At 38.9% G+C, this 1,153,433-nt stretch overlaps 3 protein-coding genes across 7 annotated transcripts in view; 2 read left to right on the top strand and 1 right to left on the bottom strand.

Annotated features, from left to right (window-relative positions):
• The first annotated feature begins 267,826 nt into the window (after window positions 1-267,826).
• Window positions 267,827-778,328, top strand: LOC120516780 (muscarinic acetylcholine receptor M3-like). 3 transcript variants are annotated; one of them, XM_039738717.1, is made up of 4 exons: window positions 267,827-268,202; window positions 350,342-350,495; window positions 477,855-477,960; window positions 775,859-778,328. In XM_039738717.1, the coding sequence occupies exon 4, from the start codon at window positions 775,878-775,880 to the stop codon at window positions 777,663-777,665; it is 1,788 nt and encodes a 595-aa protein (XP_039594651.1). In that variant the 5' UTR covers window positions 267,827-268,202; window positions 350,342-350,495; window positions 477,855-477,960; window positions 775,859-775,877; the 3' UTR covers window positions 777,666-778,328. The 3 variants fall into 3 exon arrangements, with proteins under 3 accessions (XP_039594651.1, XP_039594653.1, XP_039594652.1); XM_039738718.1 differs by lacking the exon at window positions 267,827-268,202 and adding an exon at window positions 317,383-317,495; XM_039738719.1 differs by lacking the exon at window positions 350,342-350,495.
• Window positions 778,329-817,683: 39,355 nt separating this feature from the next.
• Window positions 817,684-1,105,576, top strand: fmn2b (formin 2b). Of its 3 annotated transcripts, none has more exons than XM_039737958.1 (20): window positions 817,684-817,809; window positions 819,789-821,833; window positions 860,211-860,377; window positions 871,735-871,882; window positions 872,773-872,787; window positions 878,907-878,968; window positions 900,496-901,604; window positions 903,068-903,212; window positions 921,236-921,323; window positions 960,594-960,655; window positions 988,612-988,703; window positions 991,109-991,238; window positions 992,907-993,053; window positions 993,237-993,296; window positions 995,518-995,638; window positions 1,034,744-1,034,836; window positions 1,055,642-1,055,693; window positions 1,064,828-1,064,977; window positions 1,101,157-1,101,238; window positions 1,103,401-1,105,576. In XM_039737958.1, exons 2-20 carry the CDS (start codon window positions 819,826-819,828, stop codon window positions 1,103,425-1,103,427), a joined length of 4,758 nt encoding a protein of 1,585 aa, XP_039593892.1. In that variant the 5' UTR covers window positions 817,684-817,809; window positions 819,789-819,825; the 3' UTR covers window positions 1,103,428-1,105,576. The 3 variants fall into 3 exon arrangements, with proteins under 3 accessions (XP_039593892.1, XP_039593893.1, XP_039593894.1); XM_039737959.1 differs by having other exon boundaries at window positions 872,776-872,787; XM_039737960.1 differs by lacking the exon at window positions 872,773-872,787 and having other exon boundaries at window positions 817,685-817,809.
• Window positions 1,105,577-1,127,344: 21,768 nt separating this feature from the next.
• The window catches only part of grem2b (gremlin 2, DAN family BMP antagonist b), a 73,638-nt gene continuing 47,549 nt past the window's right edge, over window positions 1,127,345-1,153,433 (bottom strand). The window contains exon 2 of the mRNA XM_039738758.1: window positions 1,127,345-1,129,302. Coding sequence (XP_039594692.1) covers window positions 1,128,801-1,129,301 — 501 coding nt within the window. The 5' untranslated portion in view covers window position 1,129,302 and the 3' untranslated portion in view covers window positions 1,127,345-1,128,800. The remainder of the gene's footprint in view (window positions 1,129,303-1,153,433) is intronic.

Consider the following 1,153,433-nt stretch of genomic DNA (forward strand, 5'->3'; position numbering starts at 1 on the left):
CAAAATTTAGCCATTGTCTGGGGTTCTAAAGAACAGCAGTCAGGCTTTAGGGTTGGCACTCTGTTGGCACAGGTGACTCCTCTCCTGAATGCGATGCCACCTTCTGGGAGTGCCTTTGCTTTTATAGCTCCTGGACCAGAATGGGCGGGGTCAGTTGTCCTCATTTGGCCTTCTCTCTGAGCCTTGGATGACAAAAGAGATAGGAGAGTCAGTGATCATGTCATCTGGTGCCCTGGGGTGGTAGTGCTTACAAACAAGGAGCCCAGAAGGAGACCCTCTGAGGTGCATACGTGACACATTAGTTCCTATCTCAATAATAAGAAAAGAACCTAAGAGGTTAGTTGGTACTTTTCATGCTAGGTGATCTCATAGCATGATAAAACATTAAGGTTCTATAGCTGAAGAGGACATTGACCCATTGTCAGTACCTTTACAAGACTTTGTGAAGAGACACTGTTTGCTATGTATGATAGCAGTGACCCCCTCCCCAGAAAACAATCGACAAGTATTGTTCTTCTTTACTTTTTTTTAAGATGCTTATCTTGTTAGTAATTTGGCTAGGTTACAACTCACAAGTTGAAAAAATACCTCTTTTCATTTCAAACCGCCTTCTTGTCTTCCTACACATTTCTTCTTTGAAGATTATTTTTGAGAGCCAATTCAGTCAGCTACTGTTATACTATCTTACTTAAGCCATCATGTTTATTTTTAACAATTTTTATACATTGGAATTTTATTACTTGAGAATTACTTTTGATTCAGTAAAATTATTTGTTTTTTCATCATCTGCCTTACAAAGCTCAACCTGTTTCAAGGCACCAGATGTATTTAGCAAGGCACCTGTTACATTGAGACTTCTGTCATCATCATCATTATTATTATTATCTGGCTTACTTGTCTGAACTTATCATAACTTACAAACCCGAGCGCACATTAAGATCTCAAGATGCCGGTCTGCTTATGATTCCAAGGATTAATAAAATAACAGTGGGAGGTCGAGCTTTTAGCTACAGGGCCCCTAAACTGTGGAATGGTCTCCCTGCTACTATAACAGATCCCCCTTCGGTCTCAGCTTTTAAATCCCGGCTAAGAACTCACTACTTCAGTTTAGCACACCCTGACTAGAGCTGCTGATTAACTGTACAGACTGCATCTCTGTTGTTAGTCATTAGCACTAATACATAAGTAACATGATAGTTATAATTTGTTACTAACCCTCACCTATTCTGTTTCTGCCCACCTGCCAAGTTGTTTTTGCCTGCCTAAGGTAACGTCATCCCTGATGGAGGATGGCAGAAATCGTCAGGTAGAGGGGTCCTTTCATTGGATTGGCTGGCCCAGTGCTGTTTCAGCTGTGGAATGGCCAAATGGGGGAGGTAGCTTGATGGCCTTGGTCTCCAGGACTCTAAGCAAATCCAAATCATATTATGTGATATCATCTACTGTTAAATTCTGCTCCGTACTTGTAAAAGTTGTATTTTTTTATACTGTTTTGAGGATTTGTTCTGTTCTGTGTATTGTATTGTATTGTATTGACCCTCTTCTTTTTGACACCCACTGCACGCCCAACATACCTGGAAAGGGGTCTCTTTTTGAACTGCTTTTTCCAAGGTGTTTTCCATTTTTTCCCTACTGGGTTTTTTTTGGGAGTTTTTCCTTGTCTTCTTAGAGAGTCAAGGCTGGGGGGCTGGCAAGAGGCAGGGGCTGTTAAAGCCCATTCCGGCACTTCTTGTGTGATTTTGGGCTATACAAAAATAAATTGTATTGTATTGTATTATTATTATTTTCTATGCATTTATAAAAAAAAAAGTAGGCTCATGAGCAGATGTGTACTAGTAACATCCCTAGCAACTTGATTTTATAACATAGCTAAGATTACTAGGCTTGTAAGGGATATCCCATTGGGTACAGCCTTTAAATTCAGGAGAATGATCTGTAGAGAAAAGCCAAGCAAAATGACACCTTGATCTTGCCTGAAGAAGGGGCCTGAGTTGCCTCGAAAGCTTGCATACTGTAATCTTTTTAGTTAGCCAATAAAAGGTGTCATTTTGCTTGGCTTTTCGCTACATTCATAATGGCTAACACGGTACAACAACCTAGTACTGGAGAATGATCTGGAAATTTAGTTTAGCCCAACCTTATTAGAACTTCCACAATAACCACAGCATTTTATCATGATGTATATCAATAGATCACAATGCTTACATAAACTCTGTTTACTACTGTTAGGTCACTTAGTGATGCAATAGTTAAAACAACAGAAAGATATCATGGCTGACAGAGACACTAATCGAATGTGTGGAGCTCAGTAGCTTCAGTGATCTATTTGTGTGTATGTCTGTCTCCACTGTCACAGCATTAATTACAATGTGAAAATGAATTATTATGCTTCAGTTATCTTGTGCTACTGAGCTCCTCAATGGCTGACAGCAATTTTAATTTTTATTTTGCTCCCTCCCTGAAACTCTGGTAGTGGTTCAAAACTAAGAGACTGGAGAAATTGGAGGTGGGTGTTTTAGGAAGAAGTCCTGTCGGTGGAGCCTTTGTACTGCAGTATTTTGCTGTTGTTTGCTACACTCTCTTTTAACGGATTGTCCCCAGATGTGTATACTCATTTGAGAATCACGTCTGGCCCAGCGAGACTAGATCCTGACAAAAGTCTCATTGATCAGCATGAAACCCAAAGCTAAAGAAGATAATGTTTATAGAAATGATTAAAGTCTCTCTTGATTGTTGGAATGACCTCCTCCATTAATAGTTTCTAATCTTTTTTGTTTTGAATATTTTAAGGGCTAATGAAGGAAGAATCGATAAAATGCTTCTTTTTCATTGCTATCATGAGTGTTATGAGAGATATGTTATGTCTATTAAAATATGTGAGCTGTCAACTGTTAGCTTGTAAATATTGTAGACAGTTAACTTTTCTCACTGTTTTTTCTTTGTCCACATTGTTCACTTTCAAAATTAAACCTTTACAGTGCACCAATATTTCCAAGTTTAAGCTTGTTAGGATGAGTTTATAAGTCTTGTCATTTTTCTTAAGCATTTAAAAATATTACATCTTGGTTGGAAAATCATTAAGTGAGAATTTATTGTATGGAACAGTTAACAACAGGTAAACAACTTATGGCGTGCCCTTCAATTTAATGCTTCATGGTTATGATTCTAATGACTCTTTGCAGTTTGTTCATGCTATTTTTTTCATGGAGACAAATTTGCAGTTTACCTTTTTATTGTACATTATAGAAGGTGGCTCTGCTTGATAAGTATTATACTGCCCTGCTATTTCAAAATGCCACATTAAGCTGCTAAGTTTTCAATTCATCACTATTGTTCTTAATGGAACTGTCATAAAATATATCCCATGGATAAAAATAATATTCTTGCTATACCATCCATTTATAGATTTTCTGAAAAACCATCTGTTATTTAACTTGCTTGAGCTACAGTCTGCATTGGCAGCATTGGACACAGTCCACAGGAGGGCATATTTCTACACTCACATTTATCGAGTCAAATGTTAACCTAATGGAACACATATTTTGGATATAGGAGAAAAAACAGTACACAGAAAAAAAATCTATGCCAACACAAATATAGGTATGTCAATGCTGGGACCTGAAGTCATTTTCCAGAAAGTGTAAAGCCGCAGTAGCAGCCACTGACCCGCTACACTGCCCACTCAAATTAAGATTTTACTTTGTAGATGAAACTGAATGTCAAAGTGTAAAACAAGTAAATTGTGTCTTTTTAATAAGTACTCTTAATTTTTTATTGTATGAAATAATTACTGCTTTGGGTTTAAGTGCGACTGTGGCAAAAAGTGTGTCACACTGGAACCATCACTCACATTCAACAACTGGTACCTGCCGATCGTCAAGAACTCTTCACCTGAGTTTGACATACCCTGTGAATTCTAGTCGCATAATCTAACATCCTTCAGCAATGAGATCTTCAGTGCACTCACAAGGTCCCCCCATCTGGAAGTAGCGTAATTTGACATCAAGTTTGGATGTCAAAATTTAGATGGAGTGGGTAAAATGGCTCACATGAGTGTGATATATTTAGGATGGTTTGGGTGTGGATGAATTAAGAAAAACTAGCTGTGCTACCCATCTAAGACAGGTTGAAATCCAAGTAATCAATGTTGACCTTAGCATTACCGTTGGCAGTGCACCATAAAATGCAAATCTCTTTGTTATAAGCAGTTTGTTGTGGGATTTGTAAAAGCAGTATTAATATTTGTGATGTGTCATCTGTTGGAATGACAAATGTAATGCACTGTATTAATAAAAATGTTTGTGGTATGCCGTCTTTTGGAAAGACAGAGACATAGCAACTGGATGGACAAATTCAACTATCCACCTTAATAAGAGGATAAGAGTCACAACTGCATTGCTGTATATTTAATGCATATCAAAAGCTAAATAACATAGTCTCTTTGTAATAAAAAGTTATGGTATAACCTAAATTTCACTTACAATAACACATTCAAAAATCTTAAAAATTACTGTACTTGATTCAAAATAAACAATTTCTTATATTTTAAACAATTTAGAAAATATATGGATTGCACTGCATTCAGATGTCCTGGGATCGGGTCAACCGTTTTGAAAGTCATGCAGTTTAGGCAGATTGGCATTGCTAAATTGCCCCAAATGTGTTCCATGTGTGTGCTCACCCTGCAACAGGCTGGCACTCTTTCAAGGAGTCGTTCCTGCTTTGCACCTGATGCTTGCTGGGTTAGACTCCGGCCTTGCCATGCTCCTGCTCTGGATAAGTGCGTTTAGAAAGTGGATGGATTGATGGAAACTTGGAGAATTTTTCATTTTTTATTTACTTTTGCAAAGGGACATTTTTGATTATTAAGTATTTTGTCACAGTGTTGTGTGTGTGACATGTAATAGAGGTTTGCTCAGACTGCTACATTGTACAGGAGGTGTAGCTGCGTCTTTTCCCAAAATTGAGCAGCTACTGAGTTGGCAAGGTAGGATTCAGCATGAATCAAATGCGTAACAAAAAAGATTTCTTAGTCCAATAAGGTTTGTTCTATAAAGGTTTAGTGAAAATTCAAAGCAAAAGAGTTTAAACAAAAATAGAGAAAAGCTATTACATGTGCAGGATAAAACGTAAAAAAGGAAAAAATGTTTCTTGTTGCCCTGCGGTGGGCTGGCGCACTGCCCGGGGTTTGTTGCCTGCCTTGCGCCCTGTGTTGGCTGGGATTGGCTCCAGCAGACCCCCGTGACCCTGTAGTTAGGATATAGCGGGTTGGATAATGGATGGATGGATGTTTCTTGTACAAACTTAGATTTTTCTTTTTAAAAATTCAGTTACTTTCTATAGTTAAAGGTTGTGTTATTTCTCTATGGCAAACTTACACATTTCAGTTTAGCTTGTGAGAGATATAATCGAGTCTCTCATAGACTATGCATTATTATGTAGGCAAGAATTTTAATGTAACTAAGAAAATACTTCAATCAATTTAACATAATCTAACTACCTAACAAATGGCTCTTACAATCGGCACATTCAGGTAGAAGCTGTGCAGCTGTTTCAATCGCTTATGCGATATCTGACATGTAAAAGAGGAAAATGCACAAGTCGAAATGACCTCTCTCATGCTAAATATGAATCTAATCCACAATTTAAGTCATACACAGTGCTTCTCAGTTTGCGTTAAGTTCACACAACCTGCTTAGGCAAGTTTAATTATCATATTAGTTGATTATTAAAATATTTACATTAGATGTGACCCTAAAAAAGAAAATGAAGAAAAACTATTCTATTCTGCAGATTTAACTTAGTAACATAGTGCATCATTTGGGGGGTGTGGTGCCAAGTGCCCCCAGCCCGAGCTTAACTCTGCTTCTGGTCCAATGCAAAAAAATGTGTGATTGTGCAAGTCTGTGAGTGATGTCCCCCAATAGCATCTAAAAGTTTTAATAGCTCTCCATTTGCACAGTTAGCCAAGTTCTCACCCCTCTGTAAGGAAGGCATAGCAATAGCTAGAATGTGAATTTACTTTACTTTACAGAAGGAAAGTAAGCAAGCAGTTTTGAATTATGGTGATATGTATTTGAGGTTACTAATGCTGCAATGCCCAAAGTAACACTGCAGTTCTTTAAGGTAAAAAAAAAAAATCAAAGCATTTATTTTTATTAAAATATTCAAGTGTTAACAAACTCTATGAGATTAACTGTTGGGCCAATCAAGGTTGTGGCCACCATTGTCACAGCTTCCATTTTTTGACACTTAATAAGTTACTGGCGCTTCATGCCACATTCCAGTAGCAGCCAGTAAACACAATAGTTTTTACTTTGCATTTACTACACCTAGACTCCTTTGCATTTCCCAAGCCTCTTTCCTTTATCCTTCTACTTTTAATTTAGTGCTGAGATAGCTGTTCATGAGATAGCTGTACAATATAAATCATTCTAAAGTAGGCTCCTCCACATTTTGTCCTTGCCTCCCTTTGCCATGCCAGTTTGGCTGTACTTCTACTGTCCTAAAGTAATTTATTTTAAGAATGTCCTCTAGCCTCATAAATGTGATTTTAAAAGAGCTTCTCATAAAAACCTACAGCATTTTGGAATGCATCATCACATTTTTGAAAGAAATTTGGGCTATTAGCAGCAAAAACATAATGAAGATAAAGCTTTTGCTGTCTAAGTATTCTGTCAAAATGCAAGAGCCGCACAAATTACTTCAAAAGCTAAGTGCAAGCAGTTGGACTAGTGATTATATTACAGCAGATGGTACAATATAAACTTCTATAGTAAACTTAAACCTGACCCATTTCTATCTACTGCAGGTTGGTATGTTGCTGGGGTCTATCCTGGCAGCACAGGGAACATGAAAAAGAGCCAGGACCAGCCTCTCAAAGGTATTCATGATTTGATACATAAGGGTCATTGGTCTGTAGTCACTCAGTGAAGAGGCACCTGGCTTCTCTGAAACAGGAACAATGCAGGATGTCTACTACAACAGTGACACTTTCTGGAGCCTTAGAGATAGACTGAACAAATAATTGCTTTTCCCACTGCCATTCGGCATTTTTCTTACTAATTAGTACACAACTGAATATGACATTGAAGTAACAGCTCTTCGTTAGTATTCAGTGTCATTTGCATCTGCATCCGTGCTGCTTGTCACTAATTGTCGTAATGTGGATACAATTAAGAGTGCAACCACACAAAAAATGATGAAGTAAAAATAATAAAAGAAAGTTAATTGTTTAAAGCTATGGTAAAAATACTCATTTCTACATTTCTTCTAAATGATAATACCAAGGAGGTTAAAAGTCAATTGTTAGTCAAAACTGACCTGAATGCATGGCAAGATCATTGTTTAGAAGCTACATAAAAAAGTGAACGCATAATAAAAAACACAATTGATGTACCTTGACCTGAATGGGGTACATTTATATTTATTTGCTTAGCATATACTTTAATTTAAAGCGATTTACAAAACAGGTAAACATAATCAAGTAAATATTATTCTGGAGAACTGTTTTGGTACAAGTGTTACAAGACAAGGTTACAAAATTGATCACCACAAGTGAACATCTCAGAACAAAATACAAGCGAGTTACATTTGGTTACAAAACATAACAAAGCCAATACCAGCTAGACAGAAATTTACATTTCTAGAGAGTTTTCAAACACTTGGAGGTAGGCAGCTTGTTCATCAGCTCGGAGCTGCACATGAAAATAGTCTGGACTGAGATTTAATGTCAGACAGAGGTGGCATCACCAGATACCATCAGCACACCTAAGTGTTCAGGAAGGACCATAGGACCTCATAAGTGACTCCATATATATCGTTGCTGACCCACTGACAACTCTGTATGAACTCATCAATGATTTGAATTTTATACGTACCGCTACACGGAGCTAATAGTAGTGATATGTACCCACGTTGGCTGGTTCAATATCGGATGTGCCACAACATTTTTAATCGTCTGCAGTGGCTTGGTGGCACTTGCTAATAGTTCTGCCAGTAGAAAGTTGCAGTAGCTCAGACGTGACATGACCAAAGTCTGGACCAGGAGTTCTGCTGCATACTCTGTCAGATGCAGTGTGATCTTGTGAATATTGTACAGAGTAAACCTGCAAGACTGAGCGACCGTAGCAAAGTAGTCAGTAAAGTACAGCTGATCACTGATCACCTCATAAATGTTGCATACAGACTTCGCATGTGTGATAATGAGCCAAGGAGAACAGAGATGGGGCACTGAAAACATGTATGAACTGGAATAACAAGATGGTCTGTGATTGCTAGTTTGAGCAGGAGATGACATTCCTTCATTTAGGTTGCAATGTCAGTGAGATGTGCAGAAATTCTGGTTGGCACTATGTGGTTCTCTGGAGGGAAGAACAAGTACTGCTACATGTCATTGGTATAGCATTAATAGGAGAAGCCATGAGGCCGGATGACAGAGCCTAGTAAGTAGGTGTGACACGTTGTGTGCCTGCAATGGTTTAAAGGTCACAAGTCACTACTCCAAATGTTTTTAGTCTCACAGACTGTTGACTTTTGTGGTACTCTGTCCCTTGATCTAAGCAGAGCAATTTTTATAAACTAGAGAACATCTCAGAATTATAATGTGAAGTATTTACAAACAGATTAAGCAACTTGCTCTTTTCCATACAGTGAGTTGGCACTGAACTTTGAATGGATAATCTCTTACTCACAAAGCTACACAGCCTGAGCACTTCAGCTTTTTGCAACATAAAAAAGTAAGAGGAAACCAAATCACTCCTCACGTTATCACAAATCCATATATGTAATAGTCATTTTTTAACTTAACAATATAATCAATTGGGAAGATTTTTAGAATGTACAATACTAAGACAGATTTTGTGAGCAAAATCTTTTTTTATTCAGTTATGGCTGCTTTTTCTCATAATGAATGACGTCAAACAGGAGATTAGACAGTTGAGGCAAAAAAAGCCCAGTAAGTTCTATCAGGTGTCAGAAATCACTGAATGTATGGTGTCAAGCTATATCCAAACAAGTCTGCTCTCCGAAATTACTTTTCAAATCTGAATAAATAAAGCATTGTCCCTTCAAATGATTTCAGATGCAGCTTTAGAATGAGTTTAGTAATTACTAGCTGATAAGTAGGAAGATACAAATGTTTGAGGAGGAAATCCTAATAAAAAGTGGATGATTGTGAAAGTGTGCAAAACTTTTACTACAATATCCCTTAAATATGAATGTTGGTTTAATTGTTCATTGTAATTTCTTAAGTGTGGATATATGCACTTCATCCAGAATGGTTCCTCATTTACATCCAAAGCTGCAGGAATAATTTCCAGCTCCCTAGGGGCCTCTTTTATTGTGTTTTTTTTTTAAAAATTTTTTTTAATATACACTATTCTCCATCTCATTAGAAGTAAAATACGCAAGTAATACAGAACACTGAAGAGCATTTAATTATATTTGGTTTCCTATCTTCATTGGATTAACGAGGTATAGTAGTGCTGTGTCACTGTGTTTAACACCGTTGCCCCACAGTTCATTTCTACAGGGTTCATATCCTGGCGTAATAACTACCAGTGTAGAGCTTTTATATTCTTCCCATGCAGCTGCCATGAGACACTTGGATTCATACTATCATAAAACAGTGATTTGTTGGTTTTATTTAGTGAAACCAGGAATGCATTCAGCCTCGGCTCACACACACTCACACAATGAGACATGTAACACAGTGGTTAAATAAATAAATGAGAACAAAAAAAAACATGAACACGCAAACTCACTTGAAAAATCTGTCAGTAATAATTAATAAACTATACACAGATACAAACGAAAACCAAAAAAACACTAAGCACAAAGTGATAAACAGTAAGAACTCACAACACAGCCCAGATTCACAGATGCAAGGATGGATGAAACTTTCCCGGTGAACAGCTTTATGACAAATATGCAAAGGTTGCCCTACTGTGCTTCTGAATGTCCGAAGATGTTTTACAGAAGAATACAGCGTGCTACAAAGACGAAGATGAATCCAATTTGGATGAAACCAAATGAGCATGCAGGTACAGGGCAAGAACACAAATCCAATGAAAACTGTAATCCAAGGGCTATGAGTAGTTGTGATCCGAAATGTTTTGCTGCATCAGTGAAACAATGTGAAAGACACAAGACAATCACAATGACCCTGTCGACTTTTTATGGCTCACTTTTAAATTCAGGACATCATCTTTCATTCTCATAGCTGCCAAAGAGGCAACAAGCAAAGATGCATAATGATGGTGCAATGATCCTAGTGCTATTTGGAATTGCAGTTTATTTTAGGCAGTGCTGCTATACCCATGTCCACGTGTTTCTTCGTGCACTTCATACATCAAAAAAATACATTCATGTCTAGTCAGTTGGAGCTCATTGTGCATGCTTGTATGTGTACGGGTGTGATTCACCATATAATAGGTTGCCATCCGGAGATGGGTCCTGTATTGATCCCCAGACTGCCCAGATAGGTTCCTCACTTAGTGGACTTGAAAGGGGATTAAGTGAATGTATGGGAGATGCTTTAACTTTGTAGCTGACAGATTTCATGTAACGGACCTTAAGCCTGAAAGACTTGTCATGTGGAACAGAAGTGCAGTGCATTCTGGGAAAGCTGAAAGGCAATACAGCTTTTGATTCCTTTGGAAATCTCAGTCTTCATTAGTGGTAATATCTTAGATAGATGGATAGATAGATACTTTATTAATCCCAAGGGGAAATTCACATAATCCAGCAGCAGTATACTGATACAAAGAAACAATATTAAATTAAATAGTAATAAAAATGAAAAAAATTAAAATAAAATTAATGTTAGCATTTACTCCCCCGGGTGGAATTGAAGAGTCGCATAGTGTGGGGGAGGAACGATCTCCTCAGTCTGTCAGTTAGTAGCGTTCCTGTGTTTTGAGAATCTGGCTGCCCTTCTAGCTGAACGAAAGCCAGGTGTCTGTGAATAGCTTGGACAAGAAGAAGTGAGAAAGAGTAGGAGACTTTTTATGAGACTTTTTCAATAACTGTTCTCTAAATTTTAATTTTTAGTTCAGTTCAGTTGCTGCCTTATTGCAAATATGGAGCGTTTCTCTTAGCTAAGACGGACACTTAAATTGAGTTCAGTTACTGCTTTTTACACTTTCATGAAACTTGCTATCTATCACTTTCCAAGGAGCCATGTCTTGCGGCAAAAAAAAAATATTTTTTTATTTTTCTCTTTAGGATGTATATTATGTAACTAAGGAAGTAGACCATCTGGGACACAATGAATTGTGTATGAACCCATCCAAACTATAAAATTCATTGTATTGTTTATTGGTGTTAATGCAAATAAATATAATTTACAAGTAAAAGCTTAGACGTCAATGCCTTTATCTAATGATTACCAGTATAGCTGAGTCCTTGATGGTCCATTACTTGTCTAGCTGCAGTCCTTTAAGGGCACCTGAGGATGTTCAGGGTAATTTTTCCATTGGTGTCGCAGTCAGCAGTGTGCTATTAGCGGTGCCTAAGGTTGAATTCTCATGGTACTTTACAGACAATGAGACCCATAAGAGACTAAAGGTAACATTAAGAAAAGAACCTAACAGGTTAGTTGGTACCTTTTGTGTAACACAATGAAACAGTGACTTTAGAAAATGGATGGTTTGATCCAAATAACAAATATCAGCACTCCTAGAAAACATTTTCATAAATAACTCTGCTGTACACCAAAATCCTCCCATGTAAACAAGTCAGTGTATTTTATAGTTTTCAGTGGGCTGAATCCATTGCTAAAATTGCAGTTACCATAAAGTTTATTTCCATGTGATATCGGATTCAATGAGAACACCATTTTGAATTTTTTTTTTTGTTTTTTCAAGTAATTACTTGTATTTCATGGCATAAGTATTTTTGATACTCCGAATATTATTTGGAGTATTTTTTGAACTGAAAAATGTCATTCTCCTTTGGGAATAACTTTAGTTGAGGTGGAAACCACCCAAAATTTTTTGCTCTCAATCAGTATTTTTCTCTCTCTTCTTATTCCTTCAAAAATGCCTGGAATTAATATTTAGTATGTTAGAAGGATGCATAGACAATAAAGTTCAGAAGACATAAAGCTGCTGTATAAATGTTTTTTACACAAATATGCATGGTTGGGTTGAGTCATCCATTGTCTTGAGAAGTTAATAGTTAAGCAAACGGTAAAAGAATACACACTCCTCCTTTATGAGGAAAAATAAAAGTGTGTGCCACATTTTTCTTGGGAATACAAAGATGAAGAACTTCTTCTTCTTCTTTCGACTGCTCCCATTAGGGGTTGCCACAGTGGATTGTCTTTTTCCATATCTTCCTGTCCTCTGCATCTTTCTCCATTATGCCTGCCACCTTCTTGTCCTCTCTAACCACATCTATAAACCCTCTCTAGGCCTCCCTTTGTTCCTCTTACCTGGCAGATCCATCCTTAACATCCTTCTCCATAAAATATGCATTATCTCTCTTCTGCACATGTCCAAACCAACACAATCTCATCTGTCTGGCTTTGTCTCCCAAGTGTCCAATCTGAGTTGACCTTCTAAAGTACTCGTTCCTAATCCTGTCCATCCTCATCACATCCAAAGCAAATCTTAACATCTTTCATTCTGACACCTGCAGCTCTGCCTCCTGTTTTTTGGTCAGTGCCACTGTCTCCAGATGATATAATATACACGGTCTCACTACCATCCCTTTCACTCTTACTGATAATCGTCTGTCCCAAGTCACTCCTGACACTCTTCTCCACCCTCTCCACCTTTCTGTACTCTCTTCTTCACCTGTCTTCCACACCCCCCGTTACTCTGTAGTGTTGATCCCAAGTATTTAAATCTGCTCTCCTTTGCCAACTCAATTCCCTGCATCCTCACCATTCCTCTGACCTCCCTCTCATTCACACACATGTATTCTAACTTGTTCTTACTGACCTTCATCCCTCATATCTCCACCTCTCCAGGGTCTCCTCAACCTGCTCCCTACTCTCACTACAGATCACAATGTCATCAGCAAACATCATAGTCCATGGGGACTCCTGTCTAATCTCATCTGTCAACCTGTCCATCACCATTGCAAATCAGAAAGGGCTCAGAGCCGATCCCTGACGTAATCCCACCCCTACCTTGAATGCATCTGTCACTCCTACTGCAAACCTCACCGCTGTCACACTTTCCTCTTACATATCCTGTACCACTTTTACATACTTCTCTGCCACACCCGAAATCCTCATACAATACCATAACTCCTCTCTAGGCACCCTGTCATATGTTTTCTTTAAGTTCACAAAGATGAAATGCAACTCCCTCAGAGCAAACATTGCATCAGTGGTGCTCTTTTCAGGCATGAAACCATAGTGTTGCTTACTAATAATCACCTCCATGCTTAACATAGCTTCCACTGCTCATCTATTTTATCCCTCTGTAGTTATTATAGCTCTGCACATCCCCCTTATCCTTAAAAATATGAAAGAAATACAAAGATAAAGAACTATGAGGGATCAAATGAAGTGCTTCTCTCTTCCTACCTAGCACTTGGATGAAAAATGTCTTTAAAGTTCCATTTCCTACACTCTCATTGGATTTTTTTTCCCTAAGAACATAGGAGTGGTCTCAGATGAACATATGGGGGAGAATATCACTCAAATAAAGAGTCATTATAGTGGAAAGTTGAAATGAGTCTATTTTGGACATTCCATCAAGAAACACTTTCAGAGGTGACTACTTTTTGTATATAAAAATTATATTTAAAGCATTTATATGTGGGTGGCAGGGTGGCGCTGCTGCCTCACAGTAAGGCAACCAAACTTTATGTCCCAATCTCCCTGCTTGGAGAGTGCATCTTTTCCTCATGTCTGTGTTGGTTTTCTTCCACAGTCCAAAGACATGTAAGTTGGTTGGATTGGTGATGCTAAATTGACCACTAGGGGATATGGGGTGTGTGTGTGTGTGTGTGTGTGTGTGTGTGTGTGTGTGTGTGTGTGTGTGTGTGAATGTATTCCCCTGTGATGAACTGGTGCCCTGTCTAGGGATTGTTTCTGCTTTGTGATCTACAGTATAGTTGCTGGAATAGTCTTTAGCTCTATGTGACCCTGCTCAGATTTAAGAAGGCTTTAGAAATAATGGTATTGGACATTATATGTTTGTTAATTTTTTCAAGTCCAAATCATTAATTTTCAAAATATATTGTTTTCCCTATAATAGAATTTTCATTTTAAACATTCATCTCTCAAAAAATTGAACGTGATAGAGAAATTCTGTTGCCAGATTTACATTCAACCCCATCAATTCTATAAAGAATATGTACATTTTTGATAGGGGCATTTTTTTTTCTCACAGAAAAATATAATTTCACAAAATGAAGAAGTCATCCTTATTCAGAAAAAGTTTGACCATATCGGCAAAAGAGAGGATATGACTGACTAGCCATTTATGTTTTTTTTTTTATCTCTTCTAACATGTACAGTTTTTAAACTTTTGAACAAAGTTAAAGTAAATTAGCATAATATGCCAGAATAGTCTTTTATTATAGACTTTATAAATGTGTTTTGTGAATTACATACAAAGTGATGTAAGACAAATAGATAAGGACAATGTGCCTGATGTTATAGAATGAATTTTATTTTCTGAGAGAAGATTACTGTTGTTTTCATTAGTAATTTAAACTTGTGTTGGTGTCATTTGATTCATCTGATTAAAAAGCCCAGCTGTTCTGGATGCAAGCTAGAAACAAAGCTTTCATGTTTTTGAAAAAATGAAAACAAATGTTCTACTGCATTGTCAGAAGCCATGTGGTCTTCAGCTTTTGAATGAATGGGCTGAATGTTAAAATTACACATTCTTTGTCTCTCCTGTGCTTCAAACCGTAGGCTAAAGAAGAAAACATCAAAAAGCTTTTTTGTGCAGTGAACCAAGAAAACAAGACTTTGCGCTAACTTTTGGTAATTGCAAAGAACTTGTTACATAAGCGTGTTATATCACACACTGTGTGAGTGGATGCCCCAAACTGTCTTTATATCTGTTGATTGCACAAAGAGACACAGTGTGCTTTAACTAGCCTAAGCTGCCTCTCAGTGCAGAAACCCACTAAACATCAAAATACATCATCTACACCATTGTGTTTGCATAATAATAATAATTAATCACATTACATTTGTATAGTGCTTTCTAACCTACTCAAATTGCTTTACATTTCAACTTTCACCAATTTGTAACAGCCAATTAGATGCAGACGATGATTAGGGGCACAGAATGATCAGGCCATGGTGGGCAGTTTAGCCAGGACATCAACAGAAAACACCCTATTGTTTTCGAAAGATGCCCAGGGATATTTTATGGCCACAGAGAAATAGGACCTGAGTTTTACGTCTCATTTGAAGGACTAGCTACAAATTGAGGATTACCGCACTGGGAGTGCTCTAGTTGTCACATCTGAAAGAAGTGCTTCATAGGTTAATTGGAAATTCTAGATTTGGAGGCAGTGTGGAGTAGTGGTTAATGCTTTGGGCCTCAATACCTGAGAATGCACATTCATTATCGCTACTGATACTGTGTGACTATGAGCAAGTCACTTGACCAGCCTGTTCTCCACTTGGCAAAACCAAAAAGAAATGTAACCAATTATATCTCAGATGTTGTAGATCGCCTTGGATTAAGGCTTCAGTCAAAAAATTAGACATTTAGAGCAAGTATTGTGTGCGTAGGTTTGTGTGCCTTTCACCCCTGCCATGCACCCATTGCTGTCTCCAGCCCCAGCCAGCCTGAAGTGGACAGAAGAGAGATAAATGGCTAGATATGAAAATACATACTGAAATATAGAAAGCAATATTGATGTCTATATTAATGGATGACTATCATTGGGAGCATTTTAGCTGGATGTGACATTAGCAAAAGGCGCTGGTTTACCCTGATTAGTGCAAGTATGAAAGAAAATGGATAGGAAGGTTTGCACTAATAATAACATTTTGTTAAATTAGGATTTAGGAGGAAATCAGCATTCATTATAAAAATGTGTCTGTCCACCAGTAGCATGTGGACCACTTCAGCTTGGAAAAATAAATCTACTATGGATGTAGAATAACTGAATACAGTTTCCACTAATAATAACAAATGCGGTGGTTAAATGTGACCAGTAATATAATATCACATCATAGATGTGTCAATAGACTATTTATAAAATGAAAGAAATGGTTAAAGGGTAAACTTCTCAAACATATTTAAAAGAATTTCTTCAGGCAGAAAACTGTAGACGTTGCATGGAAGAAGTTATCAGGTAGAGTAGCCCAAAGCAGGACCTTGGGGACCTTCTGAGCTTGACTTGAAGTTATCTTGGAAATGTTACATAAATAGAAATTGACAAGCTATGTCTGGGCTAATGGCATGTTCTTGTCAAAAGCTGTCTTATGCCGTAAGCCCAATGGGATCTGCTGATTTGCAGAGTTGTAGATGTTTACAGGATCCTTCCTGTCTTCTGATTTGGAAGCTCTGGCTGTTACTTTATCAGCTTGTCTGGAATAACATATGACTCTCAACCAGAGCTTAAGGGTGTGCTGTCTTATTAAACCAAACATGAAAAAGAAAACAAAATGGTAGGTCACATTTCACTTTATTCTGAAAAAATGTGTGTCCCAATTGAACAAAACCGCTTACCTTTTTTAATGAAGCAGAATTCCTCATTCAGGTTTATTATAATCCATTCAACATTTAATGGGTCACATTAATGAAAAACAGTACCTGTAAACAGTATTCACCTTCTTGGATTTTTTAATCTTTTATTGTTATTGGTTTACTCTTATTAAATCACAGTGAATTCAATGTGACTTTTTTGATATCGATAGCAGATCTCTGCAAAGTCATCTAATTTATTTATGCATTTAAAACACCAAATAATTGAGTTAATAAATGCTCACCCTCTTCAAATCAGTATTTAGTAGATGCACCTTTGGCAGCCATGGCAGCCTTCAGACTGTGTGCCCAGGTCTCTCTTTATCAGCTTTACACATCTTGCCACTATAGTTTTACCTCCATTATTCTTTATAAAACTGCTTAGATTCATAAGGTTGCATGGAGTCTCATGAATGAAGAGCCGTTTTCAAGTCCAGCCACAAATTATGCATTGAATTGAGATCAGGATTCTGACTTGACCACTGCAGGACTATCACATTGTTATTTTTAAATAATTCCCGTGCAAGTCCTAAGTTAATTAATCTTGTTCAGTTCCTATAAAAGATTTAAATAATCATTTAGGTGCCTTTTCCTAATTAATCAATCTGTTCTATATAGTGCTATCTCTCGATATACAGCCATCAGTCCAGCGTCCATGCCCTTGCTTTGGCATAATATCATTTGCCGTCCCCAAGAGGGCAGGAATGTCCAACAAACCTTGGCAAGTGGCTGTTGTAAAAGAGTAAACCATGCAGTGTACGTCCATACATCTGTGCATCACATCATCTGGCGTCCACAAAAGGGATGGAATGTCCCATGAAAAAAGGCAACAAGAAGCACAAAGAAAGAGATATAAGATATCGAATGTCCAATGGAGAAAGGTAACAAAATGCTCAAAGAAAGACAGATGCAAGAACTAGCATATCCAACAAACTGAGATTTGTAATTGCATGATGCAATCAAAACAGACTCGCCATTGTACTGCTAAGCGAATGTTTTATTTTTTTTAATAAACGGGTGCTTCTCTATGCTAGTCATCAGTATTCGTGGTCATGAAGCACCTTACAAAAATGAACAAGAATTCAGTATATCAACTATACAGATAGGACAAGCAAGTAAAGGCACTGACAAATACAAGGAAGTGTTTGGATATATGCTTGATAGATTTTCAAAAGCAAGTGCCAAAAGGATCTATAAATAATAACCATAACTACTATTATAAAATTAGAATGACCCAACAGCTATAAAGTAAGAAAACAAAATAAACTGATGAATTGGATAAAGCAAAATATTATACTGTGCAATGTAGTAATGACAGGACAATCTATTTTTTGTCATCTGATTTTCCTGTCATCAGGATTAAACAGTACTTACGTGCAGAAAATGATATATTAAAAATAAAAAAACAACTCCCATGACGAGCGGCCCCATAACTTTCTAAGTTCCCTGCAGTACAGACACAGACATTGGCTCTGTCAGCCTGTCACTACAAAAGACAGAAATAGAAAGGCAAGGTTAAAGAATACCTAGAAGCGACAAATAAAACACATGAAGGGGAGGGTCTTCAGCATGAGTTTCCGCACTACTGTATAGTAGAAGATATTGGAAGGGAAGGATTGCATCAGAGGATATAAAGACAAGCAGATTTTCTGTAAACGGGTAGAGATCAAAAGCCAGGAAAGTACATACATATTGAATCACCAATGTCAAAACATCAAGCAAAAATTGTCGTCAAAGTGACTCTCAAAGTTCTGTCTGTCAGGAAGGAAAGAAGCCTCCTAGCACTGTGACTATTTCTGTAGTAATTCAAAATCTGGGATGCTCAGAGTAGTGCGCCACAATTATAAATACCCGATGGGTGATGGCATAACGATGCACTACTTAACGTCACATGGTGGCATGTTGCAAATAACACCGTGGGATCTGATCTCCAAAATGGTGGGAACCCCAAAAAAAAAACAAAACGGTGATGCAAAAATAAATAACATGACAACTATACATTATTACAAGTAGAAAATGACATAAAAAGTATCAACTGAGAGAAATAAATTTACAGTAAGCAATCCGTTGTTTTCAACAGCAATGTTTGGTTTGCATCTTTGGATTTAGTATTATTGCACTCATTATTTTCGTTTTGATCCCAGCCAGCATTTTCATTACATTTCTTTCTCGCTCTCTGATCACTTGGTCTTTGCTGTTAGTTTTCCAATTGTTACCTCACATAGAACAACTAGAATTTTGAGATAGAGCTGCTCAAGCAGACAGCCATTATCAGTATTAATTAGTAAGACATTACCTTTTCAGTTTGACTGACCGTGTCTTGATTCTCTTTCATATATTTTCTATTTGTTGTTCATATATTTTATTGTGCAGGGCCGTTGATGAATTGCGTTGTGAAGAAGCTAAACAGACAAAATCTGATGCTTTCTTTTATGGAAAACCCAACTCATTTCATTGTCCACTTACACATTCATCTTCTTTTTCTTCTTTTGGATGTTCCTGTTAGAGGTTGCCACAGCGGATCATCTTCTTCCATATCTTTCTGTCGTCTACATTTTGCTCTTTCAGTCCACTTACACAGTAAAACAGAAAAAGATTTTGCAGATTCTTTATTGAAACCATTTTGTCTTTCTGTTTTACCTTCTGGTTCTAATTATTCATTGTTGTGAAAAGGAACCATCTTCAAGTCAAGGAGCCATGGTAAAGGGCTGCTCTAGGATCACAAATGGAAAGGAAGAAAGAGATTTTCTAATCTAGGAGACAACATCCATGACTTCTGAATTTTTCAGACTTGGATGTCTCATGGACGTCTGCAATATATCTATAATTATAACAATGATAATAGATACAGGTCCAAGTTTCTGCCTGATCCAGATAGACAGATAGTGTCACAGGAGGCTGGGGGACAGACCCAGCCAGGACACCTGGAAGGCCGGGAGTTGGGTTATATGTCCCCCAGGCCATGAGGGGGCAACTGCCCTGGATCTTGAGGAGACCACGGGAAAGGAGCAAGGAGGCTCAAGCCCATTGGAGCCCATGGCCAACGCTAGAGGGCACCCCAAGCCTCATGGAGCCCGGGAAACATTCACTTCCGCCACACCTGGGGAGGTGGAGGAAGATCCTTCCAGGGATGCCCGGAGTGCTTCCGGGTGCAAAGGCAGCACTTCCACCACACCAGAAGTGCTGCCAGAAGAGTGTCATCAGGCACGTGGATCACATCTGGGGAGGAATAAAAGGGGCCGCCTCCCTACAATCGGGAGCTAGAGTCGGGAGTGGGAGCAGGATGAAGCTCCCGTGAAGAGAGGAAAGGCGGTCCATGGACAGGGAGAGAAAGACCCGTGTTGGGTGATTGGTGCTGGGAGCACTGTGTGCTGTGCAGGACTGTGTTTTTTTTTATAAAGAAGCATTGTCTGTCTGATGGTGTTCGGACCCGGGTCTCACAATAGATATATCAAATAATAGATAGGTCCATTAGAAAATCAAAGGACTAAAAATGATAATGCAATATTAAACCATGGGTTCATAAATGTTACAGTTAGATTAGTTGTAATAAGTGGTTATTTCTGTAAATTTATGAATATTTATGGATTAAGAAAAAGAATTATTGTTAATTTGCCCTTTCTTTCTGCTGCTGCCTAGGTGTTCTGCAGGTACTCCTTTAACGACATGCTTTAACTCAGTGGTTCTAATTTGGTAACCTGCCATACATAGTGAACACAGTTGTGGGTTCACTGTTTACTGTTGCTGGAGTTCTGTTCAGGATTGATTCCTATTTCTCCTGGCTTCCATGACCCAGTAACGTATGGACCCAGGCTACATTTACCCATGTATTAATAATGAGCCAGCGATTCAAGTGATATTGAATTTGGTTTGTTTTTTGATAAAAAATTCAGAAACTATATCATTTTATGACCAGTGAAATTTGCGCCATTGATCCAAGAAGGAGAACCCTGTAAAGAAATATAGAGGTGGATTGATTTTTGAAACTTAAAAGTGGTGAGACAAAATAACAAATGATGCTGGATAATCCCAAAAGGACTCGGTGTAAAACTGTGTCCATATTTAAAAGTAAATCTCACTGAAGAAAAAGCTTAAACACTTGTTGTGTGAACAAAGTCATCTCCTTTCACGCTGGCTTATCTTTCACACCACAATTAGCAACCCCCTTTCCAAACATAGTTAAAAATACAGGCATGTTTAAAAAATTTAATAATGCATTATTCACAACTGGAGGCACATCCATTCTGCATTAGCAACATAATCATCTGCAAGCTAAAGGGTATTGTAAATGTGGTATAACTAAATTAAAGTAGCTTGGTAAAAAAAGTGTAGCTGGTGACTTATAGCATAGTGGTTGCGAGAAAAGAAAAAGGTAGAAGAGGAAGGAGGCAAATGTGGGACTTAAAGACTATCTTAAAAGGTTAATAAGGAAATCAGGTGAGAAAGAAAAAAATTAAAACATTATGAGCTTGCATTCCTTTATGAGAAAAGGCTGACCTCTGATACTATCAGAAGACCATGTGAAGAATGTAATATCTTTATAACTAATGTTTTAATTTTATTCTAAGTGTGTATAATTAGAAGGGTGTATTCCTTAGGAATGCAAATGGCTGTTTGTTTTAGGACATTCCAGTGTGTCATATATTAAGATTTAACCTTAAGCTATGTATAACCTCGAAATGAACTGTTTTTTTCTTTTCTAGGATATAAAAGAGAGAACGTTTTTACTTTAGGTATTCTGCCAAAATCCAAATCAGTTGACTGAGTTGGGAAGAGGTAGTCTCGCAATCTCTCTAGCTCACCAAGAATTAAGAATAAAGAAATTAATTTTACTTAAATTGGGTTTAAGTCCTTCCGTTGTTTTCTGACTTCAGCGCTCACACAGGAATGAAGACAAAAACCACAGGAGTTGATCTCAGTGATAGGGATGCTTATAAAGGGTCACCTAAGGGTACCGAGAGCATTAGAAACAACTGCACAGATCAGTTAGTTGGGTAAATATTTGTGGTAAAATGAGCTCCATGGCTGATTGGAAAGTTTTATGTAAGTACTGTAAATATCGGCAACACTTGCATCTTTGGTTGGGGCGTGATAGTGTGGTCTGAGTGTCCCTTGTAGTGTCCTTCATTAGCACTGGAGCTGTGATTACCACAGCTGCGTCTCACCCCACTTTAAAAAGGGAAGCACAAGTGTTAGGAGAAAAAAGGAAAACAAGGGAGAGAGCAGAGATTAAAGAGTGGCTCCCTACACAGAAGTGGGAGCATGGAGCCAACCCTCACAGTCACACTATTTTATATTTCATCACCTCATCGCTACTCCAGTCTGTCAACAATCCACATAAGAATCCTGCAATACTTATCCTATGGTAACACCCCCCACACACACACCTTGAGATGCCACTGAGTGCTTATGAATCGGACCCCCTTTGCAGTAGTTAACAGGTCAGAATGACCGATGATGCTTATGCATATTTTTATTCAATGCATTATGTTTTCTTTTTCATCAAAGATGCACAGAATACAGAAAACCTTAAGACAAAACATTAACAGCACTTTACAAAATAACATTAAAATGATAAAATGCATTTTCAGCACACTGAAGTAGTCAACATAGATTAAAGAAAGTACTTAAATGTCACATGGGTTTTCCCAGGGGATATAGCAAAGAGTGTGAGTTAGTGCATCACAGCTCGAGAGTCACAAAGATTCACCCAGACAGCCTGCAGGAGAAGTGCTGGTCTCTTTAGATTTATCATTCAGATCATACATGCATTCACAGCTTCTTCTAAATAAGGCCTTGAATGCAATATTTGCCTCAAAATCACTCGAAAACCTTTAATTAATTGTACCTCAATAGTTAATTTATATGATTAACATTATACAGAAGTGATTTGTACATTTCTTTTTAATTGAACTGAACTCATTGAATAGAGGTAATCCTTTCGAGAGTTTCCTCGATTGACTGAATACATTTGTGAGGTGGGTTTGAAAGCACTGTGGCCTAACCTACATCTCTACATGTGCTGCACTTCATCAAATGGAAATTAGTTTGTGTCGAGGATGGAGTGCGAGGAGGTGAGGCCCTGTTTAAAAATGGGATTACGGGAGATCACGAGAAGGGTGAGGCAGACCCAATAAGTGAATTAACATTGCAGTAAACAGACTAGACGATATGAAAAAGGAAATGCTAATGACTTGTCCAAAAGTTGCTAATGGAATATTGATTTAAGGGCTACTTGCCTTTCTGTGTGTATTTGATATATGTTTTAATTAATTTTAAGCACTTTTTATGAAAAAAAGAAAAGTGTCATTGATGTGTCTGTCCTTGCTGGTAATATCTTTAAAAACAATTCATAAATTTGGATTATTGTACAGCCTATGCTACAACTTAAATTTTCTGGAACAAAAAAAATTTTGATCTGGAATTAGGACTTAGGAGGTTTGATTTCTCTTTCAAGCTTTGCTGTCAGGTTACCATAATTTTTTTTTCTGTCTATAGGTTGTAGGTTATAGAGTTAGGGATTTCCTTTATTTCTGCCACTCAAAATAACAAAAAATAAATGAACATTTGGCCATCTCTTCATTGACATTTCTGTTGCAGCAAAACATACAGTGTGTATATACTACTTAGAAAAATGGCCACTCTTTGTCAATTATTTTGCACATTGCATCTGTATGTGGGGATATTTGGAACAATGGAGTAATGTTAGAAAATGATTTTATGCAGCATATGTTATGTGGAATGGCTTATAGGCTTACAGTACTCAGTACACATACACTGAAGTAAAAAAAATCAGAACCCAGGAAATCTATACAGCAGTACTATACATTCATAAATAAATAATATTTAGTAACAGTATGTGCAAAATTCAGATACTGACACATTTAACACGCCACTCTTTATAGAGGCGCTCTGATGACAGAAATTAAGTAAAATTCAGGTAACTATTGTTGCTTTTTGATATTAGCGGCATAAAATATCAGCGCAAAACAATGCAATAAAAAAGCAGACTTCAAAATTAAGAAGTAGCTGAGGACAACTGCATAAAAAATTTTAAACTACCGAAATTGCGACACAGGAGTAATTTTTCCAAATTGAAAATAAATAACAGTTAAAGTGGCTTGGATTTCAGTGAAAACAAAATATAGCAAATTATTAAAAAATCAAATACAGAACAACAAAAATTATATCACAGAAATAAAAAATACATGTTAAAGGTACAATATATTATACATAGAATTAATATTTAAATAATCACATGCAAAGGAAGATACAACAATATGTAATGCTACCTCATGAAGACTTTCAATGCAAGGCCAAAATCTCAGCATGAGAATTCACAGCATCAACTACATAAAAGTTGTTAGTTGTATTCTTTCGGCAGGATGCAAGTAGATTATCAGGGTCAAATATTATATGATAATATGATTGATTTTTGTTGTAGCCTTTAAAATTAAACCTTTAAGTCAATGTTATTGCTTTATTGAAGTATTCTGGGTTGTCAGAACGGATTCTCCAGATAGGAGAGAATTTTGATACAGGTAGATTATTAATAAAGGACCTCACGGGGAAATGGTTAGTATATAAAAATAAGTGCATTTTGGTTTGGGTTTTCAGTAATCCACCAAACAAATTCAGGAATCATCCTGAAAATAAACAGTAATATCCAAGAAGCCAACAACACAATTACTGAAATACAAAGAAAATATTTTAGTCACAGGAAGCGTATGAAACAACATGAACTCCTCCAGTGTGCCTTACCAAACCATGAAGACAATGTCTAGATTTTGCTCCCAGAACAGGATATTTACTAAAGGATCGTAATCGGTAAAATTAAGATGTTGTTCAAGTAGAACAATATAAATATTATGTATGCTCGGATTAAAAGTTGCTTCTTTTAACTGTTTAAAAAATAATAGAATAAAAGAATAGTAATTCCATTTTAAAGAAATATTAGTTATAGATAAGATAGGCTCAATACAAGAAAGGGCATGTAACAAGGTGCTGTACCTTATGGCTGTAGCTTGAGGGATACTTGGATATAATGAGTCCAAATCAAGAGTGACTAATAAACACCCAGCAGGTGAAGGACTAGACTGTGTTTTAGTGACAAAATCAGCCAACTACAACAACCCTCTTTTTAACTACATTGTTTGACTTTCTGAGTGTAGCTGTCTATTTAGTAATTGGTCAGTAACATTCTGCCATTATCATTGCAGCATCACAACTTTTGGGTATCTTCAAGGCATGCTACAGAAGTGGATTTCTTTGCTACAGAAGTCACCGTCACAAATAAAGTCATAATGTCAAGATTTGGTAAATAAAATATTGTTTCGTGTTTTTAGTTTAATTTATTTTGCCATCTTGACCATCACAGCCATCACCATTTTGGTTGGTCAGTCCCTATGATGCCATGTGTTACTAACAACAACAACAACATTTATTTATATAGCACATTTTCATACAAACAGTAGCTCAAAGTGCTTTACATAATAAAGAATAGAAAAATAAAAGACACAATAAGAAAATAAAATAAATCAACATTAATTAACATCGAATAAGAGTAAGGTTCAATGGCCAGGGGGGACAGAAAAAACAAAAAAACTCCAGACGGCTGGAGAAAAATAAAATCTGTAGGGATTCCAGACCATAACACCGCCCAGTCCCCTCTGGGCATTCTACCTAACATAAATGAAACAGTCCTCTTTGGATTTAGGGTTCTCACGGAAGGGCTTGATGAAGATGGTCACGTAGAGTTCTGCCTTTTAATCCTTCCATCATTGTTGGAGCATCATGAAGCTTTGAGTAGGTGGAGGTGGCGCAGGCCACCACCACAAAGAAACCGGAAAAAGAAACAGAAAAGAGAGTAGGGGTCAGTACGGATTTTAGAGTCACCATGAATAGTTATTATGATGAACTGAACATATAGAGTATCAGGATTAAGTTAAATTAAGTTAAATTGAAGTTATAGAAAGGCCATGTTAAAGTAATATGTTTTCAGCATTTTTACTGAAAAAACATTTTTTTTTATAGTTTTACTAGGCATTGTTGTGTTACAGCTGGGGTGTAGTGCCTGGTTTGTGTTTGTTGTGTTTATTAGAATTACTTATGTACAGATTAAAAACACTTCAGTTTTTGTCCAGCGCCTCTTGAGTCATTGACGAGAAAAATAACACATATAAAATATTGTTTTACTCATCTTGTTGTCTAGTTATGTAAGATGATGAGCTTTTAGGAGTTCTTCCGATCATGAATATAATACTATTTTGATATTTGATTTTTTACCAGTTGTCCTAGCCCTCTAGGAGCCACTCCAAGAAGGTTCAAAATGACACATTTCAAGCAAAAACATGAAGGGTATCAAGTTTAGACTAATTCAAGGTCAGTGATTATAAATAAGATATTGTTTTTGATCGTCTACTAGAGCTCTAGCCCTTTATGGACCTCTACCAGAGGGTGAAAATGACAAATTTGTATTAAAATGAACAATATTTTGACTTTAAACAATTAAATTGAAGCACACATTTTAATAATTCAAATTTTATTTGAATTGTTTATTATGTACTTCTACTTTATGAAGTAAATCATTAGGTTTTTTACGACTATCCCAAATTAGATCACCATCCGCTAATATAGACCTTTTCATGTTTTTTGTATTTTTTGTTAATATTGTTTTGTTTTATTTTTAAGTGCAGGGTGTGCCAAAATGAAGACCCACATTTCTCAAACGTCATGGCATGAGGTAGAGGCAGCCGAGTGGGTTGTGGTGGGGGTCCTTTGATAGGCGATCCCTTGCAGTTTTCAGTTTTGTTGAAGCGTTGTTCAAAAACAATGAATCCACCATCACTATGCAATGCGCCTTCCGAATGCACTTCAGCATTCCTTTTAATGGTGTTGTCCCAAATCGGAAAACAATTCTTCAGTAGTTGGCTAAATTTAGACAGACAGCTACAACATTTAATGGGAAATCTCCAGGCCGTACTGTACTGTATGAAGTAGAGTAGAGAGTGATGCGAGAACATTCTGCAAACCATTCATCGAGCTGGCATCGCTATGTGCTTCAACGAGGCACATTTCCATTTGAATGGTTGTGTAAATTAGCAAAACTTTTGCTATTGGGCTAAAAACCAACCCTCGTGAACTTCATCAGAGACCCCTGCACAGTGAGCGTGTTACATTTTGGTGCGCCAAAGCAGAATTTGGCATTTTAGGCCCTTACTTTTTTGAGGAGAGGGGAGCAAAGGTCACCGTCATTTCAGAAAATTACATTGAAATGTTATAGAAATTTTTGAGGCCCCAACTGGAAGACATGGATTTGGTGGATGCCTGGTTTCAACAGGATGGAGCAACAACTCATATGGCGCGGAGATCCATGCAAGTTTTGCAAGAGATGTTTCCAGGGAAGCTGATCTCCCTGTACAGTAATATTGGGTGGCCTTCACGTTCACCTGATCTCGCTCCATGCGATTTCTTCTTGTGGGGCTATTTCAAGTCAAAGGTATGCACAGACCAGCCTCAAAACCTTGAAGCCCTCAAAGACGCTATTCACCACAAAATATACCCCTTGAAATGGCCGAACGAATTATACGAGCATTTAGAAATCGTCTCGAAGAGTGTATCGCTAATAATGACCACTACATTGATTATATTTTTAAAACAGAGTGAAAAAATCAATTTTGTATATCCTTTCTTGTGTCACAATGAAATTTCTTTTATCTTGTAGCATTTTTGTAGAATAAATATTTGAAATGTGGTACTTATTTTTGGCTCACCCTGTAGTTACTGTATGTCCTTTTTATTTAAATGGCTCTCCCTTTCCATGTGTTTCGTAGATGGAACCCTAGGAGGCGGGGCCCTCCCTTTGCATTTTTGTTTAGGTCAGACAGATGGGTAGCAGCAGTGGGACATTGAGCATTTTTAGGAGATAAGTATTTATTTTCTGGATTTTTGCATAGATTGCGTATTGTGACAAATTTACTCTGGGTTGCCTTTTTAGGCAAATCATTTTCACGTAAAAGAGAAATCACCTAGATGATCTTGAAGGGACTGACTGTAAGCAAGGCAAAATGGAGCGCTTCTTGGTGATGTCTGTCTCCATACTTGGTTACTGCATCTGTGGAATTTATGCATGCTAATGTGGGCTTTAACCAGGTGCCTTCTAAACACCTAAGATGTGCCTTTTCGTTAAAATCGCTGCTAAACCTGTGTCTATGTCTACCATGCAACAGATTTAGGACCTACTCAGGGGTGCCTATTGCCTTGAACTCAGAGTAAGGATAAAGGATTTCACATCACTCTCTACCGAAGAAAGCAGGAAAGAAAATGAATGGATTGAGAGTCAAAGCATAAAAACAGTGAACATATGGAAGAGTTTAATGACTGTTAACATGACATGCCTGTACAAGGAAATTTTTATGTGACTCCTTTTGAAATGTCTCATGTTAGTATTTGATATACACTCACCTAAAGGATTATTAGGAACACCATACTAATACGGTATTTGACCCCCTTTCGCCTTCAGAACTGCCTTAATTCTACGTGGCATTGATTCAACAAGGTGCTGAAAGCATTCTTTAGAAATGTTGGCCCATATTGATAGGATAGCATCTTGCAGTTGATGGAGATTTGTGGGATGCACATCCCGGGAACGAAGCTCCCGTTCCACCACATCCCAAAGATGCTCTATTGGGTTGAGATCTGGTGACTGTGGGGGCCATTTTAGTACAGTGAACTCATTGTCATGTTCAAGAAACCAATTTGAAATGATTCGAGCTTTGTGACATGGTGCATTATCCTGCTGGAAGTAGCCATCAGAGGATGGGTACATGGTGGTCATGAAGGGATGGACATGGTCAGAAACAATGCTCAGGTAGCCCGTGGCATTTAAACGATGCCCAGTTGGCACTAAGGGGCCTAAAGTGTGCCAAGAAAACATCCCCCACACCATTACACCACCACCACCAGCCTGCACAGTGGTAACAAGGCATGATGGATCCATGTTCTCATTCTGTTTACGCCAAATTCTGACTCTACCATTTGAATATCTCAACAGAAATCAAGACTCATCAGACCAGGCAACATTTTTCCAGTCTTCAACTGTCCAATTTTGGTGAGCTCGTGCAAATTGTAGCCTCTTTTTCCTATTGGTAGTGGAGATGAGTGGTACCCGGTGGGGTCTTCTGCTGTTGTAGCCCATCCGCCTCAAGGTTGTGCGTGTTGTGGCTTCACAAATGCTTTGCTGCATACCTCGGTTGTAACGAGTGGTTATTTCAGTCAAAGTTGCTCTTCTATCAGCTTGAATCAGTCGGCCCATTCTCCACTGACCTCAAGCATCAACAAGGCATTTTCGCCCACAGGACTGCCGCATACTGGATGTTTTTCCTTTTTCACACCATTCTTTGTAAACCCTAGAAATGGTTGTGCGTGAAAATCCCAGTAACTGAGCAGATTGTGAAATACTCAGAGCAGCCCGTCTGGCACTAACAACCATGCCATGCTCAAAATTGCTTAAATGACCTTTCTTTCCCATTCTGACATTCAGTTTGGAGTTCAGGAGATTGTCTTGACCAGGACCACACCTCTAAATGCATTGAAGCAACTGCCATGTGATTGGTTGATTAGATAATTGCATTAATGAGAAATTGAACAGGTGTTCCTAATAATCCTATAGGTGAGCGTATTTGTAAAGGAAGCAAAATAATTCCCTGTCCTAGTAATCAGTTATATGTTTTCTTATAGTTGATTAGCTCACGAACAAATGTAAAACATTCTACATGTACACTTTAATGGCAAGAGTTTTTAAACAAAAAAAAAAATAAGGCAGATATTTAACCATAAATAGACTGGCGTCTGAAAATAAACCCAACTCACCAGTTAGTTCATTGACAAGAAAAAGAAATGACTGGCCTGGCCTCAAGCACAATATAGCAGGTGATAATAACATAAGATTGCAATTGTGTCAAATATAAGGATAATGAAAATCCATTTAACAGTTCTAAGCAAAGGTCATTTTTATTTTCACTCTGTATACTGCTGAGGAATTAAACAATCTGAACATTACAACATCAAAACTGGTAATAAGCAAGGGCCAACATTGCAACATAATGATTTGATACATACTGTACATTTAATCTGCACAATCTCTGAAAACCTGCCAAAGTCGCACACTTGGATCAAAATAATAATACATAATAAAATTACTTTCACTGATAAGAATACAAAATATCTTGACAGCAATACTTGTAACAATGTTGCTTTCTCTAATCACAAATTGCCTAACACAGCTTCCTTCAAGTTTTGTCTTCAGAGTGCAGGTTGTAAATATTCAACATATATTCAACAAATATTCCACCTCTCTCCCTTAGTCATTGGTCAAGAGTCCTGTCTTTAATTCAACAAGGCAGCCCCATGAGTCTTTAGTTTCCTGTTTATCATGTGCACTGATTATTCCGAAAGCACATTATTTTAGCAAGAAAGCATGTATTATGCCCATCTTTAACATACAACTGCATTCTTGACATGTGAATTATGCAACAAGAGTAACGTTAGTTTTTTTCTTTTTTCTATGAGCGTTTTTCAAATATTTTGTTATTTTATAGCATTAGTCAGTATTGGCTTCTATTACATCCTAAACTGTTTCTGTCATTGTGCATGATTTTTTTTAAGCTACCAAAGTACATGGTGTAATCGACATATTAAAAAAATCATTTTTGGGTGGAGTATTCCTTTAAAACTAAGAATATTGAAACCACTAATAATACCAGGTAACATTTTAAATCTAGTTTTAAATATAGGTTTAGCAATCTACCAAAATACTTCTAACAGTTTAAGTGGAATTTTAGTGATCTACTGATTTGCCTCAGATAGAGCAGTATGTGCTAATGTTTGAAGTTCTGTGAGCAGCAAAGCCCTGCCTTAAAAGAGCATTAACAGAGTGATTGTGTTAATCGGTTTATATTTATGGTACAGTCTAACATTGTATTGACTTTATTAACCTCTTTTGCACATCCCATGCAAGATGTGACTGTTGTGTCAATATGAATCCAAAATGGTTTAAATTACACAAAATATATTGTTAAGTAATGGCAAAGGAAAATGCAACAGATCAGATTAATGGAGAAGAGGAGTCAACATTAAGCATGAAGATGCAGAGAAGAGAAAGCTTCCTGAAACTACAGTGAGGGTCGAGTCCTAAAATGTACAATTACTACAACTATCCAGCTTCTCCGCATTCAAGACAGGCACGGGCACTGCCCTCCACCCCCCAACAGAAAGCAAACATTAAATAAGTAGTAAATGTGCCTCATTAATTTAATAAAGAAACAAGGTTGAAGGTTATTTCTGTGCTGAAAAGAAAAGTTTAAAGACCCCATGTTTCAGGTGTATAACCTTCATCATTTGAGCAACTGAAAAGGAAAGAGCAGGTGAAATAAATTGGAGGGAATGGAGAGAACAAAGACAGCGGCGATAAAATAAGCAAAGATGAGAGCAGGTGAGAAAAAGCTGCCATTAGAGAAGATGAATATGTGATCCCAGGCTGAGAATGAGTTTAGCTTCTTATGGGTTTCTTTAAAAAACTGTCTTTGAAACCCTGTGGAAGAACACAGAGATGTGACTATGATCAAGGGATGTGAAATGTTCTACAATACGTTTTGTGAGGTCTTTGATTTTTAACTTAAATATGCTCCTTGAAACAGTCTGCTAGCTGCCTCCCTGTTGTAGATGGCTGCACACTTCTACAAGAAATGCAATAAATAAAATGTTTAGACTGGCAAAAGGTTTGGTGTTTAATGTTAAATTTAACAGCAAGACCACACACAAGGATATTGTTGCTGACATATCATGGCTCCTGTTACACCTCAAAGTGCCTGGTAGAAAATGTGGATCTCTGTGAAATGAGCGGACAATAAGTTTGCATAAGTTAGTTGATCAACAGAAGGAGGTAAAGGGAGGATTAGGGGAAAAGACGGATCAGTCTAGAAAATTGGGGAATTTTGTTTGATAACATGTGGGAGAGAGTGATAGGGTGGAATGAAAGGACTAGCAGGATGAGACCGCGTTTGTGGATGTTGTGAGGTCTATTCCTGGCTTGACTGAAAGCCCTGTTCACAATTTCTTCACATTGAAGAAACTCCTCATTCTGAGTGCTTCATTACAGAAGTCAATCTTATCACTGTAGAGGTGGTGGAGTATAATGAACTGTAAAAGAGGTAGGGAGATTTTAGTATGCCAGGGATTATGGTTCTTGGGTATAGTTTAGTTATGATGACTTCTGGTTACAATCTCTTCTCAGTATTAATGACTCCGCTCCCTGCTTTTGCATTCTCAGCTGCTCTTTGATGCCATTTCTGTCCCTTGTATCTTCTGTGACTCCTTCCATGTCATTCCTCCTCTACTTGCTCATCCATATTGCCAGCTCTGCCTCACACTGTTCACCTGGGGACAGAGGTTACACCATCTGCAACCACTTTCCCCAAGGCAGGATCCTTCCCCAGACTCACTGGTAACCACATAGCCAGGGCAGTGGATTTAAGCATGGTCTCATAATTACTGCTTTCTAAGTGCTTGACCATCTCTTTCTCTGTCCACACACACACACGCACGCACACATCCTGCATGCACTGCTTCTGTTGGTGGCTTCTCAGAATGGCTCCAGCTCTTCGGACTATGGCTCTATCCCAGGTCCTTGTGGACCACTAGAATTTTCATGACAAAAACGTCACTGACTAGTGTAGTGCTTTCATTGGAACCAACTTCATCAGAATCCTATCATGGGAATCATGAAAACAAAGAGGACTGAGTTTTTTTTTTTTCCTGTTTTCCAGGTTATTTGACCTTACCTTGTCAATTATTATTACTGATTCTTTAATATTATCGTCTTATCTTAATTGTTTTTCTTTTCTTGTAACTTTTTCTTTGTCATCCTGTAAAAACTTTGACCTACATTGTTATATGAAACTGTGCTATATAAATAAATGCTGTTGTAGCTCAAATGCAGCTATCACATAGACATTCCGGCACTACTATGACTCATACAAAAAATATTCCACAGTCCAAGTGATTTAATCTTTAAAGAATTTAGTGACATTCAATGCAAGCAGTTCACACAAAAAAGAGAGAAAAAAGTTGATAGTGAACACAAAAAATATAAGATAAAAAAGATGAACTTATGATATTCTGCTTAAATATCTAGGTTACATTTCTTAAATTTCTATGCATTGTTCCATGCAGAAAGACAGTCAGAAAACATTATACTTTAATATCTATCTGACCGTTCATGTTTCTTTCTAGCTGTTGTCACACACGTGCGAATAGGGGGACGTTGTGTGGACCAAGTAAAGGTAATTCCACACCAGGGGAGGGCGGGGTGCACTAAGCCTTCTCCTGCTGTCTCTACAGACCAGCTGCGGGAAATCTGAATCAAGAACATCACTTCCGGTTCTGGCGCCCAGAAGAATGACACTTCTAGTTCCGGCACCCAGAAGAACGTCACTTACAGTTCCGGCACCCAGGCTGATGCCAGAGAAACATCACTTCCTGTCTGACCACTTAAAACCGCCATCTTTTCCAGCCTTCATCAGTTCTATCTTGGACTCTGTACGGTCAACAACTCTGTTGAATGAAAAAGAAAACCTTTGCAGCTAGGAATATTATACGGGTGGCTGCCCCAAACCTTTTTACGTGTGTCGAGTATGTTCTGTTTTACACTGTCTAACTTCCATCTATGGGCTATTCTACTGTCACACAGATTGAAGATTATGAACGTTCCATTTTTTCCAACTTAAAGGGGGTTAAACTGAATTTTCTATCATCTATGTTAAGCTATATTATATTCAAGTTCAAGATAAACAGACGAAAGAAAATATACCATTAACATTAACGTAAAGGATTTAGCTCTTATAGTTGTTGTTGTTGTATTGGAAACTAGCATAATACCCGTGCTTCGCAGCTTAGAAATAGTGTGTTAAAGAAGTTATGAAAAAGAAAAGGAAACATTTTAAAAATAACATAACATGATTGTCAATGTAATTGTTTTGTGACTGTTATGAGTGTTGCTGTCATCAAGGATTTGATTATCATTATTTCTTTCAATCAGGTTCATATTTGGAGGATGTCTTGTGTTCAAGTTATATTCCGTGTTTGTCAACCGTTGTAAAGATAACAGGTTTCATTCATCGAAGTGTTCACTAACCAAATCGGTACTCGTGAATCTAAGATGTTTAACAGGCATTCCCGGTATTAAGTTGTGGATTTGCCTGCGAATATTTACCGGCAGCGTGTCTATGAACATAATTTAAACTTAAGCTTTACACCTTGCTTTCCTATTGATATGTCTACAAAGGCTTGTTCAGATTTAGAGGGTTGTTCCTTTCTTGCTGCATCAATAAACAATAATTAATAATCAGTAAACACTATTCTATCACTGACCATCTCATCTTCGTTTGCATAAGCACAGTCCTTCACCAGCAATTTTAACTCCGTTACAAAGTGATCAAAATTCTCGTTTATACCCTGTGTCTTCTCATTAAACTTATATCTCACGAATATCGTATTTGTCGTAGGCATGACAAACGCCAGCCTGTCTATGAACTTAATTTAAACTTAAGGTTTACACCGTGCTTTGTTTCCGCAGTAGCTGCACTTATGAATATGCTTGTATGCGTCACTCGCTTCATATTCTTTTGCTGCCTTCTCAATTGTGTAATGCGTTTTTTGAACAGGTTTCATTCATCGAAGTGATCACTACCCAAATCGGTACTCGTGAATGTAAGATGTTTAACAGGCATTCCCGGTATTAAGTTGTGGATTTGCCTGCGAATATTTAGCGGCAGCATGTCTATGAACATAATTTAAACTTAAGTTTTACACCTTGCTTTCCTATTGATATGTGTACAAAGGCTTGTTCAGCGTCAGATGGTTGCTCGTTTCCTACTGCATCAATAAGCAGCTCGTCTTCCTCTTTATCTGAGACATCACACACTGCATGCACGGGTTTACCTTTCCCAGTCCTGCAAAGTCAGTTCACGTGAGCCGCTCGGAGTACATGCATCGAAGGTTCTCAGCTGTGCTTGTGCTATCTCATGCGATCTTGCGATGTCCACGGATTTATTTAATGTTAGCTAAGACCCGGCACTTAAAAGTTTCTCTCGCACTTTCACTGAGTTTGTGCCAAACACTAGTCTATCCCTGACTATCTCATCTTTGTTTGCATAAGTGCAGTCTTTCACCCGTGAATATTTAGCGGCAGCGTGTCTATTGGATTGCTGCTGACGGACGGCCTTATATGGGCAGGCACTCAATTACGTGGGAGGCGTGACGATGAGAGACGCAACTCCGCCTCACACGGCGACCGAGCTACAGGCTATGGCCGTATATATATACGTAAGTAGTGTCCAGTTATGACTTTTACGCGTAGAATTTCGAAATGAAACCTGCCTAACTTTTGTAAGTAAGCTGTAAGGAATGAGCCTGCCAAATTTCAGCCTTCTACCTACACGGGAAGTTGGAGAATTAGTGATGAGTGAGTCAGTCAGTGAGAGCTTTGCCTTTTATTAGTATAGATCAGCACTGGAAACCAAGAGGAACATGAAAATATAGCTTTGAGATTACAAGCTAGAAACCTCGATAAAATGCAGGTGATTAAATAACCACCTAATCAAAGTAAGCAAAAGATCTATTTTTAGATGTATAACAGCAGGAATTCTGATTTTCAAATGATCTTCTTTGCTATCTACATCTAGTTAACAAGTTCCTGTTTGCTTTTTTAATAGGAAGACTACATTTTAAGTACTTTGTGATGCTGTGTGATTGAAGGGGACCACATACAGTACACTGCATGTCATTTTAAAATAACATTTCAATATTATTTGCATATTTTTACAATAGGGGTTTATTTAGTGCAATTTTACTTAATGAAAACCTTCAGCTATTAAATCCTTAAAATGAATCCCTGGTTTACATTTTGTGGATGCCCAGTTAAAAAGCTTTACTATTTTTTCAGTTAGCGTTGATGATGTGAGGCCTGGACCCATCACAATGCAATGAAGGGTACGGTATGTAAAATACTTAACTATTCTTCAAGGTACTCTATCAAACTGATATGTTAACTCTAGTTACACAGCTGATTAAATGCATTCAGGTTTTCATTCCACTGCCTCAATCTCTGTCTGCAGTTATTGGACAGCAGCAGTCTGAACCACTGTGGGAAAGCATGCGCGGCATAATCCCAATGCTAAATCCCTGACACGAATCCAATATGCTGCACTGAACATTCTCAGAAGGTGATTCTTTAGCCTGCCCGCTCTTGAACTTGAAACTGCAGTCATCAAAGAGCAGCTCAACATCGCAAAACAATGCTAAGCTACTGTAAGCCACTTGCTGCTGCCAAAAGTAAATATTTATACAAAGCAGACAGGTGAGGTACAGTGAAAAACCAAAATTTAGTTTTACTATTTTTAAAAGCTTTAAACATCATGAAAAATTGTGGAGCAAGGGCAGAATATACACAATTTATACTCACACAATATGTAACATATTGCATATACAGTAACACACTGAATAAGTAAGCAGAGAGCTTGGCTAGTAACGAGGACATTGCTGGTTAAGCTACCTATACAAGCGGCCGGTTCATTTGCTGCCTTCAGCCAACTCTACAAGCTTGAGCTATGTACTGTAGGTAGCATGTGAAACATAAACTATTTTCCTTTTGAGTGTTTCAGTTTTCCTGAAATGTTTCAAAGATATGCAGGTTTAATTAACTGGCAAGTTGAAATTCACCTAGCTTAATTATACATGGGTGTGAGTGTCTTGGTGTGCCCTGAGATGGATACACATTTGTCAAATTTTGGTTCTCACCATGCACTCGATGCAGAAGGTATGAGCACACATCCCTCACAATTGTGGGATTTGAAAATAGATGGATAGAGATATTTATAGTAAATGACTACAACACATGCAAATAATAATAATAATTCATTACATTTATATAGCGCTTTTCTCAGTTTGCAAATATATAATTATATATTTGCTTGTTAGAAAATTGATGGTGTCACACACATGCGATTAGGAGGAAGCTGAATGAACCAAGTGAAGGTAATTACCCGCCAGGCCAAGGGGTGGCGGGGTACGCTAAACCTGCTTCTGTTGTCTCTGCACGTCAAATACGGGAAAACCTACCTGATTCAATATTGATACCGTCAGTTACAGTTTTTTCGGTGCCAAGGATGATGTCACTTCTTGTTCCGTGGGCAAGAACAATGTCACCTTTGGCATCAAGAGATGATGCCACTTCCGGTTCCAGCTATAGATGACATCACTTCCGATTTTGGCCTTTAAAGCCTCCATATTTCTCAAACCAAATCAGTTCATTTTGAAACTCGAACCGTGCACATCAGTGCTTTATCAATATACCCTATTGCAGCCAGGTACAACATATGGGTGGCTGCCTCAAAACTTTTTATGTGTGTTGAGACTGATTCTTTTCACAATGGATACTGTAATAGCACTTCAACTGGTAAGTCACTTTATGATAAAATGTCTCCCAAACATAACATAATACAAGCCTGAACAATACTTTTTGGTTGTTATTTAAGCCTCGTAAAGCCACCTTCCATCACTTAACATGGATTCTACTAAAGCCGCTGTTGCATTATACGTCTTCTAGTTGGCAAGGATGTCGAACTTGACAGTTTAGTGATATTGTCACCTGAATATGTCAATTTACATGACTACATATCAAAGGGTTATGTTAAATTAGACCATTTCATGATTATTTTCCACTACAATTTCACATTATCAAAGTATTGCAAGTTTACCTCTTTTTTCTGATAGTCAATGATGTGTTGCTTGATGGAGCCGATGTCTGTGCTAAGCCTTTACAGGTATGACAAGTTCAGCCACAATCTTTGCCATTTATTTCTTTTTTTCCATACTGTCATGGAATGTAGATCATACAACATCAGACAGATGAATTTCTCTTCTGTTTTTAGGTCCAAAACACCAGTGTTTCTTGGGACTCACGGCTACATTACATGCATTGTACCTCTGGATGAGCACACAATCCCACCTCTATGACTTAAGAGAAGAGCAGACCTGTTGGATTTTTTCAGGGTCTCTATAATCAATCATTTTTGTTTTTGCTCTGCCCCCTACTCACTTTGCTCGCCAAACCCCATGCAGGTACTAAGCGCTAGTCATTCGCAGCTCTGCCTTTTGTGTATGGGGAAGCGGATGTACAATTTAAACAGATTGTTATTTTCATGGGAATTGTTACATAACTATATCACATTACAGCGAGTAATTAACCATACTAAAAAATAGTAAAACGTAATAAATTGAACGAAAATTATGTTTCATGTTGCGTTAGAGGTATTCATTGAGTTATACATTTTCATTCTGTTTGGCTTTGAAATTAACGCACACATACTTTTTAAACTTACACTTTTACAGTAAAACTTCAGTAATAACAATATTTGGCATTAACTTTTTGCCAATATCGCATTGAATTTTGATTCCGTGTTTGGAGTTACATCGTGACAACGCATCGCATAACTGCCCGTGAGTGAATATCATTTCTTTCTCTCTAATAAATAAATTGACTTTTTCGAATGTTTGTCCCTGTGATTTGTTAATTGTCATAGCAAAAGCTATTTTAATGGGAAACTGTAAATGTTTTAATATAAATGGCATATCAAGATCTCCTTTGGTGTCTAATGATGTACTACATTACCTTTATTGTTGCCTGTTAAAATGTTATATGCAATAACATCCTTTTTTCAACAGTAATTTGAGCGGTGGAAGACCGGACAGTGTTAATGGTTGTAGATATTCAACAGGATATCGTAAGTTGATGTTTTCATCTTATGCACCATCACCACCAATTGTTTCAGCATAGTCTGTTGATACATATTTAAACAATTTGCCGTGTAACAAGTTTCGCATTAATTCGTTTGACTTCATCATTTCTCAGTGCTAGGATTGCCCATGTACTCATTTCTTCTGTTGATAACCCTTTAGGATGAAATTCTTAAGTAAGATTTGGACATAATAAGTCTTCTGTTATTGGGAACTTAAAGTGAGGAAAACGTAAAAATTTATAAGAGCTGAGAGCACAGAAACTGTCTGACAAAAGCATTCACACGAATGAGAGGTGAGAGGGCCATGGGCATGGGCCGTTAACCGTAAATTGTTGAGAGTAGGGCGGGACTTGAAAAAATCTCTTGGCAATAGTCTCGTTTTAAGATTTTCTTTTATAATAGAGAGATGTAAATTATATTTCCAACATATCCTGAAAGTTAATTTCTTTTCTTTCCAACATATCCCAAAAGGTAATTTGTTTTCTTTGTATAAAATTTGCTATACTTCCAAATATATGTGTAACAGTAGAAGACTCATAATGCAAAAGTAAAACATACACTGCTCTAAACAAAACATAAAAAGTCTTTCCAACCACAAACAAAAGCAATCCAGTAAATCATAGAAAAGATTAATCTTAAATAGCACTAAAACCTACCCTTTGCGAACGCAAAGAGCTAAGTAGTAATGAAAAGCCCGCCATAGTATTGAAATATCTGTGGGCTGGACCAGGGAGAGAGATGCTGCTGAAGGTTTCTGCAGACTGTCAGACGGTGCAGAGCCATGTGAACGAGTCAGCTGTAAATCTGGCCTAAACAATATGACAAAGGGACTGGGAAATCATTCACTGAAAGAAGAGCAATAGAGAGACCCTCTCCTCTGCTTAAGTATATTGGCCTGGCTGCACAAATACCAGTGAATCTCCGGAAGGACGCTGGCTTGGATGACCTTGTGGAATTGGGAAGGTGATGTTGCTTCGGACTGCAAGAGAGTGGGTTGTGAGGTGGAGTTGGCACTATGAACACGTAGACAGTGGACATGGCAGATGGCAGCACAACCAGAAAGAGAAAGTTGGGCCTGGAGAAGATCAGGGCAATGGCAGTGCTGTTAGAGAATGGTGGAAGAAGGTGATAGAAGTTTGGTCACTGAATACCGATGTTCCTTTTAAGGGCCACCACTGTGTAAAGTGCTAGTCCATTCCTCTATCCCCTTGTACCATTTGTTACATGATTTTATTTTCTAAAGTCATGGTACTAAAACAGTTATGCAGTATGTCAATAGCTTTATGAGTTAGGTTTGGATACTTGGCATTTCCTTCATTCCCAGTAAACCAATGCAGTCTCCCAAGAGTCAGACGCTACCGCCATTTATATACTAATGTAGATAACTGAAACTCAGAGGTGCAAATCCCTGCATGTTCATCATCTATTCTGTGAATGAGGTTTCTTTCATTTTATAGTATCAGGGGTTCTGCCAAATAGGAGTCCCCAATCAACCTAATTAACATGTCTTTGGGATATGGAAAACCCTGAGAAAAATGTAGGAAGACATGATGAGAGCCCACTCTCCTGGAGCTATGAGACAGAAGCCTTATCATGTAGCCCTTGAATTTATTTTCAGTGTGCATATGCACACACAATGCATTGGTATTATTTTTAGTCACTTTATTTAAATGATTTATAGCAGCTAATTACATAAATTACAACTGAAAGACGAAGAGTTTTCTCCCACCTGTAAATAATTAGTTTCTGACAAGAACTGATTGCACCGAGAGCTGAACATGACAGCTGATGTATAAATAATCTATTTTGTGTCAAACGCACCTGACTTATCACAACAAAGTTTTTTGTTCATAATCCCATTCTCTTGTAAGCATGTCTTTTCAAGGAAGAGCATTTTGCATTTGACTTCTGTTTTTACAGTGCATTAACAGAAAATGTCTACTACATTGTTGTCAGGAATCCGCAAAAATGATCCTGGTTTTAAATATCATAGAAAGAAGACAGGCATGCTTTGCTTGAAGCCTCAGAACAGATTTTTGATGAATTAGCCAAGAGTCAGGTGATTTTTGACAGAAAACTAATGAAAAAAAAAAGATTTATGTTTGTTTCATTTGATGTTTTACTTAACCTTAGTTATGATTCCCAATTTTTTATGTATTTTTCCATTTATTAGAAAATTGCTTTGTTTATTTGATTCTCCCTCAGTCTTCAGGGTAAGCACCTTGAACATGGGAAAAGTACTATATAAATAAAATATATCATTATTATTAATATTAAATTGCAATTTCAAACAAGCAGTAGATGCAGCTTTTATGGGCATGTAAAATACTGTTGAGTGCCATGACGTTTCACTTTTCTGAATGGCTTATGTCCTAATCTCTCATATATGTTTATTTCTCTTACTCCAGACAATTGCCTGTCTGTTTGATCAGTGGTTGATGTTTTTACCTATTATAGTAAATGTACTATAAAGAGATATATTGAGTTTGTCTGTTCCATACTGACAGATGTATGTTGCACTTATTGAAAGAAAACTCAACAGGACATCCATCCTTTAATTAAGAAATCATATTGAATGTGTTTATTTGTTGGAAAGGTCTCTTGGCAAGGGAAACAGGACAGTTTGACTAGTGTTTGTTATGGATTACCTTAAAATAAATATTCTGAGATGATTCTGGAAAGGGTTCGGTATATATTTGTGGAATAGATTTATTGGGGAGCGACAAAATGAACTCTCAATTCTACTTTCACCACTCTAACTCTAGATTCCTAGGCTTATATAGATATAGATATAGTAAGAAAGAAAGAGCAATTAATCATCTTACAGGCTGTGGAAAGTTACTAGAAAGTTAGAAACTTAAATTACATAAGTTATGGCATCTCTTGGTTTATAAAGCCTTAAATAATCTCGCCCCATCTTATATATCGGAATGTCTGACACCTTATATTCCAAATCGTAACCTCAGATCCTCAAATGAGTGTCTCCTTAGAATTCCAAGAACAAAACTTAAAAGAAGTGGTGAGGCGGCCTTCTGCTGTTATGCACAGAAAATCTGGAATAGCCTGCCAATAGGAATTCACCAGGCTAATAAAGTGGAGCACTTTAAAACACTGCTGAAAACACATTACTTTAACATGGCCTTTCTATAACTTCATTTTAATCGTAATTTAACTTAATCCTGATACTCTGTATGTTCAATCTCCTCAAAATAACTATTCATGGTGGCTCTAAAATCGGTACTGACCCCTACTCTCTTTTCTGTTTCTTTTTCCGGTTTCTTTGTGGTGGTGGCCTGCGCCACCACCACCTACTCAAAGCTTCATGATGCTCCAACAATGATGGATGGATTAAAAGCCAGAAGTCTACGTGACCATCATCATCATCAAGCCCTTCCGTGAGAATCCTAAATCCAAAGAGGACTGTTTCATTTATATTAGGTAGAATGCCCAGAGGGGACTGGGCAGTCTCATGGTCTGGAATCCCTACAGATTTTATTTTTTCTCCAGCCGTCTGGAGTTTTTTGTTTTTTCTGTCCCCCCTGGCCATTGAACCTTACTCTTATTCGATGTTAATGTTGATTTATTTTGTTTTATAATTGTGTCTTTCATTTTTCTATTCTTTAATATGTAAAGCACTTTGAGCTACTGTTTGTATGAAAGTGTGCTATATAAATAAATGTTGTTGTTGTTTCAAACTATATTATGTTTTAGGTGAGACTAAAGGAAATCCTTTGTTCTATGAAAGAAATCTGTGCATATACAGTATATATATTGTCAAGCTTTGGTCACAAGGTTGCACAGGAGAGTACCACAGGTTTTCCAAGGAGCAGAAACTTTTTTGCTCTTCAGGCAGATACAAACACAAGTCTCTTTCAGAAGCAATCTGGCCTCACAAGTAAATGCTGTTAAACTTGACGCATCGGCCCCGACTCCTGGTCTTCTTTATCAAGGGGGTACAGCAGCTCGGTAGCAGCGGCCAGAGCAGAGGGAGTCTGGGGGAAGAGAGACAGGAGAGTGAGACCTCAGGATGACCATGGCTTAGTCTTTTAAATGTTCAAAGCCCCACACGGGGAGCATGTCGTGCAGCAAGCCAACAGCTGATCCTGTAAAGAGGAGCTGTAAGGGTGTCTTTGTTTCCCATTGAAAACTGTTTAATAGGGGGTTTCTGAAGGGCTGCCGCATCCCCCTGCATCAGTGGTCACAATATATATGATTATATGCATGCGTGTCGGAGGATCACCTTCCAGACCCATCAGAGGTTATGTAATATGAGTCATGAATAAGAGGGGGTGCTGTCGCTAATGATATCATCTCTTTTCTAATCCACAGCACAAAGAAGGTGCCCATTGAGAGCAATTGACTCCACCCCTCTCGGTTTGAGTCCTATAAAACACAGATGTCCCCAGATGGAGGCCTATTTTGTACCTGAGCTAACTACAGCCCCCCAAGACTGACCCACTCTACTGAACAAAAGTATTTTCAGAAGCAGACCTAAGGCAAGGAGTGCCCATTTGTTTATGTTCTTAAAGTGCCATTGTGTTCCTGTTCAGTTTAATATTTACAGCATCAGATTAAATGAGGTGACTTGGTTGGCACCCCAACAATTCTAGGGACTCTTCCAGTGTCTTCCCTCATCAACAATATATAACACACCCATCCACATGCAATGATACCTCAGTGTTAACAATGAACCTAACACACACATCTTTAGGGATATGGAAGGAAAACAGGAGTTCAGGAAAATAACCTATACAGATTTTGGAGAAAAATAGAAGATTAGTCTGATAATTTTAAATAAATCTAAACTTAGTTTTTTTCGTTTTATGCTTATTAACTCGATTTTTGTTGCTCAAATTAAAATCACTAATATTGAGCAATCTTTAGCCACTATAGCACAGTAAAAAGATGGGTAAGTAAGAGATTTCGAACAGGTTTCTCGTAGTTTTAGGTTCAGATGGAAAGTTTTGAATAATGGACTCCCAAACATGGTGAGAGGTGTGTGAGACTTCCAACATGAGTTACAAAGGACCTTGATCCAAGGGTGAGTCGGCAGCTGGCAGGCAACCTCCCTGCAGAGACAAATGGTCTGAAAAGCATTAAATGAAAGGTGAGAGGGTATGTCATGTACTCACATTTAGAGTCTTTGGGTCTGTTGGTAAAAGGGGCAATTGTAGGCATTCAAGCAAGCATTAGCTCAAGACACCTACTGCAGCAAAGCATTAGGCCCAGGAAGGTCAACAGAGAAACAATCGCCAGAGATATGCTAGTCACCTAAAACAGAAACAGTGGGCCCAGGCATTAATGTAGGCCTGAATGGAATGGACAGTGTAGGAAATGAACAAACTGTTGAAAAACCCCACAGTAACAGCAAGCTTAGTATGTATTGATGAGGCAAAAATACAGCAACAACAACTGGTGTTAGTTGGTAGATGACATTAGTGACAACAAGCAAAGACGGTGAAACTGTAGAAGAAACAGCAATGGACACTGGAACTGAAGGTTCTTTAATCATTGTAGCACTAGCTGGAAAGGGTGATTTAACAGAAGAGACAACATGTCTGGGTGTGAATAACTCAAATGTAGCAGTAACAAACGCTGCAAGGGACAACTGGGTTGAGGTGGTGGTGAAAACAGTACACTTGGGATTATTAGCAGTCTAGACAGATTTCACCAAAGGCTTGTATTGGTCCAGAATTAATTAAATATTAACTTGATGTCTTAGAACACCAATCATCAGTATCACAAAAATACTCAAACAACTACAAATATAAACTCAGTGGTCCACTGCTGGGTCTGTCATTGAGTCTGCAAAATTAAGCCAGTTTGGAGTGTGTTCTAGCAACAGGGACATCAGAGTGGGCGCCACCCACAAAAGCACAAGAAATGGCAGCACATTCAAATATAATGAATTAGTTATCAGTGTCAACCAAAGTGCTGTACAATAAAAAGCATAAATAATTATTAAATAATTAATTAAATAATACATAAAAACAACATAAATAACATTAGACATGAAAAATAATTATACAAAATTAGCAAAACACAACCATAAAACAGAAAATAAATACAAGCCAGGGGCTGTAACATAACAGACAGGAGCTGAAATATCTGATCTGAATTTATTGCCCTTCAGCCAAACCAAATTGTGCTTCAGAGAGAAGCAAGTTGTGCTCCTTGCTAGTATTTTGTAGGTATTAAAGGCTTTGTGCAGTTTGCTGCATTCTTTGTTGATATGACTGCAAAATACAGAAGATTTGTTTTCATTAAAATAAAAATTAACTGTTAACAGATTTTAAATTACTTTTATTATTTGTTTATTTGGAGGTAATAGACCGAGTTCACTAGAAAACAGTGTAGCAGAGGCAACAGTCAGACTATCTGCAGTAAAAGGATTAAAAAACAAGAGTCCTTTTAATGTGTGTATAATATACATACATGATATAGGTGAAGCGGCACTCAGTATACAGGTCCATAACTATATTTGCATTTCTTCCTTGTGCTACCTAGCTCAACTTACATGTCATCCTTTATGCAACCCGTGTAGCTTGGTTCAGGTATCATTCATTCTTGGACAGACATTAAGTTTAAGTCAAATTACATTTAAAGTTGGTGTACAGTAGATTCAGAAAGTATTACGACTCACATAAGAGAAAATAACTTAGCTTTCTTTAATGACGATTTATGCAGCATTACAGACGAAGAAAGCCACAGCAAGACTATTACCGAAGTGGGAGCTAGATGTATACAGTCTGCTATTTTTGTCGCTGCATTGGAAGGATTTTCAGGATCAGATGATGTTACCTCCCATCCATCTGTTGGCTTCAAAAGTGTGCCGGGCAATGTTCCAAGGCTTTATTCTCTTTCTCCATGTGCAGGCCCTCACTTAGGTAAATCATGCCATTCCAAACAAGGCAAAGAGAGGATACAATTTCATGCTGACTCATAACACACAGAAATAGTGCACATTGCCCATTTGCACTTGTTCTTAACTTGTCTTGTCTTAAGATGCTTGCCTAGCAATTCTAAATGATGAGCCCCTGTGTGCTAAATCTGGCTGTGTGTTAGCTGTACATGTGAGAAGAAAAGAAAAGCAGATTTAACATATTTGCACAGAGCACAGTGATATATTAAGCTTATATTCTGATTACAGATACATTTGCCATTTTTGCCTATCAATCTACACTCAATAACCCATAACGACAAACTGAAAACATTTTTTCAGAAAAGTGTGCAAAGTTATTAACAATTAAACTCTGAAATCTGTCATTCATATAAGAATTCATACCCTTACTTCAGTACTTTGTAGAACCTCCTTTGGCGGCAAATACAGTTTTAACTTTTCTTGGTAGTTCTCTACAAGCTGTGCATACCTGGATTTGAGCAGTTTATTCCACTCTTCCTGGTAGACCATCTGAAGCTCTCTTAGGCTGGAGGGGAAACCTCTGTACACTGCCATCTTCAGGTCTCTCCAAAGATGTTCTAGGGAGTTTAAGCTTGGATTTTAGCTGGGCCACTTCAGAACAGTCATATATTTCTTCTCAAGACACTTCAGCATTGTCTTAGCTGTATGCTTTGTGTTACTGTCATGCTTCAAGATGAACCGCTCCCCCAGTCTGAGGTCACATGCACTCTGGAGTAGGTTTCCTTCAAAGACCTCTCCATATTTGGCAGCATTCATTCCTCCCTCAGTTCTGACCAGTCTTCCTGTCCCTGCCACTCAGAAGCACCCCATAGTATGATGCTGCCATACCAGGCTTCACCATAGGGATGGTATTAGAAGGTGGCGAGGACTGCCTTGTTTTTGCCAGATATAGTGCTTGGATTTCCACCAAACAGTAAAATTCTTGTCTCATTAGACGAGAGAATATTTCTTTGTTATGCTCTTGGAGTCCTTTAAATGTCATTTGGCAAACTCCAAGCGGGCTGTCATACACTTTTTAGTCTAGAGTGGCGTCCATGTGAATAATGAACTTCTGATGAGATGATTGTCCTTCCAAAAGGTGGTATACCTGCACAATGAACATTTCAAGATTTCAATACCAATCTAAATTTTGCATTCTGAACATTTTGTGGCAGTGTATCATTTTCATGCATAAAAAGTACCAAGGAAATGAGGAAAAAGGGGAAAATATGCATTTTAGCTAAGCCACGATGAAACATGGTGAAGTGCGATTTTTGCCATGTTGCCTTTGTTCAGAAAATGATAAAAAGAGAATGACTAAGGATACCATATTTGTAACTTTTATAGTTTCTTGTTAATAAATATTTATTCAAATCCATCTTATGATAAGGCAGATCTAATTTTGGTGTTTGGTGCTAATATAACATTGTGATTTGAATTTTAAATGAATTTGGAATCAATCCCCTCTGAAACATTTTAATAACTGCTTTGTGTGCTCACCTGCAGCAATCTCTGTAAGACACCCATCCCAGGCCCCCTGTAATGTACGTACTTTCTGCAGTCCATGAAATGAACTTTATTGGAGAAAATTAAGCTTATTTGTTGCTGGATTCCTTTCACTTGTATATTTTTTATTGTTGTTGACCAAACCATTAAAAAGAAACATTGTCTAGATTCAGGCTTGGAGGAATGCCCAGGTGATCCACCTCTTTTTCTTAGGTAGGGAGTGAGAGGTATGGAGGCAATGGTGACACCTTTTTCCCCTTAAAGTTCACCCTGCAGTTTCAGATCTCCAGTCCCAGCCCCTGGTTAAAGTTGGTGCTTTAACAGGTTTGGTTTACCTGCCGTTGGCCATTGTCCCTCAGGTCTGTATTTTGTATCCCTAACCCTGGGTAACCCTTTAATGAAACCTGTAGGTGAACAGGTCCTACATCTTCACCTTTGAGTCCAGAAAATATATGGATCTACACCAAATTAATATTAACATTTTTATTAAAACGCAAAAGAAAACAACACACAGATAAAAGATTAAATGTAAAAAAATATATATTTTAGCTAGAAGCTTCAATAATACAGTTTTCAATATAAGTAATGAAGAAAATAATAATTCAGTAATGATGGGATGGATTCAGACCTTCCTTTCTGCCTTTAATATGATCTACTGCCATTTTTATTTAGTATTTTCTAACAGAAATATGCAGAATCTCCCATTTCCTTAGTAACCTTGTTCCCTACAAAAGACTGGGCTAATGTAATATTTCTCTTTTTCTTTTTAAGTCTAATAACCCATAACTCATATAATTAAGATATCCATTTCTTTGCATAATTAATATTTCCTTATTTCTTATTCTATTTTCACTCACACCATCTGAAATTTTAGCCTTACTATTATCTTAACAAGCATATCTATCTTTAAATGATCAGCTAATTATTTCAAAGCATAATACTTGAGAAATAAAAAAAATCTTGGTTCAGAAGTTCATTTTTTTAATGCAGCACTTGGAAAAGAAGCTGTTTTATGTGGTTTTAACTGAACTCCTTGTCCTCATGTTCAACTCAATGCTTAACTTTCGCACCAGTCATCTTCACAGACATCCCTTCACATGCCAATCTTATATTTCTTGATATTTGAGTATCTCCACATTATTTCTGGCCTGATTTGCTATATAGTCTGAGCTTTTGATGGTGGGCCAGATTGGTCTGTTTTCTTGACAATATAAGAGTGGTTTTAGGGAAGAATCTAATTTCCTTGTTTTAACTGTCAAATTTGAGATTAGGGCAGTTCAGATAGGTGGAAGCCAATATAAATTAATCCAAGACACTAAAATATAGAAGCTGATCCTCACAGCTTTCAACACTTCAGAACCTCTTTTTCTTGTATTGTATATCGGAAGAAATGAAAACACAATTGTCAATGCAGATGCCAACCAATGCGGCTGTCAGGTATTTACTCTTTCTTATTAAGTCATGCTCAGAATTAATGACTGTGATCTTTCTTATTTGCGAAAATCTAATCCAAGTCGATAACATCTTCAAAACAAGTAGACAAGTAAATGTGAAAAGGCACAACAGAGTGCAGCATGAAAGATCAATTCTCATCTATCCTTGAGAATAAATTGTCTTTTAAATATGTGAAGGATCCAGCTGTGCTGGCAGCTTTTGACTATACTTAGGTTTGGTTACCATGTTCCACCAATAATATGTTCACATAAGGCAAAAACAGCCTAAAGGAGAAAAAAAAAGACAATGTACCATTAAAATTGTATTTAGTCTTAAAAAGCAGCATGCAGATGAAAATCCTTGATGTGCTAAATCCACAGCTAGATGATATCTCCGAATCTATAAATGGGGTCTTTTAGTTCCTTTCATGTTAAGATTTTGGTGGGGTCTTTTAGTATGTCTGTTTTGTTATTTACGCCTCTCCCTTTCCTTGTCCCACTTTACGATTTTTGGGCGGTCTTTTATTGCAACCTACTACCTTTCCTGTAATCACGTCCTGTTTAACACACCTGAAACGCTTGAGACTCCACTCTGGCATTACATTTGGGCTTTGCTCTTCAGTTCCCTTTTGTGCCTCCCTTTTGTTACTTTTGTCAGTACTTTGACTGCTTAAGTTTTTATTTTTGGCTTTTTTTTTAAAAACTTTAAAACTTCTCTTTCTAAATTACATTTTTGAATAGCATATTTGGTTTGAAATTCTTGGATTTTCTTTTTTTATTTATTTTGTTTTTGTTATTTTGTTTCTCTTTTTTTGTATTTTTTGATTATTTTTTAATAGCTTTGGGTTTTTTAATGGTGATGTCTGTTTTACTTTCATTGCTTTGAATTTTTGTAAACTTTTGAAATTTATTACATTTTATTTAACTTGATAAATTAAATGTGAATAGTTATTGGAGCCCATGAAAAGGAAACTCAAACCTTAAGACTGCATATTTAATTATGCTGAATACAGAAAGAAAGATTCACTAAACTGTAGTGACTCTCCTCTATAAACTCCTGCAGCCTAAAAAAGTGCAAAACTGTTTGACAATAACATTTATTTAAATCTTCTTTTTCATTGCTGATTTGATCAATAACTCTTTGATCAAGGATAGTTGCTCTGTGGTGCTCCATAAATTAACAGTTTACAGAAAAACCAAAGAAAATTGAAACAGTTTGGAGCTATTTAGTGTACCTATTGTGCATAGTCAGTTAATGGATAAGTTCATAGATTACCTCACTACATCTTCCAGTAAGTGCATGAGGATGTTGCTGTCATCTTTTCTCTTTCTATAGATTTCTTTTTTATTGATTTGCATGTTTATAAAATTTACCCTCAATCTTCCAAGTGTAGTATCTCGTATGTGTTCTATATTACATTTTACCTAAAGAAGGGACCTGAGTTGCCTCGAAAGCTGGCATATTGTAATCTTTTTAGTTAGCCAATAAAAGGTGTCATTTTGCATGACTTCTCACTACATCCCTAATGGCTAACATAGTACAACACCCTACTTTTCTAAAATTTGAACATAATGAAGTTTTCCTTAGTTCTTAATCTTACATTTTTACTATTTTGATATAGAACCTCACATTTTTCTAAGCCTTTTTATCTTTCTCTGCAGAATGTCTAACATAAGAACACATTAAGCCAACACACTTCACATTCGTATATCCTTTTTAGAACTTGCTTCATATTGCTGAGTATTTATTTCCCATTGTGTGAAAAATGAATGGTCTTGCTACTTGTGTGAAGCAGTTTATCTACAATAAATAATGTTTTCCCTGAATTGTGGTGTCTTTTTCCTACTTTTTCTTTTATTCAGACCAGGATATTTACTAAAATTATGTTTAATTAGAAAAATATAATATATTGGTAAGGAATGGAATTTATTTAATTCATGAAAACCTAATTTTTAACTAATCTAAGGGCAATGTGCTAAAGGTTTTGTTTCACAACATTGTAACAATAAATGAAAGCTGCTGTTTACAAAAAAGAGAATATTTAATTTTTTTATTAAATATTTTCCTTTTAATCTCATTCTACCTACAATTTGTGCTAGGGGGATAAAAAATATTTCACATTTACCCAAGTGCATAATATTTAAGTAGAAAAAGAACATCTGGAGAGCATTTAATAAGATTTTATTCAGATTTTCGTGGAGAGGTTAATAAGAAATGTGAACTCTCGAAGTGGTGCCATATCAGGGAAGGTCAGACAAAAGAAGCTGTCGTTCCCCAAGAGGTCCAGCGGTTGCAATGCAGATGAGAGTGTAATTGATAAGAGGCAGAAATATTTATGACACTGGGTCAAATCACTGTACTCTAATCAATCATTTCTTTTTGGTGACTACTATCATAAAGTATTTAGGACTAATAAATGATAGTTGGTAATCGCATAAAATGTCAACCAGGAACAGCACAGAATTTTAACAAAAGAAACCCACCTGCCTAGTATCAATGAAAGTTTGGTTACTGCAGTTATCCTGATACAGGAGTCATATAAAGGTGAAGGAGGACATCCAGTTTTGTGAGCTTTTCATCACTAATGTATCTTAAGTCTATATCTAATTCAGACGAGTAACATACAGCAGGCATCAGTGACATTTGTTTCTTGTGAACAGCTGTTCATGTACTTTCCAGATATAATTTGGTGAATTTTTAAAATAAAAAAACATATATATATCATCAACCAAAATGGGTTAGTTACATCATCCAAATGCCTGGCACCTGACTCTTGAAACTCATCTTATACTCTGAGTTGCCGAGAGAGAAAAGCACCTGGGGAAAAAAATGAAAAAACTGCAAGTTCTTGCCAATGATTGTCTACCCTAGAAGTAAACTTCAAAAATCACCTTCCATGTCCTTAAATGCTGACAGATGGAGGCAGACGAACATCAAAGGTGGAGAATAAAAACTCAACTGGTAGATATAGCTTAGGGCACCACAGCTCCACCAGTCTTCTAGTGTATAAAATGCCCTAGAAAACCTCAGTCACGACTGGCAATCTCAAGCCATCTTAGCCATCTCAAGGCCCATGAGAGAGGAGAGAAATAAAAAGAATTTGTGGGTCTGCTTCATGAGTCAAGAAAGGCCTACTGTATGACGATCAACTGAAATGTGGGACCTAAGATTTGCATTCATAACAACTGTTGTTTGCATATTGTTTTAAGATTTTGTGACTCCTCTTTCATTGTTTTTTGGAGGGAAGGGTTTAGTTTCATTCTGAGGGCATGGTGAACTTCCTAAAAAAGTGTCAGCAAAAAAGGTCACCAGTGAATACAGCATTTTCATTGCAAAAAATACTTTGGTGAATTTTTCTGATCAACACTAATGGTAATGATGATATGATACCATGAGAAACTTAAAACTATACCTTATAAGAACAAAAAACAGATATCTTATGAAGGTCTGGCGCACCGTGATATAAGTGCAAGGTCTCAAATCAAAATACAAAACAGAAAACAAACACACTTAGTCTTCTACAGATGTGAGTCAAGAATTGACTGATTTGAGATGGCAGAGTTTTAAGGGCTGTGAAGCGGAAGAGGCAGGTTCAAGTGGCCGATAACAAGAAGTGATGTCATCGGTGGAAGGTCTGTCAATCATCCTTTCTGTAGAGGAAGAAGGACAAGAGATATTAAATGACAGTGCCAACCCCTGGTTTGGAGAAAAATTACAATCAGTCAGGCCCTGAAATTGTCCTCATGTATGATAACTACATTTTTTAATAAAGCATATATTTGAGTGGTATGTTGCTCTGAAAATTTAAGAGCTACACAATTGTTTCGACTTGGTTTCATGGCAGCAGTCATCTTAAGAACAATTATTTTGTAAATAGAACCTTTAAACAGAGAGCGCATAAAAATCTATATAGAGTATTAAATACCTAATAATTGAAAGGAGTATACGTTACTAAATGGATAAATTCACGTGTATTTATATTAACCTGTTTCTTTGCCATTTTACCTTCTGTTACACACGTGCAATTGGGAGGCAGCTAAAGGGCCTGAATAATGGTAGTTACACGCCAGATCAGGGGGTGGCGAGGTGCACTGACTTTCTCTCTCAATCCTCTGCAGACCATCGACGGGAAATCCTGCATGGTTCTGGCCCCATTGATGACGTCACTTCTGTTCCCAGCACCACAGATGGTGTCACTTCTGGTCCAGATGACATCACTTCTGGGTCTGATCCCGATGAGGCCACTTCCTGTCACAGCCTTTAAAGCAGTCATCTTTACAACCTTAAGTCAGTTCTGTTTTGGACTCAGACCTGAGAGGTTCTTACAATCTAATTACCCATTTGCAGCCAGGGCATAATATACGGGTGGCTTTTTTTGATGTCTTTTGACCATTATTGTGACAATACATACATAGGAAGATGCTCAAACCCTCTTATTTCAATTCAGGGGTCCCACTAGGGTGGGCGCAATAGAGAAACCAACCATTTCTGTAGGTCATTTTAGATAATTCATACTTAAAATTAACATTAGCATTTCTGAGATGAAAAATAAACATGTAACTGTTTTTACTTTTTGCTATATTTTATTTCTTTATTTCATTCCATGTGTCTTTCAATAATGAATGTGGCCTTTACCATTCAATACATTCATCTGTTTTTAAAAATTAAACATGTATGAAGTTATCTTATGTTATGATAAACCAACAGTAGCTGCTAACCCAGTAGGGTTGATTATTTGGTTTGAAGTGTTTACCTAGCTGGGAATCAAATTTCATGGAGTAAATGGATTGTTAAAAGCAAATATTACATATTGGTTTGTCTTCATGTTTTATCACCCATGTCATACACTCTACACAAAACCACCATATTGGGCATTTCAATACACTGTAGAAATAGGCTGACCTTAACTTGGAAACATTTCAGAAATATCTGTGACTTATTAGAATTGTAGAATTGACTGATTGTGTGTGGGAAAGGGATATTTAATTCTGGTGAGCACTTGAGGGTGTGAAATATATTATATAATCTAACAATAATTCATTGTTCATAGGCTGACTACTGTAAATGTAATCTAATAGAACAAAGAACACCCCATAGAAGCAAGTATATGTGCTGAGAAGAAGGTCTCTTCCCTGTTGATACTTCTGTTGCTGGATTAGAATAGATCCTGTATCTCTTACATGGCTTCTCAATGCATTTACAATTACATTTACATTTACTTGCACAGCAGACACATTAATACAGACTGACTTACAAAAGAGGTTAACATAATTGAGTGAACATCAATCTGGAAGATGGTTTGGGAACAAGTGCTAAAGGACAAGGTTACAAAATTGATCATCACAAGTGAAGAACTCAAAACAATTATACTGTGTGTGGGGAACAGCCCAGACACAGACAGGTAGACATTGTTAAATGCACCACAACACGTTTATTAAACAAATATATACAATGGTGAACACGCACAAACCCAGTGTTGCAGCACCAAACACCCCAATGTCCAGGCCTCTTCTCACAATGCCTTTCCTCTACTGACTGCCTCCACTCCTCTCCTTCAACTTCCGTCCTCTTCCACCCGACTCCAGCCATCGAATGGAGGGAGGCGGCCCCTTTTATGATCACCCGGATGTGCAACAGGTGTCTTCCGGTAAGCTTCCACCGGCACTCCCCAGTGTGGCGGAAGTACCGGCTCTGCACCCGGAAGCACTCTGGGTGTCCCTGATCCTCTTCCCCCCAGCACTTCCGGGTGTGGCAGAAGTGCTGAGGTCCAGGGCTCCGTAGGCATCAGGCGCCTCCTGGTGGTGACCACAGGCTCCTACAGGGCTGAGCTTCAAAGCTCTGTACCCGTGGTCCCCAAATCCACCAGGGCGGTCACTCCCTCGTGGTCTGGAGGAGGCGTAAACCTAATATAATTTTATGTTGTAACCTCCACCATGGCTGTTCTTATGTTGTATGTTTTTATTGACACTTAATTTGTTTAACTTCATCAAATCAAGTTTCACACAACTGATATTGATACTACAGTAAATTAAAATATGTAAGTATATAAAACTACAAGACAGAGTCATGTGAGATGTAAGAGGGGTCTTATTTCTAGGAAGTCTGAAGATCCCCATAAAATCAAAATGTCAAACTAGGGCTGTCAAATTAAAAAAACATTTAGATTTCAATCCTTGTATTATAATCTTATATATAAAGTCTATGCATAGAAGTGTTTGTTTCTGTCTGTCCAGCCTGGAAGTGTGAGGTTACAGCATGAAGCTCAAAGAAAACGACTCTATCACCAAAGTGAAACCACTGAGAAAAGCAAGAAACTTGCTTAGCCACTAATACACAAGTCAGGTGACCACATTGGCAAAACGAAACATCAGAGGAGAGAGAAACTTGCTTAGCCACTAATAAACAATGGAGCAAGCACGTTGGCAAACTGAAACCACTGAACAGAGAACCTTGCTTAGCCGTTAATGAACAACCGATGCGACTGATTGATTGAAGTGCCAGAATCCATGGTTTCTAGGAGACTGGTAAATATATTGTAGCGACCCGTGGTTGAGTCTTAAAGTTTTCAGAGCCGTACTCAGCCGTGCACTTCCCCCAAGCTGGTCGGCCAGCGGAATGCCAGCGCCATACACGCAGCTGTACCTAGCTCATAAAGCCAGTGAGCACTCGTGTCCCATACACCGCACGACTCCGAGTTTCTCGGCAATCATTGCTTAGATGAAATCTTAGCAATAAACAGCTCTGTCCTGTTGTATCTCTTTATTAAGCAGATTGTCAGAAAACAAAGCTCAATCTCATTGCAAAGCCATTGCCAAGGTCATTAACGAAGCCACCTTTCTCATTGATGGTAACTATGTACAATTTAGTAACCCCGGACGGCAATAAACCAAACCCATCCCACCAGTTGAACACAAACACTTACAACAATTACAACAGGAACAATAATTCGATTACCTTGCTAATTTAACACAACAGTAAACTTTACATAAATTACCCACAATGCATCATGCCGCCAGCACTGGCTGCCGGGTCACTACAATATATTTAAACATATAAATACATATACATTTGCACAGTATGTTTGTGTTGTATTTTTATTGCTATCAATATTTTTATTATTTTGTTTGGGGTGTTTATAACACATGCAGAGTCGCTTAAAGCAGATGGAGAAAACTGCAGGCTTTAAACAAATGTAATATGTCAAAACACAACTATGCACAAATACATACACGTGTGCATGAACAAAATGAGATAATCAAAGAGAAAATGGGATGGAGTGCAGTTAGCACTGCCACTACGTGTGTAGGTTTTTGTCACTTTATACCAGTGGTTTTGCCTGGTTTAGGGTTTTGGTACGTCAGGATTTTATTTCTAACTTTAGTTTTTATTTAAGTGTTTGTTTAATGGGTGTTGTTTTTCTTATTTGCTTAAAGCTATTTTGTCTGTCCTCCCTGTCCATCGGACCTTACTCTTATTCTATGTTAATTAGTGTTGTCTTATTCTAATTCTTATTTTGTCTTTTATTTCTCTTTTCTTCATCATGTAAAGCACTTTGAGCTACATTATTTGTATGAAAATGTGCTATATAAATAAATGTTGTTGTTGTCTGTGTGCTGTCATGTTTCTGTTCTCATCACTATTGAAACCTGAAATATAAATATGGAGGAGTGTGACAAATTAAGTATCCCTAGGTGAAGACTGAAAGCAAATTCAAATCTTAATGTTAGTTTTATTGCCAAGTGGGCCATCACATTAGGATATGTAGCCTCTAACTTCATTTCCATTTCTTATCTTAATGTTCATTTGTGCTCTTTGGTTTTGTTTGCTTCATTTTGACTTGCTTCCTGTCCTTAACTAATGGCTCATGTCTGACAGCTTCCTTTCCAACTCCTATTTTTGCCAGCCTGCTCACAATAAGGCACGCCATTAGTGTCCTAAACACTATGTACTTGAAATGCACAAAAAAGGCCGAGACAAAATCGCGTGTGGTTACTCAGGCAAACCGACTGATTAATAACTTTGTATTCTTTTTCTAGCATGTCAATGTTAGATTGTATGGGACCTGACTTCATTTTTTGCAGGTTAGGATGGCAGTGACTGTATGGGCAAGAGCAGATGGTCAAGGAATAACATACAGGACTAAACTAAATTCAGCTTCTCTTTTTCCTCAGTACATCTCTGGTAAAAATGTAATATAGGCATTTTTTAGGCTTCGTGAGTCAAGCCAGCAGCCACACAAGATGCAGAATGCAAGCGAAATAGCATGTTGTCTGAAATAGCTAAAATGAACCCAGCTGAATTGCATTGGACTAACACCATGAAGCATCTCAGTTTGAAGATTTGCCTGTGCTGGGCCACGTAACTGATTTCTTTGGTTTAGCATGAGCTAAATGGTGACCTCCATCCATCAGCCATGCAAAGCCTGCCTCGGTCCACTGTGAGCGATGCGCTTCCCTGGTGGCGTCAGCTGACCTCTCTCTCTCTCTCTCTGTGTACGACCCTATTCTTCTCTGCCCAGTGTTGTCACTAAAACAGCTGGGATTTATAATAATGAAAGAAAACTCATAAATATGTCTACTATTTTCCATTGTCTTTAATAAGAAAGAAAGAATAGTTGTTGTGACAGATTCTTAGAACTTGTAACAGAAAGCAACAGTAATGAGGCATATCTGTTTAAGAGTGAATTGGAACGGGATCAAGATCTCAAAGATACGTTTAGTATCACATTCTGTTTTTTTGAACAACTGTAGATGCAAAAGCAGAAAATATGATAGAAAAATTCTGCCCCAAAATACGTTGTGAATGGCGAGTATTTAAGAAGCAAAGTCTGTCCATTTCACTAATGACATTACAAATTAACCATTCAAAGAAACAAACAGGCATAGGCAGCTGAAATCCTGGAAGGGATGTAAAATACTGCAGCACACCTTAGCATGTGTGGAGTAACATGGTGGAAAAATCAGTATGAGAGGAAACAAACAACTGTTCTTTTACAATCAAGCATCATTTTTGCCTATGTTTATTTTAAATACATTAAAATAATATTTGGATAGTGACATTTGGTCTGACAGCCCTATATTTTTTTTACAACATATATTTCCTTCCCAATCCTCAAAGTGTATGTTACCTTAATTAATGTCTCATGGTGTAAGTGTGATCGAGCAAAGATGTGTACAAGAGTGCCCCGCAATGGGTTGGTACACTGACTGAAGCTGGTTAATGCCTTGTGCCCAGTGCGGCTGGGATAGTCTCTGGGCCCTGATGACTTTTAATCGGGTAAACTGAGCTTAGCCCTGCGCTGTAAAGTGTTCCCAGAGGACTGTCTTCCATGACACACCCTATAATTATAGACTCTGTTTCACTTAGCTGGCCGATCTACAGAGGTGCTCTCTGACTGCCCATGTGAAAATCTCCGTCTTGGAGAGGTCTTTGTTGAGTCTGTCCCTTCTTCCCTTCGTTTTGTGAAACACCCAATCCATCACACAATATAGACTGTAAGAAAGATGCTATATTGCGCCTGAACCGGCACACACTTGACACAGGAGGAACGTATAAAACAAAAAGACTTTTATTTTTCTTCAACTGGAGAGCACGTCTTCCCTGTAATCCCTCCAGCCACAACACAGTCTCAAGCACTTATCACTGAGTCACCACACTCTTCTCTTTCACCACCACTGCTCCACAGCTTTGTCCTCCTTCCACCTGACTCTGGCCAACGAGTGGTGGTTTCTGGTTCCCTTTTATCAGGCACCTGGAAGTGCTCCAGGTGGTTGATTACTGGCCTCCAGCTGCACTTCCAGGTGCAGCGAAACCAGTGCCCAGTTGTTCCTGGTGCAGCATCCACTGGCGGCGCCTGCAGAACCCCACAGAGCTGCACAGAACTCCAATCCCCATGAAGCCCTGGGGGAGTCCGAGGCACCACTGCAACCCAGAGATGCTGCCATCTAGCGTCTAGGAGAAGATACTGGGCTTCCAACCCTTGTCCACCTGGCAGATGTGGTGAAGGGGCGTCCCGGCCAGGCATGGAATTAAAATAGAGCTGGCATATAAAGTCACAGTAAAGTTTGTAATAATCTGCAGACTAATGTCCTGTTAGCCTTAACAAGCAGAAGGTTGCAGAATGGCAGTTGTTTAGAAGAACATACTCAAGAGTAAAGTTAACTGGAAAGCAGTGATTTGATTGTTATTCTGATAAACTAAATCAATTAAACATACAGGTAACCTAGTAAATCAACCTGGAGAAGATTAAAGATGATTAAAAATGTGTCCTTTATTTCTTTTGCTTTGCCCCCCCCCTTTATTCTGCACATTATGCATAATTTACAACAAACAAAGTTCATTCAATAATATATTCTTATAGATAATGATCTGATAATCAAAGTGAAGCCTCAAAACCTTATAAATATAAATGCCTTTCCAGTCTTACATCAAAGTACAGGTTTTTAGTATAAATCACTATCATTAGCTACCTAGAGACCAATTGTTAACAATCAATAATCTTCTGTTCAGCCTGAATCATCAAACAGAGCAAGTATAAGAGAGCAAGGATCAACTTCTTGGTTTATGCATCTAAATCAGAAACTTCCATGAATTCATAACTGGTTCATACATAAATCATAGACAGGTTCATTTGCATGTGCATACGGTCATAAATATTTCATTAACAGAGCACTGCAAGCTCTTTCAAGGTAGTATTGGGCAGTACATTGTTCAGTGTCTCCTAATTTAAGGGTCTTGCAAACTTCCATGTCATTTCTACACTGAGTTTTGCATTGGAGTCGTGTTGAACTAAACCTTGAATAAGTGAGATTTAGAGGATCTGCTTTAAAACTACACTAATTGGGTTTGCAGTTCAAAGCCCACCACAGTTCCACTCATCCACTCTGAGCAAATTATTTTAACATGCTAACGCTGCAAGTCTAGTGAACAGAAATTAAGTAAATAATACCGGATTAAAATTATAATACTATTATAACATCACATCATTAAATAAACATTCCCTGTTCACAAAGTTAATAGCCATGCCAAGGGATTTATGCAGCACAGGCTTGTCACCTACGTATATTAGTTTGCACAAATGTGGGGTCCCTCACTTGCATCCAGGCAGCGTCGCTTGAATTATGTGAAGGGAAAAATTAAGACTCAGTGGCAAGCATGTGCATTAAAAAACTAAAAACAACAGGAAACATTTTTCTATTTTGTGCAAGGGCTGATTGAAAAGTAACGAGACTGTCCCTGTTTCTCTTTCAGAGAGGTAGACATGGGAATGCTGTGCAGGTGTTTGTCAACGGCATACATCGATATGTGCAAACCTGCAGTTGGACTGCCGTATTCTTCAGAGTTCTGTCACAGCGAGTGAAAGCACCTCGTACCTGTTGTCATGGCGGATGAAAAAGACTTTGCTGTGAGAGTATGTTAGGGGCGTGTGATTGAATTTTGTGTTAAGCTTGGAAAGAGCAGTAATGAAATTCTTTTCAATCAGCCCTCGTAGATTGGACATGACGAAGGCTATTTTTCAACAAATATTCCAAATGTGCTCACTGTAATAAACAAAATGAGACAATTTTCTTTATAATGCAAGCATTATAGAAGATGAAGATATTCTTCTATATGCAGATATAGCACCATAAATAAACAATACAAGCATAAATCTATGCTATCTTCATTTTATTTCTCTGTCTCCCTCTTAGAAAGAGGACGCAAATTTATGAATCATATTTCCCCTTTCCGATTCTTGTTCAAATCATTGCCCAAGGAAACAATATTTTTTTCAAGACCAAATTTTGAATTCTTTTGGAAGATTTTGGGTTTGTTATCTGGCTAAATGGCTAAATTTAATTTTTGTCTGGTTTAGAAGTTTTTCAGTGTCTGCATTTTTGAAATGCATCTGACTCTCAATCTCTCACAAGTTGTTTCTGAAGGTGTTTAAGTGTATGTGCTGTGTGAAGCTGCCACATTGAGCAAATACTTTTACAACTTTAGCTTTTCAATTAAATTTGTTTTGAGAATTTTTAAGGCTTAAGAGTTCCCTAAAAAATAAGGATTTACTTTCAGTTTCAGGAATGCTAACAATCAGAAATACAGTATATTGTCATGAATGGGACAGCACCCTGGCTGGGATAACGGGTCTTCACCTACCCGAGAATGATGATTGTAATCGATGTCGTGAAACAGGGGTTCAGTGTTCTTCCTCACAGCCAGGAGGCTTGTATGAAAATAAAAAATAATGGAAGGTGTGGAAGTGTGGAGGAAGGAATAATGAAAATGAGGAGAATTGAATTTGTACTTGTCAAGAACTGAGATCTGTAATAAGGATTAATATGTGCCTTGAGCATGGGAAAGGTGCTATATAAATAAAATGTATTATTATTATTCTTATTATTTTATTAACTATAAACACGCCTTTTGAATGCATGACCGTCTTTGGACCAGTTGTGTCTGGTGTTTGGGACTCAAATACGCAACACTGTATACTTGTTAAACATGTGAGCTTTATGAGTGGCTTAGAGGGACTGATTTAATGATGCACCAGGGGGACGGAAAAAAACAGGGTTAAATTGTATATAACTTTTCTTTCCACCCTCATTCCTAGAACAGAGAACATCCCACCTAGAAGTAGCTGATGTCACTTTTGCTGACTTCAAACTCAGTGCTGTTTATAGGATGTTGCTGCTGGACAAACATGGTCAGTTTGACCAGAAAAAAAACTGGAGGACACAGCACCGACAGTATAGTGCTATTTCTTTGTATCTGCAACAATTCCTTTAATTAACTGGGTTTTTTCCAGCTGGAACACCAAATCGTTCTTTATTTTGTCTCCGTGTTACATACTGCATCCACTAACTTTATCCAAACAACAAGGTCACAAGCTGTGTTAGCCAAGTACAAAGCAGTAATGGTCCTAATTTTTTTACTTGTTTCCTGTCCTCTTAGATGTTATAAGTAGTCCTTTCTTTTAAAGTCTTCAGGGTGCACACAAAGAACTTCATGGGCAACATTTTCATTATCTAAGCAATGTGCAGAAGATTGAAAAAACAAAATTTTACGTAATATTGTAGGAAAAACTGTTGAATATAAATCAAGGGAGATTACTCTAAAACTATGTGCTAATGTACTAGGGAAGACCACACCTGAAGTATTGTTTGCAGTTCTGGTCACCACACTTCAAAAATGATGTAGCAACACTTGAAGCTGTGCAATGGACGGCAATCAAATGTATCCCAGGACTTAAGGACATGTCCTACTTTGACAGACTTGGAGAATTAAACCTGTTTAGTCTTGAGCAGAGAAGACTGCGTGGAGATCTAATTTAGGTCTTGAAAATCCTCAAAGGCATAGATCCAGAAGAATTCTTTCAACTAAATTGTGAATCAGGAACTTTAGGACACCAGAGGAAATTAAGACTGAAGTCAAGGGAGCACTTCTTTATGCAAAGAGTTCTGAAACAAACTACCAAGACATGGAGTTGAAGCAGAAGCCTTGACAACCTTTAAGAAGTATCTGGATGAGATATTGGGACAGCGTAGCTATTAGCTAAAACAAATGAGTATTATGGATTGAATGGTCTCCTCTTGTTTGTCATAATTTCTTAAATTCTCATTCAGATTTCAATTACATTTGACCTCCAAACTACCAAGTGTAATGGAATACATATTGCAATACCTGTGCTGATACATACCTGCACATACAAAGAATGATCAATTTATTGGCCTGTTTATTGTAATCATTTCCATTAGATACAAAGAATATTATAATTGCATGTCAGGATGGTCTTGAGCTCAAATCAATCCCAACTACGGTGAACTTTGAGATTAGTTTTGTAAGTATAAAATGGGACAAGCATGTGTGTAACATTAAACAACTAAATGGAGAGATTAAAAATGACATTATTTATTGAGTAACTTGCTGATCATCTATCTACTTTAGCTCTTTCTGTTTTAAATATTAATTGCTGTAAGTAACTGAAGAAGCCTCAATGACTCCGATGTCTTCTGTCATTTTCAGTATCAAATACACTTTAGGACTGTAATTTGCATTACGAAAAATTATCAATGAAAACATTGATTCTAATGCATTTAATGCTAATGTATTGGGTTGGTTATGTATGAATGACAAGCTCCAAAGCCACACAGCAGAATGGCAGCTGCATTTCTCTTAACCAGCAGCAAGTTGTCCGTCCCTCAAGGTCTGCTGACTGTGCCTTGGATTCAATGCTGAAGTTTATCACTCTGAGTGCGGAAACTGAAACTTTAAACCATTCAGCACTTGTTATGTTGGACAGGCTTGCTCAGTTTGAGGTTTGTGTCATTTGCTTGGTATGGTGCTTTATTGCCTTAGAATATTATTCATTCATGCATTTAAAGTAAAATTATGCTTTTGACACAGTGCCTTACTTTGTATTATATTTATTATGACAATTCTGATGTTAGCCATGTAACAGACCATTCACCTACTGTGTTTACAATTTTTGGTGCAGATTGTTATGCCAGCAGAAGAGCATTGATTGCTGGTCATTTAGCTACTAAATCTGAATCTCTGTGTCTTTGACTTTATAGGTGGATCACACGGTAGCTCAGTATTTAGCACTGCTACCTCATAGCTGCAGAAACAGGGGATGACTCCTGGTCACCTTCTGGTGGAGTTTATTTGTTCTCCACATGGGTTTTTGTTTTTTGAAGAGGGAAAAACTGCTTAAGCATCTCTTTCCTCGCACCATGCTCCCAGTCCTTATCCTGCATTATTTGTACTGAGAAAGATCACATTTATCACGGTATCTCTTTGCTTTTTTGGTAAAATCCACCTGAACCACTTCCAAATTATTAAAAGATAAAAAAATAAATGACAGAAATGAACAGGGAAGAAAGTGTAAACTTCATTGTGTTTCAATTGCATCTTTTACACTGAATTTCATAGTGTGTATTGCATTTTAAATACTTCGATTAGAGGACTTTGGCTATGTTTAAATAACCAGCAACACTATACTTGTAAATAGTAAGTATAAGATTTACAGCTTTGAGACTTTAAAAAAAAATTGTGTTTTGAATTTATCCTGTCCAAACTTTATAATGAAAAAATAGGAATCTAAAGGTTTGATACATTTAATTATTTTAAATACATCTTCTCACAGACACTATGATGTACTTCTTCTCCTGATTTTAATGAGAAAACCATGTTTTGTATGTGTTCCCTCATTAATTGTCGCCTTAGACATATAGTAAAGTAAGACACATTTGTCTAGATCAAACTAGATCACAGTTTCTTAAATTAATTTGTCACATGTTGTCTGAATTTGTAACATGCAGACTCTTGATTTACAATAGTACTCAATGGGAAACAATGGCCTGCTGCGGGCGCTTTAAGCAATTACGACTCTAAGAATTGATGACTACCCGCAGCAATTTGCCAAGGGGGCAGCCAGACCTTGCCGGTGATACTGGGACACAAAGTCACAAGAAAGGCAAACTTGGCTACATATACTGCGTATTGTAAAAATATTTTAGAACTTACCGTTTTTCATATTTACACACTTCGCTAGCCAACCCCCCTGCCTGTGATACACGCTAGCCTCTTTGCGGTTCTGTCGCTCACATATGGGGATGCGGTTGTACAATTTAAACAGATTTTTATTTTCATTGGATTTGTTACAAATGCATAATATAACTATTTACTTTACAGCAAGTAATTAACCATATTAAAAAAGAGTAAAACGTAATAATTTGAATGTAAATTATGTTTCATGTTGCGTTATTCGTTGAGTAATACAATTTTGTTCTGATTGGCTCTGTAATTCACATGCAAATACTTTTTAAAGTCACACTTTTACTGTAAAACTTCAATAAAAACAATTTTTTTAATTAAATTTTTGTCAATATTGCATTGAATTTTGATTTTGTGTTTGGACTTTCATCGTGACAATGCAACGTATAACTGCCCGTGATTGAATTTCGTTTCTTTCTCTCTATTAAATAAAATGACTTTTTCGAATGTTTGGCTCTGAGATTTGTTAATTGTCTTTTCTATTCTAATGATAAACTGTTAACGTTTTAATATGAATGTCATATCAAGATCTCCTTTGTTGTGTAATGTTATCTGCAAAAGATGTACTACATTACTTTTCTTGGATACATCCTTCTTTCTACAGTAATTCAGCCGGTGGAACACCAGAGGGTGTTAACGGTTGTAGGTATTCTTTGGGATATTGTAAGTTGATGGTTTCATCTTCCGCATGATCACCACCAACTGTTTCAGCATAGTCTATTGAAACGCATTTAACCAATTTGCCGTGTAACCGATCATAATTTTTGGTGTTAATTCATTTGACTTTATTGCTTCTCTGTGCTAGGATTGCCTGTGTGCTCATTTTTTCTGTTGATAACCCTTCACAATGAAATTCTTCAATACAATTTGGACAAAACACGCCTTCTTTAACTGGGAACTTAAAGTGAGGAAAATGTTAAAATTTATAAGAGCAGAAAGCAGTGTCTGACAAAAGCATTCACATGAATGAGAGGTGAGATTACCGTGTGCATGGTTGAAAATGGATGAGAGGAGGGTGTGACTTGAAAAAAATCTCATGGTCAAGGTCTCAACTCGCGGGACTTGAAAAAATCTCTTCCAAAAAAGTCTTGTCTCATCTTACAAAAAAGTATTGCCTTGTCACAAAATTATTTTATATAATAGAGAGATATAACATGTTTTAAATCTGACAGCTTACAACTTTAAATTGAATACTTTCATACCCTTCTCCAGAAAGAATGAAACTGACATAACATTCTTAAATCTGCTTTATAAAATGTTGGTGGCCTGACCCTATTCTGGGAGTATCATGCACCCATAATTGTACTCAATAATAGTAAAGAGGGTATTTATATAAAAAGTACGTGACAGCATTGCCAAGAAGCATCAGTCTTGGCATCATGATGAGTCACCAGCAGAATGAGATGACATTCCATCATACAAATGAGCAGCTTTACTGCCAGCTGCAGGGGATCCTATAAAAACTGTAAGCCTGCCAAATCATAAAAGTATTCCAACTGGTGTGGCAACAGAGAACCATCCTTCTAAGGACAGCAAGCTACCAAAATGAGTGGTGTAAAGAACAAAAATCCATTGGGACTGATGGCACTGATGAGCACTATGGCACGAAAATAATAAAACAATGAAGTGCCATCTGTTTTTAAATATTCATCCCTAACCCTTAAATAAAGCTATAGTAGATAAACCTGTAATCTTTTAGGATTTTATTTAAAAGCTGCATGCTCTGTTGGACACAATATTTTTCCACTCCTCCAAGTATAATTTTTCTAGTTATATAGTGTGTCATGAGCCATTGTTATAAATTAACTCCAAAAATGTGTGTCCTTTATTTAAACCAACTGGTGGAGTCTTCTGTGCTTTGTTTAATGCAGCATATCAGACTGAAGAAATTTAATAGAAAGAAATCCTTTAATGAGCTAGATATATTTACAGTACATGTAAAAACTATGAAGCACTAATCAACATGCAGATAAATGGTATATTCTAGAAACACACCCTGACATTAAGAATTGCACTATTTTCATTCAACGAAAAGCAATTAAGGGTGATAAAATATCTGGAATTGTAAGAATTTAGGAGCAAATTCACTTGTAAGCTAGATAAGGAGACTATATAATTAGATCTGACATAATTTGAGCAATTGTTGGCTGCGTTTGCAATCGCTCTGAGAAACATTCCTTTTTGTTTAAAAGTACTACTTTATGATAGGAACTCTGATAATGTAAGGTGAACACTAGGCAATGAAATCTGTTAATGCCCAATGTTACTTTATTTGCCAGGGTTTCCTTTAATTCTCTTCTGACATTAATTTAGATATGGAGAAAGATAGTTTCTGCACCTAATGTAATGTGGAGAATGAAATAAAGCGATTGTGCGTAAGCTTCCTGTGCACTGATTATAAGTTAACTTCCAGAGCCTAACCTGACTGGTAGTGAGCTCCACATCAATTTAGTACATTGAATTTGAGTGTTTGATGGTGAAGTTTTCAATATTCCTTTGTAATGGTACCTAATAGATTAGCCAGTGCTGAGCGAAATACCTGTGGCTAAACTAGCACATTCCCAGAATGGATTAGAATTGCTTTAGGAAAATTAATGTAACATAAAATATTTAGGTGCAATACTTAGAAATCTGTTGGTTATTAGATGCAAAAACATTATTAAAAATGCATGAAGAATAAACAAAAATTGAATTCCCAAATTATGAAAACAAAGGAACGTCCACTAACAGTCTAACATTGCCTTTAAGGCATTTTGAGTTTTAATTGATGAATATGTGTTCTAGATGTGTTGTATTTTTTTCCATTTCAGAGAAAAGATGTTTAGAAAGCTAAGATACTCCTAAAACTTAATAACAAAACCAAGACTGTAGACACCCACGCACCTTACAATGCTGAAATGATGAGACACCTGCAGAGACGGTGACTCAAGCTGAAGTAAAAGTCATAGTAACCAGTAGCAAATAAGAGTGGGGGGTAATGTGCCCCCTGCTTTGCCAAATGGTGCAGTAACTCCCACACACTTCTATCTTATGCACTATTTCTCACATCTTCACTTTAGTTTCAATTATACTTAAAATGTTGTGACAGTTGTAATGGTTATATTGTATGGAATATTGTAGGATTGAAAATAATGTTGGCATACAGAAATGGGCTTTTCTCATTCATTTCCTATATTAAGGAAGGATTTGTTACTTTGGCAGAGTCACTAACTGGTGCAGTGTATCCACTAATGAGTACAAGTGCAGCATGACAACAGTCTTTGACCTGGTGACTGTAAAAGAAAGATCTGTGCTGCTCATCACTGTCACTCTATATGAGTCGTACACATTTAGTATATCTTGCAAGAAGGTGAAGAAATAGTTAGCATCCAGGCCTCAAAGCTAGTTCTTGAAGGTTAAAACTTAAAGAAATAATAAAAACAACAGATTAAAGAGACTTGCCTTTTGCAGGCTAAAGATTTCATTTAGAAATATACACAGTTCGTAATACTTTTACTGGTCCCTCTACAAGATTTATCTTAAATGTGTGATTAAATAGTATATGACATAGCAAATTTGACAAATGAGAGGAGACCATTCAGTCCATCAAGACTGTTTGAATTTTATTCTAAAATTCCCTCCTGATTTTTAATTTTACTCTGATTAAGAACAGTATAATTTGCTCCTCTTCAGACAACTAAGGATAAAAACTTCATGAATAACGCCGTGTGCAGTATTCACACTAAAACATGGCCTACAGACAAAAGTGGAAATATGCGTATGCACAAAATATTCTGATTCACAAAACTGTGTGTAAGTCAACTTCCACACACCTCTGCCCATTCAGAGTGAAATGTAATACATTTTCATGCTTCTGCTGCCCCACCCCAACTCCTCCCAGAATTATTCCCTTTGAATATGCAAATCAGTTTAAATAGCACTTTCTTTCTTTCTTACACCGACAGGAGTGTGCAGGCACTGAACTCCACACAGAATACATTAAATTTATGATATTACAGCTCTCTGAACATTTTAGAATACTAAGATGTATACTTGATATCATTTTTATGATGAAATGCATTGAAGCATGTATTAAACATGGGGTGTATGGTGGCGCAGTGGTAATGATGAGCTGGCGGCCCATCCAGGGATTGTTTCTGCCTCCCGCAAGATGCTTGCTGGAATGTGCGCAACCCTCGATGAAATAATTTATTGCAGCATTACTGTCTCTGTCAAACCAACCCCCAATTCCTGTCCTTCTGTTTGCTTTCTCCACATAACTAATCGCCACACAATGTGCTCTGTAATAAATGTCAAACCAGCTGTAAGCTTAGAACTCCGATTCTCCAAAACGTTTAGAGCATTGAAAACTCTTTGTAATACGTGTTTAGTTATTCCATCCATCTCTCCATCCTGGGTCACGCAAGTCCTAGCATGCATACAGTGCAAAGCAGGAACAGTCACTGGATGGGGCGCCAGTTCATTGCTACCACTGTGCCGCTGCATCCCCACATGTTTAATTATTAACAATCTACATTATTTAAATGAAGTTAACAAATTTTCTGTATAATGTAATATCAATCCTTTATCCAACCCGCTATATCCTAACTACAGGGTCACGGGGGTCTGCTGGAGCCAATCCCAGCCAACACAGGGCACAAGGCAGGAAACAAACCCCGGACAGGGCACCAGCCCACTGCAGATAATGCAATATACATACTTTAATACATTTCATCTAAAAAATGATATCAAGTTTATATCCTAGTATTCTAACAGCACACAACTCCAAGAGAATAGCTCTTGGAAATCTAAATTGAATTAGAATCTAGTCATCATCATCTGTAAATATGTGTTCTCTTCTGTTGAATGGAATTGAATTCCTTTATTGTGATCGTATGGTACAATGAGATTTATTATATGCAACTCCTCCATAAACTTATTTTCCTATAAAATGATAAAATAGCAATAATAATAATGATAATATGATAAAAACAATGAAAAATGTACAGTATGAAAGCATAAGTACAAAACACATGTACATATAGTGCAGATTGTGCAAATGGTTCATAAAATGGCACATGTTGTGCAGTATTGCAGTTGTAGTGCAAGTTTGCAGTGAGATAATTGTAATTATAATTACAAACAGTTCTACCAGGAGCACTTGATAGACTGATTGAGTGCGTTTATAGCTCTTGGGATGAAGCTTTTCTGAGGTCCATGCAGGAAAGGCTCTGAAGTGTTCCCCGGATGGGAGAAGTTCAAATACACTCTGCACATGGCTGAGTGGAATCCATGCAGATGCTGGTGGCTTTCCTGGGGAAATGTGTGCTATCAATGTCCTTCAGGGCTAGAAACTGTATGATAATCCTCTGTGCTCTCGACACAACCTGCCATATAGCTTACTGATCAGCTGCTGTACAGTTGTGATTCCACACTCAGATACAAGGAGTTAAAATACTCCGAGTGGTGTTCTGAGAGTAGCAATGCTAAAGCAGCTGTGGTATTTGCAATAGCTTGGTCATTCTGTGCACTGTTATATTGTAACCTACACAATGATGGCAGATGTGTTTAATGCAGGAAAATTGAAAGAATCATGACAAATTCATGGTAAGAAGATTAGAAATTTTTGCAATAAGAGAGTACACAAGATGTTAAGAAAAAGAGCAACCAAACTTACTATATCTGTATTACATTAATCAAAAATCCCTTAGTGCTTATAAGAAGTGTTAAAAACTGAGCGGCATGGAGAAAGCAGCATGATGATTCAGTGGTCATTGTCTTTGCAGAATTTGTACAGTTCCCCCATTTTTTTTGCGGGTTTTTTTTTTTCTTTTTAATGTTCTAGTTTTCTCCCACATCCTGAAAATGTGAATGCTGATTTGATAAGCTGCACCAAATTTTACTGGGTTGTGTGCCCTGTACTGGTGTCCCAGCCAGTGCTTATACCCAGTGCTACCATGATAGCCCCCACCCTGTAATAGAAGAATTGGATTCAGAAAGTGGAAGGATGGGGGTATACCAAAGTGAGCTATAGACGATAAATAAAAATAAAGATGCTGTGGCTGTGCAGCACTTCAATAAATCTCCATTCAGTCGTTAATGTTGTGGGAAAGCTTTTATGGCCTTCAAACTTTATGAGTGCAAAATATGTTTCTCGGTGTGTCCCCTGCAGATATCACTGAAAAAAAATTGAATAATTAATGTAATGTGATGATCTGTTCACAGTATGTGAGTCTGTATATTTGCAGAAAAGAGAATTTATTTAAAAATGTTGAATATTAAAAATGTGTTCAAATGTCTGTTCTTATAAGACGAGGAGTTAATGGCTGTATTACAAAATAGCACAAACTAGAATTTTGAGACTGTGTTTGGATTAAACATTATTCACAAAAGAATACTATAAACTTTATAGTGATAAAATAAAAACTCGGATGGGGGAAGTCTTAAAACCAGTATTAAAAAAAATGTTGAGTGTTTTTGGTATTGAGAATGATAAGAGTTAGCGTGTAACTGATGGGGTGTGACCTTGCCATGAGACTTTTTCCGTTTTTTAATATTAAAATGGTTTCTGTCTGCATTAACTGTTAAAATGCATTTGAGGTTTATTGAAAGTGGCAGAGAGCACTCTCTCTTCATTTTGCACTAGTTTTTAAGACAGTGACTGGCTGCTGATCTAACAAGTGCAGTGTAATTTGACCGGCTGGAGTCAGTCGCATTCGAGTCTAGTCAAGAAATGTCCTTTCCTGTTACAGTTCACAAAGCCCCCCTGGCTGTTTTTGTTAACATCTTAAGCAGAATTTCCTTACTTTTAAATATTTATTTTTTTCCAACTTGGCCTATTGAAGTTTCAGATCTTACAGCCTAATCAACCAAAATATTTCCAATTTTAGCATCATTTGGACACCATATTTTACATAACAAAGCAAATTGTGACCCCTGGCCATCACGCCTACCACTATATTGCCAAAAGTATTGGGACATTTGTCTTTACACACAAATGAACTTTAATGACATCCTGACATTCTATTCTTAATACGTATTCTTTATTATGGAGATGGCCTCCCTTTGCAGCTATAACAGTTTCAACTCTTCTGGGAAGGCTTTCCATGAGGTGCAGGAGTGTATTTATGGGAAGTTTTGACCATTCTTCCAGAAGAGCATTTGTGAGGTCAGGCAATGATGATGGATGAGAAGGCGTGGCTCACTGTCTCTGCTCTAATTCATCACAAAGGTGTTCTATCAAATTGAGGTCAGGGCTTTGTGCAAGCCAGTCAAATTCCTCCACACCAAACTCACTCATCCATTTCTTTATAGACCTTCCTTTGTGCACTGGTGAGTAGTTCATATTGGAACAGGAAGGGGCCATCCCCACAAAGTTGGGAGCATGAAATTGTCCAAAATGGCTTTGTATGCTGGTGCATTAAGAGTTCCTTTAACTGGAACTAAGGGACCAAGCCCAACCCCTGATAAACAACCCCACACCATAATCCCCCCTCCACCAAATTTTACACTTGGCACAATGCAGCCAGGCAAGTACCGTTCTCCTGGCAACTGCCAAATTCAAACTAGCCCATCAGATTGCGTGATTTGTGACTCCAGAGGACGCATCTCCACTGCATCTGACACTTTGCATTGGACTTGGTGATGTAAGGCTTGGATGCAGCTGCTTGGCCATGGAAATCCATCCCATGAAGCTCTCTACGCACTGTTCTTGAGCTAATCTGGAGGTCTGTAGCTATTAACTCTGCAGAAAGTTGCCAACTTCTGCATACTGTCCGCCTCAGCATGCACTGTCTCTGCTCTGTGATTTTGCATGGCCTACCACTTCATGACTGAGTTGCTGTTGTTCACATTTGCTTCTACTTTGTTATAATACCACTAACAGTTGACCGTGGAATATTTATTAGCGAGGAAATTTCACGAATGGACTTATAGCACAGATGGCATCCCATCATGGTAACATTGAATAAGCTTGAATTCACTGAGCTCCTGAGAGCGACCCATTCTTTCACAAATGTTTGCAGATGCATTCTGCATGCCTAGGTGCTTGATTTTATACACCTGTGGAAGATGGAAGTGATTGGAACACCTGAATTCAATGTCTCAATACTTTTTCCAATACAGTATATATGAGCTCGTTGAACATCCCATTCTAAATTCATGGTCATTAATATAGAGCTGCTTCCACTGATATGGTGACTATAATGGCCTGTACTCTTCTGAGCAGGCTTTCCATGAGAACTTGTATGATGCCTGTCAGAATTTGTGTCTGTTTATCCAAAAGAGCATTTGTGGGGTCAGGTAGTGATGTTGGCCAAGAAAACATGGCTCACAATTGCCATTCCAACTCATCCCAAAGATGTTCAGTAGGGTTGAAGTCAGGGCTCTGTGCAGGCCTCTTAAGTTCCTACATGTCTTTATGCACAGTCATGCTGGAATAGACAAGGGCCTTTTCCAAAGGGTTGCCACAAAGTTGGAAGAGCACAATTGTCTAAAATGTGTTTGTATCCGGGAGCAGTGACAGTATACTTTATTTGACTTTACTGTCAGGTGAGGGGATGCTGGCGCACGCAAGTTGCTGCCGCTCCTCCCTGTTAACAACACTTTTCGCAAAATTCGCCTTAATTCTACACTTTCTCACGCTTGTTTTATTTCTTTTATTGTACGTATAGTTCGTGGATGCAGCCGACTTGAATTGCACGGATTTGGCTTAATATTTACAGATTTTATGGACTCTACTTTGACTGGGAACAGCTGAATCTGTGGATCGCGGGACGAGACCTATGAACATTTCTTTGTACCTGGCGATCTATGACCTCGGGATGATCTGTCTCCGGGATTATATTCGCTATGACCTGATTCATTTTACAGTACTGTACGACTGGGATCTGATCTGATGCTCATACTAACCTGGCTTATGGCTCTGGGGTGATCACGCATGAAATTACCAAGTGTTACTGTTTGTGCCTGTGTATTGGAACCTGCAAATCCTGCTACCTCCTCCTGCTATGCTTTCTGGTGCTTTGCTATCGCCGTTCATCTCATCTACTCTAAATGGTTTCGCTATGCTGTGCTGCTTCTCCACTGCTTTTCAGATAAGTATTGCCAAGTATCATGCTAAAATACTCTCATGACAAACTCCTTCTTATTAAACAGTTTGTCCAGAGCAAATGGTCTGATTGGAACATCCTAAAAGATGCCGGTATTTTGCAGCGCCCGAAATACATACATCATGGGTCAGGTCGCCGCCACCGCCGGGCTGCGAATGAAAAGACAACCGGCAGCATTTGCACAGGAATAAGCCTTCTTTCTCATGGCCCTGGAAATACAAGTGTCAGTGTGCCAAATTTACATTGTGTGGAAATAAACCCTGATCACGGCTCTGTGCAAAAAGATGCCTCATTAACTAATATTGCACTGTTTAACTCGAGATCTCTTAATGGCAAAGCATTGGTGCTGTCAGAACTCATCACTGACACCAAACTTGATATACTGTGTTTAATGGAGACTTGGCAAAAACCAAACGAATTGACGTCTCTCATGGAGGCGACTCCACCTGTTTTCACTTTCCATACTGAACCTCGCAGCTCTAGACAAGGAGGTGGGCTAGCGGTAATTATCAGAACAGACTTAAATATCAAACGAATCCCAATTGACTGTCCACTGTCTTTTGAGTGCCTGGCTCTTAAACTAATAACGGAAACCGGTCCTGTCTCACTCATTGTTCTTTATCATCCCCCAAAATACAATGCACCCTTCTTATCTGATCTGATTGAACTTTTAACCCACCTAAGCTCTTACTCTCAGAGAATTATCCTCCTTGGTGATTTCAACATCCATATTGACACTACTACATCTAAACTGAGAAATGAATTCCTATCCTTATTGGACTGTTTTGACTTGACACAACATGTTGATTTTCCCACCCACTCTGGTGGTCATATATTGGATCTGATCTGCACTTCTGGACTATCTGTTGCCGATATTTATAGCACTGATTTGGGACTCTCTGACCATAAAGCAGTATTTTTCATTGTCTCACTGCCTTTCCCTCCTCTTACCTGTAAATAACTGCTGCCTCGCAGTTAGGAGATCCGGGTTCACTTCCCGGGTCCTCCCTGCGTGGAGTTTGCATGTGTCTGTGTGGGTTTCCTCCGGGCACTCTGGTTTCCTCCCACAGTCCAAAGACATGCCGGTTAGGTGGATTGGCGATTCTAAATTGGCCGTAGTGTGTGCTTGGTGTGTTTCTGTGTGTCCTGTGGTGGGTTGGCACCCTGCCCAGAATTTGTTCCTGCCTTGTGCCCTGTGTTGGCTGGGATCGGCTCCAGCAGACCCCCTTGACCCTGTGTTCGGATTCAGCGGGTTGGAAAATGGATGGATGGAACCTTAAAAATATCTGTCCCTCTATCCTTTCTGGATCCATTTCTGATCTTTTACTGTCTGCACCTATTCCGTCAACACTAGATAGTCTTGTTGACCACTATAACTCAGCCCTTCATTCAGCATTAGATAAAACAGCTCCTTTAAAACATAAGGAGGTTTCCTTTAAACGTTCAGCTCCTTAGTATAACTCAGAATTGAGATCTATGAAAGCAGCTGGCCGACGCCTTGAGAGAATGTCACGTAGGACTGGCCTCACCGTGCACATCCAGGCTTTCTCTGACCACCAAAGAGCTTACAGAGAAGCACTAACTGCTGCTAAGAACATCCACTATGGCAGAATAATAGAAAGTGGCCACGATAACCCAAGGGTTTTGTTTTCTGTAGTTAATAAACTACTTGAACCTGCATCTGGCCCAACTACCTGTTCTACTGGAGTCTGTGAGGATTTCCTCCACTTTTTCCGTAACAAAATTATAGATCTAAATAATTCAACTAACAGAAATACATCATCTGTTTATATCTCTCCCTGTTTTCCCACTCCATCCAGCTCCTTCTCTAGGTTCTCACCAGTCACATCTGCGTTTGTTAATAACCTGCTTTGTAAGATGAGGCTGCCTACTTGTGTACTGGACCCCATCCCCAGCACACTACTTAAATCCTGCCTTCATGCCATAATCCCGACTGTTACAACAATAATAAACTCATCCCTTGACACTGGCTCTGTGCCGCTCACTTTTAAAACCACTTCTGTAACCCCAATGTTAAAAAAGTCTGGCCTTGATGCTGACAATCTTAACAATTTCCGTTCTATTTCCCACTTACCTTTCCTGTCAAAAGCTCTTGAGCGTGTTGTAGCTTCCCAGCTCACCAATTACTTAACATCTAATAATTTGATGGAACCCTTTCAGTCTGGTTTCAGGGCGCGACACAGCTGTGAAACTGCTCTGCTACGGGTAACCAACGATCTGCTTATGGCAGCAGACTCTGGACAAACCAGCATATTAATTCTATTAGACCTCAGTGCAGCATTTGACACTCAGGTCAGACATGACATTCTACTGTCTAGAATGGAGAACATGCTGGGTATCTCTGGCACTGCCCTCCAGTGGTTCAAGTCCATATCTGACTGATAGGCAAGAGTTTGTTAGTCTTGGCAACAGCAGATCCAGCTCAGCGCCAGTCACACAAGGAGTTCCTCAGGGCTCTGTCCTCGGCCCTCTTCTCTTCTGTATTTATATGCTTCCCCTTGGCCATATTATCTGTAGCTATGGACTGGGCTATCATTTTTATGCAGATGATACTCAACTCTACTTCAATGTTAAAAGTGGAACTTCATCAGAGCTTTCTCAGCTCACAACCTGCCTTAGTGAAATTAAAACCTGGATGGAGCAGAACTCTTTAAAATTAAACTGCAACAAAACTGAACTCCTGCAAATTGGGACTAAAATGCAACTTAATAAAATGAGCTCCTTCCCAGTCCATCTTGGTGGTGATCTCATCAGACCTGCCTCTACTGTAAAGAATCTTGGTGTCATTTTTGATTCCTCCCTTTCTTATTCCGCCCACATAAATCACATTAAGAAACTTTCTTACTTTCACCTCCATAACATATCCGTGTTCGCTCCTTCCTCTCCTTTTCTAATGCTGAGAAACTTGTCCACGCTTTTATCACATCCCGCATAGACTATTGTAACTCGCTGCTGGCAGGTGCCCCTTCTAATCTTATATCACAGCTCCAGTTTATTCAAAGCTCAGCTGCAAGAGTCCTAACACGGACCAGCAGCAGCGAGCACATCACACCCATCCTGCTCCGTCTTCACTCGCTCCCTGTGTTTTATAGAATCGAATATAAAATCCTACTAACAACCTACAAAGTCTTAAATAATCTTGCGCCAAACTACATCAGTGACCTTCTCCATCACTATGTGCCTGCCCGTCCACTAAGGTCCTCTGATTCTGGCAATCTTGTTGTGCCCCACACTAATCTACACTCCATGAGTGACAGGGCCTTCAGCTGTATAGCGCCCAGACTCTGGAATGACCTACCAAAATTAATTAGGTCAGCTGACTCCATTAATTCTTTTAAAAAACAACTCAAAACTCATCTGTTCAGGAAGGCGTTTAGCTCTTCTTGACTTCATTCCCCTTCTCTCAGTTTTACCTCTCTGTCAAGATGCTCATGTAACCTGTGTGTGTGTGTTAGACCATCAATTCTGTTGTCTGTTAGGCTTTCTCTGAATTTACTGTCTTAATCTTCTTTATTTACAGTATTTATTTGCTTTGTACTATGCTATATACTGTATACCCTGCCGTTCTTTCTTATATTCTGTAAGTGCCTTGAGCATTGGAAAGGTGCTATATAAATAAAATGTATTATTATTATTATTAGAACCAAGGGGCCTAGTCCAAACCCCCCGGGACCATTATTCCTCCTCCATCAAACTTTACAGTAGACACTATGCAGTTCAGAAGGTAGTATTCTCCTGGCACCTGTTAAGCCACAATCTATCCATCATTCTGCCAGATAGTGAAACATGATTCTTCTCTCCTGAGAACACATTTCCACCTCTTCAGAGTCCAATGGTGGTGTGCTTTACACCAACTTGGCATTGACCATAGTGATCTTAGGCTTATGTGCAGCTGCTCGTCATGGAAACCCATTTCATGGAGTTCCAGGCACACAGTTCTTGTGCTAGTGCTGCTTAAACAGGCAGTATGAAACTCTTTTGTGAGTGATACAAAAGAACATTGGTGGTTTTTACATACTTTGTGGCCGAGCTGTTGTTACTCCATGACACTAACACTTTACAGTAATAGCACTTACAATTAACCAGGGCAGATCAAGCAGGGCAGAAATTTCACATACTGACTTGTAGTGAAGGTGTCATCCTAAGGCAGGGCCATGTTTAGCGTCAATAAGCTCTTGAGTACACCCCATTCTAATGCCAATGTTTGTCAATGGAGAGTGCATGGCTGTTTGCTTGAGTTTGTGCACCTCTTAACAATGGAGTCAGCTGAAATACCTAAACTCAATAATTTGGAAGGGCATTGACATGCTTTAGGCAATATAGCGTATACAAAATTTATTTCTTAGTGTCATTTATTCGCCATTAGTTCTTTCTGAGATTGGTGACAGTTTGATCTGTGGAGAAAGTACAAAAAAATTTTCCAAAAAATCCTGACCACTATTTTTTTACACTCTTTAATGCATCAGCATGAAAAAATCTCTGTTTACCTTTGACACCTGCATTATAGTACAGCTCCACTGTAACTTTATTATAACTCCTACTCCTGACTCTGAACACATATGTAGAGCATTCTGCACATATTATATTACCATTGAGGGTGGCTATCACTGCAAAGATTTGTTTTGACATTCTTTAATTTGAGTGCTAATTGCCATATGGCACCAAGCTATCAAGGAATAATTAGGGCTGTAATGGAAAAAAAAAACTTGTTAGAGGTGCAGGGTGTGCAGATCGAAAAACTTCTAATCCAGGAAATGATAGAAAAAAGTGGGTGAAGATAGCCAAGCTTTGTCAGTGGCATTGTTCCGTAGTATGCGGATATTAGTATACACTTGGTGGGATAAAGCACCAGCAAAGGACAATGAAAACTCTGCTTCAGTAATTCACCCAGGGAAGGAAGACTACCACTGAGTGTGCTTTGTTATACTTTTTGTCTAATGCCATGCAGGAGTTCGCCTCTGTTGTAGGATAGATAGATAGATAGATAGATAGATAGATAGATAGATAGATAGATAGATAGATAGATAGATAGATAGATAGTGTGGTTAAGTAAGGCAATTCAAAGTCCCACAGATAAATTTTACTGGGTCAAGCTGGTCGTGCCCATTTAATTCAGCCTAAGAAAGCTGAATGAAAATGGCCACTATGCATGGCAGTACAAATAACAAAAGAAAAAGGCAAAACAAAAAAGCTGTTAGGCTAGAATAACAAGACTTTCTCTTTTTCAGGATGTAAGGAGCTCTATTTTATGGTGCATTCTGTTCACAACTGACTGTGTCCTTCTGGCAACTGTAGACAGTATAGGTGGGAAACCGGGAGGGCCGAAGTCAATTGCTCCCATTGGATGTCTTCTCAGTACTGCAGAGGGAAGAAAAAAGGAGGAATTTAGCATGGGCACCACCTCTCTACCAAGTGTGGTATTACCTGCTTCAGATGTGCCTGAAGTGTGATCCACAGACATGCATGTGTAATGATAGATAGATAGATAGATAGATAGATAGATACTGTAGATTAGGCAATATCTATATGTATAAAATAGAATGTCTGTTTCTCTGTCTGCATGTTTCCTATATAATCCTACACCGTTTGACTAATCTGGAATAGATTTTGCATAGATGCTCCCTACAATAACAGCAACAATATTTATTTATATGGCATATTTTCATACAAATGATGTAGCTGAAAGTCCTTTACAGGATGAAGAATGAGAAAAAAATAAAATTAGGCAATGCTAATTAACATAGAATAAAAGTAAGGTCCATAGGACTAGGATCATACGAAAGAAATACTGTATACCCCAAAATTTTGACCCTGGGGTTTCCAGTGTTTTTTTTCCTATGTGCTACACCTTACACACCATGACCACAGCTTAACATTACTTAACCAGGCAATGATGCTTCTATCTACTGTGATATAAAAAGGAGTATCATGTGACTGTATCATCCCAACTGACTGAAAAACGGGACTTGTCATCCATATCTGGAACGTGAAGGGTGATCACCTGGGTTGCGGAAACTACAGGGGGATAACACTGTTCTCGGTGCTGGGTAAAGTCCTTGCTAGGCTCATCCTCAATAGTATCCATGATCTACCATTGACCACATCCTGGCACTGAGGGTTCTCATGGAGCGCAAACATTATTATCACCAGAGTTTCTTTGCACCCTTTGTCAATTTTCGTAAAGCATTCGCGGAATGCCCTCAGAGTTGCTGGATATCATTGCTGGTCTGTACAGTGGTACTGTGCAGAGTGGAGGCAGAGCCTCTGCATTTTTCCCAGTTGATTCAGGGGTTTGTTGGGGGTGTGTTCTTGCTCCTACTCTTTTCAATGCTTCCATGGACTGGGTGTTGGGCAAGGTCATGGGGTCCAGCGGCTCTGGGGCATCTGTTGGTGAAGAAAGATTCACAGATCTTGATCTTTGCAGAGTTAATGGAGGCTCTGATCGGGGCGCTCAAGAGACTGATCGAGGAGTCTGAGTGTCTGGGCTTGTGAGTGTCCTGGATAAAAACCAAGATCCATGCCTTTAATGACCTCTTGGGCACAGCTATCAGCAGTGTGTCTGTCTGCAGAGAGAGTGTTGACCTTATCTAGAGGTTTGCTTACCTTGGCAGTGACATTCGTGTTTCTGGTGACTCTTCCTATGAAGTCAGTAGACTTCGTGATATGGGGAGTCATGAGGTTTCTGGAAAGGGGTGTGTGTCGCTCCCAAAATCTATGCAAAAGGATAAACGTCTAGGTCTTTAGAGTCCTGGTACTTCCTGTTTTGCTATATGGTTGTGAGACATGGACGCTATCCAGTGACCTGATATGAAGAACGGAATCCTTCGGTACTGTGTCTCTTTGGAGAATCCTTGGATACCGTTGGTTTGACTTTGTGTTGAATGAGCAGTTACACACAAAGTCCCGAATGAGGCACATTAACTGCATTGTGAGGTAGTGTCAGTTAGGGCACTACGGCCATGTGGTGCGATTTCCAGAAGCTGATCCAGCATGCAGGATCCTCATTGTCCTGAGCCGCTGGACGAGGCCAAGGGGACACCCATGTAACACCTGGTTGTGGCAGATAGATGGTCATTTCTGGAGGGTAGGACTGGACCGCATGTCTGCCTTGGGGTTGCCAACCAGAATCCCGAGCTGTCTTGTTATGTGGTGGGTGCAGCAAAGCACTGTACCAGTGCATACTCCCCAACCTGACCTGTCCTGATCATGTAACTTTGCAAGGAGGTGCTAGGTGAGGCTTGATCGAGATTGAAAGTGCAGTATAACACGAACGAAAATTAAATGGTTGTTGTTTAACTTCCACATTGTCAGCCTTTCTTCATTATTTAAGCACCATGAACTGTCCACCTTGAACTAAGAGGACAAATCGGCCATGAAAGCATTCATGATAACAACCCAGAAAGAAGATACAGGAATTGTGGAATCCAATTGGATCCAAAAAGAACAAATTCTCGACTCACAAAAACAGGGAGGTAGTGTGGATGATGGATAAGACAACTAGAAATAATTCTTTTCTTTCCCTAACCCATTTTACAAATATACTTGTCATGCCAGGTTTCTTTGGCTGTATAACATAAATGTCAAGGACAGAGATAGATAGATAGATAGATAGATAGATAGATAGAGAGATAGATAGATAGATAGATAGATAGATAGATTAATAAACCCAACAGACAGACACGCAGGACACAGGGTAAAAGTACTATGAATGTTTTTCATTCTTTTCTTCTTATAACCCTGCCCTCCAAGCACCACAGCCACAACAAACAAGCAAATATACAACACCAACACAAATCTTCTCTCTTTCTTTTTTTCTCCTCCGCACCTCCCAGCCAGCTTCGTCCACCTCCACCCGACTATGGCCCCTTGCTGTTGTCCCCATCAGTCCTTTATATATGGTCCAACCTGGAAGTGTTTCTGCTCTTCCGTCCACGTGACTTGTCAGCACTTTCGGTGTCAGCTGGAGAATGCCAGGATGCCCTGTGGGAATCCGGGGCACTGCTGTACTCCAGGGAAGCTGCCATCTAACATCTTGGGGGAAGACAGTGTCCCAAAAAAGCAGCCTCCCCCCATCCTTCCATATCAGGGGCATCCCAGCCAGGCTGTCTCTTACAATAGATAGATAGGATGCAGCATATCAAACCAGCATTGGCAACATAGCAGAAGCCAGCTGAAGACAAGGTACACACATAAGCACAAACACTTAATCAGATAGGGCCTAATTTATAGTGCCTTGAAAACGTATACATCCACTTGGAAGTTTTCAAATTTCATTATTACTGTATATAACACTGTCTCATAATGGATTTAATTTGGATTTTTTAACACTGATCAACAGAAAAAAAGACTCAATGTCAACATGAAAGCAGACTTCTGCAAAGTCAACTAAACTAATTCAAACATAAAACATGAAATAATCATGAGAGTATTCACCCCCTTTTATTATGACACACCTAAATCACCACTGGTGCAGCCAATTGGTTTAAAAAGCCCCAGAATTAGTTCAGTGGAGATCATTGGTGTGAGGTTTCAGTTGATTGCTATATAAATGCACCTGAATGTTGAAGGCCAACTTAAGGCCAAAAAAAAAAGGCCTGCCAATCTAACAAAATAGACCCTTTTCACTGATCATTTAGTTTTGTAATAACCAATTTTGCATTTAATTGCACACATTAACATTTCATTAATGAAATACGGTGCCTATAAAAAGTGTTCACACCCTTGGGCGTTTTCACATTTTGTTGTTATATAACATTGAATTACAGTAATTTCATTTCTCTTTTTTGAAACTTTTTTGACACTGATAAGACGTCTCATTAATGTTGAAGTGTTGTAAATTAAATATAAATAAGTGTTCACCCCTTTATTATGATACACCTAATCATCACTGCAGCACCTAAATAGCTTTTAAAGACAGAGGAGTAGGTCAATGTAGTCAACAGGTCTTAACTGATTGTAGTATCAATGTGCTGTGTCTTGAAAAGGCCAACTTGTGGTCAGTCAGTCAGTATGGTGGCCCAAACTACAAAATGAAGACAAAAAGAAAACTCCAGGCAACTTCATGAAAAAGGGATTTCAAGCCACTGTTAAAATAAATGCACAAAAGGCACATGGGAGACTCTGAAGATGAGGGGAACTCTGAAATTGAGTTTTTGGTCATCAAATTAAACCTCATGTTTGAATAGAGCAAATTATCAAAAATAAACCATCCCCCATGGTGGTGGGAGCATTATGCAAAGGAGATATTTCTCTACAGCAGACCTTAGTGGTATTAGAGGGTAAAATGGACACATAAAAAGCAAGAAAAATCCTGGAGGAAAACCTGATGCAGTCTGCATGAAACGTGCACCTTAGCAGAAGATTTGTTTTCCAGTAAAACAACAACCCCAAGCATAAAGCCAAATCTACACATGAATTGCTTAGAAAAGACCGATCTGCCGAATGAGGCAAATTAACTGCATTGTGAGGGAGCGTCAGTTACGGCAGTATGGCCATGTGGCATGATTCCCTGAGGGTGATCCGGCTTGCAGGATCCTCATTGTTAAAGACCCAAGCCGCTGGACTGAGCCAAGGGGACACTCACGTAACCCCTGGCTCCCGAGCTGTTTTGTGGTGTGGTGAGTGTGGCAATGCACTGTGCCATTGTATGCTCCCCAACCTGACCTGACCAGATCATGTGACTTTGCAAGGAGGTGTTAGATGAGGCTTGATCAAGTGACCAAGAGTCCATATCTCAGTCCAGTTGAAAATTTGTGGCTGGACTTGAAAAAGGCTGTTCCCTCACAATCTCCATGCAACCTGAACAAACTTGAACAGTTTGGTAAAGAAGAATGGAGCGAAAAATGTCAGTGACCAGATGTGCAAAGCTGATAAGAAACCCAAGTACAGAGACTCAAGGCTATCACTGCTGCTAAAGATGCACCTACTAAATACTGACTTGAAGGGGATGGATATTCACCTGTAGGTATTCCATTACTTTGTGTTTTATGTAATTAATTTAGACTGCATTAAAGATAACTGTTTTCACTTTGACACTAATGAGTATTCTTTCTGTGCATTAGGGTCAAGGCAAATTAAATCCAATGTGAACAATATTTATAGACACTGTAGACTCACATGTATCCTTTGGGATGTGCAAGTGAAACCAGAGTACTGCAAGAAAGAACAATTCAGCTGAAACATGCAGGCTCAGGCAGTGCACTTATTTTCACTTTGTTATTATGAGCTATTGAGTGTAGATTGATGGGCAAAACTGACAAATTTAGCCATTCAAAATTAAATAATAACCTGGGCAAAAAGTGAAGGGGTCTGAATACTTTCTGAATCCAGTATACCGTATGAGGCAGTAGTGCTAACCACTAAGTTACCCTCTAAGAAAGATTTTTCCTATTCGCAATCCATTCAATATATCTCAAACTTGTTTTGGAAAAGAGAATGGTGGTAAAATTGGATGCCATCATTAAAAAGCCCGTCCAGGAGGTGCTCTCTTTCGAATACTTTTAGCCACAGGTTTATTCCAAAACGGTGTGCAAAGAAGCACCTCTGGGGGGTCTGTTCTGCCCTCTGTTATCAGGCAATTCAATTCTTCCTCCTGATGTACTGGTTAAGTTCTTTTTGAAATATCTGTACACTATTCATTTACTTGTTTTTAATAATTTATTGATTGATTAGCTATATGTTTTGTCCAGTGAGTATGTATCCTTGCTTTTTATGTTTTTGCTGCTGTATGCATCTGACTTTCCCCATGGGATTAATAAAGTTTATCTAATCTCATCTAAATCCACTTGAGAAGGGTACTGAAGGCTGTCAAAGCAATATTGAACCCAAGGCTGTAACCAGTCCATCCCAGGGAGTACTTCTGCACACACTCGCTGACACATTGAGAGTCACTAATTAACCTAACCTGGGATTAGGGATGTGCAAGGGAAACAAACTATCCAGAGAAAAACTCACTCATGCACGAAGAGAACCAACAAAGTCTACACAGACAGCAACCAGAGTGGAAATCATGGCAGGGCTTTAGTGCCATGAGGCAGCAGCCCTAATTATTGCACATTATAATAATAATAATAATAATAATAATTATTATTATTGAGAAGATGATTTTATTATCTGTGCTCCACATGGCCTTTAATGACCTCTAGGGCACAGCCATCAGCAGTGTGTCTGTTTGCGGAAAGAGTGTTGACCTTGTCAAGAGGTTTACTTACCTTGGCAGTGACATTCATGTCTCTGGTGACTCTTCCTGTGAATTCAGTAGACGGATTGGGAGAGCATGGGGGGTCATGAGGTCGCTGGAAAGGGGTGTGTGGCGCTCCCGATATCTATGCAAAAGGACAAAGGTTCAAGTCTTTAGAGTCCTGGTGCTTCCTGTCTTGCTATATGGATGCTATGCAGTGACCTGTGACGAAGACTGGACTCCTTTGGTACTGTGTCCCTCCGGAAAATCCTTGGGTGCCATTGGTTTGACTTTGTGTTGAATGGAGCCCCGAATGAGGCACATTACCTGCATTGAGAGGGAGCGTCAGTTACAGCACTACGGCCATGTGGCTTGTTTCCCCGAGGGTGATCCAGCTTGTAAGATCCTCATTGTTGGGGACCTGAGTGGCTGGACCAGGCCAAGGTGGCGCCCTGGCTGTGGCAGATAGAGGGTCATTTCCGGAGGGTGGGACTGGACCGTGTGTCTGCCTGGGGGGTTGCAAACCGGGATCCAGAGTTGTTTCGCCGTGTAGTGGGTGCAGCAACACACTGTACCAGTGCATGCTCCCCAACTTGACTTGACTTGACTTGCTCCACATGTAAGTGCTTCTTACTAAGTGGAATTACAAAACTGACTGGCAACAAGGAATATCATGTTAAAGTAAAGCACAAGAAGTTTATTACTATCTTTATAACTAAGATGATAAGTGTCAAAGAGCCCAAAATATATCTCATCAAAAATAAAAGTAAACAAAAGCACCAAAAAATAAATCAAAGGAATCAAAAAAACAAAACAGTTCATGAAGCCCACAAGGGCTATCTGTTTTCGGAGGTCCTTGCACACTCTCCTACCTCCTGATATCAGCACACGCTCTCCCTCTCAATTCCTCTCTGGCTGTCTTTCTCTTATCCATCTCATGCTGGGCTACTGACAGGAATCTGCCATTAAACCAACCAGGGGATCAATGTGGACAACTCCAGAGAGTTCTAGATACCCCCTGGGTCACCGTGCAGTAACACCTTCTGGTGGCCCCCAACATTTCAAAATGCACTTCAAATTAAAATGAATGCAAGCTCCCCTGCAGCTGAACTCTTCATAAACTGTATGCTAAGGCTTTGTGGATAATGTAACAAAGGTGGTTGTGGCATCTTTGAAATTAAAATCGGTTTAAATGACACTTTGTTCGCGAATGTCACTCATCTCCGCATTCAGTGTCGTCTTTTGCTTTGCATATCTTGATGAGAGAATGGAAAATGATATTTGAATGAAAAATGCCTGTCAGCTGCATGGAATTTAATTTTTTTTTTATAAAGTGTGACTTTGAATCCTCAAAAGTTCCTATTAAACTGTCAGCATTCCATCAACAAGTTCTTTTATGTTGTAAATTATTTTTTGTCACAACTCAGTGCTACATTTTCCTATGAAAAGAATATAAGTATATTCTATAAAAAATCAGTAGATAAGGGATTATGGCCATTGCTGCCTTTGTTAAAAGACAGCTGACAGCCTTATAAATATGAATCATTTAGATGATTTAAAGGTTTCATTTGTACTTCAAATGCATACATTTTTTTATGAAAACAAATTCTGCAGCTTTTTAATAAATATATCAACTGGAGGGGGCGCTGCAATGGTCTCCATACACAGAAAAGAACCTTGGAGACCCAGAGAAATAAAGAAGGGTGGTATTGTCAGTTACAAAATACGCAGGGGTTAGTAATAAATGCAGGAGTTAAAATAAAAACAACAAAAGATGCAAAAAATAACACCCCAGATCAGTGGTTCCAAAATTTAGTTTACGGGAGACCTCTTTGGCTACGTGTTGTTATTACGACAACTTTCATAATCACTGCGCCATTCCTTTAATTATTCTCACTGTTTAGTGAACTGCCCCTTTTTTAGTTCTCTTAACTTTATTTTGCCAATTTCCTTTTATTTCACCCTTTTCCATAGCAATTGTTCTCTGAATTGTTTCCATATGCTGACAACACTGAATGTTGAAAGAGAGCGATTGCCATATTCATTTGTTGATCATTTGTAAGAAGCGTTTGTTAATGAGCAGACAAGTGAAAATGACGGTGAAGTAATTGATCTCCGTTATGCCAGTGTCACATTACATGACTTCTAGATGTCACACTTGACAACTGCTCTTGCTGATCTCATCACCTATGCACATCATATTATACAATGAGAAACTGCAGGTTTGTTATAATACATTTTTCTTTAATATTTAAGGTTAATGTCACTGTCTCTGGAAAACACTGTTAAAGGATCCATTCACATGCGCATGCTAAGTTTGGCACACAGGGACTCAGCATTTAGAATTGCTAGCCAAGCATAGACTAGATAGCCAAAGACAACTGGAGGATTGTATAGTCAGCCTAATGACAGAATAGTATACTTCTGTCCTCTGTCAGCACAAAATCTTCTTCTCTTGTTGGGAGAATGAGAACTGCATGTAGGCATTGTGCTATTCCTGTATTTGTTGGAGGTGGGGTTTAAGTTTACTGTCCTTGTTTGGAGACCAGAGAGGGCCCTGCACGTGGAGCAACCAGTATATAAGGATGGACCTACTGCCAAAAGCTGTCGGGCGGAAGATTATGTCATCCGTCCGGAAAACCCTGTTAGCGTGGTGACGAAAAATGGCAGACTGCGTAGATCAAGATTCCCACCTTGACAAAGTCTGTCATAAGCCTCCCGTCTGTAACCGCGTAAAATTGTCAGTAAAGTAAGCTAAAGTATATTTTTCTCATGTGATTGTTATACTGCCGTAATCACGATAGGAGGGATATCGCCTTTTCTGTCATATTTCTATCTTTTTCGGTTACTTAACATGCCACAATTTCAAAAGAACACATTTCCGGAGAGCTAATGCCTCCTAAGGAAACAAGGGTATGTCAAGTTAGACAACTACATAATGACTTTCCAGTGCTTACCCCTTTTTCTGACAGACAATAACACGCTGTCTGATGGATCCTGTCTCCATGCAAAGGGTTTACAGGTACAGAGAATTCAGACCAAATCTGCCCTTTCTTTCCATTCTATTATGGTATGTAATACATCAGACACCAGACAAACAAGCTTCTGTTCTGTATGAAAGGTCCAAAACATCCACATTCCTAATTCCTTCTTTGTACTTCTGGGTGGGCACTCATTAATTGTCAGCTGAAATGCACACAGGCTGCCCCTTAAGATAAGACAGGTTTGATTTTGTCAAAGAGGGCCACTGACTAATTGGACTGAGTTGTTGGGTTTGTCACATTATAAGACCGACGACCACAGCAGCAAGCCGCACTGGCCCAATTGTGCTAAGATTATTTAAATGAAATTAATGGCTGAAAATTTCTGGATAGGTTGCATAATATGAAAGGGTCTTAAGTATGCAGCATTCATTGCTAATCATCAGCATTTGGAGCAAACCCAGCAGAAAATGTTACATGTAAAAGAAAACTGCAAGGAAATGTAAGCAACACAATACATGAGCTTGTCTTATCATGTCTCAGCAAGATTGTTCCCCTGGGTGGCTTTCAGATTCATGTTTTATGTCTGCTTTTGATTCTGTTATTTATGTTAAGCTGTGTCTGTTGATCATGAGCATTATTTTTTGTAATTACAGTATCTTTATTCTGCATTATGTTCCATATTTTTTGTGTGTTGTCCCCAAGGGAAGGGCCACCTGTCAATCACCACCAGGAACTTCCCTCTGCCCTATAAATCTGGAGGGTCTCCCACATTTCCTGGTAAAACATTCTGTATTCTGCTTGGGTGTTTGGTGATTGTTTTCTTTTTTTTAATCCTATGCTTTTCTGAGATTCATTGGATTTCTGACTATGTTGCTCTGTATTTTCACTATTCTTTGGATTTCCTATTAGGACTTCTTCACCTTGGATTGTCCTTGCTGGCAGCCTCTTTTGCCTAGAGTGCTCTATGGAGTTGCATGTATTTACAGAGCTTTTATGAAATAAACCTTATGAATTTAATAAAAATTCAGTGTTTCCCTTATTATTAGTTTGGGTTTGGCAATGATGAACCCCTCTAGTGGCCATTTTTGGAAGTGTTTGAGACTACTGTATGTGCCAGTAATGACTCTATTTTGCTGGGCCCTTGAGCAAGGCCCTTAACCTGCAATTGCTCTGTCCTGGGTATGACGTTAATCTGCATCCAGTAGACCCTCCAACCTGCAGGGGAAAAACCTGGAGGTTGGTGGCAGAATTGACATTCCAGCCACCATAAAAAAAAACTTCACACTGGTTCCATTCCATCTGAACTAGTGTGGTGCTGAGGTGTCACTTGTCGCGACCTCTTGATTGGGAGTCAGCAGTTCTTACCATTGCACCGCACAAGCTGTCATATCAACAGTCTACCCTAACCTGCTTTCTTTAACTTCGCTTATATTCTTGAATAAAAGTGCACTTGTTTTGTTATACTTGTACCTTTTGTGAAAGTGTTTATTTGATATTTGGACTTCAGGTTTCACACATTATACACTTTATGTCTACATTTTGTCAATTATTATTAAAACATGAAAAGCCTGGGGATATCATCTTAATGCACTAAAATTGATGAAGATTATATGTATGTATGTATGTATATATATATATATGTATATGTGTATATGTATATATATATATATATTAAGTGCAAAATTCTTTTCTTTCTTTTCCTCTTTTAAAGACTATATTGGTAACAGATATCTCTATCTTTTAACCTTAAAGCGCCACTGCATGGGGGCTTGATGTGCTTTGGACGTGCTCTGTCTCTGGGTATGTCAGAGGACTGGGACTGCATGAAGTGGGTTTTAGCCTCACCTGGGGAGGCAAAAAGGGAGGGTGGGGGGTTAAGGGGAAGAGAAAGAGAGCAGGCTTGATCTATATCTAATCTATCATCTCAATCTTTATAATTATAACTATCAACGTAATAATAAGCTGCATGGCAACAACTCTTGGGGGAATAGGAAATTAAGACCTAAACTATTTCACTTCCAGTTAAGACTATAATATGACACCAAAAACTCAGAATCAGTGTCTCCATGATGGGACAGTTAACTTCGTAAGCTGGAATGTTAAAGGCCTGAATCACGAATTAAAGAGAAAGAAAGTACTTTCTCACCTAACAGGTCTAAATGCTAAAATAGTATTTTTACAGGAAACCCACTTACTAAGTAAGGATCAGTTCCGGCTGCAAAAAGACTGGACTGGCCAAATGTTCCATTCTAGTTTTACAAAGAAAACTAGAGGGGTGGGAATTCTCATACATAGAACAGTACCATTTGTAGCATCAGATGTAGTATTGGATCCTGAAGGGAGATATGTGATGGTCATGGGAGACTTATCTAACTGTAAAATGATTTTGATAAATGTTTATGCACCTAATGTTGATGATAAGGAATTTATACAAAATTTATTTGCATCCATTCCCAATCTGAACACTCATAAACTTATAATGGCTGGGGACTTTAATTGTGTTCTAAATCCACTTTTAGATAAGACTTCCTCCACAGGGGGAACGGCAACTAACACCGCAAAGATAATTACAAAGTTTATAACTGATCACAACTTATCAGATCCCTGGAGGTTTTTAAACCCAAATTCAAGAACATATTCTTTCTACTCACCAGTACATCATTGCTACTCAAGGATTGATTACTTCTTTATAGATAATAACTTCTTGCCTAAGATTAAATCTTGTAAATACGATGCTATTGTTATTTCAGACCATGCTCCGATGATCTTGGAGCTGAAATTACTAAGCCCCATACACTCACCCGCAGATGGCGTCTCAATCCGCTTCTATTAGCTGCGAGAATTGTACTGAATTTATATCCAAACAAATTGAATTCTTTCTAGAGACAAATACATCCCTGAGATCTCTGCAGGAATACTCTGGGAAACTCTTAAGGCCTTCTTAAGAGGACAGATTATCTCATATCTTTCCCACAGAAATAAATCCGAGCGAAGAAAGTAGCAGAGATAAAAGCGAAATTACTAAAATAGATGAAGAACATGCCAGACTACCAAGCGAGACTCTACATAAGAGGAGGCAGGCTCTACATTCAGAATTAAACCTCTTGACAACTAAAGAAACCGAACAACTAATTTACAAATCCAGACATCATTATTATGAACATGGAGAAAGCTAATAAGCTTTTAGCGCAACAAATTCACAAGCAAGAAGTGCATACGCAATCTCGGTAATTACTAACACGAATGGAGATAAAATCATCGAACACAAAAATATAATGTACACTTTTAGAGACTACTATAAATCCCTATATACTACTGAGTTTAAAGAAGACAATATACAATCTAATGCATTTCTGGATAAATTACAGATACCACAAATTGACGCTATTAGTGTGGAGGAGCTCGATAAACCTCTGTCATTATCAGAATTACTGGATGCTATAAAGTCACTCCAAGGTGGAAAAGCAGCAGGCCCTGATGGCTACCCTGCAGAGTTTTACAAGAAATTCTCCGCTCAGCTAGCTCCCCTCCTATTAGCAACATTTACAGAAGCCAGAGATAACCAATCTCTTCCACAAACCTTTCGCCAAGCACTAATCACTGTCTTTCCAAAACAAAATAAGGACTTATTACAATGTGCATCATACAGACCAATTTCACTTCTGAATAACGACGTTAAAATACTCTCTAAAATCATAGCTAGAAGGATGGAGAAAGTGCTCCCTCAATAATATCACAAGACCAAACTGGATTTATTAGGGGCCGACACTTATCTTCAAATCTTCGACGCCTGTTTAATGTAATATACTCACCAACTAAATCAAACACCCCAGAAATATTATTATCATTGGATGCAGAAAAAGCATTCGACATGATTGAATGGAAATACCTTTTTACTATTTTGGAGAAGTTTGGGTTTGGCCGAACATTTGTGCATGGATTAAATTACTGTATACTAACCCAGAAGCTTCAGTTTGCATCAATAACATTTGCTCAGACTACTTTAAACTAGAGCGTGGCACAAGACAAGGATGCCCTTTGTCACCACTGCTGTTTGCAATTGCCATTGAACCACTGGCAATACATTGTCGAAATACTGATCAGATAAAGGGGATTAGCAGAGAAGGACTGGAACAGAAAATCTCATTATATGCAGATGACATGGTACTGTATATATCGGACCCAGAAAATTCTGTGCCTGCAGTCTTAGCAGCACTCACAGAATTTCAAAAGCTCTCTGGTCTCAGAATTAATCTGAATAAAAGTGTACTCTTTCCGGTGAATTCGCAAGCATATAATATTAGATTAGACACCCTTCCTTTTATCATTGCAGAACAGTTTAAATACCTCGGGGTAAACATCACAAGTAAACATAAAGCTCTTTATCAACAAAATTTCGTCGTCTGTATGGAAAAAATTAAACAAGACTTGCATAGATGGTCAACCCTTCATCTCACACTAGCTGGAAGAATTAACACTGTTAAGATGAATATTCTTCCTAAGCTCCTTTTTTTATTTCAAAACATACCAATATACATTAATAAATCGTTCTTTAAGCAATTAGATTCAACAATAACCTCATTTATTTGGAATTCTAAACATCCACGCATCAAAGAGCGACCCTACAAAGACAAAAGGCAGAAGGCGGCATGGCTCTACCTAACTTCCAGTTTTATTACTGGGGCAAATATACAGTCGATAAGAACCTGGACACAAATAGAAGAACATACACAGGCATGGACCGCAATAGAAGTAAAATCCTGCAGTACTTCTTTGTATTCCTTGCTTTGTGCTCCAATAAACACACGTTATCGGCAATACACTAATAACCCAATTGTGCTCCACTCACTTAGAATCTGGAACCAATGTAGAAAGCATTTTAAGACGGAGAAGCTTCTTTCTGTGGCACCTGCAAAAGAACCACCTCTTTCAACCCTCACAAACATATGCAGTTTTAATATCTGGAAAAAATTTGGAATTAACTTGCTTAGAGATCTTTATATAGACAACGTCTTTGCATCCTATGAACAATTACATTCCAAATTTAACATTCCAGCTACAAATTTCTTTCACTATCTTCAAATCAGGAACTTTGTTAAACAGAACCTTCCAGATTTTCCTCATCTTGCACCCTCATCCACGCTGGAAAAATTATTGCTCAATTTCAAGGAGTTAGACTCCATCTCTACAATATATAAAATCCTTTTACAATCCCTTCCTTTCAAAGATCCAAGAGGACACTGGGAAAATGACCTCTCAATTAATATATCAGAAAAGGAGTGGAAAGTAGCAATGCAGAGAATTCACTCAAGCTCCATATGCAAAGCATACAATTATACAACTCAAAATTATATATCGAGCACATCTGTCTCGACTAAAACTCTCCAAAATGTTTCCAGGGCATGATCCAACCTGCGAACGTTGCAACCAAGCCCCAGCCTCACTAGGTCACATGTTCTGGGCCTGCTCCAAATTAACATTATTCTGGACAAAAATTTTTAATTACCTCTCAGACAGTCTTGGACTCACAATCCCTCCTAACCCATTAACAGCTGTGTTTGGGGTTCTTCCAGAGGGTCTTAAAGTGGAGAAAGACAAACAAATTGTGATTGCATTCACTACACTGTTGGCACGCAGACTTATTCTGATAAACTGGAAGAACCCAAACTCTCCTCTTTTAAGTCAGTGGGAAACTGATGTGTTATATTATTTAAAATTGGAAAAAATCAAATACTCAGTTAGAGGATCTGTGCAGACATTTTTCAAAACATGGCAGGATCTAATCAGTAATATTTTGAAATGATTTTATAAAGCACAGAGAATTTGTTGATTTAGGTATTTTTAAAAGCCTTAAATTTTACACCGTTTGGCTTGCTCTCTCTCTCAAGGGTGGGGATCGATCTGTTCTTAGCATAATTCTTTTTTTTTGTTGTAAAAACTTGATTGCTATGTATTGATTGTAATAAAATTAATAAAAAAAAAAAAAAACCATGAAAAGCATTTCTGTTTTAAAAATATGTTTACATGGATTGTTGTAGTCACAGAACATACATGAAATGCATGTATTTCAAATAACGATATATTAATTACCCTCTACAAATCCAGGCAACTCACACGCAGATAAACAGACTTGATTTGAGAGAACTTTCTGCACATTCTGCGTTGGTGGGGGGGATGAGGTAGCAGGCTGCTTACTGCTTTTGTTGATCGACACATTTACAACACAAAAGACGCTGAGGGAGAGGTGCAAACAGATTTAAGGTGTGCTGGGATTACAGGTTTTTTCATAGGCTTTGGCAATTCTAGTGTTAATAGGTTTCTAGCCATGTCCCTGTGTTCTTGTTGCAGAAATTTTGTAAAATATCAACTGGGACCCACTGTGCTATTTCCTTTCATTTTAAACACTTCGATCCTGTCAAATCTTAATTTCTGTTTGAGTAAACTGAAAAGGTTCAACTCTTTCAATCTGCCCTTATAGCTCAGTCAGATATAATCAGTCAAGTTGCTCTCCCCTGAACTTTCTCTATAACTGCTGTGTCTTTTAAATATGGAGATCAAAATTGTACACAGTACTCCAGGTTAAGACTCTCCCTTATAAAGCTTAAGCATAACCACCCTTGACTTGTGCTCTAAACATTGTGCTATATAACCTAACATCCTATTAATATCCTAACATCCTTCTTGATTGCTTTTGTCCAATGTTTGGATCCAGATAGTAACAACTCTATTATGACTCCCACATCCTTCTCATAAGGTGTTCAAATCTTCCACTGTGTATTCAAATCTAACACGTTTACTTCCTGTGTGTCATACTTTATATTTACTTACAATAAATTTAATCTGCTACAATTCTGCTCAAACCTGCATTCTGTCCACGGCCCCCTATAGTAATTCAACAGATTCTGGGAGTATCTGTCATCCCCCCTAGCTTGGAATCGTCTACAAACTTAACCAGTTTGCTACTTGTATTCATATCCAGATCATTAAAAACTGCAGCGGCCCCAGCACTGACCCCCTTTGGCCACCACTTTTAACATTGTCCCATTCTAATAAGGTTCCTCACACTTTAACCCCTTGTTTTCTGTGTTTAAGCCAATTTTTTTGACTAAAGTCAGAAGAAGAGTAAATAGAAGATGGGTGGGGTGTGACAACTCAGGTAAAATCCTAATGGCTTTTGCGTTTCTGTAATGAAAAGTATAGTGGATACACAATGGTAAAGTGGCAACCAAGTGATTTTAGAAGTGCCCACCACTCTCTCTAGCTGAAACTTATATTTGGCTGATATATTGCCATACCAAACTGAGATGGAGAAGGTCAAAACATTTATAGTGATAGACCTGTAGAAGGTGGTCATTTCCATGAAGAGGAATAGTCGAGGACTAAAAGGTTAATACAGACTTAACCCCAAAAGACTTTTGCCTTTTACAACCACCAGAGGTGTTTAAAGGAAGTACTGACAGAAAGGAATGAATACTTAAAAATAATAATTATTGTTTGCTTACTATTTTTGTTCATTTTTGAGGCTTGGTGCAAAACAATTCTAATCAGGGTGGACTGCAATATTAATTAACCACATTACTGAGTTTTACCATTACAACTCAACTCCAATGAAATTCATAAAAAAATGTACTAAATGTTTTAGACTTAAAAATAAACATTAAACATAGCTTTCCTTGTTTTCCTTTTCACTCGCAAGCAGATGTAATATTTCAATTTGACTGGTAACCTTTTTTTTATTTATTTATTAGTCATTTACATTGCTCTTGGTGTTTTGCTTTATTTAAACTATGTTAAACCAGGTCAAGAATGACTATAATTAGACATTTCCAATGTTCTAACCAGTCAGCAAGCATTTGTTGTGAGGTGTTGATTTGCAGCCTAGATTGTGCAGCCCACTGCTGGTTGTAAGCTAGTACATCGTGCCAGGCATTTTTGATACAATGAAGACGTGCATTCAAGTGTATCGAACTGCTGTGCTTTGCAAGCAAGATGTGAGGAGTGTGATTCAGCCTGCGGCATAGCTTAGCCCTTGTGTAGTTCATTGTAGCTTTTTCTATTTCTTTTATTTTTAAACATTATTAAGCCTCCTATTTTAAAGCCATATAACGCTTTTACTTCTTTTTTTTTTTATTTTTTGATTTTTAACCTGCCTATCCTTCTCTTAAACTGCTGTTCTTTTTACTCGGGTGGGATCAACAGAAGCCTTTGGACTTGACTAATAAGAGTCTCACTCACTACCCACCTGAATGAGAGACATTTCTGACCCCTTGTAGAAAAGGTCTAATTGGCATGGCATGGCCCCACACTCACCAGGGTCATTCTATCATACTATTTTTAACAAGCTGTACCTATTAAAAATGTTCACTCCCCTGGAGGTTATGACATTTTATTCTTATACAACATTGACTCACGGTGGATTAAATTTACTTTCTTGGTACTGATCAACAAAAAAAGTTCCTTTAATGTCAAAGGAAAAACAGTTCTCTGCAATGTGATTTAAACCAAGAAAACCTGAGGAAGTCTGCAAGAAACCTGATTTGTTTTCCAGTAAGACGGTGGCCCTAAGCATAGAGCCAAAGCTCCACAGAAATGGCATAAAAACAACACTGTGAATGCCCTGCAGAGACTGAGTCAGAGTCTAAATCTCAATTTAACTGAGAATTTCTGGCTGGACTTTTAAAAGGCTCTTCACTCATAATCTCCATGAAACCTGAGAGAGCTTAAACAGTTTTCTAAAGAAGAAAGAGGAATAATTGCAGTGTCCAGCTTAGCAAAGCTCATATTTAGCAAAGTTATAATTTTTTATTTCAGCAAGACCAAATCTTTACAAACAATGAAGAAGGGAGCCAATTCTTTTCCCAATAGAAATGCTTACCCTAAAAATTGTATTGGATCTTGCTATATTTGAAAGAAAGTTTTTAACAGATCATCTAAGCGAGAATTTGACTTTTTCCAATTTCAAATAGTACAGAACATTAGTTACCCCTTGAGTAGTGTGGTGTAGGTAATTACAATCATTTTGTCCTTCACCACTTTAAGCCCAGTCCACCAAACACAGTTGTTAATTGGTTAGGAAAGATTGTGACACCGAGGCTGTCTGACAGGCATTCAAAGATTTTTGTCCAGAATGATGTCAATTTGGTGCACTTCCAGTGCCAGCGATAGTGGAGCTCGATTACAACATTCACATGTTGAATCTTGGCCTGAATACATTTTGGATAATTTTAAACAAGATCTTAAGTTAAATGAATAAATACTTTGTGCTCATGGAACTATATATTCTATGCATGGCTGCCTTCCACTCATTTTCTGAGGTGTTAAATGAAAGATCCTTTCCCCACAGCACCCTGGGATCTTTGAAAGGAAGGGACATTAAAATGTTTTTATATATCATTGAGATGTTGTCTGACTCTTCAAGATTAACCAGTATTTGTTCTAGAATAGAAATAGGTGGTAGGTGAAGAACATTGGGGGCACTCTGGTTTCCTCCCACAATCCAAAGACATGCAGGTTAGGTGGATTGGCGATTCCAAATTGGCCCTAGTGTGTGCTTGGTGTGTTTGTGTGTGTCCTGCAGTGGGTTGGCACCCTGCCCAGGATTGGTTCCTGCCTTGTGCCCTGTGTTGGCTGGGATTGACTCCAGTAGACCCCCGTGACCCTGTATTCGGATTCAGCGGGTTGGAAAATGGATGGGATGGATGAAGAACATTGGGCAGGTTCCTATTAGCAAAATTTCTCATTTTCAAGTAGTCGAAAAGTTGTGTTAATGGGAAGTTAAACTTGATGTGTAGTTGTTCATAAGATGCAAAGACATTATCTATACACAATTCTATGCATATTTTAATCCTAGATGTTTTCCAGACATTAAATAGTAGGTTTGAGTGGGTAGAAAAAAGTGATTATCATGTAGAGGCACAACTTCTCTGTTTTTAAATTGCTTCCTGCATTGGTTCCATATTCCGAATGACTGATAGAGTGATATACATTTGGATTATTAGTATATTGACAATAACTTGTATTTACTAGGGCAAAAAGCAGGGCATATAAAGAAATACAGCAAGATTATATTTCTATTTCAGACAAGGCTTATGTATATTCATCAATTTGTGTCAATTTCCAGGTCTTTATAGCTTGTATATTTGCCACCCAGTAATAAAATTGAAAGTTAGGTAGTACCATGCCACCTTCTGTTTTAGGTTGTTATAGAGTTGCCCCTTGTGTGGATGTTTCAAATTGCAAATAAATGAGGTTATAATTGAGTGTAATTTCTTAAAGAATGATTTGTTAATGTATATGGGGATGCTCCATAGAAATAGAAAAATAAGCTTGGGAAGAATGTTCATCTTGACAGTTTTGATTCTCCCTACTAATGTGAGATGGAGGATATAACATCTGTTCACATCTTTTTTAATTTTTTAAGAGGACAGATTATTTCATATCTTTCCAAAAAAATAAATTGGAAACCAAGAAGGTGTAAAAGTTAATCAGTGAAATTACCAGATCAAAAATACGCCAGGCCTCCAAACAAGGCACTTTATAGGAAAAGACAGGCTTTTTAACCAGAAGTTAACCTCTTGACAACACAAGAAATGGAACAACTCATCTTTGCATTGCGCCATAATTATTATAAACATGGAGAGATGGCTAATAAGATCTTTGCTCAACAAATCCAGAAGCGGAAAGATCACATTGCAGTAACAGAAATTAACAACACAGATAGAGATAAAATCATTGACCATAAAAATATAACCCACACATTTAGAGAGTATTATAAGTCCTTATATTCTACTAAGTTTAAAGAACAACTTTTATTAAAAATGACAAATGAAACAGGCCAATCAACTAAAGCACATCAAAAAACTTCCACTTTGAAATCCTCTATATTCATACTGTATTGCAATATTGCTAAAAAGTGAACAGGCTTGTTACGAATGTAATTGTTGTCTTTTCTATCCTTTAGCATTATTCAAAATAATGGTCAGTGTAACAGTTAAATTTATCACAGTATCTTCTAGGCCTGGATAAATCAGGGCTCAGCCAACAGCATTACTTTTAAAAGTGAGCTTTTTATTGTAAAAGTGACACTTAGCCTATAATTTATTTTTTATAACTGTCACTTCAGGTCAAAAAATGTATTCTGTTTGCTCTTGGATTTTCAGCAGTGCTGTGTACTCGCTACAGAACTTTAGTCAGCATCAGAATCAGAAAAATGTATTTCTATATTTATAATACAGTAGATATTATTAAAGTGGCATAGGGGTTATGTTAATTATATTAATTCTAAATTAGGGTGGGATAAATAAAACCCACTAAGAAATACAAATGTTGATGACTGGTTTGTTTAGAATTGTTTTTGCTACTTCCTTAGCATCTGTTATCCTTCCATCTTAGCGTCATCTACAAATTTTACAAATTTACTAACTTTAAAATAATTTACTGGATGTCTTTGTTATAAGAAAAATGTATTGGTCAAAAAAAAAACCCTGAGGGACTCCACTGATGAAATTACCTCACATGGAGCATTTGTCTTTTATATGTAATCTTTGTCTCCTGCTAATTAACCAAAATATGAAATAGAATCTTATAATTAACCTCTGATTTCACTTGTGTTCAATTTATGAAATAATCTTTAGTGTGGAACTTTACCAAAGGCTTTTTGAAAGTCTATCTAAATGATGTCAAATACTTTGGCATAGTCTACTGTCCAGTTGTGTTTAAAAGAGTCTCACAGATTAGTTGGACAGGAACTTCCTCTCATAATCCCATGCTGACTGTTGTTATTTAAATACAGCTGCTCTTCTAAATTATGCCTTATAGATTCCATAGCTTTGTTTAGTATAGAAGATAGGCCTATTACTTTGTACTTTGTAATTACTAGGTTCCTTTTTGTTAAGCTGCTTGTGTATGCGATCTTTCGAGTTCACCAATCTGAAGTGAGTGTTGTAATATGGTCAATAAATGGATATTAATAATGTATTGCATTTCTTTGAATACAATGAATAATATCTCCTCCAGTCCAGGTGGGTTTCCTAGTCTTCAATGCATTCCGAGCCAGAAACAAATCTGACACTTCTATTTTAAATTCTAAAAAATTAGACTGGTTTTTTTTTTGTCCCTAAGGATTTCCATTCATTTGTCATTTAATAATATTTTGATAATATAAATATTTTGTTCATTCACTATTTTAAATCATTTTTAATGATTTCTCTTTGTGAATTGCCTAGGTTTCTTAAATTCTCTTTTAATTCAATTTAACTAACACCTTTATTGTCCTTGTATATACAATAACATTTGAGCAGTGCTATTCCTGATCAATGCAAATTCAAATACACACTGCAGCAACAGCAGTAAATATATACAAATTTAAATATAAAGTGTAATGTCATTCACATTCCTGTACAGAATTTAGAATATTGAATGATACTGAATACAAGAATTTACCTCACATATAGAGCTTGGAAAAAACTATTTTTAAATCTATTATTTCGAGTTTTCATTGATCTGTAACACCTATTCAAACAAATAAGGACCAGAATGTGAAAAATCTTTCAAGATATTAGTGGCCCTCTTAAGACAATGACACCTGAAAATGTTCTCTAATGAGGACAACGGACTACTGACAGTATTCCATGTTGCATTTATAATGTCAGCACACTCTCAATGGAAGAACAGTGATGTTCTTCCATTTAAGAATAATAAATTCAGCTGTGCTCTTGGAAACCTTCAATGATGCATAAATATTTTTATAGTATTCCCCCTGTGGTGGTCTGGCGCCCTGCCCAGGGTTTGTTTCCTGCCCTGCGCCCTGTGTTGGCTGGGATTAGCTCCAGCAGACCCCCGTGTCCCTGTAGTTGGGATATAGCGGGTTGGATAATGAATGGATGGATAGTATTCCCCAACTCTATACCTCAATACAATCCTATCTCTAAGGTCTGCTGGCAATTTCTTTGACCTCATGGCTTGGTTGTTGCTCAGATAAACGTTGCCAACTGTGGAACCTTCTACAGACAGGTGTGTGCCTTTCCTAATCATGTCCAATATATTGAAATTACCACAGGTGGCGCCCTGTGTTGGCTGAGATTGACTCCAGCAGACCCCCGTGACCCTGTAGTTAGGATATAGCGGGTTGGATAATGGATGGATGGACTCCAAACAAGGCCTAGAAGCATCTTAATCATGATCAATAGAATGGGATGCACCTGAGCCAGATTTCCAGTTTCATAGAAAAGGGTCTGAACATTTGTGTCATTGTGATATTTCAGGTTTTTTTTCACCTACTACATAATAAAACTAGGGCTGGGCAAGTTAACGTGTTATTATTATTTTGAAAGCCTCAGTCTCACTAGCAATCGATAGAGATCAGTGATCTTCTTGTTACAGCGCTTTTTGATACGCTTTTGATAGATGGAAAGTTAGCTTTGTTGATTTGATCTTGATTCCCTGCGTATGCATGAGTAGCGAAGAGCAAACAGCTTCTAAAATGGCACGTGGAGAGATACCAAAGTGAATGCTCAAAACAATTAATCCATGAATGACTTTTCATATTAACGCTGAATCGGACTCTGATTTGCCGGACTCCGATTTTGATGCAAGTGATCTGGAGATGAAGATCGAAAACGAAAGTGAGGTACCGGCATCAGCTGATCGATCCCCAGGTAATCGTGGTGCTGAACAAGTTCTGTAGCTGATGCACCTATGGCAACGTTCACCTAAGAGGACAGACATTTACAATGATAGGAGGTACAAACCATATTGCATCTCACTGCAACCGTCACCCCCGTGCACCTGTCTCACAAAGACAGCCAGGCAGCCAGCCCACCATGCATTTCTGTTGGCTGTTGAGCCGCCCCCTGCCCAGCTGTTGCTGCCGCAAACTGACAGACGTTTTATGTTGATTTATGTGTTAAACAATGGCTTTGTCTGAGTTTTTTTGGAAAAAGTATTAGCCCTCAAAAAGTTGCTACTGAACATAGAGTGTTTATGCTGCTGCCTGATAAAAGAAAGTATTTCTGCTGGTATCTGTTCAGATAAAAAAGAAAACAGATTTAGAAATGTTAACTTGCTGTTGCTCAGAAGCTGCCTGTTATAATGTTGTGATCGTGGCTTTGGACTCTGAGGGTCTATAACAAACTAGATCAGGGGTCCTCAAACTCGGTCCTGGGGGACCCCTGTGGCTGCAGGTTTTTGTTCCAACCAGCCCCTGTTTTTAATTGGACTCCTGGGCTAATTAAGTGAACTGTTGTTTCACAGATTCCCTGTTTTGGGAAGAATATACAAATTAGAAAACTAAGTTTGGTTAAAAAAAAAAAAAACATATTAAAATGTACTAAGCAGTTATATGTATTTTTTTTCTTTTTAACAGTATTTTCATCTTGATTGCCATTCTACTTTTCTAGGTGTTCTAATTGTTTAAATAATCTGTTATTTACTACTTTGTGGGGCTGACGCTAAAGTAGTTGCAGCCTTTCACGATTGAGTGTTGTTTGCTTGGGTTTCTGCTCTGCTTGTTTATAATTGCCATTATTGAGATTCAATGAAGGGAGCAAACTGCACAGGAAAGGGTGAAATATAATAAAAAGAGAGTTAAGCATTTAAATCCATAGCAAAAACAGAAAAAGTTTCTTATAAATGTAAAAATCATGCTGCTGTGCTTTTCTGAATGTAAAATAAAAAATAAATAATACCATCTAATTAAATGAGATCAGTGCTATCAGGTGTTGTCACTGATTAGGAATCTGGTTGGAACAAAAACTTGCAGCCACAGTGGGCCCCCGGGACTGAGTTTGAGAACCCCTGAACTAGATAAAACGTTAATTCCCTGGCAGTGGCAAATAGCTTTGGCTTTATATTTGATTTGGTTACATTAATGTTTAAGTTGATATTTACAAGAAATATTTTAACTGCTACTATGTCAAGGGAATATTGCTGTTAAAAAGCACCTTATTTGTTTAAAGTGTTTGCAAACCAAATACACGCAATACACTACTTTTGAGTTTATTATTGAATTTTGCACATAACAATGTGATTGTTTTAATTGTCTGCGATTAATTACGATTAATCACAGACAATCATGCGATTAATTGCAGTTAAAAAATTTAATTGCTGCTGAGCACTAAATAAAACACAAAGCTCTGTGTGTGTGTGTCCAGTTCATCTAAGCAATCTGATTGGTCGGTTTGGCTTTGGCATGATTGGTCAGTTTCGTGAAAGAGAAAGTGCAAATGTGAGACAAATAAGGAGGAGTGAAGGCATAGGAGACACGCTGAGAGTCACCTTCAAAGACGGGTATTAAAGGGGTCAGAAGGCGGAGTCTGAGAAGCAGGCTATATGGGAATGTGTTCAAGAGAGGGCGCACCAGCCAAGGGAAGCTCAGACACATGAGGATACTGAGGAAAGGCACTGAAACTACACGTGTGGCAAGAGATACTAAAATATCTTTACATTTACTCTACTTCCTGTCATTGACACGGCTAGTTTTTAAAAAATCTGTAAACATTTGCAAAGTCCTGTTTTCACTTTGTCATTGTTAGGGTATTGAGTGCTTCTTCATGAGGGAAAAATACATTGAAATGAAGGCAAGATAACTAAATGTGAAATAATTAAGGGGTTTGAATACTTTCTGAAGGCAGTGTATTTATTTTATGACAGAATCACGGTGTCTCTTATTTCACACCATCAGTCCTTTATAGTTTTTTTCTGTATTTTCTGGACATTTATTCATCTATAAAGTCTTTCTGAAAATTAAAATGTGTAAGTCTTTGTTGTAATATACTTTTATCTGTTTTCGAAGACAGTTGTACTAGAGTGTTGTACAGTGTTAGCCATTATGGATGCAGTGAGAAGTTAAGCAAAATGACACCTTTTATTGGCTAACTAGAAAGACTACAATATGCAAGCTTTCGAAGCAACTCTTCTCACTACAAGACAATGGCAAATATAAGCATGTTGTGATCACTGTTGCATAAGGTATCTGTAACTTCTGTTCTTAATATTCTGTCTATTGCTTGAAAAGGTGACAATAAGACACACAATACTTTGTATAGGGCTTTATATGAACTGTGTGATAAAAAAAGTGCTTTGGACTGAACACCGTTTCAGTTTCTCCTTCAGTATTTCCAAGAAGTGCTTTGCAATCATTGTTTAGAAAGTCAGAATCTTCTGTGATCATCACATGTGCCTTATTTGTTGTTCACAATATCTGCATTTGGTGGCTTCCAAACTCCTATCATCAAATTGAATCTGGTCGTCTTCCTCCCTATTTTACCCACAGTGCTTCTGACACATCCTCATGTTCTCTTTCACTTTTTGACCCTGGACGTTACTTTTCATTTATAGTACCAGCACAGAAAGGAGACTATAGAAAATCTACATTTTCTATGCAAGCCAAAAATCTAAATCCAGAAAATGGTAAATTTTTAAAAAAGTTTTTTTTTTATTAAATCACCTAAAGTGTTGTTTTTTGTTTTAAGTATGCAGTTAGTAAAATTCTAATAAGTAATTGCTGCATATTTCTGACTTTCATAAAGTCACATAGCCATAATCATTGGCGTATACCAGAGCACATTGTGAAATGTTCAGAATTATTTGAAGTAGGTTTTGTAACAGGTTCCGTCTTATATAATAAAAGCTACTTTACATAAATGGTACTGACACAGAGAACTGTCCCCAAATTCAGTGCGCGTTTAAAAAGTGAAAAAAAAATAAAAAAGATTTTGCCATATTCAGTTTTCATATCCTGGGGCTACTAAGTGAGCATTTTAGTACCCAGTAGTCTTATACAATCACGTCTATTTCTCTTACCTTAACTACTTTAAAACAACTTTCACAATTTTCGCATATGTGATTGCTGTAGGTTGCTGATCTATGAAGAGAATGACATTTTGCAATCTTTTTTAGGGGACCTTTTACACATTCTCTTTGTTTTGTTTTAAAAAAAACACAATAAGACAACCAGCAGGACTTTTCTGTTTAAAATGTTTAACATCCATCATATGTCGTTAGTGAAGATCTTTCAAGTGTATGTGTCAGACTTTTAATAGATGTAATTTGGAGGCCTCTGCTTAGTTCTATCAACCTCAATTTCACCTTTAGAAATTGCATTTTGAAATTCCAGATACCTAAACTGGACAATTTATATGCAGATTATTTGTTGACTCTCGGCACTTGACTAATGTAAGTCATTTACCTACAGCTCACCGGTTTTTGTACCACTTTTGAATGGGAAACAGTAAAATCATTTTCTTTGGTATTATGTACACTATGTTTTTCTTAAAAAAAAAAGTTACTTTTTAAATGTGTCATTTCACAAACAATTTGTGTCTAGTAAAATTATAATCCCAATGTAATTCTAATCAAGATGGTCTTGCTAATGCTTGCTGCAGAGAAATTACATATGCATTGTGATGAAGACGGATATGTAAATTAAAAAGGTTTATCCAGCTGTGAATTCTGCTTGGAATTTCTGTTAAGGTTATTTGCTGTGCTTCAAATAGTTTATTATTATTTTTTTAACAGCAAAATGGATTATATGATCAAAGTTTAAATACTCATTTGATTAAAGTATACAGCACCTTTGTATTAAGTATTTTAGACAGTTGTCTTTTGAGCAACAGGAGATTGTTAATCTGTGAAGTGCAATATTCACTGATAATTATAACTATTATTCCACCTAGTTTAAGTATCTGCTCTCAGGTGGGCTGCGCTCAGGTGATTCTGGGGGACTCTCTGAACTGAAGGCCATTCTGCTGCATGGCACACCCAAGTATGTCCACATTATGATAAATTAGATATACTGGTTTTGCTAAGCATGTGGATTCGGTGTCAGGCATGCATGATTAGGTGAAAGTATCATGCGTGCCCCCAATAGAGAGGGGGTTACCTGTTGACTTCTTTTTCCTTTTTGCCCGTAGACATGACGAATAACCAGCAGATGAGCAATGACGCCACTTACTCTGCAATCCCTGAAAGTCCATTGCCTTCCACCTCTGCCGCCACGTAACTGTGGTCCAACCCATTCAGTTCAAAACCCGCGTCTGTATGACATTTTCTAAATGACAGCCCTCTCAGTCCATTTATTTCACTTTGGATCTAACATACAATTACTTTTTTCATCTCATAATTAAACAGGATAGTTGTGATGACTCCTCAACTGTTAATCTTGTTTTTTCTTTGGATGTTAGTGTCACAATGATTAGATTATTCAAGCCCATCATTATCCTCTGCAATGATAAAGGTAGGTGCTGCAAATGGATGGCTGTTCTGTATCATTGTAAAGCATCATTGCTTTACTTAGCCTAAGGAGTGGGTTTCAGAAAAAAAAATTCTGAACCTGGTTTGCTGAATTAGAGGGTGACAATGACTGGGAGCCTGTGTCAGAAGTCGTACTCAAATGTACCAATTTATACTCGCTAATCAATTTATTGTAACAACAACAACATTTATTTATATAGCACATTTTCTTACAAAAAGTAGCTCAAAGTGCTTTACATAATGAAGAATAGAAAAATAAAAGACAAAATAAGAACTTAAAATAAGAACATTAGTTAACATATAAAAGGAGTAGGGGCCTGATGGCCAGGGTGGACAGAAAAAACAAAAAAACTCCAGACGGCTGGAGAAAAAAAATAAAATCTGCAGGGGTTCCAGGCCACGGGACCGCCCAGTCCTCTCTGGGCATTCTACCTAACATCAATGAAATAGTCCTCTTTGTAGTTAGGGTTCTCACGGAGTCACTTGATGTTGATAGTCATACAGACTTCTGGTTTTTAATCCATCCATCATTGTTATAACATCACGGTGCTTTGAGTAGATGGTGGTGGCGCAAGTCACCACCGGTAAAGGAAACAGAAGAGAGAGAAAGGGTTAGTACAGATTTTAGAGCCACCATGAATAGTTATTATAATGAGTTGGATATACAGAGTATTAGGATTTTAATTACAGTGAAGTTATGAGAAAGCCTTGTTAAAGTAATGTTTTTAGCAGTTTTTTAAAGTGCTCCACTGTATTAGTCTGGCGAATTCCTATTGGCAGGCTATTCCAGATTTTAGGTGTATAACAGCAGAAGGCCGCCTCACCACTTCTTTTAAGTTTTGTTCTTGGAATTCTAAGGAGACACTCATTTGAGGATCTGAGGTTACGATTTGGAATATAAGATGTCAGACATTCCGATATATAAGATGGGGCGAGATTATTTAAGGCTTTATAAATCATAAGAAGAATTTTAAAGTCAATCCTGAATGACACAGGCAACCAGTGTAGTGACATCAAAACTGGAGAAATGTGTTCAGATTTTCTTTTCCTAGTTAGGATTCTAGCAGCTGCATTCTGCACTCGTTGCAAACGATTTATGTCTTTTTTGAGTAGTCCTGAGAGGAGTGCGTTACAGTAATCTAAGCAACTGAAAACAAAAGCGTGAACTAATTTCTCAGCATCTTTCAGTGATATAAGAGGTCTAACTTTTGCTATGTTTCTTAAGTGAAAAAATGCTGTCCTAGTGATCTGATTAATATGCGATTTAAAATTCAGATTACAATCAACAATTACCCCTAAGCTTTTTACCTCCGTCTTGACTTTTAATCCTAAAAGTACACATCTTTGGAATGAGGGGGAAACCAGTGAACCTAGAGAAAACCAACAAGACCCAACTCCATTTGAGTCTGCTCACTTGAAGCTAAGAATTATTATTAATATTATTTTTATTCATTTCTCTAATTGGGATTTTCAAAACACAATAGGTCTGACTATTGTGTTGTTGTTCAATGCCATCCTTCTGTGGAAGGGTTGGCAGCAATTGGGGTCTGTCTTCTGTCATCTGGACCACTTCAGTGATTCCCATCCTGATCCAGTCAGAAATATCATCGGCCCATCTTCTCCTCTGTCACCCCCTACTGTGCGACCTCGGCTGTCGCAACTGGTTTGGACATCGACTACATATTAAATGATTGTATAATCAATTGTGTGCTGTCCAAATTTGTATATTTTTACCCATCATAGTGTGTTCTACATTAGATAGATAGATAGATAGATAGATAGATAGATAGATAGATAGATAGATAGATAGATAGATAGATAGATACTTTATTAATCCCAAGGGGAAATTCACAAAAATAGTAAAAAGTGTCCAGGGAGCGATTCCACATAAAAGAAAGTGGTAGAAGTGATCAGTGAAATAGAGAAAAAAATAGATAAAAAGGTAAAAAGATAAAGTCATACACGGAGCTGCTGGAAAGGCTGCCACTCGGATGCGGCGCCGGAAATGAGAAAGATTAACTTTCGTAACTTAACTGAACATTAACTGGTTCCGGCGCATACTGTAATTGTCCATACTGTTTAAGGGCCTTGTTGGTTCTTTTTTGGTTTTATTAAATTGCTATCCCTGCTTGATAATTCCATGGTGATGTCACTGCACCTCTATTGACTTTTATGTTGTGGTGCTGTCAATCAATCAATCAATCAACATTTATTTATATAGCACATATTCATACAAAAAAATGTAGCTCAAAGTGCTTTACAAAATGAATAGAGAAATAGAAGACACAATAAAAGATAAACATAAGTCAACATTAATTAACATAGAATAAGTAAGGTCCGATGGCCAGGGTGGACAGAAAAACAAAAAAACTCCAAAGGCTGGAAAAAAAATAAAATCTGTAGGGGTTCCAGACCAAGAGACCGCCCAGTCCCCTCTGGGCAATCTACCTAACATAAATGAAACAGTCATCTTTGTATTTAGGGTTTTCATGGAAGGACCTGATGATGATGGTCACGTAGACTTCTGGCTTTCAGTCCATCATTGTTGGTGCATCATGATGCTTTGAGTAGGTGGTGGTGGCGCAGGCCGCCACCACAAAGAAACCGGAAAAAGAAACAGAAGAGAGAGTTGGGGTCGGTACGGATTTTAGAGCCACTGTGAATAGTTATTATGAAGAATTGAACATACAGAGTATCAGTATTAAGTTAAAGTGAAGTTATAAAAAGGCCATGTTAAAGTAATGTGTTGTCAGCAGTGTTTTAAAGTGCTCTACTGTATTTGCCTGGCGAATTCCTATTGGCAGGCTATTCCAGATTTTGGGTGCATAACAGCAGAAGGCCGCCTCACCACTTCTTTTAAGTTTAGCTTTTGGAATTATAAGGAGACACTCATTTGAGGATCTGAGGTTACGATTTGGAATATAACGTGTCAGGCATTCCGATATATAAGATGGAGCGAGATTATTTAAGGCTTTATAAACCATAAGCAGTATTTTAAAGTCAATCCTGAATGACACAGGCAACCAGTGTAGTGACATCAAAACTGGAGAAATGTGTTCGGATTTTCTTTTCCCAGTTAGGATTCTAGCAGCTGCATTCTGCACTCGTTGCAAGTGATTTATGTCTTTAAGGGGTAGTCCTGAGAGGAGTGCGTTACAGTAATCTAGTCGACTGAAAACAAAAGCGTGAATTAATTTCTCAGCATCTTTCAATGATATAAGAGGTCTAACTTTAGCTATGTTTCTTAAGTGAAAAAATGCTGTCCTAGTGGTCTGATGAATATGCAATTTAAAATTCAGATTACAGTCAACGGTTACCCCTAAATTTTTTACTTCCGTCTTAACTTTTAATCCTAGTGCATTAATTTTATTTCTGATAACCTCGCTGAATCCATTATTGCCAATTACTAAAATTTCAGTTTTCTCTTTATTTAGTGTGAGAAAATTACTATTCATCCATTCAGAAATACCAGTAAGACATTGTGTTAGTGTATCGAAAGAGTCGGAGTCATCAGGTGCTACTGATAAGTACAGCTGTGTGTCATCAGCATAGCTGTGGTAACTCACGTTGTAACCTGAGATAATCTGACCTAACGGAAGCATGTAGATTGAGAATAACAGCGGACCCAGGATAGAGCCTTGTGGAACACCATATCGGATATCATGTGTCTTTGAGATTTGATTACCACAACTCACAAAGAATTTTCTCCCTGCCAGGTAGGATTCAAACCAATTTAAGACACTGCCAGAGAGGCCCATCCATTGACTAAGGCGATTTCTAAGAATATTATGATCAATGGTGTCAAATGTGGCACTCAGATCTAAGAGGATGAGAACAGATAAATGGCCTCTGTCTGCATTCACTCGCAAATCATTTACTACTTTAACGAGTGCAGTTTCTATGCTGTGATTTGTTCTGAAGCCTGACTGAAAAGTATCAAGAATAGCATGTTTATTGAGGTGGTCATTTAACTGCATAATGACTGCCTTCTCTAGAATTTTACTTAAGAAGGGTAGGTTAGAAATGGGTCTAAAATTTTCAAAGGCAGATGGGTCAAGATTATGTTTCTTAAGAAGGGGTTTAACTACAGCAGTCTTAAGACAGTCTGGAAAGACCCCCGTATCTAATGACGAATTAACTATGTCCAGAATATTGTCAATTAGAACAGCAGTTCACAGTACCTCAAACTTGATCCAAACGCAATGTATGCATACTGACACTATTTTGTTTAAATAAAAATGTATAGAACAGACTAGAAATACATTAAAAGACAGAACAACAAGAAAACCAGGATCAGAGTAGGAGTGAGCATGAAGGGATATAAATCTTAGGAAAATCCAACAAGCAGACCGGGCCAGGTAGTGAAGGGCTTTTGTATGTAAGTAACAGAATCTTATAATTGACCCAACATTTAACTGGCAGCCAAAGAAGTTTGTAATGAATAGGAAATGCAATCAGTGGTTTCTGTAAACTCAGTAAACGTTTATCACCTGGACATAAGCAGGTCCAGAAGGCGATAAAAAATCCAGACGACTAGCTTTTGCTGTTTTCAAAACTATTGCTGGCACTCCTGCGCCAAGAGATGCGTGGGTATGAGAAAGGAGCCAGCAATGGTGGGACCATGATAGCTGTAGCTCTCCTCCATTGTTGGTTTGCCATGCTGCCGGTGCTGACTAATGACAGCAGTGCTCGGCCCATGCATATAGGCAAAAAAACCACGTGATCTCCGAATTGACTGTTCTCATTCATGTCACATGGCTGTGAGTCAGATATGTATCTGTTCTAGGACCACATACCCTTTGCAAGTGACTCAAATCTGATTTGAAAAGATCAGATTACTTTGTCCACGCAAACCTGTATGCATCAGACTTCTATCACATTACAGCAAAAATTCAGATTTGAGTCTCTTCAGTCTCGTAATGTGAACATAGTCAAAGTATTTTTCCAGATCTCGACAGCAGTGGGGAATCTGGTTTCACTCACCATTTGATTTTACAGTATGCCTGGTAAAAGTAAACAGCTCATCTGGTTTATAAGTAAAAAAAAACAAAAAAGGATGAACAAAGATTCTGTGATGCTTGCTGGACAACACAACAAAGCTATGGTCACCACCAGAATTCAGGGTTCAAATCCCAGGCCTGGTTGGTTTGCATGGGTGATGGTTAAGTGTGGGCATAACTGTGCCCTGGAATCAAGTGGCAAACTGTCCAGGGTTGCTTCCCCTTCCTCAGCATTATACCAGGATAGGTATCAGCTCCCTACAATCAAGAACTGAATAAATCATTTAGAATAGGAATGGCTGCGGTGGGCTGGCGCCCTGCCCGGGGTTTGTTTCCTGCCTTGCGCCCTGTGTTGGCTGGGATTGGCTCCAGCAGACCCCCGTGACCCTGTAGTTAGAATATAGCGGGTTGGATAATGGATGGATGGATGGAATAGGAATGGATTATGTTTGCTTATATTATAACCTGCAGTTCAGTTCATAGGCATTGTACAAAACTTTAGGATTCCAGCCAAAACTACAGAAAATATTTATATTCACTTAAGTATTTTTGATTTAATAATTTATCTTGCAGAGGTATATATTAAAATTAAAAAAATTCCCTGGAAGTGAAAGCTGTTCAGTACGCATCTCATTTGGATCAAAGACTTTTTTGAGAGAAAATGTTATTATAAATTCAAAACTGTTTGAATATCAATTTAATGAATGAAGAGAATGAGTAGCAGCTTGATTTCTCTTATCTCTATGCCACGTCCTCGGTTACATCTCACCATCCAGCAGGCCTAACATAAGAAACAGATTTCAGACGTATTCAGGTTATTAGGCAAAAAGGGTTACTATGAATAAAAGTGTAAAATGTCATGACGGGCTTATCTTGTTCCCAGACTTTGAGCTTTCATCTGCTCCATGTATAGTTTCAATCCTTTATTCTGCAAATGCTGTCCCATTTAGTGTCAAAAACTCAGTAAATCATATAGCTGATGACTTTGGTAATTTTGCTTCTTGTTTGTGGCATATATGTGATATACATATGCACCTTTCTTTCTTTCTTTCTTTCTTTCTTTCTTTCTTTCTAGAACATTTGACAGAAGCCTAGCTTGGATGAGAAGCACATCTCCAAAATACTAAACACCTCTCACTCCACTGTTAATTCTGTTCTCTACTCTCATAGCACTCCTCCTTTCACCCTCATTACTTTATTCCTTATCCTGACTTAATATACTTTTTTTCTTGCTAACTCTCACTTTTTCTCAGCTATCCCTCCCCTCTGAAGCATCATATTTAAAATTAGTAAAACAGCTGAAAAACAACAACCGAAATTTCAAGCATCTCACGCACAGGCATGGCAAACTCGCTGTCGCACATGAAGGAATTTTGCTGTCATGTACATTAATTAGAAAATAATTTAGATAAATAGGGAAAACTCTTCAAAACAGACATTCTGGTCTCTGCTTTTTCAAATTATTCCTTTTAAATTACAATCTTTTTAATGTCAAAAATGAAGCCCATATTATTTATGACAGATTTTAATTCAAATTAATGTTTGCTTTGTTGATGAGTGAAGTGTACATTAAATCAAAGTTAGCAAAATGTGTTAAATCGCAAATACAATCAGAAAGCAGAAAGACCTCTTCACTTTTTTAACATTTTATTATGTTGCAGCCTCGTGCTAAAGTCATTTAAATTCATTTTTCCACCATCATGCAACACTGAATACCCCTGAATAGCAAAACAAAAACAGGATTTAAAGTTAAAAATTGAAATATCACACTGACACAAGTGTTCAGACCCCCTACTCAGCACTTTGTTGAAGCAGCTAAGGCAGTGCTCACAGCCTGGAATCTTCTTGAGTATGATGTGACAAGCTTTGCACATCTGGATTGCTGTCTTTTCTGTCACTCTTCTCTGCAGGTCCTCTCAATCTCTGTCAGGTTGGATGCAGGCCATCAGTGGACAGCTATTTTCGGGTCTTTCCAGAGATGTTTGATTGGCTTGACTATTCAAGAACATTCCCCGATTTACTCCTAGGCCACTCCTTTGCTTTGTGCTCAGTGCCATTGTCCTGTTGTAAGGTGATCCTTGTGTCCAGTCTGAGTTCCAGAGACCTCTGGAGCAGGTTATCATTAAGGATATCCCTGTGCTTTGGTCTGTTCAGCTTTCCCTTAACCCTGTCTAGCCTCGCAGTCCCTGACATTGAAAACAACCACACGGCACGTGGCTTCAACCACCATAATTCACCATTGGAATGGTATTGCACAGGTAATGAGCCGTGCCTGTCTTCCTCCAGATATGATGTTATTCTTGATTTCATCAGACCATAGAATTTTGTTTTTCACAGTGTAAAAGTCCTTTAGGTGCCTTTTTGCAAACTCCAAGTGGACTTTCATGAGTCCTTTGCTGAGGGGAGGCTTCTGTCTAGTCAGTCTGTCATACAGCACCAGATCAGAGTGTTGCAGTGGTGGTGGTCCTTCTGGAAGTTCCTCCCAAATCCACACAAGTGCTGTGGGGCTCAGCTAGACTGACCATCAGGTTCTTGGTCACATCCCTCAGGCAGTTTGGCCAGGTCTAGGAGGAGTCATGTTTGTATCAAACATCTTCCATTAAAGAAATAAAAAGGCTACTATGCTCTTGGGACCCTTCAGTGTTGCAGAATTGTTTTGTCACCTTCTCCAGATCTATGCCTTGGCAACAAACATGTCTCTAAGTTCTCTAGACAATTTCTTCGACCTTATGATTGTTGCTCTGGTACACTCTGGTCAGCTGTTGGACCTTCTATAAACACTCGTCTGCCTTTCCTAATCATGTCCAATCAAATGAATTGCCCAATTTAGAGTGAACAGTTCAACTAACTGACACATGTTTGGGTAAAACCAGTGTATTCAGACAAAAAACAATTTACATGGTGTGACTGCACATAGACAACTATCAGGAGTGGGGTTTGAACCCTGAGCACCAGATTAGTGAGGCAGCATTATTAGCCACTGTGCCACCATGCTGCCTATCTAGAAAAGCACCCCTCTTAATACATTTTAAATAAATTGGTTTCATATTTCTCAGAATTTCCATGCAATAATGAAAGATTTAAGAGGGAAGTAAACTTAACCCAGCTATCTATTTTACACATGAATGTGCTGTAAGTTGAATATTCCTTGGATGTCAGGTATGACATTAACATCTTACAGACTTTTCCTTATGCAGAATTGGCTAGATGAGGCATCACCTGAATGCACATTCAATCATACATGTCATCGCTCTTGCCGCCTGAGTGACTTACTTTTCCTTTAAAGCAGCCTTACCATCCAAGAAAATATGCATCATCTAATAATGTGAGTGTACTACTAGCAAAATTAAGTAGTTTTGCATTACACTATTCTTGTCTTATTTATATTGGCGTTAACACTCTGATGTAACAAGTATCTGTAAACATGCACGTGGTGCCAGAGGATCTTTGCCTCTCGTTCCTCAAAACTCTTTTCAGAAATAATTTTTCAGTTTCCCATTGTTACCGTTTGCTCTGTTTCTATGCACTAGTGCTCTCTAAAAAATGAGTATTGAGAATACCAGTTTCCTCAGGCTACAGGAAACCACAGGAAGTGCATACATCATGATGGGTGAGTGGTTGAAACACCAGGGGGCCTTGACTTGTCCAGAAAGGGCAGATTGGAAGGCCATCTTTTCTGGTCATCCCTCTTTCAGTAACAATAGAAGACAGTAGTTAATTTTTACAACCAAGGCAAAAACACTGCCTGAGAGATTGCTCCAGGCTTGCCTGAGGGGAATAAAAAGGAATTCCGGTGAGGCAGAGCTTGAAAAGAAGTTGCCAACCCAGTTATTCTATAGCTAAATAAAAGAGCCATGGTTCTTGGTTTTAACAATTCGTTTTGTTAAAGAAGTAGTAGTCCCCTAGTAGTCACAAAATAGACTGTAAAACTGATTTCCATCTTTGTCTCATCATATTTCACGAAAGTTGGATTTATTTAATGTTCTTTGTTATAAAACACAACACATTAGGTTATTTTCCAGATCATATAAGATAGTATGGTGGCACAGTGCTATTACCTTACAATCCCAGCAGAACTGAGTTCAAATCACTGGCTTCCCATTGGGTGAAGGTTGATCCACAGACATGCATTTGTAATGATAGATAGTGTGGAAGTTGACCCGGACACAGACAGGCGGACATGTTGTTTAAAACACCACACGTTTATTTACAATGATTATTTACAATAATGGTCACTAAGACCCCAGCCAATGGTCACTTAGACCTCAGTCACGTGCACAAACCCCAAAACACTCAGTCCTGGCTACAATGCCTTGTCTTCGGGCCGCCTCCACAGCTCCTCTTGCCTCGTTCTCCTTCCACCCGACTCTAGCCCCGAATGAATGGAGACTGCCCCTTTTATATGGTACCCGGATGAGCACCAGGTGTTCCCGGCATTCCTCCTCTGGCTACGCCCTGCTCTACGGGCGCCGTCATAAATCTTCCCCCCAGCAATTCCTGGTGTGGCGGAAGTGCTGGGGTAACAGGTCCCCAAGGCATTGGGGCGCCTCCTGGCGGTGACCACGGGCCACTACAGGGTAGGGCTTCCATGCCCTGTACCCGTGGCCCCCAAAGCAACCCGGAAGGCAACCCCCACGTGATCCAGGGTGGGTGCAGACCCACATCCGGTCCTTCATGTCGTCCCGGCCGGGTCATGGCCCCTGGCATCCCTGACAATAGATAGATAGATAGATAGATAGATAGATAGATAGATAGATAGATAGATAGATAGATAGACCTAATGTGTTACAGATAGATAGAAAACTTGCTTTATATTTTATGAATTATGCATTATCAGCAAAATGGTGCAATAGCCAGTGGTATGGTCTCACAACTCCAGAAAATTTCCTAAAGAATCATTGGAGATAGAAGTGACACTTTCTATATTCTTTTATGGATTTTTCAGCATGTACATCCTCAGCCTTATCTGCTGAAATCAAGAAAAATGTCATTTCTAGATGTTGGATTCTCATATAGTGCATTTTCCTGCACAATTATGTGTTTTGTTGCAATATTGCTTGGAAAATGTGCAGCTTCTTAAAAAAAAAAACTATGCTCCTACGTGATAATGTCAACAAGAACCATACGAGGTGAGACATAAAAATAACCGGATTGGTGAAAAAATATATATTTATTGATGAATTACAGCATTCTAAACATTGTCACCTTCTATATACTCCCCCTCCTGATCTCTACACCGCTCCATACGTATCTTCCGTTGATTGAAACAGTGATGGAAGTCTTTCTGCGTGATGCTCTTCAATAGGCTTGCAGTTTTGTCTACAATTTATCCACTGAAGAAAAATGTGCTCCCTTCAGGTAATTTTTGATTTTTCGGGAACAAGTAAAAATCACAGGGAGCTAAATCGGGCGAATATTGAAGATGATCGAGGACAGGAATGGTTTTGTCATTAAAAAATTGCTTTACAAGAAAAGCATTTTGTGTGGGAGCGTTGTCTTGTCTCGATGTTCGCTTTTTTTACCTGACATTGTCACGGCAACTCGTGTACCAATTGTTGTGCAAATACTAACCTTGTTATTCATAGGATATACCTAGCCAGTTGGTGGTTTGAGAGGGTGTGTAGGAAGGGATATACTGTAATTCTATGATTCACGACCAGCAACGGTTTTCCAGGAAAGCCCCAAGTCCACTCTGGTTATTTATGTGTCTCTCTTAGTAGAATATAATTGATTTTACTGGTGTGTTACATGTGTTATGCAGCTGTGAAAAAAATGCAGGTACATGCAAAAGTGTGATTAATGCCTTAGCCAGCATTATTCCTTGCTTTCCTGCTCCTCAAAAATAACAAAAAACACGCAATACCACATGCAAAATGGATTTTAGTGTCAATTTCACTCTTTCATTCATCACCACTTGAGACCAATATTAGAATAAGCTGGCTAAAAAAATAGAGAGAATGAGGGTCCTTTGTCTCAGCAATAATGATGACAAGTTGGAGTTGTTTTAACGTTTCCTGTTGAATAGTACAAAGCATTACATTGTAATTTTCAATTATATACCTTTAGCAGTGAGGTTCAGTTGTCGGTTTACTGTATCAAAAGAGACAATACGTAAAGAATGAAAATTACTGGGAGATACACATAGTCAGGACAAGCTAAGGTCCAAAACTGAAAGTCAAATCAACTTTTTGTTAAAACTGGAAAGTCTAACCAGAACCAGAACTCAAAGACCAAAAACCAGAGCTGGAATTCTTAAACCAGGAAGTCAATAACAAAAAAATTTTAATTTGCTTGGATACTCTGGAAATGCCTACACTGACCATTATACAGTCGCTGCAATGAATTCACCTGTATCATACATGCTGGGGACTCCTGGGTAGAGTTTGCTCTAGTAATGACAGATGTCTTTGCTTTGAAAGGGAAGCACTTATAGAAAAAGAAAGATGTCATTGTGGCATAGCACCATCCATCCATTATCCAGCCCGCTATATCCTAACTACAGGGTCATGGGGATCTGCTGGAGCCAATCCCAGCTAACACAGGGCACAAGGCAGGAAACAAACCCCGGGCACGGCGCCAGCCCACCGCAGTGTGGCATAACACTAAAAATCTTTTTCAGTTCGCCATTAAACCATATGTTAATGTTAAATTCAGAATCTTTGGGTCCCAAAGCCCAGGAATAGGTGCATACTTTGCAAATTTTCATTCAGGAATACTCACAAAAAATTAACAACAACTGCTGATCATAACAGGGAGTGCTGCTGTCACCTCAAAGCTCCATGAAACTCTGTCTGTTTGTGGTTAGCAGGTCTATATTAAGGTCCATATCAATTTCTCTGGATTCTCATGTCAAATTCTAAACACATACATGTTAGGGTAATTGACAGCAGTAAATTGGTTTGTGTGGTTTCACTTCAATTCAATTTAGTTCATTTTGTATAGTGCACTTCACTGAGTACAGGATGAAGACTGGTGTGATAAGTTCTCAGGTAAAATACAAATTCACGATTTATAAATTATTAACTTTAAATGAGTACGCATAAAAAAACAGAGATTTGTTTACACACATAAGAAACAAAGTAGTTTGAAACTGATTGACATAAATGGAGTGCAGCAATATCTGCATACCATTAACTGATTGTTGAACTCTCACCGGCTAACAACAGAGGAGAGGAAACTCCATTCAACGTTATCCTTGAAAAAAGAAATAAAGCTATGAGGGTTACTTGGTCAGTTATAGCAGAGAAGTTAAAGACAAAGTCAAACACAGTCAGAGTCCTGGAGACCTCAGCCATCTGGTCATTGTGCAGTAGGGTCAATGCCATTGTAAACGGCACTATATAGCGCCTGACCCGACACAGATTGGACACGGGAGGCACGTGTAAAATAAAAGGCTTTTTATTCTTCTTCAGCTGGAGGGCACGTCTTCCCCGTACTCCCCCCAGCCACAACACAGTCCCAAACACCAGTACAGCACAAGCACAAACACTCTTCTCTTCTCTGGCACCACCACTCCTCCCTCACAACCTTGTCTTCCTCCACCCGACTCTGGCCGATGAGTGGTGGTCACTGGCTCCTTTTATAGGTCATCTGGAAGTGCTCGAGGTGTTTGATCACCAAGATCTGGCGGCACTTCCAGGTGTGATGAAGCTGCTGCCCATACGGGCTCAGGAGTCCCAAACACAGCACCCCCTGGCGGTACCTGCGGGACCCAACAGGGCTGCCCCCAACTCCAATTCCCAGGGAGCCCTGTAGGAAACTGAGGCACCTCACCAGGCCAGGGGGGCGGCCATCTAGCGTCCAGGGGGAGGTATTGCACTGTCCAGGCCTGCTTCCCCTGAATACAGTGTGCAGGGGCGTCCCGACTGGGCATTGACGTCAGGCGCCTGTCACACCATCTAATTTAATCTTGCAATCCATTGATTCCAAGGCTCCCAGTATCTCAGGTGGCTTTTCCATGGTCAGGAAAACAGCCTGGCAGTAGAGCAGTAGCACCAAGTACCACAGTAGGATGCCAAAAAAAGAAACAGAATAAAAGAGTGTTAGTAATGGTAACTATTTACTGTATTACTTATATTTTTGTACAAATGACTAACCATCAGAGATGCAATATGCAGAGCCAATCAGCAGCATTAATCAGGGTCTACTTTTCTAAAGTACCGAGTCCTCAGCATGAATTTTAAAGCTCACCCTCCCCTGGGCATTCTACAGTAGAGTGTGGATGTGCCCTGCAATGGACTGGTGTCCTGTGCTTGGTTCCTCCCTTACCTCCAGGGTACTTCCAGCCTCCTCTGACCCCATAATTATACAAACAAAGGACAGAAGATAGACATTTTTTTAAGTTACCTATAGCTTCACTAACACTTTGATACTTTAAATTTAAATTCTTTTGGAGATTCTTCTAGATAGGAATGCCTTCTTCAGATCTTTCATATCTATCAATAGTGGGTTTCTTTTATAACAAATTCCAGGGTGATAAAGATCCATTCCTTCTATGGATTTTAAAGCCCACCCTCCCCTGGGCATTCTACAGTAGAGTATGGATGTGCCCTGCAATGGACTGGTGTCCTGTGCTTTGTTCTTCCCTTAACTCCAGGGTACTTTCAGCCTCCTCTGACCCCATAATTATACAAGCAAAGGGCAGAAGATAGACATTTTTAAGTCACCTATAGCTTCACTAACACTTTGATGCTTTAAATTTAAATGCTTTTGGATATTCTTCTGGTTAGGAATGCCGTCTTCAGATCTTTCATATCTATCAATAGTGGGTTTCTTTTATAACAAATTCCAGATAAAGAGCCATTCCTTACACATTCTGTCATTTAGCGGGAGTTTCTTTCTGCACATATTAATGTTTCCTCCTTTAATACAGTCCTATAGTGTGATGCATTCTAACAGCATGAAATATCTGTATTTGGAAACTGATGTCACCCAGCATACCCTGACGGAATGTTAAATCATTAATTATAAACCTTCTGCTGATTGAGCACGCTGAACCTATTATTAGCAGCAATTCATGTTTGAAAAAAATAATGAACTGGCTCGGTGGCATAATGGTTAGGACTGACACCTCAAAGGCTCCATAGATTTGGGATTAAATTCCTGCGCAGTCACTGTCTGTGTGGAGATTTTACATTTCCCTTGTGCCAGTGTGTGTTCCTCTCTGGGTACTCCAGTTTCCTCCCACATCCCAATATGTGTGCTTTAGGTTAGTTGGTGATTCTAATCTGGCCTGGTGTGACTGTGAGTGGGTGTATTACAGAGTGCCCCTTATAATTGAATGGGCTGCCCTTTTGGATTGGATCCCTGTAACCCTATTATGGAAAAATTAAGTTCAGGAAATGGATGAACTGCCTAGAGTCTGTTGTGTCAATCCTAGTTGCTTGCACTAGAATGCCTCCGTATTTCATAATCAAGCACTCTAACATTTATTTTTACTGCATGAGTTAAAGAATGCAGGCAGTGACCCCAGAGGAAAAGACCATTGCGCATCATGCGATGACACTGTATAGATTTCCAGCAGCACTTTTACCCTTTCCTAGCTGCATACAATCCAATCCCCTTCTCATTTGATTTGGATTTAATTTGATTATTTTGACAATGATCAACAAAAAAGAGACAAAAAAAAAAATCTCTGCAAAATTTCAGGGTGTCACACCAAAATGGGGCAACACGCCGAAACACGATTGATGCATCCGTTGAGGGTTGCTTGTCCATCACTGAAACAACCATATGTTCACAATGCCTCACAGGTTCTCAACATCACAGAGGAAACTGCAAGCTCACTGCCTCCTCACGTGACGCGTCTGTCACCCGATGGGAGATACAATACAATACAATACAGTTTACAATACAGTTTATTTTTGTATAGCCCAAAATCACACAGGAAGTGCCACAATGGGCTTTAACAGGCCCTGCCTTTTGACAGCCCCCCAGCCTTGACTCTCTGAGAAGACAAGGAAAAACTCCCAAAAAAAACCTTGTAGGGAAAAATGGAAGAAACCTCGGGCAAGGCAGTTCAAAGAGAGACCCCTTTCCAGGTAGGTTGGGCGTGCAGTGGGTGTCAAAAGTAGGGGGTCAATACAATACAATATACAGAACAGAACAATTCCTTAAAACAGCATAATAATAAAAATTTTAGAAGTACGGTTTAACAGTAGATGATATGACATAATTAGGTTTGGATATTTTTAGAGTCCTGGAGACCTCATCCATCTAGCTGCCTCCCCATTTGGCCATGCCACGGCTGAAACGTTGCTCTGATGAAAGGACCCCTCTTTCCCATGATTCCTGTGATCCTCCATCAGGGATGACTTTACCATAGGCAGGCAAACAACTTGTCAGGGGGGCCGTGGCACCAATGGCCACATTTGGGTACCGAGAAAAGAAACAGAATAGGTGAGGGTTAGTATTCAAATATAATTATCATGTTACTTATGTTATAGTGCTAATGACTAACAACAGAGATGCAGTCTGTACAGTTAAAGTACAGATACATGGTACATTTTAATTTGGCCACTGACCTAGCCCCGACCCTGCCCGTTAAATGTGTCTGTGTGTAGTAGAGTGATAGATCCCGCTGCAATAAATAAACTTGCTGTTCCTGTTTCAAGATGAATAAAGCTGGTTTTCCTGAAGTCCTTAGACTCCGCCTCGTCTTTTTGGGTGCAAGGCAGCAATTCACGCGTAACAACATTAATTACAAATACATTTAAAAAAAATCGTAAAATAAATATTTCTCCCTTTAATATAATGTACCTAAATCATCACTGCTGCTGCCATTTTCTTTTAGATGTCTCATAATTAGTTCAAGACCCCTGTGTGGGGTTTCAGTTGACTGTAATAGGGACCCCCATGACCCTGTGTTAGGATATAGCAGGTTGGACAATGACTGACTGACTGCTATCTCTGACGAACATATTTCTAGGGAGCGTGCGCTCCCGGCTGGCTGGAGCAATCAATTACTTTGTGTTTAATATTTGTAATTAATTTAGACAACTATGCAGAGATCTGTTATCATTTTGACATTAAAGAGTCTTTTTCGGTTTATCAATGTAAAAAAAGGCAAATTAAATCCACAATGATTCAATGTTGTGTAGCAATAAAATGTGAAAACTTCCAAGGGGGTAAATACTCTGTATAGGAAATGTGTAATAATAATAATACTACAAAATACACTTATGCCTGTCATCCATTTGTAATATACAACACATTGCTCATCAGAGCACTATTATTCTCTAGCTTTTGGTCTTAGGCTTCCACCCCTTCACTATGGACCCCTGAATGAATATCAACTGCATCTTGTTCCACTCAGGCATCCCATTGATTCTCCTCATTTACTTTTACCTTTATACATTAATTTTTCATAATAGGGAAGCTCACCTATTTGAACAGACAGTCCTTCTCATCAGCCCAATGTGACCCCCTACTCATAGCAAGTAAGCCACTTATGGTCATCTTCAGTTCTACATAGTCATCGACTTGAATAAACCCTGACATCTTAGATGTTCATCTGCTTTAAATGCCAAATGGTGTCATTCTTTATCTCTTTGTGTTTGCTGATTTCAAAGAAAGTGCCTTAATATTGCCTGACAGAGAAGATCTTAGACTGGTAGGACAAGCGCTTTTATGAGAACTCCCCAAAGAGCAGCACCTTTACAATACCAAGGGTGTGAGTTTTGGCTGTGATTTAATCCTTAATATATTTAATCAAAGTTGCTCGAGTTGATTCTGGCAGCAGCAGGATAGCAAAACAACCAAAACTTAACTTGAAGGTGAATTCCTAACTCCTGCTGAATACTTTTCTTTATACCAGTTCTCGGATTCTTATGTTTGCACTCTCAAATGTAAGTTAAAAATGCCCTAAAATACCCTAAATATTTAAATAACAAATAATAATATTCTCAGTCCAATCCACGGTTTCAAAGCCTGCCCTGGCAGTAGTCGACATAATGCCAGTGCATCATTGATCCCGCTCACACACTCCTAATAAGACACTTTGCTCACATAAATGTTATTCTGTCTACTTCATGTACTTCTTTAACTTTCTTTAGCTTTCTCATGGTCAGAATCTTAACAGCAGCAGTTACTGTAAAACACAAATCAATCCTGGATAGGATATCATCATCCAAAGGACTGGTGTGAGGCCTATTTAGAGTTGGTAATCAACTTAGCAGCATGTGTTTTGAATGAGCGGCAACACCACAGTCTGCAGAGAACACTGCAAGAATATGCAAACTGCACATGGCATCAAACCCGGATCCAAGTGATCAGGCAACGATGCTTACTGAGGCAGTGTTCTCAACAATTTTAAAGAGAATTTGTCCAAAATAACAGGTTAACATTGATTTAGAAGTTTAAAGGCCACACGCTTAATGAAAATTCTGAATGCCTTTAGTTTTGAATGACAGACTGAGTGCAGGTGCAGGGAAAGAAGATGGAGGAGTTCAAGTGAAAGCAGGAATCTACAGCTGATTAAGAAGTTAATTGTCCTTCATGGGCCAGTTCACACATTAGTGCTTAAAGTAAAATTAACTTTCAACAATTTTTTTGTTACGAACCCCATTGCAAAATGTTTATAAAGAAACTGGGAAAAATTTCTCTCCATTGTGTGACTGCTTTCTTTTAATCAATACTGCAATGTTGCAAGCAGTCTTTTTAAAAAACAAGCCAGAAAGGGATCCTACTGGAGGAGGTGTTGGAGAAACCATCACAAGGCGCTTACACTGTGGTCTGTGTGTGGATCTCAAAACTGATGCCATCCTTTGAATGAAACATAAAAGCAAGATCCTGGATCTCTGCGGTCATACAAGATCCCTGGGCATCTTTCCTAAAGATTAGGGTGTGCCCTGATGTCCTGGCTGAATTGGTCAAATCATTCTGGCCACCTATAATCATCCTTTGTCTTTAATTGACTGCCCCTCTCACCTCTTTACACCTAATGGCTAACGTGTGGTGAGTGTACTGGCGCAAGAATGGCTGCCATTGCATCATCCAGGTGGACGCTGCACATTGATGGTGTTTCATGTGGTTCCCCACTATCTATGTAAAGCATTTTCACTACTCTATATATTCGCGTTTAAGTTCTCCCGCGGATAAGTTGGGGCTTGATTTCACCGTATAATTTCAAGTATTTCATAATGTTGGTCATAATAAGTCGAATGCAGAAAACTCACGCTATTGGTCCAAAAGATTATTATATGCTAACGCCCACCTGAGAGAGTAACCACGGAGGACACTGCCCTTTTTTTTTCTATGTATTGTGCCTACGTGACCACACACTAATACTCAAACTATTCCGAAGTGACGTTTGTAAGTGACGTGTAAGTGACGTAATCTGTATGAACGGTTCCAGTCTGGCTTTCGCCCCTTTCACAGCACTGAAACAGCACTTAAAAAAATAACCAATGATCTCCTTATGGCAGCTGACTCCGGTTTATTTTCCATTCTTATTCTTTTGGATCTGAGTGCAGCTTTTGACACTATTTCTCACCCCATTCTACTTAGTAGGTTAGTCTCAATCGGTCTCTCTCATACTCCTCTAGCCTGGTTCAAGTCATACTTGTCTGATCGTACTCAGTTTATTCGATTGAAATCATTCACTTCTCAGTCCTTTCCTCTGGTCACTGGCGTCCCCCAGGGATCTGTCCTGGGGCCCCTTCTTTTCATTATCTACCTTCTCCCGCTTGGATATATTTTTCGTAAATATAATATTCAGTTTCACTGTTATGCTGAAGACACCCAGCTTTATCTGTCCACCAAACCTGATTCTGCTCTCCCCCCATCCTCCCTCACTCTCTGTTTAGTTGAACTAAATACATGGTTCTCTTCTAACTTTCTGAAACTCAACAGCAATAAATCAGAGCTTCTCCTGGTAGGCTCTAAATCAACATTATCCAGAACTAATAGTTTTTCTATTGCTATCAATAACTTGCCGGTCTCTGTTTCCCCATGTGTGAAAAGTTTGGGTGTCATCCTTGACAGTACTCTGTCTTTTAATTCACACATCAATAATGTCACTCGGTCTGCTTATTTTCAGTTGCGTAACATCAATCGTCTCCGTTCCTTTCTTACTCCACAGGCCACTGCCATTCTTGTTCACAGCCTTGTTACTTCTCGGCTTGACTATTGTAATTCACTTCTTTTTGGTCTTTCTCAAAAATCAATTCATAAGCTTCAACGTGTTCAGAACTCTGCTGCCCGTATTATCACCAGGACCCCTTCTATTCACCACATCACCCCTGTTCTCCAGCAGCTCCATTGGCTTCCGGTCAAATATCGCATTAATTTTAAAATACTTCTGTATACATTTAAGGCTATTCATCATCTCTCTCCTCCATATCTCTCTGATTTGGTACAAATCATCATCCCATCTCGGTGTCTCAGATCCTCTTCTTCTCTTTCTCTCTCTGTCCCTGTTCCCCGTCTTGCCACTATGGGGAGCAGGGCTTTCAGTTGCTCTGCTCGTCGACTTTGGAATTCCCTACCTCCTGAAATAAGAAACATCACCTCTTTCTCTCTTTTTAAGTCTAGACTAAAAACTCACCTATTCAAAATAGCTTATCCCACATAACTTTCTCCATTTTCCTATTTGGAACTGTTTTATGTTTTTTGATCTTGTAAATTACCTGCTCTTTTGCCTGCTTTTTATTTTCTTACTTTTATTATTATTTTTTTACTGTGTACAGTGTCCTTGAGTGTTTTGAAAGGCGCTTTCAAATAAATGTATTATTGTTTGTACTGTTTTGTGTTTTTTGTATCTCACACCCTCATATACCTTTATTGTAAGAGCATCCCTTATCTATGATGGAGTGCTCGATCAGAAGAAAATACGAAGCTGGTTTTAAATGAAAAGTCGTTGAAGTGGCGAAAGAAATTGGCAACTGCAATGCTGCAACAAAATTCAAAGTGTTTGAGAAACTGGTGTGAGATTATGGGAAGCAAGAAAATGTAAAAAAGAAAAAAAATGTAAATGTCGCATTTTTGAATGGGCGTATAAGACGGGTTCTGATTTTATGACCGATTTATCGGGTTTCAAGACCTGACCTATACACGACTATATACGGTAAGTTAGGAAAGCGTTATATACAGTATATGTAATTAATTAATCAGTGTATCAAGAATGATATAAAAACAGTCAGTCTTATTTTTCTTAAAGTACTTATCCTATTCAGAGCTGTGGAGTGACATAACCTAATCAGGCAGCCTGAATGACAACACTAGAAACAGCACCAGGCCAGTTCATTTTTTGGAATTCTAACTTGTAATGTTTCACTTTCTAGCATGGGTAAGGCGCTATATAAATATAAAGCCTCATTATTATAGCTTCAGTGCGTTCCCACGAGTCGGAGCAACATGAGGTCGCTGTTGATATACCTGATCTACAAAAAAATAAATAAATAAATAAAAATAATCTGCATTTTTTGTGGAAATAAAGAGCAAACTAAGCATATTAATTGTGTGTCACTTCACTTCAAAGGCAGTTTTACCACAAAAATGACATTTCTGACTGACTAAAGTTATATTTTTTATTTTATACAAATAACTGAGGTGGAAGGTCAGAATTACGTCACAACTCAGAGAATTCTGGTAGCTTTGGTTGTTTATGAATTGTTGGACTTGGAGCTCTGAGTTCATAGGGCATTCACATGCAACTTCTGACTCGGAAAGTCAGATTTACCGTCTGTCTGATAGCATGTGAATACAGCAAAGGAAATTTAAAGTGGATGATTAGCCTAACTTGCACATTTTTAGTATCTGAAAGAATCCCACCAAGAAAGGGGAGAATGTGAAACTTCGTCTTGAAATAAGATTTAAACCCTGACACCATGTGAAAAGCAACACTAACTGCCATATAACTATTTTACCCAATGTACTGACAAACATGTACTTCCTGAAGGACATAAGCAGTATAATAAAGCTCTAATATGGAAAAGCAGTTAGGCTTTCTGGGTTTTACACAATCAAATCCAAATTAATTTTCTGGAATTTGAAGTAGGTGCATCGTCTTAATGAAAGCCTTTCTTCTGTCCATTACCTTTGTTCATCCAATGTCTCTTCCTCAACTTGCAATAGGCATTAAGATATATGGCCTAGGGCACCAGATTTTATATCCCAAGGTTTTTAAATTCAATTTCTGCCTATGATGGCATGCTGGGCCTTGAGTGGACCACTTAACTTGCCCGTGACTCAACTAGAAAAAACACCTGCAAACATCTGAAGTGAATCTTCTTGTAACATAAATTTAAATGAACTTGCAAAAGGCATCAGCTAAATAGACATTCAGTATAATAAAGCCAAGCAAAAACTATTAAAGCTATTTAGTAAAAAGCATTGCAGAGTTAGGAAATTAAATGTCACATTTTTATAGGCAGAAACATTGTATACATTTTACAAGTATTGACTCACTGAACTATTTATTTCCTTTTCTAGTTGTAAAGAATTATAAGTAACGTGAAACTACATAAAACGACTGATTAACACCAAGGGAGACTGTACAAAGGAAAAAGGAGCTCCTGGGGAAAAACACACACACAGGCAAACACTTGTTTAAAGATGGCCAGCCACTTACTATTGAGAACTACATTAGAAATTGGCAAAGAGCACAGGTTTTATATAAACATCCTTTCAGCTCTTTAGAATTTATTGCGTTTCGATAGGCAGTGCGTAAGAGAAAATCTCAACATGTAGTGCATTCATTTCAGTGTAAAGTGTAGTGTATGAGTTTTAGTATGCAATGTATGGGACAGAATTTCAATATTTAGACATGGTAGGCAATATGGAGGGATTGTCCCTCAGAGCACATTTTTAAAAAAACATATTTTTATAAATGTATACACACTTTTAGGTGTCTGTAGCTGTAATGTGAAAAGTACTTACAGCAATGCCATACTTGTTTGTTTGCTATTAAAAAACAACTCAGCTGCCTGAAGACCAATTCTGTTGAAATTTGACCCGCTTATTTTTCAAGGAAATTTGCCAGGTAAGTTAAATTTTAGTGCTGCACTGTATAAATTTTTCAAATTAAAAAAATCTCCCATTGAAATGCATTACTCATTAAATTTTCTAACAAGCTTAATACAGACCAGGGTCTCAGCTAAGGACTGGAGCCTGTCCCAATGAGCACAGGGCCCAAGGCAAGAACAAACCATGAACATGGTGCCAGTCTATCACAGGGCAAACACACACACACAAGCTAATTTATCATTAGTAATTCAGCTAACCAGCATGTCTTTGGACAGTGGACGGAAACTGGAGCAGCAGATGGAAACCCATGCAGAATTGGGGAGAACATGCAAAGTCCACGCAGGGAGGACCCAAGATATAAATCCTAGTCTCCTTACAGAGAGGCAGCAGTGCTACCAATGCACCACCGAATCACCATACACATTGGTGAATTTTCAAATGTGTCTTTTGTAAAATAGAAAAACATTCTTTGTAACTTTGTGTCAAATTTACCTTGAGATATAGGTGACTTTATTTTGTATATTTTGTGAAATTTCTTCTTTTACTTGGCTGATAGCGAAAACAGATCATAAATAAACTGTGGAAACGTGTTAAGCCGAGCCTCTGTTACCCCAGCTCACTTCTTCTGCTGCCTGGAATAAATTAACAATAAAAGTAAAAAAAAAAAATGAGTCTGAATGAGTGAATTAGAATAATCCTCCCAAATTCGAGGTGTTCAAAAGGAATGTAATGGTTTACTTCATGAGGTAGAAGTACATAATAAACAAGAATAGTTCCATCCATCCATTATCTAACCCGCTGAATCCAAATAGGGTCACGGGGGTCTGCTGGAGCCAATCCCAGCCAACACAGGGCACAAGGCAGGAACCAATCCTGGGCAGGGTGCCAACCCACCGCAAGACACACACAAACACACCCACACACCAAGCACACACTAGGGCCAATTTAGAATCGCCAATCCACCTAACCTGCATGTCTTTGGATTGTGGGAGGAAACCCACGCAGACACGGGGAGAACATGCAAACTCCACGCAGGGAGGACCCCGGAAGCGAACCCGGGTCTCCTAACTGCGAGGCAGCAGCACTACCACTGCGCCACCGTGCCGCCCTACAAGAATAGTTACATCAGATATTTAAAATATTAAAATGCGTGCTTCAGTTTAAATGTTTGAAGTCAAAATATTCTCGATTGTAATAAAAATTTGTCATTTTTCACTCTCTGATAGAGGTCCATAGAGACCTAGATCCCTAGTAAAGAATTAAAAATAAAAAATAACATCATATTTATGATCTCTGACCTTGAAATAGTCTAAAATGATACTCCAAATGCTTATTTTTGAAAGCTGTAATTCTTAACCTTCTCAGAGTGGATCTTAGAGAGCTAGAACCACTGGTAAAGATTTAAATATCAAAATATTTTCAACTTTGTGATGAACAACCTCAAAATACCATAAAACTACATTCCAGATGTGTATATTACCAGCCCTAATTTTTTAAAAGTTTTTGGAAAAGGGGTAAATTTGACTACTTACTGTATATCCCATTAAAGGGTGAACCCCTGGGGTTGTCTGATGTGACATGTACAACCAATTTTTGCTAATTTGTTTACTCTTTATCATAAGAGTATAATTTCCTGTGCAAAATATGGTCAACAATGACCTAAAAATGAAGACTTTTCAGGTCTAGGGGGCCCCAAAATCCTAAAAGCTTAATGTCTTGCATAATTAGAAATCAAATTGCGTATATCATGTGTGGGTGTGTTGAAGTAACAATGAAGGTAAGAGAAAACAAATTACAGCATGTGAGCACAAACATAGAGTGAACACATAGTGCTCAATCTTTACAGTACATGTACTCTAAAAATCTCAAGGATGCACTGTCTTCACATTAGAATGATTCAGTATTTATGTGACACCATAATTTATCTGTTAAACTCCAGGGGCCTCATGTATAACGCCGTGCATAGAACTCGCACTATAACATGGCGTAAATACAAAAGCCGAAATGTACTTACGCACAGAAAAATCCAGATGCAGAAATCTGTGCGTACTCCAACTTCCATGTTCTTCCGCTACATAAATTCCGATCAGCGTGAAAAGTAGTGCTCGTGCACACACTTTATGTAATGCCCCAACTCCTCCCAGAATTACGCCTCTTTGAATATGCAAATGAATATAAATCGCCCTTAAGGTCAGCCTTCTGTGAAAAGACAATGGGAAAAGCACGGGGGAAAATATAAGAATTTCAGCGAATACCAAGTGGAGGCAAAGGAAAAACATACTATTTGTTCAAATAAACTGTGGTATAATCAACAAAAGGAAGTTGATCGAGTGACATAGTGTGTTGGAGAAACTTGAAAGCTCACGTTCACAAAATTGCACAGTGCCGGAAATAAAAAAGAAGTCACATATCAAAGTCGCCGTGAAAAGGCGAGTTGTAGCCCACTGTCTGAGTGTCATATGAAAGCTTATTAGGGTACAGAGAAAAAAAGGCACACAGTGGGGAAAAAGCACGAAATGTCAACTTCAATCTCGACATTTCCACTTTAATCACGTAGTTTATTTTGTCATTCAAGTAGAACATCATAAACTTCATCTTAAAATCGTTTAATTAACCAGTTTCTCAAATCACATCGTAATTAAAGTAGCACGTTAAATGCTTTGTTTTGTATTTGATCTTCTTTGTGCTCTATGTGTGTGAATCACTACTCCATTTGTGATATTACAGCTCTCTGAATAACTAAAATACTGAGATGTATACGTGATATCATTTTTATGATAGGAGTTAAAGCACGTTATTAAACATGGGTTTCACAATAGCGCAGTGAATGTGTGCGACCTTCGATGAAATAATTTATTGCAGCAGTACTCAGGGGCAGCTCTATGTCCAATAGAGAAAGTCCAATGTCAATATGGTATCTTATTCACGGTGGATGGCCATGTTCGTTGCGGACTATATTCAATATATATTCAATATATATTGGTGTAGCCACCACTGTAGTCCTTGCTTTTCTTTCCCCAAATACCCACTCACAACACAATCAGCTCTGTAATAGAAGTTAAGCCATCTGTAAGCTTAGAGCGTTGATTCTTCAAAAAGTTTAAGGAACATTGAAATATCTTCGTAGTACATGTTTAATTATTCTATCCTTCATGACACTCCCAGTGAAGAATATAGATTATTTAAATGAAGTTAAAGTTTTATCTGTATAATATAATAAACATATTTTGCTGCTTTTCAACTTAAAAATGATATCGTCACATATGTAAATACGCGCTTTATAAAGTGGCTCAGGTTGTATGATATTATAACTGTAGTGCAAGTTTACAGTGGGGTGATTGTACTTATAAGTACAAACAGTTCTACAAGGAGCAATTGATTGAGTGCATTTAAAGTTCTTGGGATGAAACTTTTTCTGAACCGCGAGGTCCGTACAGGAAAGGCTTTGAAACGTTTTGCCGTGGCTGAGACAGCGTGTCCTTGAAGCTGTATACCGATAATTCTCTTTCCAATGAGCTGCTGCTGTGATTCCCCACTCAGATACAGCTAGAGTAATATGGAAAAAGATGATCCGCTGTGGCAACTCTTAATGGGAGGAGCTGAAAGAAGAAGAAGGTGCAGTGAGAGTAACAACGCTAAAGCAGTTATGGTATTTGGAATACTATGGCTATTCCCTGGACCATTATATTGTTACAAGTTAATTACAATCAGATGCGTTACACTAATAAACAATATGCGGTTAGTTTCAGTGTATTTATAAAGCCGCGTCAGGAAAATAAGGTGGAACTACACAGGAACAGTAGCAGTGCTATGACGCTGGGTGCCGCCAGTCTGCAAAACCGAGCGGAGAACTTGCGTACGACAAGGTATGAGGTACCGTGGAAAAGTGCATAGCTTTACGCCAAGTGTAGGTTTTATACATCGCGATTTGAACGTGGAAAAGTTCTTACGCAAAATTTCTGTGCGTACGCACCGTTTATACATGAGGCCCCAGGTCTGCTCAACATTATGATCATGAAAGCAGCACGATTTTATCTTGAGACTTAAAACCGATTTTATCTCTTCAAGTACGTCTTTCAAAACTGTTATGTTTAAGAAATTTGAACTACAGTTAAATTTTGACATTCCACATCCTACAACTTACAATTGCACATCAATCGGTGTTATTTTTACATCACTTGAATTTGAATTTGCTCTTTATTAAAGCCATAAAGCCGCTATAGGACTAGCTGGTCTACCTTTTTAACTTCATGACATTGTAAAGTGCTCTTAAAAGGCATGTATTTAATGTAGCCTACTAACATATGTAATTGCATTCTACTATCACTGTTTAATAATATGACTCACTGTTAAAAAATATTTAATAAGCAAAAATGTGATAACTGACTCTTTGAAGTATCTAAAAAAGTTAAAATGCTTCAGATTTCAAATCAGTTAACTAAGTCCCCAAATGCCCTTGAATTTTATGCCTGGTATACATTTCCTAACTTGTTAATGAATGTGTCTTACATAATAAAATTACTGTTTAGAAAGAAATATGAAAGTATTCCTTGACATTGATATGCTGTCATTTTGGATGACATAACTAAAGTGTGCAGGACAAAATCACATCATCAAATGTGCATGGTGACAACTGTAGTCACATTCATTAATATCAGCGTGCCCTTTTGCCTGCTATTGATAATTCTTGTCTGCCAGAGTCCTTGTAAAAGTGTCTTCCCATTAGTTAAGCCAGTGGGTTGATTTACTATCTCTGAAAGTCTCTGTGAAGAACAGTGCAGGAATTTCATTTACTGGGAAAAAAATGATAAAAAGGTTCGCCTTCTTGTGTGTTGCTTATGGAAATTTCCCTCCAGAGCTAAAGGTGTTCACATCAAGATATGTCCAGCTTGATTGCAAGCTATAACAGGTAATATCCACATATGAATGGGGCTGCATCTAGACCTTTTGTGAGGGACTGCACATAATGTGGCACTAAATTGTACAGTACGCAATTAACCTTTTTTTTTTGTTTTCTCTCCATTTGTACTGTACAGTTTATAGTACATCTTCTGACATTATGTTTTGTTTTACCATATTTTAAATATTTATTGTTTTATAGCAGTAACGGCGTACTGCACGATAGCGTTTCCTAAAAGGTTCCCAGTTTCCTTTTTCTCTGTACGTTTAGTATTCCTTTGCTCAGAGGTTGATGCGCTTGCTGCTTCCTGAGCAGCACTTCTTTTCTCCACCCTAGCGGCCCGCTTCTTCTCTTCTTTCCTCGGCATCTTTTTGTGTTAAAACTGATTAAGTCAGTGTTTGTGTTGCAATTATTTAGTACGTTTTCTTTCATTTTTCACTTCAGCTGGCACTTAAGTGTTCAATCTGCCCCAAGAATGATTTAAGATATGAAGAGACAGGGGAAGTGACGGCGAAGGTGGTAGGGAATGAGAATGGCGACTGTATGCAGTGCCCTGCTGGCCGCTGACAAGAGTTGATTCTGCAATAAAATAAAATAAAATAAAAATAAAAAGAGGAATTACCTTGGAGGTTAATCATCACCCCGAAAGCGGATAGTAGATGTCACATAGTATATGTGTACCAAATTTTAGATCAATAGTTTGTGAGCTACAGGTGATTTAAAATCCTGGACAGACAAACGGACAGCCACGGTAGCATATTACATAAGATGATAAAAAAATAATCTTTCCAGTAAATATTTCAGTTCAAAAATCAGAAATCATAAGAGTGTTATAGATCATAATTAAGATTATATCTGCATGTGTACTGTATATGTAACGGAGCAACTATTACTGAAGGTGGTTTAGTTTACCTTAAATATTTAAACATCATTGGGTGCATTTATGGCTGAACATAATTTCCCTACACCATTTGTCACAGCTTCATTTTGGTTTTATGCTTTTGTCAATACACCCTGATTGTGAGTACATAACATTCTCAGAAATTCCGTTTTCTGACTCATCAAGTTCAACTCTTTCAATGGTAATTTCAGTAGTTTTACCATACCAAAAATTAGCCTTGATGCTGTTTTACTTTATCTAAGGTGAAAGCTTTTGATAAGTTAATATTAAGGAATCAGTGACAGTGTATTAATAGCATTATTTTAGTAGCCTTCCTAACGGCATGCAGTGGTAGTATAAGCGACAGAAGAAACACTGTTACATGTTTATGCCTACTTTTATTTTTAACTAACACAGCCTAGTGTGGTGGCACTATTTCAGAATGAAATATTTTTACCTGTACAAATAGGCAGGAGCAACAGTGTGGATTTGCATATGGGGCAAACACAAGTAGGGGTGCCTGACATTGCCTGGTGTGGGGACACTACCTACATTTCAGAATAAAACAAAGCTTATGATGTTCCCTTGAACAAATAAGCAATCCGTGCAAATTTTGGTGGAGATAAGTTCAACAGTGTGGATGTACACACTGGGCAAACACGAGCAGGTGTACCTGGTGCTGCTTGGGGTGAGGGCAACGACAACATTTTGGAATGAAATATTCTACAGTCAGATGGCATGGTGGTGCAGTGGGTAGCACTGCTGCCTTGCAGTTTGGAGACCTGGGTTTGCTTACCGGGTCCTCCCTGTGTGGAGTTTGTATGTTCTCCCCGTGTCTGCGTGGGTTTCCTCCCACTGTCCAAAGACATGCAGATTAGGTACATTGGCGATTCTAAATTGTCCCTAGTGTGTGTGTGCCCTGCGGTGGGCTGGCACCCTGTTGTGGGTTTGTTTCCTGTCTTGTTTCCTGTGTTGGCTGGGATTGGCTCCAGCAGACCCCCATTACCCTGTAGTTACGGTCTAACGGGCTGGATGACGGATGGATGGATGGACATTCTACAGTCTCTCCCCTGTACAAATAAGGAAACCATTTACAATTTGATGGAGAACAGTTTAAAGGTATGGACTTGCATATCGGACACATGCAAACACACATTTAACTTTATATATTTCATTTTGATGATCTACCTTTACTTTCACTACATATTTAGTGCTGTGTGTTAAATTTTCTGTATGCTTACTTATGCCACCTCACTCTGAAAGTCTGAAAGATACAACCTCTGCTTGGCTTTGGGCTTTTACAGCAATAATCTTAACGTGTGTTGTGGTGTTGCCCAGGAATAAAATCTGCTTTAGACTATGCAAGAACTCTTGGGCATATTTGTCACTTGAATATGGTTTTATTTGTATTTTATTCACACATATGCCCCTCTGTCACAACCTGGTACCCCCCTTCTACTTACTGCCTGAATTATTTTAAGTTTGTTGGAACTTTTTTGACTATATCATTTACTTTTACTTGAGTCACTTTCTAGAAATGTCTCTTGACTTTCACTCAAGTATGGCTGTTGAGTGCTTTATACAACACTGCCTGCTGTGCCCTGGCACTGCTTTCTTCTGACTGTGAATGAACACCTTAGTGTCAAAGTGAAATAAATGACTGAAGAAGTGTGGGGATTATGTGCAAAAGCAACATGTGACTAATTTTTTTTTTAATTTATAAGTAAATCTCTAAACCCCAGACAGCAAGATAGAGGAGCAAGGCAAGCAGGGTGAAGGTTTACATTTTTATTCACTCATTATAGAATTAACATTCTTAATATGTCAAGAAGGGAGGCATGGTGGCGCAGTGGTAGCGCTGCTGCCTCACAGTAAGGAGACCTGGGTTTGCTTCCCGGGTCCTCCCTGTGTGGAGTGTGCATGTTCTCCCTGTGTCCAGGTGCTCCGGTTTCCTCCCACAGTCCAAAGACATGCAGGTTAGGTGCATTGGTGATCCTAAATTGTCCCTAGTGTGTGTGTGTGAGTGTGTGTGCCCTGTGGTGGGCTGGCACCCTGCCCGGGGATTTGTTCCTGCCCTGTGCCCTGTTTTGGCTGGGATTGGCTCCGGCGGACCCCCTTGATCCTGTGTTAGGATATTGTAGGTTGGATAATGACTGACTGACTGACTAATATGTCAAGAATGAAAGAAAATAAAATGGTAAATGGACGTGACAAATCACCAATTCAACCTGGGCATTTAAGGAGTTATTATAGATGATGCTGACCTACACATCCAATGTGCGGGTGTTTAGTTAAATTGCTGTGTCTTACAGCATGGATCTTCTTGATGACTGTGTTCTTTCTGGTTCTCTTTAAAAGCTTGTCGGGTCCAAAATGAACACCACTAACCCCTTTCTGTCAAGTATCATTTTGACAGGCCATATCAGCATCTGGTGTGTGTGTGCATGAAGGTAACCAACGGTTTAAAGGCTTTGCTTTCACACATGTGGAAAGTCCAGGCTGTCCTTTTGAAGTGAAATTTTTCTAATGTAACGTTTCTTCCTTCTGTCTCTATTAAAACATCCTCTTGAAGTCAAAAGTTTAAGTAAAAGAAACAAACTTATCATTTTCATTAAATGTTGGTTTACAATGCTTTTAACACTTTAAAGAACCCGAAAAATGACAATAAAATTACATTCCTCAACAAAGTGCATAAAGTGGTGTTAATTTACATTAGAAATGCCCTTGCAAAATAATCAGTTTTTTATATTATTTCTTATTTGATTAGCAATACATGGCTATTTTTACAAATGCATTTTGATTAATAACTTAGAAAACAATATAGAGTAAGAAAAGTCAAATGTTTTGAAATTGTTCATTTGAAGCTTCAGATTATTTAAATATCAGCCTATTTTCACATACAAGCATGTTGCCAACAGCAATTTGACAGAACCAGGTTAGATGAATTAAAATAAGTAATCATGTGAGATGCTGATGAAAGAAGGGCAATTAAAGAACAAAGAATTCAGAAATGAGAGCAATGGAAATAAACAGCAATTACAGTACAGGAGTCTGTGGTAAATTTAGGAAATAAAACCGGATTAGGCATATTATTTTGCCTTAAACCTTTTAAACTTAAATCAGGCTAATGTAAAAGCATTTTCTATGTAGGTTTTGGTTCCACAGTGATTATGTAACTAAAAACAAAGATGCTTGCTCAGTTTCTTATGAATTGTTTCACTAATGTACATTCTTGTGCCTCTTTAAATAACAAATTTGTGTTGTGAAGTTCTGTGTTAAAATGATATTAATGATTCGCTTTCATTTAATTTTATTGTCACACAGTGCTGCTCAATGAATGACTCAGCTTGTGTTAAGTCGACACAGATCTGTAGATGCATGGTACCTTATGTGGGGTTTTCATTATGTAATTTAAAAAATAATTCTTCTGGACATTTGCATTACAAGTAGCACTGCAGACATGCTCTATACCTGTCTTTGGTTTTGTTAAATGCAGGTGTACATCTTCATTATTATGCTAATTTTCAGGTTTATCTTTCTTTTGCGAGATATTATGTATCCCTTCCTGACAGTCTATCTTCCCTATATGCTGATGTGCATAGTAATCGCCGTCCCTTGAGCATGTCTAATTATGTATGCTGTTTGTCTATCCTTACACTCAATTGAATTTGCACAGCTTGAACCCCTGATGGGAATCACTTTCCAGCTTGCTACCAACATTTCAGTTTGATAACATTGTTTATTTTTAAAACTTATATTGCTGCCATGGATGGATATTATATGTCACATATTCCCATTGTTTCTTATTGTCTCCTAATTTATATTATCATGAGCTTTGCTACTCCTTGCTTTTCTCTATCTATGCTGTTGCAGGTATATTTGAGGAGAACAGAATATACTCAGAAAAAACGGAGAGTGTATTAAGTAGTCCCTGAAGACGGCACTGTAAAATAACACAACATTCTCAAAGCTACTTAATCCAATCCAGGATCCAGAGGGTTTAGAGTCTATCATGGCAGCACTGAGCTCAAGTATTCACAGATGAGACCAGACCACCACAGGGCCCACACAAATGCACTGTGCCCATATAAAAGTGCTCCTTAACCTAACACGTGGATGCGGGGCAAAAACCTCAGTACTTGAAGGCAAAACCTAACATACATGGACATCAAACATCAAGCTCCACAAAGACAGCAAACATTATTTGATCCCCACATACTGGATGGATGAAACAGCAGCACTCATAGTTGTGCCAACGTACAGAAAGAACAAAACTGAAGAATAAAAAGTTAAAAAAAGGGTTGCCATGAGATAGCGGGTGCATGTAGGCTACTTTATAGCAACTAAACCCACTTTTTCAATTAACAGCTTGGGAGTTTAAAGCACAGAGGCCAATTGCTAAAACTGCATCTAGCTGGAAAAAATGTGTCATTCAGACCTAGGTTTAAAAATATCTAGACTTAAATAAAACAATTAATAATTTAAAGGTCCACGGCTTAGAATAAAATTCACAGCCCAGTGTGTAATATTTTACCATAATATTTGAAATTTTAGTTTGTAACTTTTGCATTTAGAAGTAGCAGAGAGGTTAGCACTGCTTCATATTACGTTGTGGGAAAAGCTTTCCTCTGTGTTCAAATAAGTCACTCACGGCAACCAGATGAAAAGGCAGAACAATTCCTTATTTGCACATAGATATGCACAAATATCTCAGTCCATGGAGTGAGCAATCACTAATACAATTCATCTGCTGTTATGCTTTTCTGTTATATTATCTCATCTAATACATCACATCATCTGACTCTTAATATGCATAATATGCAGACTTTCATTCAATCAACAGGTGCCACCAGTATTTTCTGACTCCTTTTGACTCTCCCATTAATCTGAATATTGCCTTGAAAACTGGGGTGTTTTGGCTTTCCAATTAGTTTATTCCCACTCTCTAGAAGGGTGTTTGTTACTCACCTACTTCATTTTACCTTTAGCAGTTATCTTAGTGGCTCCACTAAGGGTGTACTCACACTGACAATTTGTTTGTCCGTATGTAACACCGCAAAGTCTAGTTCATTTGACTAGTGTAGTCGGTCCGTGCCCTGGCCTGCTTGGTAAGAGGTGGGCCCGAGCACAGATCAGTAGCATTCAGGAATAGTGTGATTACTAAACGTGCCTGAGCACAGAAAACAGACATGACGTCAATGATGAGAGTACAATCCAAATTTCATTCTTTTGAGTTAAAAACAAGTTTTTATTCTCACCTTACACATGAATGTGAATTGTAGTTGGCATGAAAAGCTGCAAATTTCTCCATTCTCGGACATGCAGCATGATTAACAGCAAAATACTGCGCTGCACACTCAATAAATCTGTAAGAGGGTTGAGCATTATCTGCCCTACAAAACTCCAAAACCACCATAAAATAAGTAAAATCATTTTCTCGTGCATGCTGTCACACCATGTTCGGATCTTGTTTTGGCTTTACAGAAAGTCGCATGGTCATAATGAAAGTGTGCCTGGGTCAAGAACGTTAAGCGCAGTGTGAGTACAAGCCAGTGAGGCAGTGTCGGGGTTGGGGACAATCGCACGGGCATGGAATGGAACAAACGAGCCTAGTGTGAGTACACCAAACGATGAGGTAAAAGCCTCACATGCCTAAGCTTAAAACAACATTTAGTTAACCCTTTAGTTACATTCAGCTCTGATCCTTATGTTTAATAATCCAATGTTATAACTTCATGTAAGTATATATTTGTATTAAAACTGTAAAATGATATCAAATATTGATTAAAATTCTATATTGGAAAGACTGAGACACACACACTGAATGAGAGTAAAGCCAGAAATTGGGAATGTTTACTTAACAATGAATGTACTGGGGATTGCTCCTGCCTTGCTCCCTATGCTTGCTGGGATATGCTTCAGTTTCTCCATGACCCTGCTCAGGATAAAGCGGGTTTAGAAAATAGATGGATGGACTGAAGTATGATTGACAGCTGCACTTTTAGATGATTCACCTTCTTGCTGTTATAAGCACGGAAAATGCCTAAAAAACTACTGAAACTAGCCACAGATATTTCTGCACTGTTTCTGAAGTCACACTCACTTTCCAAGTCTTCCAATAGTCTTCCACTGTCCCATGCCAAGTCTGTCTCTGTGTTCCCCCTTATCTTCTGAAAGGCTTTATTTATACCTAACTGCTTGAATCTTCAAAGACTTGAAAGGTGTAAAGTGAATAATCCAGGGGTTCTTGGAATTTAGAGCTCAGCATACCCGTGTGATATTTTGCTGTCAATCACCCCCCTAGTCCCACTTATCTTCAGTGTAATACTGTATGCTGGCTACTACAGTACAGCCTGCCTCCATGACCACCTGTGTGCTCATACTGTGATATTTCTTGTGATTCACATATGCATGCTCATCCACACTTTTGGCAATGATCGTTATGTGTTGCATGAATGCAGCTTGCCTTAACATTAACTCATGAGGAGCAGTAGGGAAATGTATGAATCTTCGTATTAGTGCACACATTGTCATGGTGTTTAAAGTATGTGACATACTATAATCATGAGTATTGCTAAATATTATTTTACACATAGCGTTACACTTTCATTTCTGCTTCTCTGTGTAGATGGAGCAGTCATGTAAAATATGAAATTTGTTATAAATATTATTCCATTTCTGTCAAATCAATATCGCTTTATGAGTTCATTAGCCACGGTACCTGTCAAGACAGGTAATGGAATAATTAAAAAATATTCGCTATCTCTTGCTCTATTTGTACCATTAGTGCCTTTCCTCTGTATTAACGTGTGTCTGAATGTCGGCCCAACATTTCTTGAGTGTGTTCACGTAAAGTCTGCTTACTCAGACACTGTCATTATTTTCAAGGTGCCTTTCTTGCCTCTGGTCTGGTTTTATACTTACTGTCTTTAAAGGATATGCATTTACTCCTAATGTGCCTCACACTCTTTCGTCATCTTTCATTGCTTTAACAAAGTCAAATTAACCAATCACACCAAAGTCAAGCTAACCAATCAGATTGCTCTGACGTTCTGGACACACAGACCATGGTGTTTTATTATATAGTAGATTGCTGTCCACCATTACCAAAACATTCAGCCATTTCTGGGATGTGCATGTCCATCTTGGCTTGAATGCTATCTTCTGCCAGCTCCTAGCAAGTCAGAACAGTTTACAAGCTCTCCTAAATCCTGGTTACATTAGGAGTAGTTTCCAAAATTAGGAAAACTGATCAAATGCTTCTACTCCTACTCTTAAGGTTAAGATCAAATTTACGTCACCCTGAGATTTTTGAGCCAGTTAGGACCATTTTCCTACTCTGAGACACTTAATAAATACGAGCGCTGGATTAGGGCTCCATGCGGCCTCCACTGCTCGAGACTAAACAGGTTTAATTCTCCGAGTCTGCCACAGTAGAACATGTCCTTAAATCCTGGGATGGACTTAGTTGCTCTCCCCTTCCCAGCTTTAAGTGCTGCTGTGTCTTCCTTATAGTGTGTTGACTCCAGATGTGGAGTCTCACACTAGATGTGATCTCACTAGTGCATTATATAGTTTGACAATAATGTCCCTTGATTGATATTCAACAGTTTTTATGATATAACTTAAAGTTTTACTTGTCTTTTTAATCACTTCAGTGCATTACTTAGATGATGAAAATATTGTGTCAACATAAACCTCTAAATTTTAAGCAGAGGTTGCTTCCCATAGAACAGCTTCTCCCATCTTGTACTCCCATAACCGATGTTCCTTTTTGCCTACATGCAGAACTTTCCTCTTTTCTACATTAAACCTAATTAAACCCACTCTTAGGCATCCCATCAGAGAATGTTTCATAATGTCAGCATTTGCTGTTTTTTCTGAATGACTGTGTAAGGGAAGAAGTAAGACCTCAAAATAATCCTTTGTTTTATAAAGGGACTTTTACTTTTTTCTCTGATTTACTAGGTGATTTCAAAAGAGCTCAAACAGAATTTCAAAATGTCTTAAAAACACATCGATTGTCATATCCTGCAAAGCCAGGTATTATTCTCCAAGTATCTGATATAATTGAACATTTTTGAATTTTCTATTTGGAATTCCCTTCATTCATTCCAAATATTGATTTGCTTTTACAGACACCTTGAAAACTTTTAAAGCATTTTGACAGCGTAAATAGAGCAATATGTGAGAAGATTAAAAGCTTTCAGGATAAATGTAATAGCCTGATGGTCACCAAATTTTTTGCTCGAATATTTCATGTGCTTCACGTACATGCCAATCTGTTTGAGGTCCATCAGAATGCTAGAACAGATTTGCTTAATCACCTGTTGCAACCCTACACTTAATAAATATTGTCTGAAAAATAAACAGTAAAATGAGACTCTGCGGGACTGCTGGGAAATTGCAGAGACAATTTAGAGTCCAAAATTGTGCTTGACAATTAAATTAAATTGATTTGAAAAACTGTGGAAATGGTGATGTTTCTTGGAAACACGAACCCCTCTAATAATCTCGTCTTCATTCTATTTGCAAGCTGTGGTGGTTGGGACAGCATTAATAAAACTGTTATTTCATTTTAAATTCACCCACAATGGCTGCCTGGTTTTATTGTGTGGCTGGCAGGATGTAGAGGTGCAAGCTGTGCTACAACAGTAATCACTTAGAGTATACTGAGCTTATTTTAATGCTGCCCTATCTCATTAGAATGCAATTCCTTCGAAAGATGAGAGCTAGCACCGTTGACGTATGATTTATTTTCATACTGGGAAAAAATTGTATTGCATTTTTACAGTTGCAATTACATATTCCTATAATTTGACCATCAGGCAAGTATATATCCTGGTGTCACTCACAGTGTAATAGATTGCTAATAGATTGGAGTTTAAATAATGTAAAATTTATAAGGAAGGCATTCTACCTCTATTAACAAAAACAGAAACACAAATGCATTATAACTCAAACATTGGGCATTTATTTTTAAATGTGACAGGATTTAAAGTATCAAAACAAAAAAAAAAAACTGGATTGCCCAAGTGGGTCGAGTTGTCACAGGCTTCTTGAATTGCATCTTTTAGGTGGGATGGCTTTTCCACTTTCCTACTTTATAGCCATTAAAAGACTCTCCCCCTCACCGCTCATCTGTATGCCACCAGTATGGTGTAGAGGTTAAGCCATAGGTTTTAAAAAAGCAGGTTGTCAATACTAACCCTATCTTTAATTCAGTGTCACCCTGAGGAAATCCAAGAGCAAAAGAATGTTTCAAAACAATTTTACTGAATCCCCACCTCAAATAAAAGAATTTGCCAAATGTGAAATAATAACAATGTCACCTCCATTTATTATCTCTCTGTCTCACCTCCGCTTTCTCTCCCTCTAGAATATTGGACAGTTTCTCCTCCTGTCAGTGAACATCTCCTCGAGATCTCCTTCCACCTCCATCGTCTCATCTTGGCACTTGTATGGTGCAGCCACCTCCATACACCTTTTAATCTTCTACTCCTTTCACACACCCTTCTCTCTCAATGGAAATCTGCATGACTTTAAAAGAAAATTCTTGCAAATGAACAATACAGACTCCTCTGCTCTATTCAGGAACTCTGTGCTCCCTAACAACAGCCTGGAAGAACAGCCATCATCACTACCCTTCATTAGAGCAATTTATTTTAAAGTAACAGCTGGGATTTATTGTACTAATGCATTTCAGAATTTCAAACACTTAATCTCTTAATCTACATTACTTTAGGATGAAAAAGTTCAACTTCTTCAATCTCCCCTCATAGCTTAAACCTCTCAGTCCTAGAATTTGCTCTTGTCTGGACTTTTTCTAGCGCTGCTATGTCTTTTTTTGTAATATGGAAACCAAAACTGTACACAGTACTCCAGGAGAGGTCTCACTGCTGCGTCATACAATTTAAGCATAACCTCCCTTGCCTTGTACTCCACAAAATGTGATATAAAACCTAATATCCTATCTATCTATTGTGAATAAGGCACTATATAAAGCGCCCGACCGGCACAGATTCACACTGAGGCACGTGTAAATTGAACAGAAATCTTTTTATTTTCTCTTCACCCGTGGGCGTACGTCTTCCCCGTGTCTCACAGGCCCAACATAGTCCCAAACACTTAAACACAGTTCAAAGACTCTTGCCCTGTGGGGCACGTCTTCCCCGTGAACCCCACAGGTATAACACAGTCCCAAAGCACCTTACTTTAAACACAGCAATCCTTCTGCTGGCCCCACCACTCCTCTCAGGCAACCTCATCCTCTTCCTCCCGATTCTGGCCCAGAGTGGTGGTTGCTGGCTCCTTTTATGGCCCTCCCGGGAGTGCTCCTGGTGCTTGCTCACCTGTTCCCAATTGCACTCCCGTGTGGGGCTGATGATTAAACCAGCTGGGCTTAACACAGGGTTGGGGAGAACTCCATTTCCCATGAAACCCTGCGGGAAACTGAGGCATCATCAACCAGGGAGGCTGCCACCAAGCGTCCTGGGGGAGGTACTGAGAAGTCCATGGCTACTCCCCCAGACCATATACAGCAGGGTCGTCCTGACCGGGCATGGGACCAGGCTATCCATTACACTATCTATCTATCTATCTATCTATCTATCTATCTATCTATCTATCTATCTATCTATCTAAGCTTGTTCTCATAGAATTTGGCTGATAAGTAACATTCAGGAATGCTGAATAATGCACATTTTTGTTTCAAGCTATTTATTGGTTTTTTTTTTGTGAAATGTGTGTTGTATGATGTATTATGTTTTACATAAAGTGTTTACATTCTTTACAGAGGGCAAGTGTGAAAAATAATTAATTGTCTTAATGACATATTGTAATAAAGCATTACATGCATTACGGTGGTATGGAGTCTCAGACAAGAACCAGTTGGAATTACAAATTAAATACAAATCCACCCATACATACATATTATTTATTCCTGGCATTACAATAGGAAATATGATTAAAGCAATGAATTATTTGTTTTCACTTTAAGGCCCAGAATTGGATTAAGCAGGTTTGAGAATGTTTTTCATATTATTTTAACAAATTTCATTTTTTTCCGTCTATTGATGATTCATGTTATATTAAACTGTTCCCATTCATTTCAGCCCCTAGTCAATCCTGCCTGCATGTTTCAGATTCAGTTGTTATTTTTGCATGGCTCCAGGGTACTGAATTTTGAGGTTAATGTGAATATTCAATATTTTAGTTACAGCTCTTACACTGTGTCAGTTGTAGATATTGCTTGCACTTCATGGGTGAAAAAACACACAGTCATCTTTATAAATTTAAAGTGGGATACAATATCTTACTAACAGTTCAATACTTTAAACTTTCTCTCCCCGTCCTTCAATTTTCTGCTTCCACCTGCTTTTGCCCAGTTGAGGGTCATAGCTCAGAGTCTGACGAAATGAGGACCAAGGCATGAACCAGTCTAGGACAGGGCACATTCACACATGCACACACACACACACACACACACACACACATATACATAGTGTGTCTGTTTAGAGTAGTCACATGACAAATTGTGGGATGAGGGATGTGAGAAGACAAGCAGAGCACACAAAGGTAGGCCAAAGCCAACAAGTATAGGACCCATCTTCAACTTTATGCTCCTTTTAAATTTTTCCTTTTAGTTTAAGTTAAAACTATGATCCACCCATTAAATAACAAGTATGACACTACTGTACACAGAAACACCATTTTTGCAAAGTAAACACTTTCTTTTCAGTTTTTTTATAGCATCTTACATAGTGAGTGCTGTCACAAAAAGGAAGTCAGGTATACTGAAAGGCAAATATCTGAAATGAAACCTCATTATATTAGTTATATAAAAGTTTTTTTCTCCTCACAGTACAGTCCATTCATAATAATTAGGCAGCATATCACCCAGATGTTTAATATACTATCAGATGTATAAACTTCAAATTCTATTTTATCATAATGATCAAGTTAATCTGAGAACAGTTGAAACTGTTTTCCTCCAGTGAGCTTTTCTTGCCTAAGGAAACATTTTTATGCTTCATCTTCAATATTAGACATAATATTTTAAAATTTATGACTGAGCTGAGAACTAACAGTGTTAGAATGTCAGCTGTAATTATTTGTCATTTTTTCTTTGCTTTTCTTTTAACTAGAAAACAAATTTGCAATTTGTAAAAAAAATAAAAATAAAAAAAAGAGTGTCTGCACATCATAGGTATTATTTTGTACTGCACAGCCTGTTGTCTGTCTGCTGTAAAGCAGAAAAACTGAAAGGCTCTTGATTTTATTTGAAAGATCTGGAAATGAGAGTAAAGGCTGGACAGGCTTCAGCACTCTGGGACCCTGAATTTGATTAAATGGTTTGCACTAATGCAAACTTCAAAAAGACAGAAATGATTTTGTGTGACTTTATGAGCCATTGGTCATTTGTCAAAATTACTGCATATGTTATTACAATGGTTTTAATCCTGGCTTGCTTACTCATAGTCCATCAACTTCTGGCAAAGGTCACATGTTGATGCAGGGGTTCCCAACCTGGCATTTCTGGGGGTGCAAAACAGGAGGTGTGTTGTCCAACTTTATAGTGGTGCAGTCGGTTTGCAGTATGCTGTCATTTGTAGGTCATTTATTATTTGTGTGTGCAATTGAAAGAGTCACAGAAATCCATGTTCTTGCGGGTTTCTTGGTGCGGGCAGAACATTCGTAAATGCAAAGGTAAAGTTTAAGAGAATGGAATTGGAAGAGAAGGGCGAGGTCTTCTGTTGATTCTTGTGCAAGCCATAATTGTAAAACATCACATCAACAAGGGGGACTAAATTGGATGCAACCCCTGTTGCTTACACTCGGCCCCTCTCTCCTGCTTCCGGTCCGGGCAGTAGCGCAGCATTTGTAACTGTGTGGTACATCTGTTTTTTGAACAGTTTGCTGAGCTACCAAATTGACAGGGTCTTTGTGTGATCTACTTGTGCCCTTCTGTAACCAAGAGACATTTCACAGATTAGCGTTAATTTTGGGTTCTGCTTACTTAAATGGTTTCTTGACTGTGTTGCTCTATTACTAGCTCTGGGTTGATAAAATGAGATGTGAGCAACACTCACAGATTTTATGATGAAAAATTTTTTATTTTAATTATGAATCTGGTGCTGGGTGGCTTTGAAGTTAATGATTTAAGAATTGTTTCCATTCTTAAACTAGGTAGAAAGTAATTTACACAAAGTATTTGTGTTTGCTTTTCATTATTAACACCAGAACTGCTCAAATATGTGTCGGATTTAACATATTTCCTAGTATTTTTTAACGTATCTGCAGACACAGATGAATTCCTACAAAACAGTTAGTAAAATCTACATGTAATAAAAATATCAGTCAATATGTTACTTACACAGAACTTGAATGGGATGATGTTTCTAATATATGCCAACTTAATATTTTGTGCAGCCCCTTAAAGGAAACAAAATTGTGGGAAACTTAGAGTCCTAAAATATACCATATTTGTTTAGTTTCTATTAGTTGAGTCAAGATTTTAATCTTATCCAAACATGTCTTCAGTAGAGTTATGGTCAGCAATTGGAAAAATCCTTTAAATCAAAATTGTTCTTTTGAGTTGGCTAATGTCCAACAAAATTCAAACACTAATAGTGGAAGTTATAAAACAGTTCTTAAAATGTGCGAGTTTTTAATAAATTGGCTGAAGTAACAAAAATCCTTAAACAAAACTTCACACAGTAGAGCTTCCATGCACATCTGTTTCTTTCTCCTCAGTATCTAAACTTTAGATATGCTTCTGTTTTCAGCAGATTGACCAATGACTTTTCATTTCAAATATGAAATGTGCACCTCCTTCCTTATATCTATTCATTTATCTACTGTCAAACCTGCTTGATCAAGTTAGGGACCATGGACACTAGCAGCATTGGATGTTGGGCAGAAATCAGCCCTGAACAGGGAGTCCCTCTATCATAATTCATATGGGATACAAAGACCAATTTAGACTCAGCAATTAGCCTAATCACTGCATTTCAGGGATGTGGAAGGAAAATTGGAAGACCCAGGAAATCCCACACAGACATGGGCCCAAAGAGCAAACTCCACGGACACAGTGACGGCCTGGGATTCAACCAAATCTCGAGGCAGCAAGACTATGTGCTGTGATATGGCATCACACAGAAACTACGCCTATGTACTGAAGTGTAATTTACATAATCCATTGTTTATACCTGCTTCCTCCTGGTCAGGCTTGCATGAATATGGAGCAATAGGCACATGATCGAAAGGGATGCCATTTGCTATTTAAAAACAGATTATCAATATCATATTCAGTAGATAGTTATAAGCATTGATTGCACGTTCCACCAGATGGTGCATTGCAAACTTAACACTGAACACACCCAACAGAGTCAGTGAGAAAGCTTTAAGAGGTGTAACACATACAGCATGTCATCAGTGTCAAGGTGCAGTTTAGTTTAGCTTATTTATTTATTTTTTGCATAGTATTATTCACAGTTTACAAGAAAATGCAAATAAAAACTATATTAATTACATAATGAGTACATATAAAGACACTTTTGTTTAAATAGACAGGAACAAAGTGGTTTGAAACTCATTAACACAAATGGAGTTCAACAGTATCCATTCATTGTGGAGATTCAGCCCCCTAACACAGACAGACAGACACCAGGGGCCTCATGTATAAATGGAGCGTACGCACAAAAATGTTGTGTAAGCCCTTTTCCACGCTCAAATCGCGATGTATAAAACTTAAACTTTGCATAAAGCCACGCACATTTTCACGCTAGCTAAAACCCTGGCATACGCAAGTTCTCTGCTCAGTTTTGCAAACTGGTGGCACCCGGCGTCAAAGCAGTGCTACTGTTCCAGCGTGGTTTCCCTTTCTTTTTTAGATCCACATCCCTCAAAACAGCTTTATAAATACACTGAAATTAACAGCATATTGTTTATTAGTTTAATGTATCTGATTGTAATTAACCTGTAACAATATAATGGTCCACAGAATGGTCAAACTATTCTAAATACCATAGTTGCTTTATCTGCTAGTTGAGTCATGGCAACTGGACTTCTTTATTGTTAGGTAGATACATTTCACTGTTCATCCAAGTAGCTTCTTCAGTCTGAGGAATGTTGTTAGAGACCACAGTTTTATCCTCCAGGTTTTTTTTCATTTCACACCTGCCCTGATTAGGCTTGTTGAGTAAAACAAAGGAAGGAGGAGGTGTGGGTAGATGTAACTGTCACACCTTTTTAACAGCCCCGCCTCCTTCCCCTATAGAGTGGGTTGTTAAGAGTGGTCCACCTGGTGGAGGTGTGAATTGGGCCTGATTTCCCTGGGGATGGATGAAACGGCAGCATGATAAATTGAAGACAGGTTATGCCTAAGGCCTCCACCTCTGTTGAGTGAGGGGTTGTTGATTTGCACATGCAAAGCTTCCCTCACCCCTCTCTCAAACCACTTGGTGGTGGCCACAGGCCGAATGGGTTTGAGCCTCTTTGCTCCATCCCTGTGGTCCCCTCATCATCCGGGGCGTTTGCCCCCTCGTGGCCCGGGAAACGTATAGACCGCCTCCCGGTCCTTCCAGGCGTCCCGGCTGGGTCTGGCCCCCAGCCTCCTGCAACAGCATCTGGATTTTTTTGTGTATACGCACATTTCTGCTTTTGTCCTTACTCCATGTTTTAGTGTGAATTCAACACACAGCGTTATGCATGAGGCCCAAGATGTCCATAAACACACACGTTTATTTTCTTCAGAGTACACAGGACCTCACAATGCCCTTCTAGCAACCACTCCGTCCCTTTCTTTCTCCTTCTTCTACTCTTCTGTCACCCTCACTCCTCCTCTCACAAGCTTTGTCTTCTTCTCCCGACTCAGGCTTGTCTAATGGGGTGAGGTGGCTCCTTTTATAATACCCAGATGTACTCCAGGTGCTCCGTGACAATCTTCTGGCGGCACTTCCTGGTGTGGTGGAAGTGCTCCATGAGATGCTGCATGAGAACCTGGAAGCACTCCGGATGTGCCTGGAATTTCTGCCGAATCCAGGGTTCCACAATCCTCCAGGCACCCCCTGCTGGTGGCCACGGACCCCAACAGGGTTGAGCTTTTAAGCTCTGATCCCTTGGCCCCCATGCAGACCAGGGTGGCTGCCCTCTCATGGTCCAGGGGAGGTATTGTCCCTCTTCCAGTCCTTCCAGATGTCCCGGCTGTGCAGGCTCCCCAGCTGTCCATCACACCATTAATTACTAGTTGACAATAGAGGAGAGGAAACAAAAATTTAGGTCAGCAATATCACAAGATACTTCTGGAAGGTCCATGATCAGTTGTAAAAGACAAAGTCAATGACAGTGTCACAGTCCTGGAGACCTCAGCCACCTAGTCACCCACCCCCTCCTGGGCATTCTACCATAGAGGCTGTGATGGGCCCTCCAATATGACAACCTATCTTTCTGTCCATTAATTCCTGTGCATCCAGTTTCTCAGATGTCCTTCTCTGGGCATGGAATAGGTTAGAAGGACAGCAGTGGCACCAAGGTCACAACCCCAAGAAGAGAAACAGAATAAAGGAGGCTTAGTTTGAGTTGATAATGTATTACTTATATGTTTAAACAAACGACTAACAAACAGAGATGCAATATGCACAGCTAATCAGCAGCTCTAGTCAGGGTATGCTATAATAAAGCAGTGAGTCCTCAGCCTGTATTTAAAAGCTGAGACCAACGGAGAATATCGTATATAAACAGGCAGATGATTCCACAACTTTGGGGCTCTGTAATTAAAGGCTTGACTCCCCGTTATTATTTGTTAATACTTTATCTTTAGTACAATGACATCTTAAAATGTTAACGTGTGCTCTAGCTTGTAAGTAATTGTACGTTCCAATAATTAAATATGGCCTTGACCATTTAAGTTTTATATGTAAGAAGGATTTTGAAATCCGCTCCAAACCTAACTGGAAGTCAGCGTAAGGACTTAAGAACCAGATATGTGGTCATACTCTCTGTAATTAGATTTCAACAGCCTATGAGTAACAAATTGCAATAGCCAATCATACCAGAAATGGTATATTTTGCTCCATATTTAGCAAATAATTTCAGGTGATTTGCTCCTGTCCTTTTTACAACATCAGATCAACTGTGACAAGAACAGACCATTAAACCCAACAAGCTTGTCCATCCTTTTCACCTCGATAGTCAAAAATACCATCAAGTCAATATTTAAAGTCCTACTATCCACCACACATCTTGGTAATTTATTCCATGTGACTGTGGTTCTTTGTGTGAAGAAAAGCTTTGTAACATTTCTGTGAAATATTGTATACCCTTAACAATTTTCAAACTGTGTTATACAGCTTGAAAGCCAAGTTAGAAGATGTCTTCTTTTTTCAATAACTTTAAGATGAAAAAAAAAACAACCTTTTTTTAATAGTGTTATATTGTATGTTTTAAAAGACATTCTGGTGTAAAAAAACGCTGATTCAGTAAACATAAGGGTTACTCCAGATAAATTTAAATGAGACAGAATATTGTTGTGGTCTGCATTATTCCCTCCAATAACCTGTTTTTTCTGTAGTTAGTGATCATCCATCCAATCTTTTAATTCATTGACAAAATTAATTTGGACACTATTGGAGAAGCATCATTTGGTCTGAAAGAAAGATACAACTGGGTATCTTCTGCATACGAGTAAAAATGAAGGGTATATTTCCCAATGATAGTCCCCAGGGAAAATGGTAAAGGTCTGAGGTCCCAGTGGTAAAGTGAAAACAGTAAATGTCCGAGTGCTGAGCCCTGCGGGACACCATATTTAACTTCTGTTACTGTCTGCTCTGTCCTCTACCCCTTTTTAGCTTCATGTCTTTGCCTCAGAGCCCACTTATCTCAGTGAGAGGCTTAGCAACATTAATTAATCAGCAGTCACAAGTTAGGCAAGATGTGTGAGTTTTAATGTGAAGATAGTCATTTAGCATTTGCTCTATTGTTGTGTCTTGTGTAAAACCTCTTTGAGTTCATATCTGGCATTATTTTTAACATAGCATAGAATTACTGAAACTGCTTAATCCACTTCATGACGTGTTCAGAGGGGCAAAACAGGACACTAATCTGGACAGAATAGCAGAACATTGCAGGGCCCACGGCACACATGGGGCCAATTTATAATTGTGAATTAACCTAAACCTACACATCTTTAGATTGACTGGATGAAAAACACATAAAAACCACAGAGGTAGAACCTGCAAACTCCATATAGATAAAGGTGCAGGATTGGAAACCAGAATGCTTGAGCTATGAGGAAGTAGGGCTTACTTTAAGTGCTTTAAGCACTTTGAGCTACTTTTTGTATGAAAATGTGCTATATAAATAAATATTGTTGTTGTTGTTGTCTTACCACTGCACCACAATTTATTCCTGTTCCTTTTAATTTTGCCTCTTTAACTCTTCTGCTATATGGGGTTGGTTTGATCTTTACCTGCCTGTTATTAAATTTCTTGTGTGTTCCTAATGTTGCTTTAGGCTTTACAGACTGAAAAGTGAAAATTTTATTTTTGTGTTTCCTTTCTTTCTTATTTCTGTGATGACTCCTGCTTCTCCTGCTACTGAATCCATACTCCTAAATGTGCCTTTGGCTTTTGTGATACACCTCTTATGTTCCATTAATACAGCACAAGCACTCTGGCTTTAGGACACAGCTCTCTTTTTGTCATCAAGCTATTCCTCTGTGCTGCAAGGAGCTTAGAACATGCCCTGAAACAGATATGATTCATCCAAGACTCTTGAAAGCCACACCTTATTGCTGTACTTACCAAATTATTACCATGTCAAAAATCACGTGTACAGCTCATTATATATAGATCACTTTACTTATCCACATAAGACACAATTTGTTAAAATAAAGATTTACAGTACATGCATTTTTTTGCATCAAACATAAATGAAAAGAATTTGTAGAGACTGACATTTCAGACCGACAGAACCAAATAGAGATTTTAAATTTAATATAAATAGTAGTGATTAAAACAATCAGCAAAATGTATATTTTATACATTGGCAAAAAAAGTTTATGGTATATTTACTGAAGGCCCTACTTTTATAAAACTGGAAACAATGGCTTTGGAGATTTCAAAAGTTATTGCCACGATTTTCAGACTTAGCAATTGTTTAATTCATAATCAACTTTTTGATCACATAATAATGCTCTTCAATAAAATAATCATTTGCTTGATTTAATGTTTTATTAAAATGATTAAATCCATCCATCCATTATCCAACCCGCTAGATCCTAACTACAGGGTCACGGGGGTATTCTGAAGCCAATCCCAGCCAACACAGGTCACAAGGCAGGAAACAAACCCCAGGCAGGATGCCAGGCCACCGCAGGGCACACACACACACACACACACACACCAGGGACAATTTAGAATCGCCAATACACCTAACCTGCATGTCTTTGGACTGTGGGAGGAAACCAGAGTACCCGGAGGAAACCCACACAGACACGGAGAGAACATGCAAACTCCACACAGGTTGGACCCAGGAAGCGAACCTGTGTGTCAGCAGTGCTACCACTGCGCCACCGTGCCACCTCGTGACAATGACTTTACTGAAAAACTGCTCTTGATCATGGCATCGGCACATTCTGTATTATCTAAGACCTTCATTGACCATCTTCCTTTGGCAGATCGGTTTGTCCATTTCTCTTTTACTAATCATCATTTGAGTCACCTTCATGTAAGTATTCAGACCCCGGGAAGCGAACCCGGGTCTCCTAACTGCGAGGCAAAATTATTAAATTGTAAATAATTTTGCTTATTGTAAAATTTTAGGTGATGTGATACACAACTTCAAACTGAATACCAATCCAATTTCAGATTGACTTTATCACAAAGGCATTTGGGGAAACATCAAAGTAACTTTTGCTGAATGTAGAGGGTTTAACCACTTAATGATGCCAGCACATTACATTAGTTCAACTGAGCTACAATTGTGTTGCTGTTGATTTTATTTTGTATTTGGCATCTGATGGTTCTCATTTCAGTGTCCAACAAAAGTCTGGCTGTGTTGATGGACTCCACTTTCCCTGATCCCTCTTTTCCATGGTTGCAATGTCCTGGTCAAACCATTCACCATGTTCGACCCCGACTGCATCAAGAGTAGGAAGGAAGAAGTGTAAATTCAGAAAATGAATCTTTAGCACTGTGTTGCACTTTATTGGTTTGTATGCTTGAAGCATGTTGTGAACAAGCTGGATGTAGTCTGATGCTTTGTAGTTGCCAAGAAAATTCTCAACAACATCCTTCCTGAAGAAAGAGCCTGAGTGTCTTCGAAAGCTTACATATTGAAATCTTTTTAGTTAGCTAATAAAAGGTGTCATTTTGCTTGACTTTTCTCTACATTCATAATGGCTAACACGGCACAACACCCTAGCACTAACAACATCAAATAATGCCTTCCATGTGATTTCTTCCAGTCCCAGTAACAGATCTTTAAACCACCTGTCATTGATGACTTGACTTATTTGTGTGCCAACAAAAATGCCTGCCTTAATCTTGGCATCAGTTATTTGTGGAAGCATCTGTCTAAAATATTGAGATCCTTCACCTTCATTGTTCATCATTTTCACAAAATCTTTGCTCACTTTAAGTTTTATAATAAGAGAAGGCAAAATATCTTTGTGGGTCAAGCTGTTTTTAAATTCCTCACTCTTCTGCCTTAGAATCAACTGTTTCTGGAGCGGCCAGTTCTTTTAAATGTAATGTGTTTCTTTAACATGGCTGACCCATTCACTAATATAACAAGAGTACTTGGTATATATGAGTTGCATGTAAAATAGCAATGCCACTACTTTTAGATCACCACATACTGTATGCTGCAGTTGTAGTTGTTGTACTTGTTGTACATAAACTTATGAAAAGGAAACACAAAAACAGACAACTGTATTTTAATGATCGCATGATAGGAAAATTTCAATGTACGTTTTGTGATCAGAAGGCCAAAATCCGTATGAAACACCCGTCATGTTTAAGATATAAACTACTATTGTAGAAGAGAATTGACATTGTCACTTACTTTGTCTACTGAATAGGACACAAATATTCTGTACAGATTAAACACAAGAAATTGTACTATCAGTTCTGTAAAGACAGATTTTAACATTCTTCAAAGTATTCTTTCAGTAGCCTTAAAATAACTCTAACATGATGAATTTGTAAAAAGTCAACATCTACTAATAAGTGCGTTTAGTTCCAATAAGCAGAAATATTTTTTCTCTCAGAAATATGATAAATGCAGAAAAGCAGTCAAGCTTTCATCGTACATACTGTATCAAAATATGTGTACTAAAACATCTATTTTGGGTCATTTAAGGACATATAAAGTCTGATACTTGAGATATTCTTAATTATTATTCTTACACCCATGAAGATCACTCTCATGAAATGAATGCCAAATTAATATCAGGCACAATAATGTCAATAGGTTGAAATATGCTCCCTGTTGAAATACTTTTGATATGTCAAATCATGTTGCTGTATCATAATGTATTTAATTGACAATATTTAAGACTAGAAATGGTTTGTTAATAATCCACAGTATACTGTATATATGAAATGCTAAGTGTTGTCCGCCTGTATCACAAAAACCCATGAACTACTGGGCTTGAATGCTGATCTTGGTCTTAATCAAGAGCTTATGACATGATATATGTAACATGGCCCATGAACAGGACGTGCAGGCTTCCTCAGACATGTACTTGACTTTGGATCCTTCTCGCAGCATCATGATGGGAAGAAGTAGAAGAATGACATCTGCACCTTACGCTATGTGCAACCTCCTGGTACTCACAAGATAACTGGGGCTATATCTGCTCATCAGGAGACAAACTGCAGAAGTTGATTATGTTATAAAAAGGAAAAGAATGACAGCCTCTGTAAAGCTATTGGGGTTTGTGTCTCTCTTAAAGCAAACTGCATAGGCAAAATGATCAATAAAGTGACATGGTGACTGAGTGTCAAGCAAATTACAGAAGCTGATTATGTGATAGGAAGAAGAAGAATGGCAGATTTGTGGCCTGGTAGGCACATGTGATGGGGCAACCTGCCGGTACTCATGCACTAATGGGACTGGAACCTCGATCTTGGGAGGTCTACGTGTTTATTCGTATGTAAGGGCAGATCTACTACAGGGCACCTAATCCCAGAGGGGCCCCAGAATTGACTTTAGTCCACATTATTTAAATTTTTTGTGTCTACTGCATTAGAAAGGACTTTTAAAAAATAATAATATGAATAATATAGTGTAATTCAATACAGCAGTTTTAAAATCTGAGTATGTAGTGGTTAATAAAAAAAACAAAAAAAGAAGGTGGCGATCTACTAAGGAACAGCCACACTGATAAAGATAACAGGGGTTACCCAGACCTTGTTACTGGTTGTGAAGGGGCCTCTATAACAATTCAAGCTTTAGGCCCCTCTTCTCATATGTAATAACATGATAACTCTTATGTTGACTTGTTTAGGTCATGCTGATGATGGTAAAGCTCTAGGGCAGGGGTCCCCAACTCCAGTCCTGGAGGGCCGAAATGGCTACAGGTTTACATTCTAACCCTTTTCTTAATTAGTGACTTGTTTTTGCTGCTAACTATAAATTCTTTTGAATCAATTTTAACCGACTTGTTTTTTAAGATGTGTTCCCCTGAATTTCTTTATCATTCCTCTGAATTGCTTCATTTCTTTCCTTAAACAGAAATGAAATGTGAAGTGAGTGAGCCAAAAGAAGACCAACTAAGTCAGGGCCTCAAACTCCAACCAATTTCACTCCAACCAGTTGCTTAATTAGGCGCAGAGTCTCGTTGTTAATTAAACTCGTTCTTTAATTCCATGGCTTGTTGCTACTCTCATTGCGCAATAGCAGACATTTCTGAAATTGTTGATTTTCTTTTTTCTAAGAGTACTGGTCAAATGTTTTGGGGACCTGAGCAGATCAACATTCCTGACACCTTTACATTTCTTTATTTTCAGATATTGTATGATGGACACAGTTTGCTGGTGATATTTTGGCTCATTTTGTATGTCACTATTGTTTGGTTGCTAATTAACAACAACAACAACATTTATTTATATAGCACATCTTCATACAAATAATGTAGCTCAAAGTGCTTTACACGATGAAGAAAGACAAAAAAGACAAAATAAATAAGAATTTAAATAAGGGAACACTAATTAAAATAGAATAAAAGTAAGATCCGATGGCCAGGGAGGACAGGAAAAACAAACAGAAAAAAAACTTCAGACGGCTGTAGAAAAAAATAAAATCTGCAGGGGTTTCAAGCCCCCCCCCCCGGCATTCTACCAAACATAAATGAGCTTAATCAGTCCTCATTGTATTTAGGGTTCTTATGGAAGAACTTGATGATGATGGTCATGTGGACTTCTGGCCTTCCTCAATGGATTCAATTAAGACAATCAATTAAGGAAAAAGAAACAATTAAGGGGTTTGTGTCTTCAAGAGCATGTCAAATAAAATTAATTAAAAAGAAGTTAATTAGCAGCAAAAACTGGTCACTAATTAAGAAAAGAGTTATAATGAAAACCTGCAGCCAATGGAGCCATCTAGGTCTGGAGTTGGGTACCCCTGCTCTAGTGGGTAGGGTTACCCAACTGCAGTTGTGAGAGTCCTCAGTGGGGGCACCCAGTTTCATAATTAAAAGCCAGACCTAGTAGATAATGAAACTTAGTATTTATTTAAATGGTTTGTTAGTGCTTTGCCCTTCCAAGCCAATTCTTTATCACATTAAAGATTTTTCATTTTCTGAGATATGTTTGTACCTCTTGGTCTCTGTCTAGTCTATCATTTATTTCAAACTGCTGTATTAACACAGATATCTCATGAAGCAAATACACAGGTTTAAATGGAAGCCGCTGGCACCCTGCCCAGGGTTTGTTTCCTGCCTTGTGCCCTGTGTTGGCTGAGATTGGCTCCAGCAGACCCCGTGACCCTGTAGTTATGATATAGCTGGTTGGATAATGGATGGATGGATGGTTAAATGGAAGCCTATTAGTTGGAGAGCTGGTGGCTCCTTTGTCATTTGCACTTCATTATTAACTGATGGCTGGTTAAGAAAACAGGAAATAATTAAAACCTAAATGCAGCTGAAATAGGCAATTGAGGGCTCTGAATTGAAACAAATGAATTAATTAAAACTAAGGCCAAAAACATTTAAATAAATGGGTTTTAAATAAAAAATTAGTTAAAGCAAAAACGTGCACCCACTGCAGACCACCCAGGACCAGAGTTGAGTACTCCTGCTATGAGCTTTGCATGCTCAGCACGTTTGATAAACATGGTGGGCTTGAAGTTCTCCTTCTTCATCCCATGTTAAATACTACTGTTGGTGTACTGAGTTAATGACTTGAACTTTTTGTGTCTCCCTGCATGGAGTTTGCATGTTCTCCCCGGGTTTCCTCCCACAGTCCAAAGACTTGCTGGTTAGGTGCATTGGCGATCCTAAATTGTCCCTAGTGTGCGCTTGGTGTGTGTGTGTGCCCTGCCCGGGGTTTGTTCCTGCCTTGTGCCCTGTGTTGGCTGGGATTGGCTCCAGCAGAGCCCCGTGACCCTGTGTTAGGATATAGCAGGTTGGAGAATGACTGACTGACTGACATTTTGTGTCAGATGTGGATAGCCAAGCATGGTGTCACTTATACAGTCTGTATCAGGGGTGTCAAACTCAAATCCTGGAAGGCCACTGTGGCTTCAGATTTTTTTTCTCTGCCACTTACTTAATTAGCAGCCAATTAGTGCTGCTAATGGAACAGATGCCTTTTGCCTTCATTTTAATTAATTTGCTTTTCAAGATTCAGAACTCCTAATTGTTTCTTCTTTTAATTAACCAGTAGCCAAACAATAATGAGATGCAAAGCAAGCCAACAGATGACCATCTTACTGGAACTCATTTGCACCTGTGTGTCCATCATATAGTATCTGTTTCAGTAATATATTTGGAAAGGAAAGGTGAAGTTATGAGACATATTGGTTAACATTTCACTGGTGCATTCAGAAAAAAAAGAAAATGAACAGTTTAGGAAATACTGTATATGGTGTGGGAGACTCAGAGCAGTAAGTCATGACAGAATTGAATATCTTGAATTACTGCAAATTAAGAAACTGGTTGGCACTTCGAAGAACTGAATTTGAGACACTGAGTAAACAGGCTGGCTATCACTTGGCTTACTTTCCATACTGTTTGATGTCAAAAAAGTTAATTATAACTAATATAAGAGAAGTATGTTTTATTCTTTAGTATCTGTGGTAATGCAGAAATGCAGAAAATAGCTGGAACAAAAACCTTCAGCCACCACAGCCCTCCAGGTTTGAATATGACACCTGTGGTCTATATTATGGAGCACTGTGCCAAGCAAACATTGGCACACTAGATAAAGAAATTAATCTGCACTTGGTGTGAAAAGAGCTACAAAAAAAGAGACACAGCATGAGCAACAATCTGCTTTAGAGGGCAAGATGGATATCATTGGGATATGGATGTGAATTCTAGCAACCCCCACAAGACACGACAAACATTCAAATGGCTGTAAAATGAATGGTCTCTTGTTTGTTACAGATAAGAAGGATATTAAGATACACAGTTAACCTCTTCTGCAAATACAGTACAATAAAAGCTGGGAAGTGGCAAAGAAAAGGCACCGAAGACCTGCTATGACTTCTCTGAGGCATGCATAGTTTCTAAAGGAAAGTAAAATGCACTTATTGACAGTTGTAATAGAAAGTATAGAAAGCTATAGAACCATTTTAACACTTTATACCTGAACATTTACTAATTTGAAATGATTATGAAACGATTAAGGAGATGGTTAAAGTCCATGTTATTTTTAGAATATAATCTATGAAAATATGAGGAGCAACTCCTTAGCAATACAAACTGCAGTACTAGGGTGTTGTACTGTGTTAGCCATTATGAAATCTGGTGAGAAGTTAAGCAAAATGAGTTTCTGTATTATATCTTTTCTGAAGAAGGGGCCTGAGTTGCCTCGAAAGCTTGCATATTGTAATCTTTCTAGTTAGCCAATAAAATGTGTCATTTTGCTTAACTTCTCACCACAATAAAAACTTTAAAGACTTATGAAATAGTGCAATCACATACAAACAGAGCATACAGGCAGTTGGACAAGGCTCATTGTGAACAGGAACATGGCCTAGGGAAATATATATATATATAAAAAAAAATGCTTAAAATGCAAAAAAATGGAACAATTTTGCAATGATGTGTCACTCCAGCTATGACAGAACAGCATAAAGTAAGAGTGAATTCTAGACCGATAATAACAAGATGCTCATGGATGTTGTGTCAAAAAGAAGCAATACTTTTGATGCAAAGTGTTTACTGATATCAAAGTATTCATACAAAAAATGATTACGTTCAAATTGATGCTGGATAGGGATGTTCAAATTAAAAGCCATTTCTTTGGAAGTATCTAACAGTGTGAAAAATAAGGTCGCAATACAGCCTGCATATCTGAAAATGGCAGATGAAAGAAAAAGCCATATGTTTTAGGCATATACACAGTAAAATAATTATATCAATCTAAAGAAATAGTTATGGATTTCTACATTGTAAATAATCAGGTACCTCATCTGCTCAGTTCTGTGCGACTTTAACTACACTCAACAGCTGCCAGTGCTGATAAAACAGTGAAACACCTCCAGTCATGTTTGTTGAAGAAAATACACCTCACTGCTGGGCATGGGATGGGGTGGGGTTAGATGTAGGCGGGGTTGGATGGCCAAGTATTACCATTTAATCAAGGTACGGCTTTAGATGTGAATTTATTTATTTAATCTACTAATAATGGTATTAGTTATATATTGAATGTAGAGGTAATTATATTTATTTAATTATATTTCTTACTAGCTGTCCCCTGCGGCTCTGCCCACTTAGTAGTGAAACAGGACAAACTTTAAAAATCAATTAAAAAAATGTAATTCTGGCCAAGCAGAAGGTAGGTACGCTCCAATGTCAAAAATTGCCATTGTATCTGATCGTGTTCAGCTCTGATGGGAGAGCTTGAGGAGAAAAGAACGTGGCCGTGATATCTCTGGCCATCAACAGCTAAGCTCTAAAACACACGTAGCTCTGATCTCTCTCTCAAAAACGTCAAATGTTACACTTTAACAATCTGTAGATGATAATGTCTGTTGAACAAACAGGTATTGCTAGCTAAGCGGAGATAGCTTACGTTCCAGTACGTGGAGAGAGGTACAACCCCCTCCCCTTAGCCCAGAGCCTCTCTCTCGAATTTTTGCAAATAAATCAATACCGCCAGCGAACTATGATACTTAGCACAATGAGAGAAAATCAACCAGAATGTTGAAGGGAATTATAGAAAAAGACCTGATCTAAATCCGTTAAGTAGTTCTCTCTTGAGAAGCTGACAGGCATACAGACAGACCGAGAGATAGACGATGGAATTTATATATATATATATATATATATATATATATTGCCCCAGACAGCTGGGGACTCTACCCAGCCGGGAAGCCTGGACAGTCCACGAGAGGGACAATACCTTCCCTGGGTCATGAGAGGGCAGCCGCCCTGGTCTGTTTGGGGGCCACTGGATCAGAGCTGGGAAGCTTATCCCTATGGGAGGATGTGGCCACTGCCAGGGGGCGCACGGACAGTTATGGAACTCTGGATGGCAGCACTTCTGCCTCACCAGGAAGGTTCGTCGGATGGAGCACCTGGAGCCAACCAGGGTTATTGTAAAAGGGGCCGCCTCCCTCCAGTAGACGAGTCAGAGCTGGGAGGAAGGAAAACGGAGCTTGTGAGGAGGGGAGTAGAGATCAGAGAGAAAGAGAAAGAGAGAGAGAGAGAATAAGGCATTGTGGTGGTGGTGATAAATAAAGGAGTGTGTTTTGGACATTCTGATGTCTGTCTGTCTGTGTCTGGGGGCTGTCTTTCCATATATATATATAGTAAAAGACTCAATAGGAGACAACAAAAAGGTTTGGGGTTTATATTGTCGACACTCCAGACTTTTCCAACAAAATAATGCAGGGTCAAATCACAAGAAAGTAACATTCATGCACGACGCCATACTAGGCGTCAGCGGCCATTTTTATACGGGAGGAGCCGGAAGTGCAGGAATGCTGGGAAGGAGGCGTGATGGATGATGGGACTGCTGACGTCAGAGAAGATGGCGGAGGAAGAGCGAAAGTGAACGTACTGCGGGCAAGGTCTTATGGCGGACCGTCTTTAGTCCTGGAAAACAAAGAAGCAAGGTTAGTACCCCGCCATTCCCCGCAGGCGAACGTCCTTCGATGTGTTTTAAGATCCATCCGCGGTTTCCTAGTCGCACATGCGTGACATGACCCCTTAGCCCGAAACCGTCAGGACGGGCGGACCGAACCGAGAGGTCATGGATACGAGAGGGCATCGGCGTTGGCCTGAAGGCCGCCGCGGCGATAAGTGACCGTGAACTTATAGGGTTGCAAGTCCAGGAACCACCTGGTGACCCACGGGTTCGACTCTTTAAGGAGGGACATCCACTGCAATGCAGCGTGATCAGTCACCAGAATGAATTCGCGACCCAACAGGTAGTACCGGAGATAAGTCACGGCCCACTTTATGGCCAGGGCTTCCCTCTCCACCGCCGCATACCGGGTCTCCCGGTCCAGCAGTTTCCGGCTCAAGTACATTACTGGGTGTTCAACACCATCGACACTTTGGCTCAACACGGCACCTAGGCCTGTGTCCGAAGCATCGGTCTGGAGGATAAATGGAGCTCCAAAATCTCGAGTCCGTAACACAGGTGCGGACGTTAGGGCCTTTTTTAAGTCACTGAATGCATGTTCTGCCGTATCGTTCCATACCACCTGAAGGGGAGCGCCTTTCTTTGTTAAGTTAGTCAAGGGTGCTGCCCTTTCGGAGAAACGGGGTACGAACCGGCGGTAGTACCCGGCCAGCCCCAAGAAACCCTTCACCTGTCTCTTGGTACTCGGACAGGGCCATTCTAGGATGTCTTTGACTTTGGAGCATTGTGGTCTCACCTGTCCTCGCTCCACAAGGTAGCCTAAATTCTTGGCCTACTTCTAGCCAAAGAAACATTGACAGGGGTTAATACGGAGGCCGGCTTTAGCCAGTGTCGTGAGGACAGCTGAGAGCTGCAATAGATGTTCCTCCCAGGTGCCGGAATAGATGACGACGTCATCCAGGTAGGCGGCACTATGGGACTGGTGGGGTTTCAACACTCTGTCCACCAGACGCTGAAAGGTCGCTGGGGCCCTGTGCAGCCCAAATGGGAGGACCTTGTATTGCCAATGACCACTAGGGGTGCCAGTAAAAATGGAGTTTGACTCTCTCTAATGTCTTGTCGGCCCCAAGGTGGGCGCCTAGGAGGTGAGCGTGCGCTAGTTCACACACCTCCCGCCGGAAGGTACGCGGTACTAGCAGCAACTTCCGCACCTCACCCTCGTGAGTTGCCACCCGATACAGCAGATCATTTTCTAGAACAAAGAAGGGCTCGCGTGGCATGGAACCGTCAGCGTGTGCGCTACCAGGAAGAACAACTGCATTCCGGGCAAACCGCAGGGAATCGTCATTCCTCTGTTCTCGTTTGAATGACGCAGGAGTGGACCGGAATTGATGGTCCAGGTTGCTCAGTGGATCTTGAGAGGGGTTCCCCGGCTTGTCCCTTCCCCGGCGGAAGTTTCCAGGTCAGAGGACTGCTCGGGAAACAACTCCCGACGTGCCTGCGCCATCTTGGCTTGCCCCTACGCATGGCGTGGAGACCGAGGGAAGGGTGCCTCGTCCCCTCATTGCTAGACCTAGGGAGGCTCCGGGAGCGGTGTTCGTCTTACCGCCGATAGTTTGTGACCAGTCTTGTCCCAAGATTACCGGATAGGGGGGTTCAGGCAACACCGCGACCATCAAACTGGAAACCTGCCCCTTCCAGGTAACGTAACACCGGGCGGAACGGTAAGACCTGGTCTCCCCGTGTACACAGGTGACTCGCAAATGTTGCGTAAGCCACTGTCGCGGTAATATGTAACGGCGAGCAACAATGGTAATGTTACTGCCGGAGTCGAACAAAGCCACCACTGAGTGCCCATTTATCAGCACCACTCCCGTGTTCGGACTTGCCAGCGGGTGTAACGGAGTACAGTACCTTTCTCTGGAAGCCCAGGTGCAGTCCATTGGCTCCGTTGTGCTGTTGAGTGGACAGGTCGGCAGTAGGTGACCGGTCTCCACGCACTTGTAACAGCGCGGAGAGGCCGACTTCTCTTTGGGTTTTTGCGGCGCTTCCGCAGCGTCGAGAGGGCTCGGGGTGGGCCACCCGTCCCTGTCGGTTCCCACGCGCTTGCCTTTCGGACCCCCCGGCTTGGTAGGCCGCCAGCTGACGCTCCAAGACCTCCAGGAGACCTGACATATCTTTATATGGATGGGCGAGAGAACTAGGTAGGGCATTAACCAGGCCTTCGCAGGCCACCTGCTCGACTACCTTTCTGGCTTGGGGGCCTTTGGGCCGTAGCCATCGCCCCATCTTTCCCCAAAATTCGAAGGCCTGTGCTCGGGCCGGCTTCTCCGGGTCGAACTGCCAGGTTCTCCATTCGGCCGCCTGCTGGCCCGGCGTTATGCCCTAGCGTGCCAGGATCTCCTGTTTCAGGACGTCGTAGTTTGCGGCCATCTCCTCGGGGAGGTCGTAATAAGCGCGCTGCGCGGGTCCCTTCACATAGGGCGCCAGGATGGATGCCCACTAGGACCGCTGCCACTCGTTCCGGGAGGCCGTCCTTTCGAAGATGCCAAGGTACGACTCAACATCGTCGGCCTCGGTCATATGTACCAGGGGTGGAGGCGTGAGACGAGATGGATCAGGTCTTGCTCTCCGGGCCTCGGCCAGTTGGGCCTTCGTCTGCTCCAACTCCCTGTTGGTCGCGGCCTGTGCTTGCTGCAGGGCGACGATTTGGGTACTCAACCCCTGGAGTACTGCGTTCAAGTCCTGTCCTTCTGACATTTCCTTCGGACAATAATCCTGCCGGCTACCCCACTGTAAAAGACTCAATAGGAGACAACAAAAACGTTTGGGGTTTTCCGGCCCCTTATATTGTCGACACCCCAGACTTTTCCAACAAAAATAATGCAGGGTCAAAACACAAGAAAATAACATTCATGCGCGACGCCATACTAGGCGTCGGTGGCCATTTTTATATGGGAGGAGCCGGAAGTGCAGGAATGCTGGGAAGGAGGCGTGATGGATGATGGGACTGCTGATGTCAGAGAAGATGGCGGAGGAAGGGCGGAAGTGAACGTACTGCGGGCAAGGTCTTATGGCGGAGCGTCTTTAGTCCTGGAAAACAAAGAAACAAGGTTAGTACCCCGCCATTCCCCGCCGGCGAACGTCCTTCAATGTGTTTTAAGATCCATCCGCGGTCTCTTAGTCGCGCATGCGTGACAATATACAGTAATCCCTCGCTATATCGCGCTTCGACTTTCGCGGCTTCACTCTATCGCGGATTTTAAATGTAAGCACATCTAAATATATATCACGGATTTGTCTCTGGTTCGCGGATTTCTGCGGACAACGGGTCTTTTAATTTATGCTACACGCTTCCTCAGTTTGTTTGCCCTGTTGATTTCATACAAGGGACGCTATTGGCGGATGGCTTAGAAGCTACCCAATCAGAGCATGTATTACATATTAACTAAAACTCCTCAATGCTATAAGATATGCTTTCTGTGCTGTGCTTGATTGTTTGCTTGTCTCTGCCTCTCTCTCACCCTCTCTGACATTCTCTGCACCTGACGGAGGGGGTGTGAGCAGAGGTGCTGTTTGCACAGAAGCTGTTTGCCTAGTGGATACGGACGCTCCTCTAAGAAATGCCTCTTTATCGCGGTGCTTCCAAAAGAACACTTATTGATTTTTTGATGGTTTGCTTTAATCTCTTCTCTCTCTCTCTCTCTGACGTTCTCTGTGCCTGACGGAGGAGATGTGAGCAGAGGGGCTGTTTGCACAGAGGCTGTTTGCTTAGAAGATACTGACGCTCCTCTAAAAAATGCCGTGGCAAACTTAAAAGCACACGTATTGATTTTTTGATTGTTTGCTTTTCTTTGCGAGCACTCTCTCTCTCTCTCTCTGAAATTCTCTGCTCCTGAAGAGAAGATCTATTTGCATTCTTTTAATTGTGAGAAAGAACTGTCATCTCTGTCTTGTCATGGAGCACAGTTTAAACTTTTGACTAAAGGATGTTATTTCATGTCTAGAGGGCTCTAATAATGTTAACAGAGTGGGAGAGTTTATAAGGGCTTAAAATATATAAAAATAACTACACAAACATATGGTTTCTACTTCGCGGATTTTCATCTATCGCGGGGGGTTCTGTAACGCAACCCCCGCGATCGAGGAGGGATTACTGTATATATATATATATATATATATATATATATACCAGCGACTGGGAGCCCGATCGAATCGGGCTACAATTCAATGTTTGTGAGATCCATACTTTCTCTGCAAAGAATTATTTGTTTTGTTAAGTCCTTGAAATGATTTTGTTGTCATGGCACTGATTTGGTGGTTAAAATAGACCTTTTTGGCAACCGCAAAGCATGGGCTGCTCAATTTCTTTCAAACCGTGCTGCATTTGCGGCTGTTTGAGCTTCTTCAGTCGCTTGTGCACGGCTGGCACAATGTCTGTCAGCATAATTAGGATTCTGTAGTGCATGTTCTTCATCTGTCCTTTGTGTCTGATTTGCACGATTTCTTTCAGCGTTAGTAGCATTTGTAGTCGTGCGCTGCTCATCTGTTTGTTGTGCTCGTTGTGTACGTGTGGTCGCATCAGCAAGTCTATGTTCCGCGTCAGTCATGTGACTTCGTTTCCTACGCATCCTTCCCATGGCCGCTGCTCTTTTGGCTGCTCGAGGAATTGCTGCGAACACCATACATACGGATAGTATCAAATTATATAAGGATATATATACAGTGAAACCTCGAGATACGAGTTTAATTCGTTCCAGCACTGAGCTTGTATAGCGTATTTCTCGTATCTAGAACAAACTTCCCCATTGAAAATAATGGAAATCCAGTTAATCCATTCCGCACCCCCAAAAATATCAACATAAAAATCAATTTTCCTAACAAATAACACTGATAAATAATATATACAAGTGGAACCTTGTTTTGCAAGTAACTTGGTTTACGAGTGTTTTGCAAGATGAGCTAAATTTTTTAATTAATTTTGCCTTGATAAAACGAGTGATGTCTTGCAATACAAGTAGTATGGATACACTTTGTCTGCTGAGCGTCATGTGAGCATAACTGAGCTGATGGTTCTTCTCTCTCGTGCGCATCTCTCTCTCCTTATCTCTCTCGCTCGCACACACGTATCTCTCTCTCTCCTTATCTCTCTCGCTCGCGCACATGTCTCTCTCTCTCTCCTTATCTCTCTCGCACATGCGCGCCTCTGTCTCTTCCTTATCTCTCTCACTCGCGTCTATCTCTCTCTCTCTCTCTCCTTATCTCTCTCGCTCGCTCGCTTGCGCCTCTCCCTTTCCTTATCTCGCTCTCTCGCGCCCCTCTCTCTCTCTCCTCTTGAGGGCAATCGTCTCCTATTCTCCGTCTACATGTCCGCGATATTTTTAGATACGCTTATACAGTGAACTGCTACAGCGAAACAATGAAATCACAAGCGCACAAACGCGTAGATCCTCACGCTACGGGAGAACAAGGAACACTGAGTGAGCTGACGGGCTGGCAGCGTCAGCTTGGGTGAATCCCCGAGTTAAGGTGGATCGGGAAACACGTCACACATAACCACAGCCTGGCTCGTGGCTCGTTACGGAGCCAATGCTCGTATTTAGATCCAAATATTTTGCTCATACTTTCCTCTTATCTTGAATTTCTCATATACAGAGGTGATCGTATCTAGAGGTTCCACTGTATATATATACAGATTATCCCTTTCTGTATCAGAATGCCAGGGTATGTCTCTTTATATGATAACAGTGTGGCTAGTGCCTCTGCCCTACACCATGCTCATCTGTGTGTCTACGTGGTGGCATTATTGAAGCAAAGTCACGACATGTCCCGTCTGCTGGTCCCTGAAACTGAAGTGGGAAAGTGGCACGTCGTTCATGTCCATATAAATAAAAAAGTAAAAGGGAATTAATTTCTGATGAACTGTATTAAAAATGTCTTGTGACACTGTATGTTACAGTGATTAAGCATGTACTCATTATTTCTTGCTACATTATGTAATTATTATTATTTTATTATTAAATTTATTTGAAGAAAATATCTTTCTGTATGATCAAGTCTAACTTAATCAAAAAAGAAAATAACATTTAATACAATCAGATCAAACTTAGAGCTACTAATAATTCATTGAATTACATTCTGTTGTAACTATTATTTTTGAATGTGACTCACTGTTACCAAAATATGCAACAAATTGTGATAACTCTTTGATGAAGTCACTAGAAAATATACAAATTCTCCAACTTTTAAACCAGCTAACAAAGTCTCCAAACATACCTGAATGTTCGTCATTCTTCCATCTTCTTTTTACTTTTTGCTTTGTATTATTAAGTCTTATTTATGTTATTTCTCAGTACCATTTGGTTTTTCATGAGGGTGCCATATTGTGAACGTCTGTTTTCAGTTTTTAATCTGTGTTATGTTACGAAAAGCTGACACCTCAATGTCACAAAAGTCTTAAGGTCAGCATTGTGCACTTCCAAGTTGTCCAAGGTTGCGGATACTCAATCAAAAAACTTGTGCTTTTCTATGTAGTCTTTCAGTTATTAAAATTTATGCTACATCTCTCAGCTTAAGTCATGGGGTGGGATTTTGTGATATCTCTGTTTTGATCTTTTGCCTAATTTGTTAATTTACAGTTTTATCTCCAAACCCTTTTTTCAGCTGCTTTTGTAGCCTTCCATTTTTCATCTCAATGACATTATACCTATTACAGCTGAAATAGGCTATGTGTTGCACTTTCAACTAAGCTAACTACATTCAATGCTGTCTTTAGACACTTACAGTAGATTAATTTTGCCATTATCTCAACAGATACGCTCCAGACAAAAATGCCTAAAAGCCTTTTATAAAGTTACTGTGATAGAGAATGACAGTTTGTTGTACAGGTGGACCACACAGTAATATAATAGTCAGCATGAGTTCAGACAGGGGATGTTGTGTTTCACTAATATGCTGGAATTCTATGAGGAAGCAACAAAAGCACATTCAGAGAGGTCCATATAATGTTATTTATCTGAATTTTCAAAAAGCATTTTAAAGGACCCACATGACATGTTGACCATTAAAGGGTGTAGTGTGTAGATGGGTGCAGAATTAGCTAAAACACAGAAAGCAGAGAATTGCTTTTAAGAATCTCAGCCACTTTACACACTCTGAGAGAGCAAAGGGAAAAAAAGAAAGCAATTGTAACATAAAACGTGGCTTTTGCACAATTTTCTGGGGTGCTTCTATTCAACATTTTTCTCTACCAACCTAAATACGTAAATGCACCCCAACCAAGAGCCTGCAACACATGTTCTCCCATTGGTTGGTTCCTACCTAACCTTATGCACATCTACATATATAAAAGTTAATGTATGTTTGTGTTTATGTATGTATGTTCCAGCATCACTTCCGAATGGTCGGAGTGATTTTCATGAAACTTGGTACACATGTTTCTCAATGGTTGACTAAAAATACTGTAGAGTCAAATCAACCCTAACCCACCCCCTTCTGGGTAGGGTGGGGGGTGATCTTGCGGTCTTGTATACATGTTATTATCCAGTTGAAACTCAGAACGACCACTAGAGGGTGAACTGAAGGTGACTGCCAGCATTTTTTTTGTTTAAGCACCACCGCACCCCTGTTGCTTTTGAAATTAAACAGACTTGGCCAGTTCCGAGTGTCAACTGGATGATAACATACATACAAGACCATCTTCATTGTTTGTTAATTTATTTTTATTTTTAAAGTTGTGTTTTTTTATTTTTTTTCCTCCTGGGCAACGCTGGGTACTTCAGCTATGTTAGCTAGTCTTATATATGAACGTCTATGTGTGGAAGTGTGTCTGTCTGTCTGTCTGTCTGTCTGGCCCAGAAGTGCAAGGCTACAGCATGAAGCTAAAAGAAAGCACCTCTGTTGCCAAAGTGAAACCGCCGGCGCTAATACACAAGCTAGGTGAGCACATCAGCAATACAAAACCATCAAGGAGAGAAAAGCTCACTTAGCCGCTGATAGACAACAAAGGCAAGCACGTCGGTAAAACGAAACTGATGAGGAGCAGCTAATACACAACCAATGCAATTCATTGATTGAAGTGCCAGAATCCGTGGTTTCTAGGAGCCCAGGCTTTTTACAGTGCAGGCTTACACAGGTAGTATTACATAAAAGTAGTATAACAATTTTGGAAAAATACAAAAAAAAACAAAACCCAAAGTACAAATATATCACATGTGATATAAACACAGACCAGACATCATAAAAAGGTTTGGGGCAGCCACCCGTATAATATCCTTAGCTGCAAAAGGTTTGTAGAATTGAACAGAGATATTCACAACACTGAGTCCAAAACAGAACTGATTCCACGGCTTTAAAGGCCCATACAGGAAGTGACACCATCAAAGGGGCGTGACCCGGAAATGACATCATCTAGACCGGAAGTGACATTATCGAGGAGGCTGGGCCAGGAAGTGACGTCTTCTAAGGTACCGGAACCTGGTAGGATTTCTTGGGAAAGGTCTGCAGGGAACTGAGAAAGACAGTCAGTGCACCCCGCCCTCCCCTAGTCAGATGTGGTATTAACATCACTTAAGCCCTTCAGCTATCTCCTACTCGCACGTGTGTGACAAGGCCCCCATCGGGTCGGGCAACCTGCACCGAGAGGTCGTGAGCACAAGAGAGGGCATTAGTGTTGGTATGGAGAGAGCCCTTACGATGAAAGAGCGAAAACTTGTAAGGTTGTAGGTCAAGAAACCACCTAGTGATTAGTGGATTCGACTCTTTGTGAAGGGCCATCCAATGTAAAGGAGCATGATCTGACACTAGAGTGAACTGCCGGCCCAAGAGGTAGTACCTCAACTGCGTAATCGGCAATTTAATTGCCAATGCTTCCCTTTCCGCCGCCACGTATCTGGTCTCTCGATCTAGCAGTTTCCGGCTGAGGTACATGAAGGGGTATTCAACACCATTGACACTTTGGCTCAACACGCCACCGAGGCCTGTGTCCGAAGCGTCCATCTGGAGAATGAATGGGAGAGAAAAATTAGGAGCGATTAACACTGGTGCTGAAGTAAGAGGCTGTTTTAAGTCACAGAACGCAGCTTCCATCAGTCCATACCACGTTGTTAGAAGCTCTTTTGTTCGTCAAATCAGTCAAGGGCACTGCTCTCTCAGAAAACCAAGGTACAAACCGGCGGTAGTACCCGGCTAATCCGAGAAATGCTTGGACTTTTTTTAAAATGGCATCAACTTCACGGTGCCCCGACCCACCAGGTAGCCCAAATATTTAGCTTCTTTCAGTCCAAAGAAACATTTCTTTGGATTGATTTGGAGCCCAGCTTCTCCAAGTGTGGCGGAAGTGCTGGGGTAACAGGACCCCAAGGCATTGGGGCGCCTCCTGGCGGTGACCACGGGCCCCTACAGGGTGGAGCTTCCATGCCCTGTACCTGTGGCCACCAAAGCAACCAGGAAGGCGGCCCCCACGTGATCCAGGGTGGGCTTTGACCCTCTTCCGGTCCCTCACGGCGTCCCGGCCGGGTCGTTGCCCCTGGCATCCCTGACAACATATACATATATATACATATATACACACATATATATACACACACACATATATACATATACATATGTACATATACTGTATACTGTATATACACATATATATATATACAAATCTACATATATATATCTACATATACGTATATATTAGAGGTGGGACTCGATTAAAAAAATTAATCCAATTAATTAGAGGCTGTGTAATAATTAATCTTGATTAATCGTATGTAATCACACATGAAAATTTGCCCCAAATTGCAAATGTTTTTTTTTAATTTAAAAGGGTTTTAGTGGGCTTACAGAATCAAATAATAGACATGGACATGAATATTGTAAACTCAAGCTCTTTTAATTTCTGAAAAAAAATGCTTTTAAACTGCATTTCAATACAAAACAGAAACAAAAATATCATCCCTGGTTAAAATTGGGCAGACTTAAAAATAAAGTGGTAGTTTAAGTACCTTAAGTACATTTTCAGAATGGTATTGTCTTGAAATAATAATAACCAAAATTTCAACATAAAGTGCAGTTTTTCTTCTTAAAAAAATAAGTCAGAAACATAAAAGTTAATTTGACCAACTTAATCTTTAAACTCTGAGTAACCTTAGCCAAAATTATTTTGTACATTAGGCTAAAACAGTGTGATCATTGAACATTTTGTAATTAGATGTAATTAGAATTACTAACAGTCACAGAAGTCCAATGATCCCCAGTAAGAGCCACAAAGTCCGCTTTCTGTAATGCATCTAATTTTGCTTGCTTTTCAGTGTGCACAAAACCATGCTTTTATCAAGGCTTCGCTCTGGTAGTCTTTTGAAATGAAATTTTCCTCCGATCAGTCGTAGGAACGCGCTTTATTCCAACTCTAACATTTTTGTAGCTGTGATGTGTGCATCAGTGTAATGAATGTACCAGGATATCATGCATTGACAAAAGTTCCCCTTTGCTTGGAATTGAAAGTGTGATTAAATGCGTTATTTTTTTAACGCGTTATGGAGTACATGCATTGAAGCTTCTCAGCTGTGCTTGTGCTAAGAAAAGGAAACATTTTAAAAATAACGTAACATGATTCTGCATTAACCGCATATTTTTTCATACGTCCCAAACCAAGGAGATGCGAGGGTAACATGAATCGGGAAACGCGCGTACTCAGTGCATCCATTCTTGGGAATCGAACCTCAGATGTTGGCGAATTGCGCCACGGCGTGTGGCTTGTCTATTTGAGAGTATGTAGATCGGGGTATATATATATATATATATATATATATATATATATATATATATATATATATATATACATATATATACACCCGCATTTCGCAGCGGAGAAGTAGTGTGTTAAAGTTATGAAAAAGAAAAGGGAACATTTTAAAAATAACGTAACATGATTGTCAATATACAGTAATTGTTTTGTGAGTGTTATAGAGTGTTGCTGTCATCAAGGATTTGATTATCATTATTTCTTTCAATCAGGGTCGTATTTGTACAATGTGTTGTGTTCAAGTTATATTCCGTGTTTGTCAATCATTGTAAAGATAAGAGGTTTCATTCATCGATTCGTTTCTTACTGCATCAATAAACAGCTCGTCTTCCTCTTTATCTGAGATGTGACACACTGCATGCACGGGTTTTTTTTTACACTGTCTTTCTTCAGCGGGACATTGATTTTTTCCACTGTGTGCTTTGTTTCCGCAGTAGCTGCACTTATGAATATGCTTGTATGTGTCAGACGCTTCATATTTTTTTGCTGCCTTCTCAATTGTATAATTCGGTTTTTGTTCAGCACTCTTTGGAACTGTTGCTTTTTGTCTGTGCACTGCGTCAGTTCACGTGAGCCGCTTGGTGTTCATGCATCGAAGGTTCCCAGCTGTGCTGGTGCCATCTCATGTGATGTCCACGGCTGTATGTAATGTTAGCTAAGACCCGGCTCTTAAAAGTTTCTCTCGCAGTTCCGCTGAGTTTGTGCCAAACACCACCCTGACCATCTCATCTTCCTCTGCATAAGCACAGTCCTTCACCCATGAATATTTAGCGGCAGTGTTTCTATTGGATTGCCTCTGACGGACGGCCTTATATGGGCAGGCACTAAATTACAAACGCCAGCAGCAGCCTGTCTATGAACTTAATTTAAAGTGTAGGTTTACATCGTGCTCTGTTTCCGAAGTAGCAGAACTCATGAATATGGTTGTATATGTCAGTCGCTCGCTTCTTATTGTTTCGCTGCCTTCTCAATTATATAATGCATGTTTTCTTCAGCGCTTTTTTGAGCTCTTCCTGGTTTTCTACGTACTGCGTTGATAGTCAGTTCACGTGATAAGTGATGATGTCACACGAAACTCCGCCCCTCACGGCCATCCAGCTCAACTCCATTACAGTATATGGAAAAAAATAGCTTTCAGTTATGACCGTTACGCGTAGAATTTCTAAATGAAACCTGCCCAACTTTTGTAAGTAAGCTGTAAGGAATGAGCCTGCCAAATTTCACCCTTCTACCTACACGGGAAGTTGGAGAATTAGTGATGAGTCAGTGAGTGAGTGAGTCAGTGAGTGAGTGAGTGAGTGAGGGCTTTGCCTTTTATTAGTATAGATTAATTCTGACCAATTTGTCATTGACATTGAACATTTTCTTTCTGTTGATCAGTGCCAAAAAAGCCAAATTAAATTCACTTTGATTCAATGTTGTGTAACAATATATGGTTGTGTGGTTCACAGACTTGCACAAGAAAGAATAAGGTGAGTCCGGTTTTCCAAAAAAAAATCAGCTTTATTGTTATGAAGACAGGAAGATTCTCAAAGCATTTATTCAAATAGGAGCTGTCACTTAAGAGTTGTCACGTAAACACACGCAGCATACAAGCAGTGACAATGACATTGCCCTGTATTCGCTCACTTCTCAAATCAAAAGAACAGACAGCCTTCCTGCACAAGATAGAAAGTGAGCATGAGGCCAGGTCAGTGGCCAATTTGAAATGTTTCCCTGTGTTGCATCAACCATAGGCCGACAGACACATTACGTGGTGAGACATCAAGCTGCACTGGCAGCGGACAACCGATCTCTGCCTGCGTTAACAGAGTTTCAGTGCACAATGCCGTTGGAGGGTTGTTGGGGTCTCAAAAATCTCACAATATAAATTAAATGTATTATTATTATTACAAGCTGTGTAAGCCTGTGCTGTAAAAAGCCTAAGGTCCTAGAAACTATTGAAATCATCAAAAAAAAATTGAAACGTAGAGATGTCAGGTTATTGAAAGGAGCTACTCTGGGCATCTCTCTCCTAGGAGGATTCATTTTGCTGACGTGCTTGCATTGCAAAAGTAAAAGGGATGCTGTTTTGCTGATATTAGCGGCTATGCGACTTTGTCTTTCTTCTGAGGTTTCGTTTTGCTGACGTGCTGGCCTCACTTGTGTTATTAGCGGCTAAGTGAGTTTTCTGTTTCTTCGGAGGCAGAGCCCTTACTCTGACTCCATCTCTCACTTTACTTCTGGGCCGGACAGACATACACACTTCCATGCATAGTCCTTTATATATATATATAAGATAGAGATATAGATATACATACAGTCAACCAAAGGGACCAGGAAACGCCAATTCCATGCCAGGCCAGAGGGGCAAGGGGTGCAATAAACCTCTCTCTTTTCTCTCCGCAGACCAAACACGAGAAATCCTTCCTGTCCCAGCTCTGAGGACGTCACTTCCTGTTAACCACCTATAAAAACCCCTCATCCTCCATACTTAACCAATTCTGTTTTGTGCTGTAACCTGTACACATTGTATGCTACTTTAAAGCCTTTTGCAGCCAGGGAAACTATATGGGTGGCTGCCCCAAACCTTTGTTGTGTGTCCAGCTGTTTCTTTCACGATAGATAGATAGCTAGATAGATAGATTATTATTGTTAATGTGTGAACATTTCCAAGTAGATGAATACTTTAATAGATACTGTATATATACTTTTCAGGTTTAAAGTGTGTCAAAATAAATTGCCAGCATGGTAAAATAGTGCTGCTGCTTCTCGTATCCAGTAATGTGAATTCTAATGGCAGGCATTTGCAGAATTCTATTACCATGTCTTTAAGGTTTTTCTAGTAACTGTGGTTTTGCTCCCATATCCCAAAGATATGTTTTTAATTTTTATTTTAAATGGCCATTCTACATTGAGCCCATGTGGGTTATTGCTCCCTCTTTTGAGCTATCCCAGACTTGGTTATGGAGGCCCACAGTGCACAGATTTTCACTATAAACATCTTCACACTTTAAGACTACACTCGACACGATGCCGCAGTGTATATTTATGAATTGTATACATGAGTGTCTCTGGTTTACTTCTGGTGTAACTCTGTGTGCCATGTTAAAGCCCTGTTAGCTGGCATTTGATTCTGTTGAGCCTGATATACATGGGAGATGAGTACATTTTCAACATTCTCATTCATAACAATTCTTTGAAAATGATCTGTTATTTTAAATACTATTTAAAAAGAATTGTGAAAGAGAAGTAGTAAAAGACAGGGAGACAGCATGACAAAATGCTGAAGGCCACAGGAACAAAGTAAATCTTTTCCTGATTATGTCAACGTAAGATTATTTTGATTTCATAGGCTAAAAGTTAAAACAAAGTCAATCAAAAACTGTTAGGTTTTTAATTATAATTTGATTGTAACAATCAGTTTGCACGCTACTGTGAATTGCAGGGGGCACTTCTGAGGAATTCCCAACTCAGAATGATGCCCAGATACATCAAAGTTCAAACAAAACAGGAGTTTATTAACATTGGCTGAGTGTTCCAGGGAGGATATAATGGACAAGAAACATATAACGTAAATATATAAAGTATGGAGAGTGGAGAGGAGAGGAGAGAGGTTGGGAGCAACAACCAAAACAATGCCGCTTTTGGGCCTAATTAAGCACAAAAGCACCTTCCTACCATGTGGCCTCGCTCCAGGCCTTTGGTGATCTGATCACTCCTTCCTCATCCTAGCCAGATGAGTCAGTGTCGTCACTTCTTTCCTATCTTCAAGCTCACCTGGGCGAGAAATTTGATCACTTTTTAAAAAGGGATTTGGCTCAACTTCCAACCAGTCAGGAAGTACCACCTAGTTAAAACAAAGTCCTTCACAGGTGTGCAGCTCTCCTCTTAAAGGGCAAAGCACCCATAACTGTAGCAGAAGTACAGTGATGGCCTCCTGGTGCGTCCATCTGACAGGCCCAGAGGACTAAACCCTGACCTGATGACCTCCTTCACCAGTCTTTAATGTCCCAACAGGATATGGCCTCTTCCAGCCCCAGACATTCTTTTGGCATTCCATCTTGGCAGAAGTCTGAACCAACTACTGGATGGCTCCATGGTATTTCGCCCAGATAGTGGTCCATGCCAACACCAGAAAGTTCTTTGACATACCCTCCAGGCAATGGTCCATGCCAAGTCCCAGATGGGAGGTATAAAAGTCAATGCAATATGCTTCACGCCTGGACAAACTTGTTAAGAAGGCAGGCTCCATTGTAGGATTAAAGTTGGACAGTTTAACATCTGTGGCAGAGCGACGGGCACTAAGCAAACTCCTGTCAATCATGAATAATCCACTGCATCCACTTAACAGTGTCATCTCCAGGCAGAGGAGTAGCTTCAGTGACAGACTTTTGTCACTGTCCTGCTCCACTGACAGACTGAGGAGATCGTTCAGACCCCACACTATGCGACTCTTCAATTCCACCCGGGGGAGTAAATGCTAACATTAATTTTATTTAAATTTTTTTCATTTTTATTACTATTTAATTTAATATTGTTTCTTTGTATCAGTATACTGCTGCTGGATTATGTGAATTTCCCTTGAGATTAATAAAGTATCTATCTATCTATCTATCTATCTATCTATCTATCTATCTATCTATCTATCTATCTATCAAATACATGCCGTTTTGGTTAAATCACATTCCAGATTGGCTCCAACACACAGTTATGGATATGTGTGAGCAGGCATTGCAATTGTCTTTTTTCTGTTTGACCTCCAATGCTACTCTAGCCACAAATGACCCTAAAGTTATTAAAGTGAGTTTGAGAATGCTATGTTATTATAATAATGTGTGACGCGTGAGTCTTGCACCCCAAAACACGAGGCTGAGTCTCTGTACTTTATCAAAACCAGCTTTATTCAACTTGAAACAGGAACTGCAGAGTTATTTATTGCAGTGGGATCTACCACTCTCCTATACACAAACACCGCAAATAGGCAGAGTTGGTCAGTGGTCAAGTTATATTGTTCCCTGTATTTAAAATGCTCCTTGTACCACCCATCAGCGACAGACGCATATATCACAATCTCAGTCAGCTCATAGTTGTTTCTGTGGCACTAGGCTGCTTCACTGCCAACCTATGAGTGCCTCGGCAACAGTTAAGTAGTCCTCCACAGATGCGTCAGTCCTGCTTTGGCATGTCGTTGTGTTGGTTGGGTTCCTAGACAGAGTTCAGAAACTTCACGAATGAAAAAGTTGAGTAAGAGACAGCAATTAGTGTTTTGTTTCAGCTAGAGTTCCCCACACTGGCTGGGGTTCAGATTTCTTATTTTAATCTCTTTTGATAATTTTTTTATACTAACAGTAACACTGCTGATCAAGTAATCTCTATATGTCTATGCATCTTCTCTATGTATTCATTCAAGAAGCAGAGCCAACTGCCCATTACAGTCCCTGACGGTTCATTGAATGCACTGCCATTGGTGAGTTCTGTGGTGTATATTTCTTCTTTTGTGATTATTGATTTTATGGAGTTCTGACCTTTATGTTCTGTCTTTTGACCATTCTTGGGATTTGTGTTTTTTGACTTCATTACCTGTGGATTGCCGTGTTGTTTCAGGCAACTTCCTTCCAATCTTATTTTTGTGCCACCGAGCATCATTTATTGATAATGTGAAAGTTTTGAACCCTTTGAGATCTTCCTCAACTGGGGCGACATAGTGAAACATGATTGACGTGTCTGTCGGGGGCTGCTTGTCCATTGCTGAGGCAATTGCAGGTTCACACTGCCTTGCAGGTTCATGGCATCAGAGAGGCAATTGCAAGCTCACCACCTCCATGTGCAACGCGTCTGTCACCCAATGGGTGATGCAGGGAACATTATAACTTGGCCACTGACCTGGCCCCGACCCTGGCTCTGCTTGTTTGCTGTGTCTGTGTGTAGCAGAGTGGTAGCTTCTGCTTCAATAAATAACCTTGCTGTTCCTGTTTCCAGTTGAATAAAGCTGTTTTTTTTGGGCGCAAAGCAGCGACTCACGTGTCACAATAAAGATTCTGTGTTTGCTTTTTTCTTTACTAGTTAGGTTTGACAGTTTCCCCTTCTAAGTGCTAAGGAATCACAACTTTATGACAATTAGCTTCAAAATAATCTTAAAAAGATACATTGCAATAAACACCTGAAATATGTCAGGCCCTCCTGGCCTTAACACTAGAATTACCAAAGCTCATGAAAAAAACTTTTAAACCCAGCCCACCTTAAATCCCTTCGCACCTCTCCATCAGCGTCTTTTGTCTTGTAAATGTGTTGATCAAGAAAAGCAGTAAGCAGCCTACTATTCCATTCCCCACTGCCGCAGAACGGGCACAAAGTTATCCCAACTTGAGCCTTAATTATCATGGAGTGAAGTGCTGGAGTTTTAGAGGGTAAGTAATAGATCGTTATTTGGAACACATGCATTTCATGTGTGTTCTGTTTCTACAACAATCTATGTAAACACATCGTTAAAACAGAAACATGTTTCATGTTTTTGTAATAAATGACAAAATGTAGACATAAACTGTATAATGTGTGAAACCTGAAGTCCAAAGATCAAATAAACACTTTCACAAACGGTACACAGATAATACAACAGCTTCCATGGTGTAGCTGTAAGAACTGCTGACTTGTAATCAGGAGTGCCCCAGTTCGATTCTGGGTGCTGTGCAAATTTACCATTTTGAGTAGTGAGCTGCTCTTATTGTTAATATTATATAGTAAAAACATACATTTGATTTGCGTCTGTAACAGCCAGTGCTAACTTTTACAAGTATCATAAATTTACACCTGATCTGACGCTGTTCACTTTTCTCAGTCTGTGTCAGGTACCGCTTCAATGTAATAATAACCACAGCACAGAGAGAAACGTGTACATTGCAACAGGTACACATGTTGTAAATGTTAGAAGGATGGTCCTTGGTTGTGTGGGAACTGTTAACATTTGAATTTGATGATTGTATATAGCGCAGAACTGACCTCTCTGTGCTATTCTTTCCCCTGCATGTCCTGGAGTACAAAAGAAACAACACCATAATCATGATTGAGAGGATAAAAGTGAAAAAACAAAACGCTTACTTTTGCAAATACTATAAATTTACACCGGCTGTTTTAGAAGGAAGCCAAATGTATGTTTTTATTGTACAGTATAATATTATCAATAAAAGAAGCTCACTACTCAAAACGGTAAATTTATGAGGCAGCTGGTGTCAAACCGATGGCCTCTTGATTACAAGTCAGCAGCTCTTACCACTATACCACGGAAGCTGTTGTATTAACCCTGCACCTTTTGTGAAAGTGTTTAGTTGATATTTGGGCTTCAGGCTTCAAACATTTTACAGTTTATGTCTACATTTTGTCATTTATTACTAAAACATGAAAACGTTTCTGTTTTAACGATGTGTTTACATAGATTGTTGTAGAAACGGAACACACATGAAATGCATGTATTCCAAATAACGATCTATTACTTACACTCTAAAACTTCAGCACTTCACTCCAAGATAATCAAGGCTCAATTTGGGAGACCTTCTTGCCCTTTCTGCGGTGGTGGGGGGGATGGTACAGCAGGCTGCTTGCTGCTTATGTTGATCAACACATTTACAAGACAAAAGACACTGATGGAGAGGTGCGAAGGGATTTAAGGTGGGCCGGGTTTATGAGTTTTTTTCGTAGGCCTTTGTAATTCTAGTGTTAAATGGGGAGTTCTTCACTTTTACAATTTTGCACTTTCTGTAAGAAGGTAACTTCACTGAGTTCATGTAACATCAGTCATACTGTATATATATGAACTACAACTTGGCCAACAGTCAGCCAAAATGAAAACAAAATGTACTTATTCTTATTTAGAACAACAAAATTTGAATTTAGAGCAAAAAAAATCATATTACTGATTTTCTACAGGAAAAATGGCAAGGCAACAGATCGCTTCACTCATATGGTGCAGCTCTCCTTGACAGGCTGTAAATATTTAATTCCCATAAATTATTCCTATAAAGTGCAGCTTATCCACTGAACAATTATTAGGTTATGTGTATGCCTGTGTGTGTTTTAGTATTTTAATCTGGTGTGAAAAAGACTTCATGGCCTTTGACAATGTTAAAAACACTGCCATTTGTTACTGTCAAAAGAGCTCAGAGCCTGAGAAGTCTGACCATAATAAGTTACTGTAATAAACACTAGATGGCATATTGAAAACTGGGTAATGAAAGATAAAATGACAAAGGCCAAGAGCAACTTGGAGTTCAGACTGAGAATGGGAAGAAATATGCTATGTAGCTCATGGGCCATTTCATTTGAGCTTAGAAATGTAATAGGAATTTCTTTGAAACTAACTGAGAAGAATGTTGACGGGCACTGCTAGAGTGTGACACATCAGCAGTTCGGCCTGTTCTTCTCCAGTTCTGACACTGCAATGATCATTTGGCCTATAAAACAGGTGAATGCTTCACTTTGTGTTTAACAATAGATTTTTGACTTGCACAGTGAATTCATAAAGTATTTAAACCCCTTCACTCTCTTCAAACTTTATTGCATTGTACATTTATTTTTAAATCCATAAATCTGCCATTTTTGCCCTTCAAACTACAGCTGATAACCTATAATGACAAAACTGAAATTGTGTTTTCAGAAAAGTTTGCAAAAAACTGAAATGCCTCAATCATAATAGTATTTAGACCTTTAACTCAATACTTTATAAAAGCTTCTTTGACAGCAATTACAGCTTCGAGTCTTCATGGGTAAGTCTCTGCAAGCTTGGCAGAACTGGATTTAGGCAATTTATCCCATTCTTCCTGGTATGCTAAGGTGACAAAATCAGCAACTGTAGTCATCAAACCTGACACCACCTATGACAAGGTGTTGTGCAGTATGACATCCGCTTAATGTTGCCAAGATAGGTTTCATCCTCTCTTTACCCCAAATTGGATGAAGTGGGTTCAACAATATTATAGCATTCTCTCACTTGCTTATTCTAATTAAAGTGACCATTGCTAGTATTCACAGCTGCTATTTTCTTCCTGCTGTTTTGGTTGTTGAGGGGTGGAACCGGAAGTGACATCATGAGGAGTTCTTTAGCCGAAAGGGATTATTGGGCTGGTTCTTCAGTTGTTCTGAGGGTAAAAGAGAAGAAAGAGTTAGAGTACAGTGCCAACCCCCGATCTGGTGGGAATATACAATTATTTGAGCCTGTAAACTGTCTCCCAATCGCATGTGTGTGACACCCCTCAGGCAAAAACTGGGAGCATCATGTAAACCCAAGATGCAACTGTGCACCAATGCGCTGTTTCTAAACTTATATAATTTAATATATTGTCACACATGAGCACCAGAGGACCACCTTCCAGGCTCAGCTATAAGGTATGTGATATCACCCTGGGGTGAGAAGGGGCACTGTCGCTAACTGTCTTGTCTCCTTTTTCCCTCATAACCTCGAGCAACCTCCCCTTGAGGGCAACAGAGCCAATGAAACCCCACCCCTTCTGGTCTGCCCACTATAAAAGGGAGATGGTCCTGGAAGGTGGCATTTCATTTCAGACCTGCCTGCCTTAGAGAAAGAGAGAGAAAGACTGTTTCCTATAAAAGAGCACTATCTCAGGGGAACTGTCCAAGCGAGAGAGTGCCATCGAGTGCATGTTTTATTGAATGTTTTTCTTTTCTGTCTTGAATTAAACAAGATTTTGCCAGTGTCAAGGATAGACAAATAAAGGAGCCAAAAAATGGTTTTGGGGAGCCACTTGTATAATATTCCTGGCTGCAAAAGGCTAACTTGGTTGTACAGATGTGTACAGGTTCGAGTCCAACACAGAACTGATTTGCTTGTAAAAAGATGGCGGCTTTAAAGGAGAGTGGAGGAAGTGACGTCATCAATAGGGCCAGAACTGGAAGTAGTGTCAATGGGGCCAGGACAGGAAGTGATGTCATCGATAGGCCCGGAAACTGGAAGTGATGTCATCAGGGCCAGGTGGAATTTCCCGTAACAGGTCTGCAGAGAAGTGAGAGAAAGAGTTAATGCAGTCTGCCACCCCCTGGTCTGGCATGGAATTGCTATCATTCAGGCTCTTTAGCTTTCTCCTATGCACACGTGTGTGACACCAGGTTGGCACCCCACAAATTTGGATTTTATACATAATATTTAAATGCATATCACCGGCTAATAAATTCATATCATATTTTTATCACAGATTTTGAAACAAGCAAGTTCCTCCTGCCCTTATTAAGTGCACCTCTAAGTCATAGAAGTACAGAATAATCTGAAAGAAATGCAAGATATTTGCATGCAAACTCTCAGACTTTTAATGCTCAGAATGCCACCAGACATCAATATCAAATTTTTCTTATTCATGAAATATTTTCAGTGTACATTAGTGGTGCAGTCACATCATTTCTAACTGTTCAAAAAAATCTTTGCAGAGAATTTGAACAGATCAAGCGTAGTTTCAAAAGACAGAATGAAATGCACTGAAATGGAAAAATATATGTTATTAAGATGTTATTGCAGCAAGTCAGCGGGATGTCCCCCTTTAATGTCTGAAGCCTGTCTAATGGTGACAGGCTTTTCAGGACTGAGCTAATTTATCAAACTATTTGAGCACAGATGAGAACATAAAAGCAGGTGGCCACAGATTTCTATCAATGGGGTTTGCCCCAAATTATTTGATGTCTTACTGGGGAGGACAGAGTGACCGATGAGACTTGACTAGGCGGTGAGGGGTTTCTTCTGTTGAAATGATAGTTGAAAAGGGAAGTTTTATACGGTAAGAGATATTTATGATGAGGTGATGCTATAGTCGAGTGTAAAATCTGCTATTATTACAGAGTCATTATAGTCAAGTGCAAGTGAAAAATTCACCTAGAATTAATTGATCCTTTGCTAAGACAGTTTTATTAGCTTTTGGTAGATGGTCATATAATTACAGTTCAGAAAAAATAAATGTGCTTTGTCTAGAAATGAATTCCCAAGAAGGAGATTACAGTTTTTGTTCATTTTTCAAGTTAAATGACCAGTTCTTTCCTTCATTTTGTTTTCACTTTCAATCACACAACTTTAATATTTTCTATTGAACATAAATAAATAAGATGTGGATTGCTGCCATAATTTTTACTACACAAGGATATATTCTTTTCCTGCAAACTTTATCCTTATTAATTTCTACTTAATTGTCTCTTATTAAATTGGTGAAAAGTATAATTGCCATCTTTATCCATCTTGGGATAAAGACTAATAAAAGTTTACAGTGAGGTAATTGTACTTATAAGTACTGTGAACTTTGACCCGGACACACACAGACGGACATCTTAAATTCACCACACACTGTTTATTTACAATATTTACACAAACAAGTCACGTGCACAAACCCCAGTGTCTCTTGCACCGATTCCCCCAATGTCCAGGCCACACAGTCCTGTGCCTCTTTTCCTCCTGGCCGCCTCCAGTCCTCACTCCAGCTCCGTCCTCTTCCACCCAACTTCCACTAATGACTGGAGGGAGGCAGCCCCTTTTATATGAACCCGGATGGGCTCCAGCTGCTTCCCGGCAATCTCCTGCGGACACACCCCCGTGTGGCGGAAGTGCCGGCTGCGCACCCGGAAGCTGTCCGGGTGTCCCCTGTCGTCTTCCCCCGGCACTTCCTGGTGTGGCGGAAGTGCCGGGCTCCCGGGATAATAAGGCACTGGGGCGCCGCCTGGCAGTGGCCACGGGCCCCTACAGGGCTGGGCTTCGAAGCCCTCTACCCGAGGCCTCCAGCATAACCAGAACGGATGCCCCCTCTCGGTCTGGAGGAGGCACAAGCCCTCCTCTGGTCCTCCTGGGCATCCCGGCCGGGGACCACACGAGATATACTGGCATCGGGGCGCCGCCTGGCGGTGGCCACGGGTCCCTACAGGGCTGGGCTTCCAAGCCCTTTACCCGAGGCCCCCAACATAACCAGGAGGGACGCCCCCTCGTGGTCTGGAGGAGGCACAAGCCCTGGAGCCCGGCCGGGGACCACAGTACAAACAGTTCTACAAGGAGAGCTTGATTGACTGCGTTTATAGTTCTTGGGATGAAAATATTTCTGAACTGTGAGATCTGTACAGGTAAGGCTTTGAAACATTTTGCCGTGGCCGAGACAGCGTGTGCTTAATGCTGTATACCGATAATTCTGTTTCCGATCAGCTGCTGCTGTGATTCACACTCAGATACAGTGATATAAATACTCAGAGTGGTGCAGTGAGAGTAATATGGAAAAAAAAGATCCGCTGTGGCAACTCCTAACGGGAGCAGCGGAAAGAAGAAGAAGGTGCAGTTAGAGTAACAACGCTAAAGCAGTTATGGTATTTGGAATACTATGGCTATTCCCTGGACCATTATATTGTTACGAGTTAATTACAATCAGATGCATTATACTAATAAACAATATGTGGTTAGTTTCAGTGTATTTATAAAGCCGTGTCAGGAAAATAAGGAGTAACCACACAGGAACAGTAGCATTGCTTTGACGTTGGGTGCCGCCAGTTTGCAAAACCGAGCGGAGAACTTGCATACGACAAGGTATGAGGTACCGTGGAAAAGTGCGTAGCTTTATGCCAAGCATAGGTTTTATACATCGCGATTTGAACATGGAAAAGTTACACAACATTTCTGTGCGTACGCACCGTTTATACATGAGGCCCCTGGACTGGATTGGATTTTACCAATTATACTAGAATGAAAGATGTAATTTATAAATTTATTAGGCTTATTTGAGCAGTCACTTCAGAGTGAAGAAGTACTGAATAACTGGAAAATAGCAAATGTCACTCCAGTCTACAAGAAGAGAGACAAAATATATCAGGAAATTACAGACTAATAAGTCTTCGGTAATATGTGAAACTATGGAAACCATTATCCATCTTAATAAAAGGATAAGTGCATGTGTGTCTGTGTGTCTATCCAGTTGTCATGTCTCTGTCATCACAAACATTTATCATTCCAATAGATGGTACATCATAAACATTAACGCTGCTTTTACAAATTCCATAGCAAATGATGTATAGCAGATACATATGCATTGCACTTGTTCTTGCAACAGATGGCACATCACAAATATTTGTAGTAATGCAGTTTATCATTATAAGGTTTGTGGTGCACCATCTGTTGGAAAGAGAAGTTCAATGCATTTTATTACTACATACATTACTACATACATTCTAATAGAGGGTGCACTGCAAATGTTAATACTGAGTTCTGTGGTGATTATTTACATTTCAACTCGTCTTAGACAGGTTGCACAGATAGGTAGAAATACACTAGAAAACTACCTGCTGGGAGACAGCATACTAAGTAAAAGCCAGCATGAATTTATGAGATCATGCCACACCAATCTTTTAGATTATTTTGAGCAGGCAGCTGGAATAGTTGACAAAAACATAATTCACGTACAAATTTTAAAAAGCCTTTGATACAGCCATACACCAAAGATAAATTCTGAATGTCAAGTTGGCTAACTCACAGGAGAGACAGAGTACAGGTAAGAGGAGACTGATCTCTATAGCAGATAGCAGATAATGAGAAGATGGGAAAAACAAACCAAAAAGACTTGAGCAATCTTCAGAACTGGGCAAACACTTGCAAAATGCATTAGGTAAGTCAGCTATGCTGACTAATCACTGAGAGCAAGACCGAGGGCCGTGTGGAGGTTCAGTATCATGGCTATAATCAAGCACTGGAACGGATACTATGCAGAGAGTCCACAGGAGCTTGCCCAGAAGATGAAGACACAGTGGCATCCGATTGAAGGGCAAGTCATCCTGGGAAGCTGTGGGCTTCCAGCTGAAGTGGCAGTTCAGGTCTGTGTTGTAGACTGGGATGCAACACGGTATGTACTGGTAATTCCAGATATCCTGGAGTGGAAGTACAGAGAAAGAGAGTGGATAGTTTTTACCTTTCAATCTTTGTGATTTTAAGTATATTTATCAAATTTATCCAACAATTTGTACCTAAAGATGCCATTTTTATTTGACATGATTTAATGGATGTATTTATTTAATGAAATGCACTGTTTTGAACATTTCTGCTATCCCTTTGCATTCTAATTATTTCTTGTCTGCTCACTCACCCTGATCCATCTCGATCATGACTATTGATATCCAGGATCTTAAGGTTATGCCCATGACTTCAAACATCACACCTCACAAGAGTGCAACATTAGAACAATACAAAAACTTCTGACGAGAACAGGCTGTTCAGCCCAACAAAGGTCACTAATCCTATCCAACTAATTCCTCCAAAACAACACCGAGCTGAGTTTTATAAGTCCTTAAAGTCTCACTGTCCACACTACTTGGCAACTTATTCAATGTATCTATAAGTTCACTGTGTGAAGTAAAACTTACAACGTATGTATGAAATTTACCCTTAATGAGCTTCCAAGTGTGCCCCCGTGTTCTTGTTGAATTCATTTTAAAGTAAGTGCCTAGATCCACTGTACTAATTCCTTTTATAATTTATACATTTCAATCATGTCTCCTTTAATCTCTGTTTGCTTAAACTGAAAAGGTTCAACTTCTTTAATCTTTCCTCATAACTCATCCCCTGCAGCTCAGGAATCAACCCAAGTTGCTCTTCTCTGGACTTTTTCTGGTGCTGCTTTATCTGTTTTGCAGCCTGGAGACCCAAACTGAAGACGGTTATCCAGGTGAGGCCTCCCCAGTTCTACAACTCTGAGACAGCCAGTGCGATTTTCTACACTGTGGTATGCTGGGATGGTCATATCACTTCAAGAGAAGCTCACCGAATCAACAAACTAATTAAAAGGGCAGGATTAGTTATAGGACACACTCTGGACCCCTTGGAGGTGGTAGCAAAGGAGAGAATTAAAACAAACCTGAGTGCCTTTATGAACAACGCTGCACATCCCTTCTCTGACACACTAACACTGAGGACTTTCCGCAGAAGTGCATCAAGAAACGACAGCAATATGCCAGCATAACGCCTCATTGTGACTGGGACTGCCAAGTCAGTTTTCTTCTTTTTTAGTCATTCTGGTGTGTGTTCAGACCATTGTGTGTGTGTGTGTATATATATATATATATATATATATATATATATATATATATATATATATATATATATATATATATATATATATATATATTTATTTATTTAAAGAGCTTCTGTAAAATGCCATATTTCCCCCAAGGACAAATAAAACCCCATCTACTCTAATCTAATTTAATCTAATCTAACCAGTAAATTATAAAGTTAAGTATAACTCACTTTGGCTTGTCCTCTAGATGTTTAAAATGAAACAATGACTTTAAGACAACAGCTTGTATCTTGTCTTGAAGGTTATTCTAAGGCCTGGGGTTGGGTTAATGGCTTGTATTTGATTTTTCTATAAAGAAGCCAATTATGAACAAGCAATCCTGATTTCATATAACAATGTATCACACAGAGGAACATTTAAGAAAAGCATTGTTTTCAATTTATTTGAAAAATGGAATAATTTTTAGCAATGTTATGGAATTACTGTCAGATATGTAAATTACCTCATGTTGTATTTTAAACCATTATGAAACAAACTGGCACGAGAAAAGCCTCCCACTTCATTCACTTCCCCAAAAAAATAAAAATAAATACCAGAAAACTAGCAAACTTGCCAATGAACACAATGCTGAGCGAGTGTGAGAGAAACAGCTCAACTGCCAATTATAACCTTTTATTTCTTGCAAAGACTATAAAACCCTGATAAGAGAAGATTGCAAAATAAAAAAGTAGAAACTTATGGCTGAGCTGTGTCCAGTGGATAATTATTGTCCTGCTTATTGTCTATAAATTCCTCTATGTTGATCTGTAAAAGACTAATTAAAAGTAATTAAAAAAAATATGTTGGTGCATTTTGGAAATGAAAATCCTTCTCTTAAGATCAATTGTTCTATAAATAAAGGACACCCGGAGTCACCTGTAAACAGATATTGTACACTCAATAGAGAAATCAGGTGAATATATTACAATCATTATATCCCAACGGTATAACTGTGTCAAGAGTGTGCACGTCTCTTTTAAATTTTAAATTAGCAAGACTAATTTGGCTAGATGAAAGGAACAGTGCAGTTTGAAAAACTGTGAATTTCAAATCAGTTCTTCCATATGTCTGCTGTTTATGCCAATCTGCAGTTTTCTAAGAGGCTGTTGATTTTCAAATGTCACCAGCTCAGCCAATCAAATTAAACAGACAGCATTCTGCAAGATTAATGGAATATTAGCATTGTGACAGTGTAGGCATTAGCAATGCTGCCTCATAACCCAGGAGTAGTGAAAGTACCTCCTTTGATCAAAAGAGTTATAATCACCAAAAAAAAAGGGGAGAAAGGCAGGAATCCAGAAAAATGACTCATTCTCATCAACGGTGATCTTATTTCAAGAACCACAGGTCTGTTCTTCAGAACCTTTTATTGTAATTTTGCATAAAGTTTGATTTCTTTGACCTGAATTCAGTGTGGATTGAAAATGGATGAACAGACTATCAGTTAACTCAATGCTCGGTAATCTCGTGTCTTCAGGGTTTGTTTTTACTTTTACAAAGATTTGCTAGTAAGACCACTTTCTTCTTAGTTGGTTGCTCTCCTTTTCTTTTGCTAGCTGTCGCCATACTCTACTTTCCCCCAATGAAGCAATTCAAAGCCAGCACAGATGCCTCATTTCCAATAATGTGGGTTATAAGATTACTGAAATGAATCCATAAAGTGTTTTTGGAGTGCTTGACTGTGTGTTTACAGTAAAATTGATTACGTCGGCGTGTTTACCGTAAAATGGAATTCGAGTGTTAGATGTAGGAGGTGGATGTCAATGTATCGAACAAAATGTTTTTGAAGCACAGAGTAGTAACTTTTCCTTGATATACAATAGACAATCATATTAAAAGACAATTTTTTATTCTAACTTTCCGAAAAGGCTATATTTAGGAATTGATATCAGTTTTTTACACCATTATAGAAACTGGAAAAAAACCAACATGAGAATACTGATTAACAACAACCTTTATTTATATAGCACATTTTCATACAAATAATGTAGCTCAAAGTGCTTTACATGATGAAGAAAGAGAAAAAAAGACAAAGTAAGAATTAAAATAAGAGAACACTAATTAACACAAAATAAAAGTAATGTCCGATGGCCAGGGAGGACAGAAAAAACAAAAAAATCTCTAGATGGCTGGAGAAAAAATAAAATCTGCAGGGGTTCCAGGCTATGAGACCACCCAGCCCCCTCTAGGCATTCTACCTAACATAAATGATCAGTCCTCATTGTATTCAGGGTTCTCATGGAAGGACTCGATGATGACTGTCACGTGGACTTCTAGCCTTTAATCCATCAATATAGGGACATCTTTGCTACACAGGATTTGATCGGGTGGTGGTGGCGCAGATCACCACCACAGAAAACCGGATAAAGAACAGAAGAGAGAGTAGATGTTAGTACGGATTTTGGAGTCACCATGAATGGGTAATGATAATGAATTGAATATACAGAGCATCAGGATTAAACTAATGGGAAAGCCATGTTAAAGTAATGTGTCTTCAGCAGTTTTTTAAAGTGCTCCACTGTATTAGCCTGGCAAATTCCTATTGGCAGGATATTCCAGATTTTAGGTGCATAACAGAAGAAGGCCACCTCACCACTTCTTTTAAGTTTAGCTCTTGGAATTCTAAGCAGACACTCATTTGAAGATCTAAGTTTACAATTTGGAATGTAAGGTGTCAGACATTCCAATATATAAGATGGAGTGAGGTTATTTAAGGCTTTATAAACCATAAGCAGGATTTTAAAGTGAATTTTGAATGACACAGGTAACCAGTGTAGTGACATCAAGACTGGAGAAATGTGCTTTCTTTTCCTAGTTAGGATTCTAGGAGCTGCATCCTGCACTAGGTGCAGTCGATTGATATCTTTTTTGGGTAGTCCTGAGAGGAGTGCGTTACAGTAATCCAGTCTACTGAAAACAAAAGTGTGAATTAATTTCTCAGCATCTTTCAATGATATAAAAGGTCTAACTTTTGCTATATTTCTTAAGTGAAAAAATGCTGTCCTAGTGATCTGATTAATATGCGATTTAAAATTCAGGTTACAGTCAATAGTTACCCCTAAGTTCTTTACCTCCGTCTTGACTTTTAATCCTAATGATTCAAGTTTATATTTGATTAAGTTAAAAGGAAAATCTACATCAATGTTTCATTGATGCCTTGGGCATAAATAAAGTCCCTTTTGTTTTTTTAAAATTAAGCAAGAGCAGATGAGAAATGACAGGTGGAAGATAAAAAGATGTTTTCAACATGAATGGATGGCAGCGCATTTTAAAGCCAACACTATAATGCGGTGGTCATTAAACTTTTTTTTCACCTCTTGCGTGTTTTTGTGACTTGTGATTGCTGCCGACTGATATCCTGGGGAGAGATTTCCCCTTGGAGAATCACAGCTAAAAAATCATCCGGGGGAAGAAGCCTTGAAGAATCTCAGACAAATGGCATCCAGAGGGTTGTATCAGCCATACAAGCAGCGACCCATCGCAAGGCTTTCCACAAACTGTTTGTGACCCTTTCTCATTCACTTCAATTACAATTCATCGCTTCCCAATTATTGAGAGTCATGACCAAGTGTTTAAAAAACACTGCTCTGATGAACTCTTGAGATAAATTGACAAAAAAAATTTCAAGACCAGGGAGATAACAATTTGTAGAAAGGATCGAAAGTCATCCATGATGCTTTATGAGCTTTGAATCGTTGATGCCAAATACTATTCTCCTTTTTAATAACTGAGTGTATAAGTCTTCACAAGTCAGTATTTAATGGATGCACCTTTGGCAGCCATGACAGCCCTGAGTCTGTGTGCTCAGGCCTCTATCAGCTTTGCTCATCTGGACACTGCCATTTTTCCCCGATTTGTCTTTGTAAAACTGCCCAGACTCCGTCATGTTGCATGAGGATTGTGCGTGATCAGCCTTTTTCAAGTCCAGCCACAAATTCTCAGTTGGATTGGGATATGGACTCTAATTTGGTAACTCCGGGACATTAACACTCCTGTTTTTTAGCCATTCCTGTGTAGCTTTGGTTTTTAGGCCTTGGGTTGTTGTCTTCTCCCAAGGTGCAGGTTTCTTGTAGGCAGCATTAAGTTTTCCTCCAGGATTTAATTTTACTGTAATGGTTTCATTGTAACCTTACACTCCTTCCAGGCCATTCTTCAGAGAAGCAACCCCACTGCATTCCTCATGGTTGGGATTATGTGTTTTTGACATTCTCCAGTGTTTGGCTTATGCCAAACAAACATTTAGTCTGATGGCCAAAAAGCTCAATTGTGCTCTCACCAGATCATAGAACCTCCAGGAAAACTCTAGTCAAGGCGTCATGTGAGTTTTTTAACAGTGGCGTTTTCTTTGCTACTCTCTAATTAAACTTATGAAGCACCCGTGCAACAGTTGTTGTCAGAACAACTCTCTATCACTGTAGCGTGTAACTCCATCAGAGTTATTACAGATCTCCCTGTGACCTTGCTCACTTTTAGTCTTCTTGGATAATCACCCATTTTTTGTGGACGGCCTTATCTAGCAGATTTTCCGTTGCGCCATAATCTTTCCATTTCTTAATGATTGATTTAACTGGAGTCCAAGGGACATTCAGTGGCTTGGATATTTTCTTGTTTCCATCCCCTGACTTGTGCTTTTAAATCCCATTTTCATGGAGTTGCTTGGAGTGTTCTTTTGTCTTTATTGTGCAGGTTAGGCCATCATACAGACACACCACAATTTTGGGGTGTATTAAGGTTACAAGCCCAGACAGATGATCTGAATCGAACTAATCAATTAGTTTGTGTTTTATATTTGTAATTCATTTACGCCACTGCAGAGATCTGTTTTCCCTTTGACATTAAAGAGTCTTTTTCTTTTGGCCAGAGTCAGAAAGTCCAAACTAAATCCACTGGGATCCAATGTTGCATAGCAGAATTTGAGAAAACATTCAGGGGGGTCAATACTTTTCATAGGCAATGTACATTTAATGGAAAAGCTGTCACCTTTTTTGCATAAAAAATAAAAGACAAATGTACACTAATTATAAGAAGAGCTAACGAAAGAGCTAACATAGCATTCTGAACTCATTCTGCATTGTATTGTTGGTATAGGTGTTTTCCAAGGCAGTTATAAACATTCAGTTTGTAATTTTCTCCAAAATGAAATTGATAAACAAAAACGAAAAGTCAGAATTAATCGAAGTTAGTTATCAGTAGAATGAAAACACTACATTACATAGACTAATGAGCAGCTGATTAAGAAATGGAAAAGATCGAATTGACTGGCAAGCATTCGCCACTAATTTTAGAAGAAAACAGAAAAATGTTGAGTACTTCATGTCCCGTTCCAAGGTGAGATCTATAGATTCATGTTGGGTTTGGGGGATAGAGGCTTACCCAACAAGGCTTGAAGCTGCCAAAAGGGCTTCTACAAAGTACTGAATTAAGGGTCTGAATACTTACATGAAGGTGGATCAGTGGGTAGAGCTGCTGCCTCACAGTTAGGAGACCCAGGTTCGCTTCCTGGGACTCCCTGCATGGAGTTTGCATGTTCTCCCCGTGTCTGTGTGAGTTTCCTCCGGGTATTCCGGTTTCCTCCCACAGTCCAAATACATGCAGATTAGGTGCATTGGCGATTCTAAATTGTCCCTAGTGTGTGCTTGTTGTGTGTGTGTGTGTGTACCCTGTGGTGGGCTGGCAGCCTGCCCAGGGTTTGTTCCCTGCCTTGCATCCTGTGTTGGCTGGGATTGGCTCCAGCAGACCCCCGTGACCTTGTAAGGATATAGCGGGTTGGATAATGGATGGATGGATGGATACTTACATGAGTGACAGATTTCTGGTTTTGATTTTGAATAAATTTACAAACTTTTCCAGAAAACATGTTCCACTTTCACTTTGTCATTATGGGTTATTTTGAGTTTAGATTGATGGGCAAAAATTAGCATATTTAACAGTTTAAAGTTAAACGTACCACACAAAAGTGTACAAAAAGTGAAGAGACCAACTACCAGTTGTCCATCCTTCCATTCATTCACCCATCCCAACATCCATTTATGACCCCATGTTAAGAGCTACAAAAAGCCAGAGCCTGACAATAATCAGCTGCTAACAGTAATAAAAACTATAAGGGGCGTCACAAGTTATTAGAAATCACAATTTAAAGGCAAAGTTGCACAAAGTTTTGAGCACAGACAACTTAAATGATTTGTACTGGGTGACTCCGTAAGCCAGCAGTGAGGAGTACTTTAATAACCTAAAGATTATAACAGATCAGGATCCTTTGCTAAGAGTAAGTTTCATTTTAAAGAGTAATTTTGAACACTCTGTACAAAAGGCTAGACTTGGCACTTATACTGTATATATTTCTTTTATGGACTGTATTTCAAGAACAGAACATTCAAATACATTTATTTTGACTATGTTTCACAGTACAGTGAGAACTGTCTATTGTTAACCATAATGCAGTGATGATCTCGTACACCATATAATATCACAGCACACACAAATTACTTAAAAACAATGGCAATAAAAAAGCAATAAATATCAATAAATATAAAACAAAATCAATTGAGCAATAAATAAATATCTGATATTATCTGACATCTTCAAGCAGACAGCAAAAGTAAAAATCAGATCATTCAAGTAATTAAGCCATGGACATGAGTTACATTAACCCGATATAAATTAAATTGTAATCACTGGTTAACTGTTGTCAGGAACAAACACAGTAAGTTAAGAGAGCTTCCAGGTGTGTATTATCATAGCAAAGAATTATAGTGAACAAAACTGGAACTAAATTGTTACACTGCATGTGAAGTTTCTGATAAAAACAGCACAAACTGATAGATTTTTTCGCTTAATGATGCATTAAATTGCTATTGTTCTATTATATAGAATGGAATGTCTGGGGAACGACCTGCACTTGTACTTCAAATAATCTTATTAATACATGTTTTGCCCCTATCTGCTTGCAGTGCAGTGAATTAAAAATATATAAATAAGTTCGATTGAAAGTCATACTGTATTGATATAGAAAGGTGAGGCATTCATTACAAATTTAGTTTAGCTTCTGGATGCTTATGATAAGATTTTAAATTTTGTAGCAGGTAATTGTTATTTTCCATTAAAAGAGAAGAGGCTGTGAATATTGTAACAAACTCTAGTAGGCCTCGCTTTGGGCTCCTTCTTTTCATTCCTCATTTTAAGGCTGTCCCTTTCCCTTGCCCATACCCTTGCAAATTGTGTTCCTTGTCAGATTTTCGATTTCCCAATGTTTACCTCAGACTTCAATTGCAGGAATCTTGCCCAGTATGTAAAAATGAAGTGACTGGCCTTGCTGTAATATATTCTGCGGCTTATGGGGTTTGACCACCCTAAGTTGTATGACCATGCCTGTTATCAACAGTGCAAAACACCAGTGTACAACTTTATCAAGCATCTCAGAATTACTCCAAGGAATTGCACTAAATGTCTAACTAGGACAAGAATTTGTCCTACCTCAGAGCAGGACATGAGAAGTAGTTATAAAGAATCCTACACCCACTCCGAGTGAAGATTAGAAGTTCACATTTGAGAATGAATGGCATTACAACACACTTGGTGCATTCTTTGGAAATCATAGTGATGCTCTGTAGTTTTATGATACTAATGCTATGGCTTCACCACAATAATATAATAATAATAATAATATCAGGTGAAGGATACATTCTACTCTGTGGCCAAGAGTTTGAGGAGTTACTACCCAATCAGACCATAAATATTTGGGGATAAAAGAATCTGGCAAAATTAATCATAAAGAAATGAAACATAAAGTGGAATTTTCCAAAAGGCTGCAGAAGGCCTTGGCAACTAAAACTAAACTCCAGAAATATTATTGAGGCAATAAATACATAATGGAATCTCCATATTGACTTACAGTTTCGCAATAGTCAATTGAAAGTTAATTGAAATTCAATCACTTGACACAGGAAGCTGCAGATTCTAAACTCTCAATCATTTCCACCAATAGCAAAGAAGAGAGGATGAGCTTCTCCATACTATTATAATTCATGACATGACAAAGTCTAAATATTCCATCCAAAAAGACTGTCAAACAATCTCCTCCACACTTAATCTGAATAGCGCACAATTAACTGAGGAGATAGCTAGTATATATATATATATATATATATATATACTGTATATATATATATTGTCAGGGATGCCAGGGGCTATGACCCGGCCGGGAGCCAGGAGGGACGGAAGAGGGTCAGAGCCCGGCCTGGATCACGTGGGGTGCGCCTTCCGGGTTGTTTTGGGAGCCACGGGTCAAGGGCTTGGAAGCTCTTCCCTGTAGGGGCCCGTGGCCACCGCCAGGAGCGCCCCAATGCCTTGGGATTTGTTTCCCCAGCACTCCTGCCACACCAGGAAGTGCTGGGGAAGACTGAGGCGGTGCCCGGGGCAGCCGGGAGGACAGCCGACACTTCCGCCACGCTGGGGCGTGGCCAGAAGATGCCGGGAGCACCTGGGGCTCATCCGGGTCCTTCATAAAGGGGCCGTCTCCGTCATTCAGGGCTGGAGTCGGGTGGAGGTAGGACGAAGCAGTGGAGAGTGGAGCGGCCGAAGAAAGGCATTGTGGCCAGGACATTGGGAGTTTGGGGTTTGTGCACGTGATTAGGTCTTTGTGACCAATGAACTGGGGTCTTGGTGACCATATATTGTAAATAGATTGTAAATAAACGTGTGGTGGTGTCAAAACAACATGTCCGCCTGTCTGTGCCCGGGTACCGTTCACATCTGGCGTAGCCGGCAGGATGCTCCGCCTGTTACAAGGCGGAGACCTGTACAAAAAAATATTGTTGTGGACGGCCCGGTGCAGCAGGGGACCCCACCCACGTACCGCGGGTGCTGCGTGCACACAGCCCCGCGGGGTAAAGGAACCCCACGGACCGCCAGGGATCCGCAGGAGGGCCGTTATTCCCTGAAGCGGGCGGGCGGCGTGCATTGGAAGAGTGCAGCGGTCTCCGACGAGCGCGCCGTTGCTGGGCGCCGGGGCGGCATGGCGTCCAGAGAGGCCACGCCGAGGGCGTTTCCTCGGTATGGCGGGACCTGGGAGGTGAGTTCCCTGCCTATCGGCAGCCGGCCCTTGGGGGCGGGCGTGTTTATTTTCCAGGCAGGGACCTCCAGGATCCAGCGTCAGTGGCGGGCGCATGCTGGTTTGCGGGGCTCCGGCAGCACAGCGGCAGCCGCGAGGGCTGCGAAGGAGGAGACGCTGCAGCTCGAGGCGCTGGCAACAGCAAGGCTGCCGGCAAGCACGTCGCCGCCGCAGAAAGGGAGCCAAGATGGCCGCGGACCGGAAGTCCCTCCCCCTGACAGGCACGCGATTGGGCGGTGTGTCTTGCGTGCCCGCCGATGACTGTAGAGCGGGACCAGGGAATGTCCATCACGGGCAGGGGAGACCCGATTGGGCGGAGGAGAAGGCCCACAGGAAGTGGCGGCGTCGGAGGCCGACAGTCAGGTAGGCTCAGCGTCGGTTAACTTCCTGTCTTTGCCGGCTGCTTTGGCGGAGCTGGGCGTCCCTTCAGCCCGCCGGGCAGCGTGTGTTACAGGTGCTATGTGCCCTCCGGGCTGAGGTGCTGGTACTGGAGAAGAAGCGCTGGGCGCTGAGAACGTTACTATCGACAACGGACGGCGCGACGCTGGAATCTCCAGCGGAGAGGTACAGCGGAGGCGGTGAGTACAGCCGACTCCGTAAAGCATATGGGAGGGCTGCTGAAAAGGCTGTGAAGACAATGATCAGTTCGAGTAAGCAGCCCTCCGACAGGAGGTGCGGCGCCGCGGACTGCATCTTGTGGCGAGGGGAGTCCGTGAGGACGCTGAAGGGACACGGGCTGCTAAGTGCCCCGGGTCCTAGCGCCCTCCGCCCCGAGTTGGCTGCGGTCTTGCGCCGCACTATAGGGACGCAGAGCGGGACAGAGCGCCTTTTATTCCATAAGGAGTCTCAAACCGTCAGGCGTCCCAGAGTGAAGGGAGGAATAAAGGGCTGGGTGCGATTCCTCCGATAAGGTGAGCAGCGTTGCTGGGTGCAGCGTGTGGCTGGCTGCCCTCTGGGAGAGCAGAGGGAATCCCTGAGGCCGGCGGAGAGAGAGCGGGCGGTGCCGGCGACTCCATCGTCGAGAGGGACACGGAAGCGCGGAGAGGGTGCCGATCAGGCAAGTGCGGGGTGCGGTTGGAGGGAGCGCTGCCCGTGCGTGGCACGAGCTGGGTGCTTTGGCAGCGGTTCTGCCCTGTGTTCTCTTTATAGGGGCGGACCCGGCGAGTTGAAGGAACCCTTGTGGCGGAACAGCCCTCTGATGTCGGGCCGTCTGCAGAAGGATCTCTCTGTCGGTGCGCAGGTGCGCTCGCAGCTAGAGGAGCCAACGGGGGACGAGTGGCTCAGAACAAAGGCGTGGAGGTCCCGGAGGGGGTGCCTACCGAGGAGGCCCCGGGGTGCCGGTAAAAGGGGGGAGCACAACCTGTGCGAGGCACAGGGATGCACCATGGGTTGGTGTCGGGATTGTGTCTCCGCCCCTGTCCCTGCTAGGAGTGCGGGGCCGGACCCCGGCTATCCTCGAGTGGGACCCGTTTCGGAGCTCTGCTGCCCTCGCGGGACGGGTCGCTCTTACCCACGAGTGGTCTTCGCTGGCTGTGGGGCACTGTCAGGGATGCCAGGGGCTATGACCCGGCCGGGGCGCCAGGAGGGACGGAAGAGGGTCAGAGCCCGGCCTGGATCACGTGGGGTGCGCCTTCCGGGTTGTTTTGGGAGCCACGGGTCAAGGGCTTGGAAGCTCTTCCCTGTAGGGGCCCGTGGCCACCGCCAGGGGGCGCCCCAATGCCTTGGGATTTGTTTCCCCAGCACTCCTGCCACACCAGGAAGTGCTGGGGGGAAGACTTGAGACGGTGCCCGGGGAGCAGCCGGGAGGACAGCCGACACTTCCGCCACGCTGGGGCGTGGCCAGAAGATTGCCGGGAGCACCTGGGGCTCATCCGGGTCCTTCATAAAAGGGGGCCGTCTCCCGTCATTCAGGGCTGGAGTCGGGTGGAGGTAGGACGAAGCAGTGGAGAGTGGAGGCGGCCCGAAGAAAGGCATTGTGGCCAGGACATTGGGAGTTTGGGGTTTGTGCACGTGATTAGGTCTTTGTGACCAATGAACTGGGGTCTTGGTGACCGATATATTGTAAATAGATTGTAAATAAACGTGTGGTGGTGTCAAAACAACATGTCCGCCTGTCTGTGCCCGGGTACCGTTCACAATATATATTGTGATATATGGCCGGCCGTTCATCACGGCCAATACCCCCAGACCGCCAGATGGAGCCCTCCCTGTAGCATGGAGGGGCCCCAAATTCCAACAGGGCATCATGGACATTGGAGTGTTTATTCACAGCCCTGCTGGATACCATGGGGGCCGCCAGAGGACGCTGCAGGGAGGATCAAGGATTATTTGCCTTACACCCCGTAAGTACGTCTGAGTCACATGGACAAGAGGAATGATGTGCTTCCGGGTTGAAGAAAAGGACTTTTTATCTGACCCGGAAGTGTTCCAAGTCACATGGACAGAGAGAGTAAAACACTTCCGGGTCGAGGACTATAAAAGACTGTGGGAAATCCCCAGACAGGGAGCTGAGCTGGGTGGAAGGATGGCAACGTGTCTGGGAGTGGTGGATTGTTATTGTATTGGAGAATTGTTTCATTATATGAGTATTGTGGAGAGGAGGGTGCTTTGTGCACTATTTATTAATAATAAAGTCAACTATTGGACTTTTACTTGGTGTCTGACATATTGTCAGAGGGTTCAAGAGGACGATAGTGCCCTTTATCTGTCACAATATATATATATGAAGAAATCACAAAACCAACAATGTGACCATAGCTGTGTTAAAGAAGGCACACATTGATATTCAGGGGTCGCTCGACTGGATGAAATGTCAAGCCATCATGCAATCACTTGAAGCCAGTATTTTTTGCCATCCAAGATCAGGCAGTGAAAACTAAATACAGGTTCTCAATGGGATTAAGATCTGGGGAGTTTCCTGGCCATGGGTCCAAATTCTCAATGTTATGATCTCTGAGCCACTTCATTATCACTTTTGCCTTGTGACATGGTGCTCCATCATGCTGGAAAATACACAGATCATCACCAAATTACACCTGGATTGTTGGGAGAAATTGCTCTTGGAGGATGGTTTGATACCATTCTTTTTTTATGGCAGAATTGTGAGTGGGCCCACTCCCTTGGATGAGAAGAAACCTCACACATGGATTGTCTCAGTATGCTTTACTGTTGACACAGGGCTCATGGTAGCGTTCACCTTTTCCTTCCCTGGACAATCGATTTTCTAGATGTCCCAAACAGTTGGATGGAGGATTCATCTGAAAAAATTACTTTTCACCAGTCTTCTGCTGTCCAATCCCTGTACTTCAGGCAGAATTTCAGTCTCTCCTTGATGTTTTTCTTGGAAAGAAAAGGCTTCCTTTCTGCCCTTTTTGACACAAGGCTGTTGTACAAAAGTCTTTGCCCCAATTTGCGCGCAAATGCACTCACACTCACCTGTTGCCAATACTGAGCAGGCTCTGCACTGGTGGCAACACAATTCTGTAGCTGATTCCCCAGGAGGAGATGGTCCTTGCGCTTGCTGGACACTTTTAGCTGATCATTTTCTGCCATATTTTATGCTAATAAAGCTCTTTGCAATGAATTAATATGCATCTGATCACTCTGCACAATAATATAAAAACAATGTGAACTGCCACCACAAAACATGAGGCCGCAAATTTTGCAAAACACAACATTTATGTCACTGCCAAAACTACTGTAAATTTCAGTATAATGAAAAAATGGTCACCAAAGATAATAATATGATGCAAAAAATACTTAATGCTGTGCCTATACTTTTACCAAATCTTGGGAACCTGTCAACAGGCTGTCTCTTCTTTGTTAGATCAAAAGAAAGTGATAGTCTGTTGCTAAATTTCCAGTCTCAGGCAGTCTCGGCAAAGCTCGGTGACAGTGTAGGTGTGACATCATACAGGTATAGCTGAATTCTGAGTAGGTGCTCCACCGAGCATCACCGTGGGTATTTGTGTCATGGGCCGATAATGTAGTGATTGACTTTCATAGCGCTTCTCAACGTTTTGTTTGCAAAAAAAAGTGAGAAATGGCATCAGTTTGCATTGAAAAAAATTTTCTCATTTTCATTCTGTATTCTTACCTATATTGCTATATAAAAAAAAAAATTACGTCTAACATCTCATTTTCAAATTAAACATTTTTTGCAGTTTAAGAAGCACTGTTTTATACAGGTATTGTCAAGCTTGGGTCAAAGAGTTGCATGAGTGACAGGAAGGAGAGTTCAGGTTTCCAGAGAAATACAGGTGCTGTAAAGAGAAGGCAGGTACAGTCTCAAGACTTCATTTAAAATAGGATCTGTTACATCAGCATTTAAGCACACGAGATAGGAGCCGCGACTCAATAATTGTCCTGCTTTAGCTCTCATCTTCAGACTTGAAGAATACCAGCTGATCTCAATCACTGCTGTGGCAGCCGGAGAGTGTGAGGAAGAGCAGGTCAAAGCCTGGTGTTAAATATTCTAAACATCATGCAACAAACACGTTACGCGATAAGTCAAATCCTGCAGAGGACAACCAATTGCTTTGTCCTTGGTTTACTGTTTACCAGATGCAGCAGAGTAGCTATGGAGCTCTCCTTGCACCACTACCGTTAGAGATGGCGAATCACTGGTGACCTCGGTCACAAAAGTAAACATATTTTCCCATATTCATTATAATGAAATTACCGTTACAACAAAATATTTTTACGCTCCCATGAATTTCATTACAATATGATTACACCTGTATTTTGTGACATCTTTAATTATTTATCCTTACATATTATTTTGTGGTTAATTATTTATTGTCGCATCTCATTATACAATTTTTTATTTAATCTATAACATTCCTACATACCCATGATATGTTGGTGGATGCAAAAAATGAATAAACAGATGCCATCTTTCTTCTTAGCATAGTATACCAGAATTGTGCCACAAGAATTTCCAGTACCGAGTCACTGTGAGGAGAAGCCTATCCTGACAGCATAAAATGTTAAATGGGAATCAGCGCAGAATGAGATACCAGTCCATCCTGCATACCCACAAAAGTACCCATTGTTCTAATACATGTGGTTTATGTGTATTTTATGTTTTTTTCTATTAACATGCATGTGCTGCAATTCTTACATCAGTGATGTCACCAGATTCTCCAGTATGAATATGGCTGTGGTGTAAGTAGAAAGTATATTTAAAACTTGAGAAGTTTCTCTTTTCAAGTAAGCGTAATGCTAGCTCTATTTTGGTTTCACTCATCTATTTTTGCCCCAGTGCCTTCTCATTATATTTTTGATGTCTGGGCTTTGACCCTTCACCTGGCACTAACTTTAATTCTGGTTTACATTGTTATCTTCTGGCCATTCTCTTTTCTTTCTCTTAAATAATGTTGGCAATCTTGTATAGGAGCAATATGGAGTCCTCAGATGCACAAGCAAACAGTACTACTCATGGAAAACCGATAAGGGCATAGATAGATGAAGACACAGTTGAGATTCTGAAGGTCTAGAGCTGTGGGACAGCAGCACTAAACGCTGAGCTACTCTGCCTCTCTCTCTCTCCACATTCAGCCACTCTGATTGGACCTTTTTGTTTTGATGTTTGTGTGTGTTTTCTTTTTTTCTTTTTTTTACAAGTCATGCTTAACTGCTCATGGAAAGGATTTTGCTTTCAATTTTAAATCCTGGCGTTGATAGATTTTTCTGGCATAGAACATTTTATTGTTACATTATCTGCACCTGTGCCCTCGACTTTCTATTATCTATCCCCCCAAGATAGAGCTCTTCATTCTTGACAGTCTGCTGAAGTTTCTTTTTTTAAATTTTGTTCTTTAAGACACATACATTCCTTATTGTTGGTGGCTTTAATATTCATGTTTAGTCTTTGGTTGAAGGTTTTCTTTTGCTCAATGCATGAGACTGAGCTGCATAACTTAACATCATATATAAGGTGCTCACAGTAAAGAGTAACATATCCTACCATGTCAGTAAACAGTACTTTAATTTGTAATTGCTGAGGACATAATGTGAACATTTGTTTCACAGTTAACTTTATGGAGAAAAAGGCAAGTACTTATGCAACTTGTAATATGCTATGCAAACATAAAATTATCAAACACATTAAAATGAATGAAAACCTATTTTTGTAATAATTTAAACATCATCAAACAGTGCCACAGTGTGCACCACATCATCTTACTTGATCAACTGTGAGCAGCAGGGAGGCCACTGAGGTCTCTAGAGGCCACAAATCCTGTCTCAGAAAGGAACTGGGGGCTCTAAAGTCAAGGCACAAGTTACAGGAACCACCAGAAGGGCAGCAAACTCAACCAGGACCCAGAAAGGCCTGTACTGCACAAGATGGATATACCATTCTGCTTGTGCTCTACAATTGAAAAGAACCTAGAGGCCTTTAAAAGTCTATTGGAAGTGCTGCTTCAAGTACTCCAAGATGATGAATCAGTCTACATGGAGATTCTAATGGGAAGGGCCCTGAGTTATGATGTGTTACTCACATAATAATGAAGCGATAGATACAAAATAAATATAGTGCATACCTTGATAGATGTGTAAACAGTCCAGTCACATTCGGTGTTGGAAATGGTCCCCTTCTTCTTGCAAACACAGATCGACATAGCACTCTATATTGGCAAAGGTATCTGCAAACATTGCAGGGGTGATGGCAGCAATTTCCTGTTCAATGTTTCACTGTAATTGTTCCAGTGTACAAGGCTTGTTCTTGTACACTTTTCCTTTCAGCGCTCCCCAAAGGAAGAAATCCGAAGGTGACAGATCCAGGGAACAAGGTGGCCATAGTCCCTTTGAAATGATCCAGTTACCAAAAAATGATTCAATTGGTGCCATGCTGTAAGTTGACGTGTGACAGGTTGCTCCATCTCGCAGGAAATAACCTTCACTGATCTCACAGTCATCCAATTCATTCACAAAAAGGTCAAAAAGCGCACCATGTCTCACTCGTTCATACATTTATCCACTGTGGTGTTTATTTTGTTTAGATTACTTCATTATTAAGACATTAATACATTATAACTTAGGGACCCACCAAATTAAAATCACTCTGTATATTCATAGTTTCTATAAATAGCATCTTTCACAGAACATACCACCTCAAGGCTCTTTAGTTTTGTTATATTCTTTAGTTCTTCTTCAAGTTAAAGTTTCTTCAAGATTTTTTCCACCTTAATTCAGGCATATTTGTTGGGAGATTATCTAGTTCAGCTAGTTTAGATAACCTCCAACCTGCAGGGAAAAACCCTGGGGGTTAATGGCAGAATTGGCACTCCAGCCACCTGAACTAGTGTGGTGCTGAGGTGTCACCCGTTACATGGCTACACTCCAGTCTTGATCTGGGATCCTGAGTTGATTTGTCATGTGGTGGGTGCGGCAATGCGCTGTATCAGTGCCTGCTCCTAACCTCCTCCTCCTTACTATCCCTGATACACTTCACCTCCTCCTTGACTGTTCTTTTATTGTCTAGCACCTCTGTATCAATCAGATACTCCTTACGCTAGCGGTTTTCTCTAGAATGTGCTATTGCGGCAATCTCAAATGATTCTTGCAAGGCAAAATTAAGTAAAAAGAAGAATCTATTCCAGTATGCAAGAGTTTTACTTGGTTGGTAAGTATGTACTCCCAGAACCTTCATACAGTGGGATGCAAAAGTTTGGGCAACCTTGTTAATAGTCATTATTTTCCTGTATAAATCGTTGGTTGTTACGATACAAAATGTCAGTTAAATATATCATATAGGAGACACACACAGTGATATTTGAGAAGTGAAATGAAGTTTATTGGATTTACAGAAAGTGTGCAATAATTGTTCAAACAAAATCAGGCTGGTGCATAAATTTGGGCCCTGTTGTCATTTTATTAATTCCAAAACTTTTAGAACTAATTATTGGAACTCAAATTGGCTTGGTAAGCTCAGTGACCCCTGACCTACATACACAGGTGAATCCTATAATGAGAAAGAGTATTTAAGGGGGTCAATTGTAAGTTTCCCTCCTCCTTTAATTTTCTCTGAAGAGTAGCAACATGGGGGTCACATGACAACTCTCAAATGACCTGAAGACAAAGATTGTTCACCATCATGGTTTAGGAGGATACAGAAAGCTGTCCCAGCGATTTAAGCTGTCTGTTTTCACAGTTAGGAACATATTGAGGAAATGGAAGACCACAGGCTCAGTTCAAGTTAAGGCTCAAAGTGGCAGACCAAGAAAGATTTCAGATAGACAGAAGCGACGAATGGTGAGAACAGTCAGAGTCAACCCACAGACCAGCACCAAAGACCTACAACATCATCTTGCAGCAGATGGAGTCACTGTGCATCGTTCAACCATTCGCACTTTACACAAGGAGATGCTGTATGCGAGAGTGATGCAGAGGAAGCCTTTTCTCCGCCCACAGCACAAACAGAGCCGCTTGAGGTCTGCTCAAGCACATTTGGACAAGCCAGCTTCATTTTGGAATAAGGTGCTGTGGACTGATGAAACTAAAATTGAGTTATTTGGGCATAACAAGGGCGTTATGCATGGAGGAAAAAGAACACAGCATTCCAAGAAAAACACCTGCTACCTACAGTAAAATATGGTGGTGGTTCCATCATGCTGTGGGGCTGTGTGGCCAGTGCAGGGACTGGGAATCTTGTCAGAGTTGAGGGACGCATGGATTCCACTCAGTATCAGCAGATTCTGGAGACCAATGTCCAGGAATCAGTGACAAAGCTGATCCAGGACAACGACCCGAAACACTGCTCAAAATCCACTAAGGCATTCATGCAGAGGAACAAGTACAACGTTCTGGAATGGCCATCTCAGTCCCCAGACCTGAATATAATTGAAAATCTGTGGTGTGAGTTAAAGAGAGCTGTCCATGCTCGGAAGCCATCAAACCTGAATGAACTAGAGATGTTTTGTAAAGAGGAATGGTCCAAAATACCTTCAACCACAATCCAGACTCTCATTGGAACCTACAGGAAGCGTTTAGAGGCTGTAATTTCTGCAAAAGGCGGATCTACCAAATATTGATTTCATTTCTTTTTTGTGGTGCCCAAATTTATGCACCTGCCTGATTTTGTTTGAACAATTATTGCACACTTTCTGTAAATCCAATAAACTTCATTTCACTTCTCAAATATCACTGTGTGTGTCTCCTATATGATATATTTAACTGACATTTTTTATCATAACAACCAACGATTTATACAGGAAAATAATGACTATTAACAAGGTTGCCTAAACTTTTGCATCCCACTGTATCAATCGGATGCTACATGCATACTGCATGCTGGCATACTACTACTTGCTGCGCATTGCTTATGTTGAACCTTGCATCATGCCGCCATGTATGTATTTATACAGATTGAACTCTATATGAGTGACTGCATTACATGCGCATGTTTACACTGAAGTGAACGTCAGCACAGAAAAAATCAGTTTCATTAAGTCAAGCTGACAACTGCCGGCAATGAGTACAGTTCACAACAGTCAGTCAGTAGTCAGTAGTCATCACACCAACCACTGCAGTAAATTCTGGAAGAAGTCAGAGTTTTTCCAAAGTAGTACTTCCACTACTTCAGGTCCACGTCCCCTGCCCTGCGTAATTCTTCTTCACAATTAGCTGATGCCTCCATAATATAAGGCCCGAGAATCAGCATGCCTTATGTGTGCTAGGAGCTTGAGAAGTGTTTTAATGTTCTAATGTTCTATATCTAATGGCTGGTAAGGCTTCTTTACACAAACTAAAGGCTGATTAAAGTTTCCAAAATGCTAAATTAAGGTACCAATACAATGGCATTAATAAATTGCAAAAAACAATTCCCTTACTATTTGATAATAAAATATAATAAACATGAGCTGGTGATTTTTAAAAGTAAAATAACACCACAATTCAGAGTGAAGCGAACATAAAAGCTGCTCATCCTACCTTATAGATAACACAACAGTTATGTAACATCTTTAATTCATTCAGTCTCTTGACTGGAAGATAAATGAGGAGCTTAATTAAAAACAAAACTGATTAAAACAATTTAGTAGACAATAAGAAATGATGCAAATAAAAATGTAAGCAGGACTTGCCTCTGCTGATGGGATTGGAGCTCTTGGTGGATCAGTTCAGCGTGAGAAAAACAAAGGCATGAAGCAAAGGTTAATTTAGTTACCCTGCAACATCAGAAGGGAAGCCCTTGAGGTTTTGTACTGAAAGCAAAAACAAAATAATTTAGGCATCAATAGCCTTTAGTACAGTCGGTGTAGTGTTCTACTTCTGAAAAGTGTCCAGAGCTGGTTTTATTAAAATTATTTCTAAACCAAAAGCAAAGTATGAGTTGCCGTGAAGAGCATATCAATAAAAAGGGTAGCAAATGTGTATCAGTTGTTCTCATCTAACTTTATTTTCTGCTGTTTCGGCTTCAGAGCCTGCACAAGCGGTGAACCTTTAGATAAATTGCTGGTGCAGTGATAGTTACACATCCTGAGATCAACCAACTTGTCCTAATGGCACTGAACTGTGCAAGCAAGCAAAAGTCCTCAGAGGGCAAAAACGTGGACAAGAAAAGAATGTGAATACTTAAGTAAAATACTAATGGTGCTGTACAATAAGGTTTAAAAAATATGTGGCTCTTTTACTCAAATTACCCATGAGAACCCATGATGCTACAGTACATACACAGCAAGCAAGTTATAGAACCTACTATGGACCTACAGGGGACTGTTTATTAAAGTCAATTTTTTTTGTTTCAAGATAGCTGACTTACAGACTACATTTATTAATGTCCCAGAAGATACTACCAGCTCTTAATTATACTGCTTCATCATCTGAAAGCAGCTGATGAATTTATAGAAGAACTTGACAAGATTATCGTTAATGAAGTATATACTGTAAGCCAGAACACATCTTTATTAAACATGAAATTTTGCACTTTTGGAAATTAATGCCTGAGGGGTCAACACCAAGGAAACTACTATACATCATCAGTTATGGTGCTTACCCTGTGCATGTTCAGTATCATACACTACATTTTTATTGATTTTTAATATTGTGCTATGGCTATTTAAATAAAGTAGTGTACATGCATAACACTGTCCAATACTGTATTTTTTACTGTATTTCCCGGCTGGGATGCCTCCACACTGAGAGGACCAAGGGAGCAAGTGTGGCCAGAGCATTACCTCGCCCCCTGGGTTGCAGCAGCGCCTCAGACTCCTGCTGGGCTTCATGGGAGTTGGAGTTTGGTGCAGCCCTGTAGGGATCTGTGAGCGCCGCCAGGAGGTGCTACAGCAGGGGTTGCTGAGCCTTTTTGGGCAGTTCTTCCACCACACCCGGAAGTGCTGCCGGAAACTAGGTCATCAAACACCTGGAGTACTTCCAGGTGCAGTATATAAGGAGTCAGCACCAACTACTCGAGGAGCCAGAGTTGGGAGGATGAAGACGAAGCTTGACCAGAGGAGTGGAGGAGAAAGAAAGAGAGAAAGAGAAGAAAGACTTGTGTGTAGTGCTTGTGCTGGGGAGTGTGCTGTACTTGTGGGAAACGTGGGAAGATGTTTCCCACGAGGTAAAAAAGAAAATAATAAACTCCTTGAACTTGTGTCCCATGCTTCTCTGTGTTGGATTGAGGTGACGGTGCCAGCCTGGTGGTCCACACCTGACAGTGATCAGGCAGGTAAAACATTTAAGAAAACTGGAAGATGTGTGCAAAGATAGCAAAAAAAGGGTCAAAGCCGGGAGATCAAAAATAGCAACCAAAACCATAGTGTGAGACAAAAATCAAAGTCAGAAGGTATAAGCAACAAACTCAAGAAAAGAAAATTAGCAAAGGTCTTTGAAAGTCTTAAGGTACCTTTTATCCCATCGCACTGATTACCAACAGGTCATGACCTCTGAGGGCACGTCACTAAAAACGTGGGACATGGACCTAGTGACGATTCCCAAAATAGTGGTTATCATGGGACTTCAAATTTCAAGATGTCATGAAAAACTTATACAAATTACACAACTTCTAAACTATTGGGAAAATTGAACAAATAATGACATGAAACGAATTCTTGACCTAATCCCCCCCCCATTCAATTACAAGAACTACTTAATTATTAAAATGACCAAAAAGAGCCAACAGCAAAACCAAATCATGACAGGCATGTTTTGTGTAGTAATGTGTACTATTTATGATGTAATACTTACAAACAAATGACTTATTAGCCAGTCCTCCAGTCCATAACCTCAAAGTCAAGGTATACCTGAATGTGTAAATATTATATACTAGCTACGTGTGGAATTCAGGACAATAAATGACCCAAAGACTCCCTAGCAGTTTTAATGTATTCATTAACTTGGAGAGGCGCCAGTTAACTCTTAAGAATTACAAAGGGTAGAGGAGGTGAACCCACCTGTGCTTGCTGCCCCACTGGCTTTCGTAAGAAGACGCTGGTGATACCATATCTTAGCCGTATCATAGGCATATGAGTCCTATTAATCTTTAAGAAAATACCTCCAGATAGACAACTTCAAGCCTTGACGTCCGTTGCCGAGGTGTTTCACTTGCACATTGTTGAGCCACTGCATTTGCTTCCTTTCAATATTGTGTCCCTTCATCTGTGTCATTAGCACAATGTCTTTGTTGAGTGGTGGCATTTGCTGCACACAGGTCTTTTGCAGTGAGGTGTATGCAAGTGCAGAATAAACTTACAAGTTTATTCTTGTGCCATCTAGTGGCTGTGGTTGAGCATGAGCAGTGTGGACTACTCCATACACGAACACGCAGGTCTTTCATTTATATATGTCTAATATATATATATATATATATATATATATATATATATATATATATATATATATATATATATATATATATATATATATAATATGCACTAATATGCCTAAGGTAAAAGTAAACACAAGTAACACCTTGGTGGATAGCAGCACGGCACCCAATGTACCTTGGTAACAGGTGGATCTTTTAACCTGGCGCTACTGAGTTGACAGGTCTTCAATATGATGTGGCCTCTGGATGGATGTTGATAGAAGGGCAGAAATCAACATCTGCTGACATACACTCATATCTAAGAAGACCTTATTCTTCCTTACTATACCCCTCATACCAATGGGATGTAGTAGTTTCCCATATGGAGCCGTTACCTACCCGTTGGAAGAAACTGGTGTACCAGGTAAAAATTATCCCAAATACTGGAAGAACATGCAAACTCCAGGCAGACAGACTGTGGGGACTGAGGTAGCATCATAAACCCATTCCTACCATGCTGAAATATTTATTTACTTATCTTTTTGTTTATTTATTTATAAGTGACTGTGAAAACTTTAATGAATAAAAAATGTTATTATTATACACCTGCTGAGAAAGGTTAAAACTCCTGTTTCTTTTCTTTTGGATATCATTTTGTTAGGAAGGTCCTGACCTCTGCTGCTTAAACTATTTATAATCCTGCAGGTGTCAGAAAGTTCAGTAAAAGTGCTACAGTCTTTGAAGTTACCTTTGCGATCGTTCCTCTGTATTACTCTTATGTTCTTCTGCATGCACTCTGATATACTTTTGTATGCATTGCATGATGTTTCTGCCTTTATGTTTCAACATTAGGTTTTCTTTTGGTTGCATGTCATATTTAACATTGTATTTGTAATTATTTTAGCTCTATTGAAGGTAGTGGTGGATAGAAGCCATAATCATAAACTGAAGATTGAGACATTTGCCAATTTTAATCAACAATGTAATTCCCCGTGTATCTAACCCCATTAATCAGTTTGGGGTACTGAGAAGTTGGCGCAATGTGTTAATTGTGATCCACTGAAATGTCTAAAAATTAATTATTTTAGGAGGTTGATGAAAAAAAAATTAAATATGTTATAGTTTTATACATTATATCATGCCCATTACTGAATTTGTGAGAAAATATTTAGCTGTGCCCCACAACCCTGCCCTAGATAAGTGGGTTAAAAAGGTGGATGGATTGTTGGATATTTAAAAGATTGCAGAAAGCTTCACAAACTACTGTTATGGTTGAGATTAATTTTAAATGATTTTCTCTTTTTCTCCAGTTCAATTATTCAACATCAATTCAAGTGGGATGAATTTGTGGCTTTGCTACCAAAAAGGACTTCAATTCCCACCAGTCAGCAAGAGTGCACAGTGCCCAATGGAAGCAGACCTCAATTGCTATGCTCGCTAAAGTGAGCTGAGATTCAGAAGGAAATGGTCAGACTGGACAGAGAGAGACACATTGCAGACTTCATATCCATGTATAATGCTATTTGTCTAATTAAGATATGTATATAGTTGACAACATTCTCTACTTTCAATTTATTGTATCTTCTTATATAATACGCTACCGTGGCTGTCCATTTGTCTGTCCAGGATTTTAAATCACATGTAGCTCGTAAACAGTTGGACCTATTGACCTGAAATTTGGTACACATATACTACATTACTCTTTTTATTTTTATTTTGTTTTGTTGTAGAATCAACTCTTGGCAGTGGCACATGCATAATGGCAATGTTCTCATCTCTACCATCTTCGCCGTCACTTCCCCTACCTCTTTATATCTTAAATCATTCTTGAGGCAGGTTAAAAACTTAAGTACCAGCTTAAGTGAAAAATTAAGGAAAATGTACTATGTAATTGCAACATAAAAACTGACTTAATCAGTTTTTACGCAAAAAGACTGAAGAAGAGAAGAAGCGAGCAGCTAGAGTGGACAAAAGAAGATCTGCTCACGAAGCAGCAAGCATATCAACCTCTGAGCAAACAAATGCTACACGTACAGAGAAAGAGTATGAAAACTATGAATGCTCAAGTTAAGTGTATTCACTGCACGTTATTGTGCAGTCCGCTGTTACTGGTATAACATATTACTAAAGGAAGACTTCAGATTTCAGCTAGTGGGACCCCCTAATTGCCTTGATGTATTTTATTGTGCTGGAGCCGATAGTAGAAGCAATACGTGGAAAGTTTTAACAGTTCAACTGCAAGACTCAATGAAGTACAAACTCACACACACTCATATTGGGTTCGAATGGAGTTGCAGCTTAAACTAACTGGTGTATTCATAGAAAATCAGAGTACAAAAAGCTACACAGAAAATGGGATAGGGGACTTTTGCAAATAGGGTGACTAGAGGCAGGACTCAGGATCTGTGAGGCAGTAAGACAAACTACTATCCTAATATGAAACCTCTAAAATTTTCTTGAACCTTCCTTAAAAAATAAACCCCTACAAGACTACCATTATCAGTGATTTCAGAAATGTACTCTGCTTGATACAGAGCCAAAATTGTTGGCTTTGTCCTTGATAACACCATGTGCCCACTCTCAGCTGTTTCTATTGCATCTGAGCATCTTCTGACCTTGTCAAGACCAGTCTGTTATAATTATACAAGATAGCAGAAAACATTGTCAGTGAAAAACATTTAAATTCACATTGAGCTCAATTATTATGCAAATGAAACACTTCACTTGTCCACTCAGATGTATTCTTTTGATAAGAATATCTTAACAAAATGGTCTACAGTTGAATTTGAATATCAGATTTTTCTTTTTTCTCAAGATCTACATCACTTGTCCATATGTTTATTACAACTTAGGTGTGAAAAATTTTCTAAGGCTATTCACCCCTTGACAAAATTGTCTTGAATTAACACCTCTTGTATAAGACAACTGTTTGTGACATTTGGACATCAATTTTATACTTATCATGCAAAGGTAAAAAGGAGCAATTTGCAAATAAATAGAGAGCTATCCGCTGTTACAATGACCTGTGGTGGTGCTTTGTAAGATAAGAATGAAGTCCATCTGGGCCAACAAAAAGCAAGTCACGGACCAGATATGGTAAATATGTAATCAGACCAGTAGGACTATACAGCCAAGGGTTTTTTTTTTATTTTTGTTAAATCCATCAAGATGCAGGATGCTATTATCATATGCGGACTCTTCTCTCATTCTTTCAAGGTAGCGCACACATCTGCATAATTTAAATCTGCTGTTCCAGAACAAGAAATACAATCATCTTAACATTCTGTGCAGCAGGCAGTGACATATTAACTTCAGAATCTTTTTCTCGCATTTAGTTACCTGCAGAGCACATTTAATTGGCTTAAGTTGATAAACAAACCATAGTTTTTTTGAATTAAAAAAATTTTAAAAAGTCAATTATGTGTTATACTGAGACAAAGTAATATTAACATCACCGAACAATAAAATACCATGGATTCAGAAATTATTCAGACGCATTCACTTTCTGAACACTTTATTGTGTTGTAGATTTAATTTTAAATGGATATATTTGCCATTTTTGCACATCAATCAACACTTAGTAACCCGTAATGATAAAGTGAAAAACTGTTTTCAGAAAGGTTTCCAAATTTATTAAAAATCAAAAACTGAACTCTCTCATTCAGATCCTTTGCTGTGGTCAGGTGTGTCCTGTTTGCTTTAATCATCCTTGAGATGTGTCGAGAACATGATTGGAATCAATTTGTGGAAAATTGAGCATCACTGGACATCATTTAGAAAGGCACACACCTGTTTATACAAGGTCACTAAATTCACACTGCATGTCAGGACAAAAACCAGACCATGAAGTCCAAAGAATACTCTGCAGATCTCCATGATTAAATGGTGGTGAGACATAGATCAGCACAAGAGGATAAAACTTGTTCCCTGGAGCACAGTGGGATTCAATAATTGTGAAGTGGAAGATTCCTGGCCAAACTGATTAATCAGGCAAGAAGAGCCTTGACCATGGAGGTGATGAAGACACCAATGATCACTCTAGCAGAACTTCATAAATTTTCTGCTAAGATAGGAGAACCTGTCTAGAGGATGACCATCTCAGAAGCACTTCCTCAATTATGCATTTATGAGAGAGTGGCAAAAGGAAATGAACTCCTAAGTAAAAGGCATGTGACAGTTTTCAAGGACTTTGACAGCACAAGGAAAATAATTTACTGGTCTGATAGGACAAAAGCCAAACTCTTTGGGCAGAACTCCAGTCACTATATCTGGCAAAGACCAGCCACTACTAAGCATCTGCCTAGTGCCATCTCTATGGTGAAGCTTGGTGATGGCATCATCATGCTATGGTGGTGCTTCTCAGTGGACCAGTCAGATTTAAGAGAAGAATAAGCATAACCTGAAGCATACAGTCAAGACAATGTTCATTGTTCAAAACTCATATTTAAACCCTATAAGACATTTGTGGGGAGATCTGAAGATGGCAGTGTACAAATGCTTCCTATCCACTCTAATAGAGTTCGAGAGGATCTGCCAGGAGGAATGAGATAAACTGCCCAAATCCAGGTGTGCAAAGCTCATCCAGTACTGAATCAAGAGTCTGACTACTTATATAAAAGAGAGATTTTTGTTTTAAATAAATGCACAACCCTTTCTAAAAACATGTTTTCACTTTGATATTATGGGTTATTAGGTGTAGATTGATGGCCTAAAATGTTTTGATTTTCTTTTAATTGTAGCTGCAAATAACAAGCAAAAAAGTGGGCTGTATGAGCAGATCAGGGTGTCGAAGCTCCATCCTCAGTGTGTAGTCCAGGTCCAAATGAGATGGTGACATTCAGGAGCTTTGGATGCTTATAGCTCTCGAGCTAGAAGGGGCAGATTTAGTTGCCCTCAAGCAGCATCTTCTCAAAACTGTAGAGGCGAATAAAGATGAAACTTTTAGCAGCAGCACCCCCTCTTGCCCCGGTGGGGTATTACATAGCTGGGATGAGCCCTGAAGGTTTCCTTCTGACACGCATGCCTGACAATTGTAAATTGACATAAGTGTTTGTTTAGTTTGAATGGAATGTAAGTTTCACATAGATACATAGCTAATGGAAGATTACTCCCTGGTTTCTCTTGTATCTCATGTGAGACAACAGAATAATCTCAGATTGTTAGATAGACAGAGAAACATTTAATTTTGGATAAATTTGATTGTTTGCCTATAAATCTAAAAGTATAGAGGCATGCAGTTTTCTGACTGTATGTTGTAGCGTATGTGATAAAATATTCAGTGGCAAAAAAGTGTGTGAATCCTTTGAAAATCAACATACTTATGTATACATCTGTCTTAAAATATGGTCTGATCTTCACTTAATTTCCAATAATGAACAAACACAATCTGTATTAAATAATAACGTATAAATTGTTATGTTGTTCTTTTACATATTGAATATATTTTTCAAACTTTCACAGTGTAGGTTGGAAAAAGTATGTGAACCCCTAGGCTGCAAAAAAAGCTAACTGGAGTTGGGAATTAGCAAACATGAAGTCCAATCAATGAAATGTGATTGGTGGTATGGCTTAGAGCTACTTTGACCAATAAAGAAAAACTCAAGCATTTTGATTTTGTTGTACATAAGAAGTTTGTGCTAATATGAAGCAGGCCTTTGAAAAAAAGAGATCTCAGAAGATCTACGATCAAGAACTGTTGATTTGCATAAAGTTAGATGGGGTTGCCAAGTAATTTCAAAGAGTTTAGATATTCGTCATTCCACACTTAGACAAACTGTGTATAAATAGAGAAGATTTACTTCTGAGGCCTAGGAGCAGGCTCCCAGCCAAGATAACATGAAAGGCACAACACAGAATGCTCAATGAGGTAAAAAGGACCATAGAGTAACAGATAAAGGCTTGAAGGATTTATGGGAACAGGTCAACATCTCTGTTCAGGAATCTGGCATGGCAAGACACCAAGGAGGAAGCTGCTGCCCTCCAAAAAAACATCACTCCATGACTGAAGTTTGCCAAAGACCACCTTGACACTCCAAAATGCTATTGAGAAATGGTTTGTGAACTGATGAAACTAAGGTTCAATTGTTTAGGAAGAATATGTGGCGGTTCATAGGGTCTAAAAAAGGCACAGCATACTAGTATGAAAACATCAACCCAATGATAAACTACAGTGGAGGGAACATCATAATCTGGGGCTGTGTTGCTGCCTTCAGGACCTGAACAGCTTGCCATCATCAAGGGGCAAATGTTATGAAGGTGCCCTTCAGTATAATATGAAGGTGGCTGTCCACCAACTGAAGCTCAGTAGAAGCTGAGTGATGCAGCAGCACAATAACCCTAAACATCTAAGTTAATCTACTTCAGAATGGCTTCAGAAACAAAAATGTCCCTTTTTGGAGTGGCCCAGTCAGAGCCCAGACCTTAACCCAACAGAGAAGCTGTGGAATGAGCTCAAGAGAGCCGTTCACACCAGACATCCTGAGAATAGGGTTGATTTGAAGACGTTCAGGAAGAATGAATGGCTCAAAATTCTTTCTGAACATTGTGCAGGTTTGATTTGCAGCTACTGGAAGTGCTTATTTGAGGTTGGTTGTTGCTGCCAAAGAAAGTTCAACCAACTATTAAATCCAAGGGTTTGCTTACTTTTTCCCCAGCACACTGTGAATGTTGTTTAGGTATATTCAATAAAGATATGAAAAATTATAAATGAAGATCAGATCACATTTTATGATGAGTTCATCCAGAAAAGCAGATCATTCCAAAGGGTTCACATACTTTTTCTTGCTACTGTAGAAACTTAAAGAAATATAACTAAGATTTAAAAGCCTTAAACCGAAATGTCATAGACAAGGATTTTCTTTTTTGAGTGTATTTTTTGTGAACTGTTTTGTTTTGAATTTCACCAGAACCTTTAAAAGGTAAATTCTTTGAATGTTTATACATGTCTCATACTTAATGCGTGAACCTTTCAAGCAGCTGTAATTGGAATTATTTTGGACACCCTTTGGCAAACACAGTTACAACACTTTTATATGAGAGAACAAGATGACATTTTGTTGAAATGGATGGAGGTAACTATTGGTTAAATTTACATCCTCTCTTACCCATAGAATATTTCCATTTTATAACAATTTTTAAAATTTTATTACTTAGTCAAACTGTATCATTTTTTCATCATAATGACTATTGGAACAAAAAGGCTTCTAGTATCATGGATGAAGTGGGCTCTTTAGACAGTCAGGGTCTTAATGTCTTCCTTCAGGCACTGCTTTAAGGGCAAAACATGGACAAGGAATTCCCTATTTAAAAAAACAGAATACAGAAATGCAGTTTGTTTCTAAGATTGACCAAAAAAGGCACCTCATATTGTATAGAATTTAAATTGTAGACCCTGAGATGCTTTAAGGCTTTAAATTGCTTAATTTTTGGATTTTCCAGTTGCAAAAGAGACTAAGGGATCTTTAATACAAGACACATGCACACAATCAGTCAGTAATTAAACCCCTTTTAAGCTGTGGCATTTCTTCCTAAAATGACTTTTTTACATTAAATTGAAAAGGCTGTGGGAGGTCCTTGATGCATAATCTGAACTTGTGAATGATTTCATAGACAATTTCTTATTCTCTCCACTAGAATCCACTCGCTAAGCTTTCTAGGGTAATGAAAGATTTGGATGCAGAATGGCACTGGTTAGTGTGTTCAGAATTAGAGTAGGAAGTGGGTTAAGATACTAATAAAATAGCTACAGTATTTGCAGACATGTTCAACCAGTCTCTGGATCTGTGCACTGTGTCTGCCTACTTCAAGACCTCCAACCTCATTCAAGTAGCAAAAAAGTTAAAGGTTACATGCCTGAGTAACCACAGACCAGTAGCGTTAACCTCTGTGGTAATGAACACCTTTGAATGCTTTATTTTAAATATCAAGGATGCTACAATGCAACCCATTTCAGTTTACATACAGAGCCACCCGTTCTATGGATGATGCAGTGAATTAGGGTCTAAGCTTTATTTACCAGCACCTTGATAATCCAGAGGCCTATGTGAGGATCTTGCTTGTGGACTTTAGCTCTGCTTTAAATACAATCGTCCCAGACATCCTAGATAGGAAACTCACCGAGTTCAACCTGCCGAGTACAATCAGCCATTGGATCACAGACTTTCTCACAGATAAGAAGCAGGACGTGGGGTTGGGTTCACACATGTCTGGTCCATTAACCCTTAGTACTGGTGCACTGCAGTGAGGTGTCCTTTCCTCACTACTCTTCTCACTATATACAGGGTGACACAGAAAAACGGGAACTTTTGAAATGTGTAGTGGCAGCCATGTACAGTTGGCAGCACTGCGGAACAGGGACCTTGAGCTGTAAACAATCTCACCATTTAGTAATTTAGTAATCAATTGCAAGGCAATCCATGGCAGCTGTGTGAGAATTGTTTGGTAACCGTGTCATCTGAAGATTCGGTAACATTCCCTGGCCCTCAAGATCACCGGATATGTCCGTTTGTGATTTTTTCTTGTGGGGCGACCTTAAGAGTCGGGTCTACATGACTCGGCCAAGGACACTGAATGAATTGAAGCAGATAATTCAAGACGAAATTCGTAGTATCCCAGCAGCGATCAATGGGGAACCTCAATAGCAGATTGGAAGAATGCATATGTACAGGAGGATGCCATCTACAGGACGTAATTTTCAGACATTGATAATTTGGATTACTGTCTCTTAAAAGGCAAGTTGTAGTGGTTCAATTGCTGTCAATAAAATTTTTTTGTTGGATTTCTTCTATTTTTATTGGGTTTTTCAAAAGTTCCCGTTTTTCTGTGTCACCCTGTATAAACGACTCTACCTTGCAATTTGTCTGTCAAACATCTTAAATTTGCAAATGATACTAATAGGCCTCATTTCAAACAATTATGAGTCCATATAAAGACAAGAGGTGGAGAATCTGATAGTGTGGTGCAACCATAATCATTTGGACTTTAGCATTTGTAAAAACTCTGAAGATGATCACAGATTTCAGGAAACCTGCTCACCTATCACTTGCTACAAATGGCTCAGCCGTTGGGATGACAGCATCATTGAAGCTTCTGGGCACTGTGCTGTCATAAAACCTTAAGTGGGACAATAACATCACTTGCATTATTAAGAAAGCCCATTGGAGAATGTTCTTTTCACATCAGCTAAGGAAATTCAACCTCCCTCAAGCAATATCAATCCAATTCTACTCAGCCATCATCGAGTCCATTCTGACCTTAACTCAAACTGTTTGGTTTGGTGCTCCCTGTTCAGGCTAATGTCAACCTGCAACACATCATCAAAGCCTGTGGAAAGATCATAGGCCGTAACTTACTGCACATTGAAGTTCTATACGAGTCCAGGGCATCACCTGCTCCAAAGACTCCCTCTGGCAAACATCTTTGTACATTGAAAGCTAAAACAACATCTCCCCTAAACAGTTTTTTTCCCACATGCAGTTATTCTTACTAATCAGGTCTGAGGTTCTGCTCAGTATCTATGTATTCCTGCACACTGGACTACCTGGACATTTTTAATCCCACCATCTCTTTATTTTTTTGTATTGCTGTTGTATGTTGCATCATATTTGATCATTTTATATTTTATATTTTATCACTTGATATTTCTCTTTTGTATTATTCTGTGTTGTCCTTGTATGTTGCACCAATACTTTCAAGTCTTAGAACACATTAGTGTACCCGGCCAATAAACTGTATTCTGATTTTGATTCTGATTCTAGTGAAAACATTGAAGAAGTGCTAATATACCCCTGTGTGGTGAAACTGCATACTACTTACTCAATACAAATGAAAGAAGACTTTTTCTCGAAAATGATGTGCAATGTGACTACAAATTCCCAAACTGCGTATAGCAATTATCCCTAAAGACAATTCTCCAAAATGAGGGAACACAGTTCTCTCAAAAACAGTTTAAAAGAAAATAACAAATGATCTGTCTAGGCATTTGTGATCACAGTGACAATAGCAGCATCACAACATAAAGCTTATCAATTACCTTTTCTCTTGTTTTGGCCGGTATTAGGAGCCCCTTCACTAAAGATAATAGAAAAAAAATAATTTCATCTAATATTACTACTACTGGAGAGTTGCAAATGTAATAATATTTTGGAGAAAATGTTTGAATTTGGTTGGGGATTCATGATGATGAATTACCATAATAGTAATTCAAAATAAAGCAAAGTAGATATTTAATTTGGCTGTATGACAAAACTTTGGGAAACATATTCGTAGCTGCAAAGTATCTCCAATTGATGTGAATAGAAAGAAGGAAAGAAAAAGACACAAAGTCTTTGAGTTTTAAATATACCTTTTATTAAACATGAACAATCATTAAAAGAAGTATCAAAACATTGAAGAAGAGAAATCCTTTGCCATGCCCAGGGATTTGTTCCTGTCTTGCGCCCTGTGCTGGCTGGGATTGGCTGCAGCAGACCCCCGTGACCCTGTGTTAGGATATAGCAGGTTGGATAATGGATGGATGGTTGGAAATCCTAATATAGCCTATGACCTTGTACTATGCCATAGTTTCATATAGTAATTAAGTCACAATAGGAAAACAACATAGTCATTGTTAATTTTGCAAATTGTGGGTCATCTTATAAAACGTATAATCTAAATAATTCACATTTTTAATTGTGCTCTAAAGAAACCCACCAAGTCAGACTCTCTATCTCTCTTAATCTTTTCTTTCCTAATGGCTGGAGTACTAGGGTGTTGTACCGTGTTAGCCATTATGGATGTAGAGAGAAGTCAAGCAAAATGACACCTTTTATTGGCTAACTATAAAGATTACAAAATACAAGCTTTCGAGGCAATTCTCTTCTTCAGGCAAGATGATCATTGAAACAAACACCGAGACTATTAAAACAACAACAACATTTATTTATATAGCACATTTTCATACAAAAAATGTAGCTCAAAGTGCTTTACATAATGAAGAACAGAAAAGTAAAAAACACAGTAAGAAAATAAAATAAGTCAACCTTAATTAACATCGAATAAGAGTAAGGTTCAATGGCCAGGGGGGACAGAAAAAAACAAAAAAACTCCAGACGGCTGGAGAAAAAAAAATCTGTAGGGATTCCAGACCATGAGACCGCCCAGTCCCCTCTGGGCATTCTACCTAACATAAATGAAACAGTCCTCTTTGGATTTAGGGTTCTCACGGAAGGACTTGGTTATGATGGTCATGTAGACTTCTGGATTTTAGTCCATCAATGTTGGAACATCATGATGCTTTGAGTAGGCGATGGTGGCACAGGCCGCCACCACAAAGAAACCGGAAAAAGAAACAGAACTAAGTCCAGATAAAAGGGGTTGAATCCTTAAACAATAAAGAAAACAGTGAAAAACAGTTGTATGAATCTCCATTGCAGATCACCAGCTCTCTTATTAACTGGTGGCCTGTACAGACTGTCCCAAATGGAGCTGGCACACTCTTCCCATCCCAGTTTATCCCTCCAGGGTGTATTGGGGTATCTGCACAGATAGGACTGGTATCAAACTCAAACACACTTTTTGTACAGGTCCTTCCCTTGTGCAGAGTCAAGTGGAAGATGTTCAGTGTTCTTCAGTGTCCTACAGTTTTCAACCATTATTTTCTCTCTGGCATTGAGTAATAAACTTGGAAAAGCAGACAAGGGCTCTGGATAATCTTCAGTTTTGAAATAGTCTTGCTATTGCTAAGAAAGAAAGAAAGAAAGAAAGAAAGAAAGAAAGAAAGAAAGAAAGAAAGAAAGAAAGAAAAAGAAAGAAAGAAAGTTAATACATTGCTATAAAGTTGGGGAGAGAGACTGGTTTCAAAAAATAATTCATCTATAGTTATAACCTCATTTTGCATTATTCCTTCCTTTAATTCTGTGATTAACGAGATATTACATGTGTGCTTTATGAAGGAATTACTCATTAAAGGGAAGGCTAGACAGATAACAGAATAGAAGTCAAAGTGTGAGGTCTTTTCGTTTATTCTTGCTTCTGCATTCCTCCGCTTACTTGGAGTTGGCAGGGGTTCACAACTCCTTTGGAAGAATGCTGTAGGACACGTGGTCAATTTAACTAAGAATTCTATTATAGTAATATATACAGTACGAGAAAATGAGAAGGAATACTATGTGTGCTAAAATCCATTATGGCACATTCAGTGAATATTGCTGGGTCGTGGACACTCCTGCTTCCTTTGAAATAAACTGCTCACAAAAATGAAAGGAACACTTTGAAAACACATCAGATCTCAATGGGAAACAAAATTCTGCTCGATATCTATACTGATATGGACTGGGTAATGTGTTAGGAACGAAAGGATGCCACATTGTTTGATGGAAATGAAAATTTTCAACCTACTGAGGGCTGAATTTAGAAACACCTAGAAAATCAAAGTGAAAAAAATGATGCGACAGGCTAGTCCATTTTGCCAAAATTTCATTGCAGCAACTCCAAATCATACTCAGTAGTTTGTATGATCCCCACGTGCTTGTATGAATGCTTGACAATGGTGGTGGGGGGAAAGGGAGCATGCTCCTAATGAGACGATGGATGGTGTCCTGGAGATCTCCTCCCAGGTCTGGACCAGGGCATCACTGAGCTCCTGGACAGTCTGAGGTGCAACCTGGTGGTGTCAGATGGACAGAAACATAATGTCCCAGAGATGGTCTATTGGATTTAGGTCAGGTGAGTGAGCGTGGGGGCCAGTCAATGGTATCAATTCCTTCATCCTCCTGGAACTGCCTGCATACTCTTGCCACATGAAGCTTGGCATTGTCATGTACCAGGAGAAACCCAGGACCCACTGCACCAGCACAAGGTCTGGCAATGGGTCCAAGGATTTCATCCGGATACCTAATGGCAGTCAAGGTGCTGTTGTCTAGCCTGTAGAGGTCTGTGTGTCCTTCCATGGATATGCCTCCCCAGAACATCACTGACCCATCACCAAACCGGTCATGCTGAACGATGTTACAGGCAGCATAACTTTCTCCACGGCTTCTCCAGTCCCTTTCACGTCTGTCACATGTGCTCAGGGTGAACCCGCTCTCATCTGTAAAAAGCACAGGGCACCAGTACTAGACCTGCCAAATCTGGTATTTTATGGCAAATGTCAATCGAGCTCCATAGTGCCAGGCAGTGAGTACAGGGCCCACTAGAGGATGTTGAGCCCTCAGTCCACCCTCATGAAATCTGTTTGTGATTGTTTGGTCAGAGACATTCACACCAGTGGCCTACTGGAGATCATTTTGTTGGCTCTGGCAGTGCTCATCCTGTTCCTCCTTGCCCAAAGGAGCAGATACCGGTCCTGCTGATGGGTTAAGGACCTTCTACAGCCCTGTCCAGCTCTCTAAGAGTAACTATCTGTCTTCTGGAATCTCCTCCATTCCCTTGAGACTATGCTGGGAGACACAGTAAACCTTCCGGCAGTGACACATATTCATGTGTCATCCTGGAGAGGTTGGACTACCTGTGCAACCAACCTCTGTAGGGTCCAGGTATCGCCTCATGTTACCAGTAGTGGCTCTGACTGTAGCCAAATGCAAAACTAGTGAAAAAACCGATAAGGATGGAAAAATGTCAGTGGCCTCCACCTGTCAAACCATTCCTGTTTTGGGGGTCGTCTCATTGTTGCCCCTCTAGTGCACCTCTTGTTAATTTCATTAACACCAAAGCAGCTGAAACTGATTAACAACCCCCTCTGCTACTTAACTGACCAGATCAATAGCCCAGACGTTTCATTGACTTGATACTATACTCTGATTAAATAGTGTTCCTTTAATTTTTTAAGCAGTGTATATACAGTTGTTTATTGAACATTAACCCTACATAACAAGGCATAAATACGACTACGACAGCTCACCTCCCTTGTGATGTCCTCTGCCTCTCGTTTCCTAACTCCTGCATCCTATCTTGACTCAAAGAATCAGACTTTACATGGCTAGGGGTTAACGATAAGGAGACACCACCACAGCACCACTAATGAAAAATGAAAAAGCCTGTGGGGACAAAACACAATAAAGGGAGCAGAAAGAGCAGCATCATGGGGCAGCAGGCACTCGAGATTCGCAGTGCCGGACAGATGTAGTCTGGCCTCAGTGGAATTAATGGATGCTCAACTTCCCTGAGGCGTGCAGCTAGCTCTTGAAGGTAGGTTATCAACCATGACTGGCTCATGAGATTTCCAGCATGAAGCAAGAAGGAGTGGGGCAAGGAAGACTGCCTAGACAGAACAGCTTCTGCTAGTGTGGGGTAAAATTTATGGATAACAGATCTAAAAGGATGATATTGCAAGGTGATAACAGAATATTAACAGAGACAAAAGAGAAGAAATAGCAATACATACTGTATAAATCCAGAAAAAGAAAACAGAGGGAAAGAGTCAGAACATAATCACCAGGGGCACACAGTGAACAAAGTGACTTAGTGCATTGAATTCCAGACCCATCAAATGGCACTTTCAGGAAATACGGGAGACCTATGAGGAAAGTTCAGTTAGGTATACTGACACTTATGGTTTCTCAAGCAATGCCTGACATTACTTTATCCATGTTATGAAACAAAGTCCTAAACAAGGGCAATAGGGGCTTAACCCCAGTAGCTAGTCTCAAGCGTTGTAGGTCCGAAAGGTATTTCAGCTTCAAAAAATAAAAATAAATGTCTCAAAGAGGACAGGTGACCCACAGCTTATATAGAAAAGGGCAAACAGGGATCTATATAAATGAAGTGTTTATTAATAAAAGTTTCAAAATACAGAAAAATGGATAAGCAAAGCAAAAAGTGGCACAAGTAGTTGCCTAAAGAGGCAATCCAAAATAAATAAGTCCTAATGCATAATCCAAGAGAATAAGCCAAGAAAAAGAACAGAAAAAGTACCAGCAAAACTAGTAACTCTATAATGAAAACAAAGTGCTCATCTCATTCCACCATAAAGGATTCATTCCAGACTCTTGAGCCTTGTCAGCTCACTTATATAGCCAGATTGAATGCTCAGGAGTGATGACATCGGGGTGGTCCCACCTCTTGGGGCTCCACCCACAATGGATATAGGACATAAGTAAATTGAGTAAAAAGAGATGGTGCACAATAATAAACATACTAAACCCAAAATGGATGACAAAGAATCACTCAAAAACAGCAATAAAAATACATAAACACACGTACATTTATAACAATTCTTCATAAGAGGGGTGGGTGATGGAAAGAGGTCTCAAGAGCCAAAGTGAAACATTAAACCAACCTTTCTCAAACCTTCTCAAAGTTCCCAAACATTCCCACACAACATTTTATAAAGTATTGGATATGATATTAAGACCACTAAACTATTGGCTAACAAAACAAGATACTGTAGAGCGACTAAATGGTCACCTCCCGTTTATCAAATGTGCTATGTTCTAATGAGCAGGTTTCACATTTTATTGTGATAAAACAATGAGTCGACATGGATTAAATTTGGCTTTTTTGGGTGGCCAGAAATCCTATAGGATTTGTGTCTCAGTGGAAAAAAATAAATACCGAAGAGGAAATAAGTGGAAACGAAAGTGGATTGAACATGTAACCAAGATGGATGTGGTGGAGGCTGAAGCTAACCAAGGTCAATCCGGATGAAATGTGAACACTCAATGACAGAATTCCAGATCCTCCATCTACCTTTCTACAAATGAACGTGAATTATAAAACTTTTCCTAAAAGTCTAATTTAATGTAAAATTTTAGTTAGATTAATACATTTTTCAAAAACGGCAAGAAAGTCTTTAACATATGGTATTTAGGTTCTAACCATTTTTGAGTGGGAATGTTCTGATTGCTGTGGTTGGTTTCTTTTGACTCCATTTAGCAAAGACAGAGTGTGTGACATGCTGTGGTGGGCTAAAATCTTCTTTTTAGTGTTGCCTGCATTATGAGCAAAGAGTTGTCTGGATGCCTGTAATCTAGAGTAGTTGGCAAATTCCTAGATATTAATCTAATTATAATTAGAAAGGCTGGCAGCCACCTTGTCTACCAAACTGCCAAGTATTTGGACTCTGATAAGACAGAGTATAAGAGTAGATTTGAATTTGAATTTTTTGACTTCTAGCAAGAAAAATAAGACATTTTAATGTCAAAGTGAATATAGATCTGTGCTAAATTTATTTACAGATATAAAACACAAAATAATTGATCACACCAAAGTATTTACCACTGTTAACAAGACAAAACTAAATCCTCACTGGTCCAGCCAATTGGTTTTAGAAGTTACAGAATCAGTTCAATGGAGGTGACCTGTCTGGGGTTTCAGTTGATTGTAGTATAAGTGCGCCTTATCTAGATGGTCCAACTTCTGGTGAGTCAGTATTGTGACTTAACCCACACAAGGAAGACAAAAGAACACTCCAGGCAACTCCATTAAAGGTGATTGAAAAGCACAGGTCAGGGGATGGAGACAAGAAAACGTCCACAAACAAAGAAAAAGCCACTGTTAAAAATACAAAGTATATCATGGCTAGAAATTGGCAGAAGGCACATACGAGACTCAGAAGATAACTGGAAGAAGATTCTTTGGTCTGATGAAACTAAAATTGAGCTCTTCGGTCATCAGACTAAATATAATGTTACACTGTACATTGTTAGAAAACACACCATTCTCACCATGAGCCATGGTGGTCACAGCACCATGGGATTCAACAGAGAGGTGGAAACTCTTGTTCCAAGCTAGACTAAATAAAGTTAAAAAAAAAAAATAAAAAGCTGCAGGGCCATGCTAATATGAATTTCATATATAGTACATATATGCATACATATGAATATTGTGAGGGATGGCCAATGTCCTTACCCAGCCAGGACGCCCTCGGGATGGAAGGACATGTGGAGACATCTTACACAGGGCCTTTTCTCCCCCAAGATTGTAGATGGCAGTGAGCCTAGGCTTGGATCCCTGCGTGGGTTTCTACAAGGCATGCCGGGTATTATAGTCCCGGGGGACAGCCGGTTGGGTCCCATTGGAGTCACTGGGGGAGCTGCAGAATTTGGGAGTCCCTTGTCTATAGGGCTCCAAACTCACCTGGAAGTGCTTCAGAGCTGCAAGCTTCATATCACCAGAAGCACTTCCAGGGATTAGAGAAAAGGGCCGTCAGCCTCACATCAAGGAGCCAGAGTCGGGAGGAGGAGGGGGACAATGCTTGTATGAAGGAGTGGAGGAGGCAGTGACAGAGAGAGAGAGAGAGAGAAAGTCAAGAGAAGACAAGGCCATACTGAGTGCTGTGTATTGAGTGCTCTGTTACTATACTTGTGTTGGTGGTAGAGGGAAATGCTTAAGGAGAAGGGTTTCCCATAAATAAAAACTCTTACATAATAAAAGCTTTTACAGTTCTAACTGAGCCAGCTTGTGTTGGGTGTTTGGGGAGCTGGAGTGCCCCCTGTCATCCACAATATATACAGTACATTGGATTCTTGAGTATTGAGGATCAGATTGTAAAATTGTGAGCTGATGCAACAAGGAGATAAAAAATAGTAAGCAGACTATCAAATTCTTAGTCAAGAATAGTTTAAAGTCAGTCAGTATAAAAACCACCACTGAAAATAATGCAAATTGTAACCAAAGGAAAGAGAACAAGAAGTCCAATAGCTAAAGTATCCATTGGAATTGACCTTTAATATCCACAAATGCCAACAAAAGGAATTTTAAAATCAAGAGAATTTTAGACTTTGGACAAAGATCTCTGCAGGTTGCCATATTTTAAGTTTAGGCCTCACGACACCATACATTATGGGGTGATAAACAGGTGCCATTAGTGCAAACAACAAGGGTGCACTTTATTGAAAACATTCAAAAAAGCAGTGACAGCAATAAAAACAATATCACAGGGTCATAAAATGGTCACTGTTTAAATGATTTAAACTAAATTAAAAAAACAAAGAACTGATTGGCTAATTAATTTCATCAGTAATTATACCTTAGTGCTACAGTATTTGAGAGTTGATGTAGCTTTCCTGACATTCCTTTGCCTTCTTCCCCTTCCACCAAGTTAAAAGTTCCCTGTGCAGGATACAAATATGGAATACAGTATACGTATTTTGAAAAACCTCTCATGTAGGGGTTATAGTCGTGTATTTCTAAAACCACACACATAGTTTAGAAGTTTGCTTTACAGTTAAATATGTCAGAGCCTGTATATTTTCCTAAGATCTTATACAGTATATGAGAAAGAATGCATGTTTTCACATCAATAAATCCAGGAAAAAAATACAAAAGTGACATCTACAGAAAGTTTGTGAGAATTAGACTGGGATATTTTATGCTTGAACCCAATCCCCATGGAAAACAAGCGACTTAAGTTGTTTTCCAGCTAAATAATATGTCAGCTAGAACATATGACCTAATGCTGGAAGTGATCATAACAGTACAGCTTCAGTTATGACTTTTGTTGTGCAGTGCCAATTAAAAAGGAATTACATGTTTCACTCTTAAAAATAACGGCTCTTTAATGGCACTTTGCTGGGCTGTGTGATTCCTCTTAGAAACATTGCTTGACAACAGACTATTTCATTCTTTGGAGAGTTCTAGATAGACAGATAGATTGGGAGAATTTTATTCAGTTTTTATGAAATTGGTTCTTTGGGATTGGTTCCTAATATTGAGATGAAATAGAAATCTTTAGTGTATAGTAGGATACCTAGTAGGATACAGAGAGATCAAGAAAATCTCAGCTTTTCCTCTTATTGTATGCATAAAGAGACCTTTAAAATCATGACCATTTAGGATTTCACAGACCAGTTGTCAGCCATTCATGGCCATTTATGATGCCTGTTATGGAACCTTAATGTGGATGGGTCTTTTGGGAATCAATAATAGTTGCCTTATGGCATTGCTCTGAAGAACCATTCTAGCACTTTATTTTTAAGAGTATAGCTCCACTTGTAGTTAGATCTTTGGTTGAGTGGGTTTGAGTCGTTGTCAGGAAATTGTCTGTATGCAGCTTGGAAGTTCTCCTCTGTGTTATTCTTGGGGTTTATCTCTCAATACCAGAGTCTTCACCACAAAGACAGGCAGTTTCATGCACACGTACCGGTCCCGGTACATAACGACGATTGGACGACGTCACAATCATGTCACAGCCATGTGTGCATGCCCCTCTGTCATGCACCTCGACATACTACACATCAAATGAAAATTCAGAGTCTCGTCTTTCCGATGATATAAACCATTTTGACACACAACAACCACAGCACTAACACTAAATCCTTTTTTACAGAGAAGTAAATACTTTTAAGAGCTGACTTTTCCTACCTTTGACTACCTTTGAAGGCTCTCTGCAAGTCAAACATCAATATTTCCGAGCAATATTGATCTCATTCTGTCCGTAAGGCTCCAGGGAATATAATCCAGTAAAACGATTAGGTCCAAAACACATGATAGATCCTCAAAGGAACAAAAACTCCAGAAAACGTTTCTTAACTTGAGACTAGCTCCGATATTTTTTTTCATTTCTATTGTTCATATCAGACGTAATTTGTTCCTGTCGATAATAACCATGCTAAAGCATGTTACACGGAAGTGTTAGCTTCTGATTGACACCTAAGTTGGCCAATTACGAGGGGTCTGGGGGGTGACTGGCACCTCGTATAGCCAACGAGTGTCACAGACAGCTGAACGATGACGCACAACTCCAAACCCTGGTAGAATCTACCAGTTTGATTGGACGCATGAGTGACACTCCAAACTTACAGCCAATGAGCAGCTGAGCACGCCGATATGTAACTTGCCATGCTAACTTGTAAACAAAACCGATTGGAGCTGCGCGAAGCTGGCATTTGTGCCAGTCTGCAGACTTGGTGCGTAGTTGTTTATTGTGATTTCACCAAGTTTTTTCACATTTTAAATATGGATAAAAGTACAGATAAACGTAAATACACTCTCGATTAAGTAATAGAGGCATGTACGCGTGATGTACAGTGATCAATCGGACCAGGAGACGTCTAATGGCAGAGAGCGACATGTGACACGCCCTTGTGCTTTCTGCCTGCTAGGAATTGCTACAATTAGTGGCAAATGGAAAAACGCTGAGCTGAGTTGTAACAGTTTGTAAAAAAATGTATATAGTTTGTGTGCATTTTATTAAAAAAAAAGTAAAAAATAAAATATATATATATATTTTTGGCCCATAAGACTTGTTTTGACTATTTTTATATTGAAATGTGTATTTTTTATTGTTTTTATTATGGAATATGAATTTCCATAACTAATAGAGTGACACTGTATGTAGATATAGATTCCTTTAGGTGTAAGCTTTCAGTAGAGCCCTCATTGATATATCTGGGCATTTATGGTGCCCAAATTTATGCACCTGCCTGATTTTGTTTGAACAATTATTGCACACTTTCTGTAAATCCAATAAACTTCATTTCACTTCTCAAATATCACTGTGTGTGTCTCCTATATGATATATTTAACTGACATTTTTTATCGTAACAACCAACGATTTATACAGGAAAATAATGACTATTAACAAGGTTGCCCAAACTTTTGCATCCCACTGTATATATCTGCCATTTTACCAACACATATCAGTTCTGTTTTGAACTCCCTGTCTGTTAAGACAAGTGTATGGGGTACAAAATCCCCAAACCTTTAAGTTTGTCCCTGACTCTTATTAAAGTTAAATTAAATATTTGTCTGGTTTACTGAGAGAACTGGGTAAGATTTCTAATGTACTTGTATTCTTGTATCTATGCAAATAGCAAATAAAGTGTATTCTGCTATTACTAATACTCTGCTACAGCCTGCTACAACTTATGTTAGTAAATTAATTTCAAGGTGTTTTATGCTATGAGTGGTCTTTGAAAGATTCAGGACTATTGCTGGTTTTTAATTTCTACCTTTTATAACTGTGTTTACTCAGCCATCTACAGTATGTGCTGATCATACTAAACTGATGTTAATTTTCAGCTAGTCCACTTGTTTTATAGGTTTATACATAGAGTTACGGAGTCACTTATTGTCACATGTGCTGTGTACCATAAATTTCTTACTTGCATGTGTTTAACTATGGAGGAATATTTCATGCAAAATTAAACAAAATAAATAAATGCACAAATAAATAAATGTATTGTAAAAGATGACAATAAATAAATATAAAACAATGCAATGTGAGCATAATTAAACGTGTAATGAAATATGTTATTATTAATTTCTTTATGTATTTATTTAATTATTTCTTTATTAATTTATTGGAGTGACACTACATGAAACATGAAATATGGCCATCAAGGAGGAGGAGGAGGAGGAGGTTGGGAGTATGTGTTGATTAAAGCTCGTTGCTGCACCCACCACATGATGAACCACCTGGATTGGGATTTGAGTTCAGCCGTGAAAGGGCCGCATTTAAAGCAGATACTTCAGATGCCAACACCTAATGAGGAATTCAGTTTCTTGAATTAAAATACCAACTTCACTCAATAATCTGGGCGAACGTTTCTTTTCATCCATCCATCCATCTGTTTTCCAACCTTTTTATCCATTTTTTAAATTCTGCTTTATCCACCATGGATGCATCCTATCAAGAATTGTGAGGAAGAGCAACCCACCAATCAAAAAACAGTACTCGGCCGAGCCCACCCTCTCAACTTTGATGGGTGAAAAGGACGACTTTCATTTCAAACTATATTTCATGTTGGGTGCAGTGTCAGTGAAATAAATAAATTAATAAATATTTTAATAAATGTATACATAAATAAGTAACAAAAACATGTCATCACTCATTTAATTATGTTTGCTCAAATATAACTGTATTGTAATGCCTCACCTCCAACAATCCATGTTGATGCAAGTATAGAAGATTATAACTGATTTTAATAGAAAAGATATGCAGTACACAGCCCCTTTAACAAATACGGTATATTACAACAAAGAAGGGCATACTCACTGCAGAAATCCCAACTCAGAATAGTAAAACTACCAAAAAAAATGTTAATTATTAAAGACACAAAGGAGGGAAGAACTAAGCATAGAAATGTGCAGCGAAAACAGAAAAAAAGGACTTTTGCACAAGTTCTCCAGCCCTGCTCACCTGTTGGTTCGTCTGACAGTATTCACAAAAACCTCCCTTCACCTCCTCACATTTCTTTCATACACTTTGTTATTTTGGGGTCCCACCAGTGAGGCTCTCCTGATATGCTAGATGGGAGCATCTCTGGATGAGGATTCCCACAGGAACACCTGCAGGGCATTCTGGGACTTGTAGTCCTATGGGGCAGCCCTGTTAGGTTCTGTGGGGGCCACCAGGGGAAGCTGCCAGGGTTATTGATCCCTACTTTGTGGAGCTTCCGTTTGACCCAGAAGTTCTCTGCCTTAGCACTGGAAGTACTTCCTGGGCCCAAGGTAAAAGAAGCCCCTCAACCTCATTCAGGCGAATTGGAGTCAAATGGAAGAGGAACAAAGCTCACTAGGAGGAGTGGAGTGTATAATGTTTATCCCACTGTCAAAGCCTTTTGCAAAGTATTTGTGGAAATAAAACCTTTCTTTATTGTACTAAGGCTTGTCTCATTGTAGTTGTGTCTGGGGTTTGGGGTGCTACAATTCCAGCAAGTGGTCACACTGTGTTGTTTCAGAAAGGAAGAAACAAGCAGAACATTTTTGTGAGTTTCAGCCATTTTTAAAGAAGACTGGCTGTGCACTTCCCCTCAGTACTCGTTTTCCTCTGCTGCAATCTTTCAGTTTCCGGGGTACTATTTATCTTTGACATATCGTCTTCAAGCACTCTTGCAAATGACAATACTGAATGTAGATGTCCAGATATGAGTTGTAGTCTCTGTTCTGTGGACAACTAAAATTCACAATTACGACCATTTAGAAAGTACTATAAACTTCCATAATTTGTTTGTGACACTTCAGTTTGCTTGGCTCTACGGCATAATTTGCCTTTTTCATTTTCTTAGTATTTTTTATCACGCCTGCACATGTCACACCACAGAAAATGTGTAATGCTGAGTGTGGATTGGCTCTGGGAACTTAGTATTGACATGCAGGTAGCCTTGGCTCTTTCAAAAGTCTAAGGCATAAATGAAAATGCAATTCATTGTAATCAGTTCAGTTCAGATTTATTGTTAAGTGTACAAAGTTTACAAAGTACACCTTTTACCAGCACGAACAATGCTGCCACTCAGCATGACTCTTTTTCCTTAAGCTATCAACAACAAAGAATGTAATAGTTGAAAAGCAGATGCTGTTCAGGAAAAACAATCATTGCATGATTTGAGTGAGTAGCTGCTGCTAAACCACTGTATTTGTATGTGATTCAGTATACGCCAGCACCACCTATAAAAAAATATGACTTAATTTGAGTACACATGGCATATATGATTTAAGTATGCATATGCCGCCACACTTGCAGACGTTATGAGTAACAGCAGATGTATACTCAAAACAGATGACTTCAGATTAACGTATACAAAGATTGTGAAGAAATACTCTAACTTTGACTTGAAAAATAGCAAATGTATCCTTTGAAAGGTCATACTGCCCCACATCTTTCAGTCCAGAACTGCCTGCTGCAACTTGTTTGTCTGGAGGAAAGTATCCGCTTTGGACTGTCCTCCCAGATCTCACATTTAAAAACTGCTGCCAAATTGGGATCATATATTGCCCTTCTGCCATAGTACCAGGGGTAGTGTGCCATTTTGCCCAAAAGTCAGGCATCTCTCTCTTTTGATGGGAAAAATACTGTAAGAGCCAATCTTAAAAAGTAATGTTAATGTTAAATTCACTTAAGTGTTTGCTTAATTTCAATAGAATATCAGTTTCTTATAGTTATTAGAATATTGTATAGTCTCTTAACCCCCGCAGGTTAACATGAAATAGAACTTTCTTTGCATTATCTATAAAATGGAGTGTTCATTAAGCCAGTTATGAAATAGTTCCATTGCTAGCACGGCCTGTTAAATAAGTGTGCAAATGGGAGACTGACATACGGTTTTCTTACTGTTTTTAATATGAACGTTCTACACATAATATGGCAGTATGACCACACTTAGAGAGGAATGAGACAAGATAAATAAGCCTTAAGTAGAACTTTTCTTAATCAAAAACCTTCCTCTTTTCTTTTGTTTTTTCCGTTTTTGTGGAAACTTTTTTTTTTTTTAATTTTACTAAAACTTTTAAAACAAAGATATTTGGTCTGTGGAATTATTTGAAAACACGTCACACTATTACCAGAATTATCCAATGAAGCAAACTAAAAGATGTAGAAGTCTGGTGAATTTGGATGAACACAGCTACAGATACCCTCTTGTGTCCTGAGGGAAAGTATGTTTCGACACATATTGGATCTTCTGGTGGCCCTGCCATGAACACCCAGCACCTTACAGTGCTTACTGACCAATGCCTTTCCACCAGCTCTGGCATATACCTCAATGTTCCTGTTGCATGGTTCTAAGGATCTTCCTTCGACCTATTATTGATATATGCCACCCTTTCTTATCTGACAACTGTTTATGCCTTGGTCAGTCCATCCACAGATATATATCCATACATCCATTCTCTTACCCACTTGTTCAATAACTAAACATTTTTGAAACCTGCTAAAATTGATTTGGATCCTCAGTTGAGGGTCATTCCTGGCAGTAATGGGGCGTCATGGAGAGATAGAGCCATTGCCAGGATCACTCACAAACATCCACACACTTACACAGGAGGCAGTTTGAAATCTTCACTTGAACTGCCCTGCACACCTTTCGGGTGTAAGAGGAAAACTGGAGTAGCCAGAGGAACATTCATGCAGATCCCAACAGAATGTACAAACTACACACTGTTAACATCTAATCATAGGATATGAACCTAGGGCACTGGATATGAGGAGTGTCAGACCTGTCCAAAAGCCTACATCCTTTGAAGCATGGACTCAACAAGTGTTTAGAATCATTCCTCAGGAAATGGGTAACAGGAATCAGTGGAGAAATCCCATTAATATATCAGGGATCCCCCAATTTGCAAGTGGGTGCTACTAAGTTTTGATTCTATGGAGCTGTTGAGGTTAACAGCCTGTTTGGACTCCCCGCACCACTGCCTATGGTAGGTAGAGCTTCTGCAAAACATACAACTCCTGAGGGATATCCAGAAGTACAGTAGCTGTATGGCCAGGCTTAGGGTTTGTGGACTCAACTGGTGGCAGGAAAGAGAAGTAAAGAGTGTGGAAAGGGAAGCTTGAGCTGCGACATGGATGAAAGTGAATAGATAGGGTTTAGGGACTAATTGTGGCTAACTAGTTAACTATGTGGTAGGCAACAACTATATGTATAGGTAGGCCCTGGGGACATTTAATCTTTTGTTGTTTTCCCTGCTCTATTGTACTTTGTGTTTTGTAAATTATGTTATATTTCACTTTCCAATTTGTATTTTTTGGCAATTGTTTGGGTTCAGTGTGACTCAATGGTGACTTTTCAGGTCACAACATATAATTGAAAATATCTCATTGCCTGTCTAGGAAAAATGATAAATTAATCTTGGGTCCCATTCCTAAACTACTTGTATGACCTTTGCTTCCTTCTAGAAAGGTGTAACTTTTTATTAATGAAATGTTACTATGTATCACAATATATGTCTTACACATTGACTTGCATGGCTTTGTAGAAACAGCTCACGTATCAGAGTTCTAACAAGGTTAGAGTGTTCATTTACAAAGTGTTCAAAGTGCTGAAGAGATGACGTGGCGGTAGATCTTCCATTTAAATGTAGAAATCTTGAGCTGGCGCTGAAAAACAGAATTCATTCAATGTATGCCACAAAAACAGATTTAGCGTGGTCTTTTAATTCCGGTAAATGTTTAATGACAAAGGGAAAACATTTATTCAGATTTATTGAAAATCAAAAACTGAAAACCCTTATTTGTTTAAGAATTCAGACCTTTTGCTGTGGCACTCGAAATTATACTCTGGTGCGTCCTGCTTGCTTTTATTCTCTTTGGAGGCTCAGAGGTGAAGGATCTGCGCTGGCTTCCGGAAGGTTGCCGGTTCAAATCCCTGTCATTGCTGAAAGAGATCCTACTCTGCTGGGACCTTGAGCAAGGTCCCTAACCTGAAATTGCTCCAGGGGTGCTGTACAATTGCTGACCCTGTGCTCTGATCCCAAGGGGTATGTGAAAACTACCAAATTTCTAATACAAGAAATTGTATAAGGCGAAATAAAGAACAAAAAAAAACTTGATTGGAGTACATCCATTGGACATCATTTAGAAAGGCTCACACCTGTGTATACTGTATAAGGTCCCATAATTTAAACACAATAACTAAGCCATGATGTCCAAGGATCTCTGTAGACCTCTGTGATATAACTGTATTCAGACATAGATCATGACAAGGATATAAGACCATTTCTAAAGGTTTGGAAGAAGTCTGAACCCACCTGGACTCTTTTTAGAGCTGGCCATCCAGCCAAATTAAGCAACTGGTCAGAAAGGGACTTAGTCAAGGAGGTGACCAAGAACCCAATGGTCATTCCAAGTCATCTGCTATGGGTAAACCTGTTGGATGGATGACTATCTCATGGTGTTTATGGTAGAGTGTGTAGGTGGAAGCCACTCTTGAGTAAATGGCATATGAGAACCAGCTTGGAGTTTTCCAAACTGCATTTAAAAGACTCTAATTGCAAAAAGAAGAAGAAGAAGAAGAAGAAGAAGATTCTCTGACCCAATGACACAAATATTGAACTATTTGGGCAGAAGTCCTACTGCTATATCTGGTGAAGACCAGGCGCCACTCTTTACTGTCCCACCTCCCCAGACTTAAACCGCATAGAACTTCTGTGGAACAACCTGAAGATGGCAGGTTACAGACACTTCCCATCCAATCCAAAGGAGCATTTAAGAATCTGCCAAGAAGAATGGGATAAACTGCTCAAATCCAGGTGTGCAAATCTTGTAGAGACTTATAGAAGACTGAAAGCTGTAGTTGCTGCCAAAAGGGCTTCAGCTTGTGGGATTTTATTTTTTGCTGTTGCCTTTCTGGAAACATGTTATCACTTTGTCATTATGGGTAACTTAGTGTTGATTAATGGACAAAAATGGCAAATGTATCCATTTAAAATTAAACCTACAACACAATAAAGAGTGTAGAAAGTTAAAGGCTCTGACTACCTTCTGAATCCACTGTAGATAGACAGAGAGGTAGATAATACACTGTATTTATCCTCAAAGGAAAATCCATACTTTAATACAGTGTATAAAGAGAGAGAGAGATGGAGAAATTTTATATGTAGAAATATATTTATAGATGGAGAATAAGAAGATCAGAGAAGCAAATTTAAGTATTAGAGTTAGTTGAAGTTGGGAATCAAACCAGAAAACTAGTGGTTTATATCCAGAACCATAATCACTAGGTCACACGGCCTGCTCTGTAATTAATTTGGCAGTTAATTTAGTGAATTATTGCTTTAATCTTACTTATGTAAACCCAACCTTTTAGACTATTACATTTTCTCACTGAATTAATTAATCTTTCTTTAAAACAGCAAGATGTAGCTTTTCTGTTGAGTATACTTCATTATTACATCAATGCACTTGCTGTCATATGAGAGTAAATTCGAATTCTCCAAAGAGTTCTAAAGGCTCAGAGAAAATAATTTTTAACAAAGCTGATCCTCACGAAAAGAGACGTGTTTCAATTGCATTGCTAACAAATTCCCTACATATTGCTATGGCATCATTCTATGCAATCTCAGGATCTTTGACAGTGCCGGAGGCTGACTACTATCATCCATTTCACTTTCCCTGTTCAGCGTGCCTCACCACAGCTACATTCTGTCTGTCACAGACGTTGTTCCTAAACCAAGTGTCTATCCAGCTTAACATTCAGTGTTTTGTTGCTCCCTTTTTCTTGATATTTCATTTTCATCCTTCTAGCCTGTAAAAATAGTTTAGTTATTTTTATGGCTTTACAATGCAGGTAAATTCAATAGTTTTAGATAGTTATGGGCTTGCTGAAGCATCTGGCTTACAAACAGTGGCAGAGCCAGAATGGAGGTGGGGGCTTGAGGGTCCAAAAAAATCTCTGCCCAATCTCCCAAAGCAAATCTTCATCTTACAGGAGAACCAAACAGCCCAACCCGGTATGTCAAAAGTAAACTCTTTGTCGCTGTCTTCTAAGGGGTCCCAGAGGTAAACTCTCCATCTTCAAGGGGACCCTCCCCTTGATATTCAAATAATATCAATCATATGCTAATTAAATATATGCTGGGTGAGCATTATTATGATGAGGTCCTGAAGAACAATACAAGCTTCTTGCTTAACACTCTTGCACTGTAACTGTTTATAACTTATTAAATGTTGTGGACGCTAGAGGCGCTGTTGCCCCGTTGAACCTACCAGACAGACGTACCTGACACACGTGTAAAAGCACAAAGAATATTTCTTTAATATTATTCTTCAATAATAGTGCACAAAGCACTGCTCTCTCCACAATTCTCCAATAATACAATAAATACAATAATCAATCACAAATAACAATCCTCCACTCCCAGCAGCTCTGTCACACTCCCACCCAACTCCGGCTCAATCTGCTGGGGTTTCCCACAATCCTTTATAGTCCATGACCCGGAAGTATTCCGTCTCTGGGTCAAACATCTTCTTCAGGTGCCCTGGAAGTACTGTGGGTTTCCGTCCTCGTGACTCCTACGTACTTATGGGTTAACGTCGTGATAATGTCCCCCTGGTCCTTGGTGAGCTCCCCCTGGCGGCACCCACGGCACCCAACAGGGCTGAAGAACCAGACTCCATGTCCCATGCTGCCCTGCGGGAATCCGGGGAACCATTTCCATCTAGGGGAGCTGCCATCTAGCGTAGTGACCTAAAAAGGCTCTTTTTTCCAGTTGAGGGACGACTCGGCCAGACTGAAACGCCGTCTGTCCATCACAATGTGTAGCATCAGTGAAATTAATGTTTGCTCTTATACTTTCACTACTACCACAACATTTATTTATATAACACATTTTCATACAAAAGAATGTAGCTCAAAGTGCTTTACATAATGAAGAATAGAAAAATAAGAGACACAGTAAGAAAATAAAACAAGGCAACATTAATTAACATAGAATAAGAGTAAGGTCCAATGGCCAGGGGGGACAGAAAAAACAAAAAAAACTCAGGACGGCCAGAGAAAAAAATAAAATCTGCAGGGATTCCAGACCATTAGACCACCAAGTCCCCTCTGGGCATTCTACCTAACATAAATGAAACAGTCCTCTTTGTATTTATGGTTTTCACGGAAAGACTTGATGATGATGATCACGTGGACTTCTGGCTTTTAGTCCATCAATGCTGGGGCATCATGGTAGCTTTGAGTAGGTTGGTGGTGGCGCAGGCCGCCACCACAGAGAAACCGGAAAAATAAACAAGAGTGAGTAGGGGTCAGTACGGATTTTAGAGCCACCATGAATAGTTATTATGATGAATTGAACATACAGAGTATCAGGATTAAGATAAAGTGAAGTTATGAGAAGGCCATATTAAAGTAATGTGTTTTCAACAGTGTTTTAAAGTGCTCCACTGTATGCCTGCCAGGCTATTCCAGATTTTAGGTGCATAACAGCAGAAGGCCGCCTCACCACTTCTTTTAAGTTTAGCTTTTGGAATTGTAAGGAGACACTCATTTGATGATCTAAGATTACGATTTGGAATATAATGTGTCAGACATTCCGATATATAAGATGGAGCGAGATTATTTAAGGCTTTGTAAACTATAAGAAGAATTTTAAAGTCAATTCTGAAAGACACAAGTAACCAGTGTAGCGACATCAAAACAGGAGAAATGTGTTCGGATTTTCTTTTCCTAGTTAGGATTCTAGCAGCTGCATTCTGCACTCGTTGAAAATGATTTATGTCTTTTTTGGGTAGTCCTGAGAGGAGTGCGTTACAGTAATCTGATCGACTAAAAACAAAAGCGTGAATTAATTTCTCAGCATCTTTCAATGATATAAGAGGTCTAACTTTTGCTATATTTCTTAAGTGAAAAAATGCTGTCCTAGTGGTCTGATGAATATGTGATTTAAAATTCAGGTTACAGTCAACGGTTACCCCTAAGTTTTTTACTTCCGTCTTAACTTCTAATCCTAATGCGTCAAGTTTTTTTCTGATAACCTCACTGAATCCGTTTTTGCCAATCAATAAAATTTCAGTTTTCTCTTTATTTAACTTGAGAAAATTACTATTCATCCATTCAGAAATACCAGTAAGACGTTGTGTTAGTGAATCGAGAGATTCGGTGTCATCAGGTGCTATTGATAAGTACAGCTGTGTGTCATCAGCATAGCTGTGGTAGCTCACGTTGTAGCTTGAGATAATCTGACCTAACGGAAGCATATAGATTGAGAAAAGCAGCGGACCCAGGATAGAGCCTTGTGGAAAGCCATATAGAATATCATGCGTCTTTGAGTTGTGATTACCACAACTAACAAAGAATTTTCTCCCTGCCAGGTAGGATTCAAACCAATTTAAGACACTACCAGAGAGGCCCACCCATTGACTAAGGCGATTTCTAAGAATATTGTGATCAATGGTGTCAAATGCAGCACTCAGATTGAGGAGGATGAGAACAGATAAATGGCCTCTGTCTGCATTTACCCGCAAGTCATTTACTACTTTAACGAGTGCAGTTTCTGTACTGTGATTTGTTCTAAAACCTGACTGAAATTTATCTAGAATAACAGGTTTACTTAAGTGGTCGTTTAACTGCATAATTACTGCCTTCTCTAGAATTTTACTTAAGAAGGGCAGGTTACTTGTGTAGTATCAGTTAAAAATAATTCTTATGAACTAAAATAATAAAAATATCCATGAATACCTAGTTTATTTTTTCATTTGAATGACCACTCATGGGTAGTATTTTAGGTGCACCTATGTGGCAAAGAGTTTGTCTCCATTCTCCTTCAGAACAGCATCAAGTTGTTGGTGCCAGCACTCAATAAGGGGTCCTGAATTGACAGCCCATGCTGAAAGCACTATGTCCTCTAATTGTGAATTTTGAAGTACCATATATACTCACATATAAGTCGGGTCTTGAAACCCAAAAAATCGATCATAAAATCAGACCCTGACTTATACGCCCGTTTGAAAATGTGATACTTAATTTTTTTTTTACATCTTCTTGCCTCCTCCAATCTTGCACCAGGTTCTCAGACACATCAAATTTTGTTGCAGCAGCACAGTTACCAATTTCTTTCGCTACTTCAACGACGTTTAATTTGAAACTAGCTTAATATTTTCTTGTGATTGAACGCTTCATCGTAGATAAGGGATGCCCTTAAGATAAAGGCGTATGAGGGTGTGAGATACAAAAAACACAAATCAGTGCAAACGTTACTTTGGAATAGTTTGGGTATTACCGTGTGTGGTCATGTAGGCTCAATAGAGAGAGAGAGAGAGAGGTTAGCACCAATGTGACGATACAGTGCATTGCCGCGCCCATATAGGAAAAAAAAACGCAGTGTGCTCCATGGTTACTCTCTCAGGTGGGCGTTAGCATATCATAATCCCTTGGACTCATAGCTTGAGTTTTCCACATTTGACTTATACGACCAACATTATAAAATACCAGAAATTATACTGTAAAATTAAGTTCCAACTTATCCACGGGAGAACTTATTTGCGAGTATATGCGGTAGTAATAAAGGCTGTGACCAGTAAAGGGTGTTGCAGCACCCCAAACCCCTGTCACAACTGCCACGACACAAGTCCCGATATAATAAAAAGGTTTATATGCACCGACCTTACTAAGGCTTTGCAAATCACAAACAATATTTGTTTTCTTTTCCTTCCACTCCTTCAGGCAAGCTTCGTCCTCTTCCACATGGCTCTGACTCTACTGGCCTCACCTATCTTTGACCCAGGGGTATTTTTGGTGCCAGGGCATAGCCCTTTGGAAACACTTCTGGGATGAACAGAAGTCCTTGAAAGTAGGGGTTATGAATCCTGGTGGCATCCATAGAACCTAACATGGCTGCCCCACAGCACTACAGGTCCCAGCATGCCCTATGAATATCTGTGTCCCTAACCCAAGGATGTTGCCATCTAGCATATCGAGGAAGAAAATATTTAGCAGTGCTCATTTCCCCCTGGACCTTGTATTGCACTGGACTCCTAGGTGGAGAAGGATCCTTGTTTAATCCTGGCTGGGATGGCAGCTCATGTGTGCCGTCCACTACAAGGTCTAATTCAAGCGCCTTGTTCCATCTCATCCAGGAGTAAGATTTTGGTGTCTCAGGTGATTGCTGCATTATGATGACAGTGACAGTGAATTGCTTTTGTAGGTTTATTGCATGGAGCATTACTGTAGACGGCTGAAAAGACATGATTACATATTGGTACACTGCTGCCATGAGGAGAAGCACTTGCTGACACCCAGCTGAATGATTTAACACGATTCAGTAGAAATTAGAACTTATCTGACCAGGAAATTATCTTCTAGTCTTCCACATTTTGTTCTCTTGAGCCTATCCATAACCATACCTTTTTATTTCTGCACACAGAATTGGAATTAATTGGGTGGTATGCTGACACACCCGATTTGGGAGAAGGTGCAATGAGTTATGCATTGTGATATGCCACTTCCATCACCACTGTAATACTAGGCTGTCAGATGGCTGACTGTTGCCCGTGTGTTATTTTAGCCTGTGTTAATTGCTTTGCCTCGAGTCACAGAGAAGCTATTGACTGGACTGTTTTTAGTGGATGATGTCTGTTTTAAATACACCACTGACATGATTGCTCATAAGAAGACCAGTAGGGTGGTTGATTCTGACACACTCATTAGTAGCCACTGCTATAAACTGCTACACCACATTTAAAAACCAAATTAATCATCCCCATTCTCCCATTAAACACAAATAGATACCATTTTGAGAACCTGCTTACAATCTTTTAATACCATTGTGTTCATGTATAATTCTGTAAATTACATGGTGGACCCAATATAATGGGCACTTGCTATATACCGTAGTATGTAGAGACTGGTAGCTGGTTAAGGTATTTCCCACAGAATGTGTATTCTTATATAACGCCAGAGGAGGATTTTCTTCTGTAGGGCGTAACAAGTCAATAATAAATTACACACATCTTGTGGGCATCATTGTCTCTCTGCACAACCATCAAACCAGAGCAAAGATTTTGCTTCCTTAATACTTTTGTATCTTATGGATTTTGGTTTGCTGATCACAGTTTTTCTATCATGTACCATTTTATCGCAATCACCTATTTTTGTGATTTCCTCTCATATTTTATAACTTAGCTAACATGTTGCCCACAAAATGAGCTGTGTATTTTAGTCCAACCACCCCCTGGCATGCACTCGTAGTGCAAGCTGCATGATGTGCCATAGATATGCTAAGGTTTGAGCACACCAGGCCATGCTCAGTCAGGATGGAGACTGACAGGACAGCTATAAAAGCGGCTCACATGCACAGATGCTTGGCATCACATTGATATTATTTTGTATGTATGCAGATGCACATGTTTTATAGGCATTGCATAGTGTGTGTACTTAGCGTTTACTGTGTAGAGTACAATTTGTTACAGCAGAAAAGTCTTGCCAGTGTCGAAGCAGCCATGTTACATACTGTTACTGTTACATTTATGTTGAGGATTCATTAAAGCCTCAAAGATACATCTTGACTGCACTTGTTGCAAGAGCTTATGAGCTCTATCTAATTCATTTGTAAAATTGGTGATGAAGGCAAACCTGGAGCTTCTCACATTTGTTGTGCGACATGCGCTGTATTCGAAAGTCAGTGCTGTTCGCAGTCCCAATGATATGGCAAGAGCAGGAGGATGACATGATGGACTGTTCTGATCAATGTGTCTGGCGTCTCTACTAAAAATAAGAGAACTATTAAAAAGCCCAATCTGCTTACAGCAATGAGATTGTTGCTGCATGACAACAATTTTCCTGTACCAAAGTCCCCAGAGATATGGAGTCTACAGTAGATGAGGCAGACAAAGGTGCCACAATGCACATGGAAAACGACAGTGATCCAGCTTTTTGAACCAATCTGGTGAGCTTCATCTGATAAAACACTCAGAATTAGATGACTGGGTCAGGCATTTAGGTTTGTCAAAAAATAAAAGCGGAACTGCTAGGGTCAAGACTTCAATGATGGGGATCTGTTACCTTGGACTTGTTTCCCTTACCCGGCCAGATAGCCCAGTTGGGAAATGGACAGGAAGATTGGCAGCTTGTTCCCTGCCTTGGCCAGGAGGGTGGCAGAAGATGCCAGTGCAGAACTGGCCATGCTGGCGTCCTGGCATGATTAGACTGATTGGGAGGGCAATGGGTTGGAAACACAGGAGGAGACAATCTATAAGTGATACAGGCTCCCCCAACATGTTAGGTGACAGCATCCCTGGGTGACGCCACCTGTACAGACACCTACAAAGCATGCTGGGAGCTATAGTCCTATGAGGCAGCCTTGATGGGTGCTATGAGTGCCGCCAGAGGGTGCTGCATTGTCTACCTTGTGGAGCTTCCACTTGACAAAGAAATGCTTCCAACGGGGTATGCCCTATGCACTTGAGGTACCCCTGGGTCTAAGATAAAAGAAGCTGCTCAACTTATTTAGGTGGAAGATGGACAAAGCTCGCCTGGAAGAGTAGAAGGAGATGAGAGGAAAGAGGTGTGCCTGAGTTTGTGAACACAAAGAAGCCTTTTGTAAGCTATTTGTGCAAATAAACCTTTTATTTGAGACTTGTGTCATTGTTGTTGAGTCTGGAGTTTGGGGTGCAGCAACGCTTCCTAGTGGTCACACAGGTATAAAAAGAGCTGCCGAATGGATTTGACATGTTTTTTTGCACTGGCTGACAAACTCTGTTTCTCTACTGACATTGATGAGCTGCTCACGGCTTTAGGTTGTGAGCATTACCCACAACATTGGTGTCTTTTTATTGTCCTAAAATTTGTCTTCTTACACAATTGTGATATCCACCCTTCAGTGCCTATTATGGAATACTCATGAAGGAAACCTACGTAAACATGGAACTGTTGTTGAAACATGTACAACTACAACTGGATCATCAGAAGTGATTGTATGTCATCCCCACTGTGACAGGAGACCTATCTAAGAGTGGATTTAAAACACAATTAAAGTCCCCAGCCATTATAATTTTATGAGTGTTCACATTGGGAATAGATGCAAATACATTTTGCATGAATTCCTAATCATCGGCATTGGGTGCATAAACATTTATCAAAATCACTTTACAGTTAAATACGTTGCCCATGACAATCACATATCTCCCTTCAGGATCAGATACTACGTCTGATGCTACAAATGAGACTGTTCTATGTATAAGAATTCCCACACCTCTAGTTTTCTTTTTAAAACTGGAATGGAACATTTGGCCAGTCCAGTCTTTTTGCAGCTGGAACTGATCCTTGCTTAATAAGTGGGTCTCCTGTAAAAATACTATTTTAGCGTTTAGACCTGTTAAGTGAGAATACTTTCTTTCTCTTTAATTCGTGATTCAGGCCTTTAACATTCCAGCTCACAAAGTTAACTGCCCCATCATGGAGACATTGATTCTGAATTTTTGATGTCATTTTGTAGTCTTAACTGGAAGAGAGACAGCTTTAGCCTTAATTTCCAATTTTCCCACGAGTTATTGCCATGCAGCCTATTGTTACGTTGGAAGTTATAATTATAAGGATTAAAAGGATAGATTAGATATAGCTTGCTCTCTTTCTCTCCCCCCCTTAAATTTTGCCTCCCCACGTGAGGCTGGACTCAACATCACAAAGTCCCGGTCCTCTGACATATCTAGAGATAGAGCACGTCCAAAACAAAACAAGCCCCCCAGCAGCGGCATTTGGGGATTAAAAAGTAGAGATATCTATTGCCAATAAAGTCTAAATACTATAAGCATAAAAAATAATCAAAATATTAAGACAGTAAACCCAGGGAATGGTGTTAAAAAGTGGCCCTGAATAAGCATAGTAAACCCTAATGCAATAATAACAATAACAATAAACCAAGGGTATGATGTTAAACAGTCTCCTTTAAAGAGAGTTAAAATCAAAAATAAAAAAAAGGAAAAAACGACTTTAATTTCTTCCACACATACATGCATAATTATAATTAAAACATAAACAAAAAGTGGCCGAGAAGAAATAAGGATGTATAATATGATACTCGTATCATTGCAAGCAGATCAGACAACAGGTAATATCTTCTTGTCATACCAGGACAGGATGCGACTCACTTTCGTATTTCAAAAAAGCATCAGGATCAGCTTTCTTAACTCCTTTTCTGCTTCCTCCTTGGAGGAGAAGATGTGATATTTGTCTTGAATATCCACTTTCAGTTTGGCAGGATACAAGAGGCTGTATCTGATATCGGCTTTCCGTAAGCGCTGTTTAATATTGTAAAAAGCTGCACGTTTAGCAGGCGTTGAGGGTGAGAAATCAGGGAAAATACGAATGTGGTTATTTTCAAATATAATTTCTTGTTTAGATGCCAATTGTTCTGCTGTTTCAATTCGAGCCGTGAACGTCTGCTTAACATCTTCCAGCTGATTGGCAAGTTCTCTCAGTTTAGATGCATTTTCCTGAATGTATTCCTCCATTTTTCTCAGCATATCTTTAAAAACTGCATCAGAATGATTATATATACATTTTTTCAAGTCTTTATATTCCTGCCGCATCTCTTGCAGCTCCAGCTGCAGCTTCTCATTTGTCTTCTTGATTGTCTTGCAAACATAGCAAAAGTTAGACCTCTTATATCATTGAAAGATGCTGAGAAATTAATTCACACTTTTGTTTTCAGTAGACTAGATTACTGTAACGCACTCCTCTCAGGACTACCCAAAAAAGACATCCGAACACATTTCTCCAGTTTTGATGTCACTACACTGGTTGCCTGTGTCATTCAGGATTGACTTTAAAATACTGCTTATGGTTTATAAAGCCTTAAATAATCTCGCTCCATCTTATATATCGGAATGCCTGACGCGTTATATTCCAAATCGTAACCTTAGATCTTCAAATGAGTGTCTCCTTATAATTCCAAAAGCTAAACTTAAAAGAAGTGGTGAGGCGGCTTTCTGCTGTTATGCACCTAAAATCTGGAATAGCCTGCCAATAGGAATTCGCCAGGCAAATACAGTAGAGCACTTTAAAACACTGCTGAAAACACATTACTTTAACATGGCTTTCTCCTAACTTCACTTTAACTTAATACTGATACTCTGTATGTTCAATTCATCACAATAACTATTCATAGTGGCTCTAAAATCCGTACTGACCCCAACTCTCTCTTCTGTTTCTTTTTCCAGTTTCTCAAAGCATCATGATGCACCAACATTGATGGACTGAAAGCCAGAAGTCTACGTGACCATCATCATCAGGTCCTTCCATGAAAACCCTAAATACAAAGAGGACTGTTTGACTTATGTTAGGTAGATTGCCCAGAGGGGACTGGGTGGTCTCGTGGTCTGGAACCCCTACAGATTTTATTTTTTAAGGTCAGAAAATCGAAAGTATCCCTTAGGAGAAGGATTTAGGAGTCACAGTCGACCCGACACTATCATCAGCCAGACAGTGTTCAGAAGCCATTAAGAAGGCTAACAGAATGTGAGGTTATGTAGGCTGAGAAGCTACCCAGTCAGAGCACGTATTACGTATTAAATAAGACTCCTATACGATATGCTTCCCGCTCTGTGCTTCGCACACTTAAAAGCAGCCCGTATTGATTTTTCATTGTTTGCTTTTCTCTTTCTCTCTCACTCTCTCTGATATTCGCTGCTCCTGACGGAGGGGAATTAACCACGATAAACGAGGGTTTACTGTATAACTGTGCGGAGAATATTTATAAACAGTGTGGGAGAGCGCGAGTATTTTGCTATATATATATATATATATATATATATATATAGATATATATATATATATATATTTATATATATATAGATATATATATATATATATATATAGATATGAGAACAACACTCATATCAATGACAAAACAATTACATTAACAATCATGTTATGTTTTTTTCATAACTTCTTTAACACACTACTTCTCCACTGCGAAGCACAGGTATTCTGCTAGTCATTTATATATCTCTCTATTATAAAAGAGAATCTTGAGATGAGATGAGACTATTGCCAAGAGATTTTTTTAAGTTGGTTGAGGGGGTTCTGCCCTCCTCTCAACATAGGAGGTTAACGGCCCACGGCCACGGTCCTTTTACGTCTCATTTGTGTGAATGCTTTTGTCAGACACAGTTCTTGCGCTCTCAGCTCTTATAAATTTTTCTTTTCCTAACTTTAAATTCCCAATTAAAGAAGACTGATTATGAACAAATCTTATCGAAGAACAATGAAGACAAACAAATTAACGTTAAAATTGTTGATTGGTTACACGGCAAATTGGTTAAATATGCATCAATAGACTATAGTGAAAAAGTCATAATGGCGATGGGTAGCAAAGCTAGTTCAAAATATTTAATTTACAAGTTAGCTTACAAGTGTAATAACAGGCAGGGACACTGAGAAAAGTTTGAGAAATATTGTACACCCTATACTTGAAAATATGCAAAAAATGAATGGCATCTTTACAGACAACAAGTTCAAAAAAGGAACTGACATAGGTAGGCAAAATGGTGCATATATATGTTGGAGACAGGAAATGGTGGGAGCTGGTACGTCTGGAACTGGAAATTATGTCATCAGGTGGGGAGGATCTTGGTAAGAGGAAGTGTCATCATTAGGAGGCGGGTTGTGCTGTGCGTCTGCAGAGGGAAAAGAGGAGAGAGTATCACTGGACAGCGCCACCTCTTGGCTTGGCGAGAAACTGCCTCCTAATCGCATGTACGTAACACAGCGGATAAACCAGCATCTTCCATTATCTATGCAACTGTGTTAAAATTTCATTCAAATTAAATTAAGCAGGCACTTATATGAATTTAACATTCACTTTCTAAGACTGGCTCTTATAAGTAGTAATAATAAGTGAGAGTTTACTCCAAAAAAAAAGAGAGTGAAATTTTATCAATCATCTGCCTATGATGTAAATGATGCAGAAATAATTTTAATGTAAATTCCTTCCAAAATTGCATGAATGTTTCTTTAATAAAATGAGAATTGATCTCTTCCTGAATCCATACCTCAAAAAAAACAAAAATGTTTTCATTGCAAATTCAACGTTATGCAATACCTGCCAGAGAACTTAAAGGAGACAATGCAATATTTAGGACCAACAATCATATATCATAACAAGGGCACCAGATAGCCAGAATTCAAAGGAAGCAACGGACCCATGTGCCAAACTTTCTTATTAATTCCAAGGACTCTAGCCTGAGTCATTCAAAGTTCTCCTTAGGACGCAGGCCAAAAACTACTGCGGTAATTCATAGTATGCTATAAATAGCAAGCACTGCAGGTCTTTCTGTATGCTTAGAATTTGTATTAATTTGTTATAGAAAATGCAGTTTCTGTTAAGGGCTTTGGAATTTGAAAGACTGGACTCAAAAATGTAAACATCAGAAATGCCATCCATCCATCCATTATCCAACCTACTATATCCTAACTACAGGATCACGGGGGTCTGTTGGAGCCAATCCCAGCCAACACAGGGCGCAAGGCAGGAAACAAACCCCGGGCAGGGTGCCAGGCCACTGCAGGGCCATTCAAAATACTTATATGATGAAAACTGGTAAAAATGCACATCCAAAACTATCCATTTTCTAAAAAGTGGTTTTAATATAAGGTCACTGGGATCTGGGGAATATCCTTGCAGCAGTGTGCACCTGGCAGCAATTAAAACCTGGACAGGAGGCACTTGCACACAAGCTTTGAACTGCCCTTTAACTTGTCAGGACGGAGATTGGAAGAAACCCTCAAAGAGACCCTAAAAGGGTGGACATGTAAATGCCACTCATAGAATGACCCAGCCAGGAATCAAATCTCTGTCTGTGAATCTATGAGGCAGCAATCTGAACTCTCACATGGCCATGCTACCTCCAGTGCCAGGCGAATGATTACTTAATGTAAGAGACAATCTTAGAAAGTTATAGCTTTGAGTTAAACTCATATTAGTGTTTGCTTAATTTGAATAGAATATCATTTTCATCCATAGTCATAGACAATGGTATAGGCTTGACCCCTTGTAAATTAATAAAACTTTCTTGCTGTAACTAAGATAGAGCGTGTTAATTGATTCAGGTGTTAATAGAACAGGTCCCAGTGCTAGCAGGGACTGAAAGGCCCATTTACAGAACAGAAATGGGATACGCATACAGTTTTCTGAAAGTTTAGAAAAGGTTCAACTGTTTAAGCAAACTTAAAGAAATGAAACAAGAATTTTAACTTTTCTTAACCAGAACATTTTTTTTCTTTGCTATATCAATTTTCTCTTTTTTGTGTGAACTGTTTTACTTTGAACTTTTACTAAAGTTTTTAAAACAAAGATATTTTGCCTGTGGAATCATTTCAACACGTCAAGCCTTTGCTGGATCCGATTTGCAAACTAGAGCTGCTGAACTTTGTTAATATTGGTTAAATGGAGCTACACCTAGACTGGCACTTTAGCATGTGTGACCAACTACCAACCACAAAGTGCAGCATGCCAAAATAACCAAACCTGTCTGACTGAGTATACATTATGAAAAGAAAAGAACAAAAACAGAAAGGTTCACATTTAAAATCCATTGTCTCACATTCATGTACGAAGGATCATAATCTGCCTTTGTCAATTCACTAAGTCACTGATTGCACTTGAAATTTGATTTGCTGAAAGCAGCATTGTGCATGGGGGCCCTACTCCCGAGTACTCCCATACCTCAATGTAGGGATGAAATTGTACAGCTGATCTGGTCTTCACCAGGCATAGTGCGTTGGAGTTTTGCTGAAAAAGTTCAACGTTTGTCTCATCAGACCAGAGAAACATTTTCCTTCATGAGTCCTTAAAACTGTCATTTACCTTTTACTCAAGAGTGGCTTCTGTCTGGCCACTCTACCATAAGCATGTGAATTTAAGAGATGAGTATCGTTTTGTCTTTCTCACCTGCCATTCAAATTGCTCATGCAATCTTGTTTTGGTGGTGGTCTTTAATGTAATGGTGGATTTAAATTATGTAATACAATGAATGACCTGCTTTCCTTGTTTCCATCCAAGGACAATCTTATCCTCCTAGTGGTATTTATATGTTACATTAATTTGTTTAAATACATATGTAGACAAGTGTCGGCCCCTAATAAATCCAGTTTGGTCTTGTGATATTACTGAGGGGAGCACTTTCTCCATCCTTTTAGCTATGATTTTAGAGAGTATTTTAACGTCGTTATTCAGAAGTGAAATTGGTCTGTATGATGCACATTGTAATAAGTCCTTATTTTGTTTTGGGAAGACAGTGATTAGTGCTTGGCGAAAGGTTTGTGGAAGAGATTGGTTATCTCTGGCTTCTGTAAATGTTGCTAATAGGAGGGGAGCTAGCTGAGCGGAGAATTTCTTGTAAAACTCTGCAGGGTAGCCGTCAGGGCCTGCTGCTTTTCCACCTTGGAGTGACTTTATAGCATCCAGTAATTCTGATAATGACAGAGGTTTATCGAGCTCCTCCACACTAATAGCGTCAATTTGTGGTATCTGTAATTTATCCAGAAATGCATTAGATTGTATATTGTCTTCTTTAAACTCAGTAGTATATAGGAAACTGGATTTATTAGGGGCCGACACTTGTCTTCAAATCTTCGACGCCTGTTTAATGTAATATACTCACCAACTAAATCAAACACCCCAGAAATATTATTATCATTGGATGCAGAAAAAGCATTCGACATGATTGAATGGAAATACCTTTTACTATTTTGGAGAAGTTTGGGTTTGGCCCGAACATTTGTGCATGGATTAAATTACTGTATACTAACCCAGAAGCTTCAGTTTGCATCAATAACATTTGCTCAGACTACTTTAAACTAGAACGTGGCACAAGACAAGGATGCCCTTTGTCACCACTGCTGTTTGCAATTGCCATTGAACCACTGGCAATACATTGTCGAAATACCGATCAGATAAAGGGGATTAGCAGAGAAGGACTGGAACAGAAAATCTCATTATATGCAGATGACATGGTACTGTATATATCGGACCCAGAAAATTCTGTGCCTGCAGTCTTAGCAGCACTCACAGAATTTCAAAAGCTCTCTGGTCTCAGAATTAATCTGAATAAAAGTGTACTCTTTCCGGTGAATTCGCAAGCATATAATATTAGATTAGACACCCTTCCTTTTATCATTGCAGAACAGTTTAAATACCTCGGGGTAAACATCACAAGTAAACATAAAGCTCTTTATCAACAAAATTTCGTGTCTGCATGGAAAAAATTAAACAAGACTTGCATAGATGGTCAACCCTTCATCTCACACTAGCTGGAAGAATTAACACTGTTAAGATGAATATTCTTCCTAAGCTCCTTTTTTTATTTCAAAACATACCAATATACATTAATAAATCGTTTTTAAGCAATTAGATTCAACAATAACCTCATTTATTTGGAATTCTAAACATCCACGCATCAAAAGAGCGACTCTACAAAGACAAAAGGTAGAAGGCGGTATGGCTCTACCTAACTTCCAGTTTTATTACTGGGCAGCAAATATACAGTCGATAAGAACCTGGACACAAATAGAAGAACATACACAGGCATGGACCGCAATAGAAGTAAAATCCTGCAGTACTTCTTTGTATTCCTTGCTTTGTGCACCAATAAACACACGTTATCGGCAATACACTAATAACCCAATTGTGCTCCACTCACTTAGAATCTGGAACCAATGTAGAAAGCATTTTAAGACGGAGAAGCTTCTTTCTGTGGCACCTCTGCAAAAGAACCACCTCTTTCAACCCTCACAAACATGTGCAGTTTTAATATCTGGAAAAATTTGGAATTAACTTGCTTAGGATCTTTATATAGACAACGTCTTTGCATCCTATGAACAATTACATTCCAAATTTAACATTCCAGCTACAAATTTCTTTTACTATCTTCAAATCAGGAACTTTGTTAAACAGAACCTTCCAGATTTTCCTCATCTTGCACCCTCATCCACGCTGGAAAATTTATTGCTCAATTTCAAGGAGTTAGACTCCATCTCTACAATATATAAAATCCTTTTACAATCCCTTCCTTTCAAAGATCCAAGAGGACACTGGGAAAATGATCTCTCAATTAATATATCAGAAAAGGAGTGGAAAGTAGCAATGCAGAGAATTCACTCGAGCTCCATATGTGCAAAGCATACAATTATACAACTCAAAATTATATATCGAGCACATCTGTCTCGACTAAAACTCTCCAAAATGTTTCCAGGACATGATCCAACCTGTGAACGCTGCAAATTAGCTCCAGCCTCACTAGGTCACATGTTCTGGGCCTGCACCAAATTAACATTATTCTGGACAAAAATTTTTAATTACCTCTCAGACAGTCTTGGACTCACAATCCCTCCTAACCCATTAACAGCTGTGTTTGGGGTTCTTCCAGAGGGTCTTAAAGTGGAGAAGGACAAACAAATTGTGATTGCATTCACTACACTTTGGCACGCAGACTTATTCTGATAAACTGGAAGAACCCAAACTCTCCTCTTTTAAGTCAGTGGGAAACTGATGTGTTATATTATTTAAAATTGGAAAAAATCAAATACTCAGTTAGAGGATCTGTGCAGACTTTTTCAAAACATGGCAGGATCTAATCAGTAATATTTTGAAATAAGTTTATAAAGTACAGAGAATTTGTTGATTTAGGTATTTTTAAAAGCCTTAAATTTTACACCGTTTGGCTTGCTCTCTCTCTCAAGGGTGGGGATTGATCTGTTCTTAGCATAATTCTTTTTTTTTTTTTTTGTAAAAATGTGATTGCTATGTATTGATTGTAATAAAATTAATAAAATAAAAAAAAAAAAAAAAAAAAATTAAATACATATGTACGGTGTTTAATGGCTACTGTAAGTGAGGGCTAGTTCCTTTTTTCTGATCTAAAGATCTTGATCTATTAATCAAGATTTGTGTTAATTTGTGCATCATAAAACATTCCCATAGGGACATGTTACTGCTTTAATGTTGATCTTTGATTGCTTAAGAGATTCTCATTTATGTTTAATTTAAAAGTCACCTTTGTTACAGATGTTTCTCCTAAAATTTGTTAGGACAAATAGCTTTAGATAAAAAAGAGACATGAGGTACAACTGAGGTAATAGGAGTCAAAATTGGAACTTTGGCTTGAAAAGCGTGTTATATTTTATGAGATCTCTTTCTAGTCCTGTCACTTTCAAGACTTCCTATATTTTACTTACTAGTGGACTGATGTCTTTATCCAAGAAAGCTTCCAACATTTGAGATACAAATCGATTACATTCCTTTTCTTTTTCCAATTGAAGCACAGGCTGGTGAAGTGACTTGCATGTGGCCACAGAGTGTCAGTAGCAGGATCTGAACCGACAAGCTCAGGGTTTGAAGTTCAGTCAAGTCTTAACTGCTATGCCGCACTGTCTGATCTCACTGGAGCACAGCAATATAAATTAGAGCAACTAATGGTATTAATCAGTAGCAAGGACTACAGTTTTGTAATTCTAGCAAAGTGTTTTATTAACTAACTCCTATATATTTCACCACATATTTCTGAGCATGCAATGCAAATACTTTTATACTGCAAAAAAAATGTCAAGACTCCACTTAGAGGATCTGAGCCCATCGTCTGACTTTGCTGAGATCTCCGCTGAAACTCAATAGGAGACACTGGTGAGATTATGGGGATACACTTTTCAGGAGAAAGATCTGAAAAGTCTGTGACAAAAAAAAGTCTCCATTTTATTTCTTTCCAATTATCATTATCATCCAGGAGAAAACCAAAAGGATATTAAGGAAGATCTCTTTTTGAGTTTTTCATTTCTGTGGGATTGGAAATTCATGGCTGCCATTAAACTTCAAGATGGTAAATATCCAGATTTGGTAGTCCAGGCTCTGAAGTGAACCATCATGCACAAATGCACCACAAACATACTGTACTCTGCACCCCTGACGGTACTCCTATTACTGCTAGTCATTTCATTTAATCTTTATTTTTCTTATCTATTTGTAATTCATTTTTTTCTTGCAACTTCTTCTTTGACATGTTATAAAGCACTTTAAGCCACATTGGCAGTGCAGTGGTAGCGCTGCTGCCTCACAGTAAGGAGAACAGGGTTTGCCTCCGGGGTCCTCCCTGTGTGGAATATGCCTGTTCTCGCCATGTCTGTGTGGCACCCTCTGGGTGCTCTGATTTACTCCCACAGTCTAAAGACATGCAGGTTAAATGGAATGGTGGTACTAAATTGTGTTTATCCTGCGATAGACTGGCACCATGGCCAGAGTTTGTTCCCAACTTGTGCCCTATGATGGCTGGGATAGGCTCCAGCAGTCCCCTATAATGCCGTTCACAACTAACTGGGTTAGAAAATGATTGATTTTTTTTGTGAAAATGTGCTATAGAAATAAATGTTGCTGTTGTTGTTACTGCTACTGCAAATTTCACAAAAATCAATTCAGCCATTTTTGCATGATGAGTACCAAACAGACATTCTGTATATAATGTTAATGTTAATCTATAAAGATCAAACCAATGCATGTATGAGTAAATAAAAGTGGATGAAAATAAATTTAGTTAAGAAACACATAATATATTTTTTTCAAATATAATGAAGACATTTACAATTAAATCCAGATGTTATCTATATTCATATTCATATACAAAACAAAGAACAGGTGATATTTCAGTGTGCTGTATTCAGATGTCCATAGTTATGTAAGAAATTTTCTCAAATGGTGCTTAAAAGTGGACCAGTAACTTGCCACGGCTATTATGTTGATGATTTCTTATCTGCTGTTGTTTCTGAAAAGAGCTTTAGAAACTCTCCCTCGTTGATATTCTCTAATTCACTGCTGCACCACGCACTGAAGAGTAATACAGCACCGTGTAATTCCTCAGGTACATGCTTTTCTCTGTAGGTGGACAAATAGAAATGAAAAGAGATGATAATCCCAGAGCTCAGCTGGTTCAAAATCTGAAACATAAAAATTAATCCATAATTATAGGATTCTTTCAATCCATTCTAAACAGCAATATTTATGTAACTTCCATGCATCTGTTGAACTCTGTTTGCAGTTTTGTTAAACAAATCTAATAAATGAAATATATATTTGCATTTTTGGAATATTCTTACTGAAAATGAAGCATAGGAACAACTGTTTCATGACAGTGGTAGGTAAATACAAGGTTAACAGACTCAATTGATGAAGTAAAACAGAAGCCAGTTAATAAAAGTAACATTCATAAGATACAATTTGAATATTTTGACTGGCTATGTGGGAAGACATATGCGGTGTAAAATAAATCTGCATTGTTTATTATTCTTTATTATTAGACAAAAAAGTCCTTTCTCTTTACTGCTAGGGACTCTGGAGGAAGTCTAACTACTAGACAGAATTAAAGTCCTCATAGTTTAATAGAATGAGATGTGAATGGCTTCCCTGTTGGCAAAGAGTTTTCAGGCTCACCCCCAACATCAGTTTAAAATAAGCCAAGTGGAGGTGTCAGAAAAAGCACTAAAAGAGTAATGAGGTCCTACATGTCAGTGTATGAGGAAGGGACCACGAAGATGTAGTATGCTCTGTCTATAGCTGTTGTAGCAGACATCACAGTAACCTACTAAGGCTATGTTCTCTCTACTTGGTTTTCATTAAAAAAATGTAGACACTATTCCTCTCATTTCAAAACCAGAAAACACACTGTCACCTCATACTATGGGGGAACTTTCCCAGTTGCTTCTATGAGAACTCACTTAATTAAGCGCAGTCTGTTAGTCTTATGGCCTCTCTGCATTCCAGTCTGCTTGCTAGAAAGTCTGCACACTTGAACTTAGACACTCCCTGGAACCTCCCAAGAGCCACCGGTCCAACTTCCTTTTAGCATCAAACAGACTGCCTGTCCTGTTTTTTGAACACTGAATAATCATCAAGCCAAATTTCTGATGGGCGATTGCTCTTTTCTTTTTCCGATTCCCATTGTTTCATTTACTAGGTCCCCTTGTTGCTCTTTCTAACACTAACTCACCTCTCTTTTATTCACCCTTAACTCTGGCTGGTGCCAGTTAATTAACAGGCTTCTCCTGTAATTAACTACAATCGGGCTAGTGCACATATTCACACGAACATCACTAACCAGTTCAAATTAAGCCATCAGGCCTTGTTTAAAAAACATTAAAATCAGTAACAAATTAATCCATTAAAACATCCCCAGGCTCGAATTATAACACACCCCAACCCTAACCCATAAACTTCCACTTTGCGTGGTGGGGATGATTCATTCGCCCGATATATGACGAATCTGGAAACCAAAGGTGTGGGGCTATTGAACGCAGCACTGTTATATAACAACACACTAAAATCCTCCTGCTCTTCCCCTCTTAAAAACTGTATAAACAAAACCACAGGACAAATGAACATACACAGAGTGAAAACAGCTAAACTTCTATTCAAGTCTGTCATCCCCTTGTTTTCCCACAGTCCTCCATTCATGGGGCGAGATTCTAACACAAATCCGAATCATGCTGTTCTGTTCTCTTCTCTCTCCCACTGCCGCTGATTCATCCCACTACTGCTGCTGATTCATCCCACTGCTGCCACCATATTGTGATGTCCCGTCCCTCACTGGGCTTCTTACCCACTATACAGATACCGTTAACATTATAGATCCTCCTATCGGTGTGTTGCTCTCTGGCCTTCACGTCTTTCTCACCTGCTAGCTAGAAAGTCAGCAGACTTGAATATAGCCACAGCCAGGAACCTCCACAACAGCCATTGGTTCTTTTTCCTTCACATCGCTCAACAGAGTCATCCATTTCAACAAATACTTGTCAAGCTAAACTTTTAATGAGTGATCGCTCCTTCTTCTTTTTTGTTCTTGTTCTCTCATTTTGTCTGTTGCCCTGTTGACCAATTATTTAAATAAATTGGCTGGATTGACTGAAGAGCCCTTTTCATGTTTGGAAAATTGCTTAGCTGTATTTTCCTTAGTTTTCAAACACTATTTAGAAAAACAAAGCTTGTATAATAGTATGAGGCCTTTATGGAGAAAACAAAATCTCACAGGCAATGGAAAAATCCAGTAACTGCCATTTTTGTTCAAAATTTAGTTTTTTTAGTTTTTGGAGTTACTGTCTCTTTCCTAAAGTTATAAGGTAGTGGTGATGGCCGAATATGTCTTCATTTCAGTCATAATATGGTGGAAAAAGCTAGTATGTACACAGTATTTTACATACTGCAAGACAAAAACCTAGCAACTCCACTGACCAATGAGGAAAGACCGGCCACCAATGAAAACATCGGATTACAATCATGTGATTTAAATGCTGTGACTGCATGATATAAATGACAGGTGTTGTTGATTCATGAAAAGAACAATTTTGTGTACGTGAAGCTCAGGAAAAATGAAATCTAGAGATCGTTAATTATAGGGGTGACATCATTTTCTCATTTTGCCGAAAACTTGAAAAATGTGACATACTAGTCACATAGTTGGTGAGAAATTTATTCATTCATCCTACAGTTTATCCATTTACTTAATCTAAATTCAGTGTACCAGTGACCAGAGACTATTCCAGTAGCATCAGACCTCAGACTCAGGGTAGCCTCCTATGAACAGTAACAACTGACAAACCCACTGAAATATCTGAAGGCAGACAGTTACACAAAAACCGACCTGAATTGTGTGTACTAAAAATACAAATGTGTGTAAAGTAAACTGGTGAGGAAGGCAGGCTCTATTGTAGACACGGAGCTGGACAGTTTGACATCCGTGGCAGAGCGATGGGCGCTGAGCAGTCTCCTGTCAATCATGGAGAATCCACTGCATCCACTGAACAGGATCATCTCCAGACAGAAGAGCAGCTTCAGCAACAGACTGCTGTCACCGTCCTGCTCCACTGACAGACTCAGAAGATCGTTCCTCTCCCACACTATGCGACTCTTCAATTCCACCCGGCGGGGTAAACATTAACATTATACAAAGTTATTGTCTGTTTTACTTGCATTTTTGTCACTCTATAATTTAATATTTTTTTTTATTAGTATGCTGCTGCTTAAGTATGTGAATTTCCCCTTGGGATTAATAAAGTATCTATCTATCTATCTATCTATCTATCTATCTATCTATCTATCTATCTATCTATCTATCTATCTATCTATCTATCTATCTATCAGTATGTGTAATCAGGGCTTTTCTTGTGATAGTAAATGCTGGTACAGTGTAATGGCACCTCGACTGCGACAACTGGTCGATGCATGGACTACATATTAAATGATTCTATAATCAGTTGTCTGCTGTTCAAATTTTTTAATATTTTTACCCGTTGCTGAGCTTTCTATGTTAACTGGTTCTGGTACATACTACATTAGTTCATATTGCTAAATGGATTTGTTGGTCCTTTTTCACAGTCGTTGCAGCCATCTCATAATATTGACTTTGATTCTCATGCCTTTCTTTGAAAAGTTGAAAGATGAAAGTTATTTTGTACAAATCAATGTTGCGATCTTGCAATTCCAAGCTTAATTCTGACAGTTTTTGAAGGGGCTCACACGTTAAGCTAAGATCTAGCACAAACTCTGTTGACGTGATTATTCTTTGCAAACTCTGTCACAATAAAAGCTCTGGGACTCTTAATTGAAAGCTTATGACCTTGTCTGTTCTGGAAATTAAAAAGAAAAAAAAATGTAGGTAGCAGCATCCTTGTCTAAGTGACTTGTGGTTTTGTGTTTGTCATTGCAAAGTGATTGAGAAAGTGACATGACAGAAAGAATAAAGAAGAAAGAAAAAGAAGAGCAGTGACATCTGCTGCAATTCTGTAGATCACTTGGTTCAAATGCAATGTATGTGTACTGTCACCTTTTTGTTTACAAAAAAAGCACTGTATGTAATCAATACAACAAAGAATTGCACTGAGGCACTGCTTCAGGTTATGTGTGTTTTTGAAAGCCACATATAATTATAACTGTTTCCTTTTTGTTAAGATTTGTGAATACATCTGTTTAAATTGTTAGTAAAGCCTTCATCTTTAAGAGTTTATAATTGGCTTAGGAATTCCTTTAGGGATTATGCTTTGACTTTTAATGATTAAGAAGAGAAGACAGATTCAGTGAATAATCTATTCTAACTCATTTTATTTTTATGATCAGCCTTCATTACCAATCTTAGAAGAAGCAAATAACTGATACATTTGCTACTAATGCTGAATCTGATATTCTGTTTTTCTCATAATTCTGAACACAAAGTTGAGTGGTTGTAGTAGTGCCATTAACTGTCAGCTCTTGAAAACCTTGTGAAGGTAATGTGGCCTAGTGGATAAGACAGTGGACTGTAACGCACAACTTCACAGTTAAAGTCCTTTCCTTTGACCCTCTGTATGACTCTGATCTATTCACTTAACTTGTGTGACCACTAGGGGGCACTTCAGAGCCCCAATCTTCAGACTGCTCTAACAGCTTGAAGCTGTTGTGCTGTGAGGCGCCTTTAAAGCAAGCTGGTGATGCTCAGAGTCTTCTGATTGGGTTGTGACTTTGGGTCTGCCAGGTTTCTTTCTATCAGAGTTTCTTCCAATTGCCTTTGGATTGTGTAGGACACCATCGTACTTAATGACACCTTGATAATTTTTTTTGCAATTTCTCTAAATGAAAGGCCTACACTTCTAAAGGTAACAATACTCTTTTTCTCATTTCATTGGTTAATTGCTATTTTCTTACAATTATCACTGGAATTTACAACTTTCTACAGTGTAATATTGTCCAAGTAGTACTTCAGAGGGTGTAGTAGCACAGTTTGTTCCAACTCTGCTTTAAGACAGACAGAGAGTTTTGAAGTAATCAACAGAAGTTGGGACACTTGTGCAAATTGTTTGCTTCAACTTGCAAGGCTTAATTTACTTTAGCTGCTGCAGAACATCTGTAGCTTGTAATCAGTTGTTCCCTGAAGAAGGACATTTGCAATATTCAGAAATTTCATTTTTGTTTTTTCAGTTTTTGCTGACCTACAATTTAAATTGAAATCTTTGGCAGTTTACTGCTTACCTTTGCACCATTTTAAGTCCTTAGTTGCATTTCAACTGATTAAAGTTGAAGAAAAACCGAGCTGTTCTACAACTTCTGACTGGTAGTGTAGCTAAACACTATCCCAAAAATAGTTTCTTGAAAACTTTAAAGTAGGTTAATTGGCCAAAGACAAAAAGTGATGATAAGAAGAGAAAGCTGAAGTCATCAGTGCAATCCCTGTGCTTGGACCACTGCTTGTTTCTAATTTAAATTACTGATATTGATTCTGTAGATGGGGAATTCACAGATGAGACTAAAACTGGAGAGACAGCAAATACTGAGGAAGTAGCAAAAAATATTCAAAGCTGGGCAAACATTTGGAAAATGAAGTATAATATAGAAAGGTGTAAAATGCTACACACACAGGTAAAAAGGAATATGAATTATGAACAGAAGATGGGGAACCTTTGACATGGATTTAGGTGTTTATATTCACACAACATTTTCATCATCCAAGCAGTTTCATGAAGAAATTCAAAAGGGAAATAAAATGTTCTTTTCACATTGTAAAGTGTATAGTGATGCTGTTACACTGATTTGTAATTCTTAAATTTGCCCTGAGTAATATGACAAAGTGTACTCTGTGATAATTTGCTGTCCCATTCACAAATGTTTTCTGCCTACTACACAGTGTTTCAGGGGTACGCTCCTGTCCCCTTTAAACTAGACTATGAAAATGAATGGGAAGATGGCAGTAGGATATCTGTAATCAGGGCAAGTCTGACATTGCCTTCCATGTCCAAGCAGATGGCGCTATTGTGCAAAACTAAATAATTGATAAATTCACATCAATAATTCAACATGCTGTATTCGTGCAAATAAACATGTTATAACGATACTTGTTTTGTGGGGGACATGGTGGTGCAATGGTAGTGTTGCTGCCTTGCAGTAAGGAGGCCAGGGTTCACAAGTTTTTGGACTTTAAATGCAGCTTCCCATTTTTGGCCTTGGTACACTGAAGCCTGCAGGTATTATTTGGGAGCTATTGGTATGGAGTAAAGCCATTGCTAGGCAGTTTATGAAGGTCTGGGCCTGCTTGTGGAGCTTTCTGGAGGCTTCTTTCATTATGTTTATGTCTCCTTTTCACACCAACCTCTCTCCCTCTACTGGAGGCCATCACTTTTATTCACTGCTGCCACCATTCTGATCTTCCACTGTCATGACTTGGAGTTAGGAGCATAGTGATAAAGGCTCCAGAAATGCCTTGCCAGGCCTTTTAAGCAGGCCTAAAATAGATGTCACCTCAAAAGGCTTAACCCCAACTATAATGGCTTGTTTCAAGCCATAAAAACCCAGGAGGGCTTAGCTCTTAAAATATATTAGAAATATGCATTGCATGCTAAAAGAAACTCTAAAACCTTTGTCTTACATAGACCAATCCACCTAATAATCTTTAAGAATCAAAATGTTTATTCACAAAACAAAACACAACATAAAAGCTGAAAGAACAAGTAAAGAGGCAAAGGGAGTTGATTAAATTGGCAAAGCACAGCAAAAAGTCCTAGTACAAAATCTGAATGAATAATACAAGACATAAAGCAAGAATAATCAAAAACCAGTAATTCCAAACAGAAAACAATACTCACTGTAACGCCAAACAAATTCAATGCATAACTGACCTGAGCGTCTTCCACACTGACCTAAATGGCCAATGGCAGAGCTCAGAAGTGGTGACTTCAGGGTGGCCCCGCCTTCTGGGTACCACCCACAATACACTAGGGATATAGGAGAGCTTACATTTATACATAGAAATATTATAGCAATAAATGAAATAATTGAAGAAAGAAAAAACATTTTATATAAATGAAAATAAAAAACAGAAATAATGAAATATGAAAACATAAATATGAGAAACATTAAATATATCGAAAATGAATTTAAGCCAAGGCAATAACACTGGCTGAACCATAATATCCATGGCTTCTTCCACATGGCTCTCATGACTTTTTTTGCCTTATCCTCTGCTAGCACCTTTATGGCGCTGGCTCCAACTCACACTGGTCATTTGGGCTCTGAAGCAACACCATTGGTACTCATTTTATCCAACTCTGTGGGCCGATCCTAGCCAGGATTCATCATAGATTGTTGGTGGCCACGGTCGTTGACCAATGGAACACACTGGTCACTGAAGCTCCATTGACAACTTGGTTTAGTAAGGTGCCAAGGCCGGTGTCAGAAGAGTCATACTGTAGGAGGAAATGTAAATAAAAGTCAGGAGAAATTAATACTGGAGCTGACATAAGTATTGTTTTTAGGTCACAAAATACAGCCTTGCTTTGGGTAGCCCATGTCACCACATTTGGAAACACTTGTCCTCATGAGCTCCATTAAAGGCATAACCCTTTCTTGCGCTTGCGCTATGAACCTCCTGTAGTAGCCAGCAAGACCCCAGAAGGCTTGGACTTGCCTTTTGCTTTGCAGCCAGGGTTAATCTCGATTGGCCTCAACTTTGGACCACTGTGGTTTAACTCATCTTCCCCCAACCACATAGCCTAGGTATTTTGCTTTGATCAACCTAAAATAGCATTTTTTAGGGTTGATCCATAAACTGTCATCATGGATGGTGTGGAGGACAGCCAAGACATGGTGCATGTGCTCCTCCCAAGTGCTGGAATATATGACATCATCTAAGTAGGCAGCGCTATAAGCATTGTGGGGGCAAAACAGTCTGTCCACCAGACATTGGAAGGTTGGTGTGGCTTCATGCAGCCTAAAGGGTAGGATGCGGTTCTGCCAGTGGCCACTAGGAGTGCTAAACACAGTCTTCTATTTTGCTGAGTCCTTCAGGGAGATTTGTAAAATAGTCATTGGTCAGGTTGAGGGTGGAGAGGTATCGGGAATTACCCGACTGTTCTAAAAGGTCGTCTATCCTCCGCAAGGGATAGGCATTAACGCTGTAGAGTTGATTCAACTGATGGAAGTTATAGCAAAAGTGCAAACTTCTGTTGGGTTTTGGAACTAGAACAACAGGGCTAGAAAAGGAGCTGTGACTGTCCATGATTACACTCAAATGCAGCATCTGTCATATCTTGAATTCTACCTCTGCCTTCTTTGCCTCTTGGAGTGGTTGTATGGACACTCTCTAACTATGACCCTTGGCCGGGTCATTATATCATGCTTTATTAGTATCATGTGTTCCAGTTTGAGATCCACCACTCCGTGAACAGAGGCCGGGAGCATCTTGACTTTATAGTTGATGGACCAGAAAGGGTAGAATCAGTTGCCCTCATTGGGTGGTTGCTTAAGACTGTAGGAGAAAGAAGATATAATACTATCAGTGACAGCTTCCCTCATGTCCTGGAGTGGTAGTGCCCAGAAAGCAAACCTCACACACGCATTCTTGACGCCACATACTCTGACCAAGGAATTTAAAAAGTGGAGATGGTAAGAGCTTAATCATCTCTCACTTGCTCACTCACTCACAATGAACAACACGCACCCTATGCATAACTTCTCAGGCTTCCGACTGTGTCTTTAACCCAGGTCTACGTGACCCCACCAGAATTTTCATGCAAAAAACAGTACTGTTAAATTGAATTTGCTTTAAAATGTGAGAATGTAAACTGGTGCTTTTGAACCAGTGGATGTCTTACATTTCAAGATTCAGGTGGTTTATAGCTGTAAATGGCATTAGTGAAGAAAGGAACTTTTAAACTCTACTACCTTAATCAGGGGGTGGAAATTCCGGTCACAGTACATAATAGTCCTACGCCAACTTTTAGAACTCTGCATTATCAACATGCACTTGGAAGATGCAACGTAAGGTGAATTTGTTTGCTGATTACAGGATGTGTCAAAACAGAAGTAATTATTAAGTAAGGCTGTCTTTACCTAAAAGTGGACAGTCACAATTACTGTGTATATTGAAACTGCAGCTCAAAAAGTTTAATATTCTTATCTCTTCCCTGACTTTTTTTTTAATTTTATAGACAGATTTTCCTTTTGTATTAAAACAAAGATCTGACCGTTGTATTGAATATTGAATGGCAGGCAGTTGCTCGTAATTGTCTTTTAAATTTGAAGGAACAGGACCAGGAGATCAAAGAACACAGGCAGAAACTCTAACAAGTAGGAGTTCAGGGACCATGATCAGCAAACCAAACCAAACTAAACATGAAATTTAGAGTGCAGTTAGAGTCAAAGAAAAAATCAAAGTTTCTAACACAAATTTGTTTTTCCTACACTTACCTACATTAATTATGTATTTTGTACAGAATTCTTTTTGGGGGAAAGAAGGAGTTGTTAGTTGCCACAACCTTTCACACACTTGGGGCGGAGGTGTCTTCCTAGCAGAACCCTGAAGATGCTCCCTATTCACAAGGCCGAAGGTGATGACACAGTGTTTCATAAGAATGTGACTGGCAACGGGCTTAAAAACAATGAAAAACATAATGTGGCTATACAGAGAAAATCACAAAATGGCTGCCATTATAAAACAGAAAGTCAAATTGCCAAAATGACTGTAGCGTAAATAAACTAGGGAGATTATATGAAAAAAAATACCCTGGTCACTCTTAACTCACCTTTTCTTAAAATGGGCAACATTAATATGGAGTTGCCCCACAACCTCCCATTTAGGGCTATAACAGCTTCCACTCTTCTGAGTGGGCATCCCATGAGATTTTGAAGAGTGTTTGTGGGAACTTGTGCCCAATTGGCCAAAGGGCATTTGCGAGGTCAGGTACTGATGTTGGACGAGAATGACCTGGCTCACAATAAGTGTTCCAATTCATCCCAAAGGTGTTCAGTATGTTGAGGGCTCCATGCAGGCTACTCAAGTTACTTCATGTCTTTATGAACCTGGCTTTGTGGCACAGGGGCATGGTCACGATGGAACAGGAAAGGGCCTTCCTCAAACTGTTGCCACAAGTATGAATGCACACAATTGTTTAAAATGTCTTTGTATGCTGCATCATTAACTGGACCTCTCACTGGGGCCCAGCTCAAACCTGGAAAAAAGCCCCAGACCATTATACTTCCTCTGCCAAACTTTACAGTTAAGCATGATGCAGTCTGGATGGTAGCGTTCTTCTGGCCTCCACCAGTTTCAGATTTATCCATCAGATTGCCAGAAAGTGAAATTTGACTGATCACATGTGCCCTCTGCACCAGAGTCCAATGGCGGCACGCTTTACACCATTAAAGCAAACTCTTGACATTGTGCATAGTGATCTCAGGATTGTGTGCAGTTGCTTGGCTGATGATGGCGATGGTTCCAGAGGAAGTCTGTAAATCTGTGGTGTGTGATGAACTAGAGGAGAGATGATTTTTGTGTGCTATGCACTTCGGCACTCGGTGGCCCCGCACTGTGAGTTTGTCTGTCTTATGACTTTGTGGCTGAGCTGTTTTTCTACCAGTTCACAATAACAGCACTTACATTTGAGTGGGGTAGATGTAAAAGGGCAGAAATTTCACATACTGACTTGTGGGAAAGGTGGCATCCTATGACAGTGCCAGGTTTAAAGTCCCTGGGCTCTTCAGTGCAACCCACTGCAGTGCCAATGCTTGTCGGAGATTGCATGGCTATGTGTTTGATTTCATGCACAAGTTAACAACGAAACACCTCAACTGAATAATCTGAAAGGGTGTCAATATATGTTTGATCATTTAGTGTATAATTTTGGTTATAGTAAGAGAAAACTGGGTTGATAGATCTGGTATTTTATTAGCTCATTGTTCTGGTGTTTATGACATTATTTACATTTGGAACTGTAGCAGAAATGGGGTCACAAGACTGGAAAAATTTGGGGGGCTGAGGGCCTTTTTGCCTTCTTTCTCACCTTGGGGTAAATTGGGCAGGGTGGATGCACAAGTTCTCGTGCTGAAGCTCTCCCAGTAAAGTGTCTGCCTACTCTTTACATTGGCTAGCAGCTACTTAGGTTTCCCAGAAGAAAGTTTTACTGCTCAATGGCTGATCTTTGATGGTTCATGAGACTTAAAAGAGATTCTCATTTATGTTTAATTTAAGAATCAACTTTGTCATATTGCTCCTAAAATTCCTTAGGAGAAATAGCTCAGACAAAAAGGAGATACAACTGAGGTTAAAAGAATCAAAACTGAGAATTTGGTTTGAAAAGCATTAGGTTTTGTGAGGTCTCCTTCTTATCCTGTTTAAATCTTTTACCAGACTTCATATTTTTTTGTTTAATATTGGATTGATGCCTAAGGTGAATTCCAACATTGAGCTATGATCAGTTACATTTCTTTTGTTTTTCCGCGTGGAGCACAGACAGCTGAATTGATTTTCTTGCGGTCACACAGTGGTGTCAGCAGTGGGATTTGAACCCAAAACCTCTGGGTTCGAAGACCTAACTAATATGCCACAATGTGTGCCCTTTTTTCCAAGAATGAGTATGACCTAAGTGGGCCACAGCAAAATATGTTAGAGAAACTAACAATATTACTCAGAACCAAAGACTGCAATTTTGTAATCATAGTAAAGGGTTTTATTACAACAAACCTCTGCCCATATGTGTCATAATATATTACTAAGCACATATTACAAATGCTTTCAAATTGCAAGAAAAATATGTCAATACACTACTTGGAAAATCTGAGTCCACTCTGTGACTTTTTCTGAGATTTTTGCTGAAACTCAGGAGGAGACACTTGTTAGAATACTGGGTATTCCTTCTCAGGAGAAAAATCTGAGAAGAATGAGACAAAAGAAAATATCTCCATTTAATTTCATTCTGAACTCATTGTTGTCTAGGATAAACCAAAAAGATATTAAGGAGATCTCTTTTTTGATTTTTCATTCCTCTTCGTTAGGCGGTTGCCCCTTTATGTAGTTTATATGCTTGACGACGATGATGGTCATCGTTTTTATGATTGGATTGTAACTTCACATAAAGGAAGATTATGATATGTTTGCACTACGGCTCAGAAGGTCTTACTGTAGTTATTTCACAGGAGCTGCACAATCCGTTATTTAATGCAAAATGTGAAATTTTTAATAATAATAATTTCTTAAGGTAAAGAATCCACAAGTTGTATATCGTGAAACATTTTCAGTGAATTCAGGCAAAAAGCAAATGTGAACGCGATCCTGACCAGGAGAAAGGCGGTTGCGCACTGTGCCCTCGTTTATTTAAACGGAACGCCTCGGGGGCTAGTACTGCAGATTCACAGACCCGAGCCGGTCGCTCTTTTTGTAGACTTTTTTTTTTAGCTCTCTCCGCTTCTGTGAGGGTATTTGCCCGGTCATTCTCCCACATCCCAAATCCAGACAGATCTAAATTGACTGTGAGCTGGCACCGCGTACTGGAATATCCTTCGCCAAGTGCCCACTTGGACCTGATTCAGGGCTACCCCACAAGTGGATTATGATGATTATTCCAAACGAATTCCCAACCAACATCCCCCCGCTCTGAGACTACTAAAACAATTCATTTAGCGCTCACAATGGATACTTATTGTATTATTCCAGGGCATAACCACTCACAATTCAGTCGGATCGCTCTCTCCAGCAGTCATTATGGTGAATCTCATTCACAAAGAACAATCACTGAGACACGGCATCTCCCTCGAGCCCTCTCTCGCTGCCGATTCTTACCTGAGAATCATTAAACAGTCGGTCATCAGCAAGAGAATCCTCTTCTTATTTTGAATTGGTGAGACTCCTACTTGCGACGTCAGCGGGAAGGTGGCCAATCAAGGGCGCTTCACCGGAGCAGCGTTTCCCTTGCGCTCTTGGACATTCCTGTGGTGGTGGGATGATCAGTAGCAGTGAGGAGGAATACGAACTGACACGGGGGGGAGAACACAGGAAAGGTGCGTCTGGAAGGTCCTTTCGGGGACACGAGCTAGAGTTGTGTCCGGCTTTCCTTAAAGAGTCAAGTGGATGTTACCGCTGGAAGGACTTGGTCGTGCGAGAAGCTGCTTGCTTTGGTTTTATTCACTTCTACATCTTCAGCGTCTACTTGGGCAAAACAAACTGTAAGGTAAGTGAGATTACGGTGTGCTTACTGCCGATCCGTTTATGTTGTTGAAAAAATATATATGTGCTCATAACAGAGTGAGTGTGCGTGACAGCTTTAGTATTCGAGCATTGCAAGATCGTTTTGTCATGAATAGCAAAGTAAGAATATTGTAGGGAAGTTATGATTTTGTCAAGGAATGGTGTTCTGGAAAAGAAACACAAATAATCTTGTGTTTATTTATAATATTCGATGCTTACAAAAATTTGAATCCGAATACTCTTAAGTGTTTGTCCTCCACCTTTTTAGAGATGGGAAACGGGAATCAGCTACATCATGTTTTGCATGTTATACCGTTGGTCTTCTTTGGTGCATGTGGTTTACTATAAAATGAGTAGTATATGTCACCCTTAAAACCGTTCCGAAATTGCCATTCACAGCGGTAAAATGAGGAATTGCTATAGTAAAAATTATGTGTTGCTGCATAGCCATTGTGCAGATCATTTAGATCATTAAAGAAGCAAAACACACGAAGGTTCAAATTATACCTAAAAGCAGATTTGCTAGCACTTCTGTTAAAAGTTTACGTTTAACTGAAGCGCTTGGGATCCCTTTACCGTTGGTATTTGCCAGATCCGTTGGTTTTACTGAACTGCTCAATTAAATATTTAATTATTGGATAAGCGGGTTAGGAGAAGGGGGGATGAATGATTTTAGTTTAATGCACTCGTTTACATGATATATAATGGCTCTGCAGAATATTCGTTTACATTAATAACGTTCAATCCAGACCTAGGCTGGCTCATATTTTACACAGCGTTATACCATTTATAGTGACTATGCTTTCTGTGTGGGTGGCTCAGTGATTAGCGAGTGCTTGACAGACCCAGAGACGTGGGTTCGATTAAAGTATGCAAGGTTTGCTCAGTGTCCGCCTGGCTCTTTTTTTAATTTGCCAGGTTTACCTCACAATCGTTGATCCTTTAATTGTTTTATTGCCTCAATAAGACTTTGAAAGGGAATATGCGAGGCTGTGTTCTGCTTTGGATGGCTTCCGTCCAGAGAAGGTTCCTTTATTGCTGCCCATGCTGACGGGTAAATTCCGAATCAACGCGACCTTCCAGCAAAAAACAGCGTGTTCACAACATACCGCCCTTCTGCCGTCTTCTTAAAATCTCCTGCAAAAACGATACACGGTTTTAATTAACGTTATTTACCCTGTTACGTCCAAAAATGATTACTAGCAGAAAACAATCATCAAACGTCTTTTGTTGTTCATTTTCATTGCGTTAAGAGTGGTCTGCGCTCAAGCTGAGGAATACCCTGCTCATTGTGTTAAATGAAAACAGATGACCACACAAGGTTAAATAAACAAAGTGGAAACTGGACGGTCACTGGCCGTTTACGTAGAATTTGGCCGAATGACACCCGCGTGGATCCTTCACTTCACTCTCGTATCAGACGGGCACGATACGCAAAAAGCGCAGCTCCGCGCCGGACACGCTTAGCCGGGCTGTGTGCTGACAGCGAGGAGCGCCTTAGTTAGGCTTTACTTTTAGTGAGGCGCGGATCTGCATTAGGAGATGTTTAACTCCAGCTCAGCATAACAGTAAGTGCCGTATTAGTTCTATTAATCATTAAGTGCGCAGTACGCAGCGTTTCATTTAAGACGATAAGAAAAACAAACATCATTAAAGCAAGTCCTTAAAAGCAAAATGCAGTGAGGGAGTTTCGGTTTAAACTTTCTCACTTTCTTCAGGATGGGTTGGCTAATATAATTTTTTAATTGTTGTTTACATAAATACATATTGAAACACTTTTCAAGATGACTTTTAACAGTATTTAGACCAAAACAATATTAACGTCAACTATATAATAATAATAATAATAATATGGGGCAATATGTTCAAGTATTTACATTATTCATGTGGTTTAAAAGAATAATAAACAAACGAAATGGAAGAAATAAACACGTATTAATCTCTCCATTAATGTTTTGAGCTGCTCTCATTATTGCTGTCATCCATCCATCCATCCATTTTGAGTCCTATTCAGTCCAATGACCCTGTGCAAGTCACTTGACATGTCTGTGCTCCAATTGGAAAACCAAAAGAAATGGAACCAATTGTATCATAAATGTTGTAAGTCGCCTTGGATAAAGACATCAGCCAAATAAATGTAATGTAATGTAATTTTAGGGCTATAGCAGCAGAAGCTGGTAGCATCGGTCGAAAGGCAGGAATCAAGCATTCAAATAAGACCAGTCCACTATTATTAATTTTATTATTGAGATTATTATTAAAAAAATATTTTAGCATAGTCCTGTTGCAACCAGCTATATCAGGTCTAGTAGGGGAGTTTTATGTTTAAGGGGATTGTGTTTGAGGTAAGCAATTTGTTCACTGTGTGACATGTATATAAAATGACTGCTTTCAGTAGTTTTATGTTTGTGTATTGGCTTTTATTTAATGTCAGCAGGCTTTTGTAGAGAGTGTGTGGGATGACACCAGAGGTGGAGATAACAATGAGCACAATGATCACCTTGTCCGTTCTCCACAAATGTTGTTTTTCTTCTGTGAGTTCCGTGTACTTCTGTATTTTATTTGGATTGTCTGCCAGAGTCACATCTGACCTGTAATGGTGGATAGTTTGGTCTGTCTTGGTGTACCTCTTTATGTGTGTCATTTTCTAGTACTGTGGTGGGCCTGGGTGTAGGTGTTGACTGGTTTAAGTTGTTGTGTCAGTTCTTGATGTCTAATGTTTGCCATCTGATTGTGTCTCTTGTCAGTAGTTTACGACCTGATGTGATCGGCTGGATCATTTCTTGTTCCTTATGCCAATATCTACATGCACTGTCTGTAATATTAGTGCCATTAAAAATGCATTTACTGTAGTTTGTCGTGTTTATCATGTATGGCTAACATAAACCCTGATGTATTGCCAAACACACCACCTTGGCTTAGCTATTTGACAAAATGGTTTCCATTGTTATTATTTATTTTATAATTATTTTCAAGAAGCAGAGCTGGAAGGTCTAGGGGGCAAACTACAAGGTCATCCAGCAAAACTGACACGTTATGTAACCCTAAGCAGCTCTCATAACCTGTGCTCTAAATGTAAATTTTATTCATTCAAACACCTACACTATTGGATTGCATATGGAAAGCACCTTTGTGTGGTGTTTACTGCAGAAAGGTGCTATACAGAATGTATTTTATTGTCATTGTTCTCCTTAATTTGGATTCCTCTCTTGTCCTGACATCAGTCTCAGATAAGATATAGCAGCCTCTGCTGGCAGTCATTTCTAATCAGTCCTAATATGAAGAGAACACGCCAGGCAGATTAGGCTGAGGGGCCTGAGAATGTTCCTTAAATTAGAGGGCAGCTGCACGCCAGGAGAGGAAAATTCCTATTTTGTTACCCAATTAAGAATGAATTATTTCACAGGATGTACTTATATCGTGAGCCCATTCTGAGTGTGCCTGTATGAAGAAAATCAATTTAATTTGGCTGGACATATTCAGTGCCTTCTAAAATCTCTGCTAACTATTGAACTAAGACTTTTTTGTTTTAAAGTATTGCTATATTTATAAATGTCTAATCCCTTTCTGATTTATAAACTACTGGATGGTGATAAACAGTTTATCATCACTGATGTGTGGAATTGCCTGCTGTTATTCTTGCTGCCTGTCTTACTATGTATGTTTGGTGATGTCCATTCAGCTTTTTGTTGAATACTATAATACTTTGTCTAAATAAGTAAAGCATTTATTTAAAGATAAGTAAAATTTACTTTGAAGGATCGCAGAAGGAACTCCGCATCACATCACTCAAATTTGTATTTTTTGAGAACTTTCTTTTTCTTACTGTGGTGGGCTGGCACCTTGCCCAGGGATTTGTTCCTGCCTTGCACTCTGTGTTGTCTGGGATTGGCTCCAGCAGACCCCCGTGACCCTGTGTTAGGATATAGCAGGTTGGCTAATGACTGACTGACTGACTGACTTACTTTCTTTTTCTAGTATGCATAAATTTTTTCATAAAAGCCTCAGCATTTGCGTTAAGCTGTCCGTTTTTGTCAAGTGAGTTTCTAATGAAGCTGATTTCTAATGCCATTCGTCCTTATCTCCTTCAAAAATTGGCAGCAATATAAACTCTTTGTTTTATGAAGTTTGATGGTTAGCTAGGGCCATTACCTGGCTGGGACGCCAGCTAGGTGGAAGGACCAAGGGAAAGCCCAGGTTGGAGTCAGTATCATCTCCAAGACACTAGGGGGCAGCCCTCCTGTGTTGCTACAGCACCATGGACCCCCACAGGGCATGCTGGGAGTTGTAGTTTGGAGCAGCCCTATTGGGCTCTGTGGGTGCTGCCAGGGGGTGCTACAGGTGCAGTCGAGTCATTGGAGGAACCACTTCTGCCAAACCTGGAAGTACAGCTGGAAGATGGGCAAGAAACACCTGAAACATTTCTGGGTGCACTATAAAAGGAGCCGCCTCAGCACCAGTCGATGAGCCAGAGTCGGGAGGGGGAGAGAGAGAGAAAGAAGAAAGGATTATGTGTTATTTGGTGCTTTGTACTGTGTTGTGTAGTGGGGAGCAAAAGAAAAATGCTTCCCCACCTGAATAAAACGGGTGTTATTGGGAAAGACTTATGTCTCAGTTTGTCTGTGTCGGGGTTTGGGGAGCGGTTCACCCCCTGGTGGTCCATAGAAGGCTGACTATCAGGGTGTTCAAAATCAGGGGTTAATGCACATTAGTGATCCCAAGGCTTGGTTCTGATCTTGTAATTTTTAGTTTTGCATCTACTTATGTTTGTATTCCTTCATTTTCTAAGGATAGACTGCTAAGAATTAGAACTTTTAATGTGAGGAATCAAGGTGATGTAGTGACACAACAGATACGGTAGTCCTGCTGCCTCCCATATCCTGGACTCCAGTTTCATAACTGACCCTTCTGCATGTGTTGGGGTCTTTTTCCATGTTAGTATTGATTTTTCTTTCCCTGTTTCTCAGTCTGGTCACTTTCTGTGTGGAGTTAGCATGTTCTTGTTTTTGTGTAAGGTTTTCTCCAGGTGTGCTCCGGTTTTCCTACCATATCCCAAAGATGAGTGTATCATATTAAACACTGACCATAAATGTTCATGTAGCTGCATTTTCCAATGTTTCCAAAACTCCGCACTCTACTGGAAAGGATCGAGCATTGGGTATGATGAATATACCAAAAATTTTCAAAGTTTTAGTGAAATTCAAATCAACAATAGTTCACACAAAAATGACGAGAAAAATTGATAATACGTACAAAAAATACCTTATTGGTTATAATACCCGTGTTTGGAGTTTAAATGTTTTATTTATGTTTCATGTAAGTTTCTGTTCATCTTCTTTTAGTCACATATTTTAGAACATTTTAAATGTGACATACATATACAGTATGTTGAGAAAATTGCATGCCTCAGTACCATTTCATTTGCAAGTTAACAACCTAACAGTCGATGCTTCTATCTATCCAAGATTATTCTGTTATTGCTTCAGAAATATAGCAGTTCCATTAACACGATAATTAGAGGATAAAAGAGAATTCTTCATTATCTACGTAGCTTTGTAAAAAGTACATTCTATTCTAATTAAGCACTTATTTGAATTTAATATTAACATTAACTGTTTGGGATTGGCTCTTACAGTCCTGATAAAAACAAGTGTGACTGTGTGCATTAATGTGCATTGTGATGGATAGCTGCTCAGTTATGGGTTTGTTTCCTGGGTTGCATCTGATGCTGCCAGAACTAGACAGATGGATTCTGTTTTCATGGCACGGTCTAGAGAAGATGCAGTCATGCTGATTGATGACACTAAATTAACACTCTTCTTGGTAGTATGCGACTTACATACATGTGCCCTACAGTGGACTTGTGACCGCTGGGTCCTATTCTTGGCAGACCTGTGTGAGGAAACATTGTCCTCAGAATACTGATGAAAGGCTCTTTGTATGCGCATCATTCCAAGGTCCGACATAAAAACTCTTCCAGAGCTCTGCTTTTATGAAGTGGTACCACCGGTCATTAGTAGCTCCCTGCTGTCCAATCCTTTTTCTAAAGGCTTTGTTGTGAATGAGAGTGCACACTGATTACTGTCACTCCCGCTAAGCCAGGTTCCTGCTTTCTTGCACACTCTCATCTACTGTAGATAAGCTGCTATTTCTGTCGTTTTTGACTCAAAAGTGGGTACAGGAAATAGAAGGATGAATAAATGTGGCTACTGAAACTGGGAAATGATGATTCTAGTTTTAAGCTAAACTACTGCATTGTATCCAGATATTTTAACTTAGCTTGAACTATGACTGGAAGGCACTCTTTTGAAGCTCTGCCACATTAAATTTCAAGTTTAGAAAATTAAAATGAAGAAGATACTCCATGTGGTAAATACAATTTATAGACTACTTAGGAGCTGATCTATCAAACAACATTTTATAAATCACATTTACTGTATTTCTACCTAATAGCAGAAAGTAGGTGTGCAAAAGAATGGACCTCCAATACTAATTTAAACATACACACACACATACATGATACAACACCTTAATTTAGTTCAGGGTCATGGAGATCCACCTATCATAGCGACACTGGGGATGTAAGGTTGCAATACTGCAATCCTGGAGAATTTGCAGGTCTGAGAATGATATACAGTGTACATGCACTGGGCCTATTATCAGGGCCACCATACCGATGCAGGGTAGGGCCTAGTTTTTCTCTCAGAATAGCTTGAATTCTTTGTGGCATGGATTCCACAAAATGTTTCAAACAATGCTTTGGGATTCTGCTGCATGTTCACATGGCTCCATCATGTAACTTCTGCAGATTTATCAGCTACACATTCATGCTGAGAATCTCTGGATTCGCTGGATTCAGATCTAGTGACTGGGAAGGCCACTGAAGAACACTGAAATCATTGTAATATTCATGAAACCAGTTTGAGACAACTTTTGCTTTGTGACAGGGTGCATTACCATGCTGGAAGTAACTAATAGAAGATGGTGAAATACAGTAAATCTGGAAAGTATTCACAGCGCATCACTTTTTCCACATTTTGTTATGTTACAGCCTTATTCCAAAATGGATTAAATTCATTTTTTCCTCGGAATTCTACACACAACACCCCATAGTGACAACGTGAAAAAAGTTTACTTGAGGTTTTTGCACATTTATTAAAAATAAAAAAACTGAGAAATACATACTGTAAGTATTCACAGCCTTTGCCATGAAGCTCAAAATTGAGCTCAGGTGCATCCTGTTTCTCCTGATCATCATTGAGATGTTTCTGCAGCTTAATTGGAGTCCATCTGTGGTAAATTCAGTTGATTGGACATGATTTGGAAAGGCACACACCTGTCTATATAAGGTCCCACAGTTGACAGTTCATGTCAGAGCACAAACCAAGCATGAAGTTAAAGGAATTGTCTGTAGACCTCCGAGACAGGATTGTCTCGAGGCACAAATTGGAGGAAGGTTACAGAAAAATTTCTGCTGCTTTGAAGGTCCCAATAAGCACAGTGGCCTCCATCATGGAAGAAGTTCGAAACCACCAGGTGTCTTCCTAGAGCTGGCCGGCCATCTAAACTGAGCGATCGGGAGAGAAGGGCCTTAGTCAGGGTGGTGACCAAGAACCCGATGATCACTCTGTCAGAGCTCCAGAGGTCCTCTGTGGAGAGAGGAGAACCTTCCAGAAGGACAACCATCTCTGCAGCAATCCACCAATCAGGCCTGTATAGTAGAGTGGCCAGACGGAAGCCACTCCTTAATAAAAGGCACATGCACCTGGAGTTTGCCAAAAGGCACCTGAAGGACTCTCAGACCATGAGAAACAAAATTGTCTGGTCTGATGAGACAAAGATTGAACTCTTTGGTGTGAATGCCAGGCGTCGCGTTTGGAGGAAACCAGGCACCGCTCATCACCAGGCCAATACCATCCCTAAAGTGAAGCATGGTGGTGGCAGCATCATGCTGTGGTGATGTTTTTCAGCGGCAGGAACTGGGAGACTAGTCAGGATAAAGGGAAAGATGACTGCAGCAATGTACAGAGACTTCCTAGAATAAACCTGCACCAGAACGCTCCTGACCTCAGACTGGGGTGACGGTTCATCTTTCAGCAGGACAATGACCCTAAGCACACAGCTAAGATATCAAAGTAGTAGCTTCAGGACAACTCTGTGAATGTCCTTGAGTGGCCCAGCTAGAGCCCAGACTTGAATCCGATTGAACATCTCTGGAGAGATCTTAAAATGGCTGTGCACCGACGCTTCCCATCCAACCTGATGGAGCTTGAGAGGTGCTGCAGAGAGGAATGGTTGAAACTGGCCAAGGATAGGTGTGCCAAGCTTGTGGCATCATATTCAAAAAGACTTGCGGCTGTAATTACTGCCAAAGGTGCATCGACAAAGTATTGAGCAAAGGCTGTGAATACTTATGTACATGTGATTTTTCAGTTTTTTTATTTTTAATAAATGTGCAAAAACCTCAAACTTTTTTCACGTTGTCACTATGGGGTGTTGTGTGTAGAATTCTGAGGAAAAAAAACGAATTTAATCCATTTTGGAATAAGGCTGTAACATAACAAAATGTGGAAAAAGTGATGCGCTGTGAATACTTTCCGGATGCACTGTAGATGCTACAAGGGGTTGTACATGCTCAGCAACAATATTCAAATAGGCCAATGATTGATTTATATTGAGACATCCAAAATGTACCAAGAAAATATTTCCCACACCATTTCAGCAACACCACTAGTCTGGACTGTTGACACAAGGCAGATTGGGTATGTGAATTCATGCTATTGCTGCTATATTGTGACACTGCCATCTGTGTGTCATAGCAGATGCTGAGATTTATCAGACCAGACTATGTCTTCCCAGTCTTCATCTGTCCTGTTTTAGTGAGCTTGTGCCCATTTTCTGTTCTTGGTTGACAGGAGTGGAACCTGAGAAGGTTTTCTTGCTGTTTTAGGTCATCTACTGTAAGTTTCGACATGTGCTTTCCGAGATGATTTACTGCTCAGTACAGTTGTACGGAGTGGTCATCCGAGTTATCACAGCCTTTCTGTCAACCTGAACCACTGTGGCCATTCTCCTCTGACCCATCTCATAAACAAAATATTTATGTCTACAGAACTGCAGCTCACTGGATACGTTTTGATTTTGACACCATTCTGAGTAAACTCTAGAGACTTTTGTGAATGAAAATCCCAGGAGATCAACAGTTATAGAAATACACAAACCACCCCATCTGGCCCCAATGAGCACAGTTGAAATCACTTAGATTACATTTACTCCAAATTCTGTTGTTTGATGTGAACACTAACTGAAGTTGCTGATATTTTCTTCAGTGAGTGTATATATAATACATGGTGTAATACATGGTGAGGAGCAAGTCTAGAAAGAGCATCAGTCCATCACAGGAATGGTTATTTACAGCAAAATTAAGACTTTGGCAGCTGGGGGAGGATGAGAACAATACATTTCTTATGAGGAAAAAAAAATAAAATTGGTGATAATGTACTTTTAGTGTCTTTCTTATTTAAAGTCAGATCAATCAGAAACAAGAATGCTTATTTTTTACCAACAGCGCTTCTGAATTCCTTGCTGATTTCCTTCCATTTATATTACATCTAAGTTTATTGAAGTCAAAAGCTAAAGCATTCTTAGTTGTAGGAACTACTTTAAAGCATTAAACACGATTAAGTCACATGAAAACAAGTAGGACTGCATACTATGTGTATATATGATATGTAGAGTATACTATATATACTGTATTCAGTGTCAAACTTGCTTAATCCAGTTCTGGGTAGCAGGATTCTGGAACCTAAAGCAAAAAACAATCCTGAACATGGCATTTAGTCCAGAGTCCATAATCAATATAATCTAACAATATATTTGACATTTAAGGATGTGCCTTTTAATTAAAGTATGTAATAACTGATATGGAGTCTTGAATTGACACCATGGCATGATGTGACTTGCATGCCTGAATGTAAGGTTATGGTGACGTGGGATCTGCTTATGGTTAATTATGGCAGATTGTCCCATTTCAATGGTTCTTAAGTTCAGTCCTGGGGCTCCAACCTATTTTGCTTTTAACTGGACCACTACTTTAATTACTTAAGCAAAGTGTCATTCCTCAGGTTTTGTTTTCTGAATCCATCCAGAAAGTGCAAACTGGCTATAGTAAAATTTAACTATCCATCCATCCATCTATCCATCCTCTTCCGCTTATCCGAGGTCGGGTCGCGGGGGCAGCAGCTTAAGCAGAGAGGCCCAGACTTCCCTCTCCCCGGCCACTTCTTCCAGCTCTTCCGGGAGAATCCCAAGGCGTTCCCAGGCCAGCCGGGAGACATAGTCCCTCCAGCGTGTCCTGGGTCTTCCCCGGGGCCTCCTCCCGGTTGTACGTGCCCGGAACACCTCACCAGGGAGGCGTCCAGGAGGCATCCTGATCAGATGCCCGAGCCACCTCATCTGACTCCTCTCGATGCGGAGGAGCAGCGGCTCTACTCTGAGCCCCTCCCGGATGACTGAGCTTCTCACCCTATCTTTAAGGGAAAGCCCAGACACCCTGCGGAGGAAACTCATTTCAGCCGCTTGTATTCGCGATCTCGTTCTTTCGGTCACTACCCATAGCTCATGACCATAGGTGAGGGTAGGAAGGTAGATCGACTGGTAAATTGAGAGCTTTGCCTTACGGCTCCGCTCCTTTTTCACCACGACAGACCGATGCAGAGCCCGCATCACTGCGGATGCCGCACCGATCCGCCTGTCAATCTCACGCTCCATTCTTCCCTCACTCGTGAACAAGACCCGAGATACTTGAACTCCTCCACTTGGGGCAGGATCTCTCCCCCAACCATGAGAGGGCACTCCACCCTTTTCCGGCTGAGGACCATGCTCGGATTTGGAGGTGCTGATTCTCATCCCAGCCGCTAAACACTCAGCTGCGAACCGATCCAGAGAGAGCTGAAGATCACGGCCTGATGAAGCAAACAGGACAACATCATCTGCAAAAAGCAGTGACCCAATCCTGAGTCCACCAAACCGGACCCCTTCAACACCCTGGCTGCGCCTTGAAATTCTGTCCATAAAAGTTATGAACAGAATCGGTGACAAAGGGCAGCCCTGGCGGAGTCCAACTCTCACTGGAAGCGGGCTCGACTTACTGCGGCAATGCGGACCAAGCTCTGACACCGGTTGTACAGAGACCGAACAGCTCTTATCAGGGGTCCGTACCCCATACTCCCGAGCACCCCCACAGGATTCCCCGAGGGACACGGTCGAATTCCTTTTCCAAGTCCACAAAACACATGTAGACCGGTCGGGCAAACTCCCATGCACCTCCAGGACTCTGCTAAGGGTGAAGAGCTGGTCCACTGTTCGCGACCAGGACGAAAACCACACTGTTCCTCCTGAATCCAGGTTGACTATCCGACGGACCCTCCTCTCCAGAACCCCAATAGACTTTTCCAGGGAGGCTGAGGTGTGATCCCTCTATAGTTGGAACACACCCTCCGGTCCCCCTTTTTAAAGAGGGGGACCACCACCCCGGTCTGCCAATCCAGAGGCACTGTCCCGATGTCCATGCGATGTTGCAGAGACGTGTCAACCAAGACAGTCCTACAACATCCAGAGCCTTAAGGAACTCCAGGCGTATCTCATCCACCCCGGGGGCCCTGCCACCAAGGAGTTTTTTGACCACCTCGGTGACTTCAGTCCCAGAGATGGGAGAGCCCACCTCAGAGTCCCCAGGCTCTGCTTCCTCATTGGAAGGCATGTTAGTGGGATTGAGGAGGTCTTGGTACTCTTCCCACCGACCCACAGCGTCCAGTGAGGTCAGCAGCGCACCATCCCACTATATACGGTGTTGACACTGCACTGCTTCCCCCTCCTGAGACGCTGGACGGTGGACCAGAATCTCCTCGAAGCCGTCCGAAAGTCGTTCTCCATGGCCTCTCCAAACTCCTCCCATGCCCGAGTTTTTGCCTATGGAATACGTCCATTTTTCAAGTCAAGATTGCTATCGACTATTGATTTACGACATGAGAGTGCACACATATTGAAAAACATCGTATCCATGTCCTTTGAAGAAGGAAAGAAAGCAAAAAGTAAACCATTATTGTGAGATTCATAAAAAGAGTATAGCTCTGCATGTCACATTGTCACCTACCCATCATCTTCCTCTGTGGCAACGTTTCAACCCCATGAGGGACTGTCCTCACTGCAGCTTTCAGAAAGGGGAGGAGAAACTTGGAAAGTCATCGCCAAGTGCCTGTTATCGATTATTATTGAAAGCTGATGTTCAGATGTTAATTGATGTCTCTGTCCTGTAGAAAACTGGACAATAACTGAAAAAGACACCTTCACAATTACTTTTATTCTTCCACTGTAAGAACCTTATTTGTTTATGTCATAAAGTTTGCTTAATGCCACTAGATCTATAATAGAAGCCTTTGCCTCAATATGAGGCAGCGTTGAGCAGACACGTAATCAGGTGTCAAGAACTGAACAGTTAGGCACCCATCATCTTCCTAACCCGCATATCCAGAGCAGGGTTGTGGAGTAGATGGAGCCTATCCCAGAAACCATCAGGAACAATCCTGGGATGGGGTGCCAGTCCATTGGAGGGTGAATACACACATGGGACACTTTAGCAACACCAATTCACCTAAACCTGCATGTGTTTGGACTGTTGTAGGAAACCAGAGAATCTGGTGAGAACATGCACACCATGCACACATAAACCCAAGTCTCCTTCACTGTGACAAAGCAAAGCTACAACTGTACCACCATGCCACCCAATATTATTATTATTATTGATTGCTGTCCTCAATATCTTCCATCTTCCAACTATTCAAATAGAATAGTTTGCCTCTGGTATGGCCACTTGATCAACAGTGATGACCAGTCGGTGGCAAAGACAGCCTTTTGCCTCAGCTGACAGGGAAAACAGCCATGTGGGCACTCAGTGAAACACTGGCTAGATCAGTTGAGGAATGTTACGTTGAATGCGTGCAAATTGATGGCCGTCCCACAAAGAGTCCCTGGATGAGAACAAGCAGAAAGCGTAAACACGGGACAAACACTAGGAAGACCATTAACCTGTTCATACATTTTTCTCTTCTATAGGCATAATAATAATGATAATAATAACCCATCCATCTAATCTACTCTGTGTGTGAACACACACACACATAGACACACATACACTTGGGCCACTTTAGCAGTACCAATTTGCTATTATATTTTTTGAGCATGCATTTGTCTGTTGTTACAAGTCATGGCAGAGCATAACCAGGGCTGAACCAGAAAAGCAGGATTATGAGCAGAACCTACGACGGTGTGAACATCAAACGTACTCCTGCCTCAAGAAGAGAGTTCACAGAATCCGTGCTAAAATAATAATCTCTAGTTTCCTTTTGTTATCACAAGGATGCCTCCTAAATGAGGAAGGCATGTTTTCTTACATCCACTTTGATGCAGCAAAGGTTTCAATTTATTTGCTAAGTTTTAAGGCTTTTTCTTTTACCTATAGACCCATATTCCCTTTATCCATATTGTAAACTGCAGGAATAGACTATATGTTTTTAAAAATTTATAAAAAAAAAACGCTACACTTTAGAAAAAGAAAATGATGTGTCAAATTAGTATATACCAAGATTGTGAAGAAAAAACCTTCAATTTGAAAAGCACCAAACTTATCCTTTAGAATCCCAGCCCAGTTTCTCCCTGAATGTTCACCCTATTTGTGCATTTTTTTTCCAGGTGTTCAGCTTTCACTTTCACATTCCGACAATGTCCGAATTACGGTGAATGGTCACTCAGAAATTTTTAGTTTAACTAACTTACGATTATGTAGCATTCCATCTAGAGCTTACTTCTGCCTTCCACTAGTTTATTTCCCTCGCCGCAGCATTGAAACTGGATTAAGCCAGTTCAGTAAACGGATGGAAAATCTATTAATCCATCCAGTTTGCAAATATTACTCTAGGTCTGCTTTCAGAAAAAATAAAATTACAACTCTCCTGATAATACTGTGCTTTGTGTATTTTTCTTGGCACCACACGGTACAGCATTGCTCTTTCTGCTGAAATGTTTGTCCTTTTCCTTCACTACCTCTGTGATCTGATGACATTTATCATGCCTGATGAACATGATATGTTTTCCCAAGGTAACGGTAAAACTGTGATAAATAAATTAATTTTGTATTTCTGGGAACTCATGCTTTAACCTTTTCATTTTAGATAGCTATTAGTTTGTTGACCCCAGATAGTGTGACATTTTGACACTTGTTTTTGATATCATTATTCAAAGTAAATACACAATGGATGGTATTTGAAGCAGTGGCACCAAGGTTCTCTCGTCATTGTTTGCAGACTGTAAATAATTGTTATTATTATTAGTGTATATGTACTTCAGTTTTATGATTTTTATTAATAGCATCATCTTTCTGTAAAATTCACATGGAGGGCCTGCTCTATGCACATTAAAACATGAGACATGGTGTCAGTTGGCTTCACTGCCTGCTCAGAACACTCTGAACAGTCTGAATGGGACACTAACCTTACAAGTAGACTGTTCTCGGTATTCCTTCTCAGGTAGATACAAATGTTTGGAACCGTAATAATCTACTCTCTAGTAATGGTCTGATGCTGAGAACATCCCAGTCTCTTTTTCTTTTATATTTTAAACAACCTTCATTGGAAGATATGGGGAAGCATGATTTATCTAACTGATGGCTACTGCAGACATGCCTAATGTGTCAAGTTACAATTTATAAAGATATCAGCGACTCTGTACAGCTGTATTATTCATTTCATAAAACGATATGGCATTTAAACAAGATATATCTACAAGTTTTTAAAATCAACTTTCTTTGAGCTCAAAGCATAACCAGCCTGAATATGGCAGAGGCGAATCAAAGTAGAATTTAGAAATGAACCTAAGCAAAGTTAATTACAAAAAGCTGTGATGTTACAGGCAGGATTTATCCCTTGGCATACAGTATGTGCATTTTTGTTGTTTTTTGTTTTTACATAATTTCTATTATAGTGGGTTGGATAATGGATGGGGTGGATTATGCCTGTTTATTATTTAGCGCTTATGTGTTACTAGCAAGGGATGCCCAGCTGTTACTTAGGTTGGAAAAAGCTGAAACAGTTTCCATTTATTATCTGGCAATTAATTTATTATTCGATTATTGTTCAAAGGTCAAACTGCCATTTTTACTGAATAACATATTATAGTTGCTATGAGTCATTTATTGTGGCTTATGATATGCGACGTTTTTTAGTTTCACCATTAGGAGCAAGAACGTATAAATTCTTTTCTGGTCCTACGTACACTGTAGCTGGCTGTGTGAAAAGGACGGTTCTTTGAGGTACCTTAAGGTAACGTTAAGTGATTATTCACCGAAACTGTAGCTTTTGGATATTTACTCTTCCTCTCACTTGGTGATTGCGTTGTGACAAATATCGGGACAGACAAACTTTCTTGCTTATTTTTTAGATGAATTAAACGTGCATATGTTCCTTGTGTTTTGTTGGTGGAACACCAAAAGTAGGGCCACCTTGACATCCCTACTGCTGGGACCACTCTCAGCCTTTATATTTGTTACGATTGGTGCATTTTATTAATGTTTTGTGCCAGTGCTGGGGATATTGACAGCTATTCAGGGTTTCAGTAGCCAAGGAATTAGAATTTGACATTTACTTTGTTCTATGTTTCCCGATGAAGCTGTAAATTTTTACTGTCTTTTCCGCAATGATGCACCGTGCCATTTTGAGATGTTTGTGTCGGCTGCTCCCAAGATAATTTCCCAGAATTCCCTGAGAACACTTGTCGTGTGAAAACAAGGTGACCATATAAATGGTCATGGTTATGTGCCATTAAGGCATCTGTGTTTGAAATCTCTCAACCTTTTGTGTGTAAATTTTTTGTCTTTGTCGTGTGGTCTCGAGCCTTGAGTGGCATTTTTGGCTTAGTGAAAGATTGGTTTGCCTTTTTCGTAATAACTCCTGCTTATATTTTTGACATTTCTTCATCTCCTGACAAAAAAATAAATTTTTCCCTGCTGTGCCTCTTATAGACAAAATAGTCAAAATTTTTCCAATGCCATGGTAAACAAGATTATATTAAAATATATACTGTAACTTCTTTGGTAAAAGAATGCTTTAGTTTCTCTCATTTGAATATACACTCAAGTGTCCTTAGGATAATTATTATAGATAGAGAAGTGTTTTGTACTTAGGTACCTGCTTAACTGAAGTACTTAATTAACTTTATAGAGCTTATATTTGTAAATCAATTAAATGAATAAGAGTTCCATAATATTTAATTGAAACTGTTTAGGAAATAAGTAGCAAGACTTCCTCATAATTACAGAGTCCTGAGTTCAAATTCTGGTCGGTGTCTATGTGCAGTTTACACATTCCCCCTGTGTCTATGTGCTGTTTTTACCTGGCACTCCATTGTTCCATCCCATCTTTAAGGCATTCATATTAGAGCAAGTGGCATCTCGGGTTTTACCCAGTGAGAGCATGGCTTGAGATGGGCTGGTGTCCTGTTCAAGACTGTTTTCTGTTTTTGTGCTTAATATTGCCAGGATAAGCATTAGCCTTTCAAAATTAGGCTTGGGAAACAGAAAAAAGTATCCTCTTTGGACTTCTTGGCATTTGCTTAAATATACTGTAAACCTCTTTGTAGGACTAGTGAAAATAAAACAATTACTCCATAAATTTTCTGAATCTGCATCTAACAATCTATCAAATCTCAGACTGAAAACAATTATGCAATCTGTCTGTTATAAAAAAAAATAAGGCAGGAGATACCTGCTGTGCCTACTGTAGAGACCAGGCAGTTTGTTATTAGTAAATGAATAACTGATAACTGTATTTGGGCACTTTAATGTTAAGCACTTTGATTGCTTCTATTCATTGACAGTACAAGTGCAATTGAGTCTTATTTTAGATCTGTTTTTAAAAATAAATAAAATCAAGATTTCTCAGAAAATGCCTTTATTTAAAAAAAAAAAAAAGCTGCATTTTCAAAAGTGATTAATGTCAGTGCTGAGTTATTCATGGTTGATAAAATTGTAATGTTTCATTACGCATTGCTCTATAAAAGGAATATTCAGAGCTAATGTATGGTGCTCCTCTCATAAAGTCAGGGTTCTCATTTATGTGTTCATAAAAGCTTCCTCTCTCTTAATGCACATGAGCATTGGTAACATCCTCAAATCTCTGATAATACTCCTGCCACTATGGCAGCCTCAGCAGGTACCTATTGGCCTATTTCAATGGGACTGATAAGAGTTGATAATGTTCATTCTAAACTGATCAGCTGAAAGATCTGACCAGAAGAACAAAGAAGCTCTAGTTACTTATTAACCAAAATTGCAGATTAATGACCAGAAACACCGGAAATATTGATTGATCTGTGAACAAGATAACCTAAAAGCACCTATATGTAAGAATTCAAGTGTCTGTCTGTCTTCCTCTCACATCTTTTTAATATGTTTGGAGTATACAGTGATGTACTGTGTTAGCCATTTATGGATGCAATGAGAAGTGAAACAAAATTAAATCTTATATTGGCTAACTCAGTAGATTACAATATGCATAATTTCGAGGCAGCTCAAGCCCCTTCTCCACCTGCTTCAAAAGAGAGCATATTGTAATCTACTGTGGTGGACGGCTGGTGCCCAGGGCCTGCGGAGTCCTACTTTGTCAGGCTTCCACCTCAACTGGAAGTGCTTCTGGACTATGCTAACAGGCCACTGGAAGTACTCTCGGGTGCAGGATAAAAGAAGCCACCACTCCAGGAGACGGAGTTGGGAGGTGGAAGACAAAGCTTGCTGAAGGAGGAGTGAAGGCGGAAGCAGACAGATGGACAGAGAGAAAAAGAAGGAAAGAAGAAGAAAAGACGAAAAAGGCAAAGTGTTGTGTGCTTCTAGTATTATGCTCATTGGTGATTTTGTAATGTGCGTAAGTGGGAAACACTTAGGGAAGAGTTTCCCACAGCCTAATAAAGTGTGTTGTTAGTCTCATTCACTGGATATGTGTGTGTTGTTGGGCTTATGTCTGCATCTGTCTGTGTTGGGTGTTGGGGAGGTGGTGTGCCCTGCTGCAGGCCACACTACTCAGTTAGCCAATACAAGGGGCCATTTTGCTTAATTTCTCAAAGAGTTTGGAGGTAACGTACTGATTGAACTTTCAGCACGGTAATAGGTTGTTTAGTAAAAGTAAGGTTAGTTTTTGTTTTGTTAATTGTCGCTGAAATTGGCTGCTAATGATTTTAAAGGGGCTGTAAAATATTCTGAGATCATGCAAAGCCTTTGAAAAGTATTCACCCCTTTGAAAGTTTTCCCATTTTCTGTTAAACCGAGTTGGTAGAAGTTGATGTGGCTCCCCACTGTCTACACAAAGCACTTTGAGTAGCTAGACTAGCACTATGTATGTGTAATTAATTACTATCATTATTAATTAGGGAACTACGGTGGGCTAGCGCCCTGCCTGGGGTTTGTTTCCTGCCTTGTGCCCTGTATTGGCGGGAATTGGCTCCAGCAGACCCCCGTGACCCTGTAGTTAGGATATAGCGGGTTGGGTAATGAATGGATGGATTAATTAGGGAATCACAATGGATTTAATTTGGCTTTCTGACACCGATCGACAGAAAGCAACTCTTTAATGTCAAAGTGAACACAGATCACAGAAAAGTGGTCTAAATTAATTGCAAATATAAAATACAAAATAACTGATTGCACAAGTATTCACTCCTTGTAACATGACACCAATAAATCATCACTGCTTCTGCCAATTGACTTTAAAAGTGACAGAACTGGATCAATGGAGATTACCTGTCTGGGATTTCAGTGAGTGTCATATAAATGGACGCATCTTATCTGGCATGGCAAACTTGTGCTGAGTCACTATGGGTGGCCTAAAGGTTTTGTCAGTGATTTTAAGTCGTAGCCTTCAGTTACATAATCTTTGCCAGTCGGAGTCATTCGTGAAGCCGATCGTCTAATGTGACACATCCAGTGACTGAGACCAAATAGTCTATGACTGGATGGAATTTAGATTTTCTTGTTGGTTGTGTACGCAGGAGAGCTGACAACCACATGAACCAATAAATGCTCACTGGAGGTACGGTGCATAGAATATGGAAATGAGGAATAAAGAACATGCATGTTTTAAACCTCACAATCAGAACAGAAGTTTATCTATCTGATGGCTTGTATTTTACATACCATAACAGAATGGAATAAAGAATCAAAGGGCAGAGATTAGCCGTTAACTCTTTGTAAAGTGACGCTTAGTTAAGCAACATGATACTGACTGTCAGCAAAAGGGGTGAGCACAACTGCACTGGAAGATTGCCGCTCAGTCCATGAATGTGACATGGGCTTTGACTTTCAGTCATGTAATGTGACGTGGTGCAGCGATGAGATCAGAAACTGCGATCGGCAAATCTGATGTGCCCCACAGCAAAAAAATTACATAATGTAACATTGACTTACTGTGGTGGGTTGGCGTCCTGCCCAGGGATTGTTTCCTGTCTTGCGCCCTGTGTTGGCTGGGATTGGCCCCAGCAGACCCCTGTAACCCTGTAGTTAGGATATAGTGGGTTGGATAATGGATGGATGCATGGAACATTGACTTAACCTATAAAATAAAGAGAAAAGAACACTCCAGCAACTGCATGAAAAGCACAAGTCAGGGGATGGAAACAAGAAAATATCCAAGTCACTGAATATTCCAGTTAAATCCATCATTAAGAAATGAAAAGTGTATGGCACAGCTATAAATCTCTATAGAGAAGGCTATCTTTAAAAACCGAGTGATCGTGCAATAAGAAGATGTGAGAGAGGCCACCAAGAGACCTATAAGAACTCTGAAGGAGTTACAACCTACAGACGCTAAGATTGGCGAGACTGTGTAGGCAGCAACTGTTGCCCTGGTGCTTCACCAGTCACATTTATGGGAGAGTGGCAAAGAGAAAAAATACACATTGAGAAGGCACATGGGACACTTGGAAGTCAGCTTTTTGGCCATCAGACTAAATTCCATGTTTGAACACTGCACATTATCAAAAGCACACAGTACCAACATGATGGTGGCACCATCAAGCTATGAAGTGACTTCTTTGCAGCAGACGTAGAAGGCTTGCAAAGGTAGAGGGTAAAGAAAATACAGCAAAATACAATGGAGGAAAAGCTGATGATGTCTACAACAAATCTGTGCCTTGGGAGATTTGGTTTCCAGCAAGACAACAACCCCAAGCATAAAGCCAAAGCTACACTAGAATGGTTTAAAAAACAACATTGTTAATGTCTTGGAGTGGCCGAGTCGGAATCCATATTTTGAACCAACTGAGAATTTTCCTCTGGACATCATAAAAGGTTGTTCACGTATGGTCCCTGTGAAACCTGACAGAGCCTGGGAGGTTTCATAATGAAGAATTTTGCGGGGTTAATGGCAGTGTGGAGATATGCATAGCTGATAAAGACCTGAGCAAACAGACTTAGGACTGTCATGATGGTCAGAGGTCAGTCAGTCAGTCATTATCCAACCCGCTATATCCTAACTACAGGGTCAATAAAAAATAGAAGTACAGTGGGAGTCGAGTGGAAATCAATACAAATAAAGCAGCACATGAGTGCAGTAGGTTAGGTAAGGAACATGTTCTCCTTCTTGTTTCACTAGATGTGCCAGGGCAGCCATGGAACACTTCACTGTTTCCTCTTTAAAGTTTACCTTTCAGTAAGAAGGTCTAATAAGAAAAATGAGTTTTCTTTATTTCAAATACAGAACGATTGCTTTAGTTTACAACTATCTTCCTGCACCATGTATTAACAGACGGTAGAATCTGAGAATACAGCCACCAGAATCACAAATCGAGACAAAACAAGTAGCACGTCATCTCATAGATAGCTTAGGGTGGCACCAGGCTCCATGATCCTTACTGCCTGCTTATCTTGCCTTTTAATAATACCATTAAAAATTAACTTGGCGTCAGCTGGAGAGCGCACTCTGCTTAATAACTGCAGTTGCTGAATCTTATTGCCTTCAGGATATCAGATTCCACAATCAGAAATGACAGGGGATGATGGATTGCACAACTTCTTCATGTCTACTCACCTCTGTTTCACATTAACTTTTGCACTGAAAATAGCATCTTTTTTTTCCTTCTCCATGTTGCTTTGTGTACTACCAAGACGAGATGCCAAATAGTCACTACGCTGGCTCCAAAGTTCCACAAGCCTCCCCTCCATTTGCACAGCCACTGCTCTTCGTTTCTGCTCTTCCTTTTCCTTGTAGGTTTGAATGGGCTGTTAGTGTTCATCATATGGTTTTTACTTCCAGGTGAGTGCAAACATGTTTTTGTCATGGCTTGTCACAGAGTGCTAAGAATAAATCACTGGGGATGTCATAGTAGATAACAGGAGGTCAAGTGTGTGCACCATAACTGTCCACGACTTGCTAAAATTGTGTAAATGAAGATTACAGATGGAAATCACTGGAAAATCTGCATAGTGTGATTAGAGGTTTAGTTACATTTGCTTCGCGTTTAATGTCAAATTTATACCAAGAACTTTATTACTGATTTGTAATGTCATCTTAATTGCAGGTTTCATGTCAACATGCCAGATATGTCAGTTTTTCTGATGCTGGTCTTCATCCTCAGCTTCTTGGATGTTGACGTCTGAGTTTGAGACTCCATTTCCCTTGAAATCCTGCTCTGGATTTTCCAATCGTAGATTTGGATTACTTGTGTTTACATCTTGCCTGAAGAAGTGGCCTGAGTTGCCTCAAAAGCTTGTATATTGTAATCTTTTTAGTTATCCAATAAAAGGTGTCATTTTGCTTGACTTTTCACTACTTGTGTTTATTTTGTTATCTAGCTGACTCTTCTTTGTTTGGCTGTATGGATTCAAGTCTAATGTTATATATACTCAACTAGCTGTGCCCCACGGTTCCGCCTGTGTAGTCGTGAAACAGGACAGTGAGGAGGACCTTGCCCAGCTCCCCACTCTTGATGTCAAGCTTCCTCCTCCCCTTGGTCCACAGCTTCTGTCTTGGATTAGTGTGAATATATCGCTCCTGAAAATGAACTATGACTCTAATCGTGATGAGAGAAGTCACAAAATTAATCAGAATGTTCAAGCAAATTATAGAAAAAAACCCGATCTAAATTCGTTAAGTAGTTCTCTCGTTGACTAGCTAAGTAAAGGTAAGGAATGCCCTGAGGCTGGCACATAAGTGAGGTGGGCCCCCCCTCACCCCCCCATCGGCCCGTAGTGTGACTCTCGGATTTGCGCAAATAAATCAGTACCGCAAGCGAACTATGATACTTAGCGCGATGCGATTAGTCCCAAAATCAACCGGAATGTTTAAGAAAATTATAGAATAAATCCCATTCTAAATCCGTTAACTAGTTCTCTTGTGAAAAGCGGACAGACAGACGGATGGACATTGGATTATATATATATATATATACAGTAATCCCTCCTCGATCACGGGGGTTGCGTTCCAGAACCCCCCGCGATAGATGAAAATCTGCGAAGTAGAAACCATATGTTTGTATGGTTATTTTTATATATTTTAAGCCCTTATAAACTCTCCCACACTGTTAACATTATTAGAGCCCCCTAGACATGAAATAACACCCATTAGTCAAAAGTTTAAACTGTGCTCCATGACAAGACAGAGATGACATTTCTTTCTCACAATTAAAAGAATGCAAACATATCTTCCTCTTCAAAAAAGTAAACGTCAGGGGCAGAGAATGTCAGAGAGAGAGAGAGCAAGAGAGATCAATCAATCAAAAAAATGAATACGTGCTTTTGTGCTTTTAAGTATACCGAAGCACCACGATAAAGCAGCATTTTTTAGAGGAGTGTCCGTATCCTCTAGGCAAAGAGCCTCTGTGCAAACAGCCCCTCTGCTCACACCCCCTCCGTCAGGCAGAGAGAGTGAGAGAGACAGAAAAAAAGCAAACAATCAAGCACCGCGCGGGAAGCACATCGTATATCATTGAGGAGTTTTAGTTAATATGTAATACATGCACTGATTGGGTAGCTTCTAAGCCATCCGCCAATAGCGTCCCTTGTATGAAATCAACTGGGCAAACAAATTGAGGAAGCATGTACCATAAATTAAAAGACCCATTGTCTGCAGAAATCCGCGAACCAGTGAAAAATCTAGATATGCTTACATTTAAAATCCGCGATGGAGTGAAGCCGCGAAAGTCGAAGCGCGATATAGAGAGGGATCACTGTGTATACAGTATACAGTATATTTAAAAGTAAAGATGTTATTTTGGAAGAATTCAGTGGATAGGACTTATGAGTTTTGATCGGCTGAATGGCCTGTTCTCTTCTGGATTGTTATAATGTTGTAGGTCCAGTATTATTTCATCATGTCGTTTTACTTCTCTATACGGTGCAGTCACTTCTGTTTTATTTTTGTAAGCTGTTCCCAGTTTTCCTTTATCTTTAATTAATTGTACATTTCATAAACAACATATTTCCCTTACATTGCTTTGATATACAGTACAGTATACATCCAGGTTCATATTAAACCATCCTACATTTATCTGCTCTGTAAAGATCCTATGACATTACATGAATTTTCCCACATTTTGCACTCACAGGCTTCCTTTACATAGTCTTAGTGAGTTGGGGGAAATCTGAATCTTGGTCACGTAGTCTAAAATACCCAGTGAATCGTCTCAAACAGTCTGCAACTCATCCTGACAAAATCAGCCATGTTCGGTTTTGTCTTTAGTTCTTGTAGTGGGTTCTGCTTATGTGTGAGAGAGGAAAACCAATAAGCACCCACCCAGAAGTACTAGGGATATAATACAATGAACAATATGGAGCATGAGTGATTGGACCTCACAAACAGAAAAAAGGCTGATCACTCTGATGTCTTCTGCTTTACATACCATGATAGAATGAGGTAAAAAAGTAAGGCCAGAGATTATGCCAAAACTTGCTGTAACCTGTAAAGCCTTTGCACCTTTGCATGGGCACTGGCTCCATTGGGCATTGTGTTATTGGCTGTCAGAAGAAGGGGCAAGCTGGTGATTCTTTAGTAATGTGAGGCTGTGCTGCAAAGTTATTAAGCAGTCGTCTAATTTGACATAGCGATATGTAGTCGTGTAATCTGGTATACTCAAAATGATGAGATGAGCAACTGGCTGACTAGAAGCTGTGGTATGACATTGGCCTAATGGGAACCACGTAAAATAATGTTTGAGTCCCTGATTATTAAGAAAATGAACAGGCCTTGAATGTTTTTGAAAGAATATCATGCTGGATATCACTAGGTTGTCATTCAGTGCTGAATTAGTTGCTTTTTCTGCACATTGCTTGTTTTATTTAAGCTTTAGTACACAAAATGAAAGTCACATTTGTATTATTTTCTGTCAATCAATTTATTATTTACTGTAACACACAGTGTTCTGTCGCAGAGTGCTAAACATCTTAGAACACACTGGGCTGTATCACACTTTCTTTAGAGTTTTATGCTGATGGATGGATTTAATATTTTAAGATTCAGTGTGTCCTCCATAAACTCTGTACATACTATAGCTTGCAGGAAAAATTGTAGCACCTAACATCTCTGAAGGAGGTATATCTTTTATGCATGGTTGAGGTTATTTATTTATTTATCTATATTCTGCTGGTACCAGCATAGGAGAGAGTTTCCCCCAACCCACAATTACAGCAGCCCAGGTAAGCAGAGTGTTGAGGAGACTTCGTGCCAGCAAAGCAGTAGGTCCAGATGGAGTATCACCACGACTGTTGAAGGCCTGTGCGTTGGAGAAGGTGGGGCCTCTACAGCGCATCTTCAGCCTGAGCCTGGAATAGGGGAGAGTCCCGAGGCTTTGGAAAACATCTTGCATCACCCCAGTCCCAAAGGTATCACGTCCTGGTAAGCTGAATGACTTCAGGCCTGCCACACTGACTTCACATGTGATGAAGACCATGGAGCGGCTGCTGCTTCACCAAATGAGGCCACAGGTCCACCACGCCCTCGACCTTCTGCAGTTCACATACCAGGAGAAGGTGGGAGCGGAGGACGCCATCATCTATATGCTACACTGATCCCTCTAAAACTTGGACAGAGGCAGGGGTGCTGTAAGAATTATGTTTCTGGACTTCTCTAGTGCCTTCCACACCATCCAACCTCTGCTCCTTAGGGACAAGCTGACTGAGATGGGAGTAGATTCATACCTGGTGGCATGGTCGTGGACTATCTTACAGACAGACCTCAGTATGTGCATCTCGGGAACTGCAGGTCTGATATTGTGGTCAACAGCACAGGAGCGCTGTAGGGAACTGTGCTTTCTCCGGTCCTGTTCAGCCTATATACATTGGACTTTCAATACAACTTGGAGTCCTGCCATGTGCAAACGTTCGCTGACGATATTGCTATCGTGGGCTGCATCAGGAGTGGGCAGGAGGAGGATTATTGGAACCTAATCAAGGACTTTGTTAAATGGTGCGACTCAAACCACTTACACCTGAACACCAGCAAAACCAAGGAGCTGGTGGTGGATTTTAGGAGGGCCAAGCCCCTCATGGACCCCATGATTATCAGAAGTGACGTGTGCAGAGGGTGCAGACCTATAAATACCTGGGAGTGCAGCTGGATGATAAACTGGACTGGACTGCCAATACTGATGCTTTGTGCAAGAAAGGACAGAGCTGACTATACTTTTTTAGAAGGCTGGCGTCCTTCAACATCTGTAATAAGATGCTGCAGATGTTCTTTTAGACGGTTGTGGTGAGCATCCTCTTCTACGTGGTGGTGTGCTGGGGAGGCAGCATAAAGAAGAGGGACAAACCTGGACAAACTGGTGAGGAAGGCAGGCTCTATTGTAGGCACAGAGCTGAACAGTTTGACATCTGTGGCAGATCGACGGGCGCTGAGCAGGCTCTTGTCAATCATGGAGAATCCACTGCATCCACTGAACAGGATCATCTCTGTCTCCAGACAGACAGAGGAGCAGCTTCAGCAACAGACTGCTATCACTGTCCTGCTCCACTGACAGACTGAGCAGATCGTTACTCCCTACACTATGCAACTCTTCAGTTCCACCCAGGGGGGTAAACATTAACAATATACAAAGTTATTGTCTGTTATACCTGCCTCGCACTCTCTCCTTGCATTTTTTAACTTGCACTGTATTTTTATCACTCTTTAATTAATATTGTTTTTTTCAGCATGCATTTGAGAATTAATAAAGTGGGGCAGCACGGTGGCGCAGTGGTAGCTCTGCTGCTTCGCAGTTAGGAGACCCGGGTTCGCTTCCCAGGTCCTCCCTGCGTGGAGTTTGCATGTTCTTCCCGTGTCTGCGTGGGTTTCCTCCCACAGTCCAAAGACATGCAGGTTAGGTGGATTGGCAATTCTAAATTGTCCCTGGTGTGTGCTTGGTGTGTGTGTGTGTGTCCTGCAGTGGGTTGGTGCCCTGCCCAGGATTGGTTCCTGCCCTGTGCCTAGCAGACCCCCGTGACCCTGTGTTCAGATTCAACGGGTTGGAAAGTGGATGGATGGATGGATTAATAAATATCTATCTATTTAGTTTCTATTGTGTCTGTAAATTAAAAACTACTGGCTGCACACACAGAAGGAGATTTCAAGAGGAAATAACAAACAAAATAAAGCCAAATATGTGTGACTCAATGATGGAAAAACAGCCAAACGGTGCTGCTTAAAAATGTGTAGTCAAAGTTTAAAAATATCTTTTTACTCAACAACATTTATTTATATAGCACATTTTCATGCAAAACATGTAGCACAAAGATGAGAGAAGAAAGTTTACAAAAGTAGAAATATATAAATAAGATTAGGCAATACAAAATAATAAAAAATAAAGTAATATAGATAGATAGATAGATACTTTATTAATCCCAAGGGGAAATTCACATAATCCAGCAGCAGTATACTGATACAAAGAAACAATATTAAATTAAATAGTAAAAAAAAATGAAAACTGAAAAAAATAAAAATAAAAATAATAGGTCAGATGGCCGGGAGAACAGAAAATGTGTTTTCTTTAGTGTGCCCAGTGATGGGCTGACATCCTGAACTGTTCCCATTGCTGCTTTATTTTCTGTAGACAGTGCCGAGATGGAGGCCTGAATAAAGTTAAAGTTCCATTCATCCCCTTAATTGTAGCTTAACCTCCTTAGCATTACATTTTTTTTCTGAAAAAAACATGTAAAAAATGTTGCATTTTTTGGCATGAAAAATGCCATATTAATTAAATCTCATCTATCTACTGTAAAACATTCAAAGCAATAAAAGTACAAAGTTAGAAGTATATAAAAAATAATAATGATACAAATAATAATAATGAGCGAGTCACATGTGCGAGTAACACAAACATCACTTTCAGATTCATCAGAATCCCAGTCCATTTCAATTTCACTGCCTGAAGACCGATGCAGTTTGTCATCACTACTGACGAGAGCCTCCCCAACATCACTGCTCATATCACTGTCAAGAGGGTGCAACACCAGGGCTGCTGAAAAACATTTCTTATGAGACACCATTATGAGGCTAGGGGAAGATGTGGCTACACTGTTGCCCAGGTAATGCTTGGGCCTGACATTTATAGGAGACATGGCTAAACCGCTGCCCGAGTAACACTCGGCACTAACGCTGTTGGCACTTGTACAGCTCGAGTATTCCTCAGGTCTTACGTGAGACGTCTCTGTACAGTTGCCCCGAGTGGCACTCGAGACTCACACTTTTAGCACTGTTTTTACAGCCCGAGTGATGACGTTAAATTGAGTCTCAAACATCTGTGTTATGTTTTCCACCTCTTTTGGAATTACCATAAAGAAGCTTTTTTATTGTTAAACTGCTGGTTTGAGTTCTTTCCTCTCAAAGGCTAAGCTGGAGTTGATGAGGTTCAGACATGGCACCATTTGTATCAGCACTCTAGTTCATCAATTCGTGAGAAGACCTTTTTGAATGAAGCTTCCTGTCCTTCAGTCTTGGTGGTCTTACTGTGTGGAAACTCTGTTTTCTTGGACTTCCTGTCCTCTCCCACAAGAAAGCAGAGCAGACTTTGAGGCATTTGGAGTTCCCTGGTGTCCCCCCATAGGTTACCCCTGTGCAGCTGCTTAGAATCTCAAAAAGCCAAATAGATATGACAAAACAAACAAGATGCCACCATGCTCTGTACCACAGAGTGGAAGTGAGCTATTCTCCAGCTTCTAGCAGTAGTTCTGTACATTTTGGCACGTGTTTGCTGCCATTTTGGCAGCAGATTTTTTTCAGTTGAGGAAATGTGTCTGGCAGTTCAGTTCTAAGCAACAACTGCACTTTCATTTTAGTCAGATGGCTCTCTTGAGGCACAGCAATAGAAGTCTTGTAAAAAGATGGAAGCGAAAAAGGACAAAACAAAAATCCAGTGGTGCAACATTCACTCAAAATACATTATTCAATTCAATTCATTTTATGTTTCTGTAGTGCACTTCAATAAGTGCAGGTGCAGGGCACTGTGACAAATTCTATATTAAAATGCAAGTGTCAGTTTTACAAATTACTAAATACATAATGAGTACACATAAAGACACAGATTTGTTTAAACACACAGGAAAACAAAAGTAGTTTGAAACTGTCTAACATAAATGGAAATTGTATTTGTAGTGTGGCGTACCGGGACATCTATGTAGTGGAAGGACCAGGGGAGAGAGCATATTCAGGGCATTACCTCCCTTGGAATGCTAGAGGGCAGCCCCCTGTGTTGCAGTAGTGCCTTGGACTCCCACTGGGCTCATGGGGAGTTGGAGTTTGTAGCAGCCCTGCTGGGTCCCGCTGGTGCTGCCACGGGGCGTTACAGGAATGGTGGAGCCCTGTGTAGCAGCATTTCCACAACACCAGGAGGAGCTGCCGGAAGAAGATCATCGAGCACCTGGAGCACTTCCGGGTGCCCTGTTTAAGGAGCCAGCGACCATTACTCCAGGAGCCAGAGTCGGGAGGAAGGGAGATAAACTTGCCAGGAAGAGGGGAGGTGGACAGAGAGGATGTGAAGGAGAAGAAAAGAGAAAGGAGAGATGAAGAAAAGAAAGTGCTGCGCTAAAGTGTTTATTGGTGCTTGGGACTGGGTTGTACAAGTGGGAACGTGTGTGATGATCTTGTGATCTGCATCTGCCTGTGTCGGGTTTGGGCAGCAGGAGTGTCCTCTGTAGGCACCAGTCCATTAATTAATTGTTGGATTATGAACATTTTGACAGCGGAGGAGAGAAAAACAATTGCAGTCAGCAGCAAACCTGGAGAAAATAAACCTCTGGGGAGCCCACAGTCAAACAGAGAAGTTAAAGCAAAGGCAGACACAGTCACAGTTCTAGTGTCCTCCACCCACACCTGGGCATTCTACAATGGACTCAATGCAGGGCTGTCCAAGCTGATGAAAGAATCTTTCTATCCAGTGATTCCAGTGCTCCCAGTATGTCAGAAGATTACTCCATGAAAAGGAGAGCAGCTTGGTAATGGATCAGTGCTGGAGCAGGATGCAGAGAAGTGAAACAGAATAGAGGAGGGTTAGTAATGGTTTATAATTATTCTCTTATGGATATTTTTTATACAAATCACTAACAAACAAAGATACATTATTCGCAGCTCTAGTCAGGGTATGCTAGACTAAAGCAGTGAGTCCTCAGCCTTCTTACTTAAGCAGACAGATCATTCCACAGCTTTGGGACCCTGTAGCTAAAAGCTCGACCACCCACCATAATTTTATGAATCCTTGGAATCTTAAGTAGGCTGGCATTTTGAGATCTTAATGTCCACTCTGGTTTGCAAGTAAGGATAAGTTCAGATAAGTAAACAGGGCCTTGGCTGTTTAAAGCGTCATATGGCAAAGTAAAATTGTTAATCTGATGTTTACATTATTTCATTAAGTTCAATGCATTGTTTGTCATTACATTCCAGTATGCTCCTCCGTCTTTGGGTAAGCATTTTCCTAATGGGAATGATTGCCACACTATTGCAAGTTTCTTACTTGGTCAAAAAATAAAATAATAGTAAATAATAATAAAATACTGTGTTTATTTGCTGATGTGAATTTTTGGAGTTCTCATTATTGATATCACAACCTCCCAATACATTCTGCTCACGTGTATTTCTTCTTGGAGTTTTAGGAGAAATGCAGTAATGCTGATGATGTGCTGCTTGATCAGCACAGAAAGCAATTAAAGGTTACCTCTAATTTAATTGCTGAAAGTAAAAAAATAAAGAAAATGCATGAGGTGGGTTTTGTATCATTCCAAACACAATATGGCTGTTAAAAGCCACTATTGGCCGGAGCTGATTATTGCACTGTATATTTCTTTGCATGTAATGAAATGAGGTGAAAGGCCAGCATGAACTCAGAACACACTAGGAATCGAAGTTATGTATGAATTGTCCCACTTAGAACTACCACTTGGATGGGTGTTAATGGCCCATTTTACATTGAGAACTTTGAATTCCCACGTTTCCTGTAACATTTGCATGTATTATACGTGAAAAATTCTAAATAGAATTTATTGAGAGGAGGTTATTTTTATGAGTCAAACATTTAAATGCATACATTAAAAAACAAAGATATAGTATGTAATGACAGCCTTTATTGGCTAACTGAACCGATTACGTTGTGTAAGCTTTCAGGGCAACTTAGACCCCTTCGTTAGGCAGGTTGAATTAAATACAGTTATTTTACATGAATTATATTCTTTTCAAATATGTTTATGTCTACAGCTGACTCTTATAGTAAGAATGCCTTATTATGATTTTTTTCTTACCTTCTATTTTGGGTCAAGCACACAAAATGGTCGAAGTGGTCAAAATTTTACCACAAAGCAGGCTATAATCTAAACTAGTCATTTACTTCTCTGTGGCCCCAGGGGCAACTCAGCTAGCTGGCTTTGGCCTACACCGGGCCAAAAGGACTTCAGAAATCTGTAAGGAAAGTTCCAAAATGTAATCAAAATGTAAAATACGAGAGAGGGGATAACTGTAAACACCTGGCTCTAATAGACAAATAATCTTTATGAAAGGAGGATTTATTTATAAAAACAGAAAAATATTACAAAATACTCAAAAAAAGAGGCAAAAAATGTTTGAAAACAATCAAGTGGTAATAAAATGAGTTAAATCGTAATCCTTAAACAGAGTTGGGGAGGGGGGAGAAACCCCAAAAATTCCAATTCAAGTCCTAACTCCACTAAAGTACATAGAAAGAACTGTGAGGGACTCCACTTTCCAGCCTCTCTTTTATAGGGGATGCAAAGGGTGGCCCCGCCTCTTAGGGTTCCAACTCAAAACGCAGGAAATGTAAAGATATTTAAAGAAGCAGTATAGAAACAATTTTAAATCCACCATGATGTGCGTGGCGAGTTTTTCTTCAAGTACAGTTAGATATGTAATTAATTATTTTTTTCTACAGGTACTTCAGTGTTCCTCTCACAACCCAAAAATATGCTTGCTGGGTTGATTAGCAACCCTGTTTAAAAATGTTTGGGGGGTTATACAAAAGTTTGTTTGCCCTGCGTTTCACTACCTCACCATCCACAGTTTGCGTTTCAGTCTTCCATGTTCTCTGCCTCACGCTGCTCTGGATTAGGCAGGTTTAAAACTTGGTAGATAAACTTACTTGAATCATTACATTTATTCTCATCCCTGTTTACACAGGCAATAAACAGTATAAACCATTATCAAGGACAAACACTTCATTCAACATTTTGTGTTTAAAAATGTGTATTTGTACCTTTACTTTTTTCAGTGTTACCTCTCAGGCTGACTTTGCCATTTTTCCATTTTTGCTGCATGCTCTGTTCATTTAGTATTAGCCAGGGGTTTCTGTTTTCTAGTTCCCTACTGTTTTGTGCTATTTGTTTATTTTTACGGTGTACTTTCATCATTAATGTCAGTTTCTATGTCTGCTTAGCATTATGTCCAGACCAAGATGTCTGGTTAGGATTAGCCACTAATAATTTATGTTTGAGTTAAACATTACTGAGAAGGGGGTAGAACTGGCTAGCATTAAAACCCTAAACAAAAAAAATAAATACAGGGCTGGCATTCACGACCATTAGAATAACTTGTCATTTAATGTTGTGTTCATGAAGCCAACACTTGTGACTGCTTACTTTTCCACCCTATTGTGTTGCAGTAGATTCCACATCGGCAATTTGGGAAACACACCAGCTCACTTGAATATGATATTCAGTCCTCCAAGCATTTATGGGTTTACTCTTATCAGTAGCCTTTTCGGCATGACGATTCTGGTGGGTCCATACCATAATTTTCCTATACCGTATGTAGACACGTATTTACCTAACAAATAATGTCTTTTCCTCTTTTGATAATGACTTTTAAAGCATGCAAGTTCACACACCTTTTCATATCAGAAAAAAATTGAACAATGGGATGCCGGTGCCTGGTCTGTCTTAATGGCATGACATTGGCTTTGTGATACCCTCTGACATCATCATCATCATCATCATCTGACAAAATATAGCAATATAGATTTAAACACTAAATAAAGTGAGAGCCTCGAAATCACTCGCTCCAGAAAACCTATTCATTATGAACTACTGTAATAAGTGTAAAAGTTTAATATGTCACTGTGCTCTGTGCAAATATATTTTATAAATCTTCCTTTTTCTACTCACATGCACAGTTGACACAGAGCCAGATTTAGCACAGGGGCTCATCATATAGAACTGCTAGGCAAAGCACAAGACACATAAAGACAACTGGGAAACGGGCAGTCAGACTGAGGACTATTTCTGTGTGTCAAATTGTATCCTCTTTGCATTGTTTGTAATGGCATGATTCACCATAGTGGGGGCCTGCACATAAAGAAAGAGTATAAAGCCTTGGAACATTGCCAGGCACACCTTTGAAGGTGACAGATGGATGGGAGATACCGTCATCCGATCTGGAAAACCCTTTCACTGCAGCGGAGAAAATGGCAGACTCAACTCCCGAACTGGGTTCCTGCCAATGGCTTCCTTCGTCTGTTATACAGCGTAAGCCGTCATAAAACAAAGCTAAGTTATTTCTCTTATGCGATTTCTTACCGCTGTAGCACTAAGGGAGGGGCATCGCCTTTTTATATTATATGTACAGTATATATATTCAGGTATGTAACACGCAGCATTTACAAAAGAACTCATTCCCAGAGAGCTAATGCTCTCTGCTGGATACAACTACCTAAATTAAAGTAGTAACATGTTAACTTCATCCATCCATCCATTTTCTAACCCACTGAATCCGAATACAGGGTCACGGGGGTCTCCTGGAGCCAATCCTAGCCAACACAGGGCACAGGGCACAAGGCATGTTAACTTTCTGAGGTAAAAAAGCACAAGCCACAGTAACATAAAGAATATGCACACTACACATACTTCTTAAATTCACATTAACTACTATGTAGCCAGAAGTTTGCTGGTCTGCGTGAGGCCAACAGATGAATGAAAGAACGATTTTCTACATACATGGCTGCTCTTTTCTTACAAGGATTCTGCTCTTCTTTGAAACGAGAGTGTCAAACTTCTGGCTTCTTCTCCTTGAGGTAGGAGCACTCATATGCTTCCTTGATGGCCTTTTCAAGTGTCAGCACAGACCACTTCAGCGGTGGGTGAAAGTCAAGATTCAGCCTAATGTCATGTGAACAATGAATTCCTGATATATGGTCTCCTTTCTTTTTTTCAAATTACTGTGGCAACCCATTAAGCAAGCAAATGGCCTAATCTTATAATTTCTCAAAGACTTTGATAAAGTAGATCTAGTCGAATCCTTTTTTTTAATTGAATCACATAGTTGAGGACATCAGTGGATATTAAGGGGAAGTGCATTTAAAACTGAAGCCAGGAGTCTAGAACGAACATGGTGGTAAGATGGGGGTCATTTTTAATTGATTTATTTAATTTATTTTGCACAACCCTTTTTTAGTTCTTGCCTGGGCGCATTGCTCATGTGAAAGCAAGTGTTAGCCTAATGAAATGGTTGCCACGCGCTAATCAGCAGGCACTGGCTTCAGGTTAGTTTGAGTAAAAGGGAGAAGATTGGCTCAGAGAAGGGAATAAAAGGTAAGTTTCTGTTGAAAAGTTTTTGTTACAGAGGATTGTTTTTGGAGGAAGCAATCACCTGTTGGAGAAGTGTCAGAGAGTGTTAGGAAGGGAAGGGCAGCTTTGGCCGTGGCTGGTGAACTAAAGAGACTGATGGCTGCATGGAGGTTCTGGGTCATGGCCTTGATCCTGTCTGCTGAGCAGTGTGGCAGAAGAGATTAATAGAGTGAGAGAGAGAGAGAAAGACCACAGGAACAAACAGAAGGATGGTGGGGAGATGTAATGGCATCTGTGGGAGGGCACAACGCATTGGGAGTAGCAGTGATCAGCAGAGGTAACAGCCTCATAAACTGCGGGTATTGACAGAGTCTGGAAGTTTAGATCAGTGGTGACCAACTGAGGTGGTGGATCATCAGGATGCGTCGGGCTGTGTCAGGGGGCACTCCTGGCATCCTGACAAGGGCACAGAGAGTGGAAAGAAAGAAAACAGTTTGATTTCTCCACCCATTGGGATTTTACTATTTATTGAACGCCTAAAAACAGTGATTAGTTTTAAGGCACAATTTTAAAGGACTTATTTATTTGAACTACATTGGCGGGCTTTGCTCCCTGCTCACTTCGCTTGCCAACCCCTGGGCCTGCGCTATGCACCAGCCAGTTCGCGTCTCTGCTGCTCGCGTATGTGGATTTCACTTTCACCAAACAACAAATCTTTTAATTCTCGCGGATACACCTCTTCATTGGGAAGAAACACTACTTTTCCATGATGGCAACACGAATTAGACGATCTACAAGTCTCCGACAAAAGTTTAAATCTGAACAATATATTTGATCTCTTTTCGCTGTTCCGTTATTCCGATATCTTCCGTAATCTTCTTTGCAGGTGTATCGCGCCAACGTTTTTGAATTCTTTATGATGTTCTACTTTGTCATCTACTGTTTGTCTTTTTTTTCTGGCCCCAGGCGTGGTTAAATCTCTTGGCACAAAATCTCGTCTTGTGGGATATGAAAGTATCTCTCTGACAAAGTCACGTCTTGTCTCAGGCTAAAAACTCTCATCTCGTTCCAGGATTTTTTTTATTATAATAGAGAGATTTATTGTTATTTTAATAATGATAATAATACACTGTGTGCACAATTATTAGGCAAGTGAGTATTTTGACCATATCATTTTTAATGCGTATATTCCAACTCCAAGCTGTATTAACTTGAATGCTTATTGGATTTAAGCACGTCAGGTGATGTGTATTTGTGTAATGAGGGAGGGTGGGGCCTAAGGAGATCAACACCCTATATCAAGGTGTGCAGAATTATTAGGCAGCTAGTTTTTCTCAGGCAAAATGGGCAAAAAAGAGATTTAACTGACTCTGAAAAGTCAAAAATTGTAAATAGTCTTTCAGAGGGATGCAGCACTTTTGGAATTGCTAAGATATTGGTGTGTGATCACAGAACCATCAAACATTTTGTTGCAAATAGTCAACAGGGTTGCAAGAAACGTGTTGAGAACAAAAGACGCAAATTAGCTGCCAAAGATTTGAGAAGAATCAAACGTGAAGCTACCAGGAACCCATTATCCTCCAGTACTTTCATATTCCAGAGCTGCAACCTACCTGGAGTGCCCAGAAGTACAAGGTGTTCAGTGCTCAAAGACATGGCCAAGGTAAGGAGGGCTGAAACCCAACCACCACTGAACAAGAAACATAAGTTGAAACGTCAAAACTGGGCCAAGAAATATCTGAAGACAGATTTTTTCAAAGGTTTTATGGACCGATGAGATGAGAGTGACTCTTGATGGACCAGATGGATGGACCTGTGGATCAGTAATGGGCACAGAGCTCCACTCCAACGTGGAGGTGGGGTACTGGTATGAGCTGGTATTTTTAAAGATGAGCTAGTTGGACCTTTTTGCATTGAAGATGAACTCAAAATCAACTCCCAAACCTACTGCCAGTTTTTCGAAGACACTTTCCTCAAACAGTGATACAGGAAAAAGACCATGATTTTTATGCAGGCCACTGCATGGCCAGCCAGTAAAGGCCTTAAAGATGAAGGAATAATGACATGGCCCCCCTTCCTCATCTGACCTAAACCCTATCGAGAACTTGTGGGCACTTCTTAAACGCTAGATTTACGGGGGAGAAAAACAATACACCTCTCTGAAGAGTGTCTGGGAGGCTGTAGTCACTGCTCCACAAAAAGCTGATCGTCAACAGATCAAGAAACTGACAGACTCCATGAATGGAAAGGCTTATGACTGTTATTGGAAAGAAGGGTGGCTATATTGGTCATTGATTGATTGATTTATTTTTTTTGAAATGTCAGAGATGTTTATTTGTAAATTTTGAGGTGTTTGTTTATTATTCTCACTATAACAGATGAAAATAAACAAGTGAGATGGGAAAATTTTCATTTTTCCTTTAGTTGCATAATAAATCTGCACACTAATAGTTGCCTAATAATTGTGCGCACATATGTATTCCCCTGATGATGTTCACACTCACATTTCCGTTGTGAAACATTCAGGTTTCAGGTTTATTAACATTTTGGATTGACTGATAGCACTGTGTTTGTTTCATATTAAAATTAATCCTCAAAAATACAACTTGCCTAATAATTCTGCACTCCCTGTAATAATAATAATAATAACACATTTTATTTATATAGCACCTCTCCCATGCTGAAGGTGCTTCACAGAGTCTCAGAAAGAAACATCAGGTATATGTAACATTAGATACAAATGTTTCCTGAATAGAACACTAAAACAGATAGATACTGGATGTACAAAGCATTGAATAGAAGACAATAAACCAGAGTAAAATACTAAACTCAATACTAAAAGAAAGGCCTAGCACAGAACATTGTTTGTGATATAACACACACACATTATCCTGAGCATCTGGACTGAGGGGAAGGTTAAATTAAAAGCCTTCCTGAACAGATGAGTTTTAAGTTGTTCCTTAAAAGAATAAATGGAGTCGGCTGATCTCATTAATTTCCGGGGAACATTCCAAAGTCTGGGCGCTATATAACTAAAGGCCATGTTACCCACATAGTGCAGATTACAGTTGGGCACAACAAGACTGTTAGAATCAGAAGACTTCAGTGAGCGAACCGGAGTATAGCGATGGAGAAGGTCACTGATATTGTCTGGTGTGAGACCATTTAAAGCTTTGTAGGTTAATAGTAGAATTTTATATTCAATTCTGTAAGACACAGGAAGCCAGTGGAGGCGAAGCAGGATGGGTGTTACGTGCTCACTGTTGCTGGTTTGTGTTAGGACTCTTGCAGCAGAGTTTTGAATTATTTGGAGATGTGATATAAGATTAAAAGTGACACCTGACAGAAGAGAGTTACAATAATAAAAAAGCATGGACAAGTTTCCCAGCATTAGAAAAGAAGAGGAATGAGCAAACACGGGATATGTTGCGGAGGTGAAAGTAAGAAAGTTTATTAATGTGGTTTATGTGGTCGGAATAAGAAAAGGAGGAATCAAAAATGACACCATGCATCCTTGCATCAGAAGAAGGTCTGATGAGATCACAGCCAAGATTGACTGAGACGGAGCTCATTTTCTTAAGTTGCACTTTAGTGCCAATTTGCCGGAGTTCAGTTTTATTGCAATTTAATTTTAAAGAATTCTCCTCCATCCAGGTTTTAATTTCATTGAGGCAAGTTGTGAGCTGAGAGAGCTCTTATGAAGTTTCACTTTTAACATTGAAACAGAGTTGAGCGTCATCTGCATAGAAATGATTACCCAGTCCATAGGTACGAATTATATGGCCAAGGGGAAGCATCTATATATATAGAATAGCAGAGGGCCGATGACAGAGCCCTGAGGGACCCCTTGTGTGACTGGCACTGAGCTGGATCTGCTGGTTCCAAGACTAACAAACTCTTGTCTGTCAGTCAGATAGGACTTAAATTACTTTTATCTAGTGTTGAATGAAGGGCTGAGTTATAGCGATCAACAAGACCTTCTAGTGTTGATGAAATAGGTGAAGAGTGACATTTTTAATGTTTCTAAAAGAAATTTGACATTTATTGGTTATAGGAGGGCGAGGTAATGAGACAATGAAAAGTACAGCTTTATGATCATACAGTTCCAAATCACTGCTGTAAGTGTTCCCAACAGATACGCCAAAAGTACAGATCAGGTCCAATATATGACCGCCAAAGTGAGAAGGAATATCAACATGTTGCACCCAGTCAAAATAGTCCAATAAAGATAGGAATTCATTTCTCAGCTTATACAGTATGTAGTAATGTCAAAATGGATGTTGAAATTGCCAAGAATAAGGTGTCTCTTTGAGGGACAATAGAGAACAATGAGTAAGACAGGATCTGATTTCATCATTAGCTTAAGAGCCACACACTTGAAAGACAATGGACAGTCAATTGGGATTGATTTGATGTTTATCTGTGCTCTAATATTTACTGTGATGCATACTAACGCATGATTGCATATAGCGCCGAAGTTACTGCTCTTTACCATTCTCTCCTCTGCATGTCCTGGAGTACAAAAGAAACAGCATACAGCAACATGCGGCGACTGGCAGGAACACTCAATAAAACTGAATAAAAAGAAAATCAAGTGACGGTGAGATACAAAGAAGGCAGCTTTGCCAGCGTTTGTGTGTCAGAACCCTTGGGTGCGGGCGTTAGTATGCATCGTGGTACACTGCAGAACTATAGCGCGTCTTTATGTGAAAACAGTCATGTCAGATGGGGTTGTATGAATTGATTCTGAACGCGACTGAGGGAATGAAAAGTGAATAAAAAAAAAACCAAAAAAACTAACCTTTACAAGGATCATAAATTACACCGGCTGTTACAGACTGATATCAAATGTATGCTTTTATTCTAAAATAGTAAGACTAAGAGCAGTTTACTTCTCAAAACGGAGTGGTGCAGGATCGAACTCGCGACCTTTTGATTCCCAATCAATAGCTGATTGTATTGCACCACAGAGGCGGTCGTAATAAGTGAGTGTCGATGTCACATGTTAAGGCGCCTTTTTTTTTCTGCAGTTATATTTTTGAATAAAAGCGCAATTGTTGTGTTATATTTGTACCTTTTGTGAAAATGTTTCTTTGATATTTGGACTTCAGGCTTCATACATTATATAGTTTATGCCTACATTTTGTCATCTACTACTAGAATATAAAAAACGTTTCTGTTTTAACAATGTGTTTACACAGATTACTGTAGAAACGGAACAGACATGAAATGCATGTGTTCCAAATAACGATCTATTATTTGCACTCTAAAACTTCACTTCACTCCCAGATACTCAATCAAGGCATGGGCTTGGAGAAGTTCATGCACGTTCTAAATTGGTGGGGGGATGGAATAGCTGGCTGCTCCTAGCTTCTCTTTATCAGCACATTTAGAAGACAAAGGATGCTGGCGGAGAGGTGTGAAGGGATTTAAGAAGCGATTTAAGGTGGGACGGATTTACGAGTTTTTTCGTAGTCTCTGGTAATTCTAGTGTTAAGAAGTATCTTGGTTAAATATTGGGACTTATTTATTAGCTAAACAAATGTTCTTGATGCAATAAAAACTCCCTTCACATTTGTCAAATTTCTATTGTTCTTAAAAATCTGTAAACCAGCACTGTATTTCCATGGTACACTATTGAGTGAAAGACACTAACACAATCAAAAAACCTTGACAGGGTCAATCAGAAGACAAAACAGCCATTAAAAGGCCAGTAAAACGTTTCAATTAAACATATGTGGATGAGCAGCCCATAGCAGCAATCAACCTTCTGCTTTAAAGCTCTGTTTCAAAATGCCACAGGTGGAAAATGGCCTAAATGAAAATTAAAGTATGATTCAATAATTTGCAGCATGGAAAGGCTCAGCTGTGTTATTGCTTTTGTTACTTTTTCTCTTTTGCAGTAATTAAAACCCTTTATACTGCTGCCTTCCCCAAGCTTTGTGAATTCTTCTTTTTCATATTGCTCTAAATGTGCAGTTGTGGGGAGTTTAGCGCTACTGCCTCACCGCTCTAGATTTCTGCCCAGGCACTCACTCCCTTTGTAGTGTTTATATGTTTTCCCTGTGCCTGTTTGGGATTTCCTCGGAATACCCCAGTCTTCCACCCACACCCCCAAGACACTTGTGTTAAAATAGAAATACTTGGGTCAGTGAACCAGTGTGTGCCAGAGCCGCTGGCATCCCCTACCCAAAGTCTAACCAGGTCTGGTCTGGGTGTGGGGGCAAAATTTCCTATCAAAGAATTGGCACTTTGTCAGGGTGGATTTCCAAAAAGCAGAATCTCTGTCTTAAATGATGCTTTGCTCCATATAAAATGTGCTTCACAAAACATTTTCTCACAAATTTTATAAAGCAGTGACTATTAGAAAAAGAGTCAAATATAGCATGTAATATTTCATAGATTAGAAACTTTGCAATGTGTTCAGTGTTGACGGAATGAACTCAGCAACTGGATTGAAGATACTTTTCACTTGGAGGGTTATGGTTATGTAGTTTTGTATCTTATCACAGCACCTTGTAAACGTTCAAATCTCAAAATGACATCTGGACAGAGTAAGTGAGCACACGCAGTTAAGCTGAAGGACCTTGTGATGCTCTCATGTCTTCTTGATTTCCTCTGCCATATGCTTGACAAGGATTTGATAATGAGTTGAGGTCATCAAAAAATATAAAAGTAAGTACTAAGAATCAATGAGTTAATACATGAAAATTAAAATTAAAATACTTACTTACAAGGGCTGCCAAATTAGAAATAAGGTTAGAATATTTAAATTGAAAATAAGTAAATATGCACCTTAATAACAGGATAAGCTTCTGTATGTCTGCTGTGTCTCTGTCATTCCAAAAAATGGAGCATCACAAAAATTTTTACTAATAAAGTGCATTGCATTTGTCATTCCGATAGATGGCACATCACAAATTTTTAACACTGTTTTTATGAATCCCACACCCAATGGCAAATAACAAAGACGCAGACATTGTGTGGTGCACTGCACGTATTAACGCTGAGGTCTACATTGATTACTTAGATTTCAACTCATCTTATAGAGATCACAGCTAGAATGAATATATTTGAACATAAATGAATGATTCTGAATATCAAATGCAAGTTTGTACATCCTTTTTTTATGCTATATTATTATGGTAACAACGGCGGTGGCAACAACAACAGCAAAACTTGAAAGGAAAAAAATCGTAGTGGTACTCGAGCAACTGTTATTTAAATATAAGAGGCATCAATATCCCATACAGGTGCACTCTATAAAAGAAAAGAATCTGCACGGCCTTCTTGTCTTCTGTCAAGAACAGTAAACTAGGTAAGAGAGTACCTGATAGGAAAGCAACCCATAAAATCAGCTATAAAAGAGGAGCTTAAATTCTTACAAATCATGTGCGTTAGCACTTTGCTTGGCTATATAGGGGGTTACACCCTGCTTGCTGTGCTCGCCAACCCCACTGGCCTGTGCTATGTATCAGCCACTTTGCATCTCTGCCGCTCGTGTTGTGAGGAGGGGAGCTGAATGCACCCCAAGCAGACACGGTCGCTCCTTTGAAACCCCCTCTTAAACGGTGATACATTGGGAAACAAATACAGTTTTTTTTTACCTCCTCTTTGCTTGATCAGCTGCTGGCTTGCTGTGCTGCATGATCTGCATCTTTCATGGCACTTCAAACATTTAAAAGCCTGTACAGCAGCTGTCCTACTCTTTGTCCTTTATTTCTGGCCCCAGGCATAGATAAATCTCTTGGCACAAAGTCTTGTCTGAAATTCTGAAAATCTAACAACATCGTATTAAAGTTTGATAAACTCTGAAAAGAATGATACCAAACATATATATGTAGGTTTTAAAATAAGCCAATTTAAAACATGACATAAAAAGTCACATAAAATTGTTGCACAAAATCGTTGCACTTTTAGGTTTAGGATTTTATATATAGAGAGAAGATCTATATATACTGCTCAAAAGAATTAAAGGAACACTTTTTAATCAGAGTATAGCATAAAGTCAATGAAACTTATGGGATATTAATCTGGTCAGTTAAGTAGCAGAGGGGGTTGTTAATCAGTTTCAGCTGCTGTGATGTTAATGAAATTAACAACAGATGCACTAGAGGGGCAACAATGAGATGACCCCCAAAACAGGAATGGTTTAACAGGTGGAGGCCACTGACATTTTTCCCTTCTCATCTTTTCTGACTGTTTCTTCACTAGTTTTGCATTTGGCTACAGTCAGTGTCACTACTGGTAGCATGAGGCGATACCTGGACCCTACAGAGGTTGCACAGGTAGTCCAACTTCTCCAGGATGGCACATCAATACGTGTCATTGCCAGAAGGTTTGCTGTGTCTCCCTGCACAGTCTCAAGGGCATGGAGGAGATTCTAGGAGACAAGCAGTTACTCTGGGAGAGCTGGAGAGGGCCATAGAAGGTCCATAACCCATCAGCAGGACCAGTATCTGCTCCTTTGGGCAAGGAGGAACAGGATGAGCACTGCCAGAGCCCTACAAAATGACCTCCAGCAGGCCACTGGTGTGAATGTCTCTGACCAAACAACCAGAAAGACTTCATGAGGGTGACCCAAGGGCCCCATGTCCTCTAATGGGCCCTGAGCTCACTGCCCAGCAGCATGCAGCTCGATTGGCATTCGCCATAGAATACCAGAATTGGCAGATGCACCACTGGTGCCCTGTGCTTTTACAGATGAGAGCAGGTTCACCCTGAGCACGTGACAGAAGTGAAAGGGTCTGGAGAAGCCATGGAGAACATTATGCTGCCTGTAACATCATTCAGCATGAGCAGTTTGGTGGTGGGTTAATGATTGTCTGGGGAGGCATATCCATGGAGGGTCACACAGACCGCTACAGGCTTGACAAAGGCACCTTGGCTGCCATTAGGTATCAGGATGAAATCCTTGGACCCATTGTCAGACCCTATGCTGGTACAGTGGCTCCTGGTGCACGACAATTCCTGGCCTCATGTGGTGAGAGTATGCAGGCAGTTCCTGGAGGATGAAGGAATTGATACCATTGACTGGCCACCACACTTTCCTGACCTAAATCCAATAGAACACCTCTGGGACATTATGTTTTGGTCCATCCAATGCCACCAGGTTGCACCTCAGACTGTCCAGGAGCTCAGTGATGCCCTGGTCCAGATCTGGTAGGAGATCCCCCACAACACCATCTGTCATCTCATTAGAAGCATGCACCGATGTTGTCAGGCATGTATACAAGAACACAGGGGCCATACAAAGTGCTGCGTACAATTTTGAGTTGCTGCAATTAAATTTTGGCAAAATGGACTAGCCTGCCACATAATTTTTTCACTCTGATTTTTGGGGCGTCTTTGAATTCAGGGCTCTGTAGGTTGATCATTTTCATTTCCATCAAACGATGTGGCATCCTTTCGTTCCTAACACATTACCCAGTCTATATCAGTATAGATATCCAGGAGGATTTCTTTTTCCCATTGAGATCTGATGTGTTTTCAAAGTGTTCCTTTAATTTTTTTGAGCAGTTTATATATAGTTTTTTTTTTTTTTTTTATATACATGCGGTGCATCTGAAAAGCATTAAGTGCTCATGAGACTATTGTGGGGATACAGCAGCCTTCAAATGAAAGGATGTTTGAAAGTAAAGCTTTTCACAAAAATGAGATTCTCTGTGCATACAAAGTGACATGATCACAAACCCTGCAATGCACGTATGAAGCTCAGACAAATTCACCCATGATTGCTTAAGAATGTTAAACAGTCATTATTTTATCTTTCCCCCTAGCTAAGCAGGTTTTTGGTCCTTAAGGCCAAGGAGGTGAGGGCACTGTCCTATGTTTTGTTTAAATTAAAGCACTCTGAGTCTATTTGTGTCTCTCTTACAATTGAAGTAACATAGTAAATGTTGCATCATAGTGATTTTTAACTGTTTAATCCTCTGTCATAGAGGACACGGGTTGAGTGGCACCCTGGCTGCAGTGGATGGTTCTTTACCTGGTTTGGAAGCCATGATAAAGGGAGATCATGGATGGACACGCATCCCAACTGGGTTGGTTAGTAATAGCTCTCCTAGTCGGGAGGCCATTATGAGAGAAGGACAGAGGGCAACAGTCTCCCACTGGTTTGTGTTCCCCCAGAACACTAGGTGGCAGTGTCTGTCTGATATGGCCCCCTTTTTGGATACCTGCAGGGCTGCATGGGAGTCATAGTTTTGATGGCCAGAGCTGAACAGTCAATGAATAAAAGATGGGGTTAAACTAAATGGGTTGGGTCTTGTTTCTGGTAGCCTGAATATTTTTGATCACCTCACTGTTTTATGTGTTATGTTTCACACCAGCTGCCATGTGAGACGGAGGCACAGCATGTTGATAGAGGTAGATAAATATGCATTGGTGAAATCGATTGGTTCATTACAGTGGAGATTTTTAATTGTTACAATATGAAAAGCAATAACTGTTTATTATATTACATATAATATATTTTAACGGAAATGTCTAGTACATAATGGTCAGGGAGTGAACTGGGACGGGATCAGAAGCAGAATGATACCTTTAGTGTACCGGAGATCTGTTAATCAAAAAGCAGAACGCAAAACTGTCTCAAGCTACGTTGTGAAGTGGTGTGGCTGTTAAGTTTTACAAATGAAGATAACAAGCCAACAAAACCTGATCTGTAAAATACCGCAGGTGTGAAATGCATGTGTGGAGTAACACGTCAACATTAGTGTGAGGTAAAGCAAACATCTGTTCTTTTACAATCGAACATCAGCTTTTGCCTTCAAATTGGACCTTTTTCAAATAAAGCAGAACTATATTCGAAAGTTAAATTTGATCTGACTGTCCTATTGCTTACTAATGTATTTATAAGAAATGCTAATTAACTGATTTTTAAAAGATATATGAAAATATTATGTGGTGCACATTAGAAAATAGGCGATTAAATGATACATCTCATACTGTTCATGACAAAGACAATATGTTGTGATAAATTTAAGCAAACCCGAATCTCCATTGTGAGTCTTTGTACCTGAGCTGCCTGGCTCTTTTTAATACTTTAGAGATTTTTTTTTTCTGGCCTGCACTGCTTTTTCTCTGAACCTGAATCATTGCTTGGTACTTAACACTGGTGACTGACAACTAAAATCAAATTTGCCGACAATCTATTCACTGTGGGTTGTAATTTTAGGATCTGATTTGCAGCTGCTGCTCTAATTTCGCTGAGCAGCAGCTCTGGAATTTGTCAGCATTGATTTCTTTTTTTCTTTTTCTTCTTTTTCTTTTTTTTTCAAAACGTAAAGGGTTTGGTAATTTTATATTGTTTGGATATCATGATAATCATCTGCCTGTCAGCTTCCAGAAGCTCACTGAGAGGTACTCGTGATCTAATTTTTGCAGAATTGCAATCATACCTTATAATTATGCTGGGCTAAATTGATATTAAACATAGCCGCTGTCCTAAACAGACTACAAAGTTGCTCGTTTCCAGCCTGTCAGTGTAGTTCTGGTATATAAATGTGCTTTATTTTAATACTGTGCTAGAAAGAGAGAGTTCAAGTGCTTATTAGTGATATATGCTTAGTGGATTTTTGGAAGGTGGAAGAGCAGAATATGCCTCACTTCTATCATATTGCAATTTAAATTTTGTTCAGAACTCGGCACAGATTCATATTTTTAATCATTCAGGATACTTTTTTTTCCACACAGAAGAATGCTTTGAAATCTTACATATAATGGAACTCTGAACCAAATTCTTTAGAATAGGTGTAGCAAAATATTAATTTCTTGATGAAAGAACCTTCCTGTGAGACATTAAATATGTTAAGTGAGTCATTTACTTGGTAATTTAAAATATGTCCATTCATTTCTTTATATGATGTAGCACTTTCTGTAGTGGGTGGCACAGTAATATGAGTTGTTAGCACTGCTGCCTCATTACAGCAGCATTCTGAGTTTGAATCCTGCATCCGATTGCTTCCTGTAAAGATTATTTGCATTGTTACTGTGCCTACAAGGATGTTCTGTCTGTAGATGAACAGAGGGCCTTTTTTATGATAAAGACTGGAAGAAGAAATATAGTCAAAAAACAATGCTTGGGTTATAATAGGAACATCAAAAAACAAAAGAAAAATAATTTTAGTCAAAAATTCGGGGTTTAAACATTAGGATCTACAAAGATTTGTCTTTTAAACGTAGCACAATCAAGTGAAGAGTTCACTGTAATCTCATACAGGGAATATACATCAATGATGACCTTTGAACCTGTCCTGCTAATGACTGCTGAGACCAAACCCCCAAAAGTGGGAGTAGTGTCCTGGTGCTAGTGAAAAGGCGGCACTCATATACAAAACAAACAATAATTTCAGCAATTGTAAATATAGGTTGAACACAAATAGCAAAATCAACAGTGAACTCTCCATACTTCTGAACCTCAAATAGATACAGAATGTCTGTGAAAAACATGCTTAAGGTTCATTTTCAAGCAGAGTCACTTAGAACTATAGGTTTATCCTGAAGGTGTGACTATCAGGTTAGTTGTGAAATTTTAAATGATCCCTATTTGGGGTTGTGTGCGTGAATGGACCCTGCAATGGCCTGGTGACCCATTCACCTTTGGCTCCCAGTCTGAGCCGAGCGATACCAGGAACAGCTTCAGCTCCCTACGACCCTGAACTGACTTAAGGAGGACTGAGGAATGTTTTGTTATGCAAGGCACGCAATTCACCTTTATTAGATTCGCGAACTGAATCAATACCTGAGAAAGAGGCACATCATTCTGATGCACTTGTGATTCTCTGAAATGCTGTCTTATTTTAATTATACATTTTAACTATGTTGTCATGCTTTGTGCTATAAAACAAGACTATATGATTTACTAGCATGTTTAATATATATAGCTATACAGCACATGATCTCCGTGGTCCCATAAAGTTATAATATAGTAGAGTTTAGAAATCCCAGTCGGAAAACGGAACGTAGCAGATGTAACCGGACATAGTGAATGTAACAACTTCCTGCATGCAATATGTGGTTCTCATGACTGTTGTATACAAAAAAACTGGGCTGCCAGTACTGTACTTTCTAAAGTTATTTTAATGTGAACTTTCCCTAGGTAGAAATGAAAAGTTTACCATATAACAGTGTATACTTCAACTCATAGGCAGCAGCACCCAATCTTATCTATCACGTACCTCCAGAGTGTTGAAGTGTTGTCAATCCATCCATTATCCAACCCGCTATATCCAAACTACAGGGTCACGGGGGTCTACTGGAGCCAATCCCAGCCAACACAGGGCGCAAGGCAGGAAACAATCCCTGGGCAGGGCAATAGCCCACCGTGGGGTTGTAGTGTTGTATTTAATCAAAACAGGCACAATACAATATTCTTTGTAGATTTGCAGAGTACTGTATATAATGGTGCTCACGCAACATTAAATCACATAATATCCTAGTTCACAGAACATATTGTGAATGTTTAACAGTGCATATCAGTAATTTACTAGATATGTTGTAATTATGTATGAATTATTTAATTTAATTATACATTTGCAGTGAGATTCATTCTCATTCTCGTTTTTTTCTTTACTCAAGCAGACCCCAGATTCTTGATTCTTGATGAATGACATGAATCGATTAACTTAAGCAGGCAGTTTGAAGGAATCAAATCAGTAAAAGTAAATGCCCATCACTACATTACCCTTTACTGGCTAATCCTCATCCTGACACTCACATTCTCCTCAAGGAAAGCAGTGCCAAAAGTATCTGGTGGGATTCATTCCGTCAATGTGGTTGTTTGTCTGTAGTTCCTCCATTCAGTGAGGTACACTCCAGTGGTAAGATGGTGGCAGTGAATGAGATGAGGCTAGAATTGCTAATTGTCTTAGGTTCAGTCTTATATGTGTGTGAGAGTTAACAACTAACGAGTGCTAAGTTGGAAGTACAATGCATATGTTTTGTCTTGATAGAGTAATATATTACTCTGCTTTCCCTGTTTTTGTATTATTAATATGTAGCGTTTGTCAGAATGCCTCAAATCCCATAGACTTACCACTGTTTTTAAGGTATTGTAATTTATAACTTCTCTTCACCTTTCCTTCTACATCTATAACCTCAAGCAATTACATAGAGTAAAAGACAAGCAGGAGATAAGTTACACTTTAAATAATGTATTATTGATAATATTCATGAATAATAAAAATAAGCAAAGTACAAGTGAACTCTGGAGACCATACAACCTGATAAATGCTGATGTGTAGTTTCTGGTGGCACACAGTTACTGTAGTTACTTTAAATGTCTCTAGTTAAGGCATCATTTTTGGTCAGCTTTCTTCAGAACAGGCCGCATGCTGTGCTCCTCATGGTAATGGTGTGACAGAGAGATGCTTCTTCATGGTGATGTTTGTAAGAGAGAGAGGGAAGGGTAAAGCAAGAAAATTTATAGATTCTCTGTCCATACCCTACAGCCAATAGGGTGTCGTGGTACCTAACGGCTTCAGGCAACTTTAGTCCAATAGAATTCTGGTGCCACACAATGGTTTCACACCTGCAACCAATACCATTTGTTAAGGTGAAGCTTGCCAACTATGTAGTTGGCCTCCATGTGGGGGCTGATTGAGAGAGTCCTGCAGAGAATCACTTGCCAGAATGGACTGAGGCACTTCCCCCAACCCTGTCGTAAAATTAGAAAAACTCAGTCCTGGGGGGGCGGGCATTGGGGGCTCGTGTCTTAACCATCAGACCATTGCTGTTCTTATTAATGACAGACATTAGTTGTTATGTTACAAAAAAGACATACATATTTATTGACTTATATGCAAAATTTCACACCACAACAGTATGAAATTCCAAAAATGATGATGTAAGAAAAGAAGAAAAACAGGTGTTTTGTTCTGCAAAAACAGAGGAGAGGCTTGTTATTCTGATGCCTCGTGTTTGTGTTTGTTGAATCAATGGTGGCCATGTCCACCATTACAAAAAATACTGGCCACTATAGTTTGTACCCTTTAAAAAGTCTGATAACCTGAGAGAGGCAAAACGTTTGAGGCACTACCAGTCACTTTTCCTTTGGCATCACGCTCTCCCCCACTACTTATTTCACAGAGTTGCAAGTGCTGCTGCTGCGGGAGACGTTGGACGATTCTTCTGTGAGGACAGTTGGGCTGAAGTGATTTTGTCTGAATGGTGGCTACTTACAATGCTAACTACAGCTACAGAAGAGATACAGTAAGTTCCGCAAGACTAATTTAATTAGCCAGCTTTTGCTAGTCAGTTAGTGCAAATGGCAAGCTAAGTTTACCTACATTACATAAATTACATTGTATCTAACGTTAATTAAATATTCAGCCTCTTTTTCAGACATAAGATAATAAAATAAAGCTGTATTGAGCCTTTTTCCCATCATAGTGTGTGTGGATGTTAGTGTGTGGCTGGCAAGGAGATGTACAGAGAATATAAATATGAGCATATCAAAGTATGATTGTAATTTCAGTAAACCCCTATTTTTGCTGGTAGAGGTTTGCTGACTCTGAGAAGTAAGCAGCAAGGCATCCAGCCAGACAGTGAAAGCACAGGTCTATCTATGGATTACTTTGACTTAAACAACAATATGATGATGACATTTTCTTTAAAAACAATCTGTACTTTGGTATAGTTACTTGCAAATGCAGTATATGTACTATCAGGTACAAGGAGACGTCCGTAACACAAAAGTATGTATATTTATTAAAGTACTGTTTTATATAAGGATGCTGCAGTTACTCCTCTGTAAATGTTTGATATGGTTTATCCGGAAATTGAAAATGAAATCTACTTTGTGGTGCCTTTCAGTTACACCAGACCATTAACATTTTGCAATTCATAATTCACTCCTAATTATACTGTATATTGGATACATACTCTATCAGTTTATAATTATGATGTACAATAGTTATCAGTAGTAGGCTACTGCAGATGATTAAAAAATTGGAATCGGAAAAATATGTATTTAATAGGCCAGTGAATTAACTCTTTAATAGAATATTGCTGTTATGTAATCCTACGATTATATTAATAACTATCATACCTTGTAACTTGCCCGTGCTGTAGACCTTAAGTATGCTACCCCATGATATTCACTGGCCCTATCTGACCATCCCACTTTAAACCTTCTGGAAATTCCCCTGATTATAATGAGATCAACAAGAAGGAGACTGGGATTTTTTTTTTTAATTCATCCATCTATACATCTATTCTTTAACTCACTGATTCAGCCTGAAGGTCGTAAGGGCCTGTTCTGGCAGTATTGAGTACAAGGTTGGAAATCAGTACAGATCCTCACAGTGCATGTTAATTCTCTTATTTAGGGCCAATTTATAGTCAAATGTAAACCTAAAATGCATAGATTTGGGATGAGTGAAGACTGACACGTTACACATCTTCTAGTTGGAGGGCTTGTCAAGCTTGGTGACAGAAGTTGCTGCTCTCGCCATCTGAGCATGTCATATTACATGACTAGAAATCGCAGGGTATGTCAAATTAGATGAGTGCAGAAAGAGATTCCAGTACAGTTTCACATTTCCTAAGTACTGTGAGTTCGCTTAGTTCAGGCCTTTTTTACTTTTCTTTTTCATTCTGTCGTGGTATGTAAAATGCATAACATCTCTTCTGTTTGTGGTCCAAAAACAGCTGCATCCCATGTTTCTTGTCACTGAAATATATGCATTGTACTTCCATGTGACATTTCATTGGTTATCACCACCTTTGGAATTGGAATGAATCTGGTTGGGCTAAGTTACTGTACGTCTGCCACTGAACATCTCAGAAAAAGTTATGTAATGTGACATGGCCTATGGGAGAACTAGAGTATTCAATGAAAAATCGATAGACTTCAAAGAGACTTTGACCAGGCCAAGATTTGAACCGAGTCTTAGGGACCTGAGAGGCATCAGCACTGACCTCAACTCCACCAGCAGAACCTCAAGCTCTGTCAGGTTGAATTGAGGCTGTCGGTGGACCTCTGTGTTCAGGTCTCGCCAGAAATGTTTAATTGGGTTTTAAGTCCTGGCTCTGACTGGGCCACTCAAGGACATTTCCAGAGTTGTCATAAGCCACTCCTGTGTTACTTCGTTTTGTCTTGCTGGAAGGTGAACCTTTGGCCCAGTCTGAGGTCCACAGCACTCTGGAGCAGGTTTTCATTAATGATATCTCCATATTTTGCTCCATTTATCTTTCCCTCAACCCTGACTAGTCTTTCAGTCACAACCACTGAAACACAACATTTCAGCCTGATGCTGCCACCACCAAGCTCCGCTGTTGAAATGGAGCTATGCTGGTGATGAGCGGTCCTAATTTCCTCCAAACATGATGGTAATCTTGATTTCATCAGACCTGAGAATCTTGTTTCTCACAGTCTGAAAGTCCTTTAGCTGCCATTTTACAAATTTCAAGTCGGATTCCATGTGTATTTTACTAAAGAGAAGTGTCTTTCTGGTCACTCTGTCATAAAACCTTGATCAGTGAAGTGTTGCAGTGATGGTTGTCATTCTGGAAGTTTCTCCTATCTTCACACAGGTTCTGTGGAGCTCAGTGAGAGTGACCATAAGGATTCTTGGTCACCGCTCTTACCAAGGCTGTTCTCCCATGATTGCTCATTTTGGTCAGGTGGCTAGCTCTAGTCATGGTTGTTCCAAACTACTTCCATTTAAGAATTGTGGAGGCCACTGAACTCTTGAGAACCTTAAATGCAGGGATTTTTGTAGCTTTCCCCATAGGTGCTATATAAATAAAATGTATTATTATTATTATTATTATTAGATGTGTGCCTCAAAAATATCCTGTCTCTAAGCTCTGTAGGTAATTCCTTCCATCTCACGGCTTGGGTTTTGCTCTGATACACATTCTCAAATGCGGGACCCCCATATTGACAGGTGTGTGTCTTTACTAGCCGTATAATCAATTGACTTTACTACAGGTGGACTCCAAACAAGGTGCAGAAGCATCAATAGAATGGGATGCACCTGAACCAGATTTGAATTGTCATAGCATAGGGTCTTGGGATATTTCAGTTTTATTATCCATCTTAATAAAGGGAAAGGAGTCTGTGTGTACATCCTCTTGCTATGTCTCTGTCATTCCAATAGGTGGCACATCACAAACATTTACACTGCTTTTGCAAATCACATACCAAATGGCATATAACAGAGACATACGCATTTCATAGTGCACCGGAAATGTTAACACTGAGGTCTACGTTGATTACTTAGATTTCAGTTTTAGACAGGTAGCACAACTAGTTTTTAAAATAAAATTCTTAAAATCCTGTTTTTGCTGTGTTTTTTTGGAATATTGAGAACTACTTGATGAGGAACAAATAAGCTTAGCACAAGGCTGCAATGTAACACAGCATGAATAAAGTGAAGTGGCCTGAAAACTTTAAGAATCCACTGTACATAGGACGTTGTAGGGTGCTGGAGCGTAGCCATGTAGCATTGGGTGCAAGGCTTGAGCCATTCCTTGGGATGATAGTCCATATTAGGACGTACTTACACCTCTCTGGTTAACTTCATATGCTGACTGTGGAAGAATGCTGGATTCCTCCAAGAAAGCCCACATAGAAGTGAAGAGAACAAGAAGACTTGGTTATAATGGTGATGGTCCCGGGATCTGAATACAGTGAAGCAGCAGGAATGACTCCTGTGCCACCATGTGCTTTTAATTAATTTAAATAAATATTGAAAACAATATCTTTAGTTTGCACTAAATATGGCAACATATTAATGTGACTGCTAAAAGTCCTTATGTCGAAATTGGCTTTTACATAGGTAAATACAATCCAATAATACAAAAGATGGAATGAAGCTTTATTTTTGGTGTGTCATGCTTTTTGTGCCCTAAAGTTTGATTTATCCATCCATTATCCAACCCGCTATATCCTAACTATAGGGTCACGGGGGTCTGCTGGTGTTAATCCCAGCCAACACAGGGAGCAAGCCAGGAAACAAACCCCGGGCAGGGTGCCAGCCCACCGCTGAAAGTTTGATTTAGCAATCTGTCAATACAATACAGAAGAGGACTGATAGAAGTAGTGCTGAAAAAGAAATACAGATCAATTCACATTCATTAACTAACTGGGTGATTGGAACACAATTATGCTTTCAGTAGAATTCCTTTTCACATTGAAAAATTGAGGATGTGTTAAGCCATGAGCGTTGCTTTAGAAAACTGGGCTCAAATCAATCTCAACCCTGGCACTTTTGTTGTGCAATTTCCTGCATTTGTATAGATTTTTCAACCTAATTTCAAAGACATGCAGGTTTACTGGTTGCTGTAAATTTGCTGGTGTGTGAGTGAACCTGCCCTGTGATGGACTGGAGTCCTGTCCAGTGTTGACTTCTGTCTTGTGCCCACTGCTGATGGGACAGACTGCAGTCCACCCCCCTCAACTGGTTCAAGATGGATTAAGAATTCATGAATAAATGAGTTTGGAAGAAAGCAGATTGATTAAAAATATGGATTAAAAAATTCCAATGTGTCTGATGCCAACTCTGTCTATTTAAATTGGTACAAGAGGCAGATTGAATATTTTGGTTTAGAAAAAGAATTTGATATTGACATGGTGGCGGGCGGTTAGCACTACATTCAGTGTCCTGAATTATAAATACTGGAGTTTGTACTTTCTTCTCCTGACTGTGTAGGATTTTCTTCTAGTAATAGAGATTTCATCTAGAATCCCAAAAACAAGTTCATAGATGATTTTTTTTTGGCACCATATGAGTGTGTGGGTGAGAGGTGAAAAAGAGAGTGTAGGCAGGGTGGAATGGGTGAAGAGTGTCAGGAGTGATTTGTGACAGACGGGTATCAGAAAGAGGGAAAGGGAAGGTCTACAGGACAGTAGTGAGACCAGCTTTGTTATATGGGTTGGAGACGGTGGCACTGACCAGAAAGCAGGAGACAGAGCCGGAGGTGTCAGAGTTAAAGATGCTAAGATTTGCATTGGGTGTGACAAGGATGGATAGGATTAGAAATGAGGACATTAGAAGGTCAGCTCAAGTTGGACGGTTGGGAGACAAAGTCAGAGAGGCAAGATTGCGTTGGTTTGGACATGTGCAGAGGAGAGATGCTGAGTATATTGGGAGAAGGATGCTAAGGATAGAGCTGCCAGGGAAAAGGAAAAGAGGAAGGCCTAAGCGAAGGTTTATGGATGTGGTGAGAGGGGACATCCAGGTGATGGGTGTAACAGAACAAGATCCATAGGACAGAAAAGTATTGAAGAAGATGATCCGCTGTGGCGACCCCTAACGGAAGCAGGCAAAAGAAGAAGAAGATGAGTGTGTGGGCGAGCCCTGTGATAGACTGGTGTCACTTATAAGAAATGGGTGAAACACTATGGTCTTAGTCTGATGTGATTGAATATAGAATAAATTAGCTATGGAGAGTGCTATCAGTTAGGGTATGCAAATCCTAAGCAGAGAAATCACATCACCTCCTAGTGAGACACACATTCTGCAGACAAAAGCCATGCTATTGTGCTGATATAGCTAAAGGACAGTAAGGTTTGAATACTAGGAGATCAAAAAGCGCAGCAACCAAACCAAAATGCCAGTCAAGAAACAGAGTCAAAAGAAACAGAGTATTCAAAAAAGTTCTTAGGAATCAAAAAAGGCAAACATTTATCCTGTTGCATCATAAGCATGGTGTGATTACATCCGAGGACATGCCCCTAGCAATCCGGAGTGGTCCTGTAAAACAAAAAAAAACAAACAAAATGAATGGCATTATATGGAATAAGAAATAAAATATAAAAAATAAAAGATACAAATTTCCAACACATGCCACCTTGTACTTCTGACCAACATCATGCAGAGAAAACACATCTCATGACACAAATGCTGTGTGCAAAGCTAAAACAGCTCTTTCATTTTGCAGATTAAGGTAAATGCTTTTATAATTTGCAGTTTTCTTTAATTATTTTGTATGATGAATTGTTGGACTTTTTTTTTTTTTTTGTTTATTCATACACCAGAATCCAATTTTACAGTTAGTTTATAGATTAGTGGCTACATTTCTTTTGGCAGTTTTCTCTGGTATTTTCTTTATTTCATGATCATCCGCTTTGGTGCGCTTATCATTAGGGAGCTTCTCGTGTTGTTAGGGTTGTGTCCTTGGCGGTCGTAACCTTTGTCAATAGTGCAATGAGTTTAAAGAGTCATTGAAATGTTCACTTTGTATCCTAGTTGGCAGATTCTAAAACTCATTTTGTGAAGTGCTCTTTTGTTGAAATCGAATCTTTTTCTTGAAATTTTCCCTGGTCTCAGCCTGTCATAGTGTTTTTGACTTGGTTTGAGATTTGGCTTTCATAATGCTGTTTTCTGACTTTTCAGGTTTTGACTCTTTTTGGCTTTTAACTGAGTCTGTTCTCCTGGCTACTTTTCCAAAAGCTCTGTCTTGTTTCCTAGCGGAACAACTGTATGCTGTGCACCAACACTCCACCCTGTCAAAGACTAACCCTGAGGTGACTATGGTTAGATAAGAGAACTGAAGCCAGGAGCAGCTCATATTAAGGGTAAAGCAATATTTCCCTATAATGCGAACACTGACAGCATCTCAGTATCCATAATCTCTTTCACTTCTCCTATCCAAGGTCACACTCTTCAATATTCCTGAGACTAAGGGAATCACTAATGGCTGTGTTGTGCTCCTATTTATACTTTTTCACTAAACGTCTCTGCTATCTTTCTCAGATCATCTGGAACAATATTTCCTAAACTATGGGTGGTGTTCTAACTATGATGTCTAAACTGAGCTGAGTCATGAATTACAATAGTAAAGAATGAGAGAGTGTTGTGAATGGTAGGCAGGATGCCTTGCCATGGCTTGCTGCTTGCAAGGGGAAAACAATTCCTCAGGCGATTGCCTCCCAGACTTGTTGATTGTGCGTTGTGAAAACACACAAAAGGCAAAACTGTGTCATGAGAAAAAAAGTTTAAGAACCACTGCTGAGGAGGATTGGCAAAGGACCAAATTTATGTCCTTGCTGGTTGTTGCCCATACTATAGACATCTGTATGTTGGCTGCTACAATTTGGATTTTAAGGCTTCCAGAGGCCCAAATGGTTAATTGGAGGGTATTAAAGCCCAGGAACCTCATATTTTGCACCTATTTTCCAGGGTAGGCTCCTGCTGCACATGATGCTGCCATGATACGCTTCTCTCTCCTATGACCCTGCACAGGATTCAGCACAAATGCTTAACTTTTGTTCTACATTTGAGTTATATATAATTTATAATTAGAATTTCAGTTTACCTAAAGCACAATTTATGAAGATGGAGACTTAATATAAACAAATAACAGTGCAGATATTTACAGCATTGTCATATTTACTAATATTATTGAACTAAATGTTGTTTACCCCATTATTAATGCCTTGTATTTGAGTCTTTAAGCTGTCATTAACTTTAAACCCTAAACTATTCCATTCACACATTCCATTCCATTTATAGTGGAATTTGTCTGTTACCATTCATGGAAAATCAAAGCCAAGATCAGTGACCTCAGGGTAGTTTAGAATGACACCTTCATGTAGCACTGAACCTTTCATATATTACAATTTCTAATCTCTCCCATTAATTTGCGTAGTTACTTGTGATTTTGTAATTGCATTGTCTTCCTTGCTGTATTTTTAGTTGATACATCTGCTCTGAAAATTTTCCTTAATAATTTTTAGTCAATTAAGAGCATGCAACACACGTATTTTATTTTTATTTATTTATTTTATTTTTTTATTTTATTTGAACTTAATATTGATACTCTGTATTTTCAATTCATCATAATAACTATTCATAGTGGCTCTAAAATCCGTACTGACCCCAACTCTCTCTTCTGTTTCTTTTTCCGGCTTCTTTGTGGTGGCGGCCTGCGCCACCACCACCTACTCAAAGCATCATGATGCTCCACTATGTTAATTAATGTTGACTTATTTTTATTTTTTATTGTGTCTTCTATTTTGCTATTCTTCATTTTGTAAAGCACTTTGAGCTACATTTTTTGTATGAAAATGTGCTATATAAATAAATGTTGTTGTTGTTGTATTTTATATTCATTTGTCCAATTCCTGACATTTTTTTTCATAATGCAGTGTCATTGTTCCTCATGTCAAAAACATTTAGGATTTTTGAACAGGAAGAAGAAACCTTACACAACTATTATAAAATAGAGAATGGATGTAATATTATAGCTGATATCACCCTAAAAGAAAAGTATGATGGGGCCAACAAGAATGGTTTAAATGCTCTAAAGTTACACTGTGTAATAAGGGAGGATCAACTAAAAGAAAGTGGACTTGAAGCTTAAGAAAATTGTAACTGGGAATAGCAAAATTTAAAAGGTGTGAATGTGTGGGTCGTGTAAAGAGTAGCTTACTAGCTATTCGGTATTGAAGCTGTCCTTAGTGCTGAAAAAGTGACTGTCATTGTCTCAGTGAAGTACTTGCATAAGTTTTATTGTTACTGGATGTAACGGCTTTATTATTCTTGACTGATACAAACCTATGTTATCATAACAAAATGCAAAATTTTAATACCCATTTAATCTACAGTGCCTTGGGAACTTTCATATTTTATTGTTATACAACATTAAATCACAGTGGATTTAGTTGGGCTTTTTTGAGGATGATTAACAGGAAATGACTCTTTAATGTCAAAGTCAAAAGAGATCTCTGCAGAGTGCTCTAAATTAATTACAAATTTAAAACACAAAATATTCGATTTTGTAAGTATTCACCTAAATCATCACTGTTGCAGGCAATTGGCTTTAGAAGTCACAGAGTTAGCTCAATGGAGAACATCTCTCTGGAGTTTCCATTGATTGTAATATAAGTGCATCTTATCTGGAAGGTCTAGTCAGTATAGTGGGCTAATCTATACAGTGAAGAGAAAAGAACACCCCAAGTAGCTCCAGGAAAAGGTGATTGAAAAGCACAAGTCAGGGGATGGAGACCAGAAACTTTCCAACTCGCTGAATATCCCTTGGAGTCCAGTTAAATCAGTCTTTAAGAAATAGAAAGGTTATGAGACAGCTGGAAATTTGCCTAGAGCAGGCCTTTGCATGATTACCTGGTGTTTGTGAAGAAGACAAATGTTGAAGGAGGCCAACAGGAGACCTCTGATCATTCTGAAGGAGTTACAGGCTACAGTGGATAAGACAGTGGTGAAGACAGTAACTGTTAGCCGGATGCCTCACAGCTTTATGGGAGAGTAGGAAAGAGAACAAACACATGTAACATTTTGGCTAAAGTTTGCCAGATGGCACATGGAGGACACTGAAGTCAGCTGGAAGAATGTTTATGGTCAGATGAGGCCAAAATTGAGCTGTTTGGCCACCAGAATAAATTACATGTTTGAATACATTCATGATAAACACACCATCCCCATCATGAAGCCTGGTGGTGGCAGCATCATGCTGTAGGAATGCTTCTCTGCAGATGGGCCCAAAAGGCTTGAATGCAGCAAAATACAAGGATATCCTGAAGGAAAACCTGATGACTTCTGCAAGAAAGCTGTACCTTGGTTGAAGATTTGGCTCCCAGCAAGATGATGGCACCCAGCGTAAAGCCAAAACTTATAACCAATGGCTTAAAACAGCAGTGTTAATGCCCTGGAGTGGCCAAGTCAGTGTCCAGGTCTTATACCAATTAAAGTTTGTAACTGGACTTGAAAAAGGCTGTTCACTCACAATCTCCATGACACCTGACAGAGCCTGAGCAGTTTGGCAATGAAGAATGGGGAAAAAGGGCTGTGTCCAGAGGTGCAAAGCTGAATGACAGAGGCTTGAGCACACAGACTCATGCGTCTATTAAATAATGAGTTGAAGGAAATGAATACTTGTTCCATAAGTTATTTTTGTGTTTTATATTTGTAATGAATTTAGACTAATTTTGTATCTGTTCATTGTATTTATCAGTGTCAAAGAGCCAAATTAAATCCACTGTAAATGAACGAATGCTGTGTAACAATAAAATGTGAAACTTCCAAGGAGGTGAATATTTTCACAGGCAATGCATGTGGCACCCAACTGTATCACAGAATCCACAATTGTTAATGCTCAAGGTTTTTGCAACAAGCCTTACGAAATTATACTGTAGGAGACTCACAACCATTTCATCTATTTTCCTAATGTATTCATGGGCTGATACTGTTAATTTAACACTTATGTCTTTTGGATGTGAGAAGATCTTAATTATCCAGGTAGACATATAGTTGCCAAATTTTCATCTATTGAAGACTGACCTGAAGCAAGTGAACACTTATGAAAACTTAATTTGGACCATTTTGAAGAGATCTATTTTAACTTTGACATTAAAGAGTTGGGCGGCATGGTGGCACAGTGGGTAGCACTGCTGCCTCGCAGTTAGGACACCCGGGTTTGCTTCCTTGGTCCTCCCTGTGTGGAGTTTGCATGTTCTCCCCGTGTCTGCATGGGTTTCCTCCGCGAGCTCCGGTTTCCTCCCACAGTCCAAAGATGTGCAGGTTAGGTGCATTAGTGATTCTAAATTGTCCGTTTGGTGTGTGTGTGCCCTGTGGTGGGCTGGCACCCTGCCCGGGGTTTGTTTTCTGTCTTGTACCCTGTTTTGGCTGGGATTGGCTCCAGCAGACCCCCTGTAGTTAGGATATAGCGGGTTGGATGATGGATGGATGGACATTAAAGAGTCTTCCTGCTGATCAGTGTCAAAAAAGCCAAATTAAAATCTATGTTTAATTGTTGTATAACAATAAAATGTGAAAAATTCCAATGGGTGAATACTTTTTATTTGCGCTGAAATTCATTGTCACAGGTGATCAGAGCCTATCGTGACAGCATTGGGTGCAAGACAGGAAGAAATCCTGTAGAGGCCAATGGGGCAATTTGTAGGAGATTACTCACAGACAATATGGAATTGCCAGTTAACCCAACCTACGTGTCTTTGGTGATGTGAGACTAATGCAAAGAGAAGGAGAAACAAACTTCACATGGACAACGACAAGGCACAAGATCAGAACCCAGCCTGCTGAAAGCTGCAGCAGCTACACTAAACCCTGTTTTATCCTAATTGAAGAGTGTAGGCTGTTTGACTTTGGTGTAGTTAATTTACCTTTGATGTTTGGTGCTCATCATCTTATGTTAATTCTTTTATCTTTGTTGTTGAATTTGTTTTAATATTTTTGGTCTCTTTGTTTTTCTTCTTTGGACACTTACTAACCTATGCACTTGTATATTTGTGATCGCATTCCCATGCTCTTGCTTGTGTTTCTGTATTTCCCTTTGACTGTGAATATGAAAACAATACATGCTTTATTTGTATTCTCTTGTATTTCCTGTATAAGCTCTTTTTCATTCAGAGCTGTGCCACTACCTTAGCAAGCATGACTTGGGCATTGTTCCATGCCATGGAAATAGTTAGGTCCGGATGGAAACAGGAAGGCAGGAAACAATCCTTCATGGAGTGCCTGTCATTGTGGGACACACCTAAAAACATCCATACCCTCTTATGCATACACAATTTGCAGCAGCCAGTCAGCTGGACTTTATTGCAATCCCTGCAAAAATATCACAAGTATGTTATGCTTTTCAGAAGTTATTGCTTGAAAGCATACTGTCCTACTGATCTACAATGACAAGAAAAAAATTGTGAATCTTTTGGAATTTCCTGGGTTTCTTCATTAACTGGTCATAAAATGTGATCTGATCTTCATCTAAGTCGCATGTATTGAGAAGCACAACATGCTTAAGATAATGACACACAAACAATTGTAATCTTTATGTTTTTATTGAATGCACCCATTAAACATTCTGTGCTAATCTGTGGGAGCCCTTAGATTTAATAACTGGTTGAACTTCATGTGGCATCTCAAATAAATGCTTCCACTAGCTGCGAATCAAACCTGCACAATGTTCAGAAGGAATTTTGGACTATTCTTCCTTACAGAACTGCTTCCACTCCGCATATTCTTAAGATGCCTGGTGTGAACGTCTCTCTTGAGGTCATTCCACAGCATCTCTCTTGGGTTAAGGGTTATTGCTATTCAATTGAAGAAGACCTTCTCCTAGATTTCCACATCATTGCGTTTGTGGGAGAGTTCATTGTCTTATGCTGATTGCAGAGCCTTAACCTTATTTCTGTGTTTTGTTTGGGTATCGGCAGGCATCCTCTGTGATTGCCTCATTTCTTCTGCACACACAATGTCTATCCTTTCTTCTCAGAAGTGTTTCTTTATTCAGCTACTTGTCATGCTCTGTTATTTTCTGACTTTTCCAGACTGCATTGATGCTAATTCAGTTTGGCTGCAAATATTGCTCTTCAGTTTGTCTCTGTGTGTCTGACACGGTTATTTTTTTCTTGTTCTTTATACACTCGTCTGACACCAAATCTAATCGGGATAAGAGTGAACCGTAACAGTGATAAGGTTCAAGCAGCAATCCTTCTTTTCATTTTTTCTGCTTTAACTGTTACAACTTAATGTAGTTCAGACTGATGTCAATCCATAAGAACGCCACGCTACACTCACAAGCCGTAACACTGATCTGAATAGTACATTTTATTTCTAAACAGAGATGCTGACTTATTTTTTTTTCCCTGTTTAAAATTTGTGGTTATTAGTTCCTCTATTATATAACACAGTGTATATACACATGGAAGGAGTCTGGTTAGAGTGTGGAGACGTTCACAACACCCCAGTATGGTGGACACTCTGTACTTACGCCACTCAATGCACCGCATGTGTGCTGCAGTGTCACTTATTCACCTTAAATTATATTATAAGCATGGCAGCCTACTGTAATTATGAGTAGAGCATCTCGGTTACAATATCTTTTGTACTAAAGAGCATGGATTCAGTCTAATAATTTATAGTACATTTTTTTGTTATGACTCTAAATTAATTTAATGTTACAAGTAATACGTATTACAAAGCTATTTGGTGAAAAACATTTTAATGTCAGAGACAAAGTCCTTTCAAGATGACCACTAATTAGCTTACTGTGTAAAGAGAAGTGTAGAAGATGCTCTGCTGGTCACTGTACATCCAAACTACTCTTTTGTTGATAAGCACTGTTTCTGTATATTTCATCTGTATTTAATACCATGCATGTACTGACTGAAAAATTGAACATTAAGAATATTAACGCCATTTATTACTTTATGGATTAAGGAGAGTTAAAGTCACTGACATTTTTTCAAAGGATGTTCTTTCAAATAAATGGGCTCCTCAAGGTTGTGTTCTGTCTCCATTATTATTTACACTCTATATTAGGCTACATCCACTCTACTACATTTGCATTTAAAAATGGCACTTTTTAAATGAAAAGAATCTCTGTCTACAATAACATTTTCAAATTGTTTATGAAAGTATCTCCATCCACACTAAAATGACCTGAAAACGCGTACGATGTGGATGTTTGCCTACACTGGACATGCATGTCGGCAGAAAAATTTTTGAAGGGGTGGTAATGTCAGTGGCCAAGGGATTTATCATAAAACTGTAGTGGCAGGTAAATTATATGCCTTTTGCATGTGTATTCAGCATTCAAACTGTACTAAACACAATTTAGATGCATACTGATAAGCAAAACACAACAAGAGCCATTGAAAGCAACTCTTCAGTTTCCACTATGTTGGAATATGGTTTTCGTCTTTGAAGGGTGACCAATCAAGGAACGAGACATCATATTGAGTAGGATCCAATCAGGGAAGGACTATGTTATAAGCATGAACAAATCAGAGCACCATTAAGAAGCTACATTTTCAAAAAGGCTATGTTTTCACCCATCCACATTTCAACATCAACCCAATGTTTTCAGAAGCATACAGCTCTGGTGAGCATTTTCAAAAGTCTCTGTTTTCAGGGTTTACAAATGCTAAGGGCAGAGTGGACAAAAGGCGAAAAATTTAATTGTAGTGATGTGGACATAGCGTTAGTGACCTGAGACAGAACAATGAACAGTTATCAAGTAAACTGATGACACCAGGTTGATAGGACGTGTATCTGGAGAGGATGAAAGCCATTACTTCAACCAAGTGGGCAGTTTAGTACATTAGTGCAATAAGAACTATCTTAGCTATGAATGCAATGAGAAGTGGAAAATGACACCTTTTATTACAAAGTCAGAGAGGCGAGGTGGCGTTGATTTGGACATGTTTAGAGGAGAGATGCTGGGTATATTGGGAAAAGTATGTTAATGATAGAGCTGCAAGGCAAGAGGAAAAGAGGAAGGCCTAAGGGAAGGTTTATGGATATGGTAAGAGAGGACATGCAAGTGATGGGTGTAACAGAACAAGATGCAGAGGACAGGACGATATGGAACAAGATGATCTGCTGTGGCAACCCGTGACGGGAGCAGCCGAAAGAAAAAGAAGATTGACGAACTGATAGATTGCAATATGTAAGTTTTCGAGGCAGCTCAGACCCTTCTTGTGGGGTGGGAGGTGGAAATAGGAAATAGTGACTGAATACAAATACTTAGGAACTCACCAAGAATATTAAATTGGAATATTAATAAAAAATATCTATTATAATAATAAATTATAAATGCAATCTGTCCCTATTTCTCCTCTGTAAACTCAGTTTATTTAAAGCAGAGAAGAACCTCATGTAATTTTATTGCAGTGTGATGCAATCTGACATCACTTTCAGTGTTATTGCATGGTTTAGTGATGTAAACTTTGAGAAGTCAGTGGACCATGTTGTAGAAACTGGAAATCATTTCAACTGATGTCAGACTTTTATTATACTCAGAACTTAACTTCAGTAAATCAGGGAGGAGAGTCACCTTGAAGGGGAAATTTTCAAGTCGAAGTTTCTTCACAAACATGGTATTTATGCATTTGCCATGCAAAACTGTGTTCTAAAGTTAAATGCTTTCTGTAAATTAAAAGATCTTTTTGCATGGCTGGTCTTCTTTTTATATGGCTGAATATTATAATATTAGTGTTTTTTTTGTTCAGAAAAGACATATGTAAATTATTTCACAATGTGTGTGTAATTGCAAGATGTGGATCAATTTAATCTTGTCTTGAAAAATGGACATATTAGGCAAGTTTTTAAGCTTTTCCTCTGTGCCCCATTGACTGCAGTGCAAGGTGCCAGTGTGGGCAATATATATATATATATATATATATATATATATATATATAGTGGAACCTCTAGATACGATCACCTCTGTATACGAGAAATTCAAGATAAGAGGAAAGTATGAGCGGAAAATTCGGATCTAAATACGAGCATTGGCTTGCGTAACGAGCCACGAGCCAGGCTGTGGTTATGCGTGACGCGTTTCCCAATCCGCCTCGACTCGGGGATTCACCCAAGCTGACGCTGCCAGCCCGTCAGCTCACTCAGTGTTCCTTGTTCTCCCGTAGTGTGAGGATCTATGCGTTTGTGCGCTTGTCATTTCATTGTTTCGCTGTAGCAGTTCACCGTATAAGCGTATCCAAAAATGTTGCGGACATGCAGACGGAGAATAGGAGATGATTGCACTCAAGAGGAGTACTAGGGTGTTGTACCGTGTTAGCCATTATGAATGTAGAGAAAATCCAAGCAAAATGACACCTTTTAAGTGGCTAACTAAAAAGATTACAACATGCAAGCTTTGATTACATTTTGCCTGAAGAAGGGGCCTGAGTTGCCTCGAAAGCTTGCATATTGTAATCTTTTTAGTTAGCCAATAAAAGGTGTCATTTTGCTTGGCTTTTCTCTACCCTCAAGAGGTGAGAGAGAGAGAGAGAGAGAGAGAGACGCGCGCACGAGAGAGAAGAACCATCAGCTCAGTTATGATCACATGGCGCTCAGCAGACAAAGTGTATCCACACTTATTTATCAGCATTATTTGTTAGGAAAATTGATTTTTATGTTGATGTTTTTGGGGGTGCGGAACAGATTAACTGGATTTCCATTATTTTCAATGGGGAAGTTTTGTTCTAGATACAAGAAATTTGCTATACAAGCTCAGTGCTGGAACGAATTAAACTCATATCTAGAGGTTCCACTGTATATATATATATATATATATATATATATATATATATATATATATATATTGTCAGGGATGCCAGGGGCAACAACCCGGCCGGGACGCCTTGAGGGACCGGAAGAGGATCTACATCCACCCTGGATCACGTGGGGGCCGCCATCCTGGTTGCTTTTGGAGCCACAGGTAGAGGGCTTGGAAGCCCAACCCTGTAGGGACCCGTGGTCATCGCCAGGGGGTGCCCCAATGCCTTGCGGACCCTGGACCTCAGCACTTCCGCCACACCAGGAAGTGCTGGGGAAGAGGAGCAGGGACACCCGGAGAGCTTCCAGGAGAACAGCCGGCACTTCCGCCACACTGGGGCGTGTCCAGGGAGGAGTGCCGGGAAACACCTGGAGCCCATCCGGGGTGAAATAAAAGGGGTCGTTTCCCTTCATTCGAGGCTGGAGCCGGGTGGAAGCAGGACAAGGCAAGAGAAGAGAGAGAGGAGATGGCCCGAAGAGAAGGAATTGTGTGTTGGCCAGGACTTTGTGGGGTTGTGTGAGGACTTATTAACTTGTATATATTTGTAAATAAACGTGTGGTGGTGGAAAACAACATGTCTGCCTGTCGGCGCCCGGGCCGCCTCCACAATATATATACTTTTTATAATTTATAGAAAGCTTTTAACTTTAGAACACAATTTTTTGTGCCAAATGCATATATACTCTACCACGTTTGTCAGGAAATAACTTTGACTTGAAAAGTACCAAACGTATCCTTTTAAGGACCTATGCAAACCACTCCATAAATTCCTTTCTTCCCAGTGCCATATGACATTTTAAAAAGGAATATTGGAGATAAAAATTCTAGGAAAGTACTTTTTCATATTTATCATCTAAGTGTTTTAGGTAAAAGCTTGAATCATCAGAAGCAGTTAGCAAAGTTATTTGTTGTAATATGATGTCAATATTTCAGATTTGTTTTTGTGCATGTTTTAAATTATTTGTGTTTATGTGTTTTTATTTCTGCTTGTTATTGGATACAGCTGAAGCAGCAAATTGTGTGCTTTCTTGTGTAAATGTGAAAAAGTAAGAACTTTGCATCTTAAATTGTTAGTGGGACAATGGTTCATTGGCCGATACTACTGTCTCACTGCACCAAAAGACCAGCCATTTAATTTCAGCCCATCCTTTGTGTATTTTGAGCTTACAAACTCCTCATTGGGTGCTTTGTCTACTTTCCACCTCCCAAAGGCTGTGTGCTAGGTTCACTTTTACCTGTGAATTGTAGCTAGCACATAGATTGTGCCTTGAATGTTTTATCATTTTCAGTCAAGTGTTACCCCTCTGGAAGAAAAGGACCAATATGTCTTTCTTCCTGAAAAGAGGAGGGTTCCAGTGCTGCATTGTGTAGTGAATCCAGTAGTACACTGCCTGGAATCGAGTCTAAGAGCCAGGGAACATTTCTGCTGGCATGGAGTCGACTGATTAGCTTACTTCCTGATGGGAATGCCATCTTGGATAAGTACATGTACCATATATGCATAAGTCTCCATTTCAGGGTAGCCGAGAAGCTAGTGCCAATTCCAGCAGTACTGGGAACACAACCAATACCCTGAGTAAAGCACAAGTCCTTCATAGGGCACATTCCCCCTCAGACTTGTACAGGGTGGGGCATAAAGATCTCCGACATTTCAAGGGAGAACTGTGCAGGCTGTAGTGAGGGTAGAGAGGTGGGGTAGGTCTCATTCGGTAGGTTAGGGTGTACTGTTTTCAGTACCCATCATTAGTTGGACTGGTGAACATCGAGGCTTTGTTGTTCTGTGATAGCGAAGCAGAGAGTGTTCCCTACACACTTCGTGCTTGGTCGAAAGGCATCTGTACCAGATTGGAAAACGATTTTGCTGTGTATTTCTAACTTTTGGGCAACTGGGTCCACACTGAAAAGAAAATCATCTTGCAGACCTAGGAAAGAACATGTGTGGTTTCAACAGGATGGGGCCACAGCTCACACAGCACAACGCTGTGGAGTGTTGAGGGAAATATTTCCTGGGCATTTGATCTCTTTATGGGGAGACGTGGTGTGGTCGGCACGATCACCAGATTTAAGCCCATGTGACTTTTTTCTTTGGAGACACCTAAAGGAAAAGGTTTTCAAACATCGTCCTTGATCTCTTGAGGATTTGAAGGAAAGGATCGGACAGGAAATCAACTCCATTCTGCCTGAGATGACCTGGGGCCTCATGTATAACGCCGTGCGTAGAACTCGCACTATAACATGGCATAAGCACAAAAGCGGGAATGTGTATACGCACAGAAAAATCCAGATGCATAAATCTGTACGTACACAAATTTCCACGTTCTTCCACTATATAAATCCCAGTCAGTGTGAAAAGTAACGCACGTGCACGCGCCTGCTGTCCCGCCCCAACTCCTCCCAGAATTACGCCTCTTTGAATATGTAAATCAATATAAATAGCCCTTAAGCTCAGCATTCTGTGAAAAGACAATGGCAAAACCACGAGGAAAAATAGAACAATTTCAGCGAATACCAAGTGGAGGCGAGGAAAAACATACTATTTGTTGGTTAAAACAGTGATATAATCAACAAAAGGAAGTTGATTGAGTGACATAGTGTGTCGCAGAAACTCGCACAGTGCCCGAAATAAAAAAGAAGTTGTCAGATATCAAATTCGCAGTGAACAGCCGAGTCATAGCCCACTGTCTGAGTTTCACATGAAAGCTTATTAGGGTACAGAGAAAAAAAAAATAGGCACACAGTGGGAAAAAAGCACGAAATGTCAACTTTAATCTCGAAATTTCCACTTTAATCATGTAGTTTATTTCGTCATTAAAGTAGAACATCATAAACATCATCTTAAAATTGTTTAATTTACTAGTTTCTTAAATCTCATCATAACTAAAATAGCATGTTAAATGCTTTGTTTTATATTTGATCTTCTATGTGCTCTATGTGTGTGAATCACTACGTTATTCTTAAACGGGCTTTCTCTTTCTCCGACAGAACACAGAATCCATTACATTTGCTATATTACAGCTCTCTGAATAATTAAAATACTGAGATGTATACTTGATATAATTTTCATGATGATAGGAGTTAAAGCATGTTATTAAAAATGGGAACACAGTGGCACAGTGATTGGGCGCGACCTTCGATGAAATAATTTATTGCAGCAGTGCTGTCTCTTTCAAACGTACTAATCCCCAATTCCTGTCCTTCCTTTTCTTTCTCCAAATACCGAATCGCCACACAATCAGCTCTGTATTAGATGTTAAGCCATCTGTAAGCTTAGAACGCTGATTCTTCAAAACGTTTAAGGAACACTGAAATATCTTCGTAGTACATATTTAATTATTCTATGCTTCATGCCAGTCCCAGTGAAGCATACAGTGCGAGGCAGGAACAATCCGTAAACGGAGCGCCAGATCCTTGCTACCGTAGCGACAACATGCCCTTTAATTATTAACAATATAGATTATTTAAAAGAAGTTAAAGTTTTATCTGTATAATATAATAAACATATTTTGCTGCATTTCATCTTAAAAATGATATCATCATATGTAAATACGCGCTTTATAAAGTGGCTCAGGTTGTGCAATATTATAACTGTATTGCAAGTTTACAGTGAGGTGATTGTACTAATAAGTACAAACAGTTCTATAAGGAGCACTGTGACGATGTGGGTTCTGGCTCCACACTCCCTTTGATGTTGGAAGCACTTGAACCCAACACCGTCGATAATGTTGCCGAATGAGCTAGTCAATGGAGGCAAATTACTGAGCAAGGGGAAGGTAGAAAGTGCAAAAGTGCTTTTATTAAAACAATCCACAAATCAAAAACAGTGTTCAAATAAATAGTGCAGATCTTCAATAAAATAAATAATCCATTAAAAGAACACGTGGGGGTTAAAACTCAATAGAAAAAACAATCCTTAAAATCAGAGGTTAAATCTTCTTATGGAATCAATCTTAAAACACTAACACAATCCGGTGCCTATTTTCTGTATGCGTCTCACCTGCTTATCCCGTACGGGCTTCGCAGCAGGCAAGACGCTCTCTGCAGCTGCCATCCTACTTCACACGCTCGAGACTGGAGACCTCCCGATCCCTGGCTTCGGTCTGGCACTCATCCCAGTCCCCGAGACTTGATTACCCTCAACGGCCAGGTCGCCCACGTTGGGGATTCCATCACCAAGTCTCCCGACTTCCGCTGCCTTTTCCATGGCCTCTCTGCGGCCCGTCGCTTTCACCTTGTCACTCCCGCTACCAGATCACTCAGCGGGAGCGACATCTACACAAACACCTGGGTGTCGGCCCAACACCCAGCTTCCTCGCAGCTGCCCACGAGCGCCGATCGCGGCTCACCACACGCTCGCGCGGTCCGCTCTCTCCTGCACCGCTTGCTTCCACGCTCCCTGTAACCTCTGTCCTCTCCTTTCCTTTCTCTCCGATCGATTCTCTCTCTTTTTCTCCCCAACCGACTTGCGCTTCTTTTTAAAACGTGAGGGGCCATCACAGCTGCAGCATTAGCCACGGGAGCAATCACGAATGCGGGCAGTTCCTCACCTGTGCACACGGTGAGAAATGCCCACATTGACGACTGCCCCGCGGCTCGCTACAACAACGCCTCACGAAGCCGCCTCGGTGCGGTGATTATTTATTTAAAATCAATGGCCTTTTCTCCACGAGCTGTGGACCCATAACACCACAAGCACTTGATGGACTGATTGAGTGCATTTAGAGCTCTTGGGATGAAACTCTTTCTGAACTGTGAGGTCTGTATAGGAAAGGTTTTGAAGCGTTTACAGTGTGAGAAGCAGTTCAAATAGGAAGCATTGCTGAGGCAGCGTGTGCGTGATGTTGTATACCGATAATTCTCTTTCCGATCAGCTGCTCCGAGTGGTGCAGTGAGAGTAATATAGAAAAAGATGATCCGCTGTGGCAACCCCTAACTGGAGTAGCTGAAAGAAGCAAAAGAAGGTGTAGTGAGAGTAACAATGCTAAAACGGCTATGGTATTTGGAATAGTTTGACCATTCCGTGGACCATTATATTTTTACTGGTTAATTACAGTCAGATGCATTAAACTAATAAACAATATGCGGTTAATTTCAGTGTATTTATAAAGCTGCGTCAGGGATGTGTATCTGAAAAAGAAAGGGTAACCACACAGGAACAGTAGCACTGCTTTGACGCTGGGTGCCACCAGTCTGCAAAACCGAGCGGAGAACTTGCATACACCAGGGAATGAGGTACTATGGAAATATGTGCAGCTTTACGCCAAGTTTAGGTTTTATACATTGCGATTTGAACGTGGAAACGTTCTTAAGCAACATTTTTGTGCGTACGCACTGTTTATACATGAGGCCCCTGGAGAGTGATGGAGAACCTCCGGGTGCATCTTCAGCAATGTATTGCCAATGACGGCTGCCATTTGTCTGATATGATTTTTAAAATCCATTAAAACAAAACTGTTTTTATGTACTTTTCAGAAATATATACTTTTTTTTAGATAGCTTTGTTCATTTTTTATACCCCTTCAAAATATGGGAGATCTTTATACCCCACCCTGTACAAGCCCTATTTAGAGTTGCTAATCACAGAGACCTGCACATTTTTGGAATGGACCCCACTGCGCTAATTGTTTTTCAGTTGCCATCTGCAGAGTAAGTGAGAATTGTTCACCAAAGCACATACTGTATTTGTTCTTTGTTTTTGGTGTAATGTGCTTGGCTAAAACAGTAATTCTCCTTTTTCAGTTCAGAAAATGTCTTAGGATGCAAACAACAAGAATTGCTTTCTACTGATAGATATTCTCAGCAGTGTTGGTGATAACCATGTCACAATAGGGAAGCTGCTGGGATACAGAAATAGCTTGTGGATTAATCCAAAACAAGCGTTCTTGAACATTTCAAGCTGGGGCGATTATCATTTGCCTCAATCCCTGAAGTGAGCCTTGGACAATTCATTTTTCTAAAGGGCAGGAAGAACATGTTTAGTTAGCTTAAGCTGCACACTGCAGAGGAGTCACTGTTTAACTGGAATTTTATTCTTTGATAATGTTTTTTTTATTACCACCTTCATTATAATATATAAGAAACAAAATTTGCTTTAAGAGATTACTAAATATATATCTATCTGTTTATCTATATACTGTATTTATCTTAGGCAAAAGAGTTTAGAGGAAGCAGAGACAGCAGTCATATTAGCTATCATTATGTCTTAGAAATGTGAAAGAAACAGTGGGGTCAAATCTTTGTTAAAATGTTATTTTGTTTAAGTGAATAAAATGTTGACAGGCAATAAAGTTATTAATTATCCCACCAAGTTTGTGTTTTATGCCTATTCCTTGCTTCTATTATGCTTGTTCCTTTACAAGAAGTCTTTCTTCATCCTTCTCACAAATGCCGTACAGTGTGTGATGCCTTCCTCTGTTCTCTCCATTTTGTCCAACATAAGGATTCTGGAACATGGTGTCAAGGAGCAAGAATGCAGGCTTTCAACATGGACCTTTGTATTTCATATTATTAAAAAAAAGGTTACAAAGAACAGAAGCAATACATCCCCATGGTTATCCTGTTTCATTATCGATAAATAGTTGTATTCTTCTCTTTCTGCTGCTGATAACTGCTTTCTCCTGTGTAGGTGACTTCCTGTAGAGACTAGTCCCTTCATAATTTCAAGTACTTCAGTCATGTCACCTCTTAATCTCTGGTTGCTTAAAGTGAAAATGTTCAATTCATTTAATCAGTCCTCATAGCTCATACCTCTCAGTCCTAGAATCAGACTAGTTGCTCTTCTGTGGACTTTTGTAGTGCTGCTATATGGAGAACAAAAATGAACCCTGTACTCCAGGTGACACCTCACAAATACATTATATAACATGAGTATAGCCCCCCTTCATTTACTCTCTGCACATTATAACATACAACCTGGCGTCCTATCAGTTTTCACGATCGCTTCTGTACATTGTCAGGGTGAAGATGGTGGTCTGCTATGACTCCTAGGTCCTTTTCATAAGATGTACTTTCAAGTTTCAAACCTCCCATTGAGTATTCAAATCTAACATTTCTATTTCTTAAATGTATTACCTTACATTTACTTACATAAAATTTAACAAGCCACAAATCTACCCAAGCCTGTACTGAATGCCATCCAGGTCTCTTTACAACAGTTTAACTGATTCAGCCCTATCTGTCTCCATTTAGTTTGGCATCATCTGCCAATTTATCCAGCTTACTGATTATATTGCTACCCAGGCCATTTAAATATATTGAAAGTAAAAGTGACCTCAGCCTTGCTCTAACCCCCCGAGGGGCACCAATTTTAATATCCCCTAATTCTGAAAAATGTGTTCAGTTCACCATAATCCTTTGCTTCCTGTGTTTGAGCCAATTTTGTACCCACTTTCAGACCACTTTCCCATATCTTTTGATCACCAACCCTTCATGTGGTTCCTGAATAAAAGCCTTCTTAAAAATCAAGATAAATAATACAATATGAACATCTCTGATTATTTGCTTTTGTTGCTTCCTTATATTAATGAAACCTGATCTTCCCCATGTTGACTATTTGATTACATGTCAAGAACAGGAGTGTTATGTTCGCTCCTTTCCTTAATGATTCCTTCCATTAATTTACTTCTGATGCAAGTCAAGCTTACTGACCCATGGTTACTTTGATTGGCCAGATCACTTTTTTTTATACAATGGGATAAAAACAATTGTTAACCTCCTCTCTGGAGAATTTCCCAAGTGAGCAGAAATTTTTGAAAAACGCGGCTCAAGAGTTTATATACATTGTGGCAGGAGGCTGGGGCCCAGAACCAGCCAAGACGCCTGGAAGAACCAGAAGGGGATCTATATGTCCCCCGGGCCATGAGGCGGCAACTGCCCTGGAAAGCAAGGGGACCACGGGGAAGTAGCAGGGAGGCTCAAATCCGTGGGGGCCCGTGGCTACCACCAAGGGGTGCCCCAAGCCTCATAAAACCTGGGAGATCTACCTCGTGCCACACCTGGGAAGGTGGAGGAAGGACCTTCCAGCAACGCCTGGTGTGCTTCCGGGTGCTCATGCGGCACTTCCACCTCACCAGTAAGTGCAGCCGGAAGAGCATCAGCGAGCACCTGGAGCACGTCCGGGTGACTATAAAGGGGGCCGCCTTCCTACAGTTGGGGAGATAGTCAGGAGCAGGATGAAGCTCCAGTAACAGGAGGAAGAAAGGCGACCCACAGACATTTAAAGGTCTGTGTGTGAGGGTGTTTGGTGCTAAAGCACTGTGTGCAGTGCAGGACTGTTTGAACCTTGTAAATAGTTCATTAAACGTGTGTGGCATTCAACATCCGATGTCTGTCTTTCTGTCTGTGCGCGGGCTGTTTATCACAACATACTGTGATGGACGACCGGAACCCTTGCCCAGCAGGGATGCCCCTGTATTGGAAAGACCAGAGGAGAGACTGTGTTCTGGGCAGTACCTTCCCTGGGACATTAGAGGGCAGCCACCCAAGCTTGTTGTAGGGCCACAGCTTTGGTGCTTGGGAGCTCCACCCTGCTGGTGCGCCTGGAGAACTGCTGATCCCTTCCTTATATGCAGCAATAGTGCCACACCCGGAAGTGCTTGTGGAAGTAGGTCAATGGGCACCTGAAGCACTTCTGGGTGCCTTATTAAAAGGAGTCAGCAGCCACTACTCCAGAGGCCAGAGTTGGGTGGAAGAGGACAAAGCTTTCTGGAAGAGGAGTGGTGGTGAGAAAAGGGTGAAAGTGAGAAGAGAACCTGTAGTTATCTACTAGAGAACTGTGCTGTAAGGGTTGGAAGCAGGGGGAAGCTGTTCCCACGTGAAAAAATAAAGGTGTGTTGCATCTGCACTTGTATCCATGCCTGTCTGTGTCAGGTAGGGTGGCTGGTATGTCCCTTGGTAGTCAAAAATGCTCATTAACATCCTTAAGCAGTTGAAGATGAATGATATCTGAACCTGGTGATTTGTTAGAGTTCAGCCTATTTAATCCAAGCAGCACTTCTCCCACTACAATTTCCAAAACACAAAGAAGGCCGTATTAAACTTGGGAGGTTATCCAGTTCTTCACAGTTACAAACCTCAGAAAAATGCAAGTTCAAAGCATTTGTGATTTCACTGTCTGTATATTCTAACATGTGGCAATACTGCTACTACTACTTACCTGTTAAGACAGTTCAGAATCGTCAAAAGCTTTATAGAGAATTTTCTACAGATGCATACATGAAATATCAACTGGACTATTTCATTTCTCACTCTTGACTTTTATAATAACCAAGATGGCTTATTGCTTTATTGCTTATTTCTGTTAGTTAAAAAATATAGACCTAAGATAGACTATAAAAATAAATTATTAGATGTGCACAAGTGTTGGGTCTCAGATGCTCTTTTTTCTAAATTCTTTTTTATGTAGCTGCCAAAAATATCTCTGTAAACTTCTTTTAATCTGTCAAAGAGCCTCAGATGAGTCTGGCTTTATGTCAGCCTTTTGCTTTTGAAATAAATTTAGTGCAGACGCTAACGGGTCACATCAGAAATTCCTCTGCCATAATTAGCATTATGGGTTTAAGAACATAAAGTGAAAGGATGCTGTGCTTAGATTAGAGTTGGGGTATCCATAGTACAGATTAAGTAGTAGGTAATGTCTGAGCAATTTCCCCAAGATAATAATATATACTGTTTGTTTCAAAGTTACTTTTGATATATGTTGCATGCCTTGTTCTGATTTTATCTTGTTGGACTGCTGCAGTTCTACTCCCACAATTTTGTGTTAGCTGAAGCACGACCATAGCGGCTTTTGTTATCATCTCTGCGTACTAAATGATCCTGGGCACGGAGTTGTTTTTCCAAACTGTTAACTTTGCTACAAGGTATAAATATTAATTGAGGCAAATAAAAAAAAAACCACTCCTGAGCAAGGGATCATGTGTGTTTTGCTTTGTATATATAATTTATATTGGTATGTTTTAACAGTAGTTCAACAATTACTGTATGTTAATGGACAGACATTGTTCAGTTTATGTTATTTAGTATTGATCTGCTTTGACTTCCTATGGGTTTAAACAAATTGTGTCTTTATTTGCATGCATTATATAATTAGTAGTGTATAAAGTTTGTGATTGTGTTTACCTGTGAACTTGTTACAGTGTCCTGAGCCTGCACTCAGTGAGAGGCACTATACAAAAATAACCTGAATTGAATTGAATTCTTGTTTTGTCTTGGTAGACTTTCCCCTTTTGTATTATTAATGTGTAGCCTTTGTTAGAATGCCTCAAATCTACAGACTTACCACTGTTTATAAGGTGTTGTATATAACTTCTCCTCACCTTCCCTTCTACATTTATAACCTCAAGCAATTAGGTGTAGTAAAAGACAAGCAGGAGTTAAGTTACACTTTAAATAATGTATTATTGATAATATTCAAAAATAACAACAATAAACAATGTACAAGTAAACACTGGCAACCATACAACCTGATAAGTGCTGATGAGTAGTTTCAGGCGGCGCATATTGTTAGTTACTTTAAATGTCTCTAGTTAAGGCATCATTTGTGGTCAGCTTTCTTCAGAACAAGCCGCATGCCTGTCTCAGTATGGCTGCTGAGCTGTACTATTTATTGTGTTGTCTTTTTCAGTTCATGGTGTTTGAGATGCTCTGTCATCAGTATGGTGTACAAGAGTAATAGGGGTGAAGCAACCAAATTTATGCATTCTTATCCAAACCCTTACACCAATAGGGTTGCATGCAACAGAATGGCCTCTGATTCAGGCCAATCTCAAACAGCCATACTTCAGACCAAAGGGGCACACAATACCTTTCACACTAGCTCCCAAAACCATTTGCTCAGCTGATGCTTACCAGATTGGCTTTCCTGTGGGGGTGTTGTTTGAGAAAGTCCAGCACAGAAACACTTGCCAAACTGGTTTTAGGCACCTCCCCCAACCCTGTTGTGAAATTACAAAGACTCAAGGGCTCTTAACCATCAAACCATTGCTGTTTTTATCAATGATATAACACTAATGTCTAAACAAATAAAGATATACAAAATATTTATCAACTTATATACAAACTTTCACACCACAACAATACTTCAGCTCTGCTTTGAATATCAGAACTACTATCACTTTTAAAAAAAAAAAAAATCACGAAATGATTAACTAACAGGCTGGGATTGGCTCCAGCAGACCCCCGTGACCCTGTAGTTAGGATATAGCGGGTTGGATAATGGATGGATGGATTAACTAATATCCAACCATCCATTATCCAACCCGTTATATCCTAACTACAGGGTTACGGGGGTGTGCTGGAGTCAATCCCAGCCAACACAGGGTGCAAGGCAGGACACAAACCCCGGGCAGGGTGCCAGCCCACCGCAGATTAACTAACATTTTAGTAGTAATTCTTACCCTGTGTTGAGGGAGGGTATTTTAATGTTCTTTAAAATAAAAGAAAGCAGTGTATTTTAGGAGCTGCAAAAATGCATCTATTCATCATTTACTCTTCTTTAACTGTAACCTTAACCAATGCTTCTTTTGGTCTTCAATACTCTTATTAAACATCAGTAGATTGGTTAATCATCTCTGTGTAGTGTGGCATATTGACATGATAATAAAATGATTTGTTAATATGAAGGATTCATAGGTCTTCTACTAAATATGTAATTTCAAAAGAAATGGGTCTCAGTTCAGCCACCTCAGACCACTCCAAAGTGAAGTTTTGTTAGTAGGTCACATTGCAGAGTTGAAGAAACGCTTTACTGATTATATGTATTTGATTTTGATATGCTTTATTAATTCCCAAGGGGAAATTGTCTTTTTGCATGCCCTTTGGGGGTCAGAGTGCAGGGTCACCCATTGTACAGCACCCCGGAGCAATTTTCAGGTGAATAGCTTCACTCAGGGCCCAACAGTCTCGGATCAGCTCTGGCAGTAATGGGGTTTGAACCAGCAACCTTCTGATACCTGTGCAGATCCTTAGCCTCAGAGCCACCACTCCACCCTAAACGAGTCCTATGGGACACAAACCCAGGGCTCTTAAATGCTAGCCAGATGCACAAGATCTGCACCACCCTTTGCACATTTTCCAGAGTTGAAACAATTTCAGGCAGGACTTTGTCCACTGCATCCCTTCCTTTTTTTACCACATAATGTACACTGTAAAGAGGGGGGAAACCATCAAATCCCTGGCCACATGAATAATAAAAAAATCAACATTAATTAAACTAATAAAAGAAAACATAAACAAATAAATTTAAAAGAAATGAAACTACAGGAAAAACTTCTAAATTCAAGGAAGAAAAACACAATAAAACTCCAAAGATAAAATACCATAAAGTAAATAAAAGGGAAATGGTCTAAACAAAAATATCTTTAGAAATGAAGCCAAGATCCAAAGATGTAAACAATAGAGGCAGACTTTTGGAAGAACAAAGAAAATGGTCAAAAAGGATCAAATAAGTCAGTTTGGAAAACTTTTCCACAGCAACCTGCACTGGTGGCAGGTGCTTCTTCTAGCTACAGAGGTACTGCTGAAAATGCCTAATCGTAGCACCTGCAGATAATTTCTTAATCAGGGGTCTTCCTCCCAATAATTTTGCAATTAACACATTATCAAAATATACCACACACAAAAGAGAACAGATTAAACTAATTAAAGAAACAAGGAATACATGCTAGATAATAAAAGGCCATTAACAGAAGTACAGCTTAAACAGGACTATGTAACATAAACAAAAACCTCAACACAAAAAAAATAAAACCTCAGGGCAAGACTCATGACAGACCATAACACTCCCAAAAGAGTGCAGGGTGGCAAACAGGCAATAACTGAATGACTTCATAGAAACAGGCAAAAAAGCTAAAAGCAGGCTGTCACCATTGAAAGTAAAACCTTGCATTAACCTTAATCCAAAGAAGAATAAGAGAGAACTTCCAAGATTTGTATTATCTTGTTATAGTGTGCAGTAAGATATAGAAGAGATTATGCAGATTGGAAATGACAAGAAAGACACACTTGAAAAAATCACCTTTCATCATAAGAACATCTCTTGGTCAAATCTGTCCAAAACTGTGGTTTCTTAAAATAACTATCTGACGGGAGAGTCTGTATTTGCAAGGGTATAGATTGTTGCCAAAACTGAAATGATGTGCCTACAATTAAATACAATATAACAAGGGAAATGCTCTCGTTACACAAGTACAGTGTGGTTTAAATGCTGGCTGACAAGTTAAAAGAGGTTTACACTTAGAAACAAGTTTATTACAGTGTCGGATTTTTTAGAAGTGAACAGTTCAACTCCTTGTATCTCCAAGGATTTCTTTATTGGTAACCTTAGTCTCTGTTAACCAAAGAAAGAAAAGAGAGGGTACACTCACTGGGGCACTGCAACAGTGTAGGTCGGCTCCATGCTCCCTGTTACATTTTGGAAGCCGTGGACCTCACTTTACCACAGGCATTCATTAATCAACAGTATGCACAAGTTAAACTGTTGCAGGTAACTTACAAGATTTAGAGTTTCTAAGTTCAAAAGTGAAGTCTGAATGATGAAATAATTCAATGACTTCATAAATGAAGTTATTCTGTCAAGAGATGGAAATGGTACTACATAGGGGAATAAATGAAAAGGATCATAAAATCAATCATAAGTCAAGAAACGAGTGTAGTAAACATCTAAACCCAGAATGAGGACAAAAATCAAAGTTGGTACACAGACGTAAGTATGTAGCCGAAATTTCGCAACCTAAAACAGTTTTAAATCGCACTTGAAATAGTTAAACTCAGACAGTGATGGAATGAATTCAAAAGCTTAAATATCATCACTCCAATGACGTCATTCAATGTGACTTCATGATTCCATTACCTAGCAGCCCAACCTCATCTCCACCCTGCCAGTCTTTACCCTGAGATGACATTCCGCAGAGTAGGCCTACACATCACTTCATTTGTGTGGATTCAGTGTAGTGCTCAGTTCGATTATTTCTGATTTGCATTGGTTGAATCTGCTGATGTGAAAGCCACAGATAACGAAGTCTCAGTGTATTGTAAATAACCACTTTTCTTGTTTTTTATAATGTTCTTGTGGTGAACTGTATAAATATTTATAAGACATTCATTTATAAATAGTTTTGGAATGTCTGGAATAAACCATAAATTCTGTTTTTGAGCAGGTATTTTTGTCTGTGTCTCAATTCTCCCATGTCCTGGCTGCTCAGTTACGGCTCCTAATGCACAGAGTCTGAAGTTATGCAAAGGTGCCATTGTATAGGGCATCACAAACATAACATTTTTTAATAACTGCTTTTTTAAGGGTTATATAACTCTTATATTGGTTTGTTCATGTGATTTGTTTAATTAAAGTAGACAAAGCTTTCACATAATTTAGTTTCTAATGGGTTAATAATGGATATTAGTATTGTGTACAGATAATCATTCTTGCAAATGTTGACTTTATTTAATACCGAAGGAGCTTTAATTGTGTTCTAATTTCTAGTTTTAGGACAGATATGACTTATTCTTCTTCTTTTAGCTGCTCCCATAAGGGGTTGCCACAGCAGATCATCTTTTTCCATTTCTTCCTGTCCTCTGCATCTTGCTCTGTTACACCCACACCCTCTCACCACACCCATAAACCTTCTCTTAGGCCTTCCTTTTTTCCTCTTGCCTGGCAGCTCTATCCTTAGCATTCTTTTCCCAATGTACCCAGCATCCCTCCTTTGCACGTCCAAACCAACACAATCTCGCCTCTCTGACTTTGTCTTCCAACCATCCAACTTGAGCTGACCCTCTAATGCACTTATTTCTAATCCTGTCCATCCTCGTCACACCCAATGCAAATCTTAGCATCTTTAACTCTGCCACCTCCAGCTCTGTCTCCTGCTTTCTGGTCAGTGCCACCATCTCCAACCCATATAACATAGCTGGTCTCACTATCAGCCTGTAGACTTTCCCTTCCACTCTTTCTGATACCTGTATGTCACAAATTACTCCTGACACTCTTCTTCACCCATTCCACCCTGCCTGCACTCTCTTTTTCACCTCTCTTTCATAATTCCCATTACTTTGTACTGTTGATCCCAAGTATTCAAACTCATCCACCTTCATCAGCTCTACTCCCCACATCCTCACCATTCCTCTGACCTCCCTCTCATTCACACACATGTATTCTGTCTTGTTCCTACTGACCTTCATTCCTCTCCTCTCCAGAGCATATCGCCACCTCTCCAGGGACTCCTCAACCTGCTCCTTACTATCGCTACAGATCACAATAGATAAATTCCAAGTATAAAAAAAGCATTGAGCGAAGAAAAATGCGAGTTAGCTACAGTATATAATAGAACATTTCATAAAACTGTAAGCCTAGACATTGAATTAGTTCTGCTTACCTGTGAAAATAGCTCCCAAAATGACAAAGGCAATCTCTATAACCCATTTAGGTAGAAATGGTGGATCAGCATCAGCTTCAAGGTAAACTTGTTTAGTGCTGTAGAGACTGTCTTTTTATATTAGCTGTAAAAAAATGTGTACTATACAATATATGTTTTGCTCAGCAAATAACTTTGTTATTAATAAAAAATAAAATTTGCATTTGCAATAAATCTACATAGTATAGTATAAGATCATAGAATAAAGTTTGACCAAATGCTAATAGGAATGGGTTCAAAACACTTGCAGCAGAATAGCAGAAAGCGAAAGCAAAGCTCTCTTTCTGTTGTATGTAGAATGGGAAAGGGTACACTTAGCTTTTGGATTTAACAAAGTGTCCGCCACAGTTGTATGTCTGCAGCCAAGGTTTTAGATTCAATGACTATAAAGGGTAATTTGCTTTTAAATAAAAAAAAAATTATGTCCAATGCTTGCAAAATTAATAAATTTGCCAATTTCTACCGTATTTATACCTTTAATGAAATGTTTATTTGTAATTATTATCGAGCTGTTGCTCCTCAAAAATATTCACCTATTCCAAAGAATTCCTGTTATAAAAGAAGAGACACAAAAACGTATAAGGCATCGAGGTATAAGGTATTATTGCCAAATGTACCCAGTCATGAGCCAAGCGTAGTGCTCATGCATAATGCTAATGAATGATTTTGACAACATTGGTATTTTATTTGGCAGTCATCTGTGTTGATCAACCAATAACTGACACCATGATGTGGGTGCTGTAGAGCCAACAACTGGTGAAGCAGAGGGCAGTACTCGTCTAGGGTAACCTTTCTATTATCTTTTAAGTGTAGTAGTATTTATTTTAACTCGAGAAACTTTACCAAAGCTTTCTTCAAGTGTAGCCATTCTGAGCAATAGGTTATGAGTTAATTTACATGTTCAGCAATTTCTTCTATGCTTGTCGAGGCCCCTCAGGTTCTACTTTTAATAAGAAACCTGGGCCTTGTCTCCATGCTTAACTTTTGATTCTTGATCTGCTAGATTTAGGGCAGATGTGACATTCCCCCATTGTGAAGACCATGAATGATCTCTTATTACTGTGATTCTGTTGGCAACAACAGTTTTGAATTCTGTGTTTTCATTTGAAATATATTTTAGCACAGTGGTGCCATTGGTTCATAATGCAAGTTCTTGCAGGGGTATTTGAAGATCACTTTTTAGCATCTTGTCTATTTTTATTGCCACAACTGTTGCTGTTAGCTACAGTCTTAGAATTGGGAAATGCTTCAGTGGTGACACTCTTTTTGATTTCCCTGTTAAGAGTGAGCAATGTTTCTGGTCTTTTTTGTTAATCAAGAGAAGATATGTAACAGTGCTAAAACCATCTTCACTGACATCTGCAAAGTGATGAATTTGTTTATAAGAGTCATTTACTGTGTATCACTGAACTCCTAGGGCTGGTCTATTGGCAATACTGTGGCTTAAGTCTAAGTCCTTTAGTTCAAGAGCTCAGTCTTCTTCTGGAATAGTCATTAGGACTTCCCTTCTGTTATATATCCATTTGTTCAGGTGGGACACCCCCTATAAATTATTGGGCTTGAAGATGTCTTTCCAGTTTAATTGCTTGTTCTTTGTTGCAGTGTAGAAATTGTGCAGCACAGTGTTAACTGCTTCCTCATGAACTGTTTCTCTTGCATCCTCAGCTGTTCTACACAAAGCATAAGAAGCACAACGGGGAAAGTATGTAGCGCCAAAGAGAAGCTCTGTCATTTTAAACCCTTCCTGTCCTTCTTGGCTCCATGGCTTTAGCAACATTCATACCAATTCCAGGCTGAAGAAGAAGATAAAGACAGGCATGTGAGTCACTCTGCATCCTCTATATCTTTCCACAAAAAGATGTTTGCCCTAAAGATTCTGACATCATCACACACTTAATTACGGTTAACCGCCATTTTGAGACATTGCTGTTTGTGCTCTGCTTGGGATGGCAAGAGTGGACATTTAAATAATGACATAATTACATAATACAGTAGATTCATGCTTGTGAGACTGAAAGCTGATTATGAGTAGAAAAATTTGAAAGCAGGATAAGAGTTCAGCAGTAATTGTAAATACCATGGGTATACATGTGAGCATGAAAAACCTAAATGCTGGACATCAAGGATTTGTACTATGTTCAGTAACTAAATCGAAAAATGAAAAAAGTACAAAGAGAGTTGTGAGTTAAGTCACAGCTTTGGACAGCATATGGAAGTGCATGATGCTGACCTTTCTACAGTTGTGACATCACTCATCACCCATTGCACATTTCTAGTCATCCAAGCATAGAAACGGCATACTAGCCATACACAAAATGTCCTCAGAATGGCAGTGCCAAAGAAAACATTGTGGGAATGATGTGAAAAAATATTAACTAATTCAAAAGTAAAGCATTACAATAGAGTTAGATTATTTAATATGAAACCCTAAATGCGCAAAAAAAATTATAAATGCACAAAGGGAAATATATAAAATTTTGAAAAAGAGCACAATCATAACACATTTGACATGCATGTCACATGATACTGTATATTATGTTCTGCCTATAAAAGACAACAGTGTATAAATCTTAGTATCCTTGCTTTCAATCTAAATTTGAAATATAACATTTGCTTTAGTTTTTCTTAGAGGTTAGAATTGGGCGGAAGTGCCTTAAACAAGTTTGGCTAATGTTTCTCTGAAGTCTTTCAGTCAAACCCCATAGGAAAGTCAGGCTGCCTAACTTTCAAACTTTAGCTCATCAAATGGTTTTGGGGGGCGGCAGGTGTGAAGATCTTCTATCCCCCCATTGGTCTGAAGTTTTGCTCTTTGGAACTGGCTTGTTAAGTACCGTGACGTCCTATTGGCTCTAGGGGTTGGACAGAGAATCTATAAATTTGCTTGCTTAACCTCACTCTCTCTCTTACCAAACTGATGCATGAACTGAAAAGGACAACACAATGGAGAGCACAGCTCGGCAGCCATATTGAGACAGGCATGCAGCCTGTTCTGAAGAAAGCTGATCACAAATGATGTCTTAACTAGAGACATTTTAAGTAGCTAACAAGTCTGCATGCTGCCTGAAACTACACATCACCATTTATCAGGTTGTATGGTTGTCAATATTCAAATGTACTTTGCATAGTATTATTTATGAATATTATCAAAAATACATTATTTTATGTGTAACTTAACTCCTGCTTGTCTTTTACTACACCTAATTGCCTGAGGTTATAGATGTAGTAGGGATGGTGGGGAGAAGTTATATACTATAATGCCTTATAAACAGTGGTAAGTCTGGGAGATTTGAGGCATTCTGACAAAGGCTGCTTAATAATACAAAAGGGGAAAGTAGAGCAATAAGACACAATATATGGGACTGTAAGTAACGAGCTGGTTAAGTTTGCAAATAGGTGGATTGCCAGATAATCTAGAATCAGTTGAATCATTACAGAGGGATTTTGTACAGCATACAGGTGTGGGCAGATTTATCCAACCATCCATCCATTATCCAACCCACTATATCCTAACTACAGGGTCACGGGGGTCTGCTGGAGCCAATCCCAGCCAACAAAGAGCGCAAGGCAGGAAACAAACCTTGGGCAGGGCGCCAGCCCACCACAGGGTACACACACACACACACACCAAGCACACAGTAGGGACAATTTAGATTCGCCAATGCATCTAACCTGCATGTCTTTGGACTGTGGGAGGAAACCGGAGAACCTGAAGGAAACCCACGCAGACACAGGGAGAACATGCAAACTCCATGCAGGGAGGACCCGGGAATCAAACCCAGGGAGCAGATTTATGGTAGATGAAATTTAATGTAAGTAAATGTAAAGTATTACATGTAGGAGGTGAAAGTGTGAGGTTTGAATGCACAATGGGAGGTCTGAAAATCAAGAGTACACCTTATGAGATGGATTTAGGAGTCAAACTCATCACAATTAACTGCCAGACAGTGTTCAGAAGCCATTAAGAAGGCTAACAGAATGTGAGGTTATATAGCTCATGATGTGTGGAATACAAGTCCAAGGAGGTTATGCCTAAGTTTTATCACTCATTGGTTAGACCTCATCTGGAGTTCTGTGTTCAGTTTTGGTCTCAAGGCTACAAAAAAGACATAGCAGCACTGGAAAAAGCAAGAAGAAGAGTGACTAGGCTGATTCCAAGGCTACAGGGAATGAATCATGAGGAAAGATTAAAAGAGCTGAGCCTTTTCAGTTTAAGCAAAAACTTATTAAGAGATTAAGAGGTGACATAATTGAAGTGCTTAGAATTATGAAGGCAATTAGTACCGTGGATCGAGACTGTTATTTTAAAATGATTTCATCAAGAACACGGGACACAGTTAGAAATTTGTTAAAGGTAAATTTCACACAAACATTAGGAAGTTTTTTCATCTCATAGAAAACAACAGACACATGGAATAAGAGACTAAGTAGTGTGGTAGAGAGTAGGACATTAGGAACCTTTAAAATTAGACTTGCTATTATTTTAGAATAATTAAATGGGTAAGACTGGCAAGCTTTGTTCTGAATAATCTGTTCTCATCTAGATTGTTCTAATGTGCTAATGTCAGAATGATTATTTCAGTTGGCTTTTTGCAGTTTTTATTAAATATGTTACATTGTTAATATTCTTCTTTTGTGGCCTCATGTGGCCCCAGAAGCTATTGCTGCCATTAACAATCTTTTGCAAAGATAAGTTTGCCACTAGCAAGGCAAATGTTAAGTAAATCATTCTTGACTGTTACCCACTAGGTTGAAGTGACTAAGCCTTCCTGGAGAAAACACTTTAAACAAATGATTTTTTTTTAAACTTTCAAAGAAATCATTTTATTGGATTTGCCCCAAAAATTGTCACTTGGGATCCCCTTCACATGTTCACTTACTGAATTCAAATTGGCCATTTTGATGTAAACACAGTTTACATATTTGACGGACGTTTGAAGTAAAAAATAGCAAATATAAATTTGGTAACAAACTAAAATGATGCAATTTTTATGAAAATGTTACTGTATACTTACAATTTGTTTAATGAACTAAAAAAGTGAATACAAGTAAAAGAGTAAATGTGACTTTTGTAAAATCTTGGGTACCCTACTTAGTCAGTACTTATTAACACCCCCTTTGACAAAAACCACAGCTTGAAGAAGTTTTTTTTTGTATTTAGGTATGAATCTTGGAATTCTTGCAATGGACAATTGTCTTCATTGTTCCATGCAGATGTCTTGCCACTGTGAAATAAACTTGGGCTGTCTTGTGTCTGTCTGTCTTAAGATCTACCCACAGATTTTCAATGATATTCAGGTCCGAGGACTGTGAGGGCCATTCCAAAAGCTTTACCTTGTGTTTCTTGAGGTACTTCCTAGTAGGTTTGAAAGCGTGGTTTGGATTGTTGTCCTGTTGTAGAAGCCATCCCTTTCTCAGTTTCAGTTTCCTTGACTGACTGTCTGAACATTCTTCTCAAGGGTTTGTTGATATTTCGAGGAATCCATTTCTTTCCTGTCCTTGCACAATGTTTCAGTGCCACAAAACCCGGAGTGGTGGCTCTGAGGCTAGGGATCTGCACTGGCAATCAGAAAGTTGCCGGTTTGAATCCCGTAAATGCCAAAAGGGACTCTGCTCTGTTGGGCCCTTGAGCAAGGCCCTTAACCTGCAATTGCTGAGCGCTTTGAGTAGTGAGAAAAGCGCAATATAAATGCAAAGAATTATTATTTTGTGGTTGTGGCCGAAGAGTTTGATTTTAACTTCATCTGTCCACAGTACCTGATTCCAAAATTCTCTCTGTTATGCAGATGTTGTTTTTTATGATGAGATTGAAGGTAAGGTTTCCTTCTGATGGTTCCTTTATGTCCATGAAAGTTGTGCTATACAGTGGAGTGATGCACTGCTACTCCTTCCTCAGCTAAATCTTCCCACATGTCCCTTGAAGTCCTGTGGTGGTTTTACTTTGCCCTACTGCTATTCCATCTGTCAGTTTTGTTAGACTTCCAGTGACACAGTCCCCTTTAACTGTCATTTCTTAATGATGTTTTGGACTGGTCAAATTGATAGCTGGAAGTGTTCTCATAACTTTTTATATAGCCTTGATTTGTAGGCATCAATTAGTTTAATTTTCAGATTCTCAGTCAGTTTGCTTAGTTTGTTGAGTGTTAATGTTTGAAGAGTCAAAGGTTTTGGAATTGCCATCAAACGACAATTTCTACTGACAAGTCTTGACCTGACTAACCTCTAAGGAGTTCATCCAGTCCAGAGTAAGGGTCTAATGTGTTCTGAGACCTTACAACTGAAAGGGTGTCCAATGTTTTGCAAATGCCACATTCATTTTACAAATGTTTATTTTACAGTTTTGTTTGTTCATGAAATAAATCATAACTGATTTAACATTTTCGTAAACATGCCATTGTTTTAGTTTTCTGTTGACTTAAAATGTATGTAATTCAGCCACTGGTGTTCAAACTTTTGAATGGAACTGTATGTAGAAAATATAAAAATTTCAAAAAGTCATACCTTGATAGGTGAGTAGCACCATAGGACAGTGGTCACTGCTTCTGCTCTATAGAGGGTAACCAGATTTTCAAAGTCCCATACTGGGACACTTGTATATAGACTGACCATAATGTTGTGGTTCCAAAACGGAATACAAGTCAGTAATCCAGCGAGTGTATTAGATGCAAATAAACTTGAACACTTTGGTTTGGGGGGCATTACTCAATAGTGTATCGTGTGCCTTGTAACATACGGGATACCTGGCATAAAATGGGACATTTCACAGTCTTTTCACTTACAAAACAGGCGTACCAATGTACATCAAAGATCACAGAATAATGTACCATCAGAAACTTGCCAAGCTAATATGAAAAATGCTGTTAAATGACTTTAATATACAAATCTATATATATAATTCACTAAGGCAAGACAACCATGGAAAGCACGCCGGAAGGGGCGTGGATTCACTGAGCCGCCGACAAGTAAGACACCTACGGCGCACGCAAGAAGGAGCCACGCCCACCAACTCCTGGCACCTCCGAGCCACGTTGACTGTTCATAGAGGCAAGTTTCTCGTGGAGGCGAATCGCCATATCCAGCGTGTAAAACGGTTTGCGAGGGGTATCCCATGGGATCCTCAAAACAATCCTTTCCAGCTGAGGTTAAAACACAATGAAGTAAGCAGTCTTTAAAAACCGACTTTTCGGTTACGACGCACGGCCGCGTGCACCATAGCAAACTGTTTTACACGCTACATAAGCAATTCGCATCCGCGACAAACATGCGTCTTCTTCACTCACGAACAATTATATGTTGCTCTCTCCAGAGTTCCATCTTTTTATTCACTTTCTGTTGTATCCTCAAACCCTCCCATTTAGACAACTGTGTCTTTCCAGAAGTGTTCAACCATCAATAAATAATTATGTGGCGTTTGTTATGCCGTGGCTTCACTATTGTGTTGTATTTTGCTCTCTCCAGAGTTCCATCTTTTCATTTACTTACTGTTGTATTCTCACACCAACCCGTTTTAGACAACCGTGTCTTTCCAGAAGTGTTTAGCATTCAATTAATAATTATGCATGACATTGAGCGTGTGTCTACCCAGCGCAGAGAGGCGTGGATAAGCCGTTGAACCCCATTCGGACTGCAAACCGTGGAATTCCCACTAAGTGCGACTCATATGCTCCCACTGGTTGCGTCCCCACCCTTTGTGCACACCCCCCTCCCACCTCGCGACTACCGTGGTCGGGTGTCTTGGTGGATTATATATAGAAAAGCAGCCAAAACCGCACAAAGCAACGAAACGTCTACATGATTCACAGATGCATCTGGACTGTGTAAAGACGACAGTGACTCCAGTGACGAGTTGGAGGTGGGCACATGAGCGGGCAGTGCATACTGAACAAGAAATCAGCAGACTAGCATGACGGAGGGAGCTGAGTGGACGTTGTCCTCCTCTCCTGCCGTTCCACACTCCGCGCCTGAGCTCAGTGCACTCGAATCCCTCCGTCTGGCAGGAGAAGGCGCGATGAGGGTCCGCCAGTTTTCAGTCACGGACGATTGTGTGTTGGTTCGTTCCGTGCATTGTTACAATGCTGCTTTTCTTGCTGATTTATTACATTACCGATTTTTCAAATGTTAATTTTCTCTCTGTGCTTAAAAATCATTAAAAAATCGGCCTGATTATGCGGCGTATGGTACGCCGCGGGTTGGCTAGTACTATATATTATATTTTGACAATCCATATTTCAGTGAGGTGTGACTATTTTTCTACCCCTCCTCTCTTTAGTTCATTCCAATTAAGTTTATTTGTGTATAGCATTCAACATGGAGTACGGACTCAGGGCATTGTAACAAGTTTACAGCTATAAAGGAAATTTCATCATTTGCATAAATAAAATACAAACTGTTCTGCCAGTATGAGTTCTTTAATGATGTAATTGTACATTATTATTAACCTTATTAAATTGTGAGTTTACAAGAAATAGAGAAAAATAAAAACACAAGACGACAGCATTGCTGAAAAAAATGTAGAGGTGTCTACGGTTGTCAAAGTTGACAAACACAGACACAGCTGTAGTTCTGGTGACCAACTGGTCCTCCACTCCCTCCTGGACATTCTTCAATATATGAAAACTATTCAGAGTAGTTGAATACAGCATTTAAATCTTTTTATTCTTGGATTCCAAGACTCCACATATCTCTTGGACCTCTCCCAATGAGCAGAAGCAACAGTGTGGCAGTGTTGCAGTGGTAGCAAGTGCCTAGGTGTAATATCAAAGAGTAAAACAAAATAGAGGTAGTTAGATAACCAATTATATTCGATGTCATGCTTGTAGTTTGGAACCTTATCTGATCAGTGTGTTTAATTAGAGTCCTGGCAAGCTATTGTCTATCCAGGCAGTACCAGGAGAAAGGCAAGAAACGACCATGGAGAGCACAATGACATACAAAGACAATAAACTTTGGATACAGTGAACACACACACAAGGAGTACAAGTGAAATTAAGCAGTAAGTGGGTTAGAAAAATTATAAATGGATATTTTTGAATTGTGTTTTATTTTTAAGATGTGAACTAGTAAGAATCTGCAGATTTACTCGGCTGTCTTCTGCGAAAAAGTGTGAAATTTGTTTCTGGTCTTTTATATCCCAGCCTGTAAATTGTAGGGGTCAATGGTGTATGGTGTTTACTTTGATTACTTTACCAGAAAATGCGTTTACCTTTTTCACTGGATAATCTTATGTGACTTGAAATGTCATTCTGTGTTATGCTCTGCACTTTCTACATCTGTCTAGACAACAGATGTATTAAAGTTATATCAGCCTAACTTTTCATCTATAGCAAATGAACTCTGCATTGGCTTGAAGCTAGATGAGCTGTATGATTTCCCTTCAGTCCTGCCTGTGATTTTTTTTAAATTGAATTTATTGGCACCAACAGCCTGTTTTGTCTTAAAACTGCAAGTCACAATTTAATTCAAAAGTCCCTGCTCATATCCTCAAAATAAGAACGGAAATGCATTTGGAAGAATGTGGAAAAGCATTGCACTGCAACGTGACAAGCCAGGTCTTTTATACAGAGAAGCAAATTGATCTTGTTGATGTTTCCAAAAAAAATGACACATTATTTTAGGTCCAGTTTTTGTAAATATCAAGAATGTATCCTATAATGTGTAAATGTCCAAAATCTCATTTATGTCCTAGTTGTTTACTGTTTTTGTCTGATAATGTGAACCTTTCCTACGTAGAACTGTTGCAGATTCAGGATTATGTCAAAATAGTTCTATCAAGTACTCCATCACCATGCTCAGCGACTTGCTATGACGCAAAGAAACAGGCTTGCTTTTATCAAAGAAAGTCAAAAGTTAAAAGGGTGGGCTTTTGTATCTAACAGAGTTGACAGCCAATGAGTGTCCAACTGCAAGTACAATGGACTAATGTACACCAACAAACTGTAGTTTGTAACACAATCCACCAGCTGTTTTTGTGTTTGCTTTATTTGTATAAAGAAACATTAAACAGTTCATATTCAGTTTTAAGGCAAAAAAATCACTTTTGTTCTTACTACAAATAGTATTCAAACCTCTGTATTGAAAACCAGGCTTATGGAGCGCTTTTAGTATTTAAGGCTTCATTTACGATGTTTCAAGGTATGATACTTATACTTACTGATGTCAGAAAATGTGCATGTGACCAGATGTGGGTAGAGTAGCCACGAATTGTACTCAAGTAAGAGTAGCATTACTTAAAATAATATTACTCAAGTAGAAGTAAAAAGTAGTCATCCAAAAAATTACTCAAGTAAGAGTAAAAAAGTATTTGGTGAAAAGACTACTCAAGTACAGTACTGAGTAACTGTTTGAACATAATAAATGATTTATTTTTTAGAAATGTTGTAATAAGACAGACAAAAATATAAAATAATGTGCAAATTCTGCTACTTCCAAATAATAAAATAAAAAATGAATAAAAATAAATAACATCTTTACAAAATAAAGATGCACAAATAACACAAAGTTCCAAATGTCAGTTTTTCACAGCAAAGCTTTTGAAGCCAATGCCTACAGTAGGTAACGTATGTCTGAACAGTGCAAACTACTTACAGTGACGAGATATCCTGTACACTGACAGTATAATACTGTACATTCACTTGCCCTCCAAATAGCACAGCTGATAGAAAATAACATTAGAACAAGGCAGCTTGTGCACCTACAAGATGTCTCACTTTACCTTGACTGTCTGTATCTGTGCATGTTTGGTTAAAATGTGCTTGTTAAGCTTCAACAGGAGTTGGCTCTCATTTTTCATGTACAAGTGGAACCTTGGATTACGAGTAACTTGGTTTGCGAGTGTTTTGCAAGACTAGCTAAACTTTTTAATAAATTTTGACTTGATAAACAAGCGAGGTCTTGCAATATGAGTAGAACGCATACGCTTTGTCTGCCGAGCGTCAAGTGATCACATCTGAGCTGATGGTCCTTCTCTCTCTTCATGTGGGATCATGGGCAATTGTCAGTCGGTGTGCCTCACTCATATAGTCAACATCCGTACGAGTGTATACTGTTTACTACAGCATTGTGACCACGTGTATGTGATGTGACGTGTGAGTCCCCGTCTTGCACCCCAAAACACAAAGCTGAGTGTCAATACTTTAGTGACACCATCTTTATTCAGCTTGAAACAGGAACAGCGAGGATATTTATTGTAGTGGGATTTGCCACTTCCCTATACACAGACACAGCAGTCAGGCAGGGTCATGCCCAGGTTAATGGCAAAGTAATACTGTTCCCTGCAAATTTATAATGTTCCTTGTATCACCCATCAATGGCAGGTGCTTATAGCATGACCACGATCTTTTCGGATTCGCTTTTACAGCGAACTGCTGCAGTGCTGGGTGCCTGCGGTCACTTCGGGACGTTCTTCCGTGTGTCATCCCGTTGGACAAGAGTTTAGAAACTCACTCACATCAGCCATGATTCTTTTCAAAGGTAAAGTGCAGGTTAATTTGTTTTATGTATTTTTACTTTATATTTTGTATTAATCATTTTTATATGAAAAGTTTTGGATTGTAGAATGAATCATCTGAGTTTCCATTATTTATTATGGGGAAATTCACTTTGATATACGAGTGCTTTAGATTGCGAGCACATTTCCAGAACGAATTATGCTCGCAAACTGAGGTTCCGCTTGTATTCTTTCTTTCCCTGTCCACTGTCTGTGAGGAGTTTGTGCTGTTATGCTGCCACAGTTTGTGTATAGTCATGTGACTGCATGGCCACGTCTGATTGGTGAAACGGAGCCATGTGATTATTGTTGCTACGTCTGATTGGTGAAACAGTCATGCAGTAGATCCAGTGGCGGCTTCTCTCTGGCAAAAATACAGTATAGCGTATCTAATGGAAAAAAGTAATGATTCGAGTGTTGCCCAATGTAGCAGAGTAAGAGCAGCATTTCTTCTTCAGAAATGTACTCAAGTAAAAGTAAAAAGTATGGTGCAGTAAAACTACTCTTAGAAGTACACTTTTTTTAAAAAGTTACTCAAGTAAAAGTAACAGAGTAAATGTAACTTGTTACTACCCACCTTTGCATGTGGGTCATAAAAGATGCATAAGGACCCTAAAACTGATAACATGCAGTTTATGTACAGTTACATAAGTGCCAGACTTCTTGCTTAACTGTTAACCTTTTAACCGCCAACTCCTTAAATATTCCCCACGCCGGGCAAAATCTGAACAATTTTCGTTTTTTTACTTTTTTACATTTATTCAAGCAGTATTTACCACTAAATGTTGTGCAAGTTCTAGAAATGGGCAAACGCGTAGGAAAACACAAAAATGTACATTTTCTCAGGTAGCTTGAACAAGCGGTCACGGTTTGGATCTTTCTTATCTGGCTCATTGCTGTTGTCATTCAAATGAAAGAATTTCAGGAGCAAAGGGAATCGGTTACGTTTCATGATAGCTGAAAATAGGTGTTGCATACATAGGATCTGTAGACCAGTACATCTCAATATCTGGTTTTCTGATTATTCCCATCAACATCAAAATCCCAATGAATTTTTTCATTTCATTTTCATCAGTGTCTACCCAAGCATGAACACGGGAATGTGGAGGTAAATTGGGATTTTTCTCAATAAACTGTGCTGCATACAGATTTGTTTGATGAACAAAATGTCTGGTCAAGTCAGGTGACACAAACCGCTCATAAAACTGCTCAGCAGTGTAATTGTTTACATCAACAGTAAATCTACACGTTGCCTCAAACGGATACATCCACTCATCGCCATCATCCGATGCATCGTCATTCACAGTATCATGCAGCGCACGTTGCTGATCATCATTGTCGCTAAAATCTTCTTCAGAACTGCTAAAATCGTGATCAGAATTATTGTCCAAAATTGCCTGCAAAACCTCACTTGAAGTCAGTTTACGTTTCGCCATATTCACAACTTTCACTCCTGAATGGTTATCACGTGACCAGCAAAGAAAAAGTTTCTGGCCAATACAACCACGGAGTTGTCGAAATACAATGTAGCAATAATACCCACGCCAAACCGTCCGTTATACTACGCGCCAGGCATTCACATAACCATAGGCAAATGTGCCGGATAATTTCGGCAGTACGGCGTCAGCAAAAACGCTACGATGCCAGATATATCCGGCAGAGGGCGGTTAAGAGGTTAACTAAATATCAAATAAATAGCATGCAATTATAGGGTAAATTTGGTATTTTTCAAGCCAACATTTTTTCTTCACAGTCATTGTATGTATTAAATTTGCCACCTGAAAATGTGTTCTAAATTTTTTTTTTATAAATTGTGGCCACAAGGGAACACCACTGAGTCCCAACCCACAGACACAAAGTCACCCAGTACAATTCACTGTTCAAATAAATGTTTTTCATTTGTAACCAACACTTCTTCAAATAAGCACCAGCCAAAACACGCAAGTATAATATAAGATTCTCTTCCTCCTTCCATCCTCTTGATGAGTTGCGTGCCACTTCCCGACTCTGATTCCTAGTGAGGTGGAGTGGCTCCCTTTATCACAGATCTGGAAGTACTTCTGGTGTTTCCATTGGAAGCATGTCTGGATCAGGTGGCAATCATGTGAAGTTGGGATTGTAAACTCCTGCGGCACCCCCTGGCATCACCCACAGAATACAATAGGGCTGTACTCTGGGACTTCAGTTCCCAGCATACCCTGTTGGTATCCAATTGGGTAACGAAACCCAGGGATGCTGCCATCTAGCTTATTGGGGGAGAAAATATTCACTAGACAACATCTCCCCCATCCTTTTGTTGCACTGGTCTTCTGGCCAGGTTAGGGTCCCTGTTCAACCCTGGCCAGGATGCCACCTCATTCATGGCATTTTAAGAAATACCTAGCTTATTCTTGCATTTTCAAATGGAGCAGAAGAGTCAGGTATTTAAACGAAAAAACTAAAGCTTTAAAATTTGCCAAGTAGTATTATTGAGTAATGATCCACCTTGAGATTGCAAAGATATTGTTGAAAAGCGTATGGATGTCATTTTAGGAAGGAAGGAAGAAAGAAAGAAGGAAAACAGCGAACCAATTTTGTGCGATTTGCCACTTTTAAAGAGAGATTGGCAGTTTGCTTCACCTCACTACTCACCCTCCTCCACAGCAACTTTTCACTCCCAGGGCCATGGTTTACTCCAGCATATCTGTTTCAGCTCATAAACTCCTTTCTTGCTGCTAATTATAAATGACAACATTACATGTTGCTGCCCAGAAAGTGGACAGAGAAAGCATCCTGGTTAGAGAATTTGCCATAAAGGGCTTCACATTAGTTAAGTAATACTATCTGAGGGAAATTACTGTGATAGATGGCTGGGATGGACCCTGTTCTTTTGCCTGGCCACTGGACCAGCATAATGGGTGGTCAAGGTGTTCAGTGTCTCAGCCTGTGGGTGAGTATGTCATACCAACATGGAAAGAGAAATGGATGGACTAGCATCCCAGGAGGGGTTGGACAGAACTCAGCTGGATTGCACCCCAATATATGGCTCCTATAGCAGTGGGTCAAAATCAAGAAAATGAACGCCATGGCAATGTACTGACAAGTGGCTTTGAAGTGGCCTTTTTGATTCTTGGACACTTGCAGTGTGCTGAGGGGTTGCATACTACGCTAGGCACAATTTGAATTGCTGTTTTTAAAGGTAATGTATAAATAAGACAAAGCGTGTATGTATAATTCTTAACGATCACACTTTTTTCTATGGCTATTTTGTAATGTTAAAAAAATACATTTAGATGAAAATGCCAGCCTTACCAAAGCACTACCTTAGGTGATTGCCTCATCACCTCATCCCATGTGCCAGCCCTGTGTACAGTATGTATATTTAATCATATACTTACTTTTTAACATATACTGTAAGTAAAATATGACAAAGTACAATCTGCTATGCATTGTTCCTCAGTTGCAGTTACATTTATGTAATTTTAGGATTTTACGAGGACTAAGGATAGAAAATAATCATCAACATGTAGAACAGTAGAGATAAAAGAGAGTGATGAAGCCATGCCAGTGGGAGCTGTCCTTTCTAACTACATCAGTCATACATACTACTTCTCTTTTACAACAGCTGCAACATGATGTCTGCTATATTCTGTGAAAATCTATGATATTTGTCTCCTAAATGCAGCAGCTATTTTTATATTTATATTTTGGGGACTTGCATATACTTCCCAGACATTTTAATATTTCATACACCTGTGCTTAGTGCAAACATTATGTTGTGTTTCTCAAATAAAGAAATTACGTGCATACTTTTGTATTAGCATCAATGTTCATGAATAGTAATGATCAGCTTCACCACAATGATTCAAAGAAATCATAAACTCTATTAGACAAGGGTTTATGAAATCAAATGAGAAAATGAAATTTTAAAGTTGCTAATGGTGATAAATAGCTGCTGAAGTAAATGGAAAACAGCAAATTTCATTTCTTTCCCAGTGAGATATTACGTTTGCCTTAGTTTTCAAATATGTGGGTTGTTCAAGAGGCTAAGAAAGCTAAAGCTTTCTCTCAAGGTGACCCGGCCTGTTTAAATAAGCACTTAGGGGCACATGCAAGTTATACAAATAGAAACTACAGCATGTATGGAATATGTTACTGTCTCAGATTTCAAAATAGTAGTTTATTAATAGGAGTGTATCCATTAATTTACCCTTTATGATTTTGTGAGGTATGTAAAATGTATTTATTATAGATGTAGGTATGAGTTAAATTGACATTATTAGCAGTAGTGTAAATGAGAGTGCATACTTTCCGGATTATACTCTGAATTATGTACACTAAGATGAAAACTTATATTTTAAAAATGATAGAGAAGAAAGAAAACATAGGATAAGTACTGAGAAATTAGGGTTAGGGTTCCCAACCCTTGTATTATTACTAATATTATTTTACAAAATTAAAACCTCTTAACTATTTTGTGAATTGCTCAGATTTACAGTGTAGTGGATACAGATATGCAGCTAATAGCATTACAGCCTTACTAAAGGAGAGACTCGGGTTCAGTTCCTGGCTAGATCACTGCCTATTTATGTGGAGTTTGAATACATTTCATCGTATGTATCTGTTCAAAGTGGTTTATTTTTGTTTTTATTCATTTTGAGTTCATATTTTTCATGTTTATAATTATTCTTGTTGATTTCATATGTGATGTTGTAAATATATGCACTGCCACTTTAAATGTTTCATATTCTTTGAGGGTGGAGCCCCGGGAGGCAGGGCCACCTTGATGTCACCACTCCTGAAAGGGTGGGCACCCTGTGAAATGGAAGTTTGTTCATAGAAGAAAAAAAAAAAAATAACACATTCATTGTAATGCCTTACATTTTATAATTACTAACTATATAACATATATTTAGTGCCTTTTTTTGTAAGTAATGAGTAACGTAACTAAATTCCTTTCAAAAATAATGTTCCTCAACACTCCACTAGAACGGAATACTTTTGGGAAGTCCTTCCTCTTCTTCCATGTAGATCAGGTGCGAATTGACATGAATCTGAGCTCCAATCGCCAAACACCATGACGTCACATGTCACATAGAACACAATTTACATGAATAGAAACATGCAGCATCTAGGAGAAGCAAAGAAAATAATGACAAAAAGACAATGAACAAAGAAAATAAAAAAGTTTTTGCCTAAAACCTGATAGTGCTGTGCTTCCATTTTTTTTCTCTTGTGCATATATATTTTTTGTGATTAGCATAACACCATTGCAAATCAACAAATGATAGAACAGTATACTGTATAATGACTTTATTTTGCAAAGGCTTACTGTATACTTCTTGAAAATAAGTTTCCTTTATCCCACCGGTAATTGCTAGCTAAAAAACTGCAAACCTTCAACTGCATCACGGTGCTACCATTTACTGGTCCTCTTACCTGGACGTCCATTCCAGCTGTAGAAATGGTGTTATTAGCTCAACCGTATAAAAGGCAGTAATATGATGTTGTCAGCATCAAAGATTGTGAGAGACTTACTGTTTATCTCCTGTAACAATTAGGCGCTATATGGGTGCCTGACCCGGCACAGATAGACACAGGAGGCACGTCTAAAATAAATAAACTTTTATTTTTTCTTCATCTGTGGGCGCACTTCTTCCCCATGTCCCACAGGCAATACACAGTCCCAAGCACAAATGCACAATTAAAGCACCCTTCTTCTGCACCACCACTCCTCCCAGGCAACCTTGTCCTCCTCCACCCAACTCTGGCCCCTGAATGGTGGTCGCTGGCTCCTTTTATTGGGTATTGCTCCAGGTGCTTGATGGCTGACATCCAGCTGCACTTCCGTGTGTGGTGAAACCGGTGCCCAAAAGGGGCCAGCAGCTTCTGTTGTAGCACCCCCTGGCGGCACCTGCAGAACCCAACAGGGCTTCACCAAACTCCAACTCCCATGAAGCCCTGCAGGAGTGCGAGGCACCGCTGCAACCCAGGGAGGCTGCCATCTGGCATCCTGGGGGAGATAATGTCTTTCCCATGCTTACTCCCCTGGAACATATGCTGCAAGGGTGTCCAGGCTGGGCATGGGCCCCAGCCATCCAACTCACTCTTCAAAGTTCTCCAGGTTTCATGCCTTTGCTTGTTATTGACTAAGAGTTTTGATTACATCTTGAGGTTTGTCTCATTCATTTGGTGGTTTTGATCATTGTGACATTTCAGTTTAAACTTCATCTCCATTCCCTTTGCTTCAAAATGGCTCTCAGGCTTTTATAACAAGACAATACGCATGGGAAAAAGTATTGTTTCTGGCTGATGTTTCAGCCCTTCAACTGTCTCATTAGGTAATGTGGTTGAGAGAAAAGGACCAAAGTTAGATGGTTCAATGAATTCCATAATTTAATACATAATCCTGATTAGTACTGATTATTGATTACATTTGCTGCACCATATGGCAATATAGTTTAATCTTTATGTGGTGCCCATCCCATAACACTTTCTTATAGTAATTATTTGCTCTTATTATTATTTTATTAAATTAATAATTCTTTGCATTTATATAGCGCTTTTCTCACTACTCAAAGCGCTCACCAATTGCAGGTTAAGGGCCTTGCTCAAGGGCCCAACAGAGCAGAGTCCCTATTGGCAGTTATGGGATTCGAACTGGCAACCTTCCGAATGCCAATGCAGATCCGTAGCCTCAGAGCCATCATTAGCTCATAAGATTAATTGTACACCTCATACATAGTGAATTACCCATTAAAGTTTATAACGACCAATACATCCTTCATTTTCCAAGCCTGCTTATTTCACTAATGGATCAAAGAATACAGTAGAATGAGCCACTATAAGACAACCACATGCACACCCACTGACAGCAGACAATTCAGAGTTGTCAGTCAGTCCAACATACACTCCTTAAAGATCTCACTTCATCTTCTTATTTGCTTTTCCTGGTGAGGGTGGTGGTGGCGGTGGCTGCAGGCCAGGCAGTTCAACCCAGAATTCCTTGTCCCCCAGCTCTACCTGGGTAATTCCAAGGTGTTCCCAAGCCAGCCGAGAGCTATACTGTACTTCTGTAGGAAATCAGTTTCTCTTGAGGAAACCCACTTAATAACAATAATAATCATAATCATAATAATAATAATACATTTTATTTATATACTGCCTTTCCCATGCTTAAGGCTCATGTTAACTAGAAGGATATGCAAACTGAATACAGGAAGGTACTGGGATAGTGTTTGAACAAAATCCATTACTGGACTGATGAACTAAGGCAGTGTTTCCTAAATTATCATTGTGGTGCCTCTATTCAATAATATTAGTCTTTATTTTGCAAAAAACTTTTCATGGGGAAAATTACCAATGTCTAAAATGCTTCCAAAGTAATGATAATACAGTACATCTGATGTTTCTTGTCTGTTGAACTTATATGTTTTGTTTACTGTGTATGCGGCAAGGTCTTTTGAGGGAGAACATTAAATGTTCATACGTTTACGTTGAGCATATTTTTTATATAAAATTCCAATGTTGGAATTTTTTAAAATAATAATTATTTAGATAAATCAGAGAGGCAGCATTTAATTAAAAGCAAAATTACAACCCAATGCAACCATGACTTCTTTTCAAAAGAATAATAATTACACTTGAGGACATGTGTTGAGTATGCCAAGGTTTTATCTAAGTTAATTTCTTAAAATAATATGATGTAATATTAGCTATGTATGCTATGTATATGATTGGGCTAAATGTAACTTTGCTGGAGAGATACAAAGATGCCCTGAACTTGCACAGTACATTATATTATGAATTTACAGTTTATGTTCCAAAACCTCCACTTCCTCTCAAAATTACAGTTTAACAGAAGCTGTATAGCAAACTGGTGAAATCCAATTTTAACGACAAGATTTTTAAAAGAACTTCACAGCCTGAGAAGGAAAAATTCTCACACTGTTAACCCAGAAGAAACATATTAGTTGTGTGAGTCACAGTCTACCACAGCATGATGAAATGCTTTCAAAGCTTCTCTGTGGTGTGACATTCATTCATTTTCTACTTGAGAACAGTTACACTGATTGGAAAGTCAAACAGGCTGTATTGTGTGTAAAAAACATAATATTGTAGAGGCAACAAAAGTGGCATCTGGAGGTCTTTGTATGACTGCAAATTAATAATTAATTTTCCAACAAGATATTTTTAATTATTTTAATACAATAATTTACAGATGAAATTCAGTAATGGTCAATGAAGCGTGGCTTAGGAAAGGCTATTACACCACATTGGACAACACTGTATTCCCTAAAGTATGTCATGACAATTAGAAGAAAAAAAAAATAGAATTAACGTCTTTGGTTTTTAATCCCTGTTCATCCTGTCATCTTATTGCTAAATGGACTCTTAAAACAATACCTGGTATAGTTGTCTATTTGTTTTCAAATGAATAAATCTATCAATTTTTCAAACATGCCATCTTATAGAGACTCTCTGGGAATCTTCAGTCATGTCATGAAGTAATGCTTATGATTGTTTGGTATTGAAAACCTTAAAAGAATGACAAACAGCCACATACTTAAACTAAAGTGTGTAATTCAGGAATATGCGTGTGCCAAACTGTCCAGAAATCCTCATGTCCTTTTTCTTCTGTTCCGTTCAGGGCATTACCTCTTTCCTTCTTTCTTGCGCCAATCATTTCCCTGATGGCGATGTTTTGTGCTGTGCTCTGCCCCTACAGCTATATATATCTGTGGTGGGCTGGCGCCCTGCCCAGGGTTTGTTTTCTGCCATGCACCCTGTGTTGGCTGGGATTGGCTCCAGCAGACCCCCGTGACCCTGTAGTTAGGATATAGAGGGTTAGATAATGGATGGATGGATATATATATATATATATAGTAACTGGTATCCCAGCCAATTCACCATCCTTGATGGCAGAAGTGGCAGTTGCTCAAGACAGCGGCTCCTCTGCTCTGTATTCCGAACATGTACTACCAGCTGCTGCATGCTGATGCTCCCTGAGCTGTGAGCTGACTTTCTCTTACACAGTAAACCAAAGTCAAAGAAACAGAGCTGCCCTTCGAAGACCCCCTACTAAACAGTATTTAAATGGGAAACAAACACGCTCTAAACTGGCTCTTTTGCAGGATCAGCTGCGGCTTAGCTTCCTTACTGCATAGCATGCCTCTCACACGATGGTTAGAACATTTAAAAGAACAAGCCCTGGCCAGCCCAATTGCTCACTCTTCTGTTCTCTTTTCCCAAGACCATGTCTTCCGCAGCTACTGCTTATGAGCCACTCAATGAAGAAGATTTTGTGTTTTTTAAGCTGAAGGGTGGAGCCAGAACAGAACATTGGCCTGTTACCTATCTGTGCGCTCATGTACAGAAGATGAATTCCTGTTGAATAAACTCTTTGTGTCTGTCCCTGCCTCTTCTGCAATAAAGTTAATCATCCTTGGAAACCTTGTCTCCTGTGCAAACTCTATGACCCAAGCTTGACAAGGTGTATGTGTTGTAAAAGATGAAGCAATAGACAACATAAAGGTTTGGGGTTTTCCGGCCCCGCATATTGCAGACAATCCACAATATTTTCAAAAGAAAGCAGGTCAAAATATAAACAAAACAGTTCATATGCGCGACGCCCTTCAGAGGCGTCGGTGGCCATTTTATAGAGGAGGAGCCGGAAGTGGAGAAATGCTGGGAAGGAACCGTGAGGGAGGATGGGACTGCTGACGTCAGGAAAGATGGCGGAGGAAGGGCGGAAGTGGACGTACTGCGGGCAGGCTATGATGGCGGAGCGTCTCTTTTTCTGGAAGACAAAGGAGAAAGGTTAGTACCCCGCCACTCCCTGCCGGCGAACGTCTTTTGAAGCGGTGACACGACCCCCCCCTTAGCCCAAGACCGTCAGGTCGGGTGGACCTAACCGAGAGGTCGTGGATGCGAGAGAGGGCATCGGCATTGGCGTGAAGGCTGCCACGGCGATAAGTGACCGCGAACTTATAGGGCTGTAAGTCCAGAAACCACCAGGGCTTCCCTCTCCACTGCCGCGTACCTGGCCTCTCGGTCCAGCAGTTTCGGAGAAATGTGGTATGAACCGTCGGTAGTACCCCGCCAGCCCCAAGAAAGCCTGCACCTGTCTCTTGGTATTCGGACGGGGCCATTCCAGGATGTCTTTGACTTTGGAACATTGGGGTCTCACCTGTTCTCGTCCCACAAGGTAGCCTAAATACTTGGCCTCCTTTAAGCCAAAAAAACACTTACGGGGGTTAATGCGGAGGCCGGCTTTAGCCTGTGTCGCGAGGACAGCAGAGACCTGCAATAGATGCTACTCCCAGGTGCCGGAATAGATGACGACGTCATCCAGGTAGGCGGCACTATAGGACTGGTGGGGCTTCAGCACTCTATCCACCAGACGCTGAAAGGTCACTGGGGCCCCGTGCAGCCCAAATGGGAGGATCTTGTATTGCCAATGTCCACTAGGGGTGCTAAAGGCCGTCTTTTCTTTTGCAGATGCCGTTAAGGGAATTTGCCAATACCCTTTCGTCATATCAATAGTAGTCAAGTACTGAGCCGCACCCAGCCACTCGAGCAGGTCATCAATGCGGGGCATCGGGTAGGCGTCAAACTTGGAGGTCTGGTTTAGACGTCTAAAGTCATTGCAGAACCTCCAGAAGCCGTCCGGCTTGGAAACGAGGACGATTGGGCTGGACCAAGGGCTATGGCTTTCCTCGATAATGTCCATATCCAACATTCGTTGCACCTCCAGTTCCACTTTGGCGCGTTTTGCCTCCCGGAGTCTATAGGGCCTCTCCCGGACGATCACTCCGGGGTCCGTGACTATATCGTGTGCAATCAGCGAGGTCCGGCCCGGTGACTCTCTCACTACTTCGGGGATTGCGTGGATAGCCTGGGTTATCTCTCGCCGCTGTAGGGGTGTCAGCTCGTCACCAAGGTTAAGGGCAGACGTGCTAGCGAAAAGGGAGAGGGATCTACGAGTGTCGGGAGGCTCGTCTCTGTCCTTCCAGGGTTTTAACAAATTGACATGGTAGATCCTCTCGATCGGTCGACGATTAGGTTGCTTAACTAAATAGTTGACGAGCCCCTTTCTTTCCTTAACCTCGTATGGCCCCTGCCAGTGAGCTAGCAACTTGGAGTGGGAGGTAGGAACGAGCACCATCACTCGATCCCCCGAGTGGAACTCCCGGAGGACGGAGTTGCGGTTGTAACGAGTCACGTGGTCCTTTAGGAGTGGCCTGATTGTAGCAAGCCTGTCGCGCAGTTGCGCCACATACTCCAATATATTGGAGGAGGGAAGGGCCTCAGACTCCCAGCCCTCTTTTAGTATGTCTAAAAGTCCCCTGGGTTGTCGGCCGTACAATAATTCAAAAGGGGAGAAGCCTGTAGAGGCCTGGGGCACCTCCCGGTAGGCAAAAAGCACGAGCGGTAGGAGCTAGTCCCAATTCCTGCCATCGGCGCTGACTACCTTGCGGAGCATCTGTTTAAGCGTCTGGTTAAAACGTTCTACCAGCCCGTCTGTTTGGGGGTGGTAGACAGAGGTCTTCAGGTGCTTTATTCTCAGTAATTTGGCAACCTCCCTGAACGTATCTGAGGTGAAGGGAGTACCCTGGTCCGTGAGGACTTCTTTGGGGATACCCACTCTCGAAAATAGGTTGACTAATTCCCGTGCGATATTCTTGGTGTTAGCGGAGCGCAGGGGAACCACCTCTGGGTATCGGGTTGCATAATCTACCATGACCAATATGTACTTGTGGCCATGGTTTGAGGGTTCCAGGGGTCCTACTAAGTCGACCCCTATTCGGTCAAATGGGATGTCTATCAGGGGTATTGGGACGAGAGGAGCGCGGTCCCTCCTAGGAATCTGGTGAATCTGACATTCCGGACAGAATTGACAGAAGCGCCGGACCTCCTCGTTGATCCCGGGCCAGTAAAAGTGGAGCTTGATTCTCTCCAATGTCTTCTCGGCCCAGAGGTGGGCGCCTAGGAGGTGAGCGTGAGCTAGTTCACATACCTCCCGCCGGAAGGTACGCGGCACTAGCAACAATTTCCGCACCTCACCCTCGTGGGTTGCCACCCGATACAACAGATTATTTTTCAGCACAAAGAAGGGCTCACGTGGCATGGAACCGCCAGCTTGTGAGCTGCCTGGAAGAACAATCACATTCCGGGCAAACCACAGGGAATCGTCATTCCACTGCTCCCTTTTAAACGAGGCAGGCGTGGACCGAAATTGGTGGTCCAAATTGCTCAGGGGGTCTTGGGAGCGGGTTGGCAGAGGTGTTCCCTGGCTCGTCCCTTCCCCGGTGGATGCTTCCGGGTCAGAGTCGGCCTGAGAAACTTCCTCCGAAGAGCCTGCGCCATTATGGCTTGCCTCAGAGCATGGCGTGGAGATCGTGGGAAGGGTGCCTCGCCCCCTCATAACCAAAACTAGTGAGGCCCCGGGAGCAGTGTTCGTCTTACCGCTTTTCCTGTGCAACCAGTCTTGTCCCAAAATTACTGGATGGGGGGGTCGGGCAACACTGCGACCGTCAAGTTGGAAACTTGCCTCTTCCATGTGATGTAACAGCGGGCGGAACGGTAAGACTTGGTCTCCCCATGCACACAAGTGTCTTGCAAGTGCTGCGTAAGCCACTGTCGCGGTAATACGTAATGGCGAGCAACAATTGTGATGTTGCTGCCGGAGTCAAATAGAGCCACCACCGAGTGCCCGTTTAATAACACTACTCCCGTGTTTGGACTTGCCAGTGGGTGCGACGGAGTACAGTACCTTTTGGCGGTGGCCCAGGTGCAGTCCATCGGCTCCGTTGGGGTGTTGAGGGGACAGGTCGGCAGTAGATGGCCGGTCTTGCCGCACTTGTAACAGCGCAGTGCGGCCAGCTTTTCTTTAGGCCTCTGTGGTGCTTCCGCAGCGCATCGAGAGGGCTCGGGGGTGGCCGCCCGTCCCTGTCAGTTCCCACGAGCGTGCTTTTCTGACCCCCCGGCTTGGTAGACCGCAAGCTGACGCTCCAGGACTTCCAGGAGGCCTGGCATGTCCTTATAAGGATGGCGCCGGACCTGCTGGGCGAGGGAGCTTGGCAAGTCATTTACCAGGCCTTCACAGGCCACCTGTTCTATGACCTTCCGGGCTTGGGGACCTTCGGGTTGTAACCAGCGTCCCATTTTGCCCCAGAAGTCGAAGGCCTGTGCACGGGCCGGCTTCTCTGAGTCAAACTGCCAGCTCCGCCATTCAGTCGCCTGCTGGCCCGGCGTGATGCCGTAGCGTGCCAGGATCTCCTGCTTTAGGAGGTCATAACTCACGGCCTCCTCCTCGGGGAGGTCGTAATAAGCCCACTGCGCGGGTCCCTTCAGGTAGGGCGCCAGAATGGACGCCCACGCGGACCGCTGCCACTCGTTCCGGGTGGCCGTCCGTTCGAAGATGCCCAAGTAGGACTCAATGTCATGGGCACCAGAGGCGGAGGTGTTGGACGAGGCGGATTAGGTCTTACCTTTCAGTCATCTCTCTCGGGCTCTTATCCTGCCGGCTACGCCACTGTAAAAGATGAAGCAATAGACAACATAAAGGTTTGGGGTTTTCTGGCCCCGTATATTGCAGACAATCCACAATATTTTCAAAAGAAAGCAGGTCAAAATATAAACAAAACAGTTCATATGTGCGACGCCCTTCAGAGGCGTCAGCGGCCATTTTATAGAGAAGGAGCCGGAAGTGGAGGAATGCTGGGAAGGAACCGTGAGGGAGGAGGATGGGACTGCTGACGTTAGGAAAGATGGCGGAGGAAGGGTGGAAGTGGACATACTGCAGGAAGGCTATGATGGTGGAGCGTCTCTTTTTCTGGAAGACAAAGGAGAAAGGTTAGTACCCCGCCACTCCCTGCCGGCGAACGTCTTTCAAAGCGGTTTAAGATCCGTCCGCGGCCTCCTACTCACGCATGCGTGACAGTGTGTATATATTTATATATACTGTATGTATGTATACATATATATGTATTGTGAGCACTAGAGGGCATTGTCATTCCTCTAACCTGCCAGACAGACACTGACAACACAAGTTAAAAGCACCAAGGAATTCCTTTATATTCTTCATAGTGTCCTCCAAGCACCACAGCCACATAAAAACAGGCAAGTAAACACAATACTCAATATACTTCTCTCTCTTTCTCCTCCACACCTCCCAGCAAGTATTGTCCACTTCTTCCCAACTCTGGCTTGTTCATTGGTTGCAAGGCGGTCCTTTTTATATTGACAAACCTGGAAGTACTTCCGGGCTTCCACTCACGTGACCTGCCAGCACTTCCGGGTTGGGCGAGAATCTTGTCTCCCATTGTCCTTCTAAAAAACCCCTTGGCTGCACCCATGGCACTCAACAGAGCTGAGATACCGAACTCCAAGTCCCATGGTGCCCTTCGGGAATCCGGGGCACCTCTGTGCTCTAGGGAAACTGCCATCTAGGGTTTTGGAGGCGACTGTGCCTTAAAGATGCTGCCTTCCTCCATCTTTCCATATTTTGGGTGTCCCAGCTGGGTTGGGCTGCCCGGCCGTCCCTTACAATATATGTATATAAATAAATATAAACTATACCGTCATGACAACTGAGGAAGCTATTTGTACTTACAGACATCGTTCCCTGTATTTTTTTTTGTAATGAGTGGGTGTAAATAATAGACAAGCTGGTACTTTCCTTTTATAAACAATTTCTTAATTTCCGCTACACAATATGAGTTTTCCCAGAGACATATATATTATTTTCCCCGTGATGTAACAAACACCATGAAGCACCAACACATGAGTGACGAGTGGTTCCCCTGTGGAATTTCAGGAGCACGGCTATGCAGGAAGTATAATAAGTGGCATGATAACAGCTGAGTGGCAGTTCAGAAGTGCTGCATGGCACCTGCGACTCAAATGTATTTTTCTGCTACACCATACCAGCATTTAAAGTGTGTGTGTTAGTGACCCACACCAGGACAACAGTGCCTCAAGTACAATGACCTGTACATTTTGTGACCGACAAACTGACAGTCTGACATATGGCCAAATGGCCAGTCTCAAATGGAACCATATGTCGGTGCATGACTGTATATGTTACACTTAATTTCACAGTAATACTTCACAAGACCTTCATAAGTTCAGAACCACTAGATGCCGAGTAATATTTAAAAAATATATGTGTTTCTGCTGCGAAGAGACAGTGTCACATCTGCTTTGTATTTATTTTACACATGCAGCTTTTATTTTATCACTCTTCCTGGCAAAGCTGAGTAGAACAGCCATTATACGTCTATACTTTATTGCATCGCCTGGTATTTTCTGGCTCAAATTCTACTTTGAACATCTGCATTTCCTCATGTTGTTCAAAACAATGCTGATCCTTACATCAGTGACTTTGTAATCTGCACAGATTTCTGGGCCAGACCTTTACTTTGAGAGTGATGTAACCTTGGTGTGGAATGGATGAATTCTCATTTATTGTTGAACGTCTTTGAATGCTGTATTGCCATGGTTATACAAAGGTTCTTAGTGTATTTAACTTGGAATACAAACTTATTAAATATTGTAGTTGTTGTTGAATCACAGCTGTTCTCGCAGGTCTTTGCTATCTTTTTCTTCGTCATTACTTAATCACAAGTCTGTGAATGTCCTCTACCTAGTTCACTTATCAAGAGAAAATAACTGCATTAATTAATGTGTACATTTGTTTACAAGTATTAACACTAGAATTACCAGAGCCTACGAGAAAACTCGTAAATCCGGTCCACCTTAAATCTGTTCGCACCTCTCCATCAGCGTCTTTTGTCCTGTTAATGCGCCGATTAAGATAAGCAGCAAGCAGCCTGTTATTCCATCCCCCCACTGACTTAGAACATGCACAAACCTCTCCCAGCTCATGTCTTGTTTGATTATCTGGGAGGTGAACTGCTGGAGTTTTAGAGTGGAAATAATAGATCACTGTTTGGAACACATGCATCTCATGTGTGTTCTGTTTCTACAGTAATCTGTGTAAACACATTGTTAAAACAGAAATTTTTTCATATTTTAGTAATAAATGTGTCAAAATGTAGGCATAAACTAAAGAATGTGTGAAGCCTGAAGTCCAAAGATCAAATAAACACTTTCACAAAAAATTCAAGGACAATACGACAGCTTCGGTGGCATAGCAGTAAGATTTGCTGCGTTGTAATCAAGAGGCCACCGGTTTGATCCCCACTGCCTCCTATATTTGCCATTTTCAGTAGTGAGCTGCTCTTATTGTTAATATTATACAGTACATACATGCATTTGATTTGCGTCTGTAACAGACCGTGTACATTTATAGTACTATACTTGTAAAAGTTACCATTTTTTTTCACTTTTATTCTCTCACTCACGATCACGATACATACTACCTCCCCTCCACCCAGGGATCTGACACTGTTAGTTTATACTTGAAACTGGGAATAACTGTAGATGTGAGTGGTACTTTGAGGCAATGGAACTGGACATTCTCTGATCTGGAGGGATAAAAGCTGACACACAAATGCTGGTGAATCTGCCTTCTTCGTATCTCACCGTCACTTTATTTTTATTTGGTTTTATTGAGTGTTCCTGCTCACACAGAATTAGTATGCACCTTACGGTTTATGATGTTGACGTTGCATCCTCCTTTTCTTTTTCCATCGCCTTTTCTAGTAAGATGCGACGACGAAGTTCCTCTGCAATATGAGCAATGAACACTCTTCTTTTCACAGTGGCCCCTGTGTATGCCTTGCACTCTACATGTGCATTGATCCTGCTGCACTGAATAAGCTCACGCCTTTGTGCACGTTCTAAGTCAGTGGGGGGATGGAATAGCAGGCTGCTTGATGCTTGTCTTAATCTGCACATTTACATGGCAAAAGCCGCTGATGGATTGGTGCGAACGGATTTAAGGTGGGCCGGATTTCCGAGTTTTCTCGTAGGCTCTGGTGATTGTAGTGTTAATTATAATAAGTGTAGTACAAATAAGTAAAGTGATTTGCTCAAGGGTGCACAATGAATCAGAGATAACAATGTATCAGTCAGTCTTGGGTGTTACAGAGCAACATTTTAGCTGCTGGGTTACACTTTATCATAAGGTGTGAAGGGGTTTTCACTCCTAGTTTGTTAGGAACAGTTGTTTTGAACTCTGAACCGATTTCCCCTATACTCCAGCTTGTTTAGGTAACTGTGAATATACCTCTCACATATTGCTGTGGACTAAACTGACAAGGCCGAGACCCAGTTTGCATAAGGTGTGAATGTAATCTGACACAAGGCCGATCAAACTAGAGAAAACTGTGCATTATGGGTAAGAGTTGTCATGCAATGCCACACACTCATACAAATGTAACACAATTTGCATAAAACAGCTTGGACAAGTACCAGTCGGTCAGAGTAAGCTTAGCACATGATTGAGCCTCTCAGTCTCTCACAGGATAGGATAGCAGTTGACCATATTAAAAAAAGGTGTCAACTCACTTGTGATTGTGTCAATCACAACATATACAGAGGTGTCGAGAAGTGTGTGACTGACAAATTCCCTCACCTTATAAGGGAAAAATGATGCACAGAGCTGAGCCATCCTCCTAATACAACTGCTTTTCATCCACAATGCAGACACTGCAGCAGTGTTAATTTTGTTAATGGAAACTAAGACAAATACTTGTCAACAACATTCTTTTTGTGACGAAAATGGAACAAAAGCTAAATAAAAATGCGCCCTTAATGATCAAAATTAAGATGAATGCTTTTAAAATCATTGTTGACAAAAAATAAACAAAATGAAAATGTTACAAACAGACAAATAGAAAATCAGCGATGTGAAGCTCTTCGCACATCTCTATTACACATGACATGTTCTGCCAACAAATAGAGTATGAATGTATTAGTTACATTTTTAAAACTTGTATGCATGCTTGTAATTGGATTACACTAGTTTGGGCACCATCAGGAAATCATCACGTCAGCCTGATTCCTGCTCCATTATGCTCTCTTATGTTGGCGATCATGATTCTTGGGTGAAAAAAGCAGTCAGACATATGGACCAACTTTAATTTCAACACTGATGAAAATAAAACCCAGTTTAAGCCATGTGGAATGAAGATCCAAAGAAAGAACACCACAAACCTGAAGAGACATCTTGAGGCGCATCATTCTGAGATTCGTGTCAAGGTATGTAACGTTATCTAGGTGACGACTTGTCCAGTGGCAATACCCGTTACCACCAGCTCTTGTTCACCATGTTAATACTAATGTGTCAAGTGCGTCGATTTATTTTAGGTGTGTTGCTAGTAGGGATGTCAGTAAGTAATAGTAAGGTCGGTACTGCACTCTTGTGTGACCGCAGATATACTGTAGCGTCCTGGTTGGGGTGAAATCTGGAGTGAAAGTGACTGTTGGGTGGAGCGAGTTGGGCAGAGAATGGCATGGAGGCCTGACATCAGGGATATGATTGACAGTAAAGGGAATAAAATGGGTAGTAACCTGGATGGAGAGGCTGGGAACAGAGTCATGGATTTCTGGACGGTTCAGGGGAAAAACTAAGAAGGGAGAGGGAGAGAGAGGAGAAGTTGATCTGGGTACATGAGGTGGGTTGCTTATGTGGAATGGGAGTTTTTTTTTTTTTTTGGTCCATTGATGGCTTCTATTAAAGCTTTTTTTTTCCATTTGTGTATTTTTTTGACTGTTCGAGTAAATTGTTCTGCAATACCTTCTTCGTCCTGTTGTGTGTCTTCCTTTTTGAACCTGTCACGGTGAGGTTGCTAGAATACAAATAACTTCAATTGGCACAATAATATATGAGAAAAATGTGAATAAATCTACATACAAAAGGGCTTACATTAGTGATAATATTGCAATGCATCCACGCATGTCGAAAAGGAAAACAGCAGAAGTCATGTCAGGCAATTCTGTTTGTTTGAGAATTTCGTTGTGTGATTGGGGAAAACATCTTATTAATTAAAAAAAAGCCAACACAGACACACACAAGCTTTTGATTTTTGTCAGTTTTATCCATTTTACAAGTTACTTAAACAACAGATTTGTGCAGTTTTAAGAGTGCAATCCAATGCGCTCAGCCTCAAATGTGAGTTGTAACTGTTCAGCTTTTTAGTGCCACGCATTTGTTACAGAGGATGTAATAAAAGGGGGATTAATTGCTTTTAATACAGTGTCCACTGTTCTTTAACTGTAATGAGCAAATCTACACATGTTCACCCATGCATCCATCCATTTTGTACCTGGTGGATACAGTTCAGGGTTGTGGGTGACATCACCTTGAAACACACTCACTTAAACATATGGGCACAGTGGCAGTTACGACAACAGTTGTAGCAATGAAAAATCAAGGCAAGTTTCAAATGAAATGGCTCTTTGGCTTGCCTATATCATCGGTGAAATGAGCTGCTCTATTTGTTAATACTGACATAAAATTTATTTATGATTTTAGTGCTCAAAGTGCCTGAAGCGTATCTACCAATTAATACGATATGTACAGTATGGCAAAACAGCATTGCTTCATTACTGAATATGAATCTGCAAACACTGAATGTGTTTTTCGTTTGGTTTTCGAGGGCAAACTAATGTGTACGAGCATAACCTCTAAAATGTGAAGAACAACGTAAAAGCAGTTATGTCATATCTATAGATATTTTTTTTTAATTCTTATAGCAGCATATCTAAGGTATGTTGAAGGCCAGAAAACTGTGATGACAGACCAGAGCTGCCATTATCTGACCTAGATCTTTTGGAGTAAATCCTTTCCACACCTACTCTTCATTTTATGTTCAATAATCACTACATGTGGTTTAGCTCAATAGTGTACGTTAGTATAATAGTTTAGCGGTACAGTATATTCTGTGCATATTCATATGTGAAATAAGATATCCATCTGATTTTGACTGTTTGACTAATTTACTTTTACTTTTAGTCAACTAAAATTACTGTATATACTTGTGTATCAGTCGGGTCTTAAAAACCTGAAAATCAGACCCCGACTTATACATCTGTTCAAAAATATGACACTTAATTTTTCTTTTCTTTACATCTTCTTGCTTCCTCCAGTCTTGCACCAGTTTCTCAGACACATCAAACTTTGTTGCAGCAGCGCTGTTACCAATTTCTTTCGCCACTTCAACGACTTTTAATTTAAAACCAGCTTCATATTTCCTTCTGATCGAACACTCCATCATAGATAAGGGATGCTCTTATAATGAAGGTGTATGAGGGTGTGAGATTCAAAAAACAGTGCAAATGTTGCTTCAGAATAGTTTGGGTATAGGCACAATACATAGAAAAAAAAGTCAGTGTGCTCCATGGTTACTCTCTCAGGTGGTTGTTAACATATCTTAATCTCTTGGACCATTAGCATGAGTTTTCCTCATTTGACTTATACGAACAACATTATAAAATACCAGAAATTATACGATAAAATCAAGCCCCAACTTATCAGAGAGAACTTACAGTAAATGTGAGTATATATGGTAATTTACTTTTGGTTGACTAAAACTACCAATAATCTATACTAATAAAAGGCAAAGCTCTCACTCACTCACTCACTGACTCATCACTAATTCTCCAACTTCCCGTGTAAGTAGAAGGCTGAAATTTGGCAGGCTCATTCCTTACAGCTTACTTACAAAAGTTGGGCAGGTTTCATTTCGAAATTCTACACATAACGGTCATAACTGGAACCTATTTTTTCGTCCATATACTATAATAGACTTCTACTCGATAGCTGTGGGAGGCGGAGTTACGCCTCCAACGTAATTTAGTGCCTGCCCATATAAGGCCGTCCATCAGCGGCAATCCAATAGAAACACTGCCGCTAAATATTCACGGGTGAAGGACTGTGCTTATGCAGACGAAGATGAGATGGTCAGGGTGATGTTTTTGCACAAACTCAGCGAAACTGCGAGAGAAACTTTTAAGTGCGGGGTGTTAGCTAATGTTAAATACAGCCGTGGACATCACATGAGATGGCACCAGCACAGCTGTGAACTTTCGATGCATGTACACCGAGCGGCTCACGTGAAATGACGCAGTGCCACTCTTTCCACACTAGCTTTCTTGTCATATACCTTATTATTTAAAACACTCTAGATACAGTGTAAAGACAGAACATAGAAACTTAACAACAATGTGATATTTATTAAAATATGACAATACCAGCATAAGAAGATATAAGAGTAAATTTAGCAAAGTCTGAATCTATATAGTCTTAGAAAGCTTACGAAAGATTAGCAGCAACATCAAAACCGATTTGGTCCTGGGTGGCTTCTAGATTCAGCAGTCAAACTGAAACATGAGTGGTGTTCTCCTGTACTAATCCATCACAGGGTCCACCACCACACACACACACACATACTCAAACAGTGGCCAATTTGGAATTAACAATTCCTGTAAATGCCAGTAGTGATTTCACTCCGCTGAGCCCTTGAGCATGACCCTTAACGTGCAATTGCTCCATCCTATGGTAAGACGTAAGAGGTCCTCCAACTTGCAGGGAAAACTCAGGGGCGAGTGGCAAGATTGGCACTCTAGCTACTGTAAAAAGCTTCACACTGTTCAATTCCATTCAAAGTAGTGTGGTGCTGATGTGCCACCCATTGAACAACTGCACTAAGGTCCAAATTTGGGATACTGAGGTGATCTGTTGTGTAGTGGATGCGGCAAGGCACTATATCAGTGCGTGCCCTTAACCCCTCCACCCACACCCTCTGATTAAGGATGTGGAGTGCAAATTGGAGCTCTCCTGAAGGAAACCTATGCAGACACAGAACATGCCAACTCCACCTGGGCAATGGGCAGCTGTGGGATTCAGACCCAAGATGTTAATTCCATGAAGGAGCATCATGAACCACTTTGCTGCTGTGCTGCCATAAGACAAAACTTTGTATATATATATAAAAAGTTATAAAATTGATTTACAGTATTTACATGGTACTGTTTTATTGCTCTTCATGAAATGGTTGAGGATACTTTATATTAAATGATGCATCATCATTATTGTGTAGAGCTATAAAGGAGCAGATCAATCATTTTACAATGTTAATGAGCCCAACTCGTATTGATGTTAAAATTTTGTTTTAAGTAATTTCAATTCTGCTTGGCATCATACATCAGGCATTAAGCATTGCAGAATAGGTTGCCTTCATATACTTTAAATAGCAAATTACATTGAATGGGAGACAGAATAAAAGACAAAGTTAATGTACAGTGGAAATAAGTGTCATTTGTATTCAGATGTTTTTACCACAATTACAGTAACTGTCAGGCCACAGCAAGGAGCCCATAAATCAAGGGGTGCAGTCAGTCACTCAGTCAGTCAGCAAGGTACAGTTAAGAAGAACGGCTTAAGTGTTCCACAAATGAATTGGTGTTTGCTCCATCTAGCTGGAGCCTCCATCACAACAAATTGTATGCAGTCTCTGAAATATTATTTCAGAGAGCTTTAAGTAAGATTTATGTGCATTACCAGTATTCACCATAAGTCAAACACATTGGCTAGCATATATACAGTATAAGTAAATATTTTTCTGACAAAATAGTTACTTGACCAGAATTTCAAATCATCTTAAAAAAATCTGATATTTTAGGAAAAAAAGAATGAGCAGTTACTTAATTTTTCCAAACAGGCTAATTCAATGGTTCTCAATATCTGCCCTGGGGCACTTTTTATTCTAAATAATTTAATCAGTTGGTCATTTACATCTGAATATTTAGTTTTTTTAATTAGCTGGTCATTTTTTCTCTATCTATCTATCTATCTATCTATCTATCTATCTATCTATCTATCTATCTATCTATCTATCTATCTGTCTGTCTGTCTGTCTGGAAAAGCACAGTAGTGTGAAATTTACATTTGTAAGAAATTTAGAACTATTGTGTTCACAAGAATTACTTAAAAACACTTTGAAATCACTTCATTTTTTTGTCTGGCACCTCTTGACTCAACAGTGCAAGAAACGCCCCACCCAGAGTAAACCATTCAACTCTTCCTCATGTCAAGTTATGTAAGATGTTGAGCTTTTTAAGGTTCTGCTCTATTTTTGGCACTTTAGACTCTAAAGACCCTCGTTTTAGGCCTTTGTTTGACTATAATTTGTGCCAAGAAGTGTTTTATACCATCCCAGTTAAGGATGTCACATGCTGTACAATTCCGAATGTTCTGCCTAACAGTAAAATTTAAAAGTTATTTAAATTTAATGATGTTACAAATTCATTAAATCTAAAAACAAACGTGACCACATGATTCCTTGATCTCTAAAACCCTAAGAAGGAAGTTTTGATTATTTGTTGAGCTCATGGAAAATTAAAGGACAGACACTACAATAAAACATTTAAGTCCAGATTTGTAATATCTGGATTGACAACACAACATTAAACCTGGGACATAATCACTTGTTTAATTCAGGTGGGAGTCCAGTTGTTTGGGATGAGCCCCAGAACTAAACTGCATGATTTCAAATAGTACATATTGGGGTGCCAAGTCCTACTGTGACAGCACTGGGCACATGGATGGAGTGGCAGGTATGACAACGCTAATCATTTCAATAAGAATGTCTTAAGAATGTGGGAGGAAATCAGTGTTTGTGGGGAAAAGATGTCACAGTTATAGGTAACGATGCTCTGATCATGTTTTTTAAGGCTGATACCGAGCACAGACTTTAAATTACTTTATTCTGATACAAATTTCATTTTTTTTCCTTTATCCCTTTAAAAATACTTTACACAAAGCTCCTACATAACCAGATGCATAGAAGCCTTATGTTAAATATTAAAGTGTTACTTTTCGTATTTTTATAATTAGACTTGACCACAGGTGTTAACTGTTTCTTTTTAATTGACAAAATGAAATTCAGTAAGCTTGTTGTTTAGTGACTATAAAATATGAAAACAAATTAAATGTCATTAAAATACATACTTTAACTAATAAAATATGTACAAAAATATGGGCATGCTGTATACAAGGTATAAACACCTTAAACAATCACAACACATATACAAGAATTTTGCAATTAATTATTACTGGAAATTCAACACTGCTTAAATGTAAATATATATAGTATATATACTTATAGGTAATCATTTTTAATCATTAATTGCTCTCCAGATTTTGTTGCTGTTAAAATATACATTTACTATATTTATAAAGGTGTCTTTTTTCGTTCGGTGTATCAGCTAGATATTTGTAATTCTTGAGGTGTTGTTATAAATATGGATTACCAATTTAATAATGTAGTTCTTGTTTCTTACCAAAACCTATGCTGTATGGCACATAGAAATAAATAATAAACACAGTACAAATCTTTAAAAAAACCCACAAATGTATGAAATGTTTGTAAGTTATTTATCAAGGAAATGCAGGACTAACATGCTTAACAGGTTTATGAATAAAACATTTATTTTGTTGTTAAGCTAATAAGCCTATTGTTTGCTATTTGAAATTCTTCTGTATCTTTTCTTTTTCCAATTAAAAACATAAGCTGCTGCACTTAAAACAAGCTCGCTATCCAAACTGAAGTGGTTTCTATTTTAATTTAAATGACAAAATAAAAAGGTTGGAATTCATTAAAGTAGTTCTTCTTGCCTCTTGTCTAATTGCACAGGATAACTTCTCTGATTCCTTTTTCTCAATTTATTACTCCACTTTTTTAATGTAAAGGCTAAGCCCTGAGGTAACACAAGCCTTGACTGCTCTATGATTACTCTGCAGGAGGTTTGCTGCAAAAACAAAAAAAAAGTGTGCTGGCTCAACTACTCTAACACCTTGTGTAAAGGAGCCCTGAAACTAAATTACCATAAATCTTAGAACAGCAGAGGCTGAAAAGACACTAAAAGTCTCTTTTAGTGAAAACCAGCCGATTTAGATCGGCGGCTGATCGATCGACCATTCAGACTTTATACAGCACCAGTATACAGCATAGCAATATTGCACTCTGCCCCCTGTTAGCCTCGCCATCACCTCTTTCATCAGCAGTCTAAGCTTTTCCTAGATGATCTCCCATCTAAGTACTTTCTGGCCCAAAACATGCAGAGCTTCAAGTAGATTACCAATTCTGAAGTGCACGTGGTATGGCTAAGACGCCACACAGACAGTGGCTGTACCCACATTAACCACTACATCACCATACTTCCAAGTGCAGAATCAATTTATTTATTGTATTAATTTTATTAGAATCGAACAACAATCTATATAAGCATGCCAAGTTTAACAAAACTAGGTTTGAAACTAATCAACCCCCACCCATGAGAAAGAGAGCCAGGCCAGCAGAGCAAAACTTTAACAATAGTAAAAATATCAAAATAAATAAATGAATACAAATAAATAGAATAAACAAGAGGGTAGAGAATCTGCTTCCTCAATTTAAGTGCTTATTCTAAAATGTTATTGATTAGATCCTGCAAGTTTTGAAAAAGTTTTGTACAGATCCTTTAAGTGCAATTTGATTTTTTCCAATTTTACATCATATATAACATCAGTTAGCTAGTGACTTAAAATAGGAGAGTTAGGATTCTTCCAGTTGAGCAACATAAGTCTGCATGCCAGTAGTGTAGTAAAGGAAATTCCTTCTCCACTTTAAGCCCACCTGTTAGCTCACCAAACACAGCTGTTAGTGGATTAGGAGGGATTGTGACACCAAGGCTGTCTGAAAGGCATTTAAAGATTTTGGTCCAGAATGATGTTAATTTGGTGCAGGCCAAACACATGTGGCCCAGTGATGCTGGAACTTGTTTGCAGTGTTCGTAGGTTGGATCTTGCCCTGGAAACATTTTGGACAATTTTAAACAAGACAGATGTGCTCGAAAATTGTATGCTTTGCGCATATGGAGCTCAAATGAATTCTGTGCATATCTACCTTCCACTTCTTTTTTTGAGATGTTGAGTGAGAGATTCTTTTCCCTCTGTACTCTGGGATCTTTGAAAGGCAGGGACTTTAATGTTTTTATATATTACAGAAATGCTGCCTGAGTCCTCAAGACTGATCAGTATTTTAGGTGGGAGGTGAGGAAAATTGGGCAGGTTTTGTTTAACAAAGTTTCGAATTTGAAGGTAATGAAAGAAATGTGTTGCTGGAAGGTTAAATTTGGAATGTAATTGTTTGTATGATGTGAAGACGTTGTCTATGTACAGATCTCTAAGTGATTTAATCTCAAATGTTTTCCAGACATAAAAAACTGTGTACATTCGAGAGGGTAGGAAAAGGTGGTTCTCGTGCAGAGGTGCCACAGATAAAAGATTCTCTATCTTAATTAACTTCCTACATTGGTTCCATATTCTGAGTGAGTGAAGCACAACTGGGTTATTAGTATATTGCTGATGACTTGTACTTATTGGGGTGCAAAGCAAGGAGTATAAAGAGATACTGCTGGCTTTTATTGCTATTGCGGACCAAGCCGGTGTCTGTTCATCTATTTGTGTCAATGCTGCAGAATCAATTTGTGATCATCTTATCTAGTGGTGGAGTTGTGTATAGTATCGCTGGCTCAAAGAGATTGCACCACACTTCAATTTCGCCTTTTTCATGTGGACTTCCTTCAGAAACATGGCTTTTCTCCTGCATTCATAAACATGTACTGCTGTGCTGATTGGTACCGCTCAAAAGATTTGTGTGCAGCCATGCACTGCAGCAAACCTAACCCTTTCTTGGTCTTTTAATTCTGAAAATGTTTATTTTCTCTCAGTATATGCACTGTATAAACTATAGTCTTTCAATTAGACATGTTTTACAGATTTATAGAGTCATTATTAGCACATTTACAGCACAGTTAACATCTTGTTGTCTGTGCTAATCATCATGTAAATTCATCACCACTCTGGCTCTACAATTAGTGAGTAGAATGACCTTACCAAGCCTCAAAACGTTTGTCTTCCTTCCCTTAAAAGTCTTAGAATGTATTTGTCATGCTATTTAATTTATGTTCAGTAGAATGCCCAGAGGGGATTGGGCGGTCCCGTGGCCTGGAACCCCTGCAGATTTTATTTTTTTCTCCAGCCGAGTTTTTTTTTGTTTTTTCTGTCCACCCTGGCCATCGGACCTTACTCCTTTTCTATGTTAACTAATGTTGTCTTATTTTAATTTCTTATTTTGTCTTTTATTTTTCTTTTCTTCATTATGTAAAGCACATTGAGCTACTTTTTGTATGAAAATGTGCTATATAAATAAATGTTGTTGTAGTTGTTGTCAATATATTCTCCTATTTCCTTTTGCAAAACTGTGAAATACACCTTTATTAAAGGTCACTTAAAATTTTAATAAAGATGTGCATGGATGTAATACCATTAGCAGAAATAAATCTAAATGTATATAATAGATGTATATAACATCATTTTCTTTTTTTTGCCTACCTTGAGAACAGGATTGTAACCTCATAATTAAATGCAATAGTTATGTGGATCCTTATGGTAAAAGTGCATATTCCAAATCATGTTAGATAACTGGTTATCGTCTAATAAGATATTAAAATTGTATTTGGTAAAGTAGCAAACATTTGATGGATATAAGTGACATAAATGTCTTTCCTCCACTGTGGCTGATTGATGAGTCTCAGCTCTGTTTCAGAAACCGATATGGGTGTATTAGTTTTGATTTCAGTTTCATTATATCATCAAACAATTTTCAAGCACATTTCATGGTCTTTTTAAATTTGGATTAGCATCATCCATGAAAGTGGATGGAGCGTGAGTTAATGGGCGTCAACAAAAAGCACAGATGAGAGCAGAATACTTCACATTGGCTGACATCATCAGTGAAGGTCTTCAACAGTATGTATCTTGATTGATTCCATTACTGATATAGATTTTGGTATACTGAGTGTTCTTGTGAAAAACACATATGACATCAAAAATGGTGGGATTAGAGGAAGTAAAAATAATTCAGAAAGATCTGTGAAACCTTTAACGTTGGGCAGACACTTAGAAAATATGGATTATGGTAAACAAGTGCAAATTTCAGTAAACAAACATTAACAGTAAATAAGAATTAGATGATACTGAGATATAGGAAGAAAAGTTTGAAGGGGCTTTAGGGTTTATGTTAATACAAAACTCTTATCCTTCAGGCACAATGCAGGAGCAGATAAAACAGATAGTTATTGATTCATTCAGATTACTAAACACTAATCAAAGATATTATACTAATAGAAGAACTAATGGGATGAAATCTGGGGGAATGTACACTTTTAAACTAAGCAGAAGTTGAAGATGTGCCGAGAAGATAAGCCAAGTTCAGGCCAAGCTTCATACGTCCCACAGTCCTAGTTATGAACCGTGTTACTGTGAATAGGGTTGAATTGTTTCAATTTCTTGGCACCACTATCACCCACAGTCCGAACTGAGATGAACCCTAATTTCTCTTATCAAAAAAGCTCAATAGTGCACATTTTTTTCTATCACAATTTAAAACGTTTTACCTGTCCCAGTTAGTGCTGGCTGGTTCATTTTTATAGAGTAGTCATTGAAAGAAACTTCACTTTCTCAATGACTGTTGGGTATAATAGTGCATCTGCTCACTCCAAACATATACTGCAGTGTGCTATTTGAACAGAAGAAAGAATTTTAGATCTGGACTGGCACTTTATTAGTAGACATGCATGCATCATGGGTTAGGAAACATATAAGAAACATAATCAAAGACCACAATAACCTAGGTAAACATCTCCTTCCATTATTACCATCACTGAAACATTACTGATCACTAAACGCAAGAACCGCTTGCACATAAACAGTTTTTCCCCCATTACTGTTACTCCATTTAAACACAGTCTCTGATTCATCTTTGTCTCTCCCAGATCTTCAAAATACTTATCCAACCTAAATTATACTTACTTTATAAAGATTATATGTAACTAGTGGTGTCACAACAACCAATATTTCAGTACTAATTCAGTCTGAAACTTTCAAAAATGTAACGGTACCAGCTTTTTTTTTAGTACCAGTAGTTCCGAGAAAGTTGATGCTACAATCATTTTTTCCTGAAAGTAGACAAATTTCTCCAGAAAGCACAATAATACGTGAGAAAAACATGAGTAAAAACTACATATAAAAATGACGTACAGTGGTGATAGAGCACCGTAACAATACATGTCGAAAAGAAAAACAGCAGAGGGTCATGTTTGAAGATGCTTTTGTGTTTGCAAACGAACATTTCAGCATGCAAGTGCAAAATATACACATATAGGCCCACGTTATTACTATTTTTATCCATTGTAAAATTAGTTTAGGAGCAGAATTGTTTGAGCTTTCAGAGCAAAATAGCATTAATATTCAAATGAGGTTTTTTTGATTTAACTTTTATTTTCACACATTTCACTTTACAGTACTGTCCTACACAGTCCCAATATGTGAACGGACACATTCTTTCTTTAAAAGTTATGAGCACTTTTGCAGATTTCATTCAGTCCATCCATCCATTTTCTATACAGTTCAGAGTTGTGGAGGGGACCTCACACATATTCACAGTTACACATTAAAGGATTGTGGGATGTCCGAGGACTGGCAGCAATAACAACAGTTGTAGCAAGTAAACACTCACGCAAGCCTCAAACTAAGTGGCTATTTGGCTTATCTACACCATCCATGATATGAGATACAGTATGTTTCATTTGTTAATACCAAAATAAAATGTACTATTTAGTGTTTCAATATTTTGAAGGATAAAGCAAACCTTCCTATTAATAAGACTTGTACCGTGTTCACAGAAATGTGTAAGTGCCAAAACACATAGCAGGACAAGCAAAACCACATAGTTCATTGTAAAAAATAAACTTGGAAACACTGAATGTGTGTCATTAATTTGACTTCTGAAGACAAACTAATGTTCATTAGTATAATGTACTAGTTTTATAACAAGTTTATATAACTAGTTTTCTTATTCTGGAACTGTGCACAGGCTAAGAAATAGCAAAGTCTGATCACTCACATAACAATCTTTGAAAACTGTAAAACAAAGGAGTTCTGAAATAAAGGAGTCCTATAAGTCTGGCAAGTTTGGTTTCACATAAGAAGTTTTAGGCCTTGTTCACACGGGCGTTAAAATCAGCGTTTTTGCGTCAGAAGGCGTCTGGTGAGCGGATCAAGCGCCGAGTGTTTTCTACACGTAGGAATCAATGAGAGTGTTCACACGGGCTTTGGTGACGTGTGTTTGTCCGGCTGCACGTTTATACGGCATCAAAAAAACGTTGTATGCAGCTTTTTCTTGGCGTTCAAAACCCAACGAACGCAAGGAAACCACTTCTAGTTCGTTTTCTGCGCGTTTATTTTACGCTTGGGGGTTGGGGGCATTTCAGTGCATAACACCGGTGTAAGCGCACACTCGACTACTGTTTCCTTACCTCAAAGTGACAAGTAGTCTCTCTTCGGGGCTAACACCAAGTCGCATATTGGTTGATCGGCGTGCAATGTGGCATTGCACCAGCTGCAGCAGACAATCAAAAGTGGAAACCGACATCCAACATTAATTAAAAAACTTGCGCAGAAATTTTCGCATTTCTTCATAAAGCACAAAAAAACTTCCTTTAACCCGACATTGTGCAGTCAGAGGATGAACCCAGTAGCGGCGGTGATTTTTTATCTCCCTACGTCGCCGTATTACGAGTATTTTTAAAACAAGAAGATTAATATCTAACATAGCAAAATGGTCCATATTGAAAGGAGGCACCTCAAATAAAACGACAAGGGCTTTCATATCCAGTTCCCGACACTGCCTCAACAGGTTAACACACAAACTACAATTTGGGCTGCAGGCTGGCGTTAGACAGAGACAAACGAACGCCGGTGTAGAAGTCAATCGATCGCCACCACAAAATGCAACATATATGTCTAGGACATTCAGAGCAAGCTCGTTTATCCAAAAACTTAACGCCCGTGTGAACAAGGCCTTAAAGTTGGGACAAATGTAAAACAAACAAACAAAAAAAAAGAGAATGATTTGGAAAGTTAAATCACCATGAGCTTATGACATTTTAATTAATTTGATTCATTTTTTAAATGTTACTTTTTGACACACTTAAAAATTAGGCTTTAAAAGTGTGTTGTTACAGAAACAGCTTTAAAGAGTTATTTTAAATGCAAATAACCTGAATTATTCTGAATCTCAGAATTCATTAATTCAACAGTACATATAGAATGGCGTTTTAAATGTTTATGTTTAGTTTGGATTTTAAGCAGAATTTTTCAGTTACTGGACAGAAAATGTTAGAGAATAAATAAATATTGTGTTCAGTTAAGATAAATCAGGTAGTTCATGTTGTTTCATTCTTTATAAACCTATGCTGAAATCTTTCACCTCTGACACTCAATGAAGTTCAATTGTGTTTTGATATTTATGAACTGCTAATACTAGTTTACTTAAGTGATAGTTGGGTAACTACTTGACAGATACAGTAGACCAGTATTAACTGTTGTTCGTACTATTAGTGTTTATATATATTGTATTACAGAAAAAAGCACAATATCGTTCATCTCAATAGCGGAGGTACTATAATTAAAGGACAATGGGATTTATTTGTTTGCAGTGATATCAAAAGGTATTGAGTATCGTAAAATTTCACTGGTATTGGTATCGAATACATACATTCTGGTATTGTGACATCAGTATTCAGTATTTTGTTCTCTTAATTGTGTCTTAATTAATTAACAAATATAACAAGAAGTGAAACAGACACCGAAGCAGCTGACAATGATTACTGAAAGGCTGCAGAGACTTCAAGATCAGACCCACTTGCATTATCATTAGAAAATAGTGGCTTTAATAACCAGCTGTGTGATTTTCCTTGTTAGAACAGAAACTGGGAAATAACAGCTTGCTTCATTAATGTAGGAGTCCAAATAAAAACAGACGTTAGTTGGAATTAGAGTCTGCAACCACCGGGGTCTGTCAGAGCAGAACTTGGGAGCCAATGCCACCCACAACTCCGTAGTTTGCTTATGCAGCTGTGTTCTTTCGCTCTTGTTCTCTTTTTTTTATTTCGTTTTTAGTAAGGTTTGCAGTCTTTTGACCATTTTGGACTTTTACTTTCCCCGACTGTTTACAAATGTTTTAGTATTCTGTGTTTTTGAATTTTGAATTTGAGGATATTTGGCAAGAATTGATTCAGCTTTCTCTGTTTTAATTAACATAATTTCTTCTATTTTAAGTCTCCTTAAACTTTTTGCATCTTATTGCTAGTTTTGAGTGTTATTTTTCTGTTTGGCTTGAAAGTATTCACATTTAGTTTTTGTTTTCTTTATTTTTTCATTTATGGCATTCAGGTTATGAATTTATTTTTTTGATATGCTATTTATATTTTAGCCTAATGACTTATTCAAATAATTATCGTGTTGGGCAAGGTTACTTGGATGTTTCTATTCTGCCAGTGAACTGAGAGGAGAGAAATACTGGAACACCTCAGACTGGGAAACAAAACAAGAAATGATCAGAATTCACAAAAGGCTAGAAACTGTAAGACAAAAAGGTCGCTACAGCAGAGGTAAAAGTTTAAACAGAAAACTGAACACAAAAGGAGTAGAAGGAAATTGTGGCCAGAAATACTGAGAAAGACATGAACATTAGATTATTAGAGATTTTTTTAGAGTTACGTGTCGCATTGGTAAATATACTGTTGCATAACTGATATCAAATGTTGTATTCTATGAGCCCTTTGTCCTGGCTACTAGGAGCAGCGTATTTACAAGAAAATTCACAAAATGCCAGCACTAAAAGAATAAGCAATACAGTGCCATGAGACAGTAAACAAAATGAACAGAACGTTTAGTCAGGACTCACAAAAAATAATCAGTGGTTCTAGACATGTTTTATGAGGGATTACGCAAAATTTATTTTTATTAAAACCTTACAAGGGGTTGTAAAAAAGCAGAAAATTATTAAGAGCAGAAATTCATAACTGTTTTATTCTGTCTGTTTGGGAAAATCTCATAATTCATGGGATGTGAACCACTAACCAGAAACTGTAAAATTTTATACCAAAAACAGTCGGTGATATTGTTGACAGTGTCAGATAATTGTGCTAAAATTTACAAAGCATATTTTTAAAATCTTCTTTGTTACCTAAAGATACTTGTGTCTGCTAAAGGAAATGGCAAACATTTAGAATAACTGAGGTGAACTGGAGAAGAGATGTCAAAAAATAAAGACAAAAGTTTGTAACCGAGAATCTGTCCTATCTTTTGTCAATCCAGAATAGTCAACCAAAAATCAAAGTTGAAGCCAGAAGATTCTAAAGTGCTGACATTGAGCAATAATAACAATCACACAGCAAATTCTTCAGGTTTATCTATAAATTTGCATTACCAGGAAGTGCAGAGCTGACTTTATATTCTATTGTGGCAATAAATATGTTAGTGCTGTGCATCTCCAGGTTTGTTGAATAGAAACATCATAGCAATAGTGACACCTGAAAAAACATAGATGGCACTGGAAAAAGACGTAAAAAATGTACACCTTTAAAAAATTATTTCTAGTCATCAAACTGATGTCACATTTGGTTTCTATGACCCCTTATTTCATCTTATTTATTATTATTATTATTATTATTATTATTATTATTATTATTATTATTATTATTATTATTTATTACTTATTTTGTTTTGGTTTTATTGATTGGTTTAGTATAGTAGTGTGCAATGTATATTGAGTATATATGCGCTGTGTAGTACCTGCTAACCTTTTTGTCTTTTAGTTGTACAGCACTTTGGTCAATGAAAGTTGTTTAAAGGTGCTTGATAAATAAAAAAAATAAATAAATAAAAAAAAAAAAAATTCAAATATAAAATGTTATAAACAGAGCTCAAGGAAATGAGAAAATAATTTAAAATGAACCTAAATCATAACAATCCTGAGCCTGGGTGCTGTATTTTTCATTTATTATGAGTTTTTGAAAGAGTTACAATCTGAATGTGCAAAAAATTATATATTTATGTGCATTTTGAGGTAGTATGTTTTATTTTTGGGAGTTTTCAAATCTTTTATTAGTATTCTGGTTGCACCATTTTGTTTCTTGCCGTTATGATTGCTGCCATGTTGTGCTGATAATTGCAAGGGTTGTTGCTGTTTCTTTTACCAGTCACACAACACACAAGTGTTTCAATTTTGGTTTTATTATTCATGCTAACAATAGACAGAAATAGCTTACTTCTATTCTTAGATAGTTACGCTCAATTAGCACAAATAGTATGGATAACGTTTTGCTTGCCCTTTTGACCACAATTCTTGCCCTTGAATTTTCTACTTGACAGTTGAGATTTTGGCTTCTCTAGGATTTTGGACCTAAAGCTTGCTCCTGAGTGCTTAAGCTCAACTTTTCTTGCAGACCTTCCTACTAAGATTATAACAATGGGCTTGGCTAAAGTGGGCTGTGTGGCCAGCGCATGTGTTAACATAGGTGTGAGCCTTTTAATCACTGGATTTATGACTGGTTAGATTGTGTCCATTTTGAGTAACTGATATGATTGGTGATATGAAGCTGCAGTAGCAAGAATGTATAACATTCAATGTGTGTATAAATTACTGCAGTAAGAAATCAGTCATATCTAAAGCATGTGCCAAATGTTTTTTCTTTTTTAAGAATATTCTGGGACATCTACTATAAACTGAAGCCCATATACAAGACTACCCTGGGAAATATTGAATATTCGGTCATCCTATTTTTAGTTCATTAACCTTCCTCTTTCATACCTAACCTCATAGCTGTAAGCACGTTTTGTGTCAAAGTACCTTCAGACGTTCTTTTCACCTCGGTAATAATGTATTTGTTCTGCCAATTTTCTTTCAGCTAGAACTTTTTAGTGTTCCCCTGGCTCTTTCTGTCACATTCCATTTTCTATATTTATGACCTGTCAGGTGAATTGCTTTACAAATACTCAGAGATGTGCATCACTAATATTGACCCTTAGTGGCATTGCAGAGGACTGCAGAGAAAATGCATTACAACAAAAAAAAAAACTACAATGAATGCCAAATATAGAAGCTGCCTTGCAGGCCAAAACAAGACCCCTAATGGATCAATCATGGTTTGGGCAGCCCTAGTATATCATTACAAAGTTTTTTCCTTACACAGAAAAGCATAGACACATAAAATAAGCCACCAGGTAGTATGGGGGACAGTAGGAGTTTAGGGACATTCAAAACTCAACTTGATGTTATTCTGGAGGAATTAGTTGGTTGGGACTGGTGAGCTTTGATTGAGCTCAGATTATTCAATGTTCCAAAATTTTATATATATATATATATATATATATATATATATATATATATATATATATATATATATATATATATATATATATATATATATATATATATATATATATGTATATATATATGTGTATATATGTGTATATATATATGTGTATATATATATGTATATATATATATATATGTGTATATATATATGTATATATATATATATGTGTATACATATATATATGTATATATATATATATGTGTGTATGTATGTATGCATGTATATATGTGAGTGTGTGTGTGTAAAATAACTGGTACATTTCAGTTAAACGTTAACTTAATTGAACAAATTGTAATTGAAAGAGAACAATCAGCTGTTTATGACCTAAGAAGCACACACAAATTCCACTGTATGAAGGTGTGTGCATAATAACTTATGTACACACTCTGTGCCCAAATTATATATAGTGCATATTTGCCACAGTTCCTTTACACAGCAAACAAAGATTTTGCCCCTAAATGTACATGATTTGAGTGTTTAAAGTCATTACTTACTTTGGCATCAAATCGTAAATGATACTGTTCACAATTTTCCATTTTTAGTCTGTGAAAGATCTTCTGTCACATACTGCATACTACATGCCATCATCAGCTATTTAATTGAGTTAGTAAAAGCATTACCATTTACTTCTTCATTTATCTTGATAAATGGCATTAAACATACCTGTACACACCCCTCAGATCTGATTGCACTCACTAATGAAAACCGTCATAAATTATAACAAAAGTCAATATACCACAGTGATTAAAGATAAAATGCTTTGTCTTGGCAGGTTTCTTGCAGCACTGCACCCTGTACTTTTTATCGAAACATAAACATTAAACTGCTACAGTTGACTTTGATGAAATGTATTAGTATTTTTTATCAAACTCGAAAGTATAACAGTAGCAAAAAATATTAATTAGAGATTACGTTTATATGTCGCAATATAGAAACTTGCAGCTCACCTTCAGTAATGCATTCAAAGAGCTATGATTATCACAAACAGTCTATTGCTATTATATAAAACTGGTACAAATGTTGTTTCAAAAATCCCACAGCTTATATGTGATTATTTGTGCAGTAATTGAGGAGGAAGCTTAAGCTGATGTCACCGTGCATGATTTCTAGTCGTTGGGTATGTCAGATTTGCCAAATGCAGTTGCCGGTCCATGTGAGTTTGCACAGCTGAAAATTGCTGGGTATGTCAAATTCCGTAACTGTGTGCTGACCTTCCAGCACAGTCATGCGTGCCCCTTTGTGATGGTCAATAATGCACTGCCTAACAGAGCGATTGCTGTACAAAGGGTAAACAGTTATGGCAAGTTCAGCACAATCTCAGCCGTTTCTATTTTTTTTTCCATTCTGTTGTGGTATGTAAAATACCAGACATCACACAGACAAGCTTCTCTTCCGGTAGTTCTTGTTGCTGACATATATGTATTGTACTTCCTGATGAGCATTCATTGGGGCTGAAAGCTCTCATGCACACAAGCCCATCCAAACAACTACAGACAAAATCAAACCTGCTGTGGACTTGTTAGGTTCAGTCACTCGCTGGACATGTCACATTATGTGGCAGGCTTCACAGGAGTGCACCACCGACTGCCTCCAACTTACTAATGAAAACTTTGACTACAAATTTCTGGAAACCAATCCGCCTGTTGATCTCACACTCCATTCTTCCCTCACTCGTGAACAAGACCCCGAGATACTTGAACTTCTACGATCTCGCTCCCAACCCTGATGGGGCACCCCACCCTTTTCCGGCTGAGGACCATGGTCTCTGATTTGGAGGTGCTGATTCCCATCCCAACCACTTCACACTCAGCTGCGAACCGATTCAGAGAGAGCTGAAGATCACGGCCCGATGAAGCAAACAGGACAATATCATCTGCAGAAAAGAAGTGGGCGGGGAGAGGGAAGTCTGTGCATCTCTGCTCAAGCTGCTGCCCCCACGACCCAGCCTCGGATAAGTGGAAGAGGATGGATGGATGGATGACAAGGTTTTTAGTAAATTACAAATAGCTGAGCAATAGTCCACACCTGCCAATGGAACACCCATCCATTCAGTGACACCTACAGTATCTTATTTAGTTCATTATTCTGGTTGCAGAAAGCTAACCCTGGATGGGGTGCTAGTCCATCACTGGTCACATTCATGCATACAAACCACACCAGTCCAACTAAAGTTGCCAGTCAGCCTGACCTCTGTGAGATGTGGGAGGAAAAATGAAGTACTTATAAAATGAAGTACTATAAAAACCCATGCAGGCACAGGAGAATGTGCTGATTCCACACAGAAAATGTCTGCTGGAGTTGTGCAGTGGCTGGGCTTGTTCAATGTGTAAATTAAAGTTATGGAGCATTATTATTGTGTAGTATCCAGTTAGGTGAGTGTCACACTACAGGATTACAGCCAAATTTATGGACTGCAGTTACTGGATCTCTTCCCTTTGGAGGGTGTCAAATTATATGACTAGAAATTATAGTGAGTGACTGATTATATTGGTTCTCTCATAACTTTTCATCAGGGTTCCTGATCTTGTTTTGCAACAACAATATTTATTTCTGTAGCTCATTTTCAAACAAACAATGTAGCTCAACATGCTTTACAAGATGACAAAGAAGTATTACATGCAAAGAAAAACAAATTAAATTATATAAGAATAATAAAGCCTGAATGGCATACAAAAATGAATAATACACACATAAGACAGACATATCATTTAAGAGAAACAGAGTCCTTAAAAATAGAATTGTTTCTTAAGTCTATTTGTTGTGGTCCGATGATTACAGTGTCCTCTGATACAGTCAGGGTTTTTTTTGTTTTTGAATTATTATTATCTGTTGGATTATGTAATATCTGTTCATAATATTTTTGTGTCTTTAGGTGTTCAAACATTTCTTGGAATTGGGGGTTGAACCTCAAGAGTCATTACCACCTTGACATCATTTTACTGAAGGGCTGATCTCAGCCTTTATATGTGAGGCTGGTTTTATTTTAAATATTGTTTTTCTTTTGATTTCTGATTTCTTGGATTCTTCACTTCTGTTCTTGAATTTTGTATTAAGTCTTGGATTTGTTTGCTGGATTTTCTCTTTAGGCATATCCTTTTTGCCTTCTTCTTTTGACATTTTTTATTTTCTTGTATATGAAGTATAGGGAAAGTAGTGTAATCATCCAAAGATTTGATGCTGAGATTTTGATGAATCTCGATGTTTTAGACTTCCGCGACTTTCTTGTTTATGAAGTATAGGAAAAGTATTGGAATCCTCCAAAAACTCCTTTTTCGATATTTTGATGAATCTCAATGTTTTAAACCTCCCTGACTCCGAAAATACCATTCTTGGAATTACAGGTATGTCCGTGTGTCCATGTGTGTGTGTATGTAAACACGATAACTTGAGTACACTTTCACTTAGGTCAATCAAATTTTTCATGCAAGTATCAGGAACAAACAATAGATTTCTATCAACTTTTGGGCTATTTCCGTTAACCAGAAGTGGTACTTAACCTTTTATTCATGCAGCTACACAGTCCAATTTTTTCCAACTTTACTTTTATAATAATTGCTCAATATATTATTAATTTGATTTGATTTGTTGTTGAAGTTCTTTAATGTACATAATATAAAAATATAATTTACTTGCGGTTTTCTCCTCAAATATCCAACCCCATATCTCAGTATACGAGAAAGTCTAGGAGAAACCACTCCCAATTTTTCTTTTCTTGATTTATTTCAAATGGGTTATTTTTAAAGGTCCTCGTTTGAACTTGTTCTATCAAGCCAGAGGTTTTTTTATTTCCTCACTCTTGAATGGCATTTTTGTATACTTCTGGAATATTTTTGAGATTTTTGAACTCTTACAGTAAGATCTTCATTGTTGGGCCTTGTAGGCCAAAGCCTGTATGGGAAATGTTGTGCTGGCTGCCTAGGAGTGATGCTGTTTCTGGGTAGGTTAGTGAAGGTCCAGGCCTGCTTTGTGGGACATTTAAGAAAGCATCACTCCCTCATTGGCATGTCTCCATCATCGTATTACATCACTGTTGTAAGAAAACCACAGTAAAGAGGAAAACAAGCATGAAATGTTAAATAGATAACTGTGCTGCCTCCTGAGTTTGACAACTTTCTCCAATATTTTTGATGTCAAACACAGTCACTTATGTGGCTGTCAATGATATTTTATAAACAAAATATGGTTACTATAATTGTGTTTACATTACTAAAAGATAGTAGCCTATTAAAGATGTTTAGTTCTACTTGGATTCCAAATGGCAGGGCATGGCTACAGTGAAGGATTTGGATAGTTAGTTTTACAAAGGAAACAAAAATAGATAATTTAGCACATAATGCTATTTTGATGCAAATTGACAATATATTGGAAATGCACAGATGGATAAGTGATGTTGATGAAGATGTCATTAGTGGTTGGAGACTGATTAAGCACTGTGTCCACGCAGAAGGTGCCAGTTAAGAAATCACTTAGGCATACATTAATGTGAAGGGTCAGTCAGAGTTATCCCAGCAGTATTGAGTTAAAGAGGGGGAACAGTGTGAGGATATGAAAGGCAGTTCCTGTGGATTGTAACAGTGGAGAAGGTAACTAGGTTGACAGCTTACAGCTTATTATCATTTATAAATGTGACAGTGGCTCAAAACACATTGCAATATGGTAAATTATCTCTATATACTTTGTCTACTGCACCTGCTAAAGCCTCAATATTTGAATATGAAAAAATTTGCATTAACCATATATATATTAAATGTATCACTACTTTTTCATGTGTTTATTTCATAATTGTCATTTTGTGTATTTCCGTTTTGGCACAAATGGTTATTCCATACCTTATGGGCAAAAATAGTGGTATATTTGGCATTGTCAATATATAAGTAAATAAATAAATACATACATAAACTTAACAACTACAATAGGTGGAATCATTGAATTGCCTGATAGCAGTGGGCAGAAAAGACCCCCAGAGGTGCTTCTTAGCACACTGTGGTGGAATAAGCCTGTGGCTAAAAGTGCTCCAAGACAGTGCCTCCTGGAGGGGATTTTTCATGATTTCATCTAATTTTGCTATCATCCTCTTTTCCACAGCAGTTTCCAGTACGCCCAGTGTTCAACCTGTGATGGAGCAGGCTTTCCTGACAAGGAAAAGTAAAGTGTAGAACACCACACTGGCTACTGTGAATTGGTAGAAAAATTCCAGCATTTTGCTACGCACATTAAAAGACCTGAGTCTCCTTAACAAGTGCACTCTGCTGTGGCCCTTCTTTATCCTGTTAAGGTTAGAACATTAGAACACTCGAGACGAGAACAGGCCATTCAGCCCAACAAAGCTCGCCAGTCCTATCCACTTGTTTCCTCCAAGAAAACATCAAGTCGAGTTTTGAAAGTCCCTAACGTCTTACTGTCTACCACACTACTTGGTAGCTTATTCCAAGTGTCTATCGTTCTTTGTGTAAAGAAAAACTTCCTAATGTTTGTGCGAAATTTACCCTTAACAAGTTTCCAACTGTGTCCCCGTGTTCTTAATGAGCTCATTTTAAAATACGAGTCTCCATCTGGTTGTCTTCAGATCTATGCCAACATATTGCATGTTTGAATTTGGATGATTCTTACAAGCTTGTATTAATTATTTCTGCAGTATATATTGTTTTTATAGTTTTTATTTTAAATTACATCATTTATATTAATAGTCCAACAATATCCATTTTAACTGCTAATCAAATTGAACCTTTTTCAGTCTAAATAATAATTACCACAGTCTCCTATGTACTCAGATGTATCATTGGTCCATCTATTTACTTTTTAGAACGGACAGGATCACATCCCCAAAACAGTTCTTTATTATATTTCTTTAAAAAACTGTCATCTATGTATATTTTTATTTTATAAGCATTAATTACATGCACTCTTTGTGACTTATTTATACATTCTGCATTTTTCAATTACTTAATTACATTATACATTTTCCATTGTGTAATATACAAAAGACTCCACTTATGTAATAGTTTTTTTATTCCTTGGGTAAGGACCTTCCAGCAAAAAGAAAATCCTTTGATTAAATTACCATTTCATGAATAACCAAGCTGTATTTATGCTTTGTTACATATGTAAAAATAGACTCAATACTACAGTAGTCAGTGTTTTATGCAAATACTGAATATAAATTCTATATGTACAATATACTTCGGACAAGTTAAGTGGATTTTAACCAGGTACGTGACTTTAATATTTTTTTCTGCTTTAGCCTTATAATATTTCCCACGGTCTTTTATTTCCGTCCATGTTACTTGCATAGATCTACAAAATTTTAATAAAGCTAGCTGCTTTTAAATATTTTTTTTGACTTAGTCAGAGAACATTTTTCATTTGAACTGTATTAACATCTTTTTGTAATTTTTTTTAGTTTAAATACTGGTTTGTCATTAGTTTGTATATAATTTCAGCAGATATGGTTTCAATCAAGGAGAGATGATCGTTAGTGCCACTGTAGTGCTGACTGCAAATTCCAGCCATGTCACTGTCTGTATGGAGTCTGCATATCATTAGTTTAGATTAGATACATTTTATTAATCCATTGGGGAAATTCAAATGCATACAGCAGCAGAACCATAAAAAACAAGGATAAAGACTCACAGGACAGATAAAACAGCCAATCAAGTAATCGATAAATAAATAAATGTATATTGTGCAGATATTTCAAAATTAACTTAGAGTATGTTGGGAGGAAGCATTGAATTGCCTGATAGAAGTGGGCAGACAAGACCCTCAGAGGCGCTTCTTAGCACAATGTGGTGGAGTGAGTCAGTGGCTAAAAGAACTCCAAGCAAATGTCTCCTATAGAGGATTTTTCATAATGACCTACAATTTTGCCACCATCCCCTTTTCCACAGTAACTTCCAGTGTGTCCTGGGTTCACCCTGTGATGGAGGAGACTTTCATCATAAGTTTGTTCAGGTATTGTGCTTCTCCAGGAGACTGCAATGTAGAACATCACACTGGTTATTATGGACTGACTGAACATTTCCAGCAGCTTGCTGCATACATTAAAAGACCGGAGTTCTCCTTAGAAAGTATAGTATGCTTTGGCCCTTCTTGAACCGTGCCACTGTGTTGTCAGAACAATCCAATTTTTGTTATCTTTCTGAGTCTGCCTTGACGAACTGCTGCCAACAGTAATCACGTACTGTAATGTCCCTGTTCGCGAATTGCCACTGATAGTCACTGAATTGGCACCCCCCCTTGGTGAGTCGTCACAAATAGCAATCCTGGGGTTGGGGGGTCTTGGAGAATTGCTGCCAATAGTAATAGCAGCGAAATGATTAAACAGCCCACAGCGACCCATCACAAGACACTTCGCCAACTGTATGCAACCCTTTTCTTTTTGACCCAGAAGCATGCAACCCATAGTTTAAGAAGCCACGTGGTAGCTGTTTCCCTGTTTTGTCTATGTAGATGGATGGACTCATCCTACAAGAAATGCAGCAAATTAGATTTTCAACTGATAAGACGGCAGTTGTTTAATATTGAATTTACCAGATATAAGAGATTTGTTGGTGACTTGTTTGCAAGTGACACAGTGGCTCCTGTTAAAGCTCAAGATGCCTGATGAGGAATGTGGTTGTCCTCTTTGACGTGAGCGGTTGGATGAGAAGTTTGCTTAGATTAGGTGGCTGATGGAAGGTTAGTAAAAGGCTTCTGTTGAAGAATCAGTTTACAATACTGAAAAATGTTGTTTGTTGACCTGTGGGAAAGAGAGAATGGGAGGACCAACAGAATGCAGGCTTCATTACTGGGGTTCCTCTTAGAGCTGATGTTAGGGGCTCTACTCCTGGTTTAACTGAGGGCCCTGTCCACAATATGAGAAGGGTATCCTCTATCAATGAAGAAGCTCTTCATTACAGAAGTCAACTTCATCACTGCAGAGGTGGCAAAGTCTAAGAAACTGCAAAAAAGGTTAGGAGGGAGTTTTTAGTATGCCAGGGATGGAAAGAGTTGTAGAGAAGGTTACTGTGTGTGTCAGTTGTCTTGTAATTGAGTTCTGGAAAACTGATAGAAGGACTGATATCTAAAAATGGTACAGTTGTCGGAGAAACATCGACTGTAAGAGATGGATGGAAACTTATGAAATATCATTAATGGATTTCACAATTGTTACTATATCTATGTTTAATACAGGTCCGGTACAAAGCCAACGTAGGAAGAAATGAAACACTCATAAAACCAGCTAACAAAAATTTAATTTTTAAAATTTGAATGATGTGCAATTTTTGTGTTACTCCAACATCACACCCCAACACCTCCCAACCCACACTGTCAATTCTATTAAATCACTGTGTGGACTGTATCCTTGACTGTAAGCAGGACCAAAACTAAACAAAATGCTAAATTCATTACTATTGGCCGAAATGTTTTGGTGTGACAACATACTTTTAGTTTTTTGCCGCCCTTTAAACTCCCATGTCTCAATGGGACTTTTGAAACTGTATATTTTAAGTTGTATCAACAGTAACATGCATACAGGCAAAATTTCAGTAAATCTGACTTTGCCGTTTTGGAGTGATGCATTTTTTGTCCCTACTCCCACCATGCCATTACAACCCCTCTTCTCTAGGACAATTTTAAACACCATGTAACCTGAATTTTAATGTGGTTTGTTGCTATACGCTCAAAATTTCATTAAGATCGACTTATTGAACTCCTGCCCTGATGAAATGTTTGAAGTGCCACATAGCCAATGTTTTAATTTGGTCCAATGGCAACTAACATGCTAAATTTCATGACAGTCTGTTCAGCCATTTTTGTGTTTTGGTAAGCAAAAAAAAAAACAAAAAAAAATGCATTAGATGTGATCTAAGGGTTGAAATGAGGTCCATAGTGTACAGATTTCTTCTTGCCTGAAGAAGGGGCCTGAGTTGCCTTGAAAGCTTGCATATTGTAATCTTTTTAGTTAGCCATTAAAAGGTGTCATTTTGCTTGACATTTCACTACAAACAAACTTGAGAAATTCAAAAGACAGAAAAGAGGGTATTGCTACTTTATTCATATAAATTATTTATTTATTTAATAACGTTAAAATATTATTATTTTTAATGCGTTGCATTTCACTCTTCCATGTTAATTTTATGGGTGATTGCATTGTTGTAATGTTAAACTCTCACTGTAAGGTTAAATAGGTAAAGTGTATAGGCAAGAAACTTTTCTTCACTTTATCAGCTATGGGTTTTCTGGCTTGTGTTATGGCTTTGATGATTGATCTAACTGGCACATCCTCATGATATCTTTTTATCGTTGAAATCAAGTATTATCATTTTGACTTTCGCAGAGGTCATAACACAGCCCAGCCCTAACTTTAGCCACTTTTGAGCATACAGAATATTTAAGAAAAAATTTTTTTCTGAAGAAACAGTAAGCTGTGGATTGTATTTGTTTTAGTTTTGTTTCAACAATGACTTTAATGACACTGCATTTCAATCATGACAGCAAAAGAAGCTCATGATATAAGTACACCTCAGTGCTCTTATCATACATTCTGTTAATAAATCTCTTAAACTTTGCAGTGAGCTCAGTAGATACCTACCGGCCTGTTCCAATGGGACTGATGAGCACTCATAATGTGTTTTAAAATCCCACTGACCTTTCCTCCCTCCTCACTGTCTTTTGATCTTCCTATTCTTTCCATTATCCTCAAGTTGTAACTTTGAGGTGATAATTCATATATTTCCTTATTCGCTTGAAATATAGAGTGTTTCATTTGAAAAGCATCTACCCTCCAGGTGGAATTCTCCTGTTTGTCTTAACCTCACTCACTCTTTACATAATCCACTCCCACAGGAACCGTCCATGACAAGAATTAATTTCCCCGTCAACATGCTTGAACTTTTGATGAAGGTTGCAACTGTTCTAAAAATACAATTGATTCCATGTCCTTTTCCACATATATTTTAAAAGATATTCATCCAGTTTAATCTTTCATGTTATAATTTGATTTGTTCAGGTGTTTCTTTAATACGTTCAATCCTCACTTTTATATCTACACTACATAGTCATTTCCACCTCTATTCACTGAGCAAGTAAGGCAAAATGCAAGAAATTTTATCTCATCGTTTGTGGACCACTTACTTCATGTAAAATTAATTTGTTTTGAGTTTTAAATATCATGTTATTTGTAAATGCAAAGCAGCTATTACAGTCTTTTCAGTATCTCGGTAATTTTATTTGAATTGTGACGCGTGAGTCATTGTCCTGCACCCAATAAAAACAAGGCTCAGTCTTAGGCTTCAGAACAATCAGCTTTATTAATCAACTTCAAACAGGTTCAGTAAGTGTATTTATTGAAGCAGGAGCTACCACTTCATGACACACAAACACAGCAAACAAGCAGTGACTTCATTGGTCATTCTGCCTTGGCTCCCTCCTTCAGTTCAGGTACTGATAATCTTCCTTGTCAGGTAGGTCCTGCGGATGTGGATCCGTGACTGGGATCGGATCATCCTGGAGGAAAGGGGACAAAGAGAAAGTGGGCCAGGTCATTGGCTGAATTAAAGTACCCCATGGGTTCGGCGATTGGTCCCTGGCTGATGGACGCGGTGCGCTGTGGGGCTGCGAGTGAACTCGTCGTCGCGGTGATGAGCCTTCTGTGACCGATGGACGTGCAGTGTGATGGGGCTGCGAAGTCGGTGTTGATGCAGGATGTGTTGTGTGGCGGGACTGCGTGCACATCACATGAACATTATTATAGTAAACTAAATTAATATGCAAGTAATCTATTATCAAGCCACTGACTGCATAGTATTTGCTGCATTCCATTTGGATTGTGATGTTGAAATTTCCAAGTTCCTTGTCTAAATTTTCAACTGGAACACCTCCACAAGTTGGATTTCCGACTGAGAAACTCATGGCTGGTCTGTCAGATTCCAGTTTGTCCTACTTCAGATTATGACGTCAATCCAAAATGGATTGTGGAAATGCCGTTATGGCATTTGGATGTGCAAAATACAGCATAATGCATTGTTCAGTAGTTGTCTATATTCTTAAAGAGCAGGCACAACAATGTTTTCCTGGAAGCATCCATATTGTTTTTTCAAGTGTTTTGCTGGAATGCGGTCAACTCGGGTATGATATTATTCTCAGCTCCAACATTAGTGTAGGAATCATTTTAAGTGTACAGTAATCGCTCCTCGATCGCGGAGGTTGTGTTCCAGAACCCCCCGCGAAAGGTGAAAATCCGCAAAGTAAAAACTATATGTTCATATGGTTATTTTTATATATTTTAATCCCTTATAAACTCTCCCACACTATTATAAACATTTCCCACACAGTTATACAGCATAAACCCTTTGTATTCTCTTAGATATTAGGTAAGATTCGTTGAAATTATGTATGTAAACACACTGTTTATATACAGTAAAACCTAAATATTATTTTAAAGATATCGAGCATCTCCGATATCACATATGTTACAGCCATTACGACAGACAGGCAATAAATACGTACAATGCAAGAAAAAGTTTTTACAGTAAAATGTGTGTACAGTGACACTAAACTATGTACATGTACTAAGTACTGTAAGTAGAAAATTAATTATGGTTACTCACCAACAATGACACGACGAGTTGTCCGATAATGCTAAGTTTAATTTTACTGCACAACAAAGGAGAGCGTTAAAGCTCTTCTAAAGTCAGGCGACTGTGTAGCACCGCCATTGTTCTTCTTCAATTCAAATCCCTAAAGCAGATTCCATCTGGACTACTGCCTTATTATGTCCACTTAAAACTGGCTTTGCGCCGTTGTTAAAGGTCACTGCGGCAGTAGATCTTACATTCTTTTCCTCCTTTTTAAATAAAAAGAATCATGGACTCATTGATGCCGTAATGGCGTCCTGCAGCAGTGTGGCTGTTGCCTTCCTTCAACATATCCAAAACTTTTACCTTTTCGGCAATCGTTAGCATCTTCCATTGGCACTTGGGCACAGCCCCTGAAGCAGTAGCAGGAGCAGATCATTTTGGAGCCGTAACGAAGGGCTTGACTATGCACAAAAAAGAGCACAAAAGTTAACTCTTTACGCAGCGAAACACGTTGATGCTGAATGAGCGAGACGAGACTTCCTGGTTAATGCAGCGGAATCGAATTCGGCGCTCCGTTGCTGAGACAATCAGCACACAGGAACTTAACTGCGTGCTCTGATTGGGTAGCTTCTCAGCCATCCGCCAATAACGTCCCTTGTATGAAATCAACTGGGCAAACCAACTGAGGAAGCATGTACCAGAAGTAAAAAGACCCATTGTCTGCAGAAACCCGCAAAATAGCAAAAAATCCGTGTTATATATTTAGATATGCTTACATATAAAATCCGCGATAGAGTGAAGCTGCGAAAGTCGAAGCACAATATAGCGAGGGATTACTGTAGTAAACAAATTAACAAAGGCTTTTTGTGAATTTCCCCTTGGGGTTAATAAAATATCTATCTATCTATCTATCTATCTATCTATCTATCTATCTATCTATCTATCTATCTATCTATCTATCTATACTAAGCCAACCAATAAAACGGCATAGGCATTAGGATAGCTTATGCATATCCAGAACGGCATCTGTTTGGCCAGTTTACTATATTTCATTGTAATTGACATGTCAACTTTTCCCACTGTTGCCAGTTGAAATTTTACTGGCCTATATCACTGGACAAAAATGTTTTTCAAAAGTTTATCTCCCTGAAAATATTTTGGTGATTGTAATAGACAGCTTCAACTGAACACAAATATAATTTCAGGTTCAATGTAATTTGGAGACACACAAAAGTCTAATCTCTTAAGGATGCTTACATGCTGAATTAGTTGACTTGAACAAAATATGCTTTGCCGCTGAGCATTTGATGCTTCTCGTTTCAGTGTCCAACAATAGTTTTCCAGCAGTGATGGATTCTTCATACCCAGATACCACTTTTCCATCGTTGCAATGTCCCGGTGGAACCATTTACCATGTTTGTCACTGACTGCGCCAAGGTTAGCAGTGAAGAAATCCAAGTGTTAATGATGAAAAGGAATCGTTAGCAACATGTTGCACTTTATGGTTTTGTATGCTTGAAGCATGCTTTCAGCCACCTCGACATAGTTTGCTGTTCCGTAGTTGCCAACAACATCATTGAGTGCCTTCCATGCAAATCTCTCTGGTCCCAATAGCACAGCTTCAAATCGCTAGTCATTGATGACGTGTCTGATTTGTGGACCAACAATGCATCAATCTTAATCTTGGCATCAGTCATCCGTGAAAACATCTATGTCAAATATCAAAATCCTTCACCATCCTTGTTTATCACTTTCATGAAAATTTTAATCAGTTCAAGTTTTATATGAAGAGCATGACTTAGAGGTGCCTTTACTTTTGGGGGGCAGCAATGCATACCTGTATTCAAGCTGTTTTTGATTGAATGTCATTGTATTGTGACACACCCTCACACATCAACCCTGGGTTTTTAATATATTATTACAATACTAGACATTGAGCCTGTTACAATAACGGGCGCTAGAACAGTAGTTCATAAACATTAGTAGGAACAGTCTATATTAAATGGCGAGGGACCTTGTATGTGGCTATAATATGCGTCACTGTTTTGTGTGCCTTTAATTTTCTCTTTCAGTAATACTGGTTTGTATTTCTGTAAAATGCCTGTAGGGCGGCACGGTGGCGCAGTGGTAGCACTGCTGCCTCGCAGTTAGGAGAACCGGGTTTGCTTCCCAGGTCCTCCCTGCGTGGAGTTTGCATGTTCTCCCCGTGTCTGCGTGGGTTTCCTCTGGACGCTACGGTTTCCTCCCACAGTCCAAAGACATGCTGGTTAGGTGGATTGGTGATTCTAAATTGGCCTTGGTGTGTTTGTGTGTGTGTGTCCTGCAGTGGCTTGGCACCCTGCCCAGGATTGGTTCCTGCCTTGTGCCCTGTGTTGGCTGGGATTGGCTCCAGCAGACCCCCGTGACCCTGTGTTTGGATTCGGCGGGTTAGAAAATGGATGGATGGATGGATGGAAAATGCCTGTAATTTTGTTACACGGTTCACGACCATAATTCGTTCCAAAACTCTGGTTGTAACCTGATTTGGTCGTGAACCGAAGTAATTTCCCCCATAGGATTGTATGTAAATACAATTAATCCGTTCCAGACCGTATGAACTGTATGTAAATGTATATTTTTTTTAAGCACAAATAAAGTTAATTATACCATTGAATGCACAGTGTAATAGTAAACTAAATGTAAAAACATTGAATAACACTAAGAAAACCTTGAACAACAGAGAAAACTAACATTGCAAGAGTTCGCGCTATAGCCTTACGACCCACTCGCTAAAAACACTTTTTTTTAATGAGTTTTAAGCACAAGGAAAAAATGAACATTTAAAAAATTCGTAATTTAATAAACAACCAAGAAAAGTAACATTGCAACAATGCACGCGTGTGTGTGTCTGTCTCACGCGTGCCTGTGTGTGTGTCTCGCTTGTGCCTGTGTGTGTGTGTGTCTCGCGCGCGCCTGTGTGTGTGTGTGTGTGTCTGTCTCGCACGCACCTTTGTGTGTGTGTCTGTCTCTCTCTGCACAGGGAATGCACAGGAAGAGACTGAACACGTGCTGTGTAGCCCCGCGCATACGCACTTCACCAGAAGACACACACACGAACACCTGGACGCACACAGGGGTTTCCTGTGTGTGTGTCTCGCGCCTCTGTGTGTGTGTCTGTCTTGCGCGCGCCTCTGTGTGTGTCTGTCTCTCTCTCTGCACAAGGAATGCACAGGAAGAGACTGAACACGTGCCATGTGACCCCGCACATGCACACTTCACCAGAAGACACACACACATGGACACCTGAACGCACACAGGGGTTTTATTAAAGAGAATGAACACATTTTGGTCTCTGCTGGAGTACTCTTAGATATCATGTAACACCAATATCAACAATTTCCTTCCTTCACTAACCCAATGCCACCCCTAAACCACAACCTTGGTCAACAAGAGGTTTAAGTGCCACACGGGCCAAAGTCCATAGAAAACAACCAAAAGTGTTCAGGCATCAAAATCATCCACATTTCTACAACATCACATCCCTGTCCATGTAAAAATGTAAGTTAGGCCTCCTACCACAATGTAATCGCCTTATTTGATTTTGGAATTCCCACTTTTGTATGTTTGACTTTAAAATCAAGATCTCGTAACACTTTAACCTGCCTAACCCTTGTGGTGTTTCCTTTTTTTCCTTGAAGATCATGTTGATTTTGTACAGTCTACAGCACATTTTTTTATTATATGTCTTTGGAAGACTATCCTAAATCTAATGTCAAACATTTACAGCTGTTCTTAAAAAATAAACTACTTTTTAAGAGTAATGTAACTTTTACAAACAAGTCAAATTTCTAACAATTCCATTCACTAACATTTACCAACTGGATCTCTGATAAGTCCAGTTCCTCAAATATTTTGACTGCATATAATATATATAATGTAAATAATAAGAAATAAATTGGAAAATTACCTAAACAAAAAAAACATTATTTTAAATAGAGGCCAGCATGGGTTTATGAGAGGAAGGTCCTGTAAAACCAATCTCTTAGATTTTTTTGAAGAAGTAAATGGAATAGCTGATAAAAACAAAGCATACAACTTAATTTACCTTTACTTTCAAAAAGCCTTTCAATCAGTTCCACACCAATGATTAATTCTGAAACTTGAATCTTTAGGAAACAGAGGTAACCTAAAAAACTGGATCTCTAGCTGGTGAACCGGTGGGAGACAAAGAGTACAGATAAGGAGAGAATGCTCCACATGGAGTGAGGCCATCAGTGGAGTCCCTCAGGGGTCTGTCCTTGAACTATTACTTTTTATATTAATGACATTGACTCTGGCATAGTTAATAAGCTTGTTAAATTAGCACGTGAGACTAAAATTGGAGGGATAGCAGACACTAAGGAGGCAGCAAATGGATATTAAAAAAGATCAGGATAACTTTCAGAACTGAGCAAACATTTGGAAAATGCAATTTAATGTAGAAAAGTGCAAAGTGCTGCAGGTGGGCAAAAGGAACATCAGTTATCAATACAAGATGGGAAACACTGTCATACAGGAAGCAAACTCTGAAAAGGATTTAGGGGTTTATGTTGACACAACATTTTAATTAACTAAACAATGCACAGATGCAATGAAAAATGTCTGCTGTAATCCTGTTCAATAAGGATTGATGTTGATGATAAAAACAAATAATTTTTAACATTATTCTGATTAAAACATCACTATGCATCTAAAATTTTATATTTTGTTTTGTTAACAGTATATAAGTATCGAGTTTATATTTATTTTGTAGGGTGTTACAGATGATCTGTTGTTAGCACTGCTGTGTTTGGATTCTACTCCTCCATGCAGTTGTTACCGTCATTGTCTATGTTGAGTATGCATGTTCTCCCCTTGTCTGTATGGGTTTCTCTTAGAATCTTATATTTTCTTCTGATTGCCCTGACAATATATAAGTTGTAGTTAACTTGGGATTCTAAAATGGCTCAGGGTTGGTAAATGCAGTTATATCTTGAGAATGTGTGTCTATTTGTACAATGATGTATCCTACTTCACAGCTCATCAAATGAAATAGCCTTCTTATTTGTGAACTACCACAGTGAAATGTCCGTTTAGTAAAATGGGCACAATGGTACAGTGGGAACTTTGTTTGTTTCAATGACATTGTGCATTTAGGAACCTCTGTTCTTCAGAAATACTAGGCCTTATGTCAGTCTTTCTTTGTGTTTGTTGTTGCCTTTGTCCATTGACACTGCAGCTCACTGATGGATGCTGGAAAACATTTCGCCTGGGCATCGGTACCAGACTGCAGACGTTTTGGCGTTTAGAGAGAGATGTTGAGTCATAGTCATCAAAGGTAGTCTCAGTTCCATCATATGAGAATTACAGTCATAAAAGCTTCTTCTATATTTCCAAATCAAAAATCAAGAATTGCTTTAAAAATCATGAGACAAATTTGTCCAGCAAAATAGAACATCTTTTCACCTGGAGCTTTGGGAGAGACAGATAATTCACGGCACTGCTTTAATATGTAATATAGTAATGCATCTGTGGATAAACTAATATAATTCTTCTTCTTAGTTATATTAGAACTAAAATATTTAACAAGAACAAATATGGAGAAATTACACTTACACCATTGACTACTCTGCTGTTCTGGCTGGAATGTTAAGAAACTCCTTGTCAGGTTGACAAGGCAGACAAAGGGGTGGCATAATCTGATATTGCATTATGCATAAGTATGAATGATATTCTAAAAGTACAGTGAGGAACCCATCATCAACAGTTTTCTCCTACTGGCTTACCCATTATTTCAATGACAATTGGATACTGCCATGACACCATTGCACACTGACTAAAGTGTGCTGCCAACTGTTGGAATCGGGGAGGAAAAGCAAAGATATCCATTCCATTTGAACTCCTTGGTGGGTGACCAACACTTTCCAGGAAACCAAACAGCCAATTTGTTACTGTTTATTATTAATACTTGAAAACAATATCACTGACAGAAAGACAGAAGAATTCTTTCGTAAAAAGAAAATTACCTTACATCTAGTAAGCTCAATTTGCATATCAATAAAGAAGGTTGTATCTGTGTATTAAAAGTGCCTTCATTCTCATTTGGAAAGTTTGCTCAGAATAATATAATGAATTTTAGAAAGCAATCATGCCAAACATAGACTGTATAGTAAATTTATGAAAAAAACAGCAGCAGGTTAAGATGGTTTCCTTTCTGTAATTTAAATGGTAGTTGGTGCTAAATTACTAATTTTCTTTCAATTCCTTGGAGAGATTAATGGCCAGTCAGACATGCATTTTGAGGTTCCTGCATTTCAAAAACTGTGGTACTGGAATACACACTGAAAAAACACTAGGAATAAGAATATTTCCTTTTCATTAACATTTGCAAAATTAATTTCAGTACAAATAAAAATACTGAAAATATTTTTTCTGGCTTTAAGCATCATTAAAGATTATATTAAAGCAAACACTGCCCCATGAGTCCGCTGAAGTAATTTGAAAAGTTTTGAATTTAGGTATCTAACTCCAGAATGATTTTGGATGGGCATTCAAAAAATAGATTCTGTTTAAGCATTAAAGGCTTAAATCCAATATTAAATTAATCTGTTCATTTTCTTAAGCTTTTTTTTTCCCCTTCCAGGGTTGTAGACTTGGTAGAATTAGGAAGAGGGCAGGAAAGAACCTTAGGTGGAATGCCAGTGCAAAACTCGCTCTCTCATATACTGTAAGTGCAATTTAGAGCATGAAGCCAGAATCTACTCTTTGATGGGATGCCATATGATCATTATATCCATTTCTAATAATTCATTCAGCATTCAGATATTATGCTTGGTGTATAAAAAAAGTGACGTGCAAACGTGGGGGAACATTTGGAAAAGTTCTTTGTTACTTGTACTTATTTGTATTCAAAGTAGCGTTGGCAAGGAAAGGCGGTAAGCAGCAGTAGCTGACACCAGCATCTCATAAGTAAATAGTAAGTAAGTAACTGGTGTTGTAGTAAGTAACAGAAACAACAATTCCTTAGTAGGGAAAAAAGGTACCAACTGACTTCTTGCCCGGAGGGGACTGGGTGGTCTCATGGTCTGGAATCCCTGCAGATTTTTTTTTTTTTTCTTCAGCGGTCTGGAGTTTTTTTTTTTTTTTTTCTGTCCACCCTGGCCATCGGAACCTTACTTATTCTATGTTAATTAATGTTGACTTATTTTATTTTCTTACTGTGTCTTTTATTTTTCTATTCTTCATTTTGTAAAGCACTTTGAGCAACATTTTTTGTATGAAAATGTGCTATATAAATAAATGTTGTTGTTGTTGTTCTAAGCGGTAAAGAGAGGGTCTTTATGGCATGTAGGCAGGTGGCTAATGTTAAGGCACTGATCAGGCACAAGCAGCTGCAGGAGCAGATAAGAGAGTAAGAAATGAACCAGCAGTGGATATTCAGTTGGTGTGTTTTTCTAGATTCAACAGTTCTTTGCCACCAGGAAAGTAGTGCAGATAAGAGAGCAACAGCAAAATGGTTCATTAATACGTAGAATACAAATGGTGTGAGTGGAGAGCTTTTAAGTATGGAATAAATGGGGTGCAAAGTTAAGGGAACAGATAGAAAAAAGTAAAGTTAATCTCATAGGAGGGCAAACAGCAATTTGTAATTTAAATTCAGAATCCAAATTGTCTGTACAATAAATGCTTAGAATAATTTTGTTGTTTTTTTCAGAAACGTTGGTAGCATGTGGTTTCCTGTCTGAATTAAGTCCATGACCAATAGAACACACACACACGATAGTAGAATCTGTGATAAACAGCGAGGCCATAATGGCATCACCAGTATATTAAATCTCTTCCAGATGCTGCACCATGCAACAGCCCTTTTTAGAAGATTTCTAATCTGTTATCTTTCTTTTCTTTGTAGTTCGATAAAAAAAATGTGTTCTATGTTACTTGTTGAGGGTTTTGAAGTCGCACAAAGCAGTTAAAAATACAGCTACCAGAAAGGCATTCCAGTAGATAGTATGACTCATTGTATAAAAACAACTCCACAGTCCAAGTGTCTTCATTTTAAAGAATATGTTGAAATTCAAAGCAAACTGTTCACACAAAAAATAAAGAAGAAAGTTGATAAAATACACAGAAAAAGTTTTTAAAAAGTTCTCATTTATAATGTTCTGTTTAAGGCTTATATGTCAACATGACATTTTTCAAAGTTTCTGCCTCTTATAGCAGTCACTAGAACCTGCATTTCACATACATACGTACGTAACAGTCACAAAACTAAATGTGCCGTTATTGCTTTTCTGTCTAACATTTGTGTTTTTGTCTAATTTTCTTACTTCAATATGAGAGCATTTTATTGTCTAAATACAGAAATTTGGCAGTCCATTAAGTGCATTCCATTATTGACTGTTATTGACAGCAGAAGTCCTTTGTTAGCCAAGCCAGAAGTTTGTTTGTTGGAGGGGGTTGTTGTTTATTTATTTATTTATTTTTCTTCTCTTGAGCTTCTATAAAGTTTTAATTTCCCTGTGGGGACAAAAAAGTATATCTAATCTAATCAGTAAAAAAAAAATAGATGGACAATCCGAGATGTCTGAAACTTAGAATAATGAAAATAAAGTTAAATAACAAATATGAGGATATTAATGTGAAAGATATTTCTAAAACAACTTACAAATTCAAGCAAAAGTAATTCCAGAATAGGATATTTTTCCAGGAAGTTTTGTAGGCAGACTTCCTTGATTTTGTAGGCAGACTTCCTTGAATCCTGACTGCAAAAGGCAAAATAGGTTGCACGGATGTGTACAGAGTTAAATCCAAAACAGAACTGAATATAAGGTGGAGGTTGTCTTGCTTTTAACACTAGAATTACCAGAGGCCTACGAAAAAACTCGTAGATCCGTCCCGCCTTAAATCGCTTCTCACCTCTCAGTCAGCATCTTTTGTCCTTTAAATGTGTTGATAAGCAGCAAGCAGTCTGCTATCGCATCCCCCACCGGCACACAGTTTTCTCAGCTCAAGTTGGTTTACCTGTGTGTCAGTTGTTTGGAGAGTATAGAGTGAGAAGTTAAGCAAAATCACATCATTTATAAATACTATATCGTTATTTGGAACACATGCCTTTCATGTGTGTTCCGTGTCTACAGCAATCTATGTAAACACATTGTTAAAAAAGAAACGATTTTCATGTTTTTGTAATAATTGATAAAATGTAGACATGAAGTTTATAATGTGTGAAGCCTGAAGTCCAAATATCAAAGAAACACTTTCAAAAAAAGTACAAATACAACAAAAGAAGTGCGCTGTAGACACGGGACACACATGAAAGGCATGTGTTCCAAATAACGATATAGTATTTATAAAAGATGTGATTTTGCTTGACTTCTCACTCTATACAACTCCAACCAACTGACACACAGGTAAACAGACTTGAGCTGAGAAAACTGTGTGCCAGTGGGGGATGTGATAGCAGACTGCTTGCTGCCTGCTGCTTATCAACACATTTAAAGCACAAAAGACGCTGACGGAGAGGTGAAAAGCAATTTAAGGTGGGACGGATCTACGAGCTTTGTCGTAGGCTCTGGTAATTCTAGTGTTAAGGCAGGTCGGCGGAAGTGATGTCATTGGGGCCCGGAACTTGAACTGGTGTTCTTCAGACCGAAAATAGAAGTGACATACTCAGGGCCAGAACTGGAAGTGATGTTGTTGGAATCAGGCAAAATTTCCCGTGTCTGGTCTGCAGAGATAAAAGAGGAAGGTTTATTGCACCACGCCACCCCCTGGCCTGGTGTGGAATTAGTCATGACAGATTCCTGTGTCTGCAGGTCAAGTAGTCTGACATCACCAGTGCCTCAGCCTGGGACTCGCCCTGACAAGACTAATTTTCTCTTAAGTCATAGGTTCGATTGTGTATGTGTAGGAGATGACAACTAATAAGTGCTTACCCTGGAGTTCTGTACAATGCATACAAAGTTGGCACAAGTGATAAAGAACATGGGTGTTTTGTACCTTGTAAACAGAAAACAGGCTTGCCTGATTGATGCTTTTTGTTTGTCATACTATGACTGAGTTCAAAAGTCAAAAAAAAGGGCTGGTATTATGACTGAACTTTCTATGCCTGGAAAGCCTGTGGACAGCACATTATGTGGTGGTGCTCAAACATAAAGAATGTTGGCAGTCACCTCTAGTTCGCCCTCTGGTGGTCGTTCAGAGTGTCAACTGGATGATAACGTGCATACAAGACAGTTGGATTATTGATTTCACCCTACAGTATTTTTAGTCGACCAATGAGAAACGTGTGTACCAAGTTTCATGAAAATCGCTCCAGCCGTTCGGAAGTGATGCTGGAACATACATACAAACACATATTGACTTTTATATATATAGATAGATTTGTTGAGAGTCATATTGTTGATGGCTGAGCACAAGTTGAGGTTTTATGAGGAGCAGTATCTAGGATGAAATTAATATGGAAGATGGGAAAAAAATATCATCAGTATTGGGCCACTGTGGACAAAAGTCTAAACTTCGGCCACAGGTGGACTTTAATCAAATGCTAGACTCATCTCAAGGATACATTAAAGTAGTGCAACTGACCCCAATCTGGAGTGCAACAGCAAAGATTCTGAAAAGTTATGTGACTGCAAGATTTCAGTCTTTAGTCTGTGGTGTACAGCCCAGACACAGACAGGTAGACATGATCTTCCTCCACACACATGTTTATTTACAGCTATTATTTACAAATTTTAAGTGCACATTCCCAGTGCCGCAGCACCAATCAACCCTGGCCAACACACAATGCCTTGCTCAGTCTTCAGACTGCCTCCACTCGTCTCCTCCAAACTCCATCCACTTCCGCCCGACTCTTGCCCAGGCTGAAGGGAGGCGACCCCTTTTATCCACCCCCGGATGAGCTCCAGGTGCTTCCTGAGGAGCCTCCACTGACACACCCCCGTGTGGCGGAAGCACCAGCTGTGTAGCCGGAAGCTCTCCGTGTGTCCCTGATCCTCTTCCCCCCAGCACTTCCTGGTGTGGCAGAAGTGCTGAGGTCCAGGGCTCCCAAGGCACTGGGGCACCCCCTGGCGGTGACCACGGGTCCCTACAGATTTGGGCTTCTAAGCCTACTACCCGTGGCCCCCAACACAACCAGGGCTGTTGCCCCCTCATGGTCTGGAGGAGACACAAGCCGTCCTCCGGTCCTCCTAGGCATCCTGGCTGGGTACCACCCCCAGCCGCATGCCACAAGTCATTATGGATTATTGAGTGGAGATTGATGAGCATAAACGGCAAATTTATCCATTTTAATTTAAAGTAACAACACAAAGTGTGCAGAAAGTGAAGGGGTCTGAATTCTTTCTGAATCCGCTATACAGTAGACCCCTGCGAAGTTGCGGTTCAGGATTCACGGACTCAGTTGTTCTTGGATTTTTCCTTAGAACCTAACTATTAATTGTTAGCGGAAAGCACAAATATCCTCCGCAATTTTTTTATGGCTTTTTTCGTGGCATTACTGTACTGTACAGAGAACAGGATGCAACCGCTGAGGGAAACGTGGTTTGGGATTGTGAAAGTAGCCAATCCGAGAGCATTATTCATTTCTCCTTGCTGCTGATTGACTGCTGCCCTGTGACGCGTCTCCAGCTGAGTGTCCTTGTGTTTTCCACTTTGTTATTGTATTCATTTTGCTATTCTTACATGCACATAATGTCGCTGCAACGCCCTGCACCTTCTAAGGCTTCTGGCACTGAGCCTAAGCGCCAGAAGAAATTTAAAACACTCCAGGAGAAAGTTGAACTACTGGATTTGCTCTGGGAACTAAAACGTTATGCTTCAGTAGCACGCCACTATGGCATTCACGAAAGCACCGCATGCTACATAAAGAAGAACGAAGCAGCGATTTGGAGTGCCATATCTGTAAGTTTCTGTGATAGTGCTAAAAAGGTAATGACTGCAAGGAATAAAAATATCGTCAGGATGGAATCTGCCTAGGCATTGTGGATCACCAACTGCAGGAAGAAGAACATCCCCTTGGACGGTAACATCATCCATGAGAAAGCATGGAAATTGTGCCAGCAGTTCGGTATAAGAGATAATGTAGCAACTTCCCATCACAATGTTCCTGAAACTTATAAAGAAAAGCCACCATGAAACCCCACCAGAAGAAGACCCGTCCAAAGATACAACTCCTTCTGGTGCCTGAAGAAGACGTACAACCCGAGGAGTTTTAAATCCTCTGCATCATACTGCACAGCTACTTCATCATCATCATCAAAATCATTCATCATTGGTGAGTACCCATACATTTTACTATATTTTAATTAAATGAAATTATTATGTATTTACTCTACTTATAACAAAGAAAACAACAGCGCATACCAAAGAAAACGTGCTTGCATGAATTACAGTACGTATAGCGGTAACATCAGTATTTTACATTCTAGCACCACGGGAGACAGCAGTACAGTACTGTACAGTATATGGGTTTACCTTTACATTCTGTTTTTAGGTAATGTATTACGGTAATTTTTTAGGTAATGTATTAATGTATTAAGCTGAGTTTGCAACAAAATTAAAGTGCTTTGAGGGCATACTGTATTTAGGGTTTAAACTATAAAAATAGGCATTTAAAAGGCATTTTTTAAGCACATCCAAAAGTCGTGGATTTTCACAATTCGTGGATGCTCTAGGAACGTAACCCCTGCAGATTTTGGGGGTGTACTGTATACAGTATTCATATAAGGCTGTCACTAGTCACCAGTGGCTCTCTGCTGCCCACTCTTATTTCTGGAGGACAGTTCCCCTCATTGTTTGACATCTCAGTATCTCCATAAGCTTCCTCAGGGATACTTGCCCTGCAGCCTGCACTTCAGCTGCCCTCTTTACATTCTTGCTACACTATTTAATTTGAATGCTAATTCTTATTTTCGTCAATGGTGCTCTTGAATTACTTTTGTTTTGTATGTTACAAAGTATTTGTTAATCTATGCATGTGAAAATGAAAATTAGTCTAGTAATCATCTAATATTCTAAAGCATTAACCATAGCTTTTATGCCATCATTTTCTGCAAAATAAAAAGTGAAGGTCAAAAGAAGATTAGACGCTAATTCTGCATGTTGCCTGTGCATACTAAACATGTTTGAAGCCCCGAATGGAATGGAAAGATAGTTGCAGCTAAACAGCAGCGTCTGTGGCATCCAAGGTTAACAGACCCTGGAAGCAAAACATTCAGAGGTTTGTAAAATGTCTTGTAAGCTTGCCCTCCAGCTCCATTTTGAAACTCACTGTTCACGTTAATAAACCTACTCAAGCCAAGAGGTCACTCTGCATTCAATTCAGAAGTGAGCAACACTTGTTCTTTTTCATCCTCAATCCAAGACATTTAAGGCAACTGGAATGTATGCTTTTCTGGTAGTAAATGCAATGGAAAACCCTTCTTGTGTAAGCTTTACAAATGAGGAATCTTTGTGTTGATGTGTATTGTTTTATCTTAAGCCTGGTATTTGTGTGTGATATGGCATCGATCATACTTAGAGGCATTAGGATTTCAGGGAAAGATGGGAAGCAGGAGGAGTCAGAATCAAACTAAAAGCTGCAAAATGGAGGATCAGGGTAAAGGAGGGAAGAGGACAACCAGAAGAGAACAGACTCCAAGTGTTAAACTTGTGAGGCCCCCTGTGCAACCGTTTAGATTGACAAAAGTGTGAAAGAAATGTAAATCAATAAAAATCATTCTGTATTTATTTTTAGAACATTACCACAATTTGTGAAAGGAATGTTCAGTCCCACAAGTGCGTCCATTCTATTCTCCTAGATTGTCCAAAATAAAATGAAGTTGAGATTTGAAGGTCCTTAAGTTCCTGCTCTTTGCCACAATTATTTACTCCGTGTGTGTCTAAGGCTGTTTGCATGAGCAAAACATTTGTGCAGTACTGAGGTGTTGTACCGTGTTAGCCATTATGGATGTGGTAAGAAGTTAAGCAAAATGACACCTTTTATTGACTAACTAGAAAGATTACAATATGCCAGCTTTTGAGGCAACTCAGGCCCCTTCTTCAGGCAGGATCCTGAGTTGCATCGAAAGCTTGCATATTGTAATCTTTCTAGTTAGCCAATAAAAGGTGTCATTTTGCTTAACATTTGTGCAAAATCTGCCGTTAACAAGTTTCTGACTGTGACCATGTGTTCTTGATGCAGAACTTATTTTAAAGGAGCAGCTGGGATCTACTGTAACTCATTATATACTTTTAAACACTCCAATCCTGTCACCTTAGTATCTGTTTGCTTAAACTGATAAGGTTCAAGGACCATTGGTTTCTTTAGGGGATGCTCATGTCTTCTGTAGCGGTATGTGACCCCAGCTGCTTCTTTTCACTCACACATGCCACCCGGCTCCAACCTGCTTCACTCCTTCAGTCATGTGAGCTGACTGAAGGACAGGGTCCACATCTGAGGTTCACTGGCAGCCAGACATCAGGACCAATGGGTTTTAGCAGCCATGATATGTGCTGTGTTTGTGCCTCCTCCTGACACGATGCTCACGGGACTTCTTTTATAGCTGGCTTCTCCAGGGATTTTCACATCTTTGGAGAGTTTATGGCCAGCTGAGGAGCATGTCCGCCTCAATTATGAACCATGGGGCGCTTCACTATCTGTAGTATGATAATATGTGTGGCGGGCGGCCGGGGTCCATGACCGGCCGGGAAGCCCCTTTGTTATATGCTCAGGGGAGCAGCGATGGATGGGGCAATACCTTCCTCTGGACGCTAGATGGCCGCCCCTGGGTTGGAGCGATGCCTTGGTTTCCCGCAGTGCTCCATGGGAATTGGAGTCGGGGGCAGCCCTGTTGGGTCCCGCAGGTGCCGTCAGGGGGGGCTGCAGCTGGAACTCCTGACCCCTTGTGGGCAGTGTTTTCACCACACCTGGAAGTGCAGCCGAAACTCAGCAATCAAGCATCTGGAGCAATTCCAGGAGAACTATAAAAGGGGCCAGCAGCCACCACACGAGGAGCCAGAATCGGGAGAAGAAGGACGAGGTTGCCTGGGAGGAGTGGTGGAGGAAGAAAAGAGTGCTTTGTTGTGTGTTTTATTTGGTATATTTGTGCTTGAGACTGTGTTGCGCCTGTGGGGATTACGGGCAAGACGTGCGCCACAGGTGAAGAAAAATAAATAGTTGATTTATTTTACGTGTGCCTCTGTGTCCAGTCTGTGTCGGGTCAGGAGCCTATATAACACAACAGTATGCCTTTTCACAAATGCAAATATCACATGAATAGTGGTATGTGAAAATTGTAGAGTATGTATTTAACTAAAAAGCCTGGCATACCATAACATCCTCAAATTCAAATTCATTCTTCAGGTCTTGGAGAGGCCTTAGCCTATCCTGGCAGCATCATTAATTAATGTAACCCACATGTCTTTGGCACAGTCTGATATGGGAGAAACCAGAGGAAAAAACACACAGAAACAGGAACAAGGGGCAAACTCCGTACAGGCAGAAGTAACCCCAGGGACACTGGATTAATGAATTAGCGGTGTTAACCGCTGCAGCACCGTGCTGCACACAGAGCCCAATTGCTGTATTTTATTTTTAGCCACTTTTGGGTCGGGCCATACCATTATGATTGGCGCTACTTCTGCAATCCTTTTAGCCCCATTTTATATTAAAATGGTATGTTTTGATAGGCCTTGTGTCAAGTTCCCTTTTAGGCTAATTGAACCTTAGTGCTGCATAGCAGTAGGAAAACACTTTTTTTGGCTGCTTTCATCCCCATTGACACTGCAGTTATTATTGCTCCTCTCTTTTGCAGTGAAAGACAATGTGATTTCTGTCTCAATTGTCTGGCCGGTTTTCTAGAACAAATGATTATTCTGTTACCCTTTGCTGTGATTTATTTCACTTTGACAATAAAGCAGATTTTGCATTCCTTACACATGCTTTTCAGCTTCAGTGGGTCCAAATCCACAAAACCCATTGCATGTTTCAGTCCTTCTTCCTCTTTCTTATTTTCTAAAACAAATTCCAAGAAGTGTTTTTATTACTGGGTTGCTGATTTTATTTTCTGGTATATATGATACTTGGCTTGAGAAGGTGAAACACTGGATTCCTAATGTTGCATTATTAATGCATAGCATTGCTGATAAAGTCTGAATGCAGTATACTGTATGTCTCCTCCTGATTGATTTGGCTGTCTTTTCAATGACTTTTAACGTATTATTGGGTTTAAAATGTGATTGTTAGAGTTTTCTCTTCAAAACAAGTGCAATGTTCAAATCAACCTACCAATAGCTCCAAATCATGGCTGTCTTGTCTGCTGTTCAATTTTCTTTAAAACTCTGCCACCTGCATATAAAGGTCTGAGCCCAGACACCCTGTTTTCCCATCGAGATTAGTGGCACATCGAAACATTTTTCATCTTTTCTTTATGAATTGCTCCTATTCCCTAAACTTATGTCTAAATCTGTCCCTGAAATATCTTGGATTTTGTCATTCCGGTTGAACCTCAACACCCCCATTTACTGCTATTCCTAATTTTGACCATTTATCAAAACTCTTTTAATGACTCATCCCACTGCAATTTCAACATCTGCTGCATTAGGATCTGTTCTTCATGTGAGAGTTTTACTGAACCAGTAAGTCCAGTGTCTAAATATCAATCAGGTACTACATATGTTCTCCATGCTAGCTTATTACTGCTTGAAGTGCATTATGCACACTTCTACTTGCATCATACCTCAATGTACGTATTCACGTAGAGCGTGCTCTGGGTAAGCGAAAGCATTATGCATGAGCATACACTGAAGTGAGCATCAGCACAGGAAAATTAATTTGCTTTGAATCAACTGGCTGCTGCTGGCAATGAGCACAACTTACAACAGTCAGCCAGTAGTAATCACACCAGAACAATACATTCTGCAAGAAGCGAGGGTTTTTTCAAAATAACACCTCCACTACTTCTCAGCCTGACATAATTACTTCATTGTGAATGACTAACTGCAGTGGGCTGGCGCCCTGCCCGGGGTTTGTTTCCTGCCTTGTGCCCTGTGTTGGCTCCAGCAGACCCCCGTGACCCTGTAGTTAGGATATAGCGGGTTGGATAATGGATGGATGGATGACTAATTAATCATTTACAATTTCATTTCATTTTGTGTTTTCATTTATTTAATGTGACACACTCAGTACGGTACATTAAGGTGCTTGCTTTGTACACCAGTCATTTTTCATTTTAATATTATCGTTTTCACAATTTCATTTTTTCTACTTAGGTGGTAGTACATAGTCAAGATTGTTGGTTTTGAATAAAACGGTATGAATGACTGCATAGGTTTCATTCATTCAGACACCACTCACTGCAAGAGGAATTAATAGAAAAATCAAAGTTATTCCTCAGAGCATAGTTTATCTGGAACTGTTTGGATAAATGCTAAACTAAAACCCTAGGGGGTGGCATAGAATATTAGAGAATGATTATGACAAGAGCAGGCCGTTCAACCCCGCAAGTGCATCCATTCTTTTATTACCTAGAGTGTCCCAAGTAACATCAAGTTGAGACTGGAAGGTCCTCAAAGTCCTACTTCTCATCACACTGCTTGATCATTTAACCCATGTGTTTGTTGTACTTTGCATGTCCCAGTGTTCTTGTTGCAGAATTTATTTTAAAGTAATAGATGGGATCCACTGTATTAATTCCTTTCATTATCTAAAATTCTTCAATCATGTCCGCATTTATTCCCTGTTTTCTTAAATTGGAAAGATTCAACTCCTTTAGTCTCTTCTCACAGCTCAAACCTTTTAGTCCTGGAATCAGTCTTGTTGCTCTTCTTTGGACTTTCTCTAGAGCTGCTGTCTTTTTGTAAAATGGAGACAAAACTGTACGCAGTACTCCAGTTGAGGCCTAATTAGGGCATTATATATCTTAAGCATAGCCTCCCTTGACTTGTACTTTACATAGCATGATATAAAACCTAACATCTTATAAGCTTTCTTGAAAATGTCTGTCCACTGCATGGATGTTGCTAGTGATGAGTCCACTATAACTCCCAGGCTCTTCTCATAAGGTGTACTTTCAAGTTTCAGACCTCCCATTATGTACTCAATAGTAACATTTTTACTTACTACATACTTTTTACATTTACTTACAGTAAATTTCATCTTCCACAAATCTCCCCAAGCCTGTATGGTGTTAAAGTCCCTCTGTAATGGTTTAGCTGCATTATTTGCACTTCCACTACTATGGTATCGCCTGCAACCTTAACCAGCTTATTGATTATATACTAGTCCAGATCATGTGTACATACATACATATATATATATATATATATACAGTATATGTGTGTGTGTGTATGTATATATGTTGTTTTCGGACCGCACGGGCCCTCACCTGGCCGGGACTCCCTCAGCTTAGAGGGACCAGAAGAGAAGGCTTATTCCGGATGTTGTCTCCCCCGGACTGATAGAAGGCAGCCCTCTTGGCTTACAGTGGGGCAGTTTGGAGCATGGAAGTTCAACTCTGCTGGGGCCTGTGACCACCACCAGAGGTTACCTGGACGTTTACTGGGCCCTGTTCACCAGGAAGTGATGCTGGAAGAAGGTATTTGGGCACCTGGAGTCCTTCCGGGTGTCCTATAAAAGGGGCCAGTCGCCACTACTCAAGAGCCAGAGTCAGGAGGAGATGAACGAAGCTTGCCAGGGCAGGAGTGAAGATGGAGAAGAAGAAGCAGGAAAAGATTTTTTATTGGAATCTGATATTGGGTGCTTTATGTACTGTGTTGTGGGGAGCAGAGAAAGACTGCTTCCCACATGAGTAAAATGTGTGCTGTGTGGCAACTTCATGTCTCTGCCTGCCTGTGTCGGGTTTAGGGCGGCTGTACGTGCCCCTATAGGCTTCACAATGTGTATATGTATATACAGTATATATATATATATATATATATATATATATATATATATATATATATATATATATATATATATATATATATATTGTGAACGCTGGCCCCGGCACAGACAGACAACATATTTTGCACCCACACACTGTTTATTTACACTATGTACAATATTTACAATGTCAAAAGTCACGTGCACTCACACCCCAGTGCCTCTTGCACCGATTTCCCCAGTCCAGGGCCCACAGTCTTTGTGCCTTCCTGGCCGCCTCCAGTCCTCTCTCTCCAGCTCAGTCCTACTGCCTCCCGACTTCCACCAATGACTGGAGGGAGGCGGCCCCTTTTATGGGAACCCGGATGGGCTCCAGCTGCTTCCCGGCACTTAACGTTGGCCACACCCCTGTGTGGCGGAAGTGCCGGCTGCGCACCCGGAAGCCGTCCTTGTCTCCCCGGCACTTCCTGGTGTGGTGGAAGTGCCGGGCTCCCGGGATAAATAGGCACTGGGGCGCCGCCTGGCGGTGGCCACGGGTCCCTACAGGGCTGGGCTTCCAAGCCCCCTACCCGAGGCCTCCTGCCTAACTAGAACGGACACCCCCTCTCGGTCTGGAGGAGGTACACGCCCTCCTCTGGTCCTCCAAGGCGTCTTGGCCGGGCTCCATCCCCGGCCAAAGACCACACGGGGTAAACCGGCATCGGGGCGCCGCCTGGAGGTGACCACGGGTCCCTACAGGGCTGGGCTTCCAAGCCCTGTACCCGTGGCCCCCAACATAACCAGGACGGACGCCCCCTCGCGGTCTGGAGGTGGCACAAGCCCTCCTGTCCTCCTCCTGGGCTTCCCGGCCGGGGACCACAATATATATATATATAATACAACGTCTGTTTGTCTGTCTGTATGTCTGTTCCTCTTTTCATGAGAGAACTACTTAATGGATTTAGATCGGGTTTTTTTCAACAAATTGCTTGAACATTCTGGTTGATTTTGTGCTAAGTATAATAGTTCGCTTGCAGTACTGATTAATTTGCACAAATCCAAGAGAGTGGCTACGTATATCCAAAACCTCACCTATGGTCATGAACTTTGGATAGTAAGAGAAGAATGACATTGTGAGTACAAGCAACAGAAATCAAGTTTAAGACTACTGGGCTTAGTGTTGGTCATAGGGTAAGAAACTCTGCAATACAGGAGGACATTTGAATGGAATTTCTGTATCTCTGGATTTACTGTACTTAGTCTACAGTAAATAAACCTTATATGGCTAAAAAGTAAATGGGTGTGATGTGTTCAAAGAAACACAATTATATGTGTAAGAAATAAACATAACCCATTGTAAAGTAAATGCTCCTTCTGTACAAATAGGTCATACTTTGGCATTCAAAGTATATTATGAACAATGCTGCACAACCTCTCTTTGACACACAAATACTGAGTACATTCAGCCTATGAATTATTCAGCAGAAGTGTGTCAAGAAACAGTACAGGGGCTCCTTCTTACCAACAGCAATATGTTTGCATAATGACTCATCCAAGCCAGATGTTTACTTTCTTTTTAATTTTCTTACTTTATAGTCACTCAGGAGTGTGTTCAGAACAAAATGAGTGTGTATATTTATTAATTTGCCTACCAATTTATGTATTTATATATTTAAAAAGCTTCTGTAAAAAGACATATTTTTCCCTGGGGATAAATAGTTATATCTATCTAAAGACATTGCTGGCCTAGTGGTAAATGTGAATAGATGACGATACAGTGAGAATCAGTTGGAAGTTAAAGGTATTGTCAGCTATGTTCACAAAAAGATGCACTATAAAATACATGTTTGAACAACATGGCATGCAGTCACACCCAGTAAACAGAACCTCCATTACTACAGGAGATGCAGACTTCCATTTTCAGTAAACCTTAGACAGTAAATGTGCCTAATGTCTCTGACACCACTCCTGCAGAGCCACGGACGAGGCTTTACAGCATCCACCGTTTGACTGCACTTCAAACCAAATAACTAAAGTAAGTTAACATTACTGTCTAAATGCAAATGTCAAATGCACCATACCTGCATATTGTCGGTGCGTTTTAACATCTAATATATATAAATTACAAAGATTCTCGTAACAGTCATTTGCTGTTGTTTTGTCATGTAGTGATACAAAAGTCAAAATGAAAGCAAAATGTATAAATTTGTCAGTAAGCTTCAGTTAACGTGTTATCAAGCTCTTGAATCGAAAACAGCAAATTTAGCTTTCGATTTCCTCTCAGTGTCAAGTGTTTTCTTCACTTTCTTTCTGTGTTTTGATAATTATTTTATGTATTTGCCTGACTGCTCCAGTCACCACCGGACACCTAGTGTCACACCCATCAACAGTCCAACTAGTCTGTGACTTGTCCCATTGTGGTCATAAGAGCTGACAAGCTATGAATGCCCACCTGCAATTGCATATAATGCAGCAATGGGAAATAAGGGTGGGTGGGTGCTCTGGACCTTATAAAGAGAAAGGAGGCCCATCAGTCTGATTTGTTATGTTTCATGTACCACAACAAAATGGAAAAAAAAAAACAAATGTGACTGAACCTATAAACCGTTCGTACAGTACTGAATCCGTCAGGGAGCATATTATTAGCTGTCAGAAAAAGGGACAAGCTTGTGATACTTTGGAAAAATGAAACTATGCTGTATGTCATCATGCAGTCAGGTAATTTGACAATCCCAGCAATTTCTAGTCATACAATGTGATATCCTCAGGGAACAAAATTAGCCCTGCAGTGGTCAAGTTTGACATATCTTCTGACCAGAAGTTATGTAATGTGATTTTGGCTTTAGTTAAGACTAATTTAGGCCTTTGCATTTCCATTCTACATGTATTTGGTCACTCTTTGAATGTTTCCCCAGTGACTCTGTAGGTTTCTCTTCTCTGATTTTTGTCCCCCACCTCAAAGATGTGTAGTTTAGGTTGATAACTCAAATTAAAATGTCCCTGCATATATATGATTTATTGATGCACTATCCACAGCTTGTTCCTGCCTTGCTCCATAAGCAGTTTCAGGACAAGGATAGATGACCGGGATTATGTCTTGACATAAGTAGCTTAGGTATTTCAATGGTTTAAACCAAATGACAGCCAAGAACTTTAAAATGTGTACCTTGTCTTTCAAGTCTTTTGAGGATATCTGTATTTTTTCAGTCACTGGCCAACATCTAACAATTTGAAACCAAAATCAGAATGTTCTGCAGTTACTTGGGACGATGCATGCCATTAGAAAGCAAGTTTAGCTAATGTGGAGATAGAAACAGTTAGGATTCAAATATGGGACCGTGTATTAGTGCAATGGTTAGCACTGCAAGTTCATGAACCCAGCATCCCATGTATGAATTCAATGCCCAAGGTTGCCTCTGTATGTGCTGATTTTCCTTCGGCTAGTGCAGTTTTCATCCCACAATCCCAAAGAGGTGCTGGTTAGGTTAGTTGGCAACTCCAAAGTGGCTCTGTACTCTGAATATTTCTCAGCCCCCCTGCAACATGGATTTGGATTAAGTGGGTTTGGGAATTTAGGATTCAAACACAAGGACTAGAGATAGTGTTACTTTTATGATACTGGTGCTATGGATACCAAAGTGTGGATATTAGTTTTCTCCATCACGCCTTCAGTTTGTATTTAGAACATTTTCTACATATTACCAAACCTGGAAAGACTGCATTACAGTGTGAAAATATTTCATTTTCTTGATGTATCCATGGTTCATTATATAACTTAATGAGGTAATGCTGCTGGCTGGTGATGTTCCACACTTGAAATGCCACTAAAGCTGCTTTTGAAATTCTCTAGAGTGGGATGCAGTTGTTTGGATAATGTTGCTGAAGAATATGTTGTGTTTGATTTATTTTTTAATTTGCTGCTTTCCCAAAGTTTCCACACATTGCACATAGAATTTAGAATTTCAACGCATTTCCTTTCCTTCAGTGTAAACAGAGGCCCTTCATTTTTCATACAACATATGACATACTGTGGTGTATAGTTTAACCAGCAGGTCCGAATTGTAGGGCTGGACTCTGGCATCCGTTATTCACAGTTCAATCACTCTGATGAAATAACATCCTGCAGTTTATGATAAAGTATTGTGACACCCAAGGCCCTAAGTACACCTCATAAAAAGCCATTTTGTTTTTTTTTACCAATATGGACATATCGATACTTGATCTTCATTTAAAACAGGGGTGTCCAACTCCAGTCCTGGTGGGCCGCAGTGGCTGCAGGTTTTCAGTCTAACCATCTTCTTAATTACTGAGCTGTTTTTGCTGCTGATTAACATATTTTGGCTTAGTTTTAATTGACATGATTCAGACCCCATAAGTTGTCTCTGTTTCCTTAATGAGCAGCCAAACAATAATGAGACACAAAACAAGCTGCCACACGACCAGCTGAAGGTCTCGGTTATGGTGGTCTGCTCAGGTCACCAGAACATCTTGACGGTGGTCTTAGAAAAAACATAAAATCACAAAATCAACAGTCTGCTGTGGCAGAATGAAAGCAACAACAAGTCCTGATATTCAATAACAGATTTAATTAACAGTAACAATTGGTTTCTCATTAAGAAACTGATTGGAGTGAAATTGGCTGGAGTTTGATGTTCCAATTTAGCTGGTCATCTGTTGGCTCATTTAACATCTCATTTCTGTTTGGGTGCCATTTAATGAAGAAACAAATCAATTCAGAGGACTGAATCCTTTAAAACAGAGCTATTAAAATGAAGGGAAAAGGAGTTAATTAGCAGTGAAAACTGCTCACTGATTAGGAAAAGAGTTAGAATGAAAACTTGCAGACATTGCAGCCCACCAGGACTGGAGTTGACACCTTTGATTTAAACAGTATCTTTAGATAGGAGTGATATTGAAAAATGAACAATGAAAATTTGACTTTTCAGTAATTACTACAATAAAAAAAATGAACTGGTATGCCATGTCTGTCAGTTTAACTCCCCCTTTGGCTCAGATACAGTACCAGGTATAGTTCCATTAAGACAGTATTTCTTATAACTGTCTGGCAGTTCCTGACATCAACTGGGTTTCTCCCAATCATCCTTGCAGTATTCGTTTACCTGTGTGATGATGATTTGGGGGGGTGTTCACTGCAAATCCCACCTCCCAGCATATCTAAGGGTTTTGACGTTGCCATTTCAGAACCTTCCATTTTTTCTTTTCAGCCATTCCTTGGTGGATGTACTGGTATGTTTAGGGTCATTGACATGTTGCAAGGTCCACCTTCAGTTGAAACTTAATCTTCTGGCAGATGTTCTTACATTATCCTCAAGTACCCTCTACTACAATGACAAATTCATAGTGGATTCAATGATGGCGATCTGCCCAGGGCCTGACACTGCAAACGTGGCTTTAGAAATAGATATTTGTATGAACAGAAGGGTGTAAATATATGAGATCATGAATCAGGTATCTGAATCTTTCAGATAACTGCCTTTAAATTTACATCAAACAAGTACAATACACTCAGAGATAATGTCAGAGACTGAATTAATTCATTTAGATTGCTAATGATCTACTACTTAATTCAGTAATTAACCTGATACCACAAAGTACTTCCTTCTTTTCATTTATACTTCTTTCCTTACTCTTCCTAAAGAGGAAATTGGGAAACACTTTAGAGCTCTTTGAGGCATTCAGAAAGAAGGTTATAGATGCCTATGAGTCTGGGAAAGGATTTAGGAAGATCTCCAAACAACTGGAAATCAATTGTTTCACTAACTGGAAGATCACCTACTAATAGAAAAGATTTCAATGAACCACCAGCTTGTCCAGGCTAGGCCTCCCCTAGCAAGTTCAGCATATACATCAAGGAAAGACTGAAGATGGCACATGAATACCTAGGCAAAGACTAATACTTATTTGGCAACAGTACCAGGAGGCATTTTGGTGAAAACCAAAAGCGTAATTGAGCAGAAAACCCTGATATTAACTGTAAAGCATGGTGGAAATGTTATTGTCATAGAATACACTATGTCTTCTTCTTTGTACCAGAGGGTGCTTGACGATAATATAAGAACATCTGTTGGAAGACTGAAACTTAGCTGAAAGTGGACCTTGCAACATAGCAATGACCTGAAATTTGCCAGTAAATCCGCCAAGGAATGACTGAAATGAAACGGAGGGGTCTGGAATTGCAAAGTTAAACTTGAGTTGTTGTGTGTGTAGGGGGGGGGTGTAGATTGGGTTTTGCAACCAAGTCATCCCCCCAAACATCGCATAACTGAAAGAAGTCTGCATGGAGAAGTGGGAAAACATTTCTCCCAGTCAAAGTAAGAGAAAACTAGACGGTTATAGGAAATGGCGACTTGACAAAGCAATACCAGTTGCCTTTTCATTTTTCTGTCAATCACATCACCTTTATAAAAGTACCATTCAAATGAAGATCAAATCTTGATATTTCCACATATGTTAAAAAAGAAAAAAAAATCATTTCATTGCTCACACATTTTTGACACATAGTAGATTACAATTATATTGATGATACAATATTTCTCTCAGTTTTGTGATTTCCCCCTTTCTAGCAATTACTCATTCCTGCTTTTTCAGTAACAAAAGGAAACCCATTCACACTTTTAAATCAGCCATACAATAATGTGATATATGGAGAGTTTCATTATTAAGAAAGGTTAAAAGCATTCACACCCTTCAGTCATACAAAATGCAGAAAAGTTTAATGTTGCTGAAGCATCTAAAACTCCTAAATCACATAATGTGCTTTGTGCATAATGCTCATTCTGGTGTCACCAGCCTCAGCTGCCAAAGGTGACATCTGCAGTGTGTTTTGGGGACTGGGCGCATTAAGCTTTAATTGAAATGACATCTTGTTCATGTGTATCAGCAGTCTGAGTGACCTTTACCTCTTTTATTTACCACTTTTGCTAGACAGTCAGCTTAAAAATTTTTATACTTTGCAGAATTAAAGCTGTCAGTGGATAATTGACCAAATTATACAAAATAAATAGAAGTATAATACATTCATGTAGATTTGAGATGGGGCTGAAATCTGTATAAAGCGTTCTGCGCAATATTGAGACAGTGTTTTACCATAGCAGACTGTTTATGAATGGACAGAGAAGTTCAGATATGCTCAGACAAGTGTTAAACACAAAGGAGTGGGACACCCATCCACATCAACCACCAACGTCAACATTGAGCGAGTCCATACCATGATTCAGATGATGTGACAAGGGTTTTGGCCCCTTGTACATCTTTAACTCCTAAAAACGCTGATCACTGCCTGCTGTCCTACTTTGGTGAAACCTGAGAGTCATATTTACTCCTAGAAAATAATAAGAGAAACTAACTGAGGAAGTTTGAAACTTTACAAGTGTGACTACAGACACACTAGGCCCCCACATATGTGCGGGGAAGCAGTACAGCTAATACAAATATAAATATTACTGAAGTGCGGAAAATTATTGACTTGCCCTCAAACATCAAAAAAGAAGTAAAATCAGGAGGAGATCATAAGCATTAGTTTGCTGATCACTGAGTCAACTGCTTTCCTTTACTCACAGCTTGAAATTAAGAATTAAAGATGTTACCATAACATACAGGCCATTTTCAACATAGTAGAGGAAAACAGATTATCTGGGCTTTTTGTTGACTAAAATACCGTATATACTCGCATTTAAGTTCTCTCGCAGATGACTCGGGGCTTGATTTTACCGTATAATTTCTGGTATTTTATAATGTCGGTCATATAAGTCGAATGTGAAAAACTCACACTATTGGTCCAAGAGATTATGATATACTAACGCCCACCTGAGAGAGTATCCACGGAGCAGACTACCTTTTTTTCTATATATCGTGCCTACATGACCACACCGTAATACCCGAACTATTCCGAAGTGACCCTTGCACACCATCATACACTTTTATTGTAAGAGCATCCCTTATCTAGGATGGAGCGTTCGATCAGAAGAAAATATGAAGCTGGTTTTAAATTAAAAGTCGTTGAAGTGGTGAAAGAAATTGGTAAATGGGATGCTGCAACAAAATTCGATGTGTCTGAGAAACTAATGCGAGATTGGAGGAGGCAAGAAGATGTAAATAAAAAAATAATTTAGTCTTGCATTTTTGAACGGGCGTATAAGTTGGGGTCTAATTTTATGATCGATTTCGAGTTTCAAGACCCGATACATGAGTATATATGGTAGTTTAAATCAAAGTTTGCCACTCTATTTTACTTCCTTAAGATTTATTTATTTAACTTTACTTAATAAGATCAATTTACAATCGTGGCGGTTTATATTAGTGATTCAGTCTTTGGCTTCATTACATTAAAATAAAAGGCCAAATAAAAAATCCAAAGAAAACAAAAATTGGAATGAACAAGTACACTTTTATTGTGGTGTCCGCTTTGTACTTGAACCATAAATTGCGACACTGCATCTGTCCTAATTGACGTTTTTGGCTTCCAACCATGATGGTGTTGCATTTCTTAGATTAGTTCTTATTACTTCTCTAGGTGAATAAAAGAGGCTGGCATCACGAAAGGGCCTAAAAATCTCTGCTCCAATATACCCAAGATTTGGTGGACAATCAGCTTACCTGGGTGAATCTGGTCAATGGCATTTAAGCGCTGACACAGAGAGAGCAAAATAGATTATGTAAGATAGATGTTCTTCAAAATGCCCCAGTAGGACAAGGAGAAAAACACAAAACAAAAGTACAGTAATAGTAATGATAGTCACCGCCATTTTAATTTAGATAAATAATTAAAATGCTCTCCAAATGACTGAAGGAGCAGTTCCAGTAAGACCTTGCAGAACAAATCAATTTTTAGTCTTGATTTAAATGCTACACTGGCAGGCGGATCAATCTGGGTTTCTTCAAGTAAAAGTCTTCACCTGCTAAAGCAGTTTTATCCATCTTTGGAAATGTAAGAATGGCAGTTATCTTGAATCATGTGGAGTATTGCCTGTGACATAAAAACGCCAAAAGGACTAAAGTTTGGCGTCCTTCTGATGAAAGTCCCTTTTTACTTTCCTGTAGGTCAAATATTGTGTGCCAGCACACTGCATGTAGCTGTTGAGGCATGACGGTCACCTTGGAGCCTTTCCCATCTCTCTTCCAGTTTATCAGGCAGTTGAATGCTGGAGCAGTGACCCCATTGATGGTTACACTGGCAGGCAGGCACAGCTCTTTTTAATGTCAGCAATTACATCTCTGACCTTTTCCACCACACCCTGCTGTATTCCCTTTATTTTGGTATTTGTAATGATAGTTGAATAATCACACAGATATTCTATAAGGTATATGGAGGCAAGCTATTTATAACATTATAGATTAGGAAGAGCATTTTAAAGATGGCTCTAAACTCAATTGGAAACCAGTGTAGAGATTCAAGCATGACCATTTTATGGTCTGGTTATTATCAGGAAATAGTAGAGTTAAAACACTTTGTACATATCAGCAATTCTTATTTGCATTCTTATGTTCAATTTTTCTGTGTTCTTCAGATTGAGAAAATTCCTTAATCCTGTTGTATTTCCCAGCTATAAACAACAAGAGCACACTAATGAGATGACTTTCGGAAAGAATACATAAAAGATAAAAAAAGAGTAATTCAGATTCAGCAAAACTAAAATTAAAGCTCTCTGAGAGCAACTCTGTCTTCTTGCTGTTTTCAGACTTTCCACCCACCTGTTTTCCCTGAATTTAATGACAAGTAGTCATTATGCTTCACTGGTCCATGGTTTAAATCACTCCAAAAAGTTTTTCCTCATGAAGCTTTCACTCATCTGCACTTTTTCTTCTCCTTGCCAGTCACAACACTGCTGTTTGCCTGTATGCCACTGTCTTACTTCTTTGGTTTTTGAATACATTTGTCATTTTTATTTGTACTGCCATGGAGAAAGAAAAGGCAGAAAAAGAAAGGCCAGATAGAAGAGCTTGCAGTTCAACTCCATTGTAGCATTGGCAAAGCCCATTTGCTTTTTTAAAGGCAAACCTACCTGCTGCAAGAAGAAGTTGGCAAAAAAGGATCAGGAGATGGATCAAAACTTTAAAAGCACCTAAAATTTAAACCAGAACATCAAAAAAAAAAAAAAATAGTTACCAAAACCCAAGATGCTGGACAAAGCTTGTAGTCTCAAAATACTACTTGTAATTCTGATAAAACTGTAAAACTGATAATCACGAGAAGAGGCAAACAAACTGGAAAGTACTAACAACAATCTAAGTTGTCATTGAAAAACGCAACACTGGCATTTAACAAGTTATGCCAAGTAACAAAGCATCGTATTGTAGCAATGGGATCACAAAATGGCGGCACCCATGAAAAAAATTAAAACAGCACTGTACAATAAATACATAATGATGAGATTTAACCTAGATTTATCCTTCCTGTGACGAGTTGCGTCACGGAAGTTGAACAATAACTATTTTTAGCTTGTCATTTTGTACATAAATAGTTATAGGAATCATAATCACTTACCTTTTTGAGCAGAAGAGAAGGTGCAGTGATGTCAGGCTTTGGTAAGCCAACATCATAGCTGTTGTACCAGAGCACACTTTGGGACAGAAGATGTGCTACCAGCCCATGCTGTTTGAATGGTGAAGAAAGAGGATTTGTTAATTAGAAAGATAGCCAAAGGTACATTTTGAGACCCCAGGAAAAATCTTACTAGAGAGTGAGAGAGATGCATGTCAGTCTGGTGGCATGTGAGCATGTGTGTTGGTGCACTTGTTGATGAAGACTTTTGCAAGGATGGGATGATGAGTTGCCAGCATCATGTCAAGGGCCCTCACAGGATGGAAGGTGAGCAGTATTAAGGTGGATTGGCCTCAGCTGTCCCATGGCCCTTGTCACACACATGCACACGGGGGACAGTTTACAGGCTCAAATGGTGCTATTCGTCTGCCAGACCGGGGCTTGGTGCTCTCACCTGATCCTCTCTCCTCTTGTTCTTCTGCAGTTCAGCCGAAGGCCCTTACTCTCAATTATATCACCACCAGTCCACCAACTGTTGACATCACTTCCGGCAAACCCTGATGACATCATGTCTGGTACTCAAAATCCACATTCCTGCCACATCAGTTCCTGTTCTGGCCACCCCGACTCCACCTCTTCCTCCTATCCACCATATTTATAGAGCAAACTCAACCTGCTAGTCAGCTTATATAAAGATGTGTTTCTTTTCTTTTGCTGATTTTTCAGTATACGGGGTGGCCATCCCTAAACCTTTTTCTGTTTGCTGCCTAATTTTTTTACCACATTGTGTAATCTGAAGTTGTTAGGTGGTAGTCTGGGTCTTTCTGCCTAAAGCTTGAAAGAGTAAATAGTACATGAGTAAGAAGTTCTAGATCTTGAGAGTTGAGTTACAGCATGTTTATTATTTTGTAAACAGCCTAATCTTTTTTCTTTTTCTAGATATTGCCTGGAATTTAGATGAAGAAAAGGAATATTCTTTGTGAATATTTTTCTTGATGTTTTTGATTATTTTAAGGGTTTCATTAGGACTTTGTGTTGTTTTTTCATTATTATTTTTAACACATCACTGACTTATTTTTGACCTCTTCATTGTAAATAAAGAAGCCCTGTTTGTGCACTTTTATATTTATTGGTAGTTCCTCCGCACCACTGGTCTCGGTCTCAAACTACAAGATGCCCAGGGTTTTGGTTGAGCTGGGATTCGATAGGCATGGAGCATTCAACTTCCAAATTGTTAAATCAATCAATCAATCAATCAACATTTATTTATATAGCACATATTCATACAAAAAAATGTAGCTCAAAGTGCTTTACAAAATGAATAGAAAAATAGAAGACACAATAAAAAATAAACATAGGTCAACATTAATTAACATAGAATAAGTAAGGTCCGATGGCCAGGGTGGACAGAAAAAACCAAAAAAAACTCCAAAAGCTGGAAAAAAATAATAAAATCTGTAGGGGTTCCAGACCACGAGACCTCCCAGTCCCCTCTGGGCAATCTACCTAACATAAGTCAAACAGTCCTCTTTGTATTTAGGGTTTTCATGGAAGGACCTGATGATAATGGTCAAGTAGACTTCTGGCTTTCAGTCCATCATTGTTGGTGCATCATGATGCTTTGAGTAGGTGGTGGTGGCGCAGGCCGCCACCACAAAGAAACCGGAAAAAGAAACAGAAGGGAGAGTTGGGGTCAGTACGGATTTTAGAGCCACCATGAATAGTTATTGTGATGAACTGAACATACAGAGTATCAGTATTAAGTTAAAGTGAAGTTATAAAAAGGCCATGTTAAAGTAATGTGTTTTCAGCAGTGTTTTAAAGTGCTCTACTGTATCAGCCTGGCAAATTCCTATTGGCAGGCTATTCCAGATTTTAGGTGCATAACAGCAGAAGGCCGCCTCACCACTTCTTTTAAGTTTAGCTTTTGGAATTATAAGGAGACACTCATTTGAAGATCTAAGGTTACGATTTGGAATATAAGGTGTCAGACATTCCGATATATAAGATGGGGCGAGATTATTTAAGGCTTTATAAACCATAAGCAGTATTTTAAAGTCAATCCTGAATGACACAGGCAACCAGTGTAGTGACATCAAAACTGGAGAAATGTGTTCGGATTTTCTTTTCCCAGTTAGGATTCTAGCAGCTCCATTCTGCACTCGTTGCAAGTGATTTATGTCTTTTTCGGGTAGTCCTGAGAGGAGTGCGTTACAGTAATCTAGTCGACTGAAAACAAAAGCATGAATTAATTTCTCAGCATCTTTCAATGATATAAGAGGTCTAACTTTTGCTATGTTTCTTAAGTGAAAAAATGCTGTCCTAGTGGTCTGATGAATATGCGATTTAAAATTCAGATTACAGTCAACGGTTACCCCTAAGTTTTTTACTTCCGTCTTAACTGTTAACCCTAGTGCATCAAGTTTATTTCTGATAACCTCATTGAATCCATTATTGCCAATTACTAAGATTTCAGTTTTCTCTTTATTTAGTTTGAGAAAATTACTATTCATCCATTCAGAAATACCAGTAAGACATTGTGTTAGTGAATCGAGAGAGTCGGAGTCATCAGGTGCTATTAAGTACAGCTGTGTGTCATCAGCATAGCTGTGGTAACTCACGTTGTAACCTGAGATAATCTGACCTAACGGAAGCATGTAGATTGAGAAAAGCAGCGGACCCAGGATAGAGCCTTGTGGAACACCATATCGGATATCATGTGTCTTTGAGATTTGATTACCACAACTCACAAAGAATTTTCTACCTGCCAGGTAGGATTCAAACCAAAAATGCAACATTACAGTCCTAAACTTACATCTTGAATAAGTATGTTCAGCTTCTTGCTAATAATGTAAATCTGCAGATAATTTATAATCATATTTCAGTTAAGAGATATTTAATAAAAGTTGTGCATAAAGTTATGTTAATCATGTTGTATTTTCTGTTGTCATTTGGTATTTCTGCTTTTATTTGTAAATTTGCACATTTGCACTGAGTCTGTCTTCTGAGAAGAGTGCTACTAAAGAATATTTTGGGAATTGAATTTGGTGGCATATTGGCACTAGATTTGAACCTTTTCTTGACCATTGTCCATATGGAGTTTGTATGGTTTTCCCCCATGTGTGAGGGTTTACTTCAAATATTATTTTTAGATATAAAAGATGTGTGTGTTAGGTTACATAGGTTGACTTTTTTATGAGTGTGTTCTGCAATGAACGGAACGCCGTGCAGGGTTGGAATAGGTTCTGTCTCCATGTGATTGTGACGTTTTAGTAAATGATTGGATGTAGTGAAGGTAAGGTGGAATCTGACACAAAAAACAGAAGTATAATTAGAGCTTTAGACCATAAAATAAAAAGCCTTTTCTGTGCATATCTCACATGTGATTTTTTTATTAATACTTTAATATTTCTTTTATTTTTTTTTTTATGATGGTGGCCTGTTTACATCATTATTGTTTACGTATTGCTATGGCTGGTTGCTGTCACAGGACAGTTGTTGGTGCAACATGCTACACCATCACAAACTACCTTCTTAGACAGCAATGTGGTCTCCTTGCTATCCTAGGATTACAATATGTTTAAAAATCCAGACTTTATTGCATGACTTCATGTCATTTTTGCAATTTTTCTGATTTTGATTCTGTCTTGCTCCTAAAAATGTCTCTTGTTAGATTCATTTACTTTCTGATTCCTGAACCCATTGTACTTCGTCTTTTTAAACCACACTTCGTCACCTGTGTTGTTTACTTCTCACAATAGTCTACAGGTAGGTGCTGTTCCTCAGTCTGTACATAACACAATGCCTTAGAGTAAAGAAGAAAACAAAAGATTAAATTCAAAACAAAAACCAAAAATTCAGAGAAGAAGAACTTCTCAAAAGGTCCTCATAAAAACTAGAAATCCTTTCCCTTGCTACGCTACATTCCTTTTTAGTTTTTATAGAGTTACTAGGTAGCTCTGCCCCCTGCTCACTTCACTCGCCAACCCCAGGGTAGGAGCTACGCGCTAGCCACTTCACGGCTCTACGGCTCGCGTATGGGAAAGCGGATGTACAATTTAAACAGATTGTTATTTTCATGGGAATTGTTACATAATAGAACTATTTTACATTACAGCAAGTAATTAACCATAGTAAAAAAACAGTAAAATGTAATAAATTGAAAGAAAATTATGTTTCATGTTGAGTTAGGGATATTCGTTAAGTTATACATTTTCATTCTGCTTGGCTTTGTAATTAACACAGAAATACTTTTTAAGCTTACACTTTTACTGTAAAACTTCAGTAAAAGCAATATTTGGAATTAACTTTTCTTCAGTTTTGCATTGAATTTTGATTCCGTGTTTGGATTTACATCGTGACAACGCAACGTATAACTGCCCGTGAATGAATATCGTTTCTTTCTCTCTAATAAATAAACTGACTTTTTTGAATATTTGTCCCTGTGATTTGTTAATTGTCATAGCAAAAGCTGTTCTAACAGGAAACTGTAAACGTTTTAATACGAATGACATATCAAGATCTCCTTTACATTACCTTTCTTGTCGCCAGTTAAAATTTTACATGTTAGAATTGTTTGACCAATTTTGAATACAACTAATCTTGTCCTATTGCATAGCCCATCACTCATACATAAATTATGCAATAACATTACGATACATCCTTCATTCAACAGTAATTTAGCTGGTGGAAGACCAGACAGTGTTAACGTTTATAGATATTCTTCGGGATATTGTAAGTTGATGTTTTCATCTTCTGCGCCGTCACCACCAACTGTTTCAGCATAGTCTATTGAAATGCATTTAACCAAGCTGCCGTGTAACCAATCGACAATTTTCACGTTAATTCATTTGACTTCATCATTTCTCTGTGCTAGGATTGCCCGTGTATTCATTTCTCCTGTTGATAACCCTTGTGGTTGAAATTCTTCAATAAGATTTGGACATAATAAGTCTTCTTTTATTGGGAACTTAAAGTGAGGAAAATGTAAAAATTTATAAGAGCTGAGAGCGCAGGAACGGCATGGGCCGTTAATCGGAAATGGTTGAGTGGAGGATGGGACCCCATCTGCCAACTTCAGAAAATCTCTTGGCAATAGTCTCGTCTTGTCTCAGGATTTTCTTTTGTAATAGAGAGATATATACAGTAGTATAAGGGCCTACGTTGTAATAACTACTGCCAACCTATATACTGTTGATGTGACATCATGTGTATTACATATACACTATATGGTCATTTGTTGGGTATCCCACTTGAAATATTGGCCATATGTTCTGGGAAGGCTTTCTACAAGATTTTGGAGTGTGTCTGTGGGAATGTGTGCCCATTCAGACAAATATGAGGTCAAGTATTGATGTTGGACAAGAAGACCTGTCTCACAGTCAGGGTTTCAATTCATCCCAAAGGTTTTCAGTAGGGATGAGGTCAGGGTTTTGTGCTGGCTTCTCAAGTTCCACAATGCCTTTATGGACCTGGCTTTTGCATGAGGACACGGTCATGATGAAATGGAAAAAGATGTTCCTGAAACCATTGCCACAAAATCAGAAGCACACAATTGTCTAAAACATCTTTGTATGCTGTAACATTAACAGTATCCATCATTGGAACCAAGGGTCCTACCCAAACCCAGACTATTATCCATCTTCCACTAAGCTTCACAGTAGACACTGTGCAGACCCAGATTTGTCCATCTGACTGCCAGATAGTGAAGTATGATTTAACACTCCAGAGAACACCTTTCCACTGCTCCAGAGTCTAATGGCAGTTTGCTTTACACCACTCTATCTGATGCTTGGCATTGGTTATAGTGATATTAGGCTTTTGTGCAGCTGCTCAGCTGTAGAAACTCATTTCACAAAGTTCCTGTGCTGATGTTGCTTCCAGAGGTACTTTTGAACTTTGTGAGTGATGTCACTGAAGATAGATGATTTATACAAGCTATGTAACACTCGGTGGCACGGCTCTGTGAGTCTGCATTGTATGCCACTTCACAATAATAGCACTTACTGTTGACTGGCCAGATCTAGCAAAGCAGAAATTTTATCTACTGACTTATGGTACAGATGCCATCCTTTGACAATGTCACGTTTAAAGTCACTGAGCTCTTCAGTGTGACCAATTCTATAGCTAATGTTTGTCAGTGAAGATTGTGTGGATGTGTGCTTGAGTTTATGCACCTGTTAACAATGGGGGAGGCTGAAACACCTGAACTCAGTAATCTGGAGGGGTGTCCACATAATTTTGGCCATATATTGTATGTGATAAATAGTGAAGCAAAAAGACTGACAAATTAGCGCTGAAGAATGTGGTAGAAATTTAACATCTTATTAAAGAAAGAAACATTGTCTAGTAGGACAAATCAGTAATCAGGCAGGAGAAAAGCTGTTTATTGTATCTTTTAATTACTCCTCAGCAAAATGCCTTAGAGGGAGCATTCATGAAAAGCAGTCTGATACAGCATGGTCAAAATTATCAGAGAACCAAAAGAATTGAGGATTAATTTATAAAATATTAAATTTACATACAGTGTCAATCAATGCAAATAATTTACTCTGATTGGTTCATTGATTTACACCCAAATGACTTATATAAAATAAAAGTATATTGTATTATAGTCTGGTTCTTCTTATACCTTTGAGTTGAGCCAACACCCTTGACATTTCTGTGCATATAACAACTGTCCATTCTGATTGTTTTACAGGACATCTGCTGATTTCTTAGTCATTTCTTAGTCATCTTTCAGTATATTTTGTTGTTCCTTGTCCTTTATCTGGGTTCCTGATGTGCCTACAAAGGTTTCCGACATGTATAAACCCTTCATGCTATTTCTTTAAGATGAATGCTATGCTATCCTAAAATTATTCTTTCACAAGAAGCACACCTGAAGGAGACTAGGTTCAGATCCCAGCCTTGTCACTATCTGTGGATTTTGCACATTCCCCTTTTGGCTCCCTAGGTGGTCTTCTGAATATTTCTCAGATTGTCTTACCACATATCACAGACATAGATTTTAGACTTATCGGTGACTCATAAGTGGTTATGGCATGACATGGTGTTGATGTGTACATGTGCCCCGTCATAGACTGGTTGATTCCTTACATACACCAAGTACTGTTGAATTTGGTTAGGGTTAGGATTAGGTTAACCCTAAACAGTACTTCAGGAACACTCCTGAAATGGATTTATCAGATTCAAAAATGGATGAATGGAAACTTAAATTGCAAAAAAAAAAAAAAGTGATGTTTTTCTCGAATAGGCAACAATAGAATTAGTCAATAATCTCTCAGTTGACAAGACTGTGGCAGACAATTTTTCAGGCATTATAGAATTCTATATGGGTAACACTGTAGTTTAGTAAATGTAAAAGTGCATCTGTTACTTATATATTTTTATGTCACAAGACCTTAACAAAGGCTTCTTTTAGTCTTAACAAAACTTAGAAAGCATCCAAGTGGATATTAACCTCTGACATGTGGCCTACTAAAATAACTTCACTTTGGAATGGTCACTTGTGGCTTAAGTGAAACAGATTTCTATTGATATCTCATACTGCAGTATAGGACCTGTCAATATCTCTTACTGACAAGTAATTTTACCAGCATTAATTAATTAATAATTTGGATATTTAACTAGAGATGAATAACCACTTCACTGATGTTTTGTGTTATTAAGACCAGAATAACTTTGTTAATGGCTTATTATATAGCAGCATGCAGAATGTAGGTGCATTTTTGCAGTACTGAAACTACAGTGTCAAAATATCGATTATAGGAAGCTACTTATTCAACAGGAAGAGAACCGAGAGCATTCATTTAAAGGTACAGTCAGGCATACAGAGTGCCTTCCATGCCATTTTTCACCTTTCTTTATCTAGGTTAACTGACATAAGTGAGAAGGCTCCAACTTACGAGGTTAAACCTTTTCATACTACCCACTCAGAAAAGGTGGGTCACAACCTGAAATGGATCTGGGTTGTTGTCTGTGCGGCAAGTCTGGATATTTTGCACTAGATAGAAAAAACACCATACATCATTCCTTTCCTGCAGGATTTCCCAACCCTGTGCCTTTTCCCCCACACTGTCTCCTGTTCTTTGTCTCGGCCAGCATTTTAAATGTCTTTAGCCGCACTCCTGTTTACTGACACTGACAGCTGGCCGCACATGTAACATCCTCTTAAGCTGTGCATCATGCCAAAGCTTTTGAAAGCATCCTCTTCTGGCTTGTCTTATTTAAAATGTTAGTCCTGCTTTGCAACTGTAATATTTGCAATCTACTTGTTCTCTTTATTATTATTTTTGTTTAGTTATGGAATGACGGATTCATCATTCATGAAATCAATTCATTTATTACATGGAAATTGCCTGTGATTTAACCAAATCTGAGCAAGATGCAGTGCTTCAAAAATATGAATGGAAGAACCAAAACAAATTAACAAATCAAATCATAGGCTTCTCATTTTTATTTTGAAAAACTGACTGTAACTCTTAAAACAGACTTAAAAAGTAAAAATAAAAGTAGTAACAACATCCAAAAGAAATTCTCAATGACTTTTTAAAAGGTTTTAAAAGGTTCAAAATGAATATAAATGAATATATTAAATATAAATGAATATATTAATAATGATACTCAAAGCACTTTCATAGACAGAAGGGAACCACTTTAACTACCACCAATGTGTAGTACCCACCTGGATGATGTTATGGTAGCCATTATTGTGCCCCTACGCTTATTACTTAGTAAAGTGGTAAGAGAGAGCCAGTTAGAGACAGGGGATTATTAGGGGGGCAGAATGGACGAGGCTGTGATGGGCAATTAACCAGGACATTGGGATGCACTACTCTTTTTGAAACATGCACAGGGAACTTTAAGAGTCAGGTCCTCGGATTTACGTCTCATCCAAAGGATGACATCATATTTACAGCACAATGTCCCTGTCACCGCACTGGGGTATTGGAATCCACACACAGTCCACAGGGTTAGCATCCCCTGCTGGCCTCAATCAACACCTCTTCAAGCAGCAACCCCAGCTTTTCCTAGATAGTAGGAAAGTACTGGCTGGGCCCAAACATGCTTAGCTGCATGTGAATGACCTGTTCTGAAGTGCAAGTGGTAGAACTGCTGGATATTTCTTCTACAGGTCCAAAGGGCAAGCACCAGAGGATTCCTGTCCATATCCTCTAATGGACTTTCGAAAACCCCGCCCCTTCCAGGATGAGCGCTGCATATTCAGTACGCTAACCAGAAACGGGTTTCATTAACCTCATTGGTTTTAACCCCGAGAATCTCTCAGGGACAGAATTCTATGCAAATACAGTTAAGACTGAGAGCCTCTTGGGTTATGCTACTATGATCCAATGTAAATGTTAAGCCTGAATAATGCTTGGGTCAATATTCTGTTGCCATCAAGTGGATAAAAAACATTATGGTGAAAAAAACATCATAATTATACTGCTAAAAATATTAAAGGAACACTTTTTAATCTGAGTATAGCATCAAATCAATGAAACTTCTGGGGGTTGTTAATCAGTTTCGGCTGCTTTGGTGTTAATGAAATTAACAAGAGATGCACTAGAGGGGCAACAATGAGACGACCCCCAAAACAGGAATGGTTTAACAGGTGGAGGCCACTGACATTTTTTCCTCCTCATCTGTTTTTTCACTAGTTTTGCATTTGGCAACGCTCAGTGTCACTACTGGTAACATGAGGCAATACCTGGACCCTACAGAGGAGGCACAGGTAGTCCAATTTCTCCAGGATGGGACATCAATAATTGCCACTATCAGAAGGTTTGTTGTGTCTCCCAGCACAGTCTCAAGGTCAAGGAGGAGAGTCCAGGAGGCAGACAGTTACTCTAGGAGTGTTGGACAGAGCTGTAGAAGGTCCTTAACCCATCAGCAGGACCGATATCTGCTCCTTTGGGCAAGGAGGAACAGGATGAGCACTGCCAGAGCCCTACAAAATGACCTCTAGCAGGCAGACTAATGGTGTAAATGTCTCTGACCATACAATCAGAAACTGACTTCATGAGGGTGGCCTGTGAGTCCGACATCCTCTAGTGGATCTTGTGCTCTCTGCCCTGCACCGTGGAGCTCGACTGGCATTTGCCAAAGAATATCAGAATTGGCAGGTCCACCATTGGCACCCTGTGATTTTCACAGATGAGAGCTGGTTTACCCTGAGCACATGTGACAGACGTGAAAGAGTCTGCAGAAGCCATGGAGAACGTTCTGCTCCCTGTAACATCGTTCAGCATGACCAGTTTGGTGGTGGGTCAGTGATATTCTGGGGAGGCATATCCATGGATCGACGCATAGACCTCTACAGGCTAGACAGCAGCACCTTGACTGCCATTAGGTATCAGGTTGAAATCCTTGGACGCATTGTTAATGTCAATATCAATTTATTTATATAGCACATTTAAAACAGCATAGGGATGCTGTGGCCAAAGTGCTTTACAATAAAAGAAGAAAAAAAAACCATACAATTAACATAAATAAAATAAATAGAAATAAAATAAATGAACATAAATAAAATAATTAATAAACAGAAGTAATGTTTCATAATCACAATGAGGAAACCATCAGTATTACTGAAGGTCACGGAATGCAAGTGACTAGAAATGAGTCTTTAATCTCGTTTTGAACAGTTCAATTGTAGACAACTCCTTTATATGATGAGATAAAGAGTTCCATAGGTGAGGAGCAGCAGCTGCAAAAGCCCTGTTTCCCTTAGTTTTACACTTGGTACGAGGGACAACAAGAGACAACTGACTAGAAGATCTAAGCACTCTGGATGGCTGGTGTAAAACACACAATTCAGATAAATAGGCAGGAGCAAGTCCATGTAAAGATTTAAAAACTAGCAACAAGATTTTAAAAATAATTTAGAATCCGTCTTTTTTGCCCCAATCAGAAAGCGGGCGGCAGCATTCTGGACCAACTGTTACCTGCGTATCAGGGATTTGCTAATCCCAGAATACAACGAGTTGCAGTAATCAAGGCAAGAAAAGATAAAAGCATGAGTAGCTTTCTCAAGATCCATAGAAGATAAAAAAAGGCTTGATCTTACCTAAAAGATGAACCTGGAAAAAGCAACTCTTGACTACAGAATTAATCTGTTTCTCAAAAGAGAGGTTACTGTCAAAAATAACACCAAGATTGTGGACTTGAGGTTTGCAAAAGACAGAGAAAGAGCAGAGAAGTCCAAGACCAATTCGGGCTTTAGCTGATGGACCCACTATAAGCACCTCCGTTTTGTTTTGATTCAGATCAAGAAAATTATTAGCCATCCAGGATCTTAGTTCTAAAAGACAGTTGTGCAGTTGATTCAATGCAAAGTTGAAGACGGGAATATAAACCTGAGTATCATCAGCATAGCAGTGAAAAGAAATGTTAAATTTCCTAAAAATAGCTCCAATAGGATGAAGGTATATAGAGAATAAGATAGGACCCAAAGTGGATCCCTGAGGAACACCACATTTAAGCAGTAGACGAAAAAGAGGAATTTAAAGTCACTAAAAAGTGTCTACCACTTAGATATAACCTGAACCAGTTAAGAGCAGCCCATTTAAGACCAACAAGACAGCAATATTTCATGGTCAATAGTGTCAAAGGCAGCGGACAGGTCAAGGAGGACAAGGACTGCAGCGCCACCTTAGTCAGTAATAATAGAGATGTCATTGAATACTTTCAGGAGGGCCGTCTCAATACCATAACGCCTAAAGCCAGATTTATAGATCTCAAATAAATTATTGTATTTAAGGTGGTCAACCAATTGATTATAAATAATTCTTTCTAATATTTTAGCCAGAAATTGGGAAATCGGGCGAAAATTGGCTAAAACTCCAGGATCTAATTCTGCCTTTTTTAGACAGGGACGCACCGCAGCATGTTTAAAAAATGAGGGTACAACCCCCTCACTAATAGAACCATTGATAATGGCTAGTAAAGGTGGACTCAAAACATCAAAGGCTTCCACTAAGAGCCGTGGTAATACAATATCAAGAGAACTGAGAGTAGTTTTAAGGATGTCAATAGTACTTTTTAACTGTGACAGTGAGACAAGATCAAAAGATACCAAGACAATGCCATGATTAACAGTAGGAAGTTCATAGCCAGTTGGAACAATACCACAACGCATTGTATCAATTTTATTGACAAAGAATGAAACTGCTCACATGAAAGAACAGTACTATTTAATCCCGTCACAAAATTAGGGGGAATGGCCGCATTAATTGAATTAAATAAGACCCTAGAATTCTTAGAGTGACGGGATACTAAATCAGCAAAGAAATCATTGTCAGACCCAATGCTGGTGCAGTGGGTCCTGGGATCCTACTGATGCACGACAATGCCCAGCCTCATGTGGCGAGAGTATGCAGGCAGTTCCTGGAGGATGAAGGAATTGATACCATTGACTGGCCCCCACGCTCACCTGACCTAAATCCAATCAAACACCTCTGGGACATTATGTTTCAGTCCATCCGACACCTCTGACTGTCCAGGAGCTCAGTGATGTCCTGGTCCAGATCTGGGAGCAGATCCCCAGGACACCATCCTTTGTCTCATTAGGAGCATGACACCCCCACCCCCCACCCGACGTTTCCAGACATGCATACAAGCACGTGGGGGCCATACGGACTACTAAGTATGATATGGAGTTGCTGCAGTGAAATTGTGGCAAAATGGACTAGCCTGCCGCATCATTTTCTCACTTTGATTTTCTGGGTGTCTTTGATCATTTTCATTTCCATCAAATGATGTGGCATCATTTCATTCCTAACACATTACCCAGTCCATATCAGTATTCGTAGATATGTAGCAGGAATTTTTTTCCCATTGAGATCTGAAGTGTTTTCAAAGTGTTCTTTTTTTATCTATTTCTGGACTATGCCCATAATGAGATAAAAGTGGCAATAATGGGAACACTATATGCATGTATTTTTTTGTCTTTTTTATTATAATAAGCAAAATTCCCACATTTGAATTTTTAAATTCTCCTACGGAGTAAAAATTCTGAAAGAGAAATGTCCAGCCTTTATTTCGAGGGGTAGCACATAAATATTGAGTGAAAGATGATGATGTTATAGTGAGTTAAATGAAGGAAGCAGAACACAGGCAAAAATGAGGCAGAGTTTAAAGGGTCAAAGAGTTAGTATCGTGAATTTTGGTTCATCTTTACAGTTCAGTATTTAGTAGGTGATCTTTGGCAGCCATGGCCACCTTGTCTGAATGCACAGGTTTCCCTCACTCAGCTTTGCATATCTGGACACTCTAATTTTTCCTAATCTTCTTTGTGGGCCAGAGAGAGTGTTAGGGTGGAATTTGGTGGACTAATGGGATGTGGGTTTCATTATTGAGGTTCTTCTTAGATTATCTGTCCCTGGCTTGATTGAGGATCTTTTCCACACTATTTTAATTATAAAACAACTGTTTTTTGTCCATCTCTGCCACTGGGATGAGACATTCAGATCATATTTGAAGGCTTCAAAATTATAGGATCAGATTTCAACTTTGTATCGTGTCTACCAGCCTATATTAATTTGCACAGTCACACTTTTGGATGGCATGAGGATGTAATGATTCCTGTTGATGTTGCTTTTGGAGCCAAGTACAGTTCCCAATCTGCTCACTCTCTTTATAGACTTTCCATGTTCCTTTTATGTTCATTTAACTCTGTTCCAAGTATCATGAAGATGAGTGTCCATCCCAGACATATATCAGTTTAACTTAAAGATTTTTCTTTCTTTCTAATAATTGAAACAATGCCTATTAATGTTTCATCTTTATTGAGCAAGTGCGGTGCATTCTGTGATTCTTCTGGGAACAGCATCTTTAATGCTGACACCTTCAACAAGCCACATAATCTGTAGATCATATACTTTTAATGACTGTCCCACTTATTTATTACTCTACAAGTAACTGTTAAAATGAAAAGAAGTGACATCTAGAGGATTACCTTGATCCATGACTGAATGACAAGCAAATGGCCGGCATTTAAATTACAATCCAGAGTAGATCAGTAAATAAGCATTCAATAAGTTTGGTAACCCTTTTATTTTTATTAATTTCCACATTGATCCGTATCTTCAAGCTTCACTGCAGCAGTGAATAATATGACTGACACTAAAGAGCTCAGGAAGATTTAACAGATTGAACATCTATACTATGGACCATAATACATAGTGACAGGTACCGGTTCTTGACAAGCTGTTATTTCTGCAAAAATACATTATAGGTGTCAAGTCACTGAAAGTCACAGTATAATCCACCGAACGATCAATCTAAGACCATTGACTGAAAAGGTATGACCGTGCAAATACAGCAATCTGACATTATTAAAATGGAACAAGCCTCTGTGTATCCTATAAAGGTTAAAAGATTCAAAGTGTATTTTTTCTCTCAGTCTTTTTAATTTGAAGCTGACAGAGTTGAAAATGTGTCTGTGAACTATAGCCATGGCAGAAGAAGCACTTTATTCAGTTGTGATCAAGAAAGATATTTGCAATGTGCTTACTACTCCTACGTGAATAACTTCATTTTCTTGGGATACTGGGATATTTATTAGTCTCAGTACTCGGCTGTCAACTTTGTCTGGAGTTCAAAGCAAACAGGAAAAAAGCTAAGAAACTCAGGGACTCCTTGAAGATTTAATTAAAAAAAAAAAAGATAAGTAGACATAGCTGTACATGACACTGCATTTTAATTAGTAAAGATCAATACACAATCATATACCCCTGCTCCTTAGAAATTGACAATTGTCAAATGATATAAGGAAAAAGTATTGATACTATTGTGCACTGTAAGATGTAGGAAAAAGTGACACTTACATTGCCAGGCTTGCATACAGAAACTGCAGTAACGGAGAAGCATTAATTTAACATACATACTGTTTATGAGGTGTGATCAAAAAGTAAGGTGAATGTTTAAATAAAAAAATATATATAACATTGCCATTAATCCCCGTCAAAATACTCCCCCTTGCTTTGAACACACATATTCCATCATTCTTGCCACTTTCTGAAGCAGTTCTGGAAGTCTTCTTTCTTGAGTGTCTTTAGTTACGCTCTTGTGGCTGCTTCAATGTCCTGCGCATCAATCAAGATCCAACTTGATTGTGTTTTTTGACTTTGATGGAATTGTGCAAGCTGAGTTTGTACCCAGGAACACTACGGTGAACTCTGAATATTATTAGGGCTTATTAGACCTGGTCTGTTTGCATTTCCGATCCCTGGCTCCGGTAGGCTTCACCAGACTGTGACTTGGGCTCCCCAGTGACCAGGGCGCACACGCTGGGGCTTTCACTTCTCAATTTCTGACTCCCGCTGCCTTGTCAGCCATATGTGGCGAGCCATCCTCCTTCCGGTCACTCCCGCTCCTCACTAACGCTCAGAGGGAGCGACCACTACTGACTGCTCACTGTCCAGCTGCCTTTCTCTTTCTACAGAGAACACATTCGCTCACTCACGCACTGGCTTTCTCCTCCCTGCTTCCTGCCTTCTTCTTCTCCAGTAACTTCCATTCGTCTTTTCTTTCTCCCCCTTTTCTAGCCGCCTTGCGCTTATATTTTTTATCACGGGGACATGGATCAGGTGTGCAATTAGCAGCTCCCGGCATGAATTACGGATGTGGACAACTCCTAACCTGTGCACTTAAGCAAGGACAGCCTGCACCACGAATTCACCCGAGAACCTGCTCTGGCCACACTACCACACCCCCTTTCTGAGCCGTGAGTGCGGCGACTGTTTATTTAAAAAGTGGCCTTTTTTGACTTGAGCCATGGACCCGCTACACCACACTCAAACGCTACACATTGAGGGGATTAGAATTTTGGGTGGAGGTGAACAGTTTGTCCCACCAGCTAGGAGGCCCATGTCAATAGATTCTGGATGAGATTTGATGGTAAGCAGAGGTGGCATCACCAGATACTATTCATCATCAGTTTTGAGTGGGCGAGATGGAGTATTTGACCACACCAGTGTCTTTGTACACATAGATGACCCACTGATTATGCTGTAGGCAAGCATCAAGGATTTGAACTTAATATGTGCCGCTACAGGGAGCCAATGTAGTGATCTGAAAAAAGGAGTGACATGTGCCTGCCTCGGCTTGTTAAACACCATACATGACACTTCATTTTGAATGATCGGCAGTGACTTGGCAACACATTCTGGTACTCCTTCCAGCGAAGAGTTACATCAGTTCAAAATGACCAAACTAAAGCCTGTAGATTTGGTCTGATCATCGTTCAAAATAACCAAACTAAAGCCTGTAGATTTGGTCTGATCATGTGGGTGTTGCATAGAGTTAATCAGCAAGACCAAGAGAGACTTGTAACATAGTCAGTGAAGGACGGCTGGTCATCAATCACCACATCAAGGTTGCATACTGAATTGGTGGGAGTTAGCGGTAGTGAGTTAAGCTGAACCGTGATGGGGTGCTAAATAGGTGGACAAGCTGGGATAACAAGAAGGTCTGTCTTTGCAAGGTCAAGTCTAAGATGGTGATCTGTCATCCAGCTTGAATTATCAGTGAGACATGAAGAGATTTTAGTGTTGTCATTCCTGGAGGGAATGACAGGTACAGCTGCATATTATCGGCTTAGCACTGATATAAGAAACCATGGGACAGGATGATAAGACCTAGTGAGGTAGTGTATGGAGAAAAGAGGAGAGGGCCCAGCACCAATCCTTGGGGTTACCTCCATGCTTGCTTGAACCACTTTCTCCTCACCAGCATACACAACAGGATCTACTGAAAAGGTAAGATTTGACATTCAGTTTGGTCTTAGTGGATGGCAGTTGCTCATTTAGAGTATTTGTAGCTATCTTAGACACAAATCACAAGCCGTAAAGCCAGGTCATCTTATAGGATTTAATGTTGCTTGGTACCTTCTGCCAGGCCACTGAGCAGAGGAGAGTTTGTCTGTTGAGTAGCCTGAACCCCCTTATTACACAGCAGCCGTCTTAATAAAACATTTCAAATGCATTTCAACCATTTGTGCTGGATGTTCTGATTTTTTGAACACATATCCCAGCCCTCTGAATGGTTCTTCTGTTTTGTGTAATTCTGTTTCCATACCATGCAATAATACCATCAGCCATACACTGATAAAAATTCAGAAGCACCCACTCACTTGTCTCACATTTCCTCAGATACTTCAAAAGGTTAAGGTACTCTTGTGCCTTTTTCTTCATAATCTCAGAATTATGGGTCCAAACCAGACTGTCAGACAGGTATGACCCTGGGACTCTGAAGCAGCTAACAATTTCAATTGGTGGTCCATCAATGCTGAATGCAATGTTACTCAGGAGACCTACTGAGTTGTCTTTGTCCTTTCAAGTTTGGAATTATATGTCAAACCACTAATTTGTCAGATTTGTCACCTTATTCCTTTCTATACTTTCATAATGTGGTTGTTGTCATCTTTGGGAGTACGGTCATGGATGCAGTCTGGGGACGAGGCAATCATAAGTATCCAGAAGCTGAGAGAATGATGAGATTTTGTGGAATACCTTTTGTACTTTATGACTTATCTTAGGTGAATATCTTTTCAATACAGTGCACGTGGTATCTTGTTGAGCCTCTCAAAATATCTAGCAACTCCAACCAGCTAATGTCTGAAACATAAATATGCAGTTTCTTTTCTTTTTTTGTCCACATTCACTTCTGTTACAACACCAAGACTTTTCATTTTGCATTAGCTGAAGAAAGCAAGAAATTTATTCCGCAGCTGACTGAAGATTGGATGAGCTTCAAAGGGCACTGCTTATATGATGACCTCACTGGAGTTCCCATAAGCTCATTATAATAATGGTGATGAGTTTCTAATGTCAGCTAGAGACTTACCAGGTCATGCATTGCCTGAGGACTGTATTTTCTGCATCCACAACCGCTTTTAGACAGGCACCTTGGTTAAGGCATTATGAGTCATACCGTATTTTTCACAGTTCAGTAGCCTGAGTGGTGAGAAGAAAAGTAATAGAGAAATAGAAACAAGAAATTTCTGTGAAAGTTAGGAAATGTTCTGTGAATAATGACTGATATTCTTTGAATTCTCTCCTACTAAAATTTGATGTAGACACTGAGGCAAAGTGCAAATACTTTTGGTCATCAGTTTAAATGAAAGGACTTGCTGAAAAAGTGAAAAACAAAAAGTGTTCCAAAATGTTGGTTAGGACAGTTGGAGATAGAGTGGAATTGGCCCAGAAGACAAATATAACCTTAGTTACAATGCTGAGATTCTACCTATGAAATATTGACCTGAAGGGTATCAAAACATCTAGAAGGTGGTCAGAGAGGGTAGCAAAAGAATGTGACTGATGATTTGTTTGAATTTTAATTTGAAAGTGGAATGCCTGTGAATGAAAATAAATAAATACAAAGACTGAAGCTGATTGTTCTTCACATAGACAATGACATACTCTGGCATGAAGTCAAGCAGGCAACAGATTGTTTTCACAAAGAATAAAATTGTCTGGTTCTGTGGCTTAGAAAGGTGTGTCTGTGAATGTGGAAAAGAATTTATTTTCTGAAGACTGAAGCATATCTCACATGGTACCAGCCTTCCCAACTTTAGTATATGAAAAATGAGTTCTGCACAAAAGAGGAAGATGCATTACACTGGGTGACACAAAATATCAGCACTAAGCAATCTGCATGAAAGTAAAGGTAGGAAATCATCACAGTGATTAGAGTTTGTAAGGAATCAACAGCACAAATTGGCTAAAAGAGTGAATAGGCCTCAAAATAACACGAAAAACTGGACCAGTGCCCGTATTTACCAAACATCTTTGAATTACTCCTAGAAATTACAGTAACAGTATGCCTAGGATAACAATTTGTCCTATCCCAGAGTAGAACATGAGAAAGGGACAGGAGATCAAATTTGAAAATGAATGACGTCATGATTTCATGGCAACACCAGTTGCAAACTGGTACTCTTTAGGGCACTTAGTAGTTTCTTTGGAAGTCATGTTGATGCTTTGCAGTTTTCTAATATTAACGCTAAGGCATCACCACAAAGATATACAATAATATTCAAAGTAGCAGGATAAGAAGAAAAACAAGAAGGAAAATATAATAAGGTGTTGTTCTAAGCTGCACAATCAAGAGTAATACTGTAACGAGCATCAGAATGGAAAGGTTGAGACACACACGCTGAATGAGAGTAAAGCCCAATAACGGGCATGTTTGTTTAATAAGGAATGATCCACAGCTGTCCTTTCAGAAATATCACCTTCCCGCTGTTATGGCCATGTGAAACAGCAGGTAAACAAACAGTTACTGAGAGTAGCCACAGATATTCTTGTGTTGTTAATGAAAGCCACGTTCACTCGATCATCTTCCACTCTGGATTGCCATGCCTGTCTCAGTGATTCTACTCTTATCTTCTGCGAGGCTGTATTTATCTAATGCCCTGAGAGTCTCTGCCTTCCTTCTTGAACCTTCCTGGGCTTCTAAAGTGTAATGCGATCCTTTCAGGGGTTAGTGGAATGCAATGCTCAGCACACCGGTGTGATATTTCGCTGTCCATCACCCATCCAGCCTTGCTTATCTTCACAGTAACACAGCATTCTGGCTACTACAGTACAGTTTGTATATATGAGCATCTTTGTGTTGATACTGTGATATTGCTTGTGATTCATATGTGTTTACATCCTAACTTGAATCAATGGACTTTATATGCACGGCAATTGGCACGAATGCAGTTTGCTTTTATGTTGAGTGGTGGGGAAATGTATAAATCTGTGTATTACCTCACAAGCTTTAAGGGTGTCAAAGTTTGATGCAAAAATCGAGAAATGGTTGGTTGTGACATACCCAAATCATCACTATGGCAAAGCTGCATTTTCCTTGTCGTCCAAAAAATGTAATGTTACAAAAAGTAATTTCAGCAGGCAGAGCATAAGGCTTCACCTTGTAGATGGTTCAGTCACGTGATATACAAGATTTGTTACAAATATTACTCCATTTCTGTCAAATGAATATCTTTTTAAGAGTTAATTGTTGTCTCATGTTTTTGTGACTTTTGAACTAGTTAGGACTATATTTTTACACTGCTACGACAGATAAATATGGGGACAGGACTTCACTGGTTTAGACACAGACCTCACCCTGGCAGCCTGGTCCCAAACCTAAAAGATAAGCAGGCCCAAAGTGGGGCTCAGGCAAAAAAGTTTAAAACCCATTTAAATGTCCCAAATACACAAAAATGTCATTCAAGGAAGAGGATAACTGTAAACCTCTGACTTGAAAAGCCAAAGGAAGAATCTTTATAAATGAAAAATCTATACATATAAAAGGCAAAACCCTCACTGACTCATCACTAATTCTCCTACTTTCCATATACTGTAGGTGAGAAGCTGAAATTTCCGTGTGCTCATTTCTTGCAGCGTACTTACAAAAGTTAGGTATGTTTCATGTCCTATTGCAACACCTAAGGGAGGGGAACAGGTGTACCCCCTAAACTGTATGTATAGATTGGGAACCCCCTCCTCACTATTTCTGCAACTTTCAATATACGTAGGAAGCCCAAATTTCCCTTGCTTATCTTTTGCACTGTACTTACAAACATTAAATATGTTTCATTTCGCACCGTGTCCCGTAATGAACTTTCAAGAATAATGTCTTCTTTTTGGCGGTTCTCACCATTATGCCGTGAGGAACTTTCGGAACTGACCTCTCCTTTTGAAAGTTTCATTCCTTATTTCCATTAACAGACAATTTATTTCACAGCAGAGACGCACAAGGGCCGTCCCCAGTCCCTCTTCCTTTTTCCGCACAGCCGCTCTCCACGCACCTACCACGTGGTTGGCTCCTTGCCTAAATACATTGACATCCCGTGCTTATGTGCCTTCTCACTTGCTTCCTTACTTTCCTCAGCTGTTTGTCATGCTCACTGCTCCCTTCGTCTTTACTCCACTATTTCAAGCCTGTTATGGTTGGCCTTGCTTCACGTCTTCCTGCTGGTGACTTCTGCCTTTTCATTTACTCCACCGCTTCAAGGCTGTCAATGTTGGGCTTCCTTACTTGCTCACATATGTCTTCGTGGTGCTGACTTCTGCTTTTCATTCCCTACTCCACTGCTTCTCGCCTTCCTTCGTACTTTCTTTCTCAATGGGTGAAAGTTAACCCTGAATAACATGTCTATTCCGGTGATCACCGTCAATCACAATTTCACCGACTCATACCCAGTGGTTTCCATGCCCCGAGATTGCGCCTGCCTCTTCCATTCTCTCTCTTACTTATTGCATGGCCATATCAGCCTCAGCCTTGATATCTGCAGAAACATTGTGTCTTATGTACTGAATGACTGGGGCAGGTTCAAGGTGTGGACTGATCTCAATACTAAAATAAGCCTACGACAATTACATTGACAATCAAGTTACGTTATTTTTAAAATGTTTCCTTTTCTTTTACATAACTTCTTTAACACACTGTTTCTCCGCTACGAAGTGCTGATATTTTGCTAGTTTATTTAGATAGATAGATAGATAGATAGATAGATACTTTATTAATCTCAAGGGAAAATTCACATAATCCAGCAGCAGTATACTATATATACAAAGAAACAATATTAAATTAAATAGTAATAAAATGAAAAAATGAAAAAATTAAAATAAAATTAATGTTAGCATTTACTCCCCCGGTGGAATTGAAGAGTCGCATAGTGTGGGGGAGGAACGATCTCCTCAGTCTGTCAGTGAAGCAGGACAGTGACAAAAGTCTGTCACTGAAGCTACTCCTCTGCCTGGAGATGACACTGTTAAGTGGATGCAGTGGATTCTTCATGATTGACAGGAGTTTGCTTAGTGCCCATCGCTCTGCCACAGATGTTAAACTGTCCAACTTTAATCCTACAATAGAGCCTGCCTTCTTAACAAGTTTGTCCAGGCGTGAGGCGTCTTTCATCTTTATGCTGCCACCCCAGCACACCACCGCGTAGAAGAGGGCACTCGCCACAACCGTCTGGTAGAACATCTGCAGCATCTTACTGCAGATGTTGAAGGATGCCAACCTTCTCAGAAAGTATAGTCTGCTCTGACCTTTCTTACATAGAGCATCAGTATTGGCAGTCCAGTCCAATTTGTCATCCAGCTGCACTCCCAGATATTTAAAGGTCTGCACCCTCTGCACATAGTCACCTCTGATGATCACAGGGTCCATGAGGGGCCTGGGCCTCCTAAAATCCACCACCAGCTCCTTGGTCTTGCTGGTGTTAAGGTGTAAGTGGTTTGAGTCGCACCATTTAACAAAGTCTTTGATTAACTTCCTGTACTCCTCCTCCTGCCCACTCCTGATGCAGCCCACAATAGCAGTGTCATCAGCGAACTTTTGCACGTGGCAGGACTCGAGTCATATTGGAAGTCTGATGTATATAGATTGAACAGGACCGAGAAAGTACAGTCCCCTGCGCGCCCTGTATTGCTGAACACAATGTCAGACCTGCAGTTCCCAAGACGCACATATTGAGGTCTGTCTGTAAGATAGTCCACAATCCATGCCACCAGGTGTGAGTCTACTCCCATCTCAGTCAGCTTGTCTCTAAGGAGCAGAGGTTGGATGGTGTTGAAGGCGCTAGAGAAGTCCAAAAACATAATTCTTACAGCACCACTGCCTCTGTCCAGGTGGGAGAGGGATCGGTGTAGCATATAGATGATGGCATCCTCCGCTCCCACCTTCTCCTGGTATGCGAACTGCAGAGGGTCGAGGGCGTGCGGACCTGTGGCCTCAGGTGGTGAAGCAGCAGCGCTCCATGGTCTTCATCAGATGTGACGTCAGAGCAACAGGCCGGAAGTCATTCAGCTCACTAGGACGTGATACCTTTGGGACAGGGTGATACAAGATGTTTTCCAAAGCCTTGGGACTCTCCCTGTTCCAGGCTCAGGTTGAAGATGCGCTGTAGAGGACTCCCCAGTTCCAACGCACAGGCCTTCAGCAGTCGTGGCGATACACCATCTGGACCTGCTGCTTTGCTGGCACAAAGTCTTTTCAGCTCTCTGCTCACATGGGCTGCTGTAATTGTGGGTGGGGATGTCTCACCTATGCTGGTATCAGCAGAAGGATGGTTGGAGGATGCAGTACTCCGAGGTGAGAGTGGGTTACTGTGATCAAACCTATTAAAGAAGTTGTTCATTTGGTTTGCTCTCTCCACGTCTGTCTCGATGGCGGCACCCGCTCGAGCTGCAGCCAGTGATAATCTTCATCCCATCCCACACTTCCTTCATGCTGCTGTTCTGCAACTTCTGCTCCAGCTTTCTCCTGTACTGCTCTTTCGCCGCCCTGAGCTGGACTCGGAGTTCCTTCTGCACGCACTTGAGCTCATGCTGATCACCACCTTTAAAAGCCCTTTTCTTCTGGTTCAAAAGGCCCTTGATGTCACTTGTAACCCATGGCTTGTTGTTAGCATAGCAGCGTACTGTTCTTACTGGAACTACAATGTCCATACAGAAGTTGATGTAATCAGTTGTGCATTCAACAGCCTCTTCAATGTTCTCACTATGTGACCCAAGCAATATATCCCAGTCTGTAGTTCCAAAGCAGTCTCTCAGAGCCTGCTCTGCCTCAGGGACCACTTCCTGAATGAGCGTGTAGTTGTAGGTAGCGCCTTCACTCTTGGTTTGTATTGAGGCTGAAGCAGAACCAGGTTATGATCTGCTTTCCCAAGCACAGGCAGCGGGTGGCGCTTTATGCGTCTTTAACGTTTGCATACAGTAGGTCGATAGTCCTGTTTCCCCGAGTGTTACAATCCACATACTGGGAGAAGGCAGGTATTTATATAAAGAAAATAAAGCCCAGCAGTATGGCAAGAAAAAGGCAAAAAATGTATCCCCAAAATGTCAAGTATGCTACCCAGAAATCAGAAAGACTGAAGCAAAAAAATTGTTGCTGCCAGCTACATAAGTATGGGAGCTGATCATGAGTACACTGGGTTCCCTAGCATTCTCATCATGTCCTCTTCAATTTATCCTTGGGGTGGATGACCACAAGCCTTTCACTTGAAGTCTGTTTTGCTGTTGGAATAATCTGGAAAAATCCTTGAATGGCACACTGCCAGACCTATAGGTGTCATGGTGTGACACATCATTGCTTAAAATAGTTGTTTACCATTTGTTCTTCATAGAGTCAAACTTAATGACAATAAACGGAAGGGATCCCGCCACCTTTTTTGTCAGTTCTGCCTGATACTATTGCTGGGTAATGTCTCAGACCTTGGACTGATAACTAATAGAGGTGGGTCTGCTTTCATGGCATCCTGTACTGCCTGCCTGGGGTTGTAGCAGTTTTAAATGAAGTGGGAATCGGAAGAAGGCATGAAGTTAAAATAACCAGCTTAATGTCAAAACATTAAAAATAAACATTGAAATAAAGAAAGCTCAGGACAGTATGTGATTCAAAGATCAAAGTTGGTTTACAGCACAAGATTTCATAGCCAGAAGGAGACAGGTAATTAGAACCAACTCAAGCATATGATAAATAAAGCCAAGGAGCACTAGAAGGTTTCATAAATGGAATAAAGTGATAAGAATAATCATTAAATTTTTTTTCTTAAGAGGAATCTGAAATTTCAAAAAATCTAGGAATCCCCACACTGACTTTTACATCATCATACTGATAACATATTGCTCCCGGTTGTTTTACCTGGTAACTGCATAACAGCTGTCAACAAAAATGGCACCTATAAGAAAACAATACAGTGCCGTGGGAGAACACAACTCGTTTTCAGCATTGCTATAAACACTTTAAAATAAAAAAAAATAGATATAACCAATGAATTTCCTCAGTCGTCATAACCCTGAAATCAACATTCAATATAGAATTTTAAAGACCAAGGAACATTCAAAGAAATTAACGACTTCAACCAAATCATGACACATCCATTATGATATGTGTTACTGACTGCATCTCTGTGGATGTTAGGCTGGAGCACTTATGTTTCTGGAAATTAGCATCATGTTATTTGAAAAGAAAGAAAGAAGTATTTGTCTCCGGGGGGATTTGGCAATGATTTCCAATTTTACCTTGGGGCTGTGGGTTAAAATTTAAACACTATTTGGATATTAGGACAATTTGGAAAAATCTTTGAATACAACACTGCTATAACAAAGGACATCTTGGGGTAGAACACCATTGCCTGTCGTAGCTAGTTGCAATTGCATCATGTTAGAGTCAGTATGGCTTGGTTACAATACCTGGAATGGTGGGATCCTGTCATGTTTTTATCAGTACCAAGAGTCTCTTGGTGATGTCATCACCCTCCTTCAGTGCCAGCTTCAGGGTCCCTTCAGAATCCCTAAAGAAGTAGATGCACAGTTGTTTTAATGTGCCACAAAACCTGATTTGACATTTTGCAAGTCTGTGCCATGATACACAGTTGCTCGGACTCAGAGTAATGGACTGTGACTTCATACCAACAATCCCCTGGTGTTATCTTATTCTGTAATCCATTCTTTTGTTCTCATTTTTGAGTCATGTCTTATTTATGCATCACTTGTTCTGGAGCTGATCTGATGTAAATTGACTGCATTTATCTAAAACTGTAGCTGTATTCTTCAGATCTGTTTTTTTTTATCTTGAATTGATTGTTAATATATAGAGTACACAAGTTATTTTAATGAGTCTCTTAATAAAGAAAGCTGTTTTAATCTACTATTTAAAATCATTTATAAAATGAACACTGCAATAAAAAGTAAAGCAGTACCTTGAAAACAAATGCATCCATTTGCTGAATTTGCCTTTCCCTGAACAGACCCCAGTGACCCTGTGTTATGATATAGCTGGTTGGACAATGACCGACTGACTGACTGTCAGAACAGGATCATGTGTAAGCTGGCATCTATTACAGTGACAAAATAACACAAGGCTTTGACTAACTCTGGTCACAATGTCAGCTCATGGTTGGATGCATTCACCGAGTACAATTTATGGGTGTTAACAAACCTCACAGCATGTCTTTTGGGTGTAGCAGAGAGCCACGTGAATGTAGGAAGAACATGTAAACCTCCACTTCATCTAGGTACCATATCCAAACAGGATGTTGGTGATCATGCCCTACCATAACTATGTTCAGTGAGCACAAATAATCTTCAAACTAGCAATTCTCATCCTTTTAGAAAGACCCTTCACAAAAGTTAGTCTCTATCTTCCACAGTCTCTCTTTCCTTCAATTTTTCCAATAACTACCAGATTTTCCATACCTTCTTATTTCAATATGTGGCCAAAAAACTCCTCCTGTCTCTTTCCAATTTTAGCCAGCAACCTTTTTCTGTATCCAGATTGTAACAGAACTTTCTCATTGGTTCTCTGGCTTGTCCAGCTGACTTTCATAAAGTGCCTTAGCAACCACAACTTTACTAACACAATTTTGTTTTCCATAGCTGGTGAAATTGTCAAACACTGATTCATGCTTGAGAACAGGGAAGACATAGCACTCGAGAATACTGATTTTTGTCTTCATACTGATCATATTATTGCAAAGGCTGATTTATGCTTCTGCACTGAGCCTACATCCATAGATATGCATGAATGCTTCACTATAGGCTACGCCGCTGAAAACAGTTTATACTTCTGTGTCACGCCACAGACACATACCTGAATGCTAGTTGGTGATGTTTGTAGCATGCAAAAAAAAGCAAAAGAACTATTAAAATGCAGACAGTTTTTGCTCTCCAGGATCATCGCTCCTATTGCTACACATTTTCTTCTCTAAGTGAATGTATTCATCCCACACATTTTTTCACTTCTGCGGTGGGCTTGCACCCTGCCCGGGGTTTCTTTCCTGCCTTGCGCCCTGTGTTGGCTGGGATTGGCTCCAACAGACTCCCGTGACCCAGTAGTTAGGATATAGTGGGTTGGATAATGGATGGATGGGTGGATTTTTTCACTTTTTCATATGTTTGCCAACTTTGAAATGGAAGACGAACGAAAACGCATTTCAGGAAATATGTAGTTGGTTTCGTGTCAACGCAATGCATAGTCACATTTTTGGCGTAACTACAGCATACGCTTGACGCATAAGTACAAATTTGCCTTTAGCTTAATAAAGTCATCTTTAGTCATATTAATCCTACTTTTGATTTAATAATCACACTTCCTATTGTATATTATCACACTTTGCAAGAAGTTACACTATTTACTTCTCTAACCCTCTCACTAGTAACTTTAATGTTGGAACTTCTTTCTTCATGGACACAGCTGTAACTTCTGTCGTAGGCCTTATTTCTGACTTTCACTAGGTATTTTGTCAACACTTTCCTCAGATTTCCCACCAATTTAGCAATAAGAACATTGTCATCTGCATATGTCAAGTTATTTAGGTTCACATGACCAATAACCAGTCCAAGCAATTCTTCAATCTCTGTTAAGATCTTCTCACAAATTAAACAAGTCTGGAGAAAATTCATGTCCTTGTCTAACTCCGTTCATACCTTGAATAACCGTACTAACCATATTTTCAATTCTGACTGCAGTAGATTAATTCCAGTTGAGGTTACTGATTACTTGCAGGTCTTTACCATAAATATTCAACCCTTCAAGCATATCCATTAGGTCTTCATATTTCACATTTTCCAAAGTCTTTGCATAGTCAATAAAATAGAGGTACAGATTTTATTTCAATTGCTTTTTTTCAGACCATTCTTACAATAAATTCAGCATTTTGTGTTCCACCATCTTTAACAAAACCACATTCGGTATCGTCAGTATCCTCAGTAATACCTTTGTAGCATTACACATCAAACTAATACTTTGGTGTAGTTCACATTCTGTTTTTATTAGTTTTTTGTTTTTCTAGAGCTATAAATATTGATTGACCACTTTCTTAGGTATCCTTAAGGATGGTGGTTAACTTAAATCCTCTGCACATTTTAACTGTTTCACAGCAAGTTGATCTTCTTTCCATCTTTCCAAAGATAACATAGAAACACCTCCCAGGAAAAACCCCCACCATTAAGCAAGCCGAGGGTCTTAAGGCAGCAAAGTGAACTGCTACCCCACCATGCCTTCAAATTTTGAATATCAGCACAACATATTAAATGAATATGTTATTATAGAGTTAGAATAATTAGAATAATTTCTGAAAACTATACTTTTATCTCTGCATAAAGTCATTGCTTATCTATCCAACCTCTTCTGCTTATCCGAGATCGGGTCGCGGGGGCAGCAGCCTGAGCAGAGATGCCCGGACTTCCCTCTCCCCGACCACTTCTTCTAGTTCTTCTGGGGGAATCCCGAGGTGTTCCCAGGCCAGCCAGGAGACATTGACCCTCCAGCATGTCCTGGGTCTTCCCCCGGGGCCTCCTTCCAGTTAGACGTTCCTGGATCACATTCACCAGGGAGACGTCCAGGAGGCATTCTGAACAGACGCCTGACCCACCTCATCTGACTTCTCTCGATGTGGAGGAGCAGCAGCTCTACTCTGAGCCCCTCCCGGATGACTGAGCTTCTCACCCTATCTTTAAAGTCATTGCTTATGTACTATATATTCCAAGTGAACAAATTTGGTGAATTATTATTGCACTGATAAGATTCAAATTTAATGAGGTTTGATTAATCAGCAATGAAACTGCTACTAATTTATGATGCACCATCTCCTGTAGTAGTTTCCCCACGGGAATGTCTTGACACAGAGTAGAAAAGGAAGCCATTCCTGATGTGTGGTAATTTGCCTTCACTTGGTAATGTGTCATCATTACAATAAGCATCTAGCATTATGATACAGTTCTGCTTATAAGGAGAATATTTGTTTCTGGAACAGTAAAACATTTTTATTTTAGTTTGCACAATCAGTTTTGATTTTGACCTGTGTGAATTGTCTACCAAGACAAAAATGGAGTTGGATAAAGGACAAATATTAACAAATAAAAAGGCCCATGAGGATGAATAGAGCTCTGGAAGTTGATTCCTAGGCAAGGGTACCATTTGTGGGGGAGCATATGATGCGTCGCAAAAGAGCCCATAGTGGTGGGGACCAATAAAGAGCCTCGCTCATTATTTAGTGATCACTGCTGCCCCCAAGTCACAGCAAACTAAGGCTACATCCACATTACTACATTTCTAATTTTGAAACTGTGAAAATGATCTCCACCCACACTAGTATTTTCACACTAAAATGACCAAAAATGGTTTTCTTCTGTGAAGGGTGACCAGACAGGGAATGAGACTTTGTAATGAGCAGGATCCAATCACGGAAGGGCCACATAATCAGCACAAACCAATGAGAGCGTGGGAAGAGTCTGCATTTTCAAAAATCTCTGTTTTCATCCATTTACACTGCAACGCTTAGCTGGCGTTTTCAGAAATATACAATTCTAGAGAGGGCTTTCAAAAGTCTCCATTTTTGGGGTTTAAAAATTGCATAATAGTCTGGATAAGAGGCAAAAATAGACGTGAATGTCTGCATGTTTCAATGGAAATGTAGTAGCGTGGACACAACCTAAAGTTCAGCATTCCGTTTTTGAGGCGAAGAGTCGCAGTGAACTGAAGTTCAGCTCTCAGACTTTGAGGATGGTGGCTGTGAGTACACTGCTATCTGAGGTACATCGCTATGGGACCAGGTACGAAATCCTGCATTCCCACTTCACAATAACCTGCTGCATCCCTGCTTGTAGGGAGCAGTGATCAGCCATACTGTCGATATGGTAGACGTTTTAAATCCATATGTAAGAGGGCGTACACAAGAGGGACTCACAGGTTCTGCTGTGTATTTACCTGTGAACACATCAGTGGCACACATCTGCGACATGCTCAAGTGCTGCTGGCCAAATACCAGGGACGTTGAAAAAGTTTCCGCACTTTTATATTTTCGTTGGAAACGGTGAAGGCAAGAGTAGCAATTGGGCATTATAAAGTCTGTACGATGCTAGGAAAATTGCATCGCAAAGAAAGGTGACTATGTAGAAAAGTAATGTAATTTGTTTTTGAAATTCTTAATAAATAAGAGTTAATAAAATTGCAGAAACTTTTTGAATGTCCCTCGTATATTACCACTACTATACATTCACACTACTGTATTTTATTTCAAAAAAGATCACTGTTCACACTAAAATAAGTGAAAACGCAAGTGACATAGACATTTGACAACACTGTGCACATCCGTATCACTGCAAAAAAAATACTTGAGGAGATGGCAATGCTGCCAACCACAGCATTTATCGCAAAACTGTAAATTGTTTGCCTTTTGTGCATATATGCAGGATTCAAATTGTACAAAACCAAATTTAGATACATACAGGTAAGTAACACAGCCAGTTCCATGTACTCCTTTATGTCCGCTGTGTTGAAATGTACTTTTCTTCTGTGCAGGGTCCCCAATCAGGGAATGAACAGAATCCAGTCTGGGAATGGCTACATACTAAGCACGAATGAAGCAGAGTATGATTAGAGCCTGTTTTTTCAAAAGTCTATGTTTTCCCCTGTCCACATTAGAACGCCATACCTGCATTTTCAGAAGTTTATGGCACTAGAGAGGGTTTTCAAAACTTTCCGTTTTTGGTTTAAAGCATTCTGAAAGGTGAAAACAGAGACTGATATCAGCTTTTTCAAATAAAAACATAATAGTGTGAGCGCAGCCTAAATCCATGTAAATTGAAGGCTACTATTAAACCCATCCTACCGTCTGAAAGGTTATTCAAATTTCAAATGGTTTGTGCCATGTGTGCCACAGGGTGGTCTCCCTTATGAAGAGTTTTCCCTAGCAGTAAGACTCAGAAAGATCTTGAAAGCCTGATTGTTAGGTGTTTCTCTAGTGCAAGCAAGAAACAATAAAGGATGCAGTTTTGTACAATAATTGCATCAAATATAAAAGACTGATGTTTATATGTGTTTCCACACTTTATCAATGGCAGAAATTACTTGTGGTACACTTATGTTTTTGCTGCTTGCATATATTATTGCTTTTTAAAATATTTTATACTGCACAGGATGCTCATCGGTTCTAACTTCTTTCATATTCACCTGTACTCAACACTCCATTATAGACTGAATTTTTTTAATGGCATTGAACACTGCATCAGTGGTCCAGTGAAGCTTTTAGTTATTGGTAAAAACAAATCAAAGCAATTAAAATGAGTTTTTTTAAAATAACAGACACAAAAATAGAGTTCTGAGTACAGGTTTGTTTCAGCCTTTGCACACCACATCACCATGGCCTCATGTAGGCATTATCAGGCCAGCAGAATATCCACGTAAAGTATAAAACAAATGTGTTTTTAAGGTTTATTGTTGGTTTCAGAAATTTTTGGAAAATAAAAAGACTCCAAAAAACAGCATAATCTACTGTGACATGTCTGTGGGAGGCCCATCTGAAATTCTGCAGGGGTTGGTAACATTTTGGTTGAAGCTGAGCCATTGCAACTACCTGAGTGAAACGTTTCTTTTATTTTCAATCCTTGTAAACGGTGAAGTAGCAATGAAAACTCACTACTAAATTTTGTAATTATAAAATCATTCAGATTTTTATTAAATTTATTCTGTTATCAGCCTATCCGGGGGAAAAAAAGGTAACATGGTTGTATCTTTGACTTCTTTCAACATACACCTAGCTTTTCTTTTTCGGGGTACATGTTCTTTATTGTAAAACCTTATTTTTCTGATCTTTATTGTACTTAATGAATTTTTTGTTATCATTATTCTGTTTATTTATTTACTATCAATGTTTGATGCCTTCTCATTTGTTCCTTGTGTTCTGTGGGTGTTACCCTAAGAGGCGGGGCCACTCTGACATCACTGCTGAAGGACCTCCCCCAGGCATTATATTTGAGCCTGGGTTAGTGGATTCTTCAGTAGTTCATTGCAGTTGTTTGTCTTTTGAAGAGTGCTTTTCTGTGAGTATTTAATTTTTCTGGTGTCTAAATTTTGCATCTGTCCTCTAGTTTATGATTATTAGACTACAGATAAGGATTTACAGCCGAGGATTGACTTGATAGGCAAAACCTTTTGCCTCATTATTATTATTACATTATTAATGAATACACATGACTTGATCATTCATAGTTTTCCTCCTCTTTCTCTGTACATTTAGCATTTGTTTGCTCAGAGGTTGATGCTTACTGCTTCCTGAGCAGCTCTTCTTTTCCTCCACTCTAGCAGCCCACTTCTTTTCTTCTTTCGTCGGCATCTTTTCGCGTTAAAACTGATTAAGTCAGTGTTTGTGTTGCAATTACTTAGTACGTTTTCTTTAATTTTTCACTTAAGCTGGTATTTAAGTCTTCAATCTGCCTCAAGAATGATTTAAGATACGAAGAGGTAGAGGAAGTGATGGTGAAGGTGGTAGGGATGAGAACGGCGCCCGTATGCATGTGCCATACGGCTGCCCTGCTGGCTGCTGCCAAGTGTTGATTCTACAATAAAACAAAATAAAAATAAAAAGAGGAATAACCTTGGAGGTCAATCATCACCCCGAAAATGGATAGTAGACAAATTTCAGGTCAATTGTTCAAATGGTTTGAGAGCTACAGGTGATTTAAAATCCTGGACCGACAAACAGACAGCCACAGTAGTGTATTATATATAAAGATTATTATTTACATTTATGCAAATCTTTTTGCTCTTTTTTGATTAAATAAGGATTTATTTGAATTTAAAGATTCTTTGTGGACATATTTCTTAATTAAAAGGTTTAACGGTTACCTTTTTCTTCAGAGGCATTTTTGGTATATTTTAATTCCTTTATATTATTTTTGAATGTTTTTAGCCCTTTCCTCATTTCTAAGGCATAAACAGACCGATGACCAGGGGAAACTAGTCAGAGAATATGCAAAGGTCAAAACCTGGAGAAAACGCAATTGAGCAGCAAAACCTGGTCAGTATCTCTTTTAGAGGCCTCACACTTTTTTTGCTATTTTTGAACACGCACATCACAAAAGACTTCTAGTGCTTCAGTATGAAAGGCAGTCTGTGGGAATTGAAGGGATGAGCATTCACACTGTACCAATGTGTCACTTTTGGTGTGAATTAGTGTTTTTTTTTTAGGGGGGAGATCCACTTTTGTCCCCCTTTGTAGTGCTGGGCTTGACTGGTTGAGTTAATAGCAGGAGATTTGGTCAATAATTATGTTAATGCATTTCAGTCTGTTTTGTCCATGCCCACAATAGTCAGAGTGATCTCCAAAATCACATCATTTTAACAGAGCTTTAAATAAAATGTGTTTTTTTTTTTTTTAGAAGTGAATAGACCTAGAATAGATCTATAGATTCACTTAATCCCCCTCCTTTCTAGTCAATGCTTTTCTCTGGATATTTCCTCTCACAGTCTAAGAACTCTCTCTAAACAGGGCCATTGTGAATGAAGGTGGGTGTGCATGAGTGTGCCCCCTGATGATCTGTCACCCTCTCCTGGGCTGGCTCCTTTCTTCCAGTTCATGGTTCCAGGAAAAGCTTTAACTACCCCAGCCTTATAATAGAAAAGAATTTTATTCTCGTATGTGGGAATCTCTTCCCTAGCGAGTATTTCCCACAACACAACCACAACTACAAAGCACAGGTAAAGCACCCAGCAACTATTTTGTATCTGTTGTTGTTGTCTTCTTCTTCTTCTTCCTCTTCTCTCTCTCTCTGTCACTGCCTCCTTTGCTTCTCTCTGCAAGCTTTGCCCACCTCTTCCTGACTCTGGCTCCCGGAGTTGAGGCAGACAGCTCCTTTTATGTCAGTCAGTCATCAAACCCACTATATCCTACTATGGGGTCCATGGGGGTCTGCTGGAGCCAATCCCAGCCAACACAGGGCAGGAAACAAACCCTGGGCAGGGTGCAAGCCCACCACAGGGCACACACACCCACACTAAGGACAATTTAGAATCGCCAATGCACCTAACCTGCATGTCTTTGGACTGTGGGAGGAAACCAGAGTACCCAGAGCAAACTCACACAGACACGGGGAGAACATGCAAACTCCACGCAGGGAGGACCCAGGAAGCGAACCTGGGTCTCCTAACTGTGAGGCAGCAGCGCTACCTACTGCGCCACCGTGCCAACCGGCTTGGAAAATAGATAAATAAATTGGCTGTACAAAGGACATGGCAGCTACATAGACAGTTGTTAGGGCCAAAAATGCGGATCAGTCTCTGTCTTCATTACTGCAAACTACTCTGGCTCACTTGTGGGGTGGTACAGAAGAAGAATGAGAGATCCCCCTTTTTTGTAAGAAAGCCAGAGAGCTGAGCATCAGCAGCAGTGCTAGTTATCATTACCGGGGTCGACTGTGAAGGATAAGCCACAATGTTATCACGAGACTGATCATACAATCATAGGCCAGAAAAGACGCTAAAGAAAAGTTGGAGTTCGAATTCGATTTAAGAATGCCAAGAGAAGACAAGTAAACTTGTCTACAGCATTTTTTTATTTAGCTAACATTTTGCAGTGCTGCAGTGTTTTTTAAGTAATGAGGCATTTATGTCTTCTGTTAAAGAATCCTCTTCTACAAAATCTGTAATGTACTCTAGCAATCGCCAAGATTTTGAAGTAATTATTAAAGAAGGTGCTCTCAAGTGCAGATAAATATTATTTATGCATTTGGTAAAAAAAAGGTAACAAATTAGCTGGCTATCACATAATTGTAGCAGCTGTCACAAAGATAACAGAGTCACTATTTACAGGTCCGCTGCCTTTTTATGTACACTTCAATTTACATTATTTGTATACTGATAATAGTTCTATAAAATATAAAACTAATGTTAAGGTTTCCATGAGGATGAGGATTTCTGGAGGTTTGTAGGACTCAAGGTGAAAATTGATGTTTTCTTTTGCATTTTTTGTAGCTCTACAGCTTGACAAAGCCAAATACATCTTATTATGCACCTAATACATACCAATATGCTTATCTTAAATAACAACAACCTGCACTAGTTGCTTCCACAGTGTCTGTTTAAATAACACATTTTCATACACAAAGTGCATTCAGAAAGTATTCAGACCCCTTCTCTGACTCTTCTTGAGTGGTCCAGCCAAGGCTCAGACTTAAACCCATAGAACATCTGTGGAGAAACCTGAAGATGGCAGTTTATAGATACTTCTGAGAGTAACAGAGTGAGAAAAGGATTTGCCAGGAAGAGTGGGATAAACTACTAAATTCTAGGTGTGTGAAGCTAGTGGAGACTTACCCAAGAGGAGCTGAAGCTGTGATTTCTGTCAAAGAGGGTTTTATAAAATACTGACTGACAGTTTTAGATTTGTAATAAATTTGCAAACCTTTCTGAAAGCATGTTTTCACTTTATCATTATGGGTTATTGAGTGTAGATCGATGAGCAAAAATGGGAAATGTATCCATTTAAATTTACTTATTTGGCTGACACCTTTATCCAAGGTGACTTACAACATTTATGATACCTTTAGTTACATTTCTTTTGGTTTTCCAATTGGAGTACTGGCATGTGAAGTGGCGTGCTCATGGTCACAGTGTCAGTGGCGGGATTTGAATCCTCAGCCACAGGGTTTGAAGTGGAAAGCCTTAACCACTACACCACACAGCCTGCCTTTACAGTCTCTTGGACCAATAGTGTGAGTTTTCAGCATTCAACTTATATGACTGACATTATAAAATACCAGAAATCCATCCATTATCCAACCCGCTATATCCTAACTAGAGGGGTCTGCTGGAGCCAATCCCAGCCAACAAAGGGCACAAGGCAGGAAACAAACCCCAGGCAGGGTACCAGCCCACCATGGGGCACACACCACAAGCCACAATTTAGAATTGGCATTGCACCTAACCTGCATGTCTTTGGACTATGGGAGGAAATTGGAATACCTGGAGGAAACCCACACAGACACGAGGAGAACATGCAAACTCCACGCAGGAAGGACCCAGGAAGCGAACCCGGGTCCCCTAACTGTGAGGCAGCAGCGCTACCTACTGCGCCACCGTGCCAACCGGCTTGGAAAATAGATAAATAAATTGGCTGTACAAAGGACATGGCAGCTACATAGACAGTTGTTAGGGCCAAAAATGCGGATCAGTCTCTGTCTTCATTACTGCAAACTACTCATGGCGCCACCATGCCAACCACACAACTGAACCTACAGCACAATAATTTGTGTGGAAAATGAAGAGGTCAGAATACTTTCTGAATCCACTGTAAGTGTAGCTTAAAGTGCAGGAGAACTAGTAAAGAAGAAGGATCACTTTGAAAGAGGTGTATTTAAAAAAATCCCTAGATTGTAACTTTTATGTTTAGAATGGTAATAGTCAAAGTCTCATTCATCAGCAAATGCTAAGTTAGGATGGTCAGAGAGGAAAGGAAAACTGAAAAAACTCCATCTGGTGAGATCCTGAAGAAGATCATCCTTTAGGGATCAAAGGCCAAAAGACCAGCCCATCCTACGTGGTCATTCTACAGTAATAATATGTGATTAAATAATTTAATAAATGTATGCATTACGAAAAACCTTTGAAGATGTGATGCTGCAGGAATGTATCATTATGGCAGTATTTCCCTTTATCCTTTCTAACATAATGGCAGTTGCAGAGTACGCAATTTGGTCAGAGTGCCATCCCAGGATATTACAAAGAAAAAACAACAGGAAAGCAAGTTAGAAGTAACCAGAAAGAAATGTATTGTATATCCACCTTAATAAAGGCATAAGTGTATGTTTGTCTATCTGTGTCTCTGTCCAGTTGCTGTGTCTCTGTCAGTCCAAAAGATGGTACATTCACAAGCTTTTTTAATAATAAAATGCACTGCATTTGTCATTTCAGCAGATGGTGCATCCCAGACATTAACAGTGCTTTTACGAATTCCATACCAAGTGGCTTATGACAGAGACCTAAGCATTGCGTGGTGCAAAAACAAAATGTTAACGTTAAGGTTTACGTTGATTGCTTAGATTTCAACCCATCTTAGACTGGTAGCACATCTAGTGTATATATATATATATATATATATATATATATATATATATATATATATATATAGAAGAGAGCCTAGACTAGACTTTCTCAGAGAGACACTTTTACATCTCGCGAGACAAGATTTTGTGCCAAGAGTTTTAAGCACATCTGGGGCTGGCGCTGTGGTAGTGCTGCTGCTTTGCAGTAAGGAGACTGTGGAAGATTGTGGGTTCGCTTCCCGGTTCCTCCCTGTGTGGATAGCGCTTTGAGTACTGAGAAAATCGCTATATAAACGTAATGAATTATTATTATTATTTTATTATTAAAGAGTAGATGACAAAGTAGAACGTCATAAAGAATTCAAAAATGTTGGTGTGATACACATGCAGAGCAGATTAAAGATAATGGAACTATGAAAATTCAAGAATCTCAAAAAAATGATAGTAAAGATCGCATTAGCAGAAACAAACAGAAATTATTACTCGGTGAAATAACGGAACAGCGAAAAGAGATTGAATATATTGTTCGGATTTAAACTTTAGATTTGTTATTTTATGAAAGTGAAATCCCGCAAGAGAAAATTTCAAGCCCTATGAGACAAGACCTTATGCAAAGAGATCTGGAAAAGTCCTGCCCACATCTAAAACATTTACAACCACGCACACGGTTCAATCATTTCTCATTTGTGTGAATGCTATTGTCAGACACAGTTTGTGTAGAGAGAAAGAAACGATATTCACTCATGGGCAGTTATACGTTGCATTGTCACAATGTAATTCCAAACACAGAATCAAAATTTAATGAGATATTGACGAAAAGGTAAAAGTGAAAAGAGATTGAATATATGGACATAGGTGATATGACAGAAGTATGTAGATATTATTTGGCTTTACACTTTAAGTTGGAAACTTGCAGATCGTCTAATTCATGTTGACATCAGGGAAAAGTAGTGTTTCTTCTCAATGAACAGGCGTAAATGAGAGAATTAAAAGATTTGTTGTTTGATGAACGTGAAATCCACATACGCGAGTGGCAGAGACGCAAAGTGGCTGGCGTGTAGTGCAGGCAGGGTGGTTGGTTAGTGAAGTGATATATTGTCACACGCGTGCACTTAGGAGGTGAGTGAAGAATGGACAGATGAGGGGTTGTACTGTGGTAATGATGCCTCTCTCTCTGACCTTACAGAAATAAAGATAATAAATAACTCTACAATACCTGCACCAGTTCAGAATTATGAAAATGGCGACTCATCCACTTCCTCAACAATATCACTTCCGGCTCTTCAAGATGACGTCACGTCCGGTCCCCTGCAGATGACGTCACTTCCGGCTATGCAAGATTACGTCACTTCCGTCCCATACAGATGACGTCACTTTTCCGGCTCCTCGTGATGACATCACTTCTGGTCCCCATGCAGATGACGGCACTTCTGGTCCTTCATGATGACGTCACTTCCGGTCCCATCCCGATGACGCCATTTCCGTGCTGACTCATTTCCTGCCGCCATTTTCTCATGATATAAAAGCCATTGCAAAACACCAGTAAATTGTCGAATGTTGAATGAATTTTCTATCTTCTTTGACCAACAAAAGTGCATCAATAATATACGGGGCATATTCCCCAACTCTTTAACGTTGTTCTGAGACGTATTTCTATCACAATATATATACAATTTATGATTGTCTAATAGTTGTGTTCTATTAAAACAACTGTGAAGAAATGCATAACCTAATATATGTAAATGTGCAGTAGTTTTAATCTTTTGCCACAGATGTACTGTTAATAAATTAACAGATGGGCTTTGATGTTGAATATGTGTCTTTGGAGAAAGTTGCCTGCTTATACTTTTTCATGTAAGCAAAGAATATGAAACTAGTTTGAGGTATCAGCAGAAACACTGATATTAAAATAACCCCGTAGGTCAAAAGGGTGACTTTCCTCTTTAATTGTCAGGCATTCATTTGACACACAGGAGTATACAGAAGTTTGTGGAGGGTCCTGACAGGCAATCGCTGTGTTCTTTAATTCAGTCTGTCTGCTTGTCTTTTCAGCTTCACTTTTATTATATTTTGTTCCTGGAAAGCTTTCAGTTTTCATTTTGTTCCCAATAATGTAAAAGGAGTAGTATTTTTAACTCTTGTTCTTTCGCGTTGGCATCAATTTCTGTCCTTAACAAAATCTGTGCTACTGCAATAAACGCCTTTTTCTCTTCAAGTGCTCATCTGGCTTCCTATCTTGTTTTACTCAAGTGTAGTTTCAACTTTAGCTGTAACAGTATGATGCATTTGAAGACCCCATTTTATTATGTTTTCTGACACTTGTGCTTCCTGAACTGCTGTCAAGCCTTCTGCCTACACTCCCAAAAGGGGTTGGCGCTGTGGGCACAGTGGTTGGTAGCATATGACTACAGACTGTAATATGCAGATAGTGCTGCATGGGCAATGATCTGAAAATAGATTTGTCAACCCAAATGCATCAAGGAGCAAAGAGTCTGAATGACAGTGTTGGTTTTTTTTTTTGTTCAATGTTTGAATGTGAAGATATTTGAAATCAGGGAGTCCCCAGCTTTTTCCTACCATAAGAGCAATTTGGATGAGAAGAGTCCATTCAGCCCAACATTGCTCATCATGAATCCCTATTTACCTTACCGTGCAAAAATATAATCAAGTCAAGACGGATGCAACATCTCATTTCTGATGACACGCTCTTTTATGAAAATGTATTCCCATAACCAAGAAATAGTGCAAAATAACACTTTTTATTTAATTACTGTGCTATTTCACAAATGTATTGTGTTTTATAACAAACATATTGTGTGATTTCACAAAGATATTTCTAGTGTGGTTGGTCTCATCATGCACGCCTGTGCTTCAGTCATCTAGTGACAGCTATTGTGGGAGAGGTGTAGCACGTGCATAGCATGCAATCAAGATACAAGAACTAAACAAATGTGTTAAATATACATTTAATCCCTTATATGCTGTGGGCTAACATTAATTATCCCAGTTTAGGGTCACAGGGAGACAGTATTGGTATAAGGCAAAGATCAAGCGTGGTGGATGGTGCCGCTCCATTGTAGAACTTTGTCACACAGCCAATTAGAAAAGAGTGTGCTGTGTGCAATTCAGTTAATAGAGTATTGGTAACACTTTACTCTAGGTACTGCAAAAATGCATCTATTAGACATTTATTAATATGTACCAAGACCTTACCAAACACTTCTTTGGGTCTTCATAACACCTACAAAGCATTACTGAAGAGTTCCTTCATCTCTGCAATGTGACCTGCTAACAGAACTTCACTTTGGAGGGGACTGAGCTGGCATAACAGAGACACATTTCTCTTGTTATGACATATTTAGTGCAAGACCTGTGAATCCTTCATATTAACAAGTCATTTTACTATCATGTCAATATGCCACACTACACAGAGGCAAATATCCAATCAGCTGAGGCTTTGTGTGTGTTATGAAAACTGAAAGAAGCTTTTGTGAAGTTCTTGTTATGTATGAGTAAATGAGTAATAGATTACCAAAGTATCAGCGACTTTTAGTCCACTTATTTGCAGTTTTGAAACAGTGTGGTCTGGTGGTGTAGCAGCTAGTGTTCATACGTCGAATCGCCAGGCGCTCAGTTAGGAATGGGTAAAAAGGGATGGACGCTATTTACTTCACAGCATGTGACATACCAAGCGTTTTTGGGTAACTAAGAAGTATTCTTGATACATTTTCAGCATTCAGTATCAGGGAACATCTGTAGTTAAGTACACTCACTGATACCAATCAATCCACAAATATACAGGGAGAACATGCAAACCCTATGCAGACACTGGCACTGTGAGGCAGGTATACTAACTCTGTGCTACCACTGCCTATATGATAAAACATCTGTACTAAAATTACTAAACGTTAACCTGATTTTAACTAAGTTCGTACCTGTTATTGTCACTTGATTGCATGCTACATGTGGGCTCATCTCTCACTCAGTAGCTGTCAGCACACAGCCAAAGGACTCACACAGACAAAGTTACTGGCAGCAGCAGTCAATATATTTGCAAAATCACGCAATACTAATGTGACATAATGCAATAATTATTGTAAAATGAAGCAAAACTTTTGAGAAGTGGTGAAATTCTTTTGCAAAATAACACAATAATTTTTTTAAGTGTTAGGAATGAGCTTCTCTACTCTTCACCATCGTGTCTTTTTGTCAGATACATGGTAGCAGGGTTGAATCAGGATGACACAATGCTGTGGTGTGTCTGGTGAACTGGCAATGACGTAAACATGAAAATCACATTGCAGTACAATTTCAGTTTAAACCCCATCGCCAATGATTTGCCAGTCTCCGTCTATTATGAATGTCAGCTTGCAGACACGTACAGTACATACTCAGAGCTGTTTGACAAGTGACCGTTTTTGCTAAATCTTGTCAATTTTTTTTATGCTAAAGTTGAATCTACATTTATCTTACCCATTTTATAGCTTTTACTAGGAGACCAAGTAATTCCTTTAAAATTCAAATCTCAATTTAGCCTCAGCATATTTTCTCAAGTTTATCATTTTACATTTTTACATCCAATCATATAGCCTCTTAAAATCAGTGAAGAGACTAAACTAAGACTGTATCTTGATAATACCTGTGTGCTTACGCATCTATCTTTGTATAATATTTCAGACATAGCAGATTTAATGCTGTGTTTTATTTATTATTTATAATTCATAACTGACATTTTTGTGCTTTTCCTTTTAGCCATGATGCCACAGTCTAAACTTGTAAATGGCTCAGTGAAGAGCAAAGTGATTTGGCTCCACTCATCAGCAGGGTGACTTATTAAGACTTCACACTGAAGAGTTTGGTAGGTAAATTTTTTTTAAATTCCATTTTTATTTTTGATCAGATGCAACATCATTTTTTGCAATGTTATGATTTTTTGAGATTTATATTATAGTGTGTGCCTTTAAAATATGTGACTGAGAGATACACCTACAAGAGTTTGAAACATTTTGAAGAAACATGTCTTTCAAAATAACCATTCTTGAAACTGAAAAACAGAAAATACACCATACGTAAACATCTTGTCAGATCAAATAATAAGATAGGCCGTTATGTATTTTTTTTATAATTTTGAAAGTTTTTGTACGTATAATATGGATAACTTTTGCACTGGTACTTTGTTGTGTGCTTTATAAGCAAGTGTGGGGAGCTTTGAAATTAGGATGAGTCCATAGTGATCAGTCCAGGATCGTCACTTCTGTATGTACACAGCAAGTGATGGCCCCGTGGTGTCTCACATCCTTGAGTCCTGAAGATCAGCTTTAAATCACAGATGATAGCTTTTTGTACATTTTAGTGGCACATTTCTGTGAACTGCATGACCTTTACACTCAGAAGCATTGTGTTTGGGCATTTGAACACATAGCTTGTATGCACAATATGCTTGAATGGGTGCTGATCATAAAGCAACAAATATCAATAGCTCCAAATATCTAGGAATCACTTGTTAATATTTAATTGTTGTTTATACGAGCCACAGCTATACAACAGCAATGGGAAAATGTTTCCATATGATCTGGACTTTATAGATTTTTGTTTTTTTTATTTTTTGGCTTTCCTTACCTCTTTATTATATATATATATATATATATATATATATATATATATAAAACACATTTTATTCTTGTATTATTTATTTTATAATTATTGTATTATTTATTTGTATTATTTGTCTTCTTATTATTAAAGTGTGTGTGAGTGTAGCAAGTGTATATAGCGCCTGACCCGACACAGATTGGACACGGGAGGCACGTGTAAAATAAACCAAATATTTTTTTTTTTCTTCGTCTGTGGGCTACGCCTTCCCCATACCCACAGACACAACACAGTCCCAAGCACACAAGTAACACAAACACTTTCTCTTCCTCCTTGGCACCACCACTCCTCCCAGGCAACCTTGTCCTCCTCCGCCCGACTCTGGCCCCTGAGTGGTGATTGATGGCTCCTTTTATAGTTCACCAGGAAGTGCTCCAGGTGCTTGATCCCTGAGTTCTGGCTGCACTTCCGGGTGTGAGGAATATATTGCCCATACGGGCTCAGGAGTCCCAAATACAGCGCGCCCTGCCGGTGCCTGCGGGACCCAACAGGGCAGCACCCAACTCCAATTCCCAGGATGCCCTGTGGGAACCCGGGGCACTGCACCACTCCAGAGAGGCAGCCATCTAGTGTCCAGGGGGAGGTATTGCAGTGTCCAGGGCTGCTCTCCCTGAATATCACGTGCAGGGGAGTCCCGACTGGGTATGGACGCCAGCCGCCTGTCACACAAGTAGACTATAAGAATGTGTAAAAAATGAAAGCCAGCAATTTGAGCACTTACAAGATTGTATGTAAGTGCACTGTGCCTTTGTGACATTCTTTTGAGTTAATAAAGCTATTGTAATAATCATAACCTGCATGTCTTTTTATATACAAATAACTGTAAACCTACACTGTTAACCGTCTTCCTGGATGCTTTGGGGGCCATGGGTTCAGGGCATGGAAGCCCCACCCTGTAGGGGCCCGTGGTCACTGCCAGGAGGCGCCCCAATGCCTTGCCAACCCTGGACCTCAGCACTTCCGCCACATCAGGAAGTGCTGGGGGAAAGAGAAGCAGGGACACCTAGAGAGCTTCCAGGAGAACAACCGGCACTTCCGCCACACTGGGGCGTGTCAGCGGGGAATTGCCGGGGAGCACCTGGAGCTCATCCGAGTGCGGATAAAAGGGGCCACCTCCCTTCATTCAGGGCGAGAGTCGGGAGCGGAGAGGACTGAGCTGGAGAAGGAAAGGAGGTGACATGAACGTGTCTGCATGTCTGTGTCCAGGTCAACTTCCACAATATGTATATATATATATATATATATATATATATATATATATATATATATGTATCTGCAAAAGCAGTGACCCAATCCTGAGTCCACCAAACCGGACCCCCTCAACACCCTGGCTGCACCTAGAAATTCTGTCCATAAAAGTTATGAACAGAATCGGTGACAAAGGGCAGCCCTGGCGGTGTCTAACTCTCACTGGAAACGGGTTCGACTTACTGCCGGCAATGCGGACCAAGCTCCGACACCGGTTGTATTTGGAACGAACAGCTTTTATCAGGGGGTCCGCTACCGCATACTCCCGGAGCGCCCCCCGCCCAGGATTCACAGAGGGACACGGTCAAATTCCTTTTCCAAGTCCACAAAACACATGTAGACTGGTTGGATAAACTCCCATGCACCCTCCAGGACTCTGCTAAGGGTGAAGAGCTGGTCCACTGTTCCGCGACCAGGACGAAAACCACACTGTTCCTCCTGATTCTGAGGTTTGACTATCCGACGGACCCTCCTCTCCAGAACCCCCGAATAGACTTTTCCAGGGAGGCTGAGGAGTGTGATCCCTCTGTAGTAGGAACACACCCTCCGGTCCCACTTCTTAAAGAGGGGGACCACCACCCCGTCTGCCAATCCAGAGGCACTGTCCCCGATGCCCATGCGATGTTGCAGAGATGTGTCAACCAAGACAGTCCTACAACATCCAGAGCCTTGAGGAACTCCGGGCGTATCTCATTCATCCCCAGGGCCCTGCCACTAAGGAGTTTTTTGACAACCTCAGTGCCCTCAGTCCCAGAGATGGGAGAGCCCACCTCCGAGTCCCCAGGTTCTGCTTCCTCATTGGGATTGAGGAGGTCTTCGAAGTACTCCCCCTACTGACCCACAACGTCCTGAGTCGAGGTCAGCAACGCACCATCCCCATCATATATGGTGTTGACACTGCACTGCTTCCCCATTTTGAGACGCCGGACGGTGGACCAGAATCTCCTTGAAGCCGTCCGAAAGTCGTTCTCCATGGCCTTCCCAAACTCCTTCCATGCCCGAGTTTTTCCCTCAGCAACCACTGAAGCCACATTCCGCTTGGCCTGTCAGTACCTATTAGCTGCCTCCAGAGTCCCACAGGACAAAAGGGTCCGGTAGGACTCCTTTTTCAGCTTGACGGCATCCCTCACCGCCGGTGTCCACCAATGGGTTCGGGGATTGCGGCCACAACAAGCACTGACCGCCTTACAGCCACAGCTCCGGTCAGCTGCCTCAACAACAGAGGCACGGAACATGGCCCATTCAGACTCAATGTCCCCCACCTCCCTCGGGACGTGGTCGAAGCTCTGCCGGAGGTGGGAGTTGAAGCTACTTCTGACAGGGAACTCTGCCATAAGTTCCCAGCAGATCTGCACAACAGGTTTGGGCCTACCGGGCCTGACTGGCAAACTCCTCCAGCCTCAAAGCCAACTCACCACCAGGTGGTGATCAGTTGACAGCTCCGCCCCTCTCTTCACCCAAGTGTCCAAGACATGTGGCCGCAAGTCAGATGACATGACCACAAAGTCGATCATCGAACTGTGGCCTAGGGTGTCCTGGTGACAAGTGCACATATGAACACCCCTATGCTTGAACATGGTGTTTGTTATGGACAATCCATGACAAGCACAGAAGTCCAAAAACAAAACACTGCTCGAGTTCAGATCGGGGGGGCCATTCCTCCCCATCGCACCCTTCCAGGTCTTACTGTCATTGCCCACGTGAGCATTGAAGTCTCCCAGCAGTACGAGGGAGTCCCCAGAAGGTATGCCATCTAGCACCACCTCCAGGGACTCCAAAAAGGGTGGGTACTCCAGACTGCTGTTCGGTGCATACGCACAAACAACAGTTAGGACCCATCCCCCCACCTGAAGGCGGAGGGAGGCTACCCTCTCGTCCACCGTTGTAAACCCCAAAGCTACAGGCTCCAAGTCGGAGGGCAATAAGTATGCCCACACCCGTTCGGCGCCTCTAACCGGGGGCAACTCCAGAGTGGTAGAGAGTCCAACCCCTCTCAAGGAGATTGGTTCCAGAGTCCAAGCTGTGCGTCGAGGTGAGCCCAACTATATCTAGCCGGAACCTCTTGACCTCGCGCACTAGCTGAGGCTCCTTCCCCTTCAGAGAGGTGACATTCCACGTCTCAAGAGCCAGCTTCTGTAGCTGAGGATCCGACCGCCACGGTCCCCACCTACGGCCACCGCCCAACTCACACTGCACCCGACTTCCTTGGCACCTCCCATAGGTGGGATATATATATATTGTAGGAAGCAGCCCAGACACAGACAGGAGGACACCAAAGTGTTGTACCCAAACACACGTTTATTCATTATTTACAACACACAACCCAGTAGTAATCACCAAACACTCTCAAGTCCAGGCCTCTTCCAAATGCCTTTGCCTCTTCAGGTCCGCCACCTCTCCTCTCCTGCAAGACTCTGTCCACTTCCACCTGACTACAGCCATCGAATGGAGGTAGGCGGCCCCTTTTATCCTCACCCGGACGAGCTCCAGGTGCCTCCTGATAACCTTCCGCCGGCCCTCCCAGGTGTGGCGGAAGTGCCGGCTGTGCAACCGAAAGCACTTCCGGGTGTCCCTGGTCTTCTTCCCCCCAGCACTTCCTGGGGGGTGTTGGAAAGTGCTGAGGGCCAGGGCTCCTCAGGCATCCAGGCGCCCCCTGGCGGTGACCACGGGCCCCGATAGGGTCGAGCTTCTAAGCTCTGTTCCCGTAGTCCCCAAAGCCACTAGGGCATATATATATGTTTAGCGAAGGTCTGTGATGTGTTTGTTTGCATATTTGTAGCTAGAAATCCACAAAGGTAGAAGATGAGTCACGTATCTTAAACTAGTTTTTTTTTTTATTTGTAAGCTTTCAGCCACTACCAGGAGTCATCATCAGTGGAAAATAATAACACATTCAGTAATCAAAGGCAATATATAGCAAATGAGGAAGGGGGGAGGTAGGTGGGTATAAGGTGGGGGATGGAATAATAAGGTGAGATTTGCAGGTAGTTGACCATAAAGTCTTTTTTATTATTTGGTTCTTTTTAAGCCTGGTTATGCTGGATTCATGTCCAAATGTCTGTTGATGGCATTTTCATTTGATAGCCACAATTCAGCCAGCTCTCTGCCACTTTTAGTATATACACATATATACAGTATATACTGTATATACACCAAGCAGCCACAACATTAAATCTACCTGCATAATATTGTGTAGGTCCCACTTGTACCACCAGAACAGCTCTGACTTATCAAGGCATGGACTCTGAAGATGTCCTGTGATATTTGAATCCAAGACAATAGAAGATTATGAGGTGGGGCCTTCATTGATGAGACTTGTTTTTCCAGCAAATCCCTCATATGCTCAATCGGATTGAGATCTGGTGAATTTGTTTGCCTTTTTGGTGTCTTATTTAGGCGTAACATTTTTTATTATTTTCTTGTGTATTTCATTTTTGTGTGTTTGGAACACTTAAAAGGATTTTGTCCAACTTTGGGCCTGTGCAGGTTTGAAGCTTGCCTTCTGAGTTTCGGATCTGGCATTCTGGGGTGAGGCCTATTTTGGGGTAGACTAGTGAGGTCCTGTACTTCTTGTGTATTTTTTGTTCAGCATCCCTATGCTTATGCTGCAGCCCCACAACACCTATGCCTAATAAGACAAGTGGAGAATTTTTCTTTTTGGCAAGCTGCTTTCTGCTTAGTTTTGGAATTTAAATTAAAGTAAACCAACGGCTGACTCAAGCAATACAGAAGGCTGCATTGCTCAAATGAAATAGCTATATAAACAGTAACAGACAATTAAAATTATCTGTAATTAATAATTATGTGAAATAGTAAATAAAAAGATAATGATGTTAAAGGAAGCACACTTGCTGCAGTCTGCTTATGTGAAGTCAGCTTTTTGCTCTCAGCTTCTAAACAATGCTTATCTACATATTTTTTGTTTTTCACTCTAAGACTTTGCCTTTAAAATAGTTTCAGGGTAGCTAAGCCAGTTTAGGACTACTTAAGGTGGTCCTTGGTAATACCACTATTTCCATCAAAGTCAGTGGAAAACAAAGTTGCTTTGGTGGGTTGTTTTACTTTAGTGCCTTCAACACCAAATCGCTGCAGACGAACAGGCACTTCACAACCAAACTCTAATTGTTGTGAAGTTCTCTGGTCCAAGCATGCCTGGCACAAGATTAGCCTCAGTGCCTTTTCATTCTTGTGATATTAAATACAAGGTCAAATAATTCTGGAGCTTTGGTACTTCATCACTTGTTTCCATAGTTTAACCTTGGTCAAGCAGTTGTGAGCTAGGTAATGATGTATCGTTTATACATTTCACATTCTATGAGCCTGCTTGCTGTTGACATTGCTTTTGTGGTTCTTATCACAAATTATGATTAGTTTGCAAGCAGGGAAATGAGGTAACAGCACATGTCAAAAAGTTCATTCCATAATCTGCAATTAAATGTTCAGAAACCAAAAACAAATAGCTGGTGGATATTAAGTGAAGCACAAATTCACCCGCTGTTATACATCAGTGGCCTGGTGTTGGAGTTAGAGACGAATTCCGTGTTCCTTGGCACCACCATTTCCAGCACTCTACCGTGAGAAGTAGCCTTGAGTTTGGAGTGTTTCAGGACTCAACTGTTTTCTTACAATCCATTACTGGAAGTGTTTTAACCTTTCCCACCACAGTTTGGTAGCAGAGTCTTGCCTTTCATAACCAGACTTAATACCCATCTGGTATATCTGTCTCTTTTGTCACTAGCCATGCTAGGTATGAGTAGTTCCTTTAGATACTTGCTATTTAAAATCCATCAGATTTACAACTCAGGATCTTTTATCTGTTTGATTATGACATGCTCCTTATATCTTCTGAATTTGTTTTTGATGTTCAGTATTTTTATTTGATACTTGTTATCCTTGTAAGATGCGTTGTGATTGTGCATACAGCTGTGGCATTATTTGAAAGATAGGTAAATAGGAAAGACACTGCATTATATAAGAAAGGTCCTATAAAAATAGATATGTTATATAAATAGAACACAGCTTGTTGGGCATCCAATTCCAAAACCATGGTCATTAAAATGTAGTTGTCCCTCTCTTTATGGCTGTAACAGACTTCACTGTTTTGTGAAGGCTTGTAACAAGAACTTATAATATGTCTGTGGGAATTTGTGCCCATTCTGCCAAAAGAGCATTTGTGAGGTCAGGTACTAATGTTGTGATACCCAGGTTGCCTGGCATTACTGTCCTTGAACCAGGGACATCGATAGTCACGACTGAGGATGCACTCAGCAATGAGGATGCAAACACACAATAAGAGATGATGGAAAAGTGCTTTGAGATTTCGTTCTCAAACATGAAAGTGTCACAAAATAAAAGTGCATTTCAAATTCATCTTAAGTAAGTCAAAAAGTAAATCCATGAGTATTCTATGTGGAAGTTAAAAAGCAACACATAAATAATCCATAAATTCAAGGATAATCCAATGGCGAGTCAGACTCACCATTAAAATTCTTTGGCCAGTCCTCTTTCCCACTCTTGTCTCGCCCCAATCACCCTACTTCTAGATCTGCTTAGCAGGGCTGAGACCTAGGGAAAGCAGTCATCGAAATCCTGTCCCGACTATTGTAAATCACCATCAGCCTGAATGTACTCAGCATGACTCTGTCTTCCCAGTGCCATGATGTCTTCTGGATCCCTCAGAACACCTTCTCAACTCCCATCCTGGTCACCATCCTTTGGCATCTACCAAGATGCACTGACCTCAACTTTGTCTTCCCTACACCTATCTCACCACCTGTGGGATCCCTAGGAGCCCCACAATTGTTCCTGCTCTCCACAGTGAAGCTCTCCCAGATCAGCCGGTTTCCATGTTACCACCCTGGGATCACTGGGCCAGGGTACTGTTTGTGCTTACACCCTCTTAGCCTTAGCACACTGTTTTTAGTTAACACTACTAGAGACCCCTAAATACACTTTACCAAAAATCTGGCTAATAATCAGTGTTCCAATTCATCCCAAAGGTGTTCAATAAGCTTGAGGTCAGGACTTTTTTTGGGTCATTCAAGTTTCTCCATGTCTTTATGGACTTGGCTTTGTGCACAAGGCCACAGTATTGCTGGATCAGAAAGGGGCCTTCCCCAAACAGTTGCCACAAAATTCGACTGCACAGTTGTCTAAGTTGTCTTTGTACGATGTAGCATTAACAGTACCCTTCATTGGAACCAAGGAGGGAGTCCTGAAAATCAGCCCCAGATCATTATGACTCCTCCACCAAACTTTACAGTCGGCACTATGCAGTCCACAAGATAGCATTTGTCCCGGCATCTGCCAAATCCAGATTCATCCATCAGGACACCAGATAATGAAGTGTGATTCTTCACTCCTGGGAACACGTTTCCACTGCTCCAGAGTCCAATGGTGACATGCTTTACATCTGTCTAGCTGAGGCTTAGCATTCTCCATAGTGATCCTAGGCTTGTGTTCAGCTGCTCGGCCATGGAAACCCACTTCATTAAGCTCCTGATGCACAGTTCTTATGCTGATGTTGCTTCCAGGGGCAGTTGTGAGTGAATCAACAGAGGACAGGCAATTTCCCACTCTATGCACATCAGCATTCTGTAGCCCCGTTCCGTGGGTTTTTGTAACTGAGCTTTTGTTGCTCCTTGATGCTTCCAGCTCTCATCAACTCAATTATTTGGAGTGCTGTCCACATACAATTGGCAATATTGTGTAGACAGACAGATGCTCATTTATTTACTTTATTGATTGAATTAACAAAGAAATGAACATCTGATGAAAACATCTGTACTTCAACTACAACAGAGGAGATGTGAATGAAAAGCACAAATGTGGTCAAAACCCGCCATAAATAATCAGAAAAAGTCATCGATAGTAAATTATAGTATATGGATACGATACGATATACTAACATTTACATATAGTATATAGATAGTAAGTCCATTATTGAATGGACTTGTAAGACAACAAATATATTTTAGTTCATACAAGAGCAGAAATATTTCACAGTTGACCAACTGTTCGCTCTTACAATATTGTATAGTTAAAATGTGTGCTAACAATGGAGGGAAAACTGCAGAGCTCATTCCTTGATGACTACAACCTTTACTGAGCTAAAAAAAGTCTTCCCAGAATCCTGCTGTGTTATATCCTTCATTGATGAGGGCTTTTTTTATATTGAAGGACAGGCCAACAGGTGGCCAGGCAGGATGCCCTTTGTGTTCCTCCTTATTTAATGAAAGATTTCACCCCCTGTGATCCTGTCATCTTAAAGGTGGTAGAGAAGTAAGACTTCAAATGGCAGGCCAAGAGCATTTAAGATGTGGGTAGCTGTAGGAAGAATAATTATTTTTGGTCTCCATGAACAAGCTGTTGGACTGACTAGTCTGTTTACTACATGCAGCCTGGGCGTTTGCTGTGTGAATGTGAAGGGGGTCATTTTACTGTGATGATTTTGTAACCAGTCAGATATTAGATTATGTGTGCTAAATTATCTGAATTACAAGTTTAGAGCATTGTGCCTTACAGTGTATGCTTCTTGTTTCAGAACCAAATCAACACAGATATTAAATGTCTAACATTAAAGTAAAATATGCTTTTGAAGATGTATCCTCAGCTAGTCAACATATAGTAGGACCATGAACAGTCCCCCTCATACAGCAGTATCCAATGATGGGCTCAAAAATGCTCTCATGGAAGGATGTCTCATAAAAAATTATTCAAGGTTTGCATGAGATACTTAAGGAAAATACATAATGTAAACAAAATTATAGAATTTTTGATCAAATGTAACTTCATATGTTTCATTTGTCTCAAGGTTCTTTTAGTGCCAGGAAAGTTAGAGTCACAAAGTATATTCATTTTGTTTTTGTTTCCTAATCTTCTCATCTTTTTGATATAAGAAGGTGGTTATACATTTTCTAATATAAGTTACAGGGGACCTGGAAACTAGAACATATGAAATCTGATAAACGAGACCATTCAGTCCATCAAGCTTGTTGGTTCAGTTAATAGCTAAGCTGTCCCAATGTCTCCTCCAGGTACTTCTTAAAGAATATCAAGGTTTCTGCTTCAACTACATGTCTCAGTAGTTTATTTCAGATTCCCACAACTTTTTGCATAATGAGATGCTTCCTGGCTGCAGTCCTAAATGCACTACCTTTAATTTCCACTGGTGTCCTCATGTGCAAAATTCATCTTTACACTAAGAGAATTCTGATGGATCTGCTGTATCGATGCCTTTGAGGATTTTGAAGACCTAAAGTAGCATTTTCTGCTTGAAACTGAACAGGTTTAATTCTCTGAGTCTGTCAGAGTACGACAAGTCCAGGGACGTGCTTGGTTGCTGTCCTCTGCACAACTTCAACTGCTGCAAGTAGTAGTCACCTGGGGCCACATGTATAACGCCGTGTGTAGAACTCGCACTATAACATGGCGTAGGCACAAAAGCTGAAATGTGCTTACGCACACAAAAATCCAGATGCAGGAATCTGTGCGTACTCCAACTTCCACGTTTTTCCGCTACATAAATCCCGATCAGCATGAAAAGTAACGCTCGTGCACGCTTTATGTAACGCCCCAACTCCTCCCAGAATTACGCCTCTTTGAATATGCAAATGAATATAAATCGCCCTTAAACTCAGCCTTCTGACAATGGGAAAAGCTTGGGGGAAAATATAAGAATTTCAGCGAATACCAAGTGGAGGCAAAGGAAAAACATACTATTTGTTCAAATAAACCATGGTATAATCAACAAAAGGAAGTTGATCGAGTGACATAGCGTGTTGGAGAAACTTCAAAGCTCACGTTCACAAAATCGCACAGTGCCGGGAATAAAAAAGAAGTCACATATCAAAGTCGCCGTGAAAAGGCGAGTTCTAGCCCACTGTCTGAGTGTCATATGAAAGCTTATTAGGGTACAGAGAAAAAAAGGCACACAGTGGGGAAAAAGCACGAAATGTCAACTTCAATCTCGACATTTCCACTTTAATCACCTAGTTTATTTTGTCATTAAAGTAGAACATCATAAACTTCATCTTAAAATCGTTTAATTAACCAGTTTCTCAAATCACATTGTAATTAAAGTAGCACATTAAATGCTTTGTTTTGTATTTGATCTTCTATGTGCTCTATGTGTGTGAATCACTACTTGCTTCTTAACACTAGAATTACCAGAGCCTACGAAAAAACTCGTAATTCCGTCCCACCTTAAATCGCTTCTTAAATCCCTTCACACCTCTCCGCCAGCGTCCTTTGTCCTCTAAATGTGCTGATAAAGAGAAGCTAGGAGCAGCCAGCTATTCCATCCCCCCACCAATTTAGAACGTGCACGAACTTCTCTCAGCTCATGCCTTGATTGAGTATCTGGGAGTGAAGTGGAGTTTTAGAGTGGAAATAATAGATGGTTATTTGGAACACACGCATTTCATGTCTGTTCCGGTTTCTACAGTAATCTGTGTAAACACATTGTTAAAACAGAAACGTTTTTTATATTGTAGTAGTAGATGACAAAATGTAGGCATAAACTATATAATGTATGAAGCCTGAAGTCCAAATATCAAAGAAACATTTTCACAAGAATAACACAACAATTACGCTTTTATTCAAAAATATAACTGCAGAAACAAAAAGCCGCCTTAACATGCGACATTGACAGCTGTTTATTGTAAATGCCTCTGTGGTTCAATAGAATCAGTTCCCGCTTGGGAATCATAAGGTCACGAGTTTGATCCTGCACCACTCCGTTTTGAGAAGTAAACTGCTCTTAGTCTTACTATTTTAGAATAAAAGCATACATTTGATTTCGGTCTGTGACAGCCGGTGCAATTTATGATCCTTGTAAAGGTTAGCTTTTTTTTTTATTCACTTTTCATTCCCTCAGTCGCGTTCAGAATCAATCCATACAACCCCATCTGACACGGCTGTTTTCACATAAAGACGCGCTATAGCTCTGCAGTGTACCACGATGCATACTAAAGCCCCAAGGTTGCTGACACACAAACGCTGGCGAAGCTGCCTTCTTCGTATCTCACCGTCACTTGATTTTCTTTTTATTCAGTTTTATTGAGTGTTCCTGCCAGTCCCCGCATGTTGCTGTACGCTGTTTCTTTTGTACTCCAGGACATGCAGAGGAAAGAATGGTAAAGAGCAGTAACTTCGGCGCTATATGCAATAATCAGACACTCCCCATCTGCCCGTTGTTTTTTTATACTTTTACACCAACATATGTTCCTGTGTTTGAGAATGCTCAAAAAATACATGTGTAATGCCACGAAAAGTAACTAATGCAATATTATTTGAAAACGAACAGCGTCAGATCGGGGGTGAATTTATGCAGGAACTGGAAATTCTCTGATGTGGGACCTTCCCCCAGGGAAGAAAGTACAGTGTCAGGTGCTCATTCAGTGTAATAGAAACCATAGCACAGAGAGGTGTGTACACGGCAACAAGTACACGTGTCGTAAATGTAGGAAGGATGGCCCTTGGGTGTGTGGGAACTGTTAATATTTGAATGTGATGATTTTATATAGCATGGAATGGAAATCAGCACTTCTTAGCATTGCACCATGCAAGCTGTCGTATCAATCGCCTACTGTAACTTGCTTTCTTTTTTCTTCGGCTATACAGGTAGTCTTGAATTAAAGTGCACTTGTTTTGTTTGCGAAATGAAGTGTCTGCGTGCACTTTTCGTGGCATTACACGTGTATTTTTTGAGCATGCTCAAACACAGGAACATATGTTGGTGTAAAAGTATAAAAAAACAACGGGCAGATGGGGAGTGTCTGATTATTGCATATAGCGCCGAAGTTACTGCTCTTTATCATTCTTTTCTCTGCATGTCCTGGAGTACAAAAGAAACAGCGTACAGCAACATGCGGGGACTGGCAGGAACACTCAATAAAACTGAATAAAAAGAAAATCAAGTGACGGTGAGATACGAAGAAGGCAGCTTCGCCAGTGTTTGTGTGTCAGCAACCTGGGGGGGTGGGGGTGGCTTTAGTATGCATCGTGGTACACTGCAGAGCTATAGCGCGTCTTTATGTGAAAACAGCCGTGTCAGATGGGGTTGTATGGATTGATTCTGAACGCGACTGAGGGAATGAAAAGTGAATTTAAAAAAAAAAAAAGCTAACCTTTACAAGGATCATAAATTGCACCGGCTGTCACAGTCCGAAATCAAATGTATGCTTTTATTCTAAAATAGTAAGACTAAGAGCAGTTTACTTCTCAAAACGGAGTGGTGTAGGATCGAACTTGTGACCTTTTGATTCCCTAGCGGGAGCTGATTCTATTGAACCACGTAGGCAATTACAAGAAACAGCTGTCAATGTCGCATGTTAAGGCGGCTTTTTGTTTCTGCAGTTATATTTTTGAATAAAAGCGCAATTGTTGTGTTATTCTTGTGAAAATGTTTCTTTGATATTTGGACTTCAGGCTTCATACATTATATAGTTTATGCCTACATTTTGTCATCTACTACTAGAATATAAAAAACTTTTCTGTTTTCACAATGTGTTTACACAGATTACTGTAGAAACGGAACAGACATGAAATGCGTGTGTTCCAAATAACAATCTATTATTTCCACTCTAAAACTCCACTTAGTTCGTGCACGTTCTAAATTGGTGGGGGAATGGAATAGCCAGCTGCTCCTAGCTTCTCTTTATCAGCACATTTAGAGGACAAAGGATGCTGGCGGAGAGGTGTGAAGGGATTTAAGAAGCGATTTAAGGTGGGACGGAATTACAAGTTTTTTCGTAGGCTCTGGTAATTCTAGTGTTAAACCGGTTCTCTTCCTCCAACTGGACACAGAATCCATTACATTCATGATATTACAGCTCTCTGAATAACTAAAATACTGAGATGTATACGTAATATCATTTTCATGATGATAGGAGTTAAAACACGTTATTAAACATGGGTTTCACTTTGATGAAATAATTTATTGCAGCAGTACTCAGGTGCGGCTCTAGGCTTGTGGTGGCACTGGGCAGCAGAAGAATCGGTGGCTCCTTCGCCCGCCAATGTCAGTAAGGTAGCTTATGCACTGTGCATGGCCACGTCCGTTGCAGACACTGCATAGCCACCTCGTGCTCATGACACAAGCATTTAACTTTTGCAGAAATTTGTTGCTGTGTTTTTAGCTGTGTAGTTATTTTCTCTTTCTGTTTTATAATTAATATATATTGGCGTAGCCGCAACTGCAGTCCTTGCTTTTCTTTCCCCAAGTAACCGATCTCCACACAATCAGCTCTGTAATAGAAGTTAAGCCATCTGTAAGCTTAGCGCCGATTCTTCAAAAAGTTGAAGGAACATTGAAATATCTTCGTAGTACATGTTTAATTATTCTATCCTTCACGACACTCCCAGTGAAGAATATAGATTTTTTAAATGAAGTTAAAGTTTTATCTGTATAATTTAATAAACATATTTTGCTGCATTTCATCTTAAAAATGATACCGTCATATGTAAATACGTGCTTTATAAAGTGGCTCAGGTTGTGCGATATTATAACTGTAGTGCCAGTTTACAGGTGGGTGATTATAGCCTACTTATAAGTACTAACAGTGCATTTGATTGATTGAGTGCATTTAAAGTTCTTGGGATGAAACTGTTTCTGAACCGCGAGGTCTGCACAGGAAAGGCTTTAAAACGTTTTGCAGTGGCTGAGACAGCGTGTCCTTGAAGCTGTATACCGATAATTCTCTTTCCGATCAGCTGCTGCTGTGATTCACACTCAGATACAGTGATATAAATACTCCGAGTGGTGCAGTGAGAGTAATATGGAAAAAGATGATCCGCTGTGGCAACTCCTAACGGGAGGAGCTGAAAGAAGAAGAAGAAGGTGCAGTGAGAGTAACAACGCTAAAGCAGTTATGGTATTTGGAATACTATGGCTGTTCCTTGGACCATTATATTGTTACAAGTTAATTACAATCAGATGCGTTACACTAATAAACAATATGCGGTTAGTTTCAGTGTATTTATAAAGCCACGTCAGGAAAATAAGGTGTAACCACACAGGAACAGTAGCACTGCTTTGACGCTGGGTGCCGCCAGTCTGCAAAACCGAGTGGAGAACTTGCGTATGACAAGGTATGAGGTACCGTGGAAAAGTGCGTGGCTTTACACCAAGTGTAGGTTTTATACATCGCGATTTGAACGTGGAAAAGTTCTTACGCAACATTTCTGTGCATACGCACCGTTTATACATGAGGCCCCTGAACTGCACACTGGAGTGCTCTCACTTGTGCATTATACAAGGGGGAGTCAAGTAAAGTTATAAAACAGGATTTATCGGAAAATGGAACGGACCATAACAAATCTGATAACGTAATTTCTTAGTGTCATCTCCACCCTTCTCAATGCACTTGTGCCACCTGCCTCGAAGTGCATGGATTCCAGCAGAATAAAAGGTTTTGTCTTGTCCTCGCAACCACTCGCAACTACTCAGGTAGTATGCAAATACAAACTTTACGAAATACTAAAAACATAACAAGTACACATAAAGACACAGGTTTATATAAACAGACAGGAACACCAAGTAGTTTAAAACAGATTAACACAAATGGAACCCAACAGCAGGAGTCCATTAACTTTATCATTGAACTATGGTCCGTTGACAACTGCATTATCCTGAAAAGGAACTGAAGCCCAACAATACCAGCATCAGTTGTATTGTCACATGCACATAGCTGCTATCTGTAAATAAGATCCTAAACCATACTGGCCAATTAATAGCAATAACTATATGTACCATAGCATAACATTATCAAATCTGATTAATTCAGTTCATGGCTGCAGGGAGGTGAAGCTAACCCTGAACAAGGCAACAATCGAAGGAGCAGAGGGTGCAATCCATGACAGGGCCAACTCATGCACACTCACACATGACCAGTTTGGAATCACCAGTTAGGTTAATATATAATTCGTTGGGATGTGGAAGGGAAAACCAGCCTTTAAAATCTATGAACTGATAACCCAGTTTTCATCACAGTATTTACACTATGTTGAATTAATTATGGTGTTTTTATTGATTATATAACATGCTCATATACATTTCATGGTCTCTCAAGAAAATCACTGTACAGCATGTGTATCTTTATCATGAAAAATTTATCACAAACATGGGACTGTCTCAAATCCCAAAAGTCTGCATTACTTTGTGGTAGACTATAAAGAAAATCAATGTGGTATTTTGGGTCACACTGCTGGTGAGCTTCTTTTCAGAGGTCTTTTCATATATAAAATATACAAAAGGCTAGCCTACTAGTCTCTTCTGCTGTGTAGAGGTTCATAAATATGCTGTGAAAATGCAAGATACAAAATAATCTGTTCATTTTCACAGTCTATTCTATTTCCATTATAATGTAGAGTTTCTGGAGTATATCCTGGAATGAAACATCTCCACACGGGATAGCAGTTTGTCTATTTAGGATCACCATATAATCTTTATATGCCTGGGATGTACAAGGAAACTTGAGTATCCAGAGAGAAGCCCCATAGTAGAACATAGAAATGCCAAACAATAGTGATGATTAAGCTGGAAAATTGACCCGGAACCTCGGACATGTGAGGAAATTAGGGCTAAGCTCAGTAATACCACACTACACAAGGCATACGGACCAAATAAAATATTTCAGTTTTGTTTATTTATTGTTTTTCATTGCTATATTGGAGTTTTATAATAACTATTTTAAAATAGTTCATTTTCATATTTTAATAGATTTTAAAAGAGTTAACATACATATTGTGTGAATTTGTGGAAGAAATTATCAAGGAAAGGATTGTGCAACACATGGCAAGAAAAGGAGTGTTAGCAAATAATTAGTGTTGGGTCAGACAAGGGAAGCTGTACTTCACTAATATGCTGGAATTCTATGAGTAAGCAACAAAATGATACAATCAAAGAAGTGTATGAGATATTATTTATCTTAATTTTAGCAAGCATTTCATAAGGACTGACTTGAGAGGTTGGGCATCACACTAAAAGAAGTGGAAGTTCAGGGCATGGTCTGTAGGTGGGTACACGACTGGAAGCAAATGGTTAAGGTCTGAGGAGCCTTATCAGAAATAGTTGATATTAAGAGTTGTGTCCAGCTGGCAGTGCTATTGTGTGTGTATATATATATATATATATATACAGTAATCCCTCGCTATATCGCGGACTTTCGGCTTCACTCTATCATGGATTTTAAATGTAAGCACATCTAAATATATATCACAGATTTTTAGCTGGTTCGCTTTCTGGACAATGGGTCTTTTAATTTAGGTTACATGCTTCCATAGTTTGATTGCCCAGTTGATTTCATACAAGGGATGCTATTGGCGGTTGGCTTAGAAGCTACCCAATCAGAGCATGTATTACATATTAACTAAAACTACTCAATGCTATAAGATATGTTTTCCGCACGGTGCTTGTTTGCTTCTCTCTATCTTTCTCACTCTCTCTGCCTGACGGAGGGGGTGTGAGCAGAGGGGCTGTTTGCACAGAGGACACGGACGCTCCTCTACAAAATGCCGCTTTATCGCAGTGCTTCTGTATACTTAAAAGCACGTATTGATTTTTTGATTGTTTGCTTTTCTTTGCCAGCTCTCTCTGACATTCTCTGCTCCTGACGGCGCTCCTTTATGACGGCGCTCCTTTAAAGATAAGATATGTTTGCTTTCTTTTAATTGTGAGAAAGAACTGTCATCTCTGTCTTGTCATGGAGCACAGTTTAAACGTTTGACTAAAGGGTGTTATTTCATGTCTAGAGGGCTCTAATAATGTTAACAGGGTGGGCGAGTTTATAAGGGCTTAAAATATATAAAAATAACCATACAAACATATGGTTTCTACTTCGCGGATTTTCACCTATCGCGGGGGGGTCTGGAACGCAACCCCCGTGATCGAGGAGGGATTACTGTATGTATATATATATATATATATATACAGTATATATATATATACAGTATATATATATATATATATATATACAGTATATATATATGGGACATGGACAACGTTCAGGGTTGTATGGATTTGTGACAGATGAGATTTATTGTAAGTAAATGTAGGATACTGTGTGTAGGGTTAATATTAGATATGAATCTACGATAGTAGGTCTGAAACTGGAAAGTACCCCTAATGAGAAGGATCAAGGAATCATAGTGGACTCATGACTATGAACATCCAGACAGTGTTAAGAAGTCATTAAGTTATATAGTGCCCTAATGTTTCTAGTGCAAGTCAATGGTTATGCTTAAGCATTGTAACACACTGGGGAGGCTGCACCTGGATTACTGCGTGCAATTTTGGTCTTCAGTCTACAAAAAAGACATAATAGTGCTAGAAAAAGTCTTGATTCTAAGACTGCAGAGTATGGAGGAGAGATTGAAGGAGTTCAACCTTCTCATGTTATGCAAATAGAGAATAAGAGGTGACATGATCATAGTGTTTAAAGTTCTAAAAGGAACTGGTAAAGTGGATCCAGGTTGTTACTTTAAACTAAGAAGATGTGTCAGGCATGACAGCCTTCATGGATATAACCCAACAAGATATTACTGAAATTCTGGAATCCAATTGGACCCAAAAAGAATAAATTCTTGACCTATGAGAGCAGAGACATTGACAGAGAGGCAGTGTGGATGATGGATGAGACAGCTAGCAATAAGAACAGGGTCACCATTTTAAAACCTTTGCTTTTTTTCTTTAACCCATTCTACAAGTATAAGCTACGCCAAGGAACTGGTTATTGACTTTTGTTTATTCAAAGAGCCTCTATGTTAGGTCTCCATTCAGGGATTGGATGTAGAGGTGGTGCACTCCTACAAGTACTTGGGGGTCCACATCAATGACATATTGGACTGGTCTTATAACAAAGAAGAAATATATAAGAAAGGGCAGAGCAGGCTCTTTTTTGTTAGGAGACTGCATTCCTTTAATGTGAGTAATGATACCCTTCACACCCTTCTCAGCCTCTGTGATGGCCAGTGTGATCTGCTGTGCTGTGGTGTGCTGGGCTGGTAACATCACTTCAAGAGAGGCCCACCGAATCAACAAGCTAATTAAAATAGAAGATTCAGTTATAGGACATACTTTGGACCCCCTGGAGGTTGTAGCAAAGGAGAGTATTAAAACAAAACTGAGTGCCCTTATGAACAATGCAGCATATCCTCTCTATAACACACAAACACTGCTAACTTTCTGCTAATGAATCGTTCAGCAGAAGTGTATCAAGAAATGCCATGGGAGCTTTATACCAACAGCAATACACCTGCCTAATGCCCCACGGTGACTGGAACTGCCAAGTCAGACGTTTTCCTTTCTTTTTAATTTTTTTTCTTTCAGGTCATTCTGGTGTGTGTGTAGTGAGAGATAAGACTGACCACTACAAAGAGCTGGGCCACCACCCAGTGACTTATTATATTTGAAAAGCAGCAAATGACAAAAATGAGCAGTAATTGCAAAAAAAGAACTTTTCAGACAGGAGTTCCACGGTAAACTGTTTTCAAAATGGCAGAACTTCCAACCATATGTCCATCTGGCAAGAAGAGGTAGGTCCAGGAAAATGGATGCCAGAAATAATGTTTAAAGTGTTACAGCTGTCAATCATCCGGTCTGCAGAGGAAAGAGAAAATACATTAGAACAGAGCACCAAACACTGGAGCAATGGGTAATAGAAACACCATAGCCCTTAAGCTTTCACCTATTCACATGCATGTAATGGTATATATATTTATGTTATCTATCTATCTATCTATCTATCTATCTATCTATCTATCTATCTATCTATCTATCTATCTATTGTGATAGATTTCTTTAAATAAGAGTCTTCTCAAAAACATAAAGGTTTGGAGACCATGCCCATATAATGTCCAAAGGAAGACAAAACACTTTTTTAGTGGATCAAAAATGGTAAGTAATTATTATGACAAAATGGTGTTTTTATACAGTGAAAAAACAAAATGGAAACAGGAAGTGAGTTGGCAGGAGATGACGTCGAAGTTGAGGGACTGAAAGCAATGTCATCAAGGATGGACCAGAAGTGATGTGGCATGGTGAACAATGTCATCAGGAGGAGCCGGAAGAAACATCATCTGGGTTGAACGGAGGTGACGTTTTAGGCAGCCATCTTTAGAGTCCATCTGTGTTGCTTTATTTATTTTCTTTTTTTCTTACGGGAAGAAAGAGAGAGGCGTTGTAACCGCATATCAACCCTTCATTTCGCGATGTTTCACTCATCTTTGAGCTTACCGACTATCTCCTAAGCGCACATGGGTGACAGTATCTATCTATTTATCTATCTATTGAGCTTCTGCAAATAGCAAAAATCCCCCTGGGAACAAATAATGGTAGGATACAGATGGGATAAATAACCTCCAGAGTTTAGGGATGGTACTGAATAAATTTGTACCTTATCATGGATGTAATGTGGCTGCTGATAGTCTAAGTTCATCTTATACAAGAGAAAAAAAGAGTTATTGATTATTGAATAAAGCTCTGAAAAATCATGTGATTTTTCAGCTGAAATGCAACAGCTGGAATATATAGAAAACTCTTTGAATCCATGGAGACATTCTGATGGAGGTGAACATCACCAACACGGGCTGATGCTGACAGAATACTGCTTTCTTGGCACAAATTCAGTCCCTAAAAATGTAGTTTATAAAATAACATTGGAATGGCACAGGATATCTGAATGTCACTGCTTCTCAATGTGCATCCTTTCATAGCAATGGATGTGTGAATAATGAACCATCATTTAGTTTGAAAAAGCATGACCTTGATCTCTTACAGCCAGGGCTTATTCCTGGCTTGTGTTTATTTTCCCTTTCATTGCATCTTTGAAGTATTTTTCATATTTTACGTTAATGTTTCAAAGCTTTATTTACTGTTTATTATACTGTATTATTATTATTATTATTGTAGTATGTCATTAAATGTTTAGTCGTTGCTTGTGTTTTGTGAGTGGAGCCACAAGAGTTACAGCCCCCTGAGAGGCTGAGGAGTTGGTCCTGTAGTTGGTCATTGATTGTTGTAGGAGTTTGTTGTGAGTATTGCTTGTCTTTCTGTCTTCTATTCTTCTGTTTTTTGATTTCACTTTTGGAATGTGTATAGAGACTTGTTTCCTCTGGCTTTGTTTTTGCCCTTATTTTCCATTTGTACTTCTTTTTTACCATTGTATAAATATTTTATTCATAAAGAATTTTTAATTGAACTTGTCTCATCTAGTCCGAGGTTTTGTAATTCATCTCTTTAGGAAGGCTGTCCACATTTTTGGGCCTGTGCAGATTGCACCCTGCCAGTAGCGGTTGGGGGATGGCTGCCTGGGGTGAAGCCTTCTCTGAGATGGTTGGTGAAGTTCTAGCCTGTTTTGTGGATCTTTCAAGATGCTTCACACCCCTTTTTTCACATCAACCAATCCATACGTGTGCTCAGTTTTGTCCAGATGTAAGTGCAGTTGTGAATGAATGAATGCCTTTATAGTCATTGCATGTGAACTTACAACAAAATTTAGATAGATAGATAGATAGATACTTTATTAATCCCAAGGGGAAATTCACATAATCCAGCAGCAGTATACTGATACAAAAAACAATATTTAATTAAATAGTAATAAAAATGCATTTAAAAGCAGACAATAACTTTAAATAATGTTAGCATTTACTCCCCCGGGTGGAATTGAAGAGTGGCATAGTGTGAGGGAGGAATGATCTCCTCAGTCTGTCACTGAATTTGCTCCTCTGTCTGGAGATGATCCTGTTCAGTGGATGCAGTGGATTTTTCATGATTGACAGGAGTTTGCTTAATGCCCGTCGCTCTGCCACAGATGTTAAACTGTCCAACTTTAATCCTACAATAGAGCCTGCCTTCTTAACAAGTTTGTCCAGGCGTGAGGCGTCTTTCATCTTTATGCTGCCTCCCCAGCACACCACCGCGTAGAAGAGGGCACTCGCCACAACCGTCTGGTAGAACATCTGCAGCATCTTATTGCAGATGTTGAAGGATGCCAACCTTCTAAGAAAATTTACTGTCTCTCTTATAAGAAAAACTACACATCACATACTCAACTTCCCCTCACATACACACACTTCAGTTATACATAATGTTGAAAAAAATAATTAAGTAATGAAGTGCTTACGTAGTCACCGTATTATTAAATATAGTTTGGACAATAGAGTATATTTGGGAGCTGTCCTAAAACTCAAATTATACCAAGAATACCTAAAAAACAGAAAAAACTGCAGAAGAGCAAGTTTACTAAAAAATAATGATAAATGGAAGAATGCAAAGCATGGAGACATAAAGACAAAAAGCCCAGTGGCCACTGTGGACCCTCTTACACATTTGTATAACTATTGGCCCTCTTGCTAACATATTTGTTATCTCTTGGCTCATACTGTGTTTCTTTTCTTTTCTTCCTCTCTTTATTTTGGCCTCTCTTCTTCTTGCCAGTTGATATCTCAAGCATTAATATGCCTAATCTCCACTGTCCTAAACATCCCAGCCACTTCTATTACTTGAACATCCTAAATAAATATGAGGTAGAGTATTGCATACAAGCCCGATTACAATGCAAAGTCAACAATATTACCATCCCCTGTCTTTTATTTCGTATAATGGATTGCAGCCCTAGTCCTGACTGGGACTGGGCTTTCTTTCACAATGGCAAACTGCAGTGGTATGAGATGGACCATGATATGAAGAGTAGAGGGCCAACACTGTCTCATCTGTGACACCAGAAGGGCATGTGGGCATCAACTTGATCCAGTGTTCCTGTGCCACCACCATCGTACTGGTTTAATAGAAAATACGGGGCCATCTTACTGTTATGAGGGTGTCACTGATCAAGAGTGTATGATTTATTAAACAACATCAAGCTACCACTATTCTTTGAAGAAAATTAATACTTGCTGTACATTAAACATTTCCCACCTGACATCAAACATGCTTTTACTGTCCAGGGACTTGATTGTGTTTGACTCATATGATTTTTTGGTCTGTAGTTAAAAATATTTGTGCTTAATATTCATAAGTGTATCAGGTTTAAGCAGCTGTTTGACAAATTAAATAATAACTTTCACATAAGATTAACATTTCAAGAACTATGACCAAAATAAATACAAAATAACTAAAAAATAACAAGAACAGATATCTAGAGCTGAAATGATTAAGAATAAGCAATAAAAAGTACGTCCATCTGATTAGAGTCTATGCTGTCTTTATTAAGTCTGCCCTAAAAAAAGCAGGAATATTTGTGGTTAAATAAGGCAGTAAGATGGGAACCAAGGATAGAAAGCAACGTGTTGTTATTCGCTCATTTCATGACAGCTCTTTTTGTGGTGTTATTAAAAACTGTCCATTTGCCTCACAAGTTTAACTTTTGAAATCTTCTGTTTTGTGGTTCTAGATGTCTTGGTGTTGTAGAATTATCTATGCTGGTATAAACAAGAAATAATAATTGATACCAGTTACTTTAATTTATATAGCACTTTTTTAACCTACTTGAAGCGCTTTACATACACAGTGTGGTTTTGCTTCATACACCACCAACGTGCAGCCTCCACCTGGACGACATGACGGTGGCCATTCTTGGGACAGTATGCTCACTACACATTAAGCTATTAGGCGGTGAGGGGGTGACCGAGATAATTAGCCAAATAGGGACAGGGGATAATTAGGGGGCAAGAATGGCCATGCCATGGTGGGCAATTTAGCAAGCACATTTTGGTACCCCCTATTCTTTTCAGTAGATGCCCAGGGATCTTTTATGGCCACTGAGAGTCAGGTTTGATGTTGTCTTAAGTCGAAGAGCTGGGCTTGTGTACAGCAGAGAACTGACAACAAATGAGTGCTCACCGGGAAGTTCAGTGCGCAGGTGTTTTGGACACTGCAAACAGAAGAGAGACTCATCTGCCTGATGTTATGTGTGTTAAGTTCCACAACATAATGGCAAAAAAAGAAAAAAAATGACAAAGATTGTGGCTGAGCTTGCACTGCCAGATTAGCTTTCACATGGGCACTGGCTCTGTTAGGTAGCACGTTTTTAGCTGTCAGAAAATTGTAAATGTGAAACTATGCTGGAAAGTCATCTTGGAATCATCAAATTTCTAGTTGTGTAAACTGATATCCTTAGATGACAAGATTAGCAACTTCAGTCATTAAGTTTGACATTCCCCGCTGATTAGTAGCCATGTCATGTAACATGACATCTGCTTAAAACATTTACATTGTCAGCATCCACATTCAAAATATGATATTGCGATTTGTGTATGGAAATGTCAACTAAATAAAATAAAATGTGAATCTGTAGAATAGTAAATGAAATGCAAATTTTGTAATGTATGCCCAAAGTCCCCTGGTTGTAGAAGTATGATAATAATGTTTATGATATGCAAGGGGTGCTGTTTGGGTTTCTGAAGGCACGTGTGATCTGGACATCGCGTGAGACCACCCCCTGCCCCCCTCACCCAGTAATCAAACTATGATGATACTGAGTGGGTGCCATTTATGAAAGTAATAGTGGGCACACTCTGTAAACCAAGGAGCACACTCTCTTTAAAGTCCATTTGTGTTACTGAAGTGCCCTGCATGCTCCACCAAGGGGACCGCCCCCACCCACTGGTCGTTGAGAAATAATGCTGCCTACTACAACCCCACCTAGGACTCCAAATGGGCCTCGACCGGCACTGTGTATGTTCTTGTACCTTTGAACATCTTGAGATTTTCTATTTTTGTCAGGGTTGTTTATCTTTTTTAAGGGTGTCGAAATCAGAAGACCAAGGTTAAAAAAAATAAGAATATTTCCTCAAACAGTTGTCATGCGTTTGATATTATTTTGAGCTTGGAATCAAGCTGTCACTAGTAACTTGTCTGGCTATATTAAATTCTCACAATGCATATCTGTAATTTCTGCAAGTACCATGCTTAACCAGCTGTACTTACTGTACATTATGCATTGAAAGTTCACCCATTCACCAAAAGGCTATCCCAGCAGCAGACCGGGAGGGCACACTATCTCACACACCCACAATCACTCATACCCAGTTTAGGAACCAAACAACCTAACAAACAAGTCCTTGGAATGTACAAGAAGCAGTGGAATACCTGGGGGAAAACCCACCCAGACAGAGAATAAGTATATTTGTTATGTTACAGAAAGGATTTTCCTTTTTGCACCTTTTTTGTTCTTGTTAAATTATTATTTTTCATATATGTATTGTAATTATGTATGTTTTGTTGATATTGTTCTGTTTATTTATTATTTTGTATTTATATATTGTGCTGTATTCTCTTATGTTCCTTGTATATTGTGGGTGGTACCCTGAGAGGCGTGGCTTCCTGATGTCATTGCTATAGGACCGCCCTCATCCTTTATCTTCCAAAGCTGCGAGCAGAACCTACAATTGTTCATTGATGTTTATTGATTGTTCTGGATTCTTCAATTATTGCTTTTGTTCTTGGATTTTGCTGTTGGTTTACAGGTTTGATGTTTTAGGCAAGGGCGGCACGGTGGTGCAGTGGTAGCGCTGCTGCCTCGCAGTTAGGAGACCCGGGTTCGCTTCCTGGGTCCTCCCTGCGTGGAGTTTGCATGTTCTCCTCGTGTCTGTGTGGGTTTCCTCCGGGCGCTCTGGTTTCCTCCAACAGTCCAAAGACATGCAGGTTAGGTGGATTGGCGGTTCTAAATTGGCCCTAGTGTGTGCTTGGTGTGTGGGTGTGTTTGTGTGTGTCCTGCGGTGGGTTGGCGCCCTGCCCAGGATTGGTTCGTGCCCTGTGTTGGCTAGGATTGGCTCCAGCAGACCCCCGTGACCCTGTATTCGGATTCAGTGGGTTAGAAAATGGATGGATGGATGGATGTTTTAGGCAAAGCCATTTCCCTGATTTTCCTTTTTTTGACATTTTTGTTCTTCTTTTATTTAAATAAATAGATTGTCTTATAAAGATTCTTTGTGGGCTTTTTATAATGCTTTTCCATTTCTTGGAGGGGTATTTTAATTCATTTTGGGACATTTAAATTTATCTGAACGTTTAAAGCCTGTTCCCCCATTTTTGAGGCCTGCATAAGCCAGACACTTGCCTGTGGAGTTGGCACATCACACTGCCATTGGTGAAGTTTTTTCTGGGCAAGCTAGGGAGGGCCCTGACCTGTTTTATGGGTGTTTTTAAAAGCTGCACACCATTGTGCCATTTTGTGAGGCACTCCATTACAGCAATTCTCTTAAATGGAAATGATGTTACTGTAAATTGATCATGAATCTCAAGAGTTGTGAGGTGGCAGAGCTGCCACTGTGCTGTCTGATGATGTTGCAACCAGCCAAAATAAAAAAGTGCATCTTTCATTTCAAATATCAGCTTTCCCAATCCTGAATATCTTACGGATTATATTTTCAATTAATTATTATTTAATTTCCTATCTGTGCTGGATTCACAAACATAGTGAAAAGGGGCTGAGTCCTCCAAAAACAGCCACAAAAGAGGACCTGGACCTTCACTGGACAGCCTGGAAGAAGCTAACCCCAATCTAGCTAGTCCCCTAAGTACTGTTGTGAATTAATCTCGCAAGTGGCCAAAAATGGCATGAGACCTTCAAAAACAATCAGCGAAGCCTGAATCCCAACAGTCTACCCAGAGGAGATGTACCAAAAAGCAGCTTTGCTTCCACTTGAGTGGCAAGCTTTGGTGTACATTGGGCCAAAATTCACTTTATTCTCAAAGTTCAAGCTGAATATATTCTGTAAAACACTTGACATGCCCCAAAAGAGAGAGGATAACTGTCAGCTCTTGATTTGTATAGAGCAAGGCAGGAAGAAAGTGCAAAATAACAAAAATATAATCAAAAAATGACATGCCTAAAAGACAATCCAAACTGAGTAAGTCAAAATCCACTAAAACAGTCCAACTAACGGAGCAAAATAAGTCCAAAACCAGAGCACAAATCCAAGAAATACTCAATATTTTCAAGACCAATCAAAATCCACTTGAGCACATTCAAAATGAGCCGCATTGGATTCCAATTCCATTAACCGTGATGGACGGGCAGTCCTACCTCTTAGCCCACAAAATATAAGAAACATTGAGATAATAGCAAGACATTCTGTACATGGATACTAAATAAACTAAATAAAACTGACTCAGAATACATACAGTAATTAGACAAAGAGTATAAACAAATATTATTAACATAAAAATAGTAGTTAATGAATCAAAAATGAAGAAAATATGACATACAATTAAATTTATGTATATGACAAGTACTGCCTACTGGTTTTGGCCTACACAGGCTCAAAAAGGGGAGTTGGCCTTAAAAGTCCTAATATATGTTTCCAAAATGCCTCACAAGGTGGAGAACCATCACTCTTGTAGAGACAGGGCGAACATAGTATCTTTATAAATGAAGAATATTCATTAACAAAACAGAAAATATACCAAAAATGCTAAGATGGGCAAAAAGGAGGTGCCTAAAAGGTAACCCAAGTTGAGGAAGTCCTAATGCACAATCGATGAGAAGAATCCAAATGACAGTAGCATAAAAAATCACAGTATTCTCTTTTAACTCCAAATACAGACTGAGTGCTCAACTACTGACTGACTTAAAAAGCAGGAGGGCTTCCACCCACAAAGTAATAGTACATCATTGATAAAACAAAATGAACAGAAATAACAAAAACATTTAAGTAAACAATTCAAAATTACAAAGAACAAGAGGAAATGCATAGAAGGTATTGAAAAAGCCCTGGCTGCAACACAACAGCATACACAGAAGGAATGCAATTACCTCTCCATTCTCTACATTGCCTTTTTCAAATAACTTGTTGGCAGAAGCTGGAGCCTAAGCTTGGAGCACAAGGCAAGAGGCCGTGTCCCCTCACTCATTAATTTCCAATTTGGGGTCACCAGTTTGTGTAACTTGCACATATTTGGAATATGAGAATGAATGAATACGCTGAAGTTTACAAGATCTGCATAGAGCGGAATTTGGCTTAGATCAGTGCCTAGTGTGGTAGAGCTGTGAAACAACAGCACAAAAAGTCAATCTGTACATTTAACAGAATAATATTGTTCATATCGTAGACAATGACAAGTACAAAGCAAATCTTTAGGGAATTAAACACATATACAGAAACACACAGTAATTTCATACTCTGGCTAAATTTGACACTTGCCAATGCTTCAGTGTCCACTGCAGTCTCTATTAGTTCATTGTGTTTATCTCAAATATTTTTAAAATGAGTGTGAACTGTAACTTAAAGCTTTTCAAATTAAAAAAAAAAGAAGCACGCTGAGCTCTTAAATGCAGGCAATTCATTTTTTGCTGTGGCTATAGTAAAATAATGAATGAATAATTTAAGAAATACCTTAAAGCCATGAACACAGCAAAGCCCTTTGACTGGTGACCATCCAAAGAATTGTTCTTTAAGTTTAATGATAATATGCAAGGAGCACAGCATGCATCTAATGTACTGCATAAAAACAGAAAAACATCTCCTCTATGGAACCCTTCTGTGTTTTTTAAAATATTTCCATTAGTAGTTCACTTGCAGAACAGTGCTTCACATAAATAGCAATAATAGAAGTACTAGTGCACATTAAATAGTCAATAAAATAATATATAATGTATTAACATAATAGGTACATGTATTTGTGTATGGTGATCAGGAAGTACTGGACACATGTCTGATGAATAATCATTGATTTTTATCTGATGAAATATCCTTTCTGCTGTTTGCCTGCATACAGAAATAACAGAGGAGGCTGTGTGTTATAAAAAAAAGCTCATCACTCACAACAACCACAGCCCATTTTCTAAGCCTTGCCTGAGGCTTTTCCTGCCTAATTTTGAGTAATGTGCACCAGCTGATAAAGATAACAAGCTAAAAATGAAGACTATATGTACAGTACTGCATAACGTGGATCCTGAAGCAAAGCATCATCATTCAAAGTATTTTGTCAGTAGTGACTGGTCATGAATTATGACTTTTTTTATTGAATTTATTGTTCATAATAAGACTGGCCATCTATTTTGCTATGTAATTCAGTGGCATAATATTAGGTGTTGGACATTTATTGTTTTTGTTAGACTGCAACACTTGCTGATTCTGTCCTGGCCGTAGAACAGTGGACCAACATTTGTCCTTGCATAGATATTTGAGTGTTTGTGAGAGTTTTACCAATTGTGTGATTTATAGACTTGAAATAAAGCTTGTGATCATATGGAAACTTTAGGAAAGGCTAAAAGAGCCCTTGCTTTGTGCCCTTTGGTCCCTGTATTTGTGGAGCAGTAGGAGTTTCATATGCAGGCCATTAATGTGGGGATCACTCTTGTCTTCTGCCCTGCTGAAGGTATGAATTTAATGAATATCAATGTATTTGTAGGCTCGGAGATACACAAGGATTGCATTTGTCATATTGGCCTTAGTCAGATTGTGAACTCCAAAACACACTGGAGGTATTCATAGTAAGAAAGAAAATTACTGTCTAGTTCTAGTTCATACAAATCCTAGGAGTTTTCTGGAACCGTTGAGTAACGAGGTGCTGGACAAAAGAAAAAAAGGGATTTCAGAGTAATTCTTAAAAACATAAGACATATAATAATTTATTAGAAATGGTGCAAAAAAGGTACACTTCAAAATAAAAACATATGTTTTTCAGAGTTTTTTTAAATGTTCTATGACATTAGTCAGGCGTATCTCTATGGCTAAAGGATTGTAGATTTTTGGTGTATAACACAAAATGGCCGCCTCAGCAATTCTTTTATTCTTAGCCTGTGTAATAATGAGCAAACTAGTGTTTGAAAATCTAAGATTATGACCCAAAATATAAGGGAACAGGAGCTCCAAAATATAGTAAGTATTCACAGCTTTATATAAGATTAAATATATTCTAAAAGTCACAGGTAACCAGTGTAATGATGCTAAGATGGGTAAGATGTGCTCAGATTTTCATTTACTGGTTAAAATTCTTATTACTTTATTTTGAACTTACAGCCAGTTTATGTCTGTCTTAGGTGTTAGGAGTGAATTAAAGATATCTAGTTGGCTAAAGACAAAATGGTGAATTTTCAGTATCTTGAGAATGTTTAAGAGGTTTAACATTGGCAATGTTTATTAAATAAAAGTTAAAGAAAAAAAATAAAAGTTTAGTTAATATGAAATTTTAAATTTGGATCCAACTCCATAATAACACCTACTCTTCACTTCTGGCTTGATTTGAAAAGTCAAATATATTTCTAAGACCCTCATTTTTTATAATTCTTTCCTTAAATTAAAATTTCTGATTTTCCTTGTTTAACTTGAATAAATTAGTACTCATCCATGCTGTAATACTAGTAATTCATTGGATCAGAGGAGAGAGGCCCACACAGTCATTGTGTGCTATAGTTAAGTAAAGTTGGGTGTCATCTGCATAGCTGTGGTAGTTCACCTGGTGCCTAATAGGGGCATGTAGGTTGAAAATAGCAGTGGGGCCAGAATAGATCCTTAGGGTACACAATAGGTGGCATCATTGACTTCTGATGTATAATCACTACCGCTAAAAAGAATTTTGTGCCTGTTATATAATAGTGAAACCAGTTTAAGACATTGCTCGAGTGGCCCACTCAATGGCTAAGGCAATTAAAGAGAACACTTTGGTCTATGTTGTCAAATTCTACATTCAGGCTTAAGAGAATAAAAACAAGGTATGTGACCCATGTCAGCATATCATTAACTACAGGAAGTACTATTTGAACCAGTACAGTTTCTGTACGACGATTTGGTCTAAAACCTGACAGAATATTAGAGTTTTTATGCAACTAATCATGTAACTGTTGAAAAAATATATTTTCTAGAATTCTATTTAAATTGTAAAGCTAAGAAAATAAGGAAAGTAAGGATTCCAAAACTATTTAATTTTTGTTAAGTATTTTAATAAAATTGAGAAAGGGCTGTACAGTGTATCATTAAAACTGATTACCTTTTCAGTGCTTTGTTTTTCAACTTACATCGTCATAATTTTGTTAGACAGTCTAAATCACTCACATAGTGTTATTACAGGGCTATCTATCTATCTATCTATCTATCTATCTATCTATCTATCTATCTATCTATCTATCAAATATACATCAGGTTAAATGCTGTTAAATAAGACGTAAAGAAAAGTCAAAAATAAAAACCTGTAATTGAACATTATTTTGCATATGTCACAAATGGATGGATGGGTTAATAGATGGATAGACAGATAGATGTTATCAGTATTCAAAAGGCTCATCCAAAGTGAGCACTTTTGATCTTCCTAAGTGTTCAGTGTGTGCTTGCTCTTCTGTTGAATTCCCAGTTCTTGCATTGTGATGAAGATCGATAATTCATCATCAGTATTACATCTCATCCTTGAAACTGCTTACTAGATGCATAACAATAATATTTCCCACATAAGCCTAAGTCTAATCACTATTTAAAATGTATATGGACATCAGACAAGCCCTATTTGCTCCATTGTCTGTTGTCTGCTAATTTCTTAAACACTAGATATAGTATTTAGCATAACATGGTGTACTAATACTGTGGTTACACCCGGGCTATACACTTCTTGATAACTGCATACAGTAGATAGATAGATAGATAGATACTGTAGATAGATAGATACTTTATTAATCCCAAGGGGAAATTCACATACTCCATTTAATCCACTGATAAAAACAATATTAAATTAAAGAGTGATGAAAATGCAGGTAGAAAGACAATAACTTTGTATGATGTTAACGTTTACCCCCCCGGGTGGAATTAAAGAGTTGCATAGTGTGGGGGAGGAATGATCTCCTCAATCTATCAGTGGAGCAGGACGGTGACAGCAGTCTGTTGCTGAAGCTGCTCCTCTGTCTGATAATGATCCTGTTCAGTGGATGCAGTGGTTTCTCCATGATTGACAGGAGTCTGCTCAGCACCCGTCACCCTGCCAAGGGTGTCAAACTGTCCAGCTCCGTGCCTACAATAGAGCCTGCCTTCCTCACAGGTTTGTCCAGGTGTGAGGCGTCCTTCTTCTTTTTGCTGCCTCCCCAGCACACCACTGCGTAGAAGAGGGAGCTAACCACAACCGTCTGGTAGAACATCTGCAGCATCTTATTGCAGACGTTGAAAGACACCAGCCTTCTAAGGAAGTATAGTTGGCTCTGTCCTCTCTTGCACAGAGCATCAGTATTGGCAGTTCAGGCCAATTTATCATCCAGCTGCACTCCCAGGTATTTATAGGTCTGTACCCTCTGCACACAGTCACCTCTGATAATCACGTGGTCCAGGAGGGGCCAGGGCCACCTAAAATCCACCACCAACTTCTTGGTTTTGCTGGTGTTCAGGTGTAAATGGTTTGAGTCGCACCATTTAACAAAGTCCTTGATTAGGTTACTGTACTCCTCCTCCTGCCCACTCCTGATGCAGCCAACAATAGCAGTGTTGTCAGCGAACTTTTGCACGTGGCAGGACTCCGAGTTGTATTGGAAGTCCGATGTATATAGGCTGAATAGGACCGGAGAAAGTACAGTCCCCTGCAGCGCTCCTGTGTTGCTGACCACAATGTCAGACCTGCAGTTCCCGAGACGCACATACTGAGGTCTGTCTGTAAGATAGTCCACGATCCATGCCACCAGGTATGAATCTACTCCCATCTCTGTCAGCTTGTCCTTAAGGAGCAGTATGTCAGTAGTACTGGTATAAAATGATTTACCCAACAACATACTGTGCCTCCATATGAACAGTTCATAGGTTACATTACTTACTTTTTTAACAGCCAGTTCTTATTTTTCCATTTGCCATATATTTCATGTGAAACATGAATACCTCGAGATTTCAGCTAATTTAGGATTTAATTTTTATCTGTTGTGGAGCAACACAGGATTTGGGACTTTGTGGGTGTTATTGTTAGTTTTTATGTGTAATATTCCTTTTCCCCGTCTACATTGAATTGTGGGGGTATTTGTATTTTACATTTTATGAATTTAAAGAAATTTATATTTTTATATATATAATACACTTTATATACTACTACCACTTTTCCTCATCAGACAATATATAATGCAATATTTTGTACCTTTGCTTTTGAATTTAGCGTCAGCACTACAATATTAAGCTACATAGTAGTGTTCTTGGGTGGCACAGTGGCTCATTGGTTGTGCTGCTGCCTTGCAATAAGTAGACTGGGGTTTGTGTCCCCTGCTCCCTGTGTGGAGTTTGCTTGTTCTCACTATAAGTGAGCATCCTCCGAGTGCTCTGGCTTCCTCCCACAATCCAAAGACATGCAGGTTAGGAGGATTGGTATTGCTTAATTGGCCCTGGTATATGTGTGTGTGTGTGTCTAAAAAGAGAGAGAAGATTTTCGGCTGAAAGACATCTGACATCACTTCCAGTTTCCAATCTCCTGGACAGCTCCACTGCCATCTAGAGGTGGGCTGTTGAAACTCCCATGCGAAAAGATGTGCCACTTAAAATGTGTGTTATTTGTTTTTTCTCTTTCTCCATCAGTTATGTGGGGCTGGTTGTGGCGGCCCCAACTCTTTATGATTTTTTTCTGCTTTATTCTTACAGTATATACACAATATAATAAACCTAATAAAAGGATAACTATCTGTGTGTGTCTGTGTGTCCATCTAGTTACCATGTCCCTGTCATTCCAACATCACACACATTAACAATGTGTTTAAGAATCCCAGGCCAAATATGCATTGTTCGGTGCACTACAAATGTTAACACTGAAGTCCTCATTGATTGTTCAATCTTGCACAGGTAGCACGGTATTATCCATCTTGGATGGGTAGTACAGCATTTATGTGTGTGTGTGTGCGCGTGAGTGTGTTCACCCTGTGATAGGCTAGCATCCAGTGATTTCTGTTTCAAGCTCTAGCTGTCCCTGACTCTCCCCTGAGTAAGCGAATTAGAAGGATGGGTGGATGGATTGATTAGTGTTCCTAGCTTTATGTCCATCATTAATATATCATGGCATAGTTGAAACAAGAGTGCACTTCTCGAAGTGGTCCAAACATCTGTGGCACAAGAAGAATGATGGTACTGTATGACTGTCAATCATTCTATGGCTGAAACAGTTCTTTTTATATACCTTACCCTCATCAATAAGCTGTGTCTTACATTGTGACATTAATATAGTAGGTTGATACGATTTGCTGTTCTGTCTTTTCCTTTTTGTAGCTAATGTCACATTCATTAACATACAATTCTTTCACAGTCACCTGCATGAAATATTGAAATGGAAATGTATTACTTAATTAATTTTCCAGATGGAAATCTTCACATAATTTAATGTTGATAAGTGTTTTCGAATGATAAGGATATGGTAATTTGAGATATGCTGGTGCCTTGGACTCCTCTAAACTAATTTGTATACTTCAAAGTAAACAATTTGACAGGCAGTTAGAGCTGAAGGGAATTGTGCTCTCTGACAGATTGCTCAGATTGTCAAAGTGGGAGTTTGTTTTTGTTTTTTATGGAGATAATATGGTGGGTCAATATGAAATATAATACTGGGGTGGCTGGAGAATATTTGGTTTACTAGGCAACTCTTTGAAAAAATATTGCAGCATTTCTCTTGCTACACACTTTCTTTATAATTATATAGCCTTGTTACGTTTGACATCCATCTCTTCATAAATGATTATAAACTGCTTGAGCTGGTAGGGGTTGCAAAGAGACAAAGATTATCTTGTAATGCCCTGAAAAGCAAGTAATGTCAGAGATAAGAAGTGTAAAATGAAAGCAGTGACATCTTGATGAGTCTCAATTGCTGTTTTCTACTCCAACAGTCTTCATCTCATTAAGCAACGAAGACAAACAGCAATAGATAAATACTGTATACAGACGCTGATGTCTAATCTAAGCAAACTCATGCATCAGAAAAAACACTAATACCATAAGGGTAAAGGAATGAAACCTTTTCAGTTTAATCAAATGGAGATTAAGAGGTGACGTGACTGATGTTGTTAAAATTATGAAAGAAATTAGTATGGTGGTACTAATTAGCATTGTTTTCATACAGCTAGTGAAATAAATGGCGAGAAAAAAATATAAACACATGAGATTGGGAAAAAAGTCGTAGTCAATAGACAGAAAAGAGTTGAATCTTAATAATTATGGCAAAACTAGTGCGTAAACCAAAAATTGATGTCGAGAGGAAAAGCAAGAATTCAAGACCAATTGTTTCGTCGTGGGGGTATCACAGATGGACGCCACATCACCAAACGGTACTGACTGCACATGTCATTCATCATTAGCTTACTCTGAGACAGATGACAGCGTGACATATCAGTCCTAACTATAAATGTCCTCCAGCCCTAAAAATGCGCGTAAAGCTGAAGCAATGTGATTACATATCAGTGTGGCATTTACCCCAGATACAACCTGAATGGAGAGCAGAACTTCTCATTGTAGGCTAGACACCCAATATGCCTAGTGCTCAGGTGAACGGTCTTTGTGAGAAGCCCAAACCATTTTTCTAGCCTGATATTTATGTCTTTTTCACGCTTCACTACAACATTTTTGAGCCAATGGGGAGTCAAAGCATAAGTACTGACACCCTTCCTATGCTGGCCTCTGGCCCTTCAACGAATCCTGTCCAAGTCCTACATTTCTTTTACCCATAACAACAGTCTCATTAGACTTACCTTATGCTTTTACATGCCAATGCTGACGACCTCAGATCCTCCTCTGTACCAGTTCACGTCGGTCAAGTGCCAAGCCAAGCAGTTCAGCAAGTCTTATAGTAAAGTGTCTGCTAGATAAAGTACAAATAATCTTAAACCTCTCTGTGTTTTTATAATACATGCTTTCATCACTATTGTATTGTGTGTCTAATCAATAATACATAAATACAATATAGGAAGCAAACATTAAATAATTATTCATAGTCCAAAATAGCTAATCACATCACCAAAAGTATGAGAAAGACATATAAGAGAAGATTTTTATGTTTTGTTACAGTTAGATTGCGGTGCGCCAAAATTTAATATGTTGCAGCGATGCCATGAGATGGCATCAGAGTCCATAAAATGGTGGGGCCCACAAAACCCAAGATGGTGCTATAGAAACATAATGAAAATAAAAAATGTAACTCTTATAGTGCACTAAAATTAGAAACGTTCAATAAACTTTAAAACCAATGTTTCTGTATCAATACCCTGTGTAGGATGTAATTAATCTCGTGAAAGGAAATTTATTGAAGAGGAAATTCATGACAGTTATGTTAAAACACATTTTCTCTACACTGCTGGAAACCTGTTAAAAGTAAATATTTCACAAAAGTTTGGAAGTTTGTCTTCATGCAAAGAACCAGAGACACATGGAATAAATTACCAGTTAGTGTGGAAGACAGTAAGAATTTAGAGACTCTTAAATCTCCCCTTAATGTTAAGTGGGTAGAATAGTCAAGCTTTGGGAAGTACTGAACTTGCAATTTTTCTAATATTCCACTAGCTAAGAACTGCATGAAGAAAGAAAGTTTGCTGAGTTTATTTCTGTAAAATGCAAACACTTTCCTACTGCATTTATGACAAACATTATCTCCATGGTTCTATAATCTTTTTTCACATGTTGATTGAAACTGATCTTCTAGTCTAAAGCACACCAACTGATTATGGTATGTTTCAAAGAATGAAAGAGGTTGTGACAAGCTGGAAGAAGTTACTGGATACCACAGCCTGTTTGGTTAATGCTCTTTATTTTTTTCTCTATAAAAATTTCCATTTGGGGGGAACACCTAAAGTTTGTGGTGTGTGATAGTGCTTAGTATGCTGTACACTATCTAGGATCTAATAATGTGTAATGATACCTAATACTACACGAACCATGTAATAGGCTAAATGTCAGGTTCAATATCTATGGATTTCCATTATTTAGCACTATTCTCTTGCTCATTAGCACAGGTAATTGAACTCCTACTTGTTTTTTATTTCACCTTACATTATAAATTATGTGGGAATCCCATATTCTTGCTAGCAAGAGCATGAACATATTAGCGTCCAGAATTCTTTTACAGTATCAGTCTGTTGTTCAATCATTGCCCTGCAACTCTTATGAGACTTATATGGCATGTTAATAGGCACAAGCAAGGTCAGACCGAGCTCATATGAAGACTAGCGTTAAAACCTCTTTGAAATAACCAAGGTTCTTGCACTTTGATGTTTAAATAAATTTAAGACACATTTTATTTATACATTTACAATTTTTAGTAAAAATGTTAAATGTTTTTGTTCCACATTCAGCATTAAACAGGCCCTGTGTGAGTGAGTGTGGATGCGTGTGAGATTATTCACTTTGGTGGACTGACTTATCATCCATGTTGGTGCTTTTTATTTCTGGCTAATGCTTCCAGGAGACACTCGCCCTGTGGCTGCTTGTCAGTTAATTAACATGTCCAGATCACACTCTGTGGAGAAGGTCAGCAGCTTTAGACACTTTTCAGTGACTTTTAATTCCTCTTTCTCGTCTACTGCTTCTCTTAAATATGGTGTTCCTCAGGGATCCATTTTGGGTCCTATTTTATTCTCTATATACCTTCACCCTATTGGAGCAATTTTTAGGAAATTTAACATTTCTTTTCACTGCTATGCTGATGATAATCAGGTTGATATTCTTGTCTGCAACTCTGCAACAAATCAACTCCACAACTGTCTGTCTGAACTAAGATCCTGGAAGGCTAATAATTTTCTTGATCTAAATCAAAATAAAACGGAGGTGCTTATAGTGGGTCCATCAGCTAAAGCCCAAATTGGTCTTGAACTTCTCGGCTCTTTCTCTGTCTTTTCCAAACCTCAAATCCGCAATCTTGGTGTTACCTTTGACAGTAACCTCTCTTTTGAGAAACAAGTAAATTCTGTAGTCAAGAGCTGCTTTTCCCAGCTTCGTCTATTAGGTAAGATCAAGCCTTTTTTATCTTGTAGGGATCTTGAGAAAGCTACTCCTGCTTTTATTTTTTCTCGACTCGATTACTGAAACTCGCTGTATTTTGGGATTAAGAAATCTCTGATACGCAGGTTACAGTTGGTCCAGAATGCTGCCGCTCGCTTTCTGGTTGGGGCAAGAAAGTCTGATTCTGTTTCTCCAATATTAGCTTCTTTACACTGGCTGCCTGTCAGTTTTGGAATTGATTTTAAAATCTTGCTGCTAGTTTTTAAATCTTTACATGGGCGTGCTCCTGCCTATTTATCTGAATTGTGTGTTTTACACCAGCCATCTACAGGGTGCTTAGATCTTCTGATCAGTTGTCTCTGGTTGTCCCTTGTACCAAGTGTAAAACCAAGAGAGACAGGGCTTGTGCAGCTGCTGCTCCTCGCCTGTGGAACTCTTTACCTCATCATATAAAGGAGTCGTCTACAATTGAACTGTTCAAAACGAGATTGAAGACTCATTTCTATTCACTTGCATTCCGTGACCTTCAGTAATAGTGATGGTTTCCTCCTTGTGATTATATAACATTATTTCTATTTATTATGTATCTTATTTTATGTTCATATATTTTATTTCTATTTATGTTTTTATGTTAATTGTTTTGTTTTTCTTTTATTCTATTATTGTAAAGCACTTTGGCCACAGCATTACTACAGTATGTTGTTTTAAATGTGCTATATAAATAAATTGACATTGACATTGACTTTACATTTTTTGGAGTCACCATCATTGACAACTTGAAGTGGGCACAACACATTTTCGATGTAATCAAGACCCATCTATGCCTTTACTTTCTTAATATTTTAGTAAAGCCCAGATGTGTCCATCTACCTATCAATTTCTAGAAGGTACATGTTGGAGTCTTTACTCATTGGCTGTATAACATTATGGTATGGCGCCTGCTTATCTCAGGACTGCAAAGCACTGCAGAAGGTGAAGATGTCAACTAAGTCTGTTGTTCAGAAAAATAACACACACTGCCTTAAAAAGGCAAAAAATATTATTATAAACCTCAGCCATCCTTCACAGTCACTTTTCTCACACTACCACTGTAGACCATTAGCATTTGCACCAATAGATACTGGTTTAGTAAAACATAACATTAACAGATACCTGCCTTGAAAATGACTACTCTTTAGTTTCCTCATCTAAAAGTCTGCATCTTCTTTTATCAAGTTTGTACCTGCTGTTACCAGGAAAAAGTAGGTTTAGAAAATTAATGGAATGACTGAACAAATTGTATTTTGATGGCATATTTCGGAACAAATTAAGATCCATTGTTGCAGAAGCTTAGTCATTTCAAAGGATATTATTAGGTTTGATTATTATTAATGTTTACTGTTAAGAATTCTTTAAGCTGTGCTTGTTTGAAATTCTACATACAGTAGGACTGACTTGCATACCACAGCACATAAGCTAAAGCTCTTTAATTATTAAACTGGCAAAAGTATTTTCCAGTGTTTTCACATTGTTACTAAAGCCTTTACTGCATAGCCAAAGGAGAATAAACTAAAACATTTTCTAGCTTACAAACTGAGAATACTGTATATGTTGGTTGCACAAAAACAAAATGTGATTTATGCTGTTGTACCAATAAACTAAAGGCAATGTAATGTTTCTAATTGTAGGTATGGATATAGTCTGTATGTCTTATTTATATCTGTTTCCTGATGTGTATATATTTGTATATGCATTTGACTTGTGTTTGTAGGTGCAGGAGAAGTATTAAACGTTTCAGCTCTCTGTTAACTGTAATATTTGTCATATAGCGTAACACGGAGAAGCTACAGAAGAAAGGGCAGAGCAGGCTGTGTTTACTTAGGTGGCTATAATGACATTCTTTACATATTCTACAACTATGCGATGGACGGTGCTATTTTTTGATGGTGTGGGATTCTGGCCAGTAACTTCATTACAAGGGAGGCACACCATATCAACAAGCTAATTAAATAATGGCAATCTCAGTTAAGGGATGCACTCTGGACCCCCTGAAGGTAGTAGTGGAGGAGAGAAATAAAACCACTCTGAGTCGCATTATGAACAACACTGCACATAGGTTGTGAATAGAAAAGAAGTGAATTAGCAGCAAAAACAGGTCACTCATTAAGAAAAGGGTTCGAATGAAAACCTGCAGCCATGGTGGTCCTCCAGGACCGGAGTTGGTGACCCCTGTCATACATCATCTAACTTTCGTGTTGGAACATGGAAAGTCATAGGTCATACAGAGGAGAGATAGAAGTAATGAAGGTTAGAGAAATCAAAAGGGAGATGTGATGAAGAAAAAAGTAGGACTAAATAAAAAATGGATTCAAGAAAAACTGAAATATTGGCCTTTGGCTACTGAGGTAACATTTGAAACCAGGTCTAGGAGTGAGCTTGGCATTTGCCGTTTTCCTTATTCATTTAAAGGCCTCACATCCCTATAAAAGTTGTGATTAGGGCAGTCTGTCTCCTGCTTGTTTCAACATTATAAATGGCACAATGCTTCCTGTAAGAAGGATAACAAACAAGATTGTTCAACAAGCATTAGGCCTCCTACCGGGATTGCCTGCTATTTCAAGATCTCATCAATTATCATAACAAAGATCACATATTATGATCTTTCCCTCTCTTAACCCTGAGAAAACAACCATATTTTATAATTAAATATTAATCACAAGCATAAATCAAACAGCGTGGCACAGCAGTTAATACTTCCTGAAGACTAGATTCAAATACCAGTTGAGTTATTGTCTGTCTGAAGTCATAACATCTCCAAGTGTTGTCTGGTGTTTTTTCCTCCTTGGGTTTCTTTGCAATTCAGGCTGTGCTCGGGTTCTAATTGGGGACCCTGAGGTGGTTCATCATGTGGTAGGTGTAGCAACACACTGTATCAGTGTATGCTCCCAACCTCTTCTCCTCCAGAAATGTGTATTTTTGATTAATTTTCAACTTTAATTGAGTGTATGGTTATGAGCATAAGTGTGCTCTGTGATGAAGTGGCTACCTGTAAAGGATTGCTATTATTATTACATGTTTGGCTGTCACAGTTATCCAATCTCACCTAGATCAGAACACAGTGTTATGGAGACGAAGATGGTAGAGACAAAATCATTTCAAGATAACCACCAGTTTGCTTGCGGTGGAACCACAAGTGTGGAAGAAACTCTACTGGTTATCCTACATCATATCTACACTTCTTTATAAGCCTGATCTGTACGTCAGAGCACTATTTGTTTTTTCTTCTGTGTTCAGTACCATTCATTGTCACAGTCTGATTTAGAATTTGAACTGTATGAATGTTAACCCATTTATTACAATACCAGTAACGGCATACTGCACAATGACGTGCAGTGAATGCACTTGACTTGAGCGTTCCTAGTTTTCCTCCTCTTTCTCTGTACGTTTAGCATTTGTTTGCTCAGAGGTTGATGTGCTTGCTGCTTCCTGAGCAGCTCTTCTTTTCTCCACGCTAGCGGCCTGCTTCTTCTCTTCTTTTGTTGGCATCTTTTTGCGTTACAACTGATTAAGTCAGTGTTTGTGTTGCAACTACTAAGTTCCCATCCATCCTTTATCCAACCCACTAAATCCTAACTACAGGGTCACAGGGATCTGCTGGAGCAAATCCCACCCAATCCCAGGGCAGGAAGCAAACCCTGGGCAGGGTGCCAGCCTACCGCAGGAACTGCTTAGTACTTTTTCTTTAATTTTTCACTTAAGCTGGCACTTAAGTCTTCAGTCTGCCTCCAGAATGATTTAAGATATGAAGAGGTAGGGGAAGTGATGGCGAAGGTGGTAGGGATGAGAACGGCACCCATTGACATGCGCCTAACGACCGGCCTGCTGGCCGCTGCTGAGAGTTGATTCTACAATAAAATAAAATACAAATAAAAAGAGGAATAACTTTGGAGGTCAATCATCACCCCAAAAGTGGATAGTAGACATCACGTAGTAGATGTGTACCAAATTTCAGGTCATTAAGTCAAACGGTTTGCGAGCTACATGCGATTTAAAATCCTGGACAGACAAACGGACAGCCACGGTAGTGTATTATATAAGAAGATGGATTAAGGACTTTCTTTTTAAAAATAGTCACAGTATATGACACTCTTTTTAAAAGTCATTGTCTCAAATACAGGGAATGTGTTTTGTCTCCATTAATATTTACACTGTACACAAGTCACCTGAGACAGAACAATGACCATTGTTCAATTATCAAGTAGACTGATAGGATGCATATCTGCGGAGAATGAAAATCATTACTTAAATCAAGTGGGCTTGAAAAGACTTGAAATGTTTGTCATTAAAATGTTTTTCACCAAATGTTCGAAGCATTTCATTGGAATAGAGGTGATTGCCACTGGTCTGTATTCATTCAGACAACTTGGCCTGGAAACCTTAGAAACTGTTGTTTCCACAGCTAAGGTACAATACCACAGGTCAGAATCCAGTTAAAAAGCAAATGAAAAACCCGGAGAGAGCTGCTTAAAGCCCTACTTTAAGAGCCAACCTGATTTGCCGTCTGGTCCACCTGCCCTGTTTGTTTTAGCCCACCGCAAGCCTTTATCTACTTCAGATAAACTGAACCCTATTACAGCAGGATTCCTGGTGTTTTTTCCTGGTGGTTTTTGTTTTTTGAATCAATCACTCTGCCTATTTACATGGAGAAAAGTGGTGCCTCTACTGTTTGGTATCATCGTGTGTCCACATTGCACATGGACCAGAGAAAGCAAAGGAGAGAGTTGTCTCAGGAGATCAAGAAGACAATTATAAACAAGCAAGCTAAAGGCAAAACCTAGAATACCATCTCCAAGCAGTTTGATGTTCCTGTGACAACAGTTGCAAATATTATTAAGAAGTTTAAGGTCCATGGTAATGTAGCCTACCTCCCTGAATGCGGCTGCAAGATGAAAATCAACCCCAGAATGGGTAGAAAGAAAGTGAGAATGGTAGACAAAAAGCCAAGGACATCTTTCAAATAGATACACGCTCCAAGGTCAACGTCCATCAGTGTCTCATTGCACCATCCGTCTCTTTCTTCGTGACAGTTGGCTCAATGAAGAAGATCCAGGAGGACTCCACTGTTGAAAGTAAAACATAAAAATGCCAGACTCGAATTTGCTAAAATGCATACTGACAAGCCACAGTGCTTTTGGAAGAATGTCCTTTGGACTGATGAGACACAAGTGGAGGTTTATGGTAAGACACATCAACTTTATGTCCACAGATTAAAAAATGAAACTTTCAAAGAAGAGAGCACCAAACCTACTGTGAAACATGGAGGAGGCTTGGTTATGTTTTTGGGTTGCTGTGTTGTATCTAGCACAGGGTACCTCGAGTCTGTGCAGGGAACAATGAAATCTCAAGACTAACAAGACATTCTGGAGTGAAACATACTGTCCAGGGTCAGAAAGCTCTGTCTCAGGAGACGGGGTAATGACCCAAAATACACTATACATCTAAAAGCACTCAAGATGGCTTAGTATAAAAAAATGGACTATTCTGAAGTGGCCTTCTACGAGCCCTGATTTTGGTCCTATTGAACATCTATGGAAAGACTGAAACATTCAGTCAGGAGAAGACCCCCTTCAAATCTGACACAGCCGTTTACGCAGTTAGAGGTGGTCAGACTACATGTGGACAGGTGCAGACGTCTCACAGAAAGCTCCAGGAATCTCGTGTATGAAGTGATTGCCTCTAAAGGTTATGCAACAAAATATTAGTTTAAGGGTCCCATCATTTTTACTCATGCTATTTTTATTTATTATTATTTGAAATATTTTGTTGAATCAAAACTCAAAGGCAAAGTCAAGATTTTTTTAAAATATGGAATAAACAATGATGGGTACCTAATTACTTTGTCAGTTTCAGAGAAAATTGTGGGCTCTTCTTTTGTCATGGAGGGATACCAACAACTTTGTCCAGATCTCTTTTTACCAAAACATTGTAAGATAAACTAGTGACCATGCGACCCAAAGTCCTCTACACCACACTTCATGGTGCCTAAGGATTTGACCCAGTGTGACCATAAAATTAATTAACTAGGTTTAGGAAATGGTTAAATGGTTATATTAAATACAAAATTAAAAGCATCATTATATCAATAGACCAAGTGTTTCCCTGATAGAACTGAAAAGATTTCCAGTTCTATGAAGCAAGCTTTAGCTATAATAATATAAATGTTTGATTTTCATTTTAGCTGAAGAGAAATTCTGATATTCCATGACATTTTTGCACATCTTATATCGACAACTCACACTGTCTGCATGAACATTACTAAAATGCAACAAAGAGCTAATCTTTCTGACAAGTATGTCAAATAAATTGCGTGTTTTTTACACACCATGCACATTACTCACAATGCAGTGATCCTATGTGTAAGGTCACATCCACCAATGTGCCAGACTGGTGCAGATATGATAAGTATATGACCCCCGAATTGAGAAAGTGAACAATTAAGTATGAAAACTGGCAGGATCAGAGCTTCAAAAAAAAACAGAGTAGAGGACCAAACACAATAGCGATGTTTGATGACTCAGTGGTAAGTGCTGGACATGGATGGTTGGTTTAATTATTTCAAATGAGGTGTTTTATGATGGGTCAGAGCTACAGTACTGTATATCTACAGGGATATGCTTACCCAACACATTACTGTAAAATGTGTAAAATGCAGCCTGATTAGCCAGTTTATTTATGGTCAGTAGCTCTTCTGTAGCAAGTGCTACCACAAAGAGCTTTACAGACTAGGTTAGATACAATAAATGAGTGATGTTCAAATGCTTACTTTAGTGTATACACTTTAAAAAGATAAGACAAAAGGAGGATAAACAAGCTGATGTAATATATAAATAAATGATAAATAAATAAAATGTTAACACTGTAGGAAGTGTCTAGGTACATCTGTTAGTAAGTTACTACTTACCAATAAGACCTGAAGAAAGGCTTTTGTTTGGTGTTAATATGACTCATAAAGCATCATTGAAAACAGCTTCTGAAGAAACTTCAGCTTTTTTATATTTCTGCTATAATGTATCTGGTCACTTGCTCTTATCTAACAAGGCCTTTAAATGGCTTTGTTTGTGTTAAATAGCAATTAGTAAGTAATATCTGCAATACAGGAAACCATTAAAGCCTCTGTTTTAAGGTGTTGCAAAAGAAACCTTGGTCAGCTTAGAAATAATGTCAAAGGCAAATTTCACTAGAGGAAGCAGGCATAGTCATTGAAGCCATTAGTGTTGATCAGCAAAATTAACTAAAGTACTGTAGCTAAAGCTTTATAACACACTGGTGAGGCCTTAGCTGGAGTAGTTTGTACTGTTTTGTTATAAAAAGGACTTAGCAGTGTTGGAAGAAGTCCAGAGAAGAGTGACTAGGCTGATTCCAGGGCTACAGGGGCTGAAATATGAGGAAAGATTAAAAGAGCTGAGCCTTTTCAGTTTAAGCAAAAGAAGATTAATAAGAGACCTGTTACTAATATTTTTTGTGATAAGTTTCTGTTACATAGAAGGTCGGATTAAGTAACCATCCAAACTTAGCAAACCGACAAGGAAGACTCCAATTTAAAACAAGCTTGTTTAGAGAATTCAGTTTTGGTTTTGAACTCTTGATATTTTTGACTTGTGACTTCTGCCTTGCATTTTGGTTTTGGTGCTTTGACTTGTTGAATTGTTGTTTTAAGACCATGTCACATTAAACAATTTGTCCAGCAATCTCCAGCTATTGACTTTGCTTACATAGCTGTAGTGAGTCGGGGTCAGTCAATAGAATTAAACAAAATTAAATACAAAAGGGCAGAAACTATGGTTGAACTTACTGTATCTATGAACCGTTTGCGTGGGCACCAGCTACATCTGGCAGAACATTCTTCTTTTTCTTTTTCTTCCAAAGCTTTTTCCCACTTTCATTATATTTGACGAGCCTCATCCATTCTTCTCTGTTGATCACTTCCACGCCTGATACTCCGTTCTTCCTTAGAACCCCTTTCACATAGTCCACCCACGTTCTCTTTAGGTTGTCTTCTTCTCCTCCATCCTGACACCTCCATTTCCATGATTCTTCACCTCACATGGTTTACTTCTCTTCTGAATACATGACCGTACCACTTTAACCTTCTTTCCTGTATTTTCTTATAGATTTCCCCAACTTCAACACTACCTCTGATTCTGATCGAATGCAGCTTTGTCATTCCACACATCCATCTCAACATCCTCATTTCTGTAGTATCCTGTTTCCTTGGATGCATCTTTACAACTGATCCATACAACATTGCTGGTTTGACCACTGTTTTATGCACGTATTCCTTCACTCTTGCACTAATTCTTCAGCCACGTGACATTCTCAATGCCTTTTTCCCAGTTTTTCCAGCCAGACTGCATCCTATGGTTTATTTCTGAATCTAGTGCTCTATCCTTGGTTATTGTTGATGCTCGATATTTTAACTTTTTTTTAAGCCTTTCTTCCTGGAGGTTAATTTTTCCATCTTGTTCTTGTCCCTTAAATTTTAGTGTCTTTTTCCAGTAATCTTAATGCCTCTATCCTCCATAGCTCTTCTTCACTACTCTAGTATTTTTTCCATAATATTCTTAGAGGTGCTACATTGCATGAAGTCATCCAAAAACAGCATGCTCCATCTATTATTCTCCAAGCAATAACATCCAGAATTAGACTGAAAAGATATGAGTTTAACGAATGATTCTTAATGTAACCCAACCTTAACCATAAATAGACAGCACATTTTTGGATGTCAAAAAATGTGAGGCGCTCGTAGTATTTTGAAAATATGAAGTTGAGCTGGAAAGTCATACACTCATGCAATATGACCTCACAAGTGATGTCTAGTTATGTAAATTGATTAGATCAGCAACTGAGGTCTTCAGGTTTTTCATCCCTTCTGATTAGAGGTTGTGTGATGTGACATGGGCTTTACTGACATAAGCTATGACTGATGATCCCACCTTTTAATGCCTACTGGCTTGTCCTGTCATACCTGACACTTACCATATAAATCCTCTCTGAATAGACTGTCCTGCAATCCAATACAAACATTATGTACGTATGTTTGAAATTCATTCATTTTCTTCATATGCCCGCATTGTTCAGTTTTACTTCAGGGTTCAGAGAGTTAAGTGATTGTGAAATATAGTTGTACCTAAAGTAGACCAGCCAACTGAAAGGATGGGTGGCTGTAGGGATTAATAGGTAAAGGAATTTTTATACCATGAAATAAATTCATAAAATTATCTGGGGGTCTGGTTAGCCTGTTGGAGACTGTGTGTAATTTTGGTAATCCAATGGAGTGCTAACGAAGTCATGGTTATCTTATCTGCATCACAGATGCTGAATTAGTATGTCTCTGAAATTTTTATAAAAATGAGATTATGACATTTTAATAGGAGGCAATAAGTCATTAATTTTAGGTAATTGTCAAGGAATCATTTAGTGCCTACCATATTGATGTACTGCATTAAAATTAGTTTCCTAAATTGAATTAACTCTGGCTCCAGACGAAAATTGGTTGGGGTGTGTGTGAGGAGGGGTGGCATTTAAAGTACTAAGGGGGTGTGGTGTGATGAAGTTCCAAAAATCCAACAAGTAACAGTACACTTGAAGGTGGTTGGGGGTGAGACATATTTGGGGGGCATAGCCTGACTAAATGACTCATTGAATCTGGGCTAGCTGCCTTGAATTAAAAGTTACAAAATAAATAATGATGGAATTAAGAAAAACTTCACATATTAAACCGCAGCATTAAAATAATTTAGGCTGATTGTGTTTGAATGAGCTGCTGGTGACAAACAGAGCGTCTCATGTAGACTTGGTTTCGGTTTCAGGTCTAGTGCAGCCAAGGTGGGCAATGTCTCCTCATATTCATCCAAATGAGTAAAAAGATTTAGAAAAAAAGATGTAAGGCATCTGCTTTGGGCTGGCACACTACCTGGGGTTTGTTTCCTGCCTTGTGCCCTGTGTTGGCTGGGATTGGCTGCAGTAGGCCCTGGTGACCCTGTAGTTAGGATATAGCAGTTTGGATAATGGATGGATGGATGTAAGGCATATGAGAAAAGATACTTATTGGATGGAAATACATTTTGTATTTACTTTTCATTTTTTATTATGTTCACATCATTGCATCATTCCCATTATTATTGCATGTTCTAATAAAGTACTGGATTCTCACAATGAAGTCTGATATGGCAGCAGGCTACCTGAGATAACGTAACACATTAACATATACTCTCACTGAGCAAATTATTAGGAATCCCTCTACACCTGCTCATCCATGCAATTCTCTAATCAGCCAATCATGTGCCTAAAATCATGCATAAATGGTTTAGGCGCTTCAGTCAATAAATGTGATCTCAGTGATTTTGACTGTGATGTGATTGTTGGTGCCAGATGGGCTGGTCTGAGTGTTTCTGTAATTGCTGATCTCCTAGGATTTCTGTGCACAACAGTCTGTGAAATTTACTCAGAATGGTGTGAGAAACAAAAAACATCCAATGAGAAGCAGTTCTGTGAATGGCAACGCCTTGTTAATGAAGATGTTTAGAGTAGGATTGCCAGACTGCTTCAAGTTGCCAGAAAGGCTGTGGCTACTCAGATAACCACTCTGTACAACTGTGGTGAACGGGCAGGCATTTAAGAATGCAGAACATGTTGAACTTGGAGGTGGATGGGCTACAATAGCAGGGGACAATGTTGGGTTCCACTCCTGAAAGCTAAGAACAAAAACCTGAATCTGCAGTAGGCACAGGCTCACCAAAACTGGACATATGAAGAATGGAAAAACATAGCCTGATCTGATGAATCTCAATTCATGTTCAGGCATACACATGGTAGGCTCAGAATTTGGCACCAACAGCATGACTCTTGGACCCAACCTGCCTTGTGTGAACAGTCCAGGTTGCTGCTAGTGGTGTATTGGTAATGGTGGTGGTGGAGGTGTGATGTTTTCTTGACACACTATTGGCCTGTTAATACCAATCATTGCTTCAGAATCAAATCCTATTTGAGTATTGTCGCTGACCATGTGCATTCCTTCATGGCCGCAATTTATACAGCTTCTAATGGCTACATCTAGCATAATAATGCACCTTGTCACAAAGTAAATGTCACCTCAAACTGCTTTCTAGGAACATGACAAAGAGTTCAGTGATGTTCAGGGGTCTTCACAGTTACTTGATCTGAATCTAACAAACATTTGGGATATGGTAAAAGAGGAGATGTGCAGCATGAATGGGCAATGGAGAGATCTGCAGAACATGCATGATATAATCATGATCAGCATGGACCACAATCTCAAATTAGTTATTCCAACACCTTGTGAAATCCATGTCATGAAGAACTGAGGCTCCATCCAGTATTAGTATTGCTCCTACTAATGTGCTCAGTGAGCGTATACTGTATAATAGTTATTTATATTCATCCATCCATCCATTATCCAACCCGCTATATCCTAACTACAGGGTTACAGGGGTCTGCTGGAGCCAATCCCAGCCAACACAGGGCACAAGTCAGGAAACAAACCCTGGGCAGGGTGCCAACCCACCACAGGGCACACACACACACCAAGCACAATTTTGAATCACCAATGCATCTAACCTACATGTCTTTGGACTATGGAAGGAACCAGAGTACCCAGAGGAAACCCACGGAGACACGGGGAGAACATGCAAACTCTACGCAGTGAATACACGGGAAGCAAACCCAAGTCACCCAACTGCGAGGCAGCAGCGCTATCCACTGCGCCACCGTGCCTCCCCTGTTTATATTTAATTATGTAAATTTTCAGATATGCCTTACAACTCCTACTGCCCAGACACAGTTCCCAAACATGTCACAGCCTCAGTGAAATATGTATGTTCTCCCCTCAATAAAAAGCATCTTCAGCATGGGGGATAGCACTATATAAATACAATTTATTATTATTATTATTATGATGTTTGGGTTTTCATAATTTTCATATTCTTTAAGTAGGTTCAGCTCACTGGTGACTTTAAATTGCCTTGCTTTAAGCAAGTAATGAAGTGAGAATGTGCGGATGGGCTTCCTTTTCAGAGCTGGTCCCTGCCATACTGTAAATGCTATCAAGATTCCAAAAAGAAATAAAGGTTCTGAAAAAGAAAAGATGGATAGTTTCTAATATTGCTTCTGTCAAGTAAAAACAGGCAGAGAAATTATTGGAAAATGCATGGTAAATAATTCAGTAGTGACATTAACTAGATTTCACTTTCATTGGCTCCATGTAGTGCATTTTAAAATTATCATACCATTGTCTGATTTTATTTGGTAGCCTGCAACAAGAGATAAGGAAAAAGTCCAGACCTCCGACAGGTAAACAAAAAGAAAGGGACATTTTATTGATTATAAACCTCATCAGCAAAACAGAAAAAAAACCGCACTCTTCACCATAAATGTCATATTTTTTAATTAGGGGAAAATCAATGAGTTCAAAAACTGAAATATTTGCAGAAGCTGACACTATGTCCAATGATGTTAATGCTTTAATATCATGGAAGGCGCTTGTCACTGCGGACAGAGAGTTTCCTGTACAGTGGAAGTGTTGCTCTGGCAGTCAGAACCCTGCTATGCACACCTCTTATACTGCACAGATTCCTCATGGAATATTACAAAGAAAGCAGAAATTCTTGGAGCTTTCGCTCATAAGACAAAAATTTCTGAACTGGGGGTGAGATGTGTATTCAGAGGCCATTTGTTTCATTGTGAATGAGAAGGTTTGGGTAACATTTGTTCCTTTTATTCAGTGCAGTCTTGGGTTGTGTCACCAAAGAAGAAATACACCTTGGAGCCTAAAAACTGATATAAATGTAGTGCTAAGCTGTAAAACTGTGACTAAATTGCTAAAAAGAAATCAAACATAGGAAAGAGTGAAGAATAATCTGTATTAGTCATCCCTACGGATAAGAATAAATTTGTTGGGAATAGCCATTAATTTCACTTTGCATCTTACATTAATTACTCTAAAAGTTTTAATATAAATGTTCATTTGGAAAACATTTACCTTCTAGTACTTTTCCTTGTTGATTCTGTCTGAAAGGCTGTTTAAGATTCCAAAGAAAGAGTTTGTAAGGCACCCTTATGCTATATGTTGTAATATGATCCATCCATTTTCTAACCCGCCTAATCCGAACACAGGGTCACCTGGAGCCAATCCCAGCCAACACAGGGCACAAGGCAGGAACCAATCCTGGGCAGGGTGCCAACCCACCGCAGGACACACACAAACACACCCACACACCAAGCACACACTAGGGCCAATTTAGAATCGCCAATCCACCTAACCTGCATGTCTTTGGATTGTGGGAGGAAACCCACGCAGACACGGGGAGAACATGCAAACTCCATGCAGGGAAAACCCAGGAAGCGAACCCGGGTCTCCTAACTGCGAGGCAGCAGCGCTACCACTGCGCCACCGTGCCGCCCTGTAATATGATATAAGAGCAATTTTAAATGAATTCTCCATCCAAATTTTTTTTTATAAGGGACTTACCCCAGCCAATTAGGTTTGTAATTGGGTGTTACAATATTTCTGACAGAAACAATAATGATGTCCAATGTTGGAAAATAGCAAACAATATAAAAATGTGTGGGAAAGTATCTCAATTCGATATTCCACATATCAGATCATTTAGTCGGTACATGCCTTCTTTCTAAGGTTGTCCTTTCCCAGCTGAGTGGGTCCTTTAATTTCGTGGAGCTCCCTCTTTCAGGTTAGCTCGACTCAAAATGAGATGTTCTCCTCTTGGGATGCTCAACTTTACAGGAATTGTCTTGAGAGGGGCGGAGTCAGTTGTCCTCAGTGGGTGTTTTCCTTGGAGTTGTGGAGGCAGAAACAGGTGACAAGGTTAACAACAGCGCCCCCTCTCACGTTGGGGTGGTATTAGTACTACATTCCTTAGCAGAGCCTGGAAGGTGAGCCACTGACATGCCTGTGCGAGAAACTCCAGAAAACAAAAGCAGCCCATAAGCAAGAAGCTCCTCTACACAGAATTGTGCCTTTGAATTACAGACATGATCACCTCCTGAATCGTTGTTATGCCATGAAAATGTGAGATAAAAAATTTTTTTTGGCCTTCACTGCAAACTGCATGTGGTAAGTAACAGAAAAGGATTTATATATAATTTTTTTGGAGCATTCCTTTTACACAGAAGCTTACTATTTGTTAGCAGTAGAATTTCAATATTTATCAGAATTACACTTTTTTCTTAGGAAAGCTGCATGTGACATTTCATTTTTATATATACTTTATATAATCTTTATGATCTAGATATCACATTTGTTTCATAAAAAAATTAAATGTCACCTTCATTGTTTTTAGAATTTTAGTTTTGAAAGATATTACAAATTTGCTTTTGGCATTATATGGTTTAATGTGATTTGCCATTGATGTAGACGTCACATTTAATTTTTTAAAGTTTAATGCCTCCTTAATATTTTAACATTTTTGCAGTAAAATGCTACATATAAAATTTTCATTATTTACTCATTGAAAGATGCTCTTGACATTTTATGTACAGAATATACAGGTACATTACATATTGAAAGCCATTACGTGCTATTTTTTAATAATATAATAATATGTACTGAAATTGCATTTTTTCATATTTGGTTGTGACATACAATACATGACATTGGTGTGATACAGACATTAGTGCATACCAAAGCTTAATAACAATGTTTTGAAATTCCATCCATCCATTATCCAACCCGCTAAATCCTATCTACTGGGTCACGGGGATCTGCTGGAGCCAATCCCAGCCAACAAATGGCACAAGGCAGGAAACAAACCCAAGGCAGGGCACCAACCCACAGCAGGGTGCAAACACACACACCAAGGACAATTTACAAACACCAATCCACCTAACCTGCATGTCTTTGGACTGTGGGAGGAAACTGGAGCACCTGGAGGAAACCCACGCAGACACGGGGAGAACATATAATCTCCACGCAGGGAGGACCCGGGAAGCGAACCCAGGTCTCCTAACTGTGAGGCAGCAGCGCTGCCCACTGTGCCGCCTGTGTTGAAATTGCATTATTTTATTTAATAATTTTAATTGTTGCACTCATTAGCCTCCTGGGCATTAACTATTAGCATGACTCTGGCTCAGATTTCTGTGCAATTATGGTTAAACCTGAGTCAGACTCGGGGTGACGTATAATAATATGCTTTGTAGTGTTAAACCCAAATAACTTTCGGGACAGTATTCTGCTGCAGTCTTATTGATGAAATAACTTCCAGCAAAAAAAAAAAGATAATTCAATGCTCTCTGACACTTTTCAGTAACGCTAAGGTAACCAAACAATATTCAAGAATGACAAACGAAAAGCCATAAAGGCAGTTTTAGCACAAGCTGAAACTGAACCATTCCTTGAACTGAATGGTAGTGATGACCATGTCATCAGACATGGGTCATAAGACATTGACACAAATTGTGAAACTGATGCATACAACACTGTATGATCAAACCATTGTGATATGCCCATTAAATTTGGAACCTTCATCATGGTGCAACAGTAGCTATATGACAAACAGGCAAAATGGTTGGGATTACGTGTAAGGGCAACAAAGACGTTAGCTGCCTAAGCACTTTTTTTACAATGTAACAACTCTCAATGTTCATGACAATCGAATTGTGGAAGTCACAAAGCCTTGTGCTGTGGTAGCCTACAGTAACACAAAGTGTGGCATAGATTGTGCGGGTCAGCCTTTGACATTCTACCTTTTCATGTGCAAGCAACAGAAAAAATCAAAAAAGAAGGCGCACTGACTTGATTGCTCTGTTCTGCTGTTTGTTGGCGACTGTTTCAAAACATGTCAAACAAAGTATGTGCACTAAATCTGTAGTGGACACTAGATATGCCTTTTCTACTGTATTTATGTTGATGGTTTTTTTTTTGTTTACATGTTTCTTAAACTCATAAAATATTTTTTTTCTTGTTCAAAAAATTCTATGTTTTTGGCTAATTTTTTCTGGGGTACACATAATGGTAGGGAGGTTAATTGGGTAGCACTGTGGCACCATGGACCATGGATGTCATGTTCTGTGTTTGAATCCCATGCTCTGTACAGGTACTCTCCACAGGTACAGAGTTTTCTATTCAACTAATTTGGTTAACAGTTTCGTTGTCTTGATGGATTACAGCTTTTGTCTAAGAGTATGTCTTTTTGACTCTGTATCAGTTGTGGTTAGCCATGTTGAATTTCCAAAAGACAGTTTTTCCCTGTTTGTTTTCATCTGGAAATATGCATGGTGTATGGTGTTGCCAAACATTATTAAAGCAACGATCCTTTCTTTCAATAAAAAACCTTATAAAACTCCAAGACAACCTTTTTAGTGAGTTTTACAGATGTGAAATCGCATATGAAATTAAGTTTAACGTCAATTTTGCGAAACTGTACCCGAACAGAAACTCTGCTGTTTTGCTCACCACTATCTATTATTTTGTGATATTCTATTATAAGTAAGCTTAGAAGTCGGGTGGGAGGATATTAAACATAACCAATGAAACAATATTCATATGACTGGACCAGGACACCGACTGCCTGCTCTCTTTTGGTCAAATGTTGGTCAAACGGCAATAATTCTGAAATAAAGTGATGACACTACATTTTTCATATAACTCAAATTTTACATTTTTGAAAAAGATAACAAAGCTGTTCACTTGTATACTCAGCAAAAAAAGAAACGTCCTCTGACTTTCAACTGTTTATACTTTCAGTAAACTTAATGTGTAAATATTTGTATGAACACTAAAAGAGTCAACACCATAAGACATAAACTAAAAATGTTTCACAATGTGTCCCTGAATGAAGGAAGGCTCAAAATCAAAAGTACGAGTCAGTATCTGGTGTGGCCACCAGCTGCTTGAAGTACTGCAGTGCATCTCCTCCTCATGGACTGGACCAGATTTGTCAGGTCTTGCTGTGAGATGTTACCCCACTCTTCCACCAAGGCACCTGCAAGTTCCTGGACATTTCTGGGGGGAATGGCCCGAGCCCTCACCCTGCGATCCAACAGGTCCCAGACGTGCTCAATTCCTTCGACGATAAACACGAATCCGTCCATCACCCCTGGTGAGACAAAACCGTGACTCATCAGTGAAGAGCACTTTTTGCCACTCCTGTCTGGTCCAGCGAAGGTGGGTTTGTGCCCATAGGCGGCGTTGTTGCTGGTGATGTCTGGTAAGGACCTGCCTTACAACAGGCCTACAAGCCCTCAGTCCAGCCTCTCTCAGCCTATTGTGGACAGTCTGTGCACTGATGGAGGGATTGTGTGTTCCTGGTGTGACTCGGGCAGTTGTTGTGGCCATCCTGTACCTGTCACGCAGGTGTGATATTCGGATGTACCGATCCTGTGCAGGTGTTGTTACACGTGGTCTTCCACTGCGAGGATGATCAGCTGTCCTTCCTGTCTCCCTGTAGCGCTGTCTTAGGCGTCTCACAGTGCGGACATTGCAATTTATTGCCCTAGCCCATCAGCAGTCCTCATGCCTCCCTGCAGCATGCCTAATGCACGTTCACGCAGATGAGCAGGGACCCTGGGCATCTTTCTTTGGGTGTTTTTCACAGTCGGTAGACAAGTCTCTTTAGTGTCCTGCGTTTTTAGAACTGTGACCTTAAATGCCTACTTTCTATAAGCTGTTAAGGTCTTAACGACCATTCCACAGGTGCATGTTAATTAATTGATTATGGTTAATTGAACATGCATGGAAAACATTGTTTAAACCCTTTACAATGAAGATCTGTAAAGTTATTTGGATTTTTAAAACATTATTGTTGAAATACACAGTCCTGAAAAAGGGACGTGTCTTTTTTTGCTGAGTATATATCGCTACTAACTGCAATAGAGATAAGCCATGATGAAACAGAATGAAACACCATTTTTTTTTTAGTGCATGCAGTGTTGCTGTTGAGAATATGACATATATTTATTTAAGCAATTGTCATTTTACGCTTTGATGCCAATATAGCCTCATTTGTAGCAGTTTTTAATCAACTAACCAACTTTGAATCATCTGTATAACATTATCAAATACCACCGCTGGTGTTGTCTCCTATAATAAAACCCTAGCCCTGCAGTGATGTCTGTGAACCCCAATCTCCCCAATCCTCCTAATGTAAATGCTTTACATTCTTGGTAGATTCAATTATTCAGCAAACCATCCACTTTATTAATGTAAGATTAAACATATATTTGTTCAACCACAGTAAATCAGGAAATACAAAGAAGTAACATTTATGATTCCAACCCAATGAAGAGTTGCAGTAATTGTGGGATCTAATCATAAACAAAAGCAACAAGGACTCATGTGAGCAGAGACATTGAGAGAGGGGCCATGGAGACGGTGGATAGGACACTAGCATTTTAGTCAGCACAAAAAGAGTCAGCATTTAAAAAACAAATATTTGCTTTCTTATCTTAACCCATTATACAAATATCTTTAGGTGTTGTTTTCGATAGGGGGTGATCTAGCTCCCTAGTTGGAATAAGTTCTTTTGTAATTGTGCCATTTTAAGTAACCAAAAACTATACAGATATGATATTAAAAGGCGATATCCCTCCCATAGTGATACGGCGGTAAAAATCACATAAGAGAAAATAACTTAGCTTTCTTTACTATCAACTTACGCGGCATTAAAGACGGAAGAAGCCATAGCAAGACAATACTTTTATCAAGGTGGGATCTCGATGTATACAGTCTGCCATTTTCTGTTGCTGCGCTGGAAGGGTTTTCAGGATGGATGACGATATCACCAATCCGTCCGTCGGCTTCAAAGTGTTTGGCTGCTGTCCAAGTCTTTTTATATTGTCTTCTCCACATGCCGGCCCTTACTTAGGTTCCAAACAAGGGAAGGAGAGGATTCCATTTCATCTCTAACATACAGAAATAGTACTATTTCTATTTTCTATTTTCATAGTTGTACCTTCTCTGTTCAAATGCTTGCCTATCAGTTCTAAATGCTGAGCGCCCCTGTATGCTAACTTTGGCCTGGTCTGTACATGTGAGTAGATTTCTAAAATAATTTTTGTAGAGAGCACAGTAACATTAAACTTCTATTCTTATTACAGGTGACAACGGGTACTTTGGCTAGTACTAGATAAAAAAGACCCTGATTCATATCCGATTTGCATTTGAAAAAAATCTCATACAATGTCCACTTTCTCCTTAAGGAGCAACCAGGCATTTCCTCTAAGTGTCGATCAGTCTTTAATAGCTCTGTAAAAAACTGTTACAAAGTGACATTTTGAAGTGTTAGGCCTGTAGGGTTTGTTTATAGCCATGGCTTAAAATCTAAATGTGATTTCGATCTAGAGGTTGATTATCCTTTTCCAGTACCATACACAAGTGATGAGCAGAAAGCAGTAAGTTGTTAAAATTAAAAAAAGAGCATCCCCCAATGGTTACATTTTGGGGTATCCCCTCACTCATGAAGTGTCTTTGTGGGTGTCATGAATGGAGAATGAAAAACCCCTCCATATCATAGCACAAATAGTCTAGATGTGGGAATTGGGCTTGGCCAAAGTGTTAGTTATGGAACTACAGCCAGAGAAATGAGAGAGGAAATGAGAGGTGAGTAAATAGTCTGTTGTAGGTGGAGATGATCAAGTGGACAAGTCACCTTACTAGCTGCTAAGGGCAAAAAAATGTCAAGTTGGAGCAGAAACGATTACTTATAAAGCTTTTTTTGTTGCAGACTGCTTTCTTTATATTAGCATTCATGTCTGGAGACTTTATGTGATATATAATTATACAAGAATATGATTTGTGCTTGTTGAGTGGGCATCTGAAATGTAAAAACCAGATATTCTGAAAGGTTAACCGATTTGACCCAGCCTTTCTGAATAGTTCGCTTAATTTTGTTAAGAAGACAGGAAATCCATTGTGAATGCTTTAATATACCTTCATTTGTATATTTGGTACAGAATCTCCTGAACTGAACAGAAGTACTTAGCAATTAACTACCCATTTGGATAAATCATACCTTGTGTGAGATGGGAACAGCTAATTCTAATGTGGCTTTTGTGCTCAGCAGGATTTATACAACAAACAAGATGCTGTATCTAAATGAAATGAAACCTATATTGCAGCCTTAATGGTATAAATGTTTCTTACTTTTACAGCCACAATAGAGCTAAAGTAACATTAGAACATGTATCAAGTAACACCATAACATTACACGGAAAAAACTCAAACAAAGTATAGTTTATAGTAACTTAACGTGCTCATTTATAATATTTTCAAAGTCTATTATTTCCAATTCAGGTATTTGTGAGTATAGAAGAAACACTGGACTCAAGGTAGGACCCTAGAAGGAGTGTCTATTATGGTGCCCACCCACACACACTCCCACTCTAATACACACACTTGGAAAATGCCAATAAATCTAGCACATTCTAGGGATGTGGGAGGAGAACCAGAGCACTTGGAGAAATGCACAAGGAGAACATATGTAACAACTTAACACATACACGCAATAGGATTCAAACCTAGAATGCTGGATCTTTGAGGAGGCAGCAGTACTACTCCATTTCAAAATACATACATACAAAAATGCATACATAATTAATATAAAAGCACATGAAGATATTCTTATGTTCCTCACCTAGTTCAGTCCGTAGCCAGCCATTCTTCTATTTAGAGGTTTGGTGTTGTCTAAGTAAAGTGCAGAAGCAATTAAAAAGGCAAGAGAGATGTTGTGTTACTTTGTAAATCTGTTGAATATAAACCAAAGGATGTTATGTCTGGGCTATACAATACAACAGGGAGAGACAAACCTAGAGTCCTGTGTGCAGTTCTGATTGCCAAGTTACAAAAAAGACACTTCAGCATTTGGAGCTGTGCAGAGGAGAAAATCCAGGTGCATCCCAGGACTTAAGGACATGCCCTACTGAAAGGGTTTACCTGTTTAATCTCGAGCAGAAGAGAGGTCTTCAAAATCCTCAAAGGCATCGATAAAGTAGATGCAGCTGTATTCTCTTCAGTAAATGGCAACTCACATACATGAGGACACCAGTGGAAAGGAAGGGCAAGTGTGTTTAAGATTGAAAGTAGGAAGCACTTCTTTACAGAAGGAGTTGTAAGAATTAGGAACAAACTACCAAGTCATGCAGTTGAAACAGAAACTTTATCAACCTTTAAGAAACATCTGGATGAGATATTGAGACAGCTTAGCTATTAGCTATATTAATAAGCTTGATGGACTGAATGGTCTCCTCTTGTGTGTCGAATTTCTTATGTTCTTATTTACTAAATTCTTGAATATGATTTTAAGATCATCGGGAGCCAGAGTGTGTCCTGGCATCATTGTCTGGAAAGCAAGGAACAACAATGGATGGTCTATAAGTCCGTTTCTTGGCACATTCACCGACAATTAGTGTCACTCAAACCGGGCTAATTTAAAATCACCAGTTAATCTAAACCTCATATCTTTGTGATGTGAGTGTCATAATGTGAAAATATATACATTTTCTATATTCATTTCTTCGTCTCCAAAAATCATTAAGATGTCATTTTGGGAGTTTCTGAGGTCAAGCAATTCAGTAGTTTGATCCAATTTTTTGCTTTAATGTATTTTTATGACTTTTTTTTCTCATGCAATGCCAGATTTTTTTTTTGTATGAATGCCACTATTTTTGCTATTCTACATTGTTGCTAGCATTTGTGATCTGAGGTACTCATCGCATGATGTCACCACTGTGATGACATAAAGGTCAGCATTTTGCCTTTCTGAATTCTTGGCATATTCACATTACCTCTAAGACTTGGCTTATTGTGTTAGTTTGATCTCTTGGTTTTGATTTTTTCTGGTTTTCTGACTTTGGTTCTTGTTTTTCGTATTGGCTAATAAATTTTAACTGACTTTACCAACCCTATAGCTATGCTCTTATTGACCCCGATTTCTGCCCATTGTTTTGGGCTCTTTTTAAATTGCTCCTTTTCTAACTCACTAGCATTGCCCTTAGCTCACTTTTCTGACTTCATCTCTTTAGCCTTAATCTAAAGCCATCTACACATTCATTACATTGAGATGAAAACCAAATACTTGGAGAAAACCCATATGGATATGGAGGGAGCTTGATGACGACAATGGACTTGCTTAGGAGTCTTGTGGAGTCATGAAGCAGCAGTCCTGAGTAAGGTGCTGCCCTCATTCTGTAATGTGATCATTAAAGTTTAATTTGTAGGAGGGGTCATGGCAGAGCAATAAGACACATTATAATAACCACTATAGCTGCTTTATAGAAGGTATTGTTAAGACCATCAAGAGAACTTATTTTCAGTCACCTGTAATATTTATTTGGATCTTATTTTTTTGGCTGCTCCCGTTAGGGGTTGCCACAGCGGATCATCTTTTTCCATATCTCCCTGTCCTCTGCATCTTGCTCTGTTCCACCCATCACCTGCATGTCCTCTCTCACCACATCCATAAATCTCCTCTTAGGCCTTCCTCTTTTCCTCTTTCCTGACAGCTCTATCTTTAACATCCTTCTCCAAATATACCCAACACCTCTCCTCTGCGCATGTCCAAACCAATGCAATCTCTGAGTTTGTCTCCCAACCTTCTAACTTGAGCTGATCCTCTAATGTACTCGCTTCTAATCCTGCCCATCCTCGTCACACCCAATACAAATCTTAATATCTTTAACTCTTCTACCTCCAGCTCTGTCTCCTGCTTTCTGGTCAGTGCCATCGTCTCCAACCCATATGACATAGCTGGTCTCACTACCATCCTGTAGACCTTCCCTTTCACTCTTGCTGATATCCGTCCGTCACAAATCACTCCTGACACTCTTCTCCACCCTGCCTGCACTCTCTTTTTCACCTCTCTTCCACAATCCCCAGTAATCTGTACTGTTGATACAAAGTATTTAAACTCTTCCACCTTCACCAAGTCTACTCCCTGTGTCCTCACCATTCCTCTGACCTCCCTCTCTTTCACACACATGTATTCTGTCCTGTTTCTACTGACCTTCATTCCTCTGCTTTTCATAATATTTATTTTATTCCTTCTTGACCTGCATATGGAAGATGAACTGATTTCAGTGCAGTATATCACTATCCATACATCCTAAATTACTAATCCAGAGCATGGTAGTGAGAGTATTGCTACAATTAAGATCAATAAGAACAGTAGAACCTTTTTGATCAATTCAAGTGTAATCGCAAATCAGTGTTATTTTGTGTAAAATTACTGATGCACTGTTAAATTTCTTATCTCCACACCTACATTATATTAAAGTCCATAAACACCTTGGCAGTACATTGGCTTCTTTTATCTCAGTGTAGCACATTTCATTCTCAACAATGGGTACAATGCTTTTCAGTGCTTGTTATGTTCAGACTGCAGTTGGCTGAGCTTGAGTGAGAAGTCTGGCAGCGAGTACCAAGACAATTGCTGGCAAGCAAAAAGTCTACCTTGTAATGCTGCTAAACAGCGCTTGGTTCTGATTATCCTGTTGATAAAGACTACGTGATTCTGGTAACGATGTAGGAGGTGTCTAATCCTGCTTTCTGTATTATCTTTATGGGTACTATCTAGTCTTACATTTAAAAAAAAGGTTTTTTTTTATAAAGTAATGAATTATTTCTGCAGCACAAGTAACCCAGTTATTAAAAGTGACAAATTGGTAGAGGAGACAACATTTACATGATCAATACAAGATTATGCCAACTACATTGCAACTTTTATCATCGTCACTGGCCAGTTGTGCCCCAAATCTGTTTCCTCCACTTTCTGCACAGACTTTAGGGTGAGACTTATTCTGTTCTCACTATCCTCTACAACCTCCTGCCATGTCTTTTTTGATCTCTTTCTGAACCGTATACCCTCCACCTCTATTTGGCGTACTTCTTCACCCAGTCGTACACCATGTTTCACTACACATGCCCAAACCACCTTGTTCTGTTTCTTCTTTACATAACATCTACTGTAAACACCTACTTTACTCCAAAATAAGTGTGTCGGTGGATACAAACTTGGCTCAGAAACTGAAAGAATATTAGAACATTGTGAAAAAAACAAGCCATTGTGCCAACAAGTTTGTCCATCCTATAAACCAAGATTGTCTAAAATAACATAAAGTCGGGATTTGAAGGTCCTGCTCTCGACCACATTAGCTAGTAATTTATTGCACGTTTTTGTGGTTCTTTGCGTACAGCAAAGCTTTCTAACATTAGTATGAAATCTGTCTTTAACAAGTTCCCAACCATGCCCCTGTGTTCTTCTTGTGTTCTTGTTGAAGAGTTCATTTTAAAGTAACAAATGGGATCCACTGTACCAGTTCCTTTCAACATTTGAAATACTTCAATCATTTCACCTCTTAATCTCCATTTGCTTAAACTGAAAATGGTTAACTCCTTAAATCCCCTGGAATCAGCCTAGCTGATCTCCTCTAGACTTTTGTTAGCCTTGCTTTGCCTTTTTTGTAATACAGAGACCATCACTTAACACAGTTCTTCAGGTGAGGCCTAACTAGTACATTATATACCTCTCTTGATTTGTACTGCACACATCACAATTTATATCTCAATGCCATATTAGCTTTCTTGATACGTCCTGGGCACTGTGGAATGTAGATAGTGACAAGGCAACTATGACTCCCAGGTCCTTCTCATAAGGTGTACTATCAAGTTTCAGACCTCCTATTGTGTATTCAAAGGGTTATAGTGCAGTGAACACTTTCAGAATGAGGTGATGTCAAAGTGGTGTTAGTGTTGGGGCCTCTGCTCTTTTTAATAAATATAAAAAATTTAGACAAGAGTAGAATCGATAAGCTGGTTAAGTTTGCAGAAGATAGGTCAAAGGGCAGATAATGTAGAATCGCCTAAATTGTTACAAATGGACATGGTCAGCAAACAGGCTTGGACAGATATGGGTCAGGTACATTTAAATTAAGTAAATGTAAAGCTTTACATGTGGGAAATGGAAATTTTAGATTTGATTACACAACGTGAAGTCTGAAATTTAAAAATACCCCTTATGAGAAAGACCTAAAAATCATGGTTGATTTGCCACTATCAACATCCAGACAGTGTGCAGAAACCCTGAAGAAGGCTCATGAAATATTAAGTTATGTATTATGATATGTGCAGCACAAGTCAAGGTAGGTGATCCTTAAGTTATATACATAACACACTAGTGAGGCTTCACTTGGAGTACCATGTAGACTTTTGTGTTCCATATTATAGAAAAGACATAGCAACACGAGAGAAAGTCCAGAGAAGAGCAACGAGGCTGATTCTGTGTCTAAGAGCTTTGACCTGTGAAGGGAGACTGAAAGAGCTGAACCTTTTCAGTTTAAGAAAATAGAGAATAAGAGGTGATATATTGAAGTGTTTAATAATATGAAATATTATAATATAATGAAGTACAGTGGGTTCCAGCTGTTACTTTAAAACAAATTCTGTGAAAGGAACACAGGGACATAGAAACTTGCTAAGGGGAGACTTCACACAAATCATTAGAAAGTTTTTCTTCAACCCAAGAACCATAAACATATGGAATAAATTACTAAGTAGTGTGGTGGAAAATAGGACCTTCAATTGTAGACTTGATATTATTTTGGATAATTTAGGTTACTAAGATTGTTAGGCTGAATGGCCTGTTCTTGTCACAGTTGTTCTAACATCGCCTTCACATAAAGCCTTCCTCTCAACTTTGCATACTTCGAAACTCCACATGTTACAAATTTTCTAAATATTCTAACGTCACTGGTCATATCTCACTCCATACTACACTAAAGTATAATTCATCTCACACAGCTTTCATAAACATTTCGGCTTTAATTCGAACACACACAAGATTTTATTTCTTTTATTCCAGTAAAATCTGGCTTTAACATATTTTACTTTGGGTAAATGTGAGGGAATTGTCATTGCAGTTTGTTATTTGAAGCCAAAATCTGTTTCATCTCATTTTGTAGACCAGCATTAAAAGCAATCTGTGATACATCACATTAGCCAGATTTACTATGGTTTCTGCTTTTTTATTTTTCAAGTGCTGGTCTCTGTTTTCCATTGATTATATGGCAATTAACTATGAAATATGTGCTTACAGAAAACAAATGCTTTACTGAAACATTAACAAATAATATTCAGGTGTGCATGTTGCTGAATTGCCAGCATGCATGCACATTTTTTTAAAATTTGATTTAAATATTAGCAATACATTTTTCTTTTTTAAATATTGTATGTCTGTAGGATTCATCTCACCTAGTGCTCACTGCTACTCAGATCAGTTTCATGGCCGGCCTGAGCGGGACTGAAAGTGAAAACGTTGTGTGATGTTAACAAATACTGCACTTTATGTGATCCAAATTATTTTTGACATGTTCAGTCCAATTAGGATTGTAAAAAACAAATCTAGAACACTCTCTCCTAAAACTGAATCATACAGCTTTTATAACATTCACACCTTCATATTAGTGTGTTAACAGTGGATCAATCACAATCATGAAAGTAGAAAAACAGAAGTTGACTTTTTTTGGTTTACGCTAAATCTTAATAATAACTAAAACGTTCCCCATTCAATAGCTGGTCACTTAATGTGCTGCAGGGAATGGATTATTTGTGATTTATGTCTACTTCCTGTGCAATATTTGACATTTAAGCAGAGTATTGTAAAAGTGTTTAGTTACTTTTCCTGTAGGTATAATTAAATGACAATTTATTCATTGTAATTCTCATGTCTGGCTTAGTGACAAGCGACAGTTGTCTATACACATCCATTATCTTAACTAGGGACAAAGGCATGCATTTCCATTCACAATCAGAAAGCCTTTTACATTTTAACAGCAGCTAATTAGTCCCCATTCAGCTTCAGTAACACTAAAAACAGCAATGACCGATCAGCGGCTCAGAATCTGAGGTGTGAATGATTCCAACCATATTGATGTGATCTTTCCTTCTGTTATAACAAACCCGTTATTCAACAGATTTCAAAAAAAGCATGAAGCAGTGTCTGGAAAAACAAACGGCCATGCAACATTTTCCATTATTTTGATGGCATCACATTAAAAATATTGAATATCTGATAACAACAGAGAAATCAAGTTTGCCATGAAAAATGAGTAAATATATGAACATAAACTCCTTGGTAATATGATCCAAGCTGGCCAAACATACCTCCTTCTTTTACAGTATGACCTGCCTAGATCCTGGCCTTTTTTCCAGGCTAAGGGGTGAGAGATATAGATGCCATGGAACCTTAAAGTTCACCCTGCAGTTCCAAATCTCTGCTGCTAGCACCTGGTGTTGTGGCCTTTACAGGTCTAGTTACCTGTTGCGGGCCATTGTCTCACAGCCCTGTATTTAACATCCCAAACCCTGCTTAGCCCTTCAAGTTGATCCCACTCCAGCCTGAATCTCTGAGTTGAGTAAAAGTTAAGAATCAAACCAAAATAATATATACAGTTTGGCAATGGTGACACAGATTCAGACTTTCTTCTCTGTCATCAAGATGATCAGAATATCTTTTTTTATCAGAAATTCTTGCTTCAAACATTTTGTTCCACTCTGGACTTTCTCTTCTGATCTGGTGTAATACTTGAAATAAACAGATTCTTCTTATATGTAACAACCCATGACATATATCTGGCAGGGTAGGGCTGTAATTCTAAGTTGCTTACTCCCATTACAGTAATACAGTAATCCCTCCTCGATCGCGGGGGTTTCGTTCCAGAACCCCCCGCGATAGATGAAAATTCGCAAAGTAGAAACCATATGTTTGTATGGTTATTTGTATACATTTTAAGCCATTATAAACTCTCTCACACTGTTAATATTATTAGAGCCCTCTAGACATGAAATAACACCCTTTAGGCAAAAGTTTAAACTGTGCTCCATGACAAGACAGAGATGACAGTTCTTTCTCACAATTAAAAGAATGCAAATAGATCTTCTCTTCAAAGGAATGCATGTCAGGAGCAGAGAATGTCAGAGAGAGAGCGAGAGACAGACATAGAAATGCAAACAATCAAGCACCGCGCGGGAAGAATATTGTGTATCATTGAGGAGTTTTAGTTATTACGTAATACGTGTTCCGATTGGGTAGCTTCTAAGCCATCCGCCAATACCGTCCCTTGTATGAAATCAACTGGGCAAACAAACTGAGGAAGCATGTACCATAAATTAAAAGACCCATTGTCCGCAGAAATCCGCCAACCAGAGAAAAATACGTAATATATATTTAGATATGCTTACATTTAAAATCCGCGATGGAGTGAAGCTGCGAATGTCGAAGCACAATATAGAGAGGGATCACTGTATACCGTACTTACTCACGTTTAAGTTCTCCTGCGGATAAGTCGGTGCTTGATTTTACCATATTATTTCTGGCATTTTTTAATGTCGGCCGTTTAAGTTGAATGTGGAAGACTCGCACAATTGGTCCAAGAGATTATGATATGCTAACGCCCACCTGAGAGAGTGACCACAGAGCACACTGCCTTTTTTTTCTATATATTGTGCCTACGTGACCACACGGTAATACCTGAACTATTCTGAAGTGATCTTTGCACTGTTTAGTGTTATTTGTATCTCACACCCTCATACACCTTTATCGTAAGAGCATCCCTTATCTACAATGAAGCGTTCAATCAGAAGAAAATATGAAGCTGGTTTGAAATTAAAAGTCATTGAAGTGGTGAAAGAAATTGGTAACTGTGCTGCTGCAACAAAATACAATGTGTCTGTGAAACTGGTGTGAGATTGGAGGAGGCAAGAAGATGTAAAAAAAAAAATATGAAGTGTCGCATTTTTGAATGGACATATAAGTCTGGGTCTGATTTTATGATCGATTTTTTGGGTTTCAAGACCCGACTTATACGTGAGTATATACAGTATTTCTGACCACTTGATCTTCCTGTATGCAGATGACATTTCACTGTATTTAGGCAGCTCTCCTCTACTACTTCCCATATCCTAAATTTATTTTAAGTCTTTATCTGGTTATAAAATACATTGGGCAAAATCCTCACTTCAATCTCTTTACATTAATGATCTCTGTCAACAAGTCTCCCTTCATTTTTTTGATACCAGTGTCCAGCAGGCTCACATGTTTAGGAGTAGATATAACCATTTCTCTTACACACATAGCCTCTTATTAATCTTGTCGCATACTCATTGATGCTGGGGCCTTCTGTTGTGTGTTGATCAAAGCTTCTTTTTTCTTTTCAGTCTTGTCTTGCAGTTATTAAAATGAATAGTGACCCTCGTTTTCACTTCGTCAGCTTCCTGTTACCTCTACCACACCCCACCAGATACTGGTTCAAAGTAAAAGCATTGTTTTCTTATAAAATGGCAAAATGCCTTCCTTTAAACATTCCAGTTTAATCCGATGCAGGCAGTGAGCTGGTGTGTCACTTCCTGACCCACAATTCTACCACTGGACACTCATTCTGCACCCTTGTCTAGGTCTGGCTACCTTCTCCTTCTCATCTACCTGCATGGCACCTTATGAAATCTAATTTGGTTGCCCCCCCCACTCATTTCATGATGTACCGTCTGCCTTGTTAAAGCTAAAACATCAAGGTTGTCTTTAGGGCCGGTGCTGTCTTATACTTTTGATTTATGGCATTGCGCTGAGAAACTCTTAGCCCTTACAATAAAATGGCACTCCTGAACTCCTCTATTTTGCAAACGCTTCCCTGTCAATTGGTAGCAAGGCATGCAGTTTTTTTCTCTGGTAGCACCAGTCCGTCAACCTACTGGGTGATCTGTTTGACAATTAAGTCTCATTTTCATCTTCCTAGTTCATCCTTTTTCTTTTATGTGCAACTCTGATTGGTTTTCAGGCCATGTGGCATCTCTTTATCTCAACCCATTCCTTTGCACCCAATTTTTTCTTTGTTTTGCTCCTTTTCTCCCATGAAGAATTCTGTCTCCACTCTCTATTCATTACACTGTAAATCTTCTTACAAACCTCTTCATTTAATCTCACAATGGTCCTGTGATCCCGCTGCACTGCCTTCTCCTCTCCTTTGCCAAGATATCTTTAAGGGCTGGTTTATACTTCACGCTCAGAATGCATACGCGCATGCATCATGGCTGCCAAGCGTTCCCAGCATTCATATGACGCGTCCTCTGAGCAGGTCCTCAGAAATTAACGTGACACGTGCACAAGTTGCAGTACCAGCAAAAAGTCAGGGGGCGCAGTGTGATAAAGTCAGAACATGATGTTAGCGTCTCTGTTTATTATCTACATGTGACAGAAAACCGCTTTGTGGATCCTATAGGATCGATGTACATACTTTGATGTTTGATGAATGGTTCAATGTGGTGAAGCAAAATGTCGACATACAAATGCATTTGTGGTGCTTTTATATTTAAGTGTCGCATATTCCCCATCATAATGACACAAAACATGTTAAAGTTTTCACATACCACCTTCTGTGCCATCCTTTTTTTTTCCTTTCACAACAGCATCAGAATGTACAGCGGCGTATTTGAGCCAAAGAGAAAAAAAACGTTAGGGACATAATGAAAAGGTGTGTTTTGTGATTAAAGTGGATATTTCGACTTAAATCTCGAAATGTCCACTTTAATCTCGTAGTTTATTTTATCATTGAAGTAGAGCATTGTAAACGTCATCTTAAAACCAATCCAGTTGTTAATTGCTACGTGCTTCTGGGGCTTCCTCCTGACCTGACAGCAGCAATCACCACACAGAACACATTACATTTATGATATTCCAGTTCCCTGCACATTTAGAATCCTTAGATTAATACTTGATATCACTTTCATGATGAAATGCATTAAAGTATGTATGTTACATTTTACAGATATGTCGTTAACTTAATTTAAATAATGGAATACTGTTAATATTCACTGATGTGGGGGCAGAGCAGTACCACTGCTGCCTTTCAGGGACTCACGTCCCGGGTGTTCCCTGCCTGGAGTTTGCATATTTTCCTGATGGGTTTCCACAGTTGGCTCCAGTTTCCTTCCAAAGACATGAATGTTTGGGGATTTGGTGACGCTAAAATAACGGCAGTATATGTGTGTGTGCTTGTGTTCACCTTGTGATGAGGTGATGCCTCGTCCAGGGATTGTTTCTGCCTCGCACCCAATGCTTTCTTGAATGGGCACATCACTGGATTGATGGATGTAATTATTAAACATCCTTTTCAGAGATATTGTGGAAAGGTGTTCTCAGAATTTAATAGATGTTTCAGGTAATTCACAACACAACAAAGCCGAACCTGTTCTCACCGTGAAGATATCTCGCACCTGCGTAGCAGTAGCATCTGCTGGAGCACGCGTAACATCACGTGAAGTATAAACCTGGCCTAAGAATGTCAGATTTTGTTCTAGAAACCCTAACTACTAATTCACTCAACTAAAAATAATTCTGATTTCCCCTACTCCCAATTAGAGGTTCCCCATAGGTCTTTCTCCTAATCATCTTTTTCATTTGTGCCCTCTAGGTTTATTTGGCACTTTCCTCCATATGTTTTGACATTGCCATCCTGTATTCTCTTTCTGATTACAGAAGAGCCAGTTTCTTCTCTTTCCCATTCTTCCAACTCTACTTCTGCTGGGCTTTTCTCTCAGTTCTCTCCAGTGTGAACTGCTCTGTTTAGGTTCTATAGTAGCTGAACTACTTCTTACCAATCAATTGAAATGTTCTGAGCATTTTTCTTTTGATAATCAGTGAATTTCCTTTTTAATGTACTTCTTTTGGAACTGTCTGCCTCTAGGATTAATGAAGCATCCTTACATTCTCAAGTGTCCTTAATCCAGTTCAAAGTTGCCACGAGCCAGAGCTGCTTTTGGCATAAGGCAGGAACCTACCCAGTACAGGGCCCTAGTTCATTACAGAACACCACTTCTCACACAGGCCAGGACCAATTTAGAAATACCAATTATCCTAATAAACACATTTATGGACATATGGGAGGAAAACTGAAGCCTCTGGACAAAAACTCATACAGACATCAGGAGAATGTACAAACTCTGCAGACACAATGACAAAATATTAGACTCAAATTCAGGACACAGAATGGCTGCTGCGTCAACCTGCTTCTTAGAGATTGAATACAAGTCTACGCCACTAAAGCTGAATACTGTAGATCTGAAAAAAAGAAAACTAATGTTAAAAAAGCACAGATTTTGCATTAGATAGATTTACATCTTGCAAGCATTTAAACTAGAGGAACATTGTACATTTTTGGAAAACATTTTTGGCTTTCATTCAATTCATATATCAGCAAAAGAAAAGGCAACTATGACAAACTCCAGCTCTTCATCCCCTGAACTGAAATAAATAAGTACAGAAAAGATAGAGAGATATAAAATAAAAAACAAACATAACACATTTCACGGAAGCTGTTTCAGCCCTCAAATCCACTCTTTCCATTCCTGTCTGCAATTCTGCCCGGTGTACGTGCTAACAGACAGATGTGAAATTAAATGAATAGAAAGCTCATTTCCAACTGTAGTGCTGTGCTGTTCAGTGTTACATTTGCCAACTGAAACATAATAAATCATCCAGCCATCCATTTTCTGAATCCACTTTTCTATTACTGAGTGCCGGAGAAATAAATGATTCATCTTCCATACATCCATTCATTTTCAAGCCCACTTAATCTCACTATAGGGTCTTTAGGGGCAGAAGCCAACCCTGACAGCACCGTGGTTAAGGCATCGATCTTTGTTTTACATAATACTTTTCACTGAAAGAAAGTAACATATAGTGGATTTGCAAAATATTCGGACCCCCTCCACTTTCAGCATGCCTTATTGTGTTGCCCAGCTACTCAGTTTGCCCAGACTATCATCTCTGCAAAGAGTCCTGGTGGTTCCAAATTTCTTCAATTGCACAGTTACTGGAAACACTCAAAGCTTTAGGAGTGGTTTTATCACCTTTTACTAATCTACAGAGAGTTTTTTTGGATTTCACAGCTTTTTTTTTTTGTCCTGACATTGTGGGACCTTCTATACACAGTTACATGTGTGCCTTTCTAAATGATGTCTAATCAGTTCAGTTCACCACAAGTGGACTCCAATCAGGTTCTCGACACATCTCAAGGAGAATTAAAGCAAACAGGATGCACCTGAGCACAATTTGAAGTGCCACAGCAAAGGGTCTGAATACTTATATGAATGAGAGATTTCACTTTTTGAGTTTTAATACATTTGCAAAACTTAACAAAAATGTTTTTAGTTTCTCATTATGGGTTATCAGTGGCATAGATAGAGTTTTTGTTACCTGGGGCGGTCTTTGAGTTTGTTGCCCACCAACTTACCCTCAACCCCTATTTACAAAATAAAACATAATACACATGCAAAAAATGAAAATGACAAAAATCTTAACTACATTTTTAATTCTAAATTACAATTGAGGCCTCTTCATTCTTTTTTAATACTTCTCTCTCCATTTTCTTTTTCAAAAAATAGTATCTCTCTGTTTTGTTTTTTTCATCTTGAGATTGAGAGAATAATACAATATTAATAATGAGATTGAAGGGTTCGTCCCTTTTAGTTGAAATAAGTCGACGGTCGGAGTAAGTCAGCAAACTGGTCAAGATTTGCGTTTGTAACTTTACAACATATGTATTTGTAGCAGTTTTTAAACATTAAAATGGTGTAATTTTGACATAGATAACACACATTAGCTTACCATACAATAACATTGTCAAAGAAGTCTAGTACTAAAGTTTATTAAAACGTGCCACCTGGGGCAAACTGCCCCCTAACACCCAAGTATGCCAGTGCATTTATGGGCAAAGATGGCATATGTATTCATTTAAACATAAATCAACATAATAAAGTGTGAAGAAAGTCAAGGGGTCTGTAAGCTAACAGTTAAGAAAATATTACAGTATTCTAAAAAGGGCTGATAGAAATCTTACAAACAAAGTTAAATGAACCAATCAGAAATAAAAAGAACAAGTAAGAAAATATTCACATCGTGTAACATGCAAGCTGCGTTTTGAAATTAGTTAACTGTTTTGAAAGTTGGGGCATTTTAACTTTTTCTTGACATCCATTGGTCAGTCATCACTTTTTTGTGTCATATTCAACGATAATAATGATGTCAGATTGTGTTAGTAAAGCTTTAAAAAAAGTTTTTTAATAACACTTTATAATATCATGTGGCTAAAAGTGGAGCCCAAACAGGCACAAGGTTTCTCAGACAGCTTCCTTATAGACCATATTCCACCTTAAGTGATGTAAAAATTACATTTTTTTTGTAATATCCTTAGTTGTTGGTTATAAAAAGTAAATGGCTAATAACATTTCAAATTTCTTTAAACATAAAATGTTTGAAAGAAGTACCTGATTCTAGAGGTAAAATTTTACTTAAGCCTCATGCTAAAATTGCAGACTGTATCGAACTATGATGGACAGCCGGTCTCTACAGCACTTTGCGTAATTAATACATTGTGAGAGAAATCATTATGATCTGCAGATAATGGAGCTGGGAGGATGTTTTTAGTGAGACTTAAATCCGTCTGTCTATCTATTGTGAAAGTAAGCACAAGACCAAAGTGAAGGTTTGGGGTACCTCCTTGTTATGCCCTGTTTAATAAACAAGCCTAGTAACAAAAAACTGAAAAAGTAAGACCATAGTAGTCCAAAAAATCATTCATGGCCAGACACAGGGTCCTGATTGAACACCAGCTTCTGGGGTCAGTGATGCAGATATGTGATCCAAGACAGGAGAGGCAGGACTGCCTGTCTCAAGAAGGAAGTGACTTCAACATTCTTCTGGTCTTGGGCTTTCTGTTTTGAGGGTGAAAGTTTGTTAGCAATAGTGCCACCACACTCTCTGGGGACAAACTGCATGATACACAAGAGCCCTAAACACGTGTATGGATCTATCTATCTATCTATCTATCTATCTATCTATCTATCTATCTATCTATCTATCTATCTATCTATCTATCTATCTATCTATCTATCTATCTATCTATCTATCTAGCCAACAGCAAGGTACAGACAGCAAATGAAATTGACAATGACAAATCCACAAACAGCACTTCAGAAATCAAGAAAATATAGGCCTTTCCCTTAATTAGACAACAAGTAATTCCCTCATTAAATTCAGTGACATTTTTAAGGGATAATTTACTCCTTATTGGGAATGGCAAGACTCGGCATCAGGGCTCACAATTGTTAAACAGAAGGACAGGCACTATATTGTATAGAAACTGGCAAAGAAGGGCCAAAGCTGCCAGCAAAAGAGGGCTCTCTTTGAGTAATGCAGTAATAACCTATACCCAATTGTCAATAGTTTTGTGTTACCAGATGTTGTTAGGAGATGCCCAGTAAGGAAATACTTCAGAGGTACAGGGTGAGAAACAGGAACAGGACAAGGGTGGTTTTAAATATAATTTGTCCTCAGACCAATAGATGGCTGCCAGGGAGAGAAGCAGAAGGACATGTTGCAGGATATTCAGAAGTTGTTCCTGATCCTGATTTCAAAGTTGTTTACCAGGACATCGTTGGAAGCAGTTCATTGCCTGGGCCTAAAAGCTCTTTCCACTCTTTATATTCATGGGCTCTGGTATTACAGCAAGGGCTCAAGTGGCTGGTCATAAGATTGAGAGAAGATATAAAATGGGAGAGAATAAAGGAGAGCTTGTACACTAGAGTTTGTGGCAAGATGTGTAGTAGCTACCACCTGTGATAGATGATGACTTATGCAAGGGGCCACAGAATTTGTCATTTGTTTAGGTATATTTTCATGTTTATCCTTCCATATAATACACACATTTGTTGCTATTTTAGCCTCCTTGGTTTAGGGATAGGCAAAGAGTATTCCATCTTTCCCACAAGACTGCCACTTTCATTATATAGCCCCCATCCAATCTAAAAGCACGACAATATCTCCTGGGGTTCCTGTACCACTTATTTGTGCTGCTTGTCCTAAAACTCTTTATAAGTTCCATCCAAATCACTTCCAGGCTTGACAATTTCTAAGACAGCCATCCATACCAAACCTTCTGATCAGTTTAATTGCAGGCTAATTCCCTACATGTCTATTGCAATGAAAAATTTTAATGTGGTTAATTAAAAACTCACACATATTGAATTGCAGGGCTTAGTCGTTGCACCCTCTGCAGCCGCTTAACACAATTATTATATTCTTTCCTGGTTTGCATGAAGGCACTGATTTGTTAGGCTACATTACAATTTGTCACCAAGAACAACTTAATTAAAATGGATAAAGCAGCTCCATCTTTTTTCTATTACTGGTCAGAATAATTTCTGCTGTGCTCCTGCTGTTTTGCCCCTTCATAAGTTATTACATAATAATTTACACACATTTGTCTGAGGCCTCCAGGACGGTGGATTGGTGAGTTTGTTTTCTTTTGATAAAAGATTCTGTCTCTCACAAAGCAGTGAAATGGCCTCTACATGAACAAAGTAAAGAAATCCATAAATGGAAGCAAAAAGTAAATGCTGCAAGATGAGAAAAAGGCCATATTCACATACGGTGATGAATGACTTGACATAAGAGTACAGTTTGTCCGCTTATCTCTGTTACAGTGATAGCCAAAGCCTTCCTAAAATTAAACTTGCTCCTTTTTTGAAAACAAAATGATGAAATGCCTATCATGGGGCATTACAATAAAGAGATATTATTGGCTTTTCTGGCCAATTAATAAAGTCTCAGAATAGTACAGTATATCCATTTTTTCAACTATTTATTGAAATGGATTAAAGAAGCCGCTGGTTTTGAATCTTTAGAGAACAAAATCTGATGCTCCATGCAGCCGCCTCATATTACTGTGGGGAGTTAAATAAAGTCAGATGGGGCAAACAGCCAGATGAGCCATTCATTGTGAGGGCATCGAGCACCAGGGAGGCCTTGGATGGGTGTAAACTGATGGTGAATCAGTCCCAGATGTCTGTTGGAGGTTTGGAAAAAAGTACAGTGGAGTGAAGAAGTGTGAAGAAGATATAGACAGGTCACGTAAGAAGTAAGAGACAGGCTCTACAAATGCAACATTGGTTTATTATTTTGGAGGTGCCTCTCCAAACCCAGTCTATGGCCAGAGGTAAGATAATGAATGTATGGTGGGCCTTGAGCATGAGCATCTCGACAACATCCTCAGACACAGCCAAGAAAGAGATTCTTATGTGGCTTTTACAGCTTCGGTAACTCTATGTGAACCGTCAGGTATATTAAAACAAAAACAATGAATAAGCACAAAACCAAAGTTACCAAAAAATTTAACAGAAAGACAAACATTTTAAAGCTCCATAAGGGGCCATATCACTAATTTAATAAGGGAGCACTCTGATGGCTTTTTCTTCATGCACTCTGTTTTCTTCCCTAAAAGATGTACATGTTAGGTTATTATCATTACTTAGTGCCAGTGAGTGTGCCCTATGCTGCTCTCTACAACTAAATTTTGGACTTGCTAAATAGAAGAACAGATCGACAGCATCGTTTCCTCCTTTAACCCAGCAACCTCTCAGAGCAGTGTGCTTGAGCCTCCATCATACTCCTTGTTTATCTCTGACTGTGTGTGGCCAGACACAGCTCCAACTCCAACTCCTCATTAAGCCAGTTTATGACACCACCATGATAGGCCTGTTCACCAACAATGACAAGACATCTTATAGAGAAGAGATATACCTACTGAGACAGTGGTCCCAGGACAATAATATTACCCTTAATGTTAAAAAAACAAGGTCCTGGTCATAGACTTCAAGAAGCAGGGGACAAATAATATTCAAATCTATATCCAAAGGAATTTCTGTGAATTGGAAACTGAAAGTTTCTCAGAGTCACCATCAGCAGCAACTTGAAATGAGTGCAATGCATCTCAGCTATTATCAAGGGGGCTCACCAGTGCCTTTACTACTTCAGATTTCTGAGGATAGCCTGGATGTTTCCAACTTCTGTAGGTTCACAGTTGAGTCCATTCACATTGGATGTATGACATCCTGGTATGTTACTTGTTCAGTTTTGGTCAGGATGGCACAGCACCAAAGGGGGTGGTGAAGTAGGCCGGTGCATGACTGCCTTGTCTTCATGACGTACTGTATATATAGTGCATGCTGTCTTAGAAAGGTAATGGTATTATTGAAGGCCTCAGTCATCTGGCAGAGTCATTCTTCTTTCTCTCCTCCATTCTGACAAACAGTACAGGACCATTAGCACCTCCAGCAATAAATTCAAGAACAGTTTTTATCCACAGACTATAAACTTACTCAAAACCAAGTATTGCTTGTAGCTGCATGTGTATTACCTGACTAAATTCTACCTTCTGAAATTGTTAGAGGAATACTCCACCCAAAAGTATTTTTTATATGTTATTTATCACTTGTGAGTTGTGGTGATGAAATTTTTAATCTCATGTTTTAAATGAGAACAGTGTTAACAGACAGAATGGGCATCCACGGATACAAACGCTGGACAACAGCAAACAATATTAAAATATTCATAAAAAAAATTCATGTTACTTGTGTCGCACAATCCAGTTGTATATTCACAATGTGCAAAATCCACATATTTTTTTCTTAAATATGGTGTGGCCCCCGGCCTGGGCTGGAGCCCGGCCGGGACGCCCAGGAGGACGTGAGGAGGGCTTGTGCCTCCTCCAGACCGCGAGGCGTCCGTCCTGGTTCTGTTGGGGCCACGGGTTGAGGGCATGGAAGCCCTTCCTGTAGGGGCCCGTGGTCACCGCCAGGCGGCGCCCGATGCCGGTTTATCCCGTGCGGTTGCCGGTTGGGGCTGGAGCCCGGCCGGGACGCCTTGGAGGACCGGAGGAGGGCGAGTGCCTCCTCCAGACAGAGTGGGGCGTCCGTCCTGGTTAGGCAGGGGGCCTCGGGTACAGGGCTTTGAAGCCCAGCCCTGTAGGGACCCGTGGCCACCGCCAGGCGGCGCCCCGGTGCATAATTATCCCGGGGAAGACTTTGGGTGGCGCCCGGAGAGCCGCCAGGAAAGCAGCCGACACTTCCGCCACGCTGGGGCGTGGCTAAAGAGAAGAGGCCGGAAACACCTGGGGCTCATCCGGGGCATTATTTAAGGGGCCGCCTCCCTCCAGTCATTTGGTGGAAGTCGGGAGGAAGCAGACGGAGCTGGAGAGAGGACAGGAGGCGGCCAGAGGAAAGGCACAGTGACTGTGGGCCCTGGACTTTTGGGGAATTCGGTGCTGAAGGCACTGGGGTTGCGTGAGTGCATAACTTGTATATAGTGGATAATAAACAGTGTGTGGTGAAAAATATGTCGTCCGTCTGTCTGTGCTGGGGCCAGCGTTCACAGTGGCGTAGCCGGCAGGATGCTCCGCCTGGTGCAAGGCGGGGACCTGCATCAAAATCAAGAATGTCTGTGAACGGCCCGGCGCAGCAGCGGACCCCACACACTGGCGCGGAGCGCCCGTGCACGCCCGCGGGCGTTTACCCGAAACCTCCGCCGGACTGAAGAGAGGCCATCCCCGGGTGCGGAGGAGGAGCGGGCCTCGCTGGAGCGCAGCGGGCTCCGAGACGCGCTGTTGAGACGGACAGCCAGGCGGCGTTGCCGCTGAAGGCCAAACTGAGGCAGGGGCCTCGGCACGACGGGATTCGGGAGGTGAGTACCCTGCCCTGCGGGGTTGGATGTACCTTGTTCTCCGCAGGGAGGGGCGAACCGGATCCGCGTCTGTGGCAGGAGCACGCCGGGCCACGGGCTGTCGGCAGCGGCGGCGGCCGCTGAGGAGGCCGCGAATCGAAGCCGCAGCTGCGGTGCGGCGAAGAGGCACGTCTTCGCAGCCAGAACAGGGGAGACAAGATGGCCGCGGGCCGGAGGGCCCGCCCGCTGACAGGCACGGGATTGGCCGTGTGTCTTGTGTGCCCGCCGATGATTGGATAGAGGCGGGCCCAAGGAATGCCAGTCTCGTGTCAGAGAAGAACCCGATTGGGCCAGAGGGAGTGGCCCAGAGGAGGCAGGCGTCGCGTGGAGCTGACGAACAGGTAAGCCCACCGACGTCTGTCTCTCTCTCTCCACCAGCGGCTCGGCGTGTCGGAGGAGTCCCTTCGGCCCGCCAAGCCGCCTTTAGAGGAGCTGCTACGTGTTCTCGCCGCTCAGTGTGAGCAGCTGATGGAGATGGCGGTCGCGTCGAGAAAGCCACCGAGTGAGACGGAGGATCGGCGCGGCGCTGGAACCGGAGGCAGGCAGAACACGGCGGGAGTGGTGAGTGTTGCCGTTCCCGTAGAGCAAGTGGGGGTTCGCGAACATGGCGTGACCGATTACGGGACGACCGGCTCCGAGTAGGCGACCTCCCAACAACGGATGCGGCGGTGCAGACAGCTAGCGCGGCGAGGAGCTTGAATATGCACGGGCTGGTAGGATCGGGGCTGCTGAGTGCCCTGGGTCCTAGCGCCCTGCGCTCAAGCCTGCAGCTGTCTCCTGTCGCTCTGCCTGGACGCAGACGGGGCTGGATTTGAGCTTTCGCTGTGCTCAGACCCAGACCGTCAGCGCGTCCAAGAAAAGAAGGAGGAACCGAAGGGTGAATGCCGGTTCCTCCGATAGGAGAGGACGCGCGCTGGGTTGGCGTCCGGAGAAGGGCCGTCCTCTGTGCGGGCAGAGGAGATCCCTGGGCGGCTGGGCGAGCCGCCTGCGAGCGTGCCGCGGACAACTGGCGGACGGGCATGGAACCTGCGACGGAGGACTTCAGCAGGCAAGTCAGGGGCTGTCGGAGGGGGCAGGAGCACTGCGGTGCGGAGACCGGCAGGGCACTCGGGCTGAGTGTCCTGGCAGTGCTTCTGGCCCTCTTTTCCTTTTTTCCACAGGCCCGAAGCCCCGACGAGCGCTGAGGACAACGTCGTCAGGGACCTGCCCTCCTGAAACGGGCCGCTCCGCGGGAGGGCTCCACGCCGAGAGGCCAATAGTGTCCCAACTGCGGGGAACAGCGGGGCGAGGCGGCGCAGACCACAGGGCGCGTTTGCGCCGGCGGGGTGCCGAAGCGGATGTCCCAGGGTGCCGTGTTGGACCCTGGGGGCATAGTAGGACCCTCACCGGGGACGTGCTGCCCTTTCGGGTTGTGCCGTTCGGACCCACGTGTCCTCGCTAGCGGTGGGGCACTGTGGCCCCGGCCGGGGCTGGAGCCCGGCCGGGACGCCCAGGAGGACGTGAGGAGGGCTTGTGCCTCCTCCAGACCGCGAGGGGGCGTCCGTCCTGGTTCTGTTGGGGCCACGGGTTGAGGGCATGGAAGCCCTTCCCTGTAGGGGCCCGTGGTCACCGCCAGGCGGCGCCCGATGCGGTTTATCCGTGTGGTTGCCGGTTGGGGCTGGAGCCCGGCCGGACGCTTGGAGGACCGGAGGAGGCGAGTGCCTCCTCCAGACAGAGTGGGGCGTCCGTCCTGGTTAGGCAGGGGGCCTCGGGTACAGGGCTTCGAAGCCCAGCCCTGTAGGGACCCGTGGCCACCGCCAGGCGGCGCCCGTGCATAATTATCCGGGAGCCCGCACTTCCGCCACACCAGGAAGTGCCGGGGAAGACTTTGGTGGCGCCGGAGAGCCGCCAGGAAAGCAGCCGACACTTCCGCCACGCTGGGGCGTGGCTAAGAGAAGAGGCCGGAAACACCTGGGGCTCATCCGGGGCATTATTTAAGGGGCCGCCTCCCTCCAGTCATTTGGTGGAAGTCGGGAGGAAGCAGACGGAGCTGGAGAGAGGACAGGAGGCGGCCAGAGGAAAGGCACAGTGACTGTGGGCCCTGGACTTTTGGGGAATTCGGTGCTGAAGGCACTGGGGTTGCGTGAGTGCATAACTTGTATATAGTGGATAATAAACAGTGTGTGGTGAAAAATATGTCGTCCGTCTGTCTGTGCTGGGGCCAGCGTTCACAATGGTTAAATAGATATTGAAAATCAGAATAGTACACAAACAGAGAACAAGTTCAAACAGGATTGTGTTTTTGAATCGAAGACAGGGCTCTTCACCAACGAATGACAGAGGAAGCTTGGAATTCAATTCAAAAGTGCAATCCCGTTTCAATGCATTTCCTGTCTGTGCACTGCCCTGATTGACAAGAGATATGTTTTTAACAATATTTTACCAAAAATACATGTGTTTTGTGCATTCTGAGTATATAATGGAATGACTTGGCCTGTGGATTATGTGACATGAGGAATGTGAAAGTTGTTGTGTATGTTTTTGATAATGTCTGCTGTTGTTCAGCGCTGGATTCATAGACACCATTGCTTATTTTATCAGAAGGTTTACTATCACTTTTCTCCAAGAAAGCATTACATTAAACATTCTTCTCTGTTATCACTACTGTGGGCAGTATCGCTTTAATATCTGATCTTGTAGTCATTTCCTTTTGTTTGTATTGCACTAATGTCTTTAAGATTATGTCAGTGAAAATGTCATTGTGTAATAAACCTGAAGTTGAACATGATACTGACTTCCCACTATACTGAACTTCATTCATTGAACTGATGATGGGGGAGTCACCAGAATCTTACTAGAAGATTCTTAATAATCTTATAGGACGGTTGTATTTTTTGTTGGTAATAAAATGTGATTTTAGGTTCAATTTTCTTTATATATGTTTCTCTTGGGAGATGTCATCCGGCAGTATCACATTAACTATCATTGTTATACAGATGATTCACAACGGTATCTATCAATGAAGCCTAATATTGCATCTACTTTGTCAGTTTTTCAGGCCTGTTTTAATGATGTAAGAAATTGGATTGCATACTACTTTCTACAGCTGAACCCTGGCAAAACTGAGATATTGCCCAGAGGGGACTGGGCAGTCTAATGGTCTGGAATCCCTACAGGTTTTTTTTTTTTTTTCTCCAACCGTCTGGAGTTTTTTTTTGTTTTTTCTGTCCACCCTGGCCATCGGACCTTATTCTTATTCTATGTTAATTAATGTTGACTTATTTTATTTTTCTTACTGTGTCTTTTATTTTTCTATTCTTCATTATGTAAAGCACTTTGAGCTACTTTTTGTATGAAAATGTGCTATATAAATAAATGTTGTTGTTGTTGTATTGATGATTGGCACCCTACAAAATACAGCCCAAGTGAAACAGGCACTTGAGTCTTTTGTGTCAAATATTAAAGTTTTAAAGAAGAATTTTTTTTTGATCTCAGCCAAAATTTTGAAGTATATGATAACATAGTAAAATCCTGTTTCTATCATCTAAAATATTGCCAAGGTAAGAGCTTATTCATGCTTTTACTTCATCTTGTCTAGATTGTTGTACTGCTTTGCTTGTCACATTGACGTGCTCTTCTCTTGCCATCTGGCACAGAATGCTGCAGTGTGATTACTCCCAAGGACTAAATCTTGTGGTCACATTACCCTAATCCTGGCTTCTCTCCACTGGCTACCAGTTCATTTAAGAATTAATTTTATTGACCATTCAAGGCTTTGAATGGTTTGATCCCAGGATGTATGTATGAATTATTAATACCTTATTAGAGAGTAAGACCCCAATGGTTCTCAGATCAAAGGCCATTGTCTGTGCCATGGTCAAGACTGAAGACAAAAGGGGATGAAGCATATTATGTGACGGCTCCTGGACTATGGAACAGTTTATCTTGATTTTAGATCAGCAACTTTTAAATCTCTTTTTTTAATCACCTAGCTTGTATATCTGATTGGGAATTAAGTTTTTTTTCTGTTGTTAGTCTATATTATTGTTATTTTTTTCAGTGTTCTATTTTATTTTCTTATTTATTTTTATTCCTTAAATTGCCTGTTAAATGTGAAGAACTTTGTGTCATTTGGCTTGTTAAGTGCTATAGAAGTAAAGTTATTGTTATTATAAAATTATAATTTCTGTCATAAACTATGAAAACACATTTCTGTGCAAACAGTATGTCCTGGTCGTGCTTATGATGCCTTCATTAAAAATGTCACATCGATTTTATAACAATGTCACATAGAAAACAATGATTACGTCATTTTACTCCACTTGTCTCTGTAGTGTGTCATTATGTGTTACTACGTTTATACACATAGTATGCGGTAATTTGAACTTCAAGAAGAATAATTTTGATGATGTTATAAACGAGCAAAATAATCAATTCAGTGTGCAGTATATAGTAGCATACAGCACAGAAATGAGCTGAATCAATTTTAGGCACTTTTTAGAACTGCTCAAAGTATTTTGTTTTCACAGCTGTAAAACTGATGCAAACTAATCTAGTAATTACAGTTTTTTTTTTTACCAATAAAAACTATATTGAAACACTTCTTTGGAAAATATAGTGCAAGATGAACATTTGCAAATTTAAAGTATCACAGTGTATTCTAAAGGAATTAGTGTGGCAAAATTAGCAAAAAAAAGTTAATTATGAAATAAATGTTATGATCTACTTTGGCTTTATGATGTTTTTGTTATTTTTCTTATTTTTGGTCAAATCTTTTATGGTTCTTTTTAGGGCTTTTAGGGCACTGATTTAGAATCTTCTATCAGTGTTTTGCATTTTGAATGTGTTGAAATGATTTTTTCATTTTTCGTTTTTAGCCTAGAGTGTCATGATTCCAACCCTGACTCGTTTTTTTTTTTTTTTGCATTTCTTTTGTTCTCTCATTCGCATATGTATTGTTGTTCACTTTTAAATGGTTGATGATTATTTTTGTTAATTTTCAGTTGCTGCCATTTTGTGCTGTGGCAGCCATTTCATGTCTATCATTGTGATGGAGGGCAGTCCAGTAGGTTACATGACTAGCGTTATCTGCATGACGGTATAAAAATGGGCATGATGGAACCATAATTATCCAAGTTGGATCCATTCTGATTAAAAACGTTGTACATTTTCTGTCAGTAATTCCTTCTAAAGACCTTTTAGTACCTTCCTTTTGCCTTACCCATTTTTGAATACAGTTTTTGGGTTATATTTTTGCTTTGATGATCCCATGTCACATTAGACAAGTTTTAGCTCCCATTAAGCCAATCGCCTAATTTGACATGCCTATTGACGGAGACCAACCTGCGACTGGCTAGGATAAAATTACACGTGTTTGATTTTCTCTTTGTACACGTGAGCTGAGGACCAATAAGCACTCAGCAGGTAGTATAATGCATAGAATGCAGTAACAAGGAGGCTAAACCTCTCACAAAGCAGTGGCACAGCACTGGTACCATTAGGCAACACATGCGATGTGGATGTCTCAAATGGAAGTGAAGATCGTCTGTTTGATGTCTTGTATTTTACATACAATAACAGAATGGACAAAAGAAATAAATGGTAGAGATTGCAGCTGAGCTCATTTCAGTTGTTAACACTTTGTAAAGCACCAGCTTCGTCAGACATTACACTACTGGCTGACAGAAAGAGGGTCAAACACGATCTACACTCAGTCAGTAAATGTGACATGAGCTATGATTTTCAGTTATGAAGTCTGACATGGTGCAACAACGAGATCAACGACTGCAGTCTGCTAATCTGACGTATCCAATGACAAAATGTCCCATAATATGACATCAGCTTTAGTCTTCTAGTTATAATTCTTTTCTTGTTAAATGACTCTGCTCCTTCTTATCCAATTAATTGTGGTAGCATTTTGGAGTCAACCTTTAACAGAGAGAAGTGGTTTTTGTTCTCTCCGACCTCAAGCTTGGTTATGTTTCTATTTAGACACTGTGGATTGTTTTAATTTCCTGGCTGTTATGATACATTTTTGGGGTTTGACAAAGATTTTGGACCTCTGTTACTAGTAATGTTTAGTAGCTTTGGCAGTATAAGAATGGGGAAATATAAACTTGCCCTTTTTAATTTAATTTCCAGTCCATGAAATCATGAACTCTGCACAGCAAACTAGTTAAGCTATAGTTTTACTTTGATTTAAATGGAAGTTTGGCGATGGGGTTAGCAATTCACTGTTAATTTAAGTTTAGATTCTGATTCTGTGATGTTCAGAATCATTTTCTCAAACATTGAGAAAAGTTGATTTTAGCGTATGGTCTGTCTGTGTGTGTGTCCGATATTGGAGTGCGGAATGCTTATTTCTCACAACTCAAGAATCGTGGGTCTTAATTCTGTCATGGCTAGAGTTTGCACCTGCATGGATTTTCTGTCGGGATTTCAGTTTCCTTTTTCATTTCAAGAATGTTCATCTTAGGTTGATTAGCGAGTCGAAACTGCTTGATTGATATCCACTTATCCAAAAGCTTAATAGTAGGGAAGGCTGAATACTTTGTTTTAAAACATGCATATACGCGTACACACTATCTTGGCTGTATCCTATACCTAAAATTATTTTTTATTTTAAACAGCTCCATTCATGGTGAGAATGATCTCTAAATGTTCTACATAACTAATGTGATGTACTGTACCTTTTAAAATACCCTTACAATTGGAAACATGCCATTATCTCAGATTATATATACACGTTGATTTAGTGAGACAGGGTCAAAGCAACGGTTGTAGTGTAATTTTCTGTATCTTTCCTTTTTAGTCTTTCTCTTTCATTATGTTTATATTATAAATAAATAACAAAAATGATTTGATTTGCTTGGAAATGATCCCTATTATGCTGTTTAGCTTAGTGTATGTACCCTCTATGGGCACAAGTTATCTTACAAGTTATTAAACTATTAAAAATATTGCAGAAACTAACATTGGTAAATTAGGGAAGTTTAGATGGACCAAAGCGTTTTTTTCCAAGTTATTGACTTCCCTTAATTACGTGGTTTAAACTCTGTAGCTACGGCATTTACTCCCATAAAGCTATCCTTCCTTTCTGAAGAGAGTGGACCAAACTACAAGTAGGCATTTGAGCAGCACATAATGCATATTAATATAACAGTGTATGTCTCATGATGCCAAAATGTATTACTGTATTAAAAAAAGTGCAGACTATAGCAATAAGACATTTATGATTAACAAAGGAAATAGAGCTTTTATAGTTCCATTAGCTTTATGTTTATAGACTTCTTTTTTTTGGGATTGTGGTGGGGGGGCACCATTTAGACCCTCTGTGACAAATGAAATGTAAACCTGCCACAAGATGCCAGTTTGTAATAACAGATCACATCCTCAGCAGCGTCTAATTAGCACATCAGTTACTCGGTATAGTTGGGAAGAAATGCATTTATTGTGTCACGGTAAATCAAAAGAGTGAAAGGGGGGGTTGAGCTTTGTCTTAGCCTAATGAAATGGTCCATTAAATAGTTTGTATGTCTGTAAATAACTGGAAAACAAGCAGTGCCACTCAAACAGTGCTTCACAGTACTGCTTCCTAATGTAGTGTCAGCCCGGCCTATTAAAATGGAGGCCGAGGTCACCTAACTCCTCTAACTAGTAACTATTCCAATCGTTTCAATGCAGGTTATTTTGGTATAGCACTGTTCAATGAGTGGAGGCTCAGAGCGCTCTAACAAGTTCACAGGTACTATATGTACTACCCGTCTAAGAGGGGTTGAAATCTAAATGTCTACATAAAAATGCCATTTGGTATGGGATTCATAAAAGCAGTTTTAATGTTTGTGATGCTCCATCTTTCGGAATGACAGAAACATAGCCACTGGACAGACACACAGACACTTATCCTCTTATTATACAGATTTGTTTTAACTCTTTGAGGGCCGAATATTATTTTCCTAAAAACGCAGTTTTTTGAAAAGCACACAAAGCAATGGTTTCACACAAATTAACATAAAACATCTGTTGCTTTATGTGGTGGCCACCAGTTCACCGTCTCTTGTGGCTCGAGCCTCTCACGGGCAGCAGGCTGACTGCCAGGCTGTCTGCACTTGGGGGTGGTGTGGGGCAGCAGTCGCAGAGCAATGCAGTCTGGTCTGTACCTCTTGTCATTGTAAGTGGCGGTCTTCACAGGCAAACGTTGCCATAGGCGTGTCAGCTACACAGACTTGTTCAGCACCACAGTCAGCTGGAGATGGATCAGCTGATGTCGGTACCTCACATTCGCTTTCGATCACTGGTATCAACATCAGATTTCGACAAGCCAGCATCCAGTTCAGTGTTAATATGCAAAACGTCGCCCATGGAGTATTTTGTTTTACACATTCGCTTCAATTTCTCGCCAGATGTCGATGCCACATTTGCCATCGTTTGCTACTCATGGAAGCGCAGGGAATCTTGGTCAAACCAACAAAGCTAACGTTTCTTCTACCAAACAGAGTGGAACAAAAATGTAACAGCAAGGTTTGTCACTGTTTACAGTTGATTATCACCGTCAGCCCCTCCTGTTGGCAAAAGTCGACATCTGCCTTGAAAGAGTTAAACAGCAAAATAGTCTGAAAGTGATTAGGCTTTAGCATAAATGACGCCCAGCAATATTTGCCCATTAATTAACTGTTAAACTATGGCCAGCTGAGAACAGAGGGAAGGAGAACAAAACCTCCCTGGAGAAAATAAAAATCTGGAATGTCCTTGGTAAGTTAGAACAGACAAAGCTAGACACAGTCGGAGTCCTGGAGACCTCGGCCATCTTGCTGCCTTACCCTATCCTGGGCATTCCCCAGTAGAGTCTTACCTAGCATCTCAAACACAATGACAAAATCTTTCCATGCATTAATTCCACGGTTCCTAGTATCAAAGATGTCCTTCCATTGTTGTGATCTGGGGAAATTCTTTAATTTTTAATAATTCATCTGAAGCTGTTTTATTTAAAGTATACATCCAACTTGGGGCTTCCTCATTCAAAGAATTGGGTATCTGTGTAGATTTGAAATTTTACTTACCATTAAGATTAAGGTTTAAGGTTTCTTTATTTAGTCATGTTTACACAAGAAAACATGAAATTTGCCTTCTCAGTTGCATCTAATAACATAGCAACACCATTTTGTTTTGTTACGGGCATCACGATTTTGTATACTTTTATATGGGTTGTCATGGTAACCTTTCCTAGTAGGTATTGTGTTGAGTGTGACGTAATCAGAGTCACCATATAAAGGTTGGCATGTACTGTACATCCCGTAATTTTCAGAGATCTGCATAAATTTGTGTGTGTTTGGTTAACATTCATAGCCAAGACTTATTTTCTCCCAACATTTCTTTGAGGCTTTATGAATCTGAATTTTGGTTAGTGTTTAGGTTTCAATGACAGTGCTCTTATGCTAGGTGTACATGGTGCAATTTTTAGAAATTTCAGTCAAATGACTACTGTCAATTCATGTTAGAATCCCTTGCAGTATTTATGCTCAAACTGTACAAACACATTCATTTTGTTTGACACGCCACGATGTGGTGCTCAGACTATATGTGTACATATAGTTTTACCCATTGACATTTTGCATTAAAGCTTCCAAAACATGATATGGCCACAGGCTTCTCAAAATGTCATCGAGGAATAGAGCCGTGTTGCTGACTCTTGCTATGCTGTGCTCTAAAACTACAAAGAAAAGAAAAAGACATAACTGGATATGCAGATGGTTGGGCAGGCATGGACAATACGGTCTGTAAGTTTTACAGAGTGAATTGGAGGTACATAGTTTAAGTGATTAACTATTGTGTGTGTTTATTTTGAGTTCTTCCAGTAAACATTTCCAAAGATGCTTCTATCATTGGCCATATTAGCTGTATGTGTGATCTTTTATCATAGTTAGCTTTTTGAAATTTAAAAAGTGAAAATGATCATGAAAATGGTAATACCCATTTTACAATGTCCAACCATTATACATCTGCCAGAGCTTGGTTGACAGACCCTCCATACTCTCCATCCACACAATGCATTCTCTCTGCCCTATGTCTATTGTCATTATTTTTGCTATGTGCACGCTCACTGCAGTCATTGCACAACTTAAGGAAATCTGATGGCAACATCAGAAATTCTGCTCATGAGACTGCTCACTCTACAAGACAGCTGATTTAAATTTCTGACATGACAGAAATTCTTCTATTTAAACAACAGTCCAGCCGTATGATACAACTGAGCATCTCAACCCTAAAGCAATGGCTGGTGAAGTTAAAATTTGGGCCAACTCAGAAAATCAGTCGGTGACTGCAAATCAGGATTAAAATCAAGCCAAATTGTCACAGTGTATGACTGGCTTTAGACTTTCCGGTTCTGCCTCTTTGTGGTAATCTGCCAACCGGGCATTACCACTTTAAAGGAAAGAAAGTCCTAAGAAAAGGGTAAAATCGACTTTTCAAAATAAACATTAAAGCACTTACCTGTTTAAGTCATTAAGTGCAGGGTGTGCTTTCGCAGTCATTTTAACTTTGTCTTCAGTAGGTTCACCAGGCGGGATGCCGGCGAATGGTTGGGCGCGCCTCCAGGTCAGGCCTGCTAGAGGACTCTGCATGTGCCCCGTCATAAAGGCGAGTGTCTCTTTAGTCCTTCCGTTGGCAAAGACAGGTGCAAAGCATTTTAGTTAAGAACGTTCATGCATGCATTAGTGTGAGGAGGGAATTCCCAAAGAAAAGAACCTTACTTTTATAGTGCTTGTCGGGATTCCAGTTCATACTCGTGCTCACTCGTGTGCACAAAAGACCACTAGCTCTATTTATTACATGCCTTGCAAAGGTTGAGAGGATCATAGACATAGAATTACTAGACGCCGCATGACCAGCAGCATCGTACGTCAACGTCGCCGCCATGTTGTGAGTGGGACTGCTATGGAGTGAAGTAATGGATAAAAATGCCTCACGAATGTGCTGCTTGGGATTGTGCAAACTGCTGTACGCTCTAAACCAGATGCCGGGGGATTACATTTCATAGGTAAGGCTGAACAATTGTTTTGGTTATATTTGGCCATTAGAAAATCCCATTTTATAATCTTAGCACTCAAGGTCACCTTACAATAAAATAAAACAACATTAGTAAAATTAAAACAAGAGAATGATCAATCAAAAAGCAATAATTAGCAAGCAAACAAAGATAACTGGTAGTAACAGTGCAAAATTCACAATTGGTATGCCAGTTTGAAAAGATAAGTTTTGGGGGCAGTTTTAAAATGTGTTATTGAATCGAGCTGATGTATATGAGAAGGAAGAGAATTCTCGAGTTGAGGAGCACTAGGAGAGACGCTCGAGCTCCCGTAGCACAGAGTTTGATGTGTGGTACAGAAAGTAGAGCTACAGATGAGGATCTGAGTGAGCGAGACGAGTGTCAGTCATAGAAGATCAGTGAGGTTGTGGAGAGCTTTAAATGTTAAGAGCAGTATTTAGTATTGTACTCAGTAGTTAACAGGGAGCCAGTGACATTGAGAGAGAATAGGTGTGATATGTTCAGTGGATTTAGAACAGCAGGTTATTATCCTGGCAGCAGAATTTTGAATAAGTTGTAAGTGATGGATACGTTTTTGTGGGATGCCATATAGAATAGCATTACAGTAATCTATACGTGAGGTGACTTGGGCATTAACCAATACTTTAGTACTGTGTTGCGTAAGAACAGGACGAAGTTTAGAAATGTTTCAGAGATGTAAGAAGGCAGTCCGAGAAATGTTACTTATATGGTAGGAATTATTTAATAATAATAATTATTATTATTTGAAAGTTGCCATTATTAGTGTATAAATGGATATAAATAATTGCATGTAAACAATTCGCCAAAATCTGTTGTATGTAAACGATACTGTTTAAAACATTATTGTTTTTTCATCAGAAAACCCGGTTTCCATGTCTACCTGTATTAATTTAAATGGCACTTTTGCCACTCGCAATAGGGTGGACGTATCGTGTCGACTGGGAAACACAGTGAATGTGGCGTCTATCTATATATGTCTATGGAGAAGAGTACATGTGCAGAAAGCACCTGTGTCTGTCGCAATTGGTTAAAAAAAAATTGCTGTCTCTCTAACAATACATCCATTGCTAGGAAAACAAATTGGATGTAGAGAAGTGGCACCAAGTGCCCCCCCGGAAACTGAGGAAAGAAACAAAATAGAGGAGGGTTAGTAATGGTTCATAATCATTGTATTACTTTTATTTTTGTACACATGACCAACTATTGCTGAATTCTACATTTTAGTAAGCTCTGCTTCAAGCCAAAAAAAGTCGAAAATGAAGAGGTGATGGCCAGAGGAGCAGGCCCCTCTAATTGTGCCTTACCTGTTGCTGACTTCTGAGTCATAAGGATTATTTGTAATGCAGTCTTCAGTTCTAGCAGTCATAACAGCCACCCTAGGGCACTTATACAGCAGCTTTGGCTTTGACATGTTGGTTTAATGTGTTTGCTTTCAGATACCTTAGACGCCTTTCCTCATTACCACTTCTACCCCAAAGAAGTTTTCTGTGTTTAATGAGTTATGAGCTTTCAGAAGAAGTTGTAACATTAGGAAATCATAAAGACTTCTCACTCTCCAGAGATACCCAGAAGACCAACTCTACCAACAACACATAAACTCTGACTTTACAATTCACAGTAACTACAGTATTTCAGGTATTGAGTCTTTAAAGTCTCTGTTCTAGTTGTGCATGAAGATGGACAAGTGGAAATGTATTTCATGGTATTGTCATTCATAATCAGCATTTTAGGTTTTTGCACTAAAATTACAACCATATTTCAAATGTAACTTTCCCATAATAATTCTTGCATTATCTGATTTTAAATGTCAGTATTGTGAAGATGACTTTACTTTGGTTTTGATCTCATTTTGAAGTTTAGAGCTCCATTAAAGATATGTCCTCGTTTCAAACATTCTCAGTGGTTGCCTATTTTTGACTTTGAATATTACCAAATCTTTGTTAAACTTCTGCTTGTAGATAAATAGAGCCTAAAGTAACAGAAGAAACAATTTTGATGCCTAATAATTATAAAATTATAATTTTATTTCTTAAACAGCATAATCTGTCTTAATTATCCCTCTATGTAATGACTTCTAAGACAGCTTTGTTAAACTTTGGCCTGCAGTGCAATCAACCACTTTTTGTTATTGATGGAAAGTTTACCTCATCAGTGTGAAGTAATTATATCCCATGTTTTCAAGGCAAAGGTCTCAGTTTTATTTAATAGTTAATAATGTGTATGTGTGTTTACATATAATGCACAGAGCAACTATTGTGATAGCCCATGTCTGTCTGTCTGTCTGTCTGTTTCCATATTTTCTGCTACTGATGGCGATCAGATTCCCAATACAGGTTGTGTGTGGGTAGAAAGGTACTGCCTGCTAGGGTGAGTGTCTGGACGGCAGACAATCAGGTATCTGCAAATCAAGCTGGCTAGGCATGGAGACCTTTCCCACCAGCAAATTGTTTCTGCTTTATGAAGTGTTCCCAATGGTTTGTGCACAAATGGAAGAGAACCAGTGTGCCAGCATCTCACTCCTCCCAATGCTTTAAGCCAATGTTGCCCATGGACCACCACCAGTCGATAGACATTTGTGCTGGTCCACAAAAACATAGTACTGGCAAGTATATTAACAATGTAATTGTGTAGCATTGGTCCATGAAAAGGTCCATTGAGGGCTACAGTGCCTGCACCGCCGTCAAATACACCTGAACATTGTGCCATGTGTACATTTTCTAATTTGTTTAGTATGAACTGTACCAATCCCGACTCTTTATGTGTGGCTCATACCTGGTGGAATAAGCTGCTCACCTCCATTCAGACTTCTGACTCCCTCACTGAGTTTTAAGAAGTGTTTGAAGACTCTATTGCTCTGTGAAGGTCTGTCTAATTCATAATGGCTTTGATCGATTTTTGTAACTAAGAAATGACTAACTAGTTTTGTGTTTGTTTAGTTTAGTTTAATCCATTGCACTTGTGATGGTCAGTTTTGTAACCTTGTTCAGTAGCACTTGTTCCAAAACAGTTCACAGATTAATGTTAACTTGATTCTGTTAACCTCTTTTCTAAGTCACTTTAGATAAAAGCATCTGCTAAGCAAATGAATGTGAACGTACCACAATGAGATTAATTTGGAGTCCTCTGACTTTGACTTAGCACATTCCAGTTTAACTGTTGTCTTTGAAGAGTTTACACATTCATCCAATGTTTGCCTTAATTGTCTCCTAGTACTCTACTTTTCTCTTACACTCTGAAAGGTGGGCAGGTCACGTTGACTGTTAGTTGGCCCAGTGTACTTAAGACCTCCTGTAGGTAGCGATGGCTGAAGCAGATCTCAATAGTGCAGGTTACAAGGCAGGAATAAACATTAAATCGGAATGAAAAGCTAACCTATCACAGGACATGCTCATACACAATGCTCATTACGATCCATCTAGAGACTCAGAGAAAGTCTGGAGTACCTAGGGAAAACCTTATGTGGAAAATGTGCAAAGGTTAGATAATGAGCTGTGATTTAAACACGGAACTCTCAAGCTATGAGTTATTGTCAGTGTCAGTAACACAAAAGTGTTAGAACACTTTTTGTGTTAAAAAAATTAACTATTTACTTGATTGTAATTTTCAGCTTAAGAGACAGTCTACTTTATGTGGACATCCTTGGACCTTATAGGACTGTTTTTATCCTCTGGCTTTACTTCTTAGTAATTGGTTTATATGTTGTATTGAGAGACAACAACAAGCATAAAGGTTTGGGGAAGCCGTCCACATATACTTGAGAATGCGAATGGTTAACGACCGCCTTTACAGACTGCTTTCCAAAACAGAACTGAACATGTTAGCAAAAATAGAGAGGTAGGAAGAGGAGGGATTTTGGAGCCAGAACCGGAAATGATATAATCAGGCTGCAACTTCTTGGGAGGTGGAAATTATGCCATTAGGTGGTGAGTTCTCCTGATGGTCTGCAGAGGCAGAAAAGGGAGAAGCATCAGAGAACAGTGCCAACCCCTGGCTCTTTGAAACACTTACATTGGAGCCTGCGAACCATTTCCCATGTGCACATGTGTGACAATGTCAAATTAAAATAGTAGTTTGATTTATCCTTGCTTGTAAAGGGTTTTCCCATTTCCAGAATAATTAACTTCTTAATCATTGAATTGTATGTTTAACTAAATAGCACTTTTGTTCATCCTGTTTTTAATAGTTTTGTATGTCTAAAACAGGGGTCCCCAATCATGGTTCTGGAGGGCCGCAGTGGCTGCGGGTTTTTGCTCCAACCCAATTGCTTAATAAGAAGCTGTTATTGCTGAAGTAACACTTCTGCTTTACTTTAGTTGTCTCGCTCATTAAGATTTTGAAGCCTTATTGCTTATTTTAGTCTTAAACAGCTGTATTCTCGGTGTTTAAATGCTCCTAATTAACAATAACATGCAAATGACAAAGGAAAGCAGAGTTTCTCCATTTAGCTTGCTACCATTTACACCTGTGTGTATTTATCATGCACTATTGGGTTAAATAAAATAGTTGGAAGGAAAGTGAAGAGAAAAAAGTGAAGGACTGAGAATTACTCATCCATTTTAGCCTTCAAATCATTTGGATGATACCCATAGAAAGGGAAATTAAATCCAGGATATAAGAATTACCTAACATAGCAGAGCTAAAGCACTAACAAGCCATTAAATTAAATTATTGGCAAGAATTGCTTTCTAATTAAGCAACTGGGTTAGAACAAATACCTGCAGCCACTGCGGCCCTCCAGGACTTTGATTGAGGACCCCATATAAAACTTTTAAAAACAGGATGAATAAAAGTGCTATTTAATTAAATATACAATTCAGTAAAACAACAGCTGAGATTCAGATTAATTGACTTTTATGGGAAAATGAGATCCATTTTTTGAAAAGAATCCTACTAATGGAAATTGGCTATCTTCTACTTTTTGTAAGTTGCGGTATTATATGCAACACACTTTACAAAGCATTTTGTATTTAAGAATGCAAAAAGTGTATTGCATTGAAGGTTTGAACTATTGTCTACCAAATCTGCATTCAGTGCACTTAAAATTGTATTCCCTGCTTTGGAAGTTTTAACATTGTATTTAATTAAATCACAGTGGATTTAATTTGGCTTTTTGAAACTGATCAAAAGAAAAGGACTCTTTAATGTCAAAGTGAAACAGATTCGTACAAAGTGACCAAAATTAATTAAAAAATATAAAACATAAAATTAATTGATCACACAAGTATTGACCCCCTTCAAATCAGTATTTAGTAGATGCACCTTTAGCAGTCATGGCAGCCTTGAGTCCGTGTACTCAAGTCTCTTAGCATCTTTGCACATGTGGACACTACCATTGTTCCACCATTCCCCTTTTTCAAACAGCTCAAGCTGTTGTCAGGTTGCATGGAGATTGTGATTGAACAGCCTTTTTCACGCCCAGACCCATACATTCTCAATTGAGTTGACAACTGGATTCTGACTCATCCACTCCAGGATATTAACATTGTCATTTTGAAGCATTTCTTATGTAGTTTTGGCTTTCTGCTTGGGGTTGTTGTCTTGCTGGAAAACAAATCTTCTCCAATTGTACTAGTTTCCAGCAGAGTGCCTCACATTTTCCTCCAGGATGTTCCTCTCTTTTGCTGCATTCATTTTCCCATCATAAGCCATTTCAGGGCCTGCTACAGAGAAGCATCCTCACAGCCTAATGCTGCTAATAATGTGCAGGGTTCAAACATGGCATTTATTCAGCTTTCCATACATCTTAATTTTGGTCTTATCAGACCATGGGACCTTCTTCGAGCTGACTTCAGAGTGTCCCATGTACCTTATGGCAAACTTTCCCCTGAGATGCCGTGTACAGTTTCTCTTTACCACTCTCCCGTAAAGCTAAGACCGGTGAAGCACCTGGGCAACAGTTATTGTCTACACCAGGGGTTCTCAAACTTGGTCCTGGGGGACCCCTGTGGCTGCAGGTTTTTGAATCAATTTTTCTGAATGTAGAATAAAAGATAAATAAAACCAGCTAATTAAATGAGATCAGTGCTATCAGGTGTTGTCACTGATTAGGAATCTGGTTGGAACAAAAACCTGTAGCCACAGGGGTCCCCCTGGACCAAGTTTGAGAACCCCTGGTCTACACAGTCTTTCCAGTCTAGCCACTGTAGCTCCTCTAGAGTTTTCATAGGTCTCTTGGTGGCCTCCCTCACTCATCGTCCTCATGTACGGTCACTCTGCTCCATGCAGATTTTTAGCTCTGCCATTTTCTTAATGACTTATTTAACTAGACTCTAAATGTATTCAGTGACCAATTTGTTGTCTTTATCCCAAATTGCACTTTTCAGTCACATTTTCATGGAGTTGCTTGGATTGTTCTTTTGACTTCATTGTGTGCATTAGGCCACCATACTGACTCACCATAAGTTAAACCTTCCGCATTCAGGTGCAGTTATACTCCAATCAACTGAAATCCCAGATGGATGATCTCCATTGAACTTATTCTGTGATTTCTAAAACCAATTGTGATGATTTAGGTGTGTCCTTTCAGACTTATGAAATCAAGCATTTTGTATGTTATATTTGCAATTTATTCAGACCACTTTGTAGAGATCTGATTTCACTATTGACATTAAAGACTCCTTTTCTGCGGATCAGTGTTAAAAAGCCCAATTAAATCCACTGTGATTTAATGATGTATAACAATAAAATGTGAACCTGTCTGAGGGTCTGAATACTTTTTAAGGTCGCTGGAGTCAAAGGGAAACTACTGTATCTTAGCTAAGGTGGGTGGCGGTGATTTGTTTAAAGCTTCTTCATAAACGGAACTCGCAAAGTGAAGAATCTCCAGAATATTAGCATGTTATTAGCTCTGTCATGTAAATTCAGATCTTACATATTCACAGCCAGTCGTCAGTAGCACTTACGGGCTGAATAAGAATTAGATTTCAGTCTTTTTTAATTTTGTTACATTCAGCATTTTTATTAGTGGGCCAAGAAATTAACATATTATCATTAATACCATATGAGTCTATTACTTCAGCATCTGCAATAATTTCACATCAATGTTCATATCTACATGTTTTTGTTGCTTTAAGATAATCTGTTTAATTTTTTAGTTAAATCAGCCAAGTGTCAGATTCTCAGATTCATTTAACTTTTATAAAGTATACTCTAATATTTGTTTTATTGTTGTATTATCCAGCACCTTGTCATCATCTGGAATGATGTATTTTACACATTTCATTTAATTAACTACTTGTCACCTGTTTTTGTTCTCTATATCCTCTATATTCTAAGCTTTTTTCTCTAGATTGTAACACCATTATCAGAAGGATAAAATCACATTTATAAAACATTGTCTCCATTTTTATCAAGCACAAGACATGCTTTTCTACATTATGCTCATTAAGCCTAATGTTAACTGTTGTAAATGAAAGAGCACTCTGGACTTTTCTTTTCAAACCGCAGAGCATCCTCATACTAAGATTATGTTCTAACTGTCTTAATTCCGCAGTGTCCGCAATCAAGTGGAACTTCCACCAGAAACTATTCTGAAGACGGAATTGATGATTCTGGCTTTAATTAGTATAGCCTGTATTAGTGATAACAACAGTTCTTTACAGGCTATGCTAATCTATGCCAGAATCAGCAATGCAATTGGGATCTACAGATTTCTCCACTTTTACATTTGTGATAAGGCAGGCAACTGTATTTATGTATTTTAGACTTGTGACTTAAGACTAAAATCCATTTTGTGCTAATCTTATTTCCATTTGAAACATTCATTTAAAAGTAAGTACTTCATTTTTTTTAAAACATTTTATTTTTCAGCAAGTTAATGATCTTTCAGTGTTAAGATTCCAATGATTTATTAATTTTCTTTATAATATCGTGAAAGTGCATTGTCAGCAATGTGTATGAAAAAAAAAGATTGAATTCTTTAGTCCTGCCTGACCCAAACAGCTGAACTTGAGTACTTTATTTCTCAAACCTCCATTTGTGTGTGTTTAAACAAGGGTTACCTAATTAGCCGTATCGATGCGTGGGTTGACTTTTTTTTTTACTCACAATCAAACAGCAGTTATGAAAAATTAACTTGTACTAACCTGACCTGAAATAAAATGATCAAAGTACTGACTGACACTCGCTGTTTTTGTAATGACATCAAATAACATTTTAATATTCATTTAGTTGCCTCTACCATTTTAGTAAATGTTAGTCTAGATGAGACTAGCATAGCCTAAAATTCTTGCCATAATGGGTATGCCTTTACTACTAATACAACAGAAAGCACGGGGAGAAAAGGCCATCATGCAGTCGTCTTTGGAGCTTCTTTACATGCATGTGCTGTGACTTAATTCAATTAAATAAGATGTTAATTATGCCAAAATGAATTAAACATGGTTTGCATTCACTTTTATGTTTGTTCTGACTCAAGGCAAGATAATAAAAATTTGAGAATGGGATCAGAAGAAAAGATGTGGCCAAAAACAGGCAGTGGTCATTACCAAAAGGACAGCCAAACAATTATCAGGAATCAGAACAATAACCCAAAAGTCTAAAGCCAGGAAACATATATTGTTTAATAAAATAAGTGAGTCAGTCAGAGAAAATAGCTGCATTAAAACAAACAGAGAATCCTAATATCATATGCTCCAGAAAAATGTGAGCCCAGCTTTATGCCAGCATTCTAGATAATATCACATATCACATATCTGCAGAGGCTGCTGGGATGGATCAATGTGGCAATGATAGATGCAAACTCAACCAAAAGATAATGCTCAATAAGAACTTAGTGTCGCTACTAGACACAATGAAACTTTGCAGCCATTGTGAATTTTCTTAAAGCAATGTAAAATCCATATCCCTCGTAATTCAAAACCTCAGAATCCATGTAAACCATGTACACAACAACCAAACAGAAGGCAGGAAAAAATAAAAGAAAATACCTAATTATGACAATTATAGCATTCATTTAACACATTTTGTGCATGATTTGGGAGCATTGTGAAGAAATAAAATCAAGTCCACTGTTTGAGGAGTTGGTCAGATAACACAGTCTGCTGGACTGAAATTACGCTCACTGCTTGGAATATAAGAAATTACCTTTTCAGCTGTGAATAGGTAGGTGATGGAGAATTATTTCCTGATTTTATTGTAAACAGCTTCTTTTTTTTTGGTGTTTTTAGTCGTAGATCAGCCTGCAGCCGCTCTACCTGATCAAAAAAAAATTGTTTTTGACCTGTTCATGGCCAGCCCGGAGGTAAAACTGCATGGAATAGTACATTTTAGGAAATGGAAATGTAAGACTAAGACAAGTAGTACCTTAGCATGAACTCAAAGTCAAATCCACTGTCAGTTAATGTCAAGTTATGTTTCAGGGCACCATTTGCCTCTGTTAGCACTCTTCTTAAGAGGCAGGTTTTAAATATAAAATTATTTAAGTTGTTTATGCTACAACTACAGCTGTAAGGAACTGGAAATTCTATGTAAGAATATTTTTTAGAATGAAAGACTGTTTAATGGTGGCATATAGGGTATGACACTCTATTAGTTGTATGTTAGGAGCACATCAACAGTTTTTTAATACTTAGGTTTAACTTTATTACTGAAAAAGTCAATGTATGTGTAGTCATGGGAAGGGAAGTTTTGAGACTGCATCACGTCCAAAGTATATGAAGGTGAGTGAGAAGATGCTGGACTCCATAACCATAGAATGTGGTTACCACTAGCGAACAAGCCTACTGTATGTGATTGTCTTCAAATCCACTTACGGCTGCCACACACAAAGTGAGCATTCGGTTGGCATCATCACTCGACACCTACTACCCATCACCTATTGATTCCTCACAAGTGTTTGTTGTGAAGATTCATGGAAGGCTTTGAAGTGACAAAACAAAAACACACAAATAAAAAGTCCTTCCGGTGTTGACTCCAGTTTGAGCGTATCAAAATAATAGCCCTTGCGAAGCCCACAGTACTCCTGATGTGATGGTCATATCTGAAGATCATACATTAGAGTCGATTAGGTCAAGTCAATGAGAACAAGTCGATTGAAGGTCCCTGCTGAGTGAAGACGAACTTACACTTAATGAGTTTCCAACTGTGCCTGTGTTCTGTTTGAAGACACTTAACACTAGAATTACCAGAGCCTACGAAAAAACTCGTAATTCCGTCCCACCTTAAATCGCTTCTTAAAATCGTTCACAGCTCTCCACCAGCGTCTTTTGTCATCTAAATGTGCTGATAAAAATCAGGCTGCAAGCAGCCGGCTATTCCATCCCCCCACCGACTTAGAACGTGCACAAACTTCTCCCAGCTCATGCCTTGATTGATTATCTGGGAGTGAAATGGAGTTTTAGAGTGGAAAGAATAGATCATTATTTGGAATACACGCATTTCACGTGTGTTCCGTTTCTACAGTAATCCGTGTAAACACATTTTTAAAACAGAAACGTTTTTCATATTGTAGTAGTAAATGACAAAATGTAAGCATAAACTATATAATGTATGAAGCCTGAAGTCCAAATATCAAACACTTCCACAAAAGGTACACATATAATAGAACAAGTATGCTTTTATTCAAAAATATAACTGCAGAAAAAAGCCACCTTAGCATGCCATATTGACACATACTTACTACACGATAGCATAATGGTATCACCAACTGACTAGTATCCAAAAGGTCATGAGTTCGATCCCACATGGTTCAGTTTTGAGAAGTAAACTGCTCTTATTCTTACTATTTTAGAATAAAAACATGCATTTGATTTCAGTGTGTAACAGCCAGTAATTTATGATACTTGTAAAGGTTAGTTTTTTTTTTATTCACTTTTCATTCTCAGTCTCAGTCGTGTTCAGGATCCTTCCCTACCCCCCATCTGAGAATGCTGTTTTCACATAAAGATGCGCTGTAGCTCTGCAGCGTACTTGTGACTGCATTCTCGTACCAATGCTTGCGAACTGAAGTGCCTGCGTGCACTTTTCGTGGCATTACGTCTATTTTGTTGAGCATGCCCGTGTCGCTCAAACACAGGAACATATGTTGGTGTACAAGAATAAAAAACAAGTGCACTTTTATTCTAGACTATAAGTGAAGAAAAAATAAAGCAAGTTACAGTAGGCGGTTGATACGACAGCTTGCGTGGTGCAATGCTAAGAACTGCTGATTTCGATCCGTGCTATATAAAATCATCACATTCAAATATTAACAATTTCCACACACCCTTCCTACATTCACGACATGTGTACTTGTTGCAGTGTACACATCTCTCTGTGCTATGGTTCCTATTACACTGAATGAGCACCTGACATTGTACTTTCTTCCCTATATAAATAACATTCGAGTATAGCGCGTCTCCAAATAAATCACATTTGAGTTATAGCGCGTCTTTATGTGAAAACAGCATTGTCAGATTTGGGGAATCGTGAACGCGACTGAGAGAATGGAACTGAATAAAAAAAAAGACTGAAATCAAATGTATGTTTTTATTCTAAAATAGTTAAGTACATGCAATATTATTTGAAAACGAACAGCGTCAGATCGGGTTTGAATACACGCTGCGACGCTGAACTCCCTGTCTATCTACATAGTAATAACAGTAATTTTATTATTATATAGGAGCTTCCCTGTCTGCCTATCATATAGTGCCTTTCCTTCCTACCTATCTATATATCTATCCCCTTAGCTGTTTTTTATATCTATTATACAGTGCCTTCCCTGTTTATTTATATATCTAGTGCCTTCTCTGCCTGTTTGTCTGTCTGATTGCATATAGCGCTGAACTTACTGCTCTGTACTATTCTGTCCTCTGCATGTCCTGGAGTACAAAAGAAACAGCACCATACAGCAACATGTGCGAACTGGCAAGATCGGGGAAAAAACACGCGGTCACTGATTACAAACCGCAAGATGAATGAAAGAGACAATATATGTAAAAACATCATCGCACTAATGCAATATTATTTGAAAACGAACAGCGTCAGATCGGGTTTGAATACACGCTGACGCTATTACAGAAGGCGTCAGCTTATTCAGTGCAGCAGTTTCAACGCACAGTACATGCAATATTATTTGAAAACGAACAGCGTCAGATCGGGTGCATATTCAAACCCGATCTGACGCTGTTCGCTTTCAAATAATATTGCATGTACTTAACTATTTTAGAATAAAAACATACATTTGATTTCAGTCTTTTTTTTTATTCAGTTCCATTCTCTCAGTCGTGTTCACGATTCCCCCCCATCATCAATCTGGCAATGCTGTTTTCACATAAAGAAGCGCTATAACTCAAATGTGATTTATTTGGAGCGCTATACTCGAATGTTATTTATATAGGGAAGAAAGTACAATGTCAGGTGCTCATTCAGTGTAATAGGAACCATAGCACAGAGAGATGTGTACACTGCAACAAGTACACATGTCGTGAATGTAGGAAGGGTGTGTGGAAATTGTTAATATTTGAATGTGATGATTTTATATAGCACGGATCGAAATCAGCAGTTCTTAGTATTGCACCACAAGCTGTCGTATCAACCGCCTACTGTAACTTGCTTTATTTTTTCTTCACTTATAGTCTAGAATAAAAGTGCACTTGTTTTTTATTCTTGTACACCAACATATGTTCCTGTGTTTGGCGACACGGGCATGCTCAAAAAAATAGACGTATAATGCCACGAAAAGTGCACGCAGGCACTTCAGTTCGCAAGCATTGGTAAGAGAATGCAGTCACAAGTTCGCTGCAGAGCTACAGCGCATCTTTATGTGAAAAGATCATTCTCAGATGGGGGGTAGGGAAGGATCCTGAACACGACTGAGACTGAGAATGAAAAGTGAATAAAAAAAACCAAACTAACCTTTACAAGTATCATAAATTACATTGGCTGTTACACACTGAAATCAAATGCGTGTTTTTTATACTAAAATAGTAAGAATAAGAGCAGTTTACTTCTCAAAACTGAACCATGTGGGATCGAACTCATGACCTTTTGGATACTAGTCAGTTGGTGATACCATTATGCTATCGTGTAGTAAGTATGTGTAAATGTGGCATGCTAAGGTGGCTTTTTTCTGCAGTTATATTTTTGAATAAAAGCATACTTGTTCTATTATATGTGTACCTTTTTTGGAAGTGTTTGATATTTGGACTTCAGGCTTCATACATTATATAGTTTATGCTTACATTTTGTTATTTACTACTACAATATGAAAAACGTTTCTGTTTTAAAAATGTGTTTACACGGATTACTGTAGAAACGGAACACACGTGAAATGCGTGTATTCCAAATAATGATCTATTCTTTCCACTCTAAAACTCCATTTCACTCCCAGATAATCAATCAAGGCATGAGCTGGGAGAAGTTTGTGCACGTTCTAAGTCGGTGGGGGGATGGAATAGCCGGCTGCTTGCAGCCTGATTTTTATCAGCACATTTAGATGACAAAAGACGCTGGTGGAGAGCTGTGAACGATTTTAAGAAGCGATTTAAGGTGGGACGGAATTACGAGTTTTTTCGTAGGCTCTGGTAATTCTAGTGTTAATTCCAGACATCTTGGGCTTGAAATGAAGCGTGTTAACTCAACGTAAACAGAGATACAGCCAAAAGCACAACAATTGTAGAGGATGCACGCATGTGACTGAGAAAGTAAACAATAGAAGCCAGACACGCAAACTAACTTAAGCACTGCCATGAAATTTGAAGTTACGTTGGATTTTTCATTTTTTACTAAGTTAAAGAATTTTTAGTTTATAGGACATGTTGCATCTTTGAAAGGTTGTAACTTGAAGGTTTCTATGTAGGTGACTTTCTGTACTGTATACCTTAGTATAGGAATTTCATTGGGGAAAAGTACTATTTACAGTAATTATTTTTCATTAATTATCTATATTTTTCTTAAACGTTTTTAGAATTATTTTTCTGTTGTTTCATAATAAAACAAAATATTAGAAGTTGTAATAAAAGCAGGTCATTCAGCCAACAAGCTCACTTAGATCATGGGCCCTAAACCTGTAATGTCTCTAGTATTTGTTTTTATTTGTTCATATTCTTTTTAATTACACTAGGTAAAACAAATTAGACTTTCTTAAAAGAATCGTGTAATGACCATTAGGACATTTGGAAAACTTTGACAAGAACAGGAAATTAAATCCCAACAAAGCTCACCAATCCTATCCACCTAATTTTTCTAAAATAACATCAAGTCGAGATTTGAAAGTCTCTAGAGTTCTACTCTCATTCTTTGTGTGAAGAAAAACTTTCTAATGTCCATCTATCTACCCATCCATCCATTTTCATAACTTGCTTATCCAGGGCAGAGTCACTGGGAAGCTGTAGCATTTGTGCAAAATCTGAACTTAACAAATGTCTAGCCATGTCCTGGTCTTCTTGTTGAAGAATTTATTTTAAAGTAATGTAATTTAAGCATAATTGTTTTGATTTGTTGAACCCAAGGGGGATGGGCTCACTAAGAGTTCACCTCCTAATCTTGCAGTTGGGCTGCAACTGAGACTCTGTTTAACACTAGAATTACCAAAGCCTACAAAAAAAATCATAGATCCGTCCCACCTTAAATCCCTTCGCACCTCTCCACCAACATCTTTTGTCCTGTAAATGTGTCGATAAGCAGCAAGCAGCCTACTATCACATCCCCCCACTGCCACACAATTTTCTCAGCTCAAGTCTGTTTACCTGCGTGTCAGTTGCTTAGAGTTGTATTGAGTGAGAAGTCAAGCAAAATGATACCTTTTATAAATAATATATCGTTATTTGGAACATTTGCATTTCATGTGTGTCCCGTGTCTACAACAATGTATGTAAACACATCGTTAAAACTGCAATGTTTTTCATGTTTTAGTAATAATTGATAAAATGTAGACATGAAGTGTATAATGTGTGAAGCCTGAAGTGCAAATATCAAATAAACACGTTCACAAAAGGTACAAATGTAATAGAACAAGTGTGCTTCTATTCAAGAATATAACTGCAGAAAAAGAACCCACGTTAGGGTGCGACATTGACACTCCTTTAATACGACCGCTTCGGTGGCGCAACGGTATCAACTGTTGAATGGTAATCAAAACTTCCTGGGTTCGACCCCGGACGAGTTAGTTTTCAGAAGTGAGCTGCTCTTATTCTTACTATTTTAGAATAAATATATACATTTGATTTCAATCTGTAACAGCCGGTGTAAATTTATGATACTTGTAAAAGTTAGCTTTGGTTTTTTTTATTCAGTTTTATTCTCTCAGTCGTGTTCACGATCCCACCCCTCCATCTGATACTACTGTTTTCACATAAAGACACACTATAACAGAGGTGAGCTCAGATGATGACGACGGTGCTACATCGGAGAAAGAATGCGCGTCGCACTCTTGCCATTGCTATTCTTTATACGGGAAGCTCTGCAGTCTACTTGTGACTTTACACTGTAGGAAGTAAGTAAATAAATAAAGGTAAATAAGTAAATAACATTCGATCTGGCTCTTATATACAAAGTACAGCAACGGCAGCTTCCACCGGCAGAGCTGTGCTCTTCATTGTGTTGTCCTTTTCAATTCATGGTGTAAGATGCTCCAATTCCTACAGCCAATAGGGCATCATGGTACTTAAAGGCTTCTGATACAAGCCAATTTCAAACAGCCATACTTCAGACCAGTGGGGGGACAGAACACCTTCACACCTTCCCTCCAAAAACATTTGTTAAGGTAAAGCTTGGCAGTTAGGCAGTCTGGCTTTCCTGTGGGGGTTGACAGAGAGACTCCAGCAGAGAAATATTGGCCAAATTTGTTTGAGGCACTTCCCTCAACCCTGTCGTAAAATTACAAAGGCTCATTTCTAAAAAGGGGGAAGGGGTTCTTAACCATCAAACCATTGTTGTTATTATCAATAATGTAACAATAATATTACATTACTTGGTCTAAGTTACAAATAAAGTCATACAAAATATTTATCAACTTGTATACAAAATGTTCACATCACAACAGAAATGCAACCTCAAGCTTGGAGAAAAGGGAGAGATGACTCCAATTGAATCAAAAAAACAGGCAGCAAAGGCTGACCTCAATCCTGAAAGTCACCAAACTACAAAAACAAACTGTGGTCTACACAGACCTAAAAATGGTTGACATGGTTTTAAATTTCAAAACTATAAGGAAAAGCTCCAAACTTTACAAAAATATCTCACAAAGGAGAGAAACCAATTAAACACTGGCACAAAGAAACAATCTACAATGAGGAATATTTTTAAAGAAGGATTTATTAATGAAAAATAGAAAAATAAAGAAAAGGACACAAAAGAGCAATAGGAATTGCTTAAAAGTCTATCCAAGGTGAGCAAGTCCCAAAAACAATTCAAAGAGCAGATTACAATAACCACACGTAAAATTCACCCAGTTACCAGAGAATTAGCAAACAAAAAGCAATACTTAAACTCCTGAGCAAACTCAATGCCCCACTGCTGGGTTTTACCTCAGACTGAGAATATAAAACCATATAATATAAAAGGAGGATACAGCAGTAGTGATGTCCACCACCAAAAACGTACAAACAAAAAACATACCAACTCACATCTTTATTAATATAACAAGAAGCCTGATCTTCTAAATGTGATGAGGAGACATCAAATACTTCTGCCCATGAACATTTAATGTATTTGGTAAGGAATAAAATACCAAGGTTCTTTAACAACCCGATGTAACAGTAACGTTGCAACAACTCATTTTTAAGTGAATTGTTAATTTTAATGCTCTTAAGAGTGTTGTTTTTATATTTTATTAATGATTAATAACTATAGATGAGAGTGACATGGTGGTGCAGTGGTTATTCTGAATTGTAGATTCACACCTCAGCCCAGTTGTTGTTTGAGGATTGTCTAAAGGTGATCTATTTTCCTGACACGTCCTAAAGAGTTGTGCATGTTAGGTAGATCAACAACTCTAAATAGAGCTGAGGTGCTTCAATGCCCTGGGATGCCATAATGCTCTGCCCAGAGCTGATTTCTGCCAAATGCTGTCACATCAGGCTGTGCCCATTGGTGGCCTTGTATCGAGGTGGGAAAACTTCCCTAATACCAGTTGCACCCTTTGCCATGTAAACATATAACAAAGGAAAATGAAATCAACATCTTGTTCCTGAAATTAGTCCTCAGTCAAAGTGAAACATGGATTAACACAAACTGTTTCTTTAAAAACTTAATTAGAGGTCTTCACACACTTTTCATGGAATAGCATGTAGTAATTAGCAACCATCTATTATATTAGCACTCATTCACTCAACACACATCCGCCTTTGCTGGTGAAGGCTTTTGTGTTGTACCATTTCTTATACAAAAGTGGAGATGTAAACCTTAATCTAAATATATCTCTTTCAGTATCTGCCCCAGTAAGTGTCCATTCGCTCATCTAGCAGTGGAGTGTAAGCTGACGTTTTATGTCCATGTCATCCTTGCTTGGCATCCAGCACTGCAATTGACACCCTTGTGTCAATTAAAGTTCTTCAGATTTCACCTCAGGGTATACAATAGATATTAACACCTCTGTTCGAGCGCTGAGAACTTAATGGAGTGACAGAGCTGTCTGTAATAATTAAACTGAAAAGATGTTTACATGACATATTGTTTAAAGCCAGGTAAATTGCATGCACAGTAAATCCCATGTGTAATACGTTGGTCATTAGCACCTGTTTGTTACGTTTGCTTAATCACGCACTGGGCTGTATGCCTACAAAGATTTCACATTTGTGCACTGGACGGTGGTCTATTACTACGTTAGCTTCTTTCTTTAAGGACATTCATATATCTAATTCTATTACTTTAGTTTTTGCAGAAGAAATGTTTGTAACTCTAAAATATGCTCCTTTCTATTGACACACTAATCCAGCAGACATAAAATAATCATAGGTGATAAATATTTTTGTTAACTATATAATGTGCCTAAGACTTTTGCACAATTATGTATAGTATACAGCATAAAAAAATATATGTACAGGTGTGTATTTGGTTGTGTCTTCTGTTACTTGAGAAAAATCTAAGAGCTAAAATTGCAGGATTCTGTCAATTCACACATTTCAAACCTCCATCATTTTTTAGCCAGTTTCAGATTGGGTGCCCCAGTAAATTCCAATATGATCATGTAATTTGTAATAATTACTTATGGCTTCATTATAGTCATATATTAGATCCTAACTGTGGTGGGCTGGCACCCTGCCTGGGGTTTGTTTCCTGCCTTGCACCCTGTGTTGGCTGGGATTGGCTCCAGCAGACCCCCATGACCCTGTAGTTAGGATATAGCGGGTTGGATAATAGATGGATGGATTAGATCCTAATTGCTTTGTTTAAATTAAAGCTTTATTTGTCAGATATTTTTAAATGTTCATGTATTACTTGATGTATCCACTCTGCATAATACATACCCTAAACGTTGTATTTTCCACCTGCAGCTAATCGCATCGCCTCCATCTAGGCTTACAGCCGCTTAATCCTCCTAATCTTTTTTGCTGTTACAGTTTATTATCAGATACGTTTTGGAAATTTTAGATGCAAGATAATCTACACAGAGAGCTGTGCATAGTAAATCACCGAAATGTAAACCATGAAAGAAAAAAAAAGGTATTCTGTTTCTTTAATCTTATGTATCCTTACTACTGCTTCATTTAGTAGACTCAGTTAGTAAAAAAGAAATAACAAATTGGGAAAACATGGTTTACCAGCAATTAAAATATCTACATTTTAAACAGTTTCTTGATTCTCATGTTACTCGGTAATTGCTTATTTTGCATTTTTGTAAATGTAGCTCAAAATTTAAAATATTTTTTGCTGTACATGCTGCTTTTGCCATCTCACACTACAGCAGTAATTGCAGTCACTTTACAAGTTGTAAACTAAATTTCCTTTCACCAAACTGCGTTCTGAATTACTGTGCTGTGGAAATGTCAAAATGAGCAGTGTTATCCAGTTGAACTTTGTGTAAGTTCAGGAAAGAAGTCTTAACACAAATATGAGTTGATAAAAATCAGTGCAAATTTATTTTACTTGATTTGGTATGAGTAAGTAAAGGACATAGAAAAAGTCATAAATTATTTTATTGCTATACTGCTTCTATAAAGGTAAGTTCAGTTATTAAAGTAATTAATAATTTATGTTACCTGAAAGACAACATGGTACCTGTTTCTGCTACTACCTTACATCTTTAGGGATTCAATTCATAGCCAAGTAACCACCAGTATGGAGTCTGTCTGCTCTCCTTCTCTGTGTCTCGTCACTCCAGCTTCCAGTCTCCCCTCCTAAGTGCCACCATAGTTAGCAGTGATGACTCACGGCTTCAGGGGCCTGGTTTCAGTATTCAGCCCAGTCCATGTCTGCACATTCTTCCTCACAGAATTTCCACTTTCCTTTCATATTTCCAAGGTGTGCACATTAAGTGATGACGAGATGGCTTACAGAGAGTAATTCAAATACCTCATGCACTTGTATAAGAACAATAACCTGACCTTGAATGTCAATAAAACATAGGAGACCTCTGTCAACTTAAGGAAGAACCATGCCAGCCACCGTCCCCTCTCCATAAATGGATCCACTGTGGAGACAGTTGAGATGACAAAGTTCCTTTGAGTGGGGGTAACAAATATTACTAAAAAAGAACATTAGAATCATCTAGATGAGTACTGGCCATTCAGCCCAGCAAAGCTTGCCACACCTATCCACTTATGTCTTTGAAGGCTGAATATTTTTTCCAGTCTTCTGAAAAGCACACAAAGCAACGGTTTCACACGTTAATCAACATAAAACGTCTTTTGCTGCATGCCGTGGCTGCTGTCGGCGCCTGGTCTGTGACTCTGGCAGCAGCGGCTGTGTGGGGGCAGCTCAATGACCAGCAGGAATACGCAACAGGCCGGCTGCCTGGCTGTCTTCGCACAGCTGTAGCAGTCGCAGTGTGATGCAATCTGGTTTGTACCTCTTGTCATCGTTAGAGGCGGTCCTCCCAGTGGAACGTTGGCATAGGTGCTTAGCTACATGGACGTGTTCAGCACCATGATCAGGTGATGCTGATCTCCAGATCACTTACATCAAAATCTGACAACTCAGAGTCCAACTCAGCAATATGATATGCAAAACGTCATCCACAGAGTATTTTGCTTTGTGCATTCTCTTTGGTCTTTCGCCAGATGACAATGCCATTTGTGGGGTTGTTTGCTCTTCGCTACTCATACACACACAGGAAATCTCAGTCAACTCAATAAAGCTAACTTTAAAGATAGTCGAACTGAAACATAATGGTGAGTTTTGTCAAGGTTTACAGCTGATTACTGCCCTCTATCCCTGAATTTTGACAAAAGTCGACATCCGCCCTGAAAGAGTTAATTAATTAGAACTATCAAGACAAGAACAGGCCAAATGCTCTCTCCTGGACCCAATGCTCCACCTCGCTAGTCAAGAGGGCACAGAAGCAACTGCCCTTGTGGTGGTGCATGAGGAGAGCTAGCCTCCCACCTTCATCTGTTTCTACAGAGGAAGCATAGAGAGTGTATAGACCACCTGCATCTCTGTCTGGTATGGGGACTGCAATTCCTGCAGTGAGTGGTGAGATCAACTGAGAAAATCACTGGGACATCTCTCCTTCCCATACAGACCTCTGCAGCAAGCGCTGATTAAACATGGCCACCAACATTATCTGAGACTACACTTACCCCGACAATGGACTGTTTTCCCATCTATTCCTGTAAAAGTGTACTAACAACAACAACAACAACATTTATTTATATAGCACATTTTCATACAAACAGTAGCTCAAAGTGCTTTACATATTAAAGAATAGAAAAATGAAAGACATAATTATAAAAAATAAATCAACATTAACATCGAATAAGAGTAAGGTTCAATGGCCAGGGGGGACAGAAAAAACAAAAAAACTCCAGACGGCTGGAGAAAAAATAAAATCTGTAGGGATTCCAGACCATGAGACCGCCCAGTCCCCTCTGGGCATTCTACCTAACATAAATGAAACAGTCCTCTTTGGATTTAGGGTTCTCACGGAAGGGCTTGATGATGATGATGGTCACGTAGACTTCTTCCTTTTAATCCGTCCATCATTGTTGGAGCATCATGAAGCTTTGAGTAGGTGGAGGTGGCGCAGGCCACCACCACAAAGAAACCGGAAAAAGAAACAGAAAAGAGAGTAGGGTCAGTACCGATTTTAGAGCCACCATGAATAGTTGTTATGATGAATTGAACATAGAGTATCAGGATTAAGTTAAATTACGATTAAAATGAAGTTATAAAAAGGCCATGTTAAAGTAATGTGTTTTCAGCAGTGTTTTAAAGTGCTCTACTGTATCAGCCTGGCGAATTCCTATTGGCAGGCTATTCCAGATTTTAGGTGCATAACAGCAGAAGGCCGCCTCACCACTTCTTTTAAGTTTTGTTCTTGGAATTCTAAGGAGACACTCATTTGAGGATCTGAGGTTACGATTTGGAATATAAGGTGTCAGACATTCCGATATATAAGATGGGGCGAGATTATTCAAGGCTTTATAAACCATAAGCAGAATTTTAAAGTCAATTCTGAATGACACAGGTAACCAGTGTAGTGACATCAAAACTGGAGAAATGTGTTCGGATTTTCTTTTCCTAGTTAGGATTCTAGCAGCTGCATTCTGCACTAGTTGCAAACGATTTATATCTTTTTTGGGTAGTCCTGAGAGGAGTGCGTTACAGTAATCTAGTCGACTGAAAACAAACGCGTGAACTAATTTCTCAGCATCTTTCAGTGATAAAAGAGGTCTAACTTTACTTATGTTTCTTAAGTGAAAAATGCTGTCCTAATGATCTGATTAATATGTGATTTAAAATTCAGATTACAGTCAACAATCACCCCTAAGCTTTTTACCTCCGTCTTGACTTTTAATCCTAATGTATCCAGTTTATTTCTAATAGCTTCATTGTATCCATTATTGCTGATCACTAAAATTTCAGTTTTCTCTTTATTTAACTTGAGAAAATTACTATTCATCCATTCTGAGATACAAGTCAGACATTCTGTTAGTGAATCAGGGAATAACTGCCATATCTCATAAAAGATTCACCCCACTTTCCATTAGACCCTTAAACAAGTCATAGTACAGTACAATATATAACTAATCTGGGCAATATGTTAGTGATTCTCCGTTTTAATCTTTTTATTGTAGTTGTAATTCTTGTTTTTTTTTTTGTCTATTCTTGCAGCTGTTTGGCCGGGTGATGCAATTTCGTTTTGTGCATGGCCGTGTGTGATTTTGAATGACAAATTAAATTAACATCGAACCTTGAACTTTGAACTAGGTTGACTGGTGAGTGAATATGAGTGTGTTCATGATGACTGTGCCCTGTGATGCACTTGTAATTCTGTTTATCATCTGAATTCTACTTTGCATTTGTTGCTCCCTCAATAGGGTCCTCGTCATCAAAAAAGCTCTGATTATTCAAGGATGACTTTTAGTAAATGATCTTGCTTTAACAGAATGAAAAACGTCTTTTCAGTTTCCTGTTGAACATCACCAAATTATTTGTCATTTAATATGTTCTTTATTCATGATCAGATACCCAAGTGGATAGCCTGTAACATGCAGCCAGTGAGACATTTCTATATATTCTATCCATACATTTCAGTTTTGTCCAGTGGTGATGCCATTTACGAGTTCAATTGACAATAGCAGCTTTCTAATTTTGAAGGTATAATTTCATTTTGAGGTACTGATATCCTAATACATATGCATTCCAATTACTGCAGATAGCTGCATGTAGTTAGAAGGTTTTTGAGTGACTATAATAATCATCTTACCAGAATAGGCTGATTAAATGAGAGGTGGTGAAATGGAAGCTGAAATGCACATAACAGCCTTGTCAAGTCAACCAATGTGATTTTAATGAGGTATTGTGTCAACATTCCTGGAGTTTTACATTCCTTTCATGCAACAGTGTAGTTCTATAAAGCTTCCAAACACTGGCCCCTGGACCTTAGCCAGGCCAAACTAGCTTTAGCATGCTTTGTCCTGTGTTTTCATTACATACATTTTGAAGCCATTTCAAACATAAAGGAACAAAAAATGGAATTATAAACCAATTAATTTTATACTTAATAAAATGTTCTCCTTGTACAAGTATATCTGCTTTATTTGCATAATCAATCAATCAATCAATCAATCAATCAACATTTATTTATATAGCACATATTCATACAAAAAAATGTAGCTCAAAGTGCTTTACAAAATGAATAGAGAAATAGAAGACACAATAAAAGATAAACATAAGTCAACATTAATTAACATAGAATAAGAGTAAGGTCCGATGGCCAGGGTGGACAGAAAAAACAAAAAAAACTCCAAAGGCTGGAGAAAAAAATAAAATCTGTAGGGGTTCCAGACCATGAGACCACCCAGTCCCCTCTGGGCATTCTACCTAACATAAGTCAAACAGTCCTCTTTGTATTTAGGGTGCATTAATGATGCATAGGCATTTGACTGTATAGTACATGTTGTAACAAATGGCCATATTGTGGCAATTTGAATGTTAGAATGGAATGGCACAGTACAGACAGAACAGAGTTTCTTCCTTTTTAGCCATTTTGGCATGTAGAGCATAGTGTGCTGTGTCTATCTATCTATCTATCTATCTATCTATCTATCTATCTATCTATCTATCTATCTATCTATCTATCTATCTATCTATCTATCTATCTATCTGTCTGTCTGGCTGGCTGGCTGGCTGGCTGGCTGTCTGTCTGTGTCACTGCCTAGACACTGCCAACTCTGTGAGATGGTCCAAGTCAGGGTTCTTAAATGGTTTTACCGGTGTCCACACGCCCAGATTGCTGGACATGATCAGCAAAGAAGTTTCTCTGAAGTGCTTGCAGACACACCCTCACTCATACTGGGCCAGTTTAGAGATTCCCATTAATCCAACATGAACATCTTTGTGATGTGGGAGGGGAGGTTCAAACAAACAAAAAAAGAAAACACAGTTTCAGCTTTGTCTAAATATATTGCAGATCGGGCATGTATTTTGTTTGGAAGCCTTGAGTGTTTTGTATCATTAAACTGGAGAAATGTAGAACCTGGTCACATTGCTATAAATCATTTGACGCTAATGTTCTTCTATCCACTTGTACTTGCTTTTGCACTTTCAGCTACAGTGTTGCAGCCTCATTAGAAGTCATTAGTTTAAAAATAGAGATGAAGTACACTAAACACCTCAGAAAAATCTCAAAATATGTATTTTGCTGTTTAGACATTTCACTCAGATAATCTAATAGCCACATTTTTTTAATTTCCATTTTTTTTTAAATGAAAACTGAAAAAGGCTTCTAGAAAGTGACAAACTGAAAGAATTACCATCCTACAGGTCAGTTATTTTTCAAGGCAGTCATTTTAGCCAATAGTTGGGATTGGATATTCCCAGTTTTAAATATTTAAATGACAAGGTTATGATTCTGGTATGATGGACACTTGATCAGCTACCTTTGAATTGCATGCAACATCCAGCAATGAACCCTGGGTGCCAAAAAAAGTCATTCTTGGGGTATGTTGCTATTACACAGCAAATTTAAATTGCCCCTTAAAAGCTTTATGTATCTTTTTCTAGTAGAACTGAATATTTCTTGGATGTCATGAATACTTTATGTGGAAACAATGTAACTGGATTTCATTGCTTTAAACACCAGCACCAACCACATAAATAATTTCTGCATTAAATACAATTAACTAACAGGTTTTTTTTCATTATTTATGTAATGTAAGTTTAATATAACTTAAAAAAACATGTTTCTTGATATTACGTAGTGTGGTCTATGGCCGGCTTTGTATCCCTGCCAATACCCCCAGGCCGCTAGAGGGAGCCCTCCCAGCGACATGGAAGGTCTCCGAATTCCAGCAGAGCCTCATGGACATTGTAGTTTTTATGGACAGCCCTGCTGGAGGCTTGGGGAGTGTCATTTACCCTTTGTCCCGGAAGTACTTCCAAGTCACATGAACTGAAGGAATGATGTACTTCCGGGGTGAGAAAAAAGGACTTTTATCTGACCCGGAAGTGATAAGGAATTATGGACTGAGGATGAGAAACACTTCCGGGTCGGGTACTGTAAAAGGACCATGGGAACTCCCAGACGATGAGCTGAGCTGGGTGGTAGGAGGGCAACGCGTCTGGGAGTGGAGGATTGGTTATTATTGAATTATTATTGTGTTATTTATGAGTAGTGTAGAGTGGAGGGTGCTTGGTGCACTATATTATTATAATAAAAATAATTATTATTGCACTTTTACCTGGTGTTTGGCTTGGTACCTGAGGGTTCAAGGAAGCGATAGTGCCCCCTACTGCTACAGGAGCTTATTCAAGTTACAGTAATGTAATTCTGTTAGATGTCATATTTATACAATTGTTAATTGTCATGTCAAACCAAATCATTTATGTAACTCTAGTGACAAGTCCTCCGGATCTTTCTGCAGTCTAAATCCCTCCCAAACACATGCAAGATGAACATCGAGGAACGCTGCTTTGGTAACTCAAGGGTGTGCATCCCAGACACTGAGCTGGATTCGCCCCCATAATTCCTGTCTAGGAATCCATATGATTTTAAACTAACAAAACTATTTTGCTCCAAAAAAGCCAAACAAATATTGAGCGACTGTGTTTGAATTTAGTCGTATCAGCAGTTGTACGTAATGTTGACCTAAAGCCAACTACTATATATAAGTTTAAATATAACAGAAACGTTAAATTGAATCAGTTGGAAATGAGCTTGTTTGTAGGCTCTGCAAATCTGCTTATAATATAATTGACATCATTTTGTCAGATATCATAATGACTTGGTTAATTTATGTTTAAACGCGCAAATCTCACAGGCATAGAGTCTCCATTCACATTACAATATTACGGGACAGTCTTATTAATTTTGATCAGTAAATTTGGCTAAAGCCTTCTTCCAAGATGACATACAAAAAAAATGATGCAGGTATTTTGTAGGTAACATGATTTCCTCAGGGTCTCATTGAGAGTCCCAGCCTAGAATGAAACAAGTATGGGATGAATTTGAAATCCAATGCTTTTCACATCCATCCTTGTTGTCAATCCACCTCTTCCTTTACAAGATCACAGTTTGGCAAGTTATAGCCTAAGAGCTTTTGGCACAAAGTAGAAACCAACTTGAAATAAAACAAAACAACACAATGTAGAGCATACACACAAACTCTTATTCATTCATTCATTCATTCATTCATAGTATCAACTTTTATTATTTCAGGGTTTGCTGGGGGGCCTATATTGGTAGCACTGCCTACATGGTATAAGAACCAGCTGTCAACGTGATGTTAGTGTTAGTGCAATGCAGGGTAAGCTCACTCTCAACCTCACTGTCATTCATTCATTTTATTTATTAGCTTATTCCAGGGCTGGAGTCCATTATAAAGTAGCAGGAAGTGGAAATCAACATCCCAGTATGCACAATATCTACCCAATTTATACTCTCCAGTTAAAATAGCATGTGTGTTTTATTAGGATTTTCCAGGGATGCCAGGTTGCCCTCTAAAAACCCACAATAACACAGGGGTGGGATATGCAGAATCCATGCAGTTAATAGGACAAGAAACTTCCTCAAGTCCATTGAGCTGTGAGCCAGCAACATACTTCAACATGCTTAATCTAATTCAAGGTCATTGGTAGCCCTGTGACTATTGGGCCCAGGGCAAAGGTCAGCCTAAGATAAAGTGCCAGTTCATTGCGTTTCTCACTCACACAGACACACATGCACACACACACGCCTTTACAGGGGCCACTGTAAAATCAAAAGTGAACTTACCGTGCACCTTTTTGTAAATAACATAACATTCTTAAACCTGTTTTATCCAATTCTGGGTCATAGGGTGTTGAGTCACAGCCTGTCACAGCAGCACTGGACACAAGGTTAGAAACAGTCCCGACAGGCTGTCAGCCCATCACAAGACCCGCTGCCACACTGCCACTCACAATAGGGGCCAATGTGGGATCACTGATTAACTTAACCAGCACATCTTTGGGAATGCAGGAGGAAAACTGGAGTACCCAGTGGAAAATGCATGCAACCATGAAGTGAATGCATAAAACCCACACAAATAATGACTGGCTATGGGATTTGACCCCAAGACACTGGCTTTGTGAAGCAGCTGTATTTGCCTTTACCCTACTACACCACCCGTTACTAAAGTTTGACTATCTTAATTCAATTAGGCAGGATTGAGCTCTGTGCAAAGGATTTAATTGTAATTAAAATGAAACCTTTACAATAAAATAAGGAAATTAGAACAATAGGAAATTGTTTGACAAGAACAGGCCCTTCAGTCCATTAGAGCTCACCAATCTAATCTACCTAAATCCTCGAAAATAAAACGAAGGTGAGTTTTGAAGGTTCCAACTGTCTACCACACTACTTGGTACTTTATTATTTACGTGTCTCTGGTTCTCTGCGTGATATGAACATTTATCAAACAACTGTTTTTCCACTCTAATTCTTTCTTACCAAGAAAACTCACATACTTAATACTATCTGTCACTGATTTTTTACCTACCATATATACCTGTGTATAAGTCGGGTCTAGAAACCCGAAAAATTTGATCATAAAATCAGACCCGACTTATACACCCGTTCCAAAATGCGACCCTTCATTTTTTTTTTTTTTTACATCTTCTTATTCCCTCCAATCTTACATCAGTTTCTCAGACACATCGAATTTTGTTGTAGCAGCGCAGTTACCAATTTCTTTTGCCACTTCAACGACTTTTCATTTAAAACCAGCTTCATATTTTCTTCTGATTGAATGGTCCATTGTAGGTAAGGGATGCTCTTACGATAAAGATGTATGAGGGTGTGAGATACAAAAAACACAAATCAGTGCAAACGTTGCTTCGTAATAGTTTGGGTATTACTGTGTGGTCACGTAGGCACAATACATAGAAAAAAAAGGCTGTGTGCTCCATGGTTACTCTGTCAGGTGGGCGTTAGCATGTCATAATGTCTTGGACCAATAGCGTGAGTTTTCCTTATTTGACTTATACAACCGACATTATAAAATACCGGAAATTATACGGTAAAATCAAGCCCTGACTTATCCATGGGAGAACTTAAACGCGAGTATACACAGTATTCACTTACTACCCTAACTAGAAGGACTGTTTACCTATTACAGAGCCCCTCTATCTCTTACTACTTTACTTTCAAGCCCACCTCCAACCCTGTACTTAAGTTGTTTTTTTTTATGAGCACTTATGCCTTCGCTCTCTGCAAGTGTTAAAGCTTTTTGGTATGAGTGCAATGTACTGCTCTATCCAATTATTCTTTTAATACTTAAAAGTTATTCCAACTGCAGAATCACAGTTACTTTTAACTTTTGTCGCTACAACACTAATTATTTACTCACTCACTTGACGGCTTCTATGTCGTCTTTCTCCCCTCTCAGTCCTGCAGTGTGCCCCACAAATGGTGGAGATTTGAACACAAGCATCTGTTCCGGACACTCACCTACTTTTGCTCCTGTGGAGGCAAAAAAAGCTAAAAGAAATACCCGCACAGCAATCAGTATCATGTGTGTCAGACATCTTTTTTATTTAAGGTTTCCTGGTTATATTGCCTCGATACATTAGGGTGTTAACAAAGTTTATATAAATCATTTTAAAATGTTTGAAATCTTCCATTTCCATCTGGTGTCCATTAGATCAAAAAGACATTCATTTTGAGTAACTTTATTGGGTATTAGACGGCTCAAACTAGGATCCAAGGCCTAATCCAGGGATACAGCATTCAAATATCTAATGTTAGTCTGTTAATATTAATGATAAAAGAAAAAAAAATCACTTTCTATTAAATAAGCTTTATGGTTCATGTGTTTTAATTTGCATTGGTTTTATTCAACGTGCAAACCATTACTAGAAAGAAAGTCACAACACGTTTAAGTTATTTAATCTCTTCTGTGATGTCATGCCGACAGACACAAAATGGCAAGCAGTGCAGCTTTACAAGAAAACAAATCTCAAATCTAATTAAGCTTTGCCTAAGCTATTGAAATGTCTTGAGTTTGCTTCATGATAGGATTATCCTTGTAGCCCTCTGGATTATTAAATCTATTGACTTCATTAAGGTGCACTTCTAAGTTTATTTTACTTCTAAAGCACACAGTGAACACAGTCAGTTGATATTTCCTTAAAGGGAAATAAAAACCTATTAACCCTTTTGTGAAACTAAAATAATAATAGTAAAAAAAATTGTTTCCGTATAAATGAACTTCTTAAAGTCTTTACTGCAGTAAGTCATTTATTATTTGATGACCAATCAGTTATGCCAAGACATTTTGAAGATGACATTCCATTGTTACTGATGAACAATAATACATTAAAAACATAAAAATGCTATTAGACTGGTTAAGCACAATAAGTGCAATAGTGTCGGAATGAGACCCATTTGGAACAAAGCTGATGTTGTTCATCAGACTAATATAAGAGCACATGTAGAAAATGTCTGTAGGAATTACTCATGCAGTAATTGAGCCAATCTAATTTACTGAAAATGTTTCTTGTTGTTCTAATGAGTCCAGGCAGAGCTTATTCCTTATTAACTCTGTGGAAGTATGATAAGGCACATGGTGCCATTCAGTGGTGTACTTGTTCATACTCTGAGTCTTTTTTAGATGTCTGTATCAATCTCATTGTGGGGATTTTTAGCCCCCAAAAACTGCAAAAAAGACCTGAATAATTTAAATTCATTGAGCAATTAGTTAGAAACTCTGTACTAATGCTGGTTTGGGCCTCACTTTGCTCTCAGTTCTACAAGGCAAAAGATGTTGGAGTCCTTCCATTGAATTTCTGGTCGGTGTTGACATGAATGTGTCACACAATTTCTGCTGATTTGTCAGCTGCATGTTCATGCTGCAATTTGCTATTCTACCACATCCCAAGGTGTTCTAATGGATTTTGATCTGGTGAATGGGAAAGGCCACTAAAGAACACTGAATTCATTGTCATGTTCATGAAACCCATTGGCAACCACCTTTGCTTTGTGACATGATGCGTTATCATGCTGGAAGTATTTGTTAGAAGATGGGTAAATTGTGGCACTTGGTCAGCAGCAATACTCTACTAGGCCTTGGCATTCTAGTGGTGACCGATTGGTATTAACAAGCCTGAAATGTGTCAAGAAAACATTCCCCTCACTATTACACCACCAATACAAGCCTGGACTGTTGACACAAGGCAGCTTGCTTGCATGGATTCATGCTGTTAGCGTCTACCACCTGAATGCCTCAGCTGAAATGGAGTTTTATCAGACCAGGCTATATTCCTCCAGGCTTCAGCTGTCCAGTTTTGGTGAACTTGTGGCAAGTGCAGCCTCAGCTTTCTGTTCTTGGCTGACAAGAATCTGGTCTTCAGTTGTTGTGGTCCATCCACCTAAAGTTTCAAAGAACTGTGCATTCTCAGACGCTTTTCTGCTCACCACAGTTGTTGAAAGTCATTATATGAGTTATTGTAGTCTTTCTGTGAGTTCAAACCAGTCTGGACATTCTCCTCTATCCTGTCTCATTAACAAGGCATTTCCATCAGCAGAACTGAAGTTCATTGGATGTTTTTTGTTTTTCACATTGATCTCTAAGTGTGAAAATCCCACAAGCTCAGCAATTACAGAAATACTTAAAGTAGACCATCTAGGACCCACAATCAAGCCTCACTTGAAATCACAGAGCTCACATTTTTTCCTCATTCTAGTGTTTGATGTAAAGCACTTGATCTGTACCTGCGTTGCACTGCTGCCATGTGATTGGCTGATTAGACAACTGCACAGATAAACAGGTGTACAGGTGGTCTCAAATTCATTTAACGCACATTTTAGTAACACGCGGTGTGTGTTACTTGTTTTAGAATAATGTAATGCTATTTTCGACTTTTTGTCAGCATTATATCTTAGACTTTGACATTTAGGAATGCTGGGACTTTTGATTTTGAATACAGCATATTGTTCGATTCTGATTCCTGACCTATTTTTTTTGTATCTATTATCTGATTCTTGAGCACCTCTTCTTGCTTGCTTCTAATAACCTTTATACAGGCTAGAGGTAGCCACCTTAGACCCAAAGTATAAGAAAAAGGAAAATAACCAATAATGCTAACACAGATTAAAAGAAAACAATAAAAAAGATTGACACACAGACAAAACACTTCATGAAAAACAACTAGCAAATTCACCACAATAAAATAAAAAAGCAACAGGATAAAAAATCAAAGGCTAAAGTAACTATGGCTATGAAAGGAGCCCTTGTGAAACCATCACAGGCACATAAATGATTAGTCAAAATGGCCTACAGATATGTGCCACTGACAGTCTTAACTCATTGAGGGCAGAATATTTTTTCCAAAAAACACAGCTTTCTGAAGAGCACACAAAATAATGATTTCACAGTTCAGCAGGATGGTTGCCAGGCTGTCTTCAGGTGGCACAGGGCATGGGCAGCAGTGGCATTGCAATCTGTTTTGTACCTTTTGTCATTGTAAGTGACGGTCCTTCCAGGCAAACATTGCCAGTACCTCACATTCGCTTTTCAAGTTAAAGTCCAATTCAGTGATAATATGCAAAACATTGTCCATAGAATATTTTGCTTTTTGCATTTGCTTTGATTTCTCGCCAGATGTCGATGCCATTTTTGCCGTTGTTTGCTACTCACTACCCACGTGAGCGGAAGGACTCTCAGTCAAAGCAATGTAATCCTAACCCTAACCCTAACTTTCCTTCTAGCGAATAGAATCTAACTAAGACATAATGGTGGGTTTTGTCACTGTTTACAGTTGATTACTACTGTCAACCCTTTCTTTTGACAAAGTCGAAATCCGCCCTGAAAGACTTAAATTGTGACAGTGAGATTTGGAAGAAATACGACATGGTGAGAAGACTTACTCAGCACAAAGAGCTACATTTACTTATTTGGCTGATGCCTTTATCTAAGGCGACTTACAACATTTTTTGATACAACTGTTTACATTTCTTTTGGTTTTCCAGTTGGAGCACAGGCAGGTCAAGTGATTTGCTTGCAGTCACACAGTGTCAGTAGTCGGGTATGAACCCATAACCTCAGGATTTGAAGTCCAAAGCTTTAACCATTAAACTACACTAGCTGCTAAGCTGAAATGGCATATCGATGTTGAGCTTGTGAGAACTTGCTTAACGTACCCCATCCTGAGCAAGCAGCATGAACATTTGCCTACTGTCACTAACCAGAAATGGGTACTCTCAATACCAGAATGACACCAGTCAAGGTTACAGCCATGTCACAATAGATTACTTTTCTAGCAATTTTCATTCCTGGCCTTCATTTACATCATCTGAAGGAGTTGGAGGCAGTCGGTGATGCACACCTATGAAGGGCAGATGACTTGTCTGACAGACTCATTTCGACTTGCTCCGACAAAAGTAAGCAGGTTTGTTTTTGTCTTTAGTTGTAAGGGTGGATGCTGTGTGCATGAGAGCTCACCGCCAATTGATGCCCATCTAGAAGTACAATGCATAAAATGCAGCAAAAAGAAATAAGGAATGCAGTTGTTTTGGACCTGACAAACAGAGGAGAGGCTCATTTATCTGATGTCTTATGTTTTATGCACAACCACAGAATGGAAAAAAGAAATAAGGGCAGAAACTGTAGCTGAACTCACCATACCTGTAAACTCTTTGTACAGCACTGGTTATGTCAGACAGCACATTCTTGACAGTCAGGAAAAGGGGCTAGCAGGACTGTGCTGGAAAGGGGTCACACAGTCGCTAAATTTCACATTTTCAGTCCTTTTGCACTCTGACCTCCAAAAGGTCATGTGAAAGGACAATTTCACCTTAGGGATTGGTAAGGTGAATCAAATCAGTATCAGTATATCAAATCAGAAAATCTAAAGTTTGAAATGATATGGTCTGGCAGCAAGATTAGCAGTCACAGTGGGCAAGTCTGACATACCCAATGAGTAGAAGTTCTGTAATGTGACTCCGGTTTTTGATGAGTAAAAAAAGTCTTGTTCTGGGGCCACAGAACTTTAAAAAATTGGGACAGGTGGTTGTGTTCAGTTTTTTATGAATTATCATTTTCCCTCTCCTTATATCACTATTTTTTTCCATCTCTTTAGAGAGGTGGTCAAGCTCAAAATGAAGAGGCACTTGATGAATCAGGCGGTGCTAAGGGGGTATGTTCCAAGGCTAGGGAGTCCCAGCTAGTGCAGTGGTCCTCAAACTCAGTTGTAAGGGTCACCTGTGGATACAGGTTGCTGTTCAACAAACTTTCATTTTTATTTTGTCTCCTACCCAAATTAATGCAAGCTGTAATTTCCCAGTTTCCCCATTGTGGGGTCAATAAAGAAATTACAAAAAAAAAACATTGGTACATTTTTGTTAGAAATTAATAATAATAATAATAATAATAATAATAATAATAATAATAATAATACATTTTATTTGTATAGCACCTTTGCCATGCTCAAGGTGCTTACCAAATACCAAGTACATATATTTTTATATGTAAATAAATGTGTTGTGTTTTTTTTATGTGTTTTTTTTTTAAGATCTTCATTATCTTTCTGATTTTTATTCCGTTTTCTGGCTGTTCTATTTATGTATTCTGCAAATGGGCACATTAGTGAGTTCAATGCTGTAGTAGTGGCAGCCTTTCAGCATTCAGTGTTGGTTGCCCAGGGTGTCTAATTGTCATTATTAATATATAATTAAGGGAGCCAAATACACAGAAAAAGTGCAAATTAGCAGGAAAAAATCAAAACACAGTATTGAAAGCCATTGAAAAAAATACAAATTTCTGTATGTTTTACAAAAAAAAAAAAAAACCAGAGTGCTTTACTTTTCTGAGTGCAGAATTAGAGAGTAGAAAAATGCCCAGCTAGTTACATTTGATCAATTAGAGGTAAAATGTGAGGTTGGAACAAAATCCCGAAGGTTCAGGGGGTCCCCAGGACTGAGTTTAAGAACAACTTGGCTAGCGATATTACCCTGATCCTGTGTTAAGTAGGAGTTGAGGTTGACTTTGGGTACCAGAATGGAAAACAAAGAAAACAAATGATAAAAATCACAAACACAGAATGACGTGTGCTCAAACGGGCGACATATCTGACGTTAAGACTTGCAGGCTGATAGACAATATTGTGCAATGAGGCACTGCCCAATATATAACAGTATAAATGTGTCATCTACTGATTCATAAACGTGTAAACCTATTAATGGGAAATATCAACTACTAAGAACATTGATCATTGTATGGTGAGGGGCTTTCAGAGTGGCTACTTTTAGCCCTTGAGGAGATGGGAGTTGAAGTGTATGTAAAAGTGTCACAAGGTGCCAAAAAGTTCTTGATTTCATACTTTTTACAGGAATCAGAGATGATTAATGTATTATTTATTTAGGAGTCTACATTCACCTGAACAACCTGATTTTGTTCAGGGTCATAGCAAATGAACTCTCATTTCACCACCAGCATGAATTTCTGCCGAATGCCCTTGGCAAGTTTTAAAACAGCCTGGTTTTTGACGCAGACCTACAGTACTGCACAATATTGTAGCCATAAAGAGCTGACCCGTTATTATGAGTGCACATTGCTCTGCAGTGCCTTTCTCCCACATGTCTCCCACTAGAGATCCTTCTGCTGCCTTACTAGGAATTTGGTTTCTTTATCTTATTGGATAGATCACTCAGAATGTGTTTTTAATTTAAGAGATATGGTAGGTAAAATTGTCACGCCAAAAAAAGACTTATACTCATATATGCACACAGTACCATTCCAACATATCTGGACATTCATTGCATTTGCATTTATTTATTTGGCTGACACTTTTATCCAAAGTCAATTACAATGTTTGAGATAGTAGTGAGAAGTCAAGCAAAATGACACCTTTAATTGGCTAACTAAAAAGATTACAATATGCAAGCTTTCGAGGCAATGCAGGCCACTTCTTCAGGGAAGATGTATAAAGCAGGGGACTGAGTTTTCTCGAAAGCTTGCATATTGTAATCTTTTTAGTTAGCCAATTAAAGGTGTCATTTTGCTTGACTTCTCACTACATTCTTAATGGCTAACACGGTACGACACCCTAGTACTACAGACATACAATGTTTGAGATACAACTGTTTACATTTCTTTTTGTTTTTTCCAATTGGAGCACAGGCAGGTGAAGTGACTTCTGTAGGGTCACACAGTGTCAATGGTGGAATTTGAACCCACAGCCTCAAGGTCTGAAATCCAAACCTTTAACCATCACACTACTGGTGCATAATTGTTGGGGCAGAGTCTATACTTGTAGAATCATATGCAAAGACAGACTTGGAAAAATGAGGAAGATCACCAGTCTATTACAGGGCACACTCACAAACAGCCAATTTGAAGTCTCAAATTAACCGAAACTGAACATCAAAATTGCAGTCCCAGCAGAAAAATAATGACAGAAACAAGGAGAACATGTAAACTCCACACTGACAATGGTATTTGAACCCTTTTGATCAAAGTTTTGAGTTTATAGTCACTCTCCTTGCTAACCAGTATTGGGTCCGAATCTTGGTACCTCCTGGTCAGAGACATAACATCTTATAGTGGCAGTCTTATTGGATGAGTAGTGCAGCTTATTTGATGGGTTTGGGTCTGGCTTACACAGTAATCCCATGGACAGTTCCCTAAAACTGGACTCATTTTTAGGTGTGTTTACATACAGTATAATATGAAAAGCACCTACTGCAATAGCTGTCAGCTCGGCTCCCAGTGGGTCGATTGTGTTGAAATTTGGCCTGTTTATTCTTCAAGGAAATTTGCCGGAACAGTTCAGTTTTCATTAAGATATCTCAAGCACAACACGCTGCACACAATTTTGAACTTTCAAAATCTCCCATTGAAAATCTTAGGAGAATTTGCAAACTTGTCTATCTTAAAACCGAGAAAAGTTCTATGCAACTTCAACTGCTAATTAATTTACTTTTTCAGTTTGAGTCTTGAGAGTCGTTACTTCAACTTGTCTATTTTTTATATTTTGCTTTTTTATTTTTTGTTCTTTCCTAATGACAAAACAGTGAAGGACCCGCAAATCATGCACACTGAAACAATACACCTGGCTGCAGTACACGGAATAGGGCCGGGTCAGATTTAGGCGGGGTTAGATGGTAGAATATTATGATATAAGGAAGGAACCACATTAGATTTGTATGTATTTATTCACTTTGCTAATAATGATATGCTTTATGTATCGAATAGCCATGTGTGCCCAACTATGTTGTGTGTGTTAAAGTTGTCTGTAAAGGGCTCCCTGTTTAAACACGGCTGCCAGTCGTGAACTGGGCCCTTCGTCGCACAGCATTATGATTTTTTATAAGGGAAACAAAATTACAAAACCCTTGGACATTGATTCGATAGGAGCGGCCTACTCGGAATCACTGTCCGAATAGTAATTATGTGGTGATGTGGGAGCATTTCTGCTTCTGTCCGTTCACAGTCCGTCTCATTTTCACGACGCTATCGTTTCCTCTCATGATGTCTTCTCAACCTTTCTCCAATCTCCAGGTTGCTTTGTGGCAATCCAAAGAGTAAGACAATATACACGGAGCAATGGTTATAAAAGGGGGACACATAGGTATCCAGGCTCTTTAAAGCATAAATAGGGATCGCATCACTGACATGTGAGCAAGCCACAGTACAACTGTGAGACACGCAGCACTCGCCGGCTACAACGCAACAGTAATAATATACGGAACGTGCTGTTACGTTGTCATTCATTTTACCCACTGTCTTTCTTTCATTCATATGTTATGTAGGCACGTACCTTTTATCTTCGGCAATCTCATTCTCTAACCAGGCCTCAGGAGCTAACCAGAGTAACGCTGTCCACCACCCCTTTCGTTATTCTGGCACATTGTTGACATTCGTGAGTAACAACAACGTACTAAACTGCAAGGTGGTCTACGCATGCGTGAAATTCACGGACAAACAAAAATCAAGATCTAAATGAAGATCTCTTTAGTTAATTTAAAGCACAACAATTTGTTTAGTTTGAATGTCTGTGTTTTGAGGTGTGACTGGCGTACAACAGTCTTCAGTAGTATAAGTCTGGAGGAGATTCTTAATGCAATGCCCATGTTTTAGCTGTCTCTCTACTGCCATCTAGTGCTTCTTCTTCTAATTCATTCGCGGACAAACAAAGATCAAGATCCAAATGAAGATTATATATAGAGATTGAACAGGTTGTGAATTCTTGTACCCACCATTTGCCTTGAAACATTTCAACCATGGGGTGGCAAGCAATCATACTGAGGATAAACCAGGGTGAGTGAGAGAGACACAGACAAGATGGTACAAAAATAAAAAGTAGTTTATTAAAAACAAGGTGATATGAAATATCAGCTCTTATGAGGAAGTTGAAAGCAAGTGAAAACTGGTAATTCCGTCCAAAAATTACAGTCATATATGTGAATAATTATCACTGGCCAACACACATTTTGGTGCCCAAAATGTTAAACTTGTTTCTGGGTATATCTCACCTGCTGATTCCAAAAATGGCCCCAGTTTTCCCCCTAACAGCTTTAGTTTTTGAGATACAGAACATATGCCATATACCACTCTTCACTCGGCTCACCCATAAAAAATCAGGATATTTTAATGTAATGTTTAAATTAATATCTTTTAAGCATGAAGGAAACATATTAAATATTAAAAGAAAAGTGTACTACATGAAAATCTACTTATTTCATACCAAACGCACAGATTTATAATACAAACTTTCCAGTCATTCGACACACAATTCTGAGAGTGGGATATGCCAGATCAATCCCACATAAGATTACAACAATAGTCTGCCCTCATGTGTGCAACCCACCTTCCTTGGTATCTGGCTTCCATTGTTTTTGTATCTTGGTGAAACCTTTCACCTTGCTCTTCACTTAAGTCACCAAGGTTCTCTGGAAAGCGATCTAAGTGACTGTGCAGATAATAGACTTCAACACTCGTGTTACAGCCAAGTCTGTTGAAATGAAAGAGCGTATCCTCTACTAATTGCGTGTAGTTGTCTGTCATCTTGTTGCCAAGAAAGTTTTTCACAACAAGAAGAAATAAAGACCAGGAATATGATATGATTTCATTCATTGATGCTATGAAATGTGGGTCATTTATAAGTTGTCTGATCTGTGGACCATCGAAAATTCCTGCCTTCAGTTTTTCCATGGTAAGTGCAGGTAACTTATATGCTATGTGTTCAATGCACGAACCATCTTTATTCAAAACCTTTAAAAATTGTTTCATCAGGCCTAGCTTTATATGTAGTGGTGGCAGTAGGATTCTATCTCGTGCTACCAAAGAGTCCATTGATTAAATTTTGTCCTACAACCACCATATATTCCCTTTTCTTGCCCAATGTTCATGTTTGGCTCTACTATCCCAAAGGCATAAAAAACAAGGATACTTTGTGTAGCCACTTTGTTGACCAAGAAAAAAATGAACCATCTTCAAGTCTACACAAATCATCCATTGATGTTCTTGGTAATTTATCTTTTCCAAGACTAAAAAGGTGGCCTTGTACTTTTCTTTCATCCTGGTGGGGTGACCGATTAGAATAGAACTATATTTGTTGCCGTTATTTAAAAGAGCACATTTTAAACTACGTTTTGAACTGTTGATTAAAAGACACCACACGCTTGGGTTATATTCTGAAAGACCAATTTTCTTCAGAAGGTTTCCGATGTCATTGCTGAATACTAAGTTGTTGTCTTCAGTAAAGAAACTAGAGCTAACGCGGTCTATCTAATGCAATTTTTTGAATCAGCATCCTAAATGACCCCAGGGACAGGCCTAAAAACCAAGACACCACAAAAAATGTTTTTTGGTTTTTTTGTTAGACTGTATTATAACTATAATTAAATAAAAAAAAAAAAATTCAGAAATTCGCCGACTCTAGCCCTGTTCTCCCCTCCCTTGCCCAAGCTGCTAGAAGGGACCACCAAGGACCTTTCAAGTCACAAACAAAATACAACTCAAATCCCAGTGATGACTCTAGTCATGTTCCCTTCTCCATGTCCAGGCTACTCAAAGATTCTTTCGGAGTCTAAAACAAAAACAACAACGCCTTCAATCCTTTTTCCTTTCCCCACCTTTTCAAGCTGCTTCAGGAACAAAATGGTCTCAATATTAGGAGTATTGGTTGTTGGAAATTTGGAATCCAAATATCAACAGAAAGTGAAAGGTCCAAGAATCTGAAACAACTCACAAATGCTGGCAGATAACAAACCCTGGAAAGTCAGATCAGCTCACCAACCTTCTCTACACTCACAGAGGAAGTTATTAGGACCACCTATATACCCAATTATCCAAGCAGTTATTTAATCAGCCAATCATGTAGCAGCAGTGCAATGCCTAAAATCATGCTTTAGTTCATTTGCATATCAAACACCCTAACTGTGGCATGATTGTTGGTGCTAGACGGACTATTTTTATTATTCCATTAACTGCTGACCTCCTAGGATTTTCACTAAAGTTTACTCATAATGGCACAAAAAACATCCAGTGAGTGGAAGTTCTGTAGATGGAATGGCCTTCTTGATAAGAGAGGTCAGAGGAGCCTGGCCAGATTAGTTTGAGCTGTCAGAAAAGCTGCAATAACTCAGATACCCACCCCGTACAACTGTGGCGAGCAGAAAAGCATCTCTAAATGCACAACACGTTGAACATTGATTGAGGTGGATGGGCTACAACAGCAGAAGACCGCTCTTGTTGGCCAAGAACAGAAAGCTGAGTCTGTAGTGGGCACAGACTCACCTAAACTGGAGAGCTGATGACTGGAAAAACGTGGCCTGGTTTGATGAATCTGAATTTGTGCTGAGACAAGCAGATGACAGCATCTGGTGCCAACAGTGTGAATCCATGCAACCAGTTTGCCTTGTGGCAACAGTCCAGGGTGGAAGTCAATCAATCAATCAATCAACATTTATTTATATAGCACATATTCATACAAAAAAATGTAGCTCAAAGTGCTTTACAAAATGAATAGAGAAATAGAAGACACAATAAAAGATAAACATAAGTCAACATTAATTAACATAGAATAAGAGTAAGGTCCGATGGCCAGGGTGGACAGAAAAACAAAAAAACTCCAAAGGCTGGAGAAAAAAATAAAATCTGTAGGGGTTCCAGACCAAGAGACCGCCCAGTCCCCTCTGGGCAATCTACCTAACATAAATCAAACAGTCCTCTTTGTATTTAGCGTTTTCATCGAAGGACCTGATGATGATGGTCACGTAGACTTCTGGCTTTCAGTCCATCAATGTTGGTGCATCATGATGCTTTGAGTAGGTGGTGGTGGCGGGCGCCACCACAAAAAACGGAAAAAGAAACAGAAGAGAGTAGGGGTCAGTACGGATTTTAGAGCCACCATGAATAGTTATTATGAAGAATTGAACATACAGAGTATCAGTATTAAGTTAAAGTGAAGTTATAAAAAGGCCATGTTAAAGTAATGTGTTTTCAGCAGTGTTTTAAAGTGCTCTACTGTATTTGCCTGGCGAATTCCTATTGGCAGGCTATTCCAGATTTTGGGTGCATAACAGCAGAAGGCCGCCTCACCACTTCTTTTAAGTTTAGCTTTTGGAATTCTAAGGAGACACTCATTTGAGGATCTGAGGTTATGATTTGGAATATAACGTGTCAGGCATTCCGATATATAAGATGGAGCGAGATTATTTAAGGCTTTATAAACCATAAGCAGTATTTTAAAGTCAATCCTGAATGACACAGGTAACCAGTGTAGTGACATCAAAACTGGAGAAATGTGTTGGATTTTCTTTTCCCAGTTAGGATTCTAGCAGCTGCATTCTGCACTCGTTGCAAATGATTTATGTCTTTTTTGGGTAGTCCTGAGAGGAGTGCGTTACAGTAATCTAGTCTACTGAAAACAAAAGCGTGAATTAATTTCTCAGCATCTTTCAATGATATAAGAGGTCTAACTTTAGCTATGTTTCTTAAGTGAAAAAATGCTGTCCTAGTGGTCTGATGAATATGCGATTTAAAATTCAGATTACAGTCAACGGTTACCCCTAAATTTTTTACTTCCGTCTTAACTTTTAAACCTAGTGCATTAAGTTTATTTCTGATAACCTCGCTGAATCCATTATTGCCAATTACCAAAATTTCAGTTTTCTCTTTATTTAGTTTGAGAAAATTACTATTCATCCATTCAGAAATACCAGTAAGACATTGTGTTAGTGTATCGAAAGAGTCGGAGTCATCAGGTGCTATAGATAAGTACAGCTGTGTGTCATCAGCATAGCTATGGTAGCTCACGTTGTAACCTGAGATAATCTGACCTAACGGAAGCATGTAGATTGAGAATAACAGCGGACCCAGGATAGAGCCTTGTGGAACACCATATCGGATATCATGTGTCTTTGAGATTTGATTACCACAACTCACAAAGAATTTTCTCCCTGCCAGGTAGGATTCAAACCAATTTAAGACACTGCCAGAGAGGCCCACCCATTGACTAAGGCGATTTCTAAGAATATTATGATCAATGGTGTCAAATGCAGCACTCAGATCTAAGAGGATGAGAACAGATAAATGACCTTTGTCTGCATTTACCCGCAAGTCATTTACTACTTTAACGAGTGCAGTTTCTGTACTGTGATTTGTTCTGAAGCCTGACTGAAAAGTATCAAGAATAGCATGTTTATTGAGGTGGTCATTTAACTGCATAATGACTGCCTTCTCTAGAATTTTACTTAAGAAGGGTAGGTTAGAAATGGGTCTAAAATTTTCAAAGGCAGAGGGGTCAAGATTATGTTTCTTAAGAAGGGGTTTAACTACAGCAGTCTTAAGACAGTCTGGGAAGTGGTAGCATAATGGTGTGGGAAATGTTTTCTTGGCACACTTTGGGGGCATTAATACAAATACATTAGCTCTTGAATGCCATGGCCTATTTGAGAATTGTTTCTGACCATGTGCGTCCTTCATGGCCACAATGTAGCCCTCTTTAATGGCTACTGAGAATACGCCATGTCACAAAGCACAAAACATAGCAACGAGTTGAGTGTTCTTCAGTGGCCTTCCCAGTCACTAGATAAGAATCCATCAGAACACCTTTGGGATGTGGTAGAACATGAGACTGGCATCATGAATGGACAGCTGACACAGAAATTGCATGATGCTGTGCTGTCAACATGGACCAGAATCTCAAAGAATGTCTCCATGCCACTAAGCACTGTTTTAAGAGGAAAGGGAGGTCTTCCCCAGTATTAGCACAGTGTTCCTAAGAATTGTCTCAGTGTGTCTACTTCAGTCAGTGCACCGATCTTGGGAACATGAAGCAGCTCACCATTGCTTCTTTGGTAGGCTTTTGTATCCCACAATCTTGTATGGAATTTAGTGGGTACAGAATAAAAAATGTAAGTGGATGTCATTGTTACGCACCGCACAAACATAAACTGACATCCTGCGCACTTTTGATTTCATGCCCAGCTATTAAGGCACTGTAAAGCTGCACTGCAAGGCAAGGAAATCTCATTTGCAAATTTTGCTGACCAGCTGGCATGAAAAAATTCGTTTCACACCTAATTTCTCTTTATCTAGCTGAAAAGATTTAGGGTCATATTAAAAACATTGTGTTAATACGGCCAAATAATTTTACCACCATTCATTCACCTCTGATTTCAGCATCATCTGTTTCACTTAAAGCTTGGGCTGATTGTAAAAAGGGTTGATTAAAATTAATGTTATAATTTTAGGTAAGTAAAAGCTGATGCATCTCTTGACCAGTGGAAACCTAGAAAGTTTAAGCTTCATTGAAATCAAACAGAAAAGGATATTAATGCATTTGATTGTTTAATTAACCCAATAACAAATGTTTTAGCATATCTGTTAATATCAGCCGTATCTCCCTTTTCTCCTTGCTGTATCTTTGAGTTGTATTTGTTTTATGTACATCTGATGAACACTTTTGATGTCAACTTTCTTGCTTTCATTCAGAGCTTATTTAACTTTGCAGCACCCATTTGTCTGTGCAGCTCTTTTGGGACTTAAAGCTCAAATCCCAATTGAAAGCCCACCTTTATTCAAGTGAAATGTAATAAAGGCATACCTACTACTCAATCCGTCTTGATTCATTTTGACCTTTACCATTGCCATTTTGATTTATGAGCGATCCCCTTACTTTAGGTATACTATACTTATCTTCACTGCATTGTTTAATTCTTCCTGTGTTGCAAATTATTATTTTTTAAGGTTAGTTATTATACACATTATGAAAGGCATTGTGTTAAATGGGGGGCAAATTCTGTAGATAAAGCACTGTGTAGATAGATAGTAACTCAGATGGATTAAGCACTATATAGGGTAAAGACGTAGACAGATAAGGTATGATACAGCAGAATGATAAAGATAAGGTAGATAGCAAAGGTACTGTATAGTGCACAGATGCAGATGAATAGCACTATATAGTACATACCTAGATATAAACAAAAGGCACTGTGCAATACATAGATATGAAAGGCACTAAAAAACACAGATGGATATGAAAGATACTGTATATTAGATAGATGGATAAAAAATAACTATAGAATACATAGGCTTTAAATAATACATAGATGGATATGAAAGGCACTATATAATAGATAGATAGATAGACATGAAAGACACTACAAAATAAATAGATAGAAAGAAAGAAAGAAGGAAAGAAAGAAAAAAGAAAGAAAGAAAAGGTACTATATGATTGATAGATAGATAGACATTAAAGGCACTACAAAATAAATAGAAAGAAAGAAAGAAAAGGTACTATATGATAGATAGATAGATAGATAGATAGATAGATAGACTGTGGTGGGTTGGCACCCTGCCCGGAGTTTGTTTCCTGCCTTGCACCCTGTGTTGGCTGGGATTGGCTCCAGCAGACCTCCGTGACCCTGTAGTTAGGATATAGCGGGTTGGATAATGTATGGATAGATAGATAGATAGATAGACATGAAAGGCACTACAAAATAGATAGATAGATAGAAATGAAAGGTACTATATGATAGATAGATAGCAAAGCTGTTTCCCCAGAAATGAATGTTTTATTTAATAAGATTCTTCCCTCATTAAGTATACTTACTGCTTAGCAGTCATCCTGTAATTCCATGAATATAATGAAGGCCAAAATCTTATCCAGATTATAGTTTAACAATTTCAGAAAGGTTACGTCTCACTGTGACATGACCCCAAGCAGAAAGAGGGGCTTACTGGTTATGGATGGATGTGTAAAAATAGCCTTAATTGTAAAATGTTTATTAGACTCTAGAGAAATGTAAGGAATTACATTGTGTCCTACAAAATGAGTATGTGTCCTTTAACTGGCAGCTGGACGAATATGCATTATGAAATAAAAGTCAGAAGTGGCAAAACCATTGAGGTGCTTTGTCAGGTAATCCTGCCGCTGTGCATTACAAATTATTTTATGTGATTGCATTAATTCTTTTACAAGGTGAAAATAGACCCAATGGAGAATAAGCTTTAGGTTTTGCTGTCAGATTTTCCTGCATCATACAATAATTTATTTCATTATTTATAATTATGAAAGTCCCCAGATTTTTCCCTCATTATGGATTCAATCATTAGAGATAAGCATATGGTGACTGGAAAATCATTTCTGCAACAGCTATCAGATGGTAATTTAAACACAAAGTAGCTTAATAAAAATTGCACCAGTCCATTACATTGCATCAAACATGTCACTAACATGCATGTTGGAATTACAGTGAGTGAATATTAGTATAATCTTAACCTCAAGGAAATGTAAAAGTTTATTATTATTTATTATTAAGTTTATCTCCAATTCTGTAATTGTTTACTGTACCCCTTTATTTGTTGAAAAGTCAAGCCTATTTGGCACTGCAGCCTATTTCAGGCTGTTGATACTCTCATTGCAGACCTTCAGGGACATGGCAGACTGCTGTGTTCCTCCATAAACTTTTGTTGGCATGTCTTACTGTGCATCAGAGACTTCTGACCCTCTTCTTGAAAGATAAGCAAACATGCTTTGTGCCATCCAGAGCGCCACGTCCTTTTCCTCTTGGGCTTTCCCCAGCACTCTCAATTCGGACTTCAGAGTTAACTAGAGGTTCCAATGTTCCCCTGGTTGAGAAGGTATGCATGCCCTTTGGTGGACTGCATTCTGTCTCACAATGTGTTGGTTGTACTCAGTACTTCCAAAATTGGCGGAGGTTACCAAATAATTTTATATAAAGTTTGGTGGGTGTGGTGGGCTGGCACCCTGCCTGGGGTTTGTTTCCTGCCTTGTGCCCTGTGTTGGCTGGGATTGGCTCCAGCAGGTCCCGGGACCTTGTAGTTAAGATATGGCAGGTTGGATAATGGATGGATGGATGGAAGTTTGGTGGGTCCAGGTTAAGGATGGATGGATGATAATTCTTGTAATACATTGAGCAAACCCCTCAGGAGATTTTCTGTTTCTTCTTGCTTCTGTACAAGTAGTAATTCTCAAAAACTTCATTAAAAAAGAGGTGTTGAGATTACTTCTTTAAGCAGTTTTTGGTATAGGTGGTGATAAAAGATGCTGCATAAAATGAAGATTGGCTGATTGAAAAGACAGAGGCATTTAACAAGAAGAGTCAAAAATCGAAAACATCTCAGTAGGCCGTTCCCCAAGCTTAGTTTGTGCTACTTCAAAATAATCACTTTTTGTCCTTTTTATTGATTTCCTTTGAATTCTGATGTGGAATGAATGACTTTATAGACTGTTTACCCTGTTTCCAAGAACATATATTATGTATGATATATCATACACTGATGATCAATAACCTGTCTGTGCAAACCAAAATTCACCTTTTCAAACCATTACATAGATATTTTGGTTCATATTATGGGAAGATGTACAGTGTTGTGGCAGTATTTCTTAGATATGAGGCCTGCAATAGAAGGCACTGCTGGAATAGTAGCCCCTGCTTTACATTTGGAAACACCAGCTAGGCAGTGTTAAAGCTTGCTGTTGTACTGTATTTTCAAAAAAAGTGGCTCCCTGCAGGTAACAACCATACCATCTGCACTTCAGAACAGGTCATCCACATTTTTGGTCTGAGCCATCACTTGGATGGGAGGAACCAGATGAGATGTTGATGAGACCAGCATGGGATGCTTACCCTGTGGTCTGTATGTGAATCCCAATGTCTTGGTGCAGTGACGAAAACGTTATGATGAAAAACTGACATTCTAGACATAAAAACGAGGTTCCAAATTTCTGTGGTCATCTGGGCATCTTTCAAATAGAGTAATGTGTACCCCAATGTCCTGGCTAAATCGCCCAACATGGCCTGGTCATTCTGGCCCCCTAATCATAGTCTGTCTCTTATCCCTTTCACCCCTTCACTAATTAATGACTAATGTATAGACATATAAATGTAGAGCTCTGGCCTCAAGAATGGCTGCCATCTCATCATCCAGATGTATGCTGCACTTTGGTGGTGGTTGAAGTGGCTCCTTGCTGTGTATATGAGTAGGTTAGTAAAATAGCTTTGTTGGAACAAACAAAGCTAACAAAATAACAAATAATTTTTTTGGTTCTGGCCAATTTCCTTTAGATCTAATTCTAAAAACCTAATCATAGTAAAGTGTGTTTTGTCTACAAAATTCATTATAAACAAGTTATTTTTCATTCAAAAAAGCAGCAAAACAAGCACATTTCCCCTGGACTTGGCCTAAAAATTGCGATTCAGGGGCTCCACTGAACAGCTAATTAGATTGCACGTTTATTTCACTTGGTTTACTTGACAGTCATCACACCCTTGCAGTGGTGTGGAGTTTGAGAAGGGTTACAGCAGCCAAACCCTGTCGCTTATTTCCAGGCTGTAACTCGCCTTTTCATGTCGACCACTTCTTTTTTATTTTGAGTACTGTGCGACCCTCTGAACATGAACTTTGGAGTGTCTCCTCCATGCTGCGCCACTCCATCAGTTTCCTTTTGTTGCTTATACCACTACTTAAACCACCAAATATCACATTTTTCCTTACTTCCATCTCACTGAGCAGGCCTCCATTTTGCATTTGCTGAAATTCCTCTTTTTTACACCTGCTTTTGCCATTTCTTTTAACGAAACACTGAACAGAAAGGGTCTGTATTGATTTACATATTCAAATAGGTGAAATTCTGGGAGGAGCTGGGGTGGGCCTTTAGGCTCGTGCATGTGCATTAAAATTCACATTGATTGTGATTTATAAAGGGAAAGTACTTAGAACTTTGCTTATGCACAGTTTTCTGCAACTGAATTTATTTGTGCGTACGCACATTTCTAGTTTTGTCCGTATGCCATGTTTTAGTGTGAGTTCTACGCAAGGCATTTGACATGAGACCTCTGGTCTGCAATGGAAATCAAATACTGCTGTACCTCTTTATACGCCCTGCTTTGTTCTTCGCTAAGCACTAGTTTTTGTCAATATACTGATGATTCAAGTCTCCACCAATTACGCAGAATACAAATTCAATACAGGATGCTCTTCAGGGCAGAGGAGCTTTTATCTGTTGCTCCTCTACACAATAATCACTTTTCAACCCTCTCAAAATTACACAGTATTTAATATTTGGAAAACATTCAGGATTAAGACAATTAGAAAACTGTATATTGATAATATTTTTTGCATCTAATAAACAATTATGCTTCAAATTTCACTTCCCAGCAACAAGATCTCCACTACTTTCAATTTAGAAATTTTGCTAAAAGGAAACTACCCAATTTACACCACGCCACCCATTTCTATTCCAGAAGAAATATTGATCAATGTTGAAGACTCAGACTGAATCTCAACAATATATAAAAACATCTCCAAATGGCTTTCTCTTTGTCACTCTTCCATAAAGCTGTGACTGGTGAATCACCAAGGCAACATTTTCAATCACTATACCTTTTAACACCTTCAGAGTTATCACCAAACTCTTGGGGGAATCCCCCTCTTTAGTCTTCTTCTTGCGTAATCTCTCAGTTTTTGCTCTAGCACATTTGCCATACTCTTTCCAATTCTTAACTGGACTCCAAGGGATATTCAGTGATTTGAATACGTCTAGATCCATTATTTTGTGTTGTATATTTATGATTCATTTAGATCAGTTTTCACTTCATTATAAAGGAGTATTTTTCTGGTGATCAGTGTCAAAAACCCAATTATTATCCACCATGATTGAATGTTAAATAATGGCAAAATGTGAAAGTTCCAAAGGTTTGAATATGAACTGCAGGTTTTACAACTACCCTTCCTGGAATGTCCCCCGAAGTTATCATAAAACGATCATTCAGAGGTCATCATCTAGACGAGGTTTTGTAATTTTCTCATCTTGGTTTATAAGGTGGAGTAGCAGGTACCACAGCCAAGACTCAATCTGAAATATGTGATGTGGTGTTAGTCTGATCCGTCTCAAGAACTGCTGCCAGTATCCCAAACAGAAGCACTTGGAAACATAAATCACACCACAACATAAACTGTTCAACCATTTCAAACAAACCTGATTGCTTTGTAGTTTTCTTTCCTGTTACCATTCATCCATCTTCTTATCCTGCTTGCATGTCTTAAGGATCATGAGCCTATCCCAGCAGCATCCTCCTCAGCCCTTGTAGGGACACAAATGTATGCACACATCGAATAGCCCAGTATATGAAACTAGCTTCCTGAAGCTAATTGGCACCCCTGCAATCCCCTATGCCACCCATAATTTTCTTTCTTTTAGAATATTTGCCTAATTTTTTGTACTGTACTTTGTGATAACTTTGCCTTTTGCAGGCATAAAGTATCATATAATACCCGTTAATTGATTCATTCATTATAACTCTAAAGTTTTTAATGTTTTGCTGTTTAATCATTTTAATGAATTCTAAACTTTTTCTTTTCTTCTACATTTCTAGGACTATAGAATTAAAAGCTTTGATCAATTGGAAGCTATTAGACTGCACCATGAATAGCAGCTAATTACCAGCTGATGATCTTTTATAATTTTACATCTGTTGCTATTCTTTCTCCTCTGAGGTGTAACTTGGGCATCTGGCATGTGTTGTGAACATATGTACCAACTCTTTATAACTAAGCAACATAAAAAAAGGGAATTATTACTAATGCGATTGTACAGCATAATGAGGTGTGAAACTGCTCGCAATCTTTCCATGGCACACTTCTATTTTTACAGCTGTGGTGCAGAATAAAGCAATCCTGCTCCTGAATTCTGGACGAGCGGTGCAACTTGTTTACTAATATCCATCCCAACGCCCACGGGGTTAGAGGCTCGCCGAGATAATTGTGCCATTTCATACCTGCCACAATGGATATTACATGCTCTGTCACATGGCATTCAACAGTTTGGGTGCTTGAGCTTCTCTTGCAAGTTTAGCATTCTTTTAATTGGATCTGTCTTCAGGTTTTAGTTTGTGAGAAATGGGTGTTCAGTGGCCATGTAAAGTTTTAACCATTGACAAATACTCTTTTCTTACCCAAGCAGTGAAAAAATTTCTCCTTTAATCTGATTGTCACGTCTCCTGTTTTGGTTCAGTCATTTATGATTTGTAGTTGCCAGGGTACTTATAAATGCAAGAAAGTGATCAAAAGTCTCCATTTAGGCGAATTTGTTGTTATTTTTAAACTATTTTCATGAGCTGGCTGCCAATGATCAGGCATTTGTAAATGTGGAAATGTGTTCTGCTGTATTCTACATTTAGAATATTAGGGATGAAACTGAAGCCACAATATGTTTTTGACAACCGCTCATTCATTTTTTAAGTCCACAACACAGTCTACCATGGCAGCACCTAGACTAAAAAAACATTTTTGATTTGATACACTTTATTAATCTCCAAGGAGAAGTTCAGATGTATATTGCAGCAAAACAAAAAAACATAAAATACACAGATAGCAACTCGTAAACTGAACTTTGCACTATCTTCCTTTGGCTGCGAGCTGGAATGAAGGAAGGGATGTCAGAAGGAAGTGTTGAGGTGCCTAATGGTAGCAAACAGAAAAGATCCCCGGAGATGCTTCTTAGTACACTATGGTGCTAAAACTACTGCATGAAAGCACCCCCTGGAGTGCATGAGCAGAGTTGTTCATGATGTCATCACATTATCCTACCATTCTCTTTTCCACAACAGCCTCCGCAGTGTCCAGGGTCAGTCCTTCGATGGAGCTGACATTTCCGATAAGTTTGTTGAGGCTTTTTTCATCACCTGAACTCAAATTACTTCCTCGGGACACAGCCGCGTAAAACAATACACTGGCTTCAATGGACTGCTGAAAGGTTTCCAGCAGCTTTCTGCACACATCAAATACCTCAGTCTGCTCAGACTTTTCTTATACAGCACAAATGTGTTGTTAGTTTGTTATTTATATGGAACCCTAAGTACTTGTAGCTTTGTACCACCTCCACTTCGTCCCTCTGGATAGCTACCTGTCTTGGGGGCTTCTTAACACATCAGAAGTCCACCACCAACTCTTTTGTCTTTTTCCTTTTTGATGTTAAACTGCAGGTGGTTCTCCTTGAACCATAAGACAAAGTCCCCCATGAGCCTCCTGTACTCCTACCCGCCTCTATTATCCAAGGCATCATTTGAGAATTCTGTGGATGGCAAGAGCTGGTATTATTCTGAAAGTTCATTGTGTACAGTGTAAACAGGAAAGGAGATAGGATGGCCCCCTGAGATGCCCCAGTGTTACACACCACGACCACCACCAAGAAACTGAGATTTGAACCACCAAGATACCCTCAGTGATTGCATAGCTAGGGTACCTAGGTTGTTTTGAAACCAAACATAGAATAATGGGATTAGTTTGCACATCTATATCTGCCTTCTGTGTTAATGTTATGGTTAAGCCTGTTGTTTTTTGTTTATTTTTATGCAGTTCACCCTATCATGATTCTGGCACCACAACATAGCAAAAATGGGTGAGGCCTCCAAAAAAGTCACTCGAAACAGGCCTGAATCTTACTGCCTTTCCCCAGGGTTTGCTTCATTAGAACATTAGAACAATCTAGACGAGAACAGGCCATTCAGCCCAACAAAGCTCGCCAGTCCTATCCACTTGTCTCCTCCAAGAAAACATCAAGTCGAGTTTTGAAAGTCCCTAACGTCTTACTGTCTACCACACTACTTGGTAGCTTATTCCAAGTGTCTATCATTCTTTGTGTAAAAAAAAACTTCCTAATGTTTGTGCGAAATTTACCTTTAACAAGTTTCCAACTGTGCCCTGTGTTCTTGATGAACTCATTTTAAAATAACAGTCTCGATCCACTGTACTAATTCCCTTCATAATTTTAAACACTTCAATCATGTCACCTCTTAATCTTCTTTTGCTTAAGCAGGAGTGACACTCGGGCAACCGGTAGGCCTTGGCCTACCCACAAGGCCTAAAATGAGGGTCAGGATAAAAAATAATTGATGACTATCAAAAATTAGCATAGATGCTCTTCCGAGGAGAGGGTAACCCTAAACACCTCCGGCACGAAATGAAAAAAGCCACCAAAAGATCTTTATACATTACTAGGGGGCTTACCCCCTGCTCGCTTTGCTTGACAACCCCCCTGGCCTGCACTACGCGGCAGCCACTTTGCGTCTTTGCCGCTCACGTTGTGAAGAAGGGGGCTGAACGCATCCCAAGGAGATGTGGTTACTCCTCCAAAACCCCCTCTTAAACGGTGATACAATGAGAAACAAATACAGGTTTTGTTTTTTACCTCCTCTTTGCTCGATCAGCTGCTGGCTTGCTTCTGCTGCCATGCCACATGATCTGCATCTTGAGTGGCAGCCTGTACAGCAGCTGTCTTTGTCATCTAATCTTGTCTTTTATTTCCGTTCCTGGGTGTGGTTAAATCTCTTGTCACAAAGTCTTGTCTCACGGGACATGAGTTCTTGATATTTTAGTTTATAATTTAAAAATGAAATACGAATCTGAAAATCTAACAACATCACATTAAAGTTCAATAAATTCTGAAAAGAATGATACCAAACATATATATGTAGGTTTTAAAATTAGCCAGTTTTAAAGCATGACAAAAAACCTGAGATAAAAAGTCACATAAAATTGTTGCACAAAATCATTACACTTTTAGGCTAAGGATTTTATTTATATAGAGTAGATAAATTTATTAAATAACTAAAAGAAGATCAAAATAATGCAAAGGTAGAAAATAGAAGCAAAAACACATAACTAACACATAACTATCTAAATATTAATTGATTTTATTAACAAGGAAATGTTTTACTCATTTCCCTCTAACCTGTAAAGTAAATACATAATGTTTTACCTTTCAATAACCATTTATGATGGTCTGTAACCTATGTCACTGCATCCATCCATTTTCTTAATCCACTTACTGTATCCAGGGCAGGGTCGCAGGGGAAGCGAGAGCTTATCCTAGAAATAGCATGTGAGGCAGAAACAGCACCTGGACAGAGTGTAAGTCCATTGCAGGATGAATAATCAGTGTCCACTTTTTAAATAAAAAAGCCATTAGTAAATAGTACACAAAGCAATAATGTATACATATAAATCTTCATTAGAGTTCACGTAAACGCCTGAAAGAGACATAACATATTACCTCTGACTGAGTGTAATGCTCATTGGTACCATGAAGAGGGAGGGAGGGAGAGATCATCCTGCAAATGAAATGAGTTTTTAGTGGCAGAAATATGAATCTCCTTATATGCTTAAGCATTTTAAAATGGTTCTCCAGCTGTGCGGATATTTCATTTTCCTGATCGAGTGATGCCTGACTATAACTGTCAAAAAATATATATATTTGCTAGATAGATATGTCCATGTTTACAAAGAATTAGAAAGGAATCAGGGTGTTAACAGCAGATGACAGAAAAGGTAGACATTTGAATCTGTCATTTTTCCTCAATTCATCATACTTAAAATGACACTGTTATTAAGAATATTGCAGAAGGTCAACACCAGCTTAACTCCAGTTGTTGTAACCATGCAATTGAAACTCGAGTAATCAGTTTTCAGTACGTATGGATGTGAGCTCATTTCAGGGCATTACATGTTTAACCTTCCCTAAAGTTTCTGTCTCCTATGTAACTAAAATAAGTTTAAGCATACTGTATTAGAAATCCTAATGTGCATGTCCCAAAGTTAGATTTCCCTTCTTTTATTTTGCTTCAGTTGTGACTTTTTGTTTATCAAAAATGTATTTTCTCTTTGATATCTTATTTTATAAATAAACTCTGAGCCAAATTAAAATTGACAGAGGATTCAGAAAGTATGCAGGCCCCTTCACTCACTGCATGTTATTGTGTTGCGTTGTTACACTGCTGAGGTAGACTGTGGCCAACCTGACCCTGACTACCGAGAGGCGGTCTTAGTAATTTTCAAAAGGTCCCTTTATAAATCATTTAGATGCACATTAGGATCTGATTGGATACAGGATCAAAGATTGACATATCCATCCATTACAAGGCCAGCTTAATTCAAGGCTGAGAGCAGCTTTGAACATGGGACCTCTGGACCACAGGACACACTCAAGCATATACTCACATATACAGCGGATTCAGAAAGTATTCAGACCTCTTTGCTTTCTGCACACTTTCACACTTTTCCCATCAATTTACACTCAATATCCCATAATGACAAAGTGAAAACCCGTTTTTGGAAAGATTTGAAAACTTATTAAAAACAAAAACTGAAATCTCTCATCTATGTAAGTATTTAGACCCTTCATTCAGTACTTTGTAAAAACTCCTTTTTCATCAGTTACAGCGTTGCACACCTGGATTTGGGCAGTTTATCCCATTCTTCCAGCCATTAGATTAGATACAAAGTGTCTGTAAACTGCCATCTTCTTGTCTGTCCACGGATGCTCTATGCGGTTTAAGTCTGACCTTGGGCTGGACCGCTTAAGGGCAGTTGGAGCTTTGTCCTGAAGTCACTTCAGTGTCGTTTTGGCTGTATGCTTCAGGTCACTGTTGTACTGAAAGGTGAACCATCGGCCTGGTCTGATTAGGTGGTGTGCACTATAGAGGTTTTCTTCAAAGACCTCTCTGTATTTGGCTGCATTCATCTTTCCCTCCCTTCTGACCAGTCTTGCTGTCCCTGCCGTTGAGAAGCACCCCTATAGCATAATACTGTCACCACTTTTGCTTCACTGTAGGGTTGATATTAATCAAGAGATGAGCAGTGCCAATGTCTGTCTTATCAGAACAGAAAACCTTATGCTGTCAGAGTCCTTTAAATGCCATTTGCCAAGCGCCAAGGAGGATGTCATATGCCTTTTATTCAACTGTGGCTTCTGTCTAGCTGCTCTACCATAAACAGCTGATCAATGGAATGCTACTGACATGGTTGTCCTTTCTGAAAGGTTCTCTGTTCTCTGCAGAGGACTTCTGAAGCTCTTTTAGTGTATTCATTGGATTTTTGGCTGGTTACTCAGTTTATCCAGATGGCCAACTCTAGGAAGAGTCCTGGTGTTTAAACCCTTCTTCCATTTCATAATCATTGAGATCACTGTGCTCCTGGGAACACTCAAAGATTTAGAAATGGTTTTATCATCTTGCCCTGATCTATGCCTCGGTAAAATCTGATCACTGGGGCCTACAGAGAATTCCTTAGACTACATGGCTTGTTTTTTGTTCTGACATGCAGTGTGAAATGCAGGACCTTCTACACAGAGGTACACATGTGCCTTTCTAACTGATGTCCAATCAATTCAATTTGCCGCAGGTAGACTCCAATCAAGTTCTAGACACGTCTCATGAAGAATTACAGCAAACAAGATGCATCTAACCACAATTTGGAGTGTCACAGCAAAGGGTCTGCATACTTACATGGAAGGAGAGATTTCCATTTTTCATTTTTAATACATTTGTAAACCTTTCTCAAAGCATGTTTTCACTTTATCATTAGGGGTTATTGAGCGTAGATTAATTGGCAAAAATGGCCAATTTAACCATTTAAAATTAAATCTACAATAATAATAATAATAATTCTTTACATATATATAGCACTTTTTTCACTACTCAAAATGTTTTAGTGAGTGGGGTACCACTTCAGCCATCACTAATGTGTAGCATCCACCTAGATGATGTGACAGCAGCTATTTTTGTGGCAGTATTTTCGCCACACATTAGCTGTTGAAGTGGTGAGATAGTCCATTAGACACAGAGGATGATAATTAGGCCAGAATGACTAGTTCATGGAGGGCATTTAGCCTGAACATCGGATTACACCCTGCTCTTCACTAAGGTTGCCCAGGGATCTTTTATGACCACAGAGAGTCAGGACCTTGATTTTACATCTCATACTAAGGACGGCACCATTGCTACAGCACAGTGTCCCCATCATTGCACTGGGGCATTGGGATCCACATTCAGACCACATGGTAAGCACCCCCTGCTGACCTCACCAACACCTCTTCTTATAGCAACCCATGTTTTTCCTAGGTGGCCTCCTGTCAAAGTCTTGGCCAGGCCCAAACATGCTCATCTTCAGGTGGATGACTTCTTCTGTAGTGCATATGGTATGGCTACAACACAAGACACTGGGCAGAAAATGAAGGGGTCTGAAAACTTTCAAAATCGACTGTATATTAATTATTGGTTTGGGTTGCACAGAGGTTGGTGCTGCTGCCACCTCACAGCACAGGCTCAGTCACTGTCTGTTTGAAACTGATATGTTCTCCCTCGGTCTGTTTGAGTTTTACTCCAGATACTCTAGTTTTAATCAAATGTTACAAAAGTATGTGGGATAATGGCCTTGGAAATTCTAACCTGGCCCAGGTATGCGTACACTTACCCTAAGACAGACTTGGATTCTGACTATGCTGGTAGCTGATCATCCTGATGAAGGCTGTGGATCCTCATAAACCTGTAGTATAAGGTGTGTATTCAGAAAATGAATAGACTTTGTATTGTGAACTCTACACACCAAGAAGGATAAAAAAAATATCTGTTGAAATCACTATAGTTCTTTATTTGTACAATAAAAAGGGCACAATTGTCTATCATTTAAATAAAATACAGAGAGATGTTTTCAATAGCTCTACTCATACTTAATAATCAACTCCAGTGGGAATGGGCAAATGTGCCTTCTCAAAGCTGCAACATTATAAAATCAGAGCAGTTATAACCATAACCAATGCCTTTAAGCTTTTCATGATTTTCATTTAATTTTTGTCAAAACATTTCAGTATTTCTTATTGAAATAAACTTATTTATCTGGGCATTTCACTGCTATCTCCATTCTCTGAGCAAGTGGGGAATATCATGTGAACATGTGAATATAACGGGTTGTGTGGACACTCGGTTTTTACTGAAAATCATTTCAATATAGTTGCAGTTTGCTAATCGGTCTTCAGTCTGGCACCCACACAGCAGAGGGCATGCGTTACAGTGATCTTGGGCACGTGACAGTCAGTTTCATCAGTGGTCAGCAGGTTACTCTGTAAGGTCTTAAACTGCAGGAGCCCTCAAGAGGACACATCATACAGAAAATGCACACACTAGACATGTGCTTGCTCCAAATGTGTTATTACGTTTTGCTAAGACATTTGTTTTAGTTGAACTAGTTTCCTTATTTTTTCATTTAAACAGATTTCACTATTTATTAAGGAGTCAGAACCAATTAATGAACACATTTTTTGGAAGAGAAGCTATTAGCTTCTGCCAATAAACATGACAATCGTGCATTTCAGCCTTCTTTAAACAACATTACGCAATGATCAGGCAATGCAAATCATACAGTATGATGACATTTGGAGATCTCTGTTCTGATAATATATAGCTCCTTCAGAAAGTATTCAGACCCCTTCACCTTTTACACATTTTTTTTATATTGCATCTTGTTAAAATCATTTAAATTAATTTTTTTCTTCCACTAGCAACATTCCATACCCCAGAATAACAAAGCAAAAACAGGATTTTCAAAGTTTTTGCAAATTTATAAAAAGTACAAAAACTGAAATATCACAGTGACACAAGTACTCCAGTGCTTTAGTCGATACTTTGCTGAAGCAGCAATTACAGCCTGGAGTCTTCTTGAGTTTGACGTGACAGACATCACACATCTGGATTTGAGGAAATTCTAACTTTCTTCTCTGCAGATTCTTTCAAGCTGTATCAGGTTGGATGAAGAACATCGGTGGACAGCTATTTTCAAATCTCTCCATAGATGTCTGATTGGGTTCAAAGCCAGGTTTCCTCTAGATATAATGATAATCTTGGTTTCATCAGAGTAGAGGAGTTTGTTATCACAATCTGAAAGTTCCTTAGGTGCCTTTTTTCAAACTCCAAGCAGGCTTCCATGTTCCGGTTTCTGTCTGGCCACTCAACCATAAAGCTCAGATCAGTGGAGTGGTACAATGGTGGTTGTCCTTCTGGAAGTTTTTGCCATCTCCACACAGGTTTTCTGAAGTTCAGCCATGAGTGATCACCAGGTTCTTGATCATCTCACCTATGAAGGCCACTTTTCTGATTGTTCAGTTTTGTCTGAACAGCTAGCTCTAGAAAGACTCATGAATGTTCCATACTTGTTCTATTTAAGAATTATGAAGCCCACTGCACTCTTCAGAACCTTCAATGCTGCACTAATGGTTTTGTAGTCTTCCCCAGATTTGTGCAGTATTAAACCCGGCAGGAGGTTCCTTCGATTTCATGGCTTGGTTGTTACTCTGATGCACATTGTCAGCTGTGGCGCCATCTATATATTGGTTTTTGCCTTTCCTAATCCTGCACAATGAAACGAGTTGACCACAGTTGGACACCAAAACAAGCTGTAGAAACTTCCCAACAATGATCAAGGGGTCAGAATACTTTATATTATTTTTTTATTATTTTGAATACTTATGCAGAAATTCCTAACATCCTCTTTTTCACTTTGTCAAGTGTGGGATGTTGTTTGATGAGGGAAAAACATTATTTAAATAATTTTATACATAACAAAATGTCAAAAAAGTGAAGGTGTCTGAAGGTGGCACTGTACATTGGTGTCAGCAGTGGGATAAGCAGAGGACATACGGTCCAACTTATCAAAGTACAAAGCCTCCTTGGAACAAAAAACACACAATATGGGCTCTTTGGAGTTATTGATAGATAACTGAGACTGTTGATTTGGAACACCAGTTGCAACACCCATCCGGAAACGATAGCTTTAAGTAAGAGAAAAGGCGAAAAGCTGAACTTAACAGGGGTGTTTCTCATGTCAGAGTTTCCACAAAGCAAGTGCAGCTGTTGAAAAATGGGCTACAAATACCATAAGACAGAATAATTTAAAGGTCATCGGCTTACTAACTGCCTGGAGTTTAAGAAAATATTTTATTATAAATACATAGTTTGTTCGCTGATACTTTTGTAATTATCATTGGCAATAAGCACTAACTGGGTGTTAATCAATGATTTAATTGGTTCTGTCAATTACTATTGTAATTTGCCGCCAGTCACAGCTGTTCTGCACTATTTAGTCAATGTGTATGCTAATTCAGGCAAACAAATTTTCTCAAACACATTGCTAGAATATTTATCATTTTTGTTTTCACTTTACCAACGCATAGATAAATTTAACATATTTATAGAAACATCGATTGGCAATTTTTCAAACCCAGTTTTTTGGTAGTAATACTGTATGTGATAAACAAAAGAGTGAAAGGAACCATCCAGCTGTGAAATTGATCACTGATTACAACAACACAGAGTAATTTTGGCTTTGCAGCCTTCTATTTAAAAATTTTTTAATTCAGCTGTGTTTTGGTTTAATTTTTGTAATGTTTTAAGTACACATAACTCACATTCACAAACTCGGCTAATCCCTAGCAGTTAACAGGCCTGGACTGATTGCCTCTCCATCACAAACTAGTGGATCTTTGTGAAGAAAACTGGTGTTCCAGAGAAAGAAACACAAAGAACATGCAAAAAGGCAGCATCCTGGTGTGAAATTTAAATCTAAGGTTCTGTATTCATGAAACAGTCGTACTAACCACTGTGCCCCCAAACAGATTTTTGAAGAATGACTTTATAACTGCTCACTAGTTGGCAGATGTCACATCTGCAGTTTGATGTAAAGCTTACATAAACGGTCTGGGTGAGCCTGATTTGTCTCTAGATTACTTCTTTTCATTTTTAATCAGCTTCTGAAAATGCATTCAATAAAGAAAAAAAAAAGTGCCTATAGGCAATTTTTTTGCCGGATGCTTCTATTGCATATTTTGTTTCATTAATCTGAATGCTTACACTGCTGCCCAGAAATGTATTAATTTATGTCATTTGGAAGAGACAGAAACACAATCGAAAATGGAGGTAGCCCATGTCTTTTTTTTAACTAATTTATATACAATACAATACATTACAATTTATTTTTTGTATAGCCCAAAATCACACAAGAAGTGCCGCTTTAACAGGCCCTGCCTTTTGACAGCCCCCCAGCCTTGACTCACTAAAAGGACAAGGAAAAACTCCCAAAATAAAAACCCTTGTAGGGAATAAATGGAGGAAACTCTGGGAAAGGCAGTTCAAAAAGAGACCCCTTTCCAGGTAGGTTGGGTGTGCAGTGGGTGTCAAAAAGAAGGGCGTCAATACAATACAATACACAGAACAGAACAAATCCTCAATACAGTATAAAAATAAAACTTTTACAAGTATGGAGCAGAATTTAACAGTAGATGATATCACATAATATTATTTGGTTTGTTTAGAGTCCTGGAGACCTCATTCATCAAGCTGCCTCCCCATTTGGCCATTCCACGGCTGAAATAGTGCTAATCCGATGAAAGGACCCCTCTTTCCCATGATTCCTGCAATCCTCCAGCAGGGATGAGTTTACCTTAGGCAGGCACAACAACTTGGCAGGTGGGCAGTGGCACCGAGTGCCACATTTGAGTACTGAGAAGAGAAACAGAATAGGTGAGGGTTAGTAACAAATTATAACTATCATGTTCCAGAGATGCAGTCTGTACAGTTAATCAGCAGCTCTAGTCAGGATATTCTAAACTGAAGTAGTGAGTTCTTAGCTGGGATTTAAAAGCTGAGACCGAATGGGGGATCTCTTATAGTAGCAGGCAGACCACTCCACAGTTTAGGGGCCCTGTAACTAAAAGCTCGACCTCCCACTGTTATTTTATTAATTCTTGTAATCATAAGCAGACTGGCATGTTGAGATCTTAATGTGTGCTCTGGTTTGTAAGTCAAGATAAGTTCAGACAAGTAAGCCTGACCTTGGCCATTTAATGCTTTATATGTTAAAAGGAGGATTTTAAAATCTGCTCTAAACTTAACCGGGAGCCAGTGTAAGGATATATGTGTGGTCATGAGGAATATACTGTAATGCTGCTTTATGTATACAGTATGCATACATGTGATGGGGAGATCATTTGGAAGGCTGCTGTTGGAGGGGCAGCATTTATTTTATTTTGCAGTCATCTTTGTTAATAGGTACTTCCAGAGAAGAGCATTCTGTGAGGAGGTCCATTATGCTGCAAGTAAATTTAGCCTAGAATTGTATGGAAAAATGAGAAATGAATTATAAACTTCTACTGTAGATAAACAAATAGCACTGTTACCTCACATCTTCTTCCTCTTTGTGTTTATGGTGGTCACCTCACATCTTCAGAGTCCTGGATTCAAATCGTTACTCAGTTGCTCCAAGTGTGGAGTTTGTAAGCTCTTCTCGTGTCTGTGTGAGATTTCCTTTGGGTACTGCAGTTCCCCTTCTTCAAAATGTGCAGTTTACCATAGCTGGCATCTCTACCCAGGCCGCATGTGAGGTGGTATATTTGTGAGAGTATCCTGCAATGGCCTGGCACCTTGTCCAAGGAAGCTACCCACATTGAACCTAATGCCACCAAGACAGACTTTCACCTCTATGATTCTGAATTAAATTAAACACACTCAGTAATGGTAGGTTAGGTACATAAATGCATTTATTCTACTGCATCTGCCTGCAAGGAAGGCCGGCAGTCAGAAAAGTGTTTTAAGGACATTGATACAAAAAAACGGTAAAAAAATTTAATAGCAAGAGACAATGAGAAGTTAGTAAAATCTGGAGGCAAATGTACTGCTTGTGCAGTGCAAGAGCAGTTTTTATGAAGAATGGAATCAGAAGATGGCACAGACAGTTGAAATTTTAACCAGGGGGCATATCTGGGAAGACTAACTTCAACTAAACAAAGATTGGGACATGTAGCAAGAATTTTCAGTATAAGAACAGAGTAGTAAGTCATAAGTCAAAAAAGAAACTCATTACCACAGTCAAAAAAAAAAAAGCAAGGAATAATTCCTAGGCAGACTGCAGAAAAAGTAGTAGAAAAACTCACAATAATCGAAAGAAGAATACAAATCTTGGACAACCAGGAAGTGTAAAATGCTGACTTTTATGATGTCACATGTTGTCATGGGCCATCAAGCCTAGTAATAGCATAGCAACCTTCAACAAAGCTATACCAGAGTGTTGGCTCCCATAAAAAAACATAAAATAGTGCCACAGGAGAATGGGAATCATATTTAACACTGGTAAAAACACATGGGAAGAACAAAAATATATAAGCAATAGATTCCTTGACCTTCAAAACACCAGGGACTATACATACATAATTTTTAAAGCCAAAGGATAAATAAATAAAAATCATAATCCCAATCGTGATAGAATAAGACTGAAAACTGGTTAATGGGCAGAGAATCCAGCAGAAATGTGTATACTCAACTAGAACTTGCAGGGTTAATGAATCTGCTTTTTTTGCAACACAGATGGAGGGAGTGATCTGGTAACACTGGTAAATAACAGTTAAACTGGAAGAATACAAAACAATGGGGAGTCTGAAAACAGAATTCAGAAATATTTGGGCAGTCTTTTGGGAGTGGAAAAGCACTGGGAAGTGATATTCAGTACAGACAAATGCAGAGTGCTACACACCAGGAAAAGGAACATTAATTCTAAGTTATTTATTACAAGCTATTTATAGGATTTACCAACTCCACCTCCTGGCTCATTATGGTGAGTGATCTCAGGTGCTTCCTGGCACATGGGAAACAGTCTTTAACACAGAGAGTCTTTTATACATCATCCATCCAGACTTTATGTCATGCGTGTTTTATGAATGCTATTGTCAGAGGTCATTGCAAGAACAACTGACTAAGAAATAGAAGAAGGTGAGTTGAACTTATAGTACTTGATGCTACAGTCCCTTTGAGTGGGTGTAGTGGGCCCAAAACCCATTGTTGGATTCATTAGGTGGGCACCATCCTTCCTTGATGCTTCGTTGATTGGCCCATAACATCTTCAGATTTCTCAGCTGTGCCACCTTGCATCCCTGGTGCCATCCATGCTCTACTTTTACCTATGCTACTGACAAACAGTCAGTTTGGTGCCCCACTTTGGATCCTTTCCCTCCAGCCAGAGCCTGTTGCTGCTTTGTTTGGCTGCCTCAGATAAGGATCTGATGGCTTGTCAGACAGTCTGTCCTTGGACTCCCCTACCTTTTAATAGCCTAGAAGCAGCTGTGGCTACAGATCTGTGCCAGCTGATCTCCACAGTGAGTACTTTTAGAATGTTGAAAAATTGTTTTGACGAGAACAAGCCATTTAGCCCCATAAAGCTTGCCAATCCTATCTACCAAATTCCTCCAAAATGTCAGTCGAGTTTTGTAGGTCCCTAAAGTTCTAATGTCTACCACACTACTCATTAGCTTATTCCATGTTTCTTTGGTTCTCAGTGTGATGAAAAACTTCTTAACATTTGTTTGAAATTTACTCCCAATAAGTTTCCAACTGTATCACCGTATTCTTGTTGAACTCATTTTAAAGTAATAGCCTGGATCCACTGTACTAATTCTTTTCATAATTTTAAACAATTCAATCATGTCACTTCCTAATCTCCTTTTGCTTTACAAACTTGACAAATGAGAAGAGACCATTTAGTCCATTAAGTCCATTTGTGTAGCTAATAGCTGAGCTGTCCCAATCTCTCATCCAGATTCTTCTTGAAGGTTGTCAAGGTTTCTGCTTCAACTGCTGTCTCAGTAGATTGTTCCAGATTCCCATAACTCTCTGTTTAGCGATGTGCTTCCTGGCTTCATTCTTAAATGCACTTCCCCTTAATTTCCACTGTTGTCCTTGAGTATGTGATTCACCCTTACGCTTATTGCTAGATCTACAGTACATTACCAATGCATTTGAGGGTTTTAAATATTTGGATGAGGTCCCCCCACAGTTTCTTCTGCTTGAGACTAATCAGGTTTCATTCTTGGAGTCTGTCAGATTATGACATGTCCTGGGATGTACCTGATTGCTCTTCTCTGCACAGCTTCAAGTGCTTCTATGTCTTTCTTGTACTGTGGTGACCAGTACTGCACATAGTACTCCAGATATGGTCTTACTAGTGCATTATAGAGTTTGAGCCTAACGCCACTTGACTAATATTCAATAGTTTTTATGATATGACCTAACAATTTATTTGCATTTTTAATCATTTCAGCACATTGCTTACACTTTGTGCCAACATAAACCTTTAAATCCTTTTCAGACATTGCTTCCTGAATGATACCATGTCCCATCATGTATTTATATTTACTAGCCAACCCGCGGCGTACCATACGCCGTATAATCAGGCCGGTTTTTTAATTCTTTTTAAGCACAGGGAGAAAATTAACATTTTAAAAATCGGTAATGTAATAAATCAGCAAGAAAAGCAACATTGTAACAATGCACGGAACAAACCAACACACAATCGTCCATGACTGAAAACTGGCGGACCGCCATCGCTCATGTGCCCACCTCCAACTCGTCACTTGAGTCGTTGTCGTCTTTGCACAGTCCACATGCACCTGTGACTCACGTAGACGTTTCATTGCTCTGTGCGGTTTTGGCTGCTTTTCTATATATAATCCACCAAGACACCTGACCACGGTAGTAGCGCAAATTGCTGTATGTAGCGTGTAAAATAGTTTGCTATGGTGCACGCAGTCGTGCGTCGTAACCGAAAAAAAGACTGCTTACTTCATTGTGTTTTAACCTCAGTTGTAAAGGATTGTTTTAAGAATCCCATGGGATACCCCTCGCAAACCGTTTTACATGCTGCATATGGCGATTCACCTCCGTGAGAAACATGCCTCTATGAACAGTCAAGGTGGCTCTGAGTTGCATGTGGCCCCTACGACAGACGAATATAAACAACGTCGTTTCTTCTGTGTCGTCACGTCCAAGTTGGTGGGCGTGGCTCTGCGAGTTGTCGTCGCATCCAATGGTCTTGGAGTTGGTGGCCGTGGCTCCTTCCTGTGTGCGCCATAGGTGTCTCACTTGTCGACGGCTTAGGGAATCCACGCCCCTTCCGGCGTGCTTTCCATGGGTGTCTTGCTTTTCTATGTGTGCCTTGCCTTAGTGAATTATATATATAGATATTGAAACGGTTTGACTCGTTTAATCTATCCTCATTACTCAACTTCTGTACTCTAGTCCAGCTGTACAGCTTCTGCTGCATGATTGGAGTATTTCACACTTTTGTGCCTCACCAACTTCCTTCTCTACGGTTAGTTCCATAATGTACAGGTACTTTTGATCCTAACTTCAGATCTGGCCTGAGACTGGTTATGATGATATCTGGTGGAAATGTTAGCTTCTGACCAATAACGGCCTGCATCATCCAATCCCACACTATATCAAACAAGTTTCCCTTTTTATGGATGGTTTCCTTGGGATTTGACCAGCTGGTACAAAGGTAGTGGTGTAGGTGAAACCAGAAGTGTTCTGCCGTGACTGAGACACAGGGTATTTTTAATCAGAAAGGACTGGGAGAAGAGACACAGTCAGAAAAATGTGCTGCATTTGTTAGTGGAAAGTCAAATTCATCTTTCACCAAAACCTAAATTCTGAACTGCAAGTCAAGAGCAATTAACCCAAAGGACAACAAAAGAGTGATGCAAAGAATACCCAGATTTCAGGTGATCTGGAAATGCTTGTGTTGACATTTATACAGTCACACTGATGATGTCAGCAGAGCAGTACTCCTGGGGTCTCATGGGATATATCACTATAGCAACCAGCACCCTATAGTTCTAAAATGGCAACACCTGAGTACAACGAAAATGGTGTTGTGAGAAAAGGACTACTTGCAAAAAACTAACCTCAGAAACTGAATTCCTTAGGTAAAAGAAGACATTTACTGTATCCAAAAAATGTGCCGAAATCCCACAAAACAAATAATAATGAAAAACATCCATCATGACAAGAAGGCGGAGGGTGGGGGGAACGAGCATTGATGATCGTTCTCCTTCTGAGATTAATGTCTGTTGCCGGGAGGACCTGAGGCTGATAGAACACACAGTTCATTCAGCCTTCTGCATATGTGCCCTGATTTGAACCAGAGATTAATTGAGTTCAAGGCCCTCAGAAGGCCTGATCGAAGATGGATGGGGAGAGGTGGGTGTGTGTTCCAGGGCACTGGGAATTACATCATAAGTGTCATTGCCCAGCACTGCCTCTCTAAAGCTGACTGCTAATTTAGGAGAAAGTCAAATGCAATCACTCAGCCATTATTTGTTAACAATGCTGTGTACTCAAGGGATGGCATTATCTACACTTATTACTAACACTCCGAGGTGAAAAGCACTGTTTAATATTGTTTGAGTTGTACACTTTGCTGACTTCATTGTAGCATTCAGATCAATCTGTTATGCAAATGATGTTTACACTAACATATGTTTTTCAGCAAGCGGTCATGAAAGTATTCAGAGTCAGCCTGCTTCTGTACAGCACATACAATAGACAAGACCCGACGTGCTTTGCTTTTAAAGCGATACAGCGAGACATGGCAGGCGACTGAAAAGCAAGTTAATTAAGGCTATGCAGTGCTCTACAGCTTTTTATGTTCCCCATCTAAATATAAATTGGAAGAAATTCTTCACTGGTAAGCTGTTCATCTATCTTGGAATGTTGTGAAGCGTTGCATCTGCTTGCTTATCTCTTAAAAAAAAAAGGGAGTCCAATCCATGAAAGGATATTTGAAATAAGCAATTCTTTAGTTGTAACTTGGAGTCAAATTTAAGTCGATGTAATTTTGCTTTTGTATGGTTATAACATTTTATTTTGGAACTGGTTTCCAATTCTATTAGTGGATAAAATATAATCACTTTAAATCCATCTTCACAGCATACTTGTGACAGACAGCTGTTATATTTGTTTTCTTCAGTATTCTTTATTTTTTATTTTCATGAAGCCTCCTGTCTCCCATATGTTAGGCCATTTGATGAAGCAATATTGCACGAATCGATAGCAGCATTAAAATGTGATTTTTATTTTTAAACTTTATTGTTTATTATTTTGATGGTAACACTTTAGTCTAGGTACTGCAAAAGTGCATCTATTAGTCATTTACTCTAACATAACAAATTCTTAAGAAAGACTTTGTTTGGTCTTCATTACTCTTATTAAACACCAGTAGATCGGTTATTCATCTCTGTGCAGTGTGGCATATTGACATGACGATACAATGTCTTGTTAATATAAAGAATTCACGGGTCTTTTACTAAATATGTAATGTCAAGAGAAATGCGTCCCAGTTATGCCACCTCAGACCACTCCAAAGTGAAGTTTTGTTAATAGGTCCCATTGCACAGATGAATAAACTCTTCACTGATGCTTTATAACTGTTATGAAGACCAAAAGACGTGTTTGTCAAGGTCTTGTAGCATAAGTGGAAATGAGTAATAGATACATTTTTGTAGTATCTAAACTAAAGTGTTACCATTTTGTTCTTGTGGTTGGTGACAAGTGCATCCTACAAAGGACTGGAGTCCCATCCAGGGTTGTGTGATGCCCCATGCAAATACAAGCCACGCACAACCTTGAAGCGTGGGTACCTTGTAGTTCGGAAACCGAGACTGATCAGTGGTGGAGAGGCACAAAAGTACAAAGTCACAAAAAAATCTGTAACTTCTTTATTTATAGAGAGCAAAAATAACGAGAAATTGTATCATTAATAACAAAACAAAAAAGAAAACACAGTCCCAATGACACTTTCAAACTACCAATCAAATGAAAAAAGATTTTTACAAAAATATTTCTTTCTTCTTCCTTATTTCTAAATTAGTCAAGGAAAAGAAAAGGTGTTTCTTTTAGGTCTATATATGCTAAGACCACCCCACTTTGCCCCTCTCTGGCTTTACACCCTTCCCCTGGGGATTGTTGTGACCAGTCGTTGCTTTGCCATTTACCTGTCCTTGATTGAGGAGTCGCGACATGATGCCGGCCATGTGCCACATCCCCTCTTGCGAAACTCTACCATATGAAAGAGTGCCATCACTTGTGTGCCTTCCTCTTTCATCTTTCAACTGACACTCACATTTCAATCTCGCTTCCTCTGTCTGGTAAGCTTATAATGTCTTGTCCCAGGATCTTTAATAGTATGGCCTTACTTTTAATGATTTATCATTTGTTTACGACTGCTAAGTTAACGCGGGCTGTTCACGGTTTGCCGAGCAGCCACTGGCTTACCAAAGCCTTGCTTCCACACCCCCTTTTCTGCCTGAAATTTAAGTGCTTTGTAACTGTTTCTAAAAGAAAGACAAAGGATATAAACTGTTATCTTCATTACAACAACAACAACAACATTTATTTATATAGCACAATTTCATACAAACAGTAGCTCAAAGTGCTTTACATATTAAAGAATAGAAAAATATAAGACACAATAATAAAACAAAATAAATCAACATGAATTAACATCGAATAAGAGTAAGGTTCAATGGCCAGGGGGACAGAAAAAACAAAAAAAACTCCAGACGGCTGGAGAAAAAATAAAATCTGTAGGGATATATATCTTGACATGGGGAAGACATGCAAACTTAATTCAGGGAGGATCCAGGATGTGATTCCCCCAGTCTCCTTACTGTGAGGCCTCAGCGTTACCTCTGCACCACCCCATACTGGTCCTATTGCTATGGAAAAAGTCTTTCCTCTATTTTCAAAGAAGTCATCCACAGAGACCAGATGAAAATGCAGAACAATTCTTTATTTACACAAATGTCTCAGTCCATGGAGTGAGCAATTAATTCAAGAATTCATTCTCTTTTATACTTTTGTATTACCATTTCCTTAACTAATACATCACGTCCTCTAACTCTTAATATGCTGAATTATATCATCTTAACCAATCAACTACAGCCACCAGTAATTTTGTATGCATGTCGATTCTTCGTTAACAGTGGTGTCCTATGGGTTTTCCCATTGATCTTATCGCCGTTTCATAATAGAGGTGTTTAGACTTTCTCACTAGTTTGTCCTCGCTTTTTAAGGGGGTGATCATTACTCATTTTCTTCATTTTAAGCTTAGTAATTATGTTGGTTATCTCCTCTATGATAAAACAAAAGCCTCACGCGCCTTAGCTTAAAAACATTTACTCACCCTTTTAGTTACCTTCTGTACTTTTTTTTATGTTTTAATAATTCATTGTTACTACATCATTTAAGTACAGTGGTACCTTGGTATACGTTCGCTTTGGAATACAGTGATCCCTCTCTATATCGCGTTTCAACTTTCGCGGCTTCACTCCATCGCGGATTTTAAATGTAAGCACATCTAAATATATATCACGGAGTTTTCGCTGTTTCGCAGATTTCTGTGGACAATGGGTCTTTTAATTTATGCTACATGCTTCCTCAGTTGGTTTGCCCAGTTGATTTCATACAATGGACGCTATTGGCAGATGGCTGAGAAGCTACCCAATCAGAGAATGTATTACGTATTAACTAAAACTCCTCAATGATATACGATGTGCTTCCCGCGCGGTGCTTGATTGTTTGCTTTTCTCTATCTCTCTCACTCTCTCTGCCTGACGGAGGGGGTGTGAGCAGAGGGGCTGTTTGCACAGAGGCTGTTTGCATAGGGGATACGGACACTCCTCTAAAAAATGCCGTATGCTTCGGCATACTTAAAAGCATGTATTGATTTTTTGATTGTTTGCTTTTCTCTCAAGTTCTCTCTCTGACATTCTCTGCTCCTGACACGCATTCTTTGAAGAGGAGGATATATTTGCATTCTTTTAATTGTGAGAAAGAACTGTCATCTCTGTCTTGTCATGGAGCACAGTTTAAACTTTTGACTAAAGGGTGTTATTTCATATCTAAAGGGCTCTAATAATGTTAACAGTGTGGGAGAGTTTATAAGGGCTTAAAATATATAAAACTAACCATACAAACATATGGTTTCTACTTTGCGGATTTTCATCTATTGCGGGGGGTTCTGGAACGCAACCCCTGCGATCGAGGAGGGATTATTGTAAGTCCAACTTGGTATATGTCCTGTTTGGACTTGAAAAATTTTGCTTGGTATACGACCTTTGTTTGGAATACGACTCGCGTGCTAGAACACCATGCGCTACCCTTGTTTACCTCTCTTGAGACAAAGCCACGATTGCCCACGAGCGTCAGTACTCCAGTTGCTAGCAATCAGTGAACAACCCGTGCGCTACCCTTGTTTACCACACTCGAGACAAAGCCAACGACTGCCCACGAATGTCACTACGCCAGCTGCTAGCATTTAGTGAATAACCCGCGGGCTACCCTTGTTTACCTCTCTTGAGAGAAAGCCACGATTGCCCACAAGCGTCAGTACACGCTATAACTCTCTGTGAATTTTCACGTGATTTTGTGTTTTTTCATGTAAAATCGAATTGATTGTTGAAAAATATGAAGGTGGCATGCGTATACAAAGCATACAAACTTACAGTCAAACAAAAGGAAGACTTTTGTAAAGATCTAGATCTCAGGCAACAAACAAAAAAAATCAACTAGATAAAGAAATGCAAATTTTACAGTTTTGAAACTGATTTTTTTCTCATAACGTATAGGATGTTAAGTAATGATTTCTGTATTGTCTTGACTATTCTCCTACTAACTCCTTAAAAGGGGGAACTTTAAAAATGTCTGTGACTTGCTACAGCATTCATTTACCTGGGACATTCTGTTTGTCCTGTTGAACATGTTAACTATTGACTAAGTCTACAGAATAAAACAGTTAGAGTTTTACCTGCTGAGTGCAAAAAACTTTAATTTGGCTCTACCATCTTAAATATAAACGATCATTGGCTGATTATCTTGCAGGCCTGCACCATGTAGAATATCTCCTGTTTGTGAAATGAAATGAGTTGCTTTGTAACTGCTGACTTACTTGCAAAATGTACAGAACAATTCCCTTAAGCAGCGAATGTTCCATTTGTCTTAATATATATGACCTTAAAAGAAAAATTGAAAAATTGAATTATCAACAACAACAATCTTATATTTGTGCAGTTTAACTTGTTTACATCTAAAAGGACAATCCATTACAATTCTGCCAACACAAAGAACAAAGAATTTCTAATTAAAGACTGTGAAACACAATGGAGTCTGCAGCAAAGCAAAGTCTGATTAAAAAAAACTTCTATAGCTTTATGTTCCCAAATATAACAGTGTATAAAGCAAATGCATAACAATAAGAAGTAACACATCTGGGTACAAGTTGTCTACAGCCGTACAGATAACAATGATGTCAGCAGCTGGGGGCAAAAAAGGTCTAACCCTTAGCTCAGGCATTTTCACTGCTTTTGCTTTTAGTACACGGTGACACTGAGAAAGACATGGCCAAGATTCAACCGGACGTTATGTTCAAACTCTAAAGGAAACTAAGGGTAATCCTGATCGGAGTTACCACAGGGTCAGTAGTAAGGATATTTTTTGTTAAGGACAGCACTGAAAGCAGGGAGAGCAGCTAACAATGTTACAAGAAAAGAAATGTATAATAATGAAATCCAATACAAGCTTACAATGAAAATGCTTTAAACTTGCATTTGATTGAAGTTTTTATGTGTGAAGAAATTGGTAACCTCCCAAAAGTTAAAGAAACTACTAAGTAGGTACTTGGTGACTTGGAAGTTCTAGAGGGAGAAGTGCTGGATTAAATAGGCTGAAATCTAACAAACCACTAGGATCAGATAGCATTCAAACTCAAGTGTTTAAGGAGGTTTATGAATACATATATGAACTTGACGCGTATTTTTAAGAAAATCTCTGCACACTGGGGAAATTCCTAAATTCTGGAGGCTAGCAAATATTATCCAATCGTTTAATAAAGGGTGATTGGGTCAATCCTGTGGACCTGGCCCGGACACAGACAGGCGGACATGTTGTTTTCCACCACCGCATGTTTATTTACAACCATATTTACAAGTAATCAAGTGCAACACAAACCCCCAAATGTCCCCAAAGTCCTGGCCAACACTAAATGCCTTTCTTCGGGCCGCCTCCACACTCTTCTCGTGCCTCATCCTTCTTCCTGCCGACTCCAGCCTTGAATGAAGAGAGATGGCCCCTTTTATTCATATCCCGGATGAGCTCCAGGTTCTCCCGGCAGTTCACCGGGTGTCCTTTTAAATCTTCCTCCCAGCACTTCTGGGTGTGGTGGAAGTGCTGAGGTAACAGGTCCCCAAGGCCTTGGGGCGCTTCCTGGCAGTGACCATGGGCCCCTGCAGGGTGGGGCTTCCATGCCCTCAACCCGTGGCCCCCAAAGTAACCAGGGCGGCGGCCCCCACATGATCCAGGGTGGGCGCAGACCCACATCCGGTCCCTCACGACGTCCCGGCCAGGTCGTTACCCCTGGCATCCCTGACAATCCAAATAACTATAGGCCAATCAGCTTAATGTGTATTCCAGGTAGATTAATGAAATGAACTATTAAGGAGAAGATCAAGCCGCACATGTCTAGGACAGGAGTTTTAGTGAGCAGTCAGCATGGGTTCAAACAAGAAAGGTCATGATTCACTAAGGAGCACCACCATATACTGAAATTCAAAATACATGCTGCAGGTGTGTGGAAATCAAATTTGTTTCTATTTGTCCACGGACAAGTTAACTTAGAAAATCCACTTGTCCGCCAGTTAAATTCACTTGCCCATAAACAAATAACAAAAGTGAAAAATAGTTTATTTTTTCTGATCTCTTTTATTGATACCAAAACTGCCTTCCATTTTAAAACTGAAAAAAATTCTTTCAGGGAGTAGTATTTTGCCACCTTGCTCTAGAACATTATATAAAAGATTCCCTTATTTTAACTGGCTAATAAACAATGCCTTCATTATAGCTACACTAGTTCTTTTTTTCATATATAACAGTTACAAAACAGAACACTGTCCTGATTCATTTTCTGCCATGTTCTTCAGCTTTTGTCTTGCATCATCTTCTCCCCCAAGAATCTTTACCATCTCAGATAGCATGGGCTGAATGCTGTTCATTTCTTCTTGAGCTGAACTGCATGGTTCCTGGACTGATGGTTCTGCAGAATTGGATGCTGATGACTTTTCAGGTTTTTTATGAGTGATGTGCCTGTTGCCAGGTGACAGCCAGAATTCCACAGCTGGTCGTGGGTCAAACTCTTCTAAAGAAAGCAGTATTGAGCAGCCTAGCATAACACTCAACCTCCGAGCATTCAGCTTTAGAAAACGCTTTTTCAATTGAACCAACTTTTTTCTTACTTTTAGACTCATGTCTCTATCTGACGTACTAAACCCCCAGTTCCTATCCTTTTTCTTTCTGCACATAACCAATCACCACACGATAAACGTATTTGTGAAATTAAAACTAGTTATAAACTTAGACCTCTGAATGGATGGCATAATTAAACATGTATAACGAAAATTGTTTTTAAAGTTCTGAAAACTGAAGTCTAGGTTTTAATTTCACAAAGACGCTTATCGTGTGGTGATTGGTTATATGGAGAAAGACAAAGGCTAGGAAATGGGGGTTTAGTACGTACGATAGACACAGCAAACATGCAATAAAGAAAGCCTGCTCAGAAAAACATCCATTGAATTCTTCGTTCGTATCTCCGACCTCCAGATGACGAACCCAACATTTACACAATATTTCAGTTAAACCTGTGCGATACCCATTCAAATACAGTATCCAGTTTTTTGGAGCCTCATAACACCTGCCATAAACTTCTCTACACTGAACGTAGACCTGAGAACCCCATAATGCAAGGGAGCAGCACTCCCCCCGCCACTCATGTCTAATACATGCTTTAATGCATTTCATCGTGAAAAAGATATCAAGTATTTATCTTAGTATTCTGAATGTTCATTGAGCAGGAATATACAATTGCATTGTAGGTGAAATAACCAATTTTTTATGTAGAAAAAATTAATTTTATTAATAATATATAAAAGATATGGATTATAATGAAAAATCATCAAATTACATTGTAATGTCGGCATGAAAAAAAAGACCGCATCTCCAAGCGTGCAAATAGTAGGGTAAAATACTTATGTAAGATCACAAGAGTGCTTCCCCTTTGAAAAATCAGCCATCATTTTGTAAACAATATTGAATACCAATTTGATACATGAAGAACATGCCTAAGTAAACTGTTTCCGCGCGTAGTACGTACCCAAATGTTTAAAATTTGAAAGTAGCGGTAAAAATGTGCCCTGAACTGCACATTTAATTCTTTTTTCTCCAGAAAAATTGCACTTGTCCGCGGACAACTGAAACCAGAAAACACGCTTGTCCGATGGTCAATTTACCCGTGTCGGACGAGTCAGGCATTGGATTTCCGCACCCCTGTGCTGTCATTAAAAAGTAGATGCAAAACCATAATGGAGTTGAAAGTAGAATTGCTATGAGCCGATTAACAATTAAACGTTCATCAGTAGTAGTGCACGCTGAAGTTGTTTAAGGTTGGGGATCTGTAATTTTGTAATAGAGTACAGGGTTGTGAAACACAGCATTGATGATGTGGCCTACTGGGAGTAATGCCTCCAGCAAAAGTGAAGTACAACACAGCCACAAAATGTCGAACTTTACAAATCGGCAACACAATTATTACTATAAAACACCCATACCTTAACATTCCCCTGAGGTACAAAGCTTCCAAGACACCACAATAAAGCAGCAGAAAATCAATAAGACATCCTAAATTATTAAACTGTAAAATGTTCTTCTGGTTGACAGGAGTGTTCAAGGTCCAGTGCTCCATTCCAGATGGGGACAAAGCCATGAAGCAAGGCTGCCTTTCATCAAAGATTATGTAAATAGGGGTGAATGGAACAGTAGATAGAATCAACCCATTATAGTAACCAGCCATCCTAACAAGTATTTCTTTGGTATGTATGAGGAAATCAGAGTACTCAGAAAAAACACACATGAACATGGGAAGAACATCTCCAAACTGGCAGTGTAAAGGTAATGGTTTAAACTCAGGGTTCTTTTGCAATAGTAGTGCAATGACATAATGAAAAATGCAAAGTTAAAAAAAATTAAATCAGATGTTGAAGTCTTTTACTCCAGAAAGCACACCAGACATTCAGTCACCAATTTATCTTAGTCTAGGATGATACAGAAGTGCAGTCCATTACAGAATACACTCATATGCACTTACAGTGCTACTGGTGCTACTGTATTCCTGCCACCACCAGTCAAACTCCATTCCTTTATTCCTTATAAGCCACCTTTCATGGATTGCACCCTGAAGTGTCCAAGAATACTATAGAGAACTATTATGTAAAGACAGATATCAAAGTGAATTAGAACATTATTCAAATGTAAAACAAACCTCAGAGAGATAATCAAACACTACAATGAGCTTACAAATGTCCAGAGATAAAATGAAAAAAATGAAACAAGCAAAGACAAGAACTAAATGTTTTTAAGCTTAGATTGACAATGAAAATACAAAGAATGGCACAGTACTTTCAAGATAAGTGCAATATAATAATCAGAAAAATAAATAAAGCACATATAAATGCATTCACAAATATTGAAATATCTGATCAAAACTGTTAAAGAAAAAAGTTGGTGTTAAGGAATATTGAGCATTAACACTGAAAGAACATCACCATTTTAGCTATAGAAGAAGATTCACAAAATGAAAGTCCCAAGCAACAATTTGGGATATTAAGAAAGCTGGCATTAGAGCGTCTCAGATATTCTATAAACTGAGGCAGGGCCAGCAGTTTTGACAAACCATCAAGTGGTGTGTGATGTGTCCAAGTCAGTAGCAGGGCTAGAAAGAAGGCATTAGGTAGCAAAGAATGCAGTCAACCCAGCTGAGGGTTAAGAGATTGTTCTGTTTAATCTGAGTCAGGTCCCTGGCAACAGTATTTCGAATTTGTTAATACATTTTGCAGTAATATCATTTAAAAAATACAATTCAGATTTCCGTTTTTTTTATTAGGCAGCTGAGAGCTTATACAAAGATTCAACTTCATTATAAAGATTTCATTGTTCAGAAATAAGCAAGCTGGAAATTCTACCCTAGCTTATACCCGTTGCCTGAGTACTCAAAGATCATGAATAGGATTAAAGAAATTATGAAACAGAAAAGACAAAAGGATTAAATCATTTGTTTTCCTATTCTGCAGTTTTTAGAATCTTAATTTAATTTATACATTGTAACAAGACAGAAAACAAAGACAAGATAAAGGTTTTCCACCCCACATACTTGAAAAAACTGGCATCAAAATATCAATAAAAAATGAGTAGTATTTTGAGACTGAGTCCAAATGTGACTGAGGGTGAAATAGAGGAGTGGCAGTTTTATAGAGGGAAGGCAGGAAGAAGCAGGTCTTGAGTGGTGCTATGCGATATACTAAAAGCTTTTGTCCAATATGAACATCTATATTCTACAAAAACAAGAGGCAATATACGCAGCATTGATTGTTAGCAGTGTCCTCAACATGATTTGCAGTAATTAGTACAGAAAAGCCAAGCAAAATGACACCTTTTATTGGCTAACTAAAAAGATTACAATATGCAAGCTTTTGAGGCAACTCAGGCCCCTTCTTCAGGCAAGATGTAATGGCTAACACAGTACAACACCCTAGTACTACAGTAATTAGTACCAAACATATTTCTTTGAGCTGGCATTGACAAGCCGTCACTACCCCTGAAATAACCTAAATCCAAAACCTTTAGCTATGCTCCCCTAAGAGCTTCCTTGAGCGGGCATAGTTTTAATGCCAACTGTAAAGCTGTGAAATCCAAACAACTCAAAATAATAATAACAAAGGATGGCGCAACATAACAGTCGCATACCTGTGTAATCCACTTCAGGGTCACAGAATACAGGAAGCTATCCCAGGAACACTAGACATTTCATCGACATGTTTCCAGTCCATCACAGAGACAATGATAATAATACAATCAATTTTGTACTTGCAACATTGTCACTACACTGCAAGTGAAAAGTATTTATTTCATGACTTTAAATCTTGTTTTCCTTATTGTAAAAATTATTGGCATCAAAAAATTTGTATTTACGACTTTGTCAAGTAAATTTTGCTTTCCCTATTGGCAGATATTTTTGCTAAATAAAAGAAAAACAACAACCATTTCAGATTTTTTTTGTCTAATATTTGTGTATGTATTTTTTGCAGTGTACTTAGACATACTCAGTTCATAATTATAATCTAATATATAAAGCAGAGTCGATGTATGTATGTGTGTGTGTATGTTTGTCCGCCATACAAATCTGCACCGGGTGTCCGATTACCACCAAACTGGGCATAGGGCTCCTTAGTTACCAGGAGAAGGTCATGGGGTAGGTTTGGTTGGGAAAAATGTTCGTGGTCAAGCGCAGGGCACTTTTTCACTGACACCACATTCGCCACACATCCCCGAACTTAAGATGGCCGCACGTTGCAACAGACGGTCACCGCGGCGCCATCTAGTGGTGGCTTTGGTCTCTGTGCATGAAGAGGAACTGCCGTATAGATGTAAAATGTGAACGACCCAGTACGCGTGACCGGCTGACACACCCACGTTTCCGCACGTCACACTCCCACACGCACTGATAGTGCTATTCGAATATGAAAGGGAAGAAAATTCCAGAGTTGACAAGCATTATGAGAGACACTCGAGCTCCCATAGCAGAAAGTTTGATGTGTAGTACAGAAACTTGAGCTGCAGATGACGATCTGAGTGAGCGAGAGGAGTGTAAGTCTGTAGGAGATCAGTGAGGTTGTGGAGAGCTTTAAATGTTAAGAGCGGTATTTTGTATTGTATTCAGTAGTTAACAGGGAAGCAGTGAAGTTGAGAGACAATAGGTAGGATGTGTTTAGTGGATTTAGAACAGCAGGTTATTATCCTGGCAGCAGAATTTTGAAGAAGTTGTAAGCGATGGATACGTTTTTGTGGGATGACAGATAGAATAGCATTACAGTAATCTATACGTGAGGTGACTCGGGCATTAACCGATACTTCAGTACTGTGTTGCATAAGAACAGGATGTCTAGAAATGTTTCAAAGATGGAAAAAGACAGTCTGAGAAATGTTACTGATATGGGAGGAATTATTTAATAATAATTATTATTATCATTATTATTTAATAATTTTCATTATTAGTATATAAATGGATATAAATTGCATTTAAACGATTTGCCAAAATCTGTTGTATGTAAACAATACTGTTTTAAAAGTTATTGCTTTTTCATCAGAAAATCTAGTTTCCGCGTTTACCTTGTTTACTTTAAATGTCAACTCGCAATAGGGCAGACGCGTTGACATATTGTGTTGACTGGGCAACACAGTGAATGCGGCGTCTATCTATATACAGTATGTCTATGCTTAAAAAGACAGCATCCTTCCCCCACGGTGTGTCGCTCTTTACCCATGTTTCTTTAAATTGCCAAGAGATGGAGTAAGTGTCCAAGTATGAGAAGGCCGACTGCTTTGATCGCGTGAAGGGGAACTGCCGTATGGATATAAAACAGGAACGACCCAGTAAGCGTGACCATCTGACACACCCGCGTTTCCACATGTCACACTCCCACATGTACTAATAGTGCTGTATTTCATTCTCCAACGTCCATTATATTCAATCACGTTTCAACAGAGACTCCCCTTAAAAAGACAGCATCCTTCCCCCACCATTTTCCCCAAATGCAGCACCGGTTGTATGTCACTTCTCTCTGTATTTACCATCGCCAACATCCGTTTGATAGCATCACAGTTCAACACAGACGCTCCTTATAAACACAGCACCCCTCCCCGCCATTTTCCCACTACGGTTTCAGTGCTACTCTTTCTCACTGGCTTTCCGTATTTGTAGTGCTATTTGCTCCCTTTCTGACTGACAGTACGATTTCAGTGTTGCTCTTTCTGACTGACTGCTCCTATTTGTTTGCTTTCTGAGGGATTGTAAATACTGTAAATTCATCTCACTGTGGTGCAAGTTCCGTACGTAATACCATGTAGCACATTATAATTGTCCTGCTTTTCACTAATATACCCATGCCACTGTCCACTTCAGATGCCTCAACAAAGTATATTTCAATCCCGTCTCAAACGCCACACCACACAGACTCCAGATTAGAGGAATTTACAATAACATGTCAATCAGAAAAATATTTGTTCTATTTCTATGTTCTGTTTCTTTCATTTGGGAAATTCACCGGTTATAGATTCCCGGGCAACGCGGGGTACTTCTGCTAGTAATATATATATAAATAATAGTACAGTAACTATCCATCCTTTGGTGCATATCAGTATAACACAGAGTAGCAGTACTGGCTTTTACAGAGCTTCGTGTGTTGGGCTGCCTCATTTACTGCCCGTTTTGAAACCATGTGCCCCATGTAGATTTTTGCTCAAACATATTTGAAAATAAAGATCTGCAACAGGGTTACCTTAATAAAAGGTCATGACCATAACATTAGAAAAGTCTGTGGACTGCTTTGTAGAAGGAAAGTCGTGTGAGGCCTCCGAGAACCAGCCAGATCATTCTCTTTAAGAATGCAAGGAGGCCGCTGAGTGAAGCTGCTTAGTGGAATGATTGAACCGGGCATCCAGCTGGGCAGCTTACTGCTGTTACAAGTCGTATTTATCTTCTTTCTCAGCAGTTTTCATTTTTTTTCTTCAAACAAGTGACCACCTAAAATTGATTTTAAATTGCCTCCTGTGTGCCCCAGCATGTTTCTTCTTGTGACAAGAATTCAGAGAGAAAAAAAAAATATTTTTGTGTTCTTATGGAGTCAGAAATAACTATGCGTGAATGAGTTTCACAAAGAATAAAAATATAGAAAAGGTGTTTTTGTCACTTGCTGAAAAAATGAAAGCCACTGTAGGAAATAAATAGCAAAATCCCAGGAAATGAAGTACATTAATAAAGGAGAATGCACCCTAATCCAAACTATGTAATGTAATTGCCCACCAAGGCCAAAGGGGATCTAAGGTAGCGCCCAGCAGGGGAAAGGCAGATGAAGAGCTAGCTTGAGTGGAGAGATACAAAACACTGGACAACAAAGATTTTGCTTCCTGAACACATCTGGGTGTATTTTATTCATTTTTCTATCACGTATTGTTTTATTGTAATCGCCTATTTTTGTGATTTTCTCTCATATTATAAGTATACATATACTGTATAATATGTATGTATATGTATAGTTATGAATATGTATAATACACAATAACCTTAACTAGAACATATTTGATGATCTAACTGAAGTAATACTGCTCCCAGGTCTACAGCTTGGGTAAACCAAGTACTGTTGTTTCATTTACGAGCCTAAGGGTCTCATTACATTAAAAAGAACAAGCTGCTCTGTAAGCATTTGGTTTTAGGGCAGAAAAGTGTGGCACATTAGTCACATGTCAGCTCAAAAAAAAATATTTTTGTCTAATCTTCATAAAAAACTTGGACTGTTGAAAAATATAGTGAAACAAAGAAGGTGAAGGATTTTGATATTTGAGACAGATATGGCCATGAATAACTAATGACAAGATTATGGGAGGAATTTTTGTTGTTTCCCAAGTCAGACATGTCATCAATCACAGGCAGTTCGAAGATCTGCTAGCAGGGCTGGAGGAAACGACATTGAAAGCTTTCAAGGGTGTTATTGAGAATTTTTGTAGCAACTACTGAGCAACAAACTATATCTTGCTAGTTGACAACATGCTTCAAGTATACAAAATCACATAGTGCAATGTGTTTCTAAAGATTAATTTTCTGCATTCACACTTGGGCTTTCTCCCTACTCATTTTGGCGTAGTCGGTGACGAACATGATGAAACGTTTCACCAAATCGCTACAACGATGGAAAAGTAGTATCAGAGCAAGTGGAATCCATCAGTGCTCCTGACTATTGTTGGATACTAGAATGAGAAACATCAGATGCAGAGTACAAACAACAATCAGCAACAAAACATTTTTAGCTGAGTTGAACTAATGAAATGTGGCAGCATCATTAAGCAATTCAACACGCAAAATTTCAGTTAAAGTTAGTTTCATGTTTCTTCAAATTCCTACATGATATAGTCAATCTGAAATGATATTTGTGTTCAGCTTGAAGCTGTCTACCATAATCACCAAAAATTATTTGAAAAATGTGTTGTCTAGTGTTTTGGGAAAAAATCACATTCTAAATGTACTTCATATGTAAAGGAAAGGAAGGATCACCGGAGCCAAGCTTGTCTTGATACAAAGCCAAAGCAGAAAACTGAAATGAACCTCTCTACCTGTTTGATAAATCTAAACTGCTGAGAATTTCAAGAACAAATTTGTTTTTCCACCAAGGGATAACTTCTTGTGAAAATGCAGTCATATTTATATTTAACAGATGTTACATCATTGATATTGCAGAGCAGTCGTGTGACTACGTACCAGCATAAACACAAAAATAACATTACCTAAAAAATATTAACATTGCTATAAATGATATTTAAGTGCAAAATAAATAGCACAATCAGGATCTTCATTTAAAAATTACTTCAAGGGGTTCAGAAGAGCACGCATACATTTAATATGAATAATAAATTCTTCTTTGCTGTGCCCCCCTGGGAAGCAACTTGAGCTCCAGAGATGCATTATGCCTGAACAGGGAATCAGGAAAGCCTGCTCCATCACACGGTGAACCACGGACACAATGGAGGTCGTAGTGGATAAAGGGATGGTGACACAATTGGATGCCATCATGAAAAATCCCCTCCAGGAGGCGCTGTCTTGAAGCAGATTTAGCCACGGGCTGATTCCTCCGTGGTATGCTAAGAAAGCCCTCTGGGGATCTTTTCTGCCCCCTGCTATCAAGCAATTCAACTTTTCCTCCCAACATCCCTGACTAAATGCGCACTCTTTACCCTTTAATGTGTGGTTTCTACACAAATACACAAATTATTTATTACTTACCCATCTATTGATTGATTGTATTACTGGTCCTGTGAGTCTGTATCTTTGCTTTTATGTTTCTGCTTCTGTGTGAAATCTAAATTTAATCTAATCTAAAAAATATCCATAATTACAACAACAGGGAATTGGAAAATGGAAAAGCTTCAGTTTCACACAGAAGTGACTGTTAGTTAAGTTGCACAGAGATTTGTCTTAATTTATGATGTAATTAGTCAAACAATTTTGTAGGCTTTAACAGCAGGAGTGCTCTTTTGATACCAAATTAGACACAAACTATCAACAGTATAGCATTAATTATGAGTAAAGCACACAGGGGAATAAACAATGAAAGAATCCAAATGTCTACAACTTATTAGTTTCGGTATTTTAGCTAATCGATTCTGAGTTAGTGATTATGGGTAAAAGTCCAAACGTGACATGATATGTAGCCTCAGGTGAATGGCAGTGATAATATTCTAATTGACTGAATAACTTTCTGATTATTCACATAGGTTACGATTTTAGGCAAAGTTCAGACCCTTAGCTGGCAGTTATCGGACCACAGCCTGCTAGACAGTATGTCTCCACCATATAAAGAAAATAAGAATTTGGATCATTCAGTCCATCAAGCCCGTTTGTTTAGCTAATAGCTAAGCTGTCCCAATATGTCATCTAGACACTTCATAAAGGTTGTCAAGGTTTCTGCTTCAACTTCTCATCTCGGTTGTTTGTTCCACAGTCCCATTACTCTTTGTGTAAAGACGCGCTTCCTTAAAATAAAGTGGTAAGAGGCCAGAAACAATGAAATTTTTAAACTTTTCTTTAGCTTGCATGAATCTCAATATTAAGCTCCTCTTGAATGCCTCTGATTTCTGACAATGGATGTCATTAATGCCAACCAGTTAGCATCATATTGGCAAGTAAAGTGCCAACACGTTCAGGCAGTTCATTTCCAATATCATCTATCCTGGCATATGGAAAGTATTTCCTTTGTACTGCTGGGCTTTTAGTTAAAGTTAAGGTAATTCCAAATTAGATAACCTCTAACATTTACATGCACTTTTTTAGGCTTTCCCAGCCTTTTTTTGGCATTATGCTTACACCCAACTCTTAAGCAAAATGCTCTCATTGTATGGAAAAAAAAAACAAACTACAAGTAAGTACATAACATAATATATTCTATACAAAAGACGGCCTTCAAATTGATGTACTGTGTTAACTTCATGTAACAGTGGTGCTCTTGATCCTCTGTGACTTAGCAGTCTTCACCACTAAATACTGTCACATGGTATGAATTGCAGAGGTCATTTGAATGTGAACTACACATTACATATTAATGATGCCAAAAATATTAATAATACAATTAGCTTTCCGTTATGCCTTTTATTATAAATGAGCTGTTTATTATGAATAAACCCATTATTGGTAATGCCTGTGGCTAATAAGCAACACAACGCTGAAAAGCAATTAATAAAATAATACTCATCAAAACTGAAAATGAAGTTCCCACATAGTCTTGTACATTTTTTTTCTGCTTCATTATCTTTGCTACTTCCTAATTAAAAGGTATGAGTTAACTAGAACACAAACAGCTTGAGGTCTTTCTTTTTTACTTTATTAGACTTTTATTTTTATATTTGATCCTGTGATTGCCAGTATTTGTCTTTGTAAACTTACTTTAGTTTTATAAAGCATTTCTTTTGAAAGCTGGGCTATAAAAATATTTTGAATGAAAAATGTTGTTAGAATGTAACTCCAGAATAATTGTATATTAAAAAAACAAACTAACAGATGTGCTTAATCAATTTCTAAGTGCCGCTGTTTAGTATTAGGTATTAGCCAGATGTTTTGCAATATATAACCTATGTTACCGGCAATGTGTGAAAAGCAGGAATTGTTCTGTAGAACGGGTGACATTTTTAGGCAAAGCATGAAATGTCTGTGTTACTCTAATATGCTATACTAACTATGTAAGCCCATGCTGCAAAAAGCCAGGGCTCTTAGAAACCATGGATTCTGGCACTTCAATCAATCAATCACATCGGTTGTGCATTAGTGGTTAAGTGCTTTCCTCGTCAGTTTAGTTTTTGCTGACATGCACGCCTCTGTTGTCTGTTAGCGGCAAATCAAATTTCTTTCTCCTCTGAGTTTTCGTTTTGCCGATGTGCTAGCCTCACTTGTGTATCAGTGGCTAAGCGAGTTTCTCTCTTTTCTTGACGGTTTCACTTTGGCGACAGAGTCACTTTCTTTGAGCTTCATGCTGTAGCATCGCACTTCCGGGCCGGACAGACAGACACACACTTCCACACATAGACGGTTATATATAAGACTAGCTATGTATGCCTGTGTGGTAAAAAGCCGGGCTCCTAGAAACCATGCATTCTGGCACTTCAATCAATCAATCACATTGGTTGTGCATTAGTGGTTAAGTGCTTTTCTCTTTGGTTTCATTTTTGCCAACATGCTCGCCTCCATTGTCTATCAGTGGCTAAGTAAATTTCTCTCTCCTCAGAGTTTTTGTTTTGCCGATGTGCTCGCCTCGCTTGTATATTAGCGGCTAAGCAGGTTTCTCTGTTTTTTAGGCTGATTCACTTTGGCGACAGAGTCTTTTTTTTGAGCTTCATGCTGTAGCCTCGCACTTCTGGGCTACCTCACACTTCCACAGACAGACACACACACTTCCACACGTAGACATTTATATATAAGACTAACTGTGTAAGCCCATGCTGTAAAAGCCCCAGGCTCCTAGAAACTATTGAAATCGTCAGAAAAAAAATTGAAATGCAGAGTCAGTGGTTTCGTTTTGCCGATGTACTCGCCCCCCCTGTCTATCAGCAGCTAAGCGAGTTTCTCTCTCCTCAGAGGTTTTGTTTTGCCGATGTGCTTGCCTCACTTGTGTATTATTGGCTAAATGAGTTTGCCTCAGTGGTTTTACTTTCGCGACGCTTTCTTTTAGCTTCATACTGTAGCTTCTCACTTCTTTCTTCTTCTGACTTGTTAATTTCGAACTTCCTTGCCGGCTCTTTGACCTTCATGCTGTAGCCTCGCACTTCCGGGCTGGACAGAAAGACACACACACTTCCACGCATAGACGTTTATATCTACTCTCTGTATATAAAATCCTAAGCCTAAAAGTGCAACGATTTTATGTGATGTTTGTATGTCACTTTTTTGTCACACTTTAAATCGTGCCTATTTTAATGGTAACATTCTTTTCAGAATTTATCAAACTTTAATATGATGTTGTTAGATTTTCATATTGTTATTCCGTTTTTAAATTATAAACTAAAATATCAAGGAAGCCGAGGGACAACATACTAGGCCGCAACTGAGGCCTTGTACCATATCTTTAAATACAATCACTTTCTCTAATGGAGTGGCTCAGCTGTTTGGTGAGCAGTGGGCGGAGCCTCCTAGTATAAGATACTTTCCCTAGGCATTGTTCAGGATGACTTGCCGGTTTGACGTTTGGCATTGCATGAAATGCCTAGGAAATATTTGAAATTTTAATCGTTTCGTACTTTGACTTCTCATTTTCATCATTCTATAGATTTCCTAGGCATTCTACATTCTAATTTCACACATTGACAGTAACATATATAATAAAAAAAGACATAGAAGTAATATGATCTGTTAAATACTATACCACAAGGAATAGGGGATAATAATGATGATTGTTATCTATCTTTGAACACAATTAGAGAATGCCTAAAATGTTCTGAATCTGAAGATAACATTATAGAGAGGCTTGTTTGAATAAAAAATGTACAGGCAATAGTGTAAATAAAATTAATCATTTCCATTTCCCAGTTCAGAGTTATTTAGGCCACTGATCAGGGGCTTGCTTTGAAAGACAGTTTCTAAATTATAAATTACTAGCAAAGTATACAGACCTATGAGGTTAAAATAAAATGCAAATAAACAGCGACTTAAAGATAAGGAGCTGTTGACACTTTTTAGGTTTTCCAAATAGCTCCTTTTTTCAGTTCCTCTAGAAGTTATTGCTTATTTTATTACTTGTGGTGGCTCACATAGAGCGAGCTGAATGTGGGCTTACAGGGACTGTGCAAGTTAAAAATGAAATAATTGTCTTGTTGAAAAAAATAAAAAGAACATGAAGAACATGAGTACTTTCAAGATGTGCATATATAATGGTATCTAACACTTTTGACCAACAAACAAATTTCCTCATTATTGTGAGCATTGGACTTTTTGTTTAAATATGGATTACATGGAGTTACCTGTCTTTTGTCCAAAGTGTTGTGTGTGACTGTTTTGCTGTTATTTATTTTCTTATAAATAGATAATTGTCACGTGTGGCTTTCTCAAAATCTTTTTGATAATCTTTGGGATGCTTTCCATCAACCATATGTACACAATCAGGGTTCACTTCTCCACAAGGTCCATAAGTCATCAAATTCACAACGGATGTAAAAACAATGCTTGAATATGGTTGGAAGTTTAGAGTATTTGAAGAACAGTAAACTCTTCTCAAGTTGCTTGTACATGTAAGAACTCATATTTGATTATCAGTTCGGAACACATAACTGAGAAGCTCAATTGTCGGCATGCATTTCCCTGTCTTTGTCATTCTTGCATTCTGTATTCCACACTTGACACTCAGCAGATCTCAATGCTCTTCTTCTTCTTCTTCTTCTTTTTCCTAGTATGGTGTTCTTCATCACGTAAACAGCTTCTGCAATCTGTTTGCCACCCAGTAGATGTTTCTGCTCTTTCTTTTTCTTTCTGCCATGTCACTTCATTTTGCAATCAGTTTGCTGAAATAGATAGATAGATAGATAGATAGATAGATAGATAGATAGATAGATACTTTATTAATCCCAAAAGGAAATTCACATAATCCAGCAGCAGTATACTGATAAGTCCAAAACAACAGGTCACTTTGCAAAGGTGGCCTCAACTTAATATTTTTTTATTTTGCATAATGACTCACTTCATAAGGTTTTGATTAAGACCAAGATGAAGGTTCTAGCCTAGCATTTTGTGAGTAATTGCATGACACATGGGTAGACTTCAGCATGTTATAAATATAGATAACTAGCAGCTCCGCCCACGTAGTTGTGAAACAGGACAAACTTTAAAAATCAATAAACAAACAGGTATCTCTAGGTAAGCAGAGCCAAGGTACACTCCAACACTTCGCGAGAGGTAGACTGACTCAAACGGAGGCCGGCACATGAGTGAGGAAGGCCCCACCCCCTCCCCTCAGACCACAGCTGCTGTCTCTACGATTAACACAAATCAGTCAGTACCGCAAGCGAACTATGAAAATTAGCACAATGAGAGGAGTCGCAAAATCAACTGAAATGTTCAAGAAAATTATAGAAAAAAAATGATCTAAATCTGTTAAGTAGTTCGTTCGTAAAAAGCAGACAGACATGCAGACTGACAGACAGATGTTGGATTTTATATATAGAGAGATGTGCCTATCTATCTAATATGTTATATAAACTGTTGCATGCTGGTTAACATGTCTAAGTAAGAATTCTGCTGTACTCTGTACATGGGATAATAAAGGCCTGCAAATACATGTAGCTGACAAAAAAATAGGGTAACACCCGTGTAAATTGTCTTATTAGTGTATTGGACTGTAAGTAATGAACAGGGTCACTTCAGCGCTCATTGGCATCAATTCTGGTTGTGAGAAATGGCATCATTTGGCGCTTTATGAGTGGTGGGACAAAATGCTGAAAAATGTTCATTTAATGAATGTGCTGGCCGTGCTTTATAGCTTAATATTATTGGAGAGCTCTTTCATTTATTCAGTGCCTTTTGGTTGGAAGAAATGCCACCTTAGAACATTGGTTTCACAATCAGAGAGTTGTTTTTACTTCTAACTGATTGCATTTAATTAGCTGAGCTTTTTTCTCTTTTCTTCTTCTTCTTCTTCTTCTTCTTCATTCACTAAAGCACTGCAGTATGATTTTTGCATGTATACCGTGTTTAACTCTCTTTTGTTGTTTTCCTATTACTATTGCCCTTTCTCAATGTAGTTAGCTCCCTTAATTGTATCCTAATGATGACAACAAGCAGAGCAGACAGTCAGCCATACAACAGAGAATGCTGCAGCTTATGGAGCATTAGAGCGATTAAGATGCTCGTTAGTAAATAATGGATGAAATAACCAGAACATTTGGAAAAACAGAATGAAAATCCTAACAATTAAGTAAAAAAAAATCAAAACCTAGACCATGTAATATACATAAATGCTTGGGACATTCTAATAACAAATTTACCAGACTGCTTTGTAATTTCTATACTGACCCCACTGACTGCTTGCTTAATTACGCTAGAAGTACAATTAAAAACAGACGTTGGACGGAACAAAACATATGGGGTCCCCAGGACTGAGTTTGAGAACCTCTGCCCTAGAAGATTCTACTGTCATCAGGATCAACATACTTCATCTCAGGATGGGCATGATGGCTAGGAATTGGTTCATCTTTATAGGTGTTTACATCACATGAAATTGCTGTACTTCATATATGCATCCATTCATTTTCATATTTATTTAATGCTATTCTGAGATGAGAGTAGACCAAAACATACTTGAGAAATGCAACACATGGCTTAATGTTATCCCTTCAGTGTGGGGGGAAAAAGCACTACAGTTTGAACGCAGTTGTCCCCACGAAACAATGTACACATCTGCTAAATGTTTGCTACGGTAGCTTCTTTGAAAGTTTATTATGTCTCTTGAGGTTTTTGTCTTTGTAATGTCATTTCATGCCCACAGTAAAGTGACTGGAATCCAAAGTGATTTAAATAATACCGTGCAATCAGAATCTTTTGTTTCAAGTAAATAGATGCATCAATCTACACCAACATTAGTGGATCTGATTTAAAGAAAATAATCGTGGATATCATTTATTTTGATACTACTGCTGCAAAAGGACACGTCAAATAAATCTGAAGAGTTACATATATAGGCTTCAGTTTCATGCAGGAGTAAGGAGTTGTCTTCATTTACGATGTAATTAGCCAACCGGTATTATAAAACTGTAACAGTAGGAGTGCACTTGTGATACCAATTAGACTAAAAATATCAAAAATGTAGATTATATTATGAGTAGTGGTAGTTCGTAATGTGGGGTGCTAGGGCACTCCCCTCCCCAAATATTTTTACCTAAATTAATTAGGTAATATGAAATAATCGTGAAATAGATTTGTTCATCTGCACAAAGTGTCAGCGCATGTCAGCATCCATTAAAAATTGGTGCTGACTTGTATTTGTATAATTTCTGTGAGAAGAAAAAAACATTTCTTCTCTTTCAAATTTTATTGATTTTATTGTAATCATTCCATACAAATAGATCAATTTTTACAAAAAATAGGATTGAAAACAAATCAACCCCCACCCCTGAAAAAGAGAGCATGGCCAACGGAGTAAAACTTAAAGCTTGTAAAAATACATAAATCGATGACTTTAATAGGCGGATAAAGATAAATGGAGGAGAAAAAGAAATGGGAAGAGAATTACTTCCTCAGTGCTTTAAGAGCTTACTCTAAAATATTATTGATTAGATCCTGCCAGGTTTTGAAAAAGTTCTGCACAGATCCTCTAAATGAAAATTTGATTTTTTCCAGTTTAAAATAGTATAAAACATCAGTTACCCACTGACTTAAAAGAGGAGAGTTAGGATTCTTCCCCAAAATAAGTCTGCGTGACAATAGTGAAGGCAATCACAGTTTGTTTGTCCTTCTCCACGTTAAGCCCATCTGGAAGAGCTCCAAACACAGCTGCTAGTGGATTAGGAGGGATTGTGAGACCAAGGCTGTCTGAAAGGCACTTAAAAAGTTTGGCCCAGAATGATGTTAATTTGGTGCAGGCCCAAAACATGTGACCCAGTGAGGCTGGAACTTGATTGCAGCGTTCGCAGGTTGGATCTTGCCCTGGAAACATTTTGGACAGTTTTAAGTGAGACCGATGTGCTCGATATATAATTTTGAGTTGAATAATTGTATGCTTTACATATATGGAGCTCAAGTGAATTCTCTGCATTACTACCTCCCACTCCTTTTCTGATATGTTGAGTGAGAGATCTTTTTCCCACTGTCCTCTTGGATCTTTAAAAGGGAGGGACTGTAAAATAATTTTATATATTGCAGAAATGCTGTCTGAGTCCTTGAAACTTAGCAATATTGTTTCCAGTATAGGGGAGGGTGCGAGGTGAGGAAAATCAGAAGAAAAAAAAATTCTGTGTGAACACCTTTATTTCCAGAGTGGAGGTCGCTAGCCAAATGAGAGTCTATCTGAGTCCTTGATCTTTTGGCAAGCATGTGACCTGAGGCTGTCCTTTAATTGGTTACTTTCAGATTTTCCCGGGGACACAGCTCTCTGTGCCCTGGACACATCCATATTTATTAGTAGTGAGTTCATATTGTTTTAGGTTTTTCTAATCTAGTATAATTGGATAATCGTTGATGCACTGTCATGTTGACATCAATGGTTCACAGTTCACACCCGCCTTTAACGTTACACTACTACAGATGAGCGAGCACGACTTAGGAGATGGCAACTTCATGTGAAACTTCAGAAATCAAAGAAAATGTGGTTATTTCTTTAATGAATCACCCCTTCATAAATTGTTCACTTGAAGGAGAAAAGAAGGTAAAGGCACTTGGAGCGGAGAGATCTGATTTAAGAATTCAGTATCAGGCAAGTGATGGAGGAGAAGGTTGCACACAGACTTTTTCCAGCTCTTGTTGTGACAAACAGAGTTGGCTGGCTGGGTGTAGTGTTGCCTTTTTTGCTTTCCCTGTCTGATGTTTCAAAGTCTTGTTACCGAAGTGTTGTGGACAACGACTCGGGTACGAGATCTAAAACATCTTTCTGAAAAATGCAATGGGCATTAAAGTAGCTGCAGTCATCTAGCCAATAGTATGAGGCTACATTTTTTTGGCAGCTTAATATTACTGAACAGCTAGATGAAGGCTACAGGATTGGCATTAGAAGGTACAATGAAGAGGTGACCAAAAATCAACACATCCTGTCCAGAACAATAGAAGATATATATATATATGTGTTTGTGGTTAGTAGAATAGTGGCGTGCTTTGGGATGAATTGATTACAAAATGTATACTATTACAGAAAAGAGGGTTGGGAAACACTGATATAGACAATAGTATGTGGTTACGTTTTTTGGCAGGCTTAGTGAAATGACTCAGTTTAATCAGAAAGTAATTGAAAGATTTTTAGGCCTGAAGGAAGGAGGGCAAAATTTGTTTTCAAGGAAGTGTATGTATCCTGATTGTAGAAGCTAATTAAAATTTAGGTTTGACTTGCCCTATGGGTGTAATACAAGGCAGGTTGGTGGGTGAGTTATGTTTTAAAATGCAGTCTGTGGATCTTACAATATGAATTTGTGCCCAGGTGAGGTAAGCCTGACAAACTTGCATAAGAATGGGCAGACTGCAGCAAGTGTAGAATAAAATTAGGGTAGGAATGCATCTGTGGGTGTGGTAAATGATAAACTGGGATGCAAGACTTTAGAAAAATCAGAGGGCTAGTAATTGAATGATGTTGATTTATGGCCAAGGACTGGGCACTCTATTAGCAGAGGAAGAATAAGGTTTGGATTGGACTTATGCTACAGATGTGTTATAGAAGAGAGAGAAGTCCACGTTTTTGGAAGATTACGGAGGTGCAGGTGCTGACAGTGTGGTGTGGGATTTGGCAGAATGGGGAACTAAGCAAGTTGGCAGAGGATTTGGCAATTTAGAGGGACATGTTGTATAAAATCTGGGTGGCAGGTGCACCTGTTCCTTTCCACATTGATATGGGAAGAATAAGGGGACTTTGGATGTCACAGACTGAAGATTTAGAAATAGGAAAGATGGCATCAGATTGGGTAACATGATGGAAAGGGTATAATACATTTTAGCCTGGATTAGTCCTATGGGTTTGGTAGTGGACAGGCCAAGATGTGCATTGACACTGCAATGAGGACCACTAGAACATGTGGATGGATGGATGGATAGATAGATGTGAAAGGCACTATATAATAGATAGATGGGAGAGGCACTATATAATAGGCAAGTGCTGCTTCAGTTTGTCTACTTCAAAAGGTGTGCCCCTGCCAAAAGTTTTCTTCACCAGCCACCACTGATTATGAGTAAAGTGCATAGGGGAATAAAAAATGAAAGAATCTAAATGCTTAAAATAAAATAATATTAGTATCTATTTTAGATTCAGCTTTACTTCAGTCGATCCTGGGGTAGTGATTATGGTTGTAAGTCAGAACATGACATCACAACAAATCATATTCAAATTCACTTAGGGTAGAGGACTTCCTTCTTAAATGTATAGTAATTTCCAGCTTTCCAATGATTCTGATAAGTTATGCTTTTAGATAAAGTTCAGGCCATTATCTAGCAGTTATCTGACTACAGTCTGCTATAGACTACGTCTCTTCCATAATGTGGTAACAAAGAAATTTAGATTTTTTTTCTTTTAGTTAATGTGAGTCTCACTATTAAGCTCCTCTTGAATACCTCTGCCTCCTGATAGTGAATGGCATTAATGCCGACAAGTTAGCATTAAATTGGCAATCTAAGTGTCAACATGTTCTGGTAGTTTATTTCAATGTCATAAACTCTGGCATCTGAAAATCATTTTACTTTCACTGCTGAGTTTTTAGTTAGAAACAGTGATATTACAAATTAGGGAATTGTGTAAATTTCCAACTGTTCTGCTAGGCATGAAAAAACTAGCACCAAGAACTGAAAAGAATCGGGAGAAGAGGCGTAGTGTGGTAGAAGTCAAACATATTAATTAAAGAAAGAAACTTATCCTCTACTAGAGCAAGTCTGATAAAATCTTTTTGAGTCAATAATCAGGCAGGAGAAAAGCTTGTCAATTGTGTCATTTATTCTTCAGTAAAAGCAGAACAGGGAGCATCCATCACAGCAGTCTGTTACAGCATGATCAGAAAGATCAAAAAGTACAGGTAGAGGGTTATATTTATAGACAATTGAATTTCCATAATAGTGCCGAATTAATGTTTAATTATATTACTTTGATTGGTTAAAAGACATGAGGTGCTTTAGCACAGAGCACAGCCAACCTAAAATAAAAGTATCTGTCCATTAAATCCTCATTCTTCAATATCTCTTATTCTGCTATGAAAACTGTATATGTGCCAACTATCAAGTCTTACGTTGTCCATGAAAGAACAATACATCAGCCAGTTTGTTGAACCATTCCCCTGGAACATTCTGCTTGTTTACGTGGCCATTTCAGAAGTCTCCTTATGACATTTCTAAAACAAATGTTTATGTATTTCAAAGTGTACTGCAAACCAAAATACTTAACAACTGTTACCTCCAAATTATTCTCACACAGTAGTCATTTAGAAATTCCAAAATTAAAACCGGGAGTTCAAAATTATAACCATAAATGTGAATCTGAAATCAAAGTAGAGAAGATGTGCAAATAGTTTTTTTAACAAAAGACCTGGAAATGAAAAAACGTTGAGGAGTTATCCACAATCTCAGATACAGACAGGGCATTAGTGACAACCTTTTATCCTGTCGCCCTGATGACCTTATAGTTGGCATTATTCCGTGTCGTTTCCTTGAGAACATATAAATGAATGGCATCGGTTGTACAATACTTTTTTAATAATGTCAACGAGACATCAAAACGAGGAACTAACACTATAATCCAAATCTACATGAACAAAAAACCCATACTAGGTGAGAAAAAGCAAAGAACAATGAAATCATAAACACTGTTGTAACTGTGTTTTCCGAGGGTTTCAGCATTAGAAGAAGGTTCAACCTCACAAGAAGTGAGAAGAGATAAAGAGAAAGAAGAAGAAGGAAGGTTCAGATGCATATACAAAAATTTCCACAGTGCAAGTGTCTTTGTTTTAAAAGTTTTAGTAAAATTCAATGCAAAAACAGTTCCCTTTAAATTAAGAGAAAAATTAATAATACACATAAAAGCAGAAAAACTTTGTTTCTACGATGTTATCGCATTACAAATACAGCCAAACAATAAGGGTGTTCCATTACATGTTAAGTTTAGGGGATAAGGGATCTTCCATAGACTATGCAACAATATGAAATTAACATTTTATTCTTTTAAAACATGTTCATTTTAACATTAACTTTAAATTTGGTTCTTACTGACACCATAACACCAACTTTCCAATTATTCACATTTTAAGGATAAAGTTCAGCCCATTAAGTAGCAGTTAGCAGGCTAGTCTGCTAAGAGGCCAGAAGCAAATACATTTTGAAAATGTTTTTTAGCTTATACAGTATGAATCTTAATGAATTCCTCTGACTTCTGATAAAGAATGCTACTAGTGCCTTAAATGAACAAGTACAGGGTCAACAAGTTCAGGCAGTTTATATCCAGTTTCATAAATCACAACATCTTAAAAGCTTATTTCAGAGTTTATGCCAAAAGAAATTACAGATAGGTTCACATAGCAAATGTGAGGACTGAAAAGAACAATTTCAGTAAGTTTAACTTCAAACCCAGTCAATCAGATGCCATAAGATATTCATAGTTTCATAACTCTTACATAGACTTAAAAATAGCCTAAGGGTAAAAAAAAAAAAAAGGAAGGGCCTTTAGGAAAGAAATAGATGAAAATGGCTATATATACTGTAAAAGAAAGACAAAGGCAGAAAAAAGTTTTGGGGCGATCCACCCCATATATTAGTGCAGGACAACAACAAAAATGTAGATTCAATTCTGCAGAGTAGTCAGTATAGACTGAGTCTCCAATAAAAGACTTAAAACAAAGGTAAGTAGAAAGTAATCAATATAGACTGAGTCTCCAAGAAAAGACTGAAAACAAAGGTCATGCGGGTGGTTTAAATAGCTAAAAAGAACTAAGAGGATGGATAATGAGATAATTGCCAGAAATTAGGCCATGATGGGCGTGGTGAGAAACAGGAAGAGAAAGATTAGGTCTGGCTATTCTCTTCAGAGGACCTGAAAACAGGGGAAGAAGAAGTGTTAGTCCACTCATTTAGCTGCTGTCCCGGCGATTTACAACAACAACAACATTTATTTATATAGCACATTTTCATACAAACAGTAGCTCAAAGTGCTTTACATATTAAAGAATAGAAAAATGAAAGACACAATTATAAAACAAAATAAATCAACATTAACATCGAATAAGAGTAAGGTTCAATGGCCAGGGGGGAAACAAAAAAACTCCAGACGGCTGGAGAAAAAATAAAATCTGTAGGGATTCCAGACCATGAGACCGCCCAGTCCCCTCTGGGCATTCTACCTAACATAAATGAAACAGTCCTCTTTGGATTTAGGATTCTCACGGAAGGGCTTGATGATGATGATGGTCATGTAGACTTCTGCCTTTTAATCCGTCCATCATTGTTGGAGCATCATGAAGCTTTGAGTAGGTGGTGGTGGCGCAGGCCACCACCACAAAGAAACTGGAAAAATAAACAGAAAAGAGAGTAGGGGTCAGTACCGATTTAATCTTAGTTAGACCCCAGTGCTGCCTCCCAAGCGCACATGTGTGACAATACCAATAAACATCTAAATAAAAGTATAAACGATAGTGAAGCATTGAGGCATTTCCTGGTGCAGTTCTTATCCTGACAGAATGCACATGTGACAATGGGTACATTATGACAGTTTGTTCTGTAGCATTGTGAGAAGAATGATGGCATTATTGTGTCACAGATGAATTACCTTGGGTTCAAATCCCTTGCACAGTCTCTGCCTGTGTGCATGTTTCACTTGGTACTCCCATATATGTGCAGGTCATATTCATTTGCAACTCTGAATTGACCTCATCAATATGTGTGTGTGAAGGTGAGCTCCGTAACATCCTGGCATCCTGTCCAGGGTTGATTGCTGTTGGGTTACACTGCAGTTCCCTTGAACTTGAATTGGATTTAGATGATCTGGGAAATTTATGTTATGCCGTGTGAAAAGGCGCTATATAGGTGCCCGACCCGACACAGACTGGACACGGAGGCACATGTAAAATAGATAAACTGTTTTATTTTTCTTCATCTGTGGGCAGACGTCTTCCCTGTGTCCGTACACAGTCCCAAGCACAACACACCAAATAAAACACCTCGTCCTCCTCCCGATTCTCCTCAAGTGGTAGCTGCTGGCCCCTTTTATAGTTCACTCGAAAGTGCTCCAGGTGCTTGATTGCCGAGTTACAGCTGCACTTCCGGGTGTGGTGAAAACACTGCCCACAAGGGCTCAGGAGTTCCAGCTGCAGCCCCCCCTGGCAGCGCCCGCGGGACCCAACAGGGCTACCCCCAACTCCAATTCCCATGGAGCCCTGTGGGAAACCGAGGCACCACTCCAACCCAGGGTGGCAGCCATCTAACATTCAGGGGGAGGTATTGCACCGTCCATGGATGCTTCCCCTGAGCATATAACGAAGGGGCGTCCCGGCCCGTCATGAACCCCGGCTGTCCACCTCAACTATTAAACTTTACCTGCATTATGCAAAATAAACTGGAGATTCAATGCACATGATGAAGTTCACTAAGAATCATATTAAGCTAAAAAAGTCACCTTGATCCACTGGGCCTGATTTAATTACCCGAATGCTTGTGGTATGAAAACAGGGGAGGCTGTCATTTTTTGAAAGTTGAATGATCCATGTGTTTGAAAACACCTGGCAGCTGCTTCCTGATGATATGCCCCTTTTAAAAGACTTCTAGGCTCATCCATTAATTGTTTTGACTTTAACGGTTATGGGTAGCTTACAAGCACGTGATATCTCAGAAAGGTGTGTCATTACCACAGCACGACAGAAGCAAGTTTGTTGCCAGCTGGTGTTTGAGATTTACTTTACAGCAAACAAGAGAAAGTGATCATCAAACAACTTGGCAATTTTGGATCTTGCAGTTGCCACTGTAATGACCACACAGTATATAATAGCTGTAACTGTGCTCTGGTTTTGATCTCAAAAACATTTTCACTTTATTACCTATTGTAAACTTCAGTCTTCTAGAAAAAGTAAAAAAATAGCACTTTGAGTGTATAGCATTCCACAGAAAGTTGACTTTTACATCCATCTGTGTTTTCTGACCCACTTAATCCAATTCAATATCACAGACATCCAGAGCATCAGGTTCAAAGCTGGATCAGTTTATTTCACACACACACAAATGGAGGCTAGTTTAAAACCTCTAGCCAGTGCAATGCTGGTGTCTTTAGGATATGGAAGGACAAGTGGTGTACTTGAAGAAAACCTTGTCCATACAAAAGGAGAACATGGAAAATGTACACAAACGGCTGCTGAAACAATAAAAAAGCAGCACTGACCACTCACCACTGTTAGAATATTAGAGACAGACAATTCAACCCAACAAAGCTCACTAATCTTCTCCACTTAATTTACCAAAAAATAGTATCAAGTTGAGTTTTGAAGGTCCCTAAACTCCTGGGGCCTCATGTATAAACGGTGCGTACGCACAGAAATGTTGCATAAGAACTTTTCCACGTTCAAATCGTGATGTATAAAACCTACACTTGGCGTAAAACCACGCACTTTTCCACGGTACCTCATACCTTGTCGTACGCAAGTTCTCCACTCGGTTTTGCAGACTGGCGGCACCCAGCGTCAAAGCAGTGCTACTGTTCCTGTGTGGTTACTCTTTATTTTCCTGACGCGGCTTTATAAATACACTGAAACTAACCGCATATTGTTTATTAGTGTAACGCATCTGATTGTAATTAACTTGTAACAATATAATGGTCCAGGGAATAGCCATAGTATTCCAAATACCATAACTGCTTTAGCGTTGTTACTCTCACTGCACCTTCTTCTTTCAACTGCTCCCGTTAGGAGTTGCCACAGCGGATCCTCTTTTTCCATATTACTCTCACTGCACGCCTCGGAGTATTTATATCACTGTATCTGAGTGTGAATCACAGCAGCAGCTGATCGGAAAGAGAATTATCGGTATACAATTTTAAGTACATGCTGTCTCAGCCACGGCAAAACGTTTCAAAGCCTTTCTTGTACGGACCTCGCGGTTCAGAAACAGTTTCATCCCAATAACTATAAATGCACTCAATCAATTGTGCCTTGTAGAACTGTTTGTACTTATAAGTACAATCACCTCACTGTAAACTTGCCCTACAGTTATAATATCGCACAACCTGAGCCACTTTATAAAGCGCATATTTACATATGATGACGATATCATTTTTAAGATGAAATGCAGCAAAATATGTTTATTATATTATACAAATAAAACTTTAACTTCATTTAAATAATCTATATTCTTCACTGGGAGTGTCGTGAAGGATAGAATAATTAAACAAGTACTACGAAGATATTTCAATGTTCCTTAAACGTTTTGAAGAATCGGCGCTCCCCAATTCTGATTGGGTATTTGGGGAAAGAAAAGCAAGGACTGCAGTGGCGGCTACACCAATATATATTGAATATAAAACAGAAAGAGAAAATAACAACACAGCTAAAAATGCAGCAACAAATTTTGGCAAAAGTTAAATGCTTGTGTCATGAGCACGAGGAGGCTATGCATTGTCTGCAACGGGCATGGCCATCCACCGTGCATAAACTACTGTACTGACATTGGCGGGCGAAGGAGCCACCGATTCTTCCTCTGCCCAGTGCCACCACAAGCCTAGAGCCGCCCCTGAGTACTGCTGCAATAAATTATTTCATCGAAGGTCGCACACAATCACTGCGCCGTGAAACAAATGTTTAATAACGTGCTTTAATTCCTATCATCATGAAAATGATATTACGTATACATAGTACATCAGTATTTTAGTTATTCAGAGAACTGTAATATCACGAATGTAATGAATTCTGTGTCCAGTTGGAGGAAGAGAGCCGGTTTAAGAAGCAAGTAGTAATTCACACACATAGAGCACATAGAAGATCAAATACAAAACAAAGCATTTAACGTGCTACCTTAATTACGATGTGATTTGAGAAACTGGTTAATTAAACGATTTTAAGATGAAGTTTATGATGTTCTACTTGAATTGCAAAATAAACTACGTGATTAAAGTGGAAATGTCGAGATTGAAGTTTACATTTCGTGCTTTTTCCCCACTGTGTGCCTTTTTTTCTCTCTGTATCCTAATAAGCTTTCATATCACACTCAGACAGTGGGCTACAACTCGCCTTTTCACGGCAACTTTGATATGTGACTTCTTTTTTATTTTCGGCACTGTGCGATTTTGTGAACGTGAGCTTTCAAGTTTCTCCAACACGCTATGTCACTCGATCAACTTCATTTTGTTGATTATACCACGGTTTATTTGAACAAATAGTATGTTTTTCCTTTGCCTCCACTTGGTATTCGCTGAAATTCTTATATTTTCCCCCATGCTTTTCCTATTGTCTTTTCACAGAAGGCTGAGCTTAAGGGCGATTTATATTCATTTACATATTCAAAGAGGCGTAATTCTGGGAGGATTTGGGGCATTACATAAAGCGCGTGCACAAGCGTTTCTTTTCGTGGAACGTGGAAGTTGGAGTACACACAGATTCCTGCATCTGGATTTTTCTGTACGTAAGCACATTTCGGCTTTTGTGCTTACGCCATGTTATAGTGCGAGTTCTATGCACGGCGTTATACATGAGGCCCCTGATCTCTACCGCCATAGCTGGTAATTTATTCATTGTGTCTGTGGTTCTCTGCGTGAAGAAAAACTGTCTAGCATTTGTATAAAATGTACCCTTAATGAGTTTCCATCAGTCTCCCCATGTTGTTGTTGAACATCTCAGCAAGTTCTCTGACCAGCAATCCAACTTGTGCAATGAGGTCTAAACAAAAGCTCATCAGGTGCATTTTTACCCAACAAGGTCTAAATGGATCAATACTGGTGTGGTAGAAATTTAACATCTTATTAAAGAAAGAAGCATCCTCTTACAGGATAAATCAGTAATGAGGCAGGAGAAAAGCTGTTCATCGTATCTGTTAATTACTCCTTGGCAAAATGCCGTAGAGGGAGCTTTCTTCAAAAGCACTGTTATAGCATGGTCAGAATGGCCAGAGAAATATAGAAGAGAGGATAATTTTATAAACTTTTGAATTTACATACTGTGTCAATCAATGCATACCTTCGCTCTGATTGGTTCGTTGGTTTACACCCAAATGACTTACAGTATATAAAATAAAAGTCTATTATGTTACATTCTGGTTCTTCTTATACCTTTGAGTTGTGCCACCACCCTTTACATTTCTGTGCATATAACAACTGTCCATTCTGGTTGTTTGCAGGACATCTGCTGATTCCTTATTCATCTCTTAGTCATCTTTCAGTACATTCATCTATTTTTTTTAATTAACCCTTTATGTTATTTCTTTAAGATGAATGTCATCTTCCCCCAAAATTATTCTTCCACACTGGTTATTTAAAAACACCCTTATTTGAAGCTTTGGTCTCAGCTACTCAAAGGCCATGCTTGGTCAGTTTTCTGTTCAGTTCATAATGCCTTGAATGGCACCAGATGTGGGTGAGGGCCACTGCAGTACTGCAGGCAGTATGTCATGAGTTGGCATTGCCAGACATAGTGGACTAAGCTTGGGATGCCCTGTGCCAGCAGCCAGTGGCACCTGACAGTTTTGGAGCATCAGTAGATTGTAACTGCAATGAACCAGCTGCAAGTGAAGAGAAACAGTCATTTGCTCAATGTACAATCATTACGGTTTATCAAAGATCAAAGGTGCTGAAGGTGCTGTGCTAATAAATAAGTAAAATCTTTTTAAAATGAGCAATAAAGGTTCAGTAAGTTAGAAATTACCCTAACAGAAAAAAAAGAAGTCAACATCAGGAGGTTAAACCCTTAAAAAGTATGATAGAAGGAGATCTTTTTCTACCTGGACAAGCACCCAGTAACAGACTCACACCCTGATCTATCCCCGCGTTTCTGTTATCTGGGCCCCATGGGATGTAGTGATGGGCATTTTGATTCACTTTACTGATTCTTTTGAACTACCTGTTTAAGTGAATCGATTCTTTTGATATATTTGATTCTTTCAGATTCTGATGTATATGGGAATTCAATTTCCTTTGATACCAAATAATTCATACAGTATTTTGATATATACTGTATATATGTAAATATATAAAAAATATTCATACCATATTCTAAGCTTGCTTAATCCTGAGCAGGGTTGCCGGGGGCTGGAGTCTATCCCAGCAAGCATAGGGCAGGATGAAACCACTTTGCAGGGGATATAAATATTATTGTTTATTAATTTACAGTATATATACATATATATATATATGGAAGTGTGTGTCTGTCTATCTGTCTGGCCCGGAAGTGAGAGGTGGATTTGGGGTAAGGGCTCCACCTCAGACGAAACAAACTTAGCCACTAATACACAAGCGAGGTGAGCACGTCGGCAAAACAAAACTTCAGAAGAAAAACAAAGTTGCTTAGCCGCTAAGCGAGGCCAGCACGATGGAAAAACAAATCCTCCTAGGAGAGAGACGCCCAGAGTAGTTCCTTTCAATTACCTGACGTCTCTACATTTCAGTTTTTTTTCTGATGATTTCAATAGTTTCTAGGACCCTGGGATTTTTACAGCATGGGCTTACACAGCTAGTATATAATATTTATTATATATTTAACATGATAAGTAATATGCCATTGTCCTGTTTCCATACACAAAGCACAATAACACATTTAAGATGCATAATTAAAATAATACATACAGCTGAACACGAATCAGTTAGACTGCTTCTTGGATAGTTACTTGTCTACATATTAAACAAATGAGAATTATTACACTGGTTCTGAAGTAGTAATTCAATCACAAATTATATGAATGAGAATCATTAGAATGATTCTCAGTTAATGACTTTTAGGTGAATCAAATGATTTGAAAGTCATGATTTAGGCAGTTCTTAGGCATGCACTTTAAATATCTACCAGCGACAGCAAAATGGAAGATGCTGATGACACCACTCACGACACAAATACGCTTTAGCACTCCCTTTGAGCACATCTGAATTCATATGATTCACTGACAAGAGTTGTTCATATTGTTCACAAATCGCCCATCGGTAATGAGATACTGTGCAAAGACTCCAGCAACATCACACTTCTCTTCATTACGTTTGCATTTCCACAAAACATTCCACCACACACTCTCTCTTTCCATTGAAGCCATACCTTGATTTATCACAGCTCCATCAAAAATAAATCAAGCCATTGCACTTGTGCCCAGGACACCAGCTACATCCTTCACAATCACACTCCAACGTCTTTAGTCTCAGTGCTCAGCACATCACATGCTGCTGTCTCTGTTCCCATCTATTTCTGTTTCTCCCTCTGCTAGCACTTAATCTGCCTTTTAACTATTAGGGCTAATTTGCGCTCAACCATTGGACAATTGCCGGGGTACACAGGATCAACCACCAATCAGCGATAGCCAATCAAGTTCAGCTGTGAACTCATCTAAAACAAAGGACTCTGCTCCACTTGGTAATGTTCAAAGTTGTTACTGTTTTTCCTCCTGTTTTGTTATTGTCATTTGTTTATTGTTACAATAAAGACTAAAATTTTACTTCGATAATGAATGCTGCAGTACTTCTATCCATCAGAATATCTTGTACCAAGTATAAGACTGCGTCAACAACATGTGCGCATAACTCCCAGCATATTCAGACCATGAAAGACATCATTTAGTCTTGTGCTGTGTACCTTTGATAGCACAAGTAATGGTTTCTGCTCCACTGCAAAGTTCAACAGCAGGTGGTAAACATCCTGTGAATCAGAGCATGGAGTGGGCTTGCTGAATGTTTAACTAGTGAGTAATATGGCAGCTGTCTGGCCCATTATGGATTATCTTTTTGATCGGAAATTTATTGTGCACAAAGTGCTAACCTAGAAATACACTTTTCTTTTTCACTGTTTAGTTTTTCAAGTCATTATATGCATAATAATATCAGAAAATGACTATTTCATTTGTATTTTCAGAAATAATCTAGAAAACCAGTTAACTTTTTATTTATAAAATATGGCAGATATCAGATAATTATGGAGAATTTTTAAATAATGTGAAAAGTATATTGCAGAAAATTTATAAAAATAACTTGAAATGTACAGTAATCATTCATTTGAAGAAAAAGACATTCTTAAGACCAGGGTTGTGGGGGGCCTGAACCAGCCTTGGCAGCTTTGAGCACAAGACTCGTACCAGTCGTGGATGAGGAATGACTCCATTGCAGGGCTCGCTTACTCGTACAAAATCAATTTTGAGCCTTTGGTTAGCTTAGCTTGCACGTCTTTGGTTATGTAGAAGAAAAAACTTCCTAAAAAAAAACAAAAGAACTCCCAACCAGAATGCTGATTCAGTCACCAAGTCTGAGTATTATGCCAGTCGAGAATACACAAAGCGGCTTGCCTGGCCCACAGCATAGACTCGCTCTGCCTGCTTTTTTAAATTCCAATCACCCTCCTCATTTATTCTGTTAGCATGTCATTTATCAGGCATCTCAGAAGGAAATGACTCAAAAATCTCAGACTGACACAATTTTCATCCTAATATTGGAAGTAGGAGTAAGAATAAAAGCATTTTATCAGTTTTCCTAAACTGCTTCTATCATCACCAGGATTTAGGAGAGCTTGTGAGTTGTCTTAACTCACTAGTAGCTGTAAGAAGGTGGCGTTCAGGTGGAGATCAGCATGAACATCCTGGGGAAGGTCAGCTGTTTTAGAAACGCTGGACAACAATGAATCCGTAAAAAGATATTTATTTGATAGATATGGAATAATATTTATCACAAATTTTTTAAGTCACGTGATTGCACTAACTATGTGGAGAAGCTGTGCACTGTCTGCTAAAATGAAAGTGTAACACTACATGCAAAATGCAGTTTTTGATCTCTGCATGTCAAAACCAAGCAGTTCTCGAACTTTGCACCAAACTTTAAATGCCCTTACAAATCATGATGTAATACAGAGATTTAAACATTTTCCTGAGCTGAGCTTTGCAGTCCACGAACCCCTGAAAATTTACCATTTCATTTTAAAGGTTTGCGAAGGGGTGGAAGTGGCCTTGATATCTTGCTTAATGATAGAAATATCTTGCTGGAGTCTCTCTCCATGTTCATCACTTACACTTACCCAAATTTTGTAGCAAAAAGTCCAGATGCAATTTTCGTCTTACAGATATGACAGTTTGAATGATGCTTTGTGCCTTTCAATCACTGTGTAAGCCCAGAATAACACTGAGCAGCAGACATGAGGTGAACTTTTATCCTGATCTCAGATTTACAACGTCCAAAATTATATTTATAAGGAATTTTCACTCTCTTTGACAGGTTTCTGTGCTTATCAAATGGAGTATATTTACCATAATTGTAACAAAAATTCATTTTAGGTTTAAAACAGAAACGGTGACCAACAAAACCTAAGCAAGCTCTAGGTGTTCCCTCAGTCACTGTCACCTAATCTAGTTACTGCTAGATATGCCCATATGTGTCTGGAGCCCTGCTGCAGCTCTGCCTCTAAGAATGATAGGGGACAGCAGGTCTACAGATGATGGCAGTGGTGATGTACACACGCACACTATTAGGCAATAGCCAAATGAGTGTGCATAGTTCAAGATCTGGACGTCCTGAGCAGATCCAGTGGTAAGTTTTAGGATCAGCCTACTCAATTTATTACAGTATATAACTTATATAATATTACCTACAGTAGTAAAATCTTCATTTTCTCATCTTATTCAGTGCATCATACTTGCAGAATGTGCTAATGATAAAGGTCAAATATTAATAGAAAACAATCAAGGGGCAGCACGGCGGTGTAGGTGCTCCAAATTACAGAGTTTGACCTCCAACCTGGAAACTGTTTTGTGTGAAATTTGCCCGTTATCCTTGTGTCGGAGTGAGTCTGTATGTGGGTACTCCAGTTTTCCCCCGATATCCCAACAACACGTCAGTTCTAAATTGCCGGGACGTGTGAGTGAGTGATCTCTTTGAAGGACTGGCACTCTGTCCAAGTTCGATTCCAGCCTTCAGTCCAATGCTGACTGCTTAGGCTCTGTATTTAATGAAGTCAGTTTTGAGAATGTTATATTATTTTACATTGGGCAGCACGGCAGTGCAGTTATCAGTGGTGCTGCTCCATGACTACAAGAGAATGAGATGAAATCCCAGCCTGGGTGTTTGTGCAAGCGGAGTTTGTATGTCACTCTTTCAGTGATGGTTCACCTAACATTGGTTTGACTGATACCACACTTTAAAGATTGTTTTTTGTTAATCAATCAATCAACATTTATTTATATAGCACATATTCATACAAAAAAATGTAGCTCAAAGTGCTTTACAAAATGAATAGAAAAATAGAAGACACAATAAAAAATAAACATAAGTCAACATTAATTAACATAGAATAAGTAAGGTCCGATGGCCAGGGTGGACAGAAAAAACAAAAAAAACTCCAAAGGCTGGAGAAAAAAAATAAAATCTGTAGGGGTTCCAGACCACGAGACCGCCCAGTCCGCTCTGGGCAATCTACCTAACATAAGTCAAACAGTCCTCTTTGTATTTAGGGTTTTCATGGAAGGACTTGATGATGATGGTCACGTAGACTTCTGGCTTTCAGTCCATCAATGTTGGTGCATCATGATGCTTTGAGTAGGTGGTGGTGGCGCAGGCCGCCACCACAAAGAAACCGGAAAAAGAAACAGAAGAGAGAGTTGGGGTCAGTACAGATTTTAGAGCCACTATGAATAGTTATTGTGATGAATTGAACATACAGAGTATCAGTATTAAGTTAAAGTGAAGTTACGAGAAGGCCATGTTAAGAATTCTTGTAATCAGTATATTTGACTGCCAAAGCCCAAGTGAATTTAACCTTAACTCGTTCAGAACATGTAGATGTGAATTCTAATGACATTTTGTTATTTGTAGATACAGTATGTGTGTCTGTAACTATTAAACCCATTTAAGAACTCTAAAATGGCTGCATAGAATGAATGTAGGTATGTGCCTGCCCTGCAATAGACAGGCACCCATCCAAGTGTTTTTTCCTGCCTTGCACCGATTGCTTTCAAGATGTTCGCCTGCCCCTCTTGAGCCAATCATAGAATTAATGGATCTAAAAATGAATGGATGAATGGACAGCACAATCAAAGAGATTTGTACTACTACAAGTTACACAGATATCTTGGTTATGGACATGGAAGAATTGTATAATGGGAGTCAAGCTGGACCATGGATGGCACCAAAAGGCTGCTAAAATACATGCAATTCAATAAAAGAAAAAGGTCACCAGTAAGGGAAATACAGTTCTAAGGTTACTATTTGTAAAGGCCAGCAGGGCTTTGGTTCTTTCGCCTGGCTCTTGGGTGCATTTCTTTCACATCAATGTTTATCTTCCAGTGAGAGTTATGAATAAAGAGTGCCAGTTCCGAGCATTTGAAGTCGACCTGCAGACTCTGCCTGCATTATTCAGGGCCTCCAGCTGGTGCCAGGACAACTGAATTTAATTACATAAATCTAACATAAATTATACTCTCAAAGGCAACTCAGCATCTTGCCTGCAGGTGTGTGCTATAGGAGTCTATATTTCTGAATCCATTTAGCTTTCATATACGTAAACTACATTCTTATAATCTTCATTAAGCTCTTAACAAGACATTTGAAGAGATGTCTCATTGTTGTGACTTAAAGAGACAGTTTGTCTATAAGAACAGATGATCTGCCTTTGGAAATAATCAGCCTATCAATTTTCTTAGTGCAAAATTGCCCTTCAGGTATGAGATGACTGCTCTCTATAGTGATAAGGAGTATTGAATGAAATGTGCAGTCTGTGCCTCAAAGAAGCAGTGAGTCATACTGGGGATTCGCAAGGTTTGGCAGCTTTTTCAGGTATATGAAATCTGACGCTGTGGTAATCATTAAGTGGTATATTAGCACTGAGGCAGTTTTACCTACAGTCATTTCTGAACAGGACCCGCCTTTAGCAGTTTCTCATGCAGAATGGAAAACTCACTTCAGAATTTGCATCTGAAAGTTTTTAAGCATCTTCGCCACTTGAACGGACAGTCTTACATTAGCGCATCGGATTTTGGCCAGTTAGTTCTCGCCACTTTATGAAATGGCCGGCCAAAGTAGCATATACACTGGTCATTTCTAGTAATTAGGACTTTGGCCACACCTTGCGGCCAACATGCGAAATGGCTGGCAAATTCGGGAACTGGCTGAACTTCGGGTTATGGCTGTAACATATACATGAAAGACTAAGGTGATGATTGGAGGACAAAGGAAAAGACCTTGAAAACTGTGGCTTTAGTAACCTCTTGGCAGGAACTCGTTAGAGAGCAGATATTTGATAGTGCATTTAAAACAATTGTAATGTTGTGAGAGGTTGTCTAATAAGGATGTTAGTTTCCTACTTGTCTTTCTGGAACAAAGTCAATCATACAGAAAAAAAACAACAAACTTATTCAAATGCAGTAAAAGGTGTTGTGACCATCAGAATTTTAAGCAAAAAACTTGAGGAACTAAAGGGAGAGAAAGATGAGTGTAGTGTTAAGAGACAAAGGATTGCTGTGGAGCTGAAAAGTTGATTAATGACAAAGAACAGGCAGAGTGGCGTTGACATGCGGAACAAAAGCAAAAAGGTATCAAGCAGAACATGATATTGATGGAAATAGCATTAAATGATGAGTGGCGTTGGTGGGAGGATGGGATAGTAGGCTGCATGCTGCTTTTGCTAAACAACACATTTACAAAATAAAAGACACTGACGGAGGGGTGCAAACAGATTTAAGGTGTGCCAGGGATGCAAGTTTTTTCGTAGGCTTCAGGAAGTCTAGTGTTAAGTAATCAGACAGGAAGGGTCTTGGTCAGGGAGGTGACCAAAAATGCAGTGGCCACTCTAACAGAGCTTCAGAAGTTCTCTGCTAACGTAAGCACAACCTCCCTTAACTTTTAGTTATTAAGTAAGTAAAATGTATTTATAAGGCACATTTTATTACAGCTTTCATTGACCAAAGTGCTGTACATAAAAAGAATAATAGTAATAGTAAAAATAACAATAAAATATATTTAAAAATTAACAAGAAAATTAAAATACTTAACTACATAAAAAGCTTGGATGTACAAATAAGTTCTCAGCCTAGATTTAAAAACGAAGATGGGGGAAGCACATCTAACATCAGCTGGCAAACTATTCCACATTTTTGTTCTAAACATGTCCACGGCACATGCAGGATTTGTTTGGTTGAAAATCTAAGGTACCTGGGATCTAAATGTATAACCTCCCTTGACGACTTCAACTCTCTTTAGTTTTTTCAGCCATGAAATCTCAGCTCTGTATGCAGAAGCTCACATTACATTTCTAGACACTTTCCGATTTGTTCTGTAAAATGAACAATTACCTCTTCCGGTCTTCAGGCTATTAAAATCTGCCAATCTCAGAATGAATGCTGGATTTAAAGGTTAATTTTCTCTTAAGTATCCTCCATGGATTTGACAAGAAAAAACAAATTGCTAATCTTAAAATTACAAGGTGTATGACCAGCAGTTGGCATCCCATCAGGAGTTAGAAATTAACAGCACAGTACAAGAAGTGAGGGGATGCTTAACTGAACTTTTAGAAGTAATGGAATGGCACTGTCAGCCATTCTCACCAACACTGCTCTTAACAAATAAAATATTGTAACTATATTTTAACTAAAAATGGCCCAAGATTGCAATATTGGCTTCCCTCTAATATTGCAGACCTGCTAAGTATCACACGCAATCCTACCTTAAGAGTCATGATTTACTTTACCCAGCCTGGGGTGAGAAGTCAGGCAAAATGATTACATCTCTGTTGAAGGAGTGTCCCAAGTTGCCTCCAAAACTTGCATATTGTCATCTTTCTAGTCAGCTAATAAAAGGTGTCATTTTGCTTGACTTCTCACTACATCCATAATGGCTAACATGGTACAACACCCTAGTACTCCAGCCTGGGGTAAAATTCTTTTCTACTATCTTGAGCATTGTTGGTCATGAGTTCAATAATTTTTATATTGTCGAGGGTGCCAGGGGCCACGACCTGGCCGGGACGCCTTGGAGGACCGGAAGTGGGCGTGTGCCCATCTGGGATCACGTGGGGGCCACCTTCCTGGTTGCTTTGGGGACCACGGGTTAGGGCGTGGAAGCCCCACCCTATAGGGGCCCGTGGTCACCGCCAGGAGGCGCCCCAAAGCCTTGGGGACCCTGGACCTGAGCACTTCCGCCACACCAGGAAGTGCTGGGGGGAAGAGAAGCAGGAACACCCGGAGAGGTTCCGGGAGAACAGCCGGCACTTCCACCACACTGGGGCGTGTCAGCGGGAGATTGCCGGGGAGCACCTGGAGCTCATCCGGGAGTGGATAAAAGGGGCCGCCTCCCTTCATTCAGGGCGAGAGTCGGGAGCGGAGTGGACTGAGCTGAGTTGGAGAAGAGTGAAGGAGGCGGTCTGAAGAAGGCATTGTGTGGCCAGGACTTTGGGGACTTATGGGGTTTGTGGTGCACTTTGAACTTTATTATTGTAAATAAACGTGTGTTTGGGTGACAATGATGGTGTCTGCCTGTCTGTGTCCGGGTCAACCTCCACAATATCATTTAATGCTATTTCCATCAATATCAGTTCTGCTTGATACCTTTTTGCTTTTGTTCCGCATGTCAATGCCACTCTGCCTGTTCTTTGTCATTAATCAACTTTTCAGCTCCACAGCAATCCTTTGTCTCTTAACGCTACACTCATCTTTCTCTCCCTTTAGTTCCTCAAGTTTTTTGCTTAAAATTCTGATGGTCACAACACCTTTTACTGCATTTGAATAAGTTTGTTGTTTTTTTCTGTATGATTGACTTTGTTCCAGAAAGACAAGTAGGAAACTAACATCCTTATTAGACAACCTCTCACAACATTACAATTGTTTTAAATGCACTATCAAATATCTGCTCTCTAACGAGTTCCTGCCAAGAGGTTACTAAAGCCACAGTTTTCAAGGACTTTTCCTTTGTCCTCCAATCATCACCTTAGTCTTTCATGTATATGTTACAGCCATAACCCGAAGTTCAGCCAGTTCCCGAATTTGCCAGCCATTTCGCATGTTGGCCGCAAGGCGTGGCCAAAGTCCTAATTACTAGAAATGACCAGTGTATATGCTACTTTGGCCGGCCATTTCATAAAGTGGCGAGAACTAACTGGCCAAAATCCGATGCGCTAATGTAAGACTGTCCGTTCAAGTGGCGAAGATGCTTAAAAACTTTCAGATGCAAATTCTGAAGTGAGTTTCCATTCTGCATGAGAAACTGCTAAAGGCGGGTCCTGTTCAGAAAATGGATGTCACTTCAGACAGCCTTCCCCTTACCCAAACACTAACCATAAGGTCAATGAAATAGGTCCCTGATATTAAGTAACTATTTTAGGGCTAAAATGATAGCAGAAATGTGAAACCTACTTATATACCTAATCTTAATTATTGTGAAACAACCAAGTGGCGTCCGCTTTCTGAACAAGAGCCACCAAGGCTACACTCGATGCAATTGCCTTTTTTCTTCTGACTTTAGCTGATTGCCCCATGCCATTTCACAAACTGGCTGGCCAAATCCCAAAATCGAGGAAAAGTCGGACATTGGCCGGTCAATTTACAGCGACATTGGCCATTTCCCGATTTGGCCAGACACTTACCGCTTTGGTCGATTTCGGGTTTTGGCCATAACATATATATTTTTAGGCCTTTCTGTTCTAATGTAGATTTCCATATCTGCTTTACTACTGACCAGGACTGGCGTGTTAAACAATACGGTTTGAGGCAAGGTGCATTTTTATGACAACCCGAATATCCTTACAATGCATGAAATGATACACTTAATCCATTTATAATATGTATCATGATGCAGTCTCCTTAACACAGTATCCCTACAAATACATGGCATCCTTGTGACATCAAAATCATGATTAACAATGGAAAAATTAAAAAAAAATTAGCTTTAAATCTATAAAACTCACAAAATAGAGTATACATTCTTTACCACTTCTGTTTGACCCCCCAAAAAATATTTTTATTCAGTTTTGTAATAGAGAAATTGAATACAAAATTAAACTCCACAGTGTCGCTCATCCCATACACCTTGGCTGTTAAAAAAAAACATAATCCTGTAACTGACACCATAATAATATTCTAGAAATTAATAAAATTCTACAAATATGACACAACCAATATATAGACAGAACAAAATGTGAAAAGCAGAAAAATGAATGACAATAAGATGCACTGACATGTAGCTTGGAAGTTCAAATGTTCCAGTTTGATTCTTGACTATTCATGGAGTGGCTAAACTCGGCAATCTACATTATGTGCAGTTTCATATTTTTGAAATGAAAATACACTGATCAGCCACAGTATTAAAACCACTGACAGGTGAAAGTGTTTATTCATTACAGTGGCACCTGTTAAGGGATGGGCTATATTAGGCAGCAAATGAATGGTCAGTTTTTGAAGGTGAAGTGATGGAAACAGGAAAAACGGGCAAGCATAATGATCTGAACAACTTTGACTTGGGCCAAACTGTGATGGCTGGATGAATCAGTCAGAGCATCTCCAAAGTATTGTGTGTTCCCAGTATGCAGTGGTTAGCACCTACCAAAAATGTTCCAAAGAAGAGAACAGGGTGTTATGGATGGCCAAGGTTCATTGACTGATGTGGGTAATGAAGGTTTGCCTGTCTGGTCCAATCTCACAAAAGAGCTACTGTTGCACAAATTGCTGAAAACGTAGTACTGTCCATGAGAGAAAAGAGTCAGAACACACAGCAGCTCACTGTGCATGGGGCTGTATAGTGACAGGCCAGTCAGAGTACCCATGCTGTTCCCTGTCCACCTCCCGAAAGCACCGACCATGGGCACATGAATGTCAGAACTGGACCATGGAGCAATGGAAGAATGTGATCTGGTCTGATGATTTGCGTTTTTCTTTTAGATCATGTGGTTGGCAAGGTGTGTGTGTGTGTGGATTGTTTACCTGGAGAGGAGATGGCAGCAGGATGCACCATGGGAAGCAGGCAAGCTGGTAGAGGCAGTGTGATTCTGTGAGTAATGCTCTGTTGAGAAACCTTAGGTCCTGACATTCATCTGAATGTTACCTTGACATGTACCACCTACCTAAAGATGGCTGTAGATCACAAAAACACCGTGCATTGCAGTCCTATTCTGTGGTGGCAGTGGCCTGTCCTAGCAGCAAAATACACCCTGCCATAATGCAAAAACTATTCAGGAATATTCAGGATTGAGCATCTGGAAAGTCCTGGAAAAACAAGGCCGATCATTGGAGGCCTCACCTCGCAACTTACAGGACTTAAAGGATCTGCTGCTAACGTCATGGTGTGAGATACCACAAGACATCTTCAGCTGTCCTTTGGAGTCCATGCTTTGATGGGTCAGAGCTGTTTTGGCTGCAAAAGGGGGACTGGCACAATGTTAGGCAGGTGATTTTTATGTTGTGGCTGATCAGTGCAGGTCTCATGGGTTTAAAGCTAGTATATGAATAAGAAACCAGATGTGTATGTTTCTTAAGGTTCATAATTAACTCTTGTTTTTGTATTATTACTTTTTAATGTTAAAAATATGTTGTTTAATGAAAATGTTACCCCTTCCTAAGGTGCTGACTCCAATCCTTCCCACAAAGCCTTCACTATCCCTTCCAGTTTGTGCTTCCATAGATGAAGACTACACCCAGTTATCTGCATTTAACTTTCTTAGTCCACTTTACTTTCTGTAATTATATAGACTCGAAAAACACCTAAAATTTCCAGAGAGTTATCCAAAAGGAAACTGTATTAAAAGGTAAAATAAATAATTACTTCACTTGCTTATGGTAACATAGACAGTGGCATTTTAATGCTCAAGCATCACTTGAGTACCATCTGTCCGTGTTCTTCACATCGGATAGAAGCGGTGGCCAATTGCTCACATATTCCCTGCAGAGTAAACAGCTGACTCACATATCATCATAAAACAGGTGAACCATACTGAAGAATTTTGCTTCTCGACTTGTTCTTGACACAGGACATGGGTTCTGCACATGTATGTTACACAAAAAAAGCTCCAAATTAAAATAATTTTCTTTATCAGTGTCCTTATATTAATTTTTCTGAATAACAAAGCTACTATAGAACATGTGTGTTCATTAAACCTCTGCTCAATTTTTTGATGCATAAAACATTTGATGCTACAATTTTCTGAAGTATCTGCTTGGTCCAGCTGGAATATCGGAGCTACTTCCAAATTTTTGAGATAAGCAGCCATACTTGTAAGTAATTACATTGCCACTCAACTCCATCTTATATCTAAACCATGTGTGCTAAATTTCAAAGTCAAATTTGTATCTTATATTCAACTGCTTATTCTAGGGAATTAATGAAAAACAGATGGTAAGGAAAATGCTTTAAAATGTATTATTTATTTATAAAACTTGCACTTGTGAAGTGATTTGGTGGTTTAACTTTTTTTAGCCGTTAAAAAGACTTTCATAAATGATCTATACAGTGTAGTTGTCCATCCAAATTTGTAATTCAGCTCCAGGCTGACCTATTGGAAGAATTTCATCCTCATCATCATCACCACCAGTTTAATAGTTATTTTATGGATTTACCCAAGTTAAGCTGTTGTTTCCCAAATGTTTTTCCACCACTTTCCGTGATCCTGAGCGTCTTTTGTGGTGATATCCATTCTTCTCATATCATCTGACTCCACCACCAACCACATCTTCTTCAACTTCCCTATGATAATCATACTCTCCACTTCCATTTCAGTGCACCTCTTCTTCTATTCACCCTCTGCTTTTCACTCCACATGCCCAAACAACCTTAGTCTATTTCTTCTTAGCACAACACGTATTTTCTCCAAACTGAATCTTTTTTGTAGGAACCCGATGGAGTTTTCATACAAAAAAAGATTAGTGCTGCAATCATTTGAGTGTACAAAATAGCAAATAGGGAACTGGCTTTTTGAAACTTCAAAATCATTTTAATAGACCTGACCTTAGGTATTTGCAGGCTTCATCCTACACAGAGCTAAAATAAGGAGCTGGCTTCAAAAGTTCAAATGCATTATAATAGGCCCCAAGGTAGCTTGACCCAAAGCTGTATTTGCAGACTTCATCTTACACTGGCCTAAAATAAGAATTTGGCTTTGAAAGTTCAAAAGTGTTATAAATGTTTCAAGAAAATACCAAAAAACTGACAAAAATGTCCCCCAAGAAAGAGGAACAATGAAAACCTCTGGCTTGGAGACGTGTTCAGCAATCAGTCTTTAAAAAAGCTGATATTTATCTGTTACAATCAAAGGATAACAAAAATGACAAAAACATCACAAAAAACAAGCAATAAGAATTTGCCTAAAAGGCAATCCAAGTGTGAGCATCTCCTGTTATGAAATTCTAAGCCGACACCACAAAACTGAAGGAAAAAAAATCTAGAGTCCAAAAAACCAATATTGTCGGACCTCCGTATATGCAGGGGATTGGTTCCAGGATGCCCAGCAGGTACCAAAATCTGCAGATGCTCAAGTCCCTTATTTGAAATGGTATAGTATTTACACATAACCTATGCACATCCTCTTGTATATTTTAAATGGTCTCTAGATTGCTTGGAATATCTAATGCAAGCTAAATGCTATGCAAATAGCTGTTATACTGTATTGTTTAGGGAATAATGATTTCATGATGTGACATGCCACTTTTCAATCTAAGATTTTAATTTTCTCTTTGAGTGATAGAACTTTATGCTCTCTGTTAGCCTTGAAGGGATTGTTTTGACCACTTAATTGTTTTTAGAGGAGCTCTTTTTTCACAGAAACCAACATCCACTGTACAGCCAAGTTCCACGTGAGTACAAATGTTCCCGTCAGAAATAACGATTTTGTCGGCTGAAACTTTATTGTTTCATTTACAGTGTACTGATTGTCTACAGGCACTCTGTGTGTGTCCAAGTACCATTTCTAACTTGCTTTTAGCTTTCTAGCTTTTAGCATGAGCATGCGCCACATATGGAAAACCTTACCTAAGTTTAAAGCCAGTGTCCTGGCCAGGTGTGGGACGGATGAACTCATTTTCATTGGACTAAGAAGGATCAACAATTTAAGGAAGTTGAATTTTAGTTTAATTTTTTGATTATTGATTGTTTATTCATCTCTGTTTGAGTGTCTTTATGCTCAAGAATATGTGTATGTCTTTTGTGTTATTTTTAAGTATTGTGGGAAGTGTAAAAATGTAAACTGTTTCCTGAATTGGCAATTGGTAGTGGTCAGAAGCTTGAGGCAGAATAAATGTGCAAGAAGTTACAAAGGAGGGGTTTGCCAAAGGTTCGATCGATGAAGAGCAGTGGGTAGGTGATTCATCAGTTCACCAGGTCATAGTCTCCACAAGACTTGTGAAGGTTTTCTGTGGTATCTGACACCAAGAGGTTAGCAGCAAATCCATTAAGTCCAGTGAATTACAAGGTCTGGCTTCCATGGATCGGACTTGTTTTTCCAGCACATCCCACAGATACTCAACCTGATTGAGTACACCTTGACCACCTTTTTATGTTCGTCAAATTATTCCTGAATAATTTTTCCAGTTTGGCAAGACATATTATCTTGTTGAAGGTGGCCACTGCTATCAGGTAATACTGTTGCTGTGAAGGGGTGTATGTGGTCTGCAACAATTTTTAGGTAGGTTGTATGTATGAAAGTAACATCTATATGAATGCCAGAACCCAAGGTTTCCCAGCAGAACATTGCCCACACTGCCTTGCCTGGCTTGGCATCTTCCCATAGTTCATCCTGGTAAACAACACACACATAACAAGCGATCCATATGATCAAAAAGTAAACATGATTAATCAAACCAGGCTCCATGGTCCAGTTCTGATGCTCACATGCCCATTGTAGGTGTGTTTGGTGGTGGACAGTGGTCAGAATGGGCATTCTGATCATTTTACAACTACACAGCCTCATATGCAGCACTGTGTCTTCTGACACCTGTCTCTCATGTTTAGCAACTTGTGCAACAGTAGCTGTTCTGTAGAATCAGCACCAATTGTCCATCCTTGGAACACTTTTGGTAGGTACTAACACTGCATACCGGGAACAACCTTCTGGACAACTGTTTTAGAGATGCTGTGATCCAGTTGTCTAGCCATCAAAATTTGTCCCTTGTCAAAGTCGTTCAAATCCTTATCTTTGCCTGTTCTTCCAGCTTCAGACATATCACCTTCAGGAACTGTCTATTCACTTGTCGCCTAATATTTCCCACCCCTTGACAGTTGCCATTGTAACAAGATCATCGCTGTTATTCACTTCACCCGTCAGTGGTTTTAATGTTGTAGCTGATCGATGTATATGTTATGCAAACCTTCAATTTCATTAAAGGGTTTTTCGTAATGCATTCATTTTACTCAGATTTTTCTTAGTGCTCAGTATAGTGTGAAAGCTAAAGAAGATAATCCATGAAATAACGCAATAGTAGTCATTTGATGGCGAAGTGACTGGCATCAGTAGAACACCATCAAAAGAAATTATTAATCAGGCATGTTTCTACTGTTCATTTTTCTAATATACACCTTTATTGAATATGCTAATTAACTAATCTACTGCACATCGCTTGAAGCCTGACTGTCCAGTTATGCAGAGTGTAGCAAAGAATGAATTTCAAGCACTGTGTACTGACTGTGAAATCCAATAGCACAAAAGAAACTCTAGATCAGTAAACTAAGCCTTTATTTCTTTCCATTGCATACACTGCTCTTGAAGTCTTTTAGCGGTGCTTTTCATTGTATTAAAAGAGATCTATAAGTGAGCTCCTCACTCTCCTGGGAAATGGAATCTCTGGCTGGAAGATGCAAATATAGCATCATGTTGCGTTAATGACATTTTATGCAGTACAGGCTGAGTGACTGAGTTTCTACAGAATAATTCTGTACTGTGCATCCTTAATTGATTCAGGTAAGAGAATTTTTTAACCCTTTCTGTAAATATTTATTGGTAGTTTCTTGTAAGGGTATATTCAGTACATTTATTTGAATATTTTTTATCATTTTCAAGCATGATTAAGCAAAGTGTATAGAATATTCACACCTATATTCCCAAGAATCACATTCAACACAAGTGGAAATGGCAATGTACTTTCTTTCTACCCACAACAATCAAGTCAATGGAAAAGACAAAAAAACGGGCGGTGGCAGCAGTTAGGCAAGCCATGGGAGGGTGGCCAGCTGTGACACAGTGGCATTTTTAAAAACTGAGTGCAGTGGCAGCAGCAGTGTGTGTTGAGCTATGCCTCCTTCATGAGACTGGCATATGTTTGGCATCAAGCTAAAACACTAAAGCTCTTTATGGCAGCGCAGTATGTCATCTTCCTTTCACTTTTGATTGTTGTGTCCCACTCCTATTCTAACTACAGGTGAGTCATTGTGGTGAACTGTGCTGCCCAGATAATTGTGAGCAGACATTGGAGCTGCATTTTAATGGTACGTGTAAATGTAAATTCTATACAGATAGGATCTGTAAATGAAAAGCACGCTATGGGGTTCTTTGACAAAGCTAACGGTCATCACTGGAATGAATACTGATGAGACCAGCCAAATTAAAAAGTCCAGAGGCCTCGAGACAACCCTGACACAGACGCTAGCCATGCAGGGGGAAAAAAAGTTTCTTGGGTCATGATTAAACTTTAGTTTCTTAATTTTTTTAAGAATTTTTCATTGGCTATCAACAATCATCAAGACCTCATTTTGGGCATTTTAAAGGTGCAAAGTTTCTTGTGGTTAATTTTTTGTCTGTGCGCGTGTTTTTCACCATGTCGAAAATGATCAGCATCCCTCTTGTGACTCCATTTTGTTTTTCACTTGGATGCCACCTTTTTAAGCATGTTTGTTGTTTCGATACAGGGGTCAAGCTGATATGTGCAATAAGTGATATAATCATGTCATCGCTATAAAAACCACCATCATAAACCTCCGGAGTCTCCATAATGCTTCAGCTTGCATTTATTTCTGTTTCTCAATCCCTGCTTTCCAAATTCTTGTTCTGTTTTTGCCTATGCTTAACATTTCATGATTTGGCTCTGGTTACACATTTCCTGCACCATTTCCTGACTACGATTCTTGTTTTACTTTGTCTGACCACTCATCTTTCTGACATCTCCAGATTCTTCTCCCTGTATGTTAAAACTGCTGCTACCTTTTACATTCAGCACTGCTTGCATGGTGAGGCAGCAACTTCAAACACGGTGCAAATGTGCCCCAGCCACTAACACAGAATTCTTTAACAAAATATAAAACATTTTTAACCTGTTGCATTTCCAAATTCTTTTTGTTCATCTCATATAAACTCTTATTCTCACCAGGGCAAAGCTGGCAGAACTGTGAGAATAATGTTTTCTCGATTTCTCCAGTGCCGCCAATACCATCTTTCTATCCCTGTTGAGGGGTAAACTTAGATGTGCAGGTGGATGGGCCTATGGGGTCGTGGGTAATGGACCATCTGTCTGTCAGGCCGCAGTTCGTGAGACTCTAGGACCATGTTTCTGATATGGATGTGACCGCCACAAGTAACAGTTCAGTCTCGGTTTCTCTTCACTCTGTACATCACGTACTATAAATACAACACCAGGTCATATCAGTTGCGGAAATTCTGTGATGATTCTGTACTTGTGGGGTGCATTGATAAGGAGGATAGGACAGAGGAGTCAGGTGGAGAACGATATTTTCTTGGTGCTAAGAGAATTGTCTTCATCTTAACTTCAGTAAGACCAAAGAACTGCTTATTGACTTTCGCTACACTACAGAACCTCTGCGAGGTGTGATCAAAAGAAACGGTGAATGTTTAAATAAAAAAAAAAATCATTACAGTAAAAGACACGTTTCCATTTATTCCCCTCAAAATACTTCCCATCACTTCGAACAATCATATCCCATCGTTCTTACCACTTTCTGAAGCAGTTCTGTAGGTCCTCTTTCATGAGTGTCTTTAGTTGTGCTGTCATGGCTGCCTCGACGTCCTGAATTGATTCAAAACGGTTACTTTTCATGGTCATTTTGACTTTGTGGAAGACCCAGATCCAGTGAAACAAAGTGGATGAGAACACACTGTAATATTTTTATCTGACAGAAATTTGCATACCAGAAGCGATGTGTGACACGGAACATTGTCATGATGGAGGATGAAATCGTTTTCCTATTTCTCAGGTCGTTTTCTATGCAGATTGTCTCTTAAATGTCCTAATAAGCCCTTATAATATTTAGAGTTCACCATAGTGTTTTCCTGGGTAAAAACTCAGCTTGTGCAATTCCATCAAAGTCAAAAAACGCAGTCATCATCACCTTGATGTTGGATCTTGATTGACGTGCAGAACATCGAGGCGTCCAAAACAGCGGAACTAAAGACACTCACGAAAGAGGACTTCCACAGCTGCTTCAGAAAGTGGCAAGAGCAATGGGATAAGTGTGTTTGTAGCAAGGGGGAGTATTCTGAGGGGGATTAATGGCAATGTGTCTTTTACTGTAATAAAATAATATTTTTTTTATTATTTAAATATTCACCGTATTTTTTGATCACACCTTGTATGTTCAGGCTCTAGTCAGAAAGTGGGTGTAGAGGTGGTGAGCTCTTACAAGTACTTGGGGGTCCACACTACTGACATGATGGACTGGTTTAGGCACCCAGAGTAAGTGTATAAGAAAAGACTCATTTTCCTTAGGAGACTTGCATTCCTTAAATGAGGGAATTGACATCCTTCACATCTTCTACAACTCTGTCATGGCCAGTGTGCTGGGCTGGTAACATCACTTTAAGATTTTAAGATTCTTGTAGTGCAGGCAGTGTGGCCTGGTGGGTAAGGCTTTGGATTTCAATCCCTGAGGTTGTGTGTTCAAATCCTGCTTCTAAAACTTTGTAACCCTAAACAAGCCACTTCATCTGCCTGTGATCCAATTGGAAAACCAAAAGAAATGTGACCAATTGTATCATAAAGGGGTCAGTCAAATAGGTAAATGTAAGAGAGGCCCACCAACAAGCTAAGTAAAAGGGCAGGCTTAGTTATGGGACACATTCTGGACCCCTTAGAGGTTGTAGCAAAGGAGAGAAATTAAAACAAACACTGCACATATTCACAATGACACACTAACACTGAGGACTTTCAGCCAAAAAATGATTCAGCAGAAGTGTGTGAAGAAACGCCAGGGGGGCTCCTTTATACCAACAGCAACACGTCTTCTAAATGCCTCAACTGGAACTGTGACAGCCAAGTCAAATGTTTTCTTTCTTTTTAAGTCATTCTGGTGAGTGTTCAGACCATAATGTGTGTGTGTATATATGATTATCTAACTACCTATTTGTGTATTTATTTGTTCAAAGAGCTTCTGTAAAAAAGGACAAATTTATCCCTGGGGATGAATAAAGTTCTCTCTATATAGTTGAAAGTGAGGATAAGGATAGTATGTAAATTACATTCCGTGATATAATAAGAGCACAGAGACACAGGTTAAGCGTTGGGGAGCCTCCCCGTATACTGGCTGTACGATCCAGTTCAAAATTAGGGTCAAACAAATCAAATACATTCGACAAAACAAAGTGCATTCTTGGTTCTTTTATGGAGCCAGTAAAGAAAGTCCAATTAGCGGGGAGGAAGTGAGGAGAATAGTGGAGCTGACGTTGATAGTAGTGGCCAGAGATGACGTCAAAAGCGGAGGTACGGAACTGAAGTCATCATGGGGGGAGTCCGGAAGTGTGGTGATTCCATGGAGCCGGAAGAGGAATCTTTTACATGTACGGAATGTGATGACCGGTAGAAATGCTTTGTCGGTTGTTTTTCTGTAAATGAAGGAGAGAAAAGCATTAGTGCCATTCCAGTCCCTCATCCTCTGTTCTTTCATGCTCGATCAAGGCTGTTACTTGTTCCCTAAGCACACATTTGTGGCATACTCATATGTGTAATCTGAACCAAATAAGAAATATTACTAAAAACTGTTCAATAAATGTATTTTCTAAGGCCATATTCACACAAATCTAGCGAGCTGACATCCGTGTGGTAAGCAGTGTCCCATCTGACTGCTGTTTTTTTTGCATTTGATTATTTAGGGGAGCACGCTTGCTCTTTCAGAAAGGAATAATGAAGAAGAAAAAAACTAATCTTCTTGATTTTAAATTGTACTTTTCAGGGTCTTCTTTTAACCATTAGCTGATGGCATGCATTGTCATTTAAAATGTCAACAATTATTGTCACTGTATTAACAATAATGTCCTCCTCTATGCTCAAAAGCACATTTCATTTCAACATACATCGCAGTATTAGATAAGGAAAACAAACAAAAACTTGAATTGCAAAAGTTATCTACAAAAAATAGAAGAATGCAAAACTGGTGCTGCCTTTAGCTGTGAGCTGCTGTTCAGCATAAAGAATTAAAGGTCTCTGCCCCTGGGGATTGAAGATGTGCCATCAGGTAAGTGGAGCAGAATCTAAAAAAGTAAAGAATCTGAAGTGTGGCACTGCTTCCAGGAACAGGCACAAATGTCATTTATGATTCATAGAATATATTCATTACGAGCTGTCGACTTTCACAATGTACAGTAGGATGTACACACTTTCTCTGCACATATTGAAGGCCAGCCTTTGTAGGAGCCATCGAATTGCAATGATGAAACTTTTTCAGCTCTATGAGCTGTCAAAATATGTAAATATACTGGGAAATTCATTAAAAATTAGGTCGCATCACTCCTCATAAAAAACGTCTTTCTGTTTCCCCAGCAATATGCTTTCCATTGTTACATTTTATTGAAAGAAAAAAAAACATATAAAGAATTGGCTGCTACAGTTCCAATATAATAAAACAGCACAGCAATAAAATTATCTACTTAAAATCTTTGAAGCAACTGGTAATAATGACGATTGCAAAATCTGCTAATTTGCACATAAAATCTCCTTTAAAATGAGCTCATTGAGTCTGTAATAGGCATAAGCACAGAGCGAGACAATGAGGATGCTGCAGGACTGTCTGTTTGCATGAGACACTCTGTCCTATACAAGAGAAAAGCCCAAAGGCAGCACCAATTCACAATGCTCAGTCGATGTCACATGTCACAACAGGCAGTTTTGAACATTCTGCATTCGCAAACACCCACCTTTAAAGGGACCCATGCTGTTGTATCTGAATTCTGAATCACTTGAGGTTCTTCAAACCTCATCATGCTTACTTTCAAGGCAAGACTAGCCCTTCAGAGTGGCATGAGAATCACATTTATATCTCTGAGCAGAGTGCTGTTAGCAGCACATTTGCTCCAACAGCACCACCTTTATCAGTTATTTTGGAATTCTGACTTATTTGTGCAAATTTCAGCATCATGTAGCCCACTTTTAAACTAATGAGACCACTTTCTAAGTAGATAGATAGATAGATAGATAGATAGAATGACAGGTACTATTAGATAGATAGATAGATAGATAGATAGATAGACACTGTGGATCAAGGGTTCTCAACCTGGATTGTCCGCACTCCCAGGAAGTGTGAGATCACATTTCAGATGGTGCGACAAAGAGGAAGGCTGCATCACTATTCGCCAGAATTGCACTGTCTGACTTTATCGTCATGCAGTCGGTGTCTTGCATTTGCATTTGTGGGTCATTTATTAGTTAGTCCTCATGTTCTATGATATGAAAAGAATCAAGCATTACACGCACAATTGCCACCTGTGAATGAGCCACAGAAATGTGCATTCTCGTGCACATGATCAGTCGAGAAGTATGAGGACTAGTATTGATTTCTGTGGAAGGATTGATTGTTGTGATTGTTGTAAATTGCTCAATTTGTATTTACATATTATATACTGAGTTAAAAACTTATTTTTGAGTTTAATTTGTTCTCCTGCAGTAATGAATGTGGTTCAATTTGTGGTTTAAAAGTTAGAAATCTGACTTCTTCATCTTCAAATGTGATGCTACTTAGGGGTGTGTTCCCAAATTTTTGGGATCCTCTGCAGCTCAACATGTCGCTCGTTCCCATGCACCGACTTGCTTGCTCGCTTCCTGCTTCCTGTAACCTCCGTCCTTTCTCTTCCTTGTTCTTTTTTTTTCCTCTTTCCCCTTTGTAACCGACTCGCACTTCTATATATTGAGGGGGGGTCATAGCAGCTGCAGCAAATTAGCCACAGGAACAATCAAGGATGTGGGAAATCCCTCACCTGTGCACGCCCACCGCAGATCATCCTGCGGCTTGCTACAGCCACCACACCCACTCCCTAAGCCGCCACGGCCTTTGCTGAGCAAGCTGTGGACCCATAACACCACACTGCCATCTTAAATATGCACCAGGATGACTGAAAAGACCGGAGAATTCTGATTTGTCTGAAGGTAACATGAGCAGTCACAGTCACAATGAGGTCTTATGCAGATGTATTGCTATTGATATAAAGGAGCCCCTAACACTAACCCACTTCTGCTGAATGATTTGTTGGCTGAACGTACTCAGTGTTAGCGTGTCAGTTAGAGGATGTGCAGCATTTTCCTTAAATGCTATCAGTTTTGTCTTCATTCTCTGTGATGTCTAAATGTAGAGGCGTACCAGGGCTCAAACTATTTAGAAGGATTGTGTTATGGCAGTTTTCATCAAGGCAATTTTCCTAGCAACTTTACCTGAATCATCGTTTGTTGCGGCTTATCAAATCCCTTTTTCAGTGCATTCTGAGCAAATGGAAGCAGAAGAGAAACTGTGATTGGCAACCTTTGTAATGTTCCTTTCTTAACTGAATTAAACGGGTGTCTTTGAACATTGCATTTAGAATAACCAGCTTTTATAAATGAGGGATCCTTATGTTGATAAAAGTTCTCTAGTGACACCAGTGGTATAGTGAGTAAATTTAAAGAACTAAAGGAGTCAGGAGAAGGTGAGCTGAGGCCATGAAGAAAGACGCAAGTCAAACTGGCTGGATAACTCCAGAATGTGCCTAATAGGTAAGGGTCAAGCGGCAGTTATTGTTTCATATTTAATGTGTATAGCCTACATTGCCTTTATATTATAAAAGTGTTATTTTGTATATTTTGAAGTCTTGCTCAGTTATTATTCAGGTTGTCAAGGGTTGATCCTGGCTGCTGTGTACAGATAAAATGGATGCTTGTGAGCGTGAAGACTACAAAATGTAATTCATGTTTAGCCAGCAGAATAGAGAATGAAAAGGGGGCCAGTATGAATTTACATCATGTTATACATATGCTGAGAATAATAACATGCACACCTCTGTTTTTAAATATATTATTTACTGTAGATTTACAAAGGTGGTCTTAAAATAATACTTTTTCTAATGATGTGAAACTCAAGATATTAAATATGTGAATTTCTCCACATTGCCCTGACAATTACAGAATTACTCTTCCTACGGACCTTTATATACTGTAAACCATGAAATAACTAATTTAAGAAACAATAAAGAATAAAAAATAAGGCTCTGATTTCTTACAATTTTCAAGTGCAGGTAATCACTTAACCTCACCTCATTTCATTCTGAAGGAAGACCTAATGTTCAATAATTTTCTTCAATGCCCTCCATCCCTGCCCTAGGTACATAATATCATTTTTGTTTTCTTTCTCTCGTTCTTTCCTGCACTTCAGCTCAGTAGTCTGCACTTGACAGAATGTCATGTATCTAGTGGAGCTGTTCTGCTTCAGAGACTTTGGTTATTTGAAGTCTTCACTGCATTTGTAAAATGGAGCTTCAGATGCTTTCATGATGCTGCCGAAGGACAGTTTTCTGCACTTTCCTTTGCTTGTACTTAGAATGTGTAGCAATACAGTACATGGACAAGCAAACGAGGAGAGAAGAAACAGAATTTATTTACATATACAGCGGCTGTCTGTCTGTTGTATCACTAACTCTGTGATCATATCCTTGCTAATGGTTCTGTCTTGATGTCGGGTCTTTTCAGTGTGCATTTATAATCCGCAGCTCCCCTAGAACTCTGCTCATAGATGACAGCCTTGGAGAGGCACGCAGAACACACAGCTCAACATGTTGCCATATAAACATTTAATAGTATCTTCCCAAAAACACTACTAAATAAGTCAGTGTATACTGACATATTCTAACTGTTCTACTAAAGAATAGCAGAAAAGATCTGAAATGAGGACCGGGAGATCAAACGTGAGGCACAAAATATGACAAGATGAAAGCCAGAACCAATCTTTTGTCAAATCAAAACAAAATACTGACTTGTAGATTAAGAAACATAGAATTAGCTTGAATTCCAGGAAAGCAATAACTAAAGCAAATGTAAACTCTTGCAGGAACAAATAGTCAAACTTGGATGATGAGGAACAACTGCCCATCAGTTAACCCTAACCCTGGAGTCCATAATCTTCCAAAACAGACAGAGATCCATCCACTTCATGACTTCCTGTGCACACAGGTCCTTATCCACTGCATCTTCATGGGTGTTATGATATGCAAGGTGTTGAGGATTATTGTGAGCACAAGGATTTGATGTTAAACAAGACTCATGGAAAACAAGGTTCCAAAATACTGAAGCAAAGCAAAACGTTACAAACAAAAGCAACAAAGATTAAGAGTGGAAGCGCCAGAAATTCAAACATCAGAAGATCAAAACCTGACGCTAGAGCTTTTATGAATTAAATCATTTCATCTATTTTTCTCAGGGGCTTCTTTATCAAAAAGCATGTTTTTGTACTCTTTTTGAGGGTTTTCCAAGGCAAAGAATCTGTTTTAAATATCACTGTCTTCACAGGCACCTTCATTTTGTGTCTCCCGTTGTTGGGACATGGCCTGTGTTGCTAAAGGATGTGTCCTCTGAGATTGTGACTTACCGTGACATGACAGGTTAAAAGATCATCTTTCAGAGCACTTACTCATATGAGTTTACAGATACAAAACCCTTTTTGTCAAATGTATGGAATTCTCTAGCAATTCTTGCTTTAAATTCTTTTTGGTGTTGACTTCTTGCTTTGAAACTCTTGACGCTGATTCTTTAACTCTTGTTTCAGTTTCATTCTTGATCTATGTTTTGATTTTTCTCCTGCCTTTTGATATCTTTCCTACCTGTGTGTCACACATTTCTATGGTAGTTCAAGCGTAACAAGGGGCTGCTTATATTGAAGGTAACTATCGCTAATAAAGTTAGGGGTCTTTGTATCCCTCGAGAACTACACTGAATGTGAGAGTACGTCCTAATTTGTAGGCACTGTCATGTGACATCACAAGTGGAGACAGCACAGTCACGTGCCCAGTTCCACAGTGTTGCATAAATCGTGAAAACCAAGGAGGACAGTGAAAATAATAATAATACATTCAAAAAGGATATGTGCAAAAAAACTATATAATATTCAAAAATACATGCAAAAAGTTGCATGGTCAGTATACCACAATGCACTGTATCAGGCCCTTTCCCGGCCATTGTGCCCCTGTGATAGAAGGGCCGGGGGAGAGGGCATGTTCAGGGCAATACCTCCCCTAGAACATGAGAGGGAAAGCCACCTGGCTCACAGCGGTGCCACAGGCTTGGAGCTTAGAAGGTCAACTCTGCTGGGGCCCGTGGCCACCACCAGGGGGCACCTAGACAGTTTCAGAGCCCTGGGTTGCAACACTTCTGCCACACCTGGAAGTGCTACTGGAAAACGATCCGGAAGCACCTGGAGCGCTATAAAAGGGGCTGCCTCACTCCATTTGAGTAGCCAGAGTCAGGTGGGAGAAGACAAAGCTTGTCGTTGGATGAGTGGAGGCGGAAAGACAGAAGAAGAAAGGACTGTCCGTGTTGTCCTACTTGTGTACAGTGCTGTGTAGTGTAGTGGGGAGGAAAGGAAAAGGGCTTCCCCATGAGAATAAACGTGTGTGCTGAACTGTCTGTGTTGGGTAGGGTGGCTGGTACGCCCCCTTGGTGGTCGACACAGTGCATGCTCCCAAGCTCTCTATACCACAATGGGGCAAGGCATGCAGTTATCTGCAGAATAAATTGACAGTAAATCTCCAATTTTCTTGACAGAAGAGGAGATAACGGCAGGGTTTTTTTGGTGTCTAAACTTCTTGTCCTAACCTTATGCACCCATGTGTAGTTTCCTGGAAGCAGACATGACAGACCCTGACAATGTATACAGTATGGCCAACTCTATAATTCACAAGGTCATTGCTGCAAGTGCTGCATCTAGAATATACCTTCTACCTATCAAATCAATGGCTTTCCCACACAGGGAGAAATTAATGTATTCCTTATGTAACAATTTCATGGCAGTCTTGGGCACCATAGAAAATTTCACAAATATCAGGCACTTATTTATGCCTGTTTGGCTTGGTGATGCCTATGTCATCCCTGCATGTCATATGTCACTCTCACTGTCTCCATTTCAACTTCACGACTCAGTAACTGTTCCATATTCTTAGAATCCTTCTTGGGAAGAATGCACTTCACATGAAAATGGTATGCTATGTGACCACTGGGAGTTTATGTCAATCCAGGTTATGGAAATGAGCCAGCCTGACTCAGTAGAAAGCAGGTACAGAAGTCTGCTATATGCATGATCATGTGACAGTGAGGGGGTCGCCCTTCTGGTAATCTATCCAATAACGTACCCAAGGGATGAGCCAGCAGATGAGGACACAACACACATACTGCAAAGAGTAGGTGCAAAAGTACTCCAATGCTTTATTAAAATCAGTCCAAAACCAAATTAGTGTTCAAAAGAACAGTGCTGTAAATGTTCAATAACTAAATAATCCATAAAATGGAGTTCTAGTGGAGGTTCGATTCCATTAAAATCAGAGGTTAAAAACACAATGCAGGAAGTTGTCCATAAAAACATGAGTCCTAGTGGAATCCTTTAAAAATGGACATCTTCTTGGCTTCACACAATATGGGCCCTTGCAGCCAAAGAGGCACCTAATCACCAGTTCAATCAACCTTCTGCATCTGCTCCTAGGCTTGGTCCCCTACAGCTAACTGTGGCTGTGGCAGGGCACTATACCAAATGTCTAATTCCTGCTGCCAGGCTCTCCATGTCAGCACCCGCAGGACACCTCACTAAGCCTTTCAATTCCCCTGCAGCCATCACTCCAACCGAGCAGCACCTCAATCACTCCAGCTCCTAGGCCGCTCAGCCAAGGTGACCTCTTTCAGTCCAGGGATGTCAGCCATAAGCTCACTCAAAGGACTTGCTCCCTGCTGCCTGCCCTCTCCCTTTCTCATGTCCTCACTCACCTACCGGTTCTCTCCACCTCCCGCCTTCTCTACATTCTTTTCTTAAACTATTTTCTTCTAATTTGTGTTTTCTTCTTCCTTTCATTTCTCGTTTTTTCTCCTGCCGGATTTTTCTTATATGCCTCAGTGGGCACAGCATCTTAATCATGTATTGCAAGAAGTTGATGAAGCATTTGAGACAGACCGTACCCTTAGCTGCAGGGGCGTCTCGCCCCAATTACTTCACCAACTCCCCACAGCTGTGTGAGCGCACACACCCACGGGGATTGAGCTGTCCAATTAATTATTTATTTATTGAAACAGCCACCTTTTTCTGAGCCACAGTTCAATAAACAGTTTTTTTTGCTGCCCAGAAAGTCAAGGTGCACAACATACCATAGACAAGTTTATGGGTAGTAACTTAAGAATGGTTGGTTTGCACAAATTCTCCATGGTTAGACAGTGCAGGATTCTAGGAGATAGAACACTGTTCCTGGCTTCTTCTTGTTTGCACCATATATAACTTCAAACTGCAGGGAGATTTGTCTTCTACAGTCTGGTAAGATGAAATCCCAGAAGATGATGTTTAAATATGTATATATATATATAGTCACAAAGGCGCTATATAGGCTCCTGACCCGACACAGATGGACACAGAGGCACATATAAACTAAACAAAAGTTTATTTTTTCTTCACCCATGGGCACACGTCTTCCCCGTGACCCACAGGCAATACACAGTCCCCACCAAGCACAATAAAGCACAGCAAACACACCAACAATCCTTTTCCTTTACCACCACTCCTCCTCAAGCGTAGTCTTCCTCCTCCCGACTCTGGCTTCTTTAGTGGTGGTGGCTGGCCCTTGTTATAGCCCACCCGGAAACGTTCCAGGTGATTGACCATCTGGTCCTAATTGCACTTCCGGGTGGGGCTGAAGATTCGTCCAGCCAGGCTGTTGAAACCAGACAAAGCGGCCAACCTGGGCCCATACCAGGCTGTGGAGGACTCCATCTCCCAAGGGGCCCTGCGGGAGGTTGGGGAATCACCGTCGGTCAGGGAAGCTGCCACCAAGCGTCCCGGGGGAGGTACTGAGCTGCCCATGGTTGCTCCCCCGGAACAGATGTAGAAGGGGCATCCCTGCCGGGCATGGGACACGGTTGTCCGCCACAATATATATATATATATATTCCAAATGGACAATGCATTTCAGGATAAGTACTTTCTTATGCTTGATAAGCTCATTTTGATTGCTCCACTTACTTTCTTCTGTTTTTTTTTAAGTGGGAGGGGCCTACCCATGATTCTTTGTTCCTTTTTTATGGATGCTTCTCCAGAAATTTTCAGGCAAAATTTCACATGTTCTTTGTACTTCATTATTTTTAACATTGGCTTGTGCAGCCATTTAATTCTGAACTTAAGCCTTGTTGGTGTGTTGTCTCTCATCACCACACATTTGTAGGCGGACTATAATGATTCCAGTTACTCGTTACCCAAACTTGGGTTCATAAGTAACAAACAGAGGAGTTCTTCTTCTCATATTTTGCTCTTGCATTCCTTTGGTGGCCCAAGGTGCTCAAAAATGTTCTGTCTTGCCTTCATGCATTTGTGTTTGGCAGGTCCTTCTACTGTTTAGCATTTTCCTTGAGCTGTTCGGCTTCCCTTTGCCTTTCCAAAGTTTTTGTGTGTTTTTTGTTTGGGAGTTCAAGTAAAGTGTTCCATGTTAGTGATCTAATTTTCTGCTCAGAAATTGTTGGTTGTTGATCCAAGAAATACTATTACAGTTTTTCCTATGAAGTTCCTATCTTTGTTTATGCAGATTACATTTTATTTTCAGTTTTGTTCTGTATACTATAAGTAAGAGTCTTTTCCTTTCAGGTTAATTTCTTTTTGTCTTCTTAAAGTTCTTCAGGTTAATTTATGTGCCAGATATTTGTCGATTTAGGGAGCTGTTTGAATTTTTCCAGTTTATCATTTGAATATTGTACAGGTTATTTCCCCCATTTTTCCTCATGTAATTTGAGGTTATCTTGTAAAATAAATTACTAATTCTAGGTTCATTAATTGAAATTTTTCCATGTGGGTTGTAACCTTTATCTGTCATTAAGGATCCCAGATGTGTTTTCTTTATTGTTAATGAATACTTTTAACAAGGTTCTTTCCCATATTGCTGCTGCTTGAAATACTTTACAGATCGGTGCAGTTAACAGGAGTGTTGAACACTGTGCACCGTTGCTATAAAACAGTTTATAGAAATTACTAAATATAAACATTTTTATATTTTTCAAAGTCATTGATGATTTAACTAATAAGCTTTCTTAAAAAGTCTACTATTATTAAAGGCTGGGATGCCACATGAAGTTGTCATTTCTGATTATTTTCAATTTAAAGGAATACTCCACCCAAACAATGATATTTTGTACGTGCTGTCTTACACTGTGTGGTTTGTGTTGGTCATCAAGAAAAATAATGTAAACTCTCTTTTCATGGAGAACAAAGGTAACAATGTTTATGCTTGAATGGAAGCACACGGTGACCAATTCTGAACAGCAAAGAATGTCAAAACCCCACCTCTCCCTGTGATTCATTGGTCAAGAGTCCTGTGTGAAGAGCCCCAATGTGAAGGGGCTTCCTGGTGTGAAGACCCGGGGCAAACCTGCCACTCCAACCTGACACAGACAGGCAAAGTCACCAGCTCCATCCAATCAAACCCTTTATTCGGGGAAAGGAACCCAGACCCCAAGTAATCTCCAAGGACAGATACCCACAGTCACAAGTGGCACAATAATGTCCTTTCCTCCAGACTTCTTCCTTCCTTCTCCAGTCCCCTTGGCAAGCATCATCCACCTCCTCTTGACTCAGGCTGCCAAATGTGTTGAGGCTGCCCCTTATATTCTGCATCCCAGGAGTACTTCCAGTGTCACATCCTCATGACCTTTGAATACTTCCGGGTGGGAAGTACAAGTCCCCACAGAATGCAACAGGGCTGTAGTGAACTCCAACTCCCAGGGTGCCCTGCAGGAATCCGTGGAGGCATGGCAACCCAGGGGGTTTATGAAAATAATAGTTCAGGGGATGCAGTACCCTTCATAAGGTACCTCCCCTGTCTTTCCTTTTGGGAGATGCCCCGGCCGGTCAAGAATGCTGGCCACCTCTTACACTGGTTATAGGCTATTTTCTTTATTAAATTAACAATACATTTTTGCAGAAAAAATTCATGCGTTTTTTTATGTTCTGAGCATACAACTAAATGACTTGACTTGAAAAATATTTTCATGAACATTTTTGATATTGTTGGTGGTGTCCAGTATTGGTTACTGTATGCTTAAATTCAAGCATGAACATTTCCATTCTGCATTAAAACCTAAGTTAAAATTTTTTGTTGGCCATCACTACAAACCCTATGGGATAAGTAATATTTAAAAAAAAATTATTTTTGGGTGGAGTATTCCTTTAAGTTGAAAATAATTAGAAATTAAACGGTCACGTGGCATCTCTGCCTGTAATAAAAATGAAGACATATATGAGAAGATTTCCAGCTAAACGTATGCTCTGATGGGTCCTTTTTGGTGTTCCTGTTTGCTGTTGTTTTTCTACTGTGGCATGCCAGCATTGTTTCTGTTTTTTAAATGACGTTTTGTTCCACCATAAACAGTATAACATTGTTCTTTTTGTCGACCTGAGCATTACTGATAGCACACAGACGTGCTCACCAGTGCTATGGGATTTAGCTATCGTAGAATTGGACCGCTTCGGTGTAAGTACATTCATACAATGCCAGCAGGGGTTTGAAGACCAACATCAATATAACAAACAGCAGCTCTGCAAAGCAATTCCAATTTGCGAAGCCTTGGAATGATGTGCAGGGCTTCTTTTATGGACTCAGTGCCATGTCCATTCTATGATTAATCGGACGGTTTGAAAAGTACCCGTCACCTCTCATGTACAGAGGTTTGATAGCAGTCTTTTATTTCCCTGGAGACCTTTTGGGCTGCTTCTGATTCTACCTGGCATCTCTGTATTATTAGCTTGTAATGCTCTAAAGGAGATAAACAACATTGAAAAGATTACATGGCTTTTGATCTCAGTGCCAAGGCCCTCTTTTTTTGCTGCTTTTTGCAATGATTTTTTTTTAAATAGGTAACTATGACAAAAAGAAGTACAATTCTTCAGTGTTTACTCTTCACATGTGTAATTCTGCAGTAATTAGTACAGAAATGATATTACATATTGCTATAGCATAACTGCTGCTAAACAATGGCCATGTGCCATATTCCCCATTAGTTCTCAACTTCATCACCAAGTTGAACTTATTTTTCCTTTTGCTAATGCTATTACTATTCACGCCGCCATCTTTTTTTAAATGCCTTGAGCATGGGAAAGGCTCCATATAAATAAAATGTATTATAATTACATTTTCTGGTCAGGGTCAAGCAGAAAGAAACCAGCCCTGGATGGGATGTCACACTCACACACTCGTACTTTGCTGGGAGGTTAAGATTTAACAATCACACGAGTGGAACCCCTAGAAACACTCTGTGTAGAGGAGGAACTTCAGTCAAGAATCAAACCAGGGACTGACTGGCAGTGGTGGACAGTGTGTGCAGATTTTTGAACTGCCAAACTGTCACCATTCAAGAGTCTAAGCACTGGAAGTTTGTAAAATGACTTCCACTTTAAGAATTGCAGCGATGACCCCTTTAAAAATTTAGAGGAATTGGGCATATTTTATGCAAATCCACAGCACTCCATTATTGTCAGTAGCCACAAGAGACCAACACAACCCACAATTTTGTTCAGTGTGAGACTGAACATGTTATAAGACTTCCAATCAGAGGGGATGTCAGACATGGTGACTGTAGTTGCTGATCAGGCCTCCTGATTACATGATAAAAAGTTGCATGGTATATCAATGTAGATGATTCTGTGAAGACTCTGAGCAAAGTTTCACAATTGCAAAGTATATCGTGAGCGAGTCTCATTTTCTGACAGCCAATGACGTGCTGCCTGACAGATCTGATGTCTCACTCAGGTACAGTGAGTTCAGCACCAATCTTGACCTTTTTTCTTTCTTCTCCTATACTATTGTATTAAACTAGCTGTGTAAGCCCATGCTGTCAGAAAAAAAACTGAAATGTAGAGATGTCAGGTAATTGAAAGGAACTACTCTCGGCATCCCTTCGTTTTGCTCGCATCACTTGTGCATTAGCGGCTAAGCGAATTTGCCTTTCTTCAGAGGTTTCGTTTTGTTGACGAGCTCACCTTACTTCTGTATTAATGGCAGGAGGAAAAGTAAAAGGGATGCCGTTTTGCTGAAGTGCTCACGTCGCTTGTGTATTAGCGACTAAGCGAGTTTTCTGTTTCCTCGGAGGTGGAGCCCTTACCCCGATTCCACCTCTCACTTCCGGGCCGGACATACACACACACTTCCATGCGTAGACGTTTATACATAGCATAAAACGTGACACTTCTGACAGACACGTAAGTTATAAAACACTCACATTCCTTATTCTTCGTCACTGACTTATATGCACCGTACTTCAGGTGAGTGTTCAATGGTCGTCAGCTCTTCGGCACACAGAGTTGTTGGGGTGAGTCACAGACTGGCTGGACTGAGTAGCTGGGTATGTCAGACTGCTCAGCTGGTGGTCATGGGAATGCACAGTGACTGCTTCCGACTCACTAAAATTCCATAAATAAAGTCTGTTACTGAAGATTGCTGGAAATGTCATGTAATTTAAGATGGGTAAGATAAACCTTAGCAAGATAAAACAGACAGAGTAGACCTCCCTGTCTCCTTCAGTGAGATACGATGCCTCCAGAATCCCCTAAGTGTGCCAAAATACACCTGGTCTTACAGTATCTTAAATAGCTCTTCTTAAGGCTGAATCCTTTTTTTTTTAATATGTTTTCATTTTAAGCTAGCAGTGCATTTTTTATATGAAAATATCCTGAAATTGAACATTTTATTTTCAAACCGTTTACATTTATTTGCTTAGCAGACACTTTTACCAAAGCAACTTTCTAAAGAGGTCAACATAACCAAATAAACATCAGTCTGAGATAGGAACTGTTTAGGAACAAGTGTTAAAATTCATCATGACAACAGAAGAGTTCAAAATAAACTGCAAGCTTGTCACACGCTCTTTATTAAATGAGCCTAAGAAAGCCATTAACAATTAGAAAGAGATTCACAAACAAGAGTGTCTTCAAACTCTTCTTAAACAAACCGAGGGAGTCAGAAGTTTGAATGGAGGGGGGCAGCTCATTTCACCAGCTAGGAGCTACACATGAAAAGAATGCTGGATTCAATTTTGATGCCACGCTGACATGGAATCATCAGATGCCATTCATCAGCACACTTGAGTGGTTGAGAAGAAACATATGTCTGCTACAGGGAGCCAATGTAGTGATATGAAAAGAAGGGTGACCTGTGCTCGCCTTGGCTGGCTGAACACTGCATTTTGAGCCATCTGCAGTGGCTTGGTGACACGTGCTGGTACTCCTGCCAGCAGAGTATGGTAGTTGTTCAGCCATAACAAGGTCAAAGACTGGGTTAGGAGTGGTGCTGCATATAGTCTGATCTTGCAGATGTTGTGTAAAGTGAATCTTCAAGACTGAGAGACCATGGCAAATGGTGAATGAAGGACAGCTGGTCACCACCCCAAGGTCGCATACAGACTCGGCAGGTGTTAGCAATAGTGAGCCGAGCTGAACAAAGATGGGGTGCTGAATAGACATACACCCTGGAATAACGAGAACATCCGTCTTAGTCAGGTTGAGCAGGCGATGGTGGTACTTTATCCTGGCTGATATAATGTAAGGGCCAGCCACCCACCCTGGATAGACAGCAAGTCCACCACAGGACTCACTCATTTATTTAGTGCCCAGTTTACTTAAGTGGCACATCTTTAGGATGTGAGAGGGAAAGCAGAGTATTAAAAAAGCCCACACTAGATAGGGTCTCAATTCAATCTCCAAGATTTTTTGTAGATGTTCTAATTGCTGCTCCTTTGTGCTACCCTAAATACAATAAAATTATTGTGTACAAAAAGGGTGCATATATTAAATATCAGTATTAGCTCTTTTCAGACATGCAAGTTATTTCACAAATTTCCCTGTCAATAACTGGAATGAAAACCTCAGAAAGTTTACACAGCAAGTACTGTCATGATTTGAGGTAATTTTAAGAGCGAGGATGTATGTGAATAAAGTAATCAAACTGCTTGGTCAAGCATGCAAATTGTCAGATATAATTAAGTAAGATGTGCTGATGTTAATTTTTATTATAAATTTAGCTGATGCCTTTCTTCAAGGTGACTTACAAGTTCAGGATATAATATAAATGTTTAAATAAGATATTTTACAATTGGAGTAAAGATGGATGGGTTATAGGTGTCAATTGAACTGGCAAACTTGGCTCTGAGAGTCCATACACTGTGCTACTAAACCATACTCCCTGTCCATGATGCAATGGAGTCAGGTATCAGAAACGTATTTAATGGCTTATTATAAATCTGAAACTTATGTGACATTTTTGACAAACTGGAGTAGATACTAGTGTTTTTAGCTTGTCACTGCTTAGGAATTCACTCAGTGTGATGCCCCCTGCCACAGCTTACACATCCTTCCTAAAACAGTAATGCGGGACATGAGCTAGGTGCCTTCGGATTACAAAAGAGCTTTTGGCAAAGAATCTATAATCCTGACACTCTAAGGTCAAGACCTGCTATTGCTATGTCTATGGAGACAATGAGCAGCCGAGTGTCCTTTTTGCCAAAAGAAAGAAAACCAAAATGAAAAAAATGGAGGCAACCAAAAGGAGAACTTTTAGAAGACCATAAAAAGAGTCAGAACTGAGAATTGTTTGTGTATAAAAACGTTTAAATGGAAGAAGTTTGGAATAACCACAATTCTTCCAAGAACTGAAATGGCTTCTCTGCCAAACACAACATTGAGGGAAGAAGAGCCTTGGTAAGAGAGGAGACCAAGAACTCAAAGATCACTCTGGTTGTACTTCAGAAAACCTGTGTGGAGATGGGAGAAACTTACCAAAGAACAACTACCACTGAAAATGCTCTATTAATCTGGGCCTTATAACAGACTACTTGGAGTTTGCAAAAAGGCACCTAAAGAACACTCAGACTGTGCCATACAAGATTCTCTGGTCTGATGAAATCCAGATTGTGGCCTCAAGTCTAAGCATCATGACTGGAAGAAACCAGACACTGCTCATCACTTGCACAATACCATTACAGTGGTGAAGTTATGGTGGTGACAGCATCATACTGCTGTAGGGTTGTTTTTCAGTGCCAGTGACTGCCAGACTACCAGACTTGAAAAGGGAAAGCTGAACGAAGTAAAGTACAAAGATCTCCTTAGTGAAAACCTACTTCAGAGCACTGGGCAGAAGGTCACTTTCCAACAGGACAACAACACAAAGTAAAAAACAAAGACAGCACAGAAGTAACTTAGGGGTAAGTCTGGCCTTAGTGGCCTAGCCAGAGCCCAGACTTGAACCCAATCAAACATCTCTAGAGAGACTGACACATAGCTGTCCACCAAAGGTCTCCATCCAACCTGACACAACTTGAGTGGAAATGCAGAGAAGAATGGCAGAAAATAATAAGTTAAATAAAGGTGTGCAAAGCTTGTCACATCCAACCCAAGAAGACTCCAGGCTGTAATTGCAATTATTTATTTGTTAAATCTTGTTTTTGCGTTGTCATTCTGGGGTATTGAGTGTTGCTTGATGTGGAGAAAAAATAAAGTTAAATGATTTTAGCATAAGGCTATAACATAGCAAAATGCATAAAGAGTAAATACTTTCTGAAGGAACTATAGATAGATACTGTAGATAGTACCTTATTTGTCCTTAGAGGGATATTTAGCAATAGCTCTGTTAATACTGAATATGGCCATACATTGCTTTACAACACCTTCCAAATAAACAAATGGAGGCATTTCCATCAGCAATAACACATTCAGTTGGGCATCAGTGAAGCAGTGGGGAAATAAATAGTGTACAACACTCATATTGCTTTATTCATCTTTCTAGACCACTAAATGTGCAGCATGTGTCTTTAGATCCTTGCTGGTATTTGGCTCTATTTTTCCATTTTTTTTTTACATCTCAAAACATTTTTGTATTTTAAATACATGGCAGCATGCCCATCTTTGAGTTCATAGAGACAAGATGTGCATAATGGACACAGACAGTGATTGCTGGGAATTAAACAAAGATCCACGGTGTTGTGATGCTAAAGTGATAACTGCAGTACCATACTGTCTTCAGTATCAGTGTCTGTTCTGTGATTTTTTTTTATTACAGCAATTTTAATGATATATACATACATATATATATATATATATATATATATATATATATATATATATATGTTTGTTTTTATTTCTAAGTTTGCTTTGCTTTCTGTTCAATATTAATCTTGAAAAGATTTCACACAGAGGGTTTCCAAAAATGAACACATTCTTCTTGTTGTGTACTTTAGTAACAAATATTTGCTGCTATTTGGAGCCAGCTAGCCATCGTGATAATAACCAGTGCCTTCAATCTCTGGAATGTTAATTGCTGTTTAATTAAATGCACAATGTGTGATAATTACATGATGTGTTGTATATATTGCTGCTGTGCTCTCTTATAATATTTACGTTTTTAGAAATTCAGGCACAATAAATAATGTATGAATTCACCCTGTCAGGGAGCCGTGAGTGAATTAGAATTGACTGTGCCATTATTTTAAAAAATACATTTTTAAATAATAGTATATTCATTATATTTGCATTACACCACCCACCCAACACGTTCTAAAGGTACAGAAATAATTGTACTTTTATTATAATTATTAGCATGTTTATTTATAAGTCTTCTTTTTCCACCCATACTAGAAATTCTCATAACATCCAAAAAGAACTTTGGGAAACACATGAAAATAATGTTTTGAGAATAGTGAGGTTAATGCCACACACACAATGGCACAGGATGGAAAGAAGTCTGAAGATGCCATTATAAAGGATTTCCCTCACCTTTACATTTCCTTTTAAATTCTGGGATATCACCATTAACTCCAGATTGAAAACTCTTAAAGGACAAACATCCAGCCCATAGCTCAAATATCTCAAAAGATTCTTAAAAATCCATTAACACTGGACACATGCTAATTGGGACTACCAGATAATGTGATATTTCCTATATACAGTGTTTCATAATTGTCATATGTCTTTTTTATTTATGCTGATTATTTAAACGAAGTACTGACTTAAAATTTTTATTAAGAAGAAAATTAAACCTTTTTAAACTGAGGGAAAATATACCAATAATTATTTGTTAAGGATCTCTTTGTATACCACATTGTGAGTTCGGCCCTTCGGTTGTAATATGACCAAGCTGTGCGCTGAGCTTACTCTTGAGCATACAACGTACAGTTGGCCATGTGAACAGTAATCTTGTTTCAAATCTCACAGCTTGGATTGTTGCTGTCATAATCGGTTTGAGTTTCATGGTTTGTTTCAATTCCGACAGTATTTGTAGGACTTGTGTTGAAGAGACATTCGGCATCTGTCAAACGTTATAAGTATACAACCAGTTTCATCGATAACTTCACATCCAGCTTTTGAGAGTTTAAACATTCATAAACATCAAAGTGTCCACTACTGAAATCATCACTTGTCAATCTAAGATGTTTAAGAGGCATTGGCGGTTGTTGAAAGGTGTAAAATATTTAGCCATTTCGGTACACTTGAAAGCGACAACCGAACAATTCAGCAGCAGCCATCAACTCACATGCAGATCCATAGGTGAAGGGCTTAAGCATTTCACTCTTGTAGTGCTCCTGTGTAGTATAATTATCTCCTGTACCGTCATCAGTCCACACCTTGAACCTGTCCCAGTCATTCAATACATAAGACACAATGTTTCTCCGGATATCAAGAGTGAGCCTGATATGGCCGTGCAATATGTAACAAAGAGAACGGAAAAGGCAGGTGCCATCTCTGGGCATGGAAACCCCTCGGTAAGTGACAGTTTTTTGATCGATGGTGATCACCTCGATAGACATGTTAATGGGGGTACGGTTGGAATGATAAAGGAAATGGGTACCTGAACAATGTAAACTAAGTCTAAAATACCCACATAATAACTGAACAATAAAACAGCAGAGAAGCTGTGGATTAAATAAAAAGGCTGTAGTTATCAGCAGGGAGACATGAATCCCGTGGCGAAGCAAGGAAGGGAATGTAGAGACTGGAGCGATGGACGGCCTTATATAGGCACTCAGCCAACAACATGGGAGGCGTTGGGATGGGGGATCCAACGCCGCCTCACATGGTGACCGAGCTGCAGGCTATGGACGTATATATGTACGTAAGTAGGATTCCATTAGCGTTGGGAACCCGCGTACCAGATTTCTTGAAGATGGGCCAATAAGTAACAAAGACCGTTGAAAAATTCAATATAGCGGCCGACAGTGGCATCATACCACCGAAATAAGTACGTACATCGGATTCGGTTAGCACAGGGAAGCAGCCTACCAAATTTCGTGAAGATGGGGCCATAAATAAGAAAGATGTTGTCGACCGTTATCGACCGTTATGACCGTTATGAACGTTACGTGTAGAATTTCAAAATGAAACCTGCTTAACCTTTGTAAGTAAGCTGTAAGGAATAAGCCTGCCAAATTTCAGCCTTCTACCTACACGGGAAGTTGGAGAATTAGTGATGAGTGAGTAAGTGAGTCAGTGAGTCAGTGAGGGCTTTGCTTTTTATTATTATAGATTTGATTTTTTCTGTAAGCTGCTGTAACATCTCAATTTCCCTTCAGCAATTAATAAAGCAGTATCATATGTTATCTTATCTTGGTCTTATCTTTCCTTGCCTTATCTTACCTTGTCTTATGTTATTGTTTCTTAGCTTGTCTTATATCAGCTTAACATATCTTATCTGATCTTATCTTATCCTTCCTGGACTTATCTTGCCTAGTCCTGTCTTATCTTGTCTTGTCTTGTCTCCTCTCATCTCATCTTATCTTAGCTCATCTTACCTTGTATTATCTTGGGTCATCTTATATTATCTTTGCACGCATCTCCTCATCTTATCTTATCACGTCATTTTGTATCTTACCTTTTCTTATCTTGTCTTGGCTTGTCTTATCTGATCTTATCTTTTTCAGCCTTATCTTATCCTATCTTATAAGATATATATTGTACTATCTTATCTTATCATATCCTTCCTAGACTTTTCTTGCCTAGACCTTTCTTATCTTATCTTGTTTTGTCATATCTTATCTTGCCTTGCCTCATCTTGTCTTGTGTGCATAATTATTTATTTTTGATTTTGTCCATGTAAGTAAACTTTCTTTGTTATGTCCCATGTTTTCTGTGTGTGGTCCCCCACATGCCAGTCACCAACAGGAACTGCCCTCCACCTTGAAAATCCAGAGGGTCTTCCTCAGTTCCTTGCATTTCATTTCAAATACATTTAGGAAAGGAGAGGTTTTGTGCTTTTTATTAATTTAATGTACTGAGTGATTTACTGGATTTTTGACATTTCATTCTTGGTATTTCATATTGGAACTTTTGGTTGTATTGGATTGTATTATTGTTTTGGAAAAATCCTATTTCCTTTATGCTCCATGGAGGTTCATTGTTATTGAAGGTCAGTTTTTGTGCAGAATAAATCTTATTTTATAAATATTCCACTGGGCCCATTTTGTATCTAGCTGGGGGTTTTAATGGGATGTCCCCCTCTAGTGGGCATTTTTGGAAGTGCTTCTGTGATTTACATGCTTTGGGACACTTAATTCATGACAATAATATGTATTTAAACTTTGAGTGAAAATTTTGCATCTTTCTGTTACCTACCTTACCATCAGTTCTGTGGGAATCTTCATCCCAAATTTAATAGGTTGCTCTCTCCATGGGCGGCACGGTGGCGCAGTGGTAGCGCTGCTGCCTCGCAGTTAGGAGACCCGGGTTCGCTTCCCGGGTCCTCCCTGCGTGGAGTTTGCATGTTCTCCCCGTGTCTGCGTGGGTTTCCTCCGGGCGCTCCGGTTTCCTCCCACAGTCCAAAGACATGCAGGTTAGGTGGATTGGTGTTTCTAAATTGGCCTTGGTGTGTGGATGTGTTTGTGTGTGTCCTGCGGTGGGTTGGCACCCTGCCCAGGATTGTTTCCTGCCTTGTGCCCTGTGTTGGCTGGGGTTGGCTCCAGCGGACCCCCGTGGCCCTGTGTTCGGATTCAGCGGGTTAGAAAATGGTTGGTTGGTTGGTTGGTTGCTCTCTCCATGGAATTAGCCTGTTTGTTGGCTGTCGGTAAGAATTTTCTTTTCCTCAATGTATGCAGAATTTTCAAACAAATGTGTTAAATTAATGGAGGATTTTAAAGTGCTGCATTCAGCAGAAGGTTGGAGCAAACCCTGGATGGGATACCAGTCCTTTGCAGGACAAAGTCACACGTCCATGCAAAATCACTAGGGGACAGTCAGCAGTTAACCCTACAGACAAATTTTTACAATGTGGCAGGAAAATCCAGTTAGCAAAACAGTCAGAAATCTGGAACCTCCTTACAGAATAGGCTGCTATTCAAACCCAGGACTCTGGAGCCATGAGGCAGAGGTGCTAACCATTGTTCAAGGCCAGCAATGCCAAAATATTGGTGTAAGGTACACTGTAAGCAAGATGCAAAATATGAAGATGGGGGGCAACCAGGGGTTCTGGGAACCCTTAATTAATATATTAAATCCTCTTAAAGCCTGATTATCAAAACTGTGCGGTGAAAATAAACTTAAATCTTAAAACTATGTTATGGTGTTAAACTCGTAAATCACCAAGTGTCCATTCTTGGGTTTTTGTGTAAATATTTTAGCAGGTGGCAAGCAGCTCATCTGTGTCTGGTTGGGAAGGAAGCAGTCAGAGAGTGCTTCATGGGGATGGATGAGATGGATGCAGCCTGTATGGCGGAGAGGTTAACACATCCTCTGCTAAGCGTGGAGATGATTCTAGAAAGTGGGCAATGACTTTCTCTCAGTGATGCCGAAGAGTGTGACTGTGGATAGCGGAAAGTGATGGAGATTACTGATATTCTGGTACTAATAGTGTTCACATTGCAAGGAACACGGCTTTAAACATGAAATAAGAATCTGACAAACGAGAGAAGACAATAGCTAAGTTGTCCCAGTATCTCTTCCGGATGCTTCATAAAGAGTGTCAAGGTTTCTGCTTCAACTATAGGACTCGGCCGTTTGGTTCAGAATTTTTTGCTTTCTTGCTTTTAATTGTACTTCCACTTAATTTCAATTGGTGTCCTCATGTCGGCAATTTGCCATTTATTTGAATTCCTATGGATCTATTTTATCAATGACTTTGAGAGTTTTGAAAACCTGGATTAGATTGCCATGCAGGCTTGAGACTAAACAGGTTGAATTCTCTGAGTCTGTCAGAGTACGACGTGTCCTGTGGTCCTGCTGGTTGCTCTTCTCTGCACAGCTTCAAGTCCTGCTATGTCTTTCTTGTACTGTGGTAACCAGAACTGCACACAGGGCTCCAGATGTGGTCTTACTAGTGCATTATATAGTCCAAGCGTAACATCCCTTGATTTATATTCAACAGTTTTTATGACACAACCTAGTATTTTATGTGTCTTTTTAATCGCTTTTGCTTATACAATGAGAACGCTGAGTCAATATGAGCCCCTAAATCATTTTCAGAGGTTGCTTGTGGTCTTGTATTTATAATTGACTTTCTTTTTGCCCATGTGTACCACTTTTCTACATTAAAGAGCATTTTCCTTAAGTGTTTGTCCAATTCTAAAAGTTGTCCTTTTTGAATTAGTTTCTGCCTCCTCAGTGTTTGCTTCTGCCTTGCCTTAACTAACCAAAACTGAATTGTGGGTCTGTGGCCAGGAGGACAAATGGTTTGTGGGACACAATTACCACAATCCGCTTGATGAATTGGCCATTTTAGCAGCGGACACACACCATCTAAGTACATACGTATCATGGAAAATGCATGGTCTGTGTGGTGCTGGTCAGGTGTATGAGGTGGTGTAGCTTTTGTTTGCAGATTTCTTATTTATGTGATTAGACTCGTTTATTTGCTGTATATGATTCTTTACAGTTAACTGTATTGTAGTACTGGAGTAAGATTTCAGCTAACGTGAGTGTTAACGTGACCTCCCCTATGATTACCACTGGGTATTTTGCAGACTGAGTGTAACTATTATATTGTACTTTGAAATTTTTTCGTAATTATGCTGAGTCTCTAATCAAGTTATACCTTCACCTGATGCTATTTCAGTCAATGATACAATTAGTTTTTATTTGTATCCAGTTTAAAGTAAGGATTCATCTTTGTTTTGATGCTCTCCACAAAGCCTTTTGTCAGTCATGGTTAGTTCTTTTGGTCCCTTAACAAAAGTACATTTTCTCCCTATTATTGCACTAAAGATGTATTGACTGATTGTGGAAGAAGACCGCAGCAAGTGAAAAAAGGTGTAGGGGCAAAAAAGGGACAGGAATACAGTTAAAGGAACACCAGCGCCTGTCAAAACGGCTGATTCCCTGACCTACAGATCAAACCATTTTAGCCACACAGAAATTACAAGATCTAACGCATCTGTCAGCTTGAGGTTGGTAATAAATTGCTTTTAAATAGAGAAGCTTAGACAATGCGCATCAGCTGAAGAAAATGAAAGAGGCGTTTTTCACAAATGTCTGTCTTAGATGTTGAAATGAGGAAGGCAGAGAGTTCACTTCATTCCAGGGGTTCAAATATTTAGGGAATATCAAGAAATGTGGCTCTGACTGTAATGTCCTATCAAAGTGTTTGTAAGGCCTCAGAATCAGCAATGAAACATTCATTTGTGCTTAAATTTAATTTGAACTCAAAATGACTGATAAAGGCTGTTTCAATTTCCAATGTGCCTTCCCTACTATCCTGATTGAGTATTATTTTACAGGCTGGCTTTTATTTTTATTTATGCATTACTGATATTCAAAAGGTAGCTGACAGCATTAGTAATGTTCTGAATTAAAATATGCTAGAGATATGCCTTAAAAACACCTTTAATTTACACCTCTGCCTCAAAACCTGAGTTAGGTGTATATTGTGCCCAATTAGCTCAAAATATTGAAATCTCACAAAAACTATGCATCAATGATTAAAAATTCCATTCTATTTTTAAATAATACTTTCTAGCCTAAATGCTAAAGCTCAATCAAAAACCCTTGATTATTTTGCTTAAAGCATTTTTTCTTCTATGCCATTAAGGGAATTGAGGCTTTACTGAAAGGATGCTGTAACAGCCTTAAACAACTGAGATTCTAAAACTTTAAATCTCATTTTTTCTCTAAGCTAACATTTCTTGATTTCTTTCCCAGTTTTTCAGAGAGTTTAGTTTTGCCGGCTTCCAAAGAAGCCTCCCTGTGTTGAATATAACATTTCTTTATACATATTGTAAATAAATAAACCAGAAAAGACAAAAAGAAGGGTTGGGCTCCTGGGGACACCATGTTTAATGTCCAAAGTACAGTAATCAAAAGAAAATTCAAAATGAAGTCTAAAAATCCCGAATAGTATTGATTGGCAAAATTTGCCAGTTTTTTGCAGTGAATATGCTGCATTTGTCGGCAACTTGTTTGATGAATGTTTTCTTGGGAATTCACCATGCGGCTGGCTTAAACAAGCTTTTTTTTCCCACTTCCCCATGATGCATGACTCTCCATTGGAAAGCTTTGCACCTCTTCCTCCCGACTCTGGCTCTTTGAGTGAAGAGAGACGGCTGCCTTTACACTTAAGGTGGCTCATCATCGTTATTTGGAAGTACTCTGATGTGTGGTGAAAACCCAAAGTAAGGTTCTGCAGGTCCCCCGGCAGCCCCCACTGAACCCAACAGGGCTGCAGTGAACTCCAACTCCCAGCATGCCCTGCAAGAATCCATGGAATAAGTCCAGTAGTGCTCCAGAGGAGACAGTGTCCTGTGCATATCTGCTTCCCCGGTCCTTTCCATATATTGGCCTCCTGGCCAGGAAACAGATACAGCCTTTGATCACAGTATGTACTTGTATGTGACCTGTGTATAATACATGAACCTTTATATTAACCACTTTAAAAAGGGCCCTAATGTTAAGATTTTAAAAGCTCTGGCCTAATCTTAAAGTCTATGTTATATGCCCTGAGGTTGATGTTTATTTTTAGGACTTTTATTATTATGAACATCTTCCCCTACCCCTTACCCTAAATTTAACCCTAATATTTGTTTCATTCCTGATAATCAAATTTTAACCCTAATGTAAAATAGTTATAGTCCCTGAGGTTAATTTACACTCTTCGAGGACACACTGTACATATCTCATTTTAAATTCCCCATCTAAATTATTGGAAATATTATTAGTGCAATGAAATTAACTATTTATACTCTTTATAAATAACCCTAGACATTTTAAGTGTATTTAATTTCATATCAAGTTTATTTTCTAAAATAATATATAAGATTCTGTTTTAAGTATTGTTTTTAAACAAGAGTTATAAATTATAGGCTGACCCACCTTTTAAGGCGACCGACTTTTAAGTTGACCACTTCTTAAGGCAATTCAATCTGTAGATCAATTTGATATTTTATACAAACTCATTAATTTGGTTATATTGCATTTGAGCGGTATTACTTTAATACTCGTAGTTTCTGTTATTTTTGTGATGAAATTTAAACTTTTTTTCTATATTGAGGTCGCCCTTTTGAACCCCCCTGATATTTACTACGCGGTGAGGCATTTGTACTCCATCAACATTAATTATTTCCAAAGACATAATTTTGTCTATTTTTCCAGCGCATCGCGCACAAAAGCAAGGGAACAAGGGGAGCACCAGAACTCTGCTCGCATCATGTCGCTTCGTACCGCAAGCTGCAAGTAGTAAGTCTGTGATAAGTGGAATACCGCTACGCTTTCCACTCATGGGACGGAAGGAAAATCCCGACCGCTTTTATATAGTAAGAAAGAAGAAGAAGATATTGCACAGTCTAGAGTAGAAAATCATCTTTTACCTGGAAAAACGAAACTACAAATCCCATTGTGCATTGCAAAATGGACGGGGCGTTTGTGAAACTCCGCACCTGCGTAGCACTCACGGGACGGAAGGACAATCCCGACCACTTTTATATAAAAGGATTTATTACAGACCTTTTAAATTTTGCTTTATAATAACTTTTAAAGAAATAATTTAGTAGGTTATATGTGGGGACTTATAAATCTTAAGAAGAGTATTTAATAAAATAATGGGTGGTAATAGAAATATGGGTGCAAGCAAGGTAACTAAGATTTTATTGTTACAGGATGAGTGTGCCAGTGCTTGTTGTCAATTTTACCCGTAAGCCTGGCTTGGCTAGAATTAGCTTGAAGCAATAGGAGAATTTTGGGCCAAAACCCACTTTATGTATGGAAGAAGAAGCTATAGCGTAATTAGCGTAATGATATGACAGAAGTTACCTTTGAAAAGATAAGTTAAGGAACACAAAGGGAAAATGCATTTTTCTATCACATATTTCTTACCTCTAGATGGAATTAGGTCAACTCTGTTAATCAGTTTTAGAGCAAATGTTCTCTGTGGATTGGTCAAAAATTAAAATGGAACATTATTCCACAGTTTTGCACACATCAAAGACAACATCGAGATTGTTAAGGAGAATAATTCACTCTGAAGAAATTGCTCAAATGTTCAAGTGACCTTAGAATAAAGGAAACCATATGCCTCTTTAAACTGCTATGAAGAAAGAGTCTTCTTTAATTAGGTTATTATGTCAGGTTTAATCAGTGAAGCTAGGCTTGAATGAGGACATCAAGGACAATGTGATGTACCTGCAAAGGAGAGGAGCATACAAAAATCAGTAGCTACAGTAATGTTTATTTACAGGAAGATTCAGAACATATTCAGACCTCTTTCACTTTTTTGCACATCCTGTTATATATGATGTATTTATGATTTTTACATTTTTTTTTCCCAACATCAAGCAATACTCAATACCCTTGAAAGACAAAGTGAAACCGGATTTTAGGAATTTTCGCAAATTTATTAAACACTAGGGGGCTTTGCCCCCTGCTCGCTTCTCTCTCGAACCCCACTGCCTGCGCTGTGTGCCAGAAACTTTGCGTCTCTGTTGCACGCATATGTGGATTTCACTTTCACCAAACAACAAATCTGTAAATTCTCGCGGATACGCCTCTTCATTGTGAAGCAACACTTTTTTTCCTGATGGCAACATGAATTAGACGATCTACAAGTTTCCGACTTAAAGTGTAAAGCTAAACAATATCTTCATACTTCTGTCATATCACCTATGTCCATATATTCGATCTCTTTTCGCTTTTAGCTTTTCGTCAATATCGCATTGAATTTTGATTCTGTGTATGAAATTACATCATGAAAACGCAATGTATAACTGGCCATGAGTGAATATCGTTTCTTTCTCTCTACACGAACTGTGTCTGACAATAGCATTCACACAAATGAAAAATGATTGAACCGTGTGTGTGATTGTAGTTGTTTTAGATGTGGGCAGGACTTTTCCAAATCTCTTTGTATAAAGTCTTGTCTTGCGGGGCTTGAAATTTTCTCACGCGGGACTTCACTTTCACCAAACAACAAATCTGTTAATTCTCGCGGATACACCTCTTCCTTGGAAAGAAACATTATTTTTCCCTGATGGCAACACGAATTAGACGAGTTTCAAGTCTCCGACTTAAAGTTTAAATCCGGACAATATGTTCGATCTCTTTTTGCTGTTCCATTATTTAACAGAGTAATAATTTCCATTTGTTTGCGCTAATGCGATCTTTACTATAATTTTTTTGAGACTTTCAAATTTTCGTTCTTCCATTATCTTTTACCTTCTGTGCATGTGTATTGCGCCAACATTTTAGAATTCTTTATGAAGTTCTACTTGGCCATCTACTCTTTGTCTTTTATTTTTGGCCCCGGGTGTGGTTAAATCTCTTGGCACAAAGTCTTGTCTCTTTAAGAAAGTCACATCTTGTCCCAAGATTTTTTTTATTATAATAGAGAGATACTAAAAACTGAAATGTCATATTGATACAAGCATTCCCCCCATTACATAGTACTTCATTGAAGAACCTTTGGCAATGATTAAAACTTCATGGGTCTGACACAACAGGCTTCACACACCTGGATTTTAGGATTTTCCATCATTCATCTCTGCAGATCCTCTCAAGCTCCATCAGGTTAGATGGAAGCTGTCAATGGTAAACTATTTTCAGGTCTCTCCAGAGCTGTTCACTTGAGATTCCCAAAGTTGTCCTTAAGCCACTACTGTGTGTGACTTTGCTTTGTGCTTAGAGTTAGGGTTGCTTTTATTCAGTATATTTATTTAGTATTTTTTCTTTTGACATTTTTTACTGTAAATATTTATTGCACCCTGAACTATAAGTTCATTTTTAAGTCTTTTTCATACATCTGCCATCATTATTGCCTCTCATTACAACTCTTGGTACCAGTCAGTTCCAAACCACTGACAGGAAATCTGCTCCCACAGGTGGCTTGTGACAAAGATCTAATATGAAATCCTGTCACAAAGTGTAAAGAGCACTATAGTGAGTGTTAGTAGGTTACACTCCTCTTTTACTTCCCTACTCCTTCTATCAGGTGACTGCTAAGCAGTGTAATTAGAGGGATGAAGATAGACAGGACTTGAGAGGAGCTGGTAAGAACAACAGCTGATGAGTGAAAGGAAGGAAAAACGTCTTGAGAATTTCAGATATGCAGATGATAAAAGAGCAGACAGGCTGGAAAATGTTATGTTATATTTTGAGCATTGTGACACACAACTGAAAAGAATTTTCTACAAACAAAAAAAGAGATAATAGCAGAACAAATGTAATAGGTAAAGTGGTATCTGAAATATGGACGCTGAGAAATGAAAAAATTGTTTAACTTGACCTTTCGAGACGTGGGCGTTGAAAACAAATGGAAAATGAGCAGCTGGGAAATAAAGACAAATGACACAAATTATTTGAAAATGTCAGAGGGAAGAATACACCTAATGGAAACAATCAAGAGACACATCAGGCCAGGGCTGTTTATGGGAAGATGAAGATAGCAAAACTTTACAGTTGAATGGATGCCAAAAGGAAACAATATGGTATTATGTTTCTTAGTGAATTCTAGTTCACATTTGATGTTGATTTTACATGACTAAATAAGTTATATTGTGTCTAGCAATTATAAAAATGAAATTGGAGATACATTATTTGTATTTGAAAAATAGAGCCAGAGTATGTTCATATCATAAAATCCTGAAACTTGTCATCCTGTAGACAATTCTTGTTTAATGCTCACCCATCCATTAATCCAAAACTGTATCCATTTTTGAACATTTCATTTAGTTCAATTCAGGGTCTTGGCTAGCTGGTGCCTATCCTAACAACATTGACTTTCAGCCTGAGTAATGTTCTTCTTTGTTTGTTTTAAAGTACTAGGGGGCTTTGCCCCCTGCTCACTTCGCTCATCAACCCCTCCCCGCCCTTCCAGCACTTCCTCCGAAACCCCTCTTAAATGGTGATAAAATGGTAAACAAATAACAGTTGTTTTTTTTACCTCCTCTTTGCTCAATCAGCTGCTGGCTTGTTGCTCCTGCCGTGCCGCACGATCTGCATTTCGTGCGGCGCTGCAATCGTTTAAAAGCCTGTACAGCACCTTCTTGTTCCCCAGGCCTCCTAATATACTATGCAATTTCTTTTCACTATTCTGTTATTTCACCGAGTAATATTTTCTGTTTGTTTGCGCTAATGCGATTTTTACTCTTTATTTTTTTGAGACTTTCAAATTTTCCTACTTCCATTATCTCTAACCTGCTGTGCATGTGTATCATGGGACTTGCTTCCAAAGGTTGTAAAGTATGACGTGACTTGACCATCACGCGGGACATAAGAATTGTCTCTTTGTCTCTGTATCTCTCTTCCCAAGATCACATCTTATCGCAGGATTTTTTATAACAAAGAGATTATTTTTATGTGCTTATTGTATTTATCTGCGGTGGGCTGGTGTCCTGCCCAGGGTTTGTTTCCTGCCTTGTGTTGGCTTGATTTGCTCCAGCAGACCCCCATGACCCTGGAGTTAGGATATAGCGGGTTGGATAATGGATGGATGAATTGTATTTATGTATTTTGTATTACTGTTGTTGTGTTAATTTATTAGGTTATAGCTAGATATAATGCATTCCCCTGTGCTGTTGGGTTTTGTGGGTGGAACCCCAAGAAGCGGCGCCACACCGACATCACGGCTAAAGATTTTGGTGCAGTGTACACATTACACACAGAGCAGCATGGTCACCACTTCTGTTTTACTTCAGGTATTTTAGTTTCCAAAAGAGTCTACCTGCAAACCTCCAGAGGTCTGCTGTGTTGAGGAGCCAATCAAACTGCATACATCCGATATTGTTTAGTGGCCTTTACATTACACATCAGCTATACGCCCAGTCATTTGTGTTTTTATCAACTTGCCCATTTGAAGGTGTACCTCACACTTCCTTCTTATAAAATATACTCAAACTATAGTGTACATTAGTGTTGTGTGGGATTTTAGTTGACCATTTTTAGCTATTGAGAGGAGTTTAAATGGGTAAAATGCTACTTAGCTGTATTAAATGGAGGTGTGTGGAGTGGTGCCCTGTAGTGAGAGAGAAATGGCTCCGTGGTGGCATGAGGATGTGGCTCAGCTAATGGTTTGTCCAGAGCTTGTGAAAGTCCTTTTAGGCCTATAGGTGTCCACACATCTCCAGGAAAATAGAAGCTTCATGCTGACATTTGTTTGCCACTAAGGGCAAAGGTAGCTTTGCAAGTGAATTGATTACCTGCCGAGAACAGGACCTGAGTTGGATTAGAAGGCCACCAAGTTGAGCTGGTGATACTTGCACTCTTGTACACGTGTGTATGTGTGAGTCTGAGTATTAGATATAGTGGTTTTCCTGAGCACAGTACCAGGCATAATCAAATAATTCATGACAGTGTCAGTCAGGATTGGTCAGGGGTATCCCATGAGGAAATAAAACCTTAGAGCTTGTCCTATTTTCTTTGACCTCAGCGTAGTAAGAGAAAGAGTGCTGTGTGGATAAATCTCCGATTAAAGGGGAAGTGGAGGTGTTGGGTAGAGATGGTGAGCTGTCTGTTCATTTGTCTATCTGTTATATTTGGGATTAACTTCCTGGACTAGTAATATCAATTGTTGGAAGAAGAATACAGTTTATTTTAGTTTTTCTTTCTTTTTAAGTAACTGCATAGCATATGGTGCTGTTATCTATATGTGAATAGTTGTTTTTCATTTTTTCATTTTTGTCAGTGCTCGTTGACTGGTTTTGATTGATTACATGGCACTGAACTGACACCTTTGTGAGCGGAACCTGCTGCACTAAACAACAGCGGTTTTGCGCCACATTTTACTTGTCTCTGTCACTCACCCGCTACTTAGCTTAGTCATAAACTACAGGATGCTGAGGGTATAGTCTGTGCAAGAGTTGAAAGGCACAGGGCATCAAAGGTTGTGGCAGGGCTATCTGACACATGAGAAATGATGACTGTTGAATAGTTATGTCATGTAGTGGGCATTTGAAGGAACATGACTGTGTATTGGGTTGCAGCACTGTCATATACAGTAGTGCTGCGAGCCACAGCCAGACCCTTCTTAGATTGTACAAATTGTGACATAAAGATGCAATTCAATTGCCGGTTCAGCAGAGTTTCTGAATCAGAAATCTCCAAAAATTGCTAACATGACTCTTCTGCGAAGTTCATCTTACATCCCAAAGACATGCAGGTTAGGGTGTTTGGCAATTGTCATTTGTCTTGCTATGACTGAGTATGATACTCCAACCAAGACATCAAGACAGGCTTCAGCCACCTTACAAATCTGAATTAGTAAAAGAAAATTAATGTATAAATCAGTGGAGGGATGCATAGATCTCCTCCTCAGCACTGTAGTGTGACACAGCTTTGAGGGACATATGTTACACATTTGCGTTGAAATATATGGATCATAAACACAGCATTTTGTTAATATCGGTATCTGTTGAAGTGCAATTTATAACATTCACAAACCTGCTTAAACATTTCAGTGGTCATGTGGCATAAAGTCTATCCCAGCCTAGCTGGCACAGGACAAAGACACCATAACAATAGATGGGGTGCCAATCCATCACAGCATCAAAATGGAATACACACATCTTTGGGACAGCAGAGACACTTTAGATGGACTACAAGTTAAAAATACAGAAACACTATTCCTGCTGTTCTAGCTCCAATTTCTTCTCTGCTACAGTATTTTATTTAGTTATTATATTCCTAATTTTAATTTTTGGATACGTTTTGTATAAACTTTTTTTTTGCCCCATGCTGATTCTGGAAGTGACTGTTGTTCTCTATTATTATGCACCATATGTCCAACAGAAAACCAGCAGCTGTTTTATGTAATTAATGATAACATGTAAATGAGCTTGTTATCAATCCCAAAAGAATGGGTTGGTAGGGGTCCCTTCCACCAGCGATACCCTTCAGTTGGTTACTATTAATGATATTATGAGGGATCACACCAATTAAAGTAGAGATGGGAAACACACCATCATATTTGTTGTATACCCTTTAAATTGACGCAAGCTCATAATTCATTATGTAAAGGGCAATAAAGAAAGGGAATGGATGAAAATGTACACGTTATTTCTTAATGTCTTGCTTGAAAACGCATAAGTCAAAAATCTGCAAATCTGGAATATTGCTGGTCAGTAGCAGGCAGACAAAAACTTCACTGATAAAATTAAAAACTTAAAGCTGCTTCTTTTGAAAATGTTGTGATCTTGTATTTTGATCTTGCATTCAGAGTTCATGCAAGAGGTGCCTGGGTTGGGATATACAGTGCCCATAAAAATATTCAACCCCTTAACATTTTATTATTATACACCATTGGGTTACAGTGGATTTAATTTACTTTTTAAACACTGACCAGCATAAAAAAAACTCTTTAATGCCAAAGTGAAACAGATGTCTGCAAAGTGGCCTAAATTAATTGCTAATATAAAACACAAAATAGTTGATTGCATAATTAATATGACACACCTAAATGATCAGTGATGTGCTCAATTGATTTTAGAACTCACAGAATAAGTTCAATGGAGATCACCTCCCTGGGGTTTCACTGGATTGTAGTAAACACCCATCTCATCCTGAAGGTCCAACTTGCGCTTGGTGTGGTCAGTCAGTCAGTGTGGTGTGGTGGCACAACCTACCTAATAAAGACATATCAGCACTGCAAGCAACTCCACACAAAGCATTGACATGTCAGGGGATGGAAGACAAGAAAACATTCAATTCAATGAATATCCAGTGTAACGAGAAAACACAGAGCCAGAAAATGGTTTGGGGATCCAACCCGTATACTTGAAAAAAGGTTGAGCATGTTGCAAACAAACATAAGACAAATCGAGTAATCTCTCAGGACTGAGTCCACACAGGATTAAACAGGATACAGAGGGTAAAGGTTTTTATAGAAAAGGCGTGTTGTTTGGGCTGCATCTGGAAGAGTCGTAGGGTGTGGGACTGGCTGGGAGATCTGTGTCAGAACCGGAAGTGAGTTTAGGTGGACTTCCTTCTGTTAATCTGTAGAGGAAAGAGAAGAGGCATCAGTGTGCACAGTCAGCCCCTGGTGTGGTGTAACCACACATTTACTCAAGCCCATTGACTGCCTCCTACACGTGCGTGTGTGACACCAGTTAAAACAATCATTATAAAAATGGAATGAGTACAAAAACTGAGCTTTTCCGCTAGTATTTGCCAAATGGCATATGGGAGGCTCTGAAATCAGCTGGAAGAGGGTGCTATAGTTTGGTGAGACCAAAAGTGAATTTCTGTCCATCAAACTAAACGTCACACTTGAACACTGCACATTATCAAAAGCACACCAGTCCCAATGTGAAGTGTGGTTGGTGGCAGCACCATGTTTTTGGGATGCTTGGCTGCAGTAGGCTCTGGAAGACTGATGTGGGTAGAGGGTAAAATCAATGCATTAAAAGAAAAAACAGGGAAAAACATGGCGGTAAACCTGATTCAGTCTGCATGAAACCTGATTCTTTGAAGAAGATTTATTTTCCATCAAGACAACAAGCCCATGCTTAAAGTTAAAGCTATACAAGGTTTAAAAGCAGCAGCCCTAATGCCTGGAAGTGACCAAGTTGGTGTCCAGATCTCAATCCAACTGAGTGTTTTGACATTGGCAGTCTATTCACAATCCCCATGCCGCTTGACAGACCTCAAGCAGTTGTGCAAAGAAGAAGAACTGGTAAAAGGTGCAGTGTCCAGATTTGTGCAACATGGACTTAAAGGTGCCATGCCTGACAAAGATAAATCTACTAAATAATAATAATATTAAGTGGGTGAGCACTTATAAGAGCAACTATTTTGTGTTTTATGTTTGTAATTAATTTAGATTTCTTATCAGAGATCACTTTTCACTTTGACATTAAAGAGTCTTTTTCTGTTAATCAGTGTCAAAAATGGCATATTAAATCCATTGTGATTCTACATTGTAGGATGACGACATGTGAGAACTTCCAAGGCACTGTAAAGCATTGGATCTGTGAGGCTAGAGCACCAACCATTTTTGTAAGTGTAATAAACTGGTACTGGGTTCAGTCTACAAATGTGGACCATCTTTAACACTTCTCCACATGCTCTGGCATCATCTCATATCACTTAGTCTAAGGCTTCTCTTTCACCAGGGAAGGTTTATTTACACTTTTGCTCTAACTTTATGTGTCTTCGGCCAAGGAGGGCCTGTGAAGGCCTACCTATCATTCCATTATAGACTGTCACAATCATTTCTGCATGGATCAGATTCATGAAAAATTGTCACAGTGGTGTCTTTTGGCCTATGGTATTTTTCATCCCTGAGTGTTGTATTCTATAAAATACGATTACTAAAATACAGGATGGTTCCAACAAGTTCCTCCTGCATGTTTCTCCTTCACCATTTTGGGGTTGAGCCTGGCTCACTAGAGACACTTAATGAGCATTCCCTTAACTCTGAAACTCTGGCCATACCTTTTGAGAGTATCACAGCTCCAGAGACAGGTCAAGTTCTTCGGATTGCCCATACTTGGACTTACATTCCTTTTCACCCCCTCTGTGAGCCTTTTTTGAAGTAGGCTGACAACTACAAAGGGTGATGGGATAACCTGTGACAAAAACTATTACTGCTAGTGATTCAGGCCAGAACGATAAACTTAATGGAAATCAATGGGATTTATTAGCAGTATCTGTTCTACCAGTGAGTGGTAATGTAACATGTTGTAGGTAGGAAGCGGTGCTCTCTGGAGCCAGAATCACACAAAGGAAGCCAAACGCATAGGTGTGTAGCCTTCTACATATACAAGATTTCTGATTTGTCCACATTTTAGGAATCGGACCAAAGATCAACGAACCAACTTCATAGACAAAGAACCTTCACAGAATTAAATGGGTTTTTTTTTTCACAAACAATGGGTCTATGAGGAACCACACAACCCAGTCAATTGTCATTACAGAGCCATTTTTTTAAGAGTGCACCAAACTGTTTAGTGTAGCCATTTTGGCATCCCTCTGGTTTATAATGGTAAATTAACAATGCTTTTCTTAAGAAGTTTAAAGTATAAATATAGTGCCTGGAGTAGCACTCTTATATCCATCTATTAATCTATCCTTTTAATGTGAATGCACTTAGATTGCTATTTAACCAACACTTTATAAACTCTAATTTACATAATTCTGAGGCTTTATTGTTTAGACTTGTCAGGTATTTTTATTTTAACCAGAAAAAAACTTCCACCTCTCAAATGCTGCTGCCTTATGGATTGAGTATCTATGGCTTAAACCCCCCAAGTCAGTTCCTGTTTGTGTGGGCTCTGCATGTTCTTGTTTTGTCCCCATGGGTTCTTTCCAGGTACTCCAGGTCTTCTTCCCTCAGTTGAAACGTTAATTTGCAACTCCAAAGTGGCCTGAATGAGTGAGTTTGTATTTGAGGGGGGTTTTGTTGTTTGCTATAATGTTTATATATTGGGCTTCTGTAAAAAGTCCCCTACTTGGGGACAAATAAAATGATCAATCTGGGGGGGTGCTCTCTTGGAGCACTTTATCCACAGGATAAGAGGTGCCTCTGGGGGTCTTTTCTGCCCGCGGCTATCAGGAAATTCAGTGTTTCCTCCTTACATACCAACATAAGTGCTGATACTCTTTAAGTTTATTTTACAATTTCTGCACAATAAGTATTTATTATTTATTTACCGATTGTGAGTCTGTACCTTTGCTTTTATTTTTGCATCTACAGTACGCTTCTAAATTTCCCCTTGGGATTAATCTAATCTGATCTAAAGTTTATCTTTTCTAGTCTGATCTAAATGAATTACCTTCCTAGTATTATATGGTCCTTACAGTCACATGTTCAAAGTACAGTGAAATTTATACTCACAAATGCTCATCGACGTGCAACACGCTTTTGTGTAAGCAGCCCCTTCACTAGATTAGTGCCCTGACCCGTGCTGGTTCCTGCCACAAGCCTGAACTGGATTGAGCTGGTATGGCTATGTTCCTTTCTGTTATCCTTGTAGAACTGATTGCACATAAACATACACTGTGTCACTTTTGGACTCTATTTTCATCACATCTACTATATTTGATTTTGAAGTCTGACTTTAAACTACTGCATATATTTCTGGTCATCTGAATGATCAACAACATATCAGGTATGAAGAATGAATTATAATAGTTATAAATCTTTATTGAAATGCTAATGTCAAGTCTGTATGCTACACATAAGAGCAACCTCAGGGCTTGATCTTTGAATCATCCCACGGCTTGTCGTTTTGCACAGCAGGGAGTAACCAAAGCGTTTCACATTTTAGATGTATTATTCTCACAGTTGTTAAGGCAGCTCCTCATGATGAGAGAGTTTAAATCTCTTATGCTGTGTGTAGAATCGCTCTAGATATTGAAATTTGAGAGACACACACCTACAGACCTCCAGTAATCAAGTGACCAGTCCTGTCATGGTTTTCTTGTTAGGTCGCTCTGTTGACGTGCTTACCGGCTACATGAGGTGCCTGACGCCTGTTTTCTTCTGCTTAGTATTCTGGTACTGAGACTAATTGTCTCACAAGCTTATCCATGTACAATTCAATTCAGCTTAGTTTGTTATTATAAAGCCCAACATGCTATGCACCATCAAAAGCACTACTGTTGTCCAGTTTGCGGAGAACTAAAATGCACTCGTCTCTGGCAGTTTGTTAATTTAGAGTGGCAGAAATCAAGTTGGTCTCTTTTAAGGCTTAGGTAAAGAATAGTCACTTCCTTTGCATAACTGGCATAGTTGGTACACTAAATAGTTTATCGATAATCAAAGTACAAGGATCTGTGCTGAATTTGAAGAACCAGACTAAATCAAAAACAGAAACTGAACAAGGCTTATTCTGTGTCCTTGAGCGTGCTATGTCTCCATGTCTTTCCTGTAATTTCTTTAAGCTCAAACATCTAACATGGCTTTCTTTTATAGGGTGATCGTACTTGTTAGCAACCACTGGTTATTTTGTTTATTTTGCATTGCAGTTTGGCTTATGCTGCCTTACATTTTTCTCTATTGGAATGCCATAGTTTTTTCAAAGTGGCCATCATTTGTGGCTCTTGTAATAAGACGAGCAGTCTGTGGATGATTGTGCGGTCAAAAAGGACCCAGAAATGCAAAACACACTAGAATCACAGTCAACGAGACACGCAGAGGTCAGGATATGGTTGGAAATTTGTTTTGATCATAATTCATACAAATGTTAGGAAGTTTTTCTTCACACAAAGAACCATATACACATGGGACAAACCACCAAGACATGTGATAGAGAGCAGGATTTTAGGGATCTTCAGATCTCGATTTCATGCTGTTTTAGAGAATTCACATAAATAGGATGGATGAGCTGTCTGGGCTGAATGGGTTTTTGTTGTCACAACCTTCCTGAGGCAGAAAGAATGAGACACCAAAGCAAAAGAGCAATGCAAAAATCGTAGTGGAGAAGCAGACACAGAAAATAACTAATGCTAAAGTTCTTGAAAGATTCTTTACGCGAATCCACAGATAATGAAACGGAGTGATATGAACATTGCCATATTCATAACATGATGTCAATAGCATAGCCAAATGGGTTACCTGAAACTACTTGGAAACAACATATTGATAACATTTTTTTGGATCTTCCAAATCTTAGAAATATACAGTCTGAGAAAAGCTTACTTCATGCTAGCCAAGCTCAAACTGCAAATATGATCAATTTTGCCATGTATCTGCCCCATGGACAGTTAGTAAACACAGGACTCACAAAATCTGATGACCAGCCAGAAAGACTTCAAGCATGATAGTCCACCTTTCTTGGTTCATTCAGGGTTTAGATCTATTAGCTAGTGAAGAATTAGATCTATTTTCAAATGGCTTGGAACAAAATCATATGACCACATTAGAAAGATTTGGTCCATGTTACCAACCCTCATGCTGCTCTTCAGTTGGCCCAGACAAGATTAGAAGAGTGATATGAGGTGATAGAGAGTGCCCTATGTAAACAATCAGATGGTTTTCCAGACCTGTCTTCCACAGAAAACATAAAACTCAAGAGAGTTTGGTGATGTTCTCGTGGAAATGCTATCATCCAAAGAAGATTGGTACTTGGACTCACCTACCTTGACAGGAAGCTGTCTCCAGGCCTACAAGAGAGGTGGATCTCTGCTGGTTCACTTTACAAACAGGAACACTAAGTGAATTCTCTTCTGTTTTTTCTTATTCACTCAATTAGTGGTCAGTGCAGCCAGGGCAAGTATGGTCTTCATTTTGTTAAAAACAAACCATAGTCATTGCCAAAATAAAAAGCCCTTATCAAAACGTGATGGTCTGAGGACCCATTAATAGGAAAGAAGTGTCTTAATTAAATAATTTGGGCTTAACAAACACAGAAGAGGCAAATAAAATGGACAATGTTCCAGGGCTTAGGTGCCCAGTCCACAATAAATCCCACCCACTTGCTAAATGCAGAATAAAGACATTAACAGAGCCTAAGAAGCGTTTAAAAGCACACAAGGTGTTTCACATGGTGCTCTCCAGCTCATTTGGGAAAGGAATGTCAAATGCAATTAAAATGCAGTGAGTGCAAGAGTGATGGGCACTACCAAGCTATGTATCCAGGCACCAGGGTCACATCTTGCACATCTCACAGGGCAACAAGACACAACTTCTCCAGAGGCAACTTCATGATGTATGGGAGACTGATGAGAAGGCCTCCAGCTCAATCCTATTCATAGATGCAGTTATAAAGTCCCTAGAATGTACCAGCTGCATCAGTGCTCTGTGAAGGTTTTCTTCTATGAGAGGGCCAGCCAAGCAGCAGAGGTGACATTAGGTAAAAATGTTATAAAACATTCTCAAATGACACATGATGTGCTTTGTACATTGTTACCAGAGGTCTTAGTGTTGTGTGTTTCCTCTATTTTCAAACAAGTCATTTATGGAAACCATAATAATACAATTCATCTGCTTTAATGCTTTTTTCCACTACAATTACCTCATCTATTACATAACGTCATCCAATCTACTAGTGCCACCTGTATTTTCTGACTCCTTTCGACTCTTCCAGTTACCTGAATGTCACTTAGCTTATAGGAGTGTATTTTTTTTTCCAGGCTGTTCTATTGTTTTAGCACCTCTTTATAGGAGGAGTGTTTCAACTTTCCCATTAGTTCATCCTTTCTTTCTAGAGGGGTATACATTACTCATTTAAAGCTTGAGCGTGTGAGGCCTGCCTCTTCTCAAAGAAACCACCAGCTTGATTTTCCAAGGCTGGAATGAGAAACCTTGGAAAATCAAGTTGGTGGTTTCTCTGGGCTGAGGCAGACCTCGCATGCTCAAACTTTAGGCCACTTTTAGTTAACTCTTTAGTTCTTTTTTCTTATGTTTTAATAATTTATTGTTACAACTTCATTTAAGTATATACTGTAATAGTTTCTATATGTTAATATATATTAACTACAAATTCTATGGTAGCAATCATTAATGCAAGACCATTAGACCCTCTTTCCTCTGACCCTGCTTCACCATTCCTACTGACTACTGCAATGTTATTAACCCAAAAGCCAGCGTTACCAGCTCCATCTTGCAACTTCACAGATAAAGACCTCTTTAAGTGTCAATGTAGACAGACTGGACAAGCATTAGCAAATTAATTTTGGCTTGGTGGAGAAAAAAACAGTATCTCGGTACTCTTCAACCAAGGTGTAAGTGGCACAAAGAATATCAGAACCTGTAACTGGGTGACATTGTGTTACTGAAATAGAGCCAGTTGCATCAAAATGAATGGTCAATGGGGCTGGTTGCTTCAATTTTTCTGAGTAGTGATTAGAGTGCTTGAAATGCAGAGGTCAGCACAACCTCTCCAAAGTGCCATTAACACATTTTAAGACCCATTTCTAGTGTTGTCTTTCTCTTTTCAAAGGAGGTTTAAGTTCTTTCCTACTACAATGACTGCTTACTGCTTTGTTGTATGTTTGTTTGTACTGATGTGTGGAACTGTTATTTTGAAATCGTCTAATGATACAGGGAAAGGTCAGAAGGCAGTTTTCTCTGACTCATTTTTCCTTTGTATGGGAAGGCAGTTATAAGTACATGATAATGGAGATACTATCTTTATGAATCCTCCTGTTGTAGTCCCAGAAATCATTGGCTGTAAGTTTATTTTTTACTTGTTTGTTTTGACATTCTGTATTGGCAAATACTATTTTAAATAGGTTTAAAGTTTGTAGTGTCATATTATTGTCCTAATGTTGTCATGTAGTACATATATTGCATTTGACTTTCATGCATTTTAAAATGTATTATGATAATGTATAGTAGATAACTTCTGTAGCATTTAAGTCTAATTGTTGTATTTTTATGTTTGTACAGTTTCAATCTTATCCATTATGTCTTTTGGAAAGTTCATTGAAGAAGTGGTGGCACTGATTTCCTCACTTATGCATGGAGTTTAACTTGTTCTCTATCTGTATCAAGACTTGGGAATTAACACAGATAGAACAGTACAGTTTGTTTATATATATTGTGATAGAATCAGGGGGTGTCAGCGAGCCCCAAACCCCAAAACACGAACAAACAAAGAGTCCCAGGTTCAAATAATGGAAAGTTTATTCACCAAACACCTCCAATAGTAGCACAAGCACGGGTTGTCTTTCCAATTCCTCTCTCTCCATAATACTCTTTCCTCTCACCACCGCACTGCCCTCCTCCAGTTGAGTGTTGCTCCACGTCCTCCCAGCTCTGACTCGCCTGGACAATAGAGTTCAGTCCCATTTATTAAGGACTTGGGGGTACTTCTGGTGCCAGGGCCACTGCCCAATGGAAGTACTTCCGAGTCATATGGAAATCCCACTTATTAGGGAGCTCATCTCCCTGCAGTGCCCTCTTGCAGTACAAATGATCCCCAGCAGGGCTGTGTTGCCAGACTACACCTCCCAGCATTCCCTGCTGGTTCCCAAATGGGCACCGATACGGAGGGCTTCTACCATCTAGCATTCTGGGGGAATAACACATCCCCGGCAGTGTCCTTCATAACTGATGGGCTGTCCGTCCATCCCTTCTGGCCATCTCTCTTGGGTCTGGTTCCTTCCTCTCCCCTGGCCTGGATGCCCGTCCAACCCATGTGGCACTGACAACATATATACAACTAGCAAAATACCTGCGCTTCGCAGCGGCGAAGTACTGCCTTAAAATTTTTATTAAGAAGAAAATTAAACCTTTTTAAACTGAGGGAAAATGTACCAATAATTATTTGTTAAGGATCTCTTTGTATACCACAATGTGAGTTTGGCCCTCCGGTTGTAATATGACCAAGCTGTGCGCTGAGCTTACTCTTGAGCATGCAACGTACAATTGGCCATGTGAAAAGCAATCTTGTTTCAAATCTCACAGCTTGGATTGCTGCTGTCATAATCGGTTTGAGTTTCATGGTTTGTTTCAATTACGACAATATTTGCAGGACTTGTGTTGAAGTGACATTCGGCATCTGTCAAGCGTTGTAAGGATACAACCGGTTTCATTGATAACTTCACATTCAGCTTTTGAGAGTTTAAACATTCATAAACATCAAAGTGTCCACTACTGAAATCGTCACCTGTGAGTCTAAGATGTTTAAGAGGTATTGGCGGTTGTAGAAAGGTGTAAAATATTTGGCCATTTCGGTACACTTGTAAGCGACAACCGAACAATTCAGCAGCAGCCATCAACTCACATGCAGATCCATAGGTGAAAGGTTTAAGCATTTCACTCTTCTACTGCTCCTGTGTAGTATAATTATCTCCTGTACCGTCATCAGTCCACACCTTGAACCTGTCCCAGTCATTCAATACATAAGACACAATGTTCCTCCGGATATCAAGAGTGAGCCTGATATGGCCATGCAATATGTAACACAGAGAAAGAAAAAGGCAGGTGCCATCTCCAGGCATGGAAACCACTCGGTAAGTGACAGTTCTTTGATCGATGGTGATCACCTCGATAGACATGTTAATGGGGGTACGGTTGGAATGATAAAGGAAATGGGTACCTGAACAATGTAAACTAAGTCTAAAATACCTGCACAATAACTATAATTGTAATAAATGAACAATAAAACAGCGGAGAAACTGTGGATCAAATAAAAAGGCTGTAGTTATCAGAAGGGAGACGTGAATCCCGTGGCGAAGCAAGGAAGGGAATGTAGAGACTGGAGCGACGGACGGCCTTGTATAGGCAGGCAGCCAACAACATGGGAGGCGTTGGGATGGGGGACACAACGCCACCTCACACGGTGACTGAGCTGCAGGCTTTGGACGATATATGTACGTAAGTAGGATTCAGTTAGCGTTGGGAACCCGCTGCACATATTTCTTGAAGATGGGCCCATAAGTAACAAAGACCGTTGAAAAGTTCAATATGGCGGCCGACAGTGGCATCATACCACCGAAATAAGTATATACATTGGTTTCGGTGAGCGTAGGGAAGCCGCCTACCAAATTTCGTGAAGATGGGGCCATAAATAATAAAGTTCAACATAGGGGACGTTGTTGACCGTTATGACCGTTACTCGTAGAATTTTGAAATGAAACCTGCTTAACTTTTGGCAGTGTAGTAAAACAGTTTAATAGGTCAGCATCCAAAGCATTGGAAAATCGTAAAAAGAAGACCATACTGTGTTATTAAAATGAATTTGTTGTTCTAGATGAGCTAGCAAAATAAAGAGCATGCAACCAGGAGAGAAGATGTTGTCAAAATTTAAAAACAGTATGTTCGAAACTGAGAAATCAAGCCATACTAGCCTCAAAATCGAAAAAAGAGGCAAGAAATTAAAGTCAAAAAATATAGGCAGAGGTTACTACGAAAAAGATCAAAGAAAAGATTTTAGTTTAGAAAAAGTCCATGAGACAAAAAGGATTTAGGAAACTCGGATGAGGAAATGTGGTGTTGTTCATGACCTCCGAGGGTGCACCCATTGCTACGTGGGGAACTATCCTAATGTCAAGGCACAAAATGGTGACTGCCAAAATGGTGCAAATAATGCAGAAGAATCAAAACTGTGGTCAGAATCAGAAAGTTGTCTATAGATTCAAATTCTGAGAAAACCCCCAAAAGAAGCAGTAAATCAAGAAAATTGATAAAGAGAAGCCAAAAAAATGAATCAAAAACCCAAACATTGTGAAATGGTTATAAGGCCTGCAAAACAAGCTACTAAAGCTTGGCAGGATATTTACTAGCCAGCCCAGAAGAGGTTTACCTAGTCCAGTTTATTCCAACTGCTAACTGCGGGCTTTGGCTGACCTAGGCCTCAAAAAAATAAATTGATTTAAAGTTAAAAAATAAATGTTTCAAAATGTCTGACAAACAGGAGAACTGTGGAACAATTCTTGCTTGTAATCAAAAGGCTACACAAATCTTTCATAAGCAAAAAATTTGAAAAAGAAAAAAACAAAAGGCAATTCTAAAGCAAACTAATCCAGGAACAGAATGACAATGACAAAGCAAACACAGTCAGTAAAAAACAGAAACATCTGAAACATCGATGAAAACCCTTGTCTGAGATTCCTGTTCTTTGGGCTAAAGAGCGAGAGGAAGTGCTCAAGTGCAGTGACGCCAGTGAATAAGTGTGCTCAATGAGGGTGACGAACATCCTCCAAGACAGTTCCCGTAGTGTTTGTCAAGAAACCGACTAAATACGGCCATATTAACTGGTTGTAGCAAATGCCCCTAATAGAAGCTCTATCCCTTGACAGACTACAGCATGCAATACAATTCAAGGCTCTTTATATTTTACTTGATCATTTAGAGGTTTTATCGCTTAAATTTATGTCAGGCAGTGCTACCTACTGACTAAAACACTGAACTCGAGTCACACGACTACCAATTCAACAGCAGCATCCAATAAACTGACCACGAGCCGCTGCTTAACCAGCCAAGTTTACGACTGTAATGCACTTCGCATGAAGTTCCCTGTAGAAAGGAGCTTATGAAGTAGGGACTTTTTATATACAGTATGTATTAATACTTATGTACTAAGGCACCTGCTTAATTTCATATCAAAAACGAAGTGAATTTTCAAAGTGTTATTAACAATCACACCTTCTTTTTTTTTTCCTATACCAAATTCACACTGATCCATTCTTCTCCTAACTCCCAGTCTTGCTTACGTAGATTTGATTATTTTTTCCTAAGACAATTTGCTTCTCTGTTGATTAATTTCCATTAGATGTTCCATGTATTATAGTAATGGAGTTCAGTCCTCCTGAGTTGCAGAGTGCTTCTATTGCATTCAACCTGACAGTCAGCAGTACTCCTGAGATTTTGCCCTAACCTTCCGTTTAATTCCCTTACATCTTACCATTCTTGGAAACACAAGAGAACGATGTGACATTCTCAGAAATATCAACGCCAGGCTGTATTGATTTTGATATTGCAGGATTGTGCTTACTGTGTTCAGTTTTGATCAGATTGCTTATTTGCTAAAAGTAGGTCACTCCTGACAAGCATACACTGGCGTTAATGACAGGTACTAATTAATACTTTATCATGCACGCTGATGTCTGCTCATCAGGAATTCAAATATGCCAGGATTCTCCACAACAGGACAAATATTTGAAATTATTGCATGATGAAAAACAAACATTAGATTTAACAAAGAGTCTATTTAAATAAGTGTTTCATCTACAGATGTAATTCAGATTCGGAGACTCAGACTGGCAGAAGGAGAAACAGTCATTGCTGATGTTCAGGAATGAGTCGGTCATGTAATATAAAATTCATTTTTAGTACACAGTTTCTCATTAAATGCTACCATTTTAATTTTTTCAGACAGATTATTAAAGGTGCATATGTATTTTCTCATTTTGCTTATTTGTGATATCTGTAGGTACAGTTCAGTTTGAAGAAATAGACTAATCACAACATAACACATGTGACTTGCGGCAATGATGCAGTCGGGAGCAGGGGAAAGTTGGCATACCACCCCAGTAACCACCATTTAATCAAAATGAAAGTCCAGCAAAAAACAAGTAGATGTAAAATAATAGGAACAATGTTGAGCTCAAAAGATGCTGAGACCATGTCAGCCTGCTGTGCTTCCTCTGTTGTTGCTTACTCGATCAGTCGTGCCATGCTCAACTTCTGTTTGGGATGAAACTGCCACCTTTCTTGCTTGTTGTTTATTACAATTGAGCAATCAGGAGGGGGTAGGACTTGTGACGTCATGGTCAGTTGAGTGTGCCCTCAGTGGCCGTTGTCTCTGGGCTGTGGAGGAAGAAGAGGATACCGGTTGGCGACAGTGCCCCCTGCTCACTATTGCTTACCTTTGTTGATCTTGTCAGGGGGTGCCCAGGTACATATGCATGACACATGACATTCTCAAACCTACTGATCCGGTTCAGGGTCACTGGGGTTTATTAAACATATGATTGGTTATATCCATCCATCTTTTCATTTGCTGCACCAGCGCACTCCAGTTGTGGGCTGCAGAAAGTATTCAGACCCCTTCACTTTATGTAGTTTGTTATGCTGCTTACTTATGCTTAAATCATTTAAATTCCTCATCAAACAACACACAGTACCCCAGAATAACAAAGTAAAAACAAAAGGAATTTAGGAATTTTTGCAAATGTATGCAATTTTCCAATTGATGCAGGTATTTAGACCCTTTACTCAGTACTTCATAAACAGCGATTACACCCTGGAGTCGTCTTAGGTACGATGTGACAAGCTTCACACTCCTGGACTTGGGGAGTTTCTACCATTCTTCCCTGCAGATACCCTCATGCTTTGTCAGGTTGGAGGGAGAATCCAAAGACAGAACCCTGAATCATAGTCAAAATTTGTTGTACTAGAATCGTTAACCAAGAAAACTCTCACAAAATGTACACATACTCAGTTTTTATTTGTTTTTCTCTGCAAACTCAGATAAATAGGAAGTGTTTCTTGGGACCTTTACTCTACTAGAGTGGTTGAGGGGTTCCTAAAGAGAACATTCAGGGAAGGATAGTAGCATTACATCATCCTTAACAAACCAACTTTCAGGACAAACAGTGATGGAACTTGTGGCCTCGGGCCTTCCAGTCCATAGACAAGCAGAATGGTGAAGGGTACAAACGGACCATTGGTCCTATCCTTTTGTCTATTAAAATGCTTGTGTGGGCCAAACACCCCAAAAACACCTGACAGTGATTTTATGATTGTGTCCCACAATATGTACAGAACAATGATGTCACTAACTGTGGACTTCTGAGTCGACACCCTAGCTTGCAGTGACAATCTCTTCACAAAATGGTGGTGCCCATGATAAACAAAATGCCATTGTAAAAGACGTAAATATAATCCAGCTAAAACATTGAACTGTCTCAAAGTAAGGAAATTTATTTCTGATTGCAAGGTAATGATTACAGTGCTATTTTAATGTACTAATTAAATGCATTTTTTTTATTGAGCAAAAAATAACAAAAAAAAAGAAAAAAATACATTTGATTTGCCTTGTAAATGGCGCATGGAACAGAAAATTCATTGTGTTTGCCAGCTGCTGGGTCTTCAATGTTAGATCTGCTGCAATTTCCGTTTGAACTTCATAGTGGTGAGATGTTAATCACTGAGAGATATTCAGATGGTTCTTCATATGTAAATTATTTTGATGAAAAAAAAATGTTATCCAAAATATTGCTATTCCGAAAAAAATAATTGAAAGTGAAATCTTCTGTTCTGCGACACCATGCTGATTTTTCTTTCTTATGTCACACACTTGCTATCCTCTGTATATGCTTGTATATCTCGCTACAGATGGTTTACAAGATAAATTGTAGGAGGCATCCATTTATAGATCACTACTATGAGTTAACTTGTCTTTAGCAGTTACCATGTTGAATACATTTTTATGAAAGAAATGATAACAAATATGAAATTATTTCATTCCAAAACATAATATGAGTCCATAAGTCAATCAAAAAACAGTAGGAAAAAACATTAATGTGAAACCCGCCGTGACAGTAGCAGAGGATACATCTGTCTGACTAAAGATCGACAAATTACCACATTTAAGCTTATTGCCATTTTCTGCAAACTTTGCAAATGAGGTTATGGAGGTTATGTTTGTGCATGGACTGCAAGTCTTAAGATTCATTGATCAGAAAATTTCAGCCCTTACAGTAAAGTTCAATCTGCTGAATGAAAGTTCCTAAGGGTCTGAAGAAAGCTGTTCTGCATGCATCGAATATCCATCTGTGCCCCATTTGTGTATTTAACTTTTTCATTTAAATTTTTCATACTATATGGAAATCTCCTCTAGCCCATAATTATTATATGAAATATGTCTGTATGCATTGATTAATAAGGACAACATATCAAGAGCTGGTCTGTCCTACACTTGCACCCTGAATTCGAAATGAATGGACATATAATTTATTGATTGATTGATTGATTGGTTCACTGATGCTGTAATGCTCAGAATTTGTAGATGTCATTAAACATTTGTATTTTTCTTTCTTTAATGATGGTGCCTCACCTGTTACCTGTCCAAAACATCTAATACATACACAGGGCATACTGCCACCTGGTAGTGCTCATCTTCATACACTGTTTTTACCACCATCTTGAATTACTCACTCTCACTTCACTTTTGTCTTCTCACCGATGGGTCATCTCCCATGTTTACAGGGGTGTAACGTGACAGGTTTAAAGGGTCACCCTTCAGGTCACTTTCGTATCCGAGTTTGCGGATTCAAAACCTTATTTTGCTTTCAAAAAATTCTCTTTTTCTAAGGTCTTTTTTGGTTTTTTGACTTGAGCTTGAACTTTGTGACCTCGATTTTTTCCTCTTATAAGTGCAGCCTGCTTCTCCTCTTGCACCCCCTATTTTGATCTTGACTATGCCTTCCACAAATCTCCACAAATCTTTCCTGCTAGTTTGCTAGCAGACCATTATGGTAGATAGTTAGTGAGAAAAATTAATTAATGAAAGGATGTTTCCTCATATTTTCAGCAGGAGGTGTGCTACCTTATACAGGGACCCCTGCCTCAAATGTCTCAGACTACAGTCCCTCTAAGTGTACCTGGTTCTCGTAATCTTCGATTGGATTCAGGATTGCAGGGATACCTTAGGCCACCAGGGGTGGTTCTAAAATAATGGCCCAGGGAGTTGTAAGGGACCCCAGAAGTGGATCAGGGTCCCCACCCAGGAGTAGGCAAGTTATGCGGTTTAATTAAAGATTGGAGCAGAGTGTTGGTAAGAGATACTCAGTCAGGGAGGAAGAGAGAGATCTGGATGATGAGGATGGTAGGAAAGAATGCTTTACTGTACCTGAAGGTGTGGCAAAGTGGGCCACAAGCCCCACTGGATAGACAGAGTCGTCTGCTTTTTAACCCATTGAGGTTGAGATACTCTTTATTTATATTGGCATATTTATTGTTACCTTCTTCTGTAATGCCTATGTTATGTTGCATCTAGTATTAGTTCCCTGACTTATATTTGCTTTTCTCTTTTTTCTTTATTTCTTTTATTTTTGAATTATTATTTTTAATTTACTTTTTGGTTTTATGTACTTTTGTTACTGTTGTTATGCTTACTGTTTACTATGTATGTATGTATCATCTGTGGATGCTTTTTATTTTTGTTCCTTGTTTTCAATGGGCGGAGCCCCAGGAGGCACGCCCATGATGACATCACTGCTTAGGGGCCATCCTGAGCTCATATATTTCAGGCTGAGGTGTATGTCCCTCAGAGGTTCAGTGAGGTCTGTGGCATGAAGATTGTCATCGTACGTTTTTGTTCTGTGACACCTAAGACTTGTTGTGAGACAGATAAAGACCAGGGGCCTCATGTATAAATGGTGCGTATGCACAGAAATGTTGCGTAAGAACTTTTCCACGTTCAAATCACGATGTATAAAACCTACACCTGGCGTAAAGCCACGCACTTTTCCACGGTACCTCATGCCTTGTCGTACGCAAGTTCTCCGCTCGGTTTTGCAGACTGGCGGCACCCAGCGTCAAAGCAATGGTACTGTTCATGTGTGATTACTCATTATTTTCATGACATGGCTTTATAAATACACCGAAACTAACCGCATATTGTTTATTAGTGTAATGCATCTGATTGTAATTAACTCGTAACAATATAATGGTCCAGGGAACAGCCATAGTGTTCCAAATACCATAACTGCTTTAGCGTTGTTAATCTCACTGCACCTTCCTCTTCTTCTTCTTCTTCTTCTTTCAGCTCCTCCCATTAGGAGTTGCCACAGCGGATCATCTTTTTCCATATTACTCTCACTGCACCACTCAGAGTATTTATATCACTGTATCTGAGTGTGAATCACAGCAGCAGCTGATCGGAAAGAGAATTATCGGTATACAGCTTCAAGCACACGCTGTCTCAGCCACTGCAAAACGTTTTAAAGCCTTTCCTGTACAGACCTCGCAGTTCAGAAACAGTTTAATCCCAAGAACTTTAAATGCAGTCAATCAAGTGCTCCTTGTAGAACTGTTTGTACTTATAAGTACAATCACCCCACTGTAAACTTGCACTACAGTTATAATATTACACAACCTGAGCCACTTTATAAAGCGCGTATTTACTTATGATGATGATATAATTTTTAAGGTGAAATGCAGCAAAATATGTTTATTAAATTATACAGATAAAACTTTAACTTCATTTAAATAATCTATATTCTTCACTGGGAGTATCGTTAAGGATAGAATAATTAAACATGTACTACGAAGATATTTCAATGTTCTTTAAACGTTTTGAAGAATCGGCGCTAAGCTTACAGATGGCTTAACGTCTATTACAGAGCTGATTGTATGGCGATCGGTTACTTGGGGAAAGAAAAGCACTGACTACAGTGACGGCTACACCAATATATATTGAATATAAACAGAAAGAGAAAATAACAACACAGCAAAAAACGCAGTGACAAATTTCGGCAAAAGTTAAATGCTTGTGTCATGAGCATGAGGCGGCTATGCAGTGTCTGCAACGGACGTGGCCATCCACCGTGCATGACATTGGCGGGCGAAGGAGCCATCGATTCTTCCTCTGCCCAGTGCCACCACAAGCCATCGAAGTGAAACACATGTTTAATAACGTGCTTTAACTCCTATCATCATGAAAATGACATCACGTATACATCACAGTATTTTAGTTATTCAGAGAGCTGTAATATCACGAATGTAATGGACTCTGTGTCCAGTTGGAGGAAGAGAGCCGGTTTAAGAAGCAAGTAGTGATTCACACAAATAGAGCACATACGAGTAGAAGATCAAATACAAAACAAAGCATTTAACGTGCTACTTTAATTAAGATGTGATTTGAGAAACTGGTTAATTAAACGATTTTAAGATGAAGTTTAAGATGTTCTACTTTAATGACAAAATAAACTACGCGATTAAAGTGGAAATGTTGAGATTGAAGTGGACATTTCGTGCTTTTTCCCCACCGTGTGCCCTTTTTTCTATGTACCCTAATAAGCTTTCATATGACACTCAGACAGTGGGCTTACAACTCGGCTTTTCACGGCAACTTTGATATGTGACTTCTTTTTTATTTCCGGCACTGTGCGATTTTGTGGATGTGAGCTTTCTAGTTTCTCTAACACACTATGTCACTCGATCAACTTCATTTTGTTGATTATACCACGGCTTATTTGAACAAATAGTATGTTTTTCCTTTGCCTCCACTTGGTATTCGCTGAAATTCTTATATTTTCCCCGTGCTTTTCCCATTGTCTTTTCACAGAAGGCTGCGCTTAAGGGCGGTTTATATTATTTTTCATATTCAAAGAGGAGTAATTCTGGGAGGAGTTGGGGTGTTACATAAAGTGCGTGCACAAGTGTTAGTTTTCACGCTGATCGGGATTTATGTAGCGGAAGAACGTGGAAGTTGGAGTACGCACAGATTTCTGCATCTGGATTTTTTTGTGCTTACGCCATGTTATAGTACGACTTCTACGCACGGCGTTATACATGAGGCCCCAGGAGTTAATAAACATAGATTTAATTGTAGTCAGGACAGAAAAGAGAGTCAAAGCCAGGAAATCATAAATGAAAGGCAATCAAAAACAAGAGGAAGTAACTAGAATTGAATGAGAGAAACAAAAGAAAAGTTGTAACCAAAAGCAAAATCTGAAACAAAGCTAAACACTCTAGAGATTTCAAGACAATGTTTATCCACTGAGGGATGATGGAAACTGAACTCTCTGCCCTAATTATAAGGTCACTTCCTGGGTGTCATCAATGTGAAGATGTTTTGCATAAACAAGGTCAAATAGCACAGAAATGAAAAAGAACTTGTCTAAACAAATTAAAAACCTCAAAAGCAGAATTCTGATAATCAAAAAAATAGCCAAAATGCCAGCATAGAAAGCTTTACTTATTACATTATTATATTGGATTAACTGGTTATTATGGACTCTTCTTTTGGTTTTTGAATTTGGACTTTTAAATGTGGTGGTGGTGTTAGGAGCACGCGCTGATACAGCGCATTGCCGCACCCACCACAGGACAAACCAACTCAAGACCCCAGGTTAGGACCTGAGTGCAGCCATGCAACGGGTGACACCTCAGCACCATGGACTGCCTTCTAAGGCATACCGTTTTGCTTTATGTTTACAATTTTCTTTGCTTTGCCATTTTTCAAGTTTGTTTATATGAATAACTCGTTCATTCAAGGAGATTCTTCCTTTTCCCTTGTCTTCTCAAGCCAGAGGTTTATAGTTATCCTCTTCCCTAAATGGCATTTTTGTGTATTGTGAAGATTTAAAGTAGTTTTGAAGTTCTGTAAGCCTCATTTTGGGCCTGTAATGGGCTTGAAGACTGTTTGGGGCCATGGTGAGGCCTGCTTTTGAAGCTGACCATGTGATATAGAGGGTCTGCAGCTTAGCGGCTGGTTATTGGTTTTTAAATAAATAAATAGTCGGATCAATCTCTGTGTGTGTGCATGCTTGCATAGCTGCTCAGAATTGGTGGGGCGTTCAGGATGGGGTGCACCTACATGTGAGGGTGTGGTCTGTCTTGATTGCTTCATTGGCTTTCAGTAGTTTGCATTTGATGGTCCACGGAGGTATATAAGGGGGAATCAGACAAGAAAGGAGGAGGACAGAAGCCGAATAGAAGGTGAAGGCAGTTTGGAAGTCTTAAAAGAAACCAGTCGGCCGGCCAGTAGGGAGGAGAGGAGGCAGGAGATCAGAGCACCACAGATGAATGAGCAATCGACATCCTTGGTGCAGATGGGTTCCATGCTGAACAGATGAGGAGAAGCGGGGAATGATGTAAATCTCCCTAGGTGTTCAAAAGGCTCCATTATTTTTTTGTGTGTGAGGAAGACTGGAGAGGCAGTTTGTAGCATCATGGCAGTCGCCCCGAAGGAGGCAGCCGTGGCGAAAATCTGAAGTGGAAGAGATCACAGCCTCTGATGTCTCCACTGGCTGTGAGACCAGTGAGGGGTGAGCTGGGAAACAGTGATGAAATATGTGCTGGGCTGAAACTTCAAGAGAGAGTGATAGAGAGAGAAAGATATAGAATGGGGTAGGACTGCGATAGGCAGTAGGACGGGTGTTGCAGCAGAGTTACACTGGAGGGGTGCAGCACAGATGCCTCGCGTCTGTAGATTTTACAAGGAAATACTGACTTTCTTTTTACCTTCGATTTTTAAACTGTTCATTGTTTCACCATGGACACTGAGCTGCTTATTTATTGAACTTATTGAAAGTATTTATTTAATTATGGAGTTATCTGTTGAAGAGAAAAACCATTACACTTTGTAACTGTATTTTAACAGAGGCACTTTGGAATAAAAACACCTGCACTTTTCTTACCCACCCATTGCTAACTGTCTGTATTTGTGCTCTCACTTGCCGCGGCTTCTCCCTTGGCTATGTTATCAGGCGTTGCGGGTTCATGAAGCTCCCAAAATGGTTTCTGGGAGTGCGGAGCCGACCTGCACCACAATCAACCAGTGAAGTACCGATCAAGTTTTTATGCAGAGGCCTGTTCAACTGTTTGTCACCATTTCATAATAACATACTGTTTGTACATTGAATTAATTACCCTTTCATCACTTACCTGGGCTCTATCTATCTATCTGTCTGTCTGTCTGTCTGTCTATCTATCATTATATAGTCCCTATCTATCTATCTATCTATCTATCTATCTATCTATCTATCTATCTATCTATCTATCTATCTATCTATCTATCTATCTATCTATCTATCTATCTATCTATCTATTCCCCCCCACCCCAAACTGCTCCATCCATCTGACACAATCATGACAGACTCCTAAGAAGCTGGCTTAGTTTAGGAGTAAGGCTCTGATTCAAAACTCAAAGGGCCTGTTTTATCTTGGTAGAGTAATATATATATTGCTCTACTGTCCCCTATTGTATTATTAATATGTAGCCTTAGAATGCCTAATCTCACAGACTTACCACTGTATATAACTTATCCCCACCTTCCCTTCTATATCTATAACCTCAGGCAATTAGATGTAGTAAAAAGACAAGCAGGAGTTAAGTTACACATAAAATAATGTATTACTGATAATATTCATAAATAATAACAAAATGCAAAGTACATTTGAATATTGGCAACCATACAACCTGATAAAATGGTGATGTGTAATTCAGGTGGCACACAGACTTGCAGTTACTTAAAATGTCTCTAGTTAAGGCATCGTTGGTGCTCAGCTTTCAGCCACATGTCTGTTCAATATGGCTGCTGAGCTGTGCTCTTCATTGTGTTGTCTTCATCATCACAGGTTAGCAAGAGAGATGCTTCTTCATATGTGGGTCAGAGAGAGAGAATGTGGTTGAGCAAGTACATTTATAGATGTTCTCTCCAATTCCTAGAACCAATAGGACATCATGGTACTTGAAGGCCTCTGAGACAAGCCAATTCCAAACAGCCATACCTCAGACCAATGGGTGAAATAGAACATCTTATCTCCTGCAATCCCAAGACCATATATTACACTAACCTGGCTTTGTGTGGGGATCAAACTGGTTTAAGACACATCCCCCCAAATCCTGTCATAAAATTACAAAGAGACAGTCGTAAAAAGGGGGATGGGGGAAGGCAAACATGAATACCTCTCACCACTTGGTTTGCCTAAATTATAAATAAAGACATACAAAACATTTATCAAGTTATATGCAAAATCCTACATCACAACACTCCACCCGATGAATGTTTTGTACAATGTCTTTATAAACAATGTCTTTAAATTGTTTGAAGAGTCTGATGCATAACTTGTGCATTGATTGGCAGTATTTGCTCTCCCAGTGTTAAAAGTTGTCCGTGACCATTTGTCCATTACATATCTTCTTTATTTCAAAGACAATCTGAAGAACTTGGAAGCGCTCCTGATGACTTGTATCTGCTCCAGCTTGCGTCAACTCTTTCTGCAGTCTCCATATGTCATCAGATCTGGTGGTTCAAAATGAGACAAGTCCACACCTTCCACTAAACTAGCCCACTACAATTGAGTCTATTGTGTGAATTTTTAATCTGTACTTGTTCTCTGTCTAACTGCTAATTAGACCCCTGTCCCAAACTATCTAAGCATATGCAGCTGTACAATTAACATCAAAATTTGAAAGGTAACATGCCACAGGTGCCAGTACAACCACTTCTGCCCAAGTGACAGCCATGTGCCACTGCATAAACTGTTCACAAACCAACATTGTGGCCCCTCTGCACACATTTGGGGTTGACTTAGTTGCCTCTTGTGCTTTCCTACCCATGGTGCAACTCTTGACTGCCATCAGCCTTTACCAGTATAGGCTGGCATCACCACCATGAGACATCAAAGCTTTGCAACTCTCATCATTCCCCCCGTAGGCCACCCCTAGAGTTGTTTGCTCACCATATGCATACTCATTGTGCTAAACACCTCAGGTTCAGAATTGGCCCACTGGTCCTGTGCCTGTACCACAGCCGACAATCTCAGCAGGGCTTCCGTATTTTCCCAATTAGACTATACCTAAACATCGGAGCCCATATGTCTTGCAAATGTATCAGCTGCACCTGCTTTCCTGAAAAGTTCACCAATTTTCTTAGTATACATTTTCCTTAATATTATTAATTATATTAATTATCCCACTTAATTAATTAATACCCAGAATGTATACTTTATGAGCCCAAAATTAATCCCCTTATTTTGGCATTCCTAACTGGTTTGTTCAGTTTCCACCCCTTGGAATATAAATTTGCTGCAGTAATGAACAAACCTTTCCTTTTAAACTATAGCTATTGTGACTAGTCCTATTATTGCATGACTTGTGGACTTGTTACTCACTTAAACCCCAGTAAGTGTCTTTTCTTTGTCTCTTCAGTTCTTCTTCATGTCTTTGTCTTTGCTTGTTGACTTTGTTGTTTCCTCTTTCTTTTTTTCATTCTGCTATGTAGGCAGGTCTGCAAAATGGAAGGTGACAAAGCAGTTTCTGTCCATCTCATTTTCGTAGTTGTCAACCTGGTGCCAAAACTCAAACTTTGCTTCCAGGCATTCATTGGAACAGCTTGGCACTAGTGCCACGCCACTCCAATGTGCCAATGGTAACCCGATCTCCTGCATGGATTTTACTCTGCTAATTGCCTTCACTATTTATTACCTGCACCAACCCAAAGTCCATAAAAACCTTACAATAGAAGTAGCACTATTGCAAAAGGCCAGAAAATTGAAACAGAAATAACTATTTTCCCTTTCCTGTCTTCCTGCGCTACCCTTCTATTTTTTTTCATTGCCTGTGTGTCCTTTTTTTATTGTATGGTAACTACTACCTGAAAGTGTGGACTGAAGCCTCTCCAGAACCCAAGTTCTAAATCCAGCATTTCTGCTAAAACTGACCTGTGTTCTTTACTAAAGACCAGCTCACTTTTCTCCATTTTATTGCATGGAGATTCATAGGCTGTCTTTTTGAACAACTGGTCAGTCAGGTTTCGAATTACTGAACCTAAGTGTGTGTGTTTTTAATTACTGCTGGCCCTAGCACAGCTGTTAGGACCTCACACCCCTGTGCATTCCTGGCTTGCTAGCTGAGCTTCCTGCTGCACCATCCCCATCCTTTGTTCTTTGGCTTGTCCTGTTTCATTCAAACCAACTCCTAAACTGGTGCACTTTCTTTCCAACTCAGCCATTCTTGCACTAGCACATTCAGACCTTTCACACACAAGCACTTGAATTCCTTTCATTTCCATTGTTCTTTGTTTTAATTCCACACTTTCTTTACTCAGTATCTTAAGCCAATATCCAGTTCATGCCCTCTAGTCAACAATTGCCATTCACACTCACCAGCTCCTCTGCCTTCTATCTGATCTCTTTGTCCTAAATCAAATTTCAGTGCAGCACTGGTTACCTTTCCTAACAGTGGTGAAATATCTATCAGTGTAGCATGCTCTTTAAATACTGGACAGGCCTCAGAATTACTTGGAGATTGTGGTGCAGTGGAGAATAAAGGAAGAAAACACCCTTGCTGTTTTCCCTTCCTTTCATCTCTCTCCTTTTCCTCACACTCACATTCCCACTCTTTATCTGAGCACTCATCTGTCTCATGTAAGTCACCCACCCATGTTTTAGAGTTCCAGTCCGATCTGGTTACTGTTGCCCTAACTTTACCATGGGTGGTTTTCTCTTTTTCCACTTCTTTCACTGCTTTCTACTTTAGCAGCGGTGTTCTACATCCTAACACTTCACAATTATCACACCAACTGTTACATCTTTCAAAACTCTCACTCAACATTCCATAACTTTCACTTTCATTCACTTTGCTATTTTCTTCCTTATCATGATCTTCCTTATTACCAATAATACAAGCTAGTAAACCTCTTATAACAGCAGCTGTCTTCTTTAAACCTGATCTCTGTTTTCTTGCTTTTAATCCTTCCACCCCTTCCATTTTGTGGCACACTCAGCTCAGCTACTGCTTTCTCTACCTGAACTACAGGTTTCCTAGCTTTAGCCTGCTTCCTCTGCCACTCCACTGGAAGATGGCTGACTTTAAAATGAACTTAGGCATTTCTAAGTCTACAATTTCTCTAATACAATTTGCCAAATTCGTTATGGGTTGGCCTACTTTTGCCCCTGTAAGCAAACATACACATACATACACAAAGATTCTAAACGAATAAGTACCGTATGAATAATGAATGCATGTCCCATCACTCCCTAGCACTTTAACCACTTAAATGCCGTATGAATGACGCATGCATCTTTCACCACTCCCTAGCACTTTAATTAGGGACTCACTACCACCAGTACTAACAAACATGCGGGTGTCCTTGTGACACACATGAAGTCTCTACACTTTGTTGGTTATATTCCATTCAGCAACCAAACAAAGTTTTACTTCCACCGCATTTGTACACTGGGTGCCCTAAAATTCACATACATAAACAAACACATACATCAAAACAGTATTTGCAAACAGGGTGCAAAACTTGGTTACCCCAAAATCCTGCCGACTACGCCAATTGTTTTATCTTGGTAGAGTAATATATATATTGCTCTACTGTCCCCTATTGTATTATTAATATGTAGCCTTAGAATACCTAATCTCACAGACTTACCACTGTATATAACTTATCCCCACCTTCCCTTCTATATCTATAACCTCAGGCAATTAGATGTAGTAAAAGACAAGCAGGAGTTAAGTTACACATAAAATAATGTATTACTGATAATATTCATAAATAATAACAAAATGCAAAGTACATTTGAATATTGGCAACCATACAACCTGATAAAATGGTGATGTGTAATTCAGGTGGCACACAGACTTGCAGTTACTTAAAATGTCTCTAGTTAAGGCATCGTTGGTGCTCAGCTTTCAGCCACATGTCTGTTCAATATGGCTGCTGAGCTGTGCTCTTCAATGTGTTGTCTTCATCATCATATGTGGGTCAGTCAGAGAGAGAGAATGTGGTTGAGCAAGTAAATTTATAGATGTTCTCCAATTCCTAGAACCAATAGGACATCATGGTACTTAAAGGCCTCTGAGACTAGCCAATTCCAAACAGCCATACCTCAGACCAATGGGTGAAATAGAACATCTTATCTCCTGCCCCACCCCCAAGACCATATATTACACTAACCTGGCTTTGTGTGGGGGATCAAACTGGTTTAAGACACATCCCCCCAAATCCTGTCATAAAATTACAAAGAGACAGTCGTAAAAAGGGGGATGGGGGAAGGCAAACATGAATACCTCTCACCACTTGGTTTGCCTAAATTATAAATAAAGACATACAAAACATTTATCAAGTTATATGCAAAATCCTACATCACAACAGGGCCATTGTTAAATGTCTAACTCAAAACACATTCTGCCCTTAAAGAAGTCAACAACATGAAAAAAGCAATATTGTTCAAATATATCTCATCCATCCACCCATTTTTGAGCTTAATTTAACTCAGGTCAGGGTTAAGAGAATTGCACCTAATCTCAATAGCATTGTTGTGCAGGAAGCAACCCTGGATGAGGTGTCAGCTCTTTACAGGACCCACTCACCCATATAAGGACAATTTAGAGTAATCTATTAACCTAATGGGAAGTTTATGGAATGTGGGAGAAAATCGGTGCAAAACCCACACAGACATGGTGAGTGAGAGTGTGCAAGCTCTACACAGACAGTGCTACGAGGCAGCACTATAAACTCTGGGCTGCCATGTCACATTAAATATAATAAGCCTTTTACTGAAATTGAGTTTATGGTAGCAGGTAAACCATTTTGAGTAGGTTCTCTATACAATAAGAAAAAATTATGATTGATTATAAAAATAGCCTGTTTATTTGATGGTTAAGAAAAAGTAATTTTCAATCCCACGTATTTCAGCTCACAGCTCTTTCTTGTCATTGACATGCTATTAAGTGAATGATGGCACACATATAGTCATTCCAAGATTTTATAAAGTGCTTCTGGTTCCCTGTGAATATTTAAGGTGTTATGCTAATGTGAACATACAAGTAATAAATAATACATTAATGCAATTAAAAAGAAATAAATAACTCAATGTTGTAAAAAATGAAAAACACTTTGCTTATTTAGGGTCTAGGGAATATTCAGGAGACTTTAAATGTAACTTTTCTTTTACTTACCCTTCAGCCAATGCTTCATAATCACTTGGCTCATTGCCGCCTTCCTCTTGTCTCTTTTTTGTGGTCTAATTTCTACTGTGCCTCAAGCACCTACACCAGCCAGTAATACTCAATGTGTCAGCACCTCATAGAATCAGGGTTCGACTATAAAGACAAACGGCCACCAGAGGGTGAATTTTACTCCTAATATCTGGGGACGTTAGTTAAAGAGCCAGCAAGCCAGGAGTGGGTTACATGTTGTGTGTCATTGCCCTGGGCATTCATACTGATAGCAAAGAAGGCAAAGGATCACACCAGTGAAAAAAGAAGGCGTTTAGTCAACAGATGAATCTCACTGCAGTTTTATCTCATCGATTGTATACAGTACCTATAAAGGTCATTAACACCTTTGGAATTTTTCACATTTTATTGTTATACAGTATTGAATTACTGGGAATTTAATTTGTATTTTTTCACACTGTCCGACAGAAAATGTGAAAAATGCTCTCTGCAAAATAGTCTAAAATAATTACAAATATAAAGCACAAAATAACTGGTTACATAAATATTGTCCCCCTTCCAGTCATTATTTGTTAGGTGCACCTTTGGCAGTCATGACAGCCTGGAGTCTGTGTGCTCAGATCTTTTCTCAGCTTTGCATATCTGCATTTTTACCCATTTTTCTTTGCACAACTGCTCAAGCTCTGAACTCTCACTTGGCCACTCTGGGACATTAATGTTGTTGCTTGTGAGTCATTTTTGCATAACGTTGGGTTTATGTCTGGGGTCGTTGTTTAGATGGAAAGCAAATCTTCTCCCATGGCACAGGTTTCTTGAAGATTGCATCAGGATTTCCTTATATTTTGAAATGTTTATTTTCTCCTCTACCCTTGCAAACCTTCCAAGGCTTGCTGCAGAGGAGCATCCCCACAGCAAGATGCTGCCACCACCATGCTTCACCATGGGGCTGATGTGTTTTTGATAATGTGTTGTGTAACAGGTGTTTAGTCAAATGGCCGAAAAGCTCAGTTTTGGCCATAGAACCTTTTTCCAGTTGACTTTAGAGTTTCCCATTTGCCTTCTGGCAAACCCTGGCCAAGATGTCATGGACATTTTTACTCTTTTAAATGGTGAAGCACCCAGGCGACAATTGTTGTCTGCACAGTCTCTCCAATCTTATCCGATTGTAACATGTAACTTCTTTAGGGTTTTCTTAGGGCCCTTACAAAAATAAAAAAACACATGTAAAATATCCATCCATCTGTCCATCCTACCAACCTCATGGAAGAGCTATTTAAAAAAAAAATACTCTCCCCCTGCATCCACACACCACTGGAGGTGCTTGTTCCATTGCCCAAAGCAGTGTTTAAAGTCTTCTTCTTTGAGCACTTTCCTGGCAGCCGCCACTGCTTGTTTCATGACATCGGTTGATTCAAAATACTTCCCTTTCAACGTACTTTTGACTTTTGAAAACAAAAAAGTCACACGGTGCCAGGTCGGGTGAGTACAGTGGGTGAACCATTACCAACATATTTTTTCTGGTTCGATCAATCTGCTCCAAAACCTCGGACAAATTCCGCGACCTGAAACATTCTGAGGCCCGTAAGATAGCGGCTCCCCTGTCAGCTACATCTCTTTTGACTCCACCCACTTTCCACGCAAAGTGTTAGCGGTACACTTTTGTGCTAAATGTACTATTATAGTAATGGTGGCAAAGTGAACGTGCGTGCATAAAAAATATTTATTATAAATAAAAAAAAGCTTCACCTGGATAAACTGTCATGCCAATGTAGTGTGAGGTTGCGAACCATCTGCAATGGGTACGCAAAGCTGGTCTTAGCTGGGCGACTCAAATGACTACTTTATACCTCTTCATGCTTCTGATGGCGAGTGCGCTATTCTTCTGGTCTGGGGCATAAACTCCGCCACAATTGATGCATTGTTAATATAAATATTAAAATTTTGTACACCAGTATAATACAGTAGTAATGAAATAACACAGAGAGGACCAAAAAATAGAGTACTCTAAAGAACTCATAAACGTCCGGTGCGTAGTATTGTATATTTTGACTGTTTACACAAATTATATGATTTATTCCAGTGGTTCTCAACCTGTAGGGTGGGCCCCCCTAGGGGGGCGCGAAGTAACAAAAAGAGGGGCGCAAAGATGTGAAAAAAAGAAAACAAGAATCAAAAATATGAAAAAAGCATCTGTTGAAACCAAAACAAATTAACGTAAACTACATTCTGATACTAGAACAATAAATATAGAGTTAGATAAATGTCGATAAAAGTTAAGTAGGTATAATAAAATATATAATTTCAAAAAAATGTTAGGGGGGCACGATTAAAACTGTTATGAAAACTCGGGTCGCAAATACTTAAAGGTTGAGAAACGCTGATTTATTCGATTCAAAGTTTATAAGAATAGAGTTAATCGTTGCTGAGTGCAGCATATAATTTATTCTTCTTCGTCTTCTTCCTTAGCATTTCCTATTTTTATATGGGGTCAACCTTCTAATTACCAGTTTAGAGCCACTACTCCGTTGAGTGCAGCATATAACTAACGTATTAAAAAGTGCAGTCTTAAGAATGAGACATGGAAAACGCAAATATAAAATGTATACTATAAAATACAAAATGTTAAGATTTTTTTGTTCAATTTGTTTCTAATATTTGACACCAAAACAATTGCTTTGAATGCAGTTTTGAGAGACCTCGATAGTTTAGAAAATTAATAAATGCTGAACTAAATGCAGGAACTAAAGGGAATTGAACTCATAATGAGGCGCGTGTAATATAGGCGTCAGTTCACCAGAGAAACAGGGGAGTGGCTCCAGAAGGGGCATCAATTTATGGACCTCATAGTGTCTGAAGTGCTCGGATCCATCCGAGGCCTAAACCTGTCCTGACTGCTGCTGGACCCTTACACTTTTCCATAAGCTGGACCTTCCATGTTCAGGTGTATTTACACTTCAGTAAACTGGAACCCCTGGCAGGTGATCTCCATGAATGAATTCGGTGACCTCAGTAAGCAATTGGCTGCACCAGTGAGGATTTTGGTGTGTCATAATAAAGGTGGTGAATACTTGTGTGATCATTTATTCTGTGTTTTATATTTACAAAAAAAAAAAAAGACCACTTTGTAAAGATATGTTATCACTTTGACATTAAAGAGTCTTTCTCTTTTGATCACTGTCAAAAATCTCCCATCCACTGTGATTCAATGATGTGTAACAAAACAATATGAAAACTTCCAAGGGGTTGTGAATGCTTTTTATAGGTGATGTGTATAATTTGTCATGTAATAGTTATTATATATTCAGGTGAATATATCAAAGTCAGCACCTACTTTTTGCCTCTTTGTTACAAATGGATTTTGAGAGTTAAGAGTTACAGTCCTTTGTATTTGCATCCTTAATCCAAAACACAATGAAAATATCACATCTGGAATGTTCTGCTGGGCATTTCTCAAGGCAAAGATATTGTTAGAGCAGTGACAGCGTTACAAAGTGTAACGACATAGCTAATGAGGGTGCTCTCTTGCAGAGAATGTGCCTTTTCAATTAAAATAATGGTGCTTCTAAGGAGCAGACAAACCCTGCAGCCACGCATGGCCAGCTTTGTTTTCTTCTGACTCGAGTCTGATTCTAGTAGCTTAGATTCTTTCTCTGTTTTTTTATGTTGTAATCACATTACAGACAGAGGCTTCTGAGGTGCTCAGCAGCTGACCTCGAGTTTTGTTTCCACTGCTCAATGCAGTAGATCATCTGTAACAAGACTTTTTTCCCTCCAATTTATTCTCACAAATTACTCATCTAATCTCTTCTTGCTGTCTCTTAGGACGCTCATACGATGTCCTGTGTTATTGAGTGTATGGTGTCGCCCAGTTATACAATATGAGCATCTACTGTAGCGCTTTGAGGGCTTGATGTTTTTGGAATTATAGCACAGGGCTTACAGAAATCTGATCAGCTTTAAATTCCAAAGGGTTAAATAAAGATTGCACTTGATGATTTCTTTAACAAGTTTAACTAATCTCTCTGTTTTTCTCTGATAAATCTCAAGGACAAAGCTCACCTGAGGAAGTACAATATTCTAAAGCACTTTTTGAAAATGTATTTAATTTTAACAGATAAAGCTGGAAGAAAATTCAATAAATTTATTGCTTAGGTCTGTAGTAAACTAAAGCCACTAATGTAGTGTTGCCTCAAGCACTGTGCTGTGACCCATTTTTAGGGTCACAGGCTGCTGCCAGTGGGTCGCAAGTTGCCTTAATAAACAATACAAATTCATGGGCCACTCCGACGATCACTTTCACCTCAACGCAGGTCTAATGATTGCACATAATTCCCTAAGGGATTCCCCTCACTCTTACTATTACATTAAATCCCCCCCACAAAGACAGAATAACGGAAATTTCAGCAATACATGAGAAACACTCCATTAATGTATTAATGTGTTTGTAGAGGAAGATGCAAAGATACAAAACTGAAAAACTTTGGATTGCACAAAAATAGTTCATTTATAGGTAACTAGGGGGGCAAGCCCCAGTTGTGGCCAGTCTGCTGCTCGCATTGTGAAGAGGGGGGCTGAACGCACCCCAAGGAGATGCAATTGCTCCTCTGAAACCCCCTCTTAAACGGTGATACAATGGGAAACAAATAGTTTTTTTTTTACCTCCTCTTTGCTCGATCAGCTGCTGGCCTGCTGCTGCTGCCGTGCCATGTGATCTGTATCTCGCACGGCACTTCAAACATTTAAAAGCCTGTGCACCAGCTGTGCTACTCTTTGCCTTTTATTTCCGGTTCCGGGCGTGGTTGAATATCTTGGCACTCTTGCTTAACTCTCGTCTCACAGGACGTGAGTTCTTGATATTTTTCAGTGTATAATTTAAAAACGGAATAAGAATCTGAAAATCTAACAACTTCACATTAAAGTTTGATAAATCCTGAAAAGAATGATACCAAGCGACTCGGGTTCACTTCCCGAGTCCTCCCTGCGTGGAGTTTGCATGTTCTCCCTGTGTCTGTGTGGGTTTTCTCTGGGGGCTCCGGTTTCCTCCCACAGTCCAAAGATATGCAGGTTAGGTGCATTGACAATTCTAAATTGTCCCGAGTGTGTTTGGTGTGTGGGTGTGTGTGTTTGCACCCTGCGGTTGGGGCCACAGTGGCTGCAGGTTTTCATTCTATTCCTTTTCTTAATTGGTGACCAGTTTTTGCTGCTAATTAAGTCCTTTTCTTTTAATTGACCTATTGTTTTTTTTAAGATTTGTTCCCCTGAATTTCTTCATCGTTCCTCTGAATTGATTCATTTCTTTCCTTAAATGGCACCAAAACAGAAATGAAATGTGAAGTGAGTGGGCCAACAGAAGACCAACTAAGTCAGGGCCTCGAACTCCAACCAATTTCACTCCAATTAATTAGGCTCTGATTCTTGTTGTTAATTAAACCCGTTCTTTAATTCCATGATTTGTTGCTGCTCTCATTGTGCAATAGCAGACATTTCTGAAATTGCTAATTTTCTCTTTTCTAAGACTGCTGTTAAAATGTTTTGGGGACCTGAATCCAGCAGGGTTCTTTTGTAATTACGGCATGTTACATAATCCAAAAGTATATAGTTTGAAATAATAGGAGAAATAACTTAGGTTTCTTTAATGACGATTTACACGGCATAACAGACAAGGAAGCCATGACAAGACCTTTCGGGTTGTGGGGGCCCGATGTGTAGAGTCTGCCATTTTCGTCACTACGATGGAAGGATTTTCCAGATTAGATGACGATATCTCCCATCCGTCCGTTGGCTTCAAAGGTGTGCCGGGCAATGTTACAAGGCTTTATACTCTTTCTGCATGTATAGGCTCCCACTTAGGTAAATCATGCCATTCCAAACAAGAAAAAGAAGATCCAATGTCATGCTGACTCTAACATACAGAAATAGTACAATGCCCATTTTGCAGTTGTCCTTTTCTTGTCTTAAGATGCTTGCCTAGCACTTCTAAATGATAAGCCCCTGTGTGTTAAATCTGGCCTTGCGTTAGCTGTACATGTGATTAGATTTGTAAAATATTTTTTCTACAGAGCACAGTGACATATTAAACTTATATACTTATTACAGGACCTGAGCAGATCAACATTCCTGAGACCTTCATCTTTCTTTGTTTTCAGATATTATATGATGGACACAGTTTACTGGTCATGTTTTGGCTCATTCTGTATCTCATTATTGTTTGGCTGCTACTTAAGGAAAAAGAAACAATTAACGTGTCTGAATCTTCAAGAGCATGTCAAATAAACTTCATTCAAAAATAATTAACTAGGAGTAAAAACAGGTCACCAATGAATAAAATGCTTGGAATTAGGGTTGCCACTGTGGCCCTCCAGGACTGGAGCTGGGGACCACTGCTTTACAGTGTGACATGGCGATGGAATGATAAAATTATTTCCTGCTTTTATAAATGTTAGTTCTCTCATACTGTACATGTCACTACTTCACTGGGTGTCTCTTAACAACACCAGCACCATTTATTTATACAGCACATCTGAATATATGAAAATAGCTCAACGGCTTTGGAATAGTAATAGTTAAACAGAGTTTCAACAATAACAAAAAAAGTAAAAAACTTAAGGATCCATTATTTATAAAAGGTTGTATAAAATAGCAGGAATGCAAACATCTGCAGAATAATAACACATGCTATGATAAGATGGCCATAGAAGACAGAAAAACAGAAACTCCTGGCAGCTAGATGCTAGAAAAAATAAACCTCTAAGGGCCCCAAGGCCAAAAGACCACCCTGGGCATTCTGTGGTCCATCATTGTGTCACCAGTACATGGATAATCTTAAGGAGCTCCACTCATCATCTCGCTATCACAGGTGGCTGTAGTCTATTTTGGCCAGGCAGCAGTAACACACAATGCTACCATTGAGTACTAGAAAGAAAGAAATCACACAAAAGTGATCATCAGTTAGCTGCCTATAAATAAAAAACAAATTAGGCAAACAAAACTGTATTTTATGGTAAGAGCTAGTCCATACCTCCCCTACTATGAGGAATTGCTAATGATGCTATTAATGTTGTTCTTTGAGGATATAAAGATGTGAGGCCTGTTAAAAGCCCAAAATAATCAGGCCATCTGCCTCGCAAGCCTGCTCTGATGTGGCCTAACCTCAGGCAGCCAGCACCAAACTACTACCTGCAGGTTTCGGCCTACACCAGCCCAAAAATGGAATGCTGGCTTTAGTTCAAAATGCAATACATGTAAAAAAAAAAAGTATCAGAATGCCCTACAAGGAGGAGAGTAATTTTAAACCTCTGGCTTTGTGTGTACAGCAACCATATAAGACCATTTCTCTCACATAAATGCTGAGGGTGATCCCAGCAGAAGTGATTTCAGGGAGGCCCCACCTCTTGTGTTTCCACAAACAGAAAGAAAATATATTCACTTAAATGTGTAATGCAAAAATAATAAATATACATAACAATATTAACAGAAATTACGTAAAAACATGAAAACAAAACAAATGAAAATCGACATAAGCCAGGGGAAAAATCCTGGCTGTAACATAAAAAGTAAGATCAAGAAAAAGCCAAATTAAGCAGGTGGGTTTTTAGTAGTTTTTTTTTAAGTGTACAGCTGTGCTGACTTGGCATATCTGTCATGGAAATAAAGTCTCCCAGATTTTTGAGGCATAAAAACAAAATATCACCTTGCCAGTTATTTTGTGCTTCTCTGAGCAAACAAGATTCAAATAATGATACACACCCCAAAATACAAGATGGTGTTTTGAGTATTTAGACTTACATACAATTAAGAGTATCTTAAAATCTGTCCTAAATGACACAGGTAGCCAGTGTAAAGATGCTCAGAGTTTGTTTTTAGTAGAGATTCATGCTGCTGTGTTTTGGAATAATTTCCACTGAGTTCTATTTTATTTAGATAGTCCTGGTGCAAATGATATACAATAATCTCGACAACTAAAATAAAAGTGTGTATTAACTTTCTAGTATCTTAGGCTAATAAACTGTATGTACTGGAGGGTGAAAAATACACAATGAATGAATTCTTTCCAAGATGGATTTACACTGTCTCTAAAAAAAACTTTGAATAGGCTCCTATTCAGAAATATACAAAAACATCATTGTTGTGAGATATGGACATGGACATTATCCAGTGACCTGAGATGAAGACTGGACTCCTTTGATACTATGTCTCTCCGGAAAATCCTTTGGTACGGTTGGTTTGGCCTTGTGTCGAATGACTGGTTGCTCATGGAGTCCCAAATGAGGCACATTACCTGCATTTGTGAGAGAGCGTCAGTTACGGCACTACTGCCATGTGGTGCGTTTCCCAGAGAGTGATCCAGCTCGTAAGATCCTCATTGTTGGGGACCTGAGTGGCTGGACCAGGCCAAAGGGTCGCCCACGTCACACCTGGCTGCGGCAGATAGAGGGTCATTTCTGGAGGGTGGGACTAGACCGCGTGTCTGCCTGGGGGGTTACCAACCGGGATTCCGAGTTGTTTTGTTGTGTAGTGGGTGCAGCAACACACTGTAACAGTACATGGTCCCCCACTTAACTTGACTTGTCTTGCCTTTGCAGCACCACACACAGTGCACCAATCAGCCACAAATGCACAGTTGTTTTCCTTTTTTTCTCTTTTTCTTCTCTCCTCCTGCTGCCTCCACTCCTCTACCGCAAGCTCTGTCCTCTACCTCCCAACTCTGGCTCTCTGAATGGAGTGAGGCGACCTCTTTTATGTTGCACCCAGATGTGCTCCAGGTGCTCCTGGGTTGTCTTCTGGCAGCACTTCTTGGTGTGGCGGAAGTACTGCAGTCCAAGGTTTAGAAACGGTCCAGGCACCCTGTTTTGGTAGCCATGGCCAGGTACAGATTTAGTCTATTTCTCAAGCTCTTAGAGTCCTTTAAATACTGTCATACACCTTTTACTCATGAGTGGCTTCCGTCTTGCCCACTCAACCATTAGCACCAATTCTCAAGTGGTTTGAGATCTGGATTCTGACTTGGTCACTCCTGGACATTTACATTGTTGTTTTGAAGTGTGAAAGGTGCTATATTGGTGCCTGACCCGACACAGACTTACAACAGAGACATGTGTAAAACAAAAGACAAATTTATTTTTCTTCACCTGTGGGGCTCTGTCTTCCACAAACTCAAAATAAAAACACCAATACCAAAACTCTTCCTCCACTCCTCGCAGGCAGTTTTGTCTTCCTCCTCCCGACTGGCGCCCTGAGTAGTGGCCCCATGCTCCCTTTATAGCCCACCCTGCCGGTGGCCATGGGACCCAACAGGGATGAGCTCCGAAGTCCCATGCCTGTAGCCCCGATGTAGCCCAGCGGGTCTGCCACCAAGTGTTCCAGGGGACATAGCGTGGATCCCATGGCTGCTCCCCCGGCTTTAGTGTCAAATCGGCGTCCCAACCAGGCATGGGTCCCAGCTGTCTGCCACAGAAGCCATTCCTGTGCAGCTTTGCTTTATACTTGAGGTCGACTGCTTCATGATCAATTGAGAATTGTTTTATTTTTTATTTTTTCTTTGACCCCCACCCACCAATTTTTCCCTCTTAAGGCATTGCCCTTTCCAGGCCACAGTTGTAAATAAGAAACATGTTCTTAATCTGTTTTGCCTGGTTAAATAAAGGTAAATAAAAAAAAAAAAGAATTTGTCCCTGGGCATGAAAAAGGCTGTTCACTCGCAATCCCCATACACCCTAACTGAGTTTGAGCAGTTTTGCAAAGAAAAATGGGGGGAAAAACGTGCAAAACTATTAAGAGACCTGAGCACACAGATTCAAGGCTGTTAAAGGTAAATCTACTAAATACTGACACAAATACTTTTCAATTACTTTGCATTCTATATTCGTAATTAATTTAAATCACTTTGCAGAGATTTGTTTTCACTATGGCAGTAGGGATTCTTTTCCTAGTGATCAGTAATAATAATAATAATAATAATAATAATACATTTTATTTATACAAGGCGCCTTTCTAAGTACTCAAGGACACTGAACAAACAATAAATACAATAAACATTATAAACAAAACTTAAAACATCAGAAAATATAAAAATGAAAACCAAACAAAGCCACTTTAATCATAAAGAAAAATCAATTTTAAACAGTTTACATTTGAAAGTTGAAAATGATTTGATATTTCTAAGCTCGGTAGGTAGTGAGTTCCATCCAGAGCTTTGGAGCAGAACGGCTGAATGCTCTGCTCACCATGGTGGTGGTTAGATGGGCGAGAGGGACGGTCAGATGGATGGAGGAGAGGATCTAAGGTTACAGGAGGGAATGGCAACATGAAGATGGTCAGACAGATATGGAGGGGAGAGGTTATGAATGCCCTTAAATGTTAACAGCAGAATTTTAAATAGGTTTGAGTCAGGCACCCCTATACTTAAGTCCTGGCTGCAAAAGGCAAATATAAAGCAAGAGTTGTGTTCAGAATTGAGTCTAAGACAGAACTGATTAACAGAGAGGGTAGATGGTGGGTTTGTAAGGTCAGTCAGGAGAAGTAAAGTCATCGGGTCCAGAACCGAAAGTGATGTCGTCGGAGCTGGAACTGGAAGTGATGTCATCGGGGGCCGGAACAGGAAGTGGCATCCTCTGGCTAGAACTTAAAATTACTTTGCCGGAATCAGGAAGAATTTACTGTGTCTGGTCTGCAGAGATAAAAGAGGAAGGCTTAGTGCATCTCGCCACCCCCTGGCTTGGCGTGGAATTGCCTTCTTTTGGTCCTTCTAGCTGCCTCCCATGCGCATGTGTGTGACACCCTTTACATGTAAACAATCCTAACAAGAGATCGGAACCAAAAACATGTTTCAAAAAGAAGCTGCAGTAAACAGATAGGCCACATATTGTTTGCTTGAAAAATCCCATACTAGAATTTTTCCTTTTGGCAAAGCAGTCAAAATGATTTTAATAGTAAACATTTGTTTATTCTGCTCATTTTTTTTTACCATGCATAACAAAAAGATAAATATAATGGATATGGCATTAAATTCTTTATTCCCCCCTTCTGCCCACCAGTTAATATGTTAGGTATTATTAAAGATGCTGTAGTTTGCTTTTGTTTTCCTACTGTAGCTCTTTACATGTCATCTTCAACACCCGCTGGAAATTCCTGTACATTTGGGATCAAATGCAATGTTCTGTTTCAATATTTTTGCTTAGTTTAAACCATTGCACTATTTCTGCACCAAAAAAATTAAGTAAAAGTACTAAAATACTTTCTTAGGAGTCGAGTGCTGCTGTGTTTCCTTACATTCGCAGGGTCCATTTTCAGCTTCTACTTCACAGGCATGGGCAAAGAGAAGAATAATTTAAAATTCATGATTATGCAACTGGGTTCCTTATTTGATCAAAGACTGACAAATCTGTCAGATTAGTAGCAAATGAAGTAGGCTTTGAGATGTATACCCATGTGGCATTCTCTTAAAAGGCTTGAACCTCATGCTCTGCTAAGTTCTATTGCTGTCATTTCTAAAAGATTTTTAAGGCCCCCTGGGTCTATGTAAGTTTTTAACCCAAGGCGTTGAGATAAAAAGACCAAGTTTCTACTGTGGAAAACATAGTAAGTTCCGTAATTTAAAACATTTTAAAGTTCAAATCTGGCTGTTACAGTTTATATTACAGTAAAAAGTGGAAAAATTAAAAAGCGTAGAATCAGTGATATTAGTGAAGTTCTATGTACAGACCCTGGAAGATCAAGACTTAGATGTACAAAAGGAGAGTTTTGTAGAAAAAAAACGTCAGTGGATTATAACTGTAATTTTGTTAAACTCCACATTGATGCATGCTTTTATTTGGCTTTATAGACCACAAGCAAGAAAGTCAGCAAACTGTTGGCTGTTAGAAGAGCAGCCATGATCTATGTCTACATCTACTCATTTAATGACAGATTTGAAGTCTTGTTGTAATAGATAATTAAAATTTAGCAAGTGTGGTGGACAACTGGGACCCTTGCCTGGCCGTGACGCCTGGAGAACGGAAGGACTGGGAGAGAAGCGTTATCTTCCCCGGGATGCAAGACGGCAGCCCCCCGGACTGCATCGGGGATGGAAATGGAGCTTGGAAGCTCAACCCTATTGGGGCTCATGACCACCGCCTGGGGCACCCGGATCATTCCGGAGCCATGGACTGCAGCACTTCCGCCATGCCAAGAAGTGCTGCTGGAAGAGGAACAGAATGCACCTAGAGTGCTTCCGGGTGCCCATGCAGCACTCGCTCCACACCTGGAACATCTGGTGTGTAGGACATCTGAGTGCAACATAAAAGGGGCTGCCTCACTCCATTCAAGGAGCCGGAGTCAAGAGGCAGAGGACAAAGCTTGCGGGAGTGGAGTGGAGTGGAGGCGGCAAAGGAAATGAGAAGAAATACAGAGAAAAGGATAAGGACTGAGTTTTGGTAGTGATTTGTGCACTGTGTGTGCTGTGAGAAGCAAAGGAGGAATAAACGTTTTGGACTAATGTGTCCTGGTGTCTGTCTGTGATCCGGGCTTCTTCCACACAGGCTAATAATAAAATGTGAAATCAACTTAATAGATCAGAGTGCTTCAGCATTAAGGACATTTATGGTCATTGGAGTGGTATGTCCACTTCAGCCTTCTGCTGGCAGGACTCTTCTGATGCAACAGTTGTGGACATCAGTCCAATGATTACCGGGGAGGATATGGGCAACATAACACACAAGGTTATCAAGTGGAGAAGGCAACGATGAATTCAACCTAAAATGCACAATTGCTACGTGTATATGGAATGTGCACCTCAATCAAAGGCATAGTTTAAAATGGAAAAAACATTGATTTATGAGCTAGATGAGGGAATTTGGCCAGTCCCCATTTTTATTTAATCTTTAAACCAAGTACTGTGGTAGACAGAAGGACTTTAGTGTCCTTCAAAGCTAGACTTGATATTTTTGGGGGAATTTAAGTAGATTGGACTGGCAGGCTTTGTTAGCTTGAATGGCCTGTTCTTGTGTGAATTTTTCTAAAGTACACATTGGAAAGTAAAATGTTTCCCGGTTTAACATATGCAATTTTTAATGTCTATGCAAAGCTTTAACCAAAGGCTGATTTATTCAGTCAGAAATGCTGTAGAAGACTTATACTATCATCCAGTGGTTATAGGCAAAATTAACAAGACAACAATTTATATCACTGGCACATGATGGGAAAAGTACTGAGAGTATTCTTTACCAAGAATAACAACTGGCAAATGAAACATAATTATGTGTTTTCTTCTAAAGACAGTGGACGACGACACAGAAATGAATTCTGATTGTTTTTATCTGAGCACAAACTCATGCGACTCAAATATGACAACTGAACTAATTACATTGTTTCCAACTTAAAATATTCAAATGCCTTTTTTGCCAATAAGGTAGAAAGAATTTTCATCAGTTGCTGTTTAAAATGTTTATGAAGTTGATTTGCATTGCAAATGCCTGTGTAATTTGTCACTAAGTAGAATTTATTAATTATGCACACTGTATTAATTTGTGTATATGTTGTGTATAACAGCATTTTAGGATTCTTCTTTTTATTATTACCAACACAATATATAAGTTTAAAAATTGAATAATTACTGACTGATTATTATTAATGAAATGATCAAAGTATTAAATTATTAAATGTATTAATTTAACAGACATTTTTACAGAAAAGTCAAAATCTGAATACATGCAATATTAAAGGGTGCTGAGTAATTGGTGTGTAATGAGAAGAAAGAATGTATTCTTAGTCATGAAAACTAAAACATTAGAACATAAGAATACTTTTAATGAAAACAGGCCATTCAACAACCCAAAAAGCTTGCCAATCCTGTCCACCTAATTCCTCTAAAATAACGTCAAGATGAACTTTGAAGATCCCTAAAATCCTACTGTCCACCAAACTAGTTGTTAACTTATTCTATAGTTTTTGTCTAAAGTTCTCGGGCGTGAAGAAAAAATTTGATACCATGTGCGCAAAGAAAATTTAATAAGTTTCAACGTATTGTTCCTCTTGAGCTCATTGTAAGTAAGAGCTGTGATCCACTGTGCTAATTACTTTCATAATTTTGAACAGTTCAGTCATGTCACCTCTTATTGTCTGCGTAAATTGAAAAGGTTCAGCTCCTTCAGTCGCTCCTCCTTACTCATCCCCTGGAGCCCTGGAATCAGCCTAGTTGCTCTTCTCTGGGCCATTTCTAGTGCTGCTATATTCTGTTTGTAGCCGGGAGATCAAAACTGCACACACCACTCCAGATTAGGCCTCACCAGTGTGTTATAAAGCTTGAGGAGAACGTCCTTGGACTTGTACTCCACACATCATGGTGCTATATAACCTCACATTCAGTTAATCTTCTTAATGCCTTTTGAACACTGTTTGAAAGTTGAGACTGATGAGTCCACTGTGACTCTTCAATCCTCCCCATAAATGGTTCTTTCAAATTTTAGACGTCCCGTTGCGTATTCAAATCTAACATCTTTACTTATTACCTGTGACATCTTACATCTGCTACAAATATGCCCAAACCTGTGTGCAAGTCTAAATCCCTCCATGATGATTCAATGGATTCTGGATTATTTGTCTCCCATCCTACTCAAGTACTAGTCAAGCCTGAGCGTGTGTAGCTTCCGAGATCAGACGAGATTGGACACATTCACACTGGTCTGGCTGATTATTTCTCAATCCACCTAGCTTGGTATCATCTGCAAACCTTAACCAGATTGCTCATTATATTCCTATCCAGATCATTTATGCATGTTAAAAATAGTAGCAACCCTAGCACTTACCCTTGAGGGACACCACTCTTTAACATTAGTCAGTTCTGATAAGGTTCCTTGCACCATAGCCCTCTTCTATGTTTTAGCCAATTTAAGATCCATCTATAAAACTGGAGTGGTGGCACTGAGGCTAGGGATTTGCACTGGTAATTGGAAGGTTGCCAGTACAAATCCTATAAATGCCAAAGTGATTCTACTTCATTGGGCCCTTGAGCAAAACCCTTAACCTGCAATTGCTTATCCTGAGTATGATGTTAATCTGTATCTAGTCCCTGCATGTAGGCCCTCCAACCTGCAGGGAAACAAAACCTGGGGGGTTGGTGGTAGAACTGGCACTCCAGCCACCATATAAACCTCACACTGTTCCATTCCATCTGAACTGGTGTGGTGCTGAGGTGTCACCCTTTGCATGGCTGCACTCGAGTCCTAATCTTGAATCCGGAGTTGGTTTTTTCATGTAGTGGGTGCGGCAATGTGCTGTATCAGCGTGTGCTCCAAGCTCTCTCTTTCTATAAAACCACACCCTGAACTTCCACTTCTAGATTGATGGCAAACCTCTCATGTGGGACCTTATCAAATGATTTCTGATAATCAAGATAATAATATCACATGTTCCACTTTGATCACATCCTTATGTTGTTTCCTCATAAAATTCCAACGTTATTAAAACACGACCTCCCCCATCAGAAACCATGCTGACTGTTCCCTAAACCTTCATGCAATATACCCCTCAATCTTCTCCTGAATAATTCCTTCCAGTAGTTTACCTGTGATGCACATTAAGCTTACTGGCCTACAGTTACTTGGATCTGCTTCTATATGTACTCACTAACCTCCTTAAGCACTCAAGGATAAACGTTATCTGGTTTGTTAGGTTTTAGCCTTTTTAATCTAAGCAGTACTTTTCCCTCTACAATTTCCAAATCACTCAGTACCTCTTTATTAAAAGTTAACATTGTTCTATTATGTTCATGTCTTCCAAACTGGAACCTTTCGAAAACTGAATTAGCAGAAACCAGGATAGGAAGTTAACCACATTTTCCAAATTCATCATCCTAAAAAAGTCACCTTGGCAAAAATAAAAGAAACCCTGCTATTTCTGTCAAGAATAATGCCAGGGAGTGTTGATTCATTGCTGTTACTACCCTGTTTTAAATTCATTCTCTTAATTCTTATTAAGTTTGGCACAATCGTGACTAAATGTGATTTCAGTCCACATGTCGAACAGGTACTCTGGGGACTTGGATTTCCTCTTACAGTCTGCAGTCATTGCTACCAAGATCTTTGTCAGCTCTACAGTGACTCATTGTCCAGAAGTGTAGGTGTGTGCAACTACCTGGCATTGCCATCTGGGTTAAGCCCTTGACTTTCACCCAGTGCTGCCAGCACATGCTTTGGCTCCTTTTGCTGTTTAAACAACCACAAATAAGGCAGTGAAGTTGGAGAAAACAAGCAAGAAATCAAACACCGGTGATTAGATGCTGCTAGCTTAAATATTTAGTAAAATTAGCAAAAGTTATTCATATGTGCATGTCATTGTTTTTGTTTTTTTTATTCCATTTTCAAAGTGTTGGGACTAATACAGTATGTTTCAAAGAACATCAAAAACCTTCACATTTCACCTGAAAGTACTTACATTTTTGCATCTTTGATTTTTCTCCCATCTTTTTCTATTTCTTTTTTTTTTTTTTAATTCCAGTAGCCTATTCCTAAGTATGTGTCAATGCAGCAGTACCATTTCAGCTGCATAGACTTGAAATCTGATCCTTGTATGGCACATGTACAGTAGAGTGCAACTTTATTCTCATTCCTTAAGTTGTTTGCATACTTTGTTCAGTAACTTTTTTGACTCTCCAACAAATGCTTGTGGATACCATTTAATTTTATTTATACGCTACTTTAATAAAAAAAAATGTGAGTTGATTATAGACAGGTGTTTTTGAAAAAAGACAATAAGTATCTGTGAACTTTTAATAAATAACTTTAGGTTTTAGGTACAGTAGCAGTATAAGAAATCAATACATGTAAACTGTCCAAGACTTTATTGCTGCCAAATCACTTCAATAAAAAATCTGGTGTGGTCTCCCCTAGACTTTCTCGTATACTCAGACATGGGGATGGATATTGGAGGAGTAAACCGCAAGACAATGATTATATTTTTATATTATGTACATTAAAGAACCATCAACAACAAATCAAATCAAATTAATAATTTATTGAATAATTATTATAAAAGTAAAGTTGAATAAATTGGACTCTGCAGCTGCCTGAATAAAAAAGTACCACTTCCAGTTAGCGGAAATAGCCCAAACGTTGATAAAAATCTCGTTTTGTACCTAATACTTGTATGCAAAATTTGGTTCACCTAATTGAAAGCATACTCAAGTTATCGTGTTCACACACACACACACACACACACACACACACAGGCATAATTCTAAAAATGGTATTTTCAGACTCAGGGAGGTCTAAAATGTCAAAAATCATCAAAATTTCAAAATCAAATTTTTGGACAACTACAATACTTTCCCTATGAGAAAGTAAATCAGACTCAGGGAGGTCTAAACCGTCGAGATTCATCAAAATCTCGAGGTCGAATTTTTGGACGATTACAATACTTTCCCTATACTTCATATATGAGAAGTAAAAACTGCAAACCATCATTAAACATATACAAACTAGCCTAACCATTGAATTATTTCATTTATTTATTCATCATTACTGTCTGGGGTTATGATTGATCTCCTGCATCTACGTGAAGAGTCTGTGTTCATCTATGTATCTATTCTGAGTTTCTGAACCCCAATGAATGCATTTTTGGCATTAATTTTCAATTTTAAAATGTCCCAAAAGAGTTAAAAATATTAATGTTATGCCAGCAATACCACTAACTTTCCTTTGGGCGTTGCCATTAAATCACTCTTGCATTGTAGGTTATCATAGTAAATCCAACAGGGCTGCGCAGGATGTGATGCCTTCACCAAAACCATATGTAGGTCAGCACATTCACCTTTGCATTACCTGATTTTAGATAAAAATGCATTAGTGGTGTTTTTTTTTTTTTTTTGTTTATTTGTGGTTTAAAGACTTAGAATGATTCAGGCTTACATCTTGTGTCCTGGCCCTTAATAAAAATCTTTTACTCTCTTTTTGAGGCAGAACAACTGTCTTGAGCATTTATAAAATTTGGTACTTGCCTCAAAAAAAATTTGATACAGCAAAAAAAAAAAAGGTCAAGGATTGTTAGCCCAAATACAGTTAGGTCCATAAATATTTGGACAGAGACAACTTTTTTCTAATTTTGGTTCTGTACATTACCATAATGAATTTTAAATGAAACAATTCAGATGCAGTTGAAGTGCAGACTTTCAGCTTTAATTCAGTGGGTTGAACAAAAAGATTGCATAAAAATGTGAGGCAACTAAAGCATTTTTTAACACAATCCCTTTATTTCAGGGGCTCAAAAGTAATTGGACAATTTAATAACTGGAAATAAAATGTTCATTTCCAATACTTGGTTGAAAACCCTTTGCTGGCAATGACAGCCTGAAGTCTTGAACTCCTGGACATCTCCAGATGCTGGGTTTCCTCCTTTTTAATGCTCTGCCAGGCCTTTACTGCAGCGGCTTTCAGTTGCTGTTTGTTTGTGGGACTTTCTGTCTGAAGTTTAGTCTTCAACAAGTGAAATGCCTGCTCAATTGGGTTAAGATCTGGTGACTGACTTGGCCATTCAAGAATTTTCCACATCTTTTTTTACTGCATTTAGCTGGATTTGGGCAGACAGTATGTCTCTGAACATCTCAGAATTCATTCGGCTGCTTCTGTCCTGTGTCACATCATCAATAAACACTAATGCCCCAGTGCCACTGGCAGCCATGCACACCCAAGCCATCACACTGCCTGACTCCACCATGTTTTACAGATGATGTGGTATGCTTTGGATAATGAGCTTTTCCACGCCTTCTCCATACTTTTTTCTTGCCATCATTCTGGTAGAGGTTGATCTTGGTTTCATCTGTCCAAAGAATGTTTTTCTGAACCGTGCTGGCTTTTTTAGATGTTCTTTAACAAAGTCCAATCTAGCCTTTCTATTCTTGAGGCTTATGAGTGGCTTGCACCTTGCAGTGCACCCTCTGTAGTTACTTTCATGCAGTCTTCTCTTTATGGTAGACTTAGATATCAATACGTCTACCCCTAGAGAGTGTTTTTCACTTGGTTGGCTGTTGTGAAGGGGTTTCTCTTCACCATGGAAATGATTCTGCGATCATCCACCACTGTTGTCTTCTGTGGATGTCCAGGTCTTTTTGCCTTGCTCAGTTTGCCAGTGCTTGCTTTCTTTCTCAGGATGTACCAAACTGTAGATTTTGCCACTTGTAATATTTTAGCAATTTCTCAGATGGGTTTTTTCTGTTTTCGCAGCTTAAGGATGGCTTCTTTCACCTGCATGGAGAGCTGCTTTGACCACATGTTGTCTGTTCACAGCAAAATCTTCCACATGCAAGCACCACACCTCAAATCAACTCCAGGCCTTTTATCTGCTTAATTGATAAAGACATAACGACGGACTTGAACACACCTGCCCATGAAATAGCCTTTGAGTCAATTGTCCAAATACTTTTGAGCCCCTGAAATGAAGGGATTGTGTTAAAAAAATGCCTTACTTGCCTCACATTTTTATTCAATCGTTTTGTTCAACCCACCGAATTAAAGCTGAAAGTCTGCACTTCAACTGCATCTGAATTGTTTCATTTAAAATTCATTGTGGTAATGTACAGAACCAAAATTAGAAAAAAGTAGTCTCTGTCCAAATATTTATGGACCTAACTGTATATTGTACATTTATATTCAACAGTTTTGTCATGGAATTACATCAGAATCTATCCCAAGTCTGGACAGCTGCACACCCATGACATCTGAATTACAAAGGTCTTCAGAAGCAGCTCCTTTTACGCTATGAGCAAACAGGAGAACTACCTGGTGTGTGCACTGACTGTCATAAGTACTGTAAGTGGGGAGCTTTCTGATGACATCACCTCTGCTTTCTCTCTCACTCAGTCCCCACTTTTTGTGCAGCACCGCTCTACACTCCACCCATCCTGCCAACTATGCTAGGTATTTTGCCATGAAATCAAACTATAATCAGTCTCAGTCTGGACATTTGCATTGTGGTGGCCAGCTGTGAACCCACTACATCTTGATTACAAAGGCCTATAGAGGCAGCTCCTCTTACACTGTGAGGAAGCAGAAGAACTACACTTTTGCATGTATGAATTATCACAAATACAGAGTACTGCAAGTGGGGAGCTTCCTGATAACATCTGTTGGACTTTCTCTCTCACTCAGCCCCAAACATTTGTGTAGCACACCACTACACTCCACCCATTCACAGTGCAAATCCTGCCAACTATGCCAAGTGTTTCGTCATGGAATCACACCAAAATCTGTCCTAATCTGAACATTTGCACTGTGTTAAAAGTCGGAGGCCAGCTGGTGTAAAACCACAACATTTGGATTATGAAGACCCTGAGAAGCAGAAGGGCTAACTCCTACTATTATCTGTTTCTAATCCAGATGTCACAGATTCACAGCTATCTGCCAATAGTTATCACTGTGCAAATGCCTGGACTGGGGAAGATCATGGTGTGATTCAATGACAAAACAGCAACCCACCAAAAAAATTGGAAGAAACATCTTTTCAATGACAAAATGTCCTGTCTATCGTTATTCTCTTTTTGCATCAAATCCCCCAGTAAAATAAAATGTGGGTACGAAAAATACATTATTAAGATAGGCATCTGTAAAAGGCGATAATATCTGTAATTTACTACACATACACAAATTACCATCACTGGGGAATAACCAGAGAAGTGAAATAAATGTTCAGTCTACAGTAGTACAGATTATATGAAGGGCTTATCTGAGTTTTGTTTTGTTCTATACAGGAATTCTTTCATCTGTTTAATAACTTCATAAACTGCAGAAATCCTCTGAGGACCTGTTTGATCTTTCCTATCTTAGAGTGCCCAGATATAAAGGTAAAAGACTAACAAGTGGGCTCTAGTAAATCTGCTTTTTAAAGCTGGAGTGGATATACTGTCAGCCAGCTAAAATATGAACCAGTAGTTCTTCATAACTACTTTATAAACATTATAATCATTATTTTGTATTATTTTTTTAGTTTTAGTTTCATGTACTATAAAATTCCAGCCAAACTAAATGAGTTGCAGTACCTATCAAAAAAATGACCTGATAATTAACCCACCAGCAGCAAAAAAGTAACTGTCGATAGACACAAATGGTGACTTCATAACATTTTAATCTTTTAAGAGTTTCAGTCAGAAATACAAGTATTTCTTCCTTTTATATTTAAATGACTGATTCCTTATCTATTTTTAAGATTTTTGTACATCATGAAATGGTTATGCTGGCCACCAGGAAAGCACTGTGGATGTTTTTCCATGCTTGAAATAGCAGTACTGTGCTGCCCATGAGCATTCCAGGTGGATTCTTTCCTGTGTAACTTGTGTCCTCTCCCCATGGATCTCCTTTGAAATCTCAGGTTTTCTTCTACAATCTATAGACAAGCTGTTAGATTGTTTGATAACTCTTAGCTATTGTTATGAGTGTCTAATGGACACATGGGGTTATTGTGAGCATTGATAGAACAGGAAATGAATAAGAAATCAGAGATTGGGGTCAAAAGACAAGCAAGGGTCAGAATACCGGAGGAGCCAAATAAAAACAAAAAGTACAAAACCAAATCAAAAGTGAAATTCAAAAGAGAGTCATAACCAAAACACAAAACCCTAACACAAGGGAATAAAGCAACAGTAGCTATCACTGTGAAGATTAACAATTGAGAGAAAACACATAGTGTGACCACTGACATATTTAAAGTATAACTTCAATTACCATATATACTCGCGGATAAGTCGGGACTTGATTTTATCGTATAATTTCTGGTATTTCATAATGTCAGTCATTTAAGTCGAATGCGGAAAACTCATGCTATTGGTTCAAGAAATTATGATATGCTAACGCCCACCTGACAGGGTAACCACGGAAGAAACATTGCCTTTTTTTTCTAGGTGGTGTGGCAATGCGCTGTATCAGTGTGTGCTCCTAGCCTCTCTCTCTCTCTCTCTGTTGTGCCTACATGACCACACGGTAATACCTGAACTATTCCGAAAAAACATTTGCACTGATTTGTGTTTTTTGTATCTCACACCCTCATATACCTTTATCGTGTGAGCACCCCTTATCTACGATGGAGCGTTTCATCAGAACAAAATATGAAGCTGGTTTTAAATTAAACGTTGATGAAGAAAGCGAATGAAATTGGTTACTGTGCTGCTGCAACAAAATTTGATGCGTCTGAGAAACAGATGTGAGATTGGAGGAGGCAAAAAGATGTAAAAAAAATAAAAATTCAAGTGTCGCATTTTTGAACAGGCGTATAAGTCGGGGTCTGATTTTATGATCGATTTTTCAGGTTTCAAGGTCCAACTTATATGTGAGTATATACGGTACATCATTGGTGTGACAATGAAGGCCTCGCAACCCTCAAAATGGTGTTACGTGAATAAAGAAAAACATTAACAAAGCTCAACTTTTAGATTTTAAGATCAAATAAGAAAATAATGCCAGTAACCAGTAATGGACCTTTGTTGTGTCAAAAGCACAGTACAGACCTAAATACATAAATAACAAACATTATCAAAACAGCATATGAGTGACTGTGATGGATTGAGGTTTATTGAAGGGTTGGTTCCTGTCTTGTATCCTTTATTGCTGAAGTAACTTTCAGCGTTAAGGGAACAACAAGCTGAGATGATATTTTGATTGCTAATTATTTAACTCTGTGACTGTGTGCTCATCTTATTTGAAAGAAGGTTCAATCATAAAGTATGACAAATGACATAATGTATTTACTTGTCCCGAGTTTCTAACTGTTTACATTTTATGTATTTGCACTTGGTCTTTATAATTTTAGCATTATATTGGTAACACAACAGTTATGCTCTTTTGAATTATTGATTTGTTAAGGGGTATTGCTCCTTTGTGGGCATTTTTAATGGCAATGGTCATGATGTTCATGGTTATGGCATTTATTGCCACTAATGTGAGCTAATGGGGTCATGGCATGTGATGTCATCATTAGATTAGATTAGATTAGATTAGATATTCTTTAATAATCATCTATATAACAACTTGGCACACTAAAAATTATGTATCCATGTACTGCGTTCAGTTTCAATACAAGCTTAAAAATTTGTATTAGTGTTACTATCATTAGGGTTTAGCATTTTTTGTTGAAATTCCTCCATGGAATTCTTCAATCTGTACATGTTGTTTAGGTTTTGAGACTTAAGGATTTCAAATTTCTGTAACTTATTACATGTGTCTGTGCTCCTCTGCGTGAAGTAAAACATCCAAGTGTTTTTGTGAAATTAACCCTTAACAATTTTCCAACTGTGCCCCCGTATGCTTGATGAACTCATTTTAAAATAACTGTCTCGATCCACTGTACTCATTTCCTTCATAATTGCAAACACTTCAATCATGTCATCTCTTAATCACTTTTTGCTTAAACTGTATAGGCTCGGCTCTTTTGATCTTTCTTCATAATTCATTTTCTGGAGCTCTGAAATCAGCCTAGTTGCTCTTCTCTGGACTTTTTCTCGTGCTGCTATGTACTTTTTGTAGCCAGGAGACCAACACTGTACACAAGTGAGGTCTCACAAGTGCGTTGTTGTAAATCTTGAGCATAACTTCCTTAAATTTGTATTATATACATCAGGGCGCTATATAAACTAACATTCTGTCCACCTTCTTAATGGCTTCTGATCACTGTCTGGAAGTTGATAGTGATGAGTCCACTATGACTCCTAAATCTGGCTCATGAGGTGTACTTTTTCAGACCTTCCATTGTGGATTCAAACCTCACATTTTTATTTCCTACATGTAATACTTGACACATACTGATATAAAATTTCATCTGCCACAAATCTGCCCAAGCCATATGCTGTCCAAGTCCATCCAAGTGATTCAACGGATTCTTGATTAGCTTCCAAGCTACCTAGCCTGGTATCATCTGCAAACATAACCTGCTTGTTATTTATATTACAATCTAAATAATTTATATGTATTAAAAATAGCAGTGACCCTAACACTGACCCTTGAGGGACACCACTCTTAATGTCAGCCAATTCTGATGAGGTTTCTTGCACCATAACCCTCTGCTTCATGTCCTTGAGCCAATTCCGCACCCATCTACACACCACACCCTGAACTCCCACTTCTTTTAGTTTGACAGCCAATCTCTCATGTGGCACCTTATCAAATGCTTTCTGAAAGTCCACATAAATAATATCATTTTGTTCCACTTTGATCAGATATTTTGGTTTCTTCCTCATAGAATTCCAGCATGTTAGTAAAACATCTGAACCCATGCTGACTCTTCAATAAAACTCATACTCTGGTCTTCTTGCCGTGTGTTGATCAATCTTTTCTTTAATAATCCCTTCCATTAATTTATCTCACATACATATTGTATATTTGTGTGCTACAGCTTTCCTGCCACATTCCAGAAAGGGTGTGCTAGCATAATTAGCCACTTTAAATTGGTGAAAGTGATTGGCATGATGTGAAGTGCTACGTCCTGTATTAGTCCTCAAGCTACTGGGAGGGGTTTAAGCCTCCTCAAATTAGAAATGGACTACACAGATTTGATCATGGACTAAATATAATGGAAAATCTTGCAGAGGAATAACTTCAGAAAGGATGTAATGTGTGGACATTTGCAGCCAAGCCAGTGTGGCGCTCACCCTGTAGCCTAGGAGTAAGTGAGAAGAGTAAGAGAAATGCAAAAGCATGTTGTGTATGAGAAGAGAGGAGCCATCCTGGCGGCCATCTAACTGCATGCAAATGTTTATCAATCTCAGAGGTGTTCTTCATTTTTGTAATGTTTGTGTGTATCTGAAGAGGGTCGTTGTTTGCCATAATTTTCTTGACAACTTCAATAAAGGGTTAAATTCCTCTTTGGAACAAATAACTCTATCTATCTATCTATCTATCTATCTATCTATCTATCTATCTATCTATCTATCATATAATGCCTTTCATATCTGTCTATCTATCTATCTATCTATCTATCTATCTATCTATCTATCTATCTATCTATCTATCTATCTGTCTGTCTGTCTGTCTGTCTGTCTGTCTGTCTGTCTGTCTGTCTGTATCTTAGCTCAGAAGCAGATTATCTTTCTTAGTTTTAGGTGACATTTTCAAAATAGCCGTGCTTCTGCTCAGGAATTCATTCAGCATGACAACAGCTGCTTATCCTCCCTGACCTGCCACCCCAAAAATGTCCGGTGCTGAAAGGATCCAAACAGTCAGTGCCTGGTGGTGCATAGCGGAGGATGCTGATAGATACACCTGCTGTAAGCTTTATTTTATAATTGTAACTTGTTAGGAAAAAGAGTAACATATAGAAATAAACAGAATGAAACAGCAAATCATAAAATCAAGCTTCATTTTCTCAATTTTGTGAACCTTCTTTATGAGATAGAAAGAAAATAGTTTGAAAATATTATTCAGAGCAAAATGTGGTTTGGACTGCATTTCTCTAATTGGTCAGAGATGAGCTGCCACTGGGAAACTTAAAAAGGGAAGCCTGAGCTTATAGCTGTGTGTATCACTGCAAAATATAAGAAATTGCATGAAATCTTCATTAGGCACTGACCTAATAATTGTGCATTGAACTCTAGATCTTCATGTACTGTATATGCAGGAAGAGAGAAAGAGGTTAATTTTAGTTATTTCTGCATCTTTAAACACCGGGATGTTACTTAAATATAGAAGTTTTGCAGTTTTGTTTGCAGTATTATACATATCTAGTGTAGTAAGGTGTTCATTTTAATCATCAATTTATTTTCTGTTGTTGCTACAAGCCAAATGTGCAACCCATCAGCCAATCTTTTCATTGGATTAATCAGTAGTCTGGTCAGGTAGCTAAACCCAGTCATACAAATTGAAAGAAGTAAAATAATATATTAGATTTTCTCTTTTGCCCAGTCACTTGTCACCTGCCTTCACACTGTTGCTATCTCTCTGAATTGAAGTAGCTGTTATGAAAAGAGGGAAATCTAACGCTGTCAGACATGAAACTGTTCTTATAGATTTGCTTTGCTCTGGAATTTACAATAATTCCCAGATATGTGTCTGGCCAGAGGTAGAGTCGAAAAGTTGAGCCAATCAGATTATAGGTCTCAGAAGTAATTTATGTTGCTATGGTGATTGGTTAAGATAGTTGATGACTGGCATGTGCGAAGGAATCACTCAAGCAGAAGATTAGTGAGGTAGAAAGGTTGTGTGACTTGCTCGTGTTTCCGGCTCTCAGAAACAGTGAAGAAAATCACAGGACCCATAAGCTGTGTAGAAAGTAATTTAAACCAAGTGCAAATAGAATGTGGACTTTATTGGATGACAGTCCGAGGAAGATATCTATGTGTAATGTCTCACGTTGGACGTGCTTCATTTTGAGCATCTAAAACACAGTGTTAAGATGATAATGTGTTTTCTCCAGATCAGATCCCAGTATTAACACAACTCTTAAATTATTTTAAATTTACATTTAGAGGCTTAGCTTTAATCCCAGTGCTCACTGGAGCTTGGGAATCATGAACGAGTACTGAAGTGTGCATGGACAATGAAAAATTGGAATATATTATATGCCTGCTAATCCTAACTTCACAATGTGCAGCCATTTGTTTTGGCTTTCAAGATCTGAAGAAACACTTGACCTTGGGCACTGTTGTTCTGACTTTTAAGATAATTGTGAGTCACCGGTTTATTACAGAAATGCAGGCTTGATAAAATGTTAAACAAAAAAAACGACATAGTGCTTTAGCATCCTGTCACCTTGCACTGTTTTTTCTTTATGGAAGGGGAAATGCTTCTTACTTGCTGGTGTATTATGAAGAAACATGTGCTGCTGAACATGTATATATATATATATATATATATATATATATATATATATATATATATATATATATATACTGTATATATATATATATAGTACAAACAGAGTCAGAGGACTCTCAAAAATAAATGGGCAAAATGTCACTCAATAACATGTTTAACATGCCATCTAGTGGCACTGAAAGAAGACACAACTGCCATACTGAAGCATTAACTATGATAATCAAAGTCAACCACCACAAAGAGACTCAACAGAGTCAGACAGGTCACACATGCTCACGTTGTACATAACCTGCGTGTGCGTTTCAACTATTTATATTTATAAAATCTGATAAAATACTTCAGAGAAAGAAAATGTATCTGTAACACAAAAAATCAAAAGAATACAGGAGTGTTATACACAACATTGCAATATGCATCAGCTGATCATCATTGATAGATTTCAGTTGTCGTCATTAGACCTACATAAAATTAATAAAGTATCTATCTATCTATCTATCTATCTATCTATCTAATGAAAAGCAACATTGATCTATTTCCAACAGATAAAATTGTGATTTGGATCAATGTTCATGATTAATAGGAGATATTTTTTAAACTGCAAGAATTAATTCAATGTATGTAAACCTAGTTTGTTAGTTTATTTCCAGTACAATTAGGCACTTGTATGAAATGATTATATATTAACAACAAACAGTGTTTTAAAACATAAATAAGTACTCTGTTATGTTCTTTATTTTGATTTGATTTAATATACTTTATTAATCCACGTGGAAAAATAGTCTCTTCACATGACCTTTATCAATGTGGTTTTAACATAACCTTATACAAATACAAGTGTACTTCATTTTGTATGTTGTAATATAAAAAGGGAGACATTATCAAAGAGTTGGGAAACCAACATGGCAAATCTGCTTAATACGAAGTCTTGAAATAAATCAGTGAAATACAGTAAATGGAGGATCAATAGTCCAGCGTTGTTTTAGAGCTATAGAGAGATGTGTTCTTTTAGAGAGCAGAATGAATGCTGACTCCCGGCAGTCTCTGTCCTTAAGTAGGGGAAGGACCGGATGGTTCACCCAGTTTGTCTTCCTCCAGTCTAGAGGACAAGGGGAAAAGGTAGTTAACCTATTATGTCACACTCTTCACCTTTCCCATAATTCCCATTCAATCCAAGCCAAAGGAGCACTCCTGAGGCTTGTGTGTACAACAATACATATATATCGAAGCACAAGGTATGGCCTGTGAGACTGTTGTCATTGTGAAATAATAGAACAGGAATAAAAGAAGGGTTGGTATAACAGATCACGTCATAAGGGAATAAATAATACTATTTTATAGCCTGACATTATGTGTAGACAAATAAAGAAGGTGACAGCACTTAGTTTTTTAGGCAGAATAGTAGGTGCAGCAACAGGAGGATTTGGTAAGCACAGCGAAACAATCGAATAGGAGTTTGATGGGTTACAAAAGGAGGAAGGCTCGTTAAATAAAAAAGAGAAATCTTAAGAGTTTAAGGGTCTCGGAAAAAGAGCTAAAGAAAGCTTACCGGAGGCATAAGGAGTGATGAAGCGAGTCAGTGAGACGAATGTCTGTCTACACTCACTGATGAAGACTTCTGGGAGGAAATGACGTGATGAGCACCCAGTGCTGCACTGATAGCCATCACTGGAGGGAAAGTAAATGGTGATGGAAGGGGATTGGTCTGTGGGCTGTCCCACAGATGTATAAATTAGAGTCAATAAATGCTAAGCTTGTCTTTTCTGCCTAAGCCTGCTTGATAGAAACATCTGAAGGAGGAGAAGAGTGTGATAGTACATGAGTGTGTAAGACCCTAGAACAAAGGAGTGGGGTTAGTCAGTACTTAAGTTTGCACATAGTTTAATCCCGGTTCTTTTTCTTGACCTTGTTTTGGACCGAAGAGGAAGAAAGGAATTTATGGAATGTACATTTTTTTTCTTGTTTTTTATCTTTTGAATCATCTAAAATGTGTCACCAGGACTTTGTGTTTTTTATTTTCATTATTTTTGATGAAAGTGAGTTTTTCTGTTTTTCACTGACAATAAAGAAGCACTGTTTGTTATATTTTTGTCTGTGTCTCATTACTCTTCACCATTGATCTTGGCCCATGAGCTATATGCCCGGGAGGAACAGTTGAGGTACTGGGATGACCTTGTTAAATATCTTGAGTTGCAACTGTTCAAAAGAGAATGAAAGAAGAAGGATATATGAATGTTGACATGGTTAGCACTTTAAAAAGCTCTGTTCTACTGGGAAGCTAGGATCAAAGTGATGAGGACTTTAAGTGGTTTACATAGGGAGGCGGAAGCAAAATACACTAATTAGCGTAAGTCAAGCGGTAAAGCATAAAGAAAAACAAAAGTGCAAAGAAGTCGCCCCAGCAAAGTCCTGAGACAATTCTTCACTTTGGTTAACTTGCTTAGTGGGATTCCCAGCCCTTTATGTCTTCTTTTCTCCTTCCTCTTTCACCTTCATGGTGTTCAGTTGCTTCTTATTCTCTTAATCAACTGACATGAAAATGAAAAAGAGACCAGCAGTCCACCACCTAACCTGGTCCCATTTACAACTCTGTGTGTGTATGTTTGCGTGTGTGTTCATCATGAAATATCTGTTTTAATAAAATACTAGGGGGCTTTGCCCCCTGCTCGCTTCGCTCGCCAACCCCACAGCCTGCCCTACACACCATCCATTTCGCTTCTCTGCTGCTCGCGTATGTGGATTTCACTTTCACCAAACAACAAATCTTTTAATTCTCACGGATACGCCTCTTCATTGGGAAGAAACACTCCTTTTCCCTGATGGCAACAAGAATTAGACAATCTACAAGTCTCTTACTTAAAGTTTAAATCCGAACAATATATTTGATCTCTTTTCACTGTTCCGTCATTTCACCAAGTAATAATTTCCATTTGTTTGCCGCTAATGCGATCTTTACTATCATTTTTTGAGACTTTCGAATTTTAGTACTTTTATTATCTCTAACCTGCTCTGCATGTGTATCATGCCAACGTTTTTGAATTCTTTACGATGTTCTACTTTGTCATCTACTCTTTTATTTCCGGCCCTGGGTGTGGTTAAATCTCTTGGCACATGGTCTCGTCTTGCGGGACTTGAAAGTATCTCTCTGAAAAAGTCACGTCTCATCCCAGGCTAAAAAGTCTTGTCTCGTTCCTGGATGTTTTTATATAATAGAGAGATTTAGAAGGGAAATGGAAGTGGAAAAAGAGTGACAAGCTGAGGATTTCTAATCTGCTCTGAGATATAAATCATTTATGAGAATATCAGTAGAATGCAAAAGTGTAGAATATAAGAATGACGTAACACAGTAGAAGGAAAACACTTAAAAGTTCATAACATTAAATTAAGTGTTTTTGGCAAGGATTGCCTTCTAATTAAATAATTAGGAAGGAAAAACAACAACCTGCAGCCTAAACTCGAGCACCCCCTGCTAGTGGTTCAGTTAAGGCTATGCTCTCCATTCTGTCTTGATTATTCAAGTATATTAAATCTAGCCCCATAATTGGTGTTTTGATGTACTGTATTCAAATGGGCTAAACATTCAGTATAAGAAAAAAATGTACCACTATTGCTAATACTTTTTATTTCTATTTTACAGAATATGCCAGACAGTCAACATGAGCTTGACCTACAACAGCACAGCGTCCAGCTTGATTTTAAGCTCCAGCAACAGAATCAAGGCCTACCAGGACACAGGTTTTCTTCACGAAAATAAGTGGAATGACCCCTTTAACCCCATTGAGAATGGTTCCTTTCCTGGAGAAGACTCAGCCCTGCAGCTGTCACAAAATGCTACCCCGATTCCCAAATCTTCTTTTGATCCACTAGGTGGGCATACAGTTTGGCAGGTGGTCCTAATTGCCTTTCTCACTGGCAGCTTATCCCTGGTAACCATAATCGGAAACATCCTGGTACTGTTGTCTTTCAAGGTCAACAAGCAGCTAAAGACAGTGAATAATTATTTTCTCCTCAGTCTTGCTTTTGCGGATTTAATCATTGGTGTCATTTCAATGAACCTTTATACGACTTACATTATTATGGACAAGTGGGCCTTAGGAGGCTTAGCATGTGATTTGTGGTTAGCCATTGACTACGTTGCCAGTAATGCCTCAGTCATGAATCTTTTAGTAATAAGTTTTGACAGGTACTTTTCTGTTACCAGGCCACTTACTTACAGAGCAAAGAGAACAACAAAACGAGCAGGAATCATGATAGGACTGGCCTGGTCAGTCTCCTTTATCCTTTGGGCACCTGCCATTTTATTTTGGCAATACTTTGTTGGGAAACGCACAGTGCCTGCGGATCAGTGCTTCATTCCATTTCTCTCGGAGCCTATTATCACATTCTGTACTGCAATAGCTGCCTTTTATTTACCTGTTACCATCATGACAATACTGTACTGGAGGATTTACAAAGAAACTGAAAAACGAACCAAAGAGCTGGCCGGGTTGCAGGCTTCTGGTAGTGATGCTGAAACAGCCCAGTTTGTCCACCAGACTGGTAGCTCTAGGAGTTGTAGCAGTTACGAACTGACCCAGTCCTCTGTGAGGAGACCATCTAGGAGAAAGCGAAGTCGATTTCACTTGTGGCCAGTGGTGAAGTCTTTTAAGTCCAGCCCTGAGGCAGACCAGGATCAGAGCAGTAGTGACAGCTGGAATAACAATGATGCAGCTGCCTCCTTGGACCAGTCAGGTTCTTCTGATGAAGAGGAGATACCTGAAACAAGAGCTATTTACTCAATTGTATTGAAACTTCCAGGCCTCAGAGAGGCCATGAACTCTCATCTGGCTTCTTCCGAAGATATGGATATGTCCGAAGATGACCACCGCAGGCTTAATGTAGGTAGCAAACAACGAATGTCCAGGAAAGAAAAGAATGAAAAAGTAGAGAATAGTTACCACCAGTGCTTTACCAAGATGCCAATGGAGTCAATGCCAGCTATCGATGTGCCCAAACCATCAGATACCATAGCCTCAGCAGCGAAGTCCACGTCCATGCCCATCTCCTTCAAAGAAGCAGCAATGGCCAAACGCTTTGCTGCAAGAGCACGAACACAAATTACAAAGCGCAAAAGGATGTCACTCGTGAAAGAGAAGAAAGCTGCACAGACGCTTAGCGCTATTCTTTTTGCCTTCATCATTACATGGACGCCATACAACATCATTGTACTAGTGAACACGTTTTGTAATGAATGTATCCCCAAAACCTTATGGGACCTGAGTTACTGGTTATGCTATGTGAACAGCACAGTAAACCCCATGTGTTACGCATTGTGCAATAAAACATTCCGAACAACTTTCAAAATGATATTGCTGTGTCAGTGGGACAAAAAAAAGCGCCGTAAGCAGCAATTTCAGCAGAGGCAGTCTGTCATTTTCCGTAAAAATATGCCTCAGGATTCTTAAAGGTTCTTTTGTAGAGCAGAAGAGATGATCACTTGTATGTCCATCAAACTCAGGCCTTCATCCAGAAACAGTTGATTAATTCATCTTTTACAGTTGATTATGTTTTCTCTTTTTTTTTACCCAAAGCAAGTTCAACATTTTCCCTGGGACTGAAATATACAAAATTGTGTTCATGGTAAGATTTACAGTGTGTAAGGCACTACAGAGAAAAGGGCTTTCAAAATTGAAAAATAATGAATGCTATTAATAAGGAAAAAAAATAGCGTAGTACCAAAATCCCCTAAATTTGAACTTTTTAAATTCCTGTACATTATATGCTTTGAATCTTATCTCCTATAAAGGGACGTCCCTTATCTCCCCTTAGTGATGCCACCTACTCTCTAGCGAGAAGCTGCCAGTTTCTTTAGGACCCCATCCTTTCTATCATTAGATTTTTAAACCAGCCAATACAAATGAAAATACTGAGCCAACTATCCATTTCAGTATTTTTTAAACATCCAGTGTTCTAAATGTATGAAAATATTGTAAATCTAGATGTCCCAAAAACTACCTTTGTTTGCAAAATTTGGTTTATCCGTGTTGTGAATACAGAGATGGTACACACATGTCGCTTTTGTATTCAGTGTGGGATGCTGTTTACATGGTTTAGAGAAATGTGTAAAGTATTTTAATGGTGTTTGTGTATATGAAACAATATGTATTTTTTGTATTATGTTTATATATATATATATATAACATATCAACATTGTAATATTTCTTTCAAACTTATGAATGACAATGTTTGTTTTATTTCACAGTTGCAGCATGCTTACCATTGAACCTGAACTTCCAGAGAGTGGAAGGATTTTAGAGTGCTCGGTCTAGAAATTTTTAAACACCAACCACCAAGCCAGGATTTTCTTAGTAAATCTGTTTTTATTTTTATTTATTTATTTTTTTTATGAATGTGAAGGAATGAAGGAGAAACTGTGAATAAATATTATTATTAACACTGGAGCTGTATTGCAGTATTAATAATAATATTACAGTAATAAACCTTTAGGTTTTCACTGTCTTTAGAAAGAGGCAGTGCTGGAAAAGGCAGAAGCCAAAGGGAATACCATAAGGAGCGCACTGTGGCGTGTTTAGGCTTCTGTGAAATTACTGTTGTTTTACAGTGACACCTGCTGGGAAAAAATGGAACTGGGGCACAAGATTAGTATGTACTGTATCGAATTCAGTATAAGAGTTAGGGAAACTGACTTTGAATGAATATGCCATGCAAAAATGTTACTTACCCCATAGCTTGTAGTGGTGCCAGAGAAAAAAATGTTATTCTCACATTTCTGTGGAAAAAGGACAGAATTAGTTTTCTGACAGAGCACGACCCAATAGTGAGCAACGGTAGAATTGGAATTGCTTTAATTGGCCAGTACCTAATGTTCAGGAATTTAATTTGGCGGCTTTGGAGCTGCTTATAATATAAAATAGCATAATCACATGAATAACAATTTAAACAACATATGTACGTTATAAACAGTTGCAGAATAGTGCAATTATAAAGGAGATGATGATGTGCAGGTGAAGACATTAATGCAGTGCTCATGCACACGCACATACATACATACATATACGTGTACTGTACATACACACACCTTCAAGCAGAGTATGAGAGAACAGATTAATAAATGTTGTAAGACAGGCTAAATTGCTGGCTTGCGAAGGTTATGGGTCTGGAAAAGAAGCTGTTTAGGTGTCCGTTCATTTTACCCTTAATTGCCCTAAAGCAATTACCAGAGGGGAGTTTTGGGAGCAAGCGATGACCTTGGTGAGATGAGTCCCTGGTGATCCTTTTGACATGGTTAGTGACACTAGATGTGTACAGGTCTGCAACAGATGGAAGAGCACAGCCAATAATTTTCTCAGCAGACCTCACAACACGCTGTAATTTATTTTTGGATTGGACTATTGCTGGACCAAACCAGACAACAATGGAGAATGTGATCATATTTTCAATTATGGCTTTGCAAAATTGTACTGAGGTTTTTTGAAAACAGGACTCTTGACCAGTTTAAAAACTCTCTCCCATGATGCTTTAGTTTCCAGTTTATGATGTGCACAGATTATTCCAGAAATAACATTTTAACAATATTGCAGCAAACAAGCTTTTTAAGGATACAACTAGATTAATGTCATGTACTGTAGGTTTGCAGCACGAGTCATGGGAGATTTGTTTTCTTTTTTCCATGGATATTTATAACATTGTTTGCCATTGTCCAGTTTTGTCCATTACAAACTACATACAGTAAATGACATTCTTCCACATCATCCTTTCCCACTTCAACATGTGGTCCATGTGCCTGATCAACCTTCTCGATACGACTTGGTCCTGCACCTTCACCCCAGGTCTTCTGTTAATTTAATCTTAGGCCTCCCTCACTTTCTCTTCCCTTGTATTTCCATTCCCATCATTCTTTTACCAACATATTCATTGTGTTTCCTCATCACATGCCCATATCACTTCACCCTACTTTCCTCTACTTTCTTAGATAGCTCTCCCATTTTTGTTGTAACACTGATTGTCTCATTTCTTATTCTGTCCTTTTTTGTAACGTCACACATCCATCTCGACATTCTCATTTCTGCCACATCCAACTTCTTCTCCTACACTCCCTTTACTACCCCATGTCTCAGCTCTATACATCATTGCTGGCCTTACCACTTTCTTAAAAATTTTACCTTGTACCTTCACATTAATTTTTCGATCACACAATACTCCTGACACCTTCTTCCAGTTCTTCCATTCACACTGCACTCTCTGGATTATCTCTGCATTCATTCACCCATCTTGAACTACCACTATTCTGAGACATTTCAACTTATGTATTTTGTTAAATAGCTCTACTTGCAGGCTGACATCCGAATCCTGGTAATCATGAAACTGCAGATATTTTGTCTTCTTCGTGTATATCTTGAATCCTCTACCTTCTAAAGCCCTTCTCCACTCTCCCATCTTCCTTTCCACTTCCTCCTATCTAGCTACACAACACAATGCCATGGAGTAAGTAACATATAAAAAGAGACACAGCTCTTCCACGCGTCTTCAAACTCGGATAATTCAAGACTACCACTTAATTTTAATATCAGTGATATATAGTTCCATGCAAAGGTTTGGATACCTCTGGCCAAATTACATAATTATCTTTGACATTTGAAGTAAAAAAAGTAAATACAGCTATGACAGCAAACAAACTAAAGCAATACCATTATTATAATTAAATATTAATGTATAGTTACGATTTATTTGATGAACTAAAAAAGTACAGTAAGTAAATAAAACAGTTAATAGTGTCATTTGAAAAATTTTGGTGGTCCTGCTAAATCAGTACTTAGTCAAAACCCCTTTAGGAATGTTCATAGCTTGCAAATGTTTTTGTAGCCAACTATGAGTCTTTGGAAGTTTCTCCCCATTCTTTCTTGCAGATCAGTTTCCACTGTGAGATATTCTTGAGTTGTCTTGTGTGCAGAGCATGTTTAAGGTCTATGCACAGATTTTCAAAATCTAGGGACTGCAATTGCATTCCAAAACCTCCACCTTGTGTTTCTTGAGGAACTTCATAGTAGATTTCAATGTGTATTGTCTTGTAGAAGCCTTCCCTTTCTCGGCTTCAGTTTCCTGACATTCTCCTTGAGGATTTGTTCATATTTAGTGGAATCCATTATTTCCTTTACTCGTACGACATTTTCTGTACGACTAACTGCAACACATCTACAAAGCATAACAGATCCACCTCTGAATTTAAAAATGCTGCACCTTTCTACTTCAAACAAACCTTTTGTTGTTGTTAAGGCCAAAAATTTGAGTTTCGACTTCATCAATGCACAGCACCTGGTCCAAAAATGCCCCTGTCTTGTGCAGATGTTTTTGTGATAAAATTGCAGATTTACTTCTGATGATTTCACCATGAAGGGCATTTCTGTGTAAGTTACACTGCACGGTAGAGAAGTGCACTTTCTTGGGTAAACCTGCCTGCAGATCCCTTTTAGTTATATGATAGTTTTACTCTTCTGTCTGACAGCCGTCATGGTCTTCCAGGTCTTGTCAGGACTTCCACAGTTCCTCTTGACATTTTTGACAATGAAAATTGCTAGCTGGAAGCTTTCATATCTTTTATAGCCTTGTAGGCATCAGTTAGTTTTACATTTCAGATCCTCAGTCAGTTGCCTAGAAGGTTAAGTGTCACACAATATTTGAAAAGTCAAAGAAATTATTAGGCTCTGCAATTATCAATTCCTAATGACAGTTCTTAACCAGACTAACACCTAATGAGATATGCCAGACCAGACTAACCCCTAACAAGTTTGAGACATTACAACTGAAAAGATGCCCAAACTTTTGACATGCTAAATTTAATGTTTTATTTGTTAATATTTTTTAGTTCATCCAATTAATCCTAACTGTACATAACATTTACATAAAAATGCCATTGTTTCAGTTTGTTTGCTGTAAAAACTGTATTTAGCATTTTTTTATTTCAAATCTGAACAAATTATGTAATTTGGCCAAGTGTGCCCAAACGTTTGAATGGAACTATACATCTTATTCTGTAGCTATTCCCATTTTTATGCAGGATCACTATTTTTTTTGACTACACTTCTCCAACAGAGGTTCTGGCAAATATATAAATATAGGGCAAATTAGGGCGAAATACGTGTTGTGTACTGTTTGTATTATTTATCAAGTACTATATGGCACACACATACATATATATATATATATATATATATATATATATATATATATATATATATATATATATATATATATATATATATATATACATATATATACACACAAACACACACACACACGTGGGACATAAAAAAAGTTTCTGCACTTTTTTTTAACTCTATTAAGAGTTTCAAAAACAAATTACAAATTACAACACTTTTCTACACAGTCACCTTGTTTTGCGATGCAGTTTTCCCAGCATTGTACCAAGTTTTTAATGCCCAATTACTACTCCTTCCGCCTTCACTGTTTCCAACGAAAATATAAAAGTGGGTAAACTTTTTGAACATCCCTCGTGTATATATATATATATATATATATATATATAGATATATATATATATATATATATATATATACAGTATATAATATATATAAAACATTCAAGTCCAAGGTTACAGTGGGTGTACAGCCTGTTCCAGAAGCACTGAGCACAAAGTAGGAAACAAAACCAGACAGGACATCAGCCCATAAACACACCCACATTGAAGTCATGTTAGAGTTGCCAGATAACCTAACCTGCCCATATTTAGGGATTTATGAGGAAAACCAGAGTACTTATAGGAACACCCAAGTAGCTGTGGGACAAACATGTAAACTCCACAGAGACAACAAACAGGTGCAGGATTGAAACCCAGGATGTTTAGTCTATGAAGAACCACTTTTAACCAATGTGCTCCCATGCTACATATTCAACTATATAGGCTACGGCAGTGGTTCTCAGCCTGTGGGGCAGGCCCCCCTAGGGGGGTGCAAAATAACAAAAAGGGGGGCACGAAGATGTGAAAAAAGAAAACAAGAACCAAAAATATGAAAAAAAATCTGTTGAAACCAAAACAAATTAACTTAAACTACATTCTGATACTAGAACAATAAATATAGAGTTAGATAAATGTCGATAAAAGTTAAGTAGGTATAATAAAATATGCATCTACATTTCAAAAAATTGTTAGGGGGGGCGTGATTAAAACTATTATGAAAACTCGGGTCACAAATACTTAAATGTTGAGAAACTCTGGGCTACGGTGCACACACATACACATACTGTAAATGCTATGTACAGTATATATATATATATATATATATATATATATATATATATATATATACAAGTGGTACCTCTGGTCATGACCATAATTCTTTCCAAAACTCTGGACGTGACCCGATTTGGTCACGACCTGAACATAATTTCCCCATAGGAATTAATCCGTTCCAGACCATACGAACTGCATGTAAATATATATATTTTTAAGCACAAAAATAGTTAATTATACCATAGAATGCACAGTGTAATAGTAAACTAAATGTAAAAACATTGAATAACACAGAGAAAACCTTGAACAACAGAGAAAACAAAAATTGTAAGAGTTCACGCTAGACCCTTACGAACTGCTCGCTGTAAGCACTTTTATGAGTTTTAAGCACAGGGAAAATAAATTAAATGCCACTTCTCTTGCAAAACTTTTTAAACCATCCTCTACTGGCTTTAAATTCCTCACCTTCGCCACTCGAAGAAGGATTTTTTTTCAGCAAATCGCCATGAATTTTCCTGGCTTTCTTGCATATGATCACCTGGCTTACGCTATCCCCTGCAATGTGCTTCTCGTTCAACCACACTAGCAATAATTTTTCCACTTATTCCAGCACTTGAGGCCTCTGCTTGGTTAACATTGCAACTCCTTTTGCAACATCAGCTGCTTTGTTAGGCCCTGTATACGCAAACAAAAGAAAATGGAAAACGGAGAATGGGAAATCATTGGCGCTTACGAACGCACATAGGGAAGCTGGCCGGCAGTGTTTTGTTCACCACCAGAGTGTGTGGTTGTGAACAGATGCAAAATACTGGCAAATTTTTTGATCGTAACTCAATTTGTACATGATTGGAAACGTTCGTGACCAGAGGTCCTATATATATATATATAGGAGGGGTGAGCAAAAGTAGGTTTCCACTTGTGAGTATGCGAGACCAGCAATTTGAGCACTTACAAATTATATCTTTCATTGAATAAAGCTATTATAAAAATCATAACCTCGTCTTTTTCCATATGAACAAATGTAAACCTACTTTTGCCCACCCTGCATATGTGTGTGTGCGCACAGGCATGTGAATGACTTCTAATAAATTTGTTTAAATATTTCCATTCATCCTTTCTTAAGTTGGCTTCATCCAGTTCCAGACTCGATCCTATTCCAGCAGCACTGGATGCATGGCAGGTGCCTACCTTTAGTGAAGTGCCAGTCCATTATAGGGCTTACTCCTGCACATACATAGCCAATTCAGAGCCATCAATTAAATTAACATATTTCTTTCAGATGTGGTAAGAAAACCAGAGCAACTTCTGGAAAAACCAATATGGACACAAGGAGAGTTTGTGAACACCACAGACAGGTGGGTGGCAGCCTAATTGCCAATTAGTAAAGACACATGTTTTCTTATCGCAGTGCATGTGTATAAATCATACATGTGTATGAAAGAAGAATGGCATATTTGTGTATATTTGTTTAGCTCCTCTATGACCCATTTAATCCAACAGAGAGTGGTGACACACAGTTACATGCACACCACATACTTACTCATACTGGACCAATTTACAGTTTCCACTGAACCTGACATCCATGAAACGCTATAGAAACCTTATCTTGTGTGGAATTCGCACGCTCCCCATGCACCTGTATAGGTCTTCCTTCTGGTAATCAATTTTTCTTCTCATATTCCAAAGAAGGCCATGTTTGGTTAATTGGTGAATCTAAGCTGATGCAGTGTTTGGGTGTGATTATGCCTTACAATGCTGGTTTCTGCCATTCATGGTAAACCATTGGGATATGATGGAAGACACATGGAATAAATGACCAAGTACTGGGATGGAGAGCAGGACTTTAATGATCTTCAAAACATGACCTGATGTTATTTTAGAGAAACTCAGTAAAATGGACTTTTTAAAGATGAATGGCCTGTTCTTGACACAATTTTTCCTGTTGGACTGACCTAGTTTTCTGCATTAACTGGTCATGAAATGTGATCTGATCTTCATCTAAGTCACAAGTATAGACAAACACAATATCTTTAAGCTAATAACGCACAAACAATTATAATATTTAATGTCTTTATTGAACAAACCCATGAAACATTAACAGTGTGCTGTCAACAACACAAGTGAACCCTTGGATTTAATAATTGGTTTAACCTCCTTTGGAAGCAGCAACCTTAAACACTTGATCTAGCTGTGGGTCAGACCTGCACAACATTTAGGAGGAATTGTAGATCATTCTTCCTTACAGAACTGCTTCAGCTCATCCATATTCATAGGATGTCTGGTGCCTCTGTTGGGTTAAAGTCTGGGCCACTCTAAAAGGCAGATATTTTAAGCCATTCTGTAAAAGGTTTACTTTGGTGCTTAGGGCCATTATCTTGCTGCATCACCTAGTCTCTACCGATCTTTAGTTGGCAGACCGCCACCCTGACATTATCCTGTATTATACCTTGAAAATCTTTGAAATTCATTTTCTACTTAATGATGAAAAGTTGCCCAGAGGTGGCAAAGCTGCCCCAAATCATGATGCTACCTTCACCAACTGAATTATGTTTTCATTTTGGTATGTGCTGCCTTTTTTACACCATATGTACTGTTGCATATTCTTCCTAAAAAAATCAACCTTAGTTTCATCAGCATTCTGTGTTATGCTTTTTGAGTTGTCATGGCTGGGTGCCCATTTCTGGGGAGAGTAGCCAAAGTACTAAATTATCTCTATTTATACACCGTTTCTCTAACTGTGGACTGATGAACATCTAAACTCTTTGAAATTAGTTTGTAACCCTTTCCAGCTTTGCATAAATTAACAGTTCTCGATGGTAGATCTTCTTAAAGCTCTTTTTTGAGAAACATGCTTTACATCAGAAAATGCTTCTTTTTACTTTCTTGTATACGAAGTGTATGGAAAGTATTGTAATCACCCGAAGATTCGATGTCGAGATTTTGATGAATCTCGACATTTTAGACCTCCCTGACTTTCTCGTATATGAAGTATAGGGAATGCATTGTAATCGTCCAAAAATCCCATTTCAAGATTTTGATGAATCTCAATGTTTTAGACCTCCCTGAGTCCAAAAATACCATTTTTGGAATTACGTCTGTGTGTCTATCTGTGTTTGTGTGTACGTAAACATGATAACTTGAGTATGCTCTCACTTAGGTCAACCAAATTTTGCATACAAGTATTAGGTACAAAACGTAGATTTCTATCAACTTTTGGGCTATTTCTGTTAACCAGAAGTAGTATTTTAACTTTTATTTAAAGTCACCATAACTCTAAACCACACTTCATTTCATTGACTGGATGCCAGGTTTGCTAACTCTTGACTCCAGTTAGCTTCTGTTGAAGTCATCGGCCTAGGGATTCACATACTTTTCCCAACATTTAAACATTTCCTACACATTTATAAATGATTTATTCAATATGTAGAAGAACAATACATTGTAATAATGTGTACGTGGTAGTTAAACCAGACTGTGAAACTTAGATGAAGATCAGACCATATTTAAAGACAAAGTTATACATAAATAAGGTTATTTCAAAAGGGATCACATACTTTTTCTTGCCATTGTATACAACTCCCTGTGATATTTTATTACAACATGTAAATTTGTAAAATTGATGGTTGAATAGTCAGTTAAAGAGTAGTTTTGAATCATTATGCCCAATACACATTATAGGCCACAAATAAATTGGAACCAGTGGATTTATAGAATTTATACCCCAAAAAAGTGAAAGCTTTTTTTTATTGATTGTATGGAAAAGTAACTAGTTTAAAATTAAACACTCTAAAACAGAAATTGACTAAACTTTTAGACTTTGAGTAAACAATTGTACTCTTCTACAACAAACAGTATTAAATTAGGAGCGGAGTTTTCATGCTTTTGGAAATAAGTACGGTAGATGATGTGTTCTCTAAACATAAAACATTGTTGATTTTCTTCCTGTATGAAATGCTTTATTTTGCAATGCAAGCTTCAATATACTGTGGCACTGGATAAATTGGAATTTGGATGGTTGAGCACAAACGTTTTCTTTTTATCAAAGGTTATAAAAGAAAGAAGGAAAGAAAGGAAGTAAAATCACTGTTTATTTTGTTTAATTTCCTAAAAAAATAAGTGCACCAGATTTTTTATTCCTTATAAATAAATGCAACAATATGATGCTGTTTTCACTGTTACATACCTGATGCTTACCTGTGTTTTTCTTTCTTTTTTGTGTTTTGACTCTGTTTAACTTTTCTTCAGTGTGCAAGTCCTTTTCTACCCTAAATATAAAAGTGTTTTTTTCAAACGTATACAAATAGCTGTAAGCCACAGATGTCACTGCTCTCTGCTCCATTCCAGCTTCCACTAGACTGTGTCTTGGAGAGCAGCCTCTGGGCAGACAGTGTGGCCTAGTGCTTACGGCGGGCTTATTCAATTCCAAATTCAGTTGGGCCAGATTTTCCAACAAAGATATTTAGGTGGGCCAGACATGTTCAGCGGACGGTAAGCAGCAGATAATGACGAGTTTTAAACCAACACAAATGAATGGAATATTTATTCATTCTTTCCCTTTTAAATTTGGTCACATTTGACACAGGCACATCAAAAAGTGCATAAAAGTAATAGAAAATCTATAACTGAACAGAATTTGAGGTAGTAGTAGCAATAATTTTTTCCACTTTTGAAATAAAAAAAACATTTTGGTCATATCTGACCTAAGACCATCTCAAAGTCCATAAAAAGAAAATAGTGTACAGTATTAGAAGTAACATTTATTTCCCAGGTGCCTCGTGGGTGTCAAGCAAAAACAAAAAAAATCAGTTTGAACGAATTATTAATCCTTTCTGTCAATGATAAACTGCATTTCACGAGGAGATCACCCCAGGCAGATACAAATATATCAAGATATTTAGAAGTTCGGCAGCTGAACTGGTGCATTCAGTTAGTACAGATCATCTAAGAATGATTTCTGTATTTCTTATTGGTAGCTTTTCATTTAAAAGAAAACACAGATCAGAAAGGGCAGGGACAAATGCAGAATGCAGATAAATCCGTTCAGATACAGGTGCCGGTCATAAAATTAGAATACCATGACAAAGTTGATTTATTTCAGTAATTAAATTCAAAAAGTGAAACTTGTATATTAGATTCATTCATTACACACAGACTGATGTATTTCAAATGTTTATATCTTTTAATTTTGATGATTATAGCTGACAACTAATGAAAGTCCCAAATTCAGTATCTCGGTAAATTAGAATATCAATTAAGACCAATGCAAAAAAAGGACTTTTAGAAATGTTAGCCAAATGAAAGGTATGAACATGAAAAGTATGAGCATGTACAGCACTCAATATTTAGTTGGGGCTCCATTGGCCTGGATTACTGCAGCAATGCGGCGTGGCATGGAGTCAATCAGTCTGTGGCACTGCTCAGGTGTTATGAGAGCCCATGTTGCTCTGATAGTGGCCTTCAGCTCTTCTGAATTATTGGGTCTGGTGTATTGCATCTTCCTCTTCACAATACCCCATAGATTTTCTATGGGGTTAAGGTCAGGCGAGTTGGCTGGCCAATCAAGAACAGGGATACTGTCACAGTATGATACACTACTTCCACCACTTCTAGATACCTAACGATGTGTTGAATCGTGGGTTAAATGTTGCTTCGCTACACATTGCACTTATGGTCTGTACTACTGTTAATTTATGTAAGAATTTCTGCCCTAGATAAGAGGGTACAGAGAATGGACGGATGAATGGATAAATGAAAATAAAATCAGAATACCAACTGGACATCCTTAGTCCACATTGCCTGCTCTGGGGTTAAAATGCTTTAGCAAAAGATTAAACAATCTTTATATTGTAAATCAATTTCTTAGTACTCTCTCAGTGTCTGGAAGTTCCCTACTGCATTGATCAGAAACCAATATCTGATATGATATGAGTTTGTTCTCAAACTAAGGCTGCAAGTGATCTGACTCCGTGGAATTTTGCCTTTCCTTTTATTCAGCCTTTAGGTCACCTAACCAGATGTGACATCAGTGGTTGTTTGGACCTCACTTTGGGCGTGCACTTCCTGTGACCTTTCTGGGTCATGCTGGAATCCATGGATTTCCCGTTTTCCCTGACAGAAAAATCTGAGACATCTGGAGTTCTTCTAATGTTCCCCGAAGTTCTCTGTAACAGTATCTTCTTCTAAACGTTCATTCTGTTCTTTTTCAACAATGAGATGTAGTCATGTCTAAGAAATGGCCAATTTTCCTTCTAAAAAGAACTCTACTAATCTATATAATAAAAGCCCAGCGCAGTGTCCGTGTCCGGGTCCGCGTTCCTTTTGGCTGTATAGCCGCCCTGTAGAAAAGCCCCAGTCTGTCCCCTCTCAGAATTCCTGCTTACCCCCCTCAGTTCTTTCCCATTTGCTTTTATTTTTCCTGTTCCTGAAAATCTTTTCAAAACAAAAGTAAAGAAATAGACAGTGTCACATTAACGTCTTCTCCCCTCTGCCTATTAAATAATCAATAAAATGAAATAAAAAAGTCACAAAAGAAACAGAAACCACAACCTACCCTTACAGCGTCCACCGGGCTTCTTGCGTTACAGCCAAACACGTGGTGTATGCAGGTTATGAGGTGTGACGCTAATTAATGCCCGTACTACAACAGATTATATTGTTCATATACTATTAACTATTTACAGGGATCAACTCTTTTGGGGAAGTTCATAACAAAAAAAAAAAAAATTAAATAAATAATTTTCGAGCCCTTCGTCTGAGTCGGATGGTTCCCCTGGTCACCACTTCGTGTGTTTCACTATGCCCACTATGCCTTTCCGTCTTCAGCTACCCATGTGCACTTGTACGGAGGAGACCTTACGGAACAATGCCGAAACGAAACACAACTAAACCTGCTGCTGCGAGAGGACACATTACAGCGTGATCACGAAGCAAAGAGGCAAAGGCGTGACAGTCGCTCGCAAGAAACGGACACTCAGCATTCACACAGATTAGCTCAACGACGCGTCTCTGCCGCACAACGAAAGGCAACTGAAACCCCTACAGAGAGAGAAGACAGATTACGCCGTGATCGCGAAAGAAAGAGGCAAAAGTGTGCCAATGAGACACCCTACGAGAGGTCCTTACGATTGAGTCCTTTAACTGTGGTCATCCAACGCGCAGTGTAGCGCACGCCAAGTTGCTAGTGCTGGTAATATTTTTCCCTTTGCTTTGTGCCTACTTTCTTCAGTACCATATAGACTGGTGTGTACCGCATGCTCATCATAATTGTTTTGACCTTTCTACAAAGGTTGAATCGGAAATGTTAAAAGCATAAGTATGGTACCTTATCCCAGAAAAAGTCTGGAAAGAGGTGTGGTCAAAATACTAGAACATCAAATCAAAAGGAATAGACAAGCTTGAGGACAAGACAAGAACTGGTCAAAAACAAGTCAGAAGATTTTTAAAAGGAATTTGCCAAAGAAACAAACTTCCTCTTCTTACAAAAAAACGGTCTTTCCTTTATGTCACAGGAATCATTACAGATATCATTATCAAAAGCTCAAGGTTAGCTCTCAGAGATTCTTGGCTAAACAAGCAAAAAGGATAACAAAAAAAAACAACTGCAGACTCCTTCTTTCTGTTACAACTTCCCCAGCATACACTGCACTTCTGTTTGCACTAACTCAAGATGAGAAAGTAATAGATTTTGATGAAATAGGATCAAAAGATGAGATGTGGTTGAGAAAACAGGTAAGACAGCCGACCATTTGTCAAGTTTAAAAAATTAAGCAAAAAAATGTAAGTCTTTTAATCAGAAAAAATATTAGTTCATAAACAGTAATAGACAAATCAAAATAATGCAACAAACTCCAACATTAATATCCTAATGTCAGATACTCCAAAAGAGAAAGAGCCGGTCTTTATACTGGTGCTCTGAATTACATCACATTTCGCATACTCGCAGGTGATTCTGGGAAAGATCACCATGGCAACAGTCAATGTTCTACTGTTACCAATATGGTGTTGTGATAAGCCGTTATCAAAATTAAAGTTTGTAATGATTGCTTAATGCAAGAAGTGAATGTAAAAATCATAATCCTTTGGGTTCAAGATCCATTATTTCATGTACAATATGTACTCAGATCTCTTAGGGAAAGCAAAAGAACTTTAAGAAAATAGCACATTATAACACTGTTGAGCATTACAACACTTCAAACTAGAAGCAAAGGGGTTAGGGTCTAAGCTACTTCTTAATTAAACAATGTCAAGTATCCCGTTACAATCTGAATGTCCACATGAAACAACTCAGCTCCCCACAGACTGATTTTGTAGAAATATGGCACACTTTTTCTTCAAGAAAATGTGTAGGAATGTTCAATCTTTGTTGAGATATTTTGAATAAAGCACACTGTACGTATTTCTGAAATTTCTAAACCTGCCATTGAAAAGCTGTGGCACATTTTCAAACTTGCCTACCATTAAACAAACAACACTGCACTGCCTTCAATTTAGGATTCGTTTATTGTTTGAAATTTACTTTAAGAGCGGTCCCTTCAGCTTGTACACTATATTCTGTATATTCTACTCTTTCACTCCTCAGTCAGCTGCTCCTGAGTGCACAACAGTGAAATGTTAAGACAAGCTCATGAGTGACAGCCATTTGTGAGAAATTTTCATGGCATCCCACTTCTCCTACTTCTTGAGGTAAATCAACTGTAAAAGTAAAAAAATCATAATAATACAATACAAAAATACAAATAAAATAAAATCTTTCAGTGCCTCATTAAGACTAAACAGTTCTAGGCTGTGTTTACTAAATCTTGTCTTAGCAGTTTGGACCTTGGCTAGTTATTTTATAGTCTCTTATGATTCCACTTGTATTCAAAACTAGCCATTCCCATTGGCTCCACTGCGTATTAGTGAAACAGGCCAAACTTTAAAAATCAATAAACAAACAGTTATCTCCAGATAAGCGGAGGAAAGGCACACTCCAAAACGTAGAGTTACAGTGACTTGAATGGTGGCTGGTGCGTGAGTGAGGAGGGCCCTGCCCAGCTCCCTTCTCCTGACGTTACGGTTCCCTCTCCCCTCGGCCCGCAGGCTCTGTCTCAGAATAGTGTGAATATTTCACTCCTGCAAGCAAATTATGATTCATAGCGCGACGAGAGATGTTGCAAAATCAACCAGAATGTTCAAGCAAATTACAGAAAAAAACCTGATCTAAATCCGTTAAGTAGTTCTGTTGTTCACTAGCTAAGCAGAGGTAAGGTATACACTTCAAGGCTGGTGCGTGAGTGAGGAAGGCCTCCCCTCAGTCCACTGTGTCTCTCTCGGATTCGTGCAAATAAACCGCTACCGCAAGCGAACTATAATACTTAACGCAATGAGAGAAGTCGCAAAATCAACTGGAATGTTCAAGCAAATTACAGAAAAAAACCCGATCTAAATTTGTTAATTATTCTCTCTTGAAAAGCGGACAGACACAGACAGACAGACTTTATAGAGAGATGACTGCTGCCCTATGCTGTCAATACAAAAACCTAGACCATTCACATTAGGAATCCTGAGAAGGAGGGAGTTTATTCAAAAATGATATTAATAAAAGTAAAACACAAGAAACGTGACAGATAGTTTTCTTATTAAGTCCCCCACTTATATGTCTCAATGTTCAACAAAATTGCCGCTTTAGCCACAAACTTTTGGATGTTAAATGTACAGTGCATCCGGAAAGTATTCACAGCGCATCACTTTTTCCACATTTTGTTATGTTACATCCTTATTCCAAAATAGATTAAATTCATTTTTTTCCTCAGAATTCTACACACAACACCCCATAATGACAACGTGAAAAACGTTTACTTGAGGTTTTTGCAAATTTATAAAAAATAAAAAAACAAAAATCACATGTACATAAGTATTCACAGCCTTTGCTCAATACTTTGTCGATGCACGTTTGGCAGCAATTACAGCCTCAGGTCTTTTTGAATATGATGCCACAAGCTTGGCACACCTATCCTTGGCCAATTTCGCCCATTCCTCTTTGCGGCACCTCTCAAACTCCATCAGGTTGGATGGGAAGCGTCGGTGCACAGCCATTTTAAGATCTCTCCAGAGATGTTCAATTGGATTCAAGTCTGGGCTCTGGCTGGGCCACTCAAGGATATTCACAGAGTTGTCCTGAAGCCACTCCTTTGATATCTTGGCTGTGTACTTAGGGTTGTTGTCCTGCTGAAAGATGAACCGTCGCCCCAGTCTGAGGTCAACAGCTCTCTGGAGCAGGTTTTCATCCAGGATGTCTCTGTACAGGGACGTGTGCTGTCTGCCTCACCTGTCATCATGAAAGTAAGAAAAACTAATAATGATAACATAAAATAAATTTGTCCACTGGTCTGTGCTATGAATTGTTTTGTGTATAATTCCAATAATTTTGATCATTTTTATAATCAAAATTGCTGAATTTGCGCATTGCCTGTTCAAATACAGAGGAGAAACGCAAGGTGCGGTAGCAATGAGCGGAACCTCACCTTGGACTGCGCTCTTCCTCACACACTGGGTTGATGCATGCAATTGTTGCATGCCTGTTGCTGTCTCTCTCTCACCAGCCATGAACATTACCGCACATCACTGCCCTTGGGTATCGCTGGTTTGACTTTGGGATGCACTATGCCCATGTGGTGCAATTCCCCAAGGGTAAGCTGGCTCAAAGAGGACCCAAGAGACTGGACTAGGCCAAAGGGACACCCATGTAACACCTGGCTGCGGCAGATTGAAATTCATTTCCGGAGGGTGGGACAGGACTGCGTGTCTGCCTTGGGGGTTGTCAACCAGGATCCCGACCTGTTTCATTGTGTGGTGGGTGCAACAATGTGCTGTACTATTGCATGCTCCCCAACCTGACCTGACCGGAACTCTGAAGAATGGGACTGTGAGAAAGTGCCCTGCAACTGTGCCTTGTTCCTTATGCCCTCAAAATCTCCAAACACACAAACTTGAAGAAGTGAGTATGAAAATGTTATGTTACAGTGGATTTAGAAAGCATTCAGACCCCTTTACTTTCTGTACACTTTATTGTGTTGTAGATTTAATTTTATATGGATATATTTGTCATGTTTGACCATCAAGCTACACTCAATAACCCATAATGACAAAGTGAAAAAATGTCTTCGGAAAGGTTTGTACTTTTACTAAAAATCAAAAACTCAAATCTCTTATTCATTTAAGCATTCAGATCCTTAGCTGTGACACTCCAAATTGTGGTCAGGTGCACCCTCTGTTTGCTTAAATTCCTCTTGAGATGTGTCGAGAACGTGATTGGAGTTCACCTGTGGCAAGCTGACCTGATTGATCATCATTTAGAAAGACAAACACCTGTATATATAAGGTCCACAATTCACACTGCGTGTATGGACAAAAAAAGCCAAGGAACTCTCTGAGGATCTACACAATCAATCTGTAGTACGACTTAGATCAGGGAGAGGCTACAAAACCATTTGTAAAGCTTTGAGTGCTCCTAGAAGCACAGCGGCCTCTAATATTGAGAAATGGAAGACGTTTGGAAAAATAAGGACTTTTCTTAGAATTTGTTGTCCGGTCAAACTAAGCAAACTGGGCAAGAATCACCTTGATTACGGAGGTGGCAAAGAACCCATTGGTCTCCTACCTAGAGCATGTGGGAACATATTCTGTGGTTTGATGAGACAAAAACTGAACTCTTTGGACAGAACTCCAAACACTATATCTGACAAAGACCAGACACTGCTCATCACCTACCTAATACCATGCCTATGGTAAAGCATGGTGGCGGCAGCATCTGTGCTATGGAAGCGCCTCTCAGTGACAGGTACAGGTACGGGGAGAATGTTTAGAAGTGATAGAAGGATGAATGCAGCCAAATATAAAGAGGTCCTTAAAGAAAACCTGACCTAGAGTGCACACCACCTCAGACTGGAGTAATGGTTCACCTTTTAGCATAATGAGGACATGAAGTATACAGCCAAGACAACATTGCAGTGGCTTCAGGACAAGTAGAGATTTACCCAAGAATACCTAAAGCTGTAATTGCACCCAAAGGAACTTTCATAAAGTACTGAATTAAGGGTCTGAATGCTTATATGAATGAGAAATTTCAGTTTTTGATTTTAATAAATTTGTACACTTTTCTGAAAAATATTTTCACTTTGTCATTATGGGTTATTGAGTGTACATTGATGGAGAAAAGTGGCAAATTTATCCATTTAAAATTAAATCTGCAACACAATGAAGTGTGCAGAAAGTGAAGGGGTCTGAATACTTTCTGAATCCAGTGTACAGTATGTAATAATTTCAAGATGGACTACCCTACTCCATATTCTATTAAATCAATCTCACATGAATGAGGAGAGTGTGTGTGTACATGAGGCGCCCCGTCCAGGATTTTTTTCTGCTATTCACTTAAAGGCATTCTGATAGCTGGCAGAGATCCTATGACCGTCCATGGGTTTTGATGGGGCTGAGAATGCTATATATTTGTTGTACATTTTTTCTTGAAAAAATAAAAATAAATGAAGTAATGGTTATCAAAATGTGTATCAATTTGTAAAACATAAGGAGAAATGGAAAGTGGAGAGTTTCTGCATGAATTTGATTACAGTGTTTAGAAGGAAATATGGAGTAGACAATCAAAAGATGTGCCTTCCTTTTTAAAGTAGTTCCACTAGATGGCAGTATATAAACACATTGTGAATTTCTGGACAGTTATTTTCATTGGTATTACTGTTCTACTTCCATGGATATTTCTCTCGACACTTGGTTTTCATTCCAAGTCCAAGTTCAATTTTATTGTCTCATTGTGTACAGAACAGAAGGGCTGATTTAGATGTCTGATAAACATGCAACACGTTCCCACTGATCAGCAATACACAGTTTTAGTTCTCATCCGTTCATTCATTTTTCAGCTCCCTTAATTCTGTTTACATCCATTGTATCCCAGCCAGATTGGACACAAGGCATGAACCAACCTTAGTCTGGTCCATCACAGGACACTTTCATATGATCTTCCACTCTGTCTTACTTTGGGCCTTCCACATCTCATGACTTTTCTATCGATTGTCAGTTATAGCCTTTATTTACATGATTGTAAACTCATTTCCAGTGTAGGGGGGCAGGTGGACTCTGAATAACGACTGACAAGAATTAGTACAGTATGATCTATCCCATAATATCAGCACCAATATGTGGTGTAGTTTTTTGCATATCTGCTCATAGAATAAAAGTTATGGGCTCGGTTCCCTGCCATTATGTAAAAAAGTTTTTTTATGAAAAATCTATCATTTTCTGTATTACCAGTTGGAGGGGCCATACTTTCTTAGGAATTGCCTATTGTGATTTGGAGAGGTGTCAGCAGGAAAACATTATTGTCATCTTCAGGGAACTAGGTCCATGCAGGATAAGTTGTTATCATTTGGATTTTAAACAGATGTGGATGTAATCCTGGGTCATTGTATTTGTAGACTGTGAAATGGCATGTGCCCTTTGCTGTAGAGTGTGCTTCTGTAAAGATGGCAGTCAATTAGATTTGATGCAGAAACTGAAAAATTCCAAGAGCCAATTTCTGAAGCCGAGGATCAGACCGCCAAGGTCCCCGCCTTCGGCCACCACCCAACTCACACTGCACCCAACCTCCTTGGCCCCTCCCATAGGTGGTGAGCCAATGGGGAGGAGGACCCAAGTTCGGGTCGAGCTGTGCCCGGCCGAGCCCCATAGGTGCAGGCCCGGCCACCAGGCGCTCGCCATTGAGCTCCACCTCCAGGCCTGGCTCCAGAGGGGGTCCCCGGTGACCCGTGTCCGGGCAAGGGAAAACGTCGTGCATGGTTTTTATTCTTCATCGGAAGTTTGTTGCTGTCAACTGATCACCACCTGGTGGTGAGTTGGCTTTGATGGTGGGGGAAGATGCTGGTCAGACCTGGAAGGCCGAAACATGTTGTGAGGGTCTGCTGGGAACGGCTGGCAGAGTCCCCTGTCAGAAGTAGCTTCAACTCCCACCTCCGGCAGAACTTCAACCACGTCCCGAGGGAGGTGGGGAACATGAGTCCGAATGGGCCATGTTCCGTGCCTCTATTGTTGAGGCGACTGACTGGAGCTGTGGCCGCAAGGTGGTCGGTGCCTGTCATGGCGGCAATCCCCGAACACGTTGGTGGACACCGGCGGTGAGGGATGCCGTCAAGCTGAAGGAGTCCTATAGGACTTTTTTGTCCTGTGGGTCTCTGGAGGCAGCTGATAGGTACCGGCAGGTCAAGTGGAATGCGGCTTCGGTTGTTGCTGAGGCAAAAACTCGGGCGTGGGAGGAGTTTGTAGAGGCCATGGAGAACGACTTTCGGACGGCTTCGAGGAGATTCTGGTCCACCGTCCGGCGTCTCAGGAGAGGGAAGCAGTGCAGTGTCAACACCGTATATGGTGGGGATGATGCGCTGCTGACCTTGACTCGACGTTAATGGGTCGGTGGGGGGAGTACTTCGAAGACCTCCTCAATCCCACTAACATGCCTTCCAATGAAGACGCAGAGCCTGGGGACTCTGAGGTGGGCTCTCCCATCTCTGGGACTGAAGTCACTGAGGTGGTCAAAAAACTCCTTGGTGGCAGGGCCCCGGGGGTGGATGAGATACGCCCGGATGACTGAGCTTCTCACCCTATCTTTAAGGGAAAGCCCAGACACCCTGCGGAGGAAACTCATTTCAGCCGCTTGTATTTGCGATCTCGTTCTTTCGGTCACTACCCATAGCTCATGACCATAGGTGAGGGTAGGAGCGTAGATCGACTGGTAAATTGAGAGCTTTGCCTTACGGCTCAGCTCCTTTTTCACCACGACAGACCGATGTAGAGCCCGCAATCTCACGCTCCATTCTTCCCTCACTCGTGAACAAGACCCCGAGATACTTGAACTCCTCCACTTGGGGCAGGATCTCTCCCCCAACCCTAAGAGGGCACTCCACCCTTTTCCAGCTGAGGACCATGGTCTCGGATTTGGAGGTGCTGATTCTCATCCCAGCCGCTTCACACTCAGCTGCGAACCGATCCAGAGAGAGCTGAAGATCACGGCCTGATGAAGCAAACAGGACAACATCATCTGCAAAAGCAGTGACCCAATCCTGAGTCCACCAAACGGACCCCTTCAACACCCTGGCTGCCCCTAGAAATTCTGTCCATAAAAGTTATGAACAGAATCAGTGACAAAGGGCAGCCCTGGCAGAGTACAACTCTCACTGGAAACGGGCTCGACTTTCTGCCGGCAATGCGGACCAGGCTCTGACACCGGTTGTACAGGTACAGGTACACCATACTCCCGGAGCAGCCCCCACAGGATTCCCCGAGGGACACGGTCGAATGCCTTTTCCAAGTCCACAAAACACATGTAGACTGGTTGGGCAATTTCCCATGCACCCTCCAGGATTCTGCTAAGGGTGAAGAGCTGGTCCACTGTTCCGCGACCAGGACGAAAACCACACTGTTCCTCCTGAATCCGAGGTTCGACTATCCGACGGACCCTCCTCTCCAGAACCCCGAATAGACTTTTCCAGGGAGGCTGAGGAGTGTGATCCCTCTGTAGTTGGAACACACCCTCCAGTCCCCTTTTTTAAAGAGGGGGACCACCAGCCCAGTCTGCCAATCCAGAGGCACTGTTCTCGATGTCCATGCGATGTTGCAGAGACGTGTCAACCAAGACAGTCCTACAACATCCAGAGCCTTAAGGAACTCCGGTATCTCATCCACCCGGGCCCTGCCACCAAGGAGTTTTTGACCACCTCGGTGACTTCAGTCCCAGAGATGGGAGAGCCCACCTCAGAGTCCCCAGGCTCTGCTTCCTCATTGGAAGGCATGTTAGTGGGATTGAGGAGGTCTTCAAGTACTCCCCCACCGACCTAAGCGTCGAAGTCGAGGTCAGCAGCGCATCATCCCCACCATATATGGTGTTGACACTGCACTGCTTCCCCTCCTGAGACGCCGGACGGTGGACCAGAATCTCCTGAAGCCGTCCAAAGTCGTTCTCCATGGCCTCTCAAACTCCTCCCATGCCCGAGTTTTGCCTCAGCAACAACTGAAGCCGCATTCCGCTTGGCCTGCCGGTACCTATCAGCTGCCTCCAGAGACCCACAGGACAAAAAAGTCCTATAGGACTCCTTCTTCAGCTTGACGGCATCCCTCACGCCGGTGTCCACCAACGGGTTCGGGGATTGCCGCCACGACAGGCACCGACCACCTTGCGGCCACAGCTCCGGTCAGCCGCCTCAACAATAGAGGCACGGAACATTGCCCATTCGGACTCAATGTCCCCCACCTCCCTCGGGACGTGGTTGAAGTTGAAGCTACTTCTGACAGGGGACTCTGCCAGCCGTTCCCAGCAGACGCTCACAACACGTTTGGGCATACCAGGTCTGACCGGCATCTTCCCCCACCATCGAAGCCAACTCACCACCAGGTGGTGATCAGTTGACAGCTCGCCCCTCTCTTCACCCGAGTGTCCAAGACATATGGCCGCAAGTCCGACAACACGACCACAAAGTCGATCATCGACCTGAGGCCTAGGGTGTCCTGGTGCCAAGTGCACATATGAACACCCTTATGCTTGAACATGGTGTTCGTTATGGACAATCTGTGACGAGCACAGAAGTCCAATAACAAAACACCGCTCGGGTTCAGATCGGGGCCATTCCTCCCAATCACGCCCTTCCAGGTCTCACTGTCATTGCTCACGTGAGCATTGAAGTCTCCCAGCAAAACGAGGGAATCCCCAAAAGGTATGCCCTCTAGCACCCCCTCCAGAGACTCCAAAAAGGGTGGATACTCCAAACTGCCATTTGGCGCATATGTACAAACAACAGTCAGGACCCTTCCCCACCCGGCGGAGGGAGGCCACCCTCTCGTCCACCGGGGTAAACCCCAATGCACAGGCTCCGAGTCGGGGGGCAATAAGTATGCCCACACCTGCTGGCGCTCTCACCGGGGGCAACTCCAGAGTGGTAGAGAGTCCAGCCCCTCTCAAGGAGATTGGTTCCAGAGTCCAAGCTGTGCGTCGAGGTGAGTCCGACTATATCTAGCCGGAACCTCTCAACCTCGCGCACTAGTTCAGGCTCCTTCCCCTTCAGAGAGGTGACATTCCATGTCCCAAGAGCCAGTTTCTGTAGCCGAGGAGCCCCGCAGTCGACTGATGCTTTCAAATTAAATCTAAAAACTTATCTCTTTAGAAAGGCATTTTGCTAAATTATTTCTATAGATTATCTTGTTTGTTAATTTATTCTTTTTTTTTTGTAGCACTTTGAGATTGTTAAATATAAAGCGCAATATAAATAAAATTTATTATTATTATTATTATTGATTTAGTGGGCTTCAGTTTCATTTTGAACTCATTGTCAAGCATCTGTTCACGGATTTCAGGAACAACAAAAATAACTTCCTTAATTTTAGCTTCACTTTTCTCGAGACCAAACTTATTTCTTAAATGCTGAAAAGCATCACCATTTCTGTCCATCGCCTTGACAACATTTTCAAAATAATGGTGAATCTAACGAAGAAAATGTCCTGAAATGCAATGTTATGTTTAACAGTAAAACCTCTACCTACTGCACCATCATGTCTGAGTTGTGTCATTACGCTTTAGAGTCATATAAGACTTGGTAATCAGTAACAAATATTTTTTCTGCTAATTAAAAATTAATAATTAAAAAAATAATAATAATGACAAGGTAAACAACTCATAGCTGTTAGTAACGTGCAGCAAACGCTTTTATCTCAATGGCATCCCTAGTGGAATTACCGGTATTTATCAAAATGGTTATCCACCTTTTCTGTCCAGTCACCCTAGTTGTCCAAGACCTGGAACATTATAACTAAAAAATGGGACGTGCTGGACGAAAATGGTTTTCAGATTTGGAGTCAGCAAGTGAAACCTGTTAGAGTAAAGTATCAGTAGCTTTAGAGAAGAACCACAAATCCAGCGTACAACAGTCTTAGGCCAGGTTTATACTTCACGCGACGCGACACATGCTCCAGCGAATGCTCCTGCTATGCAAGCGTTTTACTGTTTATAACTTGCGCACGTACTTTACCTAAACTTGGAAGAATCCACCAGGTGGCAGTGTGAGATATTATCACTGTGAGAACAGGTTCGGCTTCATTGTGTTGTGAATTACCTGGACCAGCCATTAAATTCCCATGACACCTTACCGCAATATCTCTGAAAAGGATGTTTAATCATTGAATCCATCAATCCAGGGATGTGTCCATTCCAGCAAGCATTGGGCATGAGGCAGAAACAATCCCTGGATGGGGCGTCAAACTCCAGGCAGGGAATACCAGCGACGTGGCTCACTGTGAGACAACAGCGCTACCGTGTCACCCCCAAGTGTGTAATTATTAACAGTATTCATTATTTAAACAGTTAACGATTTATCTGTAAAATGTAACATACATACTTTAATGTATTTCATCGTGAAAGAGATAAAGTATACTGTAAATCTTAGGATTCTAAATGTGCAGAGAGTTGGAATATCATACAATTAATGTGTTCTGTGTGGCGATCTATTGCTGTTTGCCGCTCTTGTCAGGTCAGAAGGAAGCCCCAGAAAAAAAGACAGCACAAAAGATGGTATGTGAGACTTTTAAAATGTATTGTGTCATTACGATGGGGGAATTTGCAATGCTTGAATATAAAAGCACCACAAATAGATCTGTATGTTAGGATTTTGCTTCACCACATCGAACCATTCATCAAACATCGAAGTGCGCACATTGAATCTACTAGGATCATCATACTGACTTTCCGTCACATGTAGATAGTAAACAGAGACTCTAACGTCACATTCTGACTTTTATCACACTGCACCCCCCGACATTTTGCTGGCACTGCAACCTGCACACGCGTCACTTTTATTTCTGAGGACCTGCTCAGAGGATGCGTCAAATGAACGCTGGGAACGCATGGCAGCCATGATGCCATTCTGAGCGTGAAGTATAAATGAGCTCTTAGGCTGAATGAAGCTATAAGCTAAATTAATTATGAGCAGAAGGAATGTGCATAATCTAAGTTCTGAATATTAAATAATTTATATCATTTGTTATGATTCTGAAGAAAGTTGCATTTAATGGTAAGAAAGGGTCACTTTAGTAAACTGATTTGATTAAAATAGACATTTTTGAATTAACAGTGTCCACTTATTCATTATAATTCATAGTCATGAAATTCGCATAAGGAAATGATCTGATTAAAATGCTTACATGTCTGCATGCAGTCACCCTCAGCATAAATCAGTCTGTGACAGTCATTAGATTTATTTTAGCTTATAAAACAAAGCCCGAAGGCTACCTAAAGTGTTTACATATGTGTCCCATTATTGGAGTCTAAATGCATTTTATGTTTATTAAATATTCACACTAATAATTTCTCTCTAAATACTGAATGGAATGAAGCACTATTCCAGCTTCTATATAGAGTCTGCTTTTATGAGTAGAATATTCATTGGAAAAATTTGTTGTTTCATACATTATTGGTTCACATGCAACACCAAAATATTAACTAATTTACATTTATGTAAAACTAGCTGTGTTACTCAACTTCACACAGGAAACTTTATAAGACAGAGGGTCTAAGTTATAGTGCTGTCAGTCAATTAGAAGCATCAGAAGTGGTATGAGTGTAATGATTTTTTTGTATAGAATATATGTAGGGTGTTGACCGAAGGTTAATATTATTAGCAGGTAGAGTGGTGTAGTTGTTAAATGTTTTGGACTGCAAACCTTGAGGTTGTGGGTTCAAATCATGCAACTGATATTGTGTGACCATGAGCACGCCACTTCACATGCCTGTGCTCCAACTGGAGAAACAAATGAAATGCAACCAGTTGTATATCAAATGTTGTATGTTGCCTTAGGTGAATACTAAGCAATAATAATTTTATTAGGTCACTGGAGCTGCTCACGCTTGAACATGCTATACACCAGGGGTGGGCAAAGTCATTCCTGGAGAGCCGCAGTGGCTGCAGGTTTTTTTTCCTGCTCAAATGCTTAATAAGAAGCACTTATTGATCAAGTAACACTTCTGCTTCATCCGCGTTGTCTTGCTCATTAACATTTTGAACCCTTATTTCTTAAATTAGTCTTAAACAGCTTTATTCTCGGTTTTTAATTGGTCCTAATTAGCAATAAGATGCAAATGACAAAAGAAACCAGCAGTTCTCCGTTTAGCTTGTTTCTGTTTACACCTGTGTGTATTTATTGTGCACTATTGGGTTTAATTAAATACTTGGAAGGAAAGTGAAGAGAAAAAAAGTAAAGAACTGAGAATTATTGATGGGCGGAGTGAAGCCTCACAAAGGATCGAAACATTTTAATTAATTGTGTCAAAAATCATATTGAAGCTCCGAAGCATTGGACACTAACTTCTCTAGTGACATCTCCTGGCCATTTGTATTAACGTTACACAAACTCATGATCAAGTTCAATGAGGTCTCTTAAACTTTTTTTTTTCGATGCTATAATCTGACAACGACTTTTAGTGTCTGATGTCTAAAATATATATATAAACATAAATTATATACATATAGATACATAAACATATATTATATTTATATTTATAGCACGATTCTGCTTAACAGCTGTTCATTTCTGGTTCACAGCTGCACATGGCTGCACGGTTCTGCTCAGTGGCTGCATATGGCTGTGTGTTTCTGCTTCATGGCTGCACATAGCTGCTTAATGGCTTCTCGTAGCTGTGCACGGCAGCTGGTTCATGGCTGCACTTGGCTCCGCGGTTCTGCTAAAAAGCTGTGCATTTCTAGATCACGGTTGCGCATGGCTGTGCAGTTCTGCTTCACGGCTGTGCGGTTCTGCTTCACAGCTGTGTGCGGCTGCACACTTCTGCCTTATGACTGCACATAGCTGTGTTTGGCTGCACATTTCTGCTTCATGGCTGTGCATAGTTGCATTCAGCTGCTCATGGCTGCACACAGGTACTTGTGACTGTGTGTTTCTGCTTCATGGCTGTGTACAGCTGTGTGTTTTTGCTTTACATCTTCACAAACAGCAGAGGGCGGCTGTGTGCTTCTGGTTCATGGCTGCGCATTGCTGTTTTCGGCTGTGCATTTCTGTTTAACAGCTGCTCATGGCTGCACATGGCTGCTTGTTTCTGCTGCAGAGTTCTTTTTTGAAACTGCGCGTTTCTGCTTCACATCTGCATATGGTTGTGCATTTCTGCTTTGCAACTATTCATGACTGCTTGTGGCTGCACATAGCTCTGTGCAGCTTCATGTTTCTGCTTCATGGCTGTGCATAGCTGCATATTTCTGGTTCATGGCTGCTCATGGCTGCACACAGCTGCATACAGATGTGTGTTTATGCTCCATGGTTGTCTTCTTTAAGAAATTAACAATAATTCAGTTTTGGTTACTTTTCACATAGTGCCAAAATTACTATTATTGGCAATACCAAACAAATTCAGATTGAATCTGTAAGCTTATCATAAATGAAAACAGAATTCATAGCCAGGCAAGCATAGTCTAATACTCAGTTGGGTATGTCAGAATTATTAGGGTTAAAATGACAAACAAAACTAAGAGCCATTCTTTGTCTGACCTTTTAGTCCATACCTGCTCACCAAGACAGCACAAACCTCCAGACTTCCGTAGCTCTGAGCATCCCTAAACAGCATAAGCCCCACCAACTGCCGCTGGCACAGTAAATGGACAATAGCAGGCACATTCAGAGGATCTTGATGTAATGCCATAATTGGACTTGTCTGGTCCTCAAGATCTGTACCTGCAGCACACAGATTGTACCATTAGTTGAGCCTTGGGCAGTTTCTTCAGCTTTGGCTCTTATCTGAATGAATATATAACAAATGTAAATCGTGGAGTGGATCAGAGACAATCTGAAATGTGTTAAAAACAGATAGTCAGAACAACAAGAGATCATGAAAACAAAACGTGGATGGAAGACAAAAAGAATGGTCCTTAAAAGTAAGCAAGGCATCGGAAGTATGAGAAATTTCAGAATTAGACAATCATTGGTTTCAAAGTAGAAAAATACAATTACTGTGCAATAGTGAGAAAGTAAACTGGGAGCCTGGAACATTCCATACTTGTTCTGCCAATGTTCTTGTAGATTTTGTTACAAAACTGTAATTTCCTCCTAATTCATACTTGACTTGTCTGACAGCACAAAAATGACATTTCACCTTATTGAGAGCCCTATGGTATTATCCATTCAGCTTGGTTACAATAGGCTTCAGCTCCCCAGCCCTGTGAGTAGGAAAGCAGTGAATGAATACTAAGCAGGTTATAGCCAGGTGCATTGTGGTTGTTGTTAATTAGAAAATGGAAACGCTACTGGCCTGAGAAAGGCATTGCATATGAAAAACTGGACATGTACCCTTGGGATTAATCTATCTATCTATCTATCTATCTATCTATCTATCTATCTATCTATCTATCTATCTATCTATCTATCTATCTATCTATCTATCTATCAAGGCAAAGCAGTGCACTGGGGCCTCTACCTACACAACCACTCACAGGAATAAAAATGTAAATGGTTGATAAAATTCAACATATATTTATTGTGTTTGTACTTCCAACGAAATCAGTATTTAAACATTAAAAAACATGCTGTACAGCAAAAATTAATCAACACAAACGTTTGAATAATATAACATGAGCCTTAAAAAACAAAGATTTCAACATATAAATGATACTCAATTGGTAAACTATACAAATGGAGATGGCACAGTATGAAATTACTATGAATTATTTATTATTAATCAAGTGTTCAACACAAACATTTGCCAAATTTCTTTGCAGAGAATTGAGTTGAAGTGACGTTAACATATATGCTTTTACGTTATGTAGTGCGTGAGATCTGGGCACATACATGCACGTGAGGTTGCAGAGGTAACCGTGATACTAAATCAGAGGCGAATGCCAATGTCCACTTGTAACACAATTACCAATATTTATAGTTTAGTATAGTATTGTATTTATTTATTTACAGCACGTCACAACATACATAGATTAGCATGGGTTCCCTATGCTCGTAGGGACCCCGGGCAACTGCCCAGCGTCCCCATGTATTAAGACAGCCCTGTTCCTTGCACCTGATGCAGCTGGAACAGACACCAAATGACCACATATTAAAAAAATGAATAAACAAAATAATAATCTGTAGCCATTTTTCTACATCTCGGATAGCATCAAGCAATAATGCTCTTGCAATGTTTGAATAACTTCACATGTTAATTTGGTACATCAATGAATAAATAACATTACATTCTTAAACTCGCTTAATCCAATTCAGGGTTTCAAGAGAGATTATCCTGGCAACATTAGGCACAAAGCAGGAATGAATCATGGAAATAACAAAACTCCATTACAAGGACATCATTCAGATATAAAGTTCAGTCCTCATGATCTTTAAAGAACATACAGACATTCATCAGGAAAGAATCTAAAGATCAGAATACACAGTTGACAGACTTGCTTGGAGTTCTTAAATCCTTAATGGAATAAACAAGTGGAAAAAGTGAAGATGAACTACTCTAAGTTTATGTCAGGGATTAGGAAATAAAGAAAATACAGATGAGCTTGCAGAGGTTTATTGTGGCTGTGAAAACTTCAGACTTCATAGCACATCAGCACATTGCCATTTTGGATTAAGTGCCATTTAAGTAAGTGGCAGGCTGACCTTTAATGGGCCTTTATAATGAGAGATGATACTTGGCTGGCAGGGAATCTGCTGTGGACTATGATAACGATGCTTCCAAAAGAATAACAGCAGTTCAATGAGAAAGCAAAGCTGGGCTATTTTTACAAAGCTGTTTGTGTGTCAGACTCTAATTTCAGGTTTACTTTTGCTGAACTAAGCATTGAGTTTAGCTTTTCTCATCTATGCGTTGTAAAGCAGTATATAACTTTGCTGAAAAAAATCTTGAATATTTTGCCTTTTTTTTAAACAGAGAAAGTCTCCTCAATAAATTCACAAGTCCTTTTTCTGGACTTGCCTATTCAATACAGTGTTGTGGAACTGGTGCCAATCCTGGTAATTCTGGTCTTTGACAGGATGCCAGTACAAAGTAATTCATTCATTGTTATTCTATTTCAGGATTGCACTGTACCATCATGATCAGACCCAAGTAAGAAGCAAGCACCAGATAGAATGCCATTATAATATTTTGTTTCTGACAGATGTAGATAAAGAGTAAGAATTTACAGTAACTGCCACAGATTAAGAGATTTGCTTCATTAAATTCTCTGTTGGTTAGTGAAACAATTTTCATATAAATTATTATTTTTTTTATAAAAATACAGATTAAATTGGGTGCGTCATTAAATTCTCTGCTGGATAGTGAAGCAATTTTCAGATAAACTAATGTTATTAAAATATTACAGTTTTTCCATGTGCTGAGTGTATAGTTACTTTCTCATTTACCTATCAATTGGTCTTCCGATCCCTCATATCTAGTTAAATGGTTACAGGGTTCTGAAGCTTACTGTTGAGCTTGAGGGAGGAACAAACCTAAATGAAGCTGGAAGTTCATCCAATGGCACACTGACAACACTGCTGTTTCAACCTGGCTGACTGACACTTTAAACTAATGTGCCAGCATCAGCACAGTATATAATGATACTACCCACATTACCTGTCAAAGACAAATAATAGAATGAAAAACATGCACAGTGCGGTGTAGTGGTTAAGGCTTTGGGCTGCAAACCCTGAGGTTGTGGGCTCAAATATCACTACTGACACTGTGTGATCTTGAGCAAGTCACTTTACTTGCCTGTGCTCCAATTGGAAAAGCAAAAGAAATGTAACTAATTGTATCACAGATGTTGTAAGCTGCCATGGATAAAGTTGTCAACCTTCTTCTTTCAGCTGCTCCCGTTAGGGGTTGCCACAGCGGATCATCTTCTTCCATATCTTTCTGTCCTCTACATCTTGCTGTGTTACACCCATCACCTGCATGTCCTCTCTCACCACATCCATAAACCTCCTCTTAGTCTTTCCTCTTTTCCTCTTCCCCGGCAGCTCTATCCTTAGCATCCTTCTCTCAATATACTCAGCATCTCTCCTCTGCACATGTCCAAACCAACACAATTTTCGCCTCTCTGACTTTGTATCCAAAACGTCCAACCTAAGCTGACCCTCTAATGTCCTCATTACTAATCCTGCCCATCCTCGTCACACTCAGTGCAAATCTTAGCATCTTTAACTCTGCCACCTCCAGCTCTGTCTCCTGCTTTCTGGTCAGTGCCACCATCTCCAACCCATATAACATAGCTGGTCTCACTACCATCCTGTAGACCTTCCCTTTAACTCTTGCTGATACCCATCTGTCACAAATCACTCCTGACACTCTTCTCCACCCATTCCACCCTGCCTGCACTCTCTTCTTCACCTCTCTTCCACAATCCCCATTACTCTGCACTGTTGATCCCAAGTATTTAAACTCATCCACCTCTGCCAACTCTACTCCTTGCATCCTCACCATTCCACTGACCTCCCTCTCATTTACACACATGTATTCTGTTTTGTTCCTACTGACCTTCATTCCTCTCCTCTCTAGAGCATATCTCCACCTCTTCAGGTTGTCCTCAACCTGCTCCCTACTCTCAAATATTATTTGACATCTTTTGCCCTACGTTTACCTTCAGTACCTTTCCTCGGTTCTTGTGTGTCTGAACCTCTCTTGCCCGTCACTCTCAAATGTGCCTTCCCATAAGGCCTTCTTCTCAGATTCTGCCATTTCGAGGCACCTCTTGTCCACTTATATACTTCCCATCCTCAACGTGACTCCCAGCATGTCTCCTACACCTTTCATCCTTCTTGTGTTTCTCACACTTGCTCTTCCTCTTTCGATTGCATCACAACAACAACCACATTTATTTATATAGCACATTTTCATACAAATAATGTAGCTCAAAGTGCTTTACATAATGAAGAAAAGAGAAAAAAAGACAAAGTAAAAATTAGAATAAGACAACATTAATTAACACAGAATAAGAATAAGGTCCGATAGTCAGGGAGGACAGAAAAAAAAAAAACCCCAGACAGCTGGAGAGAAAAAATAAAATCTGCAGGGGTTCCAGACCATGAGACCGTCCAGCCCCCTCTGGGCATTCTACCTAACATAAATGAAACAGTCCTCTTTGTATTTAGGGTTCTCATGGAAGGACTTCATGGAAGGACTTGATGATGATGGTCATGTAGACTTCTGGCTTTTAATTTATCATCTATCTATCTTGATTAGGTGGTGGTGCCGCAGGTCACCACCACAGAAAACCAGGAAAGAAACAGAAGAGAGAGTAGGGGATAGTACGGATTTTACAGCCACCATGAATAGTTATGATTTATTGAAAATACAGAGTGTCAGGATTAAACTAAAGTGAAGTTATAAAAAGGCCATGTTACAGTAATGTGTTTTTATCAGTTTTTTTAAAGCGCTCCACTGTATTAGCCTGGCGAATTCCTATTTGCAGGCAATTCCAGATTTTAGGTGCATAACAGCAGAAGGCCGCCTCATCACTTCTTTTAAGTTTAGCTCTTGGAATTCTAAGCAGACCCTCATTTGAAGATCTAAGGTTACAATTTGGAATATAAGGTGTCAGACATTCTGATATATAAGATGGGGCGAGATTATTTATGGCTTTATAAACAATAAGCAGAATTTTAAAGTCAATTCTGAATGACACAGGTAACCAGTGTAGTGACATTAAAACTGGAGAAATGTGCTTGGATTTTCTTTTCCTACGTAGGATTCTAGCAGCTGCATTCTGCACTAGTTGCAAACGATTTATGTCTTTTTTGAGTAGTCCTGAGAGGAGTGCGTTACAGTAATCTAGTCGACTGAAAACAAAAGCGTGATCAATTTCTCAGCATCTTTCAATGATATAAGTTAAAATGACCAATCAGAATGGTCAGAGGAACAGGAACACACACAGACATTAGCGTTATATTATATTAGTAGATAACTGTGGTGGGTTGGCACCCTGCCCAGGATTGGTTCCTGCCTTGTGCCCTGTGTTGGCTGGGATTGGCTCCAGCAGACCCCCGTGACCCTGTATTCGGATTCAGCGGGTTAGAAAATGGATGGATGGATGGATAATATGGAATATTTCCCTCTTTTATCCTAAAGAAAGAGGAAAACATGAAACATAAAGTGTGAAAGAGATTAATAATATGCTAATTTTGAAGGGTCAGAATAAAGAGCTGCTGTTTATCCAAAATATCAATAAATCCATCCATCAACAAATCATTCAATCGATGTTTATTTAATGCAGTGCCTGTCGCAGAGTGCACTACTGCAAAGCTATTTACAAAGGCAATATGAACATTTGCTCTGTTAATTTCTAAATGGAATGGTTGATTCGCATTGAGAAAACTGGATTTTTTTCTAATTTCCGATAGTATAGCACAAGAAAAATGATTTGTTGCAGACTGCATTCTTAGATTGCTGTCTCAATGACCTTAAAGTATCATTGTCAGGAAACTCTCTAGAGGTTTTGATAATCTTTGTGTGCCAGTGATTAAATGCAAAGTATTTCACATTAATTTTGAATTTTGTCTGAAACTAATTTTTTTGTATGTAATATTAATGCTGCTGCCGCACAGATCCACGGACCTGATTTGATTTCTGGTTTGGTCATTTTATGGAATCTCTATATTTGTGTGAGTTTTCTGAAGTTTTCTCACACCTTTCAGAGACATACAGTATGTGGCTAACTGTGCCTTTAAACAGGTCCAGCATTAGTGAGCACGTGTGTATGTTAACATTCACATTTATTTGTTTAGCACGTGCTTTTATCTGAAGTGACTTACAGAAGAGGTCAACATAACTGAATAAACATCACTGTAGGTGACTGTTTTGAAACAAGTGTTACAGAACAAATTTTCAAAATTGATTGTTATAAGTGAAGAGCTTTAAACTAAACAGATTATAGTGACCTCCTTTGTAAGTTGCTTTGGGTTAAAGCGTCTGCTAAGCAAATAAATGTAAATGTAAAAAGTAGCTTGACTTTTAAAAGAAGTGCTCTTCCAAATGAGCACTTAGCTCATCAAAACAGGGGTTTCCAACACATACCGGTAGCTCGCAACCCCTTTCCAAGTCCAACTTGATTATTCAAATTAGTGGTGGGCAGTCTTTCCAAAAAATCATATTATGATCCACAATCTGAATTGCAATATATCTTTTAAATATGGCATACACTTAAGAGAATATCCGGACTCAAACTCTTCAAGGCCTAAGTAACACTTTATTTTAAACATCAAACAAAATTGAATTTAATTGTTCTCTCGTTCGTTAGCTAAGCAGAGTTAAGAAACACACACCAAACCTTGCGAGTGAGTGAGGAAGGCCCCTCTCTTCGGCCTGTTGCGTGGATCTCGGATTCGCGCAAATAAATCGTTACTGCAAGTGAACTCCGATACATAGCGAAATGAAAGAAGTCGCAAAATCAACCGGAATGTTCAAGCAAATTATAGAAAAAAAACCAATCTAAATCCGTTAAGTAGTTCTCTCCTGAAAAAAGGACAGACATACAGACAGAGTGACATTGGATTTTATATTGGATTTTTTTTGCCCAGAGGGGACTGGGCGGTCTCATGGTCTGGAATCCCTGCAGATTTAGTTTTTTTCTCCAGCCATCTGGAGTTTTTTTTGTTTTTTCTGTCCACCCTGGCCATTGGACCTTACTCTGATTCTATGTTAATTAATGTTGATTTATTTTATTTTCTTACTGTGTCTTTTATTTTTCTATTCTTCATTATGTAAAGCACTTTGAGCTACATTTTTTTGCATGAAAATGTGCTCTATAAATAAATGTTGTTGTTGTTGTTATACTACATATTAGTAAACCTTCAAAATAATGTGCAGTTAAAGTCTCAACAGCATTCTCAGCATTTCTGGAGCTTAGTAGAGCCAGATAACTATAAGAGTCTTTACCAAGCAGCTCTGAAAATGTCTGCTTTGTTTGGGCATCCATTCCTCTGTGAGTCTGCCTTTTCTGACATGAATGTCATGAAATCAAAGTTCAGAACAAGACTGACAAATAAATATTTAAATGACTCCATAAGAGTGAACTGAAGTGGCTCCACTCCACCAGACACCTACCTCTCTTGATGACTCCATGCAGTGCCAGTCATCTGACTAACTAAAAAACACATCATACATGCAACTGGACATGTGAAAAAAGTGAAACAGTGACATGGAACAAAATGACAAATGAATCAGGAATATTTGTTGCGGAATATGCTTGAACCCGGCACACACAGGCTGACACAGAATGTCATAAAACACACATTTTATTTTTGCAACTCACAATACCACCAACAATATGTACACCAACCACCAACTCTGTCTTTTAGACTCTTTTCTTTCTCTCTCTCTCTGTCTGTCGCCTCCACTCATCTCTTCCAAGCTCTGTCCACTTCCACCCGACTCCGGCTGTTGAATGAAGTAAGGCGACCTCTTTTATACAGCACCCAGAAGTGCTCCAGGTGCTCGTCAATTAACATCCATTAATTTCCGGGTGTGGCGGAAGTGCAGCAAGCGAGTTCAGCTCCTCTTCTGGCAGCACTTCCAGGTGGGGTGGAATTGCTGCGGACCACAGTTCCAGAGTTGCACAGGAGTCCCCTGGCGGTGGCCATGTTGCTCCACAGGGTTGACCTCCCAAGGTCTGTGGCCCCGACACAATCCAGGATGGCTGCCTTCTTCCATTCCGGGGAAAACACTGCCCTTCTCCCGGTCTTTCCCTTCTCATGGAGTCCCGGTGGGGCAAGGTCCTTGGACTTCTGTCACGCTGTGTATTTGGAATTGCATTGTTTAGTTTTGACAGCATTCATGTTTTAATTCAATAGTGTGAGAATCACTAGAAAATGCATACAGACATACAAAATGCACTTGCAGGTGAACTCAATATTTTTTTTTGATGTGTTAATGCAAAATGTGAGTTGTGGACACCAATATTTTGTAAATGTTCAGGCAAAACAAGCTTATTCAGTTTGTTTGGGTTGAAATAAGCTAGGAGAATAAACGTTGGAAAACATGAGTAGCTCTCGACCATTTTCATTTTGTAAAAGTAGCTCTCTGGGGAAAAAAGGTTGGAGACCCCTGCCCTAAAACATATACGGGTTTTATTTTATATAAATTTCTTTTGACAGTGAGCAATGACCCAAAACAATTACAAAACTATAGAATTTGACATGTATTTTTTAACAACATAAGTACAAAGTGAATTGGTTGTGAGGATTAGCCTCTTATAAATTGGCTTTTAGACCCGATACTCAATGACCATCCTGCATTGAAAACAAGCAAAGGCACAGCTGTTAGCCTGCATTGTATACCAGCATGAATGCCTTCAAATTATCTACCAGAATATAAGGTTAACTAGTCTGTTTCTTGTACTGTATGTTGTTTTAAATACAGTCATTTGCACCCATGCCACTTAAAAAAAGAAATAAACTAATGATGTGTTTTATAAAAAAAAAAGAATAGAAAACATCATCTAAAGGAGACTCAATAACAGCCACCATTGACACTCTTAAATACCCTTATCCCAGAATAAGTAACCTATAAAGCAGGACACATTCCACCTCCATTAAAATAAAATCTGATATTGTTTCCCTTTATTCAGCATCTTCTTTAAGGTGATTTATTGCTAACTGTCAGTTGAGCACCATTATTTGTCTCGCGCTCTGCTAGCGCATTCATTTACATATTCACAATATTCTTGAATGTTTTTCAGTTTGTTTTTTTTTTTTTACTGCATTTATATTGAATGAAGTTCTAAGGTTGTAATTTCACAGTTTCTAAGTGTGAGTAATTACTTACACTGTGGTACTGTGGTACACTGATTAACACTGCCACATCCCAGCCTCTCAATTCCCAGCCTGTTAGAATCTGCGTTCATTTTTGTAAAGCGGTCTTCACTGAGAGAGAGTGCATGTATAACAGACCAGTCAGGGTTAAGGAAAAGCTGAATGGAGCAATATCATTGAAGAAAAAGACCTGCTCCAGAATGCTCCAGACCTCAGAATGGGCTGAAGGCAGGGCTGTTTTAATGCATGGGCATGCTGGGTAGTTGCCCGGGGACCCCACGTGCATATGGGCCCCATGCTAATCTATGTATGTTGTGACTTGCTGAGTGGATGTGTAGGTAGGGGCACTAGAGCTTGGCTTTGCCTGGGGGCCTATAATGCTGTTAAGACAGCCCTGGCTGAAGGTAACCTTCCAACAGGACAACGACTCAAAACACAGAGGTAAGTCAACACAGCAGTGGCTTAGGGTCAACGCTGGAAGTGTTCTTGAGTGGCCCAGCCACAGCACAGACTTGAAACCATTCAAACATCTCTGGAGAGGCATGAAAATATCTGTCCACTGATGGTCTCCATCCAACCTGACAGAGCTTGAGAGGATCTGCAGAGAAGAAAGGCAAAAAATTCCCAAATCCAGGTGTGCAAAGCTTGTCACATCAGACCTCAAGAAAAGTCTCCAGGTTTTAATCACTGCCAAAAGTACTTCAACGAAGTACTGAGTAAAGGGTGTGAAAACTTGTGTCAATGGAATATTTCAGTTTTTTTTTTTTTTAATACTATATTTAATATATTTGCAAAAAATCCTAAAAGCTTATTTTCAGCTGCTAGAATCTTAACTAGGAAAAGAAAATCCAAGCACATCTCTCCAGTTCTGATGTCACTACATTGGTTACCCGTGTCATTTATTATTGACTTTAAAATACTACTTATGGTTTACAAAGCCTTAAATGATCTGCTTCATCCTAAATTTCATAATGTCTTACACCTTACACTCCAAATCGTAACCCTTAGATCTTCAAATGAGTGTCTGCGTAGAATTCCAAGAGCTAAACTTAAAAGAAGTGGTGAGGCGGCCTTCTGCTGTTATGCACCTAAAATCTGGAATAGTTTACAAATAGAAATTCACCAGGCTAATACAGTGGAACACTTAAAAAAAACTGCTAAAAACGCATCATTTTGACATGGCTTTCTCATAGCTTCAATTTAGTGTAACCCTGATATTCTGTATATGCATTGCATTGTCATTATCATTCATGGTGGCTATGAAATCCGTACTAACCCCTACTTTCTTTGCTGTTCTTTTTCCGGTTTTCTGTGTTGTCGATCTGTGCCACCACCACCTGATCAAAGCACCGTGCAGTCCCTACATTGATGAATTGAAGGTCAGAGGTCCACATGACCATCATCATCATCAAATTCTTCCATGTGAAGCCTGTAAACCGTGAGGACTGATTGAGATCATTGATGTTTGGTAGAATGCCTAGAGGGGTCTGGGGTTGTCTCGCGGCCTCAGAACCCCTGCAGATTTTTTTTTCTCCAGCCATATGGAGTGTTTTTTTTTTTGTCCTCCCTGGCCATCAGACCTTACTTTTATTTTATGTTAATTGGTATTGCCCAGTTTTATTTTTTATATTTTGCCTTTTTTCTCTTTCTTCGTCCTGTAAAGCACTTTGAGCTAAGAAAATGTGATATATAAATAAATGTTGTTGTTGTGGTTGTGTTGAGTGTTTGATGTGGGGGAAAAATAATTTAAAAGATTTAGAAAATGTAAAAAAGTGAACGGTACTCAATACTTTCTGAAGGCACTATATATTCCTGTTATAACAAAAATGTCTTCAAAGTAATGTTATACATACTTAAAAATAATAGCCTTTACTGGGCAGTATGGTTCCTCACAGAACCATTTTATTCTGGAAAGAGTTCTTTGCATAATACATTTTTTTAAGTGTTGAAAAATGTTCCTAATATGTGCACAAAACAAATCTTTAATGTATAGTAGGCTACTCAGCAGCATACTGATAGAACAGGGAAACTGGACCTTAATCTGTCTTATAAAGTGCAGCAAGACTCCTTTTAAAATCATTAACTCATCAATCTGTTAGCATCTATCCATGGTTACTTACCGATCTTAATAAAAGTTTCTTATTGGAACCTCCTTGTGGATGGTAATTATGGGAATCCTTACACCACTATGGGACCGTTTTATTTAAGAGTGTACTCTGTATTACTTACCAAACAAAAGCCACAAAAGACACAAAAAAAATATTTTCATAAAACAAGTAAACTTTTTGATTAGTCAAAAACATCATTCATCAGTTCAGTTTCCAAACCTGTCAGTTATAATACAGGATGAAGAGCCATAACGAAACGTAGGACTCAGTTATAATCCAATCTGACGTGCCTTCACTGAAAACCAGCGGGCAAATATACTGGAGCAAGTAAGCGAACGTGGTGACAATCGCTTCATTAGAGTCTGGGTTAATTAATGAAGAGCACGTTTGTTTGATATGAAAATTATTGGAAAATATGCAAGATACAGGGCAGGAATTATTTAACTGTGTAATTTAAATAAACTGCATACATAAAAAGTATCAAAAGCCCAGATGACTGTGCATCATTTTGTTTACGCCACAGATAACAATGTCGCCACTATTTTGTGTATGGCGTGAACAGCGAGAGAATGTCCGCGTTTAAACTGTGAAAGGCATGTGATTTTTAAGACACTCGTGTTTTATAAAGTTTGAAATTTCATGTGACTAATAAACATTCTTTACAAAGTGCACACTCCGGATCATCAGGGCTGCAGGACCTTAAATACTAACGGCAAGTCGATTTTTAAAATTTCTTATTTTTTCGTTAAATCATTATTTAAGTACATAAGATTACGAGCAGAATTTATCACAATACGGTACATTTCTGAAGCTTATTTATATCCCCTTACTACTGGAAAGTGCAAAACGCGCATCATTTCAAATGTATCCGTGTATTGCTTTTTTTTTTTACTATATGGTTTATAGGCAACCGGTTTAATTTTAAATGTAAATGTTGTAATTTTTGAATGCCCCATCCATGTCTGTTTCTTGTCCTGCGCCCTTTGCGGCCAGGTCCTTCGACTGGATTAAGTGGGGTTAAAACGAATGGATGGCTGTTTAAAATATTATAAGCTCATCTGAAACATCGCAACATGGGATATGTTGGATTTGTCACGTTTCATAACCTCAACCTCTTTATTTTGATAGCTGATTGCGAACGCATTTAGTTTTAGCACTGTGGAAGGAAAAGGCGCAGAGAGCGCGGGCCGTTCGCACTTCGCAGGTGTCACTTCATTATAACTAATAGCAGCAACCACGCTGCGGTGTACGTGTGCGTGGTAGGCATCACGCAAGGTTACAAAGAGAGATCCCCGAAACGCAAACAGAAATCATTCTAAGGAATTAAAATAACCCAAACATGAGATTTTAAAAAAGATCAAAACCTTCAAAATTATTGGATTCAGGTTGGACGTTTGCAGTTTAAAGTAAAAGCGCGCACACACGGTAAGTTTGAAGCCCAATTTAGGAAGCCGAATTGTTTTTGATTAAATAATAAGTTATTAGTGCAAGGAATATTTTCAACAACAGGATTTCAACGGTTAGAGTAAAATATAGCGAGTACTGAATTTTTTTGTTTTGAAAGTATTTTCAAGTCGTATTATTTTAAAGCAAAGTCTAAGATAGGGAATCGCTACTACTATTTATAATTTGTTAGTACTGAGCAAAACTTGTTAAACATTTTGACCTTTAGTTTTAAGGGGTTGTGTGCTTAGTTATTTGTTTATTTAGTATATTTGTCTGCTACTATAAAAACTAATTTATTTTGTTATGCAGCGTTTCATAGTATAGGCGACGCTGCGAAGTGATTCGGACCTAACTCGATGCGACTGCAGGTAAAACATTCATTTACGTACACCACCTGTTCGTGTCCCGAGCTCATGTACCACAACGTGAGCTGCCGCTTAGTTCAGGATTCCAAATAGAAAATAAACGGGCACCTTCGTAGTAAAAGTTGCAGCTGTCGAGGTTTATAGTCTGGGAGTCCCCATACCTCGTCTTCATTAAACATGATAGTGCATTGTCCGTAATGGTAATTCTGTTAAGGATAGGTTATGCATTCTGAAGTTCAATTTCTAATTTTAAGGAACGGTGGTTGTTATTGTCTGTCTTTCTATCAGTTCACAAGGAACTGAACTTTTTCTTCTAATACTGGTAGAGCTGTACAATACATTAAATTAATACGATCGCTACAAGACGGCAATATTCAAATTAAGCCCCCCTTTTTATTCCCGATACTTGGACTCGCACGCCAGGCAGCATCGGTTAGTGGTGTTAGGCACTCCAACCCCCACCTTTAAACATTTAGTAAAACACTTCCATTGCCAAAAGCTATAACCCAACATTAAACACAACTGTTTGAAAACCAACATGAAATAAATCATAAGTAACAGTTTATTTTAGGCGCAGCGCCGCAAAGCCTCCTGGGATGTCAGTGCAGTCCGTCGCTACATTATTTATTTATATATATATATATATATATATATATATATATATATAAATAATATGTTTGTGTGTGTGTGTGTGTGTGTATATATGCAGCGTTTCACAAAGCACACCTATTAAAACTCAACAAAGCATATAAGAATTTGAATTTAAAGTAATTTTTATCAAACCCCTTTTGTCAAGTGACAGGTCGGGAAATTTCTTTTCTCCACCCTGTTGAAAAAAATAAGTGCAAAAAAAAGTCTCTACTCTTGGTATTTTTTTTTTTTTGTTTTTACGTTTAAGTATCTAGTCGTGATTACGCGCAAGAACGAAAGTACAGCATTAGAAGTTAAGCCCACAATTTAGGCTTAGATAGTGTTGTCTACCCACATCACTTACACATCAGTTAATCCTGTGCTGTTGTGATGGAGTTTACTTCCCCTTTGCTCTAAACTTCAATGGAAGGAGACATTAAGGGAACACTACAGGATGTTTGTCTACTAAGTTGTTAATTTATTGTGCCTTTACTATTATTTTTATTATTATTACCCTTTCAAAAGGAGGGACAGTTGGCATGTTCTCTGTTCTTGTGCATTTTCCTCACCTACTTGCGTGAGATTCAACAGGCAGTACAGGTTACCTTGCATAATGAAAAATTGAACATACCATGTTTAGTGTCTGTATACATATTTCCTGAAGTGTGTCCTTTCAAAGCCTAATTCCTGCTTTGCTATCTTTGCATTAAACTCTGAATCCTAGTGGTCATGAATTTAATTGCCAAGTCAAAAAAATAAATACTTGTCTGAATATTTGTCATTATATTGAAACTTAATTTTTATATAAATTTCTCACTTGCCTCTTATCAATTTGTGGACTTGAGCTGTTTGATCTCTCATGCTGCAGAGTTGTCCATTGTTTATTGATATTCATCCTTATTTAATGTTTTATTTAAACACATGCAGATGAGTTCCTCTAACTTTTCTCTTTAATTCTTTCAGACCACAACTTGAGCATTAGCCTAAAGGGGATTTAATAATGAAGCAGTCTCCCTTCAAAGCCATGCAGACAGTTGAGATAGAGGTCCCTTCTGTGAGAGAGCGATTTTTTCGAACTCCCTACAAAGAGAGAAAGAGAAGCACCTCCCTGGGCTTTGAAAAGCAGCCTATTAGCCCATTGTGGCAGTCTCCTCCGCCAACTGCAGGAGCCATCTACAGGCACAGGAGCAGCACTGAGCATGTCCCTAAGGAACCAGCTGCCAGCAGCCCATTATGCAGCGCGTTCGCTCGAGCAGATGGGGGAGAGCAAGAACAGGCATTTGTTTCCCTTGCATCACCCTCCTCCTTGCTCTCGTCACCGGAAAGCAAGCCTGGATTACTAAACAGAATCTCACCCAGAGGCAAAGCAAAGAGCATCAATCAGCATGGCTTGATTGCCAAAGGAGTACGTTTGCTAAAAAACATGGGGAATCAAGATGGGAAGCTTAAAAAAGCTGCAGGAGAAGGTAATGAAGGAGCAGATGATGCAGGGGTGCTCAAGGATGCTGATGGCTCCAAGAAAGGATTGCAGGGGAAAAAGGCACTTGGCAAGCATGGCAAAGGAGGGGAATCAAACAAAAAGAGGTCCAAATCGGAGTCAAAAACGTCTATGTTTTCAAATATCCGCATCCGAAAGAACCAGTCTAAGGCTAAAGAGATCCTGGGTGGCTCAAAGGAAGACGTGTTGGCAAGCCAGGCCTCACAGGCTGAGGAGCTGGATAGCGCACATTCTATCAGGACCAAAACCCCCGACCTGAGCCTCTCCGCAGATGAACTGGGCCTATCGGACACAGAAGCTGAGCCTTTCCGCCTCACTGTTGACAGCCAGCGGCAGGCTGCTGTGGAAACGCAGAATGGACAAAGAGCAAGCTCAGGCTCTGACACGGATATCTATAGTTTCCACTCGGCTGCTGAACAAGAGGATTTGCTTTCTGATATACAGCAGGCTATTAGACTGCAGCAGGGGGTTATTATTTCGGCAGCTGCCGAGCTGAACTGGAAGACTGAGAGTAATGCTACTCCGCAACCCCAGGAATCTGAGCAGGTGCAGCTACCGATGGTGATATCTGGCAATCTGAATGGCCTAGACAACGAGCAGCACTTACAGGTGCTGAACAGAGTGAATGATAACCTGTCTACGGGTGGTACGACTGATGACTTCCAGGGGATTTTGGCCGAGGACAAACGTCCATGTACTTTATTTGAGACAAAGGCACATGAACCTTTGACTGCGAGCCAGCACTCGCTTGAATCTGACACTAACGGGAAAGGTGGGAGTTCTGTTGCCAGGACAACAAATACCAACAGCCCCTCTGATTTAACTGTATCGTTCACAAGTGCAGATGGCTCTCCAGAGGGCAACACCGTGTTAGTATTATCAGACTGTCTGACAGAAAGCTGCACTGATTCCACTGATAACGTTGCTGGAGAGGTATGTGTCAATGGCAGAGCCCCGCGGTTTGAAACTGAAGCTTTCAATAATAATGTGAAAGGCAGTGTGGAGGACCTGGGCAATGGCATTGCATTTCCACATCGAAAAAGCAGCATACCTTTTGCGGCACTGGCCTCTGACAGTCCACTCCTGGCATCCAAACTTTTCAGGCCCAACTTGAATTCAGTTTCATCCCCAATCGTAAAAGCATTTCCGCCAGTGCATCCCAGTTACATTAAAACAACCACCAGGCAGCTGAGCTCTCCAAACCACTCTCCTTCCATCTCGCCGGTGCAGAGCCCGCTCTTTCGACGGAGGCATTATGATCCTAGTTACAGGCCTGAGAAGAGAAGAATTAAGAAGCAAAGGTCCAGCAGCATTGCTGGGATTCTCAGCCGTTCGGCAGACTGGACGGAGGAACTGCCGAGGTTCAAAACCCAAAAAGCTGGCTCGGCAAACTACCTGGAATATGGAGGCTCTGAGGAGCGGCTGAGAGGAGGTAGCCAGCCTTTATGCCCAACCCGCAAGTCTTCAGGTGTGCAAGCCTCTACGTGCAGCTTTCACGATGTGTTCTCAGGTGAGTCCAGGAGCTTTGTGTGTATATATGCATGGGGCTGAGTGTTCAATGCAGTATTTCTTGTTCGTACCTTTGTTGTACCACTTGGTGAACAACCATATACAATAGGAGTCAAATATTAAGTTTGTAGTATACAAAGTCTTGGCTGATCCTCTCCTCTCCTGTAGATCTTCATTTCTCAAATCTGTTGACTGTTTTTATGTGCATGCACCAAGTGCTATGGGTAATACTGAACGCTGGGCAAACGTCTTGCTTATTTATGAATTTCCTAATCTAGTGGTGGAAGAACTTCAGTGCATTTAAATCGGGGACCTTTTGTATTCACAGTCCATTTAGTGCCCTTGATGTGTGGATTTCTTGCTTTGTGATGCTGTTACATTGCTCAAATCTGGGGGAAAAAAAAAATCCAAAATGTGATACTTTATCAACATCAGTGAGAGATGGTTCACATTGTGCACCCACTTCTGAGATGCATGTTGTAACTGTCCAGCTAGGAAGACTTGCTACTTCAGCATTTTGCTGTATACACATGTAGGGTCCTGTGCCAGGTATTTTGAATCTGAAACAATTAGTTTTTTAGATTTCCTTTTCTATTTCAAAATAAAAGAATAGAAGTGCACTGGTTTCATCTTTTCAATGTTGTGCAATAATTTTAGATTATTTTAAAAATGCAGAAAGGGTAAGATTTTTGAAATCTTAGATTTACTTGTGGCCTCATGCTGCCTGCTCTCTTTCCCTCCCCCTGCCACTTCTTGATGGGCGTGAATAATTAGATGAATGAAAGACTCCCTCAGTGTGTGCAGTCACTGCCTGTCCCTGCATAAATGGCAGCCTCTAGCTTGAAGTGGCCACTTCTTTTCATGTCTTTAAGATCCAATACTGACAGCTCTACACATTTAAGTACTATTTCCCATCATGCAGTCCTGGGAGTCTTTATTTAGGAGAGTTAATTTGTATTTTGCTGTTCTTCAAATTGGGGTGGTAGTGTGTGTGTGTGTGTGTGTGTGTGTGTATGTATGTTTCCCTTTTTCTCTATTGAGCAAAGCAGGTTTTTAGTTGATAGGCCATCGATGTGGCCTTGATATATCTGCACTGCTTTGCTTAATTAGCTTGAATGACTTTACTTGATTATTTGTATGACTATTATATACCCCTTACTTTGATTATGAATAAATGTAATGAAAATGTGCAATTTTTTTGAAGCTCACATGTAACTGTTTATGGTGTGTTCTGGTAGACCGCTTATAATACTATTAAGACTGTTGTATTTCAGCCAGGTTTCCTCCCCTGTCTGGAGTTCAGTTGACATTTATTTTGAGGCGGTTCATTCTGTTATGAACTATAAATTTATGCCCAAGCATAAATGTCCTGAAAATTCCAAAAATGCCCACTTGAACTGGAAATACTGACAAACAATGGGTAGAACAAAGGAGGTAAAGATTTGTTTTTTTTTAATAAATGATTTATATAAAAACAATCTGTGGCACAAAAATAGGGTCCAGGCAGCACAAAGCATAAGGCATAGAAGAAAATGCCTTTAAAATAGGCAATCACAAAGGAAACATTAGAGAAATGTGCCATACCACGAGCTTATTCACAATGAAATCCAAGGGACTTTGGGGTTTCCTCATCGTTCATTGGACTGCGGGTAGTCCCTTGATGGAATTGGACAGGTGATCCCACCTCGTGAGGGTCTACCCACAACACAGGGAACATAAAAAATACATAGAAACTGAATGACCAATGATATTATGACCAATGATATGATTAATGATATGATAAGAACAAGAGAGACCTATACAGATACTGTGTTCATTTTATAGAAATTTGGTTATATGATATATCCGTGTTTCTTAAACTATGGGCTGCAACCCAACATGTTTGTGTTGGGTTGCCACTTGAGTGTGTAGTAAAACTGCTGTGTTCTCATCCAAATGAGAATTCTACGTTGAGTGATATCCATCCATCCATTTTCTAACCCGCTGAATCCAAATAGAGGGTCACGGGGGTCTGCTGGAGCCAATCCCAGCCAACACCGGGCACAAGGCAGGAACCAACCCTGGGCAGGGAGCCAACCCACCGCAGGACACACACAAACACACCCACACACCAAGCACACACTAGGGCCAATTTTAGAATCGCCAATCTACCTAACCTGCATGTCTTTGGATTGTGGGAGGAAACCAGAGCGCCCGGAGGAAACCCATGCAGACACGGGGAGAACATGCAAACTCCACGCAGGGAGGACCCGGGAAGCGAACCCAGGTCTCCTAACTGCAAGGCAGCAGCGCTACCCACTGTGCCACCGTGCCACCCGTTGAGTGATATGACAGCCACTATTTATTGGCAAATAACAGAGCTTTTGTTTTAAGGCTAAGAAAAAAAACATATAATAGAACTTTTCCTCACCTCCCATCTCACAACCTATTAACCAATCAAGCAGAGAAGAGTGACCTGTAAAAAAGTGGGGGAGATAGGGGAGGAAATGACAGACAAGCTTGTGCGGTGAAAGCACTGTGGCGTAAGATTGAAATGTCTTAATGAAAATAACAGGTGCAGGACAGGTTTATGATGATGTCTCGGGTGTTATGAAGAGAGACTGAACAGGAAAGAGGTGTGTATATAGTGCCTTGGCAATGTTTTTACACTAAATGCAGTTTCACTGGTAATGAACAACTGCTCTGTGCCTCATCGCATGTTCACATATTATGGCCTACTTTGAATCCAAATCTATAACTAAGGTATAAAGAAGGTTTTGCATTAAATTTTAATATGTCTTGGAGAGGCTATATTTCTTCTCATCACACTATTGTAAAGTGTTTAATAAATGTCCATCAGCTGGTAGTGTAAAGGATGTATTTGTTAGACACCCAGATAATTGGTAAAAATACCAGAAAATATCAAAAGGGTGAGATAAGAAGTAGACACAGCGTCGGTCGGTAGAGTTAAATATTTCAAACTGGACTACTGGTAGAATTATTAAGGAGGTGTTATCCTATCACATGTATAACATACAAATAGTGCCTACCATTTTTATTTAGGAATAATTTAGCTTTTGTTTCTAAAATAATTGTTAAATGGAAACCGGGGTATATTAAACTATTTGAAAACTTGGTTAGAAAAATGTATCGTTTATGGTGGAGGTTATTTGAAAAAGTTCTAAGGTAAAAAAGCTGCATTGATTCATTTTTTTGAGCTACTAAACCCTTAACTGGTGCCATAAGTGGCCTTTCATAAAATCTTGCACCGCGTCCCAAGAGTTTCTTTATCTCTGCTTTACTAAATCTTACATTAAGTATTTTTACTGGCAGTGATATCCCTCAGGAATGTATTCTTGTTTCGAATGATAATTGTTTTAGGTTCAAACCCCAGATGTGCTGCTTGTATGGAGTTTGCATGTTCTCCCTGTGTGCAAATGTTTCTTCTGAGTGTTCCAGTTACCTCCTAGAGTTCAAAGACATGCAGTTTAGTTGGACTGCCAATGTTAAATTGGCCCGTGCTAAGGTTTTCTATGTGTGTTTGGCCTGAGATGGACTGGCGCCCTGTCCAGTTATTGTTCCTGCCTTGTGCCCTCTTTTTGCTGGGATAGGCTCCAGCTTCCTTGTGACCCTGCTCAGGATAAGAAGTTTTGGAAAATTTATAGATGGAATACTGTTTTAAGAATACTCAGTTTCCCATGCTTAGTAATATTCATGTGAGAAATATATATTTTTAAAAAGCAGACAAAACCATTTTCTTTTTATTATATGGTGGTTTTTATTTGTCTCTTTATGACTCTGCTACCATTCATCTTCTTGTGTCCCAGTATGGTACAGTTTTTCTGATTTGTATCCTCAGATTAAAAAATTTAAGAACCCCTGCTGTTAGTTAATATGGTGGAAACCGATAATTGGGCTTTTGAAGACCCCCGTTCTAGTTGTTATGGGTATCTTTTTAATTTACAAGTTCCTGGGCACCCCTGTGGCTGCAGGGTTAATTGGATACGTCCATTCATAAAACGGGCAGTTTCTATGTTTTCTTGTGTTACTTCAGAAATTACAATCTGGTTATGCTAAATGGCTACCGGATGAGGTAAGCTTTTTTGTCTTGCTCGTTAAGATTTTGAACCATTATTGCTTATTTTAGTCTTAAATAGCTGTGTTTTTGGTTTTTAATTGCGCCTAATTACCAATAACATGCAAATGACTTATGGCACTTTTCCACTGCATAGTACGGCACAGCACGGTTCAGTACAGCTCACCTTGGTTCGGCTCAGTTCGGCTCGGTTTGCGTTTCGACTTCAGTTTAATACCGCTTTAGAGTGGGTGGGATTATTCACGTGTCGTTATAGTTGCGCCGCCTCTACTGCCGTGACATCGTGCCGCCAAGCGACCTCCTGAAAAACTTTTTCATTCCGCGTCGCCCCATCCAGCTCTTGCTGGATCCGCTCCTCGGCTACCAACGAGAGGAACGTCTGTACTTCCTCAATAGACCACGAAACAGCCATTTTTGGTTAAAACAAAATGGTGCGTCCGAACCTTCGCTGGCTGTGCTAAAAATCTAGCGGGTCTGTTGTGTCTCGTGTCGCAAGTTCAGTGACGCAGTAATGACGATTTTCTCCGGCCAAACAGTGACCAGCAGAGTTTACACGTCACGTTTTGGTAACGGTTCGGCGCGCTTGGAACTTTGGCTGAGGTGGTACTAAAAAAAGGACCAGGTACTGTTCCCAGTGGAAAACCCTCCAAAAGTGAGCTGAACTGAACCGTGTCGTGCCGTACTATGCAGTGGAAAAGCGCCAAAAAGAGACCAGCATTTCTCCATTTAGCTTGTTACCATTTACACCTGGGTGTATTTATCATGCACTATTGAGTTTAATTAAATACTTGGAAGGCAAAAAAGTGAAGGAGCCTTCAGGTCATTTGGATGATATCCTTAGAAAGGGGAAGAAAATCTAGGATAGATTTCAGTGCCCCAAAACCCTAACTTTGCATTATCAGTAAATGGACACTTGTTAGTATAAAGGATAATACAATAAATACCTTATACTTATTTTTATTTTTAAACAGTTTTGAAGCATTCAACTCCTTTATTAAATCAACCAATATAACTTATTTTATGCAGAGGTTATGTTTTTAAACATAATGTTTTATGTTTTTTACGTTTATATTTGCAAGAGTAAATATTTATGATAAGTTTTTCATATTTGCTAAAGCACAGTGAAATTGTGGATTGGACATAATAATGGGGAATGGGGGGGGGGCGTGGGGAACACATGACCAAATCTTAATGCTGTGTAGCATGTATTTATTTATAACAAGAACATTATTTTTGTGAAGGGACCATTTTTATGACAGTTGCCATTGGCAGTAGTAAAGAGTAATTAAACAATATGGAAGTTTTAGAGTATGATCCGACCTTCAGAATCGATTGTTGATGGCCACTGTAATTCAGACGTTCCTGAGGAACGGAGGCTCGTCATCATTGTACTATTATGGAACAGAAGCTTGTGTTCATTACGCAGTGATATGTGCAAGTCGGTTTCAGTATGGCCTAAAATCCATATCCTGGCTTAACTGAAAATTCTGATTGTTTCGCTAGGTAACAGTGTCATTTATTTGTATATATTTGTTAGAGAAACACTTTTTTTAATCAAATATGTTGATTAATTAACACACAGAACACCTCTAAGTAATCGGAGTGCTCAGTAGTGCTCTGCTACTTCCTCTTTGAATTGACTCACCAATCAGGTTCAGACTCCCAGCTCTCTGAGGAATTCTCTTAAAGGGTTAGTAGGCCTGCTTATTACATAAAGTTCACATAAGTGAAAACCACCAAAGCAAAATTGTATTTCCTGTCTCCTTCCACATGCATGTCTTGTGTTTTAAGTTTAAATGTGCTTGCAAGTTTTTCACAAAAATTTAGTAATAAAGTGGTTTTCTCAAAATCTATACCAGAATAAATGAATAAATAATATGTATTATTTATTACTTTATAGAATAAGTCAGGTATATTGTCCTCAACTAGCATAATTTGTATTACAATTAAAATACAGAAACTGACTATAGGTGACAGTAATGATGCAGTTCTTCAGAGTGTGTGTGTGTGTTTAAAGACAGCTGGCATGGATTTAGATGGCCCTGTTTTACTGGTCCAGAAGGTGGAGTTTTATGATGAATTCAAACAACTAAACTAAAAATCTGAATTTTTTTTTTTTTATTATTATTTTTTTTATAATGCTTTTGGAAGTGACACTCTCTTTAACAGCAGCAACAACTTATGAAATCGGTGTGCACAATTTTGCACTGTCTTAAATGGGGTAAATTAAGTCACTGAAGGTTTTTTTTTTATATAAAACAATAAAAAATGGATTCTGGAGGTGTCAATATAAATGTTAATGTTGTTTTATGTACATGATTTATATAATAGTCAACTAGTAGTCAATGAAGGTAAAGGCAAATTAAGTTTAATATAAATGCGTGAATGAAAATAATTGGGTATAATTACTTAATGGAGGCATGGAATATACGTTCTCTGACTCGTATCTGAGAATCTTAGTGCTTTGCCGGTCATTAGGTTGCTGGATATATGCTGTATGAGTGCAAGTCAAGGGGTTATGATTATGACTCAATAGGTGTTATACAGAACTAAAGCAAATCTCAGTTAGTGGTGAACAAACCTTGCAGAGTTTGCTTCGTCATTAGTTTGGCAAAATCCTGTAAATGTTCACGAACTTCACCAAACACCTCAAAATGCATTGAAGTCAATGTGAAAGTGGGTTATAATGGTGCAGTGGTGCTTTCATTGTCATTGATGGCAAGGAAAGCAGCTGCCAACTGTGCAGGAATAATTATCCATCCATCCATTTTTCAACACACTGAATCCGAACACAGGGTCACGGGGGGTCTGCTGGAGCCAATCCCAGCCAACACAGGGCACAAGGCAGGAACCTATCCTGGGCAGGGTGCCAACCTACTGCTGGACACACACCAAGCACACACTAGGGCCAATTTAGAATCGCCAATCCACCTAACCTACATGTCTTTGAACTGTGGGTGGAAACCGGAACTCCCAGAGGAAACCCACGCAGACAAGGGGAGAACATGCAAATTCCACGCAGGGAGGACCCGGGAAGTGAACCCAGGTCTCCTAACTGCGAGGCAGTAGTGCTACCACTGTGCCACCGTGCTGCCCAGGAATAATTATTGTGGGTAAAAATGTGATCTGAGCTGTAAGACAAGGTGCTAACCTCTGTGCCACCAGGCCTCAAACAACACAAGATACTGAAGAAATGATGACCATAACACAACAAATTGCCACAAACTAGCAATAAAGTAAAAATGACATTGTCCTTACAGTGTTCCAATTATGGGGCAAACATTAGCCATGTGATGAAGCGGTGGCGTGGGACTGGCTTGCTCCATTGTTTTCAAGTCATGGCTCCAGGCACAGCAGCAACTTTTTTTTTTTTCAGATCTATCTGTGCAGATGCTTTGCACTTTATTTTTCTTGCATGAATACGATAGAAATGCCTTGTAAACAGAAATAATTTGTTATTTCATAGTCCTATGTGTTTTCCATTCTCGGGGAGACAGGACACAAGAGTCAGTGTTTTATATCCAGTGGCAGTACTCGTTCTGATCTCCAGATAACGTACCCCTCAAATGAAAACTTTTTTTTTTTAATATATAAAATGCGTGCAGGGTGGAAAGCTGGCTGGAGTGCTGATTGGGTTGTGTCATAACGCATACCCAAAGCAGATCAGGCAGCAATCTTACAGTACACATGGGTGAAAGTTCTGCTTCTGGCTGCTACAGCTCTGTGATGTCATGCTGCTGGTCTCACAAAGCATTATTGGTTGCTGAGAAAAAAAAAATGTCTTACCAGCTCTAAGGCAAATGTTTAGGAAGATATTTGAACAAGGTCATCTAATCGTTATGTTCAAATGATGAGTATATGTATGTAAAGAATGTCCACAGAAAAGCTAGATTAATTCTACACAAGCAGGAGGTTTTAGAGTGTAGAAATGAAGTGGTGACCTCTCAATCTCATTTTCCATCCTCTTGTCCTGGGTGAATCGCATTACTGAACAGTGCTGACTGAGCTGTTTTAGCTGAGGAATTTCCAGGCTGAGAGAGATGGAGAGGTTCCTGAAGTGTAGGTCTGTCCCTTGATGGATGACTGCTGCATTTCCCCTGGCTGCCTCCATAGATGACCACAATGGTCAGACTGGCTCTTATCAATGTGATAGCATCTGTTATACAGCAAATTATCATACACGTGTCGTAGTTAAATGTGCTTTAAAAATTAATCTTAAATAGGCTGTATATTAATTTTTAGGAAATAACTGATAACTATGCCAACCTACACCTGCCCACGAGGAGCATCTTTTTCTTGTTGCTTCATAACCTGACACTATTTCCGTACAGTCTGCCTCCCATTTCAGTGTGACAAGGTCCTGCTGCTCATTCCCTCTCTTTCTTCTCTTGAACTAACATGCTGCTTCACTCCTGTTGTGCCAGTACTACAGTCCAGTAAATTGTTAATCTCTCTGTCAATAGCTTTCTGACTTCTCTGAGAGAGGTTCTCACCCTTTCATGCGCCATCAAACTGTTGACTCTTGCGCTCCTTCCAGCTTTTTCAACAGCCCCAGAACTCCACCAGAATTCCCTGTGCTGCTTCAATTGTATAACTCGCCACTCCTTAAGAAAGCAGACTGCTGGGCAGCTGTCCAGCTACACGGTCCTCTGAATTGCCAGCCTGGTCATTACAATAAGTTTAGCATGGATCTTCTTATACAGTATAATATGCTACCATGGCTGTCTGTTTGTCTGTCCAATATTTTAAATCACCTGTAGCTCGCAAACAGTTTGACCTATTGACCTGAAATTTGGTACACATATGCTGCATGACCTCTACTGTCCGCTTTTGTGGTGACGATTTTTATTTTATTGTAGAATCAACTCTCGGCAGCGGGCCGGCCGTGTAGCGCATGTATACGGGCGCCGTTCTCCTCTCTACCACCTTCACCATCACTTTCCCTACCTCTCCATTTATCAAATCATTCTTGAGGCAGATAGCTAGAGGGCATCATTGCTACCACCTTCGCCGTCACTTCCTCTATCTCTTCATATCTTAATTCTTGAGGCAGATTGAAGACTTAAGTACCACACAAAAACTAACTTAATCAGTTCTAACTCAAAGCTACTCGAGGGAAGAAGAGAAGAAGCGGGCCGCTAGAGTGGGCAAAACAAGAGCTGCTTACAAAGCAGCAAAGGCATCAACCTCTGAGAAAACAAATGCTAAACGTACAGAGAGAGTATGAAAACTATCAGTCAAGTGTATTCGCTGCACGTTATCATGCAGCATGCCGTTACAGCCATAAAAATAATTGAATGTGCTCTTGTGAAAACCTCTTACTTACACATGTTAAAGTTTGGGCCAGGGTCCTGGTCTGAAATAATTCAGCTTAAGAATGCTTAAAAAAAAATGAGCAAAATATAGTTGGAAAATGTTTTCTGAAACTCACTTTCTGAAATGTTCTTGTGGACTAGTAAATATTATTAGTAAAATGCTCATTAATTAAACCAGCATGTGCAAAGAATAGAATACATTGTGGATTATTGTTGTGTAGTCTGTTTTGCGTCATGCTTTACAGAATCACAGCGATTAGACTTGAAGTAGTTTGCATTTGTTATCTGTTCATATAAAAAAGGGTTCTTTGTAAACTCACACTCTGTGAAAATGCTGCACCAATTGAAATACAATAATCTTATTTTTACTGTAAACACCATTTCACTGTCATGTTCTAAGCCTGTGGAAGACTTCTGGATGACTAAGGGGCAAATGCTTGGAATGATTCGATATGTCCCCTCCTTGGGCAAGACCCAGCCTTGTAACACCATCAGCAAACGGGTGCTGCAATATCTTCAAATTCAACTTTTACACTCACCTTGTAAGCAAAGTATCGCCATATCTCAGTTTGACTGTCCTGTTTGTGCTTTCCATGTCTCTTCTTTAAAGCAAGGCAGTATAAATCCATTTCAGTCACTTTTGCATGTATTAAGATTATCAAATTTTGGTAGTTCAGTATTTTCTTAGTACGGGTATACCATGCAACACTACCCAAGTACCCATAGCTATTGAGCCTAGTTGAATAAGTGGATGTAAATTGATCAGCTTATAAAGCTTCAACTGACAACTTCATCAAAATTCTTCTGGTGCTGCACCAGTTTATTTATAATTAACTAGTCCCTCTTTCTTTAAAAATAGAATAAACTTTAAATATTCAGCTTGGGCCATCTTGACCCATCACCTGCATAAGGCGAGTGCCCAGACCTAACATTTAAAAATGCCAAAACTCATCCTAGCCGTTTCAAAACTTATCCTGAACTGATGTTCAGCCTTCATCACACCCAAGATTGATCCTGTGTAAGTGGAGCAGACTGTTTGGTCCTCTTTTTGAGATGATTTGCCAATTAAAAATAATCATTCTTTTCCATGCCCTAAGGTACTGTATATACAGCAGTTTTAATATTTCTGTCAGGATGCATCCCCAAGTTTGCCTTGCCATAGTGGAGCTTTTTAGCCACAGAATTGCACTCCGTTACTCCTGGGACTTTCCCCACTGAGGAGGGCATAGAAACCATATTGCTCCATTTCTAAATGTGTCTCTTTCACTTTTTTGAAAATGTCTCTGCTTGATTTTGATTTACTGCACTAATGGGGTGAAGGGCTCAACTACTCTGTGGAAATGTTGGGTCAATGCCTCATTTGCTCCTCTGTGAATTCCTGATGTTTATCTTAGGTTGGATTGGCTGATTTGCATTCAAGGTTGAACTGCATCAGCTGATGTAAAAAGAATTAGAATTAGAACAATCTAGACGAGAACAGGCCATTCAGCCCAACAAAGCTTGCCAGTCCTATCCACTTGCTTCCTCCAAGAAAACATCAAGTCGAGTTTTGAAAGTCCCTAACGTCTTACTGTCTACCACACTACTTGGTAGCTTATTCCAAGTGTCTATCATTCTTTGTGTAAAGAAAAACTTCCTAATGTTTGTGCGAAATTTACCCTTAACAAGTTTCCAACTGTGTCCCCGTGTTCTTGATGAGCTCATTTTAAAATACAAGTCTCGATCCACTGTACTAATTCCCTTCATAATTTTAAACACTTCAATCATGTCACCTCTTAATCTTCTTTTGCTTAAACTGTAAAGGCTCAGCTCTTTTAATCTTTCCTCATAATTCAACCCCTGTAGACCTGGAATCAGCCTAGTCGCTCTTCTCTGGACCTTTTCTAGTGCTGCTATGTCCTTTTGTAGCCTGGAGACCAAAACTGCACACAGTACTCAAGATGAGGCCTCACCAGTGCATTATAAAGGTTGAGCATAACCTCCTTGGACTTGTACTCCACAGATCGTGCTATATAACCTAACATTCTGTTAGCCTTCTTAATGGCTTCTGAACACTGTTTGGAAGTTGATAGCTTGGAGTCCACTATGACTCCTAAATCCTTCTCATAAGGTGTACTCTCGATTTTTCGACCGCCCATTGTGTATTCAAACCTAATATTTTTACTTCCTATGTGTAATACTTTACATTTACTGACATTAAATTTCATCTGCCACAAATCTGCCCAAGCCTGTATGCTATCCAAGTCCTTCTGTAATGATATAACGGATTCCAAATTATCTGCTAATCCACCTATCTTGGTATCATCTGCAAACTTAACCAGCTTGTTACTTATATTCCTATCTAAATCATTTATATATATTAAAAATAGCAGCGGCCCTAGCACTGACCCCTGTGGAACACCACTCTTAACATCGGCCAGTTCTGATGAGGTTCCTCACACCATCACCCTCTGCTTCCTGTGTCTGAGCCAATTCTGCACCCATCTAAAAACATCACCCTGAATTCCCACTTCTTTTAACTTGATGCCCAACCTCTCATGTGGCACCTTATCAAATGCTTTCTGAAAGTCCAGATAAATAATATCATAAGCTCCACTTTGATCGTATCCTTTTGTTGCCTCCTCATAGAATTCCAACATGTTAGTAAAACACGACCTCCCCCTTCTGAACCCATGCTGACTGTTCAGAATAACTCCTGTCCTTGTCATGTGTTGCTCAATCTTATCCTTAATAATTCCTTCCATTAATTTTCCTGTGATGCTTGTTAAGCTTACTGGCCTATAGTTGCTTGGATCTGCCCTGTCACCCTTTTTATATAATGGGATGATATTTGCCATTTTCCAGTCCTTTGGAATCTCTCCAGTGCACAGTGACTTCCTAAAAATATGTGTCAAGGGTTTATATATGTACTCACTAGCCTCCTTAAGAACACGAGGATAAATATTATCTGGGCCTGGTGATTTGTTTGATTTCATCTTATTTAATCTGAGCAGCACTTCTCCCTCTACAATTTCCAAATCCCTCAGTACCTCCTTAGTAGTCGTGTTTACCTCTGGCAGGTTATCCACTTGCTCACTTGTAAACACCTCAGAAAAATGTAAGTTTAGGGCATCTGCTATTTCATTGTCTGTATCTTTTAATTCCCCTTTACTATTCCTGATGAACTTGACCTCCTCCTTAACTGTTCTTTTACTACTAAATAGCAGTTGATCAGACTCCATGGCAAACCATGTCTAATATTTCTGTTTCTCCTAGTAGTCCTGTATTTGAGGAGGAAATGTCTGCTATAGGGGCTTGGATAGAATATTTTTGTCATGCAGACATTCTTCTTAATGCCTTATCTTCATTCTGCAGTAACTACAGTATTTAACAAGCTGTTCACTGTGATTAGGGTGACAGCGCAACTTAAAATAAGCTCTAGCGAAAAGGAGGAGTAACACACACTCTTCTCTCTCTCGACTTGGCACATATTTTGCTGCATCAAATTGCCATCACCATCTTGAATCCAGTAGCTTTAATAAAACCCAATAACCAATACAAGCTTAAAAAGAGTAACTTAACTAATGTATGGCAATGAAATTTTGTAACTAACACAGTGGAAAGACAGTGCTGGTCCTGTGACTTCACTCTGACTACAAAGCTGAGCCCTGTGAATGTCCAAAAAGCAACTTTATTCTATTCTTGTATCTTGCTTTTACTCAAAGTACCACACTCATATTATTATTATTATTATTATTATTATTATTATTATTATTATTATTATTTTTTTTTTTTTTTTTTTTTTCCCCATTGTTTAAGTACCCTGCCGTTGGCAATCATTTTGATATTCTAAAATTCAAGGGCAGTTTATTAGCTGTAACTCCTCATCTCTAACTTTATCCCTCTACATGATTTTACCACAGTCCTGGCAGTATTAATTTTAAGTTGACCAGTACAGCACTGTACATTTTAATCCTTTCTCTTGATCTGCTTAAGATGGTGGCAACAAGCTGAAATTGATGGGATAGATCACCTTTTTTCCGGCAGCATCAGTGGCTGATAATGTGGACTTCCCAAGTGCTCTCAATACGAGGAATACCCTAGTGTATGTCCTGCATGAAGTGTTTGGAAGGCTTTCATTATGATTTGTTCAAACCGTATTAGATGGCTCCCTACTTATGAGAGTGAAGAAATATAAGATATATATACAATATTTTTTTTTTGTCCATTTATCTCTGATTCCATTCACTACCCAGAATTCATGACAGGAGATGAGAATCTGATTGCACATTGACTGGTTCAAGTCCGTCTCACCTGCCGTAGTGTGTCCTATTTAGGGAAGCAGCCAACTGAGGACCTGTAAAATTTAACTGCAGACTCTGATGTACTTCTCCTCTTGTGTGGTTGTACCTTCCTCTTTATTTTTCTATCCTGTTTAGATACAGTATACGCTCTTCTCTCATGTTTTTACAAAGTCTTCAGTTTCTTGGTAATTTTGTTGCATGAAGTAACCTTTTTTTTTTTTTTTGCAAAACTGTAGACTTCCATGTTTCTTGACAAAAACTGCTTTAGACCATTTTGAACCCAGAATTAAACTTTAGGTATAGCAGTACTTTGCAACTCAAGGAAAGGCAATTGACTTACTTCATTGAACAGACTATCAGGTTTCATCTGTACTAACAAATTACAAAGTTTTGTCTAATAACCAGTTAACATTTAAACATGATTAATTAGAGATTAGCTGTCAATGGACATATTGGTGAAGGGAACAGTGGAGACAGAGGTGATGGATAGGTATGGTGTCAAGGAGAGGAATGAAGAAGGTCAGAGGATGGTAGATTTTGCCAAAAGGACGGACATGACTGTGGTGAATACATATTTGAAGAAGAGGGAGGAACATAGGGTGACGTACAAGAGTGGAGGAAGATGCACACAGGTAGATTATAAATCCAATGCAGAAGAGTCAATCTGAAGGAGATTGAAGACTGCAAAGTGGTGGCAGGGGAAAGTGTAGTTAAACAGCATAGGATGGTGGTCTATAGGATGACGTTGAAGATCAAGAAGAGAAAGAGAGTGAGGGCAGAGCCAAGGATCAAATGGTGGAAGTTGAAAAAGGAAGACTGCAAGGTTGAGTTTAGGGAGAAGGTAAGACGGGCACTGGGTGGCAGTGAAGAGTTGCAAGACAGTTGGGGAAACTACAGTAAATGTAGTAAGGATGACAGCAAGAAGGGTGCTTGCCGTGACAGAGGAAGGAGGAAAAGGAAACCTGGTGGTGGAGTGGGGAAGTACAGGGGAGTATACAGAGGAAGAGGATGGCAAAGAAGTGGGGTAGTCCAAGAGATGCAGAAAGCAGACAAGAGTACAGGGAGATAAGGCATAAGGTGAAGAGAGAGGTGGCCAAGGATAAAGAAAAGGCGTATGATGAGTTGTATGAGAGGTTGGACAATAAGGAGGGAGAAAAGGACCTGTACCGATTGGCTAGACAGAGGGACTGAGCTGGGAAAGATATGCAGCAGGATAGGGTGATAAAGGATAAAGATGGAAAGATACTCACAAGTGAGGAGAGTGTGCTGAGCAGACAGAAAGAGTACTTTGATAGGCTTATGAATTTCAGAGGAACAATGAAGAAATTCAGGGGAACAAATCTTAAAAATCAAGCCAATTAAATTTAATTCAAAAGAAGTTAATAAGCAACATAAACAGGTCATTATTTAAGAAAAAGGTTAGAATGAAAACCTGCAGCCACTGGGGCCCTCCAGGACTGGAGTTGGGGACCCCTGCATTAGAGGATCAGCTCAGGTTGGATGGTTGGGAGGCAAAGTCAGGGAGGTGAGATTGTGCTGGTTTGGACATGTCTAAAGGAGAGATGTTCAGTATATTGGGAGAAGGATGCTAAGGATAGAGTTGCCAGGGAAGAGGAAAAAAGAAAGGCCTAAGAGGTGGTTTATGGATGTGGTGAGAGAGGACATGCAGGTGATGGGTGTGACAGAACAAGATACAGAGGACAGAAAGATATGGAAGAAGATGATCCACTGTGGCAACCCCTAATGTGAGCAGCTGAAAGAAGAAAATATAGAGAGTACCATTAGAACATTGGAATAATGGCTGCTGAAAATGGGGGTTTGCAGCAACATGTGAATAATGAATTGTTTTTCATTTCTAACATTAGCAATGTCTTGGCTATATTGTTAAATGAATTTAATGGCACCACTACCTTGATAAAGTATAAATGTCTATCAAAAACATGAATATGTTGTACAATGTTGGATACAGTAAGTGGTTTACAAATGTATTTTGTTTCAAATATAGCATTGTGAAGATAACGTACATCAGATCTCTCCAATATAGCTTTATGAATCCGCTTTTGTGTCCTTGAAATTCAATATAAAATGTCAATTTTGCCTGGTTCTTTCCTTTCTTACATCTCTCAACTGAGAAAACTGAAATATCAAAAAAGCCCTGGTGGTGTTCTCGGTGTTCTTTTTCATCTTCCGTTTCTGTTTTTAGTTAATGTTTTCTGCACTACCGTATGTAAATTGCACTGTTTTTATATCTTTTGTTGTATTATTCATTGCTTTGCAGTATCTTACTTATTGTGAAAAATGCTTTACAAAATGTTTTTACCTTGTAAGAATCAGTTATCCTTAAAATATACAAATGAAAATGTTGTAAGTTTTTGTGCACTCAGTCTGGTCTAATGGTTAAGGAGCAGGGCAATAAGTTAAATGGCTGCTAGTGCACCTCCTGCTTCTGACTTGGTTTGATACTGGGCAGCTTACTTAACCTGATTCTTTTTCATCTTTACCTATTTGTATGTGGGGTTGATGTACCTGATCATTCATACATCTCAGTCTTGCGTGTCCTCTCCAGTCAGACCCTTTTCCTTCAAATCTTTTTACTTTCTCTATTTATCTGGTTTTTTTTTTTTTTACCTCTCCTACTTCCTTTCCCATCACTCTTTTACCCACATATTCAGTATCTCTTTTAATCACGTGTCCATACCACTTCAACCTACTTTTCTCAGATATCTCTCCCAATTTTGGTTTACCTTTGATTAATTTTTTTTTTTGTAACTTCACACCCATCACATTCTCATTTCTAGCACACCCAACTTTCCCTGTGTTCTCTTTACTATCCATTTCTCAGCTCCATATATCATTGCTGGTTTTACCACTGTCTTAAAAACCTTACCTTTAACCTTCGCCTTAATGAACTGATCACATGATACTCGCACCTTCTCCCAATTGTTCCTTCCACACTGTACTCGGTGGATTTTTCTCAGCATTTATTTCTTCATCTTGGGCTACCACTAATCCTATTTAAACGTATCCACTCTTTTCAATAGCCCTCCCTAAAGGCTAACGTCTGAATCCTGCACTTCATTAAAACTCATATTTTGTCCTCTTCCTATTTGTCCTGTATTTTCTGTCTTCTTAAAGCCCTTCTACTTTCTTCAGACTTCCTCCTTTCTGGTGTTACTCAAAATAATGTCTTCAACAGAAAGCATACATCAGGGGGATTACTCTTTTATCCCAGGAGTTAACACATCCATAACCAGATCTAAGAAGTAAAGGTTAAAGAAGATCCCTTGTTCAGACCTGCTCTAACTGGGATCTTGTCTGTTACCCCAGTACTGCTTTTCAACCGAGTTCACCTGTCTCGTACATATTCTGGATAAACCTGACATACGTCTCTGGTACTCCTGTCTCTTTCATAACCTCTTGATGCAGCATTCTATCTTAAGTCTTCAAATCTCCCAATTCTATGTGGTGTCGTTATTTAAAGGTTTCAGCATATGTAAACCTGGTTTTCTCGATGTTTCTCTATGAGCTGTCTCGGTGCAATAATGGCATCAGTTATTCCTTTCCCTGGCATAAACCCAGACCGTGCCTCCCCTGTGGTGATCTCTTCCCTAAGCTTTCCCTGCATTACCTTTTTTCCTAAATTTTAATGTGTGCATGACATCAGCTTTATCCCTCTCTAGTTTCCACAATCCTGAATTATCCCCCTTCTTCTTAGAAATGCCTACAATAACGCTGTTTCCTCCACTCCTCTGGTAGTCTCTACAGTGTGTAAATCTTTTGCAGTAGATGCCAAAATACTTCTACTTCCTCTTCCCTAAACTCCTCCACACTTCCACTGGTATTTCATCCTGTCGTGTTGCCTTTTGATTCTTCATTCCCTTCAGTGACTCCTGTACTTCCTTTTTGCTTATTCTTAGGGTTATGGTGAACCAGAAGCATTGGCTGCTAGACAGGAAACAGCCTTAGTTAGGGCACCATTGTGTTAATGTGGCGATTTATTTCACAGGCAGCATTAAGACTGAATAAGTAAATAGTATGCGAAAAGCACCTCTGTGCTGCCTGTCACTTGCTAAATGCTTCATATTATAGTTATTTAATTATAAAACTAATGAAGAAATCTTAGACTATATCTTTGATTTCCCAGTAGTCTGAAATTCACAGATAAGAGTACACTAGTTTACCTTCATCCTCTCCAAAGCATGGACTGTACTCTGAATTATTATTATTTTTTTTTTTTCTAAAGTGCCAGCTGCAGTAGTGAATTGTCTTTTAGGGAATACATTCATGACTATAATATTAATAGAAGTGGTTTAATTTTCAGAATGTTTGTTTGTCTCTTAGGCATACTGCAATTTCAGGAGCATGTATTAAACTCGGTGTTATGTGTCAAGGTTGATTGTTTATTTATTTTTACCTCGCTGCAGTGACAGGTAGCATCGGGGAGTGGTGTCCAGTCCAGTGCAAACACTGCAGAGAGCAGGCACTCTGTTCATTCATGGCTCCTGCCTTGCAGTCTGTGCTGCTTGGTTAGGCACTTTATCTCGACCCTGAAATTTCCTAAACTGGTTAAGCTGTTTTGAAAATGAATAGATGAATAGACTGTGTACTTGTGGTTTGACTGCTTTTAAAGCAGCTAACAGTTTACGCGTGTTTTTTACAAAAAGATTATAGTGTTGCAAGCTGTGCTTTGAACTGGAAGGGTAAATTAGTTACTAATGCTAATGCAGGCAGCACGCACAATTTTGAAATCTTCAGGACAGGCAGAAATTTATACAGCCATGTCTGCTGGCACACAGTGGAGTTGAATACAGCCTGCTAAATAACATGTTGTCTTGAACACATCTTCAGTGAATCTGCAATAAACTGAGAAGTCTTAAGTGAGTTACTAATCATATCGGTCCACTCGTGTCTTCACATTTTTAATAAACGACTTACCCAAGTAGAACAGGTGAAATTTTCATTGGCTAAAATAAGTATAGTTGTCCGAATGAATGACATAAGTGGCAAAAAGGATTAAATTCTGTTTAGTCAATATTTAATGTTCGTTCAATGTTGATTTTTCCACCAAGATCACAGAGAACAAATGATAATAAAGTTAATTAGCTTTTATTTGTTTACTGTTTAGAGTAGGGTGGTACGGTGGTGTAGTGGTAGTGCAGCTGCCTTGCAGTAAGGAGGCCTGGGTTCATTTCCCGGGTCCTCCCTGCGTGGAGTTTGCATGTTCTCCCCGTGTCTGTGCGGGTTTTCTCTGGGTGCTCAGGTTTCCTCTCACAGTCCAAAGACATGCTGGTTAGGTGAACTGGTGATCCTAAATTGTCCGTAGTGTGTGTGTGTGTGTGTGTGTGTGCGTGCGCCCTGCCCGGGGTTTGTTTCCTGCTTTGCGCCCTGTGCTAGCTGGGATTGGCTCCAGCAGCCCCGTGACCCTGTGTTAGGATATAGTGGGTTGGACAATGACTGATTGTTTAGAGTAAAATATTAATTGTATCACCATTTGGTATAGCAATAGTCGACAGTCACAGATTCACAAGGCCATTTGGTGCTCTGTTTTCATTGTGCTAAACAATTAGTGGAGTGGCCCTGTTCTCTTTTAAATATACAGTATTTGCATTTAATGGTTAAAGCAGTTTTAAGGCCTCAGGTATAGTGTTGTGTGGGTGTTTTTTGTTAATTTTCTAAATGGTTTCTGTTGTGATAATTTGATATGTAAAGTAAACTAGGAGGGGAAAAAAGTTTATAATCTACATCATGTTAAGGGCTATTTCTGTCCATTTCATAATGAACAAATATAAAAGAAATAACAATGGGATAGTGCTTTTTTTATGTGTTTTTACATAATTTATTTTCATATTGGTAATATACCTTCTTGTGTAATTAGAAATTTGTATGTTAAATCTCTTCATCAGATCATGCCAGTTTACACAACCAATAATAACTGAGCACGTCTAACTTTGTGACTGCTTGCCAACCTTACAGCAAAGTCTTCTGAGCCCCTTTTTGTGGTAGCCAGTAGTGTGCTGCTTTATGAAGCTGGTGCACTATGAAGGGTTAACGATGCAGCAATCTCTGCTGTCTTCTTTCCATTCTGTCGTGGCACATAAAATGCAAGACATCAAGCAGATCAGGTTCTTTTCTACTTGAGGTCCCAAATGCCCACGTTCCTTATTCGTCATTGGTGCATTACAAGAATTGTACTTCTGGGTGAGCATTCATTGGTTGTCAGCTCTCATGCACAAAGACCAATAAAAGTGTGCCTCCATTTGGTACTTTACAGCCTGCTAGCAAAAGTGTAGTAATATTGGCATTTAAATGTTTGACTTTATTGTGACCAGCTTTCAAAATTTAGAACTGGTAGCAAAATGGTACTGAGACAAATAATAAATAACTCAAGCAGTCTACCTGCTCTTCTACACAGTCATGCTCCACCCTTCCTTTTAAAACTCTGCAAATTAATACAAGGAGGCATTTAGGAGGTTGGCATCACTCAGGGAGTCTCCAGCGCATTTTATATTTATACATACATTCAAAGAGTGAGAGTGGGAGTTCCACTTGATGAATCGAGCTAGACGTGATAAATTTTATTGAAGACTGGGATGGGTGGTGGTGTTTGCATGTGATTGCATTAATAAATAACTGAGTGTGAGGTAATTGAAAACTGCAATTTACTTCATGTACCGAAATTAAGAATATGCTGGTATTGTACCATTTTAAAAATTGTATTTTTATTTTTGGTATCTCTTCAGTTATGGTATCTCATGCATCCCTACAGTGTAGCCATCCAAACGTAAGCTTGCTGAAATTTAAATAACATGGTCAGAACATGCAAGTACATTTACATGTTAAAACCTATATTTACATATTTGGCAGTTGTCTTACATCTATGATACAACTAGCAAAATACCTGCGCTTCACAGCGGCGAAGTACTGCCTTAAAATTTTTATTAAGAAGAAAGTTAAACCTTTTTAAACTGAGGGAAAATATACCAATAATTATTTGTTAAGGATCTTTTTGTATACCACATTGTGAGTTCGGCCCTCCAGTTGTAATATGACCAAGCTGTGCGCTGAGCTTACTCTTGAGCATGCAACGTACAGTTGGCCATGTGAAAAGCAATCTTGTTTCAAATCTCACAGCTTGGATTGCCGCTGTCATAATCGTTTTGAGTTTCATGGTTTGTTTCAATTACGACAGTATTTGTAGGACTTGTGTTGAAGAGACATCTGGCATCTGTCAAGCGTTGTAAGCTTACAACCGGTTTCATCGATAAACTCTCAAAAGCTGGATGTGAAGTTAAACATTCATAAACATCAAAGTGTCCACTACTGAAATCGTCACCTGACAATCTAAGATGTTTAAGAGGCATTGGCGGTTGTCGAAAGGTGTAAAATATTTGGCCATTTCGGTGCACTTGAAAGCGACAACCGAACAATTCAGCGGCAGCCATCAACTCACATGCAGATCCATAGGTGAAGGGCTTAAGCATTTCACTCTTGTAGTGCTCCTGTGTAGTATAATTATCTCCTGTACCGTCATCAGTCCACACCTTGAACCTGTCCCAGTCATTCAATACATAAGACACAATGTTGCTCCGGATATCAAGGGAGAGCTTGATATGGCCGTGCAATATGTAACAAAGAGAATGGAAAAGGCAGGTGCCATCTCTGGGCATGGAAACCCCTTGGTAAGTGACAGTTCTTTGATCGATGGTGATCACCTCGATAGACATGTTAATGGGGGTACGGTTGGAATGATAAAGGAAATGGGTACCTGAACAGTGTAAAGCAAGTCTAAAATACCTACACAATAACTATAATCGTAATAAATGAACAATAAAACAGCGGAGAAGCTGTGGATTAAATAAAAAGGCTGTAGTTATCAGCAGGGAGACGTGAATCCCGTGGTGAAGCAAGGAAGGGAATGTAGAGACTGGAGCGACGGATGGCCTTATATAGGTAGGCAGCCAACAACGTGGGAGGCGTTGGGATGGGGGACCCAACGCCACCTCACACGGTGACTGAGCTGCAGGCTTTGGACGTATATATGTACGTAAGTAGGATTCAGTTAGCGTTGGGAACCCGCGTACCAAATTTCTTGAAGATGGGCCCATAAGACAGTTGAAAAGTTCAATATGGTGGCCGACAGTGGCATCATACCACCGAAATAAGTACGTACATTGGTTTTGGTTAGTGCAGGGAAGCCACCTACCAAATTTCGTGAAGATGTTGAACATGGCGGGCGTTATCGACCGTTATGACCGTTACGTGTAGAATTTCGAAATGAAACCTGTTTAACTTTTGTAAGTAAGCTGTAAGGAATACGCCTGCCAAATTTCAGCCTTCTACCTACACGGGAAGTTGGAGAATTAGTGATGAGTGAGTCAGTGAGGGCTTTGCCTTTTATTAGTATAGATTGGTTTAATTTCTTTTGGTTTCCAGTTGGCACACAGGCAAGTTACTTGCTCATGGTCACACAGGATTTGAACCTATCATTTTTTTTGCTTATTTCTATTTCTGCTTTAGTACTATAGTAAAATTAATACTACAATACAACACATTTGAATTGACTAGTTTGAAGGCTGGTCACTGGCTATACAGAGTTGTCATGTTTTCCTTATACACTAATCTACAGTATGTGGTGTTTTCCTCCTACATATTTGGGATGAATAAAATAGATTAATTGCATCTCTGCAGTATTTGAATTTTACTTACCCCCCCCCTTAAGATTTGTAACATTAAACCGTGTTCATTTATAGATACATATAGAGATATACGAGAGGCAGATGTAGAGGAACTAATTTAACAGCAGTTATATGTTACATAGAACAAAATATCAGTTTAGGATTTGTTATTTAGTAAAATTAAAGACTGGGTCATTGGTTCCCACTTTGTAAACAGGGAGAAGTATAATGCATTTCATTTTTATTTTACTAAAGTACACTAGTTGGATGCTTTGCTATTTAATTGACAAGGCGTCAAAATCACTACTTTGCAGCATTTCTGTAGAGATCCAGTTATTTCCATGCTATTGCTTTATTCATATAAAGTAGTGCTGCAGTTCTAAAAATAAACTGTTTAATGATGCAATAGGCACTTGCATGCAGGTAAACTGAAACTACTTTGATATGACTCTTTTTTTTTTTTTTTATTCTGACAAAATACGCTGAACTTGAGGCATCCACAAGCTTCTACACCGACCAGCTACATTTATACTGTGTATCATTTCTGAGAATCAATGTGGAGTGCCAGAGATGTACTGCCCAGCAAATGTTTACCTGCGTCATCAGTTTCTTTGAATGCTTTCATGTTAAAGGTACTCTTGTTTTCCTAGCACTCTGCTTGATCAGATTAGGGTTGTGTTTTTTCCTTGCTCTACACTCTGTGTTCTGTGACCTTTTTGGATCATTGCTTTTATGATCATAGTGTTTCAGAGTTAGAGTTCTAATGAAATGGATAACTGATTGAACCAATAAACAGAGGCCACTTACTGCCTATTGCAGGGGTTGCTACTTACTGGTTACTTACTATTTGTGCACAGAGACAGCCTACCAGTGCATTTTCTTGCTCTCTACATCTTGAGGCAATAAAATGTAGGAGTCGTCTATTTTTTATTGTTAACTATTTGAGCATTTCCAATATAGTAAATAAAACAGAATTCTATGGAACATTTTATATTCAATTCCATACCCGGAATGTGCCAGTGACTCACCCTGAATCAGGAGGCACTGATTTAAATCCTGGATGTCTTCTGCTAAAAGACTGAACAGTGATCGGCCAGCCATCAGATGCACATTGCAGATTGAGTCCATTATTTAAATACCCAGTATGATTATTAAAAGTCTTGGGAAGATCCAAAGCTCAACAGTTTTTCTAGAAGGTGCTCTATGGATGTGGACTGTTGGTGACATTCCTTGTCTTTTAGGCTACAGGTGTCCATCATGGCACTGGATGTAAGATTTGAAATTTTAGTCCTTTATAGAAGTTGCATTTTTGTAATCACTACGTTTTTAACTTGAGTGTGATAAATTTTGTTTTGATTTTGGAATGGTGCAGAACTCCACTCCTAAGTCTTACTGTGCCTTCAGCCATTCAGATGAGGGTAAACTCCATAGTAGGAGTGACATTCAAAGTTGCCCATTCCACCAGTGGCAGAATCTGCACCTTTTTGGTTGCTAAATATGCCGTAACTGTTTGCATGTAAATGTACAATATGAATTGTAATTCCCAAGTATGTTTTTGTACAGTATAAAATTTTCACTTAGAACTTTTTGTCTCCAGGGGAAATTTGGCTTTTTACAGAAGCTCTATAGATGCATATTGTACAGTGGTGTGAAAAACTATTTGCCCCCTTCCTCATTTCTTATTCTTTTGCATGTTTGTCACACAAAATGTTTCTGATCATCAAACACATTTAACCATTAGTCAAATATAACACAAGTAACCACAAAATGCAGTTTTTAAATGATGGTTTTATTATTTAGGGAGAAAAAAATCCAAACCTACATGGCCCTGTGTGAAAAAGTAATTGCCCCCTTGTTCAAAAATAACCTAACTGTGGTGTATCACACCTGAGTTCAATTTCTGTAGTCACCCCCAAGCCTAATTACTGCCACACCTGTTTCAATCAAGAAATCACTTAAATAGGAGCTGCCTGACACAGAGAAGTAGACCAAAAGCACCTCAAAAGCTAGACATCATGCCAAGATCCAAAGAAATTCAGGAACAAATGAGAACAGGAGTAATTGAGATCTATCAGTCTGGTAAAGGTTATAAAGCCATTTCTAAAGCTTTGGGATTCCAGCGAACCACAGTGAGAGCCATTATCCACAAATGACAGAAACATGGAACAGTGGTGAACCTTCCCAGGAGTGGCCGGCCGACCAAAATTACCCCAAGAGCGCAGAGACGACTCATCCGAGAGGTCACAAAAGACCCCAGGACAACGTCTAAAGAACTGCAGGTCTCACTTGCCTCAATTAAGGTCAGTGTTCACGACTCCACCATAAGAAAGAGACTGGGCAAAAACAGCCTGCATGGCAGATTTCCAAGACACAAACCACTGTTAAGCAAAAAGAACATTAGGGCTCGTCTCAATTTTGCTAAGAAACATCTCAATGATTGCCAAGACTTTTGGGAAAATGCCTTGTGGACTGATGAGACAAAAGTTTAACTTTTTGGAAGGCAAATGTCCCGTTACATCTGGCGTAAAAAGAACACAGCATTTCAGAAAAAGAACATCATACCAACAGTAAAATGTGGTGGTAGTGTGATGGTCTGGGGTTGTTTTGCTGCTTCAGGACCTGGAAGGCTTGCTGTGATAGATGGAACCATGAATTCTACTGTCTACCAAAACCTCCTGAAGGAGAATGCCCGGCCATCTGTTCGTCAACTCAAGCTGAAGCGATCTTGGGTGCTGCAACAGGACAATGACCAAAAACACACCAGGAAATCCACCTCTGAATGGCTGAAGAAAAACAAAATGAAGACTTTGGAGTGGCCTAGTCAAAGTCCTGACCTGAATCCAATTGAGATGCTATGGCATGAACTTAAAAAGGCGGTTCATTGTAGAAAACCCTCAAATAAAGCTGAATTACAACAATTCTGCAAAGATGAGTGGGCCAAAATTCCTCCAGAGCGCTGTAAAAGACTCATTGCAAGTTATCGCAAACGCTTGATTGCAGTTATTCCTGCTAAGGGTGGCCCAACAATTATTAGGTTCGGGGGCAATTACTTTTTCACACAGGGCCATGTAGGTTTGGATTTTTTTTTTCTCCTTAAACAATAAAACCATAATTTAAAAACTGCATTTTGTGTTTACTTGTTATATTTGACTAATGGTTAAATGTGTTTGATGATCAGATACATTTTGTGTGACAAACATGCAAAAGAATAAGAAATGAGGAAGGGGGCAAATAGTTTTTCACACCACTGTATATACATAAATAGGTAGAGAAGTAAATAAATAAATATACACACACACACACTTTAGTCTGAAAACACACCAGAATGTCTATAAAGGATGACAATTAAAAAGAAAAGTTCAGATTTGGCTGTCAGTCACAGTGAGGCAGACCTATTGCTGTTGGTACAAAGCAGGCAAAGTAGCGTTTTTTGACATGGTTCTGGTGCATAATTTGTTGGCTGAAAGTCCTCCGTGTTAACACGTGCAGTATTGTTCATAATGGTGCTCAGTTTTCTTTTAATTCTCCTCTTTACTACTAACTCCAGAGGGTCCAAAGTGCATTCTCAAACTGAACCAGCCCTTTTAGTTAGCTTGTTGATTTGTTGGGTCTCTCTTGAAGTGATGCTGCCAGCCCAGCACATCACAGTGTAGAATATCATACTGGCCAACACATAGTTGTACAAGATGTGAAGGATGTCACTTCCCATATTAAAGGAACACTGACTCCTAAGGAAAAAGAGCCTAGTTTGCCTTTTCTTATATAGTTACTCTGTATTCCCACACCAGTCCAGCCTGTCATTGATGTGGACCCCCAAGTACTTTTAAGGGTGCACCACCTCTACATATACAGTACTCCCTGAATGGTCTCTGGGCATAGATACTCTTTGGTGTCGTAAAACTCAATAAGCAGTTCCTTATGTTAGAATGCAGACAATTCTCTTTGCTCCAAGAAACAAAGTTTTCCACCTGACTCCTGCAATCTGCCTGATGCCCCTTATTGATATACCACATAACTGCAGAATCATCTGAGAATTTCTGCAAGTGGCATGGCCTGGTGTCATTTTTGTTTGATGTGACAGTGTAGAGGAAAGGTGTTAGGATTGTTCTTTGTGGTGCTCCAGTGTCACTCGCATCCATATCAGAAAAGCATTCCTTGTGTATCAAACTGGTCTTCCCAACGTAGAGTCCATTATTGAGGGCCCCTTAGGATCATCCACCTGCATACCTCTGATCTTTACCCCTTAACAGTGATGTCTGTATGGTATTGAAGGTCCTGGAGAAATTCAAAACCATAATGCTCACTTTGCTGCCAGCCTTGTGCAGGTGAGAATAAGCCTTGTGGAGCAGATGGATAATTACATCCTCCACTCCAGTCTTTGTCCGATAGACCAACTGGACCCACTGTACTTTGCCTATCACAAAATGATCCATATACTCCAGGAACAGCCTCTCAAAGGTCTTCATGATGTGAGACATAAGTGCCACTTGTCTGTAGTCATTAGGTGAAAAGACGCCTCCCTACTTTGGAACAGGAACAATACAGGATGTTTTCTACAGCAGGGGCCATTCTGAAGTCTTAGGGACAGACTGAAGAGGTGACGGAGGACACCACAAAGTTGGTCAGCACATGCCTTAAGAACACCAGGACTTATTCCATCTGGTCCCGTAGTTTTTCCTATGTGTAGCTTCCTCAGTTTGACGATGGTGCTACATGTTGCTGCTGAATACATCTTTTTTTTAAGTGTTTACAGTGTGATATTTACAAACTAGTACAACTGCAATCCAACTGGGCATTTTATAGAGAGGCTCTTTGTTTTCGTGCAATGAACGAATTCAGAACAGGTCATCAGTCCACTAGAGACTTCCATTAAGCTTCTCTCTCGTGGTTTTTTTTTTTTACTAGACTTTACTTAACTTTATGTAGTTATAAATCCAGTTTAATTTCTTGTTCAGCTGCTGAAATGCATGTCTGTATCTGTTATGTTCTCCCATTTTACATCAATTAAGTAAAACTAACTTTTTCCATGTTATGCCATGATACCCCATGTATTCTCTCATCTTCACACTTAGTCGGAGGCAGATAGGTTGGTCTGTATAGGATGCACTCTTCTCTGCCTCTTTTTGAACTCTGATAAGTGTTGACAGTTGCTTGTGCTTAAATTTCATGAGTGTGTGTATAATCATGGATTGCCCAAACATGTCTTGGGTTAAGAAGACACGTTTTGCATCTGTAAAACCAATTGAGGCTTGGTAAAGTGAAACTTTCTCACATAAGTCTCAATATCATAATTGTGCTTCATGAAATAAGTCCATGGTCTAGATCTAGAGTAGCAGAATGTATACCATAACATCAGCAGGCAACCTCTGTACTTTGTTTTGTTCCAAAATGTCCATCTTTTTAAGTTGTAAACGATTCTTTCATTTTTTTTTAATATTTTGTTTATTAAATGAACCATGAAGTTTTAGACATGCTAAATGAGTTTAGTTTTCTTGGGTGATGTGTATATAACTAATTGTCTACTGTTTTTAAGTGTATCTGAGAGCATCTTGAATTACATTTCTATTTATCTTGTTGAAACTTATAAAAGACATGTTTTAAATTGCCCACTGTGTGAGTATGGTTAAATGGCTTTATCTGTGCCATAGATTGGTGCCAAGAAGGACCCTCTAGTGACCAGAACCATGTTCACTTAACTTCAGTGTGAAACAGAAATTGGACAGATCCTTGCAGATAGACAGATAATAGCAGTGGCCGTTTGTGTGCCTTTGCCATTGTAACAGGATCATCATCACTAGGACATCCTGTCTTCCTTAACTATGGAGGAAGACCTGCCGTTTAAGTACTTTTGGGATGGTAATGTAATAGAAAGGCTGGTTGTGAATGGAACATAACTTCTCATTGCAGAAGAGGGATCCATTTTTTTATATATATATATATATATATATATATATATATATATATATATATATATATATATATATATATGTATATGTATATGTATATATGTATATATGTATATATGTATATATGTGTGTGTGTGGGGCTTCCTTCTCCCCATTTGCAGTGTGTAGGTGACCTGGGTGTTGCCTGGCAGCTTTTGATAGCTGAGGTCGATGAATGTGGCTGCTAGAGGTAGAGCTTGGTGGAGGGCCCCAGAAATTCCAAAAGTGGTTAGTGACCCTTAAAGTCATTGATGCCTTTTGCTCAAATTGGATTTTTAAGTGAAACGGCCTGACAGAGTGCATTTCCTGCATAGATAAGCATGGTTTCCCCACTGGGCCTAATTTTCTGTTTTATTTATACTTTGTTACTCCAGGTGTTCCACTTCTTTGTGTTCTTTACTTTAGCTAATAAACCCCCATTTTTTTTTTCTTCAACATACATCGTAGGAAAGCATATGTTATGAAAGCATAATGTTTTGGCCTCATTTACTTTTATTGTGAATTTAGGTGTGTCTCGAGAGTTCCCCATTATGTACACACTGGTAAAGTTTCTAATGCTTGTAGCTGCAGACAATATACATTGACTCTTGTGCTCTGTATTGAATAAGCAGGTAGAAAAAATGAGAGTGGGCATTATAAAATTTATTACTGCATTTCCCAGTGCCTGATGTACTTTATAATGGTCAATTTGACTTAAGTTAAATGGGTTTAGACAATGAGGTCAGAATTTATTTAACTACTTCTACTAGTCCTCTTAAGTAATTCTGTTGTGCTCTAGATGGAAACCATTACAGTGTTCAATTCAGACAATTGTTTTTGCTCCTTATGAATGTTGGTAAATTTGTCCCAACTTCTCAAGCAAAAAGGTTATACTGTTACAAACTATTTGCCAAGAGCCTTTGGGATTGTTTAGAAGTTTTTATATATTTATTTTTTTTTTCTGCTGATCATGTGAAAAATCATAGGATTTGCTACTGATATGAATGACTTCATGATGCATTACAGCCTGAAGCTGCTTATGTTCTGCTTTGTACTTAATTTCTTGAGAACTGATTAAATGCTTCTATCCAATGATGTATTTTGGTGCAGATAAATATTCTTTTAAGTTTGTTTGCTTTTTATGCAGTAAGGTTCTGGTGATATTTTTTCATTCTGACTTCTTTCAAGAATTGCATTTTCATCACAGAATTTACGCAGTAAATTTTTGTATTTGTTTCGGGTCTTTGTCCTGAAAATACTATTAGACCTTTTCAGCTACACAAACATATTGTCAACTTCAAATAGGTGACAGCACCTCTAAGAATTTAATTGGTGACCAGTCATTTTGCTTAAACTCTCCCCCAACACCCTTCCAATTTAAGTTGTTTATGAAAGTGTATGTGTGGTTTTTTATTTATTTTTTGTTAAAACTAATAACCATATGACAGTTCAAAAGTGGAATGACCTAGATTGTCCATCATAGAAACATTTTCATTAGTATCCATTTATACCAAATACCCAATGTGGAATATAATACTTGAGATGTCAGGCTGGCCTTATAGAGCAGCAGATCCTTCTTCTACCTCATTGTTTTAATTTTTTTTTTCTTCAGCCCAGTTCCAAAAGAATTTGCCAAGAATGTAACATTTAACTCCTCTTACATTTAAAACACAAACCATTAGCTTGATTTTACTTTGGTTTTAAGCATTGGGGGACTAGAATACAGCTTGACATGCTTTTGTTCTTGTTGTTAACTGCTGAGGTGTTTAGATCATGACCCTTAATACTAAACTGCAGTCTTTACCAGTGGTTTTAAATGAAAGTAGGCCAGTTTATATAATGGGCCTTAAACTATGGCATGAGTAGGATGGACAGGACACCATGATTTCTAGGCAGTAGTATCTCTGCTTGTTTTTGTATTTATTTACTGTTTTATTAGCCTGCCAACATGTAAGAGGAATGTTATGAAGCTAGAAACATTTAATTTTTTTAAATATCAAAATATAAGCAATTTTACTAAATTAGTAAGAAAATCTGTGCTGTAGGAATCTTTTAATAATAAAGTCCCTTACAAAAAGGCGAAAGAAATTTTAATATGTGCTAGGGAGAAAGAGATTGGGTAAAACTACATAACTGACCACAAATTGATTGATTCAAAAATTGCTATTAAGCTATATTTTACATACATCAGGTAACATTAATAGTAGTAGAAAAATAAGCTGTGTTTTACACAAGTGAAATATCCATAATTGGGATGTTGCACAACAATGTGCTTCCTTGAAACTGTCTCAGATGACTGGAGTGGGTCCTGCCCCAGGCCTTATCATAAAGAGTGTTTTGTTCTCTGCCTCACTTATTTTGTTAATTTCCTTTAAGAACACATCTGCTGACAAAACCGGAATACTGATTTAGTAGCATGAAGTATTAATGGTGGGTGTATATATACACCAGTGGTCTCATTTCTCCTGCTACCTCCCTTTGCATGTTAACGGTGAAAGACATAATGATAAAAGAAATGCAAATTTATTTGCAAACATCAGTTTAAATAAATAATCCTCTTTTAGAATGCCTTTCCAACCACGAGACTGTCTTAAGAGTTGATGCTGCTGTAAAATGCGCCTCAGAAGATTGCTAATGCCTTGCTAAAACAATCAAGAACAGTTTAGTCCCACCACAGTGCAACTCACAGACATGTCCACTACCATCTAATAAAGCTTTGCAGCATCTTATACTCGCTTAGCAGCAAGCTCAATAAGAAAAAATGGTAAATGTTACGACACCTCTCATATACAGTTTGTTAAAATTGTTAAACGGGAAATATCTTTAACCAAGCTTACATTTTTAATAGTAAAGCCTTAGTGCAGGGGTGCCCGCACTTTTTCGGCTTGTGAGCTACTTTTAAAATGACCAGGTCGAAATGATCTACCTACATTAAACATGATATGTATAAAGTGTATACTCAGTGTAATATATATATATATATATGTATATGTATATGTATATATGTATATGTTGTCATACCTTACATAACTGAATAACATTTTCAATGAAATTCAATACATATATGGTCACTACAGTATTTGGATTTAATAATCTTCATGTGGGAAAAGGCTGACTCCCATAAATAAGTAGAGCCGAATAATGCAGTCAAGGAGCTTTTGAATTCAGCTGTGTGAAAAATGACGGCTGTCTGATTAACTGCGATTTTAGTTCCCTCTCCTTTCTCTTTCTCAGATCGCTTTTCGGAAGGAAGTCAGTTTCGTAGTTTTTATTAACAGTTCAAAGTGCCTTTCCACATTTTCCTCCTTTTGGAATAGCAATGATAGATTGTCAGATCAGACAAACACACTTCGATTGTTATATTGTGAGAAAAAGAATCCTCTTCTAATTCCACATCCAGCCCATACCCTCTCCAAACAATTTTTTTAAATCCCTTTTTTAGTCGATATCAATTGGAAGGCTAACTAGATCACAGCCAGAGTTTTGCAGTAGCTCGTGCATTTGATCGTGCGTGCGGGATGACCAGTGTGTTAGAAGACGAAATCTCAGACTGGCCACCCTGTATGTCAATCAAGTGGCAAATGCCACAGGGAGGATATATTATAAACTAACATTTTAAAAAAGTTTTTTTTTGAATGCAACCCGTTCTACCTGCACTACCTTTGCGATCTACCGGTTGATCATGATCGATGCATTGGGCACCCCTGCCTTAGGGTATCTGTCCGTTTTCTTCCCAGTCATCGGAGACTGTACATTAGCCCTGTGTGTGTTTCTGTCAGTTTTCTTTTGGTACTGTGGTGTCCTTGTGCACCCCAAAGACAGGATTGTAAAGTTTAAGTGGATACCTTTTTGATTCAGTCTGGGTGTGCGGATGCATTTGGATATTAACTAACACTGTCTTTTGAATAGTGGGCTTCTGCAACCTACCACTCTGGAATGGAAAAGCAAGGTTCAGGTAATGAATAAATGAAACTAAACATGCAAACTCCAAACTATTTGTTTCAAAAAGGAACCATCTTGTATTGCTAAAAGTAAGTGAAAGTAACTTGCCCTTCTACACTGGTATCATATTTTGAGGAATGATGCACCACCGGACTGCTAGTAAGCTGGCAAGTCATTCATGATTGGAACACAGAGCAAAGCATACAGAGATGACTTTGATCAAAATGTGGTTTCATTATTTGCTCCTTCCTTCCTTAGTATAAAACTACCTATATTTGGGTGGTGCCAGAAAAAATGTAAAGCCTTAAGAAGGATATTAATTTGAAGAATATTATTTCTCCCAGGTAAAATGAGATAAACAAAATGACCATCTACTAACTTGTCATTTGATGATTTCCATCATCTTGCAAAAAAAATGGAGTAGATCATTGCTTTCCTGTGATGTGTCAGCCTCTCGGATTTGCGTTATCCAGGATTGTTTTTCTAACTTTCATTCAAAGCTACCAATATTTTTTAAGGCCACCCCAACTCTAAATTGGAGTAAGCATGTCATAGAATGTTATGCTGTAAGTTTTGGGTGTTTTAATCTTTTGTGAGTCAGTCAGTGACAATTAAACTAATTTAGTCGGACTTGTAAGACAGTTCACTGGGAAAAGTATGCTAATACTTAATTTATCCAACAGATGTAATACAAGCGACAATGATTAATTTCAACCCATGTTATGAAGTACCATGAGAGAGACATCGACTGTCCACTTCCTCCCCATGTTATGCCCCCTTTTCTTTGACTGCTTATCGAGAACAATTGCATGGGAGTTAACAGCAGTTTCTAAAGGCATTGGTTATACTATACAGCCCTGTCTGGTTCTTTTTTTTCTGACATGAGATAGTTTGTGTGGTTTATTCGAACAGAAACACCTGGGCTGGAGTTAGTTTTCTTTGAATGTGGGTGCAGGTTCAGTCCAGTGAGCGAGATTTCTGTAGGACTGAGTAAAATGTTACCTTACATTTTCAGGCCTAATAGGTTTGTATGTATTGTGGGTGTGGGTTGAAGATTTGCCTTGCGTATGAGATAACGTTGGTATAACAAGCAATACAGGAAGAAAGTCATCTAATCTTTAAGCATTTTTTAAAAAGAAAATGTCCTATGCATTATTTTATTTGTTGTGCCTGTTTAAAATGCATACAAATTGAATATTTTTGACCGTGAAAGGCGCTCTTTCCAAGTCATCTTGACAAGATGGGTCCAGCTACAGACCTCTGCAGCTGTGTATTTCAGTACTTCCTCTTCATAGCCAAGTGAATTGCAGATTTCTGTCTCTTGGTTTACTTGTCTTGAGTCAGATAACCCTTCCCCAACTGTAATCTGAACCATAGTGCAACCAGGTGTTATCACTGATGTGTAATGTAAAGCAACAGCCTCCTCAATGGGGTGAATCTCTGGAGGTCCGCAGCGAGAGTTTTTTGGCTGTGACTGCAGTCTAGCAGTTCTTTAAATTAAAAGATGTAAACTTCTAGTGTTCAGGAGTTGGTAAATGGGAAACTACCTGCTGCTGTTTGAAAGAAATCTGTGTTAAACAACAAGAAGTGTTCATTTACATTAATGTTACAATGGGCAGTGCTTTATCTGGCTGTAAGTGTTAGCAGTAAGGAACTGATTAAAAATAGTGGAAATTGTCAGATGTAGCCACAGACAAAGGATATATCGTAATAAAATTGTGGAAATATCCCTAAGGTTTCCTTGGTGGCTTTTTCAAATTGAATGCCATCTGGCTGTCCTACTAGCATTGTGTGCAGATCAATATGCCGCTAAGCTCCATCCTGATCAGCATAATGTCTTGTGCTCCAAGTGTTCCTGGTTATTGGTATGCTTTTTTTTTTTTTTCCTTCTTCAAATTACTGGTACATTTAAGCACTTAGTCCAGTAGTGTTTGCTTCCTTATCTAACTTTTCACTAGCTTTCACTGCATAACATTGACAACTCTTGAACTGAAAGTAATAAAGGAAAAGGGCAGTGCTCTTTTTAATTCTGACAATTAGAAGCTCTAGTCTCCAGTGCCCATTACTACACTGAAGTGTTCAAGTTGCACATGTATGCATAAACACCCGTGGGTGAACTTGGATCTCTGCAGAGCTAATAGGACTAATCCCACAGGTAGAAACAGGCTTGCAGCACCCAGCATGAAAACAATGTCAGAGGATACAAAAAACAATATTTTTTTTTAAATCAAATTACATTGAGCATGTCATAGAACACTGGGAAAAAATTGCTTATGAACACATAGTTATGAACATTTTAATATGTTCCGTTATTGAGGGAAGCTTGTAGCTTTGTTACCTAAGCACATACTGTATATTGAGACCAAACCCAAATTTTTGCAGTGCAGTAAATAAAAGCTGTTTCTGTGTCAAGACAACCTAAATTCCGGCCTACTGTAAGGTACACAGTGCCAATCAAAACTTTCACAGACCTTTACATAGCGATTGTGTATACATCTTTTGAACAACTGTGCCTTATACTGTACTAGCAAAATACCCGCGCTTCGCAGCGGCGAAGTACTGCATTCAAATTTTTATTAAGAAGAAAAGTAAACCTTTTTAAACTGAGGGAAAATATGCCAATAATTATTTGTTAAGGATCTCTTTGTATACCATGTTGTCAGTTAGGAGTTTAAACATTCATAAACATCAAAGTGTGCACTACTGAAATCATCACCTGTGAATCTAAGATGTTTAAGAGGCATTGGCGGTTGTCGAAAGGTGTAAAATATTTGGCCATTTCGGTACACTTGAAAGCAACAACCGAACAATTCAGTGGCAGCCATCAACTCACATGCAGAACCATAGGTGAAGGCCTTAAGCATTTCACTCTTCTAGTGCTCCTGTGTAGTATAATTATCTCCTGTACCGTCATCAGTCCACATCTTGAACCTGTCCCAGTCATTCAATACATAAGACACAATGTTCCTCCGGATGTCAAGAGAGAGCCTGATATGGCCGTGCAATATGATCATCTCGATAGACATGGTAATGGGGGTTGGAATGATAAAGGAAATGGGTACATGAGCAATGTAAAGTAAGTGTAAAATACCTACACAATAACTATAATTGTAACAAACAATAAAACAGTGGAGAAGCCGTGGATTAAACAAAAAGGCTGTAGTTATCAGTAGGGAGACGTGAATCCCGTGGTGAAGCAAGGAAGGGAATGTAGAGAACGAAGTGACGGACGGCCTTATATAGGCAGGCTGCCAACAACGTGGGAGGCGTTGGGATGGGGAACCCAACGCCGCCTCACATGGCGACCGAGCTGCAGGCTATGGATGTATATATGTACGTAAGTAGGATTCAGTTAGCGTTGGGAACCCGTGTACCAAATTTCTTGAAGATGGGCCTATAAGTAACAAAGACTGTTGGAAAGTTCAATGTGTCGGCTGACAGTGGCATCATACCACCGAAATAAGTCCATACATTGGTTTTGGTTAGCTCAGGGAAGCCACCTACCAAATTTCGTGAAGATGGGGCCGTAAATAAGAAAGTTCAACATGGCGGACGTTGTTGACCGTTATGACCGTTACGCGTAGAATTACGAAATGAAACCTGCTTAACTGTTGTAAGTAAGCTGTAAGGAATGAGCCTGCCAAATTTCAGCCTTCTACCTACACGGGAAGTTGGAGGATTAGTGAGGTTGGTAAGTTCAATATGGTGGCCGACAGTGGTGTCATACCAACGAAATAAGTATGTACATTGGTTTTGGTTAGTGCAAGGAAGCCCCCTACCAAATTTCGTGAAGATGGGGCCATGAATAAGAAAGTTCAATATGGTGGACGACGTTGACCGTAGCCTTATACCACCACGGGAAGTTGGAGAATTATTGACGTTTGGAAAATTCAATATGGCGGCCGACAGTGGCATCATACCACCGAGATAAGTACGTACATCGGTTTTGGTTAGTGCCGGGAAGCCACCTACCAAATTTCGTGAAGATGGGGTCAGCCTTCTACCTACACGGGAAGTTTGAAAATTGGTGACCTTGAAAAGTTCAATATGGCGGCCGACAGTGGCGTCATACCATCGAAATAATTAAGTACAGTGGTTTCGGTTAGCGCAGGGAAGCCGCCTACCCAATTTTCGTGAAGATGGGGCCATAAATAAGAAAGTTCAACATGGCGGACGTTGTCGACCGTTATGACCGTTACGTGTAGAATTTCGAAATGAAACCTGCTTAACTTTTGTAAGTAAGCTGTAAGGAATGAGCCTGCCAAATTTCAGCTTTCTACCTACATGGGAAGTTGGAGAATTAGTGATGAGTGAGTGAATCAGTCAGTGAGGGCTTTGCCTTTTATTATTATAGATAATACTTTCCTTTTTTAACTTTATCAAAAGAAATCTGTTCAGCTTCTGTGCTTGAAGCTATACTAGCTAGTAATGCTGATGACTTTTACAATATTTCCAACTCTATATACTTATTTGAAGAAGTGCACCCATAAATGATTTAGGCAATGATTGGGACAGCAGTGTTCAATAAGAATCTTGGATAAGGAGTAGAATTCAGTTATCAACATCATACATTTTTGTTTAAAATTAACTAAATCAAGCTTTACAAAGATTAAATTTATACGCTGAACACACCTATTTCAACTCAAGTTATTTTAAATATTTCTAGAATAAGATGTAAACTGAGAACCTTGTCATGAAATTTATGTCTAGCCAGGTAATACTGTATATTTTAATAGTGTCCACACACCATTTCAGAGGAAAAATTGTTTCAGATAGTATTGTAACGACCTCCGCGTCCAGTTCGAAAAAGAAGTAACAAAAAAACAGGCAGACACAAAAGTTTACTTCAACAATCAAGAACAGAATGCCGACTTTGTAACCCCACCACACAACCTTCTAGCCCCTTCTCCAACCCACCTCTCGACCCTCCTCTTGTCCCAGGTCCCGACCCCCCCTTACTACATCAATCATACCCCCGCTGTCAGTCCCCTCTGCGGTGTACTCCGCCCTCCCTCTATCAGACCCAATAGTCACTCCCAAAAAAAAAAAAAAAGTGCTTCAACCTGGCTGGGATGCTACAGTATTATTTGGAGTTGGTGTAACAGCAGATGGAATGATAATACAACCAATAAACTATTGTGAAATTTCTACATTACACTGACATATCTCTCATCCCCAATAATCCTTAAAACCCACCCTTCCTAAAACAATGGGATTGTCCCTTATTTATATAAGCTAGAACACATCTCTGTTTTCTCCTTGGAATGGTGCAGACCTTTCTAAAAATTTGGCAAGAAAATGTTAGTGTTGTTAATAGTGTGGTATGAAGAGTTTGACCAAATTTAAACATAAATACTGTATCTGGGTTATACATAGATACTTTATTTGTCTTATAGGGAAACTGAGCCTTTACAGAATCTATAAAAATATTATAGTAAAGACCAACTCTCATCAAACACACACAAGAATTACTAAACAAGAAGATAAAAACCTCTGACTTGGCTACTAAGAAGGCAGTCACAGTGAGGCATTATAAAGGTTTTATTGCAGTAGGGATGAAATGTATTATTGACTTTATTTTTGACTGAAGTGTTTATTACTTAAGATTTATAAGCTCAATGGAATAAAAGTGAAAAAGTAGGAATTTGTGACCACACTTTATTCCAGGTGGTCGCTGGTTGGCTACAAAAGGAGGTGGTAGTGCAAGCAGAAACTTGGGATGAAAGCATGGGGTTTAATTTTAAGAAGTGTTTGCCCATATTTACATTTTTAGAAGACAATTTGGAATATTAGCAATTTTATGTTTAAATTAATAATTCTTGAATATTTTGTAAATATTAATTTTATGCAGTTAATTGGTTAAATTTTTTTATTTCATGCTCATCTTGATCTAGCTCTAGCTGTGGAAGGGCGAATGATTTAATACATGTATATTAAAAAAAAAAAAAAAAATTAACAACAGTGAAAACAGTGCCACACTGAGAATGAAGCACTAGTCCGTGTAATGGACTCCATTTGACTGTGTTCTGCTCTGTGGGATTTGATTAAATTTTCAACACTTTGTAATTTAAGGATGTTTAGGAAACTTTACAGTCCTTTTTTTAGGTGTAATAAAGATATAAGTATCCATTAACTGCTATTAAACAATGTGTATTTATTTCTAGGGCGGACTTTGTTGGAGAAATTCTTCAGTCAGCAGAAGGATGCACCTGAAGAGGAAGCAGAGAAGCTTTGTTCACGCATCTTAGCCATGGGCTTATTATTGCCATTTAGTGATTGCTTTCGGGAACAGTATGGTGAGAGTACGACTCAGGTTTCTCCTAAATTTGACGTAAGTAGGCCTATTTTTTTTTTTTTTATACTTGCTGCCACCTACTTTGAAGGCTGTGGCGGTTAATTTGAAATGTACTGTGTGCATTGAAAATGTTTAAGTGCTTATTAATTTTAACATATTTGTTTATGGAGGCGTTCAAAGACTGGGGAGTCTTGCGGAGTCTATGTAAATACATTGCTTCTAAATGAGATGGGGTGAGTTTAGACAGAGCTTACACAAGAGCAAATGTGTTCTTCGGGAACTTTTAAGGATTAGAATGTTGGCATTTTTAGATGTACTGTTTTTGCTGCATCTTTGAATGCAGTGAGTGATGAGTCATAATTTAGGTTTTAAAAGAGCTGACAACAAAATATGATATATGCTCTGTCATAGGAGAAGTCTTTGCCATATGGTTGTCTCTATGCCAATAACATGTAAAAGAAAAGTAGTACTCTTAACCATATCTTGCTTACTCAAAACTAAGATGTGTGCATCCTCCCAATCATTAAAATTTAACCCGAGTATATAATTAGGCTAGTTATATGGAACAGCGACTTGATGGCTAGAATTAAGTGCCTGTCTGTTACAGATTAATGTTGGTGGTGAGTGCATTAACTTTAACTTTAACTACAAAGAGAAAAATATTGAATGCGTAACTGATACACAATCAAATAGTGCATGGATTCTGATTGACTATTAAAAACATGTGTGTACTGAATGCACTCTGGGCGGCTATTTTAAATGGTCCAGGGGGAACTTTAAGACTCTTATGTTGCTTACTGATACCAAGTGTTTTTGTGTATAAACAGTTATTACTTTCTTATATATAAAAACAGTTTACTAAAAGCTTTTTAAGTAGCAGTCCATGTCACGTAAAGGGGTCCATGTAAAAATGCAGCATTAAATTGTGCTCTTATGTTTACAGATATGCTACTGACGGAGAGTGCGCTTATAAACAGTCGGACTGTGCAACTTGCTGAATAAGCTACAATAGGAAACAAGGATTTAAATACACTTAAGGTTTTCTAGGGACTTTTGAGTCAATTTAGCTTCTTTGGTTACATATTAGCTAAGTTACCCTAATATCTTATCTAGGTACCTTCTTGAATACTGATTTCTGCTTTATCTACTTTATTTGATACTAGCCATGTGCGCCCAACTATGTTGCGCATGCTAAAGTTGTCTGTGAAGGGCTCCCTGTTTAAACGCGACTGCCAGTCGTGAACTGGGCCCTTCGTCGCACAGCATTATGATTTTTTATAAGGGAAACAAAATTACAAAAGAAAACCCTTGGACATTGATTCGATAGGAACGGCCTACTCGGAATCACTGTCCGAATAGTAATTATGTGGTGGTGTAGGAGCATTTCTGCTTCTGGCCGTTCACAGTCCGTCTCGTTTTCACGACACTATCGTTTCCTCTCACAATGTCTTCTCAACCTTTCTCCAATCTCGCAGGTTGCTTTGTGGCAATCCAAAGAGTAAGGCAATATACACGGAGCAATGGTTATAAAAGGGGGACACATAGGTATCCAGGCTCTTTAAAGCATAAATAGCGATCGCTTCACTTACATGTGAGCAAGCCGCAGTACAACTGTGAGACACGCAGCACTCGCCGGCTACAATGCAACAGTAATAATTTCCAGAACGTGCTGTTACGTTGTCATTCATTTTAACCACGGTCTTTCTTTCATGCGTATGTTATGTAGGCACGTACCTTTTATCTTCAGCAATCTCATTCTCTAACTAGGCCTCAGGAGCTAACCAGCGTAACACTGTCCACCGCCCCTTTCGTTATTCCGGCACATTGTTGACATCTGTGAGTAACAACAACGTACTAAACCGGAAGGTGGTCTACGCATGCGTGGAATTCACGGACAAACAAAGATCAAGATCTAAATGAAGATCTCTTTAGTTAATTTAAAGCACAACAATTTGTTTAGTTTGAATGTCTGTGTTTTGAGGTGTGACTGGCGTACTACAGTCTTCAGTAGTATAAGCCTGGAGGAGATTCTTAATGCAATGCCTATGTTTTAGCTGTCTCTCTACTACCATCTAGTGCTTCTTCTTCTAATTCATTCACGGACAAACAAAGATCAAGATCCAAATGAAGATTATATATACACTGTGTGCACAATTATTAGGCAAGTGAGTATTTTGACCATATCATCATTTTTAATGCGTATATTCCAACTCCAAGCTGTATTAACTTGAATGCTTATTGGATTTAAGCACGTCAGGTGATGTGTATTTGTGTAATGAGGGAGGGTGTGGCCTAAGGAGATCAACACCCTATATCAAGGTGTGCAGAATTATTAGGCAGCTAGTTTTCCTCAGGCAAAATGGGCCAAAAAAGAGATTTAACTGACTCTGAAAAGTCAAAAATTGTAAAAAGTCTTTCAGAGGGATGCAGCACTTTTGGAATTGCTAATATATTGGTGTGTGATCACAGAACCATCAAACATTTTGTTGCAAATAGTCAACAGGGTTGCAAGAAACTTGTTGAGAACAAAAGACGCAAATTAGCTGCCAAAGATTTGAGAAGAATCAAACGTGAAGCTACCAGGAACCCATTATCCTCCAGTACTTTCATATTCCAGAGCTGCAACCTACCTGGAGTGCCCAGAAGTACAAGGTGTTCAGTGCTCAAAGACATGGCCAAGGTAAGGAGGGCTGAAACCCAACAACCACTGAACAAGAAACATAAGTTGAAACGTCAAAACTGGGCCAAGAAATATCTGAAGACAGATTTGAGAGATGAGATGAGAGTGACTCTTGATGGACCAGATGGATGGACCTGTGGATCAGTAATGGGCACAGAGCTCCACTCCAACGTGGAGGTGGGGTACTGGTATGAGCTGGTATTTTTAAAGATGAGCTAGTTGGACCTTTTTGCATTGAAGATGAACTCAAAATCAACTCCCAAACCTACTGCCAGTTTTTCGAAGACACTTTCTTCAAACAGTGATACAGGAAAAAGGCCATGATTTTTATGCAGGCCAATGCTCCATCACTTGCATCGAAGTTCTCCACTGCGTGGCCAGCCAGTAAAGGCCTTAAAGATGAAGGAATAATGACATGGCCCCCCTTCCTCATCTGACCTAAACCCTATCGAGAACTTGTGGGCACTTCTTAAATGCTAGATTTACGGGGGAGAAAAACAATACACCTCTCTGAAGAGTGTCTGGGAGGCTGTAGTCACTGCGCCACAAAAAGCTGATCGTCAACAGATCAAGAAACTGACAGACTCCATGAATGGAAAGGCTTATGACTGTTATTGGAAAGAAGGGTGGCTATATTGGTCATTGATTGATTGATTTTTTTTTAAATGTCAGAGATGTTTATTTGTAAATTTTGAGGTGTTTGTTTATTATTCTCACTATAACAGATGAAAATAAACAAGTGAGATGGGAAAATGTTCATTTTTCCTTTAGTTGCATAATAAATCTGCACACTAATAGTTGCCTAATAATTGTGCGCACATATGTATTCCCCTGATGATGTTCACACTCACATTTCCGTTGTGAAACATTCAGGTTTCAGGTTTATTAACATTTTGGATTGACTGATAGCACTGTGTTTGTTCCATATTAAAATTAATCCTCAAAAATACAACTTGCCTAATAATTGTGCACACAGTGTAGAGATTATGGGGTAATTCTAATGGGCAGGCCTCCAGTTATGATGTATTACTGTCTTAATAATGAAGCGATCCAAATGAAATAAAGATCACAGTATTCCCAGATACAGTAAATGTACAATATTTGTGAATGAACTGGATAACGGTGAGATCAGCAAAGGTTATTTCCAGCATGCTTGCAGCATGGCACAAAATTAAAAAGTATACAAGAGCAAGCCTCTTACACTGGAACAATTACAGTGAAACATTGAACAGGAAATTGCTTCCATCATCCCAACAATGCTTGTGGATACTTTTGCCAATAGGGAGTGCCGTGTTAATCTGTGTTTGCAAGACTTAGGTGACCATTTCCAGCACCTAATGTAATTGGATTGTTTACATATCTTTCAAGGTGTGCACTGTATTTACTTCATTTCTATTGCTTCATTATTATGTGAGTGACACTTCAAAACTTGTGGCCCTACCCATTAAAATTTCCCAGTGTTATTTGATTCGGGATTTGGTTGACCCTTTGTGTGTGGTAAGCGCTTTATAGTAGTAGTTGTGTCAGTGGCTTCTAATTGAGTCAGATGGTGCACAGGTTCCTCAAATCTGCGTTACACTGACTATGGGTTCCTTTTCCGTAGCTTTTAATATACAGTAGTAATAATGTGCTTTTTTTTTTTTTTTTCTTCATTTCTTTGTGCTCTAGCCCAGGGGTTCTCAAAGTCGGTTCTGGGACCCCCTGTGGCTACAGGCTTTTGTTCCAACCAGCTTCTGTTTTTAATTGGAATCCTGGACGAATTAAGTGAACTGTTATTGCCCAGATTCTGTGTTTTGGGAACAACACAGAAATTAGAAAACTAGGTTTGGTTAAAAAAAAAAATATATATATTAAAAAGTACTAAACCGTGTTATGGGAATAATGTCTTTTTTTTTTCTTTTTAACAATACTTTTAATTTTGATGTTCATTCTGTTTTTCCTGGGTGTTCTAATTGTTTAATTCATTGTTTTCGAATTAGTGGGTCTGACACTAAAGTAGTTGCAGCCCTTGACGATTCAGTGTCGTTTGCCTGGGTGTCTGCTCTGCTCATTTTCAATTGTCATTAATAAGATACAATAAAGGGAGCAAACTGCACAGAGAGAGGGTAAAATATAACGAAAGCAACAAAAGAGAGTTAAGCATTTAAATCTATAGCAAAAGCAGAAAGATTTCTAATTTTTTAATTTTTTTTTTATTTATAAATGTAAAGATCATGCTGCTGTCCTTTTTTTAATATAGAAATAGAGAAGAGGAAAAAATACCAAGTAATTAATTGAGATCAGTGTTATCAGTTGTTGTCACTGATTATGAATCTGGTTGAAGCAAAAACCTAAAGCCACAGTGGGTCCTTAGGATCGACTTTGAGAACTTCTGCTCTGGCCTATTCTGGGTATGAAATATTTCTTGCAATTAGTACTGTAGTATAAAATTCTTAAAATGTATTACTAGTATTCCAAAGAACATTTTTCCAATACATCTCTGATCAGTCAGTCAAATAATAATGTTTATACTGACCTTTTGTATGTATCTGATTAGAGGAGGGAGAAAAACCCCACCAGTTTCCTATATTTACAAGTATTTGAAGTACATCAAATGTCAGTAGCTGAGCAATGCTTAACACATGAAGAAAGAGCAACCATAATACAGTATAGGCTGCCATCTAAATTATTCAGTAGCCTCGGCTTTCTGTCTGAGTGAAGGCAGGGCAGAGAAAGAGAATGTGATCTTTCTTCCGGCAGGTCACCTTAAGCAGTGATAAAACCATTCAGGAATGTCTAGTCAGAGAGGAGGTCATAAGCTGCATGACTGCACAATTCATTTGGTAAATGGTTATGGACGATAAGGCTATCGGGACTGCAAAGTTTTACATTTTATTACCAGTTCCCAGAAAGAAAGATATAATTGTGGTTGTGTATATTTAATGCAGTTTTCTACTTCATGGAACTGTATGTGTGAGACTGTTTTAATAAAAGTATTCCTGCATCTATTGAAAGTGAAGAATAAAAGGAGTGCTCGTCCTTCCAGAGCAAGCGGATGACTTTTTTTTTTTTCCCCCTTGAAGCTTTTGGCTCTGTAAGCAGATTAAATTTGTGTGTGGACTGGAGTAGCAAGGAGCAAAACATTTGTATGGTAATTCTGATAACGTAGATGTAAAACCAAGGAAACGCAAATTAGCTGGGATTTTTGTGGAGCTGGGTGACTTCATGTACATTTGCTATATCATTCCCATTTGTCTCTGCCGCTCATTTCCGCCTACCTGAGCAAACTGATTAAAATGCAGAAGGTTGACTGCTGATCATCTGTTGCAGTAATGGAGCTTGTCAAGAACCTAAGGACTAAAAACTTTTATCAGTCTGAGCCATATTCTTTGGAGACGATGCATAGTACTTGGGGCAGGATGCCTAATATTTTCCAGGGGTTGTTGGTGATCAGGCGTGATGTGAATGACGGAGAGAGGTTCTGCAAAATGAAGGAGACGTGCTCTGATTTAGTCTTGCTGAAGCTTAAACGGAAAGTTCAGAAGACATCCCTAAAGTTTGAATCCATACAGGTTAGTGTGTCTCTTGGAGATGAGCAACGCAAAAGTTTCTGATTTTTATTTTTTTTCCTGTATCTTGAATGAGATGTTTACAGTCTCCATGAGAACATACAGTAGCTATTATCATTTGCGCTTGTACAACAGAACAGTTAGATATAACTGCTTGATTTATTTTAGTGCTCTATCCATTCATTTATTGTTCTTGAGTCTGTTTTAATTCATTTAAAGGATCACTGGGATTGTAGCTTATCCAAGCATAATTGGATACAATGGAGGAACCAGCCATGGAGAGTGCATCAGTCCACCGCCTGACCCACTCACTTATGGAGGCACAGTTTAGAGTTGCCAGTTAATGTAATTCATCTTCCTTTTTGATATGCTGGAGTCACAAGAGAAAAAGCCGGAGTGGTGATTGGAGAACATGTAGACTCCACATGCATTCATTGGCCTGGGTTTCAAACCAGTAACTCTAAAACTGCTGTTTTCTGTTAGATGCCCAGTACCATAACAATTGACACTTCATTTACCATAGGATGCAATCTTTTAAAAAGTAAACAATACTGTATATTTATTTGCTTATGTTGTTTTATAGTTTTTTTTTTTTAAGTTATTAGTAATTCCTGAATCTAAGTAAAAGAAAAAGTATTGCACCTGTTTTACATAATGCCACTCAGAAATTTCCTTGAATGTCTGAACCATGGCAGTAAAGCTGGAAAGCCATATATGTAACTTGTAAGACTAATGAGTTATTTAAATATGTAAAGCAATGTGATCCAACTCCTATCCTGAAAAGGCTGCAGTGACAGCAGGGTTTCCTTCCTGCCTCTTTCTTAATGAGTGGCTGCTTTCCCTTCATTTTGTATTGCCTTGTGTTTTAACACTCAGTCCTCTAAATTGCATCTTTTTTTCTTAAATGGTGAACAAACAAGAATGAGATGTGAAGTGAATAGCTAAGTCGGGGTCTCGGACTTCAATCAAATTCATTCCAACCAGTTTCTTGATTAGAAGCCATTTTCTGTTAATTAAACCTGTTATTTAATTCCATGGCTTGCTGGTGCTCTCACTCTGCCACAGCAGACATTTTTCTTTTTTTAATGGCGCCTTCAAAATGTTCTGGTGGCCTGAGCAGATGAATATTACTGATGCCTTTCTTGAAACATAATATTATTTTCAAATATTATGTCATGAACACAGGTTAGTTGGTCACGTGTTGGCTTGTGTTTATCTGATTATTGTTTGGTCTGCTAATTGAGGAAAACAATTAAGTAGTCTGAGTCTTAACTAGCAAGTCAGTTATAATTATGGTGAAAAGTTAATTAGCAGCAAAAACTGGTCACTGCTTAAGAAAAGAGTTATAATGAAAATCTACATCCACCCAGCCCTTCAATATCAAAGTTGGAGCATCTTGAGATTTTATATTGAGAATGGTGACATAAGAAAATAATTATTGATCAAAACCCATCCTTTCTGAATGGACTTCTTAGCATTTTTGGTTTAGGATAGTGGACATGGTAATGTGCAATGAGTAAGGAGCATTCTTTGTTCATTAAAGACTTGTAGTACTGCCTGAGAACATTCCATGGCTCAGAATCTCTTCTTAGACCTGTTACCGGTATACTGTACATGCAAGAGGTATTTACTGGAAACATTCTCTGCTTGTTCAACGGCCATTTTCTGGGTTTGCCTATTTTGGCCAGTTCCCTGCCTTTGGGGTATTGGAGCAGAAATGTTTATCATCATAGATGTCCTTCGTGATCGTAACATTTTTTGCTAACCCCAGCTCAGAGGTTTAGGCACCTATTGATATACATTTCAAATATCATTATTGGGTTTATTGAAACAATAACATTTTACTGACCTGTATGAGTAAATCCAATGAATTGGAAACTGGATCTACAGCAGAAATTGTAGCTCTTCGATATTTTAAAAACATTACAGCACCTGCAGTTATTCACTTTTTTTTAATTTTTTTATCATCATCATGGTTACAGTCAGTGGTGGTATGTTGCATGTTAGTCACACATGCATGTACGAATTTCACTGTACTCCATACACGAAGATGCTGTCTTGCCCTGTCATTAAAAATGTTTTATTCATCATCCAGTTCATTCCCTCTTCTGGGTTGATGCTGCGCTTTAAAAGCGTGTTCAGAACAAAATGGGTACTTCCCTCTTTAAATTGCTTCACTTGAACTGCAAGAAATCCTCAAGTACAAAGAAAATGTTGCTGGCCATTAATCAAATAAACTGGCATTTCATATTTAGCAATAACTGCAAGTATTGTATAGTATTAAGTGCACCAAAAAAGTACCCCTTCTAGTTACTAAATACAGGTGAAATACCATTTTTACAGCTTTAGTTTTGAATTTTCTTAAGACAGTATACTGTTAATTTTTGCATGAGAGCAGTAAATCAGCTTTAACATTAAGTGAATAATGGAGAAGGTAGAACTTTAATTCAAAAGCTCACTGCAACTTACAGTACTACTCTCCTCAGCCATGCACAAGAGGATTTTCCTGAAGTGTCTTATTTGACAATATTTTTTTGCAGAAACAGACAATTGGTATGTTGTGAGCCTATGACTGCATTATTCATGTATGCATTGCGTCAGTCTGTCAGTCACTCAGTCATTGTCCAACCTGCTGTATCCTAACACAGGGTCACGGTTGGGTGTATACAGTCTGCTGGAGCCAATCCCAGCCAACACAGGGTACAAGGCAGGAACCCAGGCAGGGCACACACACACACACACACACACACACACCCCCACCCACATCCTAGCACACACTAGGGACAATTTAGGATCGCCAATGCACCTAACCTGCATGTCTTTGGACTGTGGGAGGACGTGCAAACTCCACACAGGGAGGGCCCGGGAAGCGAACCGGGTCTACTTAATGCTAGGCCACTGTGCCGTCTATGCATTACGTGACACAAGGAAATAGACTTGTGTTTTTTGTTTTTCATGGACATCTTGATATTATTTGCTCTGTGTTCAGAAGACATCCCTAAAGTGTCAGGAACTTGATTTCTGTTCTCCATTAAAAACATGAGATAAATTTTTTTTTCCCTCCTTCATCACTACAAACAACATGGGGTAAAGTAATGCAAAGTATTATTTTTGGTTGGAGTATTCTTTTAACATTCTCAAACTTCAAGTAATTCTAAAATCCAACCAGGCTCAGCGTTTTCACTTTTTGTGGAGTGGGCAATACTGTTCTTATTATATTACCACAATTGCTCTAATTTAAGAAGATCATTTGCTTTTACAGAAAAAAGGAGTAATTGCATTGCTGGTAATAGTAGATTTATGATTAACTTACAGTAAGTGTTAACTTTAAAGACTAAAGGATTCTTGCTATTTACAGAAAGATCAGTTTGATCTGTAGAGAAAGTACAGAAGTATTTTAACTTTGTAGTTTGTCTTTGTGTAGCCACTGGCTTTCGTTTAAGCCCAGATATTCAGCCTGAAGTCCCCTTTAATGAAGGACTGACCATCCGTCTAGGGCAGGTTACTGCCTTGAACCTGATGCTGCAAGGATGGTCTCCGGCTCCCAGGGACCCCCTGTTTGAAGAAGCACACGTGTTTCCTGTTTTGTGTTTTCATTTAGACCTTCTTTTAAGAAGTTATGTGTAGTCAATACTGTTCTACAGAGAATCCTAACATAGCTCAATGATCATTACTAGCATTAAGTCAGCTATGCAGTAAAGCTACAACATTTTGCAGCCCTTTGCATATCTACCTTGAATGGTGTGTGTGTGTTTTTTACAGCAACTAATCCTGTTAAATCGAGATCTATGGGCTGCCTTTGGCTAATGAATTACATTTACTTAATGATCCTTGCAGTGAAACCAGAAATGTTGCATGGAAACGTAGCTAAGCATATGCACTTTATTTATTTATTTATTTTTTTTTTTTCTGCACCTTTATTTTTTTTAAACTGTTGTGTCAAACATTGGAATCATATTTTGAACAACTGTGATTATAATTAGTCAACAGGGAGGAGATTCCCCTTTATTTTTGATTTCTTAAAACTAGTTGTGAAGTCCTAGTGGGGTGTGTGAGTTTTTCTTGGTTAAATGTGCATTGTTCAAAGAGGTGTATTAAAATAACATCTATTTTTAAGTGTGTGTATGGTGGTGTAGTTCTGGAGCAATGGTGGCACTGTGGTTAATGCTGCCACCTTATAGCTCTACAAAGCTGGATTTGAATCTGACCGGGTATTTTCTTTTGTGGAGCTTCCTCCCACATCAAAAAGACATGCGTGTCAACTGGAGACTACAGAACAGAGTGGATTAACTCGGTGTGACTCTCGTGTCTCTGTCAGTGTACATTTCACTCAAAGTTGCTGAGCTACAATTCAGCCCCCAGTCACCCCCTTGTTTTAACAAACTACATTAAGCAGAGTCTGGGAGAGAAAAGTTTTTTTTGAAGAATGATAAATTTTATACAGATTATATTCTGCAATTGATAATGTAGTCTTATTGAAATACCAATGGCTTTTTCTAATGTTTACTGGACAATACTGCAACAGTGTCACTAGAACCTTTGATTCGTTTGCCTGGTCATGGTAATAGGCAATTCGTTTAGCTATTTTTGTTTTGTACTACTTTTCCATACATGCTGTAATTGTAAGCCTATGTTGTATTTTTATTTTTTTTTAAGGATATTTTTTTCCTTTGATAATTTAAATAATGTGATATCCAGTGCTTCCAATACTATTGGAATAAATAGGCCCCCCCTTTGACAATATAGTTGGGTTACTTTGATTTGGACTATAGAATGATGATAGTGTCTGTCTTTGAAATTTGTTTTATTTTTTATAACAAACAATTGAATTCTGAAATTTACCATGTGAATCAGTTGCATTTTGTATGGATACTGTGTCACTAGTGTATGATATTTTAATTGTGAGTTAAATTTTTTTGAAATTATATATTTTTTTATGTTATGTGTAATAACTTGATCACTTCAGCAGGATAGTCATAATGCATTTTGTTCTTAATATTTTGCAGCAAGGCCCTCACTGTCTTTTTAAACAAAATTAAAACACAATTTTTGATTTTTATGCTGTTACAGTAGGTTTTTGTGTTATGTCTGCTCTTATTGTAATGGATTGCAACTCTAATCCACATTTATAAAATTTCATTTGCCATCTGCTTTTGTTTCTGTAGCAAGACCAGCTTTACACCTGGGCGGCAGTTAGTCAACCGAAGCACTCTTTTGACCATTCGGAGGGTCGCATTCCAGGGAAGATTCATACAATGTGGCCTCCAAAATCAGAAGCTGAAGAAAGGCCAGGACTTAAATACACTGAAGCAGGTATGGAAAATAGAGAGATCTTTTTTACTCCTTGAAACACCCTTATAAACTTACTGTTAGTGCAAGTTATTTCATTGAAGAAGAAACTTTCACTATATGAAATGAATTTTAAAAACACAATATTAGACTCTTGTAAAATATATAAGCTGCTGGAGTTTTGCTGTAGTGACTTTAAACCTACTCGCATAAAACGCAGTGAACAGCATCACTGCCGTTACTATAGTGTGTGTTAGAGTGTGTGTGTATAGAGATATATATATATATATATATATATATATATAGATAGAGATAGATAGATAGATAGATAGAGATATAGATATATATATAGAGAGATATAGATATAGATATATATAGATAGAGATAGATAGAGAGATAGATAGATAGAAGTGTGAACACACATATATATGATGCTTCCAAACTCTGCTCTTCAATCTCTGCACATGTTGCATAATTATGGATTTATATCGTTTTCTAAAAGTTTATGAAATAATCTTCTATAGTTTTATGCAGCCAAGACACTTAATGATTTGCCTTTTGTATTTGTAAAAATCAAAATTTTTAATTTTGAAAGACATATTTTTGTCACTTGGAATAAACTATATACTTTTTTTTTTTTTTTTTTTGTAACCTAAAGAGTTAAATTGTTTACTTCCATGTGTTAAATTAAGCTTAAAGTTAGTCAATATGATGACATTATTCTATGTGTACTGTTAACTAAATCAAGTGAATCTCCTTACATTAGCAAATAAAATGTGATGCGATCAAGTGTACAGATGGTATTTATTATTCATTCTGTTATAGCAAACTTGCCAATTTTACCTCTTAGAGTATCAGATGTTGCTTTGTAACTTTTTTTTTTTTTCTTTTTACCTTGTGCATTAATCCCTCAGTAGAGGATGAGGAAGGTGAGTGCTTAAGCCATTTTTTGAATTTTTTTTGTCTTTGTTTTTACTACTCAGCCAAGCAGCAGGCTGTGCTCAGGATATTTTGTTTCAATTTATGAACACTGGTTCTCATCCTTTCCCTTTACCCCACGTGAACCTGGGTAATATCACTTCATATACATTGGTTCAGTATGTCAGATGGCATGGCAATATACAGACCTGTAAATTGATCATTTCAATCAATAAATAATGACCGCACAGTTCATTTGGCAGCCTAATTTTAAAATATACCCTAGCTCAAGTTTGCAGCAGTGAAAAATACTGACGCATGTAAATGATATTAAGTCACTTCTATTTACCCATCAGATCCTTGAGATGGATGTCTGTTTTCATGATTAGCACTTTGTAGTGCTGGGACTATTGACGTCAACTAGTAATGTATATCAAGCCTGACATTCATGCTGTTCCCTTAGCCTAACTGTAGCATTAGCATAGCTATGTGGGTGCCTACAGAATGGACAGCTCTGCTTGTAAATGTATCTTGCTCAAATTTCCATCCAGTGTGTGTATTTCTCTTAAATTCAGACTTAAGGGTGAACTCACAAGGTATTTCCTTTTCTCACGGTAATATACAAGTTGTAAGTTAGTTTGTTGACATTTATAGTTATTGGTTTCCTGACCCAATATATAGATTTTTCGAAAATACTCCAGAAACTGAAGTCTTATTTAATAGGTACATACATCAAACTGGGAATAGAGATATCACTTAGTATTATGTTTACCTCTGGAAAATGGCTGAAAATGTTGATTATTTTTTTTTAACAAGAAAAAAGTTATTTGTAATAGAAATATATAAATATTTCAACATAAAGTATAAGAGTTCTGTCTCGTTTCGACTACTGTACTGATTTAGTAAACATCCTTGTGTGTGATGTGTTTTCAAACATTAGCCAACACACGGTCTGATGTTTCAATCGGGACAGTAGAAGCGCATGCCCCTTGTGGTGTTGTAGGCTTCCACAGGGCAAGGCTTGGTGACTTCCACACCTCCCCGATACAAACTATAGTTTCTGCGTTGTGAACAGTGCTTAGGGAGTTAATGTTTCTTGTCTTTCTACTTGATCTTAATCATTTTTGCCTCTTTGCAGTGTATCTACTTGCACCACAGTGACTCTTCAGTTGACCAAATTCACTATGGCATATAGTGGTAGTATGGTTATGCAATGCTATAGGCATCTGGTTACTATGTGTGTGAAGATCTGATGACAAATTCACATTTGCATCAGAATTCTGTCCTGAGAGTTATTTGGATTTAAAACTTTAAACTGCTGGAAAAAATTTGGAATTAACTTGCTTAGAGATCTTTATATAGACAACGTCTTTGCATCCTATGAACAATTACATTCCAAATTTAACATTCCAGCTACATGTTTTTCACTATCTTCAAATCAGGAACTTTGTTAAACAGAACCTTCCAGATTTTCCTCATCTTGCACCCTCATCCATGCTGGAAAAAATATTGCTCAATCTCAAGGACTTAGACTCCATCTCTACAATATATAAAATCATTTTACAATCCCTCCCTTTCAAAGATCCAAGAGAACAACACTGGGAAAAAGATCTCTCGATTAATATATCAGAAAAGGAGTGGAAAGTAGCAATGCAGAGAATTCACTCGAGCTCCATATGCGCAAAGCATACAATTATACAACTTAAAATTATATATCGAGCACATCTGTCTCGACTAAAACTCTCCAAAATGTTTCCAGGGCGTGATCCAACCTGCGAACGTTGCAATCAAGTCCCAGCCTCACTGGGTCACATGTTCTGGGCCTGCACCAAATTAACATTATTCTGGACAAAAATTTGTAATTACCTTTCGGATAGCCTTGGACTCACAATCCCTCCTAACCCATTAACAGCTGTGTTTGAGGTTCTTCCAGAGGGGCTTAAAGTGGAGAAAGACAAACAAATTGTGATTGCATCCACTACACTTTTGGCACGCAGACTTATTCTGATAAACTGGAGGAACCCAAACTCTACCCTTGTAAGTCAGTGGGAAACCGATGTGTTATATTTAAAACTGGAAAAAATCAAATACTCAGAGGATCCGTACAGACTTTTTTCAAAACATGGCAGGATCTAATCAGTAATATTTTAAAATAAGTTCATAAAGCACAGAGAATTTATTAATTAAGTTATGTTTACAAGCCTTAAATTTTACGTCGTTTGGCTTGCTCTCTCTCTCAGGGGTGGGGATCGATCTGTTCTTAACTCAATTTTTCTTTTTGTAAAAACTTGATTGCTTTGTATGGATTGCAATAAAATTAATAAAAAAAAACAAAAAAACTTTAAACTGAATCGTTATACATAACCCTGAGTTTGACGCGGGTTTAAACTTAATTATTTTGAATTTGGTGCCCCGAAACTCCAAAACCTTTTACTGTTAACCTAATATAAACTTCTTGGCGTTTTTAATGTGTGCACTAATTTGTTGATCTTGCTAGGCACATCAAACCATTTGTGTCCCATTAGTTCAATACAGAATTTAGTGACAGCTGAGAATACCCCTGCCTATTAGAGGGAAAAAAAGAAGTCATTTCAAGGCAGAAATTAGAAAAAGAATCTTGAACACATTCTGAAGTGATGTGCAGTACGTGACCTGACATATTAAAGACATGCATACGCTAGTTCTTTGGGACAGCATGCCTTTTAGCTGACCAATCACAGGACTGAATTTGCTCTTTGGTTTGTGTAGAAATTTTGTGTGTTTTAACTTATCAGGTTGAGGAAAGAGAAAGGGTCTTTTTATAAAAATGAATCTGAAAAATAAGTTTAGAATTGGAAATAACTATTTAAAGTGGAGATTATTTTTAAATCCAATAATGCATCCCTGTTTTGCCTCCATAGACAACACTTAATTGGCCTGTCTGTGGATAAGGCACACTATATGATGCCATTTGTTTTGAGGTATTTTGTTTATTGTAGATTTATGATAGTAACAAGCAAGCAATCTTGTATTAAACATGTCATATGCATACAGTATTTAGTCCTTCTGACAACTGCCAAATATCTCATATCTTGTAAGCTTTAAGCAGAACTTTTCAAGATATAAGTGTTCAGTCAAGTCAGTCAGTCATTCATTGACATTTAGGCCTGACATTAATTTTAAATACACATCTAGTTATTTCCCAGTTTATATTGACAATATTTATTACTGCAGTAGGATGAGGGATGTCATTGCATTTTAGAACATTAGAACAATCTAGACGAGAACAGGCCATTCAGTACAACAAAGTTTGGCAGTCCTATCAACTTAATTCTTCTAAAAGAACATCAAGTCTAGTTTTGAAAGTCTCTAAAGTCTTGCTGTCTACCATGCTACCTGGTAGCTTATTCCAAGTGTTTATCGTTCTTCTGTATGAAGATAACCTTCTCAATGTGTGAAATTTACCCTTATGTTTCTGTGTACCCTTTTTCTTGATGAGCTCATTTTAAAATGTCTCAATCCACTGTACTTATTCCCTTCATAATTTTAAACACTTCAATCATGTCTCCTCTTAATATTCTTTTGCTTAAACTGTAAAGGCTCAGCTCTTTTAATCTTTCTTCATAATTCATCCCCAGTAGCCCTGGAATCAGCCTAGTCGCTCTTCTCTGGGACCTTTTCTAGTGCTGCTGTGTCATTTTTGTAGCCTGGAGAACCAAATTGCATACAGTACACTAGATGAGGCCTCACCAGTATATTATAAAGCTTGAGCATAACCTCCTCCTCTGCACATCATGCCATATATCCTGTCATTCTGTTTGCCATCTTAATGGCTACTGAACACTGTCTGGAAGTTGATAGCGTAGAGTCCACTAAACCTCCTAAATCCTTCTCATAAGGTGTACTCTTGATTTTCAGACCTAACGTTGTGTATTCAAACTCCTATTTTTATTTCCTACATGTAATACTTTAGATTTACTAACATTAAACTTCATCTGCCACAAATCTGCCCAGGTCTGTATGCTGTCCAAGTCCCTCTGTAATGATTTAACAGATTCCAGATTATCTGCCAATCCACCTATCTTGGTATCATCTGCAAACTTAACCAGCTTGTTACTTACAAGTATATTCCTGCCTAAATTATTTATTTATATAGCAGCAGCCCTAGCACTGACCCCTGAGGGACACCACTCTTAATATTCGCCAATTCTGATAAGATTCCTCGCACCATCACCCTCTGCTTCCTGTGTCTGAATCAATTCTGCACCCACCTACAAACACTCTGAACTCCCACTTTTTAGTTTGATGCCCAACCTCTTATGTGGCACCTTATCAAATGCTTTCTAAAAATCCAGACAAATATTATTTTGCTCCACTTTGATCATACCCATTTGTTACTTCCTTATAGAATTCCAGCATATTAGTAAAACATGACCTCCCTCTTCTGAACCCATGCTGACAGTTCAGAAAACCTCCTGTCCTTGCCATCTACTGCTCAATCTTATTCTTAATAATTTCTTCCATTAATTTTCCTGTGATTCATGTTAAGCTTACTGGCCTGTAGTTGCTTAGATCTGCCCAGTCACCCTTTTTATATAACGGGATAATATTTGCCATTTTCCAGTCCTTCAGAATTTCCCCTGTATGTATTGACTTCCTAAAACTATATCAAGGGTTTATATATGCACTCGCTAGTCTCCTGAAAGACTCGAGGGTAAATATGATCTGTTCCTGGAGACTTGTTTGATTTCAGCCTATTTAATCTGAGCAGTACTTCTCCTTCTACAATTTCAAACTTACTCAGTACCTCCTTAGTAGTCCCATTTACCACTGGGAGGTTATCCACTTGCTCACTTGTGAAGACCTCAGAAAAATGTATGTTTAGAGTATCCACTATTTCACTGTCTGTATTTTTACATTCCCCTTTACTATTTCTGGTGCACCTGATCTGCTCTTTGACTGTTTTTTGTTTTTTTACTACTAAAATACTAAAAGAATCCCTTTTGTGTCGTCTTTCACCTTATCCGCTATATTCCTCTCCAACTGTCTTTTATCCTCCCTAATATCCTTCTTAATGGTTGCCCTCATGTTCTCATATTTCCTACGATTCACATTGGAAAGCAGACTGCCCCGTCTAGGTATCTGCAAATTTTAACTGGATGTTGATACCTATGGTGTTGATCCATTAATTTAATATTCTTACTTTTGTGTTAAAATGTCATACATACAGTAGTTTAATATTGAATTCTTATCACTGGTAGATGATTCAGATGAATAAGATTATGACTGTTTAGTTTTTCAGCTAACACCGTGATGTACTGTGTATTGTTGTTGAAAACGTTTTCTATATTGAAGGTGAAGGGTACACATCCATCCATTACCCAACCCGCTATATCCTAACTACAGGGTCACAGGGGGATCTGCTGGAGCCAATCCCAGCTCTCAAACCAAAATCTTATACAGTGGATTCAGAAAATATTCAGACCCATTGATGCGTGCATCATTATGTTGTAGATTTCATTTTAAATGGCGGAATCTACAATGTTTGCCCTTCAATTTACACTCTAATCTGTAATGATGAAGTGAATTCATATTTTCAGAAAGGTTTGCCAATTTACTAAAAATCACAAATGTCTTATCTCAATATTCAGACCCTTAATTTAGTACTTTGTAGTATCCCCTTTTGCAGTAATTATAGCCAAGAGACGACTTGGGTAAGTCTCAACAAGTTTTGTATGCATGAATTTGGTCAGTTTATCCCATTTGTCCTGGCAGATCCTCTTGAACTCCATTGGACTGAATGGGAAGCATCTGTAAAATTTAAATCTACAACACACTAAGCTGTTCAGAAAGTAAAGGGGAAATCTGGAGCTACACAGTGGTTAATGCTTGTTATTCTGCCTTCCAAAAGTAAGGCATGCGAAAATTAGTTTTCATTTTGCACAAAGTCCTTCATCATAAAGTCTAGATAGGATATTTTGTGTGGGGGACCAGAACGATTTTTATTGAAGAGTTAAGTGAAATGTCAAGACAGCCTTGAATTTTGCTAATATGCTATTTATTTGTAGTAGAACTTAGTAAGTCTAAAGCCGGTGTGGAAACAAATGGTTCTGATTTTAAAGGTAACTTTTTTTTTTCTTCTTTTCTTTAGAGCATCAAGCTGTTGTCTTGGGTTTCAAAAAACTTCAGAAGGAAGAAATGGTTGAGTTTCAGGTAAGAGCCCAATGCTTGGTACTGTTTCTATAAGGGACTATAAATATCCATGTTTAATTTCATGTTTTTCAACACCTTCAGACTATAATCTTTAGTTTCACCAAAGTGATTTATAGACCTCTGACTGATAGAATTCTAAAAATGTTGCAAAAGAGTGATGTGCTTCTCTTTGGACGCCTTCATGCCGTACCATGCATTACACAATTAAAAAAGAATGATGAGGTTTCCTGCTCTTTGACAGAAGGCTATTGAAGAATTCTGAGTTGGTGGGAGTTTGTGATAATTCTGCTGTTGTTGCACTCAGCGGATTTTTGGTTTTTCACTTCAATTTATTTTTGCTTCCTGTGCTTGCCTTGCCATTTTTATTTGAGTGTTAAGCATATTTTTGTGTAGTAATTAGAAAGGTACAGGTGCAGTCTACAGTGACCCTAAAATTCAGTCACGTGTGTTCTGGAAAGAAAGATATGGTGTGGATGTGTTTTAAATAGACTGATTCTCAAATTTTATTTTCTCTCATGGAAATCTTTTCACCATGTTTTCTTAACCCTTTCTTCATGCACTAACACTGCTTTGACGTTGTGGATTTATATTTAGCTAAAAGATTTTTAAGTAAAACACTACCTTTTTTAGGTTGTGTGCCTTGTTGAGCTTTATATTTGTAGTTTAAATCACAGTAAATGTATACCATTGTTAAAGCAGTGAAATATTTAAATAGGCTTTACTAACATTTTTTTAGGTATTTTATGGACACACTAGTATATTTTAGAATGTTCTGTTTTCTTAAGACTTATTTCAGTGGTAAGCAGAAATAACTTTGTTTTAATCAAATTTTTATTAGTGTAATAAAAATTGGAACAATTACAACGGGTAGCGAAAAAGTACATTATGATATGATGATAAAACACACACCCCGCCAATAACTTTTATAGAAAAATGTAGATTTAAACTTTTAGTTTTTGTGCTTAACTACTAAGTACTTGGTATTTATCTACCAAATTCTTTTCCTTTGCCTATTTTTCCACTGCAAACTCTTCCTGTTCTATTTCATTATCACATTTGTGCTATTGTTTTCATTACCACAACATCTATTTCATTTAGAAGGACACTTTAAACAAAAACTGCTCAGTTTTCCTCACCTCCCACCTACCACTATGCTGGAAAAAAATTATTGATCAATTTTGAGGACAGACAGCACCTTTTTGTAATAAACATTTTAAATTCCCTCCCTTTCAAAGATCCCAGAGTACATTGGGAAAAGGATCTCTAACTTAATATCTCAGAAAAGGAATGGAAGGTAGCAATGCACAGAATTCACTCGAGCTCCATATGCGCAAAGCATACAATTATTCAACTTAATTCACTTATTGTATATCGAGCACATCTGTCTCTTTTAAAATTGTCCAAAATGTTTCCAGGGTAAGATCCAACCTGTGAACGCTGCAATTAAGTCCCGGCCTCACAGGGCCACATGTTCTGGGCCTGCACCAAATTAACATCATTTTGGACCAAAATCTTTAAATGTCTATCAGACAGCCTTGGTGTCACAGTCCCTCCTAACCCATTAGCATCTGTGTTTGGTGGGCTCACAGGTGGGCTTAAAGTGGAGAAGGACAAACAAACTGTGATTGCCTTTACTACACTATTGGCACGTAGACTTATGTTGCTCAAATGGAAGAATCCAAACTCGCCTCTTAAGTTAGTGGGTAACTGATGGTATATACTCTTTGAAATTAGAAAAAATCTGATTCTCACTGAGAGGATCTGTTCAAAACTTTTTCAAAACCTGGCAGGATCTAATCAATAACATTTTAGAATAAGCATTTAAATTGAGGAAACAAATTCTCTCCCCTTTTTTTATTCTATATTTATTATTTATTAATTTATCTGTTTACTTATTTTTACTAGTTTAAAGTTTTACTCTGCTGGCACAGCTCTCTTTCTCATGGGTGGGGGTTGATTTGCTTCAAACCTAGTTTAGTCAAACTTGATTTGCTTGTATGGAATGTTATTTGATCTTAATAAGAGACTTCTTATATTTTTCACCAGTAACTTGAGCCAAACCCAGACACATGGCCGTCCAACAGTTTAGCCTTTTCAGTGGAGTCGGCTTAATGAAAAAAGCCTTGGGGTTAACCAACAATTTTCAAACCATTTTCTCTCTATAGAAAAAAAAAAAAGAATAATTCATGGTGATCAAACAAAATATTAATGTTAACACTCTTGTTTCTGGATGACTCAATAACATCCTTAAATTTAATCCTGCACATAACACAGGCTTGCTTGGAATTGTAAACCAGAGTCAGACTTGAAGTGACACGTAATGATCCGCTTTATACATTGTTAAGCCCAAATCACTCTCGGGTTAGTATTGTGTTTCCATCTACTGGATACAACACTATCATGAATCCTCTCATGTGCAGGCAATAGAAAGGATATAACTGCTTAAAGAAACACCGATTGAATCGTCATGCTGTGCATTGTTGAACGTTTCGAAACGTATCACTTTAAAGACGTGTACTACATCTGCATCAGTACAGCACTGGACACTAGGCGTAACTTTCCTCCTGTATTCATGTTGACATTTTCATATTTACGTTTTTCTGTTACACATAATAAAACATTTTTTCTTGTTAATGAAAATTAAGTTTTTTGATTTTTTTCATGTGTAAACAATGCTAAGGAGGCTAATTAATGATGCATTTACAGACATAGTTAAACGAGAAACCCCTAAATTAACAATGTTCTAGAATATAAATAAGTGTTTCCTTTAATTTATTGTCTTAAAATGTTGACTCTTTTATCTTTTTTCATGCTTATGATTTTGATTCGGTTAATCCAAGTATTTCATTAAAAAGCCATAAGCAAGAGAAAAGGGAACCCGCAAGTGTAGGAATAAAATGTGAAATCGCCTAGGGTCAGGTAGAGCAAACATTTTATAAAGGAAGAAACAGAAACAAGCCTCATGCAGAAGTAAAAACAAGCTATTGAGTTCCTAGATTTTAAACTAGAAGTGTCAGATATGCTTGAAGCCCTCAATATATTGCCGACTAATTAATAAAACCCCTGGACCTGATGAGTTTGTACCAATTGTATTGAAAGACATGAAACATGCGATCTATCCAGTGAACCCTTACTAACCATATTTTAGCGGTCACTTCAGAACAGAGCAGTACCTAAGGACTGGAAGGATTAAAATGTGACACCAATCTTCAAGAAGAGAGACAAAATTAATTCTAGTAATTACAGACTAATTAGTCTTGCTTATCTGCCATTCAAATGTATGGAAGCTAAAATAAGAAATAAATTTGAAAATTGTCTAAATAAAAATAACATTCTAAATACCAGCCAGGTGGGCTTTTTGATGGGAAATTCTGCCATACCAATCTATTAGATTATTTATTTATTTATTTTTGAGAAACAACCAGAATAGTTGACCAAAAGAAAGCATACGACATAATTTTTACCTTGACTTTCAAAAAGCCTTTCATGCATTTCCACACCAACGATTAATTCTAAAACTTGAATCTGTAGGTGTCAGAGGTAACCTGCAAAACTGGATCACTAGCTGGTGAACCAGCAGGAAACCGAGTACAGATAAGAGGAGAATGTTCCATGTGGAGTGACGTCATCAGTAGAGTCCCTTCGGGGTCTGTCCTTGGAACATTAATTTTTATATTAATGACATTGATTCTGCCATAGTTAATAAACTTGTGAAATTTGCAGGTGACACTAAAATTGGAGGGATGGCAGACAACGAGGAGGTAGCAAAAAATTCAAAAAGATCAGGACAACCTTCAGAACTGGACAAACACTTGGAAAATGCAGTTTAATGTAGAAACGTGCAAAGTGATACACATGGGCAAAGGGAACATCAATTATGAATACAAGATGGGTCACACTGTTGTACAGGAAGCAACACCAGAAAAGGATTTAGGGGTTTATGTTGACTCAACATTTTCATTGACTACACAGTGCACAGAAACAATTGAAGAGGCAAATAAAATGTTAGGTTATGTCATAAAAACTGTTGAATTTAAATCAAGGTACAGTATGCTCAAACTATATAATGCACTAGTAAAACTGCACTTGTAGTATTGTGTGCAGTTCTGGTCACCACATTACAAGAAAGACATAGCAGCACTCGAAGCTGTGCAGAAGAGAGAAACCAAATGAATTCCAGAACTTAAGGCCATGTCTTCATGTGACAGACTCGGAGAATTAATCATTTAGTCTCAAGCAGAGGAGACTGTAAGGACCTAATCCAGGTATTTAAAATCCTCAAAGACATTGATAAAGTAGACCTAGCAGAATTCTTTCAGCTTAAGGGTGATTTGCATACTAAAGGACATTGGTGAAAATTAAGGGGCAGTGCATTTAAAACTGAAGCCTGGAAGCACTTCTTTACACAAAGAGTTGTGGGACTCAAAGAAATTTCCACGATACGTAGTTGAAGCAGAAACCTTGACAACCTTTAAGAAAAATCTGAATTAGATATTGGGACATCTTGGCTACACAAATGGGCTCGATGGACTGAATAGCCTCTGCTCATTTGTCAGATGCTAGCTACAAATTCTAGAGGCAAGGTGGCTCTCATTGGTTTCTTTCAATAGCATTTATAATGCATTAAGTGTCTTTATGTTAACACAGCAATAGTTTTTCTATATTTATAAAATTTTAGTTTCTCCCCTGAAGTGTTGTGTTCTTTTTAGTACTTTTCAGTTTATTTGGAATAAAAGGAATGACCAGTGGATAGATATACAAATGGATGACAGACATGCTGGTAGTGATGTTCATAAAGTCATTGTAACTCTAATCCATGTAAAACCAAACCATTCTTTGTCTTTTTCTGTATCAGCAAACGTTGTAGTTTAGACCAGTGTGGCTCAGCGTGTCTATTTGCTGCCCTCTGCTGCTAACTTTATATGTGTACTGCATTTACAGTATATTTTTTTTGTTTTGGCTGTTTCAGCAGTGTTATTACTTTTAAACTCTTTAATATATAAAAGTGTTTAACAAATGAGTATTTTAGATAATGCTAGAAACTCTTAAGTCCCAGTGCAGTCATTCTGTATACAGGGTGGTCCAGATCTAATTATGCAATTTTCATTACGCTATAACTTATTAAGTTTATTACTCCGAGCCTGTATCCAACTGAATGGAGGGCAAGTGGGACCTTACATGGAAAATCAGTGAATTAATTCAATGCAAGTCCATTTTTGGTTATTACAAGATATTTCGAGCAATTCTTTTGTCTTGTATTTTCCTGCATTACATTAAAAGATGCATAATTGGATCTGGACCACCCTATATTTTGGCAAGTCTGGGAAGCAGATGTTAAACTTTCATCAACCCACAGAATTTTGTGGATTTTTTGGTTTTCAAGATTAATAATAAAATATAAAATACAGTATATTTTGCAGTTTAAAAAAAATGTATATAATCATTGTATGGGTCACCCTTGATACAAGTTATATATAAAATATGTTGTAGGTAGAAAATAATGAGCGTGTGTATATTTGTGGTAGTAGTTGGCTCATGTACATGGTGCTGCTGTACATCTTTTGCTGCATGCAAACCATGATTGTCAATTTAGCTATTGTTGGCAGAATCTTGCTTTTCACCACAGCGAGCTGTGTGTCAGTGGCTTAGATAAAATTCTTTTGTTTGCCTAGGGTTTTTTTTATTTATTATAAATTACTCAGGCCACAGAAGTGTATGGTAGAGAAGATGATGATTCAAAACTGGTTATGACATTGAGTGTTGTGGTAATTTTGCTCCCTGTTTAGCATTTGTACCCACTCCATATAGGATTAAGTAGATCGGGGTGCCCACACTTTTTCGACTTGCGAGCTACTTTTAAAATGACCAGGTCGAAATGATCTGTTGTTGATGATATGTTGTTGTACCTTGCATAACTGAATAACCTTTATGGCACAATGACAATTCAATACATTTATGGTCACTACAGTATTTGGATTTAATAATCGTCATGTGGGAAAAGGCTGACTCACATAAATAAGCAGAGCCGAATAATGCAGTCAAGGAGCTTTTAAATTCAGCCAAGTGAAAAATGATGGCTGTCTGATTAACTGCGATTTATAGTTCCCTGTCCTTTCTCTTTCTAAGTTCGCTTTTTGGAAGGAAGTCAGTTTCGTAGTTTTTATGAACAGTTCGAAAGTGCCTTTCCACATTTTCCTTCTTTGGAATATCAATGATAGATTGACAGATCAGACAAATGCACTTCGATTGTGACATTGTGAGGAAAAAAATCCTCTTCCAATTCTAAATCCAGCCCATACGCTCCCCAAACATTTTTTTTTTTTTTTTAAAGCCCTTCTTTAGCCGATATAAATTGGAAAGCTAACTAGATCATAGTCGGAATTTTGCAGTAGCTCGTGAGTTTGATCTTGCGTGCGGGATGACCAGTGTGTTAGAAGAGGAGAGGTCTCAGATTGGCCACCCTGTATGTGAATTAAGTGGCAAATGCCATAGGGAGTAAAACTTTTTGTTTGGAATGCAATGCAATCTACCTGCACTACTTTTGCGATCTACCAGTCGATTGTGATTGACACATTGGGCACCCCTGAAGTAGATGAATGATTGTTGAGGGCTTGGTTTTTATCCAAACGATACAGGGTTTTGTTTGCAATGTACATCGATCACAAGTGCTGGGTACATTTTAAAAAATGATTAAATTTAGTTTTGTTATTTTAATATTGGACCCTGAGAATCTGGGAAATAGCTGATTGCTTAATTAAGCTAGGAGTTTTATTTGAACGAATTTAGTTGGAAAAAAAAATCGGGAGTTTGCACCCATCGACTTTCTCGTATATGGAGATGGAGGAAAAGGTCATCTGATTTGCTTCCAGTTGCGTGATATTTCTCAAATATCATATCTGTTTCTTATCATAACTAATTAATAATATTCCTATGCTTTCTCTATACTTTGTATACAAGAAAGTAAAAAATGTGTAGCCAAATGGGGTTCCCAGGACTGAGCTTGAGATCCACTGCATTAAATAATTTAATTAAAATGAAACATTTACTCTTAATGGAATACTCCACCCAATAACTATATCTTTATTGTACCCTATGTACTTTGCAGTTGTGACAAAGAATACATTTAATATATGTTAAAAATGTATAATATCATAGAAGCCAATAGTGAGCAATGCTGTACAGTGTCAAATGATAGGGGGGAGAATTGCATAACTTTTGTTACATACTCTACAGTACATGTCGGTTATCGTCATATGCCCAAAAATATAAAATATATGCTTTTTGAATTGAAGACATTATCTTTCCTTCTCATTCGATGGTCATGAGACCTGTCTTCAATTCCATAAGGGACTCCCATGAGGCTTCAGTTTCGTGTTTATGATGTGCGCTGATTTTTCCAGAAGTTACTGTTCAACAATAATAACTTGAGATTAAAATCCTTTCTGAGCCACCACTGAAGAACTAGATTGCATCAGTATTTTTGAAGCTGAAGAGACAAATGTTAGAAGGAAAAAATACAATAATATAGCAACTTTCCATTTACCCCATTTTTTTTTTCTTTTTTCATAATGCTTTCGTGGAGGCAAAAGTAGGAGGTGATGCCAGACTTTCTTATCCTTGTGACAGATTCTGTCATAGTCTACTGAAATTTCTAGTCTTTTTCAATTAAGCTGTACAGTAGAATCTCTATATGAAATATTACCAGCAATAGGAAGACACTGGCTACATCCATGCCTACTCCTAATTTATTTTTAGAAATTCAAGATGTTGCAAGATGAGTGTTTAGAAGGGAATACAGAATTTTGACGTGTGTGTGTGTTTACAAACCTCTGCCTCAAATATTTTTCTTTATAAGATCAGATTGAAACTGTTAAATGGAATAATTAATTCTTCACTAGTTTGAATAATTTTATGAACCCATTTATTCAAAATTTAGGCTATGAAGAGAATGCTAGTCCATCGCAAAGCCCATTGAAATAGACCTGTCCATAGTTACTGATTGAAGACCAGTTTATTGTCCCCTTAACCTGCAAGTCTTCAAAATATTGGAGAAAATACAGGGACACAGTTAAAAATCAGTGTAAACGTAAAGACAACATGTAAACCCTGCATAGACTGCAACCAGTGCCTCTATTTATCAGACTTTTCAGAGAAGGAAAATTATCCTAACCAGCTCAAAAATCTGTGTGGAACAAATTTGGTCCTTTCCTTAGGTGTAGAAGTAATAGCATTATATCAATTTTTCTAATTTAGGAAACTACTCCCGACTTCACCAGAACTTTGGTGAAGCTGTCCTAACTTGTAGGAGCTAAGAGAAGATGATTCTCACATTCTGAGAAAGGCAGAATGTTGTGGAAACATTCTAAAGCAACAAGCTTGTAAAATAAATATTTATTTGACAGCGATGACTAATATACCCTGTGTTAGGATATAGCGGGTTGGACAATGACTGTCTGACTGACTAATATTTATAACATCTCTTATGTCATGTGGGTACTTCATCAAGGTTAAAGAAGTCCTGTGCTGCCAGCCAAAATGACAAGAAAAAAACAGCTTTGCAATACCAATGACTTGGGTATGTCACAACTTACCATTTCTCATATTTTGCACCATACTTGGAATGCCCTTATAAAGCATGAGGTAATTACGAAAATAATGGTAAAGCAGGCTGCATTCATGGAAAACACTAGTTTTCCTGGAGCTTTCAGTGAGTTTGACAGCATGGACATAAAGACCATTGTCCCAAGTTTGGATGAGTTCTTGTATGTGAATCGCAAGCAATATTACACTATCAACACACAAATGGTCATGGATGGAAATTGTATTATTCTTGATGTTGTTGAGAAGTGACCCCGTTCAAAGCATGGCTCTGGAGTACTCCATGAGTGTGGCATAAACCATTTATGTGAACATAACCACTCTCCCCCAGATGTCGTCTTGGAGATACCTACACAAAAGCCAGTGCTCAGCTTCCTTTCTTTGAATATTATTCTTATGTGTGTGTTAGCACCAGTAAACAACAAATTGTCGTCATGATTTATGAATCTGCTATCATGAGCGCCATTTTGTGGCTTGGGTTGCTGTAAAATCGTGACATGTGAAACGAATGTGAACAAAATGACAACTGTTATGTGCAACTTGGCATAATATCCTACTTTATTTTCCTTCTTGTTTTTCTTCTCCTGCTCCTTTAAATGGTGATGATGTTATCATCTTTTTGGCTTGGAGTGCTATTAATTTGTGACGTCAATGATAACTCCTACTCCTAGCTGGCAATAAGTGTAGGATGCTTCATAACTACTTCTTATGTTGTACTGTGGGGCTGGACAGATTGTTATCCTAGGCAGACTTTTATGTACAGTTCCTAGGAGTAATTCTAATGTGCTTTATAACTATAGCCACACATCTGCAATTGAACCTAGGAGTCTGAAGCTGTACAGTGTTGATACTAGCCACAGTGCCATAATACTACCAAAAGTTTCAACTAACAAATCTTTATTCTGTTTAACACATATTACTGGACCCATTATAAAAAGTTACTTTACAAAGGTAAGAATACATTACAAAGTAGCACATAATAAATATAGCTTTACAGATGCAGCAAATTAGGGGGAGGGATTTTGAAACATTGAGATAAACCTGTCTGCATACTTGCGTTAAATACCAGTGGATAACTAGTACATTAAATTTATGTAACCCCTTATTTACTCTCTCTAAGCATTCAATTTATTTTAATAATAAAAAAAAAATCTATGTATTGTAGTTTTAGTATTTAGTTTTCGCCTGACAAGGTAATTTCCTATGTTTAACTGGCACCTGGCAGATAAGTAGCATGAGTCGACCAAAGAGTCCATGATATAAATAACTTGGGTTTCTTATTCTTTATTGTTGAACTGAATAATTATATTTGGCCCACAGTTTTAGTATTGTTTAATATAGTCCTTGGGTTATGATTAAAAGAATGCAATTAAGAAGGTTGTTCTTGGAGTTAACTAGGAGAGAAATGGCAACCACAGCTTTGAGGGGAAAGAAATGAATGTTCAGATAGCTGGGAGGGATTCTGGAGAATTTCTTATTCAAAGGACTTCACACGTGTGATGCATAAGTGACCCTTGTCTGACCAATTTGCTTACACTTAATAGCACTAAGAGCTTTGACGGTACCCACATCCTCAATCTGTTCAGCACATGGGACGATTAGCGTCTGCTCTCCTCTTGCTCTTTGTACTCGTGCCGCGCATGTAAATGTTGGCCTGTTTTAGACAATCTGACATTAGTGGCTAGACTCTGGCCGTGATTCAGCAAAGTTTGGCAAGTTGAGATCAGCTGCTTCCATAAGGAGTACCGAGCAAAAATATTTTTATTTATTTATTTTTCAAACAATTTAAAACTTTTAGTATGTATGTTATTTGATTTGTATTTCTGTTTTTGGAGCAGTTCTATGTGGGCTTTTATAGTAAGTTTTTCTTCAGACCACATTCTTAGTTAGAAGCTATTTCTTGTTAAAGGAACCTGGCCATTTATTGGATTGTTGCCTGCTGCGCTCTTATTTTCAGTTTCAAAGATTCTCAATAGTTTCTGTCTAAGAAAATTAATAAATATCTGATTTCGACTGTAACTTTAGGTACTCAGGGTCTATGTATACTTTACGATTGTATTTTGCTTCTACTTATCACACTCTTTTTTTTTTTTTTTTTTTAAACTTGTTCACTAGCTGGTTCAGATTATGAATTTTTTGATATTTAAAAACAGAAATGCAGCACAAATGACAAGTTTGCCAGAAATTCAGTTTCTTACCTTTTCATATGTGCATGTTTATTATAGAGCAGTTATTTTTAAAATACTACATTTACAAAGATGTGAGGCAACCATTGAAGAATGGTGAGATACAACTCTATACCAAAGCCACTAAACTTTTTGTTGATAATTTCTCAGAACAGTAAAATTTACATTAGAAGTAATTTTTGGTCTGGTATAATAAGAGTAAATTATGTTTATTGGTAAAAACTGGATATTAATTAACAAATTGGTTGTACCAAAGCCATTAGCTATTGTAGGCCATGAGGATATTGTGCAGTATAATGTATGGGACATTAAGCTACATTGCATTCTTACTCTTTTATAATAACAAGTAAGCCCATTTTATTCTTTAAAAAAAAACTACACTAAGGTTAATTTAAGATTGCAGTACATAAATGCATCTCAAGAACAGTTGCATTACACTGGTGGTGGCAGTGAAGTTTTCCATGTTAATGATGTCTAAAAATGTATTGGCCAAATTCTGTCCATTCTTATCTGGATGCATTGGACACCCCATGACTTTACCTATGTCCTTGCCTTAAATCTTCTTCAGCACTGAAGCAGCAGTTAAAGGAAGACCTCATTTGTCCAACCATATTTTTGTTTTCTAGTTTGTTTGGTTTAGGGTTGCTGTTAAATATTTCATGTAGTCTCGGGTGCAAGGTGGCGTTTAACCCTGATGGGGCATCAGTCGATCTTGGAGCAAACTCGTGTGCTCCCTGTCATACCTGTTTACGGTGACCCATTAATCTGACTTTCTGTCTTTGAGATAATAAAGGAAAAGTGAGCAGGCCTAATTTCTAAAAATAAAAGTCATGTTTAAGACATGGTAATGAATTGTAAAAAGGTGGGTGACATTTGAAAAGAAAATTTTTATCTGAAAACAGAGAAAAATAAACGACATTTATTTCTATAGCACATTTCCTTACACAGGATGTAGTTTAAAGTGCTTTACAAGAAGTCAAAGATATAGTTGCAAGAAACGATAAGCAAATAAAATTAGGTAAGTATAATAATGAAAAAAAACAAAAAATCAATGTGAACTTGCATAACATGGATATAAAATTAGCAGTAAAAATAGGTCCTTGTATGGTAAGTCTCTAAAGATGCACCCGATGAAGAGGTCAGATGATCAGGAGGACAGGAAAAACAAAACTTCAGTTAGGCTGAAGGAAAAAGAAAATCTGCAGGGTGTTGAAGGTCAAAAGACCACCCATTCCTCACTGGGTGTTCTACCAGACGTACTGTAAATGTCCTTAAGCCACTCCTTGTTGTTTCCAGGTGTTGATCCAGAGGATTCGTGGACAGCCGGGCCACCTGCCTTCATTCAAGCATCACCCGTGGCTGCACGGCAGTTTGTTCAGCTGGTGGTGCACAAAATGCCAGCACTATTAAAACTGGAAAGGAAAGCAGAGAATGGTAGACATTAATGATTATTGCAAGTACATGAAGAATGTGATAATTCTATACACGTGTAGTCTATTAGGAGTAAAACTAAAATGTTGCTATGATAAAGCTAAATTAAAAAAAGTGGATGTTTTAGAGTTTTAAAAATGACACTTCTCGAATACTGTGGGAATCTCTCTGGAGGAAAATATTCCATATTTGTGGTGTAGCACAGTAAAAGGCTGCCTCACCACGTCTTTTATGCTTAGTTCTTGGAACAATAAGCAGACCACCATTAGATCATCTAAGGTCATGACTTAGAAAGTAGGGGACAGGCATTCCAAAATATAGTAAGAAGCAAGATTATTTAAAGCTTTATACCATTGGTAGTATTTCAAAATTGATTCTAAAGGACATGGGTAACCAATTTAATGATGCTAAAACTAGTGAGATGTATTCAAATTTTCTTTCTCTGACCAGTATACTTGCAGTTGTATTCTAAACTAATTGCACCTGATGGATGTCTGGGGGGAGTCCGGGGGAGGCTAGTAACCTGACCTACCTTCTCATGTTGGTTCTTTGCTAACACCAGCAGAGTACTGATTTTAAGAACATTTAAGAAAATTTAAAATATATTCTCCTATACTATGCCTGCCTTTACTTCCACTAAATTCACTCTGACTGAAATCTGTATGGCTGAGGTATGACAATGCCATTACTATGTGGATTGGGTTTTGGGGTCAACATTCCTTGAGGAATTCAGTGGTGCCCCTGTATAATTTGCATATCTAAAATATGGTAATTCACTTAGATACATGCTGGAGTAGTAAACCTGGAGGTACAATCTGTCCATAAATGCTGCATTTGGTTCTTGTTTGCTTATTTGTTAATGTCCTGTTTTATGTTGCCTCGAGGATAAATGAAATTTCTCACAAGATCGGAAGGGTGATGTTTCTGCTTTCATATATTGATGAATAGCCTTATTTTTCCACTCTGTTTGCTGTACAGTATGTATTTACACACTGAGATATCCAAAATGTGTTCTTTTTGCTTTGTGTTTATATTCTCACTTTTCTTCTGTAGCTTGGAAAACGAGTATCACAAGAGTACAGTATATGTAGTTTTGAATTAGTATGTAATGGATGGAATTTTTATTTTACTGTATACACCAGTTCCATGTTCGGGGGAAAAGCGTTTCTTATCCACTAGAGGGCAGCAAGATGTTGGTTTATGGGTTTGAATATAGACACAGTATTGAAGTTACGTTAAAGATTAATATGGAAAAGTAATTTAGAGGGATTTCAAATGAGCAACATCATAAATTTTCTGTTTTCAAGAACACGTTGTCAAACAGCAAAAAGTTTTATTGCTGCTAATACATCAATTGTGTTCACTTTTCTTGTCATATCTGCCACCTGCTTTGCATCTACCCAAATTATTTATATATATATATAATATATATTTTCCCTCACATTCAAGTAATCTAGGTGTTTGTCATATTACTTATGTATATCTAACTGGATAAATTGGCTTGAAAATGGATGGACAGATAAATATATTGGCTCTTATCCATTTCTTATTGGGATACTGTGAATGTACTGTATATAATCCTTCGTGATTTAAGTCTTCCAAGTGAAAATACTTATTCAGTACTTGAAAGAAGAACCATAAATTTGTCAGCCTTGTCTTTACATAAAAAAAGAAAAATGAAACCGCTTCTGCAAAATTCTACATTTTAAGCTTATTCATGTTATGGTCAGAGAATGCATGTCTTTGTGTTTTGCTTCCAAATTATTGTCAAGAAGCTTGTAAGTTTTGGGCATGCTGAACACAATTAGCAAACCTGTATGTTCACAAAACTCTTGTGCAGCAGGAATGCGGCAAAATGAAATTGACTTAAGCAGCCTGTTTAGGGAACTATAGGTGTTGTCTAATTAGTTTTGTATAAATTAATGGTGGGCTGGAGAAGGTGGAGCAGCTATTTATTTTCTGGCAATTCATGTTAAACACCTTCCAATTTTAGTGCTGGTCTGGTGAGAGGTACATCTTATCTAACTGCACCTAGGGTAGGAATAAAAACTGGATGGAAAGCCAGTCCATCTGTATTATGGTTTTCTGGCACTTCACTGTGAGCTGATCACAATTTAAGATGAAAAATTTGTCCCTGCTCTCCAAAACTGCTGAGCCAATTGAAGAAGAGACAAGAATTTCCTTTGTTTGTGTGACTCTTCTATTGTGCGTATACATAAGACCTTTTACTTGCACAGTCACACAAAGCATTGATTTTACCTCAACTTTTTTTGTCCACCCTGGAAGAAATTTAGTAAATAACGTTAAATTATTTTCAACTAGAAAAAATGTTTGTTACAGAAGCATGTAAATACCTAAAAGTCAATATAAATAAGGTTGGAAAGCTACGTCTAGTGTCCAGTGCTGTACTGATGCAGATATAGTATATGTATTTTTTGTGTTGAAACATCATTAACGCATAGCCGGATGTTGCAATCGGGACAGTAGAAGCAGTTGTTTTGGATATTTTATTTTTTCTGTTGCTTCAGCGTGAGAGAATACAATGTTGGTGCCAACTTCGGATAACTGATGCACTACATTAGTTTTATTGTAAGCTTTCTACAATTCAAGGCTTGGTGACTTCCACGTTTTCCCTGACACAAGCGACCATTGTTGTATTGTGAACAGAGCTATGGGACTGACATCTCTCTTGTCGCCAACTTGCACCATGGTGAACCATTGTGATCAAATTCACCAAACATACTATAGCAGTTCAGTCGTACAATGCTGTATGCTTCAGTGTGTCGATGTCTGATGACCAAATTACATTGTCATCTCTATTACTTGTTTTAACTAATGGTCTCGGTTTCAGTTTGAACTAAAACCGATTTTACAGCTTCTCATTTACATGCCATTGTGTTTTGGTTGAATCTCTGCCCCACTAATGAATATTGTTAAGTTACTTTAGAGAGGCAAAACACACAAAGCTATTCACGATTTTTGCCAGCACAATGTTATTTTATCATTTTATCAACAGGATGGCAGCAGAATACTGTCCTGAGAGTCGCATTATAAAGTGGATCATTGCATATCACGCTGAGTCTGACTTGGGCTTAACCATGATAACATACAATTCCAAGCCTGAGTTTCACTTGGGATTAACACCAGAAAGTTAAAATCAGCAGTTACTCTCTGACACCAAAGTGGACATGTCAATTATGCAAAGATGATGACAAAGCAGTGGTGCCCAGTCCAAGTCCTGGGGGACCCATGTAGCTACAGTTATTTGTTCCAACCATTTTTGTAACCAGCGACTCGTTTAATTAGCTGGTCATTTTTTTTCTTCTTTATTTGAAAAATAGCAGTAGTATGAGGTTTACTTTAATGAAAAATGTAGAAATTTTATTTCTAGGAAGCATGGGTTTGATAAATTTTCTGGTAATAAACAATGCCTTTTTTTTTGGTATACTTGGATACTTTAGTGGGTTTTTTAATCTTGGTTTTTAGAATTTTCATTATTATGATCTTTGTTCTCCTTTTACAGGTGAACTGGATATTTAAGATGTTATTGACAAAAGACCATGCTAGTGGGTCATTGCTAAACTATCTGCAGCCTTTGAGTGTATTTGCTGTGGTGTATACATCTTTGTCACACCCTTTCAGCATGTGCGGTGGTGTATACTTCATTGTCATTTGTCATTAGTAATATACAATTTAGGGAGAAAACACAACAGAAAAATGTAATCGATAGGAAAATGACAAAAGAGAGTCAGGAAATTAAAACTGTAGCAAATATGAATATTTGTACATTTCCTATCAATATAATCCCATGTTAGCACTTTGTTCAAAATACAGAATAGTTAAAAAGACTAAGTAATTAAACAATGAGATCAATGACAATTAAGATGACCTCATGATTGTCAAACTGATTAGAACAAAAACCTGCAGGCACAGTGATCTCCAGGCATAGGACTGGGCATCACTGCCAAATAGCATGGAGAACAAAAAGTGGCATAAAATCTTGTGGAGCAGTGAAGTCACTGTTAAAATGGTTGGTTTACAGATACAGAGACCCAATATTCAGAGCAAGAGTTAGCAAGAAGTATACTGATGCCTGGCCTGAGCCTTCATGAAGCATGGTGGCAACTCTTTTATGGTCTGGTGATGCATTTCGGCCAGTGGTGGGGGAATTCTGGTCAAAACAACTGAATGCTAAATAGATCTTGTTACATCTATAATATATATAGATATAGATATAGATATAATATAGATTTATACTGATTTATACAGATTTTGAGAAACAATCGTACAGCACAACATAGATCTGATGCACACTGTAAACATAATTAAGACCTTCCTGGGGTGAACCCTGCAGGTGGTACCCTAATGGTATTAGACTGGTCGCGTTTGCACCCAAACCCCAGACTAATTGAGGCTGTGTAGGATCATTTAGATAGGAAAAATTACAATAAGTGGATAAACTGTTATGGTAATTCCTGTGAGAATCTTGTGAAAAAATGACAGAGCAGTGTACCAAATCAAATGTTATCAGTATTGCATTCTAAATTAGGCCAGATAAAATACTGATTTGTTTTGAAAACACAAAGATTTTTGCGACTTTTTATTATGGTGCTGATTGACCCGGCAGTAGCACTAGATGACTTCACACAGTACATAAGGACAAAGTGCAGGTTAAGTGTGCTACACGTTCATCTGTATTCCCACTTACCGCACTGCCTGCTAAAGTAAACAGATTTGACTACACAATATCTTTATTTTTAAAGCAAAGTGTTATTTTATTTACAACTGCTCACCTTAAGAATATGAAATTGTGGATGGGAGGCAGCATTACTGGTGCTGGGAAGTTTCAAGTCTTTATAAATTAGCATGTTAGAGTTCTCTTCATTTTTTTTAAATTATCTGTCTTAATTTATCTTCTAGTTTATCTATCCACAGTGGAAAATTTCTTTGAAGTATTTCAATATGTTTTATGTTTCCAGTGTTGAAGTTCTTTTTTAATTAAGGTGGAAACTATACACAGAGTATAGTGTACAGTATATAATATAAAGATCAAAACACAAACGCAGCCAAATTGATTGTGAATAAATAGTTAGTTTTAGTGGTTCAGATGCATTGAGTTTATTAAAGGGGTATTAGGGAGTGAATAAAGTTAGGTCTTTTTTTTTTTTAATGTATTGGTAATCTTAACATTTAGATCTGGGCCTAAACAGTGCCGTTATACATTCTTAGCCTCCAACCAATTAACTTTTCACATATAAGGGAAGGAAGGTCACTTCTGGAATACCTGCCTACATTTACCACGCTGCTGTATGCAAAGTGATTAATGTATACATTCAGGATCTGCAATAGCCGTTAGGTACTTTGCCTGACTAGCTGTGGTCATAGTTCTGACCCCAAGAGGACATCTCGGCTAGTCATACAAAATTATTTCCAGATGCACCTGATGAAACAAGTTTAGCCAATTCCCTGAAGGTGGCTCAGTAAAACAGAGGATCTGTCCTATTAGAGTGTGTTATTGAGAGTTATGCAAGGATGGGAAAATACAAACAGTAAGACTATATAGTGGTTCTTCCTTTGAACATTAAGCATTTCAGCAGTTTCAGCTTTACATTTGGAATTTGCTGTGAGCTTGAATAAACATTGTTTCGCATTACAAAGTTCTTAGATGCTTACATGTTTTGAGCATTCTGTTTTTCTGTACAATGTGCTGTCTCTCAATTATTTATAATGACTGTTCCCTTCAGATTTTAAGTTTAGGATCATGTTAAGTCATGAATGACTAAGTTTTGGACCTATATGGCAAAAGGATTGGTGTCTCATGGGCACTACTGAGTTGCCAGAGAGTAGGGTTAGGACCCACAGAAGACCTACAAGGATGAAAAGAGCGACAGATGAAAGCAGGAGACTGCATAAACGCACATACAAGGGCTGATGATGGCTGAAATGAATGCTGGGTGACCTCGCAGATTAATAGGCAGATGTTTCAGCACATGTGAGACAAATGTACTCTAGGTGGAGCATTGTTCAGGCTAGGCCCCAGGTTTTCAAGATCAGTCCTGTCCTCCTTTATTGTGACTGTAGCTTTTCTACCCAACAACATTTTACAATTAGGTAGTCATTTTTACATGTAATTGATCTTGTCCTTTAATTAGCTGACCTTTTAAACTTATTTTGTATTCAGAAAGCTTCTATTCTGTGATACTTACAGTGGCATGCAAAAGTTTAGGCACCCATGTTTAAAATGTCTGTTACTGTGAATAGTGAAGTGAGAAGAAGTTTAACTGATCACCAAAAGGCATAAAGTTAAAGAGGACACATCGCTTTTCAGCATTTTAAGCAAGATTAGTGTATTGTTTTTGTTTTGAACAATTGCATGATGAAAAAATGAAAGGGACACTGTGCAAATGTTTGAGCACCCCAAGATATTTGAGGTCCCTTTTCCCAAGATCTCAGACCTTCATTAGCTTATCAGGGCTTTGGCTTGTCCACAGTCATCGTTGGGAAACCCCAGGTGATGCAAAGTTGTATAAATTCTCAGACTCCGCAAACCTTGTCCTATCAATCAGCAGCCATCATCTCCTGTAAGCATCTGCCTAGCACTCTGAGAAATAAAATAATTGATGCTCACAAAGCAGGAGAAGGCTACAAGAAGATAGTAAAGCATTTTCAGGTAGTTTGCTCAGTTTGTAATGTTAATTAAGAAATGACATCCATGGTTTTTACCTACGAAGTTGAGTTCTGAGAGACCAAGAAAACTTTCTTTCAGAAATGCTTGTTGGATTGCTAGAAGGGAAACCTCCAACCCACATCCCATAAAGTTTGACTGCAAAAAACCTTCAGGAAGAATTAGCAAACCCTATAGTGATGGTGCACTGTTCTACCATGCTGCAACATCTGAACAAATGTGACCTTCATGGTAAAGTCAGCAGAAGAAAACCTTTCCTGCATCCTAGCCACAAAATTCATATGCCTGACGTTTGCAAATGCACATCTAAACAAGCCTGATTCATTCTGGAAACAAGTCCTGTGGACTGATAAAGTCAAAATAAAACCACAATGTGCAAAGATACGTTTGCAGAAAAAAGGGTGCCAATTTCCAGGAGAAGACAAAAATGTCTCCAACTGCTATTAAACATGGCGGTGGATCAATCAGGCTTGGGTCTTGTGTTGTAGCCAGTGGCATAGGGAACATGTCATTGATAGTGGTAAGAATGGATTCAAATAAATACCAGCAAATTCTGGAAGCAAACATCACACCATCTGTAAAAAAGTTGAAGTTAAGAAGATGATAGGTCCTACAACAAAATAATGATTTGAAACACACCTCAAAATCTACAATAAAATACCTCAAAAGGCACAAGCTGACAGTTTTGCCATTGCCCTTTATAGTCTCCCGACCTAAACATCATTGATAAATCTGTGGATAGATCTCAAAAGAGCAGTACATACAAGACGTCCCAAGGAACTTGCAGAATTAGAAGCCTTTTGCAAGGGTGAATGTGAAAATACCCAGTGTAAGAATTGTGAATTTGTGAATGATGGAAAGAAAAATGTAATCTTACTTAACCTATAAATAAATGCCATCTTTAACTTTATGCATTTTGATGACCAATTCATCTTCTGCCCACTTAACTATTCATAGTTACAGACATGCCACTGTGTATGTATTAATGTCTTATACAGTACATATATAGCGCTGTCTTTTCCTAAGATAAGAGGAAAATGCTCTATGTGGATTTCTTTTAAACTACATTACACTCCATGTTGTATTCCATATTACTGTTTATATTATGTTTTACTGAAGAATTGAGTTCTCGGCAAGATCCAGGTATGATGTGTTATTTGGACCACTTCTGATACTTTTAGCTTCAGGCTCATTGAGGATTACTACCGCGTTCTTGGTTTCAACTTATGATCATAAATCCTAATTAACAGATTGAGTTTTTGTATGTGTCTTCAGTTTGGATTATGTTTGAGGTATTCATACATTATGGTGTAAATACTGATTCACACTGTCAAATACAAGGCATTATATAATTACTAAATATTGACGCTTAGTATATTACCATTTTATATATTATGTTTTGTTAATATTTTAATATAATTTTAATATTTTGCGTGTATTAAAGGGCAAGTGGGTAGGAGTGTATTAGTTTATTGGGCTTATTTACATACTGGTCATTTTATATACATTCAGTATTTGTTTATTTTTGTTTTAAAACAGAAGCAGTTATCCACATGAGAAGCTAATTTTCAAACTGCCCCGTGATCATACCTTGATGATGAAAGTTGTGTTTATTAAGTGTGACCCTCATGGAAGTGGTTAGAAAGAACATGACCTACAAACACATCTCTTAGTAATTAAAGAAGCTTGAATAGTGACAGTTCTGTGCATTGCTGTGGAACCCTGTTCCTTTTAAGTCTCTTAAAGATTCTGATTTCTAAAAACATGACCACAGATATTTTACAGAAATGAAACCAGTATAGCCTTTTAAATTAAGACTGTTGGGAAACCATTTGGAACTGTAGTACTATTTAAACCACATTAGGAAGTATATGTCTGTTTTTGATCGAGTAAGCTGTATGGAAGCACTTGAATTGCACGCTTTCACTAATTTATATAAAGAGGTATTGAGCAGCAGAATGAAGGTATTCCTGCATTAATTTAACACGTCCATTGAATGCAACACCTGTGTATTTGCACTTATTTATTCTACAGTATAGAGAAGCTTAATGCAATCTGTTTACCTCATGTGCATGTCCCTTATGTGTACATTGCAGTGACTGATTTTGGTTCGGTTTCATATTTTCTGCTATCTCTTTAGAACAATCAGATGTCATTATTTTTATTTTTTTTTACAGTGCCAGCTGTTTTAAGTTTATGTCACCAAGTGTACAATGTATGCTACAGCACCAGTTACATTTGGAGAGGGAAAAAAGTGAAAATTGGCAGAGAGAGAGAGGAACGCTTCATGTAACCATTGTGAGTCACACCCAGTTTGACTAAAAACGACAACTGAGGAAATCCCTTGATCTTCCTCCACAAATAAATACATCTACATACCTGACTGTCAGCACTTATAACCATTTTGACGATGAAATGTTGTCATTCATGCTGAGTAAAATTGAATGTATGTGTAAGCAATTTCTTGGTGTATGTCCTGGATTCAAGTAGTTGTGGCTCCGGATTATAGGCAGAAGACATTTTTGAGCTAACATGGCTCTGTTGCTTTTACTGAAGAAATTAAGATTGTTTATCTGACACAAAAAAGCATTATGTACATTTGAAAATTTTACTTTTCTTTCTTTTAGGAAGAATCAATGCTGAAGTCGGTTCAGCTCAAGGAAGAACATGTCAATGTTATTCAGCAACTTGAGCAGACCATTGAAGATTTAAGGACAAAAATAGCAGAACTAGAGAAACAGTACACTCCTCTAGAGAGGGATGTAAACACAACAGATCAAGTGTTTGGGGATGAAGATGTAACTGTTAAATGTGTTTGTGACGTTGATCTTCAAATAGAAGAAAGGACATTTCTTAGTAGTTTGCAGGCAAAATCTGTACAGACTTCTCCTGTTGATGATGCATATAAAGTGCCTTTAGTAGATGAAGCATCTTCGCCTGTTCCACAGCTTCCATTAAATCTAAATTCAGGGTCATCTTCGTCTCCGCAGATATCTGAGGCACTAACATATCATTCTGAAATTTCTGTTTTATTGACCCCAAAGACATCCCTTGGTCATGTTTGCACCTGCCAACAACAGCAGCAACAACAGTGTATACCGCCTTTTAATTTAGAAGAAAGAGATCTTCCGCCCCCACCGCCACTGCCAGATTATCTAATGTGTTCTGATGGCACTGTACCCACACAGACTCCTTGTTTGTCTGACAATCTTAAACTGATGCCACCTCCCCCTCCCCCCTTACCGGGAAGTATACCACCACCACCACCACCACCTCCTCCTCCTCCTTTGCCTAATGTTCTTGTACTGGGTCATGGCTCATATCCTTCGCCTCCACTGCCAGGAATGGGGCCACCACCTCCTCCGCCACCACCTCCTCTTCCGGGCATGGGTCCTCCACCTCCTCCACCGCCACCTCCTCTACCGGGCATGGAGCCTCCGCCGCCACCTCCTCTGCCAGGCACGGGGCCCCCTCTACCTCCACCGCCACCTCCTTTTCCAGGCACGGGACCTCCTCCTCCTCCTCCTCCACCACCTCCTGGCATTGCAGGACATCCTTTGGTGCCTGGTCCTCCTCTTCCTCCTCCAGGTGGATTTGGATCTCTTCCACCTTTAGTTCCACCTGGGTTGTTTGTATTAGGATTGGGAATAGACAAAGGAGCAAGGAAAGAGATGGTTGAACCCCCACGTCCAATGAAGCCACTCTACTGGACAAGGATACAACTTCATGCAAAAAAGTAATAGCACTTTATTTTAAATGAAAAACAAAAGCAAATGTTGTTATAGTCTGGTAATCCCATCTGGTTTAAAGTTTATTTTGATTAATTAAAAAAAAAAATGTCCAGATTAACTGTTGACTAATTGGGACTTTAAAACGGAAAGGTGTTACTACATAGTGCAAGTGGTGAGAACTGGGGAAGTGGAGTAAATTTATAAGCTGCCACTGTTATAAAATATGATGCTTAATGATAAATCATGGATGTCTTTAAAAAGGTGAAGTTCAATGCTTGCTACAACTTGTTACAAAAAGAGAATGATTCTTGTAAAGTTGATTTATTTAAAATCAAAAATTTAGTAGATTATAAGTTTTCCTGATTGTAAAAGTCAAAAACCTATAGCTGGTTTGTCAATCTCCTGAACATGCAGCACTATTACCATCTTATTAACTGATGGAATTTAATACCATTATTCCATTAAACTGTCTCAGTTTTATTTGGGAAGTTCTCAGTATAAATGAAGAGTACAGCCTGTACATACTCTATATGGTACCCTTAAAATTGTGTTGGATTTTAAGTAATTTATTTAGATGAGAATTGTGGGTGGTATTTAGAATAGGATATTTAGTGCACTGAGAGTCTGTCTTACCTGTTGCTGGTAGGATTTATCCTTTTGGCATTTTTAAATGTTTATCACTCTGTCCAACCACTGTAAAAAAAAAATGCAGTTCCATTAAACAAAATCTTTGAGTACCTCCAAAAACACCGGTAATACTAGAAAGCAGTAGGCTGGGCAATAAGGCCGGGCTGCAAGCATGGATGCTAGAGGTTTGGTGGTGTTAGTTTTATTATTATCCAAAAGCATATACAGCAGCATGTATTTTTGTATAATATTTTGACTGAATGATGGATGATGAATGATGGCCAGGTTTCTGGCCTCCCTGAGCTCGCCTTAGGACAACTGCGTTACGGTGTGACAGGTGTACCGCCCCAGTCAAACTCCCCTCCTGCCACTGTCCCGGAGCGGGTCGCGTCCGAGGGTGGCTCGGACGCTTGACGCCAGAAGCGAGAGCCCCGCGGGGTTCCCCCTCCCGCCTCACCGGGTGAGTGAAAAAACGACAAGAGTAGTGGTATTTCACCGGCGGCGCCCCATGGGGCCGGGGGCTTCCCACTTATTCTACGCCTCTCATGTCTCTTCACAGTGCCAGACTAGAGTCAAGCTCAACAGGGTCTTCTTTCCCCGCTGATTCTGCCAAGCCCGTTCCCTTGGCTGTGGTTTCGCTAGATAGTAGGTAGGGACAGTGGGAATCTCGTTCATCCATTCATGCGCGTCACTAATTAGATGACGAGGCATTTGGCTACCTTAAGAAAGTCATAGTTACTCCCGCCGTTTACCCGCGCTTCACGAGCTTTTACGCCGTAAGAATTTTTTTTGCCTCATTGAGAAACGTTTTTGTAAATTCATGCCTTTTATTTTATTATAGGGAACAAAGTGGATCTATGATATGGGAGAAAATTGAAGAACCACCCATTGATTTTAATGAATTTGTAGATTTGTTTTCCAAAACTGCTGTTAAAGAAAAGAAGAAACCACTGTCTGATACTTACTCGAAAACGAAAGCTAAGCAGGTGAGTGATGGTGTGCTTGATTTTTTTTTTTTTTTTTTGAAGTTATATGACTATTGATTTATTAATTTTAATTTATTGAAAGTGAATGGTATTCCTCTCCCTCTTTTACTAAATTAATGGCAAACATCTTTGCAGCAATATCTTTTCATTCCTAGTGAAGACATCAGGTTGTGAGAAACGATGTGTCTGAGCCTGGATTTTGGTAATAGACTATGGTATGTGCTTAGTATTCTTGTACTGGAGACAGTGGGGAAGCTTCACTTTACACAGAAAACTTATTTTTCCTGTTTTAGACAGTAGATTACCATTTCGGGAAAGTGTCACAACAATGTTTTCTGTTTTTATTGAGATGAGGGATTTATTGACGCACTCAAGGATATTCGGATTAGTTCATCCACTATTTTTTTAACCTTGTGTAAGCAAGTACACCTGAAAGTAGACTGGCATCCTGTCACAAGTTGTGCCCAGTGTCACTGAGGTAAGCTCTAGTCATGTGGCCTTGTATTTTTGAATAATCAGGCTTCTAATATGGATGAATGGACATTGTGTGTTCTCTTAGAAATTAACAACTTTAGTTGTAGATCTAAGAGGGGAAAAAAGCATCACACGGCAGTGCGTGATTACATTGTTTATTTCAATAAGGGATCCTTAAAGCCATGGTTCAGATTTTGATGCTTCAATTCTATCATTGCCTACAGTTCTGAAGATACAACAACAACATTTATTTATATAGCACATTTTCATACAAATAATGCAGCTCAAAGTGCTTTACATGATGGAGAAAGAGAAAAAATACAAAATAAATAAGTAAAATAAGGGAACACTAATTAACATAGAATAAAAGTAAGGTCCAATGGCCAGGGAGGACAGAAATAAAACAAACAAGCAAAAAAAAAAAAAACTCCAGACAGCTGCAAAAAGAAATAAAATCTGCAGGGGCTCCAGGCCACGAGACCACCCAGCTCCCCTCTAGACATTCTACCTAACATAAATGACCTCAATCAGTCCTCATGGTATTCAGGGTTCTCATGGAAGAACTTGATGATGACGATCATATGGACTTCTGGCCTTTAATCCATCAATGTAGGAACATCACGGTGCTTTGATCAGGTGGTGGTGGTGCAGGTCGCCACCCCAGAAAAACGGAAAAAGAACAAAAGAGAAAGTAGGGGTTAGTACGGATTATGAATATGAATACTATAAATAATAATGATAATTTGAATACATAGGGCATCAGGATTAAACTAAGACAAAGCTATGAGAAATCCATGTTAAAGTAATGTGCTTTCAGCAGTGTTTTAAAGTGCTCCACTGTATTAGCCTGGTGAATTTCTATTGGCAGGCTATTCCAGATTTTAGGTGCATAACAGCAGAAGGCCGCCTCACCACTTCTTTTAAGTTTTGCTCTTGGAATTCTAAGCAGACACTCATTTGAAGATCTTAAGGGTTACGATTTGGAGTGTAAGGTGTAAGACATTCTGATCTATAAGATGAAACCGATTATTTAAGGTTTTGTAAACTATAAGCAGGATTTTAAAATCAATTCTAAATGACACAGGTAACCAATGTAGTGACATCAAAACTGGAGAGATGTGCTCGGATTTTCTTTTCCTAGTTAAGATTCTAGCAGCTGCATTCTGCACTCGTTGCAAATGATTTATTTCTTTTTTGGGCAGTCCTGAGAGGAGTGCGTTACAGTAATCTAGTCGATACGTTGATCCTACCTGTTCATATTAGAAAAATGTCCAGTATAAGTACAAGTGTCGACTGACTCAAGCAAAAGACTTAGAAGCCTTTTCAAAAAGTATAGAGAAGAGAGGGAGTTGATTCAGAGGTTTGTTTGTCTCAAAGGCAAAATGCAATTAAGAAGTCACGGAAAGGGCAGTGTAAAGCTCTATAGCATCATGTGGCACACATTGCTGCCATCTAAAAAAAAATACTGGTTTTAATGGGAGAGTAAAACACTTTCCAAAGTACATGGAAAGTATGATTGTTGGGTTACACCATGACATCTCAAAGCTCATACATTTTGGAGCAATTTTCTGATTATTTTTTTTCAAGCTATGGCTTCAGTTAAAAGCTGTGTTATGACATTCCAAAAGTGTAAAGAAGACAATGTGAAGGAATGGAAAGATCCATAATTCATGCAACACACAGGACTCCACAAAGTCAGGATGTTGTACAGCAGGGTGACAGACAAAGACAGACAGACAAAAGTTGTGTCACAGACTTAGTGGTAATTGCATTTGCTTTAGTATGGTAGTTTAATTTTTTTCCTTTATGATTTATGTTCTTTGGGCATCATCACTTGTGGAAGGGATGACATTAACTCTCTGGTCAGGTGAAAAATGAGTGATGTAGAGTAGTTTACATTGAGTGTAGATTTCTTAAATTGCTTCTCAAAGACTAGATTGCAGACATGTCTTACAACTGTTTTGCAAAAGGCCCTTGCTGTACATATTTCAGGGAAGTTTTGCATTTAGTTCAGATCAACAACACAGTGTGAATTTGGCATTTCTACTCAAAACGGAGTAAAATCAAAAGTAAGCAGTTTACTTAATATTTCAGCTTTAGAGGATTTAATAAAGATCAGCTCAGATGGCCTTTCACTTAACACTAAGAATATGTGTAGGGCTGTCTCTGAAAAACATGGGATTTGGAGGATGTTTCTGTGTGCAGAATTACCAGGGGATATTGATACTGATGGCCAGTGACACTGGCTTAGAATCTGTGGAGTGGACCCTCCATTTGTCATTGCATGGCTGTGTTGGTTTTTTTTTTTTGTTTGCATTATAAGGTAGTATTAACTATTTTGATTCTATAATCTGGACACTAAAGTAATTTGCCATAATTATTTATATGTAAAAAATTCTTGCAGCACTTGTACATGCATGAAATAATGGGTCATGCTTAACAGCTCTTTTATTTAAAGCTTGACTAATATGAGACCAACCAGGAAAAGCTTGGGTTGGGGGTGCTTGCCCTGTGGTCTGTGTGTGGATTCCAATGACCCAATGCAGTGATAGGGTACACTGTGCTGTTTAAAAACAAACAAATGGTGCTGTTCTTTCAGATAAGACATGAATCCAAAGTCCTGACTCTCTGTGGTCATAAAAGATCCCTGAGTATCCTTCAAAAACAGTGGAATGTTCCCCAATGTCCTGACTAAATTATAATTCATGGCCTTATACATTCTGGCACCCTTATCATCTCCAATTGCTGATGAAGACCGTGAGAGAGCGAGAGAAGGAGAGACGCTTAATCGCGCTTAATGTGTGGTGAGCATATTGATTCAAAATGGCTGCCGTCATATCATTCAAGTGGATGCTGCACATTGGTGGTGATTTAAAAATGGCTCATCATTTTGGAAGATTAGGAAGTGGATATCATAATTATTAAATTCAGAAAAATTATTTAATCGCTGTATAGCTGTTGTAAAGAAGTTTTATACAGGAGCCCTGAACATGAAGGTTGTTTCCCCAAACACCTGACTTCAAAACATACTTAATAACAATTTATGCAAACATGAATTTCCAGACGATACGTAGACTACAGTAAGTTAAAGACTGCATGGTAATAGGTCACTTATTTTGCAAAGTTGCATAGCGCAAGACTCCTAACAAAAACAGTCACACATTTTGTATAGTTGACACTGTAATGGTTAAATAATATAGTCAAGAAGCCTCACTAAAAACCACTTCACTACATGCTTATTTAGGGAACCATCCACTATAGTTGCACATTCATTAAAAGCAGGAAGGATAACATTTTAAATCACACAACATGTACTACAAATCTGCATGACCAATTTTACAAACAAACCGTATTGTACTTCTAATTAGTAATAAGTACATGCTATAGACATATGCCACAAGGAAGAAGTCGTAACGCTTCCATTCAAATATACTAATTCTTTTTAAGCCAAATGTTCAGAAATCTCTGGAAAAAGATTGTGCAACTAATTGGAAGTTGTGTGGTGTGTGAATGTGTCCAAACCATCCGAGCAGCAGCTATTCTATGTTAGTGTACAAGCTGGTCTGCATGTACCTTCAGCTTGCCAGTGACAAACGTCAATTCATTTTTATTTTGTAGTGTCTGCTAGCAAGTTCTGACTCAAAATGTCAGTAACACACTTGTCTGTGTGTTTTTTTTTTTTGCTTAAAATCTTAAATTTCTTTTTATCATTTTAGTACTTGCTCTTGAAAAACAGAGCAACTTGCCTCCCACCTAGTCAATGCTGTGCCAGTGGCTGGTTTTGTAAATGGCAAATCAACCATCATGTATTCTATTGTATCCGGACACCTCAGAGAGTCCTCTTTATGGAACACTGCATGAAAAGTGCAATTTGTGTTAGCTGAAAGGCATTTTTAATGAATAGTGATGATAAAATAAATGGCACAAGGTTTATGAATGTATGTATTACTACCACAGGGCAAATAACGTTTTTGAGTATCACCCTTTGTACTTTCTTTGGAAGATGACCAGGACAAAAAGAAAACTCCTGTGACATGCAGTATGACGTTAAAAAAGTTTGACTAAAGTCTATGCATATCCTAGATGCAAATAATGAATTTATAAACTCATAATTCAGATCACTCATGGTGGCTATTTAAAGCAGGCAACTTCTGTTTGGCTAAAAATGCAAAACGGAAAAGCAATGCAGACTCCCTACATAAAATGAAAAGTTACAGTCTGCTTTCAAGCTTCAGAACAGGATGCATATTTATCAAATGCCTAAGAATTACTCCTAGAATGTGCACTAAAAGTCACACTGGGATAAGAGTATGTCCTACCTCAGAGTGGGACATGAGAAGTATTTACTAAGTGTCTCAGTCCCGGTTGCAGCGAGGAATAGGAGGCCACATCCTTAGAAAGAATGAAGTCACATTTTTGTGGCACCCCTTGCCACAAATTAACACTCATAATAATGTTTTGCAGTTTTCTGATACTAACGCTGAGGCTTCACCGCAAACAATAATAATAATAATGCAGAAGAAGGATGACATATAAATGAAAGGTATTGTGCTAAGCTGTATATAATTTCTGCCATTTTGCAATATTATGAATAATATTGTAATGAACGTCAGATGGAAAGACTGTGACACACAAACTGTATAAGCATTAAGCCGATAACGGGCATGTTTATTTAACAAATGATTTACAGCCATACTTTTAGGAGAATTGCTTTGCTGCTGTTATGGCATTCGGGAAACACCTTGACCATCTGTGTGTTGATATTGGGATTTCACTTGCGATTCACATATTCCTGCTCATCCACACTTTTTATATATGTGCTGATCTACCCCGCAGTTTGCATTCAAAGTTTGAGAAATGCGTGGCTGAGGCATACTTAAATTATTGCTAATGTAAATCTGGCTTTTACTAAAAAGCATAACTTGAACAATACTATCATTTCGGCTGACAGCTTATGGTTCCTCTACATCAGTGTTTCTCAAACTCGGTCCTGGGGACCACCTATGGCTGTGGGATTTTGTTCCAACCAGATTCCTAATCAGTGACAACACCTGATAGCACTGATCTCATTTAATTAGCTGGTATGTTTTTTTTCTTCAACATTCAGAAAAGCATAGCAGCATGATTTTTACATTTATAAGACATTTATAAATCTGCTTTTGCTATAGATTTAAATGCTTAACTTTCTTTTGTTGTTTTCATTATATTTTGTCCTTTCTCTGTGCAGTTTTTCCCCCTTCATTGTATTTTAATAATGACAACTTAAAACGAGCAGATCAGACACGCTGGCAAACACTGAATAATCAAAGGCTGCAACTACTTTAGCGTCAGACCCACTAATATGGAACACTTTGAAAACACATCAGATCTCAATGGGAAAAAGAAATCCTCCTGGATGGCTTCTCCAGATCCTTTCACTTCTGTCACGTGCTCAGGGTGAACCTGCTCTCATCTGTAAAAAGCACAGGGCACCAGTGGTGCATCTGCCAATTCTGGTATTCTATGGCGAATGCCAATCGAGCTGCATGCTGCTGGGCAGTGAGCTCAGGGCCCATTAGAGGACATGGGGCCCTTGGGTCACCCTCATGAAGTCTTTCTGGTTGTTTGGTCAGAGACATTCACACCAGTGGCCTGCTGGAGGTCATTTTGTAGGGCTCTGGCAGTGCTCATCCTGTTCCTCCTTGCCCAAAGGAGCAGATACTGGTCCTGCTGATGGGTTATGGACCTTCTATGGCCCTCTCCAGCTCTCCTAGAGTAACTGTTTGTCTCCTAGAATCTCCTCCATGCCCTTGAGACTGTGCAGGGAGACACAGCAAACCTTCTGGCAATGACACGTATTGATGTGCCATTCTGGAGAAGTTGGACTACCTGTGCAACCTCTGTAGGGTCCAGGTATCGCCTCATGCTACCAGTAGTGACACTGACTGTAGCCAAATGCAAAACTAGTGAAGAAACAGTCAGAAAAGATGAGGAGGGAAAAATGTCAGTGGCCTCCACCTGTTAAACCATTCCTGTTTTGGGGGTCATCTCATTGTTGCCCCTCTAGTGCATCTGTTGTTAATTTCATTAACACCACAGCAGCTGAAACTGATTAACAACCCCTCTGCTACTTAACTGACCAGATTAATATCCCATAAGTTTCATTGACTTTATGCTATACTCTGATTAAAAAGTGTTCCTTTAATTCTTTTGAGCAGTATGTGTGTGTGTGTATATATATGTGTATATATATATATATATATATATATATATATATTATAGTATAGTGGGACGCAACCTTGTTAATAGTCATCATTTTCCTGTATAAATCTTTGGTTGTTATGATAAAAAATGTCAGTTAAATATATCATATAGGAGACACACACAGTGATATTTGAGAAGTGAAATGAAGTTTATTGGATTTGCAGAAAGTGTGCAATAATTGTTCAAACAAAATCAGGCAGGTGCATAAATTTTGGCACCGTTGTCATTTTATTGATTCCAAAACTTTTAGAACTAATTATTGGAACTCAAATTGGCTTGGTAAGCTCAGTGACCCCTGACCTACATACACAGGTGAATCCTATAATGAGAAAGAGTATTTAAGGGGGTCAATTGTAAGTTTCCCTCCTCCTTTAATTTTTTCTGAAGAGTAGCAACATGGGGGGTCACAAAACGACTCTCAAATGACCTGAAGACAAAGATTGTTCACCATCATGGTTTAGGGGGATACAGAAAGCTGTCCCAGAGAATTAAGTTGTCTGTTTCCACAGTTAGGAACATATTGAGGAAATGGAAGACCACAGGCTCAGTTCAAGTTAAGGCTCGAAGTGGCCGACCAAGAAAGATTTCGGATAGACCGAAGCGATGAATGGTGAGAACAGTCAGAGTCAAACCACAGACCAGCACCAAAGACCTACATCATCATCTTGCAGCAGATGGAGTCACTGTGCATCGTTCAACCATTCGCGACTTTACACAAGGAGATGCTGTATGCGAGAGTGATGCAGAGGAAGCACAAACAGAGCAGCTTGAGGTATGCTCGAGCACATTTGGACAAGCCAGCTTCATTTTGGAATAAGGTGCTGTGGACTGATGAAACTAAAATTGAGTTATTTGGGCATAACAAGGGGCGTTATGCATGGAGGAAAAAGAACACAGCATTCCAAGAAAAACACCTGCTACCTACAGTAAAATATGGTGGTGGTGGTTCCATCATGCTGTGCGGCTGTGTGGCCAGTGCAGGGACTGGGAATCTTGTCAAAGTTGAGGGACACATGGATTCCACTCAGTATCCGCAGATTCTGGAGACCAATGTCCAGGAATCAGTGACAAAGCTGAAGCTGCGCCGGGGCTGGATCTTTCAACAAGACAACGGCCCGAAACACTGCTCAAAATCCACTAAGGCATTCATGCAGAGGAACAAGTACAACGTTCTGGAATGGCCATCTCAGTCCCCAGACCTGAATATAATTGAAAATCTGTGGTGTGAGTTAAAGAGAGCTGTCCATGCTCAGAAGCCATCAAACCTGAATGAACTAGAGATGTTTTGTAAAGAAGAATGGTCCAAAATACCTTCAACCACAATCCAGACTCTCATTGGAACCTACAGGAAGCGTTTAGAGGCTGTAATTTCTGCAAAAGGCGGATCTACTTAATATTGATTTCATTTCTTTTTTGTGGTCCCAAATTTATGCACCTGCCTGATTTTGATTGAACAATTATTGCACACTTTCTGTAAATCCAATAAACTTAATTTCACTTCTCAAATATCACTGTGTGTGTCTCCTATATGATATATTAACTGACATTTTTTATTGTAACAACCAACGATTTATACAGGAAAATAATGACTATTAACAAGGTTGCGTCCCACTGTACTATACTATATATATATATATATATATATATATATATATATATATATATATATATATATATATATATATATATATATATATATATATATATATATATATATATATATACACACACAGTATATATTATATAAAATGCTAGCACTGACCCTGATGGGGTACCACTCTTAACATCACCAATTGCAGATAAGATTCCTCTCATCATAACCCTCTGTTGTCTGTGTCAGCCAGTTCTTTTAGTTTGATGCCAAGCCTCTCATGTGGTGCATTATCAATAGGAACTTCTCATATACAGTATAATGCTACACTTAAAAAGTTTAAATGTCTCATGATGTCATCATTTTCATGGTAAGTGAGCTGGGAACATATGGTACAGGAAGTACAGAAAAGAAAGCTCAGAAACTCAAACTCGTGTAGTTTTCCTTAATAATCCATAGACTAAATAAATATGTATAACTAGCTGTGTAAGCACATGCTGTAAAAAACCAGAGGTCCTAGAAACTATTGAAATCCTCAGGAAAAAAAATGTCAGGTAATTGAAAGGAACTACTGTGGGCATCTCTCTCCTAGGAGGATTTGTTTTGCCAATGTGCTCTCATCGCTTGTGGATTAGCGGTGGAGGGAAAGTAAAAGGGATACTGTTTTGCCAATGTTAGCGGCTAAGCGACTTTGTCTTTCTTCGGAGGTTTTGTTTTGCAGATGTGTTGGCCTCGCTTGTATTCTTAGCGGCTAAGTGAGTTTCCTGTTTTCTCGGAGCAGGAGCCCTTACCTCGATTCCACCACTCACTTCCGGGCCAGACAGACACACACACACTTCCACGTGTAGATGTTTATATATAAGATATAACCCCAGTAGTTCCTACTGCTGAAATACAAGAGGACATGAATGGTGTGGACATTACTGAAAAAAATATGACTTGTAGCATAAAGTTAGCATCTACATTACTCTATTTAACTGTGTTATATTGTTAGATGAAAAAGATTTCTTAAGGAAAATTTAAAAAAAATGAGGGTGAATTCTAATTTAGAGAAACATGTCAGGCCTTAAATTTTGGCATTTCCTGTCAAGATATGTTACCTTTTCTTCTCGAGTTTGCAAATATTGTTTGAAAGATTAGATCTTGCTTTCCTAAAACAAAAGTGATTATTTGAATATTTTGAGCCGCTACATATTTCTATGTTGTTTATCCATAATTGGAACTAAGTACAGTTTGGAGAAATGTAAGTGTTCTTACCCCCTCTGCTTTCTATTTTGTTACTTATGTAGCCAACTGAACCAGCAGCTCTATCATTTCTTTGAATTGTGCAGTGAGATGATCAAAGGAATAATTCACTATGTGATTGCCACAGGCAATAATTTGGGAACATTTGTGCTGCATTATCATTGTGCTGAATATCTTGTTTGTTTTTCTTTATTGTCTAATGGAGAACAAATTCAGCATCCACATTCCATGTTGATTGGTACTGATGGCAAAAAAAAAAAAAAAGAAATTAGTGATCTGAATTTTACAAACAGTCTTTCACGTTATGATAATGAAAAATGCCAGATGACCTTATCAGGGTCAGGTTAGTCCTGAAGACAGTGCTCTTTCAACATGCAGCATTTGTTACCAATAATCTACAGTATATGATCAAGAATATGAGACCGCTATTTACAAGTTTTAATGATATGACATATAATTGCTTACCTGGTGTGTATACCAGCCATCAGTACCTTCTGCCCAGTTTTATTTTTTAGTAACCGCACATCTCCCATTTTTATTAGGTTTAAAAATTTCCAAACTGTCAAAATGGTTTAAAAGGCTTTTAAGAGGACTTAAAGAGAGGCATTAATAATGGTACAGGTCTAATACAGTAGCAGTAGGTGCTTGAGGAATGTACCACCTCATTTTCTTGGTTTACTATTTAAACATCTTGTTTAAACAGATAAACATTGTTATATTCTGCTGTTGTAAGTTTTCAGCAGAAACATGGAATGGCTACAGTATTAACCAAGAAATCTTTGCCAGCTTCAACACGAGTAAGAACAATATTGCCCTAGACCACTTCAAGTTAAGTGTGTGGTGTACAGAAATGAATGCAAGATGTGAAATGTTTAAGCATTTAATATGAAACAAGCAATTTTTGTGTTGGAGAAATTATAGAACAGTTTTTGATTCCAACCAGTTCTTCACACATTCAAAAACCATACTGAGCCATGGGGGGGTTAAACCTCTGTGTCATCTCCTGTTCATAGAGTGAAAACAAAAGTAGTGGTACTTAATTAGTAACGGAGTAAGTTTAAACAATATTAGATCTTGTTAGTAGTCCATTAAACCTCGGTTTGTACTTTATCCCTCCGATTTACAGTATTTTGCTTGATATGTTTCTGTACTAAACGTTTATGTAATCTTTCTTAAATTAAGTTAACTGAGGTCAGCTGTAGCCTCTTACACGTAACACATGAATCATCTTTCTGTCTCTGTCCACATCCCATTTAATGGAACAAAAATCATTTTGTCACCCAACAGATTATTATAATACATTCTGGTTTCAGCCAGTAGATGGCAGAGACAGTACGTTTTATTCATTAACTCTTATTTCTTAAAGCCACCTATTACAGTACAGGACGGGAGGCCAGAACCTATCTTGGCAGCATTGTATGCAAGGCAGGAAACATTGTGTTACATATTTTAATAGTCTGAACATTTCCAAATGGCGTTTACACTGAATACCCTCTCGATTGTGGCATCTTCTGTTAATTGGATTATACGATAATCGTTTCAAGATTGCCAGGTGTGCCATGTGAAATCTTCTTGTTTTCATTCTTAACCTCAGAGGTAGTTTGTAGTTGATTCTGGTGCTGTGTATCTTGATTTTCAGAGGCGAGGACCGTCTGTGCTGTTAAAAATGGTCTGTATCTGGACAGGCATAATGCTCCACCAGTGCTGCCATACTCTTTAATTGTGTTCCACATCTGATTCTAAAACTTGGTACTGTACTAGGACATAGAATTGGAGGGAATTTGGGATTTTCACAGACATATGTGACAAAATTTTTTATAGGAGTATAGCATTAAAGATGTCAAGGTGACTCTACGTGAAATGAAGTGTTCAGAATTTCCAACAGGAACATCTCTTGGTAAATTAGATCTCATGAGTTTACACATAACTCTGAAATTTTGTTTCTAATTGTAATGTGACACATCCATACTTTTTCTAAAGATATATACAATCTATGAATTACATATTTTTGGGTAAGTTAACAGATGTATGTTATGAAAAATGGACCCTTCCTTTAGTTATTAATAATAAAATGCCCTCAGATCTAGCTCAAATGCCCAATGACAGATATTATATATATATATATATATATATATATATATATATATATATATATATATACTACTTAATTTTACCTCAGTGAAAATAAAAACCTTATAGACGCTCATGAAAAATATAAATAGTACAGCAAACAACCCCCACCAATCACATGTAGGTACTTCTGGCTTGGATAATAAGAGGGTCGCTGCCATTTGATAACATCTGTGGTCAGATCTGCCCAGTTGTACCACAGGTTTACATTTAAAGGCATTCAGATTTGAATAGAGCAGGTCTCATTTTGGATCATGCTGGTAGATGTTTGTTCCTTCCAAATTTCCTTGGTTTAAATCGCCAGCATTCTATCATCCAAATGATGCATTAATAGAGTATTGGTAACAAAGTGAATCATTTCTGATGCTGAGATCCTAAGTTGCATCATCCTGGTTAATAATTTTACTAGGTGGTAACATGGACAAATTCAATTACCATTTCAATGTCTGAATTACATGTTAGTTTTAACTATATTGTGTTTGCTGTTTCCATTTTGAATGACTATATTAGATGAGACATGGCCAGCATTAAACAGCATCTGAAACGGGAAATTTATTTCAGTCCTCAACAGTACCCAAAATGCCACAGAACCTGAACTTGCTGTGACTCGCAATGTGATGTGACAGTTCATTTAACTTACTTAAATCCTTTCGAATATTCCTTATTTTATGGAAGTAGGCCAGTTCTGAAACCTTTCCACCTTACTTTTATCCTCACTCCGGATCATTTTCCTTCCCATCCTCTGACAAGCTACTCCTCCGATAAGTTTGTAACAAAGCTCATTAGGTGGCTGTGATTGCATGCTACTAGCAGAGTCTAGGAATATTTAATATATCCCACTTTGCATTTCTGGAGTCTCTTACATTCTCAGATGTTGTTGACGTAAAGTAGTATTTAGATCCTCTACGCTTATCCTGTGACATATCTGAAGTTCACAGCTTGTCCAAAAGGCATTTGAGATGATCTGTCTGTAATGACAGCACCATATCTTCAAATTACAAATCCATTTAAAAATTTATAGTAACAAGCCAGAGGCCAAATCTTAATACAAATAATGATCTACTGTAATAACTGTAAAATAAAGGAACACAAACTTCTGTAAAAGTCTGCTGTATGTGTGGTGCCCAGGAGTAAGATATATAGGATATATATGTGATGATTTAAAAAAAACTCTAACTGTAGAGGCATTACAGTTTTATGTATAATAGGAAAGTGATAGTTACAGTATTTCCACAAAGATATTAAGCACAGTGGGCTCTCTTGTTGGCAGTTGCTATGAAGTTAAAACAGTGAGAGCCAAGTACACTGTATGTCCTGATTCCTCTCTACCTAGTGTCCCTTTGGTTATGACATTGTCAGAGTTGATTTGTACTGTTAATATATAATCAAACAGTGAAAATCATATTTGATTGTGTCCTTTATGCTGTTGGCTGTTACCCATGACATCTTGTAAAGCATTTTAATTAAAGCCTCTTGATCTCTGACCCAGTCCTCCTGCTACTCTTGCATAAGGCTAGGTATTGATAAGAGTCTGTGTAATCCAGAACAGTGAACTTGTGACTCTGAGGGTCAGTTTATCACCAAATGACAAGGTGATGAGAAATGTCCACTAATCACATGCTCCTGTAAGTAAATGTGCATTTAAAAAGTATAATCATACGGCTGTAATTCAGGCATTTAATTCCAGGTACTGTCGTGACTCCATGTGCATCTCAATAAAGGTATTCTTTCTATTCTGAACTGACTTTGTAAATTTGACAGCTCTACAAGCACATTTAACTTCTCCCAGTCACTCATGGTGGCAGATAAGGCAAGATGGTATTTTCTGTCAACTTCATGTGGTGACAGAGGAGGCTGAAATCTGAACAACCTGTACAAGCCCTTCCAGTATGGGTAAATACCTGTCTCTTTTTAACTGTAGCACTAGATTCTTCAGTAGAATTTGTTATAGACTTTGATCCAGATCACCTGGAATTCCTGGGGGCTGTGACAGAAAAAGAAGGAAAATGAGAAAGATAAAGTAATCCTAGAGCAAATAGTAAAAAGTATGTCAATGAGAATGAGCAGAGAAAAATTGCAAGGCAGAAAAAGAGCGAAAATGTAAATCGTCACAGGATAGAGGACAAATTAAATAAAGTGGCAGTGTCCTCTCACACAGAAGAGAAAGGTATTTAGCGATAATTGTCTCATGTCTGTATGAATCCCACGGATTGAGAGAATAGGGAGCTGCCACAACCCTCTCCCTATGGTTAGTTAATGCATTAAGTGAAGAAAATTATAACTGATTCTGTGATAAGGTGGCAAGGGTGCCTGCCCGAGTTGTAGCTAAAAGTCTGGATGAAGACATCCTTGATCTTTGGCACGGTTAAAGTCCATGGCTGCTTCAAGCTCTTGGGGGTCATGGATTGGTTCCAGGCTTAGAAGCAGTAAAAGAAATGGATAAGGAGGCTGTGGACCGCGAAAGTAAAAAAGGAGGATAGAATTGAACTGGCTTTGTGAATTTGACTTTGACAGTATATACTTTTATTATGAATATTTGATCATTTTAGTAATATCGGGGACCACACCATGCCATAACTCTCCAACACTGCTCAGAGTATTAGTGTTAAAGCAAATCTAAGGAGGTAAACTGCAAGCTTAAAGAGGCGATGTTGCACATGTGTACAATAGATGACTGCATTTGACCTTTTAGTACTATAATACTCTGTTGTGAACTTATTGGATCTCTGTTTCAGAACTTTTCAATATTGAAACTTTGAAACAAAATGATGACAGGGGAATAGCTTTCATTAACTATCAGTGAACAGCATCTGGGAAACATCTGATGAAATGTCAATGCAATGGAGCTCCAGTTTTGCTGCAGAGAGAGCAAAATGTATTTCATAGGCTCCTTCTCTGATTTGGTATACAAAAACACAGTAGGCTTTGACTTTCATTGTGTTACTGAATGTGCTGTTTGGTTTCTAGGGTATGGCTTCCTAATCTTGACTTTGGGTCTGCACATAATGCAGCAGTATTTGGTGCACTTTTCTGATGTAGTGATTAATGCTAGTTTCCGAAATTAAAAAAAAAAAAAAATAAACTGCACAATTTGTCACCTTTTTGTCCTCTGTGTAGTTCAGTCCCAGGTGGTGGATGCTTACGTGCTAAGCATGGACGTGAAACATCTAATTTCTTTTAAAGTGGTTATCTCATTCTTGTGGGAAGAGAGCAATGTGTGAACCTTTTATTGTGCAGTGACTACATCATCTTAAAAGATCAAAAGAATGGTTTCTCATATGGCAAAGTTACTTTTGTGGCTCATCATTAGATCTGCAAAGTATTTACAAGCACCTGGACTGGGCTTCCTTTCTTCCTTCCTTTTGGTGCATTGAGATACTGTAATGCTGATTCTCATGTTGAATAACCTTATTGCCTGGTAATAGACACAGCTCGAACACAACGGATGTAAATTCCATCATGTGTTCTCTTTTGCTACTAATAATTCTTTGTCAAAGTATTCAGTAGACCTCTCTGTACCTTTGTCAGTCTTAGATTCCTAATAACTGAGCAGGATAGTGTCTAGAGTTTTGGAATGGAAAGTTTTGCAAGTTCGTCCCACAATTGTCCTCATGCATCATTGGGCAAGTGTTTTAACTTCCTAGGTGTAATGTCTGAGCCTGACTCGCTGTTTGTATCCTGTGTTATTTAGGTTAAGACCCTGTGAGATTTTAAATGATGATGTAGGAATCCGCTTTAGAGTGTTAAGCCTGAAGAACTCTTGGGTCAATATTCTGCTGTCATCTTGTGAATGAAATCATAACATGCTGTAAAAAGTCCTTAATATTTCTATGTGTAATATTCATTAATCTGGTGGAATCTTCAACCAAAGCACAATGGTGTGTAAACAAGAAGCTGTAAAGACAGTTTTAGAACAAACTGAAACATTAGTTGAATTAAGAGATAGTGATGGCAGTGTGAATTGGCCATCATACATTGACAAGAATAGTGAAAATCATGCATATGGCACCGTACAACAAAACTGCTGCGATTTGCCTACAACCTCAGTTGTGTAACGCTACAGTTGGGTGCGAGTAGGTGCATGGCAAAAAGGCAAAAGGATTGTGATCAAGTTAAAGGACACGAAAGATTTTAGTCACTTATGCACTGTTCTAAATATAGCAACTGTTTGCGTCAAGGGAAATGTGAAAGTCAGTGTGCCTTGTGCTTTGGTAACTTAGAATACCACAAAGGAATGCATCCATCATACAGATCAGGCACTGAAATTCAACCCTCTCAAGAGAATTGCATTTGGAACATTAACGTTTTGGATTCTTTTTTTGGTGCAGCATTGGGCTGTATGTTGCTGACTGCTTCAAAACATGTCATACAAAGTATGTGTACTAAATATGCATCACTACAGCAGTGGACACTAGGCATACCTTTTTGTACAGTACTTATGTTGACATTTTGGTATCTGTGTCTCGGTTACATGCAATGACATTTTTATTGTTGAAAAAAATTCAATGCTTTTGGTTAGTTTTTCTGAGGGTAAACGTAATGCTAAGAAGGCTACCTCCCCAACATTTCATTTGCAGATGTATGCAGACTATTACACGTATTTGTAAAGCTACTTTAAATGGTAATCCTAATTATAATATTGCTGGCAGCGCTTTTGTTCAGTTCTCCATTGTTTTTGCTTTTGAGTGTGTTTCAAACCATAGCCTGCTAAGAAACCCTTGCAGGCTTTAGTGTTAACCCATCTGATATCATAAAGAGGCTCTTAAATACAATGAGCAGGACATGTTCACAACTCTTTCAATGCTTAGCATGATTGGACACAATTTGTTTGGGGTTTTCTTCATGATCATCATCTTTTTCATACTATCTAATATTTGAACTTTTTCTTGGAAGAGGACGGGTGCCTTAATAGCAATCTTCTGCACCTTTAGTAATGCCAAGGAGGTCATATATTTTATTTCGAAAACCTATGATGTAGAAGTACAGAAACTGAGGCATATAATATACTAGCTGTGTAAGCCCATGCTGTAAAAAGGCCGAGGTCCTAGAAACTATTTAAATCGTCAGAAAAAAAATTTAAATGTAGAGATGTCAGGTAATTCAAAGGAACTATTCTTGGCATCTCCCTCCTAGGAGGATTTGTTTTGCCGACATGCTTGCATCGCTTGTGCATTAGTGGAGGGAGGAAAAGTAAAAGGGATACCGTTTTGCTGCTGTTAGTGGCTAAGCGCCTTTGTCTTTCTTCTAAGGTTTTGTTTTGCTGACCTCGTTTGTGTTAGTGGCTAAGCGGGTTTTCTGTTTTCTCTGAGGTGGAACCTTACCCCGACTCCACCTCTCACTTCCGGGCTGGAGACCCACACATACACACACGCGCGCGCACGTAGACATTTATATATAACACAAAGTAAAACAGAAGTACAAGAGCAACCCTGAAGTCTCTTTTGGGCTTCTTTAAACAAGTTCTTACCAAAATGTTCCTCCAGGTGTGAGACTCAATAGGCCAGTTTCATTAAAGATCATTTGCCGTCTTGCTCCGAGTTAAGGACAGCATCTTTAACCATTTTGGGGCTTTCTCTGTTGAATGGCTAACATGGTCCAATTTCTTTCATTCATGAACCATGGGCTGGAGAGAAACAACGTTCCTCCTTTTACTTTTTGCCTTTAAAAGAAGGAAAATGGCCGTCATCTCTATTATCCTGAGCACAAGTGAAGCAAATATATGCTGTATTTTAGTCATAATGGTTAACACTTAACCTTTTATTTGTGTTTCAAAACTATATATAAAGCCTTTCTGTCCAACATTTTTTTGTAGACTGGGCACATTTCAAGGGGAAACACTAACTTCATCATGCATGGTGAAAACATTTTGAAAAAGAGAAATTTGATCCAATTGCTCATGTATTCAGTGTTGGGATTGAATATTTTATAAACCTGTTACTTTGTGTCTGATATCTTTTTAAAGAGGGAAGTGCAAGAGAAAAACTTGGAGTTCTCTTCTGTCTTACTGTCATAAATCATATGTGCTTAGCTGTGAGGTTGTCAAAGAAAGACCATCTATACAAATGGTAAAAACACAGTTTTCTGTCTCTTAGAATTCAGACTTTTAAGTGCCAATTGTTTTTTCTTCATATTATAAATATTTCACGATTTGTATTCATTCAGATGAAATTTGTTTAAAGAAGCTAGTGTTGCTTCCAAATGTGAGAAATTTTTTTGTATGCTATTTTCATTTTGTGGAATAAAAAAAAAAAAAAGTCTTTAAGTCAGTATTTTACTTGGTTACTTATGGGTATGTTTTGTAGTTTTATTTTCTGTCTTTCTCTCTAACTTTCCTCTTCAGGTAGTCAAGCTCTTAAACAATAAGCGGTCTCAAGCTGTGGGAATTCTGATGTCCAGCCTTCACCTGGATATGAAAGATATACAGCATGGTAAGTGACACTGAATTTTACAAACGCATCCTCTTACAGAACAGGGGTTCAGGGGATTAAAGGCTTTATTAAGCATCACATTTAGTAAAGCATGTTATATATATATTTTTTTTTTTTTCTTGTTTTCAGATCGTTTCCCTCAACATGGTTTTAATGAGAGACAAACTCAATAAAATATTAGCTGCTAGGTATTTTACTAAAGTTAAACAATAGTACAGTTTATTTGTTCAGTATATGAATTGGAACAGATTTTTATATATGCAGTTAACCACTTTTTAATACATGTGTGCAATGCCCTGCTTCCATTGCCAAGCACTTTTCCATAAGCCTTTACTCCCTTGTGACTAGTGTGTCCTCTGCTGATCTTTACATTGAGCTGCGTTCTGTTTCTTGGATTAAAAAGGAAGATCTTTATCTCATAAAGGGATGCAGTAGTTGTTGAGAAGGCAAATATTAAAATCCAAATAGCAGTAGCAGCGGTAGACATTAATTTAAGAAGGCGACATATTTGTACCTTAGTCAGTAGAAATAATACACTCTTACCGTGTTTTGTTGTAATCAGTGCAATACACATTTAAAGTATTTTCCGCTTTGGTTTAGTAACAGCAAATACCACATTTAATCTTTTAAAGCTAGGAAATATTGTCCTGCACAGTGAATACTGTTTCTCAAATAACTGATGCTTGATGCTGAATGTAGTTAACATCCACAGTAAGTTCATTGCAATGTCCATTTTGCTCCAGGGCAAATAAAAAAATAAATAAACTGAGTCTTGAGACCGTGGGAGGAAAAAAAAAATAAACGTGAACAAAGGGAGAATATGCAGTTTCTATAAGGATGGCACCACAGCTGATTTTTTTTTGACTGGCACTATGCAGTTCCAAATTTAATTTAAAGTATCTGTAATTCTTTATGATTAAATGCATTTAAGAAGGTGATGTTTAACTAAATAATATTGATTTATCAAATATTAGTAAAATGTAGCAAAAATACAGTTTTAAAAACTCAGTATTTACAAGTGGATGGGTTTACAGAAACATTCATGTCTGTGTTTCTTTTCAGCTAGGCACATTGTGTGCATTTGTGAAGGGTGAGAATGCAAAATTTACGCTGCTTTTAAACACCCTGTCATCTGTGAAACAAGATCCTCCAAGCTTGCACAGTTAGTTAGTTTTGGCAACTTCATCTTCAAAGCACAATTGTTTTCAAAATGCTTGATTTATTGCATTGTGCTAATGTGGCCTTTTCTTTGTGTTTAGGCCAATGTGTATAGTTCTGTTATTGGCAGGTTTTTTTTTTTTATATATTTTATTTATTGCAGACATTTCTTAAAGGGAAAATAGCCCATTGCCAAAATAGATTAATATATGGAATGTAGTGATTTTATACTTTATGTTGTGTGGCTCTAAATTCTTTTCTGCGAATGGATCACTCTGTAGGTGACTGCCTTGGCATTGAGTTTGGACCCAGTAGGAGAGCAGATATGGAAATCAAAAAAATGTGTCTTATATTAGGCCACAATGAGCTCACAAGAACAAATGTGAGTTATAAATCATTATTAGGATTACCTTCTTCCATTCCCAGGTTTTCTTTCATTTATATTCCTTCTGATTCGTTTCCAAGCTACAGTATATAAATCTAGATCTTAAAGTATTTCACGTTTTTGTAATTTATAAACTTATAGATAGAGTAGAATATTAAATGCATCACTACCATCGGCTTATTCCTTTCGTAGTTCTTTATAGGTCTTTTATTGATTTATTAGGGCTGTTCAAGTTGACAGTTGTAATACAATGCCCATAAATTTGAAATGCCTAGGCTTGTGCAGTCAAAGTTATTGTTACTTACTGTGGATATATACCTTGCTGTACACAAGTTGAACGTTTGTGTACTATTTTTATTATTGTTAAGGACCATATGCATTTTTAAGTAATGAATGCTATTGTGCTGTTCATATGTTTGAATAAATCATTATATATATATATATATATATATATATATATATATATATATATATATTTATTATTTTTTTTTTTAACTTTCTCTCTGTTTATGCTGTTGAAGGTTGCAATGTTTGCATCCTTCGCTCAACAAATTAGACTTCCTATCCCGCAGCAACTCTTTCCAACTGGTCATAATGAATTTCCCATATGGGACAAGATGTAAGATGTAATCCCACCAGCATGTCCTGGTTCTTCTCTAAAGGGGTTTCGCCTTGTGTGTTTCCTGAGGAAAGTCCCTTGGAGTATCATAACTGCATTCCCAATCCACCTCTCTGTCCAAACTAATAAAGCTTTTAATCTGAGGTCCTTCTGTAATGTTGTGAGCATTTTTGGAGGTATCTGTTATTTGCTTTGTAACTGTTTTGGTAACGTTACTGAGGTCCAAAAGCTGGTATCGATACCAAAGTCAAAATCTTAGTACACTAACTGGCACAGGACCTTTTAGTAAGCAATATACCGTAATTAGACTAAATATTAAATAGAAAGGACAACATGCTTGCTTGCTTTTTTGTTTTTGACTGTAGATGTACAGTAAGAATCGTTATCATGTAATCCGGAATAATTTTTTAATGCAGTACCTTCTAACACTGTCTGTGTAATATGGAACCTCCTGTAACTTTGTTGTTCTTGATGTGCCTGTAGTTAGGTTTTACAAATCTAATTTAAGGGCATGGGAATTTTCATTATATGTAATAATACATCGAAGGGCTATTTCAGAGATCATTATTATATGTCAGCTGATCTATATTGTTCTTGATAAATATGATTGAGTTAGAATATCTACAAATGTTGATGGGGAGACTAATACTATTGTTCTAGACCTGGGATTCTTAATCTTTTTCTTGTGATGCACATTAAATCTGCTGGTCTATCATTACTTGGATCAACCTGCTCACTCTTTATGCTGTGATCACTTTTTATACTGTGGGATAATATTTTCAAGCTTCAAGTTTGTAGGAATTTTCAGGGTGTCCAGAGATTTTCTCAATGGGTGTCAAAGCTTTTCATACTGTAAAATATGTACTTACTAACCTCTTTAAGCATCCATCCATCCATCCATTTTCCAATCCGCTGAATCCGAATACAGGGTCACGGGGGTCTGCTGGAGCCAATCCCAGCCATCACAGGGCACAAGGCAGGAACCAATCCCGGGCAGGGTGCCAGCCCACCGCAGGACACACACAAACACACCCACACACCAAGCACACACTAGGGCCAATTTAGAATCACCAATCCACCTAACCTGTATGTCTTTGGACTGTGGGAGGAAACCGGAGCGCCCGGAGGAAACCCACACAGACACGGGGAGAACATGCAAACTCCACGCAGGGAGGACCCAGGAAGCGAACCCGGGTCTCCTAACTGCGAGGCAGCAGTGCTACAACTGCGCCACTGTGACCTCTTTAAGCACTCGAGGATAAATTTTGTCTGGTTTTAGTGGTGTGTTAGATTTTATCCTATTTAATCTAAGCGGTACTTTTCCCTATATGATTTCCAAACAACAGAGTAACTCCTTAGTAGTCAGTTGATTTTGGGAGGTTATTGACTTCTTTTTCACATATATAAATTTTGTATAATGCAATGTTCAAAACATTTTCAATTTCATACTCTGTGTTTTTAGCTCACCTTTACCATTCCTGATTTTCATCACCTCTTCCTTGACTGTTCTTTTATTACTAAAATATTGAAAAAATCTCATTGGGTCATCTATTATTGTTAGTCATGCCTTTTTAAAATGAACTTGTCCTGCAGTATACAGGTACGTACTGTTAAACACTTTTAAACCTGCCTATCCAAATTGATCTTATTTATATTTTGCCTTTGACCTACTAAAATTTAGCTGTTTTAATTTTTGAATATACACTATGCCAAAACCTTGTGTGGACTGGGACCTGGACACAGGCAGACGGACATCTTATGTTCACCCAACACACTTTTATTTACAATATTTACAGGCTTTTTTGTGCACTTACACACGCCAGTGCCCAGCACCGATTCCCCCAATGTCCAGGCCACACTCTTCTAGTGCCTTTCTCTTGGCCGCGCTCTGTCCTCTTCCACCCGACATCCGCTAATGACTGGAGGGAGGCGGCCCCTTAAATGGGAACCGGATGGGCTCCAGCTGCTTCCCGGCAATCAGTCGTAGCCACACCCCAGTGTGGCGGAAGTGCCGGCTGCGCACCCGGAAGCCGTCCAGGTGTCCCCTGTTCTCTTCCCCCCAGCACTTCCTGTGGCGGAAGTGCTGGGCTCCAGGGTTCCTCAGGCACCTGGGCGCCGCCTGGTGGTGGCCACGGGCCCCTACAGGGTTGGGCTTCCAAGCCCTCTACCCGTGGCCCCCAATACAACCAGGGCGATCGCCCCCTTGCGGTCTGGAGGAGGCACAAGCCCTCCTCTGGTCCTCTTGGGCATCCCAGCCGGGGACCACACTTGTTAAATATATTATTGTCACTAGATCTTAATGGTTCGATCACATCTGTTCCCTGAGTTCTATCCTGATTATTACATAATACTAAATAGAGACAAGTTCCGCCCTTGTTTGTGCTTTTAAAGGTAGTCACTGATTATCTCAAAAAAAAAAAAAAAAAGTTCTTGTCCTCTACTATTGCTAATTTTGGACAATTTAAGTCCCTGTGACTATAATATATCCCTCTAAATGTGCCCTTTTTACTATTATTAAAGAGATGTATATTTAAATTTGTTGTCTACATTAGAGAAACTATAACATACTACCAATATAAGGACTCTGTCTCCTAGTACTGTTTAGTATAATTCAAACATCCTCAGCAGCAACTCACAATCTGATTAAAGAAGATTAATAAAAAAATTGAATAGCGAAAACATGAAGAAAAAAATAAAGGACAATCATAAACAGTAAATTTTAATTTAATTTGGAAATAAATGATATTTCAAGGTTGTGAGAAATGTGGCAGCATTTCCATGTCATCCACATGTCATTGAGGCTACTATTCTAACCAGAATCAGAAAGGGAGAGGATGTTTACATTCCACGTATACCTACGATATCCAGTGAACTCCCTTTTGAATTCAAACCACTTCAATTTCAATAGAACTTCTTCAGTAATATGTCTTACATTTGCAATGTCCATAAATAAAACGCAAGGACGGTCACAAGTTACTGGAGTTTACCTCAAAGAACCATGCTTTTCACACGGCCAGCAATACGTCGCCTGTTCCAGAGTAGGATCAGGAAAGCATTTATATATTCTTGCTCCTAATGGTGAAACAAAAAACATTGTGTATCATAAGGCATACTCAATGATTTGTGGCAACTATAATCCATTATTCGTTAATAATGGCAGTTTGACTTTTGAACAGTATTCGAATAATAAATGAATTGACAAATAATAAATGGAAACTGTTGCACTTTTATCCAGCCTGAGTGACAGCCGGGCATCCCTGCTAGTGTGTGTGTGTGTGTGTGTGTGTGTGTGTTCGTGTGCTCCAAACTACTTTAATCCATCCTCCAGTAACCTATTCGTATGCCTCCCTAATATACTGGTACTCGTTCTGTTTAAATGTAAACTGTTACTGCAGAGCAGGTGCCCTCTGTTTCATAAGATGTGCCAATGCCACATAATACCTTAGTCTCCGCAGTCATTTTTGGCGTGGTGCATAGCACAGGCAGAACATTAGAGAAGACCACCTTGTCATTTTAAATTTGAACAGTCAAACTGGATCTACAGCCACTCTAGCCAAGAGCCTGTCCTACACTCCAGGGAGGTCTGCTTTCTGTTCACCTGTAAGCAAACACATTCTGTCTTTGGAGCACACCTGCTTCTCAAGTTCCCTTAATGAACAGTCACTACTTTTCTCATTCGGGGTTGGCTGACCCATTGGGGCTTCTCATCCCTACCTATCACCTCAGAGCTATCAGAGCTACTGTCCTGCTTGGCAAGGTTCTGAAAATGGTTGGAAACCTAAAACTCTAGGGTTGATTATCTTAGACATTGTGAACCTCTAATTTTACATCCGTCTATGAACCACCCATTTCTATATCTCTGATCTGGAGTCTTCTCTTCCTACTTTGGAGAAAAATGACGTTTTGGAGCAAACTCTGTTCTAATCAAGTTTCACACACACCACATACAGCACCAAATTCTCAGTACAGTTAACTAGTGAGGATGATGTCAGCATGCAGCACACACACTGTATGAGGGGTGCTCAATAAAATATTTACATGAGTATCATGTATTTGTATTAAATATCTGAATTTATCTGGGTCTCCAGTGACACATCTTGACATGCCACATGTGCAGTTTGAGGTCATTTAATTGCAAGCACTTAGAGGATGGCAAACAGATCTACCTACAAATCTACAAAGAAATTGACATTCTGTCAAAAAAACCTTACAAAGCCAAAGAAAATCCATGAGGTTGAATGCTATGTCTGGCGATAATGCACCTTTGTACTTTTAGATTAAGTTTTGTGCCTAGCAATTTAAATAGGGTTAGGAGTCAATTAGAGATGAACCAACATGGGGCATCCTATAAAGACATTTTCATAAGAAATATGCCAAAAATGTGGAAGCCATGATTATGGAGTATCATCATGTTAAGGTTAATGTTAGGGCCATCTGAAATGCTTATTTCATGAGTCATCCATACTCATTTGATGATGACAAAGGCCAGTACCTGGTTTCTGTTTGCATCTATGCTTGCGCAGGTCTGCACCTCCCTTCCCCAATTTGACATTAACACTCATCTCACCATGGGGGGCCTGTTTAAAGGCCATGAATAAATTTAAGAAGGAAAAACTCAAGGATATAAATGTTGAGAAACAGTGAACTAGAAGAACAAAATTAATCCTTCTATTCCAAGGGGATTAAATCACTGGAGGCGAAGTGTCAAGGGGGATTACTTTAGTACTTTAAAAAGTAATGAGGTGAGTTTGACCATCAGATTTTTTTTTCTATAGTCTGGTAAATAAATTATTGAACACCCCTTGTATATCAGGAAAAGCAAAGCAGTGGTCTTCCAAGCAGCAAAACTTCAACTTAAGAAACGCTTGTTTTGGTAAAGTGAAGAACAAGTCAAATACAATAAAGTAGTGATGAGATTTCATTTAGTGGAGTAGTACTTAAATTATAAATTTCAACTCTAAGTATTAATAAGGTCCAACATATGATTATGGTGATCATAATAAAGTTGGCCATTAATAATCTATAAATCCCATCCATGTTTTAAGGTGAGCAAAACATTTCCTAAAACATGCAAACATCCACAGCAGTGTAAAAATTAAAATCCATCATCAACACTACACAATCATAATTTATAACTTAGTGAGATGAAAGGCTGAAAAGTTCAGTCTCGAACATTAAATAAATAGTTGTGCTTTACGTAAAAATTAAAATGGATTTTTTTTTAAAATACCTCCACATTAGGCAATTTCTGTCCAGTAGTTTATTTTTCATCTCAATGAACATAATTGACTGGGTGCAAAAAGTCCAATTGCCAGTGTTTTACTTAATGTCAGCAAGTACCCCTTAAGCCCCTTTCATACAGGACATTTCATGCATTCCCCATTGATGGTTAGTTATAAAAGCTGTTAACCTCCTTGGCATTAACCCCAAGCAATACTTGGACCTCGGCCATTGTAATTATGGTCACAAGCTCTCCTAAATGCTGGTTAGGTTAAAAGTAGTTTCTTAAATTTGGAAAATACATAAAATCCTAGAAGAGTGATCAGTTTGAGCAGTTAGGACCCTTTTCCTACTTTGAGGCGCACAATTAATAAGGACACAGGTTTGATAATGTTTACTTGTATGGCAGGCAATACACTTTATAATATGATATACTAGTGTATTATCCAAGTTCCCTTTTTTGTACCAAGGGCTGCAGGGATAGGCTTTGATTCTCCATTACCTTGAATTTGATTGAAAGTTGGAGAATATAGAAATAAATTAGTTAAGAAAATTGATGGTGGTAATAACAATATGTACATACTAAAAAAAGCATTTTTACAAATCTGTTTTAATACAGTGAATATACCAGGTTTACTACAAGTGAACAAGGTTTAAACGGAGAACTTTTGTAAACTCTAATGAATAATCCAGAAATACAAAATGCACCGTTCACTTTGTCATAGTAAACCATTGCACTGATTTGTCTCACATACTGTAGCACATTACAGTCAGGCCAGAGAGTCCTGCTTTACTCTCCTCAGGCCACAAGTCTTTCTTTTATACACCTCTAAGGTAATATTTTTCAAAAGTGTGAGTGTAGATATACCATGTATGCAGCCTTAATCATTAAAGGGTAATGATTTTCAAAGGGCCTTTCAAGTTGCTGAATTCTCATTTTTGTCATCCAGTGATCTCATATATAGGTTGTAGATACTGGCCATGGAAGACTTTTTCTTGTTTTAGGTTGTTTGGTTTTCTGTACATCTGCAGGAGTCTTGGACTTGCAGTGAATCTACTATGTCATGACACTATGTAACACAATTTTTGTTTCTGGCTTCCAAGAGTTGTATTTCAACTGCTTATGTCTAAAGCCTATGGGAAAAATGACTACATTCAGCACAAACTTTGATTTTTTGACCACAGCCCAGAAAATTTCGTATTTATAGTGATAAAACAAGGGAATTTTTATCTTTTCGTTCATACGGTCTGATAAAGAACAACACTTGCATGGTAAATAGACAAAGACAGTCAAAACCACTCAAAAAGGTTCAGAAATGAGTAGGTTTTCTAGATTTGCGACTGTACTGCAAATCGCTTTCACGAAGAAGCCCCCGAATGTAGTCTCCCATCATGTTTTCGTTATACTGTCCTTGCACGCTTTCATCCAACAAGTTCTACTGCTTGAGCCTGGATGTCAGAAGCTCAGCACTGGACTTGGTAAGACCAAGGTCTCTGATCAGATCATTGACGTCTTTCTGGTTAGGGAAGTATGGCCTTCTCTCCTCAGCCGCATCTGTGAAACTGCATTCTGGATCTGCAATATCTTCCTCGCTGTCTGACTTGCTGCTGTCTACTGAAGATGGCTGATCCCTCTTCGGAAGAGTGGGAACGGGCAGCTCGGGGCAGTGTGGTACTGGGGCAATGGAAGAAGGAATGTCTGGATAAACGATTTGAGGCGCATTCTTGCCATTGCGACGTTTGGTAGGATCCACCATGCAGAAGTAGCAGTTGCTTGAGTAGTCAGTCAGTTGGCGCCAAATTCGCGGGATAGCAAACTTCATGGCTCTCTCTTCTCCCCTGTACCAACCTTCAAGAGTTTCCTTGCAATATTCGCATGTGAAATGAGGTGCCCAGGGCTTGTCTTGATCCCCGACTGGCATGCCGAAGTATGCCTTGTAGACCTCGCACATCTTACGACATCCTTTCACGGAATACTTTCTCGCTCTTGTCTTTATAAATTGTCCACAGATGTAGCAAAATGCATCTGCTGGGTGCAAGCAACCTCTTGATGCCATCTAAATTAAATCAAAAAAATAACAAACCAAAATGTTGGTTCGAGTCACCTGTGCTTTTATACTTGTATGACTATTATTGGAAAGGCCGAGAACATTCTAGAAAGTTCTAAAAGTTTCTTGAAAGTTCTAGGTAATTCTGGAAAATTCTAGAAGCTTCCGGACAATTCTAGAATATTCTTGAACTGTTAGAAGACTACTCAGTATTGAATGCGAATCGAGAATTTTCTCAAACAGACAAATTTCAAAATATCATTGTCCTGATCACAAAAGCAAATTTTTTGTGGAACAGCAGCTATTTTCTATTTTTTTTAGGCATAACGAGTTTGGAAAACACACTTTCTACCCAGGAACAAAATAAAAATGAAAATTTGTTACGTAGTGTAATCTGTCCACAAAGGCAGAGTCCTAGTGATATGCTTCCGAATCCGCTAATCACTCACTACATTCTAGAGGAATATGTGTTGTGAAACTTGACTAAATGCCAATTTGGAGCAAATACGTAAAATGTTTTATATGCACCAGTGACATAATGAGGAAGTATAAGCCTTGTGAAGTGGAACTTAGAGCCACTTCACTTGGAAATGCACAAACCATATTAATTATGTGCAGTGTTGAGGACAATGGCATTGGTTTGATGGTGTAATGTATTTAGTCCATTATAAGATAACTTAAAGAAACAAATGCCAAATCTGGTAAAATCCCAATAAATAAAGCAAATATCAGTGGTTTAAGTAATTTTTACAGCCTTTACTTTTATTGTCTTTCACTGCTAAATGTAATGCACTCCTTTTGAAATCTTCTTATTCATAATTTGTTTAAATTAGTACTCTAAAACCTTTCGATTTAAATGTCATTTGAATTGTAAACCCCTCAAAGTGGTTCCGAGAAATTCATGCACCCTTCCCAAATAAAATACCCAAAGTGAAGACCTTTATCTGTAAAATATAGTGTCACATTGCTGACATTATACAGCTGAGTGCTCAAGTTTGTATTATTAATGAATTGCAACATTCCTGCTGACCTCCATGGTAGGACAGAAACTCATGGGTATATTAACAACGCACTTACAAGCTAGCTAAATGGTAGCTGCTCAAATATCTCATAGTAAGAGAGCCTTCATGATGAGAGGGGACCTGATCCTTCCTAGCGCGGTGGATATCCATACCACTAACAAATGACATGGTTGACGAAGAGAATCTCTGGTATGTGTTGTAAGTGATGGCATTGAAAGTCAACTTGTGGAGGGAATAAATGCAAGCCCTTATTTTGCCATGCAATTGGATGAGTCCACAACCATTAGCAACATGACTTTATTGCTAGCTTTCATAAAATATACATGTAAATGGCATGATAATCTTTATGAAGGGTTTTTTTTTTTTGGTAAGAAGCTTCAGATCAAAAACAATAGCAGAGGAGGCAGTGCACTGTAATTATGATTACTTCACTGACAAAGGAATCGATTTGAATCATTGAGCAGCACTTTGACAGCACTGCAACGTATTCCATGATCGAAGCAGTGCCATCTGTACAAACGAATTCATTGGGCAAGTGGATGCACAGTTTCTTACAGTAGTTTGGGAAAATCTGTCAACAAAGAAAGTTCTACCAGAACTGCATGTTGACATGAATGTGGTGGTGACAACTGTCAACTACATCAAGCAAAGTGCATTTCATTCAGGATTTTATGCCCTTCTTTATGAGAGAATGGATGCTGATCGTTTGCTGCTCATCTAAGTAAGGTGGCTTTGCAAAGGACATTAGTCACCTATTCAAACTGAGAAAAGTTAATTTCTTTGTTTTGAAAAGCATAGGTCCACTCTGGTAGAACACTTCATTGGTGGTGAGGTTTGTGCAGAGCTTGTCTGGTATTTTCGATCAGTTGAGTCATCTAAATATTACAATGCAAGGGTGAAAGAGCACAGTGTTTTTTGGTTGAAAACAAAATTGAGGAGTTTCAGAAAAAAATTGGTTGTTTAGAACAGGAGCGTTAATGAGGGACAATATGACTTTTCTTTTTCAATCCTAAATGAAACTTGGGCATATTTTCCTAATGTCAGCATTTCTACCTCAATGTCGCACAACATTTGACTCCATTATTAAATACATTTTCAGAGTACTTCCCAGCCATCCCAGGCATGGACATCTTTAAATTTTGGAACCCTTCTCAGTTGATACTCCTTCAGAAGACCTGCCCCTGTCCCCTGCCCTAAAAAAGCCTCAAACATTTCCTCTTTTTGAACACTGCCAATGAATGACCTTTGTCACAGTGCCTTTTACCATCACGTTTTACCAAGCCAGGGTTTTCAGCTTTCACGGTCACAAAAATCAGGAACAAACTAAAAAGCAGCACTGAATGCTACTCAGTGTGTCAGCCTCTCGGCTCTCCCACCATGGCTCGAGCTCCTCATTTCTCAGAAGCAAGCTTAAATATCTAAATGAGGGAAAGAAGAATTTTAATTCAGGCATCGTTAACAGTGGCATAACATCATCTTCTACAATTCAAAATACTGCATTTATGCAGGGTAACATTTAATTTAAAATGCCTTCATTTGTGCAGCTAGGCTTCTGTCAGCACATTCAGAAGTTGTTCTTAAACTACAAAAGGTTTAAGCCATACATGTTTTGTGCTTCTTTCCCATCATACCTAGAAAAAAAAATGTCAATTTCATCAGAGTAATCTAGTCTGCCATCTGCTAGTAAAATCATCCAATACTATATTATAGTTTTAAGGTGCTGCCCAGTCCTAGCTTTATTTGTATTTTCCGCAAGTTCAGTTTAGTTTACAGTTGTTTTTACCAATGGGCCACAGCAGTTTTAGTTAAGAAGCAATCTGTGTGAATTCAGTCCTGCTTCAGAGAATGTTTCTCCTGCTTAACACACCTGGTCCATCATTTCTGGAGCATTTTTTATAGCATGTGAAAAATAATATATAACAGGCTAGCTATGAATAGATTGTAGTCATTTAATGGAACAGTGATATTTTTTTAAAGCGGTTTGCCTCTAAAATTACTATCCCACTGTATAACTCTTCCTTCGATACCATTTTGGAACACTGTTAAATGTTGTCACTTATGAACACAGTTGTTCCCTAAGCAAATTTACAGCCTTAAAAACCTTTCAGTCCAGAAAAAGTAAATTAATTGCAGTAAAAGGCAGAGGACCCCAACACTGTTTCAAGAAAGGTATGTAAAACCTTATTTGTAGGACTGATGTAATCACAGTGCTTCATGTTTTGATACACAAAGGAAATCATATGACCTACAGTTAGGTCCATAAATATTTGGACAGACAACTTTTTTCTAATTTTGGTTCTGTACATTACCACAATGAATTTTAAATGAAACAACTCAGATGCAGTTGAAGTGCAGACTTTCAGCTTTAATTCAGTGGGTTGAACAAAACGATTGCATAAAAATGTGAGGCAACTAAAGCATTTTTTTAACACAATCCCTTCATTTCAGGGGCTCAAAAGTAATTGGACAATTGACTCAAAGGCTATTTCATGGGCAGGTGTGTTCAAGTCCGTCGTTATGTCATTATCAATTAAGCAGATAAAAGGCCTGGAGTTGATCTGAGGTGTGGTGCTTGCATGTGGAAGATTTTGCTGTGAACAGACAGCATGTGGTCAAAGGAGCTCTCCATGCAGGTGAAAGAAGCCATCCTTAAGCTGCGAAAACAGAAAAAACCCATCCGAGAAATTGCTACAATATTACGAGTGGCAAAATCTACAGTTTGGTACATCCTGAGAAAGAAAGCAAGCACTGGTGAACTCAGCAACGCAAAAAGACCTGGAATTACACGGAAGACAACAGTGGTGGATGATCACAGAATCATTTCCATGGTGAAGAGAAACTCCTTCACAACAGCCAACCAAGTGAACAACACTCTCCAGGGGGTCGGCATATCGATATTCAAGTATACCATAAAGAGAAGACTGCATGAAAGTAAATACAGAGGGTGCACTGCAAGGTGCAAGCCACTCATAAGCCTCAAGAATAGAAAGGCTAGAATGGACTTTGCTAAAGAACATCTAAAAAAGCCAGCACAGTTCTGGAAAAACATTCTTTGGACAGATGAAACCAAGATCAACCTCTACCAGAATGATGGCAAGAAAAAAGTATGGAGAAGGCGTGGAACAGCTCATTATCCAAAGCATACCACATCTGTAAAACACGGTGGAGGCAGTGTGATGGCTTGGGCGTGCATGGCTGCCAGTGGCACTGGGACACTAGTGTTTATTGATGATGTGACACAGGACAGAAGCAGCCGAATGAATTCTGAGGTGTTCAGAGACATACTGTCTGCTCAAATCCAGCTAAATGCAGTCAAATTGATTGGGCGGCTTTTCATGATACAGATGGACAACGACCCAAAACATACAGCCAAAGCAACCCAGGAGTTTATTAAAGCAAAGAAGTGGAAAATTCTTGAATGGCCAAGTCAGTCACCTGATCTTAACCCAATTGAGCAGGCATTTCACTTGTTGAAGACTAAACTTCAGACAGAAAGGCCCACAAACAAACAGCAACTGAAAGCCGCTGCAGTAAAGGCCTGGCAGAGCATTAAAAAGGAGGAAACCCAGCATCTGGTGATGTCCAGGAGTTCAAGACTTCAGGCTGTCATTGCCAGCAAAGGGTTTTCAACCAAGTATTAGAAATGAACATTTTATTTCCAGTTATTTAATTACTTTTGAGCACCTGAAATTAAGGGATTGTGTTAAAAAAATGCTTTAGTTGCCTCACATTTGTATGCAATCTTTTTGTTCAACTCACTGAATTAAAGCTGAAAGTCAGCACTTCGACTGCATCGGAGTTGTTTCATTTAAAATTCATTGTGGTAATGTACAGAACCAAAATTAGAAAAAAGTTGTCTCTGTCCAAATATATAAGAAGTGGCGTGACTAAGGGGCTTTGGGGGTTATAGACCTTACAGAGTGACACCATCAGGGGGCAGTGTCTGTATAACTGTCTGTCTGTATAATTTATGAGCTGTGTTTGTTGCTGCACTCGTCAAGGAGGAAACCTCTGCTTCATCGCTGAAATGATTGAGTGTCCAGAGGCTCATACCAACAAGAGGAACCCTCCAAACTTTAAATGTTTGTGTCTTCAGGCAGAAACCATCATGGGGACCCCCTCCAAACACCCTATCCCCTTAGAAAGCTCAAAAAAACTATAGAGTATTAGTGTACCAGTAGTAGTGGGATTTATACGGCCAGATGTCCACACACTATATTGTGTGAAGTATGATCAACTCTCCGTTAAGGAGCTCAAGTCATCAAGGCACCTAGGGGCCTATAGGCGTCTTAATCAGACCTTGGTTGCTGCACTGAGTGACACCAAATGCCTGTAAATAATCCTAAAAAAAATATTATAGCTATATCAACTAAATTTAAACCAGACCTAATCGTAACCACTTTAGGAGAGCCAGTATATTTCAGTAGCACGACTGTGAGAATATGGAAATCTGTGGGTTTAATGGTCAGATTTCTGTCCTGTACGTTCTTAGTGTATGTGGTGATATTTTTTCTGAGACATCATTCAGAGTTCTTATGCTCTACAGACAACAAAATCACTCTTCCAAGCGAGAACCCCACTTGGCAGATTATCAAATATTCTTTCTCTCCTTCAATTCAGCAGAGTGAGGACTGTAGGTGTGTGGTGCTCCCCGAGCATAAAACTAATCTAAACAGACAGGCAAATCTGTTTCTTTCTTCAATATCAAGTGTATATGATTATGGTTATGCGCGAACTTTGTAGTTGGACAAAAATGAAATAAAAAAACTCTTGTGTGAGGATTTTGGTGAATATTTTTTGACTTGCGTCTTATTTTGCTTAATACTTATAAAGTACTATATATTTAAAAAGGATTACCAAGAAGGATCATTTGCACATGTGTTAAACTTGACAAATAACTTACAATTTAATCCCATATGTTACAGAAAGTCTAATAAATCAAACGTTTTATATACATCGGCTTCAAATAGCAAAACATGAAATGAACGGTTTCCAACAATGTCATACTGAAGATGTCCCTGGAATTGCTTTTTAATTTTTAATAAACACTTTCATTTGAATTAGGCAAGACCCTGTTTGACTTTGTCAGAGTCCTGTTCCATGTAAGGAATGAAAATCTGTTTGTTTTTCAAAGGCTTTATCATCTTTCTCCAATTTGATCCCCCCCCCCAGGTTGTTAGCCTTGTATGATAAGCAAGCAAATTTTCAATGAACTTGCACCATATAGTTAGCACAGACACAGATGTGAGACAGACTCCTTTGTTCATTTGGTTCTCATTATTAACTCAAAATGAGTTAAATATTTGACTGAGGGAAAGGACCATATCATTGTTTTCAGATTTCCCTCTATGACTTAACTGAACTCCATCTGCTAGCATACAAAGTACCATGTACTTCTTGGCGCCAGTATTGGCGTCTAGCTGTATGACTACCAAAGTGTTCCTGTTTTAGGAAGTCAAGTAACCTCAAAAATATTTTGTAAAACATGCCTAAATTGTAACTAAATGTTAGTCAGTAATGAGTGTTTAAAAAGTGTGACATTTTACTTTTGTCATAATGATAAATGTTAGCCTAGTGTTATCTGACCAACATTTTGGATTGTTTTTATCATGCTATATTAAATTATCGCTTGAGCTAATTTTTGGATGTGTGTTTTGCTTAAAATGATAAACAGTCACAGTTTTTTTTAATTTTATCCCAATAGAATGACGGAGTTGTTGTATATTTCTTATCTGTGAGCTGTGTGTATAATAAAGGTAATAGTTTTCTATACATGCCTACAGTACATGCAAGTATACTTAGTTTCAGATCCCACTTACTGCATTTTAGTATTATAGGACATGTTAGGCACAACACAGAAACCTGCCCTGGTAAAGTATGTTAATGTGTATTTTAAGCAAAATTGTCATTTTTGTTGCTTCTCTCTATTATGTTTAAAAAAAAAAAAAAAACTTGGGACAAGACCTTCTCGGACACTTTCACGTCCTGTGGGACTAGACTTTGTCCCAAGAGATTTAACCCCACCCAGGGCTGGAAAAAGACAGAGTAGATGACAAAGTAGAACATCGTAAAGAATTCAAAAACTTTGGTTTGATAAACATGCAGAGCAGGATAGAGATAATGGAAGGAGAAAAATTCAAGTCTCAAAAAAATTATAGTATAAATCACAGTAGTGCAAACAAACGAAAAATATTACTCGGTGAAATAACGGGACAGTGAAAAGAGATTGGTGTTTGAGGATGTCTGGGGGAGAAGAAAGACAAGGCAGTGAGACAAAAGGACAGCTGCTGTACAGGTTTTTAAAAGTTCGAAGCACCATACAAGATGCAAATCGCACTGCAGCAGCAAGCTAGCAGCAGATCGAGCAAAGAGGAATTTAAAAAAAACTTTCCCATTGTATCACCGTTTAAGAGGGGGTTTCTGAAGACCAATCGCGTCTCTTTGGGGATGCGTTCAGCCCAATAGCGTGTAGTGCAGGCGTTGTGGTGGTTTTTGGCGAGCGAAGACCCCTAATATATTTAAAAAGTAACTTAGAAAAAAGTTTTCTAAGATTAATATTAATACACATTCAGGTGCTTTAGTCTCTTATAAGCAAACCTGCAGTTGTGAATATGTCTCTATGTTCTGCAGTAAACATGGATTGGGTTGTTGTTTGTTCATTTGTTGATCACATTAAGCACAGCTCAAGAAGAACAAAGCAGACCCACGAGGGAGAGGTGGTAACATTAGTTTAACAGTATTTATTTCCAAAGTAATACTGTAACATTTATAAACCGTATAAGTGGAATATCTCTTTGTGAATACCAAAAGAATCTTAATGTAACATACCTTTTGGAGTTTAAATATTTAAATAACCTCTCCCCCAAAATATTTAAAAGTGGAACACTATTTTGATGATTCATTTTTTTTTTTTTTTTGAAAAACTGTTCATCTCCAACTGAAGTTCAAAGTGTGGTTTAATAACTTCCTAAAAAAATTGACCACTACAGCAGCCCAGAAATTGAAATCTGGTAGCAATTTCCATGGTGGTGTGAAAAAAATGCTTTCGGTCCATGTCATCATTAACAGCTGCAATGGAGCTAGGATTCACTTTTTAAATATTTTACAAAATTTATGTACATTTATCTTCTCCTTTGACCCCTACTTGGCTTCTACTGTGTATTTTATCTGTCTGCATAGTAACAAGCCAAATCTTCTTTTTTTCTGTTTGAAAGTGGTCATATTATGATCTTTTTGATATTGCACTGGGATTCTCAACTTATTATCTTTTATAGTTCTCATTTTAAGCTTTTGTGTAATGGTCATATTGAAAATCGAACCCCAGGTGGCATTGTTGAACCTATTCTTATTTTATAGGTTTTATTTATTACTAGCAGGAGTACCTGGCGTTTCCCGGGAATCTATAACCAGTGAATTTCCCAAATGAAACAAACAGAACACAGAAATAGAACAAACAGTTTTCTTATTCACATTTTATTGTAAGTTTGTCCACTTTGGATTGTGTCTGCTGTGGCATTTGAGACGCCCTTGAAATGATTTTTTCTGGAATCTGAAGTGGACCATCGAATTGTACGTCTTTTTTTCGGTGGTATGGGTATATTCTCGAAAAGCAGAACAATTATACTATGTTACATGGTATTACGTATGGAATACGCACCACAGTGAGATGAATTTACCTTATTTGTCATACGTCGGAAAACGAACAGTGAGCCAGTCTCGCGCACTGGGTCGTTCATGTTTTACAGTATATCTATACGGCAGTCCCGCTTCACCCGATCAAAGCAGTCGGCCTTCTCATACATGGACACTTCGCCATCTCTTGGCAATTTAAAGAAACATGGGTAAAGAGCGATGCACAAGAGTTTGTTGCAACGTGCGGCCATCATGTTGATAAGTACGGGGATGTGTGACGAAGGTAAAAAATTCACCACGAACATTTTTCCCAACCAAACATACCCCATGACCTTCTCCTGGTCACAAAGGAGCCCCATCCCCAGTTTGGTGGCGATCGGACGCCCAGTGCAGATTTGTATGACGGACAAACATACATACACACATCAACTCTGCTTTTATACATTAGATTTAACTAGCTTTTATCTAAGGTGACTTAAAACATTTGAGATACAATTGATTACAGTTCTTGTTTTTCCAGTTGGAGCACAGCGAGGTGAAGTGTCTTGCTTGTGGTCAGTAATGGGATTTGAACGAAGAGCCTCAGGATTTGAGCTCCAAAGTCTTAACCACTATGCCACACTGCTATCTCATCATGTAATGTACTGTATATAGTGATACCCATCCACAAATGTTACCATTTCTTTTACAGTTCTTTTCTAAATCCACTTGTTTCAGCTCAAGGTTACACAGCATTGCCCTGGTAGCATTATGCGCAATCCAACATCCAAACCTTTATGGGGTGCTAGTCCCCCGTGCTTCTTTCTGTCTTTAATATGATCACTCGTTTCTAATGCCGTTTTGTCTTTTGTTAGAAACCTAGATTCGTGTGTCGTGTTGTGCAAAATTAGTACTTCAGGAACGTTACAATACCTCCATCTACATACCATGTTATTCAGTTCACCTCCAGGTGTTTTTTTTTATATTAAATATTCAACTGTTTACTTTTGTAGTTGGCCCAAAATCATTTTATTTCATCTACTAACTAAACCTGTTAATTATTTGGACTCACAGAGCTGGAGAGTCCATGCTTGTATATTTTCACCAGTCCAACTTACAGCCACTGTTTAAGTTTTAAATTAAAATCGGAGTAATTGAAGAAAAGCTCACTTAATTTTATGGAGAGTGGTGAAACTGAACACAAACTGTAACCATGAAGAATTTACTTGTAAAAAAATAAATCGCTAGGGCAGATATGGTATTTGGGGGGTACCTTTGCCCTTTCTTTTCTACTACTTTTTCTACTTTTTTGATATATTCCTCCTAGAGGATGGTTGTAGAGAATGCACTACATTTGCTTTTCCCTCATTTTATTTTAACCTAAAGATCTTTGTGACATAAGACAGAATGATCGCCTCAGTTGTTCCATAATACTCCATGAGTACAATGACACCTACTTTATAGAAAATTGCATTACTCGTTTTATTGATTCAGTTTACTTCTAGTCTCTGAAATGGTAATAAATACATGTAGGTGCAAAGATGAGGAAATATGTTACCTGACTGAATTGAAATGCAGAAGTGTGTCAAAGAACATATAATCTGACTGAGTTTTCTGGTAGACTTCACAGGAGGAGCCTTTGCAGTAGATACTAAGCAAATTATTTATTTCTGTTCTTGACTGCATAATTTTATATTCTTTCAGCATGCAATTTATAAACTGATTATATAGTAATGTAGTGTCAAGGGTGACTTGTATATTGAGCATTTTTGATTGCATTCTTATAAACATAAAAGCAGTTATTAATAATTAAAAGGCCACGAGTACGGCTTTAACAAAAACACCAGTTTATCAAACAGAGCACTCAATCAATATTATACCAATAATTTACATTCTATCTGCATTTGTTCCAGTTCAGATTCCACATTTATTCTTAAAAGTGTAGATATGAATGTTTTTTTTTTTTTTTTCTTCTTCCTAACAAAGACATCTTTGGACAGAATACTTTCATGTTGTTAAGCGGCATGAGCCTTTTGTAGGTTAATATTAGCTTTTACTAATATATTCTGATAAACGGCACTATAGAGGCCTTATAATTAAAGCATGATGGCAGGAGAGCTTGCCAACACAGTATTTAAGCAGCAGTGTTGATTTCTCCTTCATTGTGCACTCTACTTTTTTCTGAGCAGCTTTCGGTGTCCAGTGTCTGCTCTTTGAACATTGTCATGATTTTACTATTCCCAAAAGATCAGAAGGTTGTAATTAAAGCTCTAGGGTTTTTGGCTTTTTGCATTATTTTGCAGTTCCAAGAAAAATTATTCGGAAAGATCAGTTGCTATCACTAAGGGCTACTTGAGATTGTTGTTCTGAGCCTCAGTCTGTTGTTGTTTTTGTTCAAACTCTACGTCTGATTTAGTTTATCTATCTATATACCTATTTCTCATGTCTGGCTCCTTTCATTCTGTTCTCAAGTCACCGTAATGGAAAATTTGCATACTGTGCCATTTTGGGTACAAGCAGTGCGTCATATGCCTGTCTGATGGGATTCCCTCCAAGGAATTCTAATAGGATCAGGATTCATTAGAGGAAGAGATGAGCTTTGTCTGTCTGCCTGGGGCAGGTAATAGTTGTGGTTCAGTTATCAAAGATTTGAACTGTTCTTTATTGTTGGACCACAAGTGTTTAAAATAATAAAACCAGAGGCAACAAGTTAAGTAGTTCATGAGCACAAAGCACTGGAAATGGTTTGGGCTACATTTTTATACGGTGAATGTTCAAAGATATCTTCCATTTTTAAGTTACTGTAGATTTTTGTTAATGGAAAATCAAAGGGCATCATTGACCTTTTTTAATCAAAGGTATCACATTTCTACAGTGGTAGTCACTGCTGCTTTATAGCACCAAAGGACTGGTTTGAAACCCAGCCTGTTTTGTGTTGTTCTCCTGTGTTCCTGTTCGTTTTTCTCCATGTTGTCTAGTTTTCCCAACTCTTTTGAAAGTCACTTGATACAGGAATGACTCCTGTCATGGTAGAAGCCAGACAAGTCTAATTTTCAAGCAGCGCCTTGAGGCAGTTGTCTTAGGATGTTCTAGTTGTGAGTGGCTTCCACTAATCTGGTTTTCCTCTCTCCCTTTCAGTCTCTGTTTATTATATTTGCTCATCAGAGAAGTGATCTCCAAATGAAGTGGTACCTTAGATTAGATTAAATAAACTCTATTTATCCCATGGGGAAAATTGGATGCATGCAGCAGCAAAAACAACAAAAAAAAAAAGGATACTCATTTGCAGGACAAATAATGCAGCTGATCAATCAATTGATACTTAGATAAATAAATACAAATAAATTTAATGGGTCCTTTGGGTAGAACCATTGGATTGCCTGATAGCAGTGAGCAGAAAAGACTCCCCTAGAGGTGCTTCTTGGCACACTGTGGTGGAATGAACCTGTGGCTAAAAGTGTTCCAAAAGAGTGTCCCCTAGAGGGGATGGAGGGGATTTTTCATAATGCAATCATCCTCTTTTCCACAATTTCGTGTGTCCAGGGTTCTCCCTGTGATGGAGCAGGCTTTCCTGATAAGTTTGCTGAGTCATTGTGCTGCTCCAGGAAACTGCAGTGTAGAACAACGCACTGACTACTATGGACTGGTAGAATGTTTCCAGCAGCTTTCCGCACACCTCAAATGAATGACTTGAGTATCCTTAGCAAGTACGGTCTGCTCTGGCACCCCCTTGTCCAGCGCCGTTGTGTTAGAAAAGTCCAGTTTGTTCTTTACATGATCCCCCAGGTACTTGTAGCGCTGCACCACTTCCATGTCCTCCCCTTGACTGGTGACTTGTCTCATGATGAGACATGTATCACTATAGAGGTTGTTCCATGTCTAGACTATCCTGACTATTATTTTTAATCTATCTCTTTGTAGATGGTGTACACCAAAAGTGTTTTTGAACTACTTTCTCTGGATACTCCAGGTTCTCTGGCTTTCGCTAAGCTTGGAGCAGAGGATTTTTTTGGAGAGTCAAGTCAGGAATTCTGATGGAGTTATATAGTCATTACTTCACTGCTGGCCATGTATGCCTCACTGAGGAAACTGGGATTAGTGCAGTGATCCTCCAGGCTGAGGCAGAGTTGAAGGCAACTCGGATAAAACTTCGTGTGTTTTTTTTTTTTTTTAAGTAACAGTAGGTAATCCAAGTCTCTCTATCATAAAAGAAGCAAAGTTGATACAGACATCCTTATAAAATATTAGCTTGGGCTTTTTATGTCATTGTTCTCAAAAAACCTGATGGCTTAGGTGCTAGAGGACCTGATACAGATGGCACTTTCTCTTCAATGATTACTTATTAGAACATTTGACTGCTGAGTTCTAGAATGTGGTCAACAACATCTTACATGTCTCTTGAGACAGTGATTACTGGCTCTCCATTGCCTGGTCAGAACATTATTAGCAAACAATTTTAGTTTTCTTAATGTTAAGCAGGACAGTTCTAAATTCTTTGACATTGGCAACAAAGATAAATGTACTCTGGAGTTCTTTCATTTAGGGGAAAAATGGCATCTGTATACTGAGGACCTAATTATCAGCTTTGTTTTCCCTTTGCGTTAAGGTGTTGTGAATTGAAGGGTTTCTGGTCAAATGTATATTTGGCATATAAAGAGTTTTTTGATCTATACTAATAAAAGGCAAAGCCCTCACTGACTCGCTCACTCACTCACTGACTGACTCACTCACTGACTCATCACTAATTCTCCAACTTCCCGTGTAGGTAGAAGGCTGAAATTTGGCAGGCTCATTCCTTACAGCTTACTTACAAAAGTTGGGCAGGTTTCATTTCGAAATTCTACACATAACGGTCATAACTGGAACCTATTTTTTCGTCCATATACTATAATAGACTTCTACTCGATAGCTGTGGGAGGCGGAGTTACGCCTCCAACGTAATTTAGTGCCTGCCCATATAAGGCCATCCGTCAGCGGCAATCCAATAGCAAACTGCCACGGGTAAATATTCACGGGTGAAGGACTGTGCTTATGGAGCGGAAGATGAGATGGTCAGGGTGGTGTTTGACACAAACTCAGCGAAACTGCGAGACAAAGTTTTAAGTGCCAGGACTAAGGTAACATTAAATAAAGCTATGGACATAGCATGAGATGGCACCAGCACAGCTGGGAACCTTCGATGCAAGTACACCGAGTGGCTCACATGAACTGACGCAGCGCACAGATAAAAAGCAACAGTTCCAAAGAGCGCTGAACAAAAACCGAATTACACAATTGAAAAGGCAGCAAAAAATATGAAGCGTCTGATAAGCATATTCATAAATGCAGCTACTGTGGAAACAAAGCACACGGTGGAAAAAGTCAATGTCCCGCTAAAGGAAGACAGTGTAAAAAAAACCCGTCCATGCAGTGTGTCAGGTCTCGGATAAAGAAGAAGACCAGCTGTTTATTGATGCAGTAAGAAACGAATCGATGAATGAAACCTGTCATCTTTACAACGATTGACAAACACGGAATGTAACTTGAACACAACACATCCTACAAATACGAACCTGATTGAAAGAAATAATGATAATCAAATCCTTGATGACAGCAACACTCAGTAACACTCACAAAACAAATACTGTATATTGACAGTCATGTTACGTTATTTTAAAATGTTCCCTTTTCTTTTTCTACCTTTTTTAACACACTACTTCTCCGCTGCGATACGCGGGTATATATATATGTATATCTATACTAATAAAAGGCAAAGCCCTCACTGACTCACTCATTCACTCACTCACTCACTCACTGACTCATCACTAATTCTCCAACTTCCCGTGTAGGTAGAAGGCTGAAATTTGGCAGGCTCATTCCTTATAGCTTACTTACAAAAGTTGGGCAGGTTTCATTTTGAAATTCTATGCGTAATGGTCATAACTGGAACCTATTTTTTCGTCCATATACTATAATAGACTTCTGGCCGATGGCCGTGGGAGGACTCCGCCTCCCATGTAATTTAGTGCCTGCCCATATAAGGCCGTCCGTCAGCGGCAATCCAATAGAAACACTGCCGCTAAATATTCACGGGTGAAGGACTGTGCTTATGCAGACGAAGATGAGATGGTCAGGGTGGTGTTTGGCAGAAACTCGACGAAACTGTGAGAGAAACTTTTAAGTGCCGGGTCTTAGCTAACATTAAATACAGCTTGGTTTGAGACGTATGAAAAAATATGCGGTTAACTCAAAAAGACAGATCACCAATTGAAGCTTTATGAATAATGGATACTTTATTCTCCATCAATGATTGTTTTGGTAAAGCCATACTCGGTGTAATCATTAGATGAACGGTAAAAAATTTAGAGCAATGGGAGGGTGTCTTATTGACGCACACAATAGCACGCGGGCTCGATGTAGTGCACGTCAACTCGATCTGAATTGCGTGATCACATTCGAAAAAATATATCTTTTCAAGTTCTGTTTATTCAACACTTAGCATATTCATATGTAAGGCTGCTGCGCAACTCCGCACACCTCCCATGTAATTGACTGCCTGCCCATATAAGGCCGTTCTTCGCTGTGGTGTGTTCATTCATTTCCTTGCTTCGCCAAGGAAGCAGCCTTTTCATAGGTTCTCAACTGTTTTAGCATTCATAAGTGCGGCTGCTGCGGAAATCAGCATGCCTCCCACGTAATTGACTGCCTGCCCATATAAGGCCATTCTTCGCTGCGGTGTCTTCATTCGTTTCCTTGCTTCGCTAAGGAAGCAGCTTTCTCACAGCTTCTGCACTGTTTTCTAAACGAACGACATATAAGAAAGTCCTTTTTCCTCGCTTCGCCAACGAGGCAACCTTTTTATTTAATCGTCATATTACAACCGGAGGGCCGAACTGACAACGTAGTATACAGCGAGATCCTTAACAATTAATTTTTTATATATTTTACCTCAGTCTAAAAATGTTTACTTTTTTCTTAATAAAAATGTTCAGGCAGTATTTCACCGCTGCGAAGTGCGGGTATTTTGCTAGTTCTCAATAAAATTGAGTTTGACACCCCTGATCTTTTGCTGCTTTTACTATGTACTATATATACTTCAGGTTTTCAGTGTACAGCTTTAGTCAGAGTTCTTAAACTTCAATTTATGCGAAATGGAGTAAAAATAGAACTTAACCAGAGGTGTCCTTCAACCATTTATTGGCAATGTATAATGAAATTCGAAAATTTCAATCCATAGTGAACTGCAGCCTCTGAGGTATTAGCCATAAGGTTGGCTGCCCTGTGGAGTTAAACAAATGAAATAAGAGTAGTGTAGAATAGTTTGCACTTCAGTAATTTCCTCCATATTCACAGTGTAGGTAGGTTTGTAAATATTGGTTTCTTAAGTTTGTTTCAGACATTGTTAAAGTAACTCGTACTCTAGGTTTTTCTTCAATTGGGATTACACTGTCGGCCTCCTTCTTGTCGATGTAAAAACAGTATAATCGTTGACATTTGGTTTTTACCCTGTTGGTGCAGCATTGCTGGCATCCTGAAAGAGCTGAAAGCAAAAAAAACTTTACATTTTGTTTTTCTTTGCATAATATTTTCACAATTTTTAACTCGTTCATAAAATGGAATATGGATTCATTGAAACTTTTTTGTTTCCTTTCTTGTACAGTAACTCAACAGTTGTAATATTATTAAATTACCATTCTATTACCTCTTTAATACAGGAGCTATAGCGAAAATCTCAATTGTCACAGAAGGTTCTTAAACGCAAAATTAATTGTAAAATGTTCTAAGGGTAGCATACCTCTTTTAGAAGCCTAAACTAAAATTTAGTCATAACTAATTACAGTGGGATGCAAAAGTTTAGGCAACCTTGTTAATAGTCATTATTTTCCTGTATAAATCGTTGGTTGTTACGATAAAAAATGTCAGTTAAATATATCATATAGGAGAGACACACAGTGATATTTGAGAAGTGAAATGAAGTTTATTGGATTTACAGAAAGTGAGAAAGTGTGCAATAATTGTTCAAACAAAATCAGGCAGGTGCATAAATTTGGGCACCGCAAAAAAGAAATGAAATCAATATTTAGTAGATCCGCCTTTTGCAGAAATTACAGCCTCTAAACGCTTCCTGTAGGTTCCAATGAGAGTCTGGATTGTGGTTGAAGGTATTTTGGACCATTCCTCTTTACAAAACATCTCTAGTTCATTCAGGTTTGATGGCTTCCGAGCATGGACAGCTCTCTTTAACTCACACCACAGATTTTCAATTATATTCAGGTCTGGGGACTGAGATGGCCATTCCAGAACGTTGTACTTGTTCCTCTGCATGAATGCCTTAGTGGATTTTGAGCAGTGTTTCGGGTCGTTGTCTTGTTGAAAGATCCAGCCCCGGCACAGCTTCAGCTTTGTCACTGATTCCTGGACATTGGTCTCCAGAATCTGCTGATACTGAGTGGAATCCATGTGTCCCTCAACTTTGACAAGATTCCCAGTCCCTGCACTGGCCACACAGCCCCACAGCATGATGGAACCACCACCATATTTTACTGTAGGTAGCAGGTGTTTTTCTTGGAATGCTGTGTTCTTTTTCCTCCATGCATAACGCCCTTGTTATGCCCAAATAACTCAATTTTAGTTTCATCAGTCCACAGCACCTTATTCCAAAATGAAGCTGGCTTGTCCAAATGTGCTTGAGCATACCTCAAGCTGCTCTGTTTGTGCTGTGGGCGGAGAAAAGGCTTCCTCTGCATCACTCTTGCATACAGCATCTCCTTGTGTAAAGTGCGCCGAATGGTTGAACGATGCACAGTGACTCCATCTGCTGCAAGATGATGTTGTAGGTCTTTGGTGCTGGTCTGTGAGGTTGACTCTGACTGTTCTCACCATTCATCGCTTCTGTCTATCCGAAATCTTTCTTGGTCTGCCACTTCGAGCCTTAACTTGAACTGAGCCTGTGGTCTTCCATTTCCTCAATATGTTCCTAACTGTGGAAACAGACAGCTTAAATCTCTGGGACAGCTTTCTGTATCCTTCCCCTAAACCATGATGGTGAACAATCTTTGTCTTCAGGTCATTTGAGAGTTGTTTTGTGACCCTCATGTTGCTACTCTTCAGAGAAATATAAAGGAGGAAGGAAACTTACAATTGACCCCCTTAAATACTCTTTCTCATTATAGGATTCACCTGTGTATGTAGGTCAGGGGTCACTGAGCTTACCAAGCCAATTTGAGTTCCAATAATTAGTTCTAAAAGTTTTGGAATCAATAAAATGACAACGGTGCCCAAATTTATGCACCTGCCTGATTTTGTTTGAACAATTATTGCACACTTTCTGAAAATCCAATAAACTTCATTTCACTTCTCAAATATCACTGTGTGTGTCTCCTATATGATATATTTAACTGACATTTTTTATCATAACAACCAACGATTTATACAGGAAAATAATGACTATTAACAAGGTTGCCCAAACTTTTGCATCCCACTGTATTTAAACAGCTTGGCATTAACTCTGGGCATCACTTGGGCTCAGAATTCTATGTAAAAACAGTTCATCCTGAGTCTTTCTCAGGTTAAAATGTTTTGATGAGATTTAGTGCCTTAACACTAGAATTACCAGAGCCTACGAAAAAACTCGTAAATCCGTCCCACCTTAAATCGCTTCTTAAAACCGTTCTCACCTCTCCGCCAGCGCCATTTGTTAATCTAAATGTGCTGATAAAAGAAAAGAAAATCAGCTGTAAAAGTATGGCATTTCTAAATGTTTGCTTTTTTTCAGTCTGATTCTCTGTCAGACTGTATATTTGTCTCTTATTCAGTGCACGCAAGAACATGCAGGTGGCCAGATGTTGTATGCTACAACATGCTTGGCGGTGATCAACACACATTTTAAAAAAAGAAAGAGAAAAATATATGTGACGTTTTGAAAAAATCATTTTATGACACGATTTATCTTTGTTTATTCACTTACTTCCTAAAGTCACAAGTAGTGTGCAGAGGGCATGCTCAAAAATGTGTGTAATGCCATGAAAAGCGCCTGCTGACACTTTAGTATGCAAGCAATGGTATGTGCATTCTTGTCCCAATGTAGAAGGGAGCTGAGTTTACCTCTGTTATAGCCCATCTATATGAAAACAGCAGTATCAGATGCGACGGTGGGGTGTGTTTGGGCTCGTGAACACGGCCGAGATAATAAAACTGACTAATAAAAATAAAAAAGCTAACCTTTACAAGTATCATAAATTACACGGGCTGTTACACAGTGAAATCAAATGTATGTTTTTATTCTAAAATAGTAAGACTAAGAGCAGTTTACATCTCAAAACAGTGTGGTGCAGGATCGAACTCGCGACCTTTTGATTCCCAGTCGGCAGCTGATTCTATTGCGCCACGGATGCAGTCATAATAAACAAGTGTCAATGTCGCATGTTAAGGCGGCTTTTTGTTTCTGCAGTTATATTTTTAAATAAAAGCGCAATTGTTGTGTTAGATTTGTACCTTCTGTGAAAATATTTCTTTGATATTTGGACTTCAGGCTTCATACATTATATAGTTAATGCCTACATTTTGTCATCTACTACTAGAATATAAAAAACGTTTCTGTTTTAACAATGTGTTTGCACAGATTACTGTTGAAACGGAACAGACATGAAATGCGTGTGTTCCAAACAACAATCTATTATTTCCACTCTAAAACTCCACTTCACTCCCAGAAAATCACTCAAGGCATGAGCTGGGAGAAGTTTGTGCAAGTTCTAAGTCGGTGGGGGGATGGAATAGCCGGCTACTTGCAGCTTTGCAGAGGTGAGAACTGTTTTAAGAAGCGATTTAAGGTGGGACTAATTTACGAGTTTTTTCGTAGGCTCTGGTAATTCTAGTGTTAAGCCTGAATAATGCTTGGGACGATATTCTGTTGCCATCTTGTGGGTGAAATAGTATCATACTGCAAAAACAATTGTGAATATTTTAATGTGTTTTGCCACTTCTATGCCAACTCATCAGTGTTCATTAGTGAGATGGAACCTTCGACCAAGAAAACCCAATGGTGTGTAAATGAAAAGCTGTAAAGCCAGTTTTAGAACAAACCAAAGCTGAACTATTAGTTGAATTAAGCAATAGTGATGATAGTGGGCATTATGTCCTCAAATGTTGATGAGGATATTAAAATTCATGAATGTAGCACTGTACAACCGAACTGTCGTGATATGCCTCTTCTAACGTTTTAGAGTAGTTAGTTCGTTTAGGCCTACTCTAAGTGAAAGTTAAATAATGACAGGTTCGATGTACAGAAGGCTTTATAGACCATTTGTCTCAGTTGTTGCCTGACAAATCCCTCTAGTTTATTCGTACTATGTACTTTTGTGATTTTTAATCTCGAGTTTTTTAGTTTTTTTTGTCCTACTGGCCATCGGACCTTACTTAATTCTTTATTTAGTATTGTCTAATCTTTTTTATATATATATATATATAATTTTCTTCATTTTGTAAAGCATTTTGAGCCACATCATTTGTATGAAAACGTGCTATATAAATAAATGTTGCTGTAATCTGTAAATATGGGGCACGTGGAGGGTCAGCATCCTTTGCAGTAGCTCTATATTTACTTTAAGCATCAATGTTAGGATGCAGATCAACTAGTTTTGTCGATTTTTAAAGCATTTTAAATGTTGCAAAAGATTTGAATGGGCTATAAGTAGAAACTGTGTTTGTTGTTTATTGTCTGATCAGTTTACTGGAACTGGAAATCTGTTAAAAAGCAGGGTTCAAGCAAGTAGTTCTTTGCCGTGGCATTTCCCGCAAAACACTGCTCTGTTTTAAATTGTGTGCCTTCACTCTCTGCATGTTTTTTGCTCCGGGTAGTCCAGTTTTCTTCCACATTTCTAAAATGTGCAGGTTAGGTTCATTGATAAATCGGTCCAGTATAAGTGACTTGGGAGTACATATGCATTGTGATTGACTGGTGCTCCATCCAGAGTTGGAAGTCCGTTTTATTCCTGACACAGCTGGAATGTGGCCTGGTACCATTGATTCTGAACTGGATTAAGTGGGTTAAAAACATGTGCATGGTGATTTTAATCAAAGCATAGTAGGCATATTGGCCATTATGCTAAAATAAAGTAAATAATGGTGGTGTTTCAAAATACAGTGACTATTACAAACTCCAGATCCGTAAGACAACAGAGCTAACCTCTGTACCTCTCTGTTGATATTTTAATAATTTAAATATTTAGTGATACATTACTGCTTTGCAACAACAGAAATTGCCCCTCATTGTCATTCTTCTCAGGACAGTTCCTGCCAGATTAGATTTTTCTGTAATTTAAATCTAACTTTTACAATAATAAAATTAAAAGACTGTCTTGTGTTCATGCCAACAGTGTGCCCTTATGCAGCAGTGGTCTATTCAGCATACTGGCCAGATATTTTGGCTCTCCACACTTCAAGTAACCAAATTGGTTGCCACAGAGGCATCTTCTGCCAGTGCAAACTGAAATCCACCGTGGCAAGGAGGGATATACCCTATGTACAGTATGTGTGGATATAAGTTACATTTATCATAAATGTGTGTATAGTGTGCATTTTGTGGGTACAATGGGCATATGTTGGAAATCAAAGCGTTCATCATTTGTAGTTTTACTAGATATTCCTGTAAATGAAATGAATGCACTTAAGCAGCACTTGAATCTGTTAGTCCGTTCATTTAGCATTAGATATCAAGTTTCTTAAGCACATTTTGTGCTCTCAATACCTTTTCTCCTTGTTTCTGACTTTTTAGGAAGTCTGTCATCCAGGATGTCATGCAGACATTTTTGAGGGTTTTGTGAGCAACCAACTTCACCACCACCGAGTTTACGAAATACTGATCAAAAGGGCTTTCTAAGCCACAAAATCCATATCCATTTATCTATTGCCAGTTTATGGAGAAATGTAGTCTATAGTCGTACATTATTTTAGAGAAATTATTTTCCTTCGAATGTGTTTTTAAAAGTTATCATTTGAAACTGCCATACTACTTCTGTGCTATTATAAATGAGAGATTTAAATCCACAAAACTGGGTAAAATGTATCTGTATAATTCTTAAAAACAACAAAAATGCATAACTAATTCAGTCTTGTTTTGGTTATTGACATTACCAAATTTTTCTTTAGTTGCATTCTGATTTGTTTATTTTAAAGTTGGCACTTTTGGTCACTGATGACATAGTGGCTCATTGGCTGTCTCACAGGTATACGGTCCTTGGTTTGACTTCTAAGTAATCAGTTTTGGCAGGAAGGAATTAAATCTCTTCTCCCTGTATTTGAGTAGCTTTTGAATATTTCACTTTATCTTCCACTTCAACATTAGAATGTCGAACTAACTGACGACTCCAAGCCGGCCTAGTATGGAGGATGTGTGCTCCAGTGCACTTTGCACTGGGCTTTTGTTTAATCTGGGACTGATTCAAAAAATATGTTCCACCAAGTTTGCTCATTGCTTCTTCTCAAGTGCTTGAATCAGGTGTTGCACAAGTCATGCCATTATAGAATTTTTTTTCTTTGAAGTCCTGTGTATAATTTAAGTTTTTGTATAGTTTTCATTTAATTATTTGTTTATAGGCCTTAATTAAATTTATTTATATTCAATCACATGAAGCTAATTATATTACAATCCAGAAGAAATAAAACAAACTTTAAAGTGCAGAGGAGTCATTGCTTTGGCAGTGGCAAAGTTCCCACATCCATTACGTAATCTGTATGATATGATAGATGCAATGTGATTTCAAATCCAAGAATAAATTGTAATTTTTCAAATTATATTCAGAATGCTTAATGACAGTCTTTATTTCACAGTTATTATATAGTTTAGATAAATTGTTACATTCAATATTTGTGTGGTAATAAGGAAAATGCAAAGAAATTTGCGCAAGCAATGCTATACCCTGAAGAGCAGTAACAGCAGTATTCTGAGTTAAGGAAATCTTTGTATAGCATGGCAAGCATACTTGTTGGTTATTTCTGCCATGTTTAACGAATATAAATTTCAGGGGTTATAGTTTTGAATTCTAGAAGCAAACATCTTGTAGTACGTCTTGGGGGAATGCCCATCCATCTATCCTGGCAGCACTTTGAATAAGGCAACACCCAACACTGGGTAGGACACCAGTTTACTTATGGTGCACACATTCTCTCTTTTGATCCAGATTATAGTACTTTTATTTTGTTATGTTTATACGTTCACTTTCTGAACTATTTGTTTATGTTCCACAGCTGACTGCATTTTTATTTATGATACTGTCCGAGTTGTCTTTGGCTCTCTATAGTCCTCCTATTGGTTTATGTAGTTTGTCAGTGTAGATTCAGTATCTCAGAATAATGCTTGTTTAAAATTGAGATGGCAACATAAATTATCATGCACCCTGTCCTAGATGTGATTGGCTCCAGCGTCCCCCATGACCCCCGTTCAGGACAAAGCAGTTTCAGAAAATGACTGACTGACGTAAATTATTACCTGTGATTAAAGAGAGTATGGGGTTTGTAGTGGTGCAAGATTTTTTTAAATAAAAATAGTGCAGGTCAGGCTAGTGGGTGTGGGTGCCATGCAGCCCCAGAGCATTTAGTGAGGAAATTGGTTGATCACGCATTCTAATGCAAACACGATCAGCTCAGTTGGTTTCCTCATTAACACTCCATATGTTGTTAAGCAAAGCAACTTCACACCCAAAGTATAAATGACCCTGAGTAGAATATAACAAATAAAAAAAGCATTATTTTAGTTAAATGATTTTATTTGCTTTAGTTATAAATGAACTAAAAAGCAAAAAATACAATTTTCTTTAACCACAATTTTACGTGGTTGTATGTGACTAAATAAAATCATGGGGCACACCATAAATTAATTGATTCAAACAATTTTTGAAACTTGTTTAGCATGGTGGGGAATAACAATGTTGTTTTTTTTTTATATTTTATGATAAAAGTAGCTCTTCTATTAATTGATTGAATGATTGAATTTCAGAGAAGGCTACCTTGTCAGTTCTGCACCTCAGCCTGGCACCACTCTTTAAATTTGGATTGCAGAACTGACAGACTACCCGTATGTATGCCATTTGTTCCAACAACAAAAGTAGCAACACTTACCACTGTGTGGACAAGTGTTTGCTGGACAGCACAAGAATGACAAACAATTAAAAAAAAAAAAAGTTTGATTTAGTGGAAGCTGCCCTAATTCCGAGTGGCAGTTATCATTAACTATCTCATAGAGGTCCACAGAGGGCTAGAGCCATAGTAAAGGGTCTAAAATCAAAACAATAGATTGTACTTGTAATCAATTAACAGTCTAAAATGATATTCCACAAGCTTGTGTTTGAAATTTATAATTTTAGAAGGTAGTACTACTGGTAAAGAATTAAATACCAAAAATCTATATATATAATTCACTAAGGCAAGACAACCATGGAAAGCACGCCGGAAGGGGTGTGGATTCACTAAGCCGCCGACAAGTGAGACAACTATGGCGCACGCAGGAAGGAGCCACGGCCACCAACTCCAAGACCATTGGATACGATGACAAGTCGCAGGGCCACGCCCACCAACTCAGACGCGATGACACAGAAAAAATGGCGTCATTTATATTCATCTGTCGTAGAGGCCACATGCAGTGCAGGTCAGGTTAATGTCATGTGCATGTCCTGCACCTCCGAGCTATGTTGACTGTTCATAGAGGCATGTTTCTCGCGGAGGTGAATCGCCATATGCAGCGTGTGAAACGTTTTGCAAGGGTTATCCCATGGGATCCTTAAAATAATCCTTTACAACTGAGGTTAAAGCACAATGAAGTAAGCAGTCTTTAAAAAGCGACTTTTCGGTTACGACACACAACCACGTGCACCATTGCAAACTGTTTTACACGCTACATACAGCTTTTCGCATCCGCGACAAACCTGCGTCTTCTTAGATGCTCCTGCAGGAACATGGAAGACATTTTCCTGCCTACCAACACTCCTTTTTCACCGGCCAGCATCTACCCTCACTCTGTAGGCATTCACACTGCCTGCCCATTTGCCCGGACGCAAAAAATCACCAGCATCCCAGTTAGTCCCTTTTGTCTGTGGTAAGAGTCCACATGAACGTCTGAGCCTCACGGCGTTTGTTATGCTGCGGGTTCACTATTGTGTTGTATTATGCTCTCTCCAGAGTTCCATCTTTTCATTCACTTACTGTTGTTTTCTCACACCAACCCGTTTTAGACATCTGTGTCTTTTCAGAAGTGTTTGGCATTCAATAAATAATTATGCATGAGATTGAGCGTGTGTCTACCCAGCGCAGAGAGGCATGAGTAAGCCGTTGAACCCCATTCGGGCTGCAAGCCGTTGAATTCCCACTAAGTGTGACTCATATGCTCCCACTCTTTGCATCCCTACCCTTTATACACACCCCGCTCCCACCTCGCTACTACCGTGGTCGGGTATCTTGGTGGATTATATATAGAAAAGCAGCCAAAACCAAGGGGTATCCCATGGGGTCCTTAAAACAGTCCTTTACAACTGAGGTTAAAACACAATGAAGTAAGCAGTCTTTAAAAACCGAGTTTTCGGTTACGACGCACAACCGCGTGCACCATAGCAAACTGTTTTACACTCAACATACAGCAATTCGCATCCGCGACAAACATGCGTCGTTTTAGATGCTCCTGCACTTTGTTCACACCCCCCTCCCACCTTGCTACTACCGTGGTCGGGTGTCTTGGTGGGTTATATATAGAAAGGCAGCCAAAACCGCACAGAGCAATGAAAAGTCTATTGTTCCATCTTTTCATTCACTTTCTGTTGTATCCTCAAACCCTCCCTTGTTAGACAACTGTGTCTTTCCAGAAGTGTTCAACCATCAATAAATAATTATGCAGCGTTTGTTATGCTGCGGGTTCACTATTGTGTTGTATTTTGCTCTCTCCAGAGTTCCATCTTTTCATTCACTTACTGTTGTATTCTCACACCAACCTGTTTTAGACAACCGTGTCTTTCCAGAAGTGTTTAGCATTCAATAAATAATTATGCATGACATTGAGCGTGTGTCTAGCCGGTGCAGAGAGGCATGGATAAGCCGTTGAACCCCATTCGGGCTGCAAACCGTGGAATTCCCACTAAGTGCGACTCATACGCTCCCACTGGTTGCGTGCCAACGCTTAGTACACACCTCCCTCCCACCTCGCTACTACCGTGGTGGGTTGTCTTGGTGGATTATATATAGAAAAGCAGCCAAAACCGCACAGAGCAATGAAACGTCTACGTCAGTCACAGGTACATCTGGACTGTGTAAAGACGACGACTCAAGTGACGAGTTGGAGGTGGGCACATGAGCGGGCAGTGCATACTAAACGAGAAATCAGCAGACTAGCATGACGGACGGAGCTGAATGGACGTCCTCCTTCTCTCCTCCCGTTCCACACTCCGTGCCCTGCACCCCCATCCCTTAGTCTGGCAGGAGAAGGTGCAAGGGCGGTCCGCCAGTTTTAAGCCACAGACAATTGAGTGTGGGTTCGTTCTGTGCATTGTTACAATGTTGCATTTCTTGCTGATTTATTACATTACCGATTTTTCAAATGTTAATTTTCTCCCTGTGCTTAAAAATCATTAAAAAACCAGCCTGATTATGCGGCGGGTTGGCTAGTATGATCATATTCTTGTTCAGCAACCTCAAAATAGCATTAAATGACACTCCTCATGCCTATATTACTGATAAAGTTTGGGGTAAAGCAGTAACTTTCACCCCTTGTATACCATTAGGGGTGAACCTTGGAGTCAGTTGATGTGGCATGCACATCTTTTTAGAACATTAGAACACACCAACAAAGCTTACCAGTTCTATCCACTTAATTCTTCTAAAATCTCAGGTCTAGTTTTGAAAGTCCCTAAAGTCCTACTGTCTACCACACTACTTTGTCGCTTATTCCAAGTGTCTATGGTTCTCTGAATATAGAAGACTGTCTCCTCCAAGCCATCCTCTTAAAAAGTCCAACAGGACAGGAGCACTGGCTTCATTATTAAAATTTGACTTTGAGTTTACTAAACCTGCTTGTTTTTTGTTTTTTTTTTGTTTTTTTTGCTGATCCCTTTAACTCCTGCAATACACTCCAACCCCGATGGCTTGCTGTTTGTCCTCCTATGAGGTTAACTTTACTTTTTTCTATATATAGCACAGCTATATAGCAGTAACCAGAACCCAAAGTTTTTAGGAGCAAAATGTATTTTTTATTCTCACACAAAAGAAAACTCCAGCTCTCAGCCGATTCTCCTTCTTTCTCAAGGATGACGTCAGAATGTCTCAGTCTCCACTCACTCTTCAAGTCCTTATGATCATTTTTGTTGAAGACACCTGTTGGTTTACTGCTTTATCATAAGGTTGTAATTTACTGCAAAAATGTTGTCCAATAAAGCAATTGTTTTTTTATGTCTAGAAGGCCAAAAATAGAGGGGAAGCTGGAAAAGCTTGACGTTTTGCATAACCAGATATCAAGATGACTTGAATGGTATCAGATGCATGTGTTTTCTCATACCAGTGAGTCAGGAGATGCTGGACAAAAAAAAAAAATCAAGTGATTTCAAAATGTTCATATGTACTTCTTATGAACACAAAAACAGTTTCATTTTAAAATAAATAGACTCTGAGGTGAAAATGTATGCAACACAATAACACCAAATACATTTTTCTCAGTCATAGTAGAAGCAATAGAGTGGTGCTCAGTTAATTAACAGAGTGGAGTTCATTTGACCCCAGTGTTGATGCTGCTCTTTCCCATGAGTCCATAGGAGTAAGTGGGCTTGTTAACTGAGTGAGTCACCCCTTCCAATATAAGCAATGCACATTTTGTTTTGCTGAATGCTTTAGAAAAAATGAAAATCATGATGAATTAATAACAATGTGTGTCATTAAACTTTGTGAAATTGAAGACTGCTTTAACCTACAACTAAAATATTAGTTTGGGGTGGATAAATCTTTTGTGTATGTGCCCTCAGTAAATTTAAAACCAGTCCAACCTCATCCCTTCTCGATGGCAAAAAGTTGTTCAAATATAGAAAATTGAAAACAGGTGAATACAAGGCTACTGTAGTTTTAAGGTTATCAGAAATTCTGTAACATTCAATAATCTAATTACATAGCATGTCTGATATAAAGCAAAGAGGGTAGATCTTATAAAAAATATTCAGAGACAGTGCTTCATAATATTTATTGAAAAATAACCTTTTTCATAATGTAACAACTTGCATCTTTCATCAAATGATGTATGAAATGGATGTGTTCTCACCACTAAAACTGAAACAAATTCGTGTTGAATATACAAACTGACACTTTGTACTTTAGAAATGTCAGGCATCGAATATAGCACTGTCAAAAGTCTGACCTGCAGTTCTGAAGTCTGACCTCTCTTTGTCACAATAATTTTAGTTTGTTCTCATCTCACACCTAAGCTTTTGTCACTGTCAAATGCAGTTATTATTTTAGACAGCCAAGGTCCTGTGGTAGAAAGCTATACATAGTGGTTTGCATATATTCTGTGCTAAATAAAGAAATGTAATAGTATATCTCAGATTAAACAATCACAACTTCGGCTGTGTTTGTATTTAAACATTTACTTTTAAAAGATTACAGTTTTGGGCGCCAGATCTGTGCTGCTAGACAAAAAGGCGACATTAGAAATTCAAACAAGGCTGCTTTGTTCCTTGACAGTTTTAGGTAACATTTATTTTTCCTGTGACCACTAGAGCTAAGCTACACACAGATTAGTAAAGTCTGGTAGGCTTAACACATATTTTTCAAATGCTTTGAGTTGCCTTGTATTTATTTTTTTTATGCTTTCTATTTTTCATAATTATCGGTAACATTGTATCCTTAATTAACTGATTCATGGTAAGATTACTTATAAAAACTTCTGCATACAGTACAACTAACAGTCTTTTCAGCTTTATTCAGTTTTCCTTAACGTGTAGAAGGATACCAGCTTGGATGTGGCATTTTACAGAAGACACATGTGTGTTTACAGCTGCATAGTGGTTAAAACGGCTACCTCCCAATTCCAGAGGATTGGGTTTGATTAAAATTGGGTCACTGGGTGGATTGCCCATTCTCCTAAGTTGGCAAGGTTATTTTCTTTGAATATTTAATATGATGTGAGTGATGGACGCTGTTAAGGAGAAGTGAGGTTGCAGGAGTGGAATCTCACAGCAGGAGCACACCGTGAGATTGAGCAATGGAGCTGAGGTGCAGCTGAGCGTTGAGACTCCGGTTCAGTCCTTTTCAGCCCTACTTTTTATTCTTTTATTTCCTCATATACCACCAGACGGCTGTTTGCGTACCCCAAGAAAATTGAGGACCACTGCATGCATGTTTAACTACATTGGTATATGACTACTTTTACATAACACTTGACCATTTTCAGTTACTTATGTATTTAAAAACTGGACAATTTATAGAAAATACATTTATTTAAAATTGGAATAGGTTTTTTTTTTTTTTTTTAAACAACAACAAACTAATGTCAGGCTTGCTGGGGCTGCAGCTCACAATTTGCAAACCATTGTTGATCAAAACTCCATATGTAATTCATGTGGTGAATGTGATTAAGCAAAAAATAGTTATCTTTAAAATTCATTGATTTGCAATGTCCTTTAAGTTAGTTGTCATTGAACTTTGTAACTAGATTTAGTTAATTGCATCTTGACACATCAAATTTAAGAAGCTTAGCTGCATTAAGATCTCAAAAAGAGTAAAATTGGGGCCCTGGAAATAATAGGTGGCACCAAGTTCTGGGGGAAAAATGAAAGAAAAATTCCTCATTTGACTAAAAGCCTATTGCTTTTGTGCACACAGACTTTAACCGGGGTTAACAGATGTGAAGTAAACTAATTAATCTGCAAGTCGGTAAAGCAAGATGGCATATTGATGTTTCTGTACTTCAACTAAAAGGTCGATTCATCTTAGCATTCTCACTGTTGTCTACTTTGAAATGTCTAATTTACTGGTAATGCTCGATGAATAGTTTTGTCATCTATATTGTAAAAGTTTGGCTGCACAGGATTTATGCTTCTTTGCCTTCGGTCTTGAAATGCGTATTTCAGCAGGTCTTTGTGACCTGATGATTTTATTTCTCACAGTTCTACTAATCTTTCACTAACACAGACCATTTCTTTTTAGATTTCTGTCTTTCCGTTTTTATTTTTTTTGTGGCAACTAATTCTTTCTTTATCTTTTGTATAGCGGTTTTGAACTTGGACAATGCTGTGGTTGACCTGGAGACCCTTCAAGCTTTGTATGAGAATGTAAGTATATATTCAGTAGATAAAAAAATCTAAAATCCAAAAATTGTAATTTTGAACAGTTGTACAGTATAATAAAGTACAGTACAGTTGTAGTTTAGATTGTGTGTTCATCAAACTTTTTATCTCTTGTATTTAAATTAATTTGCTGTTTATTTAGTATTATGTAGTTTAAAGTTTGAAAAATTATCTTAATAGCTTGTTAGCATTTCATAACATAACTCAGTCTTTTATTTATGTAATTGTTATGCTAAGAGAATAAATAAAACTTACATCTTTTGACTATGGAGCCGTATGACCCGCTGAAACACTGTAATATCAAGAAAATAATACAGCTTTAGAAGAAAATAAAGGAGTTCATAAATTTACATAAATGAGTTTTTAAAAATTCACTAATGGATTCTTAGTGTTCAACAAACACATGTACTGTATATTCTCAATACTGTTAATTTTTTATGTAAAGCAATTCATATTTTGGGTAGGGTGTTGGGTATACATTTATTTGCTCAGCAGACAATTTTCTCCAAAGCAACTTACAAAAGAGGTCAGCATAATTGATTAAACAGTCTGGGTGACCGTTTAGGAACAAGTGTTACAAATTAATCGCCACCAGTGAAGAGCTCAAAGCAAAATGCAAGTGAGTTACAACTGCTTACTTAACAAAGCCAATATCAGTTAGACAGAAATTGACCAAATAAGAGAGTCTCCAGATGCTGCTTAAACACATTGAGGGAGTCAGAAATTCTAATGGAGGTGGGCAGCTCATTCCACCAGACAGGAAGTATGCATGAAGAGTCTTGTTTGAGATTTAATGCATTTTAGTTGGCATCACCAGGCGATATTCGTCAGCAGACCTGAGTGAGCGCAGAGCAGCATAGGACCTCACAGGAGTCTCCATACACAGTATGTAGGTGTTGACCCATTGACCACTCTGTTAGCAAGCATCAAGGATTTGAACTTAATATGTGCAGCTATAAGGAGCCCATGTAGTGAAAAGAGGAGTGACATGTGGCCTCCTTGGCTGGTTGAACGCCAGACGTGTTGCTGTATTTCGAATCCTCTGCAGCTTCTTGCTGACACATGCCAGTACTCCTGCCAGCAGGGAGTAGTTGTAGTAATCCAGACGTGACAAGACCAAAGCCTTGACAAGGAGTTGTACTGCATACTCTGTCAGATACGGTCTGATCTTGTGGATACTGGAGAGTGCGACTGACTTTCAGCTCTAGGAGACTGGCATTGAATCCTGGCCTGTTTTTGTGGGGTTTTTTTGGTATGTTTGTTTTGTGTCTGCATGTGTTTTTTTTCCTAGGGGTACTTTAGTTTCTCATCCAAATGAAGAGCATTGGGGCTTAATTGATTACTATAAATTAGCCCTGTGAGTATATAGGTGTTTTTATTAGCCTGCTTTATGATGGATTAGTGCTAATCAAGGTTGGCTCCCGCTTTGGTTTCAATGCTGCTGAGAACATTTATTTCACCCTCCTGTGAATATAAAATTGCTTTGCGTAGGTTCGGGAACTAGAGGCATACATTTTACACTAACAGAATGTAATCAAGCTTCGTCTGTGTGGATCAAATGAATGTACAGTATATGGTATATTACATATACAAGAACAATGTGGTGTCCATGTATGCATTCTTACAAATCAATAACTCCAGGCCTGAAAATAATAGTAAAGTCCTTGTTGCCATTGTCCTTTTAATATTTTCCTGAAATGAGGCTATTGCCTTTGATAGTGCAGAATGCAAGCTTTGCAGTTTAGATTATAAATGATACTTGGGCTGCTTTCAAGGAGTGCGGCTGGAATTGCTATATCAAAACAAATATGTAGACCACAAACCTGCAGGAATTTTTTACTATTTACTGTGGAATTAAAGACTTGTAAAAGTCTCTCATTAAGTGTTGCTTGGATTTCTTGTTACAATATATACAGCTGAGTGGTTTACGTGCTAACAGAAGTCTGTGCCGTGAGGACGGAAAGAGAAAAAAAACTTACTATAGCCAACTGTATAAATTCAGCTGTAACATCATAATGAAATATCATGGAGAAAATATCACTATTTGAAAGCTTAACTCACTTTTGATTGGCTTGTCTGCTGTAATAATTTTTGGTGGGTATAATTTTTATTTTATGGGTCTGTTAATGAAAGGGGTGGTGGGAATGACTTGTTTACAGTTTAGCATTTCACTTCAGACAATACCTCCACTTGCACAATAGTAAACGCTTATTTTACAGCTGGCATCTTGTGAGTATGGAGAACTCAACCAGCATGAAAGAATATAAGATGCTAGTATTTTTACTTGAAATGTAATTAAAAAACATGAGTCAGATTTTGAGTCCTTGTAAACATGGTCATGCATAAAAAGGTCAGTATGTTCATTGATCAAACCCAGAGCTGTCGGATGCTTCTTGAAAAGGCAGGCAAAAGTGCAAAATGCAGAACAGGTCAGGAACCATGAGTTAATCCAAAGCAAAATCAAAGAGGTACAAACACAGGATGCAATGAACAAAACTTGACTTGGGAGTGCAGTATATGCTTTCTGGAATTGGGGTTCTGATTTATAAGACAGGAGCCAGTTTAAATATTATAACTGCTGTAAGGCAGGTTGGCCTTCAAATAACAGCTAAGCACTAAGCAGTGTATAGTTTGAATCCCACTCCACATTCAAATGTTGCTGCTCTTAAAGAAGTGGATCACATTATGTGTTTGTTCAGCTGACACATTTTTTGAAAGGATACTAATTTACAAATGTTCAGTACAGGTCTCTTTCTGGTTGTTCTACAGTTGGAGGTATATGAAATGACGTACTTTAGTCAACTTTGGGAAATAAGCTGGCAGTAATAGAAGTTGGGGTCAATGGTGGCATCTGTGAAAGACAGGGAGGCTCATGGTGGCTATGGAGGTGACCAGGGTGAAGGAAGACCGCTAATGGGTGGGTGAAAACAGTTAGCGAGCATGTGCATGGCCAGTGGACAATGTGAAAGGGCATTCATACAAGACCAGTGAGCTAGCCAGACCTTGGGAGATGCTTCAAGCAAGAATGTGTTTCTTAATACAGGCCACTTACAGTGTGATGTAATTCCAATCCTATCCAATTTAATCCATTAGTATGGCATGTAAGTGTAGTGGGAGCAAGCCTGCAGCACATCTTGTTGTGATGTTAAGCCACCTTGACATCATGACCAGGTGCTGAGGAAGTGAGCATAATCTGTGAAGATGATGAAAGTCCGGGTAAACACCTGAAGAACTTTTTATCTGCAGTTCTGGCGGCACTGGAAGACACCACATATGGGGCAGTTATGGACCCAGGAACTGACTGAAGTCAGCAACTGATGTTTCCCCACAGAGATGGATGAAACAGCCTGGAGATCTGACATTATCATCTGGTCAGGGCAACAGAAGGAAGTCCTGTTGGTGAAACTAATAGACCTCTGTGAAAAAAACATGGAGGCAGCATTATGAGAGAAACCAGGCCAGATATGTGGAGAGCTGGTGAGCGACTGCAATGAACTTGCCCAAAAGGCATCGATCTAGCCAGTGGAGGTTGGCTGTCAAGGTTTTGTGGGCCTTCATTCACACATTTCCTGAGGGACATTGAACCGTCAAGAGAAAACTGGAGAAGGCACTGAAAGGGGTGGCAGAAAAGCATGGTGCAAATTAGCAACGCCAGTCCACCTGATCTGCATATGTCTGCGATATGACACTCGGCTGTATCATTCCATCTGTAAACTTCTGTAAATGCTCTTGGCTGTTTCTAATCTCTTTCCAGGAAACCAAAGGTTTTTTTTAACTAAGCATGAGATTTTTAACATACATTTTGACACCTAAACAGATTGCAAAATTGAAGAAAATGTTCAAAAATGACAACCAGCGTGTGCAATGGGGGACCCAAATATTATATATATAAACTGCTCAAAAAAATTAAAGGAACACTTTGAAAACACATCAGATCTCAATGGGAAAAAGAAATCCTCCTGGATATCTATACTGATATAGACTGGGTAATGTGTTAGGAACGAAAGGATGCCACATCGTTTGATGGAAATGAAAATGATCAACCTACAGAGCCCTGAATTCAAAGACGCCCCAAAAATCAGAGTGAAAAAATTATGTGGCAGGCTAGTCCATTTTGCCAAAATTTAATTGCAGCAACTCAGAATTGTACGCAGCACTTTGTATGGCCCCTGTGTTCTTGTATACATGTCTGACAACATCGGTGCATGCTTCTAATGAGATGACAGATGGTGTTGTGGGGGATCTCCTCCCAGATCTGGACCAGGGCATCACTGAGCTCCTGGACAGTCTGAGGTGCAACCTGGTGGCATTGGATGGACCAAAACATAATGTCCCAGAGGTGTTCTATTGGATTTAGGTCAGGAAAGTGTGGTGGACAGTCAATGGTATCAATTCCTTCATCCTCCAGAAACTGCCTGCATACTCTCACCACATGAGGCCAGGAATTGTTGTGCACCAGGAGCCACTGTACCAGCATACGGTCTGACAATGGGTCCAAGGATTTCATCCTGATACCTAATGGCAGCCAAGGTGCCTTTGTCAAGCCTGTAGCGGTCTGTGTGACCCTCCATGGATATGCCTCCCCAGACAATCATTAACCCACCACCAAACTGCTCATGCTGAATGATGTTACAGGCAGCATAATGTTCTCCATGGCTTCTCCAGACCTTTTCACTTCTGTCACATGCTCAGGGTGAACCTGCTGTCATCTGTAAAAAGCACAGGGCACCAGTGGTGCATCTGCCAATTCTGGTATTCAATGGCGAATGCCAATCGAGCTGCATGCTGCTGGGCAGTGAGCTCAGGGCCCATTAGAGGACATGGGGCCCTTGGGTCACCCTCATGAAGTCTTTCTGGTTGTTTGGTCAGAGACATTCACACCAGTGGCCTGCTGGAGGTCATTTTGTAGGGCTCTGGCAGTGCTCATCCTGTTCCTCCTTGCCCAAAGGAGCAGATACTGGCCCTGCTGATGGGTTGTGGACCTTCTATGGCCCTCTCCAGCTCTCCTAGAGTAACTGCTTGTCTCCTAGAATCTCCTCCATGCCCTTGAGACTGTGCAGGGAGACACAGCAAACCTTCTGGCAATGACACGTATTGATGTGCCATCCTGGAGAAGTTGGACTACCTGTGCAACCTCTGTAGGGCCCAGGTATCGCCTCATGCTACCAGTAGTGACACTGACTGTAGCCAAATGCAAAACTAGTGAAGAAACAGTCAGAAAAGATGAGGAGGGAAAAATGTCAGTGGCCTCCACCTGTTAAACCATTCCTGTTTTGGGGGTCATCTCATTGTTGCCCCTCTAGTGCATCTGTTGTTAATGTCATTAACACCACAGCAGCTGAAACTGATTAACAACCCCCTCTGCTACTTAACTGACCAGATTAATATCCCATAAGTTTCATTGACTTTATGCTATACTCTGATTAAAAGTGTTCCTTTAATTCTTTTGAGCAGTATATATATATATATATATATATATATATATATATATATATATATATATATATATATATATATATATAATATAAAATCTCAGACTAAAACTTAATTATAAAATTTACAGCATTAGTCACTTGCAAAATACTCCCCTTGAGATGCAATACATTTATTCCTGTTAATATTTACTGTACTCCTCTTTTGTTACTGTCTCTCGAGCGACCAGCACTTTTCCATGGTAGGAAATCTTCTACGCTTCAGTCTCGATTTTAATTTCATGACCAAAAAGAAGCCACAAGAGGCAAGATCTGGCTAATATGCTGGTATAAAGCAAGCACAACATCGGTTTTAGTCAAAACCTCTTTGACTGACAACGGAGTGTGTGCAGGTGTGCTGTCATGGTGCAAAATGCAGTTTTGCTTGTGCCACTGCTCTGAGTCTTTATTTTCCAGTGTTTGCCCATAAGTACCCTAGCACTTAAATGTAATATCAGTGATTAATAATCTGTTCTCATGGGAGGGGGAAAAAAAAAACCTCTTTGTTAACAAGTCTATCATTGTCAGTGCAACCTTCATTGTCCTTGGAAAATCTGCATAGCAAATTCTGCCATGGTGGCTTGGAGAAAACAACAAACAATCACCAAAGTCATCTGCACAATGATGGAATAAACACCACTCGGCAGACTGATTAACCAGACTGTAGGGCTACAATAATCATTGGTATATTTGATAACTACATCCCACTCTTGTGCTATTGAATACATCTGGGAATTTTGGGGATCCCTCCCTTCCCTCACCCCATGTACAATGTAATGTGCTTCAGTGCTGACCCATCATAAATACTGGGGGAGTGACAAAATAAAAAAATTATTGGTTACAAGTTAGATGATAATCTTGCAATAATAATATAATACTCAAATCTGCACAGTGTTGGAGTCACAGATATGACAATGTAAAACTAATAATCAACACAGTAACAGGCTGCAGTTGTAGACTTTGAATGTTTAAGACTGATATAATTAAAATATAAGCATCTGTCAGATGGGCTTACATTAAAACTTATGTTAAAACTCTAAGTGTTGTCCTCCATTGTTTGCTGTCTTCAGTGACTTGATTATACTCTTTATAGTTGCTTCTGGGACAGATAAAAATATTTCATAATTGGAACCTCACAGATAAAACTGATGCTGTGCATTGATTAAATGATGATGTTGACATCTTTGCATACATTTAGCCAGGATAGGTAAATGCTTAGAGATAACCAGTAAACTTTAATTTCATTGAATTTTGTGATTACATGAGACTAATCAGTTTACATCAAAGGTCTAATTAGAATCATTATGGTGGTTATTTATGAGAATAGTATAGCTACAGTTGTGCTTCCACCATCAATATAAACTGCATTGTTAGTTGTTGGCACAAATGCAGTAAAGAGCTACTCCAACTAGTACTTGTTTGAATTGCTATTCAGCAGTAATGCATTTTCACTCATATGACATAGCTTTAATCTTTTAAGAGCAATGTGAAATGCCATAGAAAATTTGAAAGAAACCCTTCTAATATAGCCTAGTTCCTACATATTTTCTGCCTCAAATCTGTACTTTTTCCAAGAGTTTTTGCAAACACATTTGACAGTGATGACTAAACTCGGAGCACCTTTGAACACTAGCCATCATTAGCTGACCAATTCATAAACACCCTACACTGAAAACATTTTGAAGTCAGCATGTAGTTTATTAATGTTTACGAGGCTGTATCTGTCTGATTTATTTTTATTATTGTTAATATTCAGGGTCAACATCAGTACACAATCATGCCCAATTTGAATAACTTGAAAAATGAATTTGAACAATTACAGTATATAAAAAACAGAACTGAGACATTTTCACCTGCTGTCTGAATGTAGCCTCACTAGGATATGCAGAGTCAAACTCGGCTTCTCAGCTCATTTTTACCGTCACGACTTCTTTCTAGCACTGTTCCAGTATTGATGCCTACCACACCAGGCCTATAAATTCTACTTCAACTTCACCTAAAGTACTGTTGGGGGCCAGAGCCCCAGATGCCTAATTAGGTGGCCAAGGCAGATAACAAAAAACTGTAAAACATTGCAACAAAATTAATAAATCAACATTTCAATGAAAATTATAATTTCATAAATACAAAGATGAAAGAATGCTGAAACCAGAATTAATAACATAATATAAAAATATATTTAAATAATACAAAAGTAAAAAAATTCTGAATTGGTATAAATCACCCTTATTGGGGGTGTTCATAAGAAATGTAATATTTACAGTACATAAGTACAAAATAAACAGCAGTAATTGAGTTAACTATTTAAAATCTTAAAATTTGTGTTTCAGTGTAAGTGTTTGAAGTAGAAATATTCTTGATTTGTCATAGAAATTTGTCATTTTCACCCTGTAATAGTGGCCCACTCCATAGAAGGCTCAATATATAATAAAGGATCAAAAATAACATCTTCATAATCGTTGACCTTGAAATAGTCTAAAGCAATATTCCACAGGGTTATGTTTGAAATCTGCCATTTGTAACCTTCTGGGAGTGGCTAGTAGAGGGCTAGGACCACTGGTAAAGAAGCACATACCAGAAATATAATCATGTTTGTGATCCGCATCCTTAAAATACAGTGAGACCTCTGTTCATGAACACCTCTCTTTTCCGTCATGAAATTGGTCTCCATATATGAATTGTTACTCAGAACCCGAGCATTTTCGAACATGATCAAATGTGTATGGTTTGCTTAGCGTTGGTTAAACAAATGAATCTTGAGTCTGTTTGAGCCCATCCTTCGCCGAATAAATACATGAATTATTTTATTGTGAACACGTTAGCAGTTTTTTGTGTATTTTACTGTTGAGTTACGAAAGTGTATGGCCAGCATGGGCCAAAGAAAGCATTAAAGGATGCACCCATGAAGAAATCAGTGAAAACTCTTACCTTTTATATGTAAATTTTATTGTCTTTATATATAAAATAAATAAGCACTTATTGACCCACTATATAAAATGTATGTTTATCAACAGTTCTGGGTTGTGGAACAGATTAAGTAAATTTGCATTATTTCGTATGGGGAAAATTTGATTCGGAATGTGAGCATTTCTGATCACGAGTTACTTACTGGAACGGATTAATCTCGTGAACTGAGGTTCCACTGGAGTATAAAACACTCCACATGCCTGTATTACCAATCCCCATTTTTTGAAGTTTTGTGAAAATGATTAACCCTTTCAGTGCTGGATTTTCTGTTTTTATAGGAAACATTATTTTGTTAGATATTCTACCTTTGTGGTGTCTAGGAAGCTCAAAAATGAAAAAAAACCCAAAAAAGATTCACTATTATACAATAGCTGCCAAATACTTCAATACTACTTGTTTCACTTTCGTGTTTCACGGACTGTATGCTGGTCTCTCCAGTCTGTGCTAATAGTAGCTCGCCTGGTTCCAGTGGCTGCAAACATATCTGTGCTTTACAAAAATGGTTGCATATTTATGTACTGGTAGTAGGATGTCGGGGCCGAAAGGGTTAACTTTGACCCTTCAGATCTCATTAGAAGGTGAACACCCGGGGTCAAGTTGATGCACAAGGTAAGTTCTTCTGATCAGTTTAAATGTGATTGTTTTTTTTTTTTTTTTCTTTCCCTTCCCCCTGTGTAATACTAATTCATCCAACAGTGTATTCAGTAAGAAATAGAAGTATGTGATGCTTCTGCCTGAGAAATTAGTCACCATGTTAAAAGTAACATGGGAAACGAGCTGTTTCCTGAGAAATCTGGGAAGAAAAATGTAGTGTGGGAGAGAAATAGTCAAGTAAATCCCACCGTGAAAGAGTGACTATAATGAAGAGGCAAGAACAAAGATGTTTGACAAGGTCTTGTATACAAGCATTTAGGGAGGAAAGTCGGAATGTTTAAAAAATAAAAAAAAAGTACTTGAAGGAATAAGTTAGAATTATCAAAACATCTGTTGAAATTGAAAATGAGGAAGGAGGAGGAGGCATTTCTGAAGATTTCTAAAACAGTCTCATTTGCCAGCTAGTTATAGACCTGCTTCTGTTGAGTAATTTTTAATTTTAAGTGTTAACATTGTTTTCATAAAGAAAATCTCAGCTGCCTTTTTCAAATAGATGTATTAATAAAAACATGCCATAGCTCTAGGTGAGATGTGCATTTTTTATCCTTAGGTTTAGCTTTATATTCGTTGGTTCATTTTGGATTCCATGATAACCTTTAATTTATCACAGGCTGAGTCAGCTTAGGTTGTGCTACAGAAGGGTTATTTATGTTCTATACTTTATATCCTCATCCTCAAGAAATACTCGGCATGCTTTTACAGCAGGAGTTCCCAACTCCGGTCTTGGAGGACCACAGTTGCAGCAGATTTTCTCTCTGACCCTTAATTAGTGACCTGTTTTGCTGCTAATTAACTTCTTTTGAATTCATTTTAATTGACTTGTTTTTTTAAGATTTGTTCCCCTGAATTTCTTCATCGTTCCTCTGAATTGTTTCATTTCTTTCCTTAAATGGCACCCAAACACAAATGAAATGTGAAGTAAATGAGCCAACAGAAAAGCAACTAAGCCAGGGCCTCAAACTCCAAACAATTTCACACTAAGTAGTTGCTTGATTTGGCACCGAGTCTTGATGTTAATTAAACCCGTTTTTTAATTCCATGTCTTAGTGCTGCACTCACTGTTCAATAGCATACATTTCTGAAATTGTTGATTTTCTCTTTTCTAAGAGCACTGTTAAAATGCTTTGGGACCCGAGGCCTTCATCATTCTTTAATCTCAGATACTGTATGATGGGCACAGTTAGCTGGTCGTGTTTTGGCCCATTTTGTATCTCATTATTGTTTTGCTGCTAATTAAGGAAAAAGAAACAATGAAGGTGTCTGAGTCTTCAAGAGCAAGTAAATTAAAATCAATTCAAAAGAACTTAATTAGCAGCAAAAACAGGTCACTAATTAAGAAAAGGGTTAGAATGAAACCTACAGCCACTGGGGCCCTCCAGGACCAGAGTTGGGGACTCCTCTTCTAGAGCACTTCAGCTTTTGATTTAGCCTCTTTCTTTAACTACCACCTCACAAGGCTCTGCCGTAGTTCTGTGAGGTAAAAAAAAAATCTAATGGCATTTGTGTGAAAAAATGCAGATGTATTTGCTGTGTGAGTGCATCATATGGATTCTGTCGTGGAATTTTAGAAATCTCATAACAGAAAACCAAAACCTGCTTCCTAATTATAAGTGGCAAAAAGGTACTTTGTCTTTGACAGAAATAGTCATGTCTGAGGGCCATTTGCCTTTCTTGTCATTATCTGGTAAATTTCTTTCATTTCTTTTAATGGCCAAGGTGTGATTGTTGTACAATTTAAGACTGATGTACATTGAGCATATTATTCTTGATTACTAAGGAACATTTGGGTTTATAGGTACCACATTGTGGCACTACACTGTTCATCATTGTGTTATCCTTTGCTATCTCTTCGGTCTGTTGCTAAGGCTCCAGAAAGTGCTGATGCTGTGGAGAACATCCTGTATTGTTTCAGTTTCAAAGAAGATGGGCACCTCTTCACCTAATAACTTCAGTGCAGTGGTCCTTATGCCCCATATTATGAAGACATTTGAGTGGTTCCTGAACTTTAGTCCTTAACTAAAAGATCAGTTGAACCCTCTGCACTTTGCCTATCAGACAAAGATTGGTGTGGAAGATACAATTATTTATCTGCTTCACAAGGCTTTCTACCATCTGGATAAAGCTGGCAGCACTGTGAAGATTGGTTTTTTGATTTCTCAGTAACCATGTAGCCATCCGTGCTAAAGGAAAGCTTAGAGAGATGCTGGTGGGTGAGCCAATGGTGTCCTGGACAATGGAGTGTCTCCCCAGCATATATGTAACTCTTCTTCTTTTGGTCACTTCAATTTTTTGATCCAGAATTTAATTTAGTGGCCCGTCGTTTGTACTCTTTCTGGTGCACCCCTATGAATCATCCAACAGTAGTCTGCCATCATACTGGCATCTTCTTTCCGTGTTCTTTATATCCTAATGGAATCTTTCACCTTGTGGCAAGATATTTGGGGACAAATTGCAACTTTGAATCCAAAAACTAAATTTTAAGATCCATGTTGAACCCAATTCTCAAATTGTTCACAATTTCTTTATAACTTGGTTTGTTATTGTTGCCTAAGAACATAGAAATCACATCATTGAATGATACCCAAACCTCTTGTTCCAGGTTTTTCACTGCACCATCAAATTCTACATCATAAATCAGATTTTTCATATCAAGAAGAGCAAAAACAAACCTGGAAACTTTTAGCACAAATCCATAGAACAGGCTTCATCTTTTGATAGAGCTTTGACAAACTTCTTCATTAAACCAAACTTTATAGAAAGCAATGCCAGCAGCACTAAGCTAGGTGCGATGATGTTTCTGGCTCCAAGCTGTAGCTTTTTTCCAGCTGACCATTCCTTTTGACACCGATGTCAATTCTTGGCCCTACTGTCCCACTCATAGAGAAAACCTGGGAATCTTGTACACTGGGACTGCTGACCCTGGAAGATAAACTTTAAGGTCTCCACATATGACTGTGCTCATTACAGTTAATACCTGTTAAAAATGCTTTACACATAGATTTTAATATTAGCAAATATTACATTTAAACAAATTATCATTGAAATAAATATTGATATGTAGTTATGTGCAAAGACAATCATCAAAGCTTCTAATCGGTGTTATGTGAAAAAGTTACCTGTTGGAGAAAAATATATGAAAATCAGATGAATAATCAAAACAATTTTTTCAGTGTTTACCTGTTTATTAATTAAGCTATAATTTCTTGGTACATTTATGTGTGTGAACGTTTCAAACAAACTTGAAGCTCTGGGTATTGCACACAGTGAGAAGTGACTTTTTGTGGGTACCACTTCGCACAATAGAACTGTACATCAGAAACTGTACATCAACACCCAGAACTGCCTACGTGCCTAAAGAGTGAGATGCTCTTGCTGTTTAGGTCTGAGTCATAGAATGGCAGGTGAGTACTATAAGATAGAAAGTGTGCTTAACTGTGTGTGCCTTCAGGGAGTGGAGAGGACTTGTACAAAAATACATTGGCCTCATCTTCTAGTAGAGTTAATCCTGAACATTTTGAAACGTCAATCAAGCCCAGTAGCAAATCTAGCTTGTTATATTACAGAACTCTTAGAGCATATGTCATAAGTATTTATGGAACTGATTTAGGACTTTTTACAAGGTGACTTACAATTTCAGGATACTGTTTACAGATATAGATTTTACAGTCTGAACAAAGAGAAGTGAGGTGACTTGGTCAGGATCACACAATGTCTCACACGGGGAGATTGAATCAACAGCCTTAGAGTCTGAAGTACAATGTTTTGGCCACCACACTACCCTGCCTGCCAGTTTTGTTGTGAAATTCTTTCCCTGGTAAAAATTATCTTTTATATTTATTTGCATATTTATTTGCAATATTTACCAGTAAAACAAAATAAATTCTTAAAATGCTGTACAGTATTCTGGGGTTAAATTACAGTTTGGGTTAAACAGACATGAACTTATCTTCTTAACAAGCAAATTGTGCCTGCGAAAATTTAGCAAGAATAAAAGCATTAAGACAGATACTTTATTAATCCCAAGGAGAAATTCACATACTCCAGCAGCAGCATACTGATAAAGAACAATATTAAATTAAAGAGTGATAAAAATGCAGGTAAAACAGACAATAACTTTCTATAATGTTAGCGCTTAAGGGTGGAATTGAAGTGTCGCATACTGTGGGGGAGGAATGATCTCCTCAGTCTGTCAGTGGAGCAGGGCGGTGACACCAGTTTGTCGCTGAAGCGACTCCTCTGACTGAAGATTATACGGTTCACTGGATTCTCCATGATTAACAGGAGCCTGCTCAGCGCCTGTTACTCTTCCACGCGTGTCAAACTGTCCAGCTCCGTGCCTACAATGGAGCCTGCCTTCCTCACCAGTTTGTCCAGGCGTGAGGCGTCCTTTATGCTGCCTCCCCAGCACACCACAGAAGAGGGCACTCGCCACAACTGTCTGATAGAACATAATGAAATGATGATCAGGAAGAGAAGAACATCACACATTACAGTAAGAAAGGAGATTATTTTAATAAGTAGTGACGTGTGAGAGGACTCAGTTTTAGAATATTCACATGATTAGTATGGGATGTTGTTATAGTCACTTACAACAGCATGAATATTTACAACACAAAGTTTAACATGAACAAGTTAACAGATCATGTTGAATAAGAAGGGAAATAAATGCAGGGCACCTCTAAGTCAGTATGTGTGAAGTGTGGCCATTAGGTAATGTAGTATACTAATGTCTATAATAATTGCCGGAAAACACAATTTGTTGCATAAATGTTGTCAGCGAAAATATTCATCTATGTGTGTAACCTGCAAATACCTGTATGTTTTAAACTGGGTTTCGATGTAACTCTGGAAAATGCAGTCTACAACTGACTATTCGTAAAAACAGGGCCTGGCAAATAAACTCCATCGTTATTAAATGTTTGTCATTGTGACTTGGTGATAGTCATACAATATGCTAAACGAATGGAGAATTGCCTATGCTGTAATATAAAGGGAATATCTTGTTTTGAGTTGTCAGGGTTATTAAATTTCCTGTCAATGTTTCTTGTTGTCTGCCAGTTTGTTGCTGCTCTTCAGAAAGATTGTGTGCATAATTTGTTTTTCATTCACTGTCTAGGTACAAGACTTGCTGCTGCTGATCTTTGGATAATGTAGCTCTGTGGTTTGTCATACATTGTCTTTGTTGTTCTAAGGCATCTTGACTATGCTGGTTGGTGTGGCGTGATGTAGATGTTTCTGCTTCTAGGCATTAGTGCGAGTATGTGTGCCTGTGAGACCGTTTCTGCTGGTCGCAGCTAGGCTGTATGTGCCTTTTCATTTTATCAGGAGGCTTCTGTTCAAGTGAAGGGGAGCATAGGTGTAAAATGATAGTGTCATAATGCAGTTTTGGTCAGTAACAAAGTATGCACAAGAATAAATAGTCAAATACCATAGTTGATAGTTGGTCACATTGAAGACCTGAAGATAAACCTAAGACCAAAACTCTGCCAGGAACACGTATTCCTCGCTATTGTGGAGGGATATAGCAGCTGTGGCAACCATTGTTTATATCGAGTGTGGACAGACACAAGCTAAATAAAAAGGATTACTAAGCTACAGTTTTATTGATTCGTGAAAATGTTACTGTCATTGCACAAAACCCATGATTGCCTGTTATTTAGTAGTTGCTTTCACATGGTAACATTAAAATAGAGGAATTGCTTGATGTTCAATAACAGGAAAGTGATATAAATATTCTCTGACATTTGGCAATCCTTTTTTTTTTATTATTTTAATGAAGATGAACATATCCTCTAAAATAATTCTCACAATATTTTTACAGAAGATCCTTAAATATGACACTCTAGGTTAAATATTGTATAGGGTGTATATATTTTAACAATCTGCACTGAACAAAAGCTATATGCTATTGTTTTCTTTTTGTTTTGTGAGACTGTAGAAACAGAATTCCCCATTATCTTATGGATAATTGTTCCACACAAGTCTTATCCTGAAGCTTTTACTTTGCTGCCCATCAAAGCATTTTATTTCTATGAAGTTCTCTCTTTCCATTGATTGACTTGCATTTTACAGGATCAGAAGAGGTCAGGGCATTTACTTACATTACTTAACAATTACAGATTGAGTGAGGTGTTGCCAATTTTAGATTGTGAAAGCCTACAGCATTTCTTAGGACATTAATGTAAATCTTGCTTTCTGAGGATTCAGTGCATCTTAGAATTTTTACTTTAAAAAGCATGAAGTATACCTTTGCCCTTGTCGCTCAAAAGTGTTTTGGGAGCTGAAATTATCCTATGCTCAAAGTATTAGGGTGTTGTACAGTGTTAGCCATTATGAATGTAGTGAGATGTCAAGCAAAATCTTGCCTGAAGAAGGGGCCTGAATTAACTTGAAAGCTTGCATATTGTAATCTTTTTTTATTTAGCCAATAAAATGTGTCATTTTCCTATCCTTAAAATAAATATGAAAGGAAAAATACACATCTCAGTCTCCATATTGTACACTTCTCTGGAGTCCCTCATATCCGTAGGGCTGCAACGATTAGTCGACGTAATTGACGACGTCGACTACAAAAAATTGTCGATGCAGATTTTTTATTGTCGATGCTTCATAAACAGAACCTTCAATAGAGGCTCCAGTCACAAAGAACCACATTGGTTTTTGTAACTGCAATGCACTACATGAACATCTGGGTGGCAGGATCGTTTGTTATTGTTTATCAAGACTGCACACAGTCCTACCACCGAAGAAAGATTGTCTGAGGAGAAGAATAATGTAGAGGAAAATAAACATGGTTGCAATGGCGAATCGGATAGAGGAGGGGGAAGGAGATGGAAAAAAAATTGAGACATAAACTTTCTAAAGTGTGGGAGCACTTCACCGAAAAACAAAAAAAAGTTGAATGCAGATTATGCAAAGCAAGCTTTCTTTTCTGTGTATATCAAGGTTTCGACAATGATAGTTAACCCTTAAACTGACACATACTTGGGGGTTAATGCACCCCTGGACGCCAAATACTTTTTAGCTGCGCTTTTTAAGTAAACGTCACAATTCACAAAGAAAATGTGAAATTTTAATGGGGAACGTATTTTTTTCATGCAAAGAGCAGCACATTACTGCAGTACTGACATTTTACACACTGCAAATGAACTGTAAAAACTATGGGGGGAAAAAAAAAAAAACTACTGCAACAATCTATTATATGTTCAAAGTGCAACTGAAGCCATTGATGAAATTTAGTAAATCACCGAGCCATCTGCGCTTGAACTGGTTTCATGCAAACACACAGAGATGAACACTGATGATTGCAGGCTCTAGTGCAGCGGCTGAATCCCAGAGACCGTGATGCTTCTGTTTGGCCCCTCATAACTCAACGAATATACGACACTGACTGATCAAGTCTGGCATGCTGCCAAATTGCACTGAGAAACGACTTTAGCCGGTTGCGGAGTTCAATGAATGTACGTTGCCGCATATACTTGGCTTTGGCGTGCTTCCAAATTGCACTGGAAACCGACTCTAGCTGGCTGCAGCGGTTTAAGAGTTAAGTGCATATAACTTCAGTTAAGTTTGCTAACGGGTTTGAAGCTATAGTAAAAGAGTGAATAGGAGTAGCTGAGCTGTCCTCGGTTTTCTTTTCTTCTATTTTCGTATAATATGTGAGTACATATGAATAGTAAACCATCTCTAACTAACATTAGGTAACTTGTATTTTGGAGTACCGTATTTTGCGCACTATAAGGCGCACATAAAAGCCTTTAATTTTCCCAAAAATCCACATTGCGCCTTTAAGTTTCGTGCGCCTTATGTGTGCACGGAGTTCCAAAATCTGTAAAAATGTTGTTGTGCATTTTAGTAAGCACTCCACTTGATTGACTGTTGGACCATTTCCTGCCGACATAGGGACGTAGTAATACGTACACTACGTACACTGGCAGCGATAAACCAATTGCAGAACATTACGTAAAGCCACGTACAGACAAACGCTAACCTCCACCACACGTACGGCAGGTAGGTATATTGTACTACTGGTGCGCTGCGAAACATTATTTGTTTGGCTAAGGACCCTGAAAATGGTATCAGAGAGGAGACATGCTTACGATGCACAATTCAAACTACAGGCTCTGTTACGCAGTTGTAAATGGGAATAGAGCAGCAGCTACAGAATTCAAAATCAATGAATCTATGGTTCGGAAGTGGAGGAAGCAGGAGAATGAATTGCGCCAAGTTAAAAAGACAAAACAGAGTTTCCGCGGGAACAAGGCGAGGTGGCCAGAGTTGGAAGACCAACTTGAACAATGGATTCTTGAACAAAGAGCTGCCGGGAGAAGCGTCTCTACAGTCCTCATTCGACTGAAGGCAATAACGATAGCACAAGACATGAAGCTCGAACACTTTCAAGGAGGTCCGTCTTGGTGCTTTAGTTTTATGAAAAGGCGCAATCTCGCCATCCGCGCACGAACTACCTTGGCGCAGCAACTGCCAGTGGATTACAAAGAAAAGCTGACCATCTTCCGCACCTACTGCAGCAACAAGATTACCGACAAAAAAATCCAGCCCAACCATATCACCAACATGGACGAGGTCCCTCTCACTTTTGACATCCCCGTGATCCATACTGTGGAGAAAAAGGGGACCAGCACGGTATCCATATGCACCATGGGCCATGAGAAGTCGGCTTTCACTGTTGTTCTTGGTTGCCACGGTAATGGACAGAAACTACCACCTATGGTCATTTTTAAGAGGAAGACGCTGTCAGAAGAAAAGTTTCCAGCCGGAGTCATCGTTAAGGCCAATCCAAAGGGCTGGATGGACGAGGAGAAAATGAGAGGGGTGTATGTGAAGAGGCCGGGCGGGTTTTTCCATGCATCACCGTCTTTGTTGATCTGCGACTCCATGCGTGCCCATATCACCGCTACTGTGAAAAAAACAAGTGAAGCAAATGAATACAGAGCTTGCCATCATTCTGGGAGGATTAACAAAAGAACTCCAACCTCTGGACATCGGTGTAAACAGGGCATTCAAAGTGAAGTTGCGAGCGTCATGGGAGCGATGGATGAGAGACGGCGAACACACCTTTTACTAAGAATGGGAGGCAGCGCCAGGTGAGTTACGCCACCATATGTGAATGGATTGTGGATGCCTGGACTAAGGTGTCTGCTTCGACTGTTGTCCGAGCTTACGTGAAAGCTGGAATCATTGCTGAACAGCCACCTGGCAACGAGACTGACTCCGACAATGACGAGAGGGAACCCGGCATGTTTTATGGCGAACTTGCCCATCTGTTCAATTCAGATACAGAAGGTGAGGACTTCGATGGATTTGTGACAACAGACTGATCAAAAAACAATGTGAGTGTATTTTTAAATACATAGTAGAATAATTTTTAACTAAACTCATTGTTTTGCTTCTGTTACCTTGTTTTTACATGCGCCGAATAATACGGTGCGCATTATGTATGGCTTAAGTACAGAAATAAGCCCTGCAATTGAGAGTGCGCCTTATGGTGCGCAAAATACGGTATATCAGTAATTAGCTTGTTACATATTTTATTCCGTTATTTTTTTATTTTGGCATAATATAGTACATGATGTGATAAACTACAACACTTTTCCTTCAGAGTGTGATGATTTAAACATCTTTCTCTGTCTGCAAAATCATTCTTGTGTATTCCTGCTACTTCTATTCCCTCTAAACGTCTCTTCTCAGCAGCTGGGAACATTGTCTCAAAGAAGAGAGGCAGCCTCATACCAGAGCATGTCTAAATGCTCACGTTCCTGCACTGCAATCAGGAATGTATGAACTGAATCTTTTATAAACTGTACATTATTTATTTATTTTTTTTTTTATTTGTATTGAAGCTTTATTTAAACTTTTGGACTTTAAGATGCACCATTTGCCATTTTTGGTTAAGTTAAATGCACTTTTTTTGTTTAAAGACTAAGTGCACTTTAGTTTGTATTGTTTAATGTATTTCTTTTTTATTGTGATGGTCACACTAATATAAAACATTGATTATTTTCAAATTCATGTTTCATTGGTTATTTTAATTTAATCACTTTATATTTTTAACCGTGTTAATGCAGAGACATCAGGGTGACATTCACAGGTGGACAGACGTGAGCAGATGAGGTAAGACATGCGCTGTAGTCCAGAACAGGATGTGCAACCACAGGTCGCAGGCATCAAAATAGTCAGGCATGAAATAATCGTGGCTAATCGAGAGAGAGAAAAAATTGAACGATTAGTCGACTACCAAAATAATCATCATCATAATTAGCTGTAGCCCTACATACCTGCAACTCACATGTACATAGCATGCAGTATTCCACCCAGTCCACATACTACTACTCCTATAATGTATTTTAAAGACATACTGTACTTAACTGGGATGTTTGCTGTGCAAGCAAATTTTGACATGCAATATAATGTGCAGGTTTGTTTAATTGGCATCTCTAAATCAGGTATGCACATGACTGTGCCCAGTGGTTAATTGGGGCCTCATGCAGGACTGCTTCCTTGGTGGTGTGTGTTGATGAATTCAGACAGTTTTACTGCAGAGAGGTGATGGTATATAGATTGATCATGTCAGCAGTGAAATTCCTTAATAACTGACACAGACCCAATGACTAGTGTACCTGCACTTTTGAACATAGATTAAACCTATGGCTTAATGTAAATTTCTGTTTTTTGTTCAACTTTATTGTGTTATTGTGCTTTGAGAGATTTTTAAAACATTTGCAAATTTTCTTAATCTACCAGATGCAATGGGAAGTCAAGCAAAATAACGCCTTTTATTGGCTAACTGAACAGATTATAATATGTAAGCTTTTGTTGCCTGTAGAAGCGGCCTAAGATGCCTGGAAAGCTTGAGTAAAAGTATAATCTGTTTAGTTAGCCAATAGAAGGTGTCATTTTGCTTGGCTTCTCATTGTACCCATTATGGCTAACACGGTACAACACCCTTCACCATAATCTGTCGCTGATGAGGATAGTATAGTAATCCATATCAGAATGTTATTTTACATTCATGATGTACATTTTTTTTAGGAGCTGTACTGTCAATTATGAGCCTTCTCCCAGGTGAAGGGGATGGGATTGCTTTAAAATAAAAGGTGGTGATGGTGATCATTTAGGAACAGCCTTCATTTTGTATGTTTTTATTTTTAATTTAATAGCAGTTCTTTTGAAAGGAATTGCTCAGAGGGCAACCTTTACAATCATAGACTGCTAAGTCAGAAAGTGGTGAACAGGTGTCTGGTCAGAAACAAGGAGACATGAAAAGTCTTTCAGAATAATTGGTTTATTTTGTATACTACCCTGTTAACACTATGCCAGCACTGGTGAAGGACTCCTTTGCTTTTGTATTTGCTTAAAACGTTATAGCAGGTATCTGTCTGGGTTTATTCTAAAAGACGGAAAATGAACTTGTATAAATCATCATGCACATCAATGAAATACTGCATATGTAGTGCTATTAATTTGTACTAAGTGACATCAGTAGATCAATAGAGTGTATCTTAATATAATTATTTGGAGGAAATTGTGCTTTGTATATTTAAAATATCAGCACATGAATGTGAAACTTTACATTTAGCCATATTAATGTGAAAAGTCAAAAGGTCAAAGGAGAGAATATCATTAGCAAAGGTCATATGCTGCAAATAAATAATATTCCCTAATTGCTTCTAAACAGTAAGCAGTTTATCGCCACCTTGGCATCAACACACAAGCAACCTTCAACATAACTGGTTATCACACAATAAAATTCATCTTAAATATCCATTGCAACACCAGTACCATCTCAGAACATGGTATCCTCTAATAACTTGAAGTGAAATGTTTTCTTTTTTACACAAAGAAAAACAAAACCTTTAAAACACGTTGGTTTCCTTCTTGCCATATTGAGAGACAGTGTCTTTGTCACTTCGATGCTGTCTAACTTCTCCCACTTACGATGTCCAGAAAATGTAGAGGAGTGATGTGCTCATGTTTTTTATTTTTTTTAATGAATTGGAAAGCTAACCTTTTTAACAGTAGTAGAAATAATAGCAGTATTAAGTGTAGATGGATCTGTTCAGTTTTGTTGAGGTGATCTATTGATCTAACATATTAGATGACCTTCTGAACGCACTTATAAAAATTCACTGTCATGAAGGCTGCAGCCCATCCGAGCAGCTTTTGATACAGACGCAAGGCTTCGCAAAATCATTCACCCAGTTTAACATCTCAAATAAAACTAACTCATCTACCTTTTGAGATGTGAGAGAAAATCCAGCGAAACTTCCACAGGTATGGAGAGAACTGCATGCAGCATTTGGATCACGCAAATATTGCCAAGCCATTATAACCAATATGGTGCGTTATAAATGACATGCAATTCTTCGTTTCTGTAGTTACTTATGTAAAACACAAACAAGATAGGTTTTCAAAATATATATTTAGAAGGTTTTATGAGAAATTAAGGTTTTGTTTCCTTGACACCCTAAATGTCATCCAAAATGTCAGTATTTTGTCCAGCCTTCACGTGCTTTAATCACTGCATGTATTCTGTTAGGCATGCCTGCAATCATGTCCTCTGCATACTTTTTAATGTCCTTGTCGTGAAACCATACCACGTTCAATAAGATGCTGCTTGGTTGTGATCCTGTATTCATGCATCTTATCTTTCAACATCTTCCACACATTCTCTATGGGATTCATGTCCGCACTGTTTCCAGGCCAGTCAAGCAATTGGAGTTGTTTTTCTGCCAGGTGGTACTTAACCTTTTTGGATGTGTGGCAAGGGGCATTATCTTGCTGGAAAATGACGTCCTGATGAGATCCTCGAGTCCAGTCCCTTAACTGAGGAAGGAGCTGTGTTTCCAGGACTTGGATGTATTGATCCTGGCGCATCGTTCCTTCCACGATGTGCAGACGACTCACGCCGTGAACACTGATAGCACCCCAAACCATCACAGAAAGTGGGTGCTTAACAGTCTGTTTAACACAATCTGGGCGGAATTCCTCACCAGGACGTCGGCGCACAAATTGAGCACGGTCCTCAAGGACATGCATCGAACTCTCATCTGAAAAAACAACCTGCTTAAAAAAAATTCAATGTGGGTTCAGTTATTTCGTTAATTAGATTTTAGATAATTGTCACAAAATTATTGAAAATATTCCAGATGTGTTCTGAAGCAATTCTTACCTTTGACCAGTCTTGTGAAGTCCAGTCAGAATACTTTTTTGCCCAGTCCAACCTCTTCCTCTTCATTGTCATCGTAAGAAGAGGTTTTTTTCAAGGGCCGACATGCCTTCAAACCGGCTGTAAAAAACCAGTGAAGCACTGTCCTTGAACTGGATGCAACTCCATGCTCCTGCCACATCTGTTTCAGTTGCTTTGAGGAGGCTTTTCTGTGATGGAGAAAGATGTTGACCAGCCTCTGGTCATCTCTGGATGTTGATAGGCGTTTCCTGCCGCACAAACCTTCACGTTTTGGAGAGAATCCTTGGTTGCCTTTCAACTTTTTCGACAAATATTGACAAATGCTTGAGAAACACCAAGTTTCTTAGCAGTTTCCACCTGGGTCATAGTCGTTTCTTTCAGCAAAACTCTAACCTGGCCTTTTTTTTTTTTTTTTTGTGGGCTGATGTTGCTTTTCTTACCCATTCTCTCTTTCGTACAAGTTTCAGAGAAGATTTGCGTTAAACTTCTGCAAAAACTCAATTTGTGTGTTAGAATTTGTTTGCGTGTGCAGGCTTATTTATATATAAACTCAAACCGTTTTAAAAGGTGTGCAGAAATAGCGAAAATGTCATGTTGTAAGATTGTCTTCAAAACACAGAAATAGGCCAAACTTTAACGCCTTTGTGTCACCCCACAAAAAAATATTATTTTCAGACAAAGCCATGCAAAAACCATACAAAAACAATTCTTAATCATATTAATATCCATTTGCAACACAATCTGAGTGATAATAGTGAAAATACTAGCAACATCATTTGATTCAGACAGAAAATTACAACAAACTTCTCAAAAAGATCAAATATTATAATAATTTGGCCAACACTGTAGACCGAAGTGGTGAGCAATGCATCATTGGCAAATAAACCTTGACTAAGTGATTATGACTGCATATTTCAACACAGTTATCTTTAAAAATGTATCAAGGTGTTTTGTTGAAACTGTATGCAAGACATCAAGTTGCCTGCCAGACTGCACTCTGCCTGATTTATTTATTTTTTTTTTAAACATTAGTAGGACTGGCAAAGCTAGCGATAATGCAAAGAAAAGAAATGCACTTGGTTACACGAAGTAATAAATAAAAGCATTACTCTTAATGCACTCCTATTTGACTCTAGAATGTAATCCGTCATGATTGGTGATAAAATTCTGTTTGCTATGTTTTTTTTTTCTTTACACCTTTTGCATGTCATAGTTTATATTCTCAACAAAGAGAATAAATATCATTAGGTGCATTATCTATTTTGTAATGTGAGGAAACAGCAACATCATCTGTGTCAGTAATGTTTAATCAGTGGAAATGTAAAATGATTTTGTTCTGTCGGCATTTAAAAGGTCCTTCAGAAATGATGCACGCAAGAGTAAAACAGGCTCTTGACATCCTTTCAGTGTTCTTCTCTACTCAGCTTTTCATACATTTAAACTGAAGTCTGAAAAACCGTTAGTGCTTACATGCATTCTTTAGCTCTTCAAAGATGTCGGAAACTGATAATCCACACGTTGAAAATACAAACAAATGAATTTATTGATCTTTTGATAAGATCTCAGTACACCCAATTACTGGTATCATTCATACATGTCTAACACAAAAATCTGGTCCTTATTAAACTTATTTACACTTTAAAACAGCATTCTAAATTAAGAACAGAGGTTGCCCTTGCAGACAGATGGTAAAGTGATCAGAATACTAATCACTCTGTTTGATGCCTCTGTTTGAAGTATCGTGTGACCCAGCGCACCGCCTGATTTTTTTTTTTTGGTAAACTTGTGAATGTCACTCACTTGTGGTCCTCTTGTCGGCCCTGGAAAATGCTAAAGTTATGATATTGTTGAAGGAATGTGAATGGCTGAATAGCTTGCATGTATTTAAGTATTGAACATCCAGTACATTTCGAAATTGCAAATACTTTAAAGTACAGAAAAACCTCTTAATAGTCTTTTTTCCCATTTTAATTTAGCCTTTGGATTTTGTAAATGAAATGCATTCACTTTAACCATAGCAGTAAAAATTTAAGTGGAGTTACATTTTACTGCAGGAACAAATAAGTTAGAAGAGCACCTACGGTATCTTCTTTCTCGTCCATGTCATAGATATGTCTGGTACCACGGATGGTTTGCATTTATTTCAATGAGATTCAAATACTGTATTTCATTTGATGTAGACTTAATGTGCACTTTTTGAATGTATTCTGTAAAATATAATATATTGCATATTGTAGTTTTCAGACACTTTTTTCTTTGAGTTCCTTTTTTATGAGTTTATCACTGGATTATGTTTAGTTCCAAATATTCAGCATGTGTCATTTATTTCTTTGTTCTGTTTTTTGCCTGGTAAAACTCTGTTTTGCATTTGTAGAATACAGTAAAGGTTCTTTATTAGTATGTTACGTTTTCTCCACTTGGACTGTCTTATAATAATATATCCCACATTCATTTGTGCTCATTTAAGAAAGTGCTTAAATGCACTACATTCTATGCATTTTGTTTCTTTTTAATTTGAATTGTTTTAATTTTTTGTGTTACTGTGGAACATATTATTGTCTATTTAAATATTCATCTGTTTTCTAGAAAGGCTTTTGCCATTACAAGGGGAGCCCATCCTCTCAGCACTAGTTGAAAGCCTTGGCCCAAACATGAACAGATATATCCATCAAAGAGCAAACTTGCCTAGTCAAAATTCAGTTGATAGTATTTTTTTTTCAAGCCGGATATGCACAGTTCATCTTTGGGATGCTGTGGGTAAACAGATTGGACAGACAAAAGACCAAGAGCACATGTGAATTCTACAGTGGTGTGAAAAACTATTTGCCCCCTTCCTGATTTCTTATTCTTTTGCATGTTTGTCACACAAAATGTTTCTAATCATCAAACACATTTAACCATTAGTCAAATATAACACAAGTAAACACAAAATGCAGTTTTTAAATGACGGTTTTTATTATTTAGGGAGAAAAAAAATCCAAAAAAAAAAAAAAAAAAATCACACCATTTGACAAATGGTTGTGTTTGATGATCAGAAACATTTTGTGTGACAAACATGCAAAAGAATAAGAAATCAGGAAGGGGGCAAATAGTTTTTTACACCACTGTATATACACAGACCTTCCCATATTACTCATTAGAACTATGACTAATCATTGTGCTATTATGCCTTTCTTGTCCATTTCAAAAAAAATTATGAATCGTACTGTGAACATTACTTAATAGCTGCTGTCCCCAAGGTTTGTTTTCTATCATGTTCTCTATGCTTCTGAAGTAATTTCCATCTCTCAGCTACCAAAACATATGCCGGCTATGTGATTGCAAATGTTATTAGGCCTAGTATGAGCAAATGTGCATTGTCTTGATTCCTGCTTTGTTCCCACAACTGTCAGGATAGGCTTTGATTATAGAGCCCTAATATTGGATATAAAGAGGTTGAAAAAACTGAGTGATTAGAAATGGTGTAGTAAATCGATTACTTGCATTCATCCATCCATCCAGTTTCCTAACGTCCTTATCCCCAGGGAGCCTGTCCCAGCAGTCATTGGGCACCAGGCATGAACAACAACTCTGATGTACAGAGGGCCAGCCTATCGCAGGGCAAACGCGCACGCGCACACATACACCAGGATCAATTTAGAAATGCCAGTTCACCTAACCAGCATGTCTTTGGACTGTGGTAGGACATCAGAGTTCCTAAAGGAAACACAAATGGACACGGAGAACATAGAACTCCAGGCAGGAACCATCTGGTGTGTGAACCCTTATCTCTGTGTTACAATGAAATGGCATTCCTACTGTCCCACCATGCTACCTGGATTACTTGCAGTCTATGTATATATCTAATAAAATAAAATATAATAACCTGCTAATCCTGTCTGCTGAAATAATTTGTAGTGCATTCGGTTTTTATTGCTTAATTAAAAAATTGTAGAAGCAATAAAAGCATGGCAGATTTTTAAAATTATCATCTAGTTACTCTTAGTACGGAACTGTCAACAACACCTATTATTATTTATTTATTTATTTTAAATAGAGAACCTTTCTTGATGTATTTATTCATTGATGTTTATTGGTAGTTGATCTTTATTTCAGTATGAGAATTGAATTGTATAATTTTGGAAGTTTGTGTCAACACAGACTTTATAATTAACAAACAGTGTTGTGTTTAGCTTGTCTTTAAATTATTACTCTCTACTTTTTTGATGCCCATCACACTCGTGATTAAAAGAGTGAGGAGTGTAGAACAAATGCCTCTTTGATCCTGGGAGCAACACTTTAAAACACTCCTCTTTATAGACCAGAGTTAGGCAGGTAGAGTAACTGTGAGGCTGCCTTATCATTTACAGTATTAGTAGGGGAGGGAGGAAGCTATTTAAGAATAGCAGTGAATGATATAGATTTTAAGATTTTACTGTTTTAAGAATTCACGTACTGTTCAGTGTTGGCTTCTGCCTTTGAACCCAGAGCTGTCAAGGTAGGCTTTTGCATTCCCTCGACTCTAAACTGGATGAATTAAATTCCAGTAATGGATGGATCGATTGGGTATACTGTTTGCTATGTACGGTATTCCCTATGATGTTCCGCCTTGCATCTGTTGCTGCAGGGATAGTTTTGTTCCTCCCACCCTCATAGGTTCATTCCTTCCTTTATTGAGTATTAAGTGGATTAACAGAAATTTAATGAATTGAATTTTGAAGTTTTAGAAGTCTAATATATACAGTAACAAGAGCAGTGTGTGCACATGAAGAATCATGGGTTTCTGCTCCAATTATAGGACCAAAATATCTTGTGTATATATATATACTGTATATATATATATGTAGTTAAGAACTTCTTTGCAAAAAAATTGGTATCTGTGATATCTACCATATATACTCGCGTTGAAATTTTCCCACAGATAAGTTGGGCTTGATTTTAAAGTATAATTTCCAAATGTTGGTCATATAAGTCAAATGCGGAAAAGTCACACTATTGGTCCAAGAGATAATATGCTAACGGCCACCTGAGAGAGAAACCACGGACAACACTACCTATTTTTTTTGTATGTATTGTCCCTACATGATCACACGGTAATACCCAAACTATTCCGAAGCAACGTTTGCACTGTTTTGTGTTTTTTGTATCTCACACTATCATATACCTTTATTATAAGAGCATCCCTTATCTGCGATGGAGCGTTCGATCAGAAGAAAATATGAAGCTGGTTTTAAGTTAAAAATTGTTGAAGTGGAGAAAGAAATTGGTAACTGCGCTGCTGCAACAAAATGCAAGATTTTGAGATTGAAGGAAGCAAGAAGATGTGTAAAAAAAATAAAAAAATAAAAAAATTAAATAAGGGGCACATTTTTGAACGAGTGTATAAGATCGGGGTCTCATTTTATGATTGATTTTTCGGGTTTCAAGTCCCGACTTATATGTCAGCATATACGGTAAATATTCAACCCTGGCCTTTTATTCAGGATTGTAGAACCTCTTTTTGTTGTAGTTAAGGCTTGAAACATTACATTTTGCAGTTATGTTTCTTTTTAGAGTTTCGATCCAAGCAGAATCATGACGTTTCAGAAAATGGTCAAAACTTTAATACTAAATAAAAAAATTAATAAATAAATAAAAACCCTACCAGTGTTCTTCTCTTTTAGAGGGCTCAACAAGAAGAAATGGATAAAATAGAAAAGCACATCAAATCTTCAAAAGAAAAAGAGAGCGCAAAACCATTGGATAAACCAGAACAGTGAGTGATGAAAATTTTATTAAACTGTTGCTTTTAACTTAGTTCTTTAACTTACACAGGTTTTAGTTTTGACTTGTAAAGTAATATTGCACATTTAGCATGCACCTAAAGCCCAGTTACTTAGTGGTACTGTTCATTTTAAACATTTTATCTGATCTTGCCATATACAACCTGGGTGTTGCCCTTACTGCGTCAGTATGCATTGTGTTCTACCAGGTGTTCTCCTCTTCCATTTGTGTCCACTGTTTAGTGGCCATGCAAATAAAAATTTTAATTAAATGTTGTGAATGCTATGAAATGAGTCGGCCAAAACACAAATAAATAAAGTAATTCAATACAAACTAATAAGGTAAAATATGTAATAAGAGTGAACATCACAAATTTAGTTTCTCTGCGAGTTTGGCAAAATTGTATAAATGTCAATGAGAAAGGAGGAACTGAACTAGTTTTAAGTGGATTATTATGATGCCACGATCTGTAAGTGTCCCTGAGGTCTAGGGAAGCTTCTGTCAACTAAGTTGACTGATTATTGTGACCTGAGCTGTGAGGCAGCAGTGCAAACTGCTGTGCCACCGTGCCTCAAACAACAAAAGCTTTAGACAGAATTGTAATTGCAATAGTTACAAACAAAAGACAACAACTAGCTCCAAACTAACAATAAATGAAAAAAAAATCCACATATCTCATCATGCTCACACGCTCCAATCTTTGGGGACTGATTGCTGTGCCGCACCCCACTTTTTTTTTTTCATAATTGCAGCTCCATGCATGTGCAGTTCGCCACACAGGGCAGTGATGATTCAAAAGAAATCTTAAATGAGCCCCCTCCATCCCAGAGTTAGAAAGAATATGAAATAATAATATTAACAACAAAATATTTATTACTATTTACAGAGCATTTCTGTCTTTTTCATGGAAGAAAAAAGTACAAAGCATTTGCGCAGATAGATCAGAAATACAAACAGGTGTCAGCTGCATGCCTGCAAAAAGTGGAACGAGCCAGTCTCATGCTGTTGCTGTATGGCATCACCAGCCTGTTCCCTCCGAAAAGTGGAATTCTGTGAGCGCAGTCATGAGGTTCTAATCTTCAGGGCAGAGACAGAAATGACGTAGTGGCTGTCACTACCCGATATGCTGTAAATGGTGAGAACCATAACATACTTAATTTAGCATTGACGGCACAATATAAAATTAATCTGTTCAGAACAACAAAGTATTTTGTTAATCATCTCATTATAGTCAGCTAATGTACCCCTCGAATGAAAATACTGGAAAAAAAAAAAAGTGTTTTTTTTTGTAAATGCATGTGGGGTGCAAATCCAGCTGGAATAATGAATGAGTAGTGAAGTTTGTATATTGACAAAAAATATTTACACATGTATGAAACAAATCAGGCAGCAACACAAAATGTTAGGTTGAGTATGCTTGTGGTTGAGTGAAAGCTGTGAAAATGCATGATTGGGTAATATGACAGCCCCATCTAACACAGCTGCTACAGCTCTGTGAAGACAGGCTGGCCTTGTGAAGCATCATGGGGTGCTGGGAAAAAGTTTGCCTTTAAGTCAGGCACACAGCAGATTTTGAGGAAGTGATTTGGTGAATAAGCAAATTCTCTGTGAAAAGCCCTTTCATGTTTGCCTATCAATCTGTGTATGTATTTATATATGTATATACAATATGTGTATTTATATATACATCATCAGAGTCATAAAAATATTATAAAGTTTAAATCATCGATTATCAATAGATAAATTTAATATTGTTTGCTTAGTAAAACAAATTGATTCTCTTTGCTCTCAAAGTACTAAAATATGTACTGGTTGTAATCCTTTTTGGCTATAGCAGTTGCTTTCATACTATGGTAAGGTTATACTTTAAAAATAAATAAATAAATACATTTGGCGTTTGTGAAGTCTGGATTATTCTGCCACATTAGTGCGATGTTGTCATTTACTTCAGATGCTTTATTTGAATTTGCTTTTAGCAATTTTTCCACCGGAACCAAATGTAAATTCCTTGAGTGGGATGACATGTTTCATTATAAAAAAGTAACTTCAACTTTTTTTTAACATTTTATTGATTTTATTAAAAACAAATAACCTTCCATACAAGCAAGTCAAGTTTAACAAGACTAGGTCCAAAACAAATCGACCTCCACCCACTTTAAATTATTTCTAATACTGAATTCTTTTGAATTACTTAAATATATTACATGTGCAACAGGTCTTCATTTTAACATGCAAGAAATATCATATATTAGCATATTATAGTTCTTGGTCATTAGAAACCAATGGTTATGAACACTCCATTAAAATCCTTTTTGCACTGGTATTTTTAATAACTGCAGATGGGTATCCAGTTTTAAATGAACCTTAACAATTGTGTTCTTTTTTTCTCCTTTTTAGGTTTCTCTATGAACTCGCACAAATACCAAATTTTTCTGCAAGAGTCTTTTGCATACTTTTTCAGTCAACATTTAATGAAAGCATTGCCTCAATTATAAGAAAACTTGACATTCTTCAGAAAGTCTGTTCAGTAAGTACAGAGTAGTAAGTTGTGGTCATTTCTGATTAACTTACTCTAGAGAACTGTAGACTTTTTCCCTTCAAGTATCAGATATTTTATTTTCATTTTTCAAAACCACATCAAACAACGTATTTTTATTGATATTTTTTTCAAATATCTTTGCATGCATAGAGCAAATTAAAATTATCCAAAAATATGGTATGATGACGAATATTTCTATTAGATTTAGATAGATAGATAGATACTTTATTAATCCCAAGGGGATATGTTTGGCAAAAGTCTTTTTTTTTTTTTTTTTATAATATTTCAAATAAATATATGGGTAGTGCAGGACCTTGATAAATAACACTAAAGACAAAATATTTAGGTGACTTTTTTTTTTTAATAATCTTGCCTTCAGTAAGAATTTTTGAAATCTTGGCTCATTCATGGATTTACAGTGCCCATAAAATGTATTTAGGCCCTTTGGAAGTGTTTTACATTTTATTGTTATACGTCACTGAATCACAGTGGAGACCCCAAATAAGGGAAACGTGAAAGTAGATTGAGACAAAAACTATTTCTTTATATTAATGACATACTACTGTATTTTATGATCAGTACTGATGGCTGTCACAATCCATTGCCGGAATTCTATAGGTTCTGCACATTTAGAAACTAACCTAAGTAAGAGTATTATACTACAAGCGAATAATCTGATTAACACTAGAATCCCTGAAGCCTATGAAAAAAATCGTAATCCCAGGCCACTTTAAATTCCCTCACACATCCTTGTTTAGCCAATGTGTCAATCAGCACAAGCAGCCTGCTATCCCAAAAACGCAGCTGAAGTTCTCCCAGCTCAAGTCTTTTTATCTGTGTGTGAGGTGCTTGGAGCTTTATAGGGGTAAATAATATATCGTTAATTGGAGTACATGCATTTCATGTGTGTTCCGTGTTTGCAATAATCTATGTAAAAGTGGGATGACAGGAAATGCGAGGGAAGAAATGTTGATCACATAACTACAACAGCTATAATATCATGCTATAATAATGAAAAAATGCAGGTGTGAAATGTATAATGTGTGAAGATTGAAGTCGAAATATCAAACACTTTCACAAAAGGTATAACAAAACAAGTGTGCCTTTATTCAAAAATATAACCAAAGAGAAAAAAAAATATTCAATTTATATGTTGCTGCCCAAATACCAATGGTATGGCTGGTATAGAGGTAAGAAATGCTGCCTTGGAATCAAGAGGTTTCCGGGTTCAATCCTGGGTTTTCCCTGCATTTACCATTATGAATAGTGAGCTGTGGTTATTACTATTATATAATAAAAACATATGTTGCAAAAAATAAAGCAAATGTGTTTTCATTGTAGCCATTTATAGAACAAAATGCTCCTTATTTCACAATTGAGAGAATTGTAAAAGGCAGAACATTAATAGCAGTCAGATTTTCAATTCCAAGTTTTGGTGTGCCAGTGATTGCTGTATGTGTTACTAAAATTTGTATTTTTTTAATCCCAAATTGCATTTCTAAATAAACATGAATGCTTTGGATAACTCCTTAACCACACTTTGGAAAGATTTAAAAAGACTCAGAATTCATATTCTATGTGCATACTTGCACATCTACCTATTCTTCATTAGCACGTGTTGTAAAACAAATGGTTTTTATTCTTTTCTTTGTGTAGACCTTATACAGCACTAATAGTGTCATGAAGATCCTTGGTTTGGTCCTAGCTTTTGGTAACTTTATGAATGGTGGAAACAGAACCCGAGGGCAAGCAGATGGTTTTGCTTTGGACATCCTCCCAAAACTCAAAGATGTAAAAAGTAGCGTAAGTACTATAATCTAGAAAAACGTATATATAGCTTCTTCCCTTAAAGCAGATTATAGTTAATTTTTCAAATGTATGATCTTGTAATCTAAATGTCTGTGTGTAGTTATGTTATAGGTGAAAGTGATAGAGTAGTTTTTAAAAATAACGATGCAGTGAGCTTTTTTTCCCCTTTTCTTCTAGGATAACAGCAGAAGTCTCTTGTCATACATTGTATCATACTATCTGAGACATTTTGATGAGGTATGCATTGCTCATTACATTTTCACGTTTAATTGTAAAGATTGAAGGTTCCTACTATTGTGCTTTGACAGAATTTCTTGAGTCAGTTGACTATTATGGACTTCAAAAATGTGCTTCTTGTTGGATAACATGTTGAAGTCTTACCAAGTAATCTGGCATGTCTTTCAGCATAAACGGTCTGCAGTGTTTGAGTGGGCCCATTCTGTAACGTGAACTCATAGTAGCACTAAGCCTGAATCAATTAACACAAAGTACTTCTGGAGCTTAAGGAGGCCTGCCTACATATCCCCATAGACTTCAAGTGCGTGCATTGGTTAAACAAGAAAAAGTCTGTTTTGATTTATATGATAACCTTGATTTGTCACTTGTAATGGTGATTAAAGGCAAGTATATTTCTAGACTAGAAATCTCTCCTCACGATTCTTAAATCTTGCGTGATTAGATCAGAAATTGGACTCCCTTTCTGCTGAGTCGCTTTAACAGTGCCTCTTCATAACACATCTGATCAACTTTTAGCCAGTTTACTTTTGTCCTCATATTCTGCAGCAGATCATTTTTCAAACATTTTGAACAAAAGCATGGTAATTTTTAAAGTGAAGGAAAGCAAGGTAATAACACCCAAGTATGATATAAATATTTAGGAACAGAAAAAGAGCTTTACATAAACATATACTCCTTGATCATGAACTTGGCGTGAGACTACATGCATTACCTACACAACTTGGAAGGTAACACTGGTTACTTTAAATTGACTCCGCTATAAAATAATACACAGTGCAAGTATTTCTTATCATCATTATTATCACTTCACTCGGCTTACACATTGTGCAGATATTTTTATTAGTTTTTGACAGTTTGAGTATTTAATCATATTCACATCCCAGAAAATATTTCTTTTGCCCACTATACCTACACCAGGTGTAAAGATTAAATTACTTTTACCAACAAATTTAACAAACCTGTTGGAAAAAAAAACCTTATTCTTTTCAAATGTTTTAGATTGCATCTGCGTGTTTTTAGTCTTCAGTATAAATTCCCACAGTTTATAATTGTTTGAATGTAATTTATAGAAATCACTTGAAAGAAAACACATTTATTATTTTAGAAAATAAAAAAAATCACGTATTGTAACCATAAACAGATAATTGTGTGAACAGCTTACTATATTTGTATATGGCTGAGCAGTCGCCTAAATTTAGCAAAGTACATTTGAGAATATTATTGTTTATTATTATTATTGTTTTCATGTAATAATAGTTTTCAAAATCAAGTTAGCTTTACACTCATTAGAAATTGGGTCTCATTTTGAGTTAAATGTTAGAGTACAAGGATTTCCATTTTTTTTTTTCCCCACAGGTTTGGTACTTTATATAAATGATTTGTTTAGTCACTGTATTTTGATATTAGGTAAAGATTAATGAAGCCCTAGAATATGATGTACAATTTTGCCTTCCACCTTTGCAGTGTTCTTGTCAGATTCATTTTCCTGGCAGAATAATCTAACCCAACATTTGCTACAATACTTATTCAGAGCATGATAGCTCTTTAAAGATTATCACTTGTAAATATCTGTTAATTTTATTCACTGATCTTTTATCAATGGGCAAAAACTGAGTTGAAGACTAAGTCAGAACTAAAACTTGCATGTTTACTGAATGCTTTTGTGAAGGATTTCTACATCTCGGTTTGCCTTTATTGTGGATGCAGGGTTTTTGGTATTACCAGTAGTAAGCTTCTCAGATTTACTGTCCCCACCTTGTACTTGTGCTTAGATTGTCCGCTTTAACAAAACTAAGAGTCTCGTTTGGAAATTTTGAGCCCTGACTTGAAAAACTGCTATTGAAATCCTTTAACTTCATAAATGAATTTCTCAACCTTAACTCAATCTACTATTTAAGAAAATTCACAATTATTACATATTGATTTTTTTTGATAATATTTTAGGCATTCCACCATTAGTCTATTTATCACTGACCTATAATGTTGCTTGTTATATTCTTAATAAACCAAAAACGTGTGATTGACCAGCAACTTTGATTTTTATATTCTTAGTAAATGCCCTAATATTTATTGAAACCGAGTACAACAGTACATTTGTGACAAGTTACTGTATGTAGTCTTGTGTGTATGTAAGAATGAAAGATCACATGAAGTAGTTTAAAAGTGTTACTGTTTTTGAAAGCTAATTGGCTAACTTGAATGGTATATGCTTTGGCCATAGGATGCTGGGCGAGACAACTGCATCTTTCCACTTCCAGAACCTCAGGACCTTTTCCAGGTTTCTCAGATGAAATTTGAAGATTTTCAAAAAGATCTGCGCAAACTGCGGAAAGACCTTCAAGGTAATGGGGCTGCCTCCTTTGATCTCATATGGTGTCAAGCTACACATCACAGCCACAAGAACTCGTAATGTGAAGTGACATTTTCTCATGGTGTACATATGACGGACTTAATTACTTGCTTAGTAAAATAGCTTCAGACAATCTGCCTCCTATGTTGAAAGCAAAAGCATTTAATCTTTGAGGGAGGGTGCCAGCATTTAATCATGTTTTAAAACCATTGCCTGCTATTAACAAATAAAATAAGCTTAGTTTCTGTTTTCTGTTAGAGTTTGCCGTTGCTGCCAAATTTCACTGCTCCATTTTAAACCTTTGCAGCTTCGTTGTACATAAATAGGATAAGACAGCCATGCTGTGTGTGTCAGCTGCAAAAACAAATGGGTCACGCAACAAATATTACTTTGTAGCTTTCAAATGACATTCCAGGTATTACTTTAGAGAGTTTTTGAATTTTATGATTTCATATAGAGTGATCCATAAATTTACAGTGAAGCTACACTTTGCATTCTTGGCATTATTGGGCACAGTGTATTTATTTATTTATTTTTATTTGCATGATGCAGTAGAATGTTTTACAGTTAAACATCTGAGTCTGTATTTTTGCCACTGTTTTAACCCTTGGTAATCGACAGTAAATGACATTGATGACGTATTGTCTTGGGAGAAAACCAAAGTACTCTGCCGTTACATCAACAAATTAAATCATCTAAGGGCAGGTGATAGATTTTCAAATGGTTATGTGTAAGTAGCTAGTACTGAATATATAAGTGGGATGGGCCAGAATAATGATGATGATGATGATTTATGTACAGTAAATGAATGTTTTACACTGACTGCAATTACATTTCTCAGGTCTTACTGATATCAGTTTTACTTATAATTGAGGCAAATGGCACTTTCATACTTTTTCCATGAATTTCTTCCCTGTTTAAAACTGGTATTCTTTTGCTCAAAGTTAGTTTTATTTATTTATTGCTTCTTGAATTTATGTAATGGCTTACCTTTCATATTGCTCTTACAGTATATATATCAATGTGTTTTGTGAGGTGGTTTAAAATACATTTGCCGTCTTATGAATCCACTTCAATGCTTACCACTGTCATTGCTGACACCCCTAGCTGCTTTGGTATGAGTATATTTATATGTTGTAAAAAGGGGTATTATGATATGATATATATATGATATATTTTTGTCAAAGCAGATTGGAGTGGCATCAGCTGCTCTTTAAATGATGTTATGGTCCATGGTGGTGAGGTGGAAGTGTCAGTTTATCGATTGATCTACATCCCTGTCCTCACCTATGGCCCTGAGACTATATGTCCAAGCAGCAGAAATGAGATTTCTTTGAGAGGTGACTGGGCTGACACTCCATGGCAAGGGAGAGAAGCTCCACGATTCAGGAGAGTCTCAGAGTAGAGTTGCTGAAGAGGAGCCAGTTGGAGTGGCTTGGCAATGGTGTAAGATGTCTCCCCAGGGCGGTTCTCCCTAGCGCTACTCCAGGCACATCCCACTGGGCAGACCCAGGACGTGCTGGACGGGTTATACTTCTCAGCTGGCTCAGGAATGCTTGGGAATTCCCCAGAAAGAGCTGGAATCTCTACTGTAGTTGCGGAAAGGCAAGTCTGGGCTGACCTGCTTGGCCTGCAGCCATTGTGACCGTCATCAGTTAAAGAGGTTTCAGAAAATGAGATGTCTTTAAAGTAATCTTCCTGGACGTGGACATCTTTAAACTTCGAAATTCATATTACATACTATAAGTAAAACATGATCCACTGCTTCTCTTAATTGCAGTAGTTCTTATCAATTGAACACCAGCATGAATTTCTTAGAAACACAGTTTGAAGTATAAATAGTAAAAAAAAATAGTTTATGCCTTCTATGAGGTGCTGGTTATGTGCAAGTAAAAACCTCTCTGGTTGCTTTTCTAGATGTGTACTTTTAAATTTTTGCTTTTAAGTTTCAAAGTAAAAGATGTTGATTATTCCTGTTTTCTAAGCATTTGGAAGACTTCTTAATAAAAGATGAAATTGCACTGATTAACTTATTTTTTTTTAAACATTCAAAAGGCATATTTTGGAACTCTAACAATGTGTAAGTGTAGTAGATTAGAGATTTATTGCACTATTGGTGGCTTTTGAACAGAATTTAATATTTCAGTGAGAAAATGCAAATGAACAATTCACTCACTAGTTATTAAAATGGACTTCCAGGTATAAACACAGACACTGCTATGTGTGAATTCTGCATATACATTTCAAATTAGGTCTATTGTGCTTTACACAAGACACTATGACCTTTACTGCACGTCTGGTTCATATTAAACTTACTTCCGCTTCCTCCTTAAACTCTCTCTTGTGATATTTATTATACAAAAAAAGCAAGTGTCAATGGAAAGGAGTGTGGGTAAGTGCAACACAGTTCTACTTAGGGACGCTTAAGTTGTAGAAAAATAAGACAGGCCATCAACGTGGGTAACGTTCAAAATATGATGCCATATGAACTCCATTTTGAGATTATTTTGGATGCATGAAGTGTGTATTTTTAGTTTGCGTCTATCTAATTCTTCACACATCTAAACCATCCATCCATTATCCAACCAGCTATACCCTAACTACAGGGTCATGAGGGTCTGCTGGAGCCATTACCAGCCAGCATAGGACGCAAGGCAGGAAACAAACCCTGGGCATGGTGCCAGCCCACTATAGGGGACGCACACACACATACACACACCCAGCACACACTAGGAACAATTTAGAATCGCCAATGCACCTAACCTGCATGTCTTTGGACTGTGGGAGGAAACCCATGCAGACACGAGGAGAACATGCAAACTCCTCACAGGGAGGACCCGGGAAACAAACCCAGGCCGCCCCACATCTAAACCAGTGGTGTAGGAAACAGAACGAGGTTTTCACGTGGTAAATTTTGGCAAGCAATGTTTAGTGTTAAAAGAAATGGATATTATGGTTTTATATAAATGATTTTTGGGATTTCCTCTTTATGGCGTCATTCTTAAAGATTTTTCGATCAGGGTTTTTTGTTTGTTTTTTTTCTCCAATCTGACAGTGATTTAAAGTTTATAATTCATACTTTTGGTAAGTAACACCGAACAAAACATGAATTTCATCAATGTACTCTGGCCTAGAAACTCCTCAAATTCTACATTTAGTTTAATTGTTTAACATTCTGTCTTGATGTTTGTACATTTACAGACTATTCTCTGTTTCAGGCAATAACAAAAATAACAGCAAAATTTAGGGTCTGCGTGTATATAATTTGGTCTGTCTGTGCAGTTGTGTTTTTCCATTACCCATGTATTTCATATTTCAGACAGAAGAAGTCAATGAAGGGAGGAAATGAAAGGGTTTATAAAAAAAAAATCACAGGAAACCTTCAAAGTAGTACTACTGACATAAAACGAATACCTTATTAAACCTGAGGATTACAGTCGGTCAAAAAAAAATTGCAGATGGACGTCAGAAACCCAAAGTTCAGGTAATGAGATTGATGCCAGCAAAGATGAACAAATGAAACAGCAGAAAAACTGCAAGAGTCAAAGAAATGCTGTACATTTGCCAGTCACTGCATCTCAGTAAGATGCACAGAGTTGTTACACAAAGGTTTCTGTCATGAGAGATTGAAAACTAAACTGCCTGCTTCCACTTCACCAACACAAGGAAATATTGCACTGTCTTTTCTGACCATCATGTATTTACCAAAAATGTTTTTAGACAAAGCCTGAAGAATCAATAAAATAAAATAAAACTTTACCTTTTATTTCATGTTGTTTTAGCCTGTCATTTCTTGATGGGTATTTTACAAGTGCATAAATCATTTGTTTTACAGTATCTTTTTAGTAATGGGAATTGACATATTCAGTAAATGTTAAGACATTTGTACACAATGGGACCTTGATAATCGGCAGCTCCATTACAAAATGAAAAAGGAGATTTTCTATTTATGTTTACAAAATATACTTCACTTTAGAAAATAATGGCAAACTAATATATGTATATATGATTTTGAATAAATAGCATCAACGTGGAAAAATACCAGTCTTGCCCTTTTAAGTTCTGTTGCCCACTAGAAGGGAGAGGCCTGTAGTCCCCACCCCGATGTTCCTGCCAAAACAAGCAGCAACCTACAAAATCTTGTACCTGTCCTTCCAGTGGTTTTTCTCTATTTTTCCCAACTAATTCTGCAATCCTTAACTGAAATTGCTAATCAAAAAGTGCAAGGCTGCCTTCCCTTTTTAATATGATGAATGTGTCATCAATGTAGCGTAGCCAGAGACTGAACTGAATTAAAATTGTGCTTTCAAATCACTACATAACCAGTTCAGCTAAGAGTCCTGATAACTAAGATCCCATTGGTATGCCTTCTTTCTGTCTATAATATTTTCCAAATAAATGGAAGTTCGTACTGTTATGGCGTGGTGTTTGTTTAGTTTTGTCAGTAAAGTTTCTGTGGTCGGATGAATTGGGATTGTAGTGTATATCGACACAACATCAAAAGAGACCATGATCTCATCATCAGCAATAAATATATTTTTCACATGCTGTGATGCCATCTCAACTAAAGTCTCATCTCAGATATATGTATGCATATAGAATATCTAACAAATATATACACAGATTTCATATAATGTGTTCACATCATGTATAATCCTCACAACACTTATCACTTATGCAATGTGGATTTGCTCATTGTCCTTACATGCATTTTTAACTCCCGACATCATTATGTGATTATTTTATTCTTAATTTTTATATGTATACCTATATATCTATATATCCGTTTTAATATGTCAGTTGTCTTATACACCTTTGATGTTGTGGTAGCAATTGTGGACACAAATAACAGTCTGCATGTGCTGCATAGTGTTGTATAATAACACACTAGTCAGACAAAAGCCAGGACTTGAAATGTTATTAAATTCTGGCCATGACTCTTGCTGTCAAATATTATTGCTCCCCAGGAGTCTTATGATTCTTTTCCTAAGTTTGTGAAGCAATTCTGTCTCTATTTGATCTTGACAATCTTTCAGCAGTCATCCTTTAACTCAATCCGTCTGCTGCTTTTTTTTTTTTTTCTACATTACAAATATCAACACTTGTCTTTTTGTTTTTTGAGCAACATAATACTGTCATGTATGGAGCTTTGTGTGTGTATTATAATATGCAGTAATATATATAAATGAGGAGATCTGGTGCCAGGAAAGGCATGTGGCCATAAAAATCATGCCAAAATTTCTATACGAGAAGTCTAGTAAAAAAAAAAGCTGATTATGTAGACATGTCTAGATATGTTTGTATGCGTACAGATATCTGTTTATATGTGCTAGGTATTGTCATATGGTCTTAACGCATGTTCAGATATGTATAAAGAAAGGAGCAAAAACAAAGCACACTAAACAAGAGATGCAAATGCCCCCCATTGCCAGGTCTTGTACCTTTATATCTTAACTGATCATTTGTACTTCACGCAGCATTGTTGGAGTGTGGTGTTCTCTGTTTTTGAGCATTTTATTCTTACTCTTTTGTGATTACGATTCATGCAGAATTGCTGTATTACTGTATGACATAGATAAAAAGCACAAGTGCTTTGTTAAGGAGTGTCTGACATGGTGGTAGTTGTTGAGGCTTTCCTCCTTAGTTGGGAAGGAAATTGATGTATGTGTCTGCCATTTAATATTGTACAAGTTCGTATGTATAAAACCTTAAACAGTGTTAAATGTTGAATAACACTTTACATGAAGAGACAGGTACCAGGTAACCTTTACAGCTTTTTTTTTTTTTTATCACAGACTGAGAAGGTTTACTTTGGAGGCCATAAACTGTATGTTTTGCCATTTAAAGGTCTCAAAATATTAGTAAAATCCAATATCACACCCCATGGTGAGGTGTAACCTTTCATTGGGTTTGTTACGTATTTAAATAGGGTCGTTTCTTTGCCTGCAATTTTCTTCTTAAATATGTTTCTAAAGAATGTCTGTGGAAGTTAGAGTGATAGGTTAATAAAATATGAACAGCTCGTTTTGAATAACACACGTTCTGCCTTTAATTTATGCAAGTATTCATATATTAATATTCATTTTCCGTTTAGATTTACACTTTGATCTGCTGCATGCTGTGAAGTATTACACTTTAAAAAGGCTTAGTAATAAACTGCTGGCAGACGATATGTCTCCTCTTTGTTTGAAGCTCCATGAGTAAGGGGAGGTAACAGTGCCGAAGAGATTACAGGAATGAAAGGTTGTCTTCCAGGGGTCAGCTCTGTGCACAAATAAGTAATTTCCTCCAATTAGTTTTGTTTGAAAGGTTAATCCCAAAGCTGTTAGGCAAGTTGTCTGTTCCTGCTCTGTATGTCCCCATTTTAATTTTTTATTTTTAAATTTGTAGTAATTTTAATATTAAATACGTTAACAGACTGTTTGATTCAAGGGGGCAATCGGCCACTTTTTAGTGTTGAATTGATGTGTCACTCCAAAGGATGCGGAATTTGAATTAAATAAGGCACTATAGTTACACTTGTCATTGTGTCACTTAGACAATGTTTACAGTATAGTGTGCGCTTTTAAGATGTTATTCCTAGTAACACATCTCAAGCTTGTATGCTCCTATCTTACTTTGATAAGGCTGTAAATTATTGCAGGGGTGTGATGTTTTGTATGCCCTTATTTATATGTACATTCACTCCTCTCTCCCCAGTGAACCAGATGTTGCATCATGAATAGTTAGCAGAACCTTGAGGCTAATAGGCATATGCTTATTGGCTTTCTTTACCCTTCTACTATAAGTTGCATAATGCATGACCTCTTGACTCTGTAACCTCTGTGGCTGATACTTTGCATGTCTCATACTTGGTGGAAGTGTAATTGCAGGCAGTTGTGGGCTTATTCGCATGTTTTGCGTTATTCTTAAAACCTTTATAAGCAGTTGTGTTCATCTGACTGAAACAGAAGTGTCCCCTTTTTATTTTGGTCACCCTAATCTCAACATTAAAATAGGTCTGACAGCAGGACCATAATACTTTTTGGAGCTAATAGTGTTCAGTTTGTCTATAATGTTGACAAGAAGATTCCTGACACCTTGAAAGTTAAGGCACTTGAGGACATTTTTAGTTCTCTCTTGTAATTCTGTTTTATACAGCACTCATATTTTGTATATAATGTTGTCTGTGTTTTGTGTCCTTTACCATTAAGAGGGTGTGTTGTACAAGGTTTACAGTATATTGGAATCGTTTTAATTCGGAGAACCAATCGGCATCCTTTAAAAACAGTAAATTATATTATCTTGATCTGTCAAGTTTAACAGTTTAAATATTTGTAATGTCTTTTCTTTGGTAAAGATCAGCCGTCAAGTAAGTCGCAGAGATTGCACAAAGCATCTGTCTTGTTTGAGTTAAAACCTCAAATTACTAGCAAAGTGTTTGCATAATGGTGTATCATTTTTAGCTGAAGAGCAGAATCTGAATCAGATGAACGAGTCTGTAAAATACATACAATAATAAAGCCCTTGGGGTGTTGGGAGTTGTAGTGCATTTCCGAGGAAACGCATCTTGCCAATATGTTAAATTATAGGGAATCTGATGTCTAGACTTGTGCATGAGGAAATAAGTAAAATGAACAGAATGACAACCATGGGTAAGATGCAATGTTATTTTACATGCATGTGCATATGTTAGGTTTTTGTTAAAACTGCGGTTTGCCCACTTTTCCAGGTGTTTTCCAAACTGTAAAACAAAGCGGTGAGTGTGTAATTGAAAATCCTTTTTATTTTTGAGATGGTGCTGCTATTGGTTCTTTGTGTGAAATATAATATATTCTTAAGAAAATTAGTAACTTGAAATACATTTTAAGGATACCTTTAGCTTTAAACTAACTCTTAACTATTTGTTTCATATTACTGTGTTTCATCGATTACATTTTCTTTTTACGGTCTTGGCCCTTGTACAGTTTGATTGATTGTTTTGCCTGGTGTATGGGAATTGCCATCTAGTCAGAGCCTTTGTGAGCAGCTGCAGCCCCCACGTATCTGATGTTGAACTTGTAAGGGAAGTGAGCTTCCCATGCCGTCCACTAATATCCAGGTGCATGTTGAAGGCACATCGCTTTACAATGCATTTATCAATATACGATGTACTATCTTAATTAATCGTTGTGGAAGTTTATGGTGTTAATTGTAGTTTTTAGTCTTGCATATGCAGCAACGCTGGCTTTGGAGCAATTGTGTTCCTCATTGATTTTCTAACCATTCAAATTAGTGTATATATATTTTTTTTTTTTAAGTTGTCTTGGATTCACTAAATGAAGTAGAGAGTAAAAATGTAGCAGTCTGTAGAAGCTGCAGTGCATCTGTCTTTATCTTGGACAAGTAACTGCTGAGAATGTTGACTACAAGAACCTGCACAGTACAAAATGATTTTCCCTCCCCGTCTTTGTCTGCAACATTGTAATTGAAATGTGTTTTCTAATGTATTTATTTCTATGTATTTATTTCTTTGTAAATATAAAAGTGTTTAGCATGTAGCCTATTTAATAGTCTGTCACATGTTCTTTGGCTGCTTTTGCTGTTCTCCGTTCCTGTTTACACTCGATTTCTTTTACATCTATTTTCATCACATATAATAAAACAGAATTAATCTCCCATTTTTGAAAAAAGAAGGCAGAAATTGCAGTTCTTAAAGTACAAGTAGCAGGTTTGGAAGATTGATGGATAGTATTTAACTATTATTTAAATTCTAGAAAGTGGTCTTTCCTGGTGGTTTTTACATCGAATGAATTCACATAGACATTATATATAGCTACTCCATGCTGTGAATGCCCATTCTCTCACTCCAACTTGCTTGTCTGTTGTGCCCAACTTACTGATTGTAAGTCGATTAACATGACAATTTTGATACATTTCCTAACAAGATAACAGACGTTTTGCAAAGAGATATTACACTTTGAGGTTCTGCTGACACTTTGTTAGATATTTCAGTTAGTGTTGCTATACCAATCCAAATCATGAATATTTAACTTATTTGTAATGTATTTGTTTGGATTCTGTTATATGGCCATTTCTATCTATAGATTTTGAGATAAAAACTTTGATTACTATAATAAATCTGTTTTGTATATTCCAAAAGATTCTAGAGTAATTAGTTAGTCACCTCAATGGCTCTGCCAATACTTATTACACAGTGAGAGTCACATATGGTAGGCTTGATTCTGCATATTTGCTGTTGCTGAATATTTTTATTAACTCTGTATTTCTTTTTTTTCTTTCAAGTTTAATGTGGTTTGTTCTTTTTCTTGATTTTCTGCATTTTTTCACGCTTTATTATGACAAGTGTATTTTTTTAGATCATCTCTCCTGCATGCTGCTTGATTCAGCTGCTGTGTCTGCTATCCCTTTCTACCACCTGATTAAATTATTTGACAATTCGACATTTACTGTTTGTCATTCATGGTCTCAGATTTCCAGTTGAACATTGACAAGGTTCACATTCACAACTGGTTTATACAACTTCCTGTAATGGTGGTAGCTTTGGTAAACTTTATTGTGCATCTTGGTGTGATGTAATAAATCATTCATTCTGTTGTACTTAGTGATGATTAGGCAAATTAAAAAAAAGAGAGAATTTAAAAATGTTATAGTGATTGTGTGTGTTCTGCAGATAATTATTAGAATGAGTATTCATTTCATTTAGATGTCGAGTAGGTGGTTATGTATTTTTAAATTTGAAAATTAATCATTCTATCTTATTATATTGGAGTAACAGAGTTAGCAAGGTCAAGGGTGTTCATCTTTTATCGTTTGCACACCTTGTAATAAGTTAGATGAAGTCTGGAGTACTGAGCAGAACAACATTCTCAAACTTGCTTAGTCTAAATCAGGGTCATGGCTGGGAGTGGAGGTTATCCATCCATCAATTATCCAGCCCATTATATCCTAACTACAGGGTCACGGGGGGTCTGCTGGAGCCAATCCCAGCCAACACAGGGTGCAAGGCAGGAAACGAACCCCGGGCAGGGCGCCTGCCCACCGCAGGGAGTGGAGGTTATTCCAGTACATAAAAGGGTTAGGGTTAAGGGCACAAGAATCATTCTTTAGAAACAGGAAGATTAATCAGGGCAGCATGTTTTGACAAAATAACTTAAGTCAATTTAAACTAATGCATTTAACCTTCTAAGGTTGTATCTGATTTCCGTATTCCATTCAAATGCAGTGAGGGTTGCACAAGTTTTACTTGAGCAAGTGTGCTTTTTTTTTTTTGGAATTACTGTAAAGGATGCTCAAGGTCCAAGTGTGTTCTGAATCAGTTCCTTCTTTGGATATGTTTGGACAGTGAAACATGACTCACAAATTGACTCAAGTCTGGCTAATGTTCTCATCTGTTTTGTCCACTGCACAGAGGCAGAAAGTTAACCCTTTCCCTTTTTGCTTCTGATTCTCTGGACCACCACTCTAAAAGAAGTCCCAGAGATACTGTGAATGTTGGCACCCAGGTCACCATCAATAATATAGAAATATAAAAGTATTTATCAGCACTTGAAGTATATTACAATTAACATATAAGGAAATACAAGCAGCATGGTCACAAATTTCTTAATACAAAACAGTAACACAAATAAAGCAAAGTATGAAGCAACTTGAACACCTCATACATCTCCTAGAAAATGTGTTAAATAAAACCACATTGAAATAAACAAGGATATGCCTTTTTAACATAAATGTCCTAACTATTCCACCTATGAATAGGAGTTGTGTTACAGCTCTGTATACAGTACACTACATATACAAAAAAATCTTTATATAATTATACTCTATATGGGGAAGATGTCTACAAATTGTATTCCAGACAGCTAAAAGTTACAGTATTGCCAAGAATAAAATTAAAAAATATATACTGCTTACAGAAACCGGAGAATACATCATGAGCACTATGAAGACTTCTGCAAATAATTGTACTAGACCAGTTGTTCCCAAAGTCAGTCCTGGGGACCCCTTGTGGCTGCAGGTTTTTGTTCCAAACAGCTTCTGTTTTTAACTGAACTCCGGGCTTAGTTAAGTGAATGGTTATCTACTATTTTCTGTGTTTTGGAGACACTGTAGAAATTCCAAAACTAAGTTTGGTCTTTTTTTATTCATTTAAATGTACTAAGCAGTTTTATGGGAATGACGTGCCGCCTTCTTCTCTTTTTAGCAATATTTTCATCTGATTTTCATTCTGCTCTCCAGGTGTTCTGGTTTAACCCATTATTTACTAAATAGTGGGTCTGACACTAAAGTAGTTGGTCTTTCATCGTTCAGTGGTGTTTGCCCAGGTGACTACTCTGCATGTTTTTAATTGACATTATTAAGATATAATGAAGGGAGCAAACTGCACAGAAAAAAGGCAAGATAATAGGAAACCAACGAAAGACAGTTAAGCATTTAAAGCTGCATCAACAATAGATTTCTAAATGTCTTAAATGTAAAAATTGTACTCCTCTGCTTTTCTAAATGCAGAATAAAAAAATGGCTAATTAAATAACATCTGTTATTATCAATAGCTATCCCTGATTCTGAATCTGGTTGGAATAAAAAGCTGCAGCCACAGTGGTTCCCAGTTTGTGAAGAACCGACTGTATTAGACCAATCCCTCAGAATTGTCACATGTGATGATTCAACTTCCAATATTTAGACTCTGTTATGTGGCACATTCATTTCTGCTACATGATGGTAAAATCTTCACCTACGAGTTGATGCTGGAGTGAAGCTATGTAATCCTATCCACTCTTCCCAATAGAGTAAATCTGATTAACAGCTGTAAAAAAAAGGGTATGTAAAGAAAAATAAAAAGTTAAGTATAACCTATGAGAAAGGATAGTTGGGACCAACCACTGCGGTCAGCCTTTCAAGTGTCTTGCAGTACTGTGTTACCTGTCTGGCACAGCACACAGAACTACGGGCTCTGGAGCTTCATTAAGAATGAACCGTGTCCTCCTCTGGAGAAGCAAAAGGTCTGAACAGATCCATCCACAGCCCCGTCGCCTTACTTTCTTCCACATAATACATGGCTTGTGCCATTTCTATTTGTTCTTGGACCTGAGGTAGAGAGCTAAACGGAAGCAATTTCTTAATATTCACCTGAAGCACTGTAGCTGCTCCTGAAAGTTTTCTCCTGGTACAGATGAGACCGCGCTCTGACTGATGTTTGAAGAGTATTTATGTCCTCTCTCTCTTTTTACAGCTCTCAATCACTATGAAAAACTAAAATAAAATAAAGCTAGTAAATTAAACAATAGATGAATTGCACAGTTGTAAGGATAAACAAATTCAAACATACTGTGTGCGCCTTCTGACCAGAAATTCAGGAGTCTTTATTAGTATCTCTGATACTTCACTTCTGACTATCTTATTAAAACTAAAACCTTTCTTCAGTTCCGCGTCCGTTAAGTGTGTCACTGTGTGCATTTCCGCTCCACCAATGCACCTTTTCATGTGGCCACTGCACCCTTCCGTTCAGACCAACTTTGTAAACTAATGTGCAAATACATTGCCATCATAAAATAAATAAAATTACAATTATAAAAGTAAATATTATCCACAATAAGACTGCACCACAACTGTTATGATATACAATATATTTTACAAAATATATTTTATAAATTCAAACATCAAATTTACATATATACACAAACGCATATGTTTTGCGACAGCTGCAAGCACTAAAATGAAATTCTCTGGCACAAACATTTAAGGCAGATTTCAGAAAAATACAAACTTCTCCCAGGTAGGTTGTGAGATGCGCCAAACCAACAGCTGGGTGCTGCAAAAATGGAGTTTGTTTTTTTTGACAAAAGGTTCACCTCAATGGTCCTTAGAATTCCATAAGGTATAGCTGGACTTTGTCTGAATATATGGACCTGATTTTGGTCATTTTGTTAAAACATTACAGTAATTGAGAGGAAGAAATCTTTTAAGATATATGTGAATTAGTTAAATGGTATCTTCAGTCCATCCAACTTGGGGCAATAGGCCAGGAGCTAATCCTTCTCATAATAGTCCATACCTAGACATACATAATGGCAAAACTCTCAGGTTAAGTCACTTCATATCAAAATCTGAAGTTTTGGTTGCTCAATCTCCATGATAGTTTATCATAACTTTGCAGGCTATTGATGTGCATACGTTGATGCTCACTGATGAGTGAAAATGGCTTAATGGGCAAAAAAAAAAATAATACTCCGGTTCTTCCAGTCTTTAATAACGTTTACAAAATATAAATTTTCCTCTAATCATGCAACGGATTTTGTATTTTCACAAAATTAAAAAAAAAAAAAAAGCAAAACACTGTGCATCCCTCCCTTCATTGACATTCACCCATGTTGACTGTACAGTACAGAACACACAAGCTCTTCCATCAGATTTACATTTGTCCTCTCTTTGTGTACTATTCATGTTTTACACACACAAAATTGAAAATGGCTAGTACTTGCTTTTTGTCAAAGCTTTAACTATAACAAATTCTGAAATGTGGTGCACAAAAACATTGCATGAAAATGCTTAAATGTTTAGGGATTTGCTTGCCAGCTTCAAATAGTGAAATGTTAGATGCCTCTTCCATTCACTATTTGCAAATTTAGTTCACAGTAGTCTGTCAGCTGGCAGACAGAGGAAGCGGGCAATTTCTACATGCCAAAAGAATTTGGAACAACAGCGGATAAATCCAATTTAAATGCAAAGTGTGCAAGAGGAAATAATTAACATTATTGTATTATAACATTTGGTTTTATGGACTATGGCCCAAACCACTGCTTTTATTAAAGTGAATTGTGCGTATGCCTTGATTAAAAAAACAAGCCGAAGCGTCTGCTGTATGGTGCACACATTGCATTTTTCCACTGTAACTGCTTTCACTTCTAGTGTCTGGCTTAGATCATTTTTAAATATTTCATGTTGTGATAGAAATATCTGATATTACTGTTATTTCAAAAGCATAGCTGATTATAAGCTAAAAAATATATGCATGTCCCATAAATTAAAAGCAAAAGGTAAGCCAGCTACACCTAACTAGGACATTCATGCAAGTTTAACATTTCAGTGTTGTTCTTTTTTTTTTTTTAAATCATATTACAAAAAATTAAAATTTACAGGCAAGATGTCATAAGGAACTTTAAACAAGGCCATCATGCTTGTGGAAATAGGAGCAAATAAATATTACAATGTTTTACACAAGAGCTCAAGGTGCACAGTAACATACTATTGTAACAATCTATACTATATTAACTATGTAACCACAACATTGGCAAAATTTCACATTATTTGTCAGCACAACTACAGAGGTGTATTTAAAAAAAAAAAAAATCTAGCTTAGTTTCTCTGCAATTTTAAATACTGTCATTGTTGCAATTTATAACAATACAGGATTACTTTGAACAATTGCACTCACCAAAATGCAAAGTTTCTGCAATACAAGCAACAATAACAGAGAAGTAGCTCTACATTATCTCCAGGCATATCGCTGCCATTAATCTTAATGCAAAAAAATTAGTTCATATCAAGTTCAGGCTGAAGTATTTAACATCAGAAACATCATACCTTTTTATATTGTGATGTCCTCTTGAAAGAAAAACAATTTACGATGTTTCATTGCATCTTTTTTTAAACCACAGTCATTCAACATGTTTATTATGTACCAAGCAAAAAACCGTACATTTATACTACATGCATCAAACCTTTAAAAATAAACTATAAAGGAATGCAGATATACTATAAGCAATAACAAATCCTAGAAATTACAAACACTACTAAAACAGAGTTGCTGGAGAGGGATTTCATTCACACAAGTGAATGACACAATTATCTTCTCAATATTAGAAAGCTTCTTTATGATAAAGCTTGATATTTACTTCAAGTCAAAAGTGTGTTACATAAACACTCAGTTTCATTTGCCAGTCATTTGTGAATAATGCAAAGTGGAAAATGTAGCTGTAACACTGCAATAGGAAACGTGTTGGTGGCTTTTAAAACCACCTTTAAACTTTAGCAATAAAATGTAAAAAAAAAAAAAAATCCTAATGGTAGCCTTGTGTTTCATGGTAATGATCCTTATTATTACAGTACTTGTTATGCTAAACAGTGGCAGCTCAGTGATATGCAGTGAGTAGTACTGCCACCTCATGGCTCCAGTGTCCTCTGTAGACTTTGCACATTCTTCCCTGTGTATGTATTATTATTTGCTTTTGTTTTCATCTCCAAAGTGATGCTGTGTAGTTTAACTGTCTGTCTGTTCCAAATAGGTCCCTTGTGACTGTGGGTGTGCATGTATGCTGGCCCTGGGATGAACTGATGATCCATTTAGGGCTGATTTCTGCTTTCACATCGACATTAAGAACCTTTTTCAGTTGGTCAAGGCCAAAAAAGCCCAATTATATCCACTCAGTTCAACACTACATAGTAATAAAATGTGAAATAAGAGGTGAATATTTTTTATATGTTCTCCTTTGATTATTTCCTATGTGCCATAATATGTATAGATCAGTGGCCAGTAATTTCTGTGGTGTTAACCCAGTGCTTGGCCTTGCGTTTTTATTTTAAAAGGGCACCGCCTATGGTTATTGCTGTTAAGAAATAATACAGTGACAAAGTGCACTTTTTTATATCCAGTATGATTTATTTTGCACTTTTATCACATTGATATCACAATTCCTGTACCTTATGTTGATGATTTTTGTAAATTACTACTGCAACTGTATGTATGTGTGTGTATATATATATATATATATATATATATATATATATATATATATATATATACACACATTTTTTTTTTTTTTTTTAATGTATTGATTTTATTGAAATCACACAACATTCCATACAAATAGATACATTTTTTCAAAGATAAGATCGAAAACAAATCAACCCCCACCCCTGAGAAAGAGAGCATGGCCAGCAGAGTAAAACTTAAAGCTAGTAAAAATAAGTAAATAGATGAATTAATAAGTGAATAAAGATAAATGGAGAAGACAAAGAAATGGGGAGAGAATCTGCTTCCTCAGTGCTTTAAAAGCTTGTTCTAAAATGTTATTGATTACATCCTGCCAGGTTTTAAAAAAGTTCTGCACAGATCCAATCCAATTTCAAATAGTGTATAACAAAAGTTACCCACTGACTTAAAGGAGGGAAATTAGGATTCTTCCAATTGAGTAAGATAAGTCTATGTGCCAGTAGTATAGTAAAGGCCATTACAGTTTGTTTGTCCTTCTCCACTTTAAGCCCACCTGTGAGCCCACCAAACACAGCTGTTAGTGGATTAGGAGGGATTGTGACACCAAGGCTGAAAGGCATTTAGAAATTTTGGTCCAGAATGATGTTAATTTGGTGCAGGCCCAAAACATGTGACCCAGTGATGCTGGAACTTGATTGCAGCGTTCGCAGGTTGGATCTTGCCCTGGAAACATTTTCGACAATTTTATACGAGACAGATGTGCTTGGTATAGAATTGTGAGTTGAATAATTCGATGTTTTGCGCATATGGAGCTTGAGTGAATTCTCTGCATTGCTATTTTCCACTCCTTTTCCGATATGTTGAGTGAAAGATCCTTTTCCCACTGTCCTCTTAGATCTTTGAAAGGGAGGGACTGTAAAATGGTTTTATATATTACGGAAATACTGTCTAAGTCCTCAAAACTGAGCACTTTTTTTCCAGTTTAGAGGGAGGTGGGAGGTGAGGAAAATTGGGCAGGTTCTGTTTAACAAAGTTTCTAATTTGAATATAGTGAAAGAAATGTGTTGCTGGAAAGTTAGATTTGGAATGCAATTGTTCGTAGGATGCAAAGACGTCTATGTACAGATCTCTAAGTGATTTAATCCCAAATGTTTTCCAGACATTAAAAACTGCAGATGTTTGCAAGGGTGGAAAAAGGTGGTTCTCGTGCAGAGGTGCCACAGATAAAAGCTTCTCTATGTTAAAATACTTCCTACATTGGCTCCGTATTCTAATTGAGTGAAGCACAATTGGGTTACAACTGTATATTCTGATTCCCAATCTACTATTTTAATATGTTTATAGTGAACAGTCAAGCAAAATGACACCTTTTATTGGATAACTAAAAAGAATACAATATGCAGGCTTTCGAGGCAAATCAGGCCCTTTCTTCAGGCAAGATTTCATTTTTATGTAATACATCATGGTGAAATTGCAGTAGTTTGGCAAGTCATTTCCATATTCTATCACTCACAGTACTGAATTTAAGCCATCAAGCTGGTGCCTTTATTCACTGTTGTTTCTGATCAGATGAATTCTGACCGGTCAAGAGTGACATTTGCCTCGAAAGCTTGCATGTTGTAATCTTTTTAGTTAGCACAATAAAAAGTGTCATTTTGATTGACTTCTCACTACATTCATAATGGCTAACGTGCTACAACACCCTAGCACTATAGACTAGTCAAGAGTAAATTCACATTTGAAGAGCTTCTTGACATGCAAGGCTTTCTGCTAGTGCAAGAGAAAGACTTCAGTGGCTACGTGAATATGCATGTTTCACTGCACAAATCCATACAACATCTTTTACTGGAGTGGTAAGATCATGAAGTCTTTGTCACCTTGGCCTTGCTCTGCACTGTTAGCATCATCCAGTTCTGAAAAGTTTCAACAACACCATAACACCTGCACGCTTCACCCTGAACTCCCACTACTTCTAGTTTTGATGCACAACCTCTCATGGGATATGTTATCAAATGCGTCTTTTTGTGTCTTTCTCATAGAAATCCTAGCATATTAGTAAAACACGACCTCCTCTATCTCAATTTATGTTGACTGTTCCTGAACACTCCTGTTCTTGCCATGTGCTGTTCAGTCTTTTTATTAATAATTTCTTCCCATAATTTACCTGTGATGAACCCCTGAACACTGGTTTTTTTTTTTTTAAACAAAATAGATTTGATTTTATTGCAAATTCAGCTTTAGGTTATCATGTCACTAATTACCTAAACATTTCACCAAGCACATTTCCTTGCCAGTTCTTTCTCTGTAGAATAAGTGGTACAGTACCTTTCCAAACAGATGCGAGTTGAATCCAATTCCATGTCCGTGTGGTTCTGCAAGCATAATCTTCTGCTGAATCTGATAGCATATTTGGCCCATGAGATGAAATGGCTCTTGTAAATATGGGCTGTAACATGTAAACTTTACTCAAAAGTTAAATCAGAATTAAACCAAATGTACATTTTTTAAATGATGTGTGAATTTATGCATTTTGCATTATATTGTGCCTTTGGTTGAAAAATGTATACATGTGGTCATTTCCTCATGCGGTTTATTTGGAGCACAAGGGCATTTTCTTTTTTCTCAAAGTTCGTTAACTCCCAGCACATTGTTGTAATAGCTCTGTGGAGCCAGGCTTCTTCAATGGGATGTCTTGAAATGTATGATTCATCTGCTGCTTGTGTCTCACTTTGACTCTCCTCTCTGAACCTCTCAGCTAGTGGGCTTTTTTGGCTCTGAAGCTGTATCAAATGACCAATACACATACAAGCACTTTTTAAAGTACAAATTATTGTCTTGGGTGTGTGTAATCCTGCTTGCCTTAGTCAGTAAAGAGGCATGGTAATGAATCTTAATCACTCCTCTGGTAGATATTAAGAATTTAAACTTTTGCAGTCCACATCCAACTGTCTGGTTTCCTGTGAAGTGCTTTCATTTTTTAATGCCTCTTTTGTTGTACAGAGTTGGTTTAAGACTGTGCTTTTGAATCTGATTCTGAAGCTTTCTGTTAACTGGTTCTAATTTAAGGAATGTCAGAGTTTGAATGGCCAGCTGAGAACTCTGCATTAATCTCATATTAAGTTTAGAAAATTGCAGGTCCATGGAAATTGAGAAAAATGAACATATTTACTGTCCTGTTCCCTGCAGAAACCCAGAACTCTAGTGAAGTCACCAGGCTTTGTGCATTTTCTAACATAGCATTTAATTTCCAAAATAGTTTTGGGCTAATGGTATGAGCTGTTACAGTATTTGTGAAAAAAAATAGGGATGCAGAGCAGAATTGTGGGAATGAAATGAAGGAAGAAGTTACTAATAACTTATAATAATACTAATTTACATTATTTAATACAGACAGATTGTAGTACCATAATCGCCCACTATTTTGTGGATGGTGAAACAAGTGAAGCAGATAGTGGTAGGCAGGTTTCTTGATGAGGCCGGCAGAGTTTTTTTAATGCTGATTAAAATGTCTGGTGTGTGTTTTCTTGTTGTTGAGTGATTTGACCTTCTCTGTAAATTCTTGGTAATCTGTTATCTGAAGAACAGAAGTGGATTGAAAAAGTGATGTAGATAGCACCTAAAATTACTATGAATTGACTGAAACTAAAGCCACTATGATTTTGTTCCATCCCATCACACCCTGACCACCATCTGTTCACTGCATTCTTCCACATTATAAATGGCTTACATAAATCAAGCCCTGAACTTCCAGATTTCCTAAAATAAGTTGTCCATAAGCTGTGCAGTGTATGGATTTCATGATCCGCAATTATTTGATAAAAAAAGGCCTTGGTGTACTTGAGTTATGGTGATTGTTGGGTAGGCATTAGGGGGAAAATATTTCTCTTGCCCTCATGTTGGTTTTTGTATTGATCTTATATTTATATGAATTTTACCAAATTTAATGTAACTGATATTACAGTAAAAATCTATTGTTTGTTTACCATTTCTCCCCATCTGTGTTTTTTTTTTTTTCTCCCAGTACTTTGTTTTTTCACCCCAGAAGCATGCACTGCCCCTCGTGAAAATGAATATACTGTATATATGGGGGTGGGTGGGCCTGTGATGAGCTGGTCCAATTATTATACCCAGTTTTTCTAGGATATGTTTTTATTTCCATCCATCCATCCATTATCCAACCCGCTATATCCTAACTACAGGGTCACTGGGGGTTGTCTGCTGGAGCCAGTCCCAGCCAACACAGGGCGCAAGGCAGGAAGCAAACCCCAGGCAGGGTGCCAGCCCAATGCAAGGCACACACGCACATCCACACACCATGGACAATTTAGAATCGCCACTGCACCTAACCTGCATGTCTTTGGACTGTGGGAGGAAACCTAAGTACCCAGAGGAAGCCCACGCAGACACAGGGAGAACATGCAAATTCCAGGAAGCTATCCAGGGAGTGAACCCAGGTCTCCTAACTGCGAGGCAGCAGCGCTACCCACTGCGCCACCATGCCACCACATTTTTATTTCTTGCTATTAAAACATTAGAGCAGTCTGGACGAGAACAGGCCATTCAGCCCAACAAAGCTCACCTTTCCAATCCACTTAATTCTTCTAAAAAAAAAAATAAATAAATAAAACATCAAGTCAAGTTTTGAAAGTCTACCAAGCTTTACTGTCTACCATGCTACTTGATAGTTTATTCCATGTCTTTGGTTCTCTGTGTGAAGTCGTATTCCTAATGTTTGTGTTCTTGATGAACTCATTTTAAAATAACAGGCTCGATCCACTGGACTGTTTTTATTGTTATTATTATTATTATTCTGATGACTGTATTCACTCAATATATAAAGTCAAATTGATGGATTATTATAGCATTTTTTTACACACTGATTGTTCAAAATGCATCTCCGTGACAAGTAAAGGCAGGATTTTTTTTATAAGTCTATAAACCAACCCCTTTAAATAGCAGAAAGGAGAGCTATATATTTAACAAGGACTGCCTGAAGCCATCAATCAAAAAATATTTCAGAGGGATGACTATTTTACATTGGTAAGCTAAGTAAAGCTGTTAAGATCATTAAAGAAAATATTGTTAGTCTGTATTTTTTTGTAGTGAAGTTTTCATTTTTCAGTTGTTATGGAATGTTCGTTATCTTTGTCTACTGTATGTATCATTAACCAAACTGAATGATCCCTAAAAGCAAAGTTTTCATACTGCCATATATACAGTAGATACCAAGTTTTTTTAATGTTGAGGGGGTCAAGTATGCAGAAATGCTATAGTAATGTTTTTTTTACCTGTTGCTAAGGACTTAACCCAATTTTAATAAAACACAAACAGTGCAAGAAATAGCTTATTTGTATGTCCACTTTTGAAAACTAAATAGTTACTTGTTTGTTCTAGGTTCAGTACATCAATGTCTGAAATCAAGCTTGAATTGTAACTGAATAAATAAGCATGTGACTAAATTAGAGTTCACGAGGCTTGATAGATGGAAAATGAGAAATAATAAATCATGTATGTTTTATGTGTCTCTAAGTTCTAAACACTATCTTGAGAGTTTCAGCCCAATGTTTGCTTTGCATAAATTTATATATTTATATTTATCGTACATGTACTTTAATCGGTGCACAGGTATGGTCTGTAAGGGACTAAGTGGCCTTGTGGGTCAACATTAATACCTTAATTACTTGATCAGAGTATATCTGTAAGGAGCCTTCATGTGAACGAAATGAGATTTGACCAACAAAAAATATAAATCTTAATATGTATAGTTTAATGCAGGCATGTCAAACTCACTACCATTGGCAGGCCGCTTCGACTTCCATATGTGCGTCAGCGGGCCACACTGTAACAAATACTGTTATACAAAGTTACTGTAGCTTTAGCCTCTTAGCTAGATCCTTATATAGGAGTCTTACAGCCTGAGACTTATTTCTTTTGTCCCGACACTTGGCATCTCTTATTAGCAACCAGTTCGTCAATATCAGGCTTGAAATCTTGCACAGCTGCAACTTTTATGAGGGATAAAAGGTGCTCGACAGTAAGTCTTGAACGATGTGGGGTTTTGATAGCTTTCATTAACAACATAGACAGTACTCTCGATGCCAACTTATGGATCTGCACATACGAGGATGGCAGGTAAGCATACAAGCCTGGCACACCAACTTCATTGTATTTTGCCTTCAGAAAAGAATCTGACTGTAGTTCAATCAATTACATTTGGATATTCTCAGGCGCATTCTCAATGTTGTAAGAGTATGGTGACGTAAACAGCGCAAAGTCCTGTTCGTGTGAACTGAAATCACGAAAACGCTCACTGAATTCATTACTCAATAATTCAAGTTGGAAAGCAAATCCTCCAAAAATCTAATTTTACTTTACTAAGTTTACTTCAAAGTTTATATTGTAAAATAAGCCGATATGCAAAAAAATCACAAAAATTTGTTAATAAGCATCCACTTCAGATCTTTAGCTGTAGTCTGCACTAACTGTTCGTTACAATACTAGCACAAAATTACATAAAACTAGAGCAAAAAAACATGAAAATATCCATTCATCCATCCTCTTCCGCATATCCGAGATCAGGTTGTGGTCCAACAGCTTGAGCAGTGATGCCCAGACTTCCCTCTCCCCGGCCACTTCTACTAGCTCTTCCGGGGGAATCCCGAGGCGTTCCCAGGCCAGCCGAGAGACATGGTCCCTCCAGCGTGTCCTGGGTCTTCCCCTCACCAGGGAGGCGTCCAGGAGGCATCCTGATCAGATGCCCGAGCCACCTCCTCTGAATCCTCTCGATGCGCAGGAGCAGTTCCTCCCAGATGACTGAGCTTCTCACCCTATCTTTAAGGGAAAGCCCAGACACCCTGCGGACGAAACTCATTTCAGCTGCTTGTATTCATGATCTTGTTCTTTCGGTCACTTCCCACAGCTCATGACCATAGGAGAGGGTAGGAACATAGATCGACCGGTAAATTGAGAGCTTTGCCTAATGGCTCAGCTCCGTTTTCACCACGAAAGACCGATGCAGAGCCCGAAACACTGTGTACGCCGCACCGATCCGCCTGACGATCTCCCGCCCCATTATGTGAAAATATGCAAGCTATTACTACTCGTGATGATCAGTTCTGCCCAGTGGCCAGTCTCATCAGCCAAGTCAGTAGTGTAGCTTGTCATGCTGCTGCAGCAAATCACTTCAGTTGTGACGTCGTGGCTAAATTAACTTTGGTCAAGGGGGGCAATGTCATGCCTAGGATATCAAGGAGTTGACGCCACAGCTGCTAATATACTAGCAGATGACATTTCTGGTACCATAATGCCATGGGAAAATGCACTTTTGTCAGAAGACGGATGTAAGAAAAGTCAATAAGTAATGCTGAAGATGCAGAATGATTCAATCACAAACGATAGTAATCATTTTATACAAGTTTAGTGCTAACTAGGATCTGTCATGCGGGCCGCACAGATTTCTTGTTTGACATGCCTGGTTTAATGTATTTCATTGTATAGTTATTTGTAGTCTGTTTTACACCCTTAGGTGTTGAGTCAAGCACTTAGTATATTACAACCAGAAGAGCATTTCCACAATTCTAGAAGAAAAAAAAGTCGTACAAAAACTTAAGTGCTCATTAGCAAAAATAAAAATGTATCTAAACTAGTATGTCTGGCTCAAGCTGAATCCAAACCCAAAAATTAGACCCATTAAGAGTTTGGTCCTAGATGTCAGAGTGAAGTAGGAATAACAAGCATATGGCGATTCTGACACACAATTCAACTGTTTTAATGTATATTAGAAAAAAGAAAAATGTTTACCCTGAAACGAAGCCAGGACAAGCAATGATACAGTGTGCAACTTGTTGTTCTAAGTAGTAGTAAAGGCCTTGAGCACTATCAAGAAAACACAGACATAATTTACCAAACCATTATAAAGAGAAAATCCACTATCTTACAGCATTTAATGTAAATAATGTGTATCTTTACATTTTATTGCAAGCAGTTAACACATTTTTAGTGAGCTTTGTACGTGTCTCACAACTGTTCTAACTGCACCCCTCGGAGTCGCACACTGAATTTTACTAATGAGTTTTGATTAACTGCCTAGTTCTGCATTGACTGCATTTTAAAAAATTCCACCATACTTTAGTGCCTCAGTTTGTGAGCATAATTTTTCAGGCTGTAATTTGGTAAATACCCAGATGGTTATTCATAAGGCAACTCATGCGTATGCATATTTTTTTCAAGATGAAATAGGGAAAAAAGCAGCCCCATAAACTAGGCAATAAAGTGTGACTGTACAATCCCTGAACAGACATACAGAGTTTTAAAAAAAAAAAAAAAAAGGTTGGTAGCAGACCTATAAATTAACTATGTAAGTAAGAATTATCAAAGACTAGAGGCTTAGATTGGTACATTTGGGAAGATCATGTAGAATGGCATTGCAGGATTGGAATTACAGAACATACTAATAGTAATTAAGACTTGCATTCATCAGTCATGGTATGGAGTAAACAGTTATCATGAAGGTATATCTAGGAAAACAAACTTTTAGATTACTTAAGTGGCTTTGGTAGTATAATCTGTTTAATTTACAGAAGACAGCAATGGAATTTTTCAAGGAAATCAAGACAAAATTATATAAATGCACATCTTAATACATAAACAGAAGTAAAGACTGGCATGGGATTCTAATGAAGGAGAATTTTATAGTAATGAAAACTTTTGATATTTGATCTCACTTGTGTAGTGTTCATGCTAGTTCTTCTGCCTGTTTTGTTGTATATGAACTATTAGTAAGTGTATGATGAAAAAGGATACAGGATTAAAAAAATAGAATACAGAAGGAGCTTAAATTATGATGATGCTGACATGCAATCAGACATGCATCTGTGCTAGTCTGCAGCTCCCTAAACTAACACTAAGACTGCCATTTACAATTTTTAATTGGAGAACCTCCCTCACCCCAATTAAGTTAACATTATTAATTTATTTTTTTTTTTTAATTATGTCTTAGGGTCATAGATTGATTAGTTGGTGCAAGCTGTTTTTCCTTAGGATATCTGCAGATAAGCCAAGAATGTCTTGTCACCCAGTCCATGAGTCAATTGGGACCCATTAATTTATCTGCATATCCTGTCCTATCATTCTCTTTGCTTTTTCTGCAACATTACATTTGTATGGTTTTCCAATAAGCACATATTACCTTATAATATGATAAGCTTATAATAAAGCTTATTTAATGGCTATGTTGGTTTGTCTGCTTGTCCAGTTAATGACGCTGAAAAGATTTTTTTTCATTCTCCACAAACATATAGATATTTTCCATTCATATTATTTTAGTAAAGCATTTATGTTTGTGTATTTCATATATTGTGTGTGTTTGTGTGTATATGTTTATGTATTATATACATAATATATATATAATATTGTGACTTGAGTCCTTTTCTTTTACCCCAAAACACTTTACACAAAGTACTTTAGCAAAAGCAACTTTATTCAGCTTGAAACAGGAACAGCACGGTTATTTATTGTAGCGGGCTCTACCACTCCCCTAAACAGAGTCGCGGCAATCAGGCATGGTCATGCCAGGTTAGTAGCCAAGTAATATTGTTCCCTGCATTTACAATGTTCCTTGCATCACCCATCGACGGCAGATGCTCATTGTTTATGTGTACTGTATATAAATATTTGTGAAAAAGTCTGTAATATGCGTATGGTATTTATTTATAATGAATCAAGGGTGGTTTTAGCTAGATGTAAATACAAATATAAAGCCTAATGTTTGTGTTATTTCTACCAGACATGGTCTAAATAATTTTGCTCTCTTGGGAACTCTAAATGAAATTGTCTCCTGTTTTTGCATTTGGGTTGCAAGTTAATGGTACTGTAAGCAGTGATTTGATTTTTTAATTTTACTGTTTGGTGGCTGCAGTGCAATGCAAAAAGCCACAGGAAACATGATAAATACTGTATGTAATTTGTTGCCATATGCATGATCAGTTGAAACATGCGATTAAGTCAATGAGTTTAATATGTTCAGTATGTTAATATAGTTCAATTGTGGGAAGATAGGTTGTAGTGTTGCCTAAAAGGAGAGAGAATGATGGTCTAGCTTAAAATAGAGAAGAAATTCTCAAAAATCCAGCATAATCCGGGTAAATAATTCTGGTTAAAAATTGTAATGGTAAATGAAAAGCATTTATAAAAACCCAGGGTAAATTGAAGAAAATATTTGTGCCATGTTTTTGCTCCATACCATCATTCCCTTATTTCATTCAGTTTATCTCAGTTGTTCCACATCCTTTCTTTTTAATCTTTTGCTCTGCAGGTTTGCTGTTAATGTCTGTTTTTGTGTTGTGCCTAAACATTTCTGATATTCCACATATGTGTGTGTCCTGCATCTTGCTTTGCATGCATTTTAAGGTTCTGTATGGTAAAAAATGTTTCTCATTGAGAAAAGGAGTCTCTAAAATGAAGTAATGCTTTCCCACCAATATATTTGTCTTATTTGTTGTCTGAAGGGTGGATAAGGACTACAAAAACCTTGTAGTATTTGTTCTCCTATTGTAAGTTTTTCGTACTATCAGTACATCTTTCTCTACTTATTGTGTCGATGTTCAGCAGAGCTTCACGACATGTACCACATATTTTAGTTTCTTCTGCACTTGTCTGAATGTTTAAAGCTCTTTACTTTCTCTTATACACAGTCACCTCATGCAGGTTTAGAGTAGAAAAGATTAGACAAGATTAGAAAAGAGTGCATTCAGCAGTAGACAGGCACATGTTCAACTTAGTGAATCGAAATGTTTAGATAACCCTGAATACTCCGCATATGCGCATAATGTATGTACACTGTGTCTATTGTAAAAAGCTTTGCAAAATAATCTTGGCGTAAAATTAAGTTGAACTTAATCTGCTAATTTTAAGTTGAGACATTTGAAAAGATTATAATGTTTCTTCTTTAATTTTATTCTATTCAATTTTTACTATAGTGAATTTTTTTTCACTTTAGCTCATGATGTTTTAGGAAAAATTACCAAAGCGGTTTTCGCAGCAAACATGCTGTGCTCACCAGTCACCTTGTTTGCGGAGTATGTTCTTGGAAATTCACCATGTACCTGGCTTAGACAAACCCTGTGATGCTTTACAAGGCCAGTGTGACATCACAAAGCTGTAGCAGCTAATGATGGATGGGACATCCAAGTCCACCCCAGATCCTCAACTAATTGGTCCAGCATACTTGGCTAACATTTCCTTAGCTGTCAAGGACTCGATTGTTGCACCATTGTAATCCACTCAAAAGGAATTCACTTTCTCTTTCCCCAATGGCTTCAATGCATTTTGTTGAGTTTGGCAAAGTTCCCAAACATTTGTGCTATTTTTGCTAAAATCAAGGTGAAGATAAATTAAGTGAGGTTCATTAATCGCTAATGTTGACTTTTCTGAATTTTGGCAGAGGTGCCAAATTTTATTCTAGTGTTTTTTTTATCTTTGTAATAAGTGATTTGTAATGAAATACAGTAAACAGATGAATAGAAATATTTAGGGATATGTTAGGTGCTCTATTTATACTGATGTACTGCAATGTTTAAGTTTTTATAACTCCTAAGGCTAGATTAGCTTTATTACTAAATTTTAGAATAAAATAGACTAGCCAAAGTTAAATCTGTTAGGTTTTGTTAATTAAAAGTGTGTAGAGAAAATCTTTTAAAAAAAAAAAAAAAAGTAATAATAATATATTATGCAATCCACAATTCAATTTTGTATGTTATCTTTTACTTATTAAGCACCATCTTAGGACTGTCAAAGTTCAGAATTACAGTATGGTAATGATAAAAATGCTACTTCCAAAAGTTTAGTGAGGTTGGTTAACTTAATCAAGGTTAGTCAAGAGTTTGAAATAAACAGGAATAAACAATAGAGTTGTGTTGAAATCATTTTTCTTAGTGTTTGGGGGGATTTGTGCCTGACATTTTTCCACAAGATGTTTTATATTTGCTAGAAAGAAAGCTGAAAAGGCACCATTGATAGCAATTGTTGTCCAGCTCTTTGTTGTGTCATCATGATCGAATTTCCTGAATACCCATACTAAAATGTAGTCGAGGAAAGTGAAATGAAATGTAGCTGATACGTAACATAATATAGGTCCAAAAAGAACATGGTTGGTCATCTCATTTGTTGGAATCATACAGTAGTTAGAAATATTGTTTACTTTCAAATATAATAGTTATATAGATTAGTATATTTAATTAGAGTATGATAACAGCACACAAAATATTTTTGAATATTTCAGTCTTTTTATATTTATGTTCAGAATTTAGCATTTATTTATTTTCTGTACACACAAGCATACCAATAAATCTTGACAAGTTGGAGCAGTCAAAACTGTCTTAGCAGCTTTAAAATTGCTAATCTGTTCTTAAGGACTAGTGAATGTGACTGATGTTTGTTTTGTTTTACCAGCTTTGACAAATTGTGCTTGTGTTGCTTTTCACTTCAGACCTCATCTATGCTTACAGTACACAAATGCCATGCTGTCTTAACTGCCTCACACATTCCACCAGACTCAGTCTGTTTAAACACTAGGCAGTGCTTATGTGGCATCCTAAAAAGCCTGATTCCCTCTGACACCCACTGACTTCTGCTATATTCACAAATAAAGTGAAGAATACTCTACTTTATTTAAAACATTGTTTACAAATGTTGAGGTAATTATCCTCTGCTATGTCAGATCACCTTTTCATTTACTGTAGTGGTTTTAATACACCTGGAATCTTAATGTTCCTTCATAAATGATGAGGAGCATCTGCTGCACTCAGAATCCTAGTGTCCACTGACATTACAAATAAGGCTTTATATTGTAAACAGTTGTGTATTTGAGATTAAATGGTACCACTAATAAATCTAGTACTTAGAGTAACTTAGATTTTTACAGATCCCTCTGCATCACAGCAGACTGATTACACTCCTCTGGAAGAGCTCCGTACATTTGTAAAATGACAACACTTAACTCTGAAAGTGGGACGAAAGCAATGTATGCATCATATATAATCAGTGGACCCTTTAAATTAGACATTTGTACATATGAAACTGTTCCCCGATTTGCTCCAGAATGGTTTGAATTTGTCAGGGCGCATGAACACAACAGGGTGTCAGAAGTTCAGCACCGGGCTGCTGCCTCACATTGACTGCCGTATGTTGCATTGCTGGTACAGAGTTAGGTGGTGGTGACAACTACACTTAAAAGCTTATTCCGCCTCATCCTCCATATTATTGATTGCATTAATATCTGGTTAATGTGAATTCATTTGCATTACACTGTCATGTACCATACGACATTATAAGCCTATTAAAAACTTTGACGTTGCCTATTCTTCCTTTGAGTTTGCTACACAGATGACCCATTGCTCACTGCCTGCCAACTTGAAATAGTATAGCATGCACATAGGATTATGTCATGGATTGAAATATGTTTGTATACTAAATTAATGTGGTTGACCCCAACTACTTTTTTTTCCTCAAAGAATTGCAACCCTTTCTGAAACTGATATCGTTTCCAAGTACTAGAGGTGGTGATATAATAACAAATTTAGAAATAAAGAACTGATGCCCATAGCTTGTTTTACTGCCAGTTTGTATTATCCCCATTAAAGGAATCTGATGGAGCAGTCCAGGGTGGGGTTTCAGATGTTTGTTGGTGTCCTTTTCAGAGAATCAGTTAGCTGCGGATCTAGGCATGGCCAGCAGGGATCTTAGAAAGGTTTTTAATATGTTTTGTTTTCAACAGCAGACCAGTCTAATGTGTACAAAACCGCTCAAGAAATTCTATGCTGATCTGAATGACTCTTTTTTTATTTTTTACGTACTCTGCCTGTTATCCACAGGCGTGTTGCCAATACCCCTCTTGCCCATATGCACTTGAACTTCACCGTGCTTCTATATTGTAGGGGGGAAGTCTCTGCCTCTTCTCACCTCCATGCTGCCTTATTTTATAGAATGAACTCTGTGTTTTGGTTTTCTTTGTGGTGCAGTGGTTAGCAATAACCTCTCCTATTCAGGGGCAACTGGGCGAAAAAATAACTCTGTGACATCCTTTTCCAGTTAAGTAATAGGTTTAAAGAGATTTTTTTAATGATAATTAAATGACAACATAGGGCGCCGGAAAATCCACAAAATCACCTGCTTTATGAGAGCCCCAATACGTTGAGAGTAAAGGTATTTTTTAAGCCGTACTCGCAGGTCACCTTTTGTATTCTAAATAACGTTATCATATGATTACAATCAATACAATTTATATACAGTAATCCCTCCTCGATCGTGGGGTTGCGTTCCAGAACCCCCCACGATAGATGAAAATCCACGAAGTAGAAACCATATGTTTGTATGATTATTTTTATATATTTCAAGCCCTTAGAAACTCTCCCACACTGTTTATAAATATTCTCCGCACAGTTATACAGTAAACCCTTGTTTATTGCGGTTAATCCGCTCCAGACAGATAAATGAATTTCCGCGATGTAGGATTCTTTATTTATAAATCTAATATTTTCGCAGTTAGAGCATTGAAAATCTTTTTACGACCTTCTAAATATGTTTTTTAACATTATTAGAGCCCTCTAGATATGAAATAACACCCTTTAGTCAAAAGTTTAAACTGTGCACCATCACAAGACTGAGATGGCAGTTCTTTCTCACAATTAAAAGAATGCAAACATATCTTCCTCTTCAAAGGAGTGGCGCCAGGAGCAGAGAATGTCAGAGAGCAAAAGCAAACAATCAAAAAATCAATACGGGCTGTTAGAGCTTTGAAGTGTGGGAAGCATATCATATATCATTGAGGAGTTTTATTTAATATGTAATACGTGCTCTGATTGGGTAGCTTCTCAGCCATCCGCCAATAGCGTCCCTTGTATGAAATCAACTGGGCAAACAAACTGAAAAAGCATGCACCATGAATTTAAAAGACCCATTGTCCGCAGAAATCCGCGAACCAGCGAAAAATCCATGATATATATTTAGATATGCTTACATTTAAAATCCGCGATGGAGTGAAGCCGCGAAAGTCGAAGCGTGATATAGCGAGGGATCACTGTAAAGGGTTAGCAATTTTGGTTGCGGAAGATAATGTAAGATAGAGTTTGTTCCATCTGCAGAATAAAGTTTGTCGGTCAATTATATAAATTTATTTTCAACATTTTAAATCATGTTGTCATTTAAATAAAACTAAAACAATCTCTTTGAATCAAACTGGTAAAGGATGTCGCCGAGCTGACAATTGCCCAGTTGCCACCGAACCGCCATCTCCTGGATCCATCCTCTCTGTTCATACACCACAGTTGGTCACTGTCAGTGTCCTGTATGCGCATTCTCTCTAGGTCTGCATGGGTTTCCTCCCTTAGCCTCAACCAGGTTGGCTGGTTGTTTTGATTTGTCCCTTTTTGAGTGTGTGTATGTGTGTGTGTGTGTCTGCATGTGTTTGTGCGACTAGGCCCTGGTATGGACTTTGCACCCTGTCCAGCTATTTTTTGCCCAACCTCAACTTGGATTTAGCAAATTTGAGAATCCTAATGAACATATCAGTAATTTGGTCATATGTGCATATACGTTAACTTTGTTAATGGCACACAGGCACTTCTTAGTGGCATTAAAGCAACCAGTTAATAGGCACAACTTTCGATAGGGCTACCTGGCCTACCCTGGGCAAAACTAGTAAATGCCACACAGATAATGAAATAGCTAGGAGTAGAATACTGGACCCTGAAGCTGTGAGCAATCAGTGCTAACCACTGCACCATGATTCTTCTTTTACAGCCTTCAACTGGTAATTTTGTAATCTTAATAGTAAAGTAATGGTAATTCCTTCTTGTGTCTGTTGAACATCGGTGACAAAAGTATTGAAATTATCTATCACAATTAAAAAGAACTTCTGGAATTTCATATAATGAAGCAGTCAACTAAGCAGAACCAAATAAACATTTAGAAATGAATGCTTTGAAAATCTTTTTAGCCACACTCCTCTCCTCCTCCTCCTGAGTCTCATGTACAAACATGCCCTTTACTACTCCCGTTTTCAGAAACTCTTAATTCACACTGTTGAAGCTAATATATCTAATGGTTTATGGAATACGTGCCAGATCACACCTATGTGAACAATAAAAGACTGGTGACTTAAAGAGCGTATATTCAGCTTTTGAGAACGTACAAGTTTTACGTCACATCAGCAACTTAGGTGGGCCAGCAGGGCAAAGCCGTGGTATGTCTCATTGCCGACATTTGAAATGCATTAGCCTGGGTTTGCTTTCCAGATGTTACCAATTTTTTCACTTTCTGTGGCAACTAAATCTTAATTCCCTACCCCATCTGCTTTCTCTACCCCATCTGTGGCACAGCTTGCTCAAAACAGGAATGGGCATTACCTACTGTATAATAGCATTTGTTCTAGCCATGTAGATCTGCAGATTTGTAATTTCTCGCCTTCAGTTTCTGCTCCCGGGCAGCAGCATTTCTCTGACATTTTTCTGTTCATGTCTTGGTGTTTATTAGTGAGCTGACACATAACTACAACTATACTGGGCCACATTCCTGATCTCCAGTACCAAGTGAACTGCATGTGCTCAAGGTCTAACATAACACAGACACACACATTCTCATTTCTCCCTTCCCTTAATACCGTCTTTTTAATGACGGTATTTATGAGCTTGGACCCATGTCCCTTCAGAAACGAAGATGGTGGCTACAAATCTATAGTGCATGAGCTGCACTAGCAATTAATTACACTGTGAGAACAGAACAAAGAAATGTCTGAGTTTGTCCTTAAAGATATAACAGATGTGTCAAACCGTGCAAAATCAAGCAAAAGCAGCAGAGAAATTATTTTATTATTTTATATTAGTGTTCTCTTAGCATAGAAGTTCTTACATTATTTTTGCCTTTATCACATAAGTTCAGGTGTACTCAGTTTCATTAAAGTAAAAATATAATTAAAAATATTTGGCTCGGATTAGAATTATTAAATTTAGGTCAGCAATGCTTTACAGAATAGAATGTAGCAAGTATTTTTTGATTATGCTTTTTGCGCAGCTAGTTTTGACTTCTGTGTGGTCTTGTTCTTGATTATGTAAGCACCAGTTCTTGTCTTATTGTTACCATTGAACTTAAGTCTCTTTGATACTTCACACTTCAAATAACATTGTACTTCTGTTTACTAGTGATAATAAAAAAAATATAAATGTTGCATTCTCTTTTGCTTGTCAGCATTTTATTTTGACACAAAAAGGATCTTTTACATGCAGTAGACTTAAGTCAAGAAGTGTCTAAGAAAGCATAAGATAATGAGCAGATTTCTTTTAAGTTAAAGCGTTTATATCTAATTTATAATACAACCGACATTTCTGCTTGCAATTTTAATTTAAGTTCAACAGTTATGATTTGCTTTTGTATGAGCTCACATAACAGTATATTGTATTTGAGCAAAAAGGTTTGACTCCCATTTATGCAAACATAGCAAGTCATTGATCTTCCCATGTATGACATCCTAATGAAAGTGTAATAATCTGGAGCTAAAAATGCTGGAGGGAACAGAAGAACTGAATGTGTAGTATTTACATAGTTAATGGCCGTGTCATCTGTTGTTTTTAAATTTAAATAGCTTCATTTTTTTAATTGTCTGGAATGCGTGGTCTTAATTTGTCATTGCTTTTCATTGTGCATGACCCCAAATTAGAGCCAGTGCTTACTTTTGGTATGCAGACCTTAAATAGTGTTCATTTTGAAACTGGAATGACTAATAGAAAATGGCAAGCACATGCATGTTCTTTCCTTTTACTTCACCAAAAAATGAATGTGAAAAGTTGGTAAAAGGGAAAAAACATGGAAGATTATTTTAGGTTAAAATGTTTTGGGTTTTTTTCTTAAGTTTTGTTTTGAATATTAATATACATGATGATGATGATTTTATTTGTTCTCTCTTGTTCCTCCAATAAAGTTACACTATTTTATTTTATGTGTCATTGACCAGAGTGCTCCCAACCACATATAATGATTAGCACAGCAAGATGCCCATTTAGTAAAGCAATGATAAGTATATCTGCTTAAATAAGATCTGCACTTAGGGACCATTGTTCACCAGATATGCTGGCCCTTACATCCCCCTTTCTTTGTGGTTTTTGTTGCCTTTAGTTCATTGGACATTCTAGTCCTCTTGTGGATGTCAAACATTTTTGCCATTTTATATATACAGTCTAGGTAGTCTTAATGGAATACCAACATATCTATGACAGTTTAAATGGAATGCATACGTTCAGATTTTAGGCTTATGCATAATTTCTGTTTAGAGTTTCATATGTTCTCTCCATCCATCTATCTGTCCATTATACCATTCATTTTTCTTAACCAATACAGATCTGCCAGGAGTCAAACGCTGTTCTCAAAACATGTTTTCTTTTGGGCTCAAGAGTGGAATCAACCCAGAAAGGGTAACTAATACAGAGCAGTTCACTGTGGCACTCGCAGTCTGATATGTACAGATTCAAAATTCGGAGTCTTGATAAATAATTTACAATAACTATATCAATAAAGTTGAGTTGCCATCTGCTTATGTTCATAGGTTTGCATACCACACAACAGCTGTACCCATTTTCATGAAGATTAAAAGAATATTTAGGGGTTGTCTAATTTAAAGTGTAGGCTATATGGTGTCTCATTGCCACCATGAGGGTGAAGCAAGTGGAACTGCAGTGTGATCTGTCAGTTTATTATGCATGCAAACAAACCCAAAATGCAATAAATAACTTCAGTGATAGAACTTACTCTGGGGCCAAGAGAAATCTTATATTAAAGAAAAAGATAATACTAGGATCAAATACATTAAAGGCAAGAATGCTCATCATTACAGCATCAACAAGTTAGCACTCCTGGAGTAACCGCACATTGCATTACATTAAAGTGAGTTCAGATCATCTTGTAACATAATGTAAGCCCTCCAAAACTGTGTAATTGGACTCAATTGTTGGTGAAAGCTCTGTTTTAAAGTGAGACGTGTTCTTTATGGAATGAGATAAAGTCAAGGCCCAAATCCTGTGAATAGTAGACACAGATCTGCAGTCTAGCTTCTCCATCATGGAAACTGTGTATCACTTTGTCAAGGGTCAACAATAGGAAGAATCTGTTTATGAGGAACCATTAAACTGACTGCTTCCTTCTGAATTGGTAAGATGTATTAATCAAAACTAATTGAATTGATCTAATTGAGTTTATCTAATATCTTGAAACGCCATGCTGTGGCGAGCATCTTCAGAAATTGTTTGCTACATTCAGAGTTTATGTGAATTAAGTCAATTCTGTTATCCAAAGTCATCACATTACAGTTCTTGACTCTTTTTACTTTTATTTCTTTTCACTTTTTCACATGCTGTATTATATATTAGCTGGGTTGTCCTTTCTCTCTGTTGTCTATGTCTTAAGAATATATTTAGGACTAGGAAAAAAAATCCCTTTTGATTTAAAAAAAAATAAATTAAATTAAAAAAAAGCCAAGAAAAAGTTTTGCTTCCGAAAGTCCAATGTAATGAAAAAATGTATATCCTAGAAAATCTCAGTAAGAGGGCAAAAAATGTGGGCCATCTTTGCAATATTAAATACCTCTAATAAAAATGAGCTGTTATGTTCCAAAAATTAGAATATCTGATTTTGGTAATCATGTGTTTGCTGTTAGAACCAACAAAAATTGGAAATCAATTGACCTGCCAACTTCAAAGTGCTACTTTGTCAAATCACATATTTCTGTTGACACCCCTGAGCATTTTATAAAGAAAAATCAAGTGGAGGACACTGTAGACTGTTTTTGTATTCCAGTCAGGTGAGTTTAAATTAATATTTAAAGAGAAGGTTTTAAATAATATCTGGCAACACTGAAGTAAACCGCTAGTTTCTGATAACTTACATGATTTTTCCTTCCCCATTTTTCCAGTTCAGTGTTGTGAGGAGCAGGAGATGACTTGTGCAATGCACAGAGGTCCTGATCCAGCCAAGGACTGGGAGCCAGTGCACTACTGGGTACTCCTCATCCATACTGGGCCAAGTTACAGATGGCACTTTGTTACTTAAATGTTCCAAATTTTTTCCTCTTTATGTAACACTTCAGAACATTCACAAAATAGCCTAAAGTATTATTTTATTACAAATAAGGACTTCCCCTAAGAGGTCACATCACTGTATTACTAAGACTGAATTTTAGACACAGAATACATTCTAAGTTTTATAAATAATACTGGTTTATAATTACAAGAAAACATGAAAGACAAGGCTATATTTTTTCTGTTTTGTAAAAAAGTGTTCTGCTCTTTTTTTTTTTATTCTATTACTGTGTACAATATGGTTATTTAGGAGCTCCAGAAACTTATGGTATCAGAGTTATCCATTGATTTTTCTTAAATTCTAACAAAAATATTCTAAGCCAAATAAAGTTCAATGAGGCTGTGCGAGCTGAATGGTTGTGTGTTGCCTTTAGTGTGTGTTTGTGGTGTTATGTGCTCTCCATTCCATTCAGGTGGAGCATATCTTTTCAAAATAAAGGTGTTAAAGAATGTGATTAATTAAGTTTCTTTGTCCATACTTTAACTTAAGACAGGCAGAATGATTAATTTGTTAAAGTACAGAACTACTGGAATTTTCACTGCATTGCAGCTATTTAAGGCATTTTTGTCATGTAGCAACATACCAGAAAATGGCACTTGGCAGGTGGAATTGTGTTATTTTTAGGGTCCCTGTTTGACTTGTAGCTTTTTTTTTTCCTCCTTCTTATTCCTATTGCCTTTTTATTAAACAGACTTGTACTATCTTGATTTCACACTTTCTTACACGTTATAGCTACATACATGTCTAGTATTTTGTGAGCTGCCTTTTAAAGTGCTTTATTTTCAAATGAATAAAGATCAGACATATTAGTCTTTAGGAGTGCTCTTAAATATGAGTGGCACCTTATTTGGCTGCTCAGTTGGTGTGGAGCCAAGGCACTTCTCCCAGCTGTCTGCTTAAGTGCTTCCTTAGGGTCTCCTAGATTTTTGAGCAACCGCAGTTATGTAAGCAAAAACACATTTCAGCTATGTGGCCTACTTTCAATTATTCTTGATTCACAGATTTTTTTTACCCAACTCTAACTAAAATTAATGTTTCTAACTTTTCTAAATTAAACGTTCTACACTATTATATACTTTTTATAAATGTCATCTAAAATAGCTAGAGCATTTCAGCAAATATTTTACGTAGTACCCTTGATCATTAATACCAGTTTATATTGAAAATTATTTGAGTCCTAACAATGTAATTTTTCAAACTTGCAAATCTACCAGCCTAATAATTATGGTCTTAAGATATTAGAAATATTTTAAAGATGCTAATGAAAGTAAAATTGCTTTGACTAGTTGTAATAAAATTGAAAATACAAAGATTTTGTAATTTAACACAATTTTCTTAGCTGAAACAATGCTGCTGTTTGTTACGTTGGCCTGCAACTTTCACAATTTTAGTTAACAAGGTGTACTTAAAGTTTCTTGTTCAATACATACAGTGTCATCTAGGTGATTTTACACCCTTTGAGGTTCTGTTTAATGTATGTATGTTTGTGTGTGTGTGTGTATACATATGACACACACACACATACATACACAATCGTCGTCCCCTGTGGCTCCGCCCGCATAGTAGTGAAAAAGGACAGTGAGGAGGACCCTCCCCAGCCCCCCACTCCTGACGTCACGCTTCCGCCTCCCCTCGGCCCACAACCTTTGTCCCAGATTAGTGTGAATTTATCGCTCCTACATGCAAACTATGATTCTTGGCACAATGAGAGAAGTCACAAAATCAGCCAGAATGTTCATGTGAATTATAGAAAAAATCCAATATAAATCCTTTAAGTAGTTCTCTAGATAAGCAGAGGTAAGATACACCCCGAGGCTGGCACGTGTCTCTCAGATTCAAGCAAACTGTCATACATAGCGCAATGAGAGATGTTCCAAAATCAACCTCAATGTTCAAGCAAATTATACAAGAAAATCCATTAAGTAGTGTTCTCGCGAAAAGCGTTGGATTGTGTGTGTGTGTATATATATCTATATATTAATAAAATATAGAGAGAGATATAATATGCCCACACACTGTGTTTAAATGTAGCATATGTTTGTTCTACCTATGATTTGTAAACAGTATTTTGATGCCTGACTTCTGTATTTGCATGCAATGTACATGGAAATGATCACCCTTCCTAAATATTTTCTATACTAGTTAGACTCATCAGGACTTTAGTAAAATTTTTAAAGGTCTTTTATAGTATTGGCATTATATTTTCTATATTCTAATAGTGTTGACTTCAAATAAAATAATTTAATTTCCCACCTAATAGTGTTTGATCATTATCATCTTCTGTTCATAACTTCAAATGTGAGGATTAAAATGAGAACCCTGCAAACATTAGCACAACAATAAAGCCAAACTTTACGTGACTGTGAGACTCTCTAAATCACTTGACATATGACTCCTTTATCTTTGGAATTGACATTAGTTATGTTAACTCCCCAAACAAGGAACAAGGGTACTTAAATCAAAAGAAACTCATGCTGGTTTAGGGATTAAAAAGGCTCATGAATAATAAGCAGAAAGCCTGAGCCTGGCTGTAGAACATCTATGTTAAAGGTTTAGCCAACATCATGGACAGAAAGTTTATGAAAACTGTCTGGCTGCACACAGTAAATATATATGTTAACATTGGAATGCCCCTTGCGTACCATTTAAAACCACAGTTGTTAAAAATGCAAAACAGGAACTGCCATGTGAAATTAGTGATAATAGGTTTCATTAATGATTTTAGAAGAAAATGTTATAGAACAAGAATACCGAATGAAACATTTTATGGTTTGGATCCCAATATTATCCATGTTTAAATACACTACCCTGGTCATTTTAATTAAATAACAAATCTTGAAAACCTACCTTTTTATTTCCAAAATCAAACTGCCCATTAGACCGATTTTCAACCAATTTTCCCCCAATCCCTATTCTCTAATAAGAATTAATTCTTGTTGGCAGGAAGTGCTGATAAAGGTGTATTGGGGGAACTAAACGACTAAACTTTATTTTTGGGGGGTTAAGTTTAAGTATTTTTCCTAGACTTCATATTGAAATATTTTTTGTGTGCTACAAATTTTAAACTGTTATGATACATTTTGTAGAAACATACCATATTGACATTTGTGCAGTTTTTTATTCCATTCTTTTCAGTCAGATGTTTAAAGAGCAAGTTTGCTTAAATATACCAAATTAATAGATTTTTTCCCTAAAACATTAGTATTATTATAAAGATAACCATGCAACAATCTAAAACTATTTTGTTTGTTCCTTTTTTTGCCCCCCAACCCCCTTTTACTCTTTTAGCCTGTACAACTGAGGCAGATAAAGTTTGTCGCCTTTCCTCAGAAGAGCATTTACAGCCATTTAAAGAAAAGATGGATGAATTTCTTATTCAAGGTGAGTGCTACTTTGTGATAGTTTCCTTTTTTTCATAGTGACTGTTTGGCTGCATGTCAGATAAAATAAGGTAAATGTGAGGTTGAGAGATCTTACTCTTCTGTTATAAACAGAGTTCAGACTGAGTCAGTCATACAGGATTTTATTTTTCTGCATCAGAGAGTCCGCATTTATGGTGCTACTATCTGAGGTTTTTCCCCCCAATATAAACATTTTTCTATTGTTTTATGGTAGCTCTTGTAGAATATTAAACCTTAAGATACGGTTGTTGCAATTGGTTTCATAGATTTCATGTAATTTCCGTTGACACTTTGCAAGACTTTCTAACTATTAAGTTGCTGCACTTTTGAAAATTTCTTTTAAGCTGCAAGGTAAGACATTTTTTTAATGAGCTTGAGGTGTGGGTTTTTTGATTAAGCCATTTAAAAAAAAAAAATGTGTATTATAAATTTAAAAAAATGTCTAATATTGATTTACCTTATAGTTTGTAAGCTGGGCCGTTAAAGGCTACATCATGAACTCACCAGGAAGAAAGTGTTTTTAGATCTTACGATCTACACACTCAAATGGAGTATTTTTGCAAGAGATTTGTTTAAAGAGTAAGGGATCCATTTTGGTTGAACAGGTAGTGGATTAATGAATTGTTTCATTGTAGTTGTAGTAAGGTTACCTGAGGAGTAGGAATTCTGACTCACAAGGCAATTTTATGAGAAAATATCACTTCCATAAGGGAATTATATTATGGTAGCTACAAAAGTAACTGAAACAAATATTTCTGATGAATTTAATTGCAGCAAATATTGATGGTAAAGAATTCTTAGGCAAACATTTTGGGTTAATTCCCAGTATGAGTTCTCACAAGATTATGATGGCAGAGGTCTCTGATTAAACCCGACTTTAGGCAAGTCATCAACAACTGCAACATCTAAAACTATTAAAATCTTGGATTTCATTAAGGATTATTACCTTTGGAACACACTGAGATTTCTTTACCCATTTGAGGCAATATTCTTTTTTTTCACCAGAATACAGTAAAGATTGACAAGTTGTGTATTTCCTTATTAGTAACAACTTTCTGTTTTTCCTTAAATTCTGTGGATATTATGCTTTTTCTTGGGTCATGCTTCTCTAAGCCTGGAATAAGAATGCTTTGTTAATATAACTTGCCATTGTCTATTGAAGCCATTAATACCAGTGAATGAAGGCTTTACTTTTGGCCATTACATCCCTGTGGTATATGCAGGATCACTATGGGAAACACTCAGAATTCCGTATCTAAGGAGACAATTTGATTATGTGACACACTCAAAATGATTTGGAAATTAGGAAATACTGAGAAGACTGACCAAGATTATGCAAATGTATCCAATGAAATAATATATAAATAAGGTTGCCATTACAAACAAGATTTTATCTTTTGATCGTGGGAGAAAGGCAGCAACTGATTTATAAGTCAAGACGCTCTTATGATAAGAATGCAGAGAAGGCTAAACAGATTTTAGCTCAAAAACACATTAAAAAGTAAGTGCACAACCCATCTCTAGAGATTTATAAGACCTTTGGATCTGAAGTTAATGAATGTAAAAAGTAAGTATCATATTTAAGGAATGAGAGTCTCAATAAACATCAGAGTGAAACAAATGAGAGGCTTTATGTCAAGGAATTGTTTGATAAAATTGAATTATTGTTGTTGTGCTGTTTGTAGAAGACCTGGACAAACCTCTGAGGTTAGTGAAAATCCAAGATATTCTATTAGTTCTTTATTAAATGGTAAAACAATAGGTCCACAACTCATTGCAGTTGAGTGGAAATTAAATAATAGTAACAAAAATGCTTCATTTAGCCCCACTAATGCTAGTTATGTTTCAGAAACCTAGAAAATATAGCATGTTACCCAAAACTGTATAGCATGCTTTGATGACTGTCTTCCTAAAAAAGAATAAAGACACTGCTTGTTTGTCAGTCCTACCATCTTGCTACTTTATAGTGATGTTTGAGCCCGGGCAAAAAATATAACTGAAAGGGAAATTGCTCCTTACTATAAAATTACGTGATTAAGATGGATGTGTTCGATTACCTTCAAGTGATTGATTGTTGTATAAATACCTCTTCACTATTCCATTTTCAAAGGTCCTGCTGTCTCTTCTGTCAGAAAAAGCTTTTCACAGAGTGGATTGGCAAAATTTTTTTTTTCAATGTATTGCACAAATATAGGAGACTATGGATAGAACTAGAAGGTAATTTACTTGCTTAACTTTAGATAGCGATTCCTGCTCAAACTCCTCTCTGTACCAATATAGAAATCATTTCTCTCTGCTATTCCAGTGCTTAGAATTGATGTGTTCCTACCCAAGACCTCTGTATTGGCCATGTGTATGTATACTTGGAAAAGTGGTTGAGCAAATATAGAATTTCCCTCAAGCTATTTTTATATACAAGTTGGAAACATTTTGTTAAAAAAAAAATCCTGCCCATCTTTTCTCCTCCTTTATTAGTATTTACACTTGAATGTGTTTTATCTAGTAATGAGAAGTATATTGGTAGTTTTTCCAGACCCTTAAAATTCATTTTGTGATGTGTACCTCTAGATAGTAATGGGCAACAATAAAAAAGGACCTCTCAATTAATGGAATGGAGCTCAGTCATGTATAAGAAACTTTTCATCAGTCTGAGCAAAGCAATGGTGTTCTTCGTTTGTTCGCTTCACTGATAAGCTGCTGATTTGTTCCACTTACCGCCCTCATCCTTACCCAACAGGAATAATCCTTTAAGTGTGAAAGGTGATTATTTTCTCTGAGATTTGCACTTGAATCTGGGTTGATATCATCCCCTAATATTTTAAGAAAAGATTCCTGAATTTGTTAGTGCTGGGTGTCTAAAAAGGTGAGAGAGGGTTTGACCCTTCTGTGCCCCGACACGTTTTATTTTCTCTACCTAAAACCAGAAGTTATGAAAGTTGTTAGAGTTCTGGGATCCAACTTCTGGGATTTGTACTATAATATGATTTAGCTAAAAAAGTAATTGTTTCCTCTTGTTTTTGTTGAACGTTGTTTAAAAGAACAACTTTAAGCTATCCAAAAGAATTTTTCTTTAGCCAAAGTTTGCAGTGTATACTGTATTGTATGACAGAAGTTATGAAATGTGATGAGATGCATTTTTTACACTTTCTAAACTGAGTAATTTAAAGTAACCTGCACTAATGCAGAAAAAATCTTACCTTGCCTAAAATCGGGAAGGTTGCTTTCTACAGAGGTTAAGATGTGATATTTTGGTATACTGGGGTCGCACTACAGCAATAGCTTAGTTTTGTTTCTTTTGTCATGATAGCTTTGGAGTTTTAGCAGTATTTAACATTAATGGCACAGAGAGAGCACAACTGAACTTTTTTTTTTTTTTAATTTGACTTGTGAATCCTGTTTTGTGTTCTTGATATTTTGAAAACGCTTTAATTTGTTTCATATGTAGCCTGTTGTTGTTTTATCCACGGGTTTAAGTTGAAAGATGGCTTGATGAAAGCAGGTTTTTTCCTCTGTTGCACTGAATGGTGAATGGGCCTTTTGATCTGTGTGGCAGTGGGATTTTCTTAGGGAAGATTTCATTGTTTGCATAGACGTTTGTAACTGACAGAGTCGCAACCAGAATCCTCAGTAGAGTCTGTAGGACCTCTTATGCAAGAGAATGTGAGAATTAAATTTGTTGCATTGTTTTCTTGGTATTTTTGGTCTTTAAATATAGCTTACACACTATATTACTTTTTTCTCATCCTTGATATGGCAACAGTAGTGGTTTTGGAAAGTTTCAACTAAACAAAACATGACCCTATTCATTTCCACATAGTATGCAAATTAATACAGTAAGAAAAATACTGTTTTTCAGCATGTCTGTTCACTTATTTACCATCCTCTGTTAGTTGTGGAAAGTGCTTTTGACCTAAAAAATTTAATTTGTTCTATTTTTATGTATTTTTACACAAGAGTATAATAAAATCTTTGGTGGTGTTTATGATTTTAAATCCTATTTTGTTTAGTTTGCTAGAACAAAATTTATTTTGGGGAGCCAAAAAACGTCCACTCATCCTTCTTTTTTTTTTTTTTTTTCCCCCCTGAATTTACCTAATCCAATTTTAAGGTTGCAGACAGTTGGCACCACACCTGGCAGCACCGATTGCAAAGCCAAGTATGCGTGGGAAGCCAACTTAATCTAACTCCTTCTTCTTTAGGGTCTGAGAGGGAGACGAGAAAACACCCAAGTAGAAAACCTAGAGAATCTGAAAACTTGACACAGAATTTCAATCTAACATTCCAGAGCTATGAGGCAGCAGTGTGCCCACCATGCTGCCTGAGTTTTCTGTTTATGTCTTTTAGTTGTTTTTATAGAGATAGATAGATATACATTTTTTTTTTTTTGGGATTGCTTTTCTGTCTATTTCAGTGAGTAATATTTTAGGAGAAATGAACAAAACAGTTATACAAGTTTATTTTCCTCTTAACTCCAAAAGCAGAATCATTGGTTTTCTAATTTTGCCTTTGTAATTGATGCTTATGGATTAATACCCTTGGAATAATAATGTGGTCTCCCTTTACACCTCAAATATTATTAATAGTAAATATTAGGAACGTTACGAATCGGTTTATTTACTTTCACATGTATTTATATGGCCGCCGCCTTTAGCAATTGCTTACATTTCTTTTTCCATTTGGAGCACAGGCAGGTGAAGTGACTTGCTCAGGGTCACACAGTGTCAATGGCAGGATTTGAACCCACAACTGCAGGGTTTGAAGTTCAAAGCCTTAACCATAGCACCACACCACCTGCCCACCATTACCTGTGAGTATTTAAGTGATATGACAGAGGAACAGTACTGTTAAGAAATTAGGAACAAAATCTTGTCTTGTTAAACACTAAATAGTTTTAATTAAAATAAATCATCTTCTTTCTGCTGCTCCCATTTAGGTTTGCCACAGCAGATCATCTTCTTCCATATCTTTCTGTCCTCTGCATCTTGTTCTGTCACACCCATCACCTGAATGTCCTCTCTTACCACATCCATAAACCTTCTCTTAGACTTTCCTCTTCTCTGGCAGTTCTATCCTTAGCATCCTTCTCCCAATATACTCAGCATCTCTTCTCTGCAAATGTCCAAACCAACGCAATCTCACCTCTCTGACTTTGTCTCCCAACCGTCCAACCTGAGCTGATCCTCTAATGTCCTCATTTCTAATCCTGTCCATCCTTGTCACACCCAATGCAAATTTTAGCGTCTTTAACTCTGACACCTCCAGCCCTTTCTCCTGCTTTCTGGTCAGTGCCACCGTCTCAAAGCCATATAACATAGCTGGTCTTGCTACTGTCCTGTAGACCTTCACTTTCACTCTTGCTGATACCTGTCTGTCACAAATCACTCCTTACACTCTTCTCCACCCATTCCACCCTGCCTGCACTCTCTTTTTCATCTCTCTTCCACAATCTCCATTACTCTGTACTGTTGATGCCAAGTATTTAAACTCATCCACCATCGCCAACTCTACTCCTTGCATCCTCACCATTCCACTGACCTCCCTCTCATTTACACACGTGTATTCTGTTTTGTTCCTACTGACCTTCATTCCTCTCCTCTCTAGAGCATATCTCCACCTCTTCAGGATCTCCTCAACCTGCTCCCTACTATTGCTACAAATCACAATGTCATCAACAAACATCATAGTCATGGGGACTCCTGTCTAATCTCGTCTGTCAACCTGTCCATCACCATTGCAAATAAGAAAGGGCTCAGAGCTGATCCCTGATGTAATCCACCTCCAACTTGAATGCATCTGTCACTCCTACTGCAGACCTCACCACAGTCACACTTCCCTTGTACATATCCTGTACAACTCTTACGTACTTCTCTGCCACTCCCGACTTCCTCAAGCAATACCACAACTCCTCTCGTGGCACCCTGCCATAATAATAAAATAAAATTAAATCCACTTACAGTAAAATATTGACCCTTATAAAAAGCCACAAGTGAAATAGTTTTGCAATTATAGGTTTTAAACTTTGATCAGTTAGAATAAGAGTATAAGAAATCAATGGTTTCACACACAAATCAACATCAACCACCTGCTTCTGCGTGTTGTGGCTGCTGTCAACACCTGTTCACCTTTCCTGGCTTGATGGCCAGCAGGAATATGTGGCAAGTCGGCTGTCTTCCTGCATCAGGTGAGTGGCGGTGGCAATCGCAGTGTGAGGCAATCTGATTTGTACCTCTTGTCATTGTAAGTGGCGGTCCTACCAGGCAAATGTTGCAGTGGGACATCAATTACACGAATGTGTTCAGCACCATGATCAGCTGATGCTAGTACCTCATTTTCATTTTCCATTTCCGTGTACAGATCACTTGCATCAAAACTGGTGTCTGAGTCACAGTCCGATTCAGTGATAACATGCAAAACATCATCCATGGAGTATTTCACTTTGGTCACTCGCCAGATGTCGATGCCATTTTAAAGGTTGCTTGCTCTTTACCACTCATGCACATGCAGGGAATCGAGGTCCAATCAACAAAGATAACTTTTCTTCTAGCAAAGAGAGTCAAACTAAAACATAACAGCAAGATTTGTTTTAGATTACAGCTGATTACAGTCCTCTACCCCTGAATTTCGACAAAAGTCGACATCCACCCTGAAAGACTTAATGAACCATCACCTTAAATAGTTTGGTTTACTTATTGTATTATCCAGTTATTAAAAATATATCCTCACTAAACAAATTATTAAGGACCATCTGTACATCTGCTTATCTATGCAATTACCTAATCAGCCAATGATTTGGTAGCACGCAATGCACAACATCATGCAGATTCAGGTCAGAAGCTTCAGTTAACATTCACATTAAACACCAGAATGGAGGAAATAATGATCTCAAGGACCAAGGCATGATTGTTAGTGCCAGATGGCTGGTTTGAGTGTTTCTTAAAACTGCTGGTGTCCTGGGACTTTTATGCATAACAGTCTCTATAGAGTTTATTCAGAATGGTGTGAGAAACAAACAAAGAAAAAAAAAAAAGGTGGATAGTTCTGCAGATAGAAACACCATATTGTTCAGAGGAGAATAAACGCACTAGTTCAAGCTGACCGGCTACGGTTACTCGGATAACTACGCTGTACAACTTTGGTGAGCACAAACGCATCGCATAATGTTGAACACCTCGACACTTGAGAAAGATGGGTTACAACATCAGAAGACAATGTTAGGTTCCTCTCTTGTCAGCCAAGTACAGAAAACTAAGTTTATAGTGGGCACAAGCTCACCAAAATTGGACAGATCTGGTCTAATGAATCTACATTTTTGCGGAGTCACACAGATGGTACGATCAGTATTTGGTGCCATCTGCATGAATCCTTGCACCCAACTTGATTTGCATCAATGGTCCAGGCTGGTGGTGGTGGTGCAGTGGTATAATGTTTTTTTTGGCCCATTTTGCCAAGAAAAGGGATCAATGGAGAATGAGAGCAATGGCTGACACCTTAACTACTGGGAAGTGCACAAATTAAAGAAATGTGGCAACTGCTGCTCCACTGTACCCAACTTTTTGGTGTTATCTGGGAAGAGACCTTAAAAAAAAAAAAAAAAAGGCAACTATTTTAATTGCACTCCTGTATCACAGAATACACAGTGTAGATATTTCAGACCATTTTTTATGTAAACAAAATGCCAAAGTGTTTTGACAGTTGGATTCCCCTTGCAATGAATATGATGGAACCCCCCTACGCATGGTGGGTTGAGGTGGTCTTGTGAGCCAGGAATTCCTTTGGTTTTTAGTGCAAGGTCTTTCGCTTCCATAAATGCCTTGTGTATTCCCACTAAGACCTTTGTGTTTTAGAAATTCCTACCTGCAAGAAATGAAAGGCTATTACTTTGCATCTTGACTTCGGGATTCTTTTGTAGCCCACACTATTCTTTTTATTTACAGCCTAATTTAGAAGGGGCATTGTTTTAAAGTGCTTTGTTAAGTGAGTTGGTTATTGACTGTATGCTATTGATGGTTACACTTGTCCCTATGTTGTCCTGTATTCTTTTAAAAAATCCTTTGTTCAAATGTCACCTAATCACATTTCCCAACACTGGTTGTGTTATGGCAAAGAAGTAAAATGTGAGACCTGCAACAGGTAATGTCAAGTGTGTGGCGTTTTTTAAACAGTCTCATGGTACTGAGCTTTTCTCGTGTTCACCACTACATTAGATGTTGTACTTCATACCTCCTGCAGGCTTTTGAGGCTGTGGTGTCACTAGGGTTCAGCTCACAGCTGTTGTGTAAAATCATCTTTCTTGGCAGCTCAAAGGGTCCACTCATCTCTTAGCATCAATCACAAGATTTTTGCTTTGTTTAATTGTGCAGATTCAGTGAAAGGACAAATTGACTTAGTTTGGAATCCCCATAATTTTACGTAATCAGTACAATGTTGCCATAAATATTTCTGTCCATCCTTAGAAAAGATTTAGCTGACAAGTCTGAAATGCTTAACTGCATTGACAGGTCTGATTAAAATTTAACTTAATTTAATGTTAATCCCATCTCAACAAGACTTGTGTTTTCTGCTCTCTCTTACAATTAGCTGCTGTGCCAACAATGCTGTGGAAATGAGTACCTTTCTGCAGAGTTCTTTATTACTGATTAGCTGATACTTGTTTTATTTTTTCCAGTCCTTATAGGTATGTTATGTACAGTATTCACATCATATGGCAGGTCCTTATTCAGCTGCTACAGTTGTGTGTGTGTGTGTGTGTTGAGTTGGATGTTAAATGTCTGAACCCTGTGTTAATTCCCCAGGGGAAATTCAGCTATTCAATGGTAAATTGGAAAGCAGTTTTTTTTTTTTAAATAAATGTTCATTACAATAAACATTATGGTGTACAGTAAACTTTATATGTTGCCCTCATTCAAGACTAGACATTTTAGTTATTACACTCTAATCAGTGTTTTTTGTTAATTTAAATTAGTGCCTTTCATTCCATGAACACATGCTGTTATCATTTTCTGTTTGGATGTTAATCACGATTAATAATTTTTACTGCATTTTTTAAAATGTTAAAAAATACAGCTTATTAAATTTTCCAGATTCAGTAGGTACATTTTTGTATTTTGAAAAACAAAATGAAACCACTTTAAAGAAAAAGGAAAAAACAGAGAAGATTTAGTGTGTTGGTGTGTAGATAAAAGTGATATTCATACTTGTCAGAAGTCCTTAGATGTAGCTCTGTCTTCAATTACATGGATGATTTGATATTCCCAAAAAAAGAATGCTGTAGATCAGAGAGAGAAGATGTATCCAGCCCGTTCTCTTGGAAATGCTTGGAAACGGTTCAACAAAACTGGTTTAGATTGTTATGGCTTTTGGATCAGACAGCAGCACAGATAGAAATTAGGAAGTCTGCATATAGGGTCAGAGTCTAAGAGGGGTTCTTTTCTGCTGTTTAGATCCATATGGAAGGAGTTAGGACAGCATAAGTTGTGTTAGGTTAGTATGCATGAAATTATTTATTGACTGATTGATTTGTCGCATTCACATATATCCATATTTCTCAAACACAATTGTGGAGGATTTATTCTTTTATAGCAAACATACTCCTTTTAGAATCCGTTTATGATTAATCATTGTAAAGAAGGTTTTGCATGGGTCATGGGTAATGCTAAGTCACAGTTAAACCTCATTCTGTTTGTTGTCTTAATTTTTTTGTTAGAAATATTTTTGCAAGAAGCCTAAAGTAAAGTTGAATTTCTGTCTGTTTAAAGCATGACGTGAAAATCACTGCTCCTATTTCTACAATACTTTGCAACTGAGAATGTAGGCTAGTTTTAAAAAAAAAAAAAAAATGTATATACTGTATATTGTCATAGATGGCCGGGATCCTTACCCAGGACATCTCTTCGCTAGAAGGATTGGGGAGCAAGCCTAATCATGGCATTACCTCCCCTTGGACACTAGATGGCAGTCCCCTTGGGTTACAGCGGTACCTGTTCTGTTTCTTGTCTTAATTTTTTTGTTAAAAATATTTTTGCAAGAAGCCTAAAGTAAAATAATATTAAAAATAAAATAGAAACGTATATGACAATACAGTAAGTATAATTAATATTGCCTTAGTGTAAAGCTTTATAACAATCTGTAATACACAATATCTGAAGAAGATATTTAGGAAAATGTTTTTATTTTTACCTCAGGAAATTTTCAATAAAATTTCATTATAGACAACATTTTTTGTAAACACTCTTGTTCAGGACCATCTACAACGTTGACAACAACATCTGTAAAACTTCTAAGTCTTGATAATGCAACATATAACTGACCGTGGCTGAATACTGGTTCTGGCAAGTAAATGGCAACTTTTTCTAAGGTTTGCCCTTGAGCTTTATTAATTGTTATGGCAAAGGCTAATGTAACTGGAAATAGTCGCCTTCTTATGGTAAAGGGTAAATTAGTAGTGGATAGAGCCAAATCAATATGGGGAATATTCTGACGCTCATTTTCTTTTTTACAATCGATCTATTTGCTCGTATTTTCTTTGTCTTTAAGCCTTTCGTTTGTTGTTGTTTACTTGATGAGCTGACCGCTCTTCCAGGAGATGTTGCTTATATACGATTTGAGTGTCTGTGTCTTTTGTCTTACATGATGTGTCCTTTTTTTTTGGGTGGCATGTTGTTAGTAGATAGTTAGTTAGTAAACATGCATGGGGCAGTATGTGTGGCGTCTCCCCAGCAATGGATTTTATGTGCGCGGCTGCGACTACCCAATCAGCACTCTACCAAGCAATGCTGTCCCTTATTTGGTTATCATGCACGGCCGTGGCTATGCCATTCACTGTGTGCTCAGCTTCCAGTGTGTGTGCGTCCACAATGCCGGTCGTGCGTGTCGCACCGAGCCTCGCGCATGCGCACTTCACCAAAAGAGACACACACACGCATACCTGGACGCACACAGGGGGTTTATTAAAGAGGATATATATATATATATATATATATATATATATATATATATATATATATATATATATATATATATATATATATATATATATATATATATAAATACTAATAAAAGGCAAAGCCCTCACTGACTGACTGACTCATCACTAATTCTCCAAGTTCCCGTGTGGGTAGAAGGCTGAAATTTGGCAGGCTCATTCCTTACAGCTTACTTACAAAAGTTGGGCAGGTTTCATTTCGAAATTCTATGCGTAGTGGTCATAACTGAAAGGTATTTTTCTCCATTTACTGTAATGGAGTTGAGCTCAAAAGCCGTGGGGGGGCGGAGTTTCGTGTGACATCATCACGCCTCCCACGTAATCACGTGAACTGACTGTCAACGCAGTGCGTAGAAAACCAGGAAGACCTTCAAAAAGCGCTGAAGAAAACATGCATTATATAATTGAGAAGGCAGCGAAACAATAAGAAGCGAGCGAGTGACATATACTACCATATTCATGAGTGCTGCTACTTCGGAAAGAAAGCACGGTGTAAACCTAAACTTTAAATTAAGTTCATAGACTGGCTGCCGCTGGCGTTTCTCATGCCCACGGGTAATGCAGGATACAAGTTTAATGAAAGGATACAGGATATAAACGAGAGTTTTGATCACTTTGTAACTAAGTTAAAATTGCACGTGAAGGGCTGTACTTATGCAAATTCCAAGAGACTGTGTTTGTGGGGGATTGACAGTTAAGGCGGGTGGGGGAGTCGCGTCATCATCTCCCCTCCCATTTACCTCATTTCGCTCTGAGCTAAGCTCCGCGGCTATGACAGCAGCAATCCAAGCTGTGAGAAAACAGTAAAAAGGAGGCGTGTCAGACGTCGTGGCATATTTTCTGATGCAGCTAGACGAAAACAACTTTGTGACGCTGCCGCCAAATACACAAAACAATTACTTTAACAATCATGTTATATTATTTTTAAAATGTTTCCTTTTCTTTTTCATACCTTCTTTAACACACTACTTCTCCGCTGCAAAGCGCGGGTATTCTGCTAGTGTGTGTGTGTATGTGTATATATATATATATATATATATATATATATATATACACACACACACACACACACTGTTAAGTGATCAAGTAACCAGAGCAAATTATTATTGCCCAATGTACAATAACATAAATTGTTACTGCACCTTTTAATGAGTATATTGCATACTATGTATTGTATAATATTAGTATATTGCAAATTACCAATATAGCTTATTGTGTATATTCAATTAAAAATTGAATGTCCTCAGTCTGAGATAGAGTTCAGAAAGTTTTTGGCTGATGCGATATGCTATCTTTCTAGTCTGTTTGTTTGTGGATTGATCTATAGTGTCGACCTGATGAATTTCTAGGATGAGCATTATCTATGATAATGTTTTTGGCCCTTCTCGCACAGCGAGTCTTACACAAGAGTTTGAGTGAAGGCAGTTCAGTGACGATGATAAACTCTACTGTTTTTACAACCCGCTGCAGCCTTGGTGCAGCTGTTATACCAAGCTGTCAAGATGCTGTCTTATATAAATAATATGGTTGCTCTGATACAAAAAAACAAGCATAAAAACATCATTTATTAACACATGAACCAAATTAGTCTTCACATGGATGAATATACCTAAACCATTACTCAGTCATTTTCTGCTCTTCTGCACTTGTCTCCCAGTGTTACCAGCAACATGTGGTGCTCCATGGTAAGCTCAGTAACAGGTAAGCTGCACAATCAGGAGATGATTGGTAGAAATGGCTTCTTGTGAACCCCAGTGTCTGTCCTAAGTATGCACCTCAGCTGTGCTGTCTCTGGGAGTGACAGGTGACCCTCTTAGTGATCCCTCAGCAAAGAGCACATCTCTGCTGAGGGATCAATTTTCAGTAAATAGTGAGACAACATGACATCACTGTGCTTTTCCAACTCGGAGGTTCTGTACCTGTATGAAAAACTTTGGTATGTTTAAGCCTAAGATCAACATACTGTACAAACCAGTAGTTCATTTTAGTTTAAATTGCTTCTGTTTTGTGATTTATAGTACAGTATTATTGCTTCACTGTCATTTCATTAAGTTTGAAAATCACATGACACCCACTGCTAGTGGCTGCTTAGCTCTAATTTTGCTTGTATTCTTTCCACCACTTGCTCACCACTGATCGCCGTTCCCATCTAAACACTTATCGTAATGCATTCCAATATGGCTACATCACAAAGAAAATCCTGTTTGTCTATTAGCAGTCCAGTTAAGAAGGCACCCCAAGCTGAAAACTGATTGGAGGAAGATGCCATCTCTCTTCGCATTCTTTCTGTGGTGGAGGAGATGAAAACATTTGTAAATGGCATCATCCAGCAGAACAACACTGAAATCTGGGAAGATGTCTTAAGGGCAGACTTCAGGATTCTGCAGAAAGTCGTTGTCTCTGTTAAACTTGTGGCCACCAGGCTATGGAATTAATAGAAAAATTGAGTCATTGTCAGCAAAGCTCACTGAGATAGAAGATCGTCAGCTTTGCAACAACCTTAAACTAGTTGGCATATGGATTGGCCAAGAAAGAAATGATGCACTAGCTGTCCTGACCAGCTGTTTTCAGACTGCTGTAGAGAGGGCACAAGATAACACATTACAGCCTCCTGCTATTATGTGGTATATCAATTATCAAGACCACTGAAAAGTTATTTGAAAGTCATGAAAATTTCAGCTGCCTCTCCTTTGAAGGGCATACATTTATTTTCATCAGGACTTTAGTGCTAAAAGGGCAATGAACACGCCAACCACAAGGGCAAAGGAATTAGGAGCCGCCATTTTTATGTTGGTGTTTCCTGCATGTTTCAATCTCAGCTTAGAGAATCAACACATTTTTAGACATTTCAGTTGAGGCGAAGAAAGCTTTAGGCAATTACAACTTACTTGGCCCATTCTTCACAAGATGTACAGTCGTGGCCAGAGGTTTTGAGAATAACACAAGTATTGGTTTTCACAAAGTCTGCTGCTTCAGTGTTTTTAGATCTTACTGATATGTTTCTGCGTTATACTGAAGTACAACTACAAACATTTCATAAGTTTCAAAGGCTTTTATTGACAATTGCATTAAGTTTATGCAAAGGGTCAGTATTTGCAGTGTTGACCTTTGTTATTCCAATACCTCTGCAATTTGCCCTGGCATGCTGTCAATCAACTTCTGGGCCAAACCCTGACTGATGGCAGCCCATTCTTGCATAATCAATGCTTGCAGTTTGTCAGAATTTTTGGGTTTTTCTTGTTATCCACCTGCCTCTTGAGGGCTGGCCACACGTTCTCAATGGGATTAAGGTCTAGAGAGTTTCCTGGTCATGGACCCAAAATTTCAATGTTTTGTTGCCCAAGCCAGGTAGTTCTCACTTTTGCCCTATGGCACAGTGCTCCATCATGCTGGAAAATGCATTTTGTGTCACCAAACTGTTCTGGGATAGTTGAAAGAAGTGGCTCTGCAACAAAACATTAACAAAGACCTTAATCCCATTGAGAACTTGTGGTCAATCCTCAAGAGACAGGTGGACAAACCAAAAACCCACAAATTCTGATAAACTCCAAGCATTGATTATGCAAGAATGGGCTGCCATGAGTCAGGATTTGGCCTGGAAGTTGATTGATAGCATGCCAGGGTGAACTACAGATGTTTCAATAAAGAATGGCCAACACAGCAAATATTGACTCTTTGCATAAACGTTATCTAATTCTCAATAAAAGCCTTTGAAACTTGTAATTATACTTCAGTGTACCATAGAAACATCTGACAAAAAAAGATCTAAAAACACTGAAGCAGCAAACTTTGTGAAAACCAATACTTGTGTCTTTCTCAAAACTTTTGGCCACGACAGTACTCAGCCTTGAAATCTGCATTGGGCCATCATCATGCCAAATCTGTGCTTCACTATTATGAAGTCCACCCAGCTATGGCCATCTGGATGTTGGTGCATATCATCACTTTATCAAAGATTTCCTTGTGGACTTATCATCTATTAGTATGTGAAAGACTTTATTTTTAATTCCACTAGTTATCGTTTTCATGATTAACACTGTCAGTACTAATGCCATGATCATTAGTGTTCACACAGTTAGTTTCCACTCCACGTAACTGTTGATGTGGATGGTGGAGCCTTGTCTTTTCATCATTCTACAGTGGTGTGAAAAACTATTTGCCCCCTTCCTGATTTCTTATTCTTTTGCATGTTTGTCACACAAAATGTTTCTGATCATCAAACACATTTAACCATTAGTCAAATATAACACAAGTAAACACAAAATGCAGTTTTTAAATGATGGTTTTTGTTATTTAGGGAGAAAAAAATCCAAACCTACATGGCCCTGTGTGAAAAAGTAGTTGCCCCCTGAACCTAATAACTGGTTGGGCCACCCTTAGCAGCAATAACTGCAATCAAGCGTTTGCGATAACTTGCAATGAGTCTTTTACAGCACTCTGGAGGAATTTTGTCCCACTCATCTTTGCAGAATTGTTGTAATTCAGCTTTATTTGAGGGTTTTCTACAATGAACCGCCTTTTTAAGGTCATGCCATAGCATCTCAATTGGATTCAGGTCAGGACTTTGACTAGGCCACTCAAGTCTTCATTTTGTTTTTCTTCAGCCATTCAGAGGTGGATTTGCTGGTGTGTTTTGGGTCATTGTCCTGTTGCAGCACCCAAGATCGCTTCAGCTTGAGTTGACGAACAGATGGCTGGACATTCTCCTTCAGGATTTTTTGGTAGACAGTAGAATTCATGGTTCCATCTATCACAGCAAGCCTTCCAGGTCCTGAAGCAGCAAAACAACCCTAGACCATCACACTACCACCACCATATTTTACTGTTGGTATAATGTTCTTTTTCTGAAATGCTGTGTTCCTTTTACGCCAGATGTAACGGGACATTTACCTTCCAAAAAGTTCAACTTTTGTCTCATCAGTCCACAAGGTATTTTCCTAAAAGTCTTGGCAATCATTGAGATGTTTCTTAGCAAATTTGAGACGAGCCCTAATGTTCTTTTTGCTTAACAGTGGTTTGCGTCTTGGAAATCTGCCATGCAGGCCGTTTTTGTCCAGTCTCTTTCTTACGGTGGAGTCGTGAACACTGACCTTAATTGAGGCAAGTGAGGCCTGCAGTTCTTTAGACGTTGTCCTGGGGTCTTTGTGACCTCTCGGATGAGTCGCCTCTGCGCTCTTGGGGTAATTTTGGTCGGCCGGCCACTCCTGGGAAGGTTCACCACTGTTCCATGTTTTTGCCATTTGTGGATAATGGCTCTCACTGTGGTTCGCTGGAGTCCCAAAGCTTTAGAAATGGCTTTATAACCTTTACCAGACTGATAGATCTCAATTACTTCTGTTCTCATTTGTTCCTGAATTTCTTTGGATCTTGGCATGATGTCTAGCTTTTGAGGTGCTTTTGGTCTACTTCTCTGTGTCACGCAGCTCCTATTTAAGTGATTTCTGGATTGAAACAGGTGTGGCAGTAATCAGGCCTGGGGGTGACTACAGAAATTGAACTCAGGTGTGATACACCACAGTTAGGTTATTTTTGAACAAGGGGGCAATTACTTTTTCACACAGGGCCATGTAGGTTTGGATTTTTTCTCCCTAAATAATAAAAACCATCATTTAAAAACTGCATTTTGTGTTTACTTGTGTTATATTTGACTAATGGTTAAATGTGTTTGATGATCAGAAACATTTTGTGTGACAAACATGCAAAAGAATAAGAAATCAGGAAGGGGGCAAATAGTTTTTCACACCACTGTATTTTCCTTTTCTAGAGTGGATTGTATGGTTTGTGAAATGATCAGACTTGACACACTTGAAGGTTTGGGGCAGCCACCCTTATAATACCCCTGGCTGCGATATGTTTGAAAAACCAACACTGTTGTGCATTCAATGGAGTCCAAACAAGATCTGTCGAATGGTTATGATGGCGGCTTTAAATACCAAGACTGGAAATGATTTATGGGAACCAGAAAATGACCACCTTCTTATGTCGTAATCGGAAGAGACGTTGTTCTAGGTGCCAGAACCGTTAGTGATGTCTTCATAAACCAGTCAGACAGGTTTTCCTGTGTCTGGTCTGCAGAGATAACGAAAGAAGGCTTAGCGTACCCCGCCACCCCCGGCCTGGTGTGGAATTATCCTTACTTGGTCCATACAAGTTCCTCTTACTCGCACATGTGTGACATGTGTTGCATGGTTTGTGCATCACGTGTTGCATCCTTGGGTTTTTTTGCATGTCTGCTAATAGGCCTTTGTACTAAATCTGTCAGATCTCCTGGCCTCACATGGTTGGAGGTTTGAGGGGTTTAGTGCTCTTGAGTCCGCTGTGTTTGGGTTTTTTTTTTTTTTTTTCAGTTTTACTTCCAGCTTTTTGAAAAGGTGTGGTAGTAGTTATCTGGACCACGAGGATACGGTTTTAATACCGTTTTTTGGGGAAAGTTCGATTTTGCTGAGACACTTTTTTGACATTTGTGAGTGAACGGTGGCTTTTGACAATTCTTGTTTTTCTTTTCTTTTTGTATTTACTGTTCTTGTAGCTTTAGGCTTTTAAGCTTCTGCTGCATTAGTATATTTAGTACTTTACCAAAATTAGGCATATATTTTGGGGAAAAACTCTTCAAAAAGACCAATTGAAACAATTAAATATGTTTCTTAGATTTCAAGTCAGCAGACACATTAAGACATTCATCATTACTGTACTATTTGTATATTTTTATTTTTTTTTCTTTGAAGGGTTTTTACACAAATGTTCTTACATATAACAAATTTATTCAGATCAGTATTCTCAAGTTGTAAACTGGAACATTTCTGTAAGGCAGATATGCTGCCTCATAGCTACATCCACACTCATTAAGTTTTGCAAAAGTATCCTCCCTCTTGTGTTTTGTGTCACGATAGAAAATTCTTTTTAAGCTATTAGGTCTTTTCTGCCACTGAAAAACCTCATGAAGCATATTTGCTGTAGCTGTCCAGATTGCTGCTAGCTGATTTTATTTTATCAAGTTTCATTACAATATTATTTCCCTACCAACTTCCTCCCTCCTCAGTTGGCACCACTTACCATCTATGAACATTTCCATTCTTTTGTTTCTTAGTTAAACAATGGATCTGTAAACTTGTTTAAACATTTTAATGGGCAGGAACAGATTTCTGTGCCGCCAGTCCTAATGGGCCTGTCAAATACTCTTAATCCGGGCAAACAGTGTTGGTATTTTATGTGAATTTGGAGCTCCTGTTATCCATTGCTGTCAAACATTTTGTAAAATATTAACAGGCTTTTAAAAATATTTCATTCATAGTTCTCTTGGGTCACATTTAATCTGTTATCACTTGCATGTCTTTAACTTGCTTTACAATGGTGTGTTTATGTTGACATGCATTTACATGGTAACACATACTTGTATATCTCAAGTAGTAGGACTGAAAACTTGAGAGCAGGAAATGCGAATGCTGAGCTTAACTGAAGTAAATAATTTATCGTGCTGGTGCTGATTTAGAGAATACTGTTTTTTTACAGTATGTATAGCTATGTAAAGTGTAGACCTTTCATGTATTCGGAGACATTGCTTTTTGTTGCTTGACGGTCAAAGATGTATTTGGTTAAGCTGACCTGTGAAACATTCTTTCAATTTACAGTATTACTGATTTGCTTCTTGCATCATACAGTATATGATATGTGAAATGAGTAGACCTTGACACCAAAAGAGGTTTGGGACATTCACCTGTACACTTGACTAAGGCTGCAAGAACTGGAATTTTGGTAACACAGAATTGCACAGGTTGAGACCAAAACAGAACTAAATAAAAGGCGGAGGTTGTCTTGCTTTTAAGGCAGGTCGGCGGAAGTGATATCAACTAGGTGGGAACCGGAAATGTCGTCGGAATCGGGCAGAGTTTCCCGTGTCTGGTCCTCAGAGAAAAAGAGTTTACTGCATCCTGCCACACCCTGGCCTGGTGTGGCATTACCTTCTTTTGGTCCTTCTAGCTGCCTCCAATGCGCATTTGTGTGACAGATATATTGATATGTTTATTCACACTTTTAGCTCTGACTTTGCCTAAGATTACAAGATATCCATAAATTCTTTAGCTAGTGGCTGCTAAGTCAACAGATGCAATCCAAATCATTTTAACCATTTTCTAAGTTATTGGTCATTTATGGTTGTTTTGTTCTTCGGATAACAATAGATGTAACTCTTTTTTGGCTTTGTTAAAAAAAGCAACTTTTATATTTGCATTTCTTAAAGAAGTCACCACAGGATGAGTACAGATGGATACACCTGCTAAAGACTAAATTGTCCTTTTAAAGGATGTGCGATTCTTTGCACCTGTGTGTTTACATGACAAGTTGGTTGCAGTCAGGCTGGAAAGAAAGTTTGGTAACTCTTTAGGTACTGCTCAAATGCACCTACAGTATTACTCATCTGTTACTCTTACTATGATGTGATAAGACTTTCATATATAAACACGTCTTTGGGTCTTCATAACACTTACAAAGCATCAGTAAAATGTTTATTAATCTCTGCATGTGACCTACTGTAGTAACAAAACATCACTTTGGAGAGGTCTGAAGTGGTTTAACTAAGACACATTTTTCTCAAAACTACATAGTTAGTAAAAGACCTGTGAATCCTTTTATATTATCAAGACTTTTGTACTCTCATGCCAGTATGCGACCCACACTGCACAGAGATGAATAACCGATCTACTGATATTTAACAAGAGTATAGAAGACCAAAAGAAGTCTTTGTTAAGGTCTTCTTACATAAAAGTAAATGAGTAATAGATGCCTTTTTGCAGTACAGTACCTAAACTAAGTTTAATGTTTTATAAACTGCAAGAGCAAGGCAGTGTTTAACCTTAGATACCTTACCAGAGGGGTTAAATAAGTAAAAGATGTTACATTTTCTTCTTACTTAAAAAAAAAAAAAAAATGTAAATTATGAATGGAAACAGCAAGTTGTAGTGTGGTTAGCCGCCAGTCTCACAGTTCCTGCAGAGTCCTAAATTCAAATTCTGACCCTTTCCATGTTTGTGTGGAGTTTGCATGTTCTCAATATTATTTGTGTGGATTTATACCTAAATTCTCCTTTTTTCACACATTCCAAAAATGTTTCTGAATAGTTTAGTTGGTGACTATATATTAGACCATGTATATGTTGAAAACGTAACTGTGCCCTGTAATGGTAACTATTGGGATGCACCAGTTTAGCCCAATGTCGCCATTTCCACAACCTTTTAATTGTCTAAGCAAGTTAGGAAATTAATGAAATGGTTTATAGAAAACGATTCTCTAAAACACTAGTGACTTTTGCTTAAATTTCTTTGCATAAAACCAGTTTATAATGTATGTTCATCACTGTACAGACCCATTAAAAAATGTTAGAGGTGGTTATTGTATGTTTAAGACATTTGTTAATTTCAGATTCCTGTAATTAGTTTCTTGAAATAAATCGGGGGTCTGTCAGACCCTCTATGATTTATATAAAAAAAAAGCATCTGATAGTTTGCCACAAGCTCATTGGTAGTGTCAATTGAAGTTGTTGAGGAATAGAGCTCAAGTATTTGTATCAAGTATAGACTGTCTAGCCTTGAGTAGAGTAGCTTGTGTCTTGTCATTCATAAATGATCATCACAATGTCCCATGCGTGTGTGTGTGTATATATAATTTTTGATACTGAAGGCTTAACCAACTAAAAACCAACAGTCAGAGCTAGAGACTACTGTTTCAGCACTAAAAATCGATTATTGTGTTATAAATGTATTATCTGTAAAGTCAGGCCTTCTTAACACTTCAATTATATTTCTAATGCAGCTAAAGTTGATCTGGAGGCTGAAGAAAAGCAGTTGACTGATGCACACAAAAGGTAAGATATGCCTTTGGCTGAATTAATCATGTGGGTTAATGTTAGATTTTATTATATTGTTTGTTTTACTGTCTGCTACTTTTTTATTTTAAATATTATAAGGGTCCATTGTCCTTATGTAAAGGAATTTGTATTTTTGATCTTTCAGTATCGCTGTACATATTTAAGTCTGTTGATGATATCACCTAGAGCATGGTGTAAATCCAGAGTAGTTTTTTTTTTAAATAACTATGCTGATGTATTATATATAGTGTATTTCACCTGTGGTGTGACACAACCGATCCCAACACCACTAAACTGAAAACAATAATGCATGTAGAAAGCCATCAGTCAGGAAAATTCCAAACATATTGCACATATGCTGAAGATTTGATGGGAAAAGACGAGAGTAAATTGAAAGCTTCATAGTGATACAAATCCTGGAAAAAAGGGAATAGAGTAGCCTTAGGGACCCATGGAGATCTCCTCTTTACTCAGCAGTAGATCTTGTATTTTGTGATTTCAATGACCTGAGTTTGTATCCGTCAGTACCATCTCATGAAAGATAAAAGCCTGGAAAAGGATCATCACTGCATGATAAAGTGCAGTGAATACACTTGACTTGAGCATTCCTAGTTTTCATCCTCTTTCTCTGTACGTTTAGCATTCGTTTGCTCAGAGGTTGATGTGCTTGCTGCTTCCTGAGCATATCTTCTTTTCTCCACCTCTTTTGTTGGCATCTTTTTGCATTAAAACTGATTAAGTAAGTGTTTGTACTGCAGTTACTTAGTAAGTTTTCCTTAATTTTTCACTTAAGCTGGCACTTAAGTCTTCAATCTGCCTCAAGAATTATTTAAGATATGAAGCGGTAGGGAAAGTGACGGTGAAAGTGGTAGGGATGAGAACAGCGCCCGTACACATGCACCGCACTGCCACCCTACTGGCCATTGTTGAGAGTTGATTCTACAATAAAATAAAAAGAGGAATAACCTTGGAGGTCAATCATCACCCCAAAAGCTGATAGTAAATGTAGCATAGTATATGTGTGCCAAATTTCATGTCAATAGGTCAAACGGTTTGCAAGCTACAGGTGATTTAAAATCCTGGACAGACAAACGAACAGCCACGGTAACGTATTGTATATAAATATTCTTCAGTCAGTCTAGGAGTTAAATATAAATATAATAATGTGTCAAAGATGAGAAAAGAGCCACAAAAAGATTTGGGGCAGCCACCCATATAATGTTTCCTGGCTTCAAATGAAAGAATTTTTATTACAGATTTGTACAGGTTCAAGTCCAAAATAGAACTAACTGGTGAGGCTGAGATGGTGGGCGTTTAAAGTGCAGCAGACGAAGTAAGATAATTATGACCGGAACCGGAAGTGACATCATCGGTCTCGTAACCAGAAGGGGCGTCTTGGAGGCCAGGCGAAATTTCCCATAATGGGTCTGTAGTGGGAAAAAAGAAAGGATCAGTGCACCTCTTAACCCTCAGTCTGGTGTGGAATTACCTTTCTTCGAACCCTTTGGCTGCCTCCCATGCACACGTCTGTGACAAACGTTTAAAACGTTACTTTGTTTTCTACTTTTGCAGTCAGTCTGTAGGATTAATATTAGCACATATTGTGACACATTGTGTCCCATTTGTGATTTTAGTCCAGTGTGCTGTTCTACAGTTCTTCTCGATGACTTTAAGAATATGGCAGCAGTATAGAAACACAGCTGTGAATTGCTATTTACGCCGACTTTTGGACACTTGTATTTGCCTTTTCCTGCAATGGCATCTCTTTCTTGAAGTACTGTATTTAGACAGCAGGGGAGTATTGTTTTCTGAAATGGCAGTAAAGCCTGCAGCCAGTCCTGCCTTATGAAATGGAAATCTAAAGCCTGTTCTCTGTGACATCTATCTCCGACTGCCCTACAGGAAGCGTCTATAACACTGCTGCCAAAAGAGATGGCGTTCATGAGTTTAGATTTATAAAAGATGTCAGCTTTAAGAAAAAAAAAAACAAACTGCAGCTCTTGTCATTGTGTACCACAGGTCTAAAACATGTTTATGTCTTAAAAAAAAAAAAAGTTATTTTGGCAGAAGCAGGAAATTTGAAGATTTAGATCTGGACTGATAATGAATATGCCTTAATCATGTTAATTAGATGTCTGCAGCATGTGCGGACGCAGCTCTTTTGAAATGTGCACAAATGGCAAGTTAAAAATAAAGATGTAATCTTAACAAAAAAATGCTGTTTGAGCTACTTTTAATGTCACTGATTGACACAGTTGTAGTTTTCTTGTAACTGAATACCTTTTATCTATTTTTCTGCAGAGAAAATTTATTTGCCATTTTCAGACAAAACAGTGTAATCTCTGTAGACAGAGGATATATATGGAGCATGTTTAAGGTATACACTCAGAAAGCCATGAGCGAGAGTGTAGACAGACTGTCTGTGAGCAGCAGGTCAAATTAAGTCCAGTATGGTTATGGAAAATATAAGGGGACTGAATGGCAAAGTGTGTACTCTTGGTTTTTAAGACTTCTAACCCCCCTGTACCTGAAACTCCTGAAAAGAAAGCATGGTATTTTAGTATATTTACCAAGAGTTTTATACCTGAAAGTTGAATTTTTTTAGTAGCTGGCGTTCCACAGAATTTTCATTAAGTCTCTGGCTTGTAATGCTATGGTTTATGGCACATTCTTCTATTAGGCTATTTATGTATAATCTTTTGCAAGCAACTAGTTAAACATTTTGTACTTGAAAGCTATTATAATGCTATTGTGAATCATCAGATATTCCACTCCGCATGTAGTGCTTTCACACTTAGCATAATTTGACAGAAATTTAAATTAGTGATGCAACTATTGAGGAAGACTCTTTAAATGAATGTGGTTTTTGTGAAACATAAAACAGAGTATAGTTTGTTTATTCCTTTGTTTGGCATTGCAGAGGAAATTCATTGATCTTAGACTTTCTTGTGCTTGATAATTGAATCCAGATTTAAAAATAATGATGTGTAATTTCTGTACACTGGGCAGAGTTGCATGACTGCTGCCAACAACTGCGTTCCTTTCACAATTGTCTGCAATGTCTTTGTTTGGGTAGGCCGTGTGGTGACATAGTGAAAGCCCTGGCTTCTAAACCACATTACCGTTAGTTCAGTTCCCACCTCTGATCCATTGTCTGGCCCTGAGTATAGTCATTTAATGTGCTGGTGCCTTCATGATTTAAATAAATAAAACCATGAGCAGATGTGCTCTGTATTTGTGCTTGTGAATACCATTCAAAGGCACTATATTATAAAATGGTTTGTTTTTTTTAAGGAGGTCACAGTCAAATATATTATAAAGAGAAGTCAGCCTAGAGCAAGTCTTAACACTTCTCGACAAACGGGTATAATTATTGTGACAGTGATTTACATTTTTTAAATTTTGCTAACATATGTTAGAGCTATAGTTAACAAATCTGGGAAAACAATCGCAATGTGAATACCAAAGTAAATATTATAAATGACCAAGAGATACAATGTTGACCCTCTTACTTAAGAACAGCCGTAAGTTAATGTATAGTAGTATAATAAAATAAAAACCAAACTTCTGTAGTAATCCCTGCCACACTATGTGAACACACAAGATCGTGCCTGTTGTTAAACCCCTGGGACAGTCTGCATTGATGGGGATGTGTTGTTGAGAGTGAGTAGTTTCAAAATTCTCAGTCTCTACATGTCAGAGAAACTAAATCGGTGACAAAGCACAACTGTTATTATTTATTTATAAAAAAAAATAAATTTAAAAAAGCACAGAGGCACCTTCACTTCCCCAGGTGCTTGAAGTGTGGTATGCACAAACAAATAATGGTGAACATCTAGCACAGCACTACTGAGAAGGTACTGACGGAAGGAATCGCAGCCAGGTATGGGAACACCACAGCCCAGAGAAAGAGGGTAGTGTAGCAGGCACAGCGGATCACTGGACCATCCATATGGACCAAACACCGCAGAGATGGGTCTGATGCAGAGCTGTGCAACTCCACTCTTCTTGGGCACAATCCGTTTTCCAAACTGGCCGGAGGTTCACTAATATCAAAGCAAGCACCTCTCAGTTCAAGAACAGTTTTTACCCATCTGCAAGCCGCATTCTTAGTAATATGCACGGTTGAAAAAAGTAAACTGTATACAAACATGCATTAAACATTCATCAACATACTACCTAGTAATGGTAGAGTTCTGTTTTGTATTTGCACTTGTTTTGTCAAGTTTTGCGAATGGGTGACACGTGTTTTGTTTCATGTCCCTGACTGGATGGTTCAAGTAAGATAGCATGATACTCCTGTGTAAACTTACAAGGAAACTCCATTTTTGAGTGCCATTTATGGAATAATTTCCAGATTGGCTCTTATGGGGGCTGTTTTTTTTTTTTTAAAACAATATTGTACTAATCAGTTAATTTTGTAATACTTCAGAACTGTCTGTAGCAAAAATACTTTTAGGTGTGTTTGCATATATACATAGCTTCCCTATAGAGTTTTTCATTTTATTTTACCAACTTTTGCATTACAGCTCCTGGAGCCTTGCTTCTTTTTGTGGTCTCATCTCTATCTTCAATGTTCTTACCCATGTCCATCATGTGGGGTTTCTACAGATTCCCTGGTTTTCATGCATATTATAAATATAGAGAAGAACGTAATCACTACCTCTGTCGTAGAGACGTATGAGGGAAGGGGTGAGCATGAATATGTTCTGTCAAGACTGTTTTCATCTCTGTGGCCAATGCTGACAAGATGGGCTTTAGCTCCTTGCTTCCCAGTAATAATGGATTTGAGTTCAGAAAAGATGGGTGGAGATAATCTGTCCATTGGTGTCCTCATTTATATGGTTATTTAATAGTCTGTGAGCCTTAGTGCAACACCCTTCTAGTCTATGCTGTTTTGGAGTACAAACATGTTTCACACCACACGAAACTGCTTGCTGAGGGTCCTACAGTGAGCCAAAAGCAGAAGTGATTGTGTGACTTTTTTGAAGTCTGACTCCTTGGCCATTAAGACACATTGCTCTACTTTTTACTGTTATCTCTGAATAATAAAGAGAGATAAACAGTCTTTAAAAAATCGTTTGACAATACATTTTCTTCCATACTAATGTCAGAGATATCTAAAATAGATTTGAACCAGCAATTGGCACTACCTTTGTAAACACTTGATTAGCAAACATCAACTTCTTATTTATTAAACTGATGGAAATATCATCATTCATGTAGAGATTATGGAGTCCCACAGAGGCAGGCTTTGTCACATTGCCAACCTTCAACATGGTATTATTTGAATTGCCTAATCTTAAACAGTTCTTTTAGAAGTATGTTTTTGCTTTGACCTGGCTGGTGAACCCCTTCATAAGGTTTAGCACATTACTGCCAGTTATGGAACCAGTTAGCATTTTGAAACAGTGCTAACAGTTCTCAGGTCACTCTTTTACTATATTTGGGTCATTCAGCATGTAAGCTAAGCTTATTTTGAATGTACTAACCCTCTGAAGGTGAAGGCTCTCTAGTGTGAAGCTTATTTTGGCTTTTAGCAGCGTTTGACCTTGCTGGTGCCATTAGGTAATTCAGTGGTACTTGAACTTATCAGAGTACGTATTTTTTTAAAAATTTAATCCTAACGCTCAGCAAACACCAAATATCACCTCAAAGATAGGAAAAATATGCACCTTCACTTATTCATAAGGTGCTACAAAATCATGATGAGTTATTTCTGAAGTATTAAGTTTTTTAACTGCAAGGTACAGACTGATAGCCTTTAAAATCAGAACAGTTTTAGACGTGCTCTTTTTTTGTTTCCTGAAAATTTTTGTACACGAATGCTATATCTCATACTTTTATAGAACTTTAGATTTTGTACAGTGTAGAGTTTTGCTTTGGGGCATCATCAAACTGTCTTCTAAACTGATAAAAAATGGAGATTTTTAACATAGTTTGAGGTTTTCTTTCTCCAGTTATGCGACAAGAAATCTATGCAGCATATTTTAATATCTTCAGTGCATTTTATGTACTGTAAATGTTGTATGTCTGTGCCTTTTTAATTTAGGCCTGGATGTTTTCTGTTCAAGACCCAGTGTCTACCATTTGTTTAGCACACTTTCTATCCAGTGTGACTTCAAAGTCTAATAGTAATAGTTTAGTTTTAAAATATTTGCACAGTTGGAGCACTGGCTGGTTATTTATTTCAGAATGACTCATTTTTGGTTGTTTAACTGGAATCTTCATGGTTTGCTTTTCAATGGCTTGTCTAATACATTGCAAGACATACATTATCAGCACAAGCTTTGCATAGTTTCATAGACTATCCTGGCAGCATTTCAGCGATTAGGTTAACTAATAAGAAAGGTGGTGGATTTCACGTTTGTTCTTCATCAAAAAGTTATCACATTCTTTTTATGAAATATTTTTGTAAGAACGAGTTATATTAACAGCAATAATACACCAATCAGCTACAGCATTAAAGCCACTGTCAGGTGAAGTGAATAAAATAAGCTCATTGCAGTGGCACCTGTCAAGGCAATTCTTGTGGGGTGTTCCCGGTACACTGTGGTTAGTACCTACTAAAAGTGGTCCAAGGAAGATCAAGCAGGGGTCAAGGATGCCCAAGGCTCATTGATCCTTGTTTGCTGTGAAGGCTGGCCCGTCGGGTCAGTCCCACAGAAGAGCTGCTGTGGCACAAATTGCTGAAAAACTTGATGACCATGAAAGACAGGTATCAGAATACACCATGCATCGCAGCTTACTGTGTTTAGGGCTACAGAGCCACAGACCAGTTAGAGTGCCCATTCCAACACCAGTCCACCACCAAAAGTGCCTACAATGGGCATGTGAGACTCAGATTTGGACCATGGAGTAATAGAAGAAGATAGGATTGGTCTGATGAATCACGTTATGTTTTAGATCACGTGGACGTCCAGGTAGTGCATAGTTTTCCCGGGAGAGAGATGGCAGCAAGAGGTATTATGGAAAGAAGGCAAGCTGACAGAGGGAGCGTGAAGCTGTGAATAATAATCTGCTTGGAAACCTTGGGTCTTGACATTCATGTGGATGTTACTTTGACACACACCAAAAGATTATCGTAGACCATGTACACTACCATGGTAGTGGTATTCCCTGATAGCAGAGGCCTATTTGAGCAGGATAATGCACGCTGCCATACAGCAAAAATTGTTCAGGAATAGTTTGAGAAACATGACAAAGAGTTCAAGGTGTTAATTTGACTTCCAAATTAGACACATCTGAATTGGACCGAGCTTTTGTGGGATGTGCTGGGAAAAACAAGTCCGATCCAGAGAGGCCCCACCTTGCAACTTGCATCTTAATGGATCTGCTGCAACTGTCTTGGTGCCAGACACCACATATCACCTTCAGAGGTATTGCAGAGTCCATACCTCAGCGAATCAGAGCTGTTTTAATGGCACAAGGGGGACTGGGCAGGTGGTTTTAATGTTATGGCTGATCAGTGTAGAATGCAATTAATATGTTGATAAAATACTTTAAATAACTGCTTTTTAACAGTAATCTACAATGTCATACAGTTAAAAATGTAGCCTAAATAGCTTTCATAGATAGCAAATTACAATTGAAGAGATGCAAAAATGGCATTGAGTCAAGTGTATTATTGGTGGTCTGTGACTAATTGCTATTCAGTTTTCTTCAACAACATGTTGTTGAAAGTATACCAAGTATAAAGTATACCCAATAATTACAAAGAAAAATAAGTTTCCCATCTGGCTATTAATATTAGTTAAAGCACAGTAGTTCTTTAAGATTGAATAAATAGGATCTTGGAAAGAAACTGATTTATAGTATGACAGGAATATCAAAGAAGACACTAATCTTAAAGATTTAAATTTAACTCTCAAGATATATAGTAACAACTGTAACCCCATACTCAGTCTTTGTTGTACGTTTTACTGCTGAGCAGCTGTTCTAGCCCGGCACAAGCTTTAGTTCTGCTTCATGTTTGCTATGTGCAGCATAATTAGTCTCTTCATGTACTGTAGGAAATGAAAATCACAGCATGGTTCTTATTGAATGGGTGGCTGCGATCTTCTGCCCCAATATCAGTCGCAGTTCTCTTTCTAAACCCACCCTGTGTGTGTATTGACTAGAGAAGCTGCAAAATTCCTGTGTAATTAATCTCCAGGTTGATAACGTCGATATTTTTCAATAACAATCTGCAGATTTTAGATCAGCCAATTCAGTCTTATATATGCTTATGTATTTGTTTTCCTCGTCCATTCTTTCCAGAATAGTGGCTTTGTTTGTTTTTTTTGTTTTTTTTTTTTGGGGGGGGTGGGGGAGTCAGGAATTAACTTAGCAAAAGAAGCAGGAGAAGGGTGCTGTTGTATGAGCTGCTTGAGCGCTCACCCCCTTTTCGTGGCATTGTATTGGAGATCCAAGTGGAGAGGGTGGATGAGTAAAAAAGGAAAATCTAGAAATTGATGTAACTGCTGTCAAGGTAAAATTGAAACAGGATACTATTTCGCAGCTGAAGTCTCACAAGATGTTTCTTTGTTTTAAGGTAGAAGGATTTGCAGATTTTACAGTGCTTTTTTTAATTGGAGAGTTTAAAATTTCATAACCTTGTATAACATGATCTGTTAGAAACATCTCAACGAAAATGAAACTGTCTTAACAAATTTCTTTGAAGAATAAGTGTACCCAATTTCAACAGAATCGGTCTACTCTGGGCCTCTGAGTTGTTGTAATAAATCAGACAGACAGATAGGGCTATTGCAGTAGGTGCTTCTCATATTATATGCAAACACAACTAAAAATGGATGGGAGATGTTTGTATTAAGCACTACACCCCCACTCTGCTAAAGGTCTTTTTCCCCATGCTCATAAATAACTTTCCTTGATAAAAAAAATAAATAACACATTTATGCAAGCACTTTAGTTTTTGTCATGCCAGCTCTGTGTATGTTTATTCAGAATTTCGTCCAAATGTCCTTACGGTGTTTAGCGACATAATGAGACAATTTAATTCTATATGTAAGTTATTAAATCATGAATTTAAATATATATTCTATTTTTTAAATTATACCAATTCCTCCAAGTCTGTTTTTTGCATTTTTGAAATATTTAGTGTGAAAATTACTTTATCATTTTTATTGCAGCTTTTTGGAACTGACAATGTACTTTTCTGTAAAACCCAAAATGGGAGAAAAAGAAGTGTCTCCGAATACATTCTTCACAGTTTGGCATGAATTTTGCACAGATTTTAAGGATTTGTGGAAAAAAGAAAACAAACTTATCTTACAAGAAAGGTATGTATTTTTTTGGTTTTGTATAATTCTTTGTTTAGGATTATTTCTCTAATTTGCCCATTTGACTGACACACCCAAAACTACTGTGGGAGTAAGTAGAGGGGCAAGAAGAGGTGATTCTCTCAAACTAACCATACAGTCATAGTTAAGCAAAAGGAATAATTCTTGTAGACATCCTGCAAAAATGAATGTGGTGCCACCAAGTCTATCTTTGTTTTTAGATTTTTTGAGATTTATGCAGGCCAGTGTTCCCAATTGAATTGTGGTTTTTAGTTGTACTTGATCTACATGCGTATACACACTATTGGCTGGGTGTTTTAACATTCCCACAAATTCCTGCTGCTGTATGCTTTTTTTCCTTATTTTTTTTTTTCATCTGACTTTTTTCCTTTGTAATGCAGACTCAAAGTTGGAGGGTATTACAGGTCTGCCTACCTTTCCTGGTAATGTCATTAAGGGCACAGCATTTTGGCAGCTGCTTCGACTTCTCTGAAGAGTAATGTTTGGCAATATGTGCCACCATAAATGTTTGATCTTTTATACTTTCACACAAGCCTGTATATCAATGTGCCCTTTTATCTTTTCATAACAGAATTTGTTTCTTTAAGTGTTTTGGATCTCTTCCAAGGTGCAGATTTTAGAATGAAACACTTTTCTCACAGAAAGCATTTGAACATAATTAACACCTATCTGCCATTGTCTTAATTTACACAAAGCGATGCACTTGTATTGGGGGCCCATGTTTGAAAACTTGGATGAAAGATACCCAAATGATACTGTTTGCCTCAGCTAGTGGATTAATTTAGGTTTACTGAAATAAAATTGCATTTTGTGTTTGGCCAAAAATGGCTGAAAATAACACAGAATTGCTTTATTTTCAAATTTTTTGAGAGGATTTTTTTTTTACTTATGTGTGTTTTACTTTTTGAGTCTATTAGTATCATAATGTGCATTTTTTAAAAATCATGTTATAGGTTTCAGATACTCTTTTGCGAAATCTGTTTAAAATTGTTTGGAAGAGTAAAGTTCTATGTAATGTCATTGTGCCTGCTCATATTGCCTTGAGCATTTTAATCGTGCATTTCAAAGTGTGGTCCTGGTCTGGATCCACTTTTAAAATAGTTGTGCTTTATTTTGGGTGTACCCCAGACGGTTTTACAAGCTGGACTTGTTAGTCATGTTAATTATTTGTATTAAACATTACTTTTTTTAAATAACAGTTTGCGAGGATGAAAGCTAGGTAATTGAACAGGGGGAGTCCTTTGTGGTGATAAAGGCTATCTACAATAAAAAGTCACTGTTCATGCACTCTGGAATCTATTGCGCCTCTCATAGAAAGTACATTAATCATTAACACTAATTTAAATTCCATTTTCTTGGTTTACTTGCATTTACAAGTTGTACCCTAAATCTTTTTTCCTCCACTCCCAGCAGTACTGAACATCTTTTGGGGTGATGCCCATTCTTGTAAGTGTCACCCATCACCACCACCACCTCTAAGCCACAACACCCCTCCCCAACTCAGTTACTGCCCACTTTTTCACTCCGTCATACTCCACTTGCCCAAACTGCCTTAGACTGTGTCCCCTCAGCACAACACCTGTTGCCTACATACCAGGTCTTCCTCTTAACTCTGCATTTCACTTCCTTTCTTTCCATGACACACCATACTGTACTGACCATTTCCTTTGCCATTCTCCCTAACTTGCTCCAGTTTTACCGCCTTCAGCTATGTGTCACTCCCATACATGCTACTGCAATTTATAAATTTCTCCCTTCAATGTCCGAGAGGCTTCTTTACTAGAGTGAAGGATCAAATCAAAGTTTGGAAGATGAAATCTAAGGATTTTTTTTTAGAAGTGGTGCACACAACATTCTGAGGCTGATATTTGTCCTTAGCAGATATGTCATGTTTCAATATTGTGAAAGACTAGGCCAAAATTTCACCAACAAAAAACGGAAAATTGGTCTGTTGCTTTTTGTGACATTCCAGATTTCTTTAACAAAAAGTTAAACTAAACTAAACTAAAAAAAAAGAAGCTATACATTTACACTGGCTGTTGCAGACTCAAACCAAATGTATTGTTTTATTGTATAATAGTTATTTTGAGACGCAGCAAGGCTTGAACCTGCAACCTCTTGATTATGAGTCAGTAGTTCTTACCGCTGTACTGCCAAAGCAGTCGTAACAGTGAAGTACACTAACCCGATTTCTTTTTCTTTGGTTAAAGTCTTGAATAAAAGCGCACTTTTTTTGTTATATTAGTACCTTTTGTGAAATTGCTTATTTGATATTTGGACTTCAGTCTTCACACATTATACACTTCAAATTTTGTCATTAGTACTAAAACATGAAAAAAGTTTGTCTTTTGGGTATGTGTTCAACATTTCTGTCATGCTGCACTTGCATAGATCTTTGTAGACAACGAATACACATGAAATGCATGTGTTCTAAATAACAATATATTATTTAGCCAATACAGCTCTCGGTACCCGACTCCTAGATAATCAAGGCTTGAGGTGGGAGAGCTTTTTGCTGTTTCTGTGGAGGTGGGAGGATGGAATAGCAGGCTGCTTGTGTTTATCGACATATTTACAAAACAAAAGACGCTGACAGAGAGGTGCGAATGGATTTAAGCTGGGCTGGGTTTACAAGTTTTTTCGTAGGTGTTGGTAATTCTAGTGCAAAATGTCTCAGAATGAACAGCCTCTGGATAACATTTCTAACCTTAACAGATGTTTTGATCTGCCATGTTGGAGTGTTAAAAATGTGCTGCGCTGTGGGACATCATGATTACAACCTGGTCATTATACTAATGTATAGCAGTGAGAATGTTCTCTTGTCTCACCTAAAATTTACCACAATTTTCCTTTACTGAGAATAAAACTTGCATTATTAAGACTACACCATTTCAGTAGTAATAATAAACATTTTTTTCTCATATTCCCTCTTTTACTCAAATTTATCTAGAACTGCAAATTCTTCTGGTAGCATTTATTATTTTTCTAACCACTTTTGAAGTGGAAAAGCCCAAGTTAGAGATACAAAGTCATCTATATAGATGGAAACCATTTGTCATCCGCATTTCATCTGAATTTGGTGACCCTCTGCACAGTAACACAAACAGGAAATGGTTCGTTTGCAATGATGAAAGATATATTTTTCCTGTACCATGGCTTTGAGAAAAACTCTAATGTACATATTATTTGTACAAAACATGGCTTCAAAATTTCATTACAGATGTGGCATCTCGTCCACACAGCCTTGTAAATAATAATTTTTTGACTCGGGTGGTATATGAATATCGGAGGAATGCAGTTAGCCTCTTTACACGGATTGCTGGTGAGTAGTCCTAAAAAAGGACCATTTGGCTTGTTCAGCTCCCAATTCTGCAATGCTGTTCAGGTTTTCAGCAGCAACCCCTGCTCCCAGTTGCTTTATCCACTCACAGATGCTGCCTAGCTCCTTCTCACTCTCCTAATCCAGGATCAGAGCCAACCTGCATGCCATATTAACTCCAGACTTCATGAGCTGACCCAACATCTGAGGCTTGCTGGTGGCCGTGTATCTGAACCAGTGGGCTTTTCCAGCTGAGAGAAAATATCAAAGTGCTGTCTAAATGCTGTATCTGCGTCACGTTTTTCACAAGGCTGCTCTATAGCCGGATTCTCCAGGTATTCCCGACCTCTCGGGCAGTTCTTGGCCACCTGAGGATTGTGTCTCTCACAGGCCCAGATCCAGGGGTTGCTACACTGTGTAGTCTTATTCAGCTATTCAAGAGTTTCCTGCAACTGGGGTTGATTGATGATACCTTTTAAGAGCTCTGATGATGAGGTATGTATTTTACTACTCTGCTTTTTCTTGGTGGCCCATGCTGTTTTCAGTGTTGCGTTTAGTGCCACATTTGTGCACCATGGTCAATTAATCTGAAAGCAACTGAGGCTCAAAAAGATATTTTTCTTTTAGTTTATTATAATTCCCTTTGTTTAAATGGTACTTTTTTCTGGAATTTTAAATTCTTAGCACCAGTACGTGTGTTAAAATTTGAGATACTCTTTGAAAAGAAGGTACACAGTGAAATGAACAACATTATGGTGGTGTTTACCAGGTTTCTGTCAATGAGATTGAAGGCACCGTGTAGTGCTTTCTGTTGGATTTTAGTTCCAAGTGGAATTTTTTTCATCTTTTGAACTTGAATTTCCCATAACTCTTACCATATGTTTAATAGTAGATTAAATCTATTTCATTAAAATTCATTGAGAAGTGGAAAGCTGGAGAAATGAACCAAATCTATTTTTTTAACCTGAAGAATAAAAAAAAAAAAAAAATCTATTTTAGTGTGATGAGCTGAGGGATAAGCGATTCAAAAGTAAACATTCGAACAATGTAGGTAAACAATTTAAAAGCCTTAAAAAGTATTCTACTGTTTGTCTTGTAGGTAAGAGTAACATGCTCCTCTTAATTTATCTCTTTTTTCTCTCCCCATTAAGAAGGAATAAAACTTGTTTGAAATAAGTTTGGACTGAACCAGGTCAGAAATTAAAATAAATATATTTTTGTTGCTTTAACCTTTTACTAACTTGCATTCCTTAAGCGGAATGTGTTCTTTTTAACACCGCTTCCCCACCCCCTTCCATTCCCATGTTTTGTTAAGTATTCCTAGAATTCTCCTACAGCGAGGCTAGTCATCTTTTTACAATTGACCAGCAGGAACAAACAAGAAGTTTTTAAAAGTGATTACATTCAACTATCATTTAAATCCAGAAATACTGTGAAGCTTGCAAAGATTTAGTTCACTATTTAATACGTTTACTGCAGCAATTTCAGGTTAATATGAAAAACATAATATTGAGTGGAAAGTGTAAATTGACATTTTTTATTTATAGGCATTTCTATAGAAAAATGACTAACCTTTATATTAATTTTTGTATATGCCATCGTTTCCTATGTCAAGGCTGACATTTGGGTGTTGCTGTCTGCATTGTTTGTGCCTACGTAAAAGTGTTGTGACTGTCGTTTTGGATTTAGTCCGTATTTTTCTATATGGTGTCCTCCTGAGCAGTTAGTAGGTTTAAAATAACATGAAGATTTCAACAGTCAACGGAAAGAAAATGAAGCAATTCGGATGCTGGAAGAAAAGGTGAATTTGGTCAAAATTGAAAAAAGCACTACTGTAATTTGCAGTTGTATACCAGCAGACTAGTTTTGGAAAATGAAATGTGTAGTGTAAAGATGAAATGAGAAACAGGTAAAACGTTGGGGCACCATAGGTGACCCTGTTTAATGTCCATTTGTGAAAAGATTAACAAAACAACAATGCACATAAACATCACTAGTGACATATACAGGTAGGCTCTTCACAGCCACAGAAAATTCCTTCCAGGAGGAAATCTAGATCTGCCCGTCGGAGGTCTTGTCCAGTATGATAATTGGGGATTTGTACTGGAGGAAGCAGAAGCAGCGGGCTGATGAATCAAAAGAGAAAGTGATTCCAGTAATCTTCTGGAGAGTTCTCCTCCATTCTAGGGCAAATGAAAATAGTGTTAAAGATTGAGTCTGTCAGGGAAGATGTTCAGTAAATAAAGAATTGTCTTGAGTTGCCTTCATAAATGAAATTCAAAATGGGACGTCTCTTACTACAAGCTTGAAAGAATTGACTTCACCCTACCAGGCAGAATAAGAATTTAAATTAAAGTTGTTTACGTGTCATGTGAATTATTTAAATTTAAACCAATCAGCACATAGATAAGTAGGTATGATATTAGGATATACCATTTATTTGATATTATGTAAAGGAACCAAAATAGCTAACATGTTAAGCCTTTGACACACACACTTACCTCTAAAGAGAAACTGTAATTATCTTATTGCTTTCTTGGTTACTTGTTCAGAACACAATGGGTGCTGAATATTTTGGTTACACAGGAAATTCACACAGAAATAAATAAAACGCAACGTTTTTGTGCAAAATGTCACACCCAAATCCTTCCCCGTAAGCATTACAGTCCAACCCAAAACCATGCAGCACATCCGATGCTCACGTCCTTGTCAGTTTTTACTTTATAAAAGCACTGAAAATGTGAACTTAAAATCGATTTTGCAGAAATCATTACCAACCTCCATGGCACAAGAGTAAAGGAGCCATGAACGGCTTCTTCACCAAAGACTTCCCAGGTTGAATGATAAAATCCACTCTGTAGTGAAACTAAACTAAAATGCTGGATTAGAAAAAATTTAGGATACTGGAGTACTGGAAAAATATCACGAACAGATAAACTTCCACCAGTCAGAAGGCAAGTTAAAGCCCTGTAAGAGCAAACTGTTGATTCTTCCATGGTGGGTGCAGTGCCATATAAGAACATGGTTTGCTTGTTTTATGCAACCTCTGAATTGCTCACTTATTTTTATTAATGATGCAAATAATGTTGTTAACACCAGAATGATTTCAGAGGTATGCTGCAACATCTTGTATGCCTGATTAAGAAAATGAGTGCAGAACCATTGGTCCATGTGCCATCGTACAGTAGAACAGTTGGCCAGAAAACCCCGCCAATGCAACCATGGACTTTATCAGGAGAAAAAAAAGTGTAAAATTTTAGGCTGGCCAAATCAGTTTACTGATTTAGCTCCAATTGAGCATGCATTACTTTCACTGAACAGCAGCCAGAACTAAGTGCCTCCCTTAAATCCACTCTCTGCTACAACCAGCACCACCAAATAACACAAATGACATCTCAATATAAATATACAGTAATTAATTATACATAATTAATATTGTAGAATATTCAATGTATCTTTCAAATAAGCCTAATATGACAATACGTTTTACATAATATCGAAGTAACTTCTAAATGTTAGATGCAAAGGTGACCAATTTAAATTCAACAAATGTATGCAAAAGATTGCATTAACCAGCTGAGTTATTGCTCTCCACAATTATTTTGCTGTAGGAAAGCAGTAAAATTTTAATAGCCTTTGCATGCTTAAATCCAGCCTATTACCAAGACACGCTTAGTTTAAAAAATCTGATTTGTGTGGTATTTTTACGCCTTTTATAAAAGGTCTTGCACAGTTTGCTTCATTCCACAGATTCTTACAAAGGAAGTCTCTAGGGCTTTAAAAATCCATAAAGAGAAATTAAATAGTCTTTTGAACAAGTATAAGCTAGGGAAAGTGTGGCTTTGGCCTCGCTGTGGTTTTGCTTTTCTTTAATCATCGGTGCGTGTAAACCAATTGTCAAGCAGAAAGTTTTGGTCTCTAGGATTGTAAAGTGTGGTATTGTGTAAAAGTTTGCAGTTTTTGTCACATATGTCCTTGAAACAGTGGAAAAAATATAGAATATTCTACCACTGTGACTGATAAATCTCATTTTCTCCATTTGTAGCCAATGCCCTTGTGGCCTTAATACATTACACCTGCAGTATGTCTGCCATTTCATTTGATATAGTTTGCTTTTGTTTAATATTTTGCATATACTCTGTCTCATTTATTGTGTACATTTCCTCTTGGCAACATATTTCAGCTTCTATGTCAGCAGCTAGTAAATTGCTATGGACTATGATGAACTCTGCATTTTACCACTTCTGTGTTAGCTGGTGGGACAGATGATGTTTGTCTGAAATCTCCTACATTATGAAAAAAACATTTAACGCAGCAGCCTTTATTTTTTAAATTTTATATTTAATTCTTTTTTCTTTAAAGTACAATAGACAAAAAATCTAATTTATGGATAAACTTTTAACTTAAATTCTATTGTAAGATTCAGCGGGTTGGAAAATGGATGGATGGAGAATAAAACATTATATCAGCCATTTTACATGCTGCTGCAAACCTGTATGTATGTCACCTGTTAATACAGTATAGGCTCTTCGATGCATTTCCAAAGATGTTTAATCCAGTCCAGGGCAACAGAAACTGGAGAATAACCTGTGTACAAGACAGGATGTAACTGTGCATAGTTAACTACTTTGTTGCAGAACACACTGCATAGAATTTAATATTGTCAGTTCATTTTAGGTTACTGGTGACCTAAAAGTAGATATTACCATTTTGGGTATCTTTAAAATGGCCCACCATTGCTTTTACATTTTCAAATATTTATAGAAAATCCAGATGTAACTTGTAGAGGTACCCAGTGGTATTCCTCTTAATTGGTTTCTTTAGCATCCTTCCACAGAACTTGCTTAGTGTAAGACTGTGAAGCGCACACTTGAGGATGGTTAAGACATCTAAAACTATTGCACATATACAACTTTCTTTTGAGGACGTACATTAATATGCAGTACACACACACACACACACACACACACACACACACTGAATTCAGAAAGTATTTGGGCCCATCCACTTTCTGCACACTTCATGCTATAGATTTAATTTTGAATACAGTATATACTCGCGTATAATTCGGGTTTTGAAACCCGAAAAATCGATCATAAAATCAGACCCCGACTTATATGCCCATTCAAAAATGCAACACTTAACATTTTTTATTTCTTTAACATCTTCTTGCTTCCTCCAATCTCACATCGGTTTTTCAGACGCATCAAATTTTGTTGCAGCAGCGCAGTTACCAATTTCTTTCGTTACTTCAACGACATTTAATTTAAAACCAGCTTCATTCTTCTGATCGAACGCTCCATCGTAGATAAGGGATGCTTTTACGATAAAGGTGTATGAGGGTGTGAGATACAAAAAAAAAAAAAATACATGCAAACATTGCTTAGAATTAGTTTGGGTACTACTGTGTGGTCACATAGGCACAATAAAGAGAGAGGTTAGGAGCACACGCTGATACAGCGCATTGCCGCACCCACATAAAAAAAAGCAGTTTGCTCCGTGGTTACTTTCTCAGGTGGGCGTTAGCATGTCATCATCTCTTGGACCAATAGCGTGAATTTCTTCATTCGACTTTTACAGCTGACATTATAAAATACCAGAAATTATACGATAAAATGAAGTTCCGACTTATCCATGGGAGACCTTTGTGCTAGTATACACAGTAGATAATTTTGCAGTTTTTGCACAACAGTACACATTCAGTAACCCATAATGATAGATAGATACTTTATTAATCCCAAGGGGAAATTCACATACTCCAGCAGCAGCATACTGATAAAGAACAATATTAAATTAAAGAGTGATGACAATGAAAGTATAACAGACAGACAATAACTTAGTATAATGTTAGCGTTTACCCAATAGAGTGGAATTGAAGAGTCATATAGTGTGTGGGAGGAACGATCTCCTGTCTGTCAGTGGAGCAACACAGTGACAGCAGTCTGTCACTGAAGCTGATCCTCTGTCTGGAGATGATACTGTTCAGTGGATGCAAGTGGATTCTCCATTATTGACAGGAGCCTGCTCAGCACCCATCGCTCTGCCACGGATGTCAAACTATCCAGCTCTGTGCCTACAATAGAGCCTGCCTTCGTCACCAGTTTGTCCAGATGTGAGGCATCCCTCTTCTTTATGCTGCCTCCCCAGCACACCACCGTCAAACAGAACATCTGCAGCATCTTATTGCAGATGTCGAAGAACGCCAGCCTTCTAAGGAAGTATAGTCGGCTCTGTCCTTTCTTACACAGAGCATCAGTATTGGCAGTCCATTCCAATTTATCATCCAGCTGCACTTCCAGGTATTTATAGGTCTGCACCCAGTCACCTCTGATGATTACAAAGTCTGTGAGGGGCCTGGTCCTCCTAAAATCCACCACCAGCTCGCACCATTTAACAAAGTCCTTGATTAGGTTCCTATACTACTCCTCCTGCCCACTCCTGATGCAGCCCACGATAGCAGTGTCGTCAGCAAACACGTGGCAGGAATCCGAATCATATTGGAAGTCTGATGTATATAGGCTGAACAGGACCGGAGAAAAGGACTAAATTGTTCTATTTCAAACAACAAATGGGAAAGAGGAATCATGAAAGATCCCTGGGTCAAAGTGACAAAATAGGTCCTTAATATTTCAAGACTTTCAAAAAAACCAAGAACAAAAGCAAAATTGAATTGACTTAAACATTAAAATCGGTCAATATTCTAAAACTCTAATTCTATTAGCAAGCCAAAGTTCAAAAACCTGAAAAGTCAGGAAAAAATACAATTTATTGATATGGGGCCTTTCCTGTGCTCTAAGCATTTTGCAAATTAGTTTAACAGGTACAAACCGCATAATAGCACAGAAGAAGATCAAATTAGTAACACTGGATACAAACCAATGTTACACCTTAAGCTCCAAATAATATATTAATACATAAAGCACAAAGTTCTGAATTAGAATAAGAAAAAAGAGGAATTAGACAAAATACAAAAACACGCAATTCTAGAAGAGGGTCAAGAGCAAATAACAAGGTTACTTGTAGGAATATCACTGAAGATGTTACATTGCCCACAAGAGTGACCAACTATAGGGCAGAAATTTTAACTGATTCCATAGTTCAGTTGCATCTGTTGTATTAGGAGGACAATAAAGAACAATTAGTAAGGTATGTAGGACTGGATATTGAAATCCTCAAAAAAAGAGAGAGACAATAAAAGAAGTGTTCACTAATGTTGCAGGGAGATCAGGTACATACTTAAAAAAAAAAAAAAATAATAAATACATACTCCACAGAATTTAAAATACAAAATGAATAGTAAACAATATTCAGTAAGAAATTGTATAGAACAAAGAAAACCTATTATATTTTCAAATATAACCAGATAACAAAAGTTTTAAATAAAACGAAAAAACCCACTTGTGTCTGGGGTAAACTTAAAAGTTGAACTTAATTCTTGAGACTTGGTAGAAAGGCAATTCAAAAATAAACTGCGTAGACATGGGTGGGCCTGTAACGTACAGACTTCATACACACAGTGGTGGGCTTTACACCACTGAGGAACTGACCTGATAACATATTTCTTTTTAAATTTTAAGTCTCTACACAGAATTCTTTATAACTATTAAAATATGTAATGAAGAACAGTTGAACATTAATAAACTAGCATTATTTTTTATTTGTTTATTTTTCTTTTTTCAATCTTTTTTTTCTTCATATATGGAAGAGAAGGTCTGTAATACGGTTTACATATTTGCAGCTGGAGATCCACAAAGGGAGAGAAAAATGAATCACGTATCATAAAGTAGTTTTTATTCCTGAGCTTTCAACCCTTCCCAGGGGTCTTCATCAGAGGGTAATACTTAGACTTACAAGAATCAAAAAGCAATATATAGCAAAAATTACATGCGGAGAGGTGGCTAAGTCAGTGTGATTCTTATTGGGTGTAAAGTTTTGTTTATTACGAACATGTTCTTAATTAAGTTTGCATATGCTGGATTTATGTCCAAGTGTCTGTTGATGGCGTTCTCATTTGATAGCCAATATTCAGCCAGCTCTCTGGCACTTTTAGTACTGGCATTATCCTCTGATGAAGACCCCTAGCAGGGGTTGAAAGCTCTGGAATAAAAACTACTTTATGATACGTGATTCACTTTTTTTTTTCTCCCTTTGTGGATCTCCAGCTGCAAAAATATATATATATATATATATATATATATATATATATATATATATATATATATACATACACATACACACACACACACACTCCACACACACAGGTAGTCCCCAGGTTACAGACATCTGACCTACAACATATGAACGGGGCCACAGCTACGATGCATGCGTCTCAGTAACATCCGCTTCGTCATCTACGGCCTGGAGACGCTGCAAGCGGTGGCTGGATGGAGGCTGGAGGGGGGGCAAGCGGCTTCACTTCACGCCCACCACACACAGCTCGATGGGTGGCTGGTAATGCTGCAAGCAGTGGCTGGAGGGGGGCGATTTCGCTGCTCGCACAGTGTAGTGTTCCTCAAGTGGCTCCCAGCGGCAAGTGGTTTCACTGCCCGCCCACCACACACCGCTGCCCTGTTCGTTCTCGTTGGGTGGCTGGTAATGCTGCAAGCAGTGACCCGGTTGTGGCTGAACGGAGGCTATTGAGGGTGAACGGGGCAGCGGGGGGGTAGCATTGTAGTGTGTATCGGATGGCTGCCTATTGAATGGGGGCGATTCACTACCCACATTTGGCCGCATCGTGTTCGTTCTCGGTGGGCGGACGCTGCATGCACCATACTGTAGTGGAGGTGACTATGAGGTGGGCTGGTAATGAAGCACGGATGTCTGCCCCCATTCATTCTCAATAGCAAGCCTGCTTGTACTGTTACGGACATAGCAGGAAGTTGTCTCTTGTCAGTACATCAGACGTGTTGATGACTGGTGCCTTCCTGCTGTGGTAGCGTGTACAGTGCTGTGCAGAAGAGCTCATCTTAATCTTTTGTCTTCACCCTTCAAGAATGTCTCTGAAACACAAATCTGATGCAAGTGCTGGTGATACAGTAAAGAAGAGAAAAACCATCACCATTGAGAATAAAGCAGAAATAATAAGGTCAGAGAGAGGTGAAACTTCATCATTCATTGGCAGAGCACTTGGTTACAGTTGGTCAACAATAGCTATTAAATTTATGTACCTGTTCTGACTTACATACAAGTACAAACCTACAGTCCCTATCTCGTATGTAACCTGGGGACTGCCTGTATGTGTGTGTATATAATTTTTATATATATATATATATATATATATATATAAACTTTTCCTTCCTCTTGTAAAGCACTTTGAGCTACATCATTTGTATGAAATTGTGCTATAGAAATAAATGTTGTTGTGGTTATCAGGGCAGGTGGATGTACGGTATATGGCAACAGTCTCCGAGATGCTGAAAGTGTCTCATCCAAGCAGCCACTTCATGCATGTGGTGGGTTTGGCATGCTAAACTAAACACTCACTTCTTAAACTGCTTGCCAGGCAGCTCTTGTGTTGTATAATTTACAGTTCCCCGATTTTATATTACAGATATCCATTTATAATGTATATTATGTACTTATTGAAGTAAGTGAAATATACAGCAGGCCATTGGCTCGAACATACTAAAATTTTTCATTTTGAGAACTACTGCTGTCTCCTACGAAACGCGGTATCTTTTGGTTTCAGAGGATTATGGGTATTGTGAATATGGTGACCTCTTCTGTTTTTTACATATGCAGTATATACACAGTACTATGCAAAAATGTTAAGAACCCCAGATTTTTTTTTTTTTGTCTTCTGCATTAGTGTATTGGTAGAAAAGTGCAAATTTCAGATGTCCAAACATTAATTTTCTAAATTATTAAATGCTACAGAGAGGTTTGTGTTTTGTTAAAGAAAGTAACCTTAAGTAGCAGACCACCTTTCCTTTGTAACTGTATATTGTAGCTCAGTGCATGATTCAACAAAGATAACAAGCAGGTGGTAGTAATCAGTGACATAATGAGTTGATGGAACCAAACTGATTAACTGAAACAGAAATGGGGACTGAAGGAATCAAACGGGGAAAAGGAAAGAGAAGGGCAGATGAGACGGTTTAACCTTCAAATAATAAATTCTTACACCAGCGTAAGAGGGAGCATTGAAACAGGACAAAATGTGGCCATCTTCAGCACTGGGTGAGGCTACAAGGTAATCACCTCAGGCAGCAATTTGAAATTGTGGACTCCATCAGGAGGTGGTTTTTCTGTAGAAGAGGTGGAGAACCCAATACTACGAGGTAATTACCTCAGGCTGTACCTTGGTAAGGGTGGCATTTTCATGTTACTTACGATTTTGTAATGTTAAAAAAAAATACAAAAAGGTTAAGTGTAAAGTTGAACAGTCGCATACTGTACACATCTAGTACCTTATTTATATATTACCTTTAAAAATTGTGAGAAATATTTTCATTTTAAAAGTTTCCAGTTTGCTTTGACTTAGTTTGACACTAAGGAAGACCTAAGAACACCCCTCTATAGTCCAAAGAAGTGGTCTTCTTGGACGAGTTGCTGTCAAAAAGCCATTACTCTGAAGTCAAAACAAAGCCAGCATGCTCACCTACCCACAGAAACAAAAGGAGTAGAGTTGTGAACTGTCTCAGCAGCTGTTCTACACTGACTAGTCTACATTTGAAATTGTGAGCTCCATCAGGAGGTAGTTTGTCTATGGAAGAACTAAAGAACGCTACATAGATGGATGACTGCAGCCAAGAGTGAAGCATGAGGGAGGTTCTTGTAGGTTTGGTGTTGCGTTTCAACGAATGAAGATGGTGATATTGTCACAATTAATGGAATTCTCACTATTGAGAAGTACAAGCAAATTCTCATCCATCACGTAATACTATCAGGGGGGCATCCGATCAGTCCCAGCTTCATTCTGCAGCAGGACAATGTCCCTCCACACATAGCCGAGTTCATCAAGAAAAAAAAAATAACAAGGATTTTAGGAACATCCATTATGGCCTCTTCAGAAATCTCAACATCATCAAGGCAAGACTTAGAAAGACGAAAGCAAGCAATCCAGCCAAGTTCTTCAAGTCGATTGAAATAAATGACCAGCCAGATTTATTATTTAAAAGGGCACAGCTTTGTACTGAAGGTAACTGGGACAGTTTTAAGGGCAAAGGGTGATCACACCAAATATTGAGTGGGTGTTATACACTTTCTACTGCTATTCCTAGTAATTTTTTGACATTTGCAATCTTTTTACTTCAAAATTTTTAAAGTATCTTCTCATTACAGCATTTTTTTTTTTACATGTAAATAATGCATGTACATGTGTCAGGAATTGTACACAACAGAGTGCATTTTGTTTCTCCACTGTAAATTTAGTAAAGGGAAAAAAACAGATCAGCAGCATTTTTATGAACAACGTGTACTACTTCCTTTGTTTTAAAGTCATTAAACAAAGCAGCATTACAAAAAATAAAAGGAAAGCAAAAAAAAATTCTGGTTTATGCCAAAAGAGGATTTAGTTTTTACAAGCAAGTTAACTAACATTTACGCATCTTAATTCAGGACCTCATTTAGTGGCGTGCACAGGCAACACCTGCTTTGCAACAAACTCTGTGATTAAGTTTTGCCAGAATTTGCTGGTTGTTGTATAAGAGCAGCTGTTACTCTACTTTCAATCATGGCTGGTGGGTTTACTAGCCGCTTAATGCTTTTGTTTTTTCATTTATTATTTTTTTAAGTCATGCTGAGTTAGCAAATGTTTTATTAAGTTATTTATTTTGACCTGCCTGGATAGTTAATATGGTTTTATCATCTAACCGGTAATAGAAACGTCCCAGCTGGCCCTCTAGATTTCCCAAACCATTTCTTAGTCTATATCTGGGGTGTTAAAGAATTTTGGCTCATTCTTCTTATACTTCATTTGTCATGTTAGGAGAGACATTTGATTGGAGTGCAAACGCATCTCCCGCCAAGTCTTGTTGGAGCCACTATGAAAAGAATCTGTCTGCTACACGGTAACTTATTTAAACAACATTATTAATGTTTTGAAGTGGTCACGTGCCCCGCCTGTTATTGGTTTGAACAATACAAGTGATTTTTTTTTTTTTTTTTTTATATACTAGCATCAACAGCAGTGTCATCTGTGCATCAAGAAGGTAAATAAAATAATACCTCTGGGGCAGAGACTCTGTCTGGTTTCTTTTCCTGTACTTCTGCCAATGAATATCTTATTTCTTCATCTCCAACTTCAATTTAAACATGCTGGACATGTAGCATAGAGTTGTCTGATAAGATACAAGGGAAGGACTGTTTCCTATACTGTCTTTAGCAGTCTGAAATTCTATAATGTTTTTTTCTATTTACATATTTAACATAAAGTTTGCCATTTCAAGAAATCAGTACTTTTTGAATCGCTGCTTTTGTGAGGTTTTGTTTTTTTCCTATTACTACCAAACATTTATAAATGGTACACGATTTTCTTTTTTTTTTTTATTTTTAAATGTCTTTATATAAGATTATGAATGAACAGTAGTCAAATTCAGTCCTTTGAAATGACTTAATAACTATATTGATTTTATAGTACTACCACATACAGGGGTCATTTACATTTCTGCGTACTCTTGTTAGACACCTCAGAGCTGCTTGTCACAGTATTACTCTTGACACTCTCTCTATAGCTCCATGCAAATCACGTAAGGTGCCTTTGCCGGCTTAATAATACTTATTTTATATAGTTTTTTTTTGTCATTAGGCTGAATCTTTAATGTGGGAAGCCTCTACTTTAAATGTTTACATGCCTTCTATAACAACTCTAGACATGCACTGCTCTGTGTGTGTAGGCCTGCCCCTCGATGTGGTCAGTTATAATAATAATAAAACATTTTATTTATATAGCGCCTTTCCCAGGTTCAAGGTGCATCATTTTTTCTAATCCCTTGTGAATCAGTCTGACTCGGCAAAAATACTTGGCTTCCTTGGATTTTGTTGACGACTACATGATCTCAAGGCCTGAATTCGCAAGTCGCATGTCCTATATGATGCAGTTTCTTCCTGGCACCTATCTATAAACAGTATTCAAGTCAACATGAAAGGATTTCTGGGTAGTGTACATTTTGATGATTACTGTATGTTGTGGTTTGTGTTCTTCCATAAAATGTTGCTTTGGGCATAGTATATATTGTGTCCCCATGCTGCTGCTGTTTATTGTAGATCAATGTGGTTTGTTTTTTTAGGATGCTGTAGTGAGAAATTCTTTTTCTTCTTGTGATGTCCGTGATGTAAACCAGCAATATTATACTAGTGAGAGCTGATGCAGGATTTCAGTTAGTGAAGACTGTACATATTGTCAAATTCCATGCATAAAATTAGTAGGTTTGTACTCTTTCTGCCTTGTGAGATCTCTGTGTTTTGCTTTTACTTTCAAGTTGAGCGTGGCTTTCTATCTTGGCTTGCTTGGTTATGATATACTTAGTCTTTCATGAAACTGACTTGATAACTAAATGATGTTGGAGAATGACATATTTTTTCCCTGTGACTTTACACTTTTAACTGTCGAAGGCACAGGGCCGTCTTAACACATGGGCATGCTGGGCAGTTTTTTGGGGGTCCCATGCTAATCTGTGTATGTTGTGACGTACTGAGTGGTTATTGTAGGTAGGGGTGCCCAAGGGGTCTATAATGCTGTTAAGACAGCCCTGTGTATGCATCCTCACTTCGAGCTTGGCTTAAATAAAACATCAGTAACTGCTTTACTACATGGAATTCCTCTTAGCACACTGTACCTGTTTGCAGTACTTTAACAAGGAATACATTACTATTGCAAATTTACCTTAATCAGCATTGCCATTTGAACATGAGCACCAGTGACATTCACGGCTCCTGTATACTCGGAAACTAAAGAAAACAGAAAAGATGAGTTTCACAGTCTATACTGTTTTAACCATGCCCATAATTATCAACACCTAATTCTGGTAAATTTAAGGGTTATTACAAAACCAAGATTGGCTTAAGTTTAATTAGAATATATGCAGATCTTTAACAATTTTGACGGCTATGGTTATTCATTTTTTTATTCCACTTTTCATGTATGCTTACAGTCCTCTTTTACATGTTTTGTTTTAACTTTAAACTGATGTCGCATTACATGTCTTGTACTCATGGGGTATGTCGGACTTTCTGACCACAGCAGCTGATCTTGTCACTGGACTCTCCCAGTTTAAACAACTGAACTACACTGGTGGTGTCACATTTACTAGCTGAGTGCCAACCTCCAGCCCAACTGTGGTCACTAATTGTGTGCTGCCTGATGGAGATTGCGCCATACAAAGGGTGAAATACAGTACACATGGCAAGTTCACCTGCAATCTCTGCCTTTTTCTTTTTTTTTTTTTCATTCTTTTGTGGAATGTGGAATAAACAACACATTAGACAGATGAGCTACACTTCTGTTTTTGAGGTCCAAAAATTATTGCTTGCCTCTGATTTCTACACATTATTCTTCCAGATGAGCATTTACTGGTTGCCAGCTCTCATGCACACAGAGTCCACCCATACAACTAAAAAAACAAATCAAACCTATTTGCATTTCGCTCCGATAAATTCAGACGAGTTGGAGTGAGTCGCTGAGCATGTTACATTATGTGACACGCTTTACTGGTGCAGGCCACTGACCGTCTTCGACTCGCTAAGGTTTTATAAATGAAGCCTACAACTGAAAGTTGCTGAAAGCTACATAATGCGACTCTGCCTTTAGATTATCGTATATAGTTGTGTATAAGTTGGGTCTTGAAACCTGAAAAATCGTTCATAAAATCGGACCCCGACTTCTACGACGGTTCAAAAAATGTGACACTTTATTTATTTTTACATCTCCCTGCTTCCTCCAGTCTCACACCAGTTTCTCAGACACATCAAATTTTGTTGCAGCAGCGCAGTTACCAATTTCTTCCACCACTTCAACAACTTTTAATTTAAAACCAGCTTCATATTTTCTTCTGATCGAATGCTCCATTGTGCATATGGGATGGTCTTACGATAAAGGTTACGAGGGTGTGAGATACAAAAAACACAAAACGGTGCAAACATCACTTTGGAATAGTTTGGGTATTACCATGTGGTCACGTAGGCACAATACATACAAAAAAAAACAAAAAAAAAATTAATTCTCAATTACACCAACCATTGCATCTTTACATTATCTACTCATAGCATAAATATTTCTTTTTAAATAACTAATCCTTCCATTGCTTAGAGCTTGATTGAGTCTGGCAAGTACTTGAATGGGAGACCATCTGGCAAAATGTTGAATTGCTGCTGGAAGAGGTCTTGTTGAAGCCAGCAGGGGATGCTCACCCCATGGTCTGTGTGTGGATCCAAATGCCCCAGTGCAGTGATGGGGACACGGTGTCGTAAAAATTGGTGCCATCCATTGTATGAAGCATAAAACTGAGGTCCTGACTATTTGTGGTCCTAAGATCCCTGGGCATCTTGCCTAAAGAGTAAATTATTTCTTAATGTCGTGGAAAAGTTGCCCATCTCAGGCCTGTCCAATCTGGCCTGCTATCTTCCCCTGTTCCTTATTGGCTAACCATCTGTCTCAGCCCTTTACCACCTAATAAATAATCCATGGTGAGAATTTTGGGATAAGAATGGCTACCATCGCATCATCCAAGTGGATATTAAACATTGATGGTAGTTGAAGTGGTTCCACACTGCCTATGTAGTGGTTTGAGTAGATTAGAAAAGCACTATATAAAATAATTATTGAAATTGAGACCTAAAAAACTTGCCCTAATAGCAGCAATACTTCGCTTCAAACTAAGAAGCAATGAATGAAAATCTGCAGCCACTCTTGCCCATTCAGGACTAATTTTGAAGACCCCAGGTGTATACTGTAGGGAGGGAAAGGTAACCGTGCTGACAGAAGCAAATCTGGAGGCAGGTTTTCATGCAGATTCAAAGATCTTAAGCAAGATGGTCTTTGATGTTGTGAAAGTGAATATCCTGACAGAATTCAGGCTACCATTTGATGAGTTATTGGATAAAACTGTTCCATAAATTATTTTTTAGTATATACCCCTGATGTGTTTGTTTATATGTGCATGCAATTAGTATATACAAAGAGAGTGCATACTCATACATACATGTTGAATTCTATGCATTTTTGTGCCCATGGAGCAAGATGATTATTGTTACTTCAGCAAGGTGTCAGTGGTAATATTGAGTAACTCGCATCCCCATTTGTTCTTGCTGATTGTAAAGGAAAATTGTCTTAAAGGGTAATTGCTTCTTCAAAGCATGCCATATTTGGCATTTCTGTTTTTTTTTTTTTTAAAAGAAAAAAAAAAGCGGTATGCAGACCGATGAACTTCAAGGCTAAGCCAACATGATGGCATATAATTTAGGTACTGAAGTAGAAACATAACCCTCATAGGAGTCATTATTTAAAAAATGACTCCAAAAGTGTTTTTACTATGTAGTGGTGTTTAAATAAACTTGCTACTGATTGTCTGGCTCCTAAGACTGCACCAGATCTTTAACCCCAATCTAAATGTTGTTAACAAGTCTATAACTCTTCAGTATGTAAACATTTAAATGTCAGCAGAAAAGTGGAATTTTTAATGGCAAAATAGATCTGTGCTAACAAAACTTTTTATTTAACTTTTAATGCCAGATGCTGAATTTTTAGTTTAATTTACCTGTAACCAGTAGTTAATATGTTTAAGTAAGCTATTTTATGTAATATATAGATTTATCCATGAAGTTAATTTGTTTCTTTTTTGTTCTGGGAAGCTGAATGTTTCTCTGGCAATATTTTCCTTATAAAGCAGGAGCTGCCAGCCAAACTCAAACTCTGTTGTCGATAACCTTTCATATTGTAAAAATCAGTCTCAACACACAAAAAAAGGTTTGGGACAGCCACCTGTGTATATTATCCGTGGCTGCAATTGGGTAATAGAAACATAAGCAATGTTGCTTGGTTGAGTTCCCAGATTGAACTGAATGATGTCGGCTTTATAAGTCAAAACCAGAAGTGGCGTCCTCTCTGGCACGAACTGGAAGCAGCGTCCTCTGTGGCCCGGAACTTGAAGTGACATAGTCCATAGGACCGGAAGTGACAATGTTTATGACGCCAGGACCGGACTCAACATCAATGAAGTTGCGTCTGGTAGGTTTTCCCACTTCTAGCCTGCAAAGATAACGGAAGTAGGATTAATGCACCCTGCCACCCCCTGGCCTGACAGGTTACCTCCACTTGGTCCACTCGGCTTCCTTCTACTCGCACATGTGTGACAGTATCTAGTTTTAAAATATATACAATTGTTTTAATAAATGAACTTTATCATTTTAATAGTCATAAACCAACAGGAAACCATGGTAATTATGTATCTGTCCTTGCAGACTAAAGTGTTTTGCGCTTTTTAATCTTGTTGCATTCTGTATTTGTGCAGTCCATTTTTATAGTTATTGACAAACTCTGTTAAACATCAGAGCAAGTGTTCAGAATTTGACTTTCAGCTTGTTAAGTATGGAGCTACCTTCATCCGTTACCCACGAACAAAGTAACTGCCATGGCTCAGTTATAAACAACCATATAAAGTGTTACAGAAAACAGGGATGTGTGACACTGGCCTCTGCAACACAATTAGATGTTCTTTCTGTGTACTTTATGGACTGGACTGAACCATCAGATGAACGTTCAGTGTGTGGCTTGTGTTTTTTGTTAACTAACACATGGTTCAGAGATGTTTGTTACCTCACAAGCTGCTTACCTGATTTGGGGTACCTGATTATCAAGTAGCGTTTGTTTAATCTTCTCAGGGAGTTCTGTGGTGTTCTTCTGAGTGCAGCCTTAATCCCACTACATGCTGATATCTTCATTGCACTGTGCTCAGTATACAGTGCCTATATTCAGTGCCAGAATATATATTAACATAAAACTGTTTTCTAAAGTGAAGCACTTTTCATAAGTTTTAAATACCTTGCTTGCTCGTGAGCTTTAAATTTTAAGTGAATAATAGAGGTCCAACGTGGAAAGAAAAGCTTTAAAATTTACAGAATATGTCAGTGTTTCAAACCAAGAGTGTTGCCAAGTGTTGATCCATGTCTCAAGACTGCACACAACGACAACAACTTTTATTTATATAGCACATTTTCATACAATGTAGCTGAAAATGCTTTACAGGATGTCAAAGAGGAAGTTATAAGAAAAGAAAAAAGATTAGTTAAGAATATTATTGAATAAGTTAAAAAAAAAAAAATTGATGTGATCAAGGGTATTGTCTTTCCATGCAATATTTAAATGCAAGTCTCTAAGGATTAGTCCGGTGATAAAGTCAGATAGCCAAGAGGACAGGGAAAAAAAAACAAAAACACTACTCTCATTAAGCTGGAGAAAAGAAAGCTGTAAGCTCAGAATGATTATTCTTCAAAACGTTTAAGGAAATTTGAAATATCTTCATAGTACGTGTTTAATTATTCTATCCATCTATCCTTCCAGCATCACGCCAGCCTCAGCAAATATACAGCGCGAGGCAGGAACAATAGTGAACTTGCTAGCGCTGTAGCACCGTGTCCTCACATGTTTAATTATTAACAATACAGAATATTTTAAATGAAGTTCAAGTTTTATCTGTATAATATAAGCAACATATTTTGCTGCATTTCATCTTAAAAATGATATCATCATTATATGTAAATACACGCTTTATAAAGTGGCACAGGTTGTGCAATATTATAACTAGTGCAAGTTTACAGTGGGGTAATTGTACTTGTAAGTACAAACAGTTCTACAAGGAGCAATTAATTGACTGTGTTTATAGTTCTTGGGATGAAACTGTTTCTGAACCGCAAGGTCCGTGCGGGAAAGGCTTTGAAATGTTTTGCTGTGGCTGAGGCAGCGTGTGCTTGATGCTGTATACCGATAATTCTCTTTCCGATCAGCTGCTGCTGTGATTCCCCACTCAGATATGGTGATATAAATACTCCGAGTGGTACAGTGAGAGTAATATGCTCCTACCGGGAGCAGCTGGAAGAAGAAAACGAAGGTGCAGTGAGAGTAACAACGCTAAAGAAGTTATGGTATTTGGAATACTATGGCTATTCCCTGGACCATTATATTGTTACAGGTTAATTACAATCAGATGCATTACACTAATAAACAATATGCAGTTATTTTCAGTGTATTTATAAAGCCTCGTCAGGAATGTGGATCTAAGAAAGAAAGGGTAACTATACAGGAGCAGTAGCACTGCTTTGACGCTGGGTGCCGCCAGTCTGCAAAACCGAGCGGAGAACTTGCATACGACAGGGTATGAGAGACCGTGGAAATATGAGTGGCTTTACACCAAGTTTAGGTTTTATACATCGCGATTTGAACGCGGAAACGTTCTTACACAACATTTCTGTGCATACGCACCTTTTATACATGAGGCCCCAGGTGTCTGCTGGATGGTTTCTCATTCTTACACATCCCCAACCCTTGTGTATTTGCTTTTTGTGAGACTGTGTTTGTGTTCTCATATCAGATAAAGTTTGCACTGGGGACTCTGTATTATATCTCTCTCTCTCTCTCTCTCTCTGTAGCTTCAACCATTAAGATTAGTGGTAAATATTTTAAGCGTAAATAATTAGAAGCTCTTCATATTGTGATCACTAGGTGCAGTCTAGAAGTGTACAGTGTCAACTGATGACTCCACGACTGTCTGAAATTCAAAACAAGACAAAGCAGCCGCTGAGCAGAAACAATCAAATGTTTGTCTTCAGCTATCCTTTATCAATCAGGAGAAATAGTGTATGGTGTCTACTCAGCATGCAGAAAAGCAGCTAAGCTTGACATTGTTTCAACGTGAATATTCAAGTTTTGTGCTTGTCATCCTGTTCCTATTTTACAGATATTTTAATCTCTATTTAAGCCAATAAGAATTCCAAACTGCTTTGAAATGGCCAATTTAATGCATATTACTAGGAGAGCTGATGTCTCCCTTCTGAATTACTACAGATCTGTCGCCTCATCGTGATTAATAACCTATCTAAATGTCCAAAATGCACTTGGATCACATTAAGCACAGGGCAAGTAGATTGGTGCAGGATGCAGTACCACTAATGATTCATAACATTCTTCAATATTTAGAATCAACAAGGAAATACGTGCCAATAAGAATATAAAAGCAATTTTGACAAGAGTTCATGATATCTTTTCTGTCTCTGTTCACCTAAAGTTTGGAACATTTCATCCAATTAAGTTTTAGTGCTCCACAAAGTTCTACTGTCTGCGATGCTACCTGTAGTTTTTATTATTCAATATTTCAACCAGAATCAGCCTAATGGTTCTCCTCTTGATATTCCCTAGTGCTGCATTTTGTTTTTGTAATATGAAGACCTGCACTTCACACAGTATTCCAGATAAGGCCTCACTAGTGTGTTGTATGCAGTAGTTCCCTTGATTGGTACTTGATATATCAAGCTATGTAATCTAGCATCATATTAGTTTTCTTAATGGCTTTTGTACATGTTGGGACGTGGACAGTGACTATGACTCCTAAGTCATCCTTATAAAATGTGCATTGAAATTTCTCACCCTTGGTTGTGTATTCAGATGTCATGTTTTTACGTTCTGATTATGGTAACCTACAGTACATTTATGTTAAATTTCATCATTGACATATCTGCCCAAATATTAATTCTGTTCAGATGTATCTGTAATGATTTTGCAGACTCTTGGATATCTGCCATACCACGTAGTTCATTGTAACCAACGAGCTTAAGTTTTTATTCTGATCATTTACGCAAACTATGAGCAGTGGCTGTAGCCCTGATCTCTCAGGGACACCACTTGTAGCATTATCCAATTCAGAAAAAGTTTTCTTTGAACCAGTTTTACTTTTATTTACACACCTTACCTTGAACTTCCACTCATTTTAATTTGACTCCTAACTTCTCAGGGAAATCCAGATAGTTTTGTATTTACCTATGTCATCAAATGCCTTTGTTGCCTCACCATAGAATTGTGGCGTGTTATTGAAGTGTAGTCTCCCCTGTCTGAGCCTGCATTTACTTCTCATTACTAAACCCATACTTTGACCTTTCTTGGTCATTCTTTTTTACTTTCTCATATACGAAGTATAGGGAAAATATTAGAATCTTCCAAAAATTCAATTTTGATTAATCTCAACGGTTTAGACCTCCCAGGGTCCAAAAATACCATTTTTGGAATTACAGCTGTGTGTGTGTGTGTGTGTGTGTGTGTGTGTGTGTGTGTAAACATGATAACTTGAGAACGCTTTAATTTAGGTCAACCAAATTTTGCATACGAGCATTAGGTACAAAAGGCAGATTTCTAACAACTTTTGAGCTATTTCCGCTAACCGGAAGTATTACTTTACCTGAAACATATTACAAAAAATATTAAAAATCCGATCATTTCATATCATATTATGGTAAAGTACCACATTCTAAGCATTTTTAGTTCCTTTGCATTTTTTTCAAAAAGATAATTGCAATTTTCCATTTGACATTAAAATGGTAATACATATTTGAGAATGTTTTTGCTTTACGTAAACAATATTTTGTGTTTGATTTGTTGTTGATGGTTCTTTAATGTACTTAATATAAAAATCTAATCATTGTCTTGTGGTTTACTCCTCAAATATCCATCCCCATTTCTGAGTATATGAGAAAGTCTAGGGGAGACCACTCCTGATTTTTTTTTTTTTTTGTTATAATTGTGTCAATTATTCTACCCCGATACATATTAAGCTTACTGGGTTATAGTTCCTAGGATTGGCCTAATTGTGGTTTTTATATAATAGGACAACATTTACTAGCTTACGGTCTTCATTAGTTATACCACTGTGTGGCGATTTGTGGTTATTGTAATCAGGCAGTTACAGTAGTTACATTAATTGGCTTTTGGACTACTTCACAGAAAAAACATTTCAAAAAAGTTTCATAGCGCAATTTGATTATTTGAATGGTAGATTCTGTATATATTATAGTAAAAAAAAAAATCTCATTTTTTTCTATCCCTCGGTAAGTATATGATGTTAGATCATTATATTAATATAAGAAATGTAAATTATACTATTCAAGTTTTCTGGCACTTTGACTCATAATTTATAAAAACAACATTTAAATGAGAAAAACTGAAATTAATAAAGTGGTAATTTAAACTCATTTAACCCCAATTTTAGAATCAAAAAGCTTCATATGTGCCTAAAAACCTTGTCACAGACGACTTTTTCCGAGCAATTTTCAGTTGCAAGCTTCATTCGCATAATTTTATCGAGCTGGAGGCAGTTGGTGGCATGCTCATGTAAAAGCCAGTTGCGTAATGTGACATGCCCAGCAACTCATTCCAACTAATCTGCAACTTGCTCTGACAAAATCAAACAAGTCTCATCTTTGTCTTTAGTCGTAGGCTGTGTGTGTGTGAACGCAGAGAACCAGTGATTGCTCTTGTGGAAGTTCAATGCCTATACTGCTGTAACGAGGAATAAGGAAAGCTGGTGTTTTAGACCTCGCAAATGGAGGAGAAGCTTGCCTGTTTGATGTCTCATGTTTTATGTACTAAAACAGAACAGAAAAAATGGGCAAGATTTATGGCTGAGCTCACCACACCTGTTATCCCTGTGTGCAGCCCCAGCTACATCGGGCAGCATGTTGTTGGTTGCCTCAAAAAGAAATGAGCATGACTGTGCTGGAAGGACAGCACACAGTCTCTAAAAGTGACATGGCCAGCAATTTTCCATTGTGTAAATTTACAATGGTCCGGCAACAAGGTATACAACTGCAGTCAACAAGTCTGACATTCTCAAAGACTAGAGGTCATGTAATGTTTGGTATCGGCTTTAGGTTAAAAAAATCAAAACTATATCTGAAACTACTACTGGGTACAGTCAACAGACTGTAAATGTTTGTTTTCTCATCAGTCACCACCAATGATTTCCCATTTTGCCAAGGTGTCCAAACAGAGAATTTCTGTAAGGATGCATTAAGGAAACCATACTTAAAGCAATAGAAAGCTGTAATTTGTTGTGTTAAATTTGGTGAAACCTTTGACTTCACTTCATCCAGTTTCTTTCTGCAGTTCTGAAAAGTCCATCAGTTCTTCCTGAATGGGGATCACAGTCAGATAATTGTCTTTATTAAAAGTGCTGGTGACAGACGTACCCTCCCATAACCACATGCTTTTGAGGCATGATGAAGTTTTTATGCCCTATGCCAAACAAAGGTTCAACTACTGCTTCTGAAGACCCATTTCTGTGATGCAGTTACACGCATTGACTGTTGTCTTCTCACCCATGATATAGTACACAATCCTCTGTGTGGTGTGCTAGCGGAGGTTATCTATATAACCAGCTGCCAACTATTGATCATTCAGTATCTACACATTTTTGTCAACATTCCAATTTTTACTGTTGCACTTGTCTGTATTGCACACATTAGTTTGTTTTTGATCACTTTATATTTTATTAACACTAGAATTACCAGAGCCTACGAAAAAACTCGTAAATCCGCCCCACCTTAAATCGCTTCTTAAAACCGTTCTCACCTCTCCGTCGGCATCTTTTGTTAATCTAAATGTGCTGATAAAAGAAAAGCTGCAAGTAGCTGGCTATTCCATCCCCCCATCGACTTAGAACATGCACAAACTTCTCCCAGCTCATGCCTTGATTGATTTTCTGGGAGTGAAGTGGAGTTTTAGAGTGGAAATAATAGATCGTTGTTTGGAACACACGCATTTCATGTGTGTTCCGTTTCTACAGTAATCTGTGTAAACACATTGTTAAAACAGAAACGTTTTTTATATTCTAGTAGTAGATGACAAAATGTAGGCATAAACTATATAATGTATGAAGCCTGAAGTCCAAATATCAAAAGAAATATTTTCACAGAAGGTACAAATCTAACACAACAATTGTGATCTATTATTTCCACTCTAAAACTCCACTTCACTCCCAGATAATCAATCAAGGCATGAGCTGGGAGAAGTTTGTGCAAGTCGATAGGGGGATGGAATAGCCGGCTGCTCTGCAGCCTGATTTTTATCAGCACATTTAGATGACAAAAGACGCTGGTGGAGAGCTGTGAACGATTTTAAGAAGCAATTTAAGGTGGGACGGATTTACGAGTTTTTCGTAGGCTCTGGTAATTCTAGTGTTAAGTAGACATAGTTTTTAAACTATTGCTATAGGCAGGCTTTCAGCCTTTCAGTATTTGGGGTAGGTAACTTGTTCTGCAGTTTAAAACGAGAAGAGGAGTAGATAGTGTTGTACCGTTTGCTTTTTTAAAGATTGATGATCCACTTTTAGAGCCTGTCATTCTGTGTGGAGGATTAGTTGTACCTCAGCAACCCTTCTGTTTTATGAGTTCATTTAAAGTTTCCATGGCTTTTTGAATCCTAACAAATTTTATTTTTGGGATGGTAGATGACCCAGTTATAGTACAAACGATTCACTGGCATTTGTTTGACAGTCAGTAAAGGAAAGACTAAATTTAAATCTGATTAAGTCTGAAATGCTAAACAGTTAAGCAGACATGTCTGTTTCATTGCTAAGCCTCTCCTTGACACATGAAATCATACAAAGTGATGAACGTTTAGAAAAAGGACTGTTTTTGCTTTACTAACTTCTAAAAAGCAAGATTAGGGAACTTTGATACATGAAAGCCTGTCAGATCAAATTAGTCTGTGTGAACGAAAGATAACCTCTGCGCATCTCTCCAAGGCAGGCTAAAGTAAACCCATTTATAATAGACAAGGCAGTCAAGTGTTAAAAGACCAAATGATGATGAGGCAGGCCATTTCCATAAATTTACTGAGCCATTTTCCTGTCTAATGATATCTTCTGACAGATTCAGTTATCACATACTTCCTAGTCATATTAGAAAACCTTTTAGAAAATTCATTTTAATTAGGCTGTTAGCTATTTCCACTAGTTTGAATTTCTGAAATGTTAATATTTAGGTCAATTTATTTGAACCTACAAGAAGCTTCCAGTTTTTCTATTTTAGCTGGAAATCATTTTATCATTAGCATGTAGCAGCACAATGTGTATTTTTTTGACTACAGAATTTTTTGTGTTTTCTGTTTTTAACTTTCTAGTATAAAATCCAGGCTTTTTTTTTTTTTTAAATTTTCAGTGTTTTGAATTTTTCTTTGTACTTTGGTTGTGTATGTGTTCATTAAGCTTTTTCCCAGGGCAAACTAACAGATGGAATTTGTCAAAGAAATTATGAACATTTGGTCATCATGGCTTTGTCATCATTAGACGTCTGAAAGACTACTAATGATATCAGATATTTTTGTTTTACATCTACTTGGGTACATGAGTTACACAGTTTTCTTCATTCCTTCCTCTTATTTTCAATATGTACAGTATTTTTTGTTGGTAACCCCAATGCATTTAGTCCAAGCAGCTGTCTTCACTAGTTGAATTTTTAAACTTTAGTTTTCCCAACAGTATACTGCTTAATTTTCATAGAGCTTAGCATACTGTCACCTTCTGATGATTGTTCTGTCCTCATTGAAGGCTTTATGTCCTAATATGTTCATTCCCAAGGCACCAGAGTCTAATAGCAGATTTAACCCACGGCTGAAACAGCTCAAAAATCAACCACTTGTGCAGCACAGCCAAAACCAAATGTTGTTGAATTAATTTGACCAAATATTAGTTACATGGTTTGGGATAAACTATACTCGGCAAAAAAAGAAACGTCCTCTGACTTTCAACTGTTTTTACTTTCAGTAAACTTAATGTGTAAATATTTGTATGAACAGTAAAAGAGTCAACACCATAAGACATAAACTAAAAATGTTTCACAATGTGTCCCTGAATGAAGGGAGGCTCAAAATCAAAAGTACCAGTCAGTATCTGGTGTGGCCACCAGCTGCTTGAAGTACTGCAGTGCATCTCCTCCTCATGGACTGGACCAGATTTGTCAGTTCTTGCTGTGAGATGTTACCCCACTCTTCCACCAAGGCACCTGCAAGTTCCTGGACATTTCTGGGGAATGGCCTAGCCCTCACCCTGCGATCCAACAGGTCCCAGACGTGCTCAATTCCTTCGACGATAAACACGAATCCGTCCATCACCCCTGGTGAGACAAAACCGTGACTCATTAGTGAAGAGCACTTTTTGCCACTCCTGTCTGGTCCAGCGAAGGTGGGTTTGTGCCCATAGGCGGCGTTGTTGCTGGTGATGTCTGGTAAGGACCTGCCTTACAACAGGCCTACAAGCCCTCAGTCCAGCCTCTCTCAGCCTATTGCGGACAGTCTGAGCACTGATGGGGGGATTGTGTGTTCCTGGTGTGACTCGGGCAGTTGTTGTGGCCATCCTGTACCTGTCACGCAGGTGTGATATTCGGATGTGCCGATCCTGTGCAGGTGGTGTTACACGTGGTCTTCCACTGCGAGGATGATCAGCTGCCCTTCCTGTCTCCCTGTAGTGCTGTCTTAGGCATCTCACAGTGCGGACATGGCAATTTATTGCCCTAGCCACATCAGCAGTCCTCATGCCTCCCTGCAGCATGCTTAATGCACGTTCACGCAGATGAGCAGGAACCCTGGGCATCTTTCTTTGGGTGTTTTTCACAGTCGGTAGACAAGTGTCTTTAGTGTCCTGCGTTTAGAACTGTAACCTTAAATGCCTACTTTCTGTAAGCTGTTAAGGTCTTAACGGCCATTCCAGAGGTACATGTTAATTAATTGATTATGGTTAATTGAACATGCATGGAAAACATTGTTTAAACCCTTTACAATGAAGATCTGTAAAGTTATTTGGATTTTTAAAACATTATTGTTGAAATACACAGTCCTGAAAAAGGGACGTTTCTTTTTTTGCTGAGTATATATTAATTCCCTTTGAAAATAATAGGTCCATATGACAAGAATTCACAAATCAAATTTGAAAGGACGGCAGACATCATGTTATTGATCTGCTTCAAGCTGCCGATTCCAGACTGCCAAGTATACTTATCCTTTCTTGGTCTTAGTTTGGTATTTGACTCTATTTCTCACACGCTATTATTGGAACGTCTGTTTCAGTTTCAGTCTTGCTTAACTAATACAGTAGATTTGTGCCACAGAGTTCAGTGCTGAACCCCTTGCTTTTTATTACTTCCACCCCCTTGGTTCAGTTATGCATCATCATTGTATTCAGTTTTATTCTTATGTTGATGACATACAGCTTTATATTTCTACTAAACCATCTCAGGATTGTTATCTTTCCTTATTTGCCTCCATGCTATTAAAATTTGGAAGTAGCATCATCTGCTCAAGCTTAATTGTGCCAAGTATGCAATCCTTCTTGTGGGCTCTAAAGCTACCATCTCAAAATTTACAAGTATTGATGATACCCCTTTACCCCCTCAATTCGAGAACCTTGGTGGTGTTTTTGACCACACTCTCACTTTTCAGTCTCACATTAACACTATCATGTGCTGCCTTTTATCACCTGTGTAATACTTCACTGTCCACCAAGGCTCGACTGCGGTAATGCTTTATTGTTTTGTATCCCAACTAAACTAAACGTGTATACAAGCCATGCCAGCATGCTTATTGCGTCAAAACGAGGCTTATTGATGCTTTAGACCTCTTCTGTACAAACTCCATTGGTTTCCAGTTAAGTACTGTATGGACTTTGAGATCTTGTCCTCATGAACAAAGCAGTCCATGATCAGGCTCATACTTACTTAAAAGAACTTTTAGAAGATTACACACTGACCCGCTCACTTTAATCTTCTGCTTCTGGCCTTTTTCTTGTCCCTTCCATGGAAGGTTGGCTTTTCAGTTATGCTTTATGCGTCTTTCTTTCTTCTACCTTAAAACTCACCTTTTCAAAATTACTTTCTCAATGGCATAGATTTTATTTTTTTCAGATTGTTCTCATCACTTATTTTATTGTATTTTTACTATGTGAATGTTTATTTAGTTATTTTAATTAACTTAATTGTACTGTTTTATGATTTTTATCTTTTAATGTGTTTTTTGACTGTCTGGAAAGGTACAATTAAATGTATTATTATTATTTGTTGCATTTTACGACATGAATGAGGTGATCTTATCTAACCTTTTTATTGAGTCTCACAGGTTTATTTTGATTATTCCATGAATTATTATTATGGTACAACAATTAATAATTATTTCATTATTTACAGTAGCTAACGTTCTTCTGAATACTTTTTTGTGTTTTTTTTTCATTAATATGTTGCCATTTTAAATGAAGTAAAATTTACATTTTATTCCTCCTGTTTAAACTTACAATGAAGGCCAAATAAAATGTCTGATACTCCAAGAAAACTGTGCTGCTCCTTGCTGTTTGGTCAACACTGTAAATCAAAAAATATTCAAGCTTGATATCAAACAATTAAATCACAATGAAATATTCACAGCATATTTTACACGGAGGAATAGTCTACTATAACCTCCCATAGTAAAGTAAAAGTGTTCTCTACTAAAATGCTAATCGGTGTTCATTCTTCTTTAAAGTCATTGTTTCACTCCAGTAGATTACTTCCTCTACAATAAAGAGAAAGTTTTACTGTGGTATAATTGCCAAATAGAGTAGCCCTAACCTAAAATGATGAGTTGTACTTTATGTCTTACTTTTCTAAGATTATACAATTTTAAAATCAATCCACAAATAAAGCTTGTGAGTCAGCAGAGTGATGACTCTGGGGTTCTAAGACTGCTTAAGGAGCCCAACTACGGCTTCCTGGAATGGCTAAGGATGGCAGAGAATGCAGTGGCACAGTACTCCTTCACAATCATTTGAGTGGATATTTTTTGTTTTTCTGTTCTAAGAACAGTTTGAAAATTAATATATTCAAAAATGTGTTTTTTATCTTAGTATGTTATAAATGGCTCTGAGATGGTATGTTGACTTCATGCAGAATTCAACACTAACATTTAAAAGCAGTCGCCAGGCTTGGCAAGCCGGCATCAACTTTAGGTTGCCGAAACTTAAAATGTGATTACCATTTTTGACAGTCTACATTTAGAGTAATTAAGATGCTGCGCCATTATATGCCAGCTAGCTACTGCTTTATAGCAGTTCAATCTAAAATATCTCGTAACAGTGTCAGAATTCCGTCTCTGTGCACACCCATTCCTAATCAAACCTAGAATCCATCCATCCATTTTCCAACCCGCTGAATCTGAATACAGGGTCACGGGGGTCTGCTGGAGCCAATCCCAGCCAACACAGGGCACAAGGCAGGAACCAATCCTGGGCAGGGTGCCAACCCACCGCAGAAACCTAGAATCAGAGTGTGTAATTGAGTTTATTGAACAATTGTTAAAAAACATTTTACTGTTAAAGCGCTACTTAATTAGCAGTTAAAGTTTAAAGTGCAAAATGGTTATTTTTAAGACTTATGGCAAAATGCTATGGAATACATCATTTATTTCAAGTGCAGTGAAACTTTGGAATATAATCTGGCTTTACGTAATACTCTGTACAAATAAATTAAAATATTACTGGCTTTGGTATGCCATCCCCGAAGCCATCAAAATGAAAACTTTTTCATACTTTTGACATAAATCCGCAGATCAAAACCAGCATGCAAAATAAATCTAAAAGCAGACACTTGTGCGTGTCGTTTCTTTCTGATCACCTTCAGTTTTAGGTCCTTTTTTCTAAAATATTCAGCAGCATTTCTCTTACATGTTGATTTATTAAGTCTGAACTAATGATTCTTATTCAAAATTAAAATAACTATTACTACTGAACAATTTTATTGTTTAATTCATTTAATTAACATTGTAGTACTTTGAGGCAACAATCAAAACGTAGCAAACAAATGTGCCTGAAGAACCCTGTTATGTATGTAATGAAACTTTAAATGTCTGGGTGTAAATTAAGTTTGTAGTGCATAATTTCGTCACTTTAGTTCCATCATGGCCGACGTTCTCTTGGTACATGTTACAGGTAGTAAGTATATCCTTCATTTTCACACACGTTAACATACTTCCACACAGCAGCCATTGTGGAGGTTGCAGTTTTTGTACGATTTTTTTCAGCCCTTCACGTTTGTCTCTCTGAGTTAAAGGCGACTCTTAGCATTCCTGTTAGATGCACACGCGGCTCTCACACATTTGCACTGCAGCTGGTCATTACACTTTTTTTATTTGCTTTACTCATATAAAGGAAAGCCAGACAATGTGGTACAGTGCACATAAACTCTGCTTGCATTTTTATTGTAAAACCAACTAGCAATTGACAAGTTATATGCCCATCTGCTGATAACGCATAATGAGCAAAAACTGGCCATTTCGGACCTACTGCCGAGAAATTGGGGCATCACTAAAGCAGTTGACCTTCTTGGTGGTAGCCATGGGTCTCAAAAAGATGGTCAGTGGTTACCTGGCAAGTGTTAATGTTGAGCCTTATTCGTGTTTTGAACTTTTTTCTGAAAAGTCTTTTTTTTTTTTTTTTTGTGAATTCCTTTTCAATTAAGATTGAGGTTATAATTTGTGAAAGCAAGTTTAATGATTGATGACAATAGGCCATTTATTACATTAAAAAAAAAAAGTCACATGCCAGATGTCATCTGCTAACACTGGTGGTGTACAAATAGTGAGTATGTGCAAATGCTTGGTCATCCGTATCAGTGCATGTGTATCACTGTGGGTGAGGATACCAATGGAAAGTGTACACTAGATTGTAGAGCTATGCATGATACAGAATATTTAATAACTATCTTGGGTCACTTTCTACTCCCTCTGCCTCAAAGCTTCCCTCAAAACTCTCCCAGTAATGTCTAATTTGCTAACAGACCTCTCCCCATCCTCTTCATTATGCTGGCAAACCTTCTTTCTAAATATCAAAAATTGCTCTAAAAATACTAATCACCAGCACACACAATTTAAATGTGTTCATAGACTGTACCCTACACCAAAGAGACGTTCCCTAATGAGACTAGAATTAGATTCCCCATGTCATCTTTAGCCTCTTAAAGTTCCCGCCACTTTGCCCCACATGTTCTGGGAATGTACTCTGGCTGTGGCCCTCTGGCACTATGTGGCTGAAAACCTCGCTACAATTCTTTCTTTTGCCATTCCTTTGTGCCCTCAAGCTCCTCCTAGACCTTTCTTCTCTTTCCTCACTTTCCCTTTCTCACTCTCTCTCTCAGTAGAGCCTTTTAATGTCTGCAACATTTGCAGCTAAATTGCTTTTAGCTCTTGTTGGAAATCTCCTGCCCTTGTGTCTCCTGCAATCTGGAGGTCTTCGTTTTATAATCTTATCCTTGATGATCAGAGATGCAGAAAGTTTAAGAACTCTTCTCGCTGTACTGTCCACAACGGGGTTTATGCTGCTTAGTTAATAAAGGGCAGGGTTTGGTTAGCTCCTTGTGGCAGTTTCTTCTGTCTACCTTTTCTCTTTTTTTTTTTTTCTTTTTCCCCCACTGCTCTACTTTGCATGGGTGTGTGTGTGTGTGTGTGTGTGTGTGTGTGTGTCCAGCCAGTTTACACCCATACCCATTGTGTTTAATTACCTGTCATGAGTGTTTTGCGGGGCAGGTGGTCACCAGTTGGGGTTGTTTTGCTTTTGCTCTTTAATAGCCCAAAAATCAGTTGATATGGTTTCCTTTTACTGTATTACTGTTTCATTTGATCAAAACAACACACCATGAGACGGCAAGTGAGTTATTTTATAGTTATATCTACTTTATATGCTTGATCCTATTTAATATGTGTTGATCTTAATCATGAAAAAGCAGAAGCTAACATGTCACTCTTCTCCATTTCACTACACTATATATTTCCTATTAAGTTCATATTCTTGATGCATACCTGCAGGTTACTCAGTGGGTCTGCACCTACTGTATATACAATACAATATGTGAAATGGAGACGCTTCAGGGGGCTGCTGACAAATGGTGCCTGGAGATGCCACCTCTACATGGTGTCAAATCGCAGTCCAGGCTTTTCACGTGTAGCTCCTGGCTGATGGCTCAAGCTGCCCACCTCAATCTAAACTGCTGACTCTTTCAATCTGTTTAGCAAACATTTGACGACTCTCATTTGTATTTTTTGTTTGTCTGATTAACATTAGTTGTTAGGTTTTTTTTTATCTAGGAATTGTTGCTTTTATTTTGTTCTGAGTTCTTTATCTCTAGTTCTTAATTTTGTATGCTTGTGCTGTAACACTTATTTCCTCGTAATCCATCAGACTGATGTTTACTCGATTTATATTGACCTCTTTTGTAAGTCGCTTTGGATGAAAGCGTCTGCTAAACAAATAAATGTAAATGACCCCACTACACTTAAAGAAGCTGGTGATTGAAAAGCGTGTGGCCACCACTGTGTTGCTTTTGTACTGTACCTATTCTGAACTTAGTTTTGCAAACACAGATATATTCATATCCCTGTCACTGGTACTTTGTACAATGAAGCTTTTACTAACATCATTTTGAACATGTTATGAATTGCCAGCAACTTGCTTATACAATATCTTTGAGTTTTGACTAAAACAACAGTTTTGAGAAGAATACGATGTCTGGCATGGTTTGTGAAAGTCTGGCACTTTAAGTACTATAATGTTTAATGAGGTGTCAACAGGGGTGCAGCACAGAACTCTGGGCCCCATGCATACACAGTATCTGTGGGCCCCTTGCTCTCAATCCTTGTCTGTCACATGTCCTTTTCATTGCAGGCTTTGAGCCCCCCGGTGGGCCCTGAGTAATCATTACTCTTTTCCCCCCCACTACGACGCCCGTGGGTGTCAATATCATGTGTTGTAACTTAACAGAACTGAACCGGAGTAAAAAGGCCAGGTACATTTAATGGTTGGAAGTTGTGCTTTGCAAACCAAAATAAAACAAAAGTATTCTGTCTTTCTAGGCTACGAGAAGCTGAAGAAGGTTTTCGGCAGGCAAAAGAAAAAGCGTCCTACAACGTCAGGCCAAAACACGACTCTGGAATAGTAAGTCAGTTACTGTTGGCTTCTCACTCTACCCCTTGCATGAAGATCTCTTCAGCGTCCCCATGTTATTACCAACTAGTTAGTATTGTGCAGCAGGAATGTGCAAGTGAGCAGTTTAAAACTTCGCAGATCTTTTTAAAATCTAACTCTGACCAAAGCCTTGTTTTATTTAAGGCGGTTTTGCATTATTAGAATTGTGCTTCAACTTCTGGGGAAAATTAGGCATTGCGTTCTTCAATAACAGACCAATTTCATCCATGGGTTTTACAGTTTAGAGCAGAGCTTCTCAACGTCAGTCCTGGGGACCCCCTGTAGCTGCAGGTTTTTGTTCCAACCAGCTTCTGTTGGAATCCCGGGATAATTAAATGAACTGTTATTACCCAGATTCTGTGTATTGGGGGAAAAATGCAGAAATTAGAAAACTGCGTTTGGTTTAAAAAAAAAATATATATATATACAGTATTTATATTTATTAAAAAGTACTAGACAGTTATATGGTGTGAAACCCCTAGGGCACATACAGCTGCCGTCACTGACACAGACAGGCAGACACGACTTTGCCACACAACTCACCTTTTATTTGTAATTGGGGAGCGTTTCACCCTGCTCCCCACAGCACAGTACATAAGCACCAGCACACAATACTTGGTCCCTTCTTTCTCTTCTTTTCTTTCTTGGCTGCCTCCACTCCTCTCCCAGCAAGCTCAGTCTTCCTTCTTCCCGACTGTCTGCTTTTATAGAGCACCTGCTGTTCCATGATCACCTTCCGGCTGCGCTTCCGTGTGTGATGGCAGCCCTGCACAGGAGGGCTCAGCCGTTGTCCACACGCCCCCTGGCAGTGGATATGGGCCGCAGCAGAGTTAAGCTTCCCTGCTCCATGGTACTGTAGCAAGCCAGGGGCCTGCCCTCTGTCGTTCCGGGGGAGGTATTGCCCCATGTAAGCTCATTCCCCATGGTCCTTCCCTTATGGAAGTGTCCCGGCCAGCTGCCCATTACAATGGAAATGTGTGAATCACTCCTACACCATTACCAAAATGACCCTTGGCTCTTGGAAAATGTATGGTTCAGCGATGAGTCTATCTTTTATCTCTCTGGTCGGGTTAACCGACACAACTGTCGAATTTGGGGAAAATCAAACCCAGCAGAAATTCTCGAGCATGAACCTTGAATGGTCTCCACGCTCCCCTGACCTTACACCTTGTGACTTTTTTTTGTGGGGCTATATCAAAAGCAAGGTGTATGCCATTAAGCCCCATAACTTGTCACAGCTTGAGGAAAGAATCCACACGGCCTGCAGTGAAGTCGGGAAAGCGATGATGCAAAACATCAGAGAGGATTGCATTCAGAGGTGGCTGAAAGTTGTTGAAAATGGAGCCGCTCGTGTGGAGGTAGACAACTAGTCTTCAAGGCGTTGGAACGTGATGGCAATCCTAGCAAGTAAAACTGCAACAATTCCTTTGTTGGTGCTAGAAATATTAATAAACTCAGTTGTGTAATTTTTAGGACTTTATTAAAAGTGTATAGTGACTTTTGGGACACCCTGTATTTTTTTTTTCTTTTTAACAGTATTTTCATCTTGATGTTCATTCTGTTTTTCTGGGTGTTCTAATTGTTTAATTAATCCATTGTTTGTTTTCTAATTAGTGGATCTAACGCTAAAGTATGATTCAGTGTTTGCCTGGGTGTCCGCTCTGCTTGTTTTTAATTGTCAATAATAAGATACAATGAAGGGAGCAAACAGCACAGGGAAAGTGGGGAAATATAATGAAAGCCACAAAAGAGAGTTAAGCATTTAAATCTATAGAAAAAACAGAAATATTTGTAAATGTCTTATAAATGTAAAAGTCGTGCTGCAGTGCTTTCTGAATGTAGAATATGAGAAGAGACAAAAATACAAGGTAATTACTGTAATTGAGATCAGTGTTAGCAGTTGTTGTCACTGATTATGAATCTGGTTGAAGCAAAAACCTGAAGCCACCGTGGACCCCCCAGACCGACTTTGAGAGCCCCTGGTTTAGAGAGTCTTTGAGTTAGCACATTGCTTTTAGTACTCCTTATTGCCCATTCTAAAGATGGCCATTTTATCATTGACTATGTAGTTCTGTTTTTTTAATATATCTATTTTTCTGATTGTCACACTCATTTTTTTGTTTCTTTTTCAGAAAGCCAAACTGAGCATGAAAATTTAATTTTTTAGAACATTTCAGAAAAACTCAAGTCCTACTTTTGAAGGGCACTGATACCATGAGGAAATGGAAACATTGGCACTTCTCCTTCTTTTGTTTGTTTGTTTGTTTGTTTTGTTACGAATAATGATGTTTTTAACTAGAGAGTTATTAAGATGTCCTAAACCTTTAAAGACAAGAGTCTGACATCTTCAGACAGCCAATGCAGAGTACACAGCAGCGAATGCTGAAGCCAAACTGACGTAGCGATGAGGAGGACTGTGTTCTAACCGATAATTCTTCTTGTTGCTGCTACTTGGGTTCTCTCATCACAGACTCCATGCAACTGACTTCTCTTCGATGCAGATTATACAATTCTTCCTAATGCTAAAGTGATTTAACAGCTTGATTTGCAATGTCATTGGACATTTTAAGCAATATTTATGACTTAGTGGTAGCCAATTCAGATCAAACGCCTCATCCTTGTTAACTGAGTGGTAGATTTTTTTTTTTTTCTTCTTTTTTACTTTACAAAAATGCATGTACAGTAAGTAACAAATGACATATCACAACAGAGGGATGTCAAGGCATCTGTGCTGAAGATTATAAAGATGCATTATTTCCTCAAGTTTATGATGAGTATTAAGAGCGCTGTGATCCTTTCTGTTTTTTAAAGTTGCCACTGTATTTGTTAGGTGGGTGAAGTCGTATCTTTCAAAGGCAGCCTTTCACATTCAGTGTCATGTCGCTCATTTCCTAACTTGCACCGCAGATCGAGGCTCAGGTTTTAGGATTCATTTTGGAATATACTATGTCTCATGGAATTTAACAGTTTTTTTTTTTTTTATGCAGTCTAGTACAGCGCAACAGGAGTCTATGGAGATGCCGAATCTCTAACTTCAGTGCACTTTATTGCTGAAAGGCCTCTGAAGGGTTTCCAAAGCTCATTTGTGATCTCAAGTCAAAAGAGAGAAACATTTCAGTGTGTGTAATATGAGTAGATTCTTGAAAGTGCTTTTCATGTATTATAACATTCTTGTTTATTTTTATGAAGTATTAAGTATCTAATCACATATTGCACAAACGTATGAAATTAACTTCAAAAAATTCTGAGCCTTTTATTTATGAGCTTAAAAAGTTACCTTAAATGAGCTCCAGATAAAATCCCAACATGTCAGCCCTTATTTTAATGATAACCATATCAGTTATTTGATATCCATCAGTACAGAAACGTTCCTCTGAATCACATCATGCCTTTTATTTTTGTCACCGTTGATGAAGGGAATAATTTGTTGGGCACAGTGAAACACACAAAAAAAAATGAAACTATTTCTCTTTGTTTTACAATCCACCTGTCACCTTCCCAACAAGCAGGACATAAAGCTGAGATGTTATTCTATTGACTGCAACAGAAAATATTATTTTGTTGCAAAGAACTGTTTCCTTGCATAGGAATGTATTATCAAACTCTATTTTCTATAAAATATTTTTTTTAATCAAAGTGCTGTTTAAAAAAAAAAATACAGAAATGGATTTAGTAAATAAATTGATAGTCTGGCCAAAATGATGTTTCTTACAATGACGAAGAAAGGTCTGTGTGCTGATTGAGCGAGCCAGAAGAGCTTCACTTGCATTTGCCTGGCTGATTGTTTTTTTTGTTTGTTTTTTTTTTTTTGTTTTCTTCTTTAACAAAAGATGCCTAAAAGATTTTGTATTTGTGATCCCACAAAAGCAGCGCAGTATGCAGGGCGTGGGGTTGTATGTGCTGTACAGTAGACGTGAAGGCTGGGACTGGTGTCCACAGATTCTCTCTCCATGGTGCCCTTTTGTTTTCAGTCAAAGACGGTTTTTGTATGACTTATGTCTTCTGGAAGACCACAGGTAAAATGTATTATTATCTAGCAGTTGTTTGCTGAAATGTTATTTTTAAATGCTGTATGTTCAATGATTTTATTCATGTAATGTAGTATTAATTACATCTTTATGTAACAGATTTAATTTATTTTTATGTAAGTGTAAACTAGCATGTTTTTAGTTTTCAGAACTCATCTGTGCCCCATATGTATTATACTGTATCACTCTAAAGACTTTGCATCATGTGCAATATAAGTGTTTCTAATTGGACTTTTTCAATCCAAATGTGATTTATAAGAAAATAAAATGAGAAATAATATTCTAGCTTTGCCTATCTGAAAAATGTTTAATGAACCTGCGACACATGACGACAAAGAAGCTGACCAACACAGAAAGTGCTCACACATTTTACATTTCGGGGACCGAAAACTAAATCGGTCGATAGCACAGGAGTAGGGGGCTGTTTGGTATTGTACACCTACAGGCCGGTTAATCAGTTCGCCGAGTTCATCAAGTGCTTAATTCTGGAGCCTAGGGTACAGTTGTGCGGGTGACTTTTTTCTCCCCATTCTTCTCTAAGACACCAGGACAGATTTCTAAGAGATGATGATGATGATGATTGTGTTTTTCGTCACTGACAGACTCGTTTGTAAAGAGTTTCTTCCTCGTGAACAGGCTGTTAATCATTGATGTTGCATTCAACTGTTGAAGCATCTACTGGAAAGCATGAGGATTGAAATAGCCGCAGCAGTGGCACCCGCTAAACTGTATTTTGTACCGTGACAGCACTGCACCCCACACCATTTTGTCAAAGAGTTTTTGATCAAAAGTCATGTAGTTGTTGCTTCGCACCCCTCCGTATTCCCCAGATCTTTGTCCAAACATTACATTTTTCCAAAATTAAAACTTGAGACTGAAGTGAAGATGTTGCTGCTGTGGAAGAAATACATGGGGGGTATGATGGATGGCTGTGACCCCTGCCCAACCAGGAGGCCAATATACTGGAAAGACCAGGTCAGCAGATGTGCACAGGACACTGCCTCCCCAAGAGCTCTAGAAAAGAGCCCCCCGGGTTACTGTGGCTCCACAGATTTCTGTAGGGCTTCATGGGAGTTGGAGTTCAGGACAGCCCTGTTGGATTCTGTGGGGGAGCCAAGGAGAACTGCATTGCCCTGCTTTGGGCTTCCACCACACCTGGGAGTGACTCCAGATCAGGCTAACGACTCACCTGGAGCACTCTCAGGAGTACCATGAAAGGAGCTGCCTCACTCGAGAGCCTCAGAGAGCCAGAGTTGGGTGGAAGAGATTGAAACATGCCGGGGGAGAAGAGGAGGCAGAACGAGAAAGAGAAGGGAAGAAAGAAAGTACTGTGTCTGTCTTGTACTGGTGCTTGAACTGTTTGGGACTGTGCTGCGGTGGGGAGCGAGGGTAAAGCGATTCCCCACTATAATACATAATGTGTGCTGTGTGGCAAAACTTGTGTCTACATTCGTCTCTGTCAGGGTTTGGGTGACTGGAGCACCCTCTGATGGCCATGGGAAAAATAAAAACCTCAGGAGGCTGTGGAAACATCAAAAGATGACTACAGGAAATGTTTCCAGGAATGGGAGAAGCAGTGGAGCCAAAGAATGGCATCTCAAGGAAAGTATTTTGAAGTTGACTAAAAGGGAATTGCAGTAAAAAAAAAAAAAAAATTAAACAATTCTGCGAGTTTTTGGGTTGTCAGTTTCTGGTAAGACCATCATTGAGAAATGAAAACTTTTTCCCAAATCACAGCATCTGCAAGGAGGCTTACTGCTTACTGGGAATCGGAAAGGAAATAGCAGTTTAGGATGCAGAATGAACAATGTCCCTATAACCCCGCCACCCCCACCCTAACCTCCTGCTACAATACATGTCCACATTTCTCATATGGTACATCTTCCCTCTGATAACGAAGTTTCTTCTAATAAGATTAAGTCCTGGAATGTACAGTCAGGGCCAAAAGTTTTGGCAGCGACACAAATGTGTTTTGCAAAATTTGCAGCTTCAGTTTTTTCAGATTACTTTTTTTTTTTTTTTTTTTTTATACATGTTTCTATATTATTGTACCGAGTGATCAGATGCATATTAATTCATTGCAAAGAGCTTTATTAGCATAAAAAGTCAACTTTATCACAAAAACCCAAATGATCAGCTTAAAAGTGTCCAGCAAGTGTCAGCTACAGAATCGTGTTGCCACCAGTGCAGAGCTTGCTCAGTACTGGCAGCAAGTAGGTGTGAGTGAGGCGAAGATTTCTGGACAACAGCCTTGTGTCAAGAAGGCCAGCAATGAAGCCGCTCCTTTCCAAGAAAAACATCAGAGACTGAAATTCTGCCCAAAGTACAAGGACTAGACAGCAGAAGACTGGTGCAAAGTTATTGTTTCAGATGAAGCCTCCTTCCAACTGTTTGGGACATCTGGAAAATCAATTGTCAGGAGAAGGAAAAGCTGAACGCTACCATGAGTCCTGTGTCATGCCAAAAGTGAAGCATCTGGTGACAATCCATGTGTGGGGATGCTTATCATCCAAGGGAGTGGGCCCACTCACAAGAATGGTATCAAAACATCCTCCAAGAGAAACTTTTTCCCAACATTCCTGGTGCAATTTGGTGATGATCTGTGTATTTTCCACCATGATGGAGTACCATGTCACAAGGCAAAAGTAGAGAGATCATAACATTGAAAGTTTGGACTCATGGCCAGGAAACTCCCCAGATCTTAATGTCATTGAGAAACTGTGGTCAGTTCTCAAAAAGCGGGTGGACCAGCAGAAGCCCACAAATTGTGATCAAGCACTAAAAATGCAAGAATGGATCAGCATCAGTCAGGATTTGGCCCAGAATAAACTGCAGAAGTTATGAAGAAGGGCCAAACACTGTAAATATTGACTCTTTACATAAATGTGATAACTTATGAATTGTTTGTAATTGTTCTTCAGTACACCATAGAAACGTATTAAAAGTAATCTGAAAATGCTGAAGTGGCAAGGTTTGCAAAACACAACATATGTGTCACAAACAAAACTTGTGGCCAGCACAGTACTTGTCAACTGATGCATTACAGTTATTTTGTCATGTTAGGGCCCTAGGGTGGCCCCTTTCTCCCGTTATGCACTTTATTATGTAGATCATAACAGAATGCCCAAGATGCCATCCTCGTCTGCAAGTGAATTGTGAACTCCTATCAGAGATTTGCGTTGTGGTAATCTTCTGGTGGCCAGTTGGAATCCTTCATCTGGCTCAGAAGCAGCAATCTCCTTGTAGTGCTAGCTGAAGTGGCAAGTCCATTAGTCTGCCGCTCAGAGACCGTTTACATTGTGAGTGAAGCACTTTCTGGTGATGTCAGCTAATCTCTCCATGTCGGCCCTTTCTTCTTGACAGTCTAAATCTCCTGCTTGTCACCAAGTGAATTATCATGGATTCACACTACGAGTCATCTGAGTTTGAAGACCTGCACTGTGGTATACTGCTGGTGGTCATATGTGGACCTGCATTATCTTGAGCTCATAAGTGGTTTCCTTACGGTGTGAGCATACAGGAGACCTCCATTACCCCAGCGATCCAGAGGCTGTTTCTAAACATTGCAAGTGGTGTGCTTGCTGGTGACATCAGCTGATCTCTCTCTGCCAGCCCCCATCTTTTCTGTACAGCAACCCCACTATGATGGCACACGATAATCGAGATGCAAAGTTGTATGTCAGCAGGAAATGCATAGGCACATGTAGTTTTGTGATAACTTAATATTATAGCAAAAGGTTATTCATTTTCTGCCCACACTTGTTAAAAAAAAAAATAGGTTGTGAATAGTTGTTGAGAGATGAGATGAACCCCAACCTAACAGTGTCAGTTGCAAGACAAGAATGAATATAGCAACAACTGATCACTTTAGTCACCACTTAATGTAGCCGGCATGTTTTTGGTTAAGGGATGCAATTGGAGGAACATCCATCTTCAGATTTACCGGTCTAAATTAGGGCTGGTGGACTAGAGTCTTCCAAGAAGCAAGAGTTGGCTTTGAAGAGCATGCAAGGTGGAAATCACAGTAGCTGGAAATAAACTGGCATAATATGGCAAATCTTCAGAGACGGTGCTCAGGACCATTTAGCTGTGAGGAGCTGGCCATTATGTTATCATTTCTGGTTCTTTTTTTTTGTTATTAATCAATTTGATTGTAGCAAGTGTATCACTTAAGAGTGACAGAGGACATCAGCTGAGAAACGGAATTTTATACCCATTACCCAGAAGACTTGTACTCCTTAGTAAAAATCCCAGGGCTGGAAAGGGTGTATTTATTCTGAGGGGTTTATTCTGTACATTAACAGTAAGAAGATTCCTTGCAACATGAGTTTTGTATTTTCAAAACATAAAGCATGAATGCCACTTTAAGAGTGAAGAAGTAGTCTGAAGAGTTGAAAGTTGACACATACATTGACATTACAACCCTCTTTGCTCTGTATTGATTTTTTTGGGGTTTTTTTTGCTCCAATCGAATTTGCCTGTCTTGACCGTTTACCTTCATGAGTACAAGTGATCTGGGTCTAACTGTAATGTGAACACATCTGTCCGCTGACACTGCACCAATGCGCACGTTTTATACTTTTTCCGCACAAATCATCCATGTCACCAACAACAAAAAACGTCATATTTGTGAGACGATTTGCTCAAAGTTGCCAGATGTGCGGTTTTTATGCCAAATTGGGCTATTTTTAAAGGCTAAGCGCAGCTGCCCAAACGACAGAACTTCAAGGGGTCTACGCCATCCCCTTCGTCAAAGATGAAACATCAAGAGGAGCCCAAACTGGATATCTACAGCACCAAAACTGCGCCTGAGTCGTCAAAAGTGTCATTCATCGGCCTGGTCCAGAGAACTATTAGGCGGGTTTTCTGGGCTGGAAATATTTCCATTAACAACCCTGGGTGGTATGCTAGTAGATTAGTGTACGCATCGCGTTTTGCTCTGGAGGATGATGACAATCAGTATCTCAGCTGTACATGACGAGGTTGAGAAGGTGAAAACAAGAGCCAGACGGCTAGCTTTTGGAGTTTTCACAGCTTCTGCTGGCACTGCTACAGCAAGAGATGTGTGGGTAGAAGAAAGGAGCCCGCAATGGAGGGGCCGTGACTGCTGTCCCAGCTGTAGCTCTCCTTCATTGTCAGTTTACAGTGCTGCCAGAGCCAAGCCAACACATATTGGCAAAAAAACACAAATGAACTCCAGTCTGGCCATTCTCCTTCATGTCGTTTGGACACACATTGGATATAGGAAGACATACTGTATGAAAGCGACTCCACTCTGATTTGAAAAGATCGGATTTCCGTGTGCACCCAGCCTTGAAAACATCAGGTTTGTGCCACTTCGGCCTGGTTATGTGAACGTTGCCCATTTCTCTGATGTTTTAACATGAACTGACTTTTTCGTGCTGGTAGCAAATGTTAATGTTCTTTTACTAGCAAAAAAAAAAAAAGAATTAAAATACAAACAGTGATAATTACTGCTTTTGTCTTTGTCTTGACAAGCCACAGAGGCATTTGTGGTTTCCTGTCATTCGTTTTATTCAATCGGTAACAACGAGCAAGCACTTCAGATCCTACCTAGGAGAGCAAGAAGAGCAGAAGTGAGGCGAGGTAGACGTCGGCTTCCTGCTGGCTGAGGATTTAGTGGATCATCTTAACCGTCAAGAGGAGGTATGTGCTGTGGAATTCAGGCAGAGAGGTACTTTCAGTCTTTACTGGATTTAAAGATGTGACAGCTTTAATTGTCAGTAGATTAGGCGTTTGGGAGCGCTTAGACCCCCAGCAGCGGTGGGCTAGCAGAGGACGCCCCCACGAACAGCTTGTGCAGACGTTTATTGCTAACATTGCATGTTTTTTTTTTTATTCTTTCTAATTGGCGGATGAGCAATTATCACTGACGATTATAAGGAAGTTTAAGAAATGACACTTTGATTTTAAATGTTAGTAATGGGCTGGCAAGCTGTTTAATTTTGACTCCTTGGGAATTATTTGACTTAATGTAATTATTTTGACAATTTTCACATCAGCATTCTGTAAAGACAAATTAAGCCTGATAATAATTTACTTTTAAATTGAAATTGGTGGTGTGGAATATACAGTGTGCTTTGAGAAAATTTGATAATGCCAAGCACCATATCAGTGGCCAGTTTACCTGTTAGGAACAATGGATCATTAAATAAATAAACTGACAATTTGTGTTCAGTGAAACTCAGAAATAAAGAGAATTATAAGGGAAGGGGTGATACAGAAACGTCTCTTAAGGTTATTACTGATCTTATATCTTTTTTTTCTGTAAACTCATTTTCATGCCATAGTAAAGTAGAAGGCCACTTACTGATTGTTTCTGACCAGTTCAGGTATCTGGGACTTACAGGATTCACAAATTGTGCATTTGATTGAGTTGTAGATTCCGTTTTCATTGGGTGGTTTTGGTGTTTTTTGCCTATCCGTCTACACTCAGCAACCCATCATGACAAAATGAAGGTTTGAAAGAAGGAATTGGTAAATTCTTTCAGAAAGTTTTGCAAATGTATTAAAAATCAAAAACTGAAATCCTACATTCATTTAAGTATTCAGACCCTTTGCTGTTGGACTTCGAATTGTGCTCAGACGCCTCCTGTTTGCTTTAATTCTCCTTGAAATGTGAGGAGAACTTCATTGGAGTCCACTCGGGGCAAACTGAATTGACTGGATGTCATATAGTAAGGCATGCCCCCCACACCCCCCCAGGTGTATATAAAGTCCCACAATTCACACAGCATGTTAGCATAAAAACAAAGTCATGAAGTCCCAGGAACTGCAGGGTCAGGTCAGGTTGAAGAGCACACACTGGCACTGCCACTGCCACACCCACCACATGACGAAACAGCTCAGGATCCCATTTGGCAACCCCCCAGTCGAGTCTGACCCTCTGGAAATGACCCATTATCTGATGCAGTCAGCTGTTATGTGGGAGTCCCCTTGGCCTGGTCCAGCCACTTGGGACCTCAACAATGATCATCTTCCGGGAAACGTGCCACATGGCCGTAGTACCATGCAGGTAATGTGCCTCATTCGAGACTCCATGAGCAACCGCTCATTGGACACAAAATCACCGAGCGGTACCCAAGCATTCTCTGAAGAGACACAGCACTGAAGGAGTCCAGTCTTCGTCTCAGGTCACTGGATAGCGTCCATATCTCACAACCATAAAGCAAGACAGGAATCACTAAGACTTGAAAGACTTAGACATTTGTCCTTTTCCAGAAATATTGGGAATGCCACACACTCCATTACAGCGACCCCCTAATGCTCTCCCAATCCGTCTACTGACTTCATAGGAAGAGTCACCAGAGACATGAATGTCGCTGCCAAGGTTAGTAAATACAAAGTTTATACAAAGATTTCTAAAACTGTTCGTGTTCCCAGAAGCTCAGTGGGCTCAAAAACCATAAAGTGAACTCAGCAGGTCTCTTTCTTTGGTTGGCTGTCCAGCCAAACTTTGGAACCAGGCAAGAAGTGTCTTGGTCAGGTAGTAGTGGTCCGGTGCTCCTCAGATTCATACCGCCGTAAGAACGGTGATTTGCTTATTTTTTGGGTGGGGATCCCAGGAATGCACCCAGCCTTGGCCCGACTCGCACCACTCACACACAGACTTGAATTAGTAGCAAATCAAATAAATATGAGGTATATGGAATGAAACAAAAACACGAATAACAAATAAACAGCTAACCACACACTTTTCTCCATGATATGAAATACTAACACAACAATAAACATCTAATATTAAACACTAATGACCCAGTCCATAAACAGTCCACATGCAACAGTAGTGGATGAAGTGGAATGGAGGAAAAGATGATGATACAGTCTTCTGTAAATTATATGATAAACAGTCCTACCGGAAGTCTTGATGCAGTGAGGGGTAAAGAGATGTGGGGAGCGCTCCCTCCACTGAAGCACGATAACCAATCCAACGCTGCTCACACAACAAGCAGGCACGAGCCAGTCCATACATCCAGGACAAAAACAACATTCCACAAACTCCTATTGCAGACGAGACAAACTGGTGAACACAAACAACATGGTCCTTTGCTGCTTAGCCGGCTCCCTTTAAAAGTTCCTGCCGGCCCTTTTTGTCCCCAGCAGGCCCTGTGACCGTTGCAGGCATCCAATCAGGACAATACCCTTGGGACAGCTGGGAAATGCAGTCCATGATGTCATAGCACTGCTACAAGGTAGGTGACCAAGAACCCAGTGGTCAGTTTAACCTACTTAGGTGGTGGAACCTGTTGAAAGGACAGCAGCAGTCTGTCAATCAGGCGTTTATGGTGGAGTGGCCAGAAGCGACTCTTGAACACTTTTAAAGGACTCTGAGAATATGAGAGAAAAGATGAGACAAAAATGTAACTCTTTGGGCAGGGCTGGACTTGAAGCATGATGTCTGGCAAAGATCAAGCACTGCTGTTCACCTGCCTAATACCATCTTTAAGGTGATGGCAGCATCATGCTATGGGGGTTCTTCTCAGCTGCACAGACCGGGGGCTTCATGCATAAGGCCGTGCGTAGAACTCACACTATAACATGATATAAGCACAAAAGCCGAAATGTGCTTACGCACAGAAATATCCAGATGTAGGAATCTGTGCGTTTGCCAACTTCCGCGTTCTTCAGCTACATAAATGACTTGTGTTGAAGTGACATTCGGCATCTGTCAAGCGTTGTAAGCACAACCGGTTTCATCGATAACTTCACATTTAGCTTTTGAGAGTTGAAACATTCATAAACATCAAAGTGTCCACTACTGAAATCGTCACCTGTGAATCTAAGATGTTTAAGAGGCATTGGTGGTTGTCAAAAGGTGTAAAATATTTGGCCATTTCAGTACATTTGAAAGCGACAACCAAACAATTCAGCAGAAGCCATCAACTCACATGTAGAACCATAGGTGAAGGGCTTAAGCATTTCACTCTTGTAGTGCTCCTGTGTAGTATAATTATCTCCTGTACTGTCATCAGTCCACACCTTGAACCTGTCCCAGTCATTCAATACATAAGACACAATGTTCCTCCGGATATCAAGAGTGAGCCTGATATGGCCGTGCAATATGTAACACAGAGAATGGAAAAGGTAGGTGCCATCTCCAGGCATGGAAACCACTCGGTAAGTGACAGTTCTTTGATCGATGGTGATCACCTCGATAGACATGCTAATGGGGGTGTGGTTGGAACAATAAAGGAAATGGGTACCTGAACAATGTAAAGTAAGTCTAAAATACCTACACAATAACTATAATCGTAATAAACGAACAATAAAACAGCGGAGAAGCCATGAATTAAATAAAAAGGCTGTAGTTATCAGCAGGGAGACGTGAATCCCGTGGCGAAGCAAGGAAGGGAATGTAGAGACTGGAGTGATGGACCACCTTATATAGGCAGGCAGCCAACAACGTGGGAGGCGTTGGGATGGGGGACTCAACGCCGCCTCGTACGGTGACCGAGCTGCAGGCTATGGACGTATATATGTACGTAAGTAGGATTCAGTTAGCGTTGGGAACCCACGTACCAAATTTCTTGAAGATGGGCCCATAAGTAGCAAAGACCATTGAGAAGTTCAATATGGCGGCCCACAGTGGCATCATACCACCGAAATAAGTACGTACATTGGGTTCGGTTAGCGCAGGGAAGCCGCCTACCAAATTTCGTGAAGATGGGGCCATAAATAAAAAAGTTCAACGTGGCGGACGTTGTCGACCGTTATGAACATTACGCGTAGAATTTCGAAATGAAACCTGCTTAACTTTTGTAAGAAAGCTATAAGGAATGAGCCTGCCAAAGTTCAGCCTTCTACCTACACGGGAAGTTGGAGAATTAGCGATGTTGGAAAGTTCAATATGACGGCCGACACTGGCATCATACCAACGAAATAAGTACGTACATCGGTTTTGGTTAGCGTAGGCAAGCCACCTACCAAATTTCGTGAAGATGGGGCCATAAATAAGAAAGTTCAACATGGCAGACTTGTTGACCGTTCTGAACGTTACGCGTAGAATTTCGAAATGAAACATGCTTAACTTTTGTAAGTAAGCTGTAAGGAATGAGCCTGCTAAATTTCAGCCTTCTACCTACACGGGAAGTTGGAGAATTAGTGATGAGTGAGTGAGTCAGTCAGTCAGTCAGTCAGTCAGTCAGTCAGTGAGGGCTTTTCCTTTTATTAGTATAGATACAGATTATTTAAATGAAGTTAAAGTTTTATCTGTATAATAAACATATTTTGCTGCATTTCATCTTAAAAATGATATTGTCATCATATGTAAATCCACTCTTTATAAAGTGCCTCAGGTTGTGCAATATTATAATTGTAGCGCAAGTTTACCGTGAGGTGACTGTACTTAGAAGTACTAACAGTTGTACAAGGAGCAGTTGATGGACTGATTGAGTGTGTTTAGAGTTCTTGGGATGAAACTGTTTCTGAACCATGAGGACCGTACAAGAAAGGTTTTGAAGCGTTTGCTGTGTGAGAGGCAGTTCAAATAGGAAGCATGGCTGAGGCAGCGTGTGCGTGACGTTGTATACCGATAATTCTCTTTCCGATCAGCTTCTCTGAGTGGTGCAGTGAGAGTAATATGGAAAAAGATGATCCGCTGTGGCAACCCCTGATGGGAGCAGCTGAAAGAAGAAAAATAAGGTGAAGTGAGAGTAACAACGCTAAATCAGCTATGGTATTCAGAATAGTTTGACCATCCTGTGGACCATTATATTGTTACAAGTTAATTACAGTCAGATGCATTAAACTAATAAACAATATGCGGTTAATTTCAGTGTATTTATAAAGCCGCGTCAGGAAAAGAAAGGATAACCACACAGGAACAGTAGCACTTCTTTGACGCTGGGTGCCGCCAGTCTGCAAAACCGAGCAGAGAACTAGCGTACGACAAGGTATGAGGTACCGTGGAAATGTGCGTGGCTTTACGCCAAGTTTAGGTTTTATACATCGCGATTTGGACGTAGAAACGTTTTTACATAGCATTTCTGTGCATACGCACCATTTATACATGAGGCCCTGGAATCTGGTCAGAACTGACTCAAGAATAAATGCCACCAAATGCAGAAAAGTCCTGCTCCAGGGTGTGCGTGACTTCTGATAGCTGTGACGGTGTCAACTTCCAGCACAACAATGAGCCCCAGCATACAGCCAAGGCAGTGCTGGAGTGTCTTCAGGACAAGGCTCTGACTGTCCTGAAATGGCCCAGCTGAAGCAAAGACTTAAATCTTGCAACTCGTCTATAGAGAAACCTGAATTATGGCAGTTTACAGACACTTCCTTCCAGAGCTTGAGAGGGTCTGCCAGGAAGAATGGCATAAACTGTCCAAATCCAGATGTGCAAAGGTTATTGAGACTCACCCCAGGAGACCTGAAGCTGTAATTGCTGCTGAAGAGGCTTCTACAAAGTATTGAATTCTCTGTCTTAGATGAACGAGAGATTTCAGTTTTTGATTTTAAATACATTTCCTAAACCTTCTGAAAACAGGCTTTCATGTTGTCTTTATGGGTTATGGAGTGGAGATTGATGGACAAACACATTTATCCATTTACAATTACATTAACATATTAGGCCGACACCTTTATCCAAGGCAACTAACAACATTTACAATACAATTGGTTACATTTCTTTATGGTTTCTTCAATTGGAGCACAGGCAGGTCATGTGAACTGTTCAGGGTCAGACAGTGTCAGTAGCGGGATGTGAACCCACAACCTCAGGGTTTGAAGTTGAGAGCCTTAACCACTACACAACAACAACATCATTTATTTATATAGCACATTTTCATACGAAAAATGTAGCTCAGAGTGCTTTACATAATGAAGAATAGATAAATAGAAGACACAGTAAGGAAATAAAATAAGTCAACATTAATGAACATAGAATAAGAGTAAGGTCCGATGGCCAGGGTGGACAGAAAAAACAAACTCCAGACGGCTGGACAAAAAAATAAAATCTGTAGGGATTCCAGACCATGAAACCGCCCAGTCCCCTCTGGGCATTCTACCTAACATAAATGAAACAGTCCTCTTTGGATTGAGGGTTCACACGGAAGGACTTGAAGATGATGGTCACGTAGACTTCTGGCTTTTAGTCCATCAATGATGCATCATGATGCTTTGAGTAGGTGGTAGTGGAGCAGGCCACCACCACAAAGAAACCGGAAAAAGAAACAAGAGAGAGTAGGGGTCAGTACAGATTTTAGAGCCACCATGAATAGTTATTATGATGAATTGAACATACAGAGTATCAGGATTAAGATAAAGTGAAGTTATGAGAAGGCCATGTTAAAGTAATGTGTTTTCAGCAGTTTTTTAAATTGCTCTACTGTATCATCCTGGCAAATTCCTATTGGCAGGCTATTCCAGATTTTAGGTGCATAACAGCAGAAGGCCGTTACGCAGAAAGTGCAACGTGCAGAAAGTGAAGGGGTCAGAATACTTTTTGAATCCAACGTACCAACAAGGTAGCCAGAAGATCTTTTTAAATACAGTTTTGGCAGTTCTATGGTCAACACATCTTCTCTCCCTATAAGGCAGAGTTAATATAGTTAAAATAAATATCTTTTCCACACATGATGAATATGAAAAGATGAATATTGTAGATAAATCATCATAACATATTAGGCTATCTATTACTCATTTATTATTACGTAACAAGACCTTAATAAACACTTCTTTGGGTCTTCATAATATAACTTACTAACAAAACTTCACTTTGGAGTGGTCTGAGGGGGCTTAACTGAGACACATTTCTCTTAATATTCCATATTTAGCATAAGACTTGTGAATCCTTTATATTAACAAGTCATTTTACCATCATGTCGGCACGCCACACAGCACAGAGATGAATAACCGATCTACTAGGGATCAACAAGAGCAGTAAAGACCAAAAGATTCCTTTGTTAAGGAGGAATGAATTAAGGTTCCTCAGATGCAGTACTTGAAACTAAAGTGTTACCAATTTTATTTTTTTGCAGAATAAAGCAATGCTTTTGTGTGTGTATATGCCATGGGCATACGCTTCAGTGTGTGTCGTAGCAATCGCATATCACTGGACTTGCATGCTTATTCACACCAAAGTGAAATCCTGGAATATCGCTGAACAAGATGAACCCAACATCTGCCATCAAGGTGCAGACGACACCTCCACCTCCACACTACTGTGATCATTGAGATTAAAACTGCTAAAGTCATAGAAGACATCCTGGAGACACAACGATCTTAAACACTAGAACATCTCACAACCCACAAAATAGTGAAAGGAAATGTCAATCATATTTCTCATGGAAAGCGTTTCTTAAAATATGCTTGAAAAATACCAAACAGTATGATACCAAAGTGTGAATGGGCCCAAAAGCAGGGCCCCCAAGTGGAGTCCCGTCCAGACTTTGCTTCCTACTTGACTCTGAACTTGGGTAGGTCAGCGTGGAAAAGGTTTGGTTGGATGGTCAGATGGAGTATAATTGATTAGAGCACAGTGTGTCGCTCGTTTCTTTTGTTGTGTCATACCGTCTCATTTTCTATGCCCAGTTAGAAGTGGTTATGGGGGGCTGAAGCCTATCCCAGTATGCATAGAGTACAAGTCTCCGGACAGAGCGCCAGTCCAATCACAAGTGAGTAACTGAATGTTGAATCCAACAATAAACGCTCTTATGATGAGTTAAGATCACTTGTACTGACCAGCAGATATTGTGAAATTTAAAATAAAATAACCTTCTTAAACCCGTCATGTTCAGAAGACGTCATGACAATTTGTCCTGCTCTTGTTAATATTTTGCTAATGGTTTGCACTCAAAATCTTTTTTCTTTTGAAACGTATTTGGCTGATTCTCTTATCCAAGCTGACTTACATGTGGTTATTTTTCTTTTGTTATTTCTAATTGCAGTCCAGGCAGATGAAGATGAAGTGATTTGCTCAGTTCAGCCTCCGGGTTTCAAGTCCAAGGCCTTAACGACTACACCACACTGCCTGTTTAATTAATAGTGTAAATGAAAAATTATAATTGATTCTCCTTGTTTGGTATGGCTAGATGTACGCTTCGCTTTTAATATTGTACCAATCTGTTTAGAGAATGTGTAAAGAAATGTGTCCGACTGGGACTGAGGAGCCCTGATCAACAGCTCAGTCCAATATTTCTCTAATCATAAGAAGATGGCTCATATTTTTCGATTTCTGTGTTTGGGTCCATTTCTGATTCAGTTTTAGGAGGCTTGTTTATTTAAATTAGATGAAAATGCTTAGTCGTTGGACTTGAGTAGCTGTGTCTTTATAGTTACAAACTCCAGCTGGAATGGCACTGAGAGACCTCCATTTGCACACACAAGTTGGGCTAAGCAGGCTCTCTAAATGGGTGGCTTTATTTGATTGTAGCTTTGAAAAAATCTCACACTGTTCTGTGCCAGTCCACCCAGAGCAGGCGATTTAAATGACTTGCTATTGGACACCCAGTGTGTCAAACGATGTACAGTTTAATGCCATGGACACTTGAGCCATACCGTCTACGTCAGCCTTAGTGGCACTTTTAAGAATGTGTACGCCGACCTGGCCGAGGTGCAATGGCAGCGATGCAGAGCGCTTTGAAATGCTCTTCCCATTATTTGGGATTCCAAAAAGAGTTTTTTGATTCCAGATGTCAAGCCTAGTGCCACATGGGCACAACATTAGAGAGTGTCGTTTAAGGATAGTGAAGGGTGAAATCGTTTTTTTTTTTTTTTTAATAGAGGAAAAGGAACGCCGGTGTAATGGAAACACTAGCAGGTTATTCAAAATCCATCATATCAGAGGAGAATTGCTAATGTTTGATCGGTGTTACACAAAATAGAAGAACTGTATCCTTCATGGACTTTAAGCCTACTCGATAAGGTTTTGTGGGACACTTGAATAACCCTAATCGCTAACTCAGTTCCGGGGGTTTTGGGGGCTTTGATTTTCCTTCTGGGCCAGGGGGCTGTTGGCTTGCGGCTTTTTCATTTAAAAAAAAAACGCCTTTTACAAGTGTGTGGTTTAATTTTGATTAATTTGTCCTTCCATTTTCACTTTATTATGGAACATGTGTATCTTTTATTATAGGTTTTTAGCATTACTATTTGTGAAATCTAAGTAATCAAACTGGACCTCGATGTTGATGTTTGCAGTGCGTCATCTATTAAAATATATTTTGTAATGTATGCAGTAATAAAATGCATTAATTTGTGATTCCAACAGATGGCATATCAAAAACATCTGAGTAATAAATGCATTACTACAAATGTTTGGGATGCACCATTTGTTGGAATGACAAATACAATGCCTATGTCTCTGTTATTTGCCGTTTGGTATGGGACTCATAAAGTAGTGTTTGGGTTGTGTGTTCTGTTGGAAATACAAATGAAATGCATTTTATTAGTTCAAATGTTTGTGAGCCACCATCTGTAGGAATGACTGAGACATAACAACCAGACAGACACGCAAACTCTTACTGTTTTATTAAGGTGGAGTATTGTCACGTGTACAGCATGCATCATGCTGTCCAGTGCCACAATTATCGAGAATAACTCTCTTACCTCAAACTTCTCTCTTCATGACCAGAAAAATGTCGGGACCAATTTGTCATAACGTACACAGCATTTGACAGCTTTGGAAAGGTGTTATGAGCGAGTAGCCCAGGGTTTAGCCTCAGAACTTCAGGGATTCCCATTTGTTTTCTAGCCTTGCCGTGTGTAGTTTTCATGACCTCCTGGTGTCTGGGTGAGTCCTCCAGTTTCATATCTCATCCTAAACGCATGCAACTTTGATAAATTGGCATCTTTCAGTGAGTGAGAAGGCCTTGACGTGAAGTGACGTCAGCCCTCTTTTTTTTTTTTTTCTTTTTTTTTCTTCTTCATTCCTAGTGGGATTAATTCTCACTTTCCAAAACACTGCAGTGGGTCAACGTGGTTTCTGAAAATGGTTGGATGAAAAGATGGGTTTTAGAAATAGCGTTTTAGAGACGTGTATAATGCCGTAAGTAATTATTAAAGAAAAAATTGAGCGTAAAGGCGAGTGGGTTAGCGTTAGGTTGGAGTGGTTTTGTGGTTTTGATTTGTTTACAGAGTGATTGCTAGTCGTAGAGAAAGGAGAATAAAGAGAACGACAAAATTTGGCCATGCTGATGGATTTTAAGGGAGCAGGACTATAAGATTCCATGTGGTGATGGGGCTGTCATCGACTGAGCAGTGGACACTGGTGAGAGGAGGAGAGCCCACCAGAGCAAGTTCAAGGAAAAAAGGTTTGAGCGTAGTGGCTTTCAGTAGATGTGCAAAGCATCCTGGGAGGTGTGATGACTGCTGTGGGGGCAGCTTGAATCTGGGTGTAGTATCAGGAATTTGCCAGGTGCATCATGGACGAAGCCCTGTGCAGTGGCATTTGGGAAATTTACAAGGCACCCTGGGAGCTGCAGGCAGCAGCTCAGATCCACTTGAGGATCGTGAACGTCACAGACTGCAACCCTAAGGTGTCCTGAACAAGGACGGGGTGAGGACGTGAAGCAGAGACCAAATGTTTCTTAAATTTAAATTTTAACTGATTTATTTGGAATATTTATTGATCTATTTATTGAACAAACCCCACCTTGTATTGGTTTAATAGGCACGGATTATTTGTTTGGATTAGTTGAGGATCTCATTTCTTGTGCTGTTTTTATTCATTTTATTCTCTCTGTTTTTGTAAACTGCCATGAATTCAGATTTTAAATTCTCACTTGTCTGTCTCACTCACCCTTGTCTATCCTTGGTTATGACTGCTGATGTCCGAGGATAAAAGAAGCTGATCATCGCTGTGGGTCCAGGACATCATAAAATGGTGAACTAGTGGCAGTGAGGCACGTTTACTTGTTTTAAAAGTTCTATTATTTTATGTTCATTATAAGATCAATCTTTGAGTCATAGTGGACTCATCAGTATCAACATCCAGACAGTGTGCAGAAATGATCAAAAAAGTCAACTGGGTGTGAGGTTATATGTCACAATGTGTGGAGTACAAGTCATGGGAGGTTACGCTGAGGCCCCATCTGGAGTGCTGTGTGCAGTTTTTGGTCTGCATGTTATAAAATGGACATAGCAGCACTAGAGAAGGTCCACAGAGAAGAGCGACAACAGAACTGAGAGGTACGAGCTTAAGGGGAGGCATGGAAGAAAGGGAGCTGAACCTTTTCAGTTTCAGCATGCTGTTGTCATCAGAGGTTTTCCTTAATTTATTCTACAGTAGTTTTATTGTAAATCGATTTAATAAGTATTGTGGCGAGTGGCTGGGGCTACTGCTCAGCTGGGACGCCCAGGAGGAGGGCTTAAGCCTTCCTCAGACCACGTGGAGACGACCGCCCTGGTACTTTTGTGGGCCACAGGTACAGAAGCTTTGAAGCTCAACCCTGTAGGGGCCTGTGGTAACTGCCAGGGGGTACCCACCCCAATGCCTTGGGAGCCCTGGACCTCAGCACTTCTGCCACACCCAGAAGTTCTGGGGGAAGAGAAATTGGGGACACCCAGAGTGCTTCCGGTTTCACAGCCGGCACTTCCGCCACACTGGGGAGTGCCGGCGGAATATTGTCAGGAGGCACCTGGAGCACATCCGGGTGACTATAAAAGGGGCCGCCTCCCTCCGTTCATTGGCTGGAGTCGGGAGGGGGGACTGGGCGGTCTCGTGGTCTGGAACCCCTACAGATTTTATTTTTTTTCTCCAGCCTTTGGAGGTTTTTTTTTTGTTTTTTCTGTCCACCCTGGCCATCGGACCTTACTTATTCTATGTTAATTAATGTTGACTTATGTTTATTTTTTATTGTGTCTTCTATTTTTCTATTCATTTTGTAAAGCACTTTGAGCTACATTTTTTTTGTATGAATATGTGCTATATAAATAAATAAATAAAAATAAAAATAAATTTTGGGAGAGGTGAAGGGCAGGGCTTGAGAGGAGAGGCAAGGAGGCGGCCTGAAGAGAAAGAGGCAGTGTGGTGTTGGCCTGGACTTTAGGGGAGTTTGGGGTTTCTGGTGCACATTTGTAAATAGTGACTGTAAAATAAACGTGTGGTGATGCTTAAACGATGTCTGCCTCTTTGTGTCCGGAGCTAGTTCCACAGTATATATCCAGGTAGGAGCTTTGAAACTGGAGGATTTTAAATATGATTTTTCTTTACAGGCATTCTGTCAAAGTTGTACAGTTTTATCCTTATTTCACAACACTATTGTTTTGTTTTTTTGAGAGCTTCTATTTTCTCTTCTTAGCTTACATGGCAATTTTTCCTGAGACTACATGCCTTGTCCATATAAAGATCTGCACACGCATCCCTTCAGTATCTAAGATTTGGGTAAAGCCCTTGCCAGTGCGCGATTCTATTTAAAGCTATAAATCATCTTGGTATTCAAACTTGCTTTGTTTATTGAAGACTTTGACTTTTTGTCTTGCGTTTTGAACTTGATGAAGGATCGGTAAGCATTTTTTGGTGACAATCCCGGCTCAGACTCTTGATCTCATCTCATCCTGATCATGTACATAAAAAATCTTGCCTGTCTCAAGATGAGTCAGGAAATAGATCCAACCAGAACAAGGTGACACATTTGGAACCTTAAGGACAGATTTTGCATCATGCAAAGAACCACAGACCCATATAATAAATTACCAAGTAGTGTAGGACATTAGGGGAACTTCAACTCTCGACTTTGTGTTCTTTAGGACAATCGAGGTGAGTAGAATGAACAAGCTTGTTGGGCGGATTGGCCTTGTTGCAATGGCACATCACATGTCTGAAAATGTCACTCCTCTACTCATTCAACCCCATTGGCTTCCTGTGTCCCATCAGATACTTTAAAATCTTAATATTAACATTTAAAGCCCTTTATGATCTTGAGCCAAACTATACTGCAGATCTTGTTCAGACTTACACTCCCTGCCGGGCTCTTGCAATTTTCATCAGCAGATTCATCTTCTGTCCCAAACTATAACCTTAGTTTTTTTGGTACAAATAAACCAAAACTCTGGAATTTCCTTCCACCTCGTATTCAGTCACTGAATTCTATTATAAAATAGGGATATTAAAATCCAAGAAATTTGGCAAATGTTTGGACAGCGTGTAAATACTTACACAGAAATCTGAACTTGTTGATGTAAAATTACAGCAACTCGAAATGGAAAAATGTAATGTTTAATGTGTAATTGCAGGCGAATTCTGCAAAGTCCTGGAAGGTTACGTGGACTGCACCATGCCTGTAGACTCTCTGCTGGCTTGACACAAAGTCTCTGAAATTTATTCCACATTTTGTACTAATGTAGGGGACTGGTGCTTAAAGGTTGGCAGCTGGGGTTTGAGATGTGCAGCATTCATTGTCCTGTTTGGCAGTAGAGTCTCTCTCTCTTCTGGATTTGCCTACTCGTTGTGCGCATGTCTCTCAAACTCCTCACTCGGTACGAGGGCAGACACGAAATGACTGATAAAGTAGCTGGAATCTGCCTGCTTTTCTTTGTTTTTTTTTTGCCATTTCAATTTAATGTGTATGAAACGGAATAAAGAAAAATGAAGTTTAAATGGTGGATGTTTAACTAGATTTGACCGATTTACGTGCCACAGAATATGACAGTTCTTCATTTACTTGCAGGGTGCTTACTTTCCATAACGCAAATACCAAGAAGTAATAGACCTTCTTACAGGTACTGATGACTCCTTTGCTGTGGAATTCTATATATTCATAAAGCCTATTTTGAATATTTTTTTGCATTCTGCCTATTGGTTATGTGTGTTTACTTTCACCCTAATGTTTGTACCCGAAGGATTCCACTGGTTTCATTTATTACTGAATAATACTTCTGGGTTTAGTTTTGATTTTTGGTGTGGACTATTTTATTGCTGCCATTTTAACTGCTCTATTGTTGATTCCTTTTGCCAAGACCGACTTAGCTGTGGGTGTTTCCTCAGAGGTCGTGGTCCTGTCAATCATCACGGGATGGGAAAGAAGGATCATCCACAGCAGGCGCAGACTCTGAGGTTGTGGGTTCAAGTCCCTCTACTGACACTGTGTGACCCTGAGCAAGTCACTTCACCCTCCGGTGCTCCAAATTGAGAATGTAAAGAAATGTAACCAATTGTATCTCAAATGTTGTACATCGCTTTGGATAGAGACATCGGCCAAATAAATAAATGTAAATGTGTGAGTATACTTCCTGTTCACACTACGGATTCCAAAACCCTTTAAAGTTTTTGAAACGTTTTCTTCATTTTGTTTCTCTAGCTGTTTGAGCTCTTTGCAGTCCTTCTGACTTTGATTTTTTTTCTCCTGATTCTTGGCTTTGGTTACTGAGAGTTCTCCTGGTTCTGACCCTCGTTTCGATTTTATGACTACGTCCTTTTCTTCTATTCACCCTCTGAAATCTTGTGTCTGCTGCGTATAACAAAACTAAGAGACAAAGAAAACTATTAGAGTGCAAGCCCTTTTGGTTGTAAACACAACATTTTAAAATCTCATAACTTTCTTTTACGAAAAATAAATATTAAATGATGTACTACTTTGGGCACCACCAGCCTACCAATGTGCTTGTGAGAATAATAAGCAGCCCAGCTGCAAGGAACACCATCAGTTCTTAAAACGGTTAAAGCAGCATGTGCACACTGACATCGCCCATTGGTGTAACATTGGCCATCGTACTTCCCATGTTGTGTCCTGAATCCGAGAAAGTTCTGACTCTTTCTCAGTCTGAACACTCGTGACTGCTACTTCCTTGTCTGTGTTTTAACCGGTACAGCTGCCAGTGAGGGAGCTTCACAAGTTCTGATCTGATCGTGTGGCTCATTAGAGCACACAAAATGGGGAGGATCAGCGAGGAAGGGCTTCAGAACCCATCTTACCAGTGTTTATCAGAGAGCAATTTGTTGTTACACTTGATTTGGTTTGGCTGTGCAAATTTAATTTATAGAGTCAACCAGAAATGTGTCAGTGGCCTGTTCTCATCAAATTTTTTCCTCCAGAGGATTGGAGGATGTGGGTGTGGGGGTCAAAAGTCTATCCCGGCAGAAAGGGATAGAAATAAGTATACATCTTCACACCCAAAAAAGCTTGAAATGGTCTGCCTGGTATAGAATTTTTATTTACTTTATGGTAATCTTTTACAATTAATTACAAGTAAAGCTATAATAGAATGAATTATTAAACACAAGGAAAATGATTGAGTGCAACTCAAGGGTTAACTAATGTAACTTAAAAGTGAAAGCGCCTCATCTTAGAGAAGCTACCAATGTAATTAGACTGAGGTAAATAAGTAACAAACACCCCTCCAGAAAGCAGGAGTAAACAGTTGGGAAAGCCCATACACCCTTCTGTGAAACTGTGCTAAGATCAATAGGACAATCCATAAAACAACTCTCGTAGCAAAGCCGTTTTCAGAATAATGGGAGAGCCGACAGGAGTCAGAAATTACTGGTGGCGTTAGAGGAGGAGGAGGTGATAAAGTTCTGCATATTAAGAGTCAGATGATGTGATGTGTTAGGGTGTGATTAGAACTAATTAGGGTGTAATGGACTGAGGCATTTGTGCATAGCTCTGTGCAAATAAAGAAATGTGTATTCTCATCTGGGCTCCATGACTGCCTTCTTTGAAGATGGAGGAAAGTTTTTCTATGACACTAGAAGCTGTGGGTGTGAGGTAAGGACAATGCCTGGAGAGGATGCCAGTCTATCACAGATGCAGCAGTTGTTATCTTCCTTTATCCTCAGGCCAATAGCTGCATTGCTTTCTTCATAAAGCACACGGTGATGTGGGTAAGGGAAGGAAGGAAGGGGTGGAGCGCAGGTACAAACAGTTTATTTTCCTAACACAAATTGGATAAACTTTTAAACTAATATTATTATTATTAAAAAGTCATAAAAAGCAAGAATTGTTGTAGATGTTAAAGAGTTTGGGGGTGGGGGTCATCCATTTAGATGGAAACAAGTTTGTGAATAAAAATTGTGGGTCACAATGTCCACATCATTCCATGCCATAAATGAGACTCAAGAAACATGAATTTACTGCTAAATACTTTCAATAAATAAACCTTAATATATATATTTTAATTATATCAGCTCTAGCATCAATGAATAGCCAAATAACACTGAATACAATAAGTAGCAAAAAACATACAACATGGGCAAAAAATTAAAAAAAATAGATTTCTTCCATATTTTTCCAGCAATAGGCCTCTGGCTAATTTAGCTTTATTCTGCAAGGTTTACATTATTGCTTAGAATGATTGAAAATATTTGCTTTGTAGCTTTTGTCATCTCTTGTTTAAAGCCTCATACTTGCAACTTTATTATTTTTTTTATCTTTAGCCTTATACTGCAAGTATGGTAAAGTTCAGAAAAAATATACTGCTTCCAATATTAGGCCTGTTAAGAAGCAAACGGAATGAGAACATTTTCAAAATGCCAGTATGCACTGCAGGTTTATATTGGACCCGGCTGATCACCGGCAGTGCATACTAAGAATATTTTGGAAAGGTTCAAAACCATTTTGTGACTTCATGAAATACATTTCTGCTGTTAAAACAAGGCACATAATCCATAGCTGTACAAACCAAAAATAGCCCCTGTTATATATATATATTATATATATGTAGTGTGAACATATATATCATTTTTGATAGACTACTTTTAGTATAGCACAATGTCCGACTCTTTATTCTTTGCAGACTACTGTAACTCAGTCCTTGAAACAGATTGATGTGCGAGGCTCCCCAGACACTCGGCTTTGCTCCGCTTAGCTCCAGGCTGCCTGTAACAGTTCAGGCGGCTCATGTTCTCTTATCTAGATCAGACTCATTAAGAAGTCTCCAAACTGTTATGGCACCATATATTCGTATCACCTCTCAGGCAGCAGTCTTCAAAACAAGCTTGAAGTTTTTAAAAAAAAAAAAGAAAAGGAAAAAAGTGTCTCTTTCTTTCTCCTTAATCCGCTCCCCCCCACCCCCATATATATGTATGTACTGTACGGCCGCCAGCCTGTCACATCTGGAGACCACAAGAATAGCCACGCGGCTGAAGTAGTCGTCCACAAAGGTAGATGCATTTGTAAGATGAATAATAATGAAATATATATATTTATATACTGAAGTTTTTTTGTCTACATTCATACAGACCAGTATATTGCAGAGAGCACTTTATAAGTAAAACAGGATAAAAAAAATATCCATAACAGATTTAGACATTGCATGTGGCTGAAACCTTAGATACAGTGAGATTCCTCCTCATCCTTAAGCATCACTGTTTCTAATAATTCAGATTTTTGTTTTTTTTTACTGCTACTATATGTTAGGGAATGTTGTCATTAAGTAGAAGAAAAGGAAAAACTTGGACTCTTGGTAATGAAGAATAAAAACGAAGGATCACGTGACCATTCTCGACTGTTTTCGTAATTCCTTCTGCACAAAGAAAATGAACGACAAGCAAGCAGCATTTCTGTGGCTGTCTCAGGGCTCGACAACCCAGCCCCCGCCCCCCGCACCTTTCACTGTTTTCCAGACTCGCTCACATTGACCGATATGCACCTACATTGCTTCACTCTTTGGATCTTCCGATGTCGGAATGGGGGCTGCAAATCGGGACATTCCAACTCGACCGTGAGAGTTGTGAATTTCTGTGGCTTGCAGAATGCGCACGACTGGAAGGACTCCTGTTCCTTTTTGATGTGCCTCGGAATGTAAAAGGAGTTGCATTGTCCGTAGCAGAAGCGGTTGATGATTGTGCGGCTCAAGCAGCCTTCCTCGTTGACCGTTTGCCGCAGAGGTTGGGTTTTGCACCAGTCGCTTTTCAGATATTTTCTTTCTGTTACCACCAAGGCCTCCTGGCTTGAGGCCAGGACAACTTGCTTGCGAGGACGTTTGTCTGACGTGTTTTCTTGGTCTTTGAATGGGGATGGTATCGCACCCTGTGGACGGTTTTTTCTTGCTTCTCCCAATGACGATAGGCTTCCCACCAGCAAGACCAAGTATAGCAGCTTCTGGTACATCCTATGGGACAAAAAGAACAATTATTTTTTTTTAGAACTTAATAATTTGACATGATTTTTTTATTATTATAATCTTTCTGGTACTGAGAACCTCAGTGATATGCAGCATCATCACTTTGCTGAACCTGAAGAGACCAGTGAATTACGTTTATATGCATTCCACATGGTCTGAGTTGCACACATACTGGTGGCTTCACCGTTGTGGGGTATGCCTTGTAATGGCACTAATTGCCCTCATTGTCGCCCATACTCCCTCTACGATTTTTTTTGAACATTGGATATCTGGAGTGTGTCTGCATTGCTGTGACATCCTAATGATGGTCATGGTGTGGTAGAGTCCACGTTGGGTGAATGAGAGGGGTGCCATAATTTGTAACTACTGATAAGCTTACAGCTTCTCAAAATTGCCCTAACATTTATTTGGCATATGCTCTCACGTTTTCAGAATGCAACAATCCCTAAAAAGAGTATTTTTCTTTTTTGTTTTTAAGTTGTTTGGAATCTTGCCCCCCTAAGGGTTATTCCAAGGCCTTGGCTGCAGCAGCTGTCCCGATCTCCACCAGCTCCTTCCACGTGTACTCATCTGCCTCACGCACTGCCCACCTTCTGCTCCATGCCGTTTCATTTAAGTTGGAGTTAACATCATCTGCGCCCAACTCTTTAAGCCGATCCAAGCCAGGATCCTTTTGGAGATTTGCTAGTGACCTTGTACCCAGGGCAGTGGATTTTATCAGCAGAGACGTTCTTGCAGATAAGTGCTCTCTATCTGCACCTTCTATTCTCATTCTTAGGAAATGGCGAATAAGGTTGCGGATGCAATGAAATATGCGGTGATGGTGTGAATTTTGCTGGTTGTGAAACATACGTTTTTTGTGTTTTTCTTTCTAATGTAAAGTTTCACTGTAAATTCAGTTTTGACCACCTATTCATAAAGTATTATGATCCCGTTAGTTTGACTAACTTCCATGTTTCTGCATCGTGATCTTAGTTGCTCTGTAGAATGCCTTGTGGTGCTGCATGCCATTAACGTCTCTGCATAAAATAAAGACTGGCAGGTAGCATATGTATCCAGCCATTTTCAAATTCACCTAACCTAATCATGGTCATGGTAGACTACTGTGCACCTGTTCCCTGCAGCATTGGGCATTGGGCACAAGACCGGGACCAACCTTGTGCCAGTCCACTGCAGGGCCCACCTTTCCATCACTCGCACCGAGCAGCAGGGCAACACACAGTATCATGTTAGAAATGCCAATTCTACCTTACCCGCTCTGATATTCTTGTAATAATATAATTGGTGAGCTCTTAAGCAGAGTAAACTGACCCATGCAAGAAAGAGCGCCTTTGTTTTGGATTTACATAAATTACCGCAGCATAATGAGGTGCATCTTTGAAACCATAGCCAGGGGAAGAAAATAAAAAGAAAAGAAAGAAAAAGAGAAAATTATATTAACAAGGACGTGAAAGAATGATTATCCCCCAAAGCACTGAGGTCTGGCGGTTGGAGAAAATAACAATAATTATGCAATTATATATAATTTGCTCTGCATAGTAATCAATCGTATATTTGCAAGCGCACAGGCACCCTTTTGAATTATTGGCTTAATCACGTTACCTGCTGCCTTACTTGCCAGAGAGCTCGTGTGGCCTTTTCCATGTTGTGATATCCATTTAAGCAGGAGCCCTTGGCCCCTTGAAGCTCGTCGTCTGCAACACTCTGCTTTTTCCAAGATGACTTTTCACATTCTCGGGACTTTTGTGGCGCCTGTTCAGCGTGCCCGCTTGAATTATGCTATTCGTCTTACAGATGGTAGCAGACAAAATGGCACCGAGAGGGCCAGGCTCTTATAACGAAAAACGAATCTGGTGACCTGACCTGGATTTAAACGCTGAAGCCACAGGCGAAAAGGCCAAAGCTTGTGTCAAACAATTACACTTAGGGTTTCGGTTGCTGAAATCAAAAACCCTACGTTTTATCTTTTTATCATCGAAAATCAAAATGCGTAGAACTTGAAAGAGAAAAAAGCAAAAACTGAAAAAGCAAGTTTAACTGGACAGAAAAATACACCAATAGATTAAATAATTATTTTACTCTTTCACTGTACATTTAGGAACTTTAATACAAAATGGTATAAATAGGTGTGATGTTACTGATTAAAGGTTTTTTTGTTTTTTTTTGTAATATGCATTCTTTGCTGATTGGGTTTCTTCATTTCACTTGGGCACTGCAGCTGCTGGCCTGAGGGCAAAGGAGCAAAACACATTCTGCGACTGTGGTGGACTGGCATCCTCTCCAGGGTTTGTCCTTACCTCACACCCACTGCTGCTAGCTGGACAATTTCTCTGCTTTTTGAGCCCTAAGCCTATACTCAGTTTGGGGCTGTTGTCCTCACCCCATGTGATCCACTTACCTGGGGTAGACTTTGAGCCCCCAAGAACAACAATTGGATTACTGGGTTTGAGAACAGAGCATTAGAAAAATTTTGATGAGAACAGGCCATTGAACCTAACAAGCTCACCACTCCTATTCACCTCATTTCTGAAAAATAAAATTGAGTCAAGCTTTGTAAGTCGTTAAAGCACCCCTCATTTCCATCCATTCAAACTTGGAAGCTGACCTCTATCCACGTAGTATCACGCATAAGCTGGGGGCCCAATGCTGGACCAGCCATTGCTCATCACACATACCCACACTCACAGAGTTTAGTCAGCATTAACCTGTTTGTGTTTGGGAGAAAGACTCATGCAGTCACAGGGAGAACCTGCAAACTCCACCCAGATGGCGACTGGGCCAGGATTTGCACCTGAGGTGATGGATCTTTGAGACAGCAACGCTAATAAAGAAGGCTGCCTCAGTCATGGTGCACACTCTCGACCGCCTGAAGGTAGTGCAGGAGGAGAGAAAGAAGACAAAATTGATGGCCATTATGAACAATGCTGCACGTCCTATCTGTGATTCAATAACAATAAGTAAGGTTAGTATATAACTTAGTCAAAAGTGTGCCATGAAATGCCACTGGGGCTTCTTTATACCAATGGCAATACATCTGCATAATGCCTCACTGTGACTGCTCTTTTACCTATAGTCAGGTCAGAGGTTATCCATCCATCTATCTATTGATCGATCGATCGTCACACACAGACATCTGAGGATCACCTTCCAGGCACTGATAAAGTATGCAGTAACCCATCGGGACAAGAAGAGGGTGCCAAAGCCAACCATATCCTCTCTTTTCTCTTCCCTAGCTCAGAGAATCTTCCCAAGAAGGCACCCCAGTCCCGCCCCCACTCATTTAAGCCACACCTCTTCTGGTCAGGATGGTTTAAATCTGATGACTCTCAGATGATGGCTTCTCATCTGTTGGAACTGCATCCAATATGAACAAGCTCCCAGACACAGATCTATCTATCCATCCATCTATAGGTCGATTGCACCAGTTTGCCATCACCTGCTGATAGTGCTGCCAACCCAGACCTGGATTCAGAAATGAAATGATGGATTCAATTTGTATTAAACAGTAACCCATTGATTTTCTTTATATTTTTCTTATTTGTAGAGTAATGGAGTAAAGGAGCCTTTCCCAGTAGCAATGTATGCAATTCATGAACTAACCCAGGCAGGGATGGCAGCACATGTAGCATACTTGTCCTCCCCTGTCCTGTGCTGGTAACGGAAGAAGCAAACATTTAACCTGCTAGATCTCCCCGTCCATCTATTAGTGTCCGTGAGAGCCAGGGCAGGGTGGGACACCAGTTCAAGTCACACTGAGCCAGTTTACCAGGTCTGGCCTAACCATACAAGGTATCAAAGTTTCACATTTTTAAATCTGTGGGAAATAAATGACACCCTGCATTCCACCATTCATCTTTCAGACTTGACTGCTCAATTATTATACATTTTTAACAAATTAAACAAGAAAAAAAAAAAGTAATTGGTGTTGACTGTCACGTCAGTCCTGTCTCCGTTTATGTCAAACAAAACAAAAAAGCATATCGGGTGTCAGTGCATTACACAGATTGGAAAAGGCGCTGACCCTCATGGAGATACGACACCACCATGCCTTGAGGACGTAAATATTAGCAGCACCAAGCAATCCTGGCTAAAGTGTCTCAGCAATTTATCACATTTCCTTACAAAATTCTGGAAATGGGTAAGTTTAAGTAGGCCAGTATTTTGTGAACTAGAGTAGCCCACCCAGGCCCGAACTTTTCCCATGTTTGACTGAGCTTTGCCTGTGGATCCAGCATCCTCATCAATTCAACCACTTATCTGAAATGGTCTTAGCCGTGAGGCCTATACGTCCCTTTTCCCAGTCACACTTGCTAAATCATACTGTGGGATCCCCAAGGCATTCCCAGGCTTTCTGGAAGATCTAATCCTCCCAGAACACACTGGGCCTCCAAAGTAGACTGGGAAATCGAGAACTTTTGACTCGGCTCTTTCTTCCCCGCTAAAGATTGGTATAGCGACAGAATAACTGTGCTCGCCACCCACATCCATCTGTTGATCTCGCCATCCCTTTTCCCCTCACTTGTGAACAAGACCCTAACGTACTTAAACTCCTACCCTTCCAACTCAGAGTGGACAGTCCACCTTTTTCCATGTCCTCAGATTTGAACTTCATCCCTGCCATTTCACACTGCTGGCATGCTGGAGTTCACACCCAATAGAAGCCAACAGGACCATGCCATCTGCAAAAAGCAGTGACACAATTCTAAGGCCACTGAACGGGACCCCCTCCCCTACCTAGCTGTGCCTTGATATTCTGTCCATGGAAATCTCAATCATCTAATGTTCTGACAGAACAGGATATTATACTCAGAGTGTATAATGCGCTAGTGAGACCAGATCTAGAGTGTTGTGTGCAGTTCTGGTCACCACACTACAAAAAGACATAGCAGCACTTGAAGCTGTGCAGAGGAGAGCGACCAGGACGTAAAGACACCTAGCACTCTGACATCCCTGGAGAATTAAATCCATTTAGTCTCGAGCAGAGGAGGCAGCTTAGGGACCTAATCCAGTTCTTCACAATCCTCAAAGGCATCAATAAAGTAAATACAGCAGAATTCTTTCAAAGAAATGATAGATCATGTACACGAGGACATGGGTGGAAATTAAGACAAATGTGTTTTTGACTGAAGCCTGAAGCATTACTTCACTCAAAAGAGTTGTAGGAACAACCTATCTACATGAAGATGAAGCAGAAACATTGACAACCTTTAAGAAGTGTCTGGATGACATATTGGGACAACTTGGCTATTGGCTAAACAAACTAGCTTGATGGACAGAATGGACAGAATGGACAAATTCCTTATGTTTTAAGTTCTAGTGTCTCAGAACACAAGTGGTGATGGTGGCGATGTGCTTAGCATGGCTGGTATGCCGACCCATCATCCTTACTTACTTACTTAAAGTTGCTTACTTTTATGATGGGGTTTTCAGGAACGGATTAGCTAAGGTGGGGGAGTCTGTATGCCTCTTCTGTTGGTGCAGATCCTATCGAATGAGAATAAAATCACTCAAGATGTTCACTTGCTCTGAATGTCGCTGCTTCAAGGTGGAGCTACTTGTCTTCTACTTTAGTGATTGTAATACGACTCCCACACAAAAAGATGATAGCTTGAATTACTTTAAACATGTAAGAACTTCTTTTAATCAAATATAAAACCAAAAGATCCTCGATTTCTTGTATTTAAGTGCATTTAGTATCCAATACTATAAAATATGAGACGGTACCCAAAAATATCCATAATCTCTACCTGACACACAATCAACACTTAGTATTCTGTGCCAGTATGCCAAGTGGCATTGCTCTGTATTGTTTGTTTGGTATTCCATGTTGGTTTTTCTTGGTGCTTATTAAATGTGTTCTGCAAAATTTTTGCGATGGGTGATCATAAGGAACAGCGAGTCTGCATGAAATTTAGTTTTCTCTGAGGGAAAACCGCTGATGAAACTTTTTAAAGAGGAAGCTTTTAAGGTCTATGAGTGGTTTTCACGTTTCAAACGAGGGGAAATGTCACTTGAAGACCAACCAAGACTAAACCAAGATCTGGCCGACCTTCCACAATTAGGAATGATGAAATCTTGAAAAAGTTTGCAGTACAATTTATGAAGATCGTCGTTGGACTATTGAAGACATTTCTGAATTGACTTGTGTATCTCAGAGTTCGTGCCACTTTTCCTTACTTGCCTGGTCTTGCTCTTGTTCTCGCATAGGAAAAAAGAACTCACAGGAAAGCATTTTTGTACCATGGAGGAAGTCAAAGAAAAATCGTTGCAGACGTTGGACAACATTCCTCTTCAGCAATTCCAAAAATATTTCCACCAGTGGGAAAACCATTAGGACAAGTACAATCGTTCACATGGAGAGTACTTTGAAGGAGTCTAAAGTTTCAGTAAGTAAATATTATTAAAACAATTTTTTTTTTTTCCAATTCTGGTTATTTTTGGGTACCCCCTCGTATCTACTAGAGTATTTTTTTGAAGGGCTAGTCTTCTATTTACTTGAGTCACTGTCCAGAACAGTAACTCTACTTGTGTTACTGTTGTATATTTTAATGAATACTGGACAGCATGCAAATTTAGAATGTTTTTCATATTTTTTATCACATTGGATGACTTTCTCAGGGTCAAATAGTGAGAAGGAGATGGGAACTGAACCCGCAGCCTAATGGGTCGAGATGCCTACACCACATTACCTGCTATTTATTGTTACTAGCTGAAAAAAGTCATTTTCTGAAAATGGTAAAATGTAACATCTGTTAGGGATGCCAGGGGCGACGACCCGGCCGGGATGCCATGAAGGACTGGAAGAGGGCGTGCGCCCACCTGGTATCACATGGGCGCCGCCACCATGGTTGCTTTGGAGGCCATGGGTAGGGAGCTTTGAAGCTCCACCCTGTAGGGGCCCATGGTTGCCGCCAGGGGGCGCCACGATGTCTTTGGAGCCCTGGAACTCGGCACTTCCGCCACACCAGGAAGTGCTGGGGGGGGGAAGAAGAGCAGGGACACAGGGGCGTGTCGGCGGGTGATTGCTGGAACCCACCTGGAGCACATCCGGGTGATAATAAAATGGGCCACCTCCCTTCATTCGAGGCTGGAGTTGGGTGGAAGCAGGACGAAGCAGAAGAGAGTGTGGAGGTGGCCCGAAGAAGAAGGCATTGTGTGCACTTGTAAATATTGTAAGTAGTAATTGTAAATAAATGTGTGGTGGTGGAAAAACAACATGTTAGCCTGTCTGTGCCCGGGTAACGTTCACACATCCCATCGGTCTTTATAAAAATTTGAAGTAGAGCATTCTGGGATATCCTCACCGACTTAAATAGTGTTGTAGTGGTGAAGACTGTTGGTTTCATTTTTGCTTGCACCGCAATGTGTGACCCTGAATGAGTCACTTAATCTACGTGAACTCCGGCTGAAGATACTCTGGCTTGAGGAGTCCACCACATTTCGTATGTATGCACGAAGCCGCTGCTGAACATGAGAAATGAACAAATGTCACATGTGAGCTTAGCACCAGTTCTCACCTCCTGTCCCCCATGTGTGTGAGCTTTGTGTGTTCTCTCCATATCCATGTGTGCCCCCCACCTTAATTCAGGCTCCCAAAGACACATATATGAAGTTAGTATGCTGGCTTCTTATGCATGACTGTATCTTGCCAGGCTTAGCCCTTCAGACGCTGGATGGGTCATATGGCTCATTTTGTTTTTTTAATATCTCTCTTGAATTCTCTTAAGGACTGACAACAGTGAGAGCCCACCTGGCAGAACATGAGGTGATGCTTTTCAACACCTCATACTCCACGCACCTTCTGAGCAAGGATTTGGGTAATCTCCATAGCCTGATCTTGCTCAATAATAGACAATTTACCGCTGGGGGAAAACCAGGGCTTTGCGTAAAAGTGATTGTGATTTGTAATTTGTGGTGGCCTGTCTTGACAGCACTCATCCTTCATAATCACCAGGCAGCCTCTCCTGCTTCTCTTTGTGAAGACAGCATGGCAGATTACATTTTATTGTAATATAATTATAGGATTTTTTTCAGAGCACCCCGAGGGCTTATATTTCACACTACTCTAAATAAACTCTTCCTTTAATTGTTTATTTTTATTTCTTTTACTTGCTGAATTACAGTATGGCCTAGTGGTTAAGACACTGCACTGTAAGTCACAAGGCTGCCAGTTAAAGTCCTAGCCATAAATTCACTCTGCAGGTTGCGTGGGCTACAATTTAAAAAAAACTAACCAAAAAAAAAAAAATCAAACAACGATAATGTGGTAGCGCATTGATTAGCAGTTCAGAAACCTGTGCCTGGTTGCTGTGTCTGTGGCATTTTCATACCCACTCTGTCATGGCCCATGGGAAGCATCTCCAGTAGGGGGGCCCAGAGGCCGTTTTTGGAAGTGCTGGATTGTGGAGGGCATTGCACTGTGTTTCAGATCCAGTCAAGGTATTTGAGTAAAGTTATAAAGTCGATTTAAAGGTCATTTAAAACTGCTACTAGGCACAACTTCGAAAATTAGAACAGTCGCATCACAAGGTGAAGTTGAATAAATTTCCATCAACAAGAAATCGTAGAAGTTACTCATTACTTTTACTCACTCAAAAACTCAATCCCCAATCAATTTCCTTCTGCCATCTTCTGAACAAGAGTGTCCGAGTATGGTGCAAACAAAAAAATGGCCCTCCTTTCTATTGCTTAATTAATGTATTTTTACTAACAACCCAATTGTGCATCATTCACTCAGAAAATGGAACCAATGTAGGAAGCACTTCAAGATATCTTTGGGTTTGGCTAGGGTTTATTTGTCAAATATAGGTTAACACAGGATCAACGTACAATGAAATGTGTATGACGAGAAAAACAAGTCACTCAGCCTAGATCCAATAAAGCTAAAAAAAATCATTAAAATTAATTAAAAAAAAAAAAAAACAAACAGAAAAACCAATGTGTACATTTTAAAAGAAGTTATAGAGCAATATGAGTTGAAGGAGCAGCAAGTACAAATGACAGTTATTGCACAGATAATGTTTTATAAGTACAGATTCATATTCAATAAAGTGCAGATGCATGTTCCAGTCAGTATTCAGAGTGTATGCAGGTACAGTTTGTGTGTGAGTAGTGCAATGTACGTGCAATGTAAGCGTATGGAAGTGTTCAGGTGTTGCTGTTGTCACGCACAAGCGCATCAGGAGCAGTTGACGGATCCGACGCGCATCGCCGAACAGCCGGCCGGGGGACGAAAGCGGTGTACTAACTTTTCTCTCTCTTGTCTCATAGCGACGCCGCCATAAACCAGCCCGGAGTGAAAACAGAACAGCACTTCCAGGTTCCCTTCTTCCCTCTGGTCCCCCAGTGATGATGTCAAGTTCCCATGCACCACCACGCCTACCCAACAGCCATCACGCCTGATTTCCGGTCCCTCCCTTTAAAACTGTCACTCCAACCCTCCATTTTTGTCTTGTATTTGATTCATGATTTTTGTTTGTGTGAAACGGCAAAGACCTTTATTTCATTTTGACAGTATACGGGGCTCACAACCCCAAAACTTTATGCGCTCTGTGTTGTCTTTCTTTACACTGTTGAGGAGTCGAATGGCATGGTGGTAAAAACTGTTCTTAAGTCTTGTAGTCCGAGCAGCCAGACTTCTGTATCGTCTGCCAGACGGTAACAAGGAGAACAGCTGGTGTGCTGGATGGCTGTGGTCCTTTATGATGCTGCTTGTCTTACGCAAGCACCTATAGAGGTAGATGTCTTCAATGGCAGGGAGACTTGCCCGTGATGTGCTCTGCTATGGCACCTCTGTATGATAACCACCTTTTTTCACCCCAAATGCAATTTTTAATGTTTGGAAAACATAAGGGGTTAAATCACTTAGATATGTACATAGATAACATCTTTGCCTCCTACAAACAATTACATTCCAAATTTAACTTTCCATCAACATAATTTTTCCACTATCTCCAAATCAGAAACTTTGCTAAACACAATCTGCCCAATTTTCCTCACCTACCACCTACTTCTATTAGAGAAGAGATATTGACCAGTCTTCAGGAATCGTACAGCGTTTCTGTGATGTATAAAACCATTTTAAAGTCTTTTCCTTTTAAAGATCCCAGAGTACAGTAGGAATAGGGTCTCTTACCCAACATTACAGAAACAGACGGGAAGGCAGCCATGCACAGAATTCACTCGAGCTCCATATGCACAAAGCACACAGTTATTCAACTTATTCAGCATATCTATCTTGTTTAAAATTGTCCAAAATGTTTCCAGGGCAAGATCCAACCTGCAAATGTTGCAATCGAGCTCCAGCCTCATTAGGCCATATGTTTTGGGCGCGTACCAAATTAACATCATTCTGGACAAAAATGTTTAAATGCCTTCCAGACAGCCTTGCTGTCACAATACCTCCTAATCCACTAACAGCTGTGTTTGGTGGACTCCCAGGTGGGCATAAAGTGGCGTGAGTGCAAACAACATGCCCCAAACAGCTCGTAACACTGAGTGTTGGTGAGCAAAATGCAGCTGAACAGTATTGTTGGCTTGTTTAAAACAATATGAAGCTATGCTTTGATAAAAAATGTCAACAGTTCGTTCAGACTTATTGTCACGTGTGCACAGTAAATTGAAATTCCTATTCCTTACTCAGCACGCCATCACTGTGTTTGTCTGGCAGCCCAAGCCTCACTCCATACATGATGTAAAATATGACGTCACAAAATAATTGGCAGCAATTAGTGAAAGTGTCCCTTACATACGTACATTTTTATAAAGTCTTTGCAAAATTTTGTTTTGCGTGTGTATTTCTCAATCTGAAATCTCACTATGAAAAGGATTCAAAAAAAGAAACATCACTCTATAAGGGTTTTGGCAACACCGCGGACCCCTCCTGGACCCCAAAATTTCTCACAAAAGGGTCCAGATGAAAATAAACCTATATTATTATTACTAGCCAATCTGTCTGGTGTTGCCCAGGTACATTTGTAGAATAAGTTAAAGAAAGAAAGCAAAGGTTTATGTTTTTTTAAGCAGTGACCCTTTCGTTCTTGTTTGCTGTCTCATTTGTCATTCACACGGCCCCTTTAGTAAAGTCTCTGCTCTGGTGAGTCAAGAATTTGCTCATTTTGGGTCTGATTGTGGTAATTTCTGGCTGGGTTGTAACCATGAACGCTGTCTTACTGTCCTCTTAGTTCAAGGTGGACTGTTCGTAGTGCCTACATTTTGAGGAAAGGCTGACAAAGCAGGAGTTAACTAAACACCGTTTGCTTCACCTTTATGTGGAGCTGCACTTCCCCTCTCAATTAAGCCTCACCCAACACCCTATGCAAAAGCACACAATACTATTTTTTATAATACAATAGACAGAAGCAACATGTGCAAATGCCCTGGTGAGTAATGTTAAGTTCTGGGGCCTCATGCATAATGCCATGCGTAGAATTCACACTATAACATGGCAGAAATGTGCTTATGCACAAAAAATCCAGATGCATAAATCTGTGCGCATGCCAACTTCCACGTTTTTCCGTTACATAAATCCCAGTCAGCGTGAAAAGCATGACATGTCAACTTTAATCTCTAAATTTCCACTTTAATCACGTAGTTTATTTTCATTAAAGTAGAACATCATAAACTTCATCTTAAAATCGTTTAATTTACTAGTTTGTCAAATCCCATTAATTGCAATTAAAGTAGCACGTTAAATGCTTTGTTTTGTATTTGATCTTCTATGTGCTCTATGTGTGTGAATCACTATGTGCTTCTTAAACTGGCTTTCTCTTCCTCCGACAGGACACAGAATGCATTACATTCGTGATATTACAGCTCTCCGAATAATTAAAATACTGAGATGCATACTTGATATCATTTGATGATAGGAGTTAAAGCACGTTACGTTGAAATATCTTTGTAGTACGTGTTAAATTATTCTATCCATCTATCCTTCCAGTGTTGCACCAGTCCCAGCCAGAATACAGCGTAAGGCAGGAACAATCCATGAACGGAGCACCGGCTCCTTGTTAGCGCTGCAACACCGTGTCCTCACATGTTTGTTTGTTTGTTTGTTTGTTTATTAACAATATATATTATTTGAATTAAGTTAAAGTTTTATTTTGCTGCATTTCATCTTAAAAATGATTTTGTCATCATATGTAAATACGCGCTTTATAAAGTGGCTCAGGTTGTGAAATATTATAACGGTATTGCAAGTTTACAGTGAGGCAATTGTACTTATAAGTACAAACTGTTCTACAAGGAGCACTTGATGGACTGATTGAGTGTGTTTATAGTTCTTGGGATGAAAGTTTCTGAACCGCGAGGAAAGGCTCTGAAGCGTTTGCTGTATGAGAGCAGTTCAATAGACAGCATGGCTGAGGCAGCATGTGCTTGATGCTGTATAACGATAATTCTCTTCTGATCAGCTGCTGTCCTCACTCAGATACAGTGATATAAATACTCCGAGTGGTGCAATGAGAGTAATATGGAAAGAGATGATCCGCTGTGACAACCCCTAACGGGAGCAGCTGAAAGAAGAAGATGCAGTGAGAGTAACAACACTAAAGCAGCTGTTGTATTTAGAATACTTTGACCATTCTATTGTTACAGGTTAATTACAATCAGATGCATTACACTAATAAACAATATGCGAAATTTCAGTGCATTTATAAAGCCGCGTCAGGGATGTGGATCTAAAAAAGAAAGGGAAACCACACTGGAACAGTAGCACTGCTTTAACGCTGGGTGCCGCCAGTCTGCAAAACCGAGCGCAGAACTTGCGTACGCCAAGGTATGAGGTACCGTGGAAATGTGTGTGGCTTTACGCCAAGTTTAGGTTTTATACATCGCGGTGTGAGCGTGGAAATGTTCGTACGTAACATTTTTGTGCGTACGCACCATTTATATATGAGGCCCCTGGTCATTTTGTCAGCTAGTGTGTCTTCAGCCTGTACGGACGTTTCACTTGCTCAGAGCCAGCAGATGGCACCAGTGTGCAAACTGTAGCATACAAGAAAAAAAAAACAAAACATTGGGACTCCAAGGGTCAATCTATCTTGTCCTAGAGACACCAATTAACATGTGACTCATTTGGCTTTCAAAACATCACGCTGGTGATGTCACATGATGTGACTTACAGGACATGTCCCCAGCAATCACAGGGATCATGAAAAGGTGTCGGGAAACCAAAACATAGCCATAACCTATATCTGGGTATAGTAACTTATAAAAATAGCCATACAGAGAGATTATGTGATGTCCAAAGCTCTTCTAATTGTCACAAATTCCTGAAACAAAATTTAGCTCAGAGCAGGAATAAATAATTTCTGTCTGACTCAAATCAGATGGCATCTTGTGAATGGAACTACAGGGAAATAACAAAGAGGAGAGGGGAGCCTGTGCTTATTATCCAGCAAAATGTGTCAGAAAGTGGGGAGAAAACATGGCATTCCACACTACGGTGTCAGCAGGCCGATTGTGGTAAATATTGGTCCGATGACATTCAGCTTTAATTCAACAGCATTCTTGCCTTGGATATCTTCCTTCTTTTTAGCAGTCAGGGCATAAACTAAAACAATTTATTTTCTATAAAGTCTTTTCTATAATGAACACCATCCCAATAAGATACAGTAAAACCATAACATCTCATTCTCAAATCTGTTTAGTCCAATTCAGGATCAAGGGAGGCCAAGGTTATCCTGGCAGCATCGGCTGAAAGTCAGAAATACCCGTGGACAAGGCAGCAATCCATCTCAGGGTGCACTTATAAACACGTTGGGCAGTTTAGAACTGCCAGTCAGCTTAACCTCCATGTCTTTGGCAATGTTGGATGAAAACAGAAGGAGCTGATGGAAACGCCCCCAGGCTTGGGGAGAACCCACAAGGTTTCACACGTGAGCAGCCTGGATCCATGAGGGGACCGCAGTACCCACTGTGATGCCCTGGTCCACTTGTTCACATTGGGAGCCCAGGCCAATTTAATAACTTGGGTCAGAGTTGCACGGTAACCTTGGGTTTATGTTCAATGTCTTGTCATCCATACTAGTTACTTCATTTTCTAGGAAGACGTTTGCATATAAAATGAAAGTTTTGGGGGTTTTGAGGGTTGCTGAATTCATTCCCAATGTTACTTTTTTGATTTGTGCTCGTTTTAAAATAATTGACATCTTTTTTCGATTCTATCTTGGTTTTCACAAGCAAAGCTATTTTGTAGTGCAGTTACCACCATGTTAACTGGAATGGAACTGGCATGTTCATGTTTGACACATGGTATCATTGTGGCAGTGGCATAAAAGATCAGACATTCCAGTTCATCCGGGATTCGGATAACGATATGTGTGATTATGCTTTTCTTGATTCTTTTGGACTATTTTGGTGTGAACTTTAACTACACTTTAGGGTTCTGTTTTTGATTAGGCAAAAAGATCGGTTAGAATTCATGGTTAAGAACTCCGCTACATTTTCGCGCACTTTTCTCATTTTTTATCCATTTACCCTCCATCTGTTTCATAGAATGTTGTGTGTATGATGAAACCCCCATTGCATATGTTAAAAAAATAAACATAACCTGTTGCAAAGGAAAGAAAAATTCAGTAAAACCATTTGGCATTCAAGTACATCACTGGACCAGTGATATAAATGAGAATGACTGGAGGTGGCCTCTGTCACTCACAGTTGTAACGACTCAGTCAGGGTAAAGGTGAGGTTCAAAGAATTGGCAGCAATGTCTGTGAGAAGATGAAGTCTAGACTGTACATTTGAGTCAAAAAGTGTGCTGTCTCACAAAAGAAGGCGAAATGAACCCCTCGGTGAGTGAATCTTTTTGCTGTAGGTAACAAAGACTCACAGGTGAAGCACATTTATGTAGTCCGCATGGCCAAATAGTAAAAGTACCTACGACACTGATAGCAGCACAGACATGATGAGGCTTCACAGCATCCACATTCCGACTGAACGTCCAAACAAATTCAGTAATTGACACGGACATATCTGAATATGTACAGACCATAATACAGTGGACCCTTGACTTACGAACTCAATTCGTTTTTGCGAGGGCTGGTTGTAACTCAAGTTGGTTGTAAGTCAAGACTATTTTTCCCATAATGCGCTCCAAACCTCCCACAGCAACACTTACTTAAACTTTTCATAATAAACAAGGGTTGTATAATGTGCATAATTTACCAAAACACCAATAATTTTTCTAATGTACTAACCAAAAAGTGCGTAGCCTACCAGAAACAACAATTTCATATTTTACTCACCATTTAATTTGACATCTTTGGGCTACAGGAAGGGAGGAGGAGGAGAATGAAACGGAAGGTGGTTATTGTTTAGAAGGAGCCTCCTTATGCAAATCTTTTCTTTGTAAAATTGTCGAAATGGTGGATTTCGACATGCTGTACATATTAGCGAGATCGGTCACGAACGCCACTCTCATATTTCAGCACAATTTCCTTCTTCGTTTCGATTGTGATCGCTTTTTCTCAAGTTAATAATGACATTAGTCGAGCACTCAGTTCAAAGCTGGTCGTGTTGTGAACTGCTGTAATAATACACTCCAAAGCAAGCCGGTGCTGACTCAGCCTGATGACATCATCATGTGCCACGCCAGCCCACTAGCTAACATCCCTTAACAATCGCTTTCTTTACCTTTGTTACCTTCTCTTCCTTCCTTAGCAATTATGCGTCTTGCTTGCCATGGTCTTAGTGAATTATATATATTGATAAATTACTGCACTGACTGAAATTACGTCCACAAACACATGTATCTGGGCTCCGACTGACGCTTACGAACGCTCTCGGCTGTTTGTTTACAATCGCACAAGCAGATACACGTGACCGCATTCGGGTCGTAACAGAAGATGTTTGTCGTAAATCAAAACAAAAATTTTGGTTGTAAATTAAGTTGTTCGTATGTCAGGTCGGTCGTATGTCAAGGGTCGACTGTATTTAACTCTATTTCGCTCTGCGCTGGTAATCAGAAGGTTGCCGTTTTGAATCCCGTAAATTACAGAAGTGACTCTACTCCATTGGGTCCTTGAGCAAGGCCCTTAACAAGCAATTGCTTTGTCCTCCAACTTACAGAGAAAACTTGTGGGTTGGAGGCAGGATTGGCACTCCAGCCATTGTCCCAGTGTTGTGCCGTGGTGCCACCCGCGGCACTCGGGTGCCAATCCAAGTGTTTCATTGTGTGGTGGGTGTGGAAACTTGCTATCAGTGCATGCTCTCCAACAATATTTAACTGAATATTATTCTTTAAACCTCTGCATTGAAACAATCTCTGTAGTTTTGCCGTAACAAATTGAACAAATTTTGCCAGCTATCAAGATAATTGTTTTGCTTGTGTTTTTGGTTATACCCTGAACATTTACAGGGCACCAACTGGAGGAAATGGGGGGTAGGGGACTTTTTAGAAAGAATCCCTTTGGTCGTAGGCTTTCAGCGCTGCCAACTAGAAAGATTTTAGCAAGTTGTCCCCAGACATGAAACCTCGCTTTATTCAATTCAGTTCAATTCACCCATCCAGTCATTCGTTTTCCCACTTCTGTGGGTAAGATAGTCTTTGGGTTCAAGGCAGGAGCCCACCCTGTGCAGGTTGTTGATGGTTTTTTACATTACATTACACATTCAATTCCCATTAATAGTGCCTGCTGGAAAGGTTGAAGGAACACTTGAGGTTAAACTGGAAGCACTGGATGACCATTTTGTGATGACATAATGTGAAAGTGAATACCGTTAAAAATATTTTAACATTTTGGACCAACTCTGGTGTAGATTCTGATACTCTATTCCTCTCGGGCAGATTTGTTTTAGATCAAAACTAGAGGTTGACCCTAGCCTGGTGGCTCATATTTTTGAAGTGATTTATTGAATTTTTTTTTATTATTATTATTAAAACACACAAACAAACGAATGCTAGATTTCTTTTCAGAGGTTTTGCGGATGTGCCTAATGAGCCAAGTAGCCAAACTGATTTAATATCCCATTACTGTATCGGCTCCCTAGTAGCTGTGGGAAGAGTTTCACCTCGGCAGGCTTTTATGTGTTTTAAACAAAACATCCCCCCAGCATTTATGTATGAATTTGTGTGTGCCCATCCACATCCGTGCAGCCCACGTGTGCTCAGGTCCCCTCTCTTTGTCCCTCATGGGGGGCCACAAGAATAGCCAGCAGGGTCAGATTGCCCTTTCGCTCTTTAGACCATTTGAAATCGTTTCCTATGAGGACAGGAAAAGGCAGATTATCTTTAATTTGTCACTTTGTCAAGTTTAGCGGGAACAATGGAGCAGCACTCAAATCATTATTAAAGGGAACTGAGGCAACTGTGCCTATCGAACGGACATCTTTGCAGCAGATGTTCCTGATTGGAAAGTAAACACAGGCTATTGCTTTTACAAATTAGTGCACTGATGCTAATACACGCTGTCAGCATTCCAGAATTGTGAGGCTCCTCTGCTCTCAGAGGTTTTTCTTTTTTTTGGAAGAACATGAATGAAATGCCATTTATGTTCTGTCTTACCTTTTTCCTTTGGAAGACAAAAAAAATATGCTAAAGAAAACAACTTGGACTAGAAAGACGCCATACTGTAGGGGGTAAAAAAAAAAATCAACATCCATTACTCTGCTTATCTTTAAGTGCACATATTTACCTGCTCTTGTCTTGACTATAGTTTTGCTTTTAAGCCTGAAGTTCCATTTTTTTCAGCTAAAATGTGGCAGCTCACCAGCTGACAAGCCTTGTGTGGTGTTGGCTGTATTCACAATTGATAATAATCGTTGGTCCCTGAGGTTCACAATGGCAGTGAAATGAAGACATTTGCGCCTTTGCCTGAAGGTCACGAGGCCAGCACTAGAATGCTTTTAAATGAGTGTCTTGAAATGTTAGAGGCTATCTGACGGCCATCAGCTTTCAAAGACCTGTGGGGTTGAATTGAGCCTTTTAGTAAAGAAGAAAAAAATCAAGAGGAGTAGCGGTACTGTGTCCATTACTGGAGGATCCTGGGTAAAAGTGTAAACCTTGTATCCTCATACAATATGCTGCATGCAGCCAACTCTTCTGATTCAGTTATACGCTGTAAATCTAGGCTTCCATTCACTTTATGATCTGCAGGGAGATGGTGCCCATCCTAGAAGCATTGGGTGCCATTTAGTAATCCAGCCCAGATTAGATGCCAGTGATTAGCAGGCAGCATTCACTTATACCAGGCCAAGTCAGAGCCCGCAATTAATGTAACGTCTCATCTTTAAGCTGTAGGGGAACTACAGCTAAGATCACAGTATACCATTGTGGCTAACGCTACTTGGGACAGCCAGGCAGCACACTGGAATAGGGGCTACCTGGGGGGGCATCTGCCATACAGCACATTGAACCAAGGGCTACCTAGGAGCATCTGGTGTGCAGCACATTGGAACAGGAGCTATGTGGGGGGATTCTGCTGTGCAGCATACTGAAGTAGGGGCTACCCGAAGTGGGGGATTTGCCTTGCAACACACTAGAATGGGGGCTACCTGGGGGCCAGCTGTCATGTAGCACATTGGAATAGAAGCTACTTGGGGTATTTATCGTGCAACATACTGGAATAGGGGCTACCTGGGGTCACCTGCATACAGCACATTGGAACAGGGGATACCTGGGGGCATCTGCCATGCAACTTACTAGAATAGGGGCTACCTGGGGGCATCTGCCATGCAGCATACTAGAATAGGGGCTACCTGGGGGCATCTGCATACAGCACATTGGAACAGGGGCTACCTGGGGGCATCTGCCATGCAGCTTACTAGAATAGGGGCTACCTGGGGTATTTGTCGTGCAGCTTACTAGAATAGGGGCTACCTGATAGCAGCTACCATGCAGGACATTGGAATAGAAGCGACTTGGGGTATTTGTCGTGCAACATACTGGAATAGGGCTACCTGGGGGCATCTGCCTTGCAGCATACTAGAATAGGGGCTACCTGGGGGCATCTGCCATGCAGCATACTAGAATAGGGGCTACCTGGGGAATTTGTCGTGCAGCTTACTAGAATAGGGGCTACCTGGGGGCATCTGCCATGTAGCATACTAGAATAGGGGCTACCTGGGGTATTTGTCGTGCAGCTTACTAGAATAGGGGCTACCTGGGGGCATCTGCATACAGCACATTGGAACAGGGGATACCTGGGAGCAGGTACCATACAACATACTGGGATAGGGGCTACCTGGGGGCATCTGTTGTGCAGCACATCGGATCGGGGTTACCTGAATAGGGGTTTTGCCGTGCAGTAAATTGGATTGGGGGCTACATGGGGGAATCTATTGTTCAGTTAATGTATTGTAATAACACTTTAATGCTTCAGTAGATTTACAAAGCATCAATGGCACTTTGGAGTAGAGCTATTGTAATTTAAAAGTTTTGTATTGTGCAGAACTCCAATCTACATGCATCTTGTTACTTATTTGTATTGTGCTTTGGAATGGCCGTGGCTATTTTGTTGGTGGCAATGGTGTCCCAATTGATGACTGAAAGTTTGACGTGTCATAGCAGCATCACAATTTGCACTAAACGCTTTGTTCTTGTTTTGGAGTGTCGCCACACCTGTCACCCAAACATGGCTCAACACTAACTTTTAAAAGTGGTCACCAGGCTTGGAAACCAGGCATCAACGTTTGGTCTACGAAACTGAAATTATGGTTGACAGCCTGTCTTTGGAGTAATTAAGACACTGTGCAATTATATGTCAGCTTGCTTTACCTGCTATTATACAGAATTTCAATCTGAAGTGTTATCACCAAATTCTGGCTCAGTGTTTGCCCATTCTTTGAGTCACTTGATTTGTTCAAACTTAGTGTATGAGGATCGGGGAAGTGTAATTCACTTTATTAAATGATTGTTCAGAAATGTTTTGACAACTAAAACACTTCTTAATTAGCAGTTGAAGTTTAAAGAGCAAGTTGGTAATTTTTCAGTAGACTTGTAGAATACTCTTTTATCCTTCATTTACTTAAAAGGCCCTGAATCTGAATCCGTCCTGCAAGACAATTTGTAATTTTACTTTCACTTAATACTATGCAGCAGAAAAAAAGAAAAAAAAACACTGCTCAAACAAGCCTACCGGTATTGCCTTCAGTAAGCCATCCCTAAACCTAACAAAATGAAAGTTTTCCGATGTTTGCTATAAATCCCCAGATCACACCAGTATAATCCAGTGGTTCTAAAATGTTTTTTTGTTGCTTCCCAATTTTGTATTTTTCGTGCCTTCAAGACTCAGTGTTGCTGCCGATATTAATCTCTTCCCCCTTTGGAGAATCTCGTCGATCGCCTTCCCGGAATGGGGGACTCCACATGGTAAATCTCTGACACTGGTCATAGCAGGCCAATGGCATTTATTTAAACTTCCAGCAATGACCCATCACAAGACACTTCACAAACCTTATGCGACTCTTTCCCACTGAGTAATATTGTGACTCGGCACGGCCCAAATTCAAAGAACACGTGACAGAAAATCGGTCGTCGTCATGCCTATTTTAAGAACCTGTTTTGTTAGCAAAACCCTTACAAGTTGCAATAAATAATTATTAGAATTTAAATATTTGTAAAAGAGTGCAATGTGTGGGCAGCATGGTGACACAATGGTAGTGTTACTGCCTTGTAATAAGGAGATGGAGGTTCACCTTCTAGATGCTCCCTGCAGTCTTAAAAATACTGGTTCTTTAATGGCATTTTATCATTCTTTACTGGGTCGTGTGGTTCCTCATCGACCTTTTGCTTGACCAAACAGTAATTCATTCTGAGATGGGTTCTTTACATATGAAGTTGGTTCTTTGTGCTTTGAAACCCTTCCTAATAACATGAAATCTAAGGAATGGTATGCTTATCAGTCAGGTAACTAACAAGTTAAGAAAACCTGGGAGCCGGTTATGGATATAAATAAATAAAGGATCTTTCTGGAACGTTCATGTGGATGGGTCTTGGAACCAAGAATGGTTCCTCTGTGGTCTCGCTCTGTTGACCCACGCTGGCACCTTCATTTATAAAAGTGTACAGGGAGTTTTCATTTCCTTCCCATTCCCACGTAAGTTTTATCCCACAGTCCAAAAAAATGCAGGCTAGGTGAACTGGCATTGCTAAATTGGCCGCATGTGTGTTTTTTTTGAGTGTAAGTTTATCCAGCTACTGTATGGACTGGCACCCTGTCCAGGGATTGTTCCTGCCTTGCACCCAGTACTTGCTGGGATAGGCTCTAGCCTCCTTGTGACATTGCTTGGGTTAAGCAGATTTGGAAATGGAGTGAAGTGCAATGTTATCTATTTTATATGGTTCATTATGCATATTTACACATTTTGAATGACCACCTTCATATAAACATAAGTAATGTAACAATGCTCTGCATATTTTAATGTAAAATCACAGCAAACGATCGTGTGTATCATCTCTGCCTGCTCACCTTCTATTTTATATGCCGTTTTGTAAAACATTTAGTAGCATTTTGATTACCTATTCCTTTATAGGGTTTCTAAAATATTGATTCTTGTGTCTTATATTCTGTCAGTCAGTCATTATCCTACCAGCTATATCCTAACACAGGGTCACATGGGTCTGCTGGAGCCAATCTCAGCCAACACTGGGCGCAAGGCAGGAACAAATCCCAGGCACCACAGGGCACACACACCCACACACCAAGCACACACTAGGGACAATTTAGGATCACCAATGCACCTAACCTTCATGTCTTTGGACTGTGGGAGGAAACCGGAGGAAACCTATGCAGACACGAGGAGAACATGCAAACTTCACGCAGCGAGGACTCGGGAAGTGAACCCAGGTCTCCTTACTGCGAGGCAGCAGCGCTACCACTTGTGCCACCTTGCTGCCATCTTGTATTCAAGTAAAACAAAATACTAATCACAGTCACCCCTCTAGACTTTGACATTCATGATTTCTAGTATTCAAAAGTTGACAGTGAATAATTAAATGGGAATGTTTTTGGAGCTTGCCAAAAGATCGCAAAGAACTGGCAGGCAATACGTAAGCCAAAAATATGTAAAGGATACTGAAAATAATTTGTATTGCATAAAATCATCGAAAGTATAAATATTAGTATTATTTAATATTAGTTAGTGTATATTAAATTGTAAATTTCGCCTTCACTGCTCCCTTAGTTAATCAACAGATCTCCTCCCAGCTTGTTAGTATTCTGTGTTCTCACGCACTGTCTCTCTGTCCCCCTCTCACCCACTGAGCTCAAGCCGGGTCTTCTCGACTCTCACCTTTCTCCAGCTCACTTGCTCGCTTTCCTTTCTCTCTGTTTCTTTTTCTCTTTTCTTACACTTCTGCTTTTTATTTGTGCGGCCAGCCCCAGTTGATGCCACGCAACTAAACAGCAATCAAATCATTAAGGAGAGTGTACATGCATGTCAGCGCCGGTTAGCCACTGGGGTAAGTTAAAAAACAGAACCAAGCAAAAAACCTAAAAGCAATTAACAAAACTACAATAATATCCTGCTGTAGCACATCCCACCACAGTTTGTGTTATTCATAAATTTGCACATTCGCGGGGTCTTCCTCCCCGATCTTTACAACTGTGTAGGGAAGTCTATAATAGTAAAATATATTGTTTAATGGGTTTTATTAATATTGCAGTACAGAAAAAAAATAAAAAGAAGTGATCGAATGTTTTAAAAGAATGATGTTGTTACTCATTTCTAATGAAAGCCATTGTGAGTCTGTGTAATTTGCAGTGTGATGTAATCTTAAATGTCTAATCCCATTTTTAGCGCCAAACGTCTTCACTTTAGTTCCATCATGGCTACCATTTTACCAGCAAATGTTCCAATTAGTGTGTCTTCCATCTTCACACAGTTGAATGCGTTTCCACAGAGTAGACATATTAAATGTGACTGTCTTTTGTGCTCTGAGTGTATGACATGAATTGGTGATGAAAATGATTAGTTGCTTCACTGTCAGTGGATGTCAGCACGGTTCTGTTCTTGTCGGCCATGTTATGTATGACCGCACTGCCACTTGCTGGTACGAGGACCTGAGGTCCAGTTTCGTCAGTGGAGACAGCCTACACCTGTAGTTCTTTGGTTGTGTATCACTTTCTTTTTCGCTCATAGTGTGTGACTTGCATTTGGGAGGAGAACGATCAGTCTGCCTATGAAATGTGCTTCACTGTCAGCACATTTTGCTGTCAATGCCACATGTTTGCACCGCTGTTGTTTTCTTGTTAGTCACAGCAATGCACCACACTGATGCTTGCCATGATAAAGACCTGAAGCCCAATTACATGGCGGAGGTAGCTTGTGTCTTCAATCAGTGGGTTGTGTTATGCATATTATGTCATATGCTTTTGATTCAAGGCCCAATGGTTCGTGAGTTTTTGCATGATGAACACAGTTTGCCATTTTGTATATATAATGTATGGATCGATTTTGTCTCCTTATTTTTTAGGGTTAGGCATCAATGACATTAGACACGTTTTTATTTCTCGCATGTCAGGCATTCAGATGTTAGTAACTACCATGTTATATTAGGATGGAAGCTGCTTTTTTTTACTCATTTCAATTTTTAATAAAGACTTAAAGAAATCAAATCTTAACCTAAATTTTGGAATTTGGCCTCTGTATTTTCATGTTCCGGTTTGGCCAGGGTAAGTAAATTTCTGTTTTATTATGTGTTACTTCATGTTTGTTGAATATTATTTGGTTTATTTGTTGTGTTCTTAATATATTTCATTAATTATGTGCCCTGCCTCCTTAAAATAGAATTTCTGGAGGTGGGGCCACCGTGATGTCATCACTGAGTGACCGCCCTCAGCCTTTATAGACCGCTGAAGAACTGAGTTGCCTCAGTAGTCTGTTGATGTTGGGGGAGATGATTTTTTTCTAAATATTGATTTGGATTTTTCGGCTTTTATGCTTTTCTTGTTTCTGGAATTTATATTGTGGACTCGTTTGATATGATTCCCTTTTTAGGCAAATCTTATTTCCCTTTATTTTTCCTTTTTCTGTGTTTTTGTCTGTTTTGATTTTTGCAAATCTTCTTTCAAAAAGACTCTTTGTTGGCTTTATCCTTTAAGCCGGAGGTTTTATGATTTCCTTCATCTTTCTAAATTTGAAACATTTAAAATTGTTTTTTCTTTACTATAAAAGACTAA

Source organism: Polypterus senegalus, chromosome 16 (genome assembly GCF_016835505.1).
Source record: "Polypterus senegalus isolate Bchr_013 chromosome 16, ASM1683550v1, whole genome shotgun sequence".
NCBI classification, from domain to species: domain Eukaryota; kingdom Metazoa; phylum Chordata; class Cladistia; order Polypteriformes; family Polypteridae; genus Polypterus; species Polypterus senegalus.

Bases quoted from the DNA above. Each gene is read 5' to 3' on its own strand.
- fmn2b (XM_039737958.1), top strand. From the start codon at position 819,826: ATGAAGCAGTCTCCCTTCAAAGCCATGCAGACAGTTGAGATAGAGGTC. The intron at 993,054-993,236 runs GTAAGTACTATA...CTTTTCTTCTAG, and splicing joins TCAAAGATGTAAAAAGTAGC to GATAACAGCAGAAGTCTCTT. The intron at 993,297-995,517 runs GTATGCATTGCT...CTTTGGCCATAG, and splicing joins ATCTGAGACATTTTGATGAG to GATGCTGGGCGAGACAACTG.
- LOC120516780 (XM_039738717.1), top strand. From the start codon at position 775,878: ATGAGCTTGACCTACAACAGCACAGCGTCCAGCTTGATTTTAAGCTCC.